This window comes from Chaetomium fimeti (assembly GCF_033439085.1).
Source record: "Chaetomium fimeti strain CBS 168.71 chromosome Unknown B0H64scaffold_3, whole genome shotgun sequence".
Classification (NCBI taxonomy): domain Eukaryota; kingdom Fungi; phylum Ascomycota; class Sordariomycetes; order Sordariales; family Chaetomiaceae; genus Chaetomium; species Chaetomium fimeti.
In genome coordinates, this window is record NW_026944331.1 from 313,718 (window position 1) to 1,311,143 (window position 997,426).

A 997,426-nucleotide genomic window follows, 5' to 3' on the forward strand; every position below is an offset into this window, starting at 1 on the left:
AATCGAGTTCCGCGCAAAGTTGTCCATACTGGTCGTTCCTTGCTTGGAGAAGCTGCTCGAGTTCTTCTTTCTCTCTCGACAACTCCTCGATCCTTTGCCGTTGGCTTAGGACCCTCTGCTGTAGGAAGGTGAGGTTCGGGCTGACTCCTCCTTCACCCTCGTGGGTTCGCCATTGCCCGTCCTCTTGCTGAACCAGGGTGATGCCCCAGTCCTCAGCGACTTGTCGGATGTACCGCGGGGGAGCCAGTTCTCCCTCGTCATCCGTTTCGATGAAAGCGTGATGGGCGGTGTCATTTCCCTCCTGGTGGTTGCTGCTCCTCAAGTCTTCTTGATCCGAGTCGGTGAGTTCATCGTCCTGCTCGATGACTCGGTCAATGTCGATTTCGAGGTCGTCCTGCGTGTAGCTGGCGGCTGCGACCTCCAGAAACCGGGTTCTTCTTCCGACCGTGTCTTGGTCGATGGTGGCAGCTTCCTTCCCTGGAACCGGTCTCCACTCTTTCTTGCTGCGGCAGTCACGTTTGAAGTGACCCTTCTTGCCGCAATTGTAGCAAGTGATGCCTGATTTGTCCTTGGCACCATCTCTCTTTCCTGCCCATTGTGCTTGGGCAGCGCTGACGTCCATGGGTCCCGAGTGAGTGCCGTATGACGTGCTCTGGTGCTGGCGTTTCTTTTTGTCGTTGGGCTTGTGGTAGCCTGCGGATCGCTGAATCTCGCTGCCCTTCTTTTGTTGTTTGCGGGCGAACTGTCGGTCGTCAATCTTGACAGCCATGGCGATGTACTCGTCGAGTGTGTCGGGTCGGCTCTCCTTGTAGAGCTCGTCCTTGACCTCCTCCTTCAGTCCTCCGTAGAACAGGTGCATCAGCCCCTCGTCGTCTATTTCTGCCTTCATGGAGTCTTGTCGGAAAATCGTGGCGTAGGCGGTGGCTGACCTAGTCTGCTTCAGCCGTCCTAGCCGTTCCTGGGCGTGTAACTTCTCGTCCTTGTCACCGAACACCTTCTGAATCTCACTCTCGAACTCGGAGTAGTTCTCGAAGACCTTTTTGGTGAAGGGTTTGTGGATTGCTCCGCCGAGGAAATCACTCAGTGTTCCCGTGAACCACTTGAGGGCCTTGTCCTTGAGTCGGGTGGCGGCGTATCTGGTCTTGGATTCCTCAGTGGCGAACTGGTGCGAGTTGTGGTCGAGATAGTTCCGCATCTCCGTGATCCAACCTGGCAAGGCTTCCTGGTCGCCCCCGTACTTCTCGGGTTGCTCCAATTTGACCTTCGTCTTGGCCGGGTCCTTGGTGTGGACCTCGGTCGCCGCAAGTCGGGCTGCCAATGCCGCGTTGCTGGCCTTGGTCTTCGCAAGCTCTTCTTCAGTTTCGTCGAGTCGTTCGGTGACTCTCTGAAGCGCGGCCGTGATCTGGCCCGGCGTCGGTTGAGTTGCCATGTCGTTTTACCTTCGAGCCTGAACTGTAACAGATCAAAGGGAGTTAGCAACGTGTGACGAACCTGTCTCTGGACCCGTCCTGTTAGGGTTCAGTATCGGTCGAAGGTATTCTCTCAAGGGTGCTTAGGTTCGGTGCAGCCAAAGGGTGCACAACAAAGACTTGTCTCAACAGTAGGCTCTCGAGCTTGTAGCGAACTGTAGTTGTGATTGCTAACTGGAGAACTCCCAGAGCTCTCCAGAACGAGTGACTATATACTGTCTAATTTCTGGGTGCTTAGTCTGCTCAGTTGCTGAGCACACTGAGCACACTGCTCACCCTGCTCAGTTGCTGAGCACACTGAGCACACTGCTCACCCTGCTCAGTCGCTGAGCGCACTGAGCACACTGCTCATTGGTTATGTTAATGATTGGTCCGGGGCGCCCCGCGCCCCACTCCTGTGCTTCCAGCTCAGTGGTCGTGACATTGTAGCGGTACGATTACTGGGTGGCTAGTTATCTTAGTTTGAAGAAGGTTGGTTCTTCTTTTCACTAAGTGCTGGTTTCTCCCGAATCGAGCTACCCTGCACCTACCCTGCACCTGGGTTTCCCAAGCGAGCTACCCTACACCCAGTTGTTCCCAACCGGCCTACCCTGTACCTCTTAGCATCCCAAGCGACCTACCCTGCACCGGTGGTTGGCTCCCAAGCGGCCTACCCTGCACCGCTTGGCCCCAACCGGCCTACCCTATACCGGTTTTTAAGGTAGTAGTGTAAGTGGGCCCAGGCACTTCTAGGTACGGCTACAAGTAGGTAAGCCCATTTTTAGTTAAACCTATACAAATGAGTTTTGCAGGATTTAGTTTTTTACCACTAAGACCGCTAGGCCGAATTCGGCACTGCGCCCCGGTCAGTGGGTATATAAGAAGGAAGTAGTAAATCCAACTCTAGTAGTTAAGATAGTAAATACAGAGGCATTCCCAAAACAATAGTGGTCTACCCACTAAATTAACCACTGTTATAGGGCCTAGGCCCTGTAATTACTGCTAGTAGCTAAACAATAGTACTATATATTACTTCCCTAAAGTACATTGTAAGCCCTATCAGTACATATACTATAGGGCCTCACCCACTTAAATCTCATTATTATTATATCTAAATAGGTATATACCTATGCTACTATAACTCTATAGTAGTCCGAGCAGTTTATAGTTAATCTATTATACTTACTAACAAACTTAGTAATATTAAGTATCCTCTTATACTTATAGTACTAATAGATTTTACCTATAGGAGGATCCGGTATATTAGAGAGCAGCCACCTCATATTACTACCTAGAGGTAGAAGTAAGGGTATTCTACCTAGTATAACGGTAGCTATTATAATAATATATTCTAATTATTATAGAACAGAGCCTCAGAGCCCTAGAATGGATAATAATGTTATAAGGCTTAGTAAGGAGCCTTTTAAATATAGCCAAGCCCGATTCTAGGGAAGCTCCCTAAGGATCAGTTCCAGTTGCTCCCTAGACCTAACCTTAGGTCTGAACAAGAGTGTTTAGCTAGGAATTGAATCTTTGTTCGCCTGTGAATCGCCTTAGTTCCGCAGCCCGTATCTATATCAGCATCTTCTTTAGTAATTCTCTAAAGAGTTTAGTTTCTAGTTCTTTAGTTAGAGACCTCTAATAAGTTCTAATCCTTCTACTCTTACTGGATAAGATATTACCGATTCTTAGCTGAAGTAGTAATAAAGGGTTACTAAGAAGATTACCCTTTAAACTTTAATTATAGTTGAGAAGCTATTTAAATATATCTTTTTAAACTCCTTCTAATTAATAACCTCTTCCTCTACTATAGATAGGATTACTCCTAGAATAAGCTTAGTAACGAATTTAAGCTTTAAAGTAATTATAATAACTTTAAACTTAAGAAAAGGAGCTATAAGGATAACTTAAATTATCCTTAAATAAATAACTAATAAAATAAAGATAAAATTCCGATTCTTTATTTAATTTTTATAGTTATAGATATATTATTAAGGTAAAGAACCTTATATATTTTACTAAATCTATAATATATTATTAGTAAAAAGAATAGCTCTAGAATTTATAATAAATATTTACTAGAGACCTCTAATAATTTACTACTAAGTTTAATTAGATCCTCTTTATACTCGATTAGATAGATAAATAATCTTGGAACTGCTAGTATAGCTATTATAGGAACCTTTTATCCAAGAAATAATATATTGCTAAAATAATATAGAATCTCTTTGAAACCTAGACCTAAACTTGTATATAGGACTAGGCTAATTAGACTTCTACTATTATAAAACAACTTAATAATATATAATAACGAGAAAACTAGTTATCTATAGACTTCTATTACTATCTAGAGTTTTTAAAGGATTACTTTCCTTTATAAGATGATAAAAGCTATACTTTATTATTTTATATAAAGCTTTTAACTCTAATTATATAATATATCGATAGATATATCTCTTATTAACCTAAAACCTATAAGGAGATAGTTTAATTAGCTATTTAAATTTTAATAAACGTTTTATTTAACCTAAATACTAGTAGGTTACTCCTCTTATACTACCTCTTCACTATCTTCTTAATCTTAATATAATATTTAAGGATGTTATTTTTTATTATAAGGATAAGGATATTCCAATTCCTATAATAATATATTATATTATAATACTATATCCGAGTTAGATAGCAATTAGTATTAGAATATTACTAATTCTACTAAATTTAAGATAGGAAGTATTCTAAGATATTATATTTATAATAGTAATAAGTATTTAGTAAATACTTACCTATAAAAGAGGAAGTTTCTAAACTAAACTAAAGGATATTAATAATAAGGATACTATAGCTTCTATACTAGTTATGTCACGGATATGCCAACATGTGGGGCCCAAGACACGGGACGCCCCGGGCCAGTCAAACCAATCAGGGATGCAGCAGGGTGATCAGTGAGCTCAGTCGCCAAGCAGACTGAGCACAGTGAGCACCGCGATCCCAACCACCAATCAGGATGAACAGGACGTTCTAAGTGATCAGTGTGATCAGTGTTCAGAGGAACTGAGCACACTGAGCACCCAGAAATTAGACAGGTATATAGTCACTCGTTCTGGAGAGCTCTGGGAGTTCTCCAGTTAGCAATCACAACTACAGTTCGCTACAAGCTCGAGAGCCTACTGTTGAGACAAGTCTTTGTTGTGCACCCTTTGGCTGCACCGAACCTACGCACCCTTGAGAGAATACCTTCGACCGATACTGAACCCTAACAGGACGGGTCCAGAGACAGGTTCGTCACAAGTAAGGTATATACTATATAAGGCTGTTCCAATATAAGTTAACCGGGCTAAAAGTTATAAATATCGCCGGTATCCCCAGAGTATAGATATAGGCTATAAGCTAATAGCCCTTACTAGTCTAGTAAGTCCGAATATTATAGAGAGTATCTATATATTTAATAATAGAATTAAGAAGATACTATACTTTAGAGGTATTGGAATTAAATATTACCTATAATTTATCTAAATCTACCTAGGTTTAGTAGATATATTAAATAAAGTAGGAACTCTTTATATTAATAGTTAACTATATTAGAGTATTAAATACTATAAAACGGAAGTATAGATATTTAGCAAAATACCTATCTCAATACTATATTATATAGTAGAGGTACTCCTTATAAGTGATAGACTATATCCGGGGTATAACGAACTTAGCTTAGTTATAGGGGAAAAGAGTGGTAAAAGCCTATAATAATAGAGGTTGGGACCGGTTAAACTTATTTAACGGTATCCACCGAATATCGCCTATCTTAATATAGGGCTAGAGAGATAGTTATTTAGGATGTTATAACTGTTGTTGAATACTGATCTATTTATAGAATTAGTTAAGGTTAGCTTCCTTAGCAATAATATTAGGTATAGCTGCTTTATTAACTAAGTAAGACTTATTATCTGCTTTATTAACTACTTCTTTAATGTTAATAGGATTAATATCCTTAATAGGGAAATCGTCTATTATACTACCACTATCCTTAAAAAGCTAGCTTAGTCTATCCTTACTAATAATAATACTATAGTAAATAGGGTAATTGGTTTTAAGGAAGGTAAGCTATTAATAAATATTACTCTACTTAATAAAAAAGTAATAATAGAACTAATATATAATATAATCTTACTAAATGAAATTAACAGGTTATAAGATAATAATATCTAGCTCCTAAGGTAAATAGGGTAACTAGTTATATACTTTGCCGATATTATAGAGAAACTTAACAATATATCTATAGTACTTGTACTGCTAGCCCTAGTAGAGGAAGATCTCTATATAGATATAGATGTATATAATAAGCTGCTTTTCAATCTAGGAGAGGGGTGGTAAGTCCGGGGGGATATTGCTAAAGTTAAGATTATTATTAGCTAAGTAAAATAGCGGCTCTTCGAGATGCCTTACTCTATTACAATTTATATAGCTAGTATAGACATTACTCTATAACTTAATGTTAAACTACTTCTATTTATATAGGGTATATTCGACTATAGCCTCTTTAGCTACTTCGGTATTGAACTTCTATAGCTAGATCCTATCTTCTATTATAATTGTATTAGCTGATAGGTTACTATCGAATATCGGGTTAGGAATAGGCTCCTCTATAGGTTCTAGAAGTTAACTCTAGGACTGTAATAGAGAGGGTACTATTAACCGAATCGAACTAGATAACTAGTATCTAATAGGTCCCTAATAGAGAGGGAGTATCTATAATAGTATAATGGGGGTACTAAACAGGTTACTAGACGATAGTATCTCCGATAGAGAGCCGAGATTACTAAGCAACGATATTAGGTTAAACTAAGCTATATAAAAGTAATAGATATTATACTCTTTACCTTAAAGATCGCGGAACTCTAACTGTTTACGATCGACTAAATAATATAGATATATCTTAAATTAACTAAAAAGATCTCTATCTATACTAGTATTAATATAGTAAAAGTAAAAGCTAGTAGCTGTATCTAGGAGGTTCAGAGGCCGAGCTATACTATATATATTGTAAATAAAGTATAGATTGCTAATACTAGTAGAAGGAATAGCTATATAGTTACTAGGCTAGGGGTTATTACCTAAACTATTACTTAGGCTATTACCTGGACCGCTACCTAGACTATTATCCAGGCTGTTATCCGGGTTGTTACCTAGGTTATTACCTAGATTATTACCTAGATTGTTATTAAGCCTATGTTTGCTGTTACCTTTATAGCTATAGATATATCGGACTAGCTTATCTAGTAGGAGTATAGGTAATAAGGCTATATTTTGATAATACTATACTTGATAATACTGCTCAATGGTAGAAAGTTTATATTAAGAGGATATAGTAGTTAGTAAATCCTGCAAGAACTAACTATAGTAAAGGAACCGAGGGGTATAGTAAGTAACTAAAGATGCCACTTAGGAAATATATTGTAAAGCCTATAGGTATAATATTTACGGTTGCGCTGAAGGGGGGGGAATAGTAAGTTAGGGTAACTAACCTATAACCTACTAACCTACTTATATACTAATAGTTAAATACCTATAGAAAGGAACGCCTATCTGTTCTAGTGATAGTGATAGCGCCTCTAAACGCTGTAGATTCTACAAAGATACTATTAAACGAGGAAGTATAGGGCTAGGCAGTGGGATAGCCGGTAACTCTAGTTGTAGGGTAATAGGAGGATTGTTGAAAAAGCCCTATACTAACAGGTATACCGGTATAGAACGGCCGGTTCTAGACTTCTCTAGTGATGATAAGTTAGTATTGCTAACGGTATACTTTCCAGTAATAGTTCTAGAGATCTTTACAAATATATTAACTATAGTATTAGATCGAGCTTTCTATAATATAGTTAGATACTAGGATAGGTTATTTGTTAAACCCTAGAGTTCAGATTACTAGTGCTGTGGCCATCTGGGGGGCTCTACAGTACTGTAATTGAATTCGTATAGCCTGTAGCTATATACTGGTATTTTGGTTGTATGTGACGAACCTGTCTCTGGACCCGTCCTGTTAGGGTTCAGTATCGGTCGAAGGTATTCTCTCAAGGGTGCTTAGGTTCGGTGCAGCCAAAGGGTGCACAACAAAGACTTGTCTCAACAGTAGGCTCTCGAGCTTGTAGCGAACTGTAGTTGTGATTGCTAACTGGAGAACTCCCAGAGCTCTCCAGAACGAGTGACTATATACTGTCTAATTTCTGGGTGCTTAGTCTGCTCAGTTGCTGAGCACACTGAGCACACTGCTCACCCTGCTCAGTTGCTGAGCACACTGAGCACACTGCTCACCCTGCTCAGTCGCTGAGCGCACTGAGCACACTGCTCATTGGTTATGTTAATGATTGGTCCGGGGCGCCCCGCGCCCCACTCCTGTGCTTCCAGCTCAGTGGTCGTGACACGATGCCCCCTCTCCGTGGCTGACGTCTCGGCGGCCTAACCTGCTACTTTTCTTTTTTTTTTTTTCCGGCAACGCTGGTCCATTCTTCCCTTAGTGAGTATTCTCCTCGTCCCTCGTCGCCCACCATGTCTAACCGAGTGGTTAAGAGTTCGAAACGTGATTCCTCCAGTACTCAACGCCGCAAGGACCTTGCTCGCGACATCTCGTTCTTTGGCATCGACATGCTTCCTTGTTCTTATTGTGAGGCCAACGATCTTAAAGACTGCCGAGCCCTGGATCGTTCCGTTAAGTGTAACAATTGCCTTGAGCTTGGTCGTCCCGATTGCGACGTCCATGGTCTCACGCGCACCTTATCCGCCTCCTTTCGCCGCCAGAAAGAGAAACTGGACAAGGAGGAAGAAGAGGCGAACGCCGTGATTCTCCAGGCCGCTTCTAAGTTAGCGCGCCTTCGGACTCAGCGTCTTGCTCTGTCGGAGCGCTTCCACAAGGCGGCCGTCCGCGAGGAGCGCATCATCGAGGACCAGGAGCGGGAAGAGGCATTGGCCACTCTTGCCCCGCAGTCTGCCGATCCGTCTGGGGCCCAAGAGTCTGTCGTCCTTTCCTTGATATCGTTCCCCGACTGATTGTCCTCTAGGCCTTCCTTCGACGATTGGCTCGCCGGGGTCGATCCTTCTTTGGTGTTTCCTGTGGCCGGTCAGGGTTCCGCTGGTGGAACTCCTGAAGTTTCTCGGGGCAGTTGAGATTTGTAGCTGGTTGCCATGAATTGTCTTCTGGGCCGAAGTCCAGCCACTTGACCAAATACTCCAACTGTCCTTTCATGATGCGTGAATCTAGGACTTCCTCAACGTCCCATTCCTCCTCTTCGTCTTCTGCCTCGGCGTCCTTGTCGAGTCGCGCGTCCTTGGGTGCTGGTTCCAGAAGCGAAATGTGGAAAACGTTGGTCCGTAGTCGCATTGTTGAGGGTAACGCGAGTGCGTAATTGTTCTCCGAAATCCTTTTGTCGATTTTGAACGGTCCGATTTTGCGAAAATCGAGTTTCCTGCTTGGTCGCTTCGTGCGAAGATTTCGAGAAACGAGGTAAACTTTGCCCCCCTCTTCTAGGCGAGGTCCCTCGAGCCTGTTTCTGTCGTAGAACCTCTTCATCCTGGTTCGTACGAACTCGAGTTCTTCCTTGAGCATCGCATGCAGCGAGCTCATTTTGTCGGCTTTGACTGCCGCTCGGGGCACCGAGACATCGGGCCCCTGTCGCAAATCTGCTTCGTAGCCGTAATTCGCGAAGAATGGCGTGACCTTCGTGGTCTCCGTGACGGTGGTGTTGTAGGCGAGTTGTGCCGTTGGCAACAGCTCGACCCAATTGTCCTGCTGGAAGTTGACATACAACCGCAGGTATTGTTCGACAACCTGGTTGAGTCGTTCCGTCTGTCCGTCCGTCTGTGGGTGGTAAGCAGTCGAGAGCTTACTCTTCGTACCCAGCTTCGTCATCAGAGCTTGCCAAAACTTTGATGCGAACTTCGTGTCTCTGTCCGTGATCCATTCCTCCGGCCATCCGTGGACCGAGGTGACGTTGCGGTAGATCACATCTGCAAGTTGTTCCGCTGACCATGTTTCCTTGTAAGGGAGGAAGTAGCTCCATTTGGTGAGTCTGTCCACCATCGTGAGGATGCTGTCGTATTCCACTCCCGTTACCGAGTCCTTGGATAGTGGCAGTTTGGTGATGAAGTCCATCGTCACCGAACTCCATGGTCGTTCCGCGACTGGCAATGGCTGCAATAGCCCGTATGGCTTGTGTCGTGGCGGTTTGCTTCGTCCGCAGAGGTCACACTCTGCCAGGACTTCTTCTGTCGCCTGCTTGATTCCTGGGAAGTCGTAATTCTGCCTGACTTTTGCAATTGTCTTGCTGATTCCCATGTGCCCTCCGAGTTTCGACTTGTGGATCTTCCGAATGAGCTCCTTTTGGTCGCCGGGCCTGACGTAGGCTTTGTCGTGGTACCAGAGTCTCGTTCCTTCAAGTCGCAATCCCGCGATCTTGGATTCCGGCTCTTCTTGCCATGCATCGCGCTCGTCGTCCGCGATGGTTCCTTGGAAATCTTGTTCCAGACGTTGTTCCCTGAAGGCCGCACAGCATTCTACAAACGGTTGCAGAGGCCTAGCTTCGGGATCTTCCGACTGTTGCTGAAGTGCTGCGATCTCGTAGTCTTCAGTCGGTTGGGAAGCGTGCCGTAGCGATCCATCTGTCTGCTGATGTAGCAATGGTGGTGAGGCTTCAGATGTGTTGTCGTGATGATCCGTTCTCCTACTCAAGGCATCTGCTCGTGCGTTTTCCGAGCCTTTCTTGTAGTGGATCGTGAAGTTGAATTCGGACAGAAATTCTGCCCACCGAGTTTGTCGTCCGTTCAACACCTTGGTGGTGGTGAAGTATCGTAAGTTCTTGTGGTCCGTGTACACCTGGACTTCGTGTGTCGTGCCGCTGAGGTATGGTCTCCATTCCTGGAAGGCTTCGATGATTGCGAGAAGCTCCTTGTCGTGGATCGGGTAGTTGAGCCTTGGTCCCTCGAGTTTCTTGGAGAAGAACGCAACTGGGTGAAGCTTGCCGTCCTTGTCCCTCTGACCAAGTTGTCCTCCGATCGCGAAGTCCGAGGCGTCAGCTTCGACTTCGAAAGGTGTGTTTGGGTCAGGCAGCATGAGCACTGGATCGGCGATAATCGCGTTGCGGATCCGTTGGAAAGCTTGCTCGTGCTCCTGCTTCCACTGGAATGTGGCATCCTTCTTGGTAAGTTCGTGTAGGGGTCTCGCGATGTCGCCGAAGTTCTTGATGAACATCCTGACAAAGTTGGCGAATCCGATGAATCCTCTGACCTCTGTGGCGTTCGTTGGTGTCGGCCACGTCCTGACAGCTTCCAGTTTCTCGGGTTCGATCTTGACCCATCCTGGGGAGATCTCGTAACCCAGGAATACTGTCTTCTTGACATGAAACTCGCTTTTGTCCTTGTTGACTGACAACTTGTGCTCATGCAGTGCATCCAGCACCTGCTGCACATGCTTCTTGTGTTCTTCGAGTGTCTTGGAGTAGATGAGAATGTCATCCAAATAGCAGACTGCAAATTTATCGAGGCAATGTCGAATTGCGTGGTCGATAGCGGCTTGGAACGTCGCTGGTGCGTTGGTCAACCCAAACGGCATGACGAGGTACTCGTAGTGCCCGTAGGGTGTCCGAAAAGCCGTCTTCCATTCGTCTCCTTCCTTGATGCGGATGTGGGCGTACGCTGTTGGAAGGTCGAGTCGTGTGAAGTGTTGTGCTCCTGACAGCTGATCTCGAAGCCTCGAAATCAGTGGCAGCGGGTATCGGTTCTTCACCGTCTCGTTGTTCAACTGTCGGTAGTCCACACACATCCTGAGCTTCCCATCTTTCTTTGGAACGAAGAGGACTGGGTAGCCTGCTGGAGATGTCGATGGTCTGATGTGTCCTATCTCGAGATTCTTTTCGAGATAACTCCTCAACTCTGCATCTTGCTTCTCGTTGGTGTGGTACACCTTGAAAAACTTCAACTGGGCTCCTTCCTTGAGTTTGATCTCGTGATCCCAAGGTCCGTGGTCTGGTAGCCCTGCAAGATGTTTTGCCGTGAACGCCGGGTGCCCCTTGTAGTCGTCTGGGATCTGCCCCGTCTTTGCGTTCTTCGCTGTACCCTCGTAGTACGCGAACTTGTTGCTCCCAGGCTCGATGCTTGCTGCTTCGAGTTCCTTGACTTCTTCAGCTGCCAGCTCGATGCTTGCCGCTTCGAGCTGATTGACCCATTGTTCGTGTTTGAGCATTCCGTGCTCGTCGACTGAGACGACGGCGATGGTTCGTTCCTCCCGTGTCTGCTTCTTTCGTCGTGTGCCGCTTCTTCCGGATTCCAGAGTGCGTGGTTCTGCACTGGCTGTTTCCTGCGGTGGGCCCGTAGAGGGGGTTCGTTCTGACCCGCTGCTCTCCCGTGGCTCCTGTTCTGCGCGTTCTCCCATCAAGTTGGTCGGATGCTCCCGTTGTTCCCGCGGTCGCAGATGGCCATCTCCCTTCCAACTGATGTCTGGGTCGTAATCCTCATGCCATGGGCGTCCGAGAATCATGTCTTTCTTCGGCCCCATGTTCACGATGTCGAATACCACTTGGGTGGTTTTCCCTTCCACCTCGATGTCGAGTGGTTCTGTTTCCCGTCGTACCCATTGCGTGTCGAATGGTCCTTTGACGACGTGTGGTTGCTTCTTGATCCTCCATGGGATTCTGAGTTGATTCACAAATGCGGGCGAGATGAGATCCATCTGCGCTCCTCCATCCACTAACGCGAGGGCTTCGATCTTCCCCCATCGCGCTGTGATCCAGAGCCTGTTGTCTGGCTTGGTGCTTCGTACAGCAGCTACTTCGTGTTCGTCTGCTGGGAGGTCGTTGTAAGGCTTCTGCTTGCGCCAGTTCTTCCTGTACTGCGCAGCCTGTCTTCGTTGTTGTGGAGTTAAAGATTTCCGGGCCCCTCGGAGGGCCCTGAGCCGTTTCCCAAGTTCTCGTGGTGTTTCAAGGCGTCCCTGTCCGCACCTTGGCTTGCGGCGTCAATCGTCTGGTGTTCTTGGAGCCATTGGGCCGCCCATGCCTCAACTGGGCGCCTCTCGTTCCTTCGGGACGCTCTCGTCCTCTGGTGTGGCTTCCTCTGGGATTGCTGTTCCATGTATCCCCAGATTTTCTCGTCGGCGTGTGGTAGGCAGTCTGCGCTTCGGCATTCGTTGACTCCTACGCCCGCCATACAGCGTCGGGGCCAGGCTGCCTTGGGTTTAACCCTCAGCCTGCCCTCGTGAGTGCGTTGGGTGTCCCACAACATGCCTGCGGGAGCGTCGCCGCTGTCGTATACCCATCTGATGGGTAGGGGTTGCATCCCCTTTTCTTCCCTCGTGGGCCAGAAACTGTTGCGAAATTTGTCCTGGAAGTGGTACCGGCATTCGTGCGCGATGCACTGGAACCAGGGCAGGTAGATGTGACTTTCTTTTCGTGGGTCCACCCGCTCGTGGTCTTCTGATAACAACTGGAATCCCTCCGTGTTGTTCTCGCCCCGGAAACCCCACCATTCAAGGTCGGAGGTTTGTCGCCCGGTGCGCACGATGTGCTGATGTCGAGTCCAGTATTCTTCCCAGTTCTGTTGTTTCCTTCCTTTCGCCGCATTCTGCTCCTGTGCGTAGTCGAAAAGTTGCTCGGGATATCGCACTCCGTTTTCGTATTCCTCCGCCTCTTCGGTGGGTCCATCCCACGGTGTGTGGTGCGGAAGTGCCTGGCGGATGTCGTCCTGCAAGGCCTGTGCCTCTCTTAATGTCTTTTCGACGTGATCCCCGGCCCTGTTGTTGGCCTCGGTGATCTCTTGGACTCGTTCTCTGGCGAAATCGAGTTCCGCGCAAAGTTGTCCATACTGGTTGTTCCTTGCTTGGAGAAGCTGCTCGAGTTCTTCTTTCTCTCTCGACAACTCCTCGATCCTTTGCCGTTGGCTTAGGACCCTCTGCTGTAGGAAGGTGAGGTTCGGGCTGACTCCTCCTTCACCCTCGTGGGTTCGCCATTGCCCGTCCTCTTGCTGAACCAGGGTGATGCCCCAGTCCTCAGCGACTTGTCGGATGTACCGCGGGGGAGCCAGTTCTCCCTCGTCATCCGTTTCGATGAAAGCGTGATGGGCGGTGTCATTTCCCTCCTGGTGGTTGCTGCTCCTCAAGTCTTCTTGATCCGAGTCGGTGAGTTCATCGTCCTGCTCGATGACTCGGTCAATGTCGATTTCGAGGTCGTCCTGCGTGTAGCTGGCGGCTGCGACCTCCAGAAACCGGGTTCTTCTTCCGACCGTGTCTTGGTCGATGGTGGCAGCTTCCTTCCCTGGAACCGGTCTCCACTCTTTCTTGCTGCGGCAGTCACGTTTGAAGTGACCCTTCCTCCCGCAGTTGTAACAGGTGATGCCTGATTTGTCCTTGGCACCATCTCTCTTTCCTGCCCATTGTGCTTGGGCAGCGCTGACGTCCATGGGTCCCGCGTGAGTGCCGTACGACGTGCTCTGGTGCTGACGTTTCTTTTTGTCGTTAGGCTTGTGGTAGCCTACGGATCGCTGAGTCTCGCTGCCCTTCTTCTGTTGTTTGCGGGCGAACTGTCGGTCGTCAATCTTGACAGCCATGGCGATGTACTCGTCGAGCGTGTCAGGTCGGCTCTCCTTGTAGAGCTCGTCCTTGACCTCCTCCTTCAGCCCTCCGTAGAACAGGTGCATCAGCCCCTCGTCGTCTATCTCTGCCTTCATGGAGTCTTGTCGGAAAATCGTGGCGTAGGCGGTGGCTGACCTAGTCTGCTTCAGCCGCCCTAGCCGTTCCTGGGCGTGCAACTTCTCGTCCTTGTCGCCGAACACCTTCTGAATCTCATTCTCGAACTCGGAGTAGTTCTCGAAGACCTTTTTGGTGAAGGGTTTGTGGACTGCTCCGCCGAGGAAATCACTCAGTGTTCCCGTGAACCACTTGAGGGCCTTGTCCTTGAGTCGGGTGGCGGCGTATCTGGTCTTGGATTCCTCAGTGGCGAACTGGTGCGAGTTGTGGTCGAGATAGTTCCGCATCTCCGTGATCCAACCTGGCAAGGCTTCCTGGTCGCCCCCGTACTTCTCGGGTTGCTCCAATTTGACCTTCGTCTTGGCCGGGTCCCTGGTGTGGACCTCGGTCGCCGCAAGTCGGGCTGCCAATGCCGCGTTGCTGGCCTTGGTCTTCGCAAGCTCTTCTTCAGTTTCATCGAGTCGTTCGGTGACTCTCTGAAGCGCGGCCGTGATCTGGCCCGGCGTCGGTTGAGTTGCCATGTCGTTTTACCTTCGAGCCTGAACTGTAACAGATCAAAGGGAGTTAGCAACGTGTGACGAACCTGTCTCTGGACCCGTCCTGTTAGGGTTCAGTATCGGTCGAAGGTATTCTCTCAAGGGTGCGTAGGTTCGGTGCAGCCAAAGGGTGCACAACAAAGACTTGTCTCAACAGTAGGCTCTCGAGCTTGTAGCGAACTGTAGTTGTGATTGCTAACTGGAGAACTCCCAGAGCTCTCCAGAACGAGTGACTATATACTATCTAAGTCCCAGGTATCTCTGTACCTGTCCTGTGTGTGGTAGCTCATGGTCGCCCGTCTACCCAAGTCTACCCGTGGTAGCTCGTGGTAGACTGCGATCCAAGGCTACCGCCTGTCCCGGGTAGCCAGCGTCCCTGGGCTACCCAACGGGCCCCCGCGTCTTGGCTTCCCAGCCGATTGGGTGAGGGCAGTCCTGCTGCGCCCCACGCGGTCCCGTTATATGGTTGGTTCGTGACATTACTATAAGTTATAGGTATAGGGTATTAAATAGATATAATAACGGATCTCCTAGCAGAACCTCTAAAATAATCTATATATTATAGCTTACTACTTCTTTAAACGGTATAATGCTTTTAGGGACTATATTCTAGTCTCTAAATTTAATATCGTTAACTACTAGAGGCACTTCGAGTAGCAGGCCTATAGCAGCTCCTACTATTATAGGTTATACTAGTATATTAGGGATACCCGCTATAATTTAGCTACTAAGGAAGAATAGACTAAGTTTACCTACGGTTAGGGCTTTTCTATTATAATAATCAACCCTGAGTTAAATAGAGTAATAATATAGAGGGAGGTAAACATCTTAATTATTAAGTTATTTAAATATAAATAGCTGACCTTTAAAACTCTATCCTAAATTATTAATAGGATTTAGTACTATACTTACAGTAAGGTATATTACCTATACTAGAAGAAGCTTATTAGTAGTATCCTTTCTATTAAACCTATCTACTGGTTTTACTTTCCCTATAAGACTTATAACGAAGCCTATATTACCTATAGTATAAACCTATCTTACTGGATGTTTAATAGTACCCGAAACAATACCCGGCTCAACAGCTATAACTATACTATTAGTCTTAGCTAGCTTACTAATACAGATATCAACCCCTATACCAACATCAATACAATACTCAACTATATTATTAAATACTACTCTAAGAGGGAGGTTAAGAGTAAGTTATACTAGGAGCTCTCCTACAAGCTCCTACCTAGGCTTTCAAACTATAATCCGGTAGTATCGTTTACTTTAAAGCTTATAAATAAACTAATCTCCAAGCAGGACTAGTTAGTATAGGAAATTTATTACCTACTAATATATCTTCCTCTTTAAGAGGATATTTAGGTAGTTTAGATAGTAGACTATTGCCTATATAACCCCTAGTAGGTTACTATAATTCGGCTAAAGAACTAAACAGTTTCGGTATAGTTCTAGTACCAGAAATATCTCGAATAACTCAAACTATAGACTGATATTACCTACTTTAACTTCCTATTATATATCGATTAGATATAGGGCCTATAGTTATAGTATTAGATCTAGTATAGAAAACTATAGGTATTAAACTACTTTCTATATTATAAGCCTAACCTATAGGTAGCTAATAATTAGTTTAAGGACTTTTATCGGATTAAGTTAATACTTAACTATATCTATTATAACCCTAAAGATTTAAAGATAGTTAATAGCTCTATCTTTAATATATATCGTAAAGTATATAAATACTACCTCGAGATCTACTAATACCTAGATAACTATTATAACAATATCTTTATTCTAGAGCTGGAGAATATCTTTAAAGATACCCCTAATAAGGAGCTCCAGCTTCGAGACTAGGAGGAACTAGCCGTTAAGCTACCCAACTACCTAGCTAAGTAAGAGAATATCGATATCCTTAATAACCATCCTATCGATATACTATATTTATAGAAACCTTATATCGGTTAGTACCCTAAACTGGAACCTATTATAGTAGATTTCTAGAAGCTTAAGAAGGTAGAGTATAGTATAGCTAATATAGAGGTTAAAGATATCTCTACAAGTATACCCAACAATCTCAACACTAAATAGCATATAATATTCGATATATTTAAAGCCTACTATAAAGCCTATCTAGCCGGTAACTACCTAGATCCTATTCTTCTTTAAGTAGATAGTAGAGGTAGTACTAGCAAGTTATATATTATCTACCTCCTATCTACCCAGTTTAACTAGCTTATATAGGCTTATAGTTTCGCTTTACCAGTTATTTAAGCTACTCCAACTAGTATAGCTGCTAACAATATTACTAGTAGTACGTTATATTTACTGCTATAGCTACTAGTAAGTAAGAAGGGTGAGATTAATACTCTTAATACTATAGAGCTTAGAAACTTATAAACCAAGCTTAAGGATATTATCTACTTTATTATCAATAAGAAATCTATAATTAGCCTCCGGCTTCTAGCATCTATTAGTACTAGAATAGGCAAGATCTAGCCCCAATACTATAATTAGCTATTTAGTAGTTGTAGTATAGTCCTAATCGGCAACTTCTTCCAGTTACCACCTATTACCGAGAGGGCTCTATACAGTAATAACGCTATACTAAGTATAGTTGAGATATCTGGATATAATATATACCGGATATTCAACCGTACCATTAAGCTTAGAGAGGTGGTTAGACAGTAAGGCAAAGTATAGGCTAGCTTTAGGGATATATTAAATAGTTTATATTATAATAATCTAACTATTTAATAGTAGAGATTATTATCAAGCCGAGCATAGGCAGCATGTGACGAACCTGTCTCTGGACCCGTCCTGTTAGGGTTCAGTATCGGTCGAAGGTATTCTCTCAAGGGTGCTTAGGTTCGGTGCAGCCAAAAGGTGCACAACAAAGACTTGTCTCAACAGTAGGCTCTCGATCTTGTAGCGAACTGTAGTTGTGATTGCTAACTGGAGAACTCCCAGAGCTCTCCAGAACGAGTGACTATATACTATCTAATTTCTGGGTGCTTAGTCTGCTCAGTTGCTGAGCACACTGAGCACACTGCTCACCCTGCTCAGTCGCTGAGCACACTGAGCACACTGCTCCCCCTGCTCAGTCGCTGAGCGCACTGAGCACACTGCTCCTTGGTCATGTTAATGATTGGTCCGGGGCGCCCCGCGCCCCACTCCTGTGCTTCCAGCTCAGTGGCCGTGACACGATGCCCCCTCTCCGTGGCTGACGTCTCGGCGGCCTAACCCGCTACTTCTCTTCTCTCCGGCAACGCTGGTTCATTCTTCCCTTAGTGAGTATTCCCCTCGTCCCTCGTTGCCCACCATGTCTAACCGAGTGGTTAAGAGCTCGAAACGTGATTCCTCCAGTACCCAACGCCGCAAGGACCTTGCTCGCGACATCTCGTTCTTTGGCATCGACATGCTTCCTTGTTCTTATTGCGAGGCCAACGATCTTAAAGACTGCCGAGCCTTGGATCGTTCCGTCAAGTGCAACAATTGCCTTGAGCTTGGTCGTCCCGATTGCGACGTCCATGGTCTCACGCGCACCTTATCCGCCTCCTTTCGCCGTCAGAAAGAGAAACTGGACAAGGAGGAAGCAGAGGCGAACGCCGTGATCCTCCAGGCCGCTTCTAAGTTAGCGCGCCTTCGGACTCAGCGTCTTGTTCTGTCGGAGCGCTTTCACAAGGCGGCCGCCCGTGAGGAGCGCATCATCGAGGACCAGGAGCGGGAAGAGGCATTGGCCACTCTTGCCCCGCAGCCTGCCGATTCGTCTGGGGCCCAAGAGTCTGTCGTCCTCTCCTTGATATCGTCCTCTGACTGATTGTCCTCTAGGCCCTCCTTCGACGATTGGCTCGCCGGGGTCGATCCTTCTTTGGTGTTTCCTGTGGCCGGTCAGGGTTCCTCTGGTGGAACTCCTGAAGCTTCTCGGGGCAGTTGAGATTCGTAGCTGGTTGCCATGAATTGTCTTCTGGGCCAAAGTCCAGCCACTTAACCAAGTACTCCAACTGTCCTTTCGTGATGCGTGAATCTAGGACTTCCTCAACGTCCCACTCCTCCTCTTCGTCTTCTGCCTCGACGTCCTTGTCGAGTCGTGCGCCCTTGGGCGCTGGTTCCAGAAGCGAGATGTGGAAAACGTTGGTCCGTAGTCGCATTGTCGAGGGTAACGCGAGTGCGTAGTTGTTCTCGGAAATTTTCTTGTCGATCTTGAATGGTCCGACTTTGCGAAAGTCGAGCTTCCTGCTTGGTCGCTTCGTGCGAAGATTTCGAGAAATGAGGTAAACTTTGCCCCCCTCTTCTAGGCGAGGTCCCTCGAGCCTGTTTCTGTCGTAGAACTTCTTCATCCGTGTTCGTACGAATTCGAGTTCTTCCTTGAGCATCGCGTGCAGCGAGCTCATTTTGTCGGCTTTGACTGCCGCTCTGGGCACCGAAACCTCGGGCCCTTGTCGCAAATCTGCTTCGTAGCCGTAATTCGCGAAGAATGGTGTGACCTTCGTGGTCTCCGTGACGGTGGTGTTGTAGGCGAGTTGTGCCGTTGGCAACAGCTCGACCCAGTCATCCTGCTGGAAATTGACGTACAACCGTAGGTATTGCTCGACGACCTGGTTGAGTCGTTCCGTCTGTCCATCCGTCTGTGGGTGGTAAGCGGTTGAAAGCTTACTCTTCGTACCCAATCTTGTCATCAGAGCCTGCCAAAATTTTGATGCGAACTTGGTGTCCCTGTCTGTGATCCATTCCTCCGGCCATCCGTGGACCGAGGTGATGTTGCGGTAGATCACATCTGCGAGTTGTTCTGCCGACCATGTTTCCTTGTAAGGGAGGAAGTAGCTCCATTTGGTGAGTCTGTCCACCATTGTGAGGATGCTGTCGTATTCCACTCCCGTTACTGAGTCCTGGGAGACTGGTAGTTTGGTGACGAAGTCCATCGTCACCGAACTCCATGGTCGTTCTGCGACTGGCAATGGTTGCAACAGCCCATATGGTTTGTGTCGTCCTGGTTTGCTTCGTCCGCAGCGGTCGCACTCTGCTAGGACTGCTTCTGTCGCCTGTTTGATTCCTGGGAAGTCGTAGTTCTGCTTGACTTTCGCGATTGTCTTGCCGATTCCCATGTGTCCCCCGAGTCTTGACTCGTGGATCTTCTGAATGAGCTCCTTTTGGTCACCAAGCCTGACGTAGGCCTTGTCGTGGTACCAGAGCCTCGTCCCTTCAAGTCGCAACCCTGCGATCTTGGATTCTGGCTCTTCCTGCCATGCATCGCGCTTGTCGTCCGCGATGATTCCCTGGAAGTCTCGTTCCAGTCTTTGTTCTCTGAAGGTCGCACAGCATTCTACAAACGGTTGCAGAGGCCTGGCTTCGGGATCTTCCGACTGTTGCTGAAGTGCTGCGATCTCGTAGTCTTCAGTCGGTTGGGAAGCGTGCCGTAGCGATCCGTCTGTCTGTTGATGTAGCAATGGTGGTGAGACTTCGGATGTGTTGTCGTGGTGATCCGCTCTCCTACTCAAGGCGTCCGCTCGTGCGTTCTCTGAGCCTTTCTTGTAGTGGATCGTGAAGTTGAATTCGGACAGAAATTCTGCCCATCGAGTCTGTCGTCCGTTCAGCACCTTGGTGGTGGTGAAGTATCGTAAATTCTTGTGATCCGTGTACACCTGAACTTCGTGCGTCGTGCCGCTGAGATATGGTCTCCATTCCTGAAATGCTTCAATGATTGCGAGAAGCTCCTTGTCGTGGATCGGGTAGTTAAGCCTTGGTCCTTCGAGTTTCTTGGAGAAGAACGCAACTGGATGAAGCTTGCCGTCCTTGTCCCTCTGACCAAGTTGTCCTCCGATCGCGAAGTCCGAAGCATCAGCCTCGACTTCGAAAGGCGTGCTTGGATCGGGCAGCATGAGCACCGGGTCGGCGATGATGGCATCGCGGATCCGCTGGAAAGCCTGCTCGTGCTCCCGCTTCCACTGGAATGTGGCATCCTTCTTGGTAAGTTCGTGTAGAGGTCTCGCGATATCGCCAAAGTTCTTGATGAACATCCTGACAAAGTTGGCGAATCCGATAAACCCCCTAACCTCTGTGGCGTTTGTTGGTGTCGGCCACGTCCTGACAGCTTCCAGTTTCTCGGGTTCGATCTTGACCCATCCTGGAGAGATCTCGTAACCCAGAAACACTGTCTTCTTGACATGAAACTCGCTCTTGTCCTTGTTGACTGACAACTTGTGCTCGTGCAGTGCATTCAGCACCTGCTGCACATGTTTCTTGTGTTCTTCGAGTGTCTTGGAGTAGATGAGAATGTCATCCAAATAACAGACTGCAAATTTATCGAGGCAATGTCGAATTGCGTGGTCGATAGCGGCTTGAAACGTCGCTGGTGCGTTGGTCAACCCGAACGGCATGACGAGGTACTCGTAGTGCCCATAGGGTGTCCGAAAGGCCGTTTTCCATTCATCTCCTTCCTTGATGCGGATGTGGGCGTACGCTGTCGGAAGGTCGAGACGCGTGAAGTATTGTGCCCCTGACAGTTGATCTCGAAGCCTCGAGATCAGTGGCAGTGGGTAGCGGTTCTTCACCGTTTCGCCGTTCAACTGTCGGTAGTCCACACACATCCTGAGTTTCCCATCCTTCTTTGGAACGAAGAGGACTGGGTAGCCCGCTGGAGATGTCGATGGTCTGATGTGTCCTATCTCGAGGTTCTTTTCGAGATAGCTCCTCAACTCTGCATCTTGCTTCTCGTTGGTGTGGTACACCTTGAAAAATTTCAACTGGGCGCCTTCCTTGAGTTTGATCTCGTGATCCCAAGGTCCGTGGTCTGGTAGCCCTGCAAGATGTTTTGCCGTGAACGCCGGGTGTCCCTTGTAATCGTCTGGAATCTGTCCCGTTTTCGCGTTCTTCGCCGTACCTTCGTAGTACGCGAACTTGCTGTTTCCAGGCTCGATGCTTGCTGCTTCGAGTTCCCTGACTTCTTCTGCTGCCAGCTCGATGTTTGCCGCTTCGAGCTGATTGACCCATTGTTCGTGTTTGAGCATTCCGTGCTCGTCGACTGAGACGACGGCGATGGTTCGTTCCTCCCGTGTCTGCTTCTTTCGTCGTGTGCCGCTTCTTCCGGACTCCAGAGTGCGTGGTTCTGCACTGGCTGCTTCCTGCGGTGGGCCCGTAGAGGGGGTTTGTTCTGACCCGCTACTCTCCCGTGGCTCCTGTTCTGCGCGTTCTCCCATCGAGTTGGTCGGATGCTCCCGCTGTTCCCGCGGTCGCAGATGGCCATCTCCCTTCCAACTGATGTCTGGGTCGTAATCCTCATGCCATGGGCGTCCGAGAATCATGTCTTTCTTCGGTCCCATGTTCACGATGTCGAACACCACTTGGGTGGTTTTTCCTTCCACCTCAATGTCGAGTGGTTCTGTCTCTCGTCGTACCCATTGTGTGTCGAATGGTCCTTTGACGACGTGTGGTTGTTTCTTGATCCTCCATGGGATTCTGAGTTGATTCACAAATGTGGGCGCAATGAGGTCCATCTGCGCTCCTCCGTCCACTAACGCGAGGGCTTCGAATTTCCCCCATCGCGCTGTGATCCAGAGTCTGTTGTCTGGTTTGGTGCTTCGTACAGCAGCTACTTCGTGTTCGTCTGCTGGGAGGTCGTTGTAAGGCTTCTGCTTGCGCCAGTTCTTCCTGTACTGCGCAGCCTGTCTCCGTTGTTGTGGAGTTAGAGGTTTCCGGGCCCCTCGGAGGGCCCTGAGCCGTTTCCCAAGCTCTCGTGGTGTTTCAAGGCGTCCCTGTCCGCACCTTGGCTTGCGGCGTCAATCGTCTGGTGTTCTTGGAGCCATTGGGCCGCCCATGCCTCAACTGGGCGCCTCTCGTTCCTTCGGGACGCTCTCGTCCTCTGGTGTGGCTTCCTCTGGGATTGCTGTTCCATGTATCCCCAGATTTTCTCGTCGGCGTGTGGTAGGCAGTCTGCGCTTCGGCATTCGTTGACTCCTACGCCCGCCATACAGCGTCGGGGCCAGGCTGCCTTGGGTCTAACCCTCAGCCTGCCCTCGTGAGTGCGTTGGGTGTCCCACAACATGCCTGCGGGAGCGTCGCCGCTGTCGTATACCCATCTGATGGGTAGGGGTTGCATTCCTTTTTCTTCCCTCGTGGGCCAGAAACTGTTGCGAAATTTGTCCTGGAAGTGGTACCGACATTCGTGCGCGATGCACTGGAACCAGGGCAGGTAGATGTGACTTTCTTTTCGTGGGTTCACCCGCTCGTGGTCTTCTGGCAACAACTGGAATCCCTCCGTGTTGTTCTCGCCCCGGAAACCCCACCATTCAAGGTCGGAGGTTTGTCGCCCGGTGCGCACGATGTGCTGATGTCGAGTCCAGTATTCTTCCCAGTTCTGTTGTTTCCTTCCTTTCGCCGCATTCTGCTCCTGTGCGTAGTCGAAAAGTTGCTCGGGATATCGCACTCCGTTTTCGTATTCCTCCGCCTCTTCGGTGGGTCCATCCCACGGTGTGTGATGCGGAAGTGCCTGGCGGATGTCGTCCTGCAAGGCCTGTGCCTCTCTTAATGTCTTTTCGACGTGATCCCCGGCCCTGTTGTTGGCCTCGGTGATCTCTTGGACTCGTTCTCTGGCGAAATCGAGTTCCGCGCAAAGTTGTCCATACTGGTCGTTCCTTGCTTGGAGAAGCTGCTCGAGTTCTTCTTTCTCTCTCGACAACTCCTCGATCCTTTGCCGTTGGCTTAGGACCCTCTGCTGTAGGAAGGTGAGGTTCGGGCTGACTCCTCCTTCACCCTCGTGGGTTCGCCATTGCCCGTCCTCTTGCTGAACCAGGGTGATGCCCCAGTCCTCAGCGACTTGTCGGATGTACCGCGGGGGAGCCAGTTCTCCCTCGTCATCCGTTTCGATGAAAGCGTGATGGGCGGTGTCATTTCCCTCCTGGTGGTTGCTGCTCCTCAAGTCTTCTTGATCCGAGTCGGTGAGTTCATCGTCCTGCTCGATGACTCGGTCAATGTCGATTTCGAGGTCGTCCTGCGTGTAGCTGGCGGCTGCGACCTCCAGAAACCGGGTTCTTCTTCCGACCGTGTCTTGGTCGATGGTGGCAGCTTCCTTCCCTGGAACCGGTCTCCACTCTTTCTTGCTGCGGCAGTCACGTTTGAAGTGACCCTTCCTTCCGCAGTTGTAACAGGTGATGCCTGATTTGTCCTTGGCACCATCTCTCTTTCCTGCCCACTGTGCCTGGGCAGCGCTGACGTCCATGGGTCCCGAGTGCGTGCCGTATGACGTGCTCTGGTGCTGGCGTTTCTTTTTGTCGTTGGGCTTGTGGTAGCCTGGGGATCGCTGAATCTCGCTGCCCTTCTTCTGTTGTTTGCGGGCGAACTGTCGGTCGTCAATCTTGACAGCCATGGCGATGTACTCGTCGAGCGTGTCGGGTCGGCTCTCCTTGTAGAGCTCGTCCTTGACCTCCTCCTTCAGCCCTCCGTAGAACAGGTGCATCAGCCCCTCGTCGTCTATCTCTGCCTTCATGGAGTCTTGTCGGAAAATCGTGGCGTAGGCGGTGGCTGACCTAGTCTGCTTCAGCCGTCCTAGCCGTTCCTGGGCGTGCAACTTCTCGTCCTTGTCGCCGAACACCTTCTGAATCTCGTTCTCGAACTCGGAGTAGTTCTCGAAGACCTTTTTGGTGAAGGGTTTGTGGATTGCTCCGCCGAGGAAATCACTCAGTGTTCCCGTGAACCACTTGAGTGCCTTGTCCTTGAGTCGGGTGGCGGCGTATCTGGTCTTGGACTCCTCGGTGGCGAATTGGTGCGAGTTGTGGTCGAGGTAGTTCCGCATCGCCGTGATCCAACCTGGCAAGGCTTCCTGGTCGCCCCCGTACTTCTCGGGTTGCTCCAATTTGACCTTCGTCTTGGCCGGGTCCTTGGTGTGGACCTCGGTCGCCGCAAGTCGGGCTGCCAATGCCGCGTTGCTGGCCTTGGTCTTCGCAAGCTCTTCTTCAGTTTCATCGAGTCGTTCGGTGACTCTCTGAAGCGCGGCCGTGATCTGGCCCGGCGTCGGTTGAGTCGCCATATCGTTTTACCTTCGAGCCTGAACTGTAACAGATCAAAGGGAGTTAGCAACGTGTGACGAACCTGTCTCTGGACCCGTCCTGTTAGGGTTCAGTATCGGTCGAAGGTATTCTCTCAAGGGTGCTTAGGTTCGGTGCAGCCAAAAGGTGCACAACAAAGACTTGTCTCAACAGTAGGCTCTCGATCTTGTAGCGAACTGTAGTTGTGATTGCTAACTGGAGAACTCCCAGAGCTCTCCAGAACGAGTGACTATATACTATCTAATTTCTGGGTGCTTAGTCTGCTCAGTTGCTGAGCACACTGAGCACACTGCTCACCCTGCTCAGTCGCTGAGCACACTGAGCACACTGCTCCCCCTGCTCAGTCGCTGAGCGCACTGAGCACACTGCTCCTTGGTCATGTTAATGATTGGTCCGGGGCGCCCCGCGCCCCACTCCTGTGCTTCCAGCTCAGTGGCCGTGACACAGCATTATCCCTTAAAGAGGTTAAATCATTTAATAATACTCTCTATATCTACCTATAGAATAGCTAAATTAATAACTATAATCTTACCTATTTTAAGGGTTTAAACCTACCCTATTACCAAACTATTACTAATAATACTAGCCTAAAGGCTAGCGAAGTTGAGGCTATAGATACTAGTAATCTATATAAGAAGATACTGTTAGTACTTAATATCTTGTCACGGATATGGTCACATGCAGCCGGCCAGCGGGGCGCGCTGGCAGCGTCCCGGGCCAATCAAGACGGGACGCCTAGCTACCAATGAGAAGGAGATCTGTGGTGGTTACAATGATCTATGGACAGACCACGGCAGTGGTAACAGATCAAGGGGCTCGGCCTCCTGGATCTGTTGACGACCCACCACGGATCACGCAGATCTAGGTACAGAGGTACCTAGGAATTAGATAGTATATAGTCACTCGTTCTGGAGAGCTCTGGGAGTTCTCCAGTTAGCAATCACAACTACAGTTCGCTACAAGCTCGAGAGCCTACTGTTGAGACAAGTCTTTGTTGTGCACCCTTTGGCTGCACCGAACCTAAGCACCCTTGAGAGAATACCTTCGACCGATACTGAACCCTAACAGGACGGGTCCAGAGACAGGTTCGTCACACGTTGCTAACTCCCTTTGATCTGTTACAGTTCAGGCTCGAAGGTAAAACGACATGGCAACTCAACCGACGCCGGGCCAGATCACGGCCGCGCTTCAGAGAGTCACCGAACGACTCGACGAAACTGAAGAAGAGCTTGCGAAGACCAAGGCCAGCAACGCGGCATTGGCAGCCCGACTTGCGGCGACCGAGGTCCACACCAAGGACCCGGCCAAGACGAAGGTCAAATTGGAGCAACCCGAGAAATACGGGGGCGACCAGGAAGCCTTGCCAGGTTGGATCACGGAGATGCGGAACTATCTCGACCACAACTCGCACCAGTTCGCCACTGAGGAATCCAAGACCAGATACGCCGCCACCCGACTCAAGGACAAGGCCCTCAAGTGGTTCACGGGAACACTGAGTGATTTCCTCGGCGGAGCAATCCACAAACCCTTCACCAAAAAGGTCTTCGAGAACTACTCCGAGTTCGAGAGTGAGATTCAGAAGGTGTTCGGCGACAAGGACGAGCTCTACAAGGAGAGCCGACCCGACACACTCGACGAGTACATCGCCATGGCTGTCAAGATTGACGACCGACAGTTCGCCCGCAAACAACAGAAGAAGGGCAGCGAGGTTCAGCGATCCGCAGGCTACCACAAGCCCAACGACAAAAAGAAACGCCAGCACCAGAGCACGTCATACGGCACGCACTCGGGACCCATGGACGTCAGCGCTGCCCAGGCACAGTGGGCAGGAAAGAGAGATGGTGCCAAGGACAAATCAGGCATCACCTGTTACAACTGCGGGAGGAAGGGTCACTTCAAACGTGACTGCCGCAGCAAGAAAGAGTGGAGACCGGTTCCAGGGAAGGAAGCTGCCACCATCGACCAAGACACGGTCGGAAGAAGAACCCGGTTTCTGGAGGTCGCAGCCGCCAGCTACACGCAGGACGACCTCGAAATCGACATTGACCGAGTCATCGAGCAGGACGATGAACTCACCGACTCGGATCAAGAAGACTTGATGAGCAGCAACCACCAGGAGGGAAACGACACCGCCCACCATGCTTTCATCGAAACGGATGACGAGGGAGAACTGGCTCCCCCGCGGCACATCCGACAAGTCGCTGAGGACTGGGGCATCACCCTGGTTCAGCAAGAGGACGGGCAATGGCGAACCCACGAGGGTGAAGGAGGAGTCAGCCCGAACCTCATTTTTCTGCAACAGAAGGTCCTAAGCCAACGACAAAGGATCGAGGAGTTGTCAAGAGAGAAAGAAGAACTCGAGCAACTTCTCCAGAGAAGGAACGACCAGTACGGACGACTTTGCGCGGAACTCGATTTCGCCAGGGAACGAGTCCAAGAGATCACCGAGGCCAACAACAGGGCCGGGGATCACGTCGAAAAGACATTAAGAGAGGCACAGGCCTTGCAGGACGACATCCGCCAGGCACTTCCGCACCACACACCGTGGGATGGACCCACCGAAGAGGCGGAAGGATACGAAAACGGAGTACGATACCCCGAGCAACTTTTCGACTACGCGCAGGAACAGAATGCGGCGAAAGGAAGAAAACAGCAGAGCTGGGAAGAATACTGGACGCGACATCAGCACATCGTGCGCGCCGGACGACAGACCTCCGACCTTGAATGGTGGGGTTTTCGGGGCGAGAACAACACGGAGGGATTCCAGTTGTTATCAGAAGACCACGAGCGGGTGGACCCACGAAAAGAAAGTCACATCTACCTGCCCTGGTTCCAGTGCATCACGCACGAATGTCGGTACCACTTCCAGGACAAATTTCGCAACAGTTTCTGGCCCACAAGAGAAGAAAAGGGAATGCAACCCCTGCCCATCAGATGGGTATACGACAGCGGCGACGCTCCCGCAGGCATGTTGTGGGACACCCAACGCACTCACGAGGGCAGGCTGAGGGTTAAACCCAAGGCAGCCTGGCCTCGACGCTGTATGACAGGCGTAGGAGTCGACGAATGCCGAAGCGCAGACTGCCTATCACACGCCGACGAGAAGATCTGGGGATACATGGAACAGCAATCCCAGAGGGAGCCACACCAGAGGACGAGAGCATCCCGAAGGAACGAGAGGCGCCCAGTTGAGGCATGGGCGGCCCAATGGCTCCAAGAACACCAGACGATTGACGCCGCAAGCCAAGGTGCGGATAGGGACGCCTTGAAACACCACGAGAGCTTGGGAAACGGCTCAGGGCCCTCCGAGGGGCCCGGAAATCTTTAACTCCACAACAACGAAGACAGGCTGCGCAGTACAGGAAGAACTGGCGCAAGCAGAAGCCTTACAACGACCTCCCAGCAGACGAACACGAAGTAGCTGCTGTACGAAGCACCAAGCCAGACAACAGGCTCTGGATCACAGCGCGATGGGGGAAGATCGAAGCCCTCGCGTTAGTGGATGGAGGAGCGCAGATGGATCTCATCTCGCCCACATTTGTGAATCAACTCAGAATCCCATGGAGGATCAAGAAGCAACCACACGTCGTCAAGGGACCATTCGACACACAATGGGTACGACGAGAGACAGAACCACTCGACATTGAGGTGGAAGGAAAAACCACCCAAGTGGTGTTCGACATCGTGAACATGGGACCAAAGAAAGACATGATTCTCGGACGCCCATGGCATGAGGATTACGACCCAGACATCAGCTGGAAGGGAGATGGCCATCTGCGACCGCGGAAACAACGGGAGCATCCGACCAGCTTGATGGGAGAACGCGCAGAACAGGAGCCACGGAAGAGCAGCGGGTCAGAACGAACCCCCTCTACGGGCCCACCGCAGGAAGCAGCCAGTGCAGAACCACGCACTCTGGAGTCCGGAAGAAGCGGCACACGACGAAAGAAGCAGGCACGGGAGGAACGAACCATCGCCGTCGTCTCAGTCGACGAGCACGGAATGCTCAAACATGAACAATGGGTCAATCAGCTCGAAGCGGCAAGCATCGAGCTGGCAGCAGAAGAAGTCAGGGAACTCGAAGCAGCAAGCATCGAGCCTGGGAACAACAAGTTCGCGTACTACGAAGGTACGGCGAAGAACGCAAAGACGGGGCAGATCCCAGACGACTACAAGGGGCACCCGGCGTTCACGGCAAAACATCTTGCAGGGCTACCAGACCACGGACCTTGGGATCACGAGATCAGACTCAAGGAAGGAGCCCAGTTGAGATTTTTCAAGGTGTACCACACCAACGAGAAGCAAGATGCAGAGTTGAGGAGCTATCTCGAAAAGAACCTCGAGATAGGACACATCAGACCATCGACATCTCCAGCAGGCTACCCAGTCCTCTTCGTTCCAAAGAAGGATGGGAAACTCAGGATGTGTGTGGACTACCGACAGTTGAACAACGAGACGGTGAAGAACCGATACCCGCTGCCACTGATTTCGAGGCTTCGAGATCAGCTGTCAGGAGCACAACACTTCACGCGACTCGACCTTCCAACAGCGTACGCCCACATCCGCATCAAGGAAGGAGACGAATGGAAGACGGCTTTTCGGACACCCTACGGACACTACGAGTACCTCGTTATGCCATTTGGGTTGACCAACGCACCAGCGACGTTTCAAGCCGCTATCGACCACGCAATTCGACATTGCCTCGATAAATTTGCAGTCTGTTACTTGGATGACATTCTCATCTACTCCAAGACACTCGAAGAACACAAGAAACACGTACGGCAGGTGCTGGACGCACTGCACGAGCACAAATTGTCAGTCAACAAGGACAAGAGCGAGTTTCATGTCAAGAAGACAGTATTTCTGGGTTACGAAATCTCCCCGGGATGGGTCAAAATCGAACCCGAGAAACTGGAAGCTGTCAAGACGTGGCCGACACCGACGAACGCCACAGAGGTCAGAGGATTTATCGGATTCGCCAACTTCGTCAGAATGTTCATCAAGAATTTTGGCGACTTCGCGAGACCTCTGCACGAACTTACCAAAAAGGATGCCACATTCCAGTGGAAGCGGGAGCACGAGCAGGCTTTCCAGCGGATCCGCGATGCGATCATCGCCGACCCGGTGCTCATGCTGCCCGATCCAAGTACGCCTTTCGAAGTCGAGGCTGATGCTTCGGACTTCGCGATCGGAGGACAACTTGGACAGAGGGACAAGGACGGCAAGCTTCATCCAGTTGCGTTCTTCTCCAAGAAACTCGAAGGACCAAGGCTCAACTACCCGATCCACGACAAGGAGCTTCTCGCAATCATCGAAGCATTTCAGGAATGGAGACCATACCTCAGCGGCACGACACACGAAGTTCAGGTGTACACAGACCACAAGAACTTACGATACTTCACCACCACCAAGGTGCTGAACGGACGACAGACTCGATGGGCAGAATTTCTGTCCGAATTCAACTTCACGATCCACTACAAGAAAGGCTCAGAGAACGCACGAGCAGATGCCTTGAGTAGGAGAGCGGATCACCACGACAACACGTCTGAAGTCTCACCACCATTGCTACATCAACAGACAGACGGATCGCTACGGCACGCTTCCCAACCGACTGAAGACTACGAGATCGCAGCACTTCAGCAACAGTCGGAAGATCCCGAAGCCAGGCCTCTGCAACCGTTTGTAGAATGCTGTGCGGCCTTCAGAGAACAACGACTGGTTTTTGGCCGCTGTTTACGCACTCGGTTAGGAGGCATGACGGGCGACGAAGGCAGGATTGGACAAGAGGATAGCGAAACTCACCAGGGTTAGGCAAAGAATGTTGGCGCTACTTAAGAAGGGGGAAAACCAACGAGCCTTCCGGGACGGAAGACCTGGGGAGGGGCATCGTGTCACGGATATGGTCACATGCAGCCGGCCAGCGGGGCGCGCTGGCAGCGTCCCGGGCCAATCAAGACGGGACGCCTAGCTACCAATGAGAAGGAGATCTGTGGTGGTTACAATGATCTATGGACAGACCACGGCAGTGGTAACAGATCAAGGGGCTCGGCCTCCTGGATCTGTTGACGACCCACCACGGATCACGCAGATCTAGGTACAGAGGTACCTAGGAATTAGATAGTATATAGTCACTCGTTCTGGAGAGCTCTGGGAGTTCTCCAGTTAGCAATCACAACTACAGTTCGCTACAAGCTCGAGAGCCTACTGTTGAGACAAGTCTTTGTTGTGCACCCTTTGGCTGCACCGAACCTAAGCACCCTTGAGAGAATACCTTCGACCGATACTGAACCCTAACAGGACGGGTCCAGAGACAGGTTCGTCACATATCTAGATTATATTAATAGAGAATATCTAGATTAATAAAGGTTTTATTAATAGATCTATTAGTATAATCTATAACTTTATATAGTAGACTAGTACTAACCCTAGTACACTACCTCCTTTTATTATACTAATTAAGTTTAATCAGTATATCGGCCCTCCCTATTTTAACAACCCCGAATTTACTAATATTATACCTATCTTCTATAGTAAGAGGGACTTCCTTAGGGGTAATAGTAACTATACTTATATATAGTTCCCTCTAACAATTATATACGCTATTACAGTATATAAGTTACAGGGTATAATACTTAATAAAGCTATACTAGATATATCTAATAAAGACTTTACAGCTAGGCTTATATATATTGCTATTAGCTGTATTAAGACTATCCAGGGCATTATATTTAACAATATGTTTAACTTATAGGCTCTGTATATCCAAGCTAACGCCAACTATACGGCATATACTAAAGATATTACCTATTATCTTCCGCAATTAGTTATACCGGAGTAGGTAGAGGTTTACACTCAATAGTAGAACATCTATAATATATAGATATTTATTGTTTATATAGTTTAGTATATATAAATCGGACCTCTCCCCTCTATAGATGACTATTAGCTAGTACCCAGTAAAGGTATACCGCAATACTACTACTATACATCGCCGACAACCAAGCCCGAGCCATAGAGATAAACTAAGCTATTAAACTTAGAGCCACAGGCAACTACAAGCTAGTAAGTTAACGGCTAAAGGCCGTTAGCTTACCTAGTATAGTAGGTCGACGGCCCTAGGCGATGGCTAGTCGTTGTTTAATAGCGGTATAGCGAGGGCAGATTGTCGGCTCTGTTGTTGGGTTGTTGTTGTTGTATAGAAGTATGTAGTGGCGATAGTGGGTATCGCCAAGCTTCGCTTCACACTTACTGGGGCAGGCCGTGGGCGTGGGTGGCACAGTCAGGTATTTTATGAAGTATGAGGTAGGTATTTTTTGTTTTTTCGAATGTGACTCGAGACTCGGGAGAGATGATGCAGTAAAAGGGGGGGGGGTTGGCTTGGTTAATACACACCATGTACGCCGCCACCTTGGAGAGAACGACCACCATTTAGGCATCAGCAAGGGAGCCAAGACATTCATGATTTTCTCAGCGAAGGCGACCATTCAGGAATCGAGGCGGTCCCGCTTCACACAATTATACTATTCTTTTCATTTTATTTTATCTATCTTCGATACGATGGGTATTAACAACCTCGCCGTTGAGCTCATCGGTCAAATCATCCAGCCGTTATGCCTGTACTGTACGCCGGAGCCGCGCGAGGACGCGGGCGAGGACTCGGACAGGCGCCTGAATCACGCAGAGAAGGCCCGTTTCTCATCTCTCGCCTCCCTCTGCTTGGTTTCACGCTGGCTCAATGCCACGGCTACACCGCACCTCTACCACTACCTCATTGACCGTAACTGGCCCCTACTCGCCTGTACACTTCTCGCCCGTGCCGACCTCGCCCAAACCGTCAAGGCACTGTGGTTCCACCATTACTCGGACGCCGACAAATCTCAGTCCTCGCCGGAGGTCGCGGCGTATTTCGCCAAAGAGCTGCAGGCGTATCAAGACGGAGTTTCCGACGAGAGGAGAAATGAAATAAGAATGTGGGAGATGCCGGACCTAGCCAACATGTTCAGCACGCTGTACAGCACCCCGCTCGACATGGTCGCCAGCCTGTGCCCCAACCTCGAGGCCGTCGATATCACACCCGCCGTCTACGATCTCTTCATCTTCAACCGGCCGAACTCGCTCCCGCGCCTCCGCGCCGCCGCCTTCCGCCACTGGGACACCGAAGGCGCCATCGGCCCGCAGTCGCTCCTACCCTTCTTCCACGCCGCCCCCAACCTCACCACCATAACCTTCCACCGAGCCAACGACTACGACGGGCTCGCGGCCCCGCTCGCGCAGCTCACCCACCTCGACTTCCGGCGCAGCGCCTTCGGCGCGGAGACGCTCGCGGGCTTCCTGGCCAGCTGCCCGCGGCTGGAAAGCTTCAAGTACGAGTGCGGGGGCGCCAACGTGGGCTACGGCCAGTTCACGCTGGCCGAGGCGCGGGACGCGGTCCTGGCGCGCGCGGCGGCGAGCCTCGCGCTTTTCCGGCTGTCGGTGGCCGACGACGACGTGTCGGTGGAGGAGTGGGAGGAGGCGGAGCTGCTCGAGATGACACGCCGGCTGGCCGAGCGGGGGATCCGGTTTCAGTTTTCGTGGGAGAATATGAATGGGGTGGAGTGATGGGATGGTACTTTACCGGAGCAAGGGGAATTGAGAAACAATATAGCTTATCGGGCGAGTCAAACTTTCCCCGCTGCTTGAGGGAGCAGCTTATTCCATATAGGCCCAACTCACCACTCGATGGGGTTTGACCCTTGCGCCTACGACTCATGTCAACGACGAAACGACTTTGTATTAGTTACTGTTTAATGTAATGATACGTATAGAGAACTTGTGTCTCTTCCAGCTTGTTGTATAGTCGTCAACGATGGGTATAACACCTAAGTAAACAACACGACTACTAACAAGAGACAAGTCCGGTGTAATAAGGTGTAGTCAGTGGGTGTCAGAAAGTCTTGATACCTCTACATTTTGGCACCCACCTGCGTGACCACCCGACCCCTATCACACCAGCCACAACTCGGCCAAAACAGGTGCAACAAAGTACCAAGGCTTTCCGTACGCTCATCGTTGACGGAAAGCATGAGTACATACACATGCGACGAGGTCAGTCATCACGGATCAGGGGAAACTCAAGTGCTATCAAACCAGGCAATACTGCACAATGAATGGAAGACTAAGGAGGGTAGCTAGCTACAAGCCGTCGTCCGGCATCTCGAGCACGCCCCTCTCCCATATCGCAAACCAGGCGCCCATCGGATGAGGGGGTCAAGACCCGTCTCCAACGCAAACCTTGTTGCCGTCCCCTCAAAGACCCCCTAATACTTGCATGGCAAGGCCCACACCGTCAACACTCAGGATTCCGTTCCCGGGCTGACGCGCAATGACCTTTAACCCTGTGCGCATTGCTTTCTCCCCAAAAAGAAACACCCGTTATCCCAGCTACCCATCCATCCGCTCATATGGCCGATATCCCCATGCTCCAAACTGCCACGGTCGGTACAGCTGCGGGCTGCCTGTTCCCGAGCGAAAAAAGCACCGCCAAGAGGCGTGGCAAGCTTTGGTTGCTGTTGAGTGCCGGTCAAAGACTGTAAGAATGGAATCGAACGACCTGGCGGGGCCCGAACGGGATCGGACCTCCACAATGCCAGCGTAGTGGAAGGGACAAAAGTCGGCAGGGTTTGATGCCGCCGAGAATCGAAGTCGAAAAAGACCAAGGCATTGCTCCCCAAAAAATGCAACCAACAATAACACCGTCCTACCGCAAAGGAGAAAAGAAGCAGGGTTCCTTAAACGTAAACCGATTGTCGAACGTTACAGATCCCGGTCGTCTCAAGAAGGGTAATCGCGAAGAAAAAAAAGAACTTCGTAAGGCCGTGTCCGTGCCGAAGGAATCGCCCCAAACTTGGGAGGCGCTGCAACCCAAGTCCGAGATCAGCCCACAGGCGGACGAGAAGGAAAAAATGGGAAGAATGAAACATGGGCATAATCGTGAATTAGCGTAAGGTCCGGTTGTCCGGCTCACCATCCTCCAAATCCCATTGTCGACTAGACAGCGAGCTTGCGCTTCTCAGAGCTGCCCAGAACGAGGCGGGCCTTGCGGTGCACGTCGCCGCCGGCCTTGATGGTGCGGTTGCTGTTCTTAAGCAGACTGGCGAAGCTGCCCGGCGCATTCTCCGAGTCCGATGGAGCGCTGTCAACGCTGGAGCGATGCGTCTTTTGCCGCGAGCTCGGCCGGTCGGAGCCAATAGCACCCCAGCTGCCAGTGCTAGTTCTCGAGCTGGGCAAGCTGCACTCGTCGCGGTCAATCAAGCTGCCCGACCCGCTACGGCCGGAATCGCTGTCATTATCCGTCATGGGCGTCTCGACGAGCTCTTCGGTGCTCTCCGAAATAGGGCTGATGCTGCCAGAGCTCCGGGCTTCCTTGCGCCTCTCAAGACCAGCCCGCACGAGGTTGTGGATGGCCGACCGGCGGGTACGCGTCACAAAGTTCTTGCTGCCTTCGTGCTTGGACGTCGGCTTGGACTTGAGCTCATCCATGGAGGGCGGGTTCCGGGGCTGCCGGACGGGGTGCTCGCCAGCCCGACCTTGGCCAGGTCCGTAACCGGCAGTCAAAGGCGTGAGCGGGAACGATGCAGTCTTGGGGCCAGTCGACTTGAGGGGCTCGTCGTTGGTCGCAATCGACAAATGGCCCTTGTTGGAGACCGACGGGGTCTTCTTATGACCCCGGCGGAAGGCGTTGGCGCTCGGGGGCGGCAGAGGGGCGTGGGTCTCGGCCGGGGAATCGTATCGGCGCGGCGGCGACGGCATCCGGAAGCCTGATGCATTCGGGACCGAGGGCGGAGGAGAAACCTGGAGGCGCGGAGTCCCGACGGCGGGCTGCTGCATATTGGCATATGCGTTCGCCAGCTGGGCCTGGTTCGCAAGCTGGGCGTTGAGCTGCCCATGGAGCTGAGCATTGAGCTGAGTTTGGTGGGCCTGGGCTTGGTTTTGGTCCAAATACAGAGCGGGAGCCCCGGTGACGGGATCGTAGACGGTATACACACCAGCCTGCGGCGTGGCCGGCGCCATCATGGCCTGAACGTTCTGCAGCTGCTGTTGGTACAGGTTCTGGTAGCCCTGCTGCATCATCTGGGGGTGACCGTTGATGTTCAGTCCCTGGAATTGCTGGGCCGCCGCCTGGAGGGCCTTGAGCTGCTGTTGCAGGCGCTGCTGCTGGTCGGACAAGTAGGCGTTGGTGTACAGGAGCTGGGCGTGAAGATTGGGATCAATCTGCTCGCGGTTATCATCCAGTTGCAGCTGCGGCGGGGCCAGCACCTGCTCGGCGGTGTACTGCTGATTGAAGGCAGCAACCTGCTGATTGTAGGCCTGCTGCTGAGCCTGCTGCTGAGCCTGTTGTTGAGCCTGTTGCTGAGCCTGTTGCTGAGCTTGCTGTTGAGCCTGCTGCTGGGCTTGCTGCTGAGCCTGCTGCTGGGCCTGCTGAGACTGCTGGGGTTGCTGCTGGCTAGCGAATCGAGGCATCGACGTCTTGGGTCCATACAGGCTGGCCGAGTCGTACATTCCGGGAGCCATGGAGTTGCGGTTCCGGCCCTGGGGCATGGCCGTTGTCGGCGAAGGCAGGTTCGGGAAGCTCGCGGCAGTGGCCGACTTGGGAGCAGTGCGGAGACCGGCCAGCAGATGGGACCGGCTAGTGCGCGGCGTAGGCACGCCGTTGTCTCGCTCGGTGGGCGACTTGAGAGCTTCGAACGAAAGCGGCTTGATGTTCTGGCCTCCCCTCCGGGATGCCAGACCAGAGCCCATGGTCAGGCCGTGTGCCTGGTTGAGATGAGCGTGTGACATCTGAGCGAGACTTCCAGCGTCCATTGCGACGTGATCAAGACTCAGGCGTGACGCGAAATGTGGTCGGAGAAGAGATGTATGTTGAGGGCAGTCAAAAGACGCGAAGTTGTTGATGTGAATATTAGAAAGTACTGATGCAAATTGTCGCGGCGAAGAAGACGTGATCGAACGTTCGACTTGCGGCAACTGAGTCTATTTGGTGTCTCTCGCAGAGGCTCGAAGAAACGATGATGAGAGAATGCCTTGTCTCGGACTATCAAATCGAATAATGGGTGTTGAAAAAACCGATCAGCTGAAAATGCGAGGATGGTATTAACGATGTTGCCGAGGGGCTGTGTGTGCTGAATGAGCGTCAAAGTGGGCAAAACGATTGTGGAAGGAAAGAGTAGTAGGCCAGTGTTGCTTGTCGGCGACTTGTCTGAGATGACGGAGGCAGGTCTTTGTTAAAAGACGCGACTTCCTAGCGATGCTTCGGCTGTGGCGAGATGCAGAATTGAGTCGAAAGTCGATCGGGAAGCGGAGCCGAGTGTCGCGCTTTGTGCCGCAGCGCCGAGTCGAACCGTCAAAGAAAACAGTTGGGATGGACCAGGCAATCCCCTCGCGACTGTGAAAGCACTAATGCTTGAGGCTTCTTTGTGCGGGCTTCGTAGCCTGTGCTTCTTTCCTCGGTCGAATGACAATGTTGTCGAAGTTCAAGTTGTTCGAGCAGTCGTCGGTCTGGAAATTAACCTGTGCCGTGTCGAAAAGGCGAACGAAAGCGATCCGGCCGGAGCTCGTGAGCAATGGCAACGAAATGGATGATATGTGCGCAAATAGAATACAAGGATTAAAATGATTTTGTGGTGAGCCTTTCCAGATGCCTCCTTTTTTAACCTTTTTTTTGTATCGCGATTTGTGCAGTGGGTCGAGAGAATGCGGCGATGATTGGGAAATTCTGGTTGTCAGGCCAAAAAATTATGACGAGCAACGACGGCGACGACGCAGGGACGCACCACGAAGGGAGGAAGAGGGAAAGCGCGAAAAGGAAGGGTGGTGTGCTGGTGATGCGAAGAGGAGAGGGAGCAGGAGGAGGAGGAGGAGGAAGGGCTTCGTCGGAAGCGAGAGATGAAGGCTGGAATCGATGGAGACTGGGCCAGAGCAGGTGGGGCAAAGGAGCTGCGTCGCAACCTGAGTGGTCGGCGAGCTGGGGTCCCGCGGCAGGGGAACCTGTCGCAGGCAAGGGCCGAGCGGATAGCGGGCCACCGTGATTGAATGGAGCGCCGCTGGACTTGCAGACGGGGGGAGGGCGAGATGGTGTGTGCGCCGTGGCTGCCACGCTGGGGCAAGAGGAGGGATGGCCAGGCTCCAATCAAAAAGCCAGAATGCATCGCGAATTGGAGAATGACATACTTGTAAGCGGGGTCGCTTCGAAGTTTGCCAAGGTACTGTGTCCCAAAACAATGCGAGTCTTCCAACTAACGAACCTCTGCAAAGACTTCCGTATTTAGCCGTTAGTGATTTCACAACCACTGCTACTTTCCCTTGTCCCTCGGGTTACGAAACGAAGGCCAGCGCAACCCGCCGCTAATCCGAATCTGGCGAGGTGCTCTGCTTCCCTGTTCCGAAACAGTCCAATGGGGGCTCGCCGTGACCAGCAAGAAAGCTGGAAGCCATGCGCTCCAGCAACTCGGGGCAAATCTGGCCGCAGCTTCCTGGTTTCTCCATTCTTCCTTTCGTGATCGGAGAACTCGAGATCACCGAACGCTCGCACTCACACTTCACCCCGTCTTTGAGCTCTGCATTCATTCAATTCCCACCCGATCCAAGCCTTCTTTTATTTTTACCATCGTTTATTTGTGGGAGGCAGATCTGTGTCAGAATCGGCCGCGGTCATTCCGACGCCTTTGTTGGCCCGCGAGGCCGGCTTCAAGCTCCATTCTTGCCGAGCCAACCTCGACCCAATCCCTGTCCGTCCGATTGTTCACATCGGGAAGCGCCTCGCTCCCTGTGCCCTGCCCTTTATCCGAACATTTGGCACAGTACGGAATGACTCTGTATTCATTGCCGCGCTTCCCGTTTCGATCCTGTTCACCACATGAGTCCTTGGTTCGTCCACTAGACCGGGACGACTGGGTTTGTCCAGTCTTGCACCAGCATTGATGGCTGGAGATCTTCCAGATTGCGATCCATGCACGCGGAAGGGGGCTTCCTGGAACTGACGGCATGGATGACTCCACAGCCGATTCGCAATCGGGATGGCACCCGACGATGGCTTCCGTGCTTCCATCCTCTCATGGTCGACCGGGCAGCCCTAGCGACAGGGGCATGGGTCCTGGACCAAACGGCGAGATGGCCGTCTTGGCAGTAACCAAAACCCAATTCCGGAAGACATGATCGACCGACCTTTCGCAGCATGGGAAGAGACTTGAAACACGGAAAAGAGGTCATTCATTGCCCAAAGGCAATCGCGGCAGACCCCAAAGCAGCTTTCCAAGGAAGCTCAAGGGGGGGCCACAGAGGAGGGCCACAGAGGGGCGCACAGATCTGGACCTGGCTGCAACCCCCTGAGCGTCGCACAAGGTTGCAGTGTGGCTGCATCCTCGCTCGTTTGATCGATTGGCCATCTTGCTCGGACGACTCTCTCGAAGACAACGTTCTGTGCACCATCTCACGCGACCCAGAAGCCAGGCAGCCAAGCAACAGGGCCCTGCGTTCCCGGCCACCACTCGAAGCCGGGCACCACCACCGCCGTCAAGAATCGCGGGCGATCTTCCCTCATCCTTCACCCTGGAGTTTGACCTGCTTTCCCCTTTCTCCGCGCCGTGAGAGATGGCAACCACGGCAACCCCGCAGCTGGCATGCGATTTCCCCAGGCAGCGCCTCGATGAAACACCACCTGCAGACCCTGCATGCTCGCGCATGAATCACTTCCCCAGCCCCAGCCCCGCTGCAACCATCTTGGTGATGGCGCGCGCGCCTGCAAGCCAAGCTGCACGCAAGAGCGCTTAACCTCACTCAACCCCAGCGCAGATCTCCAACTGTTGGCTCTTCCTCAGTCCTTCTGCGCAATCTTCCCGACAGGGTGGGAATGGAGCTGTTACACCACTCGTGGCATTGACATCGCGATTTCGTGCTTCAAGGGAGCACAAGGACCCACGAACAGTCGACATTCGACAACGAGTGAATGTCTTGGATTCTTTGAGTCTGGCGGATTGTCATGCCATGGGCAGCTAGTTCCAACTGCTGCGCCGCGCTTTTCAGCTGGGGCAGACCTATCTGCCTCGTTCCGGCAATCCCCGCGCTTTGTCGGGCGTTCGGACGATCGGGTCGTTGACGCGAACATCCATGTGGCAGAGCGGGCCCGTCCAGGAACCATCTTCTGACGCCACTTCATCCCACGAGCAGCGTCGACATCTCAACATTCCAGCACCCTCTGGAGCGTCTACTGTGTAGTTACCAGTTCCAACCCCGAGTTACAACGCAGCGATCACCAACCCACATGTCAATTCCTGGTATTCACAGGCGTGCTTTGGGCTGTTAGAACCAGGCCGGCTGCACGGGGTACGCTGGACCGCACAATGGCCCCTGATCTAGATGTTCAAACCGCACGACTCAGTTTTGCCACCGAGATTCGGGTTCGGACGTTTTCCGAGCGTAGCGTGCGTACTGTTGTAGTCAAGCTCCCAGGTTCCCAGGGTTTCGCTACATCTTTAGTTCCGACCACGCATGGTCCAGAACATCTTGGGCTGAGAAAGTCCGAAGAGAACCTGAACCGGTTGATGGCGCGGACTCGCCATCGCAGTCTCCCATAGGATGGGTGGATGGACAACTGACACCGGGCACAGCCTGCAGATCCAAAGGGGCTCGTACAAACTTGAGTCATGAGCGCGGCTATGACACACCATCCGAACTGACAGGCGAGAAACTCCACAGTACCAATACTTCCAGAATGACTCGGAAATTAAATTAGGGGCTAATCGTCATGCGGTTTAGAAGAGAGACTTCTGTTCAAGGTCTATGTTGGTGGGTCGGGTCGGGTGCTCAACTTGGACGTCCCTTGGAGGCCAGGCCGGCCGATGGAAAACCCATCGTTTACTTCGTGCCGAAAACTGGGAAACCGTAGCAAGACCGGTGGTAAGAACAGTGGATACCGGACCAACTCGAATTGCCTTCTCGGGCAATTACAACAAGTTCGTCTCATGTGCGAGATGAGGGTGTGAAGGCAAACATGACACCGCTATGCGCTCACCGGTCGTATCTTCCGAACGCTCACATGTGCCTAGGTTGGAATTTCCTGCAAGTGCTATAGCGCAACCCGTTAGATGTTACCTCTAGCCATCCTTCAACGTGACTATCATGACCAAATCTCTAACCTTGGTACGTACCTAAGGGTGTGTGGCTGTAATAAAATCCGCACCACCGGCCAAACAGATACTTATCCCCTCCACTTGCCTTCAAGCGTCGGTTTCCCAAAGCTAGAGCCGGCGCAGAAGAATGGCCATGTCTGTTCCGTAGCGTTCGAGTTATCTTCCAGATCACAGCACGTCTTACATGGATTCGGATTTCCGGGCTGCGGTTACGTTATAGTGTCGTGTCTCGAAGTCGCTTAAGGTCGAGAAGACTTGGACGCTTGATATACTTCAACGTTGTACTCGAGCAATATACTCAAGAGATACTTCTTCATCGCGCAGCGAGCGGGTTCCGGCTATTGCTCCCAAAGGTGTTTGGTCTCGAGACCAAGGTAAGGACACACGTAACTGCGCACGATTCTCCTCTAGCCGATGTAGACAACTTGAAGTGTCATCTTGTTGAGTCGAAACTTGCTGGAGCAAGGGAAGGGCCGAGAAATACAATATTATAGCTCGGCCGGCTAGTCAAACTTTCTCCGCTTGTTCCAAGTGAGGGAGCAGCTTGTTCCATATAAGCCCCAGGTTACCAGCTCAAAGTCGTTTGAGCCTTGCCTCTAGGAATTAAAGATTAAACGACTCTATTTCGAAATATATCATTCGTTTCAAATGGGTAATGAGCGCTTTAACCAAATGAACGGCTACCTAGGGTATGACTTGCTGAGGGAGGTTGCTTGTTAATAGTTTCTTCCGTCGAGTTAAACTTTTTCAACTTATTCTTTCCCAAGCCGCAACCCTTCAGCTTCTAGACCCCCCTTGTACCGACTAAGTAGGTATCCCAACTCGAGCGACACTCCGCTATCCGATGTTAAGTTAGTAGGGCACCTTCCTCTAGTTGGTAATTATACCAGGTTTGGAATCCCACCCTTCGAAACTGAAAGTCCTTGATATTTAATATGCTAGTGACGGACAGGTAACTGCTGGGGCCAGAGTTCGAGGATCCGTATCACGACGGGCTTGAGGTAGGCTTCGAGCTCGGCGAAAGGGGTTCTCATGCGCCCGGGGGTGAAGCCCGTGGTTCTTCTGGCAACGCAGTTGTTAAATGACTTGATCTAAACCATCATCGATAACTACGTGCCCGAGACCGATACCTTGCCCAACCAACAGCAGTGTCAAACCAGCTCCCTAGGTTTGAGACTCGTGGGTAGAGTTCTTGCCGCCCTATGCCGAGACAGAAAAACCATTGACGGCTTACGCCTTGAACGGCTTACCGTTTACGCCTTGAGCGAATTTATCCCGGATTAAGAAAAAAGAGCAGCTCTAGGCGAGTAAGCCGGAGGCTAACGGTACGTTGCCGGCTTAGAGCCCCTAATCGGCTCGATCCACAGCCCGCTTCTTCCCCCGAGCCGATAAACAACCGCTCTTACCCCCTAGAGCGGCTTCAACAAATAAGCCGCTCAAGCTCGTGAGCCGAAGGGAGAGGGCTCGTTGCTGTGAGCGAATATATCCCGGCTCGTGGATACCCGCCTTGCGCCGCTAATAACGGTTACCTACTTACAGACCCTGTCGGCAACGATACGGACAAGATTCTAGCCTCAGTAATGAGGGCCTTTGCGGCATCCATTTTGAGGAGAGACTCAACGCGGAGTTTCACAATATCGAAGGGCTGCGTACGTTTTTTTGTTCACCACGAAACGTTTAGCCATGCTGTACCCCCTCACCCCTTGTATTTGACAGCTCCTGCCAGTTTGGTTATATGATCCGCGGATACCGGATGGGGAGGCGCCAACTGCAAAGTTGATGTCAGCAATCCGCCTCATCTCATCTCCGCTCGATCCTCCCGGATCACCGCCTCACGCCCAAAATCGATAATCCGGGGTAATCGGTGTCCACTTTCACCGCTAACCTCGCCGAGGAATGGATCTGTCCGGCTCGTCCGAGTTCCCGCCGGTATCTACATAGCGTTAGACCCAAGGATGAGACTTGCGTACATGTCACTCTCCGTCTCACCTCGGTCAAGACAAACAAACACATGTCGAAATCCCTCAACTGATGCCATTCCTAACACGGGCTGGCAGCAATCCCCATCTCCGCGGTACCAACAACGCCAGATGAGTAATTGATCAAGGCCGGGGCCCGGAAAGAGTATCATTGCCTTGTTTCTCACACCGAGGCCCCTGAACCCTCGCGATTACTCCTCCACAATTCGCCCCCGACCCCATGGCCTTTTTCGAGTCCGAACCCAACCCATGCCAGGCGTGATTAAGAGCCACCAACAAACCAACCAACCGATCAACGATCACTGATTAGTGTAAACCGCGGTGACGTGAGCCCCATCCCCTGTTTCCCGAACCAACCCACCCCCCTAGGGTGCCAACAAGCCGGGCCGGGGGGCGGGCGGCGACGGCATCCACACACGACAGGTCTCTCCACTAGTGTACTGTAGTGTGCCGGCGCGGCGCAGATGACGTGAGAATTCTAGGCATCCGATTTCCGCCCCGCGGCATTTTCCACCCACTTCCGCCCCCGGTACGGGGTTCTTCAGGTTCGGGTTCAGGTTCAGGTTCAAGTCCTGGGGCGGGCAGTGAGAGGTGGCATTCGGCTGGGGCCGGACGGACAGTTGCATCATGATCGCCGTCAGCCTTGCCCGGGGAGGACGCGACTGTGCCTCACTGATACGTGCGTAGACAGAGGGTGTTGGTGATATGGGGGGTGATATCGATCCGCGTTCGGTGGGGGAGGACGGGTGATACAGGTGTTGTGTGCCGATAGCGTTCGGGGATTCAGGCTCCTCGGAACTGGAAAGACGCGCCGCGGGTTTGTCGCATTGGCTTAGTGGCAGCTGAAGAGCCCCCATTTATCCACGAGATTGATGTGCGCAGCTCCGGCTCGTAGAGGTTGCCTGCGCCGCCGCCGCACAGCAGCACGGGGAAAAGACCACATGCCGGTCTGAACTACGCGGTAGTGTGGCTGGCTCGGAAGTTTGCGGCCGACGGGGGTTGGACAAGCGTAACCTTCAATCTCACCGATGGCAAAGTGAAGTTTTTGAGTTGTAACTACGTACAATTGGTGGTATGGCTGAGAACATGGTTAGCTGTGGGTGTCATACTCTAGTTATTTGGTTCTGGACGTCGATGTGGTGTGATATCTGACTGTGCTGCTAGTCTCATGATTGATACTGAACTCGTCAACCTCACACTGCATCAAAGATAGGGGGTGGGTAATTGGTGGGTATATTCCAAGTAAATGTTTCAAACGAAGGCTGTGGTTTTGTGGAAGTGTCAATAACATTGAAGCGCCACCAATGCATGCCAGTGTAAGTCGAATACACATGATAGTAGGAATGTGAAAACAACAGCGTCTTGAAACTGGCATGGTAGAATATTGGAAGAGAAAAAGAAATTCATGATAATCATCACCAGAACTATAAACATCCTTGTGACGCTCCCATCTCGGGCGCGAACACGCTGTCTTAGCCACTAAACGTGACACCTACATAGAGCAAAGAAAACCCCAACCCCAGGTTGCCGTGCCCGTTAACCGTATATCCAAGCAAGGGTCCCCGATTAGAAGTACCATAGACCACCGTTCCAAGATTGCAATGCAATAGCCGGGTGCAACCTCTTGTGGCCCACCACAAGAACCAACTAGTCTCTTAAATGCCCAACGGACCGCGGAAGAGAACCACAACCCCACTTGACCGATCCGAGTACGGCTGGGAGGAGCCTACCTATCGGAATCACCCTGGAGCATGCAGTAGCCGACGCGAGCATGCGAGCACAACGAACGGACGTCTGCGTGCATGAGACCCACCGCCCGCAACTCAAATCCGACCTCGTCGCGCCGACCAACTGAATTGCAAGCGAGGGTTTCCCGTTGCGACGCCAATTCGAGTACCGCCTTGATCCCGCATCGCCAGATAGCCACCATATTCAACTGCGGTTGCGTAACGCTTTTGTTGGCAGGCTGTTAAAGGACATCGATGTCGCGACGCGCTACCGCCGATCCTCGAGCGGCACTTTGTCCCCATAGAACCCGCCCTGCTCGCCATCCCTCCCCGCGGCCGCAACGCACGCCAAGCAAACGCCACCGCCATATACTCTGGTATGCCGTTTCCACCCGTGTCCGGCATCGTCCATCACCGAGATGATCTCCCCTTGCAGATCGATCTCTTGCTGGGATAATAGAACGCCCGGTCCGCCTGGCCCGCCGACAAACTCGTACGCTGGTGGTGCTGACGGCGGTAGCTCGTATTGACCTGGCGGCGGTGGTGGGAGGAGGGGGGATGTTGGCGGGTAGCTCGACGGGGAGAAGGTGTTTGTCGTGCTTCCGGAGGTCATCGTCTCCGCAGAAGAGGACGCAGAGGCGGTGGTGGGCGGGATAGGGACGCCAATGGGGACGCTTCTGGTGTAGGATCTCCGGCGGGGAAAAGCGCTCGCATTTTGAGGGCTGGAGCTGACTACGTCTGCAGAACTAGAAGAGGCCCCATACTCCGGGTTAGGCTGGTGGATAAAGCTCGCGTCGAGTGCTGGGGGTAGCGAGGCGGCATAGCTCGGGCGGCGGTCCTCAAAGGGGAAGAAGGTGCCTTGAAGTGTCGGCGGCGTCAAGGGCGGCGGCATGGGGGGTCGCGAGAAGTGCCTGGGGACGGCGGAGTCGGTGGTTGGCAAGGGACGAAACTGCTCGTCACCAAACTGCAGACCCGGCGTTTCGTCACCCGCGCCTATCTCTGCGCCCTCTGAGCGATCGCTGATGTGGCCGCTGCTCCCGGCCATGGGCGCCGTTGCCTTTCCTTTGGATGTCTGACTCCCAATCCCATCTGAGCTACCGCTGTGCCGTTTCGTGGAAGACCCCCGTGAAGATGTACGCGGTGAGCAGCTGCGTCTTGTCCATGCCGTGACCGTTACCGAGCTCGGACCTGTGGTTGAGGGGCCCTGAGACGGGTTGGGGCTGGTGGTGCTGACACCACGTGATGCTTCTAGTGCTGACCATGGGTAATGATCCTCCCCTAGCCCGCCCTCACTCCCGTCCATCGTGGGAAGCTTGCGGAGAGTTCCGAGCTGACTGGGCACAACCCGCAGAGGGATGAACCCCCGCACCAGGTCCGCTCGTGATTCTTGCGCGCCCTTTTGAGGCTCGGGAATCGGAGCAAACCGCTGCCGATCTTTTCCCCCGCCAGATGTAAGCAGAAAACGGTTGCTTGAGTTGTACTTGGCGTCGAATGTTTGGAGCCCCTGGGCAGGGGTTTGGAAGGGACGTTTGCGCTGAACAAGGAAGCGGGCCGCAACCAAGATAGCAAGAAAGGCGATGGCGAGATATATATGGGTGCTCACGGCCTTGGGGTAGTAGTGGCTTGGAGCTGGTACCTCCCAAGTGCTGACATTGGGAGGGTACTTTATGGTTGGCATTTGGGCAATGCCTTTTGGGAAAAAAAGAAGAATAAATTACCGCTCGATTGGGGGCCACTGGGGGTTTTCGTTTCCAATCCGCTGTAAGTTCGGCCTCGGTGGGTGGCCGGCGCTATGAGCTAGGGGTGGTCCAGGCAGGTGTCCCTGGAAGTCGGGTGGTGGCACGGAAATTGGCTGGCTTCAGCGCCAGGATCTCCGACGGAGGGCGTGCGCAGGTTCCACTCGCGCTGAACTAACCACCATTAGATGGCTGACGCCCAGAGGGCCTGAAACTCGGCCAAGGGCTGCCTTACCTTATCAACATGGAGTTCTCCAGAGAGATGAATTGGATGTACGGGCTGTGGAGGAGTGAGGCTGCCCGTCAGTTTGGCGTCAACATCGAGGGCTCGACCGGAGGGGCAGGGACAGCATTGTCCAATAGCGTTGCAGCACTCGAAAAGGAAAGGGACTTACACGCGCGGGTCAGGTCTCACAAGCGCGAGAGGCGCGGCGTTTCGTCCGGGGAGGAGTGCAAGAAAGTGGGAAAGCAAGTCACCAAGGACGGAAAGAGTGGCTCTGAGAGTACGCAAATGCGAGACCTGCCTGTGATAACGACTAGAGAGGGGGGCAGACTCGTTCCGAGACCTTCGCGTGTCGAAGTCGGGGGGAGACGGGAATCCGGAAGACTTATACAAGCCTGGCAAGGCGAGACTGCCCTTGCGAAATCCGCCATGCCCCACCCGACACAGACCGCCATCCTGGCGAGTTTGCAGGGCGGAGATCGGATCGAGAAGTGCCAATACTGTTGGAAGTTCCGACTAGCTTCTGTCTGCACTAGTGTGATTTGTTTGAGCCCCTCAGTCTTGAGGTCAGCTCTCATCCGAACGCCGACCCCAAGAAGACCGACCAATCTCGTGAGAGCCGCCGTGCAACGTTGATGGGTCATGAGCTAGGGGCACGCCTGAGCCCCAACGCGCACGCCCACTCGCTGCCGGGACTCAACATCAAAACTCCCGGATTCGGGCAAGTGAGCAGTGGGCCAAGGAGGTCCAAAAATGCCACCTGCCCAACGGTAGCTGTCAGCACGATGAGAATGTCCTTGGACGGCGGGATTGCGGCGTGTTGCAAGGGTAGCGCGGGTTGGCGAGCGGGCATTAAGCTTGTTCCTGCCCTGTGAGCCTTGCTTGCATGTCACTCTCCTTTGGGAGGCCGGTGGTCGAGTGGGGGGGGTTGGAACTCGCACCCTTCCATTTTGCGGCCTTGTTGTTCTTGGCGTTGACGGAAAACGACCTCCAGCGAAGAAAAGCGAATCCCTGCCACCCGTAACTGACTGACTTCTTTGCTAGTGTTGACAGCCCACAGTGGCGGATGTGGAATTCGAATTGGTAGTGCTGAGTGTCCCGGAGCCCCGGAGGCCAGGACATCTTTCCTCGTGGCACGGGTCTATGGGACGGATAAGAGCTGAACTCGAGCGACGGTGCGAGTCGCGGCTCTTGGGTTGCTTGCGGCAGCTGCAGCCCTGTGAGATCAAAAGAGCAGGCGACGCGAGTTGACTGGTGAAGCCCCACGAGGGGCGGCGGGGTGTGACCCTGTGTCCCAGACCCCCCAGTCCGAGGCGCGCAGGAACGGGCTGTCCCTGGTTGCAGGGCCGGATTTGGCCTAGCATTGTGCCCTTCAGCTCGCTCTGAGCCTCCTGGGGGTGCCGTCAGCACCCACACGCATTTTCTGGGGAATGAAACATGCCACGGCACGGGCGGATCGGCGCCTCGCATCCCCCGTGGGCCCGCGAGGCCTCTTGATTGAGAGGTTGCAGCGTCGACTCATTTGCTCGCCGGCTTGCGGTCGTGGGTCGCGTAGTTGGCGGGCCTTGTGTCCGCGCTGCTCTCCCAGTTGGAGTTTCCCGATCCCCTTGGGCACTTTTCGTCAATAAATGATAAATGCGCATTCAGATGTCCGAACAAGGTTGGTTATTCCTGTGCACGCATGCACTGTGTCAGCCCAAGCCTGTCATCTCTGAGACAAGCGTTAGCGCGTATCTGGCGAAAACTAAACCTGAAGATCACCGAGGCTGCAGGACGCACATGGGCTGCTGATGCACGACCGACGGCCTTCGCATCGGGGCGACAGATGCGGTGCGTGATGCGTGCATGCATCTCTCCAAGGTGCAGCACAGGAGCGGGGTTTTTTACTGTGTCTGATGTCAGAGCCCTCCAGCCCTGTCGAATGGCTCGGCTCTTTGCACCGAAATTGGCTCGCTTTGCTGAGAGTTCGGTGCGATTATTTCTAGGTTCGGATGGTCGCACCCCGGACGCGCATTGCCGACCCGCAGTACGCAGGCACAGCTCGAGTTGTGTGGAAGAAATCTTCAGGTCCCGTGGAAGGAGGAAGAGAAGGTTGGGGGCGGGGATGTCCACTTGGCAGGGCATTCTCACAACTGGGAACGCACCGTGCAGGGAATCGCGGGACAGGCAAGCCGAGACAGGCAGGAGGGATCCGGGAGCTGTTCAGGGTACTTCGTGTAGGTGGTGGGGCTCGAGCAATGATGCGTCGCACCGCCTTCATTCCATCACCCTGCCACCAACTGGACAAGTTCATCAAACTGTTAGCGAGCTGGAGAAATCCTGTCAACAAGACGTGGGTGTGCATCCCATCACCCCGTCCGCGGTCGACCAATCCTTAGTTCGGAAGGGGCCATGCGATAGGTACGGCACAGACATAACGGTTTTCCGAAAACCTGTTGACTCTCCCCTTCGACTTCATTTTTAGCCCACACACCTTACCCGGCCAGCTTGGAGATGGCGGCAAACACGACAAAAACTGCAGCCGCCCGCATTACGCCATCCTGCTTGCAGCCATATGCGGCTGGGCATCCCGTCCAACGGTTGCTTTGCTCAGTTCAAATCTAGCCCCGCCTCGCATCGCAGCGAAAACACTTTCGCTGTCTGTCATGGTCATCCGAGTCCGCTTCCTGTTGGAACGCCGTGGGCCAACGATTTCAAGGGTTGCTCGGGGAGTTGCGACGGCGCTTACTCCCGACGTTTCTCGTTTCCTTCGTACCCGACCTGTCGACCGATCATGGCGGGCACCTGCCAGAGAAGAGTGGAGGATCCCGCTGACAGGAAGCGTTGCACAAACAAGGAATGATCTCCAAGGCCCCGCTCTCGTTTCTCAGCCCTACGAACCAAACCCCTGCTGCCCCACTTCAAGGTTGGTCCCCTGGTGAGGGACTTCGGGACCCTCGCCCGAGCACTGTGCTCTGAAGCGAAGGCGGCTCTTCCATGTTGGCAAGAAGAACCCGAGGGATCAAAAAACGCCGACGAGCAACACTCCGCAGGAGTGCCTCGAGTGCCTATCTGAGGGGAATTGCCGGAGCGGGGGGATGGGGGGTCAGTTCTCACGAAGCATGGTTGTTTTCGGCATTGGATCAACTGGTCTCATCTCCGAGCAGGGTCATGGGCTTGGCTTCCTTTCCCTTGGTGCGACGCCGAGTGACGCCGTCGGCGATGTCGTTGACCGCCAGTTTCCTTTCCCATTTGGGCATTGAAGCCCGTGACAAATGTCCAGGTTTCGCTACTTTCGAGATTTTCACTTTGACGGAAAAACTTGTTCCTTCGCGTTCCCGCTCTTCAGCTCGGAGAGGGAGACCGCTCGTGAGGCGACTTTTGTTTCTGGCCATTGGTTGGTTGGCCGCGCAATCACTCAGCTTCCATGGCTTTGGCGCGCCACAAGGCCCACCGGCCCCCAACCCCTGTACCCGCCACTCAACGCCAACTTCATCCAAACTTCGTGTCCTCGGACGGGCTCCTCACGACTCCTTTCAGCGCGTTTATTGTGGCTGCCGTTCCGCGGCCCATTTACGACGCAGCGACCGGAAACGATGGGGGGATTCTTCTGCGGTAATCCGTCCAATATCGTGCTGACCTTCGGGTCGCCGCCGCAAGGCCCGCGCATCCTATTGCGCGCCTCGTGACGAGTTGCATGACTTCCTATCGCGATATGAATGGCCAGGATACGCTGTCTAGAGCTTCCGATGCACCCGGATGTTGGGCGTGTTGGCCAGGCTCCGCGGTCTCCGCCCAGCCTGGCTATGGCCGCGTTCCGTGTCGTCTCGGGGCGGAACACCAGAAGCTGAGTACTCCAGCGAAGAGCTCCACCTTAGCATTGAGTAATGAGGCTGAGCAACGCAATAGGTTGCGTAACACTCCGATTTCTTGCCATACAGACACGCGCCGCAGGTTAGCCTGGCCTCGATTGCCGGCCCTCAACCGCGTACCATGAGGCTCAACTGGGGCAACCTCAAGGCTCCCCGACTCCCCGAGTGTCCCGCTCATCAGTTGCCGGCACTTTTCAAAACACGGGACGTCGGAATAGGGTTCAATATGCCAATACCGACTGGCCAACCACCCCTAGGAGCCAACCAACCACTCGGTGCTAACCCGACAGGGACGCGGTCACCGAGGATTCTTGTTTGGTGGCGGACCATTGGTGGGCCGTTTCGCTTTGCGAGACCATTGGTTCTGAGGCCAGGCGAGGAGGACCAGTAAAGCAGTGTTGAAGCGTCACGAAGGCCGCGTGATGGGCATCCGAGCTGGAACTCGTCAACGCAAACAGACTGGGAAAACCGGAACTCGACCATGACTGGCGACCGCCCTCTCGGCACCAACGGATGCCCTTGATCGAGAAACTCGAGGCGACGACGGGCCTAGACTTGCAGGGAAGGGATGCATCAAAGTCGATTGCCGGTGGAGCAAGCTTTGGGCTGCGCCGCTGCGGCTCACGGGAGACTGGTGGTGCAGAGGGAGGATCATCCTGCTTGTTGGATACACACCCCCAACGTCAACCACGGGTCCCTGCTTCCTTGATATTCCCTCATCCCGCCTGCAAGACGCAGCTCGACGGCGCGCCCACTTGGCGAAAAGCAATACCTCCCAGTGCCGGGTGATCAATGGCGAGCCGGGACTGCCTCAGGTTTCCCGGGACTCGGGGTCCAAGGCGGCTTTTTCCTCGATCTCAAGGGCAATTACCTTTCAGATATATGGGGCCCGCTCGATCTCCAGGACGATCACCGAGTTAAAAATCCTGTGATCAACACCAGGCGGCCGCGCAGCGGGGAGGGCAAGCTCGGAAGGGAGAAGACCAACAGGAGACCCTTCCCTCACCGCTGTTCAAGAGGCTGTGCCACGCACCCACCCGATCAGCCTCGACCAACTATTTGCTTGTCGTGGGTCTCGAGGCATGAGACGGTGGGTGGATGGATCCTGGGGGGGGGATCTCCCAGAGCTGGAAACAGAGGGGGATCGGGTACAGGATGCGGGCCTCGGTTTGCGGCCGGCGAAGACGAGCGGTTGGTTCTGGAACCCCGGCTATACGAGAGCCAATTCGCCACTGGCGCGCGGAAAGAGGCCGCTCTGGAACGCGTCCTGTTTCTTGGCCCGGCCGGCTGCCGTGGACTGAGGACGTGTTGGTGACAAGGTAAGTCATGGCCGCGCCTCGAAGCTCGTCAAAGGGGCAAATACGCGCGGGGCAAATGGACCCTGAACGCGCACGCGACATGCCAATTCTTCCTAGGTAGACTGCTAAACTCGTACGTGTTCGTGTAAAAGTATCGTAGCGTAAAAGACAAGTTATCTCAAAGCCGTTGCGGGTATGTGTGTGTCCCGTACCAGCCTTCGCCCAACGAAATAGTAAACAATCCCAGTGCCAAAAGATGACGAGTAGACAAGACCCAAGCCCGGTAAGCGTAACGCCAAACCCTAAGAAGTACCTCGCCTCAACAACGAGAGGGATAGAGGAGAAAAGAAAAGGCAGATCCTACGCCCATCCCGATACAACTGATGTTTTTACCCGACCAATTCTCCGATATCAAGAGGATGGCGCACAAAGACCAACCAACCATATAAACAACAAAATAGCGCCATGAGCGGTTCAGACCACAAACATGGGGATAATACCAACCAACCGACTTCGCGGCAAAACGACCTCCCTCAAAAAGAAAAAGAGAACAACCCAAAAAAACAAGGGACGCGTCGTCCACCGGCCCAGAGAAGTCTGATCGCCGCAGGTCTCCAAACACAGCCCCCGTCCAGCACAACACACCCAAAGGGCGTGGGTGCAGACACGACGGCTCGGCCGGGTCAAAACCGCACTACAAAGAACGACCCAACTCAGACCTCGACGCCCAAGCCGATAGGCACAGCCACGGGCAGCCCCGCGGAAGCAGCCGCGCTCTCCGCGGCGCCAACCGCCTCCCCAGCGCCGGGACCACCACCACCGGGACCACCACCACCAGCCCCGCCCGCCGCCGATAGGACGTCGGCCTCGTCCTCCATCATCTTGATCATATCCTCGAGGTTCTCGTCCAGCATCTCCTGGTCCTCGGGCGGCAGGCACGACTTGAGCAGGTGCAGGTACTTGTCGATCTTCTCGCCGGTCCCAGTCAGGCCGCGGGCCTCGACGTATTCGGCCTCGGCGCGGCGCTGTTCCTGCAGGAGCGTGCGCAGCTCGGTCGCGAGGCGGAGGCGCTCCTGCGCGTCCGAGGGGGAGGCCTTGTCGTCTGCGGATTCGTCCGGTTTGGGTCCGTCTTGGGCTGGGGAGGGCTGGCCGTTGGGTTTATCGCTGGGTGGCTTGCTGCTGTCGCCGTTGACGGTCGCGAGCTCCTTGTTGATGGCGTCCTGTATCGCCAGGCGGTTCTGGTGGGTTAGGTAAGCGAGGACTTGTTTTGCTGTCTCGGCTGCCTCGGCTTCTGTTTTTGCGGCTGCTTCTTCGGCTTCAAGGCGGGATTCGAGGTCTGCGACGGTGGTTCGCAGGTTCGCCAGCTCTGCTTGAGTGTTGAGAAGGATCCGCCGCGCTTCCTTTTCCGCGCTCTCCTTTTCGTCGAGCTCGTTTTCGTAGCTTTGGGCGAGGTCTTGGAATTTTTGCAAGACAAGAGGGGTGATACGTGACTGCACAGTATTTGCCGCCTCGCTGCGGAAGCTCGCCTGAAGCTTGCTATCGGATTCGGCCATGGCATCACGGAAGGCATTGTGTCGCTGCGACTCGGGCGCAAATGGACTAGATGAGCGCTGCGGTGGTCCCGGTCCCCGCGCAACTTTGGTCTTGGAGGCATTGAGCTCCTTGATCAAATCCTCTGCTCGCACGCCCTGGTTGTTGGGGATATCGGTCGATGCGCCACGGCCGAGAAGCGCCCGGATACACTTGCGTGCATCCCGCATCGCCGCCAAGTGTACGGCTGTGTTGCCTTCGTTGTCCTGGGAGTCTAACAGTTGTTGTAGCTCGTCTGCTGATCGCGACTCCTGTAACTTATTGAGGATGTTGTCGAGGTAGTAGCGCGAACATGAGTGGCTAGTGACACGCCCGCTCTTCATTACGGTCGCGTGGTGGATGACAGTGCACCCGGACGCGTCCCGTGCGTCCACAGTGCCAAATAGCTCCTTCAGTACCATCGGGAAGGTCTGCTTCTCATAACAATTTGTAAAGTTGACAGATCGCATGAACGGCGTTTCGCCGCGCACATTCTGAGATGCCTGGTTCGCGCCAAATCGCTTGAGCTGCTTGATTACGTCCACGTCGCCCATGGCAGAAGCCCAGTGCAACGCGGTGTGCCGCTCAGTATCAATTGGCCAGTCGGGTTGGAAGTTGGTGGGAGGATCTGGGCGGATTGCGGGCTGCTCGTTTCTAGAGAGCAGAAAGTAGTCCAACAGTTCATCTCCGTACACGGCATGCTGCTGCTCTGTCATGTCTTGCAGCATCTCTTCCCGCTTGCGCTTCCTGTGGCCGGTGGAGAAATGCGACATGTCGTACCGGTCATCCTCGGCCATGTATGATGCCGAGGCAACAGTCAGGTTATCGGGGATATCATCCTCGTTTATCTGGCTCGTATTGTCGTACTCTTCTTGTACTACCACAGCCGGTTGGTGGTGTGGGTGTGAGAAGGAGGCTTTCCGGTCTTGCGCTTTGTTGTTCCATTTCGGAACAGCAGGCCGGGCCTTGGGGGCCTTTGGCTTGCTGGCATGTCTCGGCGCAGGCGGCGGGCTCTCGTTGCCTGGTTGGAATTCGAAGATGGGCCGTAGCCGGTCGTAGATGTTGTTTCGCTGGGCCAGCGCTTCGCCGTGGTCGAGGGGAATCCATGTTCCTGGAGTGCATGGTTAGTAAACGCAGGACACGAATTTCAGGGGGAAGGGGGGCGCACCCTGGTATTTCCCGTAGCCACCCTGAATTTTCTCATGGACATCTTTTTGCACGTCGCGCTCAAGAATGCGCGTCCTCGCTGGTTTGTCGAACCCGGCAGCCTTCAGAATGTGGGTGGCATTAATCCAGTTGTCTTCTCGACGGCGCATTACATGTTCTTTCATATCGGGGCCGAACTGGTATTCATAGACGGGGATCTGCAAGAAACCAAGATGGTTAGCATCCAGGGGACGGAACAACTGGGGACGCAACACCTACACCGCTGTACGTAGCGCTGTATATCCCCGCCTTCGGGTGGTCGGCGGCCATTCTGTCGATTGGGTTGGAAGTGTTGCGCAGGGGTTAAGATGCAGACGACGGGAGATGCGAGGATTGTGTGGTCTCGCAGGATTATGAGGAGGTTGGCGATGACGGCGAGAGTTGAATGGTCGGTGTGGAGGTTGCGGGTGGTGTTGGAGGAATGAAGATTGGGGGTTCGGTGTTGCGCAACTCGTGATGGGGGAGTGCCGAACAAGGCTGAAGGCGATGAAGTCAGGGGAGGGAGCGTCCAATGGGCAGTGGTGGATTAATTGGCACAGGAAGGCGTGAGTGAAAGTCGCGAAAAGACGCGTAGTGGTCTGGCGTGGGGAAAAAGAGACGCGACGCGAATTCCTAAAGTGCACCGGGCCCTTCCCTGCACGTGATTCACGGGGCAGATGCTGGGGCAGCACACCTCGTGATTAGGGTTAGGGGATATGTGACAAGTCCACGCAAGTCCCATCCAAACTCAATACTCCCACTCCGTCCCCAAAAGTGAATTGCCAGTGATGTTCATTCACTTCAGTGAAGCTTGGATCCTGTGATTGTCAAAGGAACGCTGCGAGAAGGAATGAGTGGGTTATGCCACGGAGCTTCAACTTTCTCAATTTTGAGGCTTATCTTAGGGATAATTTTCCTTCAGGCACTGGCACCTGTATTTGGACCACCTGGGTTTCGGTTCGGTACCGTCACGGTACTTCTTGGAGGACTTTTCTGGACTTCAAGGGCGATTGTCCCCCACATATTCAACCACCGCAGTGTTGCCGAATCTCCAAGAAAATTATTTATTTATTCACTCGGTCTTGAGGGCAACTGTCCCTCAGATATAAAGAACTGCCTTCGGTTTACCCAATTCTCCAGTCATCGTAATACTTTGGCTTCCGAGTCTGACAATGGCAACGGCAAATCCGTTCCGGTGCGGGACGGGCCGACCCTCTAACGCAATTATTCCAGTTGGTAGTTGAATAGTTTCCAAAACATGACATGACAACCAGCTTACACAATAAAGGCCCAAAACTCATCTCGCCGACCACAGAGGCACGAGGGGTTGACTCGCGTCGCTGACAGACGGATGGCGGCGTTTGCCAGATTGGAAAAAGGGGAAGGTCTTCATGGCGACCCCAGAACCAACTGACGCCTTTCCGACTTTCAACATAGCCCAGGACGGGACCAAACTTCCCCCATCCCATCAAATAAACACAGCCTTGTCATTCCCGTAAAACCCAACCGCCTTATACCGCACCATATCGGCTCGCTCCAACCTGATCCGCACCGTTCCCGTACTCGGATTGACAGCCTGGTCTTGGAGCCGCTCACAGACCAGACGCATCTTCGCATTGGTCTCCAAAGACGCCACACAAAGCTCCGGGCTCTTGGGCACCGCATCAAATGTCTCACCCCGGCGTAAATCCAGACAGACGAGCCCCCTCCCGTACAATGAATGTACCTCAACGGGCAGTAGACCGCTAATCAACATGGCCCACATGCTCAACGGCCGGTCAATCGAGAAGCCGTCGTCGGACCGCCGGTTGAACACTGCGTTGAAGGGCCCCCTCGTGGTTAGAAAACTCGTTTTCTCTGTCTGCAACAGGTACGCCAGTATCAGCTGCTCGTGGATGCTCGTCACTGACGACAGCTCCGACACACTGCGGCACAAGACGCGGTCATACAAAAAGTCGTTCCACGGCCACTCGTGCACGCGCACACTCTTGGCCACGAGAACGACGAAAGCGGCCAGCACCCAGCAGTACGTGGTAATGTTGAAGGGATCGACGCCCGCGATGCGGTCCCCGACACTGATGCCAACCGCAATGCCGCCCACGACGAGCACCGTGCAGACGAGCATGACGGTGGTGACGTATAGCCGGCATCGCACCATGACGCCCTTTTCCTCGAGTACCCACGCGCGCATTTTGTCGCCGGCCATGTCAAGCTGTTTCCGGTGCTTGCGGATACGCTCCGAGGAGTCGAAGTTAGTAATAACCGGGGCCGGGACCGCCCCTTCTCCTTTGGCCATTCCCGACGGTCCAGCCCGGCTGGTACGGACGTCTCCCCCTCCCGCTCCTCCCCTCCCCAAGAACGATAACCAACCACTGTTGTCTCCTGGTGTCACAAACGGAAAGGTGCCGACGCGACCAATCTTGGCCACCTTTTCGCCCGCGAGCAACCCCCCACGATGGATGAGTGAGTTGGACAGGGATCGCGGGTCCGAGTTGCGGTGGGTGCCGCGAGCCTTGTGTTCCCGCTGCTGTTCCCGCTGCTGCCGCTGCGCCTCGCGGTATTCCTCGGTATCCAAACAGAAAAAGGCGGAAACGCGGTATTGCGGCCTCACAATGACGGGTTCCGTCTCTTGAACCACAGATGTGTTTGTCGATGCGAGGTAGATGGCCACGTTGTGCACAAGAAGCGGTGTTGTGAACAAGAGCGGAACCAAGACAGCAATAACATTGTTCATGGACCCTAGAGTAAGGTAAATGCGGGGAATATGTCGTTGCTGTTGTTGTTGTTGCTGCTGTAGGTGTGTGAGTTGTGAGGATTCGGACTCCTTTGGCTCTTCCCGCTCTCGACTGTAGGATGCTGTAATTTGGGTGCCAATCGACTCATTGTCTGAGCCCATGTCATTGCTAGAATGGCCACCGTCCATTTCTGTGGTCTTTTCAGCTGTCTTTTTACGCTCGATGCGCATGACGATGGCGTTGGTGATGTGAAAAGCGTGGGATGCGCACCGGATGTTGTAAGAATGGCCACTGCCGCTAAAGTAACCGGTCTGGTCCTGAAATACAAAGGTTCGGAAGCGCTCAAATCCCGTCTCATAGACGGTCGCACAGAGCTCGTAGCGGGTAAAGGATCGACTTATGAGTTTGTTGTTGCCCCGCACCCGGATGACAAGATGAAAAAAGGTCTCGAGGAGCCCGTCTCGCAGCAGCTTGCACTGGCCCATGTAGAACTGTCGCAGCACATCCTTCTTAGACCTTAAGAACTTGTTCCATTGTTCTGGATCACTACCGAGACCGGTGGATCCCCCACGGCCGGTCAAGGGATCTGACGTAAACCTATCCTGTCGTTGTTGCTGCTGCTGCTCCTCCTGCTGGGTTTGGGAGGAGTCCCCTCCAGCCCCAACGGCTGGCGGCTTTGGTGGTAGCCCTCCCCTGCGAAGACGCTTGTCGTTCAAACCCTCAGCCTGCGAGTACTGTGTGCCGTTGTCGATTGACGTTTGGGCAATGTCTCGCAGGTTGGCAGAGACCACCTTGAGCTTGGTGGATATCTTGGCTAGGAGGGCAACCATGCCGACGGCGACGGACATTTTCTCGGTGCCGCCACACAGGATGCGGGCAAAGATGGCAGTACAAAAATCGACAAAGGCAAAAATATCGGCGCGGTGTCTGCGCAAGACCTCGGGGTCGTAGTCAGACTTTTCATCATCGTCGTCATCGTCCCGGTTGCACAGGAAATACAAGCTGGTGCGACTTCTCTCCATAGTACCGTGATCGCAGTAGGAAGGAGAATGCTCGGCGAGGAGACATTCGGCGTCGTATATCACAACGTGCAAGGCTTGAAACACAATGTCGGATACCGTGGCGAGCAACTCGTAGGCCTTCCGTGAGTCTACGGCGAAGTCGGCTGAGCTCGGGAAGTCGGGCGGCTCGTTACCGTTGACGGCGACGACGAGTCTCGTCACCTCCTTACTCCATAGCTGGGATTGAACCTCGCCGTTGACGCCATAAGGCGTGACGCTGTCAAATACCGGCAAGTCTGTGACTTCAATGTCCTGGGCAACTTCGGGCTGTCGAAAACAACGATGCTCGTGGACCTTGTCAACGACGGCGGCTCTGCTAATATCGAGGGACAGCGATGGCATGGCCGGCCCATCGCCGTTATCGGTGTTGTTATTATCGACATGATTGTCACGGTCATCGGGGGGGGTTTTCGTCTTGTTTTCGTCGCTCGGGGTAGAAGATGCCATGCGGTCAATGAGCCTTTTCAAGGTGTTGCCAAGCCGAGTCGTGATGGGGCTATTGGACTTGTCCGCGGTGACAGGTCGCGGTAACTGAGGGTCGGTGTCCATGGTCGCGAGTAGGTAGATACCAACGCCCAAGAAAAGCCAGAGTTGGCATTCGATGTTGGGGCGGAGCTAATGTTTGTAACGATAAGGCAAACGGGGAGGGGGATGGAGCAGGAGAGCCTCGGGACGGGAATGATCGTGGAACGGTGGAAGCTGCTGGCACCTCTCATTTTGCCCGGGACTCTTTCCATGTTCTGTTCCGCTCTTTCCCCCCACCCCCCATGCCTCAATTTCTTTGGCTTTTTGCACTTTCCTCGAAAGCTGAACCTGATGCACATAATGTTTCCCGCTTTGATTGGCTAACGCCGAGCGGTTGCGCAGAACTTGAAGCTGGGAGAAGGCTCTCACTGGTACGTACCTCCCTATTTGAGTGAGTGGCTGGGAGAAGGCACGTTCAGACCAACTTCCCAAATCCCAAGGCATCGATCGCTGCCCAAACATCCACGAAAACGTTTAGTTTTGACCGGCATCGTCGGCGCCCTCACAATGTATGCGGGCATACTGCAAATAGTCACGGTTAGCGCTCTGTTTCCTCACCGACTTTCCTTGAAGTCGAGTATTGGTGGTGTAGGCACGGCAGCCTTGGGTGGCCTAGCAGCTCTAGATTTGTCGCAGCAGAGCGGGATGATGTGGCCGCTTGTCGCTTCGCACTTCTGATTTGTTGCTCAAACCTGCTCAGTTCAGTGAACAGACCTAGGGCTGAGTTAAACAGGCCTGGATCGACAGTCAGGCTCCGAGGCCTCCATATTCAAAGGCCAATGGGGAGGTGAATCAGCCAAGATAGGCGTGTGACACAACAGAACTGGCGCACCTGGACTATGCCTCACTTGGTATTTAGGTACCTAATATAGAGTAGAGCTGCATCATGCATGCGCTGTGTCTGCCAGTCGTGGTTGCGTCTTTGATTTCCCACTCGCGGCTTCAAAGTACCTAGGGAACTCCCCCCGGCACCGAGAATCCAGATCTTGTCAGAGCCGGCAGGGATGCAATTTCTTCCCTTCTGCTCTTGGACCTATGAGAGAGTTCAATAAGACAGCGAAGAAGAAAAGTCGCTTCGTCCTACGCCTCGATACACAGGTCATCATTCTCATGGTCTCATCAAGCCTTTGTCAGGGCCTTTAATTTGCCCACCATGTCTGTACCAGATTACGAAACAGCTCTTCCGGATATATTTTCAGAAGGATCCATCGATGATGCCCCGGGCTCTACCCCTGGGATAAAGGGCACTGATCCCAACCTAAAGGTAAACCAAACTATGCGGTGGATCGGTTGACCGAGACAAGCGGCCGCCAGTACTATGGTTTGTTTTGCTAACTGCCCCCAAAGGGCAACACCCATGACAAGGATGTCGGGGCGAAGATGAAGTCGTCTGCCAAGGGCTTTGCAGACATTATAGAGTACCAAAAGTCCAACCCCGACGGCGGCATCGACATTCAGATCCTCCAAACCAGTCAATACATCCCCCAGGGCCCAAAGACCAAACGCAAGGAAAAGGATTACGATAGCTACGCCATTGTCCTCCGAAGAACCATTTCCCAGGACCTCGAGAGCAAGCCCCGACTTGTGCGGGTTGAGATTGAGATCCAGTCTCCGGCCCTCTGCGCCGCTCTGCGGAGTATTGTGTGTAGCACATACGAAGGCACAAACTTTGACACGGTGCCCATCCAGATCTCGTCGCCCTTTTACGAGTTGTTTTTCTATCATCAGGACATCAAGACTCGCGCCGAGGATAAGAGCATCGACAGCGACCTCCGCCGCGAGTTACTGCTTCTTGCTGGGTTTATTACCAAAAATGGTCTCTTGTCGAGCATCATCCAGGACCATGCTCGGTATACGGAAAAAGGCCAAGTCCCGGGAGACATGATTTGGACTTTGTATCCCCCCAATAGTTTAGTCGTCTTTAACGGCAACTTTGTCAAAGAATGCTGGGTCGTCCGGAGTGTGCGCCGAGTCGTCGACAACTTTGGGATAGACTGGTGGCAGGTGTCGGGATTCCGGCTCGGGTGCAACGGCAGCACCCCGGGGTTGGTCCGCCAAAACATCATGGTGGCAAGGGTGACGATTCGCTTGTATAACATCTCCGAGCTCCGGCTCGTCCCGACCCAATATTTCCGTGACTGGGGCAAGCTGGAGGAAACATTCAAGGCAAGAGCCGAACTGGTCACTCGGGTATTGGGCGACACGCTGTGCGAGTATCGAGCCCAGACGTACAATGGCACTGCGTGGGAGGGAATTAGCGCCCAGGAAACGCATGATGAGGCGCAACCCCCTCCCTGGGGGATGAAGGTTAAACAGGTATACCCCCTCCGTATCCTTTTCTTTACTTTTGATCCGACATTCTTCTACGCATCTCCGGGGAAGTTTTATATAAATATGGCTAAATCTCCCCCGATAGATTGACGAGCGGGTCTTGGTCGACATTAAAGGTTTTACCAACGACCAAGTAAACGTCACGGCCGAGCTCGTCGATCTCAGGGTTCGCGACGGGCACAGGCTGGAGACGGGCCAAAACGCGTCGCCGGGACGCGGTCTCGTGCCCTCATACCGGCCGGCCAAGTCACGGTGCAGCGACCCGCAATGCCAACGCGAGGAGTGCAAGGTGTCGGCTGAGGGTGGGCTGGAGCACACACCCAATTTCGACATTCACAAGATCCTTGAGCCCAGGCCGTTTGCCCATGATACCGAAGTGCCACCCGACGACGAGATTGACTACTACCCAAAGGACTTGGACGGGTTGGCCAAGACGGTCGAGAGCGTCCTGGGTGTGCCAAGGAAGCAGCTCATGCTGTTGTTCCCCGCGCTCGTGCCGGCCTTTGGACTTAAGAGTAAACGGTGGCGGTGGGTGCTGGCCGACCGGCTGGTTGAAGTTGCCTGGAGCAAGAAGGCCTTTGAGTCGTTGCGGCTACGTCTGAGCACAAAACAGCTCATTCAGTGTCTGGTCGAAGGACACAAAGATAGCGTCAATACTGGATTCGACGACGTTGTGGCGGGCAAGGGGCAGGGGCTTATTTTTCTGCTTCATGGGTTAGCGCCCCTCAGACCCCCCTCCCCCTCGTTGACATATATGCTGTGATACGACCGGTATACTGACAAGGTTAATGTAGAGACGTAGGCCTCGGCAAAACCCTGACCGCTGGTAACAAATTCCTACTGCTTATCCTTTTATTTGACTTGACCAAACAGGACAACTACCTAACAAAAGATGCACAACAGAGGGAATTTCCGACCACCTCAAACGCCCACTGTATTCCATTTCTGGCGGCGAGCTCAGCACAGACGTGGATCGGGCAGAGAAACGGTTGGACCGTGTCTTTGATCTCACCAAACGTTGGAACGCCGTGGCGTTACTGGACGAGGCCGATGTTCTGCTATGCAAGCGGAACTCGTCCGAGATGGACCGAAATGCTATGGTTGGAGGCAAGTATCGTCTTTGCTTCTTTACGGACAAACCAATTTTCCTGTTCAAAAAATAGTTGAAAAGGGAGGAAGGAAAGGGAAGGGAAGGAAAACTAATGCATGTCGCACACAGTCTTCCTCCGCAAGCTTGAATACTTCCAGGGTGTTCTCTTCCTCACCACCAACCGCAAGCAAGACCTTGACGAGGCCTTCAAGAGCCGCATCCACGTTACGATCTCATACCCGGCGCTTGATGCTGCCGCGAGGTCGGCCATTTGGCGTGATCTGGTTAACAAGAACGCGCAGGCGGGCGTCAACGTGGACGCCTCATGGACGACGGAAGATGAGCTGTACGATGCTCTCGGCGAGCTAAATTTCAATGTACGTCAAAAACAATTATATCTGTTCTTTTGGCGACAAACACAGATACACCCTATCCCACACAAATAGGACCTACGGACAAGAAAAATGCGTGGAAGAAAAAAAGGAGAAAAGACTCCCAAGTGGACCGTGACTAACATGAGTTCGCTGGACAGGGCCGCACCATCAAAAACATACTCCGCACCGCCGCCGCCTACAGTTACGGGGATCGGAAGCCCCTCAATGCACGACACGTTCTGACGATTGTGCAGACCGAGCTGAGCGAACTCAGCGATGATTCTCTAGTAGTACCAGAGAATTCGGGTGCGGTGGACGACGGGAGGGAAAGGCAGGAACGGGGACATGTTAAGAGGGCGTTGGAAGAGCTGGAGCAGCTCGTACAGTCGCGAGAGAAGGCCAGTAATATGGCTGGTTGATGTAACAATGAGCGATGCCGTTTGGCATGATGGAACCCAGTTTGGGTTTCGAGGACGACATTTCCATATTTACCTTCTTGCTTTCCCTTGGACTAATGATTGACCGTATTGAACTAAGTGCAAATAAATTGGCTACCTTACGTTCAACTATAAGTTATTGACTGCGTTTAACTGACTGCGAATTGATCGCGTGGAAACTGGTCTCGTGACGCCGGTGACGGTCTTGGGAACTCCCCCTGAGGGGCACGAGAGGCTGACTCGCGTCGCTGACAGAAGGATGGCAGCGCCTGCCGGCTCGAAAAAGGGGAAGATCTTCATTGCGACCCCACAACCAAGCACCGCTCGCAGAGATGCAGCCCCTGATTGGCAACTTCCCCACAAGCCAGGGGCTCGTGCCGGGCTCCCGGGGTACCGCAGCTGATGGGATTGTGACGGATTCCGGGTTTTGGAACACACGTGTTCTCCCAGGGGTTCTTGCTCTGATCTGCGACTTTTTGGTTAATTTTGGTGATAACAATTCTGACATCAACCGAAACCAACTGCACGGACTGTTGTCTCTCGGGCTGGTTTTGTTCGCAAACGCGTTTTACAGTACACAATTAACAACATCGTCACATTCGGCTTCGGTTCACCCCGACAGGCTTAATGGCGGTTGACGTCACATTGCTTCGGAACCGTATCGGCATCTGCGAAGCCATCGTCAAAAACCCGTGAGATTGCGATCGGACCGCAACCTCGCCCCTGTCGACTTCAGACGAGACGAACGTCGAACGAGCGAACGAATACTGTGTAGAAGAAGAACGGAGGAGGCACACCCTCACAACCGTCACCACAAACCCACCGAACTTGGTACGCGATGGTCCGGCCCAGCGACGCGCACTACGCCGATCCCCTCCTCACCAATTCCAAACACGACCACGACCACGACCACGACTACGACGAAGCCAACGATCGCCACCGCCCCTCCTCCCGCAGCTCCAGCCGCGACGCGAGCCCGCTCCCCACCTCCAAACCAACCCCCTACCCACGCCTCACACCTTCCTTCGCCTCCGCCCCAACCGACCTCCTCTCCCCCCACCACCACCACCCGAACCACACGCGACCAAGCCTCGCGCGCCGCACCACCGCCACCAGCACAACAACCACCATGCGCTCGCGCAGCCCGACCTACGCGACCGCCGCCGCGGCGCGCGCGGAAGCGCAGCGCAAGTACACGTTCGCGGCCTTCTTCCTCGTCGTGTCGCTCGTCTCCTTCACGGCCCAGACCATCCTGGCTTCGCACATCCAGCACGACCGCGGCTGGGACAAGGCCTACTGCATGCTCTACCTGACGCACGGCTCGTGGGCGCTGCTGTGGCCGCTGCAGCTGTTGATCCTGCGGGCGCAGCGTCGGGAGATGCCCTGGAGCCGGTTTTGGGGCGGGCATTGGCGGACGGTGCGGGGGATTGCGCTGGTGGTGGAGACGCGGGATGTGAAGGCGGGCGTGCATGCTGTGCAGCATGGGGGTGGGTTGTTGGAGTATGGGCATTCGCCGTGGCCGTATTTGGGGAAGGCGACGGCCGTGATTACGTCGGCGCTGACGGTGGCGGGGTTGAGTTGGTATTTGGCGGTGAGCATGACGACGCCGAGCGATTTGACCGCGATTTATAACTGCAGCGCTTTCTTTGCGTATGCGTTTTCGGTGCCGTTGCTGAAGGAGAGGCTGCGCGTGGATAAGATGCTGGCGGTTGCGGTGGCCATCGTGGGCGTGTTGGTGGTTGCGTATGGGGATGGAGGTGACGGGTCGTCCGAGGAGTCGTCGGCCGCGCCGGGTGCTGGTGGGGATGCGGTGGACCCTGGGACGAGGTTCGCCGGGAACATGATCATTGGTGTTGGGTCCGTGTTGTACGGACTGTACGAGGTGTTGTACAAGCGGTTTGCGTGCCCGCCCGACGGGATGGACGCCACGAAGGGGGTCATCTTCGCGAATACCTTTGGCAGCTTGATGGGGGCCTTCACGCTGCTCGTACTATGGATCCCGCTGCCCATCTTGCACGTGATGGGGTGGGAGACGTTCGAGGTGCCGACGGGCGAGACGGCCTGGCTGCTGTTCATCAGCGTCATCATGAACATGTTGTTCTCGGGGTCGTTCCTCGTGCTCATCTCGCTGACCAGCCCGGTGCTCAGCTCGGTGGCGTCGCTATTGACCATTTTTATGGTTGCCATTGTCGACTGGTTCATGACGGGCACGCCGTTGAGCGGAGCAGCCATGTTTGGCGGGCTGCTGATCGTGATAGCGTTTGTTATGCTCAGTTGGAGCACCTGGCGCGAGATGAACGAGGAGGAGCGGAGGAAACAGGTCGACTTGAGCGGTGACGAGAGCGATTAGTGGCTGGTGAGAGGCCGACGGGTCTGGTGCGGGGTGGTCTTCTCCGACGTTGCTGCGCCGGTATATGATGTTTGGGAGGGGAATGCTTAGAACGGGTGGTTTGGTTTTGCCTAGAATCCAGGAACCTATAGAGACGGGTCAGTCCAGTTGATAGGATATAGAAGACGGAGGACGGGCGGCGAGATCTTAGGTACACGGCGATAATGTTGGTTGGGGATGTTTTTGATACCCGTCGAATGGTTGTGCTACAGTTGGACAATGTTACTGTATGTCTCTGGGATGTGATAGACATATCCTATCAACTCAACGATGCGTATAGCAATATAGCTTGCAACTAATAACACGGTACAACTGCAGTGACTGTTGAGCACCGCTGGAGTTAGACGTGATGTTCTTCACCCTCCCCCCCCTCCCCGACCTTGGCGTCAAGAAAATTTCCATACTCGCCATTGAGGTTTGCACTTCCATTGACGGGCATATTTTGATTTGCCCAGAGGACTGAACGTCTGAGACTCACGGGCCACGCCACATTGATCCAACTACTCATAATACTACCCGCCGGCCCACGTAGACACGGCCCCCAAAGGGACCTCGCATACCTAAACCTGCCACTTGCTACCTTAATATGTAAGGTCCTAATCCTCATGGATCGACCCCTCGCATCATATCCCCCGGAAGCACAGCAACAATTCACAGACCATCAGCACCTAAACCTAGCATCAGTTCAGCTCAGGTCAGTCCCTTCTCATCCATCCCCTCCTTAGATCAGTCTCACCCCCCGAGGTCCTATGAACCACCACCTCCCTTGGGTAGGTCCTTATTCAGTCAACAAGTCACGGCGCGCACTATCCGCGTCCCCCTTTCATCCCCACCACCCGGATGATAGCCCACCATGAACCCACCCTCGGGGCAGGTTCGAGTGCGGGTGCTGTTGGGGGATGCTCAGCCCTCGCTGGGCTAGGATACCTAGCCAGGCCGTCTCGACCGTGGGTCCAATGATTTTGTGTGCGTGGTCTTGTGTTGCGCTGGTAGGAGAGGGTGCCTTAGCTTGTTGGGTATTGGGGCTGTTGCGGCCTAAGCTGCGGTGCTGACGGAATGGGGAGTGTGGGTCGTCCATTGGTGTTGCGGGGAGTCAAAGGGGGGGGTTGGGGGGGTTGGGGGAATGGGGGATGCGGTTGTCTGTTGGAAGGGAACGGTGGTCGTATTGCATATCATCTAGTGCTGGGCAGTTTACACAGAAAACCAAATAACCTTTGTCATCGTTACATGTATTGGACCTTCTAATCTTGTGGATCGGAGCTCTACTCAAATCCAGGGGGTGCTCGTCTCGAACCCGCTTTCACTTTGTGCCAAACACCAATGCCGATATTTCCCTCGGATGCACAGGGGTGACGCCCCTCAACCCGCTGGACCGTCTTCATCGTCCTTCGTCGTCATGACTTCGGTCGAAAGGGCCGACAGGGGTGCCAAACTCCGTCAGAGGGGCGGCGAATGGTGGACTGACTGTCTGACAATGTCACACCGGTCCGTCTCCGGCGCTATTTTGCCCTTTGCATGCCGCTGCTTTTTGCGGCTTCTTGTGGCGGTATTGGTGATTCCTAATGTGGAGTTGCCCCCTTGCCGGAAGCACCTCAAACATCGACGTTCTAAAGGACTGTCTATCGTAGTCTCTTTCCCTGTTCCCCAAATCGACAATCTCGCCGAAAAAAAACGCTTCCAAGCCCTTGGCGCGGTAACTCCTCTGTATGTAGTGATTGTCCTGGGCAAAGCTTAGCCCTCACGCCGAGCCTCTGCCGCATCGATTTAGGGCTTCTCGAAGCGACCGCTAGGAGGGGCCAAGACGAGATCCCGATTCGGCCGGCAGAAGTCCAGCTGCAAAGTCCCATCCCAGGGTCACAAGTGCTGATGGTTTTATCCCCGTATGCCCCACCACGGTAGCTGGTTCATGTAACATCATAATCGGCACGAGGCGGAAGGACGCACGAGGTTTTCTCCTCCTCGTCGGGGACTGCGCGAGTTTCCTTCGGTTGTGCCATCACAAAGGCCGGATCTCTTGCCTCGACGCCACTCCACGCGTCCAGAGATCACATCTCGTTGGGGGGCGCATGCCGATCCCGGCTAAAGCTCCCTCTTTCCCGTCCTGCATCCACCCCGGAGACGGCCACCCGAGAAAGGAGCGGCCCTTTGCTTCGGGGGTAACACGGACGAAGAACCTCGCATATTTCACCGGTAGGGAAGTGTATAAGCGGTCGATACAGGGGACGAAACAACTTGGTTGTTTACTAGCCTGTTAGTTGTAGTCGGACCGACCTGCTTTGGCTCGGTAGTGTTCAATATGCCCAATGCGAAAGGCCTCATGGTATTGGCGTTGGTCTAATCTGGGAAAGGGACCAGGATGGGTAAACGGTAAACTCACGGCCTACCATCCTTGGTCCTGCCTGTTTGGTGTTTTTCCTGAGCGCCGGACGCGCCAGCAGGATGGGTCCTGCATCGGGGATACGGGTGTTAGAGGGGAAAGAAAGCAGAGGCCGCTGTAAGTGTCTTCTTATATGTCCATCGGACCCGCCGCTGTCGTATTATAAGGGGGTTCGTGTTTCGTTCAGGGCTCTCGCTGTCTGTGCAAGTGTCCTATCTCCTACCAGGCTTGTGATCAACCCTGATTCGACTATCCATCTCCTCGTGATATCGACAGCTTCCGGAACAATACTCTAGCAACCATGGGCGGCAGCGGCGGAGATGACGACAACCGCATCCATCGGATGGCGATGGAGGATCCGGTGCCCTGGTACAAGAAACCGAACCTGCGCCGGATGTACCTCCTCCTCTTCCCGTGTGTGATAGGAATAGAGATGACGTCTGGGTTTGACTCGCAGATTATTAACTCTGCGCAGCTTCTTCCGGCCTGGAAGGAGTGTGAGTAGTCTCAAGTTTTCATCTTTCAACCCTAACCCTAACCTCCTTTCTTTTTTTTTCTTTTTCTTTTTTTCTTTTTTTCCCCCTTTTTCTTCCCTCCCCCCTTCCTTTTTCTTCCTTCCCCGTCATGTGCTTCCTATTTTACTTCCCCCCTTGCCCTGTTTCTTTTGATGTGACCTATGGTGCTGACTTGGTCTCTAGACTTTGGTCATCCCACCGGAGCGTATAATGGTATTCTCGCCTCGGCCTTGCCGCTGGGTTCCGTCCTCGGTCTACCCTTTATCCCGCTCGTCAACGATAATCTGGGACGCCGCTGGACTATACTGCTAGGGTCCTTGGTAATGGTGGCGGGAGTGATAATTCAGGGGTTATCTATCAACGGTAAGACCTCTTCGTCCACCTTGACCCCCTCCCAGTCCCCCCCTTTTCGGTGCTCCCCCTCCCGGTTGTCCCCCTCCCGATCCTCCCCCTCCCGGTTGTTCCCCTCCCGATCCTCCCCCTTCTCCTCATATTTGGGCTACAGTATGAACAACGGATAATCCGTACCTTCATACTTGTTTCAAGCCCTACATGTGGCGCCAGAGACTACCGAGACATTGTTGTCCGCAACACCGTCACCTTTTCCCCAGCCATTTAGCATACATCAACACATACATCTAGATTTCGATATATCCCCTTTCATCATGTTGTCACAGGACCTAACAGACCAGGCCCAATGTATATCATCGCTAGGGGGATTATCGGTTTCGGTCTTCCGTACGCTATTGTAGCTGGCAGCTGCTTGATAGGAGAGCTTGGCTATCCGAAGGAGAGACCCATCCTGACATCGCTCTTCAACGCATGCTACTTCATCGGCGCCATAGTCGCCGCAGGGACGACCTTTGGGACACAAAAGATTGCGACGGACTGGTCCTGGCGCATCCCATCCTTCCTACAGATGGCCCCTTCGCTGCTCCAGATCACCTTTGTCTTCTTCCTGCCCGAGTCGCCGCGCTTCCTGATGAGCAAAGACAGGATCGAGGAGGCCGAGGCGGTGCTAATCAAGTACCACGCCGAGGGCGACGCGGAGTCCGAGTTCGTTAAGGCGGAGATCCTCGAGATCAAGACGACGCTGCAGATCGAAATGGAGAACTCCAAGCAGTCGTGGATGGACATGGTGCGGACCCCCGGCATGCGGCAGCGGCTGCTGATCGGCTCGCTTCTGGGCCTGTTCACGCAGCTGTCGGGCAACCTGGTCATCTCGTACTTCCTGGGCGACGTGCTCCAGCTCATCGGCTACACGGACCCGACCTTCCAGGCCCAGTACAACCTCGGCAACCAGTGCTGGTCGCTCGTGTGTGGCGTGGGCGTGGCCCTGGTCGTCATGCGCTTCCGCCGCCGCACCATGTACATGACGGGCATCCTGTCCATCCTGGCCGTCTACGTCGCCTGGACCACGTGCACCGCCGTCTTCATCGCCTACAAGTCCGACGTGGCCGCCAAACTGTGCTTGTTCTTCATTTATGCCTACAGTCCGGCCTACAACCTGGCCTTCAACGCGCTGACTTACAGTGAGTCGGGATTCATTGCTTGTCGTTGCTGGTCTGGGGATGATGTGTTAACGGTAGGCAGCCTACCTCGTCGAGATCTTCCCTTACGCCCAACGCGCTCGCGGCATCGCCATCTTCCAGTTCTGGGGCAAGGCGGCTCAGTTTTTTGGCACCAACGTCAACCCGATTGGTAAGTCCCTGGCAATTGGGTTGCCACAAGCGGCTTTGACTAACATGGTCTTGTAGGCACCAGCGCCATTGGGTGGAAGTACCTCCTGGTGTACTGCTGCTGGATCCTAGTCGAGGTAGTACTGATCTGGTTTCTGTGGCCCGAGACGTCTGGGCGCTCTCTCGAAGAACTTGCCTTCCGTAAGTTTCTTATTTGTCTTGCTTTGTCGGAGTGTTGGCTAACTCGCCCCTTAGTCTTCGAGCAGGACGAGTATGCCCGTCGTCACGAGAAGGTCGGCATCGACGAACCCGAGGAGAAGGTTACTGCCCATGCTGTCGAGACGCAGGACAAGGTTTAAGCTGTGTCGCCAGGAGGGTTGTGAATGCTTCAAGTCCGGCCACGGGAGCGGGAAGTGGACACCTACCTGATCATAGGGGGTCCGGTTACAAATGACTTCCAGGGGCTCCAGAATGACAATAGAACCTCTCCACCCACACGTTGTTTGTAAATTCTTTTGGTACAGCACTCCCAAACCTTCAATGCACATGAAGTAACATACCTAATGCTTCCAAGCCTGCTCCTGTGAGCCCCTGAATTCCCCCGCGTAGCGCTCCATTCAAAACAGAACTCCTCACCTAAGAACAGGTAACTGTCTGTTGCAAAGGGGAGCTGCTTTAAAGCGATCCATGAGTACGGAATACCTTAAACAGGGCGAACCCCTGGCGGAAAAGGCCTTGCTCGCGGTTGAGCAGTCGATGGCCCACGAACTTCGATCAACGGGGATGCATGAGGGGAGACCCTGATATCGAGACTTACCGGTTGTGTCATACGTAGAGTTTCCTACGCAAGTGGTGAACGTGTAATGATTGTACTATTGCGAGGTAGCCCATTAAACTGTGTAGGTTATTGTGTACCATCAACACAGGTAGCTAGCGGCAAGTCGAACAGTCCACTTGGTTGACTGGGAGATCGATTTGCGTTAGACTTGGGTTGGATTCCATTGATTATTTGCCTTGACGAGTCTTGGGTTGTGGAGAGCCTTGCTTTTGGCCAGCCCCTGACCCGACCCGCACGGTAAAGAGATCCGCCACCAGATTGGCCGTGTCACTCGAAAGGAAAGTGCACATCCATTGCACGGGCACCATCACGCGGATTCGCCTGCTTGATTGGGCGGAAACCTTGGGTCGGAAACTGAGGTATGTTAGGTCGGAAACTTAGGTACCTACCTATCTTGGGTGGGAAAACCCCTCGCTTACTCGCCAGCAAACCGGAGGTGTGTGCCTGTCTAGACGTCAAGTTGCAGCTCTAATCTCGATACCGCTTTAGTATTGAGCGGCGAAGGCTTGCTTCTGTCCCAGCGTTGCTCTACACACTTCCCCGTATTGCGAAGCCCTTTCCCACTCGGCTTCCACGGTCCAGGTCAGCAACGAAAAAAGAGGGGGAAACCGCGGCACCGACAACATGGATTTCGAATACAACCCCACAAAGATATGGTCGACGCTGCTCACTAATCGTGGTTATTTTGGCGGAGCACTAGTTCTCAACCACACGCTACGTAAGACAGGCTCCCGATACCAGCTCAAGATTATGGTAACGCGCGAGGTCGAAGCCGACACCGAGTTCATGGAGGCGTTTGCCGCCGCCGGCATCCCCACCATCGTCGTCGACAAGATTGAGCCTGCCCCGCGGGACGGCAAGGTCAACAAGGGAACCTGGGAGAAGCTCGCTCCCTGGGGGATGACCGAGTACGAGGTGCGTTCCGCCGACCGATGTAACGACTTTGTCGCCCAGCCTGGATAGTGTTGATGCGGCACACATAGCGAATCGTCCTCCTGGACTCGGACCAGATCATCCTCCAGAACATTGATGACATGATGACCATGGACCTCCCGAGCGGGTTCATCGCAGCAGCCCACGCCTGCACCTGCAACCCGCGGAAGGTGGCGCATTATAGCAAGGACTGGTGAGTTGCGCCACGCAGGCCGCACGCATGTGGGCCACGCCGGGGTACGCTCCAGGTTAATGAAACGCCGTAGGATTCCAGAGAACTGCGGGTTCGCCGCCGCGGATAAGGAGACGGGCGAGCCCGGGCCCATCACCGAGCAGAGCCCAAAGAACCACCATCTGCTCAACAGCGGCACCGTCATCCTGCAGCCGTCCAAGGCGGCGTACGACGCGCTCATTGACGCGATGAACACGCATCCGGACGTGCCCAAGATGATGTTCTTCGACCAGGACCTGCTCGCCATCGTGTACCGCAACAAGTGGAAGCCGCTGCCGTACACGTACAACGCGCTCAAGCCCATGCGGTCGTGCCATAGTGACCTATGGAAGGATAACGACGTCAAGATTCTGCACTACATCCTCGCCAAGCCGTGGAAGAGCAGGACGTACGGCGACGACGTGATTGAGTCGACCCATAAGCTCTGGTGGGACTACTACGCCGAGGTGGAGGAGCAGTGGACAAAGAGCCCGGACGCCGATAAGCGCAGGCTATGGGAGAATGTCGTGGTCCCTGTCGTGGCGCAGGAATGAAGTTGAGAGTAGGATGGTTGATGAGGGGTGGCTGGTATTGGAATGGACATTAGGTAGTCTTGTTATAAAGGACAATAAATATTGCGCTGAACCACTTGGAAAGTATTATTCTATTTCTTTTCCTCTTTTTCTTTTCTTCCTTTTTATCTGATTCCCGGTTATTTTACTTCCTTTTTTCGTTTTTTCTTAGTTCATTGCTTTTAGCGTTCCCTTCTTCTTCGTTTCTCTTGTTCTCGTTCTCGTTCTCGTTTTCTTCTTGTTTATTATTTTCTTTTTCCCCTTTCTTTTTTCGTTTAGTTAATATTATTTAGTTGACTATTTTACTCGATTTCTGCTAATTATCATGCACGTCTCTCTCTGCCTTGCCAGCCCAACCTGACGTGTCCCGGTGCCGCGCCTGCCAGCATGGCAAGTCTGCACCTTCCAGCTAGGCAGAAGCGGGGCAGCGGAATTAAATTGTCGGGAGAGGTTTATTTAGAGCTTGCTTTCCCACTTCGCGTTGCTTTTTCCGCGTTCACCTTTTTCCCGCCGACACTGCAAGAGAAACACCGCCACCGCAAATAGAGCTGCGGAAGATGCACCCATCATGTGAGTTCTGTTTTGCCCCGCGAGTCACGGTCTGTGCTAACTACCTACCTATGGTAGTAGAATGCAACCGTACACCACCACTACTACCCCCAACACTAGAGAGGTGTGGCGGGTGGCGGAGTTGGCCGCTGCCGCCCGCAGCGCAGGAGCAACTGTTCGCGGGCCCGATCGGCTGCCCTGGGCTAGAGGCGCCGGGAGTTGGTAAGATTGCCTTCACCCCGAACGCCGGCTCACTCCCTACTAATACTGTGTTCGCGATGCAGCTGAGCCAGCACCACGCCACAGTCCAAAACAACCGACTCGACCAGTACCATGCCACACCCCAAGAGCACACACTCGGTCAGTACCACGCCGTCCCCGAAGAGCACGTACCGGCTCACTGCGGAGCTACTCGGCCGATCGGGGCTAAAGGCGCCAGGGATTGGTAAGATCACTTTTTGAAGGCTCGTCGGCTTCGTGCTAAGCAACGCGCCCCCATAGAAGCATGCGTGCGCCCGTCTGGGACCATGCCGACCCCCAAGAGCACGCATCCGGGTAGTACCAGGTCATCTCCAAGATTACGCATGAAGGTAGCTGCACCCAGGTAACAGCACCACATCACCCCCCCGGGGCAGGCGCCTGGCTAGTACCGGAGTGTCCCTGGGGCACACACCCGGACATGACCAGAGTGTCCCTGGGGCTACGCGCCTAGCCAGTACTAGAGTGTCCCTAGGGCCACGCGCCTGGACCTAGCAGCGCCGGAGATACTAAGCTGGAGTTACACGTGGATACTAACGTGGACGTGTTTGGGTGATGGGATGGCACACTCGAGGTGTTTACACGCGGAGGCGGCTTTTTTTTTCCTTTCTTGGGCTAGAGAAGAAATGCCACGCGGAGGGTGAAAGAACCAGATGCACGATGCACGCGGCGCATCAGCCAGACTGTGCCATAATTACACGCAAGAAGAGGCAATGGCTCGGGCCGAGGACGGCGCAATGGAGCCGAAAGTCCGCCCAGGTTGAATTCCTCCATCTAATAATTGGATTGCGCAGTTCGGTACTCTGTATCCAACCGCTGCAAAAGGACTGTGTGCGGTTGCGTCCAATCTCGAATCGAGCGCTCGAGACTCGGCCCGGTTGGCGGGCCAACAAGACCCCATGCACCAACTCGGGAACTCAGGGGCAGTCTCCTAAATGGATCCCCAAGTGTTCAGAGACAGTAACCCCAGCTGCCCCAGAAGCGTTCAAATCCATCAAACTTCTTCCAAATGGTCACTTGCTCTTACGGCATGTCAAGACCATCCCTGCATAACAAGGGCAGTGTGCTTCTCCAATCTGCTGCCGTCTATGCTCTCAGGCTCTCGGGGTCTGCCTAAACAGCCAGACCAGCTCTTCGCCCCCCTCACTCCAGTCCGGAAAGTTATGGAGCGCGAGAGGATTGCTTATGTCACGGACGAAGCCGGAGCCATCCATCGTAGCTTGCTCCATTTCGACACCGGCAAGATTGGTATCCATTCCGCAAGACACTCCAGCAATTTGACGCCGATTTCAACCTCGCCGTCATGCCACAAGTCACCCAAGCAACGCCGGCGTCAAGAACGTCGTCGGAGCAGGCAACAGCCAGCAGTTCAACAATGCCGACTCCAGCTCCGGCTGCTCCACTCTCGTCCTGGCGCCCTGATGCGGAGTCAAGGAGCCAACGCCGGCTTGACGGACGGACGCCAATCCGCTTTGCGGCTTGTAATCTGGAATACTTTCTTCCTAGAGCCAATTTGGGTCAGGTGAGTAATCACGGCCGACAGAAACATGTGAGTGCGCAGGATAGGTCACATGTGAGCTCAGCGTGGCCGTAACGCCATTGCCGCCGTATGAGCCATGTCGCTAACGAACACCTGTGTCGCCCGGTCAGCCCAGTCAGCATCTAATGTGCTCGCAACTCCCTCAGCCGATGCCCGCAACGGAGCTCTCGGGCACCAGTACTGGGGTTGCCTGGTTTGCATTTCTGTGTTGCCTACAAGTTGGCATTCGGGAGAAAGCCTATGGGTTAGCCGGATGGAAGAGCCCAGGAAAGTTTCGATCACGTATAAACGAAAACGCAACGTTTTTAATTCTGATCGACTCCATGAATAGGTAGCTATCGCGGGATTAGGTGGTGTCTTCCTCCAGTTCACCAGTTCACTCCCGAGCTTCTCGCTGATATTCTTGTCGATCCTTGCTCTGGCACCCGGGAGTCACACTGAGCCCCTTCCTAACTTAGACTAAAGCACACCTTCATCTTCGACATTCAAAATGTCTCGTTGTGATGGATGGCGCTTCGGTCCTTTATTGGGCAACCGCTCCCCAGGCTCAAACCTCATCGTGCGCCGCTGCCACCCACTACGGCCCTTCCCCCGTTGGTAACCAAGCCCCCCGATTGACTTCTTGGAAGCCTCATTGCGTGCTACTGCCACTCATGGCGGCGCCCCCCCCCCTCGTTTAACTCCAGAACCCCTCGCCGCTGCAATCCATCATCCTCGAGACAGACACCAAGCCGCTGCCAGCACCATTGCCAACACAACAGCTGATATTCTTGTTCCAGCAACTCGAACCGGTAAAGACCGCCATACGCAAATGGCGTCCACACGCAATGGAAACAAGCGCCTTGCCTCGCAGGCAAAAGTCTCGGACCTCGCTGGTCCTGATGCGAAAAGACTTCTTGCCAGAGCGCCCACCCCTGCCCTACTAGATGATGACCTAGTTGTTGAGCAGTTTGCCCTCTCTGAGGAAAGGAGGACCCTGCCCTGAAACTAGACGATGACGGCTGCGATAGCGTATACGATTCTGCGGACGATGCCGACGTCTCTGACTCGGAAGACGCCGTGGAGCTCGAAGAGGACCTAGAGCTGGAAGACGACATCGCGGTCGACGACGACTGTATATCAGTCGAGCAGGAAGAAGTAGCTGAGGACAACGACACACCAGATCTCCCAGTCGACACCGTCCGAGCCCCTCCTTTCACTGGGCGGGTTGTCGACGAGAACGTCGCGCGGTAAAGGAACAGATTTTTGCCGCTCTGTACGGGTCTTAATGATGCAGCGTACGACGATGAGCAGGCAGACGATGGCAATGGGAAGAAGAGACGGAGGCGCCCGCACAAGAATGAGAGGAACCAGCAAAGTGAGGAGTAGGGTGAGCAGGAGAGAGAAGAACGAAGGTGAAGGGAATGTACATTAAATGAATGTCAGAGTATAAATATATTTATTTTCGTTAAGTGGCAGTTGTCGACGGGCAGCTGATGGGAACCGACGGTCTGCTAGCCGTCGGCTGATGACGGGCGACCGTCGACCGGTTCCAGTTGGTTAGGGAGGCTTCGGGATTCTGCCCAGTGGGAGGCGATGGACAAGCTGGCGATGGAGCTAGTGGTGCATGGCTAGGTAGGAATTCGAGTACGGGAAACTGAGCAAAGGAAACCGGATAAAATGGTAAAACAATAAATAAAAGAGAAAAATAGGACAACCGCAGAAAAAGAAATGTAAAAGAAAGAAAAGGTGAAACAAAATGATTAATTAAAAGAAGAGAAAAAAGAGGAAATGAAGAAAACGAAGTAAAGAAAGAATAGAAAAATGAACTGAAAGCAATCGGCTGGAAAAAAGGGAAATGGAATAAACGAAAAAGAAATCAAGTAAATATTATACCTCCTATGATTAAGCTACAAAATAACCGCTGCTTCGTTTCGAACATTTGGCCAACATCTACACTCAAAGGCCCCCCCTTTCCCGCCCGCCCATCAAACCCACCCCTACAAGATGGTGCATGCCGCCCCCTGCCCCTCGTTCTGCGTCGCGTCAAGGCACACGCACATAGCGATGATGAGCGCGACGTCGACGCCCGGCGCGATGGTGACGTGGTAGGTCTGGTGGCCCAGGAAGAGCTCGCGCGCGTTGAACAGCTTGCGGTCGATGCGCGCCGCCACCGCCCCGCTCGCCGTGTCGACGATGTCGGCCGTCGTGTCCATCCAGTTGCCCGTCATGGCCAGCTTGGCCGGCATCCCCTGCGATGTGGTGAAGGTCGCGTTGGCTCGGGAGCTGAAGACTGTGGTGGGAGGGGGGTGGTGGTTAGTTGGGTACATGTACCTTAGCGAGGCGATAACAAGGGGGTGTTGGAGTGTTGGGGTTTGGTTTGATGCGGGATTGTGTGCATGGCTGGATGGCCGGCTGGCTGTCGCTTACATGAGAATTTGCTCTTCACTTGCATGTATTGTCTGCTGCCGCCCTCGGCCTCGCAGTTGTAGGTGGCGTGCCAGTGCAGCAGTTCCTTGACAATATCGAAGAGGTGGGCCCCTGATGGGTCGAAGACCTTCTTGCGGCCGTGTATCGACGCGATCTTGCCCTCAATGTGCATCCATCGCATCCCGTCGAGGCCCTTGATGGTGAAGTCGTCGAATGACTTTTCTTTGAGCACTAGCGTGACAGTCTGGTTCGCGATCATATGACCAAATACAACCAGCGGCTGGGGGACTGGGGGTAGTTGATACGCTGCTGCCATCGCGTCTGTTGTGTGCTGTGTTCCTGGTATGTATTTGAAGCCGTTACTCGGATGGGGTGATTTGGTGATGGTCTTGGCCGTCGGCTGTTGATGATTTTGTAATTAGAATAATATCATTTCAGGTCGGGCTGAGATTTCGGGCTGAGACGCAAAGGGGCAAGCCGCCAAGTTATACCATGGTAAGGACCATTGATTTGACATCATACCCTTGCAGCCCTGCCATTCCTGCCTAGGTTGTGGAACCAGAGCTGCAGGGCAGTGCAGTCGATGGTCTCTTGGCAACGTGCCGCAGTGGCTCGCTCGGACTGACGTTCGGGCTGTCTGACCTCACTGATATAGTGGCCATGGCTTATTATGTTTGGTGTGTCCTTCCGCAATGTTGCGACGTCACTGGGGCCATAAATATCGATGCATTTATTGCTGCAAGCCGGCTCCCAACCATCATCTATGTACGAAGTAGCCCCCTGCTCTGTAGCTGGGGGTTAGCGAGGTCATTAATCAACCATCAAGTCGAGAACACGGAAGTGGTGCATTTCTAATGTTCTAGTCGTTGAATAGCATGGTAGAGGTCTACCGAGCTAAGCAGGGTGTCTGAGATTCCCAAATCGCCATCCATATTCCCCCGATATTGCCGTCAAGCAACCATGGATTTGCAAGAGGCGGATTTCCCCCTAGTCAGGAAACTTAGGACTGATTCTTGAAAGAGCATCTCGATTCACGTTAATCGGAACAAGGCTATTGACGATGCTGAGGGAGCAAATCAACTTCCTGACCGGTCGGGAGCAACCTAGGTTCCAAACACCGAGCGGTCGGACAAAACACCCGCTACTCCCAACGGTGTGTGCTCCTCCTAGGGGTAAGCGTGGCATTGGTTCATCTGGGTCGCGGACACGGTATTAGCAGGGAGTCAACCGGTGTATAGAAAGTATTCTAACCATCCCTCGGCGCCCCTGGCCCCGGATAGCCGATCCGCCCCGCGGTGGGCGTGATGCTGGCTGGGCATGTGCTCCGAGCGGTGAGCGTGGTGCTAGCTGGGTGCGTCATCTTGGAGCCCATGTGGTGCTGGCCGGGCACGGGCTGTTGGGGGGGGGGGGGGGCAGTATGGTATTGGCCTACCTACATCGGGAACACAGTATTAGTAGGGAGCTAACTAGTGTGTGAAAAATGTATTCTTACCGACTCGTGGCGCCCCTAGCCCCAGGCTGCCGATCAGCCGCACGAGGAGTTACTCCTCCACGGGAGTTGCTCCTCCGCGGCGGGCGACGACGGCCAACTACGCCACCCTCAGCGCGCTGCTACAATACACACCAACAGAGAGAGCAGAGATGCTCGTCAGACACAAAGAAACGCATGGCAAAAGACCTAGCCAACTTGTCTTTCGCCCGAGCGACGCATCAGATCACGCGATACGTTAGACACTGCCCAGAGTGTCAGGAAAACGCAACGAACAGGCAACCGCCGCTCGGCGAACTGAACCCCATCGACACACCCCCGATCCCGGGCCATACTATCACCATTGATTTCGTGACAGCGGTTCCGGTGGTCGACCACAGCGAGATCTGGGCGACGCCTCCAGGAGGTTTCGACAGCTTCATGTCTGTCTCCGGCAAGTTCGACAAGAGAACCATCATCATTCCAGGGCGAAGCGACTGGATCGGCTCCACACCTCTCCAGAGTGCGGGTAGTGGTGGTTGTGTACTGTTGCATTCTACTGTGCTTAGCACGGACGACACCAGAGGTCAGACGCCTCGCATTCCACTTGTTCGACAGGGTTGTTTGCTCCCAGCGTTCCGTCGACGTAGCTCCGGGCACCGATCTGAACGGGGCCAAGGAATCCGCTCGCGGCCGAGGTCGCCAGCGCCGCTTCGCAGATGGTGCAAGCTGGGAAATTCTTCCAGGGGTAGCTGTAAGCCGTGACTCGCGGTGCAACACCGAACTCACATTATAATTGTGCGTGTTCGGTAGGTCTGTTATGGATGGTGTTTCTTTACAGGGATGCGGCGGGGCACCGCGGCTAACACCGCCACCGGCCGTATGTACATACCTCTCCACCGTGGATGGTAGGTGATGATAGTGGTGGATGGTTGAATTCTGCTCTCGTTAGCATGGACCGTGACTCGCGGGGGAAAACAGAGCTCACATGATGGGTGTATTCCCCGCAGCCTCGTTTGGGATGGTGTTTCTTTTACAGGGTGGGCGAGAAAGAAGAGAAGGTGGTCGCGAAAAACGGAAGGCGAGGTGGGAAGGTGAGCTCTAACTAAACGGCCAGAAGGTGTAGAGCGAGATTTCCATGCCATGATGGCAGGCGCGGTCCCGGCCCAGTTGGTCTGGCAAATTCAGCGTCGGGACCGGGCTGCCAACTGCTCCTCCTTGACTTAGACAAACCTGTCTCCACAGCACAACTTCTCTCTTCACGACTTGGTGCATGTCATTGCCGTGGAGGAACCAATCCGTCCACGCGCCCTACCGGACAGTGCACCGCGCCGCTGACTGTTTTGCTGATATCGTGCCCATCCCGTTGTCCGTCATGGCTACGTGTAGATACCGAGGTAGTTGGTATAGGGTTTTGACCCATCATCTTCAACCTCCAAAGAAAATATCTTTTGCGTCTTGGATTTATCTTACAACTACGGAGTTAAATATCCAAATGCAAAGGCGGGGAAACATCTTGAGACTCACAGCGCAGTCAGTGGAATCGGGTGTTCGTATCGACCGGTAGTCCTTTGCGTTTGGGGGTTTCTGGTATGGAAAGCGTATCCACATACTCTATTAACGCGAGGTCCATACCTTGGGACATAATATCATGTGCTCTATATTCACAGTCCGGGACCACACCAGTGCTTCTGCGGCTTTACTTGCTGTAAAGATCGAAACAGGATACTTAATAACTACAACATGTGGACTCTCTCGGCAATGCGTTCACATAGTGAATACCGATCGTTCAAATCAGTTGAAATAAGTTGCTACGACAAGTCTTCCTGGACCGGGAATTCCTCTCCTTGTTTCATTCCTTCGATGTCCCGCCCTTGCTCGGCCTTGACACTAATGGCATTTCCTCTCCCAACGGGACCCTCTCCTCGAACTCCAGAAAACCATGAAACACCATCAACTGCTCGCCCCTCGCGAACGCCACTGCTGTCTTGGTCACCACCGCGATTACCACATCGCCGCCCATGTACCATGTCGGCGGGATGAAGAAGTGCCGGGTGTAATGGGCGGCCTGGCGCAGGCGCTTGAGCCCGACGGAGCTTATCCAGCCTGCTGTGTCGATGAAGTAGAGCGTGTTCTTGACCACGCCGACGACTATGCGCACTTGTATCTTGTGCGAGGTGAGGACCTGAATCTCAGTTGCTTCTCCATTCTCTGGTGCCAGCTTCGATGCGTCCAGTGCCGCGAAACAAGTGGGCCGATGTCGGTTTGAGGAGTTGGCGCATAGGGCCAGGTAGGCAGAGCCTGGGCGGCCGAACCAAACACCGTTCATGATGTCTGAGGGCTTGGAAGGAGGCGGAAAGCTAGCGACTACGATCCCTTTGGCGGGCGAGAGTCGGGCTAGTGAGGCCCAGTCGAAGAGGTGAATCCTACCCGGCTGAAACGCTATCAACTGCGAGAGACTGGAAGGATGGCTCGAGCAGAAGCTTGCTGCAAAATCCAGCTCTGCTGAGACGGAGGCCCGGGCAACCGCAATGAGTTTGAGACCTGCATCGGTACGGACGAGTATGGACGTGGCGTCGGGACTCAACAATGCTTGTCGAACGATGTCCCGTTCGCGATGATTCAGTATCACCGTGGGTTGCGGCTCCGTATCAAACGACAGTCGACTGACAATGCAGCGGCTGTGTGCGTCGAGGCTGAGCAGGATATTGTTGGCCTCATTCCAGCCCAACTGCTTGATGCGTGCGAAGCCGCCGTGGAGTCGTAGTCTTTTGACAACCTCGCCCGAGCTTCCGTCACAGATATCAACCGTGCCGTCCTGTCTCCCAACGAAAAAGAGTCCACGTTCTGTCGTTTGGATGGCGGTTATTCTCTGGCGCCATTGGAAGGCGTGGGCGGAAGAAGAACTCGGCTCCTGCGGTGGGACCTCTTCGCTCTGCGGTTCGGATGAGCCTTCATCGGATGTATCCCCCGTAACCAGGACGAGAGGCTCCCACACATTGCAGGACTGCGCTCTGATCTCGAAGAACTGGAGGTTATTCGCCGAAAAGGTGAGGCCGCATAGCTGTGAGCGCGCGTCGGGTGGCTGGACACGATAAAGCGGCCGTAAGGTCTTGAAAAGCAGAAGATGAATGACACCATCCTCAGCACCGCCAGCGAGAACGCGGCCATCCGATGTGCTGGTTAGTATAACGAGGGAGTGAGGTAGATTGCACTTTTCGGTTTGCTCCAGTGTCCAGGGGTTACACAGAACGACGTCGCCATCGCTGTACGAGATGGCCAGCAGATCGAGCTCGGAAATGGGGTTAAATGCCAGGTCGAGAGCCGGTGGGGATGAATAGACTCCCTCGTACCCGTCTCTCTCGAAGTTGCCCACATTCTCCATGGCGTCCAGGTCCCATATGGAGACCGTTGAGTTCCGGTACGTCAGAGCAGCCAGCTTTTGATCGTTATCAATGTAAACATGCTCCGCGGCCGCCCAAGAACCCATCTGCTCTTCGCTGTCGGAGGAATCAGAATCTTGTGATGAGTGGAGGAGAATAGCTCCACCACCACTGGAACCAGAAACGGCCTCGAATGAGTTTATTGCACATCGTATAGGATCGGAAAGTAGTATGCGTGTTCCTTCCCTGTCGAAAATCACCTGGTTTGGGGTAAAGTCGAGATCTTGTGCCCAGAGGCAGGGAAAAGACGGCCCGCTGGACCGCCGTATATCCCAGAGCATCAACTTCCGCACACTGCAGGATGCCAAGAAAGAGGAGGATGGATCGAATGCCAACTGCCTCACCTTCTTGCCGTGGATGAGAGTGCCGACGGCCTCGAAGGTGCCAACGCCAGCCGTGTCGTAGATCCGGATGTCGCCATTTTTGAGGCCAACAGCAAGGAGTCGTTCGCAGCAAGCAATCGACTTGGTCTCGGCCGAGAACAGGTAGGAAGTAAGTCTATCGCTCCAATCCTCGTCCAAAGGGCCGGTTATTTTTAGGCGTTTATTAGGTTTGGCGAATAGTTGCCGAATAATCGAAGCGGGCGGACAGAGGTAGGGAATTATAATGTGTATCGAAGATGGCGAGGCTAGGAGGGCGGAATGGAACGCCGCGACCAGGTGATGGATATCATTTACCCATCCTGACACCGTCTGAACTTCCAAACTCACCGGCGGGTGATACTTCGCTCGCCGGGTCAGGTAGGCGTTCAACCTCTGAGATGTTTGCTGTAGAGTAGAAAGACTGCCTGACTCTGCGATCCGCTCGATCCATGTCAGGACGTTCGATCGCAGAAAGGCGTTGAGTTGGATGAGAAGCGCATCACCCGCAGGAGAGCTGTGCATCAGGTGGTACCCAAAGTTTGCTGCGGCGTAGGAATTCAAGGGGCTAGCAGCCTTCTTGGAGGCGGAACCAGCGGCACGACGGGTTTTTGGTGGTGCAAAATCCGCGCCGCAGAGCGTCGTGAGGCATACTTCAGCAATTTTGGAATGCGCCATCGGCTGGTCGATCCAGAGACCCTCTCGACGACGAGTCAGGAAACTGGACGTTGTGGCATGGGTGACGTGGACTCGGGACTGGCTATCCACCAAGATCAGATGTCCTGTGATGGCTTCTAGTTGTGCTGATGATGCTGCCAGGGTACGGTCAATGTCAAGTTTGACTGCTTCCGCAAGTTCCCCCGTCGTGAGCGCCCTCGGCGAGCATATGACCCATTTCAGGATGCAAGTAACAAGTGCGCAGCTTGGCGATGCAACAATCGAGTCGGCGATGCGAGAGTAGAAACCATCCATCTCGGAGGGGATGGTTTGTAAGGTTTCTTGCATATCCTCGACGGTGAATATATTCTCCAACCTTGCCGCGACGAGCGAGGCCCAGAGAAAGATGCCGTTCGATTTGGACAGTACGTTCGACAGGAACATTTCGTGGGACTCGGTGTCTTGGAGCTGTGGACACCTGGCTTGCAAGAAGGCTTGGATATCGCGCAGTGAACCGGACTGCCCAGTGCTTAACTGCTTGAACAGAACGTTCTGTTGTGTGAGTGATCTCTCTAACTGCCCCCCGGGTCGGCTGGTCATGAAGACTCGGATGGGTGTAGTGTGATCGAGCTTTGACAACATGGCAACCAACGCCGATGTCCCGTTGCTCGAACATTCATCGACCGCGTCTATGACCCAAAATTGGGGTTTCAGCGAATCCAGTCGGAAAATGCGTTGGACAAAGATTTTGTTCCACAGCATGTGATGGTCACAATGGCTTAATCGTACGCCATCCTCAGCTATGGAGACGATTGCGCGCCGAACTTCGTAGCTCGACTTCGCCATCTGGAAAGCAAGTGATTGAAGCAACGCTGCAATGGTGGACCCGGCTTCGTCGCTGTGTCTGAAGAAATAGAAACTGCAATCAAGGTTGCAGGCTTCCAGATATCTGACAACGTGACTGGAAGCCACGGACTTGCCGGTACCCGGCCGGCCCGTGAGCCACAAGATCCTGGCGTCTTCTTCAAGCTCGTATGACGTTTGTTGTGACACATCATCGTCTCCTCTGGGATCCGGGCCGTTGACCCAATGTTGAAATGTATCGTCGGCGGTCAACCACTGACAAGAACCTTGATGCTGCTTTTCGTTGATTGCCAAAAGAAAAGCATCGGGGCGCTGCTCTACCTGAAGGAAAGAGGAAACTTGTTTCATTTGGTCACTGTATTCGTCACGGCGTTGACATAAACCTTAAGACGTGTTGGATCAACTGGCCACCAAACAGAAAGGTGCGGTAGAACGAACTGTCTGCTTCAAGTTCCTCTATGGTGGTAAGAAATGCTCTTTGCAGGAGAATATAATTTGGACTGTTTGGACTGTCAAATTTGCAGAGGTGGCGGTGGTCGGCGTCGACATATTGAATGTGCTCTCCGGGGAGCCCTGAGTTAACGTGATTAGACAAACTATACGAGTCCCTTATGACGACCCGGTGTGGAATACGACATACCAAGTATAGCCGACTCTTTCTCAACCACAAGCGAGGAGAGAAGGCCGAAAGCTGTCGGCACCCCCTCAAAGAAGGACCAAAGGCGGACACTGCTACAAACATGGCGGAATTCGTCGTTGATTTGCTGGCAGATGTTAGCCGTAGTGTTCTGACAGTGATGAGAGCGTTTGCAACGGAGCCTGGAAGTATCAAGAGTATCAAGACCAACATTGAGCGCGCCACTTCCGGGAACGAGATCGTCGATATAGGCTTTGCTCCCGTGGCCGGCGGCATACCGGATAGTCCGTGTGATCTGGGCCGAATCGGCTCCGCGATGGGGCGTCCCCAGGAAGTACATGGTATGAATTCGATGGCTTATGCTTTTGTAGGTCGGGTCGTTGACAGCTAGCAAGTAAGCCTGTGCGGATGTTAGCATGCCACCGGGGAAACAACGGCGGCCAGGAAGACGCCGAAACCCTTCACCCTAGAGGGTAGGCCAAGCGATGACGAGCTCGCCCTACCTTTTTCACAACCAGCCCTCCCATGCTATGGGCAACAAACACGATCGGCGTCTAACACTCCAGTCAGCCATGAACAACAAGAGATCAGCTGGCTGGGACCCCCACATCACCATGCTTACGCAACTCTGGTGAGTTGTAGATGTCGGCAAGCAAAGCCTGGGCAAAATCATGAACGGTGAGGAAGCTTTTCCTCCTCGACCCATCCGAGTTGTAGCCATAGCTGTGCAATCGGACGTGCCTAAATCCGACCTCGTTTGGCAACCACTCCTTGGGCCAAAACATGGCCGGGTCTTGGGAATAGCTCCATGTTTTCCTTGATCCCCCGAAAAGGCCGTGTACCTGTGCAACGGTCAGGCTGAGACCCAGTCGTTAGAGTTCAAACAACAGCTGCGGCACGCACGAATATGAAGTCAATTCGAGGTTCTGACGGCTCGTGTAGAAGGTTCAACCCAAGAGGGCCTTTGGCGTCCACGGTAGACAAGATTCTGTCTCCGGGGGAATTGCCATTCAACCGGCGGAGCTTGCTTTGGATAAATGCGAGCGACGTGTTTCGCCGTGGAGAAGGTTTCTTGTCGAGTGACGCCAACTGGAGGTGCTCGTCGTCACTGATGCTCGCCTGAAAAGGGGCTAACCGTCAGCATGAAGTTAAACGGCCGCATATTGTCTTTGCCTGGGAGGTAGTAGCAAAGAGGGGTGAAGGACTTGGGACTTGCCATGGTCCATGATTAGAACCTGTCGTCCCTTCACTGGAGTTTACTCAACGTAGGTAATCTGTCCGGTTGCGGTATACCCTTTCGCCGCCCTCTCGTCTTCTCACTGACTGAATAACAAGTCGACTTTTGTCCTTCCAATGGCACCCACATAAGATTTTGTAATTAAGGTTCAAAGTTTCAACTTCACGCTTTTCACAGATCCATCGCGATCCTCCCCGTCGAGCCAGGTGGGATTCCAAGGCAGCGATCATGTCAGGCCGGCACCCTTGGCCCCGTAATCGGCACCACGAATCGCCCAACAGCCGACCTGCATCACGGCCCATGCAAAGGCCGCGAATCAAGACCCAGAGCGCAAGTCCAACCAACCACAAGCCCTCTCCTCGCGCTTCAATCCATTCATGGACGGTTAACCATCGCATGGGTGGCATGTGCCAGCTGTGCCAGCTGTGCCGGCCAGCCTGGCGTGCGCGGCGAGCACCCTGGCCATAGAAAAGCCGAACTCGAAAGGAAAGTAAGAAATCAAGTAAAAAGAACAAATAAAACGAAATCGAAAAAATAAAGTTCAAATAAAAGAAATAGCATGGAAGAAAAAGTAAATGGAGTAAATCCGCGGCGGTTTCTTTGGGCTTCAGGTAGGCCCGGGAATTACCCACCCACGGGTACCCATAGGTCCGCCAAGCTTTATTTGGGTTCTACCTACCCGACCCGAATGGAAAACGGGTTCGGGTGGGTTGGACCTAAAGAGTCTTGGCGTGGGTCCTCCTTACCCAGGACCATTTTTTGTAGGTTGAAGAAAACCCGAAACCCTATGATTACATCAATACTTACAATTTTCTAAAAATATTTTTATCAAGAAATAATACTATTAGTAGACCTGAAATTTCTATCTAAAAAAATTTAAGATTTTACTAGAGGATCCTGCTTTTGGGTCCAACCTACCCGAACCCGAAATCGTTTGGGTCCAACCCACCCGGACCCAAAAAGCTGTTGTGGGTTCGGGTCAGACCCAGATGGACCCACGGGTCTTTTTGGGTCACCCAAATCGACCCATGGGTCCGGGTGGGTGGGTTCGGGTCCGAATACCCGTGGGTAATTCCCGGGCCTAGCTTCAGGGTCGCTTCCGCTTTGTTCTTATACATGTACTCGGGTCGAAGATTTGAAGTTTCCATTGTCGACATCTGCACTTCCACGCAGTTCGGCATTTTTTTGTTCAGGAGGTCGCTAGGTATCTAGGTACCGAGGGACATACCTCTGTAGTTATGCAGGTACATACCAACGGCATTAACAAAGGCGGCTGCGCCCTCTTCTCCGACATGCATGTTCCTCGGCCGTTGGGTGTTGGCGGAGTGTTGGCCGAGCCACATCTGATACTTCAGTCCTCATCCCAAGTGCCCGAACTCTTCCTCCTATACATATCAAAACCTTTGCTTCGTGGTTCATCTTAGTTCATCTTCTTACCTTTCCTCTTAACCTTGTTGACCAACCCGGTTACCTCAGCATCTCAAGGATGGGCATTCCCACAGCACAACAAGCCGACCCGCTGGGGGAGAATGTTCGGTTAGATGAAGCTGTTGTTGCCAGTGAGTTCCTCCTCGCTTTCGACCCCAAATGGATGTCCGTGGATGGTTCCAGCGAATATTACCAGCTACCTAGCCCTGTTTAATCTAACCATAGCTCCCGATCAGAACTCCCGCCCAACTCCAATGTCCTTTCTGTGGGTTCTGGGGGACCAAGCCTACGGGTCAAGAGGGTGAAGATCGTGGCCCAGTTGGAAGATGGTAGCACCACGGAATTCTTTGCAAAGGTTTGTTAGCATCTTAGCATTCTGAAAGCCCCGTAGTGTCATATTTTAGTTGCCCAATGTTAATCATAAATAGGGAGCCTCTGGGCCTACCGGGGCGGGTATGATGAAAGGGGCATTCGAAGCAGAGCAAGCCCTATACGACTGCATTCCCAAACGGGTACCCAAGCCCGCCGCATGGGGAACTTATGCCAGCGAACCGGATACCCATTTTTACCTATGCGAGTTTGCAGAGATGCGAGACGAAGTCCCGAGCGCGAATGGCTGGGCGACCGCCGTCTCTGAGCTTCACCTCGCCAGCCAAGGCAAATCTCCAACTGGACAATTCGGGTTTCACGTCACGACGTATTTAGCGAACGTCCCCGTCAAAAACTCGTGGAACCCATCATGGGAGGCGTTTTGGGCTCAGCAGATGAAGAGCCTCTTCGATCAGGAGGAATCGGTCAACGGTCGGGACGAGACCCTGGCAGAGCTCAGGGCTGCATACTTCGAGAAAGCCATTCCGAGGTACCTGGGACCGCTCGAAAGCGAGGGCAGATCCGTCATCCCGTGTCTCCTCCACTCTGACCTCTGGCCGGGAAACATCAAACCGAGAACGGCCACGGGTGAACTCTGCTTGTTCGACGCGTGCGCGTACTGGGGGCACAATGAAGGTTTGTCTGACAGCCTTTCCGCAAATTGCAACGCGCCCTTGCTAACAGAACCGGTAGCTGATCTGGCCGTCTGCTACAACCCAAGATACAAGCTCGGCCGACCTGCCTTGGACGAGTACAAGGAACTTGTGGACCCGTCAGATCCCGCCACAGATTTCTATGAGAGGAATGCTCTATATGCCATGAAATACCACGTGCTGTTGAGCATCATGTATTCGGACAACAGGGCGTTTCGGGAGAAGCTGACCGAGGAACTCAAACTACTCCTTAGGAAGTTGGGTGGCGATTCGTCTATCTGGAAGCCGGAGGAAGCTGAGCGGTTGTAAGCGATGGGTTTTGTATTATGTTGGGCATTAGATTGCTGGCTTGTACTAATTATCTAATGTAGTACGCACCGTAGCCACTTTAACCATCGCGTCTAGAGCCCGAACAAACATGATAGGTTTTGATAACCCTAGTAGACAGAGATGTGGCTACATGTACCTAATTATGCGAAGCCAAGGAGGGGATATCCTACCCACCACGGCCGAATCGCTTTTTCCGAGGCTCACCTTGCACCAGAAATCCCCATTCTCCCCAGTCGCGCTCCATTGAAGCAGCCAGCGTGACAAAGGCCTTGAGGGGGTCTTCGGAGCCGCGCTCCTCCATCTTTAGACCCGTGAATAACTCCATCGCCAGGTCCTGTACCTTAGCCTCGCTCCGGAGGCCCATCTCCCACTCGCGGAAAATTTGAGCTATCATCAGTGCTGACGGCGGGACAATCGGTATCAAATTTCCGAGGTCCGGATTGCCCCTCCATTCACGCATCGGCCGTGTAGGCCAGTCCTGTCCGGAGTCCCGGTCGAACAGTCCCAGGAGTTTCTGCACCGGCGTCGCGCCCTCTTGACTGCGCGTCTCGGAGGGTGCGGGCCCCTTGTCGATATCCGTGGCCGCAGCGTAGACGTTCACTGTAGGCGCGGGCTTTCTGCAGAAACCACATGTCACACCCTCGTCTTCGGTCATGGAGAAGCGGATGCACCAGCTGCAGAAGATGTGGTGGCACGGCACAAGAACCGCGTTGCAGAGTCGATGCTCGCAAATGGCGCAAATGACCGGGCGATGGCCGGGCTTCATCCTGACGCCCACAGCCAAGTCATGGTGGCGGTCGATATCTCCTATACTGCGGATTGGATTGCTCGGTTCCGTCAAGCGACGTAGGGGCTCGCTATCGTCGGTGTCGTAAAATGACAAGAGTGGGAGTCCGGCACGCGTATACTCGTCAAAGGAGATAGCCGGAATGGGTGGACTGAGTCCGGTAGCGGATTTAAACGCCACGGCGTTGAGGATTTGAACGTTGACGACGGCGGTTGTATCCCAGTTCCAAAGCCGGGGCGTCCTGTCTTTGTAAACCCGTTGTTCCACAATCGCGCCGGGGGCTAAGCTCAGCTCGAACTCGGGCTGGTCCGTCCTGTACCGAGGCTCCGAGTATGAGACCAGCTCCTCGATCTTCATTTCGACGCAACGTGCTTTTGAGATGGAGAGGCGATGGATAGCCATGTAAGTAGGGAATGATTCGCCGTAGACTTCCCGTATTTCCGATTCGCCCATCAAGTCAAAACAGCCGAAGTTGAGGTTGTGGTACTCTTCATCTACCACACCACGGAAATGGTGTTTGACTGCGGCCATGACCCGATCATGGAATGACAGGGCGTCCTCAAAGACCGATGTTGTGACAGCCACCTTCATGGCAATAGGCACATTGGCCCAACCGCCAACCGCGTAGCTAGGCTTAGTGGGTGGAATCTTGACCTTGACGTCAAAGTCAACTGTAATCGGACGGACGGGTTTGAGGAATAAAGGTGTCCCAAAGGACACCCCGGCGGCGGCGAACAAGTCTGAAACTGTTGACGGACGCGCAGGCTCCAGGTGACCGACCTTCGCCTTCTCTGGGGTGGGCTGCCGTGCGTGTGGTCTTCCCTCTTGATACGGCACGCCGAGGGCATCCGTAGGAAACCCACCAGTTGCGAACATGGGGGGAGCCGTATTCGTACTTTTCTCGGTGTCTCCTTTGCGCTGGCTGGATGGTGCCCCTCCAACCTTGGAAGCGTCTCGCCTGAAAGGCGGCGGCCATAGAAATTCACTGTTAGAAGCCTTGTACCCCCCTTCGCGAAACCCCCATCCATCAAAGGCTGGTGGTCGAAGGTTGTGAGCGTTCCAGACTGGGGGAGAAAACACGGGGTCTAAATTGGGCTCCATGAGCAACAGACCGTTCACCCTCGGCCCGAGTTCCCGCGGAGTAGCTGTAATATCGAGAGGCGCGCCACCCAACAACTCTTGGAACTCTACATTTCTCTTGAACCTCGGCGCGAACTGAAGCTGAAGTCCACCAACTTCATCACCCGAAACTTGGGACTCAGCTGAGTAGTTCGAACCAAGCGATACGGCATTGAACTGTCGCATGGTGTGGCCCGATACAGAAGTGAAGCCATCCAAGCGGCTTTGCTTTGGTACGACGATGTAATCTTGCTCGGGCTCTTTTGGGTTGAGATGTGAACCAACAGGGTCCGCAGCCGAGACGACATTCAGCCTCCCTGCATACACCCTCATTGCGAAGCTTTCATTTGCTGGCTCGTCAGCTGGGGTAGAATCGGGCCACAGTGAACGGAAAGGCCCGTCCGATGGTAGCAACATTGATAGGAACAGAGCTTCGCGAAGAAGCATCGGAATGAAGACTCCCCCCTTGTCCTTCATCCTCGGCGGCAGCGTGTCCTTGAAATCCTCTGTGGACAAGAGTGGGAAGGGACCAAAGTCCTGCGGAAGGTGATAGGTCTTCCCGTCATCAGGTATCCGGGTGGTCCGCATCAACTTCACGCCGAGAGTGCCGCCGCAGTCCAGACTGTTACGATAGTTGTCAACCACGCGTATCGCATCGAAAGTCTGAGTGATGGATATCTCATTTCGGGACGGCCCACGGAACATGAGAGTGCGGTTGAAGAAGGATATGAGTGTCTCGTCCTGGTTGATGGCACGGCATATCCGGCGGATGCGTCATAGGAAGAGGTCCCATCAGTCACCGTGACTATACACCTCTCCGACTGACTAATGATGGGGCCAACAAGCTGGGCATCGTCGTCATTGTCACCGACTTGGAATCCGGTCACCCACGTTGTGCCTGCGTGTTTGCCTCGTCAGTCTTTAAACCTTAAGAATGTTAAGGAAAGCTGCCCACTTCTCGATGTAATGTCTCCAGAACTTCCGCTATTTCTGTCTGTGGGGACAGCGTCATTATCCTTGCCATCGAGCAGGCGGCTCCCTCTAGACCGACAATACAGACTTTCACTAGCCTCTGTTCCAGGTTCGGGTCTCTCTCTTGCCCGTGAGTCCCATTAGCAACGTTAAATTCGGTGTCGACTCCACCCCCTTGCTCAGCCTGTCGACCCTGGCCTTCAGCAAGCGCCTTCTCATCCCGCTCGACATCGTCCTGTGAGGGAGCAAAAGAATCCAACCAGGCTTCGAAAGTTGGCCACGTGGTCAGAGGTTTGCCCATGTCGAGTTCTGCCACCGTCCCAGCTGCGCCAGATCCCCGCCGTCTCTCCTGAAGCGACCTTGATACCGAGTCCAGATGGGCGCGGATGTCTTGGATCCGGGCCGATCCGAACTCATAGCCTGACACCTTTCTGATCGTCTCTTGCATGGACAACTTGAGGCCAGCCACAAGCTCCTTCCGATCCGCGTCTTTGGAAGCCAACTGGCAGGCCTGGATGGCGATCATGAGGGTAGACTTGGACGTCTCGAGCGCGGCCTCCATCCTCTCCAGCTTCACACGGTCGCCGTGCCATCCCAACTTCACCAGCAAGGACCTTGCGCCCGCTTTCCTGACCCTCTTGTCGACAAACCCCTGGATATCCCTGACATTTTTGGCCAGGTCGTTAAGCACGTTATCAAACACGGAGTGGCCATCTCGGGGGAGTCGGTCGAGCACCTCCCTGATGGACACAAGGTTATTCTCGACGCGAGCGAGTTCTGGATAGGCAGACTTGTAACCACTTGAGATGTCTGCAATGGCGAAGACCGTCTTGCCGACCAGTGAGGCAACGGCGAGTGCGGTGCCTGCGGCTTCCATGACTAGGAGGGGGGGGGGATCTGGGCTCGGGTGCGCTGTTATTAAAAACGGAAAAAACAACTCAAAGAAGATCGGATCAAGGAAGGAAAAAAGAATGGAAACCAACAAGGGAAAGAAAAATGAAAAAGAGGATAGGCACTTTAGGTGAATTGAAACTAGAACCAGGATTATTTAAATTGATTCATCGTCAGTTTGGTGTAACTACCAGGTAGCTTGGGGTCTGTGTATACCTCCTACCTACCGTGGTTTATAGGTCACGTTCGAATGCGAACGGCCTCCCGAGCTCGGCTGCACTGCCACTTCGTTACCCCTCACTGCAGGGGCTGACCGCACCACCAGGGAAGAGATTGTTGACGAGACGCCAATCAGCAGTTTTCATACTGTGTAATGCGGGCTCCGGCTTTCCAGTTTAAACTCGTGTGTAGGTAGCTCGTAGGTACCTATGTACATAGAGACCGAGTCAGCTGAAGACGAGAGCAGTTTCTTGGAAGACAGTGAGTCTCCGGTTACCTATTTGGGAAATGGACCCACTTAATCAAGTAAAACAACCCGATCGGGGGCGCTCGGTGAGCCGAGTGCCTGATTCACACGGAAGCAACGCGCCTGCCAATTCAGTCAGGTAACCACGGTTTACATTTTTATTCACAAAGCCTACTTCTAATCCACCCATGATTCGCCGATCCGATATTTTGCGTCCCAATTAATCATTTTCAAAACATGGCACTTGGTCGAGCAGGCCTGAGGAGCGTGCTGAGGACGGAGCCACGGGGAACAGCTCTGTTGAGGACAGCAGCTCCATTAACGACATTGCTGGTCAGAAACAAAATCTTGGGTATTTAAACGCGCCGCCGCCGTTGCTCTACTTTCTCACAATCCTCACAGACGTGAAACACAAACCGCCCTCCTAGGTATCCTCGAGTACCCACGCAATCCACGCAACCCGTCAGAACAATCCTCGGCTCTCCCCCATCATGATGGAAACAACCACGATCAGGGCCGACCCCCATAGAACCACTGTCGACCCTTCTCCGCGTGAGACAGACGATGTGGGTGATGTTGCCTTTCGCTACGAGTCACCGATTTGGCTTGCCATCGCATCGCGGGACAACGAAAACCTGGGTCGCCTGAGTCCCGTCATCGACATGGCCAAAATCAACGGACCCAATTGCAGGGGGGACAGGCGGAAGGATGGCACTCACATGCTGCAGGCCGTCATGGCCGAGATTGATCGAGAGACCGAAGTGCTGCACATCAAGGGAGACGTGCCAACTAACGACGAGTGGGAGGCATTGGGGCAGCACTTCACCAAGCTCCGCTTCCTGAAGGTCGCCACCGGCTGGGACGAAGACTGGACCGATGCCAAGTTTCCTCTCAACTGGCCGCTGGAGCTGCTGATCATTGCCGACGCCATTGCTGAGCGCATCACAACACCCGCCATCATGGAAGGCAGGATCAACCATCTTGTCCTCCTCTTTGCGTGTGGTCTCCGTTTTGAGGGCCCCCTTGTCGAGGATCTGCTGAAAGACGCCGAGCCGACTTATGTGGACTTCAGCTATGACGCGAACAGCGCCGCGCCAACCCACACAATGGAGATTTACTCTATCCCTGGTGAATGGGCGAGGTGGCTCCAGGATAACCACGGCGAGAGTACGAGTCTCTCCCGGGACCACGGCGACAGCCCGCCCTCGGCCATGAAGACTCTCGATATCCTCGGCAACGACGCCTTCCAAATGCTGGCTTACGTGGCCAGCGCCAAGTTCCACCTTCTCACCAGTCTCGAAAACCTCACCCTCTACTCAACCTCGGACGATGATTTACCGTTGACCAACCCGTCCACGTTCCTGACCTTACTTCCCAGCCTAACGCTGCTGAAGCAGTTGAAAATCACACTCGGCAGCCCCCTATACGCCAGGATCCTTCAGTCAACCAGAGGCGAGCCGTTCCTAGGCGCCGTCATACCGGCAAACATCGAGACCCTGCGACTCCGCGGGCCCGTGTCCGCGACCGCGCATCTCGACGAGTTTGCGGCCGCCTTTGGCCATGCCAACTTCCTTCCGAACCTAAAGCGCATCAGTCTCCTGTTCGATCTGCCCGATGAGAGCTCCGAGCACCGGAAAGAACCATCCCTTGAGCAGCTGCGCGCCGCACATAAGGCCTGCAGGAAGGTGCTGGATGCTGCAACCGCGAGGGGCGTCGTGGTGGAGACGTTCGAGGAACCCTGGGTGGAATGTTATGCCCGCTTGTTCAGGGAGGTGGATAACCGGTGGTATGTGCAGGACTCGATCGCCAAGTTGTGGCCAGAGAGGTACTAATACTACGAGGGTCCTCATGTACTACGACGGTAGTGTTCAGCCGCATGTAATTTACGTTTTCTTTTTTCTTTTAGATGCCCTACTCAAATACCATAGATTGTCCGCTTTTTTCTAATATCATGCGCACATGATCACTGACTGTTGAGCCTATTCTGTCTAAGAGCCGGGCCGTTTGACGGTGTCGAAGTATAAAATGCGTGACAAGTGAACCTCCGAGGTTACAGCATATTTAACTACCTTAGGTACCTAGGTAGGTAATTAATAATAAGTCCGATCCGCCCCTTACGTGCCGCTTTCCCAGTTGGACACTCCCACTTTTGAACAGGGAACCTGCGGGCACACAGACACCATCACCCTTCCTTGGGTCCATCCCGAATTATCTCTCCGGTGGCAAGAAGACGTTGTCCCTCTGGAAGGGGAAGGCGGCGGGTTGGCGGGCGCTGCCTACATCGAAACATCAGTCATACTCCCAGATAGGTACCTCGTTAGCCCATCACCCAAAGCACTTACCATTTCATGAAGGGCTCGCCCCGCTTGATCATCTCCTGCCGCATCTGCGACTGCCTCTTCGTCATACTTCCCACAAACTCCACAACCGGAAACTCGGGCAGCGACGGCCAGTCGATCGACTCCGGCGCCTGCTCGTAGCTGCCGAACCCCGCATCGACCTCCTTGCGCTTAGCCACCCACTCCTCCAGAACCCGCCGGTACTCGGCAACCTCGACGCCCTCCTCGAGGCGCACGTCGGGGTGCGGCTCCCACGCCGGCATCGCCAGCACCACGGCCGCGTCGAGCTCGTGCGGGTAGTTCTCCTCGCGGAAGGAGAGGTCGCGCGTGATGAGCTCGTAGAGCGTGAAGATGGCCAGCTTGACGTCGTTGCGGTCCTCGTCGTACCCGTATACACCCTGGTGGGCCTCGTCGCCCTCCCAGCCGAGCTTGGCGCCCATGTTGAAGTCGAAGATCTTGAGCTGGTCGGTCTCGACGTCGATGAGGAGGTTCCAGAGGCAGATGTCCCCGTGGACGATTCCGAGTTGGAGGTTTAGGTAGTCTATTGTCTGACGAGAGCCAAGGGGAGGGAGATTGTTAGCGCTGTAGCAGGATATTTCCCCTCTACCGGGCGACGGTGTCAGCATACCGTTGTGAGTTGCTTGAGGTGGTCGAGTTTGAAGATACGGCTGACATTGTCCAAGATGGTACCTCCTGCGACGAACGGGGTTGTAAACCCTACCACCTTTTCGGGGCTGCCGGGAGTGGCAGAGTCGACAACAAGGCGGTCGAAGGGGACGATATTTGGATGGGCGGGAATCCTAAGAGTACAGTTGATTTCGTGCCAAAACATGGCGATGTTGCCCTCGTTCAGGTAGTATTTGAAGACAACATGCTTTGGCGGTTGGCCAGGCCCAAGCTCGTATACCGTGTGATCCGTTTGAACTCCGAGCCGGTCAATTTCGGTGAGCTGATCCCGGCGAACTGTGGGTAACCGGGGCGGGAAGTCGGTAGGTGAAGGGTAGAAGGGAATCATCGTATTGTCGTCCTCGACGGCTGTAGACGATGATAGTAGATGGAAGTCCTCCGACACCTTTATATGCACGACGTCATCGGGAAGGTCATCAACAAGCTCCTCGAGTGCCTCGAAAACGAACTCATCATCTTTCTCCCCAGGAGTCGAAACCGAGATTGCCCGCCGCTGGTCCCAGTCGAGAACGACATGGTAGTAGCCCCTCACCGGATTCCAACTCGAGAGAACGGATTTAAATCGTGAATCCAAGTCATACTCCTCGAAGTATCCCATGGTGTTGAGAGGTGCAATGAAAATAGTTTGGGTAGGACGTGCGAGCGGGCGGGCGAGAAGGTGGCTGACAAAATTGAACAAAAGTTCAACAAATGATGCCACGGAATGGAAAGAATGCAGCTCCAACGGACGCGGAGCGCCAGGGGATGCTCACTGGCCGGGCAAGTATTAATAATACCGCTTCAAACAGCCAAGAAACGTGGATCCCAAACCTCAACTTAGTACGGTAGTACAAACTGGGATACGAAAGTACCTTGAACTGACACATGATTCAGAATTTTGGATTCCTGGCTTTTTTAAGCGCCTTGCGCCGCATCCACGAGGATTGACGCCAGGCTTGCCCAGGTGGCACCAAAATATGATGCAATTCAGCCTTGTTTCAGGGCAGTCTACATTAACACTGTCGAGGCCAAGGGCGTTCGGGATCTTGGCTCATGGCCATGCTGCCCGGAATCTTTGTCTCCGGGCTGTCTCGACCTTGGCTCACTAACTATTTTTGTCCCGGGACTTTCGGGTACAGTGCCCTAATCCTGCGCCTCTGGATAGGTTGGGGGCCGAATCCAACGTCTCACCTTCTGGCGCCGCCGGGATACGGGCAGTGGCACTGGCATCGAACTTCCCTGGCAGTGACCCGGTGAATGGGCCGTATCGCTCTCGGCCTGTCGGCCTTTGGCCGGACTCATGGCGACGGCGTCCCTTGAGAGCCAGGCGTGAAACATCCGTGCCGGCAGCGATGGCTTCTTGAACTGGCTGAGGCAGTTGAAACTTGTGCTACCAGGGCAAATTCTAATCATGGCGTGTTGGATGTCCAAAGAGCACATCTAAGACTGTAAATTTGTATAAATGCCACATGCCGTTGGCTCGAGGAAAGACTCTGGCCATCAGAACACAATCAGTCCGCCACCCTTCAACTTCCATACATTTTCCAACCCAGTTGAACTTATAGAAAGCCCCTTTTTTGCCCTTTTCAGTTCACCACCTTTCTCCAGCCACAACAATGGCGACTCCGGAAGCCAGGTTCGATGCATGGATCCAGAGCCGTTTTGCCTACGCAACACCCGGAAGTTACATAATTATCGACGACACCCAGACCCAAGTTCCCAACTGCTTTGCGTACGCGGTCGGCGTCTATGAGCGTGCTATTTTGCCCAACAACTTCGAGCAACTGGCTCAGGCCTGTAAGCTATAAACGCCGGTACTCCTTCGTGCCCGCATTCGCTCAGACAGTGTCACGCAGACGGCGGGGTTGGTTACTACCACACGACGGCAGAGCCCGAAGAAGACGGAGACGTCGAGGTCTACGCTAAGCCGTCAGACCTGGGACGGCCTCTCCATGCTCATCGCATCACGGACGCGGCGTCGGGGACCTGCGAGTCCAAGATGGGAGCCGACTTCGCCATCCAGCACCACCGAAACCTCCTCCAGTGCAACCACCCCAACTCCACCCGCTCGGAGTACGGCGTTGTCGTGGCGCGCTACCGATACGATGGCGTGCGCTACGCTAGATGGCTCGAGGGTGAGGTGACGACCAGCAGCGGCCGAAAGCTCAGGCGCAAGGACGCGGCGTGGACTTCATCGGGCCGGCCGGTGGCCAAGGGCAACACGTCTACCAGCAAGTCTGGCCGCGTTAGCAAGAAGGGCGGTAAAAAGGGCGGCTCCAAGACCAAACAGGCCCCGTCTTTCACAAACTCGGGTAAACCCGACCCCAGGGCCGTGGCAAAGCAGCGACCCCCTGCCATCCCTCGTGGCGGGTTTAGGAGACCGACTGCGAGGATTACGCCCAAGCCTTTTGCTGTTAAGGCCCATCCGCCCGCTGCTCAAACCAAGCCTTCTGCCCCTACCGGTGCGCAGAGACCTCCTGCCGCTACCAGTGCACGGAAGCCTCTTGCCCCTACCACTGCGCAGGGAAAACCCCCTCCTACCACTGCTAATAAAGCTCCCCCCCCTACCAACGCGCAGAGGCCTGCGCAGAGACCTGCCGCTACCGCGCGCCCAACGCGCCGTTAAAAGCGACACGTTGCGGTCATTGCGCCATGGCCATTGGACGGGTTTCCATAGATGGCGAGAGGAGGTGGTCGTTCGGCTGGACATACCACGCAGGTCGTGAGGAAGCAAAGGAGGGATTAGATAGATAAACAGCATAGAGGCTATGGTACTCGCTGGCGAGCTAGCTCGTTATGGGCCGGTCCCTGAAAGAAATCCCCATTTCAGATACCAAGATCCTGTCTTCCGTGAACCACCGTTGACAACCATCCTTGCGAAGAACGCATGTAGGGAGACTACCCTGGGCTTCTCATCCTATTATCCCCCAGCCGACCGCGGTTGAGGGAATCCCGGCTTGCCCGCCAGTTGTCGCCATCACTATCACCATCACCATCACCATCACTGCACTCACCATAAACACACTCTTGAACCCCTGCCTTCCTAAACTGGCTAGATATTGCGCCACTTTGTCGTGCTTAATACTTTATGTAATCTCCGTCCAGTCGAGAGTGTTGTATTTCCACCCTGTCTGTGGTTCTCCGTCTGGGCAACCTCGGGTTTGGACTTCCGTGTCGTTGCGTGAGCAACGACACAGAGTTAGCCCCGCTTGTACTGTAGGGGAGGCCGGCGGTTAAAAACATATAAAGGATTAATACCGCACCGGCTGGTACCGAGAAAGGCTGGTCAAGCGGATGCGTGAGATCTTCCGGCGTCTTGGGAATCGAACCTGGTTTGACCGAGTGGGCATATCGAAGCTCGGGACAATGATGTAGGTCGGACGGCCAAGGAATGCGGACAGCGGCAGATGGAACGGCTACATGTGTGTTGCTGGACTGCACCGCGTGCCATACCGAACCATAACCCGTTGCCCCTTTCTCTTTAGTTGTTGAACCCGCCCCTGAAATTAGAACGATCGTTCGGCATCAACAAAAACATCTTTCGGCGATTATCACTCACACATTCTTAATACAAGAATAGCGGTAAAACAAATAGGTAGAACACACAGAGTATCATTAAGGGGCATTTAGCTACGGCGCAGCATTGCTCTTGCAAGACCATGGCTCCGTCCCTCCATCGTGAGCAATGGCCTCCCCTGAGCACCACAGACCCAAGGCACACAGCAGTAGGCCGACCAGCACCAGTAGAGCGTTGAGCGCGAACTTGAGAGTCCTCGTGGGTGTCGTGAACCACTCCCCGTAGTGCATCCATAGCCACAGAGACCCCGGGATTCCGTACGAGAACCAGCTGGCAAACAGAGCACATACCAGCCCCAGCAAGTTGCTAAAGACAGGGATAGACTGAGCAATGATCCAGGCGATGATCCAAATGGTTGCCGTGATGCCAAGCCAGCCGATTCGGCCCACCGCGGTGCGCTTCGCGACATGCTTCGTGCCGGCGAACACCCGCACAAAGATGTATTTGGCAGCTACATGGGCGAAGATTACGCCCGCCAACACGATAGTCGGCAAGGCAATCCCCCAGATAACCTTCCTGAGGATGGGAGAGGCGGCGGCGGAGAGGGCGGGCGAGGGGACGTTGGGGCCGACGTGGATGTAAACCACCACGGAGACGATGATGTAAAGGACCGTGTCGCACACCTGCAGCAGCATCAGGGCCTTGGGCCAGTCGTTGGGCTGCTTTAGCTCCGACATAACGCTGAAGAAGCACGAATGTCCGCTGAAGGCCACGGCGATGTTGGTGACCGACAGGAAGGCGGAGCTGAACCCGATGGTGCGCGCCACCTCGATGCTGGTCGTGCCGATGGGTTTCTCGATGCCCACGTCGACCATGGTGATCATGACCGCCGTGAAAATGGACGCGAAAGAGGCGAATGAGTAGTAGCCCGCCGCTCGAAGGGTGCGGGGGGTATTCAGCACCCAGAAGACACCTAGGCCGACCACACCCCACACGATGGTGCACGCCGCGCTGTCCGTGAGTGTGTTAAGGCAGATCGTCCATGTCAGGAGATGGCTGCCCATGACGAAGACTTGGAAGATGACCTGGGCCCAGCCGAAAACCTCTTGGAAAAGCTTGCCCATGCCGATGGACCGGCCCATCACCTCGCCAGCATCGCCGAAACTCTCCACCCAGGGGTATTTTTTCCGGAACTCTCCCATGACGAGGCCCGAGTATGTCGATAACACGCCCATGAAGACCATCACAACAATCCCGGGAGCCAGCCCGAGGTTTGCCACGACGGCCGGTAGCGAGAGGATACCCAGCGACACCGTCTCCGCAATCATGACCACTCCGGCTTGCCTACAAATAAAGTCAGTTTCAAGGTCCTAACGTGTGACTCATTGTTCGGAGTGAGCGTACCACCAGGTGAGGGTATGATAGTTGATTTCCTCCGAGCCATCTTTCATCTCGCCGTCCGGGGAATAGATCGGCGGGGCTGGTTCGATGTCGTCGGGCCCCTTATCTTTCTTCCTCTCTGAAGAGACATCTGGACCGAGGCCAGCAACTGGGGCGTTTGACACCATTTCGACGGGGAGCGAGCGGAACCCCTGAAGTGGGAGTCGAGGTGTGAGGATTTCAGCTGTGGCCTTGCCGGCGTCGAATTAATGCCGCGCCGGACGCTAACAAGCCAAGCTTTTGGGCTGGATGGTACCTCGTTGAGGAGGTTGTTGAGGTCGGGTCGAGAGAAATCCGGGGAAATGTGGTCAGGGGGGAGTTCATATTTGAAGAAATCCTGTTCGTCTCATTTTTCCAGGGACGAGTCAGGGCAATTTTCGCCTCGGTAATCCGTCATCGGAGAAAGAATGGAGCATTTCGAACAAGGGCCGGGCAGTTCCAACTTGATTCGAACATCTTGGGTCCATCAAATCGTGGAGTCGCGGCGCAGTCCCGTCTGGGGTACATGGCACTTCGGGCCTGCTTGTAATGCGGACTATAATATCGCCACTTACTCACCGACGATGGGGCAATGGTGGATCTTTTACGTGCCTAGAACCCGGCTAGAACCTCGGGAATGCCCCTGACGGCCACCGATGACCGGCTAACGGCGGGTTTATCCACCTTGAAGTAACCTATCACTTGCGTAATAGCATGTCAACAAGATCGAATTAGGGAGGTACCTGGAAATGAGTGCCGGGGTCCAGGAGAGTTTCCGGACATGCCGTAACCTGACCTTCCTGAAAAAAATAGACTCAACGTTGCGTTGAGCCCGAGACTGTTTCAAGGCCCTACCTAATTCGGCACTGACGTGTCAAATCCGCGGCAATGTCACAAAGGTTCAACCCTGTCACTGAGTGGATATTATTAACAGTGGGCAGTCGGGGTCGAGTCGGGCAGCTCGGATTTGTCAAATCGACTTTTCAACCCCATTTCATGACTCATGTCCCAATCATGTTTCGCATATTTCCCCATGGGCGAGCCCATAACGACGTGCTGTGACGTCTGAAAGCGACGGCCTGCCCGATCTGGCGGCCGGAACAACAACACGATGTCGACTTAAGCCGAACGAGACGTGTAACATATACCCGAACTATCGTCGGGAGGCACCAGAGACTTTTCGGTCAGCCTTTGTTAGTTAGCAACCTTCTCCACGACTGCATGGGACAGCGACGCATCTCGGGCTGCTTGTTTGCATGATAATTACGAGAGAACAAGTTATTGGCGTGTTTCGCGTCCTCGTGTCGACAAGGTCGTTTCGTCCCCCATCGCCATGAACGTCCCGTGTTCCCCCAATCAGTGAACTCGCACGGCGTTGGACATTCGGCAGCCCCGAAACAAGGCTTTGGAGAGTGTTGACAAAGGACCCTATATATATATGGCACCTGTCCATGGCATGTTGGACACCGAGGGGCTCATCGCCGTTCCAGTTGTTTTTCCATCATACTATTTCCCCAAGGGCTTACGGGGTTCTTTTGACATCGATCATTTAAAGCCGCCTTAACCCCGCCTAGTCAGGGACATTCAAGAGTGATCTCCACGGCCGAAGCCAGGCCAGGACGGACGCTGGTGCGCTCGCCCGGTCCGGATCGCTTGCACGGCACTCTAGCCCGGTCTAACATCTTATTTACTCTCGGACGCAAATTGCATCAAGCCTTAAGGGAGCAGAGCGTGACCACCTAGACACGACAAGTGACAGGGGCCGGTCAGTCGCAGTCCCTCCGAGCCACCACACAACTCCCGCGCCACACGGCAGAAAACCAGTGTGGGAAACAGTAATTACCGTTGTATCCATCCCCTGCACCTCCACGTTACCGCGAGCGCTGATGGGATGAGCTAGGTCGCAAGGTCAGACATGCCTGTCACGACTGGGAACGGTCATATGGTTGGTGACCGTTCGTACAGTATTACATCATACGGCCTTGTGGCACACGCGTACCGCTGGGACATCATGGTAGAGGTTCATGATATGCTATATTGCTTGCCAGAGGCGTCCTCCTATGTACCAGTCATAAACCATACATCGGCTCTGCCCCGTCCCCACACAGCGAGCCGCGTCGACACCGTGCCCAGCGCACCCTTTAGGTCATCAAGCCAAAGAACTTGAGCATGACGGGCTCGTTGACGGGAGCGATGTGGCCGACGCCCTGGCCGAAGAAGCCCTGCAGCTGGGTGCCGTCGCCGTAGACCTCCTGGGTGTACTGGGCTGAAGGCACGCCGGCGTTGGTGGCGGTCAGCTCGAGGCCCATAACATTAGCCCACTGGGTGAGGGCCTGGTGGCCGCACTCGGGGCGGACGAGGCCGTCGGCGTTGCCGTGGAAGATCTGCATGCGGGTGCGGCGGCCCGTGTAGCCCGGGTACGAGTTGCGCACCAGGTTGCCCCACTCCTCGGGCGAGCGCTGGATCTGGCCCTGCGCGCACGTCTGGTTGGGCGAGAAGGGCGTCGCCGAGGGGGCCCCGAGGAAGCACGCGTGCGCCACCCCGGAGAAGGCCGCGCCGGCCTCGAACACGTCCGGGTACGACCCCGCCATCACGTTGGTCATCATGGCCCCCGACGAGCCCCCCATGACGTACACCTTGGCCGCGTCGCCCTGGTACTTGTCGAGCGTGTACTTGACCATGCTGATGATGCCGGCCGCGTCGCCGCCGCCGTCGTGCGTCAGACTGGCGGGGTTTTGGACGTCCCAGCACTGTCGGGAAGGTTAGCGCGGTTACCATGACCATGTCTACTAGACGGGGTTACATACGTTGCTCATCTTGGTCGTGCCAGCGTAGATGAGGATGAATCCGAGCTGGTCGGCGTGCGAAGGGAGCCTGGTTCCGGAGTACCAGCCCTGGGCGGAGCCACCGCAAGGGTGCAGCTAGACAGGGGGTCAGTCTTCTTCGTCGGGAACAAGTTTATGTGTTATTCTTGTACAACTTACGGCAACGATAATCGCTGGCGACGCGGCAAGGTTGTCCGGCACATAGGCGTACATCTGTAGGCCGGTCGGATTCGAGCCAAAGTTGCTGACCTGCTGCAGAGACGCGCTCTGGGCCAGGCCCGCAAAGGCGGCAAGGTTCGTCAGGGACTGAAGAAGACGCATGATGGGCGATGTCCAAGGCGGATGGGAAGAACAGATGATGAAAGTGTATTTGTGACCGTGGTTGCGAATCTTCCAACTCAGTTCATGGCGACCCGATGCTCTAATATTTAAAGATCAGCATCGTCAACCACACAAACCCGGACTGCTGTGAAGACCCGGTTGATGCGGCACCCAAACGCGGCAATGGTTGGCCGGATGAAGTGGCATCTCCAGGGGAGTGAAGATGGGCCCCCGAGCTAGAATAGGTAATAGCCTGAGTCCCAGGTAGTCGGGCACAAAGGCCAATTTAATCTGCACAGAGCCGCCATTTCGGCTCCAGAACACGGAAAGGATGCAGACCAGAGTCTGGTGCCATGTGAGACGTCGAGGAGCCGATCTTGGTTGCCGGGCGGCGTCCCCTCTCATACCAGGGAAACCACGGATTTTAAAAGGATGCCATGCATTTTGTCAATATCACCCGCATAGTGGGCGAGGGGTTACAACCCATACAAGGCGTCTAACCAGTCACACGAACCCCAACACTTACCCCAGCAATGCACCCCACGGCCGATCTACAACGCTGTGGTCCTGCCGAACCCCAATGCCGAGGGCAAGCAACCACCACGACAGGCTCGTGGAAATAGATACCGCGGTAGCTACCGCTCAAACAGGCACAAAATGCCGGGGAATTCCACCAATCTAATGGTTGTAGGGCTCTTCCGTTTTCCTATTTTGGACCCCTGCGCTACACACCTCGCTTCTCCTTACAAGGACCCTGGATCCCTTCCCGAATCCCGAGACGACGGCCTGACTGTCGCTTGTCAGCCTGCAGTTTTGGCGAGATACTAGACGACAACAACAACAAGATGACTCGCTGCTTTAGTCAGATTCTGCCCGCAGTGGCACTCGTCGTCGCGGCCCTTCGGGGCGTGACAGCTGCGACACCGTCGACGGGATGCGGCAACGCCCCTAAACTCATCACCGACGCGGCGGCTACGACACCCCTGAGTCTGACCTCGAACGGCAAGAACCGCGAGTTCTACGTCAAGCTCCCCGAGAACTACGACAACAGCCACCCGTACCGGCTGATCTTCACCCTGCACGCCCTCGGCGGCAACGCCCAGCAGGTCACGGTCGGAAACGGCGGCTACCTACCGTGGTACGGAATCCCCGCGCTCGCCAACGACACCCTGGGCGCCGTCTACATCGCGCCCAACGGGCTCAACAACGGCTGGGCCAACCAGGGCAGGGAAGATGTGACCTTCCTCGAGACGGTCATGGAGACGGTCGAGGCCGATCTCTGCATCGACCAGAACCTGCGCTTCTCGACGGGCTTCAGCTACGGCGCCGCCATGTCCTTCTCCCTGGCCTGCTCGCTCGGCAAGCAGATCCGCGCCGTCGCCGCCCTGTCCGGCAACCCCATGATCAGCGGCTGTGTGGGCGGCACCGAGCCCGTCGCCTACTACGGCCAGCACGGCACCAAGGACTCGGTGCTCCCCATCGCCGGCGGCCGCCAGATGCGCGATCGCTTTGTGAAGAACAACGGCTGCACCGCCCAGTCGCCTCCCGAGCCCGCGGCGGGTGGCAAGCACGTCAAGACGGCCTATAGCGGCTGTGGTGACTACCCCGTTGTGTGGAATGCTTTTGATGGCGATCATACTCCGCAGCCGATGGATCCGGGCGCGGCTGAGACGTTCTCTGCGGTCGAGAGTTGGGAGTTCTTTTCGCAGTTCGAGTAGAGGCAAGGGCAAGTCATCCTGCCCCGTACGAGCGGCTTAGGACAAGGAGAGAATGGTATCTTTCTGTATTGAAGGACTCCCCTGTTACCCAAAGGAACATGCTTACCTATTCCGCAAGCCAATGTTAAATAGCATTTTAAAAGGCACACACCACCCTACCCACAAGACTCCGATCGTCTCCCGCTTGCCCTCACCAAAGTCGTCGACCTAATTCTGTCGTACCACGTGCTGCAAAGGGTCTGAGCCGCCGAGGGCATTTCCCCCGGCAACGTGGCGGTGAATAACCAATATCCAGCCCCCCTACAGAGGCCCATTTCCATACATCTACCTGAGCGGAACCTGTACCCTCATCAACTTTTCCATGTATATCATTCTAAGTGAAACAACGCCATCCCCACAGACCAGATCCTTCCGCTACCCTAGCGGCGGAATAACTCCTTCACGCGACCCTTTAACCCTGCCACCGGATTTGATCCCGTGAAAACCGAGCTCAGACGCTCCCTCCGCTTTGTCCGCGGCTCGCCAATTCCTCCACTGTCCCCAAGGCCACCCTGAGTACCGGCCCCGGATACGCTGGGCCCGCTCTGGAAAGGAGATGTGGTCATGATGGCAGATGCAATGGCCGAGCGGCCGGGCGTCGACCTGCCTAGCTCACCAATGCTTGAGCCTCCATCTCGATTGTCGGTTTTGGTCTGGCTAAGGGCCACTTGCGCAGGGCTGTGGTTGTTTTGGCCCGGCAAGAGCGGCCTGTCCTCCACGTTCTCTTCAGGCTCGCGGGCTCTAGTCTCTTGTGCTACGTTACTAGCCAGAGGTCTTGTCCTAGCCGACGACGGCGCAGGGGTTTCGGCCGTTCCGTCAGGCTGGAGGGCCGCTTGCACCTCGCTAGTACAGCTGTCAGCTGCGGTTGGAACTGGACTCGTGCCGAGGGCGCTGTCACGATAGTCGCTGGCTACTTCTTGGTGGGTTTCGAGGTGGATTTCCCCTTCTTCAGGGTCCCGGTCGCCCTCATCCGGCCATCTTAACCCGAAACGCGAGTTATAGCCAAACACGACGGCTCCGCCATCTTTGAGGTCGACGGAGTTACTCGTACGAATCGTGCTCGTCCGGAACCTTTTAAAGCGCATGCGGGACGGAGCTAGGACTTGAGCAACGTCCTCCGAGTGCCTAACCTTTGTCTTGCCCATGGCCGTTTTGCCACACTGGCAGGGTCGGAACATGTCTTCCCTGGCGTGCCAGTGTAGATCGTTGCAAATGCTTATTGGATTCTCGCTCCGATCATGACCATCCTCCGATCCCAGGATACCTTTGAGATCCGAGATGCACGCTGCTAGGTAGTACCGCCCGTTTGGTACCTGAGCCCAGTGGCGACAGATTGACTCCGCATCCGTTGGTCGAATAATCTCCCCGAACCCTTTACCAAAAATGGTGATAGCCTTGATCTCCCTTGCGAAGTCAACCCAGCCGTGAGCGATTGTATGAAGAGTTTTGACGCGGGCGTAAATGGACGACTGCTTTATCACAACGGCCAAATCCCGGAAGTCCCATCCCTCGAGCGACTTTCGGGTTCGGAATCTCAAGTCCAGACCGGGGCTGGTCTCGATCTCGATTTGATGGTCCATGATTTGCTCCAAAACGCTGAATTGCTTCTCCACCACATTTTTGAAGCGTGTGTATATCGTCTTCCCCGCCGCCTTATCCTTCGCTCCGTCGGTAGACTCGACATCGTCGATTACTATTTTGAGCGCCCTATTTTCCGGGTTTAGCAGCACTTTCAACGCCGAGCTGGGTGTATGGGGTACTGGAGGACCCTTCAAGTCTTCCCTCTTGAACAGGATCTGGTCAGATGGTAGTTCGTTCCGCATCCACTTGAGGTCGTCTTCCAGCGTGGCAAACACCAGGTGAAGGAGTGCGCTTGCCCCATTTACCAGCCATCCCCGGTCATCCCCTTCGTCCCAGAGAATGGCGTACTGGCCAGAAACCCATCGCATCTTGTTCAGATAGCTGTCCCGGCCCAGGTGGATTGGGCTCTCCCTAACTCCGATGGCGATGGTTGCGCCGCCGGTTATATATTTTCCTCCGGTAATCGTAAGCTTCTCAAGCACACACGTCGCACCGGGACGGTCGAGTCCGGAACCGCGAATGTTGAGGTTGGAATCACCGAGCGCACCCGCATAAAGTTTCACATCAGAGCACCAACCCACGACATGGCGGCCATTCTGAAGCGCCGACGCAGTGACGATACCTGTAGGCGGGTTGGCCGGCTTGTGGTCGAAGTAGGAGACACGGGCCCCATCTCGGTTATAGGCGTGGTGCCATAGAAACGTGTCGTCTATCAGCGCGGTGAGGACCAGCATGGATGAAAACCCTTTCATGTACCATGACGAGCCAAACGGCACCACGTGGGTGGCCCTCACCATGCGCGCCATCATGTTGAGTGGCATCTCAAGGCCGGTTTGGGTTGCCGGGCGTCGCGCGAGCGGATAGCCGCGAACGACTACCGGGTTTCTGAACATGCCATGCCAACACTGTCCATTCTTCTCCTCGTCATGTCCTCCCGGTTCGAATTCGAAGTTGATCTGGAAGGAACAGTGACATTCAAGAGGCGTCTGACGAGGCCGGCCTTTCAAAGAGAGCTGTTTGACGCTGGGGGTACAATACCACACTCTTTGATCTTGCTGAGATGTTTGAAGAGCGGCCCCCAGCCACGCTAGCTGCTCAATGACCTCAGCGATCGACGGAGCTAGGCCCATGGCTGATATGAAAAAGGTCGGGCCATCAGCTAGGGCTGTAACGATAGTTTCGTCAGGCCAGGTTGCTATTAGGGGGTAGGAAGTCAGTTGCTCAATTCCAACGGCGTCAATTGAAATGTGCGATTTTAGCGAGGGGAAGACTCAGAGCGGAGCTTACTAGACTGGACATCGCCGGGCGCTCCGTCGAGAACACGCTGAAGTAGCTGCATCGTTTGCCTGCCGGATGACGGCCAAATTTGTGACAGGTATTGTTCAGTGGTGGCGGCCTGGTAATCCTGGGCCGACCCGGTCAAGGTGACGGCCCCGGCAACGGCGACCCCCGGATCCTCCTCATACTTCTGCTTTGCAATAAACAACCGCGGGTCCCACTTCATCTCGACCGTGACACGATAACGCTCCGGGGGCCTGGCCCTACTCAACCTCCGCTCGCCGCCGACGGTATATAGTGAGCGAATGACAGTGTCCCTTATTTCCTTCCTCAGGTCGGGAACGGCATTGGTTCGGGTGGTCACCGAGGATAAAGCCCGCTGAAGCCATTCATACGCTGCGGATTTGACAATGCGGTGTCGGTAATCTCCAACATCCGGCAAGTCGCCGGGTTCAAGTTCTTCGTTGGCAATGTCCTCGCTTACCCGACGGGTCTCTCCCGCTTTGTCCGGCGACGACAGTTCCGGTTCCGGTCCTGCTGTGGTATCGAGATCCGAGAGGAACCGACTCATTATATCATCATGGGTCATTGGCTGCGCATGGTTAATCACAGGTCGGGGTCTGTCCTCCTCTTCCTCGTCGTCGAAGTCGCCGTCGTTGCTGCCGCCGTTTTTGGCGTGCTTGGCCCTAAACATATCAATGACGGCTCTACCATATAACGTCAGCATAATCTGCTGCGGTGCCACTAGGTCGGTCTCGACAATAACCGATAATAAAGCGGAAGCCTAAGCCGGTACTCTGGGGCACTCACTCTCGGTGCTTGTACACAAAATACATGATTTCTCGATTCTCCGGGGTTGAACCAGAAACACCCATCATGAGAGCGAAGGTCTTCAGTGTATCGGGAAGCTGTTGTTCCAGTCCCTGCAGCGTCGAGGCGTCTAAAGGCCCTAGCGGCATTGCATCTTCCAACAGAGAGGCCATCTCGGAGGTGTATTGGCCCACTCGTTCGGGGAGCACGCTCGAGGCGAGCGAATACTCGGTTTCCGCTATAGATGCCGATGCGTCCTGGCTTTGCCGATCTTCACCACTGCTCGCTGGCTCCGCAATAATCCCGGCCTCTTCGTCGACGGTGTCCTGCATTTGAGGACGTTTTCTGCTCTGAGAAGTTCCCGCAGTCCCCGAGACAAATCCTGAATCTGAGATGTAAGTCCTGGATGCCACAGAGCCAAGCTGGCTAAACGGCTTATCCCTCGAACGGAGGCTTCTGTCCACCCCCAGTTGTTTCTCCAGGTCCTCGACCTCCTTCCACCGACCTTGATTCCGGTATATCGACGCTAACTTGTCCATCGTTGTCAGGGTATTTGGATGGCCAGCCCCGAGCACGGCCTTGCGGGCCTCCACCACCTGCCTATGCAGCCCCGCGGCCTCCTCCCACCGGCCCTGGTCCGTATATATCAACGCCACACTGTCCATGCTCGTTAATGTATCAGGATGGATGGCCCCGAGCACCATCCTGCGAGTTGCTATCACCTGTATAGACAACTTCTCGGACTCCTTTAACCGGCCCTGGTCCCTGTATATTGCCGCGAGATTGTCCATTCTAGTCAGTGTTTCGGGATGCTGGTCCCCATTCATCGTCTTGCAAATTTCTGTCACTTGCGTTAACAGCCTCTCGGCCTCCACTAGGCGGCCCTGCTTCCAGTACGTCAACGCCAGGCTACTCATGCTCTTCAGTGTTTCGGGATTATAGAGGCCGAGCACCGTCTTTAGAGTCTCCATCACCGTTACCTCTAGCTCCTCGGCCTCCTTCCATCTGCCCTGGTTCCAGTATGTTGACGCCAGGTTGCTTATGCTAGTTAGCGTGATGGTATGGTCAGCCCCGAGAGTCTTCTTCCTCGTCTTCATTACCAGGACTCCCAGCTCCTCGGCTTTATCCCATTGGCCCTGATGTGAAAGAACAGCAGCAAGCAGTAACATAGTTTCTTGAGTCACCAAATCTTCGTTTCCCCGCCTCTTCTCGCGTACTTTCAATGCCTCGCCTACCATCCGCTCTGCGATGTCGTATTCCCCTTGCGACGATGCATACCATCCCGCGTTATGCAAAAGAGTCGCCCACGTTTCGACCGTATCCCTACCAGGCCTATAGCCTAAAGCCACATGGACGTGTGGGAAGAGAATCCGGCACGTCGCCCAGTTCTCGTACTCCCCTGTTGGAAACGATGCTGCCAGTCGCTCGATGTATCGCTGCTTGAATGCTTCGTGCTGCCCAAACGCCCCCAGCCACCTTCTCGTCGCCAGTTGCACGAGCCGGTGCATCCCAAATTTGCCCCCAGTCTCATCCGCGACGATGAGACAGTAATTCATCAGCATCGCCACGTCGTGTCCAAATGCGCCATCCATGTCTTCGTCTGCGTCGTCGTCATTGGTGTCACTGATTGTGGCACTGCTTCTGTCGCCCGGATCCCCCTCTCTAGCCTGTCGCATCGCGTCGTTGGCAATTCCAGAAGGGTGTAGAACCCACGCAGGGATGCCTTGTGGGCCAAAGAAGCTCATGAGCGACAACAGATCCGCTGCAGAAGGCTGGTCGGACCGGATGTGCTCAAAGGTTCTTTGCCATGTGGTAAGAATGGCGTTGGGTGCGCCCCCATCCCGCCGGAGATCCCCTGCGTCGTGCTCTAACAGCTTGATCCTGTTGCCCTCACTCGCCCGGAAGTGGTCGAGGTACTCGGCAGGCGAGATGTTCCTTACCCGCATGTATGCGGCTACCTGGCTAATGGCCAGCGGGGCAAGGTCAAGCTCGTGTACGAGATCAGTCGCCACATCTAAATCCGGCAGCGATCCCAACTTCTTCTCGAGGAGCGTGAGGGCGTCCCTCTCCGCCATCGGTCCTACTTCGATTATGTTTTGGTGGTACCCGGTCAGCCTGAAAGCCATATCCCTATTGCGGGTTGTGACGACAATCGATCCGTTTCGGTTCTGTGGTAGATACGAGGCGAAGGACCGGTCGTCGGGCGTCTCGTCGCTGATTGGACCGTAGAGTATGTTGCGGTCGTCGGCGCTGTCAACGACGATGGTCCATTTGCCGTTCTGGTCATTGGACAGCCAGCTGGACACAAGCTGGGGGATGTCGGCGTTGGCTTGGTTCCGGTCGGGTAGCTTGATAGCGTCTGCAATCGTCTTGAACCCTTCTCGGACGCGCGCCTGGGTACCTGCATGAACCCAGAATACCCATGCGTCAGGCTGCTCCTCGGAAACCCGGTGAGCATATTCAATGGCCAGTTGCGATTTTCCCACGCCACCAAGCCCTACGAGAGCCACACGACCGGCCGGCTCGGAGCATCGCTGCCTGATCTGGTCGAGGATATCTCCACGATCAACAAAGTCGCGATCGCGGGGTAAGGGGATGAGTGCCAACGGCCGCACCGGCGGTTCAAAGGGCGTCAGTGCAGATCGGAAATAATTCCGGGTAGGCTCGAGGGTCATTCCCGTACTCCCGCCCAGCATTTCGACGAATCTGTCGTCGATTGACCCTTCATGCATGGCCTGATTCCCGGGCCCGGAAAACGAAGATGGCATTTCACTCATCTTTGAGCTTCTGTCGATGGAGTCGATTCGATTCTCTATTAACTTGGCCGGCTGTTGTTGAGCTGTTCGCGCCGAAGTTGACAGTCGTAAGAAGGACGGCCGAAAGGCATTTGCTGGACCTCAGACTTGGTACGCGGGGTCGGTTCTTCAGCCTCACTTGACTCATCCAGTCACAGCCACGGTGGTGCCGCAGCCCAGCATTTTACAGCGGCAAGGCTGCAAGACGCCCTCAATGGGCAGATTACCTGGAGGTACTTACGGATACCGCCTGGTACGTAGGTACGCTGTGCTGGCCCTGATGGAGCCACCGCAGACAACGGCGAGAGGTAAGTATCAAATGTGTACCTGGTATTCAGAACTACCAATTCATTTGTGAACCTACCTAGGTACCTACCTAGACTCACTACCATGCTTGGCTTTTTTGTCTCGTCTGTTCCACACTGTGTACTGTGTAGGTAGGGAACTTGCACACATGTCAAACCTCTGGGCATCTTCACCCCTGGGCTCCGGCAACCCCCTCAACACCGCCCCTCGGCCGCATCAAGGGTCAGTGGCGTGTGACCTCGGTGGCTGAGCCGAACTGCAGAAGTTCAGGCGAGTGGATTGCCCGAATCCCTGCTTCCTCTTTCGTGATGGGATGAATTCAGCCTTACGTACGGCCATTTTCAGAGCCAACCCCAAGTCCCGGCCGCGACAACTCGGGCATTGGAAGGCATCTTGTAGTGACCGGGCCGCGGGTTCGGAACGCCAAGCGCGGTGGCAGTCGGTAAGATGCGTGAGAGGTCCAGAAACCGGTCACGGAGTTAATGTAATCTGTAACTCAGGGCGAACGGCGCCTTCGACTCGGGCGGTAAAAATGAATGTTGCTGCAGCAGCACCGATCTCGTTGTCGGGATTTTACCTATTGGCGGTTTGGCCAGCCACCTTCCCGGCCATTCTGGTTCGGTTGGTACCAGGAAGTCGACAACGATCATTGATCTCTCTGCCCTAAAAAAAGAAGGCAGAAAAGAAAACTGGCCCCGCGGCGGTCTCTGGCGAGTCGGGACCACCGGAAAAACCCGAGATCTGAAAAAGAAAAACTACGTTACACCACTCACCAACCAAGCTCCAGCCAACGCTAACAAGGACCGACAAGGAACCGATTCCCTCTTGAGACGCGGACCGCATCGTCGAGAACGAGTTCCTCGCTATCAAGGAGACGGTGCTGGAGATATCCAAGGGTACCTACCGCGACCAGTTCACCATAGACAAGAACCGCAACCTGCACCGGACTCTCCTAGCCTACTTCAACTAGGTCTTCTAGCAAATCTCGGGCATCAACCTCATCACCTACTACACCGCTGTCATCTACCGCGGCCTCGCCATGAGCGACTTCATGTCACGCCTCCTCGCGGCCCTCAACGGGACGGAATACTTCATGGCCTCGTGGCCGGCCGTGTTCCTGGTCGGCATGATCACGCCCATCGCCTTCAACAACATCGGCTACCAGACCTACGTCATTTTCGCCGTCATCAACGCCTCCATGGCGCCCTGCACCTACTTCTTCTACCCGGAGACCGCCTACCGCTCGCTCGAGGAGATGGATAACATCTTCCACAAGGTCGACGACGGCTGGAAGGGCGTCTTCACCGTCGTCCACCAGACCAAGGCCGAGCCCCGCTGGTACGGCAGGAACGGCGCGCCGCTCGTCGACTACCAGCAGACCGACGAGCACCGTCGACACGTGGGCGAGGCTGGTGTCGTGGCTCCGGAAAAGACTTCTGGGGAGGGCGATGGGTCTGGGTCGGGGAGCGGCAGCGGGGGTGGTGGTGCTACTAAGCACGAGTTCAAGGCTGAGTAGATTAGTGGCGTTTGGGGGGGGGGGGGGGGGGGGGTCGGGGGTGGTCGGGAGATATACCGTTATACGATGGCGTGCTGTGCTGTTGTAGAAATCATAGGCATTGATTTAGATATACCCCGTTGGGCGGGAATAGACAACACGCGTGGATATTGGAGGATAAATCATGTTCCTTGTCGCCCCGTTCGCATGAATGTTGCTGTCCTGGTTGTCAACCTTGTGTCGTGTATGTTGCCCGCCCCTTTCTCCGAATTCGATTGGGGGCGAGAGCCGCGAGACGCGCGTTGGGGGGGCGCTCGCTTACTTGTGTTACTCACAAACGATCCAAACACAAACGTTCCTGAAGATCCCGAAAATCCCTCACGTTCTGGTGGCCGTTTTCAGTTCGACAAGTCGGGAACTCAGGGGTACGGTGTTGCCGAATGAAGATCGCTCCCGGGTTGGGAACCGGAGAAGACGACGCACGTTATCGTTTGCCTGGAAGGTCGGCTAGACATGTGCTTCAGATTCGAAGATTTGTCCGTTTGAAACGTCCAATCATAAACCTCCATCTCGTTTCTCCTCTCTTGCCCCAGACCAGCGTCGCAATTAAACTCAAACTCCTGCCAACAACAGCTTGGGGCCGCTTGGCAAACGGGTCCAATCAAGCCCCGATCGCAACACACCCGTCTCATCAACCTTCCTCATCGGGGAGGTCACCACAATCTGCCGCTGCCGCCGGTACATGTTCGTGGGGTGCCGAGGCCAGCTCCCTTGGCAACTCCGACTACCGGGACAAGAGTAAGTATGGAGTTATGCTAGTGGAGTCGCTTATCTCGATGACGAGGGACTACCGTGAGCTGTGTACCAAGTATGTCCACTTGTCGCCACTTGTATGCTCTACAGACCCTAGCCATGCCATCCGTGGCATCCAACCACTCACAACCGACACCATCGGACCTGGCCGACCCCAACGGACCACCCCGTTCTGGCCTCGTGGGCCGCTCTGGGCCCTCCGACCGTCCGACGGCCCCCACCGCCCTTGACCACATACTGCCCCTTATACGAGTTCAGCCATGAGCCACAGCACAAGCCATCTCTCATCGGGGAGGTCCAATGTTCATTTATCGGACCCCACAGCGGCCCGGCCCCCATCTCGGGGAAGGCTGGATCGGATCAGGAAGGAAGATGCCGAAAGCACTTTGATTGCATCTCCGTATCGAGGGTGGCATTGCATACAAGGCAGACCAGGCTCCGTAGAAGGGGCCGCATAGTGATCGACCTTCCACAATCCGGCATCGTGGCCGAGAACGAGCGGGGAGGCTCGGACCGTAGCCTCGGGTGGTTCTTGTATAAGAGTCTAGATTACTGCCCACATCTGGGAGTCATGACAGCTATAACATCAGCCTCTGCATTAATTTGTATAGATTAACCTCCCTACCTACCGGCATTCCCCACCCCACATCTCTCATCATGCGTTTCACTCCCTTTGCCCTTGCCGTGGCTGCGGCCCAGGGTGCCATGGCTGCCCCTTCGCGCGAGACCAAGCCCATCTCACGTGGCTTCGGCTGCGGCGCCCCGGAGCCGGATGCCGAGCACATCCGGATCTCGCAGAAGTTCGCCGCCGAGGAGGCCCAGTTCAGGGCGGCGGGCAACTTCAGCATCCAGGCCACCGTCAACGTGGACGCCTACTTCCACGTCGTGTATGCCTCGAGCCGTGACGACGTCTCCGTAAGAACCCCTCCCCTTTCCACCACCACCACCGCCACCACCACCACCACCATCACCATCACAGTACCAACAGCAACCCCCAACTAACCACCAACCACCCCCCTAGGACTCGGTCCTCCAATCCCAACTCAACGTCCTCAACCAAGCCTACGCGCCCCACGGCTTCCAATTCACCCTCCGCGGCACCACGCACACCTCCAACGCCGCCTGGGCCGACGACAACAACGGCTACGAGATGACCATGAAGCGCGCGCTGCGCAAGGGCGGCTACAGCGCGCTGAACGTCTACTTCCTGCCCGAGATGGGCAGCAACCTGGGCTACTGCTACTTCCCGCAGGCCGGCGGCGGCACCTCGGGCTCCTCCACCCAGATCCGCGACGGCTGCACCGTGCTGAGCAGCTCCGTCCCCGGTGGGAGTACGGCTAACTACAACCTCGGCCAGACCACCACCCATGAGGTCGGCCACTGGTTTGGTTTGTACCATACCTTCCAGGGCGGCTGCTACGGGGCTGGTGACTCGGTGTCGGATACCCCGGCCCAGGCGAGCGCTAGCAGTGGGTGCCCGATCGGCAGGGACTCGTGCCCGAGCCAGGCGGGCGTGGATCCCATTCATAACTACATGGATTACACTTATGAGTGAGTCTTTTCTTTACCTTTTGCTTTTTCTTTTTTTTTTCTTTTGGTGGGGGTGAGGCTGTGAGACATGTGTGCTAACGCCCGGGCTTTTCAGTTCGTGCTACGAGGAGTTCACCGCCGGACAGCAGGCTCGCATGGCCAGCTTCTGGAGCAACTACCGCGCCGGCAACTAAGGGGTTGATAGTGGGGGGTTGATCAGAAGGGACTGGTTGGGAGGGTTGGGTGAGTGTGTTGGGTTCTCTGGCGCTGAGGTGGGCGGATGTTGTGTGAGTTGACTGGAGTTGCGGGCGGAGCATGGTGAGCGTGTTAGTGAAGTTTAAATTTCGTGAGTAAATACTTTGGTTAGTAAGGTATATAGTTTTGTCAACGACGTTATGAGGTTTTCCTCCCTGATTTGATATTTCATGGAATTTGTCCCAATTCATTTAGGTATGTTATTGCCGACTTACTTCAATAATCTTGCCTGGGGCCAAGACTCCGGTTTGTTCCTAGCGGATACCTCAATTTGATGATACTATCCCCATGACAACAGGATAGGTAACTATCCCCTGTCAAGCACCCGGACACAAATACTACCGAGCTTTGTCATCCCTATATGTGCAAAGTCGCCAGACCAGGTCCGTCACATTGCCCTCTTCTTACTAGACTGATATTTTGTCAAGTCATGTTGTCTGTCGCTCATGCTCTCATCCGAAACACACGTGTGTTACAATTCGTAGTCCCCCATACCTGGGAGTGACAAATTTTCGAAACTGAGTCAAGAAGTGTGGACTTTGGAGTGAGCTTCCTTCGCATGCATTCCCTCGGCCCCTTTCTCTTCCAGTCTACGGCGCAACCAGCGGCAAACTGTAAGGCCATCTGGTGGGAATCATGGTTGAAATCTTCCGAGTGAAGGCGCTAGCTAGCCCAACAAAATACCTAACCAGCTGAACAATCTACATGTCTCACCCCGTTTCCGTCCGATTCTGAGTCGTGTCTCAATGTCTCACTTTGCCGAGCCAACCCTGAGAGCATGGTAATGAATCTGTTAGCGCACCCGTCGCGAGCTGAACTGTGCCCAGGAAAAAAGCGTCCAATACACCCCCTTCGCATCTCCATAAGCGCCCGCACTTGATCGAGGTTTGGAGTATTATCAGACCACTTCAGGCCACCGCCATGGGGCTAGTAGACGGATCTATGCCATGGACGACTGAGAATGGCAGGCAAGATCTGCAACGCGGCCTGGAGGAGGGAAGGGTCGGCCCGCTCGTCTCCTTCAATTATGTGTGGACTCGAGGGCGGTCAGTTATTATCATGTCAGCCTTATCATGTCAGCTTGAGTACAAATACCGGAGGAAGCGGTGTCTCCTTCATCAGTGCAAACGGTGGGTACCCATGACACCATAGGTCCGCCTAGCTCTCCGTTCGGATAGCAACTCCCCTACTTCAGTTGTATTCTTTGTTCCGGTGAAATCGCGTAGATTTCTCACCGAACTCCTTTTGAGGCACTCTTTTTACATTAATATCAGCGGCCTCCAGACCCTTGCTGCCGAAGTTCGGAACACGCCGTGAACCTGTCCGTCTCGCTATTCTTCGTTATCACGTTCAAAACCTACTATAAATCAACCCCGGAAATCTAATATTCCCTTCTCAAACTCTACTTCACGACTACCCAGCACCCATCACCATGGAATACCCCAACTCGCTCCTCGTCGACCCCTCGAGCTACGACACCAACCTGGACGGCCTAGCCGCCGACATCCCCCTGCGCGTGAACCGCAACGCCGCTCTCATCGACCGCGGCACCTTCCGCGCCCAGAAGGACTGGGAACAGGTATTCAGCGCGCCGTCGTCGAGGTACACGGGCACGGCGGGGCCCGAGTACAGCTTTGCGGCGGTGTGCGCACCGGAGATACTGGCCGACCGGGCCGAGCTCATCGGCTACATGGTCGAGATGAGTTTCCTGGTCGACGACGTTATGGACGACGCCGACTCGCCCGCCGCTGCCGCCCCGCGCATGGCCGACCTGCTGTGCGCGTACGAGGCGGTTAAGAAGGGTCGCGATGACGCCGCTTCCGCGGGCCACTCGCCGGCGGCTGTGCGGCTGTTTACTGAGATCGGTAGGGCCATGCTCGTTGTTGACCCCGACAGGGCTAAGGACGCCTTCCGGTGGATGGATTCGTGGAAGAAGGCGGCGCTAGGCCGCCCGGATGGCGAGAGGGAGATTCGTAACATGGAGGACTACCTTGAGTACCGGCGGACCAACGTCGCTTCCGGGTAAGTTCTCTCCGAGCATGGCTAGAAGCCAGCCCTAACGAAAGATACAGGGCAGTATTCGGTTTGGCCATCTTCGCCGCGGGCCTCGAGATCCCAGTGGACCAGCAGCAAACGTGCCTGGAGCTTTCCGCACCGTTGTGGCTTCAGTTCGCGCTCGCCAACGACTACCACTCCTGGGAACGCGAGCAGAAAGTCGCGACCGACTGCGGCCACACGTCTGTGACGAATGCTATCTGGGTGCTAATGAACAAACACTCGATGAGTTGTGACGAGGCGAAAGAGGTGTGCCGTGCCAAAGCGAGCCAGTATGCCGCCGAGTACGTGCACGTTGTAGAGACATCCAAGATTAAAGATGACCTTTGCGACGACGCCAAGCGCCTCCTCGAAGTGTTCAAGTTCTTAATTAGCGGGAACATCATTTGGGGGCTTCAGTGTCCCCGGTATCATACCGGTCGGGAGCTGAACGCAGCACAGCTCGAGATGGCAGAAGCCATCAAGGCGGACAAGACGATCGGCTGGGAGTATGGCCAGGAGAAGAAGGCCACAAACGGCATTGCCAAGCATCACAGGGTTGGTACCAAGGGTGTCCTCAACGGTGTCTCCCACCAGAAGATGGAGGTTGTGCGGGGCGTTGCAGCCCTGAGCAGGATGTACGTACCTAGGTAATCGAGGCTAGAGACCCCGTTCGAAAGTACGGAAAAGGTTGATTCCGAATAGACCCTCGAGGCACCATCCCACTACATCGACTCGCTGCCCGGCAAAGGGATCCGTGATAGGACCATCAGCGCGCCCAACAGCTGGTACCGAGTGCCACCGCAGCAAACTGCCATCATCTCGAAAGCCGTCCACCTTCTTCTCCCTAATGCTAGACGACATCGAAGATTCCACTGAACTGCGTCGCGGCAAACCAGCCACGCACACGGTCTTTGGGACCATGCAAACCATCAACTCGGCCGGATACAGACTTCTCAACGCCCTCGCAGAAGTGAGAAAGTTGGACAGCCAATGGTGCATGGACGTTTTCTGCCGTCAGTGTTCAACCCCCCGCTGACAGAATGCTTGTTATTGACTTTCCGCAGAGGAACTCGAGGACCTTTATATAGGCCAGAGCCACGATCTTGCGTGGACGTGCAACTTGAGCTGCCCCACAGAGGACGAGTACCTCGCCATGGTTGATGGCAGTGAGTCTAAAAGTCCCCGCTTGACAACGGTCAGGGGCTGGTAGCTAACATGGACGGTAGAAACGGCAGGACTCTTTCGGATGCTGGCGAGGATGTTGGATGCAGTCGGACTCGCCCACCAAACCGGATGTGGCTCTCCTGACACGGTTCATGACCTTGCTGGGCCGTTTGTTCCAGATCCGGGACGATTACATGAACTTGACATCGGCAGATGTGCGTTTCTTCATTGATTCGGCTCCTGACTCTCATTTTAGTACACCAAGAAAAAGGGGTTCTGCGAAGACCTGGACGAGGGAAAATACTCACTCCCGCTCATCCACGCCCTGGGGCGCTCTGGGAATTCTGGGTCTTCGGATATCGGGTCGTCGAAAGCCAAAGGTCACGCCGTTGTCCTTCAAAGTCTACTCTCCCAGCGACATGTTGCGGGGAAAATGACAGTGCACCAGAAGAACTTGTTCCTCGAACATCTTGAACGGACCGGAAGCCTTGAATACACGCGGCATGCCCTGGATGCCCTGCAACTGGAGCTGAAAAGCCTGATGAAGCAGATGGGCATGCAGAGAGACGAGAATTTGACAGGCTTGTTGGAGGGTTTGAAGGTTTGAGAAGGAAGGATCTGAGAGAGGGGAGAGCAGCGAAGGCATGCATATTGGAATAGACATTAATAGAACATCATCTTAGTAATAAAAGGTAATGCATCATCGAGGACGAAAAGAGAGCCTCCCAGGGGCACTGGTTCTCGCTTTGAGATACATGACGGAATGCCATTGCGAGTTTGCGGGGCCTCTTCAGTTGGTCGATGCAACTCAGTTATTTCTATCTGGTAATGACTGACAGCTATCCTGAATCGATGGATCGATACATCCAAGCCGCCAGGATATCTCCCCTCTAGCAGAATACAACACGAATTCATGCTCAGTACCAAGCCGTGACTCCCCGCCACCACCCACCCGCTCCGACCAAGTCCAAGCCCAACCAACCCTTTTACTCAGCATCCTGCTCAGCCCTCGCAGCAGCCGCCGCCGCCGCAGCGCGCGCCGCCCTCTTCTTGCGTCCGCCGGGGAAGCCAGGCCAGCCGCCGCCGGGGAAGCCGCCGGGGGGCAGCTGGGAGATGGGGCCGGTGGGGTTCATAACGCCGCCCTTCTCGGTCCAGAAGGCGGCCGGGTTGACGGGCTTGTCGGCGTTCTGGTCGATGCCGAAGCGGATCCAGGCGAACAGGCCCTGCGAGATGTCGTCGCCCACCAGCGCGTACCGCACGATCGGGTCGTCGCCGTTAGCGCCCTGCCGGAACAGGAAGTCGTTCACGTTGGGCGTGATGCGCATCGTGTTGCTGTTGTAGGGCGTCTGCTGCTCCGCGACCGTGATCAGGCCCTGGTCGAAGTAGATCTGCCCGACGTGCGCGGCCCGCCCGCCCGTGATGGTGTTGTTGGGCTGCGCGGTCGCGCCGAGGTAGACGATGGCTGTTGGGGGTCAGCAAGGAGTTCAGGGGGGTACTTGCTTGGGGAAAGATAAAGCGGTATAAAGATAAAGGGGCAGGTAGGGGCAGAGAATGACAATGACTCACCGTGGATGTGGGTGGCGCGCCCGTCGTAGTGCCCGGGGAAGAGCGAGTCGAACGAAGCAATGCCGTGCTCGTCGGTCGGCTGCACGCCGCGGAGAGTGGTGCCCTGGAGGATGGAGGCGTCGTTGGGGTCACCCATGCCGGGGTAGCCCTGCACACCGACGTAGATGCCCTGTGATTGTTCAGCTTCCAGTAAACAAAAGGTTGAGGGCGTCAGGGGCTCTCACGGTGGAGTTGGAGCTCCAGATGTCAACGTGGGCCTCCGGGACCGTCTCGCAGGTCTTGTAGTCGACGACCTGGATGGCCAGCGTCAAGGGGATACCCTTCTCGCCATTGGTAATGTCTTTCCGGACTTCCTCTCCTTTGACGTCTGAGAAATCTCGTTAGGAACCTGCACCTAAGCCCCCCTTAAAACCCCGGGCGTAAACTCACACAACGGGCCCTGGTCGACCGCGGGCATCAGCATGCAAGCGCCGGCGTCCGAGAACAGCGTGCTAAGATCCATCCCCTCGGAAACCGTCTTGTTGCTCTTGTGGTCAATCCGGTTAACTTCTTCGTAGTCACGCGGGCTGTGCTTCGACCTGTAGGGGAACCCGATGTTAGCACGACGACATACCCTCCCCAACCAACACCCTCCCCAATCACCTGCAACCCAGGGGGATATTCATACCTCTTCGTGTCGAGGCCTAGCGACCGCTTCAACCGCGCCAGTTCCTGGCCATGGATCTGTACTGTCCTCTTGACAAACTCGGGCTCGTTGAACTGGGCCGAGCAGTGAGCGAGAGACTTCCGCTCGAGCGGGAGGGCCGAGTGTGCGTACACCTTCTCGTGGTGACCCGGGTGGGCGAGGGCGGGTGCCGCGAGCAGCAAGCTCGCGAGGAAGGTCTTGAGCGTCATGACGTCGGCGGTGATCCGAAACTCCTCAGGTCCGCAGATCGAAGATGAGTGATGCGCGTTGGGGACGGGAGCGAGTCAGGATCAGAAGGCGGCTCCCGGTCGGGTTATTTAGGTTTGTTGATCGTCTCTCTCGCTCGCCCCCTCCCGTGCCTCCCCACCCCCTTTCGCCCCTGCCCTACAGCACAGCGGTCTGCACTCTGCAGATCATGCTACGAATAATGAACCCACCCATGGGCCGGCTCTGGGTCTCGGAGGCTGGTGACGCAGAAGGCACCATCAATATCCGGGTCGCATCATCGGTATTCACCCGTTGGTCGGCCGCTTCCTCGTTAAGTCATGGGGGAAGGAGGTATCGTCAGCGGTCGATCCCCCGTCCCATATCGCCCATACAACATCCTGACATTCACAGCAGCCGTGATTGGCCTCCCCCCTAGCATATGCTGCCATCACAACCCACCCGCCAAGACTACTCCCCGGATTTTAATCTCCGTTTGTAAGAGAATGATGGCCCATCATGGTCAGCATGGCGAATCGGGTTGTCCGGCGAGAATGGCGGTTCAAGACGCCGGTTAAAAACGAATCAGATCCGAACCAAACCCTGCCTTCGTTGGCTGCGTTGGCCGAGCGTGGCACTCCCTGGCGAGTCTGGGCATGACGAGTCCCTCCCCCCTGCTTTATCCAGATGTGGGCTTGTGGGCTGTCGTCGTATAGATTAAGTAGGCGCTTGCCTCGGCAGTTGGGGGTTGTTCTCGAAGTTTATTCCCGCATTCCACTCCAGTCCCTTGCCCCCGACGCAGATTGGTGCATCTGCTGCCGAGTTCCGGTTGGGTCTGCACTCTATGTGCTTGGCCCGTGTCAGGTTGCCGGCCTGCTGATAGTGGCACTCGTTAGTCGTTACCCCGGATTATCTATTTCTGTGATGCAGTCAGAGTCGGTATCACAACATGGCGGGTAAAAGACTGGTCTCGGTCGTCCGGTGGTTTGTTCCCCAATACCCGCCGTCTGGGTCAGACGGCATTGGGAATAGTTTAAATCTGCTGACGACTGCTTCATTAGCAGCACCTTGATTTGCGGAGCTTGCCGCACAAGAACATCATCGACCGAGCCCTCACCCCCTTGTTTGCTTGTGTTTCGGGCTTGGCTCCCCCTGATCCTCCTTCGGTTCGGGCCCCCACATCCCTTGACCACCTACCTTGTCAGTTCTCACCATCTCATCCTTCGGCTGAGCATCTCCACATTCCTGATGATCTGTTGCCAGGGGGAAAGGTGATCCCATATCGTCAGTCCCCATTGCTCACTCCAACTCCACGCCATAATAGAATGTCTTTGACAATAGGTAGGACGTTGAAAAGTGGACGATATGCGCGGTAAAATTCAACGCAACTTGAGTATCTAGATATTTTATCTCTCCCGAGCAAAGGCAACACAAGCAAGCCCAGGCAATGGCTTGCGTGGCTTGATGCCAGTAGCGTTACTGCTGCACCCATCGACGACTACTTGGTAGACAATGCACCCATCGGACTTGTCGTTGTCCACCCCCCGGCTGCGCCGGTCGTTCTTGTGCCATCATCCCCTCAAGACCTTTCACAGTTTGTGCGCCGCGATATGGTTGCCGGGGCCATCGGGAGCCGGGTTGCACTGCCTCAGGACACATTGTGCCGTACCATCGACCTTGTCTTTACGTTGAAGAACGGTAGGTTAGCTTGGTGCAGGATGATGGGTTACTTGGGAAGCGGGAGCGGTAAGGGTTATCAGGGACTTGATTGAGTCTTACAGTCGGTATTGAGGAAGTTGATGCTCTTGCATGTCGGGAAAGTGGCGCAGGACTGAAGGCACTCGTCGAGCGTGACTTGCTGGACGGCGGCAGGGCCGAAGATCTGATAGCCGTCTTCAACGCAGTTTGTTGATAATCCGCACGTTATCCGGTAGCTCGAACCGCCAATGTCCATGGTCTGGCCGTTGAGCTGCGGGCATAGGGAGTCCGGCGGCGCCGCGTTACCGAGAGGGTCATCCTGCGGCAAGGGGCTGTTGTTGTCAAAAGGAGGCGCTGACGGGTCCGGGTCCTAGTTCTCGTCAGTAACTTGAACGGGTCCTATCTAGAGTACTGATTCCGGAGATTCCGGCCCCTGGGGGCCGGCAAGATCAGCAACCAGGCGAACTCACACTCGGGCAACGGCCGCCGCTACACGCGGAGCATGCTCCCACGCATCCCATGGAGTGGGCGCTTGCGAATCCGGGGGCCTCGATGGTCGGCTCGCCCTGGTGCTTTCCGTAGTAGCAGATCTGGCGGTGAACATCGTAGTCGACGCTGTGGCACGCCAGCAGCTTCCCGCACGCCTCAATGCACGTCTTGAGCGACGGCTGGCGGTCACGATAGATGACCTGGGTTCCATGGCGCTTGCCGCAGTCCATTTGGAAGGACTCGCCGACCGACGAGACATACAGCTGGCCGTTGGCATAGGGGCACTCGGTCGAGCAGAGCACGCCCGCCGAGTCAGGGGACTCAATGGCCGGCGGGTCGATGACGAAGGCGTAACTGTGCACGTCGCCTCCACAAACCCCGGAGGAGAATCCTCCGTCCGTGTTCAGGGTGCAAGTGTGAAGCGGCTCCGACCACGACTCCTCGTGGGCCAGGAACGTGACACTGCTGCACTTGTCCGTCTTGCTGCACTCGTTCATACATTCTCCAAAGTCGGCGGTTACGAGGCTAGTGATGACGGTGCTGGAGCCGGCGCCGTGGGTGCAGCACTGCATGTAGAAGGTCGCGCCGTCGGGGGTTTGGTACAGCTGGCCGTCACCTGTTTTCCCGGGACCGATTAGTTAACAAGTGCCGGTCAAGCACCCGGAGGATGGCGTAGCTTGGAAGACTTACCCGTGTGACATATCGGTGAGTTGGCATAAGTCAGCGTCTGCCCTGTCGGGTCCGCGGCTCGGACGGCTGGGCATCCCGGCACATCAAGGCGCGGGCCGCTGGGGGCTGCGTTTCCACCGGGCGGGCACTGGCAGCTTCCCGCAGTTGCCGAACCAGAACCGGAGCCAGCACCAGAGCCAGCCCCAGAACCGGCACCGGAGCCAGAGCCGCCAGCGCCGGAACCACCAGATCCAGCCCCACCGGTGCCGGAACCAGCACCAGAGCCACCCCCAAAGGGGTTCTGGCTGCCTCCAGAGCCCGCCGAACCAGAGCCAGAGCCAGAGCCGGAGCCACCCCCAAAGGGGTTCTGGCTACCTCCCGAGCCCGCCGAACCAGAGCCGGAGCCGGAGCCGGAGCCGGAGCCGGAGCCACCAAAGGGGTTTTGGCTACCAGTTGAGTCTGCTGGGACGGCGGCTGCGCCGCTACCAAATGGGTTCTGGCTGCCAGCTAACCCGCCCCCGTTGAGGGCGTTGTTGCTTGCTGAACCAAAGGGATTTTGTGTGCCGCCCTGTGCCCCGGCTTGGAGTGCCAGGCCCAGGACGCTGGAGGCAACAAAGCCCAAGTTGGACTTCATGTTGCTGTCGGGGAGTGGTTGTTAAGAAGCTAGGTGTGGTTATCGGCGGACGCAGCACTACTGATATTCCAGAGAGCCTCTCCGGTTTTCTTTATAGTCAGTTCATGACCGGTCCTTAACGTGCCCGCCCCCGACATCCGAACGACCGGCCCCAGGGAGAAACACAACAACCCCGACCTCTGTCACTGGTCAGCGGTGTCGGGCTGCGGCCGTCAGGCGTCTCGTCACCGCATCACAGCGGGGGTGGCACAACAAAGACCAGCGAAGGGAGCAGGTCCCAGGTCTGTGCTGAGACCTGGGTCTCAGACCTGCAGTTTGGCATCCCCGACTTCAGCCTTAGCGGCGGCATTCAGCTGCCGTCCGCGGTGCCGATCTAACCCTTACTGGTTCGAGCGGGGATATATCCCGGATCCACCAGCCGCACGGGACGGGCCTCAGAAACAAACTCTTGTTTTCACCAAGCGCCGTGTGATGCTATTCGCGACACCCCGCGCCAGAACAGAAGCAACACGGACCATCCGATGGGTTTCGGGCACCCTGTTGCGCTACGGGCTTCGTTAATCTGCGGGGAACGCATGAGGCTATGCTTCAGAGTCCAGTTAAGCATATCGATCATCTCTTGGCCTAAGACAATGACAGCATGCTTTTTCTCCGACGTTTGTGCGAATTGTATGTTCCCAGCTTGCTTTAGGAGACTCACCGGATGAACACATGCAGACCCGGAACGTCACATCATTCTTGGGAATGGCCCACACCCCAAAAGAGATGCGATTAACAGTCTTACGCAAGCCGTATCACGGCCCACGCATGGGACGGCGGCACAGAGCACACAGAAGAAGGACCGATGAGAAGTGACACCTAGTGCGCGGGACGGGGTCTCCGTCGGGACTAGGAGCGTCACTCACCGCTGATTTTCAGCTCGGTGTTCCCATGATGCGTGTGTCAGATACGCTGAGAGGGGTCGAGGGGAGGAAAAGAGGAGACCCATGTTAGGTACCTAGGTAGTTATGTCTGTGGCCGTGAGCTTCCGGTACATTCGGAACTCTTACGCTTTTATAAGACAGGAGCAGCTCGCTCTCAGCTCCACCCTCCCCCTTTCGTCTGCCGCATAGCTCTTCTCCTAGTTACTTCTAGCTATCGCCCGCTTTAGCCTTTCGCGCTCAGCTTCCGCCTACAGCCAAAACATGAAAACCCAAAGCTTGATCCTCGCGGCTGTGGCCACCTACGCTGGCGTAAGCGAAGCAGGAATCTGCTGGACCAACGGCCTCAACTTGCTTATGGGAGGCCAGCCCTGGGGTGGTTCGTGTAACCAGCCACCAGTAAACCCACCGCCGCCGCCGCCGCCGCCGGGTAAGTCCCCTGACGGAAACGCAGTGCACAGGGGAAGACGCAGCGGACGGCTAACTCATGTGGATTTGAGCAGCATGCGTGCCAAACACTGTCTACAAAATCGACCCCGCCGTCGCGGCCTCCGCTAAGGCAGCCTGCATGGCCCTCAACCCGCCGAGGAACACGCCACTTTTTGACGAGAATGGAAACCCAGCCTGCTGTGTCCCCATCTATTCTGGGGGTGTGCAAGTGTGCTAGAGGACGACAGGGTAAATGAGGCGTTTGGGTGGGTTGGTACGTTATACGGTGTCAGTCCTAGTTTGTGCCTTTGGGGGGGAGGGGGCGAGATCGTAGAGTATGGTTGTTGGGAAACGAAACACAAACATCAACAAGAGATCGTCTAGAACCACGTCACAGCCGGATAGCCACGGGCGTGATTAGCATAGCTTAGGGCGGTGCTTTCTTGGGACCGAGACCAGGACCCGGGTTGCATAAACAAGAAACAAACATATAAAATCATACAAGTCAACAGCATTGTATCAACCCCCCTGCAATTCATTTGGTCGAAAGATTTCGTCATCTCCCTCATAATCATGTCCTGTCGCTCAACTCCCCTTTATTTCACCCTCTCGGCAACTCCAACAAACGGACCAATCAAATGTGAGTAGTGACACAATCACCATAACCCAACTCCGATTCAGCCCCCCCAGGTCCCCTTTTCACACGCCGAATCTCATGGAACCCCTCACAACATCTCTCCTCAACCGAAACATCAATCCACCCCTTTCTCCCAAGACACCTAAAATCCAAAATGGCAACCACCGACGCAACCACTCCAGCGCCCTGGTACGCGGCCTATCCCGCACCCAAATCCGACGTCGTCACCATCTCGCGGGAGGAAGTGCTCGAGCTTCTGAAGACGACGCCGCTCGAAAAGCGGGATTTCGTGCTGATCGATCTGCGGCGGAATGATTTTGAGGTATGCGGAACCTCGGGGATCTGAAACAAATGCATTAAGCATAAACCAACCACCACCACGCCGGCCACCATGCCACTCACTCCACCCCCATCCCCACACCCACCCAACGCACACCCGCAAACAACTAACACTAACACCCCAAAACAGGGCGGCACCATCCGCGGCTCGCTCAACCTCCCCGCGCAGAGTCTCCCCCTGACCCTCCCCACCATCTACGCCACCTTCAAAGCAGCCAACCTGCGCAAGGTCATCTTCTACTGCGGTATGATGCCCCCTTCCACCCTTCCCCCCCACCCCACCCAGATACCACCTTCCCCCATCCCCCCCTCCCAAAACACCACCACCACCACCACCACCACCACCACCACACCCATATACATCCAGCCTAACACCCCATCGCTCAGGCTCCTCCAAAGGCCGCGGCAGCCGCGCGGCAGGCTGGCTGGCCGACCACATCGCGGCGGCGGGCGACAGCGACATGAAGAGCCTCGCGCTGGCGGGCGGGATCAAGGGGTGGGCGGGCGCGGGCGGGGAGTTTGTCGAGTGGATGGACGGGTATGAGGCTGCGGTGTGGGTGGGGGGTGGGGAGGGTTGTTGATTGGGTACCTACCTAGGTACCTAAGGTAAGGGAGGTAGTTATGGCTGTATTTTGTGGTGTGGTAGCCCTGGATGGGGAGTTGGGGGTTGCAGGATGGCTGGTTGGCTACCTACCTAGCCAGGGTAGGTAGGTAGGTAGTTTGTTGATGTTACACGCTCATTATTCGGTCGGTGGTGGGTGCTGGTGTGAGGGGTGGCTTGTTGCTGATGGTGTTCCTGAGGGCGTGGGCGTGGTTGGTATCCTCGTCTTCCCCGTCGCCTTTGAGTCGGCTCCATGTCGAGGCGGCAAACTCGCGGGCTTCGTGGTATAGCGACCCGGCGGTTTCCCACTTGTCCGCGAGCCAGAGGAGCAGGAAGGCGATCACGTATGTGATGACGCAGACGATGATGGTCGATGTCCTGAAACGCCCTACTGTCTCGGCCTGGTCTTCCCCGTCGAAGAGCGGCGTGCCGAAGAGTGACTGCCGATGGTGTTAGTTACGGTCTTGATAGTAGGAATGCGTGTGGGATAACGTGAATTACCGATGTTAGGCTCGGAGGTAGATAGAGAACGGTGACGACTGTAAAGACGATGACATAGCGGTTCATGGTCGTCGATCTGGCTGCCTCGCGGAGCGAAGTCGCGTTGAAAAGCTGAGAGGTTAGATTCTGTTTCGATGGCAATTCCCAATATGCTAGGCTCAACACTTACCCCGTCTCTCAAGCTTTTTATTTCCTCGGTCTTCTCCGTAATACGCCGCATTAAACGTTCCTCTGCCCCCTTTTGAAATTCGGACAAGATCCGCCAGTTTTTCCACAGCGCCTTATCTGTGGCCGGATCGTCCCTGAGGAAGTACCGAGCATCCCAGCCAGCGCGCAGAAAGCTGCCCTGGAGAAGGCGCTCAGGATCCATTTCTTGCAAGTCTCGACCGGTCTCCCGGATTGTATCGCCAAAGATACGGAGCATCTCCAGGGTCTTGAAGTAGACGCGGGACCGGGCGTAGGATGTGTCGAACATGAGGCGATTACTGGTCTCGTCGCTTAGGATATCGTGAAGCTATTGCAAGCGTGAGCGGTGGACTTTCTAGACCACGTAGAACGGTAGGCTCACATTCGTGTTAACCGTGTCCCCCAACACATCCAGGCATTGAGACCACTCCTTTTCCCAGGATATCAGCGTGCGGTGTACGGCGGATTGGAGCATGTGGTAGCCGGCATTTTTGCCTTGTGCAGTAAAGTGGCGGTCCTTCCAGTCGGTAAACAAGTCATTGGACCCCTGAGCCTCCTGCTTCACGGATTGAAAGTCTCCGAGGAGCACAATGGTGAAGGACAGCTCGTCGTTGAACTCGGACCAGCGGCACAGTACGGACATGCGGCGTTCTGTAAACGAAGTGGTTGGCGCTCCCGGAAGAGCTGGGAACTCGCCGGACTCGCGATGACAACGGACATAAGGTGTGAAGTCGGACTGGTCGGTAACGGTGACGTTGGAGAAGCAGCGGATAGTGTGCTGGTAAGATATCTCGCTGCTGCCAGTCCAGCCGCCGAACTCACGGCCCATACCACGAAGGCGTAGAGGCTTCCAAGGAGCACAAAACTCGTGCAAGAATTGGTGCACCGTCTCGTGTTCCTCCTCCGGGTTCACCAGACACACAGCAGCGATTAGTGCGAGGCGGCTGAGAGGAAGAGTTCCGTTGGCCCATATAGGCGTAGTGAAGTGCCTGTATCTCTGTGTAAGCATGGAGGCAAAGTGACGGGTCGCGGCCACCTGGGCAGGTCCTAGTTACCAGAGCGCTCCAGGACTGACGAGTTCGGGGTATGCCATCTTGCTCACGAGAGCCTTGGCCTTGTGGCACTCATCGAGAATCGAGTTTGCCGACGTGAGCGCGTGACCGGGGCCGTAAACAAGGGGACAGGCACACAGAATGCCATTGCGACGGGGTTCCCTCCCGAGAATCCATCCAGATTGCCTTGAGACGCGCTCGGTTGAGCGGTCGAGATCGAACCGGACGAGCCATTGGCGGCGGAGGTTCTCAACTTCTCCATCGGTCAGCGGCACTCTCGGCATTCTTGAACCAGTTCTCCAGTCCCAGCATAGCTCCAGCGGTTGCCCGTCAAGTTTCGCTCTTCGGCCGAGAGAGTCGGTCAAGTTGGCCAAGAGTCGGACCTGATACGGCGACTGGATATCGGGCGAGCCATGTGACGATTCTTTGACTATTGAAATACGTGAAAGAGTGAGATCGCGAAACCAGTCCAGATGTTCTAGATGATCCGAATCGAATACCCTACGGGCGAGGTCCTCGACAAGCTGAATTGTGCTCGTGTTCACAACAGCCGGCTCGAGCGGTGAGCCAGGAGGTGACCCTTTCGTCCCTTCATCAGTCGTGCGCGGCGATAGTGATTCGTCGGTGAATGGGTCCTGGTCGGCTGCCTTTTGCGATACTATCTCCCTCAATAGCCGGTTCGTTTCTTGCAGCTCGCGGAAGAGGTCGGCTATGTCGAGGGGCTGTTTCGTCGGCAATTCACTCCCTTGCTCTGACTGGGGCAGAGTTGTCGAAGACATGGTGCTTCATTCGAGCTTTGTGGCGGAGTGTGTGAAAATGTAGAATTGATTTTCTTCTATTTCATCTTTTGTCTTTTGGAAGTCAACATGCTGATGCCTGAACGTGCCCTGACAAAATTCCACCTATGTCGTTATGTGCATACAGAGGCAGGGCATGGATCCTTGAAACGCCATTTCAGCAGTGATACGGCACAGCACACAGCACTGCAGGGGATCAGCGTCAACGTTCGGCTTCGTGCGCGACGGGACTCGGGACGGCCCAGGCGAGCCAGCTCAAATGGGTTTGGCACGTTGGCTGATCCGCTTCCCCACTGTGATGCCCCGCACTCCGCTTTTGTCTCGGCGCCTTCGAGCATCCACGCGACGCGACCTTCGGAAGCTCGCGCCTGGGCAATCCAATCACCGAGCACCACCATCCACACCAAAAAACAAGCACCTTGACGACTCAAACTCGCGACTCAAAACCAACGACTCGGAACCCGCAATTCGAAACCCACCAAGCCGACAACCGAACAAAACCGCCAAAATGTCGTCACGGAGGCCGCCGAGGGGAGAATACATCGAGACGGACACGGGCAATAAAGTGGCTCGCAAGGCGACGCTCGTAGGGACCCAAAATATCATGCTCGGCGGCAAGACCGTCATTCAACCCGAGGTTATGATCCGGGGCGACTTGATTCGGACTATCCAGGCATCGTCCCAGTCGGCGAGTGGTGCTGCCCCGAATAACACGGCCGTGTCCATTGGGCGCTACTGCTTCCTGAGCCGGGGCTGCTGTCTGCGTCCACCAGGGCGCCTGTACAATGGGTGTGTTTCTTCCGGGTTCTCTGATACTGTCTACCACGACGACTACTCGCGACAGCAAACATGCTAACCATGCATCATCACAGCGCATTCACCTTTATGCCCCTCCGCATGGGCGACCACGTCTTCGTCGGCCCCGGCTCCGTCGTGCAGGCCGCCTCGGTCGGCAGCCACGTCCACATCGGCGCAAAGGTCTCCATCGGCGAGCTTGCCATCATCAAGGAATACGTGCGCATCCTCGACGGCACCGTCGTTCCCCCTAATATGGTCATCCCGAGCTTCAGTATCGTCGCGGGACAGCCAGCCCGCCTTATTGGAGAAGTACCCGAGGGTGGTCACGAGGCGTTTGAACTACGCGATCTCTACAAAACGGCTGGCAACAACCCCCAGCCTATGCCGATTTAAGGGCGTGGCGTGGCGGAACACACCATACACTTTGCTCTTGAAACAAGTCGCTATGCCTAAGAAGTGCGAGTGTGTTTATCAAATGGGCCTAAGGCTATCACGAGACCATCAAAGCTATGATACCACTGTACCCTCTGGTATTACTTGCCAATCTGTACATACTTCTCGTCCGTCACCCTGGCCGGCTTCAGCTTGAGCCAGCTCTCGGCGTTCTCCTTCACGCTCTCTTCCAGAGTCCGCCAACCGCCTTCCTGGCCCAGCCGCGCCAACAGCTCGGCTCCACGCTCGTTCGGCACCTCAGTCTGGTCCCATCCCAGGTCCTTCACCTTGGCCATCTTGTCGGCATGCTCCGGATACAGCTCCTTCAGGATCTCGGCCACCCGGAAGAAGCTATAACGTGCGCCAAACCCGAAGATGCGCTCCCTATCCACCAACGGCGCCGTCGCCAACAGTGCGACGTACAACCGGCCCGCATCCCGACAGTCCGCAAACCACTGCGGCTGCATCATGTTCAGCGTGTCCACGTGGATATTCTCCCACACCCACTGCGCCATCCCCGCCGTGCTCGGAATCCCCTGATTCTCCGGATCCAGACACTCCCCCAGCACCGTATCCAGCAACACGGTATTAAACGCAAACGCCGGCTTCTCCCGGCGCACCCACTCCCACACCCCCTTCTCAATGAGCGTCTTAAACGCCATAAACCCGGCAAACCCCTTCCTCTCCGGCGCCACCGCTTTATCCCTCGCCAGCGCCACCGCCTCCTCATTCCAACTCCCCCCCGTCAACCTGACCCTCTTACCCGCATCCGGCGTCCACACCGCCCACGCCGACGACGTGAACGCCACCGCTTTAACCCCCCCTTCCCTCGCCGCCGCCTCCAGCAGCCCCACCTGCCACGGCAATTCCGCCGCCGCCGCGGCATCCGCGTCCCGCACGGCCAGGTCCACCGCGCCCAGCACGTGTGCGATCGCCGACACCCCCGCCACCGCGCCCTCCCACACGCCCCCCGGGGCGGTCACGTCGGGGATCTCGTGCAAGGAAAAACGGCCCGGGCCGTGGCGCGCGTCGAAGAGCGTGGTGAGGTAGGCGCAGCGGGTCGCGGAGCGCACCGTGCCGCGCACGCGGTAGCCCGCGGCGAGGAGCTGGTCGGCGGCGTGCGAGGCGATCAGGCCGTTGGCGCCGGTTACGAGGATGAGGGAGGAGGGGGGGAGGAGGGGGGTGGGGAGGTGCAGTTTGGTGGGGGGGGACATGGTGCGTGGAGTGGATTTGGTGGTGGTGGTGGTGGTGGTGGTGGTGTTGGTTGGGTTGGGATTGGTGTTGTGGTTGGTTGGTTGGTTTTGATGGTGACGTGGAATCAGTGGATGAGTGATGCCGTTGATGAGTGATGGAGAGGGAAGAAAGGGAAAGGCGGGGTTTGGGAGAGGGCGTGGCTATGAAATACCTTACTCGTGGAGCTGCAGTTGTGAAACTATGAGGGAGTGACGTTGCTCGGAGACTAATTGGGGTAGCCCGACCTATGTCTCGGGGAACTGCCCGATTTGTCATCAAGCCACTTGTACGGGGCAGTTACGACGTCAGGCTTCTTACTACCTAGATCTAGTAGCGTGCATGTCTCGGCAGCCTCTATTCTATCTCGCCGCTAGAAGTTAGTCCTAGTACTGGTTAGGTGGCTTTTCTAGCCGCTCAATCCCTGCTTCCCTCTGCCTGCCTAGCTTTGTCAGTTGATCAAACCGTCTTGTGGTTAATAGGTACTAACATTGGATTCGAGTTGTACGCTCCCCAATACTCAAACGTAACGCAAGTTGTTTCCACGGAGTAAAATCACAAAAGAACCAATTTCTCTCGGGTGTTACTGAGGGCCCCGGTAATCCAGGGAGTCTTCCCCTTTCGGGATTGCTACGGACAGTTGTTGATTTCGAATGCGAACGCTTTCTTTATCAGCAGCAGTGGCTCAAAGAACCCTAACCCCTGCCTACCTCCCGGGTTACCCCTGAACGACAACGACTCCTTTATCACTTCGACAAGGTGTACGTGTTGAATCCTTTGGCTGTGTATATAAAACAGCAATAGGAATAATGACCATAGCTAAGCCTTAATAAACAATGCCCACCCCCAACCCGCGCGGTGAGACCCAACAGCGACCACCACCCATCATCCACATTGCTAGCATTCACACGCTACAAGATACCACCATGTGTCTCCTCTACATCCCCCAACACCCCTGGTGCCACTGCCCCGACCCAACCGCCGTCGACAGCCGCGGCAACCCACGCTGCGGCCACCACGTATGGATCGACTCGACCAGCGTCGCCCACCTCAAGCCGCTGACCTCCCCAAACCCCCACGACACCCACGTCGGCGCCCTCCTCGCCCGCATCCCCCGCCCGGCACCCCACTGGGACCACTGCTCCCTCTACCGCGCCACCCACCCCACAACAAGCACAACCACCACCACCTCCAGCACTACAACCTCCACCTCCACCACCACCCAAACGCCCACCCGCCAACACCGAAAAGAAAGCCCTCAAGAACCCCCCGAACTCTCCTGCCCCGCAACCCTCCTCCGCCAATCCCGCCGCCGCGGCTCCGACCGCGGCTACAAGCGCTTCTACCCCTGGGACGGCCTGTGCGCGGCCTGTGACCGGCCGAGGAGCAGCAGCAACAGGAGCAACAGCAGCGGTAGCGCCGTCATGCGCTCTTCTGGCGGTGGAAGTGGGATTGGGTTGGGGTTGGTGCCGCTGAGGGCGCATTGGGTTGAGGCCGGGGTGAGGGCGGGGACGGGGTTGGGGGGGTATGCGTGTGGTTATGGGGGTGGTGGTGGTGGTGGTTGGTCGGGTTCGAGTTTGGGGTTGGGGTCGGGGGGTGGTTTTGGGTTGGGGTTGGCTGGTGTTGGTTCGGGTTCTGGCTCTGGTTACAGCCCTGGTTCCAGTTCCGATTCTCGCTCCCGTTCCCGCTCCCGTTCGCGGACTGTGAATGTGGGACGTGCCGGGGACGATGGGTGGGAGGACTGGCAGGGGCTAGTTGCAGACGGGTATGAGACGGTGGACGGGGAGGCGGTGGATGCGGGGCTGCTGAAGACGATTGCGGGCAGGGAGAGGCGCGCTCATGGGGTGTTTGTCCATATGGTGGAGGAGAAGAAGGGCCGGGGAAGGTGGGTCGTGTATGAGGACCGCTCGGCCGTGTATCTGATGCCGGGGTATTATGATCCTGCGCTGGTGGGCGGGGACGGCAGGAAGAAGATGGGGGTCGCCTTGTCGGCGGCGGCTTTGGCCAGTGTGGAGACGGTAGGCCAGATCACTGAGCGCTGGATTAAGAGTAGGAAAAGAACCATGTAAGGGGCTGGCTGCTGCTAATCCAGAGAGTGGTAGTTACGAATATCTAACTCCTTTGCAAAAGAGGAAACACTACCTACTTACTTTGATTTGGAGCACCCGAATACAACTGTCACTCTATTTCATCAAGGCCTGTGTTGAGCATAACCATGTCTAGTGTTGGAAAGTCCATCAGTGCCTCTAGCAACTCTTCAAACACCCCTAGTGTCATGTAAGTTCATGTACTGGCCAACAACAGGGCGCACGGTTTAGATTGGCGGAGATCCTGCTAGGACGTGCCCAAAGGTTTACCTTAGATGTCCTATAGTTTGTCTCCTAAGGTTGACGCAGTCATTTGGTTTACTTATCCAACAACTCCCAGCGTGATATGGTTGTAATCTAAGTCTTATTCACCTTTCTCGTCATCCGGGATGGTTGTAGCCACACGGCCATCCACACATTGCCTAAAATCGGACCAAGTGATATAATTGAGAATGGTCTATATTGTCTTTACTTCCCAAAACATGTCCATGCGGATGACGCCCCGTTAACCTTCTATCGACAAAGTTGTTGGATATAAAAAGTGGCCAGCCTGGGAGAAGCCATCCAAAAGTAACACCTTCAAGTCGAAAGAAGTCGGCACAGTACCTACATCTAATAAATATTCCTTTCTTCCCTCCTACCGATGCCCCCGTCGTACCTCTTGAAGATACGGCGGCAAATCTGGTCCATGTTGTCGAAGGAAGTGCTGCCGCACAAGGTCTCGTCTATCTGAACTGTATTCGCACACATCACAGCGAACAATTTCGGTGACGGGAAGGTGTTTCTTCTTGTGCTTGGACAGCCCGGACGCCGAATGGTATTCGCCTCCGCACCCCGGATGTTCGCAGCGGTAGATGCACCTTGGGTGTTCTGATCAGCATGTCATGTCTGAAGAGTGGTTGCAAACCCTTAACTTACTGTTTCTTTCTTGTGGGACCGCCGTCGCCCAGCTGCCTCTCGGAGGGTTTGCGGCGTTTATTTTGTTGTTCGGGCTTGCTGCTGCTTGCTGCCGTCGAGCTGGGTGACTGTCCCAATAATACCCAGCGGGCAAACTTGGCCTGTCTGTCCCCGCACGTCAAAAACTCCTAGCTCTTCGGTCAGCCGCGCTCCGCGAAGCCTAATGTTAAGTTCTGTGGCCGTCTTACCTTGGATATCGCGATCAAGTAATCCTGAACCTCATCTTTCGTCCCGAGCAAACCGAGAACGACAAACCTCTTGGCTACCGCCAGCAGTGCTAGGAAGCCAGCATCGTCTGTCCCGACTTTCTTGAGGGGGTCGAAGAACTCCCTCCGAAGCTTCCTCTCTGTCTTGGAGCGCTCTCTAGCCCATGCTGATCCAGTTCTGTTGTGTGCTGCCGTCTTGCCGCTACCAGAGAATAGGTAAAAGCCATCGCCCCAATCGCTAGCAAAGGCCAAAACAGCGAGGAAGGTGACGGTGTTTCGCAGGTTGATGGCTTTGCAGTCGAAAACTTCGTCAGTGACCGGGAAGCGATAAAAGCGCTGGCCACAGGATGAGGAGCTTGGCAAAGAGGATGAAACTGGCGAGGTGTGACAATCAGAAGGGGGCTGATTTGACGCCGGACTGTGGCCTCCCAACGGGGGGCGATGGAAATGCGGCGGGTTGTATCCGGGGATGGGTTGATCCGGGCCACAAGATTTGGAAAGCTCTCGAGGCTCGATGTTCATTGGGCGCAGGTAGGGGTCGCCGTCTCCAAAGCGACAGAGCTGAGAAAAGTTGAATTCTTCGGCGGTGCGTTCCGTTATATTCAGCACGTCGTCTTCTAGACTGGAGGGTGGGGGGCCAGTGTCGCCTGTGTGGGATACATCGCCGGGAATGTGACCCATCTCGGTGGCAGTGATGTTTGCTGCTTTCTTCAGGAACTGCGACGTATTGTCCAAGCCTTCTAGTCCAGGGATGGCTTGGGAGAGCGAGCCAGATGCAGCCCGTTCTGGCTGGGTCGAAAACATACAACTGGAGGGCCACATCTCGGACGCCAAGGTATCAAATACACTTTTCTCATCCACGTTGCCGATACAATCTCTCCATCGTTGCACCCCTAACAGCACCTGAGCGTCCTCCATCCGCTTCTGGCGCACCAGGATCCGGGACATGGCGTGTGATAAGCTGGCGAAGGCGAAAATCTCCTCAAGAGTGCTCGGACAAAGGCCATCTAAGACGTCGCGGTAGACTAGGGTTCCACAATCTGCTAACGCTCTGGAACTAGGAAACTTTGAGCGAAGCCTGGACATTGTAGTTGATGCTGCCCGGGATGCCACCTCGTTGAAGCGTCGGAACTCGGCCTTCATACCTCTCCTCAGAGACCCCAACCCCCTCCAAGCTTTGCCAACATCCCCCGTCTTTTCAACGGGGAAATCGAGATCCGGCTCGGAACCGAACGACTCATCGAGATTGGGCTCTGCCGGGAGGTCAACTTGGATGCTGCCATGAATCAACGCGCTGGCGCCGGTCAGCACCGTCCCGTTTTGCGAAAGGGGTGATAATGCTCCATCAAGAATACTCACCACTGGTGGTCATCCCCATGTATATCTAAGTCCTTAGGATAAGGGTCATCGTTGTTAAGGCCTAAGTCGGTAGCGCTCGACCCCCCGCGGAGTCCGCGCTCAGGAAATACATCGATGAGATTCTCGAGCTTGTCCAGAAATGTCAAGCCTGCGGCCACGCCGTCAATCTCTGCGATAGCTCGGTTTCTCGGTTCATCTGAGTAAATTCGGAACCTATCGCACGGGAAGGCGAAGGGCGAGTCACGGTCGGCAAAATAGCTTTCTATGCGATAGGATCGCAGCCACCAATCAGGTTCGGACCCAAATCCAGGAGGCCGGCAATCGGCCATGTCAGCGCCACGCGAGTCCAATCGGTCTTCGGCTGGGCAGCTGGACGAAATGGCCTGGGCCGAATACCGGCACATGGTCTTGGTCTGCGGAGAGGGGGAAACTTGCAATCGGAAACCGGATGGGACTCGACAGAGTTAAATAAAAATGGCCTGGCGGTTTGGACATATACATAAGGTACATAGGTACTGGGCGAGGACAATGCAGACAAGAGGGGCAGGACAACACCATTCGCTTGACCGCCCCCTGGCGCACTTGTCCTGGCGCACTTGTCCTGGCGCATTTGTCCGGTCGGATTGCCCTACCACGCAGTTCCGTTGCCTCTTGTCTCGCGCGTTCCTGTCCAGTGACGTCGTTGTCCTGCCACCTCTGCCCCGTCACATTGTCCTATCACGTTTGTCCTGCAGCTGCGGCCGCCCCCATCGAGGTAGGCGGTGAGGAAAAAATGGAGTTGGGCGTTCTGAGGTGGCTGCATTCTCCCCGACCTCGAGCCGACTACCCAGTTGGGAGGAAGTGCCAGCCCGAGCCCCAACAATCCCCCAGCAACACGCCCTCATTCTGCCGACGCCACCACCCCTCCTTTCCTCGCAGCCGCGGCCATCTCCTCCCGAATCCTGGCGTCGCAGACACCCGGGTACGCACAACCGCACCCGATCTCGTCCCCCCTCTTCACGCTGCGCATGGTGATCGAGTAGCGGCCCTGCCTCGGCACCGTGCGCCCGCCGACGAGGTCCGTCTTGCGCGGCCGGATGGCGTGCGTGTAGCCGTAGCGCGCCGCGCCCGTCATGAGCAGCAGCGAGCGCGCGGGCAGGAGCACCTCCCACACAGGGTGCTGCTCCTCGTCGTCCGGCTGCCGGTGCTGCTCGCCGGGGACGGCGGGAGAGGCGGAGGGGGGGTCGGTGGTGCCCCCGTCCTGCTGCTGCTGCTGCTGCTGGACCGATCGCTTCGGGAGACGCATCTTGCGCGCGTCGTTGGCGCCGGACATGCGGAACTGCATCGGCACGGCGCTCCCGAAGGACAGGCTGTAGAGGGCCTCGCCGAACATGGAGTGGGTGTCGACGTGCGGGGGGATACCGCTGCCGGGAGGGTAGTACTGGACGGTGAACTGGTCGGGGAGAGGGCTTTGGACGGGCAACCGGGGGAGGAAGCTGGTGATGTAGGCCGGAACGGGGGTGAAGCGTGTCTCTGATGCTCCGAACGTGGTGTAGTCGAAATGGTAGCCGAAATGCTGGCTGATTCGCTTCTTCAAGTTCCCTTGGATTTCTGAGAGCGGATCTTGGGCGTGAAAAGCGTCAATCATGGTCGCCTCATCATCTTCGGAGATGAATTCCTGGATGAGCATTAACCCAATATCATCCCATCGTGATATATTAGGGTTTGAAGGGTCAACTGTGGGTGTGGGCGTGCTGTGTATGAGTGCCATCCTTTTCGGTGTCGTGCATTGTCGTGAGGGCGAAGTGGGACTTCGAGTCCGATTATATTAAGTACTAAGATGCCTTGGTTGGAGAGATAGGTAGGTACCACCTAATTATGTTAAACTAAATTTTCAAGAGAACTCGAAAAGCCTGGCTTAAAGGGTTAGGGGTAAGTTGCCGCACACCGCCTGCTCACGCTCCCATCTTCAGCCCTAACCCTTAATATATCCCATCAAATCAAGCGAGCCCCTAAATACACTTCATCCATGACAGGAAGTTTGCAGGAGCACGGTGGTCCTAACGTAGGAGGTTGCGGAACGGATATGGGGGGGGGCGCCAGAGCAAGGGCCGCCCCGACCGACATACCTACCTCCACGGAGTGGCTATGGGAGCCCTTGCACCATGTAAGTATGATGACCCAAATGACCGCTTATTACTGAACAGTGAAGGCCTCGCCTGCAATCGAATAGTTATATCGAGCCAAGAGGGCATAAAAACGAACCTCCCGTTTGTTTCTCCAATGTGTTGTGAATACGGCCCTAATATATTAGAGTCTCTGGTCTTATTGTCAGTACGAGTATCCAAACCGTCATAATGACACGTCGGGAATAACCCACTCCTTGCATGTAACATAGTGATCTATCTCAAATTGTTGCAAGAAATACTGTTTCCTAGACCAATCCAATCAACCCCACAATTTCCGAAGGCAAGCATCTGGCCCATGATCCAGACGCAGGCAGTCCCACGGCATGTGCCAACATTCCAGACCGCATGCCTCGCAGTCTACCCGCGTGACGGGCATGCCTTCGCCAGACTGACTAACATATATATGACCCTCAATCTGGCAGGTCGACCAAGACTTGCCCATAAAAACAGTAATCCTCTTATCCTTTACAGGCGGGTGGTTGGTACTGCACCACCGGGAAGGGCTGACATTGCCTGTCCCACCGTGCACTGAGCTCCTCACGGCCACGCAGGTGAAGTGGTTGTTGATAGCCTCTTGCCTGCAGACGCGTGTGATGGAATCGTACTCGGAGAGGGTTGTGGGGAGATATGTGGTCCAGATAACCTACACCACACTCTATCGTTAACGTAGTCGCCCCAGGGCTAAAGATCTGAGGCGGGGAGGCTTCCAACGTACCCATGGGTCTTCATAGCTGCCATACCCCGTGTAATGGCGACTCCTCGGCCATTTCCTCTGTTTTGTGAGGCCCTCGCTTCCAGGCTGGTTGCTGTGGCGCGTGCGAGGACAGATTCCGCAACCTGGAGGCGTTGTCCCGGGCTGGTATCTGTCACCAGGTTGTGGAGTCATGGACTGTATAGACTGCATTGAATATGCAACGCAGGAAGTGAATGACTAATAATGGGCCAATGTATTGAGACTTGAACACGACGGGGATGGGTTGGATCGATGAGAAGGGCGACAACACTTGGACTGGCTAAGCAGACGGGCACCAGACAGGCACCGCCGTGTCTGAAATATACTCTCACCATGTCCGCCGGTCCATTAGCGTATGTGACGGGGAGGGACCAAGGAGGCTCGGTTTAATTTCAGAGATTTGTGACAATATTCTGTCACAGTCGGGAACCCCGTTCAGCGGCAAGACACAACGCCACCGAAGTTTCGCTTTTGCAGCCGTTGCGATGAGTTCCCTTGGGTCCAGTCACAGCCAGACATGCAAATGCAAGAAGCAGATATGATACACCAGCTTTCAAATCCTCAAGCCCCATGGCCCCCAGCCACGCCGAAAGAACAAAGGAAGACAACTAGGCATACAAAGCCATTGTAAGAAACAAGTTTCAACCCCACCCCTGGCTTGTTAGAACAACAAAGGAAATTGCGATGCCAAGACCAAACGGGCTGAACATTCAAGCCATTTAAACGAGTTGAGTGTTGAGACTTCGGCATCAGAGTTTCAGGTTCCTCACTCAAACTACCTAGCCAATGCCAGTAACCATAAGCAACCACGACTCGAACAACCAAAACATCTCAAGCAAGCCGCACAAGACAATGGAGAACCCCATCACTCCACCGGGGCCACTGACGTATCCGTATCATGCGGGCGTTGGAATGGAGAAAGAAATAAACAACTACCATCCTGGCGGATTCCACCCCATCCTGATCGATGATGTCTTAGATAGCCGCTTCAAAGTGGTAAACAAGCTAGGCTGTGGTGCTGAAGCCACCGTGTGGCTTTGCAGGGATGTAATTCTGGGTAAATGGCGTGCCATCAAAATCTACGCGGCCGAATCCTCCCACGAGGACCTTGCCAGCGTGAAGCTAACCCGGCCAAACCCGGAACAACCATCTATCTTGGCCACATCGCTTGGGCACTTCTGGGTCGTCGGGCCTAACGGCCGCCATCTCTGCGCCGTGCAGCCCCTCCTGGGGCCTCGGGTATCTGATGTAGCATTCCATTGCCGGCGTGAACCCATGTTCCTTAGAGATCTCTGCCGACAGCTGGCCAAGACGGTGCACCTGCTCCATAAAAAGGGGTTCTGCCACGGCCGCATCCACCCCGGCAATCTCCTGTTTTTGGTCAACGACACCATCCACGAGTTGACCGAAAAGCAAATTAACGCCCTTGTTGGCGGTCGGCATCTCGAGCGAGTGTACCGAATCATCGCTCGGCAACGTCGGGACCGCGACTACGACAGCGACTACGAGAGCGACTACGACAGCGAATACGACAGCGACTACCATGCCTACGAGGTCGCCGACTACTACCCGGGCTACTACCCGGAGCTGTGTGCCGAACTCCACGCCCGCCAGCCCGGCTATGAGTGTAGCTGCAACGGCCCGACTTCCGCGAGGTACAACCACCCCTCGCTGCCCGCCGGCATGCCCAAGTACGCCCTCCGCCCGAAGCCGCTCAGCATCCCTGCCTTAACACCCGTCGCCAACGACCGCCGCATGTACACGATGCACACCATTGCCCTGGCTGACCTTGACACTTGTGTTAAGTACACTCCCGACACCAACAACACCAACAACACCAACAACACCAACAACAATACCAACAACGCCACTCCCGCTCCCACTCCCATCCTCACCCCCCACCCCCCCAACGGCTTCGCCGCCCCCGAAACCTGGGCCACCACCAACCCCCCCAGCGACCGTCCCGACCCGCGCGCCGGGGACGTCTGGTCGCTGGGCGCGGCCATGTTCGCCGCGGTCTGCGGGATCGACCCCTTCTGCGACAGCGGCCGGGGCGGGTGGTGCGTGCTGCGGTCGCTACGTTCCTACCTGGGCGCGCCGCCGACGGGTTGGGCGCGGGGCTGGGGCCCCGCGGCGAGGAGGAAGGTTGCGCAGGGGGCCAAGGTGGAGAAGAGGGTCTGGGGGGAGAGGGTGAGGAGGGAGGAGATGTGCGGGACGGGGGATTGGATGGAGGAGAGTCTGTTGGTGCGGCTGAGGTTTTTGGCGTGGACGGTGGAGGAGGAGTGGGATGAGTACGAGGAGTTGGGTTGTGATTGGTTTCGTCACATGCAGACGGGGGAGGATGGGGAGGATCAGCTGGAGTGTGAACCGTTTATGAGCAGGGAGGATATAAGGTTGTTTGCGGACTTGTTGGGCAAGATGTTCCAGTGGCGGCCGGAGGACAGGATTAGCATGGAGGAGGTGGTGAACCATCCCTGGATCAGGGATGGGGATTCAGATAGGGATTAATAGTGTTCTGATGGGAGGCTTCAATTAGGTACCTAGTAAACTATAGAATTAATGTTTTGCTTCATATTATCGATTGTGCTTTCCTCTTTGGTGACTTGTGAACCGTTTATTATGAAGGTCAAGAGGTGTCGTCTGTGATATCCCGACAAATAACCGCCGACTTTGACAGGGGTAGAAGAGCTGTGACAAGGGATGGTGTATCTATCATCCGTTCCGAAAGGTTCCCCCACGAAGACTGGTTCCATCTGCCAGGCAGAGTGACTGACAACCGCAACAAGGAAGGGCTGATGGCCCCACGCAAGTTATTTCGGTCCAAGAGTTACTACCTAGGTACCTAGGTATGTACACATGACTCATGAGAGGGAGGGAAAAGTGAGAAAAGCTTCGGGGGCGGCGTTTGCGGGGGTTCAGACCATACCAATCACAAGCCAGGATGCGACTGATGCCATTTTGGGCTTCCCAAGGCGTCGGCGTGCAGCAGGGCTGTCATGACATTAGCTGAAAGCTCTCCAGGTATGGACCACGCCACAAGACGGGGGCGTGGGGGGCGAGTTGACCAGTCTTGTCCGGGCCGTCCCGCTCGTCTTCCCACACCCCGCTGCGATCACTGGGCATCCCCTCCACATCTCTCCTCCTTGTGCTCGTGCTCTTTTCGGTAAGCCGCGGGCGGCGAAAGTCTCTCATCGTCACTTCAGACAGCGGCTGGCACTCTCGAAGTTGAAGCGAATGCATGCCCACAACCACGACTTGAGACTTGTTGTCTGATTGCGATATGTTTTGTGCTCGTAAATGCTCGTCTCAAATCCTTTCAGCTAATTCCTTGGGTAGGTACTTTAATCTCATGCCTGACATCCGTCTCCCATCACCGTGTTTGAACTCTCCGCGCGCCCTCTATTTCTCGTCAAGTGAATCAAAAATGAACTGCAATGTAACCACCGAAATCGGTCAGCAAAGACCCGTCGAATATGCCATCCCGCCTTTTCCCGTTGCACCTCGCCCAGCTCTAGTAAATGAAATCCCCGCCCTGCCGCCCGCAACCCCAAAATGCCACCCCTCCACGTGTAACCCACCCACCAGACCCTACCCCCTCACCCTCGCCACAATAACCGAGTTCACCACCTGCCCGTACGGGTGCACGACGACGCAGCACTCCAGCCTCTTCAGCAGGGTCTCCGTGGCGAGATCGACCTCGGGGTAGAGACAAGTCCGCAAGCCCCAGCTGCTACGCACGACCAGCAAAGCCCCGGGCCGCATGCGATCGACCACCTGCAGCACGATATCCTCCTTCTCGGTCTGGGTGATGCCGACGAGCGCGGCCATGTACACGACGTCGAACTCGGCGAGGTCCTTGTCTCTCGAGGTGGCCTCGGCGCAGATGAACTCCATGCCGCGGCCGGCCTCGCCGAGGGCGAGCGAGAGGGTGAGCGAGGCGGCGATGGCGCCGGAGTCGTAGTCGACGTTGAGTATCACCGGCTGCGCGTCCTTCGTCTCGGCGTTGGGGGTTGATAGGCTGGTGAGCAGTGCATCCTGCTTGAGGGCCTGTAGCAGGCAGAGCGAGGTTAGGGGCAATGGGCCAGAGCCGATGAATGCGACGCGGCGCGGGGCGGTCTTGGTGGCGGACAGGATGGAGCAGAGCTCTAGCCGGGTGAGCTCTTGGTAGTTTTCGTAGTAGGGGAAGGTCTTGAGGCGGGCGAGGACCTCTTCGGGGGTCCCCTTGGTGGCGAGGATGTGCTCGGTCCAGTGCAGTTCGAGGCAGGACTCGGCCTGGGCACAAATCTGGCGGAGCGAGGGGAGAAGTGCCTGCACGCGGGCGTGGGAGAGGACCTATTTCGACTTGTTAGCCGTGCGTGGCGTGGCCGTGGTGGTGCTGCCAATGCGGCCGGTGGGTGGGGGTACCCTGTCGACGACTTCCCGGTCGTGGATCTCGGAGCAGACAGACACGAGGTTGCCAAGGAGCTTGTTGATGGCAATGCCCGGCCGGAAATGGGGGAGTTTGAGCAGGTCGGAATGGGTCTCGACAATGCTCCGAACCAGCCATTGGACCTTTTCGGTCCTCGCGTCGGCTAATTGGTCGTGGAGGACGTCGGCCTTCTCGACGATGGCGATGGAGTCGTGGGAGGCGCAGGGACAGGGTTCCATTTTCGCTATAGGGCTACCGAACCGCAGCCACGAAGGAAGGAGAGACATCCTGGGAGGAGGACGCCCTGGGTTTCCAGGGAGAGTTGGTTGAGTATTTAACGATTTCAAGGTTCGACCGTTTGGGGGGGTTTGGGGATGGATCCAGGGGTTCTCGGTCAACAAGCACTAGGCCACGCCGGCGTCAATCCGTCCCAACTCGATGTGTCAGGCAGGCAAAAAAGGAGAACGAAAGGACGAGGGAAGGGTGGGAAAAGACAAACAAGGTCCGAGATCACTGGCTATATTTCATGCGACCTCCACGCTTGCCCGCGCATCCCACGGCAATGGGGGGGGTCCGACTAGGCCCGCTAGAGTGGCAGTTCGCACTTGCTGGCGTTCCATCCCACTCAAGCGCGGCATTTTGCGGTGTCCACACTCGGCGCCTGACTGTCTGCCCAATTCGACGATGCGGAACGCTGCAGGGCTGGTGCAGGGCAAGACTGGGTTGCACCTCGATGGGGTGCTTTGTCACTCTTGCCAGGCCGTTGGCAGTTGGCAGTGTGCAGTTGGCCGCACTTTTGGCAAACAATGCCAAACAATCGGAAATCCGGAGGGGGACGAGGGGTGGCCATCAAGGTCCTCGGCCGTCAGGGTTCTCACGAAATTGTTGAATTTGGGAAACCGTCAAGCGGCGCGACTGCCAACAGGGGATGGGTGCCTGACTGCCTGCTCGGGTGGACTGGCACAGACTGGCGTGACTGGGAGGCCCAAGCGGCCCGGTTATCAGATCATCTCGTTGATCGCAGTGGAGACCATCAAGGTTCTCAAATCTCCGTTTGCCGCACCCAGATTCCCCGGCTGCCCCTTCCCGCCCCTGCCACTGATTCGTTTGTTCCGGCTTTTTGTGCCTTCTTCCACACAATCTCATTCCGGGATCGGGCGCATCCAGCGGTGAACCGAACATGCCAGGGCTGCCAGGCTGCTCTAAAAGCGAGACACGGTTGCCTCACCCGACTCGGGGGCCTTTGTTTTTAGATTCATCTTTGTAACTAATTCTGCCGAGCGAGCCTGACTTCACATATTTGACCACTTTACACGTTTTTAATCTCTCCATTTTCTCGAGTCTCCAGTACCGAGTCTAGATCTTTCTCGAGTACTTCCCCTACTAGTAGTCTCCAGTGCCGGTCACGCCATCCATCATCCATTCCTCACACCATCATCTCTGTCTCACGTCAAAGTCCACGCCGAGACTCGAGGAGCCACCATCGCCGCCATGGCTGTCGGAATACTGCCGAGTCAGGTCAACGGCTGGCCCCCGAGGTGCGCCTTCGACTCGGATACGGACTCAACTTATCCGCCTTTCCACACGCCGCCCTCGCCCTTGAGCGCCGTCAACGGTAAGTCGCATCTCATGCCCGACGCGGAGACTATTCGTTGACGCATGACAGGACCCAGTAGTCTCTCCCGCCCCTTTTTCTGGGAGATCGTTCCACTATGCGATCTGTACTCGATCGTTCACATTATCCTCTTACCCAGTTCACTACGACTGTCATACAACCAACTACCGCTGCGTCCCGGCAGCAATATTAGCGGGGTCAATGGAGCCAACGGCCAACAACCACACTCAGAACCTCCCTCTCGCTTCATGGACGCTCTCACAAACCTCGGCCTCGGCCCATCCAACTGGGCCCATGCCGGAGTCTCCGTCTTCACGGCCATTCTCCCCTCCACAGACGGCTATATCGCCCGCTCCGACTTTCTGCGCCTCCGTCTCCAAGACTTCCCGTTCCCCATCTCCAAGATCCAAGAATGCATTGCCGCACCCAAGAAGTACACATCATGCAGGTTGTCCTCGTCGTCGGCCAACTCGGAGGACGGATTGGCCAGCCTCATCGAGCAGGCAGCGGGAGTCATCCAATGGGGCGACCTCGAAGCTTCGGTCTCCATCCTCGACCTCCAACATTATCTGCTGGGATTGACCCACGAACTGCGGGATCGCCTCAACAATGCGCCCTGGCTTACCTCGCACCCCGTTGCCCGCAAGCGGCTTGCCCTGATACGAGGTCGACCCAACCTCACCGCCGGCGGGCCCATCTACCGCGCAGCCCGCGCACTAGGCCTCGACCTTGTCATCATCGACGACGAAGGGCATTGGCTGCAGCCCAACACGGACGATAACCGCCTGCACCGCGAGGCCTTCATTGCGACCGACATGACCGAAGACGCTGGGGTCACCGACCGCATCATCTCCGCCATCACGCGCTACCCGCTCCCCATCCACGGCGTCTTCACCCTGTCCGACAACTTCTTCGTCACGGCCGCCCGCGTCGCCGAAGCGCTCGGCCTCCCCACGAGCCCCGTCTCCGCCTTCGAGACCTCGGTCGACAAGTACCGCTCCCGCCTCCTGCAAGACGCGCCGGGCCACACCGCCCGCGTGACCAGCGTCGACGAGCTCAACACCCTCCTATCCACCCCCGCCAACGGCACCAACCCCGCCTTCACGCCCGTCTACCCGCTCATCGTCAAGCCCACCAAGGGCTGGTCCTCGGAGTGCGTCAGCAAGGTATCCTGCCGCGACGACCTCGCACTAGCGGTGCAAAAGGCGACATCCCGGCACGGCAGCGCCGCCGTCGTCGAGCCCTTCTTCGACGGCCCGGAGATCGACGCCAACTTCGTCCTGCTCGACGGCGAGGTCCTCTTCTGGGAGGTGGCCGACGAGCCGCCCTGCCAGGCCGACCGCCGCGACGCCACCGTGCAGGACACCTTCAGCCCGGAGGCGCTGACCCTGCCCAGCGCGCTGCCCGACCGCGAGCAGGCCGTCGTGCGCGACACCCTGCGCGACCTGCTCGTCAAGGTCGGCTTCCGCACCGGCGTGTTCCACGTCGAGGCGCGCGTCGTGCGCTCGGGCTGCGAGTACCGCGACGTCGGCGGCGGCGTGGTGGACCTCGCCCCGAAGACGGAGAGCGGCGCCGCCGCGGCCGGAGGAGGAGGCGACAAGGCCGCCTGCAAGCTGATCGAGATCAACGCGCGCCCCCCGGGGTACCGGGTCAGCGTGCCGTCGCGGCACACGTACGGGGTCGACTTCTTCGCCGCGCACATGCTGGCCGCCGTCGGCGACCACGAGCGGCTGCGGCTGGCGGCGCGGTCGTTCGACCACGCGGCGTGCGAGGGCCGCACCAGGGGCGCCCAGTACTGGTCGCGCCTGGTGTACGTGCCCGTGCCTAAGGCGGGTGTGGTGAGGTGGGCCTCGGGCCTGCCGCCCTGCGAGGAGCTCAAGAGGCGCCGGCCCGACCTGGCGGACAAGATCGTGGTGGCGGTGGATTACTGTGTGCCGGGGGAGAGGGTGCGGCTATACACGGACGGGGCGAGAACATATGCTGCCCACTTCTTGGTGTGCAGTAGGGTGAGCAGGCGGGACGCCATTGAGGTTGGGGACGAGGTGTTGAAGGCGTTCAAGATCGAGGTGGAAGAGGGTGACGAAGGGGGATGCAAGGGAGCTTGAGAAGTGGGGGCTGTCAAGGCCACCCATACTTTCCTTATTTTGCCATCTCTGGCGCTGTTTTGGGTTTGGGAGAGGGGAAGATGTGGGAACACACAAACTGGAAGTTCTGGAGTCAGGTTGAGCCAACTGCTTTTTATGTGATTACCGATACAGTAGAACTTCGTGCTTAGACTGATTACAGCTGTTTCATTATGGGCTAGCGAAATGGGTCAAAGTCTATATAGATTGCGGATTACACCAAGGCTCCAAATCTCATCACCTAACGGGTTGCAGCGGAGGGAGCAATGGAATGGATAGACACTGTGGCACGCTCTCTGATGGCGCTCGTACGAAATAGACCGCTTTGCTTTGCTTTGCTTTGCCTTTCAAGTCGTTCCAAGTCATGTATGTTTTTGTTTGTTCCGCATATGTTCTTAATTCACTCAGCCTTGGTGGTGACACTTCTATGATTACTATCTGCTTAGGTAGGTAGTCGTCAACAGTGAACTATTGCCATGCAGTCGCATCAGCTCTGGCGTCCCGTCACCCGACTCACCCACTGCTTGGCAGTCAACATCCAATGTCTGTCATTCCTTTTCACTGAGGGGGTTGGGGTTATATATGGAGAATCACGTCCGTTCGAAGAGCCCGCCTGTTTGGCGGGGTTTGCATTCTTTGTGAGGGAGGTATCCTATCTATGCTATCATGTCACCTTTCAGTCTTTTTCGTCTTCATTCTTCAGTTCGCTCGAGGTCATCCGTTACCGTCTTCTGCCGCCGAAGCCAGCGAAGGCGATAGGCGTCTAGCTTTGGGAACCCTTTGGAGGCCAACTTCTCCGACAAGATCTTTTGCCACAAAAGCAGAATCGAATCACCCGGGCCCGGTTTGACCCCACGCGGTCCTGGTAGCGCGCAGGTGTACGCTCGGAGATCCGCTGCTGACGAGTCACTCGGATCAATCATCCCAAGCTGGACCCAGCTGCGGGGCGCATACCCAGCCCAGAGAAGGCCGGAAAAGCCGACAAAGTTGCCGTCCTTGTCCAACATGATGTTTTCAGCGCTCAGATTTCCGGGACCCAGCACTGTATCACAAGGATCCATCCCGGCATCTTTGCAATTCCGGGCCACCTCCTCCAGGGAGAGCACCTCGTCCCCCGCCGTGCCGATGTTGGCAAAGTGAGGATCGGGAGAGGCCTTTCTGTCCAAACCGCAGACTTTGCTCTCCGTGCACTGGGACATCTCTACGACCGCATCTACCACCTGGTCAGCCACGCGGGTGCAGATCCGCGTTACTTCGGCAACATGAACGGGAGACGTCGAGTCTTCGATCCACCCAACTCCGCCCCCGGCCACATCCATAATGGCGAACTCGAGAGCACGCCCTTGGACTTGGCCAATGATGGTGCACTCCCAACCATGGCGTGATGTGTGGTAGATGACCGGGGGCACATGAAACTTGGTGGGCCTAACAACCGTCAGGACATCGTGCGTCTCGCGTAGGGGCGTGGTACGCCGCTCCCAGCTGCCCTCGCGTGGGTTTACCACAATGCTAACAAAGGGTGCCCCCTCAGCCCAACGGAAGAAGGGGTAATCCTCTTCCGACTCCTTGTGGATTATATTGGCGTCGCATGGTCGGCGTTCACTATCTGGGACCATCTCCAACCGCTCGGGCTCCCAGACACCCCAGTAGTAGCCCTCGTGCTCCCATGAGGCCCTGAGCACCTTTCCCTCCAGCCGAGTGGCAAGGGGCTCGAGTGACCGTCTGAAGGTCCACACCGCAATCTTCCTCTCAACCACCTCCACCTGCGTGTTCTCAGTCTGATCCATGATCGGTCGATTACGTGATTCGTCGGTTACGTTGTGTAATTGGTGTGCTTTGCGTTGTTGATTTCTGTTTGTCTCTGTGTTATCCTGTAGCTGAGCTGATGATGAATGATACTATTCACCATCGTTAGCAGCGTGTCACTGGCCCATTAAATAGCTCTGAAGTTGTGACACCATGTGGTAGGCATCAAATGGCCAAGCGCGTGCCGTCCAACAAGCCTAGTGACAATGAACAGAAGAAGGAACTCCGCGGCACAAGTTCCAAGGGCGGCAAATCACAAGTGATATCACCCATAGACTTCCCAAATAGGTATTGAGTTGCTCGCTAGAGGATTGCTAACTTTGATGGTCTCCGTCAGTCAAAGACCCCGTTGTGTGTGAACAAGCGTTGCGGCGTGAACAAGCGTGGCAACTTGCCCTTCAGGCTTGTCGAGCACAAAGCCATTGCGGAAAATCGCTAATCGATGTCCGTGAGGGCCGAGCATCGTTCCCGCTGACGAAGCTACATCTAGTATAGCTGCATTTGGTACTCCCGAAAGTATCGAGTTCAGTTGACAGCCAGCGGCACAAAGGATACCAGAACCCAGCTCCGCTGAGGAAAACCACAGCCAGCGTATGTCTATGTCCTCGCAACAAGAGAGAAGCTCGAAGGCATCGTTGCTATGTGGCGGAAACTACCATTGGCGTGTAAAAATGGCCCCCAATCGACAACCGTGGAACGGTTTATCAGTGTGGTGGTAGTGCGGGGATGGTTAAATCCTACACGGCCGAGTTAATACATATCTGCCGTGGATCAGGTATTAATAACCAACGGAAAGCCGGAGGCAGGAGAATGCTTACTCCCCGTTTCGCTCTAGAATTAGATTGTTGCAGGACGTTCTAGAAGACTATCAATGACAGAAGTGTGTTTAAATATCCAACCCCATCCCTAGGTACTGGAGCACAGAGGCCTCTGCATATCACCTAGAATTGTGCTTCCAACCCATCCGGGGAACACAACACACCTAGCCTTTTGCCGCTCTTCTTTTGCCAAGTTACATCCAAGCGCTGAGACAAGATGAAGTGGCAGCGGGCAACCGGTATAGCAGCCAGCCTGGGTCTTTCCATGGCATACCCCGCGTCCCTCAAGATGTCGTGCTCTCAGCTGGTCCTAGACCGGCTCGACCCGTAAGCCCACCTTTTGTACACGGCTAGAACACTAACAAATGGCACGCCGCCGGGCATGGTGGCTAACCCGAGACCCAGCTTGGTCCAACCGGGCGTGACGGGCACGTCGCACCTCCACCAGATCGTCGGCGGCAACGCCTTCAACGCAACCATGGACCCGGCCGGCGGCCCGGCAGAACGGTCGACCTGCACCACGTGCACCTTCACCGACGACTTCTCCAACTACTGGACCGCCGCCATGTACTTCCAAGCCCGCAACGGCTCCTACAAGCGCGTCAAGCAGCTCGGCGCCCTGTTCCACGAAGAGGCCCGCGGCGGCGGCATGACCATCTACTACTTCCCGCAGTTCATCGAGCCCGAAAAAGTCAAGATCCGCGCCTTCGCGTCCGGCTTCCGCATGCAGATCGGCCACCCGGACCTCACCACGCCGGCGGTACCCCCCCTCGCGACCGAAGCCGGCGAGCCGAGCCCGCTGCACGGCATCACCTACACATGCCTACTGCGCGACGACACGCGCTTCACCAACCTCAGCTTCGCCTTCCCGGCGGGCCCCTGCCCGGAGGGTATCCTCACTACGCTGTCCTTCCCGCCCTGCTGGGACGGCCGCAGCCTCGACAGCGCCGACCACCGCAGCCACGTGGCCTACCCGGCCGCCGGCGCCGACTACCACCAGGGCGCCACCTGCCCGCCCTCCCACCCGGTCAACATCCCGCAGGTCGCGCTCGAGATCCGCTGGGATACCCGCCCGTTCAACGACCCGGACCTGTGGCCGGTTGAGGAGGGGCGCCAGCCGTTCGTGTGGAGCTTTGGCGACCGCGTGGGCTACGGTCACCATGCGGATTATCTGTTTGGCTGGCGCGGGGATGCCCTCTCCCGCACGTTTGACCGCGACTGCTCGAGCAATGACCAGCTCTGTAATTTGCCGGTGCAGACCATCTCCGAGGCGAACGAGTGTGCGCTGCAGCGGGAGGTGGAGGAGGAGGTGGATGGGTGGATGGATACGATGCCGGGTGGGGTGGTGGCGCGGGACTGGGTGGCTTCGGGTTGATTTGGGTATGGTTGGAGTGATGGGCTAGGAGGGAATGGGGAGTGGGAGATGTGGGAGGTGGAATGGAAGGCTGGGTTTAACCCCTTTTTCCGGCCCCTTGTTTTCTCGACCCCCTTTTTCTCAGCCCCTATTTTCCCAGCCCCTTTTTTCTAGCCTCTATCCTCTCAACCCCTTTTTATCAGCCTCTTTCCTCTCAGCCTCTATTTTCTCAGCCCCCTTTTCTCTCAGCCTCTGTTTTCTAGCCGCTTTTTCCTCCTAAGCCCCTCACTACTCCCTCCCCATCTAGGCTACATCATTGCTCTTTTCTCACAGGACATTCACTAACGGTCGGTATCTTTCTGTAATGAATGTAGTACGTCAACTCATCCTACACAATTTCCGTCTGAACCATTGACACGCTGACCTCTAATTGCGATGTTGTTTACGATACTTACGAACCCTCGTGACACAGCGGTCAGTGGCCGAGCCCAATGGCATAGAAATCCCACGTTCGATCCCAACTCCACGGGTCTGTCCTGTTGTTCAAATCTTGCCTGTTGTCTCGAGCTCGTTTGTATGTGACAATATGCAATTGCTACTTGACCCACAATTGCGATGTTGTTTTTGCGACAGAACCACCGCCTTCTCTCCCCCTACTTCCCCCCGTCCGCCAATTCCAAACAAATCACCCCTTTTCTCAAACCCCCAACAACCCCTCGCTCAACCCGCCAGCCCATCCGCCAACATGGCATCAATCAACAAACAATGCCTCTCCGCATTCGTCTCGCTCATCTCATCATCATAGTTCAACCCATACGGCCAAATATGCCCGCCACCACAATTGATCTTGGCCCCCTGCCCATCCCACGACTGCAGCAGCCGCGTCGCGCCGGGCCAGTTGTTGGCGGCACACCGGTCATCGAAGGCGCGCGTCTGGCCGATGCCCAGCGTGTGCGAGATCTCGTGCAGGGCGGTGCGCTCGTTCATGTAGGCGCGGTTGGAGCCGAACCGGATGTTGCCGTTGAAGTTGCCGTCCGCCGTCGCCACCGACGGCTCGTACTGCACCGTCAGCGCCTTGCTGGCCCGCGGCGCCAGCCGGTTGTACCGCGCCACCGCCTGCGTCATGGCCGATTGGATCCGCTGGTAGGCGTCGTTCTGGTCCGCGCTCGGGTTGCCGGCCCGCTGCAGGCTGAAGGTGAGTGCGGCGCTGCCGAGGGTCGTGAATACCCAGAGGAGGGTGAGGAGGACGCGCATGGTGGCGGCTGTGGGGGGGTTGGTTGTGGGTGTGGTTAGGTGGTGGTGGTGTCCACAGAAGTTGGTCTGCTCGAGGTCTCTTTATACTTTGGAGGATCCCGGCTGGCTTGCGGAATGATTGGTACCGAGTCGGCATTAACACAAGGTGCTCTCACACCAACCGAACCTGGATTCGTGGAAATTCAGGGGAGTTGGCTGCTTTAGGCTAATACCCCGACTGCCGTGGCGGTTTTGTTTCGTGCGCGTCCGGGTTCTGGGGTGCATGAAATCGGGGTGGCATTGGCGATGGAGATGGGTTGTACTCGGTGTTGACCTTCCGGCTGGGCAACGTCTGGTTATGAATTGGTTGGATTTGTTTACATAGCCACCAGTCAATGCTCTCTCTAAGACCCTGACACTGTTAAAAAATGAAACGCAGACAACTCTAATATGTCTAACAACAAACCGTTGTATCCCCACCCCTGAACTCCGTTTTATCTCACCCCATGATAATGCATGATGCAACCCCCCTTACCCTCCCCAACAACCCAAACCCAACCCAAAAAGAAAGCCTACAACATCGACCTCGGCGTCACAAACAACGACTCCGCCCTCGCCAGCACCACCCCCCCTTCCTCCTGCACATCCGCCTCCAACCAAAACTTCCTCCCCTCCCTCTTCACCACCCGCGCGGTAACCAGCACCACGGCCGGCTTCTGCACAGTCCCGGTGCGGGCGGGCTTGACGAAGCGTATGTTCTGGTAGACGGTCATGACGGGCACGTCCTGCGGCAGCAGGCCGTGGTCCTGGTTGGCGACGAACAGCTGGCCGACCGTCTCGTCCATCAGGGTGCCGACGATGCCGCCGTGGCAGACGCCCGCCCAGCCGTTGAGCATGGGGCCGAGCGCGATCAGGGCCCGGAGCCGGCTGATGAGCGGCTCCGGGCCCAGCGGGCCTTTGGGGTCGGCGACGACGTGCGCGGATGGGGGCGCGTGGAAGTTGACCAGCGCTGGGATGGCCCCCGGCGCGTTGAGCGTGTGGGAGAAGAAGACGTCCCCGGGGGCGTTGCGGCGGCGCTGCGAGAGGGATGGGCGGATGACTGGTGTGGGGGTGTCTGAGAGGTGGGAGGCGCACCAGGGGATGGCTTGGAAGAAGGCTAGTTGTTGGTCGATTTCGGCCACGTTGGCTTGTTGTTGTTGTGGTTGTTGGAGGGCCATCTTGGCGGCTGAGGGGGGTGATTAAGGGGGTTGATGCGTTTGAAATGACTTTGAACCTTTGGCGAGGACTCGGATGACTCGGAGAACTCGGAGAACTCGGAGTTGAAAAGAGGAAATGGGGGTTTGAGCTTCAAACTTTGAAGTGTAGCCAAGTGCAGCCATCTTGCTTTTTAATTCATTTCTATTTCGTTTTTGGGGGGGCATGAGTTGTTGGGCTCTTGGCCTCGGGTATCAAGGCTGCGGCGGTGAATGAGTGAAACCCATGGGTGGAAATGTCTCGGTTTTAGTTGTCTTGGGAGGTGCTTGTAATGCAATCGGAGTTGTGTCTTCCACTTATTAGCTACAAATGCCCGCTTGGCGCCAGCGAAGATCCCGCAGGGGGCTCCGTCAATCTTGCCGACTCGGGCTTCCACAAATAGGAGTTCATCGTTTGGGGCTTGGCGTCTGGATATGGAAGTGAGTGCCCGGCGACAACTCCATGTGTTGTTCCTCGACGACTTCGTCCACAGTACGAAAAATAGGTAGGTAACTCGGTAATCACTTTGTATATAGGTAGTTATTACCCGGAAAGAGGGATGGAAGGGAAAATATAAACAGAGAAACAAGAAGGGATTTCGAAGGAAAATATCAAGATCCAGGCAAGGAAAAAAAGCTGATGGTAAGGAAGAAAAGGACTGATAGGAAGACGGAAAACGAAGATTACCTACATTGTATGCATCTAGTTTGAGGACTTGTTCGGATTGCAGCTCCGTTTGTCGTTCCGATTGTTTGCAGTCCTAGTGTTCAAAGAACAAAAAATTGTTTGACGGCTGTGTGGGGGCCAAACAGGCCGGCTGCCACCAGAACTAACTCACGGGGTATTCTTTGTCTTTGACTAAGGGGCTCCTCCCATTTATTAGTATTTTTTAGTGTACGCGCGATCGCCGACATGATCCCACCCACATCGATCAGGCAATGACTAATACACCTTCACGAGAAAACGACAACAAAATGTCTTACTTTGAGACAATCACAGACATTGCTGCCTTCGAGGGCCAGCGTAGCGCGGGGGCCAAGCACATCAACCAGTGGAAGGACATCCCGCACGGCAGCAAATGGTCGGCCACCGAGCTCCGTGCGGCACGCCTCCTAGTCCGCAAGGGAACAAATGAGTCAAACCACATGTTACCCGCCCTTCGGAGTGGGTTTGAGAAGGGCATGGAGGACGCTCGTAACCAGGAAAAGATTCAGGACCTCTTAGAGGGGCTTGACTATCTGGATCCGGATCTTACCTCGACAGAGGACTGTCACCGATATGGAACAGGTCTCAGGAACCTGTGGGCTGACCTAGCGCACTATGGCGACATTGATGGGGTCGACAACCCCGGCTACGTCGTTCCGTCCTCCGTCTCTAAGCTCAACGCGGAACAAGCCACGGTCAGGATCGCGTCATCCTTCATCCAGACCGTCGTGTGGTCTTGCCCGCCGCAACACGATACGTACCGTGGTGTTAAACCCGCCCACTTGGTCGATTTCTCGCAACTGCCCCTCGAACTGGCCGCGCGGACCGGCACCGGGGCAAAGATGCGCGCTACCGCCGACAGCCAGCTAATCTCGTATAGACTCGGCGGAAACAACGTCTACAACCGCGACCACATGCATTGCCCGGCTCTCGTCGCAACTAGGAACTAGTTCGATGTCGTCAAGGATGGGCTGCCGGTGGTGACGGACAGCATCCTCGGCCAGCTAACGTGCGAGGCCCTGGCGCTGCGTCTCAGCCTGACGGCCCGAGCGGGCGAAGATGATCGGCCAGATGAGGAGTAAGTAATAACCCCTTGGTAGCTGTCCCCCCACCGTGAGTGTGCAAGTAACTAACACATGTGACTTGCTAGTGTCTTTGTCATCGCGGCTGCGGGAAAATACATGCGTTTCCTCCAATTCAAAATCTCGGACGCTTACGTCTCAGAGCTGGTTGCTGGCGACGGAGAGAGAGAGATGACGAACTTTGTCGAGCTCTGGGCTACGCCGTAGTTTGACCTCAAGAGTCCGGCCGGCCGCGGCAACGCGGTGGATAACGTTGTAGCCTTGGTCCTTCGACAGCCGGGGAACCTGTAAATCGCTTTGCGAAGCGTATTAGTGAAGTAATCAGCGGCTGACGTCCTCTATTTACGATTATCATCCTTGTGCTAGTGATCCTAAAACAGTGGCAGGATATTGAGTCACTCCAAGCCCTGAAAGCAAAGACGCGAACCGACCGCCTCCACGTGATTGAGAAAATGTCCAAATATGATTAATGCACCACCCATATGTACTGTACTGATGGGGAAAATGTACAAAATATGATTAATACAGGCCCTCCTGGGCTCCGTCCGCCTCACCCCAGCGGGAACTTCCCAATCGCGCCGTCCTCACCGCCATCAAACAACGAGTTTGTCCCGTCCAGGGCAGCAAAGTGGTCCGCATACCTCAGCCCCTTCCTCCGCTCCGCCTCGACCCTCTTCCAATCCCACTCGATATCCCCCTCCAGCCCCTCCAAATCCCCCAGGTCCTCAGGCGTGCCCGTGCCCGTCTCACCCCCGGTCCACCCTTCACCCGGCCTCTCGGGCAGCAGCTTAGACGCCTCGATCACCAGCGCGGGGTGCACCGTAAACCGGCCCAGCTTGAACACGTACTTGCTCACCGCCGTCGCAATGACGTACTTGCCAAAGTCCTCCGGCAGCTTCCCGTTCTCCGCCCCCGCCCTCCTCTTCCCCTTGCCGCTCCACCCCCCGTTCGGGCGCACCTTGCCCTTGATCACAAAATGCGTCACGATATACAGCCACTTGCGGTCCCACGCCAGCAGCCGGCTCCACATCTCGTACCCCTGCAGCGGCGCGATCTCCTTGCGGAAGCTGCAGAACACCGCGCCCAGCCCGACCCCGAGGCTGCCCTTGACCACGGCCCCCTGCTTGTCGCGCACGAGTTTGTTGGTCGCGTTGGCTCCGATGATGGGTAAACCCGGGCCGAGGAGGTGGGTCACCAGGTGCGAGCGGCTCACGTCCAGGTCGGCGAAGTAGGTCGAGTTGCTCTTGTGGATGTTGTAGTCGGTCTCGAGGAGGGACGTGCGCGAGGAGGTGATGCTGTATTGGAAGAGCGCGCGCTGCGGGAGGGTCTTGGGTCGGCGGAGCGCGTGGTAGATGAAGGAGTGGAAGACGCGGACCTGGGGGGAAAAGGGGGGGTTAGTTTCGAGGATGACGGGTGGAAGGGGTTGGTGGGGTGGTGGCTTTGCGTACAGTCCATGCTAGAGGCATGCTCTTCCAGTTGAGCAGGATGAAGAAGGTGAGCAGGATCCGGCTTGTGCGGCCGGGTCCAGTGAGGAAGTGCTTCAGCAGCGTGCGCCAGTCGACGTGCATCGCGCGATGCCCTGCATACGCGGTGATGGCCGCGCTCATCGGCAGGAACACCGGGTAGAAGAGGGCGAGCGTGCCGACCGCCATCTTGGCTGGTTTTTTGTTCTTTTTCTTTCCCCTTTCCAAGTCGCGATCCGATCAAGGTTTCTTGTTCCCCTCGGCGGAAGCGCGACGCGCACCAAAAACGCGATTTCGCAAAGCGCCCAGCAAAAAAAACGGCAAAAACAACCACCCAGAGCAGCGCGCTGCGACCGAAGCAAAAAAGAGTGCTGCCGCACTTGGCGAGAAAGAATGACGACGAGTCTGCACCAGGAACAGGCATTGTGTCGGGTAGATCGGCTCACGTTTATACCGACATATTTTCCTGTTGAGACCCGAGTGCGTGGGTGGGTTCCTCAATCGCAGTGGGGGTGTTTCAGGGGGTTTCGGATGTTGGCGCCAGTCCCGGGTGTCAGCAGAGAGAGACAGTCGACGCCGAAAAGCTTGTGAACACCGCGTTCGGGATCCGAGAGGGGCGTGCCACGCTTCACGTCGATCCAACCGAGGATCCCGCCAAGCCTTCAGGAACCAGCTGAAAGTCAGACGAGTCAGACGAGTCAGCCGAGGTCCGGAGTTGGTAATCTCCGAACTCCGAACTCCAGAACTCCAAACGACACATGGGACCTAATTGTCCATCCTTGTAGGGTTCGACAGGGTTAGGGTTGTTACCTCGCAACCAAACACCGCCAGAGTCAACAACAGCCCCTGAACGGCATGGTCTTCTTTTAAACTGACCTAACTATCTATTTTCGTCACTTTGAGTGGCCGTCTGAAACCCCTCCGCGCCGCTCCAAAAGCTCTAGTAATGTAAGAGGCCAAGCAAATCTGAAAATTTATCATTGTAGACGTCAAGTCTCGGATCACTAAAAAGAGAAAACCGGCTCCCGTTGGCGAACAAGTCGAAACGGGTGGTAGACACACCTACCATTTCCTGTAAACTCAATGGGTACCAAGGCCCAGACGGTTCAATACTGAAGATCCAGGCCGCTCTCGTTAAAGTCCGAAACTCGGCGTTCTTCGTTTGGTCTTTCTCGGCGCGTGCCCATCTAAGCGGTCTGACATTATCCAATTATCTCAATGGTAAACTCGGGACTCCGACGGCTAGGTAGCTCTGGGCGGGTTTTGGCCTTTAGCCTTGTGGCAGTAAACCTGGATGGTTAGGAGGTAGAAGACTTCTGTCAAAGTTATGCGCATTTCCCTCAGACATCAAATAATAGGTAGGTACCTACCTGAATTACCTCGCCCATTGCGAGTTGTCGCATAAAAAGCTCCTAAAATTCAGTGTTATCACAGAATAGGAATGTGAGCACACTGAGTTCAGTCACGACCGTGCTACTGTCATACGGTAACCAGTCAAACCCATTGCTTGAATGTCGACACCCTGTCTCCAAAACAGTCAGTACTGCTTCTATATCGATCCTCGCACCCGCAGGCTCCCCATCTGGTGTTGACCATGCTCGGTGGAATCAGACACCCTCCCTCCTCCTCCTTCTATGTTCTCACTCTAACTGATCACTACGAACTTAGTCAACAACCTCCCCTTTCCAAAGTCCTCGTCTCCAACCTTGGGTAAGAGGCAACCGTACAAACCGTTCGTGCAAATTGTCGTGTTCATATCTATATTACAACCCGTCAATACCACGCTTTGGCAGTCACCTGAAAGGTTACCTCTACGCTAGCCGAAACATCTCAACGCTCTTGATCCTCTCAGGGCGGCCAATACCTACTGCAAGCCGAGATGAGCAAGGCGGCTTTCGAGTGTAGAGGAGGCTCCTCTAGTCCCTATACTTCCAGGGCTTCGACGTAATCAAGATTGACGTCGTGTCCAAATAGTAATAGGTACCCACCTAAGGTCTTCCGCCGAATTCATTATTACGCCTCTTTTTCAAAAACATCACGTTATGCGTCCAACAACAATAGCCTCCAATCCACCCACCTTCGCCCCGTTGCATGAACCAACTTCGTATCGCCATTTACTCGGATGTGCCACCGTTGGCGGTCCTCGTACCGACCCCTTCCACTCGCCCGGTTTTCAGTCGGACCCCCTTATCGCACTGACTACCCCAGAGACACCTATCATTAGTACGCCCAAATATTTCCCAACCTCATCACCAACTCGCAGGACAAAGCCATGGCCGTCCTCGGAACGTGCGACCAGAAAGACTGCAACAATATGACCGCCGATCGGGGGCCCGATGACCTCGATTTCGATGGGGATTGAGGGGGTTGGTGAGTCCGGGAGTGGTGGGAGACTAAACCGTCGTTGCCACATCGCTGTGTTTTCTTCAAGCGTGCGAATCTGTTAAGGAAGCTTAACAACCCCGGCTACAACACAAGATGATAACCGCTAACCGAAACACTGTGGCTTACGAGGTTACCTACACACTTCGACGGTCACTGAATCATCGAGATCATTATTCACCGTTCGTCCGGTCTACTGGGACTGCGGCCGCGGTTTCCACTTAAGGGAAGTCTTTGTCGAACTGTGAACACGCACCACGGTGTGTATTGATACGGTGGAGCGAGGATCTACTTGTGGGTGGGACAAAGTAGGCCGGTATCAGACTACAGTACACTATCTTCCGAACGAGAGCAAGCTCACTGTCCATATATATTCACCCGCCCACTGATCATTACGGAGAGCTTGCCAGCCCCTGGATGCCACGCCGTCCACCTATGATTGTCAAACGGTAAGTGTTGCTGATTCTGCTTTTTGAACGATAAGTAATAGACTATGCTTCTAAGTGTCTTGTTATTAGCATCCTCAAGCTCAACCATATTGAGTTTAGATACTCTCTTGTGGCTGATGATTGTATGTGTGTCAGTAGCACCCACCGAAGCCCGGGGAACCTACCGACCATGGCTTATCACTTCACTAGGGACACGGAGACGATAATTAATGGCCACAGCCGCACCGAACTCACCCTCACAAGAGCCGGGTAGATATCAACGTCACGCCCGCATAGGGCAACAGTTGATATCAGGGAGTGCGAGTACAGAAATGAGTCGGTTTATTGCAACCTTATTGCCGAAGTCGCCGCGGCCTTTCTAAGCAGGTTCGTTTGGGATTCGTGGAAGGACTATATGTACACGCCATGATGCTCAGAAACAGCTCCAGTAAAACAGACGCCTTTCCCGGGTTTCTTCGTGCGAGGGGCTCGAATGATCGGGTGACTCTCCGCTGAAGTTAAGCAGACGCGGGGCCTTCATGTTAGCAGTCACAAGACGGACTCTTGGGGGGGGGGGGAGGGGGGGGAACAAACTAGCTCACAGCCCCCGGCGTCAACCAGCATTCACAGAGTACCTAAACTGAACGCCTCACCGTACCAAAACACCACCAACCCAACCAAGGCACCAAACACCCCATGATCAGCCTCTTCCTCCCCGAACAACCTCCACCCAGCCCAACACTTGTCACTACCCGCGACCGATCCGACAGCCCAAACAACCCAAGGCTCCAACCAAAACGTAAAAGCGCCACCCCCCACAACCAAAGCCACCCACCTACCAATCCCACGCCCACAATAAACGCCGACACGCGTCCCGGCAGCATGTAGCGGGGAAGGGGACGAAGCAGCAAGCAAGCAAGCAAGCAAGCAAGAAAAACTACAGGTAGGTAGGTAGTCAGAATCCACAAGGAAGGAAGGGAAGGAATTCCATCCCCTTGTACATTTCCAATCAATCAATCAATCCCGCAGGACGGAGTACATAGAGAAGTAGAAACGGGAGATGGGTGTCTGCCTACCCTGCCAACCTACCAAAACCTAACCTGAGGTGGGACCCACCGGGCCGCGAGATCGGGCCTGCCGCAGTTGACGCCCGGTCGGAGGCGGTGACGGGGGGCGGATTCTCCGCCTGGTTGGCGGGGCAGAGGCGGGATGTTGACCTTGTGACTGCGGTGAGGCAGAGTGTGGTGGTGGGTTCTGAGGAGGGGGTTGGAAGGGGAGGGGAGGAATTGGTTTGTTTGATGCTAAGGATACCAGGTAGTTACATGTTTGGGCGGGTCGGCTGTATCATGTAACGGTGACGAGAGAGTAAGTAGGTGCCGCAGAATGAAAGGCGTGGTATGGGATGTGTTGCGGGGGCGTTTTGAGTGTCTCTCTCCGCCACGCCAGTGTCAAAAAGCCACGGTTTAGTGACACTGGACAACTTGAATTACCTCCCTTCTGCTAGTATCAACTGACACGGCAGATAGTCCCCAGTTTTGATTACGTTTTAGGAGGTGAGAGAGACGAGTACATGCAGGCTGGCTGAGACGAGATCATTCGACGTCTTGTCTCAACAAGGCTGCCCCCCCGAGAGCCTGGGATTCAGGAACAACACCCCGTTGCCCCTTGCTACTTCTCGGTCCCTCACCTCGCCCTCGCCAACCGGCATCACGAGGCGAACCACCCTCTGCCACGTAATGTAGCAAACTTTGCAGCCGAGTCTCAGGGCGAGCTCTCTAGGCTCCGCTGCCGTAGGTAGACGTCGAGCAAACCAAGAAACCCCATGCGAGCAGTTATCTCGGTGGGAAGGCTCCTTCTAGAAACCCCAGCCATTCCCCGCCACGGTCTCGGCCTCGGCCCCAGCCAGCGGCATCACCCACTCATCGCCGTCGCAGCTCCGTTTTACAAGGAACCTGGCAGGGTACCAGTACAAAGTGTGCTACATCATATGTGAAGCCTGTTCAAGAGGATTTACGTGCATGCCTAGAGCCCAGCCAAGCCCGCTTGTTGGCGTCTGTCGCTTGTCGACGGATCCAAAGACCCAGTATCTGATCTGCGCGAAGGAGCCAACTGCATAGACGCTCGGCTCCGCCGCCCCGGGATTGGGCCTTCGGGGAGTCCGCCTGTTGGGACTGCCTCCGCTAGGGCCCGTTTGGATGAGTAAACGCGTGCGGGCAAGACACTTTCCCCACCGCAGCCGGCTTGGCCTCGTTGCGGACAAACTGCCTCGTCGAGGACAACAGATGGGCCCTGTCAGGAGTGACGTGGCTATCAGATCATTCCGGCATTGCCCAAGTAAGGGTCACATCTCCGTCAAGCCGTTGGTTCAACGTCGCCGGTCAGTTGTCAACTTGTCACCCAACGGCACCGGGACTGCAGAAGCAATTCGTCATGTGAAAAGCCAAATGGGTCGCTGCAGCCCAGCGGTGCTACAGCCATCCCGGGAGGGGCTGCCATGCTCTCGTCAGCAGAAGCAACAAAGGGCGTTGTTATCCGCGTCCAGAAGAGGCATGGAACTTCTGGCGGGAGGAACGAAGCATGACGGCGGGTGGGTCGGCTATCGAGTCGATAGTCGCGCCAACGGACCAATCTCTGCCGTTTCCTGCCGCAGGCATGCATGTTGGGTGGTCGTCCGCATGCGGGTGGAAAGTTCCCTCGGCTCACGAGAGACGCGGCAGCAAGGGCACTCACCGCCGTGGAAGGATCCGGTAGCCGCGGCGATTCTTGCGCAGGAAACCCCCAGTCAGGCTGTTGGCCCGCGGAGATGGCGGTCGCGGCTGTCCGGCAAACGTCCTCATGGTTGTCCGGATGGGGATCGGGAGACGACAAAGCCGGGGAGGGGGAGGGGAGCAATAACTGCAGCCCACGCGCTTCTAAGCGCCGGATGCACCGCTCGCGCGGCCCCCATTGGCCGGCCTTGCGCCACCAGATCGCACACGCACAGGAGCGGGGATCCTGTGCAGCCATTGACACGCGACGAAGAGATTGCAATATTGATCGCCTGCTCGAAGAGTCGAACTTTGATCTTGGTCATTCCGGCCGCCCGTCGGGCCACTGCTGCTGCCAAGGTGCCAGTTGCCGACCCGTGGAGAGGGTTACACGGCGTTCGCGAAATATTGTGCGTATTTCTGGCTGCTGCCGCTTGGGGAAGGCCGTTTGCTGCCGCTCAATGGAATAATAATATCCGGTGCGTAATTACTGGTGCGGCACGCCCGCTTTGTTTGTTTTGATCCATCCAGTTGAGTTTTGGTGGGATCCCATGGCGAGCGCGAGATACTGTGTAAGGAGTAAGTAACTCGGCGTACTTCAGACTGCGTCCCAAACAACCTCGTGCCTCGCTCGCCGATCCAGGACTGCACCGAAGCTCTCGCGACCGACCAGGGGGGTGATCTTGGATGGCAATTTGTTCCGACCTCTGCGGGTTCGCGGCGCAGTCCATGGATCCGAGCTCGGGCCGCTCAGAGAAGTCCGCCGCTTGGAGCGGTTCCCCCCTCCAGATCCAGACGAAGACCAATGGGTCAGTGCACGCGGGGGAGTGGGTGGCTGGTCGGATTTCAACATATCCTTTCGAAATTGAATGAGAAATCCGGCGAACCTTGAAATGCGGGATTTAGGGTCCAGGAGGTCTTGTTCCAGTTGCAATCAGCCGGTGCACGTGGTGACCGGCGATGCTGGTTGTTTTTTGAGTTGTGGTCTGTGCGATGTGTTTCCAGGGGCTTCATATGTACGGCACACAGACAGAACACAGACTTGAAACGAAACAGGAGCGTGAGGCGATTTGGCGATTGTTTCGAGAATGCTGGTGCCGATCAACACAAACCCACCGATCTCGGTGGTACCAACGTCCTGGGAGCCTCATGAGTTTGTTTCGGTTGGTGTCTTGGTTGGTGTCTTTTGCGCATCACCGGGGAAGCAGGGTCAAGGCGCAAGGGGCTTGCTTCGGGGAGCAGCAAGAGGGATGGCGCAGTTGTGCGGGTTCGTCTCGAGTTGGCCTGGTGGTCTCTGCCACGTGCGGGCCGTGGGAGCTTGGGGTCGGTTCTGGAAGCCAAGATTTTGGCGATAGCGGCAGCCCTAGCTATTTTGAGCAGTGTTGGTGAAGATCAGTCACGATCGACTCCCGTTCTTGGCATGGAAGCCGGCAATCCACGTCAACGGGATTCTGAAGACTCGGGCGATGTTCGTTGATTGATGCCATGATCATCTCAACTTGGTCCAACCCAGGTTCGACCCATCCCTAACGACCATGGCAATGGATTGGTACCTGACAGGAGGTACCGCAAGGATGAGCCGTGTATTCTTCCTTCCTCTCTCCCCGGATGCAGGCAGGGCCTTGTGTCATCTCATGTACAAATGCTGGGTCGCTCTGCACATCACCATGATCCATCGGGAAGATCATAACTGTGAGACAATAACATCCAGGGCGGCCATCCATCTCGCATTCAATGTTTCAAAGCTTGTTGAGTTTCGAGTTTTGCGAAAAAGAAATTGAAATACTTGCCAGGTTGAGGGTGCTCCTTCCTGCGGGAGCTTGGTCTCAGCCAGCTGCAGGCGGACCTCCTGTCAGCAGCACGGGCCAAACCAACAGTGGGTCTCGTCTGAATTGTGCAGGTGGTGCCGGGTGTCGGGTCTGTGCCTGGAGCATTCCGTCAGTTGCCAAGGGAGGTCAACTTTCCAAAACTGCACGACTTCCACGGAGGTTGAATTGGGGCGTCCCTTCCAGGCAACCCCCCCCATCAAAAATCGAGATTTTACACATGGAACGGAATCACCCACTGGCACGTTTCATGAGCCCTGACAAGATCTGTTTCTCCGTCTGTCGGTTCTTCCCAGATAAATTGCGAAGCTCGCAAGCGAGACCCGATCACACCATGCCAAAAAGAAACAAGCTTCCTTCCCACTCGGCTGGTCGGCCACTGGGACACCTGAAAAATACGCCAAGCAGCCAAGCCAGATGAGTTAGCCGCGCACTCACTGGTATTCCATGGAGGGTGCAGCGCGCTGCTGCAACGGTCTTGCTGTCTTTCCCACCGAACCTTGAGTTTGCACTACCGTAACTCCAGCCACCCTAGCTTGACCACCAACCAAACCGGCATCAAAAACGGACACGCGGGCCATCGCCACCTGAGTCTCAAACAGCCGTGCCTCAGGTCGATGCATGTTGGTTCCTGGGCATGACGGACGCAGCAGCGCAAGTGAATTGATGGATGGATGGATGGATGGATGGATGGATGGGTTGATGCTTGCTTCACAACACCACGTCATCAACCTACGCAGCACTGCGAGTAGTAGTCGGAGGAGACGGTGAAGACCTGCCACGGCAACTCAAAGCCGAGAGAAGCCACAGAGCTTCCAGTGTTGCCGCCGCCTTCACCAAGCGAAGACCCCTCATTTCACTCACCGCAGCAGACAACCGCTCCCAAGTTTTACTTGTCCCCAGTGAGGCCCGTTGTCGAGGCCAAGCGCCTGCAGCGCAACCCTATGAGAGCCGGGCGTGAGCGCGGGCCAGCGATCGGAATCGCCCCGCCTTCTCGGCTCCCCGTCCCATCGTCTCCCAGATTCGCCATGGCAGATTCGTATTAACGCCGTCTGTTAAGCAATTTGTCCGGACAGTGGCGTCGACGTCCGGGAATACGGCAAGCAAGTAACCAAACTGGCTCAATCTCCATTCCGCCCGCACGAGGCAAATTGCAATACGGAGCTTGCTCAGCCGAATTCTTTGTGCAGCTCCATCACAAAAAACGAAACTGCAGCTTTCTCTCCTTCAAACAACTAGCACATCACGAGCATGCCTCTGCTTGGCAAATGTCGGGCACGCTGAAGACCGAGGACGTGGGTACAGACGGACAGACCTCAACATCGTCCACAGTATTCGTAGCCTCGAGGTTGCAGTATTGATGAAGCCCCTGCCATCCCAGCCATCCCACCGTCCCACCCACCCTTGCTCGACCCCTGTTCCCCTCGACGCAGCGGCCATCAGGGATCTCGTGCCTTAATAAACGGCTCCCGCCTGCCGCCGCTCGTGTCAGGGCACCCCTGTCTTCCCCAGCCAACAGGAAGCTTCTCTCGAGACCAAAGATGGCTCCGAGTACGTACCCCGTGCCGCTCCCGTACCATTGACTGTCTTCCTCCTCCCCACGGCTTCGCTCCGTGAGGCTTTTGGCATCGCTTCCGTGTGGCCTTCCGCGGAAACGTCTTTCGGCTGCGCTTTGTCTGTCCCGAGTGAGTGTTTGCGCAGCGAAGCTATGTACCGCTACATGGTACGCAGGGGTCATGCCACCCCCTTCCCCCCCCCCCCCCCGTGTTTTTGCGCTCTGCTGTCTTGGGGGTTTCGATACCCTTCTCCTCGTGCAGCATGTGGGCGCACCAGGAGCACAGAACACAACCCTGCAGGTTCTTTGACTTCCCTCGCATTCCTGTGCCCTTCTCCTGCTGCTCAACCTCACCCATCCTGGTCAGCTTCCGGTGCCGTCGACTACTGCGGTCCAGCAAGCCACCGCTAGCCTCTTTGATCGTTGGATCTCAACCCTGCCGCCTCCCACGAGTCGACCCTACCACTCGGGAAAGATATAAGGACTCTTCATCCCACCAGCTTCATCCCAACCTCACACTCCACACACAGCTCGACTTCCATCGCCTCTTCTGTCTTGTTCCTTTCTTTTCTGTATTGGTCCACTTCTATACTTCAGTAAAGGCTACTTTCCAGACGTCAACGAACCTCCCTTCCACATATTTTAACCTCCTCAAAGAGACATCAACCCAGCATCATGGTTTCTGCTACAACAGTACTCTTTGCTGCCCTGGCGGCAGTGGTGTCTGCTGCTCCCGGGTGCAGGCCACCCCTTAAATATACCCTCCCCAAGATCGGAGGAGGTGAGTTTGCCACTAGACACACCCGCGAATACCGACGACTAACGAGGTCCAGGCGAGGAGCTTGCCGCGCCGGCCGCCGGCCTCGTGGTCAAGAAGATTGCTCTCGGCCACGGCATCCAAAACTACACCTGCGAATCGTCCACGGCCGAGAGCGCTGCAACTGGCGCCGTCGCCATGCTCTACGATGTCACGAGCTTCTATCCGGGAACAAGAAACAGCGGCATCAGGCCGGATCTCTGGGATAACCTGCCCGCCAATCTGCTCTGGAGCAAGCCCGTCCCGCTCAACAAGCTCCCCGGTTCCGAATATGGAGCCGACCCGGACACGCCCTTCCCCGACCCCACCGACTTGAGCGTCGAAGGCGTGCCCGCTGCCAAGTTCCTCGGCCACCACGTCTTCGACATCAACAGCATCCCCGTGTTCGACCTCTCCGCGGCTGGCCTCACGGCGGCTGTCAAGAAGATCGACGGGAAGACCGCGCCCAAGAACGCCGACAAGGGCATCATCGGCACCGGCGCCGTCGCATGGCTGCAGCTCGACGACAACGGTGAGGGTCACTCCCAGGGCGTGAGCTCCGTCTTCCGTGTCATCACCGCCGGCGGTGCTGCCGAGCCCTGCTCGGTCGCTGGTGCCGGTGTTCAGAGCGTGCCATACGCCACCTACTACTGGTTCTTCGGGTAAACGCCCATGATGGGGGAGCCCGATTTTGAGTCTGCGCCCGAGCGGCGTGGGAAAAGGCACATGACGCGGCACGCGTTGGTTGATATTGGGGCCAAGAACGGATTTGGGGTTGCCGACGAGGCGGGTGCGGGAACCCCTTACTGTGCCGCCATCCCAACCCTCGATTCGGGACGCCACTCAGGCTTATTTTTATCCAACCACCCAACACCTCTTGATCATCTCATGCTCGCCATCATCCACCACACCAACTCACCATCGACTCAGACGCCATCTCAAGCACCTACACACACACACACACACACACACACACACACACACGCATCACACACCTTCTCTTCATCCGCTCCTTCATCCAACCATGCTTTTGTTTGGCAAAGATCTGCCCTTTTTATTCCCGGCATGGCTTTTGGTACACAGTACGCCTGTCCGGTTCTCGCTCGGATATACCCTCTCTTTTACAGCATGAGGCATCAGTAATGATAGGATTCGGAAGTCAATGGGTATCTATGGGCCGGCGTTTATTATTTGGAAAATACTGTTGGGTTTTAGTTTTTTGTTCTTGCATAGAGGGTTGTTGTATACGGGAATACAACATTTACTGTTCAGCCTACTTCGTTCGTGCCTGTGTATGCATCCAAACAGAACTTGCTTGTGGCTACGACCATTCAGACAGGGCCATCATCCACGCCTGCGGTCTTGAGACAGCTAAGATCAGGGCAGCCAACACTGTAAACCTCGGTCGTCTGGATACCCTGCAGACCACAAAACAACCAATTCACCGTCTGCCAGGCCCTCAACGAACTGACATCCACCCCAACTCCAGCCGAAGCAACCCGTCCCTCACCGCCCCCCAGCCAGATCCCCCCTCACCGCTTGCCTGCCGTGCCTAACACCATGCATCGAACCCGTGCCGCGGCCACACACCCAGCCCCCACAAGAAAGAAAGCAAAAGGTGGGGAGGGGAAATGAGGACCTCAAACCCCCAACACAACCACCTGCCCAAAGGAAGAAAGAGGCCCAAAACATAATTAGCAGCTGTTCTCTGCCGCGAGGCGCCGTATCACTGCTGACCAGCCCGGGCCGTATGTGTCTTTGTCGTCGTCTATAAATCCGGCAGCAGTGCCCAAAATACCACGGGGCAGTCTTATTCCCGACCCTTGGTTGGAGTGGCGGGGATTAACGCGCGGGGGTGAGGTGCCATAAGCCCGTTGCCAGAATCCGTCCGAGTCATGGTTCGGGATGTTGTTGGCAGTGGTGCCAAAGGGAGGTGGACTGGAGGGACAAGGAAAACCGGTAGGTCGGCTGAGAGGGCAAGTGTAGGTGAGTGGGATGGGTCAGTTCGTACAAAGTACCTTCAAACTACCTTGAAGAACCCGGCACTTTGCTGTTGATCCAAGTAAGAACAGCTCAGCCTGTCCTTGTCATGGATCGTCGTGCCCGCTGAGCGGTCACTATCTATCAACCCCTGCCTGGTGCCTCAAACAACAACTCAATACACCAGCTCCAGCACACGGCAAATAATCCAAAGGAACTCATTGTAAGTTTTATTTAAACACAGCTGCGAGAAATACATGGTATGTAGAATCTAAAAGCGGCAAATGGCAAAACGCCAACCCGGCCGACCCAAACGGTAGATGGAGAAAACAGCAAGCCGCAACCTGTGTACACACAAAACAAAACGCCGCCGCTTCTTCAACCATGTCCCATCACCATCCCGTCTCCTCATGCGCCCGTCTGATATCGTCAGGTCTCCCACCATGCCCGTCCGGGATCACACCGTCTTTTCATGAGCCCGTCTAATCCCGCATACCCAACCAACCCACCGACTTGCTCCTCTCCAACAGAGATCAAACCCACCCATCCCAAACCGGCCCATCTAATCCCTCGTCACCCCCCCATGACACCATCCTACTGTAGCCCATCGTTTCCCAACCCAGATCAACCAGCCCAGATCAACCTAACCGAGGCCAACCAACCCACCCCAGCCCTCCCTATATAAACCCAGCAAGCAAGCAAACCACTCAATCCACCACCTCCCCAACCAAACCACCCACACCAACCCCCCCAGGGAACCAAACCACACTCCATCTCAGTACCCTCCCTGCCCATAAACCGCCCCAAACTGCCCACCCCCACCCGCAGCAGCATACCCCCCCGCATTATGCCTCCGACTGGACCTGCCCGTGCCAATATCAATCTGCCTCAGCTCCTCCTCCAACGATATATTCCCTCCCCCACCCCCACCACCACCACCCATACCGCCTCCCCCTCCACCATACCCATACCCATCATGCCCATACCCATACCTATCCCCCTCACCCCCATACCCCTGCTGCCCCCCATGATGATGATGATGATGATGATACCCATCATCAATCCCACTGCCCGCCCGCCTCGCCACACTGCTGCTATGCAACTGCAACGCACCACTCATCCCACCGCCATTCGCAGACGGGGCCGACGACGACGGCGGCGGCGGTAGCGCAAGCGGGACCTTGGCGGGGATGGGCGGGGGCCCTCCGCCGCTTACGCTGCCGCCGCTGCGGCTGTACTGGTGGCTGCGTCCCGGGCTCCGGCCGGGGCTGTGGCCGCGGTGTTGGCTGGGGTTGCTGCTGTGGCCGTACGAATGGGCGTGGCGCTGGCTGCCGGGGGAGGTGCCGTAGACGCCGCTGCTGCTGCCCGAGTGGGAGTGGGCGTGGTAGGGGGCGTGGTTTTCGGCGCCGGTGGCGTAGTCGAACGTCGCGGCGCGCGGGATGCCCCGCGGGGCGGTGAAGTTGTCCATGTGCGCCGGGATTGGTGCGAGCGGGGCCGGTTCCATCCCGTGCCCGCTGCTGCCGCTGCTCTTGCGCAGGACGCGGCTCTCGCTGGGGCTGCTGCCCCGCCCTGGTGCTGGTGCGCCGATCGCGCCCGACATCATCGGTACGATGGCGGACGTCGACTGGCGGTAGGCGGCCTTCTTTTGCAGGCGGTTTCGTCCCGTCGCCGTTGCCGTGGTGATGGGTTCGACGTGGTCTGTCATGCCGCCCGAGAAGGTGACGGCTGATGACGAGGGGGCAGCCGGGAGCATGGATTGTGTGCGGCCCGCGACGCGCAGGGGGCGACGACCCGAAGAGGGCACGGGTTGTGGACCGGCGAGTGAAGGGCGGGCGGGCGCGGCCGTCGGCTGCTTCGGTTCGGGCTCGGGTGCCCAGGTCTCCATGGGGAGGTGATCGGAGGGATCAACTTCGCGGCCATCATGGGTGATGATCTTGCCAGTGGCCTCGCTGTAGTCAGCACGGGAGGAGGCTGCATCTTTGACAGCGGCCGAGGATGTGTTGGGGTTCAACGCTTCGTACGAGTCGGGGCCGAAGGGGATGCCAGACATCTGATGGCTTTCCACCGGTGGGCGCGGGCTGACCGACTTGCGCCGAATGGTGTGCTGGTGATGTGGGTTCGGGCTTGGGTCGCGCGGCGGGTTGGGAGAGTAGGCGCGCGACTTGATGACCACGTTGACGCTCGATGTCGACGGCCCGTTGCTGTACATAACAGGGTTCCTACCATGGACGGATGCGGCGTTGTATGGGACAACGGTACCATCGTGGGCGTAACCATCGTTCATGGTTCTTCCACGTGGCGGCGTTTCTACCAGGGCTTGCTGTGCGTATCCGCGGGGCTGATTTGACTGTCTCCTGTCCTGGCTGACCCGCTCTGGGACTTCCTGGGCGATGTTTGGGTCGATGCCCGGAACAAGCGATGCCGGTACTGGAGATACCGGGAACCCGTGCGAGGTGTCGTCAAGCTCGCCCCGGTACGTCAGCGCTTTTTGGGTCGAGTGGGCGCTGTGCAACGGTAGGGAAGGCTCCGAGTGCCTGCCATAGTTTGGCGCATAGTCTGGCGACTCTCTCTGTGGGATCTCGGGCGCAACCATCGGATAGCCGTTCGCACCCTGGTGTCTTGGGTCCTGCGGATATTGCGCTGACTCACTGCTGCTCCTCCCTGAAAGAGCGAGCGGCGCAGGACTAGCTGTCATGTCGTAGTCCCGCTCGAGGTGGGGCTGCGACTGTGATTGAGGCTGCAGCTGCGGCCAGCGGCCCGAGGTCCTCCTCGGGTTGCTCATGGACTCGGGTGACTCGGGCACATCCTCGACAGTGGCCTGCATAGTTCTGTGTTGTTCGTAACCGGCATCGTAAGAATAATGCCGGGGTGGCTGGCCCGGGTCCGCCTTGGAGTACTGGGAGCCGGGGAGACCAGCAGGAGCGGTGTCGAATGCCTTGTATGTCGGCCTTCCGGGGTAGCTTCCTGAGACTGAATTCCGGTGGGCTTCGCTCCTCAGCACATCCTGTCGCATGGTTGGTGGCGTCGCCTGGAACGCCGCGTTCATCGAAGGGTTGCTTCCAGTCCTGCTCCTGTGGGCGGGGGGCGGGGGCGGCCGGTCATCGGCGACAGGTCTCTGGTCGTTCAGCGGTGGAAACTCGTATGATTCCTGGCGGTCATACGCCGGCTGCTGTCGGTGTGGGCTGTAGCCCTGGTCGTGCTGAGCCGCGTGCTGCTCGGGCCTCTCAGGCGTCCGGTACTGGTTAGGCGCTTCGGCGCGGCGAGGCGGAGTCCCGAGCTCTCTGCCCTGGTCCGGTTGCTGGTAGTACTCCGGTTGTTGGTGAGGGACGGGAGCGGGATTCGGCTGAGGTCGAGGCGGCGTCTCACCCTGCTCTGGTACAGGCGACGGCGGAGCTGGGGATTTTCCAGTGATGGGGTCCGAGGGCAACGGGCGGCGCTTAGGCACCGGCCTCGGCCCGGCGGCGGCTGGAGCTGGTTCGACCTCGGTTTGGGGTGGCGGTTTCGCCTTCACCACGGGCCTCTCTGGCTTAGGACGGTTGTCGTAGTACGTGATCTCGATGCGGACCTCGCCGGCGTACTTGCCCCGACACGCAAGTTGGTGCCATTGGTCGCTCTGACCCCCGCCACCCACCACAATGTCGCGCAGATCAATCCAGGCCTCTCCGATCAGCTCTGTCCTCTTGTCGTCGTTGAATACCGAAACCTTAAGCTGGTAGTAATCGGGCGAGTCGTGGACGGTAAATCGGAGTTCCTGGTCCCTGCAACCGGATCGCTCGGTCAGTAGGGGGTTCAGAGTGATGGGAAGAGCGCGGTTGGCACTTACCATTTCGGGGTTTGGCCGCCACGGATATCGGTTGTGGTCTTCTTTGCTTCTTTCCCTAAGCGGGCCGCACAGTAGGGGTCTTGCTTCCCGATCGTCTTGCGGTTCGGCAGGTTCTTTGCTCGGTCGACTACCAACACCAATGTGCCAATCTCGGGCCCGTCGGCGCTCATGTCGGAAAAGATGCCGGCCGTGTGCATCCCGTTGAGTGGGTGAGTTTTCGACTTGGTCGTCATTTTATCTGTGTTGCCGCGCGGGGCTACACCATGACCCGGCGTCGCAGTAATTTGGGAGAGGTGGGAGGTCGCCGGATGGGGTAACGTTAGTTGAATGGATTGTTTACTTTGGAGTCAGAGCTAAGGTTAGTTGGGCCGTTACCCCGCCGTCGCTCAAATTGGAACAAGAAACAAAAAAGAAGACTCGGAATATGCAGTTAGCTGGCGACAGATAAAGGAACGAAGTGGCCTATCCAACACTAAAAACGCAAAGAGAAAGGCGCCGAGTTCGTTTTGAGATGAAAGCATCCGAAATCAGCTGGGTGCTGGTCGCAGGGAGCGCACAGGTGCAGATGGCAGCATGCAAGTGGGATCCAATGGCCCTGCTTGTTGACGTGCGCCAGGGGAAGCCAGCAGCCAAGGTTAGGTGGTTCGCGTCCACAGTGGCTGGGTGTGGGAGGCATTGCGCGTCGCAAATCAGGGCAGCGGGATTCGGTGGCTGGCATGCGAAAGCGATGGCGCAAATGCGCGAGGCTGGGCCATTGTGCCCCGCACCTGCGGCAAGGCCCCATATTTTCAGAATGCGATGCGGATGCGGATCCATCTGCCAAGCTTCCAGCTCCGGTCATCCCTGGCCAGAACTCGATGGAGTGGATCTCGATCGGATGCAAACCGACGAGAACATCGATCATCAACCACGTCAACTAACAACACGTATAACATTATACCCGGACTATGACGGACATCCCTCACCGATTAACGTTAAAATACATTGTGATCGAATCGAAGAAAGCCAGCACCGAACGCCTTTCCCAGCTCAAATCAAATGCAGTGGTATCGACACGAAATCCCAACCCCAACCCCCGTTCAAATCATGACTTTCATGGATCCAAGTTATCCAACACCCTCCGCCTCAAACCGAACCCACCATTACTCCGTGTCGGCTCCCGCTATGGCAACTCATACGGCCTATAATACTGCTGCTGCGAGACAGGCATCTCATACCGCACATGTTCGGACACCAACTCATGCGGGCCGTAAGCCTCCGCGGGTTTCGGCGGCGGCGGTGGGAGGTAGCCGTTGTCGGTTGGTTGTGTAACCGATGCTGCTGCTGCCGCCGCTGCCGCCGCCTCGGCTTTTCTCTTCCTGTACCGTATCAAGTACAAGGTCGCAAACAGCGCAGCGAGTCCGACGACCCCTAGGGCAACGCCCACGCCGATACCGATAGCCGCACCAGTGGGCAAGCCGGATGATGTCTCGGCCGACGAGCTGCCGCTGGACCCTGCATCCGCCGGCCCTACTGTGGGGCCAGCAGTGCCCAACTCGCTCAAGAATGTCGAGGTGACTGAGGAGGGGGACGGAGTCGAGTCGGTGTTGGAAGCGGCGGGTGATGTGGTGGTTGTCGACGTCGTCTCGAACGCGATATTCCATCCCACCACAGCGATGGCCCCGACTGAAGAGCGTCGGCTCAGGGTTGTGGTGGCGATTGTCCACCCGTCGGAATCGCCTAGTGGCGTTGACGCATAGGTCAGGACCGCGCCCGAGGGGATGTCGGACCGGCAGTCTCCAGCAATCATGCCAGACACGCCATTCGCGAGCGAGTAGTCCCTGGTGAGAAGTGTTGTCAGTCATGATCTGGCGGCTTTCTCCTGAAATCTCGGCTCCACTCACGGCGGACAGCACATCGCGTGGGTACTGATCCCGTTCACCGACATGGCCACCGTTTCCCACGCATTTGGGCATTTGAGCGGCCCGATGCTGGCGGCGGTGTGTCCCTCGTCGTTCCCACGACCGAGCCGGCCCTGCTCCCACCACGTCGTCACCGCCGGCGGCTGGCATTTCACTTTGGAGTCGATGTCGAGGCCGTATCCCGGGTCGTAGGCGACGAGGCTCATCCCGTTGAGGCGGAACTTGCTCTCGCAGCCCACGGATGGCGTGAAGGTGGTGGCAAGTGGCACCCAGGACGTCACGACGCCGTCCTCGTCGGTCTCGGGAGGATAAACATTCGCCATCGCAGAGAGTTTGCTGAGCGTGTCGATCACTTTCCCTCGCAGCAAGCAAAAAGGGGGCTGTGTGAAACGTGAGGCATGATGGCGGGCATGGTGATGAGGCTGCGATGGGATTATAGGGGGTTTGTTGTGTTCGCGCTGTTCCTGGCGGTGTGATGCATGCTTTCTACCCAACAAGCCGCTCCGACACCAAAATGCAATGTCTGGAGTCCAATCCGAGGTTGAAGGTGACTTTTGCCCTCTCGCTTCAAAAGCTGGAGCTTGCAGTCTCACAGTGTTTGTTTGAACTGTGTAAAATGCATCGTCCCTCGAGCCAGTCACAACGGGATGCGCACCCGCCGAGGCGCCCGTTGGCGCCAACAGCCCGCGCGAGTTACATGACGGACAAGGGTGGCCCAACAGCCCAAAAACCATAAACTGCCACAGGAGACGGAATTGCTGAACATCTCTGGCTTGACTTCTTCCCAGACTTCCTCTCACAAACGCAATTGACAATGGCAGGCAGGAAAACAAAAAGCCCACGGAGACCGAGCCGGCAACCGACCCCCCCGTCACGGGTACGGTCTCCGGTGAAGTATATCATTGCTGGTCTGACCGCCACCGCCGCCCTCGGATGGGGCTTGGGTCGATGGTATGCCGATAACCCGATTGGCTTCTCACACCACGCCGCCCCTTACGTCGACTGGGATGCCCGGCGAGAAGAAGTCAAGGAGGCCTTTAGCACAAGTTGGGAAGCATACTCTCAGTATGCCTGGGGTGAGATGATGCCGCCTCCGGTTGCTCCAAGACAATGCACTAACATCCCATCTCAGGCAAAGACCGGTATCACCCCGTCTCGGGCAAGGGCTCGCAGATGAGCCCCAAAGGCCTCGGGTGGATCATCGTCGACAGCCTCGACACCATGATGATCATGAACCTGACGGAGCCCCTGGCCGAGTCACGCAAGTGGCTGCACCGCAGTCTCACTTACGACCAGGACCAGGACGTCAACACTTTCGAGACGACCATCCGCATGCTCGGCGGGCTCCTGAGCGCACACTACCTCGCCGGCCGTCTCCCCGACGTGGCCTCGCGCCGGGACTCGATCTACCTGACCAAAGCGGTCGACCTCGCCGAGCGGCTGCTCGCGGCCTACGAGTCGCGGTCCGGCATACCCTACGCCAGCGTACACCTCGGCCGGAAGGTCGGGCTACCTTCCCACGCGGACGGTGGCTCGTCGTCCATGGCCGAGGCGGCCACGCTGCAGCTGGAGATGAAGTACCTGTCGCACATCACCGGCGATGAGAGGTACTGGCGCCGAGCCGAGAAGGTGATGCAGGTGCTAGACGACAACGCCATGGAGGCCGGCCTCCTGCCCATCTTCGTGCATCCCGACACAGGGCGGTTCACAACCGCCGAGATCCGCCTCGGCAGCCGCGGCGATTCCTACTACGGTCAGCCCCCTCCACCCCAACCTCACCTCCCTCCCTCTCCCCCCCACCACCCATCCCCATCCCCAACTAACACACCCATCACCCCCTCCACAGAATACCTCATCAAGCAACACCTCCAAACCTCCGAACCCATCTACCTCACCATGTGGCAGGAAGCGCTCGCCGGCATCGAGACGCACCTGATCACCACGACGCGCCACTCGCACCTCAAGATCGTCGCCGAGCTGCCGCAAGGCATCGGCGGGCCCCTCTCGCCCAAGATGGACCACCTGGTGTGCTTCCTGCCCGGCGCCATCGCGCTGGGCGCGACGGGCGGGCACACTGTGGCTCACGCGCGGGCGGACCCCACCTGGACAGCGCGCAAAGAGACCGAGCTGGCGCTCGCGCGGGATCTGATGAAGACTTGCTGGGGCATGTATGCCGGTACGGCGTCGGGGCTGGCGCCCGAGATTGTGTGGTTTGATGTCGATGAGCGGGATTTGAGGCCGCGGCCGGGGGATCGGGCTGGGGATGCGGCGGCGCAGAGGGATTCGCTGAAGGGGTGGAAGAGGGATTTTGTCATCAAGCCGCTGGATGCGCATAACTTGCAGCGGCCGGAGACGGTGGAGAGCTTGTATGTCATGTGGAGGGTCACGGGGGATCCGGTGTATCGGGAGTGGGGGTGGAAGATCTTTGAGTCGTTTAGGGAGTGGACCAAGGCCGGGTTGGATAGGGGGTATACGGCGGTTGGGGATGTGAGGACGGTGCCGCCGCCGTTGAGGGATGAGATGGAGAGTTTTTGGCTGGTGAGTAGTCCTTTTTGGGGTTGCGTTTTTGTGTTTCAAAACAGAAAGCTGACTGGAGTGAACAGGCCGAGACACTCAAATACCTTTACCTCCTCTTCTCGCCGACGGACTTCTTGCCGCTGGAGGAGGTGGTGTTTAATACCGAGGCGCACATCTTTCCACGGTTCAAGAGCCAGTGGGAGACGGGGTGGGAACGGAATAGGTGAGGGGGGTATTGTGGTGGTGTGATGGTGATTTTGTAATATTGCGAGTTTCCCTCATTTTGAGCGTACCGGCAAAGGACCATCTTAAACAAATAATAAACTTCTGGGAATGGAAACAAATCAAACATGAACTTAATGCCCCACACTACCCCAAATGCGGCATTGTTTCACGCCAAAAACAGCTTAAACCGACCGACCCACTCTCCCGCTCCATCCGCCATCCGCCACAACGCCGTTCCCCATCACCATCCCAATCCCAAACCATCAATCCCTAACCCTCAACCACCAAACTCACCATCACCACCCACACCACCACACCACCACCCACCATGCCCACCACCACCACCCCCCAAGACCCCCAGGATCCCCAACCCCCCGCCATCAATTTCATCCTCTCCTTCCTGCTCGTCGGCCTGGCCTGGGGCCTCACCACGCCCTTCATCCGGCGCGCCGCGCGCGACCACCGCCCGCCGGCGCACCCGCTGCTGGAGTCGCCGGCTGTGCGCCAGAGCCGCGTGCGCAAGCGCGTGTACAAGGCCTTCTTCGCGGTCGTGGACCTGCTGCGGAATCCGCGGTATGCGGTGCCATTGGTGCTGAACCTGACGGGGAGTGTGTGGTTCTTTTTGTTGATTGGGAAGGCTGGTATGTTGTTTTTTGTTTTTTTTTGTTTTCTTGAGGGAAGGGAGGTTGGTTGGCTTGTTTGGTTGGTGACTTTTGGCTGCTTGCCTGGTGTCTGTTTTTTGGCGGTTGGGCTTTGCTTGTCTTGGGAGGGAGCGCGGGTGCCAATGCTAACTGCGGGCAGAACTGAGCTTGACGGTGCCGATTGTCAACACGCTGGCGTTCTTGTTCACGGTCGTGGGCGAGTGGTGGGTGGAGGGCAAGGTTATCAGTCGAGGTACGTTTTGGTTTCCGTCCCCTCGACAGACGCGGTGCTGACCAGGTTAGATACGATGATTGGGATGCTGCTGTCGGTTGGCGGCATTGCGTTGTGCGTGCAGAGCAAGAACGTTGCTTGAACCGGACGGGAGTCGGGGGTGTTGTGTGGGCTGTTTCTCATACCGATATCGTCGTTCTTGCTGCATATGCTTCAATCGATAGATTTCATTGCCGCAACATATCACCAAAGCCCATGTCCATGTACGAGTTCATCTCCACTTCGGTCCTACTATTCTCCTGAATCGTCCCCTCTGCTCCAGGCAGTCCCAGCTTCCCTGCCTGCATGCCAACTGCATCCCTGCCACAGGGCATACGTATATATACAAACGGAAGCGTGCCCGACGCGCCGCTCAGAAGACATGTACAATGGAAACCCGCCCCGCCGTACAATGTCCGGTTTTCCCTGCGTGTTTTCCGAGTGGTATCCCAATAGCAATAAAAATACCGAATCTAACCCAGCCTTTTTTGTTAATGCCCTGTCCCAAATGCTCCTGAGGAATGTAAGCCCGGAGAAGAAAGAAAGAAAGAAAGAAATTCCCAGAGAAACAAGGGCGAAAATTAAAGTTGATGATCCCCGCATCATCGAGAGAAGCCAAATCCGTTCAGAGAGGGGTGGTGGGGGGTATATGAGGGTTGGTGGATATCGTCTTGTCGTCACTCAGGCTCGGGGGTATCATCGTGACGGTCGTGTCGTTGTATCGTGTGTCTAACACCTCCTGGTCCGCACCCAGCGCTGTACCGCGCGCAGGCTCGGGTCTTCGGCCGTCCAGCGGCCCATGGTCATGTCGGAGACTTGAAGCTCCGGGTAGACGACCTCGTCGGTGACGTTGGCGAGCTCCTGCGGGAAGTGTAAGCAAGATCCGAACGATGGCGGTCGGTATGGAGCAGCAGGGATCAGAGCGGCCAGGGGATAGGGGAAGGGGTAAAGGAGGGAAAGGGGAGGGCGGAGCAGGATGCCTGTTCGGCGGTGAGGGAGAAGGGAACGTACTGTTCGCAACTGCTGATCAACCACCCTCAGTTGTTGTTGGTTGCCCGAGTGCGGCCTGCCGCCCATGAGGATCTGGTCCCGCCATTCGATCCAGCGCTGTGCTGCCGCCTGTCGGAGATAAATCTTTTGCCCTTCATGCCTGCGCGCGTATGCGTCGAGAAGGACCCTGCCGGACACAAAGCCAAGGGGTTAGAGGGACAACTCGTGGTGGACAGCGAGAGAGCCAAGTGGTCGAAAAAAAATAGGACCCGGGACAACGCACTGCTTCAACTCCGCCTTGGCCTGCTCCTCCGGCCCGCCGGTGGCGCACGGCACCGTCACATCAGCAGCGCAGTTGAGGATGTGCTGCCCGTCGAGCGCGCACTGCCGGAGCACCGCCCAACCCTCGGTGTAGTAGTCGTCCATGTCGGCCGGGTTGCAGTCCGCCGCCGCGATGTAGTACTGAATGGTGCGGAAATCCGCGAGCAGCTCGGCCACGCGTGCCGTGCGGTATTCGTTGACTGTTTCCCGGCGCTTCGAGTTAGTCCGTGCCGTTGTGGTATTGCCGCCCTTGAGGTGGCGTCCGACCAACGCCCCGTAGGGCACCAGGGGGGCGGCCAGACCCGATCCGAGACGGGGGTCAAGGGTTGGAGAAGGGGGGGGGGGGTGTGGTAGGACCGGGGAGGGGGTGGGTGGCAATGATGGGAGATAATCACATACGTCCGTCCGCCATTGTGTTGTCGTTTATCGACTTTTTGTGGGATAGGTATTAGGGAAGAGTCCGATGAGGCAACAAACACTATACTGCTCGGTCGGTGGTCGGGCGGGATGCGAAGGAGTGAAGTATGCCACGGGCAAGAAAACAAAGCAAGACAGACAGCGAAGTGCAGTTTATGCAGATTAAGAAGCGCAAGGCTGAAAGTAGAAGAGATTGGCGTCCCCGTAGAGGAGTGGTGATGATGGCTTCAAGGCTGATGGCGACTTTGTGGGTGGCCCCCCATGGCTTTTGTAGAATTTGCCATCGCGGATCCCAAAACCGTTGAGCTAGTAAAGGAGCCGTGAGGACTCCAGCGTCTGAGTTCCCCTGACGATGAACATCAGTTGAGCGAGCGCTGTGGGGAGGGGACTACCGGGTGTCGTCCCCGACCCCGTCCTCAACAACGTCTACACTTTGCCACCTCGACTCACCCGCATCGACTAGGGCGACATGTCCCTCGGTGTTACCAGCCATTCCCGGGGCGCCGGGTAGATGCCATGCTGTCTCGGTGGGGAGACTGTCTGGTTCCTGCATCTGTATCGAGCAGCCGGACGCCACTGATGGAGAGACAGCCTCGCAAGGCCCCTACAGAGCTGTATGCACATGCGGTGAATCCACATCACTCATCGTCCCGCCCAATAACGGGAGTTGACCGGCGCAAGACCCAAGGGGAAACCGACCGCCGGATCCCACGGCTGCAACGGTGTGTTCAGAAACGGGCCCTGGTCAGGCTGGGTAGACGTGCAGCGGACGCAACGAGAGGTGCAGGGCTGCCACGATCGTCCGGAGGTGCCATGCCCTTTCTGTTGCTTCCACGCTCCCAGGGTAGCATGCCTCCGAGTATCACTGCCGCTGCAGCACCCAAGTGGCCGGATCCTCAGATCGGAGAGCGGTGCCAAGGGAGTGGAGATATCGTCCAGCAGCAGCCCAGCAGCCGGTCGGCGTGGCTTGGACTCTGTCGTCGTGCAGATGTGGAAATGTTTCGACAGGGGGGTCCCCGATGCGGAAACTTTGGCGAGGTTTCAGCGGCGCCATCGAACGAACCAGCCCCAAATGCGGCAAGCCCCCGGCGTTGGTCCAGTTTTCGTCGGGAGGCAGCTTGTCTGTCGGGAACCAATCACATATGGGCCTTTGCTGTTCAACAACTCCCGTCACTGGATCGGACTGAGCTGAACAACAATCGATCAGGACGTCCTCATTTTTTACCTCGGCCGGTACGCTCCCAGGGGTTGAACGGCCTCCATTGAGAAATCAGCCGTCCAGTCACGGCCGAGGGCTGCTTCATCACGGTGGGAAAGTGTCGGCTTGGCCCGATCTGAACCGTTGTTGACACCCTCGCCAAGACGATGAGAAGAGGTTGTCGGTCAGCTTCACAGGGTCCCAAACCTTACCTTGCATGCACCCGAGGACCCATCCCACACACTCCGACATGCAGGCTCGAGATCAACCCCCCCTTCCCCTTCTCAGCCTCGTGGGTAAATCTGGATCCCACGGTCCCGGGTAGTTTCTGGCGTGCATGAATGCAGTCATCAACGGCGAGATAGCCGGGCCGTCGCCACCGCGCGTCGGTGGGCTCTCGGTATTTTGTAAGCAGACATGCATATCTGATGATCACCGACCAAAGGTCACAACTCAATTCGAGGAACCCCCCGCCAAATGTTCCACTACCCTCTTTTGAGTTCTAGCACGGCCCTTTGATCCGCATTGAGATCATGTTCATTGGCAAGCATCGCTCTATTTTGGGGGTTCCATCCCCGCAGGCTGCATGTCGGTGTCATGGCTGGACGAGGAATAAGTAACGTGGTATTCGGGGATATCAACCTCACCAATGCGATATCCCACTCCGCCTAGCACATCCAGGGTTGGCCTCCACAACGAAGATCGCACCGGCTTCCGGGAGCATATTGGCTGCGAACCCGGTAGTGTTCTCCCGCGTCGTCTCAGTCCTTCTCAGCAATCGCCTGTAACCTCTCGTCGATCTCATCCTCAGTCAGCCGCCTGAAGCCCGGGGACGTCCCTTCCTTTCCGTCAGCGCGCGGCCCTCCGACGATGCCAATTTCGATCTCGGTCTTCTTGAAGTCCATGCTGAGGACGGTGCTGAGAGTGGTGATGGCGAGCTCCACAACCTCCTTCCAGTCCCCAGGGGCGTGGTCCTTGTTCTTGAGCTTCTTCTCAAGATGATTGAGCGCCTCTTGCTGCTTGGGGCCCGCGGAAGTGCCCTTGTACCCGATGTAGTACCCGGCAGGATCACACTTGAACAGTTGGGGCCCTACCTCGGAGTCGAGCGATATCAGCGTCGTCGCAACACCGTACGGCCGCATGTACGCCTATAAAGGGTCAGCCAAGGTCCCTTTTCTTTCCACCTTCCACCACGTACCCGCTGCGTGTACACTTGGCTAATGTTGGCCAACCGCTTGGCCAAGGCGTCGCAGGGCATCTCGTAACCAAACTTGTACTTGAAGTCCGCGGCTTCTGACTGCGCGCGCTGCGAGAATGCGCGAGCATCGGCAATCGAGCCCGTCATGACGCAGCCGACCGACGGGGAGATCTGGAAGATGTGCGAAACCGAGGAGGGGTCGATGAGTTTATCCTGGTAGCGCCGTCAGCTTGGAGAGTTTCCGCGGATGGAACCCTCGCGTGACGTACCGGCACCTTCTTCTGGGACAGGACTACAGCGCAGTCCTTACCCCGCACACCAATCGACATGATGTTTGCCGCTGTGATCGCCTTGAAAGCATATTCTGTAGGTTCATCCATCAGCATAACCCAAATACCCCCGGTTTTGTCTTCACCCGCATCTCCAACCTCCTCCCAGCCCAACCATAACCCTCACTCCCAACCGAACCGACAGCCGCAGTAGTTGCCCCACATTGTTATAGTTTTGGATCCGTACGTACCGACTTGGAACAATCTTCCCTGTTCCGAGAAGATGGTGATGTGCCTGTCATAACCAGCGTTGCCTATGCCTTGGTGTTAGCCGTGGTCAAGTGGGTGGAGCTCGGAGCTGCCATCGACTCGAAGCGGTTGCGGGGGAACCCAACATACCTGCCATTTTGACAGACGATAAATTATGAAACCTTGTGTCGTGTGATGGCGATGCGGAACAAGTCTAAGGCAAGCGGACCAGACTGGGTTTTGCGGGGTTGTGGTTTGGAGAAGTTGGAGGGGGTCAAGGTGGGAGAGCTTCGTTGTTGGATGGGGAGCTTCCCTAGCGATTGACGCGTTGCTGCGGTTTGCCTGGAGCAAGGCAGACGGGGAGCTGACACTGGTGCCTCAAATGCTAGGCGGCAAGGCTGGGGTCAGCCCCCACCGCCTGGCACAAAACCGGACCCACCAAACACCATCTCTCCATGGAACCCCACTGCCGCCGGATCTTATCTCCATCAAGACCCCTGCGTCGGGTACCGATAAAGGTCCATCTGGCAGAAATTTGCTGCGGGCGGCATGAACAGGCTCAGGAAAGAGCACGAAACACATCCAATAAGACACACAGGAATACCACCCAGGGTTCCAATTCCAGCCCTCTCGACGAACTTGGGTCTCGGAAACACGTTGCTTGGCCCCGTCTAGGTTTTAACCGTTGCTGTAGAATCCCGCAGCCCCGTTTCTGACCACCCGTCCCCTCCCGCTGGGCCAATTCCCGACAAGCCTCGTTCGCTGTGTTGTCCTGTCTCTCCCTCCAGTCGTCACCATGTCCGCCCATGTCCCAGCCTGGAAGCGATTGGGCCTCAAGCTCAAGGGACCTTCATCGGGCGAGGCTATCCCCAGCTCGGCCGGCCCCAATTCACGGGTAAAGCCCTCTGCGCAAACCCCCAACGCCCACCAAACCCGCGCAAACGGCAGTCCCGCGAGTGCGCTCAAAAGAAAGCTGCCAACCTCTGCGTCCACGTCAAACGCCGTCAATGCGCAGACGCCGAATAAGAAGCCGCGAAGAGAGAACCAATCAGCAGCGGAGCCAGAAACACCGTCATCATTGAGGAAGTCCGTGTCGTTTGCCGACGACACCAAGGACAGCGCCAAGGAAAAGGCCGGACCGAAAAAGGCGAAGAGCAAGAAGGCGAAGAAGGCCAGCAACGCCACCAAATCCGATTTCAGCCTCGAGCCGTCTCTGAGTTACATCCGCCAGTGGCACACGGCGAGGGATTCGTGGAAGTTCAACAAGAACCACCAGACCCTGCTGATCAAGTACCTCTTCGACGAAGACAAGGTGCCGTCAGCCGACATCCCCATCTTCTACCAGTACATCCGCGATCTGAAGGGCTTTGTACGGACAAGGCTACGGGAAACAGCGGCCGAGACCAAAAAGAAAGACATGGAGGCCGGCGCCGGCGCATTCCCGGCCACCCTCAAGGACAAGGAGACCAAACAAAAGGAGTACGAAGAGACAATATCCCGATTCCTACAAGACCTACAACAGCACCAGCAACGCCGCCAGTCGAACAGCGACTCCAAGAACTCCAATGGCAAACGCACCCTCGACGAGGTCGAATACGTCCTGCGGGTCGCCACGCCCGAGATCAAGCAGCGACTATTGAAGCGGATCCGAGCGGAGCTGGTGGTGGACGAGCTATCGGACAGCGAGGAAAGCACCACCTCGGAAGCTACTGGGGCGACACCAACGGGCACATCCTCGTCGTCGGCTTCGTCGGGGCGGGGCGCCGCCGTCGCGGACGCGGCCACCACCGGACGCAGCGACGGGTCTCAGCAGCCCGCGAAACGGCGCAGGTTACGCAACGTGCGCACGGCGATTGACGACAATGACAGCAGCTCGTCCGAGTCCGAGTCTGGGGAGAGCGGGTCCGAGGAGAGCAGCAGCGAGAGCGAGTCCGAGGACGAGGAGATGGACATGGGGGTCGGTGTGGCTGCGGCCGAGTCGTCGAGCTCAAGCAGCAGTTCTTCCGGGTCAGAGGCGGAATCAGAAGCGGACTCGGAGTCTGAAGGGGAGAGCGATTCGGGGAGTAGTGGTAGCGATGAGGATTGAGCACGGGTGTAAGGATTTGTATTGGGACGGGAGTGGTGTAATACCCTAAATTTGACTGTATGACTTTACCAAGATGCGCATGAAACATCTGCATGCAGTGCAGTGCTACCAAAACAAATGTACCACCAGATGCTTCGGGATGCGGCCGTGGCCCGTCATCCCATCTCCAAAAAACTACACTATTTCCACCCATGTAAGTCAGACCATGACAATCAAGAACAACAATTGCCTCCGAGTCCCATGAACAAGCCCCATCAAAAATCACAACCTAGAAAACGCTATGCCCAAACACCAGGTCGCACGCTCAGTCAGCACAACCAATGACACCGTCTCGCTCATCCCATCCATGCACGTCAGTCACACAAAACATCCGTAAACAGCACCAAAATCAAGCCTCCTCCTCCTCAAACAACCTCCCCACCTCCACCAACCCAATACACTCCCCCCTATCCACAACCTCCAAGATCGCCTCATCCCCATACTCACCCTCACCCCCCTCAGCAGCAGCAGCAGCCGCCCTCAACCCCAAAACCCGCTCCCGCACAACCTGCACGCTGGTCCCCGCCTCCACAGAGACAAACGCCCGCCTCGGCGTCACCAGCCCCCCCGTCTCATCCAGCGGGCGCGCCACGTCGGCGTCGTCCATGCGTCGGATCCGCCGCGGCGAGACCGCCCCCTCGCCATCACCGCTCGCGCTGTTGTTGTTGTTGTTGTTGGGTGGGGGCAGGCACACCCACACCCACCCGGATGGGCTGATGTAGCCGGTGCGGAGGACGTCTAGGCCGGTGAGGGGTTTGGGAGGGGTGGTGTCCGTGGTAGTGCGTGGTGGGGCTTTGAGGGTCGGGATGGTGGCGAAGGGGACCATGAGGGTGCAGATTGTTGGGGCGGAGAATACGGTGGGTGGTAGTTGTTGCTGCCGGGGTGTTGGTGGTTGCTGTGTCGCTGGTGATGGTTGTGTTGCTAGCGATGGTTGTGTTGCTAGCGATGGTTGTGCCGGTAGCGATGATGGTGTCGCTGGTGGCTGTTGCTGTGGTTGTTTTTGCGAGAAAGCGGCGCCGATCGCGCCGCCGGGGTGGTTCCGCGAGAAAACGGAGGCGACGGAGGGGAAGAGTTCCTGTGACACGACAACGGCGAGGGCGTCGCCGACGGTGAGAGCCACGGTGGTCGAGGTGGTGGGCGCGGCCACGCCAAAGGAGGTCGTCTCGCTCTCGTGTACGGGTGCCGGCAGGAGAATGGCGTTGGGCCGGTAGCGGATCAGCTCACATGTCTCGGGGCTGGTGTGAGAGGTGAGGACGAGGAGCGGAAGGGACACGTCCAGGTGCGGGAGGAGCGTCATAAGCTCCGGGGTCTTGCCCGAGAAGGTGATCATGACAAGCGTGTCATGCGGCGAGATCTGGCCCAGGTCGCCGTGCAAGGCCTCGGTGGGATGAAGGAAGACAGCCGTGATGGAGAAGCTGTTGAAGGTTGCGACGAGCTTCTTGGCGATGTGACCCGACTTCCCGACGCCAATGACTACCAGCTTGCCGCCGTTGCCATGGCGGCTGGTGATGGTGTCGGCGGCACGAGTGAAACCGTCGCGCGCGCAGCTGTCCGTGGAGTAGAGATGCGTGAGGTTGTGCAGCGCGGCGGTCTCGGTGGCGATGACGTGCACAGCGCGGGAGAGGCGTTCCTCAATGGCCAGCCTCTTGCCGCAGACAGCAATGTCCGGCTGGGTAAGACTCCGGGCATCGGCGGGTGCGTCGTCAAAGTCTTCGGCGGGAGTGATGGGCGAAGGAGGGCAGAGAGGCGGGAACGGTGGCACTTGGCTCAGTACATACACCTCGCTGTTCTGTACTGGCCGCCGCTGCGAGGATTGCTGGACCATGGTGGCAACGCTTGGTTGTTTCCGGTTTTTGAGTGAAGGACGAAACCAGAAGTTGCCCTACCAGCGGTTTTAGTCGGGCAAGTGAGTGAACCCGACTCTACAGATGTTTGCCGTTTTTCGACGGCGATGGTTCGGAGTATTAAGTCAAATTCGGGTGTTGCCGGCAAAGGCAACCAAGGGAGGGGGGGGATGGAGAACTGGATGGATCCGTTGCATTCGCCCCAGATGGCCTTCAAGTAGCGGGTTCTGGGGATCGAGTGCAGGATATTATCTCGTTCTTCACTCCGGGATGCCGTCTAATCAACGGTAAATTCGGACTGCTCGGATGCAATTCTTGGAAAGCTGCTTCGACTCTTAGATCATAAACCTATCCTGCATCGGATGAGACGGGAGAGGTTTCACGGCAGATTTGGTTATAAAAAGGCTTGGTGCTGCAGTGAATGATGTTTGCAAAACCCCGCTGAAGAGGGCGGCTTCACGGAAGATACTGAATACATGACGTGGAAGGGTCACCGTGCGCCAGGCTGATTCTGCAGCATCTTGCGTGATCCGAGCGAGCGAGCGAGCCTCTCTTTCGCCTCTCAACCTAGGTACTGGGGAGGTCACTGCCTCTTGACAAGCGGAGTAAACCTCGGTGATGGTTGAGCATCAACTCAAACGGTTGGATCGTTTCGAGGCATCTTTCCGTGCGAGTGGAGACTACCAAGCTCACCGAAATGCCATGCATCCGTCCAACGATCGGGGCGGAGTTATCGGCGACGATCCACGGCCGAGCACAAGATGGGAACTGAATGCTGATGAATCAATCACTGACATCTGATGGCTGGCGGGGTCGGCACGGGCAAATCTGGCGGCGGTGCCCCACGGTTGAAGCTCACATCTCCCAAGCGGCCGTTGTTGGATGCATACGGCGACTGAGCCCCTGCAGTCGCGCAACTTTGCGTGATTTGGCCCGCAGGTATCCGGACGTACACAAGCGCACCAGGGGTCGGAACTACCCGACCGGCCACATGGAAGCCAGACAATCCCACTTCGCCCAGCAACAAGCAGGACGAGATTTCAGAGTATCTTCGTTGATTCTGGCCAGGGGCAGCACCGAGGTACACACCTGGTATCTCGTTACGAACACACAAATATTCGTAGAGGTACTGGACTGCACCTTGACGCCGATTAGAGGCTAGAATAGTTCCAAAGCTAGATGGATCTACCTACATACATCGAACGCGCAGCAACCCTTCTTCTCCATGGCCCGACGCATCGCCGAGCTCATAGTGAAAAAGAGAGGAAGACATCAAAAATTCCGACCGAAACGGCCCCGAAGGACAATTTAGAACGACGGGCTCCACGATGTGCAATGCAGGCCTATCGCTCTGGTACCCCTGCTTCATGATCCAGGTGTACCCAATCAAGGTAAGTATGAAGAAGAAAAGAAGAGAAGAGGATGAAGATGTGGGAGCCGGGGCGCAGATAAATAGGCGAGAGCGGTTGGTCTGTGCACGCCTGCAATTGCCCACATTGCAGTTGCTTGCACGTGACTGAGTAATCTCGGGTGGGCAGCCACAACACGTGGCAATCATCCCTAACCCTTTCCACCCCCGCCATTGCGCTTCTCGGATCTTATCAGTCTGCCCCTCCTCGGCAATCTGAGATCCGGAGGTTGATCTTCAACTCTCTCTCCAGCTGTGTTGGGATCGATTGCTTTTGCATTTGGAATCACATTCGGGATCGGCGTTTGGCATCACTGGCCTTTTATTGATAGAGTCCCTTTTTTTTCTTTCTTTTTTCTTTTCACAAATCAGGTTACCATGTCGGATCAACTCTCGGTGCTCTTCGTCTGTCTCGGCAACATTTGTCGGTCGACCATGGCGGAGGGTGTGTTCCAGTCGCTGGCCAGGAAGGAACCGTATAGCGACCTCGTAGGGAAGATTGATTCCTGTGGGACAGGTGAGTTCCATTGGCGTCCGTCCGGCCATTCCGCGCGCTCACCATAGCTTCTCATCTAGGTGGTTACCACATCGGCGACGGACCAGACGACCGGACAATGTCGACTCTCGAGAGCCACGGCATCATCGACTATGTGCATTGTGCTCGGAAGGTTTGGCTGTATCTTTTCGGCTGCCGGTGCTCAATCTGACGGAAATGGCAGGTCAATGCATCAGACTTCGACAACTTTGACTACATTTTTGCGATGGACCGGGGGAACCTCGAGGACCTGCAGCGCATTCAGCGGCGCAAGCCCGACAGCAAGGCGAAGCTCATGCTCTTTGGCGAGTACTCTGGTACCGGTAAGACCGAGATCATCAGCGACCCGTACTACGGTGGTAGGCAAGGGTTCCAAAAGGCGTATGAGCAGGCGACTCGGTTCTCGATAAATTTCCTCACCGAGGTATTCCCCGACGTGGAGCCTCCTCGGCTTTGATGCCCGGTAATGCAGGCGTTTCCGCACGGGGAAGGCGAAGATACCAATGGCGTATCGCTTTCGAAGTGGTCGGTTGGTTCTCAGGTCGCTTGGTCCCTTTCTGGCGGCGCATGCTCAGCTCTGGTGTTCTCTGATGCCGAGCTTGCGGGCTGAACCAAACTAGCCCAACGCTGTGTAGCCCGAGGGGGTAACAGTGGCTTTTATATTCCAGCTCCCACGCGCGCATGTTCTAATTTGGGGCATTTTACACATTCCGTTGGTCTCGCACCTGAGCCAGGCTCGAGACGAGCAGGCGGGGGACGATGGGAGTCGTTCAGCCCCGCACTTTGCCCCTAAATGGCCTCAGCCCTACGGCCACCTGAGTGGCCCAAGACCGGCAGGCCGCCGGCATCTCAGCCAGGGCACAGGGTTCCATCCCAGCTCTCACCCAATGTGCACGTTGCGGCGGCCTGACGGGCGCTTCTTTCTCCCATCTTGACCTCGCACCCTCCGAACCTCCCCAACTTCAGACGGCCATTTTCCACTCAGCTGCGGGGCGCATGCTCGAAGCAGGATTTGGCTGGTGTCGATCCTCGCTGTCGCGTGTGACTTGTTGGGCACACACAAGCACACAAGTGCGAGCGAGGCTGCGGCGTTTTGCGACGATAACTAACTATGGAACATCGATCCGTCACCTTTCGGAACTCGGCTCGAAATCATCAAGATCACCTGCAGCGTGTAATTTCCTGGTGCGTGGAATCTCAAGTTGTCGCGCGCGTAACAGAGGTCGGAACGGTGATCAACTGCAAGTCAGGTCGACTGCGCCAATCAGACAACGGCCCAACGACGCCCGAACCAACACGGCAGAACACGGTTGATGAAGCGGGGACTCGTCTTCGCGACCCGGCCAGCCGACGACTGAAACGGGAGAAGCTGTGGGGCGCCATCCCTTGTTGGAGTGTTGTGAGCGTCTGCCTGCGATTGCTGTGCTCCAAGCTGTCCCTTGTTGCCCCTGTTCCTTCGAGCTTCATCACACCCTGCAGAGCCCTCCGTGCCGACCAACAGGCTGACGACCGACCTTCTTGGCGGGTCGAGGTTGCACGCAGAGCGTCTTCTGATGGGCCCAGCGATGCGCTTGATCAACCCTCAGCCCCTCCATCTTTTTGCGAGCAGCGCCTCCATCTCTTCCAAATAAATACGACCGAGGCTTTGCTATCCCATCCCCCATCCGTGTTCTCGAGTGTGGTGTACGTCTCCCAGTGCCTCTTTTGCCACTCGAAACCGCCCCGGGCTTGCTTCTGTCCCCGCGCCTTTTCTTCGTCCCTTGTTGTGCCTGACGGTTTCAGTTCAGCTCGCTTTGTGCTGCCCCTCCTTTTCGGACGGAGCCCTCCCCACTTCGTCAGGGATTCCCTCCGACACATTGCGATAGCTGACGACGAGCAACACCAAGAACACACTCGCCATGGCTGATCTACAGGGCCGCAAGATCTTCAAGGTCTTTAACCAGGACTTCATCGTCGATGAGAGATATACCGTGACGAAGGAACTGGGACAAGGTGCCTATGGTATTGTCTGGTATGCACTCGCTCTCTCTCCTCTTTCTCGGTGGCCTCCTCGGCGGCCCCGCATCATCGCTATCACAAGCAGCAGCAGCATGTGGCTCGTCTCCAGAGTGCCAGGACAACGCGACTAACAATACATTTGAAGCGCGGCAGTGAATAACCAGACAAACGAGGGAATCGCCATCAAGAAGGTCACCAATGTCTTCAGCAAGAAGATCCTGGCCAAGCGCGCCCTGCGCGAGATCAAGCTCCTGCAGCACTTCAGGGGCCACCGCAACGTGAGAGCTTCGAGTCAATGTCCTTGTGTGTTCCTTGATACTGACAATGTTTGTTGCTATTCAGATCACCTGCCTCTACGACATGGACATCCCCAGACCAGACAATTTTAACGAGACATATCTCTACGAGGGTACTTGCCCCCTGTATTACCCAAAACCCCCCCCCCCCCCCCCCCCCTTCCCCCGCTGACAGACCACCCCCCACAGAGCTGATGGAGTGCGACCTGGCGGCTATCATCCGGTCGGGCCAGCCGCTCACCGACGCCCACTTCCAGTCCTTCATCTACCAGATCCTGTGCGGGCTCAAGTACATCCACTCGGCGAACGTGCTGCACCGCGACCTCAAGCCGGGCAACCTGCTGGTCAACGCCGACTGCGAGCTCAAGATCTGCGATTTCGGCCTCGCCCGCGGCTTCTCGATCGACCCGGAGGAGAATGCCGGCTACATGACCGAGTATGTCGCGACGAGATGGTACCGCGCCCCCGAGATTATGCTCAGCTTCCAGAACTACACCAAAGCGAGTACGTTCACCCGCCCCCCATGTCCCTCCTCTCCTCTCCCTTGCATGTGTGCTAACCCGCGACTTTTCAGTCGACGTCTGGTCGGTAGGCTGCATCCTGGCGGAGCTCCTGGGCGGGCGCCCCTTCTTCAAGGGCCGCGACTACGTGGACCAGCTCAACCAGATCCTGCACATCCTGGGGACGCCCAACGAGGAGACGCTGTCGCGGATCGGGTCGCCGCGGGCGCAGGAGTACGTGCGCAACCTGCCGTACATGGCCAAGAAGTCGTTCCCCTCGCTCTTCGCCAACGCCAACCCGGACGCGCTCGACCTGCTCGACCGCATGCTCGCCTTCGACCCCACCCGCCGCATCTCGGTCGAGGAGGCCCTCGAGCACCCCTACCTGTCCATCTGGCACGACGCCTCCGACGAGCCCGACTGCCCCGTCACCTTCAACTTCGACTTCGAGATCGTCGACGAGGTCGCCGAGATGCGCAAGATGATCCTCGACGAGGTCTTCCGCTTCCGCCAGCTCGTCCGCACCGTCCCCGGCGCCGGTGGCCAGGGGGGCGCCCAGCCCGCCCCGCAGGTGCCCCTGCCTGCCGGCGGCAACCACCAGTGGAAGGCCGAGGATCCGCGGCCCCAGGAGTATGGCGTCATGCAGGGTCTCGAGGCGGAGTTGGGCGGTAGGTGAGCGGGGGGTATGAATTGATGACTGCCGCTTGGCGGTGATGGTGGCGGGGGGGGAAGAGAAGATTGAAAGTGAAAGCGACAGGGGTACTCGGTACTGTTTTTCGAATCATGTATGGACAGCGGTTGATGGGGAAACTGGCGCTTTAACACTCCTAGGGCGCCTGAGGACCTACGAGGAGGAAAAGGGCGACCAAAATTGACACGGGAGAGAAGGCGGTTGTCGGACCAAGATCGTGGTTGAGTTGGTATTTCTATATACAATTTTGGCGATGCCCCGCGCAGTGGGCACGGTCAGAGTCTCCTTTTAGGGTCCCTTCGAATCACAGTAATGATGATCACGATGATAAGTGAAGGTCTCAGTCGATATCGACCCTCGATGATTGGTCTTTTGAACGGTGAGACCGTTGCACGGATGGTGGCATGGTACCACATCTGGCAGCCAACTCCAGCATATTGGTATGACATTGTAGGTATCATTCTATCTCTTTCGATCAGCCATCAAAACACACGGCACCATCCGCACAGCCTGTTATTTTCTTTTTCCGAATCCGAACCAGGAACGCCGGCGCAATGCAAGAAAGTAAGCCCCCCTCTTCCCCCGCCTACACACAACACACAACACACAAACACACCCGATTACATGGCCCCAAACATTAAACTCTCCACCATCCCGTTCGTCTGGATCGCCATCTGCGCCTTCTCCACCTCCTTGGACACCTTCCCCAGCAGCGCCTGGAACAGCGCGGCCAGTTCGGCGCTACCACCGACATGCTCGCTGTAGATGTCGAGCAGGTGGAAGGACACGTCGACGCAGATGCTCAAGTAGCGCGGGTCGGCGATGTGCTTGCTGACCCACTTGAGCAGGGGCAGCACGGTGATCTCGTCGCGGCCCTCGAGGGCCTCGCGCAGGGCGGAGCGGTGGCGGAGCGCGACGAGCAACGTGAGCGCCGTCACGGGCTGGTACTGCGCGTCGCTCATGTCCACCACCTCGTCCAGCGCGGCCGCGTACCGGCCCTGCCGGAAGTTGCGCTGCCACGGCTTGAGCTTGACCCGCCGCCCGCCGCGCCCGCCCTGTGCGTCGGTGGGGATGATCACGTCGACGCTCTCGCCCAGCAGGTCCATCGACTTGTTGGTCATGGCCGCGCGCTTCCGCTTGGCCTTTTGCGCGTCCAGCTTCTCGAGGGCGTCGGTGCCGATGTCGCGTGCCGCCTCCACGGCCGCGCGATCCCGGGCCTTCTCGGCGGCTGCGCCCGAGAGTCGTGTGCGCAGGGACAGCACGCCGGACTGCATGCCGACAGCGAGGTGGCGGTCTTCTTGGGCGGCGCCGGCGGTGATGACGGAGAGAGACAGGATCGGGCTGGGGTATTTGGAGCCGGCCACGACGTTCCAGTCGGTTGTCTCGAATACCTTGACATGGCCGTCCAGGCTGCCACTGACGACGCGTCGGCCGTCGGACGCGAGGGAGAGCGAGGTGACGGTCTTTTGGTGGTTGGTAATGAGACGGAGGGGCTTCGCTGCGACGAGGTCGAGGACGGAGATGGCACTCCCCGCGGCGGCCAGGAGGGTTGTGCCGGACTGCAGCGGGAGGACATGTTCGACGGGGTCGGCGTGTTTGAAGGTCATGACGGCGCCTCCTGCTGCTCTCGCGTCCCAGACCCGGACCGTTTCATCGTAGGATCCCGACACCAGCAGGTTGCTGTTCCCGCCCGGCATGAAGGCGCCGCAGCGTACGTAGTCGGAGTGACCCGTAAACATGCGGCTCGGGTTGTTCGAGGGCAGATCCCACAACCGAACCGTCTTGTCGTCACTGGCGCTCATGAGCGTCGTCAGCTCGGTGGGCGACCACTTCGTCACCCACACTGGCTGCTTGTGGATATGCCACGTTTTGAGTATCACAGCCCGAGTCCCACCGCCCACGTCAAACACCTGCATCCGGCCCGAGTCCTCGCCGGCCACCAGCACCCTGCCATCGGCCCGTATCTCGCCGCAGTGTGCCTCGCTGTCGAAGCGGCCAATGGTCTTGAGGGGTTCGCGCTTGCGGATCGAGAAGATGTCGACACGGGGCCCGGAAGTCACGGCGAACAAGTCATTGAGCTTGGTGGCTGCGACGAGGGAATTGGATAGTGCGGCGCCCGCAGCAGGAAAGCTGATGTGCGAAATGGGCCACGACGCCGTCGACGTGTGGGATTTCTGGTTCTTGAACGACCTCCAGTACCGCTGCTCGGCTGTGACGGGGCTGGGCCCCGACGGCAGCTTCACCTGTGCTAGCGGTAGCACTTCTGCCGCCATTTTTGTTGTTGTTGGAATCCGGCCGTGGAGGGGTTGGGGGGGGTTGTTCGGTCGTTGAGTTTGCGCTCCGATTCAGATCTGGGGCTGCGCGCTGCGATTGCTGCGATTGCTGCTCAAAACTTTTTTTCTTCTCTTTGGCTCTTGCCTGCAGCAGCTTCGGCCCAGCCCCACCTTGGCACCTTGGCTGGTTTTGCTGGAGCGGTCTCGTCCCATTCGCCTTGGAACCTCAGGAGCTGACCCCGCTTCTGGGGGAGATCCTGGTAACTATCTGCCACTGGGGTCCAGAAGGCTCCATGCAACCGTCCATCCGATCTTCGTCCACACATAATCCTGGAGGTGACGGATGTGCCACAACAGGGTGACAAACAGGGAATGATCAGTTCATAACGCCGTTTTGACAACCTGAACCACTATCACAACGGCCTCTTCGACAGGTACCCGACCCTATGCCAACAGTGGAAGAGAAAACGTTGGTCCCGTCTGTGTCGGAGTATTCACAACCCCTGCTCCAACCAACCGCAGATTGATAGTCCTGGTTCTCATCCCTGTGCTCCAGCGGCACGGTCCCGTTGACGGCCGGGAAGGATCATGATTCACGAACTCTCCTCTAAAAAGAACTTCTGCAAACGAAAGATATATCGGATTTTACTCTCTGCATCCGACTGATCCATCGCACAGCTTGCCCGGTACATGCAATAGATAGACGGTAGCTTTTTGCTAACGAATCTGGGCCATCAATATCCATCCCCCCATGCAACGGTTTTCCTCCGCCTTGAGACACGCAATACCTGATTGGGCAAGCGTGTTCCCGATGGTGTGTGCAACCACAGCCATCGCCAGAACCCCAAACACCCGTTGGTTCCAGCATCCCGCGCAGACCAACAACCTGGGAATAAATAGAAAACATCAAGGCCGCCGCTATCAGCTCGGCTTCTATCGTTTTCTACGCCAACAGACTTCAGACCTATTTAATGCCAAACGGACCTGGAAATTCTGTGTCAGGTACTTTGGGCCTTATTTCTTAAGATTGAGGTGGGGCCGAGTGAGGTACCTTCCATCGCTAAGTTGTCTGTTGGCTGCAAGGTGGAAAGCTGCGACTTCCCTTCGCAGAAACAACCGTTCTTGCCACGCCCTCCCGTCCGGTGCGGGCATCCGTCACATTTAGCTCGATTCACTGGCTTCTGGTTTTTGCGCGCTTGCCCTGCCTCTCCTCGCTGGACCCGGCTCGACCCTTTCCGCACACAACAACATCCGCAAAGTTTCCCATCCATGGTGCGTGATCCTCGCGCATGGCCGCCTTGCGCAATCTCGCAACCGCCACGACCCGGCTTTGTCGCCCGAAGCCCGTTTGCACACCTTAGATTGACTTCTACTCCACAGTCTCCGAGCATCCCCTGTCGCTTTGCGACCAGACGTTTGGGTGGAGAATAGAGTACGATGCCACCCCCCAAGCCCACCGTGGCCGCGAATCCCCGTCCCTCGGTCGCTTCCAACAGCCAGATCGCGTCCTCTAATGCCACCGCTAACGCCTTTCTCGGCGGCCGACAGCCATCATGGATGACTTCTGGTGCACCAACAAGGAAACCCAGTGCTCCCCGACCCGCCGTCCCTCGACCGCCTGCCGCGCAAGCTGTTCGGCAACAGCAGCAGGTGGAGCAGCAGCAGCAGCAGCAGCAGCAGCAGCAACAACAGGAACAACAGGAAGAGCAACAGCAACAGCAGCAACAGCAACAACAGGAGCACCACCAGCAGCAGCAGCAGCAACGGTAAGCTAGCCCGCTCCCATCTTCGTCGCAAGCCTGTGTTGCAGGTGCTACACTGTCTCACCGCCCTACACCTTGGGTAGAACAAGCCGACGCTAACATTTGTCTTTTACCTAGCCCAGCCGTTCTCCCGTCACCCGCCCCGACCGACGAGCCGAGCCCTGCCCTCTCGAACCTGCCCGATAGCCCCAAATCCTCCCCTGCCCCTCTCGCCGATGCGCACAGCATGGGGTCCATAACACCCTCGGCACCGGCAACACACCCAGTCACCAATGCCCGATTCGTCCATGTCCCTTCTCGTACCCCGGACGTACAGGAGATCCCGAGGCCAGGGAGTGTTGGCGCGACCCCTCAGGCCGAGAGCCACTCTCCTGCGCCTGGGCATATATTACAGCCTCCGAGTAACCGACTTGAAGCCGGACAGAACACACACGCCCCGAATGTCAGCCATGGAGGACCTCCTTCTTCATCGTCCACCTCCCATGAACATGGACCGCCTCCTCCCCCAGCGAAACGACGGCGCACAGAGTAAGTTCAACACAGCGGTAACAGCGATAATGTGCTAACTTGTTCGCAGAAACACGCCGTCCATTCCACCCGCGTACATGCCGTCCGTTCCACCCGCATGCATCCCTCCGCTCATTCCAACGCTAGAACAATATGTTCAGGCTTCAGGGGGGGAACAGGCCCTCGACGGCAGCGTTGAAAAACCGAGGATCATGCTGCTCAGGGAGGCATGCAAGACCGAAGATACCTTCTTCATCTTCTTGCACCAGCTGTTTTCCATGTGGTCTCTCAAGAGGCAGGATGTCCGTGCGTGTATACCGCTAAGTCAGTCGACCGTGAATGAAGCGTTTGCGATACTCGAAACTGTTCTTAAGAAAAATCAGCTCATATCGCCGCCACACCAGCAGTGGTTCTCCCGGTTTCCTGTTCCTCTGGGACAGTTCGATCGGTGGAATAACGGTGGCGTTATCATCCAGCAGATCGCCAGGTTCCTCAGCGCCCTGGTGAAGGATTACGGAAACCTCGCCATAGCGGCGATCCACCGAAAATACCCCTTTCTAGTGGACGAGCTCTTGAGCCGCTTGAGTTGTTACTCCCCAGTCCTGCAGTATATTCTCTTCACTGCCTGTCGAAGGCGGCTAGGTGTGCCAGATGGCCAATTTGGCGGCCCAATGGAGCAGGCGTTTCGGGAAGACCAGCACAGGCACCGCGCTCCCGGCCAGAACAACCAATTTTTAGTGCCCTTCACCCACGCGGGGGAGATCGAGCAGCGAAATTCCGGGCTCATCCATTTTTACAGGCAAACAGTCCAGGCGGCAACACGCCAGACCTCAGGCCAGTCTAACCTTCGCTCCCCGCCAATGCTGAACACATCCGCTCCCCTCCAACAACAAGCCAGCGCATCCATGCAAGGGCAGACACAACCGCCAAACCGCATGTCTCCGGTGCATAATGCACAACAGCACCAAGCTGCCCCCATTGCTTACTCCGTCCCGAATTACTTGCCTGCTTTATACCCGAGTATGGCCCTGCCGCCATCGCCTCAAGCACCCACGGCCGCAACAAACCCTTACACCACTCCCCAAACGCCAACCGTAACGGGTCCAACACAGATGGCATCGCTGGGTGCTAACACATCGACATCTCATCCGCAGATACGGAATGCTCCCCATTCGAACCCGCAACACCCAGCGGTTAGCAATGTTTGGGGCCAACAACCACAGCCGGTGCAATTCGTTTGGCAACAACAACAAGCGCTAAACCAAGGGCAACAACTGCGCGCGCAGCAAGTAAACCAGCAACTAAACCAGCAGCACTATGTGCAGAACTTGCAAATCAGCACGTCTAATCCCGCTCAGGTCAACCCCCAGCCCATGACGCAGTCGCCAGTTAGCAACGCGCCGTCTTACCGTACGACTCATCCCGCGCAAAGCCCCCGGTTGCAGCAGATACGGCCTAGCCCTTGGATGCTGCAACAGATACAAACCTCAATGTCTCCGACAGGTTTTGTCGCCGGTGTGGCGCACCCTGGGTCAACCCCGACTGCTCAGTCCCCAACGCACCAGATCCAGCGAGGTGCGCAGCAACGGCAGCGAACTGTGACGGCGAACGACCGCCTGCTGCCGCCCAAGGGCGCAATGATCGGGCGGACGGAGTGGCCGCACGAACCGGCGGATCGAAAATCGGTCATGATGTCGCTGCACCAAGCCCATGTCCGCAGTCCGAAGCGGGTCATCAAGGACGGCGAGACGGAACGATTCTACCAATCTGTGAAATCACTCTCGGTTGCGCCGACTCCCGTGGCTCCCAAGAAGACCATGTACGAGTTCCGGTTCGATGTGACGGAGGAGCAGTTTGCCCTCGTAGCGGCCAAGTCGAAGAACCCCACAGCCCTTCTGCCGGTAGTTGAGCACTTTAACGGCGCGCTCCGATGGCGAATCCGGTGCTGCGTAGTTCGAGGCCCGAACGGACCGCTTAGGGAAGAAGAGTGGGTAGGATTGGAGATGGACTGGCCAGCGTACATTCACATGACGCTCAACAACAAGGCGCTCGACATACGCAGGCAACGGCACAATGGGAAAGATCAACCTACGGAGATCACTGACTATATCGTCTGTGGTACCAACGTGCTCTTGGTTGCTATACACGGCCCGCAGGGTGAGCAGGTTAAAAACCGCCACCTAGCTGTGGAGATGCTCGAGACACTCAGCCATTCCAGCGCAGTCAGGGACGTCTGGGCGCGGGGCGTAACGCCCGAAGAACAGACGCTAAAGACTATCAAGCGGCGCTTGACCTCATCGCTTGACGACGAAGTCTCTTTCGAGGCGCCTGATCTGCCGATCGACCTTGCCGACCCCTTCAGCTCGACCATCTTCAAGATCCCCGCGCGTGGCGCCACGTGCACGCACATGGAGTGCTTCGACCTCGAGAACTGGTTGAACACGCGGCCGTCAAAAACACCAGTCAAGTGCCCTCATCGGCAGGTAGAGTGCGACTGCCGGGACCCCGGCGAGCCGTCAAACCCCGATAAGTGGCGCTGCCCGATCTGCTCCAAGGACGCACGGCCGTACAGTCTGCGGATCGACGGGTTCTTGCTCAACGTCAGGACGCAGCTGGAGGAAGAAGGCAGGCTGCACACCAAGTGCTTGCGTGTGAAGGCGGACGGGAGCTGGTCCGTTGTGCTCGAGGCGGACGATGACGGGGAGAGTGACGAGGAAGAGCGGCATGGGTCGCGGCCCGCGGCTACCGCCAAGGGCAAGGCGGTGCAGGTACCTACCGCGCCGAGGCGAGAGGTGGAGGTTATCGAGATTGACTAGATGGTCCATCTCGATGTGCTTTCCGCCCGGGCATTCGGTCTGCCCAGGTCACCATTATATCAACCTGTGGCTCTCTCTCGCCGCATACTACTACACGCGGCTTTACATTATACTTATCGCCAGACCGGAACAACGCCGGAAAAGCCAGCGTTGTTTTCGGGAAGATATCGTTCCACTCATAATAAAGAGAGGCGACTCGATTGGATCACGACATGCACAACATGACTCGTTACGGCACATGATGATCTCTTTGATTTTACGTTTTCTTTCTCGGATTTGCATCACATCACGGCTGGAGTTCGTTTCACTGGGCGGTACCGGGGCAACAACATGGGGTTTGGTGTTTGTTTTTGGGCTGCGGCGGTCAGCACCGGCAGGGGGATGGGGTTTTTTTTTCAGTTTCTATTTTTTAGCGAGTGTTGAGAAAACGGGGGTGTTGCTTAGCTAGCGAGCGAGGGTGCTAGTCTTGGGCAAGTTAAGGGACGGGGAACAGGTAGTTGGCCAGCCACATAGCTAGTCGACAAATCACGGAAAACTAATTCCCACACAACCAAACTGTTCTGACCGAGGGCATGACTGCAAGAGCCACGGCTCGTTGAACTAATAAACGAGCGTATGTCACATACCTGAAATTCGGTGAGACCTTAGCGCCGCGGTCACAGCAGCGAACGGAGATCAATAATAGATACATCATTTCTCACAAACTAGGTACGTAGCTACCAAGCAGAAAAAGGAAAACGCAATCTCCCTATCCGGACACGTCCCCCCCTCCCTTCCCCTTCACTCACTCACCTACCCACCCACCTACCCATCCTCCCCACACCCCCCCCCCCCGCACCACCACCACCACCACCGCCACCACTATCACAAACCTTAAACAACCCGAAAACTCTCCGGCGGCCCCAACTCACTCCCCCTCAACCCCCCGAGATCCACCACAACCTTGGTCAGCACCATCGTCGGATTCAACAACCTCACCGCCAGCTCATGCTCCCCCGCCTCCAACTGCCCTCCCCCTCCCCCCTGGCCCAAATCAGACTCCGTCACCCACGCATTCCGCGTCACCGCCGTCGACCACCCCGCCGGCTCGGCGCCCGCGTCTGCTGACAGGGGGGTAGGCTGTACTAGAACGGAGGGACGGGTGTCGAGGGCGAGGGTGTAGCGGTTCGGGGAGGCGACGTCGGCGTTCTCCGAGGCGGACAGGTAGAGCGTCACGCGGAGGCGGGTGCTGCGGGCGGGGATGTGGAAGCGGTAGATTAGGGACGGGGTTGTGGAGTCTGTGTTGGGGGAGTTGGAGGGTTGGGCCGGGGTGGTGACGGGCCAGAGCTTGATGCCGGCTTGGGTGCGGCCGTAGGAGGGGATGGTGGCGTAGGTGGTGGTGTTGGAGGTGCTGGGGGAGGGGTGGTGGATGCGGGTGAAGTGGTGGGCTTCGATGGAGACGACGCCGTTGGAGGCGATGTGGCCCGTGAAGGAGGCGGGTGGTGCGGGGGTGTTGTGCAGGGGGATGATGACGGCGGTGTTGGTGGAGCCCGAGGTGACGGTCAGTTCGACGGCCGACTGGCCTGCTGGTGCCGAGGCCCAGTCGATGTTGATGATGCTGCGGAGCTGGGAGGGGCCCGTGTCGGTGAGGGTGCCGGAGGCGTTGGTGATGTTGGCGAAAGTGGTGTTGGCCTTGATGGTGTACTGCAGCCGGCCCTTGGCGCGGAGAAAGACTTCGATCCAGCGCTTTTCGGCGGGCGGCATGAAGGGGGTCATGGGTGCCGTGGTGAGCTTGCCAGAGGTTGTGCTGCCGCTGCCCTGGATGCCGACGCCGAAGCCGGTCCCGCCGCCGGGGAGCGTGGGCAGCCGCGGCATCGAGTTGGATGCCGGTTCCTGCCAGTTGTTGTACCCGATGTGCGTCTGGTCCATCATGTGGTTCCACTTGCCGCCGAGGATGCTGTGGAACTGCTTCTGGAGGGCCTTGTCGTCCTCAAAGGCCGCCCGCGCCCGGTCCGCCAGCTCGTTGGTGGCCAGCCGCCTCTCGTTGGCGTAGCGCTGGCCGAGCGCCGCGTTGGTGTAGATTTCAAAGACGTTCTTGCCGGCCCGCACCGGGTGCAGCACCATCTCCCAGAAGGCCGTCTTGGTCGCGTCGTCGGGCAGGCTGTCGTGCGTCTCGGTGGCGACGGCGAGCAGGCCCAGCCACTCCTGCATGTTGGCCTCGGCCTCGTCGTACTCGGACGTGCTGAACCCGAACTGCGTGCTGAGGTCCTCGTACTTGCGCCGCGCGCACAGCATGCCGTACGTCGTCATGATCTGCGCCGTCGTCTCGGCCACCTCGGTGGTGAACTGCTGTGCGGCCCAGTCGACGAGGTAGGACCCGGTGCTGTCCGGGGTGCTGAACTTGGACATGTCATACGCCATGGCCATGAAGTGGTCCAGTGGCAGCTCCTGTGACCGGGTGTTAGTCGGGGATGTACCTAGCAGGAGGCTGATAGAATCGAGGAACACTATACACAACTACCACCAGAGTCGAGGAATGAAAAGACAAGGACCAACATACCAAAGCCTTGAGGTCGCCAACGTTGACGATCCAGGTGTTACGGATCTCCCTCTCGTACGCCAGGTGCATCTGCTCCCAAGTCTTCTGCAGCTGGATGGTGTTGATCCACTTGTAGTTGCGCGGCGAGCCGACATAGTCAAAGTGGTAGTACATGCCGGCGCCGCCCTTGCGGCTAGCCTCCTCGGCGGTCGGGATGCGCCGGATGTTGCCGCGGTTGTCGTCCGTCCACAGCAGCGTCACGTCCTCGCCCACGTCCATGCCCTTCTGCCAGTAGCCCGGCACCTCCTTGTACATGACCCACGCCTGCGGGATCTCGCCGAGCGGCTTCCCCACCGTGCTCGCCAGCGTCGTCTGCTGCCACTTGATGACCTCTTCGAGCGTCTGGGCGTTGAGCGTCGGCGAGGCGGCGTCGCCGGACCCGCGCATGCCCAGCGTGTAGATGGTCTCCCAGTTTTTGCTGCGGGCGGCGCCCTCGGTCATGAACTTTTGAATGTTGGCCTTGTTCCGCGTCCAGTCCCACGGCTGGCAGTAGCGGCTCTGCTCGGCGTCGGACCTCGCCATCGGCTCGTGGTGGCTGGTGCCGGCGAAGACGCCGTACTCGTGCGCCAGCGGCCCGTTCTGGGGGTCGTCCAAGTAGAACATCTTGCCCCACATGGCCGGCCAGAAGTAGTTGCCCTTGAGGCGGAGCAGCAGCTCGAGGACGTGGGCGTAGAAGGGCGAGGTGAAGGAGTTGCCGCCGTTGCCCCTGGGAAACCGCCCCGTAACCCAGTTGGAGAGCGCGGGGGCCTCGTCGTTGATGAAGAGGCCGCGGTACTTGACCGACGGGGAACCGTAGACTTTGGAGACGGTCGGCGCGAAGATGTACTGGCGCTTCTTGGGCGGGACGTCGGCCCAGTAGTGCCAAGGTGACACGCCGATCTGCTGCGACAGGTCGTAGGTGCCGAAGATAGTGCCGCGGACGTCGCTACCGGCGATGGCGAGCGCGACGGGCTTGCCCTCGGCGTCGGTCACGATCTGGGAGGCGTACGCTTCCCACTTGCCGCTGATGGCAGTAGCGTCGAGCTGTCCATCCTTTACTAGCTGGTCGATCAGCTCGGAGCTGCCGAGCGTGCCGATGATGATGGCGGGCGCATCGCCACTCTTAGGCACCGTGGTGGCAGTGGTGACGGTGGCGTTCTTGCCGAGGACGCGGCCAAAGTCCGCCGCGAGGTCTTTGACGGCGCGGGAGGCAGGGCCCAGCTCCTCGGCCGAGATGAGGATGGCCGGTGGTGCGGAGGGGCTGGCGAGTAACAAGCCACCCTGGCCGTTGGCTTCATCGGCGAAGGTAAGGGTGGTGCCGGCCTGAGCTAGCACTGCTACCGGGGCGCAGAAGCCGGCGAGGCACGCTATCGCGATTTGTCGGAGTCCTACTACCATTGTGAATCGGTCGGATCGGACTTGTCCTTGACTCGGACTTCTCTTCTTCTTAGGCCCCTAGAGGCGGATTCCAATCCCTATTTTATGCGTGACCTCGTGAACGCGTCCATCGAGCTTCGCGCCTCCGAGTGTCTCTCTAGTGGCTGTTCCCGCTCGCTCCCTAGCTACTCGGTCGTTAAAGTTGCTTCCGCTCGATACGCATCACTATCACCCGTTCACTCAGCTGTGATTGTATCGTGGAGGTTGGTTCTTGGGAGATCACGTTCCCTAGGCTTCCTCCACCTGTCTGGACAGGCAATTGGTGGATTCAAAACCAACTTTTTCCATGAATGAATGTGGATGGGGGTACCCAATACTCTCTACCTTGGCTGTAGCGGCATATTACCTTGGACTCAAAAGGGGGTGGGGGAGGAGTGCAACACTACCTAGTTACAGAGCAGAGCCAAAGCTGCGGTTGAGGCGCACCAACGAGCGAGGCTCCGATTTCCATACCGTATCGGGCTCAGGAGGTTCACAGCTTGGGGCTCTCCACCCTCATCCGAGATATTAGAGAGGTGGGAAGCGGAGGCGGTGGACAAGTGCAAGTCCAAGTACGTCAAGCACAATGATATAGGATCAGTCTACGGCATCTGCAAATTCCGCCAATAAACCGCAAAGACTGACTTGACTCGCTTTCCCGAGGCCGCTGTTGCCGCAAGAGGCAACCCGGCGATCAAATAGTGAGGAGGTCAAGTTGAAGAAAGAGCTAGCTACCGGTGATGGTATTATCATGATCATTTTCGCCCCCCCGGGTTTTGAGCGGTTCCTCTGCTCTCTTTCCTCTTCCTCGACTTCAGTGTTCATTATTACAGAAAGACCTACTAGTAGCTCGTCACGATGTCTTAACCTCAGACCGTTGCACATTAATTTACTCGGTACCTGGGTACCTATATTACCAACACGAACGTTGCCAACTTCCGCATCCTATACAACAACAATCTCGTGGGCAACCTATAAGTCCTGATTCAATTAGAGCAAAAGAGGACCAGAGCCACCATCTTTTGAATTACTGCTGCCTTTAAATTAGTGTCGAATCTTTTCCTCGAGTATTATTCCGAGAGCAGCAGACAGTTGAAGAGAAGAGAGGTCAGACTGTCAGAGGATGTATATAGGTATGTACCTCTGTTGCATTTTGGCCCGCTTTGTGGTATAACAGGCTCGGCCATTTATATTGCATCCGAACTCCAGAGGGGTGGTGCCAAATTGTAACCGTTGACTTTCTATGGTACCGAGACTCCCTCAACCAAGACGAGTAAGCGGACTCCCCTCCGCACTTGACTCACGACCTTCTAACGGTCATGATACTACTCTGATCCCGCCCCAGTTCAGCGTGACATTGCGGTTTCTTCCGGACTGCGTCGATCCAACTCCACGGCCGGGTAAAGAGTATTTTCATCAGGGATCAGGCTTCCACCTAGAAACTCCCCCCTCCAACACATCTCGGCTCATCTCTCCGTGCTTCCCCTTTGAGCCCAATCTTGGTTCAAGGCAAGATACGGAGCTCACCAAGAACCTCAGGTCTCGCAACAGTCCCTCGCCATGGTCTCATGGTTCGTGGGAAAATTGTTTCATGGAAGACATCGTTCTTGGCTCCGATAACGCTGTTCACGGCGAGGGATTGACGGGCAAGGAGAGGCTGCTAGCTGGAGGCATCAGTTCGTGACGGCATGATGTCAAACCCAGCGAGAGGGAAATCAGCTCGTAGAGATCGAATATAAATATCACCAGCATAGCCGTCTTCAAGAAGTGCAAGAACCTGGTTCTCTATCGGCCACCGAGAGGACCGTGGTCAAGAGTCTCTAGCTTCAGAGGTTTCCATCTGCCAGCATCTTTTTCAAAACCGATCCAAGTCCCTTGCCCTACATTATCGACATGAAGCTCTCCTCCTTCTCCGTTGCCGCCCTTGTGGCCCAGGGGGTTTCGGCGCACTACTGGTTCGACACCAACATCGTCAACGGCGCCGTCCAGCCCGACTACAAATACGTCCGGGAGTCCTCCAGGGGAAAGAAGTACAACCCCATCAAGTTCTCGTCCAACCCGGCCGCCGACCTCCGCGATAGCTCGACCATCGACGGGCCTGACTCCCGATGCAACCAAAACGCCTTCGCCAGCGCCGGCCGTACCGAGGTTCTGACCGTGAACGCTGGCGATGAGATCCGTGTCCGTCTGGCCGCCAACTCCAAATTCCAGCACCCTGGTGAGTAGCGGGTACCAAGCTACAACCCCATCCTCCAATCTTCCGGTTGTGTCGATGGTAATCATCGAGTACACCCACTCAACTAATCATGTCATTTACAGGCCCCAGCCTCGTCTACCTCTCCCGGGCCCCGAACGACAACGTCAAGGCATACGACGGATCCGGTGACTGGTTCAAGATCTTCCACGAGGGTATCTGCAACAAGAACGCCGACATCAGTACCATCAACAGCAACGCCTGGTGCAGCAACGGCAAGAACCAGCTGGCAGCCAAGATCCCCAAGAACACCCCCAACGGCGAGTACCTCGCCCGCTTCGAGCACATCGGTAAGCCCACCTCCCCTCCCTTTCCCCCTTTCCCCCTTTCCACTCCCCCCAAACACACACCCGCCCCCCATCTCCCAACCCCATCTCCCAACCCCCAATTAACCCCCTCCCGCACAACAGGCGTGCACCGCTCGCACGTAAACCAGCCCGAGCACTACGTGTCCTGCCTCCAGATCAAGGTGGTCAACGGGGGCAGCGGCAAGCCGAGCCCGACGGTCAAGTTCCCCGGCGCCTACAAGGCCCGCGACGGCTACGCCAACTACAACATCTACAACGGCTACAGGGACTTCCCCATGCCCGGCCCGGCCGTGTGGTCCGGTTAACGGTTTGATGGTTGGTTGGTTGGTTGGTTGGTGTTTTCCTCCCTGGCAATTGGAGTGGGTGGGTGCGCTGTTGTGGGTGAAGGGCTCTGAGGTCGCTGCAGACTTGGATGAGCGGTGCCGTGGCCTTGTTCTTCTTCAGTTATTCTTCTTCACAGCCACGTTGTTAGGGGGGCCAACGGCCACGGGTATGGACTTGGGTGAGCCGGCAGATTTGCTGTTTGCTGGTTTAAATCGGTGGGAATCAGCCCTCATGAATATATGCATACGAACGTACATACATATATCAATCAGCTGAAGCCGACGGACACAAACACATAAGAACGTAATGCAGATGTGGAACAAATCAACCCTAACTTTAGCCCGAAGAAGTTGTGGTTCCTGGAAAACTCATTGGCCTTCTTCAGTCACTCACATCACACTCGCAATGTCACAGACTCCTTGTAGGACCATTGGCCAAATTAGCAGAGCTCCCGGTCTAAAAGGGGTTAAGCACCTATGCAATGAAGTTTGTCTCCGGTGCTTGCCTGCCACCCATCCATCTCCACCAGGCATCACACCTTCGCAAAATGCTACCCGGCCTCCATGCGATCTAGCTAGCCGCCGTTCTAACTCACCACACACCGCTCTTCGGCAACCACACGCCGGGTCTCGGCCACGCGCCGCTCACTATCGGCCACGCGCCGCTCACTATCAGCCACGCGCCGCTCACTGTCGGCCACACGTCGCTCTTCGTCAACTACACGTCGCTCTCCGTCAACTGCACGTCGCTCTTCATCAACCACACGCCGATCTGCATCAACCACACGCCGCTCTGCATCAACCATACGCCTTTCCGCCTCGACAGTCTCACGCGCCTTCAACTCCGCAGCCATGCGCCGCTCGAATTCAGCGGATATGCACCGCTCCATGTCGAGACGGCCCTCGTTGCGCGCTTCAGCCACACGCTGCTCGGTCTCGAGACGCACTTCTGTTGTACGGCGCTCTGCTTCAACCATACGCTGCTCCGCGCTAGCTATACGCTGCTCCGCGTTAGCTATACGCTGCTCTGCTTCAGCTATACGCTGCCCTGGTTCAGCTGTTTGCCGGTCTGCTTCAGCCGTATGTCGGTCTGCTTCAGCGATACACCGCTCTGCTTCCATGGATAGGGTTTCCTCATCGCTGGACTCCCTAATACACTCTGTCGGCTTGCATAAGTGGCGAGCCCTGCGAAAGATAGCCCTCAGCCCGTCGTATGTCAGAGTGATCGCGGGGTTCCTAGTGTAAAGGGTCAGATTTGTTACATCGTCTCGGACAGCAGAAGGACGACAAACTTGGTAATCCCAGTCAATTCAGCAGTAGAGGACCGACAACAGGCGAGTGGTAGACTAGCGGGGTCGACAAAGTCGGAAAGATACAGATCGACCTGGCCGATAGGTTGTTTGTCGAGATCATCGTCATAACAGACCTCGTGATGCTGGGCCCAGCCGTCGGTTGTGAGCAAGCTCACCCACGCCTTCTTCATACCGGAGTATTGAAGGTCAAGGATAAGAACGGCTCGGATTTTACCGCCCGACAAATCGATATATTGGTGTGCCTTCCTCCACATGTGTTGGCGGGGCTCGCTCTACGAGACCTCGCAAACCACAGATGGTAGGATACCGACCTGACCGAATGCAAGATCGGCCTGCTTGAAGAGCTTGTTCTCGAATTCGATGGGGATCGGATCATATTCCCCAATGGAGCGTGTCAGCTGGCGGATTAATGGACCATCCGTAACGGCAATCAGTGTTGCAAGGTCGGCGATGATGTGGTCGCGGAGCCTCATTCGAACGTGATGATGAATTGGGGATTCATCCATGATGTCGAGATATACTATCTGGGATTCGTAATCGTACTCAAACCGTTGAACCTTCGGTTCGGCGAGGTCAAACAGCCTGGCATTCAACTGTTGATAAAGATGGTGCACATCGCTCGCCAGCCAGTGGAAGCCGATAATCGATCCGGTATTGCTTTGGCGAGAATTGACGACGTAGTCTAGGACATCCTCGATCGTGCGAACGCATGGCCAAACCTACGGCGTGTTAGCAATTGCCATTCGTATAAACGGAACCGAAAAAGAAAAAAGAATAAGGCAAAATAATTACCAGCCCCAGATGACAATTGCTCTCAGAAGCAGCAGGCGCTGTCAGCCCTTCTGCCAAGTTGGAGCTTATGTGCGAAGCCATCGCTGATTACCGAGTTGCAATCACAATGAGAAATTGGAGGAAATGGGAAAGAAATGCGTGCACAGTAACTGATTACCCCCCTACCCGGGCCAAGCATTTTGAGAAAAGAAGGAGCTCACGGGCCCGGGCGCCTTCTTTGAAGATTGTTCTTGCTGACCGATAGCTGCAATGGCCAGTGCGGTTTTGGCTCAACTGCCGAGCAACAAAAGTCAAACACGCTTCTGTTCACTTACTCCCGAAGATACGGAACAGATTAAGCTATGACACGGCTAACTGTCTTCAAACTTCAGACAGAAACAGACTCGGGTGAACGGGCGGTACATTAAAGCAGGATCACCGGGGGAGGATTGGTCGTTTGAAGGCTTCGGGGGGAACGGCCACATCCCGATTGTACTTTGTCCATCATTTCAGGGGTTTCGGAACTGATCATGCTCCGTGCTTGGGTATCATATATCATATATCCCGGGTGGTTTGTGAGATGAACTTGCGTCTGAGAGCCAAGCATCGGTCTCGTATCCAAGGTGCTCTGCCAACTCCTCCAAGAGACCGTCCGGCAGCTCTGGAAGCTCCCAACGCAAGTAGGACGACGCTAGATTCGCCGTCAGGGCTGGACTCTACCATATCTTATGGCCGTTTCGAAGTTCGGGGGTGAGGCGGCGTTGGTAGAGGCGGGTAAGATACTGCTCCTTTTGCAGGAAGAGAGAATCAACCCGGCTCGACCGGTATTCTTGTAATTGTCTCTTCTGGAAGATGGTGGTTGGATGACCGCCTGTGTGGTATGTTGCTGACTTGTATGTGGTAGATAGCTAAGTAGTTTTAGGAGGCCTCTTATGAATGTTCAAGGAACCCTTTGAATTTCAGCATGGATCGATTTGCGAGCTAATGCTAAGCTTTGCGCGGAACTATACGTGTTAAGTCTGAAGTCAAGATAAGGTGTTGACTAATGCTCGCTAAACCTTGACTTCACTCCACTTTTCCTCGAGCTTCCTGTGGCCAAAAAGAGTTGAACTCCCAAGGGTAAAGAAGAAAGCAAGTAAAAGAAATAGAGGGAAAAGATTAAGTGTAAGAAATTGATTACAATAAACCGAGTTATAACAGAAAGTAAATGGAGAAAGCAGTTTCTTTGGGTTTCCTAAAGCCAGGTTTAGTCCACATCTCCACTCGGAACCCAGCAGCCTTTTTTTGTCCATAAGGCATACGGGCACGCATTGATGAGACCCAGGACTTGGCGCGGATACACGATGGTGAGAGCAAGTTGCTCCGAATACCTAACAACCTACCAACCCCAAAGACGATGCTAATTATATCCGATAATATCGCTAAGAAGACAATAAACTCTTCCACGCCGTGGTATATCATACCCAACAAAACAACCCCCCACCCCCCCCTTAAGTAGGATCAAGCTAGGTACCCAGGTTGAACCAAGCACAGCCAGCACGACTTCCTCGATTTCGGCTCTCAACTCCTCACCCGTACTTGCAAGATGTGTATGCACGGTTTGATGTCCCCAACCCAGCCCCCCCCTCTCGCTCCCATCCCAACCAAAAAAAAAAACCCTAATTCTTCCCACCCCCCACCGCCCCCAGACTACTCGGCCCATTCTCATCCGTCACCCCACTATACGCGGGGCGCGCCGCGCCGGGGAACACGGGCCCCGTCATCTCCTCGGCCATGGCCTCCTCGTATGTCGGCGGCGCGTCGTCGTACGGCGGGCTGGCCTGCCCCGGCCCCAGCTGTGGCGGGTAGAGCGCGTCGGCGGGCTGCGTCGGGGCGGTCTGTGCCGGGCGCGGGGGCAGGTGTGGTGCGCTCGCCTGCGTGGAGGTGGATGTGGAGGGGCCTGCTGCTGCTGCTGCTGCTGCTGTTGGCCCCTGGGAGGGTCGTTGGGGTTTGGGTGGTGGTTGTTGTTGTTGTTGTTGAGTTGGTTTGGGTCGCGGGTTGCGGGCTGCTTGGACGAGCTCGGCGGGCGGGGCCAGGCCGGAGTAGACTTGGATTGTGCTGAATTGGAGGTTGAGGTGCAGTTCTTGCGGGCGTCCGGCGGCGTCGGCGAATTTCCCGCGGCCGAGGAACATGCTGGGGGAGTTAACGGCGGGTTTGCCCCAGGCTAAGCCGAGCTTGATCTCGAGCTGGTAGTCGCGTCTAGTGGGGGTGAGTGGGTGAGTGGATGAGTCTCATGCAGACCGAAGAAGTTAAGGAACATACCTGAGATTGCATGTGAGGAAACTCGGCATGACAGTGTTGGGTAAGGGGGCGTCATTCCAGAGTATGTCTGGCACGACGAATTCCGTTCCCACGGGGTCTTCGGGTTTGGACACGAGGGTGGAGAGGCCGTGGCGCGACAGGATGACCCAGCGGTTCATCTCGGTGTTGACTAAATCCTGACAACGCACTGTGGTCTTGCCGATGAGCTCAATTTGAATTGCTATTAGGTACACGTCGGTTTGTGCGGGCACCAGCTTTTTTGCTATCAAGCGGAAGGGTATCGATTTATTGCAGGTGAGGATGGCAGGGTGTGGGAGGCGGGCAGACATCTCGATGGACGGAGCGGTGGCACCGGGAGTGGGTGATGGCGGGCCGCTTGACCGGCCGTTAGCAGACGCTGAGAGTCCCCCGTGCCTTCCGAAGAAAGAAGAGCGCTTCTTTTGGTACGGCGCCGGACTTGGGCTCCTCGGTTGAAAGGTGAAGGGCCGCCTGGCGTATGCCTCTTGGTTCGACTTGGCCGGCCTCGGTGGTTCGATGGGCAAGAACTTGAGCCCCATCTGGTGGCGCCAATTTTCCTTGAATATCCCGGGTCTTTGTATTGTTACTTTGACGTAGTACCGGATCTCGGCCTCTCCTGGGAAGCCCGTGAAGCTCGGGGGCAGCGTCTTGGTGACGTGTGAGTACATCAGCTGCTTGGTCCCGTCCATTACCCGGAAGCCAACCCCAAACATGCCACCGGTGTTGACAACACCGCCAATCCGGGCCATGGCTTCCGCATTACCGCAGGCATTGTTGAAGGGGAATTTGAACTGAAAAGGGAAACGGTGCTGTCCGGGGTTGAGAAGATAAGGTGAGGCGGCCGGCGGTGCATTCTCATCGGGGAAGACTTGGCCGACTTTGTACAGGATCTTGTGGTTTTCGTGCAGGGTGTCCCCGCTGCTAGATAGCCGGTCTCTCCCGGCGATGCCCATACCCAGGTTGTCGCTGGGCACTTCCAGAGCTGTCCTGGACTCGCCTTCGAGCTTGACGATAATGGCGCCGACGTGCTCATTACGGCTGAGGGAGAGCACAACATCGCCCTTGATGAAGTCCAGGTTGGTATAGAATTCGGGCGGGTTGTCCAGAATGACGCGTATTGACATGGTGCCGGTGTTTGTTTAGTTGGGATGGGAATATCGGTACCTAGGTATGTACCTAATCAGTACCTAGCCGAAACCTCGAGCCTAAACTCCAAGGTTGTTGCCGACTCGTTGGGAATCTTGAATTCGACTCGGGCACGAAGTGATAATTATGGAAAATACACAACCAACCATCAATCGGGTGCAACCCCACACCAGCTGAAAAAGTTTATCAAATCCAAGGCCTATAAAGCGATGGCGCCAGTGATGCAGTGATGTGATGCGATGGGGCTCAAGATCAACCAACAAATTGACCGGGGTTCGAGGAAAGGGCTAGTCGTTGGATCTGATGAAGTCTGCCTTTGGGGGACAAGCTCCGCCGCTACGCCGCAATTGCTCACGCGGCTGGTTACGTCAGTTCTCGCATGCTTTTGGGGGATGCAAACGGTGGGTCTTTGAAATACACGACAGATCTGTACCAAGTACAGATTACAGGGGCATACACAGCCCGGGCAACGTCAGCGCTGGCCATGGATCGTTTCAGGTCGGAAACAACGACCTCGTATGTCGACGCAAGCGTAATAAGTGTCGGGTCCTGTTAACTATGGCTCCCGGCATTTGCGGCAGCGTACTGGCGTGGCCGTTCAGTGCGAACTGGGCTGTTCGAGGCTGTGTAATTGTGCTTCACGAGCCGAGTGTTACAGTTACGGGCAAGCACAGGGTTGATGACAGGCGGGCCCACCCGCGGTTTTGGGCTGCAAGAAGATCGGCTGCCTCTTCCCGGCTCGGGTGCTTGGCAAGCGGTGTGGCTTCACTCGCCGGTCCTGGCTGCCCTATCTTATCGCTTTTGGCGGGGTCTTTTTTTCTGCCAGGCCAAAAAATATTGGCGGTGATGCGGTGAGCGAACATTTCATTGGTGTTTAGCAACGAAAACACCATTACCCCGAAACCCGGTCCTCAGCTTCAGAGTGTGATATCATGCCCAAGGCGGCCAAGCAGAAGCGGGGAGGGGCCAGTAATGGCCCCTACGACCGCAAAGCGTCCAAGGGCAGTTCCTCCAACACCAACATCTTCCGCTTCGACAAGGACTTTGGCCAGCATATCTTAAAGAACCCCGGCATCAGCGATGCCATTGTCGACAAGGCCTACCTCAAGCCCACCGATGTCGTTGTCGAGGTTGGTCCGGGTACCGGGAATAGTAAGCACCGCTATCGGCATCGGTTTCACCCTCCCCCAAACCTGGAACCCTTCGGGAACTGACATGGTTGTCAACAGTCACGGTCCGGGCCCTCGATAAGGCAAAGAAGGTCATCGCGAGTACGGAACATCCACCCCAGATCATTCCAGCCCCCAACAATAGCTGACCCACGCAGTCGAACTCGATCCGAGAATGGGTGCCGAAGTCACAAAGCGCGTACAAGGCACGCCCCTGGCCAAGAAGCTTGAGGTCATCCTTGGGGACGTCATCAAAATGCCCGAAATGCCCCCATGCGACGCCCTCATTTCCAACACACCATACCAGATCAGCAGTCCGCTCATCTTCAAGATGCTAGCTATGCCGAACCCGCCTAGGGTGGCAGTGCTCATGGTGGGTGTTCCAGGATTGACATGGAGGTTATGGACTGACGGTGGACTGTCTGGTAGTTTCAAAGAGAGTTTGCGAAAAGATTGGTTGCGAAGCCGGGGGATGCCCTATACTCGAGGCTGAGCGTCAATGTGAACTTCTGGGCCTCGTGTAAACACATCATGGTAAGCTGGATTATGGAGCGCAAGAGGAGAGGAAAGGCGGAAAGGCTGACCCCCCCTAGAAAGTCGGAAAGCAGAACTTTAAGCCTCCACCCAAGGTCGAAAGCGATGGTAAGTTGCCTAAGTTACCCAGCATGTGTTTTGGAGCCAAATTACTAACCCCTTTTAGTTGTCAGGATAGAGCCATTAGTAGGACACCGCCCCTTTGCTACCAGGGGAATTACTGACCACGTAACAGCTGGGGTCAGCGCGGCCAAACATTGCCTTTGACGTATGCCATCCACAACCCAAGCTCTATCCCCAAGTCGCTAACCCCTCCCCAGGAGTTCGACGGTCTACTCCGGATTGCTTTGTGCGTATCCGGCATTCCCCGCCTCACCAGCGTTCTACACTAACAGATGAATTCCAGCAACCGCAAAAACAAGACACTACGCGCCGCCTTCAGTGTAAAAGAAGTGCTCGCAATGTGTGAACGCGTCAGTCCCCACCCTTCCTTCCACCCCCACAAACCCACCACTCACCCCTAGCAGAACTACAAAGTCTACTGTTCCCTAAACAACATCCCCATCGACGAGTCTATCGCCACCGCCGACCTCGCAGCAGTCACCGCCACCGACGATAACATGGACGTCGACATGGACGACAACGACAACCAAGACGGCGACGAGGAAGAGGGCACAGGGGGCATGGATCAAAACGAAGACGAGGACGAGGATGAGGACATGCCCGCCTTCTTCAAGGAGCTCCACGATGCCGACGCGGCCAAGGAGGCTGCCAAGACACCCAGCAGGAACCCCAAGTCCAAGGTCGCGCTGGTGGTAAAGGCCAAGGTAAATAAGGTGCTTACCAGCACCGCCTTGGGGGAGAAGCGGGCTCGGCAGTGCGATCAGAATGACTTTTTGAAGATGTTGCTTGGTAAGTTTGTCGTTGATCGGGAGAAAAGTGAATCGGTGCTAACGCAGCTCGGTAGCTTTCCACGAAGAAGGGATTCATTTCTCGTGAGGTGGTAGGTATATCATGGGTCATGTTGGAGTTGCTGGCGTTCGGAGCTGGAAAATGTTATGGGTTGATATGTAGACATGGATTCGATACTATGGTGAGGAGCACGAAGACATATATACCCCCATCAGGGGTGTTCAAGCACGACGAGACAAACGAAGCCGGCTGTTCAAAACTGAGATGGGAATTCTATCATCGTACCCATACAAGCGTAAGCAGAGAGTGAGTAGGTAGGTATCTCCAGACCCCATGCAGCCCGACGCCAACCAGCCAACCAACCAGCCAACCAAGCCATGAAACAATCGCCCAAAGCATCGCTCGCTTGTCCCGCCAACCCGTTAAAAGATATCCAAAAAGACCAAAACGTATATGCCTGCCTGCGTATATGCCTCCCAACATCCATCCATCCATCCCTAGGTAAACAAAAGAAAACACCAAGCCATAAAAATATAGATAATCACCCCCACTGCGTATCCAACAACCCCTCCCCCGCCGGCACCCCCGCCGTTCCATCCTCATGAATCCGAAACCCCATCACCGACCCCTGCCCAACACCCCCCACACCACCAACCCCAACAACACCACTAACAACCCCCTTCTGCCCCATCACCACATCCCCCTCGCCCGCCACCGCCTGCACAGGCGCAACGAGCTGCCACGCGCTCGGCTTGCTGGAGTACTCGCTCGGCGCCTGGCTGCTGGCCTCGCCATCGTCCCCGTCACCGTTATCATCTGCGTTGTTGTGGTCATGGTTTGCGGCGGCGGCAAGCACGTCCATGTCCAGGAGCAGGTGGTGGTCGTGGTCGTCGCCGTCTTGGTGGATTGCGATGTTGAGGGCTGCGTCTTGGGCGGCTTGGGATTGGGAGAGGAGGGAGTGTTGGGATAGGGAATGGGAGTGGTGGGATTGGTGGGATTGGTAGGAGTGGGAGAGGGAGGTGGAGGCGGATTGGGATTGGGATTGGGAGGTGGTGGGGTCGACGTTCTCGCCGTCCGACATGTTGCTGTCGCCGTCGGGGTCGGCGCCGCCGTTGGCGATGGCGTCTTCGATGCCGGCCCAGGGTATGTCCTCCGGGCGGAGCGGTTGTTGTTGTTGTTGTTTGTTGTTGTTGGGGTGGTGGTTGGGGTGGTTATCGGTGGTGTTGCCCGCGTCCGTGTCGACGCCGTCCAGCTCGTCCTCGTCCTCGTCTTGGTACACGTCGATGTCGAGGTCGGCTTCGTCGCCGTCCGTGCCGAACCCGAAGGACCCCGTTCCGATCTGTCGGCGCGCACTGCTACCGCCGTGGTGCGGGCTCTGGTAATACCCCCGCTGGTTGGGATGGTGGTGGTGGTGATGGTGATGGCCGCCGTGGTCGGTCATCTCGCTGTCGCCTGCCTCCTCGTCATCGTCACCGGTCCCCGTCTCGCTCCCGGTCGTGAAATCATCCATCTCCTCGTCCCCGTACTCCGCATCCCCAAGCTCGTCGTCATACCCACCCATGCGCAAGCCATGGTTCCCACCAACGGCAGGCGGAACCGGCCCGCGGCTGCCCGCGCGCTGGTAGCCAAACTCGGGGATGGCCTCGCTGTGCGGCGTGGCGTAGTAGAAGGGCGTGGTCATGCGCCGTTCCCTGTTCTCGCGCTCGCGCTCCTCCTGGTACCCGTAGATGCCACCGGGCGCGAGCGACGGCGAGCGGCTCATGCTGGTCCGGCTCCAGCGCGGGGTGTTGCGAGGTACTAGGCTCGGAGAGCGGGTGAAGCGGCGTTTGGGAACGGCGCCGGCGCCGGGCGCGGATGGGATGGCGATGCTATGGGGATGGTTGTTGAGAGCGTGGCTGCTGCTGCCTACCCGGGGACTGGGGCGAGGGCTGGCGCGGGGTACGAAGGGGGACGAGCGGCGCTCGTAGGGTGTTGCGGCGGCGTGGGACGGCCGGCGGCGGGATTGGGCGGGGGAGAGAATGGCAGGATGGGCGGGTGGGATGGACCCCGTGCGAATGTGTGGCGGCAAGGAGCCCTTGCGCTCACGCTGAATGAGGGGCGATGGTGCGCGGGAGCGGCTGGGGCCGATGGAAAGGATGGGAGACTGCACGCCAGTGTAGAACTGGCCGGAGGGTTCGGTCGACGAGCGGCGCGAGGCACGCTGGTGGATGGACTGGCGGAGGCTGACGGCCGAAGCGGTCACACTCGGCGACTCATCGAGGCGGTCATTCCAGTTCCAGCACTCCTCGAGCGCGTCGGCCTCGGGCACGTCTGCTTCGCTCTGGGAGTCGGGGTAGACCCTGCTCAGCTGGCGCAGCTTTTGCCAAGTCCAGCCTGCTTCTAGGGCATGGTGCCCGAGCGGGTGATCTTGGAGATAGGCCTCGGGTTGGGTGATGTAGAGGCGCTGGACGCCGGTAGCCTTCATAACGACGCTGGAGACGAGGAACGTAAAGTCCCAGAGCGCGGGCGTCGCCATCTCGGCCGGCGAGAGAAACCGCAGCCGCGAGTCCTTGTGGAGCTTGCGCAGCGGCACCCAAGACTGCCGCAGACCGAGGTACTCAGCCAGGGGATAGTCGGGCGCGAACCCTGACCGCGCGTCCGAGTTGGACGAGATGCGCAGCACGTCCTGGAACGCATCGTGAATCGCGAGCTGGACACTCCGGGCGTCCGCGCCCCGGACATGGACCGTCTTGATCAAGCCGCGGCTCTTCAACCTCTGGTCAACAACGCGCCCCGCAGCGAATGCCCTCGGCAGCAGCCAATTCGACTCCGGCCCCTGTCCCGCCCACTCCTGGAACTTGGGCGACTGCGGGTCCGGCGTTGCTCTGCTGATCGTGTTGGGCATCTGTGTCCAGTCCTCAAAATTGGAACCAATGGACCGGCGCTGATTGGCAAACTCCTTCGAGCTGAGCCACACACCCTTGAGCGGGAACGGCAGGAACACGACCTCGAGCGCCCAGGGTTTCGCGTATGACGGCATCGCGGCTGCCTGGAGCTGGCTGACCTGCGCTTGGAGCTGCTGCAGCTGGCTGTACACCTCGGCGCGGTTCGTAGCAAGCACGGTGGCGTCGGTCGAGACGGAAACGACACTGGCTGTGGCGTCGTCGGCGCCGCCGTCCTGCTTGGTCGTCCGCCTGCTGCTCACGACGCTGCCGTTATCGTTGAGGATCTTCTCCACCTCGTCGACCCGCGACTCGAGTTCAGTAACGCGGAGGTCGACATTCTCGTGCCTATCGTGGCAGTCCTCGTGGCCGGCAACGGAAAAGGAGTTCGTTTCGAGCCGGTCGAGCCGCTGTTCGTGCGTGTCGACCTTGTCTGAAAGCTTTTGGTAAGCACCATCCTGGCCTGACACCGAACGGTCTTGTGATGGTAGCGCCTTGGGAGTGGAAGCAGAATCCGTTGGGTCATGTCCCGTGTCCTGTGCCGGCTCAACATCGTCGTCCTGGTTAATATGTTCCTGCTGGCGCGAGTCTGGCCTTGGGGCAGGGACACCACTTAGTGTATGTAGCCCACGCCCGGCAAACGGCCGGAGATACCTCGCTTGGCTCGAGGCAACAGTGGATGGCGGAGGCGGCGGCGACATCAAGCATTGGGTGGGAAACGGTGGCAGTCCATTGGCAAGCCCAGCTTGAGACCGGGCCAGGTCTCCCCAGTTGTTAAACGTATCCGGCATTGGGCTGTCCTGTCCCGGATGGGGATCCGTAGCTGGGGCGGGGTTGACGGCCTCTACCCGCGGGGCAGACATGGACGCCTGAAAGTCCAGCAGGGTAAAATCCAGCGACGACCGGCTTCCGGGCACATGGAACGAGGGAAGCTGGACCGGGCTCAACGGCGCCCGGTTGGTCACGGGCTTCTGGTTTTCCTGTCCTGGGGCATTGACCGTGGCCGATGGCTGCGTCTGTCCGGGTTGGGCATCCTCGTGGAAGCACGCATGGTGCGAGCACATGCAGAGCTCAGCGAGCGCACCGTTCTCCTGGAAGACACCACCGCTGAGGGACGCGCGGCTCCAGAACCGGCGGCAGCCGCAGCGCGGGAGCGTCGGATCCGTGTAGTTGCAGGGCCCACCGGGAAGTGCGGGCCCTGGCGCCCGCAGCGCGTGGGCGTCATTGTAGATGTCGAAAGCGTATGCGCTGCCCGGTGTGGGTATGTCAAAGGGTTTGGCAGCCATTGGGGCCTCGGGGAACCATCTCTCGGAGCTGATGTATAGGAGGGGAGACCTGAGAGAAGATGCGATCGGACGGAACCGAAGTGGGAGTCGGGTTGGCGGGGGTAGCTAGTTCGGCAGCGACGGCAGCGAGGGACGGAATCGCAGAATCGGGGAGGCAGGGAGGGTCCCGGTGCGATCCAACACCAAGCTAGCTGGTTCGCGACGAAAGCACGGCGGCTTTAGTACATGGTGCTGCTTCATGGGATCAGTTAGCTTCAAGATACGTTGGTTGTCGCAACCCAGCCGAAGCCCGGGAAGCGGGAGAGAACGGCGCGGAGCAATGCGGGAAGCTTCCCATGCACACCCACACCGACGAAAGAGGTGGGATACCAGGAAATCTAGGCAGAAAAGGCGCGGGAACGAACTCTTTATATATCTCGGGTAAAACAAGGCGTCTGGTTGGGGTGATTTGACTCGAAAGGCGTATAGGCGCATCAGATGGAAGCTGATCGCAAGTCGCAAAAATAAAGTGAGGCGCAAGGCAGCATTGGCGTTCGGAAGGTGTCGCAACTTTCACAAGCACCCAGGTCGGTCGGGAGAATCAGGTTCGGTGCGGAGCGCGCAGGGAAATGCAAGGCGGGGTGGCAGGGTGGGTGTGTGCGGGCACCGGCCACTTTGGCTGGTTTTGGCTCGTTTTGGCTGAAGCACCTCGAGGGCGCCCAGTGGCAACCCCCAGCGCCCAGCTCAAGCCCACCAGCCAGAAGGAGGAATTGCGGAGCTCGCATCCCTGTCAAACTGCGGAGTTGCATCGCGGCATCAGGCGAACGGGTGACTCGACCATGCGTCGGAAGGGACAGGGATGTTATGTCCGAAAAGATAAGATACCACTCAAGCGAGGGAAGGAAAGGTCACTTCGTGCCATCCTCAGGCCCGATTGCAGCTCCGTCTGGCTGTCTTTTGTTGTGCCTGGGAGCTGCTCAATCGCGCAGCCAGAGGACGCCATTGGACGCCCGTTCTCCGCAACGCGTCAGGGCAGAGGTGGTCCGCGCGGGCCGCAAGGGAATTGGTTGCAGGGCCCCTGTCTGTTTCGATTCGCTGTCACCCTGGACTCGTCTGATTGGCACGAGGCCACTTTAGATCCCTGCACATTCGTCGCGTCGCTACGCGTTAAGTGGGGAGGTACCGTGGTGAGCGGCTTCACCGTTCTTTCCACGCAAGCGATGCTGCTGCTTTCCACCTTTCCACCTTTCTGAGAGCCGCCCTCGACGGTGACTTGCAGTCTCCAGGGTTACTCAAACATGGGGTGGCGCCATCAGGGTGGCATTTTGGCAGGGAACATGCAAGCAAGAGAGCTTCTCACAGCGATCCGTTCCTGTGTGAACCCCGATCCGAGGCGAACAAGCTTGTGTGGCCCAAAACCTATTCCTGCAGCACAAGCTGCGACAAGAGCAGGGCGGACGAAATGACTGTATTGATACAGGTCGTTACGCAGTAATCTGTAGCCTCGGCGCAAAGGCCGTTCACCGTCCCAATCATTCAAATCCGGGGTTAACGAGCATCCAGTGAAATCGCAAGGCGAGTATCCGGGGCTGGATGTCCAGGGTGTAAATGCATCTTGTGTTTCGAGATCTACCTCTTGTGGTATCTAAATGCAGTGAATGCGACCATGTTTCCCATGTTTCCCATGTTCCCCATGTTTCCATATTTCCCCGTCATTCACAACGCCCCATCCATTCCTTTGCAATCCCAGTACCACGCGAGAGAAAAAGTGAAAAGTGAGAAGTGGAAATACAATACCATCATTTGCGGCGGTGGGCGCCGTCCCTTGCGGTTACGAGGTGACGACTGGCTGGCGCAGCACCGTTCAGACCTCGCCCCAGCTTCCCATCGGACCCGTGCTCGCAATGGCGCTCCCCGTTTTGATGGACCCGCCAATATCCCAGTAGTGGCGAGACGACTGTCTCGACGAGATGCTGCTCCTCCGCGCAGACCGCCGGGTGCTCTGACTCGCACAGCTCGCAGGTGGGTGTCGAATCGCGACGGGGCTGGACGGCACTGTCGCCTTGAAAGTGCGCCGCTCGACCGGGCGGGTTCGGTGGTACCCGTGCGTGTGTGCGTGGGACACGAGGGGGTGATGCTGACGCACTCGCGCCGCCTTGGCCGCCATGTCCTGCGTGCTGGAGGTGGCGAGGTGTGACGTACCCGACGAGAAGGACGGCGATGCTTGGCGGGACGAGCTGAAACGGGACCGCAGGTACCGGAAAACCAGCCGGATGTCCAGATCCTGTTCCCACTCTTGCTGCGTGAAAGTGTGCTGGCTATCACTCGGAGTCATGTCGGAAGCAGATGGGGCCGAAGGTGTGGGGGTCACCGAGGGCCGCGCACTGAGAAGGTCGGCCGTCCGGTCCACGGTGGGCTTGAACTGCGGCATGGACGGGACGCTGTCTTCCATCCTCTGCCCGGCATCGCTCACGTCGGCAGGCATCTCGGGGATAACAGGCAGACCGGCATACGGCAGAGCCATGTGCTGCACCCGTGTATAGGTCGAGAAGGCACCAGGATGAGTCGACATCTGGTGTACAAGCACGCCAAGCTCTCTGGATATCCGGTCCAGCATGCGCAGCTGCCACTCGGAGTCATGCGATGACTCCGACCCGATGCGGCCCGGTGCGGGGGCGAAGGCGTCCGTGGGGGTTGCCTGAGGCGTCGACGAGAGCATATCGTTGTCCGGAACCTCATCCCCGAAGAGGACCGCGAGCAGCTTGTCATCGACCCCCATCACGTCAGAGATGAACTTCCGCGCGATTCGGCTCCATGAGCCGGGCTTTGCCCCGCTCCGAATTGGCTCATCCTGGTCATGCCAATCGGCCCCGCTGAGGTTGATATCTGCCGCCTCCTCGTCCGCAACGCTCCTCTCAGCCACCTCCGATTGCATGCTGTCTGTGTGTTGAACCTTGCGAATCGACTCCTCAGACTGCTGTATCCTCTTTGCCTCGCTTCGGATGTCTTCGAGGAGCAGCTGGCTCTGTTCTAGCCGCCAGGCCTCTATCCTGTGGTTGCGCTCCCAGTCTTGTGCCTCTTCCGTCTGGGTTTCCAACTGAGCCAGATTGAAACCTTCGGGCTTGTGCACCACGCGGTTGGGGTTAAATCTCTCGAAGGCGTACATTCGGTCCTGAGCCTCGGGGCTCATGCCTGGAGTCTCAAATCGGAAAGAGCCCAGGCCGTCATGCCCTGGGAGCACCGGTGCCGCATGTGCAACCTCGGGTTGGCTGTAATGGTTTGGAACAATTCGAAACTCGGGTAGGTGGCTGTCGAGGCTGTCGAGCTCGGCGTCCTCCTCGGCGACGCTTGCTGATATGACCTCTGAGGCGGCTTGTAAATCGAACTCGGACCGTGCAACGGTGTCTAGGCTGCCGAGGTCACTGATCCTCGATCTACCCGGTGTTATTTGGCCGTCTTGGACTGAGTTCAGGTAAGAGGTTGAGTTCGTGGTCGTGGTTCCCGCGTCAGTTCCCGGAGTAAAGACAACCCATGTCTGAGACTCGTTCGGCACTGAGAGGTTCTGTGGAGTGGGAGCTGCAGCCTCTCCTTGCCCTGGTTCGTTGCGGTCCACCCACTGGACGGGCTGCCGTGTTGATTGTTGGAAAGCCATGGTGCATGTCCCAGACAATTTGCAAGTCGTGGGAGGTATCAGTGTGGTAACGGCAAGTGTAGCCCCGGAAACCGTTGGTCGAACGCGTCGGGTTTGTGTTATCTAACGTTATCGCAAGTCGCAGCAGCAGCCACGTCGCTGGGTAGGGGAGGCGGCCGCCAGCGCAATTGTCTCGAAAAGTTTTGGAAATTGCCCGGAGTCGCGTATTTCGTCTGAGGCGGTGAAGGGATCAAGCCAGGATCTCGTTTTAAGAAGTGGAACAGGACGACGGCCCGGGAACCAACGATGTGGATGACGGGGGATGATATCGATATCAGTCTTCAGGGCAAGGCGCTGACTGCGGCGGCGTCGTGTAACCCACTGGCACTCAGCAACAAGGTGCGGCTTACTTGAGATGCAGAAAAATAACGGGAAGCCCGGACTAGGAAAATATCTTAAAATACGTAGATGACGAAGTAAACATCAAAGGGGATGGGAGAACCTGGAAGCCCCGGAACGAACCAGCTGGGCGACCCGGCCGGTTTGTTGGGGGAGGGGGCGGCTCTAGGCCAAGCTCACACAAGCACGAGATCACCGCGGACAGAGGGGAACACACGGGATGCTAGCGCCGTGCTTGGTCGGAAGCCCTGTTTGTTTAGCCCCACCATCGCCTGACCCTCCCAGCCACCCATCGTCTTTCTGTCGACATCTTTTGCTCTGGCTTCGCCTGAAACCGGTTGGCCGTGATGGACTTGTCATGGGCACCCGTTTTTCTTTTTATTTCCCCCCTCTTTTCACATCCGGTGCCGGAGTACATCCTAACGCTACCTCATAGATGTGACTGATGGTGTAATGATGTTGTCTCAAAAGCCTCATCCCAACCTCATCCCAACCACCCCACTCCATCACTAACGCCACCTTGATGTGACTACCCTGCTGCATTCATTATCACAGCGACGTGTCCAGAAGATCAACCGAATTCCAACAAGACTTCCCAGTTGTCAACGCAGTTGAAACTGTCTGGGCATATCTGTAAAATTAGATGAAGCCAGTGTCATGATTCCGAACAATCCCCAGGGCCTGGCAACAAAGTGGGACCCACATAGTAATGTACACAGCAAGTCCCGATGACTTCATTGCCTCCGTCCGATCTGGAAGGCAAATACGGCCAGTTGTTGCAGTAAACATGCCCTCCCTACACGATCCACCTGAACGAGATCTCATGTCCATGCTTGCGACCATTCCAAACGAGGTTTGGCTCGGTTTCTGCTTGAACAGCGCGTCAAGAGCTCATCCGTAAATGGAAAATAACAGACAACGCCTAGCACAGCCGTCTACACAGTAATATGAGACGTGACTGGTATAACTATTGCCGTTTTCGCTTAACTCAGCCTCCTTTGCCTCTCCGAGCTTCCAACTACTCCTCCCTTAGTCGTAGCTGTTGTTTGGTAAGGATGTGGGTGGCACGCATCGGCGACTCAGGATGTGATGTGGTCACGCAAGTTCCAGGAACATAACTCTAGAAAAGAATGCACTGATGTCCTGCTGTCCATTGAGAACCACTTTGGTTGAATGGTTCCATTGACTGCTATGCCGAATCAAGACCATGATGCTAGTTGACATGCTCTCGTTTCAGCCCTAAAATGACCGTTGACGCCACCCCGAAGCCAAATAACCATTCCCCGTCTCCCCACGAAACCCTTTAGGCGGTGAAGGCATCCGGGAAGCGCTTCATGTTCCTCTCCAGGTTGCCGCGGTTGCTGAGGAACTGGACGTAGGCGCCGTCGACCTTGACGCGGCCAGCGGCCTTCTTCTCCAGGTACTCCTCACGACGGAGGGGAGTGAAGCCCCAGTTCTTGGAGATAATGATCTTTTGGCGGCCAGGGAACTTGTACTGGGAGCGGCGGAGGGCCTCGAGGGCAAAGCCACGGTCTGCGATGATGGTTAGCCTCTAGGGTCGCTCGCAGTAAAACTCGGCATTGCTTACTAGTGTCACGAGTGCGGACGCTCATGAGAATCTGGCCAATGTTGACACGGGCGACAGTGCCGTTGGGCTTGCCCCACGCACCACGCATACCAGTCTGCAGTCTATCGGCACCGGCGCAAGACAACATCTTGTTGATGCGGACGACGTGGTACGGGTGGGCACGGACGCGGAGATGGAAACCTTCCTTGCCGGCGGTCTTGACGAGGTACTTGTTGGCGCAAATACGGGCGGCCTCGAGGGCCTCGGAGCTCAGCTGCTCATACTCGTTGGAGACAAGGTGGATGCAGAGCGGGAAGTCATCGACGGTAGCGCGCTTGCGGCCGAGATCGAAGATGCGAATCTTGGGGTCCGGCACACCACGGTTGAACCGCGACTTGGGGTACGGCTAGAAAAGAGGGTCGATTAGCGATCTGAGTTGATAAAATTGGCCGAAAGTAAACCATAGACGCGAAACCCCCCTCTTCCTGATCCATTCCAGAATTTCCGGTCCATCCGTTCGCCTGTTTCTTTGCCTATTTCCTGCCCGTTTCCTCGACGAGAATGTGTGCGCAGGTCCCTCGAACAGCACCTGGAGAGCAAAAGCTGCAAAATGCTTACCTTGTTCTTGCAGTACCGGTAGCATCTAGCAGGACGGCGCGCCATTGTGACTGATTTACTCTGATGTCACGGTTATGGGTGTCGGCTTGGTGTTGGGTGAGGGGAATGGTCGGGGAGCCGCTGCTTTTTTGACCAAATCGAAATTCGCCTCACGATTACCAATCCCGGATTCATAATCCCCCCGGCTGAGTCGTTCGGAACAGAGTGGAGCCGTTAGGGTTTCGAGGAGCTGCAAGCGCACCCATTACTCAGCCAATGAGAACTCAGCCCACCTTGTGGCGGGAATTCCACATTGGCAAAAGAATATTTCGAACTTGCGATTTCCCTTCCTTCGAGTGACCATTCAGCCAACGACGACGACATCACCACCAAGAGCCAACTTCAACTCTTGTCCCTCGCACTAACCACAGCACCGTCGCAATGGCCCCCAAGAAGTCCAAGTCGGAAGCGCAGTCCATCGGCAGCAAGGTCCGTTTTGCACTTCGGCTGTTGCGCGCGCTTTCGCTAACATTGTGAATAGCTTGCCCTCGTCATCAAGTCGGGCAAGGTTGTGCTGGGCTACCGCAGCACCCTGAAGTCTCTCCGCAGCGGCAAGGCCAAGCTCATCCTCATTTCCGTGAGTAATTCCATAACTCCGATCATGAGTCACTTCAAAATGCTGACAGATTCCTAGGCCAACACGCCTCCCCTCCGCAAGTCCGAGCTTGAGTAGTATGTGGCGACCAACATTGCAGGATGGAAGGGAATGGACGGGGCGCATGCGGCAACGCTCTCCGAGGGCAACACGCCTCGTTGATCCGTCGATATGCGCTTCGGCTCTCCCGGACATTCGGCAAGCGAAATTACAATGGCTTGTTCGCTAACATGTTGAACAGCTACGCCATGATGTCCAAGACCGCCGTCCACCACTACACCGGCACCAACGTGAGTTAACCCCCCCTGAAGGCACGATTCTACGAGTTGGTCAACATAGGCTTCTACTCGTTACTCCCGGCTGGGAAGACCCCGTCTTTCCAGCCTACCCAGAGAAGAAGTCTCGTTGCAGACTTTGGAGGGTACCTGTTCGTATGCTTACTCTTCCCCTCGACAGATTGAGCTCGGCACCGCCTGCGGAAAGCTCTTCCGCTGCTCCACCATGGCTATCCTGGATGCTGGTGACAGTGACATCCTCAGCGACCAGGCTTAAGTCCAGCAGGCTTAAGGCTAGGGGCGAGGCGGGAATACCGGTTGGCATTCATACGGCGTTCGGGTCTGAGATCGGAAAAAATGATATGACGACTTGGCGATATCCGGCTTTTTACAGCCACATTCGACATCCGGAGTTGACGCCCAAAGAGGCACTCCGTAGATTAGTCGTAGTTTTATGACAACTCGGTTTTCCAGCCTCTCGGTAGTATTTCTGTGACTTGGAATTTGGGGTGTCCCGCCAACACTAGGCTAAAGACGGTGACCTAATCCGGACGGCCCACGAGCAACAACTCTCTCTCGCGCCCAATGAGTTCGAGGGCAAGTGCGGTCAAAATTGTGACGTTTTCGAAGCACGCGACGTCCTGCTGTGGAAGGATACTCGATGTTGCGGCCTGAGGCCGATTTGGGCCGCGTTCCCGTGCTCCGGGCCGGGTGTTGCATTGAATCCCAAATTATCATAATCAAACTCGAGCGGAACTCGAGGTTGACAAAAGAGTCTCGCCCCGACTCGCGGGCCCTCTCCATGTACCTAGGTAGTCACCGTGTATGTTTCAAGTTGCTCGCACCACGCACGAAAGATCTGCCCTACTTTGGTACGTTGAACCAGGCTGGCTGCATGATGCGCGATGGGAGCTGCTCGTTTCGGCAAACCGCCGAGACGCCTCTTCCCATCTCCGGGCATCGAAGCAGCATTCGAGGAATCGGTGCAACGCGGAGGTGAGGTTCCTCGGTTCAGGGAGCGGTCAAAGGGCGGCAGCTGCAGCCGATTCTGCATGACCATGCATGCAGTTAGCTCCCTGAACACTGCGGTAGGTGGAGCTTGGCGGTGAAACACAGGCGGGGGAGCAACTGGAAGTGTGGATGGTTTGAAAACAAAACACATTCAATGATACAAGTTGTCTTTGACTATTCGTATTGGCAAGTTGGTTCAAGAGAAAAGGCGAAAAAAAAGACAACGGGCACCAAGTGCAGACACAAGACCGTTTTCCCTTGTCTCACAAAGAAACACGGCCTCGGGCAAGATCCCTGGAAGGTTGGGGAGGGGAGAAAGGGGCATGAGAGCAAATGACTTGATTGGACAGGCACTCCCTTGTCTCACAGCACACGTTTCCCCTGCCCTGGGACCGCCACTGGCTCCAAAAGAGCCACCACCGCGCCCATCGACGCCCGTCGCCCGGTCAAGAAAGGTTGCAGTGGGCCAGCGAATACAATCCTCCGTGTTTCTGCGTCCTCCCGCCGAAGACCGCCGTTTCCCGTTCTCGAACTATTGTTTCCCACACAAACACAGACACAAACACCACACGCAACGTATTTTTCGAGTTGGCTATTCCCGAGTAAACATTCGACACCGTGATTCAACCCCCTTGACCGCATCGCGCGGTTTTTGCGAGCCCAAGCGTCCCGATCGTCGCCCAGCCGAATAAGCACTATGGCGAGCGCTGTCAAGAAGCCCCCGGCGACAGGCCGCGAGACTCCCACAGGAACCCCCCAGCGCCCCGGCCAAAGGGCATCGACACCGACGTCGGCCGGCAGCCCAGGCGGCGCTGGCGTCGCCCGAACTCGCTCGACCCGCACCGGAACCCCCGTCTCCGCACGTGCCGCTGCCCACCAGCGACGCGAGTCCATGCTCAGCAACGGCCCCATGATCAACGGCAGGGGCACCAACTCGCCGGATATCGAACGTGAAGAGGCCATTCGCGCCGAAACGGTAGCCGTAATAGACGACCTCAAGGAGCGGCTAGCCAAGGCCGAGTCCGGGTTCGAGTCCTACAAGCGACAGACCGAGGTGATACAGAGCAAGTTGGACGATGCGTTGAAGGAGCAGGCCAAGCTGGAGGAGAAGGTGCACGAGAGCGATGAGCAGATTGAGTCGCTCAGGAATGAGAAGCGCGAGGCCGCCCGGCAGATGCGCGAGATGGAGACCATCTACGAGGGCGAGCGGAGTGCCATGATGAAGGAGAAGGATGATATGGCCAACCGCGAGGAGGAAATGCAAACCGTCATCCAGAGGCTCAAGGACAGTCTGGCACAGAGGAATCTCGACGAAGACCGGCCAACAAGGCAATGTGCGTTTTTCCCATTGCTCTCGCTTTCGAGCAACGCTCGCTAACTTGATTTCGTTGAACAGCGGTGAACAGCTCGCCAAGCATCGACAACGGCAGTTTTGCTCCCCCGAGTTCGATCCAACGTAGTGACTCGCGCAACAACTCCAAGCTCTTGTTGCAAAAGGACAAGGTGATTGAATCGCTGAGGCTCGAACTCGCCGAGGCGCAACTCAAATTGGTCGAGTCCCAAAACAAGGACGGCGGCCGCCTGCAGGATGTTGAGCGCCAGCTTATGGAGGCGCGTGTTGCCAACGCGAGGTTGATGGAAGACAATGAGAGCTATCAACTTCTGCTCCAGGACAGGACCCTCAAGGGGGATTTCGCCACCAACGACTTTAGCTACTCCGCCGCGTCCGCGAACCAAGATGCACTCGCCGCACTCGAGGGCCGGGCCAACGGCACCAGTCTTGCCGACGAACTTTCCGGCGCCAACGACGACCATGCCCCGGAGCACGACCCCGAGCACCGGCTCCTAGAGTCGGAGCTGAACAAGGTCAAGGATCAGAACAAGGCCCTGACTCTCTACATCAACAAGATCATCGAGCGGTTGTTGCAGCACCAGGGCTTCGAGCACATCCTCGACCAGTCCAGCGACTTCAAGGGCACACCAGACACCAACAAGGACCTCCCGCCGCCGCCTCCCCCCAAGCCCGCCTCGGGCGCCTCCCTCCTCCAGCGCGCCAAGTCCATGGCCATCGGCAACACCACCACCACCACCGCACCCAGGCCCAAGCCCCGCCCCATGACCTTCATGCCGTCCGCCAACCACTCGTCCGCCATCAGCAACCCGGACACCGCGCCCAGCATCCCCATCGGCCTGTCCCGCACGACCAGCACCCGCCGCAGCCGGCCCATGAGCGACCAATACACCAACCTCCCCGGCGCCGCCAGCATCGTCAACGCCATGTACAAGGGCCCCTCGGCCGCCGACGGGCCCCTCTCCCCCTCCCTCCGCTCCAGCCAGAACTTCTTCCTTCCGCAGGGCGCCGGCAACCGCACCAGCAGCGGCGGCGGCGGCGGGGGCAACTTCCCCGGCATGAAGTCGGAGACGAGCAGCACCAGCGGCGACTCGGTCTCCTTCTCCACCGGCGGCGCCGACGGCATCAGCACCCCGCCCAGCCAGGCCAGCCCGCCGCGCTCCGTCCACCACGAGAAGAACAGCACCACCTTCGCCGGCAACAAGCCCCGCCCCCTGCGCCTGGTGCAGGAGAATGCCGAGGCCAATGCTGCCGCCAACGCCGCGCGCCGCCAGAGCTGGGTTGGTTGGGCGACTAGCGCGTTTGGGAAGAAGGAGGATGGGAGTGTGGGTGCCGGTGCCGGTGCCGGTGCTGGTGGGGGGCCGGGGATTGCAGAGGTTATAAGGGAGTGAGTTTGAGTGCAATGCAGTGAATGGGCAAGAGAGAGAGAGAACTGGGGTGGGGGTTGAGATTGAAAGGGGGGGTCGGAAACCGGTGTGGCATGACTGACTGGACTGGCGGGCTGACGCCTATCTATGACTTGGCTTGTTTGGGTATGTATGGACCATGATCGATGATTTTTTGATGGCGTGGTGGCGGGGCGTACACGGCTGCATGGTGTGTGGGTGGATGAAGGCGGTTCTGTTTGGGCTGGCTGGCTACCTGCCTGCCTGCCTGGGATTCGGTTCCATCCACCTGTCTCGCTCTTGTCGTGTGGCGGTGGTGATGGTTGTGGAGGAAACGGTCATGGCCTATAATGCGTTGATGTATGGTCCCCGAATCATGGATGATTGATGTGTACCGACCGCCACATAGGATATACGACGATGTCATGGATAGGATAGATCGGTGCTTTTCATATCGTTTGCTCTGCTTTTGTCGCTTCCTCTCGCTGTGCAACGTGGACGTGTGTTTGTGAGAGGGATGTCCGACGCGGTCCCCTTGGACAACTATATTTATCTCACCGGGTTACTCAAGTCTACGGCAGCCACCCCCAGCACGAGTTCACATGAGACCGCTTCCTTATGTGATAGACATCCGACATTCGACATGGTTGTTGGAAACGAGTTGCCGTACCTAGTCACTAACAAGGAAAGGGAGCAAGTGGCGGACGGAGCAAAAGCAAAAGCTCACCGGCTAGCTCCCCGGAGGAAGGTAGCCGGCTACGAAACCCTTCGGGGTTGACTCCGTCTCAAGAGAAGGGGGCGCACCCCCATTTTTGCTGGAAAGCGTCCCGGGCCATGGCTCGGACCCGCAACCTCCTTGGGGAGCTCCGTTGCCCGGGGGAGAGGACCACCCCCAGTGCTAATTAAGCCGCTGTCGCCTCGGCGGTGGTCCTTAAACACATGCTTCGCGAGCCTGCTATAGCAAAGGCCCTCACTCTCTCCCTCTCTGGTCCGGTTCCTTCCTATCACTCGCTCATCTCCCGTCCGCCATCCCAACTCTGACGAAGAAGGTGGTAGGTAGTCCAGCCGGAACCTGAATGTGACACATGAAAATAAACCCGAAGGTTTTCTTCTCCCTCTATTTCCTCAGTCACCGCCTACGTCTCTAAACATCACCCACCAACTCGGCCCGCCGCCCCTTTATACTCACAACCTCCTCTGGCGTCAGGTGAATCCCAAACAGATCCGCCAACGCCGCCACCCTCTCCTCCTCGGTCTTACACACCTTGACTAACCGCGTCTTCCCCGTCAGATTCTCCTTGATGACCCCCTCCGCCATCATGACCTTCCCAACCACCCTCGCCGTACCATCCTCAGCAACTCCCCTCAAAAACCGAATCGCCAACGTCGTCCACGTCTGATGACTCTCACTCGCCTGCGACGTATACCAGTTGATATTCCCAAAATCCGCCTCCGTAAACTCAAACCGATCATGAAACGCAAAAAACGGCACCCACTCCTTCTCGGCCCCATTCCTCACCTCATACACCCACATCTTCTCCGCCCCCTCCCCCCTAAACCTCTGATTCGGAATAAACCGTCTCCCAAACCTGACCTCCTGCGTGCCAATCGAATTATGATGCACCACCCCTTCCACCAGCGGCATCGGCCGGGTCATACCATCCCCACCAAACCCCACATCCAGCGCGAACCGCACCGGCTGCCCCGCCACCGCCACGATATTCACCAGGTGCACCCAGCCGGTGTAGGAATCCCCCTGCGGCACGCCGCCGACGCGGGGGCGGATGCGCACGCCGGACAGGTAGGCGTCGAACCCGATGGCCCGCAGCATGTGGTTGAACAGGATGGAGTTCTCCATGCAGTAGCCGCCGCGGCCGCGGCGGGACGTGACCATCTTGGTGAAGAGGGCCTGCGGGTCGAGCGTGATGGCGTGCTGCGGGGAGTAGTGGATGGAGAGGTTGTCGTAGGGGATGGTGGTCAGCTGGTGGGTGAAGAGGGCGGTGAGGTAGGCCAGGTCGAGGGTTGGGTTGGCCGAGGGGTGGAAGGAGGGCGGGAGGCCGATGTGGGCGAGGTATTCGGCCACTTGGGCCGGGGTGTAGGCTGAGTTTAGGTCCATGGTGAGGGCGGGCTGATGGGCTGATGAGAGGGGTTCCGGGTTCCCACGGAGTTGGCTTGGTTGCTTACACTTGTGGGTGCTTTTATGCCTTTGGACTCAGTGACTCCTTGTTTACTCGTGACTCACCGAACTTCGGCTTCGGCCATCGGACCGGTTGTCGGAGGGCGTAAGGCGTCATTCTCGGAAGAGGGGGCTATCCCGGCCATTGTCCCCTTATGCGACTTCACTCGAGAATTCGGGGGTTTAAAGTGGAAGGGATGATGCATAGTAATCTCACTTGAGATTTCAGTGAAGCAACGAAGCAACTCGCTTCCGAACATGCGAAGACAGACACACAAGGCCCCATATTAAGTCCCAAGCATTTACTCTCAGTCTGAAATATCACACAGTAGTTCATAATTAAATCGAGGATTTTTGACATGACTATATCAAGAGGCCGGGTTTGTTAGTTACTGGGAGTGGTTTCACCCTCGGCTCCCGACACCAGAAGATGGCGTTCGGTTGGTGTAGTTATCCCTAACCCTTCTTCTACCCAGCAAGAAAGGAACAACTCCTGGCGTAGCAAGAGGTTCCTCCCGGACGAAGATAGTCCCATCGAGCCCAACAGCACCAACAAAATCCTCTCCCACAATCTGCAAGGGCGGGTGAATAGTTTGGCTCTCGAGCGTACCGCTGCGTCGTCTCCATCTGTACGGCTCGCTTCTTGGCCAGTCCCAACCCGGGAAGAGCACCTCATCAGCGTATTCCCTAAACGGGGGGTCTCGAGAGCAGAATCCTGAATAGGCCGTGGGGGCTGCAGCGTCTTCGGCCTTTGGAGCGCAAGAACTTTTTCCATCAGAAGCACCTTTCAGCCCTGCCTGGCCGTCAACCCATCAGAACCGACAACGAGCCCACGTTCCTGGCATGAAGTGTGGGGGACCAGAGACAGCATCGCCAACTCAGGGACTCAGGTTTGGAAATGTGTGGGAGTTCAGACCAACGACTGCTGCATCGCGGCGGCGCGGAGCGAGTGACGAGCGCGGGTTCCTGCGCGGGCTGGCTCGGCTGGTCAGAGTGAGCGACGGTTCGGGCGATGGCGAGCATGCGCCGCTGGACCAACCCCAAGAATAGGAGCGGGGCGGGCGGGAGTGCCCTCCCAAGGCTCCAAGGCTCCAAGTGAAGACTGGCGAGCGAGTTATCAGCCCAACCCAGCCCTATTTGTCGCACAGCCTTTCGGAAAACCAAGCCCTTCGACACGTCGCACTTGGGTGGGTGTCAGCCGTGCAACCACTGCGCAAATCCCCCATGGGGATTGGTGCGTCGCGGGTCGGAGAGAAGAAAAATCGTTCCCACCCGCACCACGTGTCACACGGCCGTTGGCATCGGTTTCGAACTCTGAGAGAGGTCTTGCGCGGTTTTGAGATTTGCACGAACCATTGGGGTTCTCGGTTCCGGAAGAGCAGGCGGGCGATGGTGGGCCCACTCGAGACAAGTTCTTTTTTTTTTTTTTTTTTTCCTTCTTCCCTTGCGCCGTTTCTCCCTTCCCTCAGAACCAGCCAGCCAGCAGGGAAGGAACGGAGGAAGTTTGCTACGGAGCAAACACGGTGCTTGCCCCTGTGAGAATCTGACCATTCTGCTGACCGTCCCTTGCATTGGGCCAACGGCGTGGTGGGGTCGCGTCGGCCCCTGCCGGAAAACTGTCAGCGCCCCCGGATCCTCCGGACGGAGGCGCAAGACGGAGGAGCGGATCTCGTCATCATCATCATCAAGCCATCGTCAAGAACAGGAAGCTCTGTGCTTCTTTTGCATTCGCCGGTCACCAGGCAGACGAGGCTTTTATTTCCCCGGAGTTCCCTTCACGGTTTTGTCCTCGCTGACAAAACCAATGGTTGATGACACCCAAAATGCCCGATTGTGGCGCGTTGCGGTGTGCCACCGTCCACTTGTCCGCTTGTGAGAGGCTGAAGAGTCTTACGAATGGCACGCTTGATAGACCTGTACTTCCCATTCTCGCGGGAAGGAAGGATGACTACCGGCGCGTTGCTTTTAACCCGCCGCTTCAAGTCGGAATTGTCGCCGTGTCTCGTCCGATGGTTGATGGTCTCAATTGGGTGTTCGGACGAGAACGGTTTCCGTTGGAGAAAACGCTGATCCTACTCGATGAAGACGACCGGGCAACGGTCACCTCGCGCTCACGTGGGGCAGCCGTTGAACTGTTTAGAGGATCGTCGACAAATCAACTGGTCATCAAGATTGAACACCAAGTGGTTGACGATTTTGGCTTCATGAGCAAGAGCAGACAGAGCGAAGAAAGCCGGCGTGGCCGGGTCAACCAACCACCGTGCCAATCCCGGATTTTGTATCTGAGGGGCCGAGTCGCAAAGACTACAAGCAGTTAACTACTTGGTACAGCCAGCGCTCATTACCAACTTGGGTTGTTGTTGGCGACCAAGTGGCAAGGTGAAAAAGTTGGTTCTGGGTGCATCTGGCGCGGCCCGTTGTGTCCAACCCGATCCTCGGTTCTCCGAGAAAACTGGAAAGGGAGCGCATTTCTGGGCTGTCATGAGTCGACAACAACTGGTCTAGCCATGCTCGTTACTGACCGGTCAAACCGTTGTAACGCTGCGCGGAGCAAAATTCAGACAATTGGCACAATTTCAATATCGTGACTCGCTCATGGCGTCATTGTTCTGTTCAAAATCTGCTGCCCTCACTCTCCGATCTGTCGTCGATGTCACCCTGACTGCCCATCGACGGCCGACGCCTGTTGACAGCGCGTCCCGCCTTAATAGCACCCGGGCCGTTGAAGATGGAGCAGAGCCTTCCATTTCTTCTGGGGCGCCCCTTCGGATTTGGCGGGGAAGAAATTCTGGAATCAGAACAGGTGGGTCCTTACCGATGTTCCAAGGACTTGCGGTGAGACACGCGCTACCTGGCAATACATGATCACCTGGCTAATTTCGCGGGGTATTTGTGGGAATCCATCTCCACGCTTGTACTCATTCGCCGACCAAGGTACCAGGGATCTTGCACAACCTTTGGGCTGGGAAACGTCGCGGTTGGTATTCGCACTGTAACCTTCGTACTGTGCCACTGCCAGGCACCGGGACCTCGCGGAGCAAGTCTTCCGTTAGCAAGTTATTTATTGCCCTTGAAGCGTTTCATAGCAGCATCCTCCGCCTAGCCGGGTGAACAGCAAAATTACCACGATTCTTGAGGGTCAAGGCCTGCGGGGCTCCAAATTGACTGGAGTGGCAAGAAAAGAAAAGCCGGCTCGAAAACCCTGGATTTGGGGCAGGATTGCGCCGTTTTGGCCCGTCAACTGCCGCGCAGGCCATTTCAGGCGCCGTCCCAGCGCTCGGGTCCCCCGAAGCGAGAAGTCCAAACCCAAAACGGGTCAAAGGCGGGCCAGCGCACCTCTGTCCCCCGGACCGCTCTTCAGATTTCCCCACCGTGTGTGTGCCTGCAACAACACAATTGCACGAGAAGCTTGGTGGGCGTTCTTGGGACCTTGGACCAACGACATCATCCACCCAATTCTTGTGTTCCATCACTCTCCCTCCACACATCGAATCCCGCGCCGCCCGACCCTGTTCCGGTCAACAAAGCAGTTGCCTGACTCTGTCAACAAATGAGAATCCCCTGATATCGCCGACCATCCGTCAATCGCTCAATTTCCTGTTCCACCCAAGAGAGCACCTGCACCTGCAACCGAATACCAAAGCATCACCCACGCCGAGACACCGTCGCACGACTCACACCACCCGTTTACACCACACAAACCCCCCCAAACCCACTGGGGCCATCATTCCCGCCCACGACAGCCTCCGTTTGCGCCCTGGGCGGGCTGTATCGATTCGTTGGCCCCGGCAGAGTTGGCCTCTACCCAACCCGACGACGACTAAGCGTGGCATGTGTGGCTCAGGTCGAGCCACCATTCCCCTCTTCCCATTTACTCCAACCAGTGCCAGTGCTCGCATGCAGACATGGACAAGTCACCAAACATATCGCCCGGGACGTCGGAAGTCCCTGATGCCAGCCAGGATGTCCACCCCACGTACACCCGCGAATCGTCTGCCAGCACGGCGACAATAACCCCAATGACCGAGTCGGGGCCGTCCAAGTTCACGTCCCAGGCATCTGCCACGTCCACTTCGTCGTCCGCCGCGCCGTCTCCCCTCGTATCACGCGAGCCATCTCCCACCAGGCCACTGTCACGGACGGCAACTTCTCGCACTTCATCAGCGAATTCCGGAATCCGCTCGAGGAAGAACAGCCAGCAAGACCTCAGTCCTTCGCGATCCGCAAAGCAGACCAACGCCCCATCAGCACCAGCATCCAAATCTCTCTCCTCCGCTAGCACCCCTACGCTCCTCCCGTCTACCTCAGATCCGAGCTCTAATGTGGGCGCGCCCGTCAAGTCACCCACCACGATGGAACATTTGCGAGAGTCGCCCAGATGGCCCGTGTCCCCGAGGTTACGATCTCCACCGCCCATCCTCCACAAGCCGAATATGGGGTTACCGCGAAGGCCAGAACCGGAGGCACCCCTGATTAACGTTCAGCGCCCCACCCCACCAATTCCCCCTCCGACGGACTTGCCATCCGACACGGACGCCGAAGACCTCCATATTGCAACCGGCGGGAGGACACCCGCGCGCGGGGGAGGCGGTAGCACATCAACCCTCGAGACCGTGCAGGAAGTCAGCCCGATAGGATCCCCACGAGGCCCGACGGAGTCGATACACGAGAAAATCGACGACAGCATGGTTTCGGAAACGTCGCAAGCCGACTCCGTAGGCCTCGGTCTCTCCCACAACGGCGAGGGAAGGACAAGCGCGGGGGACAGCGGCAGCGATACCGACAACATCAAGACCGGGCGGCGGAGCGGAGCTATAAGCGCACCTCCTCTGACGAGCAGGCAGTCGAGCACGTGCATCAAGCAGGGTGTCACCAAGAGCAAGACCGGTGAGGGCTCGTTGCAGAGCATGACAGTCGAGACAGAGACGGTGACGTCGATTCCACAAGCCCCGCTCGTCCCGGGGACGGGAGGGCAAGGTTCGACCGTCAGCCTGCGCACAAAGGGGAGCACGGAAACGATACGACCAAAGAAGGAGAAGAAGAAGCCGGCACGGAAGACACCCACCGTGACGGCCGGCAATGGTGAGCCACCGAATTTAGCTGCTTTATTCCCCCGGTTACGCCATTATCAGTCCATGGGATCAGTCGTCTCATCGGCCGAGAAGTCCGTCTCGCCGACAAAATGGCACCACGACGAAGGAGATAGTCGCTCTCGTCAAACCCACTCCCGCAGGCAAAGCATGGTCATGTACCAGATGAGCAGCTTACTGACAAGGCATCGCTTAGCATCGTCCAAGGCCGATATCTTCGAGGCCAAGGTCGCGAGCGCCGTCGAAGAGGCCAACTCGTCCGACTCGGACGAGACCTTTGTCTACGATTCTAACCCCCCAGATGCCCGCGAGCGGCCCATGCGGTTCCACTCGCGAACCCCCAGCACCACCTCGATGGCCAGCCAGATCGACCGCGCCGGCATGCGCTCGATTCACGCCGTTATGGAAGCCAACGGCCCGCCCGTCGTACCCAAGAAGAGCATGAAGTTTGTAAACTCGTCCGCCACCAACGGCCACAGCGACAGCGGGTTTGCCGAGGACGACGGCAGGGGCACCGGGAGAAGCACCGCCGGTTCTGCCCGGGGAACCGCCCGTCACCACCACCACTTCGGCCGCTGGGGCCGCAACGGCGGCGGCAACGGCCACCCCTCTCTGTTTGCCGAGCACGGCCCGTTCGGCGGATCCCTGGCCCCAGGGAATATGAACTCGCGGCAATCGTCCGCGCCCCCAAGCCCGCGATTCGCCAACCGTGCCACGACCGGGGCAAACGGCAAGCGGGGGACGCACTTATCGATGGGCTACGATCTTGACGACACCACAGGTGCCGACGACGAGACGACGCCTCTCATTGGGTCTGGGACGGTACGATCATCACGCTCTGGCAGGAGCCGGAGGGGCGGGCACTCCATGCGGTCTATCGAAGCGCAGACCTACCACCGCTCGGCGCCCTCGGTGCTTAACCGGTTCGCGAGCTGCCTCGTCCTCACCGTGATGCTCCTCCTCGTCGTCTCGGGTGCCATCGGGTTCATGTTTGCCACATCCCAACCGCTCACCGGCATCCAGCTCGTCTCGATGGACCACGTCGTGGCGAGCCAGCAGGAGCTGATGCTCGATTTGACTATCAAAGCCCACAATCCCAACGTCGTGGTTGTCGTCGTCGACTCGGCCGACATCGAAGTCTTCGCCAAGTCCCCGCACGCCATGTCCGACTCGGAATGGTGGCGCTACACCCACCCGGGCGAGATCGGCCCACCGCCGCCCCGCAAACCGGCGGACAGCGAAGGCGCAAGCAACACGATGCAAATTCTCGACGCCGAACCAGACCCGGCCCCGCCCGACGACGCGGCGCCCAACATGCGGCTGGGCACCATCACGGGGTTCGACAGCGCGCTCTCGTTCGAGGGCTCCTTCTTCCACAAGGGCATCTCGTACTCGAGCGGCGAGGTGCGCCTCAAGAACCCCGGAAACGGCACCTACGGCGGCCCGGAGCGCTGGGAGCGCATCATGGACGACGAGTTCACCCTCATCCTCAAGGGCGTCCTCAAGTACACCCTGCCCCTCAGCCAGCGCGTCCGCACCGCCACCATCTCCGGCAAGACTACCGTCAAGCCGAATGCGGCGAATGACCCCCCCGGTCTCAAGCCTAATGGGACTGAGGGCGGTGGTGGTGGTGGTGGGAGTCAACCCCCTGCTGACGGGGAGGTGACGATTTCTGTTGCTTTGTAGAAAGCGGGGCTTTTTGACTTTGTTTTCAGCCCTGCGTCCAGCGACGCAATCTTTTTCCCTTTGTTATTATGAGTGATTGTTGTCAAGATCTTCGCAGACTTGGTTTTTTTTTCTTTTATGTTTTGGGTCGGGTTTGGGACCTACCTTTGGGGGGAAGGGAAAGGGGGGGTTCATTGGGAGCGGGTTGGTTCTGTATATTGACTGAATCGGTGAAGCAAGCAAGCGTGCATGGCGTGGTGGCATGGTACTATGGACAAAATCACTTTTTTTGTTTTTTCACCCCCTTCTTTTTTTCTTTTAGTTTCTCGTCTCCTTCATGAAGAATGGAGCGGGAGTTGGGCTGGCTGGCGATTTTGGGGGCGTTCTTTTGCTGCTTTGGTGGCTGGGTCGGTGGAGAGACGCATAAAAAGGCACTCGACACATACTAGGAGAGACAGAGAGAAAGAAGCGATTTGTTGATGATGATTACATTACGTCTTTTTACGTTTTTTTCTTCTTCCTTTGCTCCTTTCCCTTTTCAAGAATGAAGTTACTACCCGGTCGGAGCAGGGCGGACTTTACGATGATTTAACCAAGCAGAGGCGCGCGAGGTTTTACGGACAGCGGATGGCGGTTTCTCCCGTGTTTGTTTAGGATCCTTTTTTCTTCTTCTAAATTACAACTGCCTCAGGGCCTGGTCACCATCATAATGGGAACCGACTTTGTCTTCTACTACTGTATTCTTCCCCGCTTTCCTACTTCCTGGATGGCCTGTGTTCTCTTGGGCAAAGGTACAAAATCCCTCTACGAGCGCCGAGTGGCGTGGAAGCCCTCGACTGTACCAACTCTCTCGTCCGCCCATTCCCTTTTCATCATCTATTCCACCTCAGTCCCATGCTTCCTTGCGTTGTCTATTACTGTTTACACTTGACGAACTACCTAATCCACCCTGTTATTTTCATGTCTCATGTACACCCAACAACCCTTCCCCGCCTTCTCTTTTCAAGTTTGATGTACGAGGATTTAGACGTCTTGGACACAAGGTCAGAAATGATAGCCACGAGTTCATGATATGGACGGGAAAAGACGGGACCTTATGGGATTTAGTTACTAAATTTATTGGTTTTTGTATTTCTCCCAAGGCGGGATACATGTGCATGGACACACTGGTCACGGATCAGCTATGCAGGTGCTTGTGCTTGTGTGTGTGCTCTATCCCATGGTGCTCAACGCCAGGCTGGGCCTCTGGGCTGGTTGGGGGTGGCAAAAAGGGAGTTAGGTTGCTGTACATTGACAGCTTGTGCCACGATCGGGGGTATCACTCTAAGAAAGAAACAAAAGAAACGCCATGTGCCTCGCGCGACAGCTGAGCTTTCGGGCTTTACACCTTTGTTATGACCTTGAAGTCCTGTGTATTCCCAACAGCGCCTTGTATGCCCCCCGAAGAGTACATCGAGCGGGGCGGAGAATAATTGCCTGTGTGCAGAGGTATTGGAGTTGACATCTCACATGGCGATATGTCTCACCAACCCGAGATGTGGAACTGGTACGGTACACATAAAACCTTCCGGGCGGTTGTGGGGAGAGAGGACTGTTGAGGGATGACAATTTGTTGTGGCATCATTTCACATTCCCAGACTATGATTGAGGTAGAGTCGCTACAATGGCTGGCCCTTCCCCCTCGGTACTAGCTTTAGTCGTGTCATGATCGCTTTGAAGTGAAACTTCGTTGGGTTCCATGGTGTAAGAGACGGCCGAAACCAGTCTTTAACCACTCAAGAAGCCCCATGTATTATACGATATCTGACAGCTCAGCGAACACAAACCCCATCTTACATGCACCATTACCAAGTCTATAACTTGCTCAACGCTCAGCGCTCAAAACCATGCCAGCATGACTGCCGCAACAACCCCCGCTTCATGCCTCAATCTCATTCTCCTTCCAGTTCGCCACCTTGGCCGTGGTGGACCCTCCCCCAACCACTCTCCCGCCCTGCTTCCTCTTGACGCGGCACCTCATGCCGATCTCCTCGTCAAAGATGAAGCGCCACAGCACATAGGTCCAGCTGCGATGCTGCGGCAGGTCGGCGTAGAACTCCTTGGCCATCTCCCGCAGTACGGGCAGGCGGGTCCACGGGATGGCGGGGAAGTCGTGGTGCTCGTTGTGCAGGCCCACGTTGTACGTGACCAGGTTCAGCGGGCCGTAGTAGCTGAAGGTCTCGGGGACGGGGATGTTGTTGCTCGGCTGCCGGGCCTCGGGCGTGATCTTCTCGTAGACGTAGTGCTCGGCGATGAAGTGCCCCGCCGTCGGGTGCAGCGAGCCGGCCAGGAAGGAAGAGAGCAGCAGGTAGAGGACGGAGTGGAAGGTGAAGTAGCCCGGGAGGAGGCACGCGAGGGCGTAGTCGAAGCCGAGTTGGATGGCGACGTTGACGCCGTGCACCCAGGTGAAGGGCACGCGGTAGACGGTCATGGGCCGGAGGGCGTAGAAGAAGATCTGGAAAGTGCAGAAGAAGGCCTTTCCGAGGATCGAGTCGAGGAAGATGGCTTCGAAGGCGGTGGGAAGGTCCGTGTCGAGGCCGTCGACGCCGAGAGACTTGTGGTGGGTGAGGTGGTAGGGCTGGAGGGGTTAGTATTCGTATGTAGGAGAGTAACGTCGTGGAGAGCATACCCTGAACGAAGCGCTGTATGGCACGGCGATGGGCAGGTTGGCAAAGATGGCAAACAGGCGGTTGGCCATGGGCGACCTAAAAGCGAGGTTGTGGGAGATCTCGTGGATGGCGAGGAAGAGATTCTGGTTCGAAGTGGCGCCAAAGACGTATGCGACGGCCCAGAACTTCCATGACCAGAAGGAGGTGTCGCGCAAGAGATGGGCGAGCAGCACTTGTAGGCCGACGACACCGGCGACGACGTATTTGGTCAGGGGCTCAGGACCGCATAGCTTCGTTACCTAGTACGCAAATGCACAGCAACGGTCAATTAACTTGTTCATTATGGGTGATATGTGATGCTGTTCTTACCTCGGGGTGGGCCTTAATGATGGCAAGGCGCCTCGTCCGATGCGGCTCCTCGGTATAGGTCCAGAAGAAGTCGCGGTAGGTTGCATCGTCGACCTGTGATTCTGCTTCTGGAGCTTCGCCGTTTGCGCTGCCGTTTGCATGGCCGTTGACCTTGCCATTGGCGGGCTCCTTTCTCTTAGAAGCGCCGTTCGTCGTCGCTGTCACGGAGCGAGCCATGGTGGTCGAGGGGAGGCCGATATTTGACGGCGGCCTGCTTGTAGGAATCGAAACAAGCGACAGCACCGTGATGGATGTTTGAAAGTCTATCGGCAGCTTCCACTGGAAATATTTCACCGCCCTGCTATCTCGGTACGCGTGGCTGTCGGGGGCACGAAGCGGGGCTTCCCCTGGCAGTTAGCGGGGCATCCAATCTGGGGACCAATTGGACTCTTCAGGGCCGCTCGAGTCCGTGCTTCTCCTGGCAAATTGGCTGTCTCCATCAATCGAAAAGGGGACTGATCGTTCCAGAAACCCATCCAGGTGGGCTGTCCGTTGCGCAAATCATCCGATGTTTGTTGAGTCTGCCTTTCTTTGCATCCTCAACTAAACACAGCTTTCGAGGCAAGGGCAATACATTTTGGCACACTGGGTGTCCATATTTGTTTATTTTCCTTTTTCCCTACATTGTTTTACCTTTTCATTAATACCTCATCGTGACCGTCGGCGGCTTGTTGTTGAGGATCTCATCAATCTCCTTCATAATCTCGGGCGTCAACTTCTTGTACGCCCGCACTGCCTCAATGTTCTCGTAGACCTGCGCCTGGCTGCTGGCACCCGTGATGGCGGAGCTCACGTTTGGGTTTGCGAGCACCCACGCGAGGGCCAGCACGCTCTGCTTCACTCCCAGCCTCTCCGCGATCGGCTCTAGCTTGCTGACCGTGTCGGCCATGGCCTGGAACTCGGCCTTGCCCGTCTGCTTCCAGAACCCGGCGATGAACTCGACCTGCGTCTGGGCAAACCGCGTCCCGTCCGGAATGCCGTTCTTGTACTTGCCCGACAGGATGCCCTGCCGCATGGGCGAGAAGACCGTCAGGCCGAGGCCGACCTCGCGGTACAGGTGCGCGTACTCCCTCTCGACTTGGATGCGCTCGAGCATGTTGTACCGCGGTTGTTCTGTTCCAGTTAGCTATCGGGCCACCCTTCACTCGGAGCCAGACATCGACATACCCATCACGGGACCGATCAGGCCCAGCTTGTCGGCGTACCGCCACGCCTGCGCGATCTCATCGGCGTTCCACTCCGACGTGCCCCAGTACAGCGCCTTGCCCGTGTTGATCAGGTGGTTGAAGGCGCGCACCGTCTCCTCCATGGGGGTGTGCCGGTCCGGGCGATGGGCGTAGATCAGGTCAACGTACTCCAGCTGCAGCCTCTCGAGCGACAAGTTCATGCCCTCGATGATGTGCTTACGCGACAAGCCCCGGTTGTTGACCTTGCTATTGCTGAAGGCGTCGCCCCAGTAAAGCTGAGAAACTGTCAATGCGGGCATCGAGTGCGAAGAATGCCGGCGAGGGTTACCTTGGTGGAGATGACGATATCGTTCCTCTTCCATTCGTACTTCTTGATAGCCTCGCCCATGACCTTCTCGGACTCGCCCTCGGCGTACCCTTCGGCGCAATCGAAAAAGTTGACTCCGCAGTCGTAGGCGGCCTTCATGCAGGCGTACGTCCCCTCGCGGTCGACATGCCCGCCGTAAGTCAGCCAGCCGCCGAGAGAGATGGCCGAGACCTGAAGGCCGGAGCGGCCCAGGAAGCGGTATTCCATCTCTGGCAGGTTGTCAGGCTTCGACATGGTTGATGTTCGTTGAGGTGATGGGTTTATGTTGCGGCTTGGGAAAGACGTCAAGGCAGAGTTTGTTCCCAAAGCTTAATGCCTCTTTAAAGGTCCCCAACGAGTTTGATCGACCTCTTATCCCCCACCAACTGGTGTTACGGAATCAGTCGCGCCGATACCTGCATGGCAGCGGGGTGGTTCAGCTCCCCGCCGTTACCCCTCCGCTGGGTCCAGGGGTTGGCCTTGCCAGCAACCATCACGCTCCTTCTGAGAGAATCTTTATTGGACCTGGCAATCCAAAGATCCAACGAAGGCTGCAAGAGGATTACAAACTCCCTTCTTTGACTTTCTTTCCCGGCGAGAAGGGCCGCGTGGAGACAAACAAGTTGGAGCTAGCGGTTGAACTTTCCATTGATTCCATTTAGCCGCCACAATACTATCTTTCACCTCCCTCTTTCGGTGTGAGTCAAGAGGCCCAACATAGGTAGGTGAGGAATAGGGCCGAACTGGAAACCCCGTGATAATTAATGGTCGCAAGAGACAAATAAAATAAAATAATTAAAACACATCAGGCATTCGTAATACCTTTGCAGTGTGAATACCCACTACCTGCCTATCTAACCTCCGAACCAACAAAATCCATACCTTATGCATAAACCTAACAGAAGAGAAAGCGTTGAGAGCTTAACATGGATGCCAAGACTTTAACCTGCTTGTTGCTGCAGATACTGTTACCCAACTTGGCACTGGATAGCTATCGGGTCCGGAACAGTTCACAGATACAAGATGCGATTGTACTCTCATTGTCCCAGTGAGCATCATGAGTTCTTGCACATGCATATTCCCCATGTTTAGAATGGGATGCACGAAAAGTTTAGTCAATAACTACGGGCCGTGTGTCATGTAGCTCGCACAGTGATACCCCTGGAGGATTGTTTACTTTGCCCCTTTTTTTAATTGCTGATATTAAAACACCAAAGGATTATCGCCAGAGCTGAATCACAAGCAACACTGCGCAACTGCCTAGGTGTGGTGAACAAACTGCACCTTCCTTTCCTAGCTCAAATTGTTGCCGCGCGATCATTCTGAAATATGGAAGTTCCATATGTCACCTGTGCCGGCCTGCTCCTTCCCAATGTCGCGAGAGAGGGCACAGATCGTGGTCCGGCCTCCTTCTCACCCAAAGCGAAAACTCTGACTCGCAAACACACCGTGACTTTTAAATTTGTCGCCCTTTCTCTGCCAAAATTTCCCACCTTCCACTTGGAATTCTCCCTTGCCGCCCTCTCTTCCCGCTTCTGCGTTCCTTCTTAGTTCCCACCACAACCCGACCTCGAGTAAATCCAATCGCTCGACACTCCGGCTATCGATCGATTTTATCGAGGCCCTCATAAAAGCAGGTAACCTTATCGTCTCCCTCCAACTTGTTCCTTCTTTTCACTTTCGATAATCGCGGGGCCCAAAGTGGTATGGGGTGTTCGCAAAGGCTAACTCAAATCGCGTCTCAGATTCCGACTGCTGTTTTCCTCAGCTAGATCAACTCAGGTAAGCCAATATGAGTTCCGTCTCCATTTCGAATTCCCGTTCCACGTCTTGCAGGTATCGTCACTAGTCGTTCTCTCTTCGGAAACAAGGGCTCCACGAGCCTTCTTTACTTCCGCACTTTCTACCTTTCCGCTTCCCATTTTTACTTGGTCAAACCTTGCTAGCTTGTTCCGCCAATTGACCCATACTCCTTCCAACTTGGGAAATTCTCTGACGCCGATACTACAGTCACATTGCAAACCCAAACACAAAACCATCATGACTTGGGACAACAACTGGGGTGGTGGTGGCGGTGATGCTACCGCTGCCGATTCCTGGGGTACCAGCAATGGCAACGACGGCAACTGGAACAATGGCGGTTCCGGCGCTGCCACAGGCGGCGAAAGCTTTGGCGCAGAGAATGGTGGTAATGAGAACGCTGGCAACGGCGGCGGCGATCGCGCCTGCTTCAACTGTGGCGAACCTGGGTAAATTATCCCGCTCTTTCGAACGGCCAACAACCAAACTGGAACGACTAACGCAATGTTGTACCTAGTCACAACAAGGCTGATTGCCCTACCCCCCGCGTCATGAATGGCGCCTGCCGTCGCTGCAACGAGGAGGGCCATTGGAGCAAGGACTGCCCCAACGCGCCGCCCATGCTGTGCAAAGAGTGCGAATCCCCCGACCATGTCGTCAAGGATTGCCCCAACCGCGTCTGCAAGAACTGTGGCGAGACTGGTATGGCACTGGTGTAGGATGTGATGGCAATAAAAGCCTGCTGACTCTGTTTGAAATGCAGGCCACACAATCAGCCAGTGCGAGAATGCCCGCAAGATCGACCGCGACCACCTTGCGGATATGTCCACCGAGGAAGCCTGGGCCCTCATCAAGCGTGCCGTCAAGGAGCGCGACATTGACGATGTCAAAGAGGCCATTCAGATCTACGTCAAGTCGTCTCCTGATGCTACGTACGCGGCACTGGAGCGCGCTTTCCGTGCCCAAGATGTTCCGGTGTGGCTCATCGCCATTGAGAAGACCTTGGCTTCCACTTTCACCAACATGGATCTCCAAGGCTGCCTCCACAAGAAGTACACGGTCACCTACCGTTTCCAGTGGAACCCCCCTCGCCCGCGGGACCGCGAGCTCTGGCCGAAGGATGTTGAAGAGAATATTGAGCGCCTCGCCGACGCCGGTGAAGTCGTTTACGGCGGCCTTCCCAAGTGCAGCAACTGTGACGAGATTGGTCACATCGCCAAGAGCTGCCCCCAGGAGAAGATTGAGAAGGTTAATGCCTTCGAAATCATGTGTTTCAACTGCAGCGAGCCCGGCCATCGCGTTCGCGACTGTAAGTTACCCTGCACCGACATTTGAGTGTGATGTTAGCTGACCAGATTTCAAGGCCCTACTCCGCGCGTTGACAAGTTTGCCTGCAAGAACTGCGGGTTTGTCTCCCTTCGTAAAGTGCCTAAGATGCGGTATGCTGACAGTTTTCTAGTCAATCGGGTCACAAAGTTGCTGAGTGTACTGAGCCCCGCTCGGCCGAGAATGTTGAGTGCCGCAAGTGCAACGAGAGTAAGTGTCCGTTTCCATAGGGGCCAAGGGGTTGCTAACCATGACCAGTGGGTCATTTCTCTCGCGATTGCCCGCAGGGTGGTCCCCGTGGTTGCCGCAACTGCGGCCAGGAGGGTCACATGTCCCGTGATTGCACCGAGCCGCGCAACATGGCCTTGGTGCAGTGCCGCAACTGCGATGAGTTTGGCCATATGAACAAAGACTGCCCGAAGCCGCGCGATAGTGAGTCCTCGCAAGTCGCTTTACTGAGTCATTGCTAATCACCTCGTAGTTTCGCGTGTAAAGTGCAACAACTGCCAGGAGATGGGTCACTACAAGTCTAGATGCCCTAACCCCTTGGTCCCTGAGGATGGGGCCGATGGCGGCTACGGAGGTGGTGGCCATGGCGGTGCCGAGAATGGCGGCGGCGCTGGCGATGTTCCCGGTGCTGCCGATGGCGGCGACGGCGGCTGGAGCTCGGGAGCTGCTGACCCCAGCGGCTGGTAAACTCGATCATGAGACTGGCTATCTTTGGGGGGTGGGAGTCGATCTTTTTACTTTGACGGGGCATTAGTCGTTTACTTTGGCTGATCTTTGGCCATTTCTACGGGCTTTGGCCGCATGACAAGGGAGATAGATGGACGGATATGGCACCCGAGATAGTCAGGTAGTGGAAGGCTTAGGGCCAATCTTCACTCAGTGACTCGGGAGTATTGCTTTCTATGCATTTGTGACCACTGTGTTTGGCACATGTACAAGTGAGATATAAAGCGAGCATGACAGCGCCAACTCGGAGGACCAAACGCCCTTCGATGGTCTAACAGCTCTATTTGGTGAGAACGCCGATGATGTGAGGCATGGTGAAGTACCAGGCCTCTCCTTCCATCCGGTGCAGGTCCACGTCGCTCCATGGGGCGGCCTCCCTAAGCCACTTCCCAGTGTCGCGACACATTTCGCATCCTCCGATGAGCTGAGGCCAGATAATATTCAGACAGGCTAGATGCAAATCAGCGAATGCCCGCTCGATCGGGACAAATCTTTGATACCCAAACCAAAGGAAAGCCTGTCACTCACCCTGATACAACCGCATCCCCCACCCCTGCTCCCTAAAGCACTTAACATGCTCATACACATACCACCTGCCCCCAGGCTTGAGGTACCCGTACAGCTGCGCCATATTACGCCGCGGCTCGGGGATGCTGCACAGGCACATGACCGTCACGATGCTGTCCACGCTCTCCAGCGCCACCCGCCCGGATCCCGCCAGCGACTCGATACCGACGGGCACGATCTCGTATGTCTCCGACAGACCTGCCGCGGCTACTTGGGCTTGTAATAGGGGGTGCACGCCCGTGTTGGGCTCGACGCCGTACACTTTGCGGATGGCGGGCAGGTGGCGCGGCGTGAAGAGGGATGTCCACATGCCGGAGCCGGGGCCGATTTCGAGGACTGTGCCCGAGACGGGCGGGTGGGGGTGTGGTTGCTGGTCCTGGGGGTGGGATTGTGATTGTGATTGCTGGGGCGTGTCGCCGCGGGCGGTGTCGGTGTCGGTGTCGGTGGGCGAGGGTGAGGGTGAGGACGGCACCACGCCGTAGGTCACGCGCCCCTGGAGCAGCGGGATCACCTTCGTCTCGGCGTTGGCCCGCACCAGGGGGCCGACTTGGGCCCAGAAGCGGCCGAACCAGGCGGCGCGCAGCCGGCTCGGGGAGAGCAGCGTGCTGAGGTCGCGGGTGAGCAGGGCGGCGAGGATGGTGGAGGGGAGGTGGGAGAGGGCGAGGGCCATGAAATGGAAGGGGTGGAGGAGGGAGGCGAGGATTGGGGGGAGCATGGTTGTGGTTTGGTTGGGGGGGTTGGTTTGTTTGTTTGGGGGTGGTGGTGGCGGTGGTGATGATCAGGGGGGAGGAAGAAGGGGGGTGAAAAGGGGGGGGAACCAGTGAGTGAGAAGGTTGCAGGTGAGAGAAGGAGAGTGAGAGTCGATGTGAGTGGGAGAAAGTATAAGCTAGGCACTCCGGAGACATTCCTATGGCCCTACTCTTATCCGGTGACTTTATTACGCAATGGCATTCATGTGGGGTGGGCGACTGAAAGAAGGACGGTTGTCTTGCTCGACAGGGTTAGGGTTGGAAGTGTAAGAGGTCGTCGTCGGAGGGCAAGAGCGCTCCAACTTGGAATGTTTACACGGTGCAGTGAACCTGAAGGAGATGTCAAGATCTCTGCAAGTCGTGGCTCGAGTCGCGATAAGACAATGGCGGGGTAAGTACCTAGGTACCTAAACAGAGCCCCTTCTCTTCATTTTGTCGCACCTCCTCGGTCCATCTTCCTTCCCACAAATCATCACTTCCCCCCTGTAGGGTATTTGGATAAGTCCTCGACTCAACTCACCATGGATCGCTTCCCGCGCGACAATGCTCTGGGCAGCTTCGAAGACTTGCTCCAGCAGCTGGAGGAGCTCGATGATGACTCTCCCCGCGAGCCCTTCGGAGGCATGGCTTTCAAGGCTTCACCCGAACAGTATCTTGAGCTTCTAGAGATGGAAACCCGCAGAGATCCAGGCCCGTCCGACTACAGCTGCGGCGTAGTTTACTACAAACAGAAAACGAGTTTCATCCACCGCCATCTTTCCGTCGCCTTGACGAACATGATTGCGGGACAGATCCGTCAGAAATGGACCCGGCGCAGGGCCCTCCTGCTGCTCTTTGGTTCATGTTACTGCGCCAGGGCCGAGGTTAGAGACGATGAAGAGTCTCCTACAGTTTATATGGCCCCCGATGTGGCCGTTCTTTTCAGGATGTTTAGAGAACCGGGGGACCGTTGCCCGCCCTTGGTTGTCGAAATTGCGTATGCTCATCGCTTCACGAGAGACCAGTTGGAGGCACGGTACAAGGAGTACTTCAAAGAGGGTCGCATCCAGGTAGTCCTTTGCCTCGACGTGTTTTACGCCCGTGGTCCGGATCGTGCTAGCAAGACAGCTAGCGCCCTGGACCGCTCTGCTATCAGCATGTGGATTCGGGATGGGAATGGCAACATCCAGACGGTCATGGACTAGGTGCCCTTGTCGGACCAGTCCGCGAGCGTCGATGTTCACGCCTCCGATTTGCTTCCCCCTGGCCATACTCTATCCATAGCGTTCACTCGCACGGCGTACGTGTTTCCTTTTCTTTGTGGTCCTCCCCTCCCTCCTTCCTATGACTTACAAGGAACACAGGAATGGCGACGACGTTGATGCGCAAATCCGTATTCCTCTCATCACTATTGCCAAAGTTCTCCAGAAGGGTTGCGAGAACCAACTGGTGGCGGATATCAAAGACGCTCGGAAGCCCAGAAAGTCAAAGGCGAAGAGGGCTTCAGGCGAACCTGAGCGCTCGAAGGAAGAGCTTCTTAAGAAGTACCAGGACCTTCGCAGGGAGAATCAGGAGCTGTATCGACGGCGCCATGATTTCGAGCGTGAGTTGGCTGAGCAGGATCGGGAGCTGCGGGACAAGGAGAGACGTTTCCGCAAGAATGACAACTAGTCTTGCTGCGCAAGACATCGGGGAGCGTGTATGGGTTACGGACGAGGATAGATTGGGAAGCAGTATTTTTGCAGCTTTACCATCGGCTTTCCTTGCAAAGGAGACCTCGGCGTCTGTATATGCCAGCGAAACGAAACAAATATCCACAAGCTCTTAAAGATGATGTCGACCTTGGCTTTGACGCTACTGTTCGTGGAGCCCGTATTCTCTATCACAACATTGGAGCCAATGCGGAAACAATGTAACATTAACTCTCGATATTTTTAACTGCCTAATTGGCCTCCCAACCTTATCCTTGAGTAGAGGCCAAGGGTAGGAAGTTATACATAGTATATCGCGAAGAGGTTGACTTCGCGATCCAACAAGGCACAAGGGAGGTGGCACGTCCTACAAAGTACGCGGGAGACCAGGAATGAGGAGCAAAATTAAAATTGGGTCGGTGGTCGGGAGGCTGAGATGTGCTTGGTTGGTGGACACGTGGATTCCACGCTAGGCGAAGCACGGCCAACCAACCATTCGCATCTAACTAAAAACGGAAGTCTTGGATGGCAACAAAGTTACGGATTACATGTCCATTACTGGCCATATTCATACACCTTTTGTCAACTCTGTCTCTCCCCCCCCTCGACTTCTCTCCTTCCCACTTCTTGTCGCTCTCTAATTACGGTCCTAATCACGCCTACATTGGCCCAAATACACCGTCAACTGATTCTTTTCCCGCCACCAATTGAGCTTTGCAAACCCAAGTTAACAGCCTGGCCACAGCGGCCGCGGCGCATACCATCATGAGGTTACTCAAGACCATTCTGCTGCCACTTTTGGCCCTGGCACAGGTTGCGTTTTGCGCCGAGGACTATTACAAGGTGCGTTTGGGCTTCCCCTCTTTCTATCTCCAAAGTCTAGCCTTTCTCTAACAGCAAACACCCCCAGGTCCTCGGCCTTAACAAACAAGCATCGGAGAGGCAGATCAAGTCAGCCTACAGGCAACTAAGCAAGAAATACCACCCCGACAAGAACCCGTGAGTCCGCCAGCTCCATCGCGCACACAACCCCCTCGTTCCTACGCAACCCCATCTCTAACAACCGCCCCCCCCCTTCCCACAGCAACGACCCAACAGCCCACGACAAGTTCGTCCTCGTCGCCGAAGCCTACGAGGCGCTCTCCGACACCGAGTCGCGCCAGATCTACGACCAGTACGGGTACGAGGGGCTCAAGCAGCGGCGGCAGCAGCAAGGGGGCGGGGGCGGGGGCGGGCACGACCCGTTCGACCTGTTCAGCCGCTTCTTCGGCGGGGGCGGGCACTACGGCAGCCAACCCGGCCAGCGGCGCGGCCACAACGTCGAGGTGAAGGTGCCCGTGTCGCTGCGCGACTTCTACAACGGCCGCACCACCGAGTTCCAGTGGAACAAGCAGGAGATCTGCGACGAGTGCGAGGGCACGGGCGCCGCCGACCGCGTCGTCCACGCCTGCCAGACCTGCGGCGGGCGCGGCGTGCGCACCGTCCGCCAGCAGCTCGCCCCCGGGATGGTCACGCAGGTGCAGATGCAGTGCGACGCCTGCGGCGGGCGCGGCAAGAGCATCAAGCACCGCTGCAAGGCCTGCGGCGGGGAGCGGGTGGTGCGGCGGCCGGCGACGGTGTCGCTGACGGTGCAGCGCGGCATGGCGGACGGGGTGCGGATCGCGTACGAGAACGAGGCGGACGCGAGCCCGGACTACGTGGCGGGCGACCTGATCGTGCAGGTGGTGGAGAAGGAGCCCGAGCTGGAGGGGGACGACAACCCGGACCGCGTCGACGGCGTCTTCTTCCGCCGCAAGGAGGACGACCTCTTCTGGCGCGAGGTGCTGTCGCTGCGCGAGGCGCTGATGGGCGACTGGACCCGCAACGTCACCCACCTGGACGGGCACGTCGTGCGGCTCGGCCGCGAGCGCGGCGCGGTGGTGCAGCCGAACCACGTCGAGACGGTGCCCGGGGAGGGCATGCCCAAGTGGCACGAGGACGGCGACAGCGTGTACCACAAGACCGAGTTTGGGAATCTGTACGTCGAGTACACCGTCGTGCTGCCGGACCAGATGGAGAGCGGCATGGAGAAGGAGCTGTGGGCGCTGTTCCAGAAGTGGCGCGCGAAGAAGGGCGTCGATCTGCACCAGGACAGCGGGAGGCCCGACAAGCCGGTTATGCATGACGAGGAGCACGATGAGTTATAGAGCGGTCGGGTTATGTACGTTAGAACCATATACCACGGTAGTTGCACATGACCCCATTTTTGGGTATAGAGTATCATGTCCAGATCGATCTGCATATTACTTTGTGTGACGAGAACATCGAAGGCGGGACCGACATAAATCATGATATTCGTATCTTAAAAAAAAAGAGGAACTATTAGTCCAGCGCATCTGTGACCGAAAACATCCAAGCATCATATCTAGCGTAGAGAAAAGAAAACATGCAAAAAGAGCAGAAATCAGAGCAATCATAAAGTCATCAGCCATCAAACCTCATCCCCAAGTCTGTGACCTCCCCACGCCCCTCTCATACCGATCGCCCCTCCCCCGACTTCTCCGTTTCCTATCCTCATAATAGTGCTCATCCTCGTCGTCGTCATAACCATCCCTCTCCCCCCCACGAGTCCGCCGATCCTCTGCATGTCTACTGCTCTCGCCTCTCTCATCCTCCCCCCGCTTCCTCCGACTCTTGCTCTCCCCCCTCTCGTCATCCTCCCTCCGCCTACGACTACTGCTCTCCCCATTGTCGTCATCCTTCCTACGTCGCCGTCTATCCTCGTCCCTATCATCGTCTCTCCTTCGCCTCCGCTTGTCCTCGTCCTTACCGTCCCGGCTTCTATCACGATCACGGTCACGATCACGACTTCGACTACGATCACGGTCATGATCGGGTGATTTCCCTCGACCCTTGCCATCGTCGTCCTCGCCATCATCATCACCACCACCAGGCCCCTTCAGCAAGCTCCCACTCAGAATCCCGCCAATTAATCCCATCCAGCTGCCCCTGCCCTCCAACACTCCAGTAACGTCCCGCACAAGGCGTTCCACCGTTTCAGCATCGGCACCAGCAACACCCCACTCCCCACGCATGTTGGTCCCGTTGGCGCCGCGCGGACTCCGGTACTCAAAGTCCCCGCGCCGGCTGTGCCAATTCGAACCGCCGCCGCGAGAGGAACCGGACCCGTCGAGCGGGCGGCCGTGGGCGTCGAAGCGATCTGGTAGCATCTCGACTGCATCCTCGTCATCGGTCTCCGAGGTAGCATCCTTGTCGCGCGACCGGTGGCTGGAGGGGAGTGGGCGGTCCGAAGATGTATCTGAGTTGCGGCGACGGCGTGTCTTGTCAGGCTCGCCATCGGCCGGCCCCTTGCCACGGTTTCGGTTGTCATCGCTATCACTTGCCATGTCTTCCGTCTCGGACTTGATTGCTTGGCTCTCGTGGTGGCGGCGGAGCGTAGCAGATGACTTGGGAGACAACGGGATGAAGATGACAGACTTGGACGTGCGAGGCGTGTCTGGTGGTTCCATCTCCGAGCTTGTCGAGCCTGTAGGGGGGGAGGCGTCCGAGGGGATTACACGATCTACGAGCACATAAACAGTCAGTCCAGGCCTCGAGTGCAGTGCGATGAGGGGGTCTAGTCTCTCAAGCGCGAGAGGACGCACCCTTCTTGTCACCATCAACGGAGCGAGCGGCAGCTTCTGGCTCTAGAGTGGAACGACCAGCACGAAAAGCTTCACTCACATGTTCAGGGCCCGTGGGGTTTGAAGGCGGAGGCATCGGTGGAGGCACAGGTCCCGGCGCCGCAGCCGGGTTCGGGTTCGGTGGCGGACCCGACATGGGCGGGGTGTATGGTGTGTATGCTGCATTCGGATCCGGGGGCGCACCAGGCATGGGCGGCGTGTAAGGGCCGAACGGTGCAGCCGAATTCGGGGGCGGTCCAGGCACGGGCGGACTGTATGGAGTGTAGGCCGAGTCCGGTGGGTACGGTGGGTAGTGCTGGTTGAGGTTGGTGGTGGCAACATTGGGGTGTTGTGTGAAGCCGTTGGTTGGAGCCGGGGCGGTTGGAGGAACCACTGGTGGGGGGTTGTAGTAACCACCAGACGCGTGAGGGGGGGAAGGAGCCCGGCGGCCATAATTGTCATAGCCGTCTGGCGGAGCATCGTCACCGTAGCCTAGTGGTTGTCAGCAAGCCAATCGGGGGTGTTCTCAGGTCGGTTCACTCACGCCGCCGGTCCCTTTCCATCCCTCTATCCCTCTCCCTCTCTCTATTCCTCTCTCGTTCCCTCTCCCTGTCTCTCTCCCTCTCCCTATCCCTCTCCCTATCTCTGTCCCTATCTCTCTCGCGGTCCCTTTCATCTTTTTCCTTCTCTTTCCCTTTGTCTTTTTTGTCGTTATACTTCTTAATACCAATGGCTGCTGCGCCAGCTGCCGCAGCACCAGCAGCAAGGTCGCGCAGCCTACTCCCGCTGCGCTTCTTCTCCGTTTTTTTGTCATGGTCCGTCTCCGTCTCACTATCCGCAGAGTAATCGTCGTCGCCTCTCGATGTCCCACTACGCCTCCTCCTCCGCCTGCGGCTCCTCTCCTCTGCCGCAGACTCATACCCCTCTGCCGCTGGGCCCCTCTCGCTTCGTTGTGGGGGGTCCGCATACAGGGGGTGGGCCCCGTACTCAACCATGCCTAGCTCAGGATCAGCTACGGAAGAGTCACCGTCGGGGTACGTGGGTCCGGACCGAGTTAAACTTCTGCTCCTGCTACGGCGGTGGTAGTCGCGCGCGTCACGGCCGTAATACTCATCATCGCCACTGAGCTCCCGCTCGCGTTCTCGATCCTGCTCTTCCTCTTCTTCCTTCTTATCCTTGCGGCGGTCATACAATTTCTTAGCACCGGCGCCGGCGATGCCGGCGGCTAGCATCTCGGCACCAGTTCGAAGGCGCGATCGAGAGCGGCTCTTGCCATCCCTCGATTTGCCATCTCGCGACTTGCTCTTATGGCGGTAGTGCTGTACCAGCCCGACGGCGGCGGCCGTACCCAGGCCGGCCTTGGCCATGGAAGAGGCCCGGCTCTTGGACCGCTTCCGGCTGGGAGACCGGTCTGTGTCACTATCGCGGTGGAGGGCCCGGCCGCGGTTCATCTCCTCTTTCTCAACCTTGTTGCTCTGGTAGTATTTGGCTGCGCCGGCGGCGGCGAGAGCAACAGCAGCGATCCCAAGACCAGTCTTGAGCCTGGAATGAGGAGGGCGCGAGCGAGAACGGGAACGCTCTCTCTCGTGCTCGTCGGGGTGGCGTTCTTGGTAAGCACTATGTGCGCGCCTCGCGACCTCGGTACCAAGGGCGCCAATGGCTGCACCGGCAAGAACCTTGCGACCGCGGTTTTGCTTATACTCACCATGTGAGTCGCGTCTAGATGCGAGGATCGCTGAGATGCCGGCCCCGGCGAGGGCCCCTTCCGCGATATGGCGCTTGCGGTGCGGGCTGCTCGATGCGCTACGTTCCCGCCGGGTGACGGTGCGCTTCATGTAGTAGCCATCGTCGGATTCGGCGTCGCTGTAGCCTTCCCGATGATGGCGACGGTGATGGTGGTGGTGATGGTGATGGCGGTGCCGGTCGTCGTCATAGCGCGCCATCGCATACTCCTCCTCGCGACGGTCCCCTCGGTAAGGGCCAACTTCACGAGACTCGCGGTGGTAATAGTATTCGCCATCACGCGATTCCTGGCGGGTAAGAGCGACCTCACGGTTATCTGGGGCCTGGTCCCGGATGACAACTGTGGCCGGCGGGGCCTCCTGGAGGATGATCTTCTGCTCTGGGGCGCGCTGCCGAATGACGATAGGAGTGGGAGCCTGCGCGGGTTCGTAGTATTCGGTCTCCTTGCGCCAGCGCTCAACATCGGCACCTCCAGCGGGATAGCCATCATCGCGGCGCTCTTCAACCCGGCGTTCTACACGGATTTCGCCGCCATGTGAATCCCGGTGCTCGACTCTCTTTTCGACGCGCACGTCGGTTTGGTTCTCGTCGTCCCAGTACGAGCGACGCTCAAATTCTCTTGGCGAGTAAACGTCGTGGCGATCAACCCGTTCGACTTCCTTGGACTCGTACACGGCCCTCCCGCGGTCGCTGCCGCGGCGGTAGTCATCATCGCGGTCCCGCTCGTCGCGCTCGATGACTCTTTCGCGCTCCACAACCGCGCTCCGAGGCCCATCCCCACGGTACTCGACGCGGTCGACCCTCGAGTAGTGGTCTTCTCTAGGTTCCCGCTCGCGCTCACGGTCGATGACCTGGCGCTCAACGTAGGTTGCGCTATGGGGAGATGGGTCGTAGGTCGACCGGGGCTTCTCGGGAATGTACAGGCGATCGACGCGACGGTCCACCTCGATGACATCGTCCCGGCTGGAGCGGCGAATGGGGGCATAGCGACTGCGGCGCTCCTCCTCGACGACGTCTACATCACGCTCGACACGCTCGACGCGATCGGGCGTCACCTTGTACCGGCGCACTGTCGTCCTCTTGTAACCCTCATCGTCAGAGGGAGACGTATCCCGCTCCCGCATGTAGCGGGACTCGCGGTACACCTCAGGCATGGCGGTTGGTGAGTGTCGTCACACCCGCTGGAGGGTTGTGAGAGGTGGGGTTTCCCAACCAGTTAATGTCGGCGGTAATAATCAAGTTGTAAGCAAAAGCATAAACAAATTAGGGGAGTTGGATGTCTGCGCGGTTGGGTATCGCACGAAATGAAATCGCAAAAGCGCAAAAAAAAACGAAGTGTGGAAGTTGCAAAGGTTCCAAGCAAGGCGGGGTGGGAAGAGAAGGCTGCGAGCAAGGGAAGGTGCTATAAGAGGGGGGCTGTGGACCGAAGGAAGGTGGGAAGGGGGAGGGGGCATGGGATGGCTGGTGCGGGAGGGTGAGACGCGCCTGCCTTGAGCGCAAGGGCACCCAGTGCGGTGCTGACAGACCTTGGCCCGCATGCACAACTGAAGTAGTAGCGGCATTACGTTATTACTCGCAGCAACAGAAAGCTGCAGTGGCTTGCAGAAACCAACTGCGGCGCGGTCGCCGACTTCACACAGGATGCCTCATTCCGGGTTTCGCGACATCGCCAAAGTCTGTTGGCCAGGGGCGGCCCGTACCACGGCCAGATCCTTTCTCACTCTAAATTAAGGCAGTTTTTTGGCCTACATAGACGAGGGGCGCCGAAAAAAAGAGAAACGAAACGGTCTGCCCCTGAGACAGACTGGTAGAGAAGAGGGGGCCTCCAAAGGTGGCCGGCTTGCTAGGGTGAGATGTGATCCCCAACAGATTCCGGGCGCTGTTTCTAGATGTGTTGTGCCGCCCTCAACTACGCCGCAATGTTGGAACAATATTCGAGACAGCGGTTGGAAGCCGTCCCTCACAAAAGGCCAACAGCCCCCAAGCCCGACAGCGACGAGGTCGAAGATAATAGCGGCCGGCTCCTTGCAGATTTTGAGGTAGCTGGCATGCAGCCACACTCAGTTGGAGACAGGAGGTCTTGTGCACCCATCAAGGTCTTGCCGAATGACCCACCATGTTGCACCGCTGGCACTTAAACCAATTACCTCGTGGCTCATCCGAAGTCTGGGACCCCCAAAACTTCGAGAACACGGTGGCAGAAGGCAAGCGCACGAGGCTTGTGGGAACTGTGCGGCCCACGGGGTCGAGTCGGATGCGGCCGGTAGCTCCACACCAGTGCCCGACAGGCGTGAACCGGCACGGAACACCGAAACTCGCGAGGTACGAGGCGCAGCCTTGTGACCTGACTAGTTCTCGTTGCTTCGCAGTTGGCGTGCCAAAGCCTGTAGCGAACATTCGCGGGCAATGCCGGGAAGCGGACCGCCCAAGCTTCAGCTGTGATAGCCGACGACAGCTCGTATGACTTGGGCAGGCAGCGTCTGCAAGTTGGGCGTCTCGGTCCATATTCAACGACCAACCTTGTCATAGGTCTTACCGTCAAGCTTAAGCTGTGAAACGCTCCTCGGAACCCTCACCAATAGAACAAATCCCTGGGATTTAAAACTCGTCATTCTGCGGCCGCCTCTTGCAGCTGATCGACTTTACCCCTCCCCCGCAATCCTTACTGGGCACACTTGACGCTCGCTATTGGAAATCGAGGTATTTATCAAAAGACTTGCGATATATGTAAATATTGGGCCGCAAGATGAGTTCCATAAGGGTCCATAGAAAGAAGATACATGCAGCCGCTTCAAGCTTGGAGAACCCAGAATAGTGAGTTGCAGATGCTGTCACTCACATCTCCCGAGGAAACCATTTCGTCATCGAGCCCACAAGACTCGGCGTGCCAAGACTCGGTTCACGGACCCGAACCCTGATCTTCTCCCTGAGCCGGCGCTGGGACCCTCTTGGCCAAAAAAAGCCGAACTCGAAAGAAAAGCAAGAAATCAAGCAAAAAGAATAAATGAAAAGAGATCGAGAAAATTAAGTTAAGTAAAAGAAGAGGGTAAAAAAGAAAAAAAGGAAATGGAGTAAATAGAGTCTTTAAGCTTCAGGATAACTTTCGTTATATTCCTCCAGCCAAGGACTCGAAGTTTCTATGGCCGACATCTGCACTTGGAGTTCGGCTTTTTTTGTCCATGAGGTGGCTGGTAACCTTCTCGGGGGTTCTCGAAGAGCTTCCAGACATTGGGGTTTCCCGACCTGAGGGGCGTTGCGTATAGCACCACAGCTCCTCTTCAATTTGTTGAGAGCTACGGGTAAGGGCCGACTAGAGCGTATAGAATCGACGACGTAGGAGAACAAGACCCGGGAAGAGCCCGGTGGCAGCAACCATGGATGGTATTGAGGGATGGCTGGGCGAGTACTTGTGTGTATAGATCTCCGTGGACCGCGGCCCGGGAGTCATCTCCGTCGCCGAAAGGTTCCCACACTGGCATTCCCAAGACAACATCTGGTATTGTGTCAGGGAGGCATGTAATCTGTACTTTAACGCATGCTCGCAAACATGAACATGCCCATATATTGGCGTTGGTATAAGTTAGCCGCGGGTATCCGAGAATGGGCGAAGAGGACCACAGGCAAGCGTGTTTACTGCATCAATACTCGAATTTGGACTTTCCACTACGGTATGGCGTATCCCGAAGAATAAAGTCCAACCAAACCTGCTGGAACCGCGACTCCGAAGGTTGTCCCTAGTGTGGCCGTCGTCACCGATCCCACGGGACCAGTCGGCTCGCGCCAACCGAACCCCAGTAGCAGTTGCTCAAAAGCGCATCTTCAGATTCCATGTAAAGCTACGCCGATGAACCCGGACCCCCGATATCATAGCCTCCATCCCTGTGGTCGTGTGTGCGAAATACCGCCGCAAAGCCATGCAAGTTTTGGAAGAACAAAGGGAATCCGAGGAGTCAAAACCACGCCTTGCCCGAGTCGATGCCAGTTTAGTCGAAGAGACCGAATCCCATGTCGTCGTCCGACTCCTCCTTCTCTGCAGTGGCTGTCAGCAATCCGAAAACACCCGAGGCCTTGCAGCCAGCGTTCGCAAGGGAAAAACTCACCCTCCTCCTTGGCCTCCTCCTTGACCTCCTCGGCAGCACCGCCAGCGGCAGCGGCAGCGCCACCAGCGGCAGGGGCGGCAGCGCCACCACCCGAGCCGACGTTGGAGAGAAGGTCCTTCACATCCTTGCCCTCAAGAGCCTGCAATGCAAAAACGTCCCAGTCAGTCAACCTGCTCGTCTCGATTCCCGTAGTTCGATCGTAAACTCGTGTGCAGCATCGGTGTTTCGTACCTTGGCGAATAATGAAGCCCAGATAGGCTCAACCTCGAGGACGTTGGCAGCCTTGATAAGGGTCTGGAGCTTGTCGGACTGGGATTGACGGTTAGCCTTGCGCAGCTTCTCGAGTTCTCGGCGCCCGCGCAATTCCGCACGAGGCCGCACGGCGGGTTCTTACGGTGATCTCGACGCCCTCGTCGGCGAGGATCAGCGCCGCGTACGAAGTGGCCAGCTCAGCGTTAGACATGGTGACTGTGGTTGTCGAGGCGCAAAGTGCTGTGACTCGAAGGGCTTGTTGACGTGGGATGTAGAGACCGAGCTTGAAATTCGCGAGCGGGAAAATAATTAGTTGTGGGCGATACGAAAACAGAATAGCGTGGCCCTACGGCCGCCGGCTGGAGTTTAAATAGTGACAGCTGTTGAACAGCTGGGAACCTCGACACCTGTGATTGGCCTGGGGGACAAGCCATTGGCTGGACCCCCTGATAGACCACGCTAACCAAAAGAGGTCCACCTCTCTCCCTCTCTCCCTCTTCAGGGGAGTTGTTCTTTCAGTGAATCTTTGTTTGAAGCCTATCGGAGAGGTAGGCAGGTAGAAAAAACAGTAATGGGGCGTAACTATTCAGTTCCATTCCTAGGTAGTCACTTTATCGCATGAACACTCCCTTTTTCCTCCTCTCCCTCGCCACTTTTTCGACCCAGAGCCCGAGCCACAGAGTGGAGAAGATCTTCCCCAAAGACCAAGGCCGACCAGGGTCCCTGTACTGACACCCCACCTTCCACAGTTCCCCCACCACTGACGTCGCGAACAAGTCGAACGAGAAGCTGAGAAGTTGCAACCTGCGTCTCTGAACCCCGTGCCAACCGGCAAATTAGAGCTCTGTTGTCCCCATAAGCAGATCGATTTCTGGTCCATGTTGCAGAAGTGCCAATTCAGTTTTAAAATCTCTCAACCTCCAGTTCGCCCACGAGCTTGATGAAGTGGCGCAAGTGTGGTCTAAAGTAAATCGGCCCTCTGATCAGTCACGCGGACAACATTCCGACCCTCCCGATCCAAGATTATTAAAGCGAGGGCCCCCTTCTTGAAGGGACAAACGGTCACTTTTTCTTCCGACAGCCTTCTACCCCCCGGAGAGAGCATCCTGACAACAGCCACAATGGAAACTCCAGCAGTCCCCATGCCTAAGGATGAGCGGGAGCGGCAGATCCTCGAAAGGCTCACAGTCATCCAGGACAAGTTGTTGCTTCTCAAGAGAGACCGCACCAAGTACATCAGGACCCAGGATGTCATGGAGTTGCAGGATCAGCTGGTGGAGCAGGTCAGACAAGTGAACGAGATCCGAAAAGGGGAACACAAGGGGGAGAATCGATGTATGTCGAACGAGGCGATGTCTGTGGCCCATCATTTTGACTTACCATCCTCACAGTGGATAAGGTTCTCGAAAGCTGCCTCCAGCTCATCTCGCTGTTCTTCATGACGATCGGACGGACGAGCGAGGTGCCGGCGGCGTACGCGCTCACCTCCACCATCAAACGGCTGCTCGACCACCTGACGGAAGCGAGCCTCTTCTCCCCCAAGGATCTCACCAGCATATCTAACACACTCGGCCGGCTTGAGAGTATCCTAGAGCAGGGAGACTCGGCACACTCCCCCTATCTCGTGGAGTTATTGGGACACAGGGAAGCGTTGTGCAAGTCCATGCTGGCCAGTTTGCGCCAGCAACTCGACCAGTTGGCGGAGCCGCTCCAGGTCATCTACGAGCGACTAATCTCGGTCATGCGGTCGATGTCGCTCGCTAACACAAAGTCCAAGGTAAGAGTCGAGGCCACCTAAGTGGCAACTGGTGCTGACACAAGAGCAGTTCTCTACAACCGAGGTGCAGAAGCTCAAGTCAAAGCTACAAGAAATCGATGAGTCCATGGTGAATGGCAAGTTTGTGGACGCCGACGGCAAGGAGCTTCAGGGCAGCGATGCTGTGTCAACACTCCTTGGTCGGTGCTTACTGTGGTCGGACATTGTCCTCGAGAGGTATAGTCACGCTCCCAAACTTATCTCACCACACTAGGTACTGATCCTCGGTGTAGAAAAGGGGTGATCCCGGATAGTTTCAAGGAAAAATACGACATCCTCATCAACATCCGCAACGACCTCGAGAAGCTCTCCATCACCCAGGCCTGGTCGTTGCGCGAGACGGACCTGTACGACTTCCAGCGGCAGCTCGATAAGATTGACGAGGCGCGTGTCGACGGCAACTGGCTTGACCAGAACGGCCAGCCGGCCGAGCTTTACGTTCAGCGCACGCTCCTATACCTTATCCGGCGCAGCTACGGCTACATTTACTACCTCATGAACTCGTCCGAGCCCGTGTCGGAGGCGCTGCTGCCCATCTACAACCAGCTGCAAACGTTGAAGCGGTGTCTGATCGAGGTCAAGAATAACGGAGGCGTGAGTTCGGTGAGGGAGCTGTACCCGTACAGCATGAAGGTCCGCCCCCTACATCCCCCCTGTTGCCGTGACTGGGCTGGCTGACAGTTCCTAGTTGAACTCGATCGACAACATGAGGGTGGATGGCAAGTTCATGGCTGGTAGCGACATCCCTGAAGGCCAGGGCAGCGTCAGCGAACTGCTCGCGGAGTGTTTCGACCTCAACTATGACTTGAGGCTTGCCGCCGAGGAGCTGGAGGAGAGCGAAGACAAGTCGCCCGCTCCACAAACCGCCACATAAGGCCCCAGGGCTCTTGTATGAGTATGGTCGTTCCTTGTTTAGGTTACCTGTGGCGCGGCGTTTTGAGCAGGCATTATGAGGGATAATGGAGGCGGCAACGCCTGGCTAGCGGGGCATTGGTTTGGGAAGGTTATGTTTATTTTAGTTCAGTTATTCGGGAGCACCGCTTCGTTATACCGCTAGCTCGCGCACGGTACCATGCCTGTGCGATGAATCATCGTCACGGCCTCACAATTACAAAACATCACCCCGAACCCGCATCCCTGATAACCGTTTATTTTTGGTTGCGGAACGCACAGAGGAGGGGCCACATCTGAGCCTACACAGTACCAGGTGTCAGTAACCACGACACATGATTCCCCAAGACATACCCGACACAACAGAAGTAAAACCAGACAGGGAGATTGAACCTGAGAAATAAACAATTGAAGAGCTACTCACATTCTCAACATCCCAAACCCCGGAGCTGGTGTACACGTCCTTGCGCAGCACCTCCTTGATCTCCTCGCGGCTCGAGGCCTGGATGACGATGGTGCTGCCGGCGAAGGAGAAGGTTGACGGGTCATCTGATGTGGGAACGTCGTTGAGCACGGCACCTGTGTTTTTGTTTATTTAGTTTCAGCTTTTATCGGCTTCATGTCATATGGGCTCTAGTCAGACATGGGGGAGGGGGAGGGGAGTGTGGGGAAAGAAAGACGTTACGAACCGCCCATCTGGAACAGCCCGGATTCCTTGGCGGGGCCGAGGCCGGCGAAGTGTTGACTTTGCGGTGGGAACAAGGAGAGGTTAGTAAAGTCGGGCTTTGTAAAGGGGTGACGGCTGGTGGGATGGTCTTCTTTTCTCTCTTTTACTTACGGGCGCACCTCGAGCCTCTTCGCCTGAGCGCCGGGGAAGTCGGGGATGACGACCAGCCACTCCATCTTCTTGGGTGTTTCCGTAGCCATGGTGTTGCGCTGTTGTGTGAGGCGGAATGGGGTCACTGGGATTCTTCCGGAAATGGGAGTCAAGACGCGGATGCGAGACGGAGAGAAGGCTCGGATGGAGAGGTTTCGAAGATGTGAGGCCATTAGATGGCGAGTCTTATGCCCGCAGCCGGCTTATTTAGAATGCCCGATTAGTGAGCGGCAACCGACGGGTCAGGGACAGAACGGTTGACGGCTGCCGGAAGGTGCGAGATCGCCGTCGATGGGGTCGAATACCCCTGTAATGTTCGTGAGTTCGGGAGTGGGAATGCGGGGTTACTTGTAGTTACGGGTCCGACGGTATCAAGGGGGGAAGTCACTTTTGGCCGCAGACTTCGTAGGCGATCTTGTACTATGAAGGGCGTAACTGTAAAGGGCGCAAAGACAACACGAAAAGTTAAGGGTGTTCAATTTTGGGCCGCAACCTTCGTAGAAAGATCAGGCCCACCCAAGATCTTGAAAACCCCCCCAGCGCCTCCAGCGCCTTCCGCTATGATACCTAAACTCCTGACCCATCGAAGCGTTGCCAATTTGGATGCTTCCTGGGGATGATAAACAAGCCAAACAATCTTATTTTACCACCACCACGGCGCTAGGCGCCAAACCAGCCTCTGCAAGCGTCTGCCCAAAGTCAACACCGGCGTCGAACTTCTTCATGGGGAAAGTTGTCGAAAAGCTCGTAACCTGGTGCCCTACTTCCTCCTCGATCTGCTGGGCCACCTCAAATAGCGTGGTCTCGCTGGGGTACGATTTGATGAGGTTCCCGTTCTTGGTCTGGAGCCTCAACCGGGCAGTAGCGGCGGACGATCGGGATATGGAAGCCGCAGCAGCCACCACGGTAGCTGGTGTTGTTGCCTGTCCCGGCAGAGGCTTGCCTTCGCGCATCGCCTTCGCGTCCTCTTCGCGGCGCTTGCGCTCGAGCTTGTCGGCCTCGATCCGGGCCTTGATCCGCTTCTTCGCGTCAAGGTCGTCTTGTTTCTCCTGGCGTTTCTTGGCGGCCTCCTTGATTTGCTCCTTGCGTTGGAGCTCCTCCTTGACGTCGTGAGACTCCCTGGTGGCCTTCTGGCGAATTTGCTAGGGGTGTGATTAGCAACTGCTGGTACAGTAAGTAGGGTCGATCATCATACCTCGTTTCGCTTGGCCTCTTCCTTATCGGCGACCGACTGGGTCGCCCTCTTCTCCATCAGCTTCTTGCGAAGGTCCTCCAGTCTGGCCTTCTTTTCCTCCGCAGTCAACGGCGCAATCTCATCCGTTGATTCGGAGAAATCTGCGTGGTCCCTGTGACACGTGTCAGCATGAAGAAGGTGACCGAAACGAACAGATATCGTACGTCTTCGAAGCGTGGAAAGAGGCCTCGGAATGATTGCGGAACTTTTTGCCACACTCATTGCAGACGAGCGATGACGCAGTCTCGCCTGAGGGAATGGATGCAGCGCCGCCCTCTTCCTCGGCCGCAGTTGCATCGGCGGCCGTTTGGTTAGCTTGCAACTCCTCCAGAGGCTTGTCTTGGTTTTCTTCAAGCCAGTTCAAGGCTTGCTGCACTGCAAAGATGTCAGTATCAAAGAAGATGGCCAGGGAAGCGCGCGAAAGCGTGCAATTGAAGACTAACACCCGCCGGTTCTCTTGACTGCGATCTCGGCGCGGGCCTGATCGAAGCCCATCTCGAGCAATAGATCGAGGTCTGATTTGGTCATTTTGTCGATTGATGAAGTTGATGTGTTCAAAGTAAAATGGGTAAAGTGGTGATGTTCGTATGTTGAAAATCGGAATGCGGAGAGCCGCTTGAAAAGGTTGAGGCGGGTTATTATAGAAGGCAGGCGGGGAAGCACTCCGTGAACAGATGCCTGGGATGATTTGGGCCTCTTGGGGCGACAAATCCAATCAGCTGGGAACTCAGGGAACTACGCTTTAATTCTAGATTCGCCACATGTCATTAGGGCTGTTTTCGAATATATATTGTTTATTGACCCTGAAGTTGAAACCATTTCCTGGTTTCTCAATGTGAGCAAAGCCTCTGAAGAGGATAGAAGTCGGCGTTGCCTGACCTCCATGTCCCTTTACACGGCATGGTATGGAAGGTACCTTACCCAGGCAGCGAGACAGACGTCATCGAGACCGCCCAGCTCATTTCCTCCCTTAACATTATCTAAATTAGTCATCCAAAAGTGATTGTTCTTGGGCTCCAGCGAAGGCCCCACAGCATGTGCTGGGTCGATCAGCACGGACCCCCGGGGTTTGGGAATCTCGCCAGCGCAGCGCCAGCTTTGCCGTTAACGTGCCCGGAATGTTGTAACACGCATCGCACGCTGCGACCAACTGTCGATTCCATCTGCCACAAGATCCGCCGTTTGACCTATTCGAGCCTCTCCCAACACGAACGTCGCGAACGACTAGTACTTTAGCGCACGCCCATCCGTACTTTAGCTGGTGACGCTCGGTTCCGTTTGTCTCTCCCCTAAACCTTAAAACTGCGCCGACAACATTTGCCAAACCCCCCGAGCCTCTCGAAAAGTCACGACCGCCGCCATGTCCGTCGAAATCGACCCCGTGGAACTTGGGTTCCGCAGTATGTTGTCCCGAGTCTCCACCGAGTCTACCATTTTCTGACCGGTGCAGGGCCCTTTACTGTGGAGGTTTCCCAGGTCCTCAAGATCAAGAACCCCAACTCGTCGCCTGTTGCTTTCAAGGTAACCCGAACCCAATCTCCGGCGTATTTTTTTGGTTCTCTTTCTTACAGACCTAGGTCAAAACGACAGCGCCCAAGCAGTATGTGCCCGCGACACGGATGCCGGTCGGTGGCCGAGGTTAACTCTTCGTCTAGGTACTGTGTTCGGCCAAACTCGGGCCGCATCGAGCCCGGGCATGAAGTCGAGGTTTCTGGTCAGTCACAATCACTTGTTTATGCCAGTGAGGGCCGTACTGACCCTCGCAGTCCTCCTGCAGGCAATGAAGCAGGAGCCCCCGGCCGACGCCAAATGTCGTGACAAGTTCCTCGTCCAATCCGTCATGATCACTGCCGACAAGGAATTCACAAACGTGACACAGATTGTGGGTCTAAACACCTTGACGCGCAAGAAGATGTACTGACCGGCCTGTGTGTGCAGTGGGATGGAGTAGAGAAGTCGGCAGTTCAGGAAAAGAAGATCCGGGTCGCCTGGCTTGCGCCGAACGAAGGGCTCGCTACCCCTGTCCGGCAGACGGCTACGAATGGGGTTTGTTCCTCTTCTACGGCCCTCAAAACTCTGACAGCAACTAACGTTTTGTGTAGTTCGACGCAACCCCTGACACCGCCCCTCCCGCGTACTCCTCTCCGCAGGACGACACCACCGTCCTCGAGGACACGACCGCCGTTTCCTACCACGAGCAAGAAGAGCCTAGCCACGAACCCGAATCCACACAAGCTACCCAGGCAACGGCCTTCGCCGCCCCCGCCGCCATCGCGGGCAGCGTCCGATCCGCCGCGACCGAAACCTACGAGGAGCTCAAGGAGCGGGCAGCCAAGGCGGAAGCGACCGCCGCGTCGCTCAAGAACGAACTGGCCAGCGGCCTGCGGCAGCGCAAGGCAGGGAACAAATCGGACGACAACAGCAGCGCGGGGAGCGGGACGCCGAAGCTCGCGCAGGCGGAGAGGCAATCGTCGAGGGGCACCGAGGGCGTGCCGGTCGGGATCGTGGCGTTCCTCTGCCTGGTCAGCTTCCTGCTGGGGTATATCTTCTTCTAGTGCAAGATGATGCTGGCCGGGTAGACCGTGGCCGGGTAGACCGAGCGGACCGTCGTGGTTGAGAAGTACAGGCTGGATACGCAGCGCATTCACTCATTTTTGACACAACACACACGCACGCGCACACACACAAACGCAAGAGGCGGGACGGACGGTGGTTGTTTCCTTTGTGGTTATGGATGGATGGGTAGATGTGGCTAATGCGGGCCGGTTGGCCAGACGAGCGAGTTGGGGCTGAGACGAAATCAATACCATGTAGGGGAGGAGAGCCAGAAGGTGGTGTGTGGTCGGGAGGAGCAGGGGAGGGGGATGTGGTTGTGTTATCCCCGAGTTGTTTACTGGAAGAGATCATGTCTGCCTTTTTCTTTCGCCCGCCTCAACTTGGGCGCCCTTTCTTTCGGTGTTTGTTGAATTAGCTGTGCCTTTTATTTGTTAAGTGGGATTCGGAATATCTTGTTGTATTTTAGCCATCCAATTGTTGGCAACTCCCGAGCTTGCAAGCGGAATGATGGTGAAGGTTGATTGATGTGCGGTCTCACTTGCGCCACGTGTCTTGGGTGAGGTGGCCGTGGTTGATATGCGCCTGACAATCACCGTATCGGTGGACAGCCTCGTCGCCGCCTTGCCAACCGAATTGGCGATCCGAAGCTGGCTACAGCCGGAATCGGGACCTGTTCAAACTTTCTTTTGGGCTCGGTTGCTGTCCAGCTGTGTCGCGTCTGGTACCCGTGAAGAAGGCCCCTTCCCAGCACAGCGAGAAACAACAAGAGCAAACGTAGTAAAAAAATGTTCAAACATTCCTCCGTACTTAAATTAGGAGCGTAGGTCACACAACACGCCATCACGCTAGACGCCTAGTTATGTACATACAAAGTACTGTTCATTCCTACAACAGCCACCCAACCAGGGGCGCTTTACAACTTAGCCCGGCCCTCCTGCTTCTGCATTGTCTCGGCCACAATCCGCCGCTGGATCTTGCCCGTCGCTGTCTTGGGCATGATATCGGTGAAATAAACCTGCCCGGGCACGTCAGTATCAAACAGTATGAAACAAAGAAGGTAACCGAATGCGCTCACCTTCTTAGGCACCTTAAATTTGGCCAGCTTCTCCGCCACCCACGCCTTCAACTCCCCCTCAACCAACCTCACCCCCGGCTTCAGCACCACCGCCACCCCGATCTCCTGCCCATACATCTCATCCGGCACAGCGAAGCTGACCGCCTCCGAGACGGCCGGGTGGCGGGTCAGCACATTATCCAGCTCGATCGGCGAGATCTTCTCCCCCCCCTTATTAATAAGCTCCTTAATCCGCCCCGTGATAACCAGATACCCATCCGCGTCCTTGCGGCCCTGGTCGCCGGTGCGGAAATACCCCTCGGCCGTGTAGGCGGTGCGGTTAGCCTCGGCGTTGTTGAGGTAGCCGCCCGTGACGTTCTCGCCGCGGATGCAGATCTCGCCCTCGGCGCCGGGTGCGACTGCGGCGCCGGCCGCGTCGAGGATGACCACCTCCACGCCCTGGCCCAGCCCGACGGTGCCGGGCTTGCGCGCGCCGACCGAGGGCAGCGGGTTGGACGTCATCTGGTGGGCGGCCTCGGTCATGGCGTAGGCTTCGAGCACGGGCGCGTTGTACGTCTGCTCGAGCGCGTGGAAGACGGTCGGGGAGAGCGGGGAGGAGCAGGAGCGGATGAAGCGGATGGTGGGCAGCGGGGAGGGGGTCGGGTTCTTGAGCAGGATTTGGTGGATCGTCGGGACCGCTGTGTACCAGTTGGCGTTGTGGGTGGTGTAGTCGCGCCAGAAGTCGGACGCGGAGAACTTGGTGGGCACGACCATGGATCCGCCGGTGAGGAGGGGCGCGAGAAGGCCGCAGAGGAGGCCGTGGACGTGGAAGAGCGGCATGACTAGCATGGTGCGGTCGGCCGGGGTGAGCTGGTAGGTTTGTTGGATGTTGTGCATGGTGCGGGTGAGGTTGCGGTGGGAGAGGGGCACGACCTTGGGGCGGGAGGTGGTGCCGCTGGTGTGGAGGACCAGGGCGATGTCCTCGGGTTCCGGCTTGAGGACGGGCTGCTTGGGCTTGCCCTGGAGCTGCCCGAGCTCCTTGACGTCGAGGGCGACCTCCTTCTTGGCGGCATCCCAGTAGCACTCGGCGATGGCCGCATTGAACTTTTGAGCAGCCTTCACGGCCGGGCTAGCGCTCTGGTAGGCGCCCTTGGGAACGAGGACGATAGCCGACTTGACGTCGTCAATGTAGAACTCGAATTCATCCTGCTTGTAGGCCGGGTTGAGCGGAGCGGCGATAGCGCGCTGCCATGACGCGGCGAGAAAAGATACGATGAATTCGTACGAGTTGACGGTTGCGATAGATACGGGAGATCCCTTGGCGATGCCAATGGCGGCTAGTTTCTGCTGGAACGAAGCCGTCTCGGAGACGAGGTCCCTATAGGTGACAGTCAAGGCTTGGCTCCCAGGAACAATCACGACGGTGGAGTCCGGTGTGCCCTTAATGGCTGTTTGTAGCGTGAGACCGGCAGCCATCGTGGACGGTTTGTTGTGTCTGCGAGCCGAATCCAATGAAAGTGTCGGTGGTGTCTCACAGTGTTATCCAGATTTCGAGATCCTTGGGTAAGTGCAGTTTGGTCGCTTTAAAGGAGCGTGTAAAAGAACGTAAAGGTTGGTGGTACAAAAATAATAAATCAATTGTCGTGTAAGTCTAATAGTTGGTTCAGTTATAAGCTTCGCGACTCCGAGATCCGGGCGTGTGTCGGAGGTGGGCCGAGTGCCGTTGGCTTCACGGACGGGACTCGGATGACACAATCCGCGCTTGCACTTGAGACGAGTGGGTCTGACATTCAGAATGCCACACTAACACAAATGAGGTTGCACCCGACTCGCAGATCTTCAAAATTGTCCGGGAAAAGAAAGATGGGGATACGCGAGACGTGGGTATAGGTCATGAGTGTAAGACATAGAAAAGGAGGAACGTGGGGTGAGACGTTGGCGGTGGGAATGGGATCCTGTTGATGTTGGGCGGGCGTATCTGAATCTCCATTCCATAGGGAACCTGCGAGTTGCGCTTGTCCGTCATTTCTTCAAACCTTTCAGGCCTCGTCGAGTTCGCCAAGGACAGGCGAAACGTACACAGTAAGCAGAATCCTCTTTCCTGAGTCTAACCCTTCGAATCCATGTCTTCACCGAATCCAAGTGTATGACGGTCCATTTGTTCGAGCGATTTTCCGATGGTAGAAGAATAACGAGAGAAAGTTACGTACATAGTTGTCTTGATTTGAACAGCCACGAGCTGGTCCTGTCATTGCTTTGAGCTCCCGTTTGGGGTGCAGCTTGGAATTTGGTGGGGCGTCCTGCAGAGCCAAGCACAAATGATAAGATAAGAATTTGGGACCTTGCTGGGCGCTGGGGAAGTCGAGTCGCAGCTCTTCGATGCCTGCCTGCCATCGTCATCTGAGCCGTCCGAGTCAACATACACCAAGCTCCCGATTTGCGCCCATACCCAGCAATCATGTCGTCAAAGCGCTATGCGTTCGTTCCGATGGACGATGAACCTGCGCCTTCCTCGAGAGACGACAGGAGAGACAGAAAAGACAGGAAGGAACGCAAACGCGATAGGTCGAGGTCTCGTGATCGATCGCCGCGACGACACAAGAGTCGAAGACACGATGGTGACGAATCGCCCAGACGTCGGTCTCGGTCGCCGCGTGATGACAAAGATGGCCCCTCGAGGATACGCCAGAGGGATTCACAACGTGACGACTCCAAGATGTCCGACTTGCGGCTCAAGTCGCGCCAACAGTACCTCGCAAAGAGGGAGACCGAGAGGCTCGCCCTATTACGGAAACAAGTCGCAGAAGAAACCGCAGAGCTGAGGTCAGGGGTCCGTCTCTCCGAGCGCGAGAAGGCCGAGTTCGCAAAGAACCGCGAGATCCTGCGCTTGGCCGAGGAGCGCGCCCATATCGACGACTACCAAGACGGCTACCGGTTACCGGACCAGTACGGCGCCGACAGCAAGAAGAAGGAGGACACTCTCTACAAACGCCATATAGAGAAGGATATGTACGGCAACGAGAAGCATGTCACCGAGTACGAGGAGTGGGAGCGGGAGCAAACGGTCAAGGCGAAGTCACAGATACAATCCCGCGAACGCGAGGACGAAGGAGAGTACGATTTCCTACTGGACGAGGACGCCATCACCTTTGTCCGAGATGCAGCCAAATATGCCCAACCAAGCGATGGGTTGACGCAGGAACAGAGGGCCCTGAAGGACAAGATCGACGCGGCGGAGAAGGCGCACAAAACGATACAAGAGGTTCGAAAGAGTTTACCGGTATATGCGTATCGTGACGCATTTCTAGACGCCATCAAGGAATACCAGGTCCTCATTCTGGTCGGTGAGACGGGTTCGGGTAAGACGACGCAGATACCACAGTACCTACACGAGGCCGGCTTCACCAAGGATGGCATGAAGATTGCTTGCACACAGCCCCGTCGAGTTGCCGCAATGAGTGTTGCTGCTCGTGTTGCCGACGAGGTGGGCGTGAAGGTTGGACACGAAGTCGGTTATTCAATCCGGTTCGAGGACTGCACCAGCGACAAGACTATCCTCAAGTATATGACGGATGGTATGCTCCTCAGGGAGATGGTCACATCGCCGACGCTCGAGGGCTACTCGGCCATCATGATCGACGAGGCGCACGAGAGAACGGTGCACACTGACATTCTGCTCGCACTGATCAAGGATCTCACACGCGCCAGACCAGAGCTGAAGCTGATCATTTCCTCTGCGACGCTCAACGCCGAGAAGTTCAGCGCATACTTTGACGACGCGCCCATTTTCAATATCCCCGGTCGTGTGCATCCGGTGGAAACCTACTACACGTCGGCGCCTGAGAGCAACTATCTGGAGGCGAGTCTGGTCACTGTCTTCCAAATTCATGCAACGCAACCTGAGGGTGGGATCCTCGTATTCTTGACGGGTCAAGAAGAGATTGACCGAGCGTGCGAGCGGGTAGAGGATATCAAACGTAAACTTGGGAGTCGAGTACCCGAAATCATAGCTTTGCCTATTTACGCAAACATGCCTTCGGAACTGCAGGCCAAGATCTTTGAGCCAACACCACCAAAAGCGAGAAAAGTTGTTTTCTCAACAAACATCGCCGAGACATCACTGACAATCGACGGTATTGTCTATGTCATCGACTGCGGCTACGCCAAGGAGAACACATTCAGCCCGGTCGGCACAACAGGCCAGTCAACACTGGCCGTAGTCCCTTGCTCAAGGGCAGCGGCAAACCAGCGGATGGGTCGAGCCGGTCGTGTTCGGCCCGGAAAGTGCTTCCGCCTCTACACCAAGTTTGCCTACCTCTCCGAGATGGACGAGTCCCCGACGCCCGAGATTCAAAGAACCTCCCTCTCCAGCGTCGTCCTTCAGCTCAAATCCCTCGGCATAGACGACCTTTTGGGGTTCGATTTTCTCGACCCGCCACCCACCGAGCTCCTCATCAAGTCCCTCAACATGCTCTACGCCCTCGGCGCCCTCAACAGCGGCGGCGCCCTTACTCGTGTCGGCCGACAGATGGGCGAGTTTCCCGCAGAGCCTATGCTGGCGAAAGCCCTCATCGCGGCCACCCAGGAGGAGTGCGTGCAAGAAGTACTGACGGTCGTCTCGATGCTCGGCGAGGTGGCCACCCTCTTCTTCCGGCCCAAGGACAAGAAGGTGCACGCCGACAGCGCGCGCGCCCGGTTCACGGTCAAGGACGGCGGCGACCACATCACGCTGCTCAACGTCTACAACCAGTGGGTCGAGGCCGACTACTCGCCCATCTGGGCCAAGGAGAACTTCCTCACGCAGCGCTCGCTGACGCGCGCCCGCGACGTGCGCGACCAGCTCGAGAAGCTGTGCGACCGCGTGCTCGAGGGCGCCACCTCGTCGTGCGGCGGCATCTCCAACCTGCAGCCTGTGCTGCGTGCCCTAACCTCGGCTTTCTTCCTCAATGCCGCCAGGCTGAACCGTGGCGGCGATGGGTACCGCACCCTCAAAAACAATATGACGGTGTATGTGCACCCCAGTAGTGTGGTCAAGTCTATCGACCCGCCGCCCAAGGTGATTATCTACCATGAGCTAGTCGTTACGTCGAGGGAGTATGTTAGGTCGGTCATCCCCGTCGAGGCGAGGTGGTTGACCGAGTTTGGGGGGCATTATTATGATAAGAAGGATGTGGATGTCTTGGAGGCAAAGAAGTTGCCCAAGGAGAGGAAGTACTAGGCGTGAAAAGGGTTACCTTGTATTGATACGGAAGGGCAGGGAGGAACTCAAGGGTCGCATGTTGAAAGGTCATTTAGGGGAGCGGAGTCTAAATGTCTTTATGATAGCAATTTTAGCAGGAGTTCAGGATCGAACTCGTCTCAAATATCCAACATTCAAAAAAAAAAAAAAAAAAAAAAAAAAAAAAAAAAAAAAAAAAAAAGTACTGAACATATATCTGTCATGAGTAGAACAAAAAGGGGCAACTGCTCGTGGTCCCACGGTCTTCCTTCACATGGAAAAGGACCGACCTTCCTATCCGGCCCACTAGCGAACCCGCTGAAGGAGCTGAGGTCCCACTTAAATTCAGCGCATTCAGTGGGCCCTGGGACCTTGAAGGTTGCTTTCGCCTTGTGCTCGTACATACATACAAGGCTGAGCTTAGCCTTACATCCTCGTCAACGACAACACGATCGTGGATTCTCAGTGCGCGCCATTCTCAAAGCTTAGGCCCTAAACCGTCACAGCATGGCAGCCCCTCCGCCGCAACCGCCCAGCCGCGGCGGCATGTCGCTGTATGCAAATCTGCTGGACACCGACCCCTCGGCCTCGATCGCGCGCGACCCAGTACTCTTCAAGAACGAGCAGGATAATGCGCCGGCCAAGAAGGCCATTGATCCAGGTATGTTTTGGGCGAGACCTGTCTGCTATTTCCCTGAAAGATACTCAACTAACAATCCTCCTAGCCCTCCGTTTCCAACCCATCCGCCGCCCGCAAGTCAACAAACCCTCCGCCAAACCTAAACCCGCCTTCCCCAAAGCCCCTCCCGGCATCCCGTCAACCACTACAGCACCACCACCGCCAACAACAACAACAACAACAACATCAACAGCAGTAGCACCCCCACCACCCGCCGCCGCCCCCAACCGGAGCACCCTCGCCGACTGGGCCGCCACCGAAGACGACGAGTACATATACCACGGCGGCGGTGGCGGTGGCGGGGGGCCGGGCGGCGAGAAGCGGCAGCGGGGCGGGCGGCGCAAGAAGAAGAACAAGAGGGACGACGCGCCGCGCGAGACCGACTGGGACGAGCTGTACGACCCGGCCCGCCCCACCAACGTCGAGGAGTACCTGCGCAGCGAGGAGCGCGTGCGTGAAGTTAGGGACTGGAAGGCGGTTTTGTATGCACATCGGAGGGGGAGGGGAGAGAGGGGGGGGAGTGAGGAGGGGAGTGAAAGGGGGGAGGGGAGGGTGGGGTTGGGGAGTAAGTACAGATTACTCTGCTCTGCTTTGTGTGGATGTGTGGGGGTTGGTTGTTTGGTTGGTTGTGGGAGAGCGGGTGTTGACCGAGTTTACAGATCAGTTTGCGCCTCCGGCAGCGTTCACCTTTGCGCCGCCGCCGATGTCGCCGCCCCGTGTAGCGGACGATGCCACCGGCGACGACGCATATGCCCGGCGGTTAGCATTATCAGGCATGGCACCACCACCACCACCCCCTCCAGCAACCGTATCACCAGCACCCCCGCCGCCGCCACCACCACCCACAGACACAGACAACACCACCATCTCCCGCGCCCCGGTCCGCTACTCACAACCCCCGAACCCAGAAGACACAACCGCCATGGACATCGACAAAGACGACACCGACTACGACCCCGAAGTAAACTACGCCTCCATCCCTCTCCCACCCACCACCACCACCACCCAAACCCAACAAATCCAACAACCACCCCCATCAACAAACCCAGAACCACAAGCCGAAGAAGAACGCACCACCCGCCCCGGACAAAAGGGCTTCGCCCAGCGCCTCATGGCCAAATACGGCTGGACCAAGGGCAGCGGGCTCGGCGCCGCCCAGTCCGGCATCCCCACGGCGCTGCGCGTGCAAGTCGAGAAGCGCAAGCGCCGGCCGGATGCCGAAGGCGGCGGGTTTGTTGGGCCCGCGGGCGGGCGCGGGCGGATTATCGCGCCTAAGGTTAAGAACCAGAACCAATCTGCTGCTGGGGTTGGTGGTGGTGGTGGTGGTGGTGGTGGTGGTGCTGGTGGTGATGGGGGGGTGGGGAAGATGTCGGTTGTGGTGGTGCTGGACCGGATGCTGGATGGGATGGGGGATGTGGAGGGGGAGGTGGAGGCCGGGTTGGGGCAGGAGATTGGGGAGGAGTGTGGGGAGCGGTATGGGCGGGTGGAGAGGATTGTGGTGGATGTGGAAGGGGGGAGGGTGTTTATTCGGTTTGTCGAGGGGGTTTCGGCGTTGAGGGTGAGTTGGCGTTCCTCTTGCGTTTCGTTTTTCGGGGTTGCGACTTTTCGTCGCCGGCGTCTCGATTCCCCTGTTTTTCCCCCTTCCTGTACACAGGTCTCCTTTGACGGTATCACAACCCCCCCGACAGACGGTCTGACTAACGTGGTTGGTGATAGGCTGTCAACGCCCTGCAGGGGAGGATATTCAACGGGAATGCGATTGCGGCGAGGTTTTATGATGAGGAGAAGTTTGAGGAGGGGGTGTATGATGGATAAAGGCCCGCCAGGACGTCTACTCGGAAATAAACCAAGATAGTGACAGCACGCTTGACTGGCATAACGTCCTCGCAGGGTAGCACAGATTCAAAGTCATGGGAACGGCATTTGTTGGCATCTCACAAGATCTAGCGACAGCGTACAAGATGTGGAATCTAAGACGAGTTAGGAAGGGGAAGCTCAACCCATAAACAACTTCTGGGTATCACAGGGTGCGAATCTGACAAACACTGGAAGATCTACAATCATGGACACCAACTGATGGGAATCAAGTTCAACACTACGAGGACGGCCACCCCATTATTACAAGGTACTAAGAGAAACTCCATACAAAGCAGATGAACTACTGAACAAACACATCGACTGATTACCGTCCGGTGACTGAATCGGACCTCCGCACATACCAAAATCGTCCTGTCCAAGCTCAACCTGGCCAATGACCCGCTACCTTGGCCCCCAACCAAACGCCAGAAACGCCAGAATTTGTTGACTCTGTCCACCCACGCCATCTTTCCCTGACCATCCAGACAGTAACGCGAGGGAGAAGCCATGTCACATAAACGTGGGCGGAGAGGAAGCCAAATCAACAAATCCAGCGTCTCTATCGAGATATTAAGTCTAGCGGTGCGGTATGTAGTATTGCGCGGCGCGCGTGACGGGGTATGCGGAGAGCCCAGACAAGTGGGAGCAAAACAAAACTCGACAGTCATTCAAAGGAAAGATAGGGGGGCCGTGGTTTGGTGTCCGTAGCAGAGAACTCGCATTGCCCGACCAAGTAAACTCCAGGTTCCCAAATTGACAAGGCATCCATCATTAGAGAGCCGAGGCGAGGCCAGCGACGGCGACGAGACCGAAGAGGGCGGCGTTCAGGACAAGACCGGCGGCACCGTTCTCATCATCATCGCTGCCGTCGATGTCGCCAGAGTCGGAGGTCGACCCGTCAGTATCCTCGTTAGCCTTGTCGTTGTCGGACGTGCAGGTGAAGACGCCCTCGATGGTGCCATCACCACCCTGGCTACGGGGAGCAGACTCCTTGAGCTTGTCGCACGACTTCTCAATGTTGGCAGTGCTGGAAACATCAAAGGCACCCCTGACGATATTAAGCTCCGGGAAGCCAACCCTGGTTTGAGATTAGTCTTGACACTGCCGGGATGGATACGGGGAATCTTACTCGGTAAAGTTGCCACGGAGCTTGATAGCACCGCTGACCTTCGTCAGCTTGGGGAAGAAGGTGACACGGTCCAGGCCGGTGTTGTTGGCGATGAGGAGGCCACCGGCGATCTCGGTCAACTTGGGGAAGGTCATGTTCTGGAGGAAGCCGTTGCCGACGAACGAAATGTCACCGGTCTCGGTGTGGGTCAGGTTGGGGGCGCTGAAGGACTCGAACAGGTTGGAATCGAAACGAGCGGAGCCGTTGACGACCTTGAGGGCCGGGACGGAGAACTGGGTCACGTTGGCAACCTCCATGTTGGCGATCCAAATCAGGTCCGACAGGTCGACATCGAGATCGAGACCGTTGGCCTGGATGATTAGCTCGCCGCTGACCTGAGTCAGCTTCGACTTGTACTCGGAAAGACGACGGTTGTTGTCGAGCTTGAACGACTTGGCGCTGGAGAGCGCGAAGCCGTCCAGGGTGTCCAGGAAGGTGTCGCTGAGCCTGACGTTGTCGGCCTTGGTCAAAGGTCCAAGGCTCACGGTGTTGAGAAGCGTGACCGACACCCACTCGATCGACCGGGCCTCGGTGAGCTCGGGGAACTGGAGCGAGGTGAGGAAAGTGGCTTCTTCCAGCTTGAAGTTGCCGCCGATTTTCTGCACGCTGGAGCTCGAGAAGGTCGCGAGCTGGCTGTTGTTGCGAACGATGAGATCGCCAGTGATCTCCTCGGGGCCCGACAGATCAATGGTGGCGCCACTTTCCGAGCCGATCACGACGGTGCCCTTGACGGTCCGGCAGCTCGCGAGCTTGGTGGCCTCGGCCTGGCTGTTGACGGTGGTCGTGGAGACGGTGCAGGTCCCGGATTGGGCTGTACCGCAGTCAGCGTGTGAACCAATTGCCCAAATTCCCATGCGATGGGCACTCACCTGCGACCGAGCCGATTGCCGCGAGGGCGGGAAGAAGCTGCTTAACAAACATCTTGGTCAAGTCTGTTGATGCTCACTGTTAGAATATAGTCCTAAGCCACGATGCAGCCAGTCCCGTCGTGGGGCCGGAAAAGGCTATGCAGGTGCGGTGATATGATGGGATACGAAAAGATCGAGTTGAAGGGTGTTGCTTGGGAGTTGGTTCACACAACCCAGGTACCGCTACCGAAGCAGACGCGTCGAGAGCCGTGAGGCAGACAGTGCGACTGACTTGGCCCGTATACCGAATCTCCGTGTTAGAGAATCCGGGTAGCCTCTGCCTTCCGTCTGCCGTCAGGTCCTGGACCTAGTTTGCGACTCCAAAGCGGATATCAGGAAGGCGGGATGGGCCCAGTTACGATGAGACTCGACTCGTGAGAAGTTGAAACTCGTGGCTCTGGTGCAGTGGAGGGTTTCAAGGAAGGAAGGGGGCGCGGATGACAACGTCCTCGTTCTTCTGTCTGCTTGCCTCCGAGCTGCCCATGCAACTGGAGTTCCAATGCCAACGCACCTCTTTAATGGAATGGTTGATGTCGTCGAAACTCCTCGCGGTCGGTTGTGTTCGATGCGGATATGCCGGAAAAGGCGAGGTTTTGAGAAGTGGTAAAAGGTGAATAAACGGGCGAGCGGTCGTGGCTGGACCTCTTCTTCCACGGGAGAATAACGAGTGTACTGAAGCAAAAGCTAACGAGGGGAGGGAAAAAGTTGATGTAAAACGGGAAGGAGAGAGGCGTGAATTGAGAGGGAGAGTCTCGACCAAAGGGGCAGAAAATACAGAAACCTGCCAGGAAGGGGGTAATTGGAGCTAAATTATTCTGGTGGGGCCGCCTTCATCCGGGCACGCCCCCCTGCAGGTTGGCAGTTGAACAGTTCCAGGTTGCGCGCTCCGAGGCGCCCCCGGTGCCTCCCAGAAACCGCTTGTCTCAGCTTTTCAGGGGCTGGGAAATCCGGTCCATTCTGCACTGTGGATCCTCATCCTCTCTTCTGCGTTGGCAGCCGCCATAAACTAGTTAACTACGAGACTCCCTAACTAAAGTCTATTATTTGCTTTCTTTCTTTTTTTACACACTGATATTTCGCGACTTTCCGGGCACCGGACAACTTGGAGGCGCGGGAGCACGCCCAATGCGATCCGAGCTTGGCGAGATGAAGGTGTGGCCCTAGTGGCTGGTCATTGTCAGGACCGTATCATCGTTGCGGGTCGAATTCCTTGAACGAACAAGGTTCCCCTGACAGCCCGTTCCAACTTCCCAGCTCGGCCGAGCCTGTGCTGTCCTCGAGCTGCTCTCTGTTTCGGTGGCAGGCGACCGCGCCGACGTCGATGGCGTTTCTTGGCTGATCTTTGCTGGGGTCGAGATTGGTCTTTCCTCGGTTCGGTTCTTGAGTCCGGGCTCTCCAAGCTTCTGAACCCCACCACGGTCACGCATTGAGTCGCTTCGATCGAAAAAAAAAGTCCCACTGCCGCTGGTGCCAAATCATTGGTGTTGTTGGTGGTCCTTTGGCGTGTCTGGGCCGTTGTTTACCACGTCCCGCGAGGCGCAGTGATTCGCGATGCAACAATCTGCAGACGGGTGCAGCTCTTGCAGTAGCCTGCAGGAAGGTAATCCCGATTTGCTGATCCCGGCACAGCAGTCTGCGGACCTTCGATGGAGGTATGTGCCACCTGCCGTGCTGCCTTGCTTTTCGTGGATGACGTCTGCACGAAACAAGACGCGGAACAACCAGGAGTTGATGGGTTTTCTTGTCCTCACATTGTTTCGGTTTCGCCTTCCAGCCACACACAACCTTCAAAACATGGTACCGGACTAGCACGCTGGCAACGGGCACAGAGACCGCGCGACCAAATGAGTCTTTCACCATCCATGATTGGCTCGTCACCTTGTCAACACGAAGCGAACCCCCAAAGTCGCACCCCACCTTGGTTGAAGCCGATCATCGAGCCATCGCATCTCATTCGCCCCCTGACTTCAAATCGCCCAATCGAACCCGGACGATTTGCACAATTGAGACGCCATCTCCTGCCAATCTCGTCCTGTTTTTTGCTCGCAAGTTCTGGCCGCCCAGTGTCGTCCGATCTCAAGCTGCGGCCAGTCCGATGATTCATGCCCCAGCGCTGGTTGCTCTGGTGCTGAACGGGGATATCTGCACAGACAAGATCGTATTCGACATTCCAGAATTCTTCTTGACCAGGTACATAACCACAGTCAGCTCGTAATGGACATCCACCCGGCAACCATCATCATGGAGCTCCGAACCCAAATCGCCACCACCGAGCGAAGTTGGCTCGTGCTCTGCTCCAGCGGACGGGGCCTCTCAGTGTTGTTATGTATGCATGTTCCGGTGCGACAACTCCGAGCGGCGCCTCCCGTAGTTGCGTAAGCTTGATGTTGCGCACATTGGGCGTTTGCACGTTCTCATCCAACCGCGAACTGCGCTGTTCACATGTGTTCTTCAGGCCGAGGGTGATACGGAACGTTCCGTCCTCACGAAAGGGGGTCAACAGCAGGGCAACACCACCAACCATGCATGCTCTCCAGGCGCCGGCCGCTGGCAACCCGGAGCGCCTCAGCGAAGCCTGAGCGTCATCGTCTTCCAGATGCACCTTGAACTTGACAACACTGTCTTGTGCCACCGTTAACACGCCGTCCTCTTGTGCAAGGTGCTACCACACAGAAATGGCGGCGAGCTGCAGCATGCACGGCCGGTCCGTCGGGAGGCCGCCGTCCTATCAAGCAAATGCTCCGGGCAACGCGCTGGCCCGACCAACCACCGATGAGTTGCGTGGCCGAAAGACCGAAAGACTGCGAGCGACCGATCATCCCCTCTGAAACGTAGCGCGGCGCTCAGCAGGAATTCAAACTGGGAAAAGCCCCTGCCAGGCCAACGAGCGCCGTGGAAGATCGGCAGGGAACTCTGGCAACGGCATTCACGATGCATTGACGGAAGCTTGTTTTCTGGTGCCACCACCTGTTCCCACCCCGACACGACGCCTATTGTGTGAAGAAGCCCGGTGAGGTCTCACAGGCAAAGCCTGATAAGCTGAGCGGTATGACAAAACACGCCGGGAACGTCCCACAAGGGAGACTCCTGGAGGCCACCGTGCCCCCCAATCAATAAGGGTACACGAAACCATACCCACGGGACCTTCCGCTTCCCATCGCCACCCCGCCTCACCAGCCCCACGACTCCATGGTACTCACATCCGTCTCCAACACGCGCCACATATACCACATGAACAGGCTCCTATACGGGCGAAACCGCTCCGCAACCTCCTCCATCTCCCGCTCGCCCATATACTTCCACTTGCCCCCTTTAGCCTTCAGCCGGGCCACGTCCCGCCCCACAAACGCCGCCATCCCGCGCTGCACGCCCAGGTCGCCCGTCGAGAACACGTCCAGCCGCTTGAGCGCGAAGCACGCAAACATCTCGACCGACCACCGCCCCAGCCCCCGCACCGCCGTCAGCCGCGCCAGCACGTCCTCGTACGGCGCGTCCGCGAGCAGCTGTCCCGTTAGCTCGCCGGCTGCGAACTGGGTTGCCAGGCCTTGGATGTATTCGGCTTTGCGCTGGGAGAGGCCTGCCGTGCGGAGGGTTTCGAGAGCGGTGGCCGCGACGGCATCCGGGCGTGGGAAGGGGGGGGTGCTGGCGGAGACGTCGTCGGCCGTGGCGGCGGGTTCCGAGGAGGGGGTGGTGGTGGTAGTGGTGCTGCTACTGCTGCTGTTGCTAGTGGGGTCAAAGAGGGCGATGAAGCGACCTTTGATGGTTTTGGCGGCCGCGCCGCTCACTTGCTGCGAGATAATACTACTACAGAGGGCCTCGAAGGGGTCGACCTGCTCGGCGAGACCCTCGGGCGAGAAGATGCGGCAGTGGTGGGCGTCGATGAGCGGTTTCATGCGCGCGTCGACCTTGATCAGGTGCGCGCAGGCTTCTTCGAGGAGGCTGGTTGTTGTAGTGGTGGCGCTCGTCGCCGGTACTGTAGACTTGATGACATCGCGGAGCTTGGAGGGTATAGGCTCGACTGCGGTTGACGCAATGATGCGTGATGTCTTGGGAGAACGGAGGACCGCGTTGGTACGGTTCGGATCCGCTAGACGGGAGACCGCGGCAGGTCTGGGCTTTGCTGTGTGCGCACCCTCCGTGATAAGCTTAACTTCGGCAGGTGTGGGCGTTTCGGGCACGTCATCCGTCCCTTTAGTTCGCCGCTTTCGTGGTGTTGACGGCGCCTTTTCGGTCTCCCCAGTTGCCGGGGCTTGTGTGGCCGCTTTTCGCTTTCTTGATGCCACTGAAGGTGCTGGTGGAGACGCCGGCTCAACGATCGCAGCATTCGTGACCAGAGAAGCTAGCCGAGCCGATCTCCGTGATGCCATATTTCCGGTCTGTGTTCAAAAATCCGAGTCCGTGGACTAGTTTCGAGTTGTGAGAACCAAGAGCTTGTTCTCGGTTTCTCGCTCGAAAGGAAAACGCAGGAATGGTAACTGCAGGATCTTGAGGCAAGTTGGGAGGTCGAAAGTCAGACTTCTTGATTGGGAGATGAGGGCCTAAAACGAACGTCCGAGGGAGTAATGGCGGGGTTACGAGGCAAGTCCGAACTTGGTTATTCAAGGGCGATGACAATCAATGAGGTGAAGATGTGAGTGAGTGTCCAGTGTGTGGGCGCGGTAATGTTTTTGTTTTTGTTTTTGTTTCCGTCGCAATAAACCGGAGAGAAGACCCTCCCTATCTTACCTAATCTTCGGAGAGTTCCCTTTATCCTTCCACTGCTGCCGTGAGACGCGCGCCCTTCGAGATGTCATCACGTTCCCCGCGCCTGCTCACGTGGCACCCGGGGCCGCCAAACCGCAATTGGGGTTGCGTGCTGCTCCTCCGGATGCGGGACGGGAGCCCCGGTGTGTCTCATGCCAAGGCGGGCTTCTGGAAACAATTGCCTGGAAGCCAAGAAGGTTCGTGCCTGAGCGCGTTCATTCGGGTCCACCAAGACTTCAAATGCGAGGGTCCAGACCTCGATGGTGGGAATCGTGGTTTCGATAAGATTCTAGGTCTGCTCTGATGCTGATGAGGGACATGAAATTAACAACTATTTCCGAAGCAACGGTCTCGAAATAGCCTGTAGCCTACACTTGGTGCTGATGCAGGAAGATGGCAGTGCAGACCAAGTGATCGACGGATGCTTGGAAGGAAATCTCGGGCCCGCGAATTGTTTGAGCCATCCTTGCAGGCTCGCAGAGACGGGCGGGACTCGAGTCTAGGAGCTTCTTTGAGATGCTCGAGATGCTCAAGATCTCAGAATACCATCAAAAAAGCGGGAGGAAGCTCGTATCGAACGAGATAGCGGCTTGGCCCCGTTACTGCTCCCGCAATCTTTGCCGCCAGAGTCAGGTCGCTCCCACGGCGCGGCGGAGGGGACTTGACTGAACTGCGGGGTGGAAAGGGTTCGTGGAGCTTAAGGATCAGACTCCAGGCTTAACGCATGTAAAGAAGAAGAAAAAAACTACTTATCATTACCAAAACCCACTGGCTTGTGTACAGATTAATTAACACGGGACCTTCGTCGATTGAAGGCACTGTCTCCAATCTTCAAAAAAGACCGCTCTGTTCGCGAGGTCGAGGCAAAACTGTCACCTGGGGGCCAGAGATTCTGCAATGGATGGATGGCGGAAGTGGCTTGGCCCAGACCAAAAGTGGACCAAAGGCCCCTAATCCCGGCGCTTCCCCTACCGAGACAGGCGGGTGCGGGCATTGGATGGTTCCTGTCGACAAGGCCTGGAACCAGTTCGCGCAACATTCCCTCGACGACTCTTCACGGCAGCCGGGCTTACGCATGCGGCTTCAACGAACGCAGACGAACCCAAGCCGCCACGACACCTCAGTCTCGCGCCCGGCGAAACGAAAGACGATACTTTGGCAGTTTGGACGTCGCATCGCATCGAATACTTCGCACTCGAGGCCTTCCATGCCATTCGTCGCCTAACTAGTGTCGCACTAAATCTGGCCACCTTCTGAGCTGCGATAACCCCCGCGGTCCTCTTCTCGAATCTAGGTTGGATTGGTTCGTGTCGTGAGACAACACCAAGGGGACACACGGCAACGGCGGCCCTGAAACCGACCAGCCGAGCCATTAATGCCCTTGCTGTCGCTGAGGGCGACTATAAGCGTTAATAATGCTGCTTCCTAAGGGCGGCGTCAGCTGGAAAGCTGCGAGATCAAGTCTACCACCAACGAGGGCGATATGGGTGCTGTTCACCAGGTCGCGGTTCCTGCTTCTCGTCGCCCTCGCCGGCATAATAGTCTTGCTATGGCGAGGCATCAGAAGCTCTGCGCCTGATATGCAAAGGTCCGACCTCCCCGGTCCCCAATACCCTCCCCAGGTGCCGGTTTCCCATGGCATATCACTAACACCCCACCCCACTCAACAGGTTCTACTGCTGGGGACCTTCAAAACCACCCATGGAGATGACGCCGAACGAACAGGCGTCGTGGACCGCCCACCTCAGTACCCCCGTCATCTTCAACCACCATGCCCCGCTCGAGATCAACTCGTCCACCATCCAGCATGTCGACCTGAACCCCATCAAGTCCACGACAAAGGCCGTGCAAAACAACGAGCGAGTCCTCATCCTCACGCCGCTCAAGGATGCCTCTCGGTACCTCTCTAAATACTTTGAACTTGTCGCCAAGCTGAGCTACCCCCACCACCTCATCGACCTCGCTTTCCTCGTCAGCGATACCACCGACGACACTCTGGCCGTGCTCGCCGCGGAGCTCGACCGGATCCAGAAGCGCCCAGACAGCGTCCCATTCAGGAGCGCAATGGTGGTACAAAAGGATTTTGGCTTCACGCTGAGCCAGGATGTTGAGGACCGCCACGGCTTCAAGGCCCAAGCGCCACGGCGCAAAGCCTTGGGCAAGGCCCGAAACTACCTCCTCTCCACGGCGCTCAAGCCTGAGCATTCGTGGGTGTATTGGAGAGATGCGGATATTGTCGACAGCCCCGAGAAGATCATCGAGGACTTCATTGCCCATGACCGGGATGTTCTCGTTCCCAGTATGGACACACAACCGTCAAAGGCTTTGTTTGACATATGGACTGACCACATGCAGATATCTGGTTCCACCGCTATCAGGACGGCCGCGACATTGAAGGCAGATGTGGGTTCAGCATTTATGTTCCGTGCTCGACCTTCAGCTAACCATTGGTGCAGTCGACTACAACTCGTGGGTCGAGTCCGACAAGGCTCGCAAGCTAGCTGCGAGCCTGGAAAAGGATGTTATCCTTGTTGAGGGTACGTGTCTACGATAAGTGCGCCGCTCCACGGGCCAAGTAAACTAACCTTGCTTCAGGCTACAAAGAGTTCGACACCGGGAGGACGTACATGGCCAGGATGGGCGACTGGCGGGACAACAAGGACCAGGAGATTGAGTTGGACGGCGTCGGCGGCGTCAACATCATCGTCAAGGCCGACGTGCACAGATCAGGTACGTGTTGAATGTTTTCAAGGCGGTCACCACTGTGCTGACACGATACAGGGATCAACTTTCCGTGCTACGCTTTCGAGAACCAGGCCGAAACAGAAGGCTTTGCGAAGATGGCCAAGCGCGCTGGGTATGGCGTTTACGGCCTGCCCAACTACGTCGTCTGGCATATCGACACCGATGAGAAGGGCGGAAACGTATAGGCCGACCACACTCCTTCGCCGACCCGGCCCACGGAAACCAACCCGCCGTGATGTCGGTCCCCAGAGGAAGCGATATTTCCCTGGTTTATTGTACGACAGCCCATGACGCATCTCGAAACAGAACCTCACCAACTTGGGGGGTCAGGCGTTAGGCGGTTAAGACGTGATTTTGTTTATTCTCTTCACTGTTTGCATCTTCTTCGCTCTGTTTCATTCTCCTTCGAAGTGACGAGCATGATGTGGCATAACACTCGACAACACCGAGCCGACCTCTCGAGGTCTCCTCCGGGTTGGCTTCATTTTCATCTTCTTAACCGTGTCGCGGGCACTTCAGAACGGGAACCGAGGCGGTGCCTCATTAATGCAACTGCTGGGTAGTATGGGTGTTGGGCAGGCTTGCGCATGATAGGGGTTTGAATTTGGAAAGTTCAATGCTACATACAAACGTAGGAAAATTGGCGGTAGCTGTTTTTAGGCGGTCACTGGGGCAGCAGCTTGCTGCTGTTACGGATGGATGGTTGGATGAGGTTAGGAGTCTGTCTCACTGCGCTTGGTTGAGTCTTTTGGGGTCGATCACCTCTCTCCTCGTCGGCGCAGTTTTCTTTGGCGTGAATGGGGTTCTTGCAATACAAACAACTATTTTGGCTGGCGGCCGGAAGAGTAGGGTAATCATATTATTGTGACTTTATATCTAGTAGGCCCCGGCTGAGTGTTAGAGAGAAAAAATATGTGAAGAGCAAAACCAGAACACGCCGTAAATACGGCGGGGTTTTACATGTCACAAATACTCGAGCTTGAACTCAGCCAGAAGCTTTGTGTTGAAGCGGCGATATGGGCTCGTCGAGTCAATCCTCTTCCAGCCAAATGGTGAGAGCACAAAGTGAATTGGGTGGGCGAGTCTGATTGACGGGTCAAACCAGAGGTTATACACATACATGCCAGCTCGTCCTCTCGAATAACGGCGGCAGCTCTATTTTTCCCTCACCGGGGCCTCCCGTAGCGCCCTTCGCGGCATGACCCCCCCTCCCCTAAAGTACAGTTCTCATCCGACCGAACCTCACTCCCCAACCCAAGCGCGCACCTCGCCATCTCACGACCTCCTCCCGTTCCCACCAACCATCGCTACCCACCCCCACCTTGCCTCTAGTGCTTCTTGAGAACGGTCAGGGTGTCGAGGGCGTGCTTCTCCTTGGACTCGGCGTAGACCTGTTCGAGGATGGGCGACAGGTAGGGGACGTCCTCCTCGGGCTTGGTCCACTCGTGCTTGGGCAGGATCTTCTGCTGCAGGCTGAGCTGCGTCGCCCGCCGGATCCGGTAGATGCGGTCGTAGCTCTCCTTGGGCGACAGCCGGCCCAGCGCCTTGAGCACGGCCTCGTCCTCTTCGACGAGCAGGTCGTCGGCCCTGTTTGGTTGGGGGAGGGGGGTTAGTTAGGTTGTTTGGCCTGTGGCTGCCAATGTAAGGTTGAGGGGAGAGCAATTGGTGTGGTGTGATGTGGTGTGTGGTGGTGTGATGTGGTGTGTGGGGGGAGAGTGGTGGTGGGCGAGCAAAGAATGGCAACGGGCTGTCCAACGCACCTCAGACCCATTTGACGGTAGCCAGCGGCGTTGGAGTACCAGCCGGCGAGCGGCTTGAGCATGTTCGCAAGCCAAGGCCGCTTGGAGATGGCATTGTACAAGGACGGCGCGACAGACATGGCGGCGGTTGTGGGTTGTTCGCGGGGGGCGTGTTGAGCTTCTCGAATTCAAATTGCCGCGAAATCAGACCCGTGGACCTGCGCTTCGAAGCTGTTCCCGGGAATTACCGTTCCTGCCTGGTTTGGTGCCTGAATCTTCGGGATGGTAACAATACGCCGGAACTCTTGGTGTAACGTAAGGGAGCTTACGTATCTTACATACACAACGTGACAACCCCAAATCCCAACACCCACTCAACGCGATGAGGTAATGGGTCAGCGGGAACAAGAATTCTCGCTCTTTTTGTTGATAACGTTCACATCAAAAAGCACTGCTCACGTGGGTCTACAAGCTTAAAGCGCCGCATGCTTCAAGTTTGCAATTTAAGTTACTTGTACACGGAACAGCACTGACAGGCAATTTCACCCAATGATTCTAAGAATACCTCGAGAAGGTGGTTGACGTAGCGCATTGCGGAGCGAAAGACGGTTGCATCCACGCTCTTACACTCCAAAAGATTCGCATTCCTGTTTCAGACACTGCAGCCCGAACGGCCCGCCGCAGCACCTCGGTATCCCGACTTCCCAACCATCAACTGCCCTCGTGCTCACTGCGCAGCGCAATTGTTGCATGACACGAATGAATCAACCTCCGAATCGGACCATAAACGAGACCCAATAGCGAGACCCATTGTTGGCAGACCGCCAACTCCAGCGAACAACTCAATCCTCGAGCCGGGGATAGTCCGCCCATCCCCCATCATCGGCGCTCACCGGCTTTCCGCAGCGTCCGATTGTGCAATCCATCCCCCCGGTCCACCCGCACCCGCCAAGCGCATTTCCCTTTCAAAGTCCCACCCATTGCCCTCCGAAACTCTCAACCCAGTTTCCCAGCAATCGGGCGCACTCGCTCGCCCAGATCTTCCAAGCCGAACTTGGATATCCCATAAACCACCCCGTGCACCCCGCACCTGAGTCCATGAGAAGTGACAATCGCTAGAAGTCACGATCCCCTGCCTGCGCGGGCGCCTTCCCCGCACATCGGCATTAGAGGGAATCGCAGGCAAAGAATCCCGTCACACTGGTCACAGCCGCTCAATGATATCACCTCGGCTTGTGCACTAAACCGAGACGCCTACTCCGTACCCCGTTGAACCCCCCCCCGACCCTTACCAAAAAAAACCGAAATCGAAGGAGCGTTTGCAAACCACCCACCGACGACTGCGATCCTGCCGCTTCTCCAGGGCGGCATGTCTCACAACGAACACCTATCTCCCGACGGACAATCTGCGCCTACATCGGGGGCAGAATATGGGGTAGCACTGCCTGGCTCCCAGGTATCGCAGTCTAGGGCGGCGGATTCATCACCGGAGGGGACAGGTCTGGCAGGCTTAGCAGCTGGTGAAGCGATGCCGGGCCCAGTTCAGCTCACCCTCAAGGAGCGATGGGCTGTCAACGCCTCGGATTCCCAGTTCAATGCGTTGTCGGGCGCAATCGGCGGCTTCACATCAGGGATCGTCACCTGCCCGCTCGACGTCATCAAGACCAAGTTGCAGGCACAGGGCGGGTTTTCAACACACGGGTCAGGGCACCCCAGGATCTACAAGGGCTTATTCGGGACAGCAAGTGTGATATGGAACCAGGAAGGACTCAGGGGCTTGTACAGAGGGCTGGGCCCCATCATAATGGGATATCTACCGACATGGGCGGTATGGTTCACCGTCTACAACAAGACGAAGCTCTTTTTGGGCGACTATCACAGTAGGTTCCTTGCCCGTGGGTGGAAACATCGGTCCTGGTGCTAACTGGGTTCTGCAGAAAACAGCTTTGTCGTCAACTTCTGGTCGTCCATCGTGGCTGGGGGCAGCAGCACCATAGTCACGAACCCAATCTGGGTTATCAAGACCCGTTTGATGTCACAATCGGGCGGCCACGACAGGACACAGTTCTCGCTCTTCCCCAAAGGAGCCAATACGCCGACATCACGACCGACACTACATCAGCCATGGCACTACAGGTCGACATTGGATGCCGCCCGGAAGATGTACACGACCGAGGGCATCCTATCGTTTTACTCTGGCCTTACGCCGGCTCTTCTCGGGCTCACCCACGTCGCCGTCCAGTTTCCTGCATACGAGTACCTCAAGGTGAAGTTCACCGGCCGGGGCATGGGCGCAGCGCCCGTCGCAGGCGAAGACGACAAGGCGCACTGGTTCGGCATCCTCTCGGCCTCGATCATGTCCAAGATCCTCGCCAGCAGCGCTACATATCCACACGAGGTCATCCGCACAAGGTTGCAAACCCAACGGCGGCCAATCCCAGGACACGAATACATGGAGGGCATGGGAGGCGTGCAGCCGGGCGTTAATGGAGCATCCCAGCAACCACAGGCCGGGCCCAAGTACAGGGGCATCGTCTCGACGGTCCGGACAATGCTCCGAGAGGAGGGTTGGCGGGCATTCTACGCTGGGCTGGGTACCAACATGATGCGTGCTGTGCCGGCTGCTACCGTCACCATGCTCACGTATGAGTACGTGATGCGCCGCCTCAACCATGTGCGACTGGACGGGAGGGAGAAGCTTGAGTTGCTGAAGGGGGGGTTTCCCGGAGCATGAGCTGGGAAGGGACACTCTTCAAATTCTGAACAGCCACCTTTCTTCTAAAGACGTCGATGCGAATCACCTTATCGACTTTTACCGTTCCTCCTGGGCGTCACCCTCAGCACACTCTCGTGCAATGGCCCAACCCTCCTATCTCCATCCATTCACCATTCCCCGTCTCGACGACAACGGTCGGGAATGACAGTTCTCTTGACACGATACGATACCCCTATTCAGAAGTGCGATGCAACAATAGACCAGGGCGGGCGGACAGTTGTCTTTAGCAACCAATTCAGCAAGCAGCAAGCGGTATTCGTTCTCTTATTCACCACAGGAAGTGGCCTCTTTCTTTTTTCTTCCACCTTTTTTTCTGAGCGGGCAGGCAGACAGACATACGGACAGGCATCTCCGATTAAGGGGCACTGGGAACCGGGCGGCTGATTCCTTTCAAGGGAGCGCTTTCATTTTGGGCTTTTGCTTTGTGTTTGTACACACAGCACAACACCGCACCATGGTGTGCTGTGCTGTGCTGTGTTGGGGGGCATGCATACATACCACATACCCTTGGGGCTGGTAGGGTGGAAAGGGCTTGGGATGGCTTTGCTCTGGGTAGTGTACTTGTACATATATGCATATATAGACCGGAGGGGAGGGGAGGGGATTATGAGATATATTCACCAGTCTGTAGTGTATTGCAAATGTGAGTGTGGATGTACCTGACAGTATTGCCCTACTTAATCATTGGCAAATGATTTATTTGTCAATCCTTAATTAAACAGTTAAACACAACACTGGCATGGTAAAAATCGAGTTGAACGTCTCTTTGTGTTGCAAGTTGAGTGTTTCGAAGCCTCCAGTTTACCGGGCCCTCTCCCGAAACCCCTGAAAAGCTTTTGGCCAACACCAATTCCGAACCCAAACACCAGGACCTCACCTCACTTAAAATTGCGCCAACCACTATATACTGAGTTGGCGCCTACCAACCGGCAAAGAATGAGACATGTCGCGTAACATTAATCCCAAGGTATTTACCTCCAATTATCCAATCCCACCGATTCTGCACATGCACAACACTGACTTCATGTAGACGATCATGGCGCCGGTGGCCGCCTTCACCATGGCTGGTCTGTTGTTTTTGTAAGAAGAATGCTCTCCCTTGGGGCGAATCTGGATATTATGAGAAGTTTGCTGATTGATTGGCTCTAGCTACACGCGGTCGTCAATTCGCGCGGCAAGGCGAAATGCGGTGAGTCGGTTGTTTTGCTGTTTGCTGGAATGGACAGCTTCGCTGTTTGTTGTGTCGCATATTGTTGTTCTCCGTTATTTATTTATTTCTCTTTTATTATTTATTTATTGGCTTGCTGGCTCTGATGGTATTCTGATATACCGGACACAGAGAGATCACCATCACCAGCACCAGCACCCACCACAGCAACAACATGACGATGAGAGGCGCCGGTAACGCGATGGATACAAACCGGGTTCTTCACACGATGGGAGAGGTCGAGATGTCTCGAGGGTGTTCAGTCAAAGGCAGAAAGATACCCAGTTCCCATTGCTATCAGAAAAAAAGGAAACTTCAAAGAGATATTATATACAGACATTGCCTAGTTGCCATTTTTCGACCCAAACCATCCAACAGAGAGCACAGAAAACAACCATCTGAGCAAGGAAATCCCAAGTGCGCACCCTCGTTGCCTAGGTATCCTTTCACCGTCACCCCCTCCCCCCCCCCCTCGTTTTACTCCTCCTTCTTATCTCCCTCCCCATTAGCCTCCTCCTCCGCCTCCTCCTCCGCCTCGTCCTTCCCATTCTCCTTCTCGTCCTCCTTCTCCTCACCCTTAGCCTCACCATTCCCATTCGCCTCCTTCGCCTCCAACTCCGACTTCGTCTCCCCCTCCACCTCAGCCTTCGACACACCATCCCCCTCCTTCCCCTCACCACCAGCACCACCATCCTCCCCCACCACACCCTCCACCACCTCCCTCACCACATCCACCGTCTTATCCGGCCCGCCCGTCTGCGCGGCAAGCACCTTCCCCGCCTTATCCACGACAAAGACGCCGCGGGCGGTGCCGCGGGGCGCCTTCTGCAGGCCGACGGCGGCGATCAGCGTCGCGCCCGGGTCGCACAGCAGCGGGTAGGGCAGGCGCTGCTTGGTGCGGAAGGTGGTGTTGGCCTTGGGCGAGTCGGCCGAGAGGCCGTACAGCGCGAGCCCCGAGGCCGTGCTCAGCTCGGCGTAGGCGTCGCGGAAGAGGCACGCTTGTTTGGTGCCTAGTGAAAGGGGGGGGGTGGGTTAGGTTGGGTGTTTTTTTTGGATTGTTTATTGTGGTTTTACGGGGGAATGTGTATGACTATAGGGGTGTTTGGGGAGAGTGGGAAGGGGGGGGATGCCATATTCTGGGGATGGGGGATGGGTTGGCTTACAGCCTGGAGTGGAGGCCTTGGGGTAGGTGAAGATGGCCACACCGGCCTTGCTCTCATCGACCAGCGCCTTGAGGGTGGTCTTGGTGCCCTCGTTGGTCTCGATCTCGCCGCCGAAGCTGTCAAGGTTGATGGTGTCGCCGACGGCAGGCTTGGCAGAGTCGGAAGAGCCATTGGTGCTGGCAACGACGGCGGCGACCTTTTCTTTGACGGCTTCCTTAACCTTGGTGGCCGTGTTGGCCGTCTTTGCCGTCTTGGTGGTCTTCTTGCGCGCCGGGGCCGGAGGAGGCGCGGGAGCCTCCTTGCGCTTGCGCAGTTCCATGGGCATGATGGGCGATGAAGAGCTTACGCGCGCAGCGGCTTACAGCTTACAGGAGGGAAAGAGGGTGCTCAATGGATGATGAAATACTGCGGGAAGAGGGTCGCCAATATGTTGCGACCACGATATGATGAAAGTGGAAAGCTGACGGCAAGAATGAAAAGAGAGATGGAAAAAGATGAAGTCGGGAGCTTGGGGTGGTAAACAGGACGTTGAGCTGGTTGCGCAGGCGCTGACCAATCAGAGAAGGGGACGGCCCCAGAGGAGGCCAGGCCAGGGGAGGGGGGGTTCGGTTGCGATGGAGCTCCGCTGCGGCAGAGCACAAGCAGCAGGAGCCAAAAAAGGGTCCGTGGGAACCTGGGAAGTTGCCGTAACAGGGCCTGCCAGATACGGGTGACCTGGGGCAGCCCGGCAGCCTCGCCCGCAGTTGTGTATCCCCAAACAAAATGGAGGAGGCGGGAGGTGCGGGAGTTGGGGGATTTTGGTCGCAACCGCAGACGGCGAGTTAAAACCCAAGGCAAACAAGCCTTCCCTCCCTCCGCTCCACCATCCATTATCAAGTTTCCATCCATCCGTTGCGCGTTGAGCGGTGCAAAGGACTGTGTCACTACATAACTACCTACACAGTAGGTACTGTGTACTCCGTAGTTAGTCAGTTCCACCTCGATCGTCTTCCGCAGCCCGGCAACCAAGCCATCGTTGAATGAAATGAAGAGTCTGCAGTCATGTGAGATGGTGTAATTTCGGTCATTGTCAGACCGGTTTCTCTTCTTCGGAAAGAACAAAAAAGAGCTTCCGTCTTCTCCAGGGGATGTGGTCCATGCCACCCCGGTTTGGTCTGGGCCGCTGCTTCTTCATCCGAGTGGCCAATGCGTTCATCAGCCGGCGGCTGAACATCGGCCCTTGAGGCCCTGGGAGCTTTGAAGCCAAGTCCCACCAACGCCCGGGCCTCGCTCACATTGACAAGCGGATCGAGCAACTCGACCTTGAATCTCGTCCGGACATTCGCTACTGCTGCCACCATGGCGTCCAAAGCGGCAGCTAAGGTTGCCGGCGAAACCGCCGTCAGCATCACAAAGGTGAGTTCACCAGCCCCAGCCAACCAACCGGCAAAAACCACGGAAGCGATAGTTATCCCTCGCCATACCCCCCGAGCGATTCCCATTCCGAGAATCCCACCTATCTCTCTCGAAGTTGGTCATGGTGTTCTAACACCTCTAACCCCTCCTCCCAGAAATACACCGTCCAATCGACCGGCATCTGGGAGCGCATCCGGCGGGCGACGGCCATCGACCCGAACCGGTCCAACGGCGTGCCGCTGAACCCGTACAACCGGTTCCCGGCGCCGGGCAGCAACGACCCGAAGCAGTACGACGACCCGGTGACGCTGCCCGCGGGCGACATCGCCGACAACCCGTACTGGAAGCGCGACGCCCGCCGCGCCTACCCGCGCCCCAGCGTCGTCGGCCAGGCCCAGCAGGTCGCCCTGCTCACCGTCGGCAGCGCCGCCGCGCCCCGCGTCGACCTCGTCGGCGAGGCCGGCGACAAGGCCCTCGTCGCCGCCGAGGCGTCCGGCAAGGAGACCGGTGTCGCTGGCTACCTGGAGAGCAGCGGCGTCGAGGCGGCCAAGCGCGTGCTCGAGCTGACGGGCGGCCTGCCGCCGCTGCCGAGCGGCCAGAGCCTTGCGTCGGGGGAGTGGGATGTGCACAAGTTCAACCTGGAGACGGAGCAGTCGTACCCCGATACGTGAGTTTCCGCCTCGTTGGTCGTGGCTGAGTGAGTGACATGTGAGGCTAACGAGAGACAGCTACCCGTGCAGGTCGTTCGTATGAGGGTTGGGCGAGAGTGAAGATGGCGGGGGGGTGGTAGAGGGTTGTATATAACGCGGCAGGGGTAGAATAGAGACGTGCATTGGAGTTGATGTGCCGTTGTTTTATGGTGCTATTTGTGCCTGATTACTCCAACTCGAGCCGATTGGAAGCCCTGCTCCAGTGTTGTCTTGAAGCTACATCCTGACATATATAACCAACCCAGACACTTACAAACACCGCTCGCCGACCCCCCTCAAACATCCGGCACCCCCTCCCGCTTGCCAGGCCCAGCCCCAGGATCGTCCCCCTGCCCGTCCCCCTTCGGTCTCCCGCTGTCCCCCTCCCCCACCATCCGCTCGATGACCTTGAACCGCCCCTGTGCCCGCCGTAGCCTATCGTCAAAGTCGTCGACCGCCTCGTCGTTGTTCTCGGTCGACAGGCTCTCCGTCTCGGCCAGCGCATACAGCGTGGTGATGTGCTTCGCCAGGCGGGGGTTGTCCGGTAACGGAGGGAGCACGCGAGCGACCTCTGTGGCGTCCCCATTGTGTTGAACACCATCCTCTCGCCCTTGCCCGTCCCCTTCCCCTTCCCCTCCTTCCCTCAACCCAGAACCCGACCCCAACCCCACCCCCAAATCCCCCCCTTCCCCAGCAACACCAACACCACCCTTTGCTTGCCCCTTCCCCCCCTCCCGCCCCATCCCCATCCCCGCCCGACTCGCCCACACGATCGCCCGCCCCTGCAGCCGGCCGCTCTCGGCGAACTTGACGAACCCGCGCTCCAGCCCTAGCTGCCGGCCCTCGGCCCGCCCCGCCACCAGGCCGTCGGCCATGCCCTGGTCGTACCCTTCGGTGTAGAACTGGTCTTCGAGGGTGAGGAGGGTGTCGAAGGGGTCGTCCGACCCTAAGGGTTGCTGGGCGGTGGTTGTCATGGTGAGTTTTGTGCGTGTGTGTGTGCGTGTGTGTGTGTGTGTGTGTGTGTGCGTGTGTGTGTGTGGTGGTGGTGGTTGTTCTGCTTCTTTTAAGGGTTTCTTTTTCAGTGGGTGAGTGGGTGGGTTTGAGATAGTGGTAGTGAGAGAGCGAGAGAGTGTGTGAGATGGTAAGAGTTAAGTGAGCGGTAATGCTAAGCGGTGAATGTATGGTCAGCACGGTGAGGGACCGCGGGGTGAACGCGCGTTGAAGATTGCCCGACTATAGCGGGGTCGGCGCTGCAACGCGGGGCTAAAATTCAGGATCCCCGCACCCCGGCGATGGCGGAACAGGCGGGCTCTCCTCCACGCGTTCGGTAGTGGCAGGGCTAGGTACCGAAGTACAGTAGCGAGGCATTGGGATGAACGGTGGTTTGACAAGTCGGATTTCTAATGGCAACCGTTGCCCAGCAAGGGTTGTCCGACTGAGAGAAGCCCGGCTAAGCGGCGCTCTATGAAACTAGCAAGAGAAAAACCCAGTCCTTCTAATCTAGGTAAGGTACTCTATGAATATCCCGTCTACTGCATAATCATCCCGCCATTGGCGCTCACCACCTGCCCGGTACACCACCCGGCCTCCTCACCGCACAGCATGCCCACGATACCGGCCACCTCCTTGGTGTAAGCAGGCCGGCCGCCGCTCTCCTTCGCGTCCTTGACCACCTCGGGGCTGTCAATGCCCTCCCGCGCCTTCATCAGCGGCGTGTGCAGCACCCAGCCGGCGATGCCCTCCATGAACTCGGGCGGGTTGGCCGCGTACATGGGGCCCTCGACGGGGCCCGGGTTGACCGAGTTGACGGTGGCGTTGGCGGCCAGCTCGCGCGCCCACGAGCGCGTCATGGCCTCGACCGCCGCCTTGGTGCCGCCGTAGACCGACTGCGTCACGAACCCGGTCGACGACGACACCGAGCTGAGGTTGATGATGCGGCCCGACCGGTCCGTCGGCAGGTACGGCTGCGCCGCCTGCACCACCAGCAGCGGGCCCAGCACGTTGACCCGGTAGCTCGCCTCGAAGTCCTCCACCTTCACCTGCGAGATGGTGCCGTTGATGGCGATGCCGGCGTTGTTGATGAGGATGTCGATCTGGAAGCGGGAGTCGGCGCCGGCGAAGCTCTCCTTCGCCGCCGAGATGAGGGTGGCGGCACCTGCGGGCGTGCCGACGTCGGCTTGGACGGGTACCACGCGGACGTTGTGGGCTGAGGAGAGCTGGGCGGCGAGGGAGGCTGCGAGCTCGGTCGAGGAGGCCGAGGTGTAGTTGATCACCACATTGCAGCCCTTCGAGGCGAGGTTCTCGGCGATGGCGGCACCGATGCCTGGTGTGGTTTAGTTAGTCAGGTTTAGTCTCGTAGATGTAGATGGGGAGGGAAACCAACCTCGAGATCCACCGGTCACAATACCGAGCTTTCCTTCCAGAGATCTCGCCATTGTGCTAGTATATCCTACTGTCCCTATTGTTCCTATTGTTCCCGTTGGCTTTCAATTTCGAGGTCGAGTCTACTAGAAGGAACGAGACGACCTAGCACGGTGAGAAATGGAGGAGCGTATGGTCAAGACACAGGAACAGGCAGAGTTAATAGCATGTCAAATTGAAACGGAGGTCCCTAATTATACAATATGCACAATATAACAGGTGGACACAGTAGCCCCGCCGGTGTAAGTGGCCTCCTCATCGTGCGAGTTGGGGAAAAAGAAGAATGCCCCGCACCTCCCGGTGATGTCGGTTAAGACGGCGGCGAGCTGCCCCGCCATTTGCGCGGCTAAGATACAGGGACCCCCACCAGCCAGCCCGTTGAATTTCACGCGTCCCCACAGCAGCTCGGCCCTCAGCATTCAACCCGAACCTCAGCACGCAGCACCGCAGGGACGCAGCATCACAGCCTTGTCTCCATCGACCACCGACCACCGGCCCCCGAACCCCCGACCCCCTCCTCGTCCTTCTCTCCGCTCGAATTCCGACACGATGGATATCCGCCTCCTCCGGTCGTCCGACATCCCGCTGATCCAGCACGCCAACCTCGAGAACCTGCCCGAGAACTACTTCCTCAAGTACTACCTGTACCACGCCCTCTCGTGGCCGCAGCTGTCGTACGTCGCCGTCGACGTGTCGCGCCCGCCCAAGACCCCCTACGACTACCCCAAGATCGTCGGCTATGTGCTCGCCAAGATGGAGGAGGAGCCGGCCGACGGCGTGCAGCACGGCCACATCACGTCGCTGTCCGTGATGCGCACCCACCGCCGCCTGGGCATCGCCGAGAAGCTGATGCGCCAGAGCCGTAAGAAACCCCCCGCTCTCTCCCCTGCTGTGTTACCTTGCTTTGGTGCTTTCTTCTTCTGTCCGGTTGGATGCTAATGCACGAGGGGGGGGGCGGACAACAGAACAAGCCATGGTCGAGACCTTCGGCGGGCACTACGTGTCCCTGCACGTGCGCGTGTCCAACAAGGCCGCCATCCACCTGTACCGCGACACGCTCGGGTTCAAGACGGAAAAGACGGAGAGCAAATACTACGCCGACGGCGAGGACGCTTTCTGCATGAAGCTGGAGCTCGACTTCATCCGCGAGCAGCTCCGCGAGGAGGAGGACGAGGGCAAGGACAAGAAGAAGAAGGCTCTCAAGGAGGGGGAGGAGGGCGAGGGCGAGGATGTGGACGAGGGTGAGGCCGTGGGCGATGTGGGAAGGGACCCGGCCAAGGGGAGTAAGGCCGACCAGAAGATCAAAGTCAAGGTTGGGCGGGGCCTTGGTGTAGGCGAGCTGATAGAGAAGGACGAGAGTAAACACTAGATGGTTGCACGGCGTTGAGGAAATAAAAGTCGGTTTGTTGTTGGCATATTTCGGGCTATAGGAGACCAGGCCGCCATCAATGTAGGGCGCATAGCAAGGTGTTTTTGTTATAAGTAAACTCGAAATGAGACGGGATTACGCTAGTCGACTAACGCACGCTATACATATGTATTCTCGGTATACAACCCCTCAAACCTCCGATCAAACCCCCATCCATCCACCTACCGCCTAACAGCCCTCTCCTCCTCCTCAGCCAACTCCCTCGCAAACTCCTCGTCCGCCTCCGTCCTCAACCTCTCCATCACCCTCGCCAGCTCGTCAATCTCCCTCTCCACCGCCAACGCCTCCGTCTCCATCTTCCCCATCCCCTTCTCCCCCCCACCGTTACCACTCCCACTCCCACCATCCCCAAAATGATCCTCCGCGATCCGCTCATGCAGCTTCAACAGCTCGGCCTCCTTGGCCGCCACCTTGGCCTCCATCTCCCACGCGGCCTGGTATTTCGCCTGCGACGCCGCGTAGCCACCCGCGACGCCTTCGTCTTGCACGCCCGTGCTTTGGTTGTCGTCTGCCGGCCAGGCGCCGGGTGCTCGGGCGGTGGTGGTGTTGGTGGTGGTGTCTGGCCTGGCCCAGGGGTTGAAGGAGTGGTGGTCGAACCCGGGTGGTGGTGGTGGCGGTGGTGGTGGTGTGTGATGTGGGTGGTGGGGCATGGGTGGCATGGGAGGCATCGGGGGCATGGGTGGCATGTGAGGCATGGGAGGCATGGGAGGCATGCGGCCTGCGTGGGACGTGTGGGCTGCGTGAGCTGTGGCAGCGGCGCTAACTGTGTGAGCTGCCGTCTGGGCTGCGTGGGCTATGTGAGCGGCGTGAGCTGCGTGGGGTGCGTGGGCTGTGTGAGGGCCGTGAGGCACAGGGGGAATCCCGAAGGGGCCGCGCCGCATGTCCCGCTTCATCTCTTTGGCGGCGCGTTTCAGCTCGCGCTTGGTATGGCGTTGTTCGCGCTTCTCCTGCCGGCGACGATGCTTCCGTTCGCGCTGGAGCTGCTTGCGGTCCCGCTTCTGCTGCCTCTTGAGCTGCTTCCAGTCGCGGAGGAGGTCCTTGACCTCGCGCCTCAGCGCCGTCTTGTCAAGGATCACCGGGGCCGGGCCGGAAGGCTTCTTTGCCGCTTTGATCTGCTCCTTGATGTGCTTGACCTTCTCCTTGGTGATCTTCTCGTCCGGACGGTGCAGCGACTCCTGGAGGTACTGCTTCGCGACCGGCAGCTGCGAATCCTTCAAGTCATCATAGTCCGGCAGCGACCCAACCGACGACTCGGAATGGGCAGACGACGACCTCGATGACGCACTCGACGCAGAGTTCGCCCGCGACTGATGTCCCTCACCAGAGTCCCGATGCTCACCCCGTCCACGCACCTGCTCTCCCTCACCACCCCCCGCACCCGGTCCAGCGTCCCACCACCCCATCCTCCCCCGTGGACCACCCCTCCCACAACCACCACCACCACCAGCACCACCACGCATCCCCCACGGACTACCACCCCTACCATCGGGTCCACACCCCCCCGGACCACCACCACCACCAGCACCACCACCCCAAGCCCCCCACCCGCCAACCCCCCTAGGCCCGCCCATCCCCCACCCAGGCGGCCCCCAATTCCCATGCCCACGCCCATGCCCCCCCCTTCCCCTCTCCCCCCCACTCTGTGCTTGCTGCTGCCCCCCAGCCGCGCCAAACATCGGCTGGCCATTAATCCTAATCCCATTCCCATCCGCCACAATCCCGCCGATACGCAACGAGCCCGTCCGGCCGTCGGCAACAAAGGTATTCCCGATGCTGACGCGGTCGTTCTGCACGTTGATGCCCGCGAAACGGAACCCGCCACCGCGGCCGGCACCCGGTCCGCCAGATCCATGGCCGGGTCCGGCTCCGGCTCCGTTCCTGGCGGCGGCGATGGCGTCCGCGCGCGCGGCGAAGAGGCCTGTCAGGCCGCGCCGGGGGGCTGGGTCGGTTGGTGGTGCTGCGGATGGGTTGCTATCTGGGTTGGGTTGGTCGAAGGAGGTGTCCCAGGCGCCGGGGATGGGTTGGTGGTGGCCCTTTTCTTCGGGGATGGGTTGCGGGGGCAGTTCGGTCATGCCGCGGTTGTCGCCGTGGTCGTTGTGGGAGGAGGATGGGAGGGGCTCGAGGTCGACGCGGATGGTGACGCGGCGGGGGCCGAAGAAGCCATCGTTCCACTCGCGGACGGTGGACTCGACGTTCTCGCGGTGCTCGGCCGTGTCGGCGTCGACGGGGGAGCGGATGCGGTTGAGGTGGGCTTCGGCGTGGCTCCGGCCCGAGGACTGCGAGCGGGCGTCGTCGTTGTTGTTGCCGGGGTTGGTGTTGGTGGCCGTCATGGCTTCGGCCCGCAGCTTGCGGTCGATGATTTGATCGTTGGTGGTTGCTGAGTGGTTTGGTAGCAGGTAGTTGGTGAAGGTCAGCCAGTCTTCGAGCCGGACGTCCCGGGCCCCGAGCTCGCTCGGATAGGGCAGATTGTCCGGGGTAGATCCCGCGAGGACAGTGACTGAGTGTACGATGTGTGGTTGGCTGCTCAGCAGGGGAGGCGGGCGTGTCTCAAAGTAGGCAGCGGCAGCCGAGCTTGCTCCATGGTCGAGTTCACCAGCGAAGTTGGACTGGTACGAACTCCGAGGTGTGAGTGGCGGGGTATAAATGACATCCCCGTTAGTGGATGTAGTGGACCGCGAGGTGTCGTCAGCGAGGTGCGCGTCTCGCCCCGAGCTCGAGAAGATGTCTGTCTCAGTGTAAGGCGGGGGAGGGATGTCCTCCGGGTGCGAGGGCATGATGGAGCGAGTATGCTGGTGTGTAAGAGGGCCAAGCTTGTGATGAGCAAGGGTTCAGGATTGAAGAATGTCGCCGGCTTGCCACTTGGATGGAGTCCCGCTGATTAAATGTCAAATTCTTTGGGGATCACGACACTTGCACACAAAGAGGCGCGATGGAAAGAAGGAATAGGTGGGGTGATATGGTTTATTGGATGCGCAAAAGAGTCACTGGCGCCCTCAGCTTCGGGCGAGGCGTAAGCTCAGGAACGCTTCACTAATCAGCCCCACGTCAGAAGTCCGACCTCTCATTCGCCAAGACCCGACGATTGGGCCTTTGAGGTGGGAGGTCTTGGCTGACATCGCCCCGCTGTTGGGGTTCTCCCCTTGTTCCCCGCAGCTTTGTCCCACGCAATCCGCACCCGGCTTACGCGGCCGGGTGGTATGGGAATGATGCACCTCCCCAGCATGCTGTTAGTTCCAGGGGGACCATTCGGGTAAGTCGTCAGATGCCAAATCTCGATGCATTTCTAGGGCCACGAAAGAGCTGTCGCGTCCTTGGCGGCCTCGGCTCGAATGTGCCAATACCGGCTAGCCTCATGGCTCGCCAAGTTGCAAAGAGAAGCCAATATCCTCCGTCTTATAGTGGTCTGCGAGGATGCTCGCAAGATGATGCCGCGTTTGAGGGCCCCTGGCAAACGTCAGCCATATCAACAAGTGGCCAAACCCGAAGGGAAACTTACAGATTGGTGAGGTAGACATCAATAAGCTCTGGCGGGATGTAGTCTGTGACAGTATTCTCCACTTCGAGCGCGTCTACCGCTGGGCCATTTGCGTAGCTCACATAGCTGGACGGGTTGCCTAGCTCGCCCCTCGACACCTCGTCTGATGGATCCTCGGGGCAGAATTTGTAGACGGGGCAGAGAACGATGACAGGCTTGAGGTATTCGTGCGCTGCCTGGGCAGCAATGCAGGAACCGCTGTCCACCAGCAGACCTCCGTTCTGGTATACGGCCTTTGCGCTGAAGATGACCTTGTTGACCCTGGGGATATACGCCATCAGGCCGTTGCTCGCCAGGTTGATTGTGTTTACTCCAGCCGCGTTGAGCTTCTTCCGTAGCATGGCGTAGGGAGGCTCGGAGGCCCCGTCGGAAAACGCATGGCTGGCGATAATAACAGTAAAACGCCGTTTTGATGCAGCTTTGATAAGGAACCTCTCGACGGTCCTTGATGGCTGGTAGGCCAGCACGTAGTCACCAGGATGGATCTGGATATCCGAGAACCCTGCAATCTGGTCGTCGGCCTGGTTGATTTCGTCCAAGATCTCCTCGATTCCGTCCATGACTTCGGAACGCAGAGCATGCACACTGGCTGGCTGAGCCTGTGACATTGGGGTCGATGCCCCTGTTATTGGCGAGTCGCCGGGGTTCGCAACGGAGAGGAGGTTGAACATGGACTTGGAGACCTGCAGGCCTGTCGAGATGACGGAAGGAGAAGGGCGCACCGGGACGTGGGCGGGCCGCTGTGGGGGATGAGCGTTCGGGTTGGTGCTCGGAGTCAAGCTCTGGATGTCGGAAGCGGCCTCGCTAGCCAAATCGTCGGCGTTCCTGTCCTCGGTCGCCTCGTCACGGATCAAGCCCAAGACACGTCGCACCACATTTCCGATGACAGGCTCTATCGGGGCAGCCCGAGCCAGCCTCGACCCAGCGCTCTGGACCCTAGACAGAAGCTGGTCGACATCGTTCCACTTGGATTTGGCGACAACCTGTCGGAGGATGTGTGCGGTTGCTTTGGCGCATTCGTCGCCCTTGACCTGGCGCCTCTTCAGGAGACTGTGGTTTAACGTTAGTTGCTGGGCACAGTGTAGTGCCAAAAGCCGAGCTTACAAAATCAGGGATTCAATCGACGCCTCGAGGGTTTGGTTGTTAAACGACTTTATTAAGTTGTCCAGCGTGGGCACATGGGCCGCTTGTGAGGGAGCCATGGCTTTGTCTGTTTGGTGATGGATCGCGGGGCAGAACTGTCGGCAGCTCGGCGTTCCAAGGACCCCGCGTTGGGAGTGGAAACACGGATAATAGGCGATCTAGGTCGCGGATCGGGTCCAGGATTTTCTATGCTGTAGAGAATCCTCGGTGATAGTGGGGGTAGGATGTGGTCCAAAATCGGGCAGTTTGTGGTAGGTTGGCTCAAAAAAGGATCTTGAAGGGATGGAATGTGAGTCAATGACATGCTCAAGCTCCCGTGTCGAGAAAATTACGGTGGGGCTCAATGCACGCCCCGCACATCCCACATTCCTGTCCCTGATCGGCTAAACACCGGAGGAGCTCGCCCACCAGGATCAGGAATGCAACGCTAAGATAAGCGGAGCGGCGATACAATTGGCCTTCAAAATTTGGCATGGCGACTCTGCTCAGAAAATCTGGAGAGCGAGCGATTCGGCGTGAAAGCAGAGACAGCGATAACTGTTTTTAGCACGAATTTCCAGCATCTATCTTCCAACATTTACCAACCGGACCTGCCATTAGTGGTTTATCTGTTAGACTTCCGATATCCCACACATAATCTCCCTTTCGCGAATACCAACCATCACAATGGCGGCCGCGGACAGGGTCGAGGTCGTCGACGACAAGAAGCTGAAGAAGGAGAAGAAGAGCAAGGACAAGTCGGAGAAGAAGGACAAGAAGCGCAGCGACAACGACGGCGTCCGCAAAGAGAAGAAGGACAAGAAGAAGGATAAGGTGAAGCAAGACAAGCTCGCCCGCGCCCTCGATGCCCACCTCCAAGCCGATGCCGCCGCCGCGTTCGAGGACGACGAGGTCGCCGATGTCGACCCCGAGGACCTCATCAAGCCCGCCGAGGAGCTGGTCCCGTTCGCGCTGCCGCTCGCCGACGACAAGACGCACAAGAAGATCTTCAAGCTGATCAAGAAGGGTACGCTAGCCAGCAGATCCCTCGCGGTTGATTGATTGAACGTACCTAGGTTCCATGCTAACCTCACTCTCTTCCCCGCAGGCGCCAAGCTCAAGTCGATCCACCGCGGCGTAAAAGAGTGCGAGAAGGCCATCAAGAAGTGCCCGCCCAAGACGGCGGCGTCGGGCGAGGTGGCGGCGCCCGGGCTGGTCATCATCGCGGGCGACATCTCGCCCATGGACGTCATCATGCACTTCCCCGTGCTGTGCGAGGAGCACGGCGTGCCGTACCTGTACGTGCGGTCGCGGGCCGACCTGGGCGTGGCGGCGTGCACCAAGCGCGCGACCAGCGTGGTGATGCTCAAGCCCGAGGGCAAGAAGCCCGCCGCGGGCAGCGGCGGCGACAAGGGCAAGAAGAAGGACGCCGACGCCGAGATGGAGGACGCCGACAGCGGCAAGGTCAGCGCCGAGGAGTACCTCGACTCGTGGAAGGACTTGATCAAGACGGCCGAGAAGCAGTGGAAGATCCAAGTCCAGCCGTGGGTCAAGGGCACCCACCCGCTCCAGATTGCCGACCGGGAGAAGGCGCGGCTGGCAGCGAGCGCTTGAGTTCGATCCGAAGGGGGAAGCTGCTTTCGTCTCGGCGCATTGACACGGCAAAAGCAAGGCAAGTCCACCCATCACCAAGTGGGCTTGCCATGGCTAGCCTGTCCATGGCTCCTTCCGTCCTTGACCCGGTCTCGCCCAATGGACCGGTTCCAGGACATCGCAACGGCAACTCTCAGTTGGATTGCCTGTGTTGATCACCTGCTGGCTGTATGACTGATCACGTTGGCCGGCTTTGCTCCGTTGGTTTTTATGGCTCTCTTGTCTAATGGATGGCGTTAAGAGGGTTTGGCACTTTGCATGGGTTCCGGGGAGCCAGAAGGCTTCTGATGTAGATATTGAAAATGAAAAGTTTCTCTTGTTATGGGTCTAGGCTAGCAGCGTATTTGCAACCGGGAAACGAGAAATGGGACGCAATTACGAAGCAGAGAAAATGGCAAGTGTGATCAAAGTTTCCAGATTCCTGAATGCTAACACCGGAGTACGATTACAGCCAAAGAACGCGCGAAACCACAACCCATTCTGTTCCCGAGGTCACTCTATTGGGTGCGCTCGATGCAATTAAAGAATGTCAACCCCGTTCTGTTTCCTTCTCTCCGTTTAGTCGGACCGGAACGCGCTCCGGGTCAGGGGGGTGCCACCGGCGCCGGTGCTGCAGTCTTATCAGCATCTCATGGCCAGCTCATGGGACGGATGTTGGACTACTCACTGCTCAAACGGGTTGGTGCGTGTTCCCCACCAGGTCATAAAGACAGACAGGCCAACCGTCTCAAACAGCTTGGCCAGAACGCTGACACCCACCTGCTCCAGCGCACGCTTCTCGACGAATAGTTGGCTGATGAACTGTAGCCGATGTTAGCAAAGCCGTTACCCCGACCTTCATGACAACCCCCCAATCCCCGTAATGGGTAAAGAACGTACGGTAGGAGCACTGGTAGCGGCAAAGATCAGGCCGCCCAAGTAGGCCGCACCCTTATAGCTGAGGGTGCCCGTGGCGTTGATGAGGGCACCCACACCGTACGCCTGCAACCCCGAGCCGACGAAGGCGGTACCCCAAGCGATGGCGGCGCCCGTTGCCTCCCGTGACCGGAGGAACTCCTCCTTGGTGTTGGACGCCTTGGCGCGCTGGTATGTCTGACCGAAGAGAGGGGTGAGCACGGCCAGCTCAGCGGCGTGGTTGAAGACGGTGCCGAGGGCGATGGCCGACGGCTTGACGGCGGGGAGATCTGAGAACCGGTTAGCTTCCTGGAGAAAACCATTTGTTGTTATGTGTTGCTGATTGCTCCATTGTCTCTTGGGTTGACCACCTCCCAAAGCTCAACCTCAGAATTGGATTGATTCCCCGCACTTCAGATTGGGTCACATCAAGCAACCCTCGAGTGGCGGCATATCCCAAACGAGGGAGGCCAATTCTCACGGTCGGGTATCCGCGATCCAATTCTGAGATCGGGCCTCGAGTGATGTTGACCTCGAGATTTCAATTGACTCATTGGCCCCAATGTTGAAGCTGAAGTTGTCGGGATATGGACCGGAAACGGAAAGGGGTACGGGATGATGTGAGGAGGGGCGGTACTGACAGTGCAGAGACATGGTGGGTGGTTGAGATCTGTTCTGAAGTTGGAAGTCTGAAATCGAGAATGTTCGTCTGTCTCTTCAGATGGAGAGTGAATAGATTGGATGGTGTTTGTTTGGCCAAGTGGTGTACGAGATGAAGAAAAGGCAAGTGCTAGGTGAGTGGCTAGAGGGCGAGCTGGTTTATAGCACAAGCGGGAGGACCGAAGCAGGGCCGGTGTCACCCCCTGGCATCCTCTCCTTCCCTTTGTGCGTCACACATCCAGCCCTGTCGTAGGAAGGGGCACCGCCGACCTCCACCCTGTTAGTCCGGTTGAGCTTGAAGCACCATGGGCATAACATCATCGCATCGGAGCTTCCCTGGCCTCCCACCTTTGAGAAGCTGTATTATGACGTCACCATATTCGACCCGGGCCTGGCCGCCCCACCAAAACGCTTAAACGGGGTCGCCGGCGCTTTCCTGCACGAACTGCGGCAGCAAACGGCGGCCAGAAGCGGCAGTTTCAATATCCGGGGTGTCAGGCAGATCCACTGCACACTTTGGCTGGTCTTGAAGCTTGGTTGAGAGAGGGGTTCCAATTACTGACGCAATTGAGGGGATTCTCAGTCTCGGGCCAATGCTGCCCTGGCGGCTGCCTTTCACACTGGGCCCAAGAGATCTGGATCCAGGGACCTACGCCATCTGTAACTCCCGGGGAAGACTGTCGTTGAATACCAAGGCGCGCAAGGTTTAATTAATCATGTGGAGGGGTTGAGAATTGCCCCTTGCATTAGGTTGATTTGCCTTGTCTCGGAAAGGTCAATTCAATGGCCCTATCAGCCTGTAGATGAAGGGTTAGGGTTATTCTAGCGTTTGGACGTCCACCTCCGAGATATTGGACGAGTACTAACAGGTCCAGGTGGCAGCTTAGAATCTTACCAGGCCCGGCAGTTTGATTCTTCCGTCTGTTACAGCAATCACTGACTGACAATCCGGTCACCCACGCTCCCCAACACTTGTGAAACCAGAAAAGTGAGTAGTGTAGAGGATCAATTACCAGGAAGCCGCTCGGCGACGGCAGAGTTACTACGCCGTTCCGTGATGTGGTCAGGTTGTAGATGCTCAGGGAGAGAACAACAAAGCTCCCCAGCCGAGGTATGTATGTACATACACCACACAGCACGAACGAGCCGCTTCACTCCGCCTGTGCCTTCGCTTGCCCGCTCTGTAAACGTTCAACTCTTTTGCCTCCCCTGCCGCCTATCTCCAAAAAAGAAATGTGCCCACCCCCATCCGAGTAATGCCAAATAATGCCCCATGTTCCCCCCCCCCGCTTTCCTATCCGCTACCACACGCACGTCAAGCCATGTGCTGCCCGTCCTCGCCGCCGCGCAGGGCCAGGAGGGCGCGCACATCAGACACGTACTGCAGTCCTTCTAGGAAGGGTATCAAATACATTAGGTCGCTGTCCGTCGGGTCGCTAATCCAGCCCTGTATCGGGATTGCGTTGTCTGGGAAGAAGGGCGTGAGTATGATGAGTAGTAGACACGGGTTTGGAAGAGGGGGTGGAGGGAAGGTATAAACTACCGACCTTGGTGAAACATGTAGCTCAGCGGGCTATTGTCGAGAATCATGACCTTGCTCAGGTCGGGTTCGACCGAGCTGAGGTCCTTGATGAAGGCACCGTGGCGAAAGGTACAGTGTTGGCGATAATAACGGGCCGAGAAGTACTTGCGCTCGGCCTCGAGCCAGTCGATGACCGGGTCGGCGTACTCCTGCACCGACGCCGTGAAGACGACCAGGTTAAACCACTTGCTGACACGCCGTAGAAACTCGTCGCAGTGCGGCCGCTTGTGCACGTAGTACAGAATCGGGTGCTGAGGCCCGACGGCCGCCTGCCCTCCCGCGCTCTGGTATGTCGTGTTGAGCCGCACTTCCACCATGTGTCCCGAGCTCATCCGCCCGCCCTTAGACAGGCTGTGTATCAACGTCTCGTCGAGGTCCAGGATCAATGTCTTCTGGTGTCTGACGTCGGTCATTTCTGCATTTTTATTGATGTACGAGGGTTGCCGGCGGGGTATCAACGGTCGCGGAGGCGCCGGCGTCTTGGGGTACTTGGTTAGGGCACCGGCGGGCGAGGTTGGGGATTTTAGCTGGGCTGAGATGCTGTCCACGGCGTCGCCGGACCCGCCGCTTCCGCGCGCGCTGGTCGACTGTGATTTCCGGTGCTTCCTCTGCCGCAAGGCTTCGTCGGAGTGGAGCTTGATTCTTATAGAGCGTTGTGCCGGCGCGATTTCGTCGGAATCCGGGAGTGACTTGGAGCGTAGGTGTCTTCCACTTGAGCCTCGACGGCTACCCTTCTTCTCACGGTCCGGGTCGGACTCAGATTCCGACGAAAGGCCGGACGACGAAGAACCGTTCGACCCGACGACGCGCAATACTCTACTTTTTTTTCGCCCGCTTCCGCCGGTTGCCCCGCCCGTGCCTTGCCTGCGCTTCTCGGACGCAGCTATCCCTTCGTGGTAGTCCAACGCCATCCTCTTCGCATCGCCCCCGTATACACCAAACAGCCGTGCGAGCTGCTTCAGCGGCGCAAAGTACCCGTTCTCGTCGCAAAAGCAGGCGTACAAATAGACGCCGGGCGCCGCCAGTGTCGACAGCACCCACCGTATCGAGTCCACAAAGGCGTTTACGATACGCTTTGGGTAGAGCGCCCACAGCGAGCCCCGCGGGCTGGGGACCTTTGATTGGGATATTAGGGGTGTTGTTTCGTCGATCGCATATTCGTGGTGCCGGTCGTTATTTGGTGGGTTCTCTAGCCGGAAGTCGTCAGGCTCGGTCGTCAATCCATCTTTCTCATTGACGTTGCCCAACGCGCTGTCGGTTTGGTTCTGTTGCGGCCCGTCGGCGTCGGAGCTGACCCCCAATCCTAGAGCGTTGAGCGAGTTCGATCTTGTCGGTCCTGGGCTCGGCGGAGGGGAGACTCGGGCCGAGATGATGTTGAGGGAGTTCATCTTGCCGTCGACATCGAGAAGGCCATGAAGGACGAGGTGCGATCGGGCCAGGGGGGAGGGGCGGACTCGACTGGACGAACCAGCAGGACTGAATGGATGGCGTGGTTCGCGGGCCAGGTGGCCAAAAATCAAAACGCTATGCGCTCAGTGCACCGGGACCGCTCTTGCCGTTTGTACCCTATTCGAGTTTGCAGTTTGCGGGCTCGCTCGGTGCAAAGTGCGGTCGACGTGGAGGATGATACCGACAAAATGGTGAGGGAGCAAGGGACCTAATTGTGGTAACTGACGACCGGGGGGTTCGTGCTGAAGATCAGATGGGACGGGTACTTCGTTACGGGCGATGTCATCGGCCTCGGTCCCTTCAGATTGGAGCCCAACCTTCTTCTGCCTCTCAGAGGCCCGCCTGCTGCGAAGCGAAGGCAATTCGAGGAAAACGGTTTGACAAAAGCAAGCCAAGTCGCAGTGCAGGTCTTTTCACCTTGCTTCAACGGTTTATGCTGCCCGTTGCTCGGATTCCGGGGTTTGCCAAACCGGCAATGGCGCTACTGGGGGAAAACGCGGCGCTAGTGAGAGGTTCATCAGCAGGTCATCCTGGCCTGCTCAACAAAAGGGACCCCCTGTCGCAGGGCCGAGTTTCTTCACGTGCCAGTCCGAGAGCAACCCGAAGACGGGCAGTTTCGGGCGGATCCACAGAACCCCCACCCTCTCCGAGCACGAACCGACACACTGAGTTGTGTTTCACTTGCTTTGCTTGCAGATTTAATTTATCGCCTTGAAAAGCTACGAATATGGGCGAAGCCCGCGTCGGGCTTGGCATCGAAATGTTCCATTTTGTGTGTCTCCGTTGTGCCTACCAAGGGAGGGGTTGAACAGCTACCTACCCTCGTCTGAAGAAGTCGTATCCGTTGGACGAATTCGAAGCCAACAACTGATTCAACCAACGCAATACTCGGTGGCTTTCAACAAATTACACAGTGGGCTTGCGTGCGGCTTCGTCGAGGCGGACAACCCCGAGAATTTGGCGGGGACCGGGAGTTTCCGGCTCGAACTTTTTTTGGAGACAACGCAAGGTGTCCGATCTGTTAACGGCTAGTTGAAGGTGCTTCAGGCCGGTCGTAAAGAACCAGATGATAACATTTTCGATTCTTCACGCAAAGACCGGATAGGCACATAGCGGATCACGACATGATCTTGAAAAATGTGTGAGTCAGGGGACGGCATGCGGGCAGCAACCGGGTCTATCCTCAGCTCCCATCTCTGTTGTGGTGTACAAGTGCGTCTATTTATTCACACGGTTTCGTTCCTGACTGGTATCCCTCGTTATGGCTCCCTTACTCCTCCTGGCCACCGAACTCGGCGCGGCCCTGCTTCGAGTTGAGGTAGTGGTTCCTAACAGCTAGTTAGGGTCAAGTATTCCATGCTGTTGAAATGCAAATCGTACCTCTCAACGGCCCAGTTCACGATGTAGTAACCGGCAATCATCGGCGGGGCCCAGTACAGGACCTGTGCGCTGAAGCGCCTCCAGGTGTTGAAGAAGGCGTCGTGGGCAGCACCGGCAAGGGGGGTACTGGCGGTTGGGGGCAATGCCGTAGGAGATGATACCCTTCTGCTTCATGCCACCTGTTGGAGAACTCTGTCAGACAAGCGATCCTCGAATTTCGGGGCGAATACGGCGCTGTCGTCGTCTTTCCTCCCCAAGCTTCCTCCAACTTGAATCGTATCCCACACTGCACTCTCCCAGCCCTCCCATCGACGTCGACTCGCTTCGGATGTCACTCACCAAAGTTGCCCCAGTCGCCGAGGTATCTGCAAAACCGTTAGCAAGAGCCCCCGTGAAGAATTGGCCTCCCAATGCGCCTGAATGCTGGTCCTTCCCTAGCTCAGGAAAAGGCGCATGGAAGGCCCACCACGTCATCGGGAAACTGACTTTCCATGGGTGCCGATAGGGGCACCGCCGCCGCCTCCGAGGAGGTACTGAGTAGGACGCATTGTGAATCGGGGATCGAGATATACGCGTTGGAGGGGGGTCGTCGGTTGTTGCGAGCGTAGGGTCCGGTTAGCTCTTGGTGGTTTGCAGTCGAAATCAGTCGACAGGGCCGAGCCCAATGCGGCTAGTGCCTTCGAGCCAGGCTCGAGCAAACGAGCAAGCTTGCCACGCCCGGACCACCCGGGGAACCCTCTCAATGACTGCGGCTCCACTTTTGCAGAAGCTCCATCGATTTGCGAGTGCAAGCAGTCGAAGCAAATCAGAAACCACCACCACGGCGACAAGCTCGAGCAACAGCCGGCACTTTTCCTCAACCCCACCAGATCCCCAATCCACCTAGCCGACATCAGCGTTTGCTGAACCACCAGACTCCAAAATGGCGGCAAGAGGTCTCGGGTTCCTCTACTCGGCCGCGGTTCCGGCGGCGATTGGCTACGGCTTGTTCAATGCGTCCATCTACGATGTCAAGGGTGGCTCGCGGGCGGTCATCTTCGACCGGTTATCGGGTGTCAAGGAGACGGTGACCGCCGAGGGCACGCACTTCCTCATTCCCTGGCTGCAGAAGGCCATCATCTTCGACGTCCGCACCAAGCCCCGCATCATCCCGACAACGACGGGCAGCAAAGATCTCCAGATGGTTAGCCTGACGCTCCGAGTGCTGCACCGGCCCGATGTGAAGGCACTGCCTAAGATCTACCAGGTCAGTTCCCCCCCTTGTCCGGCCTTAATTGCTTTCCACAACGTGCTAACCCCGCCCGCAGTCCCTCGGTCAAGATTACGACGAGCGTGTCCTCCCCTCGATCGGCAACGAAGTGCTCAAGTCCATCGTCGCGCAATTCGACGCGGCCGAGCTGATCACACAGCGTGAGGCTGTCTCGGACCGGATCCGGCAGGACCTGATGAAGCGGGCGCGCGAGTTCAACATTGCGCTGGAGGACGTATCCATCACCCACATGACGTTCGGCAAGGAGTTCACCAAGGCCGTCGAGCAGAAGCAGATCGCCCAGCAGGACGCCGAGCGGGCGCGGTTCATCGTCGAGAAGGCCGAGCAGGAGCGCCAGGCCAACGTCATCCGCGCCGAGGGTGAAGCCGAGAGCGCCGACGCCGTCGGCAAGGCTATTGCCAAGTCGGGCGACGGTCTGATCCAGATCCGTAAGATCGAGGCGAGCCGAGAGATTGCGCAGACATTGGCCAGCAACCCGAACGTGGCATATCTCCCGGGCGGTAACAAGGGGACGAATCTGTTGATGAATGTGGGCAGGCCATAGACGGGAGGGGGAGGCCTGGTGGATATGAAACGATAATCGGATAAGGAGGACTGTGTATTACTACGCCATGACTGCTGTTTATTCCCCGCTTCGGATTGTCACGAGAATGAGCACCGGTTTCCATTGCAGCCAATATTGAGGACTGCTAGGGTCTGCCTGCCCCTCCAGTCACTAACATATACGAGAGGCCTACCGCTTGAGGCATACTGATGAGAGACCGACCGAGTAACACGGCCATTTGCTACCTACCTTGACGAGTAGTCCCTTGGCCATTGCGCTAAGCTGTCCAGGTGCTCCTCTTAATTCTCTCGAGATGTTTTGTCTTATAATTGGACCAGTGCGAACTGTAACAAGGGTTCAAAAGAAAAAAGCCGGACTCCAGGTGTAGATGTCGACTAAACCTCGACTGTCCGAACGAAACGAAAGCTATCCAAAGGCTTAAAAATATTGTATATATTCCTTTTACGTTTACTTCACTCGAATTATTTTGTTTGATGTCTTTTGCTGTGTTCCTTTTCTTTTCTCTGTTTAGACTTTGGCTTTTTTTGGCCAGGGGGGCTGTTAACGGAGCCCCACAAATGCATGCAGCTTGGTGCAGGTTGCCGTGCGAGCTGCGTGCTTGTCTCTTGGCAGGCCTCACTGACACCAACTCCAAACATCCATCACCTGAACAAAGCCATCGCAGCATGGTACGTGACTCTGTTACGAGCTGAGCATCTCTAGGTCTCCATTTGCATTTTATTGCTCTGCAACTCCAGATTCAAACTTGTGATACCCTCTTCTAGCTTCTTTCTCACTAGTGCACCCTGTCCTCTTGCGCACTCAATCAATTGCTGGTCTCCAATCGCTCCTCCTGCATCAGACCAGTCTCACCTTTCTGGGTTTCGCCCTTTCCACCTTTCCACCTTTGCTGCCAGCTCCGGCCTTTGCAGGAATCGAAACCAACCCATCTGTGGCAACCTAGGACCTAATCAACCGAAATCTTCATACACTCATTTTATCTCTCGAGTTCAGTTTTTGAACCACAAAGGCCTTGCCGCCTTGCCTATACCGTCCCTCCAGATCCCAACCGCTTCGTTACATTCACCACTACTTCCACTTCCCCCAACGCCTTCCTCGATCTCAACACCATCCTCAAAAATACTCCTTTCGGGATCAGCCACAGAAAGGAAATACCCTGAGCCTGGTTCTCGTGTGTTTGTTCCCACTCTTTCCACCCATGGTTTGCCTGATACCTCTTCCACAACCACGTCTTCCTGGTGACCTGGTCACCGATCAACCCATCTGACTCATTGTCAGATAATTTCCCATCGTTGACGCGATGGATGCCGTTCTACGAAACTTCAAGTTGATTCCCTGCCCCACAGGGGACAGCTGCACCAAGTCAAATTGCCCATGGCAGCACACCAGGGATCAGGACTCTCCCACAGCCCAGGCGGGGGGTGGAGGCCAGGACGAAGACGGGCCACGAAAGCGTCGAAAGGTCTCTTCTGAGCCTGCGCCTGCCCCAGCGCAGCCCATATCGACAAAACCAGAGCCTTCCTCCACCAAACAGCCAGTTTCACCCCCGCCCTTGAAGCGAAAGGTGCCTCCGCTTCCATGTCATCCAGCTCCTCCAGCTCCGGTCACAAAACCAGCCGAGCCATCACTGGGATCGGTCACATCTTCCACGTCAACAACAAAGGCTAACCAAGATGTCACGCCTCGAAAGGCCACACCCCAACACACTACGCCACAAAAGGTCACACCCAGGAAGCCTGAGACGCTCAACCCCCGCCACCTGAAGTCGGCGGCCCCAGCAGCCCATGACTTTCGATATAAGGCCCTCAAGCTCCTCCATGACCAGTTCCACCGTCTCAACGAGGAGCTCAAGAAAGACGCCAAAGACGACGAGAAGATGCTCGTTCTATCAGCCCAGGAGCTCATCTGGCTAGCACTGGACGAGGAGCAGAAAATGGCAACCGAAAAGCCGTCTATCTACCAGAACGTTATTAAAAATCGCATCATGGTCTATAAACGAATGACCCCTGGCCAGTGGCGGGACGAGCGCGTCGCCGAGCGCCAAAAGAACCAAACCCCGGCGACGCCAGGATCGAAGACGCCCAGAAAACCGGCCCTTGGCCCTCCCAAAATCGTTGAGACGGGCCTCACCCCCGAGCAAGAGGTCGAGTTCCTCACTCACCTACGCACACCGATCGATAAGCTCGCCCAGTGGGGGTATGTTCCGACCTCCCCGAGTGAGGAGGAGGTCACCAAGGCACGCGAAGGGGAAGAGGCCTCGCTAGGATACGAAGTGTGCGATCGCTGTAGGACTCGTTTCCAAGTATTTCCCGGCCGCCGCGAGGAAGACGGGGCCTTGACGTCGGGAGGCAAATGTCTCCATCATCCCGGCCGGGCATACTATCCGGAGCGGACACTCGGCGACTTCGATAAACCCGCTAGGCGGTACCGATGTTGCCAGCAGGTGGTGGGGGAGTCGTCGGGCTGTGCGAGTGGCAACACTCACGTCTTCAAGACATCGTCTCCAGCGCGGCTGGCGTCCCTTATCCCCTTTGCCGAAACGCCAGCGAATCCCCTAGCGCCCAAAGACCGCGCCGTCTGCTTCGACTGCGAGATGGGCTACACAGTTCGCGGGATGGAGCTGATCCGCCTGACAGCTACTAGCTGGCCCGACGGTGGGGAGCTGCTGGACGTCCTCGTCCGACCTGTCGGGGAGATCCTAGATCTCAACTCGAGGTATTCTGGCGTATGGCCCGAGGACATTGTCAACGCCGAGCCGTGGTCGGCTGAGAAGAGTGCCCAAGATCAAACGCAAAAGCAGGAAGAGGAGCGTGCAGTCAAAAGAGCGGACCCAAAATCGAGAAAGAAGATGCAAATCGTCTCGTCGCCCATCGTAGCACGCGATCTGCTTTTCGCCCTCATCTCACCCGACACCCCCGTCATCGGCCACGGTCTGGAAAATGACCTCAACGCAGTCCGCATAATCCACCCGACTCTGGTCGACTCCATCCTGTTGTACCCCCACCGCCGGGGCCTACCGATGCGTCACGGCCTCAAGATGCTCATGGAGACACAGCTCAACAAAGCGATCCAGGTGGAAGTTGAGGGTAAGGCCATGGGCCATGACAGCGCCGAGGACGCCCGTGCTGCTGGGGAGTTGGTGCGGCTCAAGGTGCAGGAGAAGTGGAGTACCATGAAAGGCCAGGGCTGGAGTCTGGTGGGCGGGCAATTTGTGCCGCCCAAGGGGGCCAAGGAGGGCGTGCTGAGCGAGGCGTTTATCGAGGAAGGCTGGGTGCTTATGTAGCTTCGGTTCTCAGTTTTGGCATGCAGGCCGCTTGGGGCGCGAAAGGCGGAGAGGTTGAGGCGAGGAATCAACGATTCTCGTGGGTTTGAGGTTGCCTAAGGGGGATGCCCTGCGTGGGTGCCTTGGGTGGGTGGAATCTGGAGAGCCCCGCATAGACTCCATCACTCCTGCATATAGGCATAACTGGAAGTGCGTTATCAGCGGTCATTGTCGGTTCCGGGTGGTTGTAACAAACTGTATGCTCGATATCCGGTCACAGTGAGCTGATAGTGCCCGGCCAGGTCTTCTGAGAGCCCCTGGCTCATTCCCCTAATTCAGGGCGCCCCGGCGCTGGTCAGTCAACGAGGCTACCGGCTCCACTACAGTGCTTTGTCCCTTTGGTGACGTCAAGAAAGAGCAGCCAGGGACTACCTAGTCAGCCGGCGTCGACTTCAGAACTGTTGATTGAATAGGGAGGCTCCCCGAAGTACTCTATGAGGTGCCTCTCACTGTGGTTAATCATTGTAAGAGTCATATCGCTTGTATGTGTATCCGGCTTAACACTCGAAAAGAGGAAGTGCTAACACGAAAGCCCTGCCCTTTTACCGATATACTCCGATGTGCCCGTGATGTCTCAGGGCCGATAATTATATTGAGTTGTGATTCATCTTGGTCTCACTTAGCCTTCCTCGCCACCCCACCCGTTCTCAAAAATGTGTACTACTGAGAAGGTTGTCGATTCATACAAGAGTAAACATACTCCCTGTGCAACCAACACCACAGCCACACTAACACTAGTAGTTTGGGCTTCCCTCATAACCAACGACTCATACCTCCCGGGCCTCCTCACCCTCGTCTTCTCCCTCCGCAAAGTCAAGTCCAAATACCCCCTCGTGGCCCTGTACACCGGGTCCCTCCCGGAGAAGACCCTCCACGCCCTCGCGGCGAGAGATATCCCCATCCAGCATGTGCCATATCTCTGTCCAGGACCTCCACCAAAAGGGGAAGCCGTTGTCGAAGGGGGTAAGACGAAGAACGGAGGGGGCAACAACACCTCGTACGACCACGACCCGCGCTTTCGTGTCTGCTTCACCAAGCTCGCCGTCTTCTCTCTGACGGGATACTCCCGCATCGTGATGCTCGACGCCGACATGCTGGTCCGGCGCAACATGGACGAGCTGTTTGACGTGCCGCTGGATGAGGAGAACCGGTTGTTTGCGGCTACCCGTATGTACTTGTTTACATGTTGCCATCCCCTGACCACTGTCACTGCCCCAACTCAACCACAAACTAACTCCCCTCCGCCCCCAACCTCCCAGACGCCTGCCTCTGCAACCCGCACCACCTCCCCCACTACCCCCCAACCTGGACCCCCGCCAACTGCGCCTACACCACCCAACACCCCTCCCCCACCACGGCCCAACACACCCCCCCTCCCCCGTCCACCAACCTCTCCCTCCTCAACGGCGGCCTCCTCACCCTCCGTCCCTCCCCCACCACCTTCACCACCATAACCACCTTCCTCCGCGACCACGCCACCGAATGCACCCCCGCCCAGCTCCCCTTCGCCGAGCAATCGCTGCTGAGCATTCTGTTTCGTGGCCGGTGGGCGGCGCTGCCGTATGTGTATAACGCGCTGGCGCCGATGCGGCGGCGGCAGGGGGGGCATGGGGCAGCGTTGTGGAGGGATGGGGAGGTGAGGGCGGTGCATTTTATTTTGGTGCCGAAGCCTTGGGAGGGGGTTGGGGGGGACGGTAGGGGGGAGGGTGGGGATGGGGATGTGGATGGGGGGAAACATAAGGGTGGTGATAGGGATAATAAGGATGGGGAGGATGATGATGAGGATGAGTATGAGACGTGGAGATGGTGGAGGGAGGCTGATGAGGAGAGGCGGCGGTGGGAGGGGGAGAGGGGGTTGGAGTGTTGATGGTGGTTTTTTGGGGGGGGGGGGGGGGGGGGAATGGCAAACAACTTGAGAGGGGGGGGGGTTCAAAGGAAAGTTCAAAAGGAAATGGGAGTATGAATGAGCAGGCGAGGATGGCGCTCCCTTAGCAACTACCATCCATAATGTGATACCGTACAAGGCATGGTCACTCAGGGTTCATAGCCTCACTGCAACGACGCTCACAACCACTAGCCACCACAAGCTGGAAGATCAATTTTTATTTACGCAATACGCTAATCTTATCTAGAGATATAACGTGATCGCATCGCACATATATCATAGCCTCGGTCATATTGGGCATGTTGATTGTTCGCCAACGGATACACTTGCCAGTGCTTGCTGGCCGTTTTCGACTCCACCCCCTACCAACTCCCAGGCCACTCTGGGGCGCAGTTGGCCAATGGGTTGACGGGTGGTATTTTGCTGGGTGGTATTGTATGATGAGAGGGAGTGTTGCGGAAGGGGAGGTTGCTGGATGAGGCAGGCTGTGAAAGGTATATAGGTAGGTGGTGGTCGGTAAGTAGTCAGAGCTGAAAAGGGTAGGGCGGGGGTCGGGGGTTATGTCGGCGGTTATGGTTGGGCAGCTCGGATGTGCGATGGTAACATTCCATCGACCGATATTAGGATTATTGACGCCTTAAACTCCTCATGGAGGGCCGTGACATCATCCCCGAATCCGATAGCGGCTGGTAGCAACCCAACGCCGAAGCCGTCATCGAAGTCATGTCGAGGGTCGTTGGTTCATCAGTCAAGACCACCGCTTCGATAACGCCATGTCGCTCATGATGGTGTGCCCGACCATCTTATATCACCATGTTGCCCGCCTCAGGTGCCAATACGAGTCCGTCTCCGTTCAAACGGCCATATGATCAGACCCGCTGGTAGAACAGCAGGTAGGCAACCTTGTTCTCCTTCATGCTCTCCTTGTGTTGCTGCTTGGCCTTCTGGCCGTTGGTGGCAGCCGACGGTGCGTTGTTGACAACGCTGCTCCACTTCTTGCCGCCGGCCGCTTGCTTCCAACCCTCTTCGTCACCAGTATCCTCGTCGTTGATACCGAGGAAACGGTTGCCGGAAGCCGAGTTGCTCGCGTCTCTCTGTCCGTCAATTTTGCTGGGGTTCTCTTCGGCACCGCCCTCGGCAACATCCTCGTCACGTACCCGCCGAATGACCGTGTCATCAATGCGGATCCACTCGCGGCCGTCCTGGCGGCGGACATCGGCAGTGTAATGCCCGCCACTAGCGTTCTTGCCGTGATGGTAGACGACTGAGATTAGGCGGTACCGGGGAGCGCCCGAGTTCTCGGCAAGGATGGTGTTGCGGGTCTGGCGCGACAGCACTTCCCGCGGGAACTCAAACTCAAGCGGATAGCCGACCTTTTTCCAGATCTTGACGGTGCCGCCGTAACCCTCGGCATCGAACTGGAAGCGCTTGAGATGCAGAACTAGAACCGGCGGCACGGACTCGATGAAGACCTGCTTGGTCGCCCGGACGTCCTTGCCGTGCGGCGAGTTGAAGTCGCCGTGAAGCACCTCGGGTCGGGTAAGGCCCTTGAGGGCATCGATGATGTTTCGGATCTCGGGGGAACCAATGTCCAACTGGAGCGGCTGGTACGGTTCGAGCGTGACCGAGTTCTTCTTTCCCGGGACACGGAATTCCGAGCGGAGCTGCCCGCCGAAAATCTTGTTGATCGGCGACGACGTATGGGAGTGACCGGAAGACCTCGTGACCGCAGACCGCTGGCGGGGGCCAACCTCAAGCCAGTCGTCGGTGCCCTCCACAGAGTCGTTCGCCCGAGACGAGGTGGGCGAGGGAGGGGCCGTAGACACAGTCGAGGTAGGTGCCGCACGCATCACCTGGGCGCACTCGTCGTGGAGGCCCTCGAGCAGGAACCCGAGGAACTCTTGGGCGTCCTCTTGATGGCCGCGCTGCAACTTGTCAGTATTAAATTCGCATTTCATGTGTTTGAAAGCACTTACTCTCATGCTGGCGAAGCGTGGGAGATTTCGGATGACTTCGTAAACAAACTCGGGTGTGAAGGGTTCGCCGTATTTTTCGTACTCTTCATTCTTGAGGCGCTTCTTTAGCTGGTCGGCCGACGCAGCAGAGTCGATTGCCTTGAATTCGCGCATGAACATGACCCTATTGCTATGAGCAAATGCACAGTATAACGCAAGGCTTAGAATAATACCCACATGGCATCCACGAGAGGGGTTTCGCTCTTGAAACTGTGGGCGGCCTTCTTGCTGACTTGGTCTAAGAAGTCAAAGAAAGGAATGCAAAAGATGAGGACTTGCAGCACCTGTCATAGGGTTAGAGATGACCGGGTTGTGACACGACGAGATGTTCTTACCGAATTCATATAGCACATATTACCGGTGTTCACGAGGCCTCTCGGCTCCAAGAAGGCAAGCCTGTCCGGGGCACTGGGACGGTAGGCTTGTAGGGCTTGAGCTAGCGAGCTCGCGTTGGCCTTCGCAAAGCTACCGGCTCCGGGAACCACAGCCGGTCCTTCTGCCGTGCTGCCGTTGGCCTCGGCCTGAGCAACCGCGCCTGCGGAGCTCGTGCTTGCGACTGCACCGCCAGGCTTGGAAAACAAACCGGCCCAAAGCTTGGGTTTGCTCCAGGCGGGAGCCGGCTGGACAGCCTCGGCAGCTCCATTCATACTCTCGGCGGGCGGTTTGACAGATTCGGCTTGCTGCTCGTCGGAAGTGGCGACAGCCGGTTTGGGTTCGGTGGCGCTCTTCTCGACCCTCGCTGAAGCCTTGGTTTCTTTGGGGCTAGCCTTAGGAAGGGCGGGGACAACCGGAACTGCTGGTACCGCAGGCTTCACGGCCGTAGGGGTGGCGGGTGCTACGGGAGACGCCTTGGGTGGCTGCGTCGAGCTTGCGACGGCCTCGGGCGACTGATCTTGAGTGGGAGGGGTATCAGCACCGGGAGCAAGTGCCTCGGTCTTTGCGGGAGCGCCAGCGACGCGCTGCGATACCTCAACCGAGCCTTGAGATCTGTCATTTTGGGCAAGACCCTCAGCACCGGGTGCATGCTGCCCAGGGAGCTCTACCCTCTCCGCATCGGCCCCTAGCAATTTTCTTCTCCTCCTCAGCTTCGACGAGCGCTGGGGGAATGGGAGGTCGGGCTGCGATAGCCAGGGAAGCTGAATAGGGGTCAGTACGGGTCCTGAATGCACGTCGAACAAACACAGCTCCGCCAAAACATACCGGTGGTCTGAAGGGTTGTCTGGGGGGTGAAACGGAAGTAGTCGGAGATGGCTTGGCAACGGGCTCGGATATCTGCTGAGGAATATGGACCTCTTGTTGTGACACTGGCCGGGACCCAAGTTGGGGCTCCTGCTGGGGAGCAAGCTGAGGAGCAGGCTGAGGAGCAGGCTGCGGGGGAAGCTGCACTGTGATCGGTACCGGGAGCTGGGCAGATTCATGGAGTTGCTGGACCGGGGGAGTCATGGGTGGAGGCACAGCATGCGAGTGCGTCGATGAGGGTGTGTGCGGGATAGGGGGAACGACGGGTGCTGCAACCGCCGGTGGGGGGTGATACGGCGAGGAGACGATCGGCGAATGTTGTGGTGGACGGCCGTAGGCCTGTTGTAGAGGCACAAAGTGCTGCATTGCCGGAGGCGATCGAACGTATCCGGTGTTGGGATAAGGCATGTAGCCAGGCGGGCCGGGCATGGCGCCGTTCTGGTAGTGCGGAGGCGCATAGTAGTGGGCGCTGGCGTAAGGGTTTGCCATGTAGCTGGCAGGATACATCGGCTGGCCTGAATGTTGCTGGTGGTGGCCATGATGACCATGTTGACCGTGATGGTAGGCATGGGCCGGCGGGTAATGCTGGGGCCGACCGCCACGGCGAGGCGGAGGACCAGTGGGCGCGGGGCCCATATCAGAACCGCCCTGCACCTGCTGCCCAGCCGGCAGATGCCCCCGATTGTTCATCATGCCGGCGGGGGTGTGTAGTGTTGTGGTTGTTGCGGTAGCTGCTCACTCGATGTGAGGGCCACCGCGGCGAAGAGTCGCGAGTCGGAAATCCAGCAGAAGCTGGGGGTCGGAGAGAGCAACTCGTCAAGGAGTTGGGCGGGTGGGCGTCGTGGATGGTGACGCAAATGGGTTTGTAGCCGATGTGGTTTTCAAGGATAGAAAGCGAAGGCGGTTTGGGGAACGGAGAGAATTTGGTTCGAGACTGCGCTTGCCCTGACTCCCTATGTCCAGGTAGAGGTTTCGCACGACGGAGGTTCGGTCAGTTGCTGCTGACTATTACGAATTATGATGGCGCCGGGTGCTACCGTGCGTTGCTGTGGGCTCTTTCTCTTAAGGTTCGCACTGATCTTGTCATTCAGTCGGCGCGATTGGGTAAAAACGGAAGGATCAAATGATTTGGCGCATTGGGCAGCCCTTAGGTTGGTGAGAAAGGCAAGGGCATGCCAAGAGGAGACGATGTTGGTGCTGGTGGTGGACTTTTGCGGTTTCCACACGATTGTTCCAAAATTTACCACAGCCCGGGCGTCACAGCAAAGAAGCGCTCAAACACTGGACAGAGGCGGCAAAACGCCCGGTCGGCGCTCGGGCCACAAACCACGAGGCAAGGGTTAAGGTTAACTCCTCCTCGGCTGCTTGAATGCAGCCTTTTTGGTACCTCTCGGTTCCATGTTACATTTGTCGTCGTTCCATTTAAGGATGTATTCCCTCCGAATACATGACGACGCAGGACGCAGACGAAAGAGGTAGGTAATAAAGAGAAAATAAAATTAGAAAAAAAAAGAAGAAAAACCCCTGGGACGAGCAAAATAACAAAACAAAAAAAAAAAAAGGGAAAAGAAAAGAGAAAAGGAGACAACCGGGTGAGGTTACCTCCGTTTGTTCTCTGTTTTGCAGGCCTTACCCGAGCTCTATTCACCAGGCTTCCACTCCCTAGGCGGGATTCATGACGTGGACCAGGGCCTCACAAAGCTCGGGGATGATCGACAAATTACCACCGTCATGCATGGCAAGCAAATGCGAAAGAAGTGGTCACGAGATGCGTTAGTTAACTGGTCAATCTTGCGAGACCAACAGCACCGATGTTGCATATAAAAGGCGCTCTGAGTGGCTGGGTACTGTTCCCGAGTCCCAGTCTCCCACGGAAGCCGGTCCTTCTGCTGCTGAACTCGACCGCTAACACCCTACTCGTCTCTGAACAACCACCTCCCTCCCCGCATCGCCTCACGCCATCTCTGTTCGACAAGTTCTCTCTCGGCCCTTTCCGCTTCCTCCTTGTTCTTTTCGATCTCCTGCGTGCTGGGAAAATCCGGGTTCCAATACCCTGGTGGCGACGGCCGCCTGGCAAACCTATGCCTGTGCCTCCCCAACCGATTAGCCAGATCCTGGATCCTGGCCTTGAGCCAGGTCTCTTGTCGCTCCCCGCGGGTCATCTCGACGAGCTGATCGGCTTCAGTGCCCAGGTAATTCTCCATCATTTTGATGTCGGCCACCCGTGAGAGGACCCCCGGCCCGCCAGCGCTAAGCTCCGATTCCGCCATCGCTCGAAATTGTCTGCCGCAGCAGTTGGGGTCGGTGCACCCGGAGAGTTCCGCCCGCTCCTCCCTGTTGCGCACAACCTCGTCGAAGGCATGGTTGTACCCGTTGTTGGACCTTGGGTTGACCTTGAAATCTTCCGGTCGTAGCCCCGCCAGCGGCCGGTCCCGCAGTCGGCCAGGTTTAGGAAGTTTGCCTTTGTCCTGGCCATGCTTCCGAAGAGGAGTGACTGTGGAAGCGCTAACTATCGGGGGTGGCTTAACAAGAGCGTCGCTACTTTCTTCGGTCTCTTGTGCTGTCCTATTCTCAACGTTTTCCTTGTCGAGACGAGGACTCGCGCTGCCATGGCGAAGGCGGGCTGGAGAGAGGAAAACACCGGACTTCTTCGGTGAGTTGTCGTTCAAAAGCGAGTGCAGGCGGCCTTGCAACGGTGTCTGATGCGTCGGCCCTTTTTCAGCCTGCCGCGGTTTGAGAGAGTAGAACGACTCGAACGTCTCCTCAGCGACATCTGCAATCCCCGAATCCAACGTCCACCCTGTTCTAATAGGCGGTTCGCGGTCTTTGTGTGCTCTCGATGGCCTATGCGGAGATAAAGCTGCTGCAGTCGGCCGATCAAGGTGCAAACCTAGGCCGTGGGGTTGTTCCTCGGTCGAGCGTGCTCCGCCGAGGCGCTGCTCTGGAGGGGCAACGTCTTTATCTTCTCGAAGGGCATGCCGATTTTCCCATTGTTGCTGCTTCCTTGGTGTCGGCATCCCACGCTCATCTTCGTCGAGGTCAATGCTCTCATGCGGACAAAAGATGGGAGCTTCGCCTGTGATGACGGGTTCCGAGCTAGTGCTCTGCTCGCTCTTAATCCTGCGGGGAGGAGCCGGCATACCCACGTCGTCATCCGTGTGTTTCCGTTTGCGTATTGTTCTCTCGGAGACAATGACCGGGGCATCCGAGGATGGTTCTTCCTTGATCCTAACCGCAGACCCCGTAGGTGCGCCCTGCGGTAGACGCAGCATCTCTTCCACTCCATCGCTTCCATCCTGCGTCTCTTCGCCGGTCGAGTGTGGAGATCCTGGCACAAGTGTTGCTGGCGTTGGCGTTACTTCTTCAACCCCCATGGACTCTCGGGTAGGATCTCCGCGTGGTTTGGGGTTGATCGCTTGATCTGGCTCAGATACGGTGCTCGAATCAACAACTATCCGATCGGAAGAGGGGCCTAGTTGGTTGACTGAAGTAGGCCGAGGCTTAGCACTGCTGGAGGGAGGGACGCGATCATCCGCGTTTTTGTTGCGCTGGACCTTTTTCTCCAGTTTTTCGATCTTGACCTCCAACGACTGGGCGTATTCTGTCCAGCTATCTCGCTCTGCCCGGAACCTCCTCGCCGATCGATGTATCTCCTCTTGCCGTCGTTCGAGAGTCGCGTGTCGCACGGCGAGCTTTGAGAACTCCTTTTCCCAATCTGTCGCTTTCTCGGGGCCGCATTTTGAAGGGTCTGCAGCCAACGAGCCGAGTTTGGTGTTGGCCGAGATCTTTGCAAGCGCAGGGCGTGCTGCTGGAGGTGGTAAAGTCTCTTGTCTGCTTCGGAGCTGGCCGAGTTCCCGGACAAGGGACTGGTTCTCTTTTTCTAGCGAGTCTACTCTTTCCGCAGCCGCTTGTAGTCGACCGACCTCTTTCAGGAGTGATTCATGACTTTTCTCATATCTTTGTTGAATTTCTAGGTAATTAACGTCAGTTTTAAAGGCATGTTCCGATCTCAGCAACGCTGCAGAGCTTTACCCACCAACAGCGAGGTTTTCCTCGACTGAGTCGCAGGCTGCTTCAAGAGCGGCAAGAAGTATAGGTCTCCCCTTGTGTGTCCAGTAATCCATGATTGCTACTGAGAAAAAGACAAAAACAACAAACAACGGCAGCGTGGGTGAGGGTTTGGAATTGGGAAACCAAGTCCGTCCCGCGACGCGCTCCCCCGAATACAGCAGGGGTTTAAAGACGCCAAGATATCGACGAGACGCGCCTTATCATGTGATTCGGATGGCTTCGCGCCATATCCGGTCTCGGGAAACGCGATTGGGAACAGAAGTCCGGGGCCGGGCTTTCATTATCTGGCTCCGCCAATTGAATGTGTCTACGCCGACCCCACATTCCGCAGGGCCTCGACGTCGCCCTTTCTCTTTCCGTCCGGGTGATCGGAGAAGCAGGTCCTGCCGCCCGTGCGTCTCGAGATCTTGGTGTCTCGCATCCATTGCAACCAACAGCTCTTTCTCCGTGCTTCTAACCAGAACTAAGTTGTCGTGTTATGCAAAGCAAAGCTGATGAGGACGGGCACTCTGTGTTTCTGTGTGCTCGAATGGCCGCGGGCCACTTTAGAATCGATCCTTTTTCGGCCGACGCAGAAATGTTCGGGCCGTCGGGAGTACTAAGAGTAAACTCAGGGCCAAGCTGTTTGCCGTTATCTTCATCACGGGCCTGCGGTCGTTGGGACAGCAATATCGGCAACTCGATTGAATGCAACCAGCCGGCCCAATGGTGCGATGCAGCCCCGAGAGAGCGACGTCCACAGCCCCAGCCACTTGAGCAGCAGACACGCCATTCCAGGCCGCGATTACTTTCCCTGGATGGGTTGTTTGCCCTTCCCGCGCGGATAGCATACTTCCGAGCTACGGACAGCTGCCGTTGACAGATTGCGTCTCTGGTCCTCGGCGTCACTCGACCTTCTGACGGGCTTGGCCGTCACATTCGAGATCCTGAGGCGATGCTGAGCTACAGCCGAGAGCCAAAGGCCCCGATCATCAGGTTGAAGGGCGGTCGAAAGTGTAAACGGGGGGGGATTTGGCCAGTTTCCTCCGCCCTTTGATGTCCCACCGCCCCATCTACTTCAATAACTCGCAGCTGGCTGGAGTGTTGCACATCGGACAATCAAACAAGGCGGCCAAGAAATCATCTGCGAACATGCTTCCAACAAAGTTCCAGAAGATGTCCCGAATGGGAGGATGCGACCCTAGCGAGTGGCACGCAAGGGTTGAGGCTCGGAGCAAACCAGCACGTCGCTCCGGTCCAGCCACCTTGGAGACGCACCAGCAGCCGCCCTGGATCTTCGTGATCTCCCCTCGTAATATAGCCTATCAGTGCGAGGAAGGACCAAAAGGGAGTGCCGGTCTCAACGGCAAAGAAACCGAACGGTAGGGAGTTTCCGAAAGACACTCGATATGCCTCGATTGCGGTGCGATGGGATCGAACGACCGTCGTTAACAACTCCTGGGAAGGCAGCGGCAGGGGATGAAAGAAGGACTCTCAGGAATGAGCAGAGTCGAAATTCCCTGGAGACGCCTGCTTACTATGTAAATGGAGAAGCAGCTCGGCTTTCGCCACGTATCAAGTCCGCATTGGTTCACTGCAGCTGGAGCACTGCCCCAAGGAAGACAACACGGGAAGTTCGAGAAACGAGATGGAAGCTCAGACGAGAAGATCCGCACCTATTGATGCAGGGGCAAGTCACCCGCATGCTTTGCTTGGGTCCAGCACACCAACTGACATGGGATATGAGGATACCGCTGCGGTTTCCCCTGATGAAAGACCCAATACACGACCTACTTGTTACAATTGAAAGTTGCTTGCAGGCCCAAACCAGGGCAACCGAACCTGGAAACGCCACCGACGCCGTCCGATATACTAGCACTGTGTTGATGATACCCAGGTAGTACCGAGGCTCAATGTGGATGGGGGGGGGGACGAAGGCGCGAGGATCTGGCACGTTCCCTCTCATTTGTCGCAGAAGCTGCATTCAACCGAGAATTCTTGCATTGGGGCCGTTTTCAATATTCTGTATCCCGGCTGGCATCCCAATCGCCATGCCACGCCCGTCCCACAGCAACCTGGGAGCAAGGCTCATTATGGAGGGAGGCAGGGAGACCATTGAACAATCCTTGACTGAGCCAACTTTCCAGGCGTTCGAACACCGGCAGGGGTTGCCCCACACAAAACGACCACGTCCAGAAAAATTCAATCACAGCAATCCATTTCTGCCAGGTGAACCCGCTCCTTCATTCATGTTTCTCGCCTCGACTCCCTGCCTTACCTGCCTTATCGAGAAACCTGGAACAGTACTTAGTCCTCGTTGCCCCTCCTATTGCCCGCGGCTTTCCTTCCTCTCCCCAACATCGTAACAAACTTTTTATCAATCGCGGGCAAGTTTGTGTTGCACATTCTTTCCACACGCTAGTTAAATCCCACTTTGGTCAGTGAAAATTACCCCACACCCAAGGGTCACCCCACCTTTTCGGTTTTGCGCACTCCCGCTCAAAATCTCTCCAATACCGAAACACTTTGCATCCCGCAGACAATTGGAAACTTCCTCGCCACCTACAAACCACCAGAACTGACTGGTGAACGCGTTGCGTAGAATTACCAACCCGCACTCGATTACCACCCTCAACCACATATTCAAGATGGATTCCAACGTTTCCCAGGGCCGGGCCTGCTTCACCTGTGAGTTTGCCATCGCAGTTCCTTCGCTTTGGCTTCTGTTTGCCCCGCGGCTCTGAGCGCAATTGCCGCCACCCACGCCCACATCCCCGAGACTTTACACGCATGGTGCACAGCATCGCGATACCGGCTGCCTTGGTCAGGGAGCCAGTTTGGATATCTCGCAAGATCTGCGCGCGGGAAACTGCAGAGCATTGGAATATGGTCAAATCTTGGCTCCCCGCATGTCGGCGCATCGCTCGTTGCGTGCGACTTGCTGCTTCTCTGCACGCACCAACGCGACGGGCCGTCCAAGGAAACAATTGGAAATTGGTCATTCCAGCCAATACCCAGCAATGGGTTGGACAGCGGCGGACCCGTCGAAAGGTCGTCTGCTTGCGTTCGCAGACCACTACCCGCACCACACAACACCTGAAACCGCCCTTCCTGCTTGAGTTGGGGAGAGAGATCGTCTGACATGAGAGATTTTAGGCGGCCAAACTGCTCACCAGGTATGAAACCGTCGACGAGCCCGGAGAGATCGATCAAGAGGGAGTATCGCGATGTTGCCCTGCGGCCACTAACTAGATGTTTCTAGGCTCGTGACTGCCCGAACCGGGGTGCGGCTAAGTGGTAAGCTACCGTTCGCCATATATCCTGACAATTCCTCAATCGCTGACCATTTCTGTAGCTACAACTGCGGTGGTAAGCTCCTCTGGACTGCCCGCCTAGCCTCATGGCGGCGAATTGGACTAACGAGAAGTTGCGATTCTTAGGCGAGGGCCACATGAGTGAGTACCCTTGCTCTCCGTTGCACTTATGAATACATTTTAACTCGAATAAACCAGGCCGTGATTGCCCCGAGGGCCCCAAGGACACCAAGACTTGCTACCGTTGCGGCCAGCCCGGCCACATCTCCCGCGACTGCCCGACCGGCGGCGGCGGCGGCCCTATGGGCGGCGGTGGTCAGTCTGGCGCTGAGTGCTACAAGGTGAGCGCCACCCCACCCCCTCGGTCCGAAGTTTCTCTATTAAACCGTTGAATTTAGTGCGGTGAGATCGGCCACATTGCTCGCAACTGCAGCAAGGGCGGCCAACCCTCGTATGGTGGTGGTGGCTACGGTGGCGGTGGATACGGTGGCGGTGGCTACGGTGGTGGTGGCTACGGCCAGAAGACCTGCTACTCGTGCGGCGGCGTCGGCCACGTTTCTCGTAAGTCGTGGCGAACGTATCCTCTCGTTCAAGAAACCTTACTTACACGGCACAGGCGACTGCGTGAACGGCAGCAAGTGCTACAACTGTGGCGTCTCGGGCCACGTGTCGCGCGACTGCCCCAAGGAGTCGACTGGCGGCGAGAAGATCTGCTACAAGTGCCAGCAGCCTGGCCACGTCCAGTCTCAGTGCCCGAACTAAGTTGCGGACGTGACGCGGCCGCCGTTACCTTCGATGACCCCGGTTCTTTCGCCGGTCGGTCAACCTTTTGCGATTTGTTCTAGCTCTTTACGATTGAGGTAGAAGAGGATACAAGGGGACTCGCTGGGTAGTTGGCGGTCCCAATGGAGGTTGAACGACATGCGGGTGCGCTATACACTACCTTTCTGGTGGATCTGTCTGGTGCTCGCGCGCTGGAGTTCCACGGGTTGTATTGCTGGTATCTCAGTGGCCTGGATACCCTCTCAGTTGGCAATGTCCTCGGCCGGTTGTTGCCGCATTCTCGGCTTGGAGCCATGGTTTTCCGCAGTTTTTGTTTTGCTTTTCCCCACACTCTCCACAACCCTACGACACTTCATTCATCACGACTTACGGATCACCGGGCAACGGAAAAGTTTGACCATCTTTGGCGTCGGGACGGCGAGGGCTGCCTTATCAGGTTTGCATTCAAGTCTCTCTCATCGGGTGGAGCGCTGCATTCGCTTCGTTGCAATGTCTGGCTTCTCGGTTTTCTTTCTCACGGATTAACGACTAGATCATGGGACCGGAAATGGGGCTCATCTCAGGTTCCATAGAAATGATAACGGTCCGGGGTTACTGACGCTGCTCTCTCTGTCGTGTGGTGTGGAAATGCAGTGAAAGCCAGTGCTAGCCAATTTGATGATCACTCGTCAACGTGTCAACAGCGTAATAGCGAGAAAGTTGATGGATTCCCAAGAAAGAAAGAAAAAACACCAAAATGCCTATCCGACCATGCTAAATGATGATACCACCAGCCACCTCTGTCCTATGTACAACAACCTGGAATGATGTCAACAAACCCCGCCCTTCTTCTACAGCACCGCCTTGGGCATAAACTTCATGGCCTGCCTCACGCCCAGATCCCCGAGCACCTCCTCGGCGCCGCCCAGGATGGAGTCGAACTTGTAGGTGCGGTTGAAGTTCTCGATGACGCGGCCCATGCCGGTCTGGGTCAGGCCGCGGCCGCCCCAGATCTGGACGGCCTCGTCGGCGATCTCGTGGGCGGCGCGGGTGGCGCTCATCTTGAGCAGGGCGATGGGCCCGCCGAGGTGCTTGGCCTGCTCCGAGTAGGCCATGTTGCACATCTGGTAGGTGATGGTCTCGAGCCACGACTGGTGCGACTCGCACAGCGCGATCATCTTGGCCAGCTTCTGCCGGATCACGGGCTGGTCGATCAGCCGCTTCTTGAACACCAGCCGCTGGTGCGCCCACTTGAGCGACTCCTCTACCACGAGGCGCATGTACCGGATCGTCGCGCACGCCATGGTCCACCGCTCGTGGTTGAAGTTGGACAGGATCACGTAGATGCCCTTGTTCTCCTCGCCGAGGAGGTTGGTCGCGGGCACCTTGACGTTGTCGAAGGTGATGTAGGTGGTGCCGGCGGCGGGCGAGTACGACGTCTTGATGGGCTTGGTCTCGACGCCCTCGCCGCGCTCGATCAGCAGCACCGACAGGCCCTTGCCCGTGTTGACGCCCGTGACGAAGTAGTCGGAGAAGACGCCGTTGGTGATCCACTTCTTGGTGCCGTTGACGATGTAGTGCTTGCCGTCGGGGGTCTTGGTGGCGGTCGTGCGGAGCCCGGCCACGTCGGAGCCCGCGAAGGCCTCGGTGATGGCCAGGCAGATCTTCTTCTGGCCCGAGAACACCTCGTCCGTCACCTTCTTCTTGAGCTCCGCGTTCTTGCAGAAGTTGAGGACGCACGTGAGCCCGATCACCATGCCCGCCATGTTGCCGTCCTGGAAGCCGCGGCAGGCGGCCCGGACCTGCTCCTGCGAGCAGATCATGTCGTGGAAGTAGTCGAACTCCTTGCCGTCGACGGCGCCGTTGAGGAGGTTCACGCCGTGCATGTGCTTGCCGGGGCCCATGCGCATGTGGAGGACGCCCGCCTTGGACATGCGCTCGATGAGCTCTTGGGTGATGTACTCGCCCGAACGCTCTTTCTCGAGGGCCTCGGGGGTGATGTACTGGTCGGTGAACTCGCGCATGGCGCGCTGCAGGCGGCGGTGGCTGTCGCTGAAGTAGGGCGACTTGAACGAAGGGGTGAGCCAGAGCGGCTCGGCGTATGGCACGGTCGAGATTTCGCCGAGCGCCGGGGTTACGATGGACTGCTTCTCGCCCTCGATGGTGCCGATGGCCAGGTCCGAGTACTTTTGCAACACCTCGTGCCTGTGGAGGTTGTAGAAGGCGACAGTTGCGTCAGTGCCGGCGACCTGCCGCAGGACGGCCTCGCCGCCCGGGTGGGCATCTAGGAAATCCGAGACATCGTAGACGACAGTGTCAATGATGAACCAGGTGCTGTCTTCGGTATTGTTCTTGGCGACCTCGGCGCGGGTGAAGGTCTTGGAGGGGACTTCGAGAGGCATGGTTGCGGTGCGGCGGAGGAAGGTCTTCGATCTCTGATGGATTGAAGGATTTAAAGGGTATCACGAGGGGCAGAGCAGAACGAACAAAGGGGACAGTGTCACTGGAATTGCAGAGCTGACAGCACCGTCATTTTATTCCTGGCGTTGTTACCTGGACCAGGGGTTCCAAGAGCGCCTTCCGGCTGGTCGGTCGGACTTTGGAGGCTTGCTTCGGCTTGTCCCCCTGGACTGCCTCGGCTCCCAAGCGTTTTGAGAACCTGGGGCTCCAACGTGGGGAGCATGCCAAGAGATGTAATACCGGATTTGTGATTGGCTGCAGCCGAAGCCCTGACTTCGCACCCCGGTCATCCTGGAGTTTGCGCATGTGATGTGCGACAGGTGGGCAAGCCAACTGGCGGCGGGCAGAGACGCTTCCGATCCCCTTCATGACTCGATTTCATTGTTCAAGAGATCGGAGGCGAGAGCCGGGTGGGGCAATTTATACAGTACACGACTGTGTAGACAGCTTTCCTGAATTACTGTGTATGTTGTTTTCATACCTTCCTGGCAAAACTACCATCCAGCAACTCGTTTACTGATGTTTGCCTGTTGGGATTGAGGGGTCTTTACCAAATAAGAGTGAGATGTCTCAGCCACTCGCGTCATTGATAACCCTCCACCCTGCTCCTCGGTTTTCTTTTGCCAGCCTGAGGTTGGCGTTCGCAGCATTGCTTGATGTTGTCCTCATAACTACCTATGGTATACAGTCAACGCAAAACGAAGTCAGCACCGAGACTTACTAGGTAGATACCTTCTTCGTGTTGCAACCCCTCGCTCGTCGCCTCCTCGCCAACGCCGTAAATGCCCCGCCCTTAACCGGGGGCTTCCGGTGTTACGTTTGGCGGGAGTTCTGACCGCAAACGGGTTCTTCCCTGGGCCAGGGTTGCGTTTCGTACAGAGGTACTGAGGGGGTTGTGCAGGCCGCTCATGCGCGATTGAACAATAGGAAAATGGTAACTGATAACCTATGGAGAATACCTAGGTATTTATTAGAATCACCTGCTGTGTATGTGTATAGTAGTGTGAACTCTTCGGTTGCTTTATCAAGCCTGGTTGACAGCGGGTGGGTTCCCCGGATCTGGTCCTGTTGGCTCTTTCCTCGAGCCGGCATGAGCCCCGCTAACTAACGGCCCAGATCTTCTTTTGTTTGGCTGGAACAGCTGAAACACATTGCTCTCAGCTCTCATCATCCAGCCGCAGTCTCTCTCAGGATATGCGTTACGCTGAGTTGGCAGCTCTTTACCATATTCATTTGCGGGGGCTCCCGAAGGTCCCGCTGCGGTGAGTCGATCTCCTTTGTCGCTTGTTGCTTGTCGCTTGTCACCAGCGAGCCAGCCTTGCTTAAATCTGGCCCGCGTTAGCCGCAGTCGCTTGAGGTGTCAGATGGCATGCTCAGCAGCGCGCTTGTCATTGGCCACTCGCTCAATTCGCTGAAGAGATGGAGGCACGCGGCGAGACCAAGTGGTCTACCCGGCAGAAAAGGTTGGTGAGTTACCTATCCGTATCTTTCCCGTCTCTCGGGATTGCCAAATGAGGCTCCATTATTGCCACACCCGCTGCGCTGTCAAGATTGCCGTGCCTCGCAGAAGCAATGGCTTTTTTTGTGTCAGAATCCTTGCGTGGTTGTGGTCTCTTATCGGCTTTTGCGGCCTGTCCTCTCCCGTTCACTCCGCCATGGCCACCTGGTGGTTCTCCTCACCGAGGTCGTTGGGTGTCCGCCGCCCCGTCCTACTGGAATGCTTGCGGTCGGATAGTTTTGACCGAGCTGTTGCTCATCCCCGTTTTCGCTTTGACTACCCCCGGGGCCCCGGCCCCGCAGATGACGAGTCGCATATATAGTTGACCATCATGGCCTCTCGCTTGTGAGATGTTGGTCCATCCATTGCGCCTTTTTAACAGACTGACTACCTACTTGCCTTGACATCTGTTCAAGTTTAGAGATTGACCTTGCCCTTACCCGCCCGTCTTGTATCTCGCGCATCGTTTCAACCATCAGTATGGATGCTCATTCTATGTCCGTCACCAGCGCCGCAGGCAAGAAAACGTCGAGGATATACCAGGACCTCAAAACCTCCCGGCTTTACGGTGTCTCGTCAAGGAGGCAGAGTATCATGGATAGTGTCCTAAAGGTATTTGTCACCCAGCCCGAAAATAGTCCTTCGGTTCCATTCCATTCACCGCAGAATCCAACCTGGGAACACTCCTGCAGTGCACAAGTGGAGGATACGTCGTGATGTTTCAGAGTTACGACCTTAACGGTGCGCTGGAACTTAGCACTCACTGACATTTGCTGTAGCTCGAGACCCTTGACCCGAGTAGAAGACCACATGTCGGGATAGTTGGTGCTGGCTTTGCCGGGCTCAAGTGCGCCGATGTGCTGCTCCGAAATGGCTTCCGCGTCACAATGTTGGAAGCGAGGAACCGTCTCGGTGGCAGGATTTTCCAGGAGAGGTTACCCAATGGCCATTTGATAGACATCGGTGCGAATTGGATTCATGGTACGACCGAGAACCCAATCATGGATTTGGTCAAGGAGACCAAGACGACGGTTGGCGTCTGGGATAACCACTCGTGCATTTATGACGAGGATGGACGGCTGCTTCCCCTCGAAGAGGGAGAGAAGTACTCGACCCTGATGTGGGACATCATCGAGGATGCTTTCGAGTATTCCAACAAGCATGGCGCGAATATCGACCCTGGGAGGTCACTGCTGGATTTCTTCCAGGAGCAGGTTGTGAAGAGGATACCGGACACCCAGGAGGACTATCAGAGGCAAAGGCGCCTCCTCCTCCACATGGCCGAATTATGGGGTAATTTTGTCGGCAGCCCTCTTAGAACCCAGAGTCTCAAGTTTTTCTGGCTGGAGGAGTGTATCGAGGGCGGTAAGGCACACTCTCTCGGCTTCCCTCTTGACGTATTTCGCTAATTTGTCCTAGAAAACCTCTTTTGCGCAGGGACATACAACAAAGTTCTGGAGAAGGTTGCTCAACCGGCCATCGACGGTGCAGATATCCGCTACAAAACCCGCATCTCCGAGATCTACGGCAAGTCTATGGCACAAAATAACATGGCCAGGGTTAAGACCGCCGACGGCCAAGTCCTCGAGTTTGACGAAGTTGTCGTCACTTGCCCGCTGGGCTGGCTCAAGAAGAACCTGCAAGCCTTCTCCCCGCCTCTGCCTGACCGGTTATGCCAGGGAATCCAAAACATTGGCTACGGCAGCCTAGAGAAGGTCGGTCCCACCATTTCATCAATGCCACGTTTACACAAGTTAACGTCTCCCAGGTCTACATTTCCTTCGGCACCGCCTTTTGGCTCAGCCCGTCCCCGGGCGAGAGCCGCATAGTCCAAGGCTTCTGCCAGTGGCTCGCCCCAAATTATGCACAGGACTCCAACCCTAACCGCTGCCTCAGCGAAATCGTCGAGTTGGGCTCGCTCGGGGCCGCAGCCCATCCGACCCTGCTATTCTACCTCTACGGCGAGCAGTCGCAGCATCTCACCTCTAGCCTCCGCTCACTCCCTTCGCGAAAGGAGAAAGATTCGTTCATCTACGACTACTTCAAACCATACTACTCCCGCCTCCCCTCCTACGATGAGTCCAATGCGGACTGTCAGCCCACGGCATGCTTCGCCACAGATTGGCTGGACGATGATCTGGCGGGGAACGGAAGCTACAGCAACTTCCAGACTGGCCTTCTCGAAGGCGACAAGGACGTCATCGCGATGCGGAGTGGCGTGCCCAAGGAGGGGATCTGGCTCGCGGGGGAGCACACCGCACCGTTTGTGGCGCTGGGGACGGTGACGGGTGCCTACTGGAGTGGCGAACACGTTGCCCGGAGGATAACGCAGGGATACTGGAGGGGAAGGGAGAAGGAGAAAGAGAGAGGGGTTGTTGGGGTTGTGGTTGACGGGGAGAAAGGCGCCGAGATACAGGGTTAGGGCTTTTGGTAGGCGCAGGTTTGCGGGGTCAGCGGTTTCGCGACATTTGGCTCTGGATTGGTGGCGTTTGCATTGCATGAAGGCGCTCTTACGCATCTTCCTCCTACCTATACTGTGTAGATCTTACTATTACTGCCCCTGGCGAGGTCCTCTTCTTTCCCCCTTCTTTAGAAAAATATGAAACATTCTAGTCACGGTCCAAGCCATTGTTTGTCTTCTCCATGGGTTTCGCCCCTTCCTCGAGACCTTGGTCATCTGATATGGTCGAGTACGGCATTGCCTATTCTGGCCAACGGGGCAAGTCCACTAAGCCCACAGTGTTCACAGCCGGCGACTCGAAGAGAGGTCGAGTTAACGGCAAGGCAGCAGTCGCTATGGATTGGATGTTTAATCATTGCCCCTTGCTCGCGTATGGCCACGTCGGATGTGAGGCTCGGAGAAGTCCCGGGGCTCGTTTTCGCTTCATTTCCCCTCTCTGTCTGCCCAATATCAGTTGTTGTTTTTCGGCCTGTCGTCGAGCTTGGTGAGGTTTCGAAGTGGGCGTCTCCACAGGCGGAGAGTCCGGCACAGTCATCGATGAGCGTTTGAGTCCGGAGGTGGGGTCTCAGATCCCTGTACCTCTCCCCACGCCTCACGCTAGTGATAAGGCCGATCAACTGATTGGGCTCTCTGCCCAACACCTGCACTCGGAGCACTGAACCGCTTCCATGTCACGGGTGGTCGGTCGTCTTGCACCCGACAGACCTCGACCTCCTGCGAACCACTTCACCCATTTGCCTTCCTCCCTCAAAACCCCCCGGTCGCTGGTTGACTCTTTTTTCTCTTCCATCGCACAACACGACCACGGCATTAATTGTGCCGTTTCACCCGGCGCCTTGTGTTCTGGCAACATAGGCTTTGTTTCTGTCTACCTCTTCGCCCGTCACCCGTCACCGGAGAGAAGACCGGGAGCGCATCTGCATCTAGCTGTTCGGGGCCGAGCATCGATCGACTTCTGCGAAATGCCAGTAATCATGATCCGTCTCGTCTCAACATGACCAGTCCGGCCGCCTTTTTACGTCCTCCGTACTCGACCTTGCTGGACTATTAATCCACAGTGGCCCAAAACACATCAGCCCCTCTTCTCTTCCGTCTTCCGTCTCGCTCGAGTACCTACGATTTCGCCCACTTGTTCGACGGCCACTCACCACAACCCCCCACGTCGATAACTTCCATCTCGCAATTCCAGGTGCCCGTCGCGGCACCCACTACCGCAACGGCCCATCATGGCATCTTTCTTTCAGTCATTTCGCAGCTCGTCCATGGCGAAGCAGCTACTTCGCTTTGCTCTCTCTCGACTGGACCTACTCGATACACAAGCGCTTGATTTGGAGAACCTCGACTTTGCCCTCGGTCGAAATACGGTCCTAGAGTTTCGGGATGTCGGACTGGTTCTTCAGGTAGGTTTTCTAGGTGGCCCGGATGCGCCGCCCGCGTATCACGGTGTATACTGGGGTTGACACAATTCTACGTAGAAACTCGAGAGGCTGCTGGGGTTGCCCCCAACCTTTTCTCTCCAAAAGGCCAAGGTGCTCGTCCTGCGGGTCACGATTCCCATGGACTTTTACACCAGCCCCATCACGGCCGAAGTAGACGGTGTCGACATCCGCTTGAAGGTGGCGTCCAAGAAAGAGAAGGATGGACAAAATACGGGGAAGCGGGGCACAGCCGGTCCCGAGGCCGTACCGACAGCTGCGGACCTCGCACAGTCCTTTTTGGAAACGCAACCTGTGGCAGAGAAGAAGGAGCTCGAGCAAGCCCTCGCCGCCGAAACCCAGGATCTCGCTGCTTCCATGGCCGCTAGCGGATCCGAAAGTGACGACGACTTGACGGTTGGCACGGGGCAGACTCTCTCGCTGCCCGCTTTCTTGACCGACTTCCTCCAAGGCATCGTGGATAGGATTCAGATTCGCGTACAGAGCGTTATATTTCAGGTGGACGTCGAGGTGGCGGTTGATCCCAGTTCCTCGGTTCCGGAGCTCGTTACTTTCCAGCTGTCGCTGGATAACATCAACGTGGAAGGCGTAACCTCAACAGCAGAAACAACCGATGAAGCCTCCGCAATCGTCCACAAGGAGGGCAAACGCCATATTCTACTGGACAACATTCGGGCTGCTTTGATAACTGAGACAAACGTCTTCTCCTCGTTGGCCAGGTCTACGTCAATGCCCTCATCCGTGGCCTCCCGCTCGCCCGTGCTCAATGAGACCGCCACATTTTCCCCGCCCGGGCTTGCCCGCAGTGTCAGCTCCGGTTCGATGGCCAGTTCCGATGGTCTCTCGCAAAGTCAATACCCGCTACAGGACAGCGAAGCGGCGTTCAACATCCCATACAGTTTTGACAACAACGACCGAGGCGAGGCTGATGAGACATCACCCTTATCCACTCCAAGGGCGTCCGTCTACCGGGGCTCACCTCCACCAACCGTCAGGGATCATGCCAAGTCGGCGGTTCTCGAGCCTTCGCCCCGACTTTGGTCGACCGCGGGGCGAGAAGCGCAATCGGAGCCATTTCTGCGCCCTCCTGAGGGTTTCTCTCTCTCCAATGACCCGTCTCCTGCAGCCTCCGTCCACTCAAGCTCAAGCGGCTCGGCGAGAGATGACCTGGCCGAATCACACATTTACAGCCACGAGGATGCCGAGAGCATGTACATGAGCGCGTTCTCCCAAACAGGGTCTCAGGGGCTGCGCACCGGCATGCCGTGTGCCTGGGATGCCTTCGAAGACGCTGAAGAGCATGAAACTGTAACTGAACCGTTCACAGCAACCCGGTCGGCTCTCCACGAAGACGGCCAAGCCGGTGATTCCCTGGCCTCACCATCTCAAGACCACGAGAGGGATGGCCCCAGCTTTGATGCACAGGAGCCCTCCGTAGAGGAACCTGAACCCGCACAAGACGATATCCCAACTCCTCGAGGGCCAACACGTCTGGTAAAGGAACTCTTGTCCCTTAGCTCGATTTCGGTCTATCTTCCATCAACTCACAAACACGCCAATGCCGATGCCCCTAATCTCAGCAAATCAATATCCCCGAACATGCCAGGAGCGTTCTCAATGTATTCCGCGGCGACTACGAGCCCCAAGCTTATACCCGTCAACGAACCAGCCGCGGAGGAAACGTCCGTCGATCCATCCATTGAAATCGTACTGAAACCCGTAGATATCCAGTTCGACGCATCAATTGGGTTTCTCCTGGCCATGGTTGTCGCCCGGCTCCTTGAAGCAGCCCAAGGTGGGTCGAAGGATTCTGTTGGCCCTGCAACAGCGAAGCCGCCTCCAAAATCTCCGGATATCAAAATCACCGTTGAACAGTTGTCTGTACTTTTTCTAGAGAAACTGGCAGGCGTGGCCGATGTCCCTCACAGGCTCTTCGAGAAGAGGACGACAGACCTGGGCTCTGATGTGCTACTCCAAGCTCAGCTTGCTGACATCAGGGGCTCGCTCTCCAACGAAGGCCCACAAACGGAGATGAACTTTAGCATCGAGAAACTGAAGTTCGGGTACGCGAATGATGATATCATCTCATTCGACCGCTCTGTCCTGATGTTCGAGTCTGTTGCGAACACCTTCCCCTCCGCTGGCCAGGATGTCTCGGTCAAGGCGACGATGGGGCCCGAGACGTCGCGTCTGGAGGTCAACACGTTGCCCCTCCATGTCAAGCTAGATCTCCAGAGGCTTGATGAAATGTTCAGCTGGTTTGGCGGGCTCAGCAGTTTTCTTAACATGGGGGCTTCCATCACCGCCAACAAGTCAGGGGCAGACAAAACTCCGGCCAAGCCGATTCAAAAACCCAAGGGTGTCCGATTTGACGAGCCAATTCATCCTGATGATCGAACCGTTGCAAAGGAGAACAAGACCGACTTGCGCATCAACGGTCTCCGGGTCGATCTAATCGGGAAGGACTGTAGCGTGATGCTGAACACCAGCGCCCTTAAATTGGTCAGCAGAGAAGAGGGCCTTGGGGTACATCTGAGCAGGATACGACTATCAGGACCATACCTCAAAAATTCCAGAGCCGAAGCTCCTATCGTAAGCGAGGTCTTGGACACCAGAGCCGAATTCCTGTCGTTGCCCCGGGCCAAGGACCTTGAGAGGCTCATTGAGCTCATCACCCCTTCTAAAGTCAAATTCGACGAAGACGAAGATGAGATTATGGTGGACACGCTGCTGCGGCAACGGAGGAAAGGATCTGTTCTTTCCCTGGCCATTGGGAAGGTCAGAGTTGACGCAGGCAACTTACAGCAGCTCACCTGCCTCCCAAGTCTTGTCGATGACCTGGCTAGGCTTGGGACCGTTGCGAAATATCTCCCCGAGGATGATCGGCCAGGCCTTCTCACGCTATGCCATGTCAAACATTCTGAATGCCGTGTTGATGTTGGCGGCCGGTTCGGTGCCGTTTTAACCTCACTCAGCAACCTTGAAGTGGCACATATTTCGATGCCCCAGTTGGCCGCCGTCGCCGTTGGCGAAATGGCCGTCACGCGAAATAAAATCGAGGAGCTGGTGATGACTTCGCCGCCTCCAAACGGCACGCTGCAGAATCTTCCGGTCTTCATGATGAGACTGATTGATGACATCGAACCAGTCCTCAAGATCAAGCTGATTGGGCTGGGCTTAGAATACCGGGTCCCTACCATCATGGACGTTCTAAACCTCAGTCAGGATGCTACGCCGGAGGATTATGAGGCCGGGTTGGCCGCATCCGTTGCGAGCCTGGGAGAGCAAGCCCACACTGTCATCAGGAAAGCATCTTCGGGGTCGCTGGCATCAACGGGCCAGGCCAAGGCCTCGAAGTCACTCAAGGTGGACATCGCCTTCCGGGACTGCCTCATCGGCTTGAACCCGCTTGCGTTGGCGTCCAAGCTGACCGTTGTGCTCACCGATGCACATCTTGAAATGACGCCAAACTCGCACGATATCACCGCAGTAACGACCATGAAACGAGCTGCTATTTTGTTGATCGACGATACATCCATCCTCGAATCTCCCGGAGCCCGCTTCGCGTCGACGCGCCGTCCACAAGCAGCCCCTTCACCCCAAGTTACCGAGTTATGTACAAAGGGATACGTCAACATCTGTCAGATCTCGTCAGCAAAGGCAACAGTGACAGTTTCAAAGGATTCAGAGGGTGACACCCAGCTGGAGGTTGAAGTTCGCGACGACCTCTTGGTCCTCGAAACTTGTGCGGATTCGACGCAAACTCTCATCGCGTTGGCCAACGCTCTGACGCCGCCCACGCCCCCGAGCAAGGAAATCAAGTATCGGACATCAGTTGTCCCCGTCGAAGACTTGTTAGCCTCTATTCGGGCGGAGGCGTTCGGCCAAGCCGAAGGCGACTACGACTTTGATAATGACTTTGAGATTGCTAAGGAGCTTGGAGACGATGCCGATAGCGACCTAGACTTTGACGGCGGGCCAAGTGATAGTCCGTTAAACCTTGACTCGCAGTATCTCGAGGAGGGGGTCGTCCAGGAAGAGCTGTTCAATGCAACGTCTGACTCAATTCTCCAAGAAGGCGGGACCAAATTCGAAGACACGAACGATGGGGTCCTTCTCAGCACGACTGGCCTCGACAACCCAAGCAGTAGTGGGCTAGAAGTCAGCACCGGCGACCTCTCTATCAAAGACGATTACTTTGAGAACGGACCGGTTGCCCGCGGCACTGCGCATCGCTGGGACTCCAAGGCGAACAAGTACGACCAACATAACGACCTCAAGCTCCAGCGTAGCCCCTTGAAGGTCTGCGTTCGCGATGTGCACGTCATCTGGCACTTGTTCGATGGCTACGATTGGGCGCGCACGCGCGAGGTGATCGCCAAGGCCGTACAGGAGGTCGAGGCGAAGGCATATGAGCGGCGGACCAGGACGGATCGCAGGGGCGGCTACGACCAAGACCTTGACGAGGACGAAACAGTCATTGGCGACTGCCTTTTCAATTCCATTTACATTGGCATCCCGGCCAACCGTGATCCCAAAGAACTCGCCCAGGCGATCAACCACGGCCTGCAGGATTTTGGAGACACGGAGTCGATTGCAACCTCGACAGCCACAACGTCGACACTCCGTACGGCGGGGCAACGCCGCAGATCCAAGAGCCTCAAGCTGGATCGGAGCAAGCGTCACAAGATCACTTTCGAGCTCAGGGGCGTGAACGTGGACATGGTTATGTTTCCGCCGGGCTCAGGGGAGACAGTCAACTCACTTGACATCCGGCTCCGCGATGTTGACGTCTTTGACCACGTCCCAGAGTCGACCTGGAAGAAGTTTGCCATGTACGACATCGACGCCGGCGAGCGTGAATTGGGCGCTAGCATGGTGCATGCCGAGATCATCACCACAAGGCCCGTGGACACGCCAGCGACCGAGATGGTGATCAGCGCCACCATTCTGCCCCTGAGGCTGCATGTTGACCAAGACGCCCTCGATTTCATCACCAGGTTCTTTACGTTCCGAGACGAGACGGCGCCGGTCCACGCCTCCCCGAGTGACGTCCCCTTCATCCAGCGGATTGTGGTCAACAGCGTTCCAGTCAAGCTGGACTTCAAGCCGAAACGAGTCGACTACGCCGGTCTACGCTCGGGCAAAACGACAGAGTTTATGAATTTCATGATCCTCGAAGGCGCCCGACTAGTTCTCCGCCGTGTCATCCTGTACGGCGTCTCCGGGTTCGACCGGCTCGGCGATCAGCTCAACGATATCTGGACGGCCGATGTCAAAAGCAACCAGCTGCCCGGTGTCCTCGCCGGCCTGGCACCCGTGCGCTCCCTCGTGAACGCCGGGTCCGGCTTCCGGGACCTGATTGAGATCCCGATCCGCGAGTACCGCAAAGACGGCCGGATCGTGCGCAGCCTCAGGAAGGGCGCCACGGCGTTCGCCAAGACGACCGGCACCGAGGTCGTCAAGCTGGGCGCCAAGCTCGCCATCGGCACGCAGAACGCGCTGCAGGGCGCCGAGGGCCTGCTCGCGCCCCAGCAGACCGGCGAGGGCAGCAGCAGCAGCGCGGCGGCCGTCGCGGCCGTGCTCGGCGACGACTGGGACGAGGAGGAGTACGAGGAGGAGGTCCACCGCAAGATCAGCCTGTACGCGGACCAGCCCCTCGGCATCGTGCAGGGCGTGCGCGGCGCCTACGCCAGCCTGGCGCGCGACCTGTCGGTCGCCCGCGACGCCATCATCGCCGTCCCCGCCGAGGTCATGGACAGCCAGGGCGCCCAGGGCGCCGCCGCCGCCGTGCTCAAGAAGGCCCCCACCATCATCCTCCGCCCGGCCATCGGCGCCACCAAGGCCATTGGGCAGACGCTGCTGGGCGCGACGAACTCGCTCGATCCGATGCATCGGAGGCGGGTTGAGGCTGTGAGTTTTTTTTTTTTCCTGGTTTTACTTGCTTTGTTTGTGTGGTTTGTTTGTTTGTTTGTTTGTTCGCGTTGTGCTAACTGGTGGTCGGCAGAAATATAAAAAGCATTGATTGTGGCATGCCTGGTGGGTTTGAGGGCCCAGTGGTGTTGAGGGCCGAGTGGTGTTGCGGGCCGAGTAATGAGCAACGTTGGCATAGGGAGCATCATGGAACTGGAGCCGGAGTTGAGTGGATATGTCGGGGTTTTACGGCGCTTTTTCCGTTGGTGGTGTTTATTTTTTGCTCTTCTCTGGAGGAGTTTCGTCTCGGGGAGGTTCTGTCCGCCCAAATCACCCACCCCATTTCCTCTTTTTTTGTCAGAGCATATCTCATATACACCCCGGATCACATACCGCATTTTTGTTTCGCCTGGGTAACGAAATGAAATCTTGCATTTAGATTGGCGCCGGAAGGACTGGGGATATGATTGATACGGATTGGGCCGCTACTACATACATGACACCCCAAGCATCTCCCGCAATAGGTTTAGATGGCATGGGAGGAGGGACAGGTTGATAGATGGGGCGGGGATTGGAGATTGGCTGTTCAATACACATATGTTACAATTCCTCCGGCTTCGTGGACGTGTAGCGAGTGACTTGGGTAGTTTCGGGTGGTTGAGTGATGGCGAATTTGGTCTGCCACCCCGGTGGCTTTTTTGTGTCGTATGTGAGAACGGCAAGGGGAGGTGGTGCACAAGGCGTGATGATGAACGGCAATATGACGGTAACGTCCGTTGTAGTGGGTGATAAATGCATCCATCTCGTCCACCGGATTTGAATGCGACAGATCGTGGATCGCTCGGCCCAAGAGGGAGGCTATCAGAGACTACGTACTCGCCGAGCTCTTAGAAATGGGCCCACAAGCACGGCTTCACTTACTGGGGAGTTTCCTCTAGAAATCTCGGGTATAGATGGATTGGATGATACAAAACGGCGTGGGAAACCCCGTATGTTTGTTAAGTTTTTAATCTCCTACGCCGTAAAACAGGCGATGGCTGATAACGAGTAAGATATTCAGGAATTTAGCTATATAGTAACAAGGAATCACATAACATGACCTCTTCTTCGGCTGGTTGGGGTGTTATAGGGGATAGAGTTCATACTTTGTGGCGTGACGTCGTAGCTCAGGGGGGTTTAACGTAAGAAGTGTGGTTGGTGGCTTCGCTTCAGGCTCACGAGGGCATTCCGAGGGTAGGAGTGACAGTCAGGTATTTAAGACAGTCATTTTCCCCGGAGAATTCCCAGGCTATCATTGCAAATTGGCTCAATCATCACCCTCACCCAACCTTGGGCGGAAAAAAAGCACAAATCCGACCGTCATGACGACATATGCCCGAGGGCAAGCAAACGCCCCCAATCTCAACACAGCCAACCTCCAGTGAACGCCATCCCAATTTAATCACAACCCCAAAGAATTTCAGTACCCGTTCTCCTCCCGCCTCGGATCCTCGCCATCCCCACTCCCACTCGCACTAGGCCCCTCCCTCCCGGCCCGCTCGCCGGCCTCCCGAATCGCCTCGTCGTCACCACGCAGCTTGGCAAAGTAGGCGGTGATGTCCTCGGCGCTGACGGCCTGCTTGCTCTCGGCGAACTTCTGGAAGAAGGGCATGAGCCTGTCCTTGAGGTGCTGGTAGGCCATGACGCCCTCGATGGCGCGCACGCGGTCGACGTTGCGCAGCGCGTTCTCGCCCCGCTCCAGCAGGCTGCCGTTGCTGCTGCGGTTGTCCTCGGTGTCCTCCTCCGCCGGCGGCTCGTACGTCTCTTCTTCCTCGAGGAGCTGCGGGTGCGGTGCGAGGAGGGGGAAGCATGACGGGCAATGGCAGAGATTGGTGCGGAAGGACGGGGTTAGAAATAGAGAGAATGGTGTGGTTGTTGCAGGGGGTGGCGGGAGTCCTGCGAGTTTGCAAGTGGGCAATAGCGATGGCTCGCTTGTATCGACCTCACTCCTTGGGCGCTTAGAGGTTTGTGAGTCGGTTTCGTCGTCGGCTTTGCGCTTCTTGGAAGCGCTATCCAACTCCCCGGTGCTGGTAACGACGGGGGCGGCAACAACGGGGGGCGTTGCCGAAGCAGACTCGAGCCCTGCACTGCCTTGCTTGAGGAAGACGGGCTCCAGGAACCCGGGGGTGCCAGCGTATCTCTTGATCCACGGATGGGTCTCGACACACTTGTAACAGATGAAACCGTCGAACTCGTCCTCCGCGGGGAAACCTGGGGGAGGCGGGGGGTCGTTGTCATCCTCCTCCGCTTGTTCATTCGTCTCGTTCCCAGTCTGCCCCGTGGCCTCGGCATCCTCGTTAATTGTCGGGAGCGGGCCGTTCACATCCTTAACTTCTGGCTTCACTTTGTTTTCCGCCAGGTTCTCGAACCATTTCGGGCCCAGCCCGACCACACACCCAGGGTGCCACCAATCCTCACCACAGCCTCCCGTTTCGTGTGTCCCCAACCCGAGACATTGGAACATGGTACCTTTTTGCTCAAAGGGATCGTAATCACACTGACAGCCGCAGAAGCGGTTCCGGAAGTTGTGATTATACTTGTTGTTTGGGTTCGGTTCCTCCGAATGAACACCCCCCTTAAGGCTCGTTTGCGGGTGGATGCGCAAAGTGCACGCGCTCGACTTGGGGAATCGGGTAGTGCCGCAGTCGCATGTGAAGTTCCGCTTGGCAAAGATCTCGACGAGGGTATGCTCGCCGTGGCATTGGACCGAGCAGGCGTAGCAGACGCCGGCGGCATCGTAGGAATCCGAGGGGTTGGGTGGCGGGGGGTTGCATGTCATGCAGGCGAAAACGCTCTGTCGGAGAGGACCAAGGGGATTCGTGCAGTGATCAATACTCTAGCAGCGCGTTAGTCAAGAGTCGGCGTGTTTGATGTGGCGATGTTCGTACGAATGGTAGTGCTTCTCGCGCATCGGCCTCGAGCCGCAGCTGATCTCGAATGAAGCTAGAGACATGTCAATTACTCTCTGCATCAACAAAACGACTCCAACCTGTTCGAAGACACATACTCAGCAGCAGTTTGTGAGTTATCTGACTTTTGAGAGATGCTCTCAGTGCGGGCCTTGACACCCGCGACGGGCGCGTCAGGGCAGTCGGTGCTGTCGGCGACAGACGGTCGAGGAATCGAAGATTGCATCGCGGTCGATCGACAAAACAGGATTGTTGTATTAATGTAAAGACAGCGGTATCCGATCCGTATCGGGAGATGAATAAAACGGATCGTATCGAAGGGCGATGATTGATTTGAAGAGGAAGAGGTCTCTGTCGGTTTGGATGAAATGGAATCCCATGTTGCACTGCACTGCGAATGTGACGCGGTTAACAGAACGGTATCTTATCGAAGAGGCGCCCGTGCCCCACTGTGCAGGGGGGCACCTCGAAGCAATCACTTTACGCGACCACCCAGATTAGGCTTAGCGGTGTCGCGAAAGCGCGTCTCAAGTCCGGTCAGTGGACGACGCGAAAAACAGGGGGAGCAAGCATTCGACGCCCAATTCCCGTGAGTTTGCATCCCATCCCGTCCCTCCACCCCTCCGCACAACTCCCTCGACAACTCCAAGACGCAGTGTCTCTCGCACCTGCAACCACCGAAGCGCCTGTCTCTCACCAAATCTTACTGGACTTCTCAATTTATGAACCCGTAACGTTCAAAAATACCACCAAAAAATAATGAGGTATGTCTATCCCCCCTCCCCCGCTTCTGCTTCCTCGAACCACATCCTAACAAAATGACCCTAGTTCCCCGCTTCGCGAGCACCCGTCCTCGGCGAACCGAGGTATGCCGCCTGGGAGAGCTGGCCGGAAGCGTGCTCGCAATAATGGTGACGATGCCGCTTCCTCCGTAGGCGGCGCCTCGAGCCCCATCATGCCCTCTTCCCCGCCCGCCTTCAACATTGCCCATGGCGGTGACGACGACGACGACATTGAGGAAGCGGCCGAGATTCAAGACGACATCGATGACCTTGACGAGATGGCCGAAGACGATGTCGACCTGTTCCGAGAGGGCTTCGAGCGGGATTACAACGATAGGGCCGACGATGCCTACGAAGGCATCGACCTTGATGACGAGGGCGACTTTGATGCCATGAACTTGGGCGACAGACGCCGCCTGGAGGCCCAACTCAGCCGCAGAGACCGCGAAGTTGCCCGGAGACAGCGCATTCCCGCTGCCTTCCTTCCTGGCGAGGACGATGACGGCGATATCGATCTCACGGCTCAGCCCCGCCGGCGCAGGCATCGGTACGATGAGGACCCCGACGAGGATATGGATGCCGATATCATGGACGAGGAACTTTCACTGGAGGCTCTGCACGATGTCAAGGCCTCCAGCTTAACCGATTGGGTGGCTCAGCCAGCCGTGCAGCGAACCATCAAGAGGGAGTTCAAGGCTTTCCTCACCGAGTACACCGACGACAGCGGCTCGTCAGTCTACGGCAACCGCATCCGCACGCTTGGTGAGATCAACGCCGAGACTCTGGAGGTGTCATATGAGCATCTCTCCACCTCGAAAGCCATCTTGGCCTACTTCCTTGCCAACGCCCCGGCCGCGATGCTCAAGCTGTTCGACCAAGTAGCCATGGACGTCGTCCTACTTCACTACCCCGATTACGAGCGCATCCACTCCGAAATCCACGTCCGTATCTTTGACCTCCCCGTCCACTACACCCTCCGCCAGCTTCGCCAATCCCACCTCAACTGTCTTGTGCGAGTGAGTGGAGTCGTGACTAGGCGGTCTGGTGTTTTCCCGCAGCTCAAGTACGTCAAGTTTGACTGCGGTAAGTGCGGCATCACCCTGGGCCCTTTCCAGCAAGAGTCGAACGTCGAAGTCAAGATCTCGTACTGCCAGAGCTGCCAGTCCCGCGGCCCCTTTTCCCTCAACTCGGAGAAGACCGTCTACCGGAACTACCAGAAGCTCACCCTTCAAGAGTCTCCGGGCACCGTTCCCGCCGGCCGTCTTCCCCGGCATCGCGAGGTGATTCTGCTCTGGGATCTCATCGATAAGGCCAAGCCCGGCGAGGAGATCGAGGTCACGGGCATCTACCAGAACAATTACGACGCTCAGCTGAACAACCGCAACGGCTTCCCCGTTTTCGCCACCATCCTCGAGGCGAACAACGTTGTGAAGTCGCACGACCAGCTGGCCGGTTTCCGCATGACCGAGGAGGACGAGCACAAGATCCGTCAACTATCCAAGGACCCCCATATCGTCGACAAGGTCGTCAACTCGATGGCCCCCAGTATCTACGGCCACACCGACATCAAGACCGCAGTCGCCCTATCCCTCTTCGGTGGCGTGGCCAAGAACACCAGAGGCGCCCACCACATCCGAGGTGACATCAACGTGCTGCTCCTCGGCGACCCGGGTACCGCCAAGTCGCAAGTCCTCAAATATGTCGAGAAGACGGCCCACAGAGCCGTCTTTGCCACCGGCCAGGGCGCCAGCGCCGTCGGTCTCACGGCTAGTGTCCGGCGAGACCCGCTGACAAGTGAGTGGACGCTCGAGGGCGGCGCGCTGGTGCTCGCCGACAAAGGCACCTGCCTGATCGACGAATTCGACAAGATGAACGACCAGGACCGTACTTCCATCCACGAGGCCATGGAGCAGCAGACCATCTCCATCTCCAAGGCTGGCATCGTCACGACCCTCCAAGCCCGCTGCGGCATCATCGCCGCTGCCAACCCCATCGGTGGGCGCTACAACTCAACCATCCCCTTTTCAGCCAACGTCGAACTCACCGAGCCCATTCTCTCCCGTTTCGATATCCTCTGTGTTGTCCGCGACACGGTAGAGCCCGAGGAGGACGAGCGACTGGCGCGCTTCATCGTCGGCTCTCACAGTCGCAGTCACCCCATGACAAACCACCACACACAGGGAACGGCGGCTAGCAATGGCGGCGAATCAATGGAAGTCGAGGCCGACTCCGGGCGCACCGACACACAATCCACTGCCGCGGAACGCAACAAGGAGGGAGAAATCCCCCAGGAGCTGCTGCGCAAGTACATCCTCTACGCCCGCGATCGCTGCTCGCCCAAGCTCTACCACATGGACGAGGACAAGGTAGCCCGCCTATTCGCCGATATGCGTCGCGAGAGTCTGGCGACGGGCGCCTATCCCATCACCGTATGTTGCCATCGTTCACCCCACCTCCCCATTTATCCCAGCTTCAGCCTGTGAGCCCCACCAAAAGCCTTAACTAACACACAATCATCCCGCAGGTCCGCCATCTCGAAGCCATCATCCGCATCTCGGAGGCCTTCTGCCGCATGCGCCTGTCCGAGTACTGCACGTCGCAGGACATTGACCGCGCCATCGCCGTCACCGTCGACAGCTTTGTGGGCAGCCAGAAGGTCAGCTGCAAGAAGGCGCTCGCGAGGGCCTTTGCCAAGTATACCCTTGCCAGGCCTGGCCAGGGGCAGCAGAGGCGGGGCGGCGCTGGGAGGGGGAGGGGAGGGAGGCAGGGGGTTGTTTCGGCTTGATGTTTTTTGTTAGGTATTTGAGAGCATTGTGTTTTTGGTTGTTGGGTTGTTGGGGGCGTTTGGGGGAGGGTGTGCTTGTTGTATGGGTTTCATTAAGATGAGGAGATGCAGGTTTGGCAATGAGGTGATGATGAGCACAAATAAAGCAACCGGCTTCTTACTGAAGCATTGGCGGTGGAATTTACGTTTTAAATATTGATTATGTCGAGGCTCTGAGGTTGAGTTTTAAGCTTGCGCCAGAGGACCAGACGGTCTCGGGTGGAGTCTTGCTAGCCACTAGGCCACAGAGACGTTATTGCTCACTCAAGAGCAGGAGGTCATAACATCTAAGCTTCCGCTCCTCCGCTCACGATCCTTACTCCGTGCGCAGAGTGGCGAGTGCAGGCAATTATCATCGAAACTTTGATAGGGGTTTGTTGGTGAGCTGTTAACGGCAACTGAGGACAGCCTCAACAACAGATAATGATGAGATTAAAGAATACATCAAGCGAGTTTGGGTATTACATACAATCGTCACAGTAACCTTAGCACGCTAAAAGTAAATCCAGGCCATACCACTCACATCTTAGCCTTGCTCCCCTTATAATTCGGCTTGATAGGCACCTTGGGGTGGTCACCCGCCAACTTCAACCCCGTCACCCCCTCTAGCGCCTCCACCGCTTCATACGCCCTCCCAAGCGGCACCCGGATAGTCCCAAACCCAGCCGCCTTCGCGGCCTTCAAATTCTCCCCAATATCATCCAAAAACACCACCTCCCCCGCCGTCACCCCCTCCGCCCACCCCAACGCACGACCCCGCTCCGAATCCGCATTCGCCCTCGCAAACTCATCCACCCGCTGCAGCGCCAGCTCATAAATCCTGGGATCCGGCTTGCGCAGCCCGACGTGCGCCGACGACACGAACACGTCGAACAAACTCCGGATCGGGTCGTCGAAGAACTCGGCCTGCGCGAACTCGTGCGCCGGCGGGAAGATGACCGTGTTGCTGAGCGCGGCCACCACGTACCGCCCGCTGGCTCTGAGGGCTTTCAGGGCCGGGAGCATCCACGGGTCCGGGGAGCGCGCGGAGGACATCATGTCGTGGAAGAGCCACTCGCCGTCGAGCTTGGGGAGTGGGGGGGTGGTTTGGGGGAGGGAGGGGTTGCGGGCGCGCTGGGCGCGGTGGAAGGCTTCCCAGCGGGCGGGGTCGTGCAGGTCGCGGTTGAAGCCCGCGAAGAAGGCCGCGTCCATCGGGATGCGGCCCGTTTCGAGCCGGTGCCAGAACCCGGACGGCGCGGTGCGCGAGATGGAGTAGTTGACCCAGCCGGGGGGGATGCCTAGGCTGAGTTCGTAGTCGAGGATGGATTGGAAGGGGGAGATGACCTGGGGGGGGGTTGTTAGAATTAGGGGGGACGGGGAGTAGAGACATGGTGTGAGAGAGCATCTGAGATGACTTACACACACACCGCCAATGTCAAAGAGGATGACCTTTGGCCGCTTGTTCGAGGGAGTTGTTGTTGCCATGTCGTCGATTGCTTCGAGAATGACTTCAACGGGGAATTCCTCAGATAGCATCACAGACTACTACTGCTATGTAAATCCAGAATCGCAACACCAAAATGTATAGATTAACAAAGTCATTGTCTTGAGAGTGAATTCAACCCGGAGCCTTCTTGAAAGATGCCGGGCCGGGGATGAGCGGGGCCGAACCTCGGCTCAGACGCGCTCTCAAGGCGTTTCCTTTCTGCTTGGCACTTTATTGGACCCTAACCCTGGGATACTCAGTCGCTTATGTAACAAACCTCGCGTGGCTCGTCGCCAACCCTGCCCCTCACACGCCCTCGTCCCCCACCCCAGTCCAGCTTAGGGCTGTGGGGTGAAATTTAGCCCACCAAATATTACTGCCCGCGAATTTCGTTCTCGATTTTGCAACCCGTGTGTCGACCTGCCTCAGAACGCATCGTCCATCGACAAGCCGTCAAAATGGTGAGTTAGCACGCCGATTCGATTTTGCAATACATACCGATGGGATTGGAGAGTCAATGCAAGATGCTTCGGACGGGGGAAATATTCTGAAGCGCAAATTGCTGACTCGGGGATCGCGAAAACCAGACTTTCCACAAGTTGGTTAAGAACAGCGCGTACTACAGGTGAGGCCCCGTTTAGAATAACTTGAAAAAATATTCAGGCGAGTACTGACTTCGCGCAGCCGCTTCCAGACCAAGTACAGGCGCAGGAGAGAGGGCAAGACCGATTACTATGCCCGCAAGCGCCTGATCTCGCAGGCCAAGAACAAGTACAATGCGCCCAAGTACCGCCTTGTCGTCCGCTTCACCAACCGGGACATCATCACCCAGATCGTGACTTCGGAGATCAACGGCGACAAGGTCTTTGCCGCTGCCTACTCGCACGAGCTCCGCGCCTACGGCATCGAGCACGGCCTGACCAACTGGGCTGCTGCCTACGCCACCGGCCTGCTCCTCGCCCGCCGTGTCCTCAAGAAGCTCGGCCTGGACGGTGACTTCACCGGTGTCGAGGAGGCTGACGGCGAGTACACCCTTACCGAGGCCGCCGAGACCGACGATGGTGAGCGCCGCCCCTTCAAGGCCAACCTTGACGTCGGCCTTGCCCGCACCTCGACTGGTGCCCGTGTCTTCGGTGTCATGAAGGGCGCTTCCGACGGTGGCATCCTCGTCCCCCACTCCGAGAACCGTTTCCCCGGTTTCGACATGGAGTCCGAGGAGCTCGATGCCGAGACCCTCAAGAAGTACATCCTCGGCGGTCACGTCGCTGAGTACATGGAGACCCTCGCCGACGACGATGAGGAGCGGTACAAGGGCCAGTTCGTCAAGTACATTGAGGACGAGGTTGAAGCCGACGCCCTCGAGGAGCTCTACGCCGAGGCCCACGCTGCCATCCGCGAGGACCCCTTCAAGAAGTACGAGAGCGACGCGCCCAAGAAGACCAAGGAGGAGTGGAAGCAGGAGTCGCTCAAGTACAGGAAGAAGAAGCTCACCTACGACGAGCGCCAGGAGCGCGTGAAGGCTCGCATTGCCGAGCTCCGGGAGGAGTAAACGGCTTTCTTGATAGGAGAAAATGGCCACATCGTCTACACAATAGGCTCATGACTGCTTGTTCTTTAGGAGTTTGATTCACACATTGGGCGGGGCACATGGGGGTAATGACCAGGGTTCACCAAAAGCCAATCAACTTCTGAGCATGTGCAGACGAACGAGATCCAGACCCCAGATCCCCAGATCTCTTGGCTGGGCTGTGTGATGCAGGAGCCGCTCGTGCCGCGTTATGTAAAAACCAGTGATTTGGATGTCTGACGTTGGGAGGTTTGCATCCGTATTCGGTGGCACTCATGGCACTTCTCGGGCCGTTTGCTTGCTTCCAACGCAACCACAAAACCTCAATGCTCGAATGAATCCCGCCGAGGCAACCCGCGAGGCGCAGGCTGGTGGTGTGTGCGATTTGCATTGAAACCCACCTGGTTGGTTGGCTGGCTTGCCAGCCCAGACAAGCAAGGCTCGGCTGCTGATGAGGTCATGCGGACACCGCAGGTGTGAATGCTCGCCAAATTGGGACAACGAGCGACGAGACTTCGTTACCAAGCCGGTGACTGGGAACATCATATCGTACGAGCCCACAGCCTTGAACGGCGCTGTTTGCGGGTAAGCGTAATCCCGCCAGTCGTTCGTCGAAGTTTTGTAATCCGCTGTTCGGGTTTGCTGTGTTCTTGGCTTACCAACTGGACTCAGGCTTGGCTGGGTTGCGATGCTGGACTTTCTTCTCGGCATGCTCGAGTCGCGAATGGAACGAGCGATGGCTAGACACACCGTGCTCGCCTCGACGGCCTCGCGCTTACTGTGCGACACCTCGGGCAGTCCGTCCAAGTCCGGTCTTCCGGCTTTTCCCGGTGGGCGACGAGCCTTTGTCACACTAGCTTTCTCCTATGTTGGTTTAGTAACCTGGGAGCTCCCACCACGGCTCGAACAGTCTGCAGAGGCACAGCAGTGACGGTGTTGAACAAGGATGGCCACAGTTGGGACCCTTAACCCAGGGCCGAATCAACGGTAGTGGATAGTCAGGTAGTGAGTCTCAGGAGTGTGGCCACAGTTCCACCGCCGCCCTTTCTCAAACGCACGTTCCACGCCACCGGTTTTGCGGGCACGCGGGCACGCGGGCTTCCTTGCTATGATGTGAGAGACGCTCAATTTCCGGACTCCGATCTGCAATGGTGGGCGCCACGAGAGAGTCGCTTCTTGGCCTCTGGGCATCTGGACTGGAGTAGTTTTTACACACGGTACATATTCTTGCCGTGGCACCACGCGCCATTCATACACCGTGAACTTTGCAACCCTGACTCAACAAGACGAGCCTGTGTTTTCAGTACCTAATTCTCAGCACCACGATCCGCAGAGGTGCCCCTTCGTCACCTCCGAAACTCTGCCCCGCTCAGAGCAGTGACCTCCTCAGCTCAGCTACATTACGTGATCGCACCGCGGTGAACAAGCGTCAAAACCCAGCCGCCGTCCTCGACGAGAAGAAAGAGGAGGATTACAAAAATTAAATAAAAAAAACCCTGTCCGGCGCGCAGCATTGTCATCGGAAAAGGGAAAAAGACCCCGGTTTCACCGCCGTGTATTAGCAATCACAGGCACGCGAGCAGCCGCCCCCGGCGCATCTTGATTGCATAATCCCACGACGACATCAACCACGATAATAATCGAGTTCAGCTTGACCGATGCCATGGCCGTCTTTAGTACCATCATACGGCAGCAGTGACGGAGTCCCGCCGACAAAGAGCAAACGCGATACATACCATACTTCGCCAGGCCTTTGAACCGAAGACGATAACGGCCGGATTAATACATTTCGGATTTGGTCAGGTTCTCTCCGTTCTCGGTTGGCCCAACGGGAGCCACTGCATCGCATCGTGCAATAACTCTGCACACTTGTTTTGAGGGGGTCGAATCGGCCAGCTGTGGTGCGACGACGTCAAGATGGAGCACGCTCAAGGCTTGGACGTAAGCTGGATGACCCACGGAAATCCAAAAGGTTCGCATACACATCCCACAGCGTCTGCGCATCGCCCTCACCTATCTCCCGGGGGGTTTTCACACGGAAGCGAAATAGTGACGCGGAGCTTCAAAGTATTTGACTAATCTGGTATGAATACCTTTTGCAGACAAAGTTGCGAGGAATGCAACAGCACGGCCAAGATCGCTCTCCAACTCGGTCAACGACACTCCGGCCCCGAGCCCCGCCCCCAAATCTGCCCCGGCGCCCGCGGTCGATAATAGCAGTCAGCCAGAGCAGGAGAAACAGACGGCGCTGACTCGATCCAACTCGGCGAGGACAGCCTCGGACGAGAAGCGACTGCCCTCCACACCCTCCCCCCAACGCCGAAACTCGTGGTTCTCCAACATCTCGTCCAAATTCTCGTCCGGGAGCGGCGGCGCCCATCAGAGCCCTCCGCAGCCGATCACCACATCGCCGAAACCCGCCGAATTCTCAGTGCCAAAGGTCACCCCAGCTAAGAACGCCGTCCTCCAACATGGCTCGAGACCCGAGGGCGAGGCGCCGTACACACCCGCGCCACCGAAGTCGACACAGACTGGCCTGCTACACGTCTTCCGGCGCTTGTCCTCCTCCAACGGCACGCTGAACCCGAACGTAAAAACACACAACCACGGCCTCGTCGAACGGCGCGTCCTGAATGTCGACCCACACAGGGAGCGCTGCGACATCAATGGCCTCAACCAGTCCAAGCTCCGGCGGGTGGCCTTCTGCGTCGATGTGGAGATTGCGCCCATGCCCAGGTACGCCGACGAGACGGAAAGCAAGAAAGGAAGCAAGGGGGTGAACAAGGACCAGAAGAAGAAGATAAAGGAAAGAGGGGAGGGCGAAGCGCTGAAGCAGCCCAAAACCATCGAGGCGCAGAAAGAGGTAGACGGCGAGGTCAAGGCCACCGGTGAAGAATTGCCCAAGGAGCCACCCAAAGAAGGCGTCGAGTCCAGCAGCCCGCCGAGACCAAGCATAGACAACATATCCGAAAAGGCCACTTCAACCGACAAAAAGAAGGAGAAGAAGAAGAAGAACGAAGAGGAGAGGAAAGCCCGAAAAGAAAAACGCCGGAAACAAGCCGAGGTCAACGGCACGATCCCCATGGAGCTGCACTACGACAGCGACACCTCCTCGAGCGGCTCGACGCCGCGGCCCGGCACGCCCAGGACGCAGACGGTACCCACCACCAACCCGGTCCGGATCTACCGCCGCTGCTGCCAGCTGCGGGAGACGCCCATCCTGCGCAAGATCACGGAGCAGCTCACGGACCCGGACAACTGCGCCGCCGAGCCCGGCATGGTCGAGCGGCTGGACCTCGCCGGCTACTGGATGCAGCTGACCGACCTCCTCACCCTCGGCGACTACCTCGCCGTCGTCCCCGTCCGCGAGGTCGTCCTCGACAACTGCGGCCTGACCGACGAAGGGCTGCGCGTCGTCCTGGCCGGCCTGCTCGCCGCGCGGCGGCCCACGGGCAGGCGCCGGAAGCCGCTTAATAATGGGGTCGATGGGTTGGCCGAGCAGGGCGGCGTGGTGGAGCGGTTGGTGCTGAAGAATAACAAGATCGGCCCGGAGGGGTGGCGGCATATCTGCTTGTTTGTTTATCTGTGCCGGACGCTCAAGAGCCTGGACCTGTCGGGGATACAGTTCCCGCGACAGCCCGCGGCCGCGCCTGAGGCTGCTGTGAACGGGAGCCCCACGCCGGTGAGGCGCCAGCCGGAGACGCTGTGCCAGCTGTTGTCCAAGTCGCTAGGGGAGAGGCTCGGGGGCTCGACGCTCAATCTGCTGGGTTTGGGTCAGACGGGTATCAGCACGGAGCAGCTGGGGCTGATTATCGATGGCCTCCTCCGCTGCGGCGTCAAGCGGCTGGGCCTTGCCAATAATGGCATTGATGCCGACGGTCTCGAGCATGTCGCGAGATTCCTGGAGACCGGCCGCTGCGAGGGTCTCGACTTGGGAGGGAACGATCTGAGGGATGGGCTCGCCACGCTGGCGGATGCCCTGACGCCAGAGAACTGCCCCCTCTCAGCGCTGAGCCTGGCAGACTGCAACCTCACGCCGTCGGCGCTGTGCAAACTGCTGCCGACGCTGGTGAAGCTGGAGGAGTTCCGGTTCATTGACCTGTCGCACAACCAGGAGCTGTTCGACTCCGACCCGAGCGCTGTGTGCGTGCTGAGAAGGTAGGTTGCTCTCACCTAGCTCTGTGTAGGCAGGTTTTGCTAACTGGTCCTGCAGGTATCTACCCAAGATGGCGTGCCTTAAACGTATCCATCTGGTAGACTGTGCCATGTCGCCGGAACAGGTCATCGCGCTGACCGAGATCCTCCCCGAGATCATCGGCCTCGCCCACGTCAGCTTCCTAGAGAACCCGCGGCTCGTCGAGCTCACAACGAACGCCAAGTCGGAGGAGACTCAGGAGGAGGCGTGTGCGCTGTTTGCGTCACTGCTCGCCGCTGCGAGGGTGTCCCCCAGCTTAGTGGCTGTCGATATCGAAGTCCCGAGCGAGCAGTCCAGCGACCTCGTCAAGGCTCTAGCCAAGCAGGTCGTGGCGTACTGCCTCCGCAACATGGAGCTGGCGGCGGCGACGGCCGCCGAGGCGCAGGCCGAGGTGCTCGCCAAGCACGAACCCGAATATCCCGATGCCCTACAGCGGCTAGTCGGGCACGACGTGACGGTGTCCACGGACATCGACGCCGACGTGGACGCCGCGCCCGATGAGGACTACGTGATTGGCGGCACCGGCGTTGTCCGGGCGCTGACGTGCTGTCTCAAGAACCGTGGCGATGAGTCGCGGCGCCAGTCGGGCGAGTTCATCCGCGACGTCGAGAACGGCGTGGCTCAGCCTCCGCGTGCGATACCAAGCAGCGGAAAGGCGAAGGAGACTTCTAAGCACTTGCTTATGAGCGCCAGGAAGATCCGCCTGCGCCTGCAGCCTGCCATTGACAAGGCTAGGGCGACGGCGGATGATACACAGAATTACCGTATGTTCCCCCTTTCCTCACTACGCTGTCCCGCCCCCACTAACCCACACCCACCAGAACGCCTCATGTTCCTCTCCAACACGCTCAACGGCATCATCAAGCGCTTCGAGGACGAATTCCCGGACACGCGCGTGTCCAACCCCCCCGACAGCGCGACCGAAACCCCCGAAGAAGACAAACCGAGCCTCTCCCCGGGCTCATCATCCATCCCCACCATCGCCACCACCGCGCCCACCACCAACTCCCTGTCGGACGAAGACGAGCCCGACCCGGCCACGCCCACGGCCATCAAATCCCCCTGCCTCTCCCGCTCCAACTCGCTCCTCTCCCTCAGCTCGAAAGCGCTCGCCCACGAGGAGGGCCGGATCCTGCGCGCGGGGCACACCTTCCGCGCGGGCGTCGTCGCCGACCACCCGGACCCGGCCCTGCGCTCCGAGCACTACGCCCTGCTGACGTCGGGGCTCGAGATGGTCGGCAACGACCCCAACCACGCCCGTGTTCTGCATGATCTGTTGGAAGAGCTTGGTGATGAGGAGCTGGATAAGGAGGTGCGCGAGAAAGGGGTGGTGCCGGTTTTCACGGCGCGCAGGAAGGAGATTTGGGAACGGTTGAGGGCCGCGGATCCGGCGCATTGGGATCGCTTTGTGGAGAGTCAGGAGATGGCGAGGGCGAATGTTAAGGTGGAGGGGGTGGAGAGTGTTGAGAGGGGGGTTAATGGGGGGGGTTGATGGGAATGGGGTTGGGGGTGGGAGTGGGGGTGAGATGGCGGTGGGGGGTTGACTTATTTAATTCGGAGGGGGGAGGGGGAAGGGAAGGGAAGGGGGAGGGAATGGGGGAGGGAACCGGGGAAAGGTGGTGCTTCAACAATCCTCTCTCTCTTTTTTTTTGTTTTGGGCGCGTGAGCGAGCCGGCGGGAGGTTATACCATGCTGGAATTGGTGGAAGGGTACTTCGTAGATCGAGCAACATACATATACCCGCCTACCCGCCTGGCTTTTAGCAGGCGTTTGACTTTGAGGGGGGTTGCAGGATGGACTTAGCATGTCGGAGATAGCCTATCTCCAGTCAGTATATCACACTGCCGCGGAGGTCTTAGCATGTGTGCTTGTGGAAATAATATGCATGCGAGTTGAACTGCCTGCTCAGCGTTGTGCTATCCTGCGGGCACGAATGGTCGATCGGATGTGATTGTGTTATGGTATGTTACACCCATTTCCATTCCCAGACGGTGATATGCCTCCTTACATACTTGGTTGATTTCTTCCTTATCTTATTATTATTAACTTACATACTCGCCTCTCATCTGTGAATCACCGCAAGACCATTAATGAACTCAACTGAATTATCTTCTTAACTACGATTAAGTCCGATGGTATATCTAAGTAACAGAAATAAATAAAGCCTCATGTTTACAAGAGGAAAGGCATTAACTATAGTACCTACACACCAATAGTTATGTGATAATCTGTACACTCATGCGTTTTACCCCATAATTACCTTATGGGAATTTATATAAGAGATCTGCGGACAGCCCGAGGTTATTATCCCTTACTTCTCTGAACGGAACAAGGAAAAGGGTTTATTAAAAAGGACAGTCGACTCGAAATATCTTTGATAATCTGTTATACTCCGGGTATTATTGACGCTGATCGGCGTAACAAAGCTAAGCACCTTTTTAGATGCCCCTCGAGAATAAAACTCGTACGAAGTATGCCACTTAGGAATGGCCCCTATTTGTTGATTATGACTGCAGCAACACCCACCACGTAGAAACATAACTGGCTTTCTTGAATCCTCAAACTTCCGGGTTACCTATATTAATCAGGATATCATGTAATATACAGCCGGTCTCTCTTCAACGCCATGTCCCCCATCCAGTGTCCTTCCATACTCCAATCATGCATAACGTATATCTAACCCACGGAAAAAGCCCTTCTAGCCAAGCAACTGAACTGGGGGGGAGGGGAGCTCAAAAGCCCTCACTGCCCCGACGACCCCGTACTGCTCGCAGCACTCGACGGCCTCGGCGGCGGGGTAGGCAGCATGACCGCCCCCGAATCCTCCCTCTGCATCGGCACCCCACCCATCACCATGCCCTGCCCCGCGCCCGGCGCAGACGGCACTTCGGGCGGCACCTCTCCGTCCTCCGCTCCATCCCCCTGCCCGGCCGCACCCTCGGCCAGCTGCTCCCGCGCCACCAGCCGGGTGATCTCGAGCTGCCGCTTCTCAGCCAGATCCCGCTTCTTCTCGACAGCATCGACCAAGTCGTCGTCGTCGCTCCAGTAGGGGTCGTCCTCGGGCAGGTGGGGCATGGCCATGCGCTTCCAGAAGCGCAGCTCCTGGCGGACGGCCTTGGCGTCGACGCGGCGGTCCCAGCGGGCGCCGTCCTCGTCGTAGCGGCCGCGGAAGCCGCGCAGGGCCTCGTTGGCGTGGCCGGCCCGCGCCTGCATCTCCCAGATCTGCTCGCGCAGCCGGCAGTTCTCGGCCCGCGCCTCCGCCAGCTGCGCCCGGTAGCTGCGGTGCCACGCCGCCACGTCCCCGACGTGCTTGGCCTTGTAGTCGTGGAACTGTTTTAGCATCGCCGAGATCACCGTCGCGTACTGCGTGAGCAGCGCCGCGTTGGCGTCCCGTGAGAATTTGGCTTTTTCCAGTGCCTCCGAGAGGATTGAGATGAGCGTGTCGAGGTTGGGTTCTTGGGCTGGGCACACACACGGGAATGTTAGATCATGTTGTATTTGCTGCCGCTGGCCTGGCTGATCTGGTGGAGAGGGGTCGGCAGACGGAGGGGGGGGGGGGGGTTGTCATTTACGTACCCTTAACTTCATCGCCGGCCGAGTCGACCAGCTCATCGTTGCCCAGCGAGTGTGTCCTCGCGCGGCTGCGCACGCGACCGACGCCCGAGACGACTTCTTCCAGGGTGCGTTGGTTGTCGGCTAGCTGGCGGCTCAGCTCCTCGACCATGCCGTAGATGTAGTTGAGCTCGGCCTGGTGGCCGGCTGGGGCGGGAAAGGGAACCATGCCAGGGCCGGGCATGTTGCCGCCGTTGACACCATTCATAGCGAGGTGCTGTTGTTGCTGTTGCTGTTGCTGCTGCCCGGGCTGTGGGGCCTGCTGCTGTTGTGGTGGTGGTGGTTGTTTTGGTAATTGTTGCTGTGGCTGTTGTTGCTGCTGTTGCTGCTGGATTTGTTGGGGTGGTTGAGGGCGCGCGGCCGATGGCGGCGTGGCTGTCTGGGGGTATTGTAGTGGGTCGGTGATGATTGATGATGGGGTTGTTGCGAAATTCATGGTGTTTGTCGGTGCTGCCACTGAGCGTCGGCGCTAAAACCCCTGTAGCTGAACAGGGACAGGGGCTTGATGTGAGTGGCTGTGGCACTTTGGGGTCTTGAAGGGAGAAAAGCAGTTTGAACGTTCTTCTGCTATCCTAGATTCCTGGAGGCAATCGGTCTTTTCTCCGGATTTGATGGTAGCTTTGATGTTCCATTGGGAGCCGGCGCGTACGGAAGTTGAGCATGAGAGATGATGGACCTTCGGATGCTACTTGATTGTGATCTGCTCGCTCCATGCCCCTGGAAGGTTTAACGCAACGGCGAGGGGTTAGGGTTAGGTACCGAACCTCTGTTCACTCGGGTTCCGATTCGCCTTGTCCATGGCTTGGCGTAGCTCCTCGCTCACTGCAACCTCCATTTACAACTTCCTAACTTATCAACTACACTCGTTTTCAAGCCGCACCTTGCACTCATGTAAATTATTAGTCTGCCGAAATCTACAGTGAATTCGTTGCAGACTTACGATTGCCCTTCGGGCCTTCGAGAAGAGTCGATAAATTGCGGAAAACATCGATTCGTCATCGTCATCACAAAGAAACTCGTGGATGGTGCATGTTTTGACATTTTAACTTGAATCATTTCCACATCAATTCACATAACCAACCTCCACCATGTCGACACCAACTCCGGGGAAGCACCCATTGTCGCAGGGTAAGACCCCTTCGCAGGCCCAACCAGGTGCTGCCGCGACCCCTTCAGTTTCGACACCCTTCTCGGCCGCCGCCGCTTTTTCTCCCCATGGCCCACGGTCATCACCCCAGCAATTTAAGAAATCGCCGACCGCAACCTTGGGCCGCTCCACGACGGGCCCCGTTAACTACGACAGCCCGTCGGCTGCCGCCGCCCTCGGCGTCCTGGACATGAGTTCCCTGGGGATGGATCTCCAGAACCTCGGTAACTTGGGTAGAGCCAGCGAGGATGAGAGAGCAAGGCGGCTGGACAGCGTTATTGCCATCCTCGGGGTATGTTCTCCCTGAAGTCTAACCCTGCACCAGGCCCGGCTAACCCTGCCGAAGCGGAGCAAAGGTCTCGTTAGTGAGGCTGGCTTGGAGAGACTGGCAAAGAAACTGGAACTCGAATTCATCTGGGAGAATTCGATGGGTGGCGACGACAGGAAGACGCTGATAGTGGCCGGTTCCGCCCTCGAATTACTCATCGGGTTTTGCAACAACATCGTACAGTCGGTGAACCTTAGCTTTCCGGACTCCGCAGAGATCGTCAACAAGCATGCCGAAGCCGCTGGCAAGATTCTCTTCAAAGACCTGCAACTTCTCGAAGGCCAAAGCCCCCTTACCAAGTCGCTCGAAAAGTTTGCTGCCAACTTCCAGCGCCTTGCTATTTTGGATAAGCTGAGCATCAGCCCCGGACTCAACATGTACGAGGCTGTGGCCGGCATCTACGAAAGCCTCTGCCGTCTTCACGCTTGGGAGCTACAGCAAATACGGGGGGACCCCGCAGCTGCGGCCAAGGGCGAGGAGCACCTGGAGAGTCTCGTCCTCTGCACGAGAAGCGGGAAGCCAACTATGAACACAAGGGGGCGAGTAGGTATGGCTCTTGATTACTGGATGGAGAGGAGACTGCAGCCGCCGCCGACGAGCCCTGAAATGGCTCAGTGGGTCGAGGAGAACGAACAAGTATGGAGCATACTTGTCGGCTGTGCGCCTCTAAGGGAAATCGGCGTCAATCCCGTCCGCATCTCCGACAAATGGATCGGACCCGACGTTGAGAAAGTGCCTCTTCCGGATGAGCTGCATACGGGCGGCCCAATCGTCGATTGGCTAGAGCCGGAGAGCACATTTGTTCCCACGCCAGACCAGACCAAGGTAGATCCCATGCAGCCCGACCCGTCAATCCTAGGGCCTCGTCTTCCCGACGCCGTGTTCCACGCCACCTTCGACCCGCCCGTTCACATCCCAACAACTTTGTGGGGGCAAATTCAACAGCTGGGCTGTATGATAGACGAGACGCCTCTTAACCAGTTGGCTACGTTTGACAGCTTGGTTCTCCCTTACCCGCCAGGGAAGGAACCCGAGGCAGTCGCGGGGTCGAGGACGGTGACCTGCAACAGACAGACGGCGTACGCAGCACCGGGCCAGGATAAGCTGTCTCTGAAGAACCACGCCAACACGCTCTACGTAAGCAAGCCGATCCCGAGCCGGACCCTGACGGCCATGACATTCTCCCACCCCCAACAACTTATCACCATCCTCCCCTACCTGAGGCAGTACGCCTTCCTCGCCACCCTGCTCGAGCGCAGCCTCGTCGAAGACCCCAACGCCTCCCGCCTGCTCGACCCAGACGACATAAAACCGCCCACCACAACCACCGTCACAGAAACAACGACCACCAACCAAGACGACTATGATCGTCTCGCCAACCCGTTATTAACCCCCAAATCCGAGGACGCCCCCGAAGAGAAGGGCAGAGAAGAAGAGGAAAACACTACCCCCCTCAACATCGACCTCACCCTGACCATGCTCCCCGTCCCCCAGCTGCGCGTCGTTTTTCCGTTCAGGGACAGGACCGCCCACGTCACACTCGAGATACAGGAGAACGGGCACGTGCATGTGGACTCGCAGGACGTGCTGGACGAGACCAACATGGTGGCGCCTAACGGGCGGCAGCGGAGCGTCGATGATGTTGGGGTGTTGCTGGAGCGGATGGAGAATGTTGGGAAGTGGGCTGAGTTTATGCGGTCGCGGTGGGCTTGATTTGGATTTTGGGGGGGGGGGAGCTGAAGTTCAGTGGCACTGCCTCAGGTATGGAAGGCTGGGGACTGGTGTTGGGTGGTTGGGTAGACTAGGCGGTGTGATGGTCTGTATGTATGTACTTGGTCTACGAAGTACATCTTGCTTCCGAGAGCGCGGGCATTGGCTATCGCGCGAGGCGGAGTTTCTCTCCGGGCGAATGGATGAGGATGGATGAACATGCGTCAATATGCGTCAATACACAACAGGAAGATGTTGAGAATGGCGTCATTTGTTTACTTGCCCAGTTTAGATACGGAAAGGCCCTCGACGAGAAAAAGGAAATGTGATCTCCCAATATTAGTGTGAATCAGGACCATCATGCATCTAAATGCAGTTTTTGGCTTCTGTGCTCCTGCAATCTGCTCTTATTTACTTGTTTCCATTTTGTCCGTCCCGCATCATGTGCATTCCCCCGATTTAGCGTACGTAGGGGGGCCACTCACACACCTCACCTCTCGATGGATGCAATGCAAGATGAAGGGGACTCGCCTAGATTTGGATTAACCACTGCATTAGACCGCGCTCGTGCATGAACTATGGATCTCGGACCGCCTGTCATCACTGGCTCAGTCCTTCCCACCGGGACGGGAACAAAGGAGACAATGACGCGGGTTGGAGGCCAAGGAATGCGGGATGGCAACTTGGTTGGGGACGATCGGCGGCGGCAAAGCAAGCAAGCGCAAAGCAGCGCTGCAGCACCAAACGCGGACCGCCGGCCGAGCCAACCAGTCAGCCAGTTTCATTTTCCAGTTGCATCAATCGGGATTCTGGGGTCAGCACTTTGTTTTGAGTTTTGGCGTTTGCAGGGGAGGAGGAGGGGCGCCCGCTCGCGCGCGGCCCCGCCGGAGGGGAAAGAGGAAAGAGGGAAGTGGGGACCCAGACGCGGTCCCGACGCGGTCGGTCGCGATCCCAAAGAGGAAACCACAACAACAAGACGGGAGAAAAGGAAGAAAAAAAGAAAAGAAAAAAAGAGGTGGCAGGGCGTGCAGGCCCTCTCCGCGTCATGTCGTCGATCTTTTTCTTTTTGTCTCCATTCTTTCCCGTTCCCTCGTTCCCCGTGGGCCGTTTGGTGATCAGGGTTCAGGGTCAGTCTGCGGCGTCCAGTCGGAAGTTTGGGATCGCCCCCTCGCTCGTTGGGATTCGCTGTTCGCTGCTGAGGAGGGGGCCAAACTTTGGAAGCGGACGTTGAGGAAAGAGGGGAAAAGCCGTGGTGGAGCACGGGTTCTCTGACAGAAAGCGGCCTGGCGGGATGGGAGCCACCAGGGGTTCTCTTCTTGCTCTTTTTTTTCTTTTTCAGTTGTGTGGCGTCCTTGTCACGATTTGCCCAATTTGGAAGAGGGCCAAGCGAGGGAAAGATGCAGACGCGATCGGTCCAACATTTTGTTGTTGATATTTACTTTTCGACGCGTTTGGCCAAAAGTAAACAAAATAAAAGGAGCTCGAGAAGCTTGCGATGGTTGAGGCCAACACCATGTGTTTGAGGCAGAGTCCACTGGCATTGATCATGATGACAGTTTCATCTTTGGGCGAAGGTGGCGGTGGCAATGCGATTTCTGACTGAGAATGACGCCAACGTTGAGTTGGGCCTAAAAGGCGGCCAGACGTGGTCATATTTAGGGCTTGAAGGGGGCACAATACAGACTTGTCCCTTTTTTTAGTCTAAGGCATGTGATAGCCGCACACACACGTTTCAAGCCCGGACCTGCATTCTTGCACGCGGCAGCTGGTGAGACCGGGACCTGTCATCGCACGGCAACTTGCTGATTCTGAGAGGGTGGGAGAGCTTTGTTTCCAGTGACGTCCAACGAGGAGAGAGCGAGCGGTGTGAATCTAGCAGATCTTGCATTTCAACCCCACACACACTCTTCTCGTCGGCTGTGGAAGGCCTCCCCTGTCTCTCGTATTTGATTGGCTTTGGGCACCACTCAAGTCTGATCCAAGCCCGTGGAAGCTTTTGACTGCCACTGAAATGGAAAATTTCACCGCTCTCAGTCTCGAACGTGGGACATGGCGAGCATGGGCATGATGGGGAACCATCCGGGTTGTCCGAAGCGGTGAGGTTGATGGTGCGGGGGAAGAGCTACACAGTATGTACATCTGTACGGATAGAATCATTTCAGTGCTGCTAAAGAATGCAAAGAATGGGCACATTCGGCTTTGTTTTGAGAGACAAGCCGGGCAAGACGGAGTTTCGAGACAATATGATATCACATCCATCTGTCATGCCATTCGTCCTTTGTTCCGGCCGCCCGCAAATTGCGCTTGTGACGACACTGATGGGCCGTTTCTTGGAGTCCTCTGGGGAACAATGCGAGGCTGCAGGAGGGGGAGCCGCGCTGCAGGTGGCAAAGCCTCTCTCCCGCCACCCTTGAGACCCCAGTGGGCCTAGCCGGTTGGTGTGGGCCGCTGGTACGACGCTAACGTCAGGAACGACAAGGACCCCTTGCACAACGCGTCCATTGAACGCGAAAACGCGTGAAATCCCGCCAAGTAAACAACAGTCGGCCGTCCCATCTTCTTGTGCTTCGCCGCACGATCTGCCCTCCTTCGGGTTTCCTTCTTGTCTGCACACTGGCTGTGATTGCCAACAAGTTCAACATTGGAATTCGGTCTCATCTTGCGATCCTTCAGCAACGCCGTTGATATTCCTGTGCCTCTTTCTCCCTTGGAAGACAGCCGGTCCATCATTGCGCCAACCCCGCTGATCGCATCGCAAACCGATATCCCAGCTTGGCCGGGCATTTTCCCCGCCAAACCCAAGTCGCAAGGTGCGGGAAGCTTCGAACAACACCGATACCTTATTCACCCTTCACGCATCCCGTCCGCACCTTCTCTCCGATATGTGTGTGGCCAACAACAGAAACAGAATTTAAGGAAGGCAGGACTGAGAGTGTGTTAGTCATTGGAGGACTGTTTCCATCAGCCAACTGGGCAACAGGCAGTCACGACCGATCCCAACAATGCCTGACGGCCACCCGATCTGACGTGTCCACGCGCCCTTCGACTTCGTTTTATCCCAGCCTTCTGCTGGCAAGAACTTGTTTGCCAGCAAAACAAAGATTCCAGCAATTCCGATCGATCTTGCCCCTCTTTCTGTCTCGAGTGTCGACTGGTTTCGCCTCTTCGAAAGCAGCCACCACAACGAAGCGCTATTGTTCACCGTTAAGCGCTTGTCCGATAATTGCTTTGCACCGGAAGCTGCCTGCGTGCATCGACCAAATACATCGTCTGAGGTCGCGAGCTCCCAGGATCAACCTGTCTTTTGGAAGGGTTGACCGAGTTCTTGCCACCAAGGTTCTCGTCCCGACCCGTGACCGGTAGCTTCTGGATTGGGTTGTTGTCCGCACAAGAGCACGACCGGGCGACCATGTCTTTTTCAAGCGGAAGCGGGGGCACACTTACGCTTCCCTCGCCAACTCATGTTCACCACGTCGATGTTAGCTCAACTGTAAGGTCACTCCGGAGATCTCTTTCACGATCACCATCAAAATTCAGACTCTCGGGAATTGCATCACCTGCAGCCAACTCAACTGCACTACGTCAATCACCCACCCCAACATCGACTGCACCTTTCGAACAAATCCCATCGACGACTGTCCCCGCGACACCAGCTTTCTCGGCCGGACCACTCTCGCCGACTTTCCATTCGGCACCACCCCAGCTGCAGTCAGCTGCGACTCCCTTCAGACCAAACATCAAACTCTCGGTGCGCTCTTTGCGGTCAAAACCTATGACACGCCCCTTATCACGATCCCGAATGTCACCCAAGAGCCCCCTCAAGCGAGTTTTCGGCCCCTCGCCCGATTCGGGCAATCACATCCCACCATCAGCCTCTCTCGCCGAATCGCGGGGCCAAGAGAACGCGACTTTCCTAGATTGTTCCGCTGCGTTGAGCCCCGCGACACGCGCGAATCTCGACCGGCCATCACGCCACTCGATGCATCTTGACGTCTCGGGGTCGACGAAAACCGGCGTCTCGAAATTCATGGAGGTCAACAACGAGTCATTCCCCTCGATTTCCGTCAGCCCGCTCAAGCGGAGCGACGCCGCCATGAGCCTGGACCAGACAAGCTTTGGGAGCCCGGTCGCAAAGCGACGGAGTCTCCACGGCATTTCGACTACTGAAACTGATGAACCCTCGGTTTTCGACCAGACTCCTGTGCCACCGCCTCAGAATTTCGACATTCATGAGGACGGAAACCATGAATACGAACTGACTGGTACTTACCAGTCGCCGTTCCGCGACTCGGTGGCGTCGCCAATGCCAAAGCGCACGTCTTCCCTCCGCAGGAGCACCCTGCAGCAACGTCATGGCAACACTCAACCTTCCTTGGGCCGACGTGCAGGGGAGAAGCAGCTGGCACAGCTCGCGACTGATCCTGGCACGCCGGTCGCTCGCAGCAGGCCTAGGCTCTCGCTGGATCAGTATGTTCCGCCCGAGGAGCGACCAAACCCCTTTTCCACCATGCCGAGTGCAACGCCGCACCCGGTTCAACGCACAACCAACCACCCTCATCCACTGTCCCGGCTCTTGTCACAATCCTCATCCACCTCGAGCCACCCCGATGAGGAGTTCCCGACTCAGCGGCCGTTACTCCCCACATGTTCTATCAAAGTCGTTGCCCCCGGGATCTCTTCCGCCGGCGAACGATGCGGAAGGGACCTCGACCCCTCATTACAAGGGAGCCAAGCCGTTGCAGTCGGCCTTCATGTCAACTGGCCTCGTTTCCAAGATGAACCGCAACGGAGACGGTCCACTCGAGCATCCTAGGACAAAGGTCAGCACGATGCCGGATACGCCTTGCAAAAAGCAGCCTTACTACTCGGCCACATTCCCCCCCCAGGGTGGCAGTGGCGGACGGCGATCCCGGATTTCTTTTGGGAGCCCTTCAACGCCGTTCAGTGCGGTCGCCGCGCCCGTTCGCGGGAACCTGTTTGGAACTCCGGACAAGTCAAGCAGCCTCCTCTTCCAGCAAGTTCGCTCCGGCCATACGAGAAAGGGGAGCATGTTGAGCGTGGATGACGATGAACTCCCCGAAGCGCAGGACGAGCTCCCTCCCACTCCGACTAAGAATTTGTTCTTCAAGTCACTCACGGCGCCGACGGAGGGTGGCCAGTCGCCTGGAGACAGGCGTTCTTTCGCCGCCCGCGCCCCCATCTTTTCCTTGGGTAGGGACCCGAGAGACACGAACGCGAGCTCCAAATCCGATGCCGCCATGTCGAGCATGGATGCACTGCAGAACGACGACTCACCCTCTGTTGATGCCCCACCCCGGCCTTCTACTCCTTTTTCTAGCGGCTCGCCTTGCCTCGGCTTTTCCTTCGCTTCAGTGGCCGGAAGCCGCTCACATCCTGTCACATTTGCCACGCCCGCTCCCGCGAGAAGTTCGCCGGCTCTCTTTGCGTCGCTCAATAGTGCCGCCGAGCAGGTGGCCAAGGCTGATGGGCCCTCGGCAGCGAGCCCCTTGAACATGGAGACCGTGTCACCTCGCACTCCGCAAGACGCGGCGGGGTATTCGATGACTCCCCCCGACCCAAGCAGCCTGTCGATTTCGAACTCGCAGGACGGTAACGCTAGGGTTTCTTGGACCCCGGCAACCCCCAGCAACTCGCAGGGACGGCAACTCTTCTCGAGCTTTGCCGGTCGCCGACCGAGCACCACGCCTCGGAATTGCCTTAGCCCCAGCGATGTTGACGAGTCTTTGGTCTCCCGTTTTAGCAAGTCGGAAGTTATCGGCAAGGGCGAATTCTCGCAGGTGTACCGCGTTGTCCAATCGGCCGCCCCTAGCTCCTTCATGATGACCTTGTCGAGCACACCACGGACGCCTTCAAGCCCGAGCTCTGACAGGGTCTACGCCGTAAAGAAGCTGCGGGTTCCGTTTCAAGGCGTGCACGACCGCGAGTCAAAGCTTCGGGAGGTGGCTGTTTTGCAGTCATTGCGCCACTCCAGTAAGGTTGTGCAGTTGATTGACAGCTGGGACCACAACGGTCACCTCTACATTCAGACCGAGTTTTGCAGCGAGGGTAGCCTGGATGGGTTCCTCAAGGTTGTTGGACAGGCCGGTCGATTGGATGACTTCAGAATCTGGAAGATTCTTTTGGAGACGGCTCAGGTGAGTTAAAGCACGCAAATCTTGAATGTTCGTATTACTGACAAAGTTTAGGGTTTATCTGCCATTCACCAGGCAGGCTTTATTCACCTTGATATCAAGCCCGCCAACATCTTTATCACTTTCGATGGTTATCTCAAGATTGGCGACTTTGGCGTTGCAACGAGCTGGCCGGCCCCCAAGGGCATCGACGGCGAAGGCGACCGCGAGTATATCGCCGCCGAGATTCTCCGCGGAGAGTTTGACAAGCCTGCCGACGTCTTTGCCCTCGGCCTAATCATCCTGGAGATTGCCTGCAACGTTTTCCTACCCGACAATGGCCCGACCTGGCAGGCTCTCCGTGCAGGCGACTTGAGCACAGTCCCTCCGCTCACATGCGGTGAAGCCGGTGCCATTACCCGCGATGCCAACGGCCTGCCTCTCGCCCATGATTCCGGCATTTCTCAGGTGTCAGACGGCGCCGAGGTTGGGCTTGGCATCAGTCCTCGTCGCGGGTCTTTGCCCTTTGGCGCCATGACACACAACGCGAGTAATCTGTTCGGCGCACAAAAACGGACGGAACCTCAACGTCCGCCCAGCTTCATGCTGGATCCGAACGACCCGCATTCCCTCGACAACCTCGTCACATGGATGCTTGAGCCCAACGCGGCTGATCGTCCTACTGCTGAGCAGGTTCTGGAGTCGAAGCCTGTAGCCTGGATCTCCAGTCAGCGGACTGCCGGCGCGACGGTGTTTGAGGGCAACTGGGGCCCCCATGTTGGCCCCTCTGTTGACGAGCTCGTCGACACCGAGATGATGGATGTTTGAACACTGATACGACACACCCTGTTGATTTTGGAGCACACCATCTGCTCTTGTGTCTAAGATGCTGGATATGCCGCCACTCTTTTGGGGGCGTGGCATGCCAGGAGAATATGTCGGAGTACGGAGTTGAATTGGCCAGCTATCATAGCTTGGTATCCATGGCGGTGGGATATCGAGGCTATTTGGGATTGGTTGATGTGTGGGTTGAGTTGTGGGAGTTCACGTGGGCGACCGGCGAAGTCCTGCAGTTCCAACATTCTTTCGGCACGTCCTCGCAACGACGCCATGCTCGCTTATGAGTCGACACGCGTCAGCGACCATCATGACTGCATCTATTCGCGGACTGGGATTTTATCGCCGCCTGCGTCGCTACACGCTCGACCATGTTTTTTCTTTTGTGCTTGGGCATGGAGTTTGGGAAACAGCATCCTCAACGGAGGCGACCTAACGATCCGGCGCTGTTAGGAACGCATGGCCTTCCGCGGCGACGGATAGGAAAGGCAAACTGGGGAGGTTAATGTCGAGGACGCAACGTTTACCCGCGTCCTCGGGCGTTTGTTTTGGAGTTACAACGGGTTTCGGACTATGGGTGCTGGGGATTCCCCGACACCGGTCTCGTCTCGGTGCTCTTGTTCGGAGACGTGTATTATGAGAAGCATCCATGCATCCGTGTATAGACTACGGCAGGTTTGGCATTGCATTGCTGGCTGGCTATGGATTGGCTTTTGGCGGCACACATTGGCGGCACACATTGGCGGGAGGCCTCGGCGCTCGCATCTTACTGTTTTCTTTTGTTTTTTTGGCGGCAGGCGGAGGATCATCACGACAATACGACGGCATGACACGATTTAGCGACAAGACCTACCCTGTATGTACGTACTACTACCTACTTAATCATTTCCTTTGTCGATCAAGATAGGGGATGGCTGTTGCTGTGGAGTGTTGTTCGATAGTTGGCGCTTCGCGTCTGATATGAGTATTCAATCATCTGAATCAGTTTACTCCGCCTGTGTTCTTGGGTCTTGACATGTCAACTATGTATGCCACACGTGTGCTCACCCTGGCATGCAAGTCCGCGAGTTCGTGGGGTAGTATGGTGCCTGTGCCTTTGCTGTGGTATCTCGTGGGGATCTCGGTAGCCCATGCAGAATGTTGGTGGATGTTTGGTGCTGCCTAGTTCTTTCTTCCCAGCTCCCTCATCCCAAAAATGGACCAAGAAGTTGTGCAAGTCACTTAAGGATCTCGACCTTACGGGGTGAGCTGATACCGGCTTCTATTGCATGACCTCAACTCCTGGAGTGAACGCCTCCCATTACCTGATCCATTTCCAAACAAAATACAACTCCGACCATGCCATGCTATACAACTTTCTGTACAAGTCTTCCTCCTGCCTGCCCTATCCAGCCAGACCAAGCCCAAACCATAAACACCTACAAACGAAGACAAACAGCCTCGCAACGTTGTCCAACAATGCTCACACAAGACGGCCAGAGCCAGCCAGCCAGCCAACCCGACAGCCAACCACCCCCCAAACAAAACGCCCCAAACACAAACCCCCAACCAACACCACAGCCAACCCCATTCCCACACAACACCCGCCCCCTCCCAAGAAAAGAAAAACTACTCGAACTTGCCCCCCCCAAACAACCCCCCCACCGCCTTCCCGCGCCCCTCCGCGCCACGGAACTTGCGCGCCTCCCTCCGGCGCTCCGCCTCGGCCACGGCCGCGCGCCGCTCCGTCTCCCGCGCGAGGTAGCTCACGCCGGACCGCTTGCCCGCAGGCTTCTTGATCTTCATGCTCTCGGCGGCGGTGCGGGCGGCGAGGGTGTTGGTGTTGGTGTTGGTCACGCTGGAGGTGGAGGATGTACTGCTGCTGCTGGTGGAGAGGAGGGAGTTGGTGGTTGCGCGGCGGAGGAGGGCGGGGACTTTGAAGGTGCCTTCGCTTCCTCCTCCTCGGGAAGTGGTTGTGGTGGAGGTGGAGGTGGTGGCGGAGGTGAAGGCGAGTTTGTTGGCGGTGGAGGCGGTGGAGGAGTTGCGTTTGAGGTTGATGCGGTCGATGATGGCGGGGGCGGGTTTGCTGCGGCGGGGGTTGCGGTTTTCTTTGTTGCTGGAGGCGCTGGAGTTGCTGTGGGAGGACTGGGGGCGGGCCTCGTCGTCTGAGGAGCCGGCCTCGGTGGCGGGGATGAGGGAGGATGAGGGGTTGAAGGGCTCGTCGAGGAGGTTGGAGAGCGACTCGCGGATCTCGCCGATGTTGGAGGGCTTCTTCCCGGCCTTGGTGCGGCGAGGGTTGGACACGGGGGCCGCCTGGGGCTGGCTGTTGGGGATGACAGCGGCTGGGCCGGTACCCGAAGCCTGCGTCTCCTGGCTCTCCGCTCCCGGCGGCGGCGGCGGCGGCGCAAAGATAAAATCCATCTCGTCGTCGCTGCCCCGGTCCTCAATGGTCCGCATGAACGCCTGGTTGCGCGGGTTCTCGGCCACCTTGCTGATGCGCTCGTCGGCATAGAGGGTGCGCTGCATCTTGGCAAACTGGCGACGCTTCATGCGGCGGCGGGCCTCGCCGCCATCGTCCGAGTCGGACAGGTCGTCCCAGTTGCCGTTGCGCTTGCGCCGGAGCTGGCCAGTCGTGACGTCGTGGAAGAGCTTCTCTACCTGCTTCTCGTCATCGGCACGCTCGCGGTCACTGTGGGAGTTAGCTTGTGTACTCAGAAGTAGAGCGGAGTGGCTTCGACTTACGCATAGAAAGCCGCCAGCTTCCTCTCGTCGCCCTCGTTCTCCTTAGTTTCGTCATCAATCATCTCCTTGACTGATTGATCATCATCGTCACTGTCTTCACCATCGGCACCGCCGAGCCCGGCGTACTCGTCCTCGGACTCCTCGGCTTGCTCCTCCACCATGTCGCGGGCCTTGCTCTTCTTCTTGTCAAAGGCCTCCTTGAGCTTCTTTTCCTTGAGCGCAGCCTCCTTCATGGCGGCGAAAGCATTGTTGGAGGTCGTGCCGAAGCCGAACTCGTCAGCCTCGGGAGCCTCGTCCTCGCCCGCGACGGAGTTACGGCTGGGCGATGCCGGCACAATCGCGGCCTTACGCCTGAGCTTCCCGGTTCTGCGCACCAGAGGCGACTCGCTTTGCTCCTCCGCCTGAGTCTGACCGGCAGGGACTGTGTCTACAGTCGAAGCCGGGGGCTCAACAAAACGCTGGCGGAGCGGCGAGAAGTCGTGGAAGCCCGAGTCCTGGGTTGGCTCGATGAGCTCCGACATCTGGGTCGGGTTTGCGGTCTCCTCCAAGAAGGTGTCGAAGCCGTGCATTTGGGACTGCGAGAAGCGGATCTGCACGCCCTGGGTTTCGGCCTGTGTCTCCCGGTTCGGTTGGCTGTCGAGGATCAGAGCCTCTGCGGCCTCTTGTGCGGTCTGGGAGAAGTTGGAGTCGGGGAAGGCGGTCACGTCGAAAGTGGGCCGTGGCTGGGTGGGCGTTGTCTGGCTTGTCCCCATCTGGCTGTCGTCCATGGTGCCAGCAAAGATCTGAGTGAGCCCCAGACCAGCAGGCCCGGCGACAGGAAGGCCCGGGATGAAGGTTTTGGTAGCGGACCGCAAGACCGATGTTGGCACACTCGGCGACTCATTGTTGCGGACTGACGGCGACTTGGGAAAGTGAGTCTTGGGCCGGGGCGTAGCCTTGACAAGAGGCTCAGCATCATCCTCATCGTCAGTAACGATGGTGACGTGCTTTCTCGCCCTGCGTCGGACTTGCATAGAGCCAGGCAGCTCTTCATCAGAGTCCTGGTTGGCGGCCTGCTCTTCGACCTCTTCAGTCTCAGACGACTCCACGATCTCTTCAGCAGCATCGTCAACCAGACCCTCGCCCTCTTCCTCTTCCTCTCCCTCCTCCTCCTCGGAGCCAGATAGTTCAACCTCCTTCTCCTCCACCACCTCCTCCTCATAGTCCTCATCATCACTCTCGTCATCCCAGCCCAGGGGATCCTCCTCCCCGGCATTGCGTCTCTTCTTCCTCTCCGCCTTAGCATCGCCACGCTCCTTGTCCATGATCTCCTCAGCCTCACGCCTCGCCTTGGCAACCATATCCTCCACATCCTGCATCTCCCGCTCCCGCTCCTCGGCAGTCTGCACATGCACGCCCTTGGCCCGCAGCATTTCCAAGTGGCGGTCCCGCTCGAGCTTGGCCTGGTGGCGGGCGCGCTGGAGGAGGTTGGCGTGGAGCTCGCCGGCGGTGATGGCGGGCTCCTGCTGCTGCTTCTTGAGCTTGTTGCCCGCGCGGGAGGGGGGCGCCGGCTTCTTCTCCGGGTCGTCGAGGTGGGCGAGCCGGCGGAGGACTTGCAGGGAGTGGGTTTGTTTGGCTTGGTTGGTGGGGATGCGGTCGAAGATGGCGTCGAGCTTGGACTTGCGGCTGGGCACGATTTGGAGGTCGTCGTCGTCATCATCATTGTCCGCGTCGAAGGAGACGGAGAGAGCGGCGGCGTTGGCTTGGAGGGGAGGGAACTTGACGCGAATGTTGCGTTTCCGTGGGAGTTCGACAGCGGGTTGTTCTAAGTCGGCAGCTGTTGCCTTGCCTTTGCCTTTGTCGAGCTTCTTGGACGCCGTAGCTTCTTGGACGAGTTCGTCCAGAACGGGGAAGTCGTCTTCATCACCGTTGTTCTCTGTCGCCGCGGGCGGGACGTCGTCGGAAGTGCCGTCCTTTTCAGCCACCGGCGGTGAACTAGGCGGCGTCTCAGCGTCCTTCATCTCGGAATCACTCTGCTGAACGGATGCTGGGGTCGGAGCACGGCTTGAGCTCGCGGCCGGCGCGGTCTCCTCAACTGATGCCGCCGCACCAGCAGGCTTGAAGTTGAAGCGCTCAAACAAGGCCGACTTGGAAAGCTTCTTCTTCACCTTGGCCTCGTGAGCGAGCTGCAGGCTCCGGGTCAACCGCTGCGTCTCGCGGTTCATCTCCTCTAGCGCCTTTTTGCTAGCTTTGCGCGAAGGGCGTGATGTGGCCGCCTCTTGGGTGAGCTTGCGCCCGCCCTCGTCGTCGGTGATGTTGTCGTCTTCGTCGTCTGCCATGATCTCGTCATCTTCATAGCTGGCTGCCTTTCTCCTTTCAGCCTTCTTGCGCGCTTCTTCGGCCTCCCTGGCGAGGCGTTCCTGCCGTTTCCTAGCAACGAGGGCTTTGAACGCGGGCTTCTTCGACAAGCCAGTTGGACTGGGCAGGCCGTCATCACTATGATCTGCGGAAGGAGACTGAGGTTTGGATGGTGAGATGAAGAGCCCGGGAGAGCCGGGGGCGTCCTTCTGTGGCGAGATGATGGGACCGGGTGACGACGCGGCCTGATGTGGCCTTGGCTCTGGGGTAGAGCTGCGTTCTGGCCTGGACTTCAGCTTCCTAGGGCGCGTAGTAATAACGTCTTCGTCGTCGTCTTCCTCTTCCTCGGCCTCATTTTGGTTGCTTCCGTTGCCAGAAATCTTCTCCCTGGGCGGACTGCTTCGCGTCGTGTTCGCGTTGTCCCCAGCTTCTGGTTCAGCTTCTGATTCTGATTCTTGTGGCTCGCTCCCGCGGGCTTGCATTCTGGCGGCCATTTTCCCGCGTGGTCGGAGGATGGCATCATCTTCTTCGGAACTGCTATCGGAGAGGGCACCGAAGCGGTTTTGCTGGATGAGACGCGTCGTGGCAGTGGTGGGCGACACGCTGCGAGAGCGGCGCAGAGAGGGAGAGGGAGACCTAGAAGAGGTCATTGTGCCCGTAATTGAGGGTATTTAGGGTCGAAAATATTATGTCGAAAGCAGGTTAAGGAGAGTATGTTAGGAACTGCCCTCGAACTGGTGCTTGGTGTAAAAGAATGGGTGGAGGAGAGCGTAGGTGGCAGGGTTGATATGGTGGGGAAAACGCGTTGAGAGACGCGTTGGGGGTGTAAGTGGGCGGATCCAATTAACGAGTTGGGGAGCGAGTTACGCGACACCCCTGCTGGAGCCCCCTGTAACTTACTGTCTCGGAACTGTGTGAACACCAACCACCAGCCCTGTGAGACCATGTCAGCCACTTTCATCTTCAGCTGCATGAGAGACTTGACACGCAGAGGTAATCATACGAATATCATCTTCGCTTTAACTACCTGGGTACCCGAGGTAGGTACATATACGGCCGAGGACCAAAACTATCAACCCCCCCTAGTCCCCACGAGGGCGTTTCCGGGTATCGTTCATAAAAATACAGTACAAAAAAAGCCCTCTTTCATCCGCACCTAGCAGCTCCTTGGTATGCCCCCGATTCGACGCCAGAATGTGCCCGCCACCCCTTTTGAGTCCACCTAAGAAGTTATACAGGGCACGTCGCAACCAAGAAAATATGACTGTGCCGATGCAATGCGTAAGCAGCCGGTCGCCGCCCACCGCGGCCCCTTTCGTAAACGCCGTCCTTGAGACTCCGTGGAACTCCTTGTGTAATCAGTAAAAAAAGAAAAGAAAAAAAAAGATGATCGCTCGTATATAGCGCTCGCCGAACCGTCGACCTTCTGCACCGAGTCAGCCAACAGCCAAGCAAGAATCCAGAACTGTGTCGAGCATGTTCTCTGACATGGCAGTGCCCTCCCACCACATGTCATTGTCAATATCCATATGGTCACCATGGAAAACCCCGTTAGTAAGTGGTTCAGGTCCCTGTCCGATGCCGTTGCCCTCGGCGCCGCCCATCTCGATGTCTCCGTCCAGGTCCGTAATCCTGTCGCGGCCATCCACGTATGTGTAATCGTCCCAGTTTTCCAGCTCTCCCTCCCGGTAGCCATAGATGACTGATGTGCTGATGATGGGAAAGTTTGCGAGGCCACAGTCGCCCATCTCCAGTGCGAGCCGGAGATCGGCGATGCCCAGCGGACCCCGCTCGCTCGCGGCTTTGGCTTCGACGGGCAATAACCCTGTCTTATCGCGCGTGACCTCGCCCCGTTGGAATGCCTCCTCTTCCTTGGCCAGCTGCCGTCGGTATTTGTGCGTTTGGATCCAGGTGTTATTGGGCCCGAACCCGGCGTTGCCCGAGTCGCCCGGTGGGTTGCTTCGCGTGCGGCTAAATATCGACGACATGACCTCCTTGATGAAGGTCTCGGTTGCAATCGACATGAACTGTGCTGCGTCTGGTGTATGCCCGGATGCAAGACCCGCCTCGTAGCAGAAAGGTAGCATCCGCGCCTCGATATTGCTGACATCTGGGAACTCGCCCGACTCGACGGCTAATGGTTGCGCATAGCGTTTCCTGATCTCGAGATCAAAATCTTCAGGATGTCAGCCAGATGCAACGGTCGCCAGGGAGTGGTGAGCATACTCATCCGGCTGAGTGCGCCGCCCGCACTGGCAGGCACCTCGGTCGCTTTGGTGGGGCGTATCCGGGCCTGGTCAGCAAACACGTTGGCGAGCGACTCGTACGGATCAAACTGAGGTGCGCGGTCAGCATGGATCCTGCAATACTCCATTGCATGCCCTGGCTCACATCGTTGTGTGCAAGGTCCTTGATGCGCCTCCGGTCACGCGCTGGGAGCTGCATGACCTCTCCCTTTAACCTCCGCTCGGCAGCATCCCCGGACACGGGCTTGCTCCCGGTCGCCGGCGACGGCTTGTCGTTTGTGCTAACCCAGGGCGCAAGGCCCTGGTCGGGCATCTCGCGTGTGACATTGCCGTATATGGCCGCGATGAGCTGATTGTGGAGGTGTTCTTTGGAGCCATCGGGAGAAGCGAGTATGGGCTCGATGCGCTCGCTAAACTCGGCTTGGTTGAGGCGACCTACACCAGACTTGTCAGCATACGCATTCCCAGCTGGCGCAGATGGGCGTTAGGTGGCGGCGTAGTACCGATTAGAAAATTGGTTATGGATTCTTTGTAGGTGGACCATTGCTCCGCGCCGACGCCGGCTTTCAGAGCCGTGTAGATGGGCTCGAGGTCAATGCGGGCCGGTATAAGTTGGCTAGTTTTTGGCGCCTTGTGTATTGACGGCACTGAAACATTGATGGACTGCTTCGAGAGAACCGGTGTTGAGAGGCTGATGGATGGCCGACTCAGGGCGGCGGGGTTAATGTCGACCATGGTGGGAGCTCGCCGTAGGTGTGGCCGGCCACGGATAAGCGAGCGGGCGCGGGATGCGGTCGGCGAGAGCGCGGAAAGAAGGGCGTCAGGACCGTCGCGTGCGAGATGCTGCACAATCGTGGGGCGAAGCCGCGTTCATTTGCGCATCAAAATGTAGATCTCGCTCATGCGATCAAAATCCCGGATTCAAATTGATGGATCGGGCATGGTGGCGTGGTTGAATGGATGATGTTGTCGTCCGCTAGCCAAACTGAAGTGGTCGGTCTTGGGTTCGGTGGTGGTCGAATTTGATGGAGCTTCTAGCGACAAGGGCAGCGGGCGTGGCAGCGGGAATCCGGGTGGCGGCAGCGTGGGGTACTTCAGCCAGCACCAAGGGGTTGGGTGTGTCGGGGGTACCGTTCCCCCACAAGGGTGAAATTCAGCGATCGAACACCGCTAAGACGTTCTTGGCATTCATTCACTGGCCCACCTAGCGCTTTAGGTTGTCCCCTCGTCGCGTCGCGTCCCCCTCCAAGTCGTCAACGACGAACAGCGATGCAATGAAACACACAAAATAAAGTTTGCCGCCGCCCACCTAGCGACATTAAACAACACGGCATTACAACCCGACAACATGCAGTCATGGCCAACAACAATCGAAACCACGTCTCGAATGCCATCGACAGCCTGATCACGCATTTGGTGCCCATCAACCCGAACGACGACGAGCAGACAGCGCAGGAAAGGCACAATGAATCCTTCGAGCTCGTTCGTGACATCATTGAACAGTGAGTATCATGCACGGTTTCTTGTAGGTATAAGATAAATCGCCGCTAACACGCTCCCTAGGCACGAGGTTTTTCCTGCTGTCTCGTCCGACGTCAACCATGCCTCGGACCTGATCAAACGCAAGCTGATCCAGAGCAACCCCAGCCAGGCCCTGAGGTTCTCCAACCTTTACACAAGGCTGCTGTCATTACCAGTTCTAACCCAGAAATGGGCGATACTGTTCTTGCTCTACCAGCTTTCCGATTCTCCAGACCCCAACGAACCCCTCCCCTTGAGCCCGCCAAAACCTCTCGCGCAACGACCGCCCCCGCGAGCCGTTGAAAAGGAGAGGCGCCCAAGGGCAGCCAGCGCTGTTCCAACTCCGGAAGAAGGATCTGTGAGCGATGCATTCGCGCCGGGCGGCTTGAAGAAGCTGCCGACAGAGAGACCCAAGCGCACCCAGACTGAGGAGACACCACCAACACCACCACCCCCGGCCGACAGCCAACCAAAGAAGGCTGCAAGGGATGTCTCGATAAAGTCCACCCTGCTAGCCGACAATTCAAACGAGTTTGAGCCGACAGAAATGGGCTTGTTAAGAGACTTGCCCTATACACTGCAAGGGCTGTCGTCCACTACTCTCCCCTTCGCCAAGGAAACCGTTTTACAGCTACCCACTACACTCCCCGCGCCGATAATATCTCTTCTACATACTCTAGCCGAGCCCTCATTACTGTACCGGGGACTAGTATCCTTCGTCAAGTCTCCGGCGAAGGGGCTGCTTGGCCAGAGCTTGCGAGCCGCCATCAACAATGAGCTCCGATCGTACCTCACTCTTGTTGCGACCCTCGAAGCACAGATACGAAGGGCCCTCTCGGCAGTTGACGAGTCTGCTCCCCGTGGGGGGATTGGAAAGGCCGGCGTCACTCTCAAGCGCTGTGTCGTGTGGACTCGGGAAGCGACCATGGGCTTGCGATTGATGTCACTGATCGCGGAGGAGAGCAAAACCAAGCACGGTGGGCAAATCATCACCATGATACATGGGTTCTCTACCTCCCATGGCGATCCCGTCGTAGCAGCGTTTGCGGAGCGCCTTCTAGCCGATGTAACACGGCCATTCTACGATATCCTCCGGCGCTGGGTCTATGATGGAGAGCTACTAGACCCGCACCTGGAGTTTTTTGTCAGGGAGCAGAGCCCCAACGACGAGGACCGCAAGGAGTCCAAGGCTAAGGGCCAGGCTAGTGTCTGGAACTCCAAGTACGAAGTCGTCGATCGCATGGTCCCCAGTATCACGACAGCGGATTTCGCCCAAAAGGTCTTTCTAATCGGAAAGTCGCTCAACTTCATCCGCCACAGCTGCGGTGATAGTCAGTGGGTCGACGCCTACAGCAAGACGTCGTCCAAGCCACTCAGCTACGGCGACACCGCGACGCTGGAAACCTGGATCGACGAAGCATACAAGACCACTATGCGGCGGTTGATGCACCTCATGAGCACCCGCTTCCGCCTCTTTGACCACTTACAGGCGCTCAAGAACTATATTCTTCTCGGCCAGGGCGACTTTATTGCCCTCCTCATGGAATCCCTCGCGGCCAACCTCGACCGGCCGGCGTTTGCACAGTACCGCCACACCCTGACGGCCCAGCTGGAACACGCCATCCGCGGCTCCAACGCACAGTACGACAGCGAGGAAGTCCTCAGGCGGCTCGATGCCCGCATGCTCCAGCTCAGCCACGGCGACATCGGCTGGGACTGTTTCACACTCGAGTACAAGATCGACGCCCCTGTTGACGTGGTCGTCACCGAATGGGGCAATCGCCAATACCTCAAAGTGTTCAACTTCCTCTGGCGCGTGAAGCGTGTCGAGTTCGCTCTGTCGTCGACCTGGCGCAAGTGCATGACCGGCTCACGCGGCGTCCTCCAGACCTCGGACGAAGAAGTCCTCCTGATCTGGAAGAGCACCCGCGGCGTGCTAGCCGAGATGGTGCATTTCGTCGGCCAGCTGCAGTACTACATCCTCTTCGAAGTGATCGAGTCCAGCTGGACGGAGCTGCAAACCAACATCCGCAAGGAAGACTGCACGCTCGACGACCTCATCAACGCCCACACCAAATACCTCACCGCCATCACCCACAAGGGCCTCCTCGGCGCCCGCCGCAGGCAATACCACGACTCCCTCAAGGAAGCCGCCGCCCAGCAGGGCCCAGACGCCACCACCGCCAGCGCCGCCGCCTCCGAAGACCGCAACTCCTACATGGTACAGCTAAGCGAGCTCCTGCGCACGATGCTCGCCTACCGCGACTGCGTCGACGGGCTGTACAGCTGGTCGCTGTCGGACTTCACCCGCCGGCAGGAGGCCGACGCCGTCAACATGCTGCACCTGCACCGCAACAAGAAGCCCAAGCTGTCGGGCCCCGCCGCCGACCTACCCCGCGACGACTCGTTCAACAACACGGACGGCGATACCGGAGAAATCCCGGGCGGCGACGACGACGACGACGACAGCCTTAGGTCGGAGCTGCCGGCCCTGCAGGACCGCCTGCGCCAGCTCGGCGCCAGCTTCAAGGCGCGCTTGCAGATCCTGCTGGGCGACTTGGCCTACCAGCCGGATGTGGATATGCGCTTCTTGGGCGTGTCGATGAACTTCAATGATGTTTATCAACCGGTCAAGCGGAAGAGGGGCACGGCGGGGAGCGCTGGCGGGGGTGCTGCTGCGGCGGCGGCGGCGGCTGCTGCTGTTCAGGCCCAGGCCCAGGCCCAGGCCCATGCCTAGGTTCGGGGAGGGGGAGTGAATACCGCGAGGGCGTAGAGCTCGGGGTGTGGTGGGGGAGGATGTTTGTGTGTTATGTGTGGAGTTATATTTGCCAATCGGCCGGGAGATGCATGGCTGTGAGTGAATGATGAGGATGAATATTATCGTGTTAACTGATGGCGTTCTCGGGATCTGGTCGGATGGCGGGCGATAAAGCAGGTCAGTTGACTTTATACACTACCTAGGTACCAGGGGCTTTTGGCGGCATAGCATATCTATCACAGGTTGGACGGGAGAAAATGCATGAAATCCCACAATATTTTCTCTATATTGGCGGCCTTCGCCATGTGCTCTATCAACTCCCACCTCGACTTTTCACTGGTATCTAGTATGCTTTTAGTTTTCCTCGCAACCTATTTTACGGCCCCATACATGTTTCTATACGCCGAACTTTTCTTTTGGCCTAAAACCCCCCTCCCAACCAGCCCACCAAAACACTCCTTTCCCACCCTCTAACAACCCTCACAACTACACCCCTACAACCACTCCACCCCCCACGTCGTCTCGCCCGCGCGAAACGGCACGATCTCGACCCCCTCCCCGCGCAGCGACTCCTCGACGCGGGCCCCGCCGCGCGTCACCCGGATCTGCCGCGCCGCCGGCGCCACGCCGTAGAACTGCCGCCCGTACCCGGACAGGAAGCCCGCCAGCGCGTCCTCGGTCACCGACGCTTCTGCGATGTCGCCACGGGTGATGGCCTCTTCGAGGGCGGTTAGGACCTGTGTTTTGGGGGGGGGTTGGTTAGTTGGTTGGTTTGGTTGGTTTTGGTGTGGGGGGGGGGGGGGATTAAGAGCATAAGGGGGCATACGTAGCCGATGGCGTAGGGCTGGGTAAAAACACCTGCTGCGGTGTTGCCTTTCCCCTTTTTGGAGGTGATGTCGTGGGCTAAAGACGGGGTTATGTTAGCGTTGCGCGGGAAGGGGAGGGTAAGGGGGGCGGTACGTACGGGCGCTGTCGGTGCCGAGGAAGAACTTGCCGTTGCTGGTGACGACGGCGTTGAGGAGGGCACGACGGTCCTCGGGGGACTTGGCGGAGGGTTTGCAGTAATGGTGCTGAACACTGTTTAGCTGACAGATATTAAAAGGGAGGACGGGCCGGGGGGGCGTACCACGTTGGCGGACCAGTCGTCTACCAGGAGGGAGAGGTGGTGGGCGGTCTTCACTGTCAGCACCAGTATCGAGTCACTCAGGAGGGGAAAGGAAACCTACGATGGTCCCCACGACATTCTCGCCCAACGCCTTAACCGCCTCAACCGCATCGGCCGAGGTGCAGTGCTCCAGGACAATCTTCAGCTTCGGATACTTCTCCACCAGCCCCTTCAGCACCGGTATGAACCTAATCTCGGCGTTCATCACCGTCACCCCGTCGGCGGCACTGCTGGGCACCTCACCATGCAGGTTCAGCACAATGCCTTCCTCCTCCATCGCTTTCAGCACGTCATGAAACGGGTCAAACGACACAACGCCCCACTGCGAGTTGGTGGTCGCACCCTTGGGATAAGCCTACCGCCGGTCAACCACCAACTCAACAAACAAAAGAACTCTCTCTCAAAAAAAAAGGCTGACCTTCACGCCCGCGATCCCCGCCCGCTTCGCCTCGCGAATCACATCCGGCGTGATCGACTCATGCAGGTAGAGCGACATGAGGTAGGTAACACTACTATCAAGCTGCTGCAGGGCGTCCTTGTAGGCGAGGGCCTCGGCGACGGACACGACGGGGCGGGGCGCCAGGTTGGGCATGACGAAGACGGTGTCGATTCCCGCCCTGCGGATGGTCGGGGTGGCCAGCGACGCGATGGGGCCCGGGGCGTTGCGCAGGTGCACGTGCATGTCGGCGGCCGCCGGGAGGGTGTAGCTGTCTTGGAGGGGCATGGTGGTGGTGGTGGTTGGGTGGTGGGTACCTAGGTTAGGGGTGGTTGTGATGTTGAGTGGGTTATGGACGGTGAGTTATGAGTGCGTTGTGAGTGACAGTAACTATCATGGAGGGGCACTCGAATTGGGCATGGAGGGGCTCACCAGATCCTCGGGATCTCATGGTGGGGGGAAGAAATGGTGATGGTACGAAAGGGTTAGGGTTGTGATGGGCATCCTCTCAGATCTCGATCCATTGGGGTTGTCTCTCGTGAGGACTTGAAATCTTACGGTAACCGAGGTCGGTATTGGACTGCCAGTGGGCTAATCCAATTGAAACTTTAATTGGGGTCAATTGACCCCATCCGCTAACAGGGAGAAAATATGAATCCATAACCTGAAGGAAGGCGCGGAGAGAACGGTCCTCCACCTGCCCCGGCTCGACTTACAAATCAATTAAAAGTCTCCGGACCTTCAACCAAAGAAAAATAACACAATGTGAAACATCGAGAGCAATTTCGTTTTTATCAATTCTCTCTTTAGACACTTTGGTTCGTTCAATTGACCCTATGTGGCGCGTCTGGAACATTCGGGCCTAATGTAAATACTGCAATCGTTGAGCCATGACGACCCCTTTCAACACGCGTCGACACGGCGACGACGATGACAGCTCGGCAACATCACCAACCGTGGCCGAAGACACGCCTCTCCTCCGCTCCGAGTCCAGCTCGATAACCGCCCGGGATGGTTCACCTGCAAGCAATCGGCAGCCCGGCCCCATCCCGGAGCAGCCGCCGCTGGGCTGGAAGCGAACAACCTGCATCGTATTCAGCATGTGGGCGCTCATTTTCCTGCAAGGTGAGTTCACCGTGCTACTGCAGCACAAACAATACAACCCGGCGCTGTAAAACTAACACAATGCAGCCAGCAATATGAGCGGCATTTCGACCACCCAGTCCACCATTGCCGCCGACCTGGACGCTTACGAGTCGGCCATGTGGTTCACGAGCGCCTACATGATCAGCATGTCCTCGGTAGCGCCGCTTGCTGGTAGGCTGGCCATGATTTTCTCGCCGGCCACCATGGTCCTGCTAGCCTCGGGGTGCTTCTCGGTGGGAGCCTTGGTGACTGCTGTGGCGCCGACCTTTGCCGTGTTCATCCTCGGGAGAGTCATGCTAGGTATCGGCAGCGGAGGCATTATGACGCTGTGCATGATTCTCGTCATCCAGCTTACCTCGAAAAAGCGGAGGGGGCTGTGGATAGGATTGACCAACGCTGTGGGTGCTACGTGACACTGCTGATGAGTCTGGAGCTAACAGCCGTTCAGGGGTTCACGCTCGGTGTGTCGGCTGGTGCCGTGGTGTTTGGCGCTTTGCTGCCGGTACTTGGATGGGTAAGCAACACTCTCATGGCTGCTTATAGGACGGTAACGTTGCTAACCGTCCACAGAGGCTTCTATTCGGAGCCCAAGCCCCAATGGCGGCCCTCGCTGGCCTCGGTGTCAGCCTCAGCATCCCCCATTTCGCCACGGATGAAAACGCCAAGGATAAAACGACCCTGCAGAAGCTCGCCGGTCTCGATTACGCCGGCGCGGTATCTTTGGTATGGCTTTCTAATACCCCTTGTTCTCTAAACAAATAATATCTAACCGCCTAGACCGTCACCATCGTCCTCTTTCTCTACGGCCTTTCCGGCACCATTCAGCCGCTGCCTATCGCCCTCTCCCTCATCACCCTCGCCGTCTTCCTCCTCGTCGAGTCCCGCGCCAAGGACCCCGTCCTCCCCTTAACAGTGCTCAAGTCCCGCGGTGTCCTACTATCCTGCTTCTCGCAGCTCGGCTTCATGGCCGCCCGCTGGACGGTGCTTTTCTACGCGCCCATCTTTGTCCTCGCGGTGCGCGGCTTGTCGCCTGCCGTCGCGGGTTCCGTCCTGATTCCCACAAACGCCGGCTTCGGTATCGGCGGCCTGATTGTCGGGGCCTTGCATATCCGCCATGCCGGGTCTTTCTGGTTTCCCGGGCTCCTGTCCCTAACCCTGTTCTCAGTAACGCTATTCGTACTCGCGTTCGTGAGCAACGCGGCCACGTCAACCTGGCTGTACGTCACCGTCGTCTTTATTAACGGACTGTGCACCGGGGCGGCGCTCAACTACACCCTGGCGCACCTCCTGTACCTGTCCAGCCCCGACGTGCACTTTATTGTCACCGGGCTGCTGTCCACCTTCCGCGGGTTTGCCGGGAGTTTCGGCACGGCCATCGGCGGCGGGGTGTTTACGCGGACACTACGTGATGCACTGGTCGGCGGGTTCGAGAGACTGGATGGCGGGGAGGGCCTGGGCAAGGCGAGGGAGAAATTGATTACCGTGCTGATCGGCAGTCCCGCGGTGGTCTGGAAGGAGGGGGTTTTGAACGTGGCCGAGCGGGAGGTTGCTGTATTTGGGTATGAGCGGGCGTTGGAGGTACTCTACAAGTCGGCGGCCGCTATGTGCGTGTTGGTGTTGGTCATGCAGGCAGGGACGGGATGGAAGGCGGCAGAGACAGGGGATGATGGGGAGTTTGAGGAGGCGGTTGATGAGAGGGACCGTGGAGTGGAGGCATGATTGTTCCTCAAGGACCAAAATTGGGAGAGGCCGAAATCTACCATTGGCCAATGGCTCCCCCACGGGGTCTAAGAGGGTCCAGCAGGTGAACCACCTCGTTGCTACCAACCAACCCCTCGGCTCGACCCCTCGATCCCTCGAACTCCTTCCCCAGAATACATCATCATCCGACAGGTATATACATGTACGTACCGTTGCCAAGACACCCCAGCGCCTTGGCCACGAACGAACGACACGAGGCGAGCAGGGACCAGGGGACGCAACGGCACCCATCCTGATTGGACAGGATACTTGCTGGCGATGTCATCGCTGCTTGGCTTGTGGCTGGCGAGGCAGTGCGTGCAAACTGTGCGAGGCAAGCACGCCAAAGTGCTGGGCTGGGCTTGCTTGCCGTGCTGCAGATCAAATAATCAACGAGGGATTTCCGGCAAGTCATTGTCTTCGACCAGTCACAAGTACCCGCTTCGTCAGTGTTGAATTTGTCCATTTTCTGCCTGAGCTTACTCTGCAGGCTCGGCAGGCATTAACATGCTGTCCCTCGGTGGCCCATTTTATCATGGAGTAATCTGTAAGTAGTTCAATGCGACGTTGGAAAGCGGTGAGTTCTTTGCAGAGTTGGGCAATGCTGGCAAGGTCAAGGCTAGCACAGCATGTAAAGATTGGGGAGGATTCACTCAACCAAATCTTCTTCTCTAACCTGTGCCTCAAACTCCTCTTTCCAAAATACAAGGCACCTAGTTACAAGGCACCTAGTTATTAAGTTCTACAAGTCTTCTCGACCGTTCCGGCCCTAATTTCCAACTCCAGACCCTCCCAAGGGCTCAGGGATACCCACATCCTGACTCGTGACACCATAAAATGTCATGCTTTGAAATGGTGTGAATAAGCCTACCTTCAAGTTTCATCTCTTCGGAAACGCCTCTGAAGACTCGGCTGCAACCACCAGACATTTCATTCTGGGTGCCCAATATTGCCTCAACCACGACGCCCCCCAACCTCGGTGTCCCCGAGCACTTAGACAGCACTCGTCCTCTTAGCGATGGCCTCGGGACCAGCCATATACCGTCATCAGAACACCCTCTTGCTGTCCCGCCGAGCCGTCCCTGAGCTTCGACAGGACAGGGCCTGGCGACGGCCTCAGAGGAGTCCCAACTGAGACCGACTCCAGCGCTGCAATAACACCCACCGCACCCCATCCTCTTCCATCTTATTCGCCCATCATGTCCAGCCAGGACGCGGGGGAACAAGATGCGGATGACTTCCCCAACCGGGGCCCCGTCGTGTTCGCCGTGACGACGGCCACGTTGGCCCTAGCGACCCTGTTCGTGGCTGCTCGCATCGTGTCCCGTGCTGGCATCGTCCGCCGGACCGCATGGGACGACTACACGATCGTGCTGGCCTGGCTGCTCGCCGTGTTCCTGAGCATGAGCATCGACCTCGGCACCAAGAACGGCCTGGGGAGGCATGATAACGATATCGAGCCGGAAAAGCTGCCCGTGCTGAGGACGTGTGAATATGTCTTCTCCATCCTCTACGTGCGTACCCACCGAGTCTGCTCTTGATCTCCAGTCTACTGACTGACCGTCTAGAACCCGGCCTTGATGGCGACCAAGACGTCCATCCTCATATTCTACTTGCGTCTGTCCAAGAACACGCTGAGGGTCCTCCGCCTGGCGTCGTGGGCGGTATTGGGTATCGTCAACGTCGCCGGGGTTATCCTGACCTTTATGAACATCTTCCAGTGCCAGCCGACCCACGCGGCCTGGGACATCCGGGTCCAGGCAGCCCGCTGCATTCCGCTGCTCACCGAGTTCATCTGCTCGGCCCCGGTCAACATCACCACCGACCTCGCCATCCTGGCCCTGCCGATCCCCGTGCTCACCGGCATGCGGCTGCCCCCGCGCCAGAAGACCATCTTGGTCATGACCTTCGCGCTGGGCATCTTCGTGACCATCGTTGACGTCGTCCGCATCTACTACCTCCAGCGGGCCATCGACCACGTCCCGACCACGTCCTCGTCCGACCCCATGGCCACCTTCGGCCGGAGCGCCGGCTTCTCGTGGAACGCCTCCTTCTCGCTGATGTGGTCGGCCGTCGAGGTTAACGTGGGCATCATCTGCGCCTGCATCCCGACCCTCAAGCCGCTCATCATCCGCATCCTGCCGGCCATGCTCGTCGACCCGGACGGCACCCTGCGCAGCAGCACCCGCACCGCCACCGGCAGCAGCAGCAACAGCACCACCAAGGACGACCACCAGCAGCGCGGCAGCACCTCGATCGGCGCCATGCTCGCCACCACGGGCCTCACCCCCCCAGCACCGACCCTCTCCCTAACCCCGCCCGCCGACGCCGACGCCGCTCCCACCCCGGCCTCCGCCTCCGACGACATCTCCATCCGCGACTTCCTCTCCACCACCTCCCCCTCCAACCCAACCACCACCAACCCCCAACACCCCCACCGACCTTCCCCCACAACAACAACAACCACCGCCACAACCTCCCGCCTCAGCACCAGCACCTCCCACCCCCGCCACAGCACCACCACCACCAACAACCACGAACCAACCTTCATCACCCTCCCGCGCGCCAAAAACCTCCTCACCGCCACCCCCTCCGAATCGTTACGGTACGGCACCCTCGCCAGCATCCTCTTCTTCCTGTGGGGCTTTTCGTATGGCCTGCTCAACACCCTCAACGGCGCGGTGGCGGCAGTAGCCAACATCTCGCGTGCCCAGGCCCTGAGCCTGACGGCGATGTATTTCGGGGGCGGGTATTTGCTGGGGCCGTTGCTGGTGGGCGGGTGGTTGTTGAGGCATGATGAGCATCATCGGACGAGGCCGGATACTCCGTTTGATGGTGGGGATGGAGGGGGTGTTAGGGGTGGGAATGGGGGTGGTGGTGGTGGTGGTGGTGATAGGGGGGTTGGGGGTGGTGGGGACAGGGAGAGGAGGAGGAGGAGGGCCAAGGGGGTGAGGGTCAAGAGGAGGCGGGGGAAGCAGGCGGGGGATGAGTCCGTGGGCGGGTTCAAGGCGACGTTTATGGTTGGGTTGCTGGTGTACGGGGTGGGGACCATCATGTTCTGGCCCGGGGCGGTGGTGGGCGCGTACGGCGGGTTCATGGCGAGCACCTTTGTGGTTGGGTTTGGGCTGGCCGTGCTGGAGACGGCGGCTAACCCCTTTCTCGTGCTGTGCGGCACGCCCGAGTACGCCGACGCCCGTCTGTTGCTCGCCCAGGGCGTCCAGGCCATCGGCAGCGTGCTGAGCGGCCTGCTCGCCGACCGCGTCTTCTTCGTCGCCCGCCTCGAGGACGGCCGCGGCCGCGTCGACTCCACCACACTCATCGACGTCCAGTGGACCTACCTTTCCGTCACCCTCCTCTCCGTCCTGCTCGCCCTCCTCTTCTACTACATGCCGCTCCCCGAGGTCAGCGACGCCGAGCTAGCCGAGCTCGCCTCCCGCTCCCCCGTCGACCCCAAACAGAAATCCATCGGCGGCGTATCCCTCCGAACCTGGACCGTCGGCCTCGCGGTCCTCGCCCAGTGGTGCTACGTCGCCGCGCAAGAAAACATGTCCCTCTTCGTCGAGCAGCTCATCACCTCCTTCACGCCCGACCCCGGCGCGGCGCTCGCCACCACCCAAAGCGGCCTCCGCCCGGCCTCCCTCACCCTCTCCATCCCCAACTACCTCCTCATCGCGCACACGGCCTTTGCCCTCTCCCGCTTCCTCGCCGGCGGCATCTGCATCCTCTCCGCCCGCCACCACAACCACCACCACAACCAACCCCCCAGCACCACCATCAAACTAACCCGCAACCTCCCCACCGCCCGCACCCTCCTCCTCCTCTGCACAACCTTCTCCGCCCTCTTCGCCCTCGTCACCGTCCTCCTCCCCACCACCACCACCACCAACCCCAACAGCACAACTGGAACCAACCCCAACACCGCCACCATCCCCATCCTCCTCTTCTACTTCACCGAAGGCCCCATCTGGCCTTTAATCTTCTCCCTCGGCCTGCGCGGCCAAGGAGTCCGCACCAAACAGGCCTCCGCCTGGCTGACCATGGGCGGGTGTGGCCCCGGGGTGTGGCCGTTTGTGGCGTATGGGATTATCAAAGAGGGGGGGAGTGTGCAGGTGGCGATGGTGGTGGTTGTGGCGCTGATGGCGGTGGCGGGGGTTTTCCCGGGGTTCCTTGGGGTGGTGAGGGCGGGGAGGGTGTTGGCGGATGTGCCGCCGGTGCCGAGGGAGGGGCCCGGTGGTGGTAGTGGTGGTGGTGGGAGTGGGAGTGGGAGTGGGAGTATGGGGAGGAGGGTGGAGGGGGCAGGGGGGGATGTGGAGGGGGGTGGTGAGCTCCGGGGTGAGGAGGGTGGTAGTGGGCAGGGTGGTGGTGGGGGTGTGTTGTTTGGGGAGCGGTTGGGGGAGGGTTGGGTGGGCTCGAGGGGATCGTTGTCTCCTCCTGATGCTGGGTCTGGTCACCGGTTGAGTGGCCATGACCAACAGCAACGGCAGCAGCAGCAGAACCAGCAGGCGCCTTGGGAGAATCAGGTTTTGGATACAAGGATATTGGATGATTAAAGGATGATTGATGGTTATGACTATGATGATGCATGGCGTGGTAAGAAGCGTTGATTTGGTACTGGGGTCGGTTTGTTTGCGATAAAGATACCCCAGGAACTGGTTGCGATTTAGAGCGTACCTTATTTGAAAGTTGTGTGTCGAGTACGAATAATGATTCACTGGTCAACGTGAGGATACAAGAACCTTGACCGGAAAAAGGCACGGCTAGATCAATATCTTGAGTTAGATGCTATCAAAATACCTATATCAACAACGTACTTGTACCCGTAATACCTTTAGTTGGCGAGTAGCTGCCTGAAGACCGTTTGTACATATCCAACCCGTACCCTTTTATACAAGACAAACACCGTTCACCAACTCCGCGCTAGAAAACCAACCCCTTTCGCCGCTCATGTCCACATACGGGTATATCCAAGTGCACCCATCCCGAAATCATTACCCGCCTCGCCATTACCCTGAAGCAGGGGCCCCGTTTAAGAAGAACTCCAACTCATTACCCCCGTTACCCATAAACGACTCATTCTCGGCTAGCTGCTCTAGCAAGCTGAGGAATGGATCCTTCTCCTCCCCCGGCCCCGTCGTGGCCGCGCTTTCGTTCGGGCTCGTATCCTTGGGCGTAGCCCCTACGACGGGCGGTCTCCCGTTTTCGTCGCCGTGCCACGGAGTAGGCGTGCCAAAGGCATTGGTGGGTAACCCGCCAAACATGGGGTCGAAACTCTGCGGCCCGCCACTGGGGCCGGGTGTGGAGCCGGGGAGCTGGCCAAAATTAAAGGACGGATTGAAACCGCTGTTGCCCATGCTAGGGAATCCATGCGGTAAGTCTGCTGCCTGGTTACTCGCGCCGTTATTGAGCGAGAAGCCCGCGAGGCCTTCTCCGTTGGCACCGCCGGTTACCGATCCATGCGACATGCTCAGGCGGCGATTCTGCTGTAGGGAACCATGTGTTGGGGTGTGTAGGATTCCGGGCGATGGCTGGGGTGGTAGCGACGCCGGTGAGAAGAGCGGCCTATTGGCAGTCGACGGTGTGGATAAGGACGGTGCGGGTGGGGGGTTCATGTTGTTGAGGGACAGTAGATTCTTGAGGTCTGGCCTCGGGCGGCCTGATGGGGCTGTGTTCTTCCTCTTGAGGTTTGGCCGAGACGGTCCGGGGTCCGAGGCGTTGACTCGGGGTGCGTAGAGGTCCTGGCCCGGATACGTATCGGTTGTGAAGTCCACGACAACATCGGCAAGACTCAGATTCGCCGAGTCAAAGCTAAAGCTTTGCCCTCCTGGTCCTCCAATGTTGGAATATCGGTCGAAGAAGTCTTCGAGGGTGAATACCGGCGAATACCGCATCGGGCTCTGGGAAAGGCTCTTGACCAGCTCTGAATGTGCGTGGTAAATTCCCTGGAGGGTCTCACGCTGATGCTGAACACTTGCCCACGCGTATCGCAGCTCGCTCAGCTGCTGCATCTCCCTCGACAGGAAGTCGGTTGAGGACCTGAACACGTTCATGTCGCCGGCAGAGCCGATCCTGCTGTAATGAGCGCCATGGATGTGTACTGTGCCGGCTGTGCAGATGCAGTAGCCTACGAAGGCAGGCCACTCCACCGACGCGGTTTGTTTGCCGAGTTCCACGAGCTCCGCGATGGCGTTGGCGTGCAGAAAGCACATATTTGTGGCTTCGATCTGCCAAGATTGGTGTTGGCCAGTTCCTGCCAGTTCCGCAAGGTCGATGGGCAGAAAGGGGCGGTAGATGAGACAATGAATAAGGTGATAGATCAGCTTGCTTAGCACAAGCACCGTGGAATCCGGCTGTCCAAACAGAGATTCCACGCTCGAAAAGACGTCCTCTGTTCCTGACGCCCACACATCCAAGTCCTGGCGGATCTTGGAGAGATTAGATAGCGAGTGCCATGGAAAATGAGAATCGCCCTTGACGCCGCCGGCTGCTAGGTACTGATTCGTTGTGCCGAGTATGCGACAGATGTCTATGAGCATCCCGTTGCTTCCCTGGGCCTTTTTGCCTCCGCCCTGCAGGTGCTGGAGGTTCGTATAGCTCTGGAAGAAGTCCCCTTCCATGGGCATCGAATTCGGGCTAGGAAACCAGCACGGGAGTCGTAAAAGTATGGCCCGGTCCGAGATCAGGGATGGGCGCTTCGAGCCGCAGGACATAAAACGGTCGAGAAGGTAACAAGTCCAGAACAGCCTTCGGCGACTTTCTCGTTCGATTGGTGTGACACGAGCGCTCATGTCCAACTCCCGATGCAGCTCCAAAGCCATAGCCATCCCAACAGCGCTTGCTACAAGACAGTCAGTTTTGGTGTTGTAGATGGGTTGAAAAATGGCATACTCAGCAACATGTACGCCTTTTTTTCCCTTTCCCGAGGCTGTGAATGCTGTTACAAGAAGTACTAGGGCCTGTAGCGCGTCCACAGATGGGTCGTCCGTGTCCATCTCCAATCTTGACTTGGCGGCATACTCCTCGCTCAGTTTCACAGCGGACTGGTAGCCACTCGGGTGAGGCGCATATCTTAGCGCTCGGGTCAGTGAAGAGGACAAGCAGAGCTGGGCGTTTTATGCTCACCTGGCAGCTACCGCATAGATGGCGTGGATCAGGTAGCCGGGTACTTGTTCTAGTTGCAAACGTTGCCGTAAGGTGGACTCATCAAAAATGTAGAAGGGTTTGTCGTGGAAACGGGTAAAGTAGATGTCGAGTAATGTATCCGGATGGGGGTCGGGGGATTGCTCACTGCGCTACGTTAGATTGCACGATTCGGCGCGAGAAGATGGGCTGCTCACTTCGGCTCAACAGGAGAAAATACGATCGTGTCTTGAGGTTCTTGGGCATCATCGGCCGTCGTCCCGGATATCCCGTTTGACGCCGACTGGGTTGAAGCGGATGCTTCAGGGGCGTCCACCACAGCGCTTTCGGAGCTTTCTGCCTCAGCATTCGCCTTCTTGTCCTTGAGTCGGGCTTCGAGCCCATCCACCCTTTTCAATAGAGCCTCCAATACATCGGTTTTTGGACCTCTCTTCTTTGGAACGGCATCTATGGCTGCGTGTGAGAAAAGGCGGGGGGCGTGGCAACGTCAATCCGTCAGAATGAGAGACATACCATATATGCAGGGACATTGGAACACCTGGCATGCCTCGCAGGCGGGGCGAAGCCGGTTGCATTTTATCTGCATCCCCTAGCATTAGCTCACATTGCTTAGATTGGCTCTGTGATAGAGAAGCTGGTGATGCCGGTGGCGCCCGTAGAACACCCAAACCGCCCACGTACCTTGCGCTTCCGGCACGATTTGCAATTCATGGATTCACGGGGCTCGTTACTCATGCGGCGCGTGGGAAGGCGTTCTATGCTGACTTGGGGCCGCGGCATGGGAGCTAGCGGTATGCGAGGCAGCGGTGTTACCGCCCTGGGTTCGTAGGGCTGAGCCATGGTGTCGGAGGTGTCTTCACCGTGCTCGCCTGAAGTGCAGTGCTAGATTCCCACCAGGAAACTGTACGCTGCACAGTCACCGTCTACTTTGGGGCATGGTTCCTCGGGATAGATAATTGTTGAACACGGCGTGGGGTAGTCTTCTGCTTGAGAAGAGTGTCACGCAAACTCATCAGCTGTCGAACGAAACTGGGCCCTGCTCGATTCGATTCCGTGGCGGGGCTGGTGTATGGGAGGGTTTCGGCATGGAGTTGCTCCTAGGAACCCGGTGTTTGTCCGTTTGCCGCCCGATTCCGTGTTGCTAGCTAGAGCTGCGCGAGTCGTCGGGTTGGAGTGGTGGAAGCTGGCTGCTGCAATGTCTCCCGGGTATAAAGGCGGTGCTCAGAAAACGGTGTTACAGTTCCTTTCTTTGCCTGCAGGATGCCGTGTTAGCTGACTGCCCAGGAAGTCGAACATGGGCGCGCCAGCTTTCGATTGGCAGACAGGCGCCTCGCACAGCCGGGACGCCGAGGAGGCGGAGATATCTTCCTCCTGTGTAGGCAGACACTGGTCGACCCCCAGCTGTGTGAGAGAAGCAGAGAATAGTGTAGGCAGTCGAATTGAGGAAAAGACGAAAAACGCGGCGTCGGGTAAGGAGCCGGGTATGAAAGGGGGCACCGCGTGTTTTTGGGGCAATTGCATGTGGCCCTGTCCTGGATTTAAACGGGGAGACCCTCACATTCATCCTAGACCGGGGGGTCGGCAGGTCATGGGGCGTCCTTCACCGCACCATCGACAGCTTCGTTGCCCTGCGCACATACCATCAAACGGTGTTTGCCTCGTGGCATTCGATGCAGCGCTCGACAGCGAGAGCTTGCGGAGAAGAAAGGCGGTTCGCAACAGAAATGTGGAGGGTCAATTGCTGGGATTCGAGCGAAACTGGTCCCTGTCCGGGGCCATGTCGAGAACAGGGGAATGCGCCGTGCTCCGTGAGTGTCAGAAAAGGGAAGCAGAGCTCGTGGAAAGATGTGTATTCCGTACTGTGTAAGGTAAGGTGCGAGGTGTGTATCGGTATGTTGTTTGAATTCGGGACTCAAAAAAACAATTCAATGTCAAACAAGCTCTGAATCCATCCCATAAGGTATGATCCACGAGTATAACAGATGGCGGGTGCAATCCCGTCCCGGGGGTTGGTTGCAGAACAGATGGCCGGATGGATGGTGCGGGGATGGGACGGTGGTGCTGTGGAAGTGTGGGGTTTGTGGAGGGAGGTCCCTGTTGAAGAAGGATGAACCTGCGGAGACCTCGGCCGGCTCCACCTGCATATTTGGGCGAGTCTCTCCACATCCCTCCACAGGAGGAGCCTTGGCTGGATTCACGCAGTGTGGCAGTCTCGCAAGCAGACCCAGTCACAGTCACGGTTTCCACAGACAATCGACAGGAAAGGCAACGCCCGCTAGCCGTATCCGTATCGGTTTCAAGTTTTTTCTTCCATGATTACCTATTTGTACATACCGGACTCATAGACGTGTCGGGTGCTTTGACCGGCCGGGAGTTAATAACTCGTTACCAGCCAGCAGCACTACTCCTCGGTCATCTGCTTGTTCCAAACGGAACCACTGACGCTGGCAGGCTTGGCATCTAACTGTCTGCAGGTTTCGGAGCTCCCGCCCTTCAGAGCCAAGCGATGCTGCCGCCCAAATAAGTCATCAATGAGACCTCAGGAACCACCCCTCGACAAGCGACAAACAGCTTCCCCGGATTTCTCGTCAGGGCGATGACAAGCACACTAATCCCGACGCTTCCAAGTAAAGGTGCATAAACGAGAGCAGACTCTGTGCCCCACTCGGCAATGGTAGACCTGGCACCTGGGTGCTTGGGTGCGCTGGGCGTGTGTCTGTTCCTGACTGCAAGGGACTTCGCGATGCTCGATGCTTTCACGACGTAATTGGGGCGCGGTATTGCTGATGAGGTAGCAATATCCGCCCCTTTGCCGCTCCAATGGCGGCACATCTACCGACAGCCCGCTTTCGTCTGCACAGACGGGTTCAATATCGAGGCTGTATCCCGGTTATGTTCTGCTCCGTTCACCAGTTGCCCGATGAAGCACAGCTTTTCTGGAGCTGCCAATCGACATCCCGGTCTGGATCAGGTTGTGCCACGCGAGACTCCAGTTTCAACTGTCAAAGATGGGGGAAGGGGTATGTACAGACAAACATACCTAAACCTATCCTCACTGAACTTATTTACGTATGTACATAGGCAGGTGAAAAGAGTGGTTTAATGGCTTGAGATCAGCTACTTTCCCCCTCAGTCTCGTCTGGCGGTGCTGCACCTTTCTCCGAGCCAAAGACGACGAAGGTCCGCCACAAAAAAAGGTGATGTGAGCGCCGCCCATGCTGCTCGCTTAAGCACCACATCCGTTCCCTGCACCCCGCAAATCTCGAGCGCCTCGGGGTGGCCCCTGCCATCTCCACTAATCATCGTCGATCCTTGGCATTCTGCGGATGTTGGAAGCCCGAGTTGACTCTTTGGTGCCTTGAGTGCGTGCGTCGGTCGCTCACATCTCGATTGAGAAACCATTGCTGGGATTCGGCGCTTGGGTACCTGGAAGCTTTGCGATCCGGTGAACTTGGAGTAGAGGTACTGTGTAACTCATCCTCAGCTGTTTGAGCACCACGAGGAGAGCCCGATGCGAACCGGTTTGTCGCGCCAAGTCTCCGCCAGCCTCCCAAGAATCTGGATCAGATCATCGATGGGCGGGCATTGGCGGCCCGCTTAACGGTCCAGAGGGATGGACAACCAAAAAAAGCCACACACTTCGAGCTCAACGGCACAGGGCTGAAACAGTGGGATGCCGTCTCTCCCCGATATCAAAACACCAAGGGACTGAGAGATCCTTCGGTCGTTCGGCCGGCCTTCGATCTAGACTCGCCAAGGGAGAGCGGCATTTATTCCTGTCAGTCGCCAGGCGAAGCTTAACTATTCTAGCTGCCGGGCGCCACCGACCGATTCCCCTTACCCGATTTTGAATGTGGAGATGTCCCATCAGGACCTATCGGACCGAAACGGCCCCGTCCGCGCTTCTCCTCGCAAGGGAGCCGCGTGCTTTCGGCTCCACGGGCACGTCTCCCGGGTGTCACACCTGAGGGGGGCTTCACAAAACGCCTCTCTGTCTTTTTGTTGACGGCAAACCGGGCAGGCTCTCTCGGTGACGTCCTTCGAAGCTTGGCTGATGCATTTAACACACCCGGAAAAGTATGTCTGCGGGCACCCTCTAGCCAAAAAAGCAGTAAAAAGACGAAAGAAAAAGAGACCGAGTGAAAGATATCGAATAAAATAAAAAGTAAATACAGTTTCTTCGGGCTTCTAAGCCGTTAAAGTTATTTTCGTTCGATTCTGTTTGGTCGACATCTGCACTTGGTGTCCGGCCTGTTCTGGAAAGGGGGGGTAACAGGACATGGCAAAGAAATGCATGCTGCGAAGATCTCGTTCGGTGTGCCAGGGCAGCCGCTTGTGGGCCAACAACACCCGAGATTAAGGGAAACCGCTGGACTGGGAGACCGAAACCCAGGGCCGGACTTCTTCCCAGGTCGACCCAAGTTTTTGCTGAGGACATCTGTTAAACCCGAACCCGCCCAATGAGTCTGAAACGAACAACTTTGAACACTCCGCCGACGGCATCTCCATCGAGCGATGTGGTGGGAGAGCCCCGCTTCCTGAGCGGAACCACAGGTCCCATCACCGATGCATATCCCTCACCCCGACGACTGCCGAGGACTGAGGGCTGCAGTCTTGCTGGAAATAGCGTAGTCAACTCGGTATTCGTAACTAACCTCTTCAGCTGATCCATCACCCACCCCCTGCAGACACACTCGTCTGTCCCAGTCCTGACACCCCCCAACCCCGGTTAGTACCCGGCAGAGAGGAGACCTTAATTTTCACGAGCCAGACGTTCAGGAACAGAGGCTCGGGTTCGCGTTTTCAAGACACAATACACAATGCTACATAGAGTTCCCCACGGGAGGTTTGAGTGAACCAGGTCTCACAAGCCTTGGCGTTAGTTAGATCCCGCAGCCATCACCTCCTAGGTACTATTTTAATCCATAATCCGGCTTCTTTCAATGTGTGTTTGATACCGACGATGACAGCCGTAAAACACTCATCAAGCTCCCCTTTTCCAAACTGCTGTTTCTGGAGACAAAAGGCGGAAGGCAACCCCAGTGCCTTTCGCCCGTTCCAGGGCTAGTCGATGCCTGCCGGCACTGCCAAGCGGCAAGTGTGTACATCGGCGGCCGGAGGAAGGGGACAGAAACCGTCCTGGCAACGCCTCCTCCGCCCTCGCTTATACCTGTGTCGTAATGAGTAGGGATTGCAGCTCAAACAGCGTCGATGAATGAGCGAGAACGAGAGGAACCAAGGACGCCAGGACGCCCATCACACACAAACACAGTCGCCGACATGCTTCCGGCGGGCGGCCTGACATGCCCCTTCAGGATAAATCACCGAACCACAGCCCCGCCCCATAGGTAAGTGAGGCAAGCTCGCTGCGCGCATCGCCCAGCAAAACTCGGGATCTCGGGATAATGCAAGGCGTGCGTGCGTGGCTGGACCGGACGTACGGCTGCTGAAGAGGGAGGGTGAGAGAAAGGGTAGGAAAATGTCTTGAAGAAAAAAAGAAGAATCCAAACGTATCCACGCTGTATACCTGTACATGCAAAAAAGGGGGCCGGGGGCGTACATGCAAAACCGTCAACAACCCGCCCCCCGATAAACAATCCATGCGGCCGCCACCACCGATGCTCATTTCCATCCAACATTTGCGCGCCTGAAAAACCCCCGCCGCTCTGGTCTAGCCGGTTGACCACCTTCCACCACACAAGAATTCCTTTCTTAGTCCCTGTCGATTGATCCTCCAACAAACATATCGTGTGTCATGAGTGCTGTTCGGGGTTACTGTACGTCGTGACGTCGTGCGTTTTGATCGGGTATGTCGGCCGTGCACCTCGGTGTTGTCTAGAAGTGGATGGCTGACGTGGTGCTCGTGCTCGTCGCTTCGTTGTTCGTCGGGATGACCGCGCCGATCTGTAACAGCTGCGTTAGAGCAAACGCTCCAGCCCTGGGCTGCTCTCCCTGGCAGCAAGTCTTCTCGTGCTGACCTTTAATATCGCCGACGAGGCAACGAGTCCTGGAATTCATACACTGCTCTCACAACACTCGGGGAGACGGATGGCTGACATCATCTCAGAACAACGTCCGGCCACTGGCCAGCCTGACAAAGCTGTACGGCACATTCTGCCCAACCAGCAGGCGTAACGTTTCCACCGTCGTGAAGGCAGTGACATCGGCCGCGCCATATGCCGCAAACCCGCTCTGCTCGGCGATCAACCCCGGGTCGCCCTTCCTTGAGGCCGACCGGTCTGCCAGGTCCAAGAACACCTTCCGGGAATTCGCCGAGCCCCGAGACCCGAACAGCCGGACCAGCATCCCCACCAGCGTGCTCTTCTCCGGGCCCAGCGCGCTGACGACCAGGAATGGCGAGCCGGTACCGACGTCAGCGCCGTTCGAGCCGACCGTCCGCGCTCTTTGGATGCTTTCGAGGCTGGTAAAGGGTTCGATGAGGAGGTCCTTGCCGAATGCCGGCGGCGTCTTGAAGCCGACCGTGTACACCTTGCCGACCTTGAGTGCTTTGAGGGCGAAGAGGGCGCTGGCGGCGTCTTCGGCAGAGGACGCGAGCACGACGGCGGCGCATCCGAAGTACGCCGAAGGGGCAAGGTCGCGGGTCAGGGTACTCAAGATGCCCTTCCATGAGGCGTTGTCGAGGACAAGAGAGGTGTTGGGGGGGAGGCCAGACTGGTGCGCGCCTAGGGGGGTGTACGAGTCCCCATTCTTGTGGTGCCGTTGTGGGCTCGACGGGATCGACGATGGGGCGGATGCCGGGGCGCTCGAGGCAGCTGGTCGTACGACGATGCTGTCGACCATACCGATGAGCCGGGCTGCTTCACTGACAGTGGGGCCAGTCCCGTTGTTGAGGAACGCGAGGAATTTGCTGTGACTCGCTAGGCTCTTGAACGAGACAGCGGGGTTGAAGTAAGCACCGCCGAAATTCCTCTGGTTGCACCATGCTCCGATACAACCAGACGTCTTTGGCTGCCACTCCACGACGGCGAACTGATGCGGTAGGCCTAGCTCATTAAAACACTTCTCGTAGAAAGGGGCTTGGGGCGTGGCGCTGCGCATCGCCGGGCTAGTGATGCCGTACATGTTCTTCCTGGGCAACTGCCCCAGTAACGCCAGCGCCTGATTAATCTCGGCCGCGCTCATCTGCCCGGGGGCCGCAATGATGGGTAGGAGAGGATGTGTGATGGGTGTGAAAAACTTGTTGAGTGTCCGAGAGAATTGACCCGTTTCGCCCATGTTGACGGCAGATAGGGGTACCGAGTCGGGATACTTGGTCTTGATCTTGGACCGGAAGTACTCGAGTTCGAAGTTTTCGTTATGGTCGTGGATGATGGCGATCATCTTCACGCAGTCTGCATAGCGTTGTGATTCCAAAAATATGGTCTCGGCCCGGTCCGACGTCCACCTGAAATTCCCCGAGAAGTCGTGGAAGGCGGACATGATGCGGCTGTTTCCTCGTTGCTCATACAACTTCTTCCTGATGCTCTCTGGAAGCCAAAGCTCGACATCGATGTACTCGACGCCCCATTGGAGTGCTCGATAGAGGTAGTCGTAGTACAACCCGGGATTATCCATAGGGAACCTCCCGTTCTCGTTAGTACACCTTGTCGTGAGGATGATGGGAAGCTCTGTCCTTTGGCGGAGCAGCATGACCTGCTCGCCAACATAACTGAGGCTGGGAATATTAGAGAAGGTGCCGTTGCCTAAGGGCTCCTTCAAGAGGTCGACGCGAATTTCGATGGCGTCTGCGCCGACGGTCAGGATATCGATGTTTGGCAAGGCAGCATGCACGTCCGGGAAGGTGGTCGATATGATAAAAGTTCTCGGCTTTGCCATGAGCGCCCTGTGGTGACATAGCTGGCCGAGGATGTGTGAGGTGAAGCGAGCAAGATCTCGGCGGAAGAAAGGGGTCTCCGTGTAGAGGAATTCGTAATCACACTGAGCCGAAAGATAAACATCTGGGGGCATGCCGAGGCCGGTGCAATGGGCGTTGATGGCAACAATTAGTCCTCTATCACGCGTCGCAATATCGCCCTTTGCGCTCTCCGCCGGGATCCCGATGACCCAGTCCTGATCGTGTTGGGTGACGTCCTCGAAGCGGTTCTTGGTCCTCAACGGTTTCCCCAAAACCTCGGCAAAGACACCAACGATCTTCTCCTGCCCAAGGCCGTAAATGATGACGGCGATCCTGGTGTCTCCTCGTTCTGGTTCGCTGCACAACGGCATGCCGTGCTGAATCGGTGGCGATGAGCGCTCCATATCAACGTCGTTGCCGAAGGGATTGCCATTCAGGCTCTGCGGCCGTGCCAGCGACGGCATAGGCTCCAATTGCTGCACCGCCGCCATGATGACTCCCACGGTCCCGGTTGGCAATGGCGTGTAAACCGTGACCGAGCTCTAGGAGATCTCTAGGTTGGGATGGATGGGCGCTTTCGCTCCTCGACTAGCGCGGGCGTTGCTTGCTTCCTCTTCGACGTTCACCGCCAATGTCCAGCCCAGCCAGAAAGGAGTGAGGGAATGTCAAGGAGGCCTAAGGTGCATGGCCCGAGTCTCGTACCTGCAAAAGTTATCTAGATGAGGCGTAGGATTCTTGCCAGGCACAAGGGGCAGATACAAGAAACAGTCGACGAGATGGAGCCTGGGAGTTCTCGAAAGCGATAAGCAGCTGCGAGGTTGCGACGTGGTGCGATGTCGACGAGTGCCGCGCGTGATCGAACGCTCCGCCCTCAATCTTCGGCGTCGCCTCTCGAGTGCTGTTGCTGCGGGCGCCGTTTTCTTTGGTCTTGGCGGCCGATATTCAGGAGGAGGACAATTCCAAGAAAGGTGAAGACGAGGTGTTCCGGTATTGACTGAGCGACGACAGCGTGAACGGCGGCCCAAGCTCGTTTAGAGTGGCCGAGAAGGCAGCCCTGGGAGCACAATGCCGTAACAGGGCTTACTGGCGAGAGAGTGATCCCGGCATCAGAGCCTCACAAAACAGCCGGGGACACGCAACCGGAAAAAGAAGGACGAAACGGAGCGGGCCAGGACAACAAAAACGACGATCCGGCGATAACAGGGGTTCTATCACCACACCGGGGCTTGCCGTGACATGGCGTTGGAGTAACAGATTCCCGGGAATCAGGAGGTCGAAAGTGCTTCAGGGCACTGAGGTCGTTGGGAAGGTCGCAGTAGGCAGCAGACGGTGGTTATGCCAAGGCGAATGGAAATTTGGCCGAACTTCGTCTTCCGTTCCCAGTTGCGATTGTGTACGAAGTAGAACCAGTGAGAAAAGGGAGATGAGACGTCGGGGGCTGCGTGGCTGCTCAGGCGCGGGAAGCTGGACGGACCGTCCGTCGGCGTGGTCACCGAGCAGAGAAAATGGGAACGGCGGAATACTGACTGGCTGGTTGGTTGACGGGATGAGTGGAGTCGCGATCCCGAGGGACCTTGTTAGCTGCAGTGATGCTTGGATCCCACGCCTTGCTTTGTTCAGCTTCGATTCGAAAAAGTTGCCCGTCCGGGTCCGATGTCGTTTATCGTTTAGTTACACGATCCAAGCCATTCCTCCATGCGGTGATTACAACCTCGAGAATCGTTAGAAATAAAAGACACGGTGTTTCCGGGGAATAGGATGGCCAATCGCGTCGACCAAAAGTGACGGGCAGAATTGAGGTCTCACTTGCGATTCCTTCCAAGGTTCCGTCTTTCTTCGTCGTCGCTGCGGGCCAGGCCGACCGTTACATGGGAGCATGGTCGCGGTCCCGAGGTGGATTTGGAGAGAGATGGAGAGGTGGGTACCCCGCATAATCCCCACAATTTCTCCAGCTCTGGAGAATCTCTGATTAAAAGTCCGCCAATGACAGCAGCCGAAAACTGGGAGCCCTGGTTCCGTATCCGTGCAGAGCTGCGAAGGCCCGATTCACCACTGGAGATCCCCGGTCCAGGGGTTGACAGGCCTAGGAAGCAGCGAGGTGCCCCTGAGAGGCCGCTAAATTCCAGCGGCCATTACCTGCTAGGCCGGCCCGGATTCCTCAACCTCCGCCGGCCTGGCTCGCCTGGGTCAGCGCCGGGCAAACTTGAACCTCGCATCCCCGTTCCAACCTACAGACCCGCCTTTCGCGTTCACATGTCCGCCCGCGCATCGTCGACATGGTCTTACACACAAATTCCTCCGTCCGGTCTTTCCACACACGGAAGGGGACGGGATTCTCAGATTCCATCCACATCTCGAACTCCTCGAGCTGATCTCACCGCAGCATACCGCCACCTTCCGTCCGGGAAACGGCGTCTGGTAACGCCGTTCGCATCCCGTTCACCGTTACACCCCGTGTTCAACTGCCATGTTGATTTCAGGCTGAATAGAATCCCAAATTCCCGTCAGAGGTTGACGACACTTGCGACGAGCCGGTTTAGGAGGACAGTGACATCGTGTAAACAGACCGTGTACTTTCACTCTATCGAAGCGGGAAATAATGCGCTCAACTCAAGTAGCGAGTAAGAGATCACACGCAGAAAGTCTTCCCGGAATGGGCCAGAAGATTGGATCCTGAAACAGACGCCTGAATGACATTGTTGATTGGAAAGGTGAGGTTAAGATCCGGCCGACCGAGACCGCGTCACTGTCGGTTTACAACCCCATACAAATTTGACATAGAACCGACGGCTTGAACGGGAAGACACCCTGTTTGGACTGATATACCCTGGGGAATGCCTACCCGGTTATCACTCTTGAATTGCCCTTCCGAGGTCGCTAATGATACTCGAAGAAGAGGCAAACGAGGGGAATGGTTGATCCGGTCAGACGCGCTGACCTACCGTCACCCAAACTCTGGCCGGTTGGCGCGGATAACTATTTGCCTACGGATACCAAGTATAAGTCGTTTGTTATCTGTGGAACCTTTTTTCGACGGCTAGGAAATCTCCCGTTTTCGAGAACTCGCTACCAAGCATGTCTTGCCAAGTCGTCGTGCCTCGGTCGAAAATATTGCGACGAGTGGAGAGGAGGAGGAGGACAACAGGAGGATCACGGAGTCGAGGAAACGGGGGACCAGTCATTTGCTCACGCAGCCAGGTACGCCTTCTGAAGGGCTCAGCTGACATGCCCGACATGGAGATGGCAACCACCAACGCCGGCGGGATCCCTCTTCCGAGGCCGAGGAGGGTCCCCTGATCCCTTCCCTGTCGCGGTAGAAGCCCAAGCACGACTACGCACCGCGACAACGACGCAAAGCCCAAAAGAAGGCCCGTTTCCCCTTGGATCCGTGAGCTAGCGCCCTCAACGCCCTCGCCGCCCGGCACCCCCACGATCAAGCACACACAGAAACACCCTCGGCCAGACACAGGAACGAAGATATCCATCCAATCCCGCTCCGTCACCTGCCACCATACCCTACCTGCCACCATACCCTACCTGCCACCATACCCTACCTGCCACCATCCCCTCCCTCCCTCCCACAAACCCCCTACCACATCCCCCCCCCCTCCAACCCCCGCTCCACCTCCCCAAACACCCCCACCCCCCGCAGACCCAACCCCGTCGCGAGGCCGACCACGTCCGCCCCGGCAGCCCTCATCCTCGCATACCCCGCGGCGTCGCCCACCCCGCCCACCCCTATCAACCGCACCCTGCTGCCGCCCAGCTTGTCCGGCCGCTCGTCCAGCATGCGCCGGAGCGTGGCCACGTTCCCCAGCGCGAGCGGGTGCAGCGGCGCGCCGGCCATACCCCCGATCCCGTGGCCGGGGAGCACGGTTGGTGGCATGCGGGGGTTTGGTGGGTTGGGGTTTTGTGCCGGTGACGGGTCGAAGAGGAGGCAGGAGCCGAGGGTGTTGGTTGCGGTGATGAAGGCTATCGGGCAGGCGCCTCCTGCTGTCTGGGTGGCGGTTTCTAGGGCGGCGACGAGGGCGTGGTATTGCGTGGAGTGGGTGTGTAGGGTGGTGTCTTGAGGCCGACGGGGATAAGTGGGGTGTTGTCGTCGTCGTTGTTGGCGGTTTCGACGATGGCTTGGTGGAGGTGGTTGAGGTAGGTCGTGAGTGCTTCCTTGGAGTAGGCTGGCGGCGGCAGGTCGGGGATGTTGGGGCAACTGAGATTGATCTCCATGGCGAGGGGGAACTGAACGTCGCGTGCTGCGGAGGCTATGAGTTTGTAGCTGGCGGCAATGTCCACTGGTGCCCCCGTGACGGAAACGATGAAGCCCTTGCTGGACCTGGAGGACTGTTCGTCCGAGATGGTTTTGATTAGGCCAAGGTAGGTTTGCAACGTCAGTGGGCTGTAACCGAGTGAGTTGATGCTTGCGTTCTGAGCTGACCCAACCTGGGCTGCGTCGAAGAAGGCGTATTGGTGCTTTTCTGGGTTATGATCGAAGCCGTTGATGAGGGACGTTCGAGTGGTGACTGCGCCTGTTGACGGGCACTTATGGAGGAGTCTCAGGTCGTCAATAGTTGTTGCCCATGGACACGCCGTGTTGATCAGGGGAGGGTAGATGTCAAATAGCGGAGGCGATTCCCCCATGATGTGAATTGCTCGCCAACTCTCTGTCTTGTTGTTCCGTGCTCTTCGTCTCTCAGGACCTTGGTGTCCAGCAGCTCGATTCGCCTACTGGTATCAGGTAGGGTCAGGTAGATACCTTGGGAGGGAGTGTGCCTGGGGTCGCTGCAGCGGGGTTTTAGATAAGATAGGCACGGAAGGATAACCCCGCTCCTCGATCTCAAGATAGAGCAAACATCCCATAACCAAGGGTTGAGGTATCACAAACTTGAAGGTCTCATTCATTTCATAAATGAGTCGTAGATTTGCGAATCAAAACATGTCATCAATTGCCTTGTCGGAGTCCTTCCTGATCAGGTCCACCATGCCCTGTTACCATTTGGTTAGCGAACTGAAATGGCTCAGACTAAATGACGGAGCAGTAGGGACTTACTTCGGGCATGATCGGCTTCCCATCCTCGCTCTTGACATAGCGGAACGGCATCTCAGTGCTCTCGTGCTCGTTGAATTTGAGTTCTGGGTAATCCAGGTAGGGAATCTCTTTCAAGGGAGCTGAAGCATGGTTAGTAGTGCGCTTAAAAACGAGCCAGTGCAACACACTTTTCCCCTGGACAACTAGCCGAGTAACTCTGACAGCCGTATCGGTAGTCATCTGGACCGGCCCAAGCCGGCGGCCTTCGAACCCCTTTTTCCGTAGCTCAGATGTCCGGTCTCTCGGGGGATCATCTCCTACCGCAAGATCAGTAAATGTCCGAAGCCACGAGGGGCGATCCAAGACAAGACGCGCACCTAGAATGCCACCAAAGAGGAACGTGTCAAACTTATCGCCGTCCTCAGGCGAGAGATCACTGGCGGCCGCCGGATCAAGTAGACACACTCGTGATTTCTCGCCTTCGTAGAGCTGTTCGACGCCCTGCCTCTCTGCCTTGAAAGCAGGGATCTTTCCTAATTCCCCAGGGACCTTGAAAGCCTGAGGGAGAGATGATAGGCAGAACTTAGCCCCCGTATCCTGCGACTCGCGGGCGATAGCGAGGTATTCCAGCTCCGACCAGGCCCCCAGTTCAGGGTCAAGGTGCTCGACAATGTAAGTTTTGCTGCGGGCAGCCATAGTAAATATGCAAATATTTGGATGGAGCAGGGCTCTAAGTTCTGTTGACTGGATATTGGTATTCAACCCTTGCTGGATACCCGAGACATGCAGGAACAGGCTTCGTGGTGCAGTCTGGAAATTTTAGCCTGCATCGCTCCCCAACAACAGAAATAGCGCCCGATGCCAAGATGCCTTGGCAAGCCGGAGCCGGCAGATCGGCCCCACTCGATGTGTTCCCAATTCTCGGGCAGGCACCGGGGGATGTCTGTTTCCAATCCTGCTTTTCCAACGAAGGTCGAGCGAGCAAACGGCTCACGGTACGCGAAGGACCTGTATGTACATACAATCTAGCCGACAACTCGGGGGGATTTCCAAGGGGCTGCTCTGGACAATGCGCAAAGGCAGACAGCCTTCAGGAATGCGGCACGTTATTCAGCTCCTGTTCCGGAAGGGGCGAGGGTCAGCTTTGTTTCGTTGGCTCCGGCATGGTGAAACCCCTCCACTGCCCTCACTGCCCTGTGCTTGTGCCGCTGCCTGAGAAGATTTGGGAAACGAGACACAACACATAACTGCCTGCGTATAAACGTATAATTATTTTGTACATATTCATTTTCCATTCCTCCATTCGCTACTGCACCTTGGCCCTCAGGCTGCGATATCGTGTGCTCTTATTACTTCCCGCTTAGGTTAGGGCCCAGACCGCCAAGCCGCAATAGTTACGAAGAGGTACTCGTCAGCCGCCTCCAGTGCTCCATCCCGTCTCAGGACACATCGTCCCGCATTGCAACACTTCTTTTCCATCTCGATTTTTGCTTCCTTTCACCCTAGCGTCGCTTTGATGACTGTTCTCTGGCACCGTTAGGTCGCCAGATATTTCCATCGCCCTTTTTCGGTCATTTAAACAACTTCGTTGTTGCCGCGCGTCTTCGAATTGCGCAACGGCGCAATCATGGCTCCCGGCTGGCTATCCACAGCCTGCTGGAGGCACCTGCCTGTCATTGTCGCCGCCCTCACTCTCCCATGGACGCCGACAGTAGCTGCCGCCGATAAGGCGGCCGGCGACTACTTCGTCCACTCGCTTCCCGGCGCACCCGAGGGACCTCTAGTGAAGATGCATGCTGGGTAAGCTTCACTTGCAAGGACGGAGGAAACACTGAAGGAAGATCCAAGCTGACGCGGCGGTTCAAGGCACATCGAAATCAACCCCGAAACCAATGGCAACCTATTCTTTTGGCATTTCCAGAACAAGCACATTGCGAACAAGCAGCGGACCGTAATCTGGCTGAACGGCGGGCCGGGATGCAGTTCCGAGGACGGCGCATTGATGGAGATCGGCCCCTACCGACTGAAGGACGACAAGACGCTGGTCTACAACGACGGTGCTTGGAACGAGTTTGCGAACGTGCTGTTCGTCGACAATCCGGTTGGCACCGGCTATAGCTATGTCGATACCGACTCCTATGTGCGCGAACTCGACGAGATGGCCGAACAATTTGTGATCTTCATGGAGAAGTGGTATGCTCTGTTCCCAGAGTATGAACACGATGATGTGGGTCACCCTATGTTTCGTTCTCTCTCTCGCTTGCTGACGCCGTTGTCTAGCTCTACTTCGCCGGAGAGTCGTACGCTGGCCAGTATATTCCCTACATCGCAAAACACATCCTCGCCCGGAACAAGCTGCCCGGCACAAATCACAAGTGGAATCTGAAGGGCTTGCTCATTGGCAACGGTTGGATATCGCCGCCCGAGCAGTACGAGGCGTACCTCCAGTTCGCCTTCGAGAAGGGCTTGGTGCAAAAGGGGAGCGACATCGCCAACAAGCTCGAGGTCCAGCTTCGCATTTGCCAAAAAGAGCTCGCCGTCGGAGAGAGCGCCGTCGACCAGGCGGAATGCGAGAAGATCCTCCAAGAAATCCTGAAACTCACGGCTACGCGCGGCAAGGACAACAAGCTCGAGTGCTACAACATGTATGACGTGCGCCTGAAGGACGTCTACCCATCCTGCGGCATGAACTGGCCAGCCGACCTGACCCACGTCACTCCGTACCTCCGCCGTCATGACGTGGTCCAAGCCCTCCACGTCAACGCCAACAAGGTCACCGGCTGGACCGAATGCGACGGCCAAGTAGGCCATAAGTTCAACCCCGTCAATGCCAAGCCCTCGATCGATCTCCTCCCGGACATCCTCAGCGAGATTCCCATCATGCTCTTCTCGGGCGCCGAAGACCTCATCTGCAACCACATGGGTACCGAAGCCCTGATTAGCCGCATGGCCTGGAACGGCGGCCGCGGCTTCGAGGTCTCCCCGGGCAACTGGGCGCCCCGCCGCGACTGGACCTTTGAGGGCGAGGACGCCGGCTTCTGGCAGGAGGCCCGCAACCTCACGTACGTCGTCTTCTACAACGCCTCCCACATGGTACCCTTCGACTACCCGCGCCGCACTCGCGACATGCTCGACCGCTTCATGGGCGTTGACATCAGCTCTATCAGCGGCGACCCCACCGATTCCCGCCTCGATGGCGAGAAGGGGCCTGAGACTACCGTCGGTGGCACCGCCGGCAACGGCACCGCCGATCAGGACGCCGAGAAGGCCAAGCTGAGCGCCGCCAAGTGGGAGGCCTACCGCCGCTCGGGCGAGATCGTGCTGGTCATCGTCGCCGTCGCCGCCGCCGCCTGGGGTTACTTTGTCTGGCGCGAGCGCCGCAAGAGGCGTGGGTACCAGGGCCTGGCGGGCGCCGAGAACGGGTCTGCCGCGGGCAGGATGGGTGGGAATTCCAGCTCGTCCGAGAGGCTGGGCTTCCGCAACCCCCGCGGCGCGAGGGGTCGGGGGGACGTCGAGGCCGGTGACTTTGACGAGACGCAGTTGGATTCGCTGCATGTGCGCTCGCCTGCTGAGGGGCAGGAAGATACGCGGTACAGCCTTGGGGATGTGAGTGACGATGAGGAGGAGGAGGAGGAGGATAAGAACGCAGGAGGCGCGAAGGGGAATGAGAAGGGAACTGAGAAGGCAGCTGGGGCTTCATGATCTGTTAAAACAGTTGGGTGAGGAGGTGTGGAAGATAAGGTGTTTCATCTCGTACATAGGACATTCATGGGCGGCGCGTTGTAGATCGATGGGTTGGGCCATGGCGTAAATGGGAATGGAATGCTTCAATATCTGCGTGTTAGTCACTGTTGGGAAAACCACCTTGGGCAACGCATCCCAATGGCTATTCCGTGAGTCACATCAAGTGGTCCATTAACCGGGTTAAACCATTGTGGTTGTATGTAGTTCATTTCCCATCCTCCCTGTCCTAGTTTGGACCGGTATTGCCAAACTATGACCTCGAAAATCTAAAGGTATCAAAACAATCCTTTTCCCCCGACAAAAGAAATCGGCGAGCCATCCTCCTACTCAACGGTGGGAGCAGGCTACGAAGGCCGCGTCCCTATGCGATCAGCGCTAAGCCCATGCCGTGTCTAATCATCATGGTTTTCCATATCCTCCACACCATGGCTATTTTCCTTACAACTGCACGGTGTTGTTCATGATCTTGACCTCCTCGCCGGGTTTCTGTTCGAATGCGTTAGCTCTGGTTCATATGAAGAGTAGCACAATTGAGATAGACGTACGAATGCTGGTAGACCAATGTAGGGGCAGTCAGAGCACCTGAAGGCGTCGCCCAGGTAGCAACTGCCACAGGACCCTGTCTTGCCCTGGACGGTGAAGTCGAGTTCGTTCAGGTCCTCCGACTTGAGCTTTAGGGTGTTGAGGTCGCTGTCTGCCTTTTCGCGGCGCGCCTTGTCCTCGGCTTCCATTCTCGAAGCGAGACCACAAGTGCTGTGACCGTTAGTAACTTGGGCGAGCCTAGGGAGGTGGTTTAGGAAAGCTTACCAGTCCTTGCACGCCCGCCTCTTCTTCCCCGGCTGCGGCTGGCACTCAGGAGGCTGCTGGATCGGTCGCCACAAGTCTTCCTCCGTAAGCAGCGTATCCTCATCGATCACATCCTCGTCATCCTCCACGTCCAAATCCAAATCATCACTGAAGTCCACGAACCCCACCCCCGCCGGCGCAGCAGCAGCAGCCACAGCCGGCGGAACCATCGCAACCTCCTCCTTCCTCCCGGCCGAGGTAGCCGTAGCCACCTTGACAGCCCCGACCGCTGGCCCCGCCGAACTCACAGCAGCAGCAGCAGCAGCCTTCTTCTTCCCCAGCCCAAACCGCAACGGCACGGCCTCCTCCTCGGCATACTCGGGCTTCACAAACCCCTCCCCACCCGCAACCAACCCCGCCAACACCGCCTCCCTCTTCACCCCCGCCACATCACCCTCACCCCCCACCACCCCCTCATCAGAAACCGACGACTCCTTAAACCACCCATCCTCACTCGCCACCCTACCCCCCGCCCTCACAGCCGGCACCAGCCTACCCCACACCGCACGATCCCCCAGCAGGGCAGCGGCCTCGGCGCGCCGCGCGCCGTCGGCGTCGGTCAGCACGAGGACTAGGTCGTAGGTCGCGGGCGGGAGGGTGACCAGGCCGGCGGCGAGGCGGTCCAGCATCTGCAGGTCGGTCGTCGCGCGCGGGTGGGACGTGAAGAGCGCTGCGAGGCGGTCTTCGCGGGCGGCGAGGGAGGGGGGGGGCGAGGAGGAGGGTTCGTTGGGCGGTTGATTTGGTTGTGGTTGTGGTGGATGGTGGGGTTGTGGTTGTGGTGGGGGGGTGGAAGTCGGGGGTTAGATCTAGGCCGGGGGCCATTTTGGGCGGTTGGGTTGGGTTAGGTTTGATGGTGATGGAGTTGGTGGTGGTGATTGAATCGATGGATGGGGTGGGAAAAGGTCGAGGTGATGTGATGCACTGGACGGCGTGGGTTCGGGGTTGTTGTGGTTGTTATCGGTTTTGGAGGAGGGGTGGCAGGGCGATAAGATTGGTAATGGGGAGAATTTCCGTGGAGTTGCTCACTTTTTACAGCGGAGATACAGTTGTCGCCCAATCGCTGTATTACCAAGCAGAGGTCGCCACTCATTCAGCACAGTGCGGGTGGCCCGTGACGTGCGTGTAAGTCCGCACCACGCGAGAAGATCCAATATGTTGCAAGCTGACTTCTACAACATAGATCGACTGCTTTCAATTCAGGCTGACGAATTTATGAGCTGTGGAAATGGCTGATAGTGCGGGTTGCCTCGTCAACCTGCAATATTGAACTGTACGGCTGCAGTCATCTTATACACACAGTACACTGCAGTTCGTAACGCTTTGGTATTGAATACGGCATTGGCCGATATCGGCCGCCACCCTCCCACGCTCTAAGTTGATCAATTCCTCAAGGACCAGCTTATGGAATGGAAAACCTATGACGGCTTCACTCTTTGAATCATTTTGGCTTTTCCATACCCACACAATCAAGATAGCGCTGGGTCGGTCACTCTGGCTCAACGCCACAATATCCAATGTGGGCCGATTTGCTCGGGCGATTCCCGCCGAGCAGTGCCGAGACACGCCCAAGGAGCCTTCCATGTCACGAGACCAGCTCCTTCCCAATGTTGACTTCACTGTTTTACTCTGCGGGACCTGGCAAGATGTGGGTACACAGTAAGTTTCAGAATTTGGATGGAGGATGTGATGGCCAATCGAGCCAAGTCAGGAAAGACCGCGAGCACCCCTTCATGCCACAGGATCAACAACGAAAAGAAACAAGGAGGCCGAGCAGATCCCTTGAGACGCGTAACCTGGAATCGAGACTTGCATCGGAACTCTCCATCGACCCTTGGGCTTGGCGGCTGGTCCCAGCTGTGGTCTGCCATGCCGAGTCATTGGATGACTGTTTGATGGACCCTGACTGCCTGGGTGCCTGGATGGATGAGACGAATCCGGAAAAGCTGGCCTGATCGTATGTACATCGGAAGTTTTTATCAAAAGCGAAATGCCGAGAACTCAGTGAAACACATAAATATCAGGATGGGGCTTCTAAGGTCAGTAACAACTTCTTTTCATTGAATTCAACGGACCATTCACTTCAATCAACCTGGTGGTCTGTCAATGACGATGGAAGATTCCAGCGCATGCACAAGAGAGAGACGATGGAATGCCAGCCGGGGCAGTCGGCTAAGGCGCTAAGCCAACAATAGCATGGTGTCACGCTACCCCGCAAAATGCTGGGCATCCTGGCCAGACCAGAGTCCCCTGGGAATTGGGTGGAGAAGCTGATGTCACACAGGTTCGGGCATCCTCTCAACGGGCGAGGAATCAGTTCGAGGTCCGCAACGCATAAAGGGACAGCTGCGGCAGATAGGCCCATAGGGCCCTGAATGGGCCTCAATTGGCAAGTAACGAGTGTGCAAGTCCTACGATGGGTAAATTGAATGATTCGGTGACCAAGATCTCCGGTTTTCGATGCCCGTCATTGTGCAGATCAGGGAATTGAGTGACGGTTGAAGGAGTGGAAAGTCAGCCCAGACTCACGCTTTCATTGTACCCGCTAACACCATATCACGCGACTCCCCTCCTCCCTCAACGCCGTGACGCCTCCTTGCCTGCCACCCCGCTGCTGCGGTTTCCCGCCTCTACCACCCTTGTTCTTTCCCTTTGGAGCTGCTCGCCTGATCAATTCGAGATATGACTGGTCGACGCCAAGTCACCCATTGGGACCTTGGTTCGATCCCCGATACCTCTTAAAGGCTGGGAGCTCCCATCTTCTGCTTCATATCATTTCCGGCTTCTCTCAGTGACCAGACTCATCAACAACCCATCAACCATTTGTCACCACTTTCGATTTCTTCCATCACAAACTATCACTGGGACACCAGACCACCACTTGTGATATCATCCAGACCACTAGTCACTGATTTTCGACTTTCACTCTCTGGAATCAACCGATACCCTTGAACTGTAAGTTATTCTGCTCCAAGCCGCAGCCCCTCGTTGCTCGAGCACCTACCCGAGCAGCAAACCCCGCATCGTTGTACGACACTGACCTCGCCCCAACAGCCACACTTACAATAACAACCACCACACCGGCCCCCTTCTACCCTCTCGTCGACTTTTATCCATCAAGAGTAAGACCCAGTATTCCCGGCCACTATGCCATCGCAACTGCAAACTAACTAGTAGCTTTTAGTGACTCGTTCCCACAAGTTCAACGACAAGGACCACGCCGGCCTGGCCGACGGCACCGTCCTCCCGCATGAGTCGCTGCCCAAGTTCTTCGCCAAGAACGGCTTTGCTGATGCCGACCCCAAGAAGACCAAGAAGAATGGCGGTGGTCGGGCCAACTGGTAAGTTGTAGTCGATGTCCACCTTGAATGTTGCTCTCTCTTTACTCACGCACGATATAGGGGCAACGCTGGTGACGAAGTGGTTGACGAAGACTTCAACTTCCACAACGCCCGCCGCCGCTCCAACAGCAGTAGTCTGTCGAGCAATATCGAAAACCTCAAGACCAAGTTCGAGGTCAACGAGCCCGAGCCCGTCTTCGAGGAGAACATGGGCCCCGTGGACGAGGAGGGCAAGACCGAAACCCCGTCGAGCGGCTCTAGCGTCGACGACAACAAGTCTCACAAGGAGTTGTAAGATATGAGACCCGAGGGGAATCTTTTTGATGGAGTGAGGAAGTCACCTGCGAATATGCATTGCAGGAACCCATAATCTTGGCGGAAGGTGTTTCCGGCTGGTGCCATCTAGCTCGGGGGCTGCCTTCTATTTGACTTTCCACACGTTGTGTTCATGCTTCGGGATAGCACGCGATGGCGCGGTCGGCATACCGCATTGTACTATATAGCCTCAATTATTTTGATGGACCCAGTCCGGTTTAGCGAGCAATGCTTACGGGCGTTTTGCTGGGATGTGACTTGTCACGAGCCTTGAATTTCTCCGTCGAGAGACCTGACAACGTTGTTTACTTAGTACTTACTACACTATTACACTAACCTCGAACCCCACCCTTCGAGGACCACCTTCGCAGGCTTAGAAGTCGACCCCTCCACCTTGATCATCCCAATCCTTAACCACGACCCTCCCAACCGTACGACAACCCCCTCCGAATCCAGCCAGTATTTCGACGTGATACTCTCCGTCTCCCACTTCAGCGGCTCACCAGCCTTCCTCGCCTCCTTCGTCTGAGGAAGCGGCGTCTTCTGCACCCACACAACCACCCCGTCACCCTCCCAGTTCACATCCCCCGACTTAACCCCACCACCACCACCACTAGATTTAGAACCAGCACCAGAACCAGCACCAGCACCAGCACCACCTTTCCCAGCAGAAACGCCGCCACCCCGCCGCACCCACGGCGCCGGCGGCCCCTTCACAACGGAAAAGCCCTCCAGGATCGCCCGCTTCTCACTGCCGCTGCCGCCGCCGGCACGCCCGAGGTGTGTCCACAGCGACCCGAGCACCTGTTCCCGCCGGACTACCTCGCTCGCGCCGTGCGCCGTCCAGAGGATCTGTTTGTCCTGTGGAGTTATCTTGGGGGCGTGTTGTAGCTTTGTTTGAGGTTGGGGGCGGGTTGGGTGTGCTGTCGTTGTTGTTGATGTTGTTGTTGTTGTTGTTGTTGTTGTTGTTGTTGTTGTTGTTGTTGTTGATGATGACGATGATGATGTTGGGGGTGGGATGGGTTGTGGTTGTGGTTGTTGTTGATGATGATATGGCTCGTGCGGCGGGATGTGCAGCCCCGCGCGTAGGACTTGGACGAGCATCTCGGCGCCGGTTGGGGCGAGAAGGTCGTGCAGCTGGGCTGGGGTGCAGTTGGGTGGGATGGAGATGCCGGGCTGTGGGGTTTGGAGGAGAGGGACGCCGTGGTCGAAGGCGTCGGGCGAGAGGGTTTGGATTGTTATGCCGGTGTGCTGGCGCCCGGCGAGCAGGGCGTGGTGGATTGGGGCTGGGCCGCGGAGGCTTTTGGGGGGTGGGGTTAGGGGTGTTTCTGGAGGGTCAAGTAAAAAAGGGGAGGAAGGGGATGGCTTACTCTGGGAGGAGGGAAGGGTGGACGTTGAGGCCGCCATATTTGGAGGCGTGGATCAGGCGAGGAGGGACAAAGAGGCCGAAGGAGACGGCGATGATGAGGTTGATGGGGTCGCCATCCGGTTTGGGCATCTACCGATTGTCAGTCAATGATAAGAGTGACAAGGAAGAGTGAAAGGCACTTACATCCCAACCGGTGAATGTGTCTCTCACATGAATGGGTAGACTAAGCTGTTCTGCAAGCCCGCGCAGAGGAACTATCGCCATGTCAAAATCCAACGCTTGAAATAAATGTACGTAGATTCTTCACCTTCTCTTATCACCTTATACCCTCTTCCCGTCGGCTTACTTGGTCTCACGACGACGTCGATGGACTGGATGAGGTCGGCATTGTGCTTGTGCTCGTGGTGCAGAGCTTTCAGCGACGCGCAACTAAACTCGTCCGAGCCACAGAAAAGGATCCTTAATGGGTCAGACTTTTTGGAAGCTGTGCTATATGATTGCTGCCATGGCCGAGGTCTCACGGTTGACCGCAGTGAATGCAGTGAAGACCGCGCGAGACGTGGAAGAAGCATCTTAAGCTCGAGTTCGATGAGAGGTAGAATTACCACTTGAAACCACCCAATTGGCAAAGTAGGATCCGACTTCTATCAAGTGACGTGACGCAATGGAAGTGCCAACCTTGAACCTGATCAATTGGGGGATCCAACAAGTCAAGCTTCGCGTTTGAGACAGTGAGTTTGAGAGTGAGCGCCTGCCAAGACACAATCGAAGATATCGATGCCCGGGCAAGCCCCCTACGGACCCACTTTTCTATGGTCGGCTCTCACCCATCACTCCCCTGAGCCCCTTTCACAACCTCCCAGCGGTACGCAACTGCCCACTGCCCATCAAGCTCAACGTCCCAAGCAGGCGGCGCAATAGCAACCACCGCCCCAGAGGCAACCTGATTCCTGTTCCCGGTTCCTTTCCCTCCCAATTCCTCGATATTCCCTTCACCAGCCAAGATCACCCTCACATTCACATCCTCCTGTATCCCACCTTCCGCCTCTTCATCCATTACTCTCCCGGAAATCAAGGTCATCCCTGGGCCACCACGTGAAACCTCACCTACTACCACCCTCGCCGCACCAGTACCAGACGTAAAACTAAGAGCAGAAGAAGTAGCTTTGACCTCCCCCTCGCCGTCGACACCGCCCTTCACATCCACCAGCCAGTCACGTAACTCTGCGGCCAGGCCCCCTGGGAGGTATTTGGTCCCCCGCCGTTGAGGCGAAAAGATGTCTGCCGACATGTAGGTGTCGAAATGGGGTGCGAATTTATCTGGCGGTTCGGTAAGTTTGAAGCGTGGTCCTACCCGGAAGGCGGGTTTCGTATCGGCGCGTTTAGGTGTTTCGGCGTCTGCTGCTGCTTCGGCGTCGTTTTCCAAGTCATCGAGATCTGATTCTTCTCTATCTTCTCCCCTTCCGGGGGTGTGATGGTGTGTCGGGGAGGAGGGGATGGACTGAGTGGGTGAGACGATTGTGCCCTGATCATCAGCCTCGGGATCTTCGTCCTCCACATCCGAATAGAAGGATGCGATGTAGTCATTAGGCGCGTCCGGTAGAGAGCCGAGGTCGGTGTCTTGTGAATTCTGCGAGCTCACCAGCGGGTCTACCTCGGGCTCCGATGAGGCTATTGATATTCTCCTGCGTTTGGGGGGCCGCCCCTCTCCAGGACCCTCAGGAGAAAGCGACTGTGGAATGAGGGAGGAGTCAACCTCGATGGGTTCGGGGAGTGCATCATGGGTAGTTGGTAAGGCGGACGGTGATCCATCTTCAGGGGATATGGGCGAGCTATCATCAATGATATCCTGGGTCGAGCGATTCCTAGGCACTCTGGATTTGATGACTAGCGCTGGGGTAGCAAAGGCGGCCCCTGTCTGGGTTGAGGACGGCCTGGGCGTCGAAGTAGCAAATCGTGGGGTGGCATGAAACTGGCTCGATCCCCTGAATGGTTGATTTGGTGTTTGACTTTGCGATTGCTGGGTGCTTGGCTTTTTTGAGATCAAGAAGCGGGAAGGAGCAGGTGTCTAAGTTGTCCTGTTGTTAACGGTTGGACTTGGAAGAGGCAGAAGATATTATACGTACTGCAGGCGGGAGCCCCATTTCACATGAGAGGAGAAAAAAACACCCTGAATACCTCGGTTGAAAACGGCCAAACTCAATTTACAGTGATAGGTACTCAATGAGAGTTCCTGCTCAAGGATGCAACTCAGGCAGGCAACAGCAACCCAAAGTCTCAGAAAGCAGCGGGCGTTGAATGATGTGCTACCCTAACCCTAACCCAGCCAAGGTGGAACAGACCCCTGTTTCTTAATCTGTTAGTGCATTTCAAAGTTACGAGATGATCTCATCGAAATTACACGTTGGGTCTGTGCGCCCATGTTGCCATTAAACAATACTCGCCGCGCGTGACCGCGCTTCTAAGAGCGCGCCGCGTGCAGGGGACTCGCGTTCTCCGGGATTGACATCCAACGTTATCCCACCACAGAGTCCCACTGCTTTGCCGCACTCCAACAATGGCATGACCAACTCCACCAACAACTTAGTTTTATCCATCATTGCTCAGTGAGAAACCTCGCTCTTGCAATTTAACCAACCTCAACCACAACAATGTTCGCGGCCATGCCTCAGACCCCGCCATCAATTAGCTTCGGCCGTCCCGGTCAAGGGCAATTCCATACCCACCGACCGGCTTTCCCATCGCCCCTTTCCTCTTCCCCAGTTCGAGCCTCCTCATTATCACCGCCGCCATTCTCACATCAACAACAAACAATCTCGCAACCTCTCTCACCATGCAACTCAAACTCCCTCAACGCCCGCTTGCGGCAAACGCAGTCCTCCCCGACCCAAGGGGCCCAATCATTCTACCCGAGCCCCACCAACAACGAAAACCACAACGCGAACAGCAGCAACAGCAAATTCCGTTTTGCGTCACGCAACCCGCGCCCTAACCCGGTCCTCAAACGGCGTGAGGACGCCCAAGAGGGCCGGCGCCGCCTGTTCTTCCAAAACGTGCGGCAGCGGCAAGAGGACAAGCGGTGGGAGATGCGTGGCGGGGAGGATGAGGTTCGTTTCCAAGCTCTCCTTTGTTTCCTTACCCTCCTTACCCTCCTTACCTTCCTTCCCTTCCCTAAAAGCCACTCCTTGATCACCCTTTTCCACAACCCCCCCCATACTAGGATACGCGGGCTGACTCAATTCACCCAACCAGCTCCTCAAACTCGAGTGGCTGCGCCTCACCCGCGAGCGGAACCAGATCAAAGCGGCCGAGGGAGCGCAGTACCTAGGCATGGTGGACGCGGATCTATTGGCGCAGGAGGAAGAGGAGATGCGCATGCAGGCGCAGCAACAGCAACAGCAGCAGCAGCCGCCGCGAGGATATGTGGATCGAGATGCCGACGCTTTTATGGCCGACACCATTGCGCAGCAGGAGGAGGCCGAACTGGAGGCGCTTGTGTCGGATATGGAGGAGAAGCGGGCGTCGGCGCACTTCTCGGACGACGAGGATTATGACGGGCTGTTTATGGATTTGATTCAGCAGCAGCAGCAACAGCAGCGGCAGGAGAATGGCGCGGGGCTGGGGATGGGTTACTCACAGGACGTGGAGATGACTTGATACCTACCTCCCTAAGATACTTAGGTAGAGGGGTGCCCAGTTTGAATGCCGGGGCATTGTGTACACATTAGTCGGCGTTTGGGGGTAATATCTGGTAGACGGGGCGTTGGGTGGGCGGTTGCATTGAGTTCAGGTATTAGAATTCAATTTGGCTTCTGACAGCGCTATGTAATGTATCCTAAGTGACTGCAGTGCTCTTCTTATCATCACGGGCCTAAACGACGCTATTGGGGGTTGCAGGACTCGTCTGGCATGTTGAACGCATCCTGGGCCGAGGGCATGTCCCCGACGAGGTCGGGCGGAGGTGACCCCGAGGCTTGCATCTGTGGCCAGGGTTAGATCGGTACCAAAGTGAATGGATGTCCAGCTCACCTGTTGCATTCGGTCGACAATGTACTCTCTATGTGCTTTGTGGGAGTCCGAGTAGCCTGGCTCCTCAAACTTGAGGACGATCTCCTTCACCAGCTTCTGCTGCTCCTCGTACCGCTTGAGTTCCTCTGCCGATGTTTTCTCACGGTTCTTCTGGAGCCACTCGGGGAACTTGTCATCGAGCTCCTTCATGGGCTCGTACAGAATCTCCTTGGTCGTGAGTTGGTCCATCATGCCCATAAGCATCTTGGAGAACTCCTCCTCGCCGCCTTCCCCACCGTCGGCCCCGGCGCCCTGCATTTGCTTCATTAGTTCGGCGAGGAGATCCTCGGGGCCTTCGGCCGTGGCCGCGGCTGTCGCTTGGTCACCCGAGGTTTGCATGCGCTCCATCGTGCGTCGGATTGTTTCTTGGAAGGAAGCGTCCGTGTTATTGGGGCCTGCGGTCGAAGGGCCGGCGCTGGCGGTCGGTGGGGCGGGGTCTGTCGAAGCTTTGTCTGCACTCGCTGATGCCGAAGCGCCGAGCTCCTTGAATATGCTTTCGAACTGGGCTTGCATCTCCGACTTGAATATGTTTAGCGGCGCATGTGTGCCATACACTGGGCATTACACGTACCGAATCTTCCAACCCCCCAAGTAAGTCTGCCATGCCGGCTTGAAGTTGCTTCGCGAACTCTTCATCCATGCCTTCCTCCTCCTCGTCTACCTGAGCGGCCGCAGCAGCAGGCGGCTTCGTTGGCCCTGGGGGGACCTCTGGCTTTGTCGCGTCGACCTTCACCGCCGAGAACTCGTCGAGCATATCTAGCCAAGGCAGTTAGCCCACATGCCCCTATCTTGCGCGCTCTGGCGGAGGCCTACCATCAAGATCGTCCAGGTCATCCTCGTCCGGGTCGGGAACATCATCATCTACATCTTCTACTGTCGCTGCGTTGGTCGGTTCCGTCTTCGCCACGGCAGGCGCGTGACTCTCTACATCCTTCACAGGTGCGCCGATATCTCCAGCAGTCGAAGCCATAGTAGCGAAGTGACAGTCTTGTAAGGTAGGGTGTGGGCTGTGAGGGGGGGTGAAGGAGTGTGTGTGTACCGAGGTAGAAACCCCACGTTGGAGATATTTCGGGAGAAGGGTAGCAATGAAATTGGGGTAAGCGAAGAGCAGAGGAACAGGCCCAGAGCGGCGTGTTTCTGGAGAGAAGGTGGCATCCCAGGCTTGGGATTTGCATGTGCCAAAGCCGCTGCCCCACCACCGAGGGCCGGCCGGCTCGTGCCTCCCAGTTGGAAAAGGGGCCTTGTTAGTCTGATGTAATCCTCCGTATGCAGGGTCCAAAAAACACTGTCCGTCCCGTCTCATCGCAAAAGAACAGCATTCAGTTTCCCATTACACGGTAGATAGGTATTTTCTACGAGGCAGGTACCCGCCCCGTCGTGGGCGGGAGGAGATCAGCGAAGTTGGTTAACCGAGCTTCGGGTGGAATCTGTCGTTTGTGACCGCCGGGACCCCCAAAGACAGTATATTTCATGTTACTTGGAGTATCTCCTGCTAGTTGCCATGTAATTTCTTCAAATTCATCAATTTCTCCCCTTAAACTTTGGGTGATCAGCATAATTTCGTTATGTTCTTGTGAGTACTAGCTTGGGGATTCTCTCTCGTGCAACGACCCCACATTCAACACCCCCATTGCTTTGCCCCACACTCACCACCCCACCTTGGACCGAGCCGGGCCCTTCTCCGCCTTCCATTTTGGGGCCGAGCAAGGCAGCCAGGCCGGTCCGTGCGGACGTCAGAATTTCGGCCATCGACGTGAATCCTTGCGCCGCTTTGAAATTCATCATTTGCGCGCACTCAACACGACAACATCCATCTCCCGTGCCTCCCGCTCAAGGGTTTGCTCTGCTGACTTACCCCACTGCGCATGCCTAATCCGCGGGATAGTAGGATTGTTGTCTGTTGATTTTCTTTCCCATCAACCGGTTTCCCCACACACGACCACCCTCGCCTCTACACCCCGACGACTACTCGTTCATCGAAGCACACCCCGCACCGATCGAGCATTCGTAATACCGGACGAAATGTCGTTATGCCAGAATCGCCTGCAGGAGGAGCGGTACGTTGGCGACCACGCCTGTGTGGATATGGGCTTGCGACAGCCTCACTAATCTACCTTTCACGCTTTAGGAAGCAGTGGCGCAAAGACCATCCGTTTGGTTTCTATGCTCGGCCACAGAAGAACTCCCAGGGAGTGCTTGACCTCAAGATCTGGGAATGTGGCATTCCTGGCAAGGAGAAGACTATCTGGGAGGGCGGCCTCTTCAAGTTGGTGGTAACGTTTCCGGATGGTACGCGAACCCTTTGCACCCCCTCCCCGCGTTTGACTAAAAGCCATGACAACCGCTAACCGCTCGATCCCCTACAGAATATCCCACGAAACCCCCGAAGTGTAAGTCGGTCCAGCTGCCGCGCGCCTCGCGATCACCTCCGGTCACACAGCTAACATGCGCCCCTCTGTGCAGGCAAATTCGTGCCACCGCTCTTCCACCCCAACGTCTACCCCTCCGGTACAGTTTGCCTCTCAATTTTGAACGAGGAGGAGGCGTGGAAGCCGGCGATCACAATCAAGCAAATCCTCCTCGGCGTCCAAGACCTCCTCGACGACCCCAACCCGGAGTCCCCGGCCCAGGCTGAGGCATACAACATGTTCAAGCGGGACCGCGTGCAGTATGAGAGGCGCATCAAGCAGATCGTGCGGGAGAATGCGGCGCCGTAGAAGGGCTAAGCTGGTTGACCTTTCGCTCGGTGTCAATGGGATGAGGCCGGGAATGGGGTTCTGATTACGGAGTTAAGGGATACCAATGGCGGTGGGCGATACAGCACTTGGAGTTCAACGGCACGAGTCATCGGGATGATTTTGAACTGCAAGTTACGAATGTTTGGTTTGGGTTGGGGCGTGTTGGGGGAACGGAAGGGATACTGTGCATGGTTGTGCAACACGGAAGTTCCAAGGGTACATGCACAGCCCAATCCATTACGGAACTTGCCAAGCTGACTCCCATAGGAAAACAAATATGGATATCGTCGGCCCCATGACATGCGGCCCGAGATGCGATGGTGTTGATGGACCCTCTTGTCCTGCGTCACATTCACCCCGCGTGGGCTTCAGTTACGGCTCACGCGGCTCATCAACTGATTGGTTGGACCCCCACTAACTAAGAAGTTGATCTCACGCTTCCAAGATACTTTGGGTTGTCGACTTCAGCTTCTCAACTTGCGGTTTCCGACGCCACTCTCGTCGCCCCCTTTCCAGACATAGCGCCTCGCGTGTGACTCCTTGTCATCTTGCAGATTTTCGCTCAACCGTCCATGCCTCTCTTCTTTCTTATCAGTCTTGTTTAGGTAATGGCCGAAGTGGAACTCGAGCCGAATTGGCGGGCCAATCAACACCACACCCGACATCGGCCAGAGACTGTGACTCCGGTCGTCCATTGCTGGAGCTCCGTCCCCAGCTCGGCGGGTCAACTTGCTCATATGTACTAATTGACAGCGGGCGGTGGACACGGCTGGGCGGCCGGGTCCTGGGACCGGGTCCCTTAGTCGAGTACCTAAAATTTGCGGTGGTCTGGGGTCCCGGGGGCGAGACAGCGGATGTATCGAAAGTAGCCGAATTTGGACACCACACAATTTTCTGAGGAGGCGTGTGACTCTTCTCTCTTGACTTTTGCACACCTTTCCAACTCTCCGACTCATCATCCCACTCGGCTTGCTTGTGGTTTCCTTGTACGAACAACTCCCCACGTCCACTTATCCCCATCTATCCTTCTCTGCCACCGACTGCAGTCCCCCCGCACCGCTGAGAACTGGCATAAAGGCTCGTCTTCTCACTGACGTCGACAAGTAGGCTCCGCTCCTCAACGCCCGCGATTCCTCCTCAGGTCCCAATTCCATAGCCGCCTTGACGAACAGAGTCCCCCGAATCAAACATTCAAGATGTGTGGCATCTTCGCCTGTCACAAGTGAGTCGTTCCTCTCGATTTGTCCACAGGAGCGTCGCGTTGCTTTGCGCCGTGCCCCTGGATGGAGGGGCAGTTTTGCCCCGCCATCGCGCTCTGCCTGCCGAGTCATCTCCGTCGCGACAACATTTTTGCAAAGCAGCACACCCGCTAACTTTTGCGAATAGCCACCCGGATGTGGCCAAATTCAAGTCGACTGCTCTGAAGCTTTCCAAGGCGTATGCTGTCCCCAAATTGAACCCCAGATCTACAAATGGAACGGCGCAATTGACTTCGCTTATCTCGCAGCATCCGTCACCGGGGACCTGATTGGAGTGCGTTTGCCCCTTCCCGCCCGATTTCCGAGTCGCACGAGATAAACAACCGGGAAAGCGCGCTGACACCTTTGCGTTCTTATAGGCGGCAATGTCACCTGCCACAACACGAGTATGCATTGCGCCCCGGGCTAAGAAATGCCGAAAGTTGCTCAATTTGAGACAGCGCTAACATGATACGCTTGCAGTTCTGTGCCATGAACGGCTCAGCATCGTCGGCGTTGGTAGGTTCTGTCGGCGCATTCAGACTTGGGAGCAACTTCTGACGGAAAACAGAGAGCGGAGCGCAACCACTTACCAATGCCGATGAGAGCATTGTCCTCGCCGTCAACGGCGAGATCTACAACCACCGTCTGGTTCGCAAGACCCTGAAGGAGCCCTACCACTTCAAGACCGCCTCGGATTGCGAGGTTATCATTCCTCTAGTGAGTGCCCCGGGGGGGAGGAATATCTTGTTGGAGGAACAACAGGGGGAGGATGACCCGTGCTGACCCGTGGGTAGTACATGGAATACGGTCTCGACGCGCCCAAGCACCTCGATGGCATGTTCTCCTTCGTCTTGTACGACAAGAAGCTGGACCGAACCATCGCCGCCCGCGACCCCATCGGCATTACCACCCTCTACCAGGGCTGGTCATCCCAACAACCCGGCACTGTCTACTTCGCCTCCGAGCTCAAGTCCCTGCACCCCGTGTGCGACAAGATCGAGTCGTTCCCACCCGGGCACATCTACAACAGCGCGACGGGCGAGTGGACCAGGTATTTCCAACCGTCATGGTGGGATGGCGAGAAGATCCCGGAGCAGCCCCGGGATCTGAAGCTGCTGCGGGAGACGCTCGAGAAGTCAGTCAGGAAACGTCTCATGGCCGAGGTTCCGTACGGTGTTTTGCTCTCGGGCGGTCTGGATTCTAGCTTGGTTGCGTCGATTGCACAGCGGGAAACCCTGAGGTTGAGGAAGCTGGCCGAAGCGGCCAACGGGACCGCCGCCGAGGGATTGGGTGATGCGGACAGGGGTGAAGGGCTCGTCGGCATTGATGACGACAACAAGCTGTCGACCATGACCTTCCTTCCCCAGCTCAACTCTTTCTCCATCGGTCTTCCCGGCTCGCCGGACAACAAGGCTGCGCTCGAGGTGGCCAAGTTCCTGGGCACTAAGCACCACGTCATGACCTTCACCATCGAGGACGGCCTCAACGCGCTCACGGACGTCATCTACCACCTCGAGACCTACGATGTCACCACCATCCGCGCCTCGACGCCCATGTACTTGCTCTCGCGCAAGATCAAGGCGATGGGCATCAAGATGGTGCTCAGCGGTGAGGGTAGCGACGAGATCTTTGGCGGCTACCTCTATTTCCATAACGCGCCCGACAAGGCCGCCCTCCACGAGGAGTGCGTCCGTCGGGTGAAGAACCTGCACTTGGCCGACTGCCTGCGCGCCAACAAGTCGACCTCGGCCTGGGGTTTGGAGGCCCGTGTGCCGTTCCTGGACAAGGAGGTAAGCAGACCGAAGGCCTCTAACCCAGTATCTCCAAGCTGACCAAATGGATTAGTTCCTCGAGGTGTCCATGAACCTCGACCCCCAAGAGAAGATGATCACGAACGAGAAGCTCGAAAAGTGGTACCTGCGCAAGGCCTTCGACACCACCGATGAGCCTGAAACGGAGCCCTACCTGCCCGAGAAGATCCTCTGGCGCCAGAAGGAGCAGTTCTCGGACGGCGTTGGCTACGGGTGGATCGACGCGCTCAAGGACAACGCCGAGATCCACGTCACCGACGAGATGATGAAGAACCCCAAGCCCGAGTGGGGCTCAGACATTCCGGATAGCAAGGAGGCGTATGTATACCCCGTGGTCAGTACGGACTGGGTGTGATGGATGCTGACGACGGAACAGGTACTGGTACCGCACCATGTTCGACGAGCACTTCCCGCCGTCGTGCGCCTCGACCGTCATGCGCTGGACCCCCAAGTGGTCGAAGCAGACCGACCCCAGCGGCAGGTAAGTGCGGTGTTTTCTGGGAGTGGCGGCGATGGGTGGGGGTTGGGCTGACCATTTTATTACAGGGCGATCGGTGTCCATCAAGCCAAGTACGAAGATGCTTGAAGCTGACCAAATTATATCGTGTTTGTACATAGAGACTTCTGGATGACTGGTTTCGGGGATTCTTCTATAGAACCAGCTATTGTGAATACAGAATCGGTTCAAGGGATTCGTCGATGTGTTCACGGGTTTCCTCTCCCGCTTTTACCGCTTGGATGAGGCCGCCACGTTGCTTCTTGTTAGAGTCTTCCTCGCATTCATGAAGTCCTCACCTTGGTCCAATCCGGTCCGCTGCCGAGATACAAGGCATGATCGATTAATGCCCAAGTCGTCAGAGCAGCCTCGATCCACGAAGGAAGCTTGATTGGTTCTCTAGGTGGGCGCAACGTAGTTTGCAAGCGTCTGAGTTGGCATTCTGATAGACGTTCGTAGATTCTCTAGAAACGAACGGACGCCACGAGAATGAGCAGCACCCCCTTCCACTCGAGTGAAGTCCACATTCCAAGCCGGCTCTCTCCCTCATTGCTCCGCCGTAGTTAGGGGGTTAGGGTCCCTGAATTCACCACAACTCAGCCCTGGCCCACGTGGTTTCAGAACACCTGGTCGTCAGTGGCCGCCGCCGGAGCTTTGGAGGGACAAGTGTTACCCGAACCGCCAATCACAGCGCTTAGAGAAATTTCTCGTAACATCGCGGGCTCATTCCGACACCTCCCTCCCCAACAATTCCCCAAAGACAATAACGGAGCTTTGTTGCTCATCTTCCTCCCAAACACCTTCCTCCCAAACACATCCACAACCCCTCTACAACAACCGCAACCATGTCTGTTCCGGCTTTCCAGGATATCGCCAAGGCGGCGAACGATGTACGTGCGATGCAGCTCCGAGAAACTCGCGCGCGCGGCCTTGTGCGCCGAAGCGGCATTTCTCGCGGGGCTTGCCCAACAATAGCGCGAGGGGCAGATGACTGACTCCACGCTTCCACAGCTCCTCAACAAGGATTTCTACCACCTCTCTGCCGGCACCCTCGAGGTGAAGAGCAACACCCCCAACAATGTCGCCTTCAAGGTCGCTGGCAAGAGCAGCCACGACAATGCCACCAGCGGCACGGTACGTTACCACCCGGCTTCGTGCTCAGGGATTCGATCGCGATGCTAATTGGTGTTTGGTATCTCTAGATCGAGGGCAAATACGTTGACAAGTCCAATGGTAAATCCGAACGCTCCTTGAACGAAGCCCGGGCCCAAGATGCGACTCGTCGGATCCAACGATCGGTTCCCCTCGACTGGTGCATCCAGCTGGGCCCCATCCTAGGACCGACTTTCCACCAGGGCCCCGTCTAGTGGACGGTGGTGCTCAACGCGCGCGACCCGTCATACGTGCTAACGGGATGGACACGCGCAGGCTTGACCCTCACCCAGACCTGGAACACCGCCAACACGCTGGAGACCAAGGTCGAGATGGCCGACAACCTCACCAAGGGCCTCAAGGCCGAGGGTGTCTTCGCCTTCCTCCCGGCCACCCAGGCCCGCGGCGCCAAGTTCAACCTGCACTTCAAGCAGCCCAACTTCCACGGCCGTGCCTTCGTCGACCTGCTCAAGGGCCCCACCGCCAACATCGATGCCATCGTCGGCCACGAGGGCTTCCTCGCCGGTGCCTCGGCCGGCTACGACGTCCAGAAGGCCAAGGTCACCGGCTACAGCGCCGCCGTCGGCTACCAGGCCCTGACCTACAGCGCCGCCATCACGGCCACCGACAACCTCAGCGTCTTCGCCGCCAGCTACTACCACAAGGTCAACAGCCAGGTCGAGGCCGGCTCCAAGGCCACCTGGAACTCCAAGAGCGGCAACACCGTCGGCCTCGAGGTCGCCGCCAAGTACCGCCTTGACCCCGTCTCTTTCGTCAAGGTACGTCCCCTCGTCCTTGCGCCCAGCAAGCCGTCACAGGATGCTAACTCTGTAAACAGGGCAAGATCAACGACCGCGGTGTCGCCGCCCTTGCCTACAACGTCCTCCTCCGCGAGGGCGTCACCCTCGGTGTTGGCGCTTCCTTTGATACCCAGAAGCTCGACCAGGCCACCCACAAGGTGAGAGAGATCCGCTCTATGCTGGACCCTGGGTGACCACGCTAACTAAAAGAAACAGGTCGGCACGAGCTTCACCTTTGAGTCGTAAAATGCTGGCGCTAGATAGGGTTGCGTTGGGTTTTGCGTCGGGAATGAGTCTCGCGATCTGAGCTCCGGGGAGGTCACCTTTGGTTGGGCACAACCGGTAGCCATGTATCAATTCACTCAGCGTGCATGTTTGGGACATGTTGTACTGTACAGTAGACTCCTCAGCAGCGCATATGCGAATTGCTAGCGATGATCCATCTGATTCTCCGCGGCGTAAGTGGGTGATCTTGTAAATGCATGCATGGTGGTTGTACAACTCGGTGTAATATCGATACATCACCTCCCCCCACCTTCCTTGCATTTCAAATTGTCCTTGCTATTATTCCCCTTCGCCTTCTCCTTCTCTCCGCCTTTCGACGAGCTATTCCCACTCCCACCCGCAGTCATCCAATCCCTCACCCCCGAGATCAGAAACGGCCCCGACACCACGATCGCCAGGATCGCCGCCGCCCCGAGGAAGCTCACCGTCGTCGCCGACTCGGGCTGGTCGATATTCACCCCCTGCCGCGCCGCCCGCCGGTGCGCCCGCCGCTCGTCCCCGCGCCGCTGCGCCCGCTCGTGCGCCTCGTGGTCAAAGTGCGGCACGTCGTCCCGGTGCCCGTACGGGTCCTGCCCCGGGCCCATCCCGCCCGTCCCACCAAACCCGAATCCGCCACCACCACCACCACCACTACTACCACCCGGTGGAGGCGGCGGCGGCGGCGGCGGCGGTGGCCCCGCTCCGACCCCCGACCCGCCCCCCGTCCCCGGCCCTGTCCCAGTCCCAGCCCCCGAACCGGCCCCGGCTCCGGAATACCGGTGCGGATGCGCATCGGTGCCAAACCCGGACCCCGCGCCCCCGGTGCTCTCCTCGTGCGCCGCGCGCCGCTTGGCGCCGTGCGCGCCCCACCCGCCGCTGCGGTAGAAGCTGGGCGGCGGGCCCTGGTAGGTGCCGCGGCGGCGGCCCAGGCCGGACGCCGGGCGCCCGCCGGCCGGGCCCGTGCTGTGGTAGGACGCCCCCGCCGCGGGGGGGCGGTTTTGGTGGGGGTGGTGGTGGTGGCCGTGGTGCCGGTCGTAGCGGGCGCGCTTGTCCGCGTGGCTGAGGACCGCGTAGGCTTCGCTTATGCGCATGAAGCGGGTGGGTGCGTGAGGGTCCGACGGGTTGTGGTCGGGGTGGTGGCGTTTGGAGAGGTGGTAGAAGGATCTAATTGGGAGGGGGGTTGGTGTGGTTAGCTGCCCCGCTAGGGGATGGGGAGAGGTGGGAGGAGATGAGATGAGCATACTTTTTGATCTCGGCTGGGGAGGCGGTCGGGTGGACGTTGAGGGTTTCATAGTGGTTGGCGCTGCTGCCGGCGTTGGTCTCAAGGCGGAGGGCGCGCGGGGAGGCGTGGAAGAAGCGATGGCAGCTCCATACTGCTGTTGGCGCGGGCAACTGGGCGGTCAAGGCCGCGCTCGTGAGAGTGAAGCGGAGTGGCATGCCGCATCCTAATGGCTAGTCACATGGTCTAGAGAGGCGTGGGAGGGGGGAGGCGTCGAGGAAGCTGATATTGGAATTCGCCTCGCCGCCTGTTGTTGTTGCTATCGCTGAGTGTGGCCCACTTTGAGATTAGTGACGAAATGGGTGAACGAGCATGAGCGAGGGGTGGGCGCCGCCAAGGCCGCGCCCAGCAACGTGACGCCGTGGCGAGAAATTCCCGTGTCTCGGTATTACGTACGTTACAGCGCCCGGGCCACAGTGCCCCGCGTGTAACTCAAAAAAGTGATGGTGGGGTTACCTTATCTCAGTGCTCAGACCAGCATTTTGGCCCTTTTTGAGCTTAGCGCTGCGCGCCGCTGGGTGCAGCCAATTAGAATATTCCATCCACCTGTTTACCCCACAACCCTGAATTCGGCCAATACTGGTCTGAGAGCATTTCCAGATATTCAGGGGGGTCAGAACACGGCTCTCGAGGGTAAATTTCTACAAACAACAACAGTAATATCAAAACGATAGATAGAAGTAAACTACTATTACCGTCTTAATCTCTAAGTTCAGGGCTATCTGGCTATACCAGTTTTAATATAGTAACTAGCTCGATAGGTAGTTAGAATTGTAAAAGACTTTACTACTTATACCCAGCTAGCTAATAAATATAAAGAACAACGCTGTAAGTAGGTAAAAATAGCTCCCGGAGGTCGGGATACACTATGCCAAGGTCCATGCAAACTTGCATTAGATTTGAAGCAGTATTGCGGATATTCAAGGGGGGTCATCGAACGAAGTTAACCGCGTGCCCCGATCAAATCGTTACCTCGAGACCCGTCATTCAACACCACTTTATGGTATAAACAATCTAATTGTACCGTTATATGCGTAAAGAGACGACGATCTTCAGCATATATTTTATTTTCTATGGCGATATATGGCCGTAGAGCTATTCGGGAGTGTTCAAAGTGTAAATTTCCATTTTGTATGGGACTGCGTGCCCTGATCCCCCCCCAGATCTGAAAATGCTCTCAGACCTTTTTTTTCGGAATTCTGGGCAAAAGTGGGGCAGGGTGGGTCATCTGCGGTTCAGGACAAGTGCGACGAATTTACTGCAGAATTCAGTGGGCCAGTGTCTTCCTCACCTGCCACGCTACAAAAAAGGGGTCTGAGCACTGAGATAAGGGTTACCCAAAACATCAGATAACTTGCCGTTTGTTGGCTCAACCCTCTGGATTCCGTTTGGTTCTCCAGCAAAGCTTCAGAACCCCAAGATGGCTGCTCAAGCTCCCCCCACAGGCGAGCTCAGCCAGCTGAGTGGTATGCCTTTTGACGTGCAATGGATGGAATAACCAATGGTTGCTGACCACGCACAGTCGAGGACGCCAGCAACAAACCCAAGCAGGATGCAGCTACGGCTGACAGCGACGATTCCGAGGACGACGCAGAAGACGCCTCTGCCCCCGCCGCCGGTGCCGCCAAGAAGAAGAAGAAGAGAAAGCCGAGGAAGAAGAAGAAGAACCCCACACAGCAGTCCGACCCCCCGCGGGTGCTGATCTCGCAGCTGTTCCCGGACAAGAAGTACCCCAAAGGCGAGGAGGTCGAATACGTGAACGACAACGCCTACCGCACGACCAACGAGGAGAAGCGCCACCTTGACAACCTGAAGAGCGAGTTCCTCAACGACTACCGCCATGGCGCCGAGGTCCATCGTCAGGTCCGGCAGTGGGCGGCAAAGAATATCAAGCCCGGCCAGTCACTGACTGACATTGCCAACGGCATCGAGGACTCGGTTCGCGCCCTTGTCGGCCACGATGGCCTGGAGGAGGGCGATGCTCTAATTGCCGGGATGGGCTTCCCCACCGGGTTGAGCATCAACCACTGCGCAGCGCACTACACGCCCAACGCGGGCAACAAAATGACACTCCAGCAGGACGACGTGATGAAGATCGATTTCGGCGTCCAAGTGAATGGCAATATTGTCGACAGTGCTTTTACGATGGCCTTCAACCCCCGGTACGACCCGCTCCTGGAAGCCGTAAAGGCCGCCACCAACGCGGGCATCAAGGAGGCTGGCATCGACGTGAGGCTGGGTGAGATTGGCGGGGTCATCCAAGAGGTGATGGAGAGCTACGAGGTCGAGATCGACGGCACAACCTACCCGGTCAAGCCGATCCGCAACCTGAACGGCCACACCATCCTTCCGTACAACATCCACGGCGGAAAGAGCGTGCCCATCGTAAAGAGTAACGACATGACCAAGATGGAGGAGGGCGATGTGTTTGCTATTGAGACCTTTGGCAGCACGGGCAACGGCCTCGTGCACGAGGAGGGCGAGGTGTCGCACTACGCCAAGCGTACTGATGCGCCCAAGGTCGATCTTCGTCTGAGCTCGGCCAAGTCGCTATTGAGCGTCATTAACAAGAACTTTGGCACGCTGCCGTTCTGCAGGCGGTACTTGGACCGTCTTGGCCAAGATAAGTATTTGCTCGGGGTAAGTTGCGGCGGTCTCGAGAAGCGAAAACGTGCTGATTATTGTAGTTGAACAACCTTGTTTCGAACGGCATCATCGAGTCGTATCCGCCATTGGTGGATAAGAAAGGCTCATACACGGCGCAGTTTGAGCATGTGAGTGACCGCCATCGGCCCCAGAGAGGGGTTCTCGGCTAACTTGTGCAGACCATTCTCATCCGACCTACCGTGAAGGAGGTCATTAGCCGTGGAGAGGACTTCTAACCAACTGTCTGAATAAGAGTCGGGCTTTAATCGCTTCGTTCGGTGCTGGCAGCGAAAAGCTGTGCGTATGTGCATCGGGCCTCTACGCATGGCCATCTTGTACAACGTGGACATGCGGATTCGACCGTTGGCGATTCTCCGCACGCGGAGCCACAATCAATGGCCGAACCGACACCGCTGGTCCGGCACAGTGCCACTGACCGCTTGCCAACGGTCCAGACCGTCATAAATTCGAATGAGGAATGCCCCGCTTGAAAGCCGAATGTACATAGTACAACTCCGCATGTACGTGTGACGCCCGTTCTATTCGTGGGGATCAATCGGTGTTTCCAAATAGTTCCAATGACGCACAGATTCCAGGTTCCAGGTTCCAGACGGTGATGGTGACCGAATCATGGTGATGGCGAAAAGGCGTTCCCGAATCTTTTTTTACCAAGCGGTTCAGTGCCAGCGTTCAAGAATACCCCCCCACTGATTGGCGTGGCGTTCGAGACCCATCCGCACTCGTCCGAGAAATTTTCACGACACCCCTGCAATTACCGTCTTTGGATAGGTAAGCGAGCATGGCTTTGGGCAGGGATTGCCACTTCCCATTCCGATAAGATTTCGCGGTCCCAGTCGCCAAAATTTATCCATACAAAAAGACTCACAGCCGAAACCCCTCTGCGGGCTGTTGGAATCTCCCACTTTTGCATGTGCCGCAAACGACCTCTCATTCGCTTTCTTACCTAAGAAGCACCATAAAACCCCATCGCCACCCACCCGACAACGCGAAGGCCGATTGTCGAACTGCGAACTGCTTTACTTCAATCGCTTGACCTCCACACCGCAAACTCCTGGATTGCCGATCTCTCCGCGTCCGCTCCTTCGGCACGCGACCGCAACCGGAGTCTCCGGACGAACGGCCTGCACACCCAAACTCGTCGACACCAGGCGGACAGACACAGAAAGAAAATGAAAGTCTTCTCGAACTCGGAGACATTCAACTACTCCTGGGAGGAAGTATCGACCGCCAACTGGCGGAAGTACTGCCCATGGAACCAAAAATCAACGCACGTAATCGCCGTCGACACAGTTAGCCGGGCGGTCGACCCGGACACGGGCATCCTGCGGACGGAGCGCCTCATCACCTGCCGACAGACGGCGCCCGACTGGCTTAAGAGCCTCCTCGGCGGCTGCATAGACGAGTCGCAGGTGTTTGAGACATCATACGTCGACCCGCGCAGCAAGACAGTGACCATGGTCTCGGCCAACCTCACGATGAGCAACCTGATCAACGTGCAGGAGACGGTCGTTTACCGCCCGCTCAACGACCACCAGACGTCCTTCGAGCAGTCGGCGCAGATCACGGCGCTCTGCGGCGGCTGGCAGCGCATTAAGAACCGCATCGAGGACACCCTCGTCAAGCGCTTCCACGAGAACGCCGTCAAGGGCAAGGAGGGCTTCGAGGCCGTCCTCGCCATGAGCCGCCGCGTCTTTGCCGAGGAGCGCGAGCGCGAACGCATGATGATGATCCAGTCGCAAGCCAGCAACATCCGGCTAGCGGCCGTCGCCGTGTAATATCATGGCAGCGACCCCCCTCCCTCCCCCCACCCCATCACGCCTCGCCGTTTCCGGAACGGTGCCGGCGCCAAAAATAGCTCCAGTGGTATTGAATACCGGTAATTGGGAGGAAGAAAGAAAGGAGCCAAAGGCTGCAACGAAACGTGCACACCCGAAGCAACAAAGAAAGGGGCGGCACACCTACGACGACGGACAACGAAGCGAATTTTTTGCATCTCCTGGGCAGGACCGGCCTGCATTTTTGCGGCGCTCCCGGGAGCCGGATAGAGGAAAAGAACGGTCATCAAAACGGCGGCATTAGAAGCGATGTTTGCGGGGCGAGATTTGGAGCATGGCGTCACGGTTGATTTTTTTGGCATTCCCCTCGCCGTCTGTACAGACCATTACAAGACCACACGGCTGGGCTGTTTTATTTGTTTTGCGGAGTCCCGGGATATACCCCGTGAGTCAGCAATTGGAGGGAGTTGGGCATGGTTGTGTGTATAAAGAAAGACCCCTCTCCTCTTGCCGGTTTGCATGGCGGCACGATAGAACCCGGATGCCTTTGGGCATCAGGGATAAGATTTTAGAGAGTCTATAGAGGACCGACCTAATGTGAAGAGAAGAGGATACTCTCCGCTGCACAATCACTTCGTTTTCAGTTTTGCCCCTGTGACTGCGTTCCTTGACAGAGGCAAAAGAGCATCCCCTCGACTAAGTTGAGTCTATCGCCTTGATGGTCGCCAACGGACTGACTAGCCACGGCCCGTTGCTACCTCCACCCCTTTCCCTTGCCCCTCTCTCCGAATCTCAACTCACACTCACCCCAACATTCCCGCCACCACCCCCGTCGCGTGCCCGCGCCTCGCACCTCTCCAGGTAGTACGCCAACAACCGCCTCGTCTCGCCGTCAATCACCCCCCTCCCCCTCCCCTTCCTCGTCGTCCTCGTCTTTACCTTACCCTTACTCCCTCCCTCTCCTCCACCCCCACCCTCACCCTCACCCTTACCCTCACCATTCCCATCCCCATTCTCACCACCACCCTCGCCATCCTCATCACCACCCTCGCCAAGGACCTGCCTCACAAACGCCGCCGCCTCGGCATACCGCCGGAAGAAATACAACTCCTCGGCCGCGTGCAGCAGGGCCTGGGCCTGCGGTTTGGGCAGCGGTGTTGTTGTCGGGAGGGGGAGGGGGATCGTGCTGCGGATCTGTCATGGGTTGGTTCTCGTTAGTACGTATTTGGGTTGTTTTGTTTTGCTTTTCACACTTGGTGGAAGAGAGAAGGGATTATTATTACATCGCCGTTCTCGACCTTGGGTCGGTAGGTTTGTTTTAGGGCCTGGAAGGCTTCTTCGGAGAGGGCGGTGCGTTCGGCGCGGGTGGGCTGGTACTCGGCTGTTGGGGCGGTTGTGGTGGTGGGGGTGGTGTTGCCCGGGGCGGCGGCTTCTTCGGGTTCGGAGTCGGAGAGGTTGAGGGAGAGGAGCATGAGGTTGGGGTCTGTTGATTCGGAGTCCATGGTGTCGAGGGTGGTTGTGGTGGTTGTGTTGTGTTGTGTGAGTTGTGAGGAGATTTTTGGGTTTAACCAGCGTCGAGTTACTGGGGCTCAGGGGTAAGTAATGAGGCTCTTTTCACTCGGGCTTTCTTCTTAAAATGTGTTATTATGTCTTTGGTGTATTTTTCCAGATATGGGTGGTTATTTCGTGGGTTATGTCAGAGATGTGATGTTGTATTGAAGTGATCAAGTTCGGCTTTGATGACTCGGCCGCCGTGCGGAGCCAAAATCGGGGCCGTGCCGCGAACAACCTCCGCCTCCGGCACTTCTCCAACTCCGCTCCGCATCTAGAACCGAGCAAGTTTCCCAACTTGCGAAAGTGGTTCTCTCTTTCTCTTTAGGGTTTTTGCTGCTGGAGTTTAGTCCTCACTTGGACGGGCAATTAGATCTTTCAGGGGCAACGCGATCCTCACCAACCACACGTTCACTCAAACTCACCATCGGCTACCATGGACGACACACTGAACCGGCTGCTCGACAAGGCGTGGAATAAGTTTCTGGAAACTCCCAGTGACACGCGCTTCCGTGAGTCAAGTCCATACCCTTACCCTGTATTGTGCGGCATGCTCTAGACCTGTGCGTAGGAAGAGGCCAGCATAGGGACAACTTGCTCCGAATGTACTATACATGCTCGGAGTAAACAAAACAGGATTGCTAACTCACCCTCACAGTGATCGCCATTGCCGGTATCCCCGGTTCAGGCACGGCCCCTTATTCTACCCAAATAACTCCCACTAACTGCCTCCCAGGGAAAACCACCCTCTCCAAGCGCCTCACAGCGGCACTGAACGCCCGACACGCAGCCCAATCCCCAAACAACCCCCCCGTCGCCGCCTTCTTACCAATGGACGGCTACCACTACACCCGTGCGCAGCTGGACGCCATGCCAGACCCGGCAACCGCCCACGCCCGGCGAGGGGCCGAGTTCACCTTCGACGGCGAGGGCTTCGTGCAGCTAGTCCAGCGCCTCAAGGAACCACTGACCGCTGACTCAACCACCATATTCGCTCCCTCCTTTGACCACGCCACCAAGGACCCAAAGGAGAATGACATTGCAATAGAGCCAACTCACCGGATAGTCGTGTTCGAAGGAAACTGTAAGCTACCTCCTTTCCCCCCTTTCCCCTTTCCAAACCCCCCCCCCCCCCCCCCCCCCCCACTCCCCCCTTCCTTCCATATCCATCATTAACACCAAAAAACAGACCTCCTCCTCCCCCACCCCCCCTGGTCCCGCGCCCACCCACATTTCCACCTCAAAATCTTCGTCTCCGTCCCCTCCGCCATCGCACGCCAGCGCCTCGCCGCCCGGCACGTGGCAGCGGGGCTGGCGCCCACGCTAGCAGAGGGCGACCGGCGGGCGGTAGAGAACGATCTCCCGAACGGGGCCGAGGTGACGCGGCTGCTGCGGCGGGCGGACGTGGACGAGGTGGTGGAGAGTAGCGAGGATGGGGGGTGGGCTTCCTGAGTACCTAGGTAGGTTGGCTGTGTTTGGGCTGTGTTTGGGCTGTGTTTGGCTGTGGGGCCGGGCTAGGTATAGGTACCTATCTTAGACTATGTACCTACCTACGTGGGTTAGGCTAGCGAGATGGAGGGGATGGCGGGGTGAGTAGCTGGCTTACTGGCTGTGCGTACATACGGACGGAGACGGAAGTGGTCGTCGACAGTCAATTTCGCTGCTTTATTCGTTTATGAGTAGTTCCGAGATGGCGATGGAAGCGTCCACATGATAAACGTTCGTCACGATTAGCAACTCCGCGAGAGCAAGCAACTCCTCGATAACACCAATGAGGCCCATTATACCCGGAGGCCGGGCCGAGAGAGAGTGGTGGGGGTGGAAGAGGGCACCTGCGAGAATACAGAAGTTTCCATTACTGCTCCATAGGCTGGAAACATGAGTTTCTGAGACGTCATCAACCACATCACATCCCACAGATGGCTCAGTTGACTCAAACAAATTTTAATTAAACCTACAATTACAAATAGTCCCGCTTCCTACACCCAATTTTATCTACTCCTAACAATGATTGTCATGAGACTCCCTACGCTCGAACCTCCAAACTGGCGGCAGTGATGGCGCTGTGATGATGCGATGAGGCTGAGCGCCGTCACCCCGAAATCAAACCAGCCCAGACTGTAAACGCCAAAGGTCTCCTCAGCCAAATAAGCGCAATAAAAGAAAAAAAACCGAAAGCAGAACCGCAAGAGGGCGTCAGGTGCGGGAGCAGGTCCTGGTTGCGCGTACACACGCCTAGGCGGCTGTTGGGGTGGATTGCGTAGGGGAGGTAGTTCTTGTTGCGTTGCGTCATAATCTTGAGGATGCGGTCAGCCTGACCCCTTGGCGGTGAAATTAATCGAAGATGGCGAGGGAACCAACACAGAGGTTAACTAACCTCCGTGTTGGTACCTTGCCAGATTGTTGTGGGGCCATGAAAAACAAGGCCTCGAGATCCTCAAGATACATGTCTCGTGTATCCCGAAAGGCCTTTTGTGACACCGAGACCTCGTCTCGGAAGAATCAGAAGCATCATGCTCAGCCAATGTCGGTGCCTAAGCTGTGGTACTGCACAAATTGGTGACTGGGTGGTTGGGTCACCCGTTACTGCCGCGCGGAATGAGGGACGTAAAAGTTGAACTTTCCCGAGCTGGTTGGTGCAGTGCCATCCGAATGCCTAGATGCCGCAAGGCCGCGCACTCTAGGCTGAGCTGCCGGAGGTGCGGGGGGCTGAGCTGGCACAAGCGGGAACTGCCTCGGTGCCGGGTTGAGAGGCCCAGGTGGAGTTGAAGCCTCTGTCTGGGCCAGGGCGGGCGGTTGGGGCCCGTGTTCTGAGCGCAGCCTGTTTGGGACCTCCGCAATGGAGACCGACGACTGGCTCGAGACTCTGGGAACGACCGGTGGTGACATGGCCGAAGGGTGTGACGGAGTCTGGGCCGCACTAGACATCGTTGGCGACGTCAAGATCATCGATGGACTCGAGATTGCCGAGGTGGAAAGGCGTGACGCAGTCTGGGTTTCGAGGTACGTCGCCGGGAGAGCCGAAATCACCCGTGTGGGCTGAGAAAAGCGTGGCGTAGCCTCGGCCTCGAGACATGTTGCCGACGGAGTCGAGGCCGGCGACTGGCTTGAGACTGCGGAGACCAACGGTGGTGTCATGGCCGAAGGGGGTGACGGAGTCTGGGCCGCACTATGCATCTTTGAAGGTGTTAAGATCGTCGATGGACTCGAGATTGCCGAGGTGGAAGGGCGTGACGTAGCCCGAGCCTCAAGATATATTGCCGACGGAGTTGAGACCGTTGATGTGGGCTGTGCGCAGAGCTCCCGAAACTGTCGGGCGGCATACCCTGACGTCTCGGCAGAAGCAGCTAACCTAGCCGACCGCGACCTGGGTGCCGTCGGTGACCGAATCGATAGGCGAGACATGTCAGTGTTCAGATGCTCCATCTTGTAAGTCTCCCCCAAGGTGCCAGGTGCCGGGCTTCCGTCGACAACAGAGGCCTGGGAACCACTCTGGGCTTTGTCGGCATCTGGGAGCGGGAAGTAGTATTCCATCATGTCTTCAGTGGGTGCCGTTATCCTCGTCTCAGGATCGAGCTGGGCAAGTTCCTCGAGATAAGTCCTCTTGGCCCAGGTTTTCTCGTACCTTGGCCCCGTGAAGTAGTTTGCGTTTTTGATCTCTAACGCGCTAGATGCCCAGCGTGAGTTGTTCAGGCCCGTATCTGGAGTTCCACCAAGGCCTACCACGTTTGGTGCAGTGGGTTGGGTATTCTCAGGGGCCCTGGGGGTCGTATCCGGCGCCGACTTGAATTCTTTAGGTTCTGGCTTCGTGAGCGGGGCTTCCCTGAGGACCCATTGCATGGCATCCGCAGACCTAGAGAATTGGGACTGGTCAACGGTCCCCTTCTGGTGAGAGGAGGCGCGGCCACGAGACGAGGAGCCTGGTTGTGGCAAGCCCGGAATGTTAGGCAAGGACCTGGGGGGGTTGACTGCAGCATCCCGCCTCGACAACAGGAAGTCAATCGAGTAAATGCGACGGGGGATAGTAAGGGCCCGCTGCACCTCGCAGCTGACCGGCTGGGGGGTAGGCTGGGGAGTAGGCTGGGGGGCAAAGTATACGTTGATTGCATCCCTGAGCATGTGAATCTTTTGTTCGCCGAGTCCCATGGCCCTCGCGCTCTCCATCGTGTGTTCCAGGACTCCCGACTTAATCCCTTCAGCCGTTTGGTCCATGTCTCCCACGGTTGTAGTTGAGCCACCAGCAGCGCCACTGTGGTAAAAGAACTGTAACAACGTGCGGCAAGTGACAATGGCTGCGTCACGGAAAGCTTTCATGGATGCTGCATCAGTGTCGTTCACGTCGGGAGTTTCGGGTGCCGCAGTTGGCTCCGGGACGACCACCGGGCTGAGAGCCGTAGGTGTTGCGGGAGGCACATCCGGCGGCGGTAGTACCTGGGAAACGTCGGGGGCTGCGAGTACCGCAATTGGTTCCGCGAGAGCCATAGGGCCGGGCGCCGTACGAGTCGCGGGAGGCACATTCTGCGGAGCTGGTGCCTGGGGAGACGCGGCCTGAAGGCTCACATCGCCAGGGATCAAAGTCTTGCGGGGAGGTTCGGGTGCCAGCATGTTGCTAACTGGGATCGTAACAACAGTCGTAGCAGGCACTGAAGCAGAACCGACCTGGTTTGGGTGTTTTCCTGTCTGGAGTGCCCTCGCTGCGGCCATGAACTCCCTGAGGCCATCTTGGCTACCGAACTGAAGCTCGTAACCTTGATACACGCCCCCGTTCTGAAATGTAATGCCGAGGCGGTTGTCGTCACCAGTGGAATAGTCGAGCCAGGCAGACATTGCCCACTCGCAATATTTGTTGTTGTATATGACGACGGTCAAGAATCCGAGCTCGGGGGGCGCGGCTGTCGACAGCACGACCAATGCAGGCAACGCCGGGTTGATGTCCCGGCTGGAGAACTTGACCACAATCTTCAAGATGACGTTCTCGATCTCGAAGGACAGAGCAGCATCCGGGTCAATGGCCGTCTCGGGCATAGGCGGCGCAACGGGCAAAGCTGGCCTGGGCCGGGCACGCGGCTGGTTTGCCAGTCTCGCCCTCGGGTTGACATTGTTAGCCTTGGGCTTGGAGTTAGCCGAAGGTGCCGACGCCCGACTATTATTCCCCCGATGAGATGAGGAAGTGGCGGCCGCCGAGATGTTGTTCCGACCGAATTCGGCCGGGCCTTGGCTGGGGCGACCTCCCTTGCTGGCAGCTGGGCGCCCGACAGGCTGATGGCCAGACCTTGAGAGAGAGTTAGAACCGGAAGTGGTCAACAGGGCTGGGCACAATACTGACCGCACGCTACGCTGGTTAAGGATACGCATCGTCATGTGGCTGACCCGAGCCTTCTGGGAACCATCACCAGTGTCATACAGTCTCCCGCCGCCGAGGTCGTCCAAGTCCTTGACAGCCTCGGCATCATCGTCATCAAAGATCCTAGCTTCCATAGCATCTAAGAAATATTAGCACATTACGGCCGGATTTTCAAGCAAGGAGCAACGCACCTTGCCACGCTTGATTCATGCCCCAGGCGGCTCCGTTGACACCAGGTAGTGACGGTCCGGCCGGTGACCTTCGAAGCGGTGGCTGACGTCGATTGGGGTCGGGTTCAGCATGGTGACCACGCTGACCGCGGACTCGGTCGCGGGACCCATCGTCCAAGGGTAAGTTCTCGACGCGCGCAATGCCGAGATCGTCCTGTTGGAACTGGTCAGCAACGGAGAACATAGATGGGATGAGCAAAAACGGCCGACCATCATTGCCTGTCTGGCGCCCTCCGCTTTCATTGCGGCCTCGATATCGGCAGCCGACTGGCCTTCAGGTGCCTGGCCAGGCAGGCGGTTCGGTAGATCACTCATGGTGATGGCTGGACTTGGTTTCCGTGCCTTAGGTAAGACCAACGAAGTGAAAGTCGAGCTTGAAATAGAAGGAAAGTAAAAGTAAATATTAACCGACTTGGTTAATTGAGGGGGACTTGGTTTTGTGAATTGTAGGTCGAGTCTGACCCAAAGAGACTTGAGAAAGAGAAACGGTCTGAGGGTTGGTCAGATCTGAAAAGGAGATGAGAAACGACTGAGCTTCTGCGATGGCGCGATGGTGTAATGGTGGCGTGGGAGGATAGAGTAGAAGATGCAATGGAAGAGGAAGGAGACTGGAGGACTTGCCGGTCGGGGACCGGCAATCGAGGGGCACATAGCGGGAAGGTGCGCAGCTTGGAAATGCCCGAAGGCGCGACTCGAATGGGAAGGGGGAGGGGGTCACCAAAGCAGAAGCGGAAGGGAAGGAGCAAACCAGCGACTACCAGCAAAAGGAAAATAGCACCTACCGTAGGTGAGGTCAAGTACTGGGGGAAGAAGAAGAACCTGGAAGGTAGAGAGAGGAAAAGAGAGCAAGAGAAAAAGAAAATACCGGCGATGCTTGAAAATATCGTTCCGTCAGTCGATGTTTGAGGGTTGTGAGGGTGGGAATAGCGAGGGCGGTATACTTACCTTTGCTGAAGCCTCGCGCAGAACCAACTCGACCAGCACACGCGAAGGCTCAGGAAGAATAAATTCGATCTGCGCTAGCGACCTTGTCAAATGCTAGTCAAGAAGAATTGGTCGGTGGCGGGGTAGTGTGCGGTGATGTGGACGTTCTTGGAGGCCTGGAGTTGAGGTCCATACTCTCTTCCCTTGCTGAAAGGTGGGGGATGGGGAGAGAAACTTTCTAGGCGAGGAAATGTAGTAGATATTTGTGCCTCTCTGGTCCTCAAAGTTTGCTGGACCGACGTCTGTTGCAGTTTGCAGTTGCAGTTGCTAGAAAAAAAAGGGCGCAGAGCCCTCAACCCTAAGCTGGACAGTACCAAAGGACAGGCACAGTGACTGAAGCGGGTCCTAGAGGGGGGGGTTCAGAGTGTGCCTGAACATCAGACCGGTACCCCGGTATTTGTGATTTTAGACCGACAACTCTAAAACGAGAATCAATCACCGATGTTGCCCAAATCCTCTCTCCTCAAAAGGTCAGCGGCATGCCCAAGAGAAACATCAAGGGGTAAATGAACGCAGAGAAACTCACAGCCGGGTCTTTGAAGTATAAGCACATGGTCTTTGGCCGGTGTCTAGTGTCTCTTCAGCCGCACTATCTTTGAATGTTGAACGTTAACATCCAAATCCATGAAGCACCACCACTCACGCCCCTGAGTCGCATTCCCTAGTTCATTGTTTACTTTCCCCCCTTTTCTTATTCAGGGGCGAGCATGTGGCCCGTGCACGGTTGGCTCATCACATGGGACGACCATGAAGACTACTGTGTAGAGGATGCCATATGCTGTTGGTTATTTGGAGACTCTGGAGTGATGTGCTGCAGGGGTGATAAGTACTGGATGAGAATGAAAAGGGTTAAAAATAGCGATGAAGGCCTCGACAACCTCATGTGTGGAGTTCTGTTACTCCAATTTCTGGAGCATTATAGTCAGGGGGGCATGATCACCGGGAGTCAGGCGAACGGCCAATGTATTTTATTCTATTTAGGTACACACACCTAATTAATTTATGAGAATATGCACAACTTCATCACCAACCATTTCTTCCAAGTACCATCCTATTCCATGAGGATGTTCCAATATCGAAAATCAGCTCCGTGCATCCTTGGGAGGGTGCTCTAGGCCCTCTTTTCCCTGGCGTCCAATCCCGCTCATGTCGATGCTGTTGGAGTCCTTGGAGGCTGGCTCTCGCAGGCCAGCGGTGACGCCAGGACCTGTCGAGACGTCACCTGGAGAGACCCCTGTGCTAGATGTGGTTTTCATATTGGCTGACTTCATGTCTCCAGGGACGGGAGGCTGCTCGGGAAGGGGCAGGTTGGCCTTGACTCTGTCAACCTTGTCGGACTTGGACTCGGACATTTCTAAGTCGGGGGTTAGTCAAAAGTTCACCAGTATTAACTCGTCGATGTGGCCGGCTTACTGACTGAAGTGTGTGAATGTGCTGGGAACTGAATTGTTTTGCGCTGGACTGTTTTACGCTGTCGTTTGCTGGTGGTTGAAGGAGAGTGGAAGGCAGGTGGGTTGGGCTGGATAATTAAATAACCACCACAACTGCAAGGAGAGACAAGTTTCGAACGAGTGTCAGGTAACAAGGATGGAGGATGATGTCAATGACGTCAATGACTCTTGACGTCCTGTATATACCTAGGTAGGTACATAGAGACACATGAATAAGGGTCAATGCTCCAAATAAGAGTTCTATACATACCTAGGTAGGTAGGTAGGTGATATATGTATTGTTACCTATGACCCGTATCATCATCACGGTGAGCTTGTTCTTGTTTTCTTGGCTGGCACTTGCTAGGTTCACTCCTCAGTACCTACCCAAGTGGCTGCAGTTAAGTGTTTGGGTTGGACCAATTCAAAAGGTACATATTAGTCCATACAATTGTCCCAGAATAAAAGAGGGAAATAAAACAGTGTGGTTCTTGGTGGCTTGTTGGCTTCGGGATTTTGATGATGATGGGAGTTGTTGGTGTTGAACCGGGGTGTTAAACCCTAACCCGGGCCTTGGAAGAAAGTGCTTGGAGCCCTTCGAGAGCCCATATACAGCCCTAACCCGTAATAGTTTAATGACAGGCCCCCTGGTCCGATCTCACCCGACGCGCCGAGGCGCGGTCCCCAAAAATCTTGCGAATGAATGTGACGATGCCAATCTCGAAATTTAGGGCAGGGGTTGCTGTTGCGGCGGAGTCCTGCAAGTTTGCCCCAACGTCCACCTTTCGAGATGCGTGCACCTTCCTTAAGCGCTAGGAAACACCTGCAATGAGAGACGTCGACCGCACACGATGCTGAAACCACCTTTTTCGTCACTCTTCGCGAAGCGCCTCGGCGCGGGCTGGACGTGCGCCCGGTGTCGCAGCCAGGTCCCCAGACCGACCACCGGCAACTTCCCCCGAGCACCGATTCCAAGGCGATATGGCACTGCAGGACCCTCGTTCGGAACATCACCAAAGCCGAAATCGCGCCGGCGGACGGCGGTGCTTCTCGCAACCGCCGGGGGAGGGGCGGCTGCGATGATGCTCTCGGTCGGGGACGATGTCAAGAATACATACGAAGCCATGGAGCGTTCGGGGAGGGTGGCGTCCACTCTTGTACTATGTATTAATGAGTAAGCACTTCTCTGACGGCTAGCCATCGGCGGGCGAAATACTAAAACGATGACAGCTACCGAACAACACTCAACCAGCGGGATAAACTTGACGATGTAGAGGAAAGGGAACACGTACTCAAGGCCTGCCACAAGCGATGCGCGGACAGGACCTTGAAGGTTCTTGAAAGAAATGGCGGGATATTCATCAAGCTGGGGCAGCACTTGGTAAGTCCCTAAGGGCCTAACGAAGAGCTCGCACTGACAGACCTGCCGCAGAGCGCAATGAACTACCTCCTACCCCCCGAATGGACGACGACATTCATACCCCTCCAAGACAAGTGCCCGGTGTCCTCGTTCGAGTCGATCGAGCAAATGTTCAAGAAAGATACAGGCAGTGAGCTGTGGGATTACTTTTCCGAGTTCTCGACCGAGCCCATTGGGGCCGCATCGTTGGCACAGGTGCACCTGGCGACAATCAAGGAGACGGGGCAGAAGGTGGCGGTCAAAGTCCAGCATCCGAGCCTGCAGCAATGGTCCAAGTTGGACATGTCGCTCACCAATTTCACCTTCTCGACCCTCAAACGCTTCTTTCCCGAATACGACCTCGAATGGCTATCTTCCGAGATCGAAGTGTCACTTCCGCTCGAACTAAACTTTGTATGCGAAGCGGAGAACTCGAAGCGCACAAAGGATCATTTTTCGCGCATCCCCGAGCTCCCGCTCGTTATCCCGGATGTCATTTGGGCCAAGAGGCGCATCCTCGTCATGGCCTGCGAAGCGGGTCGTCGCCTCGACGACCTCGAATACATGGACGAGAGCAAAATCGACCGCGACGAGGTCTCGGCCACACTGGCAAGGATATTCAACGAGATGATCTTTGGGGATGACGCGCCGCTGCACTGCGACCCGCACGGGGGCAACATCGCGATCCGCAAGAACCCGTCACGGCGCGGCGCCAACTTCGACGTGATCCTGTACGACCACGGCCTATACCGGGACATCCCGAAGTCCCTGCGGCGCTCGTACGCCAAGATGTGGCTGGCCGTCATCGACGGCGACATGGAGCGCATGAAGAAGTACGTGAACGAGGTCGCCGGTATCGGCGAGGACAAATTTCCATTGTTCGCCTCGGCCATCACGGGGCGCGACTTCAGCGTCGTCAGCTCGTCCATCACCAAGCCCAAGGAGGCCACCGAGCAGCAGACGATGAGCGGCGCCCTGCAGGAGGGCTTGCTTGTGGACCTCGTGCAGATGCTCGGTCAAGTGCCGCGCATCATTCTGCTCATCCTCAAGACGAACGACCTCACGCGAAGCTTGGACGAGAATTTGCACACGCGACAAGGACCGGCACGCCAATTCTTGATTCTCGCGCGGTACTGCATGCGGACGGTGTTTTACGAGCAGCTGGAGGAGATACGCCAGCGGGGATCGCTCTACTGGCCGCCGAACGCCATCAGGCTATTCGCGGCGTGGCTAGGTTATATGAGGGTGGGCATCAAGCTGGAGGCGTTCGAGTTGTGGATTAGCGTCAAGCGCGCGTTTGGGTACCAGAACGGGATCGGCTTGGGCGGCATGGCATAGAGATAGAGGAGATACCTTGGCTAGAGTGCATTTTCGTACACATGGCCACACTTTAGGTCATGAATCAACGGAATGATCATGAGGGTTGCCTGGGTGATCACCTTCAGGCTTCCGGATTTCCCACGGTGTGAGTGGTGTTGAATCGATTGTCTATGGGTCCCTGAACTGACACGTTGCCAGGGCCGAGTAGCAAACGCAAACCGGAGGCTGAGAACTTCATGAACTTGTGTCACTCTTGCGGATTGAATCTGTCCTCAACTGCGATCCCAGGGATGACTGCTCACATTCGTCCGGAAGTGACAGGGGTTTTCACAAGCCCCGAGAAGGACTCATTGGTGCCAAGCCGCAGGACTTCCCGCAGGCATCAACATTGACACAAACAAGGCCGCGTGCCATCATCTGACACCAGATTTCTATATCACTCACCTAGCTGTCCCGCACCCCTCACCACAACCAACCCATCCACAACTACGAAGTCCCACCAGCCAATGCCCATCAAACCAACCCCACCACTCACCAACCCAACCAAGAAGATGTTCGCCAAACTCAAAGCCGCCTACACCCCCACCCCCGTCCGCCCCTCCCCCCCCCACAAACACAACACCCCCATCCAAACCAAATACGCCTCCACCGCCGTCCCCATCCCCCCCTCCTTCCTCACCACCCAACCCGCCGACGCCCGCCCCATCACGGCAACCCCCATCCCCTGGCCGACCACCGCCCTCCCCGAGTACGCCGGCCTCTACGCCACCGTGCTCGACCACGTGCTCTCGCCCTCCGAGTGCGCCACCCTCCTCGCGCTCGCCGAGGCCAGCGTGCCGCCCCCCGGTGAAGAGGGCGGCGAGCTGCGGAATGGGGTGGATGACCCCTGGGGCCCGGCGCTGGTGAATATCGGGGGTGGGTTTGAGATGCTGCAGCAGGGGTATCGGAATGGGGATAGGATCGTGTGGGATGAGCAGGAGGTGGTGGATCGGGTTTGGAGGAGGTGTTTGGAGGCGGAGGGGGTGGGGGAGCGGTTTGGGGGGATTGGGGTTGGGGAAACGGATTTGGTGGGGCCGGTTGGGTGGAGGGATAGGGAGGAGTGGGAGGGGGCGAGGTGGGTGTTTTTGAGGGTGAATGAAAGGATGCGGTTTTTGAGGTATGGGAAGGGCGGGTTTTTTAAGCGTGAGTTTTGGTTTCTTTTTGGGGGGTGGGAGGGTGGAGGGATCCTCTCTTTTCTCTTCTTCGCGAGTACGTAAGGCTGACTGAGTGATGATAGCACACTGCGACGCGGCGTATGCTGATACCAGCGATCCGGAGAGGACCATCCGGACCATGTTCACCATCCACCTGTATCTGAATGATTCCAAGGCCGAGGTGGAGGGGGCGGATCTGGTCGGGGGTGCTACGACCTTCTTCTCCAATGATGAGAAGAGGAGGATCGACGTCAACCCGAAGGCTGGACGGGTGCTCATCTTTCAGCACAGGAGGTTGCTGCACTCGGGGGACGATGTGTTGGCCGGTATCAAGTACACCATGCGGACGGACATTATGTACGAGTTGAAGCACGGGAAAGCGGCTGAAGCGACGAAAGGGGAGGAAGCAGAGGAATCACGTTGAAGGAGTAGGCAGAGGAGGGAGAGAGGAAATGCTAGTACAGGCGTAGTCCCTAAGTAACAAATCCAACTGGATCATGCAACCGAGCCTTCTCATGCAACATCACCCTTATGATGCATGGTACCGTACCCCAGGGCCATGCCAAGCTGTAGGTGGAGCACTTCAACCAAGCATAAACAACCCCGCCTGTGGTGAGCGGGGGCAACCGACACAGAATGCATCAAAAAAACTCAAAATTCCAAGCTTTCACTCGGATGTTGTTCGATCTCGCTGGGATTCGAACCCAGAGCCTTTACCAGCTGGTATAACCGGAAAGTAATGCGCTAGCCATTGCGCCACGAAACCGGGAATTTGATTAGTTGTTGGCAGGAGACTCGGGATCAAGCCAGCATCTCACCTCGACGCCGACCTCACCGCTGACCAACCCACCACCACAAACAACACCACAACACCACAACACAACGACACACCACACCACCCACAACCCACCCACAACAATGCCCCTCCCCGACTTCACCTCCCCCACCACCTTCCCCCTCTTCACCTCCCTCCCCCTCACCACCACCCCCTCATCCTCCTCATCAGAAGAGTACTACCTCCTCGCCCAAATCCACCAAAACATGACCCTCACCAAGCCCACCCTAATCTGCACCGACGCCACCAACACCTCCTTCGCGATCGTCTTCGGCTCGCGCCCGGCCTCCGGCCCCGACACCCTCGACTTCGCCCGGCTGGGCTACCGCCGCGGCGCGACGCTGGTTCTGCCGGGGGTGAGGCGCACGCCGCCCAAGGAGGGGGACGGGAGTAAGGGGTTTGTGAGTATCGCAAGGGAGGAGGAGGGGCGGGTGAGGGTGGTGCCGTCTTCGGCGGGAGGGGGGAAGGCGGAGGGGGAGGGGAGTGGGGGGACGAAGGGGGTGGAGAGGGTTGTGAGGGTGGGGGGGTGGTTGAGGGGGAGGGATGCGGGTGGGGATGGGGACGGGGAAAGGGGGTGTGAGAGTTGCGGTGGGGAGGCGAGGAAGGATGGGGCTGGGGGGGAGAAGGCGGCGTTGATGAAGTGTACTGGTTGTGGGGAGGTCGAGTACTGTTGCAAGGTGAGTTTGATCCTGCTGGGGCCGGGGATGGAGCCGATTGGGGGAGTAGTACCTAACGCTGTGGTGCTTAGGAGTGCCAGGCCAAGGGGTGGAATGAGGGTGGGCACAAGGCGGACTGCAAGGTCATCAAGGCTATCCGCGCCATCTGGTCATGACGGCAGCTGCGATAAAAGGCACCGACTCCGACCTCAACGTCCGCGGCAGCACACGGAACATCCACAAACGAAGAAAATCCGTCCAGGTCATGGAGGCCATCCCATGGAGTAAGGGTGGATTGGCAATAGATTAACTACAAGAAACGTCAAAAACCAAAACAACCAAAAGGATATCCACACGCCATAATAACGCCAGGCCTGAAACAAATAAAACAACCACGACCAACCACAACACCACCATATTTTCCACGACCCAACAACAACCCTCACCGCACACGCCATTACACTCCCGTGCTCATCCACCCGAAGGTGCTCACCGCCGACACAATAACAAGAATGGTCAGAATACTAGCGCCGGCCTTATCCCCCGCCGTGATCGGGCGCAACTCATTCTTCTTATTCCGATCCGAGTGCGTCCCCGCCTCGGGATCACCCTTGCTGGTGCCGCCCGTCATGTTAGTCACGGGGGGCTCGCTCTGCGCAATCAACAGCGACGACACAGCCCCCAGCACATTCATCTGCTGGCCGGCGCCGTGGCTGCCGTCGTAGGCGCCCGTGTTCCACTTGAAGCCGCAGGTGCGGCCGTTGGCCTCTCCCGTGCAGGTGGACACGGCGGCCTCGGTCGATTTCTTGAGCACGGGCAGCACCTTGCCGGACAGGAAGGGCGCCACCTGCGTGGCCACCGCCATCCACCGGTGCAGGTAGCCCTTGTAGCTGAGCATGTCGGCCGTGCACGACATGTGCTCCTCGCACGCGATCTCGTACGCCACGTCGTCCGGGAAGAAGGTCTTGATTGTTGCGTCGGCGAGGCTCTCTACGCGCTGCTTCCATTTCTCGCTTCCGTTGGTCTGTGGTGGCGGCTGGGGTTAGTTACGGTTCGGCTGGCTATGTATGTATGTGCTGAGACAAAGACTTACGTAGTTATACATGAAGGCAGCACCCTCGAGGTAGACGGCATTATTGTACGAGAACTGGGCGCGGTTGATGTCGGTGCAGTTGGTTTGGACGTGGGCGCCGTCGTAAATGTTGTACTCGTCGTCCATGAGCTCGACTCCCCTCATCCAGTCCCATGTCTTCTCTGCCCAGTCGGCGTATGATTGGTTCCCAGTGTAGCGAGCGAGTCTTGCGCCGAGGTTGAAGAAGCAGCCGTTGGCGATGCCTTGCTGGTGTTAGGTATGTTTTGCGAGAGTTTATAGGGGGGCTCCTCACTGTTCTTGTAGTCGTATCCGTTGTTCGAAAGATAAATCTGCCATCTCAACCCGCCGTTGCTATCCAACCTAAAGTTAGCTACGATTCACAAAATGGCTATATCGGGAGAAAACGAGGGTGGGCTCGACGTACCATGTATCATCGTGCTGGTCGGGGGTGGCTTGTGTGTAGAAGACGGCCTGGGCAAGCGCCAGCCACTGTGGTTGGTCCTTCGGAGGGTTGGGAAAGTTGTTTTCGGCGGCCAGCATGGCGGACATGCCCCAGAAGGCCTGATCGTCGTTGCCCAACGAGGCTGTGACGTTGGGCGGTTTGAAGTCTCGGTTCGGCCCAACCTGCCAAAGCATCGACCTCGTGATCTCGTCGTTGTATGTCGCATCGCCCGTCAACTTCCAATAATCGATCAGCGTCCCCCACATGGCGCCGCTCTCCCACCAGTAGTAATCGCCCGCTGGGGGAGGGCCGGGCAGGATTCCAGGCGTCTGTCCTGTTTCGTTGCCTTTGTAGTATTGCAGGAGATCCCATGCCACGTCCGAAGCTGTTCGCTTGATATCGGCTGTCGGTCGCTTGTCAGTCTCTGCATAATGTTATCGCCGGAGAGCGACGGCAACGCACCATCTGACGCGATGCTGTATGCAGCGTTTACAGCCCCAGCCCCAGCAAGGGCGCCCATCACGAGCCGGGCCAAAATCATGTTAAGATACAGAGGTACTAAGCGAGTGACTAAGTGAGAAGCGCAACACGCGGAAAAGGAGTGCAAATGTAGGTTCTCCCAAGAGTGTGGTGATGAAAGGTTGGATGATTAAAGCAAAGAGGAGGTGCGGTGTCACGATATTTCCTTCGGATGGTCGAAGTTACAGATGTAGATTAGGGAGATGGGAAAACTTGGAATCCGTGTTGCCGTGGGCCCGGGTGTGGGTGCTAGCTTGGGGTGGGAACGTGAACTCCATTGAATGGAGTCCATTCTGCTCTTGCGGCTGTGTTCCTTTCGGAGGTACAAGGTACATAATAGTATCTTGGTAGCAATACGGTGAGGTGGTTAACAGTCCATTGTTCCAGTGTGGGTCGTCCCGATTCTTTGTGGGACGATAGTCGGCTGCCAAACCGGTCTCTTCGGACAGTTGCATGGAGGGAACGCGTCGTCGCTGGTTGATCAGTGGGGACTGTTTTGGAATAGGCGATGGAATCCGGAAGGTTATCCGAAGGCCAATTCGTGCCCGCGCTACTGTGTACTGTGTATGTCCATCAAAAAATACCATATTGTCACTCGCTCAGAATATCGAGCTGGTTTGCAGATGACGTGACATTCGTCCATGGGCTCAATCGAGGAAACACCTAGATCGCTTGGCTTTCCTCGGCATCTGAAGCTTGTTTTGGAGCCTGTGCCAATCCCCACCACTGCGACGAATTGCAGGACTGCGATGCGACACTCTTGCCTCTTGGCGGGCAAACAAGCATTGCCAAGTCGGCAGACCCCTGTAGAGCCTGTCAACCACGACCGAGCTCCGACACTCGTGGTGGTTGTCTGCGGTTTCCGAAGGCTTTTGAGGAAAGGAGTGTTATTGGACGTCGTATTGCATCCGACTGTGTAAACAGACATCTGATACCTACCCGTCTTACTATCATCTCCAAAGCCAACGTCGTTTCCGGAGTGCTCTGGACATGAACCTATAATTTCCAAACTCCGGACAATGACGTCTTCCATTTTTACCTACACAGTAGCAGGCTTGGCCAGCACTTTTTGAATATTTGCAAGAGTTTGGATTGAGCGGGAATGCCTCCTTTCCTGCCCTTCCATTTTCTACCCTGTAAAGAAACCGAGATCGGGACATAAAGTGCCAAGAGATCTACTGTCGTCGTTCCCGTCCTCGGGCGGGTCGAACCCCCGCAGCTCTTGGCTTCGGGCATCAATTTCCCCGACTCTCCCATCTGGTTCTTCATGAATAATGACCTCTGGCTTCCATGGACTTTATCGGAACCTCACAGGGAACTATACAGTACTGTATACAAGGGCGATAAATTAATAACTATCCGGAACCCTGTTTCTGGGCATCTTCAGCGCCTCTAATAAACAACCTAGGACCTGTTCCTTTTGTAATGCGCCGTCACAATAACTACCTATTTTGCACTGTAGGGTACGGCTTGAACTGAGCTCCATGCATCCCTACCTTACGAGGCGATACTGTGTGTGCTCGAGCCCAAGGCGATCATACTGGCATCATCGCGTCTTGGCGACATTGCTTACTGACATCTAAAACCACAAACATAACAACCCCTCATCTGTACAACCTCACTTCTTAACTTCTTATCAACTAACCTCCCCAGCAGCGGGCATCAATCATCAGGGTAATTTCCTAAGCGCTTCCAAACATGGCTTCGTGGGTTGGTATGCGTGCAACGGCCACGCCGTCCCAGATCGACGCCGTCGCTCGAGCCATTCGCAGCACTCCCATCATTGACCATCACGCACACCCGATCTTCAAGTCGGAGGCTTTTAACAAGAAGCCCCTTTTGGCCATAACCACCGAAGCTAATGGTGATGCAATCGAGTCGGCTACTACTTCACTACCCCATCTTCGTGCCGTCCGCCAGCTAGCTTCTGTCCTGGGTTGTGGCTACACTTGGTAGGAACTTTCTGGTGATGCCTATTAAGCTGCGAGAAAATAATTCTAATAAAATCCCAGGGAGTCGGTTGTGGCTGCCATCGAGGAAAAGCGCCTGGACTGCCCCGAGGATTGGACCGCTGACTGCCTGTTCGGCATCGAGACTATTCTCGTCGACGACGGCTTAGATACCGAGGATAGTGCTAATGCGTACTCATGGCATGACGACTACACACGGAGCAAATGCAAGCGCATTGTGCGCATCGAAAAAGTCGCTGCCGACATTATCCGCCAGATCGGTAGTGCATGCAAGGAATCTACTGGGACCGGCGACGTCTATGACGATGCCTTTGATGAATGGACCCAGGAATTCGAGGCCCAGATCGTGACCGCCCTCGAGGACCCTAACGTGGCTGGCTTCAAGTCGGTCATCTGCTACCGGACCGGACTGGACATTACCAACGAGACCAACGAGATCCAAGAGGAACGAGCGCGTGAGGACTTCAAGGAGATCATCGCCAATTATGCGCTCCTGAACTTTGAGAAACTGCAGACCAAGAGCCTGAACGATTTGATAGTGCACCGCACCGCTCAACTGATTCAACTCAGTCCTGCCGGGCAGAAGAAGCCGATCCAGTTCCATACCGGTCTGGGAGATAATGACCTCGCCCTGCCCAGCTCCTCGCCGTCCTTCCTACAAAACTTTATCCGGATGTACCCGACTATCCCCATTGTGCTTCTCCACGCTGGCTACCCCTTCACTCGCGAGGCTGGGTATCTGGCATCCGTCTACGAGAATGTCTATGCTGATATCGGTGAGGTGTTTCCCTGTGTGAGCCAGGATGGCCAAGAACGGATCCTGCGCGAGATATTGGAGCTTTGCCCATGGTCCAAGATCCTCTGGAGCACCGATGGCCACTGGTTTCCCGAGACATACTTGTTGGCCATCATTCAGATGCGCGAAGTGTTTGAAACAGTGGGTTCTACTGAATCGTCCGCCCGACTTCTGACTAACACTTCCAGGTCCTGTCTGGCTACGTCCGCAACGGCCACATTGGCTGGCGGGCCGCAGTCGACCTGGTCCGGGATGTCCTCTTCAAGAACGCCAACAAGTTATACCACCTGGAACTTGAATTTTCCGAACTGGAAGAAGAGAGCGCTCTCGCACAGGGTGCGTATCAGAGCGACGCCGAGCTTCTTCGCGCCTTCTTGAAGGACCAGCCGGTCCCCGACTTTGTCCGGATTTGCTGGAACGACTTCACTGCGTCGCAACGGATGCGCATGATTCCCTTCAGGAAGTTCGCCTCCCTCCTTAACGAGGGCAAGTCAACGGATATCGGCATTACCGCCGCCGTATTCGGCCTGCTCCAGAACGACTCAATGGTACCCGGTGCATCTCCGACGGGAGAATACCGCCTCCATCCGGACTTCTCCTCCCTCAAGAGAGGGCCGATCGAAGGGCACATCAGTCTGCACGGCGAGTTCCGCCAGCAATCCGGCGCCCGAGTGCCCCTCTGCCCCCGCTCGATCCTCCAACGCGCCGTCGAGTTCGGCGCCGAGAACAACCTCTCTTTCCTGATCGGCTTCGAGATCGAGTTCCTCCTCCTCGAGCGCGGCGAGAAGAAGCCCCACAACTACTCGTCCCTCACCACCGACGGGCACGCCTGGTCCGTCAGCCGGTACTTCGCCAGCCCTAAAGTGGCCACCCTCCTGCGCGACATGGTCGCCGCCCTCGCCGACATGGGCATCTACGTCGAGCAGCTGCACGCCGAGAGCGCCACGGGCCAGTTCGAGCTCGTCCTCCCGCCCTACCCGCCCGTCCAGGCCGCCGACACCCTCCTCCACGCCCGCGACGTCATGTCCGCCCTCGCCACCGCCGCCGGCTTCCGCATGACCCTACACCCAAAGCCCTTCACCAACGCCTGCGGCACCGCCTCCCACATGCACATGTCCGTGTCCTCCTCACCCGGCGGCGACAGCAGCGGCGGCGACAAGCCGGAGCTCTACCGCCCCTTATACGCCGGCATCCTCAAGCACCTGCGCGCAATCCTGGCCTTCGCCTACGCCAGCCCGGCGAGCTACGAGCGCGTAGCCGACGGGACCTGGTCGGGGGGCCGGTGGGTGGCCTGGGGCACGCAGAACCGCGAGACGCCCCTGCGCAAGGTCGACGGCGCCCACTGGGAGCTGAAATGCCTGGACGGGCTCGCCAACCCCTACCTGGCGGTGGCGGCGGTGCTGTTCGCGGGCGTGAAGGGGGTGGTGGACCGCGAGGTGCTGGTGTGGGGGGACTGCGAGATCGATCCGGCGCGGCTGACGGCGAATGATCGGAAGGAGCTGGGCGTGAGTCAGATGCTGCCCGAGAGTGTGGAGGAGGGGCTGGCGGCGCTGAGGGAGGATGGGGAGCTGTGTGAGATGATGGGGGCGGAGCTTGTTGAGAGGTACGTGGCGCTGAAGGAGTTTGAGCTGGGGTTTTTGGGCAAGATGGGCGAGGACGAGCGCAGGCAGTGGTTGATGGAGCGGTATTGAGCACGTGTTGAGGGATTGATCTTCGGGGTGGGATGTGGATTGCCCCTGAAATTGATAGGTGCAGAGGAGTTTGTTGCTGTAATCCCGTGTGGATGGATCCAACTCGCAAAGCATTCCTCATGTTGAACCAATACTGCGACAAGATCTGTGGAAGGTAGGTGCGGTCTTCAGCACGTATCTCTCAACATTCTTTCATACCTTAGGTAGGTGCCCCAACACTCGTTTCCTGGAGCTCCTTAGGACCGAGCTTGCACGAGGAAGGCATTCGGGTGAGCGCTCAGGCTGCCTATTGGGAACAAGAAACACAAGTCACTAAATTGGGCAGAGGGTGCCTAAACTGATGAGCATCAGTGAGTTAACGCGGTTCGGCATGCTGGATTTGGTGATGCCACATGTCTAACCGACCAGGTTCAAACAAGTCTTGGGGGCCGGGGGAAAACGGCCCCCAAACTTCAGAGGCCCCATACTCCAATTTAGGTACATAGGGAGTCGGGCTCTACACAGGGTTAACGTTACCAGCCACTTGGTCTGACGCAACAGACGGAGATGATCGACATCAGCTCTGCCGTACTTCGTATAGGTAACGAAACGTTAAGTCCAGGGTCGTGATTCGTCGCGGCGAGATGTCCGGCGAACGTCGCCTTTCCTGGCCGCTTCCTTTTGGTCTCAACCATTATACAACTGGTAACTACATGGATGCACGAGGAACCGGTAAATCGACGCTATCGGCTGCACTATGAAGGGGTTCAACCAAGAAGGTCCCACTGCGGCGTATCTTCTATGTTGACATAGTGAACCGAGACGATGATTCATTGTTGAAGGAACCTGGTAGTGCCCGGGTAACAAGACGCTATACGCGTAATCTTTTTACATAATACTACGGTTGGTGGACGAAATATGACTACAGGGGAGCATGGCAGTGTCGTCGAATCCTTCTCAATATCGTGCAACCATTCAACGCTCTGTTCTGGTGTTTATATGGGGTATGCTGACAGCTCAATAAGTTCAAGTTACACAAACAGTCCTGGTATGTAGACTTCTCCTGTTGATCTCGAAACTGAGTGCATTAGCGGATAGTTGATCCCCGGGTCCGGGCCCCATGTTGACCCCGAGGCGAATTGGTAAGAAAGGAAGACCGAGGGAAGGCCGTCCACGTTGAGTCAAGACGGTGAGTTGTACGAAGGATAGTCGACCTCGGATTCGGACCCCATCTTGACCCCGAGATTGATTGGTAACAAAGACCGAAAGGAAGGCCGTCGACGTTGAGTCAAGCCAGTGGAAGTTGTGCGAGGGATGGTTAACCTCGTCCTCCACGTTGATCTCGAGGCTGAGCTTTATGCGAGGGAGGGAGTTCACGTTGAATGAGGCAGGTGAGAATCGTAGGAATGATGCCGTTCTATTTTGTCTCCTTCTACTGATGTTGCGAGGTTTGACGGCGATGGAAACATGGCTATAAAGAGGCCTTCTGTCCCCAGTCTGGCTCTGCTCTTTTCACCATCCTCATCACACTCTCATCAAACCAACTCAACACTCTCAAGTCCCACCCGCAACAATGCAGTTCTCAAGCAAGCTCGTCCTCTTCCTTACCGCCGCGGCTGTCGGCGTCTTCGCCAGCCCGACTGCCAACACTAGGGATGTTGACTCCAACGAAACCATCCAGGACGGCGATTTCGTCTATGTCGGTCTCGACTCGGTAAGCTTAAGCCGCCCCGGAACCCGATTAACATGATGCCCAATCTGACACCCTTTTCCTATCATAGTCCGTCGTCGAGCGCCGCTCCGGAGGTGTGGATAAGAGGTGTGACGGCGCCTTTAAGCCACCGCACGCGGACTGCAGCCCGGGCAAGTGCCAGTGCCTCGGCGACTACGGCTGCTGGGCCTGCAGCGGTGGCCGCATGCAGTGCCAGCCCGGTCCCGGCTCAAACGTGTGCTGGACTGAATGAGGATGTCTTGACGTCCAGGAAAGGGGGAACTCCAAGGGCATCAATGAGTGAATGACGGCTGCTCAGCCGTTGCAGTTCGGATATAGTTGCGGATTTCTTAGTCACATTCATTACTAGTCAGAGTCACTCGGGACGCCGAGATGGTGGATGACATTGAATATAGAAGTCATGGGCCCAATCATCTGCCGAAGACCTGCTACCGTGATATCGTCGTACGCCTGGCTACCTCGTAAGGTTTCCCGCTCCAGAGCTTCCCAGCTAGGATTTCCTATAACTTTGCCCCCTATATCTCTCCGCATCCTCATTCTCACCCAGCAAGGTACTCACTCTAAGCTACGTTGTTGGTAGGTTATTGATTTGTTCGGTGACCTCCTGGAAACTGCCCCTGAGTTGGAGTATCGGAAGTCAGGAGGTCTGAATGCATCCCTTGCACGCTTACCGCCCAGAGTACCTGCAGCCGCTGACATAAATACGCGGTTCCTATAATTGTGGCCTTTATAAGTATGGTAGTAGTAGAATCCAATGTTACTAAACTCTACCTTGGCTCTATGTACTAGCAGGCTCTAATCGGATGCAACATCCTGCTTACATACCTTGAAAATAGGTTGGTAGCACAGGATCCTACCCCCGGGTTCGGCAATTTATAGTTAGCCCACCCATAACCCACGCCAAGGGGTATGAACGTCCAGTCTCGGAGCGGCCAACTATCTCTTCCCGTATCATTCCCAAGTGTAACAGCTGTTGTTCTGAAAGGCAGCCACAATCAGTACGACACAGGCGGCATTCTGTTCACAGTTAAAGAGATGGGTGAGGGAAAAAAGCCGGCCTGGAAGACAGCGGACGTGGAGGCGTACTTTACAATGTTCGCGCAAGTAGCAATGCAAAATCCCATATAACCAAACAGAAAAACAAAAACAAAAACGCAGTTAAATACTCTTATCTATACCGCCTCCCTCCCCCACCCAAACCCGCCCCAGCCCTACTCCTCAGAATGATCCCCCTTCCTCCCCAGCATCCCCTCGCTATGCCCCCTCCGACGGCGACCCAACACCTCCTTGGCCCAGTCACTCAGCCGGAACCCCCAGTGACCGGCAACCAGCACACCACTGACGACATTCACGACCTTGATGAGGAAGACAAAGAAGCTGTCGCGGGTCTCGACGATGCTGAGCAGGATGGGCTCGATATCGTACTTGACAAAGATGCCGGGGATGGTGTTCTCGGCGACGGCGCCGCTCTGCTCCGTGACGGCGTACTGGTTGGTCAGCAGCGCCGACGACCCGCGCTCGCCCGGGTGGCCCACGCTGTAGGTGGTCGGCACCACCGAGAGGTAGTACTGGAACTTGTGGAAGTGGCCGGGGGCCGTGTTGACCGTGCTGTCGAGCGGGTTGACCAGCGAGGGCAGGAAGGGCCCGAAGGAGAGCTCCGAGATGATGTGCGAGAAGTTGAAGGCTGTGGTTGGGTGGGGTTGGGTTGGTTAGTTAGTTGCGTGGTGGTCGCGTGAGTTGGGGGAGGAGAAAAAGAAAAAGGGAAGACGAACAGTTATGATCCAGATGCTCCCCAAACTCCATATACCCGTGCCCCCGCGCCGTGATATGAAAATCCCCCTGCACCTTATTCAACTCCAGGCTCCCAAACACGCGACAACTATCCGCCTCGGCCCCCCACAACCGCGGCGTCTTCCTCCACTTCGCCCGCTGCCTGCCCAGCGCCACAATATCATGCACATGCTCCTCGCCAAACCCCTCATCATGCTCGACCGCATACCCCTCACCCGTGACCACCTTCCCCTGCGCATCACGCCCCAGGCGATGCACACCACGGCCATCCACCCAGTGCGCCCACACCGTGGGGTCGCGCGTGAGGGCGCCGGCGGCCAGGATGCGGTCGCCCGCGGCGTCCTGCACGTTGACGTGCAGGTCGGCGCAGCGCATGCGCACCACCACGTCCAGGTTGATGGGCAGCACGTGGGAGACGGCCTTCTCGACGGCGAAGGTGTGCTGCTCCGTGCCCTGCCACCAGCGCGAGAGCTCGGTCCAGAAGAGGATCGTGCTGATCAGCGCCATGGCCACCGTCCATTTGCCGCCCGAGGAGGTGTGCGTGACGTATTGCGGTTTGGCTTTGGCTATTATGGGGTGGGGGGGTGGGTGGTTAGTATGGTGGTGTTGGTGGTGGTGGTGGGGGTATGGACAAGGGGGAGGGGGAGAGGCGTACGGAATGCGTCAAAGGCGCTGACGATGCCGCCTTTTGCGCCGAAGGAGTCGTCGTCGAGGTGGCGCTTCTCGTCGTAGTCGTTCATCATGGCGGTGGTGGTGTGGCCGCGCGGTCACTGCTCTCGTAGGTAGTTTCTCGGGTTGTTCGTCGTGGGGAGATGTGTCCCTCGTCGGTGCAGCGCCAACACCAGAATTAGGCTCGGGCTGGAGCCCCTCAATGGGGAGGGAGGGTGACTTCCGAGTCTGTCGGTCGGGTAAAGGAACGTCTCAGAGGTCAATTCGCATGCGCATCGCTAGTTAACGAGTGCGCGCAGCAAGGCGCAAGAAGTTGGGGATCGGGGATCGAATTGAAGATTCAAGGTTCGTCAGCACCAACACGGGCGCATCACCAATGGCTTGAGGACAGCTTGACCACAAAGAATGCCGGTCGGCCTGTGGCTGCGGCCTGGACCCTTGCTCAAACAGGGCCCGGGGACAGGCTGCCCGTTCATTGGGTGCGGCCCATTGGGCTGAACGAGCTGTGGACCGGGGGGAGAGGAGAGCAGGGGTCGCGTGCATCACTCCTTGGCATCGAACGGTCTTCACTCCGGAGCTTCCTCCTGTTCATGATTCACGTCTTTTTTTCTCTTTTTTTCTTTTTCCCCTCAAGTTACTACATTACAAATTCTACACGGTGAAGCCATAATTGGGGTAGTACTAATTCTGCACCTCATCCCTAGCCGGATCCCAGAACTTGGTCCTCTTCTCCGGACGACCACTCTCTTGGTTCTCCAAGTTCCCGCTCGAAACCGAACCGAGTAGCGCCTGAAGTGAAGATATCTCGGATACCGGCGAGGTTGGTGGTGTCTTGCGCTTGGGGTTCTCTTGGTCGCTCGACCCTAGCTTGCTCCTATCTCCGCCAGGCGGTGCCAACACGCCCTTGGTTGGAGACGCAGCCCGATCCCGAGACGGAGCCTGGGGAGAGTCAGAGGCCGGGGGCGGCGTGTCGTCCCAGTCCATATCCGTGGCCATGAGGCCCTGTGCGGCTATCGTGACAAGGTCCTGCCGAACTGGAGCTAGGGGCGGAGAGCGGGCAGCCTCGCTAACGGGGCCGTTGGTGAGCGGCATGTTCGCACCGCCTTCGCGGGCGGCATCCGCTTTCGCAGCCGCCATCAGTTTGTCGAGCTCCGACTGAAACATCTTGTCGTCCATATCACCATAGTAGGCGTGTCCCGGTTTCTTCTTGTTGGCCCTGCAGTGCCCCTCCCTGCCGTGCTCCTCCCTGCTGTGCTCCTCCCTGCTGAAGGTGAAGTGCGACATGGCGCCCTCGCACGGGGGTCCTTTGCACACCGAAATCACCCGCCGTTTCATGTCGAACACGACGAACGCCATCGTCGTGGGGCTCAAGAAGTTATCCCCGTGCTCGCAAATGCTCTCCGGTTTACCTTCATGGTCTGAGAACATGCCCATGATCTGCTGCATGGACACATCGGCATCGTTCCGCTTGATGAGCTCGCTGAATCGGGAGAGCCTGAACTGGCTGTATTTGCCCTCGTACCGATCCTTTATCTCGCGGCGGCAGGAGAATGCATCGAATGACTGGAAGTGGTTTACATGCACAATTGCCCTGCTGCCGAACTCGCCGCCGTGGAAGAAAATGTGCTCCGGGCCGACCTCCAGAGAAGCTGAACATCCAGCTCCGTCCGCGACGAGAATATGCCTCGAGCTGTGGCGGGAGGTCTCATCCACGACATCTCGCGCTCCATTGACGCTAGCATACTCAAGGACGAAGCGCTCGAAGCACGTCATGGGAAACTCCTTGCTATTCTTTCCGAGGCTCATGTCGTCCGTCGAGAGCAGCCAGTTGCCCGTCGCCGCCACGCCTTTTGCATTCATGCCGCAGCCGCTGATCCTGCCCGCCTCGGTCACCATGAAGATGTTGGGCTTCTCTTCGGAGGGGTTGTATTGGATCTCGAGGCAGACTAGGAGTTCCGCGTCCGCCGGGTACGCCAAAGAGCTCCACGAATGCGCAAGGATGGGGACCTTGTCGGCCGTCGCCCGCTTGGAAAAGAAGGCGGTGGTGCTTTCACTCGTGCGTTCCGCGAGCGGAATCTGGAGCGCCGCGAGGTCATCCCATGCGTTAAGGACAACCAAGTCTTCTATGGGGACGCCGCTGCCTTCCGACATTCCCTGCAGTTCCATCCACCCACTCTGCCAGTATTTCTTTAGGCCGGGTATGTAGTGCACTTTCGCCATGTCGATGCAAAAGCTCCTAGTTATAACGATTAGCTTCCTCGTTGGTTCTTCTAGAAGCTCTCGACTCACCACGACGGCAAATGCGGGTGCCCTCTGTGCCGGGTGACATTCGCCCTGATCTCATCTCTCAACCATAGTCCGTACGTTTTGCCGCGCTCTGTCGGGGTTCCCCTTAGGAGGAGACCTATAATCTGCTCGGGTTTGCCATCGTAGCTGTATTCCTCGATGCAAACAGGATTGTCAGCAGTACCGCAACCGCTCATCGTGAATATATTGCAATGACTATGCTGCTTCGGCTGCTTTGTCGCTCGAAAAGATGATATTTGATGGTCGGTCGAGGCGGTTTAGAGCAAGTCCGCATCAACAAAAATGGAATGCGGCCAAGTCGAGCAGATAACAGTGTTAGAAAAGCTGGGCAGGCTCTCATGCCCCTCGTTCCCCAGAGGCAAATACCAGACCAGGGCGTGGTGTTAGCGTTTCGATCTACGGCATGGCTACGGGAAGGAGACACCAGCGAGTAATCTGGGGGATGCCATTCGGTGACAATGGGCAGGCACACTGAGTATCACGGGGAAAACAGGTAGGAGGGAATCACAACAAGGTGCGAGCATGTTCTGTTCTTGCTCGCTTCTCCAACAAACACCTTCACGATGGTGGACTAGGCGGCGGTATATGGTGCGGCTGTGCTTAGGGATAGCCGTAGTTGGCCTGGGTCGTCTCGAGGTGGAAGGGTGAGGTGGAAGGGTGCTCATGCTCTCACAAGGGAATGGCTACAGAAGCAGTATTAGCTTTGTTTTTTCAAACAGAATACAAAGGAAAATTTGGTGGCTGAGTACCTAGGTATGGCAGAGAACTATAATGTTACATGGTGTTTAGCTTCCCCTTCGCGTCGTCTTTGTCAGATCTTTTGGCATCTACTGTCCACTTTACCGTTTCGAACAAGTCCATATCCACCACGTGGTATACACATGTGAAAGTCTCATCCACTTACACCTTTGCTTTCCACAGTAGCCATTGCCAAGGTCCTTGGAAAACAGGAGGAACTGGAGGGGGGAATCTTCCACGCCCTCGGCATGTGCTTGCCTCCCTCTCTCCAGCTCGTACCTGTTTGCCCGAGGGAGTCTGCGGCTCTGCGGCCTTGGCACGGCACCAGGTTGATGATGGGGGCCTCGGGAAACCCGCCTCAACCCCATTCTGACGGATGTCAGTCATCGACAACCCCACGGGGTCGGAGAACCACGGAGTTCCGATGCCGAAAGGGGTTATAGCTAACCCTAACCCTGATAAAGTGGTCAGACGGTCAGATGTCAGATCAGATAGAATAGGTATATAACTAAATCCCTAACCATCTTCTTTCCCTTCTTTTCCTCGTTCTTCCTTTCTTTCGGGATAAATCACGCCAAGGGCGGCCATCCAAAGATATCGGATGACTCGGACAATTCTCTCGAAAACGTGGGATCCATCATTGGGTTCTTCAGGTGGCCGGGACTCGGTCCGAAACGGTCCGGCACTCGGTTTGCTGCACCCGAGATTTGTTGACGGAGTCCGGAACCAGCGCTAGACTCGATACAGATAAGGTCTCATGCCAGCTGTTGAAGGTTGACCGCCTCCGAATGGGCGGGACCTTGGATGGCCCAAGCTCCCTCAACAATGTGGGTTCACCGCCAGTCAGCGCTGCGCAATTGGCCGGGGTCAGGGAGCTGACAGCCCCGTCCGTTGGGATTGTCGAGATGAAAGCGACAAGGGGAGGTGAGCGAAACCGGCGGGTATCGTTGAGACGCGCATGGGCAAAAAGTCTGGAGCTGCGAGCAAGTTCGATGCCAAATTCGGGGGCGGCATTCACGAGAGATCAGTGCCGTGGGAAGAGATAGGGACCGGAACGATCGAAGACCCGATCGGCATGGGGCCTCGATCCATTGGACCATGAAACAATCCAGGACGTAACACCAATGGTTGCTGTTGTCTCGTCTGCAGACTGCCAGTGCAGCACGACGATTTATCCAAGCTTCGTTGTGCAACCACGTCGAGGCCATGGCTCCAAATTTAAGCGGCCCACCTGCGTCAGGGAAGTGTGAGGGGTGGGAGACTTGTGGTACGCAACGCTGATCTGGCGGGAGCTCCTTCCACCATTCCCCAGTCGGAGTCCGCTTGGTCACTTATACCTGCCTTCCCCCTTTGAGTCAGGTGCTCAAAGCTTCCCCTCCGTCTGCCACACTCAAAGCATTTGCTTGCCCGATTGTTCCTGCTGCGCCTGTCTATCATCCCGATTCAGATCGCTTTCGATCAACCAAATCCACCCAAAAACTATCCGTAAATCCGTCCGAGCCACACAACCCCATCGCCATGTCATCACGACTTACAGCTCCCGTGTCCCAACTTGCCCGCTGCTTCAGCACCACACCCGCCGTGGCCCGGCCGAGCCACCTTCTCAACCATGCATCAAAAGCAGCTGCGGCAGCCACCGGCGCGGGCAGGATAACCAAGCCCGCCGTTGACGAGCCCTCCGAAGTAAGCATCCACCATCAAAACGCCCAAAACGCAGTCTAGCTCAGCCCACTAACACACCTCCCCCCCTTCCCAGCGTCAACACTCCACGGCCGCCACGACCCCCCACCGCCCTCTTGTCCCCAAAACCACCCCCGCCATGACCACAAAAACAATCCCCTTCATGCAAACCTTCCACCACTCGGCCCCCAAACCCATCGCACCCACCTTCAGCACCATCGACCGCGCCATCCTGCCGGACCTCTTCGAACCCACCACCGGCACCACGGACCCCTACGCACACATCCGCGTCCCCCTCCTCCCGGACAACGCCTCCCCCTCGCCGCTGCACTTCCGGCAGCCGGAAGCCGCCGACGAGCCGCTGCGGCAGCCCGAGATCCTGGTCGTGGCGGCCGACCCGTCGCGCGTGCTGCCCGCCGCGCTGACCGAGGTCGAAGGGATGGGGGTCGATGGTGTCGAGCTGGGCTTCGCGCATCTCTTGGGTAGGGAGGCGGAGGCGGAGGAGAGTTATGAGATGGGCGCGGGCATGATTCGTGATCTGTGGAGGGGTATGGTTGATGATGTGCTCGGCCCGGCGGGGAGGAATGGGGGGAAGGGGGCTGCGCCCGCTTGAGCTTGAATTAGGGGGTGCCTGGGGTTGGGTGACGGTGGTGAGCGGTGATTTTTGGGGGGAGAGAAAATGGGTTTCTAGCTTAGGTGGTGGGAAGTGCATGATTTGTTGTTGTTGTTGCTGTATGGCATGACGATATTACTATGGTTGTAATTGCTCCACTTGAAAGGCGGGCCCAGTGCTCAACCGCGGGCTTTCTTCAGGCTGTTTTATTTCACATTCGCCACGGACCGAGTCTCAGAATGCAGAATGTCTGCCTACCTATCTAGCCTGGGTGTCTTGGAAGCCCCTTTTCCTCGCCATTGTGAAATTCGACCCTGCGCCTGCCCACGTACTCACCTCATTAACCACCACCCACCGACTCTCTCAGCAATTCAAGTGTACTAGTTATCTCCATTGGTATCTTTCACTCCCTCCCTGGTCCTCAACTTCACACCCTGCGCGACTTTACCGACTTAAACTTACCCCTTCGCGCCATGCTCATGTGAGCCGCCGCTACATCGTACTCCGTACTACTCGGCACCATGTCGCTCTCCGCGGGCTCCGCGGGCCCCTCCGGCGCGAACAACCATCCTCGCTGGCCCCGGGGCGGCGTCGTCGACGGGCTCTACCTCTTCTTGACGCTGGGGCGGGGCTTGCACTCGTCCGGCAGGACGGGGTGCAGCATGACCTTGTTGGGGTAGTTGCTCGTGTTGCCCTGGTAGCCCTTGGACCAGTCGTAGCTGATGGCGTAGGCGAAGATGTTGCCCGTCTTGTTGAACTTGGTCGCCGTGATGCTGCCCCCGACCTGCGGGTACCCCTTGAGCCGGTGCTTGGCGTCCTTGTCCCAGAAGTGGAACGTGCCGTCGCTGCCCGCCGTGCTGAACGTGCCGTGCTGCGGGTGGAACGAGATGTCGTTGACCGCGTACACGTTGGTCACGCTGCCCTGCGGCGGGTCGCGGTGACACTTGAACGAGAAGTTGAGGCTGGAGAGAGGGAGGTTAGTCAACAGTTTTGCGGGGCGGGGGACGTGTCGATTGGAAAAGAAAAAGAAGTCGCTTACCCGGAATCCTTGTCCTCGACGTATTGAATCGCGCAACGGCCCTCGATACTACCAATGGCGAAGCCTTGTGAGTCGGTGAAGCAGCTGACGACGCGTGTCTGCCACTTGAGCGGACTCTGCAGTGTCTTGTAGAATTTCGCCGGCTCCCCAAGGTTGATCACGTTGATGTACCGATCGGCGGTGCCGACGACCAGAAGATTCTGTCGTACGTCCATCGTGTAGACGCGCTCCTGGCAAGTGACGGACCCGGCGGGCTGTGGGCTCCGGAAGTCCCAGTATTTGACCGTCTTGTCCCACGAACCAGTGACTGCCATCGGTGTGCCGTTGGCCTCGAAATACCGCACGCAGCGGATCGGCTGGTCGTGCTGGGCTATCTGTGCCGTCTGTCCGGTGGCCAGGTCGAGGACCTTGGCCTGCTTGTCGGCGCCGGCCGAGATGACTTTTTGGCCGTCCTTTGAAACCGTCAGACCCTCATTCCGCACTGAAATTGAAAGCAATGCTAACCCACCTTGAAGAAGTCAACCGAGAAGACCGGGCCGTCGTGCTCTATCTGGGCCTTCCCTTGGCCTTGACCGTTGCTCATGATTTCGTAGATGCGAACTTTCTTGTCCCAGCTTGCCACGGCCAGCAAGTCCTTTTGGTCGTTCGGATTTGGGTTGAAAGCAAGGGCCGAGATACTGTCTTCGGGCGGGCTCCCGAGCTCAACGTCCTGCTTCAGGTCGCCGAGCGTGTTGCTCGCCGCCGTCTGCTGCGATCCGAAAAGGCCCGCCATCGTGGTGGCTTCTCAATTAACTGCTCGCCGCTTGTTGTTTCTGGTTTCGGTTGGGCAAATCGTGCGTAATCGACAATGTATGTGGATGTGGTTGTCGTGGAGCTGATGTGTTGACAGCAGAGGTCGGTTGCTGCTGTTGACGCTTTGGATGCTTTTCGACGGAATTGAGCTTGGATTCCCAGCCTCAACTCGCTAGCTTGCTAGGCACACACCCCTACTAGCTGCAGCAGCAAAGCTTGGACCGTGCTTGCTGCCCCACTTTCCCGAAAAATGCACCACTTTAAAAAATCTCGATCTCTGAAAATCGATTTTATTTTCTTTCCTCTTTCTGCAAGCCCCCCCTCGTCCAAAAAATCGCTATTCGAAGCTCACACACGGAGAGAGTTATTCACTCTTTCATTTTTCACACAAGCTTTGGGAAAAGTCCCCGGACACCCACCTTCTCTCACTCGGAAGCTGGTCGCGGAAACGCGCCGCCATAGAAGCACTGCGGCTGATCTCGGCCGTCTGTTCCTTGCCTGTCTGGCACCGCCCGGCCCATCCACTCCAAAGTCGGCCGACTTCTCTGGTGCAGGGTTTACAGCAGTCCGATTCCCGGGCCGGACACCACTTGGACGAAGATATGAGTCCGCGCTCTGGCTGTCTGGGGCGTGATTTGCTGTACCTGTCGCTGGGGTAACTGGTTGATGGTGGGCTGCCGCTGGTCCGGTCTGGGCTGGGAGCGTCATGGCTGGCTCGAGAGATTTCGTCAAGATTTCACAGAAATGCGATTGCTCGCCGTCTGGAAACAGCGGCGAGTAACTCGACGGGGCTCATTCTTGGTGCGAGGGGGGCTTCAACCAACACAGGATCGTTTCGGTTCCCGTGTCTCGCGGTCGGCACTCAGCTAGACAAACACAAACTCTAGGCTTCGCAGGAGGTCCCTTGTTCACGCTGCTGGCTGCTTGGCCGGGTTCTGAAGGATCGGACAGTCTAGGTGATGATAAACCTTTATAGAGTCAAGCTCTGAGGTGGAACCGGCGTAAATCGTCGCGTGACCCCGTTGATGACTCAACAATGCGTTATGGTATCTGATGGACTGTCCAATCCTCTATTTTATTTTATTCAATATTAGATAGTTTGTTGGTTTGATGTCTATAAAGACCGTCTATACGAATAACAGTTCTGAGGCCTGTTGAAGCCACACGCTCCTTTTATCCTGCCGTTCCCACTTCGTGGTTGAAGAACTCGAAGGACCTGGTTCCGGACCACGGCTCAACGACGCGTGTTCTACCGCGCCGCCTCCTTCGCTCGCTGCTCTTCCTCAAGTAGCTCGCGCTGCTTGTGGGCAGCTTCGAGATCGGCCTTCATCCCCTTGGCCTTCTGCCGGGCCTCGTACATGTCGCGGCTCTTCATGATCCTCTGCACGATGGTTCCGGCATTGACGTCCTCGAACTCGTGATGGCCGATCTCGCGGTAAATGCCCATCTCCTTGGGCTCGGTGTAGACGTCCTCGGTAGAGGGCATGAAAGATGTCGGGCCATGGTAAACGGCATCCGGTGTGCCCCACGGGAGCGAGGTGAGGTAGCCCTTGGTGGGTGTGAAGGGGGCGCCGAAGACGACGGCGTTGACGTACTGTAAACTCATTAGTCAAAGCCATCTTGAACAGCTCCAAGCAGACTTACCCGGCACTGCAGAACGCATAGACCACGCTCGAAGATGTTCATGATGGGGTAGTTGACGCCCTTCCACTTGTTGATGACCGCGTCGTCGTGGACGCCCGCCACGACGAACACGGGGCCGTAGTCGGCGCCCTTGCCTTTCCTCTCGTTCACGGCCTGCTCCGAGTACCAGCCGTCCTTCCTAGCCAGCACCTCCTCCGCCTCAGTCACCAGCCGCAAGAACTCGATGTGCCCGCTCGAGAACAGATCGAACCCGCCATCCACGTAGACCACCCTCTGTCCCGGCTTCGGCCCCGCGCCCTTGAACAACTCCCTAAACCCGCTCTCAGCCCCCCAGAACCAGACATCGGCGCCGGGCGCCTTGGCGGTCTCATCGGTCGCATAAAGACGAACCCGCTCGGTCATGGCCTCACCTTCAGCGCGGCGCTCGGCCTCGGTGCCGGGCCCGTCGAGGCCGGCGAGGGTGCGCTCGAGCGACTGGATGAAGTGGCCGCGGGTGCACAGCAGCATGCGGCCGACGAGGTCGGTGGTGGAGATGGACGGGGTGCGGCGCACGACGCGGAAGCGGTCGGCGGCCTTGACGAAGCGGTAACAGTCCTCGCCGCTGCTATCCGACGTGATGTCGTCTCCGTGCACCACGTACTTGCACCCGAAGTGACTTATCCAGTCGAGCTGCGTCACGTACGGCGCGTGCGCGATCGACTTGGTCACCCAGCGGCAGGCGTCGATGGCGAGGAGGCTGGTTGGTTGGGGTTAGTGCCCGGGGAGGTGTGTGTGGGGTGGGGGTGGATGGGGGTGAAGGGAGGTGGTTACTCACCGTTCTTTGAGGTTCATAACGGTTGGCCCCTTGTTTTCGAGGATGGCCTCGTCGGAGTGGACGCCAACGTAGAGCTCGTCGCCCAGCTGGCGGGCTTGGACTACAGCACCGGCATGTCCTGCGGGGATGAGCAACTAGCTATGGTCTAGCCGCGGGATACTGGTGGGACCTTACCGTGGTGGAAGAAGTCAAAACAGCCGTCAACCCAGAGACGCCCCTCGAGTAGCTCGGGTGCAGGATCACCGGGCGGAAGTACATTATCGGTAGCCATGGTCCAAATATTTGGCTCTAACACGAACTGAGGCGCGGGCTGGTCGAGGGCTTAAAGCAGGACTGTGCTTGACCTGGGCAATGGCACTTCGTTGAGGCGATGGGTGGAAGATATCCGTGTTGGCGTACCGGTTTCAAGTGATAATAACTCTCGATAACAAAAGGGGTTGGTGATGAAAAGCAAGGTGGCTCATTTAAGAGACCCGACTCGATTGCGGAGCTTGAATCCAGCCCGCAAGCGAGGCCCTAAAGGTGCCCATCAGCAGCTCCGGTTCTTGGGCATCCATCACTGCCCCTCCTGCCCCTCCCCCACCCCTCGAGAGGTCCGCAGCGCGCTAGGTGCCGCGTCTCGGCTGGAAACTCTGTCTGCCCCGAAAAATTAGAAGGTGGAAGAATGGAACCCAAGTAAGGTAGCTCTTGCTTTCTCGTGCAGCGTGATGGGTGCCACCCGAGGTACAGACGACATACCGGTCAGACAAGATTGCCGAATCACTGACTCAATCACACAATGCTTCGCCGTTCTCAGGCAGGGTAGTAGTACATACCTAGTTCCCTACCTCGGGAAGCCATCAACGGCTTATCCGGGGATCTACAGACTCACCGCAGGGCGATTGGATAGACTATGTGACTTGTCTCTGGCGGCTGAATCGCAACCCATCCAAGCCATTTTTTTCATGCCGCGAAGGCTTCTCTTTCCGTGGATGAGATGGGACGACAAGGGTGAAGAGACCCTGTCAACGGAACACGGCGCGTGGAAGATCCCTGAAGTTGCGCGACCCTCGATTTTCCATATTCATGGGAGAAGCTTTTTATAACAGTGGACCGCAGCCACCTACTTCCCTCCTCCCTCGTGCATCCTGTATAATATTATTCCGAGCCTCAACCTCTTTCGTTGTCGTTTTTTGAAGCTGGTTTTCTTCCCCAAGCTCACTTCAAACTTCAACCGACCTTCGTCCAGCCCTTGCGAAGACGGGACCCTCCCAACCTACACCCCACCTTCCAGCCCAGCGGCGCCTCTTGCCGGATTTGGGGCGCTAAAACCGCAACAGCAAATGATAGCGCTGCATTTCGCTACCTGAACAGGGCCGCCTAACTCTAAAAGACGCACGACATGCAGCGCTCGGCAGCCACTCCGACACCGTCGGCCGCCCCTTTCTTCTCGTCCATTTTTGGCGGCGGCGGCGGCACCGACAACACCAAAAACACAAACACAAACACGAATCCCCCGCTTTCCCCCACCAGCAAACCAGCCCAGCAACCGACGAGCCCGGGCGAGGAAGTTACCGGCGGAACTGCCCGTCAACCGAGGACGCTAACGAAGGATCGAAAGCCCTCGTTTGGCCGCAAATCGTCCTTCGTCTTCTTGTCGTCATCGTCACCCAGCAAGAAGACCAGGCGCCGTGCCGACTCGGCCACCTCGAATCCCGGGCCACCGGCCGATGGCGGCGGAATTGCCGTTTCCACTCTTCCCCACCGCCCGTCTACGACCCAGCTGCATTCTGAAGACCCCGTCCCACCGCTTCCCGACCCCTCGCCCAAGACCAACGACGGCCTCTCGAAGATGCTCAGCCGCGGTGCCGCGACGCCGATACCCGGCTACAATGCCAGCGGCTCGGGGTCTATGCTCAGTGGTGCCGGCATGGGACAGCAGGGCGGTGAGCTGAACGTCGTCCACCAGCACATACAAGAAACCGCCAGCAAGAGGATATCAACCCTCGACTATCTACGAAAGGCGTGAGCCTCCCCTCCCCACATCCTCCTCCCCACATCCAATCCCGGATAACAGTGCATTAACCACCCAAAACAGGCACGAAGGCCGTATCTACTGGTTCAACACACTCCTCTTCGACAAGCCCGACCTGCTGCGCATGCCCTACTTCGACGCGCGCAAACTAGGCCGGCGCGCGACCAACTACCTCCTCCTAGGAATCTCCCTACCGGCGGTGATCGACCTGAACTCCAACACGCCAATCGAGTTCCTCCGGTCGCTCAACACGCTCCTCGCCGAGTTCGACGCCTTCCAGCAGATCCACACCGAGACGGGCATCGCCGCCACCTCGCTCACGCGCACGCGCATCCCGCAGATGTTCCGCCGCGCCGCCGCCCCCGTCTCCAAGGGCCGCCGCAGCAGCTCCGCCGCCGGCCGCGACGGCGACGTCGGCTACTCCCTCGAGCAAGTCGACAGCAACACCGGCGGCGGCCCAAACGCCGCCGGAGCAGCAGCAGCAGCAGGCACCACAACCGCCACACCAGGCCCAACCCCCGCCCCGGGCAGCGCGGCGGGCGAGGCGGCGCACCACGGCGGGGTCATGACCTTCGGCGCCTCGGAAGTCGATCTCCTCCCCGGCGAGGAATACACCTACCTCCTCACGCCCACATTACCATTCGACCCGGATTTCTTCGAGACCTTCGCCACGCTGTGCGACGTGCTGATCGACACGTACTCGCGGCTGCTGAGCCTGGTGCCGGCCCCGCGCGACTGTGGTGGTGCTGTTGCGGAGCTGTTCACCAAGGCGGACGGGCGGATTCGGAAATTGTTCTTGCAGGCGGCGGTGAGGGAGTTTGAGGATGCGGGGCGGGCGGGGGCGCGGGCGGAGATGGCGAGTGTGGGGAGGGTTGTGTTGAGTGGGTTGATGTGATGGGGCGTGGTGGTGGTGGTGTGTGGTGGGATGCGATGTGGTGTGGTGTGGTTTGGTGTGGTGTGCGGTGTGAAGGGTACGGAGGACGTGAAGCGGGGAGGAGAGAGAGCGGGTGCTGGGAAATGCGACGGCGGGAGTGGCCCCGAGGTTGAGGTATCAAATGGCTTTGGTGGGTATGTGGGCGGAAGGGTTGGCGTTTGGACGGATGGCGGGTTCTGGGCATGGAAAGATATCCTAGCATTGCATAACGGAATGGATGGAAATGTCGTTGGTATTCATTCGAATGGGGGTTAGAGTCTGAGCGTATAGCATAGTAGTATAGCCGTACTCGCGAGCCGGATCATGACAAAGAGATTCTCCTGTCTCTGCCTCTACTCTTGACACCTCCCCTGATATAAAAGCGCCTGGGGAATGGAGAATAGGGAATCCCACAAAAGAAGAAAAGACCAGAAATCATAACCGTTAGACCATGCCATGCAATAGACCGAACCGAGATGCCGAGAACATATCAAAGGAGCCTGAGGAGACAACGGGAAGACCAGAGTGCCGCCGGTGGGTTGAACATGGGAGAAAATAAGAAATGAATGCAAGGAACGCCGTCGCCATGAAGTGATCCGTATCATCAAAAATGAGAAGAAAATTAGGCCGTGATCCCCTGCTTGTGGTCGTCAAAATACCGCCTGCCCCTGCGCCCTGATAAATGCAAATGGTTGGTGCTACTGCCACTGCTGCCACCGCTACTGCTGTGGCTGTGGCTATGGCTGTGGCTGTGACTGTTAGTGTTGGTGTTGGTGTTGATGTTGCTGCTGTTGTTGCTGTTACCATGGCTGGTACTGTTGCTGGTGTGGTTCGCCGAGCGCAGCTCCCGCGACCTGCCGCTTGCCGACCGGAGGTTCATGTACGATCTGGAACTGCTCAACGAGAGCGTTCTTGGCCTGTCCTTCGCCTTGTCCTTCTCCTTCTCCTTTTCCCGCGACAGGGTTTTAGAGAGCTTGTCGGCCGTGCCGGAGCTCGACCCGCCGCTGCTGGAGCTGGAATTGCTGTCGGTGCTGGCGCTGCTCGAGCGGGCCGATACCGCACCTGCGGCCGGCTTCTCTTTGGAGAGGGAGCTGGAGGAGGAACGGGCCGACTTGGAGCTCTCGGCGCCGGGGTTGGTGGGGATGGTCATCGGGGAGGCTGGTCGGCTTCGGCGTTCTTCTTCTGCTTGCTTCTCTGCCAGTCTCTCAGAGAAGGATTTAATTTCTGTGAGTTTGGTGCCCGTTGGTGTCGATGCGGCCGCCCCAGCGGCTCGCAGCATCGTTTTGCTGGCGCTCAGCCTCAGGTTGACCGACTTCCTCGACGACTTCGAGGTGACCGACGCAGTATCGTCCTCCTCCACATTACACTTCGCTCCAGCCTCGTCCTCGCTATCCTCGTCTTCCGTCTCCATCGCCGCCTCCTCCTCCACCATATCCAACCCCACCGGCCCGGCATCCAACAGCGGCAGCTTGTCGATCTCCCCCCCACTCTTGCTCACCGCCCCATCCACCTTGGCCACGACGCCCACGGGCGGTCTCGGCGCCGGACTGGCCGGCTCGTTACGATAGCGCTCGGCCTCCTCGACGGCGCGCCTCTCGGCCTCGGCGCGCCACTGGGCCTCCTCCTCCTCGGTGCGGAGCCAGTAGCGGCCCATGGCGGCCTGGTTCTCCTGGTGGCGGCGCAGCTTGGTGGGGCTCTGCAGCATGGTTTTGGGGGCGCTCTTCTGGGCGCCCGGGTCGAGGGGCGAGATGTAGGTCAGCGTGCTCTTGCTCTTGCGCTTGACGGGCATGAAGCGGCGGCCGGGCCCGACCTCGACGCGGTGGACGGTCGCCTTGGCGAAGCGCACCGTCGCGCCGGGGGACATGGGCCGGGGGATGGGGGATGCGGGCGGTGATTCCGTAGGAGGAGGTGGTGAGTCGGGGGCTGATAGCACGGTTTCGAAGGTAGGGGTGGCGGGGGAGGGAGGGAGGCCGGGGCTGGCGGGTTCGCCTCCTGCTGCTTCTGGGGAGACAAACTGGCGGGGGCGCCTGTAACCGTCTGGGCTGGAAATCCGGAGGATAGATTTAGGCATGGGCATGGGCGATAAGGGGGATCTAGAGAGGCGGCGTTAATAAACGACAACGAGGCATAAACAACCAACATAAACAACAAATTTACCTTGGCTTGTCTCCAGCGCTCTGCGGCCGGGGCGGAGTCGGGTTGTGCTTGCCATCTTGGTTGTCGGGGGCGGCCTTGTTTACTTTCTCGGAGCTGGTCTTGCCGGCCTTGGAGGTCCCCGGCGAAGCTTTCGGGTCTGGTGTCATGGATGATGTCTTTGAATGTCTCGTCTTAGTACTAGCCCCATCCTGGTTCGTTGTCGAGAACGAAAACGAAAATCTTCGAAATGCTGTGGAACCTCTACGTGCCTTCGTTTTTGAGTCGATGCTGGTGCTATGGCTGTGTCTACGCGGTCTGGTGCCGTTGCCGGGGTGATGCTGAGTTGCCGGTGAGGGAGCGGGTGAGGGGGTAGACGAGGAAGACGAGGTCGGAGGTTTGGACGCTGTGATCTTGCCCTGCAGTACAGCCCATGACAAGACAGATGAGAGGGAGTCCTTCCTTTGAGGTTGTCGGAGGCCGTCGGATTTGGGTTTAGAAGAGTCCTTGGCGTCTCTGGACATGGCGGTGTTGGCGGGTTGGGGGGGGAGGAAGAGAAAGAAAAAGCGGGTTTACGGATATCAAAACCATCAAGAACTGTTTCAGGGGTAAAACTACAAAGAATTGCCTTAAAAACAAAACACAATGGCTCTCACAGGAGAGAAGAGCGGTAGCATCATCATGGACAGACCTCGGGAGTGTGTCTGTGAAAGCTGAGTTCAGGCATAGAGGTTGGGCCACAACCGCACCACATCGCCCATGGCTCCATGAGTGGGGGGCCCAATCACGACGGCAGGCCCCCATCATGCAGGTCTCTGCTCCCGTCGTGCCATCTGGCATCACTCGTTGCGGAGACGTATTTATCCGTGGGAGCGAAACGGGGGCGGGCCATGGCCCTCTTTTGTGACATTTCGAGAGTAGCCCGGTTCAGCACCGCCGACCAAGGCGCTAAGGGGGGTCTGAGGCCACGACGGTGAGTTGTGAGTTGTTGGCGGCCGTGCCGGGAAACCGACCCCGACGCGTGTCAAATTTCGTGAGGATGCTGAGGGGTGTAGGGCGGGTGTAGGGCTGGTGCTGTTGGCGAGAGGCCTCAGGTGTCGGACATGTTTGACGTCCTTGCCGGTTCCGGTGGACAACCGGGCTCCACGTGGAGCTTCGACCGGCGACGGCACCGGCGACCCGGAACGGTGGCCGGAGATGGCTGATTTGCACGCACACCCCCATTTTAAGGTCTCAGCTCAAACCATCGCCCCGAACGCGGTGTGAAGAGGGGAAACCTGGTGAGAAAAGCTGGCAAGGAGGCGAGTGCGCAATGACTTGTTAATGACTGAATGATTGTCCAGCTGACCGGGCAAAGGCCCCGGGTTCTCGGTAAACGCTCCCACTCACCCCCAATCCCGCAGCGACACCGCTTCCGACCTGGATCGGGTGGCACGGACGGGGTGAGACACGGCCACGAAACGGCCAACTAGCGTGCCGATCGCGACGACGAGTCGGCGCTGTGAAACTGCGGGGCAGAGCTTGAGTTGTTTGGGGCGGTCGGGGCAGTTCTTCGAATCGTGGTGGGGCAGAGTGGGGTGGCACAAAGGCGATTGCGATAAGCTCCCGATTGGGTGGTGTGCACTCTGCACGTGCGGCGGTATCTCTCCGCTGCCACGCCTATCAACGGCTACACACGGGCCAATTGATAAACACTTCTCGAAAGTTTGACCCTGCCCCTTCGACAAGAAAGCGCAACGCTTTCCAGCGCGTTGTGTCGGGATTCTGTGGATCCAAAGCACCATCGAGATGATAAATTCATCAATTGACCCAGTGGACAATCTGTCACGCGTCCAATGTTGCATCTCGAGTCTCTCTGCAGGGACTCGCCTGCGAACTCGGCCTCCCTCAAACGACTCCACCTCTCGCGACTCGGTCCTTCCGCATTCCTTCGAGACGAGCCCCGAGTCCCACCGTGCCACCGCTCATGAGTCAAGTTGTTCTCAAAAATAGGAAGTCGTTCTCGCCATGTCAAAAGAACAGCCAACGCCACTTTTAATATAGTAGGTGACTTGACTCGGGACTCCGTTTCTCGGAGCCCCGATGGGGTATCATCAACTCGGGGAGGATGCCGTAAATGGCCGATGTCTGCATACGAATAGTATATGCGGCAAACACAGTGTCAGAGCCCTTGCAGATAACTACAGGTAGGGAGGTTAGTGAGGGAGCATTATTGCTATTCTTGCATCATACGGTCTACACAGAAGGTTATCTAGCAAATCAGACTGGAGAAATGGGAGACCGCCCACCCAAGAGCGGAAACCTCCGGCACAGCGAACCGGAATCTCGGTATTGCAGGAACAGAATTTGTGCACTGTTTACCTTCCTTGCCAGTGTACATATGTACATACCACATATGCACATGTACAGCCCCTGCGGCCTCCGCACGCCCTATTGTCAACGAGGCTGGTCGTGCGGATAACTTGTCGGAAGGGCAAAGAATTGGCCTATCGGTCACGGGTCATCAAAAGTTGAAGCCGGATGCCCTTGAAACCCGCAACCCGCACCCCGGTACTAGTTAGTTCAGGTTGTAGTCACTTGAGCTTGTGGACCGAGACTTAAAAGTCTTGGTTCGCCCCCCTCGTGACTCCCCGAATCCCTCAACTCCTTAACTTTCCTTCCTTCCCCTTTGCCATCTTGCGCCCTCACTCACCATCCTTTGTCCGGCACTCACCATCTTTAAGGAGTCCAAGAGACACAACACAGAATATTCACCATGATCCCCCAAAAGCCCACCGGAGAGGACCTCACCTCGACCGCCATGGAGCACAAGATGGCCGAGCAGCCGGCCCTAGCCAACGGCAAGACCAACGGGCACACCAACGGAGCCACCGGCCACATCAACGGCAACGGCACCAGCACCCTCCCGGGCCTGGACGCCTCCAAGCTGACCATCACCCGGGCCGACCCCACCGCCCGCGCCGTCCCGGACGAGGTCGCCGCCTGCGCCGGAAACGAGACCATCTGCACCGACCACATGATCACCGTCAGCTGGAACGCCGCCACGGGCTGGGCCACGCCCGAGCTCAAGCCCTACGGCCCCCTCTCCCTCCTACCCACCGCCTCCGTCCTGCACTACGCAACGGAATGCTTCGAGGGGCTCAAGGCCTACCGCGGCCACGACGGTGGGCTCCGCCTCTTCCGGCCGGACCTCAACGCCAAGCGCATGCTCATGTCAACCCTACGCATCTCCCTGCCGGGCTTCTCCCCGGCCGAGCTCGAGAAGCTCATCCTCACGCTGATGGCGGTGGACGGGCCCAAGTGGCTGCCGCGCAGCCGGCCCGGGTCCTACCTGTACCTGCGGCCGGCCGTGATCGGCACGCAGCCGCAGCTGGGCGTGCAGGCGCCCAAGGAGGCCCTGCTCTTCATCACGGCGTCCTTCATGCCGCGCATGGACGCCCCCGTGGGCGGGATGCGCCTGCACACTAACCCCGAGGACATGATCCGCGCCTGGGTCGGCGGGTTCGGGTATGCCAAGGTCGGTGCCAACTACGGGCCCAGTCTGCTCGCCACCAACGAGGCCCGCTCGCGCGGGTTCGGCCAGATCTTGTGGTTGTATGGGCCTGAGGGCTACTGCACTGAGGCGGGTGCAAGCAACTTCTTCGTCGTGTGGCGGACGCGTGAGGGGGCCCTGGAGATGGTGACGGCGCCGTTGGACGACAAGCTGATCCTAGACGGTGTGACGCGCCGGAGTGTGGTGGAGCTGGCGCGGGAGCGGTTGAAGGGCGAGGTGGAGGTTGTGGAGAGGAAGTACACCATTGATGAGGTGATCGAGGCGGATAAGGAGGGCAGGTTGATTGAGTCTTTTGCGGCCGGCACAGCGGTATGCGCCCCCCTTTTATTATTTTTTGTTAGAGAGCTGTTTGTTGACTGACATACACCATTAGTTCTTCATCTGCCCCGTCTCGCAGATCCGCCACCGCGAGCACGACATCCACATCCCCATGGCCAAGGGCGAGAGCGGCCAGTACACGGCCAAGATCAAGGGCTGGATGACCGACATCATGTACGGCAACGAGCAACATCCCTGGGGCGTCGTGGTCGAGGAGCAGCAGTAACTTTCCTTTTGCGGGTATTATTTGTCTTGCATTGCTTAGCGTCGGCGCCGCGTAGCGCGCGGCCAAAAGTGACTTTGGGAAGAGGCGTTTGGGGTGGGCGGTTGAGCATGTCATGAATTAGCGGCATTCAGACTTAGAGTTGGTAAACATACATCAACATGAGATACAAATGCATCCGTCTCGAAAGTGAGAACGACGCGATTGTCAACGCCAACGCATTCAAACCACCCTCACCTCCTAACTTAACTCCCATACACGACCATGTCCACTTGACAATGCGGGAACGACCGAGTCTAGGTCCTCAATCCTAACCTCCATGCGGACCACCACGAGGCTTTTCCCCGATGGGACTATCGCCGACCCCCCCTGCTTTCTCAGCTCCTGGCACGGAACGTCCACTCCATCGATTTCTATAGATCCAGAGACAAACGGAGATGGGGGTTTCCACATGATTACCCTATCCCTGTTCACCGCTTCGATCCTCTTGAAGGACATGGCCTCGTATTCACCGGCTTTTTCGGGCGAGTCCGGAAGTTCCTCGACTCTGGCCTCCATGCAGACCACCATAGCGCTTTTCCCGGCCGAGATTATCGCCGAACCCCCTTCCCTTTTTAGCTCTGCCACTGGAACTTCCACTCCAGCAATGTATATGCTTCCAGGGACAAATGGACGTATGGCTTTCCACCTGATAATTCTATCTCTATCCACCGCTTCGATTATTCTGAGGACCATGGCTTCATATTCACCGGGTTCCCCATTATAACTCTGTTAGAAGTTCAGTATACCCACCTCCCATTGAGGGGCTGGGAAGCCAAAGAAAAACATACCGTATCCATAGCGAGTGTGAGAGTAGCCGTCTAGTTCTCCAGAGTCGAGCACGGCCCTATTGGTAGAGATATCGCTCATGAAGTTGCGACACTTTGCGCCGGGCTGACTTAGCATTAGGCGTGCCCGAGCCTCGTTGAGTTGAGTGCGGGGCGGAACAACAAAGAGACGGGCCACTTCGGTGAAGGGGTGAACCCAAAGAAGCACCATGCAGGACCCCGCCTTCATGGCTGAAGTTAGACTGAGTCTGGACCTCTGGTGCCGTCCACAAGAAACATAGTTACAGATTTGAAACCTACTATACGAAGAAACAGAAGGCAAGCATGTCTCAGAACTCAGCGCTGTGCCGTGTCATTGGCCTCCAAGAGCTTCATTCATGATCTCCATCGATTTCCACATTGCTTGGGAGAACTGGTTCAAACAACTTCTCAAGCCATAAGCTACACATAGTAAAAAGCAAAACTTGAATCAAATGCCAGCACAAACAGGCAACCCCAAATTCCACCAAATTACCAGCCCGACGCCCGGGCAGCCTCACGGCTCATCAATGGACTGAAAGAACGTGTGTAAATCAGGCAACGTAGCCTTCCTGAAATCCTGCTCCCTTGTTAGCAACCAACAACCCCTCGACCCAGTTCCCCAACTCACTTTCTCAATATCCTTCATCACCCCCACCGCCTCCTCCCCGATCTCTACCACCTCCTCCTCAGCCTCCACAATCTCCCGCTCAATCGCCTCCCTAAACCGCTTCACCATCACCTCCCCTTCATCATCCCCATCCACCCCACCAACACCCTCTTCACCTCCCCCCTCCCCACCTCCAGAACCAGAACCAGGACCAGAACCAGAAACACACCCCGCAACCCCCTTCAGCAACTCCTTCACCTCCCCCTCCGCCGCCGCCCACTCGGCCCACAGCCCCGCCACCTCCGTCTCAAACCCCCTCACCTGGTCCTCGGCACGAGCCACCAAGTCACCCACGCTATCCTCCTCGGCGCGCAGCGCCCCGTCGGCGCCGCGCTGCTGCGAGCGGATCCGGAACGTGTCCAGCGGCTGGGCCAGCTTCTTGATGCGCGCCTCCGTCTCGTCCAGGAAGGCCGCGTCGGCGGCGCCGTTGGTGCTGAGTGATTGTGTCAGCTGGCGGGTGAGGTCCGCGTGCGTCTGGGCGAGGCGTAAGGTGGCGCTCTTGTGCAGGGTCGTGGCGGTTTGGAGGTAGTGTTCTGCTCGTTGCCGCCGCCGGGTGGGGCGTCAGGGGTTAGTTTGGGGGGGTTGGTTGCTGGGGAAACGGAGGGGATGGAAAAGGGGTTGGGGGGAGATAGAACCTTTGAGTTGTTGGATTAGGTCGTCTGCACTGGGCGATGGGGAGCGAGCTGAGGCTTGGGCTGCGGTGGGTGTATGGTTTAGTTTGGTGGAGGTTGCTGGCTTGTCTTGGAAGGCGGCTTCAATGCGCCGGAAAAAGGGGGCGACGGAAGGCTTGGAAGGGGGCTTCTTAACGGCCACATTTTTAACCGGTGATAAAGGCGTGGGTTTCTTGGGCAGTGGGGCGAGGCGTTCTCGGAGAGACTGGGCTGTATTCTGCGTTTGGTGTGCCTTGTGGTCAACAGATGACGAGGACGACGAGACGTTGTCGGTGCTGCTAGGGTTCGTTGGCTTCGGAGAGGGGAGGTGATCAGAGGCCCGCCGTTCCTGGGCTTTGACACTTCGGGATCTCGTTATTCTCAGTCTCTTAGCCCATGGCTCCTCAAGGAGTGGCCTATCGATTGATGGACGCATGGTCAAGGTATGTTGCGAGAGATGCGAGTATTGGTTACGCTCTAATCCATACCAAGTGGTGATATTGTGTTATCGAGAGGCGTCTGAAACTGGTACGAAGTATTCGGGAACGGTAGAGAGAATTGATCTTCGGCTTAACTATTAGAGTTTTGTCAAGGACTTTCATGTGCCTGGGTTGGTTGCCTGATTCACCTACCTCGAGGAAGGCGCGATCAAGTCCAAGGGCAAGTTGCCCTACCCAAATCATCACACCATTCTGAGTCGATAAACCCCCAAAAGTTAGGCAGGTAGTAGATCTTGAAATAATTCCCGATATTGGGTAAAGCGGTCGGTGCGCGTGGTTTAGGACAGTTGAACAGAGCTTTCCTTGTTCGGCGGGTTTTGCGACTTGGTAATTTTGGTGACGGAGCTCTTGAAGACAGTGAGTTAATGGCGACATTGCTTCCAACGTGAACGTCTGACCCTTCCTCCAAAAGTCAGACTGTGAGCGCGGGTCTAAGGTGGCCTCGGTGAATGCTACCCAGGGTTTCACATGGATCTTGGTCCCTTTGGCCGCTGCCTTTTTGGAGGCGATACTTCAATAATTCTGGGTTTTAGAGGTGACCTGCCGGCTGTGGCCTCGGGTTCCGCCACCGAAGCTGCGGCAGGTGGTGCTGGCGGCGTTTGAGGAGGAGACTTGGGCGCAGGGTCATGAAAAGAACCTGGGGGGTGGGAACTGGAGTTGGAGTTCCGAGCGGCAGCAGAGGCTGGATTTGAATCGGAAGTGACGGTTTCAACCGTAGGAGGAGGGGGGTAGGGGTTTGAAGTACGGGCGGAAGTCGGCACAGGAGGTGGAGGAAATGGACGTGGAGGAGTCGGCCAGGGCCTAACGCCTTCAGTCAGTGTTTCTTCTCGGCAACTGCTCAACCATCTCCGGTATACACACCTTGAGTATCTTACAGCGTCACTCCAGCCGCCAGAGGACGAGGATGGGCCACAAGAAGTTACGCCCGAACTGCTGCTACCGCCCATTGCTGCCGCTACCAGCACCACTGCTGCTGGTATAACTCCTGCTGCCGCCATTGCTCCCGCCATTGCTACTCCCATCTGTAGCAGAACTGTTTTTCAGATCGTATAGAAATACCACGATTAACGATACGACGATCCCGAGGGGTATTAACTGAGCAGCCGTCGTTACCTGGTTGACGGCAGCTGAGATTCCGTTCCATTGAATGGTTAGTTCAATGGCGGCGACGAGAATGCACGCAACTAATAGGCCGCCGAATGTTTCAACCTCTTTCAAGATGCGAACCCGAGATCGACTGTCACTGTTAGTCCAGCAAACAATAAAAAAAGACTCTGGTAGCATACTTAGCTCTCCTTTGGCGTCTCGATTTCTTTTTCCTAACCAACCCTGCCTTCATTGCGCCAATGATCACCCCCCCAGCGAGCAGCGCCAACATCAAAAGAACATTCATGGCCCGGAAACCACCGCTGCGCATCTCGACCTTCCCAAAGGCAAAGCCAACTTCCTGTGGCGGTTGGCACGGGCAGCACCCGCCCTGATCTCTGAGATTCCGGTTGATGGATTCAGAGTCGACACCGGCGCCCCAAAACCACATGTGCAGACTGATGACCACGAGAACGAAGAGACAGCGAGCAGCTCCCATAAAACCGAATTTGCCACGCTGGGTACCGATCCCAAGGTCTGGACGGATCCACGCAACTAGATCAGTGGTGTGGCGGGGGACGAGAAGATATACCGTCGTCGAGATGAGTAGTAGGGCGATATACACCTCGGCAGCGAAAAGATACCCGCTCGAGGCCGCCATGGCCAAGCCGAGAAAGACGGCATAGGCAAGAACCAGCTCGGCAGCCCGGGGGACTTGGGCGTGATGTTCATGGCACCGCTCTCCGATGAGAACGAAAAACCATAAGAGGTAGAACGAGACGCGGATGCCCATGCCATAGAGGTCGGGAGTGCCTGGAATGGCGCACAGGGGTGTCATGTTGGCTACTTTCACATCGTCTTGGTGTTGAATCGAACTTTACAAGATGACTTGTGAAGATGAAGGTTTGGAGAGGGAAACTGAGACAAGGAAGAGAAGGAGTTAACGGTACCAGGGAACAACGATTACCGTCTGCCAGTACCACCTCTCACCAAAACGGCTTGACAACGTGGTATCCGTTGCACTGGCAAAACAATCCGAAGCTTTGACGAGCAAACTTGTTCAAGTATCACCTAGACCAACATGCCGTCCACGCCTCACCACGACCAACACTCGGTTATCTGCTGCTAGCAACACATTAAGAGGCTGGGCCCATCACCGCAGATCTGCCGTAGATATCGCAGGCCAACTTGCAGTCTGTGGTTTGCAGGACCGAGTTGCTGTACCCCTTCTCGAACATTTAGATACGGCCCACGTAGCTGATTGTTGAGATTAACGCGTACCTGTACGACTGTGGCCGCCGCGGAGCAACCTCCCGGTCGTCACAGCAAACCGGCAGGTAAAGGTTTGTGTGTGCCACGCAAGACTTAGGTCCTAGGGAAACACCAAAATGGGCAGAGACATATTCTCACTGCGGGACTGTAGAGGGAAGATGGTATCATTCACATCTAACAAACACAATGCCCACGCCCCAAACACCATACCAAGCCTAAATCAAACATAACTCATGACATGTCTCACTCTCGAGGGCCCATCCTCTTTCTCACCCAATAGCCTTACTAGGCAGCTTATAGCACCGTGCCATCCACACCCACCTCCTTACTCGTCCGCCCCGCCAGACTCACCCCCGTCCCCTTCCGCTCCCTGACCGCCCGCTCCCACCTCTCCTTATCCCCCACCGGCCTCCCATCCCCATCCAGCCCCAACACCTCCATCAGCTCCGGCACCTCGGCATGGTCCCTCGTATTCTGCATGCGATGGCACCACGTGACAACCTTATCCTCACCCTCGGAATCCGGCTCCCCCTTCCCATCCAAGCTCGTCTCCGACCGCCCACTCTTCCCCTCCCCCTCCCCCTCCGCACCACCACCACCAGCATCACCCGCCGTCGTCGTCCACGCCTTAGGCGGCTCAATCCCCACCGGCGTCGTCGCCACGACCATCCCCCCCCCAACCGCATCCCTCCCCACCGGCTCAAACAAGAACTCCCCGCCAACCTGCTTCGAATCCCCGCCCCTCAACGCCAAGCCCTTCCCAATCTGCTTCAAACCCTGCACGACACTCAACGCACTGGACTTCACCAAATGAGTCTTGATGTACGCCGGGCGGGGGCCCAGGGCCAGGGTGCGCACCATGCCCAGCTCGGCGTACAGGCGGCGGGTGGGGTCGGCGTAGATGGGGAAGGGGCAGGCGGCGGCGTCGGCGTACATGTCGATCAGGGCCGGGTCGCCGCAGCCGACGACGCAGATGAAGGTGGAGTGGGGCAGGGCGAGGAGGGATGGGGGGGTGATGGACTCGGAGAGGGTGCGCAGGTATTGTTGGCAGTTCTTTGGGAGGGGGGGTTAGTATAAGTCTTTTTTGCTTTCTTTCTTTTGGTTGATCGAGGGAGGTTGAGGGAGGTGGGAGTGGGTGGGAGTGGGCTTACACCGCAGAAGAAGTGCCGGATAAAGATGATTAGGACTCGTCGCGCGGTGTGGCGGCCGGTGTACAAGCTCCGGAAGGTGTGGGATTTGCCATCGCGGTCTAGCACCGTGTAGTTGTCGATTTTGCGGATGGTGTCGAGTGTGGGGAGGTCGTGGTTGGTTTCGACCGAGCCCTCAAAGTCGAGGGGGTTGACGCCGTCATCGGCTGTTACTGCTGTAACCTCGGGCTTTTCTGGTGTTTCCGGAGCGGGTGCCGGAACGGGTGCTGGCGCGGGTGCTAATGGGGTTGCTGACGACGCCGGTATCGTAACCGGGGGCGGGGATCCCGACTGCCCCGCTGCGACCGGCTTCCTCTCGATGCTCTGCTTGGCCGCCGGGTCGGCTCCGTTCTTGACAGCGGCGGTCTCTGGGGTAGCTTCCGATGATGCCATCTTGATATTAATAAAAGTAAATAAATATCCGATTTGTTAAAAAGGGCCGTAAATGACAGAAACACCCAAAATATGAAGGGTCAGCTCAAGGGCGATGTCGAGAGATCTCTCTAGAGGAGTGGTGATGTGGTGGAGAGCAGACCGCTTGCAGTCGGGTGGCAATCTCAACGTATTTATTTGGTACAAGTACGTGGATGAGATCGAATGGTCCCGGGGCACGAATTCAGCTGGCTCAGTAACCGATACGAGTGGCAAGCAGTTGGGCAGCAACATTGGCTAACTGGAAAAAGGGAAAAGGAACGGCAGGACAAAAGAAACGGGAGAAGGCGGAACGGGGCCGTCTATTTCAAGAAAGAGGCTTAGTCTGGCCAACTGCGGGTCTTGGAATTCAAGATCTCTGAACGCAACTTCGCGCTTAAGACGCCCCTAGCGTTACAACTTACGGGTTACGAGTGGTGCCCCGCCAAGAGTTAAACTGCTTGTGTTTCACCCCTCAGTCCGGATCGGAGTGGTGAGTGGAAGCGCCCCGTGGATCCCGCGCGTCTTGTGGGTGGGACTTGGCATTGCTATTCGATGTTGAGTTAGCCGCTGAAAGCACAGGATATTGTTGTTGGCAAGAGAATGGTGGAAACAATGTGTCACCCCTGACATGTGAAACATTTATGCTAGTCACCGTAATGCACTCTCGGTGAAAGAACGAATGTATGCTGATTTTTCTCTGTCTGTGTTTGTTTGTGTGCTAGTTAATCAATCTGGTAAAGCCAACAACTGCCCCAGAAATGAGTGGCTGAAGGCAGTTGGATCATGCAGGAGCTCTGAGCTGAGCAGAGCTCCCGTTTGTTGTGAAGTGAACGTTTGTCTCGGCCGAAAATGAGCGACTTCTTCCCCTCCCTCCTATTCATTCTCTGCTAAGTCTGTCCTCCGACTTCCCGGGCGCAGAACAGAATGGGCTTTCCCACCAAGTGCCGGTGGCTGCTCCGTCGACTGCCCCCAAACAGCTCAATGAGCTACTCCTTCTGAATTGTCCCGCTATACATACCGGCCTAAGAGTTCCCAGCAACATGGCTTGCAGCCAACAGCTGCCAAGGCTGATTGGGCTCTTCATACGAGTCTTGTCAAGCAGCATGGCTCGGCCAACGCTTGGCAATAATATGCGGCGAACGGCCCAAGGGCGAGCTCCCGGCCGGTCGAGAAGGGTGTGCTTTTGGAAAGCATCTACCCAACTCTCCCTCGACTGCGAGTTCTGTGACCCATATGAGCCCGACGTCGCGTGCTCGACGGGGTCCGGAGGGTGGAGGCAGGTGGGCTGCTGCTCCTAGGATTCGGTGCAATGCCTGTGTCTGTCCTTGGTTTGCATGAAAGTAAACCACCAACGATTCCCTCTGGGGTCTCAGTCAAACCCGGATCCTATCTGACTGGCAAAGGCGGTGCTGACGCTCTTCTCATCGTCGTCAAACCGCCGTCCGTATCCGTTGCCTGCTCCCATGCGGCCCCCGCTCTCCACGTACTGCTTAAGACGATCGCTCTGACTGTAAGAGGTCGGCCTCGCCGCGCCAATCGCCTCGCTAAGGCCGGCACCGAGACTGGCCCCACCTTGCCCGACGCCCTTGGCACCAATGACGCTGGCGCTGGCGTCGGTGAACTCGCTGTTGGCGACGCTTTCGCCCGCGATGCTCTCAGCGCCGCGACCCCGGCCCTTCGCGCTGGGGCGGCCACTTGCGACCACACCCGGCAAACCAGGCCACTGTTCGGGGTGGAAGTTCGAAAACATGTGCGGATAGGCCGAGCTCAGTCCGGCCCCGCCGAGGGCAGAGCTGTGGATAGACGACACGTCGTCTGGAATAAACGAGAGCATTGAGCCCGTCTCGTAATCCCTAGTCGACCCGTTCATGCCATTGTATCGGCCGTTGGGATAGCCGCTCGGGGCGTTTTGATTTTGGGCCTGTTGAGGGTACCGCGGGGGGCGGAAGGCGGTTTTGGGTCGGCTGAACTGCAGCAGTGACGTCTGCAGATTGGTAAGAGGACCCTCCACTAGGCACTTGCGGTCCTTGAAGTGGACGAGAAGATGGTGCCACAGCTCGTGTTTGGAGAGGACCTTGGGGTTTCCGATGATGACTAGACCGTACTTAGCGCGAGTGAGCGCGACGTTGAGACGGCGGGGATCCGACAAGAAACCAATGCCTTGATTGTCGTTGGAACGGACACAGGACAACACGATGAAGTCCTTCTCCCGGCCCTGGAATGCGTCCACAGACGCGACCTCGACTTCCTTGTATGTCTCCTTCTTGAAAGTGCCGGTGTTCTGCATGGTGCTGACGATGTAGCTGCGCTGGCCTTCGTACGGGGTGATGACACCGATGTCGAGCGCCTTCACGCCGGCCTTTAGGAAACGAGTGACGATCTTCTCGACGTTGGCAGCCTCGGTGCGGTTGAGGTAAGACGTGCCAGAGGCCGAGATTTCCTCGTTGCCAAGATTTGACCAGAACATCATGGGCATATCGGCAACCGGCCAGGGGAAGTCGACATCCGTCCTGAGCCGCTCGCTGACCGTGACGCCGTTCTGCAGCGAGCCATCGTAGAACATGTTGGATGGGAACTGCGAGAGGCAGGGGTGCATTCGGTACTGCACGTTCAGCCGGATGGGTGTCAGGTTCAGCTTGACCAACCTCTCGAACAGAGACTGATTCAGACCGGCCTTGGCCGCTTTCTTGTTCATGATGACGGGGCCCAGCTGCTTGTGATCGCCAACCAGCACCACCTGCTTGCATCCCAGGACGAGCGGGATCATGCATTCTGGCTCGGCAGATTGCGTCGACTCGTCGATCAGGACGTTCCGGAACTTCATCTTGGAAAGCCTCGGATCGCCAGCGCCCACACAGGTGCAGCACACGACATCCGCGTTATTGAGAATCTCACGCTCGGCAGCACGAGTCAGCTGCTTGAACTTCTTTTCATCCTGGGACGACAATTCGCCTTGGTCGGCCTTCAGACGCGCAAGCTTGGTGAGCTCCGTATTGGAATCGTTCATGCGGACCTGTTCGTGAAGGGCCAAAAAGCTGACAGACGACTCGACGTCTTCGCGAGACTTGGCCGTCAGACGGACCACCTTCAAGCCGGTGCGGTGGATTCGCTCGCACAGTTGATCAACAGCGACGTTGGATGGCGCACATACCAAGACCTGGCTATTGTTGATCTTGGCTAGATGGTAGATGATGGTCGCCGACGTGACGGTCTTTCCAGTGCCCGGGGGACCCTGGATCAAACTAAGCGGGTTGGAAAGCACCGTCTTGATGGCCGTGATCTGGCTATGGTTCAGCTCCGGCAAACCCGCGACGTGGAACTTCTTAGGCATCTGCGTCTTCATCGGAGCCACTGCGACCTCGTGCCCGAGCAGCTTGTGGAAGATGTAGCCCGAGAGACTCATCTCATCCACGGCGAACGTCTTCATGGCGAACTGCATCCGGTCGTACGACGTGGCCTTCCAGACGTAATCGGCCGAAAAGTTTGTGGCGACATCGGTAGGGACCAACTTGTCGTTGCCCGATTTCCGCAACTCGAGCGTGACCTCGTCCGATTGGTTGTTGGGGATCTTGATCACGTAGCCCACGCCTTCCCACGGGTTACGGAGATCGCCCTTGTACTTGAGCCTCATCTCGTCACCCACAGCCAGCTTGACGTCACCCGACTCGATCTTGGGCAGGATGAAGCTAGCCACATTCTTGTTGTTGAGCCCGACGTCCCAGCGAACCTGCAGGTTGTCCTCGGACTGCGCCTCTTTGAGCTTCTTGTCATAGTCCGACTCCATCTTGACAAGCGGGCCGAAGATGTTTTGGTAGTGGTAGGGATCGTCGTATTTCAGGAGCACGGGATGCGGGTCGTCGTCAACGCCGGCGCTCTTCTCCAAATCAGCCACGGTGGCACCTGGGGTTTCTTTCCACATTTCCTCGAGTTTCGCGATCATCGGCGGGGTAAGATGTCTCGCCCGGAGCTGCTCGGTATCGGTGGGCGGCTGAACGAGCCAGTTCAAGAAGGAACGGTCTTCTATGAGTGGCTGCCATCTCGAAATGTCCCAGCTCATGTCCTTGGTCGAGGTGCTTGCGGCACAGGGCTGACGGCAGAGGAGAACCACGACAGTATCGGATTTCGCCGGAATGAAGCCAAGCATAAAAACATTCTTGGTACCGCAGTTGTAGCACTCGAGGATCGTATCACCCAGGGAGGACTGTGGGTGAAGCTGGACTTCCTTATGGCGGGCCCGTACCAAGTGGTTGACGATGTGGGAAGAGCTCGAGTTGCCGCGGGCGCTGCAGAACCATTTGTTGCAGGCAAGGCATTTCACGACGCTGGCGGGGGAGTGGATGCCGCAGTACCTAGTAGGATCTGTCAGCCAATTTTTCCATCGAACCAAGCGGACATTACTCACGCGCAAGCGTGGGCGGGAAGCTCCTTCTCTTCCTCCGGGGCGTTCAATTTGATGCCTTTCATGCCATCGACGGGGACACTGGCCAAGCTCTCGTCGTCGTCGTCGAAGACCTCGGTCTCGTTGTCGTCGTCATCCTGGCGGCGCCTGGCGTTGCCCAGGCCGGTGCGGGCGCCACGTCCTCCATAAACACCGTAGAGCAGGCCCTCGTCTGGGTCGATGTTTGATAGATCGTCGGAGCCGGCCTTGATGGCGGCCGCGGAATCGGAAACGAGGTGGTTTCCGAGGTGGGTGAAAGCGCCCTCCATGTCGGAGGAGCAAGGGAGGGACAGTGGCGGCTATAAATGAGGAGGGATTGTCAGTAGCTCAACCAAAAGTGATATGTGTGAAGACGTCGAATCGCGGGGCATCAAGGTGCGCTGCATCGACCGAGTGCATATGGTGGCAATACACGATCGGCGTGCAAGGGAGGGGTGGCTGAAGCGGACGCGACCTACGAGTCACCACTGTCGAGGACAAATTCAGATGTTATATAGGGCGGGCAGTGCCGGCTCGGTATTCGAATTAGGATTGAGAAAGCGGGCGTGGAAGCTGTCACATTATCGCTAGTAGAAGTGCAAGCGGACGCAAACTCGCAATTCGGCGAATATGTTGGTTTCCTGCTCCGAATGTGTTTGTATGTTTGTGTTGTTTCGTCCTCAATCTTCCGCTTCCTTGCCGCATGCGGTGGGTTGTGATTTTTTGGCGGCAGTGGCACGCTGCAACGAGGAGATGCTGCAAGTGGCGGGGCGGAGAAATCGCATGTCGGCAAGAACAAGGAACCTGGAACCGTAGGGTCTGTGCTCTCGACTTTTTTTCAGCGGAGACCCCTCCACTGCAGCGGCCCCACAGCCGAACGTCGCGCTAAACTCTCCCCTGTTGTTCAGCCTCGCAGGGAAATTTTACATGCCATCTTGGAAGTGATCCTCTCGACTTCCTCTCGCTTTTTGGGGCGCACCGAAGACAGAAATGATTGTGCGTCTTCTTATTCTGATTTACTAGAGAACTCTATGCTGACCCTATCTTTAGCGCAAACAAGCACGCCAGAGGAGAGACTACCTCTACCGGCGAGCGCTCCTCTTGCGCGACGCCGAAGTTGCTGAAAAGCGGGCGCAATTGAGAGCGGCTCTTGCGTCGGGAAAACCTTTAGACCCAGAGATTGCGAACGACAAGCAGCTACGGCAGGACTATGACTACGATGCGTCTCGGGACGTTGCCGGCGACGAATCGCTCGACATCGACGACGAATACTCTGAGCTGTCGGGTGTCGTAGGTATGTGTTTGATGGTGGACAAGAAGCATGCTGTCGGGCAGCTGCTGACTGATCCAGACCCGAGGGTGCTGGTGACAACTTCACGGGACCCAAGCTCCAGGTTGATGTCTTTCTCCAAAGAAATACGGCTGCTCTTCCCGACCGGTATCCGGCTGAATCGCGGAAACCTCGTCCTCCCAGAACTCGTGCGGTCCGCCCAAAGCGAACGCCTCAGCGATGTTATTCTCCTCCACGAGCACCGCGGTACACCAACGGCAATCACCATCAGCCATTTCCCCCACGGGCCGACCTTGATGGCGTCACTGCACAACGTGGTGTTGCGAGCGGATATCCCCCGGTCAATAAAAGGGACAGTCAGCGAGAGCTATCCCCACTTGATTTTCGAAAACTTTCAGTCCCCGCTCGGCCGCCGGATAGTCAAGGTCCTTAAGCACCTCTTCCCTCCGCGGGACGCCACCGCCAGCAAGACGGCCGGCAACAGGGTCATCACATTTATGAACCAGGACGACTGTATCGAAGTGCGCCATCATGTATACGTGAGGACGAGCTACGACTCTGTCGAGTTGAGCGAGGTTGGACCGCGGTTCACCATGAGGCCGTTCTCCATCACGATGGGCACCCTAGAGAATAAGGATGCGGACGTGGAGTGGCACCTTAGCCAATACACCCGCACGAGCAGAAAGAAGAACTATTTCTGAGGCAGGATTTGTTGCTTCATAGGGCATCTATCAGCATATGTCACAGCATTATCATCAATGGGGTCAACAATCACGCTCTGAGTCGTCCCACGGAACGTGAGTTGAACCGACAGACATGCTATAACCACCCCGGCGACAGCGGGTCTAGGGGCACGGAAAAAAGACGAGGCCGAGAAAAGGCGACCTTTCTATGCTAGAAGCTGCAGTGTCGCTTTTTATGCCAGTGCCGCTCATCGCTGCTCACCAAGCTGAAGTGGTGGTTATCCGGATTGAAGGGCGTGAAGGGGCGTGAGACGGACTGCGGAGAGGCACCGGTGGAAACCTGAGCGGCGTATCCGATGGTAGCATGTTTTGGGGGGAAAGATCTGCAGGCATTCAAGCCAATCGTGCATGGCAATGTCAGCAGTCGCCGTTTTATCGTATTCTTAGGGGATCACTCAGAAATCGGCGGCATGGGATGAAATAACCGGCCCATGTACGAATATATCAAGAGCCAACAAAATGAGACAGGTCAGCCACAGTCAAGTTAGTTCGGACCGGCAACGGAATTTTATCTTGCAGGTGTCCCGTTGGAGAAAACCAACCCACCCCGGGCCGTTGGGTCTCATGGACACACCCACGCAAGCCAAGGCTGAGTTCGCATCCGCTTGTCGCACAAGGCAAAACAAAAGGTGGAGACCTGCAGTCCACTCCCTCAGCCTCGTTACGTGACGCCATCTTGAATGTTCTGTGGCTAAGTAATGTTGTCGAGCGGGGAGTTCGATGCAATTGAACTATAGAAGACCAAGAAAAAGATTAGATGTAGGTGATCTTGGAGATTGTCTTGCTGGTCAATGGTCAGTGCATTTATCGTGTTCTTTGTACGAATACACAGTATGCTCTCCACTCGCAGTCGCAACGCTTCTTGAGTGAGATCTTCTCCCTGCACAGTGGAGTCAAGAATACGGCGCATCATCCAAATTCTGGCCCGGAGTGGGGATGAAATGTGGAACAAGCATGCTGTGGAGACCAAACCTTGCCATTCTTGGCACAGACCATCGACCGCCAGCCACAGCAGACATCAGCAGCTTGAAGGGCGAAGCAGCTGCCTGCACCCCAGGAAAGCCAATTTCGCCAAAAAGGCTGACTGGCCGCCCGCCTTGTTCAACCGTTCTTCCTCCCGTCATTGTTAGACGAAAAAAAAGAACAACCGCGCGCTACTACACATCCCCCCTTCTTCAGCGGGCGCGATAATAATTCGGCTACTGCGAAACCGATACTGAGCAACAAAGGGCCATCCAATTGCGCGGCCATGTCCTACAACCCTTACAACCAGGGACCGGGTGCTGAGGCCGGCTACGGCCAGCCAGTAAGTCATTTCCCCGGGTCGCGCGGGATGCTTTGCGATTCGGACGAGTATTTCAACCCACCGAAAGCATGCGGCGACACCCCCGGATTCCGAATTGATTTTGGCAGCTGACGCAGGCTGCGCAACAGGAACAGCATGAGATGCACTCCTATGGGCAACAACAATACGGCTCTCCCCAGCAGCAATATGGGCAACAATACGGACAGCAGTATGGATCACCTTACGCAGAAGAGCAGTACGGTTCGCCGCAACAAGGACAATACGGGTCACTCCCGCAACAGCAACAAGGCGGCGGCAACTTCCTCTCGCAAAACGACTTCTTGCAGCGCGTATCGGCCATCCGCCAAGACATCAAGGGTCTGACGACCAGCATCCAGAACATCGCGAGCCTGCACCAGCAGGCGCTCGCCAGTGGCGACGACAGGGCGCGGCAGCAGCTGGACGACCTGGTAGCGGCGACGCAGGTCAAGAACACGTCGATTCGCGGCCAGATCCAGCAACTCAAGACCGACACGGAGCGCACGTCGGACAGCACCTTCGCGCTGAAGAAGCGGCAGTTCGAGAGCCTCAACTCGGACTTCAAGGACACGATCCAGAAGTTCCTAGAAGAAGAGCAGCAGTACAAGCAGCGGTTCCGCGAGCAGATCGCCCGCCAATACCGCATCGTCAACCCAAATGCGACCGAGGAGCAGGTGCAGCAGGCGGCCGACGCCGACTGGGGTGACGAGGGCATTTTCCAGACTGCTGTACGTATCCACTCTCGCCGATTGCTCCCCCCCTCACCCCCATAATCCAAAACAACCATCGCTGACCCCTATTCCAGCTCCGAACGAACCGCAGCGGCCACGGCGCGACGGTGCTCGGCAGCGTGCGGGCGCGGCACAACGACATGATCAAGATCGAGAAGTCGATCCTGCAGCTGCTGGAGCTGCTCGAGATCCTCAACAACCAGATCGTGGAGCAGGAAGCCCTGGTCGCCGACGTGGCCACCAAGGCCGAGGAGACGACCCAGCAGCTCGACGGCGCCAACGTCCAGATCAAGAAGAGCACCGTCAGCGCCCTCCGCGCCCGCAAGCTCAAGTGGTGGTGCCTCGGCATCTGCGTCCTCATCGTCATCATCATCGCCCTCGCCGTCGGCCTGTACTTCGGCCTTAACCAGGCGGGGGCCGATGCTGCGAACAACGGTACCCAGTGAGTGGGTGGGCAGGGGTAGTCCAGTCGATTTTAGGGGAGGTTTTGGGGTGGGGGTTGGGGGCGGGGGGCTGTTATATATGTACGGGAGAGGCGGGGGAAGGGATGTGCGAGACGCGAGCACGGGGCGGGCGATGGGTAATGGAAGCGAAGCCCCGGGGAGTGGGCTGGGTGTTCTTTCACGTTGTATGTTCTCTAATGAGTTCGTTGGGCAGAGTGTTTTCGGTATAACCTAGCGGTGGCTGTGTGGGCTACACACACCTGGGCATACTTTGTTCGGTACAAATTTGGGCGGGTTGGGCTATGTTAGTTTTATGTGGTGGGGGAGGCTTGAAGAAGTACGGGTATAACGTACGACACTAGCGTACATGTGTATTTGACACTCAGTAATGATTTCTTTTCAGAACGACCGTTTTAGAATACATTGGTGTCTTTTGACTCACGTCTAGAAGGGGGAAAGAGTGGTGGTGTATGAGGATGGGGAGGCAGCTTTGGCATCGAGGTGTTTGTTGTAACTGTATCGGCGTTGTCCCCGCGACCGACTACCTTGGCCGGTCAAATCGCATACACAAGGATGTTTGAGGGAAGTATTATTACTAGAGGTACGCGTTTACAACTACAGCGCCAGGTGCCCCCAATCTCGATTCAGGTGCCCGCGCAAACCATGACAGAGAGACCCTTGCGTGAAAAAATCTTGTTGAGTCTGCCTCCGCGATACCGCCTTTTCACGGAGGACTTCTTGCCTCCCCGGTAACCCCTCCCCTTTTCCCAATCGTACAGAATAAACGCAGCAAAATCCCTCTACCCCCCCGAGAGATAAGGTATATAAAGAGAGACATAGGAGCCCGGTGGTGATGTATATGTCTCACCCACCGCCAGGTCACATTGTCAAGCACTTTTCTTTTCCCTTTACATAACCAAAGCTCATCCCAGTCAACTAAGTATGGTTTGATGGACGAATTGGCTGTGTGATTGATCAACGTTGGCCATCAATTTCGCCTATGAACACAACGTTTACCGCATCATGGCCTGGCCCTGGCCCATACCCTGCAGCTTGCTAGCTAACTTGGGGTACTTTTCTTGGACCTGGATCTGTGTCCGAGTAGCCTCAGCGTATGAGAGCGCGTTAACCAGCTCGCCTTCGGTACGAGCCAGCTCGGCGGCACGCTCGAAATACCTGAGGGCCTCGGTCACCTTGCCCTGCTGGAGGAGCAGCTGAGCCATGGTGGCGACGGCGATGTCGCACTCGGGGTCGACTAGTTCCACATGTTAGTAAGAAGTGCCTATTGGAGTGCGGGGGAGTGAGCAAAGGGAGTGACGTACTGATAAGAGCCTTCTCGCAAAGCTTCTCGGCCTCGGAGAAATCTTGCTTCCATTGGAACACGGCGAGGGACTTGTTGATGAGCGGCAGCACGTTCATGCACGTGGGCTTGGTCTCGCGCTCGAGTTCAATGGCCGTGTCGAACTTCTCGATGGCCTCTTGGTGCTTGTCCTGATCGAGGAGCAGCTCGCCGTAGTAGTTGTAGACGTCGGGAGTCTTCTCGAAGTTCTTCATGCAGCGGCGGAAAGTGGCCATGGACGAGGCGATCGAACCCGTCTTGTACTGGGTCACACCGAGCTGGATGTGGGAGAAGATGAAGTCGGGGTCGAGGTCGATCGACTTCTGGTAGTCCTTCTGTGCCTCGGAAAACTCGCCCTTGATGAAGTGCAGCTGAGCCCGGTGGTAGTAGATGTCAGGATCCTCGGCGTTCTTGGACAGGGCAGCCGCGAAATCCTCCTCAGCCTTCTCAGGGGAACCTAGGATGGTCAGTCATGCGTTACGGATCACATGAACGGCCAAACTTACCAAGCTCTAGATTCATGCTCGCGCGCTTGATGTAACTCTGGGTCATCTCCGGGTCCAACTCGATGCTCTTGGACAGATCCGCCAGCGCTTCCTCGTGCTTTCCCTTCAGGCAACGGAAGGTTCCGCGAAGGTTGTAGGCGTATGCTTCGTGCTCGTCGAGATCGCCAAGTTCCAAGGCCTGGTCGAAAGCCTCGGCAGCCTCCTCGTAGCCCGGCCCCGTCTTGCTCTCCAACGCCTTCAACCCCTTCTGCAGCTGGCCCAATCCGGTATCCTCCTCCAACTCCTCCGAGTCTTCCAAGCCATCCGGACGGGGCTTTAGGCGGAAGCTTTGGAGGTAGTTCCCGACAAACGTGGAGCTCGGGAGCTTAGACGGCTTTGTCTCGAGGATTTCTTTCGCCTTCGTCTCGGCAAACTTCTTGAGCAGACGCTCGACAGCCTGTGCGCTCTGCTCGTTCCGGAACCCATCGATTATGCAGCTCGCGGTGAAGTCGAGAAGCGCTTCGCTGTACTTGCCCAGGTGGTCATAGGCATTGGCACGGCGGTTGAGGGCCTTGATGTACTCGGGGTTGAGGTTGATAGCAGCGGTGGTGTCCTCGACGACCTTGTCCCATTCGCTAAGCGCATTGTAGCAGGCGGCGCGGTTGGAGTAGTAGACCGGATCGGGCTTGCAGAGCACGGCCTTGGAGTAGAGCCCAATGGCCTTTTCGAAGTCCTTGGCGCCGTAGGCCTTGTTGCCGGCCTCCTTCAACTTTTGGGCGTACTGCTGACGCTCGGTTTCGGAGAGACCCTGGACAAAGGCCTCGTCGATCTCGGGTAGTTCGTCCGCAGATTCGACAGAAGCAGCCTTGCCCGCGGCAGCTGGAGACACGGCGTCCTTTGCGGACGTGGACCTGGCTTCGGCATCCCTCTCGGCCTGCTTCCGTTTCCGCCTCTCCTTCTTGCTGAGCTTGGGTGTTGATTCCTGTCGACGGGGCCAATTATTAGCATGGGTGGGGGAGGGGGTGCTGGACTCGGCAGCGTTTCCGTAGCTCGGCGACGGGGGGGCAAGAAGCTCACCTCGCTAGGCCCGCTGGTGACATAGTAGACAGCGCCGGCAGTTGTGACGACAACGGCGACACCGGCAATAGTGTAGACCACGGCCTTGTGCTCCGAGACCCATGTCGAGATGCGATCCCACAGTGACGAATCGGCTGGTATTGGTGCCGAAGGGGTCCCCATGGGGCTTGTCGGGGGGGGGATGGTAGCCATGATTAAGTTGGGCCGCGAAAGATGGAAATTTGGAATTGAAGGTCAAGGACAAAAGAGGAATCCCACGACGTTTGATGTCTAGGGCAGTCGGAATGGAGAGTAAATGCCGTCAAGTGACCGCGATGTTTTGTTACCAATTCAACAATGATGATGCAGGTGCGCACCACGGAAAGCTGGACTCGCCTGGCGGGCGTCCTCGGCCGAAGCTTGGAACCAAAAAAAATCGGTGCAAGATCGGGCCCGCCCAATTACGTCGTCCCCTCGCTGCAGGAGGTGGACCGTGACACTGTTTTTCCGAACTGCCCGCCTACCCAGGCCCTGTCGTGCCTGTCTCGCTTGGCACAAGCCTGTGACCCCAGCTGGACTTCGTACCCTCGTCACTTCACAAAATCCCGGATGAAACATGTTGATAAGGCCCAGGCCAAGGACGGCTGGGCGAGGGGTAACCCCATGCCATGAAGCTAACCAAATAACTTCGTACCTAAATTAGTATTCCGACGCTTGAGTGAACTCGACTATCCGCAGGTTACCTTAAGCAAGGTTTGAAAATCAACTACCTACTTACGAAATACAAACTACCTACATACAGATCTACACATAAATCGCCAACCCCTCCTTCACACGACCATCTCAATAGGACCACATCACTTACCAGTTCTCTCCACCGACCACCCGAAGGTTCAGATTTCGGCTAGCATTGACAATGGATGACGATTTCCAACTCTTCACTTCCCTCCGCTATGACCCAGCCCTGCTGCAAGTTTCGGCCAGCAAGCTCAACTACGCTGGCTGGAACTGGGCTAATCCGTCTCCCCTTTACATGCTCGACTATCACAGGGATCGCATGCTCCGAGCAGCCACCCATTGGGGCTGGAATGCCGCTGTGAAGGTTCTCGAAGGGGATGCCGGCCTGAAACAATTAGTAGAACTTGCCGAAAGCAACATCGGGGGGAATCAACAGTCTGCATTGAGAGTAAAGATAGCCATTGCGAGGGATGGCGAGCTATCCATAACCACCGGCCCGGTCCCGGAAACGACCCTTGCAAACCTCTTCCCGGAAAACCTCCCTCCCCCAGAAGGGACAGAGCATAAAGACACAGATCAAACCATGCCATCCAAGCTCACGGGCTATGAAATTTTGGTCGATACTCCGATCACGACTCGCTCCGAGCACACTCACTTTAAGACAACCAAGCGAGTGGCTTATGACGGGGCACGGCAGCGGGCACAGATCAACCTCCCCGACAAGAAAGAAGTTCTCATTATCAATGAAGCTGATGGTGCCGTCATGGAAGGCTCCATGACGACGCCCTACTTCTGGAGGGATGGAAGGTGGGCAACACCAGCCGTGAGCAAGGAGTACAGCTTGAAGGATGGAAGTGGTGGTCAAAGCGGTACAACAAGGAGATGGGCGCTAGAGAGGTTTGTCAACATCCTATCGCTTCTTCATGCCTATTGGCAAGTCGTCCCTAACACAGGTCAGGGCAATTGCCGTTGAAGACACCATTTTAGCGGGCTCCCTCGTTGATGGTGAAGAGTGCTGGTTGAGCAATGGGGTGAGGGGGTTCTTCTTTGGGAAAGTCAAACTGGATCAACCGCCATTGTCGTGAAGGCCCATCAAAATCCATATCTCGCCTACCTTTTACCCTGCCCATGAAACACGGTTCGGGTTTTCAACATGGCCACAAGGTGTCCGCCAGCGAACACTCAATCAGCCCTCTCACGGCCTCGGTAAGTTGAGGTAGTACTTAAACCAACCAGTGCCGTAGGGGAAGAGTGATATGGGGATACACCACGCCAGCCATGTCCAAGGTACCTTCCCAATGTGTCCCGGGGTCTAAGTTATATGTTCCATGGTTACCCGCTTGCTAGGTTGCCTTGGTTACCCCTACGAGAGAAGGTCCGAATAAGCACGCCTTCACCTTTTTGTCCTTCACACCCCTAGCCGGTACTCTACCACACTTTCCAAGTGTGCCACGATAATTCCCACCCAGCAACCGTTCACTCGCCCTTTCCATGGGCCATGGTTACACCCATGAATCTCCTGATCCAATCAATATTCCCTTACTTACCTTCCTAAATTCTTCTCATTTCCGCCGGGGTTAAATCGGCCGCCCTCGCTCCAGACTCACTCAGCTCGTTTCTCTCCTTTTGCATAAAACACTCGGCAACTTTCCCTGGACCTACTAGTTTCGGATCTCTCTTGACACACTCAGCTTGCCGCTTCGCCCAACTCCTTTACCGCCACAAGCAATCCCACTCCTCAGGATGGAGGAAGCGCTCTACCAGACCCATGCCGAATTGCGGAAGAGGATGGCTCTCCACAAAGTCAAGGCGATCCCAAACAGCAACTACAAACGCCACGGCACCAAATCCTATGTCTCGGTGCTGAACCGGTTCGGTTTCCAACCCACACAGCCTGGTCCTTACTACCAGAAGTTCATCAAATCCGACGACGCCCCACCCAGCGCTGCGCCGGGAGTCAGGCCAGGCCATATATGGTGCGGCCTCTTCAAGAGAGTCAAGGATGAGAAAGAGGCCGGGGAAGTCACTGCCGAGGACCAACAGAATGATGCCGAATATCTTTGTGAGGTCACGATTGGCACCGGCGTTGGCCGTGAGGTGCAGAAGGTCATGTTGGATTTTGACACCGGCTCTGCCGACCTTTGGGTATGCTCCCCCGAGACATATGACACGCCCCAACGCTGAAAATGATGTGACCCAGGTTAGCCACAAGAAGTTTGATCACAAGAAGTCGTCGTCATTCGAGCTTGCCGAGGGAAAGACCTGGAAGGTCCAGTACGGCGATGGCAGCTCGGCCTCGGGCACCGTCGGTACCGATGTTCTGGTGCTAGGCGGCATCATCATTAAGCGGCAAGCTATCGAGATCGCGAACGAGATGTCGGCGCAGTTTAGCGAGGGCACCATGGATGGCATCCTCGGCCTCGCGTTCTACAATATCAACACGGTCCAGTTGAACGGCGAGCCGGATCCCCAGCTCACCCCCGTCGACAACATGATCGTCCAGGAAGACATTCCCACAGAGGCAGAGCTGTTCACGTCGGCCATGTACAGCAACCGAGCCGAGGACCGGCGGTCCTTCTTCACCTTCGGCTGGATCGACGAGGAGCTTGTCAAGTCATCTGGCGAGGAGATTGCCTGGACCGGCATTGACAAGTCGGCGGGCTTCTGGATGTTCTCCAGCGAGCACGCCAGCGTCAACGGCGAGCAAATCTCGATGGAGGGCAACAAGGCCATCGGCGACACGGGCACCACCCTCGCCCTCGTCTCGGACGATGTCTGCAGCGCCCTCTACTCCAGAATCCCGGGCGCCGAGTACAACGAGGAGTACCAGGGCTGGACCATCCCCCAAAGCATCCCGGTTGACGAACTCCCCGACTTCAGCATCGCCGTCGGCGAGAAGGAGTTTGGTATCCAGAAGGAGGACTTGATCTTCGCCCCGGCCAACAAGACATTCTTCTACGGCGGCGTGCAGTCCCGCGGCGAGAACCCCTTCGACATTCTCGGCCACACCTTTCTCCGGTCGATCTACGCGGTAAGTTTGGGCGGGCAGAGTGATTCGTACCCACGGGAGCTTGTGATGGCTGACTAGGTGATTATGCTGCAGATTTGGGACCAGGGCAACAACCGCTTCGGTGCTGTCCGCAAGATCGAACCATTCGAGCGCCCTGTCAAGTATGACCTGCAACCTTTGACGCCAGAGGAGCGCAAGAAGATGGGGGTCAAGAAGGGCTATGGGGACGTCTCTACGATAGTGTTTCAGGAGAGGGAATGAGTAAGGGGTGTTTTCCCCCCTGATCTTTGTTTTGGGGGGGGGCATTGTAGAGGTATGGCAGTATTTACCTAGGCACTTGAAGGGGTTGGTTGGTAACTCGTGTTTACTCGCTGGGTTTGATGTTGAGGTTTCCTGTTTTTTATTTTGTTGTGCTAGTCCCTTGTGAACAAGAAGAAATACCAACCCAGATAAGCTTCTGTTTCTTCCGTCCCACGCCCTCCAGTGTCGGTCTATCTACGGTAGAGGTTTCCAACTACTAAAAAGAATAGAAGCCGGGCAGCACAAAAAGATGGATTTATTCCACTGAATAGATAGGTAGTTATCATGACAAGGGTGAGATTCGAACTCACGCCCCATTACTGAGACCAGGAAATCTTGTGGGATCTATGAATTCAGGTGGGCCTGAACCTGGCGCCTTAGACCGCTCGGCCACCTTGCCGTGAAGTGTGTTTGTGGATATTTCGAGCTTGTGGAGTGAGGGTTTACACAGTATGGTGTGCTGGTTTTGTTGACTGGGGGTGGGGTGGAGAGCGGTTCATGGGCACTGCGGGCTCGAGGCGGGGTTTATTTCATCCCCACTTGTGAGGGGATAAGCTTTCTCATTGCTGTTGAACTAAGTGGGGGTTGTTGATTCTTCTTGTTGGGGAGTCAATAACAATAAACGATTGAAGTGGCACGGGGTTTGGAGGTGAGGCGTAAGTGAGAATAGAAGGCGGTTTGGGAACTGATAAGTTATTGACGGGAGCTGGGATCTCAGCAGTTTTAGTTCCACATTTAGTCTACCGTGTAACTCGAGCTCTTCTGGTAAGTGAAACCAGGCGAAGCAAGTTTACGGCCAAGAATTTAAGCTTTGGCCTGTAGATATCAAGAACCGTATTTATGTATCACGTACTAACTTGGCGCAAGCTTTCCGGAACAAGGTTTGAGTGTCTGCTTTTGCGCCCCTTGGGAACACAACAGAAACGAGACGGCCGAGGCTTGAACGCGGAACACCAATCAAAGATGACATACCCCGAGAAGCTGAGACTACAGCTGGGACTTCGTCACCCCCCGAGATAGGAGGCAACAATCCTCGGAGCCTTCCCTTATCTGGCATCCTTTGAAGCTGTGACGTCTTGGACGTGCTAGGAACTCGTAGGGGGGGTGTCGTCGTTGCAATGCGGACCCGGCGGGTGCCCTCCACACCGAGGGTTCGAGACGGGAGTCCGCCACGGGGCGCTTTCGTCATGCTGTCGTCCGAAGCTCTGCGTCCTGTCTGGAACTAGTATGAGCTTAGAACCAGCTCCTTCTATGGTGGAGGCCGCCTTCGAAGCTTGGTCTGCGCTCCCGGTAGCCCCGGGCTTTTTGGAGGGTGACTCAAGAAGACGTGCTCCATGCAAACCAACGCCATCGTCTCATCATTATGGAGGTGGCGCCCGCATTTGAGGGGGCTCTCACGATTGGTCAAGCTCATTCAAACTTGTCATTAATCTACACGGGATTGACACGGTCCTGTACGCGACAAAATGTTCCGGAAAAGGTGCAATCGGGTTTCGGTTTGCTCCTCTAGGCAGCCAAGGCCTCTCTGTGCATCATCGCGCTCCCGCTCCAGTTCCGTTCCTCTGGCGGCGGGAAGCGTGGCAGGCGAGAAATTCGGCATATGACCGGCACGACGTTCTGTTGGTTGCGCCTGTTACACATGTATAACTAAAATATTAAATGCAAAAGGTAATCGCTGCCTGAATGCAGAAGGAAACTGTGGCGACCCCGGATCTGATTGTGTCGATGATGGGTGGTGGTTGAGTGAAGCAGGGAAGCGGAGTGACTCGCAAGCGCTGAGGATGGGAGTGCCCTGCCAGCCTCTGGCCAAAAAAAGCCGAACTCGAAAGGAAAGAAAGGAATCAAGTAAAAAGAACCAATAACAAGAAATCGACCAAAAAAACAAATAAAAGAAACGGGGTAAAAGAAGAAAAGTAAATGGAGTAAAATACAGTTTCTTTGGGTTTCATGATAACTTTCGTTTCGTTCCAACAGTTGACGGCTCAAGGTTTCCATGGTCGACATCTGCATTTGGAGTTTGGCTTTTCTTGCCCATCGGGTGCCTGCCTGCTGAACCAACCCGCATTGGTCAAGACCACCAGGATGCACTAACCGGAAGAGGTCAGACACTATTCTTACCATGCCACTTTACCGTAGCAGTCAGCCCGAGCCACCCTCTGCTTCCAGGCTCAATTCAACTCCATTCCGTGAGGAGCAGTCTAAAAAAAAGACAACGCCATCCGTCGCGCAGCCTTGTTGCTTCAAAGGCCCAGTCCGAGCCACGGCTCACCAATTCGCGTCTCTTCAAACATCCGTTCTTTTGGAAAGCACTAGAGGAGCAACTTCGCCTCTGGCTGCTCCGTTCTGCTCTTTGACCACTCCCATTCCTTCGCTGGGAGCACGGTCGCTCTCTCTGACTTGGACAGCCCTGCCTGGCACTTGGTTAAACTTGCGCTACCTGGCAGCCCCGACCCAGGGTCTCCTGTCCAAATTTGAGCTGCACTTTGCGCCTCTGCTCCCCTCTTCGATCGCGCCTACACAGTCCCGACAGTATCCTTCTCGGCTCGCCTTGGGCCCGTGAGCTCTTTCCTCGAATCCTGACCTGCACTGCCTCCGCGGCTTTCCACTTCCGGTTGATTCTGCAACCGCAGGACGGTTCGGCCCTATCTACCTAGATATATCTCCAAGTTTCACTCCGGGACAGATAAGAGAGACCAACCCGCAGAGGTCCGACTTGCTCTACCCACGACACATAAGATCGAGCTGCCTCAACGTCATCGTAGCTCCCCGCACCATCGCGCCCACCTAGGTGCCACCCTCCCCTTCCCTACCGACTCATCGCCGAGCTCGGGACCCGCTTCCACACAATGGTCGCAGCGAGCACACGGCGCAGGAAGATTATCGGCCAGCGCCGCCGTATTGAGGACGAGGCCGAGGACGAAGGCGGCCCCGAATCACTGGTCGACCTTGATGATGATTCGGTGACGGATGGCTCGATCGCGAGCGACGAACACGACCCCGCCGACGACAGCGACACGAGTAACATCGACGATGCCTCACCAACGTTGCCCAGCGCACGGAAACCCCTCGGCAACGGCAACGCGAAGGCTGGGTTTCGCCGCCGGACCGGCTCTGAGCCGCCCAAGAGTCCAGCCGCAAAACCGGTCATACCCATAATAGCCGATGCCGAATCCATGCTCAGCAAACTGTCCCTTACCGATAAGGAAAATAGGGTAGAAGAAATGCACTTTGACGACATAAAACATGCACCGCATGCTAAGGACGCCGCACCGATTGTCGTAAGCTCAAGCGCTGCTGCCCAGCAACGACCCCGGCTGCCGCAACAGGAAATAAAACGGCGGGAACACGAGGAGTACAGGCGGAAGAGGGATGAAGATCCAGCCTTCGTCCCCAACCGGGGCGCCTTCTTCCTGCATGACCACCGGCATGCTGGCCCCGCTGCGAATGGCTTCCGCCCCTTCCCCAGGGGAGCCCGTGGTCGCGGGCGAGGGGCGTTTGGGAATCACTTCGCTCCTATCAGGTATGTCGAGCCGTCCTTCCGTCGCCTTGGGATGCCTTCGCTGCCACTGATGCTGACCGCTCCTTCCAGTCAGGTACATAACGTTCCGGACCCCGTCACCAATGGGCTGTGGAAACACGACATGCACGAAGTGGTCGCCGCCCCTCAACCCCCTCGGCAGAGCCGTTATCTCCCCAACAGCGAAGGGCCCCCGAACGGTAACGGCATCATCCCAACCGCACCGACCAGCAAGATGGCAATCAACAGGGCCATGTCGACCGAAAAGCACATCGGCAACACGACTATCAGGGTGTCTATCCCGTCCCTCGGTCCTCCCAAGCTCTTCCCAGGCGTTGCCTTGAAGCAATACACCAAGCTCCCGGATCACCGCCCCCCTCTCCGCCGCGACAAGCCTGTTCGGATTTCCATCCCGTACCATGACCCGCCCGTTATGCCGCGTTACATTTTCCCGGCGAGTGACAGGTCGTTTATCTTCATCCCACGGGCCATGCGGCCGAACCAGCAACGGACGCGGGGTAAGAACCCGCGCTCTGTCCTGGGGTCGGGCGTATTTTCCCGTGCGACGAGTGTTTGGGGCGGAAGCGCGTATGGGGGAAGCATGTACTCTCCCAGCATCGCCCTCAGTCGCCGGTCGTCGATTGCTCCTGATATTGGCCGAGAATTCATGCTCTCGCCGACGGGGTCCACCATCTCACGACCCCCCCTCCCGGCCGACACCACGAGGCCCGTCGTCCGGTTGCCCCCTTTCGCTCAACCGCCGGTGCCTACAATGCCTATGCCTCCTAGGCCGGATGTTTACCAAAAGGCCCCTGAGGCGTCCATCAACGAACTACCCCAGCCCCAAACACACCCTCTTCCCCTGAAACCCACGTTTCAGGAGAGCCGACCAAACACCATCCCAATGCACCAACCGCGGCCGCAGAAAGCCGTCTCCCTCGAGAACATCGAGTCGCCCGTTCAGCAGGCCACAAACGCGCCGGGCCCTTATCAACAAGCCTTCCATCAGCAGGTCCCGCCGCAGCTGCCCAACGGTTATCATCAAGATTCCCACGCCCGTCACCCTTCGTATCAGTCCCAATTCTCGTCGTCTACGCCCCTGTCTCAAATTCCCGAGCGCGCAGTTCACGCCGCTCCCTTCCAGCCTAACACCTATGCCCAACCCGGCTTCTACAACCAGCCATATGCGCCAATGCAGCCGCAGCAAGGTTACTATTATCCCCAGACGTTCAACGCGAACATGGGCCCCAACGCAGCCGCCCCCACCTTTGTACCAGGGGCGACGCAACAGCAAGCTCAAGCGGTTCCGTACACACAACCCGGTCAGGGCGAGATGCCCCCCGCCCAGCCTGCCGGGCAAGGCACACCCCAACAGCAGCAAAATATGGTGGACGCGCGGGAGTCGCAAGGCACGGTCTACTATGAATATTACCCACAGGGTCCCCCGATGTCGGGATACCCGCCCTCCTTCCCCGGCGGGTCCCAGCCCTATACCGCAGGCCCTGGCATGGTGGGCATGGCGCCCGCCCCCATGATGGCGCCCAGCCCAGACACATTCTACTACCAGCAGCCGATGACCTATTATCCCCAGTAGGACGCCGGACTTGTAGGCAAGTTTGTACCGGCAGGCGTTCCCTTTGCCCTACGCCCCCCGCCGCTACCCACGCCGCCGGAGTGGGCAAGCTCTGACGAAAAGGTGGGATATTTGGTCGGGAGTGGGGTGGCCCCGTCGAGGCCGGAGGAAAGAGGTGGCAAAGAGTGAGGATTGAGAAGGGAAGAGAAGGGAGGAGGACGAGGAGGACGAGGAGGAAGAGGATGGGTGTGGATATTACGAGCTTTGGGGACTGTCGAATGATTCCGATCATCCAAAGAGCCTTGCTTTGTCATGGACGACTCCCTGCCTACCTATTCACACACCTACTACTACTGGACACTGTTAGGAAAGATGAAAAAGAATCAGCCAGTATCCGCTCTATCTTTAATCCAACATTCGAGAGGTGGGACGAGCCAGCGTCTTCACCTCTCCAACTCATCCCGGCATCGGGTCATTGTTATAACCCTCGGCCTTGCTGTCGGGTGTTCGGTTGGCACCATGCGGACAACTTTGCTATATCCGTTCTCTTTTGCGGGTGGAGGTGATGATGATATTACAGAGTCTGGTGAAGGGGGAGGAGGAAAGTTATCTGGCACACACACTCCTTTTTTGCGGGGTTTGGGGCAATCGTTGATGATCGTAGCGAGTTTACTGTGAGGTTTGGGTGGAGCGAGGAAGTGGGTTCAAGGGTATTGTTTTTTTTTTCTTCGAGGGGGGGTGTGGGCATGGACGTGTCTCACGACACGGCTTCTACTATGATGATTCTCTCCCTTGTTTTGTTCTGTCTTTCGAATTGCTTGCCGCTGTTTTTGCTGCTGTGGGGGAATTGGCTTTGTGGTGTCGCCTGTCTCCCTAGGTGGTGGCTTTTTGCCCTTTCTCCATGGCACTGTAGTCGCGTCACTTTTGTCCTCTTCGTTTTTTCTCTCTCTTTTTCCTTCGCATGGCGCTGATGGAGTTGGACTCGACGCATCAAAGTTCATGTCCGTTCCCTTTGTCATGTCAACTGTGTCGTTCTGGGTTGCTTCATGCATAGCACTAGGCTTTGGAAGGTGGTATAGTACAGTGTTTGGCAGGAAGGGCGCTGGCCCGTGGAGGTTCTCAGATACGTTAACTAGTCAGGGCTAGGCTTTGATGATTCAAATCATAGGCGGCGTTGCTTTTCTGGCTGCTTTTCTCCCTCGCTGGCTGCTTCGCTTGGCTTGGTTTGGTGCTTGTTTGATGGGATATCAAAAGTGATGTATATTCTTTTTTTCTTTTTGTTTTTTTTTGTTTAATTTTACACATCTGGCTTTCCGGAGACAATGTCCGAACATAGCCTCATTTCGGTATCCCTCGTGACGATGATCAAGGAATTGGACAATTTCCGCAGATCTGCCGATGACGACGACCATGTGCTACGTTCTATGGGGGATTGGGAAATCTGTCCTGAAGCTTGTTTCATCATATTTTGGTGAGGTGGAAATACGATGTTGACACGTTGAGTAAGTGAGTGAGTGCTTGCTTTGGCTGGGAAGTTCATGCCTTTTGGCGGTGTTGTGGCAGCGGGCGGAGCTTCCTGAATTGGTTTTATGGTAACGCTATAAATGCCTTGGCTGACCCCGTCGTGTAATGGTGAGCTTATCATTCAGGGGCACATGTAACAGTCGGTCAGATAACACAACATTCCTTCTCCGGCCGCCAACATCAACACCATCACCCCCCATCACCTCTCGTCACCCCAATAATAATATCCTTACACCGCTTACGAGACAACCGCCCCCTCAATGGCCCCGTTGATCGTTGACGCCACCAACGGCAATAATGGGTGTAAACGGTTAGGGATTACCGTCTTCTCAGGAGGTTTGTGCGAGTTGTCAGCAGGGAATCCCGGAAGTACGAGTAATAACTGACGCATCACTTTTCAAGGCACGGCGGCGAATAGCTTAGTGGATGTGTTCAATAAGATTGTGGAAAAGCGACGGTGCCAGTTGAATTACGTCATCCCCATCAGCGACAACGGCGGTAGTTCGTCAGAGCTGATTAGATTTGTCGGTGGGCCGAGTAAGTGCATGAGAGCTAGAGATGGTGGTGAGAAGGTCGGGCTGGGTGGCTGGCTAACACGGTTGTGCAGGTGTTGGTGATATCCGGAGTGAGTCCTGAGTTGGGAGCGGTTGTAGAATGAAAGGGGGGGATCTAACCCCTATTCTAGGTCGCCTAGTCCGGCTTATTCCCAACCATGAAGACGACAAGGAGATGTCGGCGCTCAAGCTGTTCTTTGAGCACCGCCTGGACGCTGACCCTCTGAGGGCTCGGTCAGAATGGTTGGACATTGTCGAGTCGCGGTCGCTGCTTTGGGGTTTCATCTCGAGTCCGAAGCGGGAGCTCATCCGCTCGGTTTTGAACACCCTCAATCTAGAGATCGTCAAGAGAGCTCGGCCGCCAAACGTATTCGACTTTGCCAGCGCCAGCGTGGGCAACATGTTCCTAGCCGGGTACGTTATCACAACCCTCCCAAGCCGCTCTCCTCTCTCTCTCTCATCTGAACACACCGGGTACTGTACCTCGCTAACTTACCTCCCTCCAGCGCCCGCATCTTCACCGGCTCCTTCGAGTCCGCAATCTACCTCCTCTCCATGATCTGCTCCATCCCGCCCTCCGTCTCGGTGCTCCCCGCCATCAACTCCAACTTCACCCACCACATCTCGGCCGGACTGCGGGACGGCAGCACCATCGCGGGGCAGGTAGCCATCAGCCACCCGTCAGCACCAACCGCGCTCCCCGACGACATGCAAGTAGCGCCGGCACTAACAGCGGCGGACCACGACCGGATCGAGGACGCCAACCTGCCGGGGTCGCTGCCAGCACTGCGGCGGCCCAACATCGCCTTCTCCAAGGAGGACGAGGAGGACCTGCCGGCGCGCATCGAGCGGATGTGGTACATCAACCCGTACGGGCACGAGATCGCGCCGACGGCCAACCCAAAAGTCGTCGACGCCCTCGCCGCCTCCGACACGGTCGTCTACAGCATCGGCAGCCTCTACACCAGCATCATCCCCAGCCTGGTGCTGCGCCGCGTCGGGCAGGCCCTCGGCACCCAGGAAACGACGACGACCATCCGCCGGAAGGTGCTCATCCTGAACGGCAAGCTGGACCGGGAGACGGGCCCCGCGGCGGACCCGATGACGGCGCGGGACTTCGTGGCGGCGATCGCGCGGGCGTGCGTCGAGAGCCGCCGGCCCGAGCTGGTGGGCCGGGACGAGGTGCTGCGGGACTATGTCAGCCACCTGGTCTATCTGGAGGATGATCGGGGCCTGCCGGCGGGTGGGCCGGCGGGTGGGCCGGTGGTGGACGTGGAGGAGCTGAGTCGGTTGGGCATCGAGTGCGTCAGCGTGGCTGGGAAGGTCGTCCTTGGCGGGGGCGCCGAGAGGAGGCCCGAGGTGAGGTATGATGAGACGGCGCTGGCTGAGGCGTTGGAGGCTATCATTGACTCGTGAGGGTGTCGTGGGCTGGCGGGGGGCGCCTGGGTTACGGCTTGGTGATGTAATCAATTCTCGTGATGTGTTGTTGGTGTTGTTGACTTCCTACCTGCCTAGCAGCGCTAGTATTGAACAGTAATTGTGTATACTAGATATATGGTATGTAATAAGCGTTTTGGCTATCGGGCTATGTCTCACCATATGGCGAGTCTGTACTTCGTAGCCGTGTTGAGGTTCTTTGGGCTCTCCATTTCGCAGCCCAACAGACTAAAGACTGCTTATCTGCGGGGTGACATCCTCCAAATGAGGATATGCAGAAAAATGCAGAAAAAAGTACTGATATTCAACGAAGGTCGGGAAAACCGTTTCATCCGTTCGAGCTAGAATGCTGTCCTACCCAGTACGTTCAGCCCGGCGACCCGAGAGTATTCTGTATCACGCAGTAGGTACATACATACACTGAGTACCGGCCGTCAGCACCTCGATTGGGCAGAAAGGCGGCGTCAAAGAGCACACCAAAAGTGAGCCCTGAGTGACGCGGACAGGGTGCACGACAGGGCGCCACGGGTAGGCTGTAGAACGGGGGCTGAACTTAGTTGCGTGTGCTTCCTCCGTCATCTAAAACACGATGCGATCGATCCCACCCACCGTTCGTTGGGATGCAACCTTCTAGACTCTCTCTGACCCGTTTCTTCCCGATACCAAGCGCAGTCATCTGATTTCGCCGGTAGTGCAGAGAACTTGAATTATTAACATTGAAATAATTTGTATGTCCAGGCCCGATGCGATGCTGCCCCAACTTCACGGGTGGTCGCGAATGCAGCAATTATGCACTGCAGGACCTTCCCCATCCGTCTCAATCGGGCCATCCGTCCCGCACCTAGGCACGCTCGCACGCAACATGCGCTTTCCTCCGAGAGCAATCCGCCCGGTCTCCGACCCTTGACGATCGGATGGCCGCAGCAACGCCCAAACTCTGAATCATTAACCTTGGAACTACACAGGACGATTCAGATAGTTATGTAGTGTCGGCTGTCGTGCTGCTCGCCGCTTCGCCTTTTACAAGCGCCGACCGCCGACCCGGACGCTGCGATAAACCTTGCGGTTGGACTTGCGGGGTGTTCCAGCTACGCCATGGAAACGCCAGCCTCGGGACTCGAGTCAAACTGTTGACGTCGGTCGGTCGAGACAGCGACGTAATCCTGCCGTCTTTCCCCTCAGCCCGAGTGTGAGACCGACCCGGCGCGCCCCGATTGCTGCTTTCGTTGCTGATCAATGCAAGAGCGGCGAGGAAAGTGGGCTTTGGTGGGGCAAATCTTGGAGAGCTTGACAGCCTGCATGGGTCTTTTCCGCTTGGCCCCAGATCTCGAGGCGGGCCTCGCCAGCTGCCCCACGTCACGTTTGGCCCCACGCGCTAACAGCGCTTTGGTATCGTAACTCCACTGCGGAGCAAACATCCGCTCACAGGTGCATTCATGCCCGGGCGCCATCCGTGGATGTTTTTGGAGAAAAGCACCCCGAGAGAGACAGAGAGACAGGTATTCGTAATGTTGCAGCAAAAGAATGAGAACGCCTAGTGAACCTTAAAAACAAGCAAGGTATCCCGTACAACCCAGGCAGTAAAATCAATCAATCGCAGCGTCAACTGTGAACTGAACAACCCAGAAAATTCCGCTCCCGTCTGGCTGCCGCTCGCTGACAATTACCCCATTCAGTTCTGTGACGGCGGCGACTGTGCCAGGCACCCGACGCTTGGGTGGCAGCAGGGCGGCTTGGGCGCGTGCGGGCAAAGGCCAGGTGGGCTGGAGATGACGGCTTGAAGTCGTCCCATGGATGCGACGGCATCGGATTGGCCAGACCTGGCCAGGCGCACATGGTGGGGCAACTCGCCGGAAGAGGGGAGAGACCAAAGCCGTGTTAGCAGGTTCGGCCGCCTGACGCGCACCCGGGGCCCTGGCCCGGCCTTAACACCATAACGCCACCAAGGTAGCATCGACCCCCGGCTGTTCGCTCCCACGCTCCCATTCATTCACCGCCAGCTCGCCGCTTGAGCCATTCCATTCATTCGCCTCCCGTCAAATGCGAGTCGCCTGTCTGCCTGGGCAACTCGTCCTACCACATTTAAGTACATCATACCCACCTCCCCTGCACCTGCAGCAGCCGCGAACTCCCGTCACCTATCCGATTGCCCTCAGGCCTGTGCCGTTGTTCATGTTACGTACCCTACCCCCTCAAATGCAGAAAGCTCCGACCACTTATCTCCTCACCTGAAAGCTCCTGCCAACCTGACCTCCTTCTCTTTCCTTCTTGCAAAACGCACACGCCCCCCGACTTTATTCAACGCAGCCTCATCCATCGCGTGCACATACTACGAGGATACAACTTCCCTGCTTGCATCTCGACGAGAGAGCAGCGAAAGATTTCGCATCGCTTGAGAAGCAGCGTTTGGGTGAGTTCCGTCCCTCTGCAGCACCAACCCCATTGGTTTTCTGTCCCACGCGCCGGGCCGTCTCCGCACGTCCCGTCGTCATGAGCCCAGCAACAGCCGCACTCGCATCCATCAAAATACCCTCTGCATTCATCATTAGTTACTGACCGAATGGTTCGTGCCATTTCTGTAGTCGCCGCTCATTCAAGATGGCGTCCGCTGCGCAAGCCGACCCCGACACGCCGATCACTGTCAAGCTGAGCCTCGACGGTCATCCCCGCCGGTTCAAGCTCGCACTTCGTGACGTCGGCATAGATGTGCTCGAGTCCAAGGTAAGTTCAGCTTCAGCTTTCGGTTTCGGCCGGCTGCATGGCATTTTATTGGAGAATCAACGCTGACGAGCCGCTCTGCAGTTGCGAAATGCACTGAATCTGCCCGACGACACCGAGGCCGTCTTTGAGCGCTACTCCGACTCCGGCTCTGCTTACGTCGTGCTCGACCAGACCAACGTAGCCGTTTATAAGCAGCTATACCGCGCTGCCAAGGCTAAGCATAAGCTCAAGCTCCGCGTCACAGTCAAACGGAACTTGCCTGAGGAGGAGCAGGGCCCCAAGCCGGCGTCGGTCGCCGACGAACCGGAGGAAGAGGAAAGCCACCCAAGCGCCGGATCCACCGATCCCGAATGTGAGGCCAAGCAGCAGGCCAAGTCGGATGCTCTCCGCGCTATTGCCGCCATCACCGACTTCAAATTTGGCGACACCAAGCCTCTGGTGCCGGTAGTGTACGCGGACATGAGCAGTTTCACCTCTGCGACAGCGCCGGCGCCTAAGGAGGACCCATCACCGGTGCAGCCCGATACCACCTCGCCCCCAACACCGCCCTGCAATGTGGAATGCCCGGCAATCCATACCAACTTCGCCGTGTGTTGCAACAGCTGCGACAATACCATTCCGGACGCTCACTACCATTGCTCCACCTGCGACGACGGCGATTTTGACCTCTGCCAGACTTGTGTCAACCAGGGTGTCACATGCAAGGGAGCCAACCACTGGCTCATCAAGCGCTTTGTCAAGAGCGGAGTCATCATCAACAGCACGACAGAACGCCTGGGTCCCAAGCCCAAGCCGAAGAAGACCCAGCCCAAGCCGGCCGCGGACCCGGTATCAGTTGCGGAAAGGATCATCCCGGTTTTCAACGACAACGTGTACTCGAGCATGCGCACCTGCAACTGCTGCGTGCAGGAGTTGCCCGAGGCCGAATTCGCCCACTGCACATCCTGTGAAGATTTCGACCTCTGCCGGTCTTGCTTCGCCAAGAACCGCCACGGCCACCACCCCAAGCATGCCTTCGTCCCGGCTGTCGAGGGCACCAGGTTCGACGACGAGGTCGCCCGCCGTCTCCCCGCTGGCCGTGGGCAACCCCACAACGCCATTTGCGACGGCTGCGACAAGGGCGTCAAGGGCGTTCGCCACAAGTGCTTGGACTGCCCTGATTGGGATTACTGCTCCGATTGCGTGGTAAACGCTAGCTTCATCCACCCCGGCCATCGTTTCGTTCCCGTCTACGACCCCCTCCAGTACGATGGCGGTGTTCGCATCCGTGCGATGAACCGGCCCGTTCACGTCGGCATCTGCTGCGATGGCCCCTTGTGCTCCGACGCCCGCACCAACTCCACCTACATTGTGGGCGACCGCTTCAAGTGTGCCGTCTGCGACGACACCGATTTCTGCGCGTCGTGCGAGGCTAGCCCTGGCAACTCTCACAACCGCACCCACCCTCTCATCAAGTTCAAGTCACCTGTGCGCCATGTCAGCGTGACCACTACCGGTGAGAACCTGAACGGCCGACAGATGCCGGTCATGGGCGACCGCCCTAGGGCCCGTTCTCCCGCCGCAAGCACTTGGACCGTGCCTACGGGCTCGGCATCTCCCCGCCTCCGAACCCTGCCCATTCCCGCCGCCCCAACGTCCCTGCCGCCGGCGACCGAGATGAAGAGGCCATGCTCTCCCAAGCCGGAGCCGACCCCTTACGAACCGACCACCTTCGATTCTCCACCACCAGTGGAGGCGAAGGAGAAGACTGAGGAAACCCCGGTCTCCCCCAAGGATCTCGTGGCCACCTTCGTCCGGGATACCGTCCAGGATGGCACCATTTTCGGCCTTGACCACGTCTTCGAGCAGACTTGGGTCCTTCGCAACAGCGGCAACGTTGCGTGGCCGGCCGGCTGCTCCGTCAAGTTTGTTGGCGGCGACTACATGGGCCACCTCGACTCTAACCACCCTGCCGCCACCCGGGATGTCGAGTTCTCGTGCGAATCCACCATCTGCTACGCCTCCATCCAGCCCGGCGAGGAGTTCCCCTTCACCGTGCTCCTCAGAACCCCTTCGCGTGCCGGCAGGATCGTGTCGAACTGGCGATTGACCACTAAGGAGGGCGATCGCTTTGGCCACCGTCTTTGGTGCGACGTCGTCGTTGAGAAGCCCAAGGTCCTTCTCCCGCAACCCAAGGTGCTTCCACCGCAGCCCGAGGTGTCGCAGCCTGATGTGCTTCCACCGCAGCCCAAGATGCTTTTGCCGCAACCCCAAACCCCTCAGTTTGTCATCCGGAAGAAGCAACAGGACAACGAGGTTGTCGAGGCTGAGCCTAAGGTCGAGGCTGAGCCGGAGGTCAAGCCTGAGCCGGAGGTCGAGCTTGAGCACAGCCAGATGATTTTCCCCAAGCTGGAGAAGGAGTCGCCTGTTGCCAGCATCCATGGGGCGTCCAAGACCGAGTCGGTTTCTGCTCAGGACGAGTACGAGGACTGCGAGGACAGCGAGTGGGTCGAGGGCGGGTCTGAGGACGCTTTCCTCACTGACGAGGAGTACGACATCCTTGACGCCTCGGACGAGGAGTTCGGCTTCGGCGGCAACCACTCCCTGAAGAAGTAACGGCGCACTACTCGCAAGTGGGTAATACATGGGGTTATTTGGGACATTGGGCTTCTTTTGGTTGGGTTTGCCATTTTGGGGAAAGGGTCATGGTTTGTTTTGCTTTTCACCGGAGTCGTTCTCTCAGGATTCTCTACTCTTCCCGTCGTGGCTTTCCAAAGCAGTACACGGGACCACCGGGGCAAAGCCAGGACACGGACTGCGGTAAGCACCATGAGTTGCTATCAAACAACGTGCTATCTATCGCCGGTTGAACTCGGACATGCGAGAATCTCCTCGCTAGCCTCTGTTTTTCGACACTTCTCTCGCGGCCAGTCTTATTTACGGCTTTGCTCTCCTTTACCATTTCCTTCCAGGTCTGCTTCCCGCAGGATGTACTGCTCAGATTGATGTCTGTTTTTACCTCGGCTAGGTTAGGGAAATAAGAAATCTGAACTTTGCTTTGCATGGAGTGCTGTTTTGTGAGGACTGTGAAGTGTGTCTGCCGACGCTGAAAGTCTTAAGTTTTGTCTGTTGTTCCCCTGCCCGGGCACAATCAAATGGACGATGCTAACCTACATGTTGAATTCCTTGGCTTGGGAGACGTCTACACAATAAACGGACATGAACAACTCGTAGATGGATAGCAATTCGTAAGTAGGCCGCAACTCCTTTGTAGGCAGCAAGTACCGCGCGGTGGTAGATATCTTCCTACATATATGTTGGGTATAACTACGCAGCTCTTGACACCGAACAAGAAACAAACAAACCCCCTTAGGTGCCTTGGCAGGTAACTCGTCAAGTGAATCCAGCCAGCCAAATCAAACAGCACCATCCCGACTTGTCTCGCAGATACGCTACCACGTTGGGTTTGTCCCCCCAACCCCTCCTTTCTCTTTTTCGCCGGGCAAGCAAAACCAAGCTCAGTCGAAAGTAACCTTCTTCCCCTGGTGCGCCACCGGCGCGCCCGTCAGGCGGGCGACGCTGACGTCGGCCTGGTACTTGATGGCCTTTTGTTCCTTGCCGCCGTTCTGTTGCTGTTGCTCCCCGTTGCTGTCCTGTCTCCCCGCGGGCCTTTGTCGGGGGTTGTTTTCGGATTGTTGTTGTTGTTCCTGCTGCCGCCTGGCTGCGGTGGCGCCCTTGCCGAAGCGCTTGTGGTAGCGCGTCTGGTCGTCCTCGGCCAGCTCGATCTTGAGGTTGCGGCCGAGGAGCTGGTTGACCCACCACTTGCGGGTGCGGATGCGGGCGGGTTCTTTGGTGGTGGGTTTTTGGGGCTTCTTCTTGGGGGTTTTGTTTTCTTCGTCTTCAGAGTCGGAGTCGGAGTCGGCCCCGCTGCCCTCGTCGTTGCTTTCGTTGGACGGTTTGGGCTCGTCGTTGGTCTCGCCCTCTGCTTCCTCGCCGCCGGCTGGCTTGGCATCCTCGTCGTCTACATCCATGAAATCCTCCAGCGTCTCGACTGTCTCGCGGACCTTGACGAACCCCTTAACCGCCCACGCTGCCGCCTCGGCGTCCTCGAAGTTGACCCAGCCGTATCCTTTGCATTTGCCCGAGTCTTCGAACGTGGCCACCTTGATCCAGCGGATCTTGCCGCACTTTTCAAAATGCGCGTGCAAGTCGTCTTCGGTAGTGTTGAACGACATGTTGCCCACAAAGATCTTGGTGCTGGCGCCGGCACTCGGGCCACCGGCTTTGGCGTCTGACCCAGCCCCCTTGCTCGTAGTCCCGTCTGCTGCGACGGCTGCGGGTTCCTCCTTCTTCGGCCGCCCCTCAAAGCTCTTGCTATCCTTGATGAGAAGCTTGCGGCGGTACCATTCGGTTTCGGAGAGGGCGATGGCCGCGACGTTGGCGTCAAAGGTGGCAAAGTCGACGTAGGCGAAACCGCGGTTCTCGGGGGCCTTCTTGGGGCCCGGCCCAGGGGCGGGTTTGGTCATGGGCATGTGCACTCGGGTGATGGATTCGTCGGTAATGCTGCCGCCCGAGTTGTCAACGAGCCACTTGCGAAGCTCGGGCTTGGTGACGGTGAAGCGCAGGTTGCCGATCCACACGCCGTAGGGGGAGCGCTCCTTTTTCTTCTTGCTATCCTTAGCCCCGTCCGCTTTGCCATCCTCGCCATCTTCCTCGTCGTCACTTGTCGGTTTCACGGGCAGTGTCTTGCCCTTCTTGAGCGCACGGCGTGCCTTTTTGGAGGGAGGCTCAGGGAGCGAAAGGTCGACTTGTATTTCGTCGAGGGCGGACTTCCGTTTCTTGGAGGAAGCGTCGGTCTGCTGCTCCTCGAAGACGATCTCTTCTGGGTCTTTCTTTGCCATTGTGTATGATGGATCTGGGGTGAGCTATCCGGTTGGTCGAGTGAGAGCTTCTGTGTCAATTCAACCCCGAGACCCATCAACAAGATGCCCTGAACTTCTTCGAAAATTTCCCGGTTGATAAGCGATAAGCGCTCTGCTTCCATTTTTAGCGTACCTTCCAGGCCCGGAATGCGGGGCAGCATCCCCAACCCACTCCAAGTCCAGCCAAGTGCACCACCAGCTTCTCCAAATGGATGTGCGTGGACTGGACACACCCAAGACCACCTTGGTCGGGTGTTTTCTGTCAGCCACTGATACTATCGAATGCCGCATCACATGGGCAGCTTGGTTTACCAATAATGAACAACGAATGTGTGTTGATACGCAAGTCTTACCTCCACTCTCCACGAAGGACCGTAAGTGCGAATCTATCGTCCATACCTACCCAGGTGTGGACCTATTCACCATGGACATCGACGGTATACACAGTATGGAGGTTTGGCACGATTGCAAAGTTCGCCATAATACCTCGGCAGGTACGCACCTATGGGCGTAGGTGGTCTGAATTGCATCAAGATAAATCCTAAACCTGGACCGGACTGGCCTGGAACCCTCGTCTTTGTTTTGGTAATAACGCAGAGGCGCAGCTTCCCGCATCTCACATCAGTCGCAATCAGACGCACGCTCGCTTCTGGGGTCGAGCAAACGAGCAAGCTGACGTCGCTCCCACTGAGACGAGGCCGGCCCGTTTGCAGCTCGCGTGCGCAATACGTCCAAGTACAAAGCCTCCCTTGCCACGCGGCAGCATCCAGGGCGACCTGGAGGAGTTGTGCTCGATAATTGGCTAGTTACGGTTATGACGGCTTCGACGGCTCCGTTGTCACTCCTCGCGGCTACACACATGTGCCAGGGCCCTGGTTCGGGTATGAACAGGTTTGTATTAACCTGCTTCCATAATACACCAGCGGAGTCCACTGCTGTTCGCTCTCGGGGCAAACGAAGTGCGGCGCTCAAGCGTTGCACAGTGGAGAGCAAGAAACGGTCCACACGGCAAGCGACGGGTGCATGTGCCAGTTGGGCCGTGCGGCCAAATTACCATTTGTAGTTAGATTTGTAGAATGGAATGCCAGGCACAGTTAGTTTGCAACCCTTGCGTCCACAACAAAGGCCAAAACGAGCGGTGACTTTCGTCGCAGTTCCACTTTCTTGCTTCTGCCTCTCGGCCACACATCACACCCTGACTGGCTGCTTGGACTGGGGTAGCCGAGCCTGGATGGATGCTTTGCGCCGCAGCACCTCCTCAATTTTCCCACCCCACAGGCCTTGTCGTCTCAACCTCCCCCATTTCACTCACTGAGCTGGACAATCCGGCAAATCGCAACAGGCGTTTGTCGTCCCGCCAGCTCGTTGGTGGCTAGTCACTTTGCTACGTTGCGCTGGGCGAACAATGAGCGTCCTTTTATCGCCGCAACCCCCGACCTTTCCCCTTCAGTGCGAAACCTCTCGGCTCCCACCGACGCTCCCTGGTAAGCTCGTCTCCTGACACTCCCATCTCCGCCTCTCCCGGACGCTATCCGCCCCGTGATACACAATGATAAGGAGCAGGAAACGGCTATTTTCCGCAGCACCGGAGCCCCGAGTCAGATTTATTGACCCTTTCGCAGTACCGCAATACAATATGGCGTCCAGGAAGCGGAAAGCCGACGACGATGGCGATGAGATGTCGCTCTCGCCACTTAGCTCGCCGGCGATATCCTCGCGACAGCTTGCGAGGCCGGCGAAGAAACCCCGAGGCGGCGCCGACATGGCGGGCCGCCCGCTATCGCTACCCCGACTTCTCGAGACCCTCGACAACACACAATTGTGCACAGTCCTCCAGACCATCTGCGAGCGGCATCCGGATATCGGCCGGGAGGTGATCACGGGTGCGCCCCGGCCATCGGCCGCTTCGGCACTCCAGGTCCTGGGCGATTATCAGGCAAAACTACGGGCTGCGGTCCCTTTCGGCCAATCCAGCTCCGACTACACATACTTCCGGGTGAAGCAACCTCTGGCCGCGCTTGTCGATGCCATCTCCGACTTCACACCCCAGTTCCTCCCGCCCGTCGAACAGCAGACCAACATCTCATTACAATACCTCGACGCTGCGACGAAAGTCATCCACGAACTGCCGGACTGGGAGAGCCAACAATATCGACACCACAAGGATAATGCATACGACGAGATATCGGGTGCATGGGCGCTTGTGATCACCGAGGCCGCAAAGAGGGGAGGAGGATTCGTCCTGCACACGGGCGGCTGGGACCAGAGACTGGCCAAGCACAACGAGCAATCGGGCGGAAAGATGGAACAAGCGATGGCCGCCATGGCGACCGAGGTGCCCTGGGCCGGCAACAACCCCAACGCCGCCCCGGCGTCCGGGCTGTCCGACCCCAACTCGATCCTGAACCAGCTGATCAGCGGCAACTACGGCTCGCCCGTCCGTGTCGGCCCCTGGTAAAAAGCGGCGATCATGAGTGTGACTGGCCAGTCTGATTGTTCTGTTTGAGCGCTCGCTGGCATCACCGATGACATCACGACTATTTCTTTTAATTTCTGCACCGGGCATCGCGGATGGGAGGCATAGACTTTTGGGGCTTGAGGAAGGGGGGTTGGCCAACGGCGTTCATATTTTCCTTCATACCTCTGATATCCATCGTTAGCTTTTCCTATGTACTGGTGGTTTGCTCCGCACCGTCAGCTTTTGGCAGCGGAGGAATCATTGAGTCGGCGGAGATGTTAAGTCTAGTTTTGTATCTCTGGTTGTACGGCCCTGTCGCGGTCCGTTTTGTTGTCGTCGGGTGGTCGGTAGTTTGGGACTAGTGTGTTTTTTCTGGGCTTGTCTGATGCGGTACATACAGGAATTGCAGGTATTTGGCTTTCCATGCTTGTGGCTAATGCGTGCTTTTGTCGCTCACCTTCTTTACCGGTTCTTGACCCGGTTGATGAACCGTTGTGTTGTCGATATCCAGCAACACTCAAATCGTCGCTGGGTTACTGTTCCGTGCCATTTCTTTCGTCTAGGGCACTAGGGTTCTGAGCTCTCCTTTCCATCCCTACATGTCCGATTTATGAGCATACCCACCCAAACGATATCCCGAGCTTTCAACCGGCGCCGACACGCGGGTATATATATCTTTACGAGTATTATTCCGCCTTGTGTCGATGATCAACGCTGGAATGGGGGCGGGGCCTGCTCCGGCCCGCAGTATTTTCTAGGTAGATCATATTTACCCGGTTTCTGATCTATATCTCTCGTGAATTCCATACTGCGTTCTATAAATCTATTCCACCGTGATTGTGGGTTACATGTCGTGGGCTTTTGCAGGCGTTGTGAGGCCAAAACGTCCGGAGTCGCTGACTGGGGCCGGTTAGCTGGCGCCAGCTGCAACCTGAGCCCCAGCACACTTGGTCCCTGATGGATGGCAGTGTTTGGTGGGGTGAGGGGAGGTGACGGCGCTCGGGCAACCATTCACGTGACAGCCTGTGGTGGACGTGCCCCACCGCCGCGTCGCGCCCGCAACACGCGGTCAGGCACGCAGTCCCACAGGCACCTCACACAGGACCAGATCCACTCTCGAATTGATCTCTACTCATATCCCTTCGAAACTGCTCTGTAGAGTTTCGTGCGAGATCACCTCTCATACAATCCGTCGTCACAATGCCCGCGTATGTTACCATCCGGCTCCTCCATCGCGTCGCTACCCGTCGACGCATGCGAGAGTCTACCTACCCACTTAGTGATCTAGAAGCTGATCTGTGTGTAATACAGCCCAGGCGACCAGCATAAGCAGGCTGCCAACATGTTCGAAGAGCCCCCGCAACGCCTGTTCGAGTACACCCCCCAAGAAGCCGCCAGGATCCAGAGCCAACTCAAAAAACAGCTCGGCCCAGAGTTCCTCTCAACGCGAGTAGGGAATACGGGGCCGAATTCGAAGTATCTCTACATTCCCGGCGACAAATGCATCACGCTTGCCAACGAAATCTTCGGCTTCAACGGGTGGTCCTCGGCCGTCGTAGGCATGGAAAAAGACTACGAGGAGGAAAAGGGGAATGGGAAGGTCAACGTCGGCCTGTCTGTCACCATGCGCATCACACTGCGCGACGGAACGTACCGTGAGGATGTTGGGTATGCATTCAGTGACAACGCCAGGACGAAGGGAGCGGCTTGGGAGAAGGCCAAGAAAGAGGCCACCACAGACGCGCTGAAGAGAGCAATGCGACAGTTTGGCAACATGCTCGGGAACTGCATCTATGACAAGGCGTTTCTGGATAACGCTAAGAAGATGAAGGCGCCAGCGCCCAAGTTTGACGAGAGTCGTCTGTATCGGCACCCAGACTACGTGGTGGTCAAGAAGGAAGTGAAGAGTGTCGAGGAGCCCAAGGACGAAAAACCGGCGGCCCCGGCGCGGCCACTGCCACCCCAATGTAAGCCCGGGTATGCTTCGAGAAGACACGTGCGCTAATCATGACGATAGTGTCGACCGAGGAGTCTTTCGAGGATTTTCTGGAGGGTAAGTAGCTGGTATAAGTGTTGATCTTGCTCAGTGTGAACTAACCGTTTCACAGAGTTGGACGAGGCAGACTTCAACATGGCCGACGAGGGTAACCCAGACGAAATCGCTCTGCCAAACTCAAACGAGACAAAATCGAACCAGTCCAGCGTATCTAACGTGGGCCACAACCAACCGAAGAATGGGGGGAACAATCTCATGCAACCGCCAGCCAGACAGTTAGCAAGGACAGGTTCAACAGGCAACAACCCTCCGCGACAGGCGCCACAAACCCCGGTCCAGCAACCCGCGAGGCCTGGTCCCAACAACTTCCCTGGAGCAGCCGCCCGCGGCCCTCCCGGCGCCGCTCGCCCGCCGCAGCAATTCAACCAGACTCGTCCCGCGCCCCAGCCCCAGCCCCAACCCAACAACGCTAACCAAAACCACAACCAACCCCCCCCAATCCACATGACACCCCCCCAGCCCGGCCACGCCAATGTCAACACTGAACCGCCAGCCGGCGAAGCCGGCGGCTTCCTATCCGCCCGCGCGATAAAGGGCGTCTCCGACAAGGCCATCAAATCGGGCGAGTTTGACCGCAAGCCGGGACAGGTCTTCAACCCGCGTCTGGAAAGCCCCTCGATCCGGCGGACGCCAGGGGTCGACCACTCAGCGAGCAAACCACTAACACGACAGGGGCAGCACGTGCCCGGGATCAAGACTGACGACGCAGCGGTTGACGGTAATGCTAATGGAATTGCTGTTACTGGTGCTGGTGGTGGTGGCGCGGGGAATGCCCAAGGCTTTTCCGCCGCCGCCGGTGCTGCTGCTGCTACCCGTCCCGGCCCGCCTGCCGCTGCTGCTGCTCGTCCCGGCCCACCTACCGCCGCCGCCGGTGCTACTGGTGCTGGTGGTGCCGCCGCGGGACCGAGGACGGGGAACATGGTCAACCCGCAGCTGGATCACGCGCGACGGATCGGCGCCCCAGGTTCGTCTAGCCCGATGGGAAACCGTGGGCAGTTCCGTCCGCTGACTGTCAAGCGGCCTGCGGGGGGGGATGGACCGAGTTATGGTGCGGGTGCGGGTGTGGGTGTGGGTGTGGGTGTGGGTGTGGGTGTGAATGGCGGCGGGATGGGGAGGGTGCCGTTGGGGGATGTGTCGAGTAATACTCTTGTCGGTGGTGGTGGTGGGATTGGGATTGGTGGGGGGATGGGGAAGGGGCCGGATTTGAAGAGGCAGCGGACTTCTTGAGGATGGCTTGCACGTCGGTTGTGAGAGGGGTTTTGGAAGGGAAGTCGTCGTTGTTCTTGCTGCGAGGTTTATATTTGCTTACTCGGCTAACTACTTTGCTCTTCTTGTTGGCGTCAAAAGGCAGGGGATTGTCTGAGAGGCGTTGTATGGCGTACAGAGGTCGAGGTTGATCATGGGTTAGATCGGCCGGGGTGGGAAGGGGCCGGCGTGTGTTTGTTTTATGGCAGGTAGACTGATGAATCCTCATGGTTGTAGGTTTTGGAGGCACCTTTATATGATTTTTACCTTTGCTAATATTGCAAATATCCCCGTATATTTTTACTCATGTAAGGCAGGGAACTATCATTACACGCCAATCTGATATTTTGGTCAGATCGCCGGCTTCTAACTAGTTAAAACCTCGTTTGATATTTTTGGCATTATGCTTCAACACTTACACTTACTTGAGCATTGCTGCTTAGCATTGCTCGGGCCGTGATAGGCTCAGTAGCACCCACAACCCGACCCGCCTCCCCGGTTCCCCAGATTTTCGGTTCCGGAATCGGAGACCTGAGACCCTTGCTGCCATGCCCGGAACCCGATATTTTTTTCCCCGTCGCCCTCGTTGAGCCCGGCAGCAGTGACGCACTTGGCAACGGGGATAGCAACCATGAGGTCAATTGATCTCGCCAGCCGGTCAGGCGCGGCCCTGAAGGTGCGTCTTTAACAAATATTCTCTGTTACACAAAAAAGTCGCTAACAGAGTTCTCAGAGGGCCTTCCACGCACAACAACTCCGCCGAGTCGCAGGCACACGACCATACTCAAACGGACCCCTGCTACCCCCGACGTACGACAGGCTCTACAACAAGTACTCCGAGGTCCGCCGGGTGCTGGGCACACAGCGGCTAACGCTCGCCGAAAAGATCCTGTACAGCCACTTGGACAAGGTCGAGGAGTCACTGCTCTCCGAGAACACCAACAATGGCCGCGACGTCCGCGGCAACGCCAACCTCAAGCTACGGCCTGACCGTGTCAACATGCAGGACGCCTCCGCCCAGATGGCCCTGCTCCAGTTTATGTCCTGCAACCTGCCTCAGACCGCCATCCCCGCGAGCATCCACTGCGACCACCTGATCGTGGGCGAGCGCGGTGCCGATGACGACCTGTCGGCGGGTATTAAGATGAACCAGGAGGTGTTTGACTTCCTCGAGTCGGCCGCCAAGAAATACGGCATCGACTTCTGGCCCCCGGGAGCCGGCATCATCCACCAGACCGTGCTCGAGAACTACGCTCTGCCTGGTCTGATGATGCTCGGAACCGACAGTCATTCTCCCAACGCTGGTGGGCTCACTACCATTACCATTGGTGTGGGCGGTGCGGACGCTGTCGAGGCGCTCGTCGGTGCTCCTTGGGAGTTGAAGGCCCCCAAGATCCTGGGTGTCAAGTTGACCGGCCAGCTGAACGACTGGGTATCCCCCAAGGATTTGATTCTCCACCTCGCTGGGCTGCTCACCGTCCGCGGTGGTACCGGCTATATCGTTGAGTACTTTGGGCCCGGCGTCGACACGTTGAGCCTCACGGGCATGGCGACAGCCTGCAACATGGGAGCCGAGATCGGTGCTACTACGTCCATCTTCCCCTATACGGAAGCCTCCAGCCGGTACTTGAAGTCGACCCGGAGGGAACAGGCCAGCAAAAATGCCAACATCTTCCAGAACTTCCGGGGCGCCGGTGCCGCTGCCGGTGAGGACGCCCACTTCAGGTTCAAGGCCGACGAGGGGGCAGAGTACGACCAGCTCATCGAGATCGACCTCTCCAAGCTTGAGCCCCACATCAACGGCCCCTTCACCCCGGATCTCGCCATCCCGCTGTCCCTGTTCAAGAAGACGGTTCAGGAGGAGCAGTGGCCCGAGAAGCTGTCTGCTGGTTTGATTGGCAGTTGCACCAACAGCTCGTATGAGGACATGACGCGCGTCGAGAGCATCGTTCGCGAGGCGGAGAAGGCCGGCCTCAAGCCCAAGGCGGATTTCTACATCACCCCCGGCAGCGAGCAAATCCGGGCAACCCTCGAGAGAGACGGCACGCTCGAGAACTTCACCAAGGCCGGTGGCATCCTCCTCTCCAACGCCTGCGGGCCGTGTATCGGCCAGTGGAAACGCGTCGACGGCGTGGAGAAGGGCACCCCCAACGCCATCCTCACCTCGTACAACCGCAACTTCCGCGGACGCAACGACGGCAACCCCGACACCATGAACTTCCTCGCCTCCCCCGAAATCGTGACCGCCATGGCCTACGCAGGGTCCACCACCTTCAACCCCATGACCGACACCCTCACGACCCCCTCGGGCGCCGAGTTCCGCTTCCCGGCCCCGCGCGGCCTCGAGGGCCCTCTCACCCCCTTCGAGCAAGGCAAGGAAGCCTTCGCCGTCGCGTCGCAGCCGCCCAACCCGTCAGTCCCGGTCGCCATCTCCCCCTCATCCGAGCGGCTCGCCCTGCTCGAGCCGTTCGACCCCTTCCCAGACTCCGACCTGGAGGACGTGCGGGTGCTGGTCAAGGTGACGGGCAAGTGCACGACCGACACCATCTCCGCCGCAGGGCCGTGGCTCAAGTACAAGGGCCACCTGGCCAACATCAGCGCCAACACGCTCAACACGGCGGTCAACGCGGAGACGGGCGAGGTCAACGCGGCGTACGACTACGACGACGGCGCCGACGGCTCGCGCCACACCATCCCCGGGCTCGCCCTGAAGTGGAAGCAGCGCGGCCGGCCCTGGCTCGTCGTCGCCGAGCACAACTACGGCGAGGGCTCCGCGCGCGAGCACGCCGCGCTCCAGCCCCGCTACCTCGGCGCCCGCATCGTCCTCTGCAAGAGCTTCGCCCGCATCCACGAGACCAACCTCAAGAAGCAGGGGGTCGTGCCGCTGACGTTTGCGGACCCGGCCGACTACGACCGTATCGGCGCCGGCGATGCCGTCGCGACGGTGGGGTTGTATGATATGCTGAGGAATGGCGGGCGCGGGGAGGTTAGTCTGAGGGTGACTAAGAAGGGGGGGGGTGGGGAGGTGTTTGATGTGCCGGTGCGCCATGCGGTGAGTGAGGACCAGGCTAAGTTTATCTTGGCCGGGAGCGCGTTGAATTTGTTGGCGAAGGGGGCGCTTTGAGTGGTGGGGGAGGGGTGAGTGGTGGTGAGTGAGTGAGTGGTGGTATTTGTTGGCGTTGTGTGTGTTAGATAAAGGCTAGACTAGGCTCGAGGCGGTATACCCCGAAGTCACTGCCATGGATGGTGGAGGGGGGTTGGAATATAAAAAAGAGGTTTTGATCTACTGCTGTTTCACTCATTGACTTTGTCTATTGCATGATACACAGTTGGTTTCATTGGAGCGAAACTTCAGTTAAATTGCGTCTATGGGAGCGAGGAAGGAATCTTCCCTTCACTTACTAAGGCTTTTTCTCCGGAGGTCTCGAGGGCGGGTTGTAGTATTGGATGTCACTGGCAGTATAAGGGGGTGTGTTCCCTGAAGCCTCTGATGCTGTCCCCTCACTGAAGCCACGGCCGGCTTTTCTTCCATTCCACTTCACGCATGTCATCCATCCGCTTATACGCCGCAGTGACCTCCGGAAACCCCATCTCCCCCAGCCCCCTCTCAACACGCATCGGATACTCACCATTCCGCTCAACCCGCACTGGACACTCGCCATCAGGTTGCCTGTGCACGCGTTCCACGCCGAAGACACCACAGATAGCAAACTTGGTCCGCACCCACTCCAACGGCACATACCCGGCCATCTCCCAGTCGATCACCACCACCCGGTCCCCATCAACAATAATGTTGGTCGGCCCCAGGTCGTTATGCGCCAGCACAAACACCGAACAGTCCATCCCCAGCGCCACGCACTGCTGCTGCACGACACCCACCCTATCGTCGGGCGTTTCCCGCAGCGGGTCCATCCAGTTGGCGTCCGAGTTAGTGAAAGCGTCGGACTCGAACACCCTGATGTCGGCGCAGACCTGCGCGACGCGGGTGACGACGTGTTCCTTTTCCTGCTCTGTCATGTCCCACCACGCTTCGTTGAGCCGCGTGCCGGGGACGAAGGGCTCGATCAGGTAGGTCTTGCCGGCGTGTTCGGCGTGGGAGAGGACGGTGGGGATGTCGAAGCTGAGTTTCTGTTTTGAGAGAAACGCGAGGGTTTCGGGTTCTCGCCGGGTTGAGGCGGTGGCGAGCCTGATCTTGATGATGATCTCGTTGGCGAAGCTGAATACGGCGGATATGTCGCCCGCGTCGTGGATCTGGCGGGCGTGTCCGTCGGGGAAGAGCGGGGTGGTGGCAGGCTGGGGAACTGGGGCGTCGGTGAGCGTGTAATACGAAGTGTTGCTGGGGTTCACCCAGAGGCAAGGTCCCTCTGCTGGACCTTGGGCGCGGCGGAGGACGTGCTTCCTTCCGACGAGCCATGAGTCCGCATCGATCTGCTGAACTGAGTCTCTCACGTGGATAGGTGGTTCCATGTCGGGCCAGTTGAGCATCAGTTGCTGTGTTGTTGTTATTGTTTGAACGATATGTCAAAATTAATAGCAAAATTTGTAACGGCAAAGAAGAGATGACTGCCCACGCTAGACCGTGGAGAATGGAGGGAGCAGCCCGAGAGAGGAGAAATATGGTGAGCGCACCCAAACAAAGGCGGTGTGGCACGCATCTCCCATCACATGCTGCTTTCCGGGACAGGAGATCATATTGATTTCATTGGTTGGGGCGTGTTGCGGCTGCTTGAATGCCCTCTTGTCGCCAACAGAGACACCAACAGGCACGCCGACGGGCACATCGAGACCAACTTTGAATCTGGTGCAGAGCAGTATGACGGTTGAATCACCAACATGGAAGCCAACAAAGCGAGAAACATACCTCTTCGTCCTCCCTACCTGGTCACACGGACTCACACCCCGTCTTGCTTCGTTTATTAAAGCCTCGACTTCCACCCCTTCAGCATGTCCAGGTCAACTCTCGCACCATCAACTGAACAACTTCTCCTAAGCTATCTACACTCCTACTCAAAAAAGAACTCCCACTCACCATGGCTGTTATCGAGGACGCCCCGACCCTTGTCAACAACTGGAACTGCTCTTGCGGATACAACAATCCCACCAACGCTACGAAATGCGGTGGGCAGGTCAAGTCCTCGTCTGGAACGATGGTGAGCTGCGACAAGACCAGCAACTTCGCCAGTAAGTACTTGTCCAATTTCCCGATTTGCCTTGCCGTAATTTCTCTTTCCTAACTTGAAAACTAGGTACCTGAACGCTTTGGCACCGGGCGGATGCTAGAAGGGGTGGCGGTCTGGTGGTTCTTCGTGCTTGTCTCCGTTAGAGACGGCGTCGGGTTTCAATTCTCCTGCTGCCTGTGGCAGTTGTTGTCGAAGTTTTGGTGAACAGAATACACACTTAAATCAGTATCGACGTGACATCCTCGAGTTTTCAGTTCAGTGGCGTATCCACGGCTTCCGGTAGCAATACAGCCGTACTGTTCCAATTCGTCGCAGTGGACCTTGTGTGATTCGAGCACAATTGCATGTATGACGGAGGTATTAGGCGTCAGGGCGCTGCCTTGCTGCCGTTCAGTGGTCACCGTAATGGTGTTGATGGTTGGTTTGAGAATTGAGACTCGTTGCTTGACCGTTCGGTCTTGCGAAGTGGCAGGCAGGACCGAAGGGATGGCGATATGGAATTAAGGCAAGGCAAATTTCTTGTTATAGGGTTGGTTGACCGAATTCGCAATATCCTTTAGCAAGCTAGAAGGCGAGCAAGGCCACAGGCGGAGTTGGAGAGTCTGACTCGGCTCCCGTCAAACTGATTCTCCTGTTACAGTGTCGTACAGTGTTAATACCACAGTAACTGTATTTTTATGAGGTCCGACTAATTTAGGTAGGTAATCTGTACGGAGTCGGGTTCCTAATATAACTAAAAAACGGCTCGACTTCCAGCTATTTTCGCTAGCATGGCTCTACGGTTCGGTGCAAGGAAAACTAGACTAGGGCGTTTGTATGTTCTCAGGAAACATGAGCCTAAGCACCCCGACTGTAAGCCACACCTTGGACTATTTTGGGGTCATTGCCTCTCATTACAAGTAGTTTTTGCGTTTTGTCCCTGGGCACTGAGCGATAAATCTTGGCGGCAGACTAATTTGCTGTGTACGCAGCGTAGAGATATCACACAAGAACAAAAATGTTCCTTTCGCCCAAGTAAAATACTTGCCGTGCCACTACTGCATGTATGCTAGAGCGCTTTTTGCGAGGCCACCACTTCTTGGCTGAACCCAAAAACACTTCCCCGTTTGCATTACCCATTCCACCACACCCAACTCCCCAGTATGTCCATGTCAATAAAACTATTTACTCTTGCTCCCAGCCACAAGAAAGGCAGCTGGCTGCTTTCCCCCAGCGCCACACGCCAGAAATAAAAGCAACCACCTTGCCATGAGTAGTAGTTATTCCATAACAGCTAACAGCAGCGAACAAAAAACAACGGCTGCTCTCTCTCAAAGCAATGCGCCTTCACATGCAAGACCCACCGATCCCATCCATGCCCGCCCTCCCTGCCTTTCCACCCCGCCGTCCGTACCAGTCGCAACACCAGCACACCAGCGCCTAAACACCACCCCCGTCCCCCAAAACCCAACACCCTCTAACCCCCATCTACTACTCACCCCCATCTGCGCCCCATTCCCATCTGTCACCCACTCTCATCAAACCGCTTCATCGACTCCATGTGCACTCCATTCAGCCCAGTGACAACCACCACCCCCGAATTACCCACCCTCTTGCCCATAACACCACCACCACCACTCCCACCACCATTACCACCACCATGTCTCCTCGCCCTCCTTTCCACCCCACTCCCATACCCACCACCACCACCACCACCACCACCACCACCAGCCCACTCCTCCTCCACACCCGAAGACACCGACCCCCCACCAACACCACCACCACCATTCCCACCACCAACACCACCCGCACCAGGCAAACCCCTCAACCTCCTCAAAGCCCTCACCCACGCAGGGTTCTCCGCCATCTTCTCCGGCAGGCTCTCCTCGAACGGCTGCTGCTGCCCCCCCGCCTCCCCCGCCTCGCGCCGCCGCCGCCTCCGCAGCAGCGACTGGGCGGCGCGGCCAAAGTTGGCCTTTCTGTTCCCGCGCGCCCGCATCTCGGCGCGCTTCGCGGCGTGCCAGGCCGCCGAGTGCGCCTGCGGCCAGTGGACGCGCGGGTCGATGGCTAGGTAGAGGGGTTCGTCCTGGGGTTGGGTCTCTGGTGGTGCGGGTTCTGGTGCTGTGTTGGTTGTGGGTTGTTTGGTTGAGGGTTGTGGTTGTGATTGTGGTAGTGGCGGTGGTGGTGGTGGGGGGTTAGTGGGGGTTAGGTCTATGCCGGGAGGGGGCGAGGAGGCGCCTGGTTGGGAGTAGATCAGGGCGTCGAAGCGGGCGGTGTCTATTTTCTTTGGTTTTGGGAGTTGTGCGGGTTGGGTTTTGGGCATTGGTGCTGGCCGAATGGGGACGTGCATCTTCCGAGCGGGCGGCTTGGAAGAGGCGATGCCGTTGGCTTGGAAGGGCCCGTGAGGAGTTTGGGCATCCAGCCCTTTCTCCTCGGGGCGTGTTTTATTACTTTTCCCGTTCGAGGGCTCCGAGGGCCGCCGCGCCTGACCAAATGAGTCCAGCGACTCCGTGAGGGTGGTGGACGAAGCTGCGCTACTCCTCTTCCTCCCGAAGTAGTCTTTCGTCTCCCCGTCGGGGGACAACTCTGACCCCCCGGAGCTGCGCCGATGAACATTCCCAGCGGACCCGTTCAGTCCGGAACTTGACTGCTCGGAAAGCACACCGGGGGTAGGCTCTTCCGGGCCCCCGATAAACCGCAGACTAGACAGCCCGACGGGTACCCTCCTCACGGGATGCCTGGAGCTCGGTTTTGGCCAGCCCTTAGCTTCCTTCTCTCGCGCTCTTCCAGCCTGGGGAGACAGGTTTGATGCACGACGGCTAGACTGCGGGCTTCGAACAGGCTCGAGTGGCACCGCCCCATTCACTCTTGACCCTGGCGAGTGCCCCGGGGATGGCGACAGTTTATGTCGTTTCCTAGCGGACTCTCCATCCCGAAGACACCCAGGACTCGCCGGGGGCGAGTTGGCAGGGGGGCGAGGGGCCAAAGGCCGCGATGAAGGCGGAAAACTGGTTGACCCGCCGCGAGAGAGGGGCGTGCTGTGCTTTGGTCTTAGTTGTTGCGCGTCGAGCTGGGGCGGGTTCCCAGCGGTTTTGCGCATTGTGATTGGCCGGTCCTTGTCAGTCTCTGGCAGCAACTTTCTAGGATTTGTGGCTGACAGAGGCCGAAAAGGAGAGTCCGAGGTGCCCGTTGGGCCCTGTGTCGCGTGGGTGCCATTTGCTTGGCCCGAGTCCCCGTTCTTGTCACTTTTGGAGAAGACCTGCAGATGGGCCTCGCACAGGATCTGGCGGCTACCATCGATTTTGGCGGGGCATCCAGTGAAGGAGCAATTAATGATACTAGGCCCGGTTGAGTCACCAGACCTGTGACTTGTGAAGGAGGAACTGGGATTGATAGCAGCGGTGGTGGATGGCGACATCCTGGTGCGACGGAAGCTATCGAGGCTTGAAGATGCGGAGCTGGGAGAGGCGGCCCGCGACGACAACAGCGAGTTGTCATGGTAGAGGCGGCGGCGCTTTACTTGGCCTTCTTGGCCGGCAAGACAGCGCTTGCAGACCCAGTTGGTACTGTCGCGTTTGGTCAGTGGACGGTGGTTTTAAACAGCGACTTCAATTGACTGGTCTAGAGAATAAAATGAGTGTTGTAATGAGGTAGGCGAGGCGAGGTAAGCGTAAGGCAGAGGGAATGGAATAAAATACGGCTGAGCGGGAAAATAGGCTACATGGGAAGAGGGTGGGGGGGGCGCTGCTGGACGCCCTCTGTATGGTTGGTGGTGGCCCGCCGGGGTCGACGTAGCAGGGGAGGCAGGGGATAGAGGAGTTGGTTGCGAGAGGGTCTTGGAACGCGTGTGGGGACGATGGAAGGGAAAGGGAATAATCTGTACAACACCGAGAATGGAGAAATGCTTACATGAGCCCTTGTGGATGGGGACGGTGGCATGCGGAATGATAGCATCTGCCGCAGTGAATGCACTTAAACAGCGGCTTGTCGAGCGCCGCTGACTCTTTGCATCGTCTACAACGGGGCATTAGGGAGGTGGTCCTTCAAACAGCCTCGCGCCGCGTCCTGTGATTTGCAACAGTCTGTTAGCGCCACTAGTCCAGCGTCCCGACGGGGGCCGGTCGGGTTTGATTTCAAATCTCCCTCAAAATCAAAATCATGAGTGTGTCTCAGGTCTTTTCAGTCAATTTCGGTCGTCATCCAGCACAGCTGCAGCGGTTTCGTGGCTCCGGGGGCGATGGGCGAACTAGTCGGTAGGGCCGAGGCTGATTGCCTCTCCCCTTCCTCCTTGTCTACCACAGCCTTTGGGTCCGGCCTTGTGAAATCAATGAAAGCCAGACTCCGGGAAGTGGCAGCGTCTTTGACAAATGTCTCGGACGTATTTTGATATACCCGACCGCCAGACCTCATGCTACCGGCTGTCTTGAGGCAGCGTGTGGGAGCCGAGACTGGCAGCCGGGCGCGCCAAGGCGCAACAGCCGTGTCGCTCGGAACCACAAAACCAGAGGAGCGCGAGACTGTCGGACCTTTTACCAGTTTGCTCATCATTGACACTTTGCTTGGGGTGAGGGGATCAAGGATAATGACGAAATTGCTTACCTCTGCAATTGGGACGGTAGGGGATACAAATCCCAGAGCCAGCGTAGTCAGGCTACAATCAGTGCCTCGCTGCAATGCCAACCGCCCTTCGCTCACCACCCTTCGATCATCCACGTAGCAGGCCGCCTGACCATGAGCATGCGATTACAAGCAAATGTAACCATATGGTGATTTTGCCGAAGCCGCCGCGGGCGCCTGATTTTTTTGGCCCAGCTGCAAGTTGAAGCTCCAAGGTTAATTGTTGTGTGACGAATGGAGTTTGTACGCGGGTCAACAATTTCTACCTCTGGGGGAAAACGTGGTGGGGAACTTGAAGGGACGAAGGGAAACAACACAGACACGACAGAGCGGCGGCTTCCTGCAGGGAACTGTAGTGGTCTGTGCGCCAAGACAAGCTTTCCGATGTGGCAGAAAGCACTTCCGCCTACTGTACTTGGATTAGCGTGCCAAGAATGTAGAAAGCGAACCGCGATAACAGGTTGCGGGTTTGCGATAGCCTCCTTTTCGCGATTTCCCCTCGACGAGCCGACGAGCCGACGACGACGGCGACGACAAAGCGCCTCTCTCAGAACCCCGAACACGGACCGTACATATACGCGCCCCCGCCATGGACTTTCTCAAGTCGGCTGTTGCCTCGGCGATGGCCAAGGGGCCGCCGTTCCCCTACAATTTTGGCGACAAGGTCGACCTCGACCCCTCCATCTGGACCCTCCACAACGGTACACGACGGGTATGCGATAGAACATGGCTATTATGCTCCGGAAAAATAGGGAGAACCGTTCGGCTGACGCTGGGTTGTAGGAAGACGGCTCAAACTGCAGCATCTTCTCGTTCGATATTACCACCAACCGCTCCGCCCTGCCCCTTGCCAAGAACGCGCTGAAAAAGCTACGAACACTACGACACCCCGGCGTCATTAAGGTTCTAGACACGGTCGAGGTACGATGCGCACCGGGTAGCCGAGCGTAGCCTGGGGCTGATAAATTTGAAAAAGACAGATTCATACATCTACATCGCGACAGAGCGCCTAGTACCTCTACGGTGGCATGTCAAGCGGAAGAGTCTCAGTCCCGAAACGGCGAAATGGGGCCTTTACAGCGTCGCGGTGCGTCCAGAGAAACACAATCGGATATTGAAAACCCCGGGCCTGGGCTAATGAGGAGGACAGAGAACAATCAAGTTCATCAACGACGAGGCATCGTCCGTCCACGGTAGTCTCAAGGTTGCCTCTGTCTATACGACTGAGAGCGGCGAGTGGAAGCTCGGCGGTTTTGAGGTGCTCAGTAACGTCAAAGACGACGAGGCCGTAGTATATGTGGGTCTTAGCCTCCCCTTCCATTCGGTGCTGTCAAGGCTAACCAACCCACCAGACCTACGGCAGCCTTGTGCCGGACTCGGGACGGTACACACCGCCTGAGCTAGCAAAGTCGGGGTGGGATGCCATCAAACGAAGTCCCCACTCGGCCGTTGATGCTTACGAGTTCGCCGCCCTGATCTTCGAGGTCTTTAATGGCGCTTTCAACGGCGGCGACCAGGCGGGCCAGACCAAGAATGTCCCACCCAGCATGCAGTCGAGCTACAAACGCCTAACCAACGCCAACCCCAAGGCGAGGCTCAGCGTCGCCCATTTCCTTGAACAAGGCCGCCGGAACGGCTCATTCTTCGACTCGCCACTCATCAAACTCACCGACGGGATCGAGAACTTGGGTGTCAAGTCGGAGGAGGAACGGGAAGCCTTTCTAGAGTGAGTGTTTGATTTTTAATCGCTCGTCTAGACCTTGTGTGCTGACGAATCCAGCGACCTGGAGCAACTTACGGACGACTTCCCTGAGGACTTCTTCAAGATGAAGGTGCTTCCCGAATTGCTAAAATCAGTAGAATTCGGCGGCGGTGGCCCAAAAGCATTTGGAGTAGTCATGAAGATTGCCACCAAGTTGTCAAATGAAGACTTCGAGGCGAAGATCACTCCCGTCTTGATTCGGCTGTTTGGCAACCCCGACAGGGCCATCAGAGTGTGCTTGTTAGACAACCTGCCCCTGATGATCGATCGACTGTCACAAAAAATTGTCAATGATAAGATATTTCCTCAGATAGTGAGTTGGTCTGCTTCTTTTGTGCAGTTCGATACTTATTCGAGTCTAGGTTACCGGGTTCACAGATGTTGCGCCCGTCGTCAGGGAACAGACACTAAAATCTGTACTCACGCTGATCACCAAGCTCTCAGATCGGACCATTAACGGTGAGCTGCTGAGATACTTGGCCAAAACCGCCAACGATGAGCAACCTGGCATCCGCACCAATACAACTATCTGTCTCGGCAAGATTGCCAAGTACCTTGGGACCTCCTCGAGAGCCAAGGTTCTGATCGCCGCATTCACGAGATCACTCAGAGATCCTTTTGTTCACGCGCGGAATGCGTCTCTCATGGCGCTCTCCGTGACATCAGACTACTTCTCCGACGAGGACTGCGCGCTCCGCATCGTGCCCGCCGTCTGCCCCTCGCTTATCGACAAGGAAAAGCTCATCCGCGACCAAGCGAGCAAAACCGTCGACGTCTACCTGGGCAAGATCAAGAAAGCGGCAGCCGGCATGCCCGACTCGGTTCTCCCACCCGAAAGCGCCGTGTCTGCCGCGGGCGGGCCCAGGATGAGCACCCCGCAACCGGCCGAGTCAGCGGCAGCCTCCTGGGCGGGCTGGGCCATCTCTTCCTTCACGAACAAGCTATCCACCGCAGCAGGCGAGATCCAATCCTCCCCCACCCCCGTCAACGGCTCGGCCGCGGCGCCGCCCCCGCAACGGCCCGCGACGGCATCCCAAACCCCCTCCACATCCTCCGCCTCCAACCTCCACCGCCAGGCCCTCAAATCCCCAACCCCGTCCGCGTCCCTCGCCTACAAAGACCCCTTCCACGACGACCCCCCACAAGAAGAAGACGACGACTTCAACAACGACGACGCGGCCGACGCGTGGGGCGACATGGACGACATGGCCGACGACGACGGCAACAACGACAACGACAACGACAGCACGGGCGCCGGCGCGGCGGGCTTCTTCGCTGAGCCCGACAACAACAACACCAGCAACAACAAACCCACCAAGTCCACAACAAGCACAACCACCCTCCCCAAACGCGAAACCAAACCCGCCAGCGCGAGCGCGACGCCCTTCGACGACGGCTCCGAGCCGGACTTCGCCGGGTGGCTGGCGGCGCAGGCGCAGAAGAAGACGGGCGCCAAGGCGCTGCCGAAGGGGCTGGCCAAGTCTGCTGGTGGTGGCAGCGGTGGTGGGGCAGCCGCGAAGAAGACGGTTGCGGCGAAGCCGAAGACGGTGGCGAAGAAGATTGATATGAAGCCGAAGCAGACGGATGAGGATGATGGGTGGGGTGGGTGGTGAGATTTGCTTGTGGAAGCTGGGTTGGTTGGGTTACTTGGGTGGTTGGGTTACTTGTGGGTTTGCGGGCTTGGGTCCGGGAGGAGGATATAAAGGCACATACCTGGGGAACATACACTTACATGGGATGGGGGTGGAGAGTGATGATATTCTCAGGGGGTAATGAGGGACGACAAGTTGGTTTATAACGGCACGCGTGGCGTTTGGCGCGGTGGATTTGGGTATAGAAGTGTTGTGTAGCCGGATATTGAGCCATTACATTCTGGAATGAGATTCGAAAATCCTTTCTATGTACCCAGGCGGTTGGTTGAAAACAACCATGCGGCATACGTAACTAGAGGAGGAAGACGTATGCGAAATGGGTCATCATCCATGAACTGAACAGCATTAAAAGAGTATATATAAACCCTTCGCATCGGCGCTGGTGCCATGCGAAAAACAATCCACGTGCTGAAAATCATCCTAGCCAGCATCTTCCCACTTCAGAGAAATACCACCAAACTCGACCATGAAAGATACCGCTGAACACGGGGCTGGAACATATATCTGATTAAATTACGGGTCCCCGCTCCCACACCGGTTTCGGGAGCGGGACGCGCAGCGGGGCGGATCGGGCGATGGGCGACAAACGGGGGTCGGCCCTGTGGTTTACACCCATAGCCGTCGTGTGCTGGTAGGACAGAACCGGAGCTGCGACCGCGGGGGGTAGCTGCGTGGAAATCAGCGCCCCCGAACTGTCCGGCTGTTGCTGGGCTGGGGGCCTGGAGCCGGAGCCAAGCCCAGAGGGTTGGCGGCGCTGCTGCGAAGCTCTGCGCACTGGGGCCCTGCGCTGCTGGCGCTGCTGGGGTTGCCGGCGCTGGATCTGGTGGCGCTGGACCTGTTGGCGCCTCTGAGCTTGAGGCTGCTGTCCGGAGCCCGCGCGGGACTGGGCGTTTTGGGCGCCGCTCTCAGTCTCGAGCGTCATGTCGGTCTCAAAATTGACTTCCTCCTCGGACGGATCCTAGCGGGTCTCAGAGTAGTCGTTAAGCGCGACGCAGACGGCGCCGCGGTGGTGGCCGTTGTACTGGCGGATAATCTGCTGCGTGTGCAGCTCCCACAGGCGCGCATAGTGGTCGCTGCATGCCGTCACGAGGTAGGCACTGTCGGCGCTGAAGGCGCAGTCCCAGACCCAGCGCTGATGGCCCGTCAGGGTGGCTTCGAGTGGAAAGGCGCGCGGCTCGGCGTTGGGACCAGCCGGCTCCATCTCTTTAACCTCCCAGATCTTGGCGGTATGGTCGGCGCTGCATGTGGCCAGCTTCTTGACGTCGGGGGAAAGGAGGATACGAGTGATGTACTCCTTGTGTGCCGAGAAGTGGGTCATTGGGACAAGCTGGGTGCGCTCGAAAGCTTGGACAAGTTGCCAAACAAAGACATTACCCTACGGCGGTCAGTTCGTGTAGCACGCGGGAAAGCAGCAAAACAGTACATACTGCATTGTTGGCTGCACAGAGGAGAGTGCCGTCAGTGGCAACGGTGACACTCGACACAGAGACCTCTTCCTCGGGAATGAGTTGGTGGGCGCAGGTATTCTCAGCCAAATCCCAGAGCCGAATGCTGCCGCTCCTATCGCAGCTGATAATCTCGCCCTGGTTCGGATGGATAACGACATCATTGACGGGGGACCCGTGATTGTAGCTCCGCTGGATCACGCCGGTGCGCGTGTCCCAGATCTTGACGGTGCCGTCCTCGGAGCTCGTGACCATCCATTTGCCGTCGCAGTGGAACGCCACGCCCGTGATGTTGCCCGTATGGCCCTCGAAGACGGAGGTAGGCGCGGGGTTCGTAGAGCGAATGTCGAACAGCTTAACGGTGTGGTTTCCAGCAGCCGCGAGGTGGCGCTTGTCGGGGGAGATGCACAGTCGGTTGACCTGGGAATCGGGATGCTGAATGGTTCGGGAGCAGATTCCAGAGAGTGCCTCCCAGAACCTGCGAAGAGTGTCAGCGGAATGCTGCGATTATTAAGACCACATCGAGCGTTAGGTCCGGACGCGCTTCAATAGCACGGGCATACCTGATGGTGTGGTCGTAACCAGCTATTTCGATGCATCAGCAACCAGCATTCTCAAGGTTCCTTGGAGTTTATTATGGCAATTGCCAATAGGTTTGGAGGTTTGTCTTACCTGTGCAAAGTATGACCGACATTGTGGCGACAGCTAGCAGCCCATAACCGGCTCCAAGAGCACAAAAAGAGGGATTTCAGAGAGATTCGGTTGTGGAGCAGCACTGCCGATGTTATCACGTCGAGGGCGAGGCTGAATCCGCCGTGCTCCGGAACGGAACTGGAAGTTCGCGACGGGGTTCTGGAACCTTGAATTAGCGGGGCCACAGTGCACAAGACCTGGGCTTGGCGGAGCTGCGGGGGTCGGAGTCTCCCAGTTCGGGGCTTCTCGTATGTACATAACTACATACAAACTTCCCGATCATCATCCAAACGCGGGACTTCAGAATCTTTTGAATCGAATTTTGGGAGACTCAATTTTGGGGGTATTTGAATTTCGGCTCATGCATTCTTTGAGTGGCAAATCCCTGTCTCTCTCCCTTTATTTTACCTGGATTTCCAAAATTCTTCCCTCATCTCAGCTGGGTCTCAATTCGTACCAACCTATCTGGCAGTGGGCACTTGCTCCGAGAACCTAGGTACTTTTATATCCCTATTCCTCTCACTTCTTCTTTCAACTAGCCCGGTGCATCTCAGCAGCTGCGGAGTGAAGAGCCCTCAAGTGAGGGAAAAGCTGGTGGCAGGTGCTTGACTCAAAACTCCGGCGTTACATTCCCAGCCATTTTGTGGTGGCCGGAATGAGCAAGATGCATCTGTTGTGGAAACCCAAACCATCACACTTCTCACTTCTCACATTTCCTGCCTGGTCGACACATCGAGGGGGACGATGGCGTCCAATCGGCTTCGTCATACAGGCTCCGGTTCTGTGGCTTGCTGATGCTGTGTCGCCCCGGTAGCCCTTCGGGGCGCCGGCATCACTACCTACGCAAGCATGTTGGAGTTCAACGTCTTGCTTCAGGACGTCTCGAACAGATCAGATCGCGCTGTTTTGGATATTAGCTTGTGGTGGTGGTGGTGGTCACTGCTGCAAGTCAACGCACAGCGATCGGGCCGCTGCAAGATCGGCCACCTTCGATCGAGCAATCTGACAACGGGTCAGCCGCAAGGCGTCGAGTGATCAGCCTTCTTACTTCACTCACGCGAAAAGGCTGGCTAGCCTTTTATGCCCCGGTCCCTAGTTTCGGTCCCTGGGAAATGGCCTACTGCGGAATGAGAGCAAGTCGAACATGCCGAGGACGAAGATCTTCAAATCATGAACACGACACCTAGACCGGACTCCTACCAGCCCCGCCGCGAGTGATGTACATACCTATATTCGGTACCCCTACCCTAGCACTACCAGTGAGGTCGGAAATACTTTACCAGTTTTCCTTTGCCGACAAAGATACCAGGCGAGGATGCCCACGGATAAACTCGCGGAGAAGAAACAAGTGTTTAAGTATACACTCGATAGTGAATGCTAACGTGCTAATAGCTTCTAGGAGAAAGTCAAAGAATAGCCAAAATGACCCCATAACGCTCAAATACTATGCAAGTGCACTGAACCCTCATGGGCCCGAGTCGAGTGACCCGGCGCCGTTCATAAGCAAGATCCCGTGTTCAACAGCGCCTGTAAGTTTGGCCATCAAAGAAAACAAGAAGCCGCCAAAAGAGAACCTCGCCCCATCGCCCCAACTTGCCCAAATCGCCTGTTCACCTAAACCTACCTGAGATAGCCTATCGCGTTTCCGAACTCAGCCATGGCCCTGGAGCCTGAGCTATCATCTCCGTATACTTCTGCGAGGAACCGCCGCCGTCTAGGAGTTCCTGTGGCCATAAGATGAGCCGTCCGGCGAACAAGCGGATAGGGCAACTTGCATCCCATGCGACTGTAAGTGGGTGCATGGATACCATGTCAACCCTGTTCCATTGCAGCGATAGCAGCCTCTACGCTAGTCAGCTCCATCATGAAGGCTAGAACGAGGGCCAGAGTCATACATTCTCATGCTTGCCCCGCATGAAGCACAGTTCCCCGGCTGGTACAGGTGGCCGTCGCTGAGCCGGACGCAACCACAAGCCTCGGACTCCATTAAATCAGGTATATCGTGGTGAGGGATACTATTGGTACTGACGACGGTGTGGATATTGCGATAGTATGAGCAGCCTGATACTGAAGATGTACTGGAGTTTCATGGCACCGGAAAACCAACAACCAGGGAGACGAACCAGTCTTATATAGACACGGTCTCCTCCCTGGGGCGTCGAACCGTCGATTCCTCTACCACGAGGGTTACGAATGAACTTACCGCCAACCGCGATTCGCACGCCTGCCCATTATCGGATCTTTTGATCTCCCACCAGCCAATAACATCCCCAAAACAAACAGGACAGAGGGTCTGCTGATCATGGTTATACGCCAAGCCGAGCCATCCCAGTACCGTTACCCATATGCCTCCGGCCTGTGAAGATGGCACGTTTACCAAGACGGGTGGTGAGACATTCAGGAACCTGGGGGCCGCCCACGCTCAGAGTCAACCCAGAGCGGTTAACCGAGTCAGGATGTGTTAAGTTCACCCTTGCCTAGAGTGGCATCTGTGTCCCCGACTGCCTTGTCTACGCTCCGTTACAAGCTTGCTGGAATGATGGCGATCGATGCATGTGAGTTGGCACACCCATACAATGGTCAGCTCGCTGAAGCCGAAATCCTGCGAATCCCATGCAACCAGCCGCAGCCCAAGCCTCGAGACTGCCATCCTTATAGGCCGCCACCTTTTTGGGCTGCTGCCAACGAACATTTCCTGTCCTTCGACAAGGCAGAGAATCCCACCTGCGGCTATCCGCATGCTCCCTTGGACGATAGAAACCGTCCACCGGCCCCAAGAGGTGGCGCCCAAAGGCCGTGTCAGGTCTCATCGAGGACGTATTGCAACACCCCTTTCTCTTCCCCGCACTTGGCTTCCAAGTTGAGCACGCAGTGAAGCTAACGACGGGTCGAGGCCGTCCCTTGCTTTTCCTGTTACTACGCTAGCGGCCACGGAGAAAAGCGAGGTATACATGCAGAGGCCCGAACCTGGTTCCAGAGCGCCGGGTTCCGTTGCCCTTTCAGCGAGCCCATATCACCCACCCACCTTACACCTACTTGCACGCTCATTACACGGAGAGATGGCTCCAAAACGTAGGGCATGCCGGTGAAACAATCAGGCTAAAGGCTCTTTACTCTCAGCGAAGATGTTTTTATGGATTGGGTGGGTGACACATGTTTCCAAGGAATTCTGCAGGAAGACTCGCGATCTTGTCCGAGGGCGCTTCCGCCATGGCTCTCCGATGGGTCTCTCTCTGGGCAGCTTCCGCAACGTCCGAGTCACCCAAGCCGGAAAGCAACTGCCGATAACTTCTCAGCCACCGGTCCTCGCCAGTATCTTCGGATGGTATTCGAGATGGGCTCCGTGCAACCAATTCAAGCACGTCATCGCGAGAAAACGCTATTCGTTACCAAAGCCGGCCTACCGCGCTAGCAGTACGTGACGAGGATCCACGATGTACAGGACGACGTTGTCATGTGCCGGCCGGCCTTTCACAGTAATCCCTATCAATTGGGGACATATCTCGGTCATTAATCCTGAAAGCAAGTCCCGGAGTTGCCTCATGGAGATTGAACCAGCCGGACGAGTCAGGGCCGCTCGGACTCAGTACTCTCGTGGTCATTAGCAAGGATAGGGCCGCTTCCATTCGGGGCCGGTAGCATCAGAGAGACTCCGTGATGTCCTCCGATATAGCCCCGGGAAATGGGACAGCCGAGAGCCCAAAGACCTGGGAGAGAGCCACCCCCGCCGATAAATGTGGTGTGTGGGAATAATATGTCACACCGGTCCGGCTCGCGAGGCTCGATGAGAAAGGTACCAAGGAAAAAGGTGGGAGGGGACTGGGCCAGGAAGCGAATGCGGCTGCTGCAGCCGCATCAAGACCAGTCCCAAGAGCCCAACCCCAACATGGATACTCCATGTCGGTCTGCAAGCTTGTCACCCTCAGGAGGGCCATCGTGAGCGGCATTTTGCGTCATAATTACCATTTCATACTTCACATTATCTGATATTGCCATCCTCGCCCCTCACCACTTCACCCCTTAGCCCGTCTCGACCCGTTTCCCCAATGCTGCCACTGCAAAAGAGTGACCCTGTCTGAGTGGGCGACAGGTGCGGACCGATCCTGCAAGCCCAACACGTGTCTCCGCATTCGCATTCTGACATGTCGTCCTGTCTTGGGTATCACATCGAATGTTCGTTTCTTACGTGCATACTGCACGTACTCTCCTTCCCCACGTCTAGCATGGCATCGACGCCAGGTCCGCGGCTATCATTTGGAGGTGTCCAGTCAAATTCATGTCATGGAGGCAGGAATGCATCTCCCGTTTATGGAAAGCCGGAATCAGGAAAGATAATCACGGTTATCGCAGGTGGAACAAAATGGCAAACGACCTGCCGATGAAGCGAACGCGGAGAAACAAGCTCACCGGTCGCGATCCTTCCGCGACTTTCCGTCATGATACCCATCCCTGAGCAAGTCCTTCTCTCAACTGGAGGTAACACCACGTATGGGGCGGATACGGGGGCATCACTGCCACCAAACCCGCGGTGGCATTCTTTTCCGGTTCGCCGCGGGATGCCGGTTCAGCGGGCCCTTTCCTGCGCAACCTAGGATTCACAACGGGGCATTTTCTACGTTCACGACATATCGGACAGAAGCCACCGAGCTTTCTTACTCTGTCATCTTCCCGATGCTGCCATAGCCTTACCGGCTGCAGGGACTTCGGGCCACGTTACCACGAACACCGGCAGCCCGTGGCCTTTGTTGACGCCGCTCCTCCCGAAGTGCCGCTCATCGCGTGCATAATCGACAGCAAGGGTTCTTCGGGCCCTGCCTTGCCTGCTGCTGCTGTCTCCCCCCTCCCGTCCCGCACATGCAAGCGGGCGTCGGTGGAAGGCAGGGAGCAGCAACATGGTTGTCGCTGTTGTTGTTATTATTATTATTGGTGGGCGGCTGCCGAAAACCTGGGGTTGAAGGGGGTGACAAAGTGGTACTTCGGTATACTTTTTCTTTCTCTCTCTCCCGTTGTCGTGGCTCTCCGGGCCGGCTCCGATATCTCATCTTGCTCCCTCTGCGCCCTCCCGTCGTCTCGGCGCCCTCCCGTCTTCTTCTTACCCTCCCGTATCTTATCCTCTCTCGCCCTCATCCCTCCATGGCTTGATGTGATGTCGTACGCAACGTTGCAAGGCGGAAAGGGGCACGCGCGATCTGGGGCACTCCGTGCTCCCCGTCGGAGCCTGTGTAACCGCGCGACGTCGCGGTCCGCGGTTATCTCTCTTGTCTTGCTCTGCCTTTCTGCCTTGCCGAAGTGGCTGGCTTGGTGTCACGGCGGCTCCGGTACACGGAGGCGTTCGGTGTAGACGGCGCGGAGTTGCCTTTTGTGGAAGGAGCGGAGGGAAGCCTCGTTGCCTATCTCCGGAGGAGCGGGGGATTCTGGTGCGGGATCGGGATCGGGTCGTGCTGGTCAAGTTGGCCTGGTTGTGGGTTGGGAAAGAGAGGGGCGGGTAGACAATCTGGCAGGTTGCTTTACTGTGGATGGGAAAGGAAGCGTTGCCTCTCTGGGTACTGAGACACATCCCATTTCTTCTTCAATATCTCTCCATTTCTCTGGGCCATCCGACTTTATCGTCATCACCTTTTTGTTCTCGTCAAGTTATCCAAGGTTCAGCTATTGCGCGCGATATGTCGATAGTAAAGGTTCACTCGACTCTCTCACGTCTTTCAGACAACTACTCCTATTGTTTTCAGCTCAGACCCAACTTAATGACCCCCGGGCCCGTCATTGGCGGCAACTACGGAACGTGTATGGACGTCTCCCTGCCCGCCTAGGTCTGTTCACACTCCTGCCCGGGCAGCTAGAATACTCCTCCGTCCGAAGCGGTTCGGCAGGAGTAGACAGGCGGTCACTCAACCCTGATCACCTGACCATACGTGCCACCACGCTCCTCCTAGGGAGGCAAAGATCGGGCTTGGTAGAGCCATGAGCTCGGTGGTGTGGACCGATATTGCAGCCTTTTTGAACGGCACCGGGTCGAATCAGATATATGCCACATTGATAGTGGACAAGTGCAGTAGGCCATCTGCCCTTAACCAAGCCTGTCGAACCCAATTAAGAAAAGAACGCAGATGACCATTATAGTACCTGATAGAGAGAGCGAGTATACCGATCGAACCTAACACGTACAAAGAACGATAGTATGGGAAAGGAAATGAGATGAGAGCCCAAGTTCGTCATCCACGACCCTCAAAGGGCCGAAGTAAGTTGGCAGTGAGCGCCCCATATCCGTCCGTGATGCCACCCGCCAGACCATGCCATAACCTTGTCCTGCTCCCATACCGTTTCCCCTTGCCCATACCCCATCGCCAAGGCCGTGCCAGACCAGACCCGCCCGTCATGATTGCATTCCGTGTCCCTAGACAAAGTAATAGGAGATGAGCCGTGTGCCGAACGCCTCCCGTTTCCCTTCGGCCGCCTCCTCATTCGGAAAGGCTCCATGTGGGAAAAGCAAAAAAAAGGAAGTCAAGGAAAATTCGGGGAATAGTAAAAAAAGAAAAAGGGTGTGTCGTCACCGGCGCCGAGATCAACCGAATGTAGGGGCGGTGTATATGAGCGTGCCAACTATCATGGCCCCAGCCGTGACGCCGCCAAGAGCAGCATATCCCAGACGCTCTGCGACACGCATCATACGCGCTCTCTTCACAGGCCTCTCGAGAGTCTGCGGCTCTCTGGTCGTGGAATGCTCACCGTCGTGGTCCGACGGCTTGGTAGGCTCCTGAACGGTCTCCGCTGGGGGCTCGGGGTGCGTGTCGGGGTGCGTGTTCCTCTCGTCGATAGACGGGTCTGGAGAAGGTATCTTAGAGGCGGATTCAGCCCACCGCTCCTCAGCATCGGTGGTGTCTGAAATATTTTCTGCTTTTCGCTTTGCCTTTCGGCCTACTTCCATTTGCTCCAATGACCGCTCGGGTTTGTCAGAGGGGTTTTGCTGGTTCGCGTTGACGATGTCCGATATGCCTACGTATGTCCGACGAGAGCAACCGTACACTTCCTCGCTGATGCTCACGGGCGAACCTGTAGTCCGAGGCTCGCATGGCGTAAATCCACAGAATGGGCCGGATTCGACAGGGTCAGATAGATTCTCCGCGGACGGCAAGATGAAGGACGACGTGGCCGGGTGCGCCGCCGAGCTGTAGTTGCCCAGTCCATCAACAGGCTCGTACTCGTTGCAAAGATCTTGCACGGATGTCGGTCGCTGGCATGTAGCCTTCTGCGCCCCCAGAGCCATTTTATTGTCTTCTCTCGCCAGGAAGTAGTCGATCTTTCCGGTCCTAGCACCTAGCACCGCAGCCGCCTCTGTTGCCGGGGACGAATGTGATGGCATCGTTTCCTCATGTCCAAGGCCCGGGGTTGGCTGCCGTGGTTTGTCGCTGTTCAGCAACCAGTCGATACTGGCGACAGTGTTGGCCCCGGGGACAGTCTGACTTGGGTTGGAAGGCGCGGGCGAGCGTGACAGAGAGTCGATTAACGGAACGATTTCCGGATACTCCAGAGATTGGGGATGCTGTGACGAATATTCCCAAGCAGTGTAGGCTAGATGACGTCAACGAATAGACCTGGGGGAAAACAAACCAAAGTGAACTTACCGGTCCTGGAATCCAAGTCTAGGCTACCGTCGTCCGACACGTCCGACGCGTCCGACGCCTCAGACCCATAAGCATAGCCGGCCTCGACAACTACATTATTCTGTATGTCATCGTCCGTGCTAACGCTTTCCATGTCCTCGTCGCTCACGCCTTCGTCGAAACTATCCATCTGACTATCGGAGTCTTCGTCCGGGTAATCGATCTGGCTGTCGTCATCAGTGCGTTCACTGAGGCTCTTGTGATCGTCTTGCTCGTCGTCCTGCCCGTCGTCCCGCCCGTCGTCTTGCTCATCGAATTCGTACCAGCCGTGTTTGACGCCCGTCTTCGGGGATCCGCTTGATTCAAGTTCGGTCATGTCGTCAGATACGAGAGTTCTGTCTCCTGGATTCGCGTCGGCCACGGGATCCTCAAGCTCATAGTTGGTTGATAGATCATAAATGACGTCCTCTGCCGTCTCATCTTGGCTCTCGACAAAGCTAGCCGATTCCCGGGCGTCCTGGATGCGGTTCTGAGAGCCGCACGGCGTTGACATGTTAAAGGAATGTCGAGGCCGATAACCGCTAAGTGCGCCGGTCAAATCGATGACTGGCGTCTCAGGTCTGGTGACTTGGGCGGGGATGCTCTGTGCCGCAGGATGGGACCTGTTGGAAGTGATCATCACAACGCTGTCGCTGGATTGAGAATCATCGAGACACTCGTCCTCAGACTCGTCAGGCACCTGGAAGGTGCTGGTGCCGTCACTAGGAGACGGGTTAGCAATCAACAGACTAGAATGAACGGACAAGCTCTTACCGCGTGGGAAATTGGACGCCGACCTTGACCGTGGTCGGGACAAATTGCTCGTTGCCCCGCCAGATCGGTGAACCAAACTGTAAGACATCTCCATGCCGTAACTCGACATATTCATCGGCTGAGATACGCTGGCCACCGTTCAGAAATGTTCCGTGGAGCGAGCCCAGGTCCTTGATTTCAATCTTCTGTTCGACAGTTAGGACATCGATAAAAACTGGAAACGTGCGGCAGCGTACCTTATCATCCATCTTGACCGATAATCGGGCATGCAGTCTGGACATCACCGGGCTATCAAACCACGCGTTTTCGGCGCTCGCGACAAAGCCTTTGGTGGATATTTTGGAAGCCCGTCCGATCGTGATAGTGTCTTTGCCCTGGTGTAAGGTGATGCGGCGTTCGGGAAACAGGATATCGCCACCTGAGGACTGAGCTGCGGAGAGGCGGAGCACCACTAGAGTCGGGACGTGTTAGTACGGAGGCTCGAGGTCTAGAACGGCAGGAACTGGGGTGATGACGAACCCGATTTGTGAGGGTCGACCGGAGTGCTCATCGTGAGTGATGCGGGCCCGAGGACCTCTCGAGCGTCGCGTGGACTGTTTTAACGAGTCGAGCTCAAAGTCAAGTGCAGGTAATGCCGTGTTGCAGCGGATTCCACGTTCGAGTGAGCTCGGCTGCGGGTGGGTGCGGATTGACGAGTTGTTGGTCGGTGTGCCACGGAGAGTTGTCCGCTTAAGTCTCGTGCAAGTGCCCTTCTCGAGGGCACTACGAGTCAGCGGTTCAACGAGAGTTTTCGGTGCTGGCGGTTTGGATTCGAATAAAATATTCAGAAATGGGGGCTTCAAAGAAGGGACGGGAGTGTCAAGTGTTGGCTCGAGGTAATCAGGCAGGAAGGAAGCCCTGCAACGGTTTCGGAAGGTGGGGTGCCCAGGCAGAGACACGGGGTCGACAGCCGTAAGGCTGCACTGGTCGGTTGCGATATGATTGCAGATGAGGGGATGGCAGAGTGATTCCTGCCAACGGAGTCGAGATTCCCTTTTACCACCATGGAGGAAGGAAATGCGTAGCTGGATTCGAGGGACGGTCAGTTATAAATGTTGCGGTCATGGGATCGGAGTTCTTGGGCAACGGCGGTGCGGGTGCGGGGCTTGCGATAAGATCGGGAAGCCTCAGGCGCCGAAACAATGAATTTCACACAAGTCACAACCCAAAACATTCCGGTCCACAGATTAAAGTATCATCTATACAAGTGATAATTACGGCGTAAACGAGACAGAACACTTCCATTCTTTACGCAGTATTCCGCACATGCCCGAGCAAGGCGCATGGAGAGGTGCCGCCCACAATCTTATCGTGATGCTTCCTTGGCTCCTGGCAATGGCCCCACTCTCGCATGGTGGTTGGTTGACTGGACCCCCAAACCACAGCGAAGCTGAGAGGATGATTGCTGAACAATGCTCATAGGTACTTGGCACCAGAGTCTTCGGCTTTAAATGAACGGTATAGAAGATTATTTTGACGAGAGAGATCAACTAAGAGGTTGCTCGTGGCCCCCCTAGCCAGACTGCTCACATCCAGGATGTCCCGCGGGGTCCAAGGATTGGCCCAATTCGGTTAGCCAACATGCAACCACTTTAACTCCCGACCATGGAAGTGCCAAGGTTTACCAGGTGGGCTCGTGGGTAGGTGGGATGGACTCTGGGCACAACTCCCTTCCACAACCTCAAACCTCGTCGAGTGGCTCGAGTGTAAGAAACAGCAAAAAGACAAGGAAAAAAAAAAGGAAGAACGATAGAGGCTAGAGGATAGGAAATGAGAAAAAAAATAACGTCAAATAAAAGTAAAGAATGGGGTGACGATTGGAAGATGAGGCATGGTGTGGCGTGTCTGCTTGTTTGGTCGCTGTCTCCAGGCGACAGACGCCCAGGCTGCCTGGGCCAGGGTGCTTGACCCCGCCATCAACGTCAAACCTGGCCCTTGCAGCGGGTGGGTGGCGCTTTCATGCGTCACTCTTTGGGACCTGGTCCACAAGCCCTGTTCATGTGCAAGTTCCGTTTCTGCCGCGTCTGACAACCTGGAAGGAAGGCTCTGGCTCTCTGGGTCGACTATTTATGTTCATGTCCCGAGGTCACTCTCCTTTTGTTCTGGTCCAATTCAGTCGAAATCCGGACTCGGAAGGCATTACCTTTGTGATTCATTAACGTGTGTTCAAGCGACCGAAGCCACAGACGGGACCACACCTTGTCTTTTTTCTAACTCTCTTGTTATTTATCCTCATGGATTATCACCCGCCGACTGCAAACACCCGACCGCTCCGAGAACTCACGCAACACTCAGTTTCCGCCACCCATATTACTTAATCCAACCAAGTACCTACCTAAACACGCACGGCAAGGCCAGGCGCAGGTCCACCACACACCACGCAAATCACCTGGTATCGCCTTTTTCAAGGAACACTTGCAACACATCAATAGAACATGTCTGAACTCCGAAGACGCGCCCTTGGGTCGGGCAAGACGGTATCCCGCAAGGCCCGCTTGAAACCAGAGTCTGGCCTCTCCTCGACGAACCATTCTCCAAATGGCTCCCCGGGAAACTCTCGCGTAGGCTCGCGGGCCAACTCGCGGCCTGGCAGCCGCTACGCGTCGGAGGATGAATTTGCTAGCGACTCGGAGAACGACGACATCATGACCATGAGTGCCAACTCGGTCGACGGAGATGAGGATGTAGGAAGCACTACGACATGGGTCGAGCGGCTTCAGGACCGAGTCACAGAGCTCCAGGACCGCAAGCGCAGCAGCGTACAGGGACGTGAAGCTACGCTCGGGGGATACAACCACCTCTTGAAGCACCACTTTGCCCAGAACCAGCTCCAGCGATCCGTTGCCGAGATCATGCCCGTTTTCCTCAGGGAGATCAAGAGTGGCAGCAGCGACGAAGAACGCCTACGGGCTCTGAAGGCCTTCACTCTGACCATCCTCACCTGTTCGTCGGATACCGTTTTTGAGCAAGCATTGCCGATACTGAAAGCGGCATGCCACGACGCGGAGGAAGAAAACAACAAGATTGAGGCGATCCACGCCCTCTGCATCGCTGTCACTTACGGAGGAGGGTCGAACGAGGCTGCAGAGGAGGTTCTCGACTTCCTCATGGAGATTATCGAAAGCGATGGCCACTCGGTCACCGCGGCAGACAACGCCGCAGTGGTGACGGCGGCCCTCCAGGCCTGGGCATTTGTGGCGAGCCATCTGGATGACCTGGCGGCCCAAAGTGAGACGGCCATCGAGGCATTCATGGAGCAGCTCGACAGCTCAGACCCCGATGTTCAGACCGGCGCCGGAGTCAACATTGCGCTCCTCTTTGAGGCTGCCCGTGATTACGAAGAGGAGACGGGTGAGAGTTTCGACATGCAATACAACCAGCACCGGATAATGACCCGGATGGCCGAAATTGTTCGCGACTCGTCAAAAGCCGTCTCCAAAAAGGGACGGAGAAACCTGCGTTCCAGCTTTTCCAGCATTGTCACCTCGCTCGAGCGTGGCAAGGGGCCGGGCTACTCCACGGCCGGCCGGTCGGGGCCGAACCCGCACACGGGCGGGTCCAGGACCGACGAACAGGGCGATTTTAGAGAGTTTGGGTATCGGGAGAAGATTCGTATCTACAACCAGTTCCTGCTCATCGACACCTGGTCCCTCCATACCAGAGTCGAGATGCTCAAGATCCTGCTTGGAGGCGGGTTTGGAATCCACTACTTGGAGAACCCGGTTGTCCGAGATATTCTCAGCAGCGCCGAGGTTGAGTTCATCTCGGAACGGAGGCCTAAGAAGTAAACCAGTTGCGAATTTCGGGACTGTGCCGTCATTGCTGTCTAGTAGAACTTTCCTTTGGGCGTTTTGGTTAGGAGACAACCCAGGGTTTTTTGGAGGTGCCTTGCCCCAGACCGTGTCTTGAATCGGAGGGCCTCATGTATGTTTTCTTTGGAATTATGCTCTATGGTCTTGTGGCCAAAACAGCCGATAGTTTTATTTAGAAGGAATACCAGCGTTGATACGATGTTGTAGATGATATAGTTGACCACTGCTTGATAACCGCGGTTTGATACCAAGTGTCAACTGGGACCGTCTTTCCAATATTGGTATATATCGATGAAGTACCCTCTAATCTCTGCTTTCTATTTTGTCTTCAATCCGTGGCTGATAGTCTTGCTATTAGTTAACTCGGTCTGTAATAACCTGGGACCACCACTTCTCATCTGTAAGTTTACGCTATGTTTCACCGAGGCGAACCCCATAGCGCCAACCTCGCATCCAGTTCTATGAAACATGGGATCAGCCTTTTCTCGAAGATTGTCGTTCCACAGCGGGGGCGCGATTAGGTAGCATAGCAATAACAACGGGACCCTGAATCTGAGCTCGACTTTAGCGTCTGGCTTCATCGGACCTGGTCCCTGATGACGAAGTCGAGGACCCGGGATCTTGCTGCAAACACACGGACTCGAACAAAACGATTGGCAACTAGGTTATTAAGAAAAAGGGAAGCAGCGCAAGCGTCATCCATCAGCTCGGGTTGACGTCTCTCAAGCGGCGAACCGTTTGTCCCCAATATTGACTTCGCTAGATTGAAAACGCTGCTGGAACGGACAACCCGCGTTTCTCTCGTTTGGGAGGCATTCGGAACGAGTGGTTGGGGTTAGTTCAGTCATGTCCTTTTGGGCATGATTTTGGGATTTTGGGGGCGTGACGGTGGCGGGAAGCGGGAAGCGGCACCCTTTGGGCCAAGAGATCGCCCGGTGGGGTCTCCCATCTCGAGCGGAGCAGGGCCAACAGCCTGCCCAGTTCGTCTCTTTCGTGGGATCCCACTTCCTTGAACAAGCAGTGCCCTGCCGGTTTTTTTCTTGGCGGGAGACGGAGCTGAATGTCAACAAACCGCCAACCCAGCCTCCTCGATTGTCGAATCCCGACATCTGCATGCTCGTCCCCTCATTCGGTTTTTTCCCCTTCCTTTGGCACTGGGCAACACCATCGCAGGAACAAATTAATACCTGCATCTGCGGGACGTGCTCTCGGGGTTCCAGTTGTCTCATCTTTTTCGACGCCTTCCCGCGTGCTTGGCTCCACAGCCCATAACTTCCCCTCCGAGCACTGCCTGCGCCTGCAGCAACCCGTGAGCCTCGTCGTCTCTTCTCTGCTCCGCCGTTTCTCAAGCTGCACGTTGCTGCACCAGAGACCCCAGACTCCACGCGCAATTGGCCGGCTCCATCCAAGCACCGCCAGCACATCAAGCAATCCTGGCCACTCCTGGACCATAACAAAGCCTCCCATAGGCCCCTCCTCGGGTCTGCAGAGCAGACGGAGGCCGACGTTTTACTGCAGAGAAGCAAGTCAAGGAAGGAGAAGAGCCTGCCTGCGCGCATTGCGCAAATCCGCCACTTCTCGTCGCCGCAATCCCGGGAACGGTTCTCTTGGGCCATCGTCCACCACTCCTCGGCGCACGTCTCGATTGTCCCCTCCGAGGCATCACCAACAGCCGACCACCCCGTCTTTACTGCAAGTCGCCAAGTCCCCCGACGCTGCGATTGGATCTGCCGTCGCAGCGGCTTGCCCCGCTCTTCCGGCGCCCTGTGGTTGCCGCTTCAACAACGCCCCGGCCTGTGTCTTGCGCCCGCCTCTCGCTTTTTGACAGGCCGCCTCCCCGATCGCCCATTGTTTTGTGCACCCGTTTGCAGTACGTACGATCATCGCACTTCCATTCTTCCAGTGTCGCCTCTCAGGGCGCCCTCTTCTCGTTTTACCGGCGGACGGGCTGTGCGACATTTCCCCCCCCTCGAGGCTTGCTTGCCTATGGGACGACTGCCTGCTCACATTCCCCACGTTGTCGCCAGATTTTCCCGCATCCGATGCCATCTTGACGGAAGTCGGTCGACTACGAATATTTGCTCTGGATACACTGCGTCTTACTTTTTTATTTTTTCCTTGTTTTGTAGCTGGCCTCTGATTTCCAATCCCGCTCGTCTCGAAACGGTCGGCGAGGGACTCCGTGGAAGGGACTAATTGGACGACGGACCGAGGGCCCGCTGATACCTAACCAACTAATAGCTGCCCACTGGCTCTCGACGCAACCATGGGCATCGGGAGCAAAAAGAGATCTGCGCCGCCGCCGCTGCCCGCGCCCACCGAAACCAATTCGACAATTATGACCGGCGCCCCAAGCGACTACGTTGCAAGCGACTACGCTCTCAGCGACTTGGGGACCGATGTGTCCAAACCCGGAGACGACAAGTCCACCTACTCGCTTCCCGACGACGGAACCCCCGTCACCATCAGGACGGGGCATCGGCAAAGCAAATCGCAGACCTCCCTGCTGATCGAATACTTCGAAGGTGGCAAGACGAGCAGTGTATCTGGCACAAGCTCGAGGAAACCGAGCGTCCGCGTCCGCGTAAGACCGAGCAGCAAGCACCGGTCCAGGGGCGGATCGGATCGGGATCGCATCAAAATCACACAATCAAAGACGAGGAAATTGAGCCCTAATCGTCGATCCGTGCCTGCTCGCAGCGAAGTTGAGGATCTCTCGGTCCTCAGCGGCGACATGGAGGATGCGGGCTCGTATGCCTCGGCGACGGAGGAGAGCAACGTCAGCCGGAACCCCATCGACATTGAGATCGATCGGACCGGCAACCCTCGCCGTCGCCGCCCGGCGAGCCCTCTAATCCCGGCGACTGATAGCAAAGCCAGCTACCAAGACCCCGCCATGAGTGAGATTTCAGCCATCCCGGCCGACAGTTTTCTTGACGGGTCCGGACCGGCCACGTCATTTGGAATGTCCGAGGCCAAGAGTACCAGGAGCAGGAGCCCTTCCCGCACAAGCGACTATCTCGTCGGCGCTGCGGCGGGGCTGGGAGCTGCTGCCGCCGCCGATAAGCTCCGGAGTAAGAGCCGCGAGAGTCGTGCGGGCCGTGAGAATCGTGAGGACCGCGAGCGAGACAGGATTTCGGTATCCAAGACCCGAGACAAGGACAGAGACAGGGACCGCAAGCACAGGTCGAGCAAAAGCCGGACGAGTAGCGTGTCCAAAGACGAGAAGTATTCTGAGCGCGCAAAGTCACCACGGAGAAGATCCAAGGGGCATAGCGAGTCACTCATTTCAGGAGTAGATTCTAGCGTGGTTTCCGCCTTCGCACCAAGTCATCGGTCTATGGACCAACACTCCATCCGGTCCGGCGCTTCGAAGGCGTCGTCGATCAATAACCCCAAACTACTTGAGACGGTGGAGGACGCCATTCGCCGCCTCATCCTCCCAGAGCTCAACGCGTTGAAGAGGGAACAGAGCCGGCGCGGGACTCGCCGCGACTCGACCACATCCAGCGCAACCACAGCCTCGAGGGATGAGTTCGCGAACGATAGGCGACGGTCTGGAGCCATTGATAAGAATATTGTCACGCCGCGCGACAGCATGAGGAGCAAGGAGAGCCGAGATCGCGAGGCCCGCAATGACTTTGACGACAGCAGCGCCCTCAGCCACGATTCTATTGACGACCCTGACCCGGACGACACCCCGGGGCGCAGCACAGACCGCGTTAAAGCTGCCGCAGCCGCCGGTGCTGCCATGGGTGCGGCCGCTATCGCTGCTCAAGAGATACTACAATCACCTTCCGACGACAAACAACGCTCCAGGCGACGTCGCAGAGCTGAGATGCGGGGTCGCGGCTCCGATCATGTTTTGGAGGATGAGGAATCGGAACTTGGGCCGCCGGCTCCGCCGATGCCGCTGATGAGCGACATTCAGGCTTCTGACGTGACGAGGGCATCTATCCTAACTGCCGACACCGACCGGCCACATTCCGCAAGCGAAGAGCTCACACCCGGCCGTGAAATACCCCAAGATCAGCTCTCTTCATCATCAACCCCAACTCCCACCAGAACACCAATCACCCTGCAGTCATTGGGGACTCAGCACGCTAATATTTCTCACGGGGATCTTAAGACGTTGCCCCATCAACGAACCGGACAATGGGATGAATTCATCATTGATGACAACGGGAAGCGGGTGCCTTCACGTGCCTCCAAACATTACCAGGAAGACGAGGAGGAGGCCGAGGACCCCGATTCCGCTCCGGCATATGCCCCCGACAGCCCCTACGACTATTACAGCACCCAGGATGTGCCTCCCCCGCTGAAGTACGTACCATACCAGCCGGAACGGCGCGGCCTGAGCCCGATCCCAAGTATTTCTGGTTACACGGAGACTGGAAGCGAGATTCCGCACCAAGAGTCGCGGGCTTCACACCGGACGGCCGATTCTATCTTATCGACCGGGAGATCTCTGCGACAGGACGGGCCGACAGACCGTGGGATCGACGACGACCGGAGTGTCAGAAGCTCGGGTATAAACCAGGACAATGGCGTGAGCCCAATGGGCAGCGAACTTGACGGCGTCCCGTCTGGGGACGCTGTCCGTGCCGTGGGCTTTAACCCTGATTTCGTTCACCCCGCCGGTATCGAATCCAACGTCGCTTCTCTCGTCGACGGGTCGATGCTTGAGGGCTCCGCCTTGACGGGCTCCTCTAGTGCGGTCGGCAACCAGCTGTACAACGGACGCCAGTCGATGGCGACGCTCGACGAGGAGATGTCTCGCGATCCGGGCACCCCGACCAAGCGCTCTGTGGGAAGTCACCGCGACTACGCAGAAGAGCGGGGGAATACTCCCGCGTCTGGGAGCCACCGGTCGCGCGAGTTTGTCGAGTATGAACTCGACGAGTATGGCCAGAAGGTGCCTCAGACCACCTACCGACAGTCGCCGACCATGTCGGAGGCGGCAATCACCAGCGCAGCGGTCGGTGCCGCTGCCGCCGTTCTCCGGGCACAGAATGCCAAGGGACAACAGGTCATTGCAGATGACGAGATCGACTTCCAAGGGGCGGGTGTTCAAAGGAACAAGTCGTTCAAGGAGCGCACACAAAACGGGCCGCGCCCGGGCATCGACACTGCCAGTGCCGAGAGACTAGTCCACGGCGAGGATCAGCAGCAGCCCAAGCTGGGTTTCAGCGGCCTGCCGGATCTTAATGACCCGATGCCGGAAATTGGCTGGCAAGAAGAGGATGACCTGCTCACTAACCCGTCGCTTCTCGGCGGCGAGGGAGGTCGCGATGAAGAGGAACATTGGGCTGGCGACGCCACACCCCGGCAATACCCCAAGCACCATCTCGACGATATTGAGTACCAGGGCCTGGACGGCGGCCACGCTTCACCGGCATTGCCTCAACAGAGAAGCGGGCATGACCTGGGTATGGCCGGTGCCGCTGCGGCGGTGGGTGCGGCAGCAGGTATGGCGGCGGCCCAGAGCCACAGCCGTCAAGCGAGCCAGGAGCATGATGAGTGGTACAGGACGTCCGAGGACAAGAAGCGCGATACCCTCGTCACCAACCCCTACGAGGGATCCAGCCCTATCGCAAACATTCCCGGTCTTAACACCAATCTACTTCCAGGCTTCGATAACGCGGGCTTTGGCGACCTCTACGGCACCCGTAGCCCGATGGGCCACAAGGTGGATGAGGGCTATATCTCGCAGGGCCCCAACAAGACGCCTGACCTCCAGGGCGGTGTGAAGGGCAAGGGCGTGGACTTTGACGTTGCCCCGGGCGCTGGCGGCCCGAGCGTTGAGGATCCGTTCTACAACACTCCGAAACACACCCGGCACCTCAGTGGCATGTCCCAAGGAATGGGCTCCCCGATGTATGATGCCGCTACTGGGACTGGCATTGAGGGGATCGAGTCTACGGACATCATTGCCTTGATGCAGCACGTGAGTATTTATTCCTACCAGTCATTTGCAAGTTACTAACGTTGTGTCAGTTGATGGTTCGTGATGCTCAGCGCAGCGCACGCGACACGGAGATTCTGGTGACTCTGGTCCGTTCCGCGACCGAGATGCGCAATAACTTTGAGGAAGTCAAGCGGCTGCTCGCCGACACGGAGGACGTTATCATTACCGAGGTCAAGGAGAATACCGATAAGTCAGTCCAGCGCGCCATCAATGGTCCGCGGCCGTACCCCGGCAGCGTCGCGCGCTCGATCCAGAACGTCTCGCAAGCGCCCACGATTAACGGTGATGACATTAACAACAAGAGGAGGAGCATTTTCCGTCGTGCGCTGAAGGGTCTAAGTGCTAAGGGGACCAACGACCTCGGCAGGATCGAGGACATGCTCATGCAGCTTCTTACTGAAGTCGACGTTCTCAAGACGCAGACCGCGCCGGGCATCCAGGGAAACCAGAGCACCCATGGCGAGCAATTATACGACCACATGGAGCCCGATGTTCAGAGTGAACAGGACCACGGCTATGAGCCCGAGGGCATGGCCGGCACGTCAACAACGAGCCATGCTTCGCAGTCTGGCTATCTCTCGATTCAGTCGCGTGGCACGTCGGTCAAACCCGCATACGACCGCAAGGTCTCGGCGCACAGGATAAGCACCGTGCCCGAAGACAATGAGGAGGAATATGACCACGGGCGGAGGGATGACGAGCAACAGTTGAGGACGCCTGTCCAGGATCAACGCGGCAACTCAGTGCCGTTGGCCACCCCACCCGGTCCTGCGGCGCAAGCACAGACGTCGGTGAGCAACGAAAACACTCCCCGAACGGAAGAAAGTGGCAAGAAGAAGTCGAGATCTAGTTGGTTCCGCATCCCCAAGATCTCGCGGTGGTCGGAAACGACAGCGTCAAGCGGTGTGCAGACAGAGTCTCGCCACAGCAAGCAATCCAGCAAGGACGAGAACGCCCAGTTCCCCACCGGGCCGTCCCGCTCGGGGTCCTTGGACCACTACCAAGACAACCAAGACAACTACCAGTTCGCCCCTCCCCAGGCCGTCGAGACTGACAAGCTACATTCTGGGTTCTCGGAGACGGACCTTCCCCAGGGATACCGCGAGGATCATGACGCACAGATGTACGGGCAGATGTCTTCCCCGTCGCAGGCCGACGCCAACTGGGTGACCATGGGCATGACGCCCGAGGATCCCAAGTATAAGGCGCACCGCGACTCGCTGAACCTCGTGCACCCGCAACCGCGCCAGGGCCAAACCGAGCGCTTCAAGGCCGCGCTCGAGTCGCAAGCCCTCGGCTTCGACTCCTTTAGCCCTAAATCGGCCGACTGGGCCGGCTCCGTCACCAGCCTGAACCGCTATGGCCAGCAGCACCAGCACGCCGACAACTACGGCTCCGCCGGAGGTGACCAACACCACCACCAGCAACACTGGACCTCCTCCTCCCCGGCCACAGCCGGGATGACAGCCACATCCGGCGGCGCCCCGCCGCCCCGGCCGCCCAAGGAGGCCCTCGACAGCGACCTGCCGCCGTCCAGCCCCTGCCAGCTGACGCGCAGCGCGGCGGCCACGCCGCCGCAGAACAAGCGGCTCAGCAAGCTGCAGAAGAAGCAGGGCAGCCCGCTGCCGCACCACAGCGTGGAGAGCGGGTACGGCACCATGACGCACGGCGTGCCGACGGCCAGCTACATCAGCCAGAGCCACCACTCCCACCACAGCGGCAGCGGCAGCCACCACAGCGCCAGCAGCAGCACCCGCGAGGCCAACGGCGGCGCCAGCAGCCCCCGCCTCGAGAACCGCAACCTGAGCGGCGCCCTGCTGTCGGCGCCCGCCGGCGGTGTGAGCAGGCGGCCTAGTGGGCCGCGGCCGATGACTCCGACGGGGTCGGGGTCTAGGGCCAGTATGAGTGGGAGTGGTGGGTTGGGGGAGGAGAGGGATCGCCGGAGAGGTTAGTCTTTTTTTTTTTTTTGGTCATTCTCTTTTCCGGCTACTACTAGCTACCTTGTTTGTGATATGGGACTGACTTTAAGTGTGATGATGCAGATACCTTTGGCTCGCAAGACACCGAGACTTTCTAAGTGTGGAGGGTAAAGGAAAAAAGAAGAAAATGAAAAGAGAAATTGCGCGGTGCAAGTGAAACGGAAACGGACACGCGGACACACAGACGAACAGATAGGCTGCTGGCTTTGCCTTGGCTCTGGTCCTATGGCGGTTGCACGGACTTTGCAGTCGATGAGTCGTCAACGCCAACCGCTCGTGCGGGATATTGGTTTGAGTGGGATGTAATCTTGGGCGGGGGGGGGGGGGGGGGGGGGGGTAGGAAGGCTGGGTTGGGAGGGAGGCGGAGCGGGGATGTCAGTTAAGCTTTCGTGTGTCTGTTTTCATATAGACTTTGCTCTTTTTTTTTTTTTTTTTTTTTACCCCCGGCAGGGGCGGCGGATTTGGATGGGGCAGGTGGTGAACGAGCGACCTCGGGGGATAACTATGGATGGTCTGGCTGGGGAAGGGGGGTGGTTTGTTTGTGTTGTTGCTACCTAGTTGGGAATTGGGAACAGGCGGGAGCGATCTTGTGCGTATGAAATCAAGGAGGCAGGCAGGCAGGCGAGGAGTTGTAGGAAGGGAAGGGGGGGGCGAGATTTATTTGATGGACCTTCGTGTCTCTGGTTGTCTCGTTCTTTTTGGGGTTCTGCTGGCTATGACCGATATGACTGACACTTGAAAAAACCTCGGCTTCTTGTTTCTTTTTTTGGCTCTCGGCCCGCGCGGTGGTTAACCTTGCATATTTTCTCTTTTGACGTACGTCGGTGCCCGTGACCAGTTGCTGTTTACGGTTGTGATTGTTGGGATACCAGCGTGGGGGCGTGGGTTGGAACGCCTCCCTGGGAGGCTGGCTAGCCTGTTTGGACTACCGATGACCGAGGCTGGGTCTGGGGAGTGTCATGGGGGAGATAGGATGTCTCAGGGAGGGTGATGGAAAACTGTGATAGGTATGGAGGTGTGGTATGGAATATTGGTCTTTGGTTTTTGAGTGATTGTTTGGGATATTAGTTTCCGATTGAGTTTGGGGGGTGCCATGTGATGCCGTGGGTGGGTTATGCTCAGGTGTGAGACGTCAACGAAAATGCCTATAAACAAGTAGGGAGTTGGGTAAAATACAACCGCGTTTCCATTAAGATAGGTGAAGCTGAATAAATCCCAGGGCTCAGACCACTGCTGTTGGACACCGACGCGGCATGCTGTTAGTTACGGTAAGATATGTACCTGGTTAGTTAGCTGAGCTCAGCATCGGTCTCGGTGGCAGCCCCGGCTGTAACCGCTGTGCGCAGTGGGGGGTAGCGGGCCTGGACCGGTGGACCGCTCGGTTTTGACCCCCGCTCCGCAATCGGTGGCCGGACCGAGCAAAAATTCCCATGACTGGGTAGTCACTTCCGTGAGGGAGCCTAATCGGGCGGGCACCTTGAAACTTAAGTTAAACACCCCCCCGACTGCGAGACCAAGCGATTGTGAGTTTGGTTACCTCCTGATTTAGCATCACAAAGCTTGAGAGAAAATCGACAAAAAAAGGAACAAAACTGTTAACCAAGAGCGAGTTGAAAGTGAGACAACCGTCAACCATCAACCATCAACCACCAATCACCAACCGTCAACATGGCACAATCCGAGTCCTTCGTCATCAAAACCCCCTGCTCAAGCGCCAACATTGGCCCTGGCTTCGATGTCATCGGCCTAGCGCTGTCCATGTACCTGGAGCTGCACGTCACCATCGACCGGTCCAAGGCCAAGTCCGACCAACCGCTCAACTGCCGCATCACGTATGAGGGAGAGGGCGAGGGCACCGATGAGATTAGCCTCGACCCGCAAGTCAACCTCATCACTCGCGTCGCCCTGTACGTGCTACGATGCCACGGCCAACGGAGCTTCCCCGCCGAGACCCACGTCCACATCAAGAACCCCATCCCGCTGGGTCGGGGCCTGGGTTCGTCTGGGGCGGCCGTCGTGGCGGGGGTGATTCTGGGGAAGGAGTGCGGTGGGCTGCATGATCTCACACCCGAGAGGTTGTTTGATTTTTGTTTGATGATTGGTGAGTGGTTGTGGTTACACCCCGTCCATGCGACCGGTCCCCTTGCCTGGCAACTGACACGGAATAGAACGCCACCCGGATAATGTTGGCGCTGCTCTCTTCGGCGGCTTTGTGGGCACTTACCTCAAGCCTCTCACACCCGAAGACGTGGCCCGCGTGGAGATCCCTCTGAGCGAAGTGCTCCCCTCGCCAGCTGGCGGCGTCGACACTGGCGCGAAGCCACCCTCGCCGCCGCACGGCATCGGCCACCACATCAAGTTCCCCTGGGCCCCCGAGATCAAGGCCGTCGCCATCATCCCCGAGTTTGAGGTCCCCACAGCCAAGGCGCGCGAGGTGCTCCCGTCGCAATACCCCCGACCAGACGTGGTACGTTATCTCTCTCCTTCTCTCTCCCCCCCTCTCTCAAAATATCCCGCCGTGAGCGTGATGAAAGAAAACCCACCCAGCAACTGACAACAAAACAACACGCAGACGTTCAACCTGCAGCGAATCGCGCTCCTGCCCGTAGCACTCGGCCAGTCGCCCCCGGACCCGGAGCTCATCTACCTGGCGATGCAGGACAAGCTGCACCAGCCGTACCGGCAGACGCTGATCCCGGGGCTGACCGAGATCGTCGAGTCCATGACCCCCGGGACGCAGCCGGGCCTGCTGGGCGTGTGCCTGTCCGGCGCCGGGCCGACCATCCTCGCGCTCGCGACCGGCAACTTTGCCGAGATCGCCGACCGCATCATCGCCAAGTTTGGGGAGAACAAGATCGTCTGTAATTGGAAGCTGCTGGAGCCCGCCGAGGGGACGACTGTGACAAGGGCGTAGACGGGCGGTCGGTTGGTCGGTCGGTTGGACGTGGGAAATAAATAGAAATACAATTGTGATACCCCGTTGCCGAGGTTTTGTTTCTGGTGTAGCTGTTTGTAATGTTTGCTATCAAACCATCACCCACCCGTGAAGTGGTTTGTGTTGTTGTTGACAGCGGCAGGAACCCCTGAATGCCAGGGGGGATGGGTGCCCTGCAAACAGCCTGCAGCGGAGGCCTGCATGGATCGCCGCAACAACGTGGAAGCCATGGCCGATGTCCTCTTGCCCCGTGCCTTCACTGCGACCTCCCGTGGGTCTCGGCCAAGCACAGGACTTCCAGTGAGCTGACCCCAGCAACCAGCCAATCACCGCCCTTCGCATCGAGCCACCCACCAAAATCCCCCGGGCAGCCCCGAACAACCAGCCCTGTGTGTACCCGCCTTGGCTCCACGCCGCTGCCCACGGTTCATCCGAAATCGTGCCACCTTCGGGCCAACGTCGAACGGTCATGCTAGGCACCGCCGACCCCAATTGGCTGCGGCCGTGTAAGCCGCGGCTTGGGGACGGCGGGATGGGATGCTTTCTGTGCGGTTTGGCATCATATTTCGTTGGAAGACCCAATCCTTCCGCTTCGTGACTCCAGCTTGGGAGATTGCGGCCGGATCGCGGATGGAGGCGACGAGCATCTTTCGGGAGGGGACGGGGCCTGGGTTTGGGCCGTGGCTCGATTATGACTGGAGTTGGTCGACTTGGTCATCGGGTGTGAAGAGGGATGGGGACTGCGGCGGGAGATGTCGGTTGGGGATGGTGGTTGGGTGGTGTGTAAGGCCGTGATAAATAGAAGAGTCCATCTCGTGGTGTGTTGTCCGTATCACCAGCATCAACATCCATATCAAACTAAGCCAGCCTATTACCGGCATACAAATCTCCCCTACGTTGTATCATCACACAGCAACCCGCCACTCAACCTCGTCTCAGTCAAGACTCCTAGAGTTTTGAGTCTCACCCCTAAACACCACCAAACACCAAGCAACCCCCTTAAACCCCATCAAGATGCCCGCTCGTACCACCCGCCCCCTCCTCCAAACCCTCGCCCGCCAACTCCAACAACAGGGCATTCAACGACAGCGGCAACAATTCTCCATCATGCACAACCTGCGCACAATCGCCCGCTCCTTCGAACCACACCCCTTCCAGCGTCTGCCCATGGCCAGCAGGCCGGCGCCGGCTGACTGGAGCCGCCTGGTGCGAAGAGCCGGAGGGCAGGCTGTCGTGTACGTTTTGTTTTCGCTTCCTCTCTTCGTGTTTCCCCCCTTTTCCATTCCCTTCACCCCTCCGTCTCCGCTTCCACGACTAGCCTCACCCGACGTGAAACCACCACCAACCACGCGTTCCACCTCACCTTTCTACAGCCGTTCCAACACAGCCGTTCCAACACAGCCCAAATCAACAAACAAAAGCACAGCAGATACCCGGTACTAACTCCATGACGAACCCACAGATTCTTCCCCGCCGGCCTCCTGATGCTGGGCTGGCCATACGCCGCCGCCGCCATGCTCGACGGGAAGGTCTAAGACACGGCACGGCAGGTACAGAGGAATGGGGAAGTTGTCACGGCTGAGGCACAGAGAGATCACCTACATATGTCTCACATTTCCTTTTGTTGGCGTTGGTGGGGCTTGGGTACAATACCCGGGGGTGTGGGCGGGGGCATATTTTTCTGGGGAGGGTATGTTTAGAGGATCATCGTTCCTGGTACATACATACATAATACAGTTATATAGACCGGCATCTGCGGTGATATGAATGCTAAATGGTTACGAGGGTTGGGAATAAAGGTATCTAGATATATAGTAAGTACTATGTATGTGCTTGAAACCACGTGCTTGTTGTAGAGCGCTAGATAAAATCTGATATAAGTCTTGTTTCATGAAATGTAATGTGTCGCTTGCTGAACAGAACGGACGCTGCCGAGACAATATGAGCCACCCCTAAAACCCCCGAACGCCTTAATAGGACTGTAGCACATCATGCGGACGGCGGCGCTGGGGCTGTCTGCGTCGTTGGAGCTGTCTGCGTCGTTGGAGCTGCCTGCGGTGCTGGAGCTGTCTGTGGCGCAGGAACTGTCTGTGGTGCTGGAACCATCTGCGGCGCTGGAACTGTCTGCGGCGGTGGAGCGGTCTGCAGAACCGGCTCCGGCGATGGGGAAGCTACTATTGGCGGCGCGGGCACTGCGTGCGGCGAGCCACCCGGCTTCCGCGCGTGGACGACATAGCTTGAAGCTGTCAGCAACGAGACCAAGAGGGGGGGATAAAGAAAACACTCACTAGGGCCAATAAGCATGCAAATTCCGGCTTTTGATCTCCTTTCTCACGTCCACCAGGAACACCTGCACCTGCTCCGCCGACCAGTTGAGCCCCTTCCCAAACAGCCTCGTCACCATCCCGCTCAGCCCATACAGCAGGTTCTCCATCTCGAACGCCCCGATGAGCTTGAGCCGCTGGTCCTTGGCCCACGGGCTGCAGGGCATCTTGTAGATGACCTCGGTGACGTCGTCGAAGCCGCGGTCCTCGAACCAGCCCTTCCACCGTGTCGGGTCGTCGATGGGTGTGCCGAATACTAGCGTGCTATCATATATGGCGTCCGATAACTTGCGCAGCGCGCTGTCCTCGGGCAGCGTGTTGTCGTCGCACCTCAGAAGGCCCGTCACGCAATGGAATTCGAGGTAGCCGCCGGGTTTGAGATGCCTGCGGCGGTCAGCGGGCTGCGTAAAATAACTATTGTCGGCGTCCCTACGTGTAAGCCTGGTCGATCAGCCGAGGCCAGTCCCGGATGGAGAGTATGAGGTCGCGAGCAAAGATGAAATCGAATGAATTCTGTTTCCACGCCCACTCCTGCTCAATGTCGTCGAGCTCGAAATGGCAATTTGGCGGCACCCTGAGTTTGTCAGCGCGAGTGTGCTATCGAGCGTCACGCCAGGTTGAGCTCACCATTCTGGTTGTGTCGCAGCAATGTCAACCCCGATTACCTAGCACCAGTTAGATCTTTGGACAGGAAAGCCTCGGAACGCCACTCGTACATCAGCGGAAGGGTACATATCCGCAACGTCGATCGACCATATGCCTGAGACACGTTAATCTCGCATCCAAGCCACCGGGTTTGCTGCGCATAACGCCCAGTGTGAATAACGACTTACCTGTCCCGCAACCCAGATCCAAAATCTTCTGAGGGTTCTCTCCAATCGGGGCGATGAAGCGCTTCTTTTCGAGCAAAGCGTAGTACTTGGCGTGACACATGTCTAACCTCCGAAGTCAGCCACCTCGTTCGCCCCAACACAGGTTTGCACAATCTCGAGGGAGAACTCAGGGGCCGTCCCCCAGGCCCGCGCATTTTTGAGGGGTAAAAAACTCTGAAAATACTGACCGATCCTGTCCAATTCTACATCGTCCATCGGCATTCCGTACTCTAGCTCGGGTTAGCTACCGCTGTCGCGCCCGCCGCTCCAGGAAACGAACAAACACACCTTCTTTGCCGTACACGGCATACACCCGCCCATCCTCCACCTTGCCTCGCAGCACCGAGGACGTGATCGAAGTCATTGAGCTCCCGGAACTCGCAACCTCGGCGCCCTATGAGACGAGCGACGTCTTAGTTAGTCTGTTGGCAATTTCCCCAATGCCCTAGGGGCCGGATACAACACCCACCTCATCATCAACGCTCGCGTTGTCCCATTGCTGTCGCGCCGGTCAGTTATGCTGGCGACACAAATAGATAGGGAAGGCATTTCGACCCGTGATGGCCGTGTGAACTCACATCATCCGCTTGGATGATATTATCCGGCGTCTGCTGGGGCTGGTCCGCCATGGCGTTCGATTAGATGCGGGAATCGCGGCGGCAATCCGTGGATTAACAGACGGATGAGGCGGACGTCAACCTGAGGGGGATGTCAAATGTCGAATTGCGGAGAGCCGGCCGACGTTCGAACGAAAGAACAATGGAGCTCTCCCCTTCTTGGCGTTCCCGAGAGGGTGCCACTGTCCACATTTGTCCTAGGCTGATCCCGTTCCGCCGTGGGTTTCTGGGGGATCATGGCCCACACCGCCAACAGGGAAACAAGACGGCAACTCCACGGGTACCCCTTGGCTGATTGGGTCACAGCAGAGAAAACAGGTCTCACTTGTGTCCCCTGGAAGTATTTGCTGGCTCCGCTTGCCTCGTGTGTGCGCGCCCGTCCGCACGGTTAGGAAGGGCACGGTTGGTAAAGAGGGCCAAGCCGAGGTTCCATCGTCCGAAAGCGAGGAAATGAACAATGAGACAGACTTATCCAGTCTTGTCGCTGCCCGCAGACCAAGTTCGTCGGCGGCGCCAAATCAGCAGCCACTATCGGCTTTCGGGTCAAGGTCGACGCCACGAGATGCTCCAATGCGGGTGCTGATTTGGCAGCATATGCGTGCTGCGCGACAACGAACGGAACAGCAACTCAAACGCCTCTCGAGCGTCTCCACACGAGGTCACACCGCATGAAAGTGGCTGGCAGAGCCGACTAGTCGGGATTTTCGCTTTGGGTTCGATGTCTCGTTTTAGTGTAGTTTTAGTGGAGTGGCCTTCCAGGTTTTCCCTTCCTCTTTACAAATCGCTTCGCCCCGAGGCGCACCCGGAACTAAGTTGGACTTGCCCGCGAGTTAGCGTGGGGTTGGGAGCCCCGAGCCCCCATGTGCAAAGGCAGAAAGGTGTTGGAGGGGGAGGTGGGATTTCATGCCCTCCCCACCCAACGGACATGCGCGATAAGACGTCCGTCGACAAGGTTGCCACCCGGAAAGCCAATGGCTCGATCCCGTGGTTGGTGGGCTTCAGGTTCGTCTAGCCGAGACGTGTCAACGTGCGTGGGCCCGTCCAGCGAACTTGCTGGTCTGCGGGGTTTCCGGGACTTTGGTTGACGAAGCCCGGGAAGGCGGCGCCATTCCTTCCTGCAAGGAAAGCCCAAGAGTCATGAAAGTCGCCGGGCCGCCCCGGGACTGACGCGGACGAACGCCAAAGGTAACAGCCGAAGCGTTTTCCTAGCTCGTTTTGTCTGAGAAGATGTCGAGAGCTGGGGTTGCCCACACGGGTTCTTGATGTCTTGGCCGTCTTGGCCTGCTAGGTCGACCACCGGCCCCAGCCCGGTGAACGAAATCGTGATATGGGATTGAAGCAGGCCCTGGTCGCTTTAGCTGCTGCTCCATAACCATATCAGTCTGAGGTGTCCTGCTCCGCTCACTACCCCTCAATCCACGGCATCGAGGACTCGGAGACCACGCTTCCTTTCTCCTCAACATCGTCTAGAATACCCTTGAGCCACCCAACATGGACGACACAAGCTCAGCCTTGAGAGCCGCCGAGGAGCTCGTCGAGGCCCTCAAGAGCCTTCCCCAGGCAAACCATGCCCAGCATTTGGCCCTCCTTGAGCGTGTCGATAAGGTGCGCACGCTGCTCGAAACGCCGTACGATGTGATCGAGAGGCACCAGGAGATCATGTGCACCTCCGGTTGCATGTACACTCTGATCACGACTGGCGCCATCAAGAAAATTCCGGATGAAGGCACGATCACGGCCGAAAAGCTCGCGACGGAAATGGATATGGACGTCTCGGCCATCCAGCGGTTGATGCGCGTGGCCGTAGTCGCCGGCTTCTTTCGCGAGACGGCGGCCGACACGTACGCGCACAACGCCCTGTCGCAAGCGTTCCAACTGCACGCCCAGGGCCCCTTCTTTGTCCTTTGCATGGAGTTCAACAAGATGTGTATGGCGCTTCCCGACTATTTCAGGACTCACAAGCCGGAGGAGATCTACGACCTGAAGAAGTCGCCCTACTGCTTCAGCATCGGCAAGGAGGGAAAGACCTACTACGAAGCCATCGACGAAAACCCCGAGCAGCGGCTCATTTGGAACTCCTGCCTCCAGATCATCGAGAAGAACATGCCGATCACGGGCATGTTCCCGTGGGAAACTGTCAAGGAGAACGTGGAGAAGGAACCAGAGAGGCCGTTTTTCGTCGACATCGCCGGCGGGCGTGGCCAGGCTCTATTGAAGCTCCAGGAGGAGGTCCCGGGGGCCTATGGCGGCAAGCTGATCCTGCAGGATCTCCCCATCGTCCTCGACTCGTTGAAGCCGGAGGAGATTCCCAACATCGAGGCGATGCCGTACGATATTTTTACCCCTCAGCCAGTCAAGAGTGAGCCCCCCCAATTGCCGCTGCTATTTTCCTGTGACAAATCAGTCAACTAACCGTGGCCAAGACGCGCACGTTTACTTTATGCGGCGACTCCTTCACGACTTTTACCCCTCTGTCTGCATTGACATCCTCAAGAACACCGTCTCGGCCATGGGCCCGGATTCGCGCCTGATTGTTTGCGATATGCTGGTGCCGGAGGTGGTGCAACCAGGCCATCTAAAGGAGCTATACTGGCTCGATTTGAACTTGATGTCCATCACCGGAAAGGAGAAGACGATGGATGAGTTCAACCAGATGTTTGATGCGGCCGGCCTGGAGCTAGTCAAGGTGTGGCCGTCGGAGATCGGTGCTACGGTGCAGCTCGAGACCCGCCTGAAGCGTTCGTAGACTGGAGATCTAGGTAGGTAGAGAAGAAAGACACCGAGTATTTAGGTAGAACGGGCAGGCGGAAATTCCATGATCATTGAGCGAGCTTCGGTCAACTCTAGCGTTGACCTCTCCAAGTCGTCGTGTGACACCGATACCTGCGCCTCCAATTCTGAGGACGGCGGTTCCGGACCAATAATGTATTTCCTTTTGACGAAAATAAGTTCGACACGTTTTTGAAATTTTTTACCTAGGTACTGGCTGAGGCTGTTCTGGTCGCACCTGCTGGGCGCGTTCAAGATTGCCCCGCGGCGCTGCCAATAGCTCTGTGCCTATCGATAAGCGGGAGCTCGAGTGAAATGGCCCGTGCTCCATCTTTTTACCCCTTGCTGGACCCACACAGCAACTCCGAGCAGCCGCCAATGATGCGCCCGCGCGACGACGCACCGCTTTCAGTCCAAAGAACGCGTCGTGATTTTGAGGCTTGAAGCAAACAGGATCCCGAGGACAATCGACTACAAGCAGCAACCGCCGCTGGACAGCCCTGCAAGTGGCAAACATTTGAGATATCCGCGCCCGGATTTACGATTCTATTTTAGCACCACACACGCGGGGATTCATCCACGTAGCCTAAAGAATAGGGAGCAAATCTCATATCCGAACCACGAATAGAGGCAGAGACGACACCCCTCCATATCGATTGAGCGAGGGTCTTGGCCGGCGGAAGGAACTGGGTATCGACCAGCGTCAACACCTCAGCTACTGCATGTCGAAGCGGTAATCTTTAGTCGAGCTCGAGCAAAAAGATGGCCGACACGCTGCACAATGTGCCTATTGTGCTGGACAACGGGTCCGGCACCATACGGGCCGGTTTCGCAGGAGAAGACGTGCCAAAATGCCACTTCCCGTCATGGGTAGGCAGACCGAAGCATCTGCGGGTGCTGGCCGGCGCGTTGGAGGGCGAGGTATTCATCGGCCAAAAGGCGGCAACCGAGCTGCGCGGGCTGCTCAAGATTCGGTATCCGCTGGAGCACGGCATTGTCACGGACTGGGACGACATGGAGAAGATCTGGGCATATGTGTACGATGAAGGACTCAAGACCCTCAGTGAAGAGGTAAGATCCCTGTCGAACCTTGGGGGTAAGGTAGACATACAGAGGCTAACACCCCGCAGCACCCCGTCCTTCTCACCGAACCACCCCTCAACCCGCGCTCCAACCGCGACACTGCCGCCCAGATCCTGTTCGAGACCTTCAACGTACCGGCCCTCTACACCTCCATCCAAGCCGTCCTCTCATTGTATGCCAGCGGCCGGACAACCGGCGTGGTGTTGGACGCAGGCGACGGCGTGTCGCATGCCGTACCCGTATTCCAAGGGTTTACCGTGCCTAATAGCATCCGGAGGATTGACGTGGCGGGGCGGGATGTGACCGAGTATCTGCAAACCTTGCTCCGCAAGAGCGGCTACGTTTTCCACACGAGCGCCGAGAAGGAGGTGGTGCGGCTGATAAAGGAGGCGACCACTTACGTGGCCAGGGACCCCCGCAAGGAAGAGAAGGAGTGGGCGGCGGGCAAACTAGACCAGGGGAAGGTCGCGGAGTACGTGTTGCCAGACGGGAACAAGCTCAAGGTATATGCCACGACGTATTCCTTTTCATTACGCCTCCAATTTATTGACATGGACGCTTCCAGATCGGCGCAGAACGCTTCCGCGCGCCAGAAATCCTCTTCAACCCCGAGATCATCGGCCTCGAGTACCCCGGCGTGCACCAGATCGTCGTCGACTCGATCAACCGGACGGATCTCGACCTGCGGAAGGACCTGTACGCCAACATTGTGCTGTCCGGCGGTAGCACCCTCACCAAGGGCTTCGGCGACCGCCTGCTATCCGAGGTGCAGCGGGTCGCCGTCAAGGACATGAGGATAAAGATCTTTGCGCCGCCGGAGCGCAAGTACTCGACCTGGATCGGCGGCAGCATTCTCGCTGGGCTGAGCACGTTCAGAAAGGTTTGTTATATGGTTATTCATTCTCACCGTGATCTATTGCTAATGTGTTGTTTGATAGATGTGGGTCCGCATTGAGGACTGGCACGAGAACCCCGATATCATCCACACCAAATTCACATAAGATACTCCACGATAGGAGAATCGAGATGTAATAATAGGGCCGCCGGCTAGACATGACTTCAGATGAAGACGAGAAGACCTGCTGAGGATGTCTCCGCCGATAATGTGCGAATCACAAATGGGGATATATAGCGCGTGAGGGGCGCAAGTGTGGAACGAGGCGTACCCGCGGTGACAATAATGTGCGAAGTTATGGTGGATGAAGTTTGGGGGGTGATCGTATGGTGGTCGAGGCAACCGGGGCGTCGAGGGGGAGGCTATATTGAGAGCAGCCTACCGTGAGCGTTTTAGAGAAAACGAATGATACCCAGTTTTGATTGAAGGAGTCTCCAAAACGGCACAGGAAACAAGTTGTCACTCTTCGCGTTCTGCGAACTCGAGATCAAAACGAACGAATTATGCCATAACCATCGTCGCAGTGGGGGGGGTATATTGATTCGTACAAGAACACTAGGCCATCAAAAACAAACTCCTATCCCGCCCTCGATGATGAATGAGAGAGGCGCATTCCATCCTTCAGCATCCTAAGCAACCACCCTTTTTTTTTCCCCATTCCATGTCATAACCCTTGTTGCCCTCGCCTCGAGAATCACCATCCGTTACCAATAAATACCCTTTCCGCCCTACCAAAACGCCTTGCTCGCAAGAAACAACAAAAGAAAGAAGACCGAAAGAAGAGAGCGACCCAACAACCAAGCAATCTCACAAACAAGCTCACCGCCCGGCGCTCTTCACGCGCCCCCAAAGCCCCGCCAGCGACGACGAAGCCGACGAGCGCGCACTGCCCTCGGTGCTCGCAGAGTCACGACGGCCGAGCGCCTCACCAGCATCATCCACCCCAGCATCCTTGGCCACAGCCGCCGCCGAAGAAGAAGAATAGAAGACGTTCCCGGCCCCGCCGCGCCCGACGTGCCCCACCATGGCCGTGGCCGTCGCGGACTCGCGGCGCGCGAGCTCGTCCTCGTCGAACGCGAGCGCGGGCGCCGCGCGGGCGTTGCCGGCTCCGCCGCGGCCCGAGTAGAAGCGCCGCGTGCTGCTGGTTGTGGAGGTTGTGGCGGTGGTGGTGGTGGAGGGTGTGGGCACGCCGCTGGGGGAGGTCGTTGCCGGCGCCCGGAAGAAGTTGCCTAGCCCCCCGCGCCCGGAGTGCGTGTAGCTGTTCTGGGGCACCGTTGGGTGCGGCTCGGTGATGGTGTAGAGGGAGGGCATCTTGATGTTGGTTATTGGTTGTTGTGGGGGTGTTTGTTTGTTTGGTGGGGTTGGTGGGTTGGAGGGTTGGAGGGTGTGTGGTGTGTGGTGTGTGGTGTTGAGGTGCGTACGTCGGGTTGTGGTTTGGTGAACGTTGCAATTAACGAGCTCGACACTTATAAGCTGGTGGTACTGAAATCTTGAAGTTGAGATCAAAGTTTGTGTAACTTGAGAAAGGTGGTTGAGGCAACACTGGTCGACTTCGTGGGAAAACCTGGAGCAAGGAGAATTGACTTATATAAAAAACCAGGATGGTGTGTGTTGTAAGTGGTGCCAGTCCCTCAAGCGCCGAGAGCCAAACAGCTCCATCCAAACATAGCTCCAGCTCCAGCACGAGCTCTGGGCAGGATGCCGCATGACCACGGTGCCTTGCCCTTGAATCGCGCAATGCATCCTTCCTTCCCGCCCCTCTGTCTCGATGTACCGAGGACAATGGAAGGTCTCATGCACGCTCCAACGCGGGGCACTTGCCCAGCCGAGCGGCTCTCCAAGGCACAACGCTGCCACCCAAAATTCGTCGACAAAATGGGGCGCAAGCACCTGGCACGCCTGGGCAAGACTCGTGGCGGTGGCTGGCAACAACGCAGCAAACAGCGAGAGCCTAACTGAAAGAAACTTCTTTTTTCACTGATCCACGCCATCCTGAATGGCGTCAGCAACTCTCTTGGCTGCGATCGAGTGGTTCCAGTTGGGGACATTGAATTTGATGCCGAGACTCCAGCCAGGGCTTTTCCGTTAGCTGATGAAAACTCAGGGGTGGTCACGCGGTGGGCCCGAGTCTAATTTGTTACGCAATCGTTTGCACCCCGCCCAGGTACCCTTCTGCTGTGGTTTCAAGCCATTCGCGACTTTCAGCGGTCTTGGCGCCAACTCTGGCAGCTGCAAGGCACGGTGCCGGCGGCGTCGTTCTGAAAAACTTGTGCAACCACGCTCGCAATTGCAGCCGACGAGACAAGGGTCAAGACTTGGCTTTTTGCACCACCTGCAGCCGGCTCACGTCAGGGCTCTCCGAACTGTCTGCAAGCGATTGCGCCAAAGAGGGCGGTTGCGTCTCGCCCCAGGCTCGGTGCTGACCTGAAAGTCTTGGACTTGGCATCAGAATCTTCAGGCCTCGTGAGCTACAGACAAGACTTCCGCACCAAGGCGTCGTGAGGGAAGGTGGAACGTTGTCCAACAAAAGCGCCAATTATTATTCCTCGGTAAGCCGGCCGGCCAGCCCCAGTCAAGTGATGAACAGCAACCCCAGATTTTCAGGGATCACGGGGCTGCTGGTCCTTGTCGACTTTGGCGGTTCGAAGTTCGTTCTCCGTAGCAGTGCAGGTGCGTGTCCTGATACGGAAAGCCGTAGCCGAGAGTTTTGTGCTTCTCCAACTGGGCCTCAACTCGGGGGAGCTTCGCACTTGCTCACGGGGTTCGCCCGAAACACCAGTCTCCCTGCTTCGAGGCGGTCACCTGCCGGGCGAGACAAGAGCATGGCTTGGCCGTCTTGCAGTGCACCGCCGGATGCCGAGAGCGATCGCTTGATGTCCTTGGCAATGGCCAAGCCCTTCAGCCCTGCAGCCCTGTTCCAGCTCAGCTTTTCAACCCCTTGAAGTTTCGATCGAAATCGCCCTCGAAATCACGATCTTCACTTCGACAATCCCTCCGCTGTAGATTGTACACAGATTATTGCGCGGGTTTGAGGCATTTGATCCTCCCTGACTCCCTTCTCTGCCTCCTCCCCCCTCTCTCTCTTTCCAGTGTCCGGCCGCCGTTGCCGCTACCACCTACCGTGCGCAGTATGTCAGACGCCAAAAAGCCGTTTTCCACGGAGATACCGTGGCCTCGAGAGCTGCTGTGCTACGTTCCATAAGGATTGGACTGCCCGGGTCTAAGACGGAGATGTTTCGCTGACGATGGGGCCTCGGACCTGGACTCACCGATATAAACGCTCTGCTTCATCAATATGCCGAGGAAAACCTGTTCTTGATACCCCTGATGAGGCTAGCTTGGCGGGGTTTTTGAGTATCAAGACGTGGCTGGGCACGTTGCTTCCCGGACGGCCCGCCCCGAAGGAAGTCCGGAGGTTGCTCGCGGTAGGATGTCTAAAATGTAGGACCTTTGCCCTTGCGTGATGGGGACCTTGCTCGGGCCAGCAACGGTTTGCTCCTCATCTTAATCCACCCAGTTCGTATCCGTGCCTATTACACGTTGTAACCCGGGCATAGGGAAAGGAGGAGGTTTGAGCCCGGAGTTTACTGGACCGGGAAGGGGATAACAAAAAAAGGAAGGTAGAGAAAACAGAAAAGAAGGTGACGAAAAGAGGGGAAAGAAAACGACAGAGTAAAAATAAGTCAAAGAAGGAGGTAAAAGGTAAGGAAAACAGACAACTGTAAAAAGAATAAAAATGTAAGAACAGATACCCCAAACTGCAATCATGGACCACGGGGCCTGGCCACCGTCAAGGGCATCAAAAGTTCACTCTCTGTAAGGAATGATTCAGACTAGTCGGCACGGTAGGTAACCGTCTAGAAACAATAGTGCCTGTTTGATGTCCGAAACTGCCTCGCTTCCAACGTTTCGAAGCGTCGGCCACTCACCTGCTAGTTGCACGTCCTATCTTTGGAGAAAACAATCCCGATCTCTAATGTACAAGCATCGGAGTATATTATAGAGTATCTCGCACAAAGCGTGACATAGATGGAGAGTCTCGAGGCGTGGAATTGGAATTGTGATGATGAGGATACGGGAATCCTTGTTACAACATCGGAATTCTTTCGCCGTGTTGCTTCTCTCGCTCACGCCCGGTTTCCGTGGAAGGATTAGGAGAAGCCTCTAAACAACTAGTAGACCCTAGAAAAATAAGGGAGTAGTAAAATATTGTACTTATATCGAAGACGGTAAGGACATTGCTAGCTAGGAGCGCAACCAACCACCTTAAAGAAATCTTGCATTTTCCTGAATAATCCTCTCGCTTTTACTCTCGTGAAGGCGGCATTATGGAGGTGCATGGAACGTATATGAAGCTGAAATTGGCAGAGATGTAATTGTGGTTTGTGCCATGGGCGTGAAGCTGGGAATTGCTGGTTCTGTTCGGCCTCCCAATCCGAAAATACCTAAACCATTTCTACCCATCATCACCTCCATTGTAAGCCAACATGAACAGATTCCATTTCCGCAGACCACAAATCATCAACACTCTAAAGCCTATGCACTGCTCATTCCCCCATATTCACCAAGTCCCCAACTCCGCAACGCAGCGCATGATCAAGGGGTATATTATTCTTTACATCCAGATGTACTCGACACACTCACCACACACACACGTCTCTCTATGTGAATAGGTAGGTAGGCACACCTACGGGGAATCTCCACAACAAAACACCTCTGCCCGCAAGATCCCGTCAAAAACATGCGACATCATCGGGAGCGGGAAAGAACAGCGGCAGAAAAGTAAAAACCAGAACCAACACGACCGAAAAGTAAAACATGAATCATAAATATCCGAGCACAACCCCGTCTTCACCGGCCGGTTGTTAGAAGAGGAATCCATGATAGCCCAGCAGAGCAGAAGCGAGAACCCAAGGCCCCAACCCAGCCAGGCCAGCAGACCAGATTCGGACCGGGCGATGCCCAGATGCCAAGGTATAAATAAAGCTCATAACCCTCCCCCATCCGTCCTCATCTAAACACCCCTAAACATCCTCACCACCAAGAACCAGACGGCCCCCAAGAACTTGAACGCCGACAGACCGGCAACCGACCAAAGCACAACACTCAGGTAGATATTCGCGCGGTCGCTCTTGATCTCCTCCTCGGTCTGGCCGTTGTCGGGGACGATCTTGTCGACGCCAGCCGTCGAGAGCACGACGGCGGCGAGGGCGAAGTTCATGATCATCCACAGCAGGACGACGACGGTGCGGACGCCGCGGTAGTAGTCCATCTGCTTCTCGTCGAGCTGGCTCGGGGTGAGCGGCTTGGACTCCTTGACGGGCTTGCGGGCGAAGACGCCGAGCTCGCGCTCGTACTGCGCGTTCAGGTCGCCCTCGTCCGGCAGGTCCGTCTTGCCCTGCCCGTCCTTGGTGTTGACCGAGGGGAGCGCGTCCGGCTTGTCGTCGCCCTTGGTGCCCCACGAGATGTCGTGCGTGTTGCAGAAGGCGTACACGTTGAGCACGTTGGTGTAGGTCGGCGAGAGGAGCATGTACTGGATGAGCGAGGTGAACATGTGCCAGGGGTCGAACATGAGCAGGGACGCGATCAGCCAGATGCCGTAGGTCGACATGACGGAGACGATGAGCGTGTAGAAGACCTTGTTTTTGAAGAGCGAGTCGATGCTGAAGCCGTTGGTGTTGAGGTCCGTGATGATGGCGGTGACGGCGATGTAAATGGCAGCGAACATGAGGTAGCTGAAGGGGGAAATCTGTTAGCGCACTGCTGTCGAAGTCGGGTGAGGTTTTGCCCTGGGAAACTTACATGAAAAGAATTGCCCAGAAAACAACCATGGCCATGTAGTATGGGCCTGACCCAGCTGGCCGGTTGCCCATCGACAAGACGAAGCAGGTCATCAGAGATACGCCGTACAGCCAAGTGAACACCACACTAAGAATTCGCCCGACGTCGCCCAGCAGGTTTTCGTCGCCCAGGCTTGTTGTCAGGATTTTGAATACGAGGAAGAAGTTACCGATAGCAAACCAGGCGAAGACCATGTTGATTGTGTTGAAGACGAACTCGATGAAGAAGGCAATCTTGCGGAAGAAGGAGTGGTCGGACCGGAAGAACTGATGGAAGTGGACGATGGCGTAGATGGCGGCGAAGAAGGAACCGTTCAGCCAGCGACGGCGCTGGAGAATCAGCTCGGTCGCCGTGTCCGGCACATCGGTCTCGCCCGTGGCCGACTTGACGTACTGCAGGATCCAGTGGCAGTTGCGCTTGGTGACGAGCTCGAAGCAGAGGATACGATCCTCGGCGAGGTACATGTTGGCCGTGAAGATGCCTGCGTTGGCGCCGTGCATCTTCTCACCGGCGAAGTACTTCTCCAACGGACCTTGACCGTTCTTGTCGTTCTGGAGGGCGACATAGCGGTAGGCGGAGAAGGCACCGGGCAAAACGGAGATGAAGCCGAATGCCGACTCCAGGGGCTTGTCCAGGATGTTACTCATCTTATACTCGAAATTTTGCGTCGCAACCAGCGGGTTGAGCAGGTTCTTGCCGCCCGTGCCTGTACTTGATTAGCGATATTCTTTTAGAGTCGAGGATAACGTAACGTACCCAACATAGCCTTGATTTCACCACAGGCACCAGCGCACATGGGCTCGAGGTCGAAGGCCTTCCACAGGTGGTAAATCGAGCTGCCACCGGGCTTGGTACCGGCGTCGATCAGCACGCAAATGTTGGGGTCCAGAACGCGGCCAAAGGCCTGGAAGAACCAACGATGCGAGTTGATCTTCTTCTGGTTCTTCTCCTTCAAGCAGAACAGCATCTGCACGGGCTGCTGCTTGGGGATGAGCTGGACGACGTCGTTCTTGATGACCATGCCGACCTGAGACGTGTACTCGTAAATATGGGCCGTGACGTCCTTGTTGTTGACCTGCTGCTTGCCGATACCCTCCTGGTACACACCCATACCAGCCAACAGCGCTCTCGTCCTGGGGTTGATCTTGGCACGACCGTCGCTGACGACGCACACGACGATCTTCTTCCAGGCGTCCTTGCCCCACGTCTTGCTCTCGGCCCGCTTGCACATGTACTCGACGTTCTTGAGCACGCCGATCATGGTGCGCGCAAACAAAATCTCGTCTTCGTTGTACATGGTCACGACGATGAACAGTTCTGTGTGGCGGGGCTTGCTGAAGAGCTTTTGCCGGAGGGTGAAGTTCTCCTCGTAGAACTCGGAGGGATCGCATGTCGCGGCCGTGTAGCGCATGTGGGTGAACTCGTCGCGCTCGCCGTGGGGCAGTTGGTTTAGCAGTTTTGGGGGGATCGGACAGTCGAGCACCAAGTTTCCGCGGTACAACAGCACCTGCTTTACCGTCTTCCATCTCTTGATCCCGCCGGCGTTCGCCTTCGGCTTCTGGGCGTTGTCGTGGTAAGGGTCGCTTGCGCCAACCTGAGAGTCATTATGCGTCAACATCGGCCGGCTGTCGTCCTCATAGAACGGTGTCGCGTTGTCGAACCCCGGTTGATGGGCGCCATGGTTTGGCTCATATGGTTGGTTGTAATACGCATCATGATGCGCCTCGGGGTTCACCGAGTAGCCCCCGAGGTTGTCTACGGATTGCTGGTCGCTTCATCAGCTTCAGGTCACATAGTAACCTTACCCCGAACAAACTATACTCACTGCTGTTTGCATCTGTAATGCGTCGCCAGGGCTGAACCTCCCAGGGCCTTGTGGTGGTAGATCCAATTGCGAGTGGCCGTACGGGTTGTCCTCGAGATGGTAGCCGTGCTGAAGTGGATGCCCCGGGGAAGGGGTCCTGTGCACCCGGTTCTCCATGGGGTGACTCTCGTAATAGTCGTCGTCTGCATGGCGGAAAACGGTTAGCTCATGGCTCCCCAGGAATCCGGCAGGAACAGAATTCCTCCTGTTGCGGGCCAACGCGCGACAGACCAAAGGTGGTGAAGGTGGGCCAAGAAATCCGTGCCGGTCTCAGACCAACACTTGAAGTCCGAATGGGATAGTCCACTTGCTCCTTTGCGCCAGGCAAAAGGAATAAAGTTGCGGCACAAGCAAAGCTTCTGTAAGAATGGGTATGGTCTGGGCCGCAGGCCGGAGGACGAAGGAAACGAAGACGCCAGTAAAAACGGCCTCTTGGGCAGGTAGGGAGGTTGAAAGAATGTGTGTTACGAGTGTGAGGAACGCGGATTCAAGGGGGAAAAGCGACCCGAAACGGCAAGTCGCCTGGCTCGTGATGAAGCCGGCCCACAAACAAAACTCGGCGCTCGTGAAAGGAAATGTAGGTCGGATCGGATGAAAGGAGATGTCCACTTGCCTAATCGATTATACGACATGGTTGCTTAGTGCTCACGGAGCCGACTGACTGAAACACGACGACGGGCTGGGTATCTATCGAAGAAATGCGCCAAACGGCCCAACTGCAAAATGCAAAGACACAACCTGTAAATGCTCGGTTGGGGATGTCCGCGCTCTGTCCAACGAAGAAGGAAGAGATTCCCGATTCGGACGGCTTATGGTGTCTCAGACTGTCAAATGCCAGGGAGCTGCCCGTTTGTCCCGGCGTTGGAATGTAAGAGTGTCGTTGTGGATGTGGATGTGGTGGGTGTGGGTGTGGGTGCGGGTTGGATGTATCAAAGTCGCCGCCGTTGCTTGGCTCTCTCTGCCTTGTCGCAGCCGCGCGGCCGCAGTCTGACAACCCGAGGAGTCGTTGATCGGTTGGCTGTGTTTCGAGGCGCCTCCTTTTTGCGCGCGGCCTTCTTCTGTGCGTCTCGCTCGGATTTGTTCCTTTGTTATGGAGGTATGGTATGGTATGTGGGCAACGTTCTTCGTAGGTATCGACCACGGGACTGCACCGCAGACAACGCTCCCTATGCGCCGGGCTTTGTTAGGCCGTCTCTCGATCGGTCGGTTTGCGGCGGGTTCGGGGTTGGTTTGCAAGCGCTGGGCTATGCTTTGGCGCTGTCGCAACGGGTTGACTGGCGAGGAGAGTCGAACAGCTGGACAAAAGTCGCGGTTTCAGCCTGTCGATTTTCCAACCAGGAGTCGGCAGCTCGATGGACGGCAAGCAGGGATCCTGAGGGGCCCGGCGAATGAAGGGGCGGTGCTTGCCGGGAAGATGGCAGGTTGATCGTGGTGTTTCAGTGCTCGATTGGGGCAGGTGGTGACGTCGCACGGCCTACGGCACTGTTCATTGGGTGTGGGGGTGTCCTTCAGGGGGGCGGTATCAGAGCCAAAAAGCCTGTTCGGTTGCTGTGGGGTTTTTGGGTCCGAACTTTGTGTTTTGCTGCCCACCAAAGATCGACAAATATTGAATTTCTCAGATTCTCAGATGCGGCAATGCGGGGGAATTCGTCAATTTGACAACCACCCCAAAGCCACAAAGGAGTCGGGCTGGCAGCTGACGGAACAGAGGAAGACGGTCAGTTATTGATAATTACTGTCTAATATTAAACCTATGTTCGCCCAGCACAAGGCGGTGCGCCTTGGAAACCACGGAAACGGCTCGCTAAGCCGCATGGCCCACTGCCATTGTCTCTTCCACCCAAGATCCCGGGCACGCCAAGGTACTTCTAAAATGTTTAGGGGTCTTGGGGGATATCAAGATGCCGATTGCCGTCAACGGTCGCAGGGCAAGATCTGGGGGCATGTTATCGAGCCTACAATTAAGTAAGTTCATTGCCCGTGAGGAGACCGAGCTCGACTCGGGAATCATACCTAGGTAATTCTGAATGACGGTGGCGTCGTTATCTCACATTCGTCAGCTTCGTTGATATCGAGATGCAAACTATTTAAAGTAGCGCGCCATTGTGGTTAAGCCACAGGGCTGTCACAGCCACCTCAACCATATCGGACGGTCCCCGCCTCCCCGATCGATCTCCATCCTCTGACTTGCGTGCGTGCTTGCGTCAGGAGGCGGCCAGGGCCTATCCACCCAGAATGGCATCAACTTGAAATATGTCCTCAACAAGGAAGCTTGATTTCTAACAACTGGGTAGTTGAGTTCGGGCGCCATGCACCACCATGCACATGCAAGCCATCGAGCTAACTGGTTCACGAACTTTAGTGTGGCTTTGGCTTGGCTGCAGTCACAGACAACCGGATCGCAGATCGCCTCGTTTCAACACTACTGTCGTCCCAAATTCTTCTGGTCTCACTGGGTCCTTGCGCAGCGGCCAAGACAACGATCAATAGTCACAGATGCCGGAACAGAACCAGTTGACTTCTCTGCATTTGTCCCCTGCCGAAAACGTCGGGGTCTATCAAGACATCTCCCTGCCAAGCTTATCGAGCTCCTCGCTGATAAATTGGCCCGCATTCACCAGCTCGCTGGCGCCGTAAATGACCCTCCTCGTTACCCGGTCCCCTGCCGCCGTGCGGGCCGCCCATTCCTGCAGGTTTCCATATTCATCCATAGACCCGCCTCCGACCATAAATACCATGGCCTCCGAGAACCCCTGTCTCCGTTGGCCGAAGCTGGCCCCGGTCCCGGCCGTTTGCGCGCCAAGAACCGAACCGGGAAGACCCCCCGGCGCTGTACCACCGCCCGCCCCCGCCCGCAGCGCCGACGGCTGAGGCATCGTCCCGCGCGCGTTCGCGCTGCGAGGGTCGAAGTAGAGATAGTTTTCCGTCTTGGCTATCGCTGACGAACTTGCCCCTGAGGGGTCCATGATCGATTCCGTAATCTTGGTCACGGTGAGGTCCTTGTCCGCGGGTAGGAAGTTCTTGATCCCGCCGAGGAGTGAGGCGACGTTGGATGTCAGCGCATTTGTCGGGACACCCGTCTCCTTGAGTCGGTCTGTCAGGCGGGTCGAGATGGCCGAGAAGCGGTTGAAGAGATCCGAGGACCCGGATTGTTGCTGATTTGCTGACGCTTGGCTGGTGACGGTGGTGAGTTGTGTCATTTTGGTCGTTGCTCGGACCCTAGAAAGCGATGATTAGTATCTACCTAGCCATCCGGATTGACGCGGGGGTACTCACTGTCGGATATACGCTAGGCTTGTCTTGTCGCACCCGGCTGCCTCCAGTGCCTCCTCGAACTGTGACCATTCTTGCCGCGAAACATCCTGTTCCGTGCTGAGGAACCAGATGACAAATAGACGTAGCTTGTCCCCCGGCTGGCCCTTGTCCTCCGTCTTGATCAGCTCGAGCATCTGCGCCTTGGTCTGCTTCATGACGGTCTCCTCTAGCTGGAAGTAGTTGTCTAGCTGGCGGTTCTGAATTTCTCCCAAGACGGCCGCAAGAATGTTCATGTGCATATCAAGTGTTGCCTTCCGTTCACGGAGTTCTGGGAGGAGAGTAATGGCCGCCTTCAGATGCTGCGCGCTGGCGCTCGTGTCATTTTGGAGATCGTCGAAATCGCTGACGCCCGTCTTCTTTGTAATCGCCTCCGCCTCCTCCTTGTACTTGGTGAGTTCGGCATCTGTTCATGGTGTCAGCACCGTAAAGTGGGTGATCATGTGGCTGTCGCCAGCCAACCCAAGCTCCTCTTACCGATATCTTCGGCGACCTGGGGGAATGGCAAGCACGCGTTTTTGGCCCAGAAGAAGTCATTGGCGACGAGGTCATATGTTTTCTTCGAGGTCCCTTTCGCTGGGTTGCTGGAATCGATAGGGGTCTCGATAGTGATGCGGTTCAACTCCGACTGTGGTCAAGATCAGCAACAATGATTCTCTATCCCAGAGCGGAGCGGGGCTCACCTTGAAAATGTCAAAACAAAGGCTCTGGTATGTCCAGGAATGAGAAAGCATGGGTATCAGATCAACGTTGCGGTCAAGGATTACGAGTACAGGTCTTGATGTGGGGGTCCCGCCGGCCGAAGGGGCGGACCGTGCCTGTGAAGAAAAGAGATTGTCCTTGGAGTTGAGGACGTGGTCGCGAAGCTTTCGGTCAAGTTTGGTTGCGATCATCTCGGCCGCAGCACCTCTCGGGCAGCGAATCTAGCGGACGGCGGTTAGCGCAAATCATATGGGGATAGAGGGGTTTTTGCCCATGGCATTGAACACACATACAATGGGTATCACTCCTACCACGCCGTTAGCCTTGTTAAAATACCCTATGTAATGGAGGTCAAGAACATACCGGAGGTCACCACAACGCTGAACAGCCCACTGACGATCCGGTCTACGACTCGGTCCAGCTCCTCATCTTTTGTCTTTGCGCTATTCAATGCCCAGTAGGTATGCTCCTTCTGCATCCCAAGACTAAACAGATCGGGCTCAGTGACGATGAAGTTGAGGTATTGGTCGTAAACTTGTGCGATTTGTTCCGAGGTGCCTGCGGTGGCTGTTTGCGCCGCAAAGTCCTCCAGCAGGGGTCGGGGTATCGAGGAGAGGAAGTTGAGATGGGCTGCGCTGTAAAGCCCTTTCTGGAGATCGTTCGTAATCGCTTGTAGGTTCGCGGGGGTTGGCTCGACCAGGTATATCGCTGGGACATCGGGGATGGCAGCTCTTTGGGAACCAATGTGCCTTTGACGGTCAGCAATATGCCCCTCGAAAGGAGCAAAGGTAGTGAGCTCACATGTGCATGGTGACACCCATCGACCTAAGGTCTGACACCTGGAGCACCGGGCTAATCACATCGCGACCAAGATCCTATCCGGAACCAAGTCAGCCCAGGGCCTGCCAATCGACGCTTCGTTCCCCAAATATGGACCGCGTGGTTGAGAGTCCGTAACGGAGTCGCACCGATGCCGGCGGGGTTGCTCACATCGAATACAAGAAGCTTCCAGACGGGAGTCCCATCCTTCGATATGGGCGCGGAGGGCGCCGATAAGCCATTGGAAGGGGTGTCGTCGTTCTCGCTTGGTTCGACAGAGTCGTTCAGGTTGAGGATCTTCTTGATAGAAACTACAGACGTGGGCCTAGTTAGTGGAAGGGCAAACGACGCGACGGCCAAGGAGATAGTTAGCGGCGCATACCAATCTGCTTGTCGCGCAGAGAATTCCCCCGCGCCGCCATGGTTGGCCTTCAGCAGCAGCAGCAGCGACAACAACAAGAACAACAACAACAATAAAAACCGTTGGCTGTTCTTGCTCTCGGGAGCTGCTGTTGGTCGTCCTCGACGCGCAAGCTTTGGAGGTGCGGTTCCCGTTTAGACGCGGTCGCTGGGCATTGGCTTCTCGCTTTCTCAGTTAAGGAGAGAGAGAGAGCGTAAATACGATGTGTTGTCACTCTCTTGGTGGAAATGGGATAATGCGCCCCTTCGTTGCTAAATGTTCCGTCTCGTCCTGAGAGTTTGGCCAAACCTGGAAGCTCCCCCACATGAATTCCATGGACGCAAAGGTGTCCATCGTGGGAGGTACGTACCGCTGAGACCACCACCACAGCACTGTTTAAGGCTTAGCGCCGAGTGTTGGAGCCTGCTATTGGCAGGTGACAATGGGCCTTCGCCACCTGCACGGACCACGCCCAAGCCCCCCGAACAAGCAGCAACAGCAGCAGCCAGCCCAGCCCTTTAATGAACTGCCGCGGCTGGCCCGCACATCCAGGCGCCAACTTTTCTCCTTCAACAACAGACCTCTGGTGGCACTGTTTCCATCCCAACCCTTTCCTCAACGCGCCTTTCCCGAATCATCACCCAGACCGCCTCACTGAGCTTAACACTCTCAGCGGCGGTATTCCCCTTGATTGCTCATCATTCGAGCCAGTGTATAGGCAGTTTGACCCGCGACGGGCGCTGAACACAGTTTGACTTGCCCAGGTCTCGCTCAGCCTAATCCTTCTCTGCGCACCCGCGCCTCCCTGTTCTCTGGTCAATTTACCCATCCAAACGCCGTGTCTAGATATACACGGGAGATGTTGTAAGGAATCCGTGAGCACCTTGTCGCCTTCGAGGGCCGCTGGCCCTGACCTGGCGTCACAACACGCGGCGAACGAGACTGTGTGGCCGGACGCGGGCACAATCAAAGGGTATGCATGAAACATCCGTCCCCATCTAAAATTCCTGACAGCGTTTTGTGTGTTCTTATCCTCCTATAAAATGCGTGTTCGGTCGAACAACCTGGGAGCCGCAGCATTCATCTGCGTGCCGAAGGGCTGGGAGAGCGGCAGCGGAACCTGGCTGGGGGTGTCCAGCCGGGCAAAGTCGCCATCAGCTGCACGTAACACTTGAGATCCTGTCACGAGGAGAGAAGTGCAGCCGGCCAGCATGGGGAGAGCAGCACAGCCAGCAGACAAACAGCCAAGTGAGAGCAGCCTGAAACGGCCAAAACGGCCACCACAGCTCCAAATGGAGGAGAGGGGGCCACCTCCATCTGCAGCCACTGGCAATAATACCCCAAATGCCAAAGCAGCCATCCGCCCATCGAAATCAACCTCATCCTTTTGAGATGGTTAATTGTTCCCAAAGACGCAATCTGTCGCAGGCGTTGGTAACTGCAGCGCAGGGCAGTGCCGCACTTGGTGGCGGGAGCTGCGGGGCGACGTGCGCGACACCAAGTCCCTGAATGGACTTCCAATGGATGGCGGTTCTGGCAAACCTCGGGGACCCTCGCAGACAGAACGACCACCACCAACCACCCAAGGACCATTCATCTTTCAACTTTTCCATCGAAAATGGCTTCAATCTTGCCGGAACTGATTGAAATTGGCAACCGAATTGAGGAGGAGCGCAACAAAGCGTCGGGGTGTTGTCTAAATGCATTCATCTCCCAAGGGTTTTCTCTGCTCAGTCATGGTGGGTGGTCTTGGCGGGCGGACGCAGATCACATCTCGGGCTTCAGACACCCACCACTGGCGAGGACCATGGCGCCATAACGACCACACCCAAGCCCAGGACCCCTTTTTTCGATTGAGCCCCAGCTTAAATCGAGGTCGAAATAAGGACGGAATTACTTTCAACGGCGAATTTCAATCGACAAACCCGCTCTCAGGCCCTGTTGGGGCCATGTTGCCGCTCGCTCTCACTCCGCCGCCTGCTGTCCGTCCTGCTGCTGGTTGCTCTCCCTGGTTGGGTCGCGGGCTGTCTGGAAATGGCTGTGTCTTGCTGCTTGCGTTTGCGTTGCGCTGCTGTCAGCGATTTGGTGGATTTCTCTGGCTAACCTTTGATCAGCTGCTACACTAGCCGAATTTGGCACACTGCCGCATCCCGCCCCACTTACGAAATCTCACAACCTGTGCCCAAGCGCCAGAGGACTCCTCCGGTTAATTACAAATCCCGACCTTAACCGATCGCCCACTTTTCTAACCGAAACAACCCGTTTCTTGCACACGCTAAGCTTCACGTATGTATTGAGCGGAGTGCATGCAGTTATCAGTAATTGACGGCCTTTAGATCAGAAGTGAATACCCCTTTCACACTCAGGTGTTGAGCCATGGATCAAAGCCATGGTCATGGCATCGGTGCCTGGGATCCGAATAGCTTTGCCGGCGAAGCGTGGGACCACCAGTTCAGCGCGTTCGACCAGGGCACCGGTGCCGAGAGCAACTACCCAAACCCGGACTTCCTCGACGGCGGTGCTATTAACCCCCAGTTGTCCGGAGCTGACAATCAGGGTGGTTTGTATCGTCCCTTCGAATACTATGGCCAGGGCGATGTCTGGCCGGACCACCCTCAAACCACAGCTGCACCATTCGCTCAAGACACCTCGCTGCCTCAAGGCTACTACGCGGAGCAGCGTCATCCAGCTGATGCCAATCAGACAATCGACAGCCGCTTCGCCCTTGATATCCAGCAAGGCAATGAGTTCCCATCCCAGCTTCACGGCAATGCCAACCAGCAGGTAAATCCCCACCACAACTTCAATCGGGGTGTGGCCACCCCACCAGGGCCGGCGCCGAACAGCTATCACCAAGGCCCAATTCCTCAGTGGCAAGACCAAGTGCCTACTGGGTATGGATCGGGTCCTCAGTTCGACAATCCTCTCAGTGCCGCCCAGTCATCTAACGTCTCTGCCCCGGTCTCTAATCCCTCACCATCCCCCTTCTTTTCTGGCCAAGGCGTGAGCGCGCCAACGGTCCCGGGGTATCAAACGGAGACGCGCCAACAGACTCCCGTGAATTCTCGACAGGTTCACCCGCAGTTCGCGGCACAGCTGAACGGACAGCCGCAACAACCTGCCCCCGCGCAGCCTCCTTCACGGAAGGCCACACCCCAGCAACTGCCTCAACAGTTTCAGCAGCAAATTCCCCAGCAGCAAATTCCCCAGCAGCAAATTCCCCAGCAACAAATTCCCCAGCAGGGAATGCCTCAACAGCAACCAACAAAACAACCAGCTCAGAGGCCCCTTCAGCAACCGGCTCAGCAGCAACCAGTTCAGCAACAGTCAGCTCAGAAGCCGATTCAGAAGCCCGTTCAACAACCGGGCCAACGGCCCGCCCTGCACCCTGCTGCCCAACCCGGCGCTGCTGGACAGCATGTTTTCCCTCAACAACCGCTCAGCAAACCTCCGCCGGCCCAGCAACCGCAAATACCTGAGGGCAATTCCGCCGCAGGTGTGAAGCGCGGCGCCACCGGAGAAGCGCAGGTCACCCCAGTTGTTGCGAAAAGAGCCAAGGTATCCGGCCCAGTAACTGCCAATCCCTCTCTTCCGCCGGTCCAGGATCAAGCCCAGAATGTACCCAGCCCCGTATGTAGCATCAACTACCAGGATGCCAGCCTTCTCTCAGCAGCTCGAGGTCGGCCAGGTGCGAGATGGGTAGGTGTGCCAAATCTTGTGGTCGGCTCCGCACCAGTGAAGCTTCAAAAGGGGACGCCGACGAAGCGATATGTGACCCTCTCGACGAAGGGCGGTCAGGATCCGTTGTTCTCCAAGATGTGGCGGGCTTGGACCCCAGCAGAGAGTCTTGGGAACCACGCCAGCACATATCAGAAGGCGACGAATGACTTGGATCGCCAGCAGGCTGATATCCGTCTTGACATCGAAATGAAGCGGGGGAAGACCGGTAAGTGTCGTGCTACTGACGTGAACGGAGTGGACTTGCTAACGCCTTCGCCTAGAAATTCCAGTCGATTGGTTTAAGAAGGGACTGAAAGATCGGTTGGGCAAGGAGGTACGTTGTGACCCTGACGTGATCGCACCGTCTAGAGCTTCGCTAACAGTGGTCTCCTTTAAGCCGCAGCGCGTTGACCCCCCCGCCGAGCCGCTTTGCTCTGGCATAAAAGCGGTTGAATACCTGCGCTTTCACCCAGCCCACCTCCGCAACCAGAAGGTGGCTGGAGATGCCTGTTCCGACTTTGCCGCGTTTCTCCAGTCCAAGGCTGCGAATCTTAAGTCTGCCCTGCAGGCGGCGGCTGAGAAGCCCAAGGGTAGCCAGGTCGAGCCCAAGGCGCGGACAGCCAAAGAACAACTGGAGCGCGCCGTCGAGGAGGGTCTTCGGGTCGAACCCGGTAATTTATTTGCGAAACTGAGCGGCAGCAACAAGATGGTCGCCATCTTAAACAACGTCCTTGTGAGGCTTATCAACGCGGGCGAAGCAAATTCATCCCTAGCCAAAGTCATTCTCCGTCTGTACACGCGGCTCACCAAGGTGACGTCGGATCAGTTGGAAATGTTGCAGATGGATAAGTTGAGAAAGAAGCTGGGCAAGGAGGGGGACGATGAGGCGAAAGCACTCATTGCTCAGGTGTATGACAATGCCAGACAGAACGATGATGATGGAAGTGAGAGCGAGAGTGACTCGCCTAGCGCGGAGTCAGGTGCTCGTGGGAAGAAAGCTCCCTCTGCGCAAACCCGGGTGCTCTCAAAACAGATGACTCCGGGAAGCGACCCGAAAAAGACGGCCACTTCTTCCATTTCAAAATCTGCCACCTCAGCCACCGACTCTCGAAAACTCTCATCCGCACCGTCATCAAAAACGATGACCGGCAGCTCCGACGCCAGCAAGGCCGCCGCCTCGAAGGCACCTCAAAAAGTGCTTTCTGGGACCAAACGGCCTCGCGAAGACGATCCTGCCGGTGCCGAGGTGCGCTCGTCCAAGAAGCCTGCGACAGATACGTCGGCCAGCGGTGTAAAAGCAACCCCATCGGCCGCAAAGCCGCCAACAGCCCCCGCCGGCAAAACTGTCAACTCAAAGCCCACCACGGCGCCAACGACTTCTGGGCCCGCGGCTCCTCAGACAAAACCGCGATCCGGCCTTTTGCTTCCTGGAAAGGTCCGCCCGGCAACCAAGCCTGTGTCTAAGACTGAACCCGCGAAGGCCGACGCACAAAAGAGTTTGGCCAAGGCAGAGTCGACACTCAAAGCTCCGACGGCAGCCGGCGTCACGAAGCTGGCCAAACCCAAGGCTGCCGACACGGCCAAACAGGCTCCCGCGTCGAAGTCGATCTTCTCTTCCTTGATGAAGGAAATCGTCGAAGAGAAGAAAATCAAGACGCCCATAGCCGACAAGAAAAAGGTGAACGCTCCCGACCCGAACGAGACACCCGCGGAGCGTGAACGTCGTCTTCACAAAGAGAGGCGCCGGAGCCTTCGAGTCGCCTTTAAGAGCGGCGACGCGCTGGTCGAGATTCGTGAGTTCACGCGCCACCCCGAGGAGATCGAGAGCGGCATGGCGCGCAACGTCAGGACCGACGGCCGCGACAAGAATAGCGAAGAGTCTCAAATGATGAAGCGCCTCCACGGCGGCCAGGGCATCAAAGCCCTAGAGGTTAACGACCGAGAGTGGGAGGAGCCGACCGTGGTGAACTTCGCCGCCACCATCCCCCAAGAGAAGAGGGAAAAGACCTACATCACCTGCGGCGGGCTCATGACTTTCGAGACCGAGGAGCAGAAGCTCACCAGGGAGCGGGAGTCGAAGGAGTTGATGGTCATTTATCACAACCGCGCCGACATACCGCCCAGCCCGAGATCGCCCCCCTACGAGCCGTCGCTTTCCGGGAGCAGCACGGTCCACGAGGCGCACTTGTCGCCCGAGACCCCCGAGTACGAGGAGATGATGCAGCGCAGTCGGGAGTGCAACAGATGGGGCCCTTATCATGCCTCTCGCGCAGCCAAGGACCGTCTCGATACCAAAGCCCGTCCGGACTATGCCGATTTCACCAAGACGCTCAAGTCTATCAACTCGATCGCTGACTCGTACAACGGGCAGGCTTCTCGCCAACCCGAGGTTCGCCCTCATCAGCCCGTTGCCCAAGCCGCTGTCAAGGACCCCCGGATGTGGTATGAGCCCACTGCGGTCGCCCGCCGTGATCAGCAGACTTACGAGCTTCTCTCGTCGGATCGGGCCAAGAACTGGCAGGACCCGGATCCGCATAATCGATTAATGCCCCGCAAGATGACGGAGGAAGAGTTAGCGAAGGATCCTAAGCTCCAGGGCGTGCTCGCAAATCTTCAGGCAATTGGCGCGTCTCTGAAAGCGAACCAGGCGGAAAAGCCCGCTCAGATCACGCCTGCCCCCGAGCCCACGCAGCAAAACGCTCCCCAACCTGTTACCACCACAGCAGAGGGTGCTCAGGCTGCTGCACCCGATTACTCGGCCGCCTGGGCTCAGTATTATGCTGCTCAGCAACAGCAGCAGCAGCAAGGCTGGTACGGCCAGCAGCAGAACCAGTACACTCAAGCTCCACAGGCCGCTCAGCAGCAGCCTACCGACCCGAACAACCAGTATGCGAGCATCCTTGCAGCCCTCGGTGTCCAACAACCGGCCGCCCAGCCTCAGTCGCAGCCTACCCCGGACCAGAACAACCAAATCCAGGCCGCACTCATGGCCCTCGCCGCTGGTAACCAAGGCCAGGCCGCGGCCCCGGCATCGGCCGACGCGCAGAACACCCAGTACCTACTAGACATGGTCAAGATGGCGACCAGTCAGAACCAGGGCCAGGCGCAAGCGCAACCCGCCCAGAACGCCTACCAGCAGTACTACGCCCAGGCTGCCCAGGGCTACGGCCAAGGCTACAACCAATCCCACCAGGAGCGCGAGACCTACGGGCAGGCGTACGGCGGTAGCGGCAGTGGTGGTGGTGGTGGTGGTGGTGGACAGGACCGTGACTGGGAGCGGGAGCGGGACGGCTACGGCCGTGACCGTGAACGCGGCGACCGCGACCGCGACTACCAGCGTGGCGGCAAGGGCCGCAACACCGGCGGCGCCGGCGGGGGTGGCAAGAACGATAACATCCCCGAGCACCTCCGCGGCATCAACCGCAACCTGATCGGCACCAAGGCGTGTGCGTTCTGGGCCAAGGGCCAGTGTGCCAAGGGGGATAAGTGCACTTTCCGCCATGACTAACTAACTGGGTTGGCGGTTGGGTTCAGCTTGGGTTGAAACATTCTTTTTCTTTTCTTTCTCACCTAGATTTGTTTCTCGTTACTGAGCGGGTCATGGGCGGGTTGGTAAACCTAGCATTTGGTGGCGTATGGGAGCGGTTTCGGCGCCTCTTCGTCCTCGTTTCTCGTCTTCTTTTTATTTTCTAGTTGCGGTTTTTTATACATGCATCCATTGCACCGTCCGTCACAGCCAGCATGGTTTGAGAGGGGGGGGATGGCCTGCTCTGGACTTGTCGGATCTATCCACTTTGCTCACACTACACCACACCAACCGATATCATATTTATTTTTAGTCATTACTTGCACGGCAACAAGCCGTGGGCATTTATGGAGTTCTTCCTCTTCTACTTTCCGTTTCAGGATGGGAAGAGAACATCATTGCCGTGGCGTACGGGGGGAGGGTTGGGAACACTCCGGTGACCGCGGGAGGTCATCTGTACTGTAAAATTACCATGTTATAACTTAGCCCAATTCACTGGCCATAAGTGCCGAGTACTAAAACCCCGAGTGCCTATGCCGATGTCGATGTCGATGCTATTGGGACACAATTACCAATAAGAGTGTTTAACAGGTAGTGACCCCAGTTAGCATACCGATAGTACATCTTCGTAGTCCCCAGTGCGTCCAATCTTGACAGTCCCGTCCCCCATAGCTACTAACCCCCACCAACCACCCAAGTAACGCACTCAGCCCTCGGCGTTGAGCTGCAAATCCCTCTCGATAGCCTCGCAAATGGACGGGACTGATGCCATGGCCCCTACGTAGAGAGGGTCAGCGCCATGGGTCGATTCCTCTCCGGCGGAAGAGTAGAAGGATTGATCTGTCATCAGTGGACCAAGGAAGAAGAGTGAGCACTGGTCTGGCCTGGCGGTCGCAGGAGTCCAGTCAAAACAAAAAAGGGGGGGGGGGGGGTTGGCCTACCGTCTGCAGTGAGGGGTGGTTAGCAGAGTGGTTGGGGAGCTGAGCTGGGGAGTGGTGTGGTTTGGGGGGTAAGCGACGTACCTCCGGTGTCGCCGCAGGCGAGTGTTCTGTTGAGTTGGGAGTTAGATGAGGTATTTGTCTTGTCAGGTCGGGGAGACGTACTTGCTGATGGGCTAGATTGGGAATTAGTTAGCTCTGTGAGCGCTGGGGGATCGCGGCCAGGGAGGAATGCTCACCGTGATAACCTTGAACCAGCCGATAATCGAGCGTGCTTCCCCGGCGGGGCCCGTTACCTCCTCCTTGACGCCCCAGTCGTCCGTGAGCACTCGAATCTGCTTTTCCGTGACGGGGTTTCTCCACATGGCCTGGTGCAGGAAGTAAGTGACATGCACCCCCGTGATCCCGAGGATGGTTAGAGGTTGTATATACCGAGTTCATGGCTGGCGCGACGAGGATGACCTTCTTCTTCATATCGATGCTGCTGTCGGTGTCCCAGGCGCGGATGACGGAAGTAAGGAGGTTGTCGGACATGCCGTGGACTACCTGTAGGAGTCAAGTCGGTCAGTAGGTGAGGCTTTTGTAGACGACTACGTCTGCGGTATGGTTTAGTACGGACCTTGGCTAGAGTATTTGCGCTGAGTGCTGTTTACTCGTCAGTCGACCTTCGCCGCTACATCGAAAGAGCGCTTGAGGAACTTCTATCCGGCTAACTTACGTGCCACCACCAGCATGTCGGCCCCTACCCAGATGTTCATCAGCAACCATCAAAGCACTCCCTCTATTTTAGGGACTACCACATACATCTCCTTAACCTAATAGGGGGCGCCATGTGGTCAGTCTGTATTCACCACTAGCATAGGCTCTGGAGGAGGGACAGGAACCAGACTCAATATGCAGGATACTAGCCCCCCGACGCCACGGCTGGGGCCCCCATTCGTCACGGTCCCGGTAGACGGCGTCGACATTGGGCAAGTGCAACAGCGAGGCCACAGTGGGCTGCTCGTCACTCTGCCCACCTAGGAAATGGGTGGCCGACTCGGTCAGGACGATGCGGATGGAGAGGGTGGGATGGTGCTCGGCAAGGGTTGCGACGATGACGGGGACTGTGCCGACGAGTTAGGAGAGGGATATATATGTGTAGGAATAATTAGCAGGTTCAAGCTTGCTCTTGATGGTTGCTACGGAACCCGACGCCCTGTGCATGAGAGTGTTTGGTGAGTTGCATGCATGCGAAGGATCATCACACAGGGAGGAGCGAGGAGCTGGGAGCGTACGCGAGAAGCAGGTGTTTCTTCCCATCGTTCCGGGCTGCCACTAAAGCCTCGATAGAATTGGAGTGACTAGACTCATAATGATTGTCGTGCTCACTTCCGACAGATTGCAGCATAATGGGTGGCGGCCTGGTGGTTGAGTTGACTATGAGTGATGGAAAAATAGAGAAATAAATGGTATGGGGGGATTCCTTTCTTCGCTCCTGGAGACCACTATGTTGTATATTTCAGATTGCGTTCGTTATTCTTTGATCCCAGTGTTGGTAATCGGATGACGAGAGACAGGGAGAGTGAGATGCGATGCAATTGCCAAGAGCGATGACTTTAACCAAAAACTTCCGGTGTTTATTATTTTATTCCACAACCTGACTATTTTCGAAACTAAAATTATAAACCATACCTCTAAGTTAGCGACTTCAAAAAACTCTTTCCCTCGCCCGGGTGGCCTCCATGGTCTTCCCCAAGGTATCGCGAGTTGGTCTGTGGCCGCTCGAGCAGGTGACGTGCATGGGGTCATGCCCCTCCTTAGTCAATGTAAGCCAGCTACGTCATAACCCTAACCCCGACTTGAGATATCTTTCAGAGAACTTGAACCGCAAAGCTGCAACAAAGAATTGAGCAATTGAGCCCGATAGTTAGAGGCAGCTTTTGTACTACTGTGTACATGTAATTTTTAACACACCGACTTAGTCGTTCCTGTTCTGTCTAAATGCCCAAGGGAGACAAGTGGAAGCAGCGCCCAGCCCCCTGCCGTCATCGAACAGCTTGCCGGAGAAAGAGCCAATGAGACGCGTCCCAAAGGAGGAAGCTTGATCCCTCGCGTCAAGAGCTCTCGTCGCATGCGCCTCCCACTTTAAACCATCGGGATCATCCAACAAAGAACCACCAACGACTTCAATCTGTTTCCTCAATTATCAATTCCGATATTTCTGAAACAGCCATTTTGATTCATTTCATAACATAAACAACACAACCACATCCAAACCATCACAGCTTAGCAGCAATGGCGACACCCACGCCTACGACCGGCACCTCAACGCCGCTCCAGCTCAACCCAGAGGAAACCACCAAGAGTCTTAGAGTATCGCTTGCCGACCTCTCAGCCAAGGCTGCCGCGCTATATGCGCACAAGCAGTATGAGGACGCTTCCGAGGTGTACGCTCAGGCTGCCGAGATGCAGGCCGAGATGAACGGCGAGATGAGCCCAGAGAACGCCGAGATCCTATTTCTCTACGGCCGCGCACTGTTCAAGGTCGGCCAGAGCAGAAGCGACGTTTTGGGTGGCAAGGCCCCAGAGGCGAAAAAGCAGCCGAAGCCTGCGAAGGCGGCCGCCTCCAAAAACGGAGGCGCGCCCGCTACCGCCAGCAAGAAGGATGGGGCTGCCGAGACCGTTGGTGGCGCCGCTGCTGCCCAGGGGGCGGAAAACCAGGAGAACGAGGAGCCACAGCCCGAGCAGAAGAAGGCCCTCTTTCAATTCCAAGGCGACGAGAACTTTACCGATTCCGAAGAGGAAGAGGGAGACGAAGAGGGCGAGGGCGAAGAGGAAGAAGAGGAGGAGGATGATTTGGCTGTGGCGTTCGAAATCCTCGACCTCGCGCGGCTGCTGTTCAACAAGCGCCTTGAGGACGTCCAGGCAGAGGACGAGGCACAACAAGGCAAAGGCAAGGAAGTCGCCGAAACCGGTAGCGATTCCGTTGCCATCAAACACATCAAAGAGCGCCTTGCCGATACGCACGATCTCCTCGCGGAAATCTCGCTCGAGAACGAGAGGTATGTCGCAGGGTCGTGAAGGACCACCACACTGTTTGGTGCTTCCCGAGCTTGCAAACTGACATACCCTAACCAAAGGTACCCGAGCGCCATCACCGACTCCCGCGCCTCCCTCAAGTACAAAGAAGAACTATACCCCTTCGAGTCTGAGATCATCGCCGAAGCCTACTTCAAGCTCTCCCTGGCCCTCGAGTTCGCCTCGACCACTAAAGCCGCCGATGACACCACCGGCGGCGGTGAAGCCGAGAACATCGACCAAGGCCTCCGCGACGAGGCTGCCTCGGCCCTCGAAGCCGCAATCAACAGCACCAAGCTCAAGCTCCAGAACAAGGAAGTCGAGCTCGCGACCCTGCACAACCCGGACGACAACGAGGCCACCCGCCGCCAGATCACCGATGTGAAGGAGGTATTAGCCGACATGGAGCAACGCCTGGTGGATCTGCGTAAGCCGCCCGTCGATATCAACGCGGCGCTGGGGATCCCGCCCGCGCCGAAGCCCGAGGTGTCGGAGGAGGTCAAGCAGAAGGCCAAGGATCTGTCGGGGCTGGTAAGGAAGAAGCGGAAGGCCGAGGATATGAAGCCCGAGGAGGGAGAGGCAAAGAAGGTGCGGGAAGGTGACGTGGACCTGAGCTAGGAAAGGGTTGAGTCTCGGCTCCTGGCTATGGGTTGAGGGGTGGAAGCTTCTGTTTTTCTGGATGGTGAGGAAAATCCCTGGTTGGGTTGCACGCATGGCATGTTTGTTGTATGAGTATTCCTTGCACTCTTTTATTGTCATTCGGGTCGGCGCACTTGAGGTCTGGTTTGTATAATTTCCTTTTATGGCAGAAAAGGTTGGTGTGCGAGGTGCTGGCTGGCACGTACAAACATCGGTTAGGCAGGTAGCTACTGGGACACAGAACACAAAACAATGCGCATCCATCCATGTGCCTCTCTCTTTCCTGACCCGGGTATTAGTATGCTATCCTATCCACAATGCTATGCTATGCTCTGTACCCTTCGATATCCACTGCATTAAAATGAAAAACCGTATATCCCCCACCCTCACCCACCCTTACATACACAGCAGCAGAATGAATACCCATCAACGCGAGACGCCTGCCCCGACCCCCAAGGAAGGGTGTTTTCTCTCTCTCTCTCTCTCTCTCTCTCTCTCTCTCTCTCTCTCTCTCTCTCTCTCTCTCTATCTCCCTCTCTCCAACTCTCAGAGCTGGAAGTTGGCGCTCGGCACCCTGTTCTCGGGCCCGCGCAGGTGCGCCGACGAGCCCTTGAACAGGCTCTGCCAGATGTAGGCCTCGCTCAGCAGCAGCTCGATGTCCTTCTCGGTCCACTCGCGCGTCGGCAGCGACTGCAGGAACATCATGATCTCCTGGAAGTCCATCTTGACCAGCTTGTCGGACCACTTGACCAGGAAGGCGGCGCACACGTAGAGGTGGAACTCGGAGAAGCCTTGCTCTTCGGCCTGTGGAGACTGTTAGTGTGTGTGTGTGGGGGGGGGGGGGGGGGGGGGGGGGGTTCTTGGGGGTTGGGATTGGGGGTCGGGGTTGGGGGTTTGGGGGGTGGAATGGGAAAGGGGGGCGTACCATGTAGGTGTCCCACATCCGAATCGTATTCTTCACGCTGATCTCCCGCATGAGCAGGCAGTTCATCCAGCGGAAACTGAACTGGATGAACTCGACGCTCTCCTTCTCCAGGTGCTTGGCCAGCCCGGCGTCTATCCTCGCCGTCAGGTCCCGCAGCGCGGACACCTGCCGCTGGATCCCCGGCTGCGCCACGATGTAGTGGTCCTGAATCCCGTCCAGCAGCTTGGTCAGGCACCAGAACGAGTCGGCCTCGACCGCGTCCAGCACCGCCCTAGGGAGCTGGCCCGGGTCCATGCCGCGCTCGATATCTGCGTCTGTGATGTACGTCCCGAGGAAGACCTGCCAGAAGGGGCTGACTAGGTCGTTGATGCCCTGTACGTAGCCGCTCGCCGGGTGCCGCACCGCCCACACGTACAGGATGCGCTCGAGCGAGCGCTGCGTGGCTTCGTAGCTGTATAGCTCGATGTGCGGGTTGGTCCGCGGCACATCAATGCTAATTTGGTGCCAGATTGCTTCGTCGAGGCCACGGCCGCCGCGGGTTGGTGGGTTAGGTGTGCTGCTGTTACTGTTGTTGTTGTTGTTGTTGTTACTGCTGCTGCCGCCCTTGTCAAAGGCCTGTCGGACGCCGTCGAGGTACTCTTTTCTTTTTCGTTCGAGGGTAGCCACCCTTCTTTCGCTGCTTGTGGGGAGGTAGCTGAGGAGGAGTTGCCAGGTCATGGCGCGCACCTCTTCTGGCACGCCAGACCATGCTAGTGCACGGAGGTCGGGTAGGGGTATGGTTGATGCTTGTAGTAGCCTTTTGAACTTGTTTATCCTCGTTATCCTCGAGTTAATGGCGTCGATTTCTTTGGGTGTTGCATTGGGTGGTGGTGATGGGTAGTTGATTAGGTGAAGCGCGTTTGCGGGATCGCGTAGTATCTCTTTGTATTGCGGTCGTAGTATCTTGCCCTCGCTCTTTTTGGGCATGGGGTATATCGACGATGGCCGCTCGATGGCGATGTCGGCGCTGTCCGAGTTTCGTCGCGGCCGTGGCTCTTTGGCGGCGTCGTCGTAGCCCAGCCCGTTGTCGGTTTGCGCTCTGCTCAGCTCGGCCTTCTTCTTTGTCCGCCTCTTCATATTGGATAAACTCGGTAGGCCGAAGTCGTCGCCGTCGTCCGACTCGTAGTCGTACATGTCTTCGCCTTCATCGTCCACGGTCCAGTCATCGTTGGTGTTGGAAAGGAAGTTCATATACGTCTTTAACGGCGGTGCGCTGGTTTTGGAGCTCGCCTTTCGCGACTGGGAGCTGGCAGAAGCTGTTCGTTCGTGACCTGGTACGGATGGCGGGGTCCGTGGGCGGGATCCGGAGCTGGAAAGGTTCCTAAACCTTATTAACAGTGTTGGAGAAGAATATCTAGCCACAAAACATACAACGAATCAATCTTGAGCATATCAGCGTGGGAATAGGCGGCGCCCACTACCAAGCTCGAGTCGCGTGTCTTCTTTGGGGGCGGGGTGTCTCGAGGAGGGGCCCTCCAGAAGGGAGAGGTGGCGCTGTGAGAAGGGCGTTAACGGGAGAACAAGTATGAAATGTACTAGGTAGCGAGTATGACATACTCGGACCTGTCTGTATCCAATTCGAGGGCAATATTAGCATGAATGCACTTCGTGGACGAGGTAACCAAGGCCATCCATACCGACTTGCACCATCTCCTGCTTCGCGCCAACGGCTCCATCAGTAACAGAAGCCTGAAACAGTTCGGTAGCGCTCTTACCTGGGGAGGGGCCTTCTTGCCGCCGGCGGAAGAAGAAAACATTATGGATTGCTTGCGGTGCCGTCGAGCAATGGCATGGCTAGTCTACTTGACTAGGTGTCTTGACCTCAACAATTCCAGGTCCTTACTTGATGGTTTGTCTTACCTGCTGATGCCCGGACCAGGCCAGCTGCTTGCCAGCTTTGGGCAGCCGACTGCCCGCAAGAGCCAGCGTTGTCACTCCCGGGGTCACTGCTTGGCACTGCATCCACCAGAGAACGGTCCCGCTCCCCGAGCCTGCAGGCACTTGGACCCACTTCGGCTATGACAGGGCCTGCGCCTTGACTGACTTCCATCCTGTGCCAGGTTCTGAACGTGAACCTTCCGTGCTTCTAACCGCGACCGACTTGCGATCCAAAACCATCAATAGGAACACTCAACCTATTGACTCAAGAGGCACCCCAAACCACCCAGTTCATCGGGGACGCACAAGATAATCATCTTATTTCTTTGTTCTTTTTATTGCATCGCCTTCCCACCTCCGCCTTGGAGTTGGGCATCGACTCGACAAACAAACACGACAAACGCGTTAAGTTCCTTCTTCCGAGTGCACACAGGAAGCCGGAACCATGACAGAACCCGAGAATTTCGATGATGAGCTATTCGCTGATCTGTATGTTGTTATTGCGAAAATATTGTCTGGGCTAGCTATTAACCGATAACAGTTATAATGACGATGAGCCAGCGGGCAAGGCGGCACGCGCCGCCGAGGTCGACCAGTACTCAGCAGTACAACCTGTAGCCGAGATCAAAAACGAAAATGTCGAAGATGTTGGTCAACAACAGGATTACAATAACGGGGGAGAGGTGAAGTACGAGGAAGAAGAGGAGGATGATGATGACGAAATCGACTTCAACCTCGGAAACGGGCCATCGACCGCCGTGGCACATCATGAGCATCACGACAACCATGACCGTCAGGAAGATGACGATGAGAAGCCGGCATACAACGCGCCCGCCGCACCTGTTATGCACACCAAGGGTCCCAATGCTAAGGAAGATGGGTAAGTGAATTCTCTTTTTACTTGGGCATGACAGATATGACAACGGACCTTTGTTGGGGTCCTCGCGATGCCATTCGCCACGACGCTGGGGCATGGTGATGTTGCCCTGCTTGACATGATCGACGCTCCAGGATGCGAGGAACGTGGTGGACAGCAGGAGGCGGGTATGACCTGGACAGCCTTGAGGGCAGGGGGGCAGACAGGAGCAAGGGCTAGGTCTTGGCGTGGGCTATGAGGGTCTGTTCATGGCGGATAATATCTGAACCTACCGCCGGTGGTTCAAGGCCAGTTTCGAATCCATGTGGGAAAACGAAATGCCAGTGCGAGAACCATGCTTGCGGTGCACAGCCAAGCCTGTCTGGGGGGGGAAAGAGGAGGGACTGGAATCTGCCTGATCGCACTCGCCTCGATGATGCCGCGCCGACACGATAAAGCGGGAGTTTGCGCGCCTGTCTTCATAGCCCATCGCAGATAATCTTAGACAACCGGGAGACGGCAGGCCCGGGAAAACCCAGGGTTCTGCTGGCCCCGGGATCTAGTTCAAGATTTGGCGGCGATTAGCGCAGCAACCAGGAGACAGCTAGCTTGACGATAGGCAAGAGCGCGAGACAGGAACAAGAAATCAGTTCGGCAAAAAAGTCATACCTGGCACTCTGCGCTGCATCTTTCACGCTCGTGGGAACTGCTGTAGCGTGCTCCACGTTCGGCACTGCAACATCTCGCATCGAAAACAAGCGCCCCTTCAAATCGCCAAGATGCCCGATCAGGATCAGTTCTGGCTTCTCGACCGCGGGGGATTGAAGTTGTCACCATGGCCTGATTTTATTCCCCTCGACCCTAGCGACAGCGACAGCAATAACGACGGCGACAATTCGTCCGACGCCCGAACTTCATCGCCCTCACTCACCAGCACATCAATCTCGCGCGACTTCCACAGAAATGGCCGGGCTAAATTACGGGTTGATGGTTCCAAGCATAAAACCATGGAGAATGCCACGCCCGATGATGGGGTTGATTACGGGGAAAACGGAAGGTCGGGCCATGATGAAAACGGACAATAACTCACTGTTGCTGTTCACTCGCCACCCACGTTCCGATCCGCAGATGGATGTCTCGTCAATTTTGGACGTAGAGCAGTTGAATGGTTGTCGGCTTGGTAGTTTCACGCGCTGGGGGAGGGAACTGCCCAGTCGCTCGGCTGCCACTCTCTCGCCAGTCATGTCCGATGATCTATCTGTCCATGCCCAGTTGATACCGTCCCGAGGAAACTGCCTGTCAGCGGGATACAATGATATGAAAATGGTGCTAACGGGTTTTTGACAATAGAAAGATGTTCATTGGCGGACTTAACTGGGAGACAACGGATCGTAAGGCTTCCTTACAACACACATCACCCTATCGAGGAATCTTCAGCTAACTCCCTTAAGAATCTCTGAGGGACTACTTCTCGCAATTTGGCGAGGTGGTGGAATGCACTGTTATGCGCGATGGCGCCACCGGCCGGTCGCGTGGCTTCGGTTTCCTCACCTTCAAGGATCCCAAGACGGTCAACATTGTCATGGTTAAGGAGCACTACCTGGACGGCAAGATTGTGAGCCTTCACCACCCTTCCCCATCCCTCGCCCTAGCCACACACCACACACCCTGTGCTAACCACATCCGCCCCATCTCCCAGATCGATCCCAAGCGCGCCATCCCCCGCGACGAGCAGGAGAAGACGTCCAAGATCTTCGTCGGTGGCGTCAGCCAAGAGACGACCGACCATGAGTTCCGCGAGTACTTTGCGCAGTTCGGCCGCGTTGTCGACGCCACGCTCATGATGGACAAGGACACGGGCCGGCCGCGCGGCTTCGGCTTCGTCACCTTCGAGAGCGAGGCCGGCGTCGACGCCTGCCTGGCCACGCCCCTCGAGATCCACGGCAAGCCCATCGAGGTCAAGAAGGCCCAGCCGCGCGGCAACCTCCGCGACGAGGAGGACGCCGCCCGCCGCGGCGGCGCCGGCGCCGTCGGCAAGTTCGGCCGCAAGGGCCAGGGCATGGCCGGCAACGGCATGGACGACGGCTCCGCCGGCGCGCAGGGCGGTGCCATGGGTGGTATGGGTGGCATGGGCCCCGGCACCGCCGGCATGTCGGGCCAGGTCATGGCCCAGTATCTCCAGCGCATGCAGCAGGCCATGGCCATGTTCCAGCAGCAGATGATGATGAACCGCAACATGAACCCGGCCATGTCCCAGATGCTGTACATGCAGCAGATGCAGCAGATGCAGCAGATGATGGCCCAGCAGCAGGGCGGTCGTGGCGGCGGCGCCATGCCCCCCGGAATGGCCAACATGAACCCGGCTATGATGCAGCAGCAGATGCAACAGATGCAGCAGATGATGAACCAGCAGGGCGCCGGCGGTGCCGGTGGTGGTGGCGGTGGCGCTGGTCCTGGTGGTCCGCAGGGGATGAGCCCTGGCGGGATGAGCCCCAGCGGAGAGGACCATGGTGCCGGGGCCGCTGTTGTTGCCGGGGGTGGTGGCGGCGGCGGCGGTGGTGGTGGGCCGAACCGGGACGGGTACAATGCCTTCGAGCAGCAGCAGCAGTTTGGGCAGCAGCAGGGGCCCGGCCAGGGTGCGGGCCAGGGCCGGCGCGGCGGGCGCGGAGGCGGCGGCGGTGCGGGCGGCGGCGACATGCACCAGCAGGCCTACAACCAGGGCGCCTACATGGGCGGTGGCGGACCGGGCGGCCCCACCAGCTGGGAGGGCATGTATGACGACGTCCCCCAGCCCATCATGGCCCAGGGCGGTGGTGGCGGTGGCTTTGGCCCTGGCGGCGGTGGCGGCGGTGGTGGTCGTGGCTTCCACAAGGGTGGACGCGGTGGTGGCCACCAGCAGCAGATGCCGCAGGGCCCGATGGATCCCGCCAACGCGCCGCCGGCGAACGCCCCGACCGGGCCGAAGAATGCGGGCAGGCCGGGCGCGAACTACCGTGGTGGCGGACGCGGTGGGAACAGGGGTTTCCATCCCTATGCGAGGAGCTAGGTGTCTTTGCCTTGGGTGGATTACGGGTACTGATGGAGAGAGGGGGGTAGATGCGAGGGGAGGTTCTTTGCCTTTGCGGTTTGGCTTGGCTGGCTTCGCTTTCGGCTTCTTTTTCAGTCGTCGATGGTTATTAATGGGTGCCATGTGGCTGGGCGGCTTGGGAGATGTCGTCCGGGCACGGGTGGGATAGTTCAACATAGGGGGGAGGCTATCTCGGACGCCTGGCGGTGGCAGGTAACAAACAGCACAGGGGTGTTTCGTCATGGGGTCTTTTTTTGTACAGTATAACTGCCTGCACTCATAATTCGATGTCTTTTTTTTCATTGTAGTTGCGGTGTTACGAGTGCTTTCCGTGCCAATACTACATACCTATGTAGGTATTATCGAATGTGATCTCCTCAACCTTAGTCACAGAAGTTAAGTCCCTCCAAATTCTTAGACACCGGGTTGGTCGGAAGCCCGGCGCTACATAGACAATATATTCAGCCATCCTCTGACATTTGCTATACCAACCAGTCATGCCATAACCTCCTCTACCCATACAGCCTCATAAAGCCTTCCTCCGGCGGCTGCAGCCAGTTCCGCTCATCATACGTAAACCCCTCCCCGCACTCAATGATATGAAACGTATAAATGATCCTCCCCTTCTGACTCAAATTCCGCTCACTCTTATGCAACAAATTCCCATGAATCAACACCAGCGACCCCGCCTTGACCTCCCCCGGCACATACTCCCCCCCCTCCCCCTTCCCCTCCACACCCCCATCACCACCCCCCTCCGGAAACCGCCTCCCCCCCTCATTCCCCACAATCTCCGTCCCTTTACTACTCCGCACCAGCCGCCGCTCCACGCCCGCCCACCGGTGCGACCCGGGCAGGAAGCTCAGGCAGCCGTTCGCCAGCGTCGCGTCCTCCAGCGCATACCAGAACCCGACCGCGCTCGGCGGGTCGGTGTAGAGAAAGGTCGAGTCTTGGTGGGGCGGGACGGCGCCGCCGATCTCGGGCTGCTTGCAGATTATCATGCTTTGCAGGACGCGCGGGTCGGTGAAGTGGAGGGAGCGGGCGATGGATGCGGGGTGGGGGGTTGTTGTGATTGGGGGGTTGTTGTCGTTGTCGTTGGGGGTGGGGGTGGTGGTGGTGGTGGTGGTGTTGGGGGGAGGAGGGTTGGTGAGGGCGGCGAAGGGCGGGGAGAGGCCGTGCAGGTAGTGGCCGATCTTGTTGACGGCGCGGTGCTTGGGCTTGGTGAGGGTGCCGGCGGCGTCGAAGGCGTCGTCCTCGAGGAAGAAGCGGATCTTGTCGCCCGAGGTCAGGAAGTAGTCGTCGCCGACGTGGTCGGTGCCGTCCTCGCCGCCGGTGCGGAAGCGCGTGAGCGGGTGGGTGGACAGATCGAGGCTGTCGAGCAGCCGGTGGGTTTCGTCGAGCAGGGCGGAGACGGTGGAAGGTGGGAGGGCGTCCGGGATGACGAGGTAGCCGTCGCGGTGGAAGTCGGCGAGTTGGGAGGGGGTGAGGCCGGGCGAGGGGGTGGAGGCCATCGTGGGGTGATGAGGTAGAGTTGAGTAAATGGTTTCGGTAGAGGTGAGTCTGTAGTGTATGCAAAAGCCAAACTATTAGATGTGTGAATGTTGGGTGTGTGGAGTGAGTGAGTGAGTGAGCGAGTGTTTGGAGAGAGCTTGTAGTTGTGAGTGGAAGAGGAGGGGAGAGTGAACCCCGCTGTGGCCCGAATCTAGCCGTCTAGGTCTTATCTCAAACATGCACTGGCTATATGGAAACATCTGCCTCCTCTCTCACATAACACGAAATATACAAAACACAGAGACTTGAAACAACGCCGCAGTTTTCACATTTACGCGCAGGATTAATCAACGTCTTGGTGAGCTGGTGAGCTAGCAAATGCGGAAGACGAGGTATTCCTACGACCTTGGTACACACCACCGAATCACAGTATCTCAGAGAAAGCGAGCATCGTATAAGTCTTGTGTAAGTCTTATCCTCCTAACCTCTCGAACCGAAGGGAAGAAGATGCAGGCGACCCATAGTGACCTTCACTCCTTTCCCTCCAACCACCTCTCGCCTGGAATGAGACAAACTAAAGAGAGCAAAAACAGTCCAGGCAGAGCAAGCCGATTTACAACATATACACCCAATCCTACCCCCCCTGTCCTCTATCATACTGAGTGCTATGATAAGAGCATGACCGGCGAAATAATAGGTCCCAAGATGGCAAAGATCAAAGAGCGAAAGCGAAATCGGACCAGGTTAAGTAAGATAAGGTAGGTAAGGATGGTATCAGGCATCCGAGAATCCAGAATCCCGCGACGCCAGAAGGAAGCAGCAAAGAAACGGCGAACAAAAAAGAGAGAAATAATACTGCGAAAACCAATACGGGGGAAGCGGGCACGACCCAACGCCTCAAACGCCTCCCAACCACTCCCCCAAACGCGGTTCAAAGCTGCTCGCAGCCGAACACCCAACCCCAACCCAGCCCACCACCGCACCTCCCTCCCCCTTTCCCACGAACGGAAAGAAAGCCCTCCACCCTTCCAAAACCAACCCAACCCAACCCAACCCCGTCACCCACACGCCCCACGCACCCCTCCTCTACTTCCTCAACACGGCATCGTACACGGCCGTCAGCCCGGACACGGCCGTCCCCACCAACACGCCCTTCCAGCCCGAGTACAGCGCCGAGTTGATGCGGCCGACGGCCTCGGGGTTGATGACGCCGAAGGTGACGCCCTGGGCGTACACGACATAGGTGACGATGGCCTTGACGATGCTGAACATGACCGGGTCGACGGTGTATTCAACCTGCTGGTTGCCAGCGGACGTGCGCCTCCCGCGGCCGCTGCTGCCCTGGTGGTGGTGGGCGGCGGCGCCGCTGAGGTTGAAGAAGTAGCCGCCGAGGCTGGGGAGGACGACGCTGGTGACGGCCCAGGTGAGGGCGGGGACCCAGAAGCCGGCGGTGACGAGGGCGAACATGTCGGGCAGGTGGACCGGGTAGTCCGGGGTGCCGAGCAGGGCGACGGCGGGGACGGTGAAGGCGTAGCGGTCGGGCAGCACCTCCTGCCGCAGCCGGTACAGCTCGAACAGCGCGATCGCCGACACCACCGAGTGCACCGTCGACAGCCACTCGCGCGTCGTCTCGATGGCCTCCGTCGTGCCCGACTCCTGGTAGAGCGACGCGACGCGCTGCCGCACCGCTACCGTGCTGCGGTCCACCGCCTGCGCCACGTCGGCTGGTGTCGCGGGCAGCTGCAGGCGCGCCGCCATCGCGAGGGCCCGGCCGGGGGTGCGCACCACGGCGGTGGAGGCGTCGTGCGCGGCCTGCGCGGCTTGGGTGGTGAGAGCGCTGGTCTCCTCTTCGTCTTCGGCCTCTTCCTCTTCCTCCTCCTCCTCTTCTTCTTCTTCTTCTCTGTAGGGGGGGCAGGCACGCTGGTTAGTAAGGGTGGTATTGAGATGTTTGTTTTGTTTACCCGGGAGAAAGGGGAGGGGGGTATCATCCGGGAGACGCGACCGCGGAGGAAGGGGCAGACTTACTCGGCAGGGGCAATCTCCTCCACTGGTTTCGGTGCCCTCCGACGCGACACCTTCAGATCAGGGCCGCCGAGGATCTCCTTCTTGATGGGCGAGCCGCCAGCACGGGCACGGCTCTTAAAGTAGTCCTGGAACTGGGGGTCGAGCTGGTACCTCGAGACGTTGTCGGAAAGGTGTTCGTCGATAGCGAGCTCCAGTTCGGTCTTTTTGAAGCTCTCGTAGCTGTGGACAAGGGAAGCGCGTTAGATGGTGCCATGGTAAGATTGTTGTGTGTGTTGCGACGCGTTTGGGTCGAGAGACGGGATGGTGGAAGTGGTGATGCAACGCGCCGCAAGTTGCGCCGAGATCAATGCTGGCAGCACAAACAGACCAACACGCGTGCAAATGAAAGCCACCACGAAGAACAGCAGGAGGAATCATTTTGGTGATTTCCCCGAGTAGCTATCCAGAAAGTGGCCGGCGCAGATTAAGACACAGTTAACGTACTCTTTTAGCCCAATGTCCCGGGCGATATCGAGGAGTTCTCCCTTGCGCTGTCGCGCCAACCAACCGTTTCCGCTCATGATGACGGAGAAATCAAATCAAGACGTGTGTGATATCAACGTGGTCGCGCAAATGAGGCGACTACAGACGCGATGGCGATGGTTGTGCTGCGGGTCGAGTATCGTGAAAAAAGAGCTGGGATGTTGTTTGGAGCACGAAGCGAGAGCTATGATGCTGAGTTGCTGGGGGTCGGTGAGGGTGGAGGGGGAGGGGGGCTTCGAGAAGGTGACCTGTGCGTTGTTTATGTTTTGTCCCAACGTGTTTTGGGGTAAGGCGCAGTGTGAGCAGGGGTGAGCTTCCGCTCGAGGTCGTCAAAGTTGGGCAGGTGATTGCCCAAAGCGCTCTTAAAAATGGGGGGCTGGGGGAGACGGGGCCAATCAGCTCCGCTCGTGAGGGACGGGCAACCCACACTGACGTGCGCTGGAGGGCGCTGAAGGGAGCTCATCACAGTCGCAGCTCACTTGCGAGCAGTGAAGTCGGGCCCTAACCTGAGGGTAGGCTCACAGGCAGAGGTAGGTCGTACATACCTTAACCGCCCGAATAAATTACCATGACCTAGAAGTAAACATGAACAAAAGGCAAATCTGCCACTCCACCTGTTTTTCGTACAGTCCAATCTACATGGTTCCCAAAATTAAACGTAAAATAATACCTAGTAAAATGCCATCATGCCTTCATGCATCATTATAACGCCGGGTCATTCACAAACCTCTCCTTCCCCCTCTCCACAAACCTCACTGGCACATGCCTCCCCCCATGCAACTTGAGCGTCAAGACCGAAATCGCCTGCTTAACCGTATCCTCACTCTTCTCCTGCGCCTTCTTGTACACCTCCCTCCTCTCAGCCGGGCCCATAGCCTCAACCTCAGCATCGCTCGCCCACTCATCCACCGCCAGCTCGATGCTGTACTTCTGAAAAATAACCGCCAACACAGCCCCCATCTCAACCATAGCAATGCGACGACCAAGACAGGAACGCGGCCCATCGCTGAAAGGCAGATAACTACCCCGCACCGGCCGGTACAGCGACGCCGAGACATCACTGCCCTGAAACCCGCCATAATCACCCTTATCATCAATCGCACTCTTCTCACCCCCATCCTCATCCTCATCCTCCCCGGCCCTCCCCGCACCGCGATACCACCGCTCCGGCAAGAAATCATCCATATCATGCATCCTCCCGGTGCGCTCGCTCGGGCGCGTGGGCCACCAGCGCGGGTTGCGATGCACGCACACGGCCATGAGGGAGATGGCCAGCCCGGGCGGGAGGACGTGGGTGCGGCCGTCGACGGTGACGGTCTGGTCGGCGTCCGGGGTCACGACTTTCGGGATGCCCGTCACGGGCGGCATCAGGCGCAGGGTCTCGTTGATGGTGGCGCCCGCGTGGGAGGCGAGGAGCGGGTTGATGGATTTCTCGTAGTCCCAGGTCGAGGGGTCGGTCGTGCCGAATAGGGTGTCGATTTCGGATTGTAGGCGGCGTTGGGTGGTGGGGTTGGTGGCTAGTTCGACGAGCGAGAAGTGCAGCGTGTTGGCGGTCGTTTCGTGGCCCGCGACGATCATGATGAAGGCGTTGCCGACGATGTCGGTGTCGGAGAGGGAGAAGGCGGTGGAGCCGTTGGTGTTGCTGCTCTTGGCTTTGGGGCTGTATTGGGATTGGACGAGCTGGCCCATGATGTCCATGCCTTCGCGCGGGGCGCCGCCGCGCCGGGTTTCTTCCACCTTGTCTTGCAGGAACTCGCCCATGTACTTGAGGTAGTTGCGCTTGCCCTTGTATGCGTCCTTGGCGAACTTGAAGGGGAGGATTCCTATGACGGGTGTTAGTGTTAGTGCTAGTTCCGTGGTCGGTTACGCGGAGGAGGGAGGGGAGGCGCACCCAGTATGCGTTCGTTCCAGATCATGATGGCCACGATCCTCTCGAGCGTGAGGGCCACCGAGTCGGCAAAGGTCAATGTGTGTCCCGGGGGCGGATCCAAGCTGCCGTACTTGGCCAGCGTGGGGTCGATATCCTTGGGCAGGGACTGGCCGGGCCAGAGCAGGCGCAGGCCGAATCCCACGTAGCCGATGATGTTGAGCGCCCACGTCATGGTGTCCTGCTCGAGCGAGTTGATGGTCTTGGATCTGCCCGTCTTCGCGCCGTCCGGGCCAAGCCACATGTCGAGCAGGCCCCTCGTCTGATTGATAGCTTCGGCAAAGGTGTGTGCGGCGTTCTTCTCGTTGAAGCTGGCGCTGGTCACCTTGCGATGCAGGCGCCACAGGGGCCCCTCGGTGGTGAGGACACTCTTGCCAAACATGTCGAGGACGCCGTACTTGGCGATGTCCTTAGGGAAAGCCTCGCGGCGCTGCGTCACCTGGTGGATCACCTCGGCGCTCTGGGTGTACATTAGGAGGTTGCCGGGCGATACGACAAGGAAGCTTTCGGACCCCAACCGGTCAAAGTGTGTCTGATTGGTATCGAATGCCCAGTTGGGGTACATGACACTGGGAGTGTATGTTAGCAACGGTCTCTAGTCTAGCGGAACGGGATTCGGTTTACAATAACCAATGCTCCCATATCGACTTTGGGAGCAGTTTGATGATGGGAACCCATATGACGAAGGTGAGCTGCCAGGCGAGGTTTATGGGGCAGATAGCTGGGCATGTTCGGTTAGACAAGAGTTCGTATGTGGATAGTACATATACCCGCGCCAGAAGATGCGTGGCACTTACGGACAACGAGATAGGGAAACCCGGTTTTCCGCGCCTTTGCGATATTCTTTCGCAGTCCTGAGACATATTTGTAGACGGCGAAAGCCAAGACAACGCCGGCCGCCGCGAGCACGGGAAAGGCCATGGCCGAGGGGCCTGTGTCTAGATTGCGGACTTTCCTCCCACGTGGGCCTTACGTGATTGAGCCTTTAGAGAAAGCTCAACTTCGAGAAAGGCAATTCAAGCGGAGGAGGAGGGTGCGATTTCAAGTGGTTGTGTTGAGGTCGATTCGCGTCACATATGTTGTTGCCAGCAACAGCGAGGAGCCGAGGGCGGAAAGCGGAAAGCGGATGAAGGGCAGACACACGGTTAATGCTAGAGATAATCGAGGGAAGAGAACAGGAAAAAGAAGAAGTCAAGTTGACGGTGTCTTTCTCCCATTCTTTGTGGGGCAACAACTGGAACCTCCTTCATGGAAGCTCCTCTCCCACCGTCACATCGACGGCCACGTGCGGAAACCTTTACCCCAGTCCGGAAATGGGGAACAGTGATTGACAAATTATTACACAGTCGGTTCCCTCCGCAACCCCCAAGACAGACGGTGAAACGACCGGGAATGATATCGTGTGAAAGTTCCGTGCCATGATCGGTGCCCACAACACCTGTCTGAAACCAAAAAGCTGGGCCGCTGGAACTTGTTCTGGCTGCCCGCTATTGGCTGCGACGAGTGCTTTGGGTGCGTTTGGGGGGGCCGCCTTGCCGAGCGAAGCTAGTGCATGGAACCTTTGAGCCCCACAACCCCCCCAATCAAGAACTGGTTCGCTCTCGCTTGCCTCGGGCAACCTTCAACCCTCCAACCGGGAAGCGGACGATTTTCTCTCAATGAACTTTGGTTGTCCAGGTACGGGTCCAGGGCGTTCGAACTGCCCTTTATGGCGGGCAGTGAACACGGGATCGGCGAGGTAAATGGCGGGCATTATTGGGTTTGGTATGTACCTTATTCCGTACAGATTAGGCACACGGTATTTCGTACATACTTGAGGGGTTTCGGGGATTTTGAACCAACAATGGCGCGCCCAAAAGCTTAAAAGTTCGCATGAGGCCCGGGCCGGAAAGCCACTCTCAAAGGGAACCGGAGTGTTGCCGGCTTTTTCTCAAATCGCTTGCATTTCCTGTCAAAAGTTCCCGGCAAGGGTCGGCCCCACACCGGGGATCAACCCGCAGCGGGAATTTGGCGATCTTGGGAAAGTTCCATTTCACCGCAAGGTTCTTCTCTCATTCCTTCCACTTCGAGATGGCAGCTTCATCAACGCTCCTACCGACTATCAAGAACTTTCGTTTGTCCTTGCACACATTTGGGATTTTCCCAAGCGGCCGAGTTCGGCTCGACCCTACCATTGCTACCTACTGCAGGACTTCTATTGATCCTCTGCGGCGAACGGGCGAAGGGAGCGGTACTTGGTTTGCCCTCGCCTGCATCAAAAATCTGGCATTTTGGGGTGACACCAAGCTACGATGTAGAAACCCCCCAACCACCGACGTCCGATGCATTCGAAGAAATCTGAGCTACGAATAAATAACGAGTGCGCCTGGCTTTGTTGATTTCGACAATATCCACAGGGCATGTGGCCTTTCCGGCCTGACCTTCCTTTCCGAGCCCGGTACGAAGTACCACGCTTCGGTCTACACAATACACGAAGAGTCGAGACCTCAGGAATTTGTCGGACTCGGATCCAATAGAGGGCCGACCCGGCCCGGAAGCAACGGTGAAGATCCGCCGTAGGGCTGAGCCCCGGCAAAGTTACCTTGGTATGTAGGTATGGATACGAATACAGTCGCATCACGTCCCAAACAAGTAACTCCGCCATCTTTGTGTTTTGGGTGCTGCCCTGACGGGTTGCTCATACGCCTGGGCTCATCCTGGCTTCCCCCGCATTCTCTTCCCGATAAAGAGATCATCACTTTTCCTCGGACGGCGAGGTTGGCTTGCCCAGGTCAAGGTCCAGCCTCCGAGGTCTATTGTACACCAGACTTCATCCGAGTCCGATCAAATACATCTTCCTGGTACATGCCGGGCAACCTAGAGAGGGCTGTGGCGTGACTCGAAACTGGGGTTGATGACCGCATCTCAGGATATTGTTGCTATCACATGCCTGTCAACGCCTAGCAGCCGTACGTCATGGAGGCATCATCCTGCTCAAGCAGCGGAGCGCGCTCCGTTCTCTTCCACTTGACTCGGAGCGCACTCCGGCCCCTTCCAGTTGACTCACTTGGCGCGGCCGATGGTCGATCCCTCGTCCGATCGATCGTCTTGGGTCCCCCGCTGTCCGATGTCATACTGCGTAGTTGAGAAAAGATGATGGCGAAAAAGACGGCACCACCACACAGTGTGCATCCTACCCGGGGCTAAAGCCTGGTATCCCTGTCTTGACCTGTGGTCTAGATCAGAGCAACAAATCCGGATGCATGTGATCGTCGACGGGTTGTACCGTTCCACAGTAGACGGACTTGGTCAGACGATCGGAGCTCGACGACGTCTTCCCGCCATCTTTAGCAAAGGCAGCTCAGCAGATGACCGCCGTATCCCACGGCCCTCGCTGAAGCTTCACTGCGGTGGCAAGGTGCTCCGGCACCTGGAATTCCTGCTGCATGGCTGTGTGGCGGATGATGCTGTCGTGGGTGAGGTTGCCGCCGGCCTCGAAAACATTTGGTAAGGTTTGAAGACACGCCAGGCAACCAAGTCCCCCTTCCAAGGCACCAGTAGGGATTACAGACGTGAAACCACGTTTATTTGCCCAGATTAATGATCGGATTCAATGCTGTTCGAAGAGCCGCGTAGCTCAATGCACCGTAGTCCTCATGGCCGCCGTCTCCATGATTCCCGGCTTAGACACATTGACCCAGAGCCTGGATAAAGGCGCCGCGGTGCTACGACCTTGTAGTCTATCTCATTTTGTGCCCGTAGTTATCCATGTGTGACCCAGAAATAAGCCCACGAAGGCAAAAAGACATTACAAAAAAATGAAGATGTCGTGCGCCTGCTTAACACTCCGCAACATACACGGAAGCAAGCAGGCAAGCAGCAACACCGTCGCGATCACCAGCACTCAAAACCGGGAACTAAGCATATTTTAAGGCAACGCTTATTATCTCCCCGCGCCACGGTGTCATGGTCATGATGCCAGACGGTCCGGACGGGGGAGCTCCGCTACTCGGAGGCGATAAAGAGAAATAATTTACAAGACAATGCATACAGAGAAGCAGAAAAAGAAAGAAAATCTCGAGCGCCCCTCCGCAGGCCAAAACCAGCAACCACGTTGCCGTCCATCCACCCCCTTGCATGCTGCACAGTCGGGGTGATGACGCCTGAGGGTGCCGAGATATAAAAGAAAGGCGAAAGTGCCCTGCCGATGAGAGAAGACCGGCAGCCCATGCGAATGATGCCGTTATATCAACGCCGCCGCCGAGCTTTTGTCCGTTGCTCTTGTTGCCATACGCCGCCATACCATACGATGCCATACCATGTCCGTGTCCCGTGTCCATGTTCCGCTACTCCGTGAACCCATCTCTAGACCTCGACGCTGGGCCGTGACCAAATGCGCCGCAACCCCCCTCAACACCTTCTCTCATGCGAAAAAGGAACGCTAGACCAGCCAACCCGGCGATCAAACCCGAGAGAAGCCAACCCGTTCCAAACTCCGCAACCAGTCCATGCCCATGATGCTAAGTGATATCGTCGTGGACAACACCCCATGAGGAACACAAAAGAAAAGAAAGGAAAGATGCATGCCACCCAAACCGCCCAGCCGAAGAAGAAAGAAAGAGATAGATAGAGAGAGAGAGAGAGAGAGAGAGAGAGAGAGAGAGAGAGAGAGAGAGAGAGAGAGCACCCCTAACCAATCCAGGTCCGACTCATGCATCGCCTTGCCCAGTGCAGTTCCAGTTCCATGACTCCGGAGAATCCCATCCGAACCCATCGTCCTTTTCTTTCTTCATCCCATCCCCATCCTAACCCCATCACGCCCCGTCCCGTTGCGTTCCGCACCCGAAAAAAACGCCGTCCCTGAAAGCTGAGACCAGACGGACAGCCAAAACCCGAGAGAAGCAGCGTCGAGACCGGTTCTGTTCTCTCTCTCTTCTCTCATATAAGTGAGTTGGGTTGGAGAGAGCGAGGGGGTCGTTCTTTTCTCTCAAAAGAAAGAGAAAGAAAGGACGGGGTTAAGCAGTGCTCGGTGTGCAGCCGAAAGATAGGTAATTATGGTAAAGAGAAAAGAAAGCACGGAACGCCAGAACGCCAGAATGTGCCATAGTAGGTAGTCATAATCCGTGACCCAGGCGTGAACGATCATCCGCTTCCCGAAGAGCGGGTATTAAAATTGAGTAACTTTTGGAGGGAAAGGATTGGTTTGGTGAAGGGGGAATGGCTGGTGAATCGAACCGGGCCAAGAAAGAAGCGAAGTGTTTTGGTGATTGTTTGTTGTTTTCATGTTTTTTTTTGGTCGTTTGTTGGTCGTTTGTTGGTGGTGATATCTCTGTTCGCTCGCTCACGTATGCGAGGTACTAGGAGAATAAAGATAACATTCACTCGCCCCCAGCTGGTGTCTCCTCAGAAGACAACAGCCTGTCTCTCTCACGGAGAGAGCGCCTAGTGGCGGGAGTGGGGAGGAAGGTAGGGGTTGTCGTAGCCGTCCGGGCCCGGAGGAGGAAGGCGGTTATCGTAGCCCTCCGGGGCCGGGGGAGGAACGCCAGCAGAAGAGAGGCCGGGAGCGGGAAGGCCGGCGGCAGAGTACCCCGGAGCAGGCATGCTGGGAGCAGAGGACATGGGCCTCCCGCCGTGGATGGGGAGCTGGGCCGTGGTGGCACTGGCGTAGCGCGGGACATTATCGGCGCTGGGGCCAGGAGCCGACGGAGCAAAGACGTGGTGGTACTGCTGCTGGGCCTGGGCCTGGGCAGCGTACATGTTGTCGGCCCTGTCGGCCGGGCCGCCGCGCATGAACTCCTGCGAGCGCTCGCCGCCGCCGCCCATCCCCCCCATCCCCATCATCGGCGTGGGCCGCACGGGGGTGCTCAGGTTGCGCGAGTGCTTAGCTGCGCTGACCTGGGACATCCCCTGCTGGTGGCTGCCGGAGCCGGGGTAGGAGCCCCCCGCTTGGCCATAGCCGCCTCCCTGGCCGTAGCCCGGCCCCTGCCCGTAGGCCGACTGCGAGTGCGCCTGCATCCGCTGCTGCTGGCGCCGGGCGTCGTAGTCGACCGAAAAATAGCCATTTTCCGGCTCGGGGGTCTGGGCGCCAAAATAGCCATTGTACCCCCCGGCGGTGTGGGCGGGGCCCTGGCCGTAACCGCCGAAGCGGTAGGGGCCCGGAGGCTGGTGGTAACCAGTCTGGGCGAACTGGTTGGTGTCTAGCGACGCGGACCGCTGGTGGGAGGGCTGGCCGCTGGGATAGTGGCTCGACCAGGGCGGAAAGGCGAGCGGCGCGGCGGAAGGGGCAGGGCCAAGAAGGTGAGCGGGGGGGTGGGCGGGGCCCGAGGGTTGACCGAACTGGGAGCGGCCCCCTTGGATGGCAGGCTGAGGCCGGCGGTCGTCGTCGTTCCCGCGCTGCCGCTTGCTCTGGTGGGCGCCTTGCCCAGCAGCGGCGTTCTTCCTGGCAGCGGCTCCGCTCCCCGGCTTGGCCCGGTTGGGTCTGGGCCTGGCCCTGTCGCCCGTGATGTTGGGCAACAGCTCGATATCCGGGAAGCGGCTTAGGCGGTGGGTCGCCAGGTCCTGGTAGATGTCGGCGAGGATGGCCTGGATCTCGACCGTCGTCTTCCCGGTGCCCACCAGGGCCAGGAGCCAGGCGGGCACCACCCCGGCCCCGGTGTCGGCAGGGGTCGGGCTGGCGGGGCCACCGCTCTCCACCTCCTCCTCGTCGTCGTCCTCGTCTGGCTCGTCCTGGTCCTCGGCGCTCGACTTGCGCTTGCGGCCTTGCTCCTCGTCCATGAGGACCTGCTGGCGGCGACGGACCATCAGCGACCAGTCGGCGACGACGCCGTTCTGGGGCATGGCCATGTCGCGGTTGTAGTTGCTCCAGGCTTCTAGACGCAGGACCTGGAGCTCGACGATCCGGCTGATGAGCATATTGTACTCATGGGAGTTGCGGTACCGAGCACGCTGGTAGTGCTTCCTGCAAAACCAATACCAGACATGGTCGGGGATGCTCCGTGTGCAGTTCTTGTTGCGACCAAAGATGTGGGACATGGACTTGCGCCACTTAATATCGTCATAGTCCATGTCCTTTATGATATTGCAATCGTCCATAAACTTGCAGGTGCGCTGGCTTTGTCTGAACTCGATGTCGGCCATCAATGTGCGTGAATCTGGAACCAGGCGCCCAATAGCACTAGTGATGAGTTCAGGGCTCAACCGCAACGAAATGCGACCCCCAGGGCCGATGACCGGGAGAGGGGCCTGGGGGATGGGGGCCTGGGTGATTGGCGCTTGGGTAATTGGAGCCTGGGGGACGGGGGCCTGGGTGATAGGCGCTGGGGGGGCTGTAGTTGAGCTGGATGCATTGGATGGGCCACCAGCATCTGGGCTCTCACTTCCAGTGGCAAAAATGGGCGCGGTAGGAAGGGCCGAGTGACGAATACTAGGCAGTGGGCCGGTGTTGGTACCGGGGATACTGCCGGGAGTGATGCTAGGGATGGTGCTCGGGTGGTATAATGAGGGCTCATATTGGGCGGACCCAGTCTGTGCTTGTTGAGAACTAGTTGCTTTGTTAGTGCAAGTTCAGATAAGTTGACGACAAAGTGGTGCTAGATCGGATGTGATAGTGTGGTGGGTAAGGGGTAAGGGGCTTGTGACTTGTGTAACAGAGAAGAAGAAGGGGGTAAGGGGTCAGTTCCGGGTAGCACAAAGGGATCATCCCCGGGGTTAAACAATTAGCAGGTGATCATCTCCGTGAGTTGTCACCTGTACCATTAATTGCATCTCCCCTTTTTTTTGAAATCTCCGTGGCAGGTGATGGCCGGGTTTGCCCTCGGCCATCCGGAGCCGTGCAGGAGATGTGGGGCTGCATGACCCGGAGCTGGGTGGGGTGGTGCGACCGAGAGCGGAGCTGTGCGACCCGGAGTCGTCGGGCAGATGTGGGGCTGTGCTCCCCGAAACCGGGTGGGGCTCGCACGAGCTTCCGCTGTAAAGTTGAGATCGGAGTGGGTCGGAGTGGGGCCCGCACTTGCAGGGCCTTGCCAAGCCCGGACCAGCGATCCCGAGAAATGGCTGCTCAAAAAATGGACAGGATCTGAACTCAATCGTGATCTGAATTCTCTAGCCTTTCGGGAAAAAGCTGATGTCTTCAGATCAGGGAGATAATGTGTGCAAAGGACAGACTGTGCCATTCAGGGGTAATTCCTGGTCCCTGAACAACAACCGGGGGACCAGCAACAAAACTGAACGCAACAGGTCGTCGATTTTGATGATAATGATGGTGATGGTGATGGCGATGATGGGTGTTTTGTGACCGGGGAATAGTAACTTACTTGTTCATTTGAGAAGGCCCAGCAGCAGAAGCTGCAGCAGCAGGGCGTCTGATCAGAGGCATGGCAGCATCAGTGGGCGACTCAATCCGGTCTTCCCCTGTGAGATCGATGGCCTGGTTGTTGCTGGCAAAGCGACTCGTGTGGCTCTGGGGTCGATTTTCAGCTTCGCGGATGGTCCGCTGGCCGGTTTGGTTGTCGCCGCCAGCAGTAGGATCAGCCATGTCGGCCATCTTGTTGCAATTATCGTAGTAAAGATGGGCTGGAAAGCTGCCTGATAACGAGTGTGAAGATGGTGGTGTTGGCGGGTTCGTCGATTGCGAAGCCGTGGTTGAATGAGAGGCGTTTCGCGAGTGTGAAGGAGATGCAAGTTGTGGTATGGAGGAAGCGAAAGAGGACTCGGAGCCCTGCGAACTGGAATATTTATGGCCCCGCGGGCTCTTGCTAATTGAAGCTCGTCTGCTGGACGAACAAGATGGGACGGCAGCTCTGGGCTTCGAATAGGCCTCGCCCTCCTCTGGCCTATTCAACAAATGGTCGAATCCCGTGGGCCCGAACATTGTGCTCCACTTTCTTGGTGAACAATCGATTGAGATGGGATAGAAGAACGAAGCCGCCACCTCGCACGGGCGGTTGGGGGGTTGCTGGGGGGGTTGTCGAGGCGTTGCTGGCAAGAGCGCGCTCTTAATGACGAAGTCCAAGGACCGAGATGCAAGGAATGGGCCGGGAAATCGTGGAGCGGGAGAGAAGGCGAAGAAGGCGCAAGAAGAGGAGAATTAAGGCCCGTGATCAGTTTATAGCGGCACGCGGACTATCGCAAATGAGTAGAAGGTCAATTCAAGCAACCTCCTCGAAGAGAATCAGCCACGACAGCGGCAACAACCACAACAATAGCGGTAGGAGAAGGAGAAAAAAGCCGACGACGAGGTTGGACCATTCTCGGCGGACTTCGTTCGAGATGTAGTTGAGAAGACAGCCCAAGGAGATAGGACGAGGGGATGACTAGTGAAACTGAGAAACAAGAAACAGAAAACAGAAGGATGAACCCGAAAAAAGACGGGATGGCCTTAAAGTGCCGCTCCTCGGCCGGAGCATGAATCGAGGGCACAGTCTGGAAACAGTGTGTGTCTGAGCTCAGGCAGTCGAGGTAGTCGAGTCCGCCCGGGTACGCCCTGGAGTGTCTTTTGCAAGGCCGGGGTCACCCTGGCAAGGCGAGTTGAGGTGTCAGGAAGAGCGTTGCGGATGTGTGCCGGAGTGGGGTCAAGGTAGGATGAAGGTACCTCTGTACTTAGTAACTCATGGTGTCATGTCAGTTTTGGGGGACGGGAGGCGTGGATTATGTCTGTGGATCGGTGGGTTGTTGGTGGTACGGCGGTCGAGACCAGACCAAGGGTACCTAACAGCAGGTACTTTGTAGGATCGTACAAGGATGCCGAGCGAGTCCAAAGTGGGTGTGGGATTGGGATCGTTTGAACTGACAGAGGAATCAGATCGTCTTGTTCAACCCAGGGGAGCACGCACACGCGCACGGAGGGTTTAACGTTTGGCCACGATGGCCTCGTCAGCGAATACCGGGGAGAAAGAAAGAGTCATGTGCAAGTTTCCTACACAGTACTCGAGGAGCGCAGTCGTCCGGGCCCTTGTTCACGAGTGTGGATGATGTGATGTGGTGTGGTGTGGTATTGTTGGGTGCTGGGGTTGGGTGGAGTGGAGAGAACAACCTGGAATGGAGGTGCAGCTTTGCAGCTCGATCTTCTTTCCGGGCGAGGGAACGATCTCGGCCGTCACAAAAATCACACCTCGTCATTGGCATCTGCCGGTGCCCCAGGAATGGCATGGGGGTGGCCCAGGACCATGTGGGAGGCTCAAGTGAACCCGGGCAGGCCTCGGTACGATTTCGTACATACATACGTACAGAATAGTTTACCTTGCCTCAATCCACGCCCTCGCCCGCCACCCTCCCACCTACCGCCCGGTGCCTTGCAGTTTCTGGATGAGGCGTAGCAGCCGCGAGGATCAGCGCGCTGAAACGGCTCTGGGAGGACGCCGTGTTTGGCGGGGACGGTTGTGGGTTGTGCGATCAGACAGGGGTTCCCCGATGGTGGATGGTGTGGTGGATGGTGTGGTGGATGCGTCGTCGATGGCGTTGCAGTGAGCGATGACAGTGGGTCAAATGGAACTGTCGGTCTTCCATCATCGCACTCAGCGACGGCCCCGAGGCAGAACGCCACTCGGTCCCGACTCTGATAGCTTAGCACGTGCTTAGGTTGTTGAACCCATGGCTTGTTGATAAATCGACTGCGTTGCTGTGCTTCTTTTTTTTAATCGATGGATCGAGACTGCCGGTTTCGACCACCTCAGACAAGAGGTCCAGCCAACGGGCAGGGGTTAGCGTTTGGGGTGCAGGGAGATCGCACACTGGCTTCTTGGCGCTCGGGAGTCCCACATTACATAACGGAACTGAAAAAATGATCTGCGGACGGAACATGTGTAATGTAAGGTATTCGTATGTAATGGAAATGCCCGTGCAAGAGCCACCACCTAAGCCTCAAAAATGTGCGACCAACTTGCCGCTTTTGAAAGCATTGAGGGCATTGAGTTGTGCTTATTGTCATTTTGGCTCCACCGACCACGCTGTCAAAATGTCCTTTGTTTCTACTGTGTAAACTCCCTTTCTCCCCCCGCCTACGTAGGTAGTTTCGCTGTTCGTACGTCATCGGCACATTCAACCAAACTGAGGTCGCGCTCTCTTCGTAAACGAGGAAAATTACCCGACGCATCTCGAGTGGGCGTACTGTATTCTGACTCAGCTTGTAAGGTTCGTTGCACAGGGGTAGGTGCCTCATGTTTCAGAAGCAGAAAGAGCTTGGGGCTTGGGGCAGTGTGCTTGGCGTCGGGGTTTCCCATTTTGGCGCGTTCGAAAACCGGGTAAGTTCCTCATCCAACCCCGCCAATCCCCGCCAATCCACGGCGAGACTGTTCCACGAGTTCAGACCCCGATGCCAATCAGTGAACGACTGATCCCCAGTTCCCGGTTGCGGGTGTGGTTGTGGTCATGGCTGCGGCTGTGTCTGTGTCCGCGAGGTTACAAGAAACCGCCGTGCTTCCAGCACTTTTCCCGGAACCTGGGATATCCGATGTGACAAACCGTGCACTTGCCGCTGCTCCGGGGAACGAGTTTCCAACTAACTAACTAATGCGCTGCCTAGATAGCGAGACGTATGCAGCCAGCTAGTACACAGTAATTGATGTGGGAGTTGGGGGACTCGGAATCCGCCGGAGTCCAACCGCTGCGAGCTCGCTCGTTTCATTTCAGCGTTTACGCCTTCGACCCGATCGGCACCAGTCGGACCTCACCCGACAACATCGGCGAGAACCGAGATCGCCAAGACAAAACACCTTGAAGACGTTTGTTTTATACGCCTTCTTCCTTCCAGCCAGCCGATCTTTGCTTCCGATCCAGCGTCTCGAGATGGAGCACCGGCTTCTCTCCAATGGTTGACCATGAGGAGTGGCGTCTGCCGTTTGAGCCTCCGCCACGCCGATTCAGCTGCTTTAATGAGCAGAGGGCCACCAAGCACCTGTCTTTTCGTTGCATTATATACGCAGGCTCTCTTGGCTTGAGAACAGATGCCCAGCCGGCAAGCTACCGAATTAAAAAACCGCTCACCACGGCGCTCCAAGCTAGCAGCAGCCCGCGCCGGTCGGTAAACGCTCGGTACGAGGCCGGTCGGGCTAGGGAGGACCATCCGAGGCCTTTATTCCACATCGCATCCGAGCAGGGTCTTGTTCCCGGGTCCTTGTCCCGAGAAGATGCTGGATAGGGCGACCCCAAGGCTGTGGTGTCTTGTATTACCGCTGCCTGCTGACGGCGCTAGTGTACCCATACAACGCTGATGCGCTTGTCTCATCCTTTCCGAGCGGGCACGCAAGATCGGGACGCTGTCAAAAATAGCCACGGGATCGTGGAGCCGGTTCAGACGACGGCGGCGGGTCAGCGGCGCGGTCACGTACCGGGGCCATGGGCGCCCGGCATGGAGAGACATGCTCGTGGGGACTGTTTCTTTCTTGACGCTGATTACTCCCGAACCATCTCGATAACAATGTCTGAAAATACGATGATTGACTGACACGACAACCCCCCCAACGGCCAGCCCAGGAAGAAAGGTTGTTGGCCCTTCTGTGCCACCTTGCTCGCCGTCCTATCTTTGTCCCCTCTTCCTTCAACAGCCAGCCATCTCTCACAGGACGACTGAACTCTATCGATCCATCCGCCCTGCAAACCAACCCCGTCGAACCGATGATACCATCACTCAGGATCCCGGTATTCCACCAGGCACCGACAATGACCATACCCGTGGGAGGAGCCGCGCCGCAGGTGTGGAACTACTTGTTGCTGTCCCACAGTCTCACATTGATGGGAACCTGGCGGCACGACCGCGGCACAGGCGTTTTGATATGTTCGTTAAAATACACTAACTAGACCCTTGCGGCGTGGGATGGGATGGATGCAACCCTCCGATCTCCGCCGCCAAGCCTCGCCGCACTTTACTGTTCCAGGTAACCTGGTTTCCCTTTTCGTCACTTATACGCCTCAGTCGCCGAGACTTGTGGAGTTGCCAACACCATCGGGCCGTACGGAGTATGGGAGGATAATACGTGGGGAATGTCTGGGCTGACGGCGTTGCAGAGCACAAGGACGGGCTAATCACTCTCCCACCCCGGACTGCGCACAGCCATGCGGATGGGAGCCTGTTTCAAACTTATCTCCGCAACCTTAATACCTCACTGAGAGACGAACGAGGGCCGGGCGATCGGCCCGTGGGATGAGGCGGCCGTCGATCTCTCTCTTTGTGTCTCTTGCTATTTCTAGCCCGACCCGGCCCGGCCAGGCATGCCGGGAGCTGTTCTGTTCCGCACAAAGTCCCGGCCGTTGGGGGCTGCAGGAGCCGCTCTCGGAGAAGCCAGTGCGTCGTCTGGTGTATGTATGTACGTCCTGCCATCAGACGTGCAGGTACCTGCAGCAGCTGTTCCTTTGCCCGTCGATTGCAGTGGCCCCCAATTTCCGAATCCCGTACATACAGTAAGTAAAAGTAGTAACCGCCCGGGTAGCCCCCACGTTGGGAAATACAATGGCTGGGCGTGGGCTCGAGTTTCTCCGGGTGGCAGACGGCGGATAGCTTCGCCCATTTTGGCCGACGCACCTAGGCACTGCGCCCTCTTATTGCTGGCGGTTACGTCTGTTCTCAAAGAATAAGCATAGTCGTCTTGTTTTGCCGATGGGCTTCCAGCCAGACATTACAAGTGGCCATGGAAGAGGCTGCAAGCCAATCTTCATACCGGACTTAGCGTATCAAGCAATGGTCCAACTCGGCTTCTCACCGATAACTATGATGTGCACTGCCTTCCAAGTCCTGTAACAAACACGATCAATTGCATTACCAACCAACCCGGGCTTCAAGAAACCTCAGCGCCTGCCCGTCGGCGAAACCGACCGAGTACGTACGGACTTGTGGGGGCCGCAACGGAAACCCAGCCTCGCTCACCTCCCCCACTCACCGTGGCTCTGGTAGCAAGCCACCAACAACCTCACAGTCAGCTCCGTCGTCTGGTCTGATTCCGCTCCCGCCTCCGCCTCATGTTTCGATGCTTGTACCACCATGCTATGCGTATCCTTGAGGTCCCCGCGTGGAAGCATGCTTATCCCCTCCCTCTTCTGGTTTTGGCAGCAGTAGGGGGGGAGCCTGAGTAGGGCTAGACCTCGGGATGCGGCTGGTAGTCTATGGATGCAGTTACCTCTAGAGGAGGGAGAGTTGTATAGCATTTTCTAGAACATTTTATTCATTCCGATGGCGCTTCCCCAGCAAACTAGACCGGAGTTTATAAAACGCCCCAAACAGCCGAACTCCGGCACGGCCTCTCAACGAACGGGTGGGATGAACACCCCCGCGTGAGCGGCTGAAGAGGCGGGTGTTTTACCCCCCGCGGAAGAGAGAGTCTGGACGGTTTAGGGTGGTGGTGCAGGTGTGACCGGACCGTTTTATGGTGCTCACACTTGACGGTGCTGGGGGCCGGTAGATGTTGTGTCACGCTATGGTCTGGGCGGTCCGGATTAGCTGATAGGTGACGCCTTGTTGCGACGGAGTGGGTTGAGCCTCCGTTAGGGTAGGGCAGTGTTGTGTTGTTATCTTGCTGCTCGTGTTGGGCTGTGTTACTTGTGGTGTGCCCGAAATGGTGGTGGGTGGGGGCCTCTCGCGGGTGGTTCTTGCGGTTGTGGCTGGTGGTACTGAAACGTTCTGGAGTATGCCAATGGGATGTTGGCCTGTGATGGTGGGCTTCGTGCTGTGTTATGCTGCGGCTGTTGGTACTGGCAGCTTTTGATACTGAGAGGGAATGTACCATGTTGGCAGCACAAGTATGTACATGCAAGGCCCCTCGACTGACTTGTTTTGATGCCGTGCGGGTATTCCGAGTGGTCGTCGTGGTCTGCGAGTTGGTAGGAAGTTCACCTGGGCCGTGACGTGGAAAAGAGTCACCTGCTCTAACACGTTGCACTTGCTGGTGTCTGGGGACACGACATCTCGTGTGTAGCAGAACATAGGGCATTAGATGAGGGGAGGACGTTGGACCCGGCTGTTGTGCTCAGGGGCCTATTCCACCTACCCGGTTTCTGAATACCGAACTACTTTTGACCGGACAGTCAACCTTTTGTGTCGCCCTAACACATACTAGGTTGGATGAGGCTGCCCGTGAGGTGGTTACGGGTTGTACAAGAGGCCAGTCGTGGCCGTTGAGCAAGCCCCTTTGGGCGCTAGTTTAAACGCTCGTTTACAATCTGCGGGGGGCTTATGTTGGATAACTCTCCGAACGATATCCCGGCGTGAGACGGAATATTATCAGCGGTTACGACTTGTTCGCTTTGTAATCGCCGTGTCGGCTTCTTACATTCTGACATATCCAACCCGATGAACATGGTCCTCATATGCGTGGAGCAACATGGTTTAACTCCCAACCGGGCAGATAGGATTACTAAAGTGGCATCCACCAGCCACGCCATCTGTTGGTTGTTCAACATGGGTCTCGCCCGGTGATCCGACGAGGAGTGCTGCGGCGAGTTATTAGGACACGCCACCGTAAGCAGTAGGATCCGGATCCACATCCACATCACCCGTCGCACGACAGTTACGACGGACACAAGGTGCTTACGGTAGAGCAACGAAATTAGATCGTCGCAAGTGCTCATTTCGAGGTCCGTGTCGCCGATGTGGCCGTGGCCGTGGGTGTGGCCGTGGGTGGTGTCGTGGGATGACAATTAGGTCGAGACAAGACGGTGGTAGCTGTTCACAGTTAAGGGGGCAAACCAGGACGGACAAGAATACATCTATAACCATGGACCAGATCAATCTCCTACCCTTCTAGCAGCAAATACCAAACGACCCAATCTGGAAAAAGAAAAAAAAACGAATACATGCCCCCTATGTACAGACCGCACTTCCACCCTCCCCCCTTTCCATCACTCAAATCACTCAACCTCACCCACCCCATCCCCACACCACCTCCCTAATGAAACTGATCCTCCGTAACCCCACTCCCCATCGCCGCCGTCGAACTCACCCCCCCAGTAACCATCTTCTGCAGCTCATCGACGTACGTCGCGCCGCTCCACTTCTGATGCTTGACGACATCCACACCGAGCTCCATCTCGGGCTCCTGCACCAGCTCGCCATAGGCGCGCATGCCCTGCTGGCTGTAGGCGCGCGCGAAGCGGTCGCTGATGAGCGCCGTCGTGTGCAGCCCGGCCAGCGTGATGAACTGCCAGCAGTAGCCGAGCCCCGCGAGCCGTTGGATGTAGGTTTCCTGCTCGGCGCGCGGCATGGCCGTCTTCCAGTTGAAGGAGGGCGAGAGGTTGTAGGCGAGTCTGTGGGGGGAGGTTGTTAGTAGTGTTTAATAAAGAGGTGGTGGAAAAGAGGGAAGAAAAAGGCAAAAGAAAAAGGCAAAGGGAAAAGGGGGAACTCACTTTTGCTCCGGCCACACGGCGTGTACGCCGCGGGCAAACTCCTCGGCCTGCTTGAAGTCCGGCAGCTTGCTCTCCATCCAGATGGCGTCGCAGTAGGGGGCGTAGGCGATGGCGCGGTTGACGGAGCAGTCGCAGCCGCCCTTGAGGCGGTAGTAGCCCTCGCGGGTGCGCGGGGCGTCCCAGTCGAAGTAGACGTCCTTACCCAAAATGCCGCGGGCGACGGCGCGGGCCTCGGCGTTGGACAGCTGCTTGCCCTGGACGGCGCGGCGGTACTGGTCGGCGAGCGCCTGGGCGTTCCCGGAGGCGGCGATGGCGTCCAGCACGGCGTCGTCGAAGCGCTTGAGGTTGGCCTGCGCGAGCCACTTGTCCTCGATGGCCTGCAGGTCGTCGCCCGCCTTGCCGGCGCGCTCGGCGGCCACCATCAGGTCGTTGAGCGGCTGCAGGTTGGGGTTGGTGCTGCCGAGGATGAAGGCGTGGTCGCGCGGGTCGATGGTGGTGGTGATGAGGGTGGCCGCCTCGGCGTCGGTGCGCGCGATGGCGAGGAGGTCGGAGCCTAGATGCGAGGTAAGGTGTTATTATTGTGACCTATCCATCAAAGAATGGCCATAAGAGTGTTGCCAACTAACCCATGATATCGGCCTGCGCACGGATGGCCACCAGGCGGTTGATGTGCTCCGAGATGGGCACCAACACCTTGCCGGCCATGTGACCGCACTTCTTGGTGCCGGGCGCCTGGTCCTCAATGTGGATGCCGGCGGCGCCTTTCTCGATGAAGAGCTTGGTAAGCTTCATGACAGCGGTCAGACCGCCGTGGCCCGTGTCGGCGTCGGCGATGATGGGGCGCAGGTAGTCGATGTTGGCGAGCTTGGAGCGCTGGGCCCTGGGCACCGACATGCGCTCCTGGCGCTGCTTGCGGTCGTGGAAGAGCTGGGCCATGAACAGGTGGCCGACCTTGTTGGGGACGGTGGTCTGTTGCGGTCAGTTCCTACTCTTTTGCTTGGGATCCCCTTTCTTTCTTTCTGTTTCACTTACGTAGGGGTAGTCCGCGAGATCCGGGCCCGGCTCGTCGGACGCAGAGGCGGTGGACGACGACTGCCAGCCCGAGACGTAGACGGTGTCGAGGTACTTGGCCATCTGTGTGACGGCGGTGGGTTCCAAGCAGCCGTATGTGTAGCTGGCATCCTTGGTCTGTTATAATCCCCGTTAGCCGTTGACCTGTAAGGTTGGTTTAGAGTCGCCTTGATGACCTACCTGGAAGCGGTTCTCGAGGATATCCCACAACTTCTTGCTCTGGGTGTTGCTGGCGTACTCAATCTTGAGATTGCCGCGCTTGCTGGCGATTTGCTCGGCCGTGAAGGGCCGCTTGGTACGGCGCCATCTCGGCTCGCTCCACCACTTCTTGATCTGGTCGACCTCCTTGGCGAAGAGTTCGTCTTCCCGGTTGGGATCCACGGCGGGATTTACCATGTTGTTGGCGGCCATGGTGGGAAGGGGTGGGTAGTAAAAGTAATAAGGAATGGGAGTAGTTTCAACGGTTAGGCACAGGGAGGTAAGGAGGCGAGGAGGCAAGGGATGGGTATCAAGATGACGAAATCGAGAGTTGACGATAATGACAAAGAGAGAAGGGAGGAAGAGGAGAGAGAAGGAAAAGAAAAGCACATGAATGAAAGTTGATGAGACAATATCCCGACCAGTTGACTCGTGACTAAGACGGCGGACTGATCCGAGAACTAGGAACCGGAGCCAGGAGTACCAGGCTCGACCGGGCGAGCATCCGGTCGGCAGCGTGGCTTGCCTCCTTGCCTCCTTGCCTCCTTGCCTAGGCTGTCCGGGCATGCCAGGGAGTGGGAATTCGGGAGAGATCGGTCTAGCGGCTATTCCAGTCTCCACGTTCCACCGAGTATACGCAGTACACGGCACACAGTACTCGAGGAGTCTTTCGCCTCCATCACTTCCAGGTTGATAAAACTGAAAATCGAAAACTGGTGGTGTTATGAATATCCATAGTTATCATACATACCTCGTCCCTATCATCATCATCTCCAAGTTCTTCCCTTTTGCTATCTCCAGTCTTGAACTCCCAGATAAGTCGTCATCACAGGCAAACCGCATCCAAAACGGGCAATCAAAAACACAGATCGAGTCATCAAAGCAAAGCCCAAAAAGACTCCTTTGAGCCGAGCTTCGACTGGCAACAGCGTTCGCCGCCCTCGGCACCCCACCTGCCCACCTGAACCCACCTGGCTGGCACACCTGGCACCCGCCCCTCCAACCCCACAGCGCCCGTTGAACCGAATTGCCGAGCCCATGCCGGGGCCCAAACACAGCGTCTCCAGCCTACCATTGGCCCCTGCCACAGAGCCACAGAGCTGAACCACATGGTGATTGCCCCTCCCCCACAGCGCTGAGGGATTGGAGATCTGCGGCTTGGATAACGTCAGGAAAGGGCGAGAGGAACGCAGGAAGACGGGGAAGATTAGAAAGAGCGATTGAGGAAGGGACCTGACTCTAGGTGGTGAGTGATTGCATTGCATTCATTTTCAAAATCAAATTTGCCTCGCATTTCTTATCCTCCCTCTGCCGTCAATGTACGTATTCGACAGACTGACTGCCGCTTGCGTCCAGATTCATCGCCATTTCGATGGCATGTGAAGATGCGTCATAGGCGTCTCCTCTCCGGGTGCATTGTCCGCTCGGCATCCACTTTTGCGGCTGCCACCAACCCTCTTCGCCATTGATTGGCATGATTGGGCCCATTGGACCGTTTGACCTCGGCCAACTTGGACCCCGGATGCCACTTGCTGCCGTCAAGTTACACACCACGGGGGTTCCCAGTCTGGAGTGAAGCTTGGCAGCAATCACATGCAGCAGACGCACATGCTCTCTTGTGCATGTCATTGAAGGATGGGATTCCCTCAGTAGTAGTTCCTACTTCGTCAATGGTAGTAGGTATTGCTTCATTGATGAGATGGATAGAAATTCAGGGGTATCTTCCTCCGTCCAAACGCCACTATCGCCCGTGTTAAAGCTCATCGTCCTCGTCGTCGTCGGATAAGAATATTGTTGGCACCCGCGTGATCTCCACCTTGACCGTCTCCGTCTTCTCCGTCTTCGTCTGCTCCGTCTTCTCCATCCCGGCCCGCACTTTCCCCGTCTCAAACTGCGCCGGGGAACCCTCCCCTTCCATCTTGACGTCCAACAAAGGCGACAACCGAACAGGCGAATCCATCCTCTCCCCCTTCACCTTGTTGTCACCACCACCCTCATCCTTCGTAGCAGCAACCCCCCCAACCTCTTTTTTCACCACCCCACCATCCCCACCCCCTTCCGCACCCGACGTTGTCCCCGTCCCCTCCCCCTTCACCACCACCCCCTCTCCCTTAACCACCCGCTTCAACTCCCCCTCCAACACCTTGACCTCCCTCACCCGATAAAACGTATCCAAACAATTCCGCCGCTGCTCCTGCGTCCAGCTCTCGACGACCAGCGCAAACTCAGTGACATCACGGAACCCAAACTCCCTTGCCATCGAGCAGAACTGCCGCCGCATGATTTCCACCGGCGGGTTGAAGCGGTTGTGCATGCGCCAGGGGTTGCTGCCATCCAAGGCAGCTGTGGTTTCTGTGGTGGTGGCTGAAGGGAGGTGGGCATCACCGCCCTGGCTATCCGCAAACAGCACGCTGTCATCAGCCCCGTCGGCGGTGGGTTCCTGGTCGGGCCCGTGGCCGGCGAGCTCGGCGCGGCGCGAGAGCTGGGCCTCGACGCGGCTGGTGCCGATGACCTCGGAGTTCTCGTGCGTGTACTCGACGCCGGCCGACGCCAGGATGCCGGCGATGGCGTCGCTGCGGGGCTTGGTGGCCCGGTGCGCGCGCACCAGGTCCTCGCGGTTTTCGGCCGTGATGAGTTTGGCGAGTTGGCTCATGCCTTGTTCGTCGTCGTTGTCGTTGTCGTTTGGTTCGGGCTTGATGAGGCTGAGTTCGTCGTCGTCCTCGTCTTCGGGATTGGCTTCGTCGGCTTTGGCCATCTTGGCGAGGTCGATGTCGCTGAGGTGTACGCCGGCTTTGGCTTCGGCGATGTTGGTTTTGTTGACGATTTCTCGGAGAACCACCTGGTCGCCGTGGAAGCTGAAGAGGTTGCTGAGGCCGAAGATCTCGCCTTTGCGGTTGCTGTCTTGCTGCACACCCTTGAAGTAGCGCCGCTCGTTGGACGCGTTGTACCCGATGTTGGCTTGCTGTTGCTTGTAGATTTGCCGCGCGTAGACGATCTCTTCGATAGTGCCCGCCGAGACGAGACGGAAGACATCGACGTCGCGAACCTGGCCGATGCGGTACGCGCGGTCCTGGGCTTGCAAGTCGTACGAGGGGTTCCAGTGCGGGTCGAAGATGACGACCTTGTTAGCCGATGTGATGTTGAGGCCAACGCCGCCGGCTTTCGTCGAGATGAGGAACACGAACTGCGAAGGGTCCGAGTTGAAGTCATCCACTACCTTCTGGCGATCTTCGTAGCTCAGCGTGCCATCTAGGAAGCTGACATTGTAGCTCGTGTTGTGGAACAGGTGTTGGAGGATACGCAAGAGCCGGACACTGTGCGAGAAGACGAGCACTTTGTCTCCATTCTCGTGCCAGAAGCGCAGCAGCTTCTTCAAGATCTTCCACTTCCCACAAAATTCGGGATTAGCCAGATTTAGCATCGAGTCTCGGTTCCGGTAGAGCTCTTTCCAGTCGTCAGGAACGCAGGTCTGGAGCGCATTAAGCTCCGAATTCTGCTTGTCGTTTGGATCGGCAGACGAGGGGATCAGCAGAGTGATGTGGTTCGCTATCTTCTGCAGCGTCATGATGCTTGGGAAGACGACGCTCATCCACGATTTCCCGTCAGGGAGCGTCTTCCGGCAGCACCAGCCTCTCTTGCGCCCTGAACCGCAGTCACAGAGCTCGGATGCCGAGTTGACAAATGTGACGTGGTCTCCCTCTAGAAAGTTCTGGTAGGCCTCGCGTTGGATGTCGGTAAGCGGACAAAAGACGACCTTGTCGCTCTTCCTGGGGAGCTGGTGGGCGATGAGCGTCTTCATCCGCCGCAGGAAGAACTCCGGAAGTAGGTTCTGGACCAGCTTCTTGGCCGTCGTTCTGGCGACGCTGAGCTGCTTCAGGGTGGCATCGTGCGACTGGCCGACGGTGAGAGGCTTGGTGATGGTGTTGCTCCACTCGGCCAGTGTCCCGAAATGGCCGGGGTTCGTCCAGTTCAAGAGGGTCCAGAGCTCCTCGTACTTGTTCTGGATGGCCGTGCCGGTCAGGCCAATCCGGCAGAGGGCATTCACGCAGTCCATGGCCTGGGTTGTCTCGGACCTCCGGTCTTTGAGAATATGGCACTCATCGGCAACAACGCAGTCCCACTCGACTTCATTGACCGCCTCGCGCATCTTTTTGTAGGTGACATAGGTCGTGATCATGATCTCGAGTCTCCCAGCCTTGGCAGCTTGCAGGACGTCCTCCTTGCCAGGGCCATGGTAGGTGTCAACATGCCAATACCCCCAGAGTTTCAGCTCGTTCTTCCAGTTCTGGATCAGCGAGCCGGGACAGACGATCAAGACGCGCGGATACCACTGGTCGCCCGCCCGTCGCATCTTCCTCATCAGCTTCGCATCCCGCTCGCCCGCCGTCTTCCCAAAGGCGGCGGTAAGAAACGCAGCCACCTGCACCGTCTTCCCCAGACCCATGTCATCGCCCAAGATGCAGCCCTTCTGATAAACGAACCGCTGGTGCAGGAACTTGACGCCCGCAATCTGGTAATCGCGAAGATACTGGGCAATCGACGCCGGGATAACACCCGCCGAGTACTCGAGCTCGATATCCTCATACGGCCGACACGGCTTGACACCAGTCCTATCTTCAAACTGGGGCCGCTCGCCAAGCCTCTCCGTTGCGCCCCCGTTGTCGTCATCATCAGAGAAGTAGATATCCGAGTAATCCGGCGGCAGCTTCAACCCCGCATCCCGCAGCCGCTCCCTGTCCCTATCAAAGCGCTTCCTCCGCTGCAGCAGGTATCCCGGCACGCTGGCGCCGGCGAACTCCTCCTGGGCGCTCGACTCGTCGACGTCGTTGACCCAGGCGCGCAGGTCGCTGGCTCGCTTCTTGTTAGATCCTTTGGTCCTGCCGGCGGCGCTCTTCCTCGCGGGCTGTTTCCCCTTGGAGATGGCGCGGCGTTTGGCGGATCGCTGTCGCTTGAGGTCCTCGGCGCCATGGTCGGAGTCGTCGTCGGTCCAGGTGACCTTCCCTTCGAAGTCGGCCGTGGGTTTGCGTTTGCCGAGCGTGTTTGTGTTGGAGGAAGGGGTTCGATCGACCGAGGATGCTGTGCTGTCGTCATCCGGTATCTTGGCCGTTTGAGCCATGGTTGGGTTTGCCGCGCATCACGGCGTGACGGGAGTTAAGTTAGTTATGGAGTGGGTATAGCCAAGGTGCAGGCACCGAGAATATCTGGCGCGATTGAGAATGGCGCGCGCCACCTGCGCACTGTGTACAGATGAGAGAAAAGAAGCGCGCGAGAGCACGTGACATACGACTTACCTACGCGAGGCAGTTAAACTTCCAGCTAGGTAAGGTAGCCAGCCGACCACCACATTCTAATCTTTTGATGAGCGAGGACGGAGGAAATTATTAACTAGTAGAATAGTATAAAGCTATATTAATCGCCCTATAACATGCGCGTAACGCGCAAGTTCGGTAGGGTACGTATTTACAAAATATGTACACAGTCGGTTGATACTCGGTAGCCGAACTATATGTCTGTCCTAGGGAGCATCGAGACCCCTAACTACCTTGGAACCTCTCGCACCAGGAGCACTTGGAACATTGGGAGTGCTGGAAACACCACGCCCAGCAACAGGCTCCTTGGCCCCCAGCAGGAGTCGCATCCAGTTTGGGAGCTTCCACTCTGGCGACGCTTCAAGTTGTGCAGCCGTTAGCGGCACCAGCTTCGGCGACGGCAGCGGTGGCGGCACCGGCGGGTCGCCACCAAACTCCCTCAAGAGCGCAACAACTTTGGCTAGGCCTCGGGACTCGGCGAGACGGAACGGCGAGAGGCCGAGCCAGTTGTATACCGAGTGCACGTCGGCGCCGCGTTCCAAAAGCCGCCTCATGAGCTGCAGACCGCGTGCGCAGTGCTTGTCGTTGCCCTCGGCAGGGTAGAACTGGCAGGCAAAGTGCAGCGGCGTGGAGCCCTTGCTGTCAATAGGATCAATGGTTTGGTTGGACTGCGCGAGGAGTTCCGCCGCGACGCCGTCGTTCGCCGCCCATGCGGCGTGATGGAGAGGGACCTGGCCGAGCTCGTCCCTCGCCATGACGTTGGCGCCGCGTTGGATGAGCTCGGCAACGATACGGTGTTCTGAGCGTGCGGCCGCGATGTGTAACGGTGTCTCGTTTGAGTCGCTGCTCACGTTGGGATTCGCCCCGGCATCCAAAAGTCGCCTGACCGCCGCCAATGTGTTCGGGCACGACTCGCGCCAGACGTTACCCGCACGGCAGGCCATGTGCAACGGGGTAGTGCCGAGGCTGCTCAGTGCGTCGACTTCTGCTCCATGCAGTAGTAGAAGATCGATGATGCGGACAACCCCGTTAGGCTCGGTCTCTCCCCCGCCAGGGTCCGGGTCGCCTTCTTCTGGCGGCGCCGGTTCCGGAATGTTGTAGCAAACAGCATGGAGAGCTGTGTGGCCATCCTTATCCAAAACACCGCAACGCGCGCCGCTCTTCAGCAGCAGTTCCACCATGTCGTAATCTGCCGTCTCTGCCACCGCAGGATCTTTGCCGTCATCCGTGCCCCAGTCTCCTCCCGAGTTGTTCGCGCAAGCGATATGCAACGGTGCTCGGTGATCCCTATCGAGCACATTGATGCTGGCATGGTATTGAAGTAATTCCGAGACAATTGCGACTTCCCGCATCGCCACCGCAACGTGTAACGCTGTCCGGCCGACGGGGTCATGCCTATCTACCAGCGGAACACGCGCACGTTCATAATCCTCGATCAAGTCCCCAAAATAAGGATCATTCTTGGCTCTAGACTCCTCCTGGGCCCGAGAAAGGAATGTCTGCAGCAGTGAGATGTCGCGTTTCGCCACCAGTGTATGAAGCAGGGGGCGGTCATCGAAGTCGTCGTCAAAAAAAGGTTCGAAATGGCACAAGAGAAAATCCAGGGCGGTTCTGTTTCGCCTCCTTACCGCCTCCACGGCCGCCGATTTGATGAGCCGCCTTGTGTGGAGAAGGAGTTCCTGCACACGGGGGTCGATGAGATCCATCCCCTGTTCCCTCATGGATGGCTCCGTATCCCGCCACTTCGTAAAAAGGTACGCGGCGGTGGATCGCTGTGAAGGGACTGTATCCGGCCACTCCATAACACTCAGTTGGTGAACCCAAGACAAAAGCTCTTGATCCGCGGCAAAGTAGAGCAGTCCGGTTTTAAGGGACAAGTCCTCGGCCAAAGCTAACCACCTGGTCCATTGACCATTCTCCTGAAAGCGACGCACAACCGGGCTTGGGTCGGCCCCAGCCTCGTCAGCCAACTGAGCGTGGGCAAACACCTCGGATACGGCGTAGGAAAGGAGCGCTGGGTAGTCCTCAAGAAGCCGCGTCTTTACCGTCATGGTATCGTACGGAAGAGATGGGTTGACCGATATCTGGTCCGGGGCGATTTTGTACATGGACATCCTCTGTGCAAAGTAATCGCGGTCCCAAGCTGCGTCAGATGCCTTTTTGAGTTGTTCAAAGACGGACTCCCCCTGGGGAGCATTGCGGCCGGCCGTAGACCGTTTGGAAGAGGACCGGCTGCCCATAGAGATTGGCTTCCAACTGGTTGTCGTGGCCAGGCGAAAGGGATGGCTAATCTTTACCGAATCAACGCTGTGTCTTCTAACCCGTTCCCGGTAGCTACTCTTTCCCGCATCAACGCTGTGCCTTCTAGCCCGTGCCCCGTAGCTACTGGAATGGCTAAAAGCGGAGCCAAAGCTTTTGACACTGCCGGAGGCTCTCCGGCCCCAGCCGCGAGAGAAGGTGTTCCTAGGTGATGAGCTGGATTCGCTCGACGACGACTCCCAGGAGCGCGCTCTAGCAGGGACGGATAGAAACCCCTGGTTTAGTGGGACAGCAGGTTTGGCCGGCCCGGTACGTGCCTCGACCAGCGCATCCAGCTCCTTAATGTTGATATAGTCCAGACAGGTGCCGATGATGGAGAGATGGCCCTGGGCAACGAACGATTGAGTGTGACTCTCGTCGAACAAGGAGGAGCCACCGCCGTGCAGAAAGTATTCCCGTACCGATTCGTGAATTACCTGTACGATGCGGTTCTCGCCCTGGTCGAGTTCCATTGACCCAGCGCCGGCGTAAGCAGAGCTGAGCGCGGAGCCGTCGCTTTGATGATCCCCAACCCCAACGCTAGATACTATTTCGATCAGACCCTTGGATACCGTTCTGATTTGCTTCGCCAGCTGCTCAGTGCTGTCCGTGTATTTCTCCGATTTTCGCCAGGCGGCGAGAGACTCGGGTGGCTCGGATTGGATGAAACCAAGAATGTGATGCCATTCGTAGAGACGGAGAGGCCTGGTTGCCAGAACAACCCATTCAAACAGCCGGAGAGTGAGCCGCCTCAAGCCCGGCTCCAGGGCCCGGAGTAGTGACGAAAATAGGGTCTCTAATTCTTCGGGGATGTTGTCGAGTTCTCCAAGCAAAGACCGCAAGCTCGTACCCTCGTCCCGTTTCTGAAGTATGTCGTCCACAACCAAGGTCACCCAGAGGAATACGCCAGCCGACTTGCTGATGATGCGGTCTCTGAGAATCTGTCTTTCTGGTTCTGCTTCGGAAATCCCGAGACCGAGTCTTTGGTCCACATACCTGATGATATCCTGGTTGTTGTGCTGATCCACGAGAATCTCGGGGCAGTTGGTCACTGTGATGGCTGGGAAATGGCGGCTCGAAAGACAAACGCTGAGCTCGGTGCCCGCAGCATGGGCAGATTGGGTGATCTCCCTCCAGAAGTACGCTTGGGATCGCATAGCCTTAGCGTCACACTCGTCGAGAGCATCGACAAATATGACGGTTCTCCCCTCTATTTTCGTAGCAAACATGGACTGAAGGAAGGTCTTGAGTTCGGATTCGCCGAGGGCGGGCGGTTTGTCTGGGTTCAGCTCACTCTTGGAGGACAGAATCTGGGCGAATCGACGCATATGGCTGGGATACCGGGGTAGTAGTTGATATAGCAGTGACCGAAAGAGGCCGAGGGGGGAGTGCTCCAGCTCACTGCCTTTGGCGTTGAAGAAGAAAGCCGCGGTCCAATAACCGGACTGTATTTGCTGAGCCTCGGCCCTCCGGAACGCTGCCTTCATGAGGGTCGATTTTCCTGCGCCGGGCTTGCCCTTCAACCAGAGAAGACCGCAATGTTTGTCTTGGTTCCGGTTGTGGAACCAGTCTTGGTATGAGGGCTGCTCATAGAGCCAAAGCGTCGTCTGTGCGGCTGGCTCCTCCACGTTGCGCCATCGTTCATCCATACCCGCATACCATAGGGTTTTGAGACTGGACATCTCAGCGGCGCCCAGGCCAGGATGTCTCCCGCTTCTCGTCCGCGTTGACCGCGCCGATGGCGCCGACCTCATTGACTGAGCGGCCAGAGATGGTTTATGCCGTTGGATATGGCCGCCCTGGTGGACTTTCTGTTCGTTGAGACCGACGAGCGAGGCATAGATTGAGCCGATTTCTCCGGATAGCTTCAGGTAGTTTGGGTCGTCGGGACCTGCGAATCTACACATGTCCATATGGTTTGCCTGCATGGTTTCTGGTTGCTCACGGGGGTCTCCTATGAGCGATGACGAGTCCGGGACGACCTTGTTGCCCAAAACTGACAAGTTGACACCCGTCAACCCCAGGCCCTCCTGGAACGTCTTTACCCGGAAGTCGTACTTGAACCAGAGAGCCGAAAAGGATTCTTGAGCACGTTCAAGATCGGTAGTCCTGAGATTCAGGGCGTTGAGAATGGCGTCGTTGGTCTCCATCCTAAAAATGCTGATCAAGCTTCGGGCCCATTCGCCAAGAGCAGCCAGCTCTGGGCTCCCTCGGTGAGGGGTGCCGAGGAAGACGACGGCTGATGTAGAGTCGACGATGTTTTTCGGCCCTTCCTCGGTGGCCATGGCGGATTGGGCGAGCATTTCCTTGACGACCACGCCTCCGAGGCTGTGGGTGATGAAGATCAGGGGTCGGTCAAGCTGCCTTGCCCTCGACAACGCAAAAAGCAGGTCCTTGGCGTGGGAGAAGACACTGTTCTTGTTGGTAGCGGCTTTAACATACTTGGTGACCTTGGTATCGTAACCATAGACGAGAACACGGGACTGGGGGCAGTCTTTTGGGAGCAGATCCCGGGGCCAGTAGACGAGTGGGTTGGATTCCTGGAGCTTCTGGGGATGATGTAGGTCTGCCGGTTGCGGGGACTTGCTACCCGGGGAAGATTTTCGCAGACGTACGGAGATCATGGAGCGCAAAGAATCCCTCTTCTTGCCGCGTTGCACTGGCAGAGATGCCTGCCGCGGCGGAGACGGTCTGTTGCAAGCCCATGTTGTGAAAGGATGGCCCTGGAGACCATGGACAATGACAATACTTAGAGGAGTTAGTCGGGTCATTTAGAGGAAGAAAGGGGGAAAAAAACACATACTCGACGACGGCGGCTGGCGCATTGCCCTCGGGCTCATGGACTACCGAGAGCCCTGTATTGCTGATTCCTTTTAGGGGTTGATGTTGTTGTATGGGCATCTCTCACTGAACCCCGTGCACCAAACTTCATTTTTGTCCGATGTTATGATGGACTTCCGAGTTTTGGATGAAATTGAGGGAAATTGAAGCTGGCGACATGTCGACGAACCTGGGAGCTGACGAACGAGGCTCCCGAGGCGCACTGCTTGAGTGGCGGGGGCAGGGTCCATGGCAGGCTCACCACGTAAAGGCTTGGCCGGGCCTCCTTCCTCCTCTCAGAGAGCACCCTCAAACCGGAAACGCCCAAGCACGTGAGCCCGGGAGTTACAGCCACCTACGGCAGGAACGATGCAGGAGCGATCACGCTCCAAATTCCCACTAACAACTCGTCACATTGAGAGGGAGGTTGCGACCTTAGGTACCTACCTAGGTATGGTGGGACCAAGTCTCGATGCGAAAATAATAAACAGCGGAACAGAAAAACGAAACGGTTTAGGGGTTTCCGCTCTGACTCCTAGGAGGAAAATACAACCTCGAGAAAAGAGGGAAAAGAGAATTCATACCCCTCGACAAATGCGATCAGGGCCCCGGCCCCTGTTTCCCCGCGTTCCCGGGTTTTGGGTTCCTGCACTCGGCCCGCCGACCCTCCATGTCAGGACCGGAATGAGAACGTATCGGGGTCCCAAAACGGAGACCGCTTCCCGTTAGGGGACCTGTCGGGTCTGTGTGGGCGTTGTGTGGGAGGGCACGACCGAGGTGTTAATGAGGGACGCGCTGCAGACGGCGAAATAACCGCCTTGAGGAAAGGGGGGAGGGAGTCATATCGGAATGGTAAGGAATAAGACTGTGTGTGAAGTCAACCTTGTTTTATTACCGGTGAATCCACCGTTGCATGTGCTCTAGGAAATCTATGTCGTCGCTGAATGCTTAAAGGGGCCGCAGAAAGTTAACCAACCCTCCGACGCCGAAAATACCACCGACTCCTCAGCGGATCGGCATCTAATGCCAACAAAAAACATTAAGGAGTCATAATCATGAGAAAATAGATAGTACGAAGAGAACCGAAAGGTAATCACCAATTAACCCTTCCCACCGTCCTCTCCACTACCAAGTAAACATCATCAGCGCCGGGTTCAGCAGCACGGGCAGCGCAAAGTGCGAGACCACCGTGGCCGCCAGCGGATAGATGCTGTAAAAGGTGTTGATGCGCCACAGGACGGGGAAGACGGTGTTGCCGCACACCATCAGGGCGGTGCAGGCGAAGCAGTAGAGGAAGGTCCACTTGAAGCGGCGGATGATGCGCCAGATCTCGGGGCCGAACCGCACCTCCTCGAGCTCCTTGGCCGTGGCGCCCCACGCCATGTCGATCTCGAAGAAGTGCGACAGGATGGCCTGCGACATGTGCAGCGAGATGCCGCCGAGGAAAATGCAGAACATGGGAATCCATTTGAGGTTTTCGAAGTCTGCATTCACGAGTTAGTGTGTGGAAGGAGGTTTGAACTGGAGATGGAGATGGAGACGTACAGGCTGACAGCAGCGACTGCTCACTCAACCGGTACCTCAGCACCGCTAACGAGAGGTTACCCAGTCCGGTAAAGACGACAATGATGGAGATGTAGATGGCGAACGAGTCGAGGTAGTACTTGTCGTACAAGCCGTAGAACCAGCCGGTAATGAAATAATTCCCCAGCGTCAGGAGCCACGCCGCAGCAATGGCATAATATGTCCCGATATACGCCAGAATAGTCATCTTCTTCGGAAACGGGATGCTGGAAGCGATAAACTTCTTAAAGAGCGGCGTGAACGGCCCGCGGACGAGCCAGAAGCGCAGTGGGTGGAACAGCAGCTCGTTGCAGCCGTACGCGTACTTCTCCCAGCGGGCAAGCTCGTCGTAAACAGTCAAGCTGACGCCCTCCTTGAAACCGTCGCCCGTGTACGAGGCGTAACGGAGCGTGTACTTGGCGACCTGCAAGCGCAGCGACATGTCGAAATCCTCCGACACGTGCGACTCGGACCAGTACTTCTCGTATCCGTCCTCGTCGGTGAAGGCAGCCGCGTCCTGGAGAGCTTGCCACCGGAGGATGGCGTTGTGGCCGACGAAGGGGCAGGCGTCGCCCGACGCAACGGCGAAGGTGATGCACGAGTAGATGAGGCGAGTGAACCAGGTGACGCTGGGCGATGTCAGTATGTTTCTCAGCCAAAAGGGGAAACGCTGGTGCTGCTTACCCGTTCTCAAAGAAGGAGTTGGTAACGTTCATGACGCCCGACTGGAACTGCAGAATGGCCACCTCTGGGCTCTGCTCCATCTCGCTGACGGCATCCAGCAGACAGTCGTGCGGCACGCGAGTATCCGAATCGATGAGAAGAATGTAGTCGCCAATGCGAATATTTCCCTCGGCCCAGGTGCGGCCCTCGTCCTCGTGCAGCACGTCGGCCAGGCACTGCTGGTAGGCGGCGTTCTCCTGCTCGTTGTTCCACTTGCTGCCGCGCTTGATGGCGAGCAGCTTGTCCTCAACGCGGTTGCTGACGTGCAGCGCATAGTTCATGTTGCTGGCCTTCTTGAACTTGCCGCGGCGGACGAACCGCTTCTCTTCCGAGCCGGCCTCGGGATTGGGGTTGTGCGCAGGGCGTGCCACCCAGCCGATGTTGTGTTCATCGTAGAAATCGCGGCGGCCTTGGGCGTCCTCGTCCGAGATAAGCTGCATGCCGTCGTCGTTGACAAAGATGTTGGCCGAGCCGCCTTGCATCTCGTACGTGCTGATGGCCGCCTTCAGCGAGACGATTGTGGGCTTGATGACAGCTGCGAGGCCCTCCTTGTATACGGGCATCTCAATCGTGACGTGGGGCAGAGTCGCCTGGTTGCGGTCGATCCTTTGAGGGGGCCTGCCGCTGTAGTACTTACTATTGTTGGCGACGGCCGAGATGGGCCCAAAGACCTGGAAAAGACTGGTGATGATGGATTGGAAGAAGAACTGGACACAGTTAGCATAGGCCCCTAAATTATCGACGGACCGCGGCACTCACCAAGCTGACAAACAACTGCGCCGGAGCCGAAGCCAGCAACGCAAACCTCAGATATGTCCCGTCGACGACGGTTTGGTACGCCAACCACCTCCAGCCCAGCGCGGGACACACGATCCATAATGCCAACGTAAGCCCCACCATAAACGCGCTCTCCAGCCTCACCGGCCTATTCTCCTTGGCCATCGCTTCCTCAAGCTGGCCCGGATCCAGCTCCTGCACTGCGACACCAGCACCGCCCTTCTTCTCCGCGCCAGCATCATCCTCCTCGGCCTCGTCATCCCCGTTGCCCCAGATGATTTCAATAAACTTCGCCTCGAGGATCTGCACCCTGCTCAGCAACTTCTCCGGCTCATCGTCCCACACAATCAGCATCCTTGCATCCTCCACAAAAGCAGCGAAATGATGCAGCTGGCCGCGGGGCAGGTCAGCCATGGTGCGCAGCACCTGCACACGCAGACCGTCCGGCAGGGGGACATAATCCAGATCGGTCTTGTGAATAATAGAGTCGAGCAGGGCGCGGACGACGGGGGTGTTGACGGTCATGGCGCAGCGGACGTTCATCTGGGCGACGACGGCGAAGAGCGAGTCCGGGATGGCGGCCATCTGGGGCGGGCAGCAGGCGAAGGCGCCGCGGGCCTTCTTGAGCACCACCCCTTCGTAGGGGTCCGCCCCGGACGCGTACTGCTTGCGCAGCTGCTGCTCGTACAGCCAGTTGACCATCATGTCGTTGCGGATCTCGTTGATCGTCTCCGAGTCGCGGCTGCGGGCGTCGTGCGCCGGGAGGAAGGAGTGCCGGAGGGACGGCGCCCGGGAGGTGTGCGGGCTGGTTTTGGCCGTCTCGGGGGTCTGGTGGCCATGTTGATGGGTTTGGGGGGTTGCCGCGCCCGGGACTGAGAGCATGCTCCCCCGTGCGGAGATCGGGACGGCCTCGGAGTTGGCTGATGGTGGTAGAGGTGCGCCGGCTGCTAATCCGGAATCCTTCCCCTGGATGGGTTGGAGTTGATGTGCCGACGACTTGGAGCCGTTCCTCCGGGACCGAGTGCCCGCTACCTTCGTCTCTTCATTGCTTTCCTTCTGCTCCCCCTCCGATGTCGAAGGGGTGAAGTACGACTGAAACTTCTTCATGTTGGTAACGATCGGACCGGGTCGAAAGCGCAAATGGTTGCCTTGACGAGGGTGAGTCCCGGAACACCCTGTCACCTCGGCTTCAACCTGAGCGCGTCTCCAAGATAATTACTTGGTACACCTCTCCGTTGCCGTAGGTCGATATGGGAAGATCCTCAAGTGGGGAGGCAAACGGCAGCCGGAGAGCTGGGAACCGGGTGATCGACAAGTGTGGAAGCAAAAGGGAAGAGGAAGAGAAGCGAGCCGGGTAGTTGGGTGTGCCGTGCAGGTACATACATCCGGGATAAGGAGGGTACCCTGTGAAAGCCACTAACTCGCGTCTGGGAAGAGGCTCGAGACCATTGACAGCACAGACTTGAACCCCCACCAACAAATGAAGGTCTTGCTAGGGGGTGGGCCATGGGCTGGTCCGGATTCTTTTTCGCGCACTCATGCATGCTTCTTCTCTCTCTTCTCCGGCGGAGCGGGTGAACATGCAGCTTCTCAGCTCAGTGCTCTGACAACGCAACAAAGAGGGCGGCCTTCGCGACCTCTGGCACCCCCCTGTCTAGGAAGCGATCGACGAGCCCTGCAGGGTGGGTTTCCCGGCAGGGTTTGATCCGCCACCCCTGTTGGTGTTCAAACGGACAACCAACCAAACCATCGAGAAATCCTCGTCGAAGTTTGGCTCGTGGCTCGTGTAACTTTGCAATCGCGGTTGCCCGATCCTGTCGAGGGGAGAGTATCTCGGCCACAAGTTCGTGAAGAAGAGCTCGGGAACTGTCCCCGACATGCGTCGTCTGCCCTCACCAAAGCAATGGTTGCCGCGATCTTGAGATTTCCCGCTAGTTTCTTCCGCATCAGGAATAGACCGCGGGCCAGATCACAACCCAAGCATGCAGTGGGCCAGGGGGTCGAGACGCTCGGGGAGCTGAGAGGCTGAGAACTTCACTTCTTTCCGGACTGGGCCGTGATCGTGGAACTCCGGCACCGATGGAAGCGGAGCTCGAAAATCCAGAACAATTGCTAGCTGAGCCTTGCAGCGCAAGGAGGTCCTGACGAACCAACCCAGATGTCTCCATTCTCACGAGGACGCACAGGGTGTCAACTGAGCGCCCAGAATATTTTGACAGGATGCTCCCTGCTCCATCGTCACGAAGTGCCGTCGCCCTGAACGGGAAACAGCAACGACCGGCCATGAACAAGGCGCCGAGGTATGTTGTTCATCAAGCTGCCGCCGGTCTGGTAGAGAGCGAGACAGGCGGCTTTTTCCAACGTCTTATTTTGCAAGCTTGAGACACGACGGAGCCACTAGTTGGCGGCGGCGGCGGCAAGGCATTGGATGGCTTTGGTGTTCTTGGCTGCAGGGCCCGTTCAGCTGGTCCATTTCCCTTTTGGTGACTCCCCTCTGTCGCCGTCAGAACCCAATTTTTTTCAGCGCCACCGACATTTCCGTCGACGGGCGGGAGATGAGCCGAATCGCGGGTAGGGGCAGCAGAATTGAGCAGAATAGAGAACTCGGCTCTGCTCGGGGAGATCCGGGTCAACGCCAACGCCAGCAACGACATCAATGCGTGAGGACCAGAGAGGCTCGTTGCCTTCGGTTTCGCTATTTGACAGTCCCAACCCGTCTTCGGATCGGAGAGTCAGCGCGGCTGCATCACACCACGATCTGATGGTTTGCAACCTTCTCCCGACGCCACTTCAGGAGAGCGTCCAACCACGGCGAGGACGACACTGCGGCTCTGGAAACCCCCACGCGGGCAACCAACGCCTGATGCTTGTGTTCATTTCTGAGAACAACAAATCTCCACCCAGCGCAAGACATCGATTGTGATCAGTTTTGGTGCGTGTCTCGGTTCTTTCGTTGTCCCAGGCGCACAACATCTCGCTTTTCTGATGTCACGTCGTATTCGTCGATTCGCGCCGCATCTGAATCCTCGCGGCTCTCCTCGCGGAAAAGATCGACAATCGCTGGCTAAAGATAGATGGCGCGGGGCTGCCAAGGATCGCCGTGATCGTGTTAAAAAGAGCGTCGTTGAAGCCGTTATCATTGGGCCAAGAGAGCCCTCTCATGGCCCCGCTGATACAGGTCCCAACCCCGACGAACATGCAGAAAACTGCTGCAGAGCGAGATCCTTACTCAGCTCTGCCCATCACCGCTTAATTCAAACCACCCGTCGTATCACCGAAACCCCGCCGACGGTGAGCAGGAAGACATGACCATAACTCGATCTTGGTACGCAGGACTTTCAGGGTGACGAAACGAAAGAGGGAATCGGCGTTTTTGTGAAAAAGAAATTATGAATCAGAGGTTCGTCTTAATTGTTGAGTCAGTTCCAATCGCCCAGAGGAAAAGCAGCATTATCAAAAGCAATCTCAACCTCAGAACGGCCGTTAACAGGGGCACGGTGCGATACTGGTTTCGTTGGATGCCAAATTCGCCAGACTCGATCGAAACAAACAATCTGGCGGTGATTGATATGGAAAGAGCGAAAACGTCACATGGCCGAATGCAGTGGTCTAACCATCGAACAGCGGTGTCAGTGTTGTTAGCGAATACAAGGAGCTACCAGCAAAGAGCTTAACTATGCAACAATGCTTGGCGGGTGGAGAGGCGGGGTCGCTACCACCTGTCAGCGGCATATCAAGTTTCGGTGTTCGGGAAGCAACTTCCTCAAACAACAACTCCAGGTCTCAACACGTCAAACTGGCCTCAAGCCAGTCAACCATCACTACGATGACCGCCCGTCTGGTTTTTCCAATTTTATAGTTCCTTCTTTGAGTACTTGCCGTCTCTTGCTATCATTTTGTTTGTGATCATCGCCATTTTCTACTTCCAGTTCGAGGTGTAACAGGGTTCTCGGGTCGAGGCGATCGAGGCAACTTCGAACACTTGGATTGTCGTTCCGACACGGCTCTTCGTGATTTTACATCACACAGCATCCCCCAACATGGCCGTGTTTGTGGATCTGGGCGAGGATGACAGCGAGTCTCCTCAAGACAACCAGCCGATGTGGAACGGCGTGGTTGACGCCGTCAAGCCGGTGCCGATACCGGCGGCAAGCTTAGGCCTTCCCGGTGACGGAGGCGTCGGTACCGGCAATGTCGCGTGGAATACACAGGAGGAGGCTCATGGGATCGCGGCCAGGGAGAATCCGAACCAGAACTCCATGACGCAGGCTTTAGGATGCTATCCGTAGGCTGCACCACCCTTCATGCGTCTTCTCAGCTGCATGAAACCATCAACACCTTGGCAGATTTAGTCCTGCCAAGGCAAACATTGCTGACTCGATGACCAGCATCGTCATGTCGGTAGCCGCTTCGATTGATCTCAACACCCTCGATAGCCTGTCGCGGACCTGCCGCCAGATTCGTCAAGGGCTGCTGCAGTACCGCACAATGCTGCTTGTCTCGACCATGCATTGCATCAATGAGCATGTCCCCGTCGACCCGGAAGACACATTCCGGTACCGAGCCCGTGCCAGCAACTGGTATTACATGCAGGATTTAGCCAGGTCGAGCTACAATGGCAAGTCCGGCCAGTGCGCTCGGGATCTAGTGGCCGGGTGCCGTCGGTGCGGCATCGTCGTCTGCAGAGTGAGCCCGAACCATAAATGGATCATCTTCAGTAGTAGACGCCCATTAACCGGCTTTTTAGAACTGTGCTATCAAACCCCCTGCACCTATCGTCATACGAGACCGTCACCGGCGTCTCTGCGGGCCATGCGTGGCAGCACCAGTCGGCTCGCTCGTCAAACCGCGGCTCGGGCCAGAGATTCGGATTGATTCGGACGACATGGAACGGGCGATCTGCGGGTGCGGTTCTGGGGGCGTCTGGCTCTGCCAGCCCTGTGGGAGGTCCATCCGTGGCGATGATTCTGAGTACAAGGGGTAAATCTGCCCCATCTCTATCTTCGTTCAAGTCATTTTCCACTAATACTCCGCACCAGGATCTGGAGATGGCGCAGCCAATACACCGAAGTCCTCGGCGGGCTTGGCACCGGCATAGGCGAAGGCGACCGCGGCGTCATCTGCGGACGTGAGACGGAGTGCTGCGTGGCCCGGGAACGCGAGCAGGAGATGGACGGTGACGCCGAGGACGCGCGCGACGCTGAGTACTTCCAGCAGGCCGCAACAACCCCGCCCAGCGGGCCCAGCAGCAGCACCTCTTCCCTGGGGCCTTGGACGGCGACCATGAACGGGGCCGGCGGTAGCTCGGCCAGCCTCAGCAGCCTAGTCAGCTCATCAGGCGCGTCGGTTCAGGACAGGCGGACGCCTAGTCCGGCACTGAAACCCGGATATGAGCGGCACGAGGTGGAGGGGATCGGCGGGGTCATGAAGAATATGCGGGTGCGGATGGTGAAGGTGGGCGCGTGCGTGCCCGAGTGGGAGGACGAGCGGGCGAGGGGAGAGATCCTAGGGCGTGAGGTGCAGGGGAAGCGGCGGAGTTGGTGTGGTTGGTGTCGGAGGGTTATTCCGTCGAACAAAGACTACGAGATGGATAGGCAGGCGGACAGAAAGGGGAAAGGGAAAGTGAAGGGGGATGAGAGTTGAGAGAAGTGAGGGTTGGGAGGAGTGACGGATAACCATTCGAGGCGGAATGGCACGAAGTTACGCTATTTTCATTTACTACCGGAGGTCAGCCCGGACTCCCTGCTACTTTCGATTAGCTCCTTAAAAACACGATTGTATGGGCCAACACACAACGCGAATCCAGGAAGAGGCGGCAGTGATGATGTGGTGACGAGAGGAATTTACAAGGTAGATTTTGCATTATACAGTGGGAGGCTATAGACGCCAGTCGTCATGCCCATTTTCGCTGTCTTACAGATCTCATCTATGCCCGCCATCGACCGTTGAATGTTTGCCTTCCATTGATCGTACATACATTGGCATTTTCCCGCCTTCCCAAATCCAGACCATTTGGACCAGTGCCCGACGTGAACCCCCACCGCGCACGACACACTGCCCGAAACACCACCCACCATCAAAATGCGATGTCCCACCCCGTAACCCCCCAACCCCATCATCAACCCCGCACCCCACCCACCTCAGCCATGACAAAACCGCTCATAACTCGCCATTGAACAGCATGCCCATGCGCGCCCGCCGCTCCCCGCGCGCCGCCGCGCGCCGCGGGCCCCAGCGCGCCTTGGCCGCGTCCAGCTCCGCCTGCACCCGGTCGCGGTGCTCGGGCGGCGCCTGGCAGCACATCATGACGAACAGCTTGCTGCACCGGAAGCGCGCCGACAGGGCCTGCACGCTGTTCCCCACCGGGTCGGACGCCCGCAGCCGCCGCATCTCCTCGATGTCCGCCTTGGTCAGGTGGTGCCGCGCCCGGTAGCGGGGCTCGCCTTCGATGGAGGGGAAGTCCGTCGCTGCTGCTGCTGCTGAGGGCTGGTTGGGGTTGGTGCTGGTGGTGGTGGTGGTGGTTTGTGATTGGGGTTGGTTGGTGTTGGTGGTGGTGGTGGTGTTCTTGTTGTTGGAGGGGTAGTGGATGGTTGTGGAGGCGGCGAAGAGCTCGGAGCCGAGGTTGGCGCGCCGCCGCGGGTCTTCCTTGGGGAGGAATATGAAGGGCGTGTGGAAGACGGAGGCGGCGGACGACGGCGGGTTGTAGATGATCTGCCCCGTCGTCGGGCGGGCTTTGCGGTCGGCGGCGCTGCTGTTGGGGTTGAGGAAGGAGTCGTGCGGGGGTATGTTGAGCGCGCCCCGTGTGCGGGCCGCCGTCGACTTCTGGCGGGTGCCCGAGGGCAGGGTCGTGGCGGTGTTGCTTAGCACGAGCCGGGATGATGTCGGGCCCGAGAATGTGACCCGCCGGCAGCAGGTGACTGCCGGTCTTGTTACCATGGCCTCCATTGTGATCGACTTGTGAAAATGGTGGTGGGAAGGAGCCGAATGTCGGAAGGCGGATTCCCAATGTAGTTAGAAAAGGAAAACAATTGAGAAGCGAGGGTCGGCTCGCTGTAAAAAGAGAGGGGAGTGATGAGGCAGCTGCAATTGGGAACGGGCTTGTCTGGTGTGCTGTCGGGCCGCCGTCCACCTCCTTCGCTCTCGACAAGTGCGGTCTGGAGTCGCGATGCAATCAACTTTTTCTTGGGCACTGGGGAAGCTGTCACGTGCATGTTGAGCCTCTTCTGGTTAGCCAGAACCACTTTTGGCTCTCCAAGCCAATCATGACAGCGCCGAATTTGTGCCCACCTCTCCGTGACTCCGGGCCGTGTGGAGCGAAACCCCGCCGGCTCGGGCCGGGCATGAGTCGGGATCAACGGCGGCCGGCATCCGGTCCTTTACTAAAACGAGAGAAACATGCTCGATAGAAGGTAATAACCAACTAAGTGGCTGGCTCCCATCAACATACCTAGTAAAATAATACAAGGATTGGCCAAAGTTGTACCACTGGCAGGCCGGGATACGTATCTAAACACATGATTTTATTCCCCTCTCATAAACTTCACCCTGGGTGCAACACTGTCATCAATATCCGAGCGATGAGGAAGCCAGAAATATGGCGTTGAGAAAAAAGACTTGCTCTTTGCTGAATCTGCCTCGGGCTTCGGTTGTTATGGGGTACTGACGGAGTTGCGGCCCCCAACTTTCTCCCGCTGCAAAGCGGCCAACCAAAAGCGCGCGGGAAGCGCCGAGGCAGGGGCAGCGTCGTATTTTTGGATTTTTGGCCCCATGGACCCTCACATGCTTTCCGCGCGCTTTCTCCCTTTCACAGTTGTTTCTCACCATGGGTCCATGGCTAAACAGAAAACGGAAACAACGCTCATCGCCAAGGGGCAAGCTGACTGCGAGACTGTGCCGTTGGTTGCAGGGTTCTGCGCTTTAATCCTGCGATGGTGCTCTAGTGTAGGATGTATTTTGCGCTGATGCAACACAATCCAGTCTGGGCGGACCTCGGGACGCCCAATGTGCCAATCCGGTCCGTCGAAGCGCGGAAGACGGCAAATGGTTCATCATTCCCATCACAGGGGGGTTGATGTTACCGTCTGACAAACTCAAACTCCACAAGGGCAAGGCGGCCTGGGGGAGGGTCTGCCGAGTCTGATCCTTCCTCTTTCCCTCAATCTCCAATCTCAAAAACTCCAACACCATTGTCGATGTACCCATCCGCACGTTTCTCGGCCTCTTGACGTCGCGTCGGACGCCCTCCCGCCATGTCTTCTCCTGAGCGACGGCGGATGCCAACCCTCCTCGCCTTCCTCGGCCTATGTTGTGCCTTGGCGGTAGCGGTTCTGGAAGTGCCTGCGCGCAACACCTATCTCGTTCGAGAGAAGTCGGCCGGTTCGGTTCCCCCCCTCTCCACCCCGCGCTTGTTTACTCGCGCGACCTTCTGACATGGAAAAGCGACGGTGCTGGGCGACTATGTCTACGTTGACGGGGGCGAGCTCTCACAATGGTCGGTAAATAGGGTCCGCGAAAGTATGCGATTGATTGCCCCATCCCGCGATTCGATCCATGAATTTTAGGTCATCGCGTAGCAGGTGTTAGGTTGGTGCTAAGGAATTCTTACAGGTATCGCGGCCGAATTCACCCTCTCCATTGACATTAGCCGGTCGTGGACCACCAGCGGTGTCACATTCCGGGCAATCGAAAAGTCCGGACCGAAAAAGTCGGCCGTAACCCTGTGGACGGACAGTCAGGCCGGGGAGTTTTACTCGTGGGGCGGCGGGTTTCCAGCGAGCGTCTTGGAGAACATGACAGAACCCGAGCTCTGGAAATTCAAGGCCGATGGCGAGGGCGGGGGGGAATGGTCGATTGTGAAGGCTGCGAACCAGGGGGCTTTCGAAGCGATCCATTCGGCCGCGCTAACTGCGTCCACAAACACGGATAGTACGGCCTTCGTAATCGGCGGGGATATCCAAAGGTGGTCGGAGCCAGGCCGGAACAATACATCTACTGTTGTGGGGGGGATGGTGACTTTCAATATGGCGTCTCGCGTGTGGACGAACGAGACGGAGAACAGCCCGTTTCCGACCCTGGTAGGGGCAAACGCTCACTATCTCCCGTCAATCGGGGTCGACGGCCTGATCATCATACTTGGCGGACTCGTCCCTTCGTTAGTGGGCCGTTGGGACAGCGACGACGACGCGCGGATTCTCGACTTTTACAACATCACAATGTTCAATCCTACGACAAAGAAGACTTACTGGCAGCTGACGAGCGGTGACATTCCACCTTCGCCACGGACGCAAGCCTGCACGGCCATCATCGAGACCGCCGATGGCGGCTACGACATGTGAGTGACGCTGGGTTCGGCAGAGTGCGCTAAACCGCTAACAAGCTTCCCAGCTTCCTCACCGGTGGAATCAACCGGCGCGACCTGTTCACCTACCAGGACGCATACGTCTTGAGCCTGCCGGGATTTGTATGGAGAAAAGCACCGAATACTCCGTACAGCGCGCGGGCGGATGCCGCCTGCGTGCAGGTGGGCGGCCGGCAGGTGCTGAGCCTTTTCGGCAAAGACCTCTGGAAGCTCACCGATGACCCGGCACCCAACGGGCTGCTCTTGTTTGACATGACGGACATGCAATGGACGGACTCGTACAATGCGGATGCGGGGGCGTACGAGAGGCCCAGCGCCCTCGAGACTTGGTATAACAACGGGTAGGCTTTGCGCTTGTTTTGCCCCGGATCTGAGAGCTGCATGCCCGAGCGAACGTCTTGCTAACAGGGGCCCAGGTCGTTCGCAGATGTCAACTGGTCTTCGGAAGAAGTGCGGCGAATGTTTGCGCGCAGGTCTACCACATCACCTACGTCAAGTAAGTTACCATGTCCGCAGCCATCTTTATCTGGGGCGTCAATGCTGATATTCCCAACTAGGCCAAGATCCAGGGTCCTCGCCTACCGGTACTGGCAGCCCCGACCGCGACCCCGATCCGACAGGCGAGCCAGAGCCCGCAGCTACTCCGGTTGGCGCCATCGTGGGAGGGGTTGTGGGCGGTATCGGGGGACTGGCAATGATCGCAGTGGCGGTATGGATATTCCTCCGGCGTCGCAAGCAGGCCACGTTGGTCGGCTCGGACCAGGACAACAGCACGGATGGGGCCGGCGAGATCAAGTATCCGGGGGTTCCGGAGGTTGACGCCCCCCACGGTCACACGGAAGTTACGTCGACGCGTCCCCCGGTCGAGATGGACCCTCGAGGCTTGCCCGCGCGTCCCCCGGCCGAGATGGACCCTCGAGGCTTGCCCGCCGAGATGAATCAGAATTCGGGCGGTTATTATGGGATGGATCCGCGGACAGATTTCTATCATGAGATGGATCCCCAGGCGCAACTGTACGAGATGGACCCCCAGAACCGGGCGCATGAGATGGATGCTTCACGGTACGGAAGGGGATGGTGATACCCAGCTCGCGCCTAAGGTGCGGGCCCATGCATGTGCGTGGAAAGACAGACAGAAATATAATATAGTAGGTATGTAGTATGGAGATAGTATATAGTATCCAGTACATACTCCGGGCAGCGCCTGATGCTTGCGTCAGCTTAGCCCCTGACCTATCTCCAAGATCTCGTCTGATCCCTGCGTTAGTTTGTATGAGACTCTGGGGGACGATGCCAACAAGGTCAGTTCCAAGGTTAGTTTGTGAATTCCCAGGTTGGCTGCTGCTTGCCGAGGCGCAGTCAAGGGGTTGCAACATTGGAATTCATGCCTAATGCTGCAAGCAAGCGTAAATGTCTCTTACCTAGGTAGGTACTACCTGAACACGGCAACTTCTGAGACCTACCTAAGGTAGGTAAGGTATGTACCTTCCATACTGAAAAGTAAATCGAAAGGTCCCATCCATGATCCATGCCATTCCAGCGCCCGTTTTAGTTCTTGCTCGTCTTGGCAGCTGTCCTGAATCGCGGGTGGGCCTGCATTACGTCGTTTCGGGACCGGCCTGGATCACACCCCTCTTTCAGCCTGGGGAGCGGTACCAAACAGCGTCATTCCCTGTTGATCGCGATTTGCGCTCCGAGGTCACCGGGTCGCCTTGTTCGCTCGCTGCCCGAGAACAAAGCAAAAAGGACGAGACAATCCATCCAACCAATCCATTTTGCGATTTATAATAACGAACACGCCCGCACACCTTATCCCCACTACTCACCCACGCATCCCTATCATCTTGCCGCCAGTGTTCGCCTACACAGTATTCGTACATACTGTTACCTAACGAAACCGACCGACGGCCCCGGATCCGGCAAGTGAAAGACCAGGAACACGAGAGACCGACGGCCCAGGGCAGCAGCAGCACGGGGGATTCAAGGAACCGGGAAAGCCGCACCTTCCTGCGACCTGCATCACATTTCGCGCCAGACCCGAAACCATCGAGGAAGGCACCAACCACTGTGCTCCAAACAGACAGCAGCGCACGCACATCAGTACACCCGGTTTTTCTCGGTCGCTCCGACGCTCAGCTGCTCCCCGCGTCGCACCGACCCGGGCCTAGAGCCAAGGTACGACCGCACTCACAGTTCGTGGTTATTGGTTCCCAGACAGGGACGCACTTTATCGTCGATATATTCGCGGCGAATCGGGAAATCTGTCCACCAGTCGCACACATATCGTCTTGACCTCGTCGCTACCTACACCTTCTTTCTCTTTATTCTACCGCCCACGTGTTATCCATCATCCACGCCACCCCATCGATAGTCCGAGAAGACGGCATCGCTAACAGCTCCACCTCTCCTGATAGACATCGGACGTCGACCCGGAACTGACTCACCTTGTCCCTGCGCAATCCACCACCTCACGCCACAAACCTATCTCGGCAAGATGAGTCTCGCGACCGCAGCGCCCGCCCAGGGCAGTACCACAATTCCCACACTGGCCGAGCCATCGACTACACAGCAAGACGAGATCCGCGCCAAGGTCCAACGCGAGATCGACGAGAAGCGCCGGGAGCTTCAGACCCGCGAGTCGGAACTGCTAGCCCGCAGGCAGGCGCTCAACACCACCGAAGGTGAAGATAAGAAAAAGAAGAAGCGCAGCCTTTTCGGCTTCGGGAAGAAAAAGACGGAGCCCGCCCAGCCCGCTTCCACCAGCAAACCGGCCACTACCCGTACCACGGCCGCCTCCCCCATCCAAACCGACCGCGCCCGATTCTCCCCTTCCTCACCAGGCCGCGCGGGATTCGCCTCCTCCCCACGCCTCGCCTCGCCCGCCGGCAGCCAGATTTTCGAGCGCAACGTCCAAGAAAGCAGCGTCTCCCTGATGCCCAGCTCCCCCGCCATCCCCTCGCATATCCAAACCGAGAACTACATCCCCCCGGTCCTCGATGCCTCTTCCGAAGCCATCACCGACGACCATCTCAACCCGGACACCGTCGAGATCATTACCCACACCTCCCATCAGCCCGCCTCGGTGACCGTGACCGGCCTAAACCCGTACGGCGATGCCTCCTGGGCCGACGAGCTCGCCGCCTTCTCCTCCGGCACCACCACTACCGCCGCTGACACTGCCTCCAACTACGGCAGCTTCGACACCACCGACGTCCGCCGCCTATCCTTCATCTCCTTCGCCGACGTCGTCCAAGCCGAGCACGGCGGCTTCTCCCCCGGCAGCCCCCCGCGCGACAGCATGCACCTCGCGGGCTTGACCTCCTTCACCTCGAACAACAACACCAACACCCACAACCGCTCCCCGTCCCCCATCCGCTCGCCCGTCTCCTCCGCCGGCGGCGGCGTCGGCCCCGGTGGCGCGAGCCCCCCGCTGAGCCAGAGCGGGTCGGTCAGGGGCGGGCTCGAGGCCGCCGCCAGGGCGAGGGCTTCGTCCCCCTCGGGCAAATCCCTCGGCAGCCCCACCAGCATGATGAGCATGTCGCTGTCGCCCGTCGCGTCGTCCACCACTGGCAACAACGGGGGCGAGATCGCCATCGAGACCATGAGCCAGGCGCTGCGGAGGACTGGTAGCGGGGATTTGAGCGTCGGGAATGGCGTGCGCAGTTTCCCGACGAGTCCGATCTGAGGATTTGTTTTTGATCGATTACGGGGAGGGAGTGAGGAGAAGATGGGGGGGGCGAGGGGGGATGTGTTGTGGCGGCCGGCGGAGAGGTTGCGCGATACCCAGCTAGTCACGTACGTCGGGGAGTGGAATACCCAGCACACGTCGAGGAGTGGGAGTGAAATACCCAGCTAGTTACTTTGGGGGGTGAAGACATGCCGGAGGGATTGGGATGGGATTTGGGATTTTTGGGACTTGGGATCTTGGGGGTTGTTGGGTGGGGGGCGAAGGGACTGGCGTTTTGGGACTCTTGATGTTGTTGTCGTCTCGTATTTCTATCTCCGTTCTGTTTTCTCTGTTTAGGTTGTTATGTTTTGCGTGGGCAAATACCATATTTGCCTACTTGCTCTGGAGAAGAGGACGGATGGATGAATATCTATCGACGTATGGTATGGATTGTTTAACTTCTCTTCTACCCGCCCGAGGGCTGTTGATTACTGGTTTATCTTCCTAGTCGGTCTATTTTGTGGATAGGAATTGGGGGGTGATGGGAGTTGCTTGAACGTGTGTTGTGGATGGTGTGGTTTGGGGATTGTCCCGGCTGTCGTTGTTATTGATTGTCGATCTTGGTATCCTATTTACCTATATGGCCTGGTTGGTGCCCTGGATTTGGGGCACCGGCGGCGGGTGAACATGACTTGTTTCCCTTCCATTCTTAATGGGTTATGTTTCTTGTTCTGCTACTGCTGGATGGTGACTGTGGTAACGTGCTTGATGTTCTTGCCTTGTGCGGTGGCTGAAGATGTTGGGGTCGGTTTGGTGCTCATATCTACGCTCAAGTGGTTTGGTTTGGCTAAGAGAGCCATGTGCCGAGACTGGTTGACAGAAGGGGTGAGATTGTCTTTGGTCTCCTGAGTGGGTAAGGAAGAGATCTTCCTAGCATCGCTAGGGGTAGGTGTAAAACACTTCCTGAGGCAGGTTTCGGACGCAGGTGAAAATGCTGGTATGATCATTTTTCGTAGTTTCTAGTGGTGGCTTCAGTTCAGGGGATGGGTTGGTATGCAAACAATTACCACCAACGTCTTAGAGAGGTGACTTCCAGTGGCTCTAGTAACCCACTCCCATCCTACTGTATACATTCCGAGGAGGGCAGTACCTTACTTCTGCTCGGCCTCAGGCACTCTAGCTACTCCCCTCTTTCATCTCAACTTTCGTGACTTCCCGCAACACAACGCCGACTGCCACCTCGCTGGCCCACGCTCCCCGAGGACCTTTAACCCAGCCCACCGCATCTTTCTTCCAGCCAGAGTTAAAGCCAGTGGCGCAGTGGAATTAACCGCAACTTGTGGGAGCCATCGGGACACCACACTGCGGATCGTACAGAGGTAAGCCGCCCCTGGGTTCGATTCTGGCTACTTTCACTTTTGCTTTGTTTTGTGCTTTTAGACCGGAATCGACGACATACATTCCAAACTTACCTCATGTTCTGCTATGACTGCTTACATGTAAGCATGCTTTGAAGAGACAGCATATTTTGAGAAGGTCGAGTTCTCTAAAAAGTGAAAGCAAAACTAAAACAGTAAAAAGGCATCTCACTTACCACAAGAACATGACCGTTTCTCCATATTCAAGCAAGAATAAAAACCATCTACAGTTCGATCCCAGCATCGCTACTAATAGTCAATTCAACAAACCTCTCATGAAGTTCACTACTCTCCCGACAAACACCAGCAGCGCCACATCTCGGTATCGCTCCCCGCCATAACCACACACACACAGCCGATCAAACAAACCAAATGGAAAGACCTAGCCTCCGTTACCACAACAATGCCGTAACAGAGATACCACACCATTTAGATATACCCACCATCCTCGAAACAACTCACACCTCGCCCACCAACCCTCATCAATCCCACGGCGGCACGGCCACCACCGCCAACCCGCCAAGGACACCGTTGACCTGCAGCTCGAGCTCGGCACCCCAGGGATTGATAGACGAGTTAGTCAGTATGGGAGGTAGTCGCGGTGTTGAAGGATTAGCATGCCACTTGTGAGCCGATTTCTGGCTTACTGGACAGTACAGTACGTTGGTGGAAGATTAGTGAATACCAAGAACATCGAGCAAAGTCAGATGGGGCGCCTTGGGGCCATCCCATCCGGTTTAGTCCCGATCCGTCGGCTTTGGGGTTGCAGCTAGTTTGTTTCCGTTCCAACTTGCTGGTGGTGTCATGTACAACTCGTGATTTGAGGGGAAGCAGTGACTATTGGAGAGGAACGCCATGGGCCAGGTATCAAGGCACTGCTAGTTATCTACCCAAGCAGCGGCCGGCTGTATGGAAGGGAACATGCGAAAGCGACACATGAAGCCCACAGTCAAGCAGTCACGACGGGCCAACAAAAGTATGAGCACCCACAAACTAGCGGGCGTATCCCATCCATTCAAATTCGTCGTCGTCTGCCTCTGTCCACAGAGACAAGTTGGTATCAAAGCTAAAACAAACCACATCACCAACCACGAACCTGGCTCAAAAGACAGACATATTTACTGCATAACTCATCCATTCACAACCTTGCACCACCCGTTACCAGTATAGAAACAACAACATCACACAGCTCAAACCCTGACCTCGGACTTCTCGTCCTCCTCGAACTTGGCATTCGACACCTTGTCGCCGATGGCGCCCTTGGGCAGCATGTTGAGCTGATCCTCCTGCTTGTCGAGGTGGCGGAACTGGATCCAGAACATGGTGCCACCGAAGACGGCGAGGATGGCGACGACGGCGTAGTTCCAGACGAGGAGCGGGTCGTCGGCGAGCGGGGTGAGGGCGAAGCCGATGGCCGAAGAGATGGCGTTCATGAACAGGGCGACCGACTGCACCATGGAGCGCATGTTGGCGGGCGCCTTGGAGTGGGCATACTCCAGGCTGGTGATGGACGCCATGATCTCGGAAAAGGCGATGAGGACGTACGAGCCCGTCTGGGCCCACATGCTGAGCTCGGAGCGCGCGCAGTCGACGTCGGTGCCGGGCACCTTGCCGTTGGCGTAGTTGCCGCACTCGTTCCTCTGGTAAATGTAATACTGGATGATGCAAGCCCAGATCATGGCGCTGGCCGCGACGAAGTAACCGACGGCAATACGCTTGAGAGGGGTAGGGTTAAGGCGCAACTTGCGCAGCGTCGGGTAGACGATAGTGTCGAGGAGCGGAATCAAGATGATCAGGGCGAAGGGGTTCAGGTTGTTCATAACATCGTTGGGGACACCGCCGACTTGCATGGTGGCAGCCTGCGAGACGAGGTTGTTGTTGACTAGGGAACGTTAGTACGATAGAACTTGGTAGCAGCCGGTGGGGGAGATGGGGTAAGTAGCTTACTCTGGTTGTAGCAGAGCCAGAAAAGGGGGTACCACAAGAAGACAGCGCAGGCGTTGAAACCACGGTGGACCTCGTCAACCCAAGCATCGTCAAAGTCCATCCACTTGGGCTTCGAGGCCGCGTCAAACTTGGACGGCTTGACGTTCTCCCAAAAGGTGCCGTCATGCAGCTGCCGGTACGTCTTGCGGGGGTTGATGGACCAGCGGCCCTTGTTGGCGAGCAAGAACAGCTTGAAGGACCGGCCGAGGACGGAGCCCTGGGGCGGGACGCGCTTGTAACGGCGGCGGCCCCACAGCATGACGAGAGGGCAGAAGCAGAGCAGGATGGTAGGGAGGGTGAAGGACAGCCAGAAGCCGACGTAGTGCTCGCAGTACACCATGGCGAGCTGACCGCACAGGGCACCAACGTTGATGAACAGGTAGAAGTAGTGGTATACGCGCGAAGCTGTCGCCGCGGGATCGACGACGACGCGCTCGCCGCTCGGAAGTGTCCTGACGATCATTCTCTCGAGGTCGAGCTGTTCGACAATGAGGGGGTTGACGTTGGGCTTGAAACCTCCAGTACCGATGCCCATGAAGACGATACCGACGACCAAGGCACCGAGGGAGCCGTTGGGGTTCTTGATGACAGGCGGGAGACCGGCGACGATGAGAATAAGATGGCCAAAGATGTCGATCATGAGGGCAGCGCCGATGGTCCGGAAGCGGCCCAGGAAGCTGTCGGCAATCCACGCACCGAATAGAGGCATGGTGTACTGCCAGAACGAGTTGAAGGTGGTCAGGGCGAAGGCGGTCCGCTGGCCGAGCCCGAGGGCACCAGCCTGCCCATTATCGATGTCATAACTGGCGCCAGTCGTCGAGTTGGGGGGCATTTGCTGCTGGATGAAGTTGGTGAAGACAGCCGTGGTACCGTAATACGAGAAACGCTCGCATAGCTCGATAAAGGCGATGGTGTAGATGCTCCACGGGATCTTGTCAGGCACTCGGCGCAGCGTGTGCAGCTCCTCCTCGGTCGGGGATCCGCCATCAGCAGTGGTAGCGCTGATGCCCAGTTGGTCCTCATCGTGGGCGGACGGGACGGGGGCTAACTTGGCCTCCTTGTCCTGAACAATGGCGTGAACATCATCGCTAACAGCGATGCTGGTCGGGTCTGACGCCATGGCGGGGGAAGGAGCTCGTCAGTGGAGGCTTAAACTAGCCAGACGAGGAGAGGGAAGGGGCAGAATCGAGTTTGACAGCCGAGTCGCAACGCGAGAAGGGGAAGCTATATAAATATAGAATGCACGTTCCACAATAGCCACGCTGCGGTAAGACATCCCCGCACAGATGGGATGGTAACGTGTGAGAGGGGCGTCTGGGGACATTGGGAGATGGCCAGATACTACCCTGCAATGAAGGTGGGATTTTCGAAGGCGAGGTCTCCCCGGGCCGAGCAATCAGAGGACGCGTTGGGGGGAGAGATGGGATGGAGACGCGGGGACCCAGGCGGGCGATTCGTGCAGGGCCCGAACAAACGAACCATGCGGAAGGGAGGAATGGCCATCTCTGGAAAGTGCAGAAGTCTTGGAACGCTTGCCACCTTCCAAGACGGGTTCAAGAGTGCCAAGTGATAGTGGGCAGCAGGGTTGTATCTCGCAACCCTCCATGTTGCTGATCACGCGAAGGGATGGGTGGGGAATGTCCCCGGCGCTATGGCAGAGATCGGATAACTGCTCTGTCCGAGTCTAGTGTAGCTAATCGTGAACCTCTTACACGGCGTTCTCTCCTTAACAGCATGAATTCGAATTTCGTCTTGGCGTGTCAATCTTGAGGATGCTGAGACGGTGGCTTGAGCGAAGCTTTTGCCGACGCGGAACTGCCGCTTGGCTCTGTACTTGGCTAGGGGTGCCAGGACGCAGCCTGCAACGGCTCGAGGTTTGGCGGTTGCACTTTGGGTCTGGAGAAGCTGGTTCGAGGCTGGCAAGGATTTGCCATCCACACGGAGAACTTCCTAAAGCAACCATGCCCAGCCCCTTGGCAAGCTCGCAATCGAAATCCGACTGGTTCGATAGGCCGTGTTATGTCTTGAATGCCGCCGAGAGTGCTTGGCGCGGTCCGGCTCCGTTGTCCGCCAAGCGGCGCCGAGGTGGGCGTGGGAAGCTTCGCTCGCCCCACCGAGCTTCGCTGTTTGTCGGGATCGAGCAGCTGAGGGCTGGGTAGGCACGTAGGATTCGCCGCCGCCGCCGAATCGCCTCTTTCGCAAACCAGAAGGTGCGGGGACCAGGGCGTGTCTGGTCTGTCACTGGTGTCCACCAGCCCCGTGCCAGGAGAGCCCAGCGAGCCAACAGGTACCGCCCGGCGGCCAGACCGTTCAGCCGGAAATTCCAGACAACAGGCGACGCCGATGATTCCTTGCCTCAACACCGGCGCAGCATCTTGCAGACGGCCCGAGGGCGGGTTCGAAGGCGTGCAACGGAGGGGCAACAAACACCAAAAGGTCTCGAAGTTTGCCGGCACTGCCCGACGCCGTCCTCGCGGCGCTGTGCACACCATTGCATGGTAGGTTTGTGCGCTTATCAGCGGTCGAGTCCGAGCCGCCATCGTACTCAAGCGGCTCGCGCAACCGAGGTATCGCCATCTCGCGTGGGCGGTTGGGAAGCTTCATCTCCTTCCCGAACGGTAGGCTGGGCATCTTGGCCTTGACAAACAAAATCGAGAGCCCGGCCCACTGGTATGGATATGCCCTGATCCACAAACGAGAATTTTTCTCTGTTGGATTTCGTTGCTTCATGACACAACCGACCTGTTCATTTCATCCATCCCGGGCTGAATACTTGGTTTGGAATCCGATAGTTATTCGGTTGCCGGCATTTTTTGTGGTTACACACACCAGTCGATAAATGCCGCTGTGACAGGTGCGAGGTCCCAAATGAAACAAAGATAACCACCACTGTCGTATCGTCCCGCCTAACTATGTCGTATCCTGTATCAAATGCGGTAATGCATCGGTCAAGCTGCATTGCTTGTCTCGGCTGATGGAGCAACTGAGTGGTCGGCCGTGAGGTGCTGTGGAAGGAAATTCCCCCGTTCCTTTATTATTGTGGCTTGAAGGAAGCAGGAAGGCAAAACACATCGCCCTTGCCAAATGGTCCGCCAAGCACGGCGCTAGTCGAGGCACTTACACAAGAGGTGCACCTGCCAAATTGGGAAGTCAGTGTGGCCGACACCATTATTTTGTGCTGACTTTTTCCAATCGACCTTCTGACTGTGTCGTTCCTCGGTCTTTGAGGGAAAGAGGATGGATGGACTCGACTGTGTGCTTGTATTGTGTAGGAGACACCTGAGGGCGCAGCCCAATAAGTTGTCTGCTCATCCTACTCCAATGGCCAAAACGGAACTCGGCTTGGTAGCCCGCCTCGGTGGGACTGGTGTGGCAACATCTTGTGCCGTGAGACTCCGTGGAGGTTCTAGTATTTTTGAAGACACCCTTTGAACAACAGCGAAGACTAAAGGCTATCATTATTGTAGAAGGGCGAAAACGTAAATTTGGACCTGGTGATTTGCCTCTTTTTCCAAATTGATGACTCAGCATTACTCAGAACGTGTATTCCGTGCCCGTTCAGTATGTATTTCCTATTCCGTTTCTCAGTTCCGTTCTTCATCAACATCGCGGTATGATTCTGGCATTCGCCTTGTAACCCCAAGTTCCGCCAACGCGTCATAGATCATATTTCTAGCTAACGAAACGCGTTTACGGCCCTACTCTATATATTTTGGCAAATTGCAGAGCGCAGCAGCTGAGTTGCTACCAGGCCACGGCGCTTCCGCGTGTGGACAGAAGAGCAACCCCTGTCAACAACGACGTGAGGCTTTTCATTCTCATCGAGCATAGGCAGAGCCTTTTGGAGGACAGCATTGAGCAGGGTACAGTTATTTTTGAGGGCCGTAACTCGGTGAATTGGGAGTTCGGCCTAGGGTCTAAGCTTGACCGGCTTCACATTAATCAAGGCCGGTCTTCATCGGTACAGGCAAAGTTCAGGAACGACTTATCAGACACAGCTATACGGTCCTCAGCGAGGAAGTCTCGGCAAAAATGTTGCGCTTCCAGAAGGGGCACAAGTCGCCGGAATAATGAACCACGTTGTCTTTACCCTTAGCCATCCACTCGGGGTCGACCGGGACGAGTTCGAAAAAGGTAGGCAGGCGCGGGACCGACGCAGCCCAGGCGGGCCCCTTGAAGACGGTCTTGTAGACGCGCGGCGGGTCGTGTATGGACGGCTCGACGTGCTCGCGGTCGCTCCGGAAGCCGTACATATAGCGCCAGTTAAAGGCGTCTGCCAGGGCTTCTGCCGTCGAAGCGAGCACGGCGAGCTGCCGCTCGCCTTCCTCGCCTGCGGCCAGAACTCCGAACTCACGCGGGTCGGGCAGCATCTCGGGTGTCCAGGCCGGGTCGTTGCGGTACCAGAAATACTCGGTCTCGTACCCGATGTACTCGTGGTGGCTGGCGCAAAAGGTTTCATATATCCGGAAGAAGGAGCGCGGTGCCGTGTCGCGCCAGCGCCAGAGGGGCAGCAGGCGTTCGCCGAGGAGGGCGGCGTGGTGTGTTTGAAAGTACTGGTGATGTGGATAGGCCATGATTTCGCTGGGCGGCGGCGGGAGGCAGCACGGGTGAGACCACGGCAGCTTGAAGAGGAGGCGCGCAAGATCTAGGCAAGCACGCGCGGTGGGGAAGGATTCGTGGAAACCATCGGCGTGGATCATGCGCAGTGTGCCCAGCGATCGGCGTAGCTCGAGAGGAGTGAAGGGCTGGCGCAAGCGGCTGCGTAGCCTCCAGAGTTTGCGCCTCAGCTTGGGAGGGAGCCACGAAAGGACTCGTTCGACGAGGTTCATTGCATCCAAAATGATATGCGAAGTTGTGAAGTTGAGGTCGAGATTTGTTTGTCGATTTGGGTTCCCAGTTGGATGCGACGAGGTGAGGTCCACCACGGCGTTTTCGATTACTGCCTGTATGGTTTAAGCGGGGGTTGGCCTTGGCGCCCAGAAAAGGAGCCCCGCAAACCATGTCAAGCTGCCTCTTGTATCCGAAGAACCTGGGAATCGATGTGGCCCGGCTATCGCTGTTATACGCACACAACCCCCTGGGTACCTACATCTACCCATGATGGGATTTTTGATTGTCGATACAAGTATTCGTAGTTTACCGGTGTTGTTCGGAGTCTTTCATACCCATCGGAGACTGCTCGGGGATTGGCGGGGACCCGCATTGCTCTGGCTGGGGCATGTGGACATGAGTGACCAAAACTAGGGCAATTTCGAGGTTACCTAAGTCCAGTCAACATCACGCCTAACCGAGACGGTCACTCCGTGCCGCGGCTCGGGCCGAGAGTATGTTCCGGTTGCTAAGGTGCCCGGGATGATGCATCACAGGAACAGGAAGTCCATTAACACCCAGACCAGCCGTATTACGTTTCACACCCTCCCCCGGGCTCTGGCACGTTTTGTCAACTCAGCATTCAACTTCGACGGCGCATATAATGCCCACGACTCAACTAGGGTGTCCGGGTATCAACTTCGAACCGTACTGGCGTCTCTTGTTAGTTGTTACAATCCGATAGTCTTTGCAAGCGATCGTAGAAAAGAACTTGATGAAAGAAGGAGAAGAGGAAAGAAGAAGAAAAGGAAAAGGGGAGAAGAGAAAGAAGAGAGAAGAGGTAAGAAGGAGAACATGAAACAAGAAAAAGAGCCGTTAGAAGAAGAAAAGGGAGGGAGGAGAACAGGGAAGAAGAAGAATAAAGAAGGAAAGAAGAAATATAGATATAGAAACTGTAAAAAAGGAACTAGGCATTTATACACAGCTACCTTCTGTTGTGACTCTCGCACTACTAAACTGTTCATGTGAATCCATTTATACAGGAGATGTTCAGTCGGCCGTCCTTCGATGGCGACGATATGGGGGTTAGGGTTATACTGGCATTCAAGGGCCCACCCACCAGCCATCAGGGTCCCTCACTCCTGCGCTCGAACCTCTTCTCTTTCATGAACTACACAACCTTTCGACACCCACCTAAAACCACCACAATGGCGCAAACTGGGCCGTCTTTAACTGATCATGATCGCGCCCGAGAAGCGCTTCAAGGCGTCATCGATTTCACTGGGTCGCCTTTGGATTCGCCCGCGCAAACGAGGTCATCTTCGCCCCACCATCGCCATCAGTCATCGCTTGAAGGCATCATCAATTTCTCCACTGAGCCGCCTTTGGATCCGGCCGCGCGCGATCGAGCCAGACGCAAATTTTACGACATCGTCGACCATTTTGACGGCCAAGCCGGAACCGTGAGGGCGGTTGGCGGAGGTGCTGGTAGCGGCGGCCAGACCAGTCCTCAATACAACCGTGCTCAACTTATCCGTCTGACATACGACTACGCGTGCTCCCCTGTCTCACAGGACAACTTCCTACGAGCTTTCTTCCGCTCCTTAGAATTGTCTATGGACGACAGCGAAGATGTCGCAAGCGAACTGAACCAAGATGTCCGCTCCAGCTTTCTCGGTTTTGCGGATTACTTGTTCGACAACTTCTTCCTCCCCAGTACGCCGTGTCACCTTGCCTCTCCAAGTCTAAAACTGACGTATATCCAGTCAAGGCCTCAACCCGAAAAACTCCTCAGCCGACTCCAGCGTTTCACTCCGCCATCGTGAGACTACAAGGCGGAGGCGAGTTCGCGGGGACCCCAGATCGCTTATCGGCTCTGCGTGGTGCTTGCCTCATACGCGACCGTCATCGCTGTGTCGTGTCACGCAGCTTTGATAAGGAGGAAGCGTCTCGCCGTTTCCGGAAGGGCACTAGCACCGCTCTAGACGACGATGATGCTCCGCTCGAACATGAGTCGTTGCCGTTCCATCACCTAGAAGTGGCCCACATCCTTCCGCACTCTTTGACGAGACTCGGAAAGGGGAAGGAACTGGTACGTCAGACTAGCAAGCGTTTTATGTCACTGAACTATCTAACCCTGCTTAGGATCCCGCGAAGCAGGCCGCACTGACGATACTCAACATGTTCGATGACGGTGTTGCTCACCTAATTGAAGGGGTCAACATCGATAGGCCGCAAAATGCCCTAACGCTCACCCTCGAAATACATCGGTGGTTTGGCAACTTCGATATATTCTTTGAGCCTGTACCCGATGCGGAGCCACACACCTATAGCGTTCAGTGCTTCGGCCTTCCTCTCCTCTTTAATAGCGTGGTGCCTGTGACCCGCACCCTCTACCTCACCGCCGACCGTGCAGTCGATCCTCCCTCCCCACGGTTGCTGGCTATCCACCGTGCGATTGGCCATATCCTACATCTGTCCGGAGCAGGCGAGTACATTGATCAAATCCTCAGAGACCTGGAAGAAACCCAATGGGAGGGCGCACAGCCAGACGGCTCGACTGACCTAGGGCGGTTGGTGCATCTTGGGTTCTGGCTGGATAATGGCATTGACGCGTACTAACGCTATTGGACATCAAACTTCTGGGTCGTGTCGTTGGAAATAGTAGACACATCCACCCCTCTTTGCGTCCTTCATAGACGGCACACACGGAGCAAAAGAAAAAGAAGGCGAAAAGCGAGTTTGGTTAAGCGAGACGATGCAAAAATAGAGTCACTTGGTCATACCCTCACGGGTGTTTGGTTGGACATACCGCGGATCGAACGCGGGACCGTCTGTAATCAATGGGTCATTGCAAAACAGAAATCATACCACTAGACCATATGCCCGTAGACTCTTGTTGGCAAGCATGGCGCGGCCACGCATTATCCGACCACAGTGGGGTAACCTGTGTGTGTGCTTTTTTGTAATGTAAGGAACTAACTAAACCATATAAGGTATTAAGAAACACACTCTCCCCTTAGAGCTGCTCCGCTCATTTGCTACAAAGAGAAAAAGAGCCCGACTCTCAGTAATTTTTATCCCCTAGAGTCTTCCACATCTCGCTTCCGCGATGTGCGGCAGATGCCTAGGTAGTTGTATTAATGATGCGGATAATGTGCGCTGAGGCATTGACAAATTTAAAGACAAGGGTAAATTTTTGTCAAAAGTCGCCAAGCCTCGCCAAAATATTTTCGGAGAAATCTATCAATACCTCAATGTACATTATCCACATCATTAATCAGGTATGGAATTAAGATCTCATACCTAGATATATATATATATGTGTGTGTGGTAGATTCGCTGAGATGGCTATATCTGTTTTTTTCTTTCTTTATTTTCCCTTAAAAATTGACAAGAATCAAATAGTGTTACAGCTAAGTACGTGCATGCGAAGACGACGAGGCGTTTGCCGGACACAGCGGCTCAGCGGCAGACCCCGCAGCTCACCAAATTCACCCCTCTTTCCCCACCATGTAAAAATCCGTGAGCGAACCGAGCGAGAGTTAAAGCTACCACTCCGCAACTCCAATCAACAACAAATTAAGTCACTGGTTTCGTGGCGCAATGGCAGCGCGTTACTTTCCGGTTGTTCCAACTACCTGGTAAAGGTTCTGGGTTCGAATCCCAGCGAGATCGAGTATTTTTTGGGCGAAAGCTAAGAATATTTAAGTTTTTAATGTATTCCGTGCTGATTCCCGCCGCTTTACTAAGGGCAATGTTTATTTTTATCCCCCGAGGGAAAGAACATACCCAAATAGCTAGGTAGATTATTATTATTATTATTATTTTACTTTTATTTCTTTTCATTTTTATTCCTCCTAGCTTGAGCAAACAGAGCAGCTCTAGACGAGTAAGCCGGAGGCTAATGGTATGTACATTGCTAGCCACGTGCTAGCTTAGAGCCCCTAATGTGACGAACCTGTCTCTGGACCCGTCCTGTTAGGGTTCAGTATCGGTCGAAGGTATTCTCTCAAGGGTGCGTAGGTTCGGTGCAGCCAAAGGGTGCACAACAAAGACTTGTCTCAACAGTAGGCTCTCGAGCTTGTAGCGAACTGTAGTTGTGATTGCTAACTGGAGAACTCCCAGAGCTCTCCAGAACGAGTGACTATATACTATCTAAGTCCCAGGTATCTCTGTACCTGTCCTGTGTGTGGTAGCTCATGGTCGCCCGTCTACCCAAGTCTACCCGTGGTAGCTCGTGGTAGACTGCGATCCAAGGCTACCGCCTGTCCCGGGTAGCCAGCGTCCCTGGGCTACCCAACGGGCCCCCGCGTCTTGGCTTCCCAGCCGATTGGGTGAGGGCAGTCCTGCTGCGCCCCACGCGGTCCCGTTATATGGTTGGTTCGTGACACCTAATCAGCTCGATCCACAGTCCGCTCTTTCCTCGGAGCTGATAGACAACTGCTCTTGCCCTCTAGAGCGGTCACTCTCTAGCTTAGAGGAAGGAACGGCTTCAACAAATTAGCCACTTAAGATTGTAAGCTAAAGAAAGAGGGCTCGTTGCCGTGAGCGAATATATCCCGGCTCGTAGATACCTACCTTGCACCGCTAAGAGTCCCATACTAACTATCAATCTACTCTATAGCAAATAAACTTCACCCATCAAAATAAGCTTTACATAACCCCTTAGTCTCTCCCTCTACCACATGCTTGAAGGTGCCACCTCCCCTACACGCTGTCTTCCTATCTCTCTTCCACCTTTACCTAGCCTAGTCCGATCCTCCCGCCTCCTAGCCTAGTAGCCAGCCAGCTAGTCATTTGTTAGGGTAGTTCCTAGTTAGACTTGGGCTGGGCTGGGGTGCCGAGCCTGAGCTACAGGTCTCCATGGCGGGCTGGTGGTGGTAGTGGTGCCGCTGTGGGATTGATGGGGTTTGTCCTCCAGGCATAAATGTTCATCTGGGCACTCTCTAGAGGATTCCTCCAGGCATAGTTAAGCTGTGAGGCTGTCGATGGTGCGGTGTAACCGCCAGTCTGCATAATAGCTCCAAACCCCGCACAGGTGTCGTCCTCTGATGGGCTGCGGGAGTCTTTCGAGCCGTGTCTCCCCGCTGCTGCTTGTCTGCCTGCCTGTCCGACCCGTTATCGTCTCGGGGATTTCTCAAGGTACCCATTTACCTGAACAAGCGCGCACTCATCATATCTTTCATATTCTGCTCTGGTCTAGATGGAATCCTTCGAAAGCGGCGCAACTGACGAAGAGGAAGAATGTGTGTTGGTGGTTTGGCCAAAGACTGGGGGTATAGTAGTAGTCCAAAGCTGCACCCTCGATAGAGTGATGAACCAAATTCAGGGTGAGAAGAGCAGTACCAACAGCGGTGTCTGGGTTCATCGAGAGCTAGACCACGTACGTTTCTGTGGCAGTGCACTTACATATAGCCAGAAAGACAAAGCTAATGATAGATGCATAGATGTATGAGCTGGAGGTGGGCAGTCAGCTAGACACCTCCACCCTGGTGAGCTTATCGCTGATCCGACGGGACCAAAGACAACAGTGCAGAAGATTTGGGGTCTAGAGTCGGCAAAGGTACTGGGAAAGGCCGCTTTGATAGCACCGACCGCAAGCGAGAAGGACCGAAATGGCTCTCGTGGGAACATGAAGGCAGGGGGAGAACACAGCACCGCCTCGGTCGTGCGACCTCTTGGAGCAGATATGTCGGGAGGGCTGCTGGTTTCGGTCTCAACACCCGGTGGATTTTGTATACGTTAAGAAAGCGATATTGACAGCTATCTAGACCCAGTATCTCCGCTTCGAAGCTCCCGCGCCAGACCAACCGACAGCCGTGCCGTTCGACATGGATACGGGGATGCCGCTCCCGCACTTCAGACGCCCATCCCGACTTGCGACAGCGTTCAAGCGGATCTCTCGGAGGGTGGACACGTTGCCGATGAAGCCATGCGAAATTGCGTCTTCAAAAGCAACAACATCCTCGGAACCGCTGCGGCTAGTCCTCCGATGGATGGGGATACCAGTAATTCTCACCGGCTTCAGGGCCCCGCCAGGATATATCCAGCTTGTCCTTAATCATATGGCTGGAAGTGAGGGAGGCAACTTCAACCTTGAAGAAGCTTTCACGCACATCGTGCGGCCTTGCTTGCTGACCGGACCTATGGGGTTTGTCACCCATGTTGAAGCCCAAGTCAAGACGGCGGTTTGTCACCAACTAACTCCCCGAGGAAACGGGTTGATGGGCTAATCCACCCTGGCAGGCTGATGCACAACGCACCCATTCCCAAGACCTTCGGGGATTGCTCCTAGGCCTGATGGACATACCACGCGAAGACCCAAAGTATACCAAGGCCCTCGCCAAGGTGTCGGACCACATGATCGACGTACGGATGCTGTTGAAGGAACTTGCCCTCGTCGACGAGCTCAAGAACGCGACTGATGGTATTATCTGTCTTCGGGACATTCTGGAGGGAAACCGGATCATGTGGAGGGACTTCTCAGACGCGATGGAGGAGGCGCTCTCAAGCCTCTCAAGCCCGATGGAGATGGAGCGCTTCCACAGTCGCCGGCAGTCGTTGAGGGAAGCTCGCGCCCAGAATGAGCACATGCTCGGCCAGGCTAGCAGTCTGCAACAGAAAGCCTACACCAATCCGGAATATGTAAGTTATTCCTCCTCTCAAATAGTCGGGTCCACCATCGTTGACACGCTTGTGTAGCTCCAAGACCTGGTTGAGTTCAAACAGGCCCAGTCCAATCTGATGGAATCACACTTTGCTCGTCGCCAGGCCGAAGCGACATCCAGACAAGGCAACATCATCATGTTCTTCACCTTCATGACCATCTTCTTCGTAAGTGTTACCCGAGTCCCCAAGGCAAAATTGAGTCAAAGAAACTCAATCGACTTACAAAACGTGCATTCCTCACTCTCCCTGATGGCCACCTTCTTCACCCTGAACGTCACCACATTTCCCAAAGACGATGCCGGCGAAGTTGAATTCGGATTAGGATATGTATGCTGGAATATCGGTAAGCTTTCTCACTCTGTCCACTCGACCAAATTGCTGATCAACCTCTGTCAGTCGTCTGGGGCATCGTCATCTCGGCGCCCTTCATGCTGGTCGCGGCCTTCCTGAACACGACGTTCAAGCTGATGAAGAAGTTCCGGCATACCGTTTTCTCACTCTTGTCCGCGGCATTGGCTTGGGTCCGCGGACCGGATGTGAAGGACATGGGCGATTCTGGATCAAGTGGCGTCCCTTGACGGACTCGACCTTACCCCGAACCATGAAGCTTCCATTTCCCTTCCCTCCAGAACTCACCACCACCAAATCTTGATTAACAACTCGGATTACCCAAGACCACCCCTTAACCTCTCACACACCACCTCACACACCCTGCACCAAAACCCCGGAGATTCATAAACAGATTTTACATTTTTCATCCCCTCTTCTTCCAGCGCCAAGACTCGTCTACGCTGCCGATGCAAAAGGTGAAGCAAACCCCCGCCCACCTGTCCATACATGTCCATACATACCACGGCGAGGCCCCCCATTATGTTGACAAAGGCAGATCAGAAACGGGTCTTTTCTTCGAGCAACAACACCATACCCCACCTCCCTTCCCCCTTCCTTCTCCTGAAACCAAAAGCCCCAAAGCCAGAAAAAAACAACAACCAGAACCCGGCCTTTCTCTATCCCGTCTATTGGATGTGCCCGTTCTAAACCTCCTCCTCCTCCTACAGTGTCTCAAGCAAGGGCTCGTTCGGTGGGTTCAAGGAGAGGATGTCAACCGCCAAACACCCCGGTGGGGGGGGGGGGGGATTTATTGCGGCGTTGGCTCGTTCGCCCAGTTGTGTAGGCTAAAAAGCACGAGAGTCAGTAACCAAACCCTCCCCCTTCACGTAGCATGGCATAAACATACCTAATATCCTGCCTGTTATTCGGGTTCGCCATGCCCGCATTCCTATCCTCCCCATTCGCCAGCTCCGCATGACCACCACCACCACCATCCGCCGCCGCCGCCGCAGCAGCCGAAGCCGAAGCCGAAGCCGAAGCGGGCTGCACCGCAACACCACCGCCATCGACCAGCGCGCGCTTGGCAGCAACATTGACGGGCCCGCTATTGCCGACGGCGGTGTGCGCAGCGGCGGCGGCGGCGCCCTCGGCCATCTTGCGCTTCTTGCCGCGGCTCTGGTTGAGGTGCTCGAAGTAGCCCTCGGGCACCTCGGTCTTGTACTGGCCGCAGAAGACGCCGACCTCGAAGTCCTCGACCTTGCCGCCGGGGGTGACCTCCATGCAGGCGGCCTTGAGGTCGTCCAGGTCCTGGTAGATGACGTCGTCGGCGTTGATGTGCCGCGCGATGTCCTCGCGCGTCTTCTCGTGCGCGATCAGTTCCTGCGGGGTCGCCAGGTCGATGCCGTACTGCGTGCGTGCATGCATGTTAGCGAAAGTGCGAAACCCCACTAGGGTTGGGAGGGAGAGAGACTCACGATGTGGGGGTGCTTGATGGGCGGCGCGCAGCTCGCAAAGATGACCTTGCGGGCGCCGGCCTCGCGCGCCATGCTGACGATCTCCCTGCTAGTGGTGCCGCGCACGATGGAGTCGTCGACCAGGCACACGACGCGGCCGTTGAACTCGGACTCCATGGCGCTCAGCTTGCGGCGCACGCTCTTCTGGCGGGCCTTCTGGCCCGGCAGGATGAAGGTGCGGTAGACGTAGCGGTTCTTGATGAAGCCGTTGGAGAAGGGCTTGCTGAGGCGCTCCGACACGACGGCCGCCGCCGTGTTGCTCGTCTCGGGTACCGGGATGATGACGTCGATCTCCTTGACGCCCTCCTCGCCCAGCACCTCGCGCAGCTTGTCGGCCAGCTTGGCGCCCATGTTCTGCCGGCTGGTGTTGATCGAGATGCCGTCCATGATGGTGTCGGGCCGGGCGAAGTAGACGTACTCGAAGATGTCGGGCGAGTACGCTTGCGCCTCGGCGACCTGGTGGAACTGCGGCTTGCCGCCCTTCTGGATGAACACGGCCTGGCCTGGGAGGATGTCCTGGAAGTTACGGAACCCCAGCTGCCGGAGGGCAATACTCTCCGACGAAAGCATGTAGTCCGTACCGCCTTCGATCGTGGCCGACGGCCGGCTGCCCATGATCAGGGGGCGGATGCCGAAAGCGTCGCGGAAAGCGAGGATGCCGAAGCCCGCGATCATGGCCGTGGCGGCCCAGGCGCCCTTGCAGCGCTCGTATGTCTGGGCCAGGGAGCTGAAGATGTCATCGACATTGACACGGGCCTTACCCGTCTCGTTCAGGGCATTGGCGAAGACATTGAGCATCAGCTCGCTGTCTGAATCGGTGTTGACATGGCGGTGGGCCTCCTTGTCGAGGTAGTCTCGCAGCTCGCCGGCGTTGATCAGGTTGCCGTTGTGCGCGAAGCAGATGCCGTAGGGGGAATTGACGTAGAACGGTTGGCTCTCGGCGCTCTGGAGGAGGGGGGGTTGTCAGCCGGGTTATATAACCAATACGGAACACTGCACCCAAGACAGCGAAACCTACCGAGTTTGTTCCCGCTGTCGGATACCGCAGGTGGGCAATGCCCATGTACCCGGGCAGGTCCGCAACACGCTTGCCATCCTCAAACACCTTGGACGCCATGCCATTGCCCTTGCACTGGAATATCCGCCCACCGGTCGCGCACGTCGCCACGCCACAAGCATCCTGGCCGCGGTGCTGGAGGTAGTAGAGACTCTCGTGCAGGTCGACAGCAGCATCGGCACTGGATGAGTCGGCGAGGATGAGGCCGAGAATGCCGCACATCTTGCCGGATTTGGAGGGGGTATCTCAAGTCAACAACAGGCTACACAAAGAGCTAGCTCAATTGGATCGAAAGAGCGACTCTCTCTGTTGCTGGGGAAGTTCCGCGACGAGGGAATTCACACTCGAGTGGAGGAGAGTGAGTGCCGAAGTCGGTCACACCCTGTTTGTTGACCACGCGACGAAAGCACGGGTTCTCTCTCTCTGGCTTAGTGGCAAAGGATAGGATTGGATGAGAGAGGGTCCTGGAACAGCTCTCTCAAATAACAGAGAAGTTCACCGCTTTGGGAAAAGGGCCAAAGGCAACAGGCGGTGGCAAACGCAACCCGAATATGATTCCATTTTTCTAAAAGTTAAGAGTGGTTTTTCGGTTGCCGAAGAACGGGCACCGGCAGCCCTCCATATATGGCGGGGAAAATTTTCTGGAGGGGCACGTTTGCTGCGGGGCAGCGTGCATGTTGTGGCGCTGGGGAATCGGGATTGTTGCTTGGCGCTGCGGGCTTTATTCATCGGCGTGCCCTGTTTGTTGGTTGCCGCTGCAGTGGTTTGCAAACGCCCGGAACAAACCCGGGTTACAGTGGGTTCCGGAAGGAGTCCGGAAACATGAGCAGAACATCGGGGTTTATGGAAGGGACATGAGCCTTGCACCACCTCATTAACCTTAATTTGACTTTGGTTACCTTACTGCCAGTGTGCTAGGTTACGTGTGTGTTCTGGAGTGTGACTTGGGCTAACTGCATGCCTAAATAGCTATATGTTGGATGCCTGCATAACATTATTAAACCATAACTAACAGGGACCGATGAAATGCTGTGACCTTGCCGAGGCGTTGCCTTCACCTCCAAGCATGGCAATGTCCTTTTCAGATTTCTCTCCTTACTCGGGCCTTGGTGACCTCCCCCCTCCCCCTCTTCCCCTCGTGCAGCCATCTCAGGTAATATGCAACAATCTAGGCTACTTAGACAAGACTCTATCTCTGGTCCTCCACACTAAGAGGCAGAGAGAGCAGATAGAGAGCAAGAAAATCTCCCCAAAACGCCTAATGATGCCGTGGGTGCAAAGGAATCCATTCCCATTCCCAATGTCGACGAACCAAGGCGCTCAAACCAGCTCAGCAAGTGCTTTGGCCCGGTTCTCTTCAACCGCCTTGACAAACGTCTCGAAAGGGGTCAGCGTGCCCAGCGCCCGGCGCATATGGGCGTTGACGATCTGCAGGCCGTAGATGTAGCTGGCATTGACCCAGCCGAATCTATCACACTTGGTTAGCACCTCCTGAACTCTGGTCCACCTGCTTGCTGGTAAAAAGTGGTACTCACCCCTCCTTAGCGACGCCCTTGAAATCCAGACCCTGGTTCCCATACTCGGCATCGACACGATGGGGGTCGATGGGCCGCGTGACGTCGTACTTTTCGACCACGACGCCATTGAAGTCGACAAAGGCCTTAGTAATCATGAAGAGCCACTTGTAGGCGAGTCGCTCCGCCTCCTCGGTGAAGCTGTACCGGTACAGCCCCGTCCACGCGAGCATCTGCTGCGGCGCCCAGCCGTAGGGGTAATCCCACTGTCGGTTTGGCCTCTCGAGCCCAATCTCGCCGCGGCTCTTTTGGGTGCCAGACAGCAGGCCGCCAACGGCCTCGAACTTCGGCAGCGCTTTGGTCACCATGGCGGCAGCCTGCTTGGGACTGCTAACCCCCGCCCAAAGGGCCCAGAAGGTCGTAGCACTCTCGTAGTCGCACTGTTGGCGCTTGGCGGTGTCGTAGTCAAAGTACATGCCAGATTCCTCGCTCCAGAGGTACTTGTCGATGGCGAGCTTGCGGCGCTTGGCGCGGCGGTCCCAGATGGCCGACGTCTCGACGTGACCGGGCACCATGTCGCCGACGCAGTACTCGGCTGGGATGACCAGCTTGTCCCCAAAGACGTTACGGATTGTGCGCGCGATATCCGTCTCGTACTTAAAGAGGAGCGAGTTGAGGTCGATGGTGGCAAGGTCGGCACACACGCCCTCGAGGCGGTACGAGGTGTCATGGCCCGACTCACGCACCGCCCGGTCGTGCATGAAGTAGTCGTCCAGCTCGGGCTCCTTGATTTTGCCCGTGTTGTACGCTTCGACAAACTCGTTGAAGGTGACGCCGTGCTTCTGGATGTACGGCTCCAGGATGTGGACGAAGTGGTCAGCCTCCGTCTCGGGTGGGACACCGAGGCCTTCAGGCCGGTACCGCGAGAGGCCGGTAACCGGGTCTAACCTAGGTTCGGCCACCCAGACGCTGTGGTACTCTTTGATGGCCGCCAGGATGGCAGTCCGCAGGAATTCGGCCGCGTCAGGCTCATGCTTAATCTTGTCGTAGACTCGGAGGGCCATGTCTGTCAAGAAGGGGGGCTGTGACCTAGAGAGGTAGTACGACCGTGTCGCGTTGAGAATCTTGCCGTAGTGCCTGATGCAGAAACAGAAGTTGAGCACCATGGACTTGGCGAGGTCGACCCTGTCGTGGACTAGCAACCCGAGGGATTCCATGTAGCTATCCCAGCCGTACAACTCGTTGAACCGCCCTCCGGGAACGACAAACGGCCGGCCCCTCAAATTCTTCTCCCCCGTCTCGGGGTCCGTCACCTCCTCCATGTCCACAGCTAGCAGGCCGGGCTTCGAATTCATATCTCGGACAAGCTCGGGGGTGATCTTCTCCGGGAGCAGCTGCACGTCCAGCCGGATATCGGGCTTCTCTTTTGCCAGCTTTGTGTAGTACTCGTATTGTTCCGGGGCGCCTCTCGGGACGTAGATGCGTGGCCGAGGATCGTCGGTCCAGTCCTTGGGATCCCGTGCTGCAATCTCAATGCTCGAAGCGTCGATGCGCCGAGTTAACCCCTCCCAGAAGTGGTCCCGAATCAAACGCGATAGCCGGTTGACGGGGTTCTCGTTGAGTCTCGCCTCGTCCAGGATGATCTGCTTCCGACCATACTCTTTAGCCAGCGAGAGTTCTTGTAGCAGGTTGGAGAGCATGTAGGTGCCTCGGATGTCGAAGCGGTTGTAGCCATTGGAGGCTGCCGTGCGGAGGCTGAGGACCTATGGTTGTCTGTTAATTTTTGTTCCATCACACGACCACCTTTGTTCCGCGTTCTCTCTCACCTTGGGCCCGGCGTCTTCAATGGTGATTTGCATATTCATATCCGTGTCCTCCTGTTTTTGTAGACTCTCGAGTGTCGGCTCGACCTGGATCAGGAAGCGGCGAGAATGGGGAATCGTGGTCTCATCTGGGCGGTCGTTATTAGCAGGTGGGCTGTGAGCATTTCGGCGATGCTCTTACCGTGACTCCCTCGCCTGTGCGGGTCGGCCAGAACCAACCGCTCCATCTGCTTCAGCAAGCCATTCTATTGTGCATATCCCGTCAGCAATTGCCCAATGCCCACCCACTCCCCGGAACCCCGCGATGCCTACCTGGGAGTAAGTGCGCGTCCGAGGACCGGCACGGTTGTTCCTGTGGCGGTCTTCGGCGGTATAGTAGGTTTTCGCGTCGTCGTATACATTCAGCAGCTCGTCGGATGACCCGCGCTTCGTGGGGACACCGGGGGCAGGAGGTGCCGGACCCCCCATTTGGGTTTCCGGGTTAATGGGCATGGTGAAAAAGCTCGGCGGGGCGATGGGTAGTGTGGTCGGTGAGCAGACGAAGAGCTGCTCGGTCTCTGCTCGTGTCTGCTTTACTCGTCGGGGATTTAGCTCGCTATCCGCTGAATCGAATTGGGTTTCCACGGTATTGTGCGTGTTGGTCGGAAGAGAAAAGGAAAGGACAAGACTGCAGAAGGGGTCTGCGGCGTTGCTGGGAGAACTTGTCTCACAATCGGTGGACTGTGTTGCATCCGAGTCGGCCAAGTTGGGAATTGGGGGAGCACAGGCTCGAGACAGGGTCCGCAAGGTGCCACTTACCGCAACAGTAAAAGACCAGGGACCGACCGAAATTGGGATTCGATCACGGGGGCCTAAAAAGCACCGCTAATCTGGAAACAGCGATGGGGCTCGGCGAGGGGGTTGGGTTGGGGCGAAAACAGGGCTGAACTTGTTCTGTTTCGAGGTTTCTTGTTGGTGGGTGTGTGCAATGCGTTTCTTGGGACGAGAGCGGATTGGCGTTGTTGGTTTTGCCGTTCTTGCAATCCGCCGATGACCGGATAGCGTCACAGCCAGTTTACACAGGTTGCCCAATTCTCGAGGTTAGGCCGTTTTCATATGTGCCCAGCGTTATCAGCCACCTGACAGCTGTCAAGGTCCAGATAAGTCTGATAGTCAACGAGTAACGTTGAAAGTTGAGGGCCTCTACATACTACAGGAAAAGTAGACGGTCTGTTTGGATTGGAGAGTTCCATGTTGGTGGGGTTCCGGTGGCAAACCACCAAACCCACGATATTTTTGGTGATAGGCAGCTTGGTATGCAGATCCGATTTCTTGGCCCACGAACAAAACAATTTGACTGTCACGGAATGGAGCTCGTCGACCAAACTATGTATCGTCTTCTGTTTTTTTCTAGTCGTCTCTGGTAAGAAATTCATAGTTTAATGTCAGCCCAAACCATGTCCAACTCGGCGTTTCTGGTGTCGTCACTTTGGAACTCCAGGGCTCCTCTGCAAGTGGATTGATTACCACCTTCAGTGTTGCAGCCGGCTGCGGGGATCATGACGCTGCGAATGCAACTCGGCACTAACAGGCGACTTGGGCCCACTATGACGGAGCGTTGCCCATTGTTTCAGCATCCTCTTCCTGTTCCTTTTCCTCATGGAAATCCCCAGATCTTGGGTTAAGTTTAGGTGGATCTGAAATACCTACAATATCGAGCCACAAACACCATCTGGTGTATTTTCGACGCCGAACCCCTTGGCGCGGTATCGGAGCTTCGCTTTCGGAAGTTGACAACCATTCCAGCCAACGGACCCCCGCGCACCCACGCAGAGCTCGGTGTGATACCCCGCGGTTTCATCCCGCTTCCGGGGGGTGAGGTTGGAGATTGGGAAAGACAACAACGTCCGGTGACACAATGATCTTATTTTCCCTCCTCCACCTATTTTTCTGTGATAACTTCAACTAATGGATTTCTTCCTCCTTCCCTGGCCCCCGTCTTCACATGACCTCTTTCCCAAGCGCTTCCCGTGGTTCACGAGACTTGGCATCTTCCCGCAACCCACTAGACCAATTCAGGTAATCTTTAAAGATGAGCGGGCGTGGGGGGTCAACTGTGGAAGAACGGAAGGGTCGGGCGTAATGGAACGCTCTCCTCTTCGGAACGGGTTTGACGGTCTGTCAAAACAAAATATTATTGCAGATTCAGCTCTGTTCGATCTGTTCGACGGCTCTAGTTACCCTGTTTCGAAGGTCTAATTTTATGCTTGAAACGGGCCCCGACCACGCCGCTTTCACACGCAAGGGCGGCCCGGTTGGCCATCTCAGCCCCTGCATTGAGCCCGGCCGGCTGGGCCACCAACCTACTTGTAGCCCAACTCCGAACCATGACCAAGATTCTACCCCTAGTGTACAGCCGAAAATGCAGCCCGCAAACGCCATCATCCGTGTCATTACATGCAGAGAGAAAAAGAAAAATAAGAGAAACACAAGACAATCTAAAGAAATAGAAGGGGAGAGGGAGGGGTTGGAGGTACTGCAGTACTGCAGAGTGGGGGGGGGGGGGGGGGGGGGCAACCTCCTAGTAATCCTCGAGCTCACTGGGATGCTCCCACTTGATGGGATGCACCAGCATGCTCCGCAGACACATGCGGCCCGTGTTGCTCGCCCTCTCCTCCTCCACCTTGCCTCCCCTGAGGGCGCCCTCGCCGGAGCGACCGCCGTTCGGGCCCCGCCCGTCGTGCTGCGCATAGCCCAGCCACCGCCTCCAGAGTAGTCCCGCGAACTCGCTGTGGTAGTACCAGGTGGTGCCCTTGTGGTTGTGCTCGTTGCGCAGGTCGAAGGGGCTGCCGCGGCCGCCGCTGGAGTGGTCGCGGCCGCCGTTGAAGGCGCGGTCGACCGAGGCGAGGTCCCACTCGCGGTCGATGGAGACGGGGTGGGGCGCGTAGACGGCCTTGAGGCCGCGGTGCAGGGCGACCGAGGCCGGGAACATCTCGCTGAACATGCTGTGGTGCAGGCGCCAGTTCTCCTCGTGCATGACCCCCAGCAGGCGGCGGCTGAGGCGCGACGCCGTGATGATGGCGCACCGCCGCGGCGGCACCGGCAGCGTCGTGCTGTACCCCGTCACGTCCCCCGAGAACACCCATCCGGAGTCCTCCGCGTCGAACATCGGGTTGAGCGTGATCAGGTCGGCGTCTTCACCCACGCCGCAGTTCGGGTCCGCGCGCGTGGCGCACTCCGTCGGGATGAACCCCTGCCCCGCGCTCTCGGAGCGGAGCGGGACGCGCCCGGGGAAAGCAACAGGGCCGAAGACGGCGCCGCGGCCACTGGCAACAGTCTCGCGGTGTACCAAGGCGGTGAAGTTGGCCCAGTCGCCGTGGTAGCCCGGGATGTAGTATTTGGCGGAGCGTTCCCAGGCTCCGACGCGGGACTGCTGCTTCCCCCATTTCCCGAGGCGGTCGAAGAGCTCGTAGTAGTTGCCCAGCCAGCGCATATCCAACTCCCAGTTCCAAAAGTGGTCGTACTCGGGGTGGTTCAGGGCGAAGTACTGAAGGGGCATGTGGGCGCTCCGGTAGACGCCGTGGATATCGCCGCCGCTGGGGTTAGAGAAGCTACGCCCGAACTGTCCGGGGTAGACGAGGCGCATTTGGCCATGCGACCAGAGCGTGCAGATGCCGTGGAACTCGGCCGGGACGTTGTCGTCGAGGACTCTTTGGACCGTTGCCGGGTCCGCCCAGATGGCTTCGTTGTCGTCGCGGACGTGGAGCAGGAAATGGACGTTGTATTCTCCGCCTGACTTGAGAGCGAGCTCCGATATCATGGCGCGGAAGTTGAGGACTGCGTGGTGCGTCCACTGGTATCCGGTGTATAGTCGAACGACGACGGCGGTCCGCGATATTTTACCCTTCGGGCGCTCGCTGTGTGAAAAGGTTCGCTCGGGGTGTTTGGCTGACGAGGTTGTGGATGGCTGACTAGCGGAGTTGGCGTCGACGAAACGGTCCTTGTTGGATTCGTAGCATCGGGACTGCGCATCGCCCCAGTCCATAGTGTCGTAATTGATCTTGCCCGTCTTGGCCCACACAGCTTCGTTCCCTGCTTGCTCCGTGTCCATGCCAACTTCTACCCCTCCTTCCTCGAACCTGTAGCCCAACCCGTAAGGGCCGTATCGTCCGAACCTATCGAAGCAGACATCGTCCCTCAACCCCAAGAGGCTATGGGAGCCAATGACGGGCTCTGCCTGGCCCTGGACTAAACCATTGTAAGCGAAGAGGTCCGGGACGGGGATTTTGTTGTCCTTGTCGAGATAGCAGGGCTGGACTTTGTGATGTTGAGATGTATATGACGGCGATTCGTAATCGGGCTGCGGCACGAATGGGGTGGGAGTAGGCAGGCCTGTGTACGATATTGTGAGTGGGAACGGTGATTTTTCTCCCTTTCGTCTAGGGTGCTCGGGTTTGTGTTCCGCAGCAGGAACGAGGGCCTTGAGGCCGACGAAGAATCCGTCGAGACTGTAAAGTTAGAGGTTGCTACATGTGTTTGAGGAGGAGGGGGGATATTGGGGATGCTCACTGCTTGAACTTCAGCCAGTGTTGCATGCCTTCACGCCAAACCGGGGCCTGCGTTTTCTCCGAACCCGTCACCACCACGACAACTTTCGGTTCACCATTGTTGGCGCCGTTGACACCATCATCGCCCACATCCCCGTGTGGCTTGGCGTTCACTAAATCGAGCAATCTTTCCCTGCGAAGGCCGCTCTTGCTGGAGGTTAGAGCGAGGGATAAAAGAAGGAGGGCCGCAACAGCCCAGAGGATGAGCCTCCGGTACAGACAATGGCTCAGCACTGTCCGTACTCGAAGCTTGGGCCTCTCGCGGACTGAGTGAGGCAGGAGGGGCTTTTCATCCTTGGAGAGTAGATTTGAGAGGGATGAACTGCTTCGGGAAATGAGCGAGGGGCGCTCCATTACTTAGGACCCGGAAGCCGGCGGGTTGGTGTGAGATGAAGTTGGTTTCTTGCTGTGCTGGCCGGCAACAGGCAGCTTGTAACGAGCGTATGGGGATGTTGTGTGTGCATGCAGATGCGACCCGGAAAATGGATCCGAGAGAAGATGAATGATGCGTTGATAATTGAAAACAACGACAGTAATGGAGCCGGAAACAACGAGGGCTCGCCGGGCTACTCGATGGATACGTCACAGGGCGTCGGCATCGGACAGGCCAACGGACTTGGGGGAAACTTGAAGCATGTCGACCGCGCAGGCGGAGGTGGCGGCCCATGCAGGTATGTGGTGAACAAGCCTCGGAAAGGGCGCCAGAGAAGGCGTCAGACATCGTCTGCCGTCTGGGCCCACGCAGCACGCCCGCCACCCTCTAAGCCCAACCAAGCTGTGGTCACGGCCGTTGAGCTTGGCCGGAGCTTATCCCGGGCCGGCAGGGGTGCAGGGATCGTAGATCGCCCAATACCCATGTCAGCCCTTTGTTCGAGCCTCACGGCTCGCCTTGGAACCGTGGGACATCTCGCATCTCATAACATCCATGACCTAGTCAAGCTTCTAACCCGAGCTGCGGCAAGTGGACGGTCCGGGGGTTTGAGTGTGACGAAATAACCGATCGAGAAAAGATCGCTCCTGCTGCAGTCCGATGATAGGCTCAAGGCAGCAGCAATGGATTTTTTTTGTGATGTTAAGTGGTCATGTTGTGTTTGGGTCGGGCTGATGGGTCTGGTTTGCTCGGTTTGGTGAAGAGGATGGAAGTGATGAGATGAAAGCTGACCAGTAGATCTAGACCTTCTTGGGCAGTCTTGGTGTGCCTGCACTTCGGTGGGGCGAAAGCTGGGGCCCCCAACGCCGTTTTCTAAATGCCGATTGGCTCAGCTGCTCTTGAATATTCCAGATTCGGACATGGTCCTTCCAGAACTTCGAACCTTGAAACACAGCACCAAACACTCCGAGGACTGTGCCACCTGATCCCCCCAACATCAGAGTTGGCCAGAAACGTCGGCCGAAGCCCCCACACCCGACCAACCGCCACCGAGCCCGCGTCTCGGACCGGTATGGGGATCGTATCGTGGCTCTGCACAATTGTCCTCCTGGTCGAGATGAAATCTTTTAGATGAAGCCTCTGCCGCCGGGGCGATCCGGGAGAGTTCTTGCCAAGCCGCCGATCTGTGAGAGACGAGAGATCTTGAGGGGGCCTCCTCGACGACCAAAACACAGCGACTTTTAACGCTGTTTCAACCTGCATTATTACACACACTTCATCACGGCAGCGCCAACGGGTACACGCTAGGGCGCTGCCGATCAACGGCCAAGAATAGAGGCTTGAGCCAACTGAGGCTCAGCAGACCATATGTAAGGTAATCTGTACTTTGGGAATCACAGAGAGAACCAACCGTTTCTTTTTTTTTGGTCTAGGTACTTTTTTCGTATCGGCTCTCTCCAATCGCCCGAAGCGGGATTCGTCAGGATTATTAAAGAAGAGGAAAGTGCCACAACGGCTGGCTCGTAAACACCTCGACTCTCTTCGCTCAGTTGACCCAACCATCTGAGCCCGTTTCATATCACGACGCTGCCTTGGAAGCGGGACGATCAATGACTGTCAGCGTTCAGTCACGCATCCACCGTCAGCCCAACACAACACCATGTACAGCCCAAGCCACTCCTTGAGTTACGAAAAGGGTAAGCAGGTTCGCTCATCAAAAATTGTGTCCATAATCTGGATTCAGATCTCGACCCAACACATGCTCCTGGGGATCCTCAGACTGCTTTACCATGGTGCGCATGCTTATGTAGTTGCATGCCATCGTCGCCCAGTGGGTCTGAAAAGCTTAGCCACCGAGGGCAGTCTGGGGTAGTCTCAACTTGTGAGAGCTTGTTTTTTGCAGTAGGTATGCGAAGCGTGTGAGAAAATTCCGTATTTACGGTGGCCACTCTCATTCACCACCTCGTCTTCATATCCGTACCGCAAGCAACGAACGGCATGAACTCTGCAAGGAATGAGAAAAACTCCCCAGAACCGTTGGTTGTTATTTTCCCATCAAAAAGCGAAGTCATACGTTTATCCCCGTTTTATTGGAGATTTAGGTTGTGACACGACTTAGTACCTGACCACTTACTCCCCGAAACGGAAAGAGAGAAACTCAGTACCTACCTAAGGTAGTAGGTAGGTAACGTCTAATTGGGAGGAAGAGCTTACATGATACCTAAAATGTCTCTTTTTCCGCTCTGGGGGGTGGCTCTGCGCGCATCCAGCGATACTGCTCTTCAGGAACAGAGCGGTGTTGGTTCGATGCCAGCCCACGACAACGCCGTGAAACGTCAAAAACATGCGAGCTGTCGTCACACAAGCGGGGAGGCACGGCACCAAGTATCTACTAATGACCCCCACCCCAAGCTCGGAAAGTGAACAACACCACGGCGCCTTATGTCCGTACCCCGACAGCATCACGACAACCAGCCGAATTACACCGGCTTACTTTTCGATGCCGCAGCCATAAACCAGCAAACAAGCTGGGATGGCGACACTCTAAGCGGCAGTGCTGAGCGTATACCTACTGGCCCGTCTTCGCAACCGGGCTGTCCACAACCTGACAACAAAGTCGGCGCACCGCCCACCTGTAAATCAGCGCCCCCCTCAGGCAGCCGCCCCCGGCGCGATGTAAAACAGACCTGACCGTGTTGGATAGTTGGAAGATGACTCGCATCTGAAATGGCACAGGATGTGTCATCTCGCCATTTTCTGTCACCACTCGTTCCATCAGCTCCAACGGCGCAGCCCCCGCGTACAGAGGTGAGGTGAGGTGCGGGTATCTACCTCAGGTATTCTTTCAAGCGCGGCATTATGGCTGGCACCTACAAATCGATGCACTTTCATTATGGACAGTCAGCGCACCGGTTGATTCCGTTTGCCAGCGAGCATTCGGCACTCAAAGCCCATAAAAAACGGCAGGGTTCTCTTGACTAGAGATGAAAAAAAGAAGCGAGATGTTTTCACATCTCTTTTTGAGTGCGGTTTATGTGGATCGAACACATGACCTTCAGATTTGAATTCCCGAAGTTTTACTTCAGTCTGACGCTCTCCCAACTGAGCTAAACCCGCGGATGATTGGCCTATCCAAGGAAAATACGAGTCATATGCAGGAGGGAAGGGTGGAGTTGAGGGGGGTTGGGGCTGGTGGAACAAACTGGAAAACTGATGAAATGGAGAAGCGGGAACGGTGCAGGTGGGGCACGGGAGGCCGGCCCCGGGAACTGCTCTCCGGACAACCGGATTGGTGGATTCATTTACGAAAGAAGCGAGGGAAGCAAGCGAGAGACGAGCCAACGTGGAAGAATGCGGGGGAAAACTTGGAGTTGCTGAAGAGAAGACCTAAGACTTGACATACACCGGTTGTGTGTAAGTGACTTTCCTATTGGCACCTGGTATTTCTTGTTGAGCAAGCAAGCAACTTACCAATTGGAACAAGGCGAACATACTCAGCACCCATGGGCCATTGCACTGACGACTTGCGGTTGCGAACTTCCTCCCTGCCGTTCAGTACCTACCTATTCCCCCACACCCAACAACACCAACAGCCATGAGGACCTCGTGCGGGGGAAATTACGACGCAGGTACAGGCCGCTCCATGCCACCCACCATGAACACCCGATCACGCCGATGAACCGGATGGGCAAACGACAAATAGCCGTCCCATGAGGATTTACCCGGGGTTGGCTCGTCCGGGACGGGGCCAACGGGCTTGGCCTTCCGGTTAACTGGTCCGGCTGAACGCGGACGACTCCAATTTTGGGGTTGGCGCAGTCGTCGCGTCTATCATTGCTACTCCAACCTGTGGAGGACCGTCGTGGGTAATATGGGATGATGGCCTTGCTGGTCTTGTCCCGGGCCCGCGGTATTGGCGCCGTGCGGGGAGGCACCTGAGAGTTGTTTATTATATCTTCAGCCTTCCCCCAGATTGCCATCCCCTACCACCTCTTTCCCTCCCTCCTCACCGCCCTCTCCATCCCCAGGTTGCCCCCCCCCTCCTTCTCACCGCCCACCATGAAGCTCTCAACCTCTCTCCTCGCTTCCACCCTCCTCGCCCCGGCGACGGCCCAGCTCCACGACCTCGCCAAGCAGGCCGGGCTCCGCTACTTCGGCGCCGCCACCGACACCCCGGGTCAGCGCGAGCGGGCGCCCTACCCGGAGTCGTACGAGCAGTACGACGCCATCCTCAACGACGCGTCCGAGTTCGGCCAGACGACGCCGACCAACGGGCAGAAGTGGCTGTTCGCGGAGCCGCAGCCGCGCCTCTTCAACTTCACCGAGGGCGACTACGTGGCCGACCTCGCCGAGCGCGGCGGCAAGCTCCTGCGCTGCCACGCCCTCGTCTGGCACAGCCAGCTGGCACCCTGGGTCGAGGAGACCGAGTGGACGCCCGAGGAGCTGCGCGGCGTCATCGTCCGCCACATCCACGGCGTGGCCGGCTACTACAAGGGCCGGTGCCACGCCTGGGACGTGGTCAACGAGGCGCTCGAGGAGGACGGCACCTACCGCAAGAGCGTCTTCTACAACGTGCTCGGCGAGGAGTACATCAAGCTCGCCTTCCAGACCGCCGCCGAGGTCGACCCGGACGCCAAGCTGTACTACAACGACTACGGCATCGAGCGGCCGGACTCGGTCAAGACGGCCGGAGCAGTGCGCCTCGTGCAGATGCTCAAGGATGCCGGCGTGCGCATCGACGGCGTGGGCATGCAGGCGCATCTGCACGCCGACAACCACCCGACGGCGGAGGACCTGATCGCGACGAGCGAGGGGTACGCGGCGCTCGTCGACGAGGTCGCCTTCACCGAGCTGGACGTGCGCATCAAGATGCCCGCCAACGACACCAAGCTCGAGTGGCAGAAGGAGTGCTACCAAAAGGTGGTGACCGCCTGCGTCAAGGTCAAGGCCTGCGTCGGCATCACCCTGTGGGACTTCTACGACCCCTTCAGCTGGGTGCCCGACGTCTTCCCCGGCAACGGCGCGTCGCTCGTCTGGTTCGAGGACTTCACCAAGCACCCGGCCTACGACGGCATGGTCGAGACCTTCAAGCAGTTGATCGGCGACAAGCCCGGGCCGGGCTGCAAGCGCAGGAGAAGGGGCGTGCCGGCGAGTGCTTAAATATGGTGTTTGTGATAGATTCGAACGAGGAGCGCTAGACACGAAGATGTTATAGAATCTCGTGGCTAATCGTACGGGTATTTTGCGTTGGCAAGGTAATTACAAAACTTGTATATATATCCTTCATACACATATCATATTGGATCATAATGCCTTGCGAGCTTGCGTCCACCATATCATCATCGTAAAAAAAAGAGACCGGAAAAACAAACCAACTCCTAACCCCGTCGCGAAGCAATATATCCATCCCTTAAATCGTAACCTTCCCAACGAGCGGCAAATCCCGACTGCTCCCGCCCACTTCCACCTTGTACTCACCCCTAACCAGCCGCCACTTCTGCGCCACCACATCCCACACGCTCAAGTCCCTCCTCGTCAGCCCAAACCGCACCGTCTCGGTCGCCGACACGTTCAGAAACGGTTTCTCAAACCCTCTCAGCTGCCGCACGGGGGCGCCCTCGGCCGGGATGCCCACGTACAGCTGCGCAACCTCGGCCCCATCCACCTCTCCAGTGTTGGTGACATCGGCCGCCACCTCGACCAACACATCCCACAGGTCCTCCTGCCCGCCCTGGACGACCCGTCCCGTGGGGTACTCGCCAAACTCCCCCTCTACCACCTTTCCGACCACCAAGTTGTCATACCCAAACGTGGTGTAACTCAGCCCGAAACCGAACTCATATCTCGGCGTGATATTCTGCGCGTCGAAATGCCGATAGTCGAGGAACACGCCCTCGGTGAAATTGCTCTGCGGGAAGCGCGCAAACATGTCCCCCTCCGCCGCCACATCCGGGCCCAGCACGGCATAGTCCGTCTCATTCCTCGCGACGGTGTACGGTAGTTTCCCCGACGGGTTCGACTCGCCGTACAACAGCGACACCACCGCGCGACCCGAGGCTTCGCCGGGGAGGTGGGCGAAGATGAGAGCCGTGACGTTGGGGTGGTCGATGAATTGGTCCACTAAGCGGGTGCCTGCGTTGTGGAGGACCACGATCGTGTTGGCGCACTGGTCAGCGACGTGCTTGATTAGGCCGTCGGTGTAGTCGTCGTATAGACTTGGGCGGTCGGCAGCCTCGGTGGCGTAGGCGTTGCCAAAGATCAAGCAGGCGTCCGACATGGAGTTGACGGAGGGGTTGCCGTTGACAAAGTCCCAGAAGAGGGCCGTGCCGTCATCGTAAGCCCGCTGGACAAGCGCGTCGAAGGGCGAGACGATGGTGGACTGTGAGGTTGCCCCCGAGCCGCCGCCCGAGTAGATGGTGCCGTTGAAGGCGATGGGCGTGGAGCCGTGTTCGCCGGTGTAGCCAAAGAACCTGCCGGCGAATTCGGTGTAGTTGAACGACTCGGCGCCCCAGAGCCATGGGGAGAGGCCGGGGCTGGGGTTGTTGTGATCGGGGTTCTTGGCCGAGTAACCAAATATGGACAGCATCTTCGGCTCCTTCAGGGGTAGTGCGCTGCGGGTGTTCTTGACGAGGACGTGGCCTTCGACTGCGCCGTCTAGCAACGTTGACCGAAAACTCGAGTTCCTCGCATCAACCACTTTGTGGGCCAGGGTAAGATCCGCGGCCATACCGACGCCGGGTTGCGGGAAGTCCTGATCTTGACCCATCAGATACCATGTTGCGAGGGTTCTGTAGCTGTTAGTTTGTGACATTGGAAAGTCGAGGGGCCATGTATTACCTGGCCACCATGTCATCCAAGCGAGTCTCGGCAACCGAGCCATTGTTGACAGCATCTACGAGATGCGTACCCCAGAAACCATTTCCATTCGGCATGGCAACATCCATGCCTGCTTGGGCTGCGGCTGCTCCAGCATGCTGGGCACCCCAGTCACTGACGACCCAACCTTGAAAACCGAGTTCGGTCTTAAGAAGACCATTGAGCGCCTTGCTGTTTGCGCACCCGTACGAGTTGTTGAGTCGCTGGTATGAGCACATTATGTTGCCGCTGCCGGCGTGGATAGCATCCTGGAAAGGCCTGTGATGTTAGAAAGGGCAAGGGGATCGGGATTGTCCGGCTTACCAAAGATAGAATTCGTGCAAAGTCCTGTCGTCGATATTGGACGACACCGATGCAACATCGCCAACGGGGTTCCGATTTGTCTCTTGTTCGTTGGCAATAAAGTGCTGTAGGGTGTTAGCTCTGACTCTCATATCACAGTAGGAGAAACATACCTTAGTACTCGTAATGACCCCGACAGCTTGCACTGCCGTAACCGTCTCATGTGCCAGAACCCCTGATAAATAAGGGTCGGTCGAGAAGCCTACTCGTGTCAACAGCCGGCCTTATACCGACAGCCATACGGGGGAAAACTTTACCTTCCCAGTTCCTGCCGTTCAACACAACACGGCCGGCTGGTCCAATGACCGGCCCGAGCAGCACATTCACGCCCTTGGTCTTGAACTCGCCTCCCATGCCGGATCCCCGCTGGCGAGTGAGCACCTTGTTCCAGCTGGCACCAACATGAATGCCGCTCGGCCACGTGCTGACGAAGTCCGTCCCGCGGAGTCCATTCCCTGCATCACCCAGACACATGCCAGGAAACCCAAGGCGTGGGATAGCTGGAATAAACCCAGGGCAGCTCGTATTCGAGCCAGCGCCGGCAGTCAAGCTGACCTACCCCCGTGTCAGTTCTCCATTTCCACAACTCCTCTCAACATCTTCACTCACCTTCTCCTTGAGCGTCATCCGCCCCACCATCTCCCTCGCCTTCTCCGTGGCATCAGCCCACTGCCCCTCACCCGTGATATTTGCTACCACCTGTCAGCGCCCCTCTCTCGCCCCAACCCACACCAACGACCCCAAACCAAAAACGACAAAAAAAGAAGAGGAAAAACTCACGCGAAGGATAAACCGCCGGCGACCGGCCATAAAACCACGCATCATCCGTGACCATCCCCCATCCATCGCCCCGCCCCGACGTAGACCCGGCATCCCCATTACCACGAGTGCGCAGCGCAGCCAGCCCGGCCAGGCCGCCGCCGACGACGAGGAGGCCGACGGCGACCAGCACGGCGATGCCGCGCTTCGTTCGCAGGAAGGGGAAGCGCTGCGTCAGCTTTGATTGTCAGCTGCCCTTTGTGGCAGCTGCGTCGGCGGCGGTGTGGTAGGAGGGGGGGTAGGGGCTGGCTGGTGGGGGGTTGGTGGGAGGGTTGGTGTTGTTGTTGTTGTTGTTCCCCATTAGGGGTCTTGAGGCTGGGTTGGTTGACATTGTGATTGTGGGCGGGTGGTGGGTGAGGGTGTTGATGGGGATAGTGTTGGTGGCTGCGCTAGGTGCTGTTGAGTTTGGAGCTGTGGCTCGTTTTGGCCAGAGGAAGAGGTCAAGCTTTCTGAATCCCAGAGCTCCAAGCTGGAGTACCTAGTTTATGAGTGTGGTTGAATTGGAGATCGACAAAAGCGGGAAGGGTGTGAACAAACACCGGGCAAGAGTCGGGGTTGGTCAACTTGTCGATTTCAAGTTGGGAAAAATGGTTTGATTTTCGGACTTATGTCCCTTCAAGTTCAAAGCCGAATGCTAGAGGTCCAGTATGAGAGCCATTCTGGAGGAAGCCCTATTTGGCAGGAACCAAATGGCAAAGCTGTTGGATGCAGCTCCTTCGAGTTGTTTACTCGTACAGTGTGTAGGATCAGTACAAGCACGATGAACCAACACACCTGTAGCATTTCATGGCCAAAACATGCGAGTTTTCGATATAATAAACATTTCCTTGACTTGTGTTCGTTGGCCTCCGTGTCTGAAGATTCCCAAAAGAAGTTGCAGATTCATTGGGGACCTTTGAATGTTCCTTGAACCTTCGAAATGAATTGGGCTCATTCGCACAGTGGAGCTTGTGGATGCCGGTTGGCGGGGTGAAAATGGTAGGAACGACCACTACTGCAACGAACCAGCGCCAGCCTCGGTCGTCAAGGGTTCACGCGCATCTTAAACAACTCCCTCGATCCCTCCCAAATGTGGCGCTGTGATCTCTCTGAGTCCGATGGTGCCCGATCCTGCAAATAGTGTCTCACCCTACCTCGTGTTCAGAGACAGCATGCACAGTGTGTCGCGTATGTTCCCTCGGTGTCAACTCCGAATTCACGATGCCCCGTTTTACAAAACAAGGACTTCGGCTGTGCAAGATTCCACTGATTCCACTGTGCAGCGGCATCAACCCAGATCCACGTGGTTGCCATATGGCGAATCCGAGCAGCCGATCCGGGGAAAAGGCAGTCCACTCATCACCGTCAGACGAACACGCAATCCCGAGATTCGTGACACCCCGAATGCGACTTCCCGAGGTTTCCACCGGGAGGGAGGTAAAACGGGTCTTCACCGTCTCTGCGTCCCCCAACCCAAAGACCTGGCTACCTAGCCAGCTAGCTCCGTTTCCGACCCCATTTTCGCAGGCCCATCCCACCACCATCGGAGCGAGAAAAAAGAAACGAAGTGGAGCCCGAAGAGCAGCGGTGCTGATCGCGCGGAAAAGACTGCCTCAGCTGGGCGATTTCTCCATGGGCGTGTGCCAGGCCAGACCTCGCGGCGTGCCCGGCAGCCGTTCCACAGAGCGCCCTGGAATCTCCGATAGCACGGCCGCATGGGGATGTGAGCTGAACTGAGGAAAACTCGAGACAAGACTCGACAGAGGATGGCTCATGAGGGTCTCAGAAAAAGCATAACTAACTAGTTATCCCCAGCCCGAAACCTGTTTAGATGTCATTGATGATACTCCGTGAGAAGCTCCTGTCCCCGCCGCATGAACGGCGCCCAACTACCGAACCACCGAGCAAAACCGGCGCCACCAACCAGTGCCCCGGGTCCACCAAACTCCCACCTCAGCGGGCGAGCTAGTTGCACCAGGGTTAGTGTTCGGCAGGTGTGCCGATCCGCCTAAGGAAATTTCCCCAACACCAGAGGGACGACATTTCCGTTTTGGTTAGGTATCAAACAAAAAGCAACTGCGAAGTGGCCAGTGTGACTCCGCCGTGTGGACCTTGCAAATCATGAACTCGCGAATCGCCTCGTCTCAGATCCATCCGTCTGGAAATTCCATTCCCTCTAATCCAGTGTAAGTACAGTGAGAAGCCATCCAACCACACGCCATCCATTCATCCACAGATTTACCATGTCTCGCATGTAAAGTAAAAAGTACGTTGTCTCCATCATGTGCAAGTGATAAGTGAGTCGCTTGACAAGTGGGCCCTCCAATGCCCCGTCGCCCAGCCGCTCGCCCAGCCGCGGCTCTCCCGAACCAACAGCAAGCCGCGTGTGACGCCATTCATCGTTTCTCGTCTCGGCCCATCCGACGCCCAGGAATCCTCTGACAAGGACCCCAATCCAGGAGGTGGTATCCGTAACGTTGGCGGCCGACCGTTACGGCGGCGGTCCCCACCCCCTTTTGTGACCCACTCCTCGAGCAGGGGGAAGCAGGGATCGTAGCCATCCAAGTGACTGCTGCCCATTGAATGCCACACATCTTCCCTTGTTTCGTCCAGCCAAAATAACCAGTCACATCGCAAAGAGAACCGTACCGTACCACAGTATAACTCAGCCATACTCCAACACAAAATGAATGAAATGAGAACGAAAGAGGGTCGAAGCTCGTCGGTTTCGGTGCGGTCCGTTGCCGGGTTTTGTTGAGAAACGTCGAGACCGTACCATAGTAGTAAGGTTTAAGGTATATATAGACAGGGTAAACGAAGCCGGCAAGAAAGAAAAGAAGAAAAGAAGAGGTAACTTTGCCCCGCCTGCTGGTATAATATACATACAACGAACAAAAACAGGGGATAGGCCCCCTGTGAGCGGTCCTCGCGACGAGGGGGGTGCAGGGCGGGCTCGGTGCAATCAGACCCTATCATCAAGTCACCAAGGTTAGGAAAGGCGCCACTTTGAAATGCAAGGTAACATAACGTTTTTGGTATCATAAAAAGCAGGATTAAAAGGAAGTGAGATGTGAGGAAAGGGAAGGGACCGGCTGTCATTTTATGCAACCGTGCCCCGTGAGCAGTCCGCACTGGATGCTTACAACAAGGGGGGATCCGCGCGCGTCCCCAAGGGGGGGGAGAAAAACAGGAGGTCGTGGGTGCATGCAAATATCGCCTCTTACAGAATAAGCTGCTTCAGGTTCCGCTGGATGATCATGTCCTGCACGGAACTCATCGTGATCTTGAGGAGGTTGGTGTCGGTGGCATTCGTGAAGTGGCCATAGATCTCCTTGTCCGGGTTTCGGTTTAGTGCCCGGAACTTGTCCATAAAGTACTGGCTGGCCTTGTCCCAGTCGTGCGGTGGCCCGTGGTAGTCGGTGAAGCCGTGGTCTGTTATCGGGCTCTTGGCGAGCTTCTCCTTGAAGAGATCCATCTTGTTGAGGAAGAGGATGAGCGCCGACTTGGCGAACCAGTGTGAGTTGGCGATGGATTCCCACAGCATCAGGGCTTCGTTCATTTGGTTCTGCGGCACACCATGTCAGCCTTCTCTTCCCGCGCCGGAGAGATCGGGGAGCACCTACGCCATCCTTATCTTCAACCAAACACTGATCGTACCCAGAGATGGCCACGAGAAACATCAGGGAGTTGACGTTCTCGAAGCAGTGGATCCACTTTTTCCGTTCTGACCGTTGGCCTCCGACGTCGAACATGCGGTATGTGAGCTGACCCAGGTCGAAGACGGTTTCGGTGATGCCGGTTGTCCGTAACCTCGATCGTAGCAGATCCTGGTCTGTCGGAACGTAGTTTTTATCCCAGATGCGCTCCACGTCGTCGCAGAAGCTTGATGCATGTCAGCCTTGACAGTTCCGCCCAAGGTACCGCTACCACTTACTAATCCAGGTTGTCGTGCAGGGCATACTCGTTGCCCCTCTCCATGGCCTTCTTGATGCCTGCATCCACCCAGAGCTTCTTGACGGGTTCCAGGTACTCCTCTGGTAACGGCTCGTGCGCCGTCATCTCGTAGTCGACCATCATTTGGGCCATGTTTTTCTGTCAGGCGGCCAGTCAGTATCGGTTCGGGAAGATGTGGCCGGCCGTGGGCCAGCGGCCGCAGTAGCTTACCTCGTTATCCGGGTTTTCGAAAGTAATACCCGCGTCGTTCATCGCATCGAAGATTAGGCGGAACGACTGGAGGATATTTGTGAACACCACGGGCTTCCACTCCATCTTCTCCGTTTTGCTGAAGCCTTGCGCATAGATGAGCTTCATCTGTTTGAGGACTGTCGACTTTCCGGACTCTCCGGCCCCTGTGCAAGCAAAAGGTCAGCTTGTTTGGCCCTGTCGCCAACCGAGACGCCGATTCGTACCTAGAAGCAGAAGCTTCACTTCTTTGGACATGCGCTTCTCGTCGGCACGAATGACCTTGTCAAGCTCGCGCGACCGAGCGACGCCCGTCTCATCGGTCTTTTCGCGACCCCCGAAACACATGGTGGCGGTAGTAGTCGGAAACCGCAAACGATATGGGCAAATCGGAATCCGAGTTGAATAATGGGAAATCCGACGATGGTCGCTGACGTCGCTAAATGCCCGCTGTGCGGAGCTTTCGGCGGGCGAACTTCTTGGTGGTGGCGGGGCAGCTGAGGGGAGAAGGGCTCTAGGGAGGACCTCTGTCGGCAAACTTTTTGAAACGCCCGACACCAGCCAACTATCGGAGCACCTCGATGGACCTCTCCGAAAGCTCGGTTTTTGGCAACTACCTATGCCAGGGTCTGCCACGGACCGAACGGTGCCAATGCAATGTCGCCTGCGGTAGGTATTTCCGGTAATGCCTCCTCGCTACTCCATCCGGAATTGGTGGCTTTTCCTCTCCTGTGCGCAGCTTCGAATCGGTCGTCGTCGCGTCGGCGAGGCGGGCGTGTAGTGGGGATCAAACGAGTCGGAAGGCGAGGCGGAGCATGAAGGGGCCCGGTACGGCTGAGGGAAATGGCCTGGCTATATGTGAGTTTCGGGCGGCGAAGCACGAAAAGGCGAGTCGGCTGAAAAGTATCAAACAACGGGAAGATTCGACAGGTCAAAAGAACTGTGGGTTACATGGACTTCGGGTCAATAACGGTGGCTCTGGGGCGCAGAACCGGCCAGGTGCAACCGACCCTCTTGTCTTGATTATTTGCTCTGCTGCGCGCCATTGAACCTAACCATCCATGCCACTGCCCTGCAGGCTTCTTCAAGGCCCTTGCCCGGCGGGCTCCTCCTGCGGACTCCTGCGGCAAGCATCCGTGGATAGCATGGGTGCCTTGATGTGGGGCCGCCTCACCCTGCGTTTCCGTCCATGTCTCTCCATCCCCAGGCCCACGCTTTTTCTTCCGTTTCGGCGCAGCTTCGAAAGTGCGAATTCCCGCCCAACCCTCAAACCGTTACAGCCAGCCGCATCGTCACCGTGCGAAGCCGATTCGGGGCTCACAAACCGAAGAAGCTTTCTTCTCAGCTTCTTGACTGGAAGCGCGCCCTCGGGTTCTCCCGCCCACGCGGGTCCCCAACGGCGGAAGTGGTCGATCACAACCGAATTAGCTTCAGTTTCATGATAGGGTTCCATCGCCTCGCGGTCTTTTTTAGCTCCGCCCTCAATCCCTGGACATTTGGGTCTGGTGTCATTCCGCGACATGGAAATCTCGACACGGCAAACGGCGTTTCCGAATTGTAAATACACGTACGAAGGCGGCACTTTTGGCCGCATCTTATGATGGTGAGAAAGATACCTACCTAACTAACGTGAGAGGAGGGGGACATACATGCATCGCGAGTGTCTCTCTCCAAACTGTCGGGGCACCTTTCACAGCTCTCCATACCCTAGTTTCGGCAATGGGAAAATAGTTAGAGTCCCGCCCTGCGAATTCCCTCTCCACGGGTCGGTCATGTTTTACCCCTATTCCCGGGAAAACCCCCCATGTTCTTGGAGATCTTGCATCTTCACTCGACCGACAAGAGACAAGAGGTTTTCCTTCGTCCAATCGCGGACTCTTCCTTCAAAGACCTGCATTCCCCGAAGCGCAGACTCCAGACGGCCTTAAACAGGGGCGATTGGCTGCGAACTCTTTTGCCTTTCGATCTCTTGTTATCGCCACGCGGTTTTCTTGCGCCTCTCGGGAAAGGCGGAGCAGCTGTGGTGTAACGCCATGCAGCAGCGCGATGTTCGATTCAGCCGAGGCGAGCAGGACTCTTTGCTTTCTCTGCACTTTATTTCCCATATTTCCCTCCGACTGAGCGCTCGCAAGCCTACCCTACCAAGATGGCACTGATCGACTTCCAGAATGGGCTAAGGCCGAAACTAGGAAGTTAGTTACAGATTACACGCACTTGACACAATGTTAGTTGGTTCTCCGAAAGGACGCCTCGAGCGTTCGAGATGCCATAGCGTCGGCGAGACAGCGGAGGGGAAAGATAGATCGACACGGTGCTTCACGCGGCGCCATTCCGCAAATAGGGCTGGAGCGGCAGATGTGGTGGGGCATTGATGAAGCTCGCCGTCGCAGAAATGGAACACCCATCAACTACCATGATAAATACCGATATTTGGGACACTCGCTATCTCTCAACCCGAGAGGCGACTCCTCACATGCACTCGTATGAGGCTGCTGACCAAGAGACCGCCGTCAGTGGGCGAGGAGGCATTGCCAACGATTCCATTACGACATCAAGTCCGACAAATCGCGAGCATGCCAGCCGCCTTGCCGAAAAGCCTCATCGCAGCTTTCACCCACTAGACGCGTAATCAACCGCGCGGGCTTCGCAACGCGCGTGGAACATGACATGTTCTCGAACGGCTCCGTTCGTGGTCCATCGATCTCCTTATTAGCACTTATATCGCCCTGGTTGCCGGCACTCGTAGGCGCCCGAGGGTTACTTCCAACGTCTCCAACGTAACGCCAGCATGATCGCCCGCTGACCTCAGCGCTAACCACCTCACTGACGAACTCAGCACCGACCCTCTGGGACCCGACGGCCGGGCGCTGTCCGTTCCGAGGCCGCGGCGGACCGACCGGTTTGTCACCGCAGCCGGGATGAGATGCTTTGGGCCGTGAGCATTGCACCGGGGTTTGTCTTCAAACCCCCCCCCCCCCCCCCCCCCCCCTTCCCAAACACCCTTGCGCAGTAACTCGAGCGAATATCGCGAGAGGCAGCCGTGTTGCTGCCGAGGAGGTAATGCTGAGATTAATCGGTTCCGTCGACTACTTCGTAGGTGACTCTGTAGCCGTAGCTTTTGGACTTGCGCACAGAACTGCTCTGGAATACACGCCGACCGGCTCTCCACCTTTTGGGCATCATTGGTCCCGACTTTTAGGTTTACCACGTTCTTATTCGCTCATGCAATCGGCTTCAGGGCGACGGCGGGACGGCGGGACCGAGGAAAATTTCTGCACAATTCCAAGTCGCACTTGTTTTGCTGTTCGAGGGGTTGGTTCATGATAAAAAAGATCGTCCACACAAACTTTTACCCCGCCTTGACCGACCTCACTGGCTCATCTTCAAGTTGGCTCTGTTCTACTCACGGCGTCTCCTCTCCAAGCCGCCTCACCAAATCCTCAATTACCTGCGTCTCAGCCAAATTCGAAAAATGGGTGACATTACACACGCTACCATCCAGGGTATGTTTTACTGCCGCTTTCAGTGAATTTCCGCGTCCCTCCATGGTCCATCGCGGGGTCGATGGTTAAACAAATACCCCGCCATCCCCCAACGACAGCACTGTCGATGTCGGCAACACCCCCTCAAGCATCACCTGCTCCGGTAGTTTGGCGGCACAACCGGCACTGCTGGAATGCCGATTTTCAGTTCTGCGCCGTTTTCCCCCCCAAGCAAATGCAGGCTGGCAGCTTTCGGAATTGAACGGCTTCATTACGCGCCGGTGTTACCACAACCCCCCGAACACGAACCTGCTCAGCCGTGTCTTGCGCCTCACACGGGCAGCCTCGGAGGGTGGTAGTTGGACGCCTGGCCCAATAATACTTTCAGACCATCTGCCTGCGATTGAAACTTCCGCATTGGTTTACCGGCGGTGCATTCGGCTGTCGATGATGAGTACGTTTGCTGACCAAATCCCGGGTGGCTTACAGATGGGTGGTTCCGCGAGATCTCCGAGATGTGGCCCGGTGAGTAAACAATGACACCTCACCTGCCGCGCATCCATAAGCACCCGTTATGCTAAACTCTTGGCAGGCCAGGCCATGACCCTCCGGGTCAAGAAGGTGCTGCATCATGAGAAGAGCAAGTACCAGGACGTCCTGATCTTCGAGTCCACCAACCACGGCAACGTGCTGGTCCTGGACAATGTCATCCAGTGCACCGAGCGGGACGAGTTCTCGTACCAGGAGATGATCACTCACCTGGCCATGAACTCGCACCCCGACCCCAAGAAGGTCCTCGTCATCGGCGGCGGCGATGGCGGTGTCCTGCGCGAGGTCGTCAAGCACGAGTGTGTCGAGGAGGCCACCCTCTGCGACATTGATGAGGTATGCTGGATGAAGCCCCCTGAAGTCAAGTCTTGAATATGTCAGCCGCTCACACGTGCCAGGCCGTCATCCGCCTCTCTAAGCAGTACCTTCCCCACATGTCGGCCGGCTTCAACCACCCCAAGGTCAAGGTCCACATTGGCGACGGCTTCAAGTTCCTCGACGACTACAAGGACACCTTTGATGTCATCATCACGGACTCCTCCGACCCCGAGGGTCCCGCCGAGTCTCTTTTCCAGAAGCCTTACTTCAAGCTTCTCCACGATGCCCTCCGCGAGGGCGGCGTTATCACCACCCAAGGTTGTATGTCTCATTTACTCGAAGAAAGTCGAGACCTGGGAGGAATGCCCTCTTTCTCCGGGCCAGGCGCGCAAACATGCCCTGATCCAGCCTTGTGTCATCTCTCAGGAGGCTACCGAGTGGTAGTTCGTCTCGGCTTTCCCCTGACACGAATTTCCTCCTTGCTTTTGTCACGTCATCACTTCTTCACACACGATTTACCCCTTTTCACTTTTTTCATCTCCAAACACATTCCCACATTCCCTGTTTCCTGGGTTCTCTTTGCCCCTCTATCCGTCTCTCCACTCTTACTGTCAATACCCCTGAACTGGATGGATAGACCGACTAACACGTTGACTACGCAACGCAGCCGAGAACCAATGGCTCCACCTGCCGCTGATCACCAAGCTCAAGAAGGACTGCGGCGAGATCTTCCCCGTGGCCGAGTACGCCTACACCACCATCCCCACCTACCCCTCGGGCCAGATCGGCTTCATGGTCTGCTGCAAGGACGCCAACCGCAACGTGCGCTTGCCCGTCCGCTCGTGGAGCAAGGACGAGGAGCGCAAGCTGTGCCGGTACTACAACGCCGACATCCACAAGGCCAGCTTCATCCTTCCCACCTTTGCCCAGGAGGCCCTGGAATGAGCGGTTCGCCAGCTTGACGGGGGAAAGGACTGAAAGGACGCCCGGGGTTTTGCGCCTTGGAAGGAGGGAGGCTCGGATGAAAAAAAGGGGCTGCGGCAAGCACGGGGATGATGTTAAACTGATAGGCTGCTGGAAAAGCGGGATAGACGACGACCATTCCTTGCTGGATAAACTGCCACTGGGATAAATGGGGCACACAGGCTCTCCCAACATCTGGATAAAGAGCAAACCCCGGAATAGACCAGCCTCCCTCCCAATTCATGCGTCGATTCATCACAAAATGAGAAAGTGAAACACGGGCGATAGCAGCACACACATCCATACATACACACACATACACGCCATCATCCGTTACAGACCCCCCATCCACACCCAACCACCCACTCATTGCACCCGACTAACATCAGGATACACATCAAACCGCCTCTGATCCCTCAACGGAATCCCCCTCCTCGCCTCCTCAATCCTCCCCCCATCCAACTCCACCACCACCACCCCCTCCCCCTCCCCAGCCTCCACCAACACCTTGGCCATCGGATCCACCACCATGCTATGCCCCCACGCATGGTACCCGGCCGCCAGGTCGCGCGCGGGGCTGCACAGCGCCACGTACAGCTGATTGTCGACCGCGCGCGCCCGCGCCAGCAGCTCCCAGTGCAGCGGGCCCGTCGTCAGGTTGAAGGCGCCCGGGTAGGCCAGCGCGAAGCAGCCGCGCCGCGCCGCGATGGTCGCCAGCTCGGGGAACCGCACGTCGTAGCAGATGGCCACGCCGACCCGTCCGTATTCTGGTAAGTCCACGATGGTGAGCTGGTTGCCGGGCGAGAGCACGTCGGATTCGCGGAAGGTGATCTTGCCCGGGATGTCGATGTCGAAGAGGTGGATCTTGCGGTGGGTGGCGAGGAGCGTGCCTGTCGGGGAGAAGGTGAGGGAGGTGTTGTAGTAGGTCTTTTTGGTGGTGGTGGTGTTGGTGTCGGGTGAGGAGGTGGAGAGCTCGGGGATGGAGCCGCCGATTAGGTAGACCGCGTTGTCGCGCGCCATTGCTGAGAGGGCGTGGTAGGAGGGTGACTGGGTGGGTGTGGGCGGCGATGGGAGCAGCTCCTCGGCGTAGGACGGGAAGTGGTCGCAGCCGTAGGGGGAGTTGAAGCACTCCGGGAGGACCACGATCTTGGCGCCGGCCTGGGCGGCTTCCCGTACTTTGGCCGCGGCGTGCGTCAGGTTGGCGGCTTTGTCGGAACCTGAGGCGAGTTGCACGCACGCGAGCTTGACGGGCTGCTTGAGGACCGGGGGGGTGGGGGGTGGTTGTTGATGACGCCATTGTGCGGAAGAGGAGGGAGGTTGACGGCGGGAGTGGCTGTTTTGAGATGGATTGGCGATAGGACGGCCGAGTGATAGATCGTGAGAGGATGCGGAATGTCCTCCAAGCTTGTGTTCGCATGGCGGAGGAAAGCGGGGTTGGGGTTGAAGGTTGCTCCGGGTCGGTTGCGGGTTCGGAGGTCGTCGGCGCGGGGCCTTTGGAGTTTAAAGTGGGACCCGGCTCGGGCCGGTTCGTTCCTTCCGCCGCTAGCCGCCATCCATCTTGACACCATCTCTTCAATCAGTGATGGAAGGTGCTCCTCGTCGTAGGCTTCCCTGTGAGATCGGGTGGGCAAGAACGACCAGGATCTATGAGATTCGGTTCGAAAATTCATTTCTCGCAATGCAATTCCATCCCCCACTTGACACTTGAGGTGAGACCACACCCGAGTGTCCGGGATGCTTCCGGTTCACAGTTCAACACTCGGGTATCTCGCTCAGGAGTATTGATCGATGATGAATCGGTCTGGCCCCAAAATAACCCAATCTACCTCCAAAACATCGCAAACTGCCCGGCATGAACTGGACCGAGGGCAACCTCTACCGCCACAACCGCGGCCGGCTGCGCAAGATAAACCCGGCTCGCCAACGCCAGAAGGAATACTTCGCGCGCGCTCGAGCTCGAGCTGCGGAACAGAAAGTCGCAGAAGAGAACGGTCCCCCTCCCATCTCGTTTCTTCAACATTCTGATCCCCCGTCGTCTCAACGCTCCCATGCCTCTAACAGGTCTGGCTCCTCGTCTGGACGACGGGCTTCATTAACGCCTAGCCGGCGGAGAGCGGAGCCGGGAAAGAAACGGCATAAGGCGACAGTAACAACAGACGACACTTCTCTACCTACCATCAGTCGCTTCTTTCAAGAAGGAACAGGCGGGCAAGCTGTCCCTAGCCCCCAGGTTGAATATGACGAGGAGGCCCTGGAGCGGATGAGGCAGAAGTTGCTCGCGAAGGACTAGAGGACCATTCGCGAGCCACTGTCGGTTTCAGCCAAAAAGCCCCGAAGTACCAAGTCACAAGAGCGAAGCCCTCCTGCAGGGTCACAGGGGACTAAGAAAAGACGATCTCACATCGTTGGCGATGGGCTGGTGGTAAAACGCAGGAAGCAGCATGCGTATCCCCTTCGCCGGGAGGATGTGATAATACAGATTGGGAGCCAGGAGAAACGGCCAGGAGAGACCTCTAGCATCACTAGATCGAAGCCCACGAACTCCGCCCGTGGCTCTGAGGCTGAGCCTAATCGCCAACACACACCGTCCGGCCTGAGAGACAAGCATGGTATGACCAGTGTGATATTTCTTGCGAATATGTGCTACTAACACCCTACTAACTTAGTTGCGAGCCATCTACCCCCGGGCGATGAGCTCCCACGGTCTGTACTACCTATGAGAGAGCCATCGAGTAACCAGAGTGAAAGAGAACAACGCTGTTGCATCTCAAGCGATGCCGAGGGGCGCATCTGGACTTCATTCCCTCCACTCTCCCACCCACTTTCGATACGGCCTGTACCCGAATCGTTTTACCACTTCGATCGGTTCGACTCCGAAAACACCGGCACTGCCATCGCACAGGTTGGTCGGGCCATATCTCCGGTGCCATCTTCCCAGAAGGCCGAGAATCTCGAATGGCACGAATGGGTTGGCCAGCCGAGCAGCCCCGTCAGTAGCCATGTTGCCATTGAAGGGAGTCGAACTTCCATCGAGCATAGAGTTAGCCCCGGTGTTAGCGAGGTTCCGCGACCCAAGCGAAAACCTCAAGACTCACCTCCATCCTTGCCACCGTTAAATGGGTTCACGGCGGGTGGGCCCGACAATACAAGCGCTAGTGAATTTCGGGACCTCAACAAACTGCTCAGCTCGAGTGACTCCTCGGAGATCCTAAACCGCTACGAGGAGCTCGTCGCCCGGCTTCAACGGCTAGAACGGCTTGACATCCTTGTCTCTCAAAACCCGCCGGTCGGAAGCCATGCCGGAAATAGGGCAGATCGATCTACGGATACCGTCGAGAGCCGAGGAGAAGAAATACAGCCTGTCTCCACCTCTGGCCCCAGCCGGGAAAACAACATGGTGGCTGGAATCAATATTCGGGGGCAAGGTAGAGTTGTTACTTGCGTGGGGCATGTCCTAAACCCTGCATGCGTGTCCGACGATAACTCATCTTCTCAGTCTCCGCCTACTGCTCCGCAAGCCTGCATATCGGCGGGCGAAATCAACTCCGATGAGGCCTGGAAGACGTTCGTATTCGGCGATGAGAACAGTGACGAAATCGGCAAGGCGGCGTTTGAGGAAGCCAAACACGACGCAGTGCGGAGTCTGCAACCATCAAACACTCTTGTCTCACCTAGCAACAACTTCAAGTCGGACGAGGACAGCAACATTGCAACGATCGGCACTCTCCCTTTTTACACCCAAGACCGCCAGACGTCCGGTTCCGATTCGAGAGAAGCCTACTCTTCAGCTGGAGCACCTTCAAGCCAAGAAGTCACATATGGCCCGTCGTTGGCCGAAACAGAACTAGAAGGACCACGAAACAACTCTGATGTTTCTTTCCAACCCCCTAGCGTCGTGGTCAACGCGGGTACCAGCAGTCCGTCACAGATCGACATCACCATCAATACCTCAGAGAGCGACGAGTTTGGGTCCCCCGAACAGGCGGACATCAGCGCTTCGGAGTCACATGCCGCCGCCCCTTCGATGGCAACCTCGGTGGCGGTTGCCCCGGCCCATTCTAAAGTCTCCCCCAGTGAGACAAGCGACACAGCGGAGCAGTTTCGGTTCAGTCAACCCAAACTCTTCATCGGTAGCCGTTTGAATTTGCCGCAACCAGGACGCATCGTAGAATATGGTGTTGGATCCATCAATGTTACTAAGAGGAGGAGAGGTCGGCCGAAGAAGCGGGCCAACGATGGCCGGGCTGATATCCGGGCTCTCCCCAACTACAGCAGCGATCCCATCGAAGAATTCGAGGAGGAGAGGCGAGTGCGAAAGGAAGGTCGGGCACCTGAGTCGCTGTTCCCCGCGCTCGAGCTGACTTAGAGCTTGCCCCGTGTGCTTATCTGGGAAACAACGACTTTCCCCGTTCGTGTGTTTCAGGTGGCGGGTTACGAATGGGGCACGGCAGCTATTAACCTGTTAGATCGCTCGTGTTGGTCCCGGTGTAGCTTCACCTCTCAACGCCGCGATATCCGGCTCCCAGAAATGCCCGAGTTCTCCCCGGCGAGACCCTCTCTTCCCGCCACCATGCTTGACTCTTCTGTTAGCCCACCATGTGCCCACCCCTTGACTCGTCTCTTTCACGACTCAATCCCCAATAAAATCCCGCACATGATCGACATCTAGACCATATTCATGACAGTCCCCGTACCCATTGCTCCATGACTTCCCCAGAGCGGAGCCGCGGATGGGGGGCACGGGGGTTACAGTCTCCACGCCTGGGGTGGCACGGTGGCACGATGCCCTAACCGTCTGATCTCAAAGCTTAATCCAAGCTCGTCCATATCTCCGTAGCTGAGCTTCCCAAGCCGCTCGAATAACCGGGGTATCCCGAAGACGACCAGACATCCCGCTACCCCATCGTGCCCATGGGCCCATTGATACCTTCGCCACTCCTCGTGCTTAGACCACAGCTATCCACCGAGCTGACTCGGCGTCGATTGTCCATCGCAGATGTAAACGGAGCCTACTATGGAGCAGCCAGTATCTTCCGGCAGGTGCGGAGCCGGGGACATTTCCCGGTCGCCTCCTCGGCAGCTGGTTCTCAAGGTGGTGAAGTATCCCCTCGTATTGTTGCGTAGGAGCAAGCATCTACAAGTAGTAGTCAGTTACTCGGGAGTGCTAGAGAGTGCGCAACCGCGCCCTATGCGGATCGCCCCTACATAGGTAGGTAGTAGCGCCCACATAGGTACCTAAGCATCCATCATAGGTACATTCACATGCAGGCCCCTACGGCTATCAGTGACAGCGGAACCGGGGCCCAAAGCCGGCTATCCCAACACCCGGCGCGGGACATGATGACCCTTACAAGCCCCGGCCCAGCCCGATCTGCCATCCCGCCGCGACCCCTGCTTCCCGCCCTCAACTGCCGGCTGGGGTACGTAAGGCACGAAGGAGGTAGGTAGGTACGTATCGAACTTCGCCGACATGGCGTGGTTTACTCATCAGTCAGCTGCCAAACCCAACCCCCCCCAAAGCCCAGGCCGAGGCCGAGGCCGAGGCAAAAAGTGATAAAGTGAGGAGAAAGAAGATAGTAGGGCGGAGATAGAGCCCGAACCGGAACCGGGACCGGCGCCGTTGGAGTCTCAGCAGTGGCGAGATCTGAGACACGAAAGTTGACGTGATTGACTCGTTTTGGGCATGACTCGGGACGAGACACCGCCAAGGCCGGCGGGTTGAAGAGGCTGAAGGGAGGGGGCGGCGGGCAGATGTCCGCGGCGTAGGGGTCCTACGGGGGCGGGAAAGAGGGGTGCCGAGCACGTGCGGAGGGGCCGGGAATAATGTGGTGAGAAGTTTGAGTTGTCTGTGTGTACTGTGTAGTTGTGAGGGAGGAGTGAGTGGGGGAGAGGGGATGTCGACGTTTGCTCCGTGGTATGGCCGGAGAGAGGGTTCTCGTTTGTCACGGCACGCACATCATGGGGCGAGTCGAGCGTGTAGCGGGAGTGGGAGAGGGCATGTATGTTGTGTGTGAAAAAAAGGAGGTGATATGGGGATCGAGCGGGCTGTGTGTACGTACTTGCATTAAAGGAAACAACAATAGATGAGGTTATCGTATAATTTCAGTTCCCATAACTGTACTATCATAATAATTACAGGTACATTCATGCCACCAACTTTTCACCCAACTCCCCCCCTTTACGCCGTCGACCTCAGTTGCGGGACAACATTTCTGCATGTCCCGCGACCTCGTCAACCCCATCTCTCCTTTCCCTCCCACCCAGCCATATCCTTGCAGTGTTAACCGAGCTCACGATTGATTGCTTGGTAGAGAAAAGAAAGAAAAGATGAAAGGTAACCGGTCGTTGGTATCATTGGTATCTCGCCGATCCGTTTTTGCCCGCGCACTGGGATATCATTGGTATTGGTTTCGGCCGTGACAGCGTCAGAATAGATGAAGCTTTTATGCCAAAGATAGAAGAAAAGTTGCCGCCGACAACGCCGTGCCCCGGGGGAATGCTAAAATACAATGTACAGAAGAGAAAAAGGAAAGAATGCAGAGCATGTGGATAGATCGATGATGGCAAATAACCAAGAGTCGATGGGGGAGAAAAGAAAGTAAAGAGTTAATGAATAAGATAAGATGGCAGTTGAATGAATGACGAGAAGGGTATCTTCAAAGTTGAGATGAATCAAGAAATGAGTCGAATTAGAATGATGGTATGTGGCCAGCCGCAGCATGGTGCTGATACCGAAAGGAACTTGAGCGTCGTGACGATAAGAGAAATATAAAATCGAAGGACGTCTAGTCAAGGCCGTGAGAATATGAAAGAATATGCCAGCGCGTTAAATAATCGCCTTCAAGGCTTGAAAACGGCACTGGTGAGGAAAACTTCGCCGGTGGCTGGTTCACTGGCAGGTGGGGTTTTGGTGGAAGGCAACGACGAGGAAGATAGCGACGAGGAGGACGGCTTCTCAGCCAATTTGGAGATGGGCAGGGGTTTTCTCGCGAGAGAGCCACCACTCAGGACATCATGGCTGAGGGTGCGGCACAGCTTTCGCCGTTCCGCCTCCGAGAGTGGCGCGCAAGAGTCCTTGTCCTTAGCCGGGGTCTCGGAACTGCCCATTTTGGTGATGGTATCCTCCACATCCGCTAGGAGAGCGTACACGTCGTTATCCGCGTAGACACGAATGGTTTCAGCTCGGCGAAGAGCCGCCCCCTTCTCGGCTTCTTTGGTATCCATGGCGGCGGCCTCCTCAAACAGGGGTTGCTCCAGGATTGTGGAGGGCACTTGAGCCCGATGCGGTGAAGAAGAGGAAGATGGCGCGGCGGGTGTAAAGGAAGTCTTGACGGGGCTCCGGGGCGGGGTGGAGAGTTCGGCGTTATGGGGCCGAACAACACCAAGGGCAAATTGCAAGCTCTCGCTGACTCCCACCACGCTCCCGGTCGGGGCACCCAAAGTAACGGCAGCAGCAACATGCTCGAGCAGCTTCTGGCGGACCCTGGTGCGTCGGTTCTCGGCATGCTCGAGTTTGCTGACCCACTCGTCGATCGAGGTATCGAGCTCCGCAAGAGCTTCCTCCTGCTTGAGGATGGATTCGTGGCTAAATTTGGCTGTACGCGGGGATCGGAGATATTGGCAGATACGAGAGTGGAGGTTTCGTCTCCCTGACCGGAGTGAGGTGTACGTATGGCGGAGGTAGTCGGTACGTTCGTCGAGGAGGCGAAGTTCCTGGGTATCGAGTTAGCAGTGTTTCAATGAAGCCAGTATTGAGCATACGAACCCGTGAGAGACTATCAACGTCCTCTTTCCTGAGAACCTCAAACCGTGCCGCTTGCTGGAGGGCCTGTCTTTGCAGCGAAGCAACTTCTTGTGGGCTCATTATGTTGACAGCGTCACTTGCTTTCCACCCCTTCGGAAGTTGCTCGATTGTATGTCCTTCTGAGCTCTTGTTCCTCTTCGAACCACTCCGTTTCAAAGTTGTCGGACCGGCGCAGACTTCGAGTCGCCTGGGCGGCCTTCCCCTGTTGATCATGCTGTCCGACTCCGACTGGTTCCTCCTATGCCCATGGGCGAGGCTCTGTAACGGGTCGTTGGGTGTGATTGCGCGTTCAGGGACGGTCTCCTTCGAGGCGGCCGTTGCAGCGGGGTTTGTCGACTTCTCCCATGGCCTAGGGGATTCCCGGTGGTCCGCCGGAGCGGAAATCGGGGTAGGCAATGTCGAGGCCGTCATGACCGTCGTCGCGGCCGATCTGGGTGTGGTCAATGAGGCAGAAACTGGGGTGAAGGGTGTCCGTGCCCGCGGAGAATCGTCAGCCCGGGCGCTGCGGGTTTGGCCCTCGACGGGGGTGCTGCCGGACCGGAGTCGACTAATAGACACTCTCCGTGCTAGGTGGGGGGCGATGGGGTTGGAGGTTGGTATGACAAGTGGCGTCAGACTCTTCGGGGACAGCGGCTGTCGGGGTTCGACCTCGGGCCGTTGTAGCTCCTCATTGCTCCTGTAAGCTGATCGAAGTTCGGGCCTCTCCTCTGGCGTTCGTGTCCTCCCTGAGGTCATGCAGTCGCCGAGGGAATACGGCTTCCACGAGCTTCCCGGCGCACTAATGGACCGCTCATGGACGGGTGGTCGTCCTGGGATGGTAGCTAGCGGATGTCAGTCACAAACTGAACAGAGCGAAAGAAGCAATGAACATACGGGAGTCCATGGCAGCTTCCTGTACCGTCGTCAACGGACCGAGATCCGAGACGCTGATCTTCCGCTTACGCATCTCGCGCTCCTTGATTCGGACCCTCAGGTTCAGAGCCATCTTCTCGCTCTTTTCGCCGTTCTGATTCCTGGTCAAGGCGTATACCTGAGCCTGCTCTGGATCTAGTGCTTTCCCTGGGGCGGCAGCCGTCTGTTTATCCCTTGGGAAAAGTTGATATTTTCGTTCTGGGTGTTGCATTCTCCAAGCAAACGGCTTATCACCCGAAGGGGATGCTCTACCCAACTGCAGCACAATGGTAAGCTTTGGCCAACAGCGGAAGGCGGGACATAAGTGGTTGCGTACCAGCTCATTGGACTCCTCGGTGACAGTCTTTGCGGCTATATAATTATTAAGACCAATCGAGAGGTCCTCCTGGTCCATTTCCAGGCAGTTGGCAATGTGAGCCATTGGGGCGGACGCAGGGTAGGGTCCGTGTAAGAGATAAATGGTTTTCGCTGGCCCGGGAGTTGTGGTGCGGATAAGGGCCAGGGAGCGTTTTAAGCTTCCCGCGCGGACCGGCCGGCTGATAGGCCAGAGGCTGTGGTGAGGATATATACTCTGAGGTTTGCAAATCCGGGCGAGGAGAGCCCTTCCCAGCCGGCTGCTACAAGTACATGCAGGCCGGGCTCATGTGGGTTCTCAGAGGTTCAAAGCCCTGCCCATCAGGGGCGAGAGGGAAGCCATGTGACAGGGGGGGTTGCAGAGGGAGGATCCATGGAGAAGCCATGTGCTCCCATGCAAGATTGTACCGCCAGCAAGGAGCCCGTTGCCGGTGGGCGATGTCCCTGGCTGGGGCGTGTTGGGGCAGCTTGAAAGGGAACCTCGCCTCGGGGAGGGCAACACAACCGGGGGGTTTGATACGGGGCTTTCTTTGTTCGGAGGCACAGCCATGTCTGGGGCGTCTGGTGGGGTGCTTGGGATCATGGAGATGCAGCCGAGATGGGAATGGCTCGCGCTGAGGGAGCATGCTGTAACAGGACCGAAAGGTGAGAAGCAGCTGCACGAGGAGAACACAATGAAACCGCTAAGACCGCTTTGAGTGATGTCCGGCCCTGGTCAGTGACCCCTGCCGGCCAAGGATGGAGAGACGTCCCGGTCAGGGATAGTTGCGGCAGGGGGTTCCGCATCCACGCCTGTCCATATCAACAACGCCTGCAGCCGACCCCCACCCACAGACCAATGGCTGTCGTTTGGCTAAATCAAGAGGCCTTGGTTGAAGCTGGGGTGCATCCTGCCTCTGCAGGTCGAGGGATGGTGCAGGCGGCCAGGGCAACTGTGTTGATGAGAAGTGCAGCCCGCAGGACGGGATGAAGCAAGACGGACGGACAGGTCCAAGCTCGATGCTCGATGGATCGAGGCTTTGTGTGCCGATGATAGTGGAGAGGAGTGACGAAGAAGTGACAGCCGGTGGTTTTGTGAGACCTTTCTCCAGCAGCAGCCGGGAGATCGACCTGTGGTCCAAGCGTTGAGATTCACCAAACTTCCGAAGAGATTCAGACTTCGTGCTTCGCAAGGGTTGCAGATCACCGGCGAAAAGGAGCCGGATATTGGTGTCGCTGTTGGACACAGAACCCGCAGAGCCCTCGTTAACCCCGCATCCATCAAGAGGCTCGAGAGCCAGACTGATCAGCCAGCATGTCGTGAATCTTCAACAGTGGAGCAACTATCGCCCGAGCCCGCCCGAAGCACGGGGGCTTGACAGATCGCACGGACGTCTCGATTTTTCGACCGTTTTGTTTCGAGCAGCCAATTGGTGCGAGGCCGGGAGAAGCAGGACGACGACGATTTCTTCATTACGCAATGCGCAAGAGAAATCCCGGGCTTCACGGACAGGGCCTGCTTGTCGTCATTCATGGTCCGATTGGTATCAACCAGCATGTACGAAGGACTGTCCAGACAAGGAGACGACCACGAGACAGCATCCCACCATCCAGCCCTACCCTAGCTGATGCAGTTGATGTGCATGATGCTGCTCTCTCCACATCGCGAGAGCGAGTGGCTCTGGGGGGAGAGAACGAGAGAATGCATGAAGTTGGTGGCGAAGAAGAGAACAGCGGCAGACTCCGGATCCGGAGACTAGACGGGCGTGGTGAGAGTGTGACGAGGGTGTTCTGACTCGCGTGAGCCCCTCGCGACTCTTTTTTTGTGTGAAGATTCGACTTTTCTAGAATTCTGGAAGGTGCCCTCAGGCCACTTCGTCGTTCCACATTCGCACAATGTGGAAGGAACCTCCCAGCAAAGCAATCAATGAGGGGCAGCACTGCACCTTCCGACCCTTTTGCCCTTCACAACCGGCCTGGCAGCCTGGCACTCCTGGGTCCCTTCCCATCGTCTCCAAGTTCCATTGGGAGAGAGGGGAGAGACCCGAACCGTTCATCAACCACAACGGCTCGGGAACAGAAATACGACAGCTGCCAATGCCCTGTTTCTCAAGTCAACAATCCATGTCATATGTTGACAACCTTCCTTTACTAGCGACCTTAATATATCAAATTGCTAACGTGCCGCGTCTCAGCTCCATCGAGACCTCGACAACAAGGAACAACAAGGAAGGGGATACACAAGTCTCGTCTTTAAGTTGGCTTCAAACAGTTGTGGGCCCTTAGCCAAGGCGCTAGTGGCCGTTCAGACAAAATCATTCGAAGCCCAAGAGAAACCGTCGGCCTTGTTTCTCGAAACAGTCTGGGCAACAACATGGGTTGCTTTGCGATGGGAAGCACCCCGAAGGCCAGTGCGCCCAGCTGACCGACGCGGTGCGATCCCATCCCCTCTGGCTTCTCCGTCTCTCATGTCGGTAACTCATGGATGGGCACAAAGTGGCCCGGCGGGAGGCCGCATTACGTCGAGACTCGAAACTGCCATCGCTTCCATCACCCTCGGAGACCAACAATCACAAGGCGTTACTAGCGATACGAATAGGATGGCGAGGTTATGGTCGTTTTCAGGGCCGCAACACCATTCAGAAACCACCCCCCACCACGGCTTATCGCGATGAGTTCTTGGCGTTTCGTCCGATCTTTAAGCTCAAGAGGTCAACATAACCACATACCTTTCCAGCGTGACGGCCCGCATCACGCACACACTGCGCGCTCGAAAACCGGCAGTTGGGGTCTGTGTTTCCTAGCGCTGTTCGCAAACCAAACTTGGACGTTTCTGGGTGATCCACGCCCTTCACCGGGTTTCGCGGTCTGTTCTGGTCGTCATGAACGCCCCTTCGAGCGTCGTTGGGTTGCATTCACCACCACCTTCCTGCAGTCAATCCTCCTTTCGTGCTCACCGCTCAAACGTCAGGGAAGGTATTGACATCTTCAGCTTACTCGAACAAGCTCTGCCCGTGCGCTGGAGCTAACTCTGAGTAGAATGGCAGAACTACACGGCACTCCGTACCTCAATTCTGACTGACGCGCAGGAAGCAACTGCCCTCACCCCGCCCGTTCGCCCACGCAACTCACCCGAACGGTTGACTTGCCGATTTCGGTACGGGGGCCAGGCTGCAGGCGCCGAGACGGATTTCTCGCTGGTGCTCCTGAAAACAAGACGCAGAGAAACCTCGGGTTCTACCCCACGTCACCGAGAGTACCATTTACTGAGTTGCTCTCGGATGCTTTGGGTGGATCGACTGTGTCCTTGCTGCATTGCAGCAACTCGACCAGGTCTCGAGCATGCGAAGGGCCTGATCACTTGCAGCAAACATGGGACCTGCATCAAGCTGCGACAATTCTTCGCAGTTCACATCTCTGCGCACAATTATCTCTCAACATGACATGTCGGAGACTCTGAACTGGAGCGTCTTGAGTTGAAAGTTGGTGGGGGCGAAACAATCCAACCCCCTTGACTGTCCTGCTAAGCGAAGGGCTGCCCAGCCCCGGGACCCCGTTGCCCTTCATCACACCAAAACTGGTCGTGGATCTTCGTAGAAGCCGCGATCTCCCCGAGGAAACCAGGGATCTCAACCTTAAGTCCCACGATATGAACAGGGGCCCATGCGCTCGGCTCCTTCGCCGTTCCCTCAAAGCCGGGAGCTCATACGTCCCACTACCAACCCCCTTACCTCACCCAATGCGATCGGGAACATTGTTGTCAATGTCTCAACAAAGCCCTGATTGCCTTTTGTGTCACTCGCAGACTGCGGTTGATGAGTTCATCTCCGAGCCTCCCGACTACCCTTGTGGCTGGCTTGCTCAGGACCTCATCCTCCCAGAGTTAAGAGACACGGCATAATTGCTCGTGCGAACAGGGAAACGAAGAAACAGAAACACAAAAGAAACACTTCCAGCCCGGGAACACGGCATAAGCCCCGCTCAAAACGAAACGGTTTTCCCAACCCTCCAACAGGAACATTTCCTCGCACCCGGGACGCGGAGAATTCCATGGACAGGGATACGAGACGTCGTTTCAACTCAATGATTCGCGGCTTGAGTTCCGAAACTTGTTCGACTCCCATTTTAGCAGTTCGTCAATCAGCAATCCATCGAAGACGCAGTTTCAATATCTGCAGCACAAATCCTCATCATGACCGTCCCCCTCCCTCCCCTCTCCTGGTGCGGCGAGGGTGTTTTCTCTTTTTTTTAACCAGATCATTGAGGAAGGATCACCACGGCACGATGTGAATGAGATGCCCACCCCGGGCCATATTTTTACACTGACATAGCAGCAGTAACTCAAATAGTTCGTCGTCGAACGCTTGGATGCCCTCAAACGCGGGAAGGGCCTTTTTCAGTTATCCACCCACTCACCCGTCCACCGCGCGCGGCCGAGCGGCAAGAGCGAGCCAGTTACCATTCCTGGTCCACGACCGTGAGCCGTCCCGTCCCGTGCCCCCGGACCACCCGCGAGCAGGTCTTGCGCGTGCGGGTTGATGCAAGCACTCAAGGTCAGATTCTAATATCTTGCTCCCGTGCCCCGCCGTGCCCTGCCGTGCCGTATCTTTTTTTGATATCGATGGTGGTGAGGGGAAAAAGGGGGAAGTGATAATACGTCCGTGCGGTTGAAGTCACGGGACGGGGGAACGACTGCAAACGCTGAAAGCGTTGCACCGCATCCCTTGATCTCCGGCCACCAGTGTTGACCATCGTACGATTTTGACGTTGGGGTGGGGGGCAGGCCAGGCCATGTAACGATACTCAACGCTCGCCTCTAAACTAGCAGATTAGTCACCGATGGACTGTGCTCGTGCTCTGCTCGGTGTTCCCAAAAGAAAAAGAAAGAATAAAGAACCATGACAAACGACGCGGAGATTACTCACCTAGTCCAGTCCATGTCAGGGGAAGCTCCCCCACCAAGAACGATATCAGACTCTGTTAAGGTTCAAAAACAGCAAAAAGGGATTTGCCCTCGCTTGTGCTTCTTACCTGGTGAGAGTCGGGATATGACTCCCTGTTTTGTTGTCTCCCTGTCTGTGGCGTCCCTGTTTGTGGTATCGTCGGCGTCACTGCGGACGAGCATCCTCAGGGGGAGAGCAAAAAAAGACAGGGCAAGGTGTGGGGGGTTGGGGTTGGCAGTTGAGCCGTTTCTGGGAACTACCTAAACAAGGCATTCGTAGGAACGGTGATAGTGATGGCACAGCCAGGGGCTTGCAGGATATCGCTCATGGAGAAAACGACAGCTGACGAGAGTCCGCTGTGGGACTCGAAGCAAGATCATGGCGGAGTCCGATTCACCTGGTCTCTCTCGCATGCGGGTATGCATTCCGAGTCCCGCGCAAAAGGAAGGTGGTTACCAGTTGTTTACCGTTCCAATAACGGCTTTTCTTTTTTCTTTTTTCTTGGTCACAACGGTCAACAACATGATCATGTTGCTGGCTGACGTCCAAGCAGGTCGGAATAGTGGCCGCTCAATAAAGGCAGCCCACATCATAACGGCTAGCCGGAGGGGTAACGGTCATGTCTGGCTTTTGATGTTGTCCTCGCTCGGGAAAGTGAGACATGATCGAGCCACCCGGGAGGCCGGGTGCAAACCTTATTTTCAGCGTCTCCGAGTTCCGATACATGCCCGGCAGTCGGCTCTTCGAAACATTTATTCCGAGGGGCCGGAACGGCCTCGAAGCGCGGCAGCTTTCCGCTGCTGTGTCATGGAATGCGATCGTTCATGTTTTCCATGGCACGCGCTATGATGGGGGAAGCTTCGGCGCCCGGAAGAAGCCCCTCTCCCCCCCATTGGCGAACAGGCCCCCTGGTCAGTCCTGCAGTCCAACCCCACTAAAGGAGGGGAACAACAGGGACCAGGTCCGCGGGTTCCTGTCCCAAAGGGCTGCCTTGGGACTGTCTCGGATCTTCTTCCGGGGGGCTGGCAGAACGCAAAAGAGCACCAAACCCGAAAAGAACTTCTTGTCCCCTTCTTTGCTCCTCTTCCTCGTGGATGAAAAAGAGGCTAGTCAACTAGCGTTGGGTAAGCCCTAAGCGATCTTTCCCATCAGGGGCAGCGCACAGATGTTATGTCGAGGCGATGCAGCAAGGGCACCACGTTGTCTTGCCATCAACGCTCGACAGCAGGTCCGAACGTGCATTGCTGAGCAGTCTAAAGTTGATCATGCCGTCGTACTTGGTACGTGATGTGCGCAGCGGTAGCAACTCCTCCGTAGCATGCAGATGCTCGACATACAGAATACATAGGAGACAATAAATAGCCCGCATGACGATGTCCGAGCGGGCATGAGATAGGGGGAACGAGGTGTTGGGACCGCCAGAGTGCATGCCCAGGCCTGTGGGCGGCGTGCTGGGCAACCGCCGGCCGTTCTCGGTGCATGTCGACGGTCCAAGCCCATGGTCCGCGCCGCTTGACCTGCACAAGTGAGCTTCGCTTCGATGCGCGAGACTGCATTTGACAAGGTTCCTGAGACAGACGGCCAGAGACCCGGTGGAAATCGCCAAGACCACCACGAGACACCAACACGAACAGCCTTATTGTTTTTGGAGTTCCGTGACCGTTGAACCTTGTTGCCCATCCTGGCTCGGAAAGGATGATGCCCCGACCTCCTTTTCGAAGTTGTTATTGAAGCAGCGTGACGGGGAGGGAGCTCGAAAAAGCTCAACCGCCAGCTGGTTTCGGCAACGCGGAAACAGGGCGCTCTCTCTGGGGGCCGTCACGTTCCTGCCGGGCATCCATCTGCACGGCGTCGTCCTCTCTGCCTCAGGGGCACGTCGCCCAAGGAGCTGGAAAGAGCACAAGTCAGATTGGTCGTGTCCCGTTCGACGCGCAGTCTCCTCTGTGACCGCGGGTTCTCCGCTACTCGAGCATGACATAACTAACGCGGTCCTTCATGTTTCGACAAGCTTGTATGTTTCAACAAAGGTTCTTGATTCTTTCCCATGTTGAGCGAAACGGCCGAAATTACGGAAAGTAAATTCATGCAACGGGCTCGGGATATTACCCGAGCATGAATCTTATGATAGCAGAACAGGCATATAGGAAGCTGTCAAGCCGGAACCCTGGAAATCCGGTACAGAGAGGGGATCCACGGTGATCACTCTTATTGTGGCGTCCATTGCCCCAAGGGAATGGGACCGTGAACCTTCCCGACTCTTAGCATGAGGGGAGCGTCCATGCGAACGGGTTGGATATCAGAGCAACCCTTTAATGAAGAGGGGTAAGGACGGCTGGTATCCATCGCACTTGACCTCGTCTGGGAGGCATTCCGGCCTCACTGACTGTTGATAGGTTTCTCCCGATGACTATCTTCACCCCGAGTCGAGCGTCAAGGCGCGCTCAAACACTGGACAAGGCCTGGGCTTGCCATGACCGCGTTTTCTCAAGGGAGGCTGCATCAGCCGGCTGCAAACTTTGATGGGCCGTCTGGGGAAAGCGTAACGTGCCGTTCACATGATATTGGAGGAGGCCTGGTTGATCCGGAGCAGCTCATCTCGAGCTAAGCTCGGTGCAACACAGGTCCTGAGTTTCGCCCATCGAGCGGGATACACTTCGACCCTCGTTCCGGCGATGATCATAAGAGAGCGGCCCATCGACATGCAGACTGGTGATCCAGAGTTGATGGTGTATAGCCAATCCGCGCTTGCGAATGGCGTTTCAAATGAGGCCGACGGAGAGCCCTTCTCCCTCACAGTGCCACCCCCGTTGAACCGTGATGCCTCCGTGTTGTTTCCATGACCGAGCGGAAAACCGCGATCCCGACTTTGGGAGTTGAAACATGTTTCGCGTCGTGGGACCAACCAAACACGGCCAATCCAGCCGAGCAAATCGGCGTTCCACTTGTGTAGGAGTACGAATAGTAGAAAGCAAATATAGGAGGGAAGGGACACGGGAATCGTTACAGGAAGGGAGTTGTTCAGACTGAACGGAAACAGCGAAAAAAGGAAAGAGAAGAAACGAAAGACAATACTAACAAAGTGGCAGAATTGAAGCATTGTGCCGATGTTTTGTTGACGAGATGCGAATGGAAGGCGGGTTGGAAAAGCCGCGATTTCCCGCGCTTAAGGTCACGTGCCCGTCTGATGTCATCGATCTTGGCCTATCAGATGGTGCGATTCATCTTCGCGCTGGACAAAGGAGGAAGGCGTGAAGGGAGAATCGGCACAGCTTGGGCATCAAGCTGCAGCTGAGAAAGCGGAGTGCTCATGTGGGGTATTCTTCGCCTTGGGAGGGCCAGGCTCGCTCAGGAAACAGCAAATTCGGCGATTGCTCGGAAAACGACAGCAAGAACAACAACAGCAAAATCAACACCCTATTTTCAACGTCGGTGGTTTGGCATAAACACTGCAAGAATGGCACCTGTGCGGGACCCCAACACGCTGTCCAACTACAACGAATGGCGCACCAAACATACCACGGCCGATTTTAAGGTTGATTTCACGGCCAAGTGCCTTCGCGGGTCTGTGGTTCTCGAGCTTGAGTCACAAACAGACAAGGCTAGCAAGGAGATCGTCCTTGACTCTAGCTACGTCGATGTCTCAGCTATCGCACTCAACTCGGCGCCCTCGCAATGGGAGGTCAAGGATCGCGCAGGGCCGAACGGCTCTCCGGTCCACGTCGCAGTGCCCAACGGCGCCGGCAAGGGGGAGGTTGTTAAGCTCAAGATCGAGCTGGCCACCACGGACAAGTGCACTGCTCTTCAGTGGTTGACCCCGGCCCAGACGAGCAACAAGAAGGCTCCCTTCATGTTCAGCCAGTGCCAGGCCATCCATGCGCGGTCCATTTTCCCCTGCCAGGACACGCCCGACGTCAAGAGCACCTACGACTTCATCATCCGCAGTCCCCATGTTGTCGTTGCCAGCGGCGTCCCGGTGCCAGGTGCGACAGAGGCTGCTGGGGAGGATAAGGTCTACAAGTTCGAGCAGAAGGTCCCCATTCCGTCTTATCTTTTCGCTGTGGCATCTGGAGACATTGCTAGTGCCCGGATCGGAAGATGCTCTTCTGTCGCCACGGGTCCCAACGAGCTGAAGGCCTCCCAATGGGAGCTCGAGGATGATATGGACAAGTTCCTAGACGCTGCCGAGAAGATTGTCTTCCCTTACCAGTGGGGTGAGTACAATGTCCTTGTCCTGCCTCCGAGCTTTCCGTACGGCGGCATGGAGAACCCAATCTTCACATTCGCGACGCCCACCATCATCAGCGGTGACCGGCAAAACATTGATGTCATTGCCCACGAACTCGCCCACAGCTGGAGTGGCAACTTGGTGACGAGCTGTAGTTGGGAGCATTTGTGAGTTTAGGCTCTCGACGCTATTCGGGGAAAGTGGTCCGTTAACTCCAGACAGCTGGCTCAATGAAGGATGGACCGTGTATCTGGAGCGCCGTATCCTGGCTTCCATCCACAAGAATGACGCCTACTTCGACTTCTCGGCCATTATCGGCTGGAAACATCTGGGTGAGTTATCCAGACTAAATGTGATGGTGGTATTTTTTCGTTAATATGAATACGACTGTTAGAGGAGTCAATTGGGGAGTTTGGCAAAGATCATGAGTACACCAAGCTATCCATCAAGCACGATGGTATCGACCCAGACGATGCCTTCAGCTCGGTGCCTTACGAGAAGGGCTTTCACTTCATCTGGTCTCTTGATCGTCTCGTCGGGCGCGAGAACTTTGACAAGTTCATCCCCCACTACTTTAGCAAGTGGCAGAACAAGTCTCTGGACTCATACGAGTTCAAGGACACCTTCCTGGAGTTCTTTGGTGCCCCAGAGTACGCCAGCCTAAAGGACAAGCTCTCGGAAATCGACTGGGAGGGCCGCTTCTACAACCCTGGCCTTCCGCCAAAGCCCGAGTTCGACACCTCACTTGTGGATGGGTGCTTCGAACTCGCCAACAAGTGGAAGAGCAAGGACTTCTCTCCTAGCCCGTCGGACACGTCGTCGTGGACCGGAAACCAGGTCCTCGTGTTCTTAAATGTGGTCCAGGACTTCGAGGAGCCCCTAACGGCGGAGCAAGCGGTATGTATCTTTGGAAGACTCGAGTTTCTTACGACGGACCCTAGCTAACAGGCCATAGCAAAATATGGGCAAGGTCTATGCCCTCGCTGATTCTAAGAATGTTGAGCTGAAGTCAGCCTACTACCAAATCGCGATGAAGGCCAAGGACACCAGCTCTTATCCCGGTGTTGCGGAGCTTCTCGGAAATGTCGGTCGTATGAAGTTTGTCCGGACGCTGTTTCGCACTCTCAACAAGGTGGACCGTGACCTTGCGGTCAAGACCTTTGAGAAGAACCGTGATTTCTATCACCCAATTTGCCGCCAACTGGTTGAGAAGGACCTTGGGTTAGGAGAGTCGAAGTAGCCCCAGCAACGACCGAACAAGCCCCATATGGATGGGGCCGAGAGCGAATGTCTAGGATATTGATGGGGACCTGGGATATCTTGCACGAGCATCGAATTGTTCGGTTAGCCAACATTTGGCTGCGTCTCTGTCGCTATAAATGGTTGGTTACCTAGGTACCTTAACCTACCTTACCCAACTCATGATGTTGGAGCCACGGACCTGGACACCTCGACCTGAGGTAGTGGATAGGTAGAATACACCCACTGAAGCTCCCTGAATAAGCCCCCTAAATTCATTCGTTACCTCAGAGTCTGGTGGTGGGAGAAACAGGTTAATCAACCCTGTCAATATTGATATCCACAAGTTATAACTCCCGCATTAACTTGCTTGCCAAACGGGTAATTACATGATAAAATGTTGCCCGTGAAGTGCCGTCAGAGAGATGAGCCGTCCTTGACACGTGAAGAAAGCCTCTGTAATTTCTGGCCATGAGGCACCGCGTCCACCAATAAGCTAGCGCCCCCACCCCCCCAGAGAGGCCCCGAGTTCGCGCCTCGCGTCCCGCTCTCGAATTTGTTGACACGGGGACGCATTCTCGAAATCGCATTCCTTCTGTGCCGCTAGTTAGTCAACCCACCTACGACGCCATCTTGGCGAGGGCACCACCAACACCGCCAACTCTATAACTGCGCAACTTCCAAACGCCTCACGCCCGCACAACATCCAAGACAAATACCCGACATCAACCCGACAGCTCGACGACTCAACTTTCCGGGGGCCAGCGGTTGCCCCTCGCCCTCGCCCCGCAAAGCAAATCTCGATTACCTAACAAATAACCACACCGACTGCGACTCGACTGCGACTGGACGCACCAACCTGGATTGCTCACGATCCAACACAGCGCTGTAGTGGGAGGATGCGCGTGAGTGCTGTACGGCGGGCTGGGAACTGTATGCCGGGAAACTCGAGGACTGCGCAATAATTACGAGCTTCCATTCTCCAACCCGCCTGGCCAGGAACCGGCTGTCGCTCAGGGCTAGCCGTGACGCCGTCGTTCGTCGAACGTCTCGAAAGCCACTCCGGCTTGTCCTTGTAAACCAGCGACGATGGCTCCGGCTGCGCCGCCCGCGGGCGGGGGTGGAAATATCAAGGTGGTGGTCAGAGTTCGTCCCTTCAACGGGAGAGGTGAGTGAACGGTTCGGTTTGGGGATGGACCTTGGGCAGGGAAGCTGATGCTGTCCCTCGGCAGAACACGACCGAGGCGCAAAATGTATCGTGGAGATGAAAGACAACCAAACGGTCCTGACGCCGCCGACCGACAACAAGGCGGTCAAGGACCACGGCCAGAAGGTCTTCGCATTCGACAAGTCGTACTGGTCCTTCGACAAGGCCGCGCCAAACTATGCGGGCCAGGACAACCTCTTTACGGACATGGGCAGGCCGCTTCTCGACAATGCCTTCCAGGGATACAACAACTGTATTTTCGCCTACGGCCAGACCGGTTCGGGCAAGTCGTACTCGATGATGGGGTATGGAAAGGACGCCGGTATCATCCCGAACATTTGCCAGGATATGTTCAGGAGGATCGGGGAGATGCAACAGGACAAGAACCTGCGCTGCACCGTCGAGGTGTCGTACCTCGAAATCTACAACGAGCGGGTGCGCGACCTGTTGAACCCGGCAAACAAGGGCAACCTGAAGGTCCGAGAGCACCCTTCCACCGGGCCTTACGTGGAGGATTTGGCGAAGTTGGTGGTTGGAAGTTTTCAGGAAATCGAGAACCTGATGGACGAGGGTAACAAGGCCAGAACGGTGGCGGCAACCAACATGAACGAGACGTCGAGTCGAAGTCACGCCGTGTTCACTCTGATGCTAACCCAGAAGCGCTTCGACCCCGAGACGAAGATGGCTATGGAGAAGGCAGCCAAGATCAGCCTCGTCGATTTGGCCGGTTCGGAAAGAGCGACATCCACAGGCGCAACCGGAGCTCGTCTCAAGGAAGGCGCCGAAATCAACCGCTCTCTTTCCACCCTCGGCCGTGTCATCGCAGCATTGGCAGATCTTTCCACTGGCGTCAAGAAGAAGAAGGGCGCGGCAGGACAGGTTCCCTACAGAGATAGTGTTCTCACATGGTTATTGAAGGACTCCCTCGGAGGTAACAGTATGACAGCCATGATCGCCGCCATCAGTCCGGCGGACATCAACTACGATGAAACACTGAGCACGCTGCGGTACGCCGACTCTGCGAAACGCATCAAGAACCACGCGGTCGTCAACGAAGACGCCAACGCTCGCATGATTCGCGAACTCAAGGAAGAATTGGCCCTCCTCCGCGGCAAGCTGGGCGGTGGAGGCGGTGCTGGCGGAACGCCCGTTCCTGCCGAGGAGGTGTACGCAGAAGGCACGCCTCTGGAAAAGCAAATCGTCAGCATCACGCAGTCTGATGGCACTATCAAGAAGGTTTCAAAGGCAGAAATTGCGGAGCAACTAGACCAGAGCGAGAAGATTCTCCAGGACCTCAACCAAACGTGGGAGCAGAAACTTGCCAAGACGGAAGAAATCCACAAAGAGCGAGAATCTGCGCTCGAGGAGCTGGGAATCAGCATCGAGAAGGGCTTCATCGGCATGTCCACGCCCAAAAAGATGCCTCACTTGGTAAATCTTTCAGACGACCCCCTCCTGGCGGAGTGCCTGGTCTACAACCTGAAACCTGGCGCGACTACGGTCGGCAACGTCGAGTCCAACGCAGACCACCAGGCTAACATTCGTCTGAACGGCTCGAGAATCCTCCACGAGCACTGTACCTTTGATAATGCGGCAGATGGGACGGTCACAGTTGTCCCGAAGGAAGAAGCAGCGGTTATGGTGAACGGAAAGCGAGTCACGGAGCCGACGAGACTACACTCGGGGTACCGCATTATCTTGGGCGACTTCCACATTTTCCGATTCAATCATCCGATGGAAGCGCGCGCAGAACGGGCAGAAAGGCAAGAGCAAAGTCTCCTGCGCCAGTCCATCACCGCAAGCCAACTGCAGGCGCTGGAGAGAACATCGCCGTCACCAAGCCCAAGGCCGGGGCACGAGAGGAGTCTAAGCACAGCCATTTCCGACTTCAGTGACAGCCGCCCCGACTCGCCGTTCCAGCGCGGCGGAAAGGAGTCCGACTGGTCCTTTGCGCGCAGAGAAGCGGCGCCCGCGATCCTCGGCACAGACCAGAACTTTACCAAGCTGACTGACGAGGAGCTTAATGCGCTCTTCGAAGACGTCCAGCGGGCCAGGGCAGAGCGTGTCAACGGCCGGGACGGCGACGAAGACATGGAGTCGATGGCCTCGTACCCGGTCAGGGAGAAGTACCTGTCCACCGGCACCCTCGACAACTTCTCGCTCGACACGGTCCTGACCATGCCGTCCACCCCTAAGCAGGGCGAGACCGAGGACCGGCTGCGCGAGATGCGTGAAGAGATGCAGAGTCAGCTGGAGAAACAAAAGGACGAGTACCGCGACCAGCTCAAGACCGCCGAGGCGGCGAATGTCGAGGTCGAGGAGATCAAAAAAGAGAAAGTCCGCATGGAGGAGACGCTGGTCCAAATCAAGGCCGACATGCAAAAGCAGCTCGAGGTTCAGCGGCGCGAGTTTGAAGCCAAGATTGAGAAGCTAGACCCGCTAAAACGCCCAAAGGCGAACCCGAAGCTGTCCGAGGACGAGATCGAGCGGGCCAAGGTCGCGGTGAAGCACTGGCGGAGCCGGCATTACGTACGGATGGCCGAGGCAGTCTTGCAACATGCTGCCACGCTCAAGGAAGCCCAGATCATGAGCCACGAGCTGGACGAACACGTCGTCTTCCAGTTTGCCGTGGTTGATATTGGCCACATGCTGTGCTCCTCTTATGACATGGTTCTTAATGGGCTAACCGGTGAGGGCGACGATATCGCGCTCGAGGAGGCACCGAAGCCATGCATCGGGGTCCGCGTCATCGATTACAAGCACGGGGTTGTCCACCTCTGGAGCATCGAGAAGCTCCATGACCGAGTCAGGCAGATGCGGCAGATGTACCAGTATCTGGATCAACCAGAGTATGCCCAACACCTGAGCCTCGACAACCCGTTTATCGAGACCTGCATGCCGCAGTACACCCTAGTCGGCGAGGTTGATGTGCCCCTGAAAGCTGTCTTTGAGAGCCGGGTTCAAGACTTTACCCTTGACGTCTTCTCTCCCCATACGTCGCACGCCATTGGCATCATCAAGCTCGCGCTCGAGCCGTCCAGTGCGCGGGCGCCGTCTAACACGCTGAAGTTTAACATCGTCATGCACGAGATGGTCGGCTTTGCGGAGCGCGAGGGCACCGAGGTGCACGCACAGCTCTTCATCCCCGGCATTTCCGAGGACGGCATCACCACGACGCAGATGATCAAGGACTTTGACGAGGGCCCGATCCGGTTCGAGAGCGTTCATAGCATGAGCGTGCCGCTGTTCGCGCCCCCGCAAACGACGCTGCGCGTGGCCATCTTCGCCAAGGTGTCGGCCATGCATCTGGATAAGCTCCTCAGCTGGGACGATATGCGGGACGGCGTTCCTCGCTCGCGGGGGAAGAAGCGCGCCAGGATAAGCGAGGCGCACTTCTTTACGGAGGAGAAACATGACTTGCTGGCGCGGATTCAGGTACTCGAGATGAACGAGGAGGGCGAGTACGTCCCCGTGGAAGTCAACCAGACCAGCGAGCTGGACGGGGGGACGTTCCAACTGCATCAGGGGTTGCAGCGGCGCATTGCCATCAATCTCACTCACAGCTCGGGCGATGCGCTGCCGTGGGACGATGTCGCAGACATGCGCGTCGGCAAGGTTCAGTTGCTGGACAGCGCAGGCAAGACGCCCGACATGGGCTCCGTCACTCCGGACATCCCGCTGAAGCTCACGTCCGAGCCCACGTTCCACACCAACGCGAACGGCACCCGGAGCGTCGCCGTGGTTGGGCAGTGGGATTCCAGCTTGCACAAGTCACTGCTCCTCGACCGGGTCACGGCGGATAAGTACCGCGTGCAAATGACGGTTTCGTGGGAGATCAGCTCCGAGAAGTTGGCTGAGCCGATGAAGTTCTCGATGAACGTCTGCTGCCAGATCCTGTCGCGGTCCTTCATCCGGCAGACGTCCATGTTCTCTTCGCTATTTCAGCACGTCCGCATCGTCCACTCGACAACCGGCATATTTACGCTGCAGATGCGGCCGGCGCCGATCAAGCGGGTGGGCGATCTGTGGCGCATGAACAGCCAGCACGACTACGTCAAGGGCGAGGAGAACCTGACAGCCTGGACGCCGCGCGGCGTGTCGCTCGTGGCCGACTACATCAGCTCGCGGAAGAGGAAGCAGATGATGGCCGAGATTGCGGCGGTGCAAACGTTCCTCAAGAAGATTGGTTTCCAGGATGAAGCCAACGGCCTCGAAGAGCCCGAAAGCGCAGACCTGCTGCCCCCGCCCGTCAACTCAGATGCCGACTCCATCGCGGAGCTTCTGAAAGATGACACGCCTGAACCTTCCCCAACCACATCCCCCGAACCTACGGAAGCGAACGGGCAGGCCGAGGGCAACATCCCCCAACCCTCCGAGAACGGCAACGAAGAACAAACCACAACCACCCCCTCTTCCCCTCCCGAAGAACCACAACCCAGCCAACCTCAACAAACAGACCAGGCAGACCACCAAACCCACCTCCTAACCCGCTGCCTACAACTCTGGCAGCGCTACCCCGACCCCTCCCTGCAAATCCTCTCCCCGCGCAACACGGACCCGCCCGAGGACGGCGTGGCTCCGCCATCCGGCGACCCGACCCCCTCGGCACGCGCACCCACGCCCGCAGCACCACCACCACCACCACCACAGCCGACGTCGGTGGCGACGGTGGTGCGCGTGCCCAAGAACCCGGCCGTGCTCCGCGGCGGCTACCTGCTCGTCCCCAACGCCGACGCCACCCGCTGGGTCAAGCGCTTCGTCGAGCTGCGCCGCCCCTACCTGCACGTGCACTCCGTGTCGGCGGGCGAGGAGGTCGGGGTGGTGAGCCTGCGGAATGCGCGGGTGGATAGCCAGCCGGGGATTTTGGGGTTGTTGAATTTGAATGGGGGGGGTTACGGTGGTGGGAATGGGGGTGGTGGGAGTGGTGGTGGGAGTGGTGGCGGGAGTCAGAATGGGGGTGGTGGGGGTGGGGATGGGGATGGCGGTAGTAGCAGCGGATTCGGCACGCCGCGCAGGGAGCTGTCGCCGTCGCCGTCCCGGTCGCCGAACCCGCTGCCGCAGGGCGGGACGGGGCGGCTGATTGCCTCGCTCTGGCCGGGCGGCGGCAACGCTGGCAGCAATGGTACTGGCGCCTCTCCCAACGGTGCGGCTGCGCCAGGCGGTGGCGGCGGCGGCGGCGGTGGTGGTGGTGGAGGGATCAGCAGGCTCAGCGAGCGACTGCAGGCGGGGGTGTTTGCTGTCTATGGGACGGATAATACCTGGCTGTTTGCGGCGCGCAGCGAGCGGGATAAGATGGATTGGATTGTCAAGATCGACCAGAGCTTTGCTATGGGGAGTGCCACGGCGAGTGGGAACGCCAGTGGTACGGGGAGTCCCGGGTTTGGGGCGTGGTGAGTGTCCCGGTTTGGGGAGGGGTTGCTAGGGGTGGTGAAAATCGGGGCGGTGGATAGATGGGCTTTGGGGGATGGATAGACTGGAGAAGTGGTCGAAGCGGGATGATACAGCTGCTACTTATTTATTATTAGGGATACCCGGGGAATCTTCTTCCCCTGCTCTTTTCTTGGCCTGGCTTTCCCGCCATCTGCGGTTGGGGATGCGGGGACTGGGTTTATTTCCTTCTCAGCCCGGACAGAACCGAGAGAGGGTTATATATATGATGACTGCACGAGGTTGGGGACGCTTTTCAAACTCCGTTTTTTTCGGATCGTTTCTCCTGTTATGTGTCATGATAGACGGAAGTTGATGAGGGCTGGCGGATATTCCACCACGCCGACATGAAGCCGGGATGATAGAGTTTCTGGCGTCTATTCTTTGGTTGTGTGGGTTATGCCTGCATGGGGACGTGGAATAGACTTATTTTCTTCTAGCCCTTGCTTTGGGTGTCCCACAGTCGGACACGGATGGTATAGAGGATGAAGAGATAGGAGAAGTCAGTACAATCATGCAAAGGCTTGAGAAGTGTCTTCAGTGGGTTCCATGTGAATGTCCCCTTTATAGAGAAATAAGGGAGAGATCAGTTCAAGGTCGACAGCTAGAGTATTAGTGTTTTGTCTCGTGTCTGCACCAGGACCGCATAACTTCACTCATACTTGTGAACTGGATCAAGTGAAGCAGACCAGGTTTGTATAAAAAGCAGAACTCCAACTGGCAAGCAAACGCCCACACTATAACCTCCGAATCCTATACTGTTAATTATTACTCAAACCCAACAAAGCAACACTCAAGTCCTTCCACCCGCCATCCCCAATAACTGCCCCAAACGATTTCCCATACCCAAACAAGAAAACAACACCCCCCTAATCCAACAACTTCCCACCCCTCAACCCCCCACCACCCTTAACAACCCACAACCATCTCCAAACCCCCCTCCACCCCCAACCCCTCATCAAACCCATTCACAAACCCCACCTCCCCAACCCCAGCCAGCTCAAACCTGTACGCCATCCTCTCCCGGCACGCGAACGAATTCACCACCACCACCCTCTCCCTGCCCATATCATCGCCCCCGGCGTCCACCGCAAAGCTCACCGTCCCCACCAGCGCCCCCGCCGCCGGCCCGTCCACGGCGTACACGTCCACGGCCAGCGGCGCGCCGCCGGCCTGGGCGCTCGTGTCGATGACTTCCCAGTGTGGGGGGAAGACGGCGCGGAGGGTGCAGGGGCCGCCGGGGAGCGGGGTGTTGTTGTTGATGTCGGCTGGGGTGTTGTCTGGGACGGGGAGGGTGAAGGTGAGGGTTTGGGTGGTGGTGATGCCGAGGTCGGGGCGGTTGAGGAGGTTGAGGCGTGGGGTGGAGGGCGGGTGGAGGCGGGGGCAGGTGGTTTGGCGGATTATGGGGTTGGCTGGGAGGGCGGTTGAGAGGGTGGTGAGGAGGAGGGTGGTGAGGGTGGTGAGGGTGGTGGTGAAGCGCATTTTGGCGGTGGTTGGTGGTGGTAGTAGTTGGTAAGTGGTTGTAAAGATGAGTTTGTTGTAGCGGAAGAATGGGATAGTCAAGTGTTGGCTTAAAGCTGTCAAGTGCTGGTTTGAAGTTGAGATATTGATGAGGCAACCTTTGTCGTTGTATGGTGGTGATGGGATGATTTGAAGATGGGACGATGGGAAGGTGGGAGATGAAGAGGCCTTGGGGAGGGAAGACAACCTCCTTTATAGACGGAAGGAGTCCCTTCCACACCTGCCATGCATCCCAATGTCCTCGATGATACCATGCCATCATCCTGCGCCCTTACCATGGTGAATACGGTCAACCAACATGACTCGCTCGGTGAAAATGGCCAACAACCGTGGCCTCACCCATCTTCAGCGGACATGTTCATTGCTGAAAATAGTAATGTCAACCTCGTCAGCGTTTACCAACACAACAGAGCGGCCGATGGCGATGACTCTACTCAACTCCGCCCTCGCTCATGTATGGTGGTCAGAGTGGCCCGTGGTGGAGAGCTGACAATATGTCGTCCTCGTATGCTTCTTCTGCAGTGCAATATGCCATAATATCCAACTTCTGTACGGGGCAATATGCGGCCCGACTGCCAGGCCATGAGCCGATGTTGACTCGAGCAGGAGGTAACAACCAGGACGACCAAAGTGAGCGTAACTTGTAACCTCCTACTTACTACCGTTGTTGTCTATAGGTATATTTTTGCCTGCTTTCAGAAACTCTCCTTCCTGCCTCTTATATCCACTTCACCGTGACAACAACGAACACCGAAAGACACCTCGACTGCCTCGGATTCACAAGAGCTTGAATGCGACCCAAGCGTCACATGGAAGAAAATACAATCGATGTCACGAGAACCCTCGTGTTGGGTAAATGCCCTTTTACCCAGCGGATGCCGTCGTACGGTACAAACACGGAGTGCGATGTCGTCGAAGCGCCCGAAGCGCCGGCTGCGGCAAACAGTCAAACATCAGCCACAACAAGCGACAAACTGATTGAGACTCGGCATTCTGATTCTCGGCAGATATCTCGATGTTTTGCAGGCAGTAGCAACGAGGCAGTGCTGCCCAAGGTCCGGACAGGCTTTTCTAGTATATTGTTTTATCTGATGTTTTTTTTCTAAATGCAAGTATGAACGGATGAAATCTTGTTTGTGAATTATTTGAGATGGAGTTGGACCCAAACTTCCGGAACCGTTCTGTCCATCGGTGGCGCTCGTGGGTTTCTGTAAGCGCACTTGAAGCCATTCACATATCCAATGGCTGGATGGCCGAGTGGTCTAAGGCGGTAGACTCAAGAAATTATCTTCCCCATTCAATGGGGTGTATTCTACTCTCGCAAGAGGCGCGCGTTCGAATCGCGCTCCAGTCAATTACTTTTTCGGGTTGTCTCCGCCGCATGGCCGCGACCTGAACTCGACCCCTTTTTTGGCCAATCCCGCCAACATCTACCCATCCATACCTCTAAACAAGCCCGGCTACAACAGACACTCATCAGAACACTCATTTTAGCCCCATCAGCCGAGGAATGTACCAGAGGAAGGAACCCAAGACTGGCAGTGTTTGATAATGCTCCAATGCGAGGGGTACGCATGCACCGTAACCAATGGCGGCTTGAGAGATCCACTGTTGTGATGCAGGAACGCAGGGCGCCCGCCATGGCGGGGATGGTTCCAAGTTGTCCAGGGCGCCATCCAGCCGGGAAGGTGCGACCTCCTCAGTTTTCAAACCACAAGATAACCGAGTTCCCCGAGTTACCGTAAACCCTCTCCCTCTCGGTGCAGCTTCAATTTGTTCCACAACCCCATTCTGTACCTCACCCGCAACCACAACCACCACAAACCCCCCCTTCCCCTCAAACAACCCCCAAACTAACCCACCATGTCCACGCCAACCACCACCACCGCTCCCGCCCCCTCGGGCGGCGACGAGCCCACCGCGCTCAGCACGCAGTACGACACGCCCCTCGGCCTCGCCCACACCACGATGCAGGCCCTCAAGGACCGGATCAAGCTGCACTACGACCTGGCCAGCGACTACTACCTCAACCTGTGGGGCGAGCACATCCACCACGGCTACTGGCCGACGCCCGCCTCCAAGGCGACCGACTCCAAGGAGACGGCCCAGCTGAACTTGATCCATTTGCTGTTGGCTATCGCCGAGCTGCCCGGTGGCGATGGCGGCGCTGCTGCTGCTGCTACTGCTACTGCTACTGCCCCTGCCGGTGCTGGTGCTGCGGGTGAGGCGCGGCCGCCGCTGCGCGTGCTGGATGTTGGTTGTGGTGTTGGCGGCACGGCGCGGTATCTGGCGCGCACGCTGGGCGCCGCTGTGACGGGGTTGACTATCTCGGGTAAGCAGGTGCAGATGGCGATTAGGCTGAGCAAGCCGGCCGATGGTGCGGGTGGTGCGGATGGAGCTGGGGCTGAGGCTGGAAGTGGTGGTGGTGATGATGGGTTCATTACCGTTGGCGAGCAGGGCGGGCGGGTGAGGTTTGTGGAGCTGGATGCGGAGAAGATGGGGGAGTACTTCGGCGCGGGAGGGGATGGTGGTGAGGGTGGGTTCGATGTTGTTTGGATCAGCGAGGCGCTCTCGCACTTCCCCAACAAGGAGCTCTTCTTCCACAACGCGCACAAGCTGCTCCGGCCGGGCGGGAAGCTGGTGCTGGCGGACTGGGCCAAGGCGGAGGATCTTGGGAAGGACGTGTTTGACGCGGATATCAAGCCCATCGAAGGTCTGTCACCTGCCCTTATTTTATTCGTGTCCTGGTGGTTGCTGATGACAATCTAGACGGCATGCTCACCCCGCCGCTTTGCACGCAGCAAGAGTATGTGAACCAGGCTACGGGCGCCGGGTTGAAGGTACTCGGCGGGCCAAAGGACATCAGTAAGGATGTCAGCAAAACCTGGTATGTAGTGTCGCGAGAGTTTCTGCGAGAAGCCTGCCACTAACAGTTGTAGGGACATCTCGTGGTCGCTGGTACAGAATCCCTCGCTGTGGGCGTTCGCCTTCAGCCAAGGGCGAGATGGCATTGCCTTTTTACAAGCTTTCCGGGCCATGAGGAGGGGCTATGCAAACGGGACTTTCCAGTATGCTGTCATGTCGTTCTCAAAGCAATAATGGACTGCAAGATGCGAAGAGCACCATGTTGGGGAAATTAGCCGCAGTGCATTCAACTAGATAGGAATCGAGTTTCTTGACTTCCTTCCACAACGGAAACCGTCGCTAATCCATAGTTCCGACCTCCTGATCTTATCCCCACCCTCGATCCTTTCTTTATTCCCGCACGAATACCCAATCTTTAAAAGGCTTAACCTAGACTCGCATTTGGGGAGGTTTCATCGGTTGTTTTCCTCCTGAGCGAGGAACGCATGATGTTGTCAGTGCGTTGATACTGGGACACACCAAAACCAGACACCCAACCCTGGCCTCGTGGTCCAAGCTACAACATGCTATAGCAACAAACAAACTCGTTCACGCGCTCGGGCACATGCCCCGTTCGCTCTATGCTCTGACAATGTACTTGGTTGGGGCCACTCAGTCAACCACTTGGTCAGCCACGGACGCGGTCTCCGATGCAATGTCATTACAATAGGGCGGCGGCAGGACACAGTGTCATACGACAAAGTGAAGTCATGATCCGGGCAACCAGGCATTCGAGCCATCGGAAGGGAGGTCTCCAAACCGCCGTTCTAGCACCACCATTGAGTTGCTGATGGCGACAGCGATGCTAAAAGCCACCCAAGCCGCTTCCCTTCTCACGCTGCCCATTCTTGCCACACCCAACGACCCAATCCACTACGATATCGGGCTCGTCTAGCTCGTAACCTGATACACGAACCCGACCCGCGCTATATCGCCAGCCTACCTACCGTCACGATCAAGTGCCAACAATGAACCCGCTTTCATATACCACCCGGGGGGGGGGGGGGGGCAGCCAAGCAAGCAGCAGAGGACAGCGACTCGGATGTGGACGCCCGGAGGGATGCGACACCTCAGATCCAGTTTACTACCGCCTGCGATGTCGTCAACCACATCCAACGTTCCGAGCACGATACCTTCATGATCACAGGTATAACCGAACCCCCCCCCCCCCCCCCCCCTTAAACAACCCCACCATCCCGTTTGCTACTTAACCGTGAGGGACTGACTGTTTCAAGGCATGACCGCCCAAAGCCTCGAACAAACCCTGCACAAGAGGCGGGCCAGGGGGATCGACCTCCGCGTCCGCCGATTCCAAGCCCGGGGCGGCAACGGGCAACGGCGTCCTCATCGCCTCCGAGTTCTTCGGCACCCACGAAGAGCTCCGCCTAGAGCTGTACCGGCTATGCGAGGGGGCTATCGCCAGGCAGGGGGACATCACGACGACGCCGCGTGGTGGTTCGCGGCGTCGGCCCATGGCGTCGGGGTCGTGCTGCTCGCCAAGCTGGAGCCGGAGCGTCAGCGGGTCGTCCCCGACCCCTTGGCGGCCGGTGCGCCGGCAAAGGGTCGTGATTTTTCGGAACCGGAGAACGGACCCCGTGTCATACCACGCCCGGGGCGACCTGGTTATCAGGTTTCGGTCTCTCTTCCTCCGACACTCGGTAGCGCCCGAGAGAGATGCTGAGGTGAGCGCCGGGGCGCTGGAGAGGTACGGCGGTCTGGTGTGGCGCCGGCTTATAGGGGACCTTTAACTGCCCTTGCATTGCCGATTGGGGGTTCAGGTCCCATCGAGAACTTGAGGGTTGGGGATAAGTGAGTGACCGTCTTCCGTCTTTCCTGCCTTCCGAATAATGAGACTGTCGGAAGTCGGGCGTCTGGTTTCTTTTCAATTACGTACAAACAGGGCCGCTAGTACGATTTAGGCCAGGCCTGGCCCTGTCAGGTTGCACAACGCATCAGCGCCGAGCTCAGCATCTCCGCGGGAAATGCAACATTGAAAACTGATGGTTATCGCTTCGTGAAGTTGCCGCTCCCGTGACCCAGACTTCGCCGACTTTTGAAGCTCTGCATCCAGGGCGTGGCCCTCACTTGTTCCATCACTCGACAAGGCGGCGCTAGTCCAAACGGTATTTCCCCACAAATTCACAATCTAAAGTTGGCGGATGTGCTCCGAATCGTGGGGAAAACCGACGCCGAGAATTGGACGCCCCCAGAACCACCTATCCCCGGGCCGGCTGATCGGATACCGGAGAGATAGCGTGAGAGCGGGTTCGTTATTATCCTCGTGCTAAGCCTGTGGTTCGAAGGATGATGCCTCCCGCTGTCTCCCTCCAATTGCCCAGCGATGGGCCCTGCCAAGACGTATTGCTAACACATTTGTCGTCGGATATGAATCGGGAAGGTAATCATCAAGTAACGACAACCTCTAGCTGCAGAGGAGAGGGGCCATTGACCCAGAAACCTCCAGGCCAGCTCCAGTTGATCGTCAGAAGTTTTTTTTTCTCTGTGGGGGGAGAAATTGACGCCATCGACACGGACGGTGGCGGGCCGAAAAGCCTTATCTTTCCGTCTGCCAGCTGCTGGTCAAGAACTTGTAAGTGCAAGGCAGTGCCGAGCAACCGCAGTTGCCCCTTTCGGACGGATCGAGTTATCAGTTGAGGAAGCCTCGAATCGTCCAAGGCAAGAACCTCAACGGTGACCTAAGGCTCTCCGGAAGCGGCGTCAGACGCCGGGCCCCGCCGTATCTTTACTATCGCCTATTACGCTCCTGTGCAACGCTCAGTGTCCGGGGCACATGTGCATGTACACGACTAACAGCCATCCCCAGAGCCCACCCCTCTGGTCTGCTGATGATGCATCTGCGTTCTGTGCCTCGTGCGCCGCTCTGCGTGTTATCGACGGGATCCAGTTTTTCGTCCTCTTCCATGGCATCCCTGTAGGGCCAGCACGCCAGGCCTTCCAATCCAAGGCCGTCCCTTCCCTTGACGGCGGCTGAGATAGGTGCATGTTTTGGGTATACCGGACCCCTGGATTCTCTGACAAACTGGCGTCCTTTCCGCTCTTTCTTTCATTGCCCGCTGAGCCGAGGTCGGTGACCGACCAAGAGCCCCCCAATGAACTCTGTCTGGACTGCGTGTCCTGACGATTGCGAGGGCCCTCTCGAAAGCTTTCTTTGGCACCACACGCCTCTGCGATCATCCCGATTGGACGGCTGAAGCCAAGTTCCCCCCCTTGATGAAGCTTTTCTTGCTGGCCTGCTGAGCCCTCAGCTTGTGGATACGGTGGGTTCCTCCCCCCCCCCATGAATGCAGCGGTAACAAACGCGGGCGGTGGAGAGGCCGAGTTGTTCGTTCGCCTGTGGGCTAAAATCGTTCCCTTTCAATTGCTACATGGCACCATGGCACAAAACGGTCCCTGTCGGTCGCAAACACAGCGGGGCAAATCTAGGCCCTCGGACACGATGGCATGCAGAGGAGAGTCTCCATCCCGGCTGCGGCTCGTCATGTGGACAAACGTTTGGTCTGGCCTTTGCAAAGAAGTCGTGTCGTGCTTGCACTCATCGATGACCACCACACTGGCACATGCTGTGTAGGGCGCCGTCCCAACACATTTTGCGTTTCCGTCTGTTGTCTCGGCTGCCACCCGCCGCCTCGCTTCTGCCTTGCTCTTAACTGACGCTCGGTTCATCAATCCTCTTTGCCCATCCGTTTATCAAGCAGCTCCGACGTTCCCTCCGTCATGCGGCCTGCCCCGCAATCCGGCACGAACCCCACTAACAGATAAACGCGATCCAGAATTGTACGCCATTCTGCGCCGAGCTCGATTTGCCTTGTTCGTGATATGCGGCACCGGCTACCCGTCAAGGCCCTCGATCGATTTATTCTCATTCTCACTCTTGCAGACGAGTTCCAATCTCTCTAAAGCTACCCACCTCACCGCCACCCGCACACAATCCTACGACTCTGTGTCCTCGTGCGCACCCATCCACTTGCTTGTGCATACTACCAAGTACATACCGGCAGCCTTTCTCGACAAGATAACCCTTGCATCTTGAACCGCTGCACCCGGGCGCTAACTATCCCACCACGTTCCAAAAAGCTGGCCAAAAAACCATTCTCTTCCTCAGAGAGAGCGCACATTTATCGACCGGTCTCGACGTAGGAGCCCGGGGAGGAGTGATCCGTTCAAGATTGGCAACTTTTCGGGCAGAAGCACGCCTAAACCACCGCGCCGATGGCGGCCGAACTACATTCGGAGCTCGCCATCAGACAGGTTCCACGAGACATCAGGGGACTCAGCAACACCAACACCAACCCAGACGAAAGAAGACACAAGCACTCGCGCTCGTCATACTCAGACATCTCGCCGCTCATGTCTCGAAATAACTCGCTGAATTTCCGTCCGGCAAAGCGGTCGATGCCCTCGCCGGACAAGACCATCGCCGTCATAAATGCCAGTGGCAGGCAGGCCGCCTCGTTCATCCGGGTGGCCACCGCGGTCGGGTACCATGTCCGGGCGCAGCTGAGGAATCTGGAGGGCGTTGTGGCGACCGAAGTGGCCCGAAATCCAAACGTGACGATCCTGCGAGGCGAGCTGTACACGAAGGAGCGCCCGGCAGAGACGGCGCAGGTGGACGTGACGCGGAACGGCCCCATCTCCGGCATCGGCGTCAACCACGCTCTGATCTCGGAGCTATTCAAGGGCGCCCAGCTGGCCTTCATCAATACCACCTTCTACGGGGACGAACAGCACATCGGGGAGGCCTTGGCAGACGCGGCTAAGAAGGCCGGCATCCAGCACTACGTCTACTCATCCATGCCAGATCACCATGCCTATAATAAGGCATGGCCATCACTCCCGCTCTGGGCGTCCAAGCACAAAGTGGAGGAGTACGTCAAGAAGATTGGCCTCCCCGCGACCTTTGTGTACACCGGAATTTATAATAACAACTTCACATCGCTCCCTTACCCTCTCTTCTGCACCGAACTACAAGAAGACGGCTCCTGGATCTGGAAGGCCCCCTTCCACCCAGACGTCAAGCTCCCGTGGCTTGACGCGGAACACGACGTCGGGCCGGCCATTCTCCAAATCTTCAAGGACGGCGTGAGGAAGTGGGGAGCCGGCAAGCGCGTTGGTCTGGCGTATGAAATGCTCTCGCCCAAGGAGGCCTGCGAAGTCTTCTCCCGAGGCGTCGGCCGGCCGGTACGGTACATCCACGGCCCGATCGAACTCAAGGTCACCATCCCCGAGGGCTACCGCGCCCAGCTGGAGGCGCTGGAGGCGCTGTTCGGTATGGGCCACGACGACCCCACGAAGCAGCCCCCGTATTTCGGCGACGCCGCGCTCGAGGAGAGCTGCCCGAGGGTGGCGCTGGAGCTGTGGGAGGGCCCGCGCGGCCTGGAAGAGTACGCGCGCGAGGTGTTCCCGCTGGAAGAGCAAGCGAATGGCCTGACATGGATGCTGGACGAGGGGGACGGCGGTGGTGGCAACCAAGCCCACCGAAACGGGAACGGAAATGGCGTCCCCACCACCGGCCACGCCCCTCACCCGCACCATATTCAGCACCTAAATGGTTACATTACCACTCTCGAACAGGTGTCGCTTGACTCGGAGGGCGAGGACGAGGACGACGGCCTGGTCATGCGCGGCCTGAAGCGGGACGACGAGGAATGGCTCGCCTGAATCACGGCGCCCCATCGAGGTGTCATCAGACGTCGAATCGATTCTCCGCTCCGTCTTTGCACGCTTGTTCGCGAACCAAAAAAAAAGGATGGTAAAGTCATTTCGGCGGGCGATGGACGCCGCCGGGTTGGGGATAGGGGATGTTTAAGTGAATGCTTGGGCTTGTATTTAACATGCATCACACTTTGTTTTATAGGCGTTCTAGGGCACGCTCGAGGTCGGTTGGGACGGGCTCGAAAAAAAAACGTAACCAAAAGTGGTGCGCGGCAGCATGGATGGCGGGAGGGTGCTCTTCGCCCGTCGAGCGGGCCCAGCTCCTCGGCTGAAATTAGGGGGCTTTGAAAATGACATGTTGGCTCGCAAGGGCAACTGCTTGGTCGATTATCGTTATTGCATCAGTGCCGGTGTTGTCCTTGGTTCGAGGGAGATCTTCGTTGTTTGTCAAATGTCCGTTGCAAGTCGAGAGGGTCCGGTATGGACCGGCAGGCTGCTGGCATCCCCGAGTGGTTCATTATGAATTATCTAGATAAGCCCATGTACAGGTTTATACACATGTCCCAGATCTCCGTATCCTGTCTATCGAGTCTAATACCCAATCATTGCTCCAGCCGGCGACAAGGCCGATGCCCGGCCTCAGCTTAGCCTCGTAGTCGTACACACCACTTCACACCCTTCCACCGCAACACGATAGAAGCTCCCCTCCTCCTCTTTCATCCGCAACACACAGGACTCGGCGGAAAAGCAACAACAGCGACCAGCCTAGAACTTGCCGCGGGCCAGGTTGCCGATCATCTGCTTGCCGGTGAGCCACGAGGTGCGCCAGAGGGTGGGCACGTCGAGGGTGCTGGACAGGCCGTCGGCGAAGCCGAAGAAGAGCATGGGCGGGATCCACCCGCGCGCGTACTCGAGCGCGAAGCAGCTGTCGGCCATCTTGTACTGCTTGACCGTGCCGCGCCGCAGGTGGTGGATCGACCCGGGCGGGTACACCTCGGGCGCGTACGAGCCCGGCACGTAGGCGGTTTGCGTGCCCGTCAGGATGTGGAAGTAGTCGTCCGCCGTGTGCCGCCCCGTGTGCCCCTCCGTGCCGACGGCCGTGCCGAAGATGATCAGGTATTCCGTGATGCCTGGTTGGGTTGGGGAGGTTAGCTTTCATGGGTTTTGACCCGGGGGAGTTGGAGGGAGAGAAACATACTGGCATGGATGATGTACATGGCGCCCATGGCACCGCCGGCGTTGTTGAACACCCACTCCTCATCCTGGTTGACGAAGCTCGTCAGGCTGACCTGGCCGGCCAGCTCATCGACGATGTACTTGACGATGGCCTGCGTGTCGTCGCCGTGGGCTTGGATGGCGCGCGTGGACACATCCTCCAGCTGGTCAAGCTTGAAGATGTAGAAGCGCTCCAGGTTCTGGTCCAGGAGGTAGTAGACGGGCGTCAGGACACCGAGGAGGATGGCCAGGAACTTGAGCCAGCCGCCCATGCCGCCGGAGCAGCAGGACGACTTCTTGGAGGAGCCGGATTTGGGTGCCATTGTGATGTGGCAACGGGTGGGATTGGGGGTGGGGGATGGGGGATGGGGGAGAGGATGGGGAAAATAAAGAAACGGGAAAGAGACTGGGGTTTTCTTATGAAGAATTACGAATTGCGCGTCGTCGCCCAGGCGCGCTGCCCCTGCACGCTTGCATCAGCGGCCAAGGAAAGCGGTGAGGCGCTGGCCAGGGGAAGCTCGCGAATCAGCGGAGTGACACCGCTGAAAGCAGCGAATAACAGGGCCAAGTCTTTCCCCGAAAGCGAGGACCCTTGTGCGGCAGAATCCCGTGCCTGTTTTTTTTTTGCTGCTTGCTCGAACGACCCGGATCCCAAGTTGCCGGCAACGCCGCCAAGGATCCGCAAATCCCATCCGCATCCCGCGCCTTGCAGGAAACCCATCGCAGCATCACCACATCAACGTCGACATTCAGGTTAGCCCTCCTGCAAACAAACAAACCACGGACCCATTCCCGACCAATCTTCAAATCAAACCCGGCCACATCGCAATCCACAACCCACCAGGAACCCGCCCAGTCAACCCCACCTTCACCAACCAACCTCCCATCAACCAAACCCAGCAACAACAACAAAGAAACAAAAAAAAAAACCCAGACAATGACAACAACAGCACCCCCCACACTCGCGATACCAGGCCAGCTCCTCGGCCCGGCGTCGCGCTACCAGCCCGGGCCGGGCACGCACCTGCACGACGCCAACCTGTACGCCTCGCTGCTGGGGCACGTGCACGTCGCCCAACCGCAGCAGTCCCAACAACAACAGCAGCAGCAGCAGCGGCGCGCCCCAGGCCCCGCCAAGCGCCTGACCAAGATCACGCCGGCGCCGGCTCCGACGCCGCCGGCCGAGCTGCCGACTATCTCGGTGTCCGTGGCCGCGGCGGGGGGCGGGGCGGGGGCGGGGGCGGTGGTAGTAGGAGATGGGGGGCCGGTAGCGGGGGAGCGCAAGCAGAAGAAGAAGCGGGAGGTGCTGCCCGAGGTGGGCAACGTGGTGCTGTGCCGGGTGGTGCGCATCACGCCGCGGCAGGCGGTGGTGGCGATCCTGGTGTGCGGCGACTCGGTGCTGGAGGCCGAGTGGCAGGGCCTCATCCGCGTGCAGGACGTGCGGGCGACGGAGAAGGATCGTGTCCGGATTTATGAGAGCTTTCGGCCGGGGGATGTGGTCAGGGCGGAGGTGGTGAGTGCTTTTCTGTTTTGTTTTCTTTTTTCTTTTTTTCCCCCTCTTCCCGGGCTTCCCTTCTAGGCTGGGGAGTGCGGTGGCTGCACGGGCGAGAGTGCTGACATTGAGGGTGGTGGTAGATCTCGCTGGGTGATCAGGCGAATTATTACCTGTCGACGACGAGGAATGAGTTGGGGGTGGTGTTGGCGGTGAGCGAGGCCGGGAATACGATGCAGCCGGTCAGTTGGAAGGAGTTTCGGGATCCGGAGACGGGGGCCATGGAGTTGAGGAAGGTCGCGCAGCCACAGCCGCAGTGAGTTGGAGCCACTCTGGACTGGATTGGAGCAGATATGCTTCACTCACGCCGGCTACGATGATACCCCGACAGGCTGCCGTGACATATGGAGGGCAGGCGTGTGCCCACGTCGCCAGAAACACCCCAACAGCTGACGGCCCATTTCGCAGCTGAGCACGGCCGCATTTTGTCAGACATCAAAGATACCGAGTGGGAGTATTTTGATCTCTCCGGCTTTACTCACGGGAGCTATACACGGGTCTCTTCGCCCAAGGGCTCACCTCGGCCACGACTACTAGCGGGAGTGGCATCAAGATCTAAATGACCTCAGGCCCGATACCTACGTCACTATGTGCATAGGGGCCGTCAAATAGTTTGGGTGAGACGGTAATCCGCGTAGCGGCAGTGCCCGGCCCGGTGCATGAGACGGGCACACACTTACCATAGCCGGGTTGTTAAACCCAATCTCTGGGTTCATGGCCCGGAGCCACATCTTCCAGGCCAATCAACGGGATGACGGTACTTACGGCTCCTTTCTCTTTCATGACAATGCCACGTGTGAATCGGTAGTCGAGGGTACCTATTTTCCCTTATCCGTCTGTCTGGGATTTCGGTGTGGTGCATGTCCTGGCACCCTCTGGCCAAAAAAAGCCAGAACTCTCATATAAGAAAATAAGAAGAAGCGAGCTTTTCGGACTGCCATGACCGGTACATGAGGTGCCTCGGTATTCGACGTCGATCGTGGGGCTTGGCCATGCGGAACAGCCTGCCTACCAGGTACCTTCCCTCTGTAACCTATGCGCGACGTCAGAGCAAACCAACAGATCCCTGAAAAAAGCCAAGCATCGGGCCAAGAACCAGCCACCCCTCCTTCAAGCCGCCAGCAACACTTCCAGCCCCTTCCAGCCTTTTGAACCGAGACAACAATCAAAGACGCCGCTGGCGCCTAGACTTGAAATTTTGTTGGTAACTCGACGACGACGACGCCGAATCGCGGCTAACTATGTTACCTATAACAATAATACGATTATTTTCCTGAGCGATGAGCGCAACCGCAACCATGGTGACCGTCGCAAGCCCCAGCACCTTGAGGACTGCACCAACGCAGACCCCCTGCTGCCCGAACTGCGGCTTCGGCGCCGACCTGCCGCCCTTCGAAGACACCCAAACCGCCCTACTCGATGCCCAGAAGCATATTTCCGACTTGCAAGCCCAAGTCCGCCTTCTCAACCAAAAGGCCTCGGCCGCCGTCGACCGCTGGGCCGACTACGAAGACGAAATCGCCAAACTCCGCGCCCAACTCGACACCCCCCCGCCCGCAGACCCCCTCCCCGTCAGCAGCAACAGCGGCACAACAGCAACAGACACAAAAACAAACCTCCCTCCCGACACCGCCCAGCTCAGCAGCCGGCCTGCCGTCCCCCTCCCCATCGCGCGCCTCCTTCCTCACCACCAGCGCAGCAACCCGCATCTCGGCCCTGCTCTCCCGCAAATCCCCACCAGCAGCAGTCGCAACACCAGCACCAGCACCAGCACCAACACCAGCACCAACACTACCGCCCACCCTCCGACCGCTCACAAACATACCACCACAAGGAGGAACAACAACAACAACAACAACAACACGCCCCGCCCCAAGCCCAATCCCCTCCCTCCCCTCCTCCGCCTCCTACCCACCCAACACCAACAACACCAACCCCCACCCGCACCCCAGCAACCCCAACCATCCCACCTCAACCTCAACGCACCTCACCCCCTCGGACCTCCTATCCGCCCTCTCCCGCGAACAAGCCCTGCGCGCCGAGGCCGAAGGCCGCCTGAGCGAGACGAGCCGCGAGGTCGAGGAGCTGAGCGCCAGCCTGTTCGAGCAGGCGAACGAGATGGTGGCGTCGGAGCGGCGGGCGCGGGCGCGGCTGGAGCAGCGGGTCGGGGAGCTGGAGCGGCGCGAGGGCGACAAGCGGCGGCGGCTGGAGCGGCTGGAGCGGGCGGTGGGGCGGATCGAGAGGGTGAGGGGCGTGTTGGGGGAGTTGCAGGGTGGGTTGGAGGGGGCGGTTGTGATGAATGGTGGTGGTGGTGCAAGGGGGAGTGGTGGTGGGGGTGGGAGTCGGAATGGGAGTTTGGCGGGGCGTGGGAGTGGGGAGATGAATGGGGGGAGGAAAGGGAATGGGAATGGGGAAAGGTGACGGGGGTTGGATGGACGAGGATCGATCTAGAGGGATGGGGAATAGGTATGACTGATGAGTGGGATTGCATGTCGGCGTATATTGTATGTTTTGAGAAATGGGCACGGAGCATAGGGGACCGGGCACATTGGGAGTTCATGGGGCCTGCATGGTTCGGACATGGGTTGGGTGATTTGTTTATTCGTTTTGATATAGCAACGCGATTTGGACGGTGTCGGCACACTGCGCTGACGCATCCATATCTCACGAGTGCCATCGGTCCGTGTCGAGCGTGCTCACCATTGCCCAGTTGAACCGGCCTTACCCATCAGCCCATAGCCAGGATAGCTGAGCGCTGCTCGGCTTACGAGAAAGAGCACAAGAGATAGTGCCACTACGCACTCGCCGCGGCGGCTTGCTCCTGTTCCACCTTTACTGAACCATCACTGGCCGGCTCCGGCTCAGGGGCCGTCTCTGTGGGTTTAGCGTCCTCCGCCGGCTTGCTTTCATCAACGGGCTTCTCCTCTTGGGGATCCTTGGTCGCCGGTTTGCTCGCCTCATTCCCCTGTGCTGGCGAACTCGCCGGCTCACTAGCCTTGGGCTTGGCCTGCTCCGCATTCGGGTTATTCCACAGGTCTAGCATACGATGTAGCTTCGGTCCCCAAACAGACTCCCCCTGGTGTAGCTCGTCGTACTCTATGCAGTTATCCCCACCTAGAACGAACTGTCCCTGCCGCGTACGGCTCAGCTCCGCCATCATGGCGCCGCACCCGAGCATCTCTCCTAGATCATGGCACAGACTGCGCACGTAGAATCCCGACGTGACCGTCATCCTGATCTTGGCCGCCGCCGGGCCCTTGCCCTCCCACGGCGGGGGGGTATCCGGCGAGGGTGGCGGGGGGTACTAGATCTGACCCCTTGCCCTTGGGCGGCAGCTGCCCCAGGGCACCGGACATCATGGGTTCGGCGCCGCCATGGTTGGTCTTCTTGCGCTTGGCCGGTGGCCCCGGTTGCTCGTCGCTGACGAGGCTGTCGACGCGCTCCTCGGCCTCGCGCTTCTTGCTGTTGTACTCGGCCAGTGCCTTGGTCTCCTCCTCTTGCTGCTCCGGTGTGAGCTTGCGGGATAACCCTTCGTCCGTCGCGGCCGTCTGGCGCTTTGCGACACGCCACACCGAATCTACTAGGTTCTTCTCGGCCTGTTCGGCCTCTTCTGTCGGCCACCGGTGGTTATGCGTGCCCGGCTCATACCACTCGACGAGCTCGAGCTCGGCGACTTCGACCTCTCGCGTCTCAATTTCGCGCGGGATCGGCTTTCCCTCGCGGGCGTATTCGTAGAGCGGTTTTCCTTGCATCTTAAGCGCCGAATAGAGCGGGGGCATCTGCCTGATCTTGCCGCGGAAGCTTTCGAGGGCCTTTTCGGTGGCCTGGCGCGTGACGTCGTCGTAGTTGCCCTTTTTTATGACACGGCCCGTACGATCGTAGGTGTCGGTACTAGCGCCAAAGAGGACGACCGACTCGTAGGTCTTGGTGCAGGTGAGAAAGTCCTGGAGGGCCTTGGTGCCCTTGCCGACGCCGAGGATTAGCACGCCCGTGGCGAGAGGGTCGAGGGTGCCTCCGTGACCCATCTTGACTCGGAGGGCTTGTTTTGCCTTGCCGCGCCGGTGTTTCTGGTAGCGGGACTCCTTATCGCGCAAGGCCTTGTCTTGTTCGAGGAGGGGCGCGAAGGTAGCGGATGGGTTAAAGTATTGCTGGCAGTCGCGGATAACCTGAGCAGAGCTCATGCCGAGAGGCTTGTTGATGGCTATTTCAAGGAGTCAGCCAAAAAGGTTTACTTACGCGTTGCTACAAGTGAGAGCACAAACCAAAAACGCCCTCGAGGACCTTGTCGGTGGCCATTTTCGCAAATCGGGAAAACCTCATCCGATAGGATTGGGGATCTAGTAATTCATCAATTGCCGCGAATTGGAGGCTTTAAACCAATTCCAGTCGTTGGTTGAGGTGGAAATGGTAAAGGAATACTGGCGCAGCCTGATGGCTCGTTCTGCCGTGTTCTTGAGCGCACGCGCGATCAGCGGGGGAAATTTTGGAGATCGAGGTTCGAGAACAGGGGCTTTGCGGCGTCTGGTGTCTTATCGATTGCGGGGGATGGACCCATTTGCCGGGATCTTGGTTGAATGGGAACTTGGGTGCTTGGCAACTTTTGGAGGCAAGAAGACGGATTGTTGACGGTCTCGGGATTAGTAGTTACATAACTATGAAGCAAGAAAAAAAAGGAAGAAAGTAATAAGTAACCGACTAATTATGTTCAAAGCACGAGTAACCCGAGCTACTACTAAACCCCGTTTTTAATTATCCAATGCTGTGAATTACGGTTTCTGGTCCCATTGAGCCGACCCCACTTCCTCGAGTCCCGCGTTGGTCGCGTTAATGGCGTGCCTTCCACCGCGTTAAGAGCTGCATTGTCTAATCGTCGAATCCACCTCCAGTACCTGTACCTCATCCCCCGCCAGAACCTCGGTAGCTCACCTTCGCTTTATTTTGGTCTCACCGGAACATCTACATTGACCGAGCGGGATGCAACACGAGGCTTGCAAACCCACGATTAAGTCATAGCTATCACCCGTTTGCAAAACACGCCAATCGCTCCCATGGCGGGCCGACCTCGTCGGCGCAGGGCCTCGTCGACGTCGACGACCGCAGAGCTCGATCGCGCCCAGATTCGCTGGGCCAAGGAATCATCCGTCCTACGACCGACACCGCGAGACATGCCAGATAATGACTGGCCGTGCTATGTTCTCACCGACGCGACGATTTACCGGAAAGATGGCAGGACGGTAGCCAACCCGCTCCTCGTCCATGTCCAAGGATCCCTAATCGTCCGCGGCCTCCTCGAGGTTGACGAAGACAAGCTCGTGCCTAACCGTAAAGCATATTGGTTTATCTCTATTGGTATCGCATACTAACTTTACCTAGTTGTGCGCTCGAGCGTAAAGACCGCTTATATCGAGATACCCCATTCAGACCGATACTCGATCGGAGACGGCCCGCTCGTCCTTTGGGTTTCAGGCGCCGCCGGCTGGTTCGAGATCCGGCCGTCTATTGGATACCAGAAGATGTACGACCAAGTTCGCGAGGCCATTACCCTTTACTATAGCGCCTTTGAGATATACGAAGCGTATTTTGAAGCATGCGCGAGCAAGAAAAAAGCACGAAGGCCGCGAGCGCCGAGTTTGGACGATATTTTTCTCAAGTACGCCGTCAGGGCTGGCGATGGCATCCTGCGGCATGAGGTCGAAGCCCTGTGTAGTAAATGGGCTGAGTTCCTGATCCCCCACTTCGACAAAGAGTTTGATCTGGACTGGAACGCAACGCACTTTGCCAAATGGCTGCGTAGCTCACACCCTGTGCGTGCAATCTTTCCCCTCGTGCGATACATTCTGGCTAATAATGTCTAGGAGGTGCAGAAGAAACTCGCTGATATTGCAAATGGCCTGGTTCCCCCCTTACCCCCTCCGGAGCCCCAAGAATCCGTCGACAACAAGGCGACCCAGAGTCGGAGGAGCCGGTCGGCGAGGGCGAGCAGCCGGAACAGCGAGGTCCAAGACAACCCACCCAGTCTTCCAATCCCACAGGCAAAGCCCACCAATAACCCTAGGGTTAGAATAAGCGAAACCCCTATACCGCTGCCTGGGAGATACCGGCAACTTACCCAGCCAGCAAGTTCGGAGCCATCTCCGATACCTGTCGAGGCACCCAAGGTTGATACACCAAAAGTGGCGCCCAAGGCTGATACACCGAAAGAGACACCCATGTCCGACGCCGACTCCGAAACGCCTGTTGATAGGCTACTCGGAGCCCTCGACGAAGTCGCGACAGAAGTGAATATCAACAAGGTACCGCCTTCCAAGATTAACTCGTCTGTGTTCTTCAAGTGCAAAATCCGGAACTACATGGACGCCAAGGACATCATCGCATACTACGCGAAGGAGCTTCTCCCACGCCTACCCGCCGAGTGGAAGGACGTCCCATGGTATCACTGGTTGGTGGACGTTGCCAACCAGCCGTGGGCACCGTCGACAGAGCACACCGAGCCGGACAAAATTCCTGCGCAGACTTTCCGGCGGATGAAAATGGGCCCCAAAGCAGGGTCGTCGACTAAATCAGCTACCCAACTACCCCCGCCCATCAACCTCAAACTCAGGGCTAAGAGCGCTGTGCAAGATGAGAGCGAGTCAGAAGAGGAAATCGCCGAGCTTTATACAGCGCCGCAGCGCAACCGTAGATCCGGAAAAGGAGCAACACTGCGCCTCGCCACTAGTGCTAAGAAACGGCCGCGTTCCGAGCTTGACGACCAACCCAGCGGAAGCCGTCGGGGTAGAAAGTCAACCAAGACCAGTCACTATATCAGTGACGACGACGAGTCAGAGGATGCCGACAATGCGAGTGACGAAGACGTTACCACTAGCGAAGAGACAGTCCTCGGATCGCGTCTACCTCTGCCCGAGGGGGCAGTCCGCATCGCCGTGCACGCCGAGCGGCTCCCCACAACGTCACCCAGCGGGCCCGACGGTACCTGGACGTGCGACGAGGAAGGCTGCACCTACGTTGTCAGGTCGGCCGACGAGCAAGACGCGCAGGAGCTGATTCAGGCACATTTCCGGGACCACGAGGCGCAGGCTGAGAAGATCAACCTGGCGGTCACAGAGAGCCGCGGCCACATGCCCATCAAGTACGTCTACTTCCCCCCTGTCCTCCTCCTCGTCTACATGCACTCTCCTGGGGCCGGCCAAGTCTAGTTACCATCCATCCACAAAAGCCCCCGTAGCCTCGGCAGCCCGGATGCTAACTATGAGTAGCCATCTTCTCAGCAAGATCCAGGCACTCGGCAAGGCCGCCCTCTTTGGAAAGCGAGAGACTGTGGATGACCAGCCTGTCCCGGCGCCTGTCAAAAGGCGGCTTCTCCTCTAAGAGCGAAGCGGGGAAGGCGCTGGTTGAGTATGGCTCTTGCGTTGGTTGGATTTCCTTTTGGGTTATGGGTCGTGTAAGAGCTCTCTATACCCGTGCATTTCTATAGCGGAGGATACCGGGACTTTTATCGAACCGGCTGGTCGGGCGTTGGTGGTTTGGTGGTCAGGGGCCTTTTTCAGGGGACATTGCCTCATCCGGGATGGATGGGGTGGGCTGGGGAAGGTGCAATATATCAGCGGGCCCGTTCTATCTACGAAGAAAGCCATGTCTGTGAATCGTTGTCGGGGCACTGCTATGGCCGTGTTGCGTTGCCTCAGTGTGATGATCTCCGCGGGAAATGAATACGGGCCTACTAACGGCCGCATGTTTCCCAGAGGCAGAGGTACCCGGTGGAGGATAGTCGGGCTTCCGAAGTTGCCGGCTATGCCACCCCGTAACGTCTTCTGGCAAGAACCGATAGGGGTACAATACATCTACATCCACGTGTGATAACGAACGAGCAATTCCCATTTTAATGTAAGGTGATGCGTACATTAACGCGCGACCGTAGGGTTGAGTAGCTGACGGGAAGCTCTATTCCGGGTTTTGGTTTGTGTAAAAAAGCCCAGCATGCCCCTTGACTTCACTAACTAATGCGGCCAATCCATCTATTAAATGCATACAGCTGTAAATAGGCAGCGTATGTTCCTCCTTCCCCCGCCAACCACCAGGTGCGAGACTGCGGATATGGGTCCCCGTCACCCGCCATCCCACAGCAGGGGTGTGGCACTGAGCGCGGATCCCTGGGCAAACAGCAAGCCGGCGCTTTGGGCCGTGTTCCTCTCGCGAATGGGGCGCTCATCTCGTCTTTTGGCGCCGAGGCGCACTTTGGGTGGCCTTTTGGGAGTTGATGTCCTATACTAGGTAGGCAACCGACAAGCACCTCATGTAGCTGGAGCTCCGGGGAGTCTCTCGATGGCGTATTTGCCTTTCATAACGGACATGATGGGGACACCAGGGACCTTCCGAATCCGTCTTTTGAGGTCGCGATCGTTTGCTAGATCAACGGGTTAGGAGAAGCCGGGAAATGGTAAGGTGACGTGGACGTACTAGCGACAATGTAGATACGGTGCTTTTGTATGCGGTCGACGATGCACTGGGATTTGTCAGCTCATGGGCCCCGCGGAGGCGTGACGATCTAGGGGGGTAACGTACGTCGTCGGCGTATGTGCCTTTGTGGTCGCAAGTCAGGCGTGTCCACCTCTCATCGCGGGCAACTAGACAACAGTTTAGCGTCGTTCAACCCTCGGTTTAGGTCAACGACACTCACTCATTAACGCTACACGGTACTTTGGTCCCAGCTTTTCCAACTCACTATATGGCAGTTGTCAGAGCCCATATAGTCCTGTAAGGTGAAGGGGGACACTCACGCCATAACACAGGATGTGATGATGATGTTTGCTGATGCAAACAAACAGTCCATCGCCTGGGTGGATGTTGTCAGCCAATATTCCTGACGGAAAGTGATAGTGGATCACATACTGATTCTAGTAGAGGGAGCTTGGCTCCTACTGTCCTCGAGAGGAAGTTGGTATCCTGGGACAAGTTAGATAACGATATCGCGGGGCGAACCGTGACCGACATACCACCAAAACTTGGTAAGGCTATAAGCGTTGAGATTAGCGCTACTCTAGAGTAAGAGCTCGGAGACGGTATACTCACGGGAACCAAAGCTGTGTTGTGCTGGAAGAACATGGACGACGGCATCTGGGGCCTGCAGCGTGTCAGCGACAGGAGAACAAGAGACGTTGAGTGTCAAGGACGGCATGACGACGCACACTTCGCGGACCGCCTCCTCCTTCTTCTTCTTCAGCTCCAGCTCGGCCTTCTTGACAGCATCTTCCTTGCGACGGTCATCCCTCTTTCCGATCATACGCTTGACCTACACCAGGAGTTAGCATCTGTTGATGGTTGAAAAGGATATATCAAGGTCACGTGCCGTTGCGAATTTTCTTGTTCGTTTGGCAACGCCCATTTTGTCGTTTCCTTTGGCTCAAGCTGGATGAAGTGCAATCAAAACAGTGAATTATGGTCCTTGGAATGGTATATGTAGTTAGATCACTCAGTGTGATATCTTGGCTGCTTTGTTCTGGTTGATGTGCAAAAAAATTATTAGTGGTCGGTCTTATCGTGGCGATGATTGATGCGAAGGTTGATGCACTGCATCTCTGCACAAGCCAAGACCAGAAGCATGCGCCCCGCGAGGGATGAGCGGCAGTTGGAGCCAGCTGGCAGACACAGACGGCAAAGGTGGCTCGGGATCTGGCTAAAATTGAACTTCTGTCGCATTTTTATTGGGAGCGACCTGCCCTCACAGTGCGAACAAACACACAGGCAACCAGGTATTCGTACCCAGGCACCACCAGTGGAAAAATCACGTCATCGGTGCTTGCTTCCAGCGACCAGATCAGACCTTCAGGGTCCGGGCCGAGAACAGACGAGACAGGGACTCAGGGGAGCTGTCAGGGTCTAAGGGGAATTTGAAGGGGTCGAGGGTGAGGTTTCGCAGAATGCATTCGATCGAATATGCAACATCCCGATCAAACCAACAACTCGGGAAAGGTGGGCGACTGACTGTGTTGCATTTGTTTGGAATGGAAAAGTGGCTGACCGTGTCAAGCGCCATCCGTACGGTACCAATGGAGTCTTCCCAGTGGGCACCGAGCTGAGAACTGAGACGGCGGGTGGGCGGCAGAAAAGAGTGCGGCGCGCCTCTTCCCCTGCCGCTGCCGAGCCTGGGCAGGCCCCAGGGAGGGAAGGGAGGCAGGGCAACGGCGCTTTCTCGAACTCCTTTTCCTGCGTGCCTGCCCTCCATGCCCTGCCGCTGCTGACTGCGCGCGCAAAGCAAAGCCTCAACCAACCCACCCACTTCCACCATCCGTCCTTCCCGATCGATCCTACGCCTGCCATGAAATAACTGTCGCCAACATCAACAACGGTTTTTCACACCGTTCCGCAGTCGGCCGTTTGAAAGACGCGTCGTATCCTCTCGTTTGTCTTTTTTCTTTGAGATCGTCGCCGGATCCGACCCAGATTCGTCTCTTCTGCCCCCGTCTGGTCCAGTCGCGGGCCCGTATTGTGAGACCACCCCGATTCCGACGGCGCACGTCAGCACCTGGCCGCTTTCGCAGGCCCAACGATCAGGTCGCTCCTCCCGGTGGCTACTACTACTACTACTACTGCTGCTGCTTCCTACCATAACACACTTTGTCGGCGGACCGCCATCACACGTCTCCGGGCGACTGATCACATCGAACCCCGCCGTATCAACAACCTCCTTCCGTTCCTTCCTCATTGTCGCCCGCCAGCGACAAACAACCAGCCGCCATGGGGTCCTCACCTCTTTCCTTGAAGCGCGCCCTGCTTCTCACGGCATTCTTCGCCCTCAGGGTCGTGGCCCAAGAAGATAACGAAAATGACGAGCCGAATGACCCTCCCGCGCCCACCACTGAAGAAGCCAACCCGCCGCCGCCGCAAGAAACAGAGACAAGTTTGCCGCCCCCCGAACCCGCCTCCACGAGTTCAGAAGAGGAAAGGACCACGTTACCTCCATTATCGTCATCAACAGACGCTCAGACGATGCCGCCCCTGACCACCACCACTTCCAGCCCATCGCCCGCAGGACCCATGCCGACGCTTAGTAGTAGGACGACGCGCAACACCGAAATCCCGACATACCCACCAGCATCGGTCCCTCCAACCCGCAATGCCCCCTTCATGAATCACTCCACCCTCCCCGACGGCACCGTCTTCATTGCGGTAGGCGCTATTCTAGGCGCCTTTGGTGTCGCAATTCTACTCTGGCGCGCTATTCTTGCCTGCCTCTTGCACCGGTCTGTCGAGCGTGCCGCCCTTGCTCAGCACGCTGTCAACAACGGCCGCGGGCCGGGCGACAAGAACGCTGCTTCGTTCCCGGCGCCCCCGGCTCAATTCTACAAGTACGTTGAGCGCGAGTCCTCCGCCTCCCTCGCTGGTGCGGGCATGGCCGGCCCTACCGGACGGAGGACCAACCGCGGCCCGACACCCTCCGCAACGCCCAGCCAGACGAATCTCTTCTTCTCGCCCACTGCTGCTGGCCCCGGGTCTGGCGCTGGCGGATCGAACCGCGACTCGGCCCGTTTCCTTCCCTCTGGTTTCTACGCCTCCGCCTCGCCCGTCCCAGGCGGCCACGCGCAAGGCAACTCGATCAACATGAGCACGCTGCGGCCCTCGTCGCGCGGACGCGGAGGCCAGCTCGGCCCTTCGCCCCCTGAATCGCCCGACGTCGGCCCGAGGGTGGTCTCGAGGAACTTCAGCACCAGCTCGCTAAACCTGAACCGGCCCCCCAGCCCGGGCGCCCGGGCCCCCAGCGCCTACCTGGACGACTTGCTTGATGAACAGCCAGGCATGTTCCCGCCCGCCGCTGGGAACCCGGCACCCAATGGCCACGGGAGTCAGCGCGGGCGGTACTAGTGATGCGCTCTATTGAACTGCTTGCTAGACGGAAGGGGGTTATGGGCTAGATTTCACGACTAATTGGGTGTTGTTTTTGATTCGACCAAGGTTGGGTGGTAGGTGAGGCTATTGTATACAAACAAAGCCTTGAAAAGAAAGGGTGGAGGACGCTGGATGGTTGCGGAGTTTTTGACACAGCGAGCCTTTTTCGAGCCTGTTGCTGCTCTTCTACGGCATTAGACGGTGTTGTGGCCGCGCCTGACTTTCTTCTTTGCTACTTTTTTATTCGCCACGGTACATAGGCCTTGCTTGTTACTCCATATGCTTTTATCGCCAGTAATGAACATATCTTCTGCAGCAGCGACCCCGCGAGCGATATCCATTTATCTACCCATCCTGCCCCAGTCTGGCTGACCGTCTCGCTCCTCGGGGACTCACCCCCCACAAGACAGAACATACCATACCTGCCTATCCGAACCAGAGTAAACTAAACTAACGTCAAGTGAACTCTGCTCGTGCGACCACACACAGACTAATTGACTGACTGACTGACAACATTGGTCGACGTCCGACGCTGTGGAACACCCGTCGTTTTCTGATCGCTGGACGTACACATATATGTAATGCACATGCAACGGAGGGCGTACATGCACGGGGATCTAGGTTGGGGATGGTTAGTGGCCTTGTGTGTGTGCCCATGGCATGTGATGCGTGCGGTAGGGTATGGCCATCAGTATGTGCGCGCAAAGATATATATTTGTATATACGGGAATGTGGGATCGGGGATGGAGGGGTACATGGGACGGAATAGGGGGTTCGTTGCCCCTGGCGACGGGTCTGCGTGATTAATTAGGTGCGGATGTGGTTGACTATACCGGTAGTTAGGCACACATCGCCGAGTTTGACTAACATGTCTGTAAGTTATTTTGAGAAGTCATAGGTGGTGAGTAGCAAGGGTAACCACGCCAACGATGGCAACTGGTGGGGAAACACAGACGCCGTTTCGTATCCTCGGCGATTCCTGAGTGTCACGGCATGTGTCTCCGCCAGCCGGGATATGTGCGTCGTCTTGTATAACCACGGGAGTCGGAACAAACTGTCGGGAATGGGTAGTTATGGATCCAATCTCTCTTAGGTTGGCAACACGAAGAACGCCACCTCTCGGCGGTTCGTATAGAATCCCGCAATCCCTGGTCCCGAACATTGGCCCAAGAGCCCGGCCAAGTATGTAAGATTAACCCGGATGTTTATTGATTTATTTATGTATTACACGCTTGTATCATCATTCGCAGAAAACTGTCTATACAGTCGAAATATGGACCGCTGAGCCCTCTATCGTACCTCCCAAGCCAACTCGGCCCCTATCCAGAGTGGCATCCCAACGCTTCTTTTCTTTCCCCCCTCAGGCTTCCTCCCCTTTGCCCGCGGGCAAACCTCCCATCCCCTCCAGGACATCCCTCGCCCCACGAATATCTTCGACCCTGATACCGCTGCGCTCGCACATGCCCCTGAAAATCCCGCCCTCCATCGCCCACAGCTCGATTGGCGGGCCCATCTCGGCAATGCGGCCTTTATCCATGACGCAAATCCGGTCGTACCCGATGATGGTCCTCAGCCGGTGGGCAATACACAGCAGCGTCTTGCCGCGGAAGCCCGTGGCCATGGTCGCTTGGATCTTGTCGTCCGTCTCCATGTCGACGCTCGACGTCGCCTCGTCGCAGACAATGATCTGGGAGCCGCGTACGAGGGCGCGCGCGAGCGCCATTAGCTGGCGCTGGCCAAGCGAGAAGTTGAGCCCGTCTTCCTCGACGGCCGTGTCGAGGTGAATGCGACTGGCGTCCTTCGAGACCGCGGCAGCGGTGCTGTTGTTGTTGTTATTGGGTGCGGCCGCGCCCTCCGTATCTGAGCCCTGTGCGGTATCGGTCGAGACGAGGTCGGCTTGCCGCAGGGCGGACCAGAGCTTGAGATCGGTATGCTCGTTGAAGGGGTCGAGATTGCTCCGCACCGTGCCACGGAAGAGGGTGGGGTCCTGCGGGATGATGGCGAGTCGCGAGCGCAAGTCATGCAGGCCGAGAGTCGAGATGTCGAGGCCGTCAATGGTGATATGGCCTCCCGAGAGTTCTACCAACCGGAAAAGGGTTGACATGATGGAGCTCTTGCCGGCGCCGGTGCGCCCCACAATGCCGATGCGCTCGCCGCCCTGGATATGCATGCTCAGGCCTTGTAACACCAGTGGAAGCCCCGCACGGTACCGCATCTCAACATTGTCAAACACGATCTCGCCCTTCTCCGGCCAGGATTCCCTGACTTCGACCGTCTTCAAGGGTGCCTCCTGCTCGAGTTCTGTGCCGTAGTAACGGAGACGCTCCACTGAGTTCATACCATTCTCGACTTCGGCCAGCTGGCGCACGGTAAACTGGATCATCTGGACGATGGAGAGGATGTATGAGAGAACCAGGCCGCCAATCGACGGATCGACCGAGAACCGCGACGTTACAACCAGAATTCCGGTGGTGAAGACTAGGCAGCTGCCTATCATATCGAGTCGAATCGACAACCACCGCTGGTTGGAAAAGGTGAGGAAATAAGCCGAGTCCACGTCGTCGATCGCTTGGCGAAGGTCGGCGACGAACCGGTCCTTCAACCCGTAGGCCCTAATGCAGGCAATGCCCGTTAGGCCTTCGGAAAATTTGGCAGATAGGGTAGACCTCAGGATCGACTCAATGCGCTTGACCTCTCGGGCTGATGCACGATAGTAGGTGGTGGCAAAGAGGAAGATGATGACCAAGGGAACCAGGGCAATGACAAAGTAGTAGAAGTAGGCGATGATGAGGATGAAGACGGCGATGATGCTAGCAAGACTGAAAAAATACATGCGCAACGCATCCGTGAGGGTGTTGTCCATGACGTCGACGTCACGACTGAACCGGTTCGTGATGCGACCGAGCGGTGTCGTGTCGAAGAAGGACATGGGAGCGCGGAGGACCCTGCTCACGGCTTGCCGCAACATTCCCTTGCTTGCTTTGGTACCGAAAACCGAGAGCGATACCATGAAGAGGAACATGATCAGCGCTTGGATGGCGCCGAGGCCGGCATAGACGCCAATGTAGGTCCCCATCGGGTAGCTGAACTTGTCAGATGTCCACCAGGACAGCCACAAGCTGGTGACGATGTTGGCTCCTTGCGACAGGATCAAAAGTCCGATCACGAGCGGGGCGTTGAGTATGGAACCGGACGCCTTGATGTAGGAAGAGTAGACCGACCACGGAACGCTTGCGACAGCGCGCTCTTCGGATTGCATCAAGCCACCCTTGGTCTTCTTCTTCTTCTTGGACTCGCTTTTGTCTCCCGGTACCTTACTAGGCGCGGCGTCCTCCTGCTTCTCCTCGACGGCTGTCGACTCCATAAGTTGCTGAAAGCCCTCCGAGTTTTGCATGAGATTGTCGAACGTGTCGATGGCCTGGATCTTGCCGTCTTCCATCCAGATGATACGATCGCAGCGGTTCAGCACCCACAGCTGGTGTGTTGCCAAGATCCGGCACTTGTCCTTGAGCAAACCGAGGATGGCGTTGTCAAAGATGTGACGACCAACGTGGGCGTCGACCGCGCTCAGGGGATCGTCCAAGAGCACAATGTCGGCGTCGAAATAAATGGCGCGGGCAATGTTCAGCCTCTGCTTTTGGCCCCCAGAAATGGTTATGCCCCTTTCTCCGATTTCCGTCATGTCGTTGCTAGGCAACATGTCCAAGTCCGGCTGGAGAGCGCATCTGGAGGTTGTTAGTTTGGGGGTATTAACCAGATGGGATGATGGTGTCGCAACTTACGCTTTGATAACGTCGGCATACCATTGCTTGTCCATCTCTTTCCCAAAGAGGATGTTTTGCTGCACTGTTGCGTTCTGAATCCAGGCGTACTGTGGGCAGAATGCCCTGGAGGCGCCCAAGATGACCTCGCCATTTGTTTGGCGCATATCGCCAGCCAACGCAGCCAGGAGGGAGGTTTTGCCGCTTCCGACGGTGCCGATGACGGCAACAAGTTCGTTTCTCCCGATTTCCAAACTCAAGTCCTGGAGCTTGAACGGCTCCTGTTCCTCTGCAAGGGTGCTATCCTCTTCACCAGAAGCAGCTGTCGCGGTATTCTTTTTCTCTCCCGTCGTTCCTGATGCCGTAGCCGGCCCAGCAACAGTCCCTTCGGAATCCTGCGTCGGCGTCCTCTCCCACGTGAAGGAAGCGTCGCGCATCTCCACGGCGCTTGGGGCATCGGGTTTGAGGATGGATTCGTCCTCACGCTCCTCGGCTAACAAAAACTCTTGGATGCGTGAGAGCGAGGACAATGCATCAGTGACCTGGCCGATGACGAGGGGAAGCATGTTCAGAGGCATCCTCAGCCCATTGAAGAGGGCTAATGATGAAAACACCTCGGCGGGGCGGAGGTCGTGGTTGGTCAAGGAATAGGTGATGAACGAGAGCATGGAGGCGAAAATTGGCAAAGAGACGCCGATGGCCATGATGGCATTGCGGATGCCCAGCACAACTTGGATTGCCCCGATTTCGCGATTCCTGTATTCATCAAGGCGGGCCATGAAGGACTTTTCCCAGCCGAAGAACTTGACAAACCGGACCGATTGTATAATCTCTTGTGTCAGGCTCACTCTCTGGTCCGTGATCTTGTTGATGTCCCTTCTCCGGACAAACAGACCCTTGACGGCTATGGAGAGGAGAGGCATGACAAGCACCAGCAGGCCAAAGCCGGCGAGGGCGCTGTAGGTCAGGTTGACGAGGAGCATCGCCAGAGTGATGAGAATTGAGACGGGAGCGGTCCAGACAATATGGAACATACCAAATGCTTGGTCTATTCTGTAGGTGTCGACACTCATCAGAGCCATCTGTAAACACGTTAGTCTCGCTATAGGGACAACACGGTCATTCCGGGCCCATGATTGACTCACAATCCTTCCGTTGTCCCAACCCGCGCCGTCGCCAGAAACGCCGGGTTGCTTTTCTGCAGGGGCTTTCTTGGCTTTCTTTGCTTGACGCGCTTGGTCCTTCTCCCTCTGCTCTTCGGCCACCTTAGCAGCTGGGATGTCGGGGAGCTCTGTTCCTCCAGCCCTGGCACGTCCGGAGATCACCATGGACTTTTCGTAGATCAAGCTGACGAGAGAAGCCCTAGCCATGCCACCCACGAGCATGCCACGATAGAAGAAGTGGTTCGTAACCAAGCTCTGCAGGACCTGCATGGCTGTGACGCCAATCACCAATCCCACGCCGTGCGCAATGTTGGGCGCCGGAAGCCCTCGGAGGCTTGCAACGTAGGCATCGGCGGCGAACTGAATCAGGTAACGCAGCACAAAGGGCGACATGACCTGCAAGATGGAGGACATGAGAGCACAGAAGCCGCCGAACCAAAATTCCCAGAAGAAGGTCTCGTTGATAGCCCATACCAGCGGGTACTTCTCCCCGGCGTCAAGGCGGCGTTTGAAGGTAACCCTCAGCTTGTCGGTCAGGGGGTCGACAGCGCGGTCCGGGTTGACGCCGTAGATGTCGTTGAACTCGAGCGGCCGTTTGTAGCCGCGGCTCATCAGGGGGGCGATCCACGTGAAACTAAGTAAACTGTAGAAGCCAGCCTTGTGCTCTGGGCTCACGGCCTTCTCCTTGGGGACTGGGGGGATTTTGCCCCATCGGAGGGGGTTCGGCTGCCTGTACCATGGTTTCTGCTCAGGTAACTTGTTTGTCGGCGAGGTGCTGGCCATGCTCGTGGCCGTAGCCGTTGTTCTTAAGCGGTTCAAGTCGTCTCTCCTGTCGGCATCCTCGGGTTTCTCGTGGGCGGTTTCCGTTCTTTGGAGCTGGTCCCGGTCTTCCAACTTCTCCTTCTCCATAGATGACGATGCATCGGGGTGTGAGTGCGATGGTGGCTCCATGGATGGCTGAGAGCGAGAGGTCCTCACGTCCGCCGGCTTTTCATGATCAGAGCCCGTCATAACTGAGTCGCCGTGGGCCACAGCCTCATGAGAGGCCTGGTGGGAGTTGTAATCGGCTTATAAGTTAACTTGTTTGGAATCGATGCCAGGTGTGAAAGCATGCGGGTATGTTCAAGTGAGGAGCTTGGCGATTTGCAGTGGAGTAAAAACGGCGTGTCATGCAATAAAAGAAAAGTAGGGCAATTGTGACAACGGAAAGGATGTCGACGTGATAACACCGGGAAATCCACAGAGAGGTGGGCGGGGAATAAAACCGAGAACGAGTGGAAGGGCCGTGATGCCTCTTTAGTAACTTGAATGGTGAGCAAGCGGTTCAACGGAAATAAAAACCTTCAAAAATTAACTACACTAGTGAAGGCTGCTGCAAACCTGGCAGGCGTCACCCGGAGACATTCTAGCGAACCCCATTTCCCGTCTCCGTCCCCGTCCCTTCCATCTATGTAGGAATTGGAGACCTAGGCAGTCGGCCGAGCGTAACCCTCGAAAGCTTAGCGTTGGCAACATGACAGAGATGACCCGCCCACGTCGGTGCACGGAAACATCAAGCGCCGACTCAACCTAGGCATGCTGTGTGTCTGTACAGATTACTAACCGGAAGATGGAACTTCACAGACTTCCAAGTTGAAATGGATGCGGTCCCCGCCTTGGCTTCCATTGGCAAGATCCACAATGGGCACCACCTAGTAACACGGGGATATCGGAAAATCCCCCGACGTTCCTTTCTTGCTTTGTTCCCTTACCAAGTATGTCTTGTATTTCCTGGCTTCAATGTTCAAGCTAGACATGAAAGCTAGACATGACCACCCTACCGCCTGCCCAAGCATTTCTCACCGCAGTTTTCAGCATCTTCACGGGCAATCTTCCGACCCGACGTGCTGCGCGGCCACTGCCGACTACCCGCGTTGGCACCCATTCCCTACCCCGGGGGTTCACTCGGCAAGGGGTACCCGTGCATTTCTAATCGACCGCCGGTTGATTGGACTGCCTTGCAGGGCTTTCGGGCGATTGCACGGGTCTGGACTGCCGGGGGATTTCGAACCATTGTTTCACCATAGAGCAGCCTTCCAGAACAAGATAGCTTTCGTGTCGGGAATTTTATGCTAAACAATTCTCTTTTTCCACAACATGAACACCCCCTTCCGAAGACCGGTATTGTAGATCTAAAATCCAATGAGAGTATTTACCGTGCGAACACAGAAGAAAAAGAAGAGAAAACAAGAAGGGGAAACAGCGGCAGGCCTGAAACCGACATGCACAAGTCCAACCCGAGATGCCCGAGGGAGGGTAACCTTCGGGTCAGAAACGATAAGCCTCTCTCCACTCCATCATTTACACCGATGATTTGAGTCACCTACGAATATTCCAGCAGCCTGCGACCCCTCCAACCAAACCGATGAGAAGAGGCCGGATTGGTAGTCCGAGAGAGCATTTCCTGAGTCCGTCCTTCACTAGTCAGCTATCTCCGTGGCAGTTGTCCGTCGCTTCGCTCTCGGCCGACACGGGCGCATAGGGCGGGAAGCGACCTTCATCCGCAAACTCCGTTGGGTAAAGGAAGACCTGTTATTTTTGATTCCGTAATTCGTCCGAGTCCCGAGAAGGTTGGTTACCAAGCAGGAAAGGATTACATGAGCCAACTCTTCAAATTCACCACGCGGAAGAAGCAGGGTTGGTTAAAGGTAGTCTGCCTAGCGCATCTCGCCGGTACCTAAGCTAAGCTTGAATTTGGCACTGCCCGTTAAGAGTACTATACTACATAAATCGTGGCTTGAGTAAAACTCCGAGCAAAAGAAGTGAAACAACGGCCGCTTGGCCCTTGCACGGCGAGATATCCGAGGATATGGTAACGGAAGAGGTCAGGACAGACCCACCCAACACAACTCACGCAACCCACCAGTACCATGTATCTCGTCCACACCCAGTGAAAACAAAGTGAGGTCCAAACGCAAGAGCCGCAAGCGTCTCCAGCCCGACCCCGCGGACCGGGCCGGCCAAGAGATGACATCCCGCCGCACGCAAGAGCCAGGGTCCAACACGCCATGCCACAGCATTATGCGGGATACGTTGGAGTTATGTCTCAGCCTCATGCGGAACCCCTCCGCTTACACCGAGCTAGAGGAGATCATACAGATTGCACTGTTCGCCAAGCCCATTTGAGACAGACGAGGAAGATCATCGCCGAGATTGGAGGCAAACTCTAACGACGCCACCTCAAGAATGATGGGCCGAAGAATGGCTGCTCCAACAAGCCTATAAACATCAAGGTTAGTCCTTCTGTCCCATGCGGCAAGGAGCCTTACCTCTCCCCTAACCGGACCCGTGAGCTCATCGAACTGGTAACTGCCGTTAGGCAACACCATAGGGCTAGACGGTTAAGGTTGAAATTTCGGGCCGCTATTCACGGAATCGGCTGAACGGGGAGACGAAGGCGGGCAGCGGGTTGCAAGGTTCACGCATGGCAGGACGAGATCGACGGCTGCAAAGACCAAGAATCAACGAGCGGAGAGCGAGAGTCGCGGTTTACAGGGTCGCAGGCGCTGCATGGCCATCCAGAGCAGGCCGATAGTTGCCAGCTAGCCCGGAAAGACGCTGCCACGAAATCGACGGGCATTAAAGGTTGTGCTGGCTGTCACAATCAAGGCTGCTGTAGGTTGATGGTGTTTTCGTATCATGCCGACTACGGAAGAGAAACCCCCCGCGATAGGATTCGCTGCTTGTTGCAGAGTCGTCACGGTATCTGACGTGCCGCTGTGGCGTGAGAGGCGCAAAGAGGAAAAAAATAATCGTACAGAGGCGGCTCCCATCCGCTCCGTTTTCTGATCCAAACCGAGGGAAGCGAAGAGGATTAGATGGGGGCCTTAGACAATGTCGACCAGTGCTGCAGCAGACCGAACTAGATCCCATTGCCATCATGTCGAATGTCGCACCACCAATGGCTAAGATCTAGGGGACCAGTCTGATGAAAGGCGATGTGCCGAAACAGGGCCATTAACCCTCCCATGCCTGCCGTGAACTCCAATTGATCGAATTTTGGGATATCCGAATTATGTGCCCGTGCCAAAAGCGAAAACGAGAAAAAAAAAGGAAATCCGTGCTGTGACTTAGTTAGATGGCAAGCAGGCCTATGCGGCGAATCTTGGTGTCGGGTGAGATGTTTAACGGCCACCTGCTAGTACAGTTAGTATTTCCAAACTAGACGAGGATGGGAAGGTAAGCAAGGTTACCGTAGGGCTCACGGGTGTCACCACGGGGAGCTGCGTCGGCATAAGCACCGGCAGCGCTGGGGGCAGGATCACGAGGGCGAGAGTCGCGGTCGCTGGGACGGTCATAACCGCGCTCGCGATCATAGCTGGGACCACGGCGGTCGTCAGGGCCACCGCCACGGCCACCTCCATAGCGCTCGCGGTCCTCACGACCACCACCACCGCCGCCATAGCGATCAACGCGACCGCCATAAGCGTCATCACCGCCGCGCTCACGGCGCTCATAGCCGCCACTACCACCGCCACGCTCCTCGCGATACTCACGGCTGTAGCCACGGTCGTCACGGTAGTCGCGTCCGCCACCGCCGCCACCATAGCCGCGATCGTAGCCACGGTCGTAGCCACGGTCGTAACCGCGGTCATCACGGCCGTAGCCACGTTGGCCACCACGGTACGAATCGTCACGGCCATAGCCACCACCACCGTAGCCGCCGCCGCCGCCATAACCACCACGACGACGGTCATCGAAGCGGCCGCCACCACCACCACCGCGGGGGTCTATAATGATCAGCAACGCAACATTAACGGGTGGATGAAGGGCATTAACGTACCACGCTTGGGAGGGCCAAAGTATTTGCCCGGAGTAGGGGTGCGGGGACGGACACGGCGTGCCTTCTCAATGTTAAGGGTGCGGCCCTCAATGACCTCGCCGCGCAGGCCCTCTATGGCTGCATCGGCCATTTCGGAAGTGACCATCTTGACGAAGCCGAAGCCACGCGACTCGCCGGAGTGCGGGTCCTTCATGATCTGGCACTTTTCGACCTCGCCGTATTTCTCAAAGAGGCGAGTGATCTCCGACTCCTCGAGACGAGGGTGGATACCCGTCACGAAGAGGTTCGAGCCGGGGTTGTGAGCGCCGTCGTCATCCTTGTTGCCGCCATCGCTCTTGATGGGAGCACTGTTGTGTGTATTAGTGGGTGATCTTGCCGAGGTTGCAGACGGGAACTGATTGGTGCAACATACCGGTCGTTGCCGTTGGGAGACATGGAGCGACGACGAGAGTCGTGGCCATCGTCGCGACGAGGCGACGCACTACGGTCGCGGTCGTAACGAGGACCGTCATCTAAGGACACTCGTCAGCAAGTGTAGCTACCGAAATCGATGGCACGCGGCGAGATGCGCCGCATGTCACGTCACGCAAACGGAAAACAGAGGGTGCGCTTACCATCGTAGCGCTCGCCGGTCGCTTCGTAATCCATCGACGTGGTCGCCATCGTAATGGTTTGATGGTGTTACGGGATTGATGAAATGGAGGAGAAAGAAGGCTGAGAGGGGAGCTCGACTTTGCGAGTGGAGCGAGATTAGCAACAAGGCGACGCAAAGGGGAAAAAAAAATTATCAGATCGCGAAGATCGAAGCTGGGGAAAAATTGAAGTACGGTAGGCTTTCCCGGTCCTCACAATTGGAGGTGAATGGGAAATGGAGTGGGGTATGTGTCGATGGCGACGACAAAGAAATGAAGTTGGGAAGGCTAGGGCGGAGTGTGTGCCGAGTCAACGCAGGGCGGGAGAGAAGAAGAGAGGCGAAATTTTTGGAGGCGACGATGCGTGCAACCACGTTCATCCAGTCGCGTTCACTCCTTCCTGATTATTGCATAATGGGCGTTTCTAATTGTGGGGCTAGCTCAATGCGGCTAGTCTGCGCTAATGAACTTGGCAGCCGGCAGGGTGGAGGTGAAGCTCAAAGCAATCCACAATTCTCCGCCACAAAAAACAACATCTCGCCTCGAAACTCGACATTGAATACGAATAGTAACCAATAAGAGATTCAATGGGATTGATTTATTCGGCCATGAATTGAAACACAATTATAAGGCTTGGAACAAGTCTGCACCATCGAAATGGCAACATTGGGAGGTTTTCTTATCCATTGGACAACCCAAGCCCGACCAGTGATTGGTCGCCCCAATTCGTTCCAGGAAGGCTGCAACACCAAAAAGAGATGTTGGATGCGATGATTGTCAAGTCCCGATTCGCCAACCATGCGGCGGTAAACGCCAGGAGCACTTGAGGCTTGTTATACAAGATACTGTGCAACCACTACTCGGAAAAGCTCGCAAACCGACAATAGAACCGCACACCATTGCACCGACACACGACACACGACGCACGACATCGGGCTCGTGGACTTCAGCCGCGCTTCTAGAGATCGTCCCACTCGCTGTCCGCCGCCGCTCCCACATGCCGCTCCGCCTGCAGCACCCTTTCCACATCAATTGCGGCGGGCGGCTTCTCGTCCAAAAACCGCAGTGCTTCAACAGCCTTGCCTCCACAGGCCCTCTCCAGTGCCAGGGAAGCGAAGTGTCCGCCGACGACCGGCCTCGCCATGAACCTGATGTTATTCGGGAAATTGCCATCGCCCTCGGTCTCGTATAGGTCCGTAAACGGCCGATCTGCGTTCTGTTAGCGTCCATGCAAGTATTGAAAAGCGGAAACGGAACCTACCGACAACAGTCTCATTCACCCACCGCGCCACCGAGGTCAAGATCTCGGTCCTCGTTTTCCTGCCCGTAACAGCCGCGGCAAAGAACTCCCAGTCACTCTTTGTGTACAAGTGTCTGGAGTCGAGGGGCAAGCCATACTTTTGCAGCACGGCATGGTACCAGTCGTTCTGCATCTGGTACACCTCGTCCGGGACGAACGTGGCCTCGCTTCCGCCCCCCCCTCCGATCGGCTTCTGACCGTCTCTCCGAAGGCCGCCCGGCGCGGACTCGCCACCCTCCCCATCGCCCTTGACGTGGAAGCACAGCAACGAATCGGCGTACAGGTTATAGATGGTCGTCCACGAGCCATACCACGTATACGCCAGCTTGGCGTGCGTGCGGTCGCGCGAGATGCCGTACTCCTGCCACTTACCGATATACTCGGCCGCGATCTCCCTGTAGCGCTTCGCGTCGTCGTCCTTGCCGACCAGGTCGGCGATCTCGCTCATGGCCTTGATGCCGACGATGCCCTTGAGCGCGAGGTTGGTCTGGTTGGCCAGCCAGCCGGCGAAGTCGTCGGTGCACAGCTGGTTGTGCGGGACCAGCGACTCGCGCACCAGGTAGCCCGTCCACTGGTCCCAGAGCTTGTACGAGCGGGTGAGCCACTGCCGCGCTTCCTTGCGGCCTGTGCTCATGCCCGTTTCGGGGTCGTTCTTACTGGGGAGGTCGATGCCGTACTTGTCAATGTAGGCCTGCGAGTCTCGGGAAAGGTTGGGGATGACTTCCGCGCCGTGAGCCGCGGGCGCATTGACAAAAGCTGGCTCAGTGTCGTAGCGCAGGGCGTTAGCGAGCGCGAGACCCATGATGAGCATGTTTCCGCACTCTTCGACCGGCATATACTCGTCGTTTCCGTCCGAGTGGCCCGTCGCGTTGGGGAAATGCGATCCCAAGTCGTGCATGCTGTAGTCGTTCGGGTACTGCCCGCTGAGCTGGTGCTCGAGGAGGGGCTCGAGCAGGTACGCCAGCCATTTCGGGTTGGTGTACAGGAAGAAGGGGAAGGCCGGGAAGATGACGTCGACCGTCTGGAAGTTGCCGTTCGACGAGATCTCCTTCAGGAAGAGGATCGTGTTCTCGGGCGTTCCGGAGAACTGCGTCGCGCCCAGGACCTGGCGGGCCGAGAGCGCCGCGATGTCTTGGTAGTCCCGCGAGCCGGAGCTGTACGCGTCGTGCGCGAGCGAGTCCGAGTAATTCCGGGCCAGCGATGCTGCGGTCTGGAAGTCGTCGTAATGGTACGAGATCAGCTCGTCGGCGTTGGAGATGTGCGACTGCCAGAGCGGTTTCATGTGCGCAAGCCCTTCAGCCCTCGCGAACTGGACTACCGGGTCTTGCACCAGAGCAAAGGTGAATGTTATGTTTTCCGTCTTCCTGTGGCAGTTTGCCCGTTGTTTGCTGGCGAGCTTGAAGGCCTTGGAGAAGGCAAAGACCGGCTCCTCGTCCATCACCCTGCGAAACCTTTTGTCAACCTCATTCTTCAAGGCCCCCTTCTCGGCAAATTGCTGGCGCAAAAGTGCAGACGTTCCAGCCTGATGATGCGCATTGGCCGGGCCCGAGAAGTGCATCGTCCCCCATTCGGCTCGATCCGCATCCTCAGTAAAGAGTTGCTCGTAAACCCGGGATACCTTCCACGTCTTGAGAGCTGTACTGGAGCTGCTATTTCCAGAGCGGCCATGCTTGTGCAGCTCCCACTTCACTTCATTGCCCCTATTCCCAGTGACCCACTCGCCGTTGGCATCCGTGTAGATGTTAACGTCGAGACAGCCCTCGGCAATGACGGTCAGGTAGGCAGCGGGGATCGACTGTCTGAACGTAGAAGAGGGCGTGATCGGCGAGAGGAAGGATAGCGTCAGGCGCGCGACCTCCTTCAGCGAATTGCCCGAGATCTGATACGTCAGGTTCGTGGTCGACGCATCGAAAGTGGCGCCCAGATACTCGGGATATCCGACCTGGTACTGGTGGTGATCGTGCCGCAGGGAGTCGTGGGGGCGTCCGAGGAGGGGATAGACCTTGCCCGTCTCGGGGACGGAGGCCATGACCGAGAAGCCAACCTGTTGTTACTCGAGTTAGCGCGGGCGGAATGGAGGCCGGTGTAATGGGGTTTCCCACATGAGCTCCTGTGTAGAACATGGGCCAGTTTTCCCAAGGAGCATCGCGAGCGTTGGACAGCCAGGTGCTCAGGTACGGGTTTCGGACAATCAGGGGAAGCACATTGGGAGTGAGCGTCGATGCGCCGGCCGTAGCGGCCAGTACTAAGAAGTCGAATCGCATCTTGGGATTTCAGAGCCAAAGGGAGGGGGAGGGGGTGAAGAGGAGGGCGGGGGCCGTTAAAGCAATATGATAGATGGATCAACAAGTCCTTATTTCTCTACCCAAAAACCCGTCGCAAAAGCTAAACCAAGTCGTTTCGACAGGTAAAGCCAAAAATTATATCTAAAAACAACAAGCTTCTAGTTCTTGCTCGGATGTGAACCATCGGCAGAGGGGACGAAGTCGTGACAATATCGAAGCTATACTCGACACAACAAAGCGAGGAGGTGGCGAATGGAAAACTTGTGAAACCTGAAGCAACTCGGAGGAAGAGGAGCCCACGGATTCAGGGCAGCAACTTCCAGGTTGGAAGGAAAGGTGCCACGGAAAGCTGAGCCCGCGGCACAAAGATGACGCTGTCTTGGTGATCGTTCGTTCCTTCTCCTGTTACAGAAGCAGGGATCTCTCCCTGTTCATCCAATCGTTTGCAATGAGGGGATCCATTTGCAGGGCTGCTGGCGCGCAACCCCGCATTTTGGAAAAGGTCCATCGGCTGCTGTGGAGACAGCGTTGAAACTCGATGGCCCAGACCCAGCACCAGCAGCTTAGCGCCGAACTGACATGGTAGTACTCTGTGTACGAAGTATACAAGGCTCACCATCGAGGTAACGAGGGAGCGACAACTAATACTGACGGGAGGTCAACGGTCGGGCACGCTTCCAATGCCTCGCCACAACTTGGAAAAATCTTCATATATACATAGTGTGTATTCTGACAGGGTATTCGTTATCAAATCCATATAGACAGCCCCATCCATCAGAAAAGCGACTCGAGCAACTCCTGGTTCCTACCTATATCCGTGTCCACCACAAACCACCCGGCAACCGTTGATGATACCTAGCCGAGTTGGCCAAATCGAGAGCTTTATCTATACCGTACATCTCGCGACTTCATAACCATCGCGTAGCCCCAACAACCCCCTAGTGTTCCCACTGCCCACTCAAGGTCCATATAACGCAACACAAGAGCCCGTCGGCGGTGAGAAAGTATTGTCAAGAAATAGCCATACCGTAGCAAAGATGGAAAAATAAAGGGGCGAGACGCCCAGACGTGTAGATCTGCCGGCGCTCATCGCGGGTAAGATGTGACTAGTTGCCGCGGAACAAGAACTGGAGATCCTCCGGGCTGAGCGAGTCCATCGCTGCATCGTCGGCATTGATCGTAGAGTTGATCATGTTGGTTTTCTTCTCCTGGAGCAGAACCATCCGGCTCTCGACTGAATCTTCGATGCAGAGCCTGGTGATGGTACAGGGACGGGACTGTCCGATGCGGTGGCACCGGTCGGCAGACTGCCATTCACTGTTTTGCGTTCCAAGTTAGCATTATAACCCAGGGGGTAGACCGCATAATGGGAAACGTACGCTGCAGGGTTCCACCAAGGATCCACGATGAAGACCCGAGAAGCCTCTGTGAGGTTCAACGCCACGCCACCGGCCTTCAAGGAAACTAGGAAGACCTCAACATTGACGTTCGTCATGAAGTGTTTGATCGAAGCCTGCCGCTGGGCTGGGGTCATGCTGCCATCGAGCATGACAGTAGTGATGCCGGCACGGTGCAGGCGCCACTCGATAAGCTGCAGCATCGTTGTGAATTGGGAGAAGATGATGGACTTGTGCGACGCATTATCGGAACGGAGCTTGTGTAACTCGTGTACCAACAGCTCGATCTTGGACGACGACGTCCAGTTTTCCATCTTGATTCGGTTGATGATGGATGACTTCTTGACCTGGACTTCGTCCTGCTCCATCTCGGGTTGCTCGAGGTCAATGGAGAGCGGGATGTGGCACCGCGGACAGTTCGGGTCGGTCGTCGAGTTCAGGTAGCTCTTGACACAGGTCCGGCAGAAGTCGTGCTTGCACTGCGACCGAATGGCATCCTCGGCAGGCTCGTCACATATGCTGCATACGAGAACATTCTGGCCACCCTCGCTGTCTTTCTTGAGGATCAGGTCCGGGTGGTCGGCCACTTGGCGCATCTGCATAATGAGACCGAAGATGTTGGCATAGTTGTTGAGGAGGACACCGCTGGCGACGTAGGTATCGAATTTGCGCTGGCCGTTTGTCATGATGCTGTTGGCGAAATCGTTCTCCTCTTCGCCAAAGAACTGCCGTTCAACGTTGATCTCCTTGACGGGAAGCTCCATCGAGTCAGTGTGGTCTATCTTCAACCGACGCAACATGATGCGGTCGGTCAAAATGCGCAACTTTCTAAAGGCCTCGGCACCACCGGCACGGTTACCGAACTTTTGAATGGGGTTGAGAAGCTCCTGGTTGAAGACGGACACATGCTGCATCCCGCCGTGCCCGCAACCGGTGCATTTGTTGTCATCACCCATTTGCCATTCGAGGGTGGAACAGGGGCAGCTCTTGCATAGATAGCAGGCAAAAGGGCGGACGTTGAGGAAGCGAATCAACGAAAAGAACTCGCCAATGCGGTTCTGCAGCGGAGTGCCAGACAGGCACCAGCGGTATGTGACTTTAAGGGCAAAGCATGCTTTGGCCGTCATTGTCGTCCGCGTCTTGATGCAGTGAGCCTCGTCGAGGATCACGCGGTGGAAGTCGGTCTGGTGAATGATGGATTTCTCCTTGAAGGTACCAGCCACGCGCTTGAAGCCCTTCTCCTGTTTTCGATACATCGATTCCAAGCTGTTGTATGACATGATGATCACGTCGTACTTCTTGACGTCCTTGACCGTGAGGTTCTTTGACTTGGAATTGGTCCCGTGAAAGACGAGAGTTTTGAGTGTCCCGTCCGTGTACGACTCGATTTCCGTCATCCATTGCATCAGGGCAACCGGAGGCACCAGCACCAAAGAAGGCTTCTTGGCAGGGAAGTCGGACATGATGAGAGAGACAGCTTGGATGGTTTTGCCGAGACCCATCTCGTCCCCGAGCAGTCCACCCTTCCACTCAGTCTTCTCCATCCCCATCATCCAAGCCAAGCCTTCAAGCTGAAACGGTTTGAGCTGACGAGAGATGGATTCGGGCTGCTTTGCCTTGCCCGCTTTCAAAATGGGCATATTCTCGAGATCCTTCCACATCGTCTTGAGTTCCGGGTGGCTCGCCTCCAGACGAGAACGGTTGTTCTTAACTCGGCGCCCGCTGGCATAGGCGCGATAGGCGCGGCGTGAACTCATCGCTACTTCGAGAGCTGAAGGGGTCGGAACGGGGCCAGTCTCATTTTCGTCCTCGCCCCCGGCATTATTTGTGGCTTGACCGGCATCGCCGGCATCATCCTCAGCCCCGTCCTCCACGTCCGAAAGGCTACTGGTATCACTCAACAGAGCCTCTGCCCCAAACTCGGAGGTTTCGCTATCGGAGGCTTCTAGCATGAGATCGACCTCATCACCCTCCAGTTCTGGTGTTTCTGCCTTGACCTTTCGGTTAGTTGGCCGTTTGGCAACGACAGGCAACGCTTTATGCTTAGCGTTGGCGCGTGTAGCGGTGACTCGGCGTTTGCTCAGAGGCTCGGCGGAATCGTCGCTATCGTCCGAGTCTGAAAGTTTCGTCGGCTCGCTATCATCGGCCCCCGAATCAGAGATGGTGACGGCCCGCCTCTTGCTCGCAGCCTTGCCAGAGCCCGTGGCTTTTGCGGCTATCACACGTTTCGTGCCATTAGCACGCCGCGGGGGCAAAGAAGTAGGCCCGGTGCTAGTGTGAATCAATTTCGTCGATCGTGCGGCCCGTGTAGCAGCTGGCGCCGCCAGTCCTCGCAGGCTCCGACGCGGTGCAGGACCAGGTTCGCTAGACTCAACAGACGGCTCGACCATCGTCGCTGCGGTTGCATCTTCCTCTGCCTGCAGTTTTCGTGCTAAAATCGCATCCGGAGAACTGTCTGAGAACTCCTCCTCCTCCTCACTGTCCTCGATGACAGCTCGCTTCCGCTTGCCGCCCATGGAGAAGATGCTCTGGCGGAGATCCCGGTAGGCAGACGGCTTCGATACAGGTAAATGCACCTCGATCCGATTGAGTCGCTTGCCCGAGGCCGGTTGCACGGTCTCTTTTGGGGTTGCCGTCTCGGAATTGCTGGTAAGTGGGGTGGTATACCCGCTTCCCAACGAAGGTGTGGCCGAGGTGAAGATTGTGGATGAGTCGGATGCCACACTTGATCCGCTGCGCCGGTCCGTAGGTGTATTTGCCGAACCTATCGGATTAAGCTGTGGAGGTGCGACTAAAGATCTAGTTAGAAATATGCGCGATGTCGATATTTGATATCATATTCTAGGAATATGAGTGTATCATTTTGTGGTTCCTGTGAGAATCCTCCGGCTCGACCGACCGATTCGGAGAACACCAAACCGAGAAACCCAATAACTAGAAGAGAATGGGGAAGACAACGATGAGGAAGTGTGGACACTTACCAGCAATTGTATCGGCTGCCGCCGACCTTCTTGTTCGAACCATGATGTTTTAGTTCTCGAATCTCGGTGTGAAATACGGCCAGTTTGGAGGTATAGGAAATATACGAGACAGTGAGAAATGTTCGGGGTTGATGTTTGTGTGCTTGGGCGGCACTGCTCCAAATGCTCAACAAAGGGAGAAATAATGGTCGGTCGAGCGCATTGATCGATGGCATTGATTGAGCAAGCCAAGCCCCATCAAATTGCAGCCCAAGCTCCCGAATCAGTGCACTTCCAATTTGAAAGAGCTGAAGGTGGCCGACTTCTTTTTGTGATGAGTGATCATGAACGGAGGGCTCGACAAGAAAGGGCCGCAGTGTGTGACAAAAAAACAAAACCTGCGGCGACGTCGAACTCAATCGCCACCTCCTTGCGAGGGTTGCCAACGAGGCAGGGTCGTGGACCTCAAGGAAGGGAGGGGAGGGTCGCGTTTTCTCCAACGCGAAGGCACATGACTTGCGGGCTAATTTATCTGCTGGCTTACTCGGAGCCCATGGAGCCCCAGGCAGCAGCAGGCAGAGACGGGAGCTGGTTGGTTGAGATTCAGATGGCTCCAGGGGCTTGCTTGCTGATATTCAGACTGTTCTCTTTCAACCTCAGGCTCCCTTGCTTGAAAGGTGGTGTCGATTGTAAGGTTTTCTGGGCGACGAATAACTGGTCATTTTTCCATGGCTTTGTCCGCTCAGTGCCTTTCTCTGAAGTATATCTTTCCACTTTGACAGGTCATCAAGACTCAACGCAGTAAACCACAACATTGTTGTCGATTTTGTCTTTCCGATTCCCGGTCGAAGGTTCAAGTGCAACCCGCCCCGAGGCCGTAGCTTGATTCGGTTAGAGCCTGGTTGAAATATCTGGATCATCGACTTCTTTCCCCTTTTCTCTTCCGCAGACAACGGTCAGGTGCTCTGGCGTTCAGATTTTAATTGAATTTGCCCCTCCTCGCGTCAAAGCGTGTCTTAGCCAAGCAGGAACTACTTTCTACCGCCGAGCGACTTCAAAGTTCTTCAATTTGCACACGAACCCGACTTCACCAGCTTCCTCTCTCAGTGGCGTTCCAAGTGGTGCCTGATATCGAACCACCAAACATGTGAGCTCCCCTGCTTCGGGGTTGTAATCCCAAAATATTCTTACTGATGCATACTTTAGGTCACGGCAAGGTCGGCAGCCGCGCCGGATCGTAGGCCCGTTAGTGACCGATTAATGTTCGAAAGTACGGGATTTGAACTGACTGAACATAACCTTTCTTCAGACAATCGGCTCTGACTGATTTCCTGGCGGTGGGTTCTTCTCCCTCTGTAGTGGTGGTTTGTGCATATTGAATACTGACTGAAGGGCACTGGACCAGTCGCACAACATCTCTGCTTATCAGATTCACCTGAATGCCGATGCTCGACGGAGAGCGGCTCGGGATGAACAGGACGAGCAGGCTGATGAGAACAACCAAAGTAATGACCAGGCTTCAGAGGCTTCAGAGGCTTCCCCGGCCACAACTCCAGCTGTCACTGCCAGCACCGGGCCGACCACGCGGAGAAGACGCGCGGCAGCGGCAGCGGCACCCGCGCAAGAAGAGGAGGCACGGAAAAAAGAGAAAAAGGCCATTGATAAGATCAAGGCTAGCAAGAAGTTTCAGAAGCGCAAGCGTGGGCTCGAGTCGGAAGACGAGGATGATCTTGCGCGCGCCCTCCTGCAGAGCTCTGCGCCGCTCCCCGGGCAGCAGGAGAACTGCGAGAGCTGTGGCAAGCGGTTCACTGTTACTGCGTATAGTCGAAACGGGCCTAACGGGGGGTTGCTCTGCAGCCCGTGTAGCAAGGAGCTCGACAAAGACAACGCAGCGCAGAAGAAGAAACCGAAACGAGCTACCGGCGGGGCGGTTGGCCGACGCCGGCAGCTGCAGAGCAATATTCTGGACGGAACATACTCGCTCGGCGCCAAGAGCTTAATGACACTCTGCATCGAGACTCTAGCGAAGAACATCGATCTTGCCGAAGACCTAGGTGACCTACCCTCGTCAATTATCGACAAGATCGCCCGGAAACTTTCTAAGCACCGGCTCCTCGACTCAAGGACCTTGAGTCTCTTCTTGCAACCCACGGCCGAGGAAGTACGCATCTACGACGGCGCCAAACTCAGCTCCGACGATTTCATCCGCATATTCCAGACTGTCCCGGGCCTCAAGAAGCTCAAGGTAAGTAATAACTCAGGCCATTATTCCCTTCCTGGTCATTCTAAAAGCGACGGCTTACGGGGTCATGGCTACCGAACCTCCTTCGCAACCCGGTATAAGTAGCGTAAGTTAACATGGTAGCAGGTCCGCAATGGGATTCACTTCAAGGACCAAGTCCTGGACTTTCTCATGACGCGCAACATCGAGCTCGAGGACCTCTACCTCCACGGCGCCAATCTTCTCTCCAAGGGAAAGTGGAAGGAGTACCTCCAAAAGAAGGGCCACGCCCTCCGCTCTCTACGCGTCTACTTCACCGACCTACACTTCGGCGACGAGGTGCTCGCGCTGCTGCCCACCACCTGCCCCTCGCTCACCCGGCTCAAGGTCTCCCACAACCAGGAAGTGACGGGGGCGGGCGTCGCAGCCATCGGACAGATTAGCACTCTCCGTCACCTCAGCCTAGACCTGCGCAACGAGGTGCACTCGGACATATACGTCGACGTGCTCAGCAAGATCGGCGCGGGACTGGAAACCCTCTCCCTGACGCGGGTGCGCGAGGCCGACAACACGGTCCTCGACGCGATCCACACGCACTGCCGGGCGCTGGCCAAGCTGCGCATCACCGAGAGCGAGGAGGTGACGGACGCCGGCTTCGCCCGCCTCTTCCGCGGCTGGGCCAACCCGGGCCTGGTCGTCGTCGACTTGCAGAAGTGCCGCCACCTCGACTCGGCCCGCCCCCGCGACAACCCGGACGCCGTCGGCCTGTGCTCGGACGGCTTCCGCGCCCTCATGGCCCACTCGGGCAAGACGCTGCGCGACCTCAATGTCCACGGCTGCAGGCACATTGCCGTCGGCGCGTTTGAGGACGTGTTTAGTAACCAGGCGGACGGGAAGGTGTACGAGGCGATGGCCAAGCTGGAGATCAGCTTCTGCGAGGAGGTCACGGATTTCGTGGTCGGCTCTGTCTTCCGGAGCTGCCCGAACCTGAGGGAGCTGAATGTGTTTGGGTGCATGAAGGTCAGGGATGTGAAGGTGCCGAGGGGGAAGATCTTGGTGGGCGTGCCGAATGCGAAGGGGATGGTCATTGAGGGGATGGATGATTCTGATGACGATGAGGAAGTGTAGGTTGGGGGAACGCGATGGTCAGACTAGGCATGGTCTTTTCGACAATGGTCCTTGCGTTTGGGAGGCATTTGGAGGAGGGGGTCGACATATCATCGACACCGGTGATGTGAAGACATGAAGGGATGGCAAGTCAAGCACCGCCAGGTTGATCCCTGGTAGCAACAGTATGCAATTGGCACATGCTCGAATATATAGAGTAATTCTTCCTCTAGTGCAAGTAACCGGGCCCTCCCTGAATAGCGGGATGGCAAGATTCGTAGATCTCGATGGCACAATTCATTACTTACCTGTGAATCCAAGTTGCCGACGCGGGGATGTATTGAGTCATACACTCATGTATGTACAACCCCACCAATAGCTCGATCGATCGCCAAGCTCATTGCCGTCATATCTATCTTGTGATACTCACAATGCCAAGATATATGATACCGAGGTTATTGAATAGTGATCTCGATCTCTTGAACATTCGCGTCGATGAGAGGAAGAAGACCGAGGAGTATCACCTTTCTGATGATGACCCCCACAAGTACCTTGCTCATGACCGAGAGTCACATGTATCACTGGGGAAAGATTGAATGTTTGTGACGTTGCTGTAGTTACTTTATACTTTTTTTAGACCTGAGGTTTCTCATAATGGAGTTCCGCGGAAGTGCTCTGTATGGAATAACATCGCAGCCCAAGCCATTCGTCATCCCAGACAGGGCTTGTGCTTGATGGCTTGGCTCCGGAGCACCGACACAGTCACAAGCATGAGCGTGGGTTTGTCTCTCGAAAATCCGGGGGTGGCTTGAAGATGGACGGGGGAGCGGTGAAGTTCGAGAACCTCGGGGCTGAAGGTGGAGCGTATCGGACATGGAAGCGCCCAGTCTTCCTGGGGATTGTGGAGACCGGGGAACCAAGGCAAATGGATCCTGGGCGTCGTGGTGGTGTTGTTATTTCTGGTTTGAGAGCCGCGATCGGGACGGCATCTCACCATCTGAATGGAAGTTGGTGATCATGTGCTCCCGATATCCCCCGCGATGTCCGATGCTCGGAACGAGGCAATCCACACCAGCAACGACGGCGGGGAAAACCCCGGGCCATTGCCGACGACCGATTGCCGGGCCGCAGCCGTGTGTGTGTGGGGAGTGGTGCGGGACTGGAGCTTGCGCAAAGATTCCCGATGGCCGGAGCAGCCCTTTTCGGACGAGCTTCACACGCAGTTGAACTCAGCTCCGAGAACTGTCGTGCGGGAGGGGGCGTGGAGCTGCAATAGAGCCCAATTGGACCGTCCTAATGTGAGGTCAACCGACTGAGAAGCTGCTTGATGCCGAGGGTCGCAGACGGGAGCGAGGAAGATCAAACAGAGCGGGCGAGACCAAAGCTCTCCATCATACCGACCCGAGCATCGCTCTGTGACGGTAGGCAGATCCTCCTTTCTCGGCCAGTCGCCAGTGCTCCTCGATATGGGGCCCGTTCAAAGAGAGCACTGACAAGATTCCTTGCTCCCATCAAAATGCAGAGGAACCCTCTTACACAGCAGGCTGCAGAGGAGTGGGGGCATGAGTCAGGGAGGACTTCAGACGGTTTGCATCACGAGAAAGAGCTTGGCAACTTTCAATCTCCACCACCAACGTCCGTGGCCGAGATGGCATCGTGAAGTTCAGACGACACCTGAAAAAACCTCGGCCAATTGTTGGGTAAGAACCTGGAAGCGACGCTCAACCGGCTTGGTTTTGTTTGAGCGTGGTGGAGGCCGCCCGAGAAGGCAAGGGCATATCAGACGCGAATGTGACCTGTTTCATCCCATGCCCTGTTCTTCTCGAAGGCTTCCTTCCGCAAACAGCGCGTCCGGGGGCTTTTCCGAAGGGGAATTTCGTTTCTGGTCGTTGCGATGCAGAGGAAAGACGTCCGATCCCTGTGTTACAGTCGGAAGAAGTCGGGGGTAATCGTGAGCAGATCCATGCACCTCGTGCCTTCCCCGGCCATGCCCCTGAAAACCCGCTTTTCGATGGCTGGATCCACCGATGCCCAACGCTCCACTGTGGGTTCAGCGGGCCTGATGTCGGGTTGTGGGCCCAGCCCAGACCCGCCGACAAAAAGATCACAACAGTCGGACCTCGATGTACTCCCGTACCTGCATCTCCAGCCCGTCTGCATGCCCGCTTACACCGGAACCGATATTCGCTTCCTTTTTTGCCCTGCCGGGAGACTCACGAGTGTGTAGCATTGGGCTCATCCCGCCACGGCTGGTTTTCGTCAAGATAGAAAATATCCCGGGCAGGCCCGCTGACAAACTGTTGCAAACGCCCGTGCCGTCTCCCGAGACAGGCAGATGCGAATTCCGTCAACAATTCGAATTGCGCGTTGCCCAGCCTTCCTCCGTCACTTATTATTAGGTAACAAACAATGGCGGTAAAGCCCCTGGTAGCAGGGCGCGTGCCTCTTTGCTTCTTGCCGTACGCAAGGGAGAGGCTGGTTCCAGACAGACAGGGCCGACAACCGATCCCGAAAGGCCTACCGATGGACCGGGACGGGTGTTCTTAGCCCAAAGAGGCAGTCTGCTGTCCTTTGCCTGATGTGTGATTGGGCCGATGGCGGCTGAGCCCAGTTTGTCTCGAACCGTGTTTCCTGGATGGTGGCCCACCGACTTTTCCCCACGGCGGCCCCGAACGGAGGCCCCGTGACTATCATCCCCAAAGGTTATTGAGAAGGGCAAACGACGAAGAGGAACAAAACAGTGATCGATGGGGATATCCGCGACTTCCGTTGGGCTCAATTGGTATGTAGGGAATTGCTGACCGCAGGAGCAACCGCATGTTCGGCCTCCGACGACCGAAGTGAGTGTTGCCCGGCGGTCCATGTGTCCATTAACGGACGGATACCATGCCGTTAGTGTAGTTGTGATGGTTGGCAGCTCGCAGGGGGCGGAAGCTCTGACACAGGGCCGCTCCGGCTGACGTCGCACAATGGCACAGCGGTCAGGGTAACCATTGAACCAATCCATGTCAACGATCTCAAAACCACCAACCCAACCCAGCCAAACTGCCCTCCCAACAAAAATTGGAAAGGTGAAAAAAACCCTCAAAAGTCTGACAAGATGTCAGACCGCAGCCAGATTCGTCAGGGAAAGCACCAAAGATCGCTGCCGTGTAATTTGAAATCCCATTCCTTGAGCAGTTAAACGGCCCCTTCGGGAACCCACTCCGGTCCCCACCCGGAAGTCATTTCGGTGACTCCTGCCGCGAGAGCATTCCGCCATTGGCCCGAGCTGCGGTGTAAGTGCCTTCACAAGAAGGAACCCGCAAATCCTCTCCGGCTCGCGGGTCTCACCAGCAGAGGAAAGAGCAAGTGTTGGGTTCAATTCGTACCAGTACCCGGCCGATTCGCCAGGGACCCTGGTTTGCCCTGGCATGGTGGTTGAATCTTCCCACTTTTTATTTTATTCATTCTGCCGCGCCCCTTCCCGGCCCAACTGAGGGAGGCGTGCACCGGCAAAGCGCCCTCGACGCCGCCCTACCCTTGAAACGTGCGACGAAACCTTCAGAACAGGCCTCTGTCGCATCGCCCACCTCCAGCATTTCGTCTTCGTTTCTCGGTTGGGCATGGGCAAGCGGGCAGCAAAATGGACGCTGCTCGCGTCTAGGGCAGCGGGCATGCAAAAGGTTTTAAACCGACTCGCCCTCAACAACAAGCGTGTGGGAAAGACTCTGCAACTGTCACTCTTACTAACAAAGGCACTGGTGGCCCGCACGACGGCCGCTTCTGCAACTGCGCCCAAAACCTGGACTGCCGGTCCCAGTCACCCTCGTAATTCTAATAATACTGCTAAACTCACGCCGCAGGGGGCATTCTTATTGCACCTGGTCCAGCCCTGCCTCGAGCTCGCCCCGTGGATTTACAGTCTCGTTTTCCTCGCCCGGTTGCCCTTCCTCTCTCTCCCGACTCTCACACATGCCATGGCGTCGTATCCGCTCAGCACCAGCACATCCAGCTCCGACATCTCAACACCTCGGTCGATCTCCCCCTCCTCCTCGGTGGCGTCCGGTCGCTCCTCGCACTCGTCTATATCTAGCTCCAAGCGCATGTCCATCTCGTCCACCCGCAGAATCTCTGCTGCCAACCCAATGTCTTCGGTCGACATCACAGCCATTGAGGAAGCCATGAGAATGGCGAACCTCGACACCCTCCGCGGCTACAGCCAGAACCGCTACGGCGAAGTCCGCCAGTATGCCACCACCGAGTACATCAGCCAGAGCCAGGCCCTCGGCTACCAGATGCTCTCGGAACCGATGTGGAATAAAGGTGAGTCAGCTAGCTGTTGTGGTTCCTGCATTCTCGAGCTTCCCCTCTCTCTGTCCGTCCCATCTTTTTTTTTTTTTGCCCTTAAGCACGCCTCCCCGGTCCGTCACCGGGTTTCGAGCGGAGAGGGACGTCACGACTGGACTTTGTTGGGACGCACCTGGAAACGCCATCCGGTCTTCCCCATACAGTCTTCCCCAGACAGTCTTCCCCAGACAGTCTTCCCCAGACAGTCTTCCCCAGACAGTCTTCCCCATACATACATTCGAGGCCAATTGCCGCTGCCCCTACTCCTTATCTGCCCACCGTCCCCTATTCTCCTGCCCATCGCCACAGCATTGTCCGGCCACGACTACCTCCACAATGCCGCCGTCTACTTCGCGGGCTATACCCCGTCTGCGTGCGCTGGCCGCTAACTGTGCTCCTCCTCCTCCTTCAGGTCTCTCTTTTACACCAGAACAACGTGTGGCCAAGAACCTGACCGGCCTGATCCCGCACGTCATGGAGGACAGCGACAAGCAATGCGAGCGCGCGCTCAAGATGATTCGGACACGGCAAACCGGCATCGACAAGTACCTCTACCTGTCAACCCTCAAGGCCGAGAACGTCGACCTCTTCTACCGCCTTCTCATCGACAACGCCAAGGAGCTCATGCCTCTGGTCTACACTCCCACCATTGGTGATGTCTGCCTGCAGTACTCGACCCTTTACACCCGCCCTGAGGCGCTGTACATTTCCATCAAGCAGCGCAAGTCGATCAAGACGATGCTCAAGAACTGGCGCTACCCGAACCCCGAGATTTGCGTCGTAACCGACGGTTCGCGCATTCTCGGCTTGGGTGACCTCGGCGTGAATGGCGTGGGAATTCCGGTATGTCACCTCGGCAAAGCCAAACCCTCCCCCTCTTTCCCCCAATGGGGTTTGCTGGCGGGTCCCAGCACGTCGGTCGGCTAATATGTGCATGCATTAGATTGGCAAGCTAGCCCTGTACACGGCCGCTGCCGGTATCCACCCGGAAAAGGCTCTCCCAATCGTACTGGACTGCGGCACCGCCAACGAGGCGAACCTCAGGGACCCGCTTTACCTCGGCCTGCGATCTAAGCGTCCCTCTGTTGCCGAGCAGCAGGAGTTCATGGACGAGTTCATGCAGGCTGCCGCCGAGGTCTACCCCGAAATGGTGGTGCAATTCGAGGATTTTGAGAGCGAGAAGGCTTTCAACTACCTCGACCGCTACCGGGGCGGCTACAAGTGCTTCAATGACGACATCCAGGGTACTGGTGCCGTTGTCCTTGGCGGGTAAGCATTCACCCAGCACAGAGCCCCCCACCCAACCCCAACCCCAACCCCGACCCCCACTCACACACGCATGCATGTCTAACCCACCTTGCAGGTACATTGGAGCCGTAAACCTTTCTGGCGTTCCCGTCGAGGAGCAGCGTCTCGTGTTCATGGGCGCTGGTTCCGCCGGCGTCGGTGTTGCGAAGCAGCTGGTTGAGTACTACACGAAGCGTGGTATGACAGAACAGGCCGCCAGGGACAAGTTCTGGCTCGTCGACACCAAGGGCCTGGTGACAAGGGACCGTGGCGATAAGCTCGCCGAGCACAAGAAGTACTTCGCTCGGACCGACAACAGCGGCCACCAGTTCCGCACCCTCGAGGAGGTCATTGAGTATGTCAAGCCGACTGCCCTCGTCGGCCTGACTGCTACTCATGGCGTCTTCACCGAGTCTGTCGTCCGCGCCCTCAAGGCGTCAGTTGACGCCGGCGGTCTCGGCCGCAGGCCCATCCTGTTCCCTCTCAGCAACCCCCTCACCAAGGCTGAGTGCACCTTCGAGCAGGCCGTGACTTGGACCGACGGCACCGTCATCTTTGCCTCTGGGTCGCCGTTCTCGTCGTTCACTGTCAAGACCAGCGAGCAGCCCGTCACGTACCACCCGAACCAGGGCAACAACGTCTACGTCTTCCCTGGTATCGGTCTCGGCGCCATTCTCTCCAAGTCTAGCCGCGTCACCGACAACATGATCTACACTTCGGCCGCCGCCCTGGCCGGCTCCCTCAACGCCGAGGAAGTCCAGAAGGGTCTCATTTACCCTCGGATTGAGCGTGTCCGCGATGCTAGCCTCATCGTCGCTCGCGAGGTCATGAAGGCCGCGCGCCGTGACGGCGTCAGCCAGCTGCCCGAAGAGCAATGGCTCGAGTGGGAGGAGTGGGGTGACCCGGCCCTCGACAAGTACATCAAGGCTCGGATCTACGATCCCGAGCTCTAAGCGGGCGGCGACTGCGCATTCGACGTTTCCTCTAAAGGAGTGCCGTTTTGTTCCTTTCCCTAGCAGCCTGTACACTTTGCTTTTCGTTTGAGAAGCCAGCGACACATTCCTCTTGGGCCGATTGGCTACCTACCACCTTTCCCTTTTTCTTCGTTTATGATTCCCCAACTTGTTGCTTTTCGGCCGGCTACGTCGGGACGGCACGGCCCATGATTCATGCTTGGGCTGGGCTAGGAATGGGATCTTGCATTGGGACGGGGGGATACACACACTACACGCTCGCGGCGATGGCACAGTCCATTGCTGTGTGCGCGTCACTGGAAAGGGCATGTTTTTGCGCATAGACAAAAGACGAGCGCTTTAGAAAGTAGCGGTTCAATACGTGCGTTCGTAATGATGGGGGGCATTCGCTTCGGTGGATGGGTTTGAGACAAGTTGGGGGTGAATATACATGGTGTTTCGTTTCAGAATATTGCATCCCTCCTTTGACAAGTGACATACCGATGCTATGCTGCTTACCATTGAAATTTGTTTGGATCGTTAACTTGAAGGGGGATGAGAGTATCTCGTCAAGGCAGAGAGTTTCCTAGACAGCGAGCGGTTTGGGGTATAGAATGTAGCCCTAGGTTACCCATGGCCGTACACAGAGCAGTAATTGTTGCTCAGACTCCTACGATATCGATGGCGGGATCGCCTCGGATGTGACGCAGTGGTCGATAGCCATTATTTATATAAAGTATTTTGATCTACCTGGCTAGCCGACTGCTGCTCGAGCAACCCGACCGCCCTTTCAGCCCCCATTACACAGAACCCATAGTTATGCCATGTCACTAACCTATCGCTATGCCCAACTCAACGCCCCCAAATCCCTTTCCTTCCCACCCCCCTGAAAAGTCCAATCCAGCCCATTTGCGAAGCACGTACCGAGTCAGTAGTTACTTCGCCTCAGCCATCTTCCGGTCCGCCCTCTCCAGCTTCCCCCTGGCCGCAGCATCCCCCACCACCAGCGCAAACCACTCCCGCAACTTGCCCACATACCCAACATAAGCCTCCCAGTCCTCCACCGGCGGACCCTTGATCTGCGGCGCCGGCGTCGGACTCGCCCCACTATCCCCGACACCATCACCCTCACCCTCACCACGCCCATCACCGCCGCCATGACCACCACCACCACCACCCTCCCACACAGCCCACGCACTATCCATGCCCGTGCGCAGCCCCCACCCCCTCTTGCTCAGCGCCTTGACCTGAAAGCGCTGCAGCAGCACGACGTCGCCCGGGCGGACGACGGGGAGCGAGTCCTTGTGGGGGCGGTAGAGGTGGACCTCGACGACGGCGCTGGGGGCGGCGGAGGGGTCGGTGACGCGGAAGGACATGAAGTACTCGCGGGGCCCGCCCTTGGCGCGGGCCGGCTGGGTGGGCGGCGACGAGGTGACGACGGCGACGACGTTGGGGAACTTGTCGAGGTGCGTGCGCAGCGACTTGAGCGCGACGCACTCCGGTAGCTCGGTGCGCAGGCGCTTGGTGAGGTCGGCTTTGAGCGCCGTTGCCGTGGTGGCGGATGTGGTTGGGGCGGTGGTGGTGCCGTCGGCTTCGGTTGCGGCATCGGTGACACGCTTGGAGGGTGAGGCTAGGGCTGCCCTGGCGAGCGTGACGCTGTTGTCTTCTTCCTTGGCTTTTTCTTTCTCTGGTGTGCCGTTGGTGCCGTTTGATCGGAGACTGCTGGACCGCGCGCGGTTGAGCCGGGCGCTGGTTCGGACGGGCTCCGCAGCGGCCTTTTTGTGACGCTTGGATGCCACGGCTTGACGGGCCAGTTGAACGCTAAGGTCGGGAGTGGTTGAGCGGACTCGGCTTTGATATTCGGCGGCTTCTGCCTCGAAAGATTGCTGTTGCTCCTGGGTAAGTTGCTCTAGAATCATTGTTTCATCCTCGAGGTCTTCTGCTGTTGGGGATGAAGGTTGTTGAACTGTTTCGGCTTCCTCCTGTGTTTGTTGAGATTTTTCGGTCTCCATGAGATGCTCTGCTTCATCCTCTCCGGGAATTCCATCCGGCGTCACCACTGTGGGCGGTTGAGCTTGGAGTTCCGCGTCCAGAACATCGCTAGTCTGAGCCTCAGCGGATGTTTCCACAGGCGACGCGCTAACACCATCTGCCTCGTTGCTAATCCCGCCATCCACGACGAAACTTTCGCCAGTCTCAGGCTGGGATCCCACTGGTGATGTAACCGCATCCTCAACGGGGCTTTCAAGAGGAGACTCTTGAGAGAGCTCGGGCACCTTCGGAGCCGCGAAGTCGACCTGGGTTTCGAAACTGAAAGTGAAAGCTGCTTCTTCTTGGCTTTCAGCCGCTGCCCCAGAAATACCAGCCGCACTATCAGCCACATCCTCCGCCATCTGCTGTAGCGATTCCGCCGCGGCCAGCTCTCGATCAACTGAAATAGGTGGCGGGACTTGTTGCTCTCGTTGTTGTTGTTCAGAAGTATCAACATCCGGAAGAGGTCCATCAGCAGCAGCAGTGGGGACGACTTCTGGCGTGACTTCGGTGATCACAAGGCTAGAAACAACCGACGTCTCACCCAAGCCTTCACGTGAAGGGCTTAAAGCCACCTTCTCTGGGGAAGCCGACTCCACCCGTGCTGAGATGGCATCAACCATCTCGACGTCTTCCTCAGAAATGACCTCTTCGACCTCAAGAGTTGAAATAACAGCGTCCACGGTGGCGGCCTTGTTGGACGGGACGTTTTCGTCCACGCTCATGTATTCATCCTCGCTCTCCCCGAACTCCTCGGGCATCTCGATCTGGCTGGAGAAGGACAGATCATTTGCATCGGGCAGATCACTATCATCATCTCGGGATTTGGCTGGCGGGATGGGAGCCTCGTCCTCCTCGAGCACTTCAACCTGACTAGAAAAGGACAGATTATCTGCGTCAGATAGGCTGGTATCATCGTCTCGGGGTTCGGCTGGCGGGGTGGCGGCTTCGTCTACCTCGGGCATTTCAACCTGACTAGAGAAGGACGAGTCATCTGCATCGGGTAGGCTAGTATCATCGTCCTCGAGTTTTGCTGTCGGGGTGGCGGCTTCATCCTCCTCGGGTTCCTCCACGTTCGAGAATTCATCTTGGGCCCTCGCTTTCTCAGCCCCCGGCTCCGTGTCACCATCTGTAGAGCCTTCGGTAGTCCGCTCGGGCTCGTCGGTGGAGTCCGCGTCAGATTGCTGGTCCTCTGCAACAGGGGACCGAGAGCGGATTTGTGAGATAAAAAGGCCTTCCGAAGACGTTTCGCTCGGCGCAGGCGGAGGTTTCGTTTCCGAGACAAAGGGAAGGGCCAACGAGCCTTCACTGGGCGCAACCTCGGGGTGTGAAATATAAGACTCATCGCGGGCGCTAGACACTTCAAATGAGCCGGGAAATTGGGTGGTAAATTGTGGAGTTCCAGTGTTGGCATCCGGGCCTGCCGATGGCGCTGTTGGACGCTGGATGATATTGGAGCTTCCACGGGCAGCGAAGTCAAAAACATCGGTTTGGGCGAAGATGGCGGTGGGAGCCCGCTCCTCCCCTGTGTTGTTTGTTTCTATCGTTTTCAGCACGCCCGGGAAGTCCTCGCGTTTTGGACTGGATGCTGCTTCCGAGCTTTCCGCGGGTGGCGGAGCATGTGCCGTTTGGGGAGTAGGCGCGGGTTGTCTCGGTTGCGGGACAGGCTCGTCCTCATCCTCAGAATCGGAGAGTAGGCTGATAACGACGGGTTCCCCTGTCGGCGCTGGCGCAGCAGGTCTCCTGGGTTGGTAGCGGCTCACGTCGTCGTCGTCGTCCTCCTCCTCTTCGTAATCCTCCTCCTCGCTCTCGTAATCTTCCTCCTCGTCCCACTCTTCACCTTCGCCATCCTCATCGTACGTCTCGCCATTGCCATAACGCGCCTCTGTCTCCAGTTCAACCTCCTCGTCTTCTTCCGAGAGGTCGTCTTCATCATCAGAGGGGATATCATAGTTGCGTTGGTCGTAGTCTCCCTCTTCGACTTGCTCACCATAGGCATATTCGTCGGATTCAGCGTCTTCATCCTTCTCTTCTTCAACGCCGACCTCGTCTTCACTGATCGTGTCCTCATTTTCTACGAGAGGCTCATCCTCGTGCGGCAATGCTGGCTGTAGCGGTTGCTCCTGATGTCTGTCGAGCATATTCTCATGCCCATAGCTGGCAAAGCCCTCTGGCACCGCACCTGGGGAAATGTTGTCCGCATGAAGCGAAGGCTGCCCAGCTGTGACTCGTGTCCCTTCACCGAGAGTATCTGCACCGAAATGGCCGCCTTCGATCATATTGTAGTGCGGGGGCTGTGTCGACATCTCCCATTGGCCCTCGCCAAAGATTTCAACCGCGGGCGGCTCTGGAGGCATGGTTTCGCCTTGTACACCCACCTCTTCCTCTTCGCCCACTGCATTGGGGTAGGTATCCATCTCGGTACGTTTGGGGAGGGCCGGTGCGTTATCAAGGAAGGCCATCGGGTATGGGTCTTGCTGGTGAAAGGTCGTCTCGGGGGCAGGCTCGGGCTTTTGTGGAGACGGAGAACGTGTTGTTTGTGGTATATGGGAAAAGCCGAATCTGACCTGCTCAGCTAGACTTAGGTTTGTCTCTACTCGAGCGGGCGCACTGGCACCGAAAGAAGAGAAGCTGGAGGTAAAGGATCTCGGACCGAACAGAGCACTTGTGGCTGTTTCGGCGTTGCTTTCCGCCGGCATATTTTGCTGGGAATCCGTTGCGCGGGACTGCTCTTGGGGCTCTTCCCCTCCGGTCGGTGGCCAAGGTGATGGCCGATCGGGTTCCGCCGCAAGTGCTGACTCTGTAGCTGAGACGGGTTCCTCCGAGGGTATATCAATGGCTTGTTGCTGTACCGCAGGGCTCGGTTCATCTTGAGCAATAGTGGTGACAGGTATGAGCTCAGGAGTTGCAGTTTGCTGTCTTTGGGTAGGAGCAACTGAGGGTTTCCGGGAGAGGGGAGTCGGAGTCTCTGGCGGAACCGGAATCTTTTCCCATCTCGGAAGGGTGGCATCACTTGTTTCCGTCTCGGCCTCGACGGTCTGGCAACCCTCATCCGCCATCTGCGGCTTGGGCTGCGACCGAGGGGTGGCGTCTTCCAACGGATCCTCGTCCATGGCGTCCGAGACTGACGTATCACGCTCAGGGCTCGGCGACTGACTGCTGTAACGCCACGCGCTGCTGTCGCGACCAAACCGGGTCCTCTTTCGGCCTCTGCCCTTGACTCCACCATCCTCCTCGAAAATGTCGAAACCGCCCTCAAACAGGGCGCCATACGAAAGGCGGGCGCGTTTAACAAAGGCCGGCGAGTGGTATTCGTTCGCCGTGAATTCGGATATTTTGCGGACGGTGGTTGGGATTTCGGGCAAGGTCGGTTCCGGTTCGGGTGTGGCTATCCTCGGCGCTTCGGTCATCAGGTCGTCCGGTTGTTCGGCCGTGGGACCGTCGATGTTGATGTGCTTTATCTCGCCCGTCTCACCGAACTTGACCTAGAAAGGGGTCAGAACCGAGAAAGGGTCTCTACCCTGAATACGAACCTGGAGGGCGAGTTTCTGGTTGAACTGCAGCTGCCATTCCACTCTGGCGCCCGGGATGCGTCCGGGAGAGGCATCCTTGGACCATTCTGCGCCAGCCAAGCTGAAGAGTAGTTCATCGCTGGCCCCGAGTCCGCTTTCAGAAGCAGCTTTCGCGCTTGGCCCGTGAAGTTCTATCCGTATTTGCCCCTTCGCGCGGCGGAGGCGCACGTCGGGCTCAGCGATTAGAAAGGCGAGTTTCTTGGTGACGGAATTGTAAGGCCAGGTAATGGTGACCTCGCCGCGGACGGAGCGCGAGGCTTGATTGGGCAAATCGGGATTTAACTGTGCAATTGGAGTCGCAGACAGCGAAGCCAAAGGGGCGACGCTATTGCCGTTGGCCGTCGCCATGTTGCAAGGTAACCGGGCAGGGAGAGGATTACAACGAACTATGGCATCAATTTGGTGTTGCCAAAAGGACTTTGTGAAATTGTCATTTGCCGGTTGCGGTTGATGCCGTGTTGTGCGGTGGAGAGAAGAAGGAGTGTGAAAGTCAATTTCAAGGGTGACGCCACAGTGTGAGCGCTTCGATCCCGACAGCTGCTGGTTTGCGCTGTTGATGTGCTTCGGAGCTTCGCTCGCAGAAAGCGCGGCATGGAAGCTCCAATGACGGCAGCGACGCGATGGAAGGGGAGCTCCAACAGCCGCTCACCCTGGTCAACCCAGGCTCAGAACAGAAGGCGGTGGGGAACCTGCCAAGAAGCACCGAGATGGAAGTCGGTAATTTACGAGACGGTATATTACCCCCCAGCGAAGTTCCATATTTGCCCCACCATTTCTTCGGCCCGTTCTGCCCCTCAACACCAACCATTGGGCTTCGTGATGGCAAATCTGCCCAACATGGAATGGGCCAGTTCTGAACTGTTGTCAATCGTTTTAAACCTTACATGAAACCTTCCTTCTTTTGCGCCATCATGGGTTCTCAACAATCTGATCGCTTCGACGTTAAAAGCGTTGCCATCATTGGTGCCGGACCTTGTGCGCTTGCATCGGCCAAGTACTTGGTCGCTCAAAAGGTTTTTGATAAAATCGACATTTTTGAGCAGCAGTCCGAAGTCGGCGGGGTATGGAATTACGGTCCCAGGCCTTCGGAGTCGGTGCATGTGCCTCAAACGAGCCCCGACTGTCCTCCGGATCCGCCTCTGCCGTTCCAAGGTGAAGCAGAGGCGCCCGTCTTCCCCTCGCCCATGTATGAGGTCCTGCACACCAACATACCTCGCTCTCTTATGAAGTACTCGGATTTTCCGATGAAGGAGGATGCGCTCGTTTTCCCCTCTCGGGAAGACATTCAGGAGTATGTGGTCGGATACGCCGAAGATATCCGGCACCTCATACAGTTTTCGACCCAGGTGAAGGACGTTCGCTTGAGGGTGGTCGACGGAAAGGATCAGTGGGACGTGGACACGGTGTGCCTCCTCACGGGCAAGACGACGGGGGCAACATATGATGCCGTCGTCGTTGGATCTGGCCATTACACTGCCGTTTACATCCCCGACATCAAGGGAATAAGGGAATTCCACAAGGTACACCCCGGTGTTATCTCTCACTCCAAGAACTACCGGAGTCCAGAGAGATTCACCGGTAAAAAGGTCGTCATAGTTGGGAATTCCGCATCCGGGCTCGATATTGGAGCGCAGATCAGTGGCGTCTGCCAGAAACCGCTGCTGATATCGGTGCGACGGCCTACGCCGCCAGCCAACCTGGGGTATGCCGGTGCCGAAGAGTTTCCTGTTATCGAGGAGTTCTTGCCGGAAGAACGAGGTGTCCGGTTCCAGGACGGGAGAATCGAGAAAGATATCGACGCGATCCTCTACGGCACCGGCTATCTCTTCGACTTCCCGTTCCTCCGCTCCCTCGACCCACCGTTGCTAACAGACGGGCGTAGAGTGCACGACCTGTACCAGGAACTGTTCCACATTGACCACCCAACCTTGGTGTTCCCAAGGCTGCCGGTCAAGGTAGTCCCATTTATGTTTTCCGAGAGCCAGGCGGCTGTGTTCTCGAGAACATGGGCGAATCTCCTAGAGCTGCCGTCGGTGGAGGAGATGAGGCAATGGGAAGCCGAGGAGGCAGGAAAACGGGGCCCCAAATTCCACGTTTGGCCGGAGGGCAATGATGGTGGTTATATCAATTCAGTACATGACTGGATTACACGGTCAGGGACGCCGGGGAAAGAACCGCCGCGTTGGAATCCAGAATTGCTCTGGCAAAGGAAGATTTACTTCAAGGCCAAGTTGCAGTTCGAGCTGGACGGGCGGAGAGCCAGGACTCTTGAGGAGCTTGGCTTTAAATACTCGCCAGACCAAGACGGAAACTAAATCCCATGCCATTTTCCCGTAGAATAACTAAACAACAATTGCCTTGGTTAGTTGGCCGGGATGGCGCAAGGTTAAATAAACTGAGGCATGTATGTCACACTTAGGCCGGAGCCGCATGCATGTCTCACTCAGCTCGGCTTCCGGTGGCGCGGCGATCGGCACTGAAGTGAGTGAGTTATATCCGGAACATCGGAGTGAACACCGGATCGGAGACCCGGCTGAGCGGTTTCGGTGGTCTCAGCTGGTGATACGTTACACCAGAGGTCCGTAATTCCCATATAGGTATATACAAGTAGAATCGGCCATACCTCGCACACAGTAACTACAAAGGTGGCCCTGTGGCACAATAAAACCTGGAACTTTGGCTCCTTCTCTGCCGAGGCACTGAATACGGGAGGTACCCCGGGCCTGGACTTCCAAGTGGGGTTAGTGGACACGCGGGTTCATCAATTCTGGAATCAGTCCATGGCATGGATCCTTCCTTCCCGCCCACCATGCTGGTAGCGATAACGGTTTCTTGGATGCCCCGGGCCCCGGCGATTTATAAGCATGTCTCCGTCTCGGACTCAGGGTTCCGTTCTGGCGGCAGTCGGGACGGGCGGACGGCCCCAATCTCATTCCATGTTTGTTTGGTGGAGGTTGTCCTTCCCGGCAATGGACCTCACACAGTACTCTAAGTAGTTTGTTTCTTGAAAATTGGCCTGTTTCATCAACCACATCACAACATAGCAAGACTCAATCGCAACATTTTTATCATTATTTACCTAGGTAGTTCACAGTATTGATACGGAGCTCACAATAACTATGGACACCTTCACCTCTCATCGCCGTGTCCGGCTCGGCCGCCGTGAGAAGCCGGCACCACTGGACCTTAGCCACCACTACTCCGCCGTCACCAAGCGGCGGATGCCCTCCAAGATCAAGGAGGCGTACAAGTTCTTTCAGATCCCGGGCATCTTAAACATGGCTGGCGGTTCGTGTTACATCCAACTTCAATGCTCAATTCGTCTCAATGGCTCCCAGAACTCACTCAATCCCACCTACTAGGCCTCCCCAATGCCGACTTCTTCCCCTTCGATACGTTAGAAGCACAAGCAGCAAAGCCAGAGAGGTGGACGCCGTCGCCAAACCACCCCGGTGAGACTGCTACGTCATCAACATCATCCTCGGATTCCGCGGCAGCCACCCACATCGTGGTGCCCAAGGCAGCGGACGAGAGTGACCCATCGAAGAAGATTGACGTTACCACGGTTTTACAGTACGGTCTCGCCGCGGGCTACCCACCACTGTTGTCATGGGTGCGCCAGTTCACCCGCGAAAATCTGCAACAAGACACTCCGTATAAGGGTGGGCCTGATGTGGTCTTGACCTGCGGCTCGACCGATGGCTTCTCCAAGACCCTGGACCTGCTCGTTGACCAGTGGACCGAGGGTGTTAATGATATTACCGATCGGCCGGGTCTTCTTTGCGAGCCGTTCGTGTACACCAACATCCTCAACCAGGCCCAGCCCCATGGCGTGCAAGTCGTCACTGTAAAATCGAATGCATCCGGCATGGCAGTGAAAGGACCAGGCGGGCTGGAGGATGTCCTGGCCAACTGGGATCCTTCCAAGGGAAAGCGGCCGCATCTCATGTACACTGTCACGTAAGCCCCAGCCAATCTTCGGTTCCCCCCCATTCCACGCTGACCCCTCCCAGCCTCGGCCACAACCCCACGGGTATCGTCCTGTCCGTCGAGCGCAAGAAGGAAATCTACGCCGTCTGCAGCAAGTACGACGTGATCATTGTCGAGGACGAGCCGTACTGGTACCTCCAATTCCCCTCCGCCGCCGTCGAAGAAGCCAAATCCCGCGGCCTCCCCCCGCCCACCGCCTCCACCACCCCTAAGTCCGCCCGCTCCTCCGGCTACCCCTTCCTCGACTCGCTCACGCCGTCTTTCCTATCCCTCGACACCGACGGCCGCGTGATACGCCTGGACACCTTCTCCAAGACAGTTGCGCCGGGCTGCCGCCTGGGCTGGATCACCGCACAGCCCGCGCTAGTCGAACGCTTCGAGCGCATCAACGAGTCAACAACGCAACAACCATCAGGCTTCGTGCAGGGTCTAATCTCCGAGCTAGTCCTCGGCAGCAACAGCAGCGGATCCAACACCCCCAACCAACGCGCCCGCTCGGCCTTCGCCCTCCTGCGCTCCCCGCGCGAGCGCGCCGCCTTCACCGGCTGGGACACTTCGGGCTGGGTACGCTGGCTGGAGGGCCTGCGCGGCACCTACGAGCGGCGCGTCGTGCGCATGTGCCGCACCCTCGACGCCGGCGCCACCCTGATCACCACCGCCCCCGCCCCCCTCTCGTCCCGGTCCGACCCAGACTCGGAGTGGGCGCCCCTCGCCGTGACCAAAACCCCGCTCTACACCTTCCGCTGGCCGCGCGGCGGCATGTTCGTGTGGCTGCGCCTGCACCTCGAGACGCACCCGCTGTGGCAGGCCGCGTGCCCGAGCAGCCCGCAGTCCCCGCCTCTTGTGCTGGACGGGCCCGCCCTGTCGGCCGCGCTGATGGTCTGGCTGACGACCAAGCCCTTCCTCGTGCTGGTCGCCACGGGCTCCATGTTCAGCGCCAACGATGAGGTGCGCCAAGAGGACGGCTGGCGGTACCAGCGGATCTGCTTTGCCGCCGAGGAGGAGGGGAATGTGGACCTGGCGGCGGAACGGTTTGTGGAGGGGGTGAGGCGGTTTTGGGAGGTGACGGATGTGGAGGTGGTGAGGAAGTTGTTGGGGGAGTTGGGTCCGAGTGGGGAGGTGGAGGCGCTGGAGGAGGGGGTGAGTAGTTTGGGATGGTACATGGGCTGTTGATTTGAGATATGTTTTTGGGTGTGACGTGGGAGGCGGCAGCGTTGCCTTATAGCACAAAGCATCTGTACGGATATATGGTGTCAATTTGTTTTGGAATTTCAATTTGGATTTGGCGTCCTAGATCAGACCCTATTTGTACTTTGCTGGGATGATGGGCGGCCCTAGCTCTCGCCTGATCTCGTCGAACTGCTCCAGCCCGTTCTTCCACTTGCCCTTCTTCACCCGCTTCTTGCCGAACATGGAGTAGTCGCCGAGGAACTCGTCCAGCATGCCATCGAAGTCTTGCCGTGTATTCCCCTGCACCGTCGACATGGTCGATACCGCTGACACGGAGGCTGTGTCTTCCATGTCGCCATTGTACTGCTCTTCGATCTTCTCGAACCGCGCATCGAGGATGCCCAGCTGCTCTGTCCTTACGAGAGAAGATGATGTCATCGAGTATGCGGACGGATTCGTCATGGCACCTTTCCTTGTCTTTTTCCGCCCACCGTTTGTTGTCGTCGTCCATATTGACGACTGCAGCTCGGACGGCGCAGCGGCCTCTCGGGGCTTCTTCTCCGCCTTTTGATCGGTCTTGAACTTGTTGAACTCCGCCATCCAGTCGTCCGACCCGCCCTCACCGGCTTGTGCCCCGCTTGTGTCGGTAAGCTGCGGCACGCCATCCTCCTTGGAATTCTCCCCGGCCGCCTTCACCGTGCGGTCTGACTCCCACCCCTCGTCGTCATCCTCGAAGTCATCGTACGCCTCCTCAAACTCGTACTTGCTCAGCTCCTGCCCATCCACAGCCAGCTCCTGGAAAACATCCTCCCCGGCATCCTCATCCACGTACGCCTCGTCCTCGAGCGCCTCCAGCACCTCTCGCAACCGCGGGTCCATGTCCGGCTGGAACCCCGCAATCGCATCGGGCACGTTCTGCTGCGCCTGGTACGTCAGCCGCTGCAGGTTCTTGCTCGGTAGCAGTTCGTCATCCAGCAAATCCTCGCTCTGGTTCTTCAGGTCCAGTTGCCGCAGGGCGTCGTCGAGCGACTGCTGCGGCTTGCCCTTGCCCTTGCCCTTGTTGCCGACGGGGTCGGCCTCGACGAAGACAGCGTCGCCGGTCCCCTGGCCTAGGTCGCGCAGGTGCTGCATGTAGTCGTACTCGGTGTCGTCGAAGTAGACGCCATAGTTAGCGGCCTCGCCCTCGTTGTCGCGTATGCTCATGGCGTCCGACCCGAGATCCGACGCCAGGTCGCTCAGCCCCTCGCCCCGCGACGATTTGTTGGCCCGCTGCGTCGGGTTGAGCACCATGGCTGGTGCCGACTCGTCGTGGATGAGAGGGTCATTTTGCGGGCGATGCACGAGCGTGAAGTGCGTCGCTGTCTTTTTGTCGCTGCGATTGAGAGAAAGGTCAGATGGATGCGATTTAATGGGAAAGGGATTGCGGGGAGTGCGTACATCCACTTTCCTTTCGCCATTTTGGTTACAGATTGATGAAAAGATGGTGTTGGGTATATGGGTAGATGAAAATGTTGAGGATAGCGTAAATTGTGCGGGTGTGTTTGAGTGTGTGCGTGCTGGATTTACCACTTAGTCCATCATGGACATCACAATGACCTCGTTACTGCCCGGGTCCTCGGTGAACGAGGTGCCCTGTGCTGTGTGCGCAAATCAGCACATGAAAACTTTGGTGGGGTAAAAAGTTCTTATCTTATCGATAGGGTCGCCACCAGCCGAAATACATGACGGTACGAAATAATTACACTTGGCTCACACGACATGATACAATTCGACAACGGCAGGAATACGGAAGCTTGCTGCTCATGAGTCTTGTAGATATCAACGAACTGGATCCATGGATAAACCTGCTTTTAAGCAACCTACAATTTTACGACATATTTTCTCATACTACAGAAAAGTAAATAGGAATTCCAGAGGCAACTTTTCCAAGCCGTGACTCCCTGCACCGCCCAGCCAAATACCAGCAAATTTGCCCCTCTACTCTGTATTTATCAGCAACCCCCAACATCAAACACCCCGCCCTTTGCGACGGTGGCTTTCGTTTTCAACTTTACAACTAAAAAGCACGGTAAATAGTGCTGTTTTACTGAACACCGACTGTAGCAAGACCATAGCCGAACGGCCCATTGCCCATCATGGTGCTCGCAAAGTCCAAGAAGTCGGTCGGCCTCGGCAATTCGCTGATGAAGGATCGGTTTGGCGGGGGGTAAAGGCGGCGACCGAAAACGAGTTGGCGCAGTCACACGTATCGACCATGCGACGGGTCAAGAATACATCACCAACGACAGGGAAGAGGCGGGTTGGGTCAAGATGCGCTCCGTCACCGAGCAGGGCGCCCTGGACGAGTTCTTGGCTACCGCCGAGCTTGCCGGGACCGATTTTACAGCCGAGAAGACGAACAATGTCAAGATCATCCACACCGACCAGCGCAACCCCTACCTCCTCTCTGCGGCTGAGGAAAGGGTGGTACTTGGGAAACAGAAGGAACACAAGTCCCGCCTTACCGTACCCAGGAGGCCGCAATGGGATGCGTCGACAACCCCCGAAGAACTCGGTCGGCTAGAGCGCGAGGGCTTTCTTCAGTGGCGGAAGGGCCTGGCGGAGCTCCAGGAGACGCAAGATCTCTTGATGACGCCGTTCGAGCGCAACCTCGAGGTCTGGAGGCAGCTGTGGAGAGTCATCGAGCGGTCCGATCTGGTCATTCAGATCGTCGATGCCAGGAACCCCCTCATGTTCCGGTCCGAAGATCTCGAGGCGTACGTCAAGGACGTTGATCCGAAGAAGGAGAATCTGTTGCTCATCAACAAGGCCGATATGATGACCTACACGCAAAGGAAAGCGTGGGCCAACTACCTGAAGGGCGCTGGGATTGCCTATCGGTTCTTTTCGGCTCAACTGGCTAAGGAGATGCTGGAAGCCCAAGGATCCGAGGGGGAGGAGGATGAGGAGGAAGAGGGGGCCGGCCCAAGCGGAAGTGGTGCGCCCCTGAAACAAGGCGAATCAAATGAAGACAACGAGAATGATCCCGATGAAGAGGGTGCCGAACAGGAGGAGGACGGTGAAGCGGACACGAGGATTTTGACAGTTGACGAGTTGGAGGGCATGCTCCTTAGCTACGCGCCCGAAGACGCAGGTGAGTAATTATCTGATATCAGAGTGCCTTCAACGCTAACTCGTACCAGGACCCGAACACAAATTCCAAGTTGGACTCGTCGGCTACCCCAACGTCGGAAAATCATCAACGATTAACGCGCTTCTCGGAGCCCACAAGGTTTCGGTCTCGGCGACTCCCGGAAAGACAAAGCACTTCCAGACTATCCACTACAGCGACAAAATCATTCTGTGCGATTGCCCTGGTCTTGTGTTCCCCAACTTTGCCAACACCAAGGCCGAACTGGTCGTCAATGGTGTCCTCCCCATCGACCAATTGCGGGAGTACAGTGGGCCCGGCACACTTGTCGCCACTAGAATCCCGCGTGCATTCATCGAGGCTATTTACGGTATCCAAATACGCACGCGGCCTTTGGAGGAAGGGGGCACCGGGATACCCACTGGCGACGAGTTGCTCAGCGCGTACGCTCGCCACAGGGGATTCATGACGCAAGGTCTAGGCCAACCCGACAGGTCGCGTGCCGCGAGGTATGTCCTCAAGGACTACGTCAGCGGCAAGCTGCTCTATGTCACCCCGCCCCCGGACATCGAGGATGCCCAGGAGTTCAACCGCGAGCTGTACGACGTCGCGCACCTCCCGGCCAAGCGGCAGGCGGCCGCGGCCGCGGCGTTGGAGGAGCTGTCCATCGACGCCGACGACACTGCGTCCACGTTGTCCGACATGCTCCCGCTTCCGCGCGGAGCCAAGTCGGAGAGGCTCGACAAGGCGTTCTTCAAGCCCGGCCAGGGCAGCGCCGGCCACCTCTCCAGACCGTTCAACTACAAGTACTCGCAGCAAGGCGTCGCCGAGATGGAGGGCAAGCAGCTGAGCGGCCGGAAATTGAAGACCATGGTTGCGTTGGAGAAGGGGATTGATCCTAAGGATGTGCAGCTCGCGTCGGGGAAGAAGCACTTTAAGGGGGGGAACAAGGGGAGGGGGAAGAATAGGGGGAATAAGGCGGATGATGAGGATTGATGGGAGGTATGTTGAGTTAGGGCTCAGTCGGTGATAGAGATGTTGTTTTGTTTTGTTATTTGTCTGGTCAGCGGCGTTCAAAAAGTAGAGGGATCAATTGATGTTTTACGACATTTCCGAGTTGATGTCAGTGTGGTGGTGGTGGTGGGAGGCGAGTTCAATGATAACCCTAACCCTTCCCTAAATTCAGTCCGTGCAGTTTTGACCCGGAAATTTTCCCGTTGAATCTCGAAACCGTCTTGGAGGTTTGGTTGAAGCTCCGCGTGTCGGCCACTCCAGTCCTACCGCGCATATCACAATGGCGAGCCTCCGTGGGTTATCGAGACCGGCTCGTAGCCTTCCCCTTTCCCAATTATCACGCCAGACTTACACGGCCGGGTCGATACGATGTGCCTCGTCGCAAGCCGACTTGAGCGACCTCGAAGACTCGACGCTCACAGCACCGCAATTAGGCCCGGACGAAAAGAAGGAGTTTAGGCCATGGAAGCGTGCCGCCGACAGGAAGGTTAGGCTGCCTAGCGGAAGGTAAGAAATGGCACTTCTCCCCCTCCCCACGGCCCTCTCAAACACCACTAAACCAAACACCACCTCTCAGATACCAGTTCCACCCCCCAAAGTACAACCGCGGCCCTCTCCACCCCGTCCAGTCGCCTCCCGCCTCCGACCCGATCGCGCGTGACTTCGTGCCGGGGCCCTTCAACATGCCGCGGCTCAAGCAGACCTACCAGTCGACGATCGCCTCGGACCTCATGACGCTCGCCTACACGCACGTGCCGCCGGGCACGCCGCAGAAGGAGAGCCCCGCGCGGCTGCGCGGGTGGGACGGCTCGTCGCCCTACCACAAGAACCGCGCGCTGCGCGGGCCCCGCGGGAGCGCCGTGCTGCCGCTGATCGAGCGCGACGTCACCTTCAACAACATCCCCGAGATCACCGAGGTCACCATCTCCACCTACGTGCCCGCCGCTATCAAGGACCCGGACCACCTGTTGGTTGCCCGCAGCGTCGTGCTGTCGCTGACGGGGACCACGCCCGATATTACGAAGACCAAGAGCAATGTTGCTCAGTGGGGGATTAAGATTGGCGACCGCGCCGGTGTTAAATCGACCGTTTACGGGAATGCCGCGTATGAGTTTCTGGATCGGTGTGTGCATTTGGTCTTCCCGAGGATCAAGGATTGGAGGGGGATTCGGGGTGAGTTTTGCTGCTGCGGGGGCTTGGAGATGGTGGTTTTTTGCTGACGGATGGGAAAATAGCGACGACGGGTGATAGGGCGGGCAACTTGGCGTTTGGTCTCTCGCCGGACGAGGTCAAGCTGTTTCCAGAGGTGGAGGCCAACTACTGGGTAAGTGAAGAACTGGTTCGCTGGTTAGGGATGGTATGAACTAACAGCGTGGTAGATGTATCCGGCCAAGATGTTGCCCGGCTGCAAGGTGTTCATCAAGACGTCGGCGACTTCGGATAGACAGGCACGGCTACTCCTACAGTCGTTCGGTGTGCCATTTTACGGGGACGTCTAGAACTAGAGGGGCGTAGGTTTGCCTGTACAATACCATTTGTGTATACTTGTAACATCACAGGGAGAACGCATCGTTCCAACGAATGTAGACGGCCGTTCCTTCTTTCGTATTGCTCTATATCCCTTTTCTAATCCGTCATGAGACCCGTCCAGATCATGTCTTCAATGCCAAAAGCTATCCCGAACGCCGACCATGCAGAAAAATGCCACCCACTCTACCCCCGCTCTTCGCGACGATGCTGATTGATCTCTGATCTCAATATCATGGAACGTTTTCACGCCGCTACCGCACCGTTCACCTTCCCCCTCAACCACTCAATCACCCCATCCACCGCGTCCATATCCCCGGCATCCACCTTATCCCCCTTCCCATGCGCGCTCAACTCCGCCGCGGCAGCATCCATCGCCGGCTGGCAATTCCGCACGGCCGAGCTCAGGGCAAAGATAGCCTTGCGGCGAACAGCCACATCCTCACCCTCACGGGTAGCCAGCGCCACCAGGATGGGCACGCCGCCCTCGGCGAGCAGGCGCTCCTGGGTGCGGGCGTTGTTCTGGACGGCGGTGCCGACGCACCAGGCGGCCATGCGGCGCATGTCGGCCTCGCCGTGCGCCAGCAGCCCCAGCAGCGGCGCCCACAGGCCCAGCGGCTCCAGGTTGTTGGCGTTGTCCAGCGACTCGATCAGCTGCTCCAAGTTGTCGAACGCGATCAGCCGGTTGTCCGGCGTCGCCGTCTCGTCCGTCAGCACCTCCATCGCCGCCCGCATCAGCTCCGCCTCGGACGGCCCGCCGAATAGTGCTGAGATGATCTCCGGGTTGAGCTTGCTGCTCGCGGCCGCTGCGCTAGTGGTTCCGTTGGTCTGGCTAGGGGTGGTGGCTGCGGTGGCGGCGGGGGTTGTCGGGGTGGTGGTGTCGCTTGAGTGGGTTGTTACGGCTGTTGTGCCGTTGGTACCGTTGGTGCCGTTGGCGCCGTTAGCGGCCGGGGCCTGAGACGGAACCGTGTTCTCGATGCTCCATTTGAGCAGGCTGTTGAGGTTTCTTTCCATTTTGGAGGGGTTGAGGTTTGGAGTTGGATCGGCGGTGGTTAACTTTCTTTGTCCAGTTTCGTGGATAATATTACTTTATCTTCCTCGACGAGTATGCGGAGGAATGGTACGGCTAATATTTCAATATTCGCGAGGGCTCTTTTGTTAGGAAGTTGAGAAAGTGTAGACTGAGATTTGCTTGCTTAGTCTTCCCATCGCGGCCAAGAGTTCGCGATTCTGCCCTTGCGCTCGCGAACCTTCAGGAAATTTCTATCCGAAACAGGCTAGTCCAAGTGTCACGTGACTCCCTTGGCATCTTTTCCCAGCCGCGTCTTGGGCTGGGGGAAGAGGGAAGATGAGGGGGGAGTAAGCAGATGCTATTTTTGTACTCCATATCTACGTTCGCAAAAAGAAACAGACCGAAAGATTTACGGTTTTTGCACAGGCTTGATGTTGGACCTCGGCGATCTTGACGCTTTCTTATGGTCTGTGCTTTACCCCTCCAAAGCCAAGGAGGAATAATTGCCCCACTTGCCCCTCCTCGCCGCTCTTGTCAAAATCTTTTTGGCCAGAGCTTCTGATAAATGGCAGGCCGTGGGGTAATTTGTCAGTTTTCAACATTGGGGACATGGAGGACTTGTGACGGCTAACTCCATGGGCTCAAAAGCCAAGGCGCGTGTCAATCACCACCGGGGCAATATCCGGCCTTTAATAGACCGGAAATGGCGAGATTTCGGATCGCCCGAACTGCTTTTGGAGGTGGAGCATGGCCCCTGATGCCACTGCCTAGACCGATACGTCAGCCCCTTTTTCTGCCGGCGTGGAGGAACTTCGGACGATATTTGCCCGCGCAGGAGCCGCATAGTCTCCGGTCGTGCTCTGCATGGCATCCGGCTTCAGGCTGGTATAAAATTCAAGGCTATCGTCTGAACTACTGTTTCGTGTTCAACACCTGCCCAGCAGCGTACGTACACTCGGCAGGCTACTGAGATAAACACCCGCATCAAAGATTCCACCCGAGAATAGCAAACGGTGCCTGCTTGGCAAAGAGTTGGTGATGCGTTCTCTTTGTCACAATATCAGCTGTTGTACCATCGTGATGGCCGTTGAAACCGTTGAAAGGCCGGGGCAACGTCAGCTCTCTCCCGCTTGACATTGAGAACGCGCACCGTGCCAGGACCTCGCAGTTCCCCCCTGCTATGTGGCGACGCCTTGCCAAGAGGTCTGATGTTCAGCGTTTCTGCACCGTAGCTGTCGTGCCACGTACTGTCTGGCGGTTGATGAACTGGGCAGAGATGCGATGCGGTGATGCCTTGGCGAATGATGTACACAGCAAGGGCTTGCCGTTTCCCGTTTCCCGCTGCCTGTCCCAGTGTTCCTTGCTCAGGCGGGAGGGCAGGTATGTTTTTTGACGTGGAATTTCTTTGTTAGATCCCAGCCACAGCGAGTTACGAAAGCTTGTGGCCAACCCGCAAGCCAACCAACCTCGCTTTCATCAGGCCGTCAGCGTAAAAGCGGCAGGTGAATCTCTAATCTCTGCCAATCAGGCAGCTCCGTCCGCCCCCTGACACACCCCACCAGCTCCCACACCGCCCACCACTGTTCTTGCTGCCCCACAAACTGTCCAGCTTTCCATCTGAGGGACATGGGGCGCAGGGACCCCAAGGCTTTCCTTCCTCCACCCGCACACATATCCCCCTCTCTCAACCCACGCCAACCCAAGCACTGACCTTAAATTCACCTCCCTTTTCCAACCTCGCGCCGCGACTCAAGCCATCTCTTCTTCTTACCTCTGCTGCGTGCTTCGCAACAGATACCATCACGACTTCCCCAGCCGATCCCGAGATCGCACGAGCTCAATAATTAATTCTTCCCCTTTACTTTTTACACCTTTCCAACCGCCAAAATGGAGGGTAAGTTTGACAGCTCCCGATCTCCGAAACCCGACCTCTTTTGGTCGGGCCCCATCGGGGGATCGCGCGCATTGCATCATGTTGAGAGTTACTGACCGGGATTTCGTGCTGTAGAAGAAGTTGCTGCCCTCGTCATCGACAATGGGTAAGCCCGCCCCTTCCCCCCCTCATCTCACCGACTCGGCGACCGCGGGCGGAACAGCGTCAGCGACGGCCCACTCGTCCCGCCCAGCGAGCCCATCGCCCGGTCGACGATAGCTTCACACAAGAGGTATTTGGATGGACGGAGCTGACATGCGAGTAGCTCCGGTATGTGCAAGGCCGGTTTCGCCGGTGATGATGCGCCCCGCGCTGTTTTCCGTAAGTCTCCCAGCCCCGGTTCCGGCCCCGATCGGCGATAAGCCGAGCTCCGGATGCTCGTTGGAATAAACAAACAAGCTAACAGCGCTGTTTAGCGTCTATTGTCGGTCGTCCCCGTCACCATGGGTAGGCTTAGTTCCGATATTTCTGCGATATTGGGTCGCCGACTAACACGCCGCTAGCATCATGATCGGTATGGGGCAGAAGGACTCGTACGTCGGTGATGAGGCGCAATCCAAGCGTGGTATCCTGACGCTGCGCTACCCCATCGAGCACGGTGTCGTCACCAACTGGGACGACATGGAGAAGATCTGGCATCACACCTTCTACAACGAGCTCCGTGTTGCCCCCGAGGAGCACCCCGTCCTCCTGACCGAGGCTCCCATCAACCCCAAGAGCAACCGCGAGAAGATGACGCAGATCGTCTTCGAGACCTTCAACGCCCCCGCCTTCTACGTCTCCATCCAGGCCGTCCTGTCGCTGTACGCCTCCGGTCGTACCACCGGTATCGTGCTCGACTCCGGTGACGGTGTCACCCACGTCGTGCCCATCTACGAGGGTTTCTCGCTGCCGCACGCCATTGCCCGTGTCGACATGGCCGGCCGTGACCTGACGGACTACCTGATGAAGATCTTGGCTGAGCGCGGCTACACCTTCTCCACCACGGCCGAGCGTGAAATCGTCCGTGACATCAAGGAGAAGCTCTGCTACGTCGCCCTCGACTTCGAGCAGGAGATCCAGACCGCGGCTCAGAGCTCCAGCCTGGAGAAGTCGTACGAGCTGCCCGACGGTCAGGTCATCACCATCGGCAACGAGCGCTTCCGTGCTCCCGAGGCCCTCTTCCAGCCCTCCGTCCTCGGCCTTGAGAGCGGCGGCATCCACGTCACCACTTTCAACTCCATCATGAAGTGCGACGTTGACGTCAGGAAGGACCTGTACGGCAACATCGTCATGGTGAGTCGAATGCTACAAAGTCCCCGACATGAAAACACAGCTGACAAGCGTTTAGTCTGGTGGTACCACCATGTACCCTGGTCTCTCGGACCGTATGCAGAAGGAGATCACTGCTCTTGCTCCCTCGTCCATGAAGGTCAAGATCATTGCTCCTCCCGAGCGCAAGTACTCCGTCTGGATCGGTGGTTCCATTCTCGCCTCCCTCTCCACCTTCCAGCAGATGTGGATCTCGAAGCAGGAGTACGACGAGAGCGGCCCCTCGATCGTGCACCGCAAGTGCTTCTAAGGTAAGAAATCATACTGCTATTTGTCGAGTGGGAGCATCGGCTTACCGTTCGTGCAGCGCAGAACTTGGGCAGCTTCCCGGATTGTCGCCAGGCAAGGCCGGCGGCGCTACGGAAGACCTCGGCGCCGAGCGCGTGTGTCCTGGGCGTGTCTCATATCTTACAAAAGTTTTGACCCTGGTCAGGGATTGGTGGGCATCTAGCATTCTCCGTTTGGCACATGTGGACGCACGAGGGCCTTTGTTTCCTGGGCGAGCTGGCGCGTGCATGGGGCGGCGCGGACAAGTAGGCCAAGCTTGATGATACATTCTGTTACCGCGCCTGTGGTGATTACGTCTCGTTCGTAGTTGGTCGTCTTAAGAATCTTGCGTTTATTCGTCATTGTAGTTGTTTTCGAGCTGGGATTATCTGCGGTTTGTTGGCCTACCAAAGCTTGCGCCGTTTATATAACCCGTCCGTTTCCTCAAGTGCATTTTCTGCCGTTGCTTCTACTTGCAGCTTGCGCTCCCTCTTTGCCGGTCCCTTGGGTATCATCACCTCCCACTACTCATATTGTCAGCCTCTATACCTTCGTCCCCTTCTACTTTTGTGTTCGGTTCCGTTTCCGCCTCTCCTGCCTTTTCCCCCTCTTCCTTTGCCCCTTCGCCATTCTCTCGTTGTTCTATCTCCTCCTCGGCCCCAGTAGAACTCTCAATTCGTTGTCCCTGACCCTCTCTCGCCTCGCCATCAACGTCGACCTCGACCTCAACCTCGCCCTCAAGCCCACCCTCACCTTCATTTTCACCCTCGCCCTCACCACTCTCAACCTCCCTCTCCCCCTCACCCTCACCCTCGCCACTCTCAACCTCCCTCTCCCCCTCACCCTCACCCTCGCCACTCTCAACCTCCCTCTCCCCCTCACCCTCACCCTCGGCACCCGCCAGCTTCCGGTACTTGCGCCGGCTCTTCTTGGCCTTGCTCGCCGCCCGCTTCTTCTTGGTGTCGCCGACGATCGCCGTCCGCGATTGTGCCCCGTTGGCCAGCTCGTCCAGCTTCAGCGCTAGCAGGTCGCGCGCGATCTTGCGGTTTTGTGTCCGTGACCGTGTCGCTTGCGACTTCACGACGAGTCCCGTGGGGAGGTGTTTGAGTTGGACGGCTGAGTTGGTTTTATTCTGTTTGTTTGGGAGAAGGCGGGGGGTTAGTGGGTTGGGTTGTTTGATGGGGTGGTTTGGTGGGTGGAGAGGGGGATGGGGGCTGGGGTGGTGCGTACGATTTTCTGACCGCCGGGTCCGCTCCCTTTGAGGTAGGACTCTTCAATGTCGGACTCGGGAGGGTGCTTGGGTCGCGGAGGGAGCTGCTTGAGGTTGGCGACGGATGAGGTCGAGAAGCTGCTTCTCAGCTCCAAGCTTGAAGCGACGCCATGACGACCGCAGAGAGTGCCTGCGGGGCGTAGCAGAGCGCTCAGGCTTAAAAGGGGCCGGAGCATAGCGTGGGCATCTCAAGTCATGTCGTCGAGGGAGCTGTGGTGTTGCCGTCAGTGCTCAGTGCTTGGATGCCGGATGTTGCCGCTTCCAGTCCGAGCGCTCCCAAACGGCTTGCATAATTGTGAGTGGGGCTAAAACTGCCCAATAAAAACGCCCCCGAGCTTTCCGCTCGGCAGGCAAGGCTCGTCTGATTTGCGCTCTCGCGGACCCTGGTTCGCTGGAATTTCGATGTCAACTTGACCCTGAACGCGACCGACGAAATTGATCCCGCGACTGTCTCAAGAACAAACCCTCTTAGCAACCAACTCAACCGTATACACGAGCGCATAACCAAGCCGACCTCGACGTACTTTACGAAAATCCCAAGCGACAAATAACCGCTCCCCTCGAACGGCATCATCGCATCGCGCCCCCTTTTCGCACAAACCCCCTTTAAACCACGATGGCTTCCCAACTCGAATCCTTCAGCAAGTGGCTGCAGCTCAAGATCTACCAGCTGGAGGTGACTTACAGCGTGTACATCTACACGCCGATCGAGAAATTCATCTTCTGTACGCCCTCCCCTCCTTCTCCGTCCCTCTCCTTCCTCTCCGTACCCTTACTCTCCAACCCCCCGAACCCTCGACTCTTTCCCCCCTTACCCTCCTCCCCCTCCCACCACGCAACCACACAACCACACCCCCTCTCTACCCCCCCAACCAACCCCTCCACCCAGCACCCCGAAACAACGAACCAAACCAAACCAAACCAAACCAACCAAACCACTAACCACCACCCGTCCCCCCTCAACAGACTCCGTCCTCTTCCTCCTCTTCTCCCTCACCTTCATCGCCACCGTGCTCTACCTCCCGCAGCACCTGCAGTTCATCATCAGCCGCGCCTGGTTCTACATGCACGGCGACGCGTTCGACCCCTCGGCGGCGGCGGCGACGGCCAAGGGCGCGGTGAGCCACGTGCTGAGCTCGGTCGTGGGCACGGCGGCGGCGGTGACGGCGGAGTCGGTGAAGGAGCTTTGATTTCTGGGTTTTTGGGTTTGGGTTTGGTGATCGGGGAGGGGGTGGATTGGGGGTTGTGGTGGGAGATGGAGGAAACGGGGAGGGGGGTGGGATGTCTTGTTATGTAATGCGTGGGTTACGGGATGGGACGAGGACGGTATATACGGGCCGGAGAGGTGATACGGCCGACTGGGACTGGCATGGGAGGAAGCGCGCTCAACAGCCGGGGATAATGGCATGACGGATGCGTATGAAAGGGCATGGCGTTGAGGAATAATTGGGATAGAGCCCGTTTTGGGCAGTAATAAACTAATACAAAGCATGGATTTGAATATGTATCTATCCCCCTGGGCCGTTTTATCATACCCAGACATGCATTTTATTCATTCATCATTGCCTCGTTTCACAGCGCAGGGAAGGCATATATCCTGACCGACCCGTCCTCGCCCGCGATCGCCAGCTCCCTCCCTTTGCGTCCCTCCCTCGTCGGCCGCCACGCAAGCTGCAACACCGCCTTGGGCAACGACAGTGCCGGGCCTACATTCAGCGTCGACACGACCTCGACCTCGCCATCCTTGACCTTGAGCGTCAGCACAGACACCTTACCACCCTCCGTGCCGACGGCAAGCAGCAGCAGCCCCTCCTCCGTCACCTCGGGCACAAAATCTAGCGCTGTAACAGGATGCTCCTCGGTAACCGCCTTGCCCAGCTCAAACTGCCCTCCCTCGCCTCCTTTCCCAACCCACACCTTGACCAGCTTATCCCTCCCCGCCGTGGCAAACACCCTCGTGCCGTCACCATCATCACCGACCGGCGCCCACGCCGCATCCAACAACATCCGCGTATGGCCCTTGGCATTCGCCTGTGCCAACTTATACCCCCCGTTCCCCTCACCCTCAGCCTCACCCGCCACCACCCGCTCCCAGACAGCCCACGCCCGGTCGCGCCCCACACTGAGGATGTACCGATCGTCCCGCGAGAAGCGCAGACGTGCGACAGTAAGGGTATGGGACTGTAGGGACGGGCGCAGCTCGGTCCAGCCACGGGTCTCGAATAGGCGGATGACGGCGTGGTTCAAGGAACTAGCGCGGCAGGCACTCGCGACTAGCGTGCCGTCGTGGCTGGCGGCCAGGCACGAGATCTCGTAGCCGTGCCCGTACAACTTCTCGATCTCAGGCCAGAGCGTGTGCCGGGAGAGGGACTCCTCAAGCGGAGGGTGGTCTAGAGCGGAAAGGGGAGAGGCTTGGGTGTGGGTGGCTGGGTCAGAGTCGGCGGAGGTGGGGTCTGTGGCTTGGTTCGAGGCGGCGGTTGCCGAGAGGTTTTCTTCAGGGGCGATTGCGGTGACGGCTTTGTTAGAGAGGCCGAGGGCTGGCATGTTGGCCGCGTCGGGGAGCGCCTCTTCGGTTTCAGGGGCGGGAGGGGCCGTGTTGGTGAGGCGGCTGAGCATGCGGGCGACGGCTTTAGGCTCGGTGAAGACGCGCATGAGCTTCTCGTCGGCACCCGAGACGAAGGAGGACGGTCCGAGGGCGGAGATACAGTTGAGGTCGTAGCCGTGTATTTGCGGGCGCGACATCTCGTGCCAGGAGTTGGATGCGTCGAGCGCCCATTCGGCGTGGAGACGGGTCGTCTGGTCGGAGCTGGTCGAGAGGAGGTAGAGGCCGTCGCGGGACCACGAGATGCCCGTCACGGCGCGGGTGTGACCGGATATGGCGAAGCTTTGCTTCCACATGTCTTCTGCTGCATCGTAGTCCCACTGCCGCCAGCTACCTGTGCGGCCGAGGGTGATGACGGTTGTGCCCGAGGGCGACCACAGGCCAGTCCAGAACCCGCCGATGCTGCCCGTCGCTGTTGTTGCTCCTTTTTCTCGGCTGATCTCCCCAAGGCGAGTGACGGTGACCCAAATGCCGGATTCGGTATCTGATTCCCAGATCGACAACGAGTTGTCGGCTGAGGCGGACAGCAGCTGCAGCCTGCCATCAGCAGCACGAGACCATCGGGCGCTGTATATCCAGTCCTCGTGGCCTAGAAGAAGGGCCTCAAAGACTATGCAATATTCGGCGGCCCCGGTAGTTATCCTGTGAGCTTTGTTCCCGGGTGTGAGGGCATCGGTTGAAAGCCCAAGTCCTGCTGCGTTCAGGGCCGACAGTGCTGTGCCTTGGTGAATGCGCCAGAGACGGATGTACTTGTCTTGGCTTGCCGACGCAAGCAGGATGTCGCTACCCTTCTCAGACTTCTCCCGGATAAAATCGAGTGAGCGAATCCAGTTCTCGTGGCCTGGAAGCGTAGCCTGTAGGGTGAACTCGACCCCTGAGTTGCCGTCTGTCGCAGGGGTTGTGAAGATCTGGACGGCGTTGGTAGTCCCGGCGGCGGCCAGGACGAGTCCACCCCCTTCTTCGAATGCACTCAACGCAAGGGTTAGAGGCATATACCTTTTAGTGGTCTTGATCGTCTGGAGGAGGGTAATTTGGCCAGCTTCGAGGGTCCAGATCTTGACTGTGGCATCTGCAGCCCCGGTGACGAATATTTGTCTCGCCGCATTCTCAGAAGCCGGGCCTTTAAGAGCAGCGATGCAGTTTATCGGTTCGGTATGTTCTTGGACGGTTTGAACGCACGAGGCGGCGCCCGTCTTGGAGTCTACCTCCCAGAGCCGGAGTTGCTTGTCGTCTCCGCCCGTCACCAAGTCCACGGTTTTGTCCCCTTCATTCCGACGAGGCAAGAAGGCGACGGCCCGCACATGGGCGGTGTGCCCGCTCAATATACGTGAAATCCCTCTTGGATTCTGGACATGTTATCAGAACTATTCGAGTCCAAGGAGAAAGGGGGGAACAAACTTACAGTTGGGTCCCAGAGACACACGTTGGAATCGGATCCAAATGCAACGATTCCATCTTCGGCCCAGTCGGCGGCAGCAGCATATCGGTTTGCTCCTGCCGATAAGTATCGACTCTCGATCATTTCATCAACCATCTTGTCGCTCTTGCCCTCACTCATCGCTCATTCACAAGGCAAGAGGCAGGGGGTTATCGTGTGTGATTGGTCCGTTGTTTTACAGAGGAAGAGTTTTGGTGTCACGGAGTAACTGTGCGACTGAAATACGAGAAATTACCGAATCGTTACACGGCCAGGTGGGCCCACTCTTATCCCCAGATCCCGCTTTTGGGCGCTGAGACAGCGGCAACAGCCCCCAACGCCGCACATGCAACGCTGCATTCTCACTTCTCCGTGCCCCTCCTCTTCACACTCAACGCTCACTTATAACATCCCACAACCAGCAACACACATCTCACCCGCCGCCAGCCCGCTTGACTCGCCTATCTGCCCGAAACTTTTCGGACACCTTTCTCAACATGTCAAACGCAACCGAGTCGGCGGCAATCCCCATTGTGGTCGACTTCTCGTCAGTCATTTTTTTCTGAGCCCTTTTCAAACAAACGAAACCCCGCTGCGACACACTTCCAGGGGTCTCCTATCACATCTCAAAATTCCAATTTTATTTTTACACACTGGCTGACATTCCTGCGCAGCGGCGGTCTTGAGATGCTCTTCGACGACCAACGCCGGCATTCTGTCTCGCTTCCCGCCGTCGACGCCGGCGGCAAGCCGGCCAATATTGCCTTCCTTATTCAATACCTCTGCAAGAACCTCATGAAGGATCCCCGGGTCGACCTGTTTGTCCTAGACGACCACCTGTATGTCTTGTCCCCCCATCCCCGTTTTCGTCCGCCTGCATGCTGACTTGCACAGCCGTCCTGGCATTCTGGTGCTCATCAATGACGCCGACTGGGAGCTCGAGGGGGAAGAAGCCTACAAAATTCAGCCGCACGACAACATCTTGTTTGTCTCGACCCTCCACGGCGGCTGACCAAGCACGCCATCCCGGGGACCCGGGGCTCCAAACGCGCCGTCCGCGAAATCATGGAACAAGCCGTTGCCTGATTTAAACGTCCCCAACCGGGACCCGTTCCTTCCGGGCAAGCTTCGCACTCCATCCCCGTTAGTTACCGTGTACGGCACCCGCCTTGGTTACCGTGCCGCCCACACGGTGTGCTCTGCGAGATGGCGCCTGTGATGCCGGCCCCGAGTCCAAAACCGGTCTCTCCCCGGCGACCTCGAAGGGGATCACCTGATCCCCCGGGGCTGCAAGCCGGAACGCTGTGCAACCGTCGGCGTCATGCCTCCCCTGAGAGCATGGTGTCTCAAAACAAAACAAACAAACCCGTCCGTGGTTCAACGGTAAACAGCTCGGCTGAGCGAGGCGAGTCAACGGTGCGGTGGAACGTGGTTGACACGCCCCTATATGGGACCCACTACACAGTATGATAGTTATGGGGAGGAGGAATGATCGCCACGGGGAGATGGATATCCTCGTGGTGAGGTTAGCTTCTGTAGCGGCCAGTTTCCGACTGGTCCTTGATACGAGCGGGAAGAACATACTCGATCGAGACAATGAACCCTTCTGCTGCAAGGAACCCGCCAACCTCGAGTCCCATTGCCCCCATGCCTGCCTACCCACCCCCAAGACCATCAAACAAACCAGTTCCTGTCAAACAAACGGGGATGGCCGACCCGAAACAGGCGGAGGGACCACCCGCCCACCCTCGAATGTAACGAAAATTGAGAAGTGGTGGCGAAGGGGTCAAACCGATGTCGCGAAATGGGTGATCCCGACGACGGGCGGGCGGCCAGGGAGGTGGAAACGAAAGGGTGTGCTAATTTACCGACCTGGCGGAAACTGGACACACACACACAATGATCCAGAAACAGTAACAGGGTGTGCGCGGAGTCGGGTCGACGGCGTGACACCCACCCACCCACACACACACACACACACACACACACACACGCACATACGGGAATAACTAGACTACACATCACTTTTTTGTCCAACAAGTCCACGCCCGGGTTCCCGTCCCGGAGCCGGGGTCCCGTCCAACTCACCCCCTCCATCGAACCCCAAGGACAAGACACGACCAACACAAGGATCGGAACCCACTCCCCCCTCTTCCCCGAGCGAGCGAGCCGCGCAGCCAGACCCCGGCGCCGGGCCCGGGGAAGTGGAACGCAACAAAAGCCCTCCTCCGCGCCTCCCCCGGAAAAGATCCCACCAAGCAGGAGCCAAAACGCATGGCTCTTTTCCAGCAAGGCTTGTCCATGTCATGTCATGTCCCAAAAAAGCCAACAAGCCACTCGGGGGCGGGGGGGCAAAAAACCGGCAAAACCACCAGCCAGTGAGCCAGTCCTGGCGCGCGGCGCTAGCACCGATGCGGGCATTTTCAATTCCACAGGCTGAGGCAAGGGTTGGGGCCAGCCTGCCAGGCGTGCCAGGGTCTGGCTGCCAAAAGGCGTCAAGGAAGGGGTCGTCAAGGTTCAGGTCAGGTCCCCAAAGTCTGTCAAGGGTTCGCTATGCATGTACATCGCCAAGTTTGGTCCCAGCTGGGGTCGTCAGGGTTGACAGGGTTAACAGGGGTGTGTGGAGGGTTTTTGGGCAGGGCCGCGCCAGGCGGGCGAGACAACGAGGATCGGCAGCTTACCCAGTGCGGAAATGACTACACGCGCTAACGGCAAAGGTGGTTTAACCCCTCTCAGCAGCAAGGCGAGCTCGACTCAGGCGAGAAGGGGGGGAGGGAGGGGCGAGGTCGAAAGTGAGGCTTCGCAGTGAGGGCGCCAGCCAGCCAACCACGACGCAGCTTCTGTTCTCCCCGCGGCATCTGGTTGGCTCGAGGCTGGTGACTGGGAGGGTGGCCGAGGGCGGGGTATGTCCCATGTGTGTACCCGGTCGGGGTGAGCTATTATGCGCGTCCAAGTGGGAGGGGGGCACGAGGGGAACCCAAAAAGAAAGAAGGGGGGGAGGATTCGATCGCCATGGTCAGTCGCGACCTGCCGGATCTTGCATCACTTGAAACGCAGAGATCTGTACATCAAAGGAGTTCAGATGGAGGGGGCAAGACTTGGCGTGGACTGTAAGAATACTCATGTCCATGTTCTCACAGCTAAACTACCCAAAGTGCTCAAGGTACAGACAACACCCCGTGTGCACCGCCCAAGTTTCCATACCAGTGTTTCCCCCGCCCAAACGTAGCCGCTCGATATGTACCGCCCAAAAAATCCTCCTCTTTAATGTGTAAACCAGTGCCCATTATAACCTTCATATGCGAATCCAATACAGCGCTGTCCCTCGGTAGATGCAGTTAATCAAAAAATCAAAGTCGCCACCGTCCCCCTTTTTTTTTTATCCTTGACCACCACCTTCGGTCAGGTTTGACGTCCTGTATCCCCGTCGTAGAGAAAAAAAAGACCAACAGAGCTTGCACACCCATATAACAACAGAGATAGTAAAAGTAAAGGAGGGGAAACAAGACAAAGGGGAAAAAATACAAACTCCCGCAACCGCCATGCCGTTTCGTGAAAATGAAAAACAACCTCTCCTTATCGCTCGCGAACAGATTCTGGCCTCCCCTTTTCGGTCCAAGATATATAATATGACGTGAAAAAGAAACAGAAGACAAGTTTCGAGGTTTTGTAATGAGGGAGAGAATGCAAACAGTAGGCGAAACAGAAAGTGTTCAAAACAGCCAGCCCCAAGACAAAAGAGAACAGGAACCGGAGATGGATTCTTAGTAAAGCCTTTCGCCAAAAGCCAGTTCCCGGCCATGCTCATCCTCGTAGGTGTGCATGACGGGGGTAGAGCCGTGGACGCTGCTGGCGTCGCTGAGCTGGTCCGAGTCCATGCCGTAGCCACCGTGCACGTACGGCTCCCGCGTGTTGATGCTTAGAGAGCCGAAGAGCATGTTGGGAGGTCTGCTCATGCTGTAGGCGGCCGGGTTGCTCACCCCGTAGTAAGGGAGCCCGTGGTTCATGGTCGGGTGTTGTTGTTGTTGTTGCTGTTGCTGCTGCTGCTGGGTCATGTGGAGATGCGAGAGAGCGTGGGGCAGGAGTGACATCGGATAGGGGCCTGTGTGGCCGTCGGCGCTGATGGGGCTCGTAGCGGGGGACGATTGTTGCTGCGGCGGGTGCAGCATCATGACCCGCTTGACCTTGCGGCCCTTGCCGCGGCCTTTGATGCCCTTGTTGGCAAGGTTGTGGACGTCGCCGAGGTACTTGGCCATCTCCTTGTCCTCCTCGGATATCATGTTCTTGTCCTTCATGGCGGCGAGTTTAGCATTGAAGGCCTCGATTTCCTCGACGTGGTACGTGTTCTGGTGGGCCTGTTTCCGAGGTTAGCTGCAATGAGCGGGGTGAGCGGACAAGAATGAATTTACCTTCAGGTTCCCTTTTGCGGTAAAGGCCTTGGGGCAGTTTGCGAACCTGCAGACCCAAACGGCTCTCAACTCTCTCCTTATGTGTGTCCTCATGTGCGCCTTGACATTCGAGAGCTGAGGGAAACACTTGTCACACTCGGGACATTCGTAGGGTCTTTCTCCGGTGTGGCGATTGATATGTGTCTGTCCTGTGTGTAAGTACTCATCAACTTCTTGGAGCTGCGTTGGACGATGCCATACCTTGAGGTTGACGCTTTGTGTGAAACGGCGTTGGCAGTATGGGCAAACCTGGATGCCGTTAGGATCCCGAACCTGATACTGAAGGAGGGAAGAGCTGCTCACATAAGGGCTTTCGCCAGTGTGGGATCGTCGGTGCGTGTCAAGGTTGTTCTTCTGGGCGAACATCTTGGAGCACCCGGGGATTTCGCAGCAGAAACGCTTCCGCTTCGCCTTCCCACGACCTCGCTGTGTCTTCGAAGGCGGTTAGAATCAGCTGTCATGGTTGGAGGATCCAATAGCTTAGCATACCTGGTTGTCCTTCGCCACCTCCTTCTTCTCTTCGTCCGTTTGCACGAGCTCTACCTCGTCCGACGGGCCGAGGATCTCACGCTTGGACTCGATTACTCGCATGACGTTGTCGATGGCCGTGTTGAACTGGTGAACGGGGGAGGATTGCGCCCGCGCGCTGGAGGCGACGGCCTTGGGAGATGGCGAGCTGGAAAGAGTCGAGTTGGCCTCGCTCTTGACCGACGGGCTACAGCTCCTCTTGATAAATGGCAAACTGTTGACACGCCCTTGAGTCCCTCCGTTTGCAACCGGTTCAGGCCCCATACAACGCGGCTGCAGGCGCTCCATAGACTCCTGGGGCTTGAAAGGTGCATCTAGCATGGCCGGTGCGCTGTAAGGGTTGTATCCGTCGTAGGAAACAGGTGCGTGGTAGTGGGGAGATGGTGGGGAGGGCATCGGAGCCGAGTTGAAGGTGCCTGGAACGAAATGCTGGGACAGTTCGGGGCGCGGGATATGGGCCGTGGTTGTCGTCCGGCAGTCATAGGAAATCATGCTGGTCGGCGTCATGCTGAAGTCGGCGCCGTCGTGTTGCGGGTAAGGCCAGCGGGCCCAACTCTCCGGGTTTGTAGGTAAACTCCCGATGGCCATTTTGATGATGGCCGTGTGGTAAGAGACGAGTGTTCGGAGAGAATATATGTAGGACGTAGCACACACAAACGGCGGGGAGGACAGCAATATAACGAGACAAGAATCCGGGATGAGGAAAGTGCAAAGACCAGAGGTCACTCGGAGGTATGTATTATCGACGGCGTGGTGATCTCTGCTGGGTCTGGATCAAAACCATGAGACCAAGAGGCGTTGGGTTGGGCGAGAGGGCCACTATATCAACTAACAGCGTCGCAGGGGGTAGAGATCTGGACGAGCCAAACAACTGGGACGCCACGGCCCTCCGAGATCTCATCGAACAGAGGGGCCCCAGCAGGTTCTGTGCGACGGTCCAGGTCCCTGGACTGAGCCCATGTTGTCCATCTTCACTCCTCCCCGGGCGCGGCTTGCTTCCACCCCGGGACCCCCACCAGACAAGCGGAGCCTGAAGCCACGGCAGAACGAGCCGGGGTCATCTTGGAGTGATGTACCTATGTACCACTTTGATGGCTGCCCAGGGGGGGGGGGTGTGGTTGGTGTGTTTAGGACACTTCCAGGACAGATGGATCGAGGGCGTGCGGCAGAGGAGAGGCGTCCATCGACGCCCTTGACTTGTCCATTTCGGGGTTGAGAAGTGAGACATTCGACGGGCAGGGAGGGGACTGGACGCAGAGGGCGAACCAGGGCCAGGGGGCGTGTTCAGTCCAGACCTCTTTTGCCGGCATCTCCCGCCCTTTCTTTTTACTGGAGGTCGCGACGGATGGTGTTGAGGAGGGTGGTGTGGAAGCCAGCGTGCCAGCCTGCAAGCTGCGACCTGCTTGAGGCGGCTGCTTGGCGCTGGAACACGATCCTGCAGGAGAAATGACGACGAGATGGCGCGAGTTGAGATCTCTCGTCGCCCCTCCTCGATCTCCCAGCGTTGTATTGTCGGTCGTGTCCTGTTGCTTATCGGCTGCATTCGCAAGCATGCCCTTTCTGGCACATCTTGCGCATGGGGGGCATTTTCGACTCCTCCTGGGTCTCCGGCATGAGGGACTTGTTGGAGTGTCGGTGCCTGCGTGCAGAGGTTTCAACTTGACTGGCCCCCCGTGGAGGAAGGCAGCGGCGACGGGCTTGGAAAGTTTTCACAGATAGGGTGTGGTAGCAGCACAATACACCGACAAGGGTTTGGGGTGCCACTCAGAGACCCCGTTCAACGAATTGGGCGACTCCTGTGGAAGGGGTGGGAGGGTCTTGCCTTCCAGAGTGTTGGGTTGTCACTTCCCCCCCCTCGCTGAAGTCCTTTTTCTGGCTCTCAGCGCGGCAAGTCCCATCCATCAAACAATCAAAGCCCACATCTTCTCTCCCCCCCTCTCCCCCACTCGCCCGTCCGCCCGTTTGCTTCCAGGTCGACCCGCTGCCTACCTATCGCATCCGAGAGTCGTCGTCATCTCTCGACAAACCCATTCGCCCAGTGATATTTTTGATCACCTCGCACGTGCTCAACTCGCGACAGTCGTTCTGCTCCCTCCCGCCGCGGAGGTCGGAATGTCGTGTAATTTTACATGGCGCACAGGCCAGCACACAGATCGAGCAACCCGGGCGCGGCATTCGGTTTCCCAATACCACGGTTGCTGACCGCACTGTCGCAGCACCCGGGGACCTGGAGATGCATCCCGGTGTGGACCGTGCATGCGGCCCTGGTGGGCGGGTGTCGGGACCACCACCATTTCAGCTCGCTTCGTCTCCTTGATTTTCGCCCGTAGTGCCACACCAAAGGTCCTCCACTACCTAACGACCGACCTACCTAGGTATGTATGTCGCTCGTGGTACTGCACCCTAGCTCTCTGGTGGATGAGCCGCGGGAATCGCCACTTATTGCTTTCTGCCCTTTCGAATCTTCGATTGTCGCGGATGCCCCAATCCGATAACTCGCAAATTTCAGCTCTCCATCCTGCCGTCGATCTTCTTTAGAGGCCACCAAATGAAGTTACGGTGTACTTCGTACATGGTTGCTGCGGTGAAGGTCCCCACTTGGTGGAGAAGTGGCCCTTTCGTTGGTTGAAAATCCCCGGATCCTCGAACGGATACGTACAAGTATGTATGTAAATTATCACAACTCGTGCACCTCGCAGCATGTCACGCCGACCCCGCTTCCGACAACTCGCGGGCAGCAGCAGGAGCCGCAGGCCCATTCCTGTTATCTTTGTCCCTTTCTACATACATACCGCCTCCAACTTCAAGCGGACGCAGGGAGATCTCGCTCACTACCCCATCACACAATACCCAACCCATAGATCCGAGCGTCAACGTCATATCTCACCTCGGTATGTCTCCGGGCGAGGGAGGAAGTGACATATACTGTGTATTCTTAGTGCATAGAGCTCGTTTCAGCTCGCAAATGATGGCGTTGCATCCTCTCGCGGCGATGGACTCCCTTGCCAAACCAAGGCACCCATTCCGTGCAGCGCTTGCCACACCACGTTTCCGGGTCCGCGGTTGTGGGCTCTGCCCTTCCCCAAGGGAGCCAACCGGAGCCGGTAGTTCTGAGCCCAGAGATTTTTAGATCGCCCCGGAAGCCGGTCCCGGCCGCAAGACGTGTGCTAGCGCCCTTCAGATCTGGGCTATCGCCTTTGCCCACAAGCTTGCCCGGCAAGCTGCAGGTCAAGACAGATGCGGCAGGTCGTCTCGACAAGGGGGACCCGCTTGGTGCCAACAGCGCGCAGCAAAGTCTTTTGCCCTTCGCGTTGTGGCTCCCGTCGCCATGATCATGAGCAGCGTCATCTGAGCCGCGATGCTACCCCGGAAGTCTAGGCCGTTTCAGTGAGCGACCCGTCGATGCGGTCCGTCCAGGTTCCCGGCGACGATGATAGCTTCCCCGACGAGGCTAATAGCGGCTAGACAAGGAAAGCGAGGCATTCGGGCAAATCGATCTGCCGAGCGAAACCAATCAGCATTGCTATCGAAGCGAAGGCGATTGCGCGCATTCCCAAACCATCATCGCACAGGAGAAAGGTCAGGTCAAGGGGGGGGGGGAGGAAGGAAAGCTGAGGAGCAAGGGGGAGGGGGGCACGCCGTCAGTGGCAGAGCGGAAAGAGAGCCGTTCCAATCTTTCCCCAGCGAACGTTCAACGACCTCCGCAGTATGTTGTTCCTAGAACCTGGTAGGCCGTTAGGTTCAGTCGATGCAGGCGAGGTAATATTCGTATTGTCACGTAAGCCCAGTGCGGCAGCCCCACTCCCTCATTTCTGTTTCAGGGGTAGCGCCGCCGCCTTGCTTGTTGAGAGTTACCAGTGCTCTGGTTGCGGGAGATCCCCCGTGTCAGGCTCGGGGTAATCTTCCACAGTCAATTGGCCGCCGTCAAAAATCCCGTGCCAGATTCTACACTGGAGGTGGGCGCGATGCCGCTTCGTGGCACCGAATTGACTAACACGATGAAAGTGCATGTACAAGTAATGTACATGCTCCAACTACAACGGCTTTAGGCAGCGGCGGGTGTTTGTCGACCGTTCCCCATCCTCTGTCGGAGTGTTTTGGGCATCGTTTGAAGGACGAATATCGGCCAGGAAGAGTTTTATTACCAGGCAGAGGGGAAGAGTGTCGGCGAGGTGCAGATATTCGCTTGTCGTTGTAATTTCGCGACGTGGGGGCTCCCTACCCTCAAGGTAGGTTGCAACGGCAAGTGGACTTTGGGACGGTACGGAACGGGAAGGGAGGGAAGGCCCCACACCGTTCCTTCCCTCTTTCCGTCTGTTGTCTCCAGTCCTTGGACTTTTCCTCCACTGGCGGAGTGGCAATCCCCATCCCCCATCCATGCCATGCCATGCTCCCAATCCCAGCCTCCAGTCGCCATTCTCCAGTTTCTGGGTACTGAACTCAGGCCACTGGCACCACTGGCATCATTGGCACTCAAAGCATGTCGCCAGGTCCCATTCTCGCCGTCTCGTCTCCGTGTCTCCATTTCTCCGCAACGAAAAAAAATAGTAGCATGCCAGCTTTGGCAATTCGAACGAACTTTGAATGTTTCATTCGCATCTTGATCTCATTTCATCTTTTTCCTGCATCTTTTTCCTGCAAGCAGCCTTTGCCGACAGCTCTTGGCAAGCTGATCCGACAGCGATCTTCCCTCGCCCTCCGCCCCTCCGTCACCACCTCGTCATCACGAGATGCTCCCCGTGGGCAAGTCACCGGTCTCAATGGCATCATGGGCTAACCGTTCACGCCGTTCCGCTTACTGCCAAGATATATTGATGGGGGATGGCGTCGGTCCCCGAAGTTGGGGGTTTCTGCCCTTGAAACGAGCTGGCCACGAGGTGTGCTTCCCGGACTCAAGCCCGCGATTGGCTACCAAGCTCGGTTGCCAGTTGCCATCGGTTACAGCCGCTGCTTCGGAAAATCCGCGCTAAGGCTCTTAAACCTGGTCCTCTATCCTGATCATGGTGGGTGAATGTCACCCGCCGCCGCGTTTCGCCCTCCATCACACGTCCCCGTTCCATGTCCGCGGGTCAGCCGCCACTCATCGAGCATGTTCATTTTTTGCGCCTCGGAGAAGCGGTGAGGGGTTTGGACGTTTGGTCTCGCACCGTTGCGCGAGAGACCGCATCCATCGCCAGTTTTCCCAACGGTGGGGGTTGAGCCGTAGTGGGGGAAACAGGCAGGGTCGGCTTGGTTGTAAAGACATAGCCTCTCCCTGACTTCATTTCAAGGTTCAGCCACGGCTTGCCGGTTTCAGACGTCCAACCTCGCTACAGATGCCACGAGGCAGGCCTGTCATTACTCTGGGGAGGGGCTGAAAGAGGGCCTCGACCAAAAGGGCTGCCACTGAGAGATCAGCTCCTCCGCAGCCGGGCCACCTTGTCTGCGATACGCCACGGCAAAACAACAACAACAACAACAACCACCACCACCACATCCCCCCCGGCTCTGCGCCATTGTATTGGACAAGGGATGTTGTCATGAGGCCAATGTCACATCCACGGCGATGTCCCACAGCAGATCACCTCTGCTCTGCAGTGTGCATGGTCAACTCGTCATCGGCTTCGGGCAGAGGATTGGCAAGCCCATGTTGCAGCCATCCGCAAATCCTCTCTCCCCCCCAACTTCCTCGGTGGGGGGGGGGGAGAAGTTGGATGTATGTGTGTACCCTGACGGCCTCGAAACGAAACCCCCCCCCCCCCCCCCCCCCCCCCCCAAAAAAAAGCTGCGAAAGGAGTTGCATGGCACAATGCGCCTAGCGCGGATTGCGTGTTTTGCCTTGAGCGATACCGGCGGCGGCGGGCGAGACGGTAACTATTGGCTCTGTCTGTTCCGGCCCAGCCAGCGGGTTGAGGGAGCGGGAACATCTACAAGATCTTATCGCGAAAGACGCACGGGTACGAACATCGGAAATCTCGCTCGAGGCAACACGGGGGCACAGACTCGTCCGGGCGGCCCTTAGTGGGACGGCTCCGGGGACCCTTACCATGTCTGACCTCTCTTCCTCGTCCCTGGCCAACGTCAGTGCAACACACAGATCCCCAGACTCCCGGTGTAACGGGGCGTTACCGGTTTGATCAAAATCTCAGAGCAGAAGTCCATCCACTGTTAGTTCGAGGATGCATGTGTCACTCCCAAGTCGGCTGAGACTCGGGGACACAACACGAGCCATGGCCTTCTGGGAGCACCATCCAGCAAATTGGGATGGAAGGACAAATGGTAACACCAGCGCCACCGGCAGCAGATTCAGCATTTGCATCTCCGCCCGCATCTGCTCGTACCCGCGCGAGGCGGCGCGGCTGAATGCCGATATGTCGGCCCCTTGGATTCGAACTTACCGGACGATCCCGGTAGCTGATGACTGCAGCTGTACTCCGAGATCCGGCAGGTTCCCGGACAATCACAACGCCGCCTCCGCACTCGGTACCTGCATCTGGGCACGGAGCATGTTGTGCTGCGTGTGACAGCACTCACTATCCCCGTTGGACAATGGCTCTCTCTGTCTTGAGCATCTCCAGGTCCCCGAGCGCTGAAGGCGTCGCCGACTTGATGGAGCACGGTTACAGTCCGCTGCGGGCTGTTCAACCAGGGTCCACGGAAAATTTCCTTGGGAGCCGCATCCAATGGGCCTCCCTTATCCAGCCTGCCAGCCTCCGCCCAATGGCCCCCGATCTGGGCCGTCAACATCTCATCCCTGAATTTTACCCCGGATTGGTCAAGATGGCTCCCGAAAATCTGTTCAATAATCGGCAGTGGCGGCCAAGACGTCCGTTAACCCTGGAGAATGGAGATCGGCCGGGGCTCTCGGTCGTTCCCCCAATGGCCCAAAGAGCCCTCCCATCAACCTCTTACCGCCGCCAACGGACCGGGCACGTTCCTAGTGGGGGTTGCAGCAAGAGTCGTCAACGTCTGGCGGCTCAGAGCTGCAAACCCTAACGGGCACGGGAAGAAATGGTCAACTATCTCCACTTGCTGGGCGGGCAGAGCCGTCAACCGTCAGCCGCAGTGGGCTCCCCGTTTTCCCCCCCTGCCCTCTTTCCCCAGCTCCTCCCATGGGCTCCCCTTGCGAAATGTCGAGCGAGATACGAAGCATTGCAGGCCTATCCTGACGGCGGTATCCACAGCAAAGCGGCAATGGCGTTGATGAGCCTCAAACGATGGCGGAATCCCCCCTCCCCTGTCGCGGGTCGTGTCAGGACACTCCCCCGTGGGCGGTGTCGAGATGATCCACAGCCAAGAGATGATCTCCAGGGTCCAGCGTCTTGGCCCATTCTCGCCTCTTTCCCCCTTTTGTTCATGCCCACAGCACGCTAATAAGTTTTCTCATCATTCGAGCCCAGCTTGCTGAAGTTCCGTTTCGTCAACTGCCCAGCTCCCCGCCGCTAATCAGCTCAAGTGAGTGGAGTTGACGTCCGTCTCGGCGCTATGTCTTACCCACCGCGAAACGAAACGCGTGTGTGGGAGATATTCCGCCGGGTGATCGACAACACTATGCTGCGTCGGCTGTGGGAGCGAAGGCAAGGCTTGGTCTGGTCCGTGAGTTTCCGCTGGACGAGGATCGTGGCTCTGAGTCCGGCAGTGCTACCCGGTCTGGGCGTCGCGCCCTCCTCTCTCTCGCCTCTCGCATTGCCGTCATGGAGGCTGACTTGCCCTCCGCAATTCGTGCCTACGCACGTAAACCTCGTCTTGTCTGGCGTGCCGGAGGCCGACCGAGCCATGCTCCGCGGATCTTGCGGGCCCGGCGGCTGTGACGTTACAGCTCTTGCCTGCGTACCTAGCTAGACTTATTCCGCTCCGATGCGGAGAACCTCACGGACTCCGAGGGCGTCCCGGTTGGCTCGAGTTACTCTTTTCTTCCTTCGGCTCTTGACGGGAGAGACCCAGACGGCGGCCCAAGTCTGCCGGATGCCCCCTCCGATGCATTAGACATATCGTACAGTGAAACACACGAGCGGAGCGTCCTGTCTCTCCTTGCCCTGTCTCTGCCCTGCCTCTGCTCTATTCTCTCTTGTCACTCGTCCAAGATCCAGCTGAACCTGCCTGCCCCTGACAGACTCACATGCAGAAGTCTTCCGTCCAGAACGCGCAGGTAGTTAGTTATGCTGTAAGCCCGATGTGGATAGGCGGGCTGTCTCGTCTGGTCTCGACTGCACCCTGACTACCAACGTGCCCAACCTACATACACACGTACGTACATGACACTAAGCCGGCTGAATCCCTCTTCCTTTCTTTTCTCCCACCCTATGTATGCACTGTTCCGACGGCGCTCTTCTAGTTGCATCTCCGGCTGCGCAGTGGCTGGAAAACTCTGTCGCGTTGTACAGTACCTGCATATGCGCACGGCGGCGGTGAGACTCTCTGCAGAATCTTGCTCTTCAAAAACTGCACGATTCATCGTTTCCTTGAGTCTTAGTTGGGGGTCTGAGTCTGACGCCCGGCCCGCCGCTGCGGCCGCCTGCCGCGACAGCCTGTGCACTTCCCTGAGCTGCTGGCTACTCCTGCATGTCTCGTTTTGGCTTGTGGCACCATGTCCGTTTTCGTCGTCGTTGAAGAATAATGCTGCCGTCGTCAGTGCGGCTTTCTCACCCGCTCTCGCCGGCTTGTCAGTGACTTGCCCGTTCCGGTTGTTGAACTACGTCGTACATAGGGGTCGGCGAAATGTGGCTAGCTAGTCTGCTGCGGGAGGGGGATCGGAATGGGATCTTCGAGGCCGGGAGCGTAGTGGCGACTTACCCGTCGGCTTCTCTCCTTCTCTTTCTCGTTATCCGGCGCCGGCTCCGGGTTTCCCTCCCCCTCTCCCGGGGCTGCCTACGCTCTCACGCGCTCTCATCTCTTTCTCATTTCCCTCTCTTCCCGTGGAGGGGGTGTGGCTCTCGCAACCGATCCCTACAACTTACACGCACACCAGAGTAGGTGGGGGGGGCTCCTCTAACGTAACTGTTTCCCGCCCCCGGCATCCGAACCTTGACCATGTTTCTGCGTGCCAGCTGCTGCTGCTTCTGCTGCTGCAACACAGATTGGGGGGCGATGGCTTGCACGATCTGGCCTGATGTTTCTCCGGTCTGGACCGACGAGACGAGCGCGCTGGTGGTTGGTCCGATCATCCCCTATTCGGCCGAGCCACGCGGGTCTGGCGGCGCCTGCATGATTTGTTCTCTCTCTTTCTATCTCCATCGCTTGCCACCCCGCCACGGGATGCTCGGCCGTCTCGGTGATTTTCTCTTTCGCCATCTGCCTGTCTGTCTATCTCTTTCTCCCCCCCCCTCTCTAACGATGCCCTGTTGTTGGGGGGCACACCGTTAACTATCGGTTGGGTTGTGCTCGGGCATCGACCGCGCCGAGCCGGGGGGGATTGTCGTGTCTCGGGTGTTGGCTGATCTTAATTATGGGACGGGAAGATGGGGCGAACCGTGGTGCCTGGATATTTGGAAATATTGGCTGCTCATCAAGATACTCGCGCGTGCCTTGTTTTGGGAACGAGTAACTCGAAGGAATGGCCTGATTGTTGGTGAGTGAACAACAGTCCATGTTCTGGTGGGTGACAAACGGGATTGGTGGGGGGGTTTTGGAAACCTTGCTCCGACGGCGTGGCGAGGGGGGTTTTCGATAGCGTGGGCGTTGTGAGATGACCTCATTTAGAACCCGCGTGTTGCCCCGGGCCGGGCTGCGATGGTGATGAAGCACGTGGCGAGAACTGACAAACTTCTGGAGCCAGAGGGTAGAGGAGGGGGAGATGATGATATGGGGGCAACATGGACGTCGTCGTTGAATGATGGGGTGGTGTGGTGGTGTTATGACAGTGCGAGTCCCTGTGTTGCCGTGAACTTGACTGTGAAGTAGGATGTGAGCGGGTTGGGTACTGACTGTGCCCGTTGAGACTTGAGGAGATATCTCCTAAAAAACATATTGCTACGCGTCTTGACACAAGCATCATAGTTAACGATTAGTCTGTTCGTCTCTAGCCTCTGTTTGCGATTCGGTTTCGGATGCTGTCCAGGTGATGAAGTCTCTCTTGCCTTGCAAGCGTATGGTTGTTGTCTCTGGGGTGATAGAACCCAGAAACCCAGTTTAAGCCTCCACGAGGTTGATATGATACATTTGCTATGAGGGCTCGAAATAATGGATAAAAAAGGATTATATGTATGTTGGCTTACCGTGGTTACTTGGTGTATTTGATATGATAACTTCAGGTGTTGAGTCTGAGAGTTTGGTGTGTTAACTGTATTGTAACTTAATATTTTGACTCGATGTTGCTTACATCTATCTATCTTTTGAGTTTGGAATCGCACATATTCGACTTCTCGAGTGTTTACGAAGCTAGTAGACAACTGTTGGTTCCTGCAAAAGGAGGGATACTATTCGAGACCAAATCTCTTGATAGAAGATGGCATAGCCATTCTGGTACGCATATGTACAAAGAATTAAAAACCCTAGCTAATTCGTCGTGCTGCGACACAACCCTGATGACGATATATTCTGGTGGACTTGACGGAATAGAATGTTGGAGTCTCCTGGGACTAATCTCTTCCCCGGTTGTCAGTGTATAAGTGTTGGCTCCTGACCAATACGTCTTCTCTCGTGAGGGTTGTCCCCATTACCTTGCGCTCCTGGCTGTGAACATTCAACGAATGGATGGCAGGAGTCTGCGGATAGCATCCCTTCCTCAGCGACTCTGGTGTCCGCCTAGGGAACAATCCCCAACTGAAACTTTAGTCGTTTCTCGCTTTGATCCCCTCAACGGGTACAGGCCCTGCCTCCGAACGAGACATGGGACGGAGATAAATACGAATAGACTAAGCGGGCAGTTGACGGAGCTGGTTTCCACACAGTTTTCCGCTCACACGAAACCCAAAGTTGTTTAAAGATGACATGTCTATCATCACAGGATATCCTCACAGAACGCCGCCGTCTAGTCTAGAAGATCGCTTTCCCCTCCCCGCCCTGCACCCACCGGGGTAAATAATACTTTACATTCTCGTACACCAGAAACGTGACCCACGTCGCGGGCAGCACCCGAACAACACCAGGCATAACACCCCGATAGAACCCCCTCACGCCCTCCTCCCGCCATAACTTCCTCACCACCCCAGACAACCCCCTCCCGAACTGCGCCTCAGCATCATGCTGCTGCAGCCGGCTTCTCAACACCTGCAACGGGTACGTAGCAGCACCAGCAACAAGCTTCGACGCAGTCGATAACACAACCGTCGCCTCATTCGACACCACACCCTCCCCCCCAGCACCAGCACCAGCACCACCCCCAACCCCACCACCACCACCACCACCACCACCACCACCACCCCTCCCCTCCACCCGCCCCCCCCTCCTCGCGACATACAACCGCCTCGCCGGATCATAGACCGCAAACTGCACGGCCCCATGACTGACCGCGAGCATGCCGACCGCGAGCCCGCGGTAGAAGCCGCGCGGGCCTTCCTCGCGCAGCAGGCGGGCGGCGCCGGCCCACATGGAGGGGTAGGCGCCCGCGGCGGCGCGGTCGGAGGACAGCATGCGGGTCTTGAGCACCCAGATCGGGTTGGTGAGGACCTGGGTGAGGGCGCCGGCGCCGAGGGAGGCGGCGAAGAAATCGAGGGGGGTGAGGCGCTGCTTGATTTGGGCGGTTGTTTCCTGCGGGGTTGTTGGGTTGGTTGGGTTGGTTGGGGGGGTGGTGGTTCCGGGGGGGAGGGGCCGGAGGTGGGCGATGGCGCGCTCGAGGCGGGATTTGAAGAAGAAGAAGGAGGCCCAACTTGTTGCGTTGCCGACGAGGTTGGGGGTCAGGCCGCGGTAGAGGGCGGCGAGCGGGCGGTCGGTGCGGGCGAGGGTGCGGATGAGGGAGACGGTTGTGGGCGGGGAGGCGGTGGTGGAGGTGGAGAGGGCGGTGCGGTAGACTGGTGAGGGGGGTTAGTTACTTGCAACTCTATAGAGGTTGGTCAATGGCGAAATGGGATCGTAGGGCACACACTCTGCATGCGCGTCTTGACGATGTCGAGGGGGTGGACGATCAGGGTGGCCATGGAACCGGCCGAGAGCCCGGCGACCGTCTCGACGAGGGCGGGGGAGAGGCCCGCATCTTTGGATTTCGTCATAGAGACGTTGGTGGTTGTCGCTACATGTCTGGTAGAAAAAGGGAGGTATTCTCTTTTACAAGGGGTTGCGCATGTTGATGGTGGTCGCAATTGTCAGCGCTTAGAAAAAGATTGTAAACTATGACGCAAGGGCTTGAGTAAACATCCCGGCCCCGGCCACCTTCGGCCGAACAAAAGAAATGCCGAACGAGCGAAATGGCCCGCCGCCCGGGAAACCCGAGATATGCGGTGCGATACGAAGTACGGTACACAAAACAACCCATTGAATGTAGCTTACAATCGAGGCATTTTGTTTATGGCTCAGTCGTCATTGTGGAGTTGGTCCGTTATTAGAATATTGTTACAGTTTTGGTCATGGTATCCTGCGGTCCAGTTCCTATCCCCGACCATTCCCACCCCCGTCTGCCCCAGTCGTCATGTCACAGCGCCCTCCATTTTAGGTCGGCTGCCGGTCGTTGTTGTATTGATACAATGCGTGTAATAGCGAGTTCATCGTGGTGTGATGTTTAAGAGAGCGGGGAAAGAAGGCTGCGGCTAAAGTTAATGGCGGTCGAGCTGGAAGCGCACTTCGGCGTCAAACATACCGGATGACGGATGGCCTGGGGTCGCTGCGAGTGTAGCCTGTGGATACGGGAGTCAGCGAGCTTGTCTCAAGTCGAAGAGGCCGTCGTGGACGTTGACATACCAAGGTAGAGGATTAGAGGCAGATAGCCACTGCTATGGGTCAGTATCCCGTATCCCGGGGCCGTCGAATCAATCCAAACGTACTAGTGAATGGCAACGCGCGAGATCTCAATGATCTTGCCAATGCGCTCCTATTTCCAGTATGTTAGTCACTGCCCTGTCAGCGTCGAGGAGGGGGGACTCGGCGAACCTTAGACTCTTCAGAAAGGGCGAACATATTGAAAGGCGATTCCTGGGGATGTCGGGACTGCTTGTCTTGTTAGAGACCCGTGTAGAATGATGGCGCGCGAGGTGATGTACCTGTTGTCTTGTGGGGAATCGTGGTGTGGGCGACGGGTCTCGATGGTCGCAACGTGGGTGATGATGGGTTGCGGCAGAATCGATTTTTGGGCGGTCGCGAAGTTGGCCTTGGCATGGCGACCTCTCAGCACAGGACCCCTGCAAACCGCCCGTGCAGCTTCGCGCCACAGAAAACTCCGCCAAGCTTCAACCGCGGTGATGCTTTGGTGCTGCTTTCGCGACTGGTCTAAATTTATTGAAGTTGCATCTTCAAACACAAACCAGCGCAACAGTGCCGGTATTCGATATTCTACCGCCAAAATGTCAAAGCATTGGTGAGCCAAAGATTAAATTTCCTTCTTAACAAGAACCTCTACTCACGTTTTCAGGGAGCAAAACAAGGATGCGACGGTCTACGTCGGCAACATCGACGAGCGCTTCACCCAGGAGCTGCTCTCGGAGCTCATGACCCAGGTCGGCCCCGTGCGCCAGGTTCACATGCCGCAGGATCGTGTCTCGCAAACCCATCAAGGATACGGCTTCGTCGAGTTCGATACCCCCGCCTCGGCCGAGTACGCCTCCAAGGTCCTCAACGGCATCCGCATCTGGGGCAAGCCCATCCGCGTCAACAAGGCGAGCGCCGACAAGCAGAAGACGGTCGACATTGGCGCCGAGCTATTCATCAACAACCTCGATCCCCAAGTCGACGAGAAGATCCTCTACGACACCTTCAGCCAGTTCGGCCAGATCCTGCGCCAGCCCAACATCGTGCGCGACGACAACAACATCTCCAAGGGCTACGGCTTCGTCAGCTTCGACTCCTTCGAGGCCAGCGACGCCGCCGTCTCCACCATGAACGGCCAGTACCTGCTGAGCAAGTCCATCACCGTCGAGTACGCCTACAAGAAGGACGGCAAGGGCGAGCGCCACGGCGACGAGGCCGAGCGCAAGCTCGCCGCCGAGGGCAAGAAGCACAACATCGTCCCCGAACAACAAGTCCTCCCGCCCGCCTTCCACATGTCCGCCGCATCCGCAGCAGCAGCCGGCGCGCCCCCAACCGGCCCGGCCGCAGGCACCATCGACCCCTCCGCCACCATCCCCCCCATCACCCCCCTCACCGCCGGCATGCCCTCGCCCGCCCCCTACGGCGCCCTCCCCCCCGGGCCCGCCGGCATGGGTGGCCGCGCCGGCCCCCCCCAACAACCACCCCCCTCCTTCGGCGGCTCTGCACCCCCCCAACGCGCACCGCCACCCATGGTCGGCTCCGCCAGCCTCCCGCCCGCGCCCTCAGGCCTCCCCGCACGCCCGCCACCGAGCCACGCCGGCTTCGGCGGGCCCGTCGGCGGTTTCCCGCACCACCCCCCACCGTCGGGCTTCCCCCCCGCGGGGGGTCCGCCTGGTGGTGGTCCGCCGCCCGGTGGCCCTGGTGGGCAGCAGCCGCCAGCGATGTATCCCGGCATGCCGCCGCCGCCACCGGGCGGGTTTGCGGGCGCGGGTGGGGTGCCGCCGCCTGGCGCGCCGATCCCCCCGCCGGGGTTCATGCCGCCTCCGGGGGGGGTGCCGCCGGGCTTTGGGGCCGCGCCGCCTGCGGGGTTTGGGAGGCGTTAGTGTGAGGGGGTGGATGGAATGGATGGATGGGATTGCGTGTGTAAGTGTATACATGTAATGGGAGATGGGTTGGGTGTGCGGCTCAGACGTGGATTACTCCGCCATGACGGCCGTCTCGAGGGAGGAGGAGGCATATTGGCTGGGCCGGGGTGCCGAGATGCGTCACACTCTAAAAAGAGTCGGAGAAGGGTCGTCGTGTTCGCCTGCGGATTACAAGACCGGTCCCGGGAAGTCCACCCCCGACTCTCCTCAACGAGGTATCTGGGCTATGCGGGCAACGGACTAAGAATCTTTATGGTTCTGATTCTCAAGCTCCAGGTTGAGCTGCGTAGGCGTTTTCAAACGGGTTAGCGACCGCCCAACGTCTCTACCTACCCGCTCAGAAACAAGGGAGCTAACACCCACCACAGCCACACTTACCTTCGTCCCCAAGCCTCCTACTTGCTCTCGGGTTACTGGCAAGGCGGCTCGGCCGGCGATGATCAAGCTGGATGCTCCCTATCTCTCGCGATAGGACTGGGCTGAAATGGGGAAGTAGTGGGTGGTGGGATGTAACGGTAGAACAGAATGGAAGTCAACGGCAAGCGAGGCCAGAAACGAGATACCCAGGTATATAAATAACTCAATATTCATGTTACCGCGCTTCTTTTGAAAAGAGTAATTTATCATTTTCCCGTTTCCGCAGCCGACCCAGTAGTAGTAAATATGTTCCAGAAAATGGCCTGCTTTCGTCTAGAGCCTGTCATATCCGGCCCGGCGTCCCCCTGACTCGACGAAAGAACCATGCAAATAATACAACCCATACAGTACACGCAAGGGAGCAAGCAAGCCAGCAGCGAGCGAGCCGGCCTTCAGTAGCTCAACCAACCATCCGATTCACCGCAGCAGCGATGAACGAGACCTGCCCTCCCGTCCACGTAACACCCCGTCGCAGTCACCCATTTTCTACGCGCCCTCCTCACCCTCCGCATCCATCGGCTGCGTCAACCCCGCCGTCACCTCCGCCTCGGCCTCCCCATTCCCCAGCCCCTCCTCCCCCACCTCGGCCTGCCGCTCGGCGGCGGCCTGCGCCCTCCGCGCCCTCTCCTTCTCGGCCTCGACGAGGAACGCCTCCTCGATGGCGGCGCGGCGCCGAAAGACGCGCAGCCAGCGGGCGCCCCAGGCGCGCACGAGCCTGTCGGCGTCGGTGTCGGCCTCGCCCTCGGCGGTTTCCATCATCTCGTCCTTGGTGCCCGCGGCCCACGAGGCGAGGGCGTCCTCGATGGCGGCGAACAGGGCGCGCATGGCCTTGATCTCGTCCTCGTCCTCGGCGGCGAGGGCGGGCTTGGCGACGAGCTGGCGCACGCGGCCGGTCACCTTGATGACGGTGTTGAAGACCATCTCGTACACGTGCGCGAGCGAGAGGGTCTCGCCGCGGGCGCCGCCGTGCTGGTCGAGGAGGGCCCAGTTGATGACCGTCTCCGGGGTGAGGATGCTGTAGTTGAGCAGCTTCTCGATGATGGAGAGGGCGACGCCCGGGTGGGCGGACCAGTACTCCATGGTGGCCGAGATGATCTGGGAGCGGGCGGCGTCCGAGGCGGCGCCGGCGTCGGCGAGCCGGTCCTTGGTGCGCTCGATGGCCGCGAGCACGTGCGAGAGCGACTTGCTGCCGACATGCAGCACGCACGTCACAAACACATCGGTGCTGGCCATCAGGGCGTCCATCTCGCGGTCGATGGCCTGTGACTGGATACGCTCAATGACGGCGTCGATCTCCTCGTCTTCGGCTTTGCGCTTGAGCAGGCCGGCGATCTCGCGGCCTTCGGCTGCGAAGGGGGTATCTATCTTCATTAGTTTCCTTGCCCAGGCCGAAAAAAGAGCCAAACTTAACGAGTAACTTACCGTCGTTGGCAAACTTGAAGTCTGGCATATCCTTTTCCTTCGCCGGGCTAATCATCGCCTTGTACGGTTCTGGCAAGGTGTTCTTGATGCGTTGTGCGAAGCTGAGCCTGATCTCCTTGTCGAGCGCTCCGGCGATGAAGGCCTTGCGAGGGTGCGCGTCCGGCAGGTACACATCGTCCACCCACTCAGTCCACTTCCAAGTGAAGCCAAAGTTGCTCAGATGGTGCGCGAACCAGTCCATAAAGCGGGATGCAAGCTCCAGATCCAGACGGGGTGTGTTTCGGTAGAGGTGGCGGATAGCACGGCCCAGACTGGGGGCTATCGCCGCCGGGGCCAGCTTGCACGCCTCGGTAAGAACCGAGTGGTAGTAGACGAGCTTCTGCTCCGGGGTTGGCAACTGGAACAGCTGCGAGAAGACAGCATCCACCGCGACATCTTCCGGCTTCCACGTCGACTTGGGCGGCTCGATGTCTCGTAGTTTATCGAACGGGGTAGCCCTGGCCGCAAACGTCCGCGGAGAAAAGTAGCAGTCCAGGTCAATCAGATGCCGCGCCGTGATGTTGCGGTTGAAGTGGAGCACGTTGATCGTATCTAATAGCGCATCCCGAATCAAAGACGCAGCAATGTTGGTCAAAGGGGGGACCGACTCGACGTCCTGGCCTGCGTAGACCGAGAGGTAGATCTCTGGGAATAAGGGCCGCGGCCCGGCAACGACCGCCTCGGGAATGGTGATGGTAGGGAGCGCATGCTTCGGGGCATCGTCGAGCTTCGACCGCTGCTCGACCTCCCCGATAGGGAACTCCCACGGCCTCGGCAAGCAGGACAGCGCCCACCCATTGTTGGCCTCGTTCTGAAGCTGGCTCTGCAGCAGCCCAATCAGACTCTGGGGCTGCGGCTGGTTCTCCTCGCCAGCTTCTGGCTGATACGGCTCGATGAGCGCCTGTAGGGTCTGCGGTTCCGAAGCGATAATCTCCGTCTTCTCCATCAGATCCACCGCCTTTTGCACCCACTGCCCCGGCGCAGCGACCATGATGTAGGGAAGCGTCAGGAGGATGATCTTGACAATCTCGGTGCCAATCGTCTGCGTAACCAGTCAGCAACCACATCTCTCTCCTCCCTGCCCCTGAACCTCCCAACAGCCAAAGATAAAAAGGAAGAAAAAACTCACATCCTCCGAACTAGCCGTCTGCAAGTCCACCGCGCGCGCAAACAGCTCCTCCAGCACGGGAAACACGCCCTCCCCCTCCAAGCACCCCTGCAAGCACGCCAACAGCTTCAGATAAAGCTTCGCCTCCCTCCACTCCCCGGCCCCAATCTTGCCCTGCACCAACGCCGCCAATTTCACCAACAACAAATCCACCACCTCGTGCCTCGCCGTATTGGCCACCAGCACCACGGCCGCCACGAAGGGCGTCTTGAGCGGCTGCTCGACGGCCAGCTGCAGGACGAGGTCGACAAAGTTGGCGCGCAGCAGCTCGTCGTCCCAGTTGTCGGTGAAGAGCGTCGCGATGGCCTGGACTTCTTCGTGCCAGGGCCGCATCGGGTTCTCGGCGATGGCCACCAGCTGCTTGCGCACGCGCACGTGCGGCGGCGCGTCGAAGCGCCGGCGGGGCGCGCGGCGGTCGTGCTCGTCGTCGTCTGTAAAGGGGGGGGAAGGGGTTAGTTTGCGACCTGGTTTTTTTTGGGTTGGGGGAGGGAGGGAGTGGGGGATTGGGATTGGGATTGGGATTGATCGCATCGCATCGCATCGCATCGCATCGCATGCCGGGACTGGAACTCACCTCGGTAGCGGCGCTTCTTGGGGTTGTAGCTGCTGCCGCCGCCGCCGCCGCCTCTGCGGTCGTAATCCGCCATTGTGTGAGAATTGTTGGCTCTAGGCGCAATCTCGATTGATGGTTGTAGTCGAGGGTAGGTGTGGTGCGATGGGGAAATGGTTGAGATGTTGGATGGCAGGGGATGGTGGATTATTTGCTGACAGGGAATGGAACCGTTTGGTCACGAAACACACGGCTTCGCGAGAAGTTCACCCTCCAGTGCTGAACGCGAATTGAGAGTGGGTCGTTGCAGGTTGGTTAGCTTGAACCAGATCGATTGTTGCCTGAGATGCTGGGCACCCTTGCAGGCTGAGGGGAGCAAGTTGGGGAAACGTGTGGATCATTGCATGTCTCAATTGTCTGTTGACTTCGAACTTTTTGAACTTGAATAATCAATTAAAGGAGCTGCGAGTGGACTTGAATGCCTGCCAGTTCAACGTTGGTGTAAGGCTAAATGGGACGGAAAGCTGTTATTTACTTGTCATGAGGTAACGATTGTAGGCTTCCAGGTGCGGCAAGTAGGTGCATACAAGCTCTCGTGGCGTGGACACTGAGCTTCTCGTCCCAGACTACTACTGCAAGGTACAACGAACACCACTGCCGCTCGGGCGAGTTACCACACAAACGACACTTTCATATCACCACCGCAGTCACGCCTGTGTATGAACAGCCAACGACTTTACCCAGTTCATAACGCCATAATAGTCTTTTCCTCGACCATGTCCTAGACTATCAAACAAAGGGGCAGCTTAAGCATGCCCGTTTTCCAGCACCGAGACCATTTGACCAGCCGCTATTCCCACCAGGGAGGTGTAAAAGTGGGTGAGTACAGGGAGAGGGGAGGGGGTTATGGGGTGGGAAGGAGCAAAGGGAGCCAGCCAGGACAAACCAACCACCCAATATGCGGATAACAAGAACACACAACACTATCCCGTCCCATTGCTCTCTCTTTGCGTCTTCTTCTCTGCCGTGCTTGCTTGCTAAAGGAGTCATGATCATCTACCCCCCACCCAACCAAAAACCAACCAGACCTCCAACGCTTGCTACCTTTATGTCCACCGATCCCACACCATATGGGGTTGTTCCCATCGGACCACCCGGGTTGCTTCCTCCCCTAGACAAACCCGTGAGGATGAACCGCCAGCAAATATGAGAGGCGGAGGTTCGCAGCGCCAGCGGCGTCAAGCCGCCGGTTCCAAACCACCACAAAAAACAAGCCTAAAGTATATGGCATGGCATCCACACAGTCCCTCCAACAACCATCCCCCCAGCAAAAAAACAAGGCGCGGGTCGAATGAACAAATTTCGCAAGGCAGTAGTAGCAGGTGCAGAAAAGCCCCCAACCACTGTAATCATTGTCGCTTTTTTGTGCGTGCCTACCACGGCACCAAAGAAACAGGGAGCCTTGGCCGAAGCGAGGTCGGAGGTTGTGGATGAAGTAAGCAAAAGCCATCTCGGTCATGCAGAAAAAAAGAAGAGCTCTAAAACGGAAGAAAAAAAGAAGCGAAGAAAAAAAAAGGGACCGCGGTCGTGGCGCCTTCCCCCCTCAAAGCGGCCCTCCTTCAACCACCCGGTTTTGTGCCTGCCCCTATCGAGGATGACTGCCCGCGGACTATGGCTGCGCCCCGGCCTCAACTAGCTTGCACCTCGGCACGCGCATCTCTCGACACAGCTTGCTGGTGGCAGGTGGTTTTGGCGGGGCTCGAGTCTCATCGCCCTGTAGGTTTTTCTTTTCATGTGCCAGCTCTTTGCTCGGTGTGGGGTATCTCAATGGCAATTCCTTTCTGTCATCATCATGAATGGGGCGAGGGACCGAGAGTCGCTGCCTCCGGCTGCATCCCGGGGGACGATACGTTGCTGGCGAAGTACAGCATAAACTCCCAACATAACCGACACTGTTAGACCGTGACTTGAGAATGGAACTCGTCAAGGCCGGCCAACTCAATCTAATTTCGCCATCATTTCCTGCTTCGTCAAGGGCGTGAAGTTGCTGATATCGAGGCCCCGCTCCATGAGCACCGGAATCATGTGAGGGGGGACGAGCTGATCGTTGAGGTGAGGGGCGATCGACATCTCTGGAACGGGTCATGGTTAGTATATAAGGGTAAGGTAAAAGGAGTCCAGAGACACGGCAGGAGATCCCTTACCATGACGCGAGAAGTCGAACAGAGCAGGGAGATCCCGGACTTGACCTGTTCCGTGCCTCGAATCCGGAAGCCTGGTGTTGGGGTCGCGGAGCTCGTCGAAGAACGGATGCACCATCGCATTGACGGCGGCTAGGCGCTCCGTGGGGGTGTACTCTAGCAATCGGCCGATCAGGTCGATGGCGTTCGCGTCCGCCTTCCGGAACACCTTGTTGAACGGATGAGGCTTGATCTGGGGAAACTTGTGCTCCATGTAGTTCGGGTTCATAGTTCGAATCTGCTCGCGAGTCGGCGTACCCAGGACTTTGATGATCTCGACGAGCTGATCGATGCCCGACTCTCCAGGGAAGAGGGGTTGCCCCAGCATCAGCTCCGCCATGACGCAGCCGGTCGACCACACATCTGGTGGGCTCAAGGTCAGTTGTTGTAATCTCAGGACAGGGGGCCGAGTTATCCCCCTCCACGGGTGCTTACCAATCTTAGTTGTGTAGTTTGTCGCGCCAAAAATCAACTCCGGAGCGCGGTAGTATCGTGAGCAGATATACGACACGTTCGGCTCGTTTTCGACGAGTATCTTGGCGCTGCCGAAGTCGCAGAGCTTGAGCACTCCGGTGGTGGGGTCCAGGAGGAGGTTCTGCGGCTTGATGTCGCGATGGCAGATGCCCTGCGAGTGGATGTACGCCAGGGCTCTGAAAAGCTGGTAGATGTAGAGCTTGACTTCCAGAGTCGGCATGGTCGTCTTCATCTTGTTGAAAAACCGTGATGCCCTATACACGGTCTCGGGAACGAACTCCTGCACGAGATTCAGATAGACCTCGTCTTTCTGTCACCGAATGAGCATGACCCCACGTAACCGACGTCCGCGATAGAACTTACCCGCTCGCCGTTTGAATAGTAGAAAGCCTTCAACTGCACGATGTTGGGGTGCCGCACGATCCTCATGATTTGCAGCTCGCGGTTCTTGAACCTTTTGTCCTGTAGGACCCGCTTGATGGCTGCATCCTCGTTCGATGGCGACAGCTTCGTCTGGAAAACCACGCCGAAGGACCCGTTGCCCACAATCTTGCACTGGGTGTACTGTAAATCGCGGGTTTCGCCGGTGATGCCGTCTTGGACCTTTTCGCGGATCACTTCTGCAGCGCTCGTCAGTATACTGCTCACCCGTCCGACGTCGGGCATGTGGGGCGCGGCCTCACCTCCCATCCGCAGGTTGTTGAATGCTGCTGGCCGATTCGACGCCATGGCTGCAATACCTAGTGTGTCCTACGGTGCGGGAAAGGGAATCAAATTGTGCCGGTGGCGGGCGTGAAGAGGGATAAACCGGGAGAGAGTCGGCGCCGGCCGTGTTGGGCAATAAGTCGCCGTGTGCGCGCGGGCGAGGAGATGGTGGCTATCGGGCTCGACGTTTCGGGCCCGGATTGTAGGTGCGGTCGAGGGAAAATAGGCGCACGATTCGAGATCGAATTGACGATTTCCTTCAGAGTGCAAGGTTCGTTTTTGGTGTTGGCAGTTCGTTGCCCGATGCTCGGGGTATCAGTTCCTTAGGGCGGGAAGCGATGCACTTGGCCGCGCAGAGTAAATTCCGGGCGGGGAGCTGGGTGCAGCTGGGGTGGGCTGCTGCAGACTTTCCGGTTGGAGGGAAACTTGCTGAAATAGGGTCCCGCGGTTAGACGAAACTTCTCAAAAGTCCGTGAGTCATGCAATGGTCTGGCGATGAGCTGAGGAAAGCGTGGTGGTGGCGTTTCCAGAGCTGGGTGGAGACCATGTGAATGTTGCGAGAAGGAAGGAAGTGAGGGCAGCAAGAAGGGGAAGTTTGAATTTCAGAGGCCGGGCCGGGTTGATGTGAGGTTTTGGAGGGGCGGGCGCGCTAGCTCAGTGAAATGACGGCGGGGAACAACAGGGCACTGTGGTGGCGACCACCCACAAGGGCAGCCTGGCGTGTGCAGCAAGCGGCGCTGGCCAGGGTCAAGTGGCTCCGCGAGGATGCAAGACGCATGGACTCGACGACGGGGCGGCTTGATCTGGATCTGGCCTACCACTCAGTGGCCCGGACTGGGCTTGGAAACAAGCAAAGCACCGCGCTGCAGTGCGCCGCGATCAAAGAAATGGCCGACAGCGAATAGCGCAACGTCGCCCCAAGCGGTGCAACATGGAAGGGGATTGGGAAAGCGCAAAAGAGGAAACAGGAGCAACAGGAGAGGGCCGCAAGACGAAACGGATCGACGTGCGCAGCACTGCTGTTTTTTTGCTGTTCTGCTGCTCTGCTGCTGCAAAAATCCTGCCCTTTCGCATGCTGCAGCCCGCGCATCTGGTGAGGTCAGATGGCCAGGGACTTGGCGCTCTGTACGATCGCTGTGGCCAACCAGCGCGGACCAGATGAGGGGTCGGGGCCGGGAAGGGGCAAGGGTTGGGAGGCAGGTGAGAGTTTTGGGACAGCTCGGTGTGTATGGGCGAGACCGCGAAGGGAAAAGGGGGGGATACAGAGTTGAAACCGACAGCGGGAAACCTCAGACACTTACGCGCGCTTGTTTTTCGTGTTGCAGCGAGATTGTGTGCAGAGCCGTTGGGGGGTTGGAGGAGGAGGATTGGCGACGGATGGTTCTGCTCGCGTGGTGAGGGGTTCGCTCCGGGCCGTTGTCAAGTTTAACTAGCTCCAACCGCAGGGTTTGAGGGCGGGTTGGCAGGGCCGCTGTGGCTCGTGTGTCGGGTGCTTTGGTGGAATGGGAATGGAAGTAAGTGGAAATGGCCTCCGTTTGGTTGGTCGGACGGTTGGTTATTGACCTGGGAATCGCCAGCCCCAAGCTCAGCGGCACAGGTTCCAGGTTGTTGACACAATTGATGGGAAGAAAGGTGACAATGCAACTCTCGACAAAACAAAGAGGAACCTGGGCTGAGCTGCTTGGGTTGGTGATGAAATGACAGCAATGGGTACCAGTCCGGTAAGGGAGGTGGCCCGTGTGCCCAGTCGGGTGTCTTGTGTCGGTTGTGCTTTGGGCAGATGATGGCCAGTGCCCCTTCAACGGCGTCACTCACGATGCTGCCGGAGGTGGGCCAGATCCTACGGATACGTTCTGCAATATACCAAGTACTCTCTGGCTTGACACACTCACACAAAATGGGTGATGGTTTCATGGGCTTGGAGCCGGCAGTCAGATGGCTGTGACGCTTATTGACGCCTGTGACGTGATCCGAAGGCGATAGAAGGACCCCGTTCTCTGTACCTGAACGGGGTCTTGGAAAGAAGGAGCCTCAAGGCGCGCCAGCGAGCTCTTGTGGAGACAGGCTGCCAGGGCGTGCCAGGCCGCTTGCTGGCCAGTGCGTGCTTGGTGGCTTCCGACTTGTCTCGAGTGAGCGGATCAACCCTGCCGTCTTTGTTCGCCCCCCTTGTCGGAGGCCCGATGTGGGGCAGGGTTGCATTGGTCACCTGCTCGCTTCTCGCTTCCGGAACACAAATAGCTCTCACGGGGTCCAATTCACGAAGGGTTTCCCCGTCCAAAGACATTTGAGCGGATGGAGCAGTTGGGTTAACATCAACGCATTTTTTGAAGCCTGGAATGCCCGTTTTTCAAATATTTGTTTACTGTGTATAGGGGCACTTCGTCGCGAGCTGAATGCTACAATTCAGGCGGTTAGAGCTGGGTGCCTATTGCAGGGCGAAGCGTGAAGCACGCGGTGGCAACTCTTACTAACACCAAGGCTCTTCGAAGCAGCTGACCCAGAGCCTGAGACGCAGCGAATGGACTTTGACACTTGCTTGTTTGATAAAATCTTCAAACGGCACGTGGTTCTCAAGAGACAAGGCGAGAAAGGGGCATGGTATTCAAACACAGTATTCCAACATGCCTCCTCGTTGCTTAGGAGGAATGGGACCCGTTTCACGGCCCGAGGCTGACTTCTGCACCTTCTAACATTCCAGGGAGGCGGAATCGCGTCTGTGGGTGCCAGGTGGACGGGAAGGGGAAGCAGAGGAGCGGCGATCTGCGCCAGGCTGTCAAAGGCGTTGTGGGTTCTCGCAACGATCCGGAGCTTCCCTGTCTCCCTGTCCTGCTGTCCCAACCAAGCGACGCCTCTGAGTGTTTAACATTTGGCAGCGTCGTCAGCCCTTCGCTTGGTCTTTGAGGTGCAGCACTAGGGCCGGCTCTCATAGGCTTGTTCCTGAGAAGAGTCAATCCCGCTCTTTTGCGATCTCCCCCCACTCTGATCGTGGCAGCTCGCCGCCGTGTTCGTTGGGTGCCAGTTTTGTGACGATGCCAGCGCCGGGTGAGTGATGATGGTGGGGCAGTTGCGGATTGGATTGTCCTGCTCCCATGGATGTACCTCGACCAAATAGTCCATGATCAGCCATTACCCGCAGCCCCTCCACTCCATCGTGCTGCCACTCCGCAAGAACTCGGGAGGGTGTGCTGCACGAGACTCATTACGGCCAGCGTCTTCTTCCGCCGTCGTGACGGTAGGATGGGACTGCATTTGTGGTGCCTGAACAACCACCGACAGCATGACCCATTCCAAAGCCCGATCATGGGTGCCTTTCTCGAGGGCTCTGAGAAATGGGAGGTTCAATGAAGATGTACTTTGTAGTCCCACAGCATGTATCCATACCTCTACATAAGTGCAGCGAGGGGCTGCCACGCAAAACGGAGATTCCACCTTGCTGCAGGGATGTTCGATTGGAGTCAACGACTGCCCGATGTTCGCATGCGTCATCGAGCCCGTCCCAGAAAAGCCCAATCGCTCAACATTCTTCTCCCACTGACCACCAAAGGTGCCCGACACGATCGCATCAACTGGCATCTCTGCATGCGTTGTTCTGCGACGTCTGGACCTGTGCGGAAGGTGGATCTCTTGAAGCGCTTTGTAGGTCCCATGACCACTTCAAATGAACGAATCCACCCGGATGGACCAGGAAGATCGTGGCTAGGCTGGAATCCTGTTCGTTTGACGGACCGCCGTGGTCATCTGGGAACCAGAAAAAGGGGAGACGGGCATCATCAACTTCTCGGCGGTTACTGGATAATGCATTGACGAATGAGCAGCTCCAGACCGAAAGCCGGGAGGCACACAAAAGCATTGGGATCATGGGCTGATGGGCCGATGAGCTCTTCGTGAATGCCCTTTCGCCGCCGAAGAGATAACTAATAACTATCCAGGAGTCTGGATGCGTCGGGCCGTCAAGGCATGAGAGAAGCCCGCCACTCGATGCCTTTTAGCGGCTGGCCATCCATGGGCATCCCGAGTCCGTGGCTCCGAGATAGCGCCCTCGCGGACGAGTGCCGGGCGCGAAGGAGCCTGATCTGCAAGCCATCATCGGCCACCGGCAAACCATTGAAACCGATGCTTGTCCAATTATAGAAACAATCGTGAGAATTCAAGACATTGGTCTTCGGAATATTCGTATGACGCCAGTTCATTTCGTTAGAAAAAAAAAACGATTTTGCGTGCGACCAAATCACCGCCTGACGGAAGGAGCCAAGAGGCGGGAGGGGACAGCGACCTCGAGAACCGGTCCCATCCGGGGATGTTTGTACTTCAGAACTCCACGACAAAGTATCAGGTAGTTGAACATGTGATTGCTAGTCGATGTGAGACAATTAGATTGGCTGCAACTTTCCCGCGAGCATGGGTTGACCGGTGAGAGGGCGGGAGGACCATGGGAGATGGAGATCCTGTGTACTCCAGCCGGTGCTGTATTCCAAACTTGTTGCACTCCCGTCCCCGACCTGTTGGTGAGCGCGGGACGGACGCTCTCGCGCCAAGATTCCATCCCGTCTCCTGTGGTACGGGTGATCCGTGTCTCTGTCCCCCTGCTGGGCCGAAGAGCTGGTGGGGTGATCTGAGCACAGGCCTTATCGTTCCAACCGCGACTTCCACTCCCATCCAAGCCGATGGGCGCGGCTGCCTTTACGAGACATTAGTATCAACCGGGCAGCCACGACTTCCTCGCCTAGTGGTAAATACAACTGGGTTCTCCGAGTCATATCTCTGAAAATAGCAATATCCCAGTCTGCCCGGTGAGGATGATAGGACTGGCAAGGAGGAGCTTGACGAAGTAAATTGGCCGATATTGCAGCATAATGCTCCGCACCAACTCTGCATATTCGCTTCGCTTCACTGTTCTGTATCTGCGAGGTCCTTATACAGTCGACCAGTCACAGTTATGCCTCGCTCGGATCCTTCTTCGGGCCCTCGGATGACGAAATGGAATGCTTCGGAGGCCCATCAAAAGGGGGCAAGTCCCCATCTGTGGCTGCTGAAACGGCTCTGTTGACTTTCTCTGGTTGAATCCCAGACTTTCTAGGTCCAGAGTCAATGGCTTGGTGGCCGACATCTAAGAGCAAGACAGAAATCTCCCGAGGCTCTTTTCGCAGGCGAGTGTTTAGTCACACGCTCCCCCAAGGCAGCACTTCCCTAGTGAACTATAGCAACAATCAGCCGGCATCTAATATGCCTGTTTGTTTCCCTTCCTCACGCAAGCTCATGATTTTCTAACTTAATAATCTCAGTTATCTCAGGTACTGAAGTACCGGCAACTGTACTGACATGCGGGTCAGCTTCCGCTCACTTCTTGCCCAGCCGTTTCCTACGGGATCGCGCCCCCCTGTTGGGCAGGATGTATAGGTGACCCTTCAGTGACAACAAGAGAGTGAATAAATTGCACCTAACTCGTCAATCCCTGAGTGTTCTACGCACCCTATGGAATGCCGGCTCTTACCCAGCTTCGCCGAGCACACAATCTCGCTGCCCCCTTCGATCCAGTCGGTTAGGGGATACTGTGCGTTGGGCATCAGCGAGAGCAACCAAGGCAGCCGAGACCGGCGACCTTGCGCATCATGCATATCGCCCGTGCATGTTTCTGCCCTTGTCACACACCAGCGAACCCAACGTCAACACCATGTCTCGCAAGCGAGTGAGAGGCGAGGGATCTGCTGCACTCGCCGAGGGGTTCGCAGCCGATACAGGCAAGACTGGGGTGTTCGTGAAGATCGATCTCGGGAAGCGGGTTCGCAGCTCGGTTAGGCTGAAAACCGACAGGTTGTATGCCGGCTTTCGCTAATCTGGCTACGTAGGATGTTTCTAAGCCAAGTAAGGCCGTAAACCCGAAGCTACGGGGAATAGGTAACTGAACCCGGTTACTCATTTATCACTTCGACAACCTACAGCACATTACGCAGGAGTTAGCTTTCTAGTATAGTCAAGCTTAATAGAGGTTAAGAAGCCATGAGGCGGCTACGAGATGTTCGAGAGAAGCCTTCACCATTACGATGACCCCGTAGAATGCTGTCTAAAGCGGTATTAGTAAGAAAGCAAACACACCGCACACCATTAGGATAGAACAAGAACAAAAGAAATACCAAAAGCTCACCCGTTTAGGGGTTAGCCGGCTACGAAACTAGCCGGGGGATGGGAGGGGTCTCGATGGGTGCTGGTGTCCCGGTTGTGCGCTCAGAAGCCCCAGGTAGTGCCCGCAGGTTTTTGCGGCCATGGCCAGCCATCGAAGCTCGAGCCTCTATTCCATACCATGTCGCCCCCAAACGCAGGATTAGTAACAGAACCCCCGTGATATACGACGCTTTGCCCACCGAGGAGGGCATCACCAAACGGCGCGTCGTCCACCAAGGAGGGCATCGCCAAATGTCACTGTGGGCTTGAAATGGAAGCCCTCGGCACAAGACCCAGGATGATAGATACCAATTACCTGCATATCATACACCGTTCCCATGCGCCCCCACATGCCGCATAATGCGTAGAAAACGCCAAACCCAACGAACCGCTTAACCTTCCAGCCCATCCCTCTGACCACGGCATCCCGCCGTGACGCTCGAACCTCACCCACCAAAAAGCCGTCCACCCGATCATCCCCGACCCCCAACCCCTTCCATTATCTCCAACGCCCAGCTCACAGAGAAAGATTGTACGAATACTCGTCCTCCATATTTTGGCTGATCCACAAAACCACCGAGCTAAGGAACACCATCGATTAGCATCCAATTCCCAACAACGCACAGGGACAAACAACAACAAAAAGCACAACCCCAGCCCGGCCGACAGCACCCCCCAAGAGAAGGGAGAAAAAAAACAAAACCAAATTCACCTCAACCCCACCAGCGCATTCGCAACCAAATTCTCCACCCCCATCGTCATCGCCGGAAACGGCACGCCCGGCACCACAAACTTGAGCACAAAAACCGTAACACCCCCAGCCATCCCGCCGGCCAGCGCAGCAAACCCGAGGAACAGCACGACGCGGGCCTTCCAGGCGACGCCCGAGCCCGAGTAGCTGAACGAGTCGGCCGACAGCCGCGCCTTCTCGACGCTGTTGATGATGAGCATGCCGAGCGACGAGAAGATGAAGGGCAGCCAGTCGACAAAGGTCACGTGGAGGCTGGAGGAGTTGAGCGCCGACTTGGACCACACGGCCGAGTCGAGGAGGGTGTAGAAGGCGAGGGAGAACTGTGGGGATAAGAAGGGGGGGGGTTAGTGAGGGTTTTGGGGTGGTGGGTGGTGATGATCGGTTTGGGGAGGGAGTGGAGAGGATGGGGGAGCTGGGGGTTTGGAGGTTTGGAGGGAGCAGCGTACCAGACCGCCGGCGCCGTATACGCCTGCGTTACGCGCCCAGGCGCTGTTGAGCCATTCCGGCCGGCGGAACTTCCAGAGGCGGTCTTCGGACATTGTGATGGTTGGTTCGGTTGGGCGGTACGGCGGGATCGATTGATCGGGCGGGAGCTGGAGGCGTCGGTTTGGCCGTCTATTTCGGCGCAGATATGTTGAGAGAGAAGAATTTCGATGTGAGATCGGGGCTGTGCGTGGTAAGCCGTCGGTGGATGTTGTGTGGTTGTCGTCGCGCTGGTTGATTGAGAGATGTATGTACGAGGCTCGAGCTCAGCTGCTGTTTCGAGGATGACGACGTTGGCGCGGCTGGGCTGGCCGACCCACCCGCCAAGGCTGACCTTCTTGGCACTTGACCAGGTGAGGTTGGAGGTTGGGTGGTTGGCTCGGCTGGCTGCAAATGCACGTGATTACCTTTATGGCTGCTCTTGCACATACCTTTGAGATCGCAGTTGCATAAACTGAGCACTGGAGCGATGGTGATAGTTACTATTTAACTGGGAGGATCTTGACTCAAGATGTAGATCACCAAAAACACTACGAATAAGCACAGCCTCGTTGTCACATTGTCTACAGCTAACGAGCATCACACGACGGTCTAACCCCCTAAATGTCGAATGCCTCCGGTCGTCGCCCCTCCAGCTTCCCCATCCGCAAGCAGAGCCAAAAAAAAAAAAAAGAAAGAGAAAGGCCGAGGCCACATTAGGTAGTAGCGAATAGACCCAAGTATAATGTACAGCAGAATGGCATGTCCTGCGCCTATGCCCCCCAGGGATTGCTGTCGGCAACATCGAAACGAAAACCACCCAATCTAGGAGGTAAGACGGGGCGATAGGGGTAGGTAGAGCAAGGTAAACAGAGTCCCGAAGAGAGGATCTCTGTTCGCAGCGTCCAAAACCGCGGCGACGAAGAAGAAGTCCCCCCATGAATAGCAAGACAATGGGAGCGGCTGTCGGACTAAGGCGACGCCGTTGTAAAAGAAAGATGTCCCAGCAGACCCAGGTCGTGTTGTTGGTGATCGGTCAAAGTACGCCTGCAACGCCCGGGGGTGTTCCCCACCCCGATGTATGTTAATGTATGAAAATGCGTCCCGCAGGCAGTCCGCCCGAAAGCACGTGTTTGCTTGCAGCTTCATCACCCGGTCGTAGCATTGCGTCCTTGTCTGCTCCCCCGATCCCGCGCCGGCTCAATATCAAATCTCAATCGTTTTCATTGCCCCCTCGACTTCCTCTTCCACGGTGGGCTTCTTCCAGGTGGCTGCCGCTGAGCCGTTGGGTTGGGCTGCATCCGGCTTGTCCGCCTTATCGTCGGCCGGGGCGTCGCCGTTGGTCAAGGCGGCCAACCTCGGGGCGGTCTCCTTGGTGTCTTCGTTGCTGTGCCGTGGGGTGTCGACTTCGACTAGCTTCTCGCCCGCCTTGCCGGCGGCTGGGCTGGAAGCGCCCGACTCCTCCGCCACCCGCGCCAGGGGGCTCGGTTTGCCATAGCCGGGTCGGATAGGGCTCGGGATAGGCGAGATAACGTTGGGACGCTGCATCGACCGGCCGCGATGGTCACCGTTGGGCTCAGTTGTCGGGCTGGCGTACGGCGAGCTCGGCGCACTAAGCGAGCTCGCTCCGGGCGCCATCGACTTACGCTTCGCGGCTGTGCGGCCGTGCCTTTGGTCCGCCCGCCACCGCAGAATATCAAAGTAACCCGGCTCGACGCGGGATTGCTTGAACTCGCGCAGCTTGAGCTCGCCCGAGTCCTCGTCGACGAACCACCTCCCGCTACTCAGGTCGTCCGCAACAGTGCCGAGGAGATGCGCCCACGACCGCGCGACCACGTACTTGGTGTCGTAGTCCCGGCCGAAAAGGATGACCTGACCCCAATGGCCCTTGGGGCCGGGCGCGAGATCGATGGCAAGGTTGTTTCCGCCCCAGTCGCGGACGAGGGGAATCCAGGCGGGGTGTGCATACGATTTTTGGATGGCATTCGGGGGGACGCAGTCTTGACGGGCCATCAGGTCTTGCCGCCAGTTCCCGTTTCGGGGCGATGTTGGGGCCGAGCTCGACGAAGCCGCTGCCGAGGTGGATGCTTGGCTGCTGCTGCTGCTGCCGCCCAGAGCCTTGGACGGGATGGCCGGCCGGGGGAAAGTAGACTCGAGCAGGAATTCCTGGTTGACCTTCCGCCAATTGTCCCATTCTTGCACGATCTCCTCGCAGTCCATAAGCATGGCGCTAAAGAAGATGCCTGTCGGGTTCCCGCCGCGCTCCTGGCCGTCGTGAACCTGAAGTGATTCCCGAAGATCCTGGGGAAGTGAGCAATCGAGCTGGTGTTCGAGATCGTTGATGTCGTTGGACGTGCATCCTTCGCAAAGCTGATCGAACAGCTCGGGATAATTTTCTTCGGCCCAGGTGTCGATCTTGTCCCACGAAGCGCCGACAGGCGGGGGTGGCGGCATTCCGTCGCGGAAAGACTGCATTGGAATCTCGCCCGTCGGGCTCTGCATCTCGAAGCCATCGTTTGCGCTAGACTGCCGCGCAGATTGTGATCTCATGCCCGGGGAGTAGGGCCTGGGGGAGTTGACGGCGTTTCCGGCAGCATCGAATGTGGAGGTTGAATGGCGACTCAACTCATCGTGGTAGGGTGATGTGATGTCGGCACGGGAGTCACCAGCGGTCGCGACCGAGGTCAATCCGTTTCTCGCGTTCAAGGGGACGTGGCGACCTGTTCGGTATGGGGAGTCGTGATTGGAATCTGGTGATCTTTAGTGAACCGCCAACTTTTGATTGAAACCCGGGGTTACTAACGTCGGTCATCGCTGGTCATTGTATGCCAGAAGGATCGGAAGACGGTGCCTATGCTAAATTCGGAACAGTTGATTAGCAACCGACAGATCACAGAGGTAGGTGAATGCAGAGCTACGTACGAATCCATCTTGGGCAACGGGCGCAACTAGTAGCGACGGGAAGGCGGCGAAGGAAGGAATGGAGAAAAATGGCAAAACCGCGTTCCCCAGCAGCCGTATAGAGGGAAGCGGGTGTGCGCCGGAAGGGAGAACGAAGGTAGGGTGAGGTCGGCGCCGAGACTCGAGATGGGAGAAGAGAATCTAGGGCCCGCACGCGAAACTAAGGGATTGGGAGCCGAAACAACAAAACGAGCGATGCATCCGCATTGATGGCTGTGATGTATGTGGTCGGCGGCTGGGGAAGAACTGGAAGACAATGACGGGAGAAGGTTGCTGTGGCTTCCAAGCTTCTCCTATCGGTCGGTCGGGAAAGGAATCAGCCAATGCAAGCCTTTCAAAACGGTGAGCCTGCCCGACTCCAGCACTTTTAATGGGAAGGGGGTTGCTAAGGGGGGACCGTTCCCACTTTGCTCATGGTGGTGGGGCGTGACAGGCTGGGGAGCGTTGAGCCAGCTGCAGGCTCTGATTTTCGCACCCTCGGGGTCCACTGTACAAATGCCAAGCAGATCAGGGAGCGGATGGCATCTCCTATTGGATGGTTTTCGGCTGGAGGCATCCCCTGGCGTGGATGCAGGATCAGGGGCATTAACATGGGGTCGTTGGGGCAATACCGGCTCTTGTAACAACCGCGCTGCGGAATGGAATGTTACCTTCTATCAGAGCAATTTCGGTCCTGAACACAGCACCAAGCTTTTAACAAGCCGAGTCTTGGCTACAATTGACACGACGTCACTCTTGACCTGCTCGATTGGCGTTCGACATTTGAGAGTCGAAACCAACTTGCGAGCCTACTTCACTATTCCATCATGTGGCAACCGACTGCGGCCTCAGTAAGGGATTTGTAACCTTGAAAGGGTGGAGAACTGAGGCCGTCGTTGTTATGATCCACCCCGATGGGATAAAAGACATGAGAAAATAGCAGATGAAAAGGACTTTATGAACTGACTAAATAAGGCAAAATAAAGCACGCCCTTCTGCTCGTTGGCAGTTTATCAGTTGGGTACCAAGCTTGATATCGAGACACGCATGTGTATATTTTTGTATTCACTTACACAGGACAACAGCAAGCATGCCGCTAACGTCTCCGACAGGGTTTTGAGCCATGTAGGGTCTTGAGCCACGGCAATTCGCACCCAAACAGACGGTCAACAAGAGTTCAACAATACAGTCAATTTGCACTCTAAAAATAAGATAAAAATGCCATTCGAACACTGGCATTACAGAGAATCTAATGTAGCCTTCTATAGCCCCATCCCGCAGCCCCAATACCCATAAAAGATACCCCTCCAATCAAGCCCCTATATTATAGCGCTTATATCCCCTAAATTACAGTGGGTTCGTAGGTCAGCATCGAATAACAGTCGTGGCATTGCGGTTTCGGGTCGGGGTCGTTCTTCGTGGCGGTATTCGTGATCGTGAGGTCGAGGAGAGTCGAAAATTTGTGTTTTGGGAAAAATTGAGGAGAGTTCTCTTGCTCTGGAAGACTTGTTGTGATCATCAAAATTGGTGGAAATGAGGTTGGCTCAAGTGGGTACATGGCTCAAAACCCTGTCCGAGACGTTAATGCAACTTTCACCGAGTCGATCTCCACCTCAGCTGGACAGCGATCAGCGGCCCGGATCTCGCCCTATTCGCATGAACGGACCCTGTGGTCAAAAAAGTTGGACCTCAAGGCATACGAACTCGAGTAAAAGAAATTGAGTAGAAGGAAACAAGTAAAAGAAATGTAAACCGGGCAAGCGGTTTCTTTAGGCTGGGCATGGTTTTCGTTTCCCTCCGAAAGTCAGTCGGGGTTGGTTCGTCGACTCGACATCCCACTTGGTTAGAGTCCGGCCTTTTTTTTGCCCATGGCGTGCGTGTCTCGCCACGGGCGCCGTCATTCCGCCTTTTCCCATACCTCACTAACATGACAACCGAGACAACCGAGACAAACTAGACAACGCAAGCATGCAAGCGACCGCTCCCCCAAACCAGCGCGCACAACCACCTACCGCTTGGCCTAGCCTACCTAAACTCCGAAACAAACAACCGCCCTCCCACACAGCAGCCCAATCCTCCCGCCGCTCCCCCAATTGACTGACCCCAAAAAAGTGACCCCGCACCGGAGGTCCCCTTCAGGATCGGCGGCGGCTGATGCATCCCTTGGTCCTCTAGACAAGCTTCAGGATACTGGAACCTCCGAGGCCTGGACTCGGTCCAGACCTCGAGGCTCGAGCTCTGTGCGGCCCCAGGAAACGGGAGCGAGGGGGGCTGATTGTTTCAAACCCCAGTTTGGGGCGCAAAAGTACCTTACCCAGGCGGTCTTGGTATGTTTGGGTTCGCGGCTTGTTTTGAGTTTCAGAGAGGGTAGCAATGGCGGGGGGGGCGCTCTGGTTTTTGGGGGGATGGGGTTGGGGCTGAGTGGATGCACCGCCGTTTTTTGCGGTTGGCAGCGGCAGTTGTCAAACACGGGGTTGATAAATCCTGATGATAAGTGCGTAACCTGTGGCAGGTAGTGTGGTACTTCGTACGACCTATGTTAAACCTGGGAGACCGCGCGTCGACCACATGGACGGCCTGGTCCAGGTAGGTAGGTATTGGTGGTCTGGGAGTTGTGGCCGGACAAGCGGTGCAATGCACTTCGTAAAACAGCAAAGCAAAGATGTACCACTTATGCGTCTTGTGCGCCCACGAGGTGCCATTGTGACCACAACATTGGGTGACCATTACACAGCGGCCCCAGCCTTCCACGTCCACCCATCACACACATGTAGCTAGCCGAGAACCATACCACCACCCAACCTCCCACCACCGTACACAGCAACAGCTAAACTCCACAACCACCCCCGTCCCACCCAAAACAAACCCCCCTAAACACCACCGACCTAGCTCTGCCACATATACTCGCTCAGCCCGAGCAGCTTATCGGCCAGCTGCCTCTTCGCAGCAGCAGCGACGCCCCTCTCCGGATCAGCCAGCTGCTCGCTATAGCACAATTCCAACAGGGCCTTGAGCTCGTCATAGGTAAAGCGCACGACCGCCGCCGTCTCCCCTTTCCCTTCCCCGCCCTCCCCACCCTCCTCCCTCGCCCTCTCCGCGTCCTCCCTCGCGCGCTTGACGATCCCATCCGGCCCATCCGCAAACAGCTCAAAGTACTGCTTCGCACGGCCCAGCTCGGCGCCCGGCCCGACCTCGACGTTCTTGAGGTTCTGCTGCAGCACGAGGACGTTGAGGCGCATGCGGCCGCACCCCTTGGCGTTCATGGGCGCCGTCATGCCCGCGTTGCGCACCAGGTACGAGTTGATGAGCAGGCCCAGCCCCGTGCGCACGAAGGCGACCTCGCGCTCGCGCAGAAAGTGCGCCGTCGTCTCGTCGAAGGCCACCATCTCGCTGTTGAGCGAGAGGATCTCCGGGTCGGGTTCGGTGACTTCCTGCTCGAGGAGGTAGGGCGCCGTTTGGGAGGGGGAGAGCGCGGTGCAGAGGGAGTGGAGGATGCGGCAGCGGACTTCGGCGTGGAGGGTTTGGAGGGCTGTGGTGGCGAGGGAGGTGTATGAGGTTAGGATGCTGTCGAAGGATCTGGGTGGGGACGTTAGTTTTCGTATGTTTTGAGTAGGGATCGCGAGAGGGGGGAAAAGAGGTTCGCTGAAAACATACACAACGGTTTCTTGCGTCATGGGCAAATATACTGGGCCTTCGTCTGCCGTGGCCTTGTTGGGGTCATTGAGCAGCGTCCAGCGCTTCTTTTCGGGTTTGGGAAGGCTGGAGCGGGACGAGTCGGTTTCGTTCTTGGTGATGTGCCGTAGGCTGAGGATCTTGACTGACAGCCACTTCATGCTGGTGTATAGCAGGCAGAGCGACGAGATGGTGTCGCGGTCCTGGATAATGTCGCTGGCCTCGAGCTTCTTCACCTTTGTCTGTGCCATGAGTAGGTCGGCCTCGTTCTCGAGGAGTCCGAAGTCAGTCGCCTCGGCCTCCCATACCTTTTGCATCGCCTCGTGGATCTCGCTAGGTTCGAGCGCCAGTACGGCGGACGCCCGCAGCTCCTGGGCGCTGGATGCTTCTTCTTGGGTTTTGGTGACCAGCGCCTTGTACCAGGTAAAGCACCTGTCGTAGTACCGGAGCATCTGGGTGATTATGAGCGCGCTAAGGGCCTGGTCATGTGGGATGGTGCCCAGCATCCGACAGAATGCTGTCACAATCGTAAAGAAAGCCGTCGCACCCTTGAACACGGGCCGTTTGGCAACCCGCACCCACTCCGAATCTTGTAGGAAGGCATCGGCCTCGCCAAAGACGGTGTCACTGAGCTTCCCAAGCGTTTCGTCCAGTTGGGGCTGGAAGACGTTGACGAGGAAGTTATCGAGAAATGACGTAAGGGTGCTGGTCGCGAGGTCTGACCCGGGCGGGACGATGTTCTTTAGACGCTGGAGAAAGATGAGAGTGGGTGGTAGTAGCAAGCTCATATTGAACACGCTGGGCTCGACCAACGACTTGTATGTTCCACTGCCCTGGTTACTGCCGTAGCCGGTAGTGCTCTTTCGAGCGGCGGCGGGGTCCGACCGTGGGACAACCAGGCCCTTTTTTCCATCACCCTTGCGCGAGTTGGAGGTCAAGCCCGGCACAGCAGCCTGGATGATGCCATCCAAGGCTTCGTACTCGGTTGCCATCTCGGTCGATTTGGAGTCGACCTCGGAGAATTTGAAGAGGTGCTCCCGCGCGGCGTCCTTCGTCCCGTTCATCCCCATGCCCGACCTGGGCGAAGAGCGGTACTGGTAAACATCGGCATCCGTCGTGACATAGTTGTGCAACAGGGAACGAATCTCGTTTTGATACAAATTCCAGAGCTCCTTGAAGCTGCCCAGCAGTGCAATGTTGTTGCCGGCTCCCTCGCGGCGGATGAGCGCTTTGATGGATTCGTGGAATACGCGGTGACCCTCGGCTATGGCCTCGAACTTTCCGTAGAGTGTCCACAGCAGATCATAAATGACATCTGCCCTCATCCTGGTCTCGCGCTGGCCGTAGATATGGAGTCCGTGAGACCCATTGGAGCCTCCTCTCAAAGAGCTGGGGTGTTTTTGATCGATGTCGTTGATGGTTTCGTTCACCACGGCAAACAATTCCACCGGTAACCTCTGCTTCAATGTGTCCACGGCAGACTCTAGCCTCCCCAACCTATTCAGAGACTCGACTAGCAGCGTGACGTAGTAGAAAGTGTCGGCTTCGGGGTTCTTGTGCGGGTCTTCGGTCACGGACCGGTCCCAATCGACCGTATCGAGAACAGCATGGAATGGCGATACGGCTGGCGCGTCCTTGAAGGCCTCGCCGAGAGCGCCCTGGCTTTTGGCCAGGTTCTGCCACCGCTCCTGGCAGTATGGTGATTTGAGGTAGAGGTGCTCGTGCAGCTCCTCAACCAGTATGTCCATCAGCGCGGTCTCTTGATTCGCCAGATAGTTCCGCAACTCGCCCAACGCCCCGATACCGTCCAACTCGGGCTTGGTCAACTTGCGCAGTGCATTCTGGAGGACCTCGACAGCGGTGAGAAAACGCTTCTCTGATATCCTGGCCTCGAGCTGGTCGGGAACCGCGCGCAAATCGTCCAGCTCGTTTAAGGTCTGCAGTACGTCATCGTACATGTGCGACGTTGCGTGTAGCTTCTTGAGTTCCGGGTCTGTTGCGCAGAGGGCCGTCTTGGAGGTCGCCAGCGACTCCTTGAGGGTGCGCACCTTCTTCTGTGAGGCTTGTATGCTCCCCTGGATCTTGTGAAACGTGCCTATGGAGCTGTTGAATCCCTGATGGTACTCGTGGACGATCTTCTTGAGCGAATCCTGCAGGTATAGGTGTGTCCGCTGGAAGTTGCGGTACTCGTGGGCGCGGCCGACGGAGCTCGTGTCGAGCAGCTGTAGGGCCAGCTGGACGGGGATGCAGTCGTTCTCGCACATGGCGGGCCACTCCTGCTTGATCAATTCGAGTACCTTTCCCATCTCACGCTCGGCGTTGGTCTCCTGAACTCGGTGGGCGGACCGAGGAGGTGGGGGGGGCTGCGTTGCGGGCAGCGGGAGGGGGTCGAGGATTCGTTCGGCGGGGAGGGGGCGCATGGCGGTCGCTGCCATATCCCTCTCCGTAAGGGTCGTACTCGTCATCCTGGCGATCAAGATTGCCGTAACCGCCGCCACTACCACCACTACCATTCCCGCCGCCGTTACGGTACGCCTGGCCGTATCTGCTGGCCATGGTCGCTATCGTATCCAGTCGCTGGTCATTCTCGGGCGGTCTCACCAACACGGGCGATTGAGGCGTCTGTGTTCTGTGGAGCCAAAGTGGCTTGGCCGTGCACAGTAGAACAAGATAGACCGGGAGTTGTTGTTGTTGAACTTTGAGGAAGTATTCGTAAGTTGGAGGAGTTCTGACAACTCTCGGTTCCTGCCGGTGCTGCGGTATTCCCACGAATGCGGGATGGATGCGGAGCTTCAGGACCCACAAAGGCCCCCAAACGCCCCTGGCAGTGCCTGGCACCCTGGCCGGATCTGAAGTAGGTGTGGGGCTTTGCATCGCTGTGTCCGGCAAACGCCTGGTCGTCTTGGCGTGCGCGCGCGGGTTGCGCAACATTTTCTAAATTTTTAGAACTTTGAAAGGGGAAAAGGAGAATTAAAAACTTCATATAGTTATATCAACCAACCCACCACATGCGTGCACCGCGAAAATACCTCAACTTATATATATAGATATGTAGAATCTGAATTTTATACCTGATCGACGATGCGGATAATGCGCGTTGAGGTATCGATAGATTTCTGTTTTTCTCGATTGTATTTGAACTTTTCGAAGATATCTTGGCAAGGCTTGGCAGGTCTTGGCGATTTTTACCAAAAATTCACCAGTTTTTAAACCCATCAAGATCTCAGCGCGTATTATCCGCATCATTAATCGGGTATAATATTCGGATTCTATATATTTAGATATATAGCTTAAGGTATTTGCGCGGTGCGTATATGTAGTGGGTTAGTTGATATAGCTGTAGATAGTTCGACTGATTTCTGGTCTTCTGGCCGTTTTTTTAAAAATTAGAGCGTGTTTCGGCGCGCGCGTACGCCAAGACGACCAGGCGTTTGCCGGATACAGCGGCCCCTCCATCCCTGGCCGTTTGCCGTTCTTTGTTAGTTTAGAGCATCTCTCAACTTACAAGACGCACCCAGAGGACGCCAAGCATCTCAGTCTCATCGCTCCAACCCTTTTTCATCCGGTTATTGTGAACTTTGCTGAACTGATGCAGGCAAGAGTCCAGGGTATTTATTTATTTACTTGGACATAACGGGGGATGAGGGTGCTAACGAGACCCGTTAGAACACTTCCCATCGCCAGGTTTATCAGGCACATTTCAAGCATTTCGAGTGCTTCAGCAGCTGCCATGGCCCTCGAATTCCCCATTCAACCTCCGTCTAGCTATGCGGGAGAGAGTGAACCTGTAAAACGGCCAAAGGTGAGTCTAAAACTACCCACAGAGATCATGGCTTACGGAGATGGTAAATGTTCTGATACATTGTCTACCTGGTACCTTAGGAGTTTGCGTGCTTCTCATACGACAAAGACCACAAGTTTCGCTTGGACGACTCATCCCTAAAATGGTACTATCCGCCGGTGGTGGGCGCCAACCTGTCGAACGGGTACGATACGTTTATCAAGCATGACGAATCGAAGGATGAGCACCTGGACAGCCTCCTCAAAACCATAGCAAGCCACGAACAACAAACTGGCGGGCCGATAGATGCACACATCGTCACCTGGAGAGGCATGTTGACCAAGGTAGGGCTGGGTTCCCCGTCTTTTGTGCTCAGAACCTCGGTATGCTGACGTAGGCCAGATCATGGCTACGCCTTATGATGACGAGGGGTGAGGCCACCCAGGAACCCCTTCTATTGAGCCCTATGCTGAATTTCCGTCGTCTGCTCTAGGTTTGAGATGAATGCTACCCTCTACCGAGTAAGTTGCAATGCGTCCTATAGACATTTGCCGTGTTAACGACCCCAGGATTGCATGTAAGCTGCGAATCCGAGATGTAACCCTCTACGTAGACTTTGGATCACCCGGTTGACAGCACCGATTACAAGATTTATCGAAGAGAACCATGCCTTTAAGGAACAAAAGCGGCAAATCGAGATCGCCAGGGACCAAAAGCGGCAACAGGAGAACAACCGAAGGGGGCACTGGAATCCACCTTCCGTGATGCAATTTTGGGGTAGAGTTTACCGTTGATCCCAATGATGGGCTGGACTGACATCCAACGTAGGGTACAAATTCGAAACCCTCAGCACAATACCACGGCCATGGGGCGAGACAACGAGAGAATACATCGAAAGCCGAGACGATGAAGTTGTCAGCAACAAAGAGCAGTATTGCTCCGTCGTTCGGACGGGGTTCGGCAAGTCTGTAGTCTGTCTCGGAGGCGAAGTCGACGCCAGTAAGTAGGCGCCCATTGCAGCCCCCGGAGTCCCAAGAGGCTGACGACCATATAGTCTGGGATGCAAAGCCAGAGACACCAGGACAACCCATCAACTGGGTAGAACTTAAAACGAGCGCCGAGATTCGCAGCCATAACGACCAATTCAAATTCGACCGGAAACTCATGAGATACTGGATCCAGTCCTTCCTCCTTGGCGTTCCCAAGATCATAGTCGGCTTCAGGACCCAAGGCGGAATACTTAGCCAGGTCGAAGAGTTCAAGACCCTGAGCATGCCGGAGGATGTCAAGCGCAGGAACACAGCGAAGTGGGACGGAAACGTCTGTATCAAATTTACCAGTCTTTTCCTTGAATGTAAGTCACCCCCGCCTGCAACTTGCACCACAACAAATATTAATCAGCTTCCGCAGGGCTCCGCCAAAGCATCAGTGACGGTGGCGTGTGGAGGATCAAACGGGAGAGCAAATCGGCCCACATCGAGCTGTTCAAGGTTGAGGAAGTCGGCCATGGCAGCATCATCACAGACGAATTCATGAACTGGCGGATAAAGCTCTCACTCCCCAAGACCAACCCACCAGACCCCGAGCCATCACTAGCTGAAGAGCCAACACCGGAACCGGTCGTTGCGCCTGGGGCATAGTGGGTGGAGATAGTGTATCTGGATGTACTGATAATTGGATATGGGTTCCCAGAGCCGGGGGAGGGGTAGGTATTTTGGACTGTTCCTATCCCTGAACGGGGCAATTCCGAGCATGTAACCGAGTTTCCTCACGAAGGGAACATGTCACAACACAGCGCATGCGAAGTGAACCAAGTATCTCAATTTGAAAAACGGTGCTCCCATTAAATGCCAACAAACCCAAAGCCATGCCCAACCGTAAAAGGGTACAAGTAGCAAAATACTACAGTATGCGATGCTATGCCCGCCTGCTGAAGCCACGGAAAGACAAGACGACAGACGCAATGAAATCAGGAACCCGACTCTCCCGTCCCCCCTCCCCGCCCGCATTACGTCCCATCTGACAGAGGCAGCCCGCCCTCTCCGTCAAGGTCAGTTCATTTCCCATTCATTCATACAAGACCCCATTCATCTAGCGGCTTTGTCATCGCTGACGCCGCCCAGGACTCGACAACGGTGGCGGATGAACCAAGCGGAAGTAAACAAACCCTCTCGCCCTCCAACACTACTCCAACACAACAGCAGAACGAATGCTAAGCCCAACATGACCACGACATGACATCATAGTCCCATCACATTCCATCTTCGATGCCTCCTCTCACCTCGACCCCTTTACCGCCCACCCCTACTCCCTCCCACCCCCCCTATAACCTTCCTGGGGGCCAAGGAACTGACACGCTAGATCAAGCGCCGCCCACAATCCCCCACCGCGCCCTCAACCCATCCGTCCAGCGCGCATACAGCAGATCGGAAAGCGCCTTGCAGTGCTCCATGCCCGGCACGGCCGCACGACCGGGAAACCGCGCTTCGAGTGCGAGCGCGGCCACCCGCTCCCTCTCTTTTTCTCTCTCCCTTTCCCTCTCCCTCTCCCTCTCCCTCTCCCTCTCCCGTTCCCGTTCCCGCTCTCTCTCCCTATCACCACCCCTCTCCCTCTCCCCCCCTCTCTCCCGCCCAGCCGGCGGAAACCGACCCGCCTCCGCAAAGGAAGAGGTCGGCGACGTAGGCTGGGGGAGCATGCTCCCGCGGCGGCGGCGGTGGCTCATGAGGTGGGGGTTCTCCTGGCTGATGATGAGCTTGGAGGGGCTGCCGGCGGCCGAGGCGGGCGGGGTGCCGGCCAGGGTGGTGGCGGTGGAGGGGCGGGATTTGATGAGCACGGTGCCGTCCTGCGCCGGGGGCTGCGACTTTGGTTGTTGTTGTTGGTGGTGTTGTTGGTGCTGCTGTTGAGGGAGGAAGGTGTTGCTGAGCTTGGTGTCGTGGGAGACGGTCGAGACTAGGTTGCGGAGCAGGTGGTAGGCGCCTTCGGGGTCGACTGCGTCGAGGAGAGCGAAGGCGTCGGAGAGGCGGGCGAGGGCCTCGCGCTTGGTGGAGGTGGCTGTCTGCGCGTGCAGCTCGTCAAGGCAGGGTTCGAGGGCCTTGTTATACAAGCGGCGGCCGAGCATGGCTTCTTTGCTGTTTGGCTCGACCGGTGCGTGGTAGGTGGGTGGGGGTTGGTTCTCGTTGGCGAACTCGCGAGGGGAAGGGTCGACGCCGCTTGGGTTGGAGCCGTCTGACGGTACGCGCCGGAAGAGGCGCATGGTAGACCCGGAGTTGCCGAACGACGTGTCGGGCTGCAGCGGGCGCTTCGGTCCAAGGGATGATCGTGGGGATCCGTTGGACATTCGGCGACGAATCGAGTCCCGGCGGGCGTTTTGGCGCGAGGCCGAAGACGGCTGCCGCCGCATCGTCGACTTCCGGACTGTCCCAGGCGTGTTAGGTTGGAGAGGCCCGTCCTTGAGATCCAGCTTGCGCATCGCATCGTCGACGGAGAACGCGGACGATGGTTTCCTAGAGCGAACGGTGCCCCGTCTTGGTACGATTGATTTCACCGTGTCGAAGACCCACTCATCGGCGTCGTCCTTGGGGGAGATGCTATGAAGCGTTTCCTGGTAGTACACCGGGTGCTTCACATGGTCCACCCTGACGTCGGCCATCCGCTTGCGTTGGATCAGCTCCTGCAGGGCTTCCACCTTGCCGGCCGATCGGATGAAGCGATGTTTCAAAAGTTCTTTTGCAGTCGGCCGGAAATCGGGGTCCTTGACTAGGCATTGGGCGACAAAGTCTTTGAACTCCTTGCTGAACTTGCCCTCAAGTCGTGGCGGCGCATTCTTCGGGATATGAAAAAGGACCTTCATGGGGTGGAGGCTCGCGTGTGGAGGCTCGCCGAGGGCCAATTCGATGGCGGTGATACCCAGCGACCAAAGGTCGGCTTTGAAGTCGTAACCGGCCTGTTGGATTACTTCCGGGGCCATCCAGAAGGGCGTTCCGACGAAGGTATTCCGTTGCGACTTCATGTAGGTCAGCTGTGCAGCGACACCAAAATCGGCCAGCTTCACCCTGCCCGTCTCCGACAACAGCACATTTGCGGCCTTGATGTCGCGATGTATTTTTCCCTCGGAGTGCAGGTATTCGAGACCGAGAAGTAGTTCGCGACAGATGATGGCGATTTGCACCTCGTTGAAGATGCCTGACTTGAGCTGCGCGGCTGTTAGTCCTGATCCAAGAGGTCGGTCGCAACCGTCGCAATCGTCCCAACACAACATACCAGGTCGAGGCAGGATCCGCCGCCTAGGTACTCCATGACGATCCATAGCTTGTGTCCGCGCAGGAAGCTGGCTTTGTATTGGGTGACATAGCTGCTGGCGCATGTGCTGAGCACCGAGATCTCTTGCTGGATTTCCTGGATGTCGTCTTCGCTGGATTCGAGATCGATCTGTGCGACATTGCGAGTCAGCTTTGGGTTAGATTGTGGAAGAGGACGAAAGTGCACCTACGTGCTTGATGGCGACCGTCTCCCCCGTGGCCTTGTCAATGCCCTTGTAAACAACGCCGAAGCTGCCACCTGCGCACGCCCTTAATTAGCCAATTGCGACGGTATACCGAATACGCACATGGTTGCGACTCACGGCCGAGTTCCTCCAGCACCTGGTAGCGGTTTGCGATCCCTTCGTCGGCCATTGCTGATTTTGTTGTTGTTGACGAGGACATGCGATGTCGCGACTCGAGCATGGCCATGGCGGGATGATGCGATCGTCGAGACGAACCGTGGAGACCGATGATATGATGAAGGAGGACCAGAAAGACGCCGAGACGGGCGGTTCGCCAGTCGGGGGCAACGGTCAACGGTAACTAAACGGAAAACATTCAACGGGTCGACCTGGTGCTAGTCCTGGTGCTGGTGGCCGGGTGCCTCGACGTGGGGGAGCGAGGAGTCGGTGATGGGTTCCTGACGAGTTACGGGCGGGAGCCAAACCGAGTCTCTTACAGGTGCGCGCCGTGCTATTAAGATTGGGCTGTTCGATCTCGCAGGATGCATTGGTTGTCCGGGTGCTGGGGTACCGGGCACGGGCCATTGTTTACTTTGGGGATTGAAGGGGACAGTGGGGGAGCTGAGCGCAGGGTTCTCCATTCTCAATTGGGATGGAAGAAGTGAGCGAGCGATGCTGCCTCGTAAAAGGGAAGCTATGGGATGTCTAATCTTTTATAGTGGTTATGAAGTCTGTGGAGGTTGGGTGAGCTGTCGGGCTCGATTAATATGGACTCTTTGAAGTGTGGAATGGCAAACATGCTGTGCTGTTCGATGCGGCTGCAGTAACTAAAAGCTGCAGCCGCCCTGGGAGGGTCCCGAAAACAACCTCACCTTATTTTCAACCCAAACCCCAGCATTCCAAATTCCACCACTAAGCCTAAAATGGGTAACCTTTGTAAGATATCAGAGTCGTGATTTGAGAAGATGTAAACGGCGATGTTGTGAGAATAGAGAACGTCACTTCTTACTGGCTCAGAGCTGCAAATGGCATGCTGCGATCGCTGAAAAGCAGTCTACGTGAGTATAATTTTGCCGACCCAAGGGAGACATATGATAATATGTCTCAAACGTGTGGGGCACCCCAAGCATCCGGCGCCCGGCACTTCGCCGGCCCTCGACCAATGCGATGCGCCCCTCTCTTGGCCTTGATTGGGGTCGTTCTTAAAGGTGGGGGGCTGGTTCAAGATGGGCAGGTGGGGTATGAAGGTGGTTGCCCCTCGCAACTGTTGTTCGGCGGGAAGGAGCTTGGACCTGCTATCACCAGGCAGCTGGTCCTCCCTTGGGCGCTTGCAGCCACCCACCAAGTAAAACGGCCGCCAGCTGTTGACGTTCGGGTCGTTCGTTGGTCACTGTCTTCATTCATTTTCCCGAATTTCCATTCCCACTCCACGAATCGCGTGTGGGGGAATACCAGGACACCCCTTCAATTGCGACAAACAACTCCAACACCCGGACCATCGACAGTGCCGGGTTCTCCCTGGACTTTGACCTTTTGGAACCTCCTTCATTTCGCCTGTGAGCTTGGATGGCTCCTCGTTGCAACTCCACATTTGCTTGTCGAGCAATTCGAGAGGCTGGTGCCGTCATAACCCGCCCCGTCCTGGACCTTCGCACTTCGTCATTTTTGCGACAAATCGACCCGGGATCGATCGAGACAAAGGGGACCGTCCGAACTCATCCACAACAATGGTTCTAACACCGCCACCCTTGCCAATGCGCTTCCCGTGTTGGGTGCGCGCAGTGTACTCGTGGGGAGGAGAGGTGCGCTTGTTCTGTTTGTTTTGCTTCTCCTGATTTACTTTTTGCTAACCAGACCCGCACCGCAGTCTAAACGTGATCTCGGCTTCATTGAAGGCGATCTGATTGAGTGTCTCAACGCAGGTGACGGCTCATGGTGGACTGGAAGGCTATTTCGTGACAAGCGAGCAGTGGGCGTGTTTCCGTCAAACTTCGTCGAGGTATTGCCGGACACCTTCCGTCCCACGACTAGATCCGTCAGCCCACTGCCCAACAGCAACACACCCAGCCCCAGGGGCACTCCCCAAAAATCGAGGACCTTCCGCAAACCCTTCGAGGCATACGCCAAGGCGCCGCACTACACAACAGCCAAGACACCCGAGACCTGGAAGGATGGCATCCGGCCACGCGATGCAGCAGAGGCGTTGAGGGACGGAGCAGCTCGATCTCGCGACAACTCGAGGAATTCAGTTGATCTCACGAGCGTAGCTCCTGCTGCCAGTTTCAAAGGGGGTCGCTCTCCCTCACGGGCCCCCACCCATATTGGGCGAGACCCCTCTCCAGCTCCAGCCAGAGCACCCAGCCATATCGCGCAGGATCATTCCCCATCACGATCTCCTAGCCATGTTGCTCGAGACTACTCTCCTGGAAGAACTCCGAGTTATATCGGACGGGAGCCATCACCACAGGTCCCGATTCATGCTAATCGGGATCCCTCTCCTGCTCCGGTTCCCGGCTACGTGAACCGGGATCCCTCTCCTGCTCGGGCTTCTACCTACGTCAACCGGGATCCCTCTCCTGCTCGGGCTTCCACCTACATTAACCGGGATCCCTCCCCTTCCAGGGCTCCCACCTACGTCAACCGGGATCCCTCCCCTTCCCGGGCTCCCAGTTACGTTAACCGAGACCCTTCTCCTTCCCCAGCGGCCGGCTACGGTAGCCGGGATCCCTCTCCTCACCGGGCGCCTAGCTACGTCGGTCGAGATCCTTCCCCTTCACGAGCTCCTAGTTTTGGCTCCAGGGGGCCTTCCCCTACCCCGTCATACATACCTTACCGGCCGCCACAAACTCGCCAGCACGCTTACCATCTCAGCCTGGACCAGGTAGAGCCCCACCGGCCTGCCATACAAGGAGGTGATTCCCCTCCACCACCACCACCTCCGCCGCACCGCTCGAAGCTGGCGAAGCATGGGACTCATGCGTCATACGACGAGGGCTACTATGGAGGCCTCTCGAAGGAACCGTCCGCACTATCTAGGGAGCACTCCAATGCGTCGTATTACAGGCCGCGACAGGATTCGAATGCATCATACGAGCCCCCAGTTACGGCTACGGGGTATCATACCCCCAGGATGCCATCCCCGTGCCCCCCTTCGCCCGGCGGTTTAACCCCATCTCCGTTGAGAGAGGCGATGGACGACGTGATGGAGCAACTTGATGCGCTAGGGGCTGGTCGAGAGGCCGAATCCCCTGGACCACCACCGGCGTTGGACCCTTGGTCCCCAGAGTCTTTCGACATGGTACACCACCTTTCGAGAAAGAAGAAAGACCCGCAACAGCGCCCAATATCCACAGCCGGAATTCCGATGCTTCCCACAGACGAAGGATACGAGACATACAGCGGAAGTGCGGAATCTTCTCAAGAACCCACTCCTCAAGACGCCCACCAACAACCGCTCCCTCAGCTCAGCAACTATGTCGAACGGATGGAGTCGCGGTTGAAGACCATGCATCAACAAAATTCTAGCACGCTTGACGTGGAGGACGAGCCACCCCCTCCACCCCCCAAGCGCGGTCATCTGTTCGACCGTCCCAAGTCCACGATAGACATAGACGCACAGCCGGAGCAGAAGCTCCGGAATAAGAAGTCGGCTTACGAGATCAGCCGGCAGGTCCTCAATAGGACCTTTACCACCAAAACAAACTCGACAAATAGCTCGTCAGCCACACAAAACACTGATCGTAGTTTGATGAGCGGCGTGTCGGCCGGAGGGATAAGCGCCACAAGCGCCGGGAGCCTCGCGAGGAAGAACCGGAGCAGGGCTCAGAGTGCGCTTGCCATGCGGGACCTCGATTCGGACCGGCCCGGCACGCCCTTCACCGGAGTCACATACCACAGCAGCCATGCATCGGGCGACTCGCGGTCCAAATCACAAATGGGCCTGCACGATGACCCCATGGCCGCGGTGGGTGGCCTTGTTTCTCCGAAGCCCAAAAAACAAAACTTTATCAAGCGTATCCTCGAGTCTGCCAAGACTGGCGTTGCGAGCACCAGGGGAAGCATCGCAACTGCGAGCTCTGCCCAGACGCCTTCGGGTCGATCAACGCCCTCCCTTCCCACTCTCTCCGGGCCCCTGTTTAGCAGACCGGGGCGAGATTCGGGCAGAGAGATGGGGCTCGGCGGCGGTGTGGATTGGGTCCAGGTGCGGCGCGATGTCAATCGATCCAATTCGCTGAGCCAGAACGAGCTCTTGGAGAGAAGAGAGAGGTGCCAAATGCTGGATTACCCTGCATTAGACCCGGTGGATGAGCTATACAGCAGCATTGACGGGGATGAGGGAGTCGACGGAATGCCGGTGGCCGAGCCAGTAAACTACAGCGCCATCAACCTGAGCCAGGTTGACAAGAACTCGCGATTCTTGGCAAACCTCCCTCCGACCACTACACCGATTACGCTGGCGACGACGTACGTCTGCCGGCCCTACCGTAGTGACGTCCAACGCCTGCGGTCCATATTCACCTGGGTGTCCGAAAAGATCTCATGGGAAGAGGACTTTGACGGCCCCATTGACACGCGGCGGGTGATACAGACGAAGCGTGCGTCTGCCGAGGAGTATGCAACTCTCGTGTTGGAGATGTGCGCAGCGGTCGGATTGGGCTGCGAGATTGTCCGCGGGTACCTGAAATCTCCGGGGGAGATCTCAGATGTCAACATCATGCCCCGGTCCAACCACTGGTGGAACGCGGTGCTAGTCGATAACGAATGGCGGTTTATGGACTGTTGCCTTGCTAGCCCTTCCAACCCGCGCCGTATCCTCTACTCGAGCTACAACAGCTCGTCCGCCGACCCGTGGTGGTTCCTAGCGCGCCCCGTCGAGATGTGCTGGACGCATATCCCCGAGCACCACGAGCAACAGCACATCTGCCCGCCCGTGGCCCATGATGTTCTCCTCAACCTGCCCTGCGCCTGCCCGCCATACTTCAACAACGAGCTGGAGATGATCGATTACAACACCTCGCTCACTCGGATCGAGGATCTCGAGATGGTGCACATCAAGTTCAGCGTCCCGGCCGACGTCGAGGTAGCAGCTGAAGTCGAAGTGCGCAGTTTCTCGCGTGACGCGGACGGCGACTGCTTCGAGTCGGGCGAGACAGTCAAGAAGCGGGCGCTGGCGCAGGCGGAATGGTTCAACGGAACCAAACGCTACACCATCAAGGCCCTGCTCCCGGGTGATGAGGGTACCGGCACGCTCAAGGTGTACGCCGGTAAGCGCGGGCTCATGCACAGCATCAAAGACATCCCGCACCCGCTCGCGTTCGCCCTGCCCATCATCCACACGGGCGAGAACCCGCCGTACGAGTTCGTCACCCGCCACCCGACCCCCCACGCCCAGCGCCACGACATCTACGTCGTCCAGCCCCAGTGCCAGCGCCTCGCGCTGAACAACACGTTCGTGTTTGCCATCCGCCAGCACCCCAGCTCCCTGGGCAGCGCATCCGCCTCGGCCGTCTCCCCGATGACGCCGTCCTCCAACCCGGGCAACGCGAGCCCGATCCCGTTCATCCGGCCCGGCTCCGCCCTGAGCATGACCAGCTCCAGCGCGGCGGGCTCCAACCCGAGCACCGTCAGCGGCGGGAGCGGCTCCTCGTCGTCGAAGAAGCCCGCCAAGCTCGCCATCCAGACCCCCGGCGGCAAGATCCTCCGCCTCATGCGCAAGGAGGAACGGCGCGGCATCGGCGGCGTCTTGGGCGGCGGCAGGGGCCCGGCGTCGCCCGCCGCGTCGGGACCGTTGCTGGGTGACGATGATGCTCCCGGTGACGGCGGGGTGTGGGAGACTATTATCAAGTGCTCGGAGCGTGGCGTCTGGCGCGGTTTGGTGCTTGCTGATCGCACGGCGAGGTGGTGCGTTTTTGCGGAGTGGGTTTGTGAGGGCTAGTACTTTTGTACCTGATGGCGCTTTTGAGATGAGATATGCGGTTGGGAGGGTTTGGTTGGGGGTGGGTTCATTTGTTGATTATGTTTGATGATGGGAAGATCTGAATGGCGGTGGGATGGCTTGTTTATATTTTCTATTCTCTGTGTGTGTGTGTGGATATGGCTGGACCTTTCCCCTCGGGTTGGCAAAGGGTTTCGGCGTATGTACGGATAGGGATGGCTTAATGGGGTTTCTGTGTTTATGTTTTGTTGTGGTTCATTAGCCGGTTTGGGTTTGCATATCGGGGCGTTTAGTAATGTTTGGTCTGGCTTGGGAGCGTGGTGGCGGGTATGAGCGCTGAGTGGTTGGTAAAGGGGTCTTTATACAGTAAAGTGTATGAGTACTTTTACAAAAGCTGCTTCCATGTCCAGTTCTCTGCTGTTCTTCGAAACCTGTCTAGATCTCGAGATGAACTGTTGTTTTGTTGATCCCGGTTCTTAACTCCCCGAATGCCGAAGTTGTCCGTCCCCGTTGACTTGCCATGCTCCGCTTTTCCGCTGCGAACCACTGCTTAATCCGTTGACGCCATTCTTAAATCAGCGCACTGCACCACCTGCCTGATTTGTCAAGTCGGCTTATGTCGCTGCGTTTATATCCGTGATGTCAATGTCCTGACTCATCTTCATTTTCACCCTTTTTTACCTCTCACCACCACCCTCTCTCTTTACCAACAACAACAACAAGAACAAGAAGCCAACTCACCTCTCTCACTCGCTCACCCACCCACCCACCCCGCAAACACACTCCACGCACTCTCACCCACCATGGCCCAACAACCCCCGCCCCCGCCCACCATCTCGACCCACGACCTCACCTACACCTTCCAGGACCACTCCACCGGCATCTCCCACATCTCCCTCGCCCTGCCCGCCCGCTCCCGCACCCTGCTCATCGGCGCCAACGGCGCCGGCAAGACTACCTTACTGCGCCTGCTCGCCGGCAAGCGCCTCGCGCCCTCGGGCGCCATCCAAGTCGGCGGGGTCGACCCCTTCAAGGAGACGGTCGAGGGGGTGACCTATCTGGGGCTGGAGTGGGTTCTAAATGCGATCGTGCGGACGGATATCGGGGTGGGGGAGCTGTTGCGGAGTGTGGGCGGGGATGTGTATGCCGAGAGGAGGGATGAGTTGCTGGCGGTGCTGGATATTGATACGAAGTGGAGGATGCATGCGGTTTCGGATGGGGAGCGGAGAAGGGTGCAGCTGGCGATGGGGCTGATCAGGCCGTGGAGGGTGTTGTTGCTGGATGAGATTACGGTGGATTTGGATGTGTGGAGCCGGGCGCAGTTTTTGGGGTTTTTGAGGCGGGAGACGGAGGCGAGGGAGTGTACGGTCGTGTATGCGACGCATATACTGGATAATTTGGCCGGGTGGCCGACGCATCTGGTGCATATGCATCTTGGGGCGGTCAAGGCGTGGGGGCCGGCGGAGGAGATGTTGAAGGAGGTGGAGAAGAAGGATCCGGAGGAGGGAGATGGGATTGTGGGCATGGCGGGGAACAGTAAGTTGGGGGAGCTGGTGTTGAGGTGGCTGAGGGATGATTTGCGCGAGAGGGGCCCGAGGAGCCAGCATAAACGGGGACCGGAGGGCTGGACGTACAGCGTGACGGGGCTGGGTGGGTATGGGTTTGAGCCGAAGGGGGGGAAGTAGTAGCAGGCACGAGGATGCACTCTTGACGGTTGGCTTGGCGATGCTTGATGGGGATGTGAGGATGGTTTAACATGATACCCGGGCGGCATTTAACATGGGTTTACGGCACGGCATGGAGTTCAAAAACGCATCTTGCGGTACGGTACATCAACTGGTAGACAGTCAATATCAACATGATTGTCCATTGATCGACACCTGGGTATCTTCACAACTAACTGGCCGCTACTGCCCCGTTGCGGTCCCCTCCGCCCTCGTAACATTCTTCATCGTGCTGCGTATCAACTCAAAGATGCCAGGGAACCCCTTGGCTTCCAGATACGACAACACACCAGCCCGGTAATCCTGCCACGACAAATCAAGGCCACCGCGCTTGGCGAGCCGCCCTAACGAACGCTGGGTCACCGGTCCCGCGTGTCTGGCGCGAAGATCCTCCATCTCATCCTCCTCCAGCTGCTGGACGTACGACGCGGATAGCAAACACAGCAGCGGCGAGTGCGAGAGCCCAAACGCCACCTCGAGAGACAGGTCCGAGTCCGCCGCATGGATGTAGGCCCCGAGCGCCGCCTTCACAGGCTCCTGGATACGGCATCCCTGCGCGTTGGCGTCGGTTGTCGAGAAGGCGCGGCCGCGCCACAGGCAGTTGCAGATGTCCATCAGGAAGCCGTTGAACACCCTGATCTGCCGCTGCTCGAGGTCGGTCACCGGCCGCTTCACCGCCGGGGACATGACAATCTCCCAGGCGCGCTTGTAGGTGGCGAGGATGCCGCACAGTCGGGATACGACGGCTAGTGAGGGGCTGAAGTAGAGGAGGTAGACGAGCAGCGGGGGCGGGTTGACTATGTCGATGTGGGGGAGCAGCTTCGTCTTGGAATAAAGGGTCGCCGCGGCTTTGTAGAAGTCGAGAATGTGTAGGTAAGTGCTGACGGTGGGCGAGGTTTGGGTTATCGTGAGGGCGAGTTCGTTGACATGGATGATAAGAGTGGGCACCGCAGCCACGGGGAGAGAAGCAGCGCGGTTTGTAACTTCCAGAATGATGGTCCACCGTTGGAGGAGGAGGGTGTAAAACTTTAGAATCGCTACTTGAGCAACCGCGGTGTTGTCCAGGACTGCCTGCTGTAGAGCCCGCAGGATTTTGTGCAGTTCTGCTACTGCGTTAGCTTAAGTGTTTCGAAAGCAAGAGTGTGGGCATATACCCTTGAACTCCATCATCGGGATGAAGCTCAGAGACTCCAGCACAATATCCCGTTTATCCACACCGTTCCAGGTGTCCAGAAACTGCGCGAAGAAGGTAAGAAGTATAGGAGGTAGTGTCTGACATAGAGTTAGAGCTGACCAAGACGGAAGCGACTGGCTAGATGACTGTGCAAACCTTGGTGGCAACTGCATAATCATGAATCACGTCGACCATGTCGAGGAAGATCTCCGAGTCGGCATCACCGCTGGCAACATCGCCCAAGCACGCCATCAGCCAGTTGCTAATACGGGACGACGCTTCGGCGTTTGGCCGTAGGAGCAAGAACTTCTGGAGAAGCGGATCCGCCAGCACAGCAACGAGCTGGGTAGGCAACTCAATTCTTTCGAGCTTTTTGACAAAGGATTCGGCGTTGTCAATCTCTTCCAGGGTAACAGAAGTCTAAAGCTAGTTAGGTCGGGGGTAGCTCACTGATTCAACGGGAGATGAGTCCTACCTCTTGGGCGTGCATGGTGTGGACGGTTGGAAGCAGGGCTTTCGCCCCCTGCAACCGCCGACCGAATAAGTGGTTTACAGCAAAACCATTCCTGATGCCTCCATCGTCATGGCGTTCGGAACGCTGATGTTGGATCTCGTCGAGTTTTGCCCGCCATTGCGGATCAGGGTGCTGCTATGGGTCAGCTATGGGCGCGGTTGGAGGCATATGGGAGAGGGGTACTTTGAAGGATGCCGCTCGCCCTTTTGTGATGTCTCCCACAATGATTTCGGGGTAGTAGTTCTTGAATACGCGCAACAGACCGGTCAAGTTGTGATCGCCGCCCGTTTGGCGGGACAAGCCGAGTCTGCCGTCGTCAACACGGTCACCTTTACAGTCCTTGCGATGCCTGCACTTACATTCCTTGTATACGGAATGGCCTCACATGCTTCCGCCTCGTCACCAGGGCAAGGAGATGACATAGCTGGGGTCTGTCAAAACGGTAAGCGCGATCTTAGTGACAGGTTGACTGGGCCTTACCTGATAGCAGCGGTATCTAGCAGGTTGAACAATACGCCATATGATTGCGACAGGATGGCCGGGTTCTCCAGTAAGTGATAAACCATCACAATCCATCGGAGTAACAGAGCCTGGAGCGGCAGAGAGGGTTTGAGTTGGCCGTGCCCCAGCGCCCCGACGAAACGCAAGACGACCTCATCGCCAACCTTCCCCGAGGGGTATAGGTTCCGGACAATGGCGCCGAGACTGGCTTGGTCGAGGTGGTTTCGGACGGTTAACAGGTCAACAAGACGGGCGAGTTCTTCGGGTAGGGCCCCCCGGTCGTAGAGCAGCGAGGTTGTGGTCTCGACTGTCGACTTGATGCTTGTCCCGCGCCGCTTTGCCGGTACTTTCGAGGCTACCCGGGTTGTCAGCAAACTTTCACATATTTTCCTCTTTGTTATTTTTTTTTTCCTTCTTTTATTTTCTCTTTCTCTCATTTTTGGACGTAATTATGAAGAGGCAATGCTTACCCTCTTCGAGATCCCCGATGAGGCCGTCGAGGTCATCGCTGCCCGCAGATGACATTGTGAGTCTTCTAGTATTAAGCCCGACTGCAATTAGATCCAGAACTAATAAGACCTCATCATGATTATGCCTCCTTTTCCAACAGTTTAAAGTGTCCTGGATTTGAAATGGATTCTTTGTAATTCCACAGTTGACGCGTCTTGTGACAGGGAGTGGGACGCGCTTGTGCGATGATTCTTAGCCTGTACTTCGTAATTTACGTCGCTTCACAATACGAATAAATACACTGTATCGCTCAGCTGCGTGGCCTTGGTGCCAGAGGACAATTCGTTTATTTCCGTACCTTCGGTAACTCTGTGATTATAAGTTTCATAGCGTAAAGTAATACAAACAGTCCTCGATCCATTCTCTCTTGTTCTTGGTCCAGTTTATCTGCCTCTTTCCTTTCCTTTTTCCACATCATATTTGAAAGGCAACCTAAAACTGGACTAGGATGAATGTCCGTATCTTATTTGGTAATCGTGCAGGAAGGCGTGCTTTCCTCAACAGGAGGCAGGCACTGGTCTGCGTGCACGGCAGGAACCTCAAGGCAGCACCCCCTCGGAATTCCCTTTCCCTTTCCCATCCTTCTGCCGCTCTCTCACCTCGTCCCGCCTGTTCCTGGACGGACCGCGAATGAACACCAGAGCAACTCCGGTCCCCGATGTGTAACCATACTTGTACTCTGACCTCACACTCGGTTCCAGGGACTTCCAACCTCGGGCGCACGTGCTCCGTCCCCCCCAACGCCCTTCCTTCTTTCTCATGCTTAAATCACCAAGCAGCCTTGGCGACACAATTGGGCAATGTCAGCCTCGAGAGCCGCCAAATTCCAATCATCCAGTCATTCGGTAATCTGTACTTTGAAGATGATGAATGGCATGCCCAAACCCCTTGATGCCTTGGCCGGCGAATCACGCCGCCGTGGCCACAGCAGCGGCATCGTTCTCGCCTTCAACCAAGACTCGAGGCGACGAGTTTTTGTTTGTGTCACCACTCCATCTGCAGCCGCCCTGTCTGGGTTTTCGAGTCATCATTCAACGCCGGCTGCTGCAACACCCATACCGTGTCCCATGCATGCCGCTCGGGGAATCGGGCGAGTGGCGCGCGTATTTCCAAGATTCTTCTGACTTTTACCACAACAACCAAGGGCGATCTTACCAACTGACAATGCCCGCCTGTCGTGATGGGGCGACCGAGTGGTGTCTGGGCGGTATTGTGCACCCTAACACAATATCCGCGCGCTCCTCTTGTACTACCCCATTTCTTTTTCAGGCACACACCACAACTATAGCCTAGTCCCTACGGGCCAATAACACCGGCAGTCAAGGCAGGACCGCTCGTGTGTTGCCAAATCCCCGTGCCCTTGCCTCTTCGACAAGTACGGGAGAGACGCCCAAGTCGAACCGTAACGGCTGCCTTGCTTCAAAGCACGTTGCTGCAATACGCGTTTTACCTGGCCTCCTGCAAGCCTCGAACCTCCCTTCGGTCTCCCAAGAGCGGCATCTCGAGGCACGGCAAAGCCCCGGGCGTCGGCTTACGGAAGCCTGACAGAGCCGGGGGCAGCAATGCTTACTCGCCCAGTCTCTGACCCTCCGTCCCTGCGGTTCCGTTCCGTTGTCATCCCACGACCCGCGTCTAAAAGAGTCTGGGTCGGGGTAAATGAGAAACAACCGCCGGCCACACCAGAGGGAGTGGCAACCTACCTTGCTGTGCATTATCGCTCTGTTCCTCTCTTCCCGCTGCCGGCACGGCTGCTTTCTGGTTCTGGTGCACCCCCAACTCCCTCGCCGCTCCTATTGGCCCCCAGCCCGGATCTCCTGGAAAGGCGATCGAATCCTTCCGCAACCTTGCTGAGCTGCATCAGATCGCTCCCCGTGGGCCCATGGGAGCTGAACCATAAACACCAACAAGGTTCCGGCCACCTGGTTCTGTTACGCAGCAGTTGTGTGCTTTCGCTCGGGGGTACTTGGTCGGGGCTGTAAAGCCTGACCACTTGCGTCTCGTATCTCGGTCGCCACTCAGACGGTGCCACTCGAACGGTGTGTGCAGCACCGCATGACTTGGACAGGTCCTCAAGTCACGATTCGCTCCACCAAGGGGTGCCAGTAAGTGGGTGGAGCGGCCCTTGACCTACCTGATCATCTCGGCCTTCACTGACCAGACGAACCAGATCGTCTGATGTCTTCTGTGTTTCTCTGAACTTTCATACCACGAACGCTGGCGTAAAGGGCATTGTCTCTCCCTGCCTACACCAACTACCACCCTAGAGATGGAGCTCACGAGACAGCGAGGAGTGGTGTCCCTCCAAGACTCTCAGCCATGCATCCCGCTTTCGGACCACCTCAAGGACGGCGACATCATACTGCTACTAACGCCTGGGATCGCGCCAGATGAGAATCCCTGGGACGGTGACCCCAATAACCCGCCCAGCGATCCCTTCGAACCCCTCGGGAAGGCTCTAGCCAGGCATCACCCATGGGTCCGCCACGTCCCATACCTACCACGCAACGGAATCACTGGAACTCACGTTGTGCACATCAGGCTAGCCGCCGCTGTGGTCTTTGTGATCTCGGGCCCTCCGCGTCACGGCCAGCCGTCGCAAGTGGCCCTGGCTGAAATCACGAGAGCCGTTTGCGAGACCCGACCTCAAATCATCCTAACTTGTTGCGACGTGCAAGCACTAGGGCCTCTCGAAAAGTCTTTCCCGACCATATTAGAGGTGTCTAGCTTTGCTCCGTCAGACTTGGAAGCCGCTGCCGATGCCCTCTTCGAGTCTAGGAAGCCCAGCCCCAAGACGTCCAAGGTCCAGAACATGACTATACCACCAAAAGCCTGGCCCGTCGAGCTATGGGACGGGAACCGTGAGCTGTCCGATGTTCTAGACCTGTGGTGTCAGTGTTTTCCAGACACTTTCCACCTTGACCGATACCGGTTTCAGTCATTACTTCACCGAGACGGTTATGCAATGCACTACGTCGTCCGGAAACCTGGCACTCGGCAAATTCTGGGCTTCTGTGCAACCTACACGACCTATGCCGACAGTGGTGGTGAGCGTTTGCTCGGGTCTCTAGCAGCTCTTCTCGTCCACCCGTCGTATCGCCAACAAGGGATCGGCTTGAGTTTGCACACCCACGCTTGGCGCCAACTCACAAAGATACGAGGCGTTTGCCGCCTTCAGCTTGGGAGCACTTTTCCTCGACTCCTGTACGGCCTCCCATTTGATTCACCTTGTGAGGACTGGTTCCGGCACCGCGGGTGGCCGATCAAACCGCTCTCCTCAGCTCCGGGCTCAGGGCAGCCAGTGTGCGATTGGTTTCTCAAGTTCAAGGATTGGCCGACGACGGGAATGATGTTATCCCACCTCGCCTTTCGTCCCTGCGAATTCGCCGAATTTGACATGGTACTAGAATTCGTTGAGAAAGAGTCGAGGAAAAAGGACACCATGGGCTGGTACGACCAATACGCCAAGCTAGCCAACACGATGAACATCCAGGATATTGTCCTGGGCCTCGAAGGGGGCGCCATCATCGCAGTGGCATTAACTTATGTCAAGAATAACGGGAGCCCGGCGGCAGACGATCTTCCGTGGGCCGGCACCATCGCCGACGACGTCGGGGGTGTCACGTGTGTTTGTGTCAGCGGTATGCTAGACCGTCCGTACTACCCTTTGGATGCGAGAATGCTAACTAAGGGGCACTGCTTAGATGACGTCCCGAATACTTCAAACAAGCGAGATGCCGTCATGATTAGGCTTCTTGATAGCTGCATTCGCCTCCTCGCAAATCAGGGGATGAACAAGCTGCTCATTGACGCGGTCACAGGAGGAGACGAAGGATTCCAATCCATGGGCAAGTACTCCCCCAAACCCAACCACTGTTTGGACACCGCTAATTTGATATCAGGCTTCCAAAAATGGGCGAGATACAGAGATGTATGGCGGGATGTCTAAAATCACGCGATGTGGCGTTTTCGGCCTGGTTCAGGATTGAAGTGAAAAGAGAAGGTACCAGCGGTTAGAGCGCTTGGCTCGGGTTAACTCGAGACAACCTGCATTAAAGGTCGAGAATGACAAGCTTAAAAACGTCAACTGATTCCATCGGTGCCCAACTCATCGCCAACTTCCCGAGCCGAGCCACGGCCCGAGAGGACATGGGAGCCGATGGTCACACGGCAAACAATCCCTAGGTTTTAGTGGAACAGGCTACAACCGGTTACACAAGCAGATGTTCATACCTTGCCAATGTCTGCCCTCCCGAAAGCCAACAGGATATAAACCCAGGTAGCACAGGATCAGTTTGGAACACAGCCAGCCTACGGCATTAGTTATTCCGAGTCCGGCACTCCGGCAAGCTTCAGTTTTACCCGGCACAAGGCAACGAAGGAAAGTAACCGCGTACTCGGCCAGACTCCGCTAGCCGGGGAGAATTACGCAGTATGGGCGACCAAACTCCCGCCGTCATGGAGCTTCTTGGCCCCTTTGTGAAACATACGTCTATGTATGGTCTGGCGTTACCCACATGACCCGGTCGTTTACGCCACGGCGCCCCCCAACAACGGCATCGTTGTACCGGCGAATCCCGCCGCGTCGACTTGAAGGTCTTCATCCGCCCACGATCGATGGGGGGCTAGCGGCGCACCAAGGACCCAACACTTCCTAGCACACGGCCCGTGAGCTCTCGGCATCCAGGCCGAGAGGCGGTGTGCTGCCCCCCCCCCCCCTCGATTCGTTCAAGATATCCGGACCAAACGAAACATCAATCAATGCCTTGTATACCCGCCGCTTTATGGAACTGTGGGGGAGTTATTGGGGTAGAACTACCATATACCGGTCAATTCATTCTTCTGCCATTAATCGACGGCCGCTTCGGCGCCGGGTTGCCGGCCCTGGCCCTCGGCTGACACTCGGCCACCTTCGTGTACGAGGTACGAACCCATTTTCAGGTTGTGTAACCACGAGCTCTGTGGTCACACGTCAGTCCACACAGTCCATATGCTGACACAAGCCAAGCTAACGGCTCCGTGTATTTCTCGACTGGAGAGGGTTGCCTCTTCCGGAATACGGTATACTGCGAAACCACACTCTCCCAACTCCCAACCCCTCCCCATCCAACCACGTCCAGTCCATTTATACTGCTGACACCGCAAAGACGTTACCCACGCTCACGCGCTCACCCCTGGCGCCGTCTCCCCCACCAGTGGCACGGCAAACTGCCGCCCAACAACCCTTTCCCACATGCAGTCAGACTGGAAGGATCCAAGCTGCGTCCGATCCCGCACGGCTTTGCACCTGCGGCATCCCGATTTGGCAGCTGTATCTTTCATCAAGCCAGCCATGCATGTATGTATATGCACATACATACACCTACTTGTCCAAGACACGATATCCCCCGACCGCACCGCACAGGTTCGCCAATCTGCGTGACAGACGGCGTCTCGCTGCATGAGCGCGGCGCTGGCACGCCGGCCGCTGCAGGGGGATATTGATGAGACCGGCAGGCCTGCCGAGGACGGTTGACTTGGTTGAGGCGGGGGGACGTCCGAGTTCCGGTTTTCTCCCTTGTATGGAAGCCCGGAGGCTCGCTTATTTAAAGTCTTGCGGCCCCCAATAGCTGCAAATAAATACTTTGGGTTGGCATCGTCAACGCCCCCACCGCGTAACACACACCCGGCCTCGCTCACGCAGAACTGTTGTGGGACTGCCGTGTTGGTGCGGGTGGCGGCGAGTCATGGGGGTCCGTACCATGCATGTGATGGAACGTGGTGAGCGGCTTTTTTTTCTCGATCAGTTATCATCTTGCACGGTTCTTGCTGAGGCGAGCACGTTCACGCTGTGTAACGGAAGCCAGACCTCGAGTGGCAGTTGTAGATTGGTACTGCCACCACACCTGTCGATGGTTTCGGCGTATATTTCCCCACGGTGTGCTTTTGTGAGAGGTCCGAGGATGTTGTGGAACAAAACATTCAGGCCATTATTGTCTTTTTTTCTGGGCTTGGTGGTACGTGACCGGCCGCTCCTCGTCCGCGGCCGTGTCGAGTGCGTCTTATTCCCCTTGGCCATGTGCTCTTCTTATAACCTGTTTTGGCAAGCAATCGCCTGAGTGCGGATGCAATTGTCTCCCCATTCTGGATACAAAATTCAACATTCGACACCTGCAGAAAGCATGTGCCCGCATCCCCAGCATTGGTCTTGCTTGATGTGGTATTGATTAGATGCGGCAATAATCGCCGGCGGTGTGGGCGATAAAACAGATTGTCCTTCGTTCCGGTAGTGGTGAAGTCCGTCCCTACATGAGCCAGCTGTTACACAACATTCGGAGACGCACCCTCACCGCCGCCGGTTTCGGGAAAATATCCATAGTGAAATCTCTCAAACCCATTGAACCCCCAATCTCCCTCAATTCGCTTCTCGTCGTGGTCCGGCCTGGATATCCAACGCCGCTTAGACATCTGGCACACTCCCGAACTCAACAAGCGGTTTTTGGTCCCCTACCAGATAGGAATAGCCCTGCACGTGGGTCGAAACTAGAAAAAGAATGGAGTGATACGGGTGGCAAAGTGCCGTACATGGGGACATAGGACTGTGCTGTGTAACACGACACCTCCCAATGTAGCCTGGTCATTATCTCCGGACTATCCGGGCTGGCGCATAGCCTGTTGTAGTTCAGCCTTGTATGTTTTGCTTGTTGGCGTGGAACCCCTGTAAAGGATCATAGAAACGGAAAAGGGAATATGGTAGAAGAAGACCAAAAAAGTTGAACATAAAGAGATACAAACGTTTGGGAATCGTTTCTTCTGTTTCCTAGTTTCAGCGACACCTACTTACACTTGCCCAAGACCAAGTTATGGACGAACGACCGACGAAGACATACCTAGAATCAGGAAATAGCCCTATGTCTCTAAGGGCTAGTTTTCATAGAGTCGTTGAGTTAGTACGCTTTAATAACTCAGGTTTGACAGCCCTCTCAGCAACCCCGTGAGTCGCTATACTTGCTGCGTTAACTGCATACTGCTAGGTATAGATAGGGAATGTGGACATTTGTACGTTGAATGATTTGAGCTTTTTCTTAGAAAATGCAATGCTGGCCTAGTGTTAGGAATCAAGGACATCATTGATCCGCTGTCCCACCTTGGGTCTGACGACGGAGACGACGGAGACGACGGGGACGACGAAACTAGCCATTTCACTCGCGAAACAAACCCATGAAACGAACTCGACACGGACCTTTCATGTGTTGTTGTTCGGCTAGGCCGGCTTACATCCTCGCTAAATAGGATGACGCGAAGAAAGGGGCCCGGTCCTGAGCCTCGTCTACTAGTAGGCGACAGCACAAAACAAGTCGCAGAGGATACAAGGGGTAGTAAACCACCGTGGTATTACATGGGCCTATATTGTCCTGAACTATCAAGCAGACCTAACCACACACATCCCAAACCCACGCTTTGCGCCCCCATAACTAACATGACACCGAAGCCGCAAGGCACCCAAAAAGTCTCCGTTTCACCAATTTTTGTACGCCGGTCCATCCTAGTTGGTTAGGATACCCAACCCTCGTTGCATCCATCCCATCCATCATCCATCCATCAATCCTCGCTCCAATTTTCACCCGTCTAGTCCCGCTCCAATCCCTCCCCCCCAACCCAACCAAAAAAAAGGAAGTCCGATCAAGTCCACTTCGAAAAGTCAACCGAATCCACCAGCGCCTCGGCGGTGCTCGGCTGCAGTAGCTCCGTATTCTCCGTCGTCACCGTGGACAGCATGCTCGAGCGGTGCGACTGGTCGGTGCTGGGGGCGCTGGTGAAGAAGGTGGCGACCGACGACCTGCGCAGGCTGCTGCTGAAGCTGTCGCGCATGCCGGGCGTGCGCCCGTTGTTATTGATCCCGGCGGCGCCAGCCGCGCCAAACTCGCCACCGCCGCCCAGGGGAGGAAGCCCCTGGCCGGCGGGCTGGTGGTGGCCAATGACCCCGTGGCTCCCGCCCACCATGGACAGGCCCCCGGCGGCAGCGGCAGCAGAGGCGGCCGAGGGCGTGGCGATGGCGCCCGGTGGCGGGGACGGCGAGACGCCTTGGGCTTTCGGTCCGTAGCGGGTGCGTAGGGCGTTGATTTGGCGGAGGCGCTCGCGCCAGGACGATACGTGCTCGCCGTCCTCCCTATTGGCCCAGACGAGTGAGAAGACCGAGGCGTTGAGCGCTAGCAACCGGACGAAGCTGGGGAGCGCCTTGAGGCTGATCATTTTTGGTTCCGCCGCGGGCGAGATCTCCGGGAACCCGGGTTGGCTCATGACCTGCACAGTGTAAAAGTGCGAGGTGCCTTCCTCCTGGGGCATGCGCGAGGCAACGAAGGAGAGATGCGGAGTCGGGGTGATGACGATGTACACGTAATTGAACTGGGACGGAAACGTGTCGAACTTGAAGGGCATGCCGGAGTCGTTCCAGACGATGTTGACGTAGTCGTTGCCGATGTGCCGCTTTTTCATGATGCATTGCGGGTCGGTCTCGGGGTTTGTGGGCATCTGGGTCGTGACGTGGAACATGATCTCGGTGACTCGGTCCCGGAAGCAGTAGGCGTACTTTCCGTCAATGTCGTTTTCGCGGTCCAGGCCATGGGTGTTGAAGGTGGCGCCCTTCAACTTGGTCAAGGTGCTCAGCCCCTTGAGAAACTTATGGTAATCAGGGCTGCCGGTTGTGTTGGCCAGAATCTCGGTCTCCTTGGTTTGCCCCTCCTTGATGTACACGACGCCCACTTTGTGCCCGTCCACCGGCGAATTGCGGTCAAAGACCCGGACAGCCCGGTCGACGAAATCTTCGTCGGGTAAGGGGATAGGCCGGATGGCGGGGGTCGTAAAGTTGCGGCATCGGGGCCAGCAATTGCATCAACAAGTGGCTCGGGAAGATGGTGACGCCATCCTGGAAACGCCCTTCCCATGCCGCAGCATCGGAGCCATCTGGGGCTGGCAAGTTTGGTGTCGGGGTGAACTCGACGCGGAGTGCATACGACGACGTGCCGGAAGGATAGCGGCGTGTGATTTCAGCCCAGCACGACTCGGTTGCCTGCCGAATCGTGAGGATGCTGTTACCGATAATCCAACGCTTCTTTTGAATCTCGCCAAAGAATTGCTCCTTGAAAAGAGGGTCTTGGGCAGAATCGCCAGCATCCGAGAAGGCCACACGCTGCATGAAATCGAGCGTGATCTGTGCATGCTCCTCGGTGCTCGCGCTTCCATCGACGTCGGTAAATAAGTTCTTTGTAATCCAGCCAATCTGGTTCGGTCGATCCGGAAGCTTGACGGCGAGGAACCAGAAGGTGATGACGTGGTACGCAAGAGCATAGACGTACTGAGGGAGATCGTCGCCCGGTGTCTGGTGTGCAAGGGGTTCCGTGTGATTCGCCATGCTAACGCTAGGGGTTGCCGGTTCGCTCGTGACGCTGCCACGCATCGCAAGCTTCTTCTCGCGGACGTATTGTAGGTATCTGAAGCAGATGCCAAGCACGATGCGATAGTCATCCTCGCGGAAGTTGGAATACAGCGAGTGCAGTCGGCTGAGGCAGGCCAAGAACTCCAGGATGTGCATTGCCACCAACGGCTGCGTGATAACCTGCGACATCTTCTGGAGGATGGAGACGAGCGACTTGCTCACCGACATGGGCAGCTCGTGACAGCACACAGAGAGGGCATGAATGCATGTTTTTGCTGTCTTGTCTGATATCCCGTGCGCAAAAGTCCTCACAATCTCGTCCTCGTCCGTCTTTTGGAAATGGCGATGGTAGCTGACGATCATGATGATCGAGTGGAACAAACAGTTCGCAACGTCGCTACGTCGGCGACCCGACGAATGTGGCGGCTCTAGGAAACCGCCGGTTCTGATCATCTCGCAAAGCAGACGTCGCAGCTCCTGAATATGGGGGATGACATCCCTGAAGATCGGGTGGTTGCTGAGTTGGGCCGGGAGATGAATCAGGATGAAGCTGTAGACTTCCCAATCGCATCCTTGGTGGAAGAGGCTCAGCAGCGCCTCTAGCCAGGAAGTCATATTTAAGACTACTGCCCCGTTCTCAGGCGCACCAGTCCCACTCGGGTCCCGTATATGTGACACGAGAAGCGGACTCGGCCTCTCGGGAGGGGACTCAGGTAGAGCGTCAGGGTCGGGTACGGACCACAGCCTCTGACCTTGAAGCATGGCTGGCTTCGGAGTGGACGCTGATCGTATGGGAATCCCTCGCTCTGCCGTCTGCCCCTGGCTGAAAGATATACCGCGAGCCGGCCGCCCTCCGGAGTGGTCTGGTCTGGATAATCTCGAGGGTTGCGCCGCATCTTCGGCCAATTTACGTGCGAGAGACGCTTCAGTCCTGTACAAGGTTCCGGCCAGCGTCTCGTTTTCAACCAGAGTGGTGAGATAGACCTGGTGTTCATAATCCGCCCGGAGCCGGAAGAGCATCTTCATGGCTGTAAGCCGAGCGTCGATCTCGCACGAGTTCGAGCGAGCGATATGAACCAGTGCCGTGTATGCTTTGGCAGCTTTCGTCCCGTTGTTATTCATCGTTTGGATGAAAATCTGCACATAACCTCTGGTGACAACGTTGGAGACGCTTTGATTTGCGAAGTAGATAGTCTGACCAGGCTGGAGTGTTGAGCCAGCTCTGTGCGGGGCCAATACGGACGGCCCTGGCCTGGACATGTCCTTGGCAACAACGCCTTTGAAGGCATCCAGAATGTCGTCGAATAGGCCGATAGGCGCCGTTTCAGCCACCTTGACCAGGAACGCCGTCGTCTCCTGGAGAACGAGACTGTCATTCTCCGCCGGCAGCTCTGCAAGCACTTGCTGGACAAGTTTGGCAACCGAATCCTCGTCCACCAGGCCCTGGGCGAGGCATAGAAAGTCGTACACTTCGACGACGACTTCCAGGGCGCGCAGTCGGGTAAGGGGTTCGCGACCCCTATTGAGAAAGAAGGCGTCGAGAACGAGCTTAAGACTATCCTCCCAGCCCACCTCTGAAGGAAAACAGGCTCGGGTCTCCTTGAGGTAGGCGACCACAAGGGCTGCAGCCGAGTCTGGAAGGACTTGTTGGATTTCAGAAAGGAATATCATGCATTCATCTCGCTGTAGGAGCTCGGAGTCTTTCCGAGCAAGCAGCGTTTCGATCCGGCTGACGAGGTATTTTAGCTGAAGTGCCACGGTATCCTCCGGCTCCCTTTCGTCCTTAACGATTGTAGAGAGTGAAGACGCGCTGGGTTCCGCTGGAGGTGGCGGCGGATGGGCGACTTTTGTCGCACACTGCGCGGCGACCGAGAAGATTGGCGACCAGTTTTCCTCAACCAGTATGGTGTTGATGTTGTTATCGCGCCCGTCAAATAGGGCATTGATGAGCTTCAAAATCTCCGTCGCTATCCTCGTAGAACTGCTTTTGGAGACCGTTGCCAGCCCATCGACGAGAAGGGCCAGGGAGACCGCCGGGTAACCCTTTTCGGCGGACTTGAATAAGAGCTTCTTGAGAACCGAGAGGGCACCGCGAACGTCTCTAACTGACGAGTCTTTATCCTTGTCCTTGTCGTGGCCAGTGGAATAGGTCCGCAGCAAGTCGAGCAATATCCTGACGGTTGACTGGCCGTGATGGGATCTGCAAATGATGGATATGGTATGCCAGGCGTCCTTCTGTAAGCTGGGAACCAGGCAATGTATGGAGCTTAGGATTTGTATGCAGTCTTTGAGCTTGTCGTTCGGAATGGCGCCAAACGTGACCACGGTATCAACCACATTGATACATGCCCTCAGGTCATCCTCCACGCTCGTGTTCATGCATATTTTGAGAAGAATCGCCATCAAGTTCCCGACCACGCTGTCCGTGGCAAATTTGAAGTTGAACTTGATGGCATCCTTGAGGAGCGCGAATAGCCGGGACAAGTTCTTGTCCTCGCCCGTCGACAGCGTACTCCCTCTGGAAGTCCGGGTGGGCCCACGGGAGGCCTGTCTCCTCGCGGTTCTCGCGGCCCTGTACGCTTCCTGCAGCCACTCGGTCAGGAGCGGGAAAATGTCGTAGTAAAACCCGGAGACATCGCGGCCCCGGTTTGTCAGGTCCTCGAGAGCTGCGAGCTGAAGATAGAAGTCCTCGGGTAGGGCCGGGCTGGTCACTGTCCGGAAGTATTCACGCCGCTCGAGCTCGGTTGAGGAGGGATATTTGATGCATTCGGTCAGGAGTTCCCATGCGACCTGCCGAGCGCTGGCTGGTTTTGTCGGGTCGATCAGGTCTTTTGCGGCATGCCAAATATCGCGGACCTGTGACAAATCCACGTCAGAAACAGTCGATAATATCAACGACGGGGAGATTGTAGCAGGGGCCCAGCACGTACGGGATTGAGAGGGAAGTCGGCAATTGCATAACGCAACGAGTTCGCTGCAGCAACCCGCTCGCTCAACTGTCCGTTTTTCAGGTGTACAAATAACTCGGCCTGATCGGGGGAGAGTCCATGAAGGGCAGACACCGGTGGGGTTGCGTCGGATCGCTGATCGAGGGATTGAGCGCCGGAGATGGACGGGAAGGGCTGTTGGATGACCGGTGGGGATTTCGTCAACTTCCCGCCGCCCGCAAGTCCCTTGAAGACGCCGGCAAAGCCTCCGGTGCCCTTCGTCTCCTGCGGTTGCTGCTCATCTCCGGGCGAGGGCGACATGGGCTGCTGGTCTTCCGCAGCCAAGTGGGCTAGAGAAGCTAATCGCCGCAGCATATTAGCAAGCCGTTCATGGGTGGGTTGAGGTTAAAAAAAAGGCGGGAAAGCATCGGGGCCGGAGCCAGGAAAAATATGTGAGGTTCGGCCAGAGACGGAGACACCAGATGGTAGCGGCCTTGCCGTGCAGGAACATGCAGGAACTTGCAGCAGCCGCATGCAGGGCAGCTTTAACAAGGCCGGGTCGATCGGTGGGAAGCCGTCGGGAGTGGCGGAGGTGGCAGGAGCAGTTGTATGGCAACAAGCAGGGAGCCGGGAAAGGAGGGTGTTCGACCGAAACCACAGATGCTCGCCGGAAGCTAGTATGGCCACACAGAGGGGAGGGGGACGGGAACACATGGGCCGAGAAAGATGTGAGATGTGAGACATCACTTACACGCAGGTGTGATAGTTGCATAAATGGTGTTTCCACGGCAGCCCCAATCAATATCAGGTAGAGTGGCAAGAGGGTCGCTGGAGGAGGAGGCCGATTGTCAGGAGGTAGTCGGCCTCACGAGAAGTCGCTTTTGTTGGTTGGAGGAGCGGGTGAGGGGAAGATTCAAAACCGATCTTCCAAGCAGGTTTCCCGCCTTTATCAAGAGCCACACTCACACCACAACAACACAGGATGGCAGGATGGCAGCCACGCGCTGCTCGTTATTAATCGCTCGTTTTTCTCTGCACTTCTTCGATTCGTTTGTTTTCGGTAGTTTCTTGCTGTCGGCTCTCGTCGATCGATCGCCCAGCCGGGTACAGCTGCAGGAGGCACAGGACAAAAAAGACCAAAAAATGGCCAACCACGAAGATGGGATGACGGAGGTCTGTCCAGCTATCCAGTCAAAATCCGGGGTCACACGCAAGGGGCGCAGGTGAGCGGGTCTGAGTCCTCCAGCAAGCGATTGGTCGGTCGCCCCGTGGCTGTTCAGCTGCAGACGGGTCTTGCTTGACCTGATAAATGCATAAGAGGTGCAAGGATAAAATAATAATAATCGTCGAACTCTGAGGTTGTTACAAACAAACGGTTTTTTCTTGCATAAAATCATGGGGTGGTAGGCATCGTTTGGACGAAAGTTTAAAATAACGAGGGAATTGGATGAAAGATGCCCGGAGCGGAGAGTTACTTGTGCTTGGTCGTTGACCCTACCAGGATGGAAACCAGGAAGGGACCTGACCACCATGAGATGGGACCTCTAGCTCCCCACTTTTAATTCCCTCTTTCCACGGTCGGTGCCGTAACCCCACCTTGTCCAGGCGGTTCCCCTCTGTTTGCCCAATTCAGTTTGATTCTAGAAGGGAAGAATCCACTACCAATACCTCAGCAACCGCCTCTGCTTTTTCTGGTGTTTTGTTTTCCTGCTTCAGCCTTCTGAGCTTCGCCCATCGTCACGTCACCGCAGGAAGATTTGCCCACCATGGCTTCGACCTTGGATCATCTTGCACAGTTGCTTAACGCAACTCTAGATGCGCAGCACCATCGCAAAGGCAAGTTTTGGATTTTCGGATGCCCCAAACAAAACAACCCCGCCATGTCATGCCCTCGGTGATGCCGATCCTGGGGCGCCGTCTCTACACCTTCAGTTGATGTTATGAAACTAATATTAGTGCTCGTCTAGCCGAAAATGCTCTCAAAGAGGAGGCCAAAAAGCCGAAATACTCGTTGTCGCTCCTGAGCATCGTGAGCACCGGCGAACAACCCCTCAAGACCCGCCTTGCCGCCGCTCTCGCCTTCAAGAACTTCATCCGCCATAACTATGTGGTGCGTTCGATCGGATTCCGTCTTCTCGAAAAGCGAACTAGAGATCTGACCCCGGAGTAGGATGAGGAGGGAAACTATAAGCTCCCCCAGGATGAGGTGCTGGCCATCAAACAAGAACTCGTCGGTTTGATGATCTCGTCCCCGCCCACAATACAGACACAGCTTGGCGAAGCCATCAGCCTTATCGCCGACTCCGATTTCTGGGAGCGCTGGGACACCCTCACCCAGGTATGCCTTGAATACATTTGACTTTCATCTTCGGCGGCGACTAACACCAGTCTCACCTAGGACCCTCGTCAGCCGTCTCTCCAAAACAGACTACAAGGCCACAAACGGCGTTCTAGAGGTTGCACACTCGATCTTCGTGAGGTGGCGTCCTCTTTTCCAGTCGAATGACCTCAACAGGGAAATTCTCCACGTCGTGGGGATCTTCGGAGAACCCTACATCCAGATGCTGAGCGTAAGGAGAAGCCACCAACCATACAATTCTACAAGCTGCTGACTGAAGTCATAACAGATTGCGGACGGGCAAATCGAGGCAAACAAAGATAATGCCAGCGCACTCAAGGGCTGGCTCGAGACCATGAGCCTGTTAATAAGGCTCCTCTACGACCTTGCATGCCAGGATATCCCGCCCATCATTGAGACACACTTGCAGCCCATTACGGTGCTCCTTCACAAGTACATCACTTATTCGAATCCTATTTTCGATGGCGAGGAGGACGAGGCCACGCCGCTCGAAACCCTCAAGTCCGATATTTGCGACGCTCTCCAGCTGTTTACCAACAAGTACGACGACGATTTCGGCCAATACGTGCAGGAGTTCACAAACAATGTATGGAACGTGTTGTCGAGCGTCGGCCCCGAGAAGAGATACGATAGCCTCACGAGCAAAGCGCTGCAGTTCTTGACCGCTGTCGCTTCGGTGCGTCGCCATGCCGAAATCTTCAACAACGAACAGATCTTGGGCACAATCGTCGAGAAAGTGGTCCTCCCCAATGTGGCACTCAGGGAGTCGGATATCGAGATGTTTGAGGATGAACCTATTGAATTCATCCGACGCGACCTCGAGGGCTCGGATACCGACTCGCGCAGGAGGGCCGCAACCGACTTTCTGCGGAAACTCCTCGACAATTTCGAACCGCTTGTTACACAGGTGGTGTTTAGGTACATCAACCACTACTTGGCCGCCGGCAAGACGGACTGGAAGGCCAAGGACACGGCTGTGTACCTTTTCCTGGCCATTGCCGCCAAGGGTGCCGTCACGGCCGCCCAAGGAGTCAAGACGGTCAACAGTTTTGTCAATGTCGTCGAGTTCTTCGAGCAAAACATCGCCGCAGACCTTCTTACCGAGGCCACGGAGCCCATCTCGAAGGTCGATGCCATCAAATACCTGTACACCTTCCGGAGTCAGCTCAACAAAGCCCAGTGGTCCAGCGCGATTCAGCCCCTTATCCAAAACCTGGCTTCGTCCAACTACGTCGTCTACACGTATGCGGCAATTGCAGTCGAGAGGGTCCTTTTCCTTACGGATGAGCAGGGGCAGCATTTGTTCCCCAGGAGCGACATCCAGCCGTACGCCAAGGACTTGTTGGAACACCTGTTCGCTCTGATCGAGAAAGACACGTCTGCTGCCAAGCTTCAAGAGAACGAATTCCTGATGAGGTGTATCATGAGGGTGATAATCGTCATGAAGGAGGCCGTTCTTGATTGCGGCGCCGATAGTGTCCTCAATCATTTGATCAGCATTACCAACGTGATCAAGGAGAACCCCAGCAACCCGCGCTTCTACTACTACCACTTCGAGGCTATCGGTGCCCTCGTAAGGTAAGACTCGCCCGCCTCCATTGAAAATAAAGCGTTATCTAACAGCAGGATAGGTACTGCAGCAACTCGCCGAAACTGAACATGCTTCCCCGGTTGTGGACGCCTTTCGTGGCCATCCTCAACGAGGATGTCTCCGGTAAGCCAGGCCCGCAACACCAGCTCTGTTAAACACGTCTGACGATCACATATAGAATTCGTTCCCTTCGTCTTCCAGATCTTCGCCCTCCTCCTAGAGCTCAACCCGTCCAACCAAGTACCCGGTGATTTCAAGATGCTCATCGAGGCTGTTCTTGCCCCTGGGCCATGGGAGACGAGGGGCAATGTGCCGCCTCTGTCCAGGTTCATGGCCGCCATTATCCCCAAGGCTGCAGAGGAGATCAAGGCCGAGAAGAAGCTAGAGCCCTTCCTCGCCATCTTCCAACGCCTACTAGCGGGGAAAAAGACGGACCAAAATGCCTTCGATATTCTCGAGGCTATCGTTGGCACGTTCCCTGGGTAAGTTGCCAAGCTACCCCAGAACATGACCCCAAACACGAATCTAACGCGTGCTAGTGATGTTTTGGAACCGTATTTTGGCACTGTTGTCACGCTCATCTTCACCAAGCTGCAGACGAGCCCCACCGACTCGTACAAGTCCCGCGTAGCCCGGCTCTACCACCTCATCTCTGCCCGGGCGGGAGACGGTAAGATGGGCGCCGATTTCTTCATCAGGCACGCCGAGGGCATCCAACAGAACGTCTTCACCCCGTTTTACCTCACCGTCATCCTGCCCACAACGGGCCAGTTCGCCCGCCCCGTCGACCGCAAGCTCGGCGTCATCTCGTACACCAAGACGCTGTGCGAGTCGAAGTCGTTTGCCGAGCGGTACCAGAAGGGCTGGGGTTTCACGTGCAACAACCTGCTGGACCTGCTCAAGAACCCGCCCCGCGTGGCGGCCGGGTTCGGCGACGACATTGTCAACGAGGCGGACGTCGACGATATCGGTTTCGGCGTCGGCTTTACCCCGCTGAACACATGCAAGCGCGGCCCCCGCGACGACTTCCCCGATATTGTCGAGGTGGACAAGTGGGTCAGCCAGTACATGAAGGAGGCGAACCAGCGCCACGGCGGCGCCCTGGTCGGGTTTGTGGAACAGCGGTTGTCGCCCGAGGCCAAGGCTGCTCTGGCGCCGTACCTGGCTTAGGTCTGGGTTGTTGGCTGGGCTGGATGATATCAAGGTGTAGCGGGGATGGATGGGGTAAATGGGTGGCTTGAGAGAAGGGGCGAGATCGATACCGAGCGTGCGTTGGCCAAGCTGACCCTAAAAGCGAATGCTGTTGGTGGATTAAAATCCGTTGGCGTTTGGGAGACGTGGAATAACTGTGGGATGTAGGTATCCTGTCTGCGCTAGATGGCTGGAGGAATGAAGGCCCTTGTTTTGCGAGTTATCGGCAATCTGTGTTTGCTATTAGTTATTGTGGAAGCGGTTCGGACCTTTCCTCGCCGGACTCCCAAACCCGCCTCCTGGGATGGAATGACCCAGGGCCGCGGCAGGGAGAGACACTCCATTGGTTCCTTCAAGTGCCGTACAGTACATGTATGGGCATCACTGGGCATTCTGATGAAACGACTACATAAATGCGATGCAGACGTGCCGTTTGCTGGAAACGAACCCCATAGGTTGGGTAGCCCACTCGACGAAATGAAACGAAAGACACAACGGGCACAGACCACAGCCGGCCCGGTTCGGGTGCAGGTTAAGTTCGGGATCGGTTCCGTCTGAGTGGAAGCGACCCGACCCGAGCCGAAGCATGAGAAATGAACTGGACTGGACCTCCCTCCCCATCCCATGCCGTCGGGTCGAGCACTGACGTCGGGCACGGTGCGCGGACCGCCTGCACTATGGGTATCTTATTAAACAAACCCTGAGCGGGGGGGCAATAAGAGGATTCATATGCCGTTATGGATAGTTTCTAATAATACATGGATGTGGATCTTATGAATTCGTGTTATTTCGTGGGATAAATGTTTGTGAATGTAGGTATGTATGCATGTACAAGTACAAATGTCCAATGCGCGAACGCTTTTTTCGTCCGTCGTGAGAATAAGAAGGGAATGACAGGAAGACGCTATGTGTAAAACAACATGGGTAATATTCCCGAAAGTAGAAGATGACAGAATTGTATGCATGTTACAGATACCAGGCCAGGAAACCTCATGTTCCCTTCTGGATGTGTCCTCGTTCGTTTGATAGGCGGTGGTAAAAATCACCGTGAAATTTGAAGAATTATGATTAACGCCAAATGTTCCTTTACGTAAGTAATTTCTCGGTCATGGGCCGGTCGTCATAGGGATGATGTTGGTGTCGGTGTAGGTTGGGTGATGAAGGCGGTTGGTTAGATTCGGTTGATGATATGGTGAGGGATGGTGAGGTTTTCGGAAGTGCGTTGGTTGAGGCGGGCGAAGATGTTGGAATACAAAGTAGAAGTCTTGAAAGGAGCTAAACTGGTATGATGAATGGAACGAATGCCGGATATTGTGACACCGAAAGATGCTGCTGGAAGGCTCATGAAACGTTAACACCAGGGAGATGTATTGTAAATCGGAAACTGCGACGTTGAGCAGCCACGCCTGGTCATACGAAGCTGCCATCGCCGCCTCCAAACACACCCACGCTGCCCCGCCAGCCGCAGCGCTCACGCTCGCCTATCGGCGGCGGAGACTGCGGTGGCTGATGCTGTTGCGGTATCGGTGGGCCAGCCCTGGGATGGAGATGGTGTAGGTGCTGCGGGGGCGACTGTGGGCACTGCTGCAGGTCCATGTCGCTGTTGCTCGCCCGGCTGCTGGCGGGTCCGCTAGCGTTTGTCTGCATGAGGAGTAAACTGCTTGTGCTACTCAGCCGCCTTGTGAACTCGGTGAAGCCGAGGCCCTTAGCGCTCGACGCAGACTGCCGCTTTTCGGCAGAGGCGCGCTGCACAGCTGATGGGGACCCTGGGGTGAAGCTGAATCCCGTTCCGTCCTCGGACTCCCTCGGTGCGTCCAGAGGTGTTGACGACGCTAATATGCTAGCAAGGTGCGGTTGACTGTGGGTTCGGTGTGTCATTCCCGGCCGGTTTCGATTATTCGAATACCCTGTTTGAGGCCGCATTTGAGAAGATCCGGTGCTCGACAATGCCATGAACGCGTCATGGTTATAGTTTGGCGGGGACCTGATGCCATGACCTCGCGACGCTAGTTGATGCCGCAGCGTGGGATCATACCTCCCCGTGATGAAATCCAAGGCTCGTTGGGCTGAAGTCGATGAAGGAAACTTGTCCTCGAGGTCCGTTTCTCTTGCGATCTCGTCGCTATCACCGTTGTCCGAGTCCGAGTCTTGATCCGAATCCGAATCCGAGTCGTCCTGGTCGAATGCGCTCCTGGGTTCCGGGCCCGATGTCCTGGCTGACAGAGCTGCCGCAGCCATCGGTCTTGACTTGGCTTCTTCATCTTCCCGCCGCCTCCTCTTCTCATCCACCTCCCGCATCAGGGCGTCGAACCGGGCTAGTGAACTCAATTTCTCCTCCCCGGGAACTTCGCGTTCAGAGCCGGGTATGCAACGCAGTTGGAACGCCCTGTCGAGAATCGTTTCCCGTGGCCCTGGCGGCGAGTTGGAATCAGGTATTGGCGGTAATGAGGTCGGCGCCTGTGAGCTGACGCTTTCGCGCCCCCTGATGGGGGAGCTGAGCGCGGATGACCTGCCCTGAGCTGACGTCCACCCCTCAATAAACTCGCCCTGGTATTCCCCGATTGTGGTCGCTGGAGACGGGAGGTCGGCAGGAGCCATCGTAGTGTAGTTGTGAAAACCCATGTGTGGCTGGGTCATGACGCTTGTCTGAGAAGACAGGTCGCTCCGTTTCGATCGCAGACTCGGGGAATCGGAGAAGGTCACGGGCCGATCGCGCATGGAGCTTGATTGCGAGGAGTTCTTCAAGAAGAACCCTGGGCGAGAACCATTCCCACTGCCCGGCCTCGGCTGCATCTCGCTGGGCTCCCTTGATCGAGGCGCGAACGGGTTGACAAAAGTCGGCGACGCTGGCGTTAGCGGGCTCATGGGGGCTCTGTCGGGGATATGTGGCTGGATGAGTTGCTGGATGAAGCGCGCCCATTCTTGAAGGTTTTGTAGCTCGTCCCCAGGGCGAAACAACAAGGTGGTCGGGCCCGTCTCCCTTGGGGCTGCGAACCCGGCAGTCCTGCTCGAACGCCGCTTCCGGGCCTTGTCCAACGTCGGATCTGGCAAAACATTGAGGACCAAGGTTGGGAGAACCGGGCCTTGCTTGCGGTGCGCCATCACCTGAAGCTGGCAGTCGGCAATCGAACTAAGTGCGTACTGTTGTATCGGCTCGGTATCCTCCTGTTGCCGCCCACCATGGTTAGGATTGCAACTCCCGTTCGTAGTAACGGTTGAACCCACCTTGGACTTATAGATGGTGAGAAATATGCCGTCTGTGGGCGCCCTCGCGAGCTCCTTCGGTGTCGAAGTACGGTTGACCGGTCCAGGCAGCGGCCGGTCTCGATTCGGGGCTCCAACTACCACATATCGCACCTACCAACAGGTTAGTATTTGGAACTCAAACCATACGATATCGCACGCGGGCGAGGTAACAAGGTACCTTCCAAACTGCTCTACCAATGATAGTGCCCCGGTCAGGAGGCACGCTGAGAGGTCCCTCCATGGTATTTGCTATACTGCCTCGTCGACTGTTGGACAAAGGGGGTCGGAAGGAGGGTCCCGTTAGGGATGAGGGCCTCGGGCGAGGATTGAAGGTATTAGCCATTAAAGGGCGCGCATGGCGAAAGAAAGAAGGCGAATGCGAACGGGGAGGATATGCCCGTTTCCTTTGTCGAAGTTGTCAAAGTTGTGAAAGTTGTCCCTCCCAACTCAGCAAACGAAAACCCGGCCACCGAACAAGAGAAGAAAGATGCCGGCCGATTATCAACTGCGGGTCACATCCAAAGGGTCGGTCCAAACACACAACTCGTCCAAGCAAGCGGACGCGGGAGGAGATCGTCCAAGAGAAAGCCAAAACCGGGCTCCAAGTGAACAGGAGACGAGGGCGGCTTCCGGAAGCCCAGGGGAGAGATTAATAAAAAAACGCCCACGCTGGAGCACTGCATGTCACTGGGGCAGCTGCAGCCAAGGCGAGCCAAGAGACATTTTCCAGAAAGAACATGCGCTAGAGCAGCGGACGATGGGGAACGAATATTGGGGACGGAGCCTGCCCGGGCATGCACACAGGGGGGCAATAAACGAAAGTGGAGGGGTCGCGACAGCGAGGTGACCGGGGTCACCCACTGATTGATTGCACTGCACCGCAAGCCGGGCCGGGAGTCTTCGGCAGCGATTGCCCTTTCCGTTTTAGTGAACTGGAGTCGATTTCGGTTCTTTCGCGTTCAATTGACGGTAGGTCGACAGATTTTTGAATTGCCAGAGTGAGAAGCTTGGTTCTCGAAGCTCCTTCCTTGTGGCAGCTTCCACGAGAGCTCTGTCCATGACTCTCAGCTTGCCCCAATCCGGAATTCGTGCCCCTGTTTCGAGAAATACCCAAAGCACAGACCGCATATAATAGCGTTTTTCTTATTGTCCCGAGCCCGCGGGCAAGCGATGAGGGAAGCCCACCAGAAAGGCAGCAGCTAAACCTGTTTAGCTCGCGCGAACCCGAAGAGGCAGCAAGTCTTGTTCGGGCGACCCCCGGTCTCGTCGCTAATCGAAAAAAAGGGGTGGGTCATTCGTCCGGATGGATTCAAAGTGGAGGTCGCTAAGGCTGTTCGAGGTTAGCATCGAGGTATCACCGTGCGTTTGACGACCGTGCCAGCTGAGCTTTGACCTCAAAGCCACAATGTGCAACCTCGGTGTTGGTTTACAAGAGTTATTCCTCTTCCTGTTCTCCGGTGGAGGCGAGCGAGGTGTGCAATGTCAACAACCAGCGACCGTTTTTTAGCCATGGGAGTGTGAGAGTGGCCAGTGATTGAGCCGCTCAAGAATTTGGTGGTGCCTGCCCACGGATGCGACTCTGCACCGCAACCATCAACCGTTCTTGCGCCCCTCCCTCCGAGAAGCCTGGTTTTGGGCCCTGAGCCAGACAACGAGGGGACAAGGTGCCGAAGCGAGACCCCCACGCAGCACCCCATCGTTGCATTCTTCCAACCGGCGTTGTGCCATGGTGTTGCGCTCAAGACAACAAGTATATCTTCTGCCCGGGACGCTCGTGCTCATGCCCTCGGCGTGCAGCGTCACCGTCGCCCCATGGTCGCACGCTCGCCGCAACGGAGGCGCAGAGCCTTCCGCGCCCCTGGTCCAAAACCATGTGGCCGACCCTGCATGGCGCACAAGCCGTGAATCCTCTCGCACTTGGCCACTGGTCGCATATCATTCCCAAACGAGCGTCGGCGAGAGGTGCTGCTTCGAAGCGCGAAACCCCACCCATCGAAGGCAAGCAGCCCCTGCCCAAAAAAAGCCGAACTTAAAAGGGAAGCAAGAAATCCCGAGTCAAGCAAATAGAACAAATAAAAATGAATCGAGAAAGGTAAAGGGAAATAAGGTAAAATAAGAGTAAATGGAGTATAATCCAGTTCATTTAGGCGTCAGGATGGCTTTGGTTTTGTTCCTACAATCAAGGACTCAAAGTTTCCATTGTCAACATCTGCATTTGGAGTTCGGCCATTTTTGTCCAGGAGGCGGCACGTTGGCGTTGGGCCGACCGCTAAAGAGGCAAAAGAAGCAGCAAATGCAACCACGCTTGCGCCCCTGGTTGATTGCCCCATTCCGCGCGGGAAGGACGGCAGCAAGATGTCCAGCTGTCAGTTCGTTTGTTTGTTAGTTAGCATCTGGCTTTCCACGAGGGAGTGGATGGCCGATGAAGGAAAACGAGGAAATGATTCCGCTATGGTACCGTACATACAGATTGTATCTATCACCCAGTACAAGTCTATCTTTTCCACTGCTCCCTCTTTTCATATTCCTTTTATTTCTTCTACACTCTCTAATCGCCGGCCTAGCCAAGAAGTTCCACGGCAACAAACAGACAAGCGTCGAACCCGAACGAGAGGATACGGCTTCGCCAGGGGGGACTGGTTGACCGCATTTTCCTTCAGGTACCGAACGGTTGTCTCAGGACACAAACCGGGTCTTGGTCACACAAAGTCGCGAATCCATACCCCCAGGGTTCCGGCTTCGGACTTCCTGTGTAGAATCTTGCCAATGGTGGTGTGGATGGACGCTTTCGAGGAGCCGGTAAAGGCGCCGGTCGTGTGTGTGGCCTGATTTGCTTGGATGGAGGGTTGCGACTGCCGCGACAGCTGGGCTCAATTTGCTCGTCTTGTGACCTCCACATCCAATATCGAACTGATGTGCAAACGGTGAGCACCCGACTTGCGCTGCCGAATCGTCCCCAGACCGAACGGGAAGGACAGCGCAGCTTTCTCAACGTCGTGCCGGTCAACCCCTGAACACCCCATTCCATGTCTGGCTTCATTCGACATGAGGTCCCGGCACGTCCAAGGACTCGCAATTGACCAGTCCGCGCCATTGAAGCGCAATGCGACTTGCTTTTTGTGCTCCTACATATTTCGTGCTCATATCACTCAGTCGTCAACCTTGGCCTTAATTGCCGTGCTATGAGGTCGCGGCGTTGAGCGTTTCCTCCGCTCCGCGCAGGGGAGATCAGCCCCAGACGCCACAAACCCTTGCCGCACCAGCTGCAGCATGGGCAGGCAATATCTGGCCCGTGCCTCCACCCGACTTTCGAAATCCGTTGCACTCTTTCCCCGGTTCATCAACAACCACCGAGGCAAGCTCCGCTCAAGTCGAGACCAGCGGACCAGCGGCCCACAATCTTCCCCTTCAAGTTGACTTTGCAGCAAGCGGTCTGGGTGATGGGCCCAATAGGCTAGCGGAGCCTGTAATGCTCGGGCCGTCTCGCAGAAGTGGCGCTCTCCCTTCTTCAAACGATCATGCCTCAGGTGAGACGAGGGGGACAGGTAGTGATGAGACACCTCTCATTCTTGAAGAGGCACATGTGGGAGGCGGAAACGCGGAACGAAGCATGCATACGGCGCACCCTGCGGTCTGGCGGCGGCAAATGGTTGCGTGCCGTTTACCCCCCCCGCTGCTGCATTGCTGCTGCAGGCCGACAGCCACACCGAGACACCTCGGCCCTTCATAGGCTTGGCTCGGTAAGGGCCAGATGGTTTGGAGCACGAAAAACAATCACTCCTTCTCTGGATGAGAAGGGACCACGCACCCTGGCCACACCTTCCGGGTTTGGGGCCCGTTGTGCGATGGCACGTTAACCCCGCCATTAAGATCTGGCAGCGCGCATCTTGATTCCTGCCTGAATCTGGGGTTTTTCTTTCTTGATGCCTTGCATCCGAGACATCTGGGCATCAATACAACGCCAGAGGCCAGGCACGGACACACCATGCAAGGCACTCACGCACGACAGCAGTGGATGGCCGTCTCACCACTCATCACTCGGAGTACTCCAGGTTTTGGAAACGCTAGCGCCTGCATTCGATCGTTGCATCTCAAAAGAAGCAAAGAGACAATCGATATTCCGTGGCGCTGCGATGCCGTGACAGCTGCTGATTTGCCGAGCTGAGCCGCTCGCCCACACCGAACACCGAACCCAAAGTCGATCTCCAACCCAGGTTGCATTGCGATCCTGTCGAGCCTGTCCTTGACCGGCACATCCACATCTGCTGCTGATCGGCGGGGATAATTCCGGGTGCGCGTCCCACACAACGAGTGCCTGCATCATTAGCCCTCTGTCATTCTCTCAGCCGCCAGATCTGTGATCTTGGGGCCCGAGATCCTGAGCCTGGGAGAAAGGAGAGCCGTCTTGGCATCTGCAGCAGCTTGCAGCACACCAAAGTGTCAGTTACAGCACCTGCCGTATCGAGTCAACAACTGCCAAAAGATGTTGCCACCCCCTATTCTCCGCTGACCGCCTGTTTCGAGGAGCATGATGGTGTGGGTTGAGATGGTTCCTCCATGTTGTCAAACGGAAAGGCAAGCGACAGAGGGAGGGCTTGTTTCGAGCAGAACCCTCACTAACAACACCAGCTGAAGAGGATCCTGAAACGATATGGTCTGAGCTCCATCTGGGTTAGGGATACACCTCTCTTTCAGGCTGTGTTCCATGGCAACAAACAAAACGCCAGGACGCACCTGGCAAACACCCCGGAAAACCCCCCACAAGCCGCCCAAAATAGCCATCACAAGAGTTAACTAGTGTCAAGATTCCCCTCATCCGCCGTGCCAACTCCTCGGAGGGGTCTCATCACAGACGGACTGCCACGAACATTCCCGACTCACCGGTCCGTCGTTTGACTACAAACCAATCACGTTTCGCATCCATTCCCAGTCATTCACCCCCGAGGCGGCCTCACCGCGCTCGCCGAGAACAGCGCCGTCGATCTCGTTTCGTTTCTGGATACACAACGGCATCCTCCGTCAGACAAGCCCGAGAACAATGAGCCAACATGCCAACCTTCCTCGACCCCGGATCCTCGATAGCGGGCCGAGACCAGCACGCCACGCTAGCTCGCGCACTGACATGAGAGTGACATATCGAGGTGGGGGGAGGTGGCCCAGCGGGCACTTATCCAAATAACCCTTGTTAGGAGGAGAAGGGGGAAGCGGCCCGAGAGTGAGTGAAGTTGACAAAGCACAAATGCTAAATGAAGAATCACTACCCAGCCACGCCAGCTGAACTGGAAGACATGACCCGTGAGTGCCGTGGACTTTTCCCCCTTCCCTCTTGTTTTTCGTGGGGTCTCAGGCTTCCTCAGGGTATAACGTCATACCCTCAAAACAAACAGGGAGCCCGCTGTCCCGATGGTAAGGGGCTCCATAGCGCCGGGATCCACGCGGGCCCTATCCTTGCGATAATCGGCGATAATCGCACTGCCAGTGCTCTGCAATTTTACAGTGAGTTAGGGGTTGCTGGAGACAGCGATCTGTGAAGAGATCCCATTCCTCACACTAGCCTTCGCGGCGTCGGATTGGATAAGGTACGAGGTCGCTCGGCGATGAGTTCCACGTGCCAGAGTCAGGCTCGCGAGAGTGTCGTCCGAGAGAAATCGGGGCTCCATCGAGGTGAGAATCTCCGGCGGATTAATAACCACTGCGATCTGCACAACGATGTTGTCGTGTTGTGGCCGTGTTCCCATGGCCGGCTGAGAAGCTGTCCGAGAAAGGATCAAGGATTCCGGGAACGTGTGTGCGCGGGAACAGCTAACTATCCCGGAGTATCCCGGTTATATAATCGTAAACAGAGGGGGGTGTGGGATGACGACAGCGGAGTACTGTGTAGATGAACAGTAGCGCTTGCTCGGACACAGAGTTGAGAATGCGAACAGAGTGATGCCGGGTAAGAATTAACAGTAAAATCCTAATGGATCTTGACGCTTAGCGCTCGCTAGCAAGTTGAGGTCGAGAATACGCGCCGAAAGAGAGCAAATGCGCCACCGTAAGACCAAACACACTAGCTGTCGTGACAACCGAGCCGCTATTCCCAAGAACCCAAGCGCTCTCGAGCAAGTCAAGGTCGAGAATATGCGCCAGAAGAGAGTAAAAGCGCGAGTTACCATGTGGTCAAACACACAGCTGTCGTGAAAACCAAACCCCTATTCCCAAGAACCCAAGCGCTCTCTAGCAAGTTGAGGTTAAGAATATGCGCCGAAAAGGAGCAAAGCGCTACCATGTAACTACAACAACTCTACTGTAACAACCAAGCCCCTATTCCCAACAACCCGCGCGCTCAACCCACCACCTCACCCATGCCCTCCCCTCCCAAGAAGCTCTCATCAAACCGCTTATACTCAAACCCAATACACTCCAAACCCATCCTCTCACGCCCGCGACCCCCCTCCAGCCCGCCCGGCCGAAGCAGCACCGTCGGCATGCTCGGCACACTCGGCACCGGCACCGGCAGCATCCGCACGGACAGCTCTGGGAACGCCGCATACCCATACCCATAACCACCACCATACCCATAACCACCACCATACCCACAACCACCATCACCACCCTCTCCCCCCTCCTCCCCCTTCCCCCCGGCGACCCCAACAACGCCCAACCCATAGCGAACCACAGCCGCCTCAAACAGCTCGTCAAACATGGGGTCGAAGAAGCGGTCGAACGCGGCGTCGTAATCCCGCTCGGCCTGGCGCTGCCGGAGGCGCGCGACGGGGAAGTGGCGCGTGTCGGTGTCGGATAGGAGGGGGGGCCGGAAGGGCGCGGGGTGGTGGCGGAGGTGGGGGAAGGGGATGTTGGTGAAGAAGGGGTCTGGGGTGGACGGGTGGGAGTTAGTGTTTTGTTTGGTGGTGGTGCTGGGTGGGGGGGGGAGGATTGGTCTCTTCCTGGGTCTGGGTGTGGAGAGGAAGAGGGGGATGGTGGGCTTACGGGCTTTGACCTCGGCGGCGCCGTTGCGGCCGAGCCGAGTTGTGGCGTCGGTGAGGAGACTGGTGGGGGGTACGGGTGAGCATGGATCTTCTTGTGGTTCGTTGGGGGAGGTGGGTGGTGAGTAGGGGTAGGTGGGTAAAGGGTGGGAGGAAAAGGGGGTTGTGATGGCCCGAGACGAAACGAGTGCCCTTCATAAGGCTCGGGGTATTGAAATGGGGGGGGGGGGGGGAGACAAATCGCATATCGCACCTTTCAATGAGATGCCTGGCGTATAGGTTGAGCAGTATGTCGTTGGGAAAGGCCAGGTGTGCCCGCCAGTTTATATTAAGATGGGGCAGTGGTTCATTATCGGAGGAACGAAAAGGCGTACGACCGACCAGCAGTTGATACCTTTTTAGTTAGCTAGATGACCTTGATATGCCGGATAAGGTGCCGCAGGATTTCTTGTATTGGACGTGAGGCAGAGGCAATGTTCAACTCACAAAATGATGCCTACTGACCACTAATCAACACCGAAGGAGTGTTCCTCGCCCATGAAGATCTCCGGAGCCTGGTACTCGGGAGTTCCAGCCGGTGGGTTTACCTTGATACTCCCCCCATGACGGCCGTTATTGTCCATAGCTGAACAGAGCTTGCTGGCACCAGGTAAATTGCGGTTCCGGGTCGCGTCAAGTACTAGGCTACATGAGCGACCGAAAGCGACAGTCTTGCGGTGGCTTTTACTGCAGCCGAAATCGGCGAGCTTTATATGGCCTTGGTGGTCCAGAAGAATATTTCCCGGCTTAAGGTCTTGATGAATGTATCCGAGTTTGTGGAGGGCTTCAAGCGCTAGGACAATCTCGGCCACATAGAAAGCCGCGTCACGATCGAAAAAGCGTCCCTAGCGCGCCAGCAGCGTTGATAAATCACCACCAGGCAGATATTCGAGAAGGAAGTAGAAGTTGGTGTCGTCCTGGAAGGCCGTGTAGAGTTTGACGATCCACTCGCTGTCGGATTCAACCAGGGCACATCGCTCAGCACACATCCGCTCTATCGATCTTCGTGATTTCGTCGCCCTTTCCTTGGAAATTTGCTTCAGCGCGTAGACCCGTCCGTCCTGCTTCCTGCGAACCAGTTTCACCAATCCAAACCCGCCTTCTCCGATAGGTTCGATGATGGCGTAGTTGTTGAGCCCTTCTTCGGTCCTGAGAAAACGGAGGTACTTGTTTTCAGAGATGCATGCCGGCGTCGTGAGTTGTTCGTGACCCGGCCCCATTCCGTAATTTTCGACGCTCCATATCAGCCCTTGTGTCCTATTGTACCTGGTCATCGCCGCCCATGTCAAGTACGAAGGAGACCTTCACCTACCGGAGGTTTAGTTGCTTCATCTTGGCGAGAGAATTCCCGACGAACAAGGCAACCGACATATAGCACCGTTCCTGGTTGGCGAGAGTCTTTGGGCCATGTATTCCAGAGCTTCGCTCGGGGGGTGATGAGAAATAGAAGGTGTCCATGCCTTTTGAGACTCGGAGCCTTAGCGGGCGGTGCCGAGTTGGCCAGTATGTGGAGAGTGATTGTGAACTTTAGTAAATACAGCGTATTATGTGATGTCTAAATAACTATAACTAGTACAATAACTTCGAGTCAAGACACATCGGTTCTCTTGCCTTCGACGGGATCTGAGGGGATGAAGTTGAGTGAGGGTAGGTATGGATGGAAGTCTGGCGTGGCCACGAACTCATATCTGGCCAAGCCCGAGTTTGCCCTCGGGCTGTTCCTTCACTCGGAAAAAAATGAAGAAAAAAGGGGAGCGGACTGCCAGGTTCAAACATGGAAACGGCGTTGGAGTTGTCCGCAGTCCCTCGCGCATTTCTGCTCAGCGGTAGGCCTATCGAGTTCGAAAGGTAGGGCACGGTAAGGTACTTCTAGAGAAGCTGGTTGTCGGGCAGAGTTGGTTAGCGACTGCCACGACAGCACGGAGCTGGAGTCTTGGCATTTGTGGTCGGGGGTGTAAACCACCACTCGCGAAGCTCTCTTGCATTTACATACAGATTACCGCCCGTGGATGTCGCAATGTCTGCAGGTCCATATCATACTCTCTTACTAATCTTAAGCTTATCTACCAACTACCCAGTGTAGTATTTATTTGTATGTACAGATTAAGGTGCGTGCATGTACGGGCAAGCAGGTACTGGATTTATTTGTTAGAGCGCAAATATGATAGGTGGTTTAGAAGTACCTGTCGAGCAAAGCCTCTTGCGCCCATGATTGATCAGTTATCGTTTCCTTGGGTTACCTATCGTAATAACAACCTCGGTAATGACGAAGTAATACGGCTTACGAGTACCAGGGAGGACAGCTCAGGTCGGTCGAAGTTGCTCGCACTCCGAGGCTGCCAATGGCGTCAAACGTACTCACCGCCTGCCAATCGAAGCGCTCGAGTGTCATTGACAACTGGAGCCCTCGAGGCCCAAACACGGAACCAACCTCTCTCAAACATTCATCACTCGCTCGCCTTCCTCTCATTCCGGTTGCATTTATGAGATTATCACTCCGCCTCGACCCATGGGTGGTTAGTCGTGGTTGCGTCAACAACAAAATAGCAATCTTTTCCATTTTCCCCAGGTTCCAGGTTCGACCTGCAACTCTCCCCGAAACTTTCCGTTTATGACCAACCTCGCAACTTTTATTTGAGTGCACGCTTGGCCCGAACTTGGTCCCTCCCTGCAGGCGCATAAGGTAGGCGGTAGGTATGTACCTAAATGCCCTGCCCATGTGAGAGGTGCACGGCCCAGACCTAACTCGACGTTCCAGCCAGTCGGCCCCCCGCGGTCAAACCACCGACTTTGGTGACGGCACGACAACATCTCCATGACGGATCTGATCTCTCTCCTGGCTTCCGCATCAGCTGCGCGACCTGCCTTTGGCTCCGTTTTTGCATTTAATCCCGTCTTTGCATTCGACCTTTCATCATCGACTCCGCCGATAACTCCACACTTGATTACTAGAATATCATCAGAACCCGAGCATAGGCTCTTCTCCTTTCCTTTTACCGTCCACTCTCTTCTGCAGGAACGAACGCCGGTCCTGCAGAACCAACCTCGATCGCCGTGGCAGACCAAAACCCCAGCGACGCTTCTATCTATATTCCGCCCGCCTCCGCTTCCGATAGCCCACCTCCCCAACCCACCCCGGTGCCTCTAAACCCTGCACTATCGCTCGAAGTCCCGACCCCGCCGCAGCTCCCTCCGTTGCGAAGTCGATCCGCCACGTCCCCAGTGGCTGGCCCCTCCTCCTTTCTCAGGGCCACCGCCCGAGCCGCAACGGTGTCTTCCGCTTCCCGTCATTCGACGCAGATCCTCGGTAGGAGACAGAGGGCCGAGTTCGACGAAGAAGAAGAAGAGGAGGGAGGAGCACACAACAGCACATCAGGCAACACAGCTGCCTCCCGCCCGAGCCCGAAGCGAAGACGCCGAGCAAGCATGCTGATGGAGCTTGATAAGGGAGAGCCCTCGAGCCGGGCTTCGCAACCGGTGGCAAACGGGTCCCGGGCCGTCGGGGAACGCACTTTGGGTGCTTCGAGCACGCCGCACAAAACACATTCCGACGCCACTCGCGGTCCCAGGCTTAACGGGGCCCCCGTAGGACCGCGGCAAGAGAGCTACTATGGACATAACCGGGAGGAGGTCACACGCATCTTGATACAGGCGCTGAATGACCTGGGTTACAATGCGGCCGCGGATAACGTTGGCCGGGATAGCGGTTTCCAGGTAGAGAGCCCAGACGTGATTGCCTTCCGGCAGGCCGTGTTGGACGGGCTCTGGGGTAAGGCGGAGGAGTTGCTCTGTGGCAAGGCCGCTCGCGGACCCGGGCTTGTCCTGGCTCCCGGAGCAGATCGCAACGCTATGAGGTTTAGGCTGCGGCGGCAAAAGTACCTCGAGCTCTTGGAGAAGGGCGACACGGGCCGGGCGCTGGCTGTGCTCCGGAATGAGCTCACACCCTTGTGCCAGGAGCAGCACCAAGCAGTCCCCCTTCTGTCGAGGCTCCTCATGTGTCAAGACGCCGACGATCTCAAGGTGCGGGCTAACTGGGACGGCGCGGACGGTCGGTCGAGGCAGATATTACTTGCCCATCTCTCAGGTTTGTCCAGGATCCCCAACCTCTGCATCGTCCGTGCTGCGTTACTGACCGTTTTGGATAGGGTACATTTCCCCATCGGTCATGCTCCCGGAGCGCCGCTTGGCTGTGCTTTTGGACGACCTAAAGCGCAACCAGGCGGAGAGGTGCCGCTATCACACAGACGATGCGCCACCATCGCTCTGCGTGGACCATTCCTGCGACAGGAGCCGGTTCCCCACCGAGGTCCTAGTGGAATTATCACCTCCGGGCCTAGAATCATCCAAGAAACTCGATGAGGTCTGGCAGGTCCGCTTCTCGCCCGACGGCAAACGCCTGGCGGCATGCGGTACAGACGATGCGGTCAACATTTGGGACGTTGAGCGCCTAACCTTTTGCCACCAACTATCCGAACATCAGAAGCCGGGGATTGGCAATCTTGCGTGGAGCCCTGACAGCAAGCTCCTGGTAACCTGCAGCTTCGACCACACCGCTAAGCTCTGGGATGTCGAGGTGAGTCGTAGTCCACACATGTGCGTGTGTGTAGTGTGTGTATGGCGTGCAACTGACAACGCACTTTAGTCTGGAGAGTGCTTGAGAGTGATTGGCGATTTCGAGGAGCCCGTGAGCAGCTGCGTTTGGGCTGCGGACGGCCAGTCCTTCGTTACCGGGTCGTTTGACAAGACCCAATCTATGAGGTTATGGAACCTGCGCGGCGATTGCATCCATACATGGCCCAATCTGCACAGGACCGAGGACCTTGCCCTCTCGCGGGATCAACGCTGGTTGGTCGCGATGGATGAGCAGTGCACCCTCCATGTTTACAATCTCGTCACCAGGGAACATGTGTATGACCTGGCGCTTCACTCTAGGGCCGCGTCGCTGAGCATAAGCCGGGATTCGAAGTATCTCCTCGTCAATAAGGTGGATTGTGAAGCAGTCTTGATCGACCTTGAAACGCGCGAGACGGTACAGAAGTTTACGGGCCAAAAGGGCGGGAACTTTACCATCAGGAGCGATTTTGGTGGCGCTAACGAGAACTTCGTCATCTCGGGCAGCGAAGGTGAGGCTTTACAATACTCGTCGAGCTACCCGCGGATTTTGAAACGCTGTTGTTGCTAACTCGGATATTTACAGATGGCCACGTCTTCATCTGGCACAAGGCAACGGGCATCCTCGTCCACGAGGCCGAAGCACACCACACAAGCTGCAACGCAGTCGCTTGGAACCCGGCAGACCCGTGCATGTTCGCCACAGCCGGCGACGACGGCAGGGTCAAGATGTGAGTAAAGATACCTTGGGCGATTCGGTTTACATCACTAACGCTTGATTCCAGTTGGTCAAATAGGGAGCGAGCCAGGGCTCTGGCCTTGACGGCACGGCATTCCAACGGGGTCACGCACAGGGCTAGTAACGGCAGCCTGGCCTCGGGGGAAATGTGGCATTGAGAGTGCCATTGAGAGTGCCATTGAGAGTGCCATTGAGAGTGGCGCTAGTAAGCAACCCAAAGACACGAGAGCGGCTATGGTTTCACCGTTACTTGACCTCCCCTTCTCTTCCCCAACGGTGGTATTTGGAATACAGGACATAGCATGGGGCGGCGAACTTGGAGATATGGGGTGTTTTAGGAGTGCTGCATTGTTTTTTTTTCCCCACCGAGGCACACACGGTAAACGCGCGCTGCTTCTTCCTTCGTTTCTTTCACTTGGCTTTCAACACTCCGGAGGGGCTTGACAAATCCGAATGGATAACCGGAGACAATGGACGACGACATTCAGGCTGGACCAGATGATATGATGACGAATGGGAGGAGGTACCTCGGCGATGGTGGTAGGTAGGTAGCATACGGGGCACGGTTGGGAGCGGGAGGTGGCAGGTTTTGTCTGTTGTCGTTAGGTGTCCGGGTATTCCATTCAACACGCTGGGTATTGGGCCCATAGATGATAAGGGGGAAAGACGGCTGGGTTGAAGAGAGGTGGAGTACGAAGTAGAACCGAAACAAATTGAGGACATGGTTCGTTCAGTCGACGACCCAGCGCTGCTCTTTCTCTACTTAGCTGGGTAGGCCCCCTATGGGTTTGGGACATTCAAAGGCTGATTAGATTTGCGTGACCACCAGCGGACGGCTGACCTTCCCCTCCTCCAACAACGGGCCACACGCGCCGCGTCAACTCAAGCCTCAGATGACGAATCCTATTCGGGTGGCCCAACGTAGAATGGTTAGGCAGCAAGCTAAAAGGAAAAAGAATATTTATGATTTTTTGAGTTTCGTAGATCGGGGCTATTAACGCCCGGGTATTGGGCGTAAGTCCTATTGACTCATCTCATCGCGTGTTGCTCCAGGGTTAAATGAATGATAATGCAGGATGCATCAGCATGCTGTGGAAGTATTTCCAGTAACATTCATGCGCCTCGAGGACCCGCTGGGCTCTTGGAGAGAAGTCGTATGAAGTATCACGTGTGGCCCCACTACGCAAGCTTGGCTGCGGCGACCGCACAGACGGAGGCTGCGACGCGGGTGGGTCCCCACGTAAGTCGAACTGTGGAACGGTCTGGTCCTCCTGCGAGGCAAACCGTCGAAGATTCCATCCCCCATCCCAAAAAGAAGGAAGACACGACGCCGCTTTCTTCACTCCCTAACTATCCTAATTCAGACGCACGGCCGAGGAAGACACTCCTAGCTGTTAACACGCAAACCGCGAAACCTTCCCTCGAAGTCGCTGCAGTCCAGCATCTCGCATCGCGCACCGCTAAACCCTTGCATTCACTGCGTTGAGGCCCCTGGACTGCCTTTCTGCACTGCGCCAACACCACCCACCGCCCGCATCACGCCGCATACATAAACGCAAACATGACGGTCGATGCCGCCTCCCTCGCAACTCCCGGCGGCATTTCCGACCCGGGGCTGATCAAGTACGGCTTTTCTCACCCATGGCACACTTGCTGCCGCCTTTGGGCTTCCTCGTCGGGCACTAACATGTCTCCTCCTGCATAGGCTTGTTAACAAACTTCAAGATGTTTTCACCACCGTCGGCGTCAACAACCCGATCGATCTGCCCCAAATAGTCGTCGTCGGTAGCCAATCTAGCGGCAAGAGTTCGGTATTGGAGAACATCGTCGGCCGCGACTTGTGAGTCTCTCTCTCCAGCCCCTCTCACCCCCGGCCCTGTCCCCGCCATGTGCCCCACGACCATCCCTCACCGACTAACATGTCCAACTTGCGCGCAGCCTACCCCGCGGCTCAGGCATCGTAACTCGTCGACCCCTCGTACTTCAACTTATCAACCGCCCCGGCCAGCCGCAAACGAACGGGCACGAGAAGGAGATCGCCGACAGCACCGACAAGCAGGCGAACACCGAGGAGTGGGGCGAGTTTCTGCACATTCCCGGCCAGAAGTTCTACGACTTCAACAAGATTCGCGATGAGATCAGCAGGGAGACCGAAGCCAAGGTCGGCCGGAACGCTGGCATCTCCCCCGCCCCAATCAACCTGCGCATCTACTCGCCCAACGTCCTCAACCTCACACTAGTCGATCTCCCGGGTCTGACACGAGTGCCCGTCGGCGACCAGCCGCGCGATATCGAGAGGCAGATTCGGGATATGATTCTCAAGTACATTCAAAAGTCCAACGCGATCATCCTAGCCGTCACCGCTGCCAATATCGATCTAGCCAACTCGGACGGCTTGAAGCTAGCGAGAGAGGTGGACCCAGAGGGGCAGCGGACAATTGGCGTGCTCACCAAGGTCGACCTGATGGACGAGGGCACCGACGTGGTTGATATTCTTGCCGGGCGCATCATTCCTTTGCGGCTGGGCTACGTCCCGGTGGTGAACCGCGGGCAACGAGATATTGACAACAAGAAGCCCATCAACGCGGCACTCGAGGCCGAGAAGAACTACTTTGAGAATCACAAGGCATACCGTAACAAGAGCTCGTACTGCGGCACGCCGTATCTGGCTCGCAAGCTAAACCTTATCCTGATGATGCACATCAAGCAGACGCTGCCCGACATCAAGGCCCGCATCTCGAGCTCGCTGCAAAAATACTCGCAGGAGCTCGAGTCCCTGGGGCCGTCGTTGCTCGGGAACAGCGCCAACATCGTGTTGAACATCATCACCGAATTCACCAACGAGTGGCGCACCGTGCTGGATGGTAACAACACCGAGTTGTCGAGCATCGAGCTGTCCGGAGGCGCCAGAATCAGCTTCGTCTTCCACGAACTGTACTCGAACGGTGTCAAGGCGGTGGACCCCTTCGACCAGGTCAAGGACGTCGACATCCGCACCATCCTGTACAACTCGTCCGGTTCCTCGCCCGCGCTGTTCGTCGGCACGACCGCCTTCGAGCTGATCGTCAAGCAGCAGATCAAGCGGATGGAGGAGCCGAGTCTGAAGTGTGCGTCGCTGGTTTACGACGAGCTGGTGCGCATCCTCACCCAGCTGCTCGGCAAGCAACTATACCGGCGGTACCCGCAGCTCAAGGAGAAGATCCACGCTGTGGTCATCTCCTTCTTCAAGAAGGCCATGGAGCCGACCAACAAGCTGGTGCGCGACCTCGTGTCGATGGAGTCGTGCTATATCAACACGGCGCATCCCGACTTCTTGAACGGGCACCGCGCGATGGCCATGGTCAACGAGAAGCACAACCCGGCCCGGCCCGTCCAGGTCGACCCCAAGACGGGCAAGCCCCTCGCCTCGACGCCCGCGCGGGCTGCCAGCCCCACGCTCGCCGCCGACGCCGATTCGTCCAACTCGGGCTTCTTTGGCAGTTTCTTCGCCGCCAAGAATAAGAAGAAGGCCGCCGCCATGGAGCCGCCCCCGCCAACCCTGAAGGCGTCCGGAACGCTGTCGGAGAGGGAGGGGATCGAGGTTGAGGTTATTAGTGAGTGCCCGGCGTTACCAAACCGTTGATATAACTAGAGGAGAAACTGACCATGTGCCCCCTACAGAGCTGCTCATCTCATCCTACTTCAACATCGTCAAGCGCACCATGATCGACATGGTCCCCAAGGCGATCATGCTGAACCTCGTCAGGTATGTTTCTTCTGTCATCTCTACAACAACAATCATCCACAGGCGTGCTAACAACCCCGGGCCATAGCTTCACGAAAGACGAGATGCAAAAGGAGCTGCTCGAGAACATGTACCGCCAGAGCGAGCTCGACGACCTGCTCAAGGAGAGCGACTACACCCTCCGCCGCCGGAAGGAGTGCCAGCAGATGGTCGACTCCCTCGGCAGGGCGAGCGAGATCGTCAGCCAGGTGCAGTGATTGGCGCTTCATTTCTTCTTCCCTCACGAGAGCAAATGTATGTCTGGATTAGGGCAGGGCGGGGCGGGAGGCAAGCGTGTGTCGTTTAGGTTCTTCTTCTTCATGAATGGAATGAGATGAAGAATGGATGGATGGATGGCATCGTTGCGTGTGATGTTGGGTATGGGGGGATGTGAGGATTGTGTGTGTGTGTGTGTGAATTGAGTGGGGTGGAGCGAAGGCTTGGACGACGGGTAGCGAGGATGGTCAATCGGATCCGGGAGGGAGTTTTGTTGCAGAAGGATTCTCCTTATTCCTTTTTCGATACCATTGGTAGATTATGAAGACTCTTTCGTTTCGTGCAGCTGGGAGTGACATCTCACGCGAATGGTTTGGTCGGTAGTGTTGTGAGAGAGCGCAACTACCCCTTGAACCAGCCTCCCGCTTCAAGACTCCTAGGTAATCCGGCCCGCTTCCGCGACGAAGCAAAGCCGCTCGCTGCAGGCTTTCGGTGAACAGGCAGCCACACACCGGAGGAGCGGCGAGAAGGGGATTAGTTCGGTGCTCGGTGCACCATTCCTCTCCGACGCCCACTTGCTTATTCCCCCACGCCCCATCCCGCGTCCAGGCCTACCGACAACTTCAGCCTTCTCTCGCAATGTGTAACTACCCGGTTCGGGATCTGAATAAATTGCATCCTCAGCCCGGCCGGGAGCCGGCAGGAATATCTGATTGGATCTTGCCCAGTATGCACGCCATATTCCTTTTCAGGGGTGGCGGTGGGAGTTCATGTCGAGCTCGCCATGGCAGCGCCGGGGCCTCCGGCATTGCTGTGAAACGTGAAAGAAGCAATCGTAGTTGTGTGTATCGTATCAGCAAGCCGCCGAGAAGGGGAAGTCCGGTTTTGGGACTTTCGGTGTATGCAGGGAAGGGGCAATTTAACCCCAAAGCTCCCATGGAGGGTGGGAAATAATCCGGTTTCTTTCTTACATGCTTAGTCGATAGTTACCTAAGTTAGCAGGCTTCCGAAGGCTGTGGGAACCTTGATCCTTGATATTCTCTAGCAACTATCTTCTACGATGCAAGCTAGTTTCGAGGAACGGATAGCAAACATCAACATCATGGCACAGAATTCAAGGGATCCCTCCCCAGGCCCACCGCCTAATCCTCCACCAAGTCCGGCATGATTGTGTTTAGGAGTGAGAGTAAACGGTGATGGGTATGTGTTTCCGCAACCTAACCTGGCCAGACAGAGCTGACTCCTTCTTTGGCCTAGACGCGCGCCCCGAGCTCCGAATGAGACGCGAAACCCGGATGGATCAACCATAGAAGGAGTGAATAGGGTTGGGGGTGACTGGGATTATAGAGGGTATCATATTTGTATTCTGTCGATATTGCTACACTAGACACGAGGCATCAACTTCACTCGGAGATGCCCTACCTATCAAAATTAGCTTATTCATTCCACACTGATCATAGCTTCGCTTTATCCTTCAAGACCAGACCACCGCCTTCTCCAACCTCGAACTGGTCACCCCCGCGACCAGCCCATCCACTCCTTCAACGTCTCCTCTCCTCCCTGCCCGGGCTCAAGAACCTGCCCAACATAGCCCTCCCCCTCCACGCCCGGCCCCTGCCCGTGGCTGGCATCCTCGGCATCCCTCCTCACCGCCAACAACGGCGTGTCACGCAGCGTAACCGCCGGCCTCTGGTCGCCCTCCTTGCCCACCATATCCTCCTCCATCTCACCATACTCATACACGGGCGTACAGCACGCATCCGTCCCCTCAAACACCGCCTCCCACTCCGCCCTCGTCCTGCTCTTAAACACCCCCTCCAAAACCCGCCTCAGCTCCGGCCACTCCGCCCGATCATACCGCCTCTTCTCCCACCCCTGACCCTCCAGCCCCAACCCCTTAACCAACTCCCCAAAAAACCGCGGCTCCAGCGCCCCGACCGCCATCCACCGCCCATCAGCCGTCTCATAGCACTCATACCACGGACACCCCGAATCCAGCAAATTCTCCCCGCGCGGGCGGTCCCAGACCGGCGTGCGCCCCGCAAAGCGCGCAAAGCTCGCCAGATACGCCGTCCCATCCACCATATTCACCTCCACCACCTGCCCCCTCCCCCCACCATCACCACCACCACCACCACCACCCCCTCTCCCTCCCCAACAACGCCAACACCACCCCCAAAACCAACATCCCCCCACCCCCCGCAAAATCCCCCAGCAAATTCCCCGGCGCCGTCGGCGGCGCCCCGCGCCGCCCCAACAACCCCAACACCCCCGAAACCGCCAAATAATTGATATCATGCCCCGCCATACTCCCGAACCTACCCCCCCTCCTAAACCCCGTCAGACGCGCATACACCAGCCTTGGATTAACCGCGCACAGCACGTCCGGCCCGAGGCGCAGCCTCTCCAAAACGCCGGGGCGGTAGGGGTCGATGAGCACGTCGGCTTGGCGGGCGAGCGCGAGGACGAGGGCGCGCCCCTGCGGGTGGGCCAGGTCGATGGGCAGGGAGCGCTTGTGGCGCGTGAGGAGGTCGGCGGCCGGCGGGGGTGGGGTGGTGTTGGAGGGGCTGGGGGGGCGGTCGATGCGCAGGACGGTGGCGCCCGCGTCGGCGAGGAGGAGGCCGGCGAAGGGGCCTGTGGGGGGTTATTAGGTGTTGTGTGATGGGGTGAGAGAGGGGGGAGTGATGGTTACCTGGGGCGAGGCCGGCGAATTCGAGGACTTTGATGCCCGTTAGGGGTGGTTGGCCGGGCATTGTGACGGAACGTTAGGAAATAATGAGGTGAGGATTTCGAGGGGGTTTTCAATAGGCGGTTAAGATGTTTCGATTAGTCCCAGTTTAAGACCCCCTCGACCTTTTATAATCTTTAACACAGGACGGATTCGGCGATGCCTGCCGGGAGCTAGTGGCCCCGCAAATCCGGGTGAGCCGAGGCTCCCGGCCCCGGTCCGTGTGGGGAAGTGAGGAGAAATGGGGAGTGTGGGGTAGGACCCCCGTCGTCTCGGCGGAGTTCATGGAGGACCGACGGAGTGGTCGATTGGAAGGGAAACAAGGAGAGATCTGGAGAATATCAGATTAAGTGCTTATGGTATGAACCGAGGGGATACCCACCGGGAGAAAAACATATGTATGTACGATAATCTAAACAGTATACACGCTTGCCGTGATTCCAAGGGCACCAGGCCTCTGGTTGCGTCTGGGCACTCACTCACAGTTCCTTAGGAAGGTACCTGGTTGACGTTGGCGGTGATACCCGGCTCAATACGCTCCAGTATCTCCATCAACTCATCCCAGAGCTTCTTCTGCACCATCTTGCCCTTCTCGGACACGACAAAACGACTGGGGTAGTCCACCTTGCCACCGTCGACATATTTGCCATGGCTTTCCCTCCCCCCAGCGATGGCTTCCGTCAAGGTCCTCGAGCCCTGCTCGCTGGTGCGGCCGAGTAAAAGTACACTCAGGTTCAAAAACCACTGGCCAATAGAGAATAAGTCTCGAAAGAGGTCGGATTTGCACAGCCCGGGGTTTGCCGAGTTCACCACGATAGGGCTCGCGCCGGCACTGGCGGCATCAAGCCGGGCGGCGAGCTCCTGCACGACCAGGATGTCGATCAGCTTGGTGGTGCCGTAGCGGTCGTGCATGGCGCCGCCCGGACGGAAGGACTCAAATATGTTTGGCTCGTCTTGCTCGACAAAGCTCGTCTAGCAGAAACGATATGGTGAGCAAGAGAATACGGGCTAAAAGAAGGGCTGCCGGGGTAGGTAACTCACAAACATATGTGCCTCGCTCGCCACAACCGTCACCGCCCCCTCGACATTCCATCTTGCCGCCGTCTTTTTCATCAACGGCAGCAACATCAACACCATCAGGAAATTCGAGATCACGTTCGTGGTCACCTGCATCTCATACCCCTCGGCCATCCTGCAGTTGAGGGTGAGTATAGCGGCATTGGCGAGCAGCACATCCAGCCTATCCAGCTCTGCATTGGCACGGCGACAAAAAGCCTGTACGCTCTCAAATGAGCACAGGTCGAGCGGCCATACCTCGACGGCGGTGGAGGTGGTGACGGACTGCTCGATGTCGGCCTTGGCCGCTTCGCCGCGCTCGGTGCTCCGGCAGGCGAGAATCAGGCGGGCGGCGCCCAGACGGGCGAAATGGCGGGCTGCTTCAAGACCTAGGCCGCCGTTGGCACCGGTCACGATGACGGTGCGGCCAACGTAGGAGGTGGTGGGCACGGGGATGGACCGGAGTTGGCGCTGGATGAAGGCCCAGGGGTATGCGAGACTGGATGGTGAGTATTCTTGTCTTGTTGGAAATAGAGGAGTGAGGTTACTTACAGGCTGGCCATTTTAAAGAAAGAGGGTACCTATGTAAATTGAGTGAGTGTAATTATGGTTGATGAGTGAGTGTGAACGACGGTGATGCGAAGCACTCGGACACGAAAAAGGAAATTTGTTTAGTGAGAGTTCGTTGCCAAGAAACAGGTACCATGTCGTCGATCTCCCCTAGTCAAACAGCGCAGATGACAAGACATTGAAGTCTAGTAGTTATTCTTGGTCACTTCATGGTTGCGGAATCATGTTCGGTGTTTTAATTTAGGTTGGTAATGGATGAATCTGTTGGAGTGGAAGAACCGCACCCAAACAGGAAAGAGGGAGTGCAGGTAGTGTTTGTCAGTACCTCTGTATTGCCGGCGGGGTTGCGCATCCCACATGGAACCCTAACCCCCCCTCAGTTACGGGCCTGTGCCGGCCTCACGGCTTATATCATCGCCGAAAAAGTCGCGGGAGGTTGTTAACTAATCGGCGTCTCTCTGATTCGCCTCTGAATCAACACCTTCCACCGTCACCACCGCACATCCACTCAACATGTTTGCCCGAACAATTATTTCCAAGGTAAGCCCCTATAATCCCTCCAAATATCGACAAATAGTTATTAACTCCCCATCCCTAGGCAGCCCGGCCAACCGCCTTCTCGGCGATCCGCCCCATCGTCCGCCCCTCCTTCGCTCCCGCGACTCCCTCGCCCTTCCTCCTCTCGCTCGCCGCCCAGCGCCGCCTCCTCTCCGATGGCGTCCGCCAAGCCATCGACAAGGCCGTCGGGTCGGCCCCAGTAGTGCTGTTTATGAAGGGCACCCCCGAGACGCCCCAGTGCGGCTTCTCGCGCGCGAGCATCCAAGTGCTCGGCCTGCAGGGCGTCAACCCGGAGAAGTTTGCAGCATACAATGTGTTGGAGGACCAAGACTTGAGGGAGGGTGCGTTCCATTTCATTATGCCTTACTTTCGGCGGCAAGGAAGACGGCTGACAAGCGACAGGCATCAAGGAGTACTCGGACTGGCCGACCATCCCGCAGCTGTACATCGACAAGGAGTTCGTCGGCGGCTGCGACATCATCGTGTCCATGCACCAAAACGGGGAGCTGGCCAAGGTTCTGGAGGAGAAGGGGGTATTGGTCAAGGAGGGGGATGCGGCCGAGGGGGAGAAGAAGCAGGAGTAAAAAGCCAACACCACTGCTGCGCAGCTGTACATTACACACAAAACGATACCACCACGCAAACGGCATGTTAGAATTGCAACATATCCCTCTTCCCATTCCACCGCGTGCTAACTCCCTCATCTCCCAAGATCACGCCGGATACGCGGCCCCATCCCCGCGCATGTCACTCCCCGCAGACCACACCCCCGTGCCCTCCACCTCATCCACCGTCCACCGAATAATCTGCCCGCGCCCAAACATCTGCCTGCCCATACCCCCCCACCCACCGAGGACCTTTACGGTATGCCCCAGCGCGCGCAGCCCCTCCACCGTCTCCGCCGGCATCCCTTCCTCCACATACACCACCCCACCATACACATCACCAACATCGGCCATGCCCGCCCCAATACACACCCGCGGCGCATCCAGCGCCTGCTGCGGGTTGAGCGCCCCCACAATCTGCCCCAGCAGCACCTGCACATGGCCCTGCGGCTGCATGAACCCGCCCATCACCCCAAACACACTATGCAACCCGCCCCCCTTACCACCATCACCACTCCCACTCCCATTCTCACCCTCCCCATCACCACTCCCCTCCCCGTCAGCAAGACAGGTAACCAACCCCGGAATAATGGTATGATACGGCCTCTTCCTCGGCGCCAGCACATTCGGATGATCCGCCGCCAGGCTAAACCCGGCGCCCCGGTTCTGCAGCGTGAAGCCGCACCCGGCGGGAACCATGGCGGTGCCGAAGCCGGCGTAGTTGGAGTTGATGAAGGAGATGGCGTTGCCGGCGGCGTCGGCGCAGGCGAAATAGACCGTGTCGCTGGAGCGGAGGGCGGGGGAGGGGTACTTTTGGGTGGGGGGGTTGCCGTGGGTGAGGTTGGGGGTGGTGGCGGTCGGGTTGAAGAGCGTGGCGCGCGAGGCGAGGTAGGGTTGGGAGATGAGGGAGGCGGGTGTGGGGAGGGGGTTGGTGCTGGGGTCGGTGACGAACCAGTGCGCGTCGGCGAAGGCGATGCGGAGCGATTCGATGATGGCGTGCAGGTAGGGGGTCGTGTTATGGTCGGCTGGCGTGAAGGTCGGGATCTTGCCCGTGGCCTCGAGCTCCTGGAGGATGCCGAGCGCCATGAGGGCCACGATGCCCTGGCCGTTGGGCGGGTGTTCCCACAGCTCGACGCCGCCGCCGCCTGGGGAGGACCGCGGGGAGGAGCCGCAGCCCTGGCCGCGGAACTTGAGCGAGATGGGATCGACTGGTTCGCTGCCCTGCTCGAGGTGGTGCGCGAGGTCGGCGAGCTCGAGGTGGCCGCCGCGGTCGCGCACCACCTTGACGATCTCCTCGGCGATGCGGCCGGTGTAGAAGCCCTTTTTGCCTTCTGTCGCCAGAGTGCGGAAGGTCTGCGCGAGACGGGGCATCTTCATGATGTCGCCGGCCTTGGGGGCGCGCACGCCGTCAGGGGCTAACGGGTCGGGCTTGAGCATCTCGGCGAAGTTGGGGGAAGCCCTGCGGAGGGCTGCCTCTCCGACTTTCCACTAGAGAAATCAGCCATGGGAACGACAAAAGAAGGCCGGACTGGGGACATGACATGACTTACAAAGAACGCAGCGTCTTCAGAAACAGGGAACCCCTTCTCACCCAGCTCTATCGCCGGCGCCAGGATCTGCTCCAGATTCAGCTTGCCGCTACCGAACCGCTCGACTGTGTCGACCCATCCCGCGGCGGCGCCCGGCACGGTGGCAGCATGGACGCTGGTCATGGGGATCCCGCCGCCCACGTCGTCGGCAAGCCCTAGGTCCTTACGGATCCTCTCGAGCGTGCACTTGCCGCCTGACCTCCCCGAGCCGTTCAGGGCCGAGACCTTGCCGGTTTTGGCATCGTAGTAGAGGCAGAACATGTCGCCGCCGATACCGGTCGACACGGGCTCCGTTATGTTGAGGCCGGCGGCTGGTAGTGGGAGTTAGTACACATACATGCTGTGCAACATACCTACTCAGGGGTCGTGTAACATGTTCACGGGGCTTGGCTACATACCAACTGCGACGGCGGCATCCTTGCAACGAGTTAGCTTCTCTATGTATTCTCGAGTGTGCGAGGCTGGCACTTACAGCAGCATTGCCGCCGGCATTCAAGATGTCGATGCCGCACTTGGCCGCCAGGGGCTGGGAGCATGCTACCATGCCTTTGGTGCTGTGCATTACACTCCGCCGGCTGGGCCATTTCAAGAAGTCGCCGCACGCTGGCGGGTACACGGATGGTGTGGTCAGAGGCATGCTGAGCCTTGATAGTAATGGGGGAGGAGTGTGGACGTCCCTGTAACTACTACTGTGGGGAATATCTGGGAATATCTGGTGTACTTTGGGGCTCAACAGCAGGCGAGGCTATACATATATATATACTTGGCGATTGTCATAGCCGTACATGACAACTTCCCCGATATCCGGTCTGTCGGCATGTGCTTGCGGCCCGGATGGCCCCTCCCCCTCCTTTTGCCCCCAGGTGGAGACGCGGGGGACCGAGAGCCGGCCGGGGTTATACCCGGAGCTTACCGGGCGACCTTGGTTGGGCAAGGGTGGCTACGCAGGGGGAGGTTTGCAAAGTACGAAATATAGTAGTCCCGTTAGTATGCATATCCAAGCCTGAAACGGACATCTTGAAATTCACTCAGAACAATACGCCTTCGAATATTCTTCACTGTCCAGAGAAAGAAAGGGGTATACAGATGACGCTACCAAAAGAACTGGCTCACCGCCCGTTAAACTGTTAGTGTCTATGGGCCTTTTTCTGCCAAGCAGAACCACTGGAATCCGGAAGGCGGTGAGCCAATTCTTTTGGTAGCGTCTTCTGTATACCGTCCCACAGGAATCAAGACCATATATTGAATAACTACCAACAAACATCATCCACTACAAACACTATTCCGGTCCAACCCGAATCACAGTATAATAAACCCCATCAACCCCATCACGTCGCCCTCAGATCAGCCACCAACCTCTTCCCCTCCCCCTCCACACTCTCCCTCTCATGCACCACCTCCCTCCCCGTCTCCCTCAACGCCGCCCCCACCCACTCCCTCACCCCCTCCACCTCCAACATCCTCTCCACATACCCCCTCGCCCGCCCGCTCAACCTCTCCCCAACCCCAACATACGTCTGCACCCTCAACACCACCGGCGCAAAGAACGCATCCACCGCCGTAAACTCCTTCCCGCCCAAAAACGGCCCCCCAAACCGCTCCAGCCCCTCCCTCCACAACTCATCCACCCTCTTCAACTCCCTCGCCAACTCCTCCCCTCCATCCTCCCCCTCCTCAAAGACGCTATCCGCCAGCGCCACCCGCACCCCGACGTTGAACCCCAGCGTGCGCCGCACGGCAGGGAACCCGGCGTGCATCTCGGCGACGGCGGAGCGCGCCCAGGCGCGCGCGGCGGGCGCCGACGGGTAGACGGGCTTGTCGCGGTGGGCTTCGGCGAGGTGCTCGGTGATGGCGAGGGAGTCCCAGAGGATGAGGGGTTCCTCCTCGCCATCGTTACCAGGACCGTTAGGGGGGGTGGTAGCGGAGGGTGAGGTGGTGGTGGTGGTGGAGGAGGAAAGGGGGTTGTTCGGGAGGACGTGCAGGCAGGGGACGTGGGCGACGGGGGAGAAGGCGTGCCATTGCGGCTGGCGGAAGGTGCCGGAGATGAGGGGGTGGTATTCTTCGGTGAAGGGGATGTTGAGTTGGCGGAGGAGGAGCCAGGGGCGGAGGGACCAGGAGGAGTAGTTCTTGTTTGTGATGTGGAGGTGGTACGGCATTTTGTGTTGTTTTCTTCTTGTTAATTTTGTGGTGTCTCGTATTCTGGGATGGGTTTATGTTGGTAACGGTGGTGGTGATGGTGATGGCCGGCGAGTAGGTCCAGAGATCTGAGACGGGGAGTCGCGAGGGGGTATACAATGGCAAGTCATACCACAAGTCGGTGGTGTTGTGAGGCGGTTGGTCACACGGACGTGGACTGCACAGCTATCTCATATAGGCAGCCGAGATGCCACGCCCTTTGATTGACCGGCTCCGCCTAGCACAGCACCAGGGCGCAAGTAACTCGAGCTTCCCTTGCTCGTGAGTGGAGCCAAGAACTACAATCTCCTGAACCGTGACCCGGCCGTAACTTGCAAGTCTATTTGCTCGCTCAACTCGCTGAGATGGTCACATTTGGCGCCAAAGATCGAGTCTACGTGGTCCGACAAACCTCTTACCGAGCCCGAAATCTATGCCGCCTTCGCCGCTGCTTGTTCCGCCTTCTCCTTCGCCTTCTGCGCCTTCTTGGCCTCGGCTTGCTTAATCTTCTCGAGCTTCTTGAGCTGGTTCTTGGTCATCTTCCCATCCCCTTCCCCGGCCTCACCAGCATCCCCGTTCTCGATCGTGGGAACGACTATCGTCGCGCGGGGGTTGCCTCCCCACTTCAGCGGCCGCCTCTCCATAAACTCCTTGACCGTTGCGTCGTCCACCTTGGCTCTCCTCTCCTGGAAAGCGGCAACATACGTTTGCAGCTCCTTGATGCAGATGGCCTTTAGTTCGCCGGTCAGCATCTCCCCCTTCTCGTACGACACCCTGATCCTCTCCAGCTCTTCGTCATCTTCGAGGAAGAAGCGGAGGTACTGGAACGCCACATCGACGCTGGTGTCACCCCCAAGGTTTCGGTGTTCCTCAACCGACACCTTGCCGCCCGAAAAGGCGAACTTGTTGATCTTGTTCTTGATCTGGTTGGGGGTATCCTTCATGAAGACTGCTACTATCAGCGGATGATCTAGTAAGTCACAGCCTGATACATTGACTTACTTGCGGACTCATCGATCGATGCGGACATCTGCGAATGGTGTCAGTACAGCCTCGAGAATGCCGGAGTTCAATGTGGGGGCATACCTTCGTGCCAGGCCCCTGAAGAGCCGGGAGGAAGAGGGAATGGATGAGTGATGGCTTGGCGTAGGGCTTCCCCTGGAACTTTAACCTTGCCGACACATCCCGTGTCATACGGAAATCTACACTGGTTAATCAAAGGTAAATGCCACGAGACAGGGCTGGTGCTTACACCTAGTGCCGATTAGTAAAAGAACAACAAATAAATATGGGGTGCGGGGAGTCAAGTGTTGCGGGTTACTTGTAACACCTCTGAATAGGGGCTACCTACGGATCTTGGTCGATGGCGCAGGGACTATCACCTGTTAGTTATTGAAAGGGATGGGGATTTCAGTGCACCTTACATGAGCGCCGGTATCCCGACGGTCTTGGTCTCGTCTTCGCCGAAGATATGCGGGAATGATGACGCCCAACTTGTCGCCCCTGTACTGCTATTAGTCGTTGTTTGAACAGTCCGAAAAGTGACACGGCGCACCTTGAACGCTGCCGAAGTGAATCCGCCCAATATTGCTGCTCTCGTTGAATCCGAAAATGGCGCGAGCCTGGTTGAGCGTGATGTGCTTCGACAAACGGACGATATTCCTGTAAAAGGCGCCGCCGACATAGTCGAACTAAACCGAGTCAGCCCCTGAGACATCCCCAGACCCGGCCACTGCCTGTGCCTACATCAGAAAAGATGAATGTCTTCGCTGGGTCAAAGCCAATAGCAATGATATCCTTGGAGTTGCTGTTGCAGTACCCCTGGACTTCCTCGACCGTTCGCTTCTCGGAGAACAGATACCTAGGCTGGTTAGTGACGCCCGCCGTGAAACGCTAGCCCATGCTTACTTCTCGTCGTCCGTCAACATGATGATGAGCTTTTAAAACGTTAGCATAATTCCTGGGCCTGCATCATTCCGGCTCTTCTCCACGTACAGGCATATCGAAGGTATCCTGAAGCCCTGTTGCGCCGGTGTTAGCCCGTGTCTGGCAAAAACAACCTCTCAGGCCCGCCCCTCGAACCATCTCATGCGATTGGGAGCCCACGCATACACTTTGTAAACTCGAACGGGATCGTATGCCCCACATGTACACTGTCGGATGAGGGCCCGCGGCCCGTGTACAGGAAGAAGGGCTCGCCGCGCTCATAGCGGTCGAGAATCAACTCGAAGTCTCTGTGTGAGAAGACAATGCCTCTCCTAAGGAAGTGATGTGGGCGCTTCCCGGTCACGCGCTCGAAACGGGCGAGCAACTCGTCGTCGATCTTCTTGGTGCCGAACTCGTCGACTAGCTTGTTGTAGTCGATGGCCTTGACCACGCCGTCCTCGCCAACTTCGCCGGAGACCTAGAAGCTGTCAGTCTCGTTTGTTGCGATTATTATCGAACGTATCCACGCTGCGTATTCGAGGTATGACTAACATTGTACGGGTCAATGGTCTGCTTTTGCTGCTTCTGGACAGGCTCGGGAATCGGCGACTCGTCAAGAGCCGCGGCGTTGACGTTTGCGGCCATGCTGTTATCGGCGCTACCGTCCCGGTCCTAACCTCGAATTGCAGAGTGGTGAAGTGAGGCGAGATATTGTAGAGTCTAGGACAGGTAGGTAGTACTTGCTAAATTGGTGAGTCAATGGTCTTAATACCCGGGCGGCCTGTAAAGTGTCAGGATGGTGGGGGAGGGGCACTTATTGCAGGGGCTTGGCGTCTGGGGAAGGCGGAGGCTTGCGGCAGAAATCGATCCAATGCCTGCCGAGAGAAATTCCCAGCGGTCCGGCTCTGTATTCGCTGGAAATGCAGCGAGTTCTATTCGCAGCTCCATATTCACGGCTCTGTGTCGATGCTTACCACGAGACAGCACCCGGTGTCTTGCGACTATGTTGGCAGCACCATGGGTGTGCCGTAGCTGTGTGCGGTCCTTGAGACGCGCCGGCGTCTCTCACTTTGTTCGGCGGGCCAGCACAGGTATTGCTACTCCCCTACAAGTAACATTTTAATTCCTCCATCGACTGACCCTGACTTTCCCACCAGAATCTCCCGTCACACTTCCATCCGCCCTCCTCGAGCGCGCGCGCAAACTCGCTGCCGAGCACGACCAATTAAGCGCGGTTTTAGAAAATGACTTCGACGCAAAAAAGGCCAAACGGGCAGGCGAAATCTCGAGGGTCGCCAGCGCCCTCAAGGAACTCGAAAAAGCCAAGGCTGCCCTCGGTGAGCTCCACGGCCTGCTAGAGTCGAACGATGCCGAGATGCGGGAACTGGCGAGGGACGACCTCGAGGCCACAAACGCCCAGCTCGCCGACTCGAGCCACAACCTCTCGATGGCCCTGACGCCCAAGCACCCATTCACCGACATGCCCTGCCTACTCGAGATACGGCCCGGTCCTGGAGGCACCGAGGGGCGCTTCTTCGCCGACTCGCTCTTCCACATGTACAAGGCGTACTGCTCGAACAAGGGCTACCGGACCCGGGTTGTGCAGTACGAGGCGTCGGACAGCGACGGCCAGACCGGTTCCGAGGGAGAAATCCCGCTGCAAGAAGCCGTGCTGGAGGTGCAGGAGCCCGGCGCGTACGGCCTCTTCCGCGGCGAGGCGGGCATGCACCGGGTGCAGCGGGTACCCGCGACCGAGAAGAGCGGGCGCACGCACACGAGCGCCGTGGCGGTATGGGTGCTCCCGTCCTTTCCGGAGAACAGCACGTCGGAGTCCGAGGCCGACTGGGATAAGCCCGAGAGCGACTTTTACATCGACCCGACCGAGGTGCGGTGCGAGACGATGCGGGCGGGCGGCGCGGGCGGGCAGCACGTCAACAAGACCGAGTCGGCCATCCGGCTGACCCACATCCCCACGGGCACGACGGTCAACATGCAGGACTCGCGGTCGCAGCAGCGCAACCGCGAGACCGGGTGGCGGCTGCTGCGGTCCAGGCTGGCCCAGCAGCGGCGCGAGGCGAGGGAGGAGGCGGCGCGCCAGCTGCGCAGCAGCGTGCTGGCGAACTCGCAGATCACCCGCGGAGACAAGATCCGGACGTACCAGTACCAGCAGGACCGGTGCACCGATCACCGGAGCGGGTTGAATGCCCATAACCTGCCGGATGTCCTTCGGGGCGGCGAGACGTTGGGGAAGGTCATGGACAGTGTTCAAAACTGGCTGATCAACAAGGACATTGAGGCGCTCATTGCTGACGAGGAAGCGGCTGCCGCCCCGAAGAAGAAGAAAGGCAGGTAACCTCCTCCCGACTTTACTTCCATGTATTATGAATGAACCTTTGTACAATACATTACAGACAGACAAATGGATAGATCGAATACCCGAATAGATAGCGAGAACTTGAGTCGAGGTTTGGGCTTCACCCCTCATCCGCAAACGCCCGGTGTCACTAAGCCTCGAGATACCTCTTGGGGAAACCTTGAGCTTGTCTGCAACCTGTGCGAACTTTATTGAATCCACAATGGCCAATCGAGACGGAAAGAAGGACGTGAGTGATGTTTTCGCATATCTTGGCAGCGGGCGTCTGCCCACTCTCGGTGAAAAGGCCGTGAAGTGAGAGTTGGGTCTCCACCCACTCCCTAGGTCCCAACGAGTGTGCTAGTGCCTAGGAGTGCATTCACATGCTAGGTATCAGGTTGTGGACGACAGCTACCGGCTTTCGTCCACGAGCACCTAACCGCCGCCGGTGGTGGCGAAGGCGTCGTTGGCCGTCTGGAACGGCCATACCTCAACCTCTTCAACCAACGGCAGATCACTGCCACATTATTCAACGTATCGGATGAGGCCCCTAGCTTCTTCCCACGTCCGATAGCCAACCGGTAGGTAGTATGCTTGGGCTTTGTGTCCTGGATCACTGCGGGGAATACACACAAGGCTCGCAACAAGATGCGCGAGGCATTGGACGCCCGCTGCGCAATCACGTCGTCGTCAGGGCCTGTCAGATAGTTCAGAAACCCAAGTCTCCACGTATGAGGGAGACTTGTGCATGTCACCAGGACTGTCTTTACTCCCTCCTCGACCTCCTCATCAGATTCAGACATCTCGAACCACTCGTGTTTCCAGATAGGCTTTTCGCCCAATGCGTATCCGTAGACACGCAGCCAGCCAAAAACGCTCCGTGTGGCGTTTTCCGAGACAAAGTCTTTCTCGTGGTCTAGATTTCCGTAGTTAACGAGCGTTTGCCTAGAATATGAGGTCTGTGCTGTACGCGGAGGGCTTTGGTACGCGTAAAGATCGTCGCCGTCGAGCGGCTGGTGTGCTGTTTTTTCGCCAACACAATCCCACGTCAACCCCTGATACCGAAGCCCATGGCCTTTGCACTCGGCATGGACCCGAACCTCGATATCGGTATGCTCAAGCGGTGTCCCGCCAAACGGTCTCCACTGGCAGACGGGCACTCGGTCATGCGATCCAGACCGGGAGAGGAAAAGCAACCGGCACTGATCCGCCCGGGCTACCTGGTCATCTGCCACGAGGGGATCCGAAACGGGTTGCTGGATGAAGGATTGTATCGCGCCAGACCATACGGCAGAGTGAAGGTCGACGGGAATTAAGCCGAAACGAACGTCCTGCAAGACTTTTTTTTGAAGCCCGAGCACTGTGATGCCGAGCCAAAGAGGTGCCACTTTGGGTTGTCGATCCATCAGCAGGCGTCCGAGGACAAGAGGATCGTCTTCAGCAACTACGTCAATGACTGCTAGTGCTCCCTGGAGCCAAGGGGTAACGGCGTTGCATTCGATGCTAGGATCGTAGAAGCTACTCAGCAACATAGGGCGGATTCCTTTGGTGTAGCAACTGAGAGGAATCAGCCGGTCTAGATGGCCTTCCTGGTGAACCCAGCCATACCGTTGCTCGCCATCAAGATCGGGACACTGTCGCTGCAGAACGGAAGAAGCAACTGCGGTCGGGAGATTCAGGCGGCTAGATGTGAAAGCTGGCAGCTCTAGCCCTTGACCGATACCCATAGATGGGAAGAGCAACACAGCGGCAAGGGCGGCCTGGCTCTGATCCCCGATGTTGCGGCGAACGCAGAAATTGCTAAGGAAACGGAGGGCTTCTGAAGAGGACGGGGCTCCTGCCGAATGATTTCGAAAGGTCGGGTTTGTCGATAGTATAAACCGGTGGCCTGGTTGGAGCCGTATTGACCAAGGAGCAAAGAAGGTATCTTGGCCCAACAACATAGTCGCCTCCCAGCCTTGGCCCGGGGCGAGCACGGCTGCCCACCATCGAGCCTCGTCTGGACTCGCATCGCTAATATCCACTTCTAAGCTAAGATGGTCTGGTAAAGGGGTTGTTTGTACTCCCGGGGTAGAATCCTCCGCCTTGCTACTCGTATACACGAGCGATGTGGCCTCGGACATAATTTCGGCCCACCTCGCGGAGAGAACGTATGCCCAGGCCAGGATAAGTATACCGAGATAGTTCTCATCCCCTCGTGTGAACCACGATGCCCAGTGTATCTCGCGTTTTGGCATTGCCGCCGCGATGGACAGCGGAATGGGGCCTTTCAAGATGACGCCGATCTGCACCTGTTGGGAAAACGGCGGTAATCCATTTCCGCAGTCTGGCTGAGTTGACCCCCAAGTAGAACGGCCCGTGGCGTATACTCGGCTGTGCTTCGCGTACTTGACGTGCTCCAGACGCAGGTCGTTTGGGAACGACGGGTGTTGACGGAACGCGTTTTGGATGTCGAGGTACGAGGGTGGAATGCCCGGCCGCTCGATTGCGGCATGGTGAAGTGTGGACCACGCTCTGAAGCTTTGCTCGTAGATCCCTTGGAAATCATCAACGCTCAATCGGACGGCATCGGCCATTGCAACGAAAAATAAAAAGAAGAAAAGGGGGGAGCCTTGTGAGGCGGCAAATGTGCTCGCCCACTTGGGTGATCAAATTGGCAAGATTCTCGATGTCAAGTTCGTGACAAAGACGAGGTGACAAAGGCGATGTTCGTGACGAAACTGAGAAGCTTGGAGCCTCTGCTCCCATCACAGTTCGATTGGCCATGTTCAACCAAGCCTTCTGCGCCTCGTTAACCAATGGTAAATTGAATGGCTGCCTGGTCACATTGAAAGCCAAGTGGTTGGTTGGCGCCAAGTGCAATGCCAGAGGCCAACGGCGGCCTGGAACTCGTTCCAGGAGCGTGATAAAAAGTGGAAAGCGAAATGCATACGGAGGTTGACACCTCATGGACAAAAAAAGCCGGACTCCAAGCGCAGATGTCGATAATGGAAATCCCGAGTCCCCGACTATAGGAACAGGACGAAAGCCATCCTGAAGCCCAAAGAAACTTTATTTACTCCGTTTACTTTTTCTTTTACCCTCTTTCTGTCATTCGATTTATTCTTGTCGCTTATTTTTATTTTGTTCTTTTTGCTTGATTTCTTGCTTTCCTTTTGAGTTTGGCTTTTTTCTCTTTTTGTTTTTGGGTTCTGCTCGGCATAGGGTGTTGCTTGGCCACCTCTTCTCCCAACTATGAAACTATGACATGGCATTCACGGCCTATAGTTATAGCTTTGAGATCACAAACCCACGACAACTTGAACCGGCAGGTTGAGTCGGCGCCCTCTCCGCACCAGGGTGAACCCCTTGGCCCCCAAGTTGCGTGGCCCAATCAGACATGAACTTTTCTCTTCCACCTCCCTAATTGGGACAGTCCTTCGACGTTCCTTGGCAGTACAGGACCACCTCCCCAACCCCGTTTAGTGTACGAAGCTGCCGCTGCACGATCGGCGCCTGTAATGGAACCGTTCCATACTTTCATCAATCCATGGGCTCACTCTGCCGCAGGAGCCTCTATGTATAGGACTACCCAAGGAGCCAAGCACCAAGTTACACAACCGTCCATGTGCATCATCTTTCCGACCGTTCTGCTTACGCCACATCCTTCAGAGAATATACATACATAAGGTAGTACGAATATACACGCGCTCATCCGGATGAATGGGCACAGAGAACCCCGCAATCAGCCCCCATCCAAAGATCAATGTACCATGTCTCTCCTATCTCCGGTCTCCATCCCTGCGAGGCTCATCCTAATTGACTTCCTGGACGGGTAGGTGCAGAGCAGTCACTGTGGCATCGCGCATGCTATTAGCTCACCTCGCTTGCCCTGGCCTTCTGTTTCCCATTGGGCATGACTCGGTTCCCTCCGATCCTGATATTGCTGACAATGCGGTGCCCTTCCTCAGCCCATCAATCAATGTGTATTCTGGGTGGTATTGGGGGTAGCTCGGGGCAGGGGGTGACGGGATGGACTTGCTTGGGTTCGTCACCTTCCTACCTGATGGCCCCGAGAGCGGAATGTTATTCCCTCGGTCGAAGGTCGGAGTACGGGTAGTTACTAGTACATAACCCAATCGTTGTCGTCCGAAGTATATCTCCGTCCCAGTTCCCACCCCGCGGCCAGCGCGAGTCAAACCGCGTTCTCGTCTTCACGCAACTTTGGCCAAAATGCTGTGGACAAGCTTACTCTCGGCACTGCTCCTCACGGGGACGGCCGAAGCTGCTGGCCGGAGTGTCGCTCATGCAGGGAAACGTCATGTTGAGCATGCCGCGAAGCGGGCGAAGCATGGCATTGTCGCCGGTCATCCTCACCGGGTGGTCGAGAGAGAACAAAAGGAGCACAGATTCTTGAATGATAATACCACCAGTGAGCATTCTACGGCACCAATTGACCGGGAATTTGCTACTAATATCATATCATAGGATTCGCTGTTAATGGGAAGGGCATCCCGGATGTCGACTTTGACGTTGGAGAGTCCTATGCCGGGCTGCTCCCCATCACCGGTGACCCTAACGACGAGAACAACCTGTTCTTCTGGTTCTTCCCCTCAACCAACCAGGCAGCGGACAAGGAGATCCTTATCTGGCTGAACGGTGGCGTGAGTTCCCTTAGGAGAAGGCATACTACCGACACACCCGCTGACTTTGCGTGTAGCCTGGGTGCTCGTCCTTTGAAGGCCTGCTTCAGGAGAACGGGCCCTTCTTGTGGCAGTATGGCACTTACAAGCCGGTCGAGAACCCCTGGAGCTGGCACACCCTGACCAACGTCGTCTACGTCGAGCAGCCTGTCGGCACCGGCTTCACGACGGGCAAGGCCACCATCACGAACGAGGAGGAGCTCGCCGAGCAGTTCATGGGTTTCTGGAAGAACTTCATCGACACCTTTAGCATGCACGGCTACAAGGTGTACATCTCCGGCGAGTCCTATGCGTATGTCCCCCTCTCTCTACCCATCGCATCGTGCCTCGGGCACCTGCTAACCTACCCGACCAGCGGCTACTACTGTCCGTACATCGCCAGCGCCTTCCTGGACGCCGAGGACAAAACCTACTACGACATGTCCGGCATGACCATCTACAACCCGTCGCTCGCAGTCGACGAGATCCAGGAGCCGATCCCAGTGGTGCAGTTCGCCGAGTACTGGACCGGACTCTTCCCCTTCAACGACACGTTCCGGGCCGATCTCAAGCGGCGCGAGCACGAGTGCGGCTACGCCGACTTCGTGGCCGAGTACCTGGTCTACCCTCCCAAGGGGCCCATGCCATCCCAGCTCCCCGGCACCCACCCCAACGGCACGACGCGCGACGAGTGCTGGAACATCTACTGGGACATATTCGACGCCGTCACGCTGCTCAACCCCTGCTTCGACATCTACCAAGTCGCCACCACCTGCCCCTTACTCTGGGACGTACTCGGCTTCCCGGGCTCCATGCCCTACCTGCCCGAGGGCGCCGAGATCTACTTCGACCGGGCGGACGTCAAGGCCGCCATCCACGCACCGCCCAACACCACATGGGAAGAGTGCTCCTCGGACGACGTGTTCGTCAACGGCACCGACCGCTCCCCGCCCTCCACCCTCGCCGTCCTCCCGCACGTGATCGACGCCACCCAGAACGTCATCATCGGCCACAGCGCGCTGGACATGATCCTGCTGGCCAACGGCACGCTCCTCGCACTGCAGAACATGACGTGGGGCGGGGCGCTCGGGTTCAGCGCGCGGCCCGACCAGCCCTTCTACGTGCCGCACAACGCCATCACGGGGCCCTCGACGCTGGCCGCGGCGGGCGTGTTCGGCAGCCTGGTGTCGGAGCGCGGGCTGACCTATGTCGCGGTCGACCTCGCCGGCCACATGGTGCCGCAGTACGCGCCCTCGGCGGCGTACCGCCACGTCGAGTATATGTTGGGTCGTGTCGACTGCATGAATTGTACCGTGCCGTTCACGACTGATCCGGATACGCCGCAGAGTGAGGGGGAGCTGGGGAAGGGGACCGCGCCGCAGGGGTGGAGCAATGGGAAGGGGAAGGGGAAGGGTAAGGGCAAGGGCGACGGAAAGGGGAAGGGGAAGGCGGATGGGAGGCCGTGGAGGTCGAGGAGATAGGCGGCTATTAGGGTTGCCAACACCTTGGAACTAGCGTGCGCTTGGTATGACTGATGAGGAATCGGCTTCGAATTGATGGCCAGTAATGACAGTGATCCCACATGTCCCTGTCTGTGTCTCCTCTCTGCCTGTCCTTGTCCTTGTTAGGCCCCAAAGGCCGACACCATTATCCTATAATACAAAATACACAGAGAGTGGAACCAGGCAAAGGCCCGCGCCTCCAAAACGTCCAATGTTTTCCCCGCCTCCCGCCTTGGTGGTCATGAACGTAACCCTTTCGTGAAAAATCATCCGTGATATCAAAACAGTTATCCGATACGCCGTTGCTGGAGAGCTATAAAACAGGGGTGAAGGTGAAAAATGTACAACACAGGAGCCGCCGAGGAGCTGGCTTCCCTTTGAAGCCCGCCTCAATAGTTGAGGCGTGGATTGAAAATTGAAGCGGAGTAAAAATGTTGATTCAAATCAACCGAACGTGTCGTCATGTTGCGTAAGCGGGCGAGAGAGTGCGTGATGTGTGCCGAAGAGAGGGCCCTTCCTGAGAAATGGGTATACCAATCGGTAGCCCAAAGCCAGAGCGTTGCTTCAGTTGGCAATGCTCGTTTCTCTTTGAGGCCGACGAGGTAGCACAGCAAGTATGCCTCGCTCAGCGTGCAGCCTCCGTCCCGCGCTGGCTCGCCATCTTCCTCAGCTCGAGCACGCCCATGATGCCCGTCTGCCGTAGCCTTTCGAGGATCATGCACATGCCCTCGCGGCTCTTTCCGAGCTGGTCCTGTGTCTTGGTCGACGCAAACGTTTCGATGCTGCGCTGGATGCCCTGCGCACCCAGCCGCGCAAAGAACCCGGTGTTGCCGTCGTTCGCGGCCGCCTCCGCCTGCGCCTGTGCCTGTCCTAGGCGGTCTCGGATCCGCTCGCCCAGCCGCGAGCGGAACACCACCCTGGTCTCGACGTCTGTGTTGTCCGCCGCCGGCTTGGTCTTGGGCACGGCGTAAAGCTGCCTCTCAACCACCGAGAGCACACCGACAAAGTTGAGGTTCCGGCTCTCCGTCGCCATCCATCCCTCGCGCATGTCCACGATGCTCGTCTCGAGAATGTAGGATGCCTTGTCCGTCGTCCCGCCCGTTAGGGATGAAGGCAATAATTTCATGACACCCGGTGGTAGGCGGGACTTCTTCAGGTGGATGCGTGTCGTGTGCAGACGGCCCGTGTCCCGGTCGACGTGCGAGGAGATGGTATCGGTGCTGAGCACATGGCTGGCGAAGGGGTTGAGCTGCGGGGAGCAGTAGCGGAGGAAGAAGGCGAGGGTGACGGTCGGGAAGGGATGCGAATAGGTGTGGTTGGTGGTGTGTGTGAGGACCATGTTGACCTTCTTTTGGAGTCCGGGATGCGTATGAACTTGAAATTAAATTGGTTGCATGGGATGTTCGAAGTGGTGATGGAAGGGCGCTTGATAAGGGCAAGGAGCTTGGATCTCCAAGTCCGGCGCGGGGGAGGCGATAGCTCGAGTTACACAGGCTCGAAGGCTCGATCGGCGCGAAATTGAGACGACGTACTCCGTAGCTTGGGTCGTGCTACAGCGGGTCGTGCAAAAACGTAGCTCGCGGTCTGAGGTCTTTATGGATTGTACGAATTGGACATTGGAGACGTCCTTTGCGAGAAAAGGTTCTCCCAGTCGCTTCCGGCCTCTCGGTTCAAGTTTTCTCGTCGGGATAAGAGCGTTTTCTCCGGCGAAATATTCGCTCGGGATGCCCCGAATCGGTAAACGAGATGCTGTCGCAATCGAAAGAGGTGGGAGAAATCAGGTTATGTATCAGTCTGATTGGGAGATGCCCCGGAGCAAATGGGTGGCCAAACGAGCCATGGAGGGGAACGCAACGGTGACGATCATCAGCTCATGGTTCGAAGGAGCTTGCCGCACTTTTTGGCCCGCTGCAATCGGAGATGGAAGCGAAACAGCCGAGAACCATCATGAGCCCACCTGTGGGAACGATGGGCTGTAACAGCTTAACATGTTGATACACATAATATATCTGTGACTCGGCGCTTGCAAACTCTAAAAACAACTGTGTACATATTGCTTACCATTCAGAACTAAAAGTCCGTTTATAATTCTTTTAAATGCCATTGTCCGGCTGTTGAAAGCTGTCGCAAGTTCGTATCTTCGATAGTATCGAAAGTCAAACCGACCGAAAGTGTGGGGTCGGACCTTCCCTGCGGTTCTCGAACCTTTTTCTCGTTCTGCCTGAGGATGATGCGCACGCGTGTTCGCTCAGGCGGCGAAAACCAAAGAGCACCCGACCCGCTTAGTCACCAAGGGAGGCATGGGCACTTGAACTCAGCACGCAGCCCTCGCCTTCCGAATGCCAGCCAACCTACTTTCCCTTCCCATTTCACCTTCTTCCCAGGCGCAACTCGGCACCCATACTCATACCACGCGCCATTTCAACACCGTGTCTACTAAGGCACTTCATCGCCCAGATTTCCTCAAGCGACGATCGTATTTCGTAGAGACGTTTCTTTCGGTTCCGCATTCCGCCACTGCGACCGAGAACAAAGCCGACGACCGTCGCCTAAAACAAGGCTCGACACGAGAGATTCGACCTAATCCACCGCGAAATCGTCGCCATCTCCCCCGTGGACTTGTGGCCGACTGCATTTAGGCTCGTATTTCACACGCGCCTCTACTAACCAGGTGTTTCGCTGAATTGCTGGCCGTGGAGGTGGTGCTATTCAGGAGGAGATCAATTGCGATTCTCCATTCACCCAGTTTTGCAGTAGGCAACCAGAGTTTTCGCAAGGGGTCTTTGTATTGCAATTTCTTTTCTTGCTTAACCTCTCATTCATAAAGCGCTTTCTGTCTCGCCTTGAGAACAATCAGAATTGACTGCATCCAACTCTGGCGTTGAGAAAGAGACGAGCACAACTGTGGCCCTGGGCAATCTACAAGAACAAGAAAAAACATCAAGTCATTTTCTCTCCATTCACCTCGTGCGAAACAGGTTTCGAGAGCACTTAATACGTACAGCCCCCGTTGCGCGGGCAAACTGCTTGTTGCAGACCTCGACACCCTCACACAAAAGAACGTCTGTAAAGCGCTCACGCGACACCAATCAACATGGCCTCCTCGGTCTTTTTCAAGTTCAAGTCTCAGAAGGAGCCCACCCGCGTGGAGTTCGACGGGACAGGCATCTCCGTCTTCGAGCTGAAACGTGAAATCATCCTACGAAGCGGCCTCGGCGATGGAACCGACTTCGACCTTGTCATCTGCGCCGACGAGGGCATGAAAGAAGGTATGGACCCCCCAGATTACCTTACCCGTCGAGAATTTAGGCGTACTGACGTGTGCTTAGTCTACGACGATGACACGACAATTATTCCCCGATCCACTACGGTCATTGCTCGGCGTATGCCTCCCAAGGTAGCCGGCAGAGGAGGTGCCGCCCGCTATGTCTCCGGCAAGATGCCCGTACATGCAAAGAACTCGTCGCGGCGGGAACAGATCGCCAAACCGGCCGTCAAGGCACAGTCCAACACGTTGGCGCAGCTGAGTAGTGCGATGACGGAGGAAGAAAAGCTGGCGGCGGTCTTCCAGGCGCAGACTGAGAACTTCACCTCCCGCGAGGAAGAGATGGCTACGTATGTTCAGTCAACCCATGCACGGAATAAGTAAATGCTAACAGAGTGTAGACAACAATACGTCGCCAAGGGAGGCCCCAAGAAACCGGCCAATGTCCCCGATCATGAACCCCCTCAGGGCTACATCTGCTATCGGTGCGGTGAGAAGGGCCACTGGATTCAACTTTGCCCAACCAACGACAACCCCGAGTACGACAACCGTCCCCGTGTCAAGAGGACAACGGGCATTCCCAGGTCGTTCCTAAAGACAGTAGACAAGGCAACGGCGCTTGGCCAGAACGCTGACGGCGAAGACTCGAAGACTCCGTCCGGCATCATGGTCAATGCGGACGGAGAGTTCGTGATTGCTGAACCGGACAAGGCGGCCTGGGAACAGTTCCAGGCCAAAGCCAAGGCGAACCCCGCCGCCCAGAAGGCCGCTGCCGAGGAGGACAAGATCGTCCGGGAACGAGGCTTGGAGTGCCCCGTCGACAAGAAAATGTTCATAGAGCCAATGAAGACTCCGTGTTGTGAGAAGACGTATTGCAATGATTGCATCACCAATGCTCTCATTGAGAGCGACTTCGTCTGCCCGGCTTGCAAGGCAGAAGGCGTCCTGATCGATGATCTGAAGACGGACGAGGAGGCCGTGGAGAAGATCAAGGTGTTTCTTGCCGAGAAGGATGGTAAGAAGGAGAGGTCTAACAGCCCCCCTGCCGAGGCAAACTCGCCGGCAACCGTCGGCAGGGAGGAAGTCGATACTAGGCCCGACGGAAGCAAGGCAAAATCACATTCACCATCGCCTGCTCCTGCAGCGCCCGCGACAAACCAACCTGCCCAGTCGTCAACTTCAACCCCGCAGAGCGCCGCGTCCACACTTGCCACTGGGGAACAGGCTCAACCTTCCAACAAGCGCCCCGCAGAGGACGCCTTGGAGAACCCCAAAATTCCGAAAGCGCCCAAGGCCATGCAGAAGGCGCAAGAAGTCCAACAACAAAACATGATGCCAATGATGAACGGCGGACAAAATTACCCGGGAGGTATGACCGGCATGAACGGCATGCCGATGGGCGGAATGCCTATGATGTACCCGGGCATGCCTATGATGGGCGGCAACTACGGGGCCATGGGCGGTATGCCCAACATGGGCATGGGCATGATGAACCCCATGATGAATCCTATGATGGCGGGCCAGATGGGCGGCGGCTACGGCGGCATGAACAACATGGCCGGTGCCGGCGGGTACAACAACGGCGGTTGGGGTGGGTCCGGTGGCATGGGCATGAACAACGGCAACATGGGCGGCGGGCGGACGAATGGGATGGGCATGGGCACGGGCGGTGGTTACAGCAATGGTCCTCATCAACAGCAGCAGCAACAATACCAGCAGCAACAACAACAGCACCAGCAGGGCCAGGGGCAGCAGCATTTTGGACACCAGCAAAACCAAGGCCAGGGGCAACAGCACTTTGGACACCAACACAACAATAGCGGCAATAAAAACTTTGCCTATCAGCCTGCTGTTGAGGAGGACGACGCCTACTTCCGCAAGCCGGTCAACCCGCATCGACATCAGAACCGGCAGCGCCGCGTCAGGCCTAGCGATTACAGGGAGCTCTGAAGGGGGGCTGTACATACCTGCATCAGCGTGGTCGCCCGGGCGTACCACTGTCGCGCCCTTGCACCGCCGTACATACCACCTATCCGGCAATTGAAACCAGTTCCCGGCACCACATACATCCCGATTCTACGTCTTGGTCCTCTACTGTCTCAACGACCCGTGGAGACAAATATATATATATACGAAATTCACCATGGCCGGCCACTTGACCTTGACATTGCGGCGTTTTCATGTTTTTTCTTAGCGGAGGATGTCGCCATCTGGCCACAGAAGGGGGAACTTTCTTGGGTCGATCCACGGATGGGTTTTTAATGGCGTAACTTGAGGTTTGGCGTTGAGGGAAGGGATGGCTTTTTTTGTTTCCCTGGGTTCAAGCAAAGGGGTCGCGCGTGTGTATTACCCGACCGCGGCAGAAAAACACATCTCTGGGGGGGCCGGCGGTGCATTGGTATCATAGGTTGGGATCGCTCACAGGCCGTTTGTTGGCTGCTTTTTTTGGGGGTGTATAAGTATCGCTATAGCATTTCTTCGCTTAGCATAGACGGAATTGAGTTCCATGAATATCCCACAATCCAGCTCGTGAAATTATTGTGCTCATCGCACACGTGTCTCATGTTTTAACTGTTCATTCGATTGAAGTTCACGGCTGGGGCTTCTATCCATGGCATAACGCCTGTCCGCACGTGCACGTCGTGTCTTGCCCGCGTACTCCGTACTCTATGGCATGCCTGACTCCCTGACACCTTTATACGGCTGCTATCGACGAACAATTACTGTCAACGCAGGAGGGTATCTACAGCCTCACGCCCGTCTTCATCCCAGCTACATCTTCTACGCCCCCCCATTCCCCAGCACCCTACGCAGGCGGCACGAACGGCTGGACCAGCATCTCGCTGAAGCGCTCGAGCCGCTCCTTCCCCCTGACCTCCTCGACCAGCAGCGGCATCTTGACGACGTTGAACTCGTCGTACAGCTCCTCGATCTGCTCGAGGTACTTCTTCTGCATGCGGCGGCGGGCGGTGCACTGCTCGCAGTCGGACCCGGGCTTGGGGAACAGCAGCTGGTTGACGACGATGCTGTGGGTGTCGATGCCGTAGCTGGCCAGCTCCTGGATCATGCGCTCCGTCTCGTACAGCGAGAGGAACTCGGGGATGCACACGCACACGAACGTCGTCAGCCGCTCGTCCTTGAACTGCGTGTTCACCTCCGAGATGGTCGCCCGCAGCGTCTCCAGCTTCTCCATCATCTCGTTGAGGTTCTGCCCGTTTGGAAGTGTCCCGTTGCTGCCCAGGAACCCGTTGAGGAGGGGCCCGTACTGGCTCGACAGCTGTGATACCTTGGCGAGTGCCTTCTCGAGCACGGATGGGAATTGTAGGAAGCGGAGTGTGTGGCCGGTTGGTGCGGTGTCGAAGATGATGGTCTCGTACGAGAGCGACTTGACTTGCTTGAGGACTTCGGCGAAGGACATGGCTTCGTCGATACCTGGAATCTGTAGGCCGTCGTCGTCAGTTAGCCGGGAATGCACTTTTTTGGAGTTGAAACCGGGTGGAGGTTGGCGTCTTACCGCAAAGGCCAGGTCTTGCATCATCCCCCCCATGCCGCCCATGTCGGCGCCGGCGTCACCCTCGCCCTGCCCCGCCAATAGATCTTGGATGCTTCCGTTGGGGTCGATCTCCATGGCGCTCAGATTCTCAAACCCGTCGATAAGACGGGCCTCCTTGCCGAACTTTTGGCTGAAGGCATCGCTGAGGTTGTGGGCCGGGTCGGTTGAGATGAGCAGCACAGAGCGGCGTACTTTTGCGAGTTGGATGGCAAGCGAGCAGGATGTGGTCGTCTTGCCCACACCGCCCTTGCCGCCGACGAAGATCCAACGGAGTGACCGCTGGTCGAGGATCGACTGCAGCGTAGGCTCCATGGCGTCGCCATCGTCGACGTTAATGAGCGTAGCCGACATATTGGATAAAGTTGTTCGTTCGATAAAGGGTTGAGTTGTGGATTTTTGGTTTCGTTGTTGCGGGGTGAAAGTGCAATGCAAGCAAGTTTTGGTTTGGGGTTCTCGGTCGCCTGTGTTGTAGAAAACGAAACGTAGTCCGTAGCCTCAGGTTGCTAGCCACGTTGATAGCAGTCAGTGGTGGTTTGGGCTCCTTTGGAACCCATTCGAAATGCAAAGTCACTTCCGGAGCGCGGCCGGTCTCCAGACGGTCCGTGGGGTTCGAGCCCGGGACCGGGCAACGTCACAGGGGTTTCATGGCGGGGTCAAGCAACTGCAGGGGGTCGGCCTACAGAGGGGTTTGACTTCCATCCGCTGGCATGTGGCTGCTCAGCTGAACCACCCACTAACTCGAGGTCAAGGCTTTGGTGGCAACATTAAGGGGGTATTTTGTCTCCAACTGGGAAAAGCTGAGAGATTCGTGTCCGAAACCTTGGAAGGAAACGAGAGAATCTCCAGCACGCCGCACTCAGGCATACCAATAAATCACCCGGATCCCCGTAATACAGTCTGCAATTATTGACCGCTGTTTCTGTTAACCAACCCATTACGAACATTAGCGATGATTCAAGCAACGAGTGACCGGAACAGACATCCATCGACTCCCCGTGTTCCTCTTCAGGACGCGGGGCTGAGTGGGAGTGGACAGCAACAGCCCCCGAGCAATTAATGCCATGGTCAGCTCCGCAGATCGTGTGAGACATCGGGTTGTAGGCAGCAGAATAAATTGAACTTCGATCTTGCCACTGCCCAAGCCCAGTACACGCGTTCCCCTGCAAATGCACATATAAGGGCCCTTCTCGGGGCATTTGCCGGACGTTACCGGGGTTCATTGTGCTTGCTGTGCTGTGCTCAGTTGGAGTCGGTTCCACTTCATTGTTACCCCTCACCAGCACAGCCCTGCCGTGACAACCCCACTGTCGCAACAACACGACAGCGATCGCCAACTCAAAACAACTGAAGCCCGCTGTGTAAGTGAGTCAATCCATTTTTGGCACAGTACCCGTTGCTCTCTCGACATATAAGACTTAACACACTCCACCACTTCTCCCCAGCTCCCCAGCTCCCCAACTCCCCGCTTACACCCCGCAACACCAGACTCATCATCACCACATTCCACCACCACTACAAAACCATCAAGAAGCAAACCAAAGAAAGAACCGCCCACCCCCCTTCGAACGCAAAAATGGCCACCGAACCCACCGAAACCAAAGACCGCATAACCTGCCACGTCCTCGACACCACGACCGGCCAGCCCGCCCGCAACATGCGCGTCAAGCTCGAGCTGATCTCCACCTCCAACCCCCCCACCACAACCAGCACAACCACCCCCAACAACACCAACACCACCACCACCAACACGACAACCCCCCCCCTCCACCGCGTCTTCGAGTCCCAAACCGACGACGACGGCCGCATCAAGGCCTGGCTGCCCTACTCCTCCGCGACCTCGTCGGGCGAGGTGCCCGTGTGCACGCTGGGGGACGTGCTGGGCGGCATGTCGGGGGGCTCGAGCCGGTGGACGCTGCGGTTCGACAGCGCGGGGTATTTCGGCGGGCTTGAGCAGACCTTCTACCCGGAGGTGGACGTCACCTTTACGGTGCGGGACGGGGAGCGGTATCACGTGCCGTTGTTGCTGGCGCCGTTTGGGTATAGTACTTATCGGGGGAGTTGAACGAATTCGTGGTTCGGGAGGGGGTTTGTACTGGCTTCGTGCGGATGGGGAACGGGGTTGAGAGAGGTGGGTTGGGGGGGGGGGGTGGCATTGTAGTTCAGGGGTTGTGAGCTGGAGCAAGGATCCCACTCATAATGTAGTTCAGTAACCTTTGCGTTTTGGTAGTGGAGAGTTAGGTAGCCGTTGTATTCTATTGCTTGGCCTGACTGCGTCAAAGTGTAACAGCGGTTAGCCATGGCAGTGAAGTGTTGACGAAGAGTTGACGTTGCAAATCGAGCAAGGCAGTCGGAGCTGAGATGAATGTGCCCACCAAAGCTGGTTTGACTATTTGCAAAATGTGGCATAAAGTTGCGAGGTTTTCCCAAGTGCTTACTCTACGGGGACCAAGCCAAAGTGGTTGCATTCTTGTTTTGTTTATTTGCTATGTATTTCTTGTTTCTCCTATTTTTTTGTCCCCGCCGCTGGAGCGAACCTGATGCACCCCCCGACAGCCTTAGAAAAAAAAAAGAAATAAGACGCGGCTTGTCAGAATTGTGGTCCGTTGACAGTGCGCTTTTACCCAGCCCTATCCTGTAGAGATGGGTGATGCCGCGAGGCTAATAAACCAGTAACAAATGAATGTGGTCTTCCTCTTCTACCCATTACTCCGCCATAGAACCAAGCCATTACCCACCTAGCACCAGTCGTTAAGTCATGATCTCCCGCTCTCAGCTATGCGATAAAAACTCAATACCCGTTGCGCACCTATGCTGAAACGCCCAAGTCTCTCCCGGTTGGATCACGCCGACCCGAGAAGCCCACATGCCAGCCTGTCGACAATCTCTTTTATCTGGTGGCTGCGGTCCGCCTACCGGTGCATTAGTCTGCTCATGAAGCTGCTTCTGCGCCTCCCGTGCCGTGGATCCCGCGGCGCGTCTCGTGGGTCGGCCTTGGGATGGTCGAACGCTGTCCCCCGGTGTACGGGCGAGTCCGGGTCCCTGCTGCTCATGCCGTCACTTGACTCGATGGCGTCGCCGTCCTTGGACGGGAGAAAGGCATCGAGCCCGGGGATCTCGGCAGCCCGGATCGAGTTGATGGCGATCCGGCCGAAGGCGGAAAGAGTTCCTTCTTCGGGGGAATCGGGCCTTCGGTCGTCAAAGGTGGATGCCCGGCTGTTGGCCTCCTGCTGGGCCATGAAGGACATCCGGTATCTTAAAAGCGCCCGTGCCGGGTTCACATCGTCCTCGGTGAGGCAGGCGTCGGGGTTGAGATTCGCTTCGGGGTGTGGTAGTGTTGTGTTCCGGCCTGTGAGGTGGTCAGTAGGTACTCAATTATCGGTCCAAGCTGTCAACTTACTGCCACAGAACGCCTCCGGGAAACCCGTGTCTCTTCCCCGGAGTGATATCTGCGTCGGGCTCTGAGGGATAGGCATCATGTATTCGGGGTTGCTGAAACGCGAGGAGGTAGACCTCCGAAATCTTGGTCTGCGCATGTCGGGCGAAGTTTAGCGGACGACTTTCTCCTTTTGAGTCCCTCGACTGTCTGTTTATGCAAAGAACCACAGTGGCTCAGCCAACAACGGCTGTGGAGCTGGCTCGGCGTCGTGCTCTTTTGTGGCCAAGAAGGGTGTTCCGTAACAACGATCAACGGGAATAAAATGAGGGCGAAAGTGTTGAAATACAGACGAGAAAAAAAAGTAAATAAGGCGTACGGGATACTCCAGGCAATCCCTGAGGGTAGAAAGGAAAGATATTACACTAGGGTTGTCCTTTTGGGCAATGAACGCGAAAACCGCGGACAGGCCACTCGGGGGTCTTATGAAGTGCCTGGACAAAGACCCATGGGTGGAACAATGGGGCATGCTGCTCGTCATATATGGCCGCCGCTGGGCGGCCTGGGGGTCATACTCGGAGTCTCGGAGCCATGGTTTTGGCAAGACAGAGTCTCTCCGATCTCAGTCCAGACCGTCTCAGGCCCTTCCTCTGTGCGGTATGATCGCGTGGCTTCGGTCTCGAGTTGCTCAAGCGAAAGTGAACTGGTGGATGAGAGACCGTTTCCGCTCACCTTGGGTTGAGCTTAAAATGTGGGGTCAGCCCCACGCGGTGACAATTTCAGGCGCGCGGCAGGTCGAGTAGCGCTGGCCAATCGAGCATCAAGCGCTTGTTGTTTCGATGCTGGCCAAACAAAGGCCTGCTTTGACTTGGTGACAAGAATAGTCGTGGTACGCGTCCCGGTAGAATGAGCTTTGTACGAGGTGCCTATTGTGTAGGAGCCGCAGGGAATTTATGGAGACGGATGGAAAGGAGGGAGGTCAATGCCGACAGGCTCTTGAGTCTCGAGCGGGCGGTCGAGGGCTTTTAGGAAGCGACCGACGCTCCTCTGACTCGGAACTGGCTACTAGCCCTGGAAGCCGCTGGCAAGAACAGCCACGGAAGTGGGCTCGGATTCGCCGCTGATGGCGCGGGCAGCTGCGTACCTCTGCAAGACGGGTCATCCGGCATGCAGCGGAGGCCCGCCCAGCTCTGCCAATGTTCGGCAGGGCGGCTTGACATGACTCCATTGGGGATCCTTTGATGGTTGCAGGCTGCATCACGCACCGCCAATGGTACGCATGCAGGTGTTTGGAGGGGTTCCGGGTTTAAGCTGGAGATCAGCAAACCCACCTGGCCTCGGAGTTTGGCCGACGGAGTCCCTGTATTCTTTTTCTTCCTTGGTAGAGGGGAATGGTCAGTTTGAGGCTGGTGTCATCGTCCTGGTCTCCGACGGACCGCGTGGGAGACCGGCCGCCGGGACGACCCGGGCCACGCCACCGGCCACGCCACCGACTGTCAAGCCCGCAGGCCCTCATCGCAGCGAGATGGGATGGGCGTCTGCGGGTCGGATGGTGAAAAGAAGCCATGTGTGCCGGCAATGTAAGGATGCCACATAAGTCGACCGAACAGCGGGGACATTGACCAACATCGCTTAATTCTCCCACGGTAGCAGCTTCACCGCTGCTCAGTCGGGTGGTGATAGCACAAAAGAAATGCTTTTCACTGCAGTTGAGTGGTTTGCGAGCCCAATCGTGAATGCTGCATGTCTCAGTGTGAAGACCATGGCTATTCGATTCTGCAGGGTCTCGGGCGGGGCTCTGCTGCACCATGGAGGTCTTTGCACATCGAGATCGGAGCTGTGCGGGGAAGCCGACTCGCTTGATGCCTTGCGAATGGCGATGTTTCTTGGGTGACTGTGGGAAGTGGAATGTTCCATGATTGTGAGTACCGACTCCTTGGCTCACGGAAAACCCGGAATGCGGGCACAAATGGACCACGAGCGCCCAAGTTTCGGCTGTCATGGCCAAGGCCTCGGTGTCCATTTCCTCTGCTTCTGAACAGCGAGACGGCAGAGCACAAGGAGAGAAGAAGAAATTGCGCATCCGTAGTTATCGTTAACCGATGAGAACTGAAATTGATAAGAGACCTGAGCGGAGCTGGGGGGTTATGAAAAGTTTCAATTGAGAGTTCCCAAGCGTCAGGCTCAAGCCAAGTTGTTGCATTTCCAGTTGTGGCAAGTGGAAGCAACTCCCGCCAAGACTCCCCGGACCATGAGACCGAGGATTGCCCGCCAGCTTCCGCCCCATTCTGCTTGGTGCACGTGTAATCCGCCCCATCTCAGCCCCTGAACCAGTGCACGAGCCACTTTACCTTCCAAGGCCTGGATTGTTCAGGCGATGTGGCACATTTGGCAGTGCCAAGAGCTCAGGGAATTGACAGCTCTCCAATTTACGCGACAAACTCCAAAGCTTCCAACCTCTGTGCTTGCCATCTCCCAAGACCACGAAACGCCCTCTTTCACAAGACTTCTTCTTCCCGCTCTTTAATTTTATTCTCTCACCCAATCCCATCTACCCAACCAGCACAATGGCCGACCAAGTCCAAGAGATGCTCGACGTGCCGCGCGAGTTCCTGAAGGACGGCATCCAGTTCATCAACCGCGCCCAGAAGCGTATGCCTTTCTCCTCGCAAACCATGGCATCAACCAGAAGAACCCAATCACTGACACTCTCCCAGCCGACCGCCGCGAATTCATCAAAATCTCCCAGGCCGTGGGCGTCGGTTTCCTCGGTATGCCTCCCACCCATCACCCTTTTCTCTATCCACACACAACACACGCACGGCGGTGCAACGTCCAGTTCGGTATACTAACCAACATGCTACGTAACAGTCATGGGTGCCGTCGGGTACTTCGTCAAGCTCAGTATGCGTTTCCCACTCCCCCGGTTGTCTCAAGCCAGCAACTAACTCATTCCCCCTTCAGTCCACGTGCCCCTAAACAACATCCTCGTCGGTGGCGCATAAACCCGTCCACCACTTAACCCAGCCACGCCACGCCATCTCCCCATAGAACGGGACAATAAACAAACAACAATGGCCTAGTGAGGGCACAGAGCAACGGAGCAGGATAGTACTCGATGAATTTTATACGAATTGGCGGGACGGGTCGGGCAAAGCGGTCATCAAAACCCAACCGAGACCTCCGATCCCACTCTACTACGCGATCAAAACCTTAGCCTTTTCACTCCCACGTTTCGGTGGCCATAGCGAGAGGAGGGCGGGGGGTCTTCTGGTTTTTCTACATCACAGAGGGGACTGCGGGTCGGGGAAAGTGAGGTTCTAGGGAAGGGGCACGAGGATGAGGAGTATGACGGCGCAAGATATCCCATGTGCTGGTTGAGAAGCTGGCTCATAACTATCATAATTCCTATTGACGGCGGGGCAATTGTAAAAATTGATTTCTTGTTTTGGCGGTCTACCTATTCTGCTTGGTCCTCACGTGCCGCGGTTCGAATTCAATGGTCTGTGGGTTTGAACGGCCACGTGCATATATGGAGGCGTCATATTTCTCGAGACACCTCACTGATTGCTTCACTGATTGCACAAACAAGTTTGAAGATTCTGGTTTATTATTGACGCGACTCGTCAAATTTCCTACCAGGGTTGGTTATGCTTGACTATACTGCTGAAGGGGCCTCAACACAGGCCCCGGTTGCGGTATCATTATACGCGCAACATAGCGACGGTCGACATAGTCCCCTGCCCCACCTAACCAAGGCCGTGTCAAGGTCCAGGTCATCATTTTTACCGTCTCGTCGCGAGGTACTGGGCGGCGCTGTCCCAAGCAGAGCGGTCGGCCGCAGGGATATCGTTGGGGCTTAGCTCCTTGACGCCAGCATGCAGCGCATCGAAGAAGCTGCAGGCGACAGTGAAGTCCTCGGTGAAAGAGACGGCGTACGGTACGTATACACCTGGGAACTGCTCGAGCTTCTGGCTCTTGTGGGGGTCATTCGGCAAAAGGTCATCCAGATACGTCTTGACCGCGATCCCGAGGGCGACATCCGGATCGTAGAGGAAGGGAAGTCTGTGGACGGGGTTAGCGTGATGCTCCAAGGTTTTGCTAGCAGAAACATACTGATGGCTCAATTCCCAGCCGTTGTCCCGGTTCCGCTTCGCCTGCGCATACATAAACATGGAGGCGAGGATGGCCTCGACAAGGTCACGATCGGCCGACCGTACCTCGGACACGAGCGAGCGGAAAGCCAAGAGGTTCTTGCTAAGGGGACCCGTGTATCCGTTGGCTTGATGCCTGAGCTTGAGCAAACTCGCGCATCTGCTGATCAGGAGTAGGCTCGATTGGTCGGTGTCGGAACCGTTTAGGGGGAGGCCGCGCAGCTCATCATGCGGGTTTCTGGCGTTAAGGAGCTCGAAGCGGATCAACTCCATCGCGACAAGAATGGACTCGTACAGGTGCGGGAACTCGGGGTACTTCTTGGCCGTTGGCTCAATGCTAGCCAGCGCAGTGGCCAACGCAGAGCCCCAGCTAGTAAGTTCGTGCCGGTCATCGACATAGCCCCGAATGTGCAGAAATCTCCATATGCAGATCGACTTGATCAGCTCAGCGGATTCGATGCCCTTCAACTTGTCCTCGGGGCTTGCGCGGGTCAGAGCGACAAACTTCGGGTTCTTCAACGCCAGGACCTCGGATAAGATGGAGCCGTGGGCAAAGTTCGGAATATTCTCTGTGATGCTTGCTTCCCGTACTTTCCAACTGGCGACTTGAGGGGTGAAGTTGGCTTTGGCTTCCTGGCGGTCCCAGACGGTGGAGGAATAGTTGCGGTCGTACCAGACCTTCATGCTGATATTCTTAAATCCGATGCCGCGGTTCAGACGAGGAATTACCAGACTCAGGGCAGCCTCTTTGATGCGGGCTGATTGTGTTGTCACCAGCTTCCTGTACTCTTCTGAAGCGACTCCATCAAGCGTCGGCAGGACTTGCAACTGGCCATGGGTGATCCAGGTAAGAATACGCGGTCCGATTAGGCCTGTGCTGAGATAATGGAACAGCTCCGAGGGGAGCTGCAGGCCGAGGTATTCATGATTGTCGTTCGTCAGGTGTTCATAGTCGTGGACCTTAACCTCCCCATTCTCGGCAATGTATACGAAGTGGTCGACGGCCATCCGGGCCTTGCGGTACTTGTCAAGCCAATTGGGGTCCTGGTTCTTCAGGATGTCTTGGAAGCTGCTGCAGACAAGAGTCACCGACTTCTCGGCGGTTCGCAGCATATTAACCGCGTCAGCCACCGTGTGAGGTTGCGTCTTGATGATAGTTTGGTCGGTCAGGGGCGGAAAGGGCGGCAGGAAGGACGTCCCGGTCATCAGAAAGGCGTCGACAAACAGAGACTCGCTAACGTTCAGAGTCTTCAGTATGTGTTTCTTCGAGACCGCATAGACCAGGTTGTTTTCCCAATCGATGGTGCGGATGACGCAGTCCCGGATCGGATACAGCAAGAGCTCTGACGAGCCCATAACGCCGGCACACTGGTCTGAGTCGCACATCTCGAAGTATGCCATCTACCTCTCGTGTCAGATGGCCATCAGAACTGCCGGATATCGAGGGGGCTTGGGCTCACCTGGGCAGCGGCGTTGAAGGGAGGCACCAAGAAGTGCAGCCCGCGTTGCTTCAGGATGGTCTGAAGGAGCGGGTAGAGGGCCCTGGTCGGAAACGCGCCTCCTGAAAGTTAGCCCCCGAGTGCCACTGGCAGGCACAGATGGCAGACGTACTTGTGCTCTGACCGAATGCCGTCACGGCCTCATCCGCACGACCATTGAAATACAAGTCCCACGAAATATCAGCCTTCAGGCAGTTGGCTAGGCCGCGCTTGACTGCCGCCTCGTCCTGGCCGGCCATGGACTGGCCATCGAAGATGAAGAACGGTGTGATTTTGTGTGCCTTCCATTGGTCCAATTCATTCTCAAGGCGCCCCTGAATCCCGGTCAAGCCACCGAGGGCCGGGAGGAGGGGCTCGTTGCCCGGGAAAACATCGAGATGCAGCTGGAGGTAGTATGCGGCGTCAACAGCGATCGCGCAGTCTTCGATTTCGTTCAGGGGATGGGCCCTATGGGTTGGGGATTAGCAATCCATTGCGGGGCTAAATGGGAGCGAGGAGGGAGGTGGGAGGAAGGGTGAGCTTGGTGACGTACACGGCCTGGTTATATATGAACGGGTCCCCGATCAGGTCTTCCATTTTCTCGTTAGCATAGATCTAGATGTATCCGGCAGCAGAGCGAGAAGGAATTGTGCGTCGAAATTCAGCAAGTCCAGCGAGAACTGAACGTCCACCGAAGCTCCTTCCAGCTAAGATGCCACCAACAGGGCCGCCAGTTTCCGCGCACGGCCAGTCGCCCCGAGATAGTGTCCCTGCTACCTCTGTGCGCCAGCTCGGTGCATGCAAAACGGGTGCGGTAAAACGGGTGGAGGGGGCGTTGAGAATGGAGATTCGTCAAGGAATGTATGTCTGTCGGCTTGCAGGTTCGAATCGGCGTTGCTGGTTTAAACTAGGCAGCGAGGCGACCCCGTGGAACAAAATGCGCTGGCAACCTTCTCTCGTCACAGGAAGCTCAACGAGCACGAGGCACGAAAAACGGCCGACGGGAGCTCCGTAAAGTGGCAGCCGCGCGGAGCAGGGCGGGGCAACGACAAAGGGAAAGCTAGGTAGGACTGGGAACTCGGGACTCGACTCGGGGAAAGAGAGAACAGACGATGAACTTACTCGGCATATTGAAGGGCTACCGATGAGGGGGGTCCCACAACAATGGCAACAAGCTTCAGCGCTCTTTCCCACGCGGCTGAGGATCGGGACAGGAAGCTGGGGTCTCCTTTCCGCCGCCTTGTGAGGTGCCAAAAGTGGTGTGGTAGGTGGTGGGTTGGTGGTGGGTGGAGCACGGAACCGACCGACCTGCGCTGGAACACTCGCACGCGACAAAGTAATTACCAAGAGGCGTAAAAAGGGCCAAAGAAATGAAGAACAGGGGGTTAGAATGAGTGACTTGGAGTTGGTCAACCACAAACGCTGGCCATCATTCAGGCCACAGGGTCAAAGGGCGAGACTCTCTCGTGGGGAAGAGGGAGGGATGGGATGAGCTTCCAGTTGGAAATGAGGCGGCTCAGGAAGGGACCACCTCCGGTGGGAAACTTTGGTGTGGATGGCCTGAGCGCGTAATACCGTGCGATGGGGTTTGCACTGTGTAGATATACGGTGGGTTCTATGCTGTGGCGTGTGCACCAGTCTGTGGCGGTCACTTACACCAGGCTGTGGCTGGTGCCCGCCAGGAAGAAAAAGGGGGAGATGACGATGACATTCCCAAAACTCTTGAGCAAGTGAAAAGGGAGATGTCAATGTGGTGGTGCCGTCCCAAAACCAGCTCGAGCGATAGTATGCCTCTCTACCACGGTTGTCTCTCCGCTTTGAGGTTTGCAAAGGAGGAGTACGTGAAACCACACAAGGCTTTCTGTACGACGAGACACTTCGGTGTCAAGAAAAGGTAATGAAATGCCTGGAAGGGATTCACAATATCGTCCTGATGTCTGTCCTACCCCTGAATGACTCAGCCGTCGCCGCTAGCAACGCCACCTGCAGACAACAATGGAGTGATGATTAAGCAACCAACCTTTGATATCTTGAGTAAAACCATTGACCGACGTCGATTCGGTATGCTGGTGACCTCCAAAGCTTTCAGTAAGCCTCGCCGGCGACAAGAACCGAAAATACGCACTTCGTAAGAGATGATCGTAGCATCACCGCCCAGACACCGACCCCATCTCATGCCTCCCTGAAGCCAAGCCCCTAGATATACGCAGTAGAAGCGTTCTGGGGTGATTGGCCAACCGTTATTGACGCCGCAGCATGAGTATGCGGACTCTTCCATGTCTTAGATCTGCGGGAAGTTGACGGATAACGGTGAGTTGACTCTGCTCGCCGAAAATTCCGCGATGGCACTGGCAAGATCGTACCCCGCCCTCACCTTGTCGGCTTCCATGTTCCATCATCAAAAAAGTGTTGCAGTGCCCCTCCAGTGAACCAGTGCTCCCCCGAAAGGTCGGCTCTTCGTAATCTCAAGCCCGTACCAATCATCCAGCAGCAAGCACTCGACACCGAGTGCAAACCAGACAACGGCCTGTAACACCCTAGCCACGCGAGCACGCAGCTGCGGAGCCGACACCGTCCCTCCCGGCTCCGACGACGGGCGGCCGACGGAGTGGGGTCCAGGAGGACGGGCCTTGCATTAGCGGCTCAGCCCTAAATCGTGTACCGGGCAGTTCGGGACCGACTGGTTCTCAAACCCAGGACCTTTAGGCCCCTGTGTTGACCAACAAGGTCTTTGCGGTTACTATCGTTCGTTGTGCGTATTGTTTAGGTAAAATGTGCGCTGACGAAACGTGGTCATCTGCATCCACGGCAGTTACCCACTTACCCCATGCGGGTATATCGTGAGACCCTCCGTCGGAGAGAACCAGCTAGGGGGTTTGGGGGGCGGGGATGTCTTGGCAGGGCTCACTGTTGAATCCTTCGAGGACCCGGTCGTCAGAAAGTGCAACCCGGGCCGTGACGCATCTGAGGCCTCACAACCGCCGCGGCTCGTTCACTGGCCTGTTGTTTTGGGAGACGAGATGAGCTTCAGCTTCACATGGGTGATGGGGTTATACCGTAACGGGTGTGACTGAGCGACCGATGCAAGGCAGAGGAAGGATTCGTCGGTGTTGAAAATAGCAGCGAGAGATGAAGACGGTTCGGTTGCCTGGCTAGGAGGTGGAAACACCAAGCAACATCGAGAGAAGAGATTTCAAATTGAAACGAACCGCCCAATCGCGAATTTGGAAAAGGCCCCCAGAGCTCACCGTCGACGGTGAGGGCGATGAGTTGTTCGGCCCCCAAGAGTCCACCATCCAAGAGCGGCGCGGCAACTTCGAAACTTCAGCCCGACGTCTTTAGGAACGCGGATAGAGCCGCTACACGTAACCTCAAACCGAGAAGAAAAAAGAAACTGATGAGTAACACACACAACATAGTCTCAAGTCAACCAATCCCTCGGTTAGCTCAGCTGAAAGACAGCTGAGCGATCGCCCCGCAGCAGCGCTGATGATCACGACAATTCTTCGTTCCCGCAAGTGGCAGCCTGAGAAAAGTCTAACTCGATGCAGCCTCGTTGTCTCTCAATGCCGGACCCCATCTCCACGCCAAGCATCAAACGTCCCCGCGGAAAACGGCTCTGGCGATCCGCGCGGACGCGTGGCCAGTGGCACAAGCCAGGGGCCGGCGCAGTGTGGTTCAGCAAGCCCAGCCCGCCGGTTTCGAGATGCTGGACCGCACGTGGCGACATGCACCCGGCAATGGTACCCCCCCTTTCCCGACATAGAAGCAGAGTCGGGTCGCCGTTTCATGTCGTACATGCAGACGGCAGAAGAGAGCCGCAAAACGTGTCCGCCAGCTGCGTAGACTTCTCTACGAGAGCTCCCGTCGGACTCTGACAACAATCCGTAGCAAGGCATACTTGGCAGGCTCCAAACCGTGCGGTCACACCGCGGTATGTACCCGAAGGCTAGGATACGTGCGGCGGGTACTAAGGTTAGACCCGCGCTCACGGGGAGGGAACATGCCCCTGGCGGACCCCTTGGGTCGGTAACGCCGCCGCGGGACGGGCAGGCGGCCGGCGTAAGCTCATGGGCCTAGGCGAGCGGCTACCGTGCCTCTTTTGTTGAACCCTCCCCCTCCCCCGAAGCGATGACCGAGGATATCAATGGAAAAGGCGTAGTCAGCAAACCGTTGTCGTGGCATCTTTGCAATGCATTAGGAAGCAACAGCGACTGCGGCGTATCGCGAGGTCTCACACCGCTCATGACTCTCTCGCATCAGTAGACCGTGAGATGTGAGGTTCGGTAATAGCGAGTCCGTCGTACGGCCGCCGCGGAACAGGGCGGACGGGTGCTCTCTCCGGTCGGTGGGGACTCGTCCGATGTTCTCCGCTGCCTAGGCGCGTGGCATACGGTGCCGCAATGCAGGGCCGTTCAAGTGCATTCCATCCAATCCGAGTGCATACTGCGTTATACCCGTTGAGCGATTCCACGCGCGGGAGGGTCAGGAACCGAGTGATCGGGCCAGCATATCCCAGATTGTCTGTGGCTTGGCATGCTGTGCTGGGGGAACACAAACGGTCCGCAGGGGACGTCACGCTGGATGCCATAGCCCCCCTGAATACCTTCCTTTTACGGTTTCCGAGTCCGCTCAGTATCCTGCGGGCGTGAGATGTGACGTATTTTGTCGCACACGAAGGCCTTCCCACCAACCGGTGAAGCGGCCTCAATTGACTCAGTCGCTTCGAGCATGTCTGGTTGGTCGTAACACGTGCTGCGAATGAGCCGCAGGACCCTGCGTGGGGGCTTGCGGATCCTTCGGCACCGCGTTTTTTTACCACGGGGCCGGACCGGGCTTCCCGTGTTAGTGCAGTTGGATGCAGGAATTCAAGATTCCATCATCAGCGTCATGTCTCCATCCGGCTGATGACTATTTACGCCGGGCTGAATTGGGTTGGCCGATGAGCTGAGGCCCAAGCGAAGAAACGAAAAGAAGCGGGAAATGAAAATTTCTTCTGTTCCACGAAAAGAAGTCGAAAACGTGATGCCTAGGACTCGACTTCGTCAGCAAGCGGAAGAACTGGCCCGGGATTGGTGGGAGAGGCTAACCGCTTGTCGTCTCAAAAAAAGCTGCAAGCAAGCGGCTCCGCCCAAGCGACTGACTGTACGACCCTCGTCGGTGCTTACAGAGGCGGCCAGGCATCCAACTTTAGTCCTAGTCGCGCAACTCAGCCCTATGAGCGTGGCTCGGGCACCGAATGAATGTTCAGTTCAGCCCCCAATCCGTTTTTGGCCTGTCTCAACTGCCTGTTTCATACAAACGCCCATATCCAGGGCCATGCATGACCAAACGTCCGGATACCGCGGCTCGGCGGCGCTGCATATGCCACACACCCTCCAGGACGTTGATTCTGGACCCAATGTCAAATTTCAAGGGCGTTTCCGGGCCCACACCGCCGGAATTCAACGAGATTCGGACCCATACTGGCTGTCCGAGTCACACCTCGGGCGTGTGTCTTTGTAACACCCTGCCTCCGAGGCACCCCTGCATCTACACGTATGTACTAGCAGGATCTCGAAATACTCTGGCTTGTGGGGACGCCGAGAGCGTGATCAGCCTTATGTCATCCATATTTTGGGGGCTCTGAGGCATCGCCGCCTACGCCGACCGGGTAACTCGAAAGCGGATTGGTGATGCGACGGGACCCAGGTAGTCGGGAGACGGGTAAGGCCTTGACAGTCTATATAAGACTCTTCGAACACCCGAGTTAGGATCCTGCTTTCATCATCAGCAACACACACATCAACAGCACAATATCCAGCTTCAAAGCATCACTCACCACCAACAACTCCCACCAACAACTCCCACCAACAAAACAACTCATCACCACTCGCCATCTCGCCACCAATCCTCACCATCCAACTCCAACAAACCAACATTTCCCACCACTCTCAACTTTCAAACTCAACCCCAACTTCGCAATGGCTGCCACCACTTTCTTCACCACCGACTCCCTCGTCAACTATGGCCGCTCCGGCTACAACAAGTGAGTAGCCACTCCAGCAGATCCCGCCCGAAAACAGGGTACTAACACCGAGACTCAGGGGCAACTCCGATGACGATGAGGAGAACAAGCTCCGCGACTTCGGCCGTTCCGGCTACAACAAGTGAGTATCTCCACACCTCGCCCTGCAGGGAAAACGCAGCAGCTAACGCTCGGCCAGGGATGACAAGGATGACGAGGAGAACAAGCAGCACTAAGCTTTCTTGACCCTTGACTTCTTCTCTTCCATTGCATACTAGATCCGTCCCCTCTCCGAGCTACCGGTAGCTCGCACGGGGCGGGATGCGCCACCGCTTTTTCGCATTTCCTTTCCGGCGCATTGGATTCTCATTGGGACGCATTTCGGAGCATAGAATAGAATAGACTGTACGACCATGGCACATAGAACGGCGGGTGGGGCGCGGGCCCCGGGGGGATGGCGAGTTGTCTGCATTGCGAGGCGCAAGCTTGCTTTCAGGAACGTGGGGAGGCGACAATGTATCATGATCTGATGAGAACACGCGGTGGATAGACGTCTGGAACGGTTGGCGGGTTCGGATCCCTTGTACAACAGCTGTAGTTACACAATCATTTCCCAACACAAAATCTGGTCTTTTGTTAGCTGGTATGCCACTTGCTTGCATCAAAGTTCCTTACTTTTCGAAAATGACACCTAGAACCTCCTCCACATCGCCGGACTCGCCGCGTCCGGTAATAGAAGCAAGTCGAAGACCGGCGAGCCGCAAGTACTCGGCGGCGAGGACGATATCAGGTCCCCCATAAGGGTCAGACTTTCGAGCCTCGGCCATAAAATCATCAAGGTGGCGTTCGCATTCGGCGAGGAGTTGGTTTTGCCGTTCGGTGACACCAAGTAGGTGCTGCATGTCATCTGGTAGCGAGGTAAGGTTCGAGAATGACTCCGCTAGTATTTCGGTGAGTTCATGTATGCCGCCTGCATCAGTCAGCCCCGCAGCCGTCGGCGACACCGCAGCCTTGCACGAGATGGTCAGCGGCTCTAGACCACCAAGGCCGTCGATATCCGCCAATACCGAAGATTTGAAATCCCGGATCAGCAATTTGAGTGACTCAGGGCTCACAACGTCGGTTTTGTTCACCACAACGAGACATTGTTGCGCGCCCGCTGCCAATTGGAGCGTCTCGACGTCGTAGCTTATCTGGTGGCTGCCGGATTCTCTTGCCTCCACAGAGGCCAGAACAATGATGACATCCGAGTCCAGTGCCTTCTGTCGTGCCCTCCGGATGCCTTCCTGCTCGATGGCGCCGATAGTAGAAGGACCTGCAATTCCGTCGTGATGCCCTAAAAATTCCGACATCTTGGTCCGAATCCCAGCCGTATCTGCAAAGGAGCAGAGGTACCCCCGAATATCAAGGCTTGCCTCGACAATGTCTCTGGTGGTGCCAGCCTCGGCTGATACGATCGAGGCTTCACGGCCGACAATCTGGTTCATCAACGAGCTTTTCCCAGCATTTGGGGGTCCCAAGAGGGCAATGCGGATCCCGTTTCGAAGAAGCTCGCTTCGTTGGCTACCAAGTTTGTGAAGCCCGATGGAGCGGATGATGCCCTCGGCCAGCCTGGTGACGTTGGTGAGGAGTTCGGTAGGCGACTCATCGAAATGCTGGTCTTCCGAGAAATCGATGAGCGCCTCAATCTCTCCGCGGGCGAGTAACAGCTGCTCGCGCCAGCCGTCGTACGTCTTTCCAAGAATACCCGAGTTGCCCCGGACGGCCGCCCGTCGTTGATGTTCAGTTTCGGCGGAAAGAGTGTCACCCAGGGACTCGATCTGGGCGAGATCGAGGCGACCGTTAAGAAAGGACCGTTTTGTAAACTCGCCCGGTTCAGCATAGCGTATCTTCCCCGGTGACGAACATTTTCGGACAGCGGAGAGGACAGCCTTCACGGTTGCGGAGCCCCCATGGACGTGAAGCTCGAGCACATCTTCGCCAGTCACGGTTTTAGGGCCAGGAAAGTATAGCACAAGGGCATCGGAGTCGACGATATTCGCTCCAGATTGGTCGGCTAACCCAGGCTCAAAGAGCGTTCTCACTCCGGCGTACCTGGGTTTAGGTGGGGTTTTACTTGGACACAATCCTTGGTAGACCTGTGACAATGTCAGAGAAAAGGGAAAGCTAGTGCAAGTTGAGAGTAACAAACATCGAGACAACCAGGCCCGGAGATACGAATGACAGCTATACCTGCCCTTCCCGAGCCTGATGAAAGTGCGTAAATGGTGTCACTGCTGATAAGAGAGGCAGCATCGTCAAACCTCGGGAGACCACTCGTGAAATCGTGGATGCGACGTCGGGAATAGGACCATGTCTGGGTCTGAAAAAGTGTCGGAGCACCCTTAAATTCCCGTGTCCGCTGGTTTAGGACTCTCTTCAGCGCATATCGGAGCATTGACCTTGGACACAACCAAGAAAGCTGTGTAGATGTTTGAGGAGATGTTGGAATTGCAGCTTCCGATTGATTCAACGCAGGGTGAAACGATGGGAGCTTGGGCGGCTTTGGGAAAACGGATGCAACAATTGGTCGGATTGCCAGAGATGCCCCACTCGTGATAAGATAAGAAAATACTGGCGCAGGCCGGATCCTGGACCAAAACTTCGAGTCCCCGGATTTTTTTCAGCATCGCGTTCGCAGCCCCTCCAAGCACGACCAGGAAACGGTTCTGAATTGGGCCTCTTTTCCCACCACTCCTCGACAGACCTGGTTGAACTAGGTTTTGGCGACACCCGCGGGCAGTAGTCAAAATGTCTGACGAAATCGTTTGGCAAATTATAAACCGTAAGCACTACTCTTCGCCTTTCCAAGACATACACGTGCTAACCCGTACCACAGAACAGTTTTGTGCTTTTAAGCTCAAGTAGGCTTTGCTTGTATTCCTAACCGTCGCCTCAAGCCCTAACTTCGATTAGGACAACCAAAGGGAACAACTTCTGCAGGAATGAATACTCAGTACGACACCCCTTCCCCAAACACCCGAGCGACTGCATACTAACAATCGCACAGGTGAGCGGCTTGTGCAATCGGCAAAGTTGCCCCCTCGCCAACAGCCGGTATGCGACGATAAGGACGTCCCCCAAAGGGACAATTTATCTCTACATTAAGACGGTACGTGATGGAAAGGTAGCGTGGTGTAGCAGCGCCTAACAGACTTTTCTGTTTCAGATCGAAAGATCGCACATGCCCTCGAAATGGTGGGAGAAGATCAAGCTCTCCAAGAACTACCAAGAAGCGCTCCAACAAATCGAAGGCCGGCTGCAGTACTTCCCGAAATTCCTCCTCCACAAATGCAAGCAACGTCTTACCCGGCTGGTCCAAGTGGCGACGCGCATGCGCAGGATAGCAGCGGAGGAGACTAGGCTGGGCGAGCAGCTCGTGCCCAAGATGGCGCCCAAGATCAAACACCGCGAGGAGGCTAGGGAGCGCAAGGCGTTGATGGCGGCGAAGCTGGAGCGGACGATCGAGAGAGAGCTGCTCGAGAGACTGCGGCAGGGCGCATACGGCGACATGCCGCTCAACTGCAACGCCAACATCTGGAAGAAGGTCCTGAATGCGCTCGAGACGGAGGGAGAGGGTGTCCGCGACAAGGATCTGGACAAGGGCATCGAAGACGAGGACGAGGACGAGGATGAAGTCGAGAAAGAGATGGAAGAGGAGGACGAGGAAGAGGATGGCGCGGTGGAGTACGTCTCTGACTTTGATGAGAGTGAAGACGAGGAACTGGCCGACATTGAAGACTGGCTGGGCAGCGACGAGGACGACGACGAGGATGACGATGTCGAGGAGGATAGCGAGGAGGACGACGAGGAAGAAGTCAACAAGAAGAAGACGGGCGACAAGCGGAAGAGAGGCCGCGCGGTCAAGCCCTCGGCACGGAAACGGAAAGAGATCGAGGTGGAGAGGGAAACAGAGAGGGCAAAGCTGCTTGCATTTTAGGTTGTTCTGGGACTAAGGAACGAACAGTTTGTTGATATCAGCAGGAGCCCATCGTTAATGAAGCCATACCATCGCACAAACCATGACGCAAGTGCCACACTTGTTCATGAAGCGGGATCGTCCTGAAGTGAGTCATGCTAGCATTGTTCACTCGAACACGGGTATCTGGGCAACCAGACGATGAAGCTGCCTTCCTCAAATTTGACAGACTCGAGCTCTGCACCATCCGCTTCCTCGATTCCCCCCCCCCCCCCCCCCCGACCTAAGCCGACCCGTCTCCCCCGTCACATGTTTCCCAGCAATAACTTGCCCACGCACATTAACCCATCAGATCGCGTCCATTTAGGTGGCGGATTCCTTTTTCAAATCCGGCAAACCACCCGAGATTAATTAGCGTCCACGATTCCAGATTTCACCGCACTCCTCTCGACGCCGAAACATTTGATCTTTCCCTGTTGACATTCACCATGGCGGCAACTCAAAAAGAACTCCAACAGGTTGACGACGAGGAACCGAAGCCAGGCTCCGAGTTAACAAGCCAGATCGTGGACGAGCTGCGTCAGAAGCCCTACAACAAGCTCGCTGCTTACCTCGCCGCTCACGATGTATGCCTTTTAAGTTATTCCGGTGTCCAAACATGACATTTGTATTGACGCGTCCTTAGGTCATCCAACGTCCGTTTGAGCCCGCTTCCTATCTCTCGGGTGACGAGACAGTCGAGGCTACATGGAACCTTGATCGACCTGAGCGAGCGATGGCGCTGGCTGTTTATATTTTCGAGGAGGGCAAACAGGAGAAACCGAACTGCAAGAAATGCAGCAAAAGTATTGGGCCGCTCCCTGCCCCTGTGTGTTTTGTCCCTAGCAGCGATGTCTTGGGCGGAGCATGCACCAATTGCGCCTATTCTGGCCGCCGTCTTGGATGCAGCTTTGTTCAAGGTAAGTTGTCCTTTTATATTCCTATCTTATTTCCGTAAGTTGTGCTGACGTGAGCCGCAGAGGAGGAAGCCCGGCGCGTGGAAAAAGAGAGAGGGAAGAAACCGAAGATCCAGTCACTGACATCGGTTCTTCTTCAACATATGTCCTTTTCTGAGCTCGAGGAATTGCAGCGCCTGCTGCGTGATGCGCTTGAGCGCCGCCGGAACTCAGGTAAGAGTCGCCGGGGGGCAGAGGCAGCAAGCCCGTAAGGATCTAATCGCAGAGTAAGACGCTGTGTCAACGTCAAGTGATCATCAAACTCTTCACACCAAGTGGTGAAAACATATGACTCTCATTCTTGACCATGACTAAGTATGTCTAGGGGGTTAATGAAGGTTGGGGAAAAGGTTTTAAACCCAGTTTGATGCAACTTCGTGTTGTGCAGCACCGCCCCCATAGTTATGCATGAAGGATGGTCGAGTCACATCTCACTAACACTGATACATGATGTCTGTTGATCCCTTGCTACCCATGAGTCACAGTTAGCTCAGAAGATTACTTATATGACTACCAGCCCTCACTCAAGCCAGGCCTCATACTTCTTCATTGATTGTAACCAAGCTAGGCACAATGGCTTCTCAAGCAAACAACGGGCCACAAGAGGCCACTACTGCTATGGCAGCAATTAAGCTTGACAAGAAAGGTGTGTATGGTTCTGGAATCTCCGAGTTCTTCCTAGTCAGTGGTTAATCATTCTCTCTGTCTATCACAGCCGAAAAGGAGCGCCAGAAGGCAGAGAAAGCCAAAAAGTTCGCAGAGAAACAAGCAAGCCAACAAGCTCGCATCACAGCAGGCCCTAAAGCTCCAAAGACCACCGACCAACCGGAACTTCCCAAGTATGTTGAGCAAACGCCACCGGGCGAGAAGAAAGGTCGGTGGTAGTTCAATTAGTGTCCGTTGCCCCCAATTCGTCGCTGACTTCGGGTTGCTCTTCAGTTCTCGGACCGCTTGATTCACCGTACCACTCGGCCTACATCCCGGGCGTCGTCGAGTCTGCCTGGGATGCGTGGTGGAACAAGATGGGCTTCTTCGAACCCGAGTTCACCGAGGATGGCCAGAATCTCAGCCCTGGCGCTTTTGTCATCCCGCTCCCTCCCCCGAATGTCACTGGAGCTCTACATTGTGGCCATGCCCTAGGGACGGCGCTCGAGGACCTTCTCATCCGCTGGCACCGGATGAGGGGCTTCACCACGCTTTATCTCCCCGGGTGTGATCATGCTAGCATCAGCACCCAATCCGTTGTTGAGAAGATGCTGTGGAGAAGGGAGCGCAAGACCCGGCATGATCTTGGCCGAGAGGGCTTCGTGGCGAGAGCATTGGAGTGGAAAGACGAGTACGTCCACCATCCCCCCTTCCTACAGTATGCCGTGACTTCATGACCCTCTAGATACCACACCAAGATCAACAAAGTCCTCCACCGGCTCGGCGGTTCCTACGACTGGACCCGAGAGACCTTCACCATGGACGCCAAGATGAGCGAAGCCGTCATCGAGGCCTTCGTGCGTCTGCACGACGACGGACTCATCTACCGCTCCAACCGGCTCGTCAACTGGTGCGTCCAGCTCAACACGACCGTCTCCAACCTCGAGGTCGACAGCCTCGACCTCCCGGGGCGCACCCTCCTCCACATCCCCGGCTACGCCCACAAGATCGAATTCGGCGTGCTCACCTCCTTCGCCTACCCCCTCATCCCCACCACCACCAACACCATCACCGAAACCACCACCGAAACCACCACCGAAACCACCACCGAAACCACCACCGAAACCATCACCGTCAGCACGACCCGCCTCGAGACCATGCTCGGCGACGTCGCCATCGCCGTGCACCCCACCGACACCCGCTACACGCACCTCGTCGGCCGGCTCGCAGCACACCCCTTCATCCCCGGCCGGCGGCTGCCCATCATCGCGGACACCATCGCCGACCCCTCCTACGGCAGCGGCGCGGTCAAGATCACGCCCGCACACGACGCCAAGGATTTTGCGGTGGGTGCCGCGCACGGGTTGCCGAGTATCAATATCTTGCGGGATGATGGGAGGATGAATGAGAATGCGGGTGTGAGGTTTGAGGGGATGAGGCGGTATGATGTGCGGCGGGAGCTGGTCGGGGAGTTGAAAGGGTTGGGGTTGTTTGTGGGCGAGGAGTCGAATCCGATGACGGTGCGGGTTTGTGCCAAGTCGGGGGATGTGATCGAGCCGGTGATGAAGCCGCAGTGGTGGATGAGGATGGGGGAGCTGGCGGGGCCGGCGATGGAGGCGGTCAGGTGTGGGGAGGTTGTGATTCGGCCGGAGACGGCGAGCAAGAGTTATTTTCGGTGGTTGGAGAATGTTGATGATTGGTGTTTGTCGAGGCAGCTGTGGTGGGGGCACCGGATTCCGGCGTATCTGGTTAAGTTTGTTGCTGCTGCTGCTGCTGCTGGGGGGTTGGAGTCGGAGGATGAGGTTTGGATCGTTGCAAGGTCTGAGGCGGAGGCGAGGGAGAAGGCGGAAAAAAGGTTCCCTGGGAGGGAGTTCTCGCTCGAGAGGGACCCGGATGTCCTCGACACCTGGTTTTCCTCCGCTCTGTGGCCCTTTGCTACGCTGGGCTGGCCGCATGAGACGCATGATTTGCGGAACTTGTTTCCGATGAGTGTCCTGGAGAGTGGATGGGATACTTTGTTCTTCTGGAGTGAGACCACCAGCCTCCCCAAGTCTTTCGCAGTAGCGGTCAGACGGTGCTAACCAGACGGCAGTTGCGCGCATGATCATGGTCAGTCTGAAACTGACTGGCCAGGTCCCCTTTCGGGAGGTGTATTGTCACTCGCTCATCCGGGACGCCCAAGGCCGCAAGATGTCCAAGTCTTTGGGCAATGTGCTGGATCCGGTGGCGGTCATGGAAGGCATCTCTCTTGAGGCGCTGCAGGAGAGCTTGAAAACCGGAAACCTTGACGAGTCCGAGTACAAGGTCGCCAGCAAGAACCAGCGGTTGTCCTTCCCGCAGGGAATCCCCGAATGCGGAGCTGATGCACTGCGGTTTTCTCTCATCAGCTACACGACAGGTGGTATGTTGCTCTCGCCCTCCACCAGAAACCCCCTGCCTGAACTGGCAAACTGACTCTCGTAGGTGGGGATGTCAATTTTGATATTAAGGTCATGGCGGGATACCGCAGATTCTGCAACAAAATCTACCAAGCGACCAAGTACGTGCTCGGGAAACTCCCAGCCAGCTACGTCCCTCCCTCTAAGCTTGCAAAGACGGGCAACGAGTCTCTCTCGGAGCGCTGGGTCCTCCACCGACTGAACATTGCCGCCCGGGCCGTCCATGAAGCTCTGGAGAAGAGGGAGTTCTCACGCTCGGCACAAGCTGTGTACCGGTATTGGTACGACGACGTGTGCGATGTTTTTATTGTGAGTCTCGCCGGGCTTTGACTGTACTTGAAGTGCCTACCGAAACTAACCAGACCTAGGAAACCTCCAAGGCCGTTCTCCAGGACGGAAGTGACGCGGCGCAAGCAAGGGCTATTGACACGCTCTATGCTGCTGTAGAAGGCGGCCTCACGCTCACGCACCCGTTCATGCCGTTCCTGAGCGAGGAACTATGGCAGCGGCTGCCCAGGAGACAGGGCGACTCGACTCCATCGATTGTCAAGGCGCGGTATCCAGAGTACCGTGCGGACTTGGACGGTGGCGATGCTGCCGAGAAGTTCGAGCTCATCATCGCATGTGCCAAAGGCATCCGGTCGCTGGCAGCCGAGACGGGGATCAAGAGGGATGGAGTTGGTGCGTACCTATCCAAGGCGTCCAGTCGGCAACCTGACGTGAAGCTAACGGAGCCTGTTCTTGTTAGGATATGTTGCTTGTCAAGACGCAGCCGACCTTGCCATTCTTCGGGCTGAGGTTGGTCCTCTCAAGTCACTGGTTGGTAGGGCTATCGCTTCTCTGACCATGCTCGGGGCTGAAGAAAGGGAGTCGAACTTGGAGGGATGTGCTGTATCCTCCGTCTCGTCGACCACCGCTGTGTACCTGAAGACTGGTCCAACTGAATGATGGATAGGTACCGTAACCTGGGTCTCAGGTAGGTGCCGGGTTGGGTGCGCTGCTTCGGTGCCTGACAGGAACAAAATTCAAGAGTACTAAAAGTTCAAAAGTAATGGATACACCCGGGATCGAACCGGGGACCTTTCACTGAAGCACATTAGTGCGGGGCGAAAATCATACCACTAGACCATGTACCCAACTTCCTTGAAGTTATAGAGTGACGGCGTTGTTTGGGCTCGTATTGGGGAGAATGGCGAAAGTCCATGCTAGGGGTATGGAAGTTGACGTACCTATTACGAATAGTTACTGTAAGTTACCTATACAATATAGACCTCATCGGCCAAAAACGGACTCAAGTGCAGATGTCGACTGGAGGAACGAAACGAAAGCCACCTTATCTTGAAGTTCAAACAACCTGTATTTACTCCACGTACACCAAACCCAAGTGTTCCGCTGGCGGAAAAGCAGGAAGCTGTGTTGTAAGAAGTACTCATCTGTAAGCCTTGACAGCGCCAAGAGCCAAGGCCGAAACGTGAGATGCAACAGGGGAGAGCCCCTGCACAGCTCTCTCTCTCCGTACCGGCGCCAAATCAACTCCTACCTACACCTCTCACCACACCGGCGACAGCGTGCAGCATCGCAAGTCGCGCGCAGCTTACAATTCAGAGCTGGCGTTCTTGGATATACCATCACCTCGAAACATCCCATTTTTTTAGCATACGACACCCCGATTCGCGACCTCGACCGCCTCGACCGCCTCGACCGCATCCCCATCGACGATTCACCCGTCACCGCCGCACCGCGCCATCTCGACCAACACCCCGCCTCGTCCTACCCTCCTCCCGTCCCATATCCGCCCAAACCAACCACCTAAAAAAAAAAAGAAGAAGAAGAAAAGCCCCCAATCGCAACCCTCCCCTCCCGACAACCCCCAACCAGAAAAACCAAAACCCCCCCAGAAAAGAAAAACCCACCCCTTGCGCACACCCACCCACCCACCCACGACATAATACACACACACACACATAAAAACTACATGGCGTCGTGGTACAAGGACCTGCTCACGAGCGCGTCGTCGGGCGTGTCGCGGCTGCAGCGCACCTACTTCGGCGGCGAGTCGGACGGCGACACCGACGACGACACCCACGTCTGCCGCGTCCTGCGCGGCTACTACGCCGAGAAGGGCCAGGCCCTGCCCGCCTGGCTGCCGCCCGACCCGCGCGCCCCGCCGCCGCAGCAGCAGCAGCAACCTGTTTTTGCGGCTGGGCAAGGGGGGCAGGGGCGGTATGGTGGGTTGGGGCAGCAGGTAGGTCAGCAGGGTGGGCAGGGGCAGGGTGGGGGGTTGAGTAGTCTTTGGGGGGATGGTGGTGGTGGGAATAATGCCGCCGGTGGGCGGGGGCAGGGGCAGTTTGCGAGTAGTCGGAATCCGTTCGCCGGGGGCGGTGGTGGTGGTGGTGATCCGGGGCAGCGGCCGGGGATGGGCGGGCAGCGCGCGGGGAGTTACCAGACGGCGGGGAGCGGGAGGACCGATGCGATTAGTCCGGCATCGGGTGGGTCGTCGGGCGGCGTCAGCGCGCAGGAGAAGCTGAAGCAGAGGCTTTGGGGTGGCGCGAGGACGACGAGCCCGAGCTCGGGCGGGCCGTTCCAGCCGCCGGTACAGCAGCAGCAGCAGCAGGGGCCACCGCCGGCACAGCAGTCGGGGAACAGATGGGGGTGGGGGAACCAGGGGGGCAGTGGGGGGGATGGTGGCGATGGCGGTTATGGGGCGAGGCGCACTGAACGGCCTGTTATGAGCACGAATGCGTTGTGGTCGGATGGAGGGTTCGATAATCCAGGTCCGGGCGGCGCCCCAGGAGGCCGAGGACAAAGCGGCGGGAGAAGCTATGGGCTGCCCAGCAACCCTAGAGGAGGACTGCCCAGCGGTCCACGACCGCGATAACAAGCCATATATGCGGAGACGAAAAACCGGGCTATTGGGCTAGTAATGCTCTCTCATACCGGTTCGTACACAACAACACAACACATCTTGACCGGCAGGATACAGCACTACGATTGCTCCATCCATCCGCTTCTGAATAACGCACCATCGCCGCGTCCAGAGGCTTCGCCGGTTGTGCGCACAAGGGAGGGGACAATATCACTCGACGACGGGGTATATAAAGGAGAGACTGTGTATTTATGGGATGGGCTCATGGACCTGCTGGTTTTTTGAGTCTTCTTGTCTGGCCGGCCAGGACGATAGTACTCTAATGGCGTAGCAGCAATGGGAATATGCGACACTGACCTTTACTGTACCTGACTATTGAATCAATGCTTGTTGGGTAAGAGATATTGAAGCTTTACAATGTTGTCGTATTTACTAAGTGGTAAGGTGGTTCCTGGTCAAGTTATGTATTGTTGTCGGTCTCCCGTAACCCTTAATGGGGGATGACGTCCCTGGGGGTACGCGTCAGGGGCAAAGTGTGACTGGCACGGCGAACAGGGACTAAGTAAATGTACTTGGCTTGCGCCACCATTTTGGGGGCGAAATAAGTACCACTACGGATTACTCCCGTCCCTTACCCCTCCAAGCTCGCATCATCAATCGCGGGGGCCGTTTCTCTCAGCACATGCAGCTTTAAAAGGACCAGCTGACACCAACAACACACCACTGCACTCGCCTGTGACATGCGCCTCTCAGACATTCCGCTTTCAATTTGCACCTGTGCGAGGCTGTCGGCAAGGCAATTCAGTAAACCAGTAACCCCGCGATTACTGGTTTTCTAACTACCTACCCTAGCTTAGCAACGCTGTAAAGCCGCGAGTGACTGACGAGATGACCCTAATCACAAAGATGACGTCGACCTCGTCGACGGCAAACCCCAATCCGGAGCCATCCCCCTCATCGCAACAAACAACAACAAACGCAACCACCACAACCACCACCCCGACAGCCACAGCCACATCCTCATTTTCGACCATCTCCCATCCAGCGCCCCGTCCACCCTCGCCATCGGGCAGCTTCTACGCCATGAGCGACGACGAGGAAGGCGACTATGACACCATCACCCACACCGAAACCGGTCGCGGCGTCAAGCTGCTCTTCTCCAAATCCAAGGTCTACATTCACCCAACCCCTTCCGCCCGCGACAACATCGCCGGCTACATCGCCCTACTCCAACAGAAACACCCCCAGGGCACGTCGTCCTCTTCCGCCGCTACCACCACCGAGACCAGCAATGACCAACAGCAGCGCCCAACCTCCTCCTCCTCCTCCGCCGCCAACCCCCGCCCAGCATCCTCCGACCTCCTCCTAGCCTGGCTCCCGGAATCCGCCCTCGGCGACGCCGCCTCCATCTACGTGAAAGTCGACCTCTGCGACACCGACTCCCCGCCCAAGCAATCCTACCTCGTCCCCCCGCCACCCACCATCACCACCCACCCGGCCACGGGGGTCGGCCACTACGCCTTCGCCGTGCCCGTCTCCGCCGTCTACTCGCTGCTGGTGCGCCCGCCCAGCGTCGGCTGGTGGTACGGCAGCGTGATCCTCAACTCCCGCGCGGGGGATAGTTTCCCGCCGCTGTTCTTTCACGATAATGAGTGCCAGAGCACCCTGCTGCAGAAGCGCCGCCGTGCGCGCGATGCGTTTGATCCGTTTGGGGATGCGGGGGAGATGTTCTGGGGTGGGGATGAGGTGCTGCGCTGGCTGAAGCGTTACGTGCCGGTGGAGCGCAGCGTGGCGGAGCCGAATGTGTATCTGGTCGAGCCGAGTGAGGAGGATAGTCTCGCGTTTGGGGGCAAGGGGCCCGGGAATGTGAGGACGGTTGTTGGGGGTGGTGGTGATGGGAGGGGGGTTGGTGTGCCTGGGGCGTCGAGGGGTGCTGCCGCGGCGGGAGGTGCGGGGAGTAGGGACGGTGGGATGGATCCGTTTATGAAGTTTGTCAAGGAGACCGGGTGGAACATCATGGAGAAGTTCAGCAAGGTCACCACGTTTACGCGCCAGACCGCACAGGACGTGCTGGATAACCCGCGCGTGCCGCCGCAGGTCAGGAGGCTGCTGCGGAACGCCGAGGTGCAGACCCTGCAGGAGGAGTTCGACAGTGCGCGCATCTATCTCGCGCGGTGGGCTATGGGTATCGCCGAGCAGAGCGAGCGCGATCGGAACCAGAGGATATGGACCGCCCGGGAGGTTATGGAGTTGGAGGACACCGACGTGGGCGAGTTTGAGCTGCTCGACAGCACGAGCAGCCTGACGCTGGAGCAGATGAGGAAGCCGGTGACGCTCAAGGAGTGGAAGAGCTTCTTCGACCCGCGGACGGGGCGTTTGTCGGTGACGGTGGACGAGGTCAAGGAGCGCGTGTTCCACGGCGGCCTCGACGCGGAGGACGGTGTCCGCAAGGAGGCCTGGGTGTTCCTGCTGGGGGTGTACGAGTGGTACAGCACGGCCGACGAGCGGAGGGCCCAGGCTGCGTCGCTCCGGGATGCCTACATCAAGCTCAAGGGCGCCTGGTGGGAGCGCCAGATCGACAAGGGCGGCGAGGGTGAGGAGGGCGAGTGGTGGCGGGAACAACGGGGACGTATCGGTAAGTATCCCACTAGGCATCCTCTCGTACATGTCTCTCAATACATGTGTCTAACCCATCCACAGAAAAAGATGTCCATCGCACCGATCGCAACGTCCCCATCTTTGCCGGCGAAGACATTCCCCATCCGGACCCCGACTCGCCGTTCTCCACTGTCGGCACCAACGTGCACTTAGAGCAACTCAAGGATATGCTGCTGACCTACAACGAATTCAACCGCGACCTGGGCTACGTGCAGGGCATGTCAGACCTGCTCGCCCCCATCTACGCCGTCCTGCAGGATGACGCCCTGGCCTTCTGGGGCTTCAAGTGCTTCATGGACCGCATGGAGCGCAACTTCCTGCGCGACCAGTCCGGCATGCGCGCGCAGCTGCGCACGCTCGACCACCTCGTGCAGTTCATGGACCCCAAGCTGTACGCGCACCTCGAGTCGGCCGACAGCACCAACTTCTTCTTCTTCTTCCGCATGCTGCTCGTGTGGTACAAGCGCGAGTTCGACTGGCCCGACGTCCTGCACCTGTGGGAGGTGCTCTGGACCGACTACCTCACCAGCAGCTTCCACCTCTTCGTCGCCCTCGCCATCCTCGAGAAGCATCGCGACGTCATCATGACCCATCTCAAGCACTTTGACGAGGTCTTGAAATACAGTAAGCCCCCCCCCCCCCCCCCCCCTTTCCCTAGCACAATATGATACCCATTGCTGACACCCTTTCGTTAGTCAACGAGCTCTCGTGCACCATCGACCTCGACTCCACCCTCATCCGCGCCGAGGCCCTCTACAAGCGCTTCCACCGCTTCGTCGACGCCGTCGACAAGAAGGGGAGCTTCCCCGCGCCCAGGCCACGCATCCCCGAGCAGGCGCCTGAGCCCGGCCCGTCTGCTGATACTACTACTGCTGCTGCTGCGCCGGCCCAGGGGACCGGTGGCGGCGCTGCTGGTGGCAGTGGTGGTAAAAACACGGGGAAGGCGCCCGCGCAGCCGCAGAAGCAGCAGAAGCAGCAGCCGGAAAAGGAGAAAGTGCTTACTCCTGAGCTGAGGACGTTGCTGAGCCGGCAGGTGGAGGTGCTGCCGCGGAAGGAGGTGGCGAAGAAGGGGGATGGGTTGGCAGGGGTTGGGGGGAAGTGAAGCTGCCTAGGTCCTTTTTTTTCGAGCCGATCTGGTGAGAGTTCTTTTTGTACATACTTGTAAGGTGGGCATTATGTGGTGGGTGGCATGGATGGGGGTAGCATGATGGGTTATGAATGGGATGGGGGGGAAGGGGGGTTGTAATTTAGGTACTCATAGGTAGCGTATCCATGATGCTTCTGGCAACTTCCCAAGTCGAGTGTCATCTGCTTACCGTGGCGGCTTTCTCGCATTTCACATCGCACCGCAATCCAACCGGGCACTGAAACACAAACAAATAAACGCCATCGTTCTTTTACTTTTAAACGGCCGATCAACTTACAAAACCAGCTAACTATTCTACAATGCCCAGTTCTATCTATCTAAAGCTCATCCCTCTCCGTCTCCACCTCCGGCTCCGCCGCTGCCGCCGCGGCGGGCGCCTCCAGATCCTCCATGGCCATGATCTTGACCACCAGACTGGTCCAGCCAGTAAAGTGCTGCGTGCGCTGGCCCTTGCCCGTCTCGGGGTTGTACTGCTCCCACGCGAAACCCGTCTCCTCCCAGCTCTGGTAGACCGTGTCCACCAGGTTCCTGCGCAGGCGCGAGTACAGGTCGCGCGCCGTTTCTTTGTGTGGGCCCTCTTGGGTAGCGACGTTCTGTTGCGGTGGGTTAGTATTTCTCTCTTGCGGGGGGATAAGGGGATAAGGGTTAGGTGGAGACATACGTGAAGCTGCACAACGGCCATGTAGTTGATGTTCATCCAGACGGGGCTGCGCCAGTAGTTCTCGGCCGTGCCGTAGAGCTCGTCCGCCTTGCTCAGGCTGCGCAGGCCGTGCGGGCTCCAGAGCTCCTCCTCGTCGCCGATCAGCTTCAGCAGCTTGCCCAGCTTGGGGCTGTCCGCCTTGAGCAGGCCCGTCAGGAACGGGAACAGCGAGATGTACCCCTTGTGGCAGACCAGCTGGTTCTCCTCGAAGGCGTCCACCGTCGCGTCGCAGTAGCAGCCGTCCTTCTCAGACCAGTGCAGGTCGTCGAGGTTGCGCTCGATGGCGGTCAGGATCTGCTTGTAGGAGTCCACGTCCTCAGCCAGGCCCAGCGCGTCGCCGATGTTGATGAGGGATTTGGCCATGGTGCCGACCCACGACAGAAGGTCGACGTGCAGCTCACCCGGGTGCGGCGGCTGCGGGCGCGGGTAGTCGTCCAGCCCACTGGTCAAGCAGTGCGTGGTGGTGCGGCCGCGCCAGCGGTAGCCCTCCTTGGTGGAGAAGGCCTCACGATCGTACGACTTGATGTCGCCCGCCTGGGTCTTGCGGAACCAGTCGAACTGGCGCTTGAGGAGCGGGTAGAGGCGACGGAGGTACTCGAGGCCAACTTCGGGGTTGTCGAGGGAGGCAGTGGCGAGGGGCTCATCTTGGGAAAGGTGCTCTCCGCTCACAGGAAGACTGCCGTTGGTCTTGGCTAATTTCTCGACAAAGGCGTCAATGACCAGAAAGAGGGTAGGCGGGTTGGCGTAATGCGGATACTGGGTTTGGAACTCGCCGGGGACTTTGCTGCGCGCTTCATCACCGAGAATCTGCTCGCGACCAATCCAGCCGTCTTCGTCCATCAGGTTGAACCAGCTCTTGACAATCTCCAGCGTGAGGTCAATGTCCCAGTCAGCGATGGGAAGCAGGTGGAAGCCCTCATCCCACAGGAAACCGCGGGGGAAGAAAGGCCGGGAGGGGATGCTCGTGAACAGTTCAGCCGGGCCCTCCAATGTCTGTTGGTTGCGGGCCCGCGCCTCGGCTGTTTCCTCCCAGAAGCCTTCGTTCTCCTCGTCGTACTCGGGCGCGTGAGAGCGGTCCACCACGGACTCGCCGTAAAAATAGCCAATGCCTCCGATCAGGTTGGAAAACATGCTGCGGCCAAACTTCTTAAACTTGTCCGCATTGAACGGCGCCTTCGGGGCAAACACGCCCGAGAAGCGGTCGCCAAAGGATTCAGTGGTCTCCTTGATCTCCCTCGACAAATCGGCACTCGTGAGCTCCTTGCCGGCTGACTCGCTCGAGAAGATGACGTCAAACTCAAAGTCTCCCTCAAAGACCCTTTGTACGATGTGGACGTTTCCACTGCCGGGTCGGTTGCTGAGCAGGTACACCTGCCACGGTGGTGGGGGGTCCTGGACATCGTACTTGTTCTCCACCAACCAGTCGATGCCCTCCTTGAGCTGTCTGAACAGAATCGGCTTCGCCTGCCACATCTGCTCCTCCGGGTAGGTCAGCGACTGGACCACGGTCTGGCCCGGTCCTCGGATGCTCGAGATGTCATGGTCGCTCTTGGGCTGGACCCCCTCGCCTTTGGTGACGACAAGCTTGTAGTTCCCCAGCGACTCTGACCGCCCCTTCAATGTAACATCGCCTTCGTAACCCTTCTCATCCTCGCTCTCCAAAGCCTGGAGCTCCGAGTCGGTCCCCTCTTGGGTGACGTAATACGCCAGAATCGTCTTCTGGTCCTTGGGGGCATCGTCGTTGAGCACACCCTTAATACGCGCCGCCCAGCTGCCACCGTGTGCACCGCCAGGAACCTTGATGAAAGACGTGGTGAGGTCGAGGCCGTTTTGGATGTCGTGGATGGTCTGGATGCCGCCCCGTCTAGGGTCGTACTCCTCCCAGCCATAGCCCTTCATGCCCTCATTTTGTTCGCAAGTGTACCGTATCGCTGTAACCAGGACCCAGTCAGCTCAGAAATATAAAGAGGGCAGTGCAAAAATTGGGATGAACCAACTGTTCTGAAAGTCGGTGTATGTCTCGATCTTGCCCCACATCAAGCCCGTCATCAAGCTCTTGGGTATCCTGGGGCGCACCCCGAAGTAGAGGTTTGGTCGGTAGGGGCCCCATAGCAAGCTCTGATTATTTTGGCGGCCGACTTCGCTGTGCAGGATGGATTCGCCGTCGTCGGTCGTGCTCGCGGATGCAAATGTTGCGATGCCTAACAATCCGGTGAGGAAGGCATTGAGCCAGCAAAAGCCAAGCATAAATCTCAATTGGCGTCCCAGCGCCATGATTATGCTCTACGGTAGCTTCGCTTGATAAATTAGCGTCATAGGTCTATAATGTCATGGATGGTGGTCTGTCGAGGCAGGTCACGAACCGTTTAGCATGTGCTTCCCGTCACCGTCTGTTGATTACGTGGTATGGAACACGTTCACGTTAGCGCTGGAAGCTCCAATTGGGGTCCGAAACTGGCTTGGCATCTCATCTGGCTCTGAGCTTTCTGTTTCAGAGAGCCCCACTGTAAATAAAACGTGGGGTATGAGATGAATGTGGGGACCCATTTTTGACAGAAACAGGCGCACGGACTGCAGACCCACCTCAGATCTTGGACCCCAACTCATCCCATCTCCCACAAACTGGAAAGGATTGGGGGCCGCGAGGATGACACCTTCTCGATATGATCATGAATGGAAGATTTTAAAGTTCTGACATCCGCCGCGGGTACAACGGCCGAGGGAACCAACAAACAGTATGCAACCCAACTGGAAAGCACTCTATCACCGTTTAAGTGGGAGTCCACTGCAGTCCGACGACAATCAGTCTCATCCATTTCGACTCTACACAAGCTCGACGGTCGGGATTGGAGTCATGATTAGTTGCGTGGGGCACAAGAAACGATTCAGGACTCACACTAGTGGCATATGTCGACTGCAGGTTCGGCACAATGTCAAGGGTATTTTCGGTCGGCGACATCTGAATGTAAGGAATTCGGGCCCCGCGAAAAACAGTGGCGAACACGGTCCGAGGAGAGCAACCTAGTCCCGATGGCAGCCCCTCGAAGGGAACCCCCCCCCCCCCCCCCCCCCCCCCCCGCGCCCACGTTGTTCTTCTACTCGTGGCCTTTGGTTGCTGCTCGGTATTATTTGTCATGAAGTACCGGTATCAGGTATGTCCATTAGCATACCCATGTGTGTATGTATGTACTTGCAGGCCCGGAGCACGTGTGTGTCTAGCAACCCGCCGGATGGTCGAAGGTTCGCCAACTCAGCTCTTGTCGCCCAACACCGAAACCCCCCGAGTCCACTTGCTCGCCACCCCCACGGTGGCAGACTACTGATAGCCAAGTTCTCGTATTCCTGTGTCTCGGGGGGTGGGGTTTCGTGCAAGAGTCGGGAGCACGGCACGAAAACCATATGACTTCACGGGGGTGGTTCAGATGTCCGAGCCGCAGGGAGTCTCGGGATACCGAAACAAAGCCCTCGTGGGGATCTCATGGGTATCGCCCCTCCTTCCAGGGGGATTGTCGATGGACGTGCAGGATCCCCCGCATCGCCCTCGTGTATCCCCGGTGAACACATGGTCCCCGAGAACCTTTCGGGCTTCTAGATGGCCTGGTTATCGGCGACCTGGATATCACCTCATGCCCCCCCCTGCGTCGGTTCGGCAGCGATTGTAACGGTTGATAGTTAGTGAGTGGCCCGGCACGACACGACCTGCATTGCATCAGAGTCTAACCCGCAACAGGCGAAATGCAGCGGAGATGTTGTTCCTCCTCCTCGCCACATGCAGGAGCCGCCCTTGGCCATCGATCGGGTGTCATTCAACAGGGGAAAGCTGCAGCTCAACCGCCACATGGCCAGGGGTGGGGTATCGAGAGCGAATTGAAACCACAGAGGAAACGGCGTGGCTCGACAATCTCTGCATGGCTGTGGCGGCAACAAAACCGGACGAGCGGCCGACTCGAGCGAGCCGAGGCATCGGCCTTCACCGGGCGCTCTCATTATCTTTCAATAATGGTTGCGGACGTCGTGCAACAGTTCATCGGCGAGCAATTCGGGGCGTACATGCTTGTGGAACCGGATGTTGAAAGGAAAGAGGCTCTACTGAGACATCATGCCACAAGTAGCTGCGTTCGGGATTGGATGGGCTCGAGATGGGCAAGCAAGGGCCACCTCACATTTTGGTTCCGACCCGTTGAGGCGGACGATGAAGAGGAGATCCTTGCCTTTCGGCGGACGGAGAAATATGCTTCTTCTGGTTCCAGGTTCAGCTGCTCGAACCGGAATCCACAGTTGGCGCTCCCCGAAACTTCAACGGTGCTGAGTATGAGGGACCCGCAAAGCGGCAAGAACTCAGCTGGCGAGCCCGCAATGTCTTACTTACCAACCATACTAACACGACAAAAAATCAATAGATGGGTGGGTAAACATTCTTCATTCTCGAAAGCCCTGTTCCACCGCATGGGATGGCCAGCTGCGGCCTCAAGTTGTCCTCTTTGAGTGCAAAAGACGTGGCTTCGAGGTCCGCTTACTGGGCGTTCGCGTATCTGGGTAGAGACGTCGATCTATCCAGGTCCCAATTCTGGCCCGGACGAAACCCGTCGGCAGTCCAACTGCCCCGCCTCCGGGGAGTAACTGCAACCCCTTCAGCAGATCTCCTGAACGCCTGCCGAGGCAAACGGGAATCACCGACCACAATCATGAATGTAGGACCGCTGGCCGCTACCACCAGGCAGTATTCGATTTAGGGTGCGCCGAATCTGTGACCGAGAAGCTGTGGGCGACCATCGGACTCTGCCCGGGACCATCCCCCGCCGATCCAACCGACCGTGCAGTAGTCTGCCGCAACGCTTCGCTACCAAGCCCGCACGGTCAACACTCCACGAGACAGCTGGAGACACATTAATGGAGGCACAGAAATGGAAGACGGGCGGCGGTGGCTGTGTGACCCTTCGACAATCTTCCACAGCCCCCCCTGTCCAGCAGCCGGGATTACAAGACACACACACATTTTCAGATCGCCTCTCCTTTTTGTTCCTTGCGCGAGCGCAGCAGCAGCGGCCGGGAATAAACTGCGGAATACTACGTCAAAAGAAATGGGACGGGGTGTCACGTTTTCTCGCGTGGTTAGAGACGCACGCGCGCGGCACACGACGCGGCGCATGCGGGTGCGTGGACCCATGCGCATGAGACTTGAGCTGTCATTCTGGGGTCGAATTGACCCGACTCCGAGGCCGGCACTTCCTGCCTTGGTCATTCGCAGCGCGGCACTTCGTGCGGCACTTATTCTTGGAGAGAGAGAGAGCGAGCGATGCGATGGGAGTCGTCGTACTCTGTCGTGTTGCTTGCGCAAGTCATGGAGCCTACGTATGCCCAAAACGTAGGTTGAAGGATACACTTCGTGGTAGCCTGATCAACGACGTTGCGTAACCACCTCGCATATCTCGCAAATCCGTGAACCAGAGCGCTGGGTTCTGAGAAGGGGACCAGTGCCAAGCCTCCCCGATTAGGCCCCCCAGCCTGCACTGCAACATGTTCCGACAAAGGGCGTGATTATTAATATGAGGTGAGAGAACAACTGCGAAGAACTTCGGAGGTGAGGCTGAAGATGAGAGGGAAGTGCAAAAACTCTATTCGTAAACCATCATCATGAGACTGCAGAACAGCTAACAAAAAACAGCGTAACCAAAATGCCTCCATTCCCCAAAAACCCATCCAACCACCACCTGTATGCCACCAACCAGCCCGAACCTGTTAAAAAAAAAAAAGTGTAACAAAAGAGAGGAAAACTGCTTCTCTAACCGTGGGGTATATGCAGAAGTGAAAGAATGAGAGGTGAAGAAGAGGTGGGAGGGTAATATGAACAGCAAAAGAAGCGAAGGAAGGAAACCCAAACCCAAAAACCAATCCCAAAGAAGAACAGGGGTCTATGCCAAGTCCCAAAGTCTCGCAAAGTGTGCAGCAGCAGCAGTACCTTTTCACAGCCACACCAACCTCGCTTCCCAACCAACCAAAGCCCAAAGACCAAAAAACCAACGCCGTCAAAGAGTAAAAAAAAAAAGGAAGACGTGCACACAAAGAAAACAAGACCCAGACGTCAACGGCAACGGCGGCCACGAGGGAGGGGAGAGAGAATCATTCCCTCTCCGAGACTGAGACACGACGGGATGGGCGAATGGGGCTGGCTCCGTCGTTGTCTCGGGACCCCCTTCAGGCCATGCCCATGTGCTGCTGCTGCTGCTTGTTTCCGTTCGCGATCGGCACCGTTCAGCTGCACGCTAATTCGTCAGTCCATCTTTCCCCAGAAGCGTTTTTGTGAGTCGGCCATCTCCAGACAGTGCCAAAAACCGAGAGGCGGCATCCCCGTGCAAGGGAGGGGGGGGAAGAAGAGGTGGAAGGGAAAAGGGGGGGTTTGAGTGAAAGGGTTGGATGATGAGCAAAAACGTACCCATCGGATCGGCAATGGTGATGGATGTGATGATTTCACATGTGCCCCTGGTCCGCCCCCGAAGGGTCGAAGTCGTAGTAGGCCCCGGCGTAGGGCGAGTCGTAGCCGTGGTAGACCTCGCCGGTGGCGTCGACCATGGCGCCGTGCCCGTGGGCGGCAGCGGCCGCAGCTGCCGCCGCCGCCGCCGCCGCCGCGGGGTGTGGCGCGTAGCTGGCGTAGGGGCTCATGTGGTGGTAGAGGGAGGAGTGGTCGACGGCGGGGCCCGGGCCCGGCGTGCTGCTGCCCGTGGCGGCGTGGATCACGCTGCTGCTGCTGCCGCCCGTGTGGCCGCTGTGGCTGTGGGTGTGCTGCCCGGTGCTGGCCGAGGCGTGCCCGCGCGCTACGACGTGCCGCATGTTGAGCCCGCCCCATGGAAGGCCTGACAGGTCGCCACCGTCCTCGAAGGTGAGGTCCTCGGCGTCTGGGATGTGGTATGCTGACCCGGCGTACTGCTGGTTCTGTGCGTCGCGCGCCGCCCGGTCTTTTTGCTCGCGCGCTTTCTCTCCTGTTAAAAAGGGGGTGAGGGTTAGATTTCGTTGCGTTTTGGGTGGGTGTGTGGTGTTCGAGGCTCGGACGTACTGAACTTGCGCTGGGCGATGCGGTTTTGGATGCGCCGCCTCTCATCGGGCTCGGTTACCTCAGTCCAGTCGTCCGTCTTCTTCGTCTTGGACGAGGGCTTGTCCCGCTTCGAGATGGAGGATGATGAGTGCCTGGATGATCTTGAAGACATCTTGGATGATGGTTCTTTCTCTGTGTCGGAGCCTGACTGGCCGGTCGTGGTTGATCTGCTGCCCTTCTTGCTGCTTCGACTCTTCCCTGAGAGGGAAGGCGGAGGAGGGTAGGTGCTTTGTCTCGGTGTGGAGTGACTGCTCCGCGACCCAGTGTCGTCCCACTCGTCGAATGAGTCGTATGGGTGGTGGACTTCTATGTAGTCTTGATCTTCAAGGGGTTGGTACGAGGACATCTCAAAAAGAAGAAAAGGGGAAAGAGGCTCACAGGCCGGGACGGTGCTCTGCTTCTTGTATGATTCAAGATCTCGTGGTTTCCGATTTGGGAAACGATGTTCGAGCTTGATTCTGCTTTCGGATTCAAGTGGCGTCCACTCGGGATGCTTCGATCACTTATATAAACGTCTGAACGTGGACGAGAGGCGGTCACCGTTGAGAGGCTGCCTTGTCGTGGAGGAGTCGGCCGAACGACAGTTTACCAAAGATGGAACTGACAAGGGGCTTAGCGTTGGAGATGCTGGTCCAGAGCTAGAAGACCGTTATTTGCGGCGTTGGCGTAGTACGGATGAGAGACAAGTCGGGGAGTCAAGGGAAGGATGACGCGCTCCACGCCGTGATATAAGACGGGCAATCCCGAATCGGGAGGGCTGGACTCGGTGCCGGTGAAGGGGGGGAGGGGGGGGGACGAGGCATGCAGGACCTGTTAGTGGAGCGGCCTGGTCCGGGGTGGTTCAAGTCGCTGGCCCTACGGGTAGTGTGGAAGAGAGTTGCACTACGTGGTGGAGTGTCCAGTCGAGAACACCCCCGTCCCGAGGCCTCAAGGGGAGTGACAGGGGGCAGGGCTAAGTGGGTGGGGAGGAGGGCACGCATGCGGCGCACCCGTCATTGACCCATGGCGGGCGGGAGCAGGGATGACGGTTCGACGGCTATCGTCGACGATGCGTTCATCCGCCCGGGGGGAGGGGAGGGGGGTGCTTGCTGAGTGTGAGTGGGAGATGAAAGTGATTCCCTCCCCCCCCCCCCACACTCCACAGCTTCATGAGACCCCCCCCTTCTCTCCCCCCCCCTGGTCAACTGCTCCCAGCTTGTCGATGGTGGGCTTACCCCCAGATGTGCCTCACGCTCGGCACGGCATGCGAGTGCATGCGCACGCGGATTGGCAGAGGCACGGCAGCTGCAATTCGTAGGGCGAGCCCAGCCTCATTTTCGATGTGACTTTGCCTCTCCTCCTCACAAGTGTGTGTGTGTCACGGCCAACGTTTGGATCGACAGCAAGATTAGGTAACCAAGAAGTAGTGAGCAGCTGAGCACTGTGTCGGGACGCGTTTTTCGGCTTCACCTCAAGCGAGGAATACGACCATCCCGGTCCGCACAACCCGAGCCAAGCAACTCACTGCCAGGTCGCCTGAGCCGTTTGGACAATCATCAATTGGGGAAGATCCAAACGGATAAAAATAAGATAAAAAATGCGAAGTCGGGTTAGTCGTTGCAAAGATGGTCACTCCTCTCCACTTGGAAAGCCCACCCACGAGGGCCTCTTGGACAGCAAGCTTCTGGCTTTGACGAGCATGTAACCTCAAGCATGGGTGCGGCCAGAGGTGCGGCGCATTGGTGGAGAAGGAAGAACAAGTTTGTCCCGGTAAGGCATGGTCTGAATGCGCCGCGATCTCGGTGGCCAACCTGGGGAACGGCGCGGAATCTCAAGGTGTAGGGCTGAATCTCGAAGGTGAGGGTCTGTCAGCGGTGCAGTCGGGAGGGAAATGGAGCCGGTGACTCTTGCATGATTTTGTGTTACCCATGGTTGTTGCTTCCCTCGGTCTGGGAGAAGAGCCTTTGGTACGGAATTGAGCTGCGTGCATCTTTCCCGTTGCGGGCAGTTTCTTGCTGTTCCATCTCATGTCAGTGAAAATGGAAGGACTGTTGCAAGATTTGGCCTGTGTAGAGGCAGCCAATGGCCGCCCAACGTTTACTTGACAAGTGGAGATGCTATACCGTTTGGGTTTAGAGGGAACTTTTGGCTCGTCTGCCCTTGTCGGCTTGTGGGGCCCAAAGCGGGTCCTGCCTGGGTCCCTGTTGTGTGCACTGTCTTCTCCCATTCCGCTTTGCTCCTCTTGCCATGCGCAATTCCGCATCGATGTGACAGCGCTGGAACGCATCGACAAGACAGAGGCACGATGCTAAGCGAACGCCATCACCCCCTCGGCCCAATCGTCCGGCCGATCGGGGCACGCATTGTGTGTTTGTGTTCCACTTGTTCAGGCGGGTCTCAAAAGCCTCATCTTCAAGACCTCCCAGTCGAAGGATCGAGAGCTGAGAACCTTAACTTTTTTCCGAGTTCTATATCGAGCAGCGGCCAATCGGGTTTGTCTCTCGAGCGACGCTGCGACGCTGTGCTCTGGCGTGACTCTTTGAGTATTGCATCTTCGTGGTTCCTGCGCTCTCCTTCCCTAATTCAGTGTCGCCAAAACCCTTACTGTGCGACGTATGGAAAGGCCCGCCCCCAAGGCCAGCCGATCTCGGGTGGGTTTGTTGACGCGGGGGTTACACGCTGTCTCACAGCAACATGGAAGCAACAGTTCGTCTCATTCGTGCACACTCCAGCACGTTTCCGTGTGGGACTGCTGGGATCATCTGTATCTGTGGCCCAACTTCTGGAAAAGTTCCAGATTTCCCCCTGCAATCAACCCCGGTTCAAGATCGAAAATAACTTGATGTCCATTGAGTGTCTGTCGGCAAGCTTGAAACGGCACCTAGCTCGTGTCATTGAATGCCGCTAATCTGCCACTGGCCGTGGCCGGTCTGTGCTGCTGCTACCCGTCATATTGGTCTGGGGAATAAGCTTCGTGCACTGCCACACCCGTCCAAAGTCAAAACGCTGAGACAACTGGGACCCTTGGGCATTGGTGCCCACATTCGGGACGACGATCTCTGTCCCAAGATTTCTCCAGGATCCGCAACTGGCCCACTCGGAGAGGTTATTTTTATTTTTAAACACTGGGCCCGACGACATGGTCCGTCCGACCCAATGCCGTGACCTGGCCGGAGTTTGTCGATGTTGTATTTCAGCTCGAAGATCCGTCACCAATGGGGTTCGCTGCCCTGCGTGCGACGAGAGCTCTCTGTTCCTGAATTAGCCCTTATGATTCATCGACGTTACAGCGCCGCGCGATAAATCCAATGCTCGGGGCATGGCTCCCATGTGAGTGTCCGCTTTTACTGTCGTGACGGATTTCTACCTCGGTGATAGCGGGGATCACCGTCGCTTGATCGCACCAACTTCAGCGACCGCGGGAGGCCGAGGGAATGACCGGCAAGCCACAAACAGTTTGGAGTGATGATGTGCGAAATATCCCGCGCGGACTCCACGCTTTCGAAAGGCATGACGCCGACTGGCTGCTAAATACTCCCGGGCAGCCCATTGGCTGTTTGGAGGGTGAAGTCGTGACCATATCCAGTTTGGCTTGTTTTGAGGCCATGATGAACATTTCAACCTCTCTCAACTACAACTTGCATATTGATGCATGAGCAGATATGAGAACAAGCCTGATTCTACGAATATGCACTAACGTGTGTACATTATCCCGAAAGGTACCTCGTCAAAATTGGCATTTCTATTTACTATACTAATGTTCGACATGAAAAGAGGCCATCAATTGCTTCATGATCATCAATTCGATTACTCACTGCCATGATCCTCATGGGAAAGAACCCCAGAGGTCGCGCGATAATCTTGGTGGCGTTTTAGCGGCGGAAAGCTTGGTTGCTCTGAAACGGAACAACGCTCACTCACCCTTTCAGCGACGCCGAGTCTAAATTTAGGTAACTTCACGCGTTGTGGGTCTGGTGCGCCCCGTTTTGCAAGGTCATGGGTGGCATGGTTGGGATGGTTGGGATGAACGTCCTGTTGAACGAAGACAAACCCATACCAGGTTGTAAACGTTTTCAAGGACAACTGGCAGCGAAAGTCCAGTGCTAATCATGAGGGGGGAGGAGAAGGGGGGGCTGCCCCGTGCAAGAGGAGCATTCGTTGTTTACCGAATCAGACGCTGCTGAGCCCTTTTCTTACCTTGGGCGAGGGATTGGTAGAGGGCGTCGAGAGGTCAGTTGTTCATCGGAAAGGAAATCACATCATGAAAGTTACCCACCCTCCCAATTGCCGTTCCACAGCCGGGGCCGTGATGGAATGATCGAAAGGCCGATTTCGACCGGGTGGGCTGAAATCTGCCTTGCCAAGCATGAGGCGTGAGGCGTGAGGCGCGAGGCGTGAGGCGCGAAGTGAGCGATGCAACGGTTCACGGTTGTGGCGGCTGGCTTCCCGGGGGCGCAAAACGCACGCCGCTTCGCAACAGTACCCATGGACGCCCGTCGCTTTCCCCCCGCTCCCCTCCCCACAATGCGATCCGGTTCACCCCCGGCACTGCCCATCCTGGCTTGGAGTTTGTCAACTGATGGAAATCTTCAGCCGCAGTTTATCTTTAGCACTGTCGAAGCATCGGGGAAGATCTTTGCCGTTCGCCTGCATCCCGAAATCCTGTTGAGTCCCCCATACTGCTTGTCGGTGGCCCAGTCGGACATCATCCACCAAGATGGCGGATTCCCTTGGCAAGATAGTGAGCCTTTCCGCGTGAGCTTTCCCGTCGGCTGCCGCGGAATGCGCCATCACAACTCGAGCCGCCGAGACTGCCCGATGTCTCCTCTTGTCCCGATTTTACACCGCGAGGCGCAAGGCGGTCGGTGCAAATGTGCTTCCTTTTCCACCGGCCGAGAACAAGGGGATCCTCCGAATTCTCCGTCCTCGACTCTTTTGGCGATGAAAATAGCACGACGTCGCACTCCCTTTCTCAGCAAGTTTCGATGTCGCAGTTGCTGATCGTCCGGGCGATCTTTGACCCGACTTCGGTCGTCTGGCCTTCCCTCCCCCCGGTCGTCGCGATAAGGCCCGTGTCCCTACCATCCCCCATCCAAAATAGCCTAGTCGGTGCCGTCGGTTTTGACCGAACCTCCAGCCGAGGCTCGAAATCTGCCAAGAGGCGCTGCGCCGTTGAGGTTCCAAAGAGAGTGCCGTCTGTGTCGCTCCGGTACCAGTTTGATAACAGAACCCCATGCCAGCCGACCCAAATGCCACCCAAAGTGGTTGTCCTGCAAAGGGCGCTCAAAGCGGTCAAGGTCAATCGTATTCGAACTGCATGCCGTTTTTGATCCACCAGAGATCGTTGCCTTGGCTCGGTGGCCTTTTCTCAAAACCCGCCAATGAGCCACTGGATTTTGGGTGCACCATGCATGGTGTCAGCGCCACAACCAGTCAACAACCAGTCAACAACCAGCCAAAGGCATTGCTCGCCCACAACCGGAGCGGTCCTTGGGGCTTGAGTCGAAATTGGCGGTGCTGTGCTTGGGGCCGAGCAAATGCGGAACGTCGGGGGTGTTTCGTGTGGTTCCGCCATTTCAATCCGAGGCAGCCGGGGGCGGCCAGATCACCAGGGCGTGGTACTGCTGATTAGTGAACATCCATCGCAAGAGGTGTCGAGAAACCCAAGGCGGCGGTGCGTGACCGAGGTTGGCGGTGATTGTTGTCCCAGGCTGCGACACCAGAGACTTAAGTATCCGGCTGCTTCTTGTGGACAATGGCGGTGCAATGGGGTCTTCCACGTAAAATCAAGGTCTGTTTTGGCCCCATAGGTGCTTTTCGCTGTTGCCTGCTCGTGGGATGCTCGCAGGCGCTGCTCCGCCCTCTTTTGGCGGCCAAGGATTCTTCAGCAGCGCATTGTGTTTGCCAGTGCCGCAAATCGTTGTTTCAAAACATGAAACGACACTCGTCGATTCGTCTGAAGTGTTTCTGTGCCGCAAAAGTGGACGAAAAGTTGCGGTTTCAAACTTTGAGAACTTGGGGTGAAGCATGCTTTTTGACACTGATCTTTGGCGTTAGCAAAGAACCTCCGCTTAAGTCCGGTCGCCCTTAGTCAACGCTGACAACGCAGTCCTGGGTAAACTTGGCGGCTGACGGACGGAACGCCACACATTCGGAAGGTGGCAGCAGAAGAGCCCAGATGGCGGGGTGCTTGGGATGTCGAAGAGACCAACACGCGCGGACTTTGTGCAACATTTGACATCAAAATATCCGATGGTGCGACCTTCGCCTGCCTTAAAGGCCCGATTCGCTTAGAAGAAGTTGTGATTGGTACGATCGAGAGAATTAACCGACGTTGGCACCTATACAGGGCCATACACAGTACAAGCTTGGTTGAGATTTAGACGCCAAATCCATTACCTATTGTACAGGTTCTACACGAGGTGCGCCGCTGGTGCAACTCACAGCTATCTAACATGGCGCGCCTGATGCGCCTGTCAACCAACCCAACCGTGGTGTGGCCGCTAATAGAAGCCCTGTGATTCCCGCAACGCCTTCCGCTCTGCTACACGCCTCTTGAAGCGGATCTCGGCCTGTCTCCGCTCACCACCATCCACCTTGTGTCCCCTCCTGTCCTCCCACATGCCCTCCGTTATCGAGAGACGCGCGCCGCCGTACTTCATGGGCAGCGCATACGGGCCGACGATGGTGCGGACCCCGTCGACCTTGAAGCCGCCCACCCGAACCATCTCGGATGGGGACAGCTCATCAACCTTCTTCCCGGGGGGTACGTTGACAACACGCCGTATGCGAAGCAGCGGGGTTTTGTCCTCCTCCTGAATCCTCAGCTCCGCAGAGCCGTTCTCGATGTGCTTAATGTCGCCGCCAATACCGAACTTGCCCTCCCTAAACCGCTGCCGCCACCTTAGCAGGTACCGCCTCGTACGTGGCGGCTCGACGCCGAGTTCTCTGAGCTGGTCCGACGTCAGAGTGAAGAGTGCATCCCACGTGGGGAACTTGGAGGCGTGTTGTTTGAGACCGCGGCCGATTACAGTGAGAAAGGTTTCGACATCCGGGACGAAGGGGATCGGCGCTGGGATCTGGGGGATCTCGGATTGTTGTGCGGGCTTATGTGCCCATCGTGCTTGTGCCCTGAGCCCGGGAACGGCGACCGTCGGAGCGGCGCAAGGCCGAAGGAGGAGCCCGAGAGCGGACTGCACCCGTAGGGACTTCATCCGTGCTGCGGGGGGGGGGGTTAGCGGTTGTCGGTGTTGGGCGGCCAATTGGGTGTGGACGACGGAGAGAGACGAGAGTGCGGCGGCTGTACCAAACCTACCTATCGAAGAAGTGACTCTTGGAACTAACGGGAGTCGCAGGTCATACCAGGTCAAGACGACTAGAGCACCTCGAACACCTTGTTCACACGTCCAAAACGAGCTGACAAAGTGTAAAGTTTTCGCAGCCTCGGAAATTCCAGCGCCGGGGCCGCGAAGAGGTCCCAGCGTCCGCGGGTCCATCCGATCAAGGCGTTTCCGAGCTCCGTGGGGGCCAGCCAAGCTCAGGCCCCAAGTTCTTCAGCCAATCAATGTTCGCATGCCCCAGGCTCCAGTCGCCAACGGCATGGGTTGGGGTATGGGTGGACGGTGGTGTTAGCTGCACCATGCCCGTGACTTGGACTTCCTACCTCTCCTTCACCTCCTGCGTGAGGGCCTCACTCTATCATACTTCCACTTTACATCCGAAATCCCGTCTGTGCATCTCCTCCCTCTCTCGTCCCCACCAGCAAAACCAATGTCATCAAAACCATTTGCATCACCAATTATCGAGAGTACCGCGCTAGTTTTCGAAATCTAGATATATATCCATCTCCTCGGTTCTCGCTCTTTGCCAATCCAAGTGATTTCTTCTTTTCTTCCTCCTCTTTTTTTTTGACGGCCGCTATAGCCGCCGCCGTTCACTACAAAAACAAAACCGGCTTGAATTTACTAGACACAATGCCTCGTGCCAAAGCAAACGGGAGATCAAGGTCTCGAGTGCCACCAGACGCCGCAATGACTGAATCCGATCACGTTGCGGCCTTCATGGAATGCATCCGATCGATTCCACCACCGGGCCAGGAACCGCCGTCTCGTCCTACGAAGCGTGCCAAGACAGGCAGAGCTGTCGATTCGATATGCATTGCCCGGGAGCGTCTCTCAGTCACTCGCGGTGACATCACCTCATCCCAGGAAAGCTCAACTATCACACGCACGGATGTGGGACAGCTTGTTGATGTCCGGCTTTGCAGGGTGGAGTTGGAGTCCGAAATCCCGAATCCCGACAGCTGGCAATTGAACCTCAAGCCCCGGACCAGCTATCGCGGGCGTGGCTTTGCGCTGACGCTCCCTTTGGATGACGCGACGGTCACACAGCGGTTGAGGACCGCTTTGCATGTGGCGGAAGTCCATGCGTTCAACCCTAGTGAGGAGGGCTGCCTCTGGGCTGGCGTGGATATCTCTGTGCGGCAGGCCGGGGAGTCGATCCAGCTGCGTCTGTCAACAGAAGTGAGGTGGAACGAGAGATTAACGATATGGGGAAGCGAACGGTCAAAGTCGAATTTACAGCAGACTTTGCGAGACGAAGTCCTCGGTACTTGGTACCCAGAACTGCACAAGGCCAGCAGCAAGCCACAATCATGGTCCCCTCAAGATTTCTATGAGGCGGCATGTGTTCCCAGCAAAGAGGAGCTAGATGCGGAGGTCTCGTCGATGGAAATCACAGGGCTGGAGGCTGTCTTGTACCCCTTCCAGCGCAGGGCTGTCCAATGGCTCCTGCGACGGGAGGGTGTCCATTGGCACCGAGACGACCCAAGCAAGCAATCCAGCATCCAGCCTTACATTTTGCCCGCATCACGGGCTTTTCCGATTTCTTTTGCCGGAGCCAAAGATGCCGACGGCAACACCATATATATCAGCGCTCTACTTGGTGCTGCCACCAGAGACACATCTCTCTTCCGGCCGTCCCAAGATCTCCGCGGCGGCATTCTTGCCGAGGAAATGGGGCTCGGGAAAACATTGGAGATGATCGCACTGATACTTCTGCATCGGCGCCCCGAAGCCCCTGTCATGGTTTTTGATTATTTTCTGGAACGGGAGCTCCTTGCTACCTCTGCGACCCTGATCGTCGCCCCCTCCTCTCTCCTTGATCAATGGCTTTCCGAGCTCAACCGCCATGCCCCGGCCCTCAAGGTCATGTTTTATCCCGGTATCAAACGCCTGGCCCAGCTACAGGATGAAAATGAACTGTCTGCTGAGAGACTGGCCGAGCAAGATGTGGTAGTTACCACTTATGAGGTTCTCAGGAAGGAAATATGGGCAGCCTCGGACGAGCCGACCCGTTCCATGCGCAACGAGCAGCAATACGAACGGGTCAAGTCCCCACTCGTCCGGCTTTCGTGGTGGCGGGTATGTATTGACGAAGCTCAAATGGTTGAGAACTGGACGAACAACGCGGCAAAGCTCGCGAGGAAGATCCCCCGTATTAATGCCTGGGGCGTCACGGGTACACCGGTCAAAGACGACGTCCAGAAAGGTAACAATAACGCTTCCATGTTTTCGGTGAAATAAACTGACTTTGGGGCCCGTAGATCTTCGCGGCCTGCTGCTCTTTTTGCGCCACGAACCGTACGCGTCGGACACCAAGACTTGGAATTTCCTCACCACCTTCGACAAGGAGTCTTTCCGAAAAGTTTTCAACACGATATCTATGCGTCACAGCAAGAGCCTTGTGAGAAATGAAATTGACATCCCGCCGCAAAAGCGTTACGTCATCACGATGCCGTTCACCGCCGTTGAAGAACAGCATTACCAGAGTCTTTTTGAGGAGCTCGCTGGGACATGCGGCCTAGACGCCCGAGGGAACCCTCTGCAGGACGATTGGAATCCGGATGACGCCGAGGTGCAGCGTTCAATGCGTGTAGCTCTCGACCGGCTCCGTCAGACCGTTCTCCACCCCGAAGTTGGAAACCGAAATCGTCGTGCCCTCGGGCAGAAAGCTGGCCCCATGAGAACCGTTTCAGAAGTTCTCGACGCTATGCTCGAACAAACGGACAACGCGGTCAGGACGGACCAGCGCGCTTTTCTCTCTGCCCAGCTGCTGAAGGGTCAAATCCTCGCTTGCCAAAAACGGGAGCAAGATGCACTCGGCGTTTGGCGAGCAGCTGCAGCGAAGTGCTCGGAATTGGTGGATGAAAGTCGGGCTCAGTTGGAGCAAGAAATACAAGAAGCTCGTCGAGCAAAATTGAATGAGGATAGCGAGGGAGACGGCGGGGGAGACGATCGTGAGGATGCTGTGCCGCCGCGAGTGGGAGAAGCCAGACGCCGGTTGCGGTTGGTGCTCGAGATTCAGCACAGAGCAGTGTTCTTCTGCGCAAATGCGTATTTCTCCATGAAGACGAACGAGGAGACGACGGCGCCCGACTCGGCGGAGTTTAAACGTTTGGAAAAGCTGGAGGTTGAGGCGTATGATCGTGCAAAGGACATCCGGAGAGAGATCCTTCAGGAGGTAGGTCGCATTTCTGCCCGGTAACAACGAGGTTCCCGACCCAGGACTTAGCTAACGGTATCACAGAGTCACGGCAAAGCCGCGAAGCTAATGGACCGGCTTATGAAAGCCGCGGAAGACCAAGCCTTCGCGGTTGTTCCAGCCTTCAAGTCTGTCGACAAAAACGGCATCGAGAGTCGAAGGGTTGCTGATGCCCTAGAAGAGCTCTACGTGGGATTGGATGAGCAAGCCGCCGAGATTGATGACTGGCGCGAACACGTTATTCAACTCCTTCTCAAGCCCTTGGTTGACGAGGAAAATGACGAGATCACTGGTGAAGAATACGACCAGTCGACTAAGCTACAGGATGAAATCCTGGTCTACCTCCAAATATTACGGACGGCACTTGCGTACAGGAATTCCTCAATCACGGGCCAAAAGAACTTTCTGGTGGAGCATGAGACGAAGACGGCGGTTCGGAGGGCAGACGCAGGAGAAGGCCCGTTCCCCGAAAGGTTCCTTGAGCTATTACGGGTTTGCGAGGGGACTAAGCCACAGTTTGTCGAAGGGGACCCTTTCACCTCGCTACGCGGGTTGGTCTCGGAGCTGCGCACTCTGTCGACCAAGCTCCAGCACGACGCAGCGACGGAATCTTCCAGGGCCGCGAGGGAGCTGGCCGTCGTCTCGGCGCTGCTGAAGTCGACAAACAGCCAGCAGAAGGAACAAGCCAAGGCTGCTACGGCCATGGAAAAGGAAATCGAGCGTTTTATGGACACCCTCAATGCTCGGATCGAGTACTACCGACAGCTGCAGGAGGTCTCGGACACAGTTGCCGAATACGAAGGCTCATTGGAGGCTGATGCACTTAATGCTGCCTTGATCGAGTCCGAAATGCAAGAAGCGAAGCTGGAGGAGCATCTCGATGCGGCCAAGGCCAAGCACCGCTACCGTAAGTACTTCCAGAGGTGGGAAACGGCGGGATATTGCTGACAACAGGTAGTTGTCTTCCTCAAGGACGCCGAGTCAAACTCGGGAGAGCAGCGGATATGCATCATCTGTCAGTCAAGCTTTGAGGTTGGCGTCTTGACAGTCTGTGGCCACCTGTTTTGCAAAGAATGCATCACGCTGTGGTTACGGGCGCACCGGAACTGCCCCATGTGCAAGAAAAAGCTCCACCAGTACAACCTTTACGACATCACCCTAAAGCCACAGGAGCTCAGGGTGCATTCGGAGCGGCAGCAGGGGAGCGGCGACGGGGTAGACGAGGCGCCAACGACTCCTTCCAAGAAGGTGTCGGCCATCTATAGCGAGTTCAATGCCGACCAGCTGGCCGTGATCAAGAACATCGACCTGGACGGCCCAAGTTTCACGACCAAGGTGGATATGCTGACACGGCATCTCCTCTGGCTGCGAGACTCGGACCCCGGCGCCAAGTCCATCATCTTCTCCCAGTACAAGGAATTCCTGGACGTCCTCGCGCTGGCGTTCCGGAGGTACCGCATCGGCTACACCTCGTTCGACAAGGCGCACGGCATCACCATGTTCAAGGAGGACCCCGGCACGGAGGTCTTCTTGCTGCACGCGCGCGCGCACGCCAGCGGGCTGAACCTGGTCAACGCCAACCACGTCTTCCTGTGCGAGCCGCTGCTCAACACGGCGCTGGAGCTGCAGGCCATCGCGCGGGTCGACCGCATCGGCCAGCAGCACGAGACGACGGTCTGGCTGTACATCGTCGACGGCACGGTGGAGGAGTCGATCCACGACCTGTCGGTGCAGCGGCGCATGGAGCACATGGGCCGCAACGCCAAGGGCAAGTCCAAGGAGTCGACGCCCGAGCTGCTGGACGCGAGGCTGGACGAGGCCAACGCGCTGGAGATGCAGCAGGCGCACCTGTCGAAGCTGATGGGCAAGGACGGGATTCTCGGCGAGGCGGTGGATAAGGATGACTTGTGGACTTGTTTGTTTGGGCATCTGCATCCGAAGGAGAGGCGCGATGAAACGGAGCCGGCGAATCCTGAGATTCGGCGGTTGCTCACTATCAATGCGGTGGAGAGGCGGATGGAGGTGGAGAATTAGGGGGGGGGAGGTGATGGGAGAGGGAGAGGGGGGAGTGTGGGTGGTTAGATTTGACTGGGATGAGAAATGAATATAAATGAGTAATGATAATCTTGACTTTCCATAAATAGTGATCATATTTTGGGGGGATTCCCACTTAAGGAGGTTGTTGCTCTGCTGGTTGTGGACGAGGGTGTCCTGTGTAAGTTGTCGTTGAGCAAACAGGGGTAAGGCAAGCAGAAGCGGTAATACTTACGTCACGATACGCTCAAAGTTACCGTACCGCGTAATTATCCCCTGCCCAATGTGCTATCGCGGATGCCGACGCAAGCCCATAAGCTTGAACTTGGCACCGCCGCCATCATACGGCGGACCTCGTTACTGATCATTGCAAACATCCCGTCCGCTCTTTAGCAGCCCACCTTTCACCAATGGCATAACGACGTAACGAGACAACGACTTGCCCTGTACATACACGAATACCAACGTTTCAACCGCCCAAATTCCGGATTCCCTCGATAACACTACAAACACGAACAAACAGCCATGTCCGCCCCAACGCGAAGAGGTCCCGGCCTCGGGCACGCGCCGAGGACGAGCATCCTCCAGACCCTCCAAGCCACCGAGATGCTAGACAGCAAACCCGTCCTCCCAGCCGGTATGCTGCCCCCCTCCCAAACAACCCCCTTCAACCGCCCCTCAACCCCGTTTACAACCCCCCCCCCCCCTTCCCACACCTCTCCCCTCAACCCCCCCTCCCATAACCCTCCCCATATGGAACCCCCCAACTGATTAGCTCGTCTCCCCACAAAAACAGAAATCCTCGCCGCCATCCTCGACCACCTCCCCGTCGCCGACCAGCTGCGCTTCGCCCGCGCCTCCCGCCGCATGCGCGAGATGGTCTACGACGACTCCCGCTGGGTCGCCCGCCTGCGCGCCCTCGGCTGCTGGGACGAGGCTGCCGCCCGCAGGCGGTTTGAGGAGGTCATGCTCGCGCGGAGGCGCGCTGCTTCGGGGGCTGCGCCCGTAGGGGGGGGTTCTGGGGGTGCTGGGGCTGGGGCTGGGGCTGGGGTGGGTGCTGGGGGTGTTGGGGTTGGGAGTGGGAGTGTGGGAGTGGGAGGGGGGGATGGGGCAGGGGGTGCGGGTGGGGGAGGGGTCAATCGGCAGAGTCTGTTGTTTGATGCGGGGCTGGAGGAGGAGAGGAGGCAGAAGGAGGCGGAACAGGAGCGGGCGCAACAACTGAAGGAGGTGGCGGATGGGTTTGAGACCATGAAGGTCGGCGGGACGACAGCGACACACGCGCCACATCAGGACCCGTCGACGGACCCGGAGGCCCTACTGCAGGTCATCAAAAACGCAAAGAGCGTGCGCGGTCTGGCTAGGCAGGAGTACGGCAAGATCTACGGCGCGCTGGCGCCCTTCTACTTCGACCTCGTCCGCGCCAAGACACACACCGACCCGCTCGTCTTCAAGGTCTTCCGCGACCCGGAGCGCCAGGCCCAGATGCTGGCGAACCTGCGGACCTTTGCCAAGAGTGACTGGTCGCAGGGCGCGCAGAAGAGGGAAGAGAAGGTGGACACGATGACGAGCATTTTCGAGAGCGCCGTGCTGCGCGAGTTTGAGCAGGGGTACGAGTTCTGGGACGTGGATGGGCGGATGAACAAGTATGCCCACGTGCTGGCGCTGCTGAACGGGAGCAGTGCCGCCGTCGAGCTGTTCATCCAGAAACACCCTGTTTTCACAGACCGCGAGGTGCTGGCCAACTCGATGGACTGCGTCAACCAGGCTCTGGCGGACAGCGTCACGCTGGAGCCGTCACGGCGTTTCTTCGAGGTGCTCTCCCGGAAAGTGAACGAGCAGGCGGCTATTATCGAGCGCATATTCCCGAATCCGGGGCATGTCTTTTGGGTGTTTGTCGACAAAGTCCGCGAGGATGTCGTCATGGAGTATGCTACGCCGCTGTTCGATGAGACGCACGAGAGGAGTATACCGTCTTATCTGAGGGCGGTCTCTGGTATTTTTGAGCAGACGCTGCAGTTCATGCGGACCTTAACACCACCGAAGGGGGCAGGAGTGAACCAGGAAGCGAGGGCGAAGGAGCTAGCGCTCAAGGCGTTTGAACCGCACCTTGACTTGTACCTGCAGGACGAGATAGACGACTTTACCAGGCAGGCGGAACAAGAGGTTGGGGAATGGGAGAAGAAGCTGTCAGAGCAGGATGCCTCGGCCGAATCATTCTACATGGCAGGCTTCGCAAATCGGCAAGCAGACAAGAAGGATTTTTTAACGTCGTTTAGGAAGGTCGTTATGATGCCCGTGACGGTGCTCCCGACGACCCTAACGACCTTTTCACTACCGGGCCTACCGCTCGGGTCGCCCTTCGCGAGTAAGCCGGCGGCGGCCGCGGCGAGCGCAAATGGCAGCAGCGCGGCGGCAGATCTAAGCCAGCAGGAGTCTCGCGCGCAGTCTCCTGCTCCCTCAATTCAACAAACGGTTGATCGCAGCAGCAGTCCAATGCCAGGCAAGGCACCAACCGATGAGCTGGCGGCCAAGGCGGCACTCATGACGTCGAGGCTGGAGGGAATCAAATCTCTATTTAGCATCGAAGTGGCACTGAGCCTAGTGCACTCTGCTAAGGCAAGCCTGGGGCGCGTTGCCGTGTTCATCCAGCTTGGTGGGCAGGCCGGCGGCGAGGCACGCGAGCAGTGTGAGGCCATCTTCGTCGCGCTTCTGCGCATCCTGGGTAGCAAGCACGTCAAGCCAGGGTTCGACAGGGCCGTGGTGCACCTGTCGCAGTACAACCCCCGCGAGGTCAGCGAGCACGACCAGGGCGGCGTGGCGCCGCTGGTGACTTTTATCGAGCTGGTCAACGTGGGCGACCTCATCTCACAAATGATCGACGTCTTCTACGAGCAACAGCTTGCCGGACCAAAGATCGCGGACCGTAACGATTTCCTCGACCCCGCCGGGCTGGCCAAGAAGAAGTTCGAGCAGATGCTCGACGAGAGCGTCGCCGCCGGCCTCAACAAGGGCATCGACGTGCTCATGGACGAGGTCGAATACCTCTGCGCAACGACCCAACTACCGACAGACTACAACCCGGGGGCGGCCAACACGCCAGACCCAGCCTCCTCAACAACCTCGCTCGACAAGAAGCGGGCCTCCACCCTAACGGGAGCCACGATCGGCATGGACATCGGGCCGACGCGAACAGCGCAGCGGATCCGGGAGCTGGTGGCGTCGCACACGTCGATGCTGGTGGGCAGCACGGACAAGTCGATGCTGGACGTGTTCAACGGCGAGGTCGGGCTGCGGCTGTTCACGGCCGTGTGCAAGCACCTCAAGCGGCAGCGCGTCAGCACCGAGGGCGCCATCAAGCTCATCGCCGACATGAATTTGTATTTCGAGTACGTCCGCACCCTCAAGAACCAGGACTTGCTCGCCTACTTCCGCGCCCTGCGCGAGCTGAGCCAGATTTATCTGATTGATGCGCGCCATGCCAAGGAGATGGCGACGATCATTGCGGATGGGGATCGGTTTGGGGGGATCTTTAGGGCCGAGGAGGTCTATGAGTATGCCGAGAGGAGGGCGGATTGGTATCAGGTCAGGAAGGATGTGGAGAGGGCTATGTACGGGTTGGAGTGCTGCTTGATGTAAGGGGGATGGATGGATATACAGTAACGCTTCATGAATCGGTTGGGGGATGGATGGATAGAGAAAACGGTAACCGTTCTTGGTTTAAAGCGATGATGAACGAGCCTCGTGGCTTCTTTTTTGACTCCCTATCCTGCTAGAATAAAAGGCTAACTCCTTGTCCATGTGCCGCCCTCCCTCCCATTGTACCCGAGACTCCTCAGACCCACAACGCCAGATTAAATATATATACTTAGAAACGCCGCTGCTGAAATAGCAGATGTGAGCCCTGCTTTCTTGGCCTGGTCCGGCCTCCCTACTTGGCCTGCCCAAAATCCAGCTTCCTCGCCACCTTGGAACCGCGCGGGGCGCTAGCGTCCTCGTCGACGATGCCGTTCCGGCGCTTCAGGTCGGCGCCCATCTTCTCGTCGGCGGCGCCGCCCGACTTGCGCGGGAGGTCCTCCTTCTTGGTGGGCTTGGGGTCGGTGCGCCACCAGCGGTGCTGGAGCATCTCGCGGGCGGTGATGCGCTTCTTGGGGTCGAGGGCGACGGTGCGCACGAGCAGGTCGACGCCGTCGGCGCCGACGGCGCCGAAGCGGCCCATGTAGGCCTCCTTGCCCCACACGGCCACCACGTCGGTCGGCACCGTGTACTCGCGCAGCTGGGTCACGCCCGGCCAGTTCTCCTCGGTCGGCGTGCCGATCTGCTTGCAGATCAGCGCGATCTGCTCCACCTCGGTGTTGCCCGCCAGGAAGGGCGCGCGGATGATGAGCTCGGCGAAGACCATGCCGACGGACCACACGTCGACGGCGCCGCCGTAGTGGCGGGCGCCGAAGAGCAGCTCGGGCGGGCGGTACCAGCGCGTGATGACGTTGGCCGTCATGCGGCGGCCCGGGTCGGCGAAGGCGCGCGCCAGGCCGAAATCGGCCAGCTTCACCTCGCCGTCGGCCGCGATCAGCAGGTTGTTGGGCTTGATGTCGCGGTGCAGCACGAAGTTGTCGTGGCAGAACCACACGGCCCGCGCCAGCATCCCCATCCACGCCTTGATGTCCCCCGCGCCGTACCGCACCCGGTCCACGTCCCGGATCAGCATCTCCAGGTCCCCTAGTGGTAGGTACTCGAGCACCAGGTTGAGGTTCTGGTCCTTGGAGCTGAAGACGGATAGTAGTGAGATGATGTTGGGGTGGTGCAGCTCGCGCAGATACTTGAGTTCGCGCACCGCGTCCGGCGCCATCCCATCTTGATATTGTTGTTGTACTTTGATCTTCTTGATGGCCACGAGCAGGGAGGGATCGCGGCGCGAGTGGCCGAGGTAGACGTTAGCGTACGTGCCCTCGCCGAGCTTCTTGCCCTTGATGTATTTGCGCTTCTCGTCTTCGTTGAGCTGTTCGATCGGGTCGAGGGTCATGACGGCCGGGGTGCTCCCGTCGGAGGTCGGCGCAAGGCGGTTGATGTTTTGGAGGAGGCGGGGGGGTGCCATTGCCGGCGTTGGCGGAGGGGACGGTGGAAGGGACGGCGGAGGATTGTCGTTTGGACGGGGAGGATGTTGCGCGGGAGGTTTGAGCGGCTTGGAGGGCGTCGGACGTGGGTGCGACAAGGGGTGACACGGCCATCTTGGCGGTGATCCCGTCGGGTGGTGTTGGCGATGCTCCGGCGTTGGTATCGGAACGGTAAGGATGGTATGGTGTTTCGGCGATGTCGAAAGAAGGTTACATGCAATCGCGAGCGAATCGGAGAAACCAGGGTTTGGAACCCGGAAATGCCAAGGCACCGGGGCTTCTCTGAAAAGTTAAAAACGATCAGGGGTGGCACACCACTCTAACTCCGTTGATCTCCGGGCAGCCAAGCAGCCACGCAACAGTGGCGCCCAAGTTTGTATCACATCATTTGTCCACAGGGCTGATCAGGGAATCAAACATTGGTTATCGTCCAGTTAATTGGGCCGAGACAAACAAGTAGGAATAATCGGCGAGCAAATGTTTGGAATCACACAACGCACTTACGTGGACTTCGAGTCTTGGCCGTGGCTTCGATTTGGGCAAGAAGAAGCTTTGTTTTCTCTCTTTGTCAGCGGAAAGTAATCTGTAGAAAGAGAAATCACAGCCCAAAATGCCCAAACTGCCCAAAGACTGCCACGCCAAGCCAACCCTCGTCACACCCTTGCTTCGTCACAGCCGGGCTGACGTCACGCACTTCGGCATCCTCAAACCGCCCGAACTTCCGATCATGTCTCTACTTTTTGGTCCTCACCCAGCTGCATTTTAGAGACACGCGGCAGTCGTGGCGTGTAGCGGAAATTAGAGGCTGTGCATATCCCAACTGGGAATACAATCTGAGACAATCACACCGCAGACTCGGTCGCAATCGCAACAAGCTTTTTCTGGAGTTGCTTAAAATCATTAAGAAGGGGACCAAGTTATTGATTAGTGTGTACGATTAAACTCGGCGGTTTGTTTCATTCAACAATCCCCCCGATCCTGCAAAAACCGGTCCGGAGCCAGCGTCGCAACCAACACAGCATTTCTACCTTTCGCGTCACTAGCGGACCCGTTTAACTCCGAACCTTTTTCTCCTGTTTTCACGACAAGGAATCATTGTGTCTTTTAATTTTCCTTTATCTCTTTACACAGTACCCTCGGTGGGATTCTCTCCAATCGAGATCTCACCGTCCCATCTTCGCCCGCCCGCTACTTGCAATCAACTCCCCCGTTCAAAAATAAAGTTAATAGATTAGAACTATCACGATGATTCGCTTATCATATTGGGTACGCTTGACTCCCTCACTCGCATTGCCCACCCACCCCTAACCCGACGATTCCAGGTAACCCCCATCCTCGCCGGCACCGTCTGGCTCGCGACTCTACTGGCTCTGTTGCTCTACTGGGCCGTCTCAGAGGACTACATCCAGTACTCCTCCATGAACGATGGCCAGCAAATCGCCTACATTAGCGACATCGGTGCATCCGACCTCAAGCCATTGTTCGTCACCGGCTGTGTTCTCACTACCGTGTTTCTCGACATCTCGTTTGCTGCCGACCGCTGGCTCCGCCACAAGGGCCGCCTGGCCCCCAACACGACGACCGGTGAGAAGGTGCTCTCCGGGTTATCCATCGGCTTCGCCATCATCGGCACCGTCGGCCTGATCCTCCTGAGCATCTTCGACACGGTCTGGCAACCCAACCTGCACAACATCTTTCTCCTGCTCTTCATCGCCGGATACGTGATATCCGCAATCTTCATCTGCTGGGAGTACCAACGCCTCGGGAAACGTATGCCCCCCTTTCCTTTCTACCAACCCCCCCACCCCCCTTTACAAAAGCACCCCCACTAACCCTCCCAACCAGACTACCGCGAGCACCGCATCCTGCGCCTCTCCTTCTGGATCAAGCTCACCTTCGTCATCGTCGAGGTGCTGCTGGCCGTCGCCTTCGTCGCCTGCACCTTCACGCGCAACTCCAACGCCGGCGCCGTGCTCGAGTGGGTCATCGCCTTCATCTTCTCCTTTTACGTCTTCTCCTTCTACGTCGACCTGTACCCGGCCGCCGCCACCAAGCACGCGCCGCACCAGCTGCGCGCCAAACAGCAGCAGCAGGACCAGCAGGACCAGCAGGACCAAGAAAAGCAGGTTGGGGCGGCGGTCGCACCGGCTCCGACTATGCGCCTGACGCGCGGGGATGGCGCGGCGCCGGCGTCGCGGTATGTGGCTGCGGGCGAGATGGAGGAGGGGGGGTCGAGCGATGCGACGCTGGATGGGAATGCGACGTCGGGGGGCGCGCCGTCGTTTGAGGCCGCGAGGGTCGCGCATGGGCGGAGGTCCGGGTCCAGGAGTCGGGCGATGGCGAGTAATTTCTAGAAGGGGTGGTTCTAGAGGACATTGTTCTAAAGCGGGTGGTTGGAGATATACATATATAATTGGGAGAGCGGGTTTGGAGATGGTGATTTTGGACAAGGCGTTGGGGGAAAGCGAATGATTTGGATGTGTTGGGTGGCATGCATGCATGACCGAGCGGGTGTTGTTTTGGAGACACAGAGCCGAGAGGGCACGCATTATACCATTTCGTTAGATATATATACCCTGGAACTACCGGGGGTAGAATTGTAGAGCATTATTATTGTTGCTCAAAGCGATAACACCACTTCCTAGCCTTCCCAAGCGGTAACAACCATGATGCTGTGAGATGGGTCGAAGAGCGTTGAAAATAAAACAATAATCGTTACAACCGACCCCAAGCCGTCAACACATCCCAACAGGTAATATCTTCTCAATGCCCAAACATGCGATGTGCCATGCAACCCATCCAAGTTCAAGTTACGTTCATCATACATAACCCCCCATCCTCCTCAAAAACGCCAGCCCTCCCCCAGCCGGATGCCCACCCCCCACAGACCATGCACCCTCCCAACCTCCATAATCAAACCCCCAGTACCCACCATCATCACCATCGTCAAAAAGTCATGCATAGCCACGCACCACCCCATAAACTACCACCCCCAAAACCCACCCCTCACAAAATCTCCGAAAACCTCGACTCCCTAAACGGACTGACCCTCCCCCCCGCCTCAACCCTCCTCGCCCTCGGCGGCGTCAGCCTCGCCGACACACCACCACCACCCACACCACCACCACTCACACCACCACCACTCACACCACCACCATTCAAACCCCCAGATCCAGATCCAGGCTCAGACTCCGGCTCACTGCGCGCCTCCACGAACCGCTCACTACCCCCACTCCCACTCCCACTCCCACCAGCACTACTGCTTAGACTACTACTCCCCGCCGCACTGCTACCGGTACTGCTCGTGCGCATGCTGCTAACCGACTGCTGCTGGCCGTGGCCGTGGCCGTGGTGCGAGGCGGGGATGCTCGGCTGCGAGACCTGCGAGACCTGCGAGGTGGGGCGTTGCGAACCATGGACGGGGGGCGTGGAGGGTATGACCTGCGGGGTTGCGCACGGGAGGATGGCGGAGGGCCCTCCGCTACCTGCTGCTTCGTCCGCGGCGGTGGTGGCGGCGGGGGTGGTGGTGGTGGTTGGGGGGGAGCGGCCGGCCATGGCGACGTCGCGCATGCTCGCGTCGGGGCGCTCTACGTTTTCGTTTTCGGTTTCTTTGGTTTTGCCCTTGTCCTTGGCCTTGTCGGCGCCGGTGACGGAGGGCGTTCCGACGTTGTTGCGATGAAGTCGGGTCAGGGCGACGCCGCCGATGAAGCCTTTCTTTTTCGCGTCGTGGGTGTCTTGATCGTTGGGTGTTTCTGTGCTGGTTGTCTTGGCTCGCGGCCGCGGGAAGCGGGAGAGGAGCCAGGCGCGGACTTTGCGCGTTGGGGAGGTCGAGTTGCCGTCCGGACTGAGCGGTTCCGAGGTGGATTCTTTGCGCCTTGGGTGGCGTTTGCCGAAGTTGATTGATAGAGTGCGGACGCGACCGACGGCAGAGGTTCGTTTATTCTCGATGTCTGGCGGTTGATCTTGGTTGTCTGCTTTAGCCTTGCCGGTTGCCGTTGGCGGGTCCCTCTTTTCCTCGGTGGAATGCTTCTCCCCGGCCTTGATCGCTTTTGCCTCGTTCTTTCGGGTCTTCTCCTCCTGTTTGAGCCCGACCTTTCTTGCCTTCTCGACATCTTTTTGCTGGTCTATACGATGGTCAGCGGAGGGTCCCAAGACCGCCTGCTCTCACGACTTACCTTTGAGTTTCCTATGGATTTCCTGGATCTCCTTCTCCCTCATCCTCTCCTTTTCAGCCTTCTCCTTGCGTCTTTCTTCGTCAAGTCTTTGCTCCTCCAACCGTGCCTTCTCCTCCTCGGCCCTCTCGTTAATCTCGTCCAGAAGTGGCTGAACGTTCTGGGCGGCAATCTTGTCCACTTCAGATCGGTCAATAAGTTTTCCACCACCAATATCAACCTTCCCGGCGGTCTCATGAGCCGTAGCAGCGGACCTTGCTTGCGCAGCCACCATCGCCTTCCGCCCCCAGTCGTCCATCGTAACTTGGGGCACACGCCCCGTCTTAGACTGCACTTTTTGATCCATCCGTTGCAACTGGGCTCTGACTTTCCGCTGCGCAGTCGCGAGCAGCGCCTCCTGATCCTTCCTCCTCTTGTCCTCGTCTACCACGGACAGCTTGTTGTTCAGCAGCGACATCTGCTTGCGGATCTGCTCCGACCGCCGCTTGTCTTCCAACAGATCCCCGTCGCTAGAGGAGCGCCTCCTGGTGAGCTTGCCCTTGATGGTGCCGAACTTTGTCCGCTGCGGCGTACCCGAGCCGTAATACTCCTGCAGGGACCGCTGCTTGTCGTGCTCTTCCTGCAGCTTGGCAAGGCGCTCCTGCGCGAGCCGGTACGCGGCCTCCTGGAGGCTGTTGTACACCAAGGGCGGCTGTTCCTCATCCTGTGAGCTTGCGATGGTTGACGCGTCGCCACCGGGGAATGATGCCGACCGGCCGTGCGCCCGGGCCGAGTTGTCGATCATTTTCTGCTGCTGGCCGTACATCTTCTTGGCCATAGCGAGGGCAGACGCATGCAAGACGTCTGCACGGGTCTTCTCATCGGTCTCGGGCTTGACTGGCGGATTCGAGGTGAACATTTGCCGGTCCAGGGTGGTATAAGGGACGGCGCCTGCTTCGCTGGTCGAGATGGTGTTTGCGCGCGCCGATGGCCCGTGGGCGATGGTCGCGGCGCTCAGCGCATATCCCTCGGCGCTGGACGGATCTGGCGCCTTCTCTGTCGCTGTCTGGGGCGACGACCTTGCTCTCGGCCGCGCGCCCGCCATTGCTCCCTTTGCGGCGCGCATCGAATTTTGCCTTGATAATTCGGGGCGTTCAGCGGCCGGGGGCGATGCTTTGGTTGTGCTGAAGGCCAAGTTCGCAGCCGTGGATACCCACGACGAAGGAGGAAACGCTGACGGCTTTTGCTGCCGCTGTGCCCAACCAGCAGCAAGGAGGGCATCCGAGGACCTGGGAGTCTCGGGTTGGTGGCCCCGAGGGGAGGCTGGCGGGGAGGCGGGTACTGGCCCATCCCAGAGTCGCCGCAGCACTTGCTGCCGCGTCGCCCGGTTTCAACCCGGGAGATGGGTAACTTGGGAGATCTTGCGCATTGGCATATTTTAGAGGACCGGAATGACCTAAAGATTGAGTTTGTAAGCGGAGCACCGGGCGTGTGTGACAGAGATTACGCTATGCAATGCAAGGCAAGGCACGAAGGATGCAGCTTGCGCGCACGGTTGTTGGACTTACCAGGCAACACCAACGGGCGAGATGCACCTCCAGCAGGAGATGTCATTGTTGTGGACGCCATGAGCGATCAAGTTTTGGACGCGACCAGTAGGCTCCGACCAGCGGGTAGTACCGTGATATGTTAACGTTATATGTTATAAGAATATAGGTTGGGAAATGCGCCGTCGAACACCGGGGAGAGTCGCAGTCCGGGTTCGTTATGCGTCAGGGAGGACAAGATGAACCCCGAGCCCCGTCAATGTTGGGGAAGCGAGTCAGTTAGAGGCGACGGATAACGCCGTCGGGGCAAATCGAGCTTGATGCTGTGTGGACTGGACTGGAAACTGAGACACTCAAGACACGAGGAACAAGGAACAACCAGAACTAGAGCCAAGAAACCATCCGACGATCTGTCTGATGTGCGCACCAAGGGTTAACTCGCCGGGTCTCGGAATCTGGAGGAAACTGCTGGTGGCCGGGTCTGGGTCTAGACCGATGTAGAAGGATTTTCGAGTCGAGACCCGTGAACAATGAATAGGTATGTAGCTCAGTCTACGCTTCCTCTGCTCACGCGCGTCCTTGAGGAACAAAGCACCGAGCAACCTCCCTGCTGCAAGTCCGACCGACGTCATTCTGTAGACCCTGGCCGGGCTCGGCGGGCTTGTTGGAAGGGCCCTGCAGTGCAACCTGCAGGCAGCTGAAGGAGTGGCTGAAATGCTCCCCGCCTGGGCCCTTGTGGCCCCGCATCCTCACCCTGACAGGTGTTGCACAGGCCATTTTGCGATGCTTGGCATTTCAACGATCCGCGCCCCAAAGATCGCGATTGTTGGGATCGGGAGGTACAACAGTAAAAGAACTTGCAAGGGGTTGGGGAAATAAAAACAGGGAGGTGAGAGTCGAGCAGTGATCCAAGAGACCAGCCAGTCGCTCAAGATCCATTTCCCCTCCTCTATGGAAGTAGGCCGTTTCCACAGCTCTCCACACCCTTTTCGAGTCTTCGGATAGTGCGTCGACCCTAGCTACAGGGATCTGCGGTGCGGAAACAGGGACTTGTGACCGCCTGGGCGGCCATGTGCTGCACATGACAGTCTTCCTCGACTCAGCTCAGCAAGAGCAACTCGCCAAATGGAGCGTTTACCCCGGACGCCGATTCGGTGACCAACATGCTCCCACCATTGGCCTGGACAACCGGTCTCAAACAAGCACTAGCTTGGAGCCGACATGACACATTTATAGATTAGGGGGACTAGTATTTGGCGCCATCGGGTGCTGCTGCCCACTCGAAACTCTCATTCAATATCGAGGTCTGCTCTTGGGAAAGCGTAGGTAGTTTGTGTCACAAAGCAAATGCCATGTCGGTATCAGAATTCATTGATGTGCGTTTACACATGCTTAATCCGTTACGCCGAATAAAGTTCCCGCAACCACTCCCGTCCTTTTAACAACCCCAGCTTAAACCTCGTGCAGCTGCTCCTTGAAAGCCGCCGTGGGAGGCTGAGGCTTGCCCTCGTCCGCCTTGAGCTCACCCAGCTTCTCCTTCGCAAAGGTCTTGGCGTACGGGTTGAGGCGGAGCTGAACCTGCTTGTTGATGAGCGGGTTCTTCTTCTGGACAGCGCCGCGCTTGGTACGGGCATCGCCCTTGGGGGCGCGGAGGACGCTCTGGATTTCGGAGCTGTTGATCAGACGGGTAAGGTCGGCCTGCGCAACAACGCTGGACGGGAGGAAAAAGCCCTTCTTGCTGTCGTAGACCGAGTCGAGCTGCTTGATGGCAGCCGAAGTCCACACGATGAAGCGGCCGAGGTGGCCGCCGGGAGCAAGCTGGAGGAGGTTGAGGGCATCGACCGGGCAGGTCTCGACACCAGTGATGTTGCGGAAACCCTTGACGAGATCCTTGCCATCGGCCTCGGCGCTGTAGACGACCAGAGGACCACGGCGCTGGCGGTGGCGGCGGCCTCTGAGCTTGCCCTTGCCGGCACGGACCTTCTTGGAGCCCTTGACCTTCTCGACGTCGGCACCAGCGCCAACAGCCTTCAGGAGGCCGAAGGCAGCGGCGGTCTTGGCGACGGCCTCACCGGCAACGGCGGAGGAGTCGATGACCAGGGGAACCTCGGGAACGGTGGCGACCTGGTGGCCGCGGGCCATCAGGAGGGGAGCCACGGCAGAGGCGGCAAGAGCGGAAGCAGTAGCGAAGCGCCTATTGTCAACAGTCAGAACTAGCCCCCGACAAAAACCAAGTCTCCTTTCACATACTTCTGGCCCTGGTTGATCTTGACGTGCCACTTGCGCCAGATCTTGGTGGGGGCGAACATGCGGCCGGAACGGCACATGTTACCGAAAGCGGCCTGACCGGCACGGTGAGTACCACCGCCGGAGACACGGGGGATACGGGCAACAGCGCGACCTAGTTTCGTCCATCATCAGCAATCGCCCAATCCAAAATCGCGTTTCCTTCTCGATCCGCCGTATTCCAGTCCCGAGCCCACACCAATCCATCGATTTTTCTGCCTTGATCCGTCCTCCTCAAAACCACTCGGAATGCCACTCACCGGTACCCCACGACTCGGCCGAGGTCTGGTGGCCAGCCTTCTCGCTGACGGAGTACGGCTGCCTCTTGTTCTTGGCCATGCCGGTGTGAACGTGCTTGACGATGTCCGGGCGGATGGGGGCGCTGAAGACCTTGGGGAGGACCTCAGTGGCACCGGTGGCCTTGCCATCGGCGCCGATGACGGTAACTGTGGGACGGGAGGCCATCTTGTCCAGGTGTCGGGACAAGTTTTGTCGGCTGCAAAGAGGTGAAAGTTAGCGATCGAAATTCGTGGCTTGTTTCGTCGACGTAGCTCGTAGCTTTCGAAGCTTCGATAACAACGAAAAGTCGAGTCGGGCGGGCGTAACTCACCTGAACGTTGGGCGGGTTGTTGAAGATGCGAAAATTCGAGGCCGGCGGGAGCTCCAATTGAAATTTTGCAATATTCGGCGAAGTGTGCCCGTGGGGTTTCCTGGTGGCCCTAATATGCACTAGGCCGGAAACGGGAAGTGGTGGGTCTCCTGCCAGCTGGTTGCAACTCCATCAACCGACGCAGCTCTTGAGCTTCACTTCGAGGAAACAACAACCCCAACTTCGATGCCCGGGTATTTGATTGTACAATGGTTCCGTTACGATAAACAACCGTCGAAGTCATTGCTTCCAAAAGCACTACTTGTATAATACTATGACGGAATTCCCATTTGGTTCCGCAAGCCGCCATGCAAGCTAAAATGCTTCATATACTTTTTGCGAGGAGCAGTTTCATTCATGGTCACAATGCTTGAAACAGACACATCGAATTGTTCCTTCTAACGTCATAACTCAATTCACTCATCAATCCGATCCAGTTATTCTACTTTCGATCCCTCACCACCGCCCAACCGCTCTGGCGGCCTCGGATCACACATTCCCCGACAACTGCTGAGGATGCGACCCCGGACACGGCCCGGTGCACTGCAACCCCATGCTCGCCTGGTTTCTGATGTTCGAGCACAGAATCTTGGCGGTACCGCCATTCTTGGGCTTGATATCAATGTTCTCGAAATGGAACCCCTCACACGGCGTCGACGCGCTGCAGTGGATCCCCACAGCGACATTGTACCTGCTCGTGCCCGTGATGTTCTGCCAGCGGACGTCGCTGATCTTGAGCCGCGAGGAGTCGCAGTTCTGGTACGAGTCTATCCCAGCGGCTGGTTAGTTTCAAGTTTAGGGGAACGGTAGGTCAAGAGGGGGGTGTGAGGACGACGGACAGATGCACGAAGTCACGTAGATGGGCTGGTTGACGTCCTCAAATTCTATGTTGCGGAAGGTGACGTTGCGGACGTAGCCATTGCCAGGGTATGTTTTGATCCAGGCGGCGTTGCTTGAGTGGACGGCCTTGATGTCCTCGAAGACGACGTTCTCGACGTAGTCGGGTTGCGCAGAATTGGAGCCAATGCTGCCGATGGTCATAACGCCGGACTCCTCGCAGGTAACATTGCGGACATGGACGTTTGTGCTGTTGCCTTTGACGCCGATGCAGTCCTGGGAATGTCAGTCCAGATGCGGGAGTCAGGGGCAACCCAGGAGTTGGCTCACATCACCACACTTGACCCTCCAGTTCGCGATGGTGACATCCTTGGAGTTCCAGGTATTTGTCCCATCCGTATTCTGGGAGCTCAGCTCATTTGACGAGAATGTTTCCATGTCGAGGTTCGTCATGGTCACATTCTGCGAGTGCGCAATAAAGGTGTGCCAGAACTGCGCCATCCGCCTATCAACACGGTCAGCAGATACCCTTCCCCTTCCCAACCCCTTTTCATAAGAAAAAAATAACAATAACAAAAACGAAACAGAAGAAGAAGGAAAAAGAGAACAGGGAGAAGAGAGAGGAGGAGGAGTAAAACAACAACAAAAGCGACAAACGCACCAAGTAATCCCATCAATCCACACATTCGTCCCATACCAAACCGTCAACGAAATCGGCCTCCCATTCAAATTCCCCTGCCCCCGCGCCAGATCAATCCACGCCTGCCCATTCCCATCAAACAGCGCCTTCCCAAACCCCCTAATCGTAATATCCCTCCCCCCAACCCGCCACGCCGTCTGGCGGCCCGCGTAGGTGACGCCGAAGCTGGCCTGGCGCCAGTAGGCCAGGTTGTCGGCGCTCCACAGGAAGGTGCCGTGGATCTCGACCGTCACGTTGCGCAGGTCGAGCGTGTCCATCACCTGCCGGATGTGGTAGGTCCCTTCGCGGAAGATGATGGTGCCGTCCTGGCCGCATTGCGAGAAGGCTGAGAGGATTTGGGGCGTGTCGTCGGGTCGGTTTTGGCGGGGGGTGATCAGGGGGTTGGTGTTGGTGTTGGGGTTGGGTTGGAGCTCGCTGCTGCTGCTGCTGCTGCTGCTGCTGCTGCTCTGGGGGTGGGATACGGCCGGGGGGTGGTGCGAGCCCGGTTCGGCGCGCGGGTAGTCGCCGTGGTTGACCCAGGGGCTGTTGTTGTCTGTGGCCGGGTTGTCTTCCGGGTTGGGGTCACGCTGCTCTAGGGGTACGGTGCCGAGGCTACGTTGGGCGACGGCCGCCGGGGTTTCGGAGATAGGAGTCACGATGCATGTTGAGCCCTCCTTGACGATGGCGGCGGAGGCGGGGAGGATGACGGTGCTGAGCACCAGGAGCAAGGCGGTAGACCACATACTGAATTCCTTGGTTGGAGGTGGAGATCCATGGCCTTACGACGGCCGAGTCCGTCTTGGCTTCTTGTAGCGAAGCAACTCGGGGATGGGGAGACCCTTCACACATTGTGTATTGGACCAGCATTGTACCTCTGATAGGTGGGTATATTTTGCCCGTCCTGTATCTGCAGAAGCCTCCAACGGTCAGTATCCGGGGAATGGGGCATGATATTGATTTGGGGGGCTCATTGATTGTGGTAGTCTCCTAGGGCATCCTGTTTGGTCCCCTGGTTGAGGGGATCTCCGGCTGATTTCCAACACCACCCTCCTGGGTGACGTCCAACCACAGCCGGACAAACCCGGGCTGTAGCGGCCGGAGAATTTCAAGCTTTTAATTTGGCACTCGATGCTTGTTTGTTGCGGGTGTCTGAAATTAGAACATGACGACGCCGCGTATGCCCATCTGCAGCAAATCGGGTGAATGCGAATCTCATATTTCCCATTTCACGTCGTACTGAGTGCTTGACAGCACAACCTGGTACCTAGGCTCGCTGCTCCAGCGCGTGGTATCACAAACATAGCTAGACCCGCTGCCCCTATGACGCCCCAAGCACGCTCCCGTACGCATACCGATTGAAACCTTACGAACCCCTCATCAGCGTTACTCGACCTCCTTGAACTGCCTCGCCAGAGCTGCGAGCTCATCCTGCACCCCCGGATCCTCCTGGTCCTCCCTTTGCAGCTCGCTATATCTCGTCCTGACCTCGGCCAAGGTCTGCAGCCTATTGAGCACGCACGAGGTGAGGAACTCAAAATCGTCGTACTTGCAAGCCTCCAAAAACACGCGGCGCATGCGGTCGCTGTACAGCTGACAAGCGGCAAGTGGCTTGGTCTGCCTGTACTTGTAGAAATTCCGCGGCATCTCGCTACTGTTGTCCTCGTCTTCGATCATCGGCCAGACCACGGCGTTGAAGCACTCCTCGCACACGGTAAACTCGGGCACCCGCTGCATGACGTGCCACTTGTAGTTTGGAATCGGGGTGTTGCGCAGGCACTCATCGTGGATCGAGATTTCCCGGACACGGTCGACCAGCTCCGTAAGATCTGGGGCAGTCCTACGGGTTAGTGCTTTGTCGGACGTTGTCTTCATCTCCTCGAAGTAGTCGAAGAAGCGCTTCCGCTCCGGCACATAGTGAAGCTCGCAGATGCCGCGTGCTGCCTCATGCGAGCCTAGGGGCACAAAGATGCCGGCAAGGTTTGGGAGGAGGACTTCGACCATCTTGGCACAGCCTAGACAGACGTTGAATCTCGAGATGGGACGCCTGGAGTTCGGCGCCATCATGCTATACCAGACGCGCGATGCGGGCTGGCTCCCTGCACAGGCCTGTGTCCGCGCCGCGACGGATGCTATCCCTTGTAGCAGACGAAGGTCGGGGAAGTCGTGTTTCAGCGTCATGAGGTAAGCGATGCGATACCAGGGCGAGGCGCCAAAATCGCAAGAGATAACCTGGTCCCCAGTACGGATGGGGGCCGGGACGAACATATGCTGGAATTCCGTGTTGGCGAACAGGACCCGATAGCACCCGGGGCAAATCTCGAAATTGTCGGCCCTCTTCAAAGTGAGGAACTGATCACTGCCCGGCTTATTCCTGGCCACGGTGGGGTATTTCCATTGACAGTCAGGAAGTTGGGCAAGAGCGTGGCTTGTTACGTCATCATCGGCAGCGCCTTGTTCGGCGGAGCGGCCGGGTTGCCAATACAGCGTCGGCGACTGCACATCCGAAGATTCCTGCCGAGCGAGGGTCGCTACTGGGCCCGGCAAAGGTCTATCCAGAGTAGCAGCCCGAGGGAGCGTGCCCGACACTAGAGGTGGCAGCGTAGTAGAACCATTGGCCGAACCGATACTGGCGTCTCGAGAGTGAACTCCTGGTTGGGCCGTCTTCCCTCGGCCGGGGCGTCGGGATGGAGAGGCGCTGGTAATGGAAGATGGCGACATGGAGCGCTCGCCGACCTTCCGGCTTTTATCAGTCGGGAAAGTTGCGCTCCGCGGGCTTGGCTGGGGTGCTTCATCCGGGAACGGAGCTGCCAGTGGCGGAATGGCTGCAAGCCTGGCATTTGAGCGTCGGGCTTGGTCTGGCGAGAGTGTGGGCGGAAGGTCCGGTTCTAGTGTTGACCGGGTGGGATAGGGGCGTTCGGCGCGGTTGGAATTCCGCTCCTTGTAGCTATCATCACTTGAGTACCCGTCCCGGTCACGATTTGCAGAGCGAGGATGGCGTCTGCGGGTCGGCGATGTGCCGGGCATCTCCCTTGCGCCGCGGGGGTGAGGCGGAGAGTTGCTATTCCGAGTCCTTCTCGGCGGGGACACGCCTCTCCGGGGCTTCTCTGTCATAAAGTCGTCGCCCGGTGCCATGAAAGCGAGAATGTCATCATCATTGTAATAACCGGTGGGCTGTTGAGGGAATGGCTTCTGCCACCCATTGTCCCCGACTGGCACATTTGTGGTGGACGAGGCCCGTCGATGAACGCCTGGACTCACAGAGTATCTGGATGAGTGGTGCGGCCGCTTTCTGTCCGACACTTCAACCTCGGCATCCCTCCTGGTTGAGGGGCTACGGCCGGATCTCGGCCCCGTGTCTGATCTGACATCCGAATAGGCTCGATCACGTCGCTTGGTCTTATGTTTGACGGCAGCGGGCGATAAAAAGTCGTTGTCGGACGGTCTTGCGCTGGACCTGTCGCGAGAGGAGTGGTACCCCTGTGCCTCTTGGTGCACGAGGGGCTTCTCCCGGTCACGGCGGCTACTTGAAGGCCGAACAGATGGCTCTTCGGGATCGAAGTCGGTCGTGAGACGGGGCAAGTCTTGGTGGCTCTTCCGCTTCACGATTTCGGGCCTCCCCTTCCGTGAACCCGGACGTTCTTCAAATTTGGAGGGATTCTCTTTGGGCGTCTCCCGTCTCCGCCTGTCCTCGTTCCCGCTCTCTCCACTCTCCGCGTCCTTTTCGGAGGGTACAATGACGTATTTGCGGCAGGTGTTCGCATCATATCGGGCCTGGGTAGTTTTTGGGGCATCCTCCCCGGCGGCGCCCGGAACAATCACGAATCGACGCTCGGGGTTGTGCTCGTGTACGGGTAGTAGAATGGGCTGCTGGTCGATGTCGCCGCGATGCTTGGGTCCCTCGTCGGACGAGTCCGACACGACCGAACCAATGTGTTCTTTTGCCAACGATTCATCTTCATCCTCGACGCACGGTGCGGGTGGTCGTTTTGTGCGTGATGCCGATCCCGCTGCCCTGGGGATACCGATGTTAGACCTGGGCGGTTCGTACGCCCGACGTTGTGAATCGTAACTGCGTCCACACTGCTGTCAGCAACGGGCGAACGAGCGAGCCAAGCTCCGCACGGCAGACAGGCGGGCGACTTACGGGTGGGGGCTCCTCGAGCGCGCGGTCCTCCAGGACCCCGTCTCTAGGAGTGTCTCAATAGTGTCCCTTTCAACCATCCTTGGTTGTAAACTTGGTCATTTCTGGCGTGGGACTATTGTGTTTTGCCGTCGAGGAGACACGACGCGGCTCTCCAGTGCTGCAGGGATAGGTAGCGACAATGTTGGGTGGGCGGGGTGGAAGCTTGGGATCGCTGGGTTGGGGTCGATTCTTTTTTAACCACGGGGAGGCATGTAGTCGTGGATTTGGCCCTGGCTTTCAAAGGCTATGGTTTGTGGCTTAGCGCCTTGCGAATCGGAGTTTGGGGAAAGAACCAGAGAGATTGAGAACTCCGAGCTAGCGCGCAGGGCTGCTGCTCTCGACTTTGGAAAGAAGGACGGTGTTGGGCCAGGAGCTGGGGCTTCGAAGGCTCCCAACCAAGCAGGTGGGAGGAGGTGGGGTGGGGCTCGATTTGTTCAGGAAACGGCCGCTAAAATGGGCCAGACCGAGGGACCAATTGGTCGCAGCCCGTTTTGTAACGACTTCAATTTGATATGGAATGTCGGGTGTTCTGTGGTAAGGCAAGATGGCATCACAGGCGACTACAACTTGGACGAATACGCTTTGTGTCGGGGTTAATATATGGATTGCGGGTTGTTGCACGACCGGGTCTTTGAATTGCTTGCTTCCAACTGCCCGGTTGGGTCCAGTGTTCGCATGACATCGTTGGGCGGGCATCTCCCCGGCAACTTCCCGTCTGTTTCCCTTCTGTTCCTCGCACAGACGAACACCTCCCCACATTTTACCCAACAGAAGTTTGGTTTCGGAGCATGGAATTCATGGCGTTGACTGTTCCTGACGGGCCCAGAACCGAGGGATTGGGGCGGTGCTCTCTCTGAGAAGCAACCTGCATTTCACCATAGGTAAATTGATTTGGCACTTCTGGGTGCCAAAACGTCGGGAGGGGGGCTGCTGTCCTGCAGCACACCCTGCGCTTCAGGCGGGCCCCGCACCGAGCCCCTGTGGCTGGACACCTGGACCCTCTCGACCCCTGTGGGCTTTCACCATGGCTGACCGCGGCCGGCCGGTCCCGCAGCCAATCACGACTTGAGGAGGACGGCGTTTGCGGGCCTTTGCAGTTGGTTCATTCGCCGGAGGTCCGTTTCACGAGCTGAGACGAGGCCGACATTTGTGCCCATTGAGAATTTCTATTGCCCCTTCGTGCTCTCATTTTCTACAGCTCGCCCCCCAGGAGAGGGATGTTTTTAAACAAGGCTCGCAAGGACCATCTCGAACTCCGAACAGGGTTGGCTGGTAGCATCGACGTCATCTCAGTGGGGAAACTCAGCCCTGTGGGCCTAACCCGTCTCGGCAATTTCGATGCATTCCCGTCTTTTTCAACCGATTGCCAAGCCCCTGCCCGAACTTCGTCCCATCCTCCCATCCATGCTTGACTTTAGAAACATCCAGGACGGCATGTTTGAGGCCGCTCCAAAATCGTTCGCTAGATTTTTCTTGGGCCTCCAGGGTGAGCTTGTTGTTGCTGACCGCTATCTTACCGTGGCCCGGGTCCAGAACTTGCTTTATTGGCAACGGTACTACCTAAGTACCTAGGGAGAGGTATGTATTTTGGCGACGACTGACTTGGGGGAACACGGCAGGTGAAGGCGACGGGCGACCCAACTTCGAGAGTATGCTGGGTTGCGCAGCCCCCAAAATCCCAAACACGTCGGTCTCCCGAGATAGGTAGTACGATCCTCCGCGGGCCAAGCCTGATGTGCGGTTCCTCTCACATTACCACATACCTTAGTGTGCTACCATGTGTATTTAGGTACCTATATACACCCTCTTTCTCTGCCCTTATCACAAGGTGAAGGCCTCCTACGGTACACGCCGTGTTCCTTGGGCTTTTCAGCCCACATCCACACATTTCCACCATCTCAAGTCAGTCTCTCGGACGTCGCCGTACGAGGCCTCTTATGACCGACCTCCTTTGCGACGGACGGGGCATACACATTTCAGCGGTGTAGGTGCGGGAGGCAGTTTTGGTCATATCTCTACCCAGTCCGCATGCATACAAGGCAGCAATGTAGAGGAATCGGCCACGGATATCGCCCTGCCTAGATGCCAGAGTCATCCGGAAGGTATCTCTGTGTGTGAGTACTACCTCGGGACAGCGGTCATGAGGCTCGGGAGGCAAGG

General features: G+C 56.9%; 321 protein-coding genes and 7 non-coding genes across 328 annotated transcripts; 158 read left to right on the forward strand and 170 right to left on the reverse strand.

Moving 5' to 3' along the window:
* Nucleotides 1–32,079: 32,079 nt before the first annotated feature.
* Nucleotides 32,080–33,557, forward strand: B0H64DRAFT_390010 (uncharacterized protein). The gene has a single exon (XM_062803363.1). It carries the CDS (start codon nucleotides 32,207–32,209, stop codon nucleotides 33,344–33,346), a length of 1,140 nt encoding a protein of 379 aa, XP_062660170.1. The 5' UTR covers nucleotides 32,080–32,206; the 3' UTR covers nucleotides 33,347–33,557.
* A 1,195-nt stretch (nucleotides 33,558–34,752) lies between these two features.
* B0H64DRAFT_106364 (uncharacterized protein) lies at nucleotides 34,753–37,005 on the reverse strand. Its single transcript, XM_062797728.1, has one exon. It carries the CDS (start codon nucleotides 36,587–36,589, stop codon nucleotides 34,775–34,777), a length of 1,815 nt encoding a protein of 604 aa, XP_062660171.1. The 5' UTR covers nucleotides 36,590–37,005; the 3' UTR covers nucleotides 34,753–34,774.
* A 7,880-nt stretch (nucleotides 37,006–44,885) lies between these two features.
* On the reverse strand, nucleotides 44,886–45,920 carry B0H64DRAFT_372101 (uncharacterized protein; the record flags this gene model as incomplete). The annotated part of the gene is made up of 1 exon (XM_062802206.1): nucleotides 44,886–45,920. The coding sequence occupies one exon, from the start codon at nucleotides 45,918–45,920 to the stop codon at nucleotides 44,886–44,888; it is 1,035 nt and encodes a 344-aa protein (XP_062660172.1).
* Nucleotides 45,921–46,597: 677 nt separating this feature from the next.
* B0H64DRAFT_372102 (uncharacterized protein) lies at nucleotides 46,598–47,663 on the forward strand (the record flags this gene model as incomplete). The annotated part of the gene is made up of 4 exons (XM_062802207.1): nucleotides 46,598–46,856; nucleotides 46,980–47,067; nucleotides 47,136–47,447; nucleotides 47,621–47,663. The coding sequence occupies 4 exons, from the start codon at nucleotides 46,598–46,600 to the stop codon at nucleotides 47,661–47,663; spliced, it is 702 nt and encodes a 233-aa protein (XP_062660173.1).
* Nucleotides 47,664–52,132: 4,469 nt separating this feature from the next.
* Nucleotides 52,133–55,079, reverse strand: B0H64DRAFT_106462 (uncharacterized protein). The gene is made up of 3 exons (XM_062797729.1): nucleotides 54,720–55,079; nucleotides 54,463–54,658; nucleotides 52,133–54,405 (listed from the first exon to the last, which is right to left on the reverse strand). The coding sequence occupies exons 1-3, from the start codon at nucleotides 54,768–54,770 to the stop codon at nucleotides 52,439–52,441; spliced, it is 2,214 nt and encodes a 737-aa protein (XP_062660174.1). The 5' UTR covers nucleotides 54,771–55,079; the 3' UTR covers nucleotides 52,133–52,438.
* Nucleotides 55,080–55,247: 168 nt separating this feature from the next.
* Nucleotides 55,248–55,829, forward strand: B0H64DRAFT_106491 (uncharacterized protein). Its single transcript, XM_062797731.1, has 2 exons — nucleotides 55,248–55,715; nucleotides 55,768–55,829. The coding sequence occupies exon 1, from the start codon at nucleotides 55,330–55,332 to the stop codon at nucleotides 55,696–55,698; it is 369 nt and encodes a 122-aa protein (XP_062660175.1). The 5' UTR covers nucleotides 55,248–55,329; the 3' UTR covers nucleotides 55,699–55,715; nucleotides 55,768–55,829.
* On the reverse strand, nucleotides 55,823–58,904 carry B0H64DRAFT_106488 (uncharacterized protein). The gene has a single exon (XM_062797730.1). It carries the CDS (start codon nucleotides 58,822–58,824, stop codon nucleotides 55,948–55,950), a length of 2,877 nt encoding a protein of 958 aa, XP_062660176.1. The 5' UTR covers nucleotides 58,825–58,904; the 3' UTR covers nucleotides 55,823–55,947.
* A 1,049-nt stretch (nucleotides 58,905–59,953) lies between these two features.
* Nucleotides 59,954–63,014, forward strand: B0H64DRAFT_440167 (uncharacterized protein; the record flags this gene model as incomplete). The annotated part of the gene is made up of 7 exons (XM_062806466.1): nucleotides 59,954–60,064; nucleotides 60,148–61,116; nucleotides 61,217–61,845; nucleotides 61,926–61,957; nucleotides 62,035–62,247; nucleotides 62,351–62,598; nucleotides 62,754–63,014. The coding sequence occupies 7 exons, from the start codon at nucleotides 59,954–59,956 to the stop codon at nucleotides 63,012–63,014; spliced, it is 2,463 nt and encodes an 820-aa protein (XP_062660177.1).
* Nucleotides 63,015–63,770: 756 nt separating this feature from the next.
* Nucleotides 63,771–65,683, forward strand: B0H64DRAFT_106517 (uncharacterized protein). The gene has a single exon (XM_062797732.1). The coding sequence runs from the start codon at nucleotides 63,871–63,873 to the stop codon at nucleotides 65,380–65,382; it is 1,512 nt and encodes a 503-aa protein (XP_062660178.1). The 5' UTR covers nucleotides 63,771–63,870; the 3' UTR covers nucleotides 65,383–65,683.
* A 2,331-nt stretch (nucleotides 65,684–68,014) lies between these two features.
* On the forward strand, nucleotides 68,015–70,538 carry B0H64DRAFT_390047 (general substrate transporter). The gene is made up of 6 exons (XM_062803364.1): nucleotides 68,015–68,295; nucleotides 68,497–68,676; nucleotides 69,006–69,845; nucleotides 69,907–70,014; nucleotides 70,071–70,193; nucleotides 70,248–70,538. Exons 1-6 carry the CDS (start codon nucleotides 68,100–68,102, stop codon nucleotides 70,349–70,351), a joined length of 1,551 nt encoding a protein of 516 aa, XP_062660179.1. The 5' UTR covers nucleotides 68,015–68,099; the 3' UTR covers nucleotides 70,352–70,538.
* Nucleotides 70,539–71,128: 590 nt separating this feature from the next.
* B0H64DRAFT_390049 (nucleotide-diphospho-sugar transferase) lies at nucleotides 71,129–72,931 on the forward strand. The gene is made up of 4 exons (XM_062803365.1): nucleotides 71,129–71,266; nucleotides 71,320–71,745; nucleotides 71,814–71,956; nucleotides 72,030–72,931. Exons 2-4 carry the CDS (start codon nucleotides 71,455–71,457, stop codon nucleotides 72,526–72,528), a joined length of 933 nt encoding a protein of 310 aa, XP_062660180.1. The 5' UTR covers nucleotides 71,129–71,266; nucleotides 71,320–71,454; the 3' UTR covers nucleotides 72,529–72,931.
* Nucleotides 72,932–76,868: 3,937 nt separating this feature from the next.
* Nucleotides 76,869–77,764, reverse strand: B0H64DRAFT_390057 (tubby C-terminal-like domain-containing protein). Its single transcript, XM_062803366.1, has 2 exons — nucleotides 77,303–77,764; nucleotides 76,869–77,165 (listed from the first exon to the last, which is right to left on the reverse strand). Exons 1-2 carry the CDS (start codon nucleotides 77,616–77,618, stop codon nucleotides 76,873–76,875), a joined length of 609 nt encoding a protein of 202 aa, XP_062660181.1. The 5' UTR covers nucleotides 77,619–77,764; the 3' UTR covers nucleotides 76,869–76,872.
* A 1,158-nt stretch (nucleotides 77,765–78,922) lies between these two features.
* On the forward strand, nucleotides 78,923–79,541 carry B0H64DRAFT_390060 (uncharacterized protein). The gene has a single exon (XM_062803367.1). It carries the CDS (start codon nucleotides 78,969–78,971, stop codon nucleotides 79,533–79,535), a length of 567 nt encoding a protein of 188 aa, XP_062660182.1. The 5' UTR covers nucleotides 78,923–78,968; the 3' UTR covers nucleotides 79,536–79,541.
* Nucleotides 79,542–80,479: 938 nt separating this feature from the next.
* Nucleotides 80,480–86,166, reverse strand: B0H64DRAFT_106611 (uncharacterized protein). Its single transcript, XM_062797733.1, has 7 exons — nucleotides 85,947–86,166; nucleotides 85,634–85,849; nucleotides 85,339–85,572; nucleotides 85,234–85,284; nucleotides 84,734–85,130; nucleotides 84,532–84,666; nucleotides 80,480–84,476 (listed from the first exon to the last, which is right to left on the reverse strand). Exons 1-7 carry the CDS (start codon nucleotides 85,947–85,949, stop codon nucleotides 80,623–80,625), a joined length of 4,890 nt encoding a protein of 1,629 aa, XP_062660183.1. The 5' UTR covers nucleotides 85,950–86,166; the 3' UTR covers nucleotides 80,480–80,622.
* A 935-nt stretch (nucleotides 86,167–87,101) lies between these two features.
* Nucleotides 87,102–88,852, forward strand: B0H64DRAFT_390064 (Fructosamine kinase-domain-containing protein). Its single transcript, XM_062803368.1, has 4 exons — nucleotides 87,102–87,526; nucleotides 87,632–87,750; nucleotides 87,824–88,400; nucleotides 88,458–88,852. The coding sequence occupies exons 1-4, from the start codon at nucleotides 87,454–87,456 to the stop codon at nucleotides 88,724–88,726; spliced, it is 1,038 nt and encodes a 345-aa protein (XP_062660184.1). The 5' UTR covers nucleotides 87,102–87,453; the 3' UTR covers nucleotides 88,727–88,852.
* Nucleotides 88,825–91,564, reverse strand: B0H64DRAFT_390065 (uncharacterized protein). The gene has a single exon (XM_062803369.1). It carries the CDS (start codon nucleotides 91,356–91,358, stop codon nucleotides 88,914–88,916), a length of 2,445 nt encoding a protein of 814 aa, XP_062660185.1. The 5' UTR covers nucleotides 91,359–91,564; the 3' UTR covers nucleotides 88,825–88,913.
* B0H64DRAFT_390067 (uncharacterized protein) lies at nucleotides 91,529–92,737 on the reverse strand. The gene is made up of 2 exons (XM_062803370.1): nucleotides 91,609–92,737; nucleotides 91,529–91,551 (listed from the first exon to the last, which is right to left on the reverse strand). Exons 1-2 carry the CDS (start codon nucleotides 92,500–92,502, stop codon nucleotides 91,537–91,539), a joined length of 909 nt encoding a protein of 302 aa, XP_062660186.1. The 5' UTR covers nucleotides 92,503–92,737; the 3' UTR covers nucleotides 91,529–91,536.
* A 907-nt stretch (nucleotides 92,738–93,644) lies between these two features.
* B0H64DRAFT_320885 (uncharacterized protein) lies at nucleotides 93,645–94,814 on the forward strand (the record flags this gene model as incomplete). Its single annotated transcript, XM_062800485.1, has 1 exon — nucleotides 93,645–94,814. One exon carries the CDS (start codon nucleotides 93,645–93,647, stop codon nucleotides 94,812–94,814), a length of 1,170 nt encoding a protein of 389 aa, XP_062660187.1.
* Nucleotides 94,815–94,956: 142 nt separating this feature from the next.
* On the reverse strand, nucleotides 94,957–96,719 carry B0H64DRAFT_106634 (uncharacterized protein). Its single transcript, XM_062797734.1, has 3 exons — nucleotides 95,950–96,719; nucleotides 95,325–95,869; nucleotides 94,957–95,258 (listed from the first exon to the last, which is right to left on the reverse strand). The coding sequence occupies exons 1-3, from the start codon at nucleotides 96,604–96,606 to the stop codon at nucleotides 95,165–95,167; spliced, it is 1,296 nt and encodes a 431-aa protein (XP_062660188.1). The 5' UTR covers nucleotides 96,607–96,719; the 3' UTR covers nucleotides 94,957–95,164.
* A 792-nt stretch (nucleotides 96,720–97,511) lies between these two features.
* B0H64DRAFT_456081 (uncharacterized protein) lies at nucleotides 97,512–98,613 on the forward strand (the record flags this gene model as incomplete). The annotated part of the gene is made up of 2 exons (XM_062807332.1): nucleotides 97,512–97,784; nucleotides 97,844–98,613. Exons 1-2 carry the CDS (start codon nucleotides 97,604–97,606, stop codon nucleotides 98,611–98,613), a joined length of 951 nt encoding a protein of 316 aa, XP_062660189.1. The 5' UTR covers nucleotides 97,512–97,603.
* Nucleotides 98,614–99,583: 970 nt separating this feature from the next.
* Nucleotides 99,584–101,454, reverse strand: B0H64DRAFT_456085 (transmembrane amino acid transporter protein-domain-containing protein). The gene is made up of 2 exons (XM_062807333.1): nucleotides 100,909–101,454; nucleotides 99,584–100,848 (listed from the first exon to the last, which is right to left on the reverse strand). Exons 1-2 carry the CDS (start codon nucleotides 101,070–101,072, stop codon nucleotides 99,618–99,620), a joined length of 1,395 nt encoding a protein of 464 aa, XP_062660190.1. The 5' UTR covers nucleotides 101,073–101,454; the 3' UTR covers nucleotides 99,584–99,617.
* A 1,610-nt stretch (nucleotides 101,455–103,064) lies between these two features.
* B0H64DRAFT_356193 (Alpha/Beta hydrolase protein) lies at nucleotides 103,065–104,450 on the reverse strand (the record flags this gene model as incomplete). The annotated part of the gene is made up of 3 exons (XM_062801586.1): nucleotides 103,908–104,450; nucleotides 103,731–103,844; nucleotides 103,065–103,673 (listed from the first exon to the last, which is right to left on the reverse strand). The coding sequence occupies exons 1-3, from the start codon at nucleotides 104,067–104,069 to the stop codon at nucleotides 103,065–103,067; spliced, it is 885 nt and encodes a 294-aa protein (XP_062660191.1). The 5' UTR covers nucleotides 104,070–104,450.
* Nucleotides 104,451–104,832: 382 nt separating this feature from the next.
* Nucleotides 104,833–105,864, forward strand: B0H64DRAFT_106673 (Alpha/Beta hydrolase protein). The gene has a single exon (XM_062797736.1). The coding sequence runs from the start codon at nucleotides 104,915–104,917 to the stop codon at nucleotides 105,785–105,787; it is 873 nt and encodes a 290-aa protein (XP_062660192.1). The 5' UTR covers nucleotides 104,833–104,914; the 3' UTR covers nucleotides 105,788–105,864.
* A 2,679-nt stretch (nucleotides 105,865–108,543) lies between these two features.
* Nucleotides 108,544–112,364, reverse strand: B0H64DRAFT_106668 (uncharacterized protein). Its single transcript, XM_062797735.1, has 3 exons — nucleotides 109,496–112,364; nucleotides 108,695–109,392; nucleotides 108,544–108,627 (listed from the first exon to the last, which is right to left on the reverse strand). The coding sequence occupies exons 1-3, from the start codon at nucleotides 112,270–112,272 to the stop codon at nucleotides 108,590–108,592; spliced, it is 3,513 nt and encodes a 1,170-aa protein (XP_062660193.1). The 5' UTR covers nucleotides 112,273–112,364; the 3' UTR covers nucleotides 108,544–108,589.
* A 140-nt stretch (nucleotides 112,365–112,504) lies between these two features.
* B0H64DRAFT_372122 (uncharacterized protein) lies at nucleotides 112,505–114,112 on the forward strand (the record flags this gene model as incomplete). The annotated part of the gene is made up of 6 exons (XM_062802208.1): nucleotides 112,505–112,543; nucleotides 112,586–112,598; nucleotides 112,732–112,818; nucleotides 112,942–113,038; nucleotides 113,097–113,217; nucleotides 113,576–114,112. The coding sequence occupies 6 exons, from the start codon at nucleotides 112,505–112,507 to the stop codon at nucleotides 114,110–114,112; spliced, it is 894 nt and encodes a 297-aa protein (XP_062660194.1).
* Nucleotides 114,113–115,487: 1,375 nt separating this feature from the next.
* Nucleotides 115,488–116,848, forward strand: B0H64DRAFT_390077 (metalloprotease). The gene is made up of 3 exons (XM_062803371.1): nucleotides 115,488–115,819; nucleotides 115,926–116,455; nucleotides 116,550–116,848. Exons 1-3 carry the CDS (start codon nucleotides 115,562–115,564, stop codon nucleotides 116,626–116,628), a joined length of 867 nt encoding a protein of 288 aa, XP_062660195.1. The 5' UTR covers nucleotides 115,488–115,561; the 3' UTR covers nucleotides 116,629–116,848.
* Nucleotides 116,849–118,121: 1,273 nt separating this feature from the next.
* B0H64DRAFT_456101 (isoprenoid synthase domain-containing protein) lies at nucleotides 118,122–120,593 on the forward strand (the record flags this gene model as incomplete). The annotated part of the gene is made up of 7 exons (XM_062807334.1): nucleotides 118,122–118,711; nucleotides 118,762–119,365; nucleotides 119,429–119,518; nucleotides 119,553–119,696; nucleotides 119,793–119,892; nucleotides 119,984–120,105; nucleotides 120,147–120,593. The coding sequence occupies 7 exons, from the start codon at nucleotides 118,122–118,124 to the stop codon at nucleotides 120,495–120,497; spliced, it is 2,001 nt and encodes a 666-aa protein (XP_062660196.1). The 3' UTR covers nucleotides 120,498–120,593.
* Nucleotides 120,594–120,686: 93 nt separating this feature from the next.
* Nucleotides 120,687–122,512, reverse strand: B0H64DRAFT_423131 (Intradiol ring-cleavage dioxygenase). Its single transcript, XM_062805597.1, has 5 exons — nucleotides 122,124–122,512; nucleotides 121,886–122,034; nucleotides 121,681–121,823; nucleotides 121,457–121,625; nucleotides 120,687–121,352 (listed from the first exon to the last, which is right to left on the reverse strand). Exons 1-5 carry the CDS (start codon nucleotides 122,348–122,350, stop codon nucleotides 120,877–120,879), a joined length of 1,164 nt encoding a protein of 387 aa, XP_062660197.1. The 5' UTR covers nucleotides 122,351–122,512; the 3' UTR covers nucleotides 120,687–120,876.
* Nucleotides 122,513–123,467: 955 nt separating this feature from the next.
* B0H64DRAFT_456109 (uncharacterized protein) lies at nucleotides 123,468–125,838 on the reverse strand (the record flags this gene model as incomplete). Its single annotated transcript, XM_062807335.1, has 4 exons — nucleotides 123,468–124,026; nucleotides 124,125–124,413; nucleotides 124,514–125,148; nucleotides 125,223–125,838. The coding sequence occupies 4 exons, from the start codon at nucleotides 125,833–125,835 to the stop codon at nucleotides 123,935–123,937; spliced, it is 1,629 nt and encodes a 542-aa protein (XP_062660198.1). The 3' UTR covers nucleotides 123,468–123,934.
* A 1,181-nt stretch (nucleotides 125,839–127,019) lies between these two features.
* On the forward strand, nucleotides 127,020–127,422 carry B0H64DRAFT_440189 (uncharacterized protein; the record flags this gene model as incomplete). The annotated part of the gene is made up of 2 exons (XM_062806467.1): nucleotides 127,020–127,185; nucleotides 127,259–127,422. The coding sequence occupies 2 exons, from the start codon at nucleotides 127,020–127,022 to the stop codon at nucleotides 127,420–127,422; spliced, it is 330 nt and encodes a 109-aa protein (XP_062660199.1).
* A 445-nt stretch (nucleotides 127,423–127,867) lies between these two features.
* Nucleotides 127,868–128,945, forward strand: B0H64DRAFT_106759 (Rhodanese-like domain-containing protein). The gene is made up of 3 exons (XM_062797737.1): nucleotides 127,868–128,143; nucleotides 128,291–128,405; nucleotides 128,548–128,945. The coding sequence occupies exons 1-3, from the start codon at nucleotides 127,976–127,978 to the stop codon at nucleotides 128,739–128,741; spliced, it is 477 nt and encodes a 158-aa protein (XP_062660200.1). The 5' UTR covers nucleotides 127,868–127,975; the 3' UTR covers nucleotides 128,742–128,945.
* B0H64DRAFT_390089 (uncharacterized protein) lies at nucleotides 128,663–131,432 on the reverse strand. The gene is made up of 5 exons (XM_062803372.1): nucleotides 130,504–131,432; nucleotides 129,831–130,437; nucleotides 129,432–129,776; nucleotides 129,263–129,373; nucleotides 128,663–129,201 (listed from the first exon to the last, which is right to left on the reverse strand). Exons 1-5 carry the CDS (start codon nucleotides 131,277–131,279, stop codon nucleotides 128,890–128,892), a joined length of 2,151 nt encoding a protein of 716 aa, XP_062660201.1. The 5' UTR covers nucleotides 131,280–131,432; the 3' UTR covers nucleotides 128,663–128,889.
* Nucleotides 131,433–131,805: 373 nt separating this feature from the next.
* B0H64DRAFT_440192 (trimeric LpxA-like protein) lies at nucleotides 131,806–132,488 on the forward strand (the record flags this gene model as incomplete). Its single annotated transcript, XM_062806468.1, has 2 exons — nucleotides 131,806–132,086; nucleotides 132,170–132,488. The coding sequence occupies 2 exons, from the start codon at nucleotides 131,806–131,808 to the stop codon at nucleotides 132,486–132,488; spliced, it is 600 nt and encodes a 199-aa protein (XP_062660202.1).
* Nucleotides 132,489–132,628: 140 nt separating this feature from the next.
* Nucleotides 132,629–133,741, reverse strand: B0H64DRAFT_416021 (uncharacterized protein; the record flags this gene model as incomplete). The annotated part of the gene is made up of 1 exon (XM_062805136.1): nucleotides 132,629–133,741. One exon carries the CDS (start codon nucleotides 133,739–133,741, stop codon nucleotides 132,629–132,631), a length of 1,113 nt encoding a protein of 370 aa, XP_062660203.1.
* An 852-nt stretch (nucleotides 133,742–134,593) lies between these two features.
* B0H64DRAFT_372130 (uncharacterized protein) lies at nucleotides 134,594–135,826 on the forward strand (the record flags this gene model as incomplete). Its single annotated transcript, XM_062802209.1, has 2 exons — nucleotides 134,594–135,282; nucleotides 135,409–135,826. The coding sequence occupies 2 exons, from the start codon at nucleotides 134,594–134,596 to the stop codon at nucleotides 135,824–135,826; spliced, it is 1,107 nt and encodes a 368-aa protein (XP_062660204.1).
* A 438-nt stretch (nucleotides 135,827–136,264) lies between these two features.
* Nucleotides 136,265–138,814, reverse strand: B0H64DRAFT_390091 (uncharacterized protein). Its single transcript, XM_062803373.1, has 4 exons — nucleotides 138,367–138,814; nucleotides 136,990–138,301; nucleotides 136,763–136,929; nucleotides 136,265–136,704 (listed from the first exon to the last, which is right to left on the reverse strand). Exons 1-4 carry the CDS (start codon nucleotides 138,768–138,770, stop codon nucleotides 136,482–136,484), a joined length of 2,106 nt encoding a protein of 701 aa, XP_062660205.1. The 5' UTR covers nucleotides 138,771–138,814; the 3' UTR covers nucleotides 136,265–136,481.
* B0H64DRAFT_390093 (uncharacterized protein) lies at nucleotides 138,815–140,188 on the reverse strand. The gene has a single exon (XM_062803374.1). The coding sequence runs from the start codon at nucleotides 140,114–140,116 to the stop codon at nucleotides 139,247–139,249; it is 870 nt and encodes a 289-aa protein (XP_062660206.1). The 5' UTR covers nucleotides 140,117–140,188; the 3' UTR covers nucleotides 138,815–139,246.
* A 1,931-nt stretch (nucleotides 140,189–142,119) lies between these two features.
* B0H64DRAFT_372132 (kinase-like domain-containing protein) lies at nucleotides 142,120–143,775 on the forward strand (the record flags this gene model as incomplete). Its single annotated transcript, XM_062802210.1, has 1 exon — nucleotides 142,120–143,775. The coding sequence occupies one exon, from the start codon at nucleotides 142,120–142,122 to the stop codon at nucleotides 143,773–143,775; it is 1,656 nt and encodes a 551-aa protein (XP_062660207.1).
* A 1,080-nt stretch (nucleotides 143,776–144,855) lies between these two features.
* Nucleotides 144,856–145,914, reverse strand: B0H64DRAFT_321106 (Nicotianamine synthase; the record flags this gene model as incomplete). Its single annotated transcript, XM_062800490.1, has 3 exons — nucleotides 144,856–145,173; nucleotides 145,246–145,599; nucleotides 145,672–145,914. The coding sequence occupies 3 exons, from the start codon at nucleotides 145,912–145,914 to the stop codon at nucleotides 144,856–144,858; spliced, it is 915 nt and encodes a 304-aa protein (XP_062660208.1).
* A 1,093-nt stretch (nucleotides 145,915–147,007) lies between these two features.
* Nucleotides 147,008–149,525, forward strand: B0H64DRAFT_106828 (uncharacterized protein). Its single transcript, XM_062797738.1, has 2 exons — nucleotides 147,008–147,290; nucleotides 147,342–149,525. The coding sequence occupies exons 1-2, from the start codon at nucleotides 147,167–147,169 to the stop codon at nucleotides 149,393–149,395; spliced, it is 2,178 nt and encodes a 725-aa protein (XP_062660209.1). The 5' UTR covers nucleotides 147,008–147,166; the 3' UTR covers nucleotides 149,396–149,525.
* Nucleotides 149,526–150,042: 517 nt separating this feature from the next.
* On the reverse strand, nucleotides 150,043–151,287 carry B0H64DRAFT_390098 (uncharacterized protein). The gene is made up of 2 exons (XM_062803375.1): nucleotides 150,945–151,287; nucleotides 150,043–150,880 (listed from the first exon to the last, which is right to left on the reverse strand). Exons 1-2 carry the CDS (start codon nucleotides 151,001–151,003, stop codon nucleotides 150,106–150,108), a joined length of 834 nt encoding a protein of 277 aa, XP_062660210.1. The 5' UTR covers nucleotides 151,004–151,287; the 3' UTR covers nucleotides 150,043–150,105.
* Nucleotides 151,288–152,302: 1,015 nt separating this feature from the next.
* On the forward strand, nucleotides 152,303–153,412 carry B0H64DRAFT_356211 (uncharacterized protein; the record flags this gene model as incomplete). Its single annotated transcript, XM_062801587.1, has 2 exons — nucleotides 152,303–152,364; nucleotides 152,443–153,412. 2 exons carry the CDS (start codon nucleotides 152,303–152,305, stop codon nucleotides 153,410–153,412), a joined length of 1,032 nt encoding a protein of 343 aa, XP_062660211.1.
* Nucleotides 153,413–154,094: 682 nt separating this feature from the next.
* Nucleotides 154,095–154,770, reverse strand: B0H64DRAFT_390100 (uncharacterized protein). Its single transcript, XM_062803376.1, has one exon. It carries the CDS (start codon nucleotides 154,643–154,645, stop codon nucleotides 154,112–154,114), a length of 534 nt encoding a protein of 177 aa, XP_062660212.1. The 5' UTR covers nucleotides 154,646–154,770; the 3' UTR covers nucleotides 154,095–154,111.
* Nucleotides 154,771–155,196: 426 nt separating this feature from the next.
* Nucleotides 155,197–155,841, reverse strand: B0H64DRAFT_440203 (HotDog domain-containing protein; the record flags this gene model as incomplete). The annotated part of the gene is made up of 1 exon (XM_062806469.1): nucleotides 155,197–155,841. One exon carries the CDS (start codon nucleotides 155,839–155,841, stop codon nucleotides 155,197–155,199), a length of 645 nt encoding a protein of 214 aa, XP_062660213.1.
* A 990-nt stretch (nucleotides 155,842–156,831) lies between these two features.
* Nucleotides 156,832–157,851, forward strand: B0H64DRAFT_372139 (uncharacterized protein; the record flags this gene model as incomplete). Its single annotated transcript, XM_062802211.1, has 3 exons — nucleotides 156,832–157,494; nucleotides 157,528–157,640; nucleotides 157,713–157,851. 3 exons carry the CDS (start codon nucleotides 156,832–156,834, stop codon nucleotides 157,849–157,851), a joined length of 915 nt encoding a protein of 304 aa, XP_062660214.1.
* Nucleotides 157,852–157,968: 117 nt separating this feature from the next.
* B0H64DRAFT_390101 (uncharacterized protein) lies at nucleotides 157,969–159,717 on the reverse strand. The gene is made up of 2 exons (XM_062803377.1): nucleotides 159,093–159,717; nucleotides 157,969–159,019 (listed from the first exon to the last, which is right to left on the reverse strand). Exons 1-2 carry the CDS (start codon nucleotides 159,294–159,296, stop codon nucleotides 158,195–158,197), a joined length of 1,029 nt encoding a protein of 342 aa, XP_062660215.1. The 5' UTR covers nucleotides 159,297–159,717; the 3' UTR covers nucleotides 157,969–158,194.
* A 2,531-nt stretch (nucleotides 159,718–162,248) lies between these two features.
* On the reverse strand, nucleotides 162,249–162,880 carry B0H64DRAFT_390102 (uncharacterized protein). Its single transcript, XM_062803378.1, has 2 exons — nucleotides 162,512–162,880; nucleotides 162,249–162,429 (listed from the first exon to the last, which is right to left on the reverse strand). Exon 1 carries the CDS (start codon nucleotides 162,799–162,801, stop codon nucleotides 162,553–162,555), a length of 249 nt encoding a protein of 82 aa, XP_062660216.1. The 5' UTR covers nucleotides 162,802–162,880; the 3' UTR covers nucleotides 162,249–162,429; nucleotides 162,512–162,552.
* Nucleotides 162,881–168,474: 5,594 nt separating this feature from the next.
* On the forward strand, nucleotides 168,475–169,745 carry B0H64DRAFT_106861 (uncharacterized protein). The gene is made up of 2 exons (XM_062797739.1): nucleotides 168,475–168,826; nucleotides 168,879–169,745. Exons 1-2 carry the CDS (start codon nucleotides 168,721–168,723, stop codon nucleotides 169,505–169,507), a joined length of 735 nt encoding a protein of 244 aa, XP_062660217.1. The 5' UTR covers nucleotides 168,475–168,720; the 3' UTR covers nucleotides 169,508–169,745.
* A 1,741-nt stretch (nucleotides 169,746–171,486) lies between these two features.
* On the reverse strand, nucleotides 171,487–175,249 carry B0H64DRAFT_356218 (uncharacterized protein). The gene is made up of 2 exons (XM_062801588.1): nucleotides 174,645–175,249; nucleotides 171,487–174,579 (listed from the first exon to the last, which is right to left on the reverse strand). Exons 1-2 carry the CDS (start codon nucleotides 174,875–174,877, stop codon nucleotides 171,597–171,599), a joined length of 3,216 nt encoding a protein of 1,071 aa, XP_062660218.1. The 5' UTR covers nucleotides 174,878–175,249; the 3' UTR covers nucleotides 171,487–171,596.
* Nucleotides 175,250–175,486: 237 nt separating this feature from the next.
* B0H64DRAFT_390112 (uncharacterized protein) lies at nucleotides 175,487–177,111 on the reverse strand. Its single transcript, XM_062803379.1, has 2 exons — nucleotides 176,528–177,111; nucleotides 175,487–176,464 (listed from the first exon to the last, which is right to left on the reverse strand). Exons 1-2 carry the CDS (start codon nucleotides 176,866–176,868, stop codon nucleotides 175,807–175,809), a joined length of 999 nt encoding a protein of 332 aa, XP_062660219.1. The 5' UTR covers nucleotides 176,869–177,111; the 3' UTR covers nucleotides 175,487–175,806.
* Nucleotides 177,112–177,203: 92 nt separating this feature from the next.
* On the forward strand, nucleotides 177,204–179,417 carry B0H64DRAFT_390114 (glycoside hydrolase family 47 protein). The gene is made up of 4 exons (XM_062803380.1): nucleotides 177,204–177,621; nucleotides 177,678–178,298; nucleotides 178,392–179,083; nucleotides 179,149–179,417. Exons 1-4 carry the CDS (start codon nucleotides 177,360–177,362, stop codon nucleotides 179,287–179,289), a joined length of 1,716 nt encoding a protein of 571 aa, XP_062660220.1. The 5' UTR covers nucleotides 177,204–177,359; the 3' UTR covers nucleotides 179,290–179,417.
* Nucleotides 179,418–179,525: 108 nt separating this feature from the next.
* B0H64DRAFT_390115 (uncharacterized protein) lies at nucleotides 179,526–180,430 on the forward strand. Its single transcript, XM_062803381.1, has 3 exons — nucleotides 179,526–179,928; nucleotides 180,089–180,181; nucleotides 180,232–180,430. The coding sequence occupies exons 1-3, from the start codon at nucleotides 179,616–179,618 to the stop codon at nucleotides 180,300–180,302; spliced, it is 477 nt and encodes a 158-aa protein (XP_062660221.1). The 5' UTR covers nucleotides 179,526–179,615; the 3' UTR covers nucleotides 180,303–180,430.
* B0H64DRAFT_472909 (uncharacterized protein) lies at nucleotides 180,431–182,178 on the reverse strand. The gene is made up of 4 exons (XM_062807962.1): nucleotides 181,910–182,178; nucleotides 181,473–181,710; nucleotides 181,211–181,376; nucleotides 180,431–181,060 (listed from the first exon to the last, which is right to left on the reverse strand). Exons 1-4 carry the CDS (start codon nucleotides 181,920–181,922, stop codon nucleotides 180,929–180,931), a joined length of 549 nt encoding a protein of 182 aa, XP_062660222.1. The 5' UTR covers nucleotides 181,923–182,178; the 3' UTR covers nucleotides 180,431–180,928.
* Nucleotides 182,179–183,717: 1,539 nt separating this feature from the next.
* On the reverse strand, nucleotides 183,718–185,108 carry B0H64DRAFT_107025 (nucleophile aminohydrolase). The gene is made up of 5 exons (XM_062797742.1): nucleotides 184,992–185,108; nucleotides 184,844–184,906; nucleotides 184,593–184,687; nucleotides 184,324–184,536; nucleotides 183,718–184,273 (listed from the first exon to the last, which is right to left on the reverse strand). Exons 1-5 carry the CDS (start codon nucleotides 184,996–184,998, stop codon nucleotides 183,887–183,889), a joined length of 765 nt encoding a protein of 254 aa, XP_062660223.1. The 5' UTR covers nucleotides 184,999–185,108; the 3' UTR covers nucleotides 183,718–183,886.
* Nucleotides 185,109–185,312: 204 nt separating this feature from the next.
* B0H64DRAFT_390121 (uncharacterized protein) lies at nucleotides 185,313–186,959 on the forward strand. The gene has a single exon (XM_062803382.1). It carries the CDS (start codon nucleotides 185,638–185,640, stop codon nucleotides 186,925–186,927), a length of 1,290 nt encoding a protein of 429 aa, XP_062660224.1. The 5' UTR covers nucleotides 185,313–185,637; the 3' UTR covers nucleotides 186,928–186,959.
* A 518-nt stretch (nucleotides 186,960–187,477) lies between these two features.
* On the reverse strand, nucleotides 187,478–188,791 carry B0H64DRAFT_293231 (uncharacterized protein; the record flags this gene model as incomplete). Its single annotated transcript, XM_062800054.1, has 1 exon — nucleotides 187,478–188,791. A coding segment is annotated over one exon (1,314 nt), but the record flags the coding sequence as incomplete, so codon positions are not given.
* A 403-nt stretch (nucleotides 188,792–189,194) lies between these two features.
* B0H64DRAFT_107143 (uncharacterized protein) lies at nucleotides 189,195–190,479 on the reverse strand. The gene is made up of 2 exons (XM_062797744.1): nucleotides 190,008–190,479; nucleotides 189,195–189,950 (listed from the first exon to the last, which is right to left on the reverse strand). The coding sequence occupies exons 1-2, from the start codon at nucleotides 190,366–190,368 to the stop codon at nucleotides 189,598–189,600; spliced, it is 714 nt and encodes a 237-aa protein (XP_062660226.1). The 5' UTR covers nucleotides 190,369–190,479; the 3' UTR covers nucleotides 189,195–189,597.
* Nucleotides 190,480–190,482: 3 nt separating this feature from the next.
* B0H64DRAFT_107115 (protein-tyrosine phosphatase) lies at nucleotides 190,483–191,545 on the forward strand. The gene is made up of 3 exons (XM_062797743.1): nucleotides 190,483–190,735; nucleotides 190,795–190,886; nucleotides 190,938–191,545. Exons 1-3 carry the CDS (start codon nucleotides 190,597–190,599, stop codon nucleotides 191,208–191,210), a joined length of 504 nt encoding a protein of 167 aa, XP_062660227.1. The 5' UTR covers nucleotides 190,483–190,596; the 3' UTR covers nucleotides 191,211–191,545.
* A 1,106-nt stretch (nucleotides 191,546–192,651) lies between these two features.
* On the forward strand, nucleotides 192,652–194,223 carry B0H64DRAFT_319242 (kinase-like domain-containing protein; the record flags this gene model as incomplete). Its single annotated transcript, XM_062800420.1, has 5 exons — nucleotides 192,652–192,764; nucleotides 192,897–193,029; nucleotides 193,094–193,160; nucleotides 193,237–193,551; nucleotides 193,622–194,223. 5 exons carry the CDS (start codon nucleotides 192,652–192,654, stop codon nucleotides 194,221–194,223), a joined length of 1,230 nt encoding a protein of 409 aa, XP_062660228.1.
* Nucleotides 194,224–194,618: 395 nt separating this feature from the next.
* On the reverse strand, nucleotides 194,619–196,650 carry B0H64DRAFT_390126 (UTP15 C terminal-domain-containing protein). The gene has a single exon (XM_062803383.1). The coding sequence runs from the start codon at nucleotides 196,509–196,511 to the stop codon at nucleotides 194,859–194,861; it is 1,653 nt and encodes a 550-aa protein (XP_062660229.1). The 5' UTR covers nucleotides 196,512–196,650; the 3' UTR covers nucleotides 194,619–194,858.
* A 1,739-nt stretch (nucleotides 196,651–198,389) lies between these two features.
* B0H64DRAFT_356238 (uncharacterized protein) lies at nucleotides 198,390–201,597 on the forward strand (the record flags this gene model as incomplete). The annotated part of the gene is made up of 2 exons (XM_062801589.1): nucleotides 198,390–198,802; nucleotides 198,852–201,597. The coding sequence occupies exons 1-2, from the start codon at nucleotides 198,501–198,503 to the stop codon at nucleotides 201,595–201,597; spliced, it is 3,048 nt and encodes a 1,015-aa protein (XP_062660230.1). The 5' UTR covers nucleotides 198,390–198,500.
* An 873-nt stretch (nucleotides 201,598–202,470) lies between these two features.
* B0H64DRAFT_356240 (uncharacterized protein) lies at nucleotides 202,471–205,552 on the reverse strand (the record flags this gene model as incomplete). Its single annotated transcript, XM_062801590.1, has 2 exons — nucleotides 202,471–204,024; nucleotides 204,137–205,552. The coding sequence occupies 2 exons, from the start codon at nucleotides 205,550–205,552 to the stop codon at nucleotides 202,471–202,473; spliced, it is 2,970 nt and encodes a 989-aa protein (XP_062660231.1).
* Nucleotides 205,553–207,359: 1,807 nt separating this feature from the next.
* On the forward strand, nucleotides 207,360–208,505 carry B0H64DRAFT_107222 (glycoside hydrolase). The gene is made up of 3 exons (XM_062797745.1): nucleotides 207,360–207,788; nucleotides 207,890–208,114; nucleotides 208,235–208,505. The coding sequence occupies exons 1-3, from the start codon at nucleotides 207,464–207,466 to the stop codon at nucleotides 208,435–208,437; spliced, it is 753 nt and encodes a 250-aa protein (XP_062660232.1). The 5' UTR covers nucleotides 207,360–207,463; the 3' UTR covers nucleotides 208,438–208,505.
* A 471-nt stretch (nucleotides 208,506–208,976) lies between these two features.
* Nucleotides 208,977–210,641, reverse strand: B0H64DRAFT_423149 (uncharacterized protein; the record flags this gene model as incomplete). The annotated part of the gene is made up of 5 exons (XM_062805598.1): nucleotides 208,977–209,291; nucleotides 209,338–209,691; nucleotides 209,748–210,040; nucleotides 210,080–210,487; nucleotides 210,561–210,641. The coding sequence occupies 5 exons, from the start codon at nucleotides 210,639–210,641 to the stop codon at nucleotides 209,174–209,176; spliced, it is 1,254 nt and encodes a 417-aa protein (XP_062660233.1). The 3' UTR covers nucleotides 208,977–209,173.
* A 1,556-nt stretch (nucleotides 210,642–212,197) lies between these two features.
* On the reverse strand, nucleotides 212,198–214,112 carry B0H64DRAFT_107233 (uncharacterized protein; the record flags this gene model as incomplete). Its single annotated transcript, XM_062797747.1, has 2 exons — nucleotides 212,841–214,112; nucleotides 212,198–212,777 (listed from the first exon to the last, which is right to left on the reverse strand). The coding sequence occupies exons 1-2, from the start codon at nucleotides 213,980–213,982 to the stop codon at nucleotides 212,198–212,200; spliced, it is 1,722 nt and encodes a 573-aa protein (XP_062660234.1). The 5' UTR covers nucleotides 213,983–214,112.
* A 703-nt stretch (nucleotides 214,113–214,815) lies between these two features.
* Nucleotides 214,816–216,869, forward strand: B0H64DRAFT_390148 (S-adenosyl-L-methionine-dependent methyltransferase). Its single transcript, XM_062803384.1, has 11 exons — nucleotides 214,816–215,156; nucleotides 215,234–215,275; nucleotides 215,332–215,546; nucleotides 215,603–215,707; nucleotides 215,767–215,815; nucleotides 215,874–215,893; nucleotides 215,943–215,975; nucleotides 216,028–216,056; nucleotides 216,114–216,180; nucleotides 216,235–216,619; nucleotides 216,675–216,869. The coding sequence occupies exons 1-11, from the start codon at nucleotides 214,937–214,939 to the stop codon at nucleotides 216,704–216,706; spliced, it is 1,197 nt and encodes a 398-aa protein (XP_062660235.1). The 5' UTR covers nucleotides 214,816–214,936; the 3' UTR covers nucleotides 216,707–216,869.
* A 68-nt stretch (nucleotides 216,870–216,937) lies between these two features.
* On the reverse strand, nucleotides 216,938–221,004 carry B0H64DRAFT_107293 (uncharacterized protein). The gene has a single exon (XM_062797748.1). The coding sequence runs from the start codon at nucleotides 220,824–220,826 to the stop codon at nucleotides 217,161–217,163; it is 3,666 nt and encodes a 1,221-aa protein (XP_062660236.1). The 5' UTR covers nucleotides 220,827–221,004; the 3' UTR covers nucleotides 216,938–217,160.
* Nucleotides 221,005–222,562: 1,558 nt separating this feature from the next.
* On the reverse strand, nucleotides 222,563–224,756 carry B0H64DRAFT_107324 (uncharacterized protein). Its single transcript, XM_062797750.1, has one exon. The coding sequence runs from the start codon at nucleotides 224,455–224,457 to the stop codon at nucleotides 222,670–222,672; it is 1,788 nt and encodes a 595-aa protein (XP_062660237.1). The 5' UTR covers nucleotides 224,458–224,756; the 3' UTR covers nucleotides 222,563–222,669.
* Nucleotides 224,757–225,908: 1,152 nt separating this feature from the next.
* B0H64DRAFT_107310 (ribosomal protein L10e/L16) lies at nucleotides 225,909–227,180 on the reverse strand. Its single transcript, XM_062797749.1, has 3 exons — nucleotides 227,021–227,180; nucleotides 226,424–226,808; nucleotides 225,909–226,368 (listed from the first exon to the last, which is right to left on the reverse strand). Exons 1-3 carry the CDS (start codon nucleotides 227,063–227,065, stop codon nucleotides 226,139–226,141), a joined length of 660 nt encoding a protein of 219 aa, XP_062660238.1. The 5' UTR covers nucleotides 227,066–227,180; the 3' UTR covers nucleotides 225,909–226,138.
* Nucleotides 227,181–227,320: 140 nt separating this feature from the next.
* B0H64DRAFT_390160 (60S ribosomal protein L30) lies at nucleotides 227,321–228,403 on the forward strand. The gene is made up of 5 exons (XM_062803385.1): nucleotides 227,321–227,488; nucleotides 227,541–227,636; nucleotides 227,694–227,731; nucleotides 227,896–227,944; nucleotides 228,111–228,403. The coding sequence occupies exons 1-5, from the start codon at nucleotides 227,441–227,443 to the stop codon at nucleotides 228,204–228,206; spliced, it is 327 nt and encodes a 108-aa protein (XP_062660239.1). The 5' UTR covers nucleotides 227,321–227,440; the 3' UTR covers nucleotides 228,207–228,403.
* Nucleotides 228,404–229,367: 964 nt separating this feature from the next.
* On the forward strand, nucleotides 229,368–232,142 carry B0H64DRAFT_338125 (uncharacterized protein). Its single transcript, XM_062801177.1, has 2 exons — nucleotides 229,368–230,274; nucleotides 230,337–232,142. Exons 1-2 carry the CDS (start codon nucleotides 229,638–229,640, stop codon nucleotides 231,680–231,682), a joined length of 1,983 nt encoding a protein of 660 aa, XP_062660240.1. The 5' UTR covers nucleotides 229,368–229,637; the 3' UTR covers nucleotides 231,683–232,142.
* Nucleotides 232,143–232,637: 495 nt separating this feature from the next.
* On the reverse strand, nucleotides 232,638–234,042 carry B0H64DRAFT_107403 (arylamine N-acetyltransferase 2). The gene is made up of 2 exons (XM_062797751.1): nucleotides 233,861–234,042; nucleotides 232,638–233,804 (listed from the first exon to the last, which is right to left on the reverse strand). The coding sequence occupies exon 2, from the start codon at nucleotides 233,790–233,792 to the stop codon at nucleotides 232,821–232,823; it is 972 nt and encodes a 323-aa protein (XP_062660241.1). The 5' UTR covers nucleotides 233,793–233,804; nucleotides 233,861–234,042; the 3' UTR covers nucleotides 232,638–232,820.
* Nucleotides 234,043–237,757: 3,715 nt separating this feature from the next.
* B0H64DRAFT_356264 (vacuolar segregation subunit 7-domain-containing protein) lies at nucleotides 237,758–240,628 on the forward strand (the record flags this gene model as incomplete). The annotated part of the gene is made up of 1 exon (XM_062801591.1): nucleotides 237,758–240,628. One exon carries the CDS (start codon nucleotides 237,758–237,760, stop codon nucleotides 240,626–240,628), a length of 2,871 nt encoding a protein of 956 aa, XP_062660242.1.
* A 1,572-nt stretch (nucleotides 240,629–242,200) lies between these two features.
* Nucleotides 242,201–243,921, reverse strand: B0H64DRAFT_356266 (fatty acid desaturase-domain-containing protein). Its single transcript, XM_062801592.1, has 3 exons — nucleotides 243,625–243,921; nucleotides 243,276–243,554; nucleotides 242,201–243,224 (listed from the first exon to the last, which is right to left on the reverse strand). Exons 1-3 carry the CDS (start codon nucleotides 243,838–243,840, stop codon nucleotides 242,526–242,528), a joined length of 1,194 nt encoding a protein of 397 aa, XP_062660243.1. The 5' UTR covers nucleotides 243,841–243,921; the 3' UTR covers nucleotides 242,201–242,525.
* A 382-nt stretch (nucleotides 243,922–244,303) lies between these two features.
* Nucleotides 244,304–245,451, reverse strand: B0H64DRAFT_319525 (NADP-dependent oxidoreductase domain-containing protein; the record flags this gene model as incomplete). Its single annotated transcript, XM_062800433.1, has 3 exons — nucleotides 244,304–244,776; nucleotides 244,831–245,125; nucleotides 245,179–245,451. The coding sequence occupies 3 exons, from the start codon at nucleotides 245,449–245,451 to the stop codon at nucleotides 244,304–244,306; spliced, it is 1,041 nt and encodes a 346-aa protein (XP_062660244.1).
* Nucleotides 245,452–249,176: 3,725 nt separating this feature from the next.
* B0H64DRAFT_107485 (S-adenosyl-L-methionine-dependent methyltransferase) lies at nucleotides 249,177–250,457 on the reverse strand. The gene is made up of 2 exons (XM_062797752.1): nucleotides 249,586–250,457; nucleotides 249,177–249,507 (listed from the first exon to the last, which is right to left on the reverse strand). Exons 1-2 carry the CDS (start codon nucleotides 250,337–250,339, stop codon nucleotides 249,338–249,340), a joined length of 924 nt encoding a protein of 307 aa, XP_062660245.1. The 5' UTR covers nucleotides 250,340–250,457; the 3' UTR covers nucleotides 249,177–249,337.
* A 252-nt stretch (nucleotides 250,458–250,709) lies between these two features.
* Nucleotides 250,710–251,840, forward strand: B0H64DRAFT_107491 (uncharacterized protein). Its single transcript, XM_062797753.1, has 2 exons — nucleotides 250,710–251,652; nucleotides 251,717–251,840. Exon 1 carries the CDS (start codon nucleotides 250,895–250,897, stop codon nucleotides 251,555–251,557), a length of 663 nt encoding a protein of 220 aa, XP_062660246.1. The 5' UTR covers nucleotides 250,710–250,894; the 3' UTR covers nucleotides 251,558–251,652; nucleotides 251,717–251,840.
* Nucleotides 251,841–252,558: 718 nt separating this feature from the next.
* On the forward strand, nucleotides 252,559–254,311 carry B0H64DRAFT_338141 (uncharacterized protein). Its single transcript, XM_062801178.1, has 3 exons — nucleotides 252,559–252,886; nucleotides 252,954–253,042; nucleotides 253,128–254,311. Exons 1-3 carry the CDS (start codon nucleotides 252,809–252,811, stop codon nucleotides 254,227–254,229), a joined length of 1,269 nt encoding a protein of 422 aa, XP_062660247.1. The 5' UTR covers nucleotides 252,559–252,808; the 3' UTR covers nucleotides 254,230–254,311.
* A 42-nt stretch (nucleotides 254,312–254,353) lies between these two features.
* On the reverse strand, nucleotides 254,354–258,602 carry B0H64DRAFT_338144 (uncharacterized protein; the record flags this gene model as incomplete). The annotated part of the gene is made up of 3 exons (XM_062801179.1): nucleotides 254,354–255,605; nucleotides 255,688–256,197; nucleotides 256,433–258,602. The coding sequence occupies 3 exons, from the start codon at nucleotides 258,600–258,602 to the stop codon at nucleotides 254,521–254,523; spliced, it is 3,765 nt and encodes a 1,254-aa protein (XP_062660248.1). The 3' UTR covers nucleotides 254,354–254,520.
* Nucleotides 258,603–261,074: 2,472 nt separating this feature from the next.
* B0H64DRAFT_390182 (60S acidic ribosomal protein P1) lies at nucleotides 261,075–262,122 on the reverse strand. Its single transcript, XM_062803386.1, has 4 exons — nucleotides 261,943–262,122; nucleotides 261,780–261,857; nucleotides 261,549–261,687; nucleotides 261,075–261,478 (listed from the first exon to the last, which is right to left on the reverse strand). The coding sequence occupies exons 1-4, from the start codon at nucleotides 262,009–262,011 to the stop codon at nucleotides 261,432–261,434; spliced, it is 333 nt and encodes a 110-aa protein (XP_062660249.1). The 5' UTR covers nucleotides 262,012–262,122; the 3' UTR covers nucleotides 261,075–261,431.
* Nucleotides 262,123–262,942: 820 nt separating this feature from the next.
* On the forward strand, nucleotides 262,943–264,490 carry B0H64DRAFT_416052 (uncharacterized protein; the record flags this gene model as incomplete). The annotated part of the gene is made up of 5 exons (XM_062805137.1): nucleotides 262,943–263,135; nucleotides 263,192–263,577; nucleotides 263,627–263,793; nucleotides 263,850–264,249; nucleotides 264,305–264,490. The coding sequence occupies 5 exons, from the start codon at nucleotides 262,943–262,945 to the stop codon at nucleotides 264,488–264,490; spliced, it is 1,332 nt and encodes a 443-aa protein (XP_062660250.1).
* Nucleotides 264,491–264,764: 274 nt separating this feature from the next.
* Nucleotides 264,765–265,434, reverse strand: B0H64DRAFT_440240 (uncharacterized protein; the record flags this gene model as incomplete). The annotated part of the gene is made up of 4 exons (XM_062806470.1): nucleotides 264,765–264,809; nucleotides 264,932–265,086; nucleotides 265,197–265,252; nucleotides 265,346–265,434. 4 exons carry the CDS (start codon nucleotides 265,432–265,434, stop codon nucleotides 264,765–264,767), a joined length of 345 nt encoding a protein of 114 aa, XP_062660251.1.
* A 579-nt stretch (nucleotides 265,435–266,013) lies between these two features.
* On the reverse strand, nucleotides 266,014–267,399 carry B0H64DRAFT_107601 (uncharacterized protein). The gene is made up of 4 exons (XM_062797755.1): nucleotides 267,062–267,399; nucleotides 266,783–266,993; nucleotides 266,580–266,730; nucleotides 266,014–266,526 (listed from the first exon to the last, which is right to left on the reverse strand). Exons 1-4 carry the CDS (start codon nucleotides 267,144–267,146, stop codon nucleotides 266,023–266,025), a joined length of 951 nt encoding a protein of 316 aa, XP_062660252.1. The 5' UTR covers nucleotides 267,147–267,399; the 3' UTR covers nucleotides 266,014–266,022.
* Nucleotides 267,400–267,978: 579 nt separating this feature from the next.
* Nucleotides 267,979–269,173, forward strand: B0H64DRAFT_440242 (PapD-like protein; the record flags this gene model as incomplete). Its single annotated transcript, XM_062806471.1, has 7 exons — nucleotides 267,979–268,018; nucleotides 268,069–268,139; nucleotides 268,196–268,218; nucleotides 268,274–268,332; nucleotides 268,385–268,500; nucleotides 268,557–268,664; nucleotides 268,721–269,173. 7 exons carry the CDS (start codon nucleotides 267,979–267,981, stop codon nucleotides 269,171–269,173), a joined length of 870 nt encoding a protein of 289 aa, XP_062660253.1.
* A 914-nt stretch (nucleotides 269,174–270,087) lies between these two features.
* B0H64DRAFT_321244 (uncharacterized protein) lies at nucleotides 270,088–271,704 on the reverse strand (the record flags this gene model as incomplete). Its single annotated transcript, XM_062800502.1, has 2 exons — nucleotides 270,088–270,189; nucleotides 270,250–271,704. The coding sequence occupies 2 exons, from the start codon at nucleotides 271,702–271,704 to the stop codon at nucleotides 270,088–270,090; spliced, it is 1,557 nt and encodes a 518-aa protein (XP_062660254.1).
* A 911-nt stretch (nucleotides 271,705–272,615) lies between these two features.
* On the forward strand, nucleotides 272,616–275,644 carry B0H64DRAFT_390203 (P-loop containing nucleoside triphosphate hydrolase protein). Its single transcript, XM_062803387.1, has one exon. The coding sequence runs from the start codon at nucleotides 272,687–272,689 to the stop codon at nucleotides 275,444–275,446; it is 2,760 nt and encodes a 919-aa protein (XP_062660255.1). The 5' UTR covers nucleotides 272,616–272,686; the 3' UTR covers nucleotides 275,447–275,644.
* A 146-nt stretch (nucleotides 275,645–275,790) lies between these two features.
* On the forward strand, nucleotides 275,791–278,187 carry B0H64DRAFT_472943 (uncharacterized protein). The gene is made up of 4 exons (XM_062807963.1): nucleotides 275,791–276,107; nucleotides 276,172–276,690; nucleotides 276,785–277,683; nucleotides 277,842–278,187. The coding sequence occupies exons 1-4, from the start codon at nucleotides 275,954–275,956 to the stop codon at nucleotides 277,938–277,940; spliced, it is 1,671 nt and encodes a 556-aa protein (XP_062660256.1). The 5' UTR covers nucleotides 275,791–275,953; the 3' UTR covers nucleotides 277,941–278,187.
* A 534-nt stretch (nucleotides 278,188–278,721) lies between these two features.
* B0H64DRAFT_456310 (uncharacterized protein) lies at nucleotides 278,722–280,071 on the reverse strand (the record flags this gene model as incomplete). The annotated part of the gene is made up of 3 exons (XM_062807337.1): nucleotides 278,722–279,060; nucleotides 279,112–279,961; nucleotides 280,020–280,071. The coding sequence occupies 3 exons, from the start codon at nucleotides 280,069–280,071 to the stop codon at nucleotides 278,754–278,756; spliced, it is 1,209 nt and encodes a 402-aa protein (XP_062660257.1). The 3' UTR covers nucleotides 278,722–278,753.
* Nucleotides 280,072–283,228: 3,157 nt separating this feature from the next.
* Nucleotides 283,229–284,425, reverse strand: B0H64DRAFT_320381 (DNA glycosylase; the record flags this gene model as incomplete). Its single annotated transcript, XM_062800463.1, has 1 exon — nucleotides 283,229–284,425. The coding sequence occupies one exon, from the start codon at nucleotides 284,423–284,425 to the stop codon at nucleotides 283,229–283,231; it is 1,197 nt and encodes a 398-aa protein (XP_062660258.1).
* Nucleotides 284,426–286,121: 1,696 nt separating this feature from the next.
* Nucleotides 286,122–288,078, forward strand: B0H64DRAFT_108333 (Anp1-domain-containing protein). The gene is made up of 6 exons (XM_062797757.1): nucleotides 286,122–286,389; nucleotides 286,472–287,100; nucleotides 287,157–287,204; nucleotides 287,258–287,338; nucleotides 287,397–287,531; nucleotides 287,583–288,078. The coding sequence occupies exons 1-6, from the start codon at nucleotides 286,217–286,219 to the stop codon at nucleotides 287,729–287,731; spliced, it is 1,215 nt and encodes a 404-aa protein (XP_062660259.1). The 5' UTR covers nucleotides 286,122–286,216; the 3' UTR covers nucleotides 287,732–288,078.
* Nucleotides 288,079–288,451: 373 nt separating this feature from the next.
* Nucleotides 288,452–289,550, reverse strand: B0H64DRAFT_390214 (cytochrome b-c1 complex subunit 7). The gene is made up of 2 exons (XM_062803388.1): nucleotides 289,307–289,550; nucleotides 288,452–289,133 (listed from the first exon to the last, which is right to left on the reverse strand). Exons 1-2 carry the CDS (start codon nucleotides 289,423–289,425, stop codon nucleotides 288,875–288,877), a joined length of 378 nt encoding a protein of 125 aa, XP_062660260.1. The 5' UTR covers nucleotides 289,426–289,550; the 3' UTR covers nucleotides 288,452–288,874.
* Nucleotides 289,551–290,406: 856 nt separating this feature from the next.
* On the forward strand, nucleotides 290,407–292,111 carry B0H64DRAFT_108415 (mitochondrial carrier domain-containing protein). Its single transcript, XM_062797758.1, has 2 exons — nucleotides 290,407–291,165; nucleotides 291,223–292,111. The coding sequence occupies exons 1-2, from the start codon at nucleotides 290,655–290,657 to the stop codon at nucleotides 292,017–292,019; spliced, it is 1,308 nt and encodes a 435-aa protein (XP_062660261.1). The 5' UTR covers nucleotides 290,407–290,654; the 3' UTR covers nucleotides 292,020–292,111.
* Nucleotides 292,112–293,087: 976 nt separating this feature from the next.
* On the forward strand, nucleotides 293,088–294,238 carry B0H64DRAFT_108436 (uncharacterized protein). The gene is made up of 3 exons (XM_062797759.1): nucleotides 293,088–293,141; nucleotides 293,211–293,250; nucleotides 293,401–294,238. The coding sequence occupies exons 2-3, from the start codon at nucleotides 293,246–293,248 to the stop codon at nucleotides 294,146–294,148; spliced, it is 753 nt and encodes a 250-aa protein (XP_062660262.1). The 5' UTR covers nucleotides 293,088–293,141; nucleotides 293,211–293,245; the 3' UTR covers nucleotides 294,149–294,238.
* A 17-nt stretch (nucleotides 294,239–294,255) lies between these two features.
* B0H64DRAFT_390219 (uncharacterized protein) lies at nucleotides 294,256–295,235 on the reverse strand. The gene has a single exon (XM_062803389.1). It carries the CDS (start codon nucleotides 294,754–294,756, stop codon nucleotides 294,328–294,330), a length of 429 nt encoding a protein of 142 aa, XP_062660263.1. The 5' UTR covers nucleotides 294,757–295,235; the 3' UTR covers nucleotides 294,256–294,327.
* Nucleotides 295,236–295,769: 534 nt separating this feature from the next.
* Nucleotides 295,770–296,579, forward strand: B0H64DRAFT_372188 (NADH-ubiquinone oxidoreductase; the record flags this gene model as incomplete). Its single annotated transcript, XM_062802212.1, has 3 exons — nucleotides 295,770–295,826; nucleotides 295,982–296,493; nucleotides 296,567–296,579. The coding sequence occupies 3 exons, from the start codon at nucleotides 295,770–295,772 to the stop codon at nucleotides 296,577–296,579; spliced, it is 582 nt and encodes a 193-aa protein (XP_062660264.1).
* On the reverse strand, nucleotides 296,526–297,765 carry B0H64DRAFT_456322 (uncharacterized protein). The gene has a single exon (XM_062807338.1). The coding sequence runs from the start codon at nucleotides 297,487–297,489 to the stop codon at nucleotides 296,812–296,814; it is 678 nt and encodes a 225-aa protein (XP_062660265.1). The 5' UTR covers nucleotides 297,490–297,765; the 3' UTR covers nucleotides 296,526–296,811.
* A 7-nt stretch (nucleotides 297,766–297,772) lies between these two features.
* B0H64DRAFT_423170 (uncharacterized protein) lies at nucleotides 297,773–299,196 on the reverse strand. The gene is made up of 2 exons (XM_062805599.1): nucleotides 298,899–299,196; nucleotides 297,773–298,838 (listed from the first exon to the last, which is right to left on the reverse strand). Exons 1-2 carry the CDS (start codon nucleotides 298,948–298,950, stop codon nucleotides 298,045–298,047), a joined length of 846 nt encoding a protein of 281 aa, XP_062660266.1. The 5' UTR covers nucleotides 298,951–299,196; the 3' UTR covers nucleotides 297,773–298,044.
* Nucleotides 299,197–299,292: 96 nt separating this feature from the next.
* B0H64DRAFT_390224 (acyl-CoA N-acyltransferase) lies at nucleotides 299,293–300,678 on the forward strand. The gene is made up of 2 exons (XM_062803390.1): nucleotides 299,293–299,798; nucleotides 299,902–300,678. The coding sequence occupies exons 1-2, from the start codon at nucleotides 299,486–299,488 to the stop codon at nucleotides 300,303–300,305; spliced, it is 717 nt and encodes a 238-aa protein (XP_062660267.1). The 5' UTR covers nucleotides 299,293–299,485; the 3' UTR covers nucleotides 300,306–300,678.
* On the reverse strand, nucleotides 300,355–303,139 carry B0H64DRAFT_456332 (uncharacterized protein; the record flags this gene model as incomplete). Its single annotated transcript, XM_062807339.1, has 2 exons — nucleotides 300,355–301,922; nucleotides 302,040–303,139. The coding sequence occupies 2 exons, from the start codon at nucleotides 303,137–303,139 to the stop codon at nucleotides 300,527–300,529; spliced, it is 2,496 nt and encodes an 831-aa protein (XP_062660268.1). The 3' UTR covers nucleotides 300,355–300,526.
* Nucleotides 303,140–303,308: 169 nt separating this feature from the next.
* Nucleotides 303,309–305,358, reverse strand: B0H64DRAFT_390228 (uncharacterized protein). Its single transcript, XM_062803391.1, has 3 exons — nucleotides 305,005–305,358; nucleotides 303,862–304,950; nucleotides 303,309–303,809 (listed from the first exon to the last, which is right to left on the reverse strand). Exons 1-3 carry the CDS (start codon nucleotides 305,100–305,102, stop codon nucleotides 303,716–303,718), a joined length of 1,281 nt encoding a protein of 426 aa, XP_062660269.1. The 5' UTR covers nucleotides 305,103–305,358; the 3' UTR covers nucleotides 303,309–303,715.
* A 185-nt stretch (nucleotides 305,359–305,543) lies between these two features.
* Nucleotides 305,544–307,061, forward strand: B0H64DRAFT_356320 (50S ribosomal protein L30e-like protein). The gene is made up of 2 exons (XM_062801593.1): nucleotides 305,544–306,049; nucleotides 306,131–307,061. Exons 1-2 carry the CDS (start codon nucleotides 305,710–305,712, stop codon nucleotides 306,634–306,636), a joined length of 846 nt encoding a protein of 281 aa, XP_062660270.1. The 5' UTR covers nucleotides 305,544–305,709; the 3' UTR covers nucleotides 306,637–307,061.
* On the reverse strand, nucleotides 307,062–308,394 carry B0H64DRAFT_390231 (uncharacterized protein). The gene is made up of 4 exons (XM_062803392.1): nucleotides 308,211–308,394; nucleotides 307,555–307,859; nucleotides 307,343–307,476; nucleotides 307,062–307,285 (listed from the first exon to the last, which is right to left on the reverse strand). Exons 1-4 carry the CDS (start codon nucleotides 308,221–308,223, stop codon nucleotides 307,234–307,236), a joined length of 504 nt encoding a protein of 167 aa, XP_062660271.1. The 5' UTR covers nucleotides 308,224–308,394; the 3' UTR covers nucleotides 307,062–307,233.
* A 1,126-nt stretch (nucleotides 308,395–309,520) lies between these two features.
* B0H64DRAFT_108585 (HAD-like domain-containing protein) lies at nucleotides 309,521–311,356 on the reverse strand. Its single transcript, XM_062797760.1, has 2 exons — nucleotides 309,777–311,356; nucleotides 309,521–309,696 (listed from the first exon to the last, which is right to left on the reverse strand). Exons 1-2 carry the CDS (start codon nucleotides 311,197–311,199, stop codon nucleotides 309,545–309,547), a joined length of 1,575 nt encoding a protein of 524 aa, XP_062660272.1. The 5' UTR covers nucleotides 311,200–311,356; the 3' UTR covers nucleotides 309,521–309,544.
* Nucleotides 311,357–312,530: 1,174 nt separating this feature from the next.
* Nucleotides 312,531–313,188, reverse strand: B0H64DRAFT_440261 (cytochrome b-c1 complex subunit 8; the record flags this gene model as incomplete). The annotated part of the gene is made up of 5 exons (XM_062806472.1): nucleotides 312,531–312,588; nucleotides 312,641–312,709; nucleotides 312,768–312,819; nucleotides 312,980–313,005; nucleotides 313,127–313,188. The coding sequence occupies 5 exons, from the start codon at nucleotides 313,186–313,188 to the stop codon at nucleotides 312,531–312,533; spliced, it is 267 nt and encodes an 88-aa protein (XP_062660273.1).
* Nucleotides 313,189–313,388: 200 nt separating this feature from the next.
* Nucleotides 313,389–314,769, forward strand: B0H64DRAFT_356326 (band 7 family-domain-containing protein). The gene is made up of 2 exons (XM_062801594.1): nucleotides 313,389–313,886; nucleotides 313,948–314,769. Exons 1-2 carry the CDS (start codon nucleotides 313,563–313,565, stop codon nucleotides 314,452–314,454), a joined length of 831 nt encoding a protein of 276 aa, XP_062660274.1. The 5' UTR covers nucleotides 313,389–313,562; the 3' UTR covers nucleotides 314,455–314,769.
* Nucleotides 314,770–315,476: 707 nt separating this feature from the next.
* On the forward strand, nucleotides 315,477–317,995 carry B0H64DRAFT_108661 (uncharacterized protein). Its single transcript, XM_062797761.1, has one exon. It carries the CDS (start codon nucleotides 315,776–315,778, stop codon nucleotides 317,756–317,758), a length of 1,983 nt encoding a protein of 660 aa, XP_062660275.1. The 5' UTR covers nucleotides 315,477–315,775; the 3' UTR covers nucleotides 317,759–317,995.
* Nucleotides 317,996–318,107: 112 nt separating this feature from the next.
* Nucleotides 318,108–319,664, forward strand: B0H64DRAFT_356332 (glycosyltransferase family 8 protein; the record flags this gene model as incomplete). Its single annotated transcript, XM_062801595.1, has 4 exons — nucleotides 318,108–318,279; nucleotides 318,330–318,487; nucleotides 318,539–318,964; nucleotides 319,057–319,664. Exons 2-4 carry the CDS (start codon nucleotides 318,451–318,453, stop codon nucleotides 319,662–319,664), a joined length of 1,071 nt encoding a protein of 356 aa, XP_062660276.1. The 5' UTR covers nucleotides 318,108–318,279; nucleotides 318,330–318,450.
* Nucleotides 319,665–320,356: 692 nt separating this feature from the next.
* On the reverse strand, nucleotides 320,357–323,759 carry B0H64DRAFT_108683 (uncharacterized protein). The gene is made up of 5 exons (XM_062797762.1): nucleotides 322,898–323,759; nucleotides 322,033–322,833; nucleotides 321,875–321,981; nucleotides 321,659–321,821; nucleotides 320,357–321,607 (listed from the first exon to the last, which is right to left on the reverse strand). Exons 1-5 carry the CDS (start codon nucleotides 323,627–323,629, stop codon nucleotides 320,552–320,554), a joined length of 2,859 nt encoding a protein of 952 aa, XP_062660277.1. The 5' UTR covers nucleotides 323,630–323,759; the 3' UTR covers nucleotides 320,357–320,551.
* Nucleotides 323,760–324,804: 1,045 nt separating this feature from the next.
* Nucleotides 324,805–327,272, reverse strand: B0H64DRAFT_108884 (DNA repair protein endonuclease SAE2/CtIP C-terminus-domain-containing protein). The gene is made up of 2 exons (XM_062797764.1): nucleotides 326,973–327,272; nucleotides 324,805–326,906 (listed from the first exon to the last, which is right to left on the reverse strand). Exons 1-2 carry the CDS (start codon nucleotides 327,058–327,060, stop codon nucleotides 324,850–324,852), a joined length of 2,145 nt encoding a protein of 714 aa, XP_062660278.1. The 5' UTR covers nucleotides 327,061–327,272; the 3' UTR covers nucleotides 324,805–324,849.
* Nucleotides 327,273–328,684: 1,412 nt separating this feature from the next.
* On the forward strand, nucleotides 328,685–329,388 carry B0H64DRAFT_108898 (uncharacterized protein). Its single transcript, XM_062797765.1, has one exon. It carries the CDS (start codon nucleotides 328,900–328,902, stop codon nucleotides 329,350–329,352), a length of 453 nt encoding a protein of 150 aa, XP_062660279.1. The 5' UTR covers nucleotides 328,685–328,899; the 3' UTR covers nucleotides 329,353–329,388.
* A 2,401-nt stretch (nucleotides 329,389–331,789) lies between these two features.
* B0H64DRAFT_390273 (acyl-CoA dehydrogenase/oxidase) lies at nucleotides 331,790–333,660 on the reverse strand. The gene has a single exon (XM_062803393.1). It carries the CDS (start codon nucleotides 333,462–333,464, stop codon nucleotides 331,914–331,916), a length of 1,551 nt encoding a protein of 516 aa, XP_062660280.1. The 5' UTR covers nucleotides 333,465–333,660; the 3' UTR covers nucleotides 331,790–331,913.
* Nucleotides 333,661–335,500: 1,840 nt separating this feature from the next.
* On the forward strand, nucleotides 335,501–337,442 carry B0H64DRAFT_416068 (uncharacterized protein; the record flags this gene model as incomplete). Its single annotated transcript, XM_062805138.1, has 4 exons — nucleotides 335,501–335,632; nucleotides 335,800–336,385; nucleotides 336,440–336,735; nucleotides 336,789–337,442. The coding sequence occupies 4 exons, from the start codon at nucleotides 335,501–335,503 to the stop codon at nucleotides 337,440–337,442; spliced, it is 1,668 nt and encodes a 555-aa protein (XP_062660281.1).
* Nucleotides 337,443–338,593: 1,151 nt separating this feature from the next.
* On the forward strand, nucleotides 338,594–344,989 carry B0H64DRAFT_108985 (uncharacterized protein). Its single transcript, XM_062797766.1, has 3 exons — nucleotides 338,594–338,881; nucleotides 338,957–344,830; nucleotides 344,925–344,989. The coding sequence occupies exons 1-3, from the start codon at nucleotides 338,708–338,710 to the stop codon at nucleotides 344,940–344,942; spliced, it is 6,066 nt and encodes a 2,021-aa protein (XP_062660282.1). The 5' UTR covers nucleotides 338,594–338,707; the 3' UTR covers nucleotides 344,943–344,989.
* A 970-nt stretch (nucleotides 344,990–345,959) lies between these two features.
* On the reverse strand, nucleotides 345,960–348,155 carry B0H64DRAFT_356351 (putative zinc finger in N-recognin-domain-containing protein). Its single transcript, XM_062801596.1, has 3 exons — nucleotides 347,877–348,155; nucleotides 347,758–347,812; nucleotides 345,960–347,705 (listed from the first exon to the last, which is right to left on the reverse strand). Exons 1-3 carry the CDS (start codon nucleotides 348,002–348,004, stop codon nucleotides 346,290–346,292), a joined length of 1,599 nt encoding a protein of 532 aa, XP_062660283.1. The 5' UTR covers nucleotides 348,005–348,155; the 3' UTR covers nucleotides 345,960–346,289.
* Nucleotides 348,156–348,321: 166 nt separating this feature from the next.
* Nucleotides 348,322–351,345, forward strand: B0H64DRAFT_356352 (MCM2/3/5 family-domain-containing protein; the record flags this gene model as incomplete). The annotated part of the gene is made up of 3 exons (XM_062801597.1): nucleotides 348,322–348,542; nucleotides 348,607–350,989; nucleotides 351,085–351,345. Exons 1-3 carry the CDS (start codon nucleotides 348,538–348,540, stop codon nucleotides 351,343–351,345), a joined length of 2,649 nt encoding a protein of 882 aa, XP_062660284.1. The 5' UTR covers nucleotides 348,322–348,537.
* A 558-nt stretch (nucleotides 351,346–351,903) lies between these two features.
* On the reverse strand, nucleotides 351,904–352,848 carry B0H64DRAFT_440272 (HAD-like domain-containing protein; the record flags this gene model as incomplete). The annotated part of the gene is made up of 2 exons (XM_062806473.1): nucleotides 351,904–352,707; nucleotides 352,783–352,848. The coding sequence occupies 2 exons, from the start codon at nucleotides 352,846–352,848 to the stop codon at nucleotides 351,904–351,906; spliced, it is 870 nt and encodes a 289-aa protein (XP_062660285.1).
* A 318-nt stretch (nucleotides 352,849–353,166) lies between these two features.
* On the forward strand, nucleotides 353,167–354,457 carry B0H64DRAFT_109012 (60S ribosomal protein L5). Its single transcript, XM_062797767.1, has 3 exons — nucleotides 353,167–353,310; nucleotides 353,437–353,474; nucleotides 353,534–354,457. The coding sequence occupies exons 1-3, from the start codon at nucleotides 353,308–353,310 to the stop codon at nucleotides 354,396–354,398; spliced, it is 906 nt and encodes a 301-aa protein (XP_062660286.1). The 5' UTR covers nucleotides 353,167–353,307; the 3' UTR covers nucleotides 354,399–354,457.
* Nucleotides 354,458–356,333: 1,876 nt separating this feature from the next.
* On the forward strand, nucleotides 356,334–360,103 carry B0H64DRAFT_320617 (uncharacterized protein; the record flags this gene model as incomplete). Its single annotated transcript, XM_062800475.1, has 4 exons — nucleotides 356,334–356,388; nucleotides 356,519–358,574; nucleotides 358,630–359,375; nucleotides 359,433–360,103. 4 exons carry the CDS (start codon nucleotides 356,334–356,336, stop codon nucleotides 360,101–360,103), a joined length of 3,528 nt encoding a protein of 1,175 aa, XP_062660287.1.
* Nucleotides 360,104–361,061: 958 nt separating this feature from the next.
* On the reverse strand, nucleotides 361,062–362,899 carry B0H64DRAFT_472972 (uncharacterized protein). The gene is made up of 2 exons (XM_062807964.1): nucleotides 362,188–362,899; nucleotides 361,062–362,072 (listed from the first exon to the last, which is right to left on the reverse strand). Exons 1-2 carry the CDS (start codon nucleotides 362,657–362,659, stop codon nucleotides 361,354–361,356), a joined length of 1,191 nt encoding a protein of 396 aa, XP_062660288.1. The 5' UTR covers nucleotides 362,660–362,899; the 3' UTR covers nucleotides 361,062–361,353.
* A 156-nt stretch (nucleotides 362,900–363,055) lies between these two features.
* B0H64DRAFT_109080 (mediator of RNA polymerase II transcription subunit 1-domain-containing protein) lies at nucleotides 363,056–365,433 on the forward strand. The gene is made up of 2 exons (XM_062797768.1): nucleotides 363,056–363,662; nucleotides 363,717–365,433. Exons 1-2 carry the CDS (start codon nucleotides 363,312–363,314, stop codon nucleotides 365,409–365,411), a joined length of 2,046 nt encoding a protein of 681 aa, XP_062660289.1. The 5' UTR covers nucleotides 363,056–363,311; the 3' UTR covers nucleotides 365,412–365,433.
* Nucleotides 365,434–369,412: 3,979 nt separating this feature from the next.
* B0H64DRAFT_390294 (uncharacterized protein) lies at nucleotides 369,413–371,563 on the forward strand (the record flags this gene model as incomplete). Its single annotated transcript, XM_062803394.1, has 2 exons — nucleotides 369,413–370,054; nucleotides 370,110–371,563. Coding segments are annotated over exons 1-2 (2,073 nt in total), but the record flags the coding sequence as incomplete, so codon positions are not given.
* Nucleotides 371,564–373,948: 2,385 nt separating this feature from the next.
* B0H64DRAFT_356368 (MRC1-like domain-containing protein) lies at nucleotides 373,949–378,084 on the reverse strand (the record flags this gene model as incomplete). Its single annotated transcript, XM_062801598.1, has 2 exons — nucleotides 373,949–375,044; nucleotides 375,098–378,084. The coding sequence occupies 2 exons, from the start codon at nucleotides 378,082–378,084 to the stop codon at nucleotides 373,985–373,987; spliced, it is 4,047 nt and encodes a 1,348-aa protein (XP_062660291.1). The 3' UTR covers nucleotides 373,949–373,984.
* Nucleotides 378,085–378,428: 344 nt separating this feature from the next.
* B0H64DRAFT_390297 (transcriptional regulator of RNA polII, SAGA, subunit-domain-containing protein) lies at nucleotides 378,429–380,693 on the reverse strand. Its single transcript, XM_062803395.1, has 4 exons — nucleotides 380,184–380,693; nucleotides 379,826–380,115; nucleotides 379,661–379,769; nucleotides 378,429–379,610 (listed from the first exon to the last, which is right to left on the reverse strand). The coding sequence occupies exons 1-4, from the start codon at nucleotides 380,413–380,415 to the stop codon at nucleotides 378,871–378,873; spliced, it is 1,371 nt and encodes a 456-aa protein (XP_062660292.1). The 5' UTR covers nucleotides 380,416–380,693; the 3' UTR covers nucleotides 378,429–378,870.
* A 245-nt stretch (nucleotides 380,694–380,938) lies between these two features.
* B0H64DRAFT_472977 (Spc98 family-domain-containing protein) lies at nucleotides 380,939–384,234 on the forward strand. Its single transcript, XM_062807965.1, has 2 exons — nucleotides 380,939–381,182; nucleotides 381,244–384,234. Exons 1-2 carry the CDS (start codon nucleotides 381,037–381,039, stop codon nucleotides 383,936–383,938), a joined length of 2,841 nt encoding a protein of 946 aa, XP_062660293.1. The 5' UTR covers nucleotides 380,939–381,036; the 3' UTR covers nucleotides 383,939–384,234.
* Nucleotides 384,235–384,438: 204 nt separating this feature from the next.
* On the reverse strand, nucleotides 384,439–386,021 carry B0H64DRAFT_390302 (uncharacterized protein). Its single transcript, XM_062803396.1, has 6 exons — nucleotides 385,543–386,021; nucleotides 385,186–385,479; nucleotides 385,086–385,133; nucleotides 384,924–385,029; nucleotides 384,786–384,862; nucleotides 384,439–384,696 (listed from the first exon to the last, which is right to left on the reverse strand). The coding sequence occupies exons 1-6, from the start codon at nucleotides 385,846–385,848 to the stop codon at nucleotides 384,454–384,456; spliced, it is 1,074 nt and encodes a 357-aa protein (XP_062660294.1). The 5' UTR covers nucleotides 385,849–386,021; the 3' UTR covers nucleotides 384,439–384,453.
* On the forward strand, nucleotides 386,016–388,844 carry B0H64DRAFT_356379 (major facilitator superfamily domain-containing protein). The gene is made up of 5 exons (XM_062801599.1): nucleotides 386,016–386,685; nucleotides 386,752–387,104; nucleotides 387,155–387,220; nucleotides 387,277–387,429; nucleotides 387,484–388,844. The coding sequence occupies exons 1-5, from the start codon at nucleotides 386,451–386,453 to the stop codon at nucleotides 388,423–388,425; spliced, it is 1,749 nt and encodes a 582-aa protein (XP_062660295.1). The 5' UTR covers nucleotides 386,016–386,450; the 3' UTR covers nucleotides 388,426–388,844.
* A 571-nt stretch (nucleotides 388,845–389,415) lies between these two features.
* B0H64DRAFT_456395 (uncharacterized protein) lies at nucleotides 389,416–393,239 on the forward strand. The gene is made up of 2 exons (XM_062807340.1): nucleotides 389,416–389,960; nucleotides 390,015–393,239. The coding sequence occupies exons 1-2, from the start codon at nucleotides 389,646–389,648 to the stop codon at nucleotides 392,994–392,996; spliced, it is 3,297 nt and encodes a 1,098-aa protein (XP_062660296.1). The 5' UTR covers nucleotides 389,416–389,645; the 3' UTR covers nucleotides 392,997–393,239.
* Nucleotides 393,240–396,423, reverse strand: B0H64DRAFT_456422 (fungal-specific transcription factor domain-containing protein; the record flags this gene model as incomplete). Its single annotated transcript, XM_062807342.1, has 5 exons — nucleotides 393,240–395,511; nucleotides 395,566–395,735; nucleotides 395,792–396,036; nucleotides 396,097–396,163; nucleotides 396,265–396,423. 5 exons carry the CDS (start codon nucleotides 396,421–396,423, stop codon nucleotides 393,450–393,452), a joined length of 2,703 nt encoding a protein of 900 aa, XP_062660297.1. The 3' UTR covers nucleotides 393,240–393,449.
* Nucleotides 396,424–401,430: 5,007 nt separating this feature from the next.
* Nucleotides 401,431–404,100, reverse strand: B0H64DRAFT_109243 (type I 3-dehydroquinase-domain-containing protein). Its single transcript, XM_062797769.1, has one exon. It carries the CDS (start codon nucleotides 403,927–403,929, stop codon nucleotides 401,647–401,649), a length of 2,283 nt encoding a protein of 760 aa, XP_062660298.1. The 5' UTR covers nucleotides 403,930–404,100; the 3' UTR covers nucleotides 401,431–401,646.
* Nucleotides 404,101–407,027: 2,927 nt separating this feature from the next.
* Nucleotides 407,028–408,073, reverse strand: B0H64DRAFT_372222 (uncharacterized protein; the record flags this gene model as incomplete). Its single annotated transcript, XM_062802213.1, has 2 exons — nucleotides 407,028–407,435; nucleotides 407,516–408,073. The coding sequence occupies 2 exons, from the start codon at nucleotides 408,071–408,073 to the stop codon at nucleotides 407,028–407,030; spliced, it is 966 nt and encodes a 321-aa protein (XP_062660299.1).
* Nucleotides 408,074–408,455: 382 nt separating this feature from the next.
* B0H64DRAFT_319766 (SAM-dependent RNA methyltransferase) lies at nucleotides 408,456–409,157 on the reverse strand (the record flags this gene model as incomplete). Its single annotated transcript, XM_062800444.1, has 2 exons — nucleotides 408,456–408,778; nucleotides 408,839–409,157. 2 exons carry the CDS (start codon nucleotides 409,155–409,157, stop codon nucleotides 408,456–408,458), a joined length of 642 nt encoding a protein of 213 aa, XP_062660300.1.
* A 741-nt stretch (nucleotides 409,158–409,898) lies between these two features.
* B0H64DRAFT_109329 (pheromone-processing carboxypeptidase KEX1) lies at nucleotides 409,899–412,413 on the forward strand. The gene is made up of 3 exons (XM_062797771.1): nucleotides 409,899–410,261; nucleotides 410,328–410,688; nucleotides 410,742–412,413. The coding sequence occupies exons 1-3, from the start codon at nucleotides 410,089–410,091 to the stop codon at nucleotides 412,161–412,163; spliced, it is 1,956 nt and encodes a 651-aa protein (XP_062660301.1). The 5' UTR covers nucleotides 409,899–410,088; the 3' UTR covers nucleotides 412,164–412,413.
* On the reverse strand, nucleotides 412,330–413,790 carry B0H64DRAFT_109302 (cytokine-induced anti-apoptosis inhibitor 1, Fe-S biogenesis-domain-containing protein). Its single transcript, XM_062797770.1, has 3 exons — nucleotides 413,013–413,790; nucleotides 412,751–412,958; nucleotides 412,330–412,691 (listed from the first exon to the last, which is right to left on the reverse strand). The coding sequence occupies exons 1-3, from the start codon at nucleotides 413,678–413,680 to the stop codon at nucleotides 412,644–412,646; spliced, it is 924 nt and encodes a 307-aa protein (XP_062660302.1). The 5' UTR covers nucleotides 413,681–413,790; the 3' UTR covers nucleotides 412,330–412,643.
* Nucleotides 413,791–414,694: 904 nt separating this feature from the next.
* On the forward strand, nucleotides 414,695–416,684 carry B0H64DRAFT_440290 (uncharacterized protein; the record flags this gene model as incomplete). Its single annotated transcript, XM_062806474.1, has 3 exons — nucleotides 414,695–414,707; nucleotides 416,233–416,389; nucleotides 416,450–416,684. The coding sequence occupies 3 exons, from the start codon at nucleotides 414,695–414,697 to the stop codon at nucleotides 416,682–416,684; spliced, it is 405 nt and encodes a 134-aa protein (XP_062660303.1).
* Nucleotides 416,685–416,861: 177 nt separating this feature from the next.
* Nucleotides 416,862–418,770, reverse strand: B0H64DRAFT_109459 (methionyl-tRNA formyltransferase-like protein). The gene is made up of 4 exons (XM_062797772.1): nucleotides 418,381–418,770; nucleotides 418,257–418,327; nucleotides 418,075–418,202; nucleotides 416,862–418,004 (listed from the first exon to the last, which is right to left on the reverse strand). The coding sequence occupies exons 1-4, from the start codon at nucleotides 418,643–418,645 to the stop codon at nucleotides 417,032–417,034; spliced, it is 1,437 nt and encodes a 478-aa protein (XP_062660304.1). The 5' UTR covers nucleotides 418,646–418,770; the 3' UTR covers nucleotides 416,862–417,031.
* A 21-nt stretch (nucleotides 418,771–418,791) lies between these two features.
* B0H64DRAFT_390332 (uncharacterized protein) lies at nucleotides 418,792–420,329 on the reverse strand. The gene is made up of 2 exons (XM_062803397.1): nucleotides 420,200–420,329; nucleotides 418,792–420,141 (listed from the first exon to the last, which is right to left on the reverse strand). Exons 1-2 carry the CDS (start codon nucleotides 420,215–420,217, stop codon nucleotides 418,897–418,899), a joined length of 1,263 nt encoding a protein of 420 aa, XP_062660305.1. The 5' UTR covers nucleotides 420,218–420,329; the 3' UTR covers nucleotides 418,792–418,896.
* A 143-nt stretch (nucleotides 420,330–420,472) lies between these two features.
* B0H64DRAFT_390334 (uncharacterized protein) lies at nucleotides 420,473–421,853 on the forward strand. Its single transcript, XM_062803398.1, has 2 exons — nucleotides 420,473–421,180; nucleotides 421,326–421,853. Exons 1-2 carry the CDS (start codon nucleotides 420,725–420,727, stop codon nucleotides 421,728–421,730), a joined length of 861 nt encoding a protein of 286 aa, XP_062660306.1. The 5' UTR covers nucleotides 420,473–420,724; the 3' UTR covers nucleotides 421,731–421,853.
* B0H64DRAFT_390336 (Pex19 protein family-domain-containing protein) lies at nucleotides 421,854–423,827 on the reverse strand. The gene is made up of 4 exons (XM_062803399.1): nucleotides 422,955–423,827; nucleotides 422,713–422,897; nucleotides 422,103–422,660; nucleotides 421,854–422,053 (listed from the first exon to the last, which is right to left on the reverse strand). The coding sequence occupies exons 1-4, from the start codon at nucleotides 423,442–423,444 to the stop codon at nucleotides 421,955–421,957; spliced, it is 1,332 nt and encodes a 443-aa protein (XP_062660307.1). The 5' UTR covers nucleotides 423,445–423,827; the 3' UTR covers nucleotides 421,854–421,954.
* Nucleotides 423,828–424,163: 336 nt separating this feature from the next.
* B0H64DRAFT_372230 (ubiquitin-conjugating enzyme/RWD-like protein) lies at nucleotides 424,164–424,858 on the forward strand (the record flags this gene model as incomplete). The annotated part of the gene is made up of 4 exons (XM_062802214.1): nucleotides 424,164–424,198; nucleotides 424,270–424,430; nucleotides 424,508–424,531; nucleotides 424,605–424,858. The coding sequence occupies 4 exons, from the start codon at nucleotides 424,164–424,166 to the stop codon at nucleotides 424,856–424,858; spliced, it is 474 nt and encodes a 157-aa protein (XP_062660308.1).
* Nucleotides 424,859–426,075: 1,217 nt separating this feature from the next.
* On the forward strand, nucleotides 426,076–428,517 carry B0H64DRAFT_440295 (uncharacterized protein; the record flags this gene model as incomplete). Its single annotated transcript, XM_062806475.1, has 10 exons — nucleotides 426,076–426,101; nucleotides 426,266–426,316; nucleotides 426,387–426,412; nucleotides 426,498–426,524; nucleotides 426,601–426,636; nucleotides 426,689–426,837; nucleotides 426,915–427,910; nucleotides 427,966–428,249; nucleotides 428,308–428,412; nucleotides 428,478–428,517. The coding sequence occupies 10 exons, from the start codon at nucleotides 426,076–426,078 to the stop codon at nucleotides 428,515–428,517; spliced, it is 1,740 nt and encodes a 579-aa protein (XP_062660309.1).
* A 657-nt stretch (nucleotides 428,518–429,174) lies between these two features.
* On the forward strand, nucleotides 429,175–430,827 carry B0H64DRAFT_390349 (outer mitochondrial membrane protein porin). Its single transcript, XM_062803400.1, has 6 exons — nucleotides 429,175–429,317; nucleotides 429,439–429,561; nucleotides 429,630–429,660; nucleotides 429,856–430,358; nucleotides 430,418–430,537; nucleotides 430,596–430,827. The coding sequence occupies exons 1-6, from the start codon at nucleotides 429,273–429,275 to the stop codon at nucleotides 430,623–430,625; spliced, it is 852 nt and encodes a 283-aa protein (XP_062660310.1). The 5' UTR covers nucleotides 429,175–429,272; the 3' UTR covers nucleotides 430,626–430,827.
* A 1-nt stretch (nucleotide 430,828) lies between these two features.
* Nucleotides 430,829–432,218, reverse strand: B0H64DRAFT_472993 (uncharacterized protein). The gene is made up of 2 exons (XM_062807966.1): nucleotides 431,887–432,218; nucleotides 430,829–431,807 (listed from the first exon to the last, which is right to left on the reverse strand). Exons 1-2 carry the CDS (start codon nucleotides 432,078–432,080, stop codon nucleotides 430,901–430,903), a joined length of 1,101 nt encoding a protein of 366 aa, XP_062660311.1. The 5' UTR covers nucleotides 432,081–432,218; the 3' UTR covers nucleotides 430,829–430,900.
* An 882-nt stretch (nucleotides 432,219–433,100) lies between these two features.
* Nucleotides 433,101–434,817, forward strand: B0H64DRAFT_109621 (methionine aminopeptidase 2-like protein). The gene is made up of 4 exons (XM_062797773.1): nucleotides 433,101–433,388; nucleotides 433,445–434,562; nucleotides 434,610–434,696; nucleotides 434,748–434,817. Exons 1-4 carry the CDS (start codon nucleotides 433,343–433,345, stop codon nucleotides 434,802–434,804), a joined length of 1,308 nt encoding a protein of 435 aa, XP_062660312.1. The 5' UTR covers nucleotides 433,101–433,342; the 3' UTR covers nucleotides 434,805–434,817.
* Nucleotides 434,818–435,281: 464 nt separating this feature from the next.
* Nucleotides 435,282–436,531, forward strand: B0H64DRAFT_109664 (PRELI-like family-domain-containing protein). The gene has a single exon (XM_062797775.1). The coding sequence runs from the start codon at nucleotides 435,759–435,761 to the stop codon at nucleotides 436,362–436,364; it is 606 nt and encodes a 201-aa protein (XP_062660313.1). The 5' UTR covers nucleotides 435,282–435,758; the 3' UTR covers nucleotides 436,365–436,531.
* Nucleotides 436,532–436,999: 468 nt separating this feature from the next.
* B0H64DRAFT_472996 (uncharacterized protein) lies at nucleotides 437,000–438,086 on the reverse strand. The gene is made up of 2 exons (XM_062807967.1): nucleotides 437,648–438,086; nucleotides 437,000–437,558 (listed from the first exon to the last, which is right to left on the reverse strand). The coding sequence occupies exons 1-2, from the start codon at nucleotides 437,864–437,866 to the stop codon at nucleotides 437,157–437,159; spliced, it is 621 nt and encodes a 206-aa protein (XP_062660314.1). The 5' UTR covers nucleotides 437,867–438,086; the 3' UTR covers nucleotides 437,000–437,156.
* Nucleotides 438,087–438,126: 40 nt separating this feature from the next.
* On the forward strand, nucleotides 438,127–439,813 carry B0H64DRAFT_109625 (P-loop containing nucleoside triphosphate hydrolase protein). The gene is made up of 4 exons (XM_062797774.1): nucleotides 438,127–438,427; nucleotides 438,574–438,603; nucleotides 438,652–438,999; nucleotides 439,105–439,813. The coding sequence occupies exons 1-4, from the start codon at nucleotides 438,352–438,354 to the stop codon at nucleotides 439,365–439,367; spliced, it is 717 nt and encodes a 238-aa protein (XP_062660315.1). The 5' UTR covers nucleotides 438,127–438,351; the 3' UTR covers nucleotides 439,368–439,813.
* A 685-nt stretch (nucleotides 439,814–440,498) lies between these two features.
* On the reverse strand, nucleotides 440,499–443,814 carry B0H64DRAFT_456442 (uncharacterized protein; the record flags this gene model as incomplete). Its single annotated transcript, XM_062807343.1, has 5 exons — nucleotides 443,700–443,814; nucleotides 443,451–443,643; nucleotides 443,242–443,398; nucleotides 441,241–443,187; nucleotides 440,499–441,084 (listed from the first exon to the last, which is right to left on the reverse strand). Exons 1-5 carry the CDS (start codon nucleotides 443,802–443,804, stop codon nucleotides 440,499–440,501), a joined length of 2,988 nt encoding a protein of 995 aa, XP_062660316.1. The 5' UTR covers nucleotides 443,805–443,814.
* A 1,610-nt stretch (nucleotides 443,815–445,424) lies between these two features.
* On the reverse strand, nucleotides 445,425–446,036 carry B0H64DRAFT_390363 (uncharacterized protein). The gene is made up of 2 exons (XM_062803401.1): nucleotides 445,887–446,036; nucleotides 445,425–445,827 (listed from the first exon to the last, which is right to left on the reverse strand). Exon 2 carries the CDS (start codon nucleotides 445,823–445,825, stop codon nucleotides 445,556–445,558), a length of 270 nt encoding a protein of 89 aa, XP_062660317.1. The 5' UTR covers nucleotides 445,826–445,827; nucleotides 445,887–446,036; the 3' UTR covers nucleotides 445,425–445,555.
* A 554-nt stretch (nucleotides 446,037–446,590) lies between these two features.
* B0H64DRAFT_109722 (ABC1 family-domain-containing protein) lies at nucleotides 446,591–448,911 on the forward strand. Its single transcript, XM_062797776.1, has 4 exons — nucleotides 446,591–447,077; nucleotides 447,134–447,284; nucleotides 447,336–448,767; nucleotides 448,821–448,911. Exons 1-3 carry the CDS (start codon nucleotides 446,755–446,757, stop codon nucleotides 448,638–448,640), a joined length of 1,779 nt encoding a protein of 592 aa, XP_062660318.1. The 5' UTR covers nucleotides 446,591–446,754; the 3' UTR covers nucleotides 448,641–448,767; nucleotides 448,821–448,911.
* Nucleotides 448,912–449,173: 262 nt separating this feature from the next.
* On the forward strand, nucleotides 449,174–450,239 carry B0H64DRAFT_440304 (uncharacterized protein; the record flags this gene model as incomplete). The annotated part of the gene is made up of 2 exons (XM_062806476.1): nucleotides 449,174–449,804; nucleotides 449,899–450,239. The coding sequence occupies 2 exons, from the start codon at nucleotides 449,174–449,176 to the stop codon at nucleotides 450,237–450,239; spliced, it is 972 nt and encodes a 323-aa protein (XP_062660319.1).
* An 86-nt stretch (nucleotides 450,240–450,325) lies between these two features.
* B0H64DRAFT_456466 (uncharacterized protein) lies at nucleotides 450,326–451,678 on the forward strand. Its single transcript, XM_062807344.1, has 2 exons — nucleotides 450,326–451,327; nucleotides 451,399–451,678. The coding sequence occupies exons 1-2, from the start codon at nucleotides 450,734–450,736 to the stop codon at nucleotides 451,480–451,482; spliced, it is 678 nt and encodes a 225-aa protein (XP_062660320.1). The 5' UTR covers nucleotides 450,326–450,733; the 3' UTR covers nucleotides 451,483–451,678.
* Nucleotides 450,499–450,581, reverse strand: B0H64DRAFT_t68. The gene has a single exon. It is a non-coding gene; the product is annotated as a tRNA-Arg (tRNA).
* B0H64DRAFT_109860 (glycoside hydrolase family 76 protein) lies at nucleotides 451,679–453,462 on the reverse strand. Its single transcript, XM_062797777.1, has 5 exons — nucleotides 453,304–453,462; nucleotides 452,824–453,244; nucleotides 452,692–452,750; nucleotides 452,400–452,641; nucleotides 451,679–452,330 (listed from the first exon to the last, which is right to left on the reverse strand). The coding sequence occupies exons 1-5, from the start codon at nucleotides 453,380–453,382 to the stop codon at nucleotides 451,764–451,766; spliced, it is 1,368 nt and encodes a 455-aa protein (XP_062660321.1). The 5' UTR covers nucleotides 453,383–453,462; the 3' UTR covers nucleotides 451,679–451,763.
* Nucleotides 453,463–454,845: 1,383 nt separating this feature from the next.
* On the forward strand, nucleotides 454,846–458,073 carry B0H64DRAFT_109864 (uncharacterized protein). The gene is made up of 3 exons (XM_062797778.1): nucleotides 454,846–455,312; nucleotides 455,373–456,267; nucleotides 456,315–458,073. Exons 1-3 carry the CDS (start codon nucleotides 455,059–455,061, stop codon nucleotides 457,815–457,817), a joined length of 2,652 nt encoding a protein of 883 aa, XP_062660322.1. The 5' UTR covers nucleotides 454,846–455,058; the 3' UTR covers nucleotides 457,818–458,073.
* Nucleotides 458,074–459,369: 1,296 nt separating this feature from the next.
* Nucleotides 459,370–459,760, forward strand: B0H64DRAFT_456470 (uncharacterized protein; the record flags this gene model as incomplete). Its single annotated transcript, XM_062807345.1, has 2 exons — nucleotides 459,370–459,510; nucleotides 459,578–459,760. The coding sequence occupies 2 exons, from the start codon at nucleotides 459,370–459,372 to the stop codon at nucleotides 459,758–459,760; spliced, it is 324 nt and encodes a 107-aa protein (XP_062660323.1).
* A 978-nt stretch (nucleotides 459,761–460,738) lies between these two features.
* On the reverse strand, nucleotides 460,739–462,420 carry B0H64DRAFT_430861 (endoplasmic reticulum vesicle transporter-domain-containing protein; the record flags this gene model as incomplete). Its single annotated transcript, XM_062805943.1, has 3 exons — nucleotides 461,975–462,420; nucleotides 461,301–461,885; nucleotides 460,739–461,212 (listed from the first exon to the last, which is right to left on the reverse strand). The coding sequence occupies exons 1-3, from the start codon at nucleotides 462,060–462,062 to the stop codon at nucleotides 460,740–460,742; spliced, it is 1,146 nt and encodes a 381-aa protein (XP_062660324.1). The 5' UTR covers nucleotides 462,063–462,420.
* Nucleotides 462,421–462,669: 249 nt separating this feature from the next.
* B0H64DRAFT_372246 (acyl-coenzyme A:6-aminopenicillanic acid acyl-transferase-domain-containing protein) lies at nucleotides 462,670–464,471 on the reverse strand (the record flags this gene model as incomplete). Its single annotated transcript, XM_062802215.1, has 2 exons — nucleotides 462,670–464,224; nucleotides 464,278–464,471. The coding sequence occupies 2 exons, from the start codon at nucleotides 464,469–464,471 to the stop codon at nucleotides 462,670–462,672; spliced, it is 1,749 nt and encodes a 582-aa protein (XP_062660325.1).
* A 1,765-nt stretch (nucleotides 464,472–466,236) lies between these two features.
* Nucleotides 466,237–467,573, forward strand: B0H64DRAFT_473006 (uncharacterized protein). The gene is made up of 2 exons (XM_062807968.1): nucleotides 466,237–466,716; nucleotides 466,790–467,573. Exons 1-2 carry the CDS (start codon nucleotides 466,552–466,554, stop codon nucleotides 467,324–467,326), a joined length of 702 nt encoding a protein of 233 aa, XP_062660326.1. The 5' UTR covers nucleotides 466,237–466,551; the 3' UTR covers nucleotides 467,327–467,573.
* Nucleotides 467,574–469,292, reverse strand: B0H64DRAFT_390394 (WD40-repeat-containing domain protein). Its single transcript, XM_062803402.1, has 3 exons — nucleotides 468,874–469,292; nucleotides 468,366–468,817; nucleotides 467,574–468,288 (listed from the first exon to the last, which is right to left on the reverse strand). Exons 1-3 carry the CDS (start codon nucleotides 469,135–469,137, stop codon nucleotides 467,931–467,933), a joined length of 1,074 nt encoding a protein of 357 aa, XP_062660327.1. The 5' UTR covers nucleotides 469,138–469,292; the 3' UTR covers nucleotides 467,574–467,930.
* Nucleotides 469,293–470,111: 819 nt separating this feature from the next.
* On the reverse strand, nucleotides 470,112–472,008 carry B0H64DRAFT_110022 (uncharacterized protein). Its single transcript, XM_062797780.1, has 4 exons — nucleotides 471,790–472,008; nucleotides 471,616–471,733; nucleotides 470,802–471,537; nucleotides 470,112–470,751 (listed from the first exon to the last, which is right to left on the reverse strand). The coding sequence occupies exons 1-4, from the start codon at nucleotides 471,884–471,886 to the stop codon at nucleotides 470,407–470,409; spliced, it is 1,296 nt and encodes a 431-aa protein (XP_062660328.1). The 5' UTR covers nucleotides 471,887–472,008; the 3' UTR covers nucleotides 470,112–470,406.
* An 840-nt stretch (nucleotides 472,009–472,848) lies between these two features.
* B0H64DRAFT_110032 (uncharacterized protein) lies at nucleotides 472,849–474,874 on the forward strand. The gene is made up of 2 exons (XM_062797782.1): nucleotides 472,849–473,619; nucleotides 473,693–474,874. The coding sequence occupies exons 1-2, from the start codon at nucleotides 472,997–472,999 to the stop codon at nucleotides 474,522–474,524; spliced, it is 1,455 nt and encodes a 484-aa protein (XP_062660329.1). The 5' UTR covers nucleotides 472,849–472,996; the 3' UTR covers nucleotides 474,525–474,874.
* Nucleotides 474,875–474,964: 90 nt separating this feature from the next.
* On the reverse strand, nucleotides 474,965–477,411 carry B0H64DRAFT_110027 (uncharacterized protein). The gene is made up of 2 exons (XM_062797781.1): nucleotides 476,700–477,411; nucleotides 474,965–476,635 (listed from the first exon to the last, which is right to left on the reverse strand). The coding sequence occupies exons 1-2, from the start codon at nucleotides 477,197–477,199 to the stop codon at nucleotides 475,165–475,167; spliced, it is 1,971 nt and encodes a 656-aa protein (XP_062660330.1). The 5' UTR covers nucleotides 477,200–477,411; the 3' UTR covers nucleotides 474,965–475,164.
* A 1,536-nt stretch (nucleotides 477,412–478,947) lies between these two features.
* B0H64DRAFT_320403 (aminotransferase) lies at nucleotides 478,948–480,772 on the forward strand (the record flags this gene model as incomplete). Its single annotated transcript, XM_062800466.1, has 3 exons — nucleotides 478,948–479,023; nucleotides 479,510–480,537; nucleotides 480,602–480,772. 3 exons carry the CDS (start codon nucleotides 478,948–478,950, stop codon nucleotides 480,770–480,772), a joined length of 1,275 nt encoding a protein of 424 aa, XP_062660331.1.
* A 1,011-nt stretch (nucleotides 480,773–481,783) lies between these two features.
* B0H64DRAFT_110071 (uncharacterized protein) lies at nucleotides 481,784–483,476 on the reverse strand. Its single transcript, XM_062797783.1, has 2 exons — nucleotides 482,920–483,476; nucleotides 481,784–482,817 (listed from the first exon to the last, which is right to left on the reverse strand). The coding sequence occupies exons 1-2, from the start codon at nucleotides 483,368–483,370 to the stop codon at nucleotides 482,132–482,134; spliced, it is 1,137 nt and encodes a 378-aa protein (XP_062660332.1). The 5' UTR covers nucleotides 483,371–483,476; the 3' UTR covers nucleotides 481,784–482,131.
* Nucleotides 483,477–485,941: 2,465 nt separating this feature from the next.
* On the reverse strand, nucleotides 485,942–487,719 carry B0H64DRAFT_473013 (AhpC/TSA antioxidant enzyme-domain-containing protein). The gene is made up of 2 exons (XM_062807969.1): nucleotides 486,944–487,719; nucleotides 485,942–486,845 (listed from the first exon to the last, which is right to left on the reverse strand). The coding sequence occupies exons 1-2, from the start codon at nucleotides 487,370–487,372 to the stop codon at nucleotides 486,087–486,089; spliced, it is 1,188 nt and encodes a 395-aa protein (XP_062660333.1). The 5' UTR covers nucleotides 487,373–487,719; the 3' UTR covers nucleotides 485,942–486,086.
* Nucleotides 487,720–489,808: 2,089 nt separating this feature from the next.
* B0H64DRAFT_110123 (RNA helicase-domain-containing protein) lies at nucleotides 489,809–492,275 on the reverse strand. Its single transcript, XM_062797784.1, has 3 exons — nucleotides 491,796–492,275; nucleotides 490,039–491,742; nucleotides 489,809–489,968 (listed from the first exon to the last, which is right to left on the reverse strand). The coding sequence occupies exons 1-3, from the start codon at nucleotides 492,098–492,100 to the stop codon at nucleotides 489,860–489,862; spliced, it is 2,118 nt and encodes a 705-aa protein (XP_062660334.1). The 5' UTR covers nucleotides 492,101–492,275; the 3' UTR covers nucleotides 489,809–489,859.
* A 525-nt stretch (nucleotides 492,276–492,800) lies between these two features.
* Nucleotides 492,801–493,802, forward strand: B0H64DRAFT_440320 (anticodon-binding protein; the record flags this gene model as incomplete). Its single annotated transcript, XM_062806477.1, has 3 exons — nucleotides 492,801–492,806; nucleotides 492,861–493,104; nucleotides 493,162–493,802. The coding sequence occupies 3 exons, from the start codon at nucleotides 492,801–492,803 to the stop codon at nucleotides 493,800–493,802; spliced, it is 891 nt and encodes a 296-aa protein (XP_062660335.1).
* Nucleotides 493,803–495,290: 1,488 nt separating this feature from the next.
* Nucleotides 495,291–496,345, forward strand: B0H64DRAFT_320262 (t-SNARE; the record flags this gene model as incomplete). The annotated part of the gene is made up of 2 exons (XM_062800457.1): nucleotides 495,291–495,896; nucleotides 495,974–496,345. The coding sequence occupies 2 exons, from the start codon at nucleotides 495,291–495,293 to the stop codon at nucleotides 496,343–496,345; spliced, it is 978 nt and encodes a 325-aa protein (XP_062660336.1).
* Nucleotides 496,346–497,149: 804 nt separating this feature from the next.
* Nucleotides 497,150–499,658, reverse strand: B0H64DRAFT_473017 (uncharacterized protein). The gene is made up of 4 exons (XM_062807970.1): nucleotides 499,244–499,658; nucleotides 498,188–499,148; nucleotides 497,665–498,138; nucleotides 497,150–497,597 (listed from the first exon to the last, which is right to left on the reverse strand). Exons 1-4 carry the CDS (start codon nucleotides 499,433–499,435, stop codon nucleotides 497,356–497,358), a joined length of 1,869 nt encoding a protein of 622 aa, XP_062660337.1. The 5' UTR covers nucleotides 499,436–499,658; the 3' UTR covers nucleotides 497,150–497,355.
* A 480-nt stretch (nucleotides 499,659–500,138) lies between these two features.
* On the forward strand, nucleotides 500,139–503,231 carry B0H64DRAFT_440323 (aspartic peptidase domain-containing protein; the record flags this gene model as incomplete). The annotated part of the gene is made up of 4 exons (XM_062806478.1): nucleotides 500,139–500,857; nucleotides 501,703–502,105; nucleotides 502,161–502,991; nucleotides 503,064–503,231. 4 exons carry the CDS (start codon nucleotides 500,139–500,141, stop codon nucleotides 503,229–503,231), a joined length of 2,121 nt encoding a protein of 706 aa, XP_062660338.1.
* Nucleotides 503,232–503,556: 325 nt separating this feature from the next.
* Nucleotides 503,557–503,670, reverse strand: B0H64DRAFT_t67. The gene has a single exon. It is a non-coding gene; the product is annotated as a tRNA-Leu (tRNA).
* A 2,446-nt stretch (nucleotides 503,671–506,116) lies between these two features.
* B0H64DRAFT_372261 (CASC3/Barentsz eIF4AIII binding-domain-containing protein) lies at nucleotides 506,117–508,381 on the forward strand (the record flags this gene model as incomplete). The annotated part of the gene is made up of 2 exons (XM_062802216.1): nucleotides 506,117–506,790; nucleotides 506,860–508,381. The coding sequence occupies 2 exons, from the start codon at nucleotides 506,117–506,119 to the stop codon at nucleotides 508,379–508,381; spliced, it is 2,196 nt and encodes a 731-aa protein (XP_062660339.1).
* A 1,526-nt stretch (nucleotides 508,382–509,907) lies between these two features.
* B0H64DRAFT_423215 (uncharacterized protein) lies at nucleotides 509,908–511,854 on the forward strand (the record flags this gene model as incomplete). Its single annotated transcript, XM_062805600.1, has 3 exons — nucleotides 509,908–510,220; nucleotides 510,570–510,852; nucleotides 510,945–511,854. The coding sequence occupies exons 1-3, from the start codon at nucleotides 510,145–510,147 to the stop codon at nucleotides 511,852–511,854; spliced, it is 1,269 nt and encodes a 422-aa protein (XP_062660340.1). The 5' UTR covers nucleotides 509,908–510,144.
* A 2,619-nt stretch (nucleotides 511,855–514,473) lies between these two features.
* Nucleotides 514,474–517,191, forward strand: B0H64DRAFT_372263 (uncharacterized protein; the record flags this gene model as incomplete). Its single annotated transcript, XM_062802217.1, has 2 exons — nucleotides 514,474–514,596; nucleotides 514,678–517,191. The coding sequence occupies 2 exons, from the start codon at nucleotides 514,474–514,476 to the stop codon at nucleotides 517,189–517,191; spliced, it is 2,637 nt and encodes an 878-aa protein (XP_062660341.1).
* A 639-nt stretch (nucleotides 517,192–517,830) lies between these two features.
* On the reverse strand, nucleotides 517,831–519,585 carry B0H64DRAFT_390430 (uncharacterized protein). Its single transcript, XM_062803403.1, has one exon. The coding sequence runs from the start codon at nucleotides 519,474–519,476 to the stop codon at nucleotides 518,094–518,096; it is 1,383 nt and encodes a 460-aa protein (XP_062660342.1). The 5' UTR covers nucleotides 519,477–519,585; the 3' UTR covers nucleotides 517,831–518,093.
* Nucleotides 519,586–521,133: 1,548 nt separating this feature from the next.
* Nucleotides 521,134–521,955, forward strand: B0H64DRAFT_320121 (Cut8 six-helix bundle-domain-containing protein; the record flags this gene model as incomplete). Its single annotated transcript, XM_062800451.1, has 1 exon — nucleotides 521,134–521,955. One exon carries the CDS (start codon nucleotides 521,134–521,136, stop codon nucleotides 521,953–521,955), a length of 822 nt encoding a protein of 273 aa, XP_062660343.1.
* A 1,078-nt stretch (nucleotides 521,956–523,033) lies between these two features.
* Nucleotides 523,034–525,583, forward strand: B0H64DRAFT_473024 (uncharacterized protein). Its single transcript, XM_062807971.1, has 4 exons — nucleotides 523,034–523,163; nucleotides 523,267–523,922; nucleotides 523,973–524,008; nucleotides 524,064–525,583. Exons 1-4 carry the CDS (start codon nucleotides 523,156–523,158, stop codon nucleotides 525,236–525,238), a joined length of 1,875 nt encoding a protein of 624 aa, XP_062660344.1. The 5' UTR covers nucleotides 523,034–523,155; the 3' UTR covers nucleotides 525,239–525,583.
* A 224-nt stretch (nucleotides 525,584–525,807) lies between these two features.
* On the forward strand, nucleotides 525,808–528,531 carry B0H64DRAFT_356461 (aconitase family-domain-containing protein). The gene is made up of 2 exons (XM_062801600.1): nucleotides 525,808–525,932; nucleotides 525,990–528,531. The coding sequence occupies exons 1-2, from the start codon at nucleotides 525,888–525,890 to the stop codon at nucleotides 528,378–528,380; spliced, it is 2,436 nt and encodes an 811-aa protein (XP_062660345.1). The 5' UTR covers nucleotides 525,808–525,887; the 3' UTR covers nucleotides 528,381–528,531.
* A 63-nt stretch (nucleotides 528,532–528,594) lies between these two features.
* On the reverse strand, nucleotides 528,595–530,140 carry B0H64DRAFT_390440 (kinase-like domain-containing protein). The gene is made up of 2 exons (XM_062803404.1): nucleotides 530,118–530,140; nucleotides 528,595–529,747 (listed from the first exon to the last, which is right to left on the reverse strand). Exon 2 carries the CDS (start codon nucleotides 529,739–529,741, stop codon nucleotides 528,758–528,760), a length of 984 nt encoding a protein of 327 aa, XP_062660346.1. The 5' UTR covers nucleotides 529,742–529,747; nucleotides 530,118–530,140; the 3' UTR covers nucleotides 528,595–528,757.
* Nucleotides 530,141–531,889: 1,749 nt separating this feature from the next.
* Nucleotides 531,890–534,518, reverse strand: B0H64DRAFT_110503 (uncharacterized protein). The gene is made up of 2 exons (XM_062797786.1): nucleotides 534,325–534,518; nucleotides 531,890–533,981 (listed from the first exon to the last, which is right to left on the reverse strand). The coding sequence occupies exons 1-2, from the start codon at nucleotides 534,441–534,443 to the stop codon at nucleotides 531,941–531,943; spliced, it is 2,160 nt and encodes a 719-aa protein (XP_062660347.1). The 5' UTR covers nucleotides 534,444–534,518; the 3' UTR covers nucleotides 531,890–531,940.
* A 968-nt stretch (nucleotides 534,519–535,486) lies between these two features.
* On the forward strand, nucleotides 535,487–538,465 carry B0H64DRAFT_110535 (armadillo-type protein). Its single transcript, XM_062797788.1, has 7 exons — nucleotides 535,487–535,744; nucleotides 535,816–535,953; nucleotides 536,009–536,119; nucleotides 536,183–536,329; nucleotides 536,385–536,758; nucleotides 536,813–537,107; nucleotides 537,157–538,465. Exons 1-7 carry the CDS (start codon nucleotides 535,622–535,624, stop codon nucleotides 538,405–538,407), a joined length of 2,439 nt encoding a protein of 812 aa, XP_062660348.1. The 5' UTR covers nucleotides 535,487–535,621; the 3' UTR covers nucleotides 538,408–538,465.
* A 675-nt stretch (nucleotides 538,466–539,140) lies between these two features.
* Nucleotides 539,141–540,794, reverse strand: B0H64DRAFT_110520 (WD40-repeat-containing domain protein). The gene is made up of 4 exons (XM_062797787.1): nucleotides 540,564–540,794; nucleotides 540,455–540,476; nucleotides 539,874–540,369; nucleotides 539,141–539,821 (listed from the first exon to the last, which is right to left on the reverse strand). Exons 1-4 carry the CDS (start codon nucleotides 540,583–540,585, stop codon nucleotides 539,405–539,407), a joined length of 957 nt encoding a protein of 318 aa, XP_062660349.1. The 5' UTR covers nucleotides 540,586–540,794; the 3' UTR covers nucleotides 539,141–539,404.
* A 6,352-nt stretch (nucleotides 540,795–547,146) lies between these two features.
* Nucleotides 547,147–549,548, reverse strand: B0H64DRAFT_440336 (uncharacterized protein; the record flags this gene model as incomplete). The annotated part of the gene is made up of 5 exons (XM_062806479.1): nucleotides 547,147–548,153; nucleotides 548,207–548,946; nucleotides 548,999–549,183; nucleotides 549,235–549,449; nucleotides 549,518–549,548. The coding sequence occupies 5 exons, from the start codon at nucleotides 549,546–549,548 to the stop codon at nucleotides 547,147–547,149; spliced, it is 2,178 nt and encodes a 725-aa protein (XP_062660350.1).
* A 1,786-nt stretch (nucleotides 549,549–551,334) lies between these two features.
* On the forward strand, nucleotides 551,335–552,996 carry B0H64DRAFT_110714 (interferon-related developmental regulator-domain-containing protein). The gene has a single exon (XM_062797789.1). The coding sequence runs from the start codon at nucleotides 551,473–551,475 to the stop codon at nucleotides 552,823–552,825; it is 1,353 nt and encodes a 450-aa protein (XP_062660351.1). The 5' UTR covers nucleotides 551,335–551,472; the 3' UTR covers nucleotides 552,826–552,996.
* Nucleotides 552,997–554,895: 1,899 nt separating this feature from the next.
* B0H64DRAFT_110727 (uncharacterized protein) lies at nucleotides 554,896–560,957 on the forward strand. Its single transcript, XM_062797790.1, has 3 exons — nucleotides 554,896–558,796; nucleotides 558,847–560,764; nucleotides 560,860–560,957. The coding sequence occupies exons 1-3, from the start codon at nucleotides 555,116–555,118 to the stop codon at nucleotides 560,892–560,894; spliced, it is 5,634 nt and encodes a 1,877-aa protein (XP_062660352.1). The 5' UTR covers nucleotides 554,896–555,115; the 3' UTR covers nucleotides 560,895–560,957.
* A 265-nt stretch (nucleotides 560,958–561,222) lies between these two features.
* Nucleotides 561,223–561,989, forward strand: B0H64DRAFT_390470 (uncharacterized protein). Its single transcript, XM_062803405.1, has one exon. The coding sequence runs from the start codon at nucleotides 561,305–561,307 to the stop codon at nucleotides 561,533–561,535; it is 231 nt and encodes a 76-aa protein (XP_062660353.1). The 5' UTR covers nucleotides 561,223–561,304; the 3' UTR covers nucleotides 561,536–561,989.
* Nucleotides 561,990–562,237: 248 nt separating this feature from the next.
* Nucleotides 562,238–564,044, forward strand: B0H64DRAFT_390474 (GHMP kinase). Its single transcript, XM_062803406.1, has 3 exons — nucleotides 562,238–562,897; nucleotides 562,965–563,263; nucleotides 563,369–564,044. Exons 1-3 carry the CDS (start codon nucleotides 562,465–562,467, stop codon nucleotides 563,708–563,710), a joined length of 1,074 nt encoding a protein of 357 aa, XP_062660354.1. The 5' UTR covers nucleotides 562,238–562,464; the 3' UTR covers nucleotides 563,711–564,044.
* Nucleotides 564,045–564,745: 701 nt separating this feature from the next.
* On the forward strand, nucleotides 564,746–565,266 carry B0H64DRAFT_440340 (uncharacterized protein; the record flags this gene model as incomplete). The annotated part of the gene is made up of 2 exons (XM_062806480.1): nucleotides 564,746–564,966; nucleotides 565,194–565,266. 2 exons carry the CDS (start codon nucleotides 564,746–564,748, stop codon nucleotides 565,264–565,266), a joined length of 294 nt encoding a protein of 97 aa, XP_062660355.1.
* A 752-nt stretch (nucleotides 565,267–566,018) lies between these two features.
* B0H64DRAFT_416117 (S-adenosyl-L-methionine-dependent methyltransferase) lies at nucleotides 566,019–567,556 on the reverse strand (the record flags this gene model as incomplete). Its single annotated transcript, XM_062805139.1, has 9 exons — nucleotides 566,019–566,439; nucleotides 566,489–566,629; nucleotides 566,683–566,720; nucleotides 566,772–566,815; nucleotides 566,889–566,990; nucleotides 567,116–567,157; nucleotides 567,216–567,321; nucleotides 567,397–567,426; nucleotides 567,506–567,556. 9 exons carry the CDS (start codon nucleotides 567,554–567,556, stop codon nucleotides 566,019–566,021), a joined length of 975 nt encoding a protein of 324 aa, XP_062660356.1.
* A 913-nt stretch (nucleotides 567,557–568,469) lies between these two features.
* On the forward strand, nucleotides 568,470–570,290 carry B0H64DRAFT_416118 (S-adenosyl-L-methionine-dependent methyltransferase; the record flags this gene model as incomplete). The annotated part of the gene is made up of 3 exons (XM_062805140.1): nucleotides 568,470–568,535; nucleotides 569,015–569,896; nucleotides 569,949–570,290. The coding sequence occupies 3 exons, from the start codon at nucleotides 568,470–568,472 to the stop codon at nucleotides 570,288–570,290; spliced, it is 1,290 nt and encodes a 429-aa protein (XP_062660357.1).
* A 395-nt stretch (nucleotides 570,291–570,685) lies between these two features.
* B0H64DRAFT_390490 (Actin2-like protein) lies at nucleotides 570,686–572,718 on the forward strand. Its single transcript, XM_062803407.1, has 4 exons — nucleotides 570,686–571,384; nucleotides 571,444–571,899; nucleotides 571,962–572,276; nucleotides 572,335–572,718. Exons 1-4 carry the CDS (start codon nucleotides 571,076–571,078, stop codon nucleotides 572,395–572,397), a joined length of 1,143 nt encoding a protein of 380 aa, XP_062660358.1. The 5' UTR covers nucleotides 570,686–571,075; the 3' UTR covers nucleotides 572,398–572,718.
* A 36-nt stretch (nucleotides 572,719–572,754) lies between these two features.
* On the reverse strand, nucleotides 572,755–573,762 carry B0H64DRAFT_110836 (uncharacterized protein). The gene has a single exon (XM_062797791.1). The coding sequence runs from the start codon at nucleotides 573,600–573,602 to the stop codon at nucleotides 573,111–573,113; it is 492 nt and encodes a 163-aa protein (XP_062660359.1). The 5' UTR covers nucleotides 573,603–573,762; the 3' UTR covers nucleotides 572,755–573,110.
* Nucleotides 573,763–577,132: 3,370 nt separating this feature from the next.
* B0H64DRAFT_111139 (chitin synthase I) lies at nucleotides 577,133–580,426 on the reverse strand. Its single transcript, XM_062797794.1, has 4 exons — nucleotides 579,958–580,426; nucleotides 578,889–579,897; nucleotides 578,094–578,838; nucleotides 577,133–578,026 (listed from the first exon to the last, which is right to left on the reverse strand). The coding sequence occupies exons 1-4, from the start codon at nucleotides 580,111–580,113 to the stop codon at nucleotides 577,306–577,308; spliced, it is 2,631 nt and encodes an 876-aa protein (XP_062660360.1). The 5' UTR covers nucleotides 580,114–580,426; the 3' UTR covers nucleotides 577,133–577,305.
* B0H64DRAFT_111138 (uncharacterized protein) lies at nucleotides 580,427–581,668 on the forward strand. Its single transcript, XM_062797793.1, has one exon. It carries the CDS (start codon nucleotides 580,741–580,743, stop codon nucleotides 581,386–581,388), a length of 648 nt encoding a protein of 215 aa, XP_062660361.1. The 5' UTR covers nucleotides 580,427–580,740; the 3' UTR covers nucleotides 581,389–581,668.
* A 762-nt stretch (nucleotides 581,669–582,430) lies between these two features.
* B0H64DRAFT_111030 (Sec1-like protein) lies at nucleotides 582,431–585,528 on the reverse strand. The gene is made up of 9 exons (XM_062797792.1): nucleotides 585,212–585,528; nucleotides 585,001–585,140; nucleotides 584,812–584,885; nucleotides 584,374–584,759; nucleotides 584,304–584,317; nucleotides 583,992–584,231; nucleotides 583,786–583,936; nucleotides 583,273–583,714; nucleotides 582,431–583,215 (listed from the first exon to the last, which is right to left on the reverse strand). Exons 1-9 carry the CDS (start codon nucleotides 585,249–585,251, stop codon nucleotides 582,555–582,557), a joined length of 2,148 nt encoding a protein of 715 aa, XP_062660362.1. The 5' UTR covers nucleotides 585,252–585,528; the 3' UTR covers nucleotides 582,431–582,554.
* Nucleotides 585,529–587,605: 2,077 nt separating this feature from the next.
* Nucleotides 587,606–592,457, forward strand: B0H64DRAFT_440347 (uncharacterized protein; the record flags this gene model as incomplete). The annotated part of the gene is made up of 3 exons (XM_062806481.1): nucleotides 587,606–589,175; nucleotides 589,231–589,283; nucleotides 589,347–592,457. 3 exons carry the CDS (start codon nucleotides 587,606–587,608, stop codon nucleotides 592,455–592,457), a joined length of 4,734 nt encoding a protein of 1,577 aa, XP_062660363.1.
* Nucleotides 592,458–593,181: 724 nt separating this feature from the next.
* Nucleotides 593,182–594,245, reverse strand: B0H64DRAFT_440348 (flavoprotein; the record flags this gene model as incomplete). Its single annotated transcript, XM_062806482.1, has 8 exons — nucleotides 593,182–593,252; nucleotides 593,498–593,523; nucleotides 593,579–593,589; nucleotides 593,653–593,781; nucleotides 593,846–593,959; nucleotides 594,033–594,058; nucleotides 594,132–594,155; nucleotides 594,218–594,245. 8 exons carry the CDS (start codon nucleotides 594,243–594,245, stop codon nucleotides 593,182–593,184), a joined length of 429 nt encoding a protein of 142 aa, XP_062660364.1.
* Nucleotides 594,246–595,385: 1,140 nt separating this feature from the next.
* On the forward strand, nucleotides 595,386–597,379 carry B0H64DRAFT_390518 (uncharacterized protein). The gene is made up of 2 exons (XM_062803408.1): nucleotides 595,386–596,457; nucleotides 596,536–597,379. The coding sequence occupies exons 1-2, from the start codon at nucleotides 595,691–595,693 to the stop codon at nucleotides 597,089–597,091; spliced, it is 1,323 nt and encodes a 440-aa protein (XP_062660365.1). The 5' UTR covers nucleotides 595,386–595,690; the 3' UTR covers nucleotides 597,092–597,379.
* Nucleotides 597,380–597,615: 236 nt separating this feature from the next.
* Nucleotides 597,616–599,924, reverse strand: B0H64DRAFT_390520 (rab-GTPase-TBC domain-containing protein). Its single transcript, XM_062803409.1, has 5 exons — nucleotides 599,792–599,924; nucleotides 599,634–599,643; nucleotides 599,448–599,570; nucleotides 598,038–599,397; nucleotides 597,616–597,916 (listed from the first exon to the last, which is right to left on the reverse strand). Exons 3-5 carry the CDS (start codon nucleotides 599,465–599,467, stop codon nucleotides 597,659–597,661), a joined length of 1,638 nt encoding a protein of 545 aa, XP_062660366.1. The 5' UTR covers nucleotides 599,468–599,570; nucleotides 599,634–599,643; nucleotides 599,792–599,924; the 3' UTR covers nucleotides 597,616–597,658.
* A 373-nt stretch (nucleotides 599,925–600,297) lies between these two features.
* B0H64DRAFT_111302 (uncharacterized protein) lies at nucleotides 600,298–600,952 on the forward strand. Its single transcript, XM_062797796.1, has 2 exons — nucleotides 600,298–600,443; nucleotides 600,496–600,952. The coding sequence occupies exons 1-2, from the start codon at nucleotides 600,400–600,402 to the stop codon at nucleotides 600,836–600,838; spliced, it is 387 nt and encodes a 128-aa protein (XP_062660367.1). The 5' UTR covers nucleotides 600,298–600,399; the 3' UTR covers nucleotides 600,839–600,952.
* Nucleotides 600,953–601,428: 476 nt separating this feature from the next.
* Nucleotides 601,429–601,973, forward strand: B0H64DRAFT_111304 (uncharacterized protein). The gene has a single exon (XM_062797797.1). It carries the CDS (start codon nucleotides 601,590–601,592, stop codon nucleotides 601,893–601,895), a length of 306 nt encoding a protein of 101 aa, XP_062660368.1. The 5' UTR covers nucleotides 601,429–601,589; the 3' UTR covers nucleotides 601,896–601,973.
* A 191-nt stretch (nucleotides 601,974–602,164) lies between these two features.
* On the forward strand, nucleotides 602,165–603,856 carry B0H64DRAFT_372287 (uncharacterized protein; the record flags this gene model as incomplete). Its single annotated transcript, XM_062802219.1, has 3 exons — nucleotides 602,165–602,201; nucleotides 602,262–602,425; nucleotides 602,510–603,856. The coding sequence occupies 3 exons, from the start codon at nucleotides 602,165–602,167 to the stop codon at nucleotides 603,854–603,856; spliced, it is 1,548 nt and encodes a 515-aa protein (XP_062660369.1).
* Nucleotides 603,857–604,184: 328 nt separating this feature from the next.
* B0H64DRAFT_390524 (uncharacterized protein) lies at nucleotides 604,185–605,548 on the reverse strand. Its single transcript, XM_062803410.1, has one exon. The coding sequence runs from the start codon at nucleotides 605,386–605,388 to the stop codon at nucleotides 604,390–604,392; it is 999 nt and encodes a 332-aa protein (XP_062660370.1). The 5' UTR covers nucleotides 605,389–605,548; the 3' UTR covers nucleotides 604,185–604,389.
* A 906-nt stretch (nucleotides 605,549–606,454) lies between these two features.
* B0H64DRAFT_372289 (cytochrome P450) lies at nucleotides 606,455–610,763 on the reverse strand (the record flags this gene model as incomplete). The annotated part of the gene is made up of 7 exons (XM_062802220.1): nucleotides 606,455–607,268; nucleotides 607,394–607,612; nucleotides 607,877–607,948; nucleotides 608,643–609,738; nucleotides 609,807–610,411; nucleotides 610,467–610,563; nucleotides 610,640–610,763. 7 exons carry the CDS (start codon nucleotides 610,761–610,763, stop codon nucleotides 606,455–606,457), a joined length of 3,027 nt encoding a protein of 1,008 aa, XP_062660371.1.
* Nucleotides 610,764–615,115: 4,352 nt separating this feature from the next.
* B0H64DRAFT_456560 (uncharacterized protein) lies at nucleotides 615,116–618,363 on the reverse strand (the record flags this gene model as incomplete). The annotated part of the gene is made up of 3 exons (XM_062807347.1): nucleotides 615,116–617,137; nucleotides 617,198–617,361; nucleotides 618,134–618,363. 3 exons carry the CDS (start codon nucleotides 618,361–618,363, stop codon nucleotides 615,264–615,266), a joined length of 2,268 nt encoding a protein of 755 aa, XP_062660372.1. The 3' UTR covers nucleotides 615,116–615,263.
* A 7,327-nt stretch (nucleotides 618,364–625,690) lies between these two features.
* Nucleotides 625,691–627,629, reverse strand: B0H64DRAFT_416127 (isocitrate lyase; the record flags this gene model as incomplete). Its single annotated transcript, XM_062805141.1, has 5 exons — nucleotides 625,691–626,048; nucleotides 626,148–626,700; nucleotides 626,774–627,116; nucleotides 627,180–627,335; nucleotides 627,399–627,629. The coding sequence occupies 5 exons, from the start codon at nucleotides 627,627–627,629 to the stop codon at nucleotides 625,691–625,693; spliced, it is 1,641 nt and encodes a 546-aa protein (XP_062660373.1).
* Nucleotides 627,630–628,774: 1,145 nt separating this feature from the next.
* On the reverse strand, nucleotides 628,775–632,704 carry B0H64DRAFT_473050 (P-loop containing nucleoside triphosphate hydrolase protein). The gene has a single exon (XM_062807972.1). The coding sequence runs from the start codon at nucleotides 632,530–632,532 to the stop codon at nucleotides 629,170–629,172; it is 3,363 nt and encodes a 1,120-aa protein (XP_062660374.1). The 5' UTR covers nucleotides 632,533–632,704; the 3' UTR covers nucleotides 628,775–629,169.
* A 98-nt stretch (nucleotides 632,705–632,802) lies between these two features.
* Nucleotides 632,803–638,088, reverse strand: B0H64DRAFT_390543 (uncharacterized protein). The gene is made up of 2 exons (XM_062803411.1): nucleotides 637,827–638,088; nucleotides 632,803–637,771 (listed from the first exon to the last, which is right to left on the reverse strand). The coding sequence occupies exons 1-2, from the start codon at nucleotides 637,922–637,924 to the stop codon at nucleotides 632,932–632,934; spliced, it is 4,938 nt and encodes a 1,645-aa protein (XP_062660375.1). The 5' UTR covers nucleotides 637,925–638,088; the 3' UTR covers nucleotides 632,803–632,931.
* A 682-nt stretch (nucleotides 638,089–638,770) lies between these two features.
* Nucleotides 638,771–642,286, reverse strand: B0H64DRAFT_111459 (glycosyl transferase family group 2-domain-containing protein). Its single transcript, XM_062797798.1, has 4 exons — nucleotides 640,889–642,286; nucleotides 640,091–640,836; nucleotides 639,389–640,035; nucleotides 638,771–639,327 (listed from the first exon to the last, which is right to left on the reverse strand). The coding sequence occupies exons 1-4, from the start codon at nucleotides 642,011–642,013 to the stop codon at nucleotides 638,969–638,971; spliced, it is 2,877 nt and encodes a 958-aa protein (XP_062660376.1). The 5' UTR covers nucleotides 642,014–642,286; the 3' UTR covers nucleotides 638,771–638,968.
* A 2,660-nt stretch (nucleotides 642,287–644,946) lies between these two features.
* Nucleotides 644,947–646,549, forward strand: B0H64DRAFT_372295 (uncharacterized protein; the record flags this gene model as incomplete). Its single annotated transcript, XM_062802221.1, has 4 exons — nucleotides 644,947–645,191; nucleotides 645,253–645,592; nucleotides 645,654–645,886; nucleotides 645,946–646,549. The coding sequence occupies 4 exons, from the start codon at nucleotides 644,947–644,949 to the stop codon at nucleotides 646,547–646,549; spliced, it is 1,422 nt and encodes a 473-aa protein (XP_062660377.1).
* Nucleotides 646,550–647,065: 516 nt separating this feature from the next.
* On the reverse strand, nucleotides 647,066–648,054 carry B0H64DRAFT_473053 (mitochondrial ribosomal protein subunit L20-domain-containing protein; the record flags this gene model as incomplete). Its single annotated transcript, XM_062807973.1, has 1 exon — nucleotides 647,066–648,054. The coding sequence occupies exon 1, from the start codon at nucleotides 647,849–647,851 to the stop codon at nucleotides 647,066–647,068; it is 786 nt and encodes a 261-aa protein (XP_062660378.1). The 5' UTR covers nucleotides 647,852–648,054.
* An 889-nt stretch (nucleotides 648,055–648,943) lies between these two features.
* B0H64DRAFT_111562 (uncharacterized protein) lies at nucleotides 648,944–651,484 on the forward strand. Its single transcript, XM_062797800.1, has 6 exons — nucleotides 648,944–649,282; nucleotides 649,346–649,420; nucleotides 649,514–650,237; nucleotides 650,291–650,605; nucleotides 650,681–650,760; nucleotides 650,822–651,484. The coding sequence occupies exons 1-6, from the start codon at nucleotides 649,156–649,158 to the stop codon at nucleotides 651,343–651,345; spliced, it is 1,845 nt and encodes a 614-aa protein (XP_062660379.1). The 5' UTR covers nucleotides 648,944–649,155; the 3' UTR covers nucleotides 651,346–651,484.
* An 871-nt stretch (nucleotides 651,485–652,355) lies between these two features.
* Nucleotides 652,356–654,053, forward strand: B0H64DRAFT_111599 (uncharacterized protein). The gene is made up of 2 exons (XM_062797801.1): nucleotides 652,356–652,439; nucleotides 652,679–654,053. Exon 2 carries the CDS (start codon nucleotides 652,759–652,761, stop codon nucleotides 653,947–653,949), a length of 1,191 nt encoding a protein of 396 aa, XP_062660380.1. The 5' UTR covers nucleotides 652,356–652,439; nucleotides 652,679–652,758; the 3' UTR covers nucleotides 653,950–654,053.
* On the forward strand, nucleotides 654,054–654,552 carry B0H64DRAFT_111600 (uncharacterized protein). Its single transcript, XM_062797802.1, has one exon. The coding sequence runs from the start codon at nucleotides 654,158–654,160 to the stop codon at nucleotides 654,437–654,439; it is 282 nt and encodes a 93-aa protein (XP_062660381.1). The 5' UTR covers nucleotides 654,054–654,157; the 3' UTR covers nucleotides 654,440–654,552.
* A 1,977-nt stretch (nucleotides 654,553–656,529) lies between these two features.
* Nucleotides 656,530–658,565, reverse strand: B0H64DRAFT_111609 (POT family-domain-containing protein). The gene is made up of 2 exons (XM_062797803.1): nucleotides 657,297–658,565; nucleotides 656,530–657,231 (listed from the first exon to the last, which is right to left on the reverse strand). The coding sequence occupies exons 1-2, from the start codon at nucleotides 658,453–658,455 to the stop codon at nucleotides 656,540–656,542; spliced, it is 1,851 nt and encodes a 616-aa protein (XP_062660382.1). The 5' UTR covers nucleotides 658,456–658,565; the 3' UTR covers nucleotides 656,530–656,539.
* A 574-nt stretch (nucleotides 658,566–659,139) lies between these two features.
* B0H64DRAFT_111715 (uncharacterized protein) lies at nucleotides 659,140–659,978 on the reverse strand. The gene has a single exon (XM_062797804.1). It carries the CDS (start codon nucleotides 659,873–659,875, stop codon nucleotides 659,174–659,176), a length of 702 nt encoding a protein of 233 aa, XP_062660383.1. The 5' UTR covers nucleotides 659,876–659,978; the 3' UTR covers nucleotides 659,140–659,173.
* Nucleotides 659,979–661,167: 1,189 nt separating this feature from the next.
* On the reverse strand, nucleotides 661,168–662,364 carry B0H64DRAFT_111728 (uncharacterized protein). Its single transcript, XM_062797805.1, has one exon. The coding sequence runs from the start codon at nucleotides 662,162–662,164 to the stop codon at nucleotides 661,334–661,336; it is 831 nt and encodes a 276-aa protein (XP_062660384.1). The 5' UTR covers nucleotides 662,165–662,364; the 3' UTR covers nucleotides 661,168–661,333.
* A 988-nt stretch (nucleotides 662,365–663,352) lies between these two features.
* B0H64DRAFT_372301 (uncharacterized protein) lies at nucleotides 663,353–664,766 on the forward strand (the record flags this gene model as incomplete). The annotated part of the gene is made up of 3 exons (XM_062802222.1): nucleotides 663,353–663,860; nucleotides 663,911–664,236; nucleotides 664,290–664,766. The coding sequence occupies 3 exons, from the start codon at nucleotides 663,353–663,355 to the stop codon at nucleotides 664,764–664,766; spliced, it is 1,311 nt and encodes a 436-aa protein (XP_062660385.1).
* A 181-nt stretch (nucleotides 664,767–664,947) lies between these two features.
* Nucleotides 664,948–665,032, reverse strand: B0H64DRAFT_t66. The gene has a single exon. It is a non-coding gene; the product is annotated as a tRNA-Ala (tRNA).
* A 704-nt stretch (nucleotides 665,033–665,736) lies between these two features.
* B0H64DRAFT_t44 lies at nucleotides 665,737–665,822 on the forward strand. Its single transcript has one exon. It is a non-coding gene; the product is annotated as a tRNA-Arg (tRNA).
* A 2,187-nt stretch (nucleotides 665,823–668,009) lies between these two features.
* On the forward strand, nucleotides 668,010–669,440 carry B0H64DRAFT_111845 (uncharacterized protein). The gene is made up of 3 exons (XM_062797808.1): nucleotides 668,010–668,298; nucleotides 668,422–668,792; nucleotides 668,850–669,440. The coding sequence occupies exons 2-3, from the start codon at nucleotides 668,448–668,450 to the stop codon at nucleotides 669,264–669,266; spliced, it is 762 nt and encodes a 253-aa protein (XP_062660386.1). The 5' UTR covers nucleotides 668,010–668,298; nucleotides 668,422–668,447; the 3' UTR covers nucleotides 669,267–669,440.
* Nucleotides 669,441–669,904: 464 nt separating this feature from the next.
* Nucleotides 669,905–672,053, reverse strand: B0H64DRAFT_111926 (nucleophile aminohydrolase). The gene is made up of 4 exons (XM_062797809.1): nucleotides 671,679–672,053; nucleotides 670,622–671,605; nucleotides 670,054–670,553; nucleotides 669,905–669,991 (listed from the first exon to the last, which is right to left on the reverse strand). The coding sequence occupies exons 1-4, from the start codon at nucleotides 671,937–671,939 to the stop codon at nucleotides 669,955–669,957; spliced, it is 1,782 nt and encodes a 593-aa protein (XP_062660387.1). The 5' UTR covers nucleotides 671,940–672,053; the 3' UTR covers nucleotides 669,905–669,954.
* A 557-nt stretch (nucleotides 672,054–672,610) lies between these two features.
* B0H64DRAFT_111788 (neutral trehalase) lies at nucleotides 672,611–675,845 on the reverse strand. Its single transcript, XM_062797807.1, has 5 exons — nucleotides 675,367–675,845; nucleotides 675,236–675,299; nucleotides 675,058–675,182; nucleotides 673,253–674,994; nucleotides 672,611–673,185 (listed from the first exon to the last, which is right to left on the reverse strand). Exons 1-5 carry the CDS (start codon nucleotides 675,544–675,546, stop codon nucleotides 673,038–673,040), a joined length of 2,259 nt encoding a protein of 752 aa, XP_062660388.1. The 5' UTR covers nucleotides 675,547–675,845; the 3' UTR covers nucleotides 672,611–673,037.
* A 1,608-nt stretch (nucleotides 675,846–677,453) lies between these two features.
* On the reverse strand, nucleotides 677,454–680,274 carry B0H64DRAFT_111785 (uncharacterized protein). The gene is made up of 2 exons (XM_062797806.1): nucleotides 679,603–680,274; nucleotides 677,454–679,541 (listed from the first exon to the last, which is right to left on the reverse strand). Exons 1-2 carry the CDS (start codon nucleotides 679,992–679,994, stop codon nucleotides 677,615–677,617), a joined length of 2,319 nt encoding a protein of 772 aa, XP_062660389.1. The 5' UTR covers nucleotides 679,995–680,274; the 3' UTR covers nucleotides 677,454–677,614.
* A 2,761-nt stretch (nucleotides 680,275–683,035) lies between these two features.
* Nucleotides 683,036–683,127, reverse strand: B0H64DRAFT_t65. The gene has a single exon. It is a non-coding gene; the product is annotated as a tRNA-Phe (tRNA).
* A 942-nt stretch (nucleotides 683,128–684,069) lies between these two features.
* On the forward strand, nucleotides 684,070–685,170 carry B0H64DRAFT_320188 (glycoside hydrolase superfamily; the record flags this gene model as incomplete). Its single annotated transcript, XM_062800453.1, has 1 exon — nucleotides 684,070–685,170. One exon carries the CDS (start codon nucleotides 684,070–684,072, stop codon nucleotides 685,168–685,170), a length of 1,101 nt encoding a protein of 366 aa, XP_062660390.1.
* A 250-nt stretch (nucleotides 685,171–685,420) lies between these two features.
* On the reverse strand, nucleotides 685,421–688,830 carry B0H64DRAFT_416140 (glycoside hydrolase superfamily; the record flags this gene model as incomplete). The annotated part of the gene is made up of 8 exons (XM_062805142.1): nucleotides 685,421–686,847; nucleotides 686,918–687,057; nucleotides 687,190–687,293; nucleotides 687,342–687,430; nucleotides 687,486–687,783; nucleotides 687,838–687,920; nucleotides 688,009–688,216; nucleotides 688,783–688,830. 8 exons carry the CDS (start codon nucleotides 688,828–688,830, stop codon nucleotides 685,421–685,423), a joined length of 2,397 nt encoding a protein of 798 aa, XP_062660391.1.
* A 2,416-nt stretch (nucleotides 688,831–691,246) lies between these two features.
* On the reverse strand, nucleotides 691,247–692,556 carry B0H64DRAFT_416141 (guanine nucleotide-binding protein alpha-2 subunit; the record flags this gene model as incomplete). The annotated part of the gene is made up of 5 exons (XM_062805143.1): nucleotides 691,247–691,591; nucleotides 691,650–691,908; nucleotides 691,961–692,118; nucleotides 692,191–692,375; nucleotides 692,436–692,556. The coding sequence occupies 5 exons, from the start codon at nucleotides 692,554–692,556 to the stop codon at nucleotides 691,247–691,249; spliced, it is 1,068 nt and encodes a 355-aa protein (XP_062660392.1).
* Nucleotides 692,557–695,192: 2,636 nt separating this feature from the next.
* Nucleotides 695,193–697,984, forward strand: B0H64DRAFT_390617 (Spermidine/spermine synthase). Its single transcript, XM_062803412.1, has 5 exons — nucleotides 695,193–695,711; nucleotides 696,180–696,215; nucleotides 696,283–696,575; nucleotides 696,638–696,875; nucleotides 697,225–697,984. The coding sequence occupies exons 1-5, from the start codon at nucleotides 695,681–695,683 to the stop codon at nucleotides 697,500–697,502; spliced, it is 876 nt and encodes a 291-aa protein (XP_062660393.1). The 5' UTR covers nucleotides 695,193–695,680; the 3' UTR covers nucleotides 697,503–697,984.
* Nucleotides 697,887–699,540, reverse strand: B0H64DRAFT_440373 (carbon-nitrogen hydrolase; the record flags this gene model as incomplete). Its single annotated transcript, XM_062806483.1, has 2 exons — nucleotides 697,887–698,774; nucleotides 699,400–699,540. 2 exons carry the CDS (start codon nucleotides 699,538–699,540, stop codon nucleotides 697,887–697,889), a joined length of 1,029 nt encoding a protein of 342 aa, XP_062660394.1.
* Nucleotides 699,541–700,236: 696 nt separating this feature from the next.
* On the forward strand, nucleotides 700,237–701,886 carry B0H64DRAFT_320805 (uncharacterized protein; the record flags this gene model as incomplete). The annotated part of the gene is made up of 2 exons (XM_062800482.1): nucleotides 700,237–700,651; nucleotides 700,835–701,886. 2 exons carry the CDS (start codon nucleotides 700,237–700,239, stop codon nucleotides 701,884–701,886), a joined length of 1,467 nt encoding a protein of 488 aa, XP_062660395.1.
* Nucleotides 701,887–704,082: 2,196 nt separating this feature from the next.
* B0H64DRAFT_112083 (Up-regulated during septation-domain-containing protein) lies at nucleotides 704,083–706,755 on the reverse strand. Its single transcript, XM_062797810.1, has 4 exons — nucleotides 706,553–706,755; nucleotides 706,198–706,492; nucleotides 705,286–706,145; nucleotides 704,083–705,233 (listed from the first exon to the last, which is right to left on the reverse strand). Exons 1-4 carry the CDS (start codon nucleotides 706,655–706,657, stop codon nucleotides 704,361–704,363), a joined length of 2,133 nt encoding a protein of 710 aa, XP_062660396.1. The 5' UTR covers nucleotides 706,658–706,755; the 3' UTR covers nucleotides 704,083–704,360.
* Nucleotides 706,756–714,755: 8,000 nt separating this feature from the next.
* B0H64DRAFT_390643 (leukotriene A-4 hydrolase) lies at nucleotides 714,756–717,361 on the forward strand. Its single transcript, XM_062803413.1, has 4 exons — nucleotides 714,756–715,904; nucleotides 715,960–716,069; nucleotides 716,132–716,634; nucleotides 716,693–717,361. The coding sequence occupies exons 1-4, from the start codon at nucleotides 714,820–714,822 to the stop codon at nucleotides 716,975–716,977; spliced, it is 1,983 nt and encodes a 660-aa protein (XP_062660397.1). The 5' UTR covers nucleotides 714,756–714,819; the 3' UTR covers nucleotides 716,978–717,361.
* Nucleotides 717,362–717,581: 220 nt separating this feature from the next.
* On the forward strand, nucleotides 717,582–723,607 carry B0H64DRAFT_356543 (uncharacterized protein). The gene is made up of 2 exons (XM_062801601.1): nucleotides 717,582–718,144; nucleotides 718,209–723,607. The coding sequence occupies exons 1-2, from the start codon at nucleotides 718,066–718,068 to the stop codon at nucleotides 723,575–723,577; spliced, it is 5,448 nt and encodes a 1,815-aa protein (XP_062660398.1). The 5' UTR covers nucleotides 717,582–718,065; the 3' UTR covers nucleotides 723,578–723,607.
* A 912-nt stretch (nucleotides 723,608–724,519) lies between these two features.
* Nucleotides 724,520–725,092, reverse strand: B0H64DRAFT_440378 (uncharacterized protein; the record flags this gene model as incomplete). The annotated part of the gene is made up of 1 exon (XM_062806484.1): nucleotides 724,520–725,092. The coding sequence occupies one exon, from the start codon at nucleotides 725,090–725,092 to the stop codon at nucleotides 724,520–724,522; it is 573 nt and encodes a 190-aa protein (XP_062660399.1).
* A 1,282-nt stretch (nucleotides 725,093–726,374) lies between these two features.
* On the forward strand, nucleotides 726,375–726,485 carry B0H64DRAFT_t45. The gene has a single exon. It is a non-coding gene; the product is annotated as a tRNA-Leu (tRNA).
* A 399-nt stretch (nucleotides 726,486–726,884) lies between these two features.
* On the forward strand, nucleotides 726,885–728,396 carry B0H64DRAFT_112910 (S-adenosyl-L-methionine-dependent methyltransferase). Its single transcript, XM_062797813.1, has 3 exons — nucleotides 726,885–727,844; nucleotides 727,901–728,018; nucleotides 728,071–728,396. The coding sequence occupies exons 1-3, from the start codon at nucleotides 726,995–726,997 to the stop codon at nucleotides 728,228–728,230; spliced, it is 1,128 nt and encodes a 375-aa protein (XP_062660400.1). The 5' UTR covers nucleotides 726,885–726,994; the 3' UTR covers nucleotides 728,231–728,396.
* Nucleotides 728,397–732,052: 3,656 nt separating this feature from the next.
* On the forward strand, nucleotides 732,053–733,850 carry B0H64DRAFT_112952 (NmrA-like family-domain-containing protein). Its single transcript, XM_062797814.1, has one exon. It carries the CDS (start codon nucleotides 732,266–732,268, stop codon nucleotides 733,712–733,714), a length of 1,449 nt encoding a protein of 482 aa, XP_062660401.1. The 5' UTR covers nucleotides 732,053–732,265; the 3' UTR covers nucleotides 733,715–733,850.
* A 623-nt stretch (nucleotides 733,851–734,473) lies between these two features.
* Nucleotides 734,474–735,246, reverse strand: B0H64DRAFT_320703 (ERG2/sigma1 receptor-like protein; the record flags this gene model as incomplete). Its single annotated transcript, XM_062800479.1, has 2 exons — nucleotides 734,474–734,838; nucleotides 734,907–735,246. The coding sequence occupies 2 exons, from the start codon at nucleotides 735,244–735,246 to the stop codon at nucleotides 734,474–734,476; spliced, it is 705 nt and encodes a 234-aa protein (XP_062660402.1).
* A 525-nt stretch (nucleotides 735,247–735,771) lies between these two features.
* B0H64DRAFT_112966 (uncharacterized protein) lies at nucleotides 735,772–736,962 on the forward strand. Its single transcript, XM_062797815.1, has 2 exons — nucleotides 735,772–736,436; nucleotides 736,559–736,962. Exons 1-2 carry the CDS (start codon nucleotides 735,861–735,863, stop codon nucleotides 736,733–736,735), a joined length of 753 nt encoding a protein of 250 aa, XP_062660403.1. The 5' UTR covers nucleotides 735,772–735,860; the 3' UTR covers nucleotides 736,736–736,962.
* An 811-nt stretch (nucleotides 736,963–737,773) lies between these two features.
* On the forward strand, nucleotides 737,774–738,896 carry B0H64DRAFT_440383 (uncharacterized protein; the record flags this gene model as incomplete). Its single annotated transcript, XM_062806485.1, has 2 exons — nucleotides 737,774–738,221; nucleotides 738,310–738,896. 2 exons carry the CDS (start codon nucleotides 737,774–737,776, stop codon nucleotides 738,894–738,896), a joined length of 1,035 nt encoding a protein of 344 aa, XP_062660404.1.
* A 160-nt stretch (nucleotides 738,897–739,056) lies between these two features.
* Nucleotides 739,057–740,955, reverse strand: B0H64DRAFT_390665 (pseudouridine synthase). Its single transcript, XM_062803414.1, has 3 exons — nucleotides 740,738–740,955; nucleotides 739,791–740,676; nucleotides 739,057–739,708 (listed from the first exon to the last, which is right to left on the reverse strand). The coding sequence occupies exons 1-3, from the start codon at nucleotides 740,793–740,795 to the stop codon at nucleotides 739,270–739,272; spliced, it is 1,383 nt and encodes a 460-aa protein (XP_062660405.1). The 5' UTR covers nucleotides 740,796–740,955; the 3' UTR covers nucleotides 739,057–739,269.
* Nucleotides 740,956–741,374: 419 nt separating this feature from the next.
* On the forward strand, nucleotides 741,375–743,788 carry B0H64DRAFT_113059 (uncharacterized protein). The gene is made up of 3 exons (XM_062797816.1): nucleotides 741,375–741,797; nucleotides 741,849–742,279; nucleotides 742,331–743,788. The coding sequence occupies exons 1-3, from the start codon at nucleotides 741,524–741,526 to the stop codon at nucleotides 743,669–743,671; spliced, it is 2,046 nt and encodes a 681-aa protein (XP_062660406.1). The 5' UTR covers nucleotides 741,375–741,523; the 3' UTR covers nucleotides 743,672–743,788.
* Nucleotides 743,789–744,329: 541 nt separating this feature from the next.
* Nucleotides 744,330–746,028, reverse strand: B0H64DRAFT_356559 (Fcf1-domain-containing protein). Its single transcript, XM_062801602.1, has 10 exons — nucleotides 745,822–746,028; nucleotides 745,661–745,764; nucleotides 745,545–745,596; nucleotides 745,469–745,486; nucleotides 745,365–745,418; nucleotides 745,253–745,308; nucleotides 745,153–745,196; nucleotides 745,038–745,099; nucleotides 744,933–744,978; nucleotides 744,330–744,879 (listed from the first exon to the last, which is right to left on the reverse strand). The coding sequence occupies exons 1-10, from the start codon at nucleotides 745,855–745,857 to the stop codon at nucleotides 744,767–744,769; spliced, it is 585 nt and encodes a 194-aa protein (XP_062660407.1). The 5' UTR covers nucleotides 745,858–746,028; the 3' UTR covers nucleotides 744,330–744,766.
* Nucleotides 746,029–747,004: 976 nt separating this feature from the next.
* Nucleotides 747,005–748,693, forward strand: B0H64DRAFT_113084 (uncharacterized protein). Its single transcript, XM_062797817.1, has one exon. It carries the CDS (start codon nucleotides 747,210–747,212, stop codon nucleotides 748,332–748,334), a length of 1,125 nt encoding a protein of 374 aa, XP_062660408.1. The 5' UTR covers nucleotides 747,005–747,209; the 3' UTR covers nucleotides 748,335–748,693.
* B0H64DRAFT_390670 (uncharacterized protein) lies at nucleotides 748,607–749,321 on the forward strand. The gene has a single exon (XM_062803415.1). The coding sequence runs from the start codon at nucleotides 748,940–748,942 to the stop codon at nucleotides 749,159–749,161; it is 222 nt and encodes a 73-aa protein (XP_062660409.1). The 5' UTR covers nucleotides 748,607–748,939; the 3' UTR covers nucleotides 749,162–749,321.
* Nucleotides 749,322–749,545: 224 nt separating this feature from the next.
* B0H64DRAFT_390671 (P-loop containing nucleoside triphosphate hydrolase protein) lies at nucleotides 749,546–754,672 on the reverse strand. The gene is made up of 3 exons (XM_062803416.1): nucleotides 753,265–754,672; nucleotides 752,141–753,201; nucleotides 749,546–752,083 (listed from the first exon to the last, which is right to left on the reverse strand). The coding sequence occupies exons 1-3, from the start codon at nucleotides 754,291–754,293 to the stop codon at nucleotides 749,719–749,721; spliced, it is 4,455 nt and encodes a 1,484-aa protein (XP_062660410.1). The 5' UTR covers nucleotides 754,294–754,672; the 3' UTR covers nucleotides 749,546–749,718.
* Nucleotides 754,673–757,341: 2,669 nt separating this feature from the next.
* Nucleotides 757,342–758,976, reverse strand: B0H64DRAFT_113118 (uncharacterized protein). Its single transcript, XM_062797818.1, has 5 exons — nucleotides 758,719–758,976; nucleotides 758,517–758,616; nucleotides 758,105–758,451; nucleotides 757,515–758,051; nucleotides 757,342–757,459 (listed from the first exon to the last, which is right to left on the reverse strand). The coding sequence occupies exons 1-5, from the start codon at nucleotides 758,765–758,767 to the stop codon at nucleotides 757,446–757,448; spliced, it is 1,047 nt and encodes a 348-aa protein (XP_062660411.1). The 5' UTR covers nucleotides 758,768–758,976; the 3' UTR covers nucleotides 757,342–757,445.
* A 652-nt stretch (nucleotides 758,977–759,628) lies between these two features.
* On the reverse strand, nucleotides 759,629–762,462 carry B0H64DRAFT_113198 (uncharacterized protein). The gene is made up of 3 exons (XM_062797822.1): nucleotides 762,139–762,462; nucleotides 759,998–762,080; nucleotides 759,629–759,945 (listed from the first exon to the last, which is right to left on the reverse strand). Exons 1-3 carry the CDS (start codon nucleotides 762,298–762,300, stop codon nucleotides 759,695–759,697), a joined length of 2,496 nt encoding a protein of 831 aa, XP_062660412.1. The 5' UTR covers nucleotides 762,301–762,462; the 3' UTR covers nucleotides 759,629–759,694.
* Nucleotides 762,463–763,183: 721 nt separating this feature from the next.
* On the reverse strand, nucleotides 763,184–766,881 carry B0H64DRAFT_113196 (SNF2 family N-terminal domain-containing protein). The gene is made up of 3 exons (XM_062797821.1): nucleotides 766,700–766,881; nucleotides 763,701–766,509; nucleotides 763,184–763,638 (listed from the first exon to the last, which is right to left on the reverse strand). The coding sequence occupies exons 1-3, from the start codon at nucleotides 766,740–766,742 to the stop codon at nucleotides 763,428–763,430; spliced, it is 3,063 nt and encodes a 1,020-aa protein (XP_062660413.1). The 5' UTR covers nucleotides 766,743–766,881; the 3' UTR covers nucleotides 763,184–763,427.
* An 830-nt stretch (nucleotides 766,882–767,711) lies between these two features.
* On the forward strand, nucleotides 767,712–770,196 carry B0H64DRAFT_113219 (uncharacterized protein). Its single transcript, XM_062797823.1, has 5 exons — nucleotides 767,712–767,825; nucleotides 767,885–767,923; nucleotides 767,988–768,015; nucleotides 768,084–768,923; nucleotides 769,047–770,196. Coding segments are annotated over exons 1-5 (1,890 nt in total). The 5' UTR covers nucleotides 767,712–767,823; the 3' UTR covers nucleotides 770,028–770,196.
* Nucleotides 770,197–773,965: 3,769 nt separating this feature from the next.
* B0H64DRAFT_319302 (uncharacterized protein) lies at nucleotides 773,966–776,575 on the forward strand (the record flags this gene model as incomplete). The annotated part of the gene is made up of 4 exons (XM_062800423.1): nucleotides 773,966–774,311; nucleotides 774,748–775,178; nucleotides 775,279–775,604; nucleotides 775,699–776,575. 4 exons carry the CDS (start codon nucleotides 773,966–773,968, stop codon nucleotides 776,573–776,575), a joined length of 1,980 nt encoding a protein of 659 aa, XP_062660415.1.
* Nucleotides 776,576–777,269: 694 nt separating this feature from the next.
* Nucleotides 777,270–782,741, reverse strand: B0H64DRAFT_423265 (uncharacterized protein). The gene is made up of 2 exons (XM_062805601.1): nucleotides 782,140–782,741; nucleotides 777,270–782,091 (listed from the first exon to the last, which is right to left on the reverse strand). Exons 1-2 carry the CDS (start codon nucleotides 782,524–782,526, stop codon nucleotides 777,511–777,513), a joined length of 4,968 nt encoding a protein of 1,655 aa, XP_062660416.1. The 5' UTR covers nucleotides 782,527–782,741; the 3' UTR covers nucleotides 777,270–777,510.
* A 243-nt stretch (nucleotides 782,742–782,984) lies between these two features.
* Nucleotides 782,985–784,796, forward strand: B0H64DRAFT_390684 (uncharacterized protein). The gene has a single exon (XM_062803417.1). The coding sequence runs from the start codon at nucleotides 783,063–783,065 to the stop codon at nucleotides 784,491–784,493; it is 1,431 nt and encodes a 476-aa protein (XP_062660417.1). The 5' UTR covers nucleotides 782,985–783,062; the 3' UTR covers nucleotides 784,494–784,796.
* A 408-nt stretch (nucleotides 784,797–785,204) lies between these two features.
* B0H64DRAFT_113251 (pyridoxal phosphate-dependent transferase) lies at nucleotides 785,205–787,406 on the forward strand. The gene is made up of 3 exons (XM_062797824.1): nucleotides 785,205–785,466; nucleotides 785,541–786,138; nucleotides 786,192–787,406. Exons 1-3 carry the CDS (start codon nucleotides 785,298–785,300, stop codon nucleotides 787,339–787,341), a joined length of 1,917 nt encoding a protein of 638 aa, XP_062660418.1. The 5' UTR covers nucleotides 785,205–785,297; the 3' UTR covers nucleotides 787,342–787,406.
* On the reverse strand, nucleotides 787,407–788,970 carry B0H64DRAFT_113252 (Low temperature viability protein). The gene has a single exon (XM_062797825.1). The coding sequence runs from the start codon at nucleotides 788,626–788,628 to the stop codon at nucleotides 787,471–787,473; it is 1,158 nt and encodes a 385-aa protein (XP_062660419.1). The 5' UTR covers nucleotides 788,629–788,970; the 3' UTR covers nucleotides 787,407–787,470.
* Nucleotides 788,971–789,461: 491 nt separating this feature from the next.
* On the forward strand, nucleotides 789,462–791,503 carry B0H64DRAFT_113268 (uncharacterized protein). The gene is made up of 2 exons (XM_062797826.1): nucleotides 789,462–790,471; nucleotides 790,521–791,503. The coding sequence occupies exons 1-2, from the start codon at nucleotides 789,649–789,651 to the stop codon at nucleotides 791,462–791,464; spliced, it is 1,767 nt and encodes a 588-aa protein (XP_062660420.1). The 5' UTR covers nucleotides 789,462–789,648; the 3' UTR covers nucleotides 791,465–791,503.
* A 206-nt stretch (nucleotides 791,504–791,709) lies between these two features.
* B0H64DRAFT_390690 (ribosomal protein L5 domain-containing protein) lies at nucleotides 791,710–793,045 on the forward strand. The gene is made up of 4 exons (XM_062803418.1): nucleotides 791,710–791,989; nucleotides 792,060–792,655; nucleotides 792,718–792,806; nucleotides 792,862–793,045. The coding sequence occupies exons 1-4, from the start codon at nucleotides 791,763–791,765 to the stop codon at nucleotides 792,979–792,981; spliced, it is 1,032 nt and encodes a 343-aa protein (XP_062660421.1). The 5' UTR covers nucleotides 791,710–791,762; the 3' UTR covers nucleotides 792,982–793,045.
* Nucleotides 793,046–794,221, reverse strand: B0H64DRAFT_390692 (Hsp70 nucleotide exchange factor FES1). The gene has a single exon (XM_062803419.1). It carries the CDS (start codon nucleotides 794,021–794,023, stop codon nucleotides 793,256–793,258), a length of 768 nt encoding a protein of 255 aa, XP_062660422.1. The 5' UTR covers nucleotides 794,024–794,221; the 3' UTR covers nucleotides 793,046–793,255.
* Nucleotides 794,222–796,407: 2,186 nt separating this feature from the next.
* On the forward strand, nucleotides 796,408–797,642 carry B0H64DRAFT_113315 (actin). The gene is made up of 3 exons (XM_062797827.1): nucleotides 796,408–797,229; nucleotides 797,285–797,516; nucleotides 797,573–797,642. Exons 1-2 carry the CDS (start codon nucleotides 796,462–796,464, stop codon nucleotides 797,513–797,515), a joined length of 999 nt encoding a protein of 332 aa, XP_062660423.1. The 5' UTR covers nucleotides 796,408–796,461; the 3' UTR covers nucleotide 797,516; nucleotides 797,573–797,642.
* Nucleotides 797,643–798,408: 766 nt separating this feature from the next.
* B0H64DRAFT_338460 (RF-1 domain-containing protein) lies at nucleotides 798,409–799,046 on the reverse strand (the record flags this gene model as incomplete). The annotated part of the gene is made up of 2 exons (XM_062801180.1): nucleotides 798,763–799,046; nucleotides 798,409–798,664 (listed from the first exon to the last, which is right to left on the reverse strand). Coding segments are annotated over exons 1-2 (471 nt in total), but the record flags the coding sequence as incomplete, so codon positions are not given.
* Nucleotides 799,047–799,161: 115 nt separating this feature from the next.
* B0H64DRAFT_430948 (uncharacterized protein) lies at nucleotides 799,162–800,071 on the forward strand. Its single transcript, XM_062805944.1, has 2 exons — nucleotides 799,162–799,527; nucleotides 799,769–800,071. The coding sequence occupies exons 1-2, from the start codon at nucleotides 799,419–799,421 to the stop codon at nucleotides 799,990–799,992; spliced, it is 333 nt and encodes a 110-aa protein (XP_062660425.1). The 5' UTR covers nucleotides 799,162–799,418; the 3' UTR covers nucleotides 799,993–800,071.
* Nucleotides 800,072–800,311: 240 nt separating this feature from the next.
* Nucleotides 800,312–803,053, reverse strand: B0H64DRAFT_338462 (WD40-repeat-containing domain protein). The gene is made up of 2 exons (XM_062801181.1): nucleotides 802,807–803,053; nucleotides 800,312–802,750 (listed from the first exon to the last, which is right to left on the reverse strand). Exons 1-2 carry the CDS (start codon nucleotides 802,960–802,962, stop codon nucleotides 800,375–800,377), a joined length of 2,532 nt encoding a protein of 843 aa, XP_062660426.1. The 5' UTR covers nucleotides 802,963–803,053; the 3' UTR covers nucleotides 800,312–800,374.
* A 175-nt stretch (nucleotides 803,054–803,228) lies between these two features.
* Nucleotides 803,229–803,899, forward strand: B0H64DRAFT_113352 (ubiquitin-related modifier 1). Its single transcript, XM_062797828.1, has 3 exons — nucleotides 803,229–803,368; nucleotides 803,496–803,660; nucleotides 803,716–803,899. Exons 1-3 carry the CDS (start codon nucleotides 803,319–803,321, stop codon nucleotides 803,831–803,833), a joined length of 333 nt encoding a protein of 110 aa, XP_062660427.1. The 5' UTR covers nucleotides 803,229–803,318; the 3' UTR covers nucleotides 803,834–803,899.
* Nucleotides 803,900–804,588, reverse strand: B0H64DRAFT_113353 (uncharacterized protein). The gene has a single exon (XM_062797829.1). The coding sequence runs from the start codon at nucleotides 804,494–804,496 to the stop codon at nucleotides 803,966–803,968; it is 531 nt and encodes a 176-aa protein (XP_062660428.1). The 5' UTR covers nucleotides 804,497–804,588; the 3' UTR covers nucleotides 803,900–803,965.
* A 1,729-nt stretch (nucleotides 804,589–806,317) lies between these two features.
* Nucleotides 806,318–808,619, reverse strand: B0H64DRAFT_113400 (C2H2 transcription factor). The gene is made up of 5 exons (XM_062797830.1): nucleotides 807,759–808,619; nucleotides 807,573–807,701; nucleotides 807,471–807,518; nucleotides 807,231–807,413; nucleotides 806,318–807,176 (listed from the first exon to the last, which is right to left on the reverse strand). Exons 1-5 carry the CDS (start codon nucleotides 808,383–808,385, stop codon nucleotides 806,586–806,588), a joined length of 1,578 nt encoding a protein of 525 aa, XP_062660429.1. The 5' UTR covers nucleotides 808,386–808,619; the 3' UTR covers nucleotides 806,318–806,585.
* A 1,343-nt stretch (nucleotides 808,620–809,962) lies between these two features.
* Nucleotides 809,963–810,513, forward strand: B0H64DRAFT_113420 (uncharacterized protein). Its single transcript, XM_062797831.1, has one exon. It carries the CDS (start codon nucleotides 810,054–810,056, stop codon nucleotides 810,333–810,335), a length of 282 nt encoding a protein of 93 aa, XP_062660430.1. The 5' UTR covers nucleotides 809,963–810,053; the 3' UTR covers nucleotides 810,336–810,513.
* On the forward strand, nucleotides 810,417–811,356 carry B0H64DRAFT_113436 (uncharacterized protein). Its single transcript, XM_062797832.1, has 3 exons — nucleotides 810,417–810,688; nucleotides 810,928–811,184; nucleotides 811,263–811,356. The coding sequence occupies exons 1-2, from the start codon at nucleotides 810,498–810,500 to the stop codon at nucleotides 811,127–811,129; spliced, it is 393 nt and encodes a 130-aa protein (XP_062660431.1). The 5' UTR covers nucleotides 810,417–810,497; the 3' UTR covers nucleotides 811,130–811,184; nucleotides 811,263–811,356.
* Nucleotides 811,357–812,957: 1,601 nt separating this feature from the next.
* B0H64DRAFT_390708 (uncharacterized protein) lies at nucleotides 812,958–813,324 on the reverse strand. The gene has a single exon (XM_062803420.1). The coding sequence runs from the start codon at nucleotides 813,316–813,318 to the stop codon at nucleotides 813,070–813,072; it is 249 nt and encodes an 82-aa protein (XP_062660432.1). The 5' UTR covers nucleotides 813,319–813,324; the 3' UTR covers nucleotides 812,958–813,069.
* Nucleotides 813,325–813,591: 267 nt separating this feature from the next.
* On the reverse strand, nucleotides 813,592–815,554 carry B0H64DRAFT_372341 (uncharacterized protein; the record flags this gene model as incomplete). Its single annotated transcript, XM_062802223.1, has 6 exons — nucleotides 813,592–813,663; nucleotides 813,823–813,847; nucleotides 814,175–814,203; nucleotides 814,311–814,571; nucleotides 814,689–814,713; nucleotides 815,271–815,554. 6 exons carry the CDS (start codon nucleotides 815,552–815,554, stop codon nucleotides 813,592–813,594), a joined length of 696 nt encoding a protein of 231 aa, XP_062660433.1.
* Nucleotides 815,555–818,566: 3,012 nt separating this feature from the next.
* B0H64DRAFT_456656 (mitochondrial carrier domain-containing protein) lies at nucleotides 818,567–820,969 on the reverse strand. The gene is made up of 6 exons (XM_062807349.1): nucleotides 820,797–820,969; nucleotides 820,691–820,737; nucleotides 820,608–820,636; nucleotides 820,507–820,543; nucleotides 819,799–819,950; nucleotides 818,567–819,724 (listed from the first exon to the last, which is right to left on the reverse strand). Exons 1-6 carry the CDS (start codon nucleotides 820,821–820,823, stop codon nucleotides 818,751–818,753), a joined length of 1,266 nt encoding a protein of 421 aa, XP_062660434.1. The 5' UTR covers nucleotides 820,824–820,969; the 3' UTR covers nucleotides 818,567–818,750.
* Nucleotides 820,970–821,101: 132 nt separating this feature from the next.
* On the forward strand, nucleotides 821,102–822,917 carry B0H64DRAFT_456662 (uncharacterized protein; the record flags this gene model as incomplete). Its single annotated transcript, XM_062807350.1, has 2 exons — nucleotides 821,102–821,220; nucleotides 821,275–822,917. The coding sequence occupies 2 exons, from the start codon at nucleotides 821,105–821,107 to the stop codon at nucleotides 822,491–822,493; spliced, it is 1,335 nt and encodes a 444-aa protein (XP_062660435.1). The 3' UTR covers nucleotides 822,494–822,917.
* A 236-nt stretch (nucleotides 822,918–823,153) lies between these two features.
* Nucleotides 823,154–826,406, reverse strand: B0H64DRAFT_338475 (MIF4G like-domain-containing protein). The gene is made up of 4 exons (XM_062801182.1): nucleotides 826,156–826,406; nucleotides 825,543–826,012; nucleotides 824,375–825,455; nucleotides 823,154–824,313 (listed from the first exon to the last, which is right to left on the reverse strand). Exons 1-4 carry the CDS (start codon nucleotides 826,226–826,228, stop codon nucleotides 823,439–823,441), a joined length of 2,499 nt encoding a protein of 832 aa, XP_062660436.1. The 5' UTR covers nucleotides 826,229–826,406; the 3' UTR covers nucleotides 823,154–823,438.
* Nucleotides 826,407–828,129: 1,723 nt separating this feature from the next.
* On the reverse strand, nucleotides 828,130–829,978 carry B0H64DRAFT_456670 (kinase-like domain-containing protein; the record flags this gene model as incomplete). Its single annotated transcript, XM_062807351.1, has 4 exons — nucleotides 829,209–829,978; nucleotides 828,807–829,155; nucleotides 828,336–828,734; nucleotides 828,130–828,263 (listed from the first exon to the last, which is right to left on the reverse strand). Exons 1-4 carry the CDS (start codon nucleotides 829,572–829,574, stop codon nucleotides 828,130–828,132), a joined length of 1,248 nt encoding a protein of 415 aa, XP_062660437.1. The 5' UTR covers nucleotides 829,575–829,978.
* Nucleotides 829,979–836,199: 6,221 nt separating this feature from the next.
* On the reverse strand, nucleotides 836,200–837,301 carry B0H64DRAFT_390740 (uncharacterized protein). The gene is made up of 3 exons (XM_062803421.1): nucleotides 836,907–837,301; nucleotides 836,422–836,780; nucleotides 836,200–836,290 (listed from the first exon to the last, which is right to left on the reverse strand). The coding sequence occupies exons 1-3, from the start codon at nucleotides 836,997–836,999 to the stop codon at nucleotides 836,227–836,229; spliced, it is 516 nt and encodes a 171-aa protein (XP_062660438.1). The 5' UTR covers nucleotides 837,000–837,301; the 3' UTR covers nucleotides 836,200–836,226.
* Nucleotides 837,302–838,128: 827 nt separating this feature from the next.
* On the reverse strand, nucleotides 838,129–839,744 carry B0H64DRAFT_416176 (uncharacterized protein; the record flags this gene model as incomplete). Its single annotated transcript, XM_062805144.1, has 2 exons — nucleotides 838,129–839,672; nucleotides 839,726–839,744. The coding sequence occupies 2 exons, from the start codon at nucleotides 839,742–839,744 to the stop codon at nucleotides 838,129–838,131; spliced, it is 1,563 nt and encodes a 520-aa protein (XP_062660439.1).
* Nucleotides 839,745–842,519: 2,775 nt separating this feature from the next.
* On the reverse strand, nucleotides 842,520–846,090 carry B0H64DRAFT_473106 (Sec8 exocyst complex component-specific domain-containing protein; the record flags this gene model as incomplete). The annotated part of the gene is made up of 3 exons (XM_062807974.1): nucleotides 842,520–843,438; nucleotides 843,517–845,813; nucleotides 845,881–846,090. The coding sequence occupies 3 exons, from the start codon at nucleotides 846,088–846,090 to the stop codon at nucleotides 842,748–842,750; spliced, it is 3,198 nt and encodes a 1,065-aa protein (XP_062660440.1). The 3' UTR covers nucleotides 842,520–842,747.
* Nucleotides 846,091–846,880: 790 nt separating this feature from the next.
* On the forward strand, nucleotides 846,881–849,131 carry B0H64DRAFT_390747 (RAI1 like PD-XK nuclease-domain-containing protein). The gene is made up of 10 exons (XM_062803422.1): nucleotides 846,881–847,142; nucleotides 847,201–847,336; nucleotides 847,417–847,659; nucleotides 847,718–847,746; nucleotides 847,809–847,836; nucleotides 847,885–847,892; nucleotides 847,965–848,092; nucleotides 848,144–848,314; nucleotides 848,370–848,669; nucleotides 848,726–849,131. The coding sequence occupies exons 2-10, from the start codon at nucleotides 847,265–847,267 to the stop codon at nucleotides 848,953–848,955; spliced, it is 1,209 nt and encodes a 402-aa protein (XP_062660441.1). The 5' UTR covers nucleotides 846,881–847,142; nucleotides 847,201–847,264; the 3' UTR covers nucleotides 848,956–849,131.
* A 507-nt stretch (nucleotides 849,132–849,638) lies between these two features.
* On the reverse strand, nucleotides 849,639–851,988 carry B0H64DRAFT_456678 (kinase-like domain-containing protein; the record flags this gene model as incomplete). The annotated part of the gene is made up of 4 exons (XM_062807352.1): nucleotides 849,639–851,507; nucleotides 851,576–851,726; nucleotides 851,805–851,865; nucleotides 851,937–851,988. The coding sequence occupies 4 exons, from the start codon at nucleotides 851,986–851,988 to the stop codon at nucleotides 849,678–849,680; spliced, it is 2,094 nt and encodes a 697-aa protein (XP_062660442.1). The 3' UTR covers nucleotides 849,639–849,677.
* A 1,376-nt stretch (nucleotides 851,989–853,364) lies between these two features.
* On the forward strand, nucleotides 853,365–857,951 carry B0H64DRAFT_113913 (uncharacterized protein). Its single transcript, XM_062797833.1, has 2 exons — nucleotides 853,365–853,600; nucleotides 853,666–857,951. The coding sequence occupies exons 1-2, from the start codon at nucleotides 853,526–853,528 to the stop codon at nucleotides 857,731–857,733; spliced, it is 4,143 nt and encodes a 1,380-aa protein (XP_062660443.1). The 5' UTR covers nucleotides 853,365–853,525; the 3' UTR covers nucleotides 857,734–857,951.
* A 358-nt stretch (nucleotides 857,952–858,309) lies between these two features.
* On the forward strand, nucleotides 858,310–859,611 carry B0H64DRAFT_390758 (P-loop containing nucleoside triphosphate hydrolase protein). The gene has a single exon (XM_062803423.1). The coding sequence runs from the start codon at nucleotides 858,537–858,539 to the stop codon at nucleotides 859,416–859,418; it is 882 nt and encodes a 293-aa protein (XP_062660444.1). The 5' UTR covers nucleotides 858,310–858,536; the 3' UTR covers nucleotides 859,419–859,611.
* B0H64DRAFT_114016 (Mis6-domain-containing protein) lies at nucleotides 859,530–862,361 on the reverse strand. Its single transcript, XM_062797836.1, has 8 exons — nucleotides 862,117–862,361; nucleotides 861,626–862,001; nucleotides 861,505–861,576; nucleotides 861,329–861,452; nucleotides 861,107–861,277; nucleotides 860,788–861,051; nucleotides 860,612–860,729; nucleotides 859,530–860,560 (listed from the first exon to the last, which is right to left on the reverse strand). The coding sequence occupies exons 1-8, from the start codon at nucleotides 862,169–862,171 to the stop codon at nucleotides 859,641–859,643; spliced, it is 2,100 nt and encodes a 699-aa protein (XP_062660445.1). The 5' UTR covers nucleotides 862,172–862,361; the 3' UTR covers nucleotides 859,530–859,640.
* Nucleotides 862,362–864,248: 1,887 nt separating this feature from the next.
* On the forward strand, nucleotides 864,249–866,307 carry B0H64DRAFT_113993 (uncharacterized protein). The gene is made up of 4 exons (XM_062797835.1): nucleotides 864,249–864,262; nucleotides 864,324–865,794; nucleotides 865,858–866,001; nucleotides 866,056–866,307. Exons 2-4 carry the CDS (start codon nucleotides 864,423–864,425, stop codon nucleotides 866,100–866,102), a joined length of 1,563 nt encoding a protein of 520 aa, XP_062660446.1. The 5' UTR covers nucleotides 864,249–864,262; nucleotides 864,324–864,422; the 3' UTR covers nucleotides 866,103–866,307.
* A 540-nt stretch (nucleotides 866,308–866,847) lies between these two features.
* Nucleotides 866,848–867,758, forward strand: B0H64DRAFT_113938 (uncharacterized protein). Its single transcript, XM_062797834.1, has 2 exons — nucleotides 866,848–867,076; nucleotides 867,162–867,758. The coding sequence occupies exons 1-2, from the start codon at nucleotides 866,938–866,940 to the stop codon at nucleotides 867,635–867,637; spliced, it is 615 nt and encodes a 204-aa protein (XP_062660447.1). The 5' UTR covers nucleotides 866,848–866,937; the 3' UTR covers nucleotides 867,638–867,758.
* A 3,046-nt stretch (nucleotides 867,759–870,804) lies between these two features.
* B0H64DRAFT_114049 (uncharacterized protein) lies at nucleotides 870,805–875,068 on the reverse strand. Its single transcript, XM_062797837.1, has 2 exons — nucleotides 874,499–875,068; nucleotides 870,805–874,424 (listed from the first exon to the last, which is right to left on the reverse strand). The coding sequence occupies exons 1-2, from the start codon at nucleotides 874,868–874,870 to the stop codon at nucleotides 870,924–870,926; spliced, it is 3,873 nt and encodes a 1,290-aa protein (XP_062660448.1). The 5' UTR covers nucleotides 874,871–875,068; the 3' UTR covers nucleotides 870,805–870,923.
* A 943-nt stretch (nucleotides 875,069–876,011) lies between these two features.
* On the forward strand, nucleotides 876,012–879,717 carry B0H64DRAFT_114157 (CAS/CSE protein). Its single transcript, XM_062797838.1, has 8 exons — nucleotides 876,012–876,331; nucleotides 876,463–876,605; nucleotides 876,666–876,835; nucleotides 876,897–877,065; nucleotides 877,123–878,432; nucleotides 878,486–878,568; nucleotides 878,624–878,927; nucleotides 878,985–879,717. The coding sequence occupies exons 1-8, from the start codon at nucleotides 876,262–876,264 to the stop codon at nucleotides 879,613–879,615; spliced, it is 2,880 nt and encodes a 959-aa protein (XP_062660449.1). The 5' UTR covers nucleotides 876,012–876,261; the 3' UTR covers nucleotides 879,616–879,717.
* Nucleotides 879,718–881,046: 1,329 nt separating this feature from the next.
* Nucleotides 881,047–883,123, reverse strand: B0H64DRAFT_320954 (uncharacterized protein; the record flags this gene model as incomplete). The annotated part of the gene is made up of 3 exons (XM_062800486.1): nucleotides 881,047–882,801; nucleotides 882,862–882,993; nucleotides 883,061–883,123. 3 exons carry the CDS (start codon nucleotides 883,121–883,123, stop codon nucleotides 881,047–881,049), a joined length of 1,950 nt encoding a protein of 649 aa, XP_062660450.1.
* A 1,571-nt stretch (nucleotides 883,124–884,694) lies between these two features.
* Nucleotides 884,695–885,469, forward strand: B0H64DRAFT_390766 (uncharacterized protein). The gene is made up of 2 exons (XM_062803424.1): nucleotides 884,695–885,354; nucleotides 885,447–885,469. Exon 1 carries the CDS (start codon nucleotides 885,005–885,007, stop codon nucleotides 885,266–885,268), a length of 264 nt encoding a protein of 87 aa, XP_062660451.1. The 5' UTR covers nucleotides 884,695–885,004; the 3' UTR covers nucleotides 885,269–885,354; nucleotides 885,447–885,469.
* Nucleotides 885,470–889,045: 3,576 nt separating this feature from the next.
* B0H64DRAFT_473115 (uncharacterized protein) lies at nucleotides 889,046–890,473 on the reverse strand (the record flags this gene model as incomplete). The annotated part of the gene is made up of 3 exons (XM_062807975.1): nucleotides 889,046–889,737; nucleotides 889,855–889,913; nucleotides 890,358–890,473. 3 exons carry the CDS (start codon nucleotides 890,471–890,473, stop codon nucleotides 889,211–889,213), a joined length of 702 nt encoding a protein of 233 aa, XP_062660452.1. The 3' UTR covers nucleotides 889,046–889,210.
* On the reverse strand, nucleotides 890,352–891,502 carry B0H64DRAFT_114234 (kinase-like domain-containing protein). Its single transcript, XM_062797839.1, has 2 exons — nucleotides 891,202–891,502; nucleotides 890,352–891,146 (listed from the first exon to the last, which is right to left on the reverse strand). The coding sequence occupies exons 1-2, from the start codon at nucleotides 891,345–891,347 to the stop codon at nucleotides 890,735–890,737; spliced, it is 558 nt and encodes a 185-aa protein (XP_062660453.1). The 5' UTR covers nucleotides 891,348–891,502; the 3' UTR covers nucleotides 890,352–890,734.
* Nucleotides 891,503–891,663: 161 nt separating this feature from the next.
* Nucleotides 891,664–895,235, forward strand: B0H64DRAFT_416187 (WD40-repeat-containing domain protein; the record flags this gene model as incomplete). The annotated part of the gene is made up of 6 exons (XM_062805145.1): nucleotides 891,664–891,715; nucleotides 892,529–892,579; nucleotides 892,927–893,973; nucleotides 894,035–894,462; nucleotides 894,532–895,012; nucleotides 895,087–895,235. 6 exons carry the CDS (start codon nucleotides 891,664–891,666, stop codon nucleotides 895,233–895,235), a joined length of 2,208 nt encoding a protein of 735 aa, XP_062660454.1.
* A 1,292-nt stretch (nucleotides 895,236–896,527) lies between these two features.
* Nucleotides 896,528–899,274, forward strand: B0H64DRAFT_390786 (Dynamin central region-domain-containing protein). The gene is made up of 5 exons (XM_062803425.1): nucleotides 896,528–896,862; nucleotides 896,945–897,079; nucleotides 897,178–898,832; nucleotides 898,900–898,984; nucleotides 899,052–899,274. Exons 1-5 carry the CDS (start codon nucleotides 896,801–896,803, stop codon nucleotides 899,218–899,220), a joined length of 2,106 nt encoding a protein of 701 aa, XP_062660455.1. The 5' UTR covers nucleotides 896,528–896,800; the 3' UTR covers nucleotides 899,221–899,274.
* A 1,456-nt stretch (nucleotides 899,275–900,730) lies between these two features.
* Nucleotides 900,731–902,258, reverse strand: B0H64DRAFT_473119 (CoA-transferase family III domain-containing protein; the record flags this gene model as incomplete). Its single annotated transcript, XM_062807976.1, has 3 exons — nucleotides 901,911–902,258; nucleotides 901,541–901,852; nucleotides 900,731–901,368 (listed from the first exon to the last, which is right to left on the reverse strand). Exons 1-3 carry the CDS (start codon nucleotides 901,969–901,971, stop codon nucleotides 900,731–900,733), a joined length of 1,011 nt encoding a protein of 336 aa, XP_062660456.1. The 5' UTR covers nucleotides 901,972–902,258.
* Nucleotide 902,259: 1 nt separating this feature from the next.
* On the reverse strand, nucleotides 902,260–903,862 carry B0H64DRAFT_390794 (uncharacterized protein). Its single transcript, XM_062803426.1, has 3 exons — nucleotides 903,555–903,862; nucleotides 902,988–903,501; nucleotides 902,260–902,918 (listed from the first exon to the last, which is right to left on the reverse strand). The coding sequence occupies exons 1-3, from the start codon at nucleotides 903,563–903,565 to the stop codon at nucleotides 902,436–902,438; spliced, it is 1,008 nt and encodes a 335-aa protein (XP_062660457.1). The 5' UTR covers nucleotides 903,566–903,862; the 3' UTR covers nucleotides 902,260–902,435.
* Nucleotides 903,863–904,085: 223 nt separating this feature from the next.
* Nucleotides 904,086–904,714, forward strand: B0H64DRAFT_440430 (thioredoxin-like protein; the record flags this gene model as incomplete). Its single annotated transcript, XM_062806486.1, has 3 exons — nucleotides 904,086–904,112; nucleotides 904,171–904,471; nucleotides 904,533–904,714. 3 exons carry the CDS (start codon nucleotides 904,086–904,088, stop codon nucleotides 904,712–904,714), a joined length of 510 nt encoding a protein of 169 aa, XP_062660458.1.
* A 100-nt stretch (nucleotides 904,715–904,814) lies between these two features.
* Nucleotides 904,815–907,150, reverse strand: B0H64DRAFT_114391 (nucleophile aminohydrolase). Its single transcript, XM_062797840.1, has 4 exons — nucleotides 906,797–907,150; nucleotides 906,723–906,741; nucleotides 906,286–906,635; nucleotides 904,815–906,223 (listed from the first exon to the last, which is right to left on the reverse strand). Exons 1-4 carry the CDS (start codon nucleotides 906,959–906,961, stop codon nucleotides 904,844–904,846), a joined length of 1,914 nt encoding a protein of 637 aa, XP_062660459.1. The 5' UTR covers nucleotides 906,962–907,150; the 3' UTR covers nucleotides 904,815–904,843.
* Nucleotides 907,151–907,365: 215 nt separating this feature from the next.
* On the reverse strand, nucleotides 907,366–908,803 carry B0H64DRAFT_390802 (uncharacterized protein). The gene has a single exon (XM_062803427.1). It carries the CDS (start codon nucleotides 908,478–908,480, stop codon nucleotides 907,653–907,655), a length of 828 nt encoding a protein of 275 aa, XP_062660460.1. The 5' UTR covers nucleotides 908,481–908,803; the 3' UTR covers nucleotides 907,366–907,652.
* Nucleotides 908,804–911,221, reverse strand: B0H64DRAFT_390804 (uncharacterized protein). Its single transcript, XM_062803428.1, has 11 exons — nucleotides 910,978–911,221; nucleotides 910,612–910,903; nucleotides 910,495–910,520; nucleotides 910,408–910,436; nucleotides 910,246–910,360; nucleotides 910,055–910,190; nucleotides 909,924–910,002; nucleotides 909,849–909,874; nucleotides 909,586–909,701; nucleotides 909,502–909,529; nucleotides 908,804–909,448 (listed from the first exon to the last, which is right to left on the reverse strand). The coding sequence occupies exons 1-11, from the start codon at nucleotides 911,068–911,070 to the stop codon at nucleotides 908,931–908,933; spliced, it is 1,458 nt and encodes a 485-aa protein (XP_062660461.1). The 5' UTR covers nucleotides 911,071–911,221; the 3' UTR covers nucleotides 908,804–908,930.
* Nucleotides 911,222–911,370: 149 nt separating this feature from the next.
* On the forward strand, nucleotides 911,371–912,971 carry B0H64DRAFT_114467 (uncharacterized protein). Its single transcript, XM_062797841.1, has 2 exons — nucleotides 911,371–911,516; nucleotides 911,583–912,971. Exons 1-2 carry the CDS (start codon nucleotides 911,429–911,431, stop codon nucleotides 912,776–912,778), a joined length of 1,284 nt encoding a protein of 427 aa, XP_062660462.1. The 5' UTR covers nucleotides 911,371–911,428; the 3' UTR covers nucleotides 912,779–912,971.
* A 497-nt stretch (nucleotides 912,972–913,468) lies between these two features.
* B0H64DRAFT_416195 (uncharacterized protein) lies at nucleotides 913,469–915,354 on the reverse strand (the record flags this gene model as incomplete). Its single annotated transcript, XM_062805146.1, has 3 exons — nucleotides 913,469–913,519; nucleotides 913,549–915,108; nucleotides 915,148–915,354. The coding sequence occupies 3 exons, from the start codon at nucleotides 915,352–915,354 to the stop codon at nucleotides 913,469–913,471; spliced, it is 1,818 nt and encodes a 605-aa protein (XP_062660463.1).
* A 1,636-nt stretch (nucleotides 915,355–916,990) lies between these two features.
* B0H64DRAFT_320693 (Alpha/Beta hydrolase protein) lies at nucleotides 916,991–918,920 on the forward strand (the record flags this gene model as incomplete). The annotated part of the gene is made up of 4 exons (XM_062800477.1): nucleotides 916,991–917,189; nucleotides 917,246–917,421; nucleotides 917,478–917,752; nucleotides 917,816–918,920. The coding sequence occupies 4 exons, from the start codon at nucleotides 916,991–916,993 to the stop codon at nucleotides 918,918–918,920; spliced, it is 1,755 nt and encodes a 584-aa protein (XP_062660464.1).
* Nucleotides 918,921–919,384: 464 nt separating this feature from the next.
* On the reverse strand, nucleotides 919,385–920,408 carry B0H64DRAFT_114494 (PRELI-like family-domain-containing protein). The gene has a single exon (XM_062797842.1). It carries the CDS (start codon nucleotides 920,278–920,280, stop codon nucleotides 919,567–919,569), a length of 714 nt encoding a protein of 237 aa, XP_062660465.1. The 5' UTR covers nucleotides 920,281–920,408; the 3' UTR covers nucleotides 919,385–919,566.
* A 1,627-nt stretch (nucleotides 920,409–922,035) lies between these two features.
* Nucleotides 922,036–924,156, forward strand: B0H64DRAFT_372371 (DWNN domain-containing protein; the record flags this gene model as incomplete). Its single annotated transcript, XM_062802224.1, has 3 exons — nucleotides 922,036–922,210; nucleotides 922,271–922,556; nucleotides 922,608–924,156. The coding sequence occupies 3 exons, from the start codon at nucleotides 922,036–922,038 to the stop codon at nucleotides 924,154–924,156; spliced, it is 2,010 nt and encodes a 669-aa protein (XP_062660466.1).
* Nucleotides 924,157–924,732: 576 nt separating this feature from the next.
* On the reverse strand, nucleotides 924,733–926,389 carry B0H64DRAFT_114506 (anion-transporting ATPase-like domain-containing protein). The gene is made up of 2 exons (XM_062797843.1): nucleotides 925,721–926,389; nucleotides 924,733–925,645 (listed from the first exon to the last, which is right to left on the reverse strand). Exons 1-2 carry the CDS (start codon nucleotides 926,108–926,110, stop codon nucleotides 925,013–925,015), a joined length of 1,023 nt encoding a protein of 340 aa, XP_062660467.1. The 5' UTR covers nucleotides 926,111–926,389; the 3' UTR covers nucleotides 924,733–925,012.
* Nucleotides 926,390–926,899: 510 nt separating this feature from the next.
* On the forward strand, nucleotides 926,900–927,930 carry B0H64DRAFT_390819 (uncharacterized protein). Its single transcript, XM_062803429.1, has 2 exons — nucleotides 926,900–927,117; nucleotides 927,245–927,930. The coding sequence occupies exon 2, from the start codon at nucleotides 927,333–927,335 to the stop codon at nucleotides 927,819–927,821; it is 489 nt and encodes a 162-aa protein (XP_062660468.1). The 5' UTR covers nucleotides 926,900–927,117; nucleotides 927,245–927,332; the 3' UTR covers nucleotides 927,822–927,930.
* A 738-nt stretch (nucleotides 927,931–928,668) lies between these two features.
* On the reverse strand, nucleotides 928,669–929,292 carry B0H64DRAFT_372374 (uncharacterized protein; the record flags this gene model as incomplete). Its single annotated transcript, XM_062802225.1, has 2 exons — nucleotides 928,669–929,105; nucleotides 929,157–929,292. 2 exons carry the CDS (start codon nucleotides 929,290–929,292, stop codon nucleotides 928,669–928,671), a joined length of 573 nt encoding a protein of 190 aa, XP_062660469.1.
* A 1,061-nt stretch (nucleotides 929,293–930,353) lies between these two features.
* Nucleotides 930,354–931,309, reverse strand: B0H64DRAFT_114544 (uncharacterized protein). The gene has a single exon (XM_062797844.1). The coding sequence runs from the start codon at nucleotides 931,213–931,215 to the stop codon at nucleotides 930,451–930,453; it is 765 nt and encodes a 254-aa protein (XP_062660470.1). The 5' UTR covers nucleotides 931,216–931,309; the 3' UTR covers nucleotides 930,354–930,450.
* Nucleotides 931,310–931,699: 390 nt separating this feature from the next.
* On the forward strand, nucleotides 931,700–932,137 carry B0H64DRAFT_440442 (uncharacterized protein; the record flags this gene model as incomplete). The annotated part of the gene is made up of 4 exons (XM_062806487.1): nucleotides 931,700–931,784; nucleotides 931,850–931,903; nucleotides 932,004–932,036; nucleotides 932,097–932,137. 4 exons carry the CDS (start codon nucleotides 931,700–931,702, stop codon nucleotides 932,135–932,137), a joined length of 213 nt encoding a protein of 70 aa, XP_062660471.1.
* Nucleotides 932,138–940,727: 8,590 nt separating this feature from the next.
* On the forward strand, nucleotides 940,728–941,007 carry B0H64DRAFT_440444 (uncharacterized protein; the record flags this gene model as incomplete). The annotated part of the gene is made up of 3 exons (XM_062806488.1): nucleotides 940,728–940,792; nucleotides 940,851–940,913; nucleotides 940,971–941,007. 3 exons carry the CDS (start codon nucleotides 940,728–940,730, stop codon nucleotides 941,005–941,007), a joined length of 165 nt encoding a protein of 54 aa, XP_062660472.1.
* Nucleotides 941,008–941,210: 203 nt separating this feature from the next.
* B0H64DRAFT_114649 (uncharacterized protein) lies at nucleotides 941,211–943,275 on the reverse strand. The gene is made up of 3 exons (XM_062797845.1): nucleotides 942,963–943,275; nucleotides 941,447–942,909; nucleotides 941,211–941,396 (listed from the first exon to the last, which is right to left on the reverse strand). Exons 1-3 carry the CDS (start codon nucleotides 943,206–943,208, stop codon nucleotides 941,378–941,380), a joined length of 1,728 nt encoding a protein of 575 aa, XP_062660473.1. The 5' UTR covers nucleotides 943,209–943,275; the 3' UTR covers nucleotides 941,211–941,377.
* A 150-nt stretch (nucleotides 943,276–943,425) lies between these two features.
* Nucleotides 943,426–944,877, forward strand: B0H64DRAFT_390835 (ribosomal L28e protein family-domain-containing protein). The gene is made up of 5 exons (XM_062803430.1): nucleotides 943,426–943,595; nucleotides 943,650–943,674; nucleotides 943,727–943,766; nucleotides 943,821–943,922; nucleotides 943,980–944,877. Exons 1-5 carry the CDS (start codon nucleotides 943,562–943,564, stop codon nucleotides 944,748–944,750), a joined length of 972 nt encoding a protein of 323 aa, XP_062660474.1. The 5' UTR covers nucleotides 943,426–943,561; the 3' UTR covers nucleotides 944,751–944,877.
* On the forward strand, nucleotides 944,875–946,427 carry B0H64DRAFT_114774 (uncharacterized protein). The gene is made up of 5 exons (XM_062797846.1): nucleotides 944,875–944,877; nucleotides 945,097–945,355; nucleotides 945,415–945,688; nucleotides 945,749–945,898; nucleotides 946,050–946,427. Exons 2-5 carry the CDS (start codon nucleotides 945,218–945,220, stop codon nucleotides 946,055–946,057), a joined length of 570 nt encoding a protein of 189 aa, XP_062660475.1. The 5' UTR covers nucleotides 944,875–944,877; nucleotides 945,097–945,217; the 3' UTR covers nucleotides 946,058–946,427.
* On the forward strand, nucleotides 946,298–949,755 carry B0H64DRAFT_416203 (tRNA synthetases class I-domain-containing protein; the record flags this gene model as incomplete). Its single annotated transcript, XM_062805147.1, has 10 exons — nucleotides 946,298–946,370; nucleotides 946,440–946,598; nucleotides 946,664–947,064; nucleotides 947,115–947,230; nucleotides 947,325–947,676; nucleotides 947,707–948,397; nucleotides 948,462–948,770; nucleotides 948,833–949,116; nucleotides 949,176–949,488; nucleotides 949,556–949,755. 10 exons carry the CDS (start codon nucleotides 946,298–946,300, stop codon nucleotides 949,753–949,755), a joined length of 2,898 nt encoding a protein of 965 aa, XP_062660476.1.
* Nucleotides 949,756–949,859: 104 nt separating this feature from the next.
* Nucleotides 949,860–949,943, reverse strand: B0H64DRAFT_t64. The gene has a single exon. It is a non-coding gene; the product is annotated as a tRNA-Ala (tRNA).
* Nucleotides 949,944–950,735: 792 nt separating this feature from the next.
* B0H64DRAFT_430985 (Sec1-binding region of Mso1-domain-containing protein) lies at nucleotides 950,736–952,117 on the forward strand. The gene is made up of 3 exons (XM_062805945.1): nucleotides 950,736–951,052; nucleotides 951,149–951,532; nucleotides 951,582–952,117. The coding sequence occupies exons 1-3, from the start codon at nucleotides 950,783–950,785 to the stop codon at nucleotides 951,726–951,728; spliced, it is 801 nt and encodes a 266-aa protein (XP_062660477.1). The 5' UTR covers nucleotides 950,736–950,782; the 3' UTR covers nucleotides 951,729–952,117.
* Nucleotides 952,118–952,756: 639 nt separating this feature from the next.
* B0H64DRAFT_416204 (rab-GTPase-TBC domain-containing protein) lies at nucleotides 952,757–955,433 on the forward strand (the record flags this gene model as incomplete). Its single annotated transcript, XM_062805148.1, has 3 exons — nucleotides 952,757–954,308; nucleotides 954,374–954,955; nucleotides 955,027–955,433. The coding sequence occupies 3 exons, from the start codon at nucleotides 952,757–952,759 to the stop codon at nucleotides 955,431–955,433; spliced, it is 2,541 nt and encodes an 846-aa protein (XP_062660478.1).
* Nucleotides 955,434–955,703: 270 nt separating this feature from the next.
* On the reverse strand, nucleotides 955,704–958,638 carry B0H64DRAFT_390861 (glycoside hydrolase). Its single transcript, XM_062803431.1, has 4 exons — nucleotides 958,542–958,638; nucleotides 958,176–958,470; nucleotides 956,140–958,109; nucleotides 955,704–956,071 (listed from the first exon to the last, which is right to left on the reverse strand). Exons 2-4 carry the CDS (start codon nucleotides 958,450–958,452, stop codon nucleotides 955,796–955,798), a joined length of 2,523 nt encoding a protein of 840 aa, XP_062660479.1. The 5' UTR covers nucleotides 958,453–958,470; nucleotides 958,542–958,638; the 3' UTR covers nucleotides 955,704–955,795.
* A 1,080-nt stretch (nucleotides 958,639–959,718) lies between these two features.
* On the forward strand, nucleotides 959,719–961,298 carry B0H64DRAFT_114846 (uncharacterized protein). Its single transcript, XM_062797847.1, has 3 exons — nucleotides 959,719–959,853; nucleotides 959,909–960,582; nucleotides 960,719–961,298. Exons 2-3 carry the CDS (start codon nucleotides 959,914–959,916, stop codon nucleotides 961,067–961,069), a joined length of 1,020 nt encoding a protein of 339 aa, XP_062660480.1. The 5' UTR covers nucleotides 959,719–959,853; nucleotides 959,909–959,913; the 3' UTR covers nucleotides 961,070–961,298.
* A 1,096-nt stretch (nucleotides 961,299–962,394) lies between these two features.
* B0H64DRAFT_114855 (uncharacterized protein) lies at nucleotides 962,395–963,788 on the reverse strand. The gene is made up of 3 exons (XM_062797848.1): nucleotides 963,230–963,788; nucleotides 962,612–963,155; nucleotides 962,395–962,434 (listed from the first exon to the last, which is right to left on the reverse strand). The coding sequence occupies exons 1-2, from the start codon at nucleotides 963,612–963,614 to the stop codon at nucleotides 962,647–962,649; spliced, it is 894 nt and encodes a 297-aa protein (XP_062660481.1). The 5' UTR covers nucleotides 963,615–963,788; the 3' UTR covers nucleotides 962,395–962,434; nucleotides 962,612–962,646.
* Nucleotides 963,789–969,750: 5,962 nt separating this feature from the next.
* B0H64DRAFT_416206 (IGR protein motif-domain-containing protein) lies at nucleotides 969,751–970,461 on the reverse strand (the record flags this gene model as incomplete). Its single annotated transcript, XM_062805149.1, has 1 exon — nucleotides 969,751–970,461. One exon carries the CDS (start codon nucleotides 970,459–970,461, stop codon nucleotides 969,751–969,753), a length of 711 nt encoding a protein of 236 aa, XP_062660482.1.
* Nucleotides 970,462–971,069: 608 nt separating this feature from the next.
* On the forward strand, nucleotides 971,070–975,858 carry B0H64DRAFT_390879 (SNF2 family N-terminal domain-containing protein). The gene is made up of 4 exons (XM_062803432.1): nucleotides 971,070–972,796; nucleotides 972,852–973,768; nucleotides 973,835–974,696; nucleotides 974,748–975,858. Exons 1-4 carry the CDS (start codon nucleotides 971,221–971,223, stop codon nucleotides 975,821–975,823), a joined length of 4,431 nt encoding a protein of 1,476 aa, XP_062660483.1. The 5' UTR covers nucleotides 971,070–971,220; the 3' UTR covers nucleotides 975,824–975,858.
* Nucleotides 975,859–976,140: 282 nt separating this feature from the next.
* B0H64DRAFT_430990 (exocyst complex component Sec10-like protein) lies at nucleotides 976,141–979,610 on the forward strand. Its single transcript, XM_062805946.1, has 3 exons — nucleotides 976,141–976,460; nucleotides 976,620–976,873; nucleotides 976,970–979,610. Exons 1-3 carry the CDS (start codon nucleotides 976,349–976,351, stop codon nucleotides 979,457–979,459), a joined length of 2,856 nt encoding a protein of 951 aa, XP_062660484.1. The 5' UTR covers nucleotides 976,141–976,348; the 3' UTR covers nucleotides 979,460–979,610.
* Nucleotides 979,611–979,751: 141 nt separating this feature from the next.
* On the reverse strand, nucleotides 979,752–980,843 carry B0H64DRAFT_318969 (kinase-like domain-containing protein; the record flags this gene model as incomplete). The annotated part of the gene is made up of 1 exon (XM_062800412.1): nucleotides 979,752–980,843. One exon carries the CDS (start codon nucleotides 980,841–980,843, stop codon nucleotides 979,752–979,754), a length of 1,092 nt encoding a protein of 363 aa, XP_062660485.1.
* A 1,097-nt stretch (nucleotides 980,844–981,940) lies between these two features.
* B0H64DRAFT_114967 (Frag1/DRAM/Sfk1 family-domain-containing protein) lies at nucleotides 981,941–983,432 on the forward strand. The gene is made up of 3 exons (XM_062797849.1): nucleotides 981,941–982,200; nucleotides 982,257–982,704; nucleotides 982,780–983,432. The coding sequence occupies exons 1-3, from the start codon at nucleotides 982,180–982,182 to the stop codon at nucleotides 983,286–983,288; spliced, it is 978 nt and encodes a 325-aa protein (XP_062660486.1). The 5' UTR covers nucleotides 981,941–982,179; the 3' UTR covers nucleotides 983,289–983,432.
* Nucleotides 983,433–983,565: 133 nt separating this feature from the next.
* B0H64DRAFT_423306 (uncharacterized protein) lies at nucleotides 983,566–987,208 on the reverse strand. The gene is made up of 4 exons (XM_062805602.1): nucleotides 986,654–987,208; nucleotides 986,497–986,541; nucleotides 985,110–986,426; nucleotides 983,566–985,058 (listed from the first exon to the last, which is right to left on the reverse strand). Exons 1-4 carry the CDS (start codon nucleotides 986,712–986,714, stop codon nucleotides 983,941–983,943), a joined length of 2,541 nt encoding a protein of 846 aa, XP_062660487.1. The 5' UTR covers nucleotides 986,715–987,208; the 3' UTR covers nucleotides 983,566–983,940.
* A 691-nt stretch (nucleotides 987,209–987,899) lies between these two features.
* B0H64DRAFT_114993 (ribosomal protein L4 domain-containing protein) lies at nucleotides 987,900–989,682 on the reverse strand. Its single transcript, XM_062797850.1, has 4 exons — nucleotides 989,529–989,682; nucleotides 989,179–989,414; nucleotides 988,883–989,033; nucleotides 987,900–988,826 (listed from the first exon to the last, which is right to left on the reverse strand). The coding sequence occupies exons 2-4, from the start codon at nucleotides 989,381–989,383 to the stop codon at nucleotides 988,085–988,087; spliced, it is 1,098 nt and encodes a 365-aa protein (XP_062660488.1). The 5' UTR covers nucleotides 989,384–989,414; nucleotides 989,529–989,682; the 3' UTR covers nucleotides 987,900–988,084.
* Nucleotides 989,683–989,744: 62 nt separating this feature from the next.
* B0H64DRAFT_390892 (polygalacturonase-like protein) lies at nucleotides 989,745–992,268 on the reverse strand. Its single transcript, XM_062803433.1, has 4 exons — nucleotides 991,066–992,268; nucleotides 990,735–990,909; nucleotides 990,407–990,680; nucleotides 989,745–990,334 (listed from the first exon to the last, which is right to left on the reverse strand). Exons 1-4 carry the CDS (start codon nucleotides 991,824–991,826, stop codon nucleotides 990,057–990,059), a joined length of 1,488 nt encoding a protein of 495 aa, XP_062660489.1. The 5' UTR covers nucleotides 991,827–992,268; the 3' UTR covers nucleotides 989,745–990,056.
* B0H64DRAFT_115009 (uncharacterized protein) lies at nucleotides 992,254–995,442 on the reverse strand. Its single transcript, XM_062797851.1, has 2 exons — nucleotides 995,228–995,442; nucleotides 992,254–995,152 (listed from the first exon to the last, which is right to left on the reverse strand). Exons 1-2 carry the CDS (start codon nucleotides 995,302–995,304, stop codon nucleotides 992,467–992,469), a joined length of 2,763 nt encoding a protein of 920 aa, XP_062660490.1. The 5' UTR covers nucleotides 995,305–995,442; the 3' UTR covers nucleotides 992,254–992,466.
* Between the last annotated feature and the right edge of the window lie 1,984 nt (nucleotides 995,443–997,426).

Bases quoted from the DNA above. Each gene is read 5' to 3' on its own strand.
- B0H64DRAFT_111139 (XM_062797794.1), bottom strand. From the start codon at position 580,113: ATGGAGAACCGGGTGCACAGGACCCCTTCCCCGGGGCATCCACTTCAG. The intron at 578,839-578,888 runs GTACGTTACGTT...AATCAAGTACAG, and splicing joins TGAAATCAAGGCTATGTTGG to GCACGGGCGGCAAGAACCTG. The intron at 578,027-578,093 runs GTAAGTTTCCCA...TTCCCCCTTCAG, and splicing joins TTCTGGGCAATTCTTTTCAT to CTACCTCATGTTCGCTGCCA.
- B0H64DRAFT_106861 (XM_062797739.1), top strand. From the start codon at position 168,721: ATGGTTTCTGCTACAACAGTACTCTTTGCTGCCCTGGCGGCAGTGGTG. The intron at 168,827-168,878 runs GTGAGTTTGCCA...AACGAGGTCCAG, and splicing joins CCTCCCCAAGATCGGAGGAG to GCGAGGAGCTTGCCGCGCCG.
- B0H64DRAFT_113938 (XM_062797834.1), top strand. From the start codon at position 866,938: ATGGAACTGTGGGGGAGTTATTGGGGTAGAACTACCATATACCGGTCA. The intron at 867,077-867,161 runs GTACGAACCCAT...ACACAAGCCAAG, and splicing joins CGGCCACCTTCGTGTACGAG to CTAACGGCTCCGTGTATTTC.
- B0H64DRAFT_114846 (XM_062797847.1), top strand. From the start codon at position 959,914: ATGCAGCGGAGATGTTGTTCCTCCTCCTCGCCACATGCAGGAGCCGCC. The intron at 960,583-960,718 runs GTGGGTAAACAT...GTATCTGGGTAG, and splicing joins GACAAAAAATCAATAGATGG to AGACGTCGATCTATCCAGGT.
- B0H64DRAFT_423306 (XM_062805602.1), bottom strand. From the start codon at position 986,714: ATGGCGTCCACAACAATGACATCTCCTGCTGGAGGTGCATCTCGCCCG. The intron at 986,542-986,653 runs GTAAGTCCAACA...CTCAATCTTTAG, and splicing joins TCGCCCGTTGGTGTTGCCTG to GTCATTCCGGTCCTCTAAAA. The intron at 985,059-985,109 runs GTAAGTCGTGAG...ACCATCGTATAG, and splicing joins AATCCATAGGAAACTCAAAG to ACCAGCAAAAAGATGTCGAG.
- B0H64DRAFT_390273 (XM_062803393.1), bottom strand. From the start codon at position 333,464: ATGCCTCTCGAAGTCCCCTCCAAGACCTTCACCCGCGCCGAGGTCGCC.
- B0H64DRAFT_110503 (XM_062797786.1), bottom strand. From the start codon at position 534,443: ATGCCCCGTTGTAGACGATGCAAAGAGTCAGCGGCGCTCGACAAGCCG. The intron at 533,982-534,324 runs GTAAGCATTTCT...CAAACGCGACAG, and splicing joins CCCCATCCACAAGGGCTCAT to TACCAACTGGGTCTGCAAGC.
- B0H64DRAFT_114649 (XM_062797845.1), bottom strand. From the start codon at position 943,208: ATGCTCCGATATGCGCTGAAGAGAGTCCTAAACCAGCGGACACGGGAA. The intron at 942,910-942,962 runs GTTTGTTACTCT...ACATTGTCACAG, and splicing joins CCGGGCCTGGTTGTCTCGAT to GTCTACCAAGGATTGTGTCC.
- B0H64DRAFT_390518 (XM_062803408.1), top strand. From the start codon at position 595,691: ATGGCGACACCCACGCCTACGACCGGCACCTCAACGCCGCTCCAGCTC. The intron at 596,458-596,535 runs GTATGTCGCAGG...CCCTAACCAAAG, and splicing joins ATCTCGCTCGAGAACGAGAG to GTACCCGAGCGCCATCACCG.
- B0H64DRAFT_390219 (XM_062803389.1), bottom strand. From the start codon at position 294,756: ATGCCCATGGAACTGCGCAAGCGCAAGGAGGCTCCCGCGCCTCCTCCG.
- B0H64DRAFT_109080 (XM_062797768.1), top strand. From the start codon at position 363,312: ATGTCGACACCAACTCCGGGGAAGCACCCATTGTCGCAGGGTAAGACC. The intron at 363,663-363,716 runs GTATGTTCTCCC...ACCCTGCCGAAG, and splicing joins GCGTTATTGCCATCCTCGGG to CGGAGCAAAGGTCTCGTTAG.
- B0H64DRAFT_107601 (XM_062797755.1), bottom strand. From the start codon at position 267,146: ATGACCAAATCAGACCTCGATCTATTGCTCGAGATGGGCTTCGATCAG. The intron at 266,994-267,061 runs GTTAGTCTTCAA...ACATCTTTGCAG, and splicing joins AGTCAAGAGAACCGGCGGGT to TGCAGCAAGCCTTGAACTGG. The intron at 266,527-266,579 runs GTATGATGATCG...TCACACCCCTAG, and splicing joins AAGAGGCCAAGCGAAACGAG to CAAATTCGCCAGAAGGCCAC.
- B0H64DRAFT_113118 (XM_062797818.1), bottom strand. From the start codon at position 758,767: ATGGCGACCACGTCGATGGATTACGAAGCGACCGGCGAGCGCTACGAT. The intron at 758,617-758,718 runs GTAAGCGCACCC...GAGTGTCCTTAG, and splicing joins GACCGGCGAGCGCTACGATG to ATGACGGTCCTCGTTACGAC. The intron at 758,452-758,516 runs GTATGTTGCACC...TACACACAACAG, and splicing joins TCTCCCAACGGCAACGACCG to TGCTCCCATCAAGAGCGATG.
- B0H64DRAFT_423131 (XM_062805597.1), bottom strand. From the start codon at position 122,350: ATGACGCTCAAGACCTTCCTCGCGAGCTTGCTGCTCGCGGCACCCGCC. The intron at 122,035-122,123 runs GTATGAATATCC...GTTCCCCTACAG, and splicing joins CTAGGCCTCGACACGAAGAG to GTCGAAGCACAGCCCGCGTG. The intron at 121,824-121,885 runs GTGAGTTTACGC...GAGATTTCTCAG, and splicing joins GGTCGACCAGGGCCCGTTGT to ACGTCAAAGGAGAGGAAGTC.
- B0H64DRAFT_390430 (XM_062803403.1), bottom strand. From the start codon at position 519,476: ATGGCAAAGAAAGACCCAGAAGAGATCGTCTTCGAGGAGCAGCAGACC.
- B0H64DRAFT_390067 (XM_062803370.1), bottom strand. From the start codon at position 92,502: ATGGAAGCCGCAGGCACCGCACTCGCCGTTGCCTCACTGGTCGGCAAG.
- B0H64DRAFT_473024 (XM_062807971.1), top strand. The intron at 523,923-523,972 runs GTAAGCCCGGGT...TCATGACGATAG, and splicing joins GCGGCCACTGCCACCCCAAT to TGTCGACCGAGGAGTCTTTC. The intron at 524,009-524,063 runs GTAAGTAGCTGG...ACCGTTTCACAG, and splicing joins TTTCGAGGATTTTCTGGAGG to AGTTGGACGAGGCAGACTTC.
- B0H64DRAFT_390334 (XM_062803398.1), top strand. From the start codon at position 420,725: ATGTTCGCGGCCATGCCTCAGACCCCGCCATCAATTAGCTTCGGCCGT. The intron at 421,181-421,325 runs GTTCGTTTCCAA...TCACCCAACCAG, and splicing joins TGCGTGGCGGGGAGGATGAG to CTCCTCAAACTCGAGTGGCT.
- B0H64DRAFT_114544 (XM_062797844.1), bottom strand. From the start codon at position 931,215: ATGCGCAATTTCTTCTTCTCTCCTTGTGCTCTGCCGTCTCGCTGTTCA.
- B0H64DRAFT_390394 (XM_062803402.1), bottom strand. From the start codon at position 469,137: ATGGCGGGCCTTTTCGGATCGCAGCAGACGGCGGCGAGCAACACGCTC. The intron at 468,818-468,873 runs GTGGGTTAGCAT...ACGGTTTCAAAG, and splicing joins TCTCGGTTGACTTCTTCAAG to GACGGCCAAAAAGTCATCTC. The intron at 468,289-468,365 runs GTAAGCGACTTC...CCCTCTCTCCAG, and splicing joins GTCGAGGACAAGGATTCCGG to CCTCAACTTCTCGTTCAAGT.
- B0H64DRAFT_108585 (XM_062797760.1), bottom strand. From the start codon at position 311,199: ATGAACTCCCTCAACATCATCTCGGCCCGAGTCTCCCCTCCGCCGAGC. The intron at 309,697-309,776 runs GTCGGTAGTTTA...CCTTCTTCCCAG, and splicing joins GAGCTACATGTTTCACCAAG to ACAACGCAATCCCGATACAG.
- B0H64DRAFT_456322 (XM_062807338.1), bottom strand. From the start codon at position 297,489: ATGACAACCACCGCCCAGCAACCCTTAGGGTCGGACGACCCCTTCGAC.
- B0H64DRAFT_472993 (XM_062807966.1), bottom strand. From the start codon at position 432,080: ATGCCACTCCGCTTCACTCTCACGAGCGCGGCCTTGACCGCCCAGTTG. The intron at 431,808-431,886 runs GTATGCTCATCT...CCTCCCAATTAG, and splicing joins TCCCCAGCCGAGATCAAAAA to ATCCTTCTACCACCTCTCCA.
- B0H64DRAFT_107115 (XM_062797743.1), top strand. From the start codon at position 190,597: ATGTCGGATCAACTCTCGGTGCTCTTCGTCTGTCTCGGCAACATTTGT. The intron at 190,736-190,794 runs GTGAGTTCCATT...CTTCTCATCTAG, and splicing joins GATTGATTCCTGTGGGACAG to GTGGTTACCACATCGGCGAC. The intron at 190,887-190,937 runs GTTTGGCTGTAT...CGGAAATGGCAG, and splicing joins ATGTGCATTGTGCTCGGAAG to GTCAATGCATCAGACTTCGA.
- B0H64DRAFT_390474 (XM_062803406.1), top strand. From the start codon at position 562,465: ATGGCACAATCCGAGTCCTTCGTCATCAAAACCCCCTGCTCAAGCGCC. The intron at 562,898-562,964 runs GTGAGTGGTTGT...GACACGGAATAG, and splicing joins TGATTTTTGTTTGATGATTG to AACGCCACCCGGATAATGTT. The intron at 563,264-563,368 runs GTACGTTATCTC...AACAACACGCAG, and splicing joins AATACCCCCGACCAGACGTG to ACGTTCAACCTGCAGCGAAT.
- B0H64DRAFT_472996 (XM_062807967.1), bottom strand. From the start codon at position 437,866: ATGGACTCCGAATCAACAGACCCCAACCTCATGCTCCTCTCCCTCAAC. The intron at 437,559-437,647 runs GTAATAATAATC...AACCCATGACAG, and splicing joins CCAAGGTCGAGAACGGCGAT to ATCCGCAGCACGATCCCCCT.
- B0H64DRAFT_114049 (XM_062797837.1), bottom strand. From the start codon at position 874,870: ATGCTGCGGCGATTAGCTTCTCTAGCCCACTTGGCTGCGGAAGACCAG. The intron at 874,425-874,498 runs GTACGTGCTGGG...GATTTGTCACAG, and splicing joins CCGACTTCCCTCTCAATCCC to GTCCGCGATATTTGGCATGC.
- B0H64DRAFT_111599 (XM_062797801.1), top strand. From the start codon at position 652,759: ATGAGTCTCGCGACCGCAGCGCCCGCCCAGGGCAGTACCACAATTCCC.
- B0H64DRAFT_390100 (XM_062803376.1), bottom strand. From the start codon at position 154,645: ATGCGCGTCCTCCTCACCCTCCTCTGGGTATTCACGACCCTCGGCAGC.
- B0H64DRAFT_106634 (XM_062797734.1), bottom strand. From the start codon at position 96,606: ATGGGATACTTCGAGGAGTATGACTTGGATTCACGATTTAAATCCGTT. The intron at 95,870-95,949 runs GTATGCTGACAC...GGCTCTCGTCAG, and splicing joins ACCTCAAGCAACTCACAACG to ACAATAGACTACCTAAACCT. The intron at 95,259-95,324 runs GTAAGTGCTTTG...GTTTCGATGTAG, and splicing joins GGCGAGCCCTTCATGAAATG to GCAGCGCCCGCCAACCCGCC.
- B0H64DRAFT_390794 (XM_062803426.1), bottom strand. The intron at 902,919-902,987 runs GTGAGTTACCTA...CGTTTCTGCTAG, and splicing joins CGAGCGAGGCACATATGTTT to ACGAGCTTTGTCGAGCAAGA.
- B0H64DRAFT_390302 (XM_062803396.1), bottom strand. From the start codon at position 385,848: ATGCCCCTCCAAGACAGCTACACCCTCCCGGCGGCCGCCGACATGCAC. The intron at 385,480-385,542 runs GTCAGCCTTTTT...GACCGGCGGTAG, and splicing joins CGGGGATCGCGGGCGTGAAG to GCTTATCCCAAGGGTGCGAC. The intron at 384,863-384,923 runs GTACGTACCGCC...CCCCGTCTTTAG, and splicing joins CCTCGGCACCGACAGCGCCC to CCCACGACATCACCTCCAAA.
- B0H64DRAFT_114855 (XM_062797848.1), bottom strand. From the start codon at position 963,614: ATGTCCTCGTACCAACCCCTTGAAGATCAAGACTACATAGAAGTCCAC. The intron at 963,156-963,229 runs GTACGTCCGAGC...CCTTTTTAACAG, and splicing joins CATCGCCCAGCGCAAGTTCA to GAGAGAAAGCGCGCGAGCAA.
- B0H64DRAFT_110727 (XM_062797790.1), top strand. From the start codon at position 555,116: ATGGGCATCGGGAGCAAAAAGAGATCTGCGCCGCCGCCGCTGCCCGCG. The intron at 558,797-558,846 runs GTGAGTATTTAT...ACGTTGTGTCAG, and splicing joins TCATTGCCTTGATGCAGCAC to TTGATGGTTCGTGATGCTCA. The intron at 560,765-560,859 runs GTTAGTCTTTTT...GTGATGATGCAG, and splicing joins GGAGAGGGATCGCCGGAGAG to ATACCTTTGGCTCGCAAGAC.
- B0H64DRAFT_112952 (XM_062797814.1), top strand. From the start codon at position 732,266: ATGGCGGCCGAACTACATTCGGAGCTCGCCATCAGACAGGTTCCACGA.
- B0H64DRAFT_456656 (XM_062807349.1), bottom strand. From the start codon at position 820,823: ATGTTCGCCCTTTCTGAAGAGTCTAAG. The intron at 820,544-820,607 runs GTATGTCAACGT...CCGTATCCACAG, and splicing joins GCCTCTAATCCTCTACCTTG to GCTACACTCGCAGCGACCCC. The intron at 819,951-820,506 runs GTATGTTTGACG...TTTTTCTACCAG, and splicing joins CCCAGGCCATCCGTCATCCG to ACATGTAGCGACAACCACCA.
- B0H64DRAFT_390804 (XM_062803428.1), bottom strand. From the start codon at position 911,070: ATGGCCGCAAACGTCAACGCCGCGGCTCTTGACGAGTCGCCGATTCCC. The intron at 910,437-910,494 runs GTACGTGGAGAA...ACGTTTTAAAAG, and splicing joins AGGATACCTTCGATATGCCT to CTCATCATCATGTTGACGGA. The intron at 910,191-910,245 runs GTAGGCACAGGC...GACTCGGTTTAG, and splicing joins AGACATTCATCTTTTCTGAT to TTCGACTATGTCGGCGGCGC.
- B0H64DRAFT_390665 (XM_062803414.1), bottom strand. From the start codon at position 740,795: ATGAGGTTTTCCCGATTTGCGAAAATGGCCACCGACAAGGTCCTCGAG. The intron at 740,677-740,737 runs GTTTGTGCTCTC...TCCTTGAAATAG, and splicing joins GGTCCTCGAGGGCGTTTTTG to CCATCAACAAGCCTCTCGGC. The intron at 739,709-739,790 runs GTCAGATCTAGT...GGCCAAGATCAG, and splicing joins CTGCCGCCCAAGGGCAAGGG to GATGACGGTCACGTCGGGAT.
- B0H64DRAFT_356266 (XM_062801592.1), bottom strand. From the start codon at position 243,840: ATGGCTCGCTCCGTGACAGCGACGACGAACGGCGCTTCTAAGAGAAAG. The intron at 243,555-243,624 runs GTAAGAACAGCA...TTTGCGTACTAG, and splicing joins TCATTAAGGCCCACCCCGAG to GTAACGAAGCTATGCGGTCC. The intron at 243,225-243,275 runs GTATGCTCTCCA...TAACCCCTCCAG, and splicing joins CATACAGCGCTTCGTTCAGG to CCCTACCACCTCACCCACCA.
- B0H64DRAFT_430990 (XM_062805946.1), top strand. From the start codon at position 976,349: ATGTCCGCCCCAACGCGAAGAGGTCCCGGCCTCGGGCACGCGCCGAGG. The intron at 976,461-976,619 runs GTATGCTGCCCC...CCACAAAAACAG, and splicing joins CAAACCCGTCCTCCCAGCCG to AAATCCTCGCCGCCATCCTC. The intron at 976,874-976,969 runs GTGGGTGCTGGG...GTCAATCGGCAG, and splicing joins GGGCTGGGGCTGGGGCTGGG to AGTCTGTTGTTTGATGCGGG.
- B0H64DRAFT_390049 (XM_062803365.1), top strand. From the start codon at position 71,455: ATGGATTTCGAATACAACCCCACAAAGATATGGTCGACGCTGCTCACT. The intron at 71,746-71,813 runs GTGCGTTCCGCC...CGGCACACATAG, and splicing joins GGGGGATGACCGAGTACGAG to CGAATCGTCCTCCTGGACTC. The intron at 71,957-72,029 runs GTGAGTTGCGCC...GAAACGCCGTAG, and splicing joins GCGCATTATAGCAAGGACTG to GATTCCAGAGAACTGCGGGT.
- B0H64DRAFT_390224 (XM_062803390.1), top strand. From the start codon at position 299,486: ATGGATATCCGCCTCCTCCGGTCGTCCGACATCCCGCTGATCCAGCAC. The intron at 299,799-299,901 runs GTAAGAAACCCC...GGCGGACAACAG, and splicing joins GAAGCTGATGCGCCAGAGCC to AACAAGCCATGGTCGAGACC.
- B0H64DRAFT_111609 (XM_062797803.1), bottom strand. From the start codon at position 658,455: ATGGCGTCAGACCCGACCAGCATCGCTGTTAGCGATGATGTTCACGCC. The intron at 657,232-657,296 runs GTAAGCTACTTA...AACGTTCCCTAG, and splicing joins CTGGCTCTGCTACAACCAGA to TCAACAACAACCTCGTCTCG.
- B0H64DRAFT_107222 (XM_062797745.1), top strand. From the start codon at position 207,464: ATGAAGCTCTCCTCCTTCTCCGTTGCCGCCCTTGTGGCCCAGGGGGTT. The intron at 207,789-207,889 runs GTGAGTAGCGGG...TGTCATTTACAG, and splicing joins CTCCAAATTCCAGCACCCTG to GCCCCAGCCTCGTCTACCTC. The intron at 208,115-208,234 runs GTAAGCCCACCT...CCCGCACAACAG, and splicing joins CGCCCGCTTCGAGCACATCG to GCGTGCACCGCTCGCACGTA.
- B0H64DRAFT_106759 (XM_062797737.1), top strand. From the start codon at position 127,976: ATGGCAACCACCGACGCAACCACTCCAGCGCCCTGGTACGCGGCCTAT. The intron at 128,144-128,290 runs GTATGCGGAACC...ACCCCAAAACAG, and splicing joins TGCGGCGGAATGATTTTGAG to GGCGGCACCATCCGCGGCTC. The intron at 128,406-128,547 runs GTATGATGCCCC...CCCATCGCTCAG, and splicing joins CAAGGTCATCTTCTACTGCG to GCTCCTCCAAAGGCCGCGGC.
- B0H64DRAFT_113198 (XM_062797822.1), bottom strand. From the start codon at position 762,300: ATGCGATTCGACTTCTTAGTACTGGCCGCTACGGCCGGCGCATCGACG. The intron at 762,081-762,138 runs GTGGGAAACCCC...GAGTAACAACAG, and splicing joins TGTTCTACACAGGAGCTCAT to GTTGGCTTCTCGGTCATGGC. The intron at 759,946-759,997 runs GTAGGTTCCGTT...AACAGAACGCAG, and splicing joins GGTGAATGAGACTGTTGTCG to ATCGGCCGTTTACGGACCTA.
- B0H64DRAFT_106462 (XM_062797729.1), bottom strand. From the start codon at position 54,770: ATGGCCGCCGACCACCCGAAGGCGGGGATATACAGCGCTACGTACAGC. The intron at 54,659-54,719 runs GTAGGTGTTGCG...GGTTTCTTGCAG, and splicing joins ACAGCGCTACGTACAGCGGT to ATCCCCGTCTATGAATACCA. The intron at 54,406-54,462 runs GTGCGCCCCCCT...CATGCACTCCAG, and splicing joins TGGCTACGGGAAATACCAGG to GAACATGGATTCCCCTCGAC.
- B0H64DRAFT_390671 (XM_062803416.1), bottom strand. From the start codon at position 754,293: ATGACGGGCTCTGATCATGAAAAGCCGGCGGACGTGAGGACCTCTCGC. The intron at 753,202-753,264 runs GTGAGTCAATCA...ACGTGTTTACAG, and splicing joins GTTGGGACAACGGAAGGATT to ATGGCTCTGATGAGTGTCGA. The intron at 752,084-752,140 runs GTAAGTTGCGAC...AACAACCTCCAG, and splicing joins TATGCCGACGTTATCAAAGC to ATGCGCTCTCCAGCCGGACT.
- B0H64DRAFT_114494 (XM_062797842.1), bottom strand. From the start codon at position 920,280: ATGGTCCTCACACACACCACCAACCACACCTATTCGCATCCCTTCCCG.
- B0H64DRAFT_111562 (XM_062797800.1), top strand. From the start codon at position 649,156: ATGTCTTCTCCTGAGCGACGGCGGATGCCAACCCTCCTCGCCTTCCTC. The intron at 650,606-650,680 runs GTAGGCTTTGCG...ACAGGGGCCCAG, and splicing joins GAGACTTGGTATAACAACGG to GTCGTTCGCAGATGTCAACT. The intron at 650,761-650,821 runs GTAAGTTACCAT...ATTCCCAACTAG, and splicing joins TACCACATCACCTACGTCAA to GCCAAGATCCAGGGTCCTCG.
- B0H64DRAFT_108415 (XM_062797758.1), top strand. From the start codon at position 290,655: ATGTCTCACAACGAACACCTATCTCCCGACGGACAATCTGCGCCTACA. The intron at 291,166-291,222 runs GTAGGTTCCTTG...TGGGTTCTGCAG, and splicing joins CTTTTTGGGCGACTATCACA to AAAACAGCTTTGTCGTCAAC.
- B0H64DRAFT_390861 (XM_062803431.1), bottom strand. From the start codon at position 958,452: ATGGCGCTGGGACGCCAATTGAGATTTATGCTTGGCTTTTGCTGGCTC. The intron at 958,110-958,175 runs GTTGGTTCATCC...TCCTGGTTACAG, and splicing joins ATACACCGACTTTCAGAACA to CGATACGGTACACTTGCGAA. The intron at 956,072-956,139 runs GTATGTCTCCAC...CCACCGCAACAG, and splicing joins TGGCCGTTGTGCAGCTTCAC to AACGTCGCTACCCAAGAGGG.
- B0H64DRAFT_390708 (XM_062803420.1), bottom strand. From the start codon at position 813,318: ATGACAACATCCCTTGTCCAATACAATGGCGCAGAGCCGGGGGGGATG.
- B0H64DRAFT_390114 (XM_062803380.1), top strand. From the start codon at position 177,360: ATGGCAGGCAGGAAAACAAAAAGCCCACGGAGACCGAGCCGGCAACCG. The intron at 177,622-177,677 runs GTGAGATGATGC...ATCCCATCTCAG, and splicing joins ATACTCTCAGTATGCCTGGG to GCAAAGACCGGTATCACCCC. The intron at 178,299-178,391 runs GTCAGCCCCCTC...CCCCCTCCACAG, and splicing joins CCGCGGCGATTCCTACTACG to AATACCTCATCAAGCAACAC.
- B0H64DRAFT_456395 (XM_062807340.1), top strand. From the start codon at position 389,646: ATGTCCAGCCAGGACGCGGGGGAACAAGATGCGGATGACTTCCCCAAC. The intron at 389,961-390,014 runs GTGCGTACCCAC...CTGACCGTCTAG, and splicing joins ATGTCTTCTCCATCCTCTAC to AACCCGGCCTTGATGGCGAC.
- B0H64DRAFT_356559 (XM_062801602.1), bottom strand. From the start codon at position 745,857: ATGGGCGTTGCCAAACGAACAAGAAAATTCGCAACG. The intron at 745,597-745,660 runs GTGCGTCGTCAT...GACACGCTGCAG, and splicing joins GAGGAGGCGGTCCGCGAAGT to GCCCCAGATGCCGTCGTCCA. The intron at 744,979-745,037 runs GTACGTTACCCC...GACAAATCCCAG, and splicing joins AAGGCACATACGCCGACGAC to TGCATCGTCGACCGCATACA.
- B0H64DRAFT_109329 (XM_062797771.1), top strand. From the start codon at position 410,089: ATGGCTCCCGGCTGGCTATCCACAGCCTGCTGGAGGCACCTGCCTGTC. The intron at 410,262-410,327 runs GTAAGCTTCACT...CGGCGGTTCAAG, and splicing joins CTAGTGAAGATGCATGCTGG to GCACATCGAAATCAACCCCG. The intron at 410,689-410,741 runs GTGGGTCACCCT...GCCGTTGTCTAG, and splicing joins CAGAGTATGAACACGATGAT to CTCTACTTCGCCGGAGAGTC.
- B0H64DRAFT_390690 (XM_062803418.1), top strand. From the start codon at position 791,763: ATGGCGAGCCTCCGTGGGTTATCGAGACCGGCTCGTAGCCTTCCCCTT. The intron at 792,656-792,717 runs GTGAGTTTTGCT...ATGGGAAAATAG, and splicing joins GGATTGGAGGGGGATTCGGG to CGACGACGGGTGATAGGGCG. The intron at 792,807-792,861 runs GTAAGTGAAGAA...ACAGCGTGGTAG, and splicing joins AGGTGGAGGCCAACTACTGG to ATGTATCCGGCCAAGATGTT.
- B0H64DRAFT_390064 (XM_062803368.1), top strand. From the start codon at position 87,454: ATGGGCATTCCCACAGCACAACAAGCCGACCCGCTGGGGGAGAATGTT. The intron at 87,527-87,631 runs GTGAGTTCCTCC...GCTCCCGATCAG, and splicing joins AGATGAAGCTGTTGTTGCCA to AACTCCCGCCCAACTCCAAT. The intron at 87,751-87,823 runs GTTTGTTAGCAT...AATCATAAATAG, and splicing joins CCACGGAATTCTTTGCAAAG to GGAGCCTCTGGGCCTACCGG.
- B0H64DRAFT_430985 (XM_062805945.1), top strand. From the start codon at position 950,783: ATGGCGTCGTGGTACAAGGACCTGCTCACGAGCGCGTCGTCGGGCGTG. The intron at 951,053-951,148 runs GTAGGTCAGCAG...GGGCGGGGGCAG, and splicing joins ATGGTGGGTTGGGGCAGCAG to GGGCAGTTTGCGAGTAGTCG. The intron at 951,533-951,581 runs GTTATGAGCACG...TCGATAATCCAG, and splicing joins CGAGGCGCACTGAACGGCCT to GTCCGGGCGGCGCCCCAGGA.
- B0H64DRAFT_106488 (XM_062797730.1), bottom strand. From the start codon at position 58,824: ATGGACACCGACCCTCAGTTACCGCGACCTGTCACCGCGGACAAGTCC.
- B0H64DRAFT_390363 (XM_062803401.1), bottom strand. From the start codon at position 445,825: ATGTCCGAGTCCAAGTCCGACAAGGTTGACAGAGTCAAGGCCAACCTG.
- B0H64DRAFT_106491 (XM_062797731.1), top strand. From the start codon at position 55,330: ATGAGTGGGTTATGCCACGGAGCTTCAACTTTCTCAATTTTGAGGCTT.
- B0H64DRAFT_108898 (XM_062797765.1), top strand. From the start codon at position 328,900: ATGTGGATGGGGGGGGGGACGAAGGCGCGAGGATCTGGCACGTTCCCT.
- B0H64DRAFT_109012 (XM_062797767.1), top strand. The intron at 353,475-353,533 runs GTGAGGCCCCGT...GACTTCGCGCAG, and splicing joins AAGAACAGCGCGTACTACAG to CCGCTTCCAGACCAAGTACA.
- B0H64DRAFT_107310 (XM_062797749.1), bottom strand. From the start codon at position 227,065: ATGGCGCGCCGTCCTGCTAGATGCTACCGGTACTGCAAGAACAAG. The intron at 226,809-227,020 runs GTAAGCATTTTG...CCTCTTTTCTAG, and splicing joins ACCGGTACTGCAAGAACAAG to CCGTACCCCAAGTCGCGGTT. The intron at 226,369-226,423 runs GTAAGCAATGCC...CCATCATCGCAG, and splicing joins CGTCCGCACTCGTGACACTA to ACCGTGGCTTTGCCCTCGAG.
- B0H64DRAFT_110022 (XM_062797780.1), bottom strand. From the start codon at position 471,886: ATGGCTACCGATAATGTACTTCCGCCCGGTGATCCTGCACCCGAGCTA. The intron at 471,734-471,789 runs GTAAGGTCCCAC...TCATCCCCGCAG, and splicing joins TTTTGACTTCTTCCACCACG to GACATGCCGGTGCTGTAGTC. The intron at 470,752-470,801 runs GTAAGTCTGCTT...ATGAGTTTACAG, and splicing joins TATGCGTTCTGCAGTGCCGG to TACGTCAACGCCGTCGTCTT.
- B0H64DRAFT_472943 (XM_062807963.1), top strand. From the start codon at position 275,954: ATGGCAGCCCCTCCGCCGCAACCGCCCAGCCGCGGCGGCATGTCGCTG. The intron at 276,108-276,171 runs GTATGTTTTGGG...CAATCCTCCTAG, and splicing joins CAAGAAGGCCATTGATCCAG to CCCTCCGTTTCCAACCCATC. The intron at 277,684-277,841 runs GTGAGTTGGCGT...GGTTGGTGATAG, and splicing joins AGGGGGTTTCGGCGTTGAGG to GCTGTCAACGCCCTGCAGGG.
- B0H64DRAFT_356326 (XM_062801594.1), top strand. From the start codon at position 313,563: ATGGCGGCAAGAGGTCTCGGGTTCCTCTACTCGGCCGCGGTTCCGGCG. The intron at 313,887-313,947 runs GTCAGTTCCCCC...CCCCGCCCGCAG, and splicing joins CACTGCCTAAGATCTACCAG to TCCCTCGGTCAAGATTACGA.
- B0H64DRAFT_390819 (XM_062803429.1), top strand. From the start codon at position 927,333: ATGGCCACCGAACCCACCGAAACCAAAGACCGCATAACCTGCCACGTC.
- B0H64DRAFT_109625 (XM_062797774.1), top strand. From the start codon at position 438,352: ATGGACGACACACTGAACCGGCTGCTCGACAAGGCGTGGAATAAGTTT. The intron at 438,428-438,573 runs GTGAGTCAAGTC...TCACCCTCACAG, and splicing joins TCCCAGTGACACGCGCTTCC to TGATCGCCATTGCCGGTATC. The intron at 439,000-439,104 runs GTAAGCTACCTC...ACCAAAAAACAG, and splicing joins AGTCGTGTTCGAAGGAAACT to ACCTCCTCCTCCCCCACCCC.
- B0H64DRAFT_107485 (XM_062797752.1), bottom strand. From the start codon at position 250,339: ATGCTCCCCCCAATCCTCGCCTCCCTCCTCCACCCCTTCCATTTCATG. The intron at 249,508-249,585 runs GTGAGTGACAGG...ATTTGCATCTAG, and splicing joins GGGGATGCGGTTGTATCAGG to CCTGTCTGAATATTATCTGG.
- B0H64DRAFT_111600 (XM_062797802.1), top strand. From the start codon at position 654,158: ATGGGATTTGGGATTTTTGGGACTTGGGATCTTGGGGGTTGTTGGGTG.
- B0H64DRAFT_430948 (XM_062805944.1), top strand. From the start codon at position 799,419: ATGGCTTCCCAACTCGAATCCTTCAGCAAGTGGCTGCAGCTCAAGATC. The intron at 799,528-799,768 runs GTACGCCCTCCC...CCCCCTCAACAG, and splicing joins GATCGAGAAATTCATCTTCT to ACTCCGTCCTCTTCCTCCTC.
- B0H64DRAFT_110032 (XM_062797782.1), top strand. From the start codon at position 472,997: ATGCAGCGCTCGGCAGCCACTCCGACACCGTCGGCCGCCCCTTTCTTC. The intron at 473,620-473,692 runs GTGAGCCTCCCC...CACCCAAAACAG, and splicing joins CTCGACTATCTACGAAAGGC to GCACGAAGGCCGTATCTACT.
- B0H64DRAFT_107491 (XM_062797753.1), top strand. From the start codon at position 250,895: ATGGATCGCTTCCCGCGCGACAATGCTCTGGGCAGCTTCGAAGACTTG.
- B0H64DRAFT_473050 (XM_062807972.1), bottom strand. From the start codon at position 632,532: ATGGCTCAAACGGCCAAGATACCGGATGACGACAGCACAGCATCCTCG.
- B0H64DRAFT_356461 (XM_062801600.1), top strand. From the start codon at position 525,888: ATGAGGTCAATTGATCTCGCCAGCCGGTCAGGCGCGGCCCTGAAG. The intron at 525,933-525,989 runs GTGCGTCTTTAA...CAGAGTTCTCAG, and splicing joins GGTCAGGCGCGGCCCTGAAG to AGGGCCTTCCACGCACAACA.
- B0H64DRAFT_390692 (XM_062803419.1), bottom strand. From the start codon at position 794,023: ATGGAAAGAAACCTCAACAGCCTGCTCAAATGGAGCATCGAGAACACG.
- B0H64DRAFT_390231 (XM_062803392.1), bottom strand. The intron at 307,477-307,554 runs GTACGTTCTTTA...CATCGGCTACAG, and splicing joins CCGCTACCAGTGCTCCTACC to TTCATCAGCCAACTATTCGT. The intron at 307,286-307,342 runs GTGAGTAGTCCA...ATAAGACTGCAG, and splicing joins CGCACCAACCCGTTTGAGCA to CACCGGCGCCGGTGGCACCC.
- B0H64DRAFT_109664 (XM_062797775.1), top strand. From the start codon at position 435,759: ATGAAAGTCTTCTCGAACTCGGAGACATTCAACTACTCCTGGGAGGAA.
- B0H64DRAFT_390010 (XM_062803363.1), top strand. From the start codon at position 32,207: ATGATTTTCTCAGCGAAGGCGACCATTCAGGAATCGAGGCGGTCCCGC.
- B0H64DRAFT_106828 (XM_062797738.1), top strand. From the start codon at position 147,167: ATGGCTGTCGGAATACTGCCGAGTCAGGTCAACGGCTGGCCCCCGAGG. The intron at 147,291-147,341 runs GTAAGTCGCATC...GACGCATGACAG, and splicing joins GCCCTTGAGCGCCGTCAACG to GACCCAGTAGTCTCTCCCGC.
- B0H64DRAFT_109302 (XM_062797770.1), bottom strand. From the start codon at position 413,680: ATGCTGGACCGCCTCGCCGCCGGCCTGGTCACCCTCCCGCCCGCGACC. The intron at 412,959-413,012 runs GTAAGCTTTCCT...TAACGGTCACAG, and splicing joins AGGCGGGCGTGCAAGGACTG to CACTTGTGGTCTCGCTTCGA. The intron at 412,692-412,750 runs GTACGTCTATCT...GCATTCGAACAG, and splicing joins ACATTGGTCTACCAGCATTC to AAACCCGGCGAGGAGGTCAA.
- B0H64DRAFT_390148 (XM_062803384.1), top strand. From the start codon at position 214,937: ATGCCCAAGGCGGCCAAGCAGAAGCGGGGAGGGGCCAGTAATGGCCCC. The intron at 215,276-215,331 runs GTACGGAACATC...TGACCCACGCAG, and splicing joins GGCAAAGAAGGTCATCGCGA to TCGAACTCGATCCGAGAATG. The intron at 216,620-216,674 runs GTAAGTTTGTCG...GCAGCTCGGTAG, and splicing joins CTTTTTGAAGATGTTGCTTG to CTTTCCACGAAGAAGGGATT.
- B0H64DRAFT_113353 (XM_062797829.1), bottom strand. From the start codon at position 804,496: ATGGTCTTGGGGGTGGGTAGGCAGGCATGGGGGCAATGGGACTCGAGG.
- B0H64DRAFT_113219 (XM_062797823.1), top strand. The intron at 767,924-767,987 runs GTTAGTGACCGA...ACCTTTCTTCAG, and splicing joins CCGCGCCGGATCGTAGGCCC to ACAATCGGCTCTGACTGATT. The intron at 768,924-769,046 runs GTAAGTAATAAC...ACATGGTAGCAG, and splicing joins CGGGCCTCAAGAAGCTCAAG to GTCCGCAATGGGATTCACTT.
- B0H64DRAFT_109243 (XM_062797769.1), bottom strand. From the start codon at position 403,929: ATGGCGGCGGTGCAGCAATTGGAGCCTATGCCGTCGCTGGCACGGCCG.
- B0H64DRAFT_390349 (XM_062803400.1), top strand. From the start codon at position 429,273: ATGTCTGTTCCGGCTTTCCAGGATATCGCCAAGGCGGCGAACGAT. The intron at 429,318-429,438 runs GTACGTGCGATG...ACGCTTCCACAG, and splicing joins TCGCCAAGGCGGCGAACGAT to CTCCTCAACAAGGATTTCTA. The intron at 429,562-429,629 runs GTACGTTACCAC...TGGTATCTCTAG, and splicing joins ACAATGCCACCAGCGGCACG to ATCGAGGGCAAATACGTTGA.
- B0H64DRAFT_110071 (XM_062797783.1), bottom strand. From the start codon at position 483,370: ATGCGTCCATCAATCGATAGGCCACTCCTTGAGGAGCCATGGGCTAAG. The intron at 482,818-482,919 runs GTTCTATCTCCC...GGCAACGAGCAG, and splicing joins CCTAATCCAACAACTCAAAG to AACACTACCTCCAAACCGCC.
- B0H64DRAFT_113993 (XM_062797835.1), top strand. From the start codon at position 864,423: ATGGAGCTCACGAGACAGCGAGGAGTGGTGTCCCTCCAAGACTCTCAG. The intron at 865,795-865,857 runs GTATGCTAGACC...GGCACTGCTTAG, and splicing joins CACGTGTGTTTGTGTCAGCG to ATGACGTCCCGAATACTTCA. The intron at 866,002-866,055 runs GCAAGTACTCCC...ATTTGATATCAG, and splicing joins CGAAGGATTCCAATCCATGG to GCTTCCAAAAATGGGCGAGA.
- B0H64DRAFT_112966 (XM_062797815.1), top strand. From the start codon at position 735,861: ATGACAACAACAGCACCCCCCACACTCGCGATACCAGGCCAGCTCCTC. The intron at 736,437-736,558 runs GTGAGTGCTTTT...GGGTGGTGGTAG, and splicing joins ATGTGGTCAGGGCGGAGGTG to ATCTCGCTGGGTGATCAGGC.
- B0H64DRAFT_111785 (XM_062797806.1), bottom strand. From the start codon at position 679,994: ATGGAGCGCCCCTCGCTCATTTCCCGAAGCAGTTCATCCCTCTCAAAT. The intron at 679,542-679,602 runs GTGAGCATCCCC...CTAACTTTACAG, and splicing joins CACTGGCTGAAGTTCAAGCA to TCTCGACGGATTCTTCGTCG.
- B0H64DRAFT_423265 (XM_062805601.1), bottom strand. From the start codon at position 782,526: ATGGCGACGGCCAACGGCAATAGCGTCGCCCCTTTGGCTTCGCTGTCT. The intron at 782,092-782,139 runs GTTCGTATTCAG...ACCCCTTTCTAG, and splicing joins ACCAGAAACTCGCCCTCCAG to GTCAAGTTCGGTGAGACGGG.
- B0H64DRAFT_390126 (XM_062803383.1), bottom strand. From the start codon at position 196,511: ATGGCGGCAGAAGTGCTACCGCTAGCACAGGTGAAGCTGCCGTCGGGG.
- B0H64DRAFT_111304 (XM_062797797.1), top strand. From the start codon at position 601,590: ATGCCCGATCAGGATCAGTTCTGGCTTCTCGACCGCGGGGGATTGAAG.
- B0H64DRAFT_110027 (XM_062797781.1), bottom strand. From the start codon at position 477,199: ATGTCCAGAGACGCCAAGGACTCTTCTAAACCCAAATCCGACGGCCTC. The intron at 476,636-476,699 runs GTAAATTTGTTG...CCGCCTCTCTAG, and splicing joins AGCGCTGGAGACAAGCCAAG to ATCCCCCTTATCGCCCATGC.
- B0H64DRAFT_356543 (XM_062801601.1), top strand. From the start codon at position 718,066: ATGGCTCCGGCTGCGCCGCCCGCGGGCGGGGGTGGAAATATCAAGGTG. The intron at 718,145-718,208 runs GTGAGTGAACGG...GTCCCTCGGCAG, and splicing joins TCGTCCCTTCAACGGGAGAG to AACACGACCGAGGCGCAAAA.
- B0H64DRAFT_113315 (XM_062797827.1), top strand. From the start codon at position 796,462: ATGATCGGTATGGGGCAGAAGGACTCGTACGTCGGTGATGAGGCGCAA. The intron at 797,230-797,284 runs GTGAGTCGAATG...ACAAGCGTTTAG, and splicing joins TGTACGGCAACATCGTCATG to TCTGGTGGTACCACCATGTA.
- B0H64DRAFT_113913 (XM_062797833.1), top strand. From the start codon at position 853,526: ATGGTTCTAACACCGCCACCCTTGCCAATGCGCTTCCCGTGTTGGGTG. The intron at 853,601-853,665 runs GTGCGCTTGTTC...CCCGCACCGCAG, and splicing joins TGTACTCGTGGGGAGGAGAG to TCTAAACGTGATCTCGGCTT.
- B0H64DRAFT_112910 (XM_062797813.1), top strand. From the start codon at position 726,995: ATGTCCACGCCAACCACCACCACCGCTCCCGCCCCCTCGGGCGGCGAC. The intron at 727,845-727,900 runs GTCTGTCACCTG...ATGACAATCTAG, and splicing joins GGATATCAAGCCCATCGAAG to ACGGCATGCTCACCCCGCCG. The intron at 728,019-728,070 runs GTATGTAGTGTC...TAACAGTTGTAG, and splicing joins AAGGATGTCAGCAAAACCTG to GGACATCTCGTGGTCGCTGG.
- B0H64DRAFT_107143 (XM_062797744.1), bottom strand. From the start codon at position 190,368: ATGATTGCCACGTGTTGTGGCTGCCCACCCGAGATTACTCAGTCACGT. The intron at 189,951-190,007 runs GTATGTAGGTAG...ATCGGCGTCAAG, and splicing joins AGGGTTGCTGCGCGTTCGAT to GTGCAGTCCAGTACCTCTAC.
- B0H64DRAFT_338141 (XM_062801178.1), top strand. From the start codon at position 252,809: ATGAGGTTACTCAAGACCATTCTGCTGCCACTTTTGGCCCTGGCACAG. The intron at 252,887-252,953 runs GTGCGTTTGGGC...AAACACCCCCAG, and splicing joins GCGCCGAGGACTATTACAAG to GTCCTCGGCCTTAACAAACA. The intron at 253,043-253,127 runs GTGAGTCCGCCA...CCCTTCCCACAG, and splicing joins TACCACCCCGACAAGAACCC to CAACGACCCAACAGCCCACG.
- B0H64DRAFT_390297 (XM_062803395.1), bottom strand. From the start codon at position 380,415: ATGGTCGACATTAACCCCGCCGCCCTGAGTCGGCCATCCATCAGCCTC. The intron at 379,770-379,825 runs GTGAGCCAGGGC...CGCGCACCTCAG, and splicing joins AGGACCTTGCACACAACGAT to TTTGATCCGTACGAGTCGCT. The intron at 379,611-379,660 runs GTATGCTCACCA...GACATCCTGAAG, and splicing joins CGGCGCACTCAGCCGGATGA to ATTTTGATCTCGAGATCAGG.
- B0H64DRAFT_390047 (XM_062803364.1), top strand. From the start codon at position 68,100: ATGGGCGGCAGCGGCGGAGATGACGACAACCGCATCCATCGGATGGCG. The intron at 68,677-69,005 runs GTAAGACCTCTT...CTAACAGACCAG, and splicing joins TCAGGGGTTATCTATCAACG to GCCCAATGTATATCATCGCT. The intron at 69,846-69,906 runs GTGAGTCGGGAT...AACGGTAGGCAG, and splicing joins CTTCAACGCGCTGACTTACA to CCTACCTCGTCGAGATCTTC.
- B0H64DRAFT_456085 (XM_062807333.1), bottom strand. From the start codon at position 101,072: ATGGTGTCAAACGCCCCAGTTGCTGGCCTCGGTCCAGATGTCTCTTCA. The intron at 100,849-100,908 runs GTACGCTCACTC...CTTTATTTGTAG, and splicing joins TATCATACCCTCACCTGGTG to GCAAGCCGGAGTGGTCATGA.
- B0H64DRAFT_390098 (XM_062803375.1), bottom strand. From the start codon at position 151,003: ATGCGACGCCAATATAATCCACAAGGAGTCGGAAGAGGATTACCCCTT. The intron at 150,881-150,944 runs CTGAGGGGGCAC...GGAGCGGCGTAC, and splicing joins TTACCCCTTCTTCCGTTGGG to CACGCCCCTACGCGAGACGC.
- B0H64DRAFT_112083 (XM_062797810.1), bottom strand. From the start codon at position 706,657: ATGGCTCACATTGCCAACTGCCTGGAAATGGACCAGGAGGACCTCTCG. The intron at 706,493-706,552 runs GTACGCAACCAC...ATTGTGCTGCAG, and splicing joins CCGAGGAGTCCAATGAGCTG to TTGGGTAGAGCATCCCCTTC. The intron at 705,234-705,285 runs GTTCGTATGCTC...CTCGATACCCAG, and splicing joins ACGTTGATAGTCTCTCACGG to GAACTTCGCCTCCTCGACGA.
- B0H64DRAFT_390766 (XM_062803424.1), top strand. From the start codon at position 885,005: ATGGAGTATAATCCAGTTCATTTAGGCGTCAGGATGGCTTTGGTTTTG.
- B0H64DRAFT_113400 (XM_062797830.1), bottom strand. From the start codon at position 808,385: ATGGCCATCGGGAGTTTACCTACAAACCCGGAGAGTTGGGCCCGCTGG. The intron at 807,519-807,572 runs GTGAGCAGCTCT...AACGGCATCCAG, and splicing joins ACACTGGCGAAAGCCCTTAT to GTTTGCCCATACTGCCAACG. The intron at 807,177-807,230 runs GTAAATTCATTC...CCTCGGAAACAG, and splicing joins CCGCAAAAGGGAACCTGAAG to GCCCACCAGAACACGTACCA.
- B0H64DRAFT_390440 (XM_062803404.1), bottom strand. From the start codon at position 529,741: ATGCTCAACTGGCCCGACATGGAACCACCTATCCACGTGAGAGACTCA.
- B0H64DRAFT_423170 (XM_062805599.1), bottom strand. From the start codon at position 298,950: ATGGCGAGATCTCTGGAAGGAAAGCTCGGTATTGTGACCGGTGGATCT. The intron at 298,839-298,898 runs GTTGGTTTCCCT...AAACCACACCAG, and splicing joins TGTGACCGGTGGATCTCGAG to GCATCGGTGCCGCCATCGCC.
- B0H64DRAFT_472909 (XM_062807962.1), bottom strand. The intron at 181,377-181,472 runs GTGCGTTGTCCC...TGTGTCCGGCAG, and splicing joins GCCAAGGCGGAGTTGAAGCA to GGTCCTTCTCGACGCATACG. The intron at 181,061-181,210 runs GTACGTTCCCTT...CACTTCCCGCAG, and splicing joins TTGATCAGCAGTTGCGAACA to GAGCTCGCCAACGTCACCGA.
- B0H64DRAFT_390101 (XM_062803377.1), bottom strand. From the start codon at position 159,296: ATGGCGGTCGGCACGCTCGCCCTCTTCTACCCGGTGTTCCTGCCGATG. The intron at 159,020-159,092 runs GTACGCAAAGCC...TTTTCCCCCCAG, and splicing joins GCATGCCTCTAGCATGGACT to GTCCGCGTCTTCCACTCCTT.
- B0H64DRAFT_390684 (XM_062803417.1), top strand. From the start codon at position 783,063: ATGAAACCTTCCTTCTTTTGCGCCATCATGGGTTCTCAACAATCTGAT.
- B0H64DRAFT_111138 (XM_062797793.1), top strand. From the start codon at position 580,741: ATGCTCGGTTGGGGATGTCCGCGCTCTGTCCAACGAAGAAGGAAGAGA.
- B0H64DRAFT_107293 (XM_062797748.1), bottom strand. From the start codon at position 220,826: ATGGCTGCCAAACCCTTTGACATACCCACACCGGGCAGCGCATACGCT.
- B0H64DRAFT_390747 (XM_062803422.1), top strand. From the start codon at position 847,265: ATGGCCCTCGAATTCCCCATTCAACCTCCGTCTAGCTATGCGGGAGAG. The intron at 847,337-847,416 runs GTGAGTCTAAAA...CTGGTACCTTAG, and splicing joins AACCTGTAAAACGGCCAAAG to GAGTTTGCGTGCTTCTCATA. The intron at 848,093-848,143 runs GTAGAGTTTACC...CATCCAACGTAG, and splicing joins TTCCGTGATGCAATTTTGGG to GGTACAAATTCGAAACCCTC.
- B0H64DRAFT_390758 (XM_062803423.1), top strand. From the start codon at position 858,537: ATGGCCCAACAACCCCCGCCCCCGCCCACCATCTCGACCCACGACCTC.
- B0H64DRAFT_114157 (XM_062797838.1), top strand. From the start codon at position 876,262: ATGGCTTCGACCTTGGATCATCTTGCACAGTTGCTTAACGCAACTCTA. The intron at 876,606-876,665 runs GTGCGTTCGATC...ACCCCGGAGTAG, and splicing joins TCATCCGCCATAACTATGTG to GATGAGGAGGGAAACTATAA. The intron at 878,433-878,485 runs GTAAGACTCGCC...ACAGCAGGATAG, and splicing joins GCTATCGGTGCCCTCGTAAG to GTACTGCAGCAACTCGCCGA.
- B0H64DRAFT_390670 (XM_062803415.1), top strand. From the start codon at position 748,940: ATGCACATGCAACGGAGGGCGTACATGCACGGGGATCTAGGTTGGGGA.
- B0H64DRAFT_113436 (XM_062797832.1), top strand. From the start codon at position 810,498: ATGTCACGCCGACCCCGCTTCCGACAACTCGCGGGCAGCAGCAGGAGC. The intron at 810,689-810,927 runs GTATGTCTCCGG...AGAGATTTTTAG, and splicing joins CAACGTCATATCTCACCTCG to ATCGCCCCGGAAGCCGGTCC.
- B0H64DRAFT_390835 (XM_062803430.1), top strand. From the start codon at position 943,562: ATGTCTGACGAAATCGTTTGGCAAATTATAAACC. The intron at 943,596-943,649 runs GTAAGCACTACT...CCCGTACCACAG, and splicing joins CGTTTGGCAAATTATAAACC to AACAGTTTTGTGCTTTTAAG. The intron at 943,675-943,726 runs GTAGGCTTTGCT...AACTTCGATTAG, and splicing joins TTTTGTGCTTTTAAGCTCAA to GACAACCAAAGGGAACAACT.
- B0H64DRAFT_390182 (XM_062803386.1), bottom strand. From the start codon at position 262,011: ATGTCTAACGCTGAGCTGGCCACTTCGTACGCGGCGCTGATCCTCGCC. The intron at 261,688-261,779 runs GTACGAAACACC...TTTGCATTGCAG, and splicing joins GGGCTTCATTATTCGCCAAG to GCTCTTGAGGGCAAGGATGT. The intron at 261,479-261,548 runs GTGAGTTTTTCC...CAGCCACTGCAG, and splicing joins GGAGGAGGCCAAGGAGGAGG to AGAAGGAGGAGTCGGACGAC.
- B0H64DRAFT_390093 (XM_062803374.1), bottom strand. From the start codon at position 140,116: ATGGCACTCATACACAGCACGCCCACACCCACAGTTGACCCTTCAAAC.
- B0H64DRAFT_114967 (XM_062797849.1), top strand. From the start codon at position 982,180: ATGATTCGCTTATCATATTGG. The intron at 982,201-982,256 runs GTACGCTTGACT...CGACGATTCCAG, and splicing joins TGATTCGCTTATCATATTGG to GTAACCCCCATCCTCGCCGG. The intron at 982,705-982,779 runs GTATGCCCCCCT...CCTCCCAACCAG, and splicing joins GTACCAACGCCTCGGGAAAC to ACTACCGCGAGCACCGCATC.
- B0H64DRAFT_472972 (XM_062807964.1), bottom strand. From the start codon at position 362,659: ATGAATTTCGCAACAACCCCATCATCAATCATCACCGACCCACTACAA. The intron at 362,073-362,187 runs GTACGTAAATGA...GTGTGTGCCCAG, and splicing joins GGCCGGCGATGAAGTTAAGG to CCCAAGAACCCAACCTCGAC.
- B0H64DRAFT_109860 (XM_062797777.1), bottom strand. From the start codon at position 453,382: ATGATTTTGGCCCGGCTCGTGATGGGCGCCCTTGCTGGGGCTGGGGCT. The intron at 452,642-452,691 runs GTGAGGAGCCCC...AACACCAGCAAG, and splicing joins CGGATACGACTACAAGAACA to GCATCGCCAACGGCTGCTTC. The intron at 452,331-452,399 runs GTAAGTCTTTGT...CCGCCACCACAG, and splicing joins CTGCCTTCATGTATAACTAC to ACCAACGGAAGCGAGAAATG.
- B0H64DRAFT_113251 (XM_062797824.1), top strand. From the start codon at position 785,298: ATGGACACCTTCACCTCTCATCGCCGTGTCCGGCTCGGCCGCCGTGAG. The intron at 785,467-785,540 runs GTTCGTGTTACA...CCCACCTACTAG, and splicing joins CATCTTAAACATGGCTGGCG to GCCTCCCCAATGCCGACTTC. The intron at 786,139-786,191 runs GTAAGCCCCAGC...GACCCCTCCCAG, and splicing joins CATCTCATGTACACTGTCAC to CCTCGGCCACAACCCCACGG.
- B0H64DRAFT_456466 (XM_062807344.1), top strand. From the start codon at position 450,734: ATGCCCCTCCCCGACTTCACCTCCCCCACCACCTTCCCCCTCTTCACC. The intron at 451,328-451,398 runs GTGAGTTTGATC...TGTGGTGCTTAG, and splicing joins AGGTCGAGTACTGTTGCAAG to GAGTGCCAGGCCAAGGGGTG.
- B0H64DRAFT_110836 (XM_062797791.1), bottom strand. From the start codon at position 573,602: ATGCCCTCCCTCTACACCATCACCGAGCCGCACCCAACGGTGCCCCAG.
- B0H64DRAFT_113420 (XM_062797831.1), top strand. From the start codon at position 810,054: ATGCGGCCCTGGTGGGCGGGTGTCGGGACCACCACCATTTCAGCTCGC.
- B0H64DRAFT_390115 (XM_062803381.1), top strand. From the start codon at position 179,616: ATGCCCACCACCACCACCCCCCAAGACCCCCAGGATCCCCAACCCCCC. The intron at 179,929-180,088 runs GTATGTTGTTTT...AACTGCGGGCAG, and splicing joins TTTGTTGATTGGGAAGGCTG to AACTGAGCTTGACGGTGCCG. The intron at 180,182-180,231 runs GTACGTTTTGGT...TGACCAGGTTAG, and splicing joins GGGCAAGGTTATCAGTCGAG to ATACGATGATTGGGATGCTG.
- B0H64DRAFT_390470 (XM_062803405.1), top strand. From the start codon at position 561,305: ATGGTCTGGCTGGGGAAGGGGGGTGGTTTGTTTGTGTTGTTGCTACCT.
- B0H64DRAFT_107403 (XM_062797751.1), bottom strand. From the start codon at position 233,792: ATGGACCTAAACTCAGCCTACACCCCGGCCCAAGTGGCCGAATACCTC.
- B0H64DRAFT_115009 (XM_062797851.1), bottom strand. From the start codon at position 995,304: ATGGTTGAAAGGGACACTATTGAGACACTCCTAGAGACGGGGTCCTGG. The intron at 995,153-995,227 runs GTAAGTCGCCCG...GTGTGGACGCAG, and splicing joins CGCTCGAGGAGCCCCCACCC to TTACGATTCACAACGTCGGG.
- B0H64DRAFT_390520 (XM_062803409.1), bottom strand. From the start codon at position 599,467: ATGCTCAAGATTGATTCGTT. The intron at 599,398-599,447 runs GTATGTTTTGTG...AATAAGGTTTAG, and splicing joins ATGCTCAAGATTGATTCGTT to GAACCTTTCCAGCTCCGGAT. The intron at 597,917-598,037 runs GTACGCCCCCCT...CAGTCTCCACAG, and splicing joins GGATGTGGGACACCTACATG to GCCGAAGAGCAAGGCTTCTC.
- B0H64DRAFT_114506 (XM_062797843.1), bottom strand. From the start codon at position 926,110: ATGTCGGCTACGCTCATTAACGTCGACGATGGCGACGCCATGGAGCCT. The intron at 925,646-925,720 runs GTAAGACGCCAA...GACGGCCTACAG, and splicing joins TGCAAGACCTGGCCTTTGCG to ATTCCAGGTATCGACGAAGC.
- B0H64DRAFT_110535 (XM_062797788.1), top strand. From the start codon at position 535,622: ATGGACTTTCTCAAGTCGGCTGTTGCCTCGGCGATGGCCAAGGGGCCG. The intron at 535,745-535,815 runs GTATGCGATAGA...GCTGGGTTGTAG, and splicing joins TCCACAACGGTACACGACGG to GAAGACGGCTCAAACTGCAG. The intron at 535,954-536,008 runs GTACGATGCGCA...AATTTGAAAAAG, and splicing joins AGGTTCTAGACACGGTCGAG to ACAGATTCATACATCTACAT.
- B0H64DRAFT_356320 (XM_062801593.1), top strand. From the start codon at position 305,710: ATGGCGGCCGCGGACAGGGTCGAGGTCGTCGACGACAAGAAGCTGAAG. The intron at 306,050-306,130 runs GTACGCTAGCCA...TCTTCCCCGCAG, and splicing joins CTTCAAGCTGATCAAGAAGG to GCGCCAAGCTCAAGTCGATC.
- B0H64DRAFT_111728 (XM_062797805.1), bottom strand. From the start codon at position 662,164: ATGAACCTCGTCGAACGAGTCCTTTCGTGGCTCCCTCCCAAGCTGAGG.
- B0H64DRAFT_390160 (XM_062803385.1), top strand. From the start codon at position 227,441: ATGGCCCCCAAGAAGTCCAAGTCGGAAGCGCAGTCCATCGGCAGCAAG. The intron at 227,489-227,540 runs GTCCGTTTTGCA...CATTGTGAATAG, and splicing joins CGCAGTCCATCGGCAGCAAG to CTTGCCCTCGTCATCAAGTC. The intron at 227,637-227,693 runs GTGAGTAATTCC...ACAGATTCCTAG, and splicing joins CCAAGCTCATCCTCATTTCC to GCCAACACGCCTCCCCTCCG.
- B0H64DRAFT_108884 (XM_062797764.1), bottom strand. From the start codon at position 327,060: ATGGATTACTGGACACACAAGGGGAGACCTATACTTCTTGCCGCTCTT. The intron at 326,907-326,972 runs GTGGGTAAAGCT...TTAATTACCTAG, and splicing joins CGAGGAAAACCTCGCTGTTG to AAATTCAACAAAGATATGAG.
- B0H64DRAFT_390802 (XM_062803427.1), bottom strand. From the start codon at position 908,480: ATGCCGTACCACCTCCACATCACAAACAAGAACTACTCCTCCTGGTCC.
- B0H64DRAFT_390892 (XM_062803433.1), bottom strand. From the start codon at position 991,826: ATGTGGTCTACCGCCTTGCTCCTGGTGCTCAGCACCGTCATCCTCCCC. The intron at 990,910-991,065 runs GTGCGTTTGTCG...CCGTGTTGATAG, and splicing joins TGGATTGATGGGATTACTTG to GCGGATGGCGCAGTTCTGGC. The intron at 990,681-990,734 runs GTGAGCCAACTC...TGACATTCCCAG, and splicing joins GGAGGGTCAAGTGTGGTGAT to GACTGCATCGGCGTCAAAGG.
- B0H64DRAFT_110520 (XM_062797787.1), bottom strand. From the start codon at position 540,585: ATGTCGGTCATACTTTGCACAG. The intron at 540,370-540,454 runs GTATGCCCGTGC...CACTCTTCGCAG, and splicing joins GGTTACGACCACACCATCAG to GTTCTGGGAGGCACTCTCTG. The intron at 539,822-539,873 runs GTATGTACTGTT...TGACCGCCGTAG, and splicing joins TCTGTGCAGCCAACAATGCA to GGTAATGTCTTTGTTTGGCA.
- B0H64DRAFT_113252 (XM_062797825.1), bottom strand. From the start codon at position 788,628: ATGGTGCTCAACCCGACGCAGCGGGCCAACAAATCGTCGCGGGGCGAG.
- B0H64DRAFT_390336 (XM_062803399.1), bottom strand. From the start codon at position 423,444: ATGAGACGGGACGGACAGTGTTTTTTGGACCCTGCATACGGAGGATTA. The intron at 422,898-422,954 runs GTAGGCCTCCGC...TGCCTTGGCTAG, and splicing joins TGACCTGGACGATCTTGATG to ATATGCTCGACGAGTTCTCG. The intron at 422,661-422,712 runs GTACGTGTAATG...AACATATTCAAG, and splicing joins TTGGGGGGTTGGAAGATTCG to TCGGAGATGCAAGCCCAGTT.
- B0H64DRAFT_109722 (XM_062797776.1), top strand. From the start codon at position 446,755: ATGCTGAAACCACCTTTTTCGTCACTCTTCGCGAAGCGCCTCGGCGCG. The intron at 447,078-447,133 runs GTAAGCACTTCT...AAACGATGACAG, and splicing joins CTTGTACTATGTATTAATGA to CTACCGAACAACACTCAACC. The intron at 447,285-447,335 runs GTAAGTCCCTAA...GACCTGCCGCAG, and splicing joins TCAAGCTGGGGCAGCACTTG to AGCGCAATGAACTACCTCCT.
- B0H64DRAFT_114467 (XM_062797841.1), top strand. From the start codon at position 911,429: ATGTTGGCAGCACCATGGGTGTGCCGTAGCTGTGTGCGGTCCTTGAGA. The intron at 911,517-911,582 runs GTATTGCTACTC...CTTTCCCACCAG, and splicing joins TGTTCGGCGGGCCAGCACAG to AATCTCCCGTCACACTTCCA.
- B0H64DRAFT_473013 (XM_062807969.1), bottom strand. From the start codon at position 487,372: ATGGCATCATCGGAAGCTACCCCAGAGACCGCCGCTGTCAAGAACGGA. The intron at 486,846-486,943 runs GTAAGCCCACTC...CCCCTCCCAAAG, and splicing joins TCCGGCACTTCTTCTGCGGT to AACTGCCAACAATACCTGCG.
- B0H64DRAFT_110123 (XM_062797784.1), bottom strand. From the start codon at position 492,100: ATGGAGGGCGCTTTCACCCACCTCGGAAACCACCTCGTTTCCGATTCC. The intron at 491,743-491,795 runs GTGAGTAATGTC...AGATCCTACTAG, and splicing joins CTTCCCGCCCACGCTTGCGC to GTACTGCGGCATCCACTCCC. The intron at 489,969-490,038 runs GTTGGTCAAGCT...TGCCTCTCGCAG, and splicing joins AATCAGTCTCTGTTCGAGAG to TTCCCATCCAACATGTTCTA.
- B0H64DRAFT_108333 (XM_062797757.1), top strand. From the start codon at position 286,217: ATGCTGCTTCCTAAGGGCGGCGTCAGCTGGAAAGCTGCGAGATCAAGT. The intron at 287,205-287,257 runs GTGGGTTCAGCA...CCATTGGTGCAG, and splicing joins CCGCGACATTGAAGGCAGAT to TCGACTACAACTCGTGGGTC. The intron at 287,532-287,582 runs GTACGTGTTGAA...GACACGATACAG, and splicing joins GGCCGACGTGCACAGATCAG to GGATCAACTTTCCGTGCTAC.
- B0H64DRAFT_390091 (XM_062803373.1), bottom strand. From the start codon at position 138,770: ATGTGCCGGTATTCGGCCCAGGCCATTTCGTCCAGCTGCCCAGCCGAA. The intron at 138,302-138,366 runs GTGAGTATTCTT...GACCGGCGCCAG, and splicing joins CATGGGGATGACCACCAGTG to CGCGTTGATTCATGGCAGCA. The intron at 136,930-136,989 runs GTAAGACGGCCA...CCGAAGAGCTAG, and splicing joins ACTTGATCGCGATATCCAAG to GAGTTTTTGACGTGCGGGGA.
- B0H64DRAFT_390214 (XM_062803388.1), bottom strand. From the start codon at position 289,425: ATGTCTGTCGCGCCGTCCTTGTACAATGCCATCTCCAAGCGGCCTTGG. The intron at 289,134-289,306 runs GTGCGTTGGACA...CCAACCAAACAG, and splicing joins TACCGTCAAATGGGTCTGAG to GGCCGACGACCTGCTCGTCG.
- B0H64DRAFT_109864 (XM_062797778.1), top strand. From the start codon at position 455,059: ATGGCTTCGTGGGTTGGTATGCGTGCAACGGCCACGCCGTCCCAGATC. The intron at 455,313-455,372 runs GTAGGAACTTTC...ATAAAATCCCAG, and splicing joins CTGGGTTGTGGCTACACTTG to GGAGTCGGTTGTGGCTGCCA. The intron at 456,268-456,314 runs GTGGGTTCTACT...TAACACTTCCAG, and splicing joins TGCGCGAAGTGTTTGAAACA to GTCCTGTCTGGCTACGTCCG.
- B0H64DRAFT_390065 (XM_062803369.1), bottom strand. From the start codon at position 91,358: ATGTTCCGTGGGCCGTCCCGAAATGAGATATCCATCACTCAGACTTTC.
- B0H64DRAFT_106611 (XM_062797733.1), bottom strand. The intron at 85,573-85,633 runs GTGCGTGCCGCA...ACCGTTGCACAG, and splicing joins CTCGAATTGACTTCATATTC to GTACACGGCCTTTTCGGGGG. The intron at 84,477-84,531 runs GTTCGTTCTACC...ACACGTCTTAAG, and splicing joins AGAGGAACTTGAAGCAGACA to GTTTATGTCAACGCCGTGAC.
- B0H64DRAFT_111845 (XM_062797808.1), top strand. From the start codon at position 668,448: ATGGACATACCACGCGAAGACCCAAAGTATACCAAGGCCCTCGCCAAG. The intron at 668,793-668,849 runs GTAAGTTATTCC...ACGCTTGTGTAG, and splicing joins CCTACACCAATCCGGAATAT to CTCCAAGACCTGGTTGAGTT.
- B0H64DRAFT_390057 (XM_062803366.1), bottom strand. From the start codon at position 77,618: ATGGCAGCAGCGTATCAACTACCCCCAGTCCCCCAGCCGCTGGTTGTA. The intron at 77,166-77,302 runs GTAAGCGACAGC...CTCCCACCACAG, and splicing joins AGTGAAGAGCAAATTCTCAT to TCTTCAGCTCCCGAGCCAAC.
- B0H64DRAFT_390121 (XM_062803382.1), top strand. From the start codon at position 185,638: ATGTCCGCCCATGTCCCAGCCTGGAAGCGATTGGGCCTCAAGCTCAAG.
- B0H64DRAFT_472977 (XM_062807965.1), top strand. From the start codon at position 381,037: ATGGCCAACAACAATCGAAACCACGTCTCGAATGCCATCGACAGCCTG. The intron at 381,183-381,243 runs GTGAGTATCATG...CACGCTCCCTAG, and splicing joins GTTCGTGACATCATTGAACA to GCACGAGGTTTTTCCTGCTG.
- B0H64DRAFT_473006 (XM_062807968.1), top strand. From the start codon at position 466,552: ATGTCATCACGACTTACAGCTCCCGTGTCCCAACTTGCCCGCTGCTTC. The intron at 466,717-466,789 runs GTAAGCATCCAC...CCCCCTTCCCAG, and splicing joins CCGTTGACGAGCCCTCCGAA to CGTCAACACTCCACGGCCGC.
- B0H64DRAFT_108985 (XM_062797766.1), top strand. From the start codon at position 338,708: ATGGCATCTTTCTTTCAGTCATTTCGCAGCTCGTCCATGGCGAAGCAG. The intron at 338,882-338,956 runs GTAGGTTTTCTA...AATTCTACGTAG, and splicing joins ATGTCGGACTGGTTCTTCAG to AAACTCGAGAGGCTGCTGGG.
- B0H64DRAFT_473017 (XM_062807970.1), bottom strand. From the start codon at position 499,435: ATGGCTACCATCCCCCCCCCGACAAGCCCCATGGGGACCCCTTCGGCA. The intron at 499,149-499,243 runs GTGAGCTTCTTG...CCCCGTCGACAG, and splicing joins TCACCAGCGGGCCTAGCGAG to GAATCAACACCCAAGCTCAG. The intron at 498,139-498,187 runs GTAAGTTTGGCC...TGACCATCCTAG, and splicing joins GAGCATGAATCTAGAGCTTG to GTTCCCCTGAGAAGGCTGAG.
- B0H64DRAFT_113352 (XM_062797828.1), top strand. From the start codon at position 803,319: ATGTCAAACGCAACCGAGTCGGCGGCAATCCCCATTGTGGTCGACTTC. The intron at 803,369-803,495 runs GTCAGTCATTTT...ATTCCTGCGCAG, and splicing joins CCCATTGTGGTCGACTTCTC to CGGCGGTCTTGAGATGCTCT. The intron at 803,661-803,715 runs GTATGTCTTGTC...TGACTTGCACAG, and splicing joins TTTGTCCTAGACGACCACCT to CCGTCCTGGCATTCTGGTGC.
- B0H64DRAFT_111459 (XM_062797798.1), bottom strand. From the start codon at position 642,013: ATGAAGAAGTTTCAGTCGTACTTCACCCCTTCGACATCGGAGGGGGAG. The intron at 640,036-640,090 runs GTAAGCAGCACC...GACATCGCCCAG, and splicing joins AACTCCTTCTTTGAGAACGG to CGTCACCTGGTTCACTCGCC. The intron at 639,328-639,388 runs GTACGTCTCCAT...TCGTGAATGCAG, and splicing joins GCAGTCGCTGCTGTCAGCCT to ACTTCGAAAACCTCAAATGG.
- B0H64DRAFT_113084 (XM_062797817.1), top strand. From the start codon at position 747,210: ATGGGGTCCTCACCTCTTTCCTTGAAGCGCGCCCTGCTTCTCACGGCA.
- B0H64DRAFT_114774 (XM_062797846.1), top strand. From the start codon at position 945,218: ATGGCGGCAACTCAAAAAGAACTCCAACAGGTTGACGACGAGGAACCG. The intron at 945,356-945,414 runs GTATGCCTTTTA...ACGCGTCCTTAG, and splicing joins CTTACCTCGCCGCTCACGAT to GTCATCCAACGTCCGTTTGA. The intron at 945,689-945,748 runs GTAAGTTGTCCT...CGTGAGCCGCAG, and splicing joins TGGATGCAGCTTTGTTCAAG to AGGAGGAAGCCCGGCGCGTG.
- B0H64DRAFT_110714 (XM_062797789.1), top strand. From the start codon at position 551,473: ATGTCTGAACTCCGAAGACGCGCCCTTGGGTCGGGCAAGACGGTATCC.
- B0H64DRAFT_390643 (XM_062803413.1), top strand. From the start codon at position 714,820: ATGTGGGGTATTCTTCGCCTTGGGAGGGCCAGGCTCGCTCAGGAAACA. The intron at 716,070-716,131 runs GTGAGTTATCCA...TACGACTGTTAG, and splicing joins TATCGGCTGGAAACATCTGG to AGGAGTCAATTGGGGAGTTT. The intron at 716,635-716,692 runs GTATGTATCTTT...AACAGGCCATAG, and splicing joins CCCTAACGGCGGAGCAAGCG to CAAAATATGGGCAAGGTCTA.
- B0H64DRAFT_114993 (XM_062797850.1), bottom strand. From the start codon at position 989,383: ATGGCCTCCCGTCCCACAGTTACCGTCATCGGCGCCGATGGCAAGGCC. The intron at 989,034-989,178 runs GTGAGTGGCATT...GGACGAAACTAG, and splicing joins GGCCGAGTCGTGGGGTACCG to GTCGCGCTGTTGCCCGTATC. The intron at 988,827-988,882 runs GTATGTGAAAGG...TGTTGACAATAG, and splicing joins AAGATCAACCAGGGCCAGAA to GCGCTTCGCTACTGCTTCCG.
- B0H64DRAFT_111030 (XM_062797792.1), bottom strand. From the start codon at position 585,251: ATGGCGGCGCGGGGGAATTCTCTGCGCGACAAGCAGATTG. The intron at 584,760-584,811 runs GTGAGCTCACTA...TGACCGTCAAAG, and splicing joins ATGGGTGTCACCATGCACAT to GCACATTGGTTCCCAAAGAG. The intron at 583,216-583,272 runs GTGAGTACCCCC...ATCGCTTTCTAG, and splicing joins AGCCTAGCGTATATCCGACA to GGTCCGAGCAACGACCAAAA.
- B0H64DRAFT_390060 (XM_062803367.1), top strand. From the start codon at position 78,969: ATGGCAAAAGACCTAGCCAACTTGTCTTTCGCCCGAGCGACGCATCAG.
- B0H64DRAFT_338125 (XM_062801177.1), top strand. From the start codon at position 229,638: ATGGCGAGCGCTGTCAAGAAGCCCCCGGCGACAGGCCGCGAGACTCCC. The intron at 230,275-230,336 runs GTGCGTTTTTCC...TTCGTTGAACAG, and splicing joins AGACCGGCCAACAAGGCAAT to CGGTGAACAGCTCGCCAAGC.
- B0H64DRAFT_390203 (XM_062803387.1), top strand. From the start codon at position 272,687: ATGTCGTCAAAGCGCTATGCGTTCGTTCCGATGGACGATGAACCTGCG.
- B0H64DRAFT_106364 (XM_062797728.1), bottom strand. From the start codon at position 36,589: ATGGACGCTGGAAGTCTCGCTCAGATGTCACACGCTCATCTCAACCAG.
- B0H64DRAFT_390490 (XM_062803407.1), top strand. From the start codon at position 571,076: ATGGCCGACACGCTGCACAATGTGCCTATTGTGCTGGACAACGGGTCC. The intron at 571,900-571,961 runs GTATATGCCACG...GGACGCTTCCAG, and splicing joins CAGACGGGAACAAGCTCAAG to ATCGGCGCAGAACGCTTCCG. The intron at 572,277-572,334 runs GTTTGTTATATG...GTTGTTTGATAG, and splicing joins GGCTGAGCACGTTCAGAAAG to ATGTGGGTCCGCATTGAGGA.
- B0H64DRAFT_390786 (XM_062803425.1), top strand. From the start codon at position 896,801: ATGACGGTCGATGCCGCCTCCCTCGCAACTCCCGGCGGCATTTCCGAC. The intron at 898,833-898,899 runs GTGAGTGCCCGG...TGCCCCCTACAG, and splicing joins GATCGAGGTTGAGGTTATTA to AGCTGCTCATCTCATCCTAC. The intron at 898,985-899,051 runs GTATGTTTCTTC...CCCGGGCCATAG, and splicing joins ATCATGCTGAACCTCGTCAG to CTTCACGAAAGACGAGATGC.
- B0H64DRAFT_390879 (XM_062803432.1), top strand. From the start codon at position 971,221: ATGCCTCGTGCCAAAGCAAACGGGAGATCAAGGTCTCGAGTGCCACCA. The intron at 972,797-972,851 runs GTAACAATAACG...TGGGGCCCGTAG, and splicing joins CAAAGACGACGTCCAGAAAG to ATCTTCGCGGCCTGCTGCTC. The intron at 974,697-974,747 runs GTAAGTACTTCC...GACAACAGGTAG, and splicing joins CAAGGCCAAGCACCGCTACC to TTGTCTTCCTCAAGGACGCC.
- B0H64DRAFT_111788 (XM_062797807.1), bottom strand. From the start codon at position 675,546: ATGCCCATTAACCCGGAAACCCAAATGGGGGGTCCGGCACCTCCTGCC. The intron at 674,995-675,057 runs GTGAGAGAGAAC...AGACAACCATAG, and splicing joins TTGAAGACGCCGGGCCCAAG to GTCCTCAGCCTCCGCACGGC. The intron at 673,186-673,252 runs GTGAGTACCACT...CAAGTGTGATAG, and splicing joins AAGGGCGTCGCTAAGGAGGG to ATTCGGCTGGGTCAATGCCA.
- B0H64DRAFT_109459 (XM_062797772.1), bottom strand. From the start codon at position 418,645: ATGCTTCTTCCACGTCTCGCGCGGTCTTCACTGCATTCACTGCGGTCA. The intron at 418,203-418,256 runs GTAAGTGCCTTT...GACAATCGGTAG, and splicing joins ACACATTCACCGGTTGGGAT to ATGCCCAAACCGGATGGCGA. The intron at 418,005-418,074 runs GTAAGCCATCCC...ACCCCCCAAAAG, and splicing joins CACCCTTCCCTCCTCCCAGA to CCTCCGCGGCCCAGCCCCAA.
- B0H64DRAFT_390617 (XM_062803412.1), top strand. From the start codon at position 695,681: ATGGGTGACATTACACACGCTACCATCCAGG. The intron at 696,216-696,282 runs GTGAGTAAACAA...AACTCTTGGCAG, and splicing joins GATCTCCGAGATGTGGCCCG to GCCAGGCCATGACCCTCCGG. The intron at 696,876-697,224 runs GTTGTATGTCTC...TACGCAACGCAG, and splicing joins CGGCGTTATCACCACCCAAG to CCGAGAACCAATGGCTCCAC.
- B0H64DRAFT_390102 (XM_062803378.1), bottom strand. From the start codon at position 162,801: ATGCTGCCGGGACGCGTGTCGGCGTTTATTGTGGGCGTGGGATTGGTA.
- B0H64DRAFT_356379 (XM_062801599.1), top strand. From the start codon at position 386,451: ATGACGACCCCTTTCAACACGCGTCGACACGGCGACGACGATGACAGC. The intron at 386,686-386,751 runs GTGAGTTCACCG...AACACAATGCAG, and splicing joins GGCGCTCATTTTCCTGCAAG to CCAGCAATATGAGCGGCATT. The intron at 387,430-387,483 runs GTATGGCTTTCT...CTAACCGCCTAG, and splicing joins ACGCCGGCGCGGTATCTTTG to ACCGTCACCATCGTCCTCTT.
- B0H64DRAFT_356218 (XM_062801588.1), bottom strand. From the start codon at position 174,877: ATGACGACCAAGTCGAAAACTCACCCACTCAACGGGATGCACACGGCC. The intron at 174,580-174,644 runs GTAAGTGCCAAC...ATCCGGTTGCAG, and splicing joins GGCGGCCAAACCCCGAAATG to GGACCAGGAACTCCGATTTA.
- B0H64DRAFT_111926 (XM_062797809.1), bottom strand. From the start codon at position 671,939: ATGTGCGGCATTCTCGGCCTCATCCTCGCCGACTCATCCAGTGCCGAT. The intron at 671,606-671,678 runs GTAGGTTTCGCT...CCCCTCCTCCAG, and splicing joins CGACAGCGGGAACAAACTCG to AGCGCCGAGAGCCAACCGTT. The intron at 670,554-670,621 runs GTGAGTCTCTCT...GCACGCACGCAG, and splicing joins CCATCAAGCACCCCCACATC to TACGGCATCGACCTGGCGAC.
- B0H64DRAFT_114234 (XM_062797839.1), bottom strand. From the start codon at position 891,347: ATGGACACCTTCTATTTCTCATCACCCCCCGAGCGAAGCTCTGGAATA. The intron at 891,147-891,201 runs GTAGGTGAAGGT...CAGGTACAATAG, and splicing joins ATGAAGCAACTAAACCTCCG to GACACAAGGGCTGATATGGA.
- B0H64DRAFT_390112 (XM_062803379.1), bottom strand. From the start codon at position 176,868: ATGGCGAATGTTTATCCTCCCGAGACCGACGAGGACGGCGTCGTGACG. The intron at 176,465-176,527 runs GTGAGTGGAGCC...ACTTCTCACCAG, and splicing joins CACGCGATGTGCTGTCCGCC to GGACTACTCGCTCGCGAATG.
- B0H64DRAFT_108661 (XM_062797761.1), top strand. From the start codon at position 315,776: ATGGATGCCGTTCTACGAAACTTCAAGTTGATTCCCTGCCCCACAGGG.
- B0H64DRAFT_106673 (XM_062797736.1), top strand. From the start codon at position 104,915: ATGACTCGCTGCTTTAGTCAGATTCTGCCCGCAGTGGCACTCGTCGTC.
- B0H64DRAFT_108683 (XM_062797762.1), bottom strand. From the start codon at position 323,629: ATGATGAACAATCGGGGGCATCTGCCGGCTGGGCAGCAGGTGCAGGGC. The intron at 322,834-322,897 runs GTATGTTTTGGC...ACCCCTATTCAG, and splicing joins GACAACCCTTCAGACCACCG to CTTCCCTGGCTATCGCAGCC. The intron at 321,608-321,658 runs GTAAGTGCTTTC...GACAAGTTGCAG, and splicing joins CACGCTTCGCCAGCATGAGA to CGCGGCCATCAAGAGGACGC.
- B0H64DRAFT_390524 (XM_062803410.1), bottom strand. From the start codon at position 605,388: ATGGCCTCCACCCCCTCGCCCGGCCTCACCCCCTCCCAACTCGCCGAC.
- B0H64DRAFT_111302 (XM_062797796.1), top strand. From the start codon at position 600,400: ATGACAGAACCCGAGAATTTCGATGATGAGCTATTCGCTGATCT. The intron at 600,444-600,495 runs GTATGTTGTTAT...AACCGATAACAG, and splicing joins GATGAGCTATTCGCTGATCT to TTATAATGACGATGAGCCAG.
- B0H64DRAFT_114016 (XM_062797836.1), bottom strand. From the start codon at position 862,171: ATGTCATCTGCGGGCAGCGATGACCTCGACGGCCTCATCGGGGATCTC. The intron at 861,278-861,328 runs GTACCCCTCTCC...GACCCATAGCAG, and splicing joins GGCGAGCGGCATCCTTCAAA to CACCCTGATCCGCAATGGCG. The intron at 860,730-860,787 runs GTTTGCACAGTC...ACTCTATGTCAG, and splicing joins ATTATGCAGTTGCCACCAAG to ACACTACCTCCTATACTTCT.
- B0H64DRAFT_390089 (XM_062803372.1), bottom strand. From the start codon at position 131,279: ATGTCTTCGACAACTCTGCCCCAGTCAGAGCAAGGGAGTGAATTGCCG. The intron at 129,374-129,431 runs GTAAGTGTTGAG...CTAACCTCTCAG, and splicing joins TAAAAAGCTTGAGAGACGGG to CTTTTCAACGCGACTTCGCT. The intron at 129,202-129,262 runs GTAATTCACGTT...CACCATCGGCAG, and splicing joins TACCTCCGAGCCTAACATCG to TCACTCTTCGGCACGCCGCT.
- B0H64DRAFT_107025 (XM_062797742.1), bottom strand. The intron at 184,688-184,843 runs GTACGTACGGAT...ATGAACCTACAG, and splicing joins GGGAAGATTGTTCCAAGTCG to AATATGCTTTCAAGGCGATC. The intron at 184,274-184,323 runs GTACGTGGTGGA...GACCCTTTATAG, and splicing joins GCCAAGTGTACACGCAGCGG to GCGTACATGCGGCCGTACGG.
- B0H64DRAFT_107324 (XM_062797750.1), bottom strand. From the start codon at position 224,457: ATGGCTTTCCAACAATCAACACGGCAGCCCGTCCAGTGGGTGGACCGC.
- B0H64DRAFT_111715 (XM_062797804.1), bottom strand. From the start codon at position 659,875: ATGGCGGCTCGGACTCGACCGCTGATAAGCGCACAAACCTACCATGCA.
- B0H64DRAFT_109621 (XM_062797773.1), top strand. From the start codon at position 433,343: ATGGCTGCTCAAGCTCCCCCCACAGGCGAGCTCAGCCAGCTGAGTG. The intron at 433,389-433,444 runs GTATGCCTTTTG...GACCACGCACAG, and splicing joins CGAGCTCAGCCAGCTGAGTG to TCGAGGACGCCAGCAACAAA. The intron at 434,697-434,747 runs GTGAGTGACCGC...TAACTTGTGCAG, and splicing joins ACACGGCGCAGTTTGAGCAT to ACCATTCTCATCCGACCTAC.
- B0H64DRAFT_113196 (XM_062797821.1), bottom strand. From the start codon at position 766,742: ATGGTTCGAACAAGAAGGTCGGCGGCAGCCGATACAATTGCTG. The intron at 766,510-766,699 runs GTAAGTGTCCAC...CTAGATCTTTAG, and splicing joins GGCAGCCGATACAATTGCTG to TCGCACCTCCACAGCTTAAT. The intron at 763,639-763,700 runs GTACGTTTCCCA...AACGCAAAACAG, and splicing joins CCTTGGTGGAACCCTGCAGC to TGAATGGCAGTCTGCCGACC.
- B0H64DRAFT_106668 (XM_062797735.1), bottom strand. From the start codon at position 112,272: ATGAGTGAAATGCCATCTTCGTTTTCCGGGCCCGGGAATCAGGCCATG. The intron at 109,393-109,495 runs GTGAGTGCCCCA...GTTATATGGTAG, and splicing joins TTTGTGTACAAGCACCGAGA to AGCCGTCATTGATATGTTTA. The intron at 108,628-108,694 runs GTAAGCTCCGCT...GTTGGAATTGAG, and splicing joins GCCCGGCGATGTCCAGTCTA to CAACTGACTTCCTACCCCCT.
- B0H64DRAFT_113268 (XM_062797826.1), top strand. From the start codon at position 789,649: ATGCGCTCCGTCACCGAGCAGGGCGCCCTGGACGAGTTCTTGGCTACC. The intron at 790,472-790,520 runs GTGAGTAATTAT...AACTCGTACCAG, and splicing joins CTACGCGCCCGAAGACGCAG to GACCCGAACACAAATTCCAA.
- B0H64DRAFT_390740 (XM_062803421.1), bottom strand. From the start codon at position 836,999: ATGTCCGAAGACCGCCTCTGGAAGTTCCGCCGGCCGGAATGGCTCAAC. The intron at 836,781-836,906 runs GTACGCTGCTCC...TTATCCCCACAG, and splicing joins TATACGGCGCCGGCGGTCTG to TTCTCCCTCGCCTTCTACAC. The intron at 836,291-836,421 runs GTGAATTTGGTT...GGTGTTCCTTAG, and splicing joins AATGCGCTGGTGGGGTTGAG to CTCGGTGGTTTTGTGGATCA.
- B0H64DRAFT_356351 (XM_062801596.1), bottom strand. From the start codon at position 348,004: ATGCAATCTTCGATTCCTCGACCGTCTGTCGCCGACAGCACCGACTGC. The intron at 347,813-347,876 runs GTATGTGTCTTC...ACATGTCTCTAG, and splicing joins AACTCACAAACTGCTGCTGA to CTTCATTCGAGATCAGCTGC. The intron at 347,706-347,757 runs GTACGAACATCG...ACGCGCTGCTAG, and splicing joins CGCGAGAAGCACTACCATTC to AGTATTGATCACTGCACGAA.
- B0H64DRAFT_113059 (XM_062797816.1), top strand. From the start codon at position 741,524: ATGGCGGGCCGACCTCGTCGGCGCAGGGCCTCGTCGACGTCGACGACC. The intron at 741,798-741,848 runs GTAAAGCATATT...AACTTTACCTAG, and splicing joins AGACAAGCTCGTGCCTAACC to TTGTGCGCTCGAGCGTAAAG. The intron at 742,280-742,330 runs GTGCGTGCAATC...AATAATGTCTAG, and splicing joins GGCTGCGTAGCTCACACCCT to GAGGTGCAGAAGAAACTCGC.
- B0H64DRAFT_106517 (XM_062797732.1), top strand. From the start codon at position 63,871: ATGGTCCGGCCCAGCGACGCGCACTACGCCGATCCCCTCCTCACCAAT.
- B0H64DRAFT_390543 (XM_062803411.1), bottom strand. From the start codon at position 637,924: ATGCCCATACAACAACATCAACCCCTAAAAGGAATCAGCAATACAGGG. The intron at 637,772-637,826 runs GTATGTGTTTTT...AACTCCTCTAAG, and splicing joins GCGCCAGCCGCCGTCGTCGA to TATTGTCATTGTCCATGGTC.
- B0H64DRAFT_114391 (XM_062797840.1), bottom strand. From the start codon at position 906,961: ATGCCTCTGACCACACCATCCGTGTACCCGCCAGCGTGCGGCGACTTC. The intron at 906,224-906,285 runs GTAAGTCATGTC...TGATTTCTCTAG, and splicing joins CTGAAGACGCTGCGTTCTTT to TGGAAAGTCGGAGAGGCAGC.
- B0H64DRAFT_390228 (XM_062803391.1), bottom strand. From the start codon at position 305,102: ATGGCTCCCTCACAAGCGGCCCATGTGCCCACGCTGGACAACTTAATA. The intron at 304,951-305,004 runs GTAAGCTCGGCT...GTTAAACCACAG, and splicing joins TCGATTGAATCCCTGATTTT to TCTCCTGAAGAGGCGCCAGG. The intron at 303,810-303,861 runs GTAAGTTTCCCT...GACGTTTGCCAG, and splicing joins GATGTCTACCTCACCAATCT to GGGCCCTCAAACGCGGCATC.
- B0H64DRAFT_338462 (XM_062801181.1), bottom strand. From the start codon at position 802,962: ATGAGTGAGGGCAAGAGCGACAAGATGGTTGATGAAATGATCGAGAGT. The intron at 802,751-802,806 runs GTAAGTTTGTTC...TAACATGTCCAG, and splicing joins TGTGTCTCTGGGACCCAACT to AATCCAAGAGGGATTTCACG.
- B0H64DRAFT_338475 (XM_062801182.1), bottom strand. From the start codon at position 826,228: ATGGCGGATTACGACCGCAGAGGCGGCGGCGGCGGCGGCAGCAGCTAC. The intron at 826,013-826,155 runs GTGAGTTCCAGT...CCCCCTTTACAG, and splicing joins CAAGAAGCGCCGCTACCGAG to ACGACGACGAGCACGACCGC. The intron at 825,456-825,542 runs GTGAGTTTTTTC...CTGGTTACGCAG, and splicing joins AGACGGCTAGTTCGGAGGAT to ACGATTGGCACCGAGATTGT.
- B0H64DRAFT_390077 (XM_062803371.1), top strand. From the start codon at position 115,562: ATGCGTTTCACTCCCTTTGCCCTTGCCGTGGCTGCGGCCCAGGGTGCC. The intron at 115,820-115,925 runs GTAAGAACCCCT...CCACCCCCCTAG, and splicing joins CGAGCCGTGACGACGTCTCC to GACTCGGTCCTCCAATCCCA. The intron at 116,456-116,549 runs GTGAGTCTTTTC...CGGGCTTTTCAG, and splicing joins TACATGGATTACACTTATGA to TTCGTGCTACGAGGAGTTCA.